The 871,463-nt window shown below is 46.1% G+C and overlaps 2 protein-coding genes across 5 annotated transcripts; both read right to left on the bottom strand.

Moving 5' to 3' along the window:
* Nucleotides 1-17,873: 17,873 nt before the first annotated feature.
* On the bottom strand, nucleotides 17,874-23,818 carry ARMC3 (armadillo repeat containing 3). Its single transcript, XM_078674810.1, has one exon. The coding sequence runs from the start codon at nucleotides 23,697-23,699 to the stop codon at nucleotides 21,108-21,110; it is 2,592 nt and encodes an 863-aa protein (XP_078530936.1). The 5' UTR covers nucleotides 23,700-23,818; the 3' UTR covers nucleotides 17,874-21,107.
* A 90,185-nt stretch (nucleotides 23,819-114,003) lies between these two features.
* MBD2 (methyl-CpG binding domain protein 2) lies at nucleotides 114,004-639,753 on the bottom strand. Of its 4 annotated transcripts, none has more exons than XM_078674814.1 (8): nucleotides 639,533-639,740; nucleotides 525,820-525,979; nucleotides 489,596-489,733; nucleotides 448,577-448,667; nucleotides 446,666-446,843; nucleotides 393,901-394,008; nucleotides 390,524-390,680; nucleotides 114,004-114,124 (listed from the first exon to the last, which is right to left on the bottom strand). In XM_078674814.1, the coding sequence occupies exons 1-7, from the start codon at nucleotides 639,625-639,627 to the stop codon at nucleotides 390,536-390,538; spliced, it is 915 nt and encodes a 304-aa protein (XP_078530940.1). In that variant the 5' UTR covers nucleotides 639,628-639,740; the 3' UTR covers nucleotides 114,004-114,124; nucleotides 390,524-390,535. The 4 variants fall into 4 exon arrangements, with proteins under 4 accessions (XP_078530940.1, XP_078530939.1, XP_078530941.1 ...); XM_078674813.1 differs by lacking the exon at nucleotides 114,004-114,124 and adding an exon at nucleotides 336,475-337,818 and having other exon boundaries at nucleotides 639,533-639,753; XM_078674815.1 differs by lacking the exons at nucleotides 114,004-114,124; nucleotides 393,901-394,008 and adding an exon at nucleotides 336,475-337,818 and having other exon boundaries at nucleotides 639,533-639,750.
* Nucleotides 639,754-871,463: the final 231,710 nt, after the last annotated feature.

Below are 871,463 nucleotides of genomic sequence, written 5' to 3' on the forward strand. Positions count from 1 at the left end.
CTCCAGGCTGAACTACGGTAATGCACTATACCAAGGCACCCCCTCCTCAGTAATGGCTAAACTCCAGTTGGTCCAGAATTGCGCAGCCAGACTACTGACGGGCACTTCCAACAGACAATCAGCCACCCGGCAATACAATCCCTCCACTGGCTCCCGGTGCATGAGCGCATTAAATTCAAATTGTTGTGTATTGCCCATAAAACACTGTCAGGAACAGGCCCTGCCATTAACTCAGCCCTGATCCTTCCTTATAAAGCCAACAGAAAACTTTGGTCAGATAATTTGTGTCTGGCCGAGGTACCCAGAATAAAAAAAGCCAGAAGTGGCGGTCGAATGTTCTCCTATAATGCCTCCAAACTCTGGAATTCCTTGACACTCCATTTACGTCTGATTCCCAATCACAGACCTTCAGAAAACAACTTAAGACCCGGCTGTTTCCCTAGTCTGTCTCCGTCGATGTTGGTCCAGAGCGCTGGGACACTTCCGGGTAGCCACGCACTTTATAAGTGCCTTTTCATTCATTCATTCATTCATTCACTCTGGGGAAAGGTTTCTTGAAGACACACTGCTGCCTTGTCTGCCGCGGACTTCCAGTCCTGGGACGATGATACCCCCCCCCCCCACATCAGCATGCTGCATGACAAGACCTCCATCTTGGTCCTGCTCCAATTCCTCCTCCTTAGACTCTAACCCTTCCTCCTCATCCACTTCTCTTCTGGGTGGGCTGCTGCCCATGTTCTTAAGGCTTTCTGAAGCTCTGCCTTCAATACAATTCCCTTATGGAGCACCCTTCTTTCCTGGCAGAACCCCTTGAGTTGGCCATCAGAGTGAACTGAAAAAGGTTCAAATTGGTGGTAGGTGTAGTGTTGTAGCGCAGCTGTTGAGCTGCCTAGCCGGGGGCTGAGATGGGAGACAGACCATTTTAGAAACCTAGGGGTTCAGGTGGCACATAGGAATGCTAAGCTGCTCCAATTACATAAACTGGGGTGGTTGAGTCACTGAAGTGCTCCTTGGAGTTCTGGAATACGCTGCCACTGTCCCTGATGGGTAGAATAGCGGTGGCAGAGATGGTGATGTTGCCGAGATGCCTATATGCCTTGCAGAATGCGCGGTGCCCGATTCCTGCAAAAGTGTTTCGACAATTGAACTCTCTTCTGGTGACTTTGCTCTGGGCTGGAAAGTGGCCCGGGACAGAGGCAGTATCTTCAAAATGCTGGCCTGATGGAAGTGGCTAAGGAGACATGGCAACTATGCCCCAGACCACGGAGACCTTGGACGTATTGCTAACATGTGGAGGTGGGCACAGATTGGTGTCTCTGTTGTACAAGGCCATGCGGGCAGACTCGAGGTCTTTGGCTCTTAGGGTGTGGGATGCATGGAACATGGGTTTGCAGACGCTGTTGCTGGAGAAGAATTGGGTGAGAATATGTATGCTTACGCGTAAGGTGTCTTCCAATGCCCGGTTGAAGTTGTGCTGCACTATAATTTCTTGCAACAGGTGTATATGACCCCGGCAAGGCTTCATCATATCGATCCCTCCCATTCACATGGCTGTCCTAGATGTCATGGAGCTCCTGCGGGGTTCATGCATCTGACTTGGGAATGTCCGAAAATTCATCAATATTGGCTTGAAGTTGTAGCACGTCTCCGTGAGAGGGTGGGAACTGCGCTCGAAGCTACGCCTGCGCAGTGCATTCTAGATTTGGTACCGCAATGCAAGCAGAGGAAAATTTCCAACAAGTAAATGCAGCTAGCGTTGGTGCTGGCAAAACGGAGGGTTGCCATTTGCTGGATGGGTGAACGCGCCCCCTCTTTTGTGAATTGGATGAAAGATGTGGGAGAGTGGTCATTGGCCGAGGAACTGCATATGAAGGCCTGCCGTAAGGATTGGAAGTTGGAAGAGAATATAGCAAGTTGGACAGAGGCATGCAGAGAATTGTTGAGTCCAGTGGGGTTGGGCAGTGAACAGAGTAGTGAGTCCTATGAAGACAACAGTATGTAACTGACTGTTGGTGCCTGTGTCAACCCTATTTTTTTATATGATTTTGAAGCCACTGCTAAGCCACGAAAAGTGTAAAATGTATCTAACTGTATGAAGGGCCTGGGACTCTAATGATGTAATAAAAATAAGCTGATGTATGTTGTCTCGAAGGATTCTGTATATGACCGCTCAGGTTGCTGTGAAAAATGTAGAAATAAAGTCTTTAAAAAAAAAAGTGTAGCGTTATACAGCCTTATTCATCAACGGGCCGTTTTGCGAGCCCCTAATAGCGATTCATAGCGAATCGCTATTAAGGACTCGCAAAACGGTATTCATGTAGGAATTGCTAAATAAATAGCGATTCCTACACATTCCTTATTTGCGAGTAGCAAACTGCTAATCGCAAATAAGGAATAACTCCCCATTCATTCCTATGGGCCAAAAGGCCCATAGGAATGAATGGGGAGTATTCCTTATTTGCGATTAGCAATTAGCTAATCGCAAATAAGATAGCGATTGAAAGGGTGCCAGGGGTGTCCAAAGGACACCCTGTAGCACCCCTTAAATGCAAATTGAAACAGGTGTTGCGCACACACATGTCCAAAGGACATGTGTGTGTGCAACATGCAACTTAGAAAAATGCCTTTAAAAGCATTTTTCTAAGTTTTTGCTATTTACCGAGAGGTCTGACCTCTCGGTAAATAGCGGCCCAAAATTGCATTTTCGCAATTTTAAAATGCTTCATGAATTGCATTTAAGGAATCTCAAATAGAGATTCCTTAAATTCAATTCTTCGCAAATGTGCGAATTCTTAAATAGCGAATTTTGCATTTGGGATGATGAATCCCAAATGCAAAAATTGCACTCGCAAAAGGCAAGATTCTGAGAATCTTGCCCTTTGCGAGTGCAATTTAGCTTGATGAATCAGGCGGATAGTGAGCACTGAATTACTATGTGGTATTGCACAAACACAAGTCCTATCCTTACCGCTGATCACCAGTGTTATACATTGGGTCTCTAGTTGGCAGAGGTATGGACCCTCTCCAAGTATGGACCACAATCCTAGTCAGGGTAACCTAGATACACACTTTAAATTAATCTGTGCCCACCCTCTGGTAGCTTGGCACAGAGCAGGCAGCTTAACTTAAGAGGCAATGTGCAAAGTATTTGTGCAATACAGACGAACAGTAACACAATGAAAACACCACAAGTCCACACAGGTTTAGAAGAATTAATAATATTTTTATGAGAAAATCTGGACCCAAAAGACAAAAATCCAATAGGTAGAACAGGAGTTATGAATTTTGAGAGAATAAACCGAAAATAGTGCTTAGAAGTCAATAGCACTAAAAGGTAACTTGAGGTGGCGCAAGACCAGGGAAAATCCAAAGTTCAGGCCTACCGCAATGGAAGGCAGGCTGGCTACAGGACACAGACAGGTCCAGCTGACAAAGTTCCCTGGATGGAGCAAGCATCGACGTTGAAGACTCAAGGTGAAGAGTCGAGGAGGTGCAGTGTCATCGTTGATCCTCTGGATGGAGACAAAACATCGGCGCCAGCCCGCAAAGTCGATGAAGACTTCATCGATGGACCCCTTTACAATGCTAGTGCTGCGTGTTGTCAAGCCTTGCAGTTCGTATAGGCAGTGGTGTCGATTGGTCTCTGCGCATGTATTGAAGGGTAATGCATCAGTTCCGATCAGCGTAAACTCCACACTGCTTCTATTCTGATACAAAAACAGCTGCAGTACCTACCTCTGAGGCCCAGGACTAGAGGGGCACCTCAGGCAAGGGAGGACTCACAGATGGCAGAGTCCAGAAGCAGCAGCTTGAGTTGTAAGACGTCTTTGATGGCACAGAGACTTCAGAAACAGGAGGCAAGCCAGCAAGCCCTAGGAGTCACTCTGAGTTCAAGTGAGATGGGTCCATTCCTTGTCCTCAGGAGAGCAGAGTTCAGCTGGCAGTAAGGCAGCTCAGCAAAGCAGAGAAGCAGTTCCTTAAAGACAGTCAGTCAAGCTGAGTGGCAATCCTTGTAGCATATCCGTCTTTACTCCTGGCAGAGTTCTTCACAAGTCCAGTATTTTACTGTGTTGGTAGGGTCATAAACCATGTACTTATACCCAAATGAGCCTTTGAAGTGGGGTGACTTGAAGGCAAGCCATTGAAGTTCACAGGTCCTCTTTTATCCCAGTCCTGTCTGCCAGGCTACCTGTGGTGTTAGGGGGGTAATCAGCCCTTTGTGTGGGACACAGGAAACTGCCTAATCAGATATAAGTGTCAGCTCCTTCTCCTCTTCCTGCCCAGGAAGAGCTATCAGAATATAGATGAATGCAGATGAGTTCTCTGTCACACCCACCCTTTCTGTGTTTGGGGCTGCCTAGATTGAAGGCACAAAGTGTAGCTGTCACACACCCCAGATATGTATTGGAGAAGAACTGCAAGCACACAGAGCTAAGTTAAGAGCAGATAAATGTCCACTTTCTACAAATAGCATTTCTAAAATTGTAATGTTAGTTCCAATTTTACCACTAGGATTTCTTATTACTATTCCAAAGATAGGAAACATGATGTAACTACTACTTTCTAATCAGGAATTACAGATTTAAAGTGTTTAAGGAATGCAAAATGCTAGCCTACCAGAGGAGTAGTCCTCACAGTAGTGAAAAACACATTTAGCTGTTTGTCACTACCAGGACATGTAAAACTTAAAAGTACATGTCCTACCTTTTAGTTACCCAGCAACCTGCCCTTAAAGATAACTAGGGTCGAGGTGGAGAGCGTTGCTGCTCTCCCTCCTCGGTCAGGCGGTGCTATTTAAGATGATGGCCCTCCCCCGATTTTTGTACGTGCTTCAAAACGCAATGGACCCGGTGCCATCCTCCTATTTTAAAGAAATTGAGTCCCTCCAACGGCAGCTCCTTTGGGAGGGCAAACGTCGCATTGCATTCTCTAAACTTACTCTCCCCTGGTAGGCCGGAGGGATCGGCTTGCCGGACCTGCGGAAGTACTACTGGGCCTCCCAGCTGGCGACAGGAAACCAATCAATCAATCAATCATACCATTTGTATAGCGCACTACTCACCCGGGAGGGTCTCAAGGCGCTTGGGGGAAGGGGCATGCTACTGCTCGAACAGCCAGGTCTTGAGTTGTTTCCTGAAGGCGAGATGGTCCTGGGTCAGCCGAAGGTGGATGGGGAGGGAGTTCCATGTCTTGGCAGCCAGGTAAGAGAAGGATCTTCCTCCGGCGGTGGCTCTTCGGATGCGTGGTACGGCTGCAAGGGCGAGGCTGGTGGACCGTAGCTGGCGGGTGGGCGTCTAGAAGGTCAGGCGGTCGTTGAGGTACTTGGGGCCCAGGTCGTGGAGAGACTTGTGTGCGTGGGTGAGGAGCCGGAACGTGATCCTCTTGTCGACGGGGAGCCAGTGCAGGTTCCTCAGGTGGCTGGAGATGTGGCTGCGTCGGGGGACATCCAGGATGAGTCGGGCGGAGGCGTTCTGGATGCGCTGGAGTCTTTTCTGTAGCTTCGCTGTGGTTCCGGTGTAGAGGGCGTTTCCGTAGTCCAGTCGGCTGGTGACGAGTGCCTGGGTGACAGTCTTCCTGGTCTCGGTCGGGATCCAGCGGAAGAACTTGCGAAGCATACGCAGGGTGTTGAAGCATGTTGAGGAGACGGCGTTGACTTGTCTGGTCATCGAGAGAGAGGAGTCCAGGGTGAAGCCCAGGTTGCGTGCGTGGTCCGTTGGCTTGGGTGCGGTGCCCAGGGCTGGGGGCCACCAGGAGTCGTCCCAGGCGGAGGGCGAGGATCCCAGGATGAGGACTTCCGTCTTGTCCGAATTCAGTTTCAGGCGGCTGTCCTTCATCCATTCGGCGACGTCTTTCATCCCTTCGTGTAGGCAGGTTCTGGCGGTGTCGGGGTCTCTGGTGAGGGAGAGGATCAGCTGGGTGTCGTCGGCGTAAGAGATGATGTTGAGGTTGTGCTGGCGTGCGATGGCTGCAATAGGTTTCATGTAGACGTTGAAGAGGGTGGGGCTGAGTGAAGATCCTTGCGGGACGCCGCAGATGACTTCGGTGGCCTCGGAGCGAAACGGGGGGAGGCGGACTCTTTGTGTTCTTCCGGCGAGGAACGAGATGATCCACTCCAGTGCCTTCTCTTGGATACCGATGTTGCTGAGGCGCTGGACTACGGTGCGGTGGCAAACAGTGTCGAACGCAGCGGAGAGGTCCAGGAGGATGAGGGCCACTGTTTCCCCCTTGTTGAGCATGGTCCGGATGTCGTCGGTGGCTGCGATGAGGGTGGTCACGGTGCTGTGGTTGGCTCTGAAGCCGGACTGCGAGGGGTCGAGGGATCCGTTCGTCTCGAGGAAGGCGGTCAGCTGTCTGTTGACGATCTTCTCGATGACTTTAGCAGGAAAAGGGAGGAGCGAGATGGGGCGGAAGTATTTGAGCTCGGTGGGGTCCGCTGTAGGTTTCTTCAGGAGGGCGCTGATCTCGGCGTGCTTCCAGCTCTCCGGGAAGGTGGCGGTGTTGAAGGAGGTGTTGATTATGTTCCGGAGTTGGGGTGCGATGGTGGCGTCGGCCTTGTTGAAGACGTGTTGTGGGCAGGGGTCAGTCGGTGATCCGGAGTGGATGGTGTTCATCGTGCGGGCTGTGTCTTCGGTGGTCACCGTGGTCCAGGTGCGGAGGGTGGCGGTGGGGGGCGTTGGTTCAACGGTTGGGTACGTGGGTGGTGCGCCGAAGCTGTCGTGGATGTCGGCAAACTTGCGGTGGAAGAATGAGGCGAGGGAGTCGCAGAGGTCTTGTGACGGAGTGATGTCGTTGGTGCCAGTGCTGGGGTTGGAGAACTCCTTGACGATGCTGAAGAGTTCCTTGCTGTCGTGGGCATTGTTGTCCAGTCGTTCCTTCAGGGATTTCTTCTTGGTGGTGCGGATGAGCTGGTGGTGCTTGCCGGTAGCGTGTTTGAGGGCGGTCATGTTGTCAGTGGTCGGGTCGAGGAGCCAGGCTTTCTCGAGGGTGCGGCAGGTCTTCTTGGAGTTCTTGAGTTCGTCGGTGAACCAGGATGCCTTCTTGCTTCTGGGTCTGCTGGGAGGGTTCTTCAGTGGTGCGAGGTCGTCGTCGCAGGCGTACAGCCACTGTGTGAAGTTGCGGGCAGCTTCGTTGGGGTCCGTTGTGTTGGCGGGTGGGCTCTGGTTGAGGGAGGTGGTGAGCTGGTCCGCGGTGATCTTGCTCCAATTCCTGTGGGGTACCTGTTGCGGGTGGTGGTGGGTCGTCGTTCTTTTGAAGCTGAAGTGGACGCAGCTGTGCTCGGTCCAGTGGAGTCCGGTGGCGTGGCTGAAGGTGATGTACTTGCTGAAGACGGTATCAAGCGTGTGGCCGGCATAGTGGGTGGGGGTGTTCACCAGTTGCTTGAGTCCGAGGTTGGCGAGGTTTTCCAGCAGGGCGGTGGTGTTGCGGTCCTTGTTGTTCTCCAGGTGGAAGTTGAGGTCCCCTAGGAGGATGTAGTCAGCGGAGGGGAGGGCGTGTGGGCTGATGAAGTCTGTGATGTCTTCGCGGAATTGTGTGCGTGGTCCCGGGGGTCGGTAGATGAGGGTGCCTCTGAGGGTCGTCTTGGGGTCGGTGTGAATCTGGAAGTGGAGATGTTCGGCTGCGGTGAAGGAGTCATTGGCGTCGGTCGTGATGCGGATGGTGTTCTTGTGGACGATGGCGATGCCTCCTCCAGTCTGGTTGATGCGGTCCTTCCTGATGATCTTGTACCCGTCCGGGATGGCGATGGCGATGTCGGGTGCAGAGGAGGCGTTCATCCAGGTTTCCGTGAGGAAGGCGCCGTCCGGTGATGTATTGTCGAGGAGGTTCCAAAGTTCCACGGCGTGTCTGTGGACGGATCGGGTGTTGAGCAGGATGCACTTGAGGTGGTTGCAGCTGATGCTTGTCTTGGCGGGTGCGGGGCAGGTTGGGAGGCAGGTGAACTTGCAGGTACAGCAGGTGAAGGGTCCGTGGGTGCATCTCGGGGTGGCTCGGCAGCAGGCGTGGGTCCGGCCGGCATGGAGTGCGTTGAGAGTGGCGGCGTCGTAGGTCAGGCGGGTCGTCTTCGATCGGCGGGGAGGACCAGGGGTCCTGGCGCTGGGCACGTGCCAGGCGCGGACGGGCGCAGACGGGCTTGCCTTTGGCGCGCCTTCGGCGCACAATCGGTACGCCCGCTGCGCGTACGAGGGGGCGACATAAGAAGGAGCCGGGAGGGAGGAGCAGCTGGGTGGCGGGAGCAGGGCGGCGAATGGGAAGGAGGGCGGCGGGCGGCAGTGGCGGGAAGGAGGGCGGCGGGCGGCTCAGCGGCGGCTGGGTCGCCCTGAGGAGAGCGCGGGGAGGGAAGCGAGAGAGATCAAGGAGCAAGGAAAAGGTGCAGGGGCAAGGGCACGTCACAACAACGGGGGCAGCAAGGGGCACAGCAGGGGAAGACGAAAAAAACGGGAAAAATAACGAGGGAGCAGAGCTAGGTGCACAGGAAGGGAAAAAACACAGGAAGGGAAAAACGAGGGAGCAGAGCTAGGAGCACAGGAAGGTCACAGGGCACAGCAGAACGAGGTCAGCAGGCACAGCCAAGACGAGGGAAACAGCAGGGCACAGCAGACGGAGGCGGGGGTGTGTGGGGCGACCTCGCCTGGTTACAGGCTCAGCGGTCGCTATTTACGGGTCTCCCGCGGACCCAGGATATGCGATGGACCGTGGGCAGGTGCCGGGGGTGGACTTCAAGAGAACTCTATATGCTAGGGCCGGCCGATTTCCCCTTGCCGGTCCGTCGGCTCTCGCAATGCAGGTGTGGCATCTGGCTACTCGACATCTTAAGTGGGATGGAAGAGTCACCCTTGCAACCCCACTGTGGAATTCGGAGAGGTTGGGCAGCCTGTGGAAAACCAAAGGCTTTGACAAATGGGATCTCATTGGGATCTCGCAGATCAAGGATATTTGGGGTAAGGACGCAGTCCTTGCGTTTGACGCTCTCCAAAAAAAGTATCATCTACAGGAGAGTGAGCATTATCGGTACCTCCAGGTTAGGCATACCCTACGTGCACACATCCCTAGAGGTACTACACCCCCGGATGCCTAACCCCTGGAGGACCGAGTCTTCGACAGTCATTTCCCCGAAAAGACCATCTCATTAATATATAAAAAAAGTATCAACAATATGGGGGATCCACTGGTGACGGCCGGGAATTAGATGATGAGGACTGGAGGGAGGCAGTCTCCTCCCCGAAAGTAGTGGCCATCCAAATGAGACACAGGCTGGTGCAATTGAAGATTCTACATCAGTCATACGTCACGGGACCCCGGCTGGTGCACATGGGTCTGGCGGAGAATGGGAAATGTCGGAGGGGGTGCGGAGAGAGATGGAACTTTTATGCATATTTTGTGGCATTGTGTGGACATACAGGCTTATTGGGTTAGAATCCACGAAAGGATGCGGGAGGTGTTGGGGGTAGAGATGGCGCTGGTGGCCCGACGATGTGTCCTGAATGTTTGGGAGCCTACGAACCTGAGTGCATTTGGGAGGCTGTGGGTGACCCTGGCGTGTATGATTGCTAAGCGTAACATCGCTCAGCTGTGGGGCGCCAGCCAAACGCCCCAGATCGAGAAGTGGATGGAGGACCTGGATTGGTGCATGCACAGAGAGAGGTCGGTCTACGTTGCTAGGGGCTGCCCCGGGAAATGGGGGAAGATTTGGGGGGGAAACAACCTTTACAACTCAACTTTTACACCGCACTACCATTACAACAAAACTTTTACAACGCAACATCCATTACATCGCATGCCATTACAACGCAACCATTACAATGCATGACACTACAACACATACCACTACAACGCATGTCATTAAAACGCATACCATTACAACGCATAGTACCCTTACACTATCCAACACTTACCCTACTGTTGCACCCCCTGGAGTTAGAATAGTAATTTTTACCCCTACACTATCCAACACTTACCCTACTGTTGCACCCCCCTGGAGTTAGAATAGTACTTTTTACCCCTACACTATCCAACACTTACCCTACTGTTGCACCCCCCTGGAGTTAGAATAGTAATTTTTACCCCTACACTATCCAATACTTACCATACATGCAATGTAATGTTATGCGTTGTAATGGTATGCGTTGTAAAGGTAGTATGCGTTGTAATGGAATGCGTTGTAAAGGTAGTTTTTAAAATTTCGTTGTAATGGCATGCGTTGTAATGAAATGCGTTGTAATGGATGTTTCGTTGTAAAAAATGCGTTGTAAAGGTATGCGTTGTAAAAGTATGCGTTGTAACGTCATACATCCGATTTGGAGAGCTTGGAATAGCTACCGGGGGGATGTTTGTGTTCCTCCAGTGGTCTGAGATGTAACAGTAGCGTTGGAGTCCCTGTGATCCTTAAATGATATTCTGTATGTATTGTTCTGTAGTACGGAAATGTATATATGACAAATGTAGAAGCACTACATGTCACCTGATGCTTTTTCTTTTGCTTTTGTTAATAAAAAGATTTATAAAAAAAAGATAACTAGGGCCCACCTCAGGGGCGGACTTATGTGTAATAAAAGGGGAGTTTACGCCTTGGCACATGATTTCAAATGCCAAGTAGAAGTGGCAGGAAACTGCACTCAGAGGCCTTACAATGGCAGGCTTGAGACAGGTTTGAAAGGCTACTTGTGTGGATGCCACAACCAGTGCTGCAGGCCCACTAGTAGAAAATAGATTACAGGCCCTGGTATATGGTATATCACATTACAAGGTACTTATAAGTAAACTAAATATGTTAATCAGGTATACACCAAGGTCCCCATGTTTCGGGGAGAAGCACATGCACTGTAGCACTGGCCAGAAGTGGTAAAGAGCTCAGAGTCCAAAGGCCAACAGAAAGATACCACAAAAAGTGGAGGAAAGCAGGCAAAAAGTTGGGGGAATACTACCCTAAGGATGGCTGGTCTAACAACCCACCACGAAGGAAGCCATGCTATGCTGCACCTCCAGCATGTAGGCAGGAAAAGTTCCCCCTCTGTAGTTCTATACCTGCGTCCGTTCACAGGTTTGAGCTTGCTGCAATATCAGGTCGTGGTTCCTGTAGTGGAACAAGCGGACCACCACTGGTCAGTTCGGTCTCCCCAGAGGGGGTTGCTTGGCCAGTACTCTGTGGACCTGTTCCAATTTGGAAAGACCATGTGGTGACAATTCATTGGAGAACCATGTTTCTAGGTAACCAATCATGTCTGTCCCCTCCACACCCTCTGGCAGGCCGACAACTCTGACATTGTTTCTGCGCCTTTCTGCATCCTCAGCCCTTTTATTCAGTATGTCCACCTTTCATGCCTGGGACTTGCTCTGATTCCGCAGAGCCTGGACCACAGGACACACCTCCTCTAGCTTTTCATCATGGTGTTTGACGTTGTCCAACAGCTTCTTGTGGTAATCTGGAAGTACTCCAAGGTCAACAAAGACTTTGTCTCTTTTAGCTTCCAGAGTGTTCTTGGTGGTGTTGATGGCCACCAGAATGCTGTCAAGTTTAGTGTTCAGCACCGATTTCCCCAGCTCTCCTTCTGTCGTGGGTGCCAACGTGAGGTCATTCCCGGCAGGAAGGGAGGTATTTTCGTTGCCGTGCCTAGGTCTGCTCATCCCATCTATTGTAGGTCTGCTCGACCCATCTTTTGCTATATGGATTCTACCCATGGCATATGCCGAGAGGTCCAGGGTGACAGGCGAGGCAATGTGCTCCCAGAGGCGCCTGAATGGGATCTGGGCTCCCTCACTATGAAAAAAGATTTACCTTTGACCTCTCCATTCAGTATCCTAAGTCAAGTGCCCAGTAGGATGGTGGACATGCAGGAACACAGGGTCTGGCGTCGCTATGTTATCCCAGTAGGAGGAGATGTTGGGTCTTCCGATCTCTATTTTGTCCACTGCACTTGCCTGGCAGTGACCAGAGCCCTCCACACGTGCATCGCTCTCTGCCGCACCACCTGTATTTACGAGAATGGCAGTTGTCTGGCAGGTATCTGCCGACGTATGGCACCTAGTACTAGCTACAACATCCAGGGGTGGCAGCAGGACATCGGGTCTCTAGGTGCCCCAGGTGCGGGCATGGTCACTCCTGGTCAGTTCATTCCCTATATCATCCCTCTCGGCGGGACAGCAAAGGCCCAGCCATATTGCAGCATGCAGACTCGGGTAGAGAATAGTGACCAGAAGGTGTGGCATGGAGGCTCCTCTCCATGTGCAGCAGCATCCGGTGACGTGGAGATGCCCTGGCGGCCTGCTGTCTCCTTCCTTTCACTGTAGTTGAGCAGGCACAAGTCGCAGGTGGCTGGCACCACAGGTTCCCACAGTGAGTGCAGTGCCTTGTCCCGTCGTCAGCAGAGCACTAGGCTTCGTCGCAATCCTGCCAAGGAGTTCTGATTCCCATCAGGCAAGAGCATGGAGGACCTTCTCTGTCTTCAAAAGTGCGCAAAGGCTGCAGGCAGCAGACGCCTTTCACTCAAGTCCCATTTTGAGCCTGTGAGGTCCACCACAGTCTCAATGCTTTCCCTTTGCTGCAGCGCGTTGTCAGGCATTCGTTGTCACTGCGGAGGAGCTCCGCTGTACAGGATGAATGGTGAATTCAGAGTATTGGAATGGATGAATATGAGGTCAATGAATACCATGATATGTGCAGGCTTGACAATGGCATTACCAATAATGGCAAAATCAATGCATGCCATAACCTGTGCCCGCCGGACCATGCCAATACCCGTCAACATAATATCAATGTATGTCATAACCTTAACAACCGTGCCTAGACCCGCAACTAAGAGACCAATGTATCTCACAATCCAAGCACAAATGACAATACTGTTGCTAGTAAAAACAATGTTAATGTACGTTATGACTTAAGCAAGCTTAACCATGTCAATACCGGGAAGAACAAGGTCAATGTATGCTATGACAACTGTATGCACAATGATAAGGATGTTGATAGAAATTATATCAGTGACTGCCATATCATTCCTAGGACTTCCAAAGAACTCGTATCATTGCTGTTGCATTCACCCAAAGTGACCTCTCCATCAACCCAGAGTCAGAAATACGTGGTTAGACGACCCACACCCAAGCCTATCGAACACAAGGTCACAAGTGGTGTCTCTCGTAACCTAAAGACAAACACATGCCCAGGGAAAACCCTGATCGAACCCACAGATAGATAGTTGCACCACAAAGAGGTCCGATGAAATTGGCCCCATTAAAACACGTTTGGCCATGGGCTAGCGTTCCCCAAAATACCACAAAGCTAGGTACCACCTGTAGACAGAAACACTCAACCAATCAGTGCACTTCATGCACACCACGTGTAATAATCACATGGTCCTCATGCCGGACTCTGGACACATACACACTGGCCGACACTAGCTATCCCCAAGGTCGAGAGCCATCTGAGATGCTTTATTGAATGTATAATTTTTTTTTGCTTATTGTACCTTATGAACTGTATATAACAGTGGCCAAATTGTTGCACACTGAGAGACTTTACCAGACACACTATGTCGAGGATCTCCCGGCCGTAGCAGTTAATTAAACCAACTTGTTCCTGTTTTGCCAAACACCTCTCATTTTTCATTAATTTAAGGTAAACTCATATCCAAGCAACAAGGCAATGGGCCCAGGAACTCCCTAAATTGCCACCATTATCAAGCGTGGTGGGCCATGTCCCCGACCCAATTCATACCAGTATCAACATAGTTAATTGGTGGAAAGACTGTGTGGTGCTTTAGGGTCTACTTTTTCAGTGTCTAGAAGACAAGGGTGAAGAATTATAAGAGAAAGCATTAACATTGGAGCAAAAGGGCAAGATAGAGGGGTCACAAAACTTGAAAAAGGAGTAGTGTAAATATATGTACTGAGAGAATATATATTCTTTATCTTATATAATTATGTCAGGAAGGGGCATTATTGCTTCATGCCCCTGACCTGTTATCATACACAAAATGTAATTCAACTTGGGCAGGGTGCTTGCGAGGTTAAAAGGGTTGGACAACCTTGAAAACTTCCACACTATTTATCCCCACACAAACTTCCAGACTATGCATAAAACAGCATATCTGGGACGGTGTATGGTAAGCCATGGCAAAGTTGATCTGGAATTATCTGCCCTGATCATTGACAGAGAAAGTCCATGACAGCAATGAGCCACTGTATGCATGGCCCAGGCACAAACATGTATCTACATATTCCCCATCACTTTTTGTGTACGATAAAACTTAGGACAAAGGGGTATATGGAGCTGGGAGATGGAAATTAGATCTACCTTAATGCTGGATTTAGTGGAGTTTTATACAGCTCTTGTTAGAAATCTGGGCTGCGAGGTTACACTACAATCTTAAATTATTAACCCAAATTGCGTCATTTGGAGTTGTTCATTTCTAGTGTCCTGGAGCCCCAGTAGCGCAGACTCTACTAAAGGAAAAGGCACCCCTTTTAGCACTTAACTCTTGTGGCAACATTGGAGATGTTGTGAGTTTACAAATGTAGGACTTAGCTTACTCCATGTAACACTCAATAATCACAGGTTCCTTTACAAAGGAAATATACACAAAGGTCTACCTAACTACTACATCCACAATTACAAATATGTACACAATTGCACATGGAAAACCCAACTGAAAACCTCCTTGAAAGGCCTCAAGAATTACATATGTGCCCACTGAAAGAAGGTCACAGTGGTCAAATAATTTCCTAAATCTAGACAGGAACTTGTAGGTCTCAGACACCATTAACACTTTGTGCACAAGCACACACAACCCCTGCAACCACAATCCCGCCAATATACGGCTCTAGCCTACCAAATCCCAAAGGATATGCACTTAGAAAAGGCCAGACGTATTTGTTTTGTCAGAGGCTGTCACAGCTGAATCAACAATGATAAAAAATCCGTGATAGTATGAATGTACATTTATTGTGTTTTCTACTTAAATAAATAATTAGCTTTTCACTATTGAATACTAAAACTGACATTTTTCAGTAATGAGCCTTTAGTGAAAGAACATATTTCCCCTCCTACATCAGATTGTCTGGAAATCTTGCAGAACCCCATACAAAATGGGACCAACTAAACCCACATAAAAACACAAAAACTCAGGATAGAAGCTCTGTAACCTGATCTTGCTTCTCTCGTGTTGATTAATCATTTATCCTGGGAGATTTACAGTAAGGCTTTTTTCTTTCTGCACTTATGACCCTGTGGGTGCCTGCCACTGTTCCAACCAGCTCCCAGAAAACAACTAGATAGTTCAGCAGTGCTGCTGCTCTCGTGGGGCACAGTAAGTAAATATGCTAATTTTACTGAGTCAGTGCTATTGATCATGGGCTGCTCCTCTACCCCTAAAGCAATGCTTCTTCCTGAAGCCCAACAGTAAAGATGTCCTTTTTTGTCTCCTATGTTCTTTATTGAAACTTTTGAAGGGCATGTTTTTCAGGGTCTTTAGTACTGGTCACCCTGCTCTTGTGGGCCTCAGTGCAGGGACTCATCCAGATTGTGTGGCAGGCTGCATAAGCTGCATGGTTGTGCCGACTTCTCTGCCAGACTTCTCTGTGTTTGACAGTGGAGTCAGCTGCTTTCTTCCTGTCCCCGGAGCCCGCTCTGGTCTTACTCGAATGCTGGAAGAGTTGCGTGTACAAGATGCGCTTGTGGTGATGGCAGCGCCCCTTTTCTTTGCCGGACGCTTTGTACAGGCCTGGGGCTCTGCATAGATAGTGGCAATATGTTTACCAAATCCACAGCTCTAAAGGGGTAACTGAAAGGCACTGCACGGTGGTGTTCCATGACCCCAGAGGGTACCAAACAGCACAGGTGCTAACTGGTTGGGGGTCTGCCCTACACTCCTGGCGGTGCACTCTAGCTTCCAGGAGTGTTTTTGTGGGGCTACTGACCACCAACTGTACAGTTGTAAATTCCTGAAGTTTCCTTGGTGCCTGTGTACAACTTCTGCTACTGCTGCGTCCTACCCCTAAATATTAGTCGGCAGCCCTAAAAACAGTCAATCATAAATTCTTAGCTAGATAAGCTGAAGAAAGCATTTGCCATTCTCCTCTTGATTGGCTTCAATCATTTACTAATTGTACTCGCAGGTATGCTCCATTCATTTGTTTCTGAGCCTTCTGATTTAGCTACAGAAGTTAAGTATATCAGTTTCAGACATGACTTACTCTCAAATTGGATATTCAGCCTTCCTCAGTGATATCTATGCTCTTGCATTTACATCCTTAAATCTCTGAAACCTAGTTCTCGATTGCTCTCAACGGATGACATACGGATAGTGAGAGCAACCACCGTAGGTGTGACTGGATTAATGCACTGCTTTATATTTAGGAATATCCCAACAACAAATACAAAGTTTATAAAAAGTTAAAAATCAAGCAGCACAGGCTATAATGCAGTATGCAAGGTTTTTTAATGTCTCTCCACTGCTTACTAGACTTCACGGATTCCAGTTTGTAAAAAGGATTGCCTTCAAAACAGTGTGCTTCATTCATAAGTGTATACATGGATCAGCCGCTGCCTTTTTGAAAAAGTGCATCACATTTCATACTACTCAACAACTCTGCTCCTCTCTAAGACAAATACTTTACACACTTCTTGTTTGAAAAGAGCTTTACTAGCTGGAAGGTCCTTTTTGTGCTTGTTGCTAGGGAATGTAATCAGAAACTACCTTCTCTTAGATGAATTTCTCCACTCTCAATGTTTAGGAAAATACTAAAAACAGTACTTTTTGCACTTAATGGTAGTGCATGAACTTTTCCATTAATAACAGTGTTAGAGCTTTAGCACTATAGGAGCTTTGGGTATGAGCATGCACGATAAAATCGACTAGCATAACATAACAAACGTAGAACAGTAGTAGTGATGCGCGGCCTAGACCTCCCTCCTATCCAGTGCTGGTGGTCTCCTGAACTAAGGTATTATTGGTAGCGCACTCCATGGTCTTCAAATTTAACTACTCTCCCCACCAGAACTCCGAAGCACCGACCAGGGTGCAAGTGTGTGTATCAGGGCAGCTCTGAGCACGAGTTCTAGTTACCCTGACTCAGGGAAATACCCAATTACATGAGTACATAAACAAACTTTTACAGCATGAATCCGGCTCTCGATAGGAGTTTGCGAGCAAGGAAATGTTAGGGAATGTCACGTTAATGATCTCCCTACCTTGTGACAATCAAAAGTTACATTTAAGGCACATTTTCCCAAGAACAGAAATAGATTCAAACACTATAGATAAGTAGTTCCTAAGCATTTTAGAATCATGAGCCAAATTTTAGAATGACAAATGTTCACGACCCACCTAGCTGGAATGGATGAGGCTGGCAATTGTTTCAGTGTAACTATAGCATTGTGTATATGAGGCACTGTTATTGGCAGGCATCGTATTTTTCAATGAAATGACCACTAAATGTGCACAGGAATAAAGTTGTATTGATATAACTGCATAGCATACTAATGATAGTGTGTGAAAATCGGGCTTAAGTGACTACTTACCATTTGGGCACCACCAAGTAAAGTGCCTTGATTTGTTTTAAAGCTAATAAAATCTTTGTTTCCATCAGACTTCAGAATTACAAAAAAATGTGCTTCGTTTTGCTTTCCAAACTGCTGAATGTGTAGTTAATTTACGGCTATTTTCATTTTTGGAGTGTTACATAAAAATGACATCCCAAAGCCTTTCCTTTCACACACATGTACCCAGCAAAACAGTCACTTAGTTCACTTTAGTTTTCTTTCTCTGGCTGCAAAGTGAGAGTTTTTAAACACCACATACCCATGTTCAAAAAGAAGCAATTTTTCAAAAGATGTAGCCTGATATTTCACCTCTGTTTTTGTAGTGCAGCAAATGTGACAAGATAAATACAGAATTTAAAAGCATCTTTATTTATAGCTTGGACTTTTGCAACCCACCAAAAATCATGTACGACTCACAGTTTGGAAAACGGTGCTATCGATGTTACAGTTCAATTCTAAAAACGGTAACATTACCTTTTAGATGTTCAATTGAATTGCGAGTTCTTTGAAGACCAGAACCAATTTAATTTGGATTCCATCAGCAGTAGCACTACCTGTGCGTAGCAGCCAGATGAAGTCAGAAAACAGTCTTCCTTGCTCAGCCTCAACACATGTACACACACATGGGTAACTTGTGCAGTGACTTTTACCTCAGCTGCGCAGCAGTGGGCCATCATTTAAAATATGGGCACTTGGAATTGTCGCAGGCATCTATGTTGGCACAGATCTTACAGTGAGTGAGACTCTATTAGAAAGAGTGACTCACAGCTGAGGATCAAGAAAGGACACCCAAAGCGGGTTTTTATGCTTTCTTATAATGTTCATGCCGCTTGATGAACACTTTTTATTTCCATTCTTTCAAACCTACAAACATAAACTTAATACTGGTGGGTCTATTTAACCTTCTATACAAAGACAGAAGGTAATACCCTGTAGTAGTTATAAGGATAATGCCGAGCAATACCGCCTGATTTAGCATAATGCACAAATAACAATAAATAATAGTGTGAATGCAGTGTTTTATCAAAAGTATGTGGTGTTACCACCCCTCTTCTCACTGATCACAAGAAGACTTGGATTTTCCAAGGCATGATGCAGTATTCAAGTTTTTGGGCATAACAAAAACTGAGAGGAAATAAGGAAAACAATCTGAGACCCATTACCAAATCCCAGGTTCAATAGATAATGATAAATTTGGACACACATCCAATTCTTAACAAAAGAGGTAATTTGAAAAGTTGGCAACTTTTTGGGGAGGTGATGGGGACTAATGAAAAAAGAACGAGCAAAGTGGACTTTTTCGACTGTGACACGAAAAGTAGAGGACGTATTGGTGGTGATTGGAAAACAGGTACGGAAACGTAGCAAGTGATGGAGGAAAACGGAGAAAAGAAACACTGCTGGTGCTTGGAAAAGGATGGCCCTTAGTCTAAAACCAGTGGCTGAGGAAAAGAGATAGGGAGGCAAGAACAAGTAAAAATAGTCAGGGAAAGGATGGGGCATTTAGGACCCCGACAAGAGAAGCAAACAGAAGAGAAACAAAGAATGGAAGAGGAGGGAAGAGAAGTTGGGGTGGGAAGGAGTAACATCATACATAAAATCAAGGACAGGTGGGTTCAGGCTTGGAGAAGTGAAGAAAACCAAAAAAGACAGAATATTGGAGAGGGGGACAAAAGGGGTTGATAAGGTTTTCACTAAGTTTGAACCGAAAATGTTCCGAGTGCCATTTAGGTTGGAAATTTTGGAGACATTGGTTATGTGAACTGAATACTCAAATTTTACATTTAATACGTTTCATTTTCACTGGGATCATATACAATTGTTCAGAGAATGGCTCTAAAAGTTAGCAAATGGGGGAAACGTGCAATAATTGGGTTATAGCACATGTCAGAAAAGAAATACTTCAGACATTCAGCTAATAAGGAAACGGACACAAATATAAGTGCCTACAAGTTACAGTTTGGAAAATGATAAAAGCTACCACCACATTAAAAGACTAATAAGTCTCGTAGGTTATGAGTAATGCTCAGCTGTAAAAAATGTTCAGAAAATGTCAATAAAAAATGGGGAGACAAATTAGCTGCTGCAATGCCTATGTTAAAATTCAATAGGCACCCTGCCACTGATACTGCATACTGCTGGTTAGTCTACAACATAGTGTACAGGTCAAAATTATGTATATTTTGGGGGTCATCATACCTCGGTTTAGTAGTAATAGATGCTCAACTGCTCAACTGCCTTTACAGAACCAGTAATAGCCTCTTATTGTCTCTCCAGAAAAACAATACTTCATTTAATATGTGGTTCCCATTTTACATAATTAGAAGAGATATAACTTAAGGCATGTGTCTCTTTAAGATTGCAATGGAGTCTTAAAACCGTCGTGCTTAGTGGGTTTAGCACCTATTCTGAAACTAACGGGTCATAGGTCTGAATTCATGTGGGACCTTATAAGCTTCGGAGGTCTATATAATGAAACTGACGGGTTATAACAGAAAATATTAAAGCACCAAAAGACCTGCAATATCGCGAAAATGCAGCAACAATACCAGACATTCCTATCCTCCCTCATTAAACGCCAATTGTCCATGTCCACCAATTATACATCCAACACAGAAGCCTTGGTTTAAATGATGTTATGTTAACTGAGTGATGATGGAATGTAGGGTGTATGTAATTTATCGGTGGCCTGGTATGAATGGCAGTTGGAAGCAGAGGTTAGAGTGAAAGTTTACCATTTCTTAGTGGGGTGTATTAATACACTTTTATGTCATATGTAAATATGATTATACCATAGTCTGACGCAACTCTGCTAAAATACATTATACAACTCTCACAAGGATGGACGAACTAGTACATAACTTAACATATTAAGGCACAACCATTCATAAAGGGGTAATTCACATGGACAACGAGAACTGAATATAGTGTGCAGAAGATCAGGTAGAAAATGGTATATGCTGCATGGGACTGGGCCATTTTGCGATTTAAGGTGTAAGGAATATATGTGTTAGACTTGGGGGAGCACATAGAACGGACTTTGCTGTGGTTTCTTTACAACTATATGATACAAATCTCAATGTCAAAACATTGTTAAAACTACGTGGGTACAATACCCCTACCCTCTGTGTCTTCCCATAGCAGACACCTTTAGTTTACATAGCCTCACTTGCATGTACACTACATCTTCCTTATCTCTCAAGTACCTTGGCAACGTTTTATTTCTATATGGGAATCATTTGCTCCTGCACAAAGGGTAGCAGAGGAAAAGTATAGTTTCATTACTGTTATTTTTCAACAACAGAAAATGATTTTCCATTGCTATGCAGCACCTCAACGATAAGAGTGTTGATGCCACTGCTTTCATATTACACCACAAATTGATACACAAAACATAAACCAGTCTGAGTAAAAACACAAAATTGTTATGAACTAAAAAAGAATATAGATTTCATAAACAGTAAAATCTTAATTTCTACATATTTAGTATACAATAACGTTAAAATATGAGACTAAAACCAAAAATTAATAGTTTGTTAAATACAAATACTGCCTTTCAGTTTGAATGTGAAAGAAAAAGCTAAATATGTTGATAATGGTCAGCATCGGCGCTTCCTACTTTCATCAGGCGACCTGGCTGATACATTAGATCTACAAAGTATGCTTCAGGAGGACGAAGAACTATAGTCATACCAGGGGCAGAATCCTCTTGCAATTTAACTTCATTCCACGCTCTGTTGTAGTCTCCACGGATGAGGTAGGAAGCAATACCAATTCTATCTGCTAAAACCTTGAAAAGTAAAGCTCGGTGGCAGAAGATGCCCTTAGTGATGGCCCCAATCGGAATTATATTGGATTTCAATTTAAATTTTAACTCACTAATGTTTAGTTCCCAGGGAAATTCGTGTAATTTGTCCTTTTCAATGGGACCACCCATCTTATTTGCAACAAACTGTGCCAGCAGCACAACCTGATCCCTGGTATTAGGATGCTCAAGAACAGTTTTAGTAACCTCACCAATATAACTAAATAAAATTAAGTCAAAAGGGGGAAGCCATTGTTTCTTTTTGATGATGGTTTCCTGCAAAGCGTGCTCCTCTTCTTCTTTTAATTTGTCCTCTTCTTTTTTTGTTTTCCCTTTCCCTTTTCCTGCTTTTTCTTTAATGCTGCTTCTACTAAGTGAAGATGGGGAACGTCCGGATACAGAGTCTTGCCTATCCTCCGCTGGAGATGGCACCCTGATACTTGGTTTTTCCTTCACCGTTCTGCTGCCTGAAGCAGGCGACCGTACAGTGCTGTGATCTGCTTTTTCTTCTGAAGCCGGCGTATGGGGTCGCCCATGGTCAGTAGCGCTGGCATTCACCAAGAGTACTGCCCGGTGGTCGTTGACTTCTTGCTTCCTCAATTCTTCCAATGACAGGAGCTTTGCTTCAGGCTTTATGCGACCACAGTCATAAAATCCGTCATTAATAATGTTGCTTGAGGATAAGTAACCTTTATGGCTGTATTTCAAGGACAAAAAGTTATCAAACAGCTTGCTCTGAGCTCCTTCACTGAAATTATTTCTGCGGCTCACTGACAGGTTGATTTCTTGAAGAATGTCTAAGGCCCCTAGGTTGTACAACTCTACTGCAGTCAATTCATCACTTGCACAGACCATGACTGCCCAGCATGCATTTCGCCTGACTTCATGATATTTAGATTTAAGTAAGTGCACTAGTGGGCCCAGCCCACCTGCATTTCTTAACTCAGCTCTTGCCTCCGCATCACATGCAAGTGAAGCAACAACTAGTGCTGCTTTGCTCAGCACTATACTATTGGTGGCCTGAAGAGGTTTGACAATAGCCTGCATTATCCCATGACCTTGCATACTGACACGCAAAATTTCTTGGGAGGCCATGTTTATAAGGACAGTTCCACAGTGGGCAACAGCGACGTCTCTGTCATCGGACAACATTTTAACCAAGGGTTCTAGACCGCCAGCGTCCATAACAGCAGTTGCGTTGCTGGGATTGTTGATGGTCAGATTGGCCAGCGCTTGGACTGCTGATTCCCTAACGGCTCCATTCTCACTACCCAACAAGTGAACTATTAGCGGTATCCCGTCCTTTTGGAAATAGATTTTACTGGCCACATTAGCACACATGGCAGAAATTGCCTGGCAAGCAGCAACTCTCACGTCGTCGTTGTCACTTCCCAAAAGAGTAACAAGAGTTTTTTCTGCTTCTAGGTCACTCAGCATGTTTCTGTTTTCACTATTCTGAGCTGCTTTGCCAAGTGCCATAGCCGCGTTTGCCTGCACTTCAGGGATGGTTGAGGTTTCCATGAACGCAAGCAGTCTCTTCAGCCCTCCTGTTTGCTGTAGCAACAGCATGGTTTCATTGTCGTCCAGACAATGCGTTATCACAGCAAGAGCCTCCACGTGCAGATCGTTCAAATCGTTCGTTTCCAAGATCTGCAGGATTTGCGGTAGGGCTTGACTTTGTTTCAGAACTGACCTTGCTTCTACATCATTGCTTAAAGTGGCCAGTGTTTTTAGTGCCAGTACCTGGATTACCGGGTATTCCGACTTCAGAAGTTCCAGTAAAGGAGGAATTCCCTGCAGTTGACATAGTGCAGCACGGCTCTGAAAGTCCTGCACTAGCTGGTAGATACATTCAACAGAGTTCTTCTGAACATCGGGGTCGGGGCTGCCTAGCAGGCGGACTAGCGGTTCAAGGCCATTGTGCTCCAGGATTTTGGCTTTGCTGGTGAAATCAACCGACAAGAAAGCGAGGCACAGGCTGGCAAACTCGTGGATGACCGTCTCCTCTTCTGGTGCCAGGCGGGCGATGAGCACAGGGAAGACCTCCATGGCGCGCAGGCGCTGGCTGGCGTCAGGGTGCTCTGCCAGGGTCCCCAGGGCCGTAGTGGCGTTGCGCCGCACGATCTTGTCCTCGTGAGCCATGAGGCTAAGCAGAGGCGTCAGAGCCCCCAGCTCCAACAGCAGAAGTTTATTATCGTCCCCCTTCTTGGCGAATTTATACAGCGATTCGCAGGCTTTACCTAGGATGTCTTCCTCGGGAGACTGAAGCATTAACACCACCGTGGGCACTTGTTTACTTTCGATAGCCAATGGGTCGAAGACATCCTTGGGTGGGGGCTCGGGTTCCTTCTTCACCTTTTTCCCCATGGCGCCGTTCGCACTTGCCTCTCTACCCTGCTTCCTCTTGTCTTCTCCCCGGCTTTCTTTCGCTCTACTCAGCCGCAGCTGACAGCTGCACGTTGCTGTTTGGTGGGTTGCTAGGAGACGGCCTAGCACACTACTTCCTGTTCGCGCACGTTCCAAGTAGTTGCTATGTCCGACTTCCGGTTTTGTACCATGGATTAAAGCGCATGCGTGCAATTTCTGCGCTTTAGTTGCAGTTTTCTTTAGGGGCAGGGGAAGAGTTAGTACATAGATTGCTGCTCGATCATGGTAAATGTCACTAGATGAATTAATATTCACTTTTGGGTTGTGTAAATAATAGTACTATGTGGAATCATTACATTAAAGTCTTAACATTAATTTATCATGCTTGGGCAAAGTATTCATCGGTAAATATAAATAATATAACTCACGGCTTGATTTCTTTATAACACAGAGAACATATTCATTCAAGAATATATTTAGGGTGAAAACTCGTGTGAAATAACACTGCACATGAACGCAAAGCACACCTGGCCAGTACTTTATATACTTGGAGTGTACTCTTATGTAAATACGAATAAAACAAGTGGGAACATCAACAAAATCCTCGCACAATTTTTCCCACTTAAAGGTAAACTTAAAGCAACAAATACAAGGCCATATCATATACAAAGAGTTTATAAAGTAAAGAGAGGCAGAATCCACTGAGAGAGCACAAGTTTGAAAAAAATGTATAAGTACGCCATATTTACAAGCACGTAGTTAGTTTAAACATGTTTTGCACACGAGTGTTTTATATTCAGTAGTGAAATGTATAGAATGTTAAGTAGAGTAACTATAATTATAACGGTGTGAGATTAAGGTAGAAATGTTGGAATATATGTGAAAACCTCATGTTCTCATGTTAAAAGAATCATGTCCGAATTAAATGTAACTTTGAAAATCCAGTATTATGTGTAGGCCTTAGGGCAATTCACAGCAACCCTGAACGTGCTGCTAAATTAATGTGAGATAAGGTTGACATGGTTCTTCCAAATGTACTATTGAACTTAGGGTTAAAAGTATATGCTTTATAGATGTGTTATTTTAGAAACGTATGCTAGTTAAGAATGTTTGCTGTTTAAATCAAGTTAACGTTTTAAGAGTGCAGGGACCTGCTGCATGTAAATCAAGTAGGCCAGAGCCGATAATGTCATGTAGTTTAAATTGTCATGTGCTCGTTAGGGAAGAGGTCGAGAGGTGTCCAGCACAGAGCTTTGAGAGTGTTTTATGACTAAAGATATGGTGGAGTCTGGAATTTGAGGCCCACTGCAGGATGAGCTGTATGCAGGTGCGAGGGTCCTAATCAGCTCGAATGAAAGGGACTTTGTTCAGTGGCGCCTTGCGCAGGCCTGTAGGAGTTTCCAGGAATTTCAGGGGGTATCAGCGCACTGAAGAAGAAGCCTGGGAACCAAGGTCAACTATAACGAGGGTCTTCAAGAGTACCATCATGGAGTTTACCGCGCAAAGATGTACCACGTGAGGGGCGTCCCAAGGGGCGTTCCTATCAGAAATGTGATTTGGTATTAGGGAAAGAGACCCGGGAGGAGAGCAGAGCAGATGATTTTGGGAGCCTAAGGAAGCGGATGGGTAGGCAGATAGGCTGATCAGGAGAGACCCATTATCAGAGAAGAGACAAAGAGAAGTGCGTGATCTTCTTAGGAAGTCACCACGGCTGACACCTAGAGGGTTAAGATCTTGCTAAGTAGGGATGTCATTTAAAATAGTGTAGGGACAGACTAACCTAAATTTTCTTTTCTGTAATGACTTTGAGATTGCAACTTATATCTATTTTGACAACCCTTATGGTTTTTGAGCTTGTACTTATTATTTTGTTCTTCAGACTTAGATTATTCAAGAAGTTCATGTTTATAGTGATACCAATTTACCTTTTGAATCTCATTTTGAGAAGTTTGTATCTTCAGTTATCTTTGACTTTATATTAAAACTTTAAAACTTAAATTTGGTCAGTGGTCATTTAGAGTGGTGTAAGTTCTTAAATTGATTGACTTATTGCGAGATTACCTTTTACTCAAAGACAGGTACCAACGATTCAGTCGACATAGTTTGGGATTTGGTAAGATAATTAGTAACCAGTAATCCCGCGTTAGCAGTTGGTAGCAGAGGATGGTTATCTTCTTGAGGAAGGTAATCTAGAGAGGTTAGTTTACCCCAAGGCCCGAGACGTCGAGAGACGAGCAGCGGAAGAATCGTGTGCCGAAAGGTGCAGACGGTGCGAGAAAAGCAGCAGTATCGGAGAGTGAGTATAAAAAGGGTCATGCGTGAACAGATTGCGGTGTTTTGTGTTGTATTTGTATTGTAATGTCTTGCGGAGTTGAATGCCTGTAGTGTGAATGAGAGAAGGTTGTGAGCGCGCGCAACCTGGTAAACTGGTAACCTGGTAAACGGGTGAACTAGTGAAATCTTAAGTTCAGGCCAGAGCTTAAGTGGTTTTGGGTGTATCGAACATCCAGGGTAGTTGTCGACCATAGTACGGAGGTCACGAGGTACCATTGACCGCCGTGGATCCAAGATAGGGGGAGTGTAAGAGTGAATGTATGAGTAACGGACGCTGGTCGAAAGTTACTGCGTGTGAGTAACCTATCGGAGAAGGCGATTGTCTGGAAGTAAACGGAAAGACATCTTGCCAAGTTAAGGTGACAACTACAGAAAGACTGTGGGCGTACAGTCAAGAAAGGTGATCGCTTGGACGGAAGTAATAATTTTTCAGAGTATGAATGGGATGCGTGCATGACCGAGGAGACGAGCTGAGAAAGGAGGGGAACTGCTGCGAAGGGGGACGGGTGACGTCGGCTAGAGCCGCGCTGTGATTGAGCGGTTGGTGTGACGTTAGCTAGAGCCGCGCTCTGGTTGGGCGGCTAGCGTGACGTCGGAGGAAAGTCGCGTACGGATAGGCCAGTTAGTGAGAACGGCGCTGAGATTGGTGGAGTGTCATCAGGAAGTAAACAAACGCGGAGAAAAGAGAAATCATGAAGTGTTTTAAGTGTTTGAAAGGGATTTTTAAACGTAAACGAAGTGAACATTATTACGGGGAAGAGGCTCCCCCAGAGGGTACGCCAGCTCATTATATGGCAACGAATGTTGGGCTGCATACCATACTATGGATTGGGGCTTGGAATAAGCTTACGGGAGGAAATGAGGAAATGCAGTTCCCGAAGTATGGAACGTTTAAGTTAGAGGTGTTACATCGGCTAAAGGCAACCATGTCCTCATTGAAACCCTCGCCCAGACCAACACAGTTTGAGGCTCTTAATGCATGGATTAAGGCTGCACACGACCGAAATTTGAACAGGCGTCAACAAAGACTGACGCGATCGGTAAGGGCAGTGCGAGATTCCAAATGGGATGAGGAGGAAAAGCGTTGGAGGGTACAGACTATTGAGGTGGAGAAAATGTATCCGATGAGGGAGGTGTCAGGAGGAGGAAATCTCATGGAAGAAGACGAGGAAAGCGAGTCGGAGGACAATCTAATAAACAGATTGTTAATGGATAGACCACCTCCGAGAGTGGGGTTAATAGAAGATAGAGGGCTCGCAAGGGAAGATGGAAATGACATAGAGGGATATACACCACTCCCTATATCGGAATGGACACCTATCAAAGGCGGAGAAACACCTCCAAACAACACTGTACAGAGTGTAGTGGGAAGGTTTGTGGTGCAGAAAACGCCAACCACAGAAAGGGTTGAGTCTGTGGGATTGCCAGACGCTCTTCAAGTGCCTGTTACCATAGGACCCATAGTTTCGATCTATAACTCTGAGAGAGATAGAGGGGAACAACAAAGGCAATTGGATAGGGAAAGGATTGAGATGGAAAGGAGGAATAATGTGACAAATGCATGGAAACAATTGCCAGGTTCGGTAACATGGAACACCCCATTAGACACAACTGTCGGTCCCAATTCAGAACAGGGAGGTCCGAGAGGACCAATGGATCTAAGGGGACCACGGCCAAGATCTTTTTCAGAGTTAAGAGCTGATTTGAGGGAATGGGACGGGTCCATAGTATCCCCGAGTAACAGGACAAGGACGGAACCAGAGTGGGATACCAGGGGCAATGGGACAGTATCTCATTGTGGGGCCAGCGAGAGTAGTCAGGGCCGGGAAGGCCAAAGTCAGGAGAATAGAGGGGAGGCATGTCCTACAAATCAGAGAGAACAGCCGGAACAAAATACTAGGATTGTAGAGTGTGAGGAAATGTCCCGTCTCTGGGAGAAAGGGGGAGATGAAATGGTACGGGCTTTTCAGAATAGGTTTAGGTGCCTTCATCATACACTCGGGGAAGATGTCCAACATTGGAGGAAGGAGAATAGTGACAGGTCCCGCCATGCTTCGAGTAACCAAGAATCACAGGGAAACAGTGAAGAGAGGGGGAGCAATGGGATGCCTTACTATGCACCTGGAGAAAACAGGCAGATCGGGGAAGGCGGAAAAATGAGAAACAAGGAAGTATTTCATCATCCACCCCGGGAAGATGGAAAGGCATGGGACCTAGAGAGATGGGAACAGGGGAGGACTCCCTTTAACTCACCAGTGCCTAGGCGCAGGGCTAGGAGCTGGGACGGGAGGGAGGCAGAAGGTACTTCTGGACCAGAGGTGCTGAAAGCTGCGATAAAGGTTAAAAGGCTTGATGTCTCCAGCCTAAAATCCGATCTTGACGAGATTATAGAAGGAACGGTGCCTTTAGAAAGGATCGATTTGTACGAACAAGATGAGTTGCTGTTCATAGCGAAGGATACTACCAGGAGAGCTAGAGCATTCCACGAGAAACTGTCTAATTTGGCCGACAGATATGCTGTAGATTTATCTAGGACAAGGGCACTACAGAGTAACCATAGGTTACAATACTCAGATCAAGATCTAGATGAGAAAAGGACTACTGGATTGAAAACTCACATAAGGGAGTTGATAGCTGGGATACGAGTGTGGAGAGATCTGGATAAATGGGAAGAAAGGTGGTCGAAAAAGGGCACGGTTAGGCGAAGTACAAATGTGATGACCCCTGAGGGAAGGGTAATGCAGATGGAGGCATTCCCTTTGCGAGAAATATCAAATGGAAATTATGTACATGTGCCCTGGAGTAGAGGAGACTTAGCCGCATTTACCAACTCATTTCCGAAGTTGCGGGACAATCCAGTAGAGTGGTATAAGCAGGTAGAGAGGTTTGTTAAAATTTCGAAGGTATTGTGGATTGATTTGAACACGTTGTTTGACATCGTGGTCCCATCTGATCTGTGGACCCCTTGTAAGACTAGTGTCGAATGGCCAAATGCTGAACCATTGAGGGATGCTCGGACTAATGGACCGTCTGAGATTGTCATGCGAAAGTATGAAAGGGTAATAGCATGGCTGAAAGATAAGGTACCGCCACAGGACATAGATTGGGTAAAAATAGACCGAACAAGGCAGGAACCCAAGGAGACAGTTCACGAGTTTTATGAAAGATTATTGAAAACATTCAAGCAATACAGTGGACTAGATGTAATGGATCCCAAAGATATAGGGCAGTTTGTGTCAAAGTTTGTCTTGGGGTTGAGACCTGATATTTGTTTGATGATACAGCAACATTTAATCTGTTGGCAGAACAAACCACTAGATGAGATTTTACGATATGCGAGGTACTGCAGTGACGAGATAGATTCTAAAGCCAAGAATCTAAAGGAGAAATTGATGGTGGTGCAAATGCAGTCCGCTGGGAAGGGTGGCCAGCAGAAGCAGGGGATGGGACGAAAACCAAATGGTCAGAGCAAAGATAATGAAGAAGGGCAGAGACCTAGGATAGACTTTGCCACTTTAAAGAAAACGACAAAGTGTCATCAGTGTCACCAGGTGGGGCATTGGCGACGCGAGTGTCCCTTTAACCCTGAAAATGGAGAGCTAGAAGTAGAAGAGCAGGTCCAAGAAGACCCAGTGCAAAAGGTGACAGTTCCGAGCAGTAAGGTGGCCAAAGGGGGGACTTCGGCTCCACGGGCCCAATTCCCACAGCCACCGAAGATAGCAGCTGGAGGAAAGGTCTTTAAACAAATGCCTCTGTTTATCGAGGAAGAAAAATGTTATTACATTGATCCATTGACAGGACAACGGGTGAGCAGTGAAGAGGACTGTACCCTCGGGGCAGTTCTAGAAGTGGATCAGAGAGGGCCATTTGTTGAGGCAGAAGTGGCAGGGTGTCCCACTACGTTCTTAGTGGACACTGGGGCTACTCGTTCGACTCTGAGATCAGCGGTAGTTCCAGACTTGCCAATGTCAGGGGAAACAATTCAAGTGGTAGGAGTCGCAAATAAAAGAATGACTAGTCCCTTGACAGAACCAGTGTCTGTGAAAATTGGAAACCACATGAACGAACATCAGTTTGTGGTTTGTGACTCGAGTCCGGTATGTCTGTTAGGAAGGGATTTGTTGTGCAAATTGAACTGCACCATATACTGCACCCCGCAAGGAGTGGAGGTACAGACTACCGACGAAGATGCTACTTTTAAGGTGGCCAATTCCAAATCTTGTGTAGAACTATATCCTACTCTGACAATAGAAGATCTTCCCCAAGACCTACGAGATGCAGTGGCGTCAGAGGTATGGGATTTCACAGGAGAAGAAATAGGATTGATTAAGGGGGTAGAGCCGGTAAAAATATTGGTAAAACCAAATGTTGAGTTTCCGAGAACGCCTCAGTACAAATTGTCCCAGGAAACGATTGCGGGAATAAAACCTGTGATCGAGTCAATGATACAGCAGGGAATACTGAAAGAAATCGTGGGTAGTCCTTGTAACTCCCCGATTATGGGTTTGCAGAAACCTAGTGGGAAATTCAGGATAGTACAGGATTTACGAAAGATTAACAACATAGTCGTTTCATGTTGTCCCGTGGTACCGAATCCATCAGTGATATTGTTCCAAATACCATGTCAAGCAGAATGGTTCACAGTGATAGATCTTTGTCAGGCTTTCTTTTCAATCCCATTGGATGAAGAGAGCAGGTATCTTTTTGCTTTTAAAATGGAAGATCGCGTTTTAACATGGTGTCGAATCCCACAAGGATTCACAGATAGCCCATCCATCTTTAATCAGTTGCTGAAGAAGAATCTTGAGAATCTAGTACTGCCACAGAACTCGGTTCTGGTACAGTACATAGATGACCTACTTGTTGCGTCAGAAACAGAGGAAGCTTGTAAAGCAGACTCAATTGCCTTACTGAACCATTTAGCTGAAAATGGACATAAGGTATCTCCGAGCAAGTTGCAGTATTGTTTGACAGAAGTATAGTATCTAGGGCATAGGTTAGAAAAAGGGAAACGTAAGGTGTCCCCAGAGAGGATTGAGGCGATAATGAAAATGAATGCGCCTACAACACAGAGAGAAGTTAGAATGTTCCTAGGAATGGTGGGTTACTGCCGACAGTGGATAGTTAACTTCTCACTGAAAGCAAAGCCCTTACAGAAACTGACGCACAAGGAGGTGAGTGATCCGGTACCATGGGATGAAGAATGTCTGGTGGCGTTTTTACAGCTGAGAGACGATTTGTGTCGTGCCCCAGCTTTGGGAATGCCCGATTACGAGAAGTCATTTTCACTGTATTGCTGTGAGAGAGAGGGATGTGCTTTGTCAGTCTTGGCACAGACCCACGGTAATGCCCGTAGACCAGTTGCATATTTTTCGGCTACATTAGATCCAGTAGCCGCAGCGTTGCCCGGATGTCTCAAATCCGTTGCTGCAACGGGTGTCAGCATTGAAAGGAGCGAGAGTATTGTGATGGGACATCCAGTAGTGGTGTATGTACCACATTCAGTTGAATTGCTAATGACCAGGACGAAGACGCAGCATCTGACCAATAGTAGGCTCACGCGCTACGAGCAAGTTATACTTGCCGCAGAGAACGTGACTCTCAGGAGATGCTCTGTCTTGAATCCTGCTACTTTGATGCCATTACCTACTGTAATAGAAGGCGAAGGATGTGAAGACCACGATTGCCTTGATGTGACTGAACTATGCACGAAACCCAGACCAGATATTGTGGATGAGCCATTGTCAGACCCCGATGAAATTTATTTTGTTGATGGCTCATGTTTAAGAGACGATACTGGTCGGTTGAGAGCAGCTTATGCTGTTTGTACCATTACTGGAGTTGTGGAAGCCGCTTGCCTGGAAGGAGTACATTCCGCACAGGTAGCAGAGATTATTGCCCTAACTCGTGCCTGCATAGCAGGAAATGGAAAGAGAGTCACCATCTACACGGACAGCCAATATGGTTTCGGTGTGGTTCATGATTTCGGGCAGTTGTGGTCTCAGAGGGGTTACATGACCTCCTCTGGTTCGCCCATTCGAAATGGAGAATTTGTGCGATTGCTGATAGAAGCATTACAAGGTCCTGTTGACATCGCAGTAGTGAAGTGTGTAGCTCATACTAAGAATACAGATTTTGTGTCACAAGGTAATAGATATGCTGATGAAGTCGCACGCTATTGTGCGGAACAAAGTTATTCTTTCTCAAAGGTGGAAATAGAAGGTGCAGAAGAAAAGACTGAATTAAGTATGATGTTAGAAACTGTAGACACTTGGGAGGATTTAAGAATAATGCAGGAGAACGCACCTGAAACAGAGAAAAAGGCATGGGAAATAGCAGGTTGTGTGCGAAGTGAAATGGATTTTTGGGTTTCAGCAGATGGGAGAGCTGTGTTACCTGAAGAATTAGCTAATCCCATGGCGAGAAAAATACATGGTCCAGTACATCTAGGAAGGGATGCTATGATGAGAGTTTTTAGGCAGACTTGGTATTGCCCGAAATTCAGAATAGCAGCAGAATCAGTATGTAAGCGATGTGTTACTTGCCAACAGCTGAACGTAGGCAAACGAACACCAGTCACACTGAGTCACATTGGGAGGTCGGGGGGGCCTTTCAATAGAATGCAACTAGATTTCATCGAAATGCCAAGAGTCAATCGCCTTCGGTATGTGTTGGTGATTGTATGCGTATTTTCCAGATGGGTTGAAGCGTACCCTACACGTAGGTGCGATACACTCACAGTGGCTAAATTGTTGCTCAGGGAGTTGATACCGCGCTTCGGGGTGCCTGCCTCTTTGGAATCTGACAGAGGAAAACATTTTAACAGCGAAATAGTGAAGATGTTGTGCTCCACACTGAATATCGATCAAAAGCTGCATTGTAGTTATCGACCAGAAGCTTCAGGAATTGTGGAACAAGTGAATGGCACTTTGAAGAATAGATTGGCTAAAGTAGTGGCATCCACATCCTTGAGTTGGCCAGATGCTCTTCCTTTAGTGCTCATGAGCATGCGCAGCACACCTGATAGGAGGACAGGTCTCTCTCCCCACGAGATCCTGATGGGGAGGGCCATGAGACTTCCTACAGTTCCAACTACTGCTCTATTGAATATTACAGATGATCTGATCTTGGATTATTGTAAAGGACTGTCTGACGCCATCCATTCTGTGTCCCTTCAGGTGCATGCAGTTGAAGTTCCAGCAGCGAGGAACCTGTGTCATGACCTGAACCCAGGGGACTGGGTCTTAGTTAAAAAACACGTCCGGAAGAACTGCCTAGATGTTCGCTGGCGTGGGCCCTTTCAGGTAATCCTGATAACGAACACCGCGGTGAAGTGCGGGGGGCTGCCAAATTGGATCCATGCTTCCCATACTCGCAGAGTTCCAGCACCTCTAGAAGGAACAGCTCCCATCCCAGACGAAAGCCCGGAAGTGGAAGAAGAGTCGCAAGAAGGGATAGAGGCGGCTGAGGGGGTGTCAGAAGAAGTTGGGAACGCAACGGATTCAGAAGAAGAGCAAAGGCAGGACGGCAGTGAGACAGAAGACACAACTGAAGGAGAGAGCAGAAGTGAATACGACTCAGACTCAGATCCGTATCGGAGCGACCAAGAACCAAGTGGGAGGACAAGGAATAGGAGAATAAGGCTTGGAGCTGCCACTTGGCCAACTAGGAGAAGAAGGCTAAGTTTGAGGTCGGCCCAGGAAGAAACGCTTACTCCTATATCCGAAGACTCAGATCCAGAAGGAGATATCCAGGATCAAGCCGAGGAGGGTCTTAGAAGATCAAGGAGGGTGCGAGTGCCTAGTAGAAGATACTCTACTCCCGACTGGACCTACCTCGTTGCAGATGTCTGGGAGACACAGAACAGGGAGGATCAGGGAAGTGGAACTGATCAGAACTGACCCGATCATCACAGTGCAAATAAGGTTTCTACTACCAGGAGCGGAGACCGAAAGGTTGCTGACACTCAACATCGTTCATCCTGCTCTCCTGAGTGGAATAAGAAAATTGATTTTAGAGACAGTTGAGTTTCCAGTTTGCTGTTCACGATATCCAATATTGGAGGGAACTCTTCTTCGTTTGGAAATGCTTGAGCGAGTAGTAGAAATGCTAGGAGCGCTTATTGTTGTGGATTAATACCATATTGTGAATGTCTTCAAAGGGGCGCAGAACTGGAAAGGTGAAGAAAGTGATCTTGATTAGAACGGACCCCTTTGTAATTGTGGATGTAGAACTGATAGTACCAGGAGTGGAAATTGAAAAAACGCTAACTCTCAATTTTGTCCGTCCACTTGTCTTGAGCGAAATAAGGAGAATAATCCTAGAAAAAGTTGACTTTCCATGGTGTGGCACGAACTGCCCAGAACCTGAGGGAATGATACTTCGGATGGACATTTATGAAGACGTAGTATCACTCCTTGAGTCATACATAACTTCAGACGAAAATAAGACTTTTGAAAAGAAATTGTAAATTTGTTGCAAGATAACCTAGCGCCGAGTGGAAGAAGAAAAAAAAAATGGTAGGGGTTTCCTTTTAGCGGATGGAGAAGGGCTAGGGTTGTCTATTTCTACTGGACTTTGAATTGTTTTGCGGAAACAAATTGTCAAGCTTCCAAGTGTTCAAAGAAAGACATTGCAAGAGAGAAAGACTTTGTTTGAAAAGAAGAGGAAGTGAATGCTGGAAGAAAGTAAAAAACTACACTGTTTGAGAACATGGAGGCTGGCAACCCGAACCGCAGGGCAAAATGTATAGCTGTTACACTTTTAGGAGTAGTGGTTTCTCTTATAATTTTAGTGATAACTGTTTCATTCCTAGTGGGACACGAGGGGGATGAAACCGCAGTCAAGGAGGATACGGGAGTGTCAACACCGAAAACTACCATTATTAAAGAGAAGGGAAACATCAATGAGAAAGACAAAGCATTGTTAGATGCAGAAATAAAAAGGCTTCACACCGACGAGTCACAGGGAAATTACAAGTCAAATGCTTATGCTAAATTGCTTTATGAATATGTTGATGCCATGGAAGTAAAGGATTGTTACGTTTGTATGCAATTACCAGCTTCAGTGGAGGAGGGTATCAGATACCATCATCTTCCGTTGACATATGGAATAACGTGCAGTTTATTGTTGAGCATGTTTTATGGACGAGAAGGATTCGAGTATTATTTCTCGAATTTCGACTCGACATTGCCAGAGGTTCCGAATTTCAAGCATTTGAACAAATGGGACTACTACAAAAGCGAAGACAGACTACACAAATGGTTTATTCCATGGAAAACGTTAGATACTTCACATGCTCGAAGGAACAATCTGACTTGTCAAATATCAGAAGTTGAGAAAAAGTTTATAGCACAGGTAGATACTAGATATAGGAGGCAGAAGATTTTGAAGGCATCAGGACAATGGGAAACAGATTGGACCAAGGAGGAAAGGGCACATCAAAGAAAGGGTAGTATTGGTCCAATTGCTTTGGATAAGGAGAAAAGGGGGAAACTGTGTATTCACAGGAGTCACTCCTATTATGAGAACTTTTATGTAGGTCAAGTCAATTGTGAGCATGCCTTTCAACTGGAGTATTACTCTAAGAACTTTTTGAAAGGGATGCAAGCAATACCAAATGTATATTTTGTATGTGGAAGAAATGCCTATGTGAAGTTACCAGATAATTGGTATGGATCATGCTATCTGGCTGTTGTCTTTCCTAAAATATATCATGTTGAGAATTTAGACACGCCTAAGAAGGAAATATCAACTAGATGGAAACGAGGGCTGGGTGCAGCAGAGGTAGTTGGAGATGTACTAGGTGCTGCATTCCCTTTCTTAGGATTGATAATGAATGACATTAAGATCAGGAGGTTAGCTACAGTCGTAGATAGGCTATCTGCCAGTACTGCAAGATCCTTGATGCTGATAGAAGGGGAGATGCAATCGATTAGGGCAATGGTTCTTCAGAACCGACTTGCTTTAGACGTTCTGTTAGCAAAAGAGGGAGGAGTCTGTAAGGCTTTGAAGGTCCAGGAATGCTGTACTTACATTCCAGACAATTCAAAACCTCTAGAGAAGTATATACAAAACATCACTGCCATACACTACGAAATTGAGGACCTGGCAAAGGTAAATGTGTGGGAAAAAGTAGGTCATGGAATGGGTAAAGTTGGAAGTTGGTTTGCCAACTTAGGAAAGGGTATCGTTTGGTACATACTGAAACCCATCATCATAATAGTGATTTGTGTAATCACTTTGTGGGGATTGGTGCGTTTGTATCAATGTTATAAAGCAAATAGGTTGCAGAGAACTATGAGGAAACAGGAGGAAGAGTTGACAGCAATGCAGGATTCTCAATACAAGAGTCTGAAAGCATTGGAGAGTATGAAAAGAGGTGGCACAACCATGACTTCACTTTGAAGGGTTCTACATTTTTAGTGTCTTTGTGATGATGACCCCTGAAGGTCATCAAAGGGGGGACTGAGAGAGCACAAGTTTGAAAAAAATGTATAAGTACGCCATATTTACAAGCACGTAGTTAGTTTAAACATGTTTTGCACACGAGTGTTTTATATTCAGTAGTGAAATGTATAGAATGTTAAGTAGAGTAACTATAATTATAACGGTGTGAGATTAAGGTAGAAATGTTGGAATATATGTGAAAACCTCATGTTCTCATGTTAAAAGAATCATGTCCGAATTAAATGTAACTTTGAAAATCCAGTATTATGTGTAGGCCTTAGGGCAATTCACAGCAACCCTGAACGTGCTGCTAAATTAATGTGAGATAAGGTTGACATGGTTCTTCCAAATGTACTATTGAACTTAGGGTTAAAAGTATATGCTTTATAGATGTGTTATTTTAGAAACGTATGCTAGTTAAGAATGTTTGCTGTTTAAATCAAGTTAACGTTTTAAGAGTGCAGGGACCTGCTGCATGTAAATCAAGTAGGCCAGAGCCGATAATGTCATGTAGTTTAAATTGTCATGTGCTCGTTAGGGAAGAGGTCGAGAGGTGTCCAGCACAGAGCTTTGAGAGTGTTTTATGACTAAAGATATGGTGGAGTCTGGAATTTGAGGCCCACTGCAGGATGAGCTGTATGCAGGTGCGAGGGTCCTAATCAGCTCGAATAAAAGGGACTTTGTTCAGTGGCGCCTTGCGCAGGCCTGTAGGAGTTTCCAGGAATTTCAGGGGGTATCAGCGCACTGAAGAAGAAGCCTGGGAACCAAGGTCAACTATAACGAGGGTCTTCAAGAGTACCATCATGGAGTTTACCGCGCAAAGATGTACCACGTGAGGGGCGTCCCAAGGGGCGTTCCTATCAGAAATGTGATTTGGTATTAGGGAAAGAGACCCGGGAGGAGAGCAGAGCAGATGATTTTGGGAGCCTAAGGAAGCGGATGGGTAGGCAGATAGGCTGATCAGGAGAGACCCATTATCAGAGAAGAGACAAAGAGAAGTGCGTGATCTTCTTAGGAAGTCACCACGGCTGACACCTAGAGGGTTAAGATCTTGCTAAGTAGGGATGTCATTTAAAATAGTGTAGGGACAGACTAACCTAAATTTTCTTTTCTGTAATGACTTTGAGATTGCAACTTATATCTATTTTGACAACCCTTATGGTTTTTGAGCTTGTACTTATTATTTTGTTCTTCAGACTTAGATTATTCAAGAAGTTCATGTTTATAGTGATACCAATTTACCTTTTGAATCTCATTTTGAGAAGTTTGTATCTTCAGTTATCTTTGACTTTATATTAAAACTTTAAAACTTAAATTTGGTCAGTGGTCATTTAGAGTGGTGTAAGTTCTTAAATTGATTGACTTATTGCGAGATTACCTTTTACTCAAAGACAGGTACCAACGATTCAGTCGACATAGTTTGGGATTTGGTAAGATAATTAGTAACCAGTAATCCCGCGTTAGCACCACATTGAAAAAGATTGCAGAGGAGTTTGCACAAAATCCCATTCAAGTATCAACCCCTGGTCTCGCTAGAATGTCAAAATTTAACAGATTCTTTGAAAAACCTGCCACGCCTAACCACCTTTTATTTATTTATTTTATTTATTTATTTACTTCTACATCGATGTCCATTTCTCTTTAAATTAGGTTATGTATAAGGGAATGATGATTCGTATAGGCTCAACGTGTTAAATGTATTTAAGTGCAGGAACTGTGAGGGGCAAGGTTCTGGCTAGGATATATTAAAGTTCAGTATTATGTGGTAGTTAAGGAGCGGGCCAACGACGTGGGCTTTTTATGGAATGTACGTTTTCTCTAGTTGTGCTCCTTTTTTTGTGACCACACAGGGTTTTGTGGAAGGTATCCTTGTTTTATTCTGGAATTTTGTTTATTAAGTAAATGTGAAGGACCTCTGTCCGGCTGGACATGTCATTCTAAAATATAGAACTGATTCCGTCTATATTTACCGACGAGGAACCTGGCACTTATTTTATTACAAATTAAACACTGGTCCCCAGTAAAGAAGTGTTAGACCTGGCACCATTGGCGTGAGTCTCCCTTCCATTTTTTGCTGTTGCCTCGTGTTTTTGCTGGCTATAGATGCTTTGGGCACTGTGCCACTGTATTCAGTGCCACAGTGCAAGTGCTCCCTATGGTAAATTGATGTATGGATTAGTGACTCCGTGATTGGCCAGTTTGGTTTATGTGTCAGACCCTAGTACAGTGCACTGAGTGTGCCCAGGGCTTGTAATTCAAATGATGCTGGGGGCTTGCAGCACTGCTTGTGCCACCCACAGAAGCAGACTGTAAAGTGTGTCTCAGGCCTGCCATTGCAGAGCCTGTGTGCAGTCTGGTACTGCCATGTTGAATGGCAAGTGCACCCACTTGCCAGCCCCTAAACCTTCCCTTTCCTGCATATTAGTCACCCTTATGGTAGGCACAAGGGCAGGGTGCATTGTAGGTAAAAGGTAGGACATACCCTGATGTGTGTGGCATGTCCTGATAGTGAATTACAGCCATGTTCGTTTTTCAATATTGCAAGGCTACCTGTTCCCCATAGGCCAGAATGGGCAGTTTGATTATAACATCTTATAATCCTAACAGACTCAGGGAACTATGTAGAAATTTGAGTTTGGTATGCCTGAGCTCACAATGATAAAATACATCTTTTAGTGACGTTGGTTTTAACATTCTGTGTTTGAAAATACCACTTTTAGAAAGTAGGTATTTTCTTGTCGAACTATCTGAGCCTGCCTTTGCTAGGTTGTGTATCCTTGTCTGGAGTTTGAGTGACAAGGGCTGGGGGATTCCAGGAGACAGCGTGAGTCAGCACAGAGCTGAATAGAGCTATCTGCATGCAGTTGGGTGGGAGCAGTTACACCTGGGACCTGAATACGGCTGTGTCTGCCTTCCACAATGCTGGCTCCACCTCCGTGGTGCGTCTGATGTCCCTGGCCCACACTGTCAAAGGAAAGAAGGAGTCTTGTCAACAAAGTACTCCAGGACTGCACAGAACTGGTATGGACTGGGTACAGGACCCTCTGCCTTCAGAGGACAAAGGATTTGCTAGTATCAATATGGGAACAGAAACCCCAGAACTTTAGATCACCTTTGGGAAACAAGAAGAACCTTTGCTGTGAAGAGGGACCAGAGAGAAACCGAAGGAGGAGACTATCCCTAAGCTGAGTGCTGTTTGGGGGATTGGCCTGCATTGGTTGCCTGACTGCCAAAGAAAGGAGAAAGGAACTTTGTGCTATTTTCATCAACTTGTAAAGGATCTCCAAAGGCTTGGAAATTGAGCTTGTCTCCTGCTGAAGTCTCAGGGATAACAGACTTTACCAACCAGCTCCCCTGAGTTCTTTTGAAGTGCCTGCTGTTGTGCTGGGCCTTCTGAGGGACCGCCTATGGCAAGGAGCTGGAAGAGCGACTCACGAAGAAGTGTGACGCCGCCACAGCCACTGTCGTTGGCATCTGAAGAAGGGTGTTGCCGCTGTTGCATCGCAGAATCGCCTCGCATCGCTGGTGAAGAGTGTTGCCATTGCAGCAGACGCCATTGCATCACCAAAGAAGTGTGTCGCCGCCGCAGCAGCTGTCGTCGCATCACTGAAGAAGGGTGTCCCGCTGTCGCATAGCATCACCGTAGCGCCTCGCATCACCGGAGAAGCATTTCGCAGGGCCTGTCGCGGCTCAGAAGATTCATTGAGTCACCGCAAGGCCGTCGGGCGTGCACGCATCATTGTTGCATCAAGACAAAGATGCCATTTTGTTTCATTGCACCGGATCTTCATCGCATCACGGCGTTGCGGGTCGCACCGCTATGGAAGCGCAGTAAGAAACCGACGCATCACCTCCCCATGCAGAGAAGACCCGACGCATCACCGTCCCCTACGCAGCAGTAGGGAACCAACGCATCACCGATCTTGAGTGTGAGGAACCAACGCATCACCTTCCCTGCAACTCTTTTGTTGTATAGCGTTACGCATTCAAAGGTACATTGAACATAAAGTGTTGCATTTATCATCTAAAGAGAACTAAGCTATTTCTACCATTTTTAAAGTACAGTATTGTAGATTTTTGTCGTTTGTGGTCTTGTGTTAAGTCTACATAAAAATACTTATATTTATACTACAACTTGTGTGGTGTCCCCCTGTAGTGTTGTCACTGGGTTACTGTATGTATTCATAAATGCTTTACACACTGCCTCTGAGATAAGCCTGTCTGCTCATGCCAAGCTACCAAGGGGGGTGAGCAGAGGTCATTTTAGGAGTGTACCCCGTTACCCTGACTAGATGCACGGTTCCCTACTTGGTCACAGGTACCTACCTCTGCCAACTAAGAGACCCCCAAATCTAACAAGAAGTATCACATCCTTTCTGAATTATGCCATGCCTTGCATTAATGGCTCATCCACAAGTCATTATCTGCTTCTTATATCACTGTACTTATAAAGTTGAAGGAAACAAAACCGCAAGTACCAGAATAAATTGTACAGCTAAACAATGACATAAAGGAATGCAATTTTGAATAACTTCTTTAACTAGTTACAAGACTCTGCTGTGGCTTATAAATTGAGAGCAGCAATAACAGTACGGCTCTCTTCTGCAGTACATCTTGATCTTTTCAGATCCACTCTATCACTTCCAAATGGCACACAACACAGTGCACATCAGGGGAAGAACCAGCACTGACGCTTTGGGAATGTGCTGTTTGAGGAAAATCCAAGACAGACTAAAACACTCATCTAACACGACAGGGAGACTATACAGTGAGGCATTCATACATCTCCTATTCTTCTTTGCTGTATCTTAACTTCTGTAGAACGGTTGGCCAGCAAATGCCAAGTGCAATGTTCTCACGGCTACAGCTCTTGGGGCCACATGACTTAAATGCTGGTCACAAAAAACTGGTTGCAATTTGTGACCAGTGTTGAATTTTACGAATCAGTCAATGCATATCAGATTAGTTTGTGAAATTCCAATTTGGAGTGGGTTGTAATCCGACCTACTTCATGAATATTAATGAGATGGGTTGCTAATTGTGACTCACTTAGATTGGTAGCCATTATAGGGATCATGGCCTGTAATGGCCAGCAGACCACCATGTCTGTGATCACCTATAACTAAAGTAAACTATTTTTGAAATGCAGCACATTTTCCTTAAAGGGAATGGGCTACATTTAAAAAAGAAAGTTTACTTTAAAAAAAAAGTTTGTTTATTCTTCAACAAACTTTGCTTTTACATTTACAAAGGGTAGGAGATCTCAAGGGTACCCCATTCCTTTATACCAATGGCTTACCACCCCAATGCAGGAGTCTGTAATTTTTTCATATTTTGCAACCAAATTTCACTGGCAAAACATTTATAAATCACATACTGATCCAGTATTTGGAAGGGACGCCTACAACACACCCCTTCCAAATATCATATCAGTATGAAGTTGCAAAAATGTTTAGGAGTCGGTAAGTTTTACTGATTCCTAAACATTTTTGCGGTTGTGAATAGTGATTTTGACTGTTTGCGACTGTAAATATTTTTAGTATTTCTGGCCCATATGGCCTTAATTAGAGTTTGGGTGAAGGGGTCCTACATCAATATGTGGAGGATATCCTATTCACCATATTACAAGTGCCACAGGCTACAATGCACTAATAATACTGTGGACGGGTCATTCACCATGTTTTTGACAAAGCATTCCGCCCATCAAACTCTAAATAACTTTCATAGTACAATCGTGCAGCTTCCATTGAGCAGCAGGTTCTCTGCGGACACTGACAGCTCATGACTGATGTTACTTTTTGTCCTCTGCTTTAAAGTGGCAGTTGTTTTACAATGTATGCCTTTTAGCAGTTTTCTCGGGGTAGCCATGGGTCTAACTAGACAATCACATGGCTGGTTGTCTGAATTACTTCATCCAGCATGATGAGTGTGTGCCTATCATCTTTAAAGACCAACTTCATATATTCTACAGTCACTTCAGCACATTCTGAACGTTTGTTGGTCTTGTGAGTCAGAACCAGTGGTTAATAGGATGGCTTTGGCTGATATTCCACCTTGGACTGATAGCCATCAACTGGAGAACTTACACCTTTGTGTACTTGAAGAGCCTTGAATCCCTTAAATAATGGTGTAAGAAAATGCCCCTTTTGCATGGTCACCCTCCACTTTTTGCTACAATTTATTGCTGGTGTATGGACTCTAATCACTAGGGTGCTGTCATCCAGCACCCTGTGAATGTGCTCTGATACATAAAATAAGTGTACAACTGGCTAATACCTGATTGACGTATTTACCTTACCTGTAAGTCCCTAGTATATGGTATCTTGTGTACCCAGGGCCTGTAAGTTAAATGGCACTAGTGGAATGCAGCACTATTCATGCTACCATTAAGGTGACCTTTTAAAACAAGACTCTAGGTGTGTCACAGCAGCCTAGCATTGTAGCTTTAAAACTGCTATTTTGACCTGGTAAACTCACGCTTTTAGCAGGCCTAAACTTTCCTTTTTAATACTTATAAGTCAACCTAAATTAGGCCCTAAATGCCCATAGGGAAAGGTGCATGGTATTTAAACAGCAGGATATGTGTTCTGAAGTTTTACAAATCCTGGCAGTGAAAAATCGACAATGTCATTTTTAGGTTTCGCCTGCACCGGACTTGCACTGTGCTAGCGAAATCTATTATACATAAAAAAAAATGAAAAGGGATTTGCAGCCTTCCCATTATTTACCATTTGTTGGCTTTCTTGTCACTCTCATTTCCTTGCTTTCCATTGGCTACTGCATGCGATTTCCTGTAGGTTTCCTGTCTCACTTTGTTGCTCATCATGTATTTGTGTTTTCTCAGGAGCATGGACCAAGTACTTCTTCCTTTTGGTGTGTTCAACTGCTTTTTTTTCGTGTCAACAAGTTGCTGTGTCAGACACGACCACACATTATACTGAGCATGAGAGAACGCAAACAGCACTTGTGTTGACATGAACCTTTTGACCCTCGCAGATCCCACTGTACTGGCCTTAATGATTAGTCCTCAGCCTGCTGGTCAGCGTCCTCCTTCTTCGACAGCCTATGCCCTGCGCCGACACAAACAGCAGACCACGTCTACTTGGCCCACTACACTGGCAACAGTAACTGTCACAAGATGTATGCCATGCATCTAACCATGAAAACCACCAAAACCATCCCTTTAAAGGTCCGCTTTCAAAGTGAAGCGAATTTGAACAAGCATTGGCAAAGCCAAAAGGTTTCACCTATGCAAAATCTATTGTCTTTGTCAATATTTTTTTTTTACATGCTATTCAGCGGCACTAACAGCAGTGCAACATGACTTTAAGTTAAAAAAAGCTTGCACTGCTGTGCAACATGTAAAAAAATGACAACCAATAGATCTTGCACAGGCAAAACCTATTGGCTTTGCCAATGCTTGGTTAATGTGGCAGGCCTGGCTCTCACATAGAGAAGCATTATAGCAACTTATAATGCATACGTTCTGTTTGGGATTATCAAGAAACATGGCTAAACGATTACTTAATAGAAACTTAAAATCTCATCTGACAGTCAAGTTGAATTTTAAATCACTATTTTGAAAATGCCTCTTATTTAAAGTTAGCATTTTCCCACTTAATGCCTCCAGCAGCATTTTCAGAGTCAATCCCTAACTGTCACCTGGCAGCCTGCTGGGAGGTGTGAATGACTCACAGGAAAGGAAACAAAAGGGTCTTAGCTGGTAGGAGGTGTGACCTCCTCCTGACAGGAAGGCCTCAGAATGTGACCATCAACTGTGCAAGCATCAAAGGGGCATCCCTTATCATAGTAAGATGTAACCCACACCTAGGACTACCCCAGTCATTGTCCAAATAGCCAGAGTAGCACCAATTCTAGTGGGCAAAAAACCCTGTTCCAGAACTGTTTTTAGAAGGTGGAGTTTCACATTTCCCTAGGCACATCTCAAGGACGAACCCAGAGCTCTGGCCCGGGAAAGAAAGATTCTGTCATATTGGATTCTGGCAGAGCACAGTGTGATTTTGTAAGGCCAACCCCCTAGGAAACGACGCAAAGGAGGTAGGGTTGCTCATGGGAACTTTTTCCCAATTGTATAGAGAGTCTTCCCCACCCGTAACCCATTTCATGCTGCCGTCGGCCGACGGCAGCACTACCTCCCCCAGCGCGGCCCCGCCCACTTCCGCAAATCGCGGCCACCGTTAAGGCGTTAAACTAGTGTTAGGCATAAAAGTGGCACCCCTGGATACTTTTTTCAAAACACTGCTGTGCCTGAGGAAGTCAGAAGATTGACTGGACCTGCTGAACACTTTGGACTTCAGAAAGAGGACTGCACCTACTGTAACTGTAACCTGTGGAGAGAAACCCAAGGGCTGAACCTGCTCCCACTTGAACACAGGACAGAAGCGTGGACTCCAAGAACCAATTGGCTAGCCTCCTGGTAAGCTACAGGAACACAAAACCTGCAAGAAGCCCACTTTTCTGAAGAGCCCAGCTGACCAGTTCCAACTGGACTTGCCATAAAACCTGCTGGGTGCTTCCCCTGAAGTGAGTCCTGACACCCAATTTGTGGGCCCTGGGATAAGTGTCAGAGTGTACGCCTCCTGCTTAACCCTAAAACCTGGGACTTAGAAATGTTTTCAAGGATTTTTACAAAATACCCAGAGTTTGCCACCGAAGAGCTATCAAGCCGCAGACGCCAATGTCACACTGTCAGTCGACCTCACATTGCTAGTTTGCCCTGCTGAAAGGATCCTGGCTTTCAGACAAGTTTCTAAGTCCAAAGGTAAAATAACTTCACCGGGCGAAGGAGCCAAAAGAATCTGTCTGGCGAGGGACCTTTCTTGGGTGAAGTTTCTTCTACCACTCAGATCTTTCCCATCAAAAGTCAACAGTTTCACTGGGACTTCGTCTGATGGCTATCTGTCCTTATGGAACCGATCCCAGACAGAGCCTATGTCTTCTATTCAGAGACTAAGTCAGGATGTAAAACTTTCCACCTGACCGAACCTGGGACCTTTATCTGACCAGCGCTACACATCATGGCTGGCTTTAACTTTTGACTTTGACCCTAGTCATCGAAGTTGGCTATGCGCTTTTTGCTACTAGAAACCCTTTTAAATGTTGAAAAAACATATTTCCTTTTCCTTATACCTAATGTTTGTAATTTTGCTGTCTATTTGCTGCTCATTAACATATTCTCTCTTTTTATAAATTGGAGTGGGATTTGTATTGTGTTGTGTTTTCTACTTATGAACTGTGTTAGGTACCAATGAAGGCTTTACACTCTTCTCCTAAGTTAAGCCTGTCTGCTATGTGTTATAGCTACGAAGAGTTGAGCTCAGGTTTAAATTATTGAGACCTAATTGGGCCTAGTAAGGAATAGAGCCATTATTACTTGAAGAGGACTATCACTCACTTCCACTAGTGTTCAACTTTTTCACAAGCGGTATCAGAGGGTTCGCTATTTTGACCTCTAAGTACCTCTGCTTTGTAGGCTTCACAACCTGACAGTTGATATCAATTGACAATGTTCGTTCTATTGCTTTACCTCTGCTGTGGACCACCTAGGCTGGACAGTAAGCATCATATCTATTTTTATTTAGAAGGGTCTAAATATGCCACTGTGATGTTACTCAGGAATGTTTTCTTGGTTACTTAGATGGCTTTTTTATGCACCCCTTTCCAGTTCCACCTGTCTTGTATCATAGTAGACAAGGAGACTAAAGAAAAGTAACAAGGTTCTACACGAACATTCTGTATGGTCTCATATCTCAGATATTCTTTTAAACATGTCAGAAACATGTTGGTCCCCTTGTTCAAGAAGGAAGTTAAATGAAACCTGTTTAACTATTGTCTTATAGCAATAGTAAGTTCAACTGTTAAGATTATAGAAGGAAATGTGGCAGATCAATTTATTAATTATTGGTAATTCCATACAAACTAGAGATTTGGTGGCAGAAACTTGCCCTTTCAGGGCTCAACTTTATGGAAATCTTTACCTCTCTCCTTACGATTCGGTGAGAACTTCTTGTTCAGAAAACATATGAAAACCCTTCTTTTCTTGACACCCTAGGGACTTTCAATTAAGCACTATCCTCGAAGCCCTCCATCCTCTTCAGTCAGATGCCTTAGATAGATCATCTATTATTAGGCTAAAGCTTTTCCATGTAGCTATCTTCACAAGAGAGTACCTATGACAAATTCTCATCCTTATGCTTGGTCCATCTCCTTGATCACCATCAAAAATACAATGATCCTAGGACATGGGTGGTCACCTTTGGATATTTAATACATGGAATTGCTTACATGGCTTCTATTCTTGCTACCACTTCCATGTAGCTCTGAGGCAGCTTTATGAGGTGTGCAGTCAGTAAAAATAATTTCTTCCTGAATGCTCCTTAAGGACCTTAATACTTAGATTAAATGTAACTGTAGTATACTTCCAACTTTGATGGACCTTGGGAGAGGTTTATTGCAGCATGCACTGCATTGGCCTTTTTGCAAACGACAATCTGTTCCATCTCAAGTTTAATTGTCATTGCACTGTGTATTTGTTGGCCATTGTAAATCACCCACTGGGCTATTCTATGAAACAATCTGCTGACCCAGGGGACATTTCACAATTTAGTTGCATATTGAGTGACCTTTCTAATAATACTTAGGGGCCGATTACGATGGCAGTCGGACGAGCGTCCGACTGTCATTGTTGGCTGAAACAGAACCGACCAACAGGTAGTCGGTGGTCCTGCCCACCAAATTAGGATCCAACCGCCATGGAGGCGGTCAGAAACATGCCTCTTTGTATTGAGGCTTGTGCAGCAGCCCGGAAAAGGGCCGCAGTACAAGCCCCAACGCAAAGAGGTATATTTTCAAACATCCCTGCAACCTGTGGCAGGCACCATTCGGTTTAGGAAGGCACCACAGGTGCCCCACAGGGCCCATGACGGAGGGCCAACGGGGACAGGAGTCCTGCTAGGGGCCCCAAAAAAGCCTTTCTCTCAGCCTTTTCATGTCAGAAGAATTGATGTGAAATGGCTGGCAGAAAGTTAGATCGTAATCCCCACAGCAGTCCATTGTGGGGACTGCGATTGGACGTACTCCCCGACCGGCTCCTTGAGCCCACTGGAAGCTGTTGGTCGGTCCCTGGGCCAATGAGGTCCAACCAACCGCATCCTAATGTGGTGGGAGGACTGCGGTCAGAGATGTCGGTGGGACTAACACCAGCAGCACGTCGGTGTCGGTCTCACCGCTATCGTAATCAACCACTTAGTGCCAATTCAAACAACAACGACTCATCAAATCTAGAATCACTAATCACACTGGAGTGTGCCAGAGTTGCGTGCGAACATCTGTACTCACAATATACCTATTTGTGCAACTTCAGAGATTTTTATTATGAAGTAGAAACAACTTGCCAAGATTGTGACAAATCTGTGCTGTGCCAATTACTTACTTATTTACATTTGCATGTCTTCCCAAGGTGAATGAGCCCAGATACTTGATAGAGCATTGGCATGGCTTTCACTGATGAAAGCTAAAACCTGCTTGCTTCATGTACTAGCTCATACCTTGAAGATAGTCAATATAACTGTTAGACCTGGTATCCTTGGCTTGGTCCCCCTAACATTTTGCCTTAAGACTGACTGACTGTGCTGAATTAATTTGTGTTGGATTTAGGACTCTGTGCACCTTACCACTGCTAACCAAGGCTAAAGTAATTGTGCTCTCCCCTTAAAACATGGTAGAATTGGCTTATACGCGATTGGCATATTTAAGTTACTTACCAGCCCCTAATAACTTTCACCACGTGCCAAGGGCCTGTAAATTAAATGCTTCTAGTTGGCCTGCAGCACTAGTTGTACCACCCACTTAAGTAGTCCTGTAAATCAATCAATCAGAGTACTTGTAGAGTGCGCTACTTACCTGTGAGGGTCTCAAGGCACTGAGGGGAGGGGGGTACTGCTACTGCTCGAAGAGCCAAGTCATGAGGAGTCTTCTGAAGGCGAGTAGGTCTTGGGTCTGCCGTATGTGGGTAGGGAGGGTGTTCCAGGTCTTGGCGGAGAGGTAGGAGAAGGATCTGCCGCCGGAGGTAGTTCGTTGGATGCGAGGGACAGCGGCGAGGGCGAGGCTGGCGGAGCGGAGCTGGCGGGTGGGGATGTAGAAGCTGAGTCTGCTGTTAAGGAAGGCTGGTCCGGCATTGTGGAGGGCTTTGTGTGCGTGGGTGAGGAGCTTGAAGGTGATCTTCTTGTCGACGGGGAGCTAGTGTAGGTCTCTCGGGGGGGGTGATGTGGCTGTGGCGGGGGACGTTGACGATCAGTCGGGCGGAGGCGTTTTGGATGCGTTGTAGTTGTCGAAGGTGTTTGGCTGGGATTCTTGCGTAGAGTGCGTTGCCGTAGTCCAATCTGCTGCTGACGAGGGCCTGTGTCACTGTTCTTCTTGTTTCGGTCGGGATCCACTTGTAGATCCTGCGGAGCATGCGGACGGCGTTGACCTGCTTAGCCATGGAGAGGGAGGAGTCGAGGATGAATCCTAGGTTGCGTGCATGATCGGTGGGTGTTGGTGCTGTTCCCAGTGTGGTCAGCCACCAGGAGTTGTCCCAGGCTGAGGGGGTGGGTCCGAGGATGAGTACCTCCGTCTTGTCCGAGTTCAGCTTCAGACGGTTGCTCCTCATCCAGTCGGCGACGACCTTCTTTCCCTCATGGAGGTTCATTTTGGCGGTGTTTGGGTCCTTGGTGAGGGAGAGGATGAGCTGGGTGTCGCCGGCGTAGGAGATGATGTTGAGGTCGTGATGGCGGGCCACTTGTGCGAGGGGGCCATGTAGATGTTGAACAGCGTTGGGCCGAGGGATGAGCCCTGGGGGACGGCGCAGATGATGTTGATGGCTTCGGATCGGAAGGGTGGGAGGCGGACGCTCTGGGTTCTGCTGGAAAGGAAGGACGTGGTCCAGTCAAGGGCCTTCTCTTGGATTCCGGTTTCTCGGAGGCGTGTCTTTAGAGTGCGATGGCAGACTGTGTCGAAGGCGGCCGACAGGTCCAGGAGGATGAGGGCTGATGTTTCGCCGTTGTCTAGTTGACACCTGATGTCGTCTGTGGCGGCGATGAGGACTGTCTCGGTGCTGTGATTTCGTCTGAATCCGGACTGGGACGGGTCCAAGATGTTGTTGTCTTCCAGGTGGCGGGCCAATTGCCTGTTGACAATTTTCTCGATGACCTTTACCAGGAACGGGAGCAGGGAGATGGGCCAGAAGTTCTTGAGGTCCTTGGGGTCTGCCTTGGACTTCTTGAGGAGGGCGTTGATTTTGGCATTCTTCCAGCCTTCCGGGAATGTCGCTGTTTCGAAGGAGATGTTGATGACCTTCTGTAGTTGGGGTGCGATGGCTGCTTCTGCTTTGTTGAATACGTGGTGTGGGCATGGGTCTGACAGAGATCCTGATTGGATGGAGTTCATGACCTTGCGTGTCTCGTCGTCGTTGACGTTGGACCAGGAGGTCAGGCGAATGGCGCTGGTGGTCTTCACAGGGGAGGTGGAGTCTGGCATAGTCGGGGCGGTTGTGGAGTTGAAGCTGTCGTGGATGTCAGCGATCTTGCAGTGGAAGAAGAAGGCTAGTGAGTTGCACAGTTCTTGTGAGGGCGGGATGTCGTTGGCGTTGGCGCTGGGGTTGGAGAGTTCCTTTACGATGCTGAAGAGTTCTTTGCTGTCGTGTGCGTTGTTGCCCAAGCGGTCTTTGAAGGAGGATCTCTTGGCTAATCTGATGAGGTGGTGGTGTCAGCGGGTGGCGTCCTTGTGGGCTGCGTGGTTTTCCGGTGTGCGTTCGTGGAGCCATTTGTTCTCCAGTTTCCGGCATGCACGTTTGGAGGTCTGGAGCTCGTCGGTGAACCAGGTGGCTCTCTTTCTGGCGTGGCTGTGGGTTTCTTGAGCGGGGCGAGGGTGTTGGCGCAGTCGTCGATCCACTGTCTGAGGTTGCGGGCTGCGGCATCTGGGTTGGTGGGGTCGGTGGGTCGGTTCAGGGTGGTGATCAGCCAGTCTTCAGTGACTTTGCTCCAGCAGCGGCGAGGCAGCTGTGGGTTGTGGTGGTGCGTGGTTGGTTTCTTGAACATGAAATTAATGAAGCGGTGGTCGGTCCAGTGGAGTTCGGTGGTGTGGTCGACGTGGGTGCCTGTGGAGAAGACGGGGTCTAGCGTGTGGCTGGCGGCGTGGGTGGGTGTGGTGACGAGTTGTTTGAGGCCGAGGTTGGCGAGGTTGTTGATCAGGGTGGCGGAGTTGGCGTAGTTCTTGCTCTCGAGGTGGAAGTTCAGGTCCCCGAGGAGGATGTAGTCCGTGTAGGCGAGCGTGTGGGTGCTGACGAGGTCGGCGATGGAGTCGCTGAACTGAGCCTGGGGTCCGGGGGGGTCTGTAGATGAGTGTTCCTCTGATGGTGGTGTTGGGGTCTGTGTGGATCCGGAAGTGCAGGTGTTTGGCGGTGCTGAGGGTGTCGTCTGCGTGGGTGGCGACCTTGAGGGTGGACTTGTGGACGATGGCTATTTCTCCTCTGATTCCGTTGGCGCGATCCCTGCGGGTGATCTTGTAGCCGCCCGGGATGGCTATGGCGATGTCGAGGAGTCGTTCCACCAGTTCTCAGTCAGGAAGGCCACATCTGGGGCGGAGGTGTCGAGCAGATCCCAGAGCTCAACGGCGTGTTTTCGTGCGAAGCGGGTGTTGAAGAGTATGCAGCGGTGGTGGTTGGGTCCAGTCCTTGGAGGTTTGGTGGTTCTGTCGCAGGTGAAGCTGCAGGTGCGGCAGTAGAAGGGTCCGTGGGTCAGTTTCAGGGTAGTTTGGAAGCAGGTGTGGTTACGGCCGGTGTTGAGTGCGTGGAGACTGCTGGCGTCGTAGTGGGGTCTGGTGTCGTGGCGTGGCGTTCGTGGGGTCCAGGGATTCTGGCGCTGGGCGCGGTCCAGGCGCAGACGGGCTTGCCTTCGGCGTGCCAGCGGCGCGGCTGCGCAGCTTCCGCCATTTAAAGGGGAGCTGGGAGGGAGGAGCAGCTGGGAGGCGGGAGACAGGGGAAAGCGAATGGGCGCGGGGGGCAGGGCCGCAGGGGCAGCAGCGGCGGTCAAGTGAGCTATGGGCACAGGGGGGAGGTGAGGAAAAATAGCGCCCAGGGATGGGCAGCAAAGAGACCAGGGATGCAAGGCACAAGCGCAGGTGGAGCTTCTGCGGTGGGGGGGCGACCTACCTGGATTAAATATGTGTCAGGCCTGCCATTGCAGTGCCTGTGTGAGCAGTTTCAACTGCCATTTTGACCTGGCAAAATAAACTTTTTGTAGGGAATTTTAGTGACACTAAGGTTTTAAATTTGAAAATTCATGTTGCTTTACACGTTTTATGGTCTAAATAAACACAGTTTTGAATGTGAACTAGAGCAATTTGTTTATTAGATCAGATTTGGGTTTTGTTTCAAGTTGTTCCTTCCTACACTTTCAAAGTTTCACCAGAATGGCATCTCAGTATGAATTATGAATGAGAGTATTAGCGTTTGGAAGGGTAAATTCCAGAACTACGCCCTCCGTCGTATACTGTGGATTGAAGAAACAGCGCTGGATTTATTGATCAAAAGATCTTGTTAAATCAAATACGTCAAGTTTTACAAAGGTTTACACATAATAAGCAGACCTGTCACTAGGTAATACATCGTTTTATCTTCTTTTTTAAGTAAGTGAAAACACTGATGGCACACCTAATACCTTACATGCAGGATGTTTATGCGCATCCTTAAATGACTTTGCTGGTGGCTGGTATGGAACACTGAATGCAGAAAGATACAGGTATATTTGCAGAATTGTAGTTGTAGCGCTTGGTCTTTGCGCTATTGAGAAAGGGAAAATTGTGCGTCATTTCATTCGGGGAGCAGGGGTGTGGCACAAGTCCATGCGGCACAGTCCCGCCCCCATCCTTTCAGGGGTCCCCCAATTCAGGTGAGGTCAGTGGATATCTGAGAGATCGGAAGAAATAGAGGTTCCTCATTATGTTCTACAGGTGGGGGTCGGGGAGGTGCATCATTTTGCGTTACGCCACTGTCTGGGCCTGTCTTGGTATCAAGTCTGGCCTCATAACTGGTGGCAGAGGTCAGCATATAGACAAAATAAAAACCACTTCACTTATTAAGGTTTTATTATCTATTATGCTTATTTGCCCTTTGAAAGTTTTCCCAAGTTTGCCTAAAATTAAGTAGACTGCTAGTGGGCTAATCCTATTATCATGTGTGTGCTGGTATTTCTTATTGTTTCAGACCTGTGTGATCTATTGCACCCAACTTCTGACATATACCCTTTGTCTTTTTGCATAATGCTACATGTATTATCTCACACTTAGTATTACCATATATATTTTTACAATAGTATGCTAATGTTCATGATAGATGCTGCACATGTATGGTATCTGTAGGAAAGAGCCTCTTTTGCATGCTTACCATCCACTTTTTGCCTGATATCTGATGCACTTTGATCGAGTGTGCAGTGGGACCATGCCAATCAGGTTCCCAGTGCCTGTGTTCTTTCCCAAAACTGTACCCTTTGTTTCCACAATTGGCACACCTCTGGCTCACATGTAAGTCCCTTGCAAAAAGTACCAGTGGTACCAGGGGCCTGGTGACCAGAGAGGGTCTCTAAGGGCTGCATCATGTATTGTACCACCCTCAGAGACCCCTCACCAAACACATACACACTGACAATACAGACTGAGTGTTTTGGTACAGACAAAATTTACGAGTTGACATGGCACACATCCCTTTGTGCCATGCCCACCAACCACTGCCTGTGACATAGGTAAATCACCCCTCTAGCAGACCTCACAACTCTAAGGCAGGGTGCGGCACAGCTGCATGAGCAATATGCCGCTACAGTGTCTGTGCCATTCACGGACACTGTACGTGTAGTGGAGTCATATTGAATACATGAGCTGGGAGTTTGCAATTACGAACTCCACAGCTCCATGATGGATTTACTGAATGCAAAGGAATTTGGTATCAAACTCCTCAGCATAATAAAGCCACACTAATACCAGTGTTGGATTTCTTACAAAATGCAAAACGTAAAGATGTCACCTGAAAAATGACCAACTCCCATGTGTCCAGCTGACTGCTCTGTACCAGCCTTCCACACACAGACATGTTTCTGACCCCCGAGGTGGGAGCCAGTGTGGTCTCATGGGTCAGGGACAAAGGCTCCTTGGGGTGGAGGTGCTTCACACCTACCCCCAAGCCGGAACAGCATTCTGGTTGGTAAGCCTTAAAGGCTTCCTGCCCTTTGATATGCAAGCCAGGGCCTCTTCAGCTAGTTGAGATGCCCATCCCCTTGAACAAGCCCCACGTCTGATGGCAAGGTCAGCAGGAAAATTAGTAATCAGGAGAGGTGTGTCCCTTTTCTGCCAGAGCCACCCCCAAGGTGCCCTTGACTGAGGTTGCGCCCCTCCTTAGCAAATCCTCCATCTTAAATGGAATGATTCGACCCAATCAGGTTAAGGGGACGCCCCCTCCCCAAATGTAGAGGACATTCTAAGGGTGTAGTCACCCTAAGGCAATTTGCCCATTAGCTACTGTTAGACCTGGCCCTTTTGACAGGTTTATCCCCAAACGTTTTGCCTTTTGCCTCCTAGTTTTCTGACCCTGTTTTAGTTGGCTATAAGATTCTGTGCACTTTACGACCGCTGACCAGTGCTAAAGCGCATATGCTCTCTGTATAAATTGTGACAATGATTGGTTATCCATGATTGGCATATTTCATTTACTGGTAAGTCTCTAGTAAAGTGCATGGTGTGTGCCAGGGACTGTACATCAAATGCTACTTGAGGGCTTGCAGAACTGGTTGTGCCACCCACATGAGCAGCCCTGTAAATGTGTCTCAGACCTATCACTGTAGTGTCTGCACGTGCAGTTGTGAACTGACATGTTGTCCTGGCAAGTCCACCCACTTGCCAGGCCCAAACCTTCCCTTTCCTTACATGTAAGGCACCCCTAAGGTAGGCCCAATGTACCGCCATGGCAGGATACATTATATGTGAAAGGTAGGACATGTACTGGTGTGTGTAACATGTCCTGATAGTGAAATACTGTGTATTTCGGTTTTCTCTATTGTAAGGCTATCTGTTCCATAGGCTTATCATTGTGGTTGCACTGTAACATTTTTATGTGTGTTACTTGAAATAGGGACAAGATAGGAAAATGAAGTTTAGGTTCTCTGAACTCAGAAGTTATAACACACCTTTTGGTGAAGGTGGTTTTTAAATTCTGTGTTTAAAAATGCCACTTTCGGAAAGTGCTGATGACAACCGCGATGGTAACGGTATTGACTACTACTGAATCCCATTCATCTCCATTGCTCTCCGCTGAATTCGAGGGTAAATATAATTGCCGGTATCAACCGCTGAAGTGTAGATACTGAATCCCACACCTCTTCGGGTGCCCCCAGTCTTCATTGACTAACTTTGGGCTCGGTGACCTCTGCACTCAGCCGCCCTAGTTCCACTAGTGGTGCAGTACATTCCTCCAAGTGTTGGTCTAGACTCTAAACCATAAAAGACTGGAAGAGTAAGCTGGGTACTTACCTGCTAATGCATTACGCTGTGTTCCATCCTTAGGATTGCATTGCATTCTATCTATTACATACAGCTGTCTATCTTTTTCAAGTATCAATTGTTACTGTTTCGGATTGACAATACAAAAGTATTCCAAAGACTGTAACGCTTTTCTACTGCCTTGCAAATGTTTTCCAACTGCATTTTTTAAAGTATTACTACTTTGAACAGTACTATTTACCTGCAACTGAGTATTTCTTCTTTCAAGAAATAAAATAACCAGATAACTTTTGGTACAAGGCAATTGATCTGGATTCAGTCTTTGAGTGTGTAAAACCATTTATTTCCTGAGTGTATACAATAAATGCTTAACACATCCCTCTGATAAGCCTAACTGCTCGACCACACTACCACAAATAGAGCTTTTAGTATTATCTACTTAAGTCTCAGAGGATTCACTGGACTCCTTGCACACTCTAGCCAGATAGCCAGAAACCGGTCCTAGGATACTTGATTCCGGTCCAGGAAAGACATGACTTGGCAGTTCGGGCTGGACTGTTCCCATGAGGTACAGGGTCAAGGCTGATTTGCATATGGCCGTGTCTGAACTGGGGTGGTGTGGATTGCAAAAAAAGATGGATTTAGGCCTAGATCTCTGTATTGGGGTGAATGTATGATATTGTTCTGCATTCTGTCCATTAACTGTTGTTTTTGCATTATAAAAAACTGCAGCACCACACATTATTAGATTGTTTAACCAGTAAATCAGCTCTGGTGCACATGGAGTAGGCCATAGTGCAGTAAATGAAAATGAACGAAAATAGATTTATAAAGCATGCAGTTGCCTTATGAGGAGTACACACTGGCTAATAAAAGTCCAGAAGGTGAAAAAACAATCATGACTTTGTCTGACTGAAAATACAGGCTTTCATTGTTGCCTGAATTGTGCATGATTTCCTATTGTTAAAGGAGCTTTGCTAGCTTCCCATCGATGCCAGAACACAATTCAAAAGTGTATATCTCGCTCACAAGGCCAAAACACTTCCCTACCTTGCAGCACTTGTCACCATCTAAGGTGGAGAGACAGGAATTAGGAGGAAGAACCCAATCCTCCTGCAAACATCAGCCTTTAACACTTCATTAGCTCAAAAAAGCATCACTCTGGTGGCAATCCCAGTTATTGGATAACCCAACCTCCTTCCCTTAGAAGGCAGCCTAATTTGCTCACCTTTAGGAAGCTACTAAAATCTACGTGGTCTGGGTATACCTCAACTAATCTGCTTACAAATGTGCTTGGATTTTCCCACCCCTTCTTCCTGTTATCTTACTTATTTCCAATTTATCCTCCTTAAATCCTAAAGTCTGCCAAAACACTCAATGAACCCGCTCTGTCACTTTTTAGCATTCTAAATCCTTCTGCTGGGCCATGATGCATGCTCAAGCTGACTAGGGCCTTACCTGGCACATGCAGTAGCTTTCTGCAGTAGATACAGATGATCTGTGCACACGTTAGTTTGTTGACAGTCTGAGTACTGTACATAATTGGAACAACCACAGAACAAAACACAATACAAGATGTTGATAGAAGTATTATTTCGGTTTAGATTTATTCCAGGTGCCCAGCCAACACGTGTTTCGTCAGGGAGTAACCCAAGACTTCGTCAGGGCTCTAAAGGGCAGCTTATCAAAAAACGTCGAAAAATGCTCACCGCCGGTTTTACTTCCATCCCGGCTGTGGTTAATTTCAGGTAAAATTGCTAGCAAGGACAAATTCTTGATTGGCTGCCGCCATTCCTTCCCCGTGTGTGTCCACTTCTGTGACTCACACGGGGGAAGGAATGGCGGCAGCGTTACTGGCTGCATGATTTTGGAGTTGGAATTCTGCGCTCCACTTTCTGGTACTTACCAATCAAGAATTTGTCCTTGCTAGCAATTTTACCGTAGGGCCGCTTAGGGCATGTGTGTGCGACACATGTGCATACTCACCTTTTTTGGGGGTGCCTCAGGGGGGCCTTATGCCCCCAGGCACCCTTGGATTTGCATTCGCAAATTGTGATTACCAATTTGATAATCGCGAATGCATTCCCATTCATTCCTGTGGGCCTGAATGCATTCCCTAATAGTGAGACGCCATTTGCAAATTGCTATTAGGGAATGTTAAGGATTTGCAAGATAATTTGAGAATCCTTCATGCATAGGCATTTGCGATTACCAAATAGCGAATCCTTAAAATTCACCATTTGGTAATCGCAAATGATTACCTTGATGCATGTGTCCCTTAGGGCCTGATTATGACTCTGATGTTGTGGGAGCGGGATGGCACGCCACCGCCCCACTCCAGCTAAAGTGCACTGCCGGCAGCCCGCCAGATTACAAGTATGTTTGTAGTCTGATGGGCTGTCCTTTGGCATTCCCATGGGGGTGCCTTTCAAAAAGTAATGGAAATGGGAATGTCGAAGGCCATTCCTGCACAGCTCATGCTGTTAAGTCCATGCAGTGCTGGAACAGGGGGTGCAAACACACGGCATGTACCCCCCTGCCTGTACCCACAGGCCCAGAGGCACAAGGGGCCCCTGTCTTTCCTCCCTACCTTACTTTTCACGGAGGGTTCACTGCTGTGAAAAGTGAGGTGGGGGGGAACTCAAAATATGCTCGGCAGTGCTGCAGCAGCACCGCCAAGCATATTACAACCTCATGAATGTTGTGCCATAGCTGGGGATCACAGAAACCTGGCGGTCCCCTCATGGTCCGACTGCCTCACTCGTAATGCGGCAGTTGGACCATGGTGCAGCAGTCCACGACTGCCACTGCACCCAGGGCCGGACTGGGAACCAAAACTGGCCCTGGCAAAGAGCTCGGCTGGCCCCCCCTGGGAGCGGCCGAGCTGTTTGCCATGGCCAGTTTCGGACGATTTTGTTACAGGGCCGATTTTGCAGCTAAGCTAAGCTGCAAAAATGGCCCAAAGGTCAAAGAGTCATGTACTCGATTTTTTCAGCTCTGCTGCAGCAAGGTTCAAGAATATCACTATCTTAAATGCCAATTGCACTGACACTCCCCCCCTCCCTCGCCCCCCCCAACCCCCCATAAAGAAATAACAGCTGGTCAACATAACACGATTTGCCGAACACTTCGAGACTGGCATAATAAGAGTCTTTGTCTGTGTGTTAAGAAGGCTGGGTAAACACACAGAAAATGAAGTAAAGACTAGTTGTTTTGGACACAGAGCGGGCACTCTTAAGTGGTCAAGTGCTGTTTCCAGGGGAGCATAAGAACCTTCGACGTGAACACGCCAAGATGAAGTAACATGAGATTGTGTGTCATTGCCTCTGAAGTGTGCTGATAGATAAGGCTGGGGACCCCAAGCTGCGTATGATGGCATGACTGCACATGCATAATCTTTGCTTGCTACAGGAGCCTTATCAATTAAAAATTATGAACATTTGGCAGTTTTATTTGCGATGTGTTTAAATGCAGCATAATCCATGGGGGTGAGGCAGGCGTCTTCTAATCAGGGTGCTGCAATGGAGCACTGTAGGTCTTAAAACACAAACTTCTTTATGTGGGCCTGTCTTTCTATTTCCATCCATTATTAGTGTGCCAGCTAATAACTTCACCTGCCCCATCCTCCAGCGGAAGTTGACAAGGGCACCCTGCCTGGTTGGGCCCTGGTGAACCAGACCAAACTCAAGTCTAATTTAGGATTGCAAGACATGCAGCTGGATCACAAAGAGTTTTTTAAAGAGGCTCGATTGTAAGATGTTTAAGGTTGCAGCGTCTTTATCTTTAAGCAATTCCGTGCCAAGAGATATTGAAGGCATGAATTTGGATCCCCGACCTGACGAAGATAAGATGTCGAGGTGTTTGATGTCTTGTGTTTCAAGGTGTTAAATGCAAACAGTAGCTTGTTAGTGATGGCTCATCTACATTGTAGATGCAATTTCTATGTTACATGGAAATCCAGATTGACGCTGAGGTATTTATAGGGCTTAACCTAGTGTAAAACATTGCCATCTGCCCGCCAAGTGAATTTGGGCCACCAGTTGCTACCTTGACATCTAAAGCAGAGAACCTTCGATTTGCTGTAATTCAGACACAGTCACAGATTGTTGGTATATCCCAATAGCTGAGCTATAGACGGCTGTAGCCCAGTTGGAGTTGTAATAAGGAGGACGATATCGTTGACATATTGCAGGCTTCTAATTTGTGCCATGCCCAACTTAGGTGTATCTACCTGCATCAGGGCAGGTGGCTGTCTAGGTCGGCCATAAAGATATTTAAATACCCCTGCTTTGAGTCCATGTTCATAAATCTTCTTTTCGTGGTTCTCTGCCCTTCCCCTATCATAGGGGCCGATTACGATGACGGGAGGACTTGGGACTGCCCACCATAGGTGCGGCGGTCCCGCAAAACGAATTATGATGTGCCCGCCACACTGGCGGGCGCATCCTGTATGTTTACATTGCTGCGGGTGTCAGCACCCGCCACAATGTAAAATTACAAGTTCTGCATGTGTATGTACAACGTGGCAGGCACCCTGCGGTGCCTGCCACCTTGTACATGCACATGCAGGGGGTACCTATGTGCAGCACCATAGGTACCCCCACGTGCAGCAGCCCACACCTCCCGGGGGCCCACAACGGGCCCTCGAAGGCATTCTCCGCCTGTCTTTTTGCGGCGGGAACTCCGCCGCAAAAGACAGGCATCATAATGCTCACGGCGGTGCTTGCATGGCACCACCTCCATTACCCCATGGTACCTGGTCCCTCAAGGTGGGCAGAAAAGGCCCGCCTTGAGGGACCACTGCGGACGGTCTTACCGTCCACCGCGGTACCTTTCCCATTCCCACCGCCACCCTAATTTGGCGGTGAGAATATTCAGGGTGATGGCGTGAAGTCCGCCACCGCCGGGCCATCGGTCCTCACCGCCGGCCCAGCGGTGGCAGACTTCCCACCATCGTAATGACCCCCTTAATTCGAACCCATGTGTTGGAGTATAGGTTGATAATAGCCTCAAGCAGTTTTGCCGATGCACCCCACTTTGCCATTTCTTTCTACAGTTTGGCCCTCGGACCTTTATCGAAGGTGGCTTATAGGTCTATAAAACAGCTTACCAGATTTGGTAGTTGCTTGATCAACCAAGAGGGGTAACAGCCAACACATTTGTTAGAGTGCTATTCCTGCCCTGAAGCCAGTCTGGCTTTTTGGGATTATGTTTGAATGGTAGACCCAGTCCTCCAAGTCAATGAGCAAATTTGAGGCATAGATCTTGGCCTCTACGTCTGTTAGGGTGGTTCAGCTGTAGTTGGACGGGTATGAGCATTCCCTGAGTAGTAAATAGGCTGAAAGATACTGGATAGCCAGGATTCTGTGATAGTGTCTGAAACCATTGCATAATTAATAAGAGGAATTAGGCGGGAAGACCAGAAACAGACATCCTTTTTAAATAAGGCATTTGGGAGGCTTCTGTGCCCTGGACTCCCGACCGGAGCCTTTTTAACATCTGGGCTACCTTTTTATCACTGATCGATAGATAAGCAACTTCTGGTGGGAGCAGGATTTTTATATGCTGGGAGGTGGGTCCCGTGCACACTGGAGCCACACAATAACTGACGGACGAGCCCTAACTGGGGTGAAAACGGTCCTGGGTTGCTTATGTTCTAGTTCAGAGAGGTCCTGGTCTGGCAGCTCAGGCTGGACTTTTGCCATTGGAGCAGGATAAGACTAATTTGCATATGGCTGGATCCAAGTTGAGGTGACATGGTGTGAAAAATAACGATGAGCTGGGATGTGACCATGAGTATTTACCAGTGGCTGAGAATAATTCAAGCATTCCATCGATTACTGTTTGTATACTTTAGTTGTAGTTAGGTACGTTCATGGAAACAATATCTTTACCTAAGCAGTGAAAACAGATTTTGTGTACTTTTTCACGGTGGTGGTTTTTATTCCCAATAGATACCCTGTCACATAGTTATATATTAAGCACATGGCCTAATGGACTTAAAAGGCACACTTTAGGCATTTCTTATTTAATATATATAAATAGCTTTTCTTGCACGGCAAAGGCACTCTTCCCTGCCATTTGTTGCTGCAGTACAATAGTGCTACCTGAAGCCACACACTTTTGGAATATATCTGGGGGGGGTCTAGATACATTTGACATGTAACTTCCATGCCACTGATGCAATTTCTGCGCCATCAGTGACCTTCCTGGGCAGTTAAATATACAAAGTGAGTGGATCCAATTTTATAATACCATTTGTGTGGCAGAGCACATACATTATGGATGGCAGTGTCACCCGGTCCCTACCAGAGAATTACGATGCAACCGCAAGTGGTATGGTCGCATACTCCCATTTCCCTATGGGAGCTTGTGCAGCGGCCGTAAATTGGCCGTAGCACACGCTCCCATAGAAAAATGGGAGATTGTGTTCATCCCTGCTCCTCGTGGAAGGCAAGTCCGAATGAGGTCGCACACTGCTCGTCCCATCAGCGTGTGACCCCGGAGCACGATGGTCGATGTAGTCGGTATCAGCGGGTGCGCTTCTACCCGAGTTTAAAGTCTTGAGGGTGTTCACTGGTGTGCTTGCCATCCCTGGACACGTGTTTCGCGTTCATTAACGCTCATCAGCAGGGATTAGGCGTGTGCACGGGGTTGCTGCGTGGGCTGCCGAAAATATTCGTAGGTCTAGATACCTCTTAAGGCGCGCAGGTGCGTTGTCTCGAGGTCGTTACCTCCACCGGCTCAAGGGAGCCTGTATAAAAAGTAAGTCAGAATGAGGTCGCACACTGCTCGTCCCATCAGCGTGTGACCCCGGAGCATGATGGTCGATGTAGTCGGTATCAGCGGGTGCGCTTCTACCCGAGTTTAAAGTCTTGAGGGTGTTCACTGGTGTGCTTGCCATCCCTGGACACGTGTTTCGCGTTCATTAACGCTCATCAGCAGGGATTAGGCGTGTGCACGGGGTTGCTGCGTGGGCTGCCGAAAATATTCGAAGGTCTAGATACCTCTTAAGGCGCGCAGGTGCGTTGTCTCGAGGTCGTCACCTCCACCGGCTCACGGGAGCCTGTATAAAAAGTAAGTCCGAATGAGGTCGCACACTGCTCGTCCCATCTGCGTGTGACCCCGGAGCATGATGGTCGATGTAGTCGGTATCAGCGGGTGCGCTTCTACCCGAGTTTAAAGTCTTCAGGGTGTTCACTGGTGTGCTTGCCATCCCTGGACACGTGTTTCGCGTTCATTAACGCTCATGAGCAGGGATTAGGCGTGTGCACGGGGTTGCTGCGTGGGCTGCCAAAAATATTCGTAGGTCTAGATACCTCTTAAGGCGCGCAGGTGCGTTGTCTCGAGGTCGTCACCTCCACCGGCTCAAGGGAGCCTGTATAAAAAGTACGTCCGAATGAGGTCGCACATTGCTCGTCCCATCAGCGTGTGACCCCGGAGCATGATGGTCGATGTAGTCGGTATCAGCGGGTGCGCTTCTACCCGAGTTTAAAGTCTTGAGGGTGTTCACTGGTGTGCTTGCCATCCCTGGACACGTGTTTCGCGTTCATTAACGCTCATCAGCAGGGATTAGGCGTGTGCACGGGGTTGCTGCGTGGGCTGCCGAAAATATTCGTAGGTCTAGATACCTCTTAAGGCGCGCAGGTGCGTTGTCTCGAGGTCGTCACCTCCACCGGCTCAAGGGAGCCTGTATAAAAAGTAAGTCCGAATGAGGTCGCACACTGCTCGTCCCATCAGCGTGTGACCCCGGAGCATGATGGTCGATGTAGTCGGTATCAGCGGGTGCGCTTCTACCCGAGTTTAAAGTCTTGAGGGTGTTCACTGGTGTGCTTGCCATCCCTGGACACGTGTTTCGCGTTCATTAACGCTCATCAGCAGGGATTAGGCGTGTGCACGGGGTTGCTGCGTGGGCTGCCGAAAATATTCGTAGGTCTAGATACCTCTTAAGGCGCGCAGGTGCGTTGTCTCGAGGTCGTCACCTCCACCGGCTCAAGGGAGCCTGTATAAAAAGTAAGTCCGAATGAGGTCGCACACTGCTCGTCCCATCAGCGTGTGACCCCGGAGCATGATGGTCGATGTAGTCGGTATCAGCGGGTGTGCTTCTACCCGAGTTTAAAGTCTTGAGGGTGTTCACTGGTGTGCTTGACATCCCTGGACACGTGTTTTGCGTTCATTAACGCTCATCAGCAGGGATTAGGCGTGTGCACGGGGTTGCTGCGTGGGCTGCCGAAAATATTCGTAGGTCTAGATACCTCTTAAGGCGCGCAGGTGCGTTGTCTCGAGGTCGTCACCTCCACCGGCTCAAGGGAGCCTGTATAAAAAGTAAGTCCGAATGAGGTCGCACACTGCTCGTCCCATCAGCGTGTGACCCAGGAGCATGATGGTCGATGTAGTCGGTATCAGCGGGTGCGCTTCTACCCGAGTTTAAAGTCTTGAGTGGTACTATACCTGGCAGATATTGGCAGCCATCGGCAACCCCAGTACACGGCCTATCCCTGCTGATGAGGGGTAATACCCCGAAACACGTGTCCAGGGATGGTGAAGACAGCGAAGATAGCAGAAGATCGAAAGATGATGCATCGCGAACACTTTACTACAATGACCAGAGTCCTTAGGGGCGACACCGCCGGTGTGTGAGTAGTGTGCGACCCCACCCCCATTTGTAACTTTAAAGCTCCCGTGAGCAGTGGGCTGACGAGCCTGGGATCCCGCACCTACGCGCCTGAGTGGTACTATACCTGGCAGATATTGGCAGCCATCGGCAACCCCAGTACAAGGCCTATCCCTGCTGATGAGGGGTAATACCCCGAAACACGTGTCCAGGGATGGCGAAGACAGCGAAGATAGCAGAAGATCGAAAGATGATGCATCGCGAACACTTTACTACAATGACCAGAGTCCTTAGGGGCGACACCGCCGGTGTGTGAGTAGTGTGCGACCCCACCCCCATTTGTAACTTTAAAGCTCCCGTGAGCAGTGGGCTGACGAGCCTGGGATCCCGCACCTACGCGCCTGAGTGGTACTATACCTGGCAGATATTGGCAGCCATCGGCAACCCCAGTACACGGCCTATCCCTGCTGATGAGGGGTAATACCCCGAAACACGTGTCCAGGGATGGCGAAGACAGCGAAGATAGCAGAGAATCGAAAGAAGATGCATCGTGGAACACGTAACTACATTTACCATAGCCCTTAGGGGCGATACCGCTGGTGTGTGAGTAGTGTGCGACCCCACCCCCAATTGTAATGTTAAAGCTCCCTCGAGCAGTTGTCTGACGAGCCTGGGATCCCGCACCTACGCGCCTGAGTGGTACTATACCTGGCAGATATTGGCAGCCATCGGCAACCCCAGTACACGGCCTATCCCTGCTGATGAGGGGTAATACCCCGAAACACGTGTCCAGGGATGGCGAAGACAGCGAAGATAGCAGAAGATCGAAAGATGATGCATCGCGAACACTTTACTACAATGACCAGAGTCCTTAGGGGCGACACCGCCGGTGTGTAAGTAGTGTGCGACCCCACCCCCATTTGTAACTTTAAAGCTCCCGTGAGCAGTGCGCTGACGAGCCTGGGATCCCGCACCTACGCGCCTGAGTGGTACCATACCTGGCAGATATTGGCAGCCATCGGCAATCCCAGTACACGGCCTATCCCTGCTGATGAGGGGTAATACCCCAAAACACGTGTCCAGGGATGGCGAAGACAGCGAAGATAGCAGAAGATCGAAAGATGATGCATCGCGAACACTTTACTACAATGACCAGAGTCCTTAGGGGCGACACCGCCGGTGTGTGAGTAGTGTGCGACCCCACCCCCATTTGTAACTTTAAAGCTCCCGTGAGCAGTGGGCTGACGAGCCTGGGATCCCGCACCTACGCGCCTGAGTGGTACTATACCTGGCAGATATTGGCAGCCATCGGCAACCCCAGTACACGGCCTATCCCTGCTGATGAGGGGTAGTACCCCGAAACACGTGTCCAGGGATGGCGAAGACAGCGAAGATAGCAGAAGATCGAAAGATGATGCATCGCGAACACTTTACTACAATGACCAGAGTCCTTAGGGGCGACACCGCCGGTGTGTGAGTAGTGTGCGACCCACCCCCATTTGTAACTTTAAAGCTCCCGTGAGCAGTGGGCTGACGAGCCTGGGATCCCGCACCTACGCGCCTGAGTGGTACTCTACCTGGCAGATATTGGCAGCCATCGGCAACCCCAGTACACGGCCTATCCCTGCTGATGAGGGGTAATACCCCGAAACACGTGTCCAGGGATGGCGAAGACAGCGAAGATAGCAGAAGATCGAAAGATGATGCATCACAAACACTTTACTACAATGACCAGAGTCCTTAGGGGCGACACCGCCGGTGTGTGAGTAGTGTGCGACCCCACCCCCATTTGTAACTTTAAAGCTCCCGTGAGCAGTGGGCTGACGAGCCTGGGATCCCACACCTACGCGCCTGAGTGGTACTATACCTGGCAGATATTGGCAGCCATCGGCAACCCCAGTACACGGCCTATCCCTGCTGATGAGGGGTAATACCCCGAAACACGTGTCCAGGGATGGCGAAGACAGCGAAGATAGCAGAAGATCGAAAGATGATGCATCGCAAACACTTTACTACAATGACCAGAGTCCTTAGGGGCGACACCGCCGGTGTGTGAGTAGTGTGCGACCCCACCCCCATTTGTAACTTTAAAGCTCCCGTGAGCAGTGGGCTGACGAGCCTGGGATCCCGCACCTACGCGCCTGAGTGGTACTATACCTGGCAGATATTTGCAGCCATCGGCAACCCCAGTACACGGCCTATCCCTGCTGATGAGGGGTAATACCCCGAAACACGTGTCCAGGGATGGTGAAGACAGCGAAGATAGCAGAAGATCGAAAGATGATGCATCGCGAACACTTTACTACAATGACCAGAGTCCTTAGGGGCGACACCGCCGGTGTGTGAGTAGTGTGCGACCCCACCCCCATTTGTAACTTTAAAGCTCCCGTGAGCAGTGGGCTGACGAGCCTGGGATTCCGCACCTACGCGCCTGAGTGGTACTATACCTGGCAGATATTGGCAGCCATCGGCAACCCCAGTACACGGCCTATCCCTGCTGATGAGGGGTAATACCCCGAAACACGTGTCCAGGGATGGCGAAGACAGCAAAGATAGCAGTAGATTGAAAGATGATGCATCGCGAACACTTTACTACAATGACCAGAGTCCTTAGGGGCGACACCGCCGGTGTGTGAGTAGTGTGCGACCCCACCCCCATTTATCCTCGTGGAAGGCACCTCATGGTGCTCCCACGCCCCCAACCGTAGGCTGCAAAGAGATGGGGGCCCTGCTGGGGGGCCCTCATGCTTGCTTTCCTACAAGCTTTCGATGTCGGAAAGGCCATCATGTAAAGTGGGAAACAGAGCATCGTAATTCCAACGGTGGAAACGCCGTCCATTAGGATTAAAGGCTGATCTCCAACTGGCCGATGGGGTCCTTGAGCCTGTCGGAATCCAGCCAGTATGACCAATCAATCAATCAGTGGTTTATAAAGCGCGCTACTCACCCGTGAGTGTCTCAAGGCGCGGGGGAGAGTGCAGCTCCGGTTCAGTCGAAGAGCCAGGTCTTGAGGTTCCTCCTGAAGGTGTGTAGGGTGTGGGAGCATTTGATGTTGACTGGGAGCTCGTTCCAGGTTATGGCTGCGACATGGTTCTGCTGATGCAGGGAGTCTCTGCGAGGGCGAGGTCGGTGGGGTGTATGTTCCTTCTGGGTACGTGTAAGAAGACTCTCTCGTTGAGGTATTTGGGTCTGATGTTGTGGAGGGATTTGTATGCATGGGTGAGCAGTTTGAAGGTTACTGTCTTCTCAGCAGGGAGCCAGTGGAGGTCTCGAAAGTGTGGGTCATGTGTTTGTGTCGTGGGGTTCCGAGGACGAGTCTGGCTGCGGTGTTCTGGATGGTTTGGAGCTTGTATAGGAGAGTTCTGTTGATTCCGGCATAGAGGGTGTTGACATAGTCTAGTCTGCTGGCTATAAGTGCGTGGGTGATGTTTTCCTGCATTCGGGGGGTATCCATTTGAAGGTCTTGCAGAGAATGCGAAGGTCGTTGAAACTGGTGGAGTTGATCTGGCAGGTCATGGAGAGGGAAGTGTCAAGGATGATGCCGAGGTTCCGTGCGTGGTTTGTAGGGGTGGGCGAACTCCCGAGGATGGAGGGCCACCAGGTATTGTCCCAGGCGGAGGTGGAGGGTCCGAGAATGAGGAACTCGGTCTTCTCCGAGTTGAGCTTCAGGTAACTGTTTTTCATCCAAGCAGGTACTTCCTTCATTCCTTCCTGGAAACAGAGTCTGGTGCCTTCGGGGTTCTTCATGAGGGAGAGGATGAGCTGGGTGTCATCGGCGTATGATACTATGCGGAGTCCATGCTGTCTGATGCTGGTGGCGAGTGGGGCCATGTAGATGTTGAAGAGCGTGGGACTGAGGGATGATCCTTGGGGTACTTCGCAGTTGATCTCTGTGAGTTCGGAGAGGAAAGGAGGGAGTCTGATCCTCTGGGTTCTGCTGGAGAGAAAGGAATGGATCCAGTTGGGGGAAGTTCCTTGTATCCCAGCGTCTTGGAGTCTGGCTGCAAAAGTGCGATGTAATACGTGTCGAAGGCTGCGGAGAAGTCTAGTAGGATGAGGGCCGCGGTGTGTCCCTGGTCGAGTAGCATGCAGATGTCATTGGTGGCGGCCAGGAGTGCGGTCTCTGTGCTGAAGTTGCTGGGAATCCGGACTAGGAGGTGTCTAGGATTGAGTTTGCTTCAATGAAGGCGGTCAGCTGAGTATTCACTAGTCTCTCGGTGACTTTGGCAGCGAAGGGGAGAAGAGAGATGGGCTGGTGGTTTTCAGGTCAGTCGGGTCGGCCGTTTTTGAGGAGGGTTTGACCTCCACCCGCTTCCAGTCATCTGAGCAGATGCCAGATTCGAAGGAGACGTTGATGGTCTGTCCTAGTTTGGGTGCGATGGCGGCGGTAGCCCTGTGGTAGGCCTGCTGTGGGCAGGGGTTCATGGGTGTTCTTCATGGTCACGGTGGTGAGTTTGACGGTGGCAGGATACCAGGTTGTGATGGTCGGCTCTTTGCTGGTGGTGGTGGGAGTGGTGGTGTCCGGCGTCTCTTCGTTGAAGTTGTCGTAGAGGGTCTTGATTTTCAGATGGAAGTAGAAGCTGAGCTTGTTCCAGAGTTCCTGGGATGGTGTGACATCTGTGGTTTCGCTGCAGGTTTGGTGAATTGCTGTATGACGTTGAAGAGTTCTTTAGCGTTGGTTGCGTTGGTGTGGATTTTGTTCTTGATGAATGTCCGCTGGGTGTCCCTTATGTGCTGGTGGTATTCCTTCAGGGCACTCCTGTAGCTGTTCAGGTCTTCCGTAGTTTTCCTGTTTCGCCAGGTTTTCTCGAGGCACCTGCAGGAGCGCTTGGCTTCTTGGAGTTTGGAGGTGAACCAGGCGGCTTTCAGGGGGCATTGTTTGACGGGGTGGCGGAGGGGTGCGAACTTGTCGGCGCAGCTGGAGATCCAGCGGTGAAATTCCTTGGCTGTGGAGTTGGCGTCAGTCTTGGCGCAGGGTGGGTCTAGGAGGAGGAGGTGGGCGTGGTGTGGGTTTGGGTCTGGAGGAGGTTTTGAAGGTGAAGTGTACGCAGTGGTGGTCCATCCAGATGGGTTGGGAGGGTTGGCTGAAGTGGATGTTGGTCCCCCCTGCGAAGATGGGGTCGAGGGTGTGTCCAGCTCTGTGAGTGGGGGTGGTGATGAGCTGATTCAGTCTGAGGTTGGAGAGGTTGTCAAGGAGTTAAGGCGTTAAACTAGTGTTAGGCATAAAAGTGGCACCCCTGGATACTTTTTCAAAACACTGCTGTGCCTGAGGAAGTCAGAAGATTGACTGGACCTGCTGAACACTTTGGACTTCAGAAAGAGGACTGCACCTACTGTAACTGTAACCTGTGGAGAGAAACCCAAGGGCTGAACCTGCTCCCACTTGAACACAGGACAGAAGCGTGGACTCCAAGAACCAATTGGCTAGCCTCCTGTTAAGCTACAGGAACACAAAACCTGCAAGAAGCCCACTTTTCTAAAGAGCCCATCTGACCAGTTCCAACTGGACTTGCCATGAAACCTGCTGGGTGCTTCCCCTGAAGTGAGTCCTGACACCCAATTTGTGGGCCCTGGGATAAGTGTCAGAGTGTACGCCTCCTGCTTAACCCTAAAACCTGGGACTTAGAAATGTTTTCAAGGATTTTTATAAAATACCCAGAGTTTGCCACCGAAGAGCCATCAAGCCGCAGACGCCAATGTCACACTGTCAGTCGACCTCACATTGCTAGTTTGCCCTGCTGAAAGGATTCTGGCTTTCAGACAAGTTTCTAAGTCCAAAGGTAAAATAACTTCACCGGGCGAAGGAGCCAAAAGAATCTGTCTGGCGAGGGACCTTTCTTGGGTGAAGTTTCTTCTACCACTCAGATCTTTCCCATCAAAAGTCAACAGTTTCACTGGGACTTCGTCTGATGGCTATCTGTCCTCATGGAACCGAGTCAGAATGTAAAACTTTCCACCTGACCGAACCTGGGACCTTTATCTGACCAGTGCTACACATCATGGCTGGCTTTAACTTTTGACTTTGACCCTAGTCATCGAAGTTGGCTATGCGCTTTTTGCTACTAGAAACCCTTTTAAATGTTGAAAAAACATATTTCCTTTTCCTTATATCTAATGTTTGTAATTTTGCTGTCTATTTGCTGCTCATTAACATATTCTCTCTTTTTATAAATTGGAGTGGGATTTGTATTGTGTTGTGTTTTCTACTTATGAACTGTGTTAGGTACCAATGAATGCTTTACACTCTTCTCCTAAGTTAAGCCTGTCTGCTATGTGCTATAGCTACGAAGAGTTGAGCTCAGGTTTAAATTATTGAGACCTACTTGGGCCTAGTAAGGCATAGAGCCATTATTACTTGAAGAGGACTATCACTCACTTCCACTAGTGTTCAACTTTTTCACAAGCGGTATCAGAGGGTTCGCTATTTTGACCTCTAAGTACCTCTGCTTTGTAGGCTTCACAGCCTGACAGTTGATATCAATTGACAATGTTCGTTCTATTGCTTTACCTCTGCTGTAGGCCAACTAGGATGGACATTAAGCATCATATCTATTTTTATTTAGAAGGGTCTAAATATGCCACTGTGATGTTACTCAGGAATGTTTTCTTGGTTACTTAGATGGCTTTTTTATGCACCCCTTTCCAGTTCCACCTGTCTTGTATCATAGTAGACAAGGAGACTAAAGAAAAGTAACAAGGTTCTACACGAACATTCTGTATGGTCTCATATCTCAGATATTCTTTTAAACATGTCAGAAACATGTTGGTCCCCTTGTTCAAGAAGGAAGTTAAATGAAACCTGTTTAACTATTGTCTTATAGCAATAGTAAGTTCAACTGCTAAGATTATGGAAGGAAATGTGGCAGATCAATTTATTAATTATTGGTAATTCCATACAAACTAGAGATTTGGTGGCAGAAACTTGCCCTTTCAGGGCTCAACTTTATGGAAATCTTTACCTCTCTCCTTATGATTCGGTGAGAACTTCTTGTTCAGAAAACATATGAAAACCCTTCTTTTCTTGACACCCTAGGGACTTTCAATTAAGCACTAACCTCGAAGCCCTCCATCCTCTTCAGTCAGATGCCTTAGATAGATCATCTATTATTAGGCTAAAGCTTTTCCATGTAGCTATCTTTACAAGAGAGTACCTATGACAAATGCTCATCCTTATGCTTGGTCCATCTCCTTGATCACCATCAAAAATACAATGATCCTAGGACATGGGTGTTCACCTTTGGATATTTAATACATGGAATTGCTTACATGGCTTCTATTCTTGCTACCACTTCCATGTAGCTCTGAGGCAGCTTTATGAGGTGTGCAGTCAGTAAAAATAATTTCTTCCTGAATGCTCCTTAAGGACCTTAATACTTAGATTAAATGTAACTGTAGTATACTTCCAACTTTGATGGACCTTGGGAGAGGTTTATTGCAGCATGCACTGCATTGGCCTTTTTGCAAACGACAATCTGTTCCATCTCAAGTTTAATTGTCATTGCACTGTGTATTTGTTGGCCATTGTAAATCACCCACTGGGCTATTCTACGAAACAATCTGCTGACCCAGGGGACATTTCACAATTTAGTTGCATATTGAGTGAGCTTTCTAATAATACTTAGGGGCCGATTACGATGGCAGTCGGACGAGCGTCCGACTGTCATTGTTGGCTGAAACAGAACCGAACAACAGGTAGTCGGTGGTCCTGCCCACCAAATTAGGATCCAACCGCCATGGAGGCGGTCAGAAACATGCCTCTTTGTATTGAGGCTTGTGCAGCAGCCCGAAAAAGGGACGCAAGCACCATTCGGTTTAGGAAGGCACCACAGGTGCCCCACAGGCCCCATCACGGAGGGCCAACGGGGACAGGAGCCCTGCTAGGGGTCCCAAAAAAGCCTTTCCCTCAGCCTTTTCATGTCAGAAGAATTGTTGTGAAATGGCTGGCGGAAAGTTAGATCGTAATCCCCACGGCAGTCCATTGTGGGGACTGCGATTGGACTTACTCCCCGACCAGCTCCTTGAGCCCACTGGAAGCTGTTGGTCGGTCCCTGGGCCAATGAGGTCCAACCAACCGCATCCTAATGTGGTGGGAGAACTGCGGTCAGAGATGTCGGTGGGACTAACACCAGCGGCACGTCCGTGTCGGTCTCACCGCTATCGTAATCAACCACTTAGTGCCAATTCGAACAACAACGACTCATCAAATCTAGAATCACTAATCACACTGGAGTGTGCCAGAGTTGCGTGCGAACATCTGTACTCACAATATACCTATTTGTGCAACTTCAGAGATTTTTATTATGAAGTAGAAACAACTTGCCAAGATTGTGACAACCTGTGCTGTGCCAATTACTTACTTATTTACATTTGCATGTCTTCCCAAGGTGAATGAGCCCAGATACTTGATAGAGCATTGGCATGGCTTTCACTGATGAACGCTAAAACCTGCTTGCTTCATGTACTAGCTCATACCTTGAAGATAGTCAATATAACTGTTAGACCTGGTATCCTTGGCTTGGTCCCCCTAACATTTTGCCTTAAGACTGACTGACTGTGCTGAATTAATTTGTGTTGGATTTAGGACTCTGTGCACCTTACCACTGCTAACCAAGGCTAAAGTAATTGTGCTCTCCCCTTAAAACATGGTAGAATTGGCTTATACCCGATTGGCATATTTAAGTTACCTACCAGCCCCTAATAACTTGCACCACGTGCCAAGGGCCTGTAAATTAAATGCTTCCAGTTGGCCTGCAGCACTAGTTGTACCACCCAATTAAGTAGTCCTGTAAATCAATCAATCAGAGTACTTGTAGAGTGCGCTACTTACCTGTGAGGGTCTCAAGGCACTGAGGGGAGGGGGGTGCTTCTACTGCTCGAAGAGCCAGGTCATGGGAGTCTTCTGAAGGCGAGTAGGTCTTGGGTCTGCCGTATGTGGGTAGGGAGGGTGTTCCAGGTCTTGGCGGAGAGGTAGGAGAAGGATCTGCCGCCGGAGGTAGTTCGATGGATGCGAGGGACAGCGGCGAGGGCGAGGCTGGCAGAGCGTAGCTGGCGGGTGGGGGTGTAGAAGCTGAGTCTGCTGTTAAGGAAGGCTGGTCCGGCATTGTGGAGGGCTTTGTGTGCGTGGGTGAGGAGCTTGAAGGTGATCTTCCTGTCGACGGGGAGTCAGTGTAGGTCTCTCAGGGGGGGGGGTGATGTGGCTGTGGCGGGGGACGTTGACGATCAGTCGGGCAGAGGCGTTTTGGATGCGTTGTAGTTGTCGAAAGTGTTTGGCTGGGATTCTTGCGTAGAGTCCGTTGTCGTAGTCCAATCTGCTGCTGACGAGGGCCTGTGTCACTGTTCTTCTTGTTTCGGTCGGGATCCACTTGTAGATCCTGCGGAGCATGCGGAGGGTGTTGTAGCAGGAGGAGGAGACGGCGTTGACCTGCTTAGCCATGGAGAGGGAGGAGTCGAGGATGAATCCTAGGTTGCGTGCATGATCGGTGGGTGTTGGTGCTGTTCCCAGTGTGGTCAGCCACCAGGAGTTGTCCCAGGCTGAGGGGGTGGGTCCGAGGATGAGTACCTCCGTCTTGTCCAAGTTCAGCTTCAGACAGTTGCCTTCATTCCCTCATGGAGGTTCATTTTGGCAGTGTTTGGGTCCTTGGTGAGGGAGAGGATGAGCTGGGTGTCGCCGGCGTAGGAGATGATGTTGAGGTCGTGATGGCGGGCCACTTGTGCGAGGGGGCCATGTAGATGTTGAACAGCGTTGGGCTGAGGGATGAGCCCTGGGGGACGGCGCAGATGATGTCGATGGCTTCGGATCGGAAGGGTGGGAGGCGGACGCTCTGGGTTCTGCCGGAAAGGAAGGACGTGGTCCAGTCAAGGGCCTTCTCTTGGATTCCGGTTTCTCGGAGGCGTGTCTTTAGAGTGCGATGGCAGACTGTGTCGAAGGCGGACGACAGGTCCAGGAGGATGAGGGCTGATGTTTCGCCGTTGTCTAGTTGACACCTGATGTCGTCTGTGGCGGCGATGAGGACTGTCTCGGTGCTGTGATTTCGTCTGAATCCGGACTGGGACGGGTCCAAGATGTTGTTGTCTTCCAGGTGGCGGGCCAATTGCCTGTTGACGATTTTCTCGATGACCTTTACCAGGAACGGGAGCAGGGAGATGGGCCAGAAGTTCTTGAGGTCCTTGGGGTCTGCCTTGGACTTCTTGAGGAGGGCGTTGATTTTGGCGTTCTTCCAGCTTTCCGGGAATGTCGCTGTTTCGAAGGAGATGTTGATGACCTTCTGTAGTTGGGGTGCGATGGCTGCATCTGCTTTGTTGAATACGTGGTGTGGGCATGGGTCTGACAGAGATCCTGATTGGATGGAGTTCATGACCTTGCGTGTCTCGTTGTCGTTGACGTTGGACCAGGAGGTCAGGCGAATGGCGCTGGTGGTGTTCACAGGGGAGGTGGAGTCTGGCATAGTCGGGGCGGTTGTGGTGTTGAAGCTGTCGTGGATGTCAGCGATCTTGCAGTGGAAGAAGAAGGCTAGTGAGTCGCACAGTTCTTGTGAGGGCGGGATGTCATCGGCATTGGCGCTGGGGTTGGAGAGTTCCTTTACGATGCTGAAGAGTTCTTTGCTGTCGTGTGCGTTGTTGTCCAAGCGGTCTTTGAAGGAGGATCTCTTGGCTAATCTGATGAGGTGGTGGTGTCTGCGAGTGGCGTCCTTGTGGGCTGCGTGGTTGTTCGGTGTGCGTTAGTGGAGCCATTTGTTCTCCAGTTTCCGGCATGCACGTTTGGAGGTCTGGAGCTCGTTGGTGAACCAGGTGGCTCTCTTTCTGGCGTGGCTGTGGGTTTCTTGAGCGGGGCGAGGGTGTTGGCGCAGTCGTCGATCCACTGTCTGAGGTTGCGGGCTGCCGCATCTGGGTTGGTGGGGTCGGTGGGTCGGTTCAGGGTGGTGATCAGCCAGTCTTCGGTGACTTTGCTCCAGCAGCCGCGAGGCAGCTGTGGGTTGTGGTGGTGCGTGGTTGGTTTCTTGAACATGAATTAATGAAGCGGTGGTCCGTCCAGTGGAGTTCGGTGGCGTGGCATTCGTGGGGTCCAGGGATTCTGGTGCTGGGCGCGGTCCAGGCGCAGACGGTCTTACCTTCGGCGTGCCAGCGGCGTGGCTGTGCAGCTTCCGCCATTTAAAGGGGAACTGGGAGGGAGGAGCAGCTGGGAGGCGGGAGACAGGGGAAAGCGAATGGGCGCGGGGGGCGGGGCCGCAGGGGCAGCAGCGGCGGTCAAGTGAGCAGTGGGCACAGGGAGGAGGTGAGGAAAAATAGCGCCCAGGGATGGGCAGCAAAGAGACCAGGGATGCAAGGCACAAGCGCAGGTGGAGCTGCTGCGGTGGGGGGGCGACCTACCTGGAATAAATATGTCTCAGGCCTGCCATTGCAGTGCCTGTGTGAGCAGTTTCAACTGCCATTTTGACCTGGCCAAATAAACTTTTTGTAGGGAATTTTAGTGACACTAAGGTTTTAAATTTGAAAATTCATGTTGCTTTATACGTTTTATGGTCTAAATAAACACAGTTTTGAATCTAAACTAGAGCAATTTGTTTATTAGATCAGATTTGGGTTATGTTTCAAGTTGTTCCTTCCTACACTTTCAAAGTTTCACCAGGATGGCATCTCAGTATGAATTATGAATGAGAGTATTAGCGTTTGGAAGGGTAAATTCCAGAACTACGCCCTCCGTCGTATACTGTGGATTGAAGAAACAGCGCTGGATTTATTGATCAAAAGATCTTGTTAAATCAAGAACGTCAAGTTTTACAAAGGTTTACACATAATAAGCAGACCTGTCACTAGGTAATACATCGTTTTATCTTCTTTTTTAAGTAAGTGAAAACACTGATGGCACACCTAATACCTTATATGCAGGATGTTTATGTGCATCCTTAAATGACTTTGCTGGTGGCTGGTATGGAACACTGAATGCAGAAAGATACAGGTATATTTGCAGAAGTGTAGTTGTAGCGCTTGGTCTTTGCGCTATTGAGAAAGGGAAAATTATGCGTCATTTCATTCGGGGAGCAGGGGTGTGGCACAAGTCCATGCGGCACAGTCCGGCCCCCATCCTTTCAGGGGTCCCCCAATTCAGGTGAGGTCAGTGGATATCTGAGAGATCGGAAGAAATAGAGGTTCCTCATTATGTTCTACAGGTGGGGGTGGGGGAGGTGCATCATTTTGCGTTACGCCACTGTCTGGGCCTGTCTTGGTAGCAAGTCTGGCCTCATAACTGGTGGCAGAGGTCAGCATATAGACAAAATAAAAACCACTTCACTTATTAAGGGTTTATTATCTATTATGCTTATTTGCCCTTTGAAAGTTTTCCCAAGTTTGCCTAAAATTAAGTAGACTGCTAGTGGGCTAATCCTATTATCATGGGTGTGCTGGTATTTCTTATTGTTTCAGACCTGTGTGATCTATTGCACCCAACTTCTGACATATACCCTTTGTCTTTTTGCATAATGCTACATGCATTATCTCACACTTAGTATTACCATATATACTTTTTTACAATAGTATGCTAATGTTCATGATAGATGCTGCACATGTATGGTATCTGTAGGAAAGAGCCTCTTTTGCATGCTTACCACCCACTTTTTGCCTGATAACTGATGCACTTTGACCGAGTGTGCAGTGGGACCATGCCAATCAGGTTCCCAGTGCCTGTGTTCTTTCCCAAAACTGTACCCTTTGTTTCCACAATTGGCACACCTCTGGCTCACATGTAAGTCCCTTGCAAAAAGTACCAGTGGTACCAGGGGCCTGGTGACCAGAGAGGGTCTCTAAGGGCTACATCATGTATTGTACCACCCTCAGAGACCCCTCACCAAACACATACACACTGACAATACAGACTGAGTGTTTTGGTACAGACAAAATTTACGAGTTGACATAGCACACATCCCTTTGTGCCATGCCCACCAACCACTGCCTGTGACATAGGTAAATCACCCCTCTAGCAGACCTCACAACTCTAAGGCAGGGTGTGGCACAGCTGCATGAGCAATATGCCGCTACAGTGTCGGTGCCATTCACGGACATTGTACGTGTAGTGGAGTCATATTGAATACATGAGCTGGGAGTTTGTCATTACAAACTCCACAGCTCCATGATGGATTTACTGAATGCAAAGGAATTTGGTATCAAACTCCTCAGCATAATAAACCCACACTAATACCAGTGTTGGATTTCTTACAAAATGCAAAACGTAAAGATGTCACCTGAAAAATGACCAACTCCCATGTGTCCAGCTGACTGCTCTGTCCCAGCCTTCCACACACAGACATGTTTCTGACCCCTGAGGTGGGAGCCGGTGTGGTCTCATGGGTCAGGGACAAAAGCTCCTTGGGGTGGAGGTGCTTCACACCTAACCCCAAGCCGGAACAGCATTCTGGTTGGTAAGCCTTAACCCCTTCGACGCTCATGACGAGCTGGGCTCGTCATGAGGTAGCCTCCTCGCACGCTCATGACGAGCCCAGCTCGTCATGTAAAGTGCGGTTTTAAAAAACTCAGCACAGGAGCAGAATTCCGCTAGCGCGCATGCGGTTAAAGGCTTCCTGCCCTTTGATATGCAAGCCAGGGCCTCTTCAGCTAGTTGAGATGCCCGTCCCCTTGAACAAACCCCACGTCTGATGGCAAGGTCAGCAGGAAAATTAGTAATCAGGAGAGGTGTGTCCCTTTTCTGCCAGAGCCACCCCCAAGGTGCCCTTGACTGAGGTGACCCCCTCCTTAGGAAATCCTCCATCAGGTTAGGGGGATGCCCCCTCCCAAAATGTAGAGGACATTCTAAGGGTGTAGTCACCCTAAGGCAATTTGCCCATTAGCTACTGTTAGACCTGGCCCTTTTGACAGGTTTATCCCCAAACGTTTTGCCTTTTGCCTCCTAGTTTTCTGACCCTGTTTTAGTTGTGTATAAGATTCTGTGCACTTTACGACCGCTGACCAGTGCTAAAGCGCATATGCTCTCTGTATAAATTGTGACAATGATTGGTTATCCATGATTGGCATATTTGATTTACTGGTAAGTCTCTAGTAAAGTGCATGGTGTGTGCCAGGGACTGTACATCAAATGCTACTTGAAGGCTTGCAGAACTGGTTGTGCCACCCACATGAGCAGCCCTGTAAATGTGTCTCAGACCTATCACTGTAGTGTCTGCACGTGCAGTTGTGAACTGACATGTTGTCCTGGCAAGTCCACCCACTTGCCAGGCCCAAACCTTCCCTTTCCTTACATGTAAGGCACCCCTAAGGTAGGCCCAATGTACCTCCATGGCAGGATACATTATATGTGAAAGGTAGGACATGTACTGGTGTGTGTAACATGTCCTGATAGTGAAATACTGTGTATTTCGGGTTTCTCTATTGTAAGGCTATCTGTTCCATAGGCTTATCATTGGGTTTGCACTATAACATTTTTATGTGTGTAACTTGCAATAGGGACAAGATAGGAAAATGAAGTTTAGGTTCTCTGAACTCAGAAGTTATAACACACCTTTTGGTGAAGGTGGTTTTTAAATTCTGTGTTTAAAAATGCCACTTTCGGAAAGTGCTGATGACAACTGCGATGGTAACGGCATTGACTACTACTGAATCCCATTCATCTCCATTGCTCTCCGCTGAATTCGAGGGTAAATATAATTGCCGGTATCAACCGCTGCAGTGTAGATACTGAATCCCACACCTCTTCGGGTGCCCCCAGTCTTCATTGACTAACTTTGGGCTCGGTGACCTCTGCACTCAGCCGCCCTAGTTCCACTAGTGGTGCAGTACATTCCTCCAAGTGTTGGTCTAAACCCTAAAAGACTGGAAGAGTAAGCTGGGTACTTACCTGCTAATGCATTACACTGTTTTCCATCCTTAGGATTGCATTGCATTCTATCTATTACATACAACTGTCTATCTTTTTCAAGTATCAATTGTTACTGTTTCGGATTGACAATACAAAAGTATTCCCAAGACTGTAACGCTTTTCTACTGCCTTTCAAAAGTATTCCAACAGCATTTTTTAAAGTATTACTACTTTGAACAGTACTATTTACCTGCAACTGAGTATTTCTTCTTTCAAGAAATAAAATAACCAGATAACTTTTGGTACAAGGCAATTGATCTGGATTCAGTCTTTGAGTGTGTGCAACCATTTATTTCCTGACTGTATACAATAAATGCTTACCACATCCCTCTGATAAGCCTAACTGCTCGACCACACTACCACAAATAGAGCTTTTAGTATTATCTACTTAAGTCTCAGAGGATTCACTGGACTCCTTGCACACTCTAGCCAGATAGCCAGAAACCGGTCCTAGGATGCTTGATTCCGGTCCAGGAAAGACATGGCTTGGCAGTTCGGGCTGGACTGTTCCCATGAGGCACAGGGTCAAGGCTGATTTGCATATGGCCATGTCTGAACTGGGGTGGTGTGGAGTGCAAAAAAACAATGGATTTAGGCCTAGATCTCTGTACTGGGGTGAATGTTTGATATTGTTCTGCATTCTGTCCATTAACTGTTGTTTTTGCATTATAAAAAACTGCAGCACCACACATTATTAGATTGTTTAGCCAGTAAATCAGCTCTGGTGCACACGGAGTAGGCCATAGTGCAGTAAATAAAAATGAACGAAAATAGATTTATAAAGCATGCAGTTGCCTCATGAGGAGTACACACTGGCGAAAAAAAGTCCAGAAGGTGAAAAAACAATCATGACTTTGTCTGTCTGAAAATACAGGCTTTCATTGTTGCCTGAATTGTGCATGATTTCCTATTGTTAAAGGAGCTTTGCTAGCTTCCCATCGATGCCAGAACACAATTTAAACGTGTATATCTCGCTCACAAGGCCAAATAATCTCAAGACACTTCCCTACCTTACAGCACTTGTCACCATCTAAGGTGGAGAGACAGGAATGAGGAGGAAGAACCCAATCCTCCTGCAAATATCAGCCCTTAACACTTCATTAGCTCAAAAAAGCATCACTCTGGTGGCAATCCCAGTTATTGGATATCCCAACCTCCTTCCCTCAGAAGGCAGCCTGATTTGCTCACCTTTAGGAAGCTACTAAAATCTACGTGGTCTGGTTATACCTCAACTAATCTGCTTACAAATGTGCTTGGATTTTCCCACCCCTCCTTCCTGTTATCTTACTTATTGCCAATTTATCCTCCTTAAATCCTAAAGTCTGCCAAAACACTCAATGAACCCGCTCTGTCACTTTTTAGCATTCTAAATCCTTCTGCTGGGCCATGATGCATGCTGAAGCTGACTAGGGCCTTACCTGGCACATGCAGTAGCTTTCTGCAGTAGATACAGATGATCTGTGCACACGTTAGTTTGTTGACAGTCTGAGTACTGTACATAATTGGAACAACCACAGGACAAAACACAATACAAGATGTTGATAGAAGTATTCTTTCGGTTTAGATTTATTCCAGGTTCCCAGCCAACACGTGTTTCGTCAGGGAGTAACCCAAGACTTCGTCAGGGCTCTAAAGGGCAGCTTATCAAAAAACGTTGAAAAATGCTCACCGCCGGTTTTACTTCCATCCCGGCTGTGGTTAATTTCAGGTAAAATTGCTAGCAAGGACAAATTCTTGATTGGCTACCGCCATTCCTTCCCCCGTGTGTGTCCACTTCCGTGACACACACGGGGGAAGGAATGGCAGCAGCGTTACTGGCTGCATGATTTTGGAGTTGGAATTCTGCGCTCCACTTTCTGGTACTTACCAATCAAGAATTTGTCCTTGCTAGCAATTTTACCGTAGGGCCGCTTAGGGCATGTGTGTGCGACACATGTGCATACTCACCTTTTTTGGGGGTGCCTCAGGGGGGCCTTATGCCCCCAGGCACCCTTGGATTTGCATTCGCAAATTGTGATTACCAATTTGATAATCGCGAATGCATTCCCATTCATTCCTATGGGCCTGAATGCATTCCCTAATAGTGAGACGCCATTTGCAAATTGCTATTAGGGAATGTTAAGGATTTGCAAGATAATTTGCGAATCCTTCATGCATAGACATTTGCGATTACCAAATAGCGAATCCTTAAAATTCACCATTTGGTAATCGCAAATGATTACCTTGATGCATGTGTCCCTTAGGGCCTGATTATGACTCTGATGGTGTGGGAGCGGGATGGCACGCCACCGCCCCAATCCAGCTAAAGTGCACTGCCGGCAGCCCGCCAGATTACAAGTATGTTTGTAGTCTGATGGGCCGTCCTTTGGCATTCCCATGGGGGTGCCTTTCAAAAAGTAATGGAAATGGGAATGTCGAAGGCCATTCCTGCACAGCTCATGCTGTTAAGTCCATGCAGTGCTGGAACAGGGGGGGCAAACACACGGGGGCACAGCATGTACCCCCCTGCCTGTACCCACAGGCCCAGAGGCACAAGGGGCCCCTGTCTTTCCTCCCTACCTCACTTTTCACGGAGGGCTCACTGCTGTGAAAAGTGAGGTGAGGGGGAACTCAAAATATGCTCGGCAGTGCTGCAGCAGCACCGCCAAGCATATTACAACCTCATGAATGTTGTGCCATAGCTGGGGATCACAGAAACCTGGCGGTCCCCTCATGGTCCGACTGCCTCACTCGTAATGCGGCAGTTGGACCATGGTGCAGCAGTCCACGACTGCCACTGCACCCAGGGCCGGACTGGGAACCAAAACTGGCCCTGGCAAAGAGCTCGGCTGGCCCCCCTGGGAGCGGCCGAGCTGTTTGCCATGGCCAGTTTCGGCCGGGTTTGTTACAGGGCCGATTTTGCAGCTAAGCTAAGCTGCAAAAATGGCCCAAAGGTCAAAGAGTCATGTACTCGATTTTTTCAGCTCTGCTGCAGCAAGGTTCAAGAATATCACTATCTTAAATGCCAATTGCACTGACACTCCTCCCCTCCCCCCTCCCGCTCCCCCCCATAAAGAAATAACAGCTGGTCAACATAACACGATTTGCCGAACACTTCGAGACTGGCATAATAAGAGTCTTTGTCTGTGTGTTAAGTGGGCTGGGTAAACACACAGAAAATGAAGCAAAGACTAGTTGTTTTGGACACAGAGCGGGCACTCTTAAGTGGTCAAGTGCTGTTTCCAGGGGAGCATAAGAACCTTCGACGTGAACACGCCAAGATGAAGTAACATGAGATTGTGTGTCAGTGCCTCTGAAGTGTGCTGATAGATAAGGCTGGGGACCCCAAGCTGCGTATGATGGCATGACTGCACATGCATAATCTTTGCTTGCTACAGGAGCCTTATCAATTAAAAATTATGAACATTTGGCAGTTTTATTTGCGATGTGTTTAAATGCAGCATAATCCATGGGGGTGAGGCAGGCGTCTTCTAATCAGGGTGCTGCAATGGAGCACTGTAGGTCTTAAAACACAAACTTCTTTATGTGGGCCTGTCTTTCTATTTCCATCCATTATTAGTGTGCCAGCTAATAACTTCACCTGCCCCATCCTCCAGCGGAAGTTGACCAGGGCACCCTGCCTGGTTGGGCCCTGGTGAACCAGACCAAACTCAAGTCTAATTTAGGATTGCAAGACATGCAGCTGGATCACAAAGAGTTTTTTAAAGAGGCTCGATTGTAAGATGTTTAAGGTTGCAGCGTCTTTATCTTTAAGCAATTCCGTGCTAAGAGATATTGAAGGCATGAATTTGGCTCCCCGACCTGACGAAGATAAGATGTCGAGGTGTTTGATGTCTTGTGTTTCAAGGTTTTAAATGCAAACAGTAGCTTGTTAGTGATGGCTCATCTACATTGTAGATGCAATTTCTATGTTACATGGAAATCCAGATTGACGCCGAGGTATTTATAGGGCTTAACCTAGTGTAAAACATTGCCATCTGCCCGCCAAGTGAATTTGGGCCACCAGTTGCTACCTTGACATCTAAAGCAGAGAACCTTCGTTTTGCTGTAATTCAGACACAGTCACAGATTGTTGGTATATCCCAATAGCTGAGCTATAGACGGCTGTAGCCCAGTTGGAGTTGTAATAAGGAGAACGATATCGTTGACATATTGCAGGTTTCTAATTTGTGCCATGCCCAACTTAGGTGTATCTACCTGCATCAGGGCAGGTGGCTGTCTAGGTCGGCCATAAAGATATTTAAATACCCCTGCTTTGAGTCCATGTTCATAAATCTTCTTTTGGTGGTTCTCTGCCCTTCCCCTATCATAGGGGCCGATTACGATGACGGGAGGACTTGGGACTGCCCACCATAGGTGCGGCGGTCTCGCAAAACGAATTATGATGTGCCCGCCACACTGGCGGGCGCATCCTGTATGTTTACATTGCTGCGGGTGTCAGCACCCGCCACAATGTAAAATTACAAGTTCTGCATGTGTATGTACAACGTGGCAGGCACCCTGCGGTGCCTGCACTCTGCCTCCAGGATTGATGAGGCCTTCCATAGGAGTGGCTGATAGGGACATATGTGTCCATTTTAGGTTAGGAATAGGCATACTACACCTAAGTAAGGGGTGGTTACACCGACTTACCCCAGCTGAGTGATCAGCCAGTTGTGTCAAATATGGAGGCCAGGCCAGGGGTGGCACAATACGTGCTGCAGCCCCTGGTAGGCCTTGGAAGCACCTATGCCCTGGGTACACTGTTACAGGGGCCAATAAGGTGAACCAGTTGCAATTTCGTTATGCACCTAAAGTGCATGGGTAACAATTTAGAGAGAGAACAGCAGGCTGTGGGTCTGATTAGCAGGCCCACAGCCACATTAAGTTCTAAACCAGTGAAGCAAAAAGCAAAAATTTGGGGTGACCATAGGATAGCAGACCCTACTCTCCTACACAACCCCCCCCCCAAACGCAGGGACATTAGACTAACCTTGACCAGTTGTGTCTTCATGTTCTAAGTGGAAGTACCTGGAGAGACCATCTGCATTACCATGGTCAGTCCCTGGGCGGTGCTCCACTGTAAAGTCCATCCCCTGTAGGGAAATGGACCACCTGAGTAGTTTGGGGTTTTCACCCTTCATCTGATTAAGCCATAAGAGGGGCTTATGGTCGGTCTGAATCTTGAAGTGAGTGCCAAACAAGTATGGTCTCAACTTCTTCAGGGCCCACACCACAGCAAAGGCCTCCCTCTCAATGGCTGACCAACGTTTCTCTCTGGGGGTCAGCCTTCTGCTAATAAAAGCAATGGGCTGGTCTTGACCATCTACATTAAGTTGTGAAAGCACAGCTCCCACTCCCAACTCAGAAGCATCTGTTTGGACAATAAACTCTCTTGAGTAGTCAGGACTCTTCAGGATAGGTGCAGAGCACATGGCCTTCTTCAGGTCATCAAATGCCTTTTGACAGTATTCTGTCCACTGAACCTTTTTGGGCATCTTCTTGGATGTCAGATCATTAAGAGGAGTCACAATGGACCCATAGTTCTTAACAAACGTCCTGTAGTACCCAGTCAGGCCCAAGAAAGCTCTGACCTGAGTCTGGGTAGTGGGAGGAGTCCAGTCCTTTATGGTCTGAATCTTACTCTCCAGTGGTTGAACTTGGCCTCCACCCACAAGGTGGCCCAAGTACACAACCTTACTCTGCCCTATCTGGCACTTGGTGGCCTTGATAGTGAGGCCTGCCTTCTGCAGAGCCTCTAGCACTTCCTTCAGGTGGACCAGGTGATCCTCCCAGGTGGAGCTAAAGACAGCAATATCATCCAGATATGCTGCACAAAAGTCATCCACCCCAGTAAGGACTTGATTCACCAACCTTTGGAAGGTGGCAGGTGCATTTTTCAAACCAAAGGGCATCACCACAAACTGGTAATGCCCACTGGGGGTAGAAAATGCTGTCTTGGCTTTAGACTCCTCAGCTAACCTGATTTGCCAGTAGCCAGCTGTCAAGTCAAATGTGCTCAAATACTTGGCAGAAGCCAATTTGTCTATAAGCTCATCTGCCCTTGGAATAGGGTGTGCATCTGTCCTGGTGACAGCATTGAGTCCTCTGTAATCCACACAGAACCTCATCTCTCTCTTTCCATCCTTGGTGTGAGGTTTGGGGACCAGAACCACTGGGCTAGCCCAAGGGCTCTCTGAAGGCTCAATGACACCTAATTCCAGCATCTTTTGCACCTCAGCCTTGAAACAGTCTCTGACATGGTCAGGCTGCCTGTAAATTTTGTTCTTTACAGGAAGACTATCACCAGTGTCCACCACATGGGTACACCAGTTAGTCTGACTGGGTGTCAGGGAGAACATATGTCGGTATGACTGCAAAACCTGTCTACAGTCATGTTGCTGATGTTCAGTAAGGCTGCCATCTAAGACCACACCATCAACTGAGCCATCCTCAGGATTCTGAGTCAGCAGGTCTGGGAGAGGGTCACTCTCTTCCTCCTGCCCCTCATCTGTAGCCATGAGCAAGCCCATGTCTCTCCTGTCAACATATGCTTTCAGCCTGTTAACATGGAGCACCCTGTGGGGGCTCCTGGGAGTTCCAAGGTCCACCAAGTAGGTAACCTCTCCCTTTTTCTCAAGGATTGTATGGGGTCCAGACCATTTGTCTTGGAGTGCTGCTGGGGCCACTGGCTCCAACACCCATACCTTCTGTCCAGGCTGGTACTCAGTCAGGACAGCCTTTTGGTCATGCCAGGCTTTCTGTAATTCCTGGCCAGCCTCAAGGTTTTTGGATGCCTTCTCCATATACTCAGCCATTCTGGAGCGGAGACCAAGTACATAGTCCACTATGTCTTGCTTGGGCTTTTTGAGAGGTAACTCCCATCCTTCCCTCGCCAGACGTAGGGGTCCTCTTACAGGGTGCCCAAACAACAATTCAAAGGGGCTGAAGCCAACACCCTTTTGTGGGACCTCTCTGTAAGCAAACAGAAGGCAGGGCAGAAGGATATCCCATCTTCGCCTGAGCTTTTCAGGTAATCCTTTGATCATGCCCTTTAGGGTCTTGTTAAATCTTTCAACAAGCCCATTGCATTGTGGATGATAGGGAGTGGTGAACTTGTAGTTGACACCACATTCCTTCCACATAGCTGTCAAGTATCCTGACATGAAGTTTGCACCTCTATCAGATACTACCTCCTTAGGAAACCCCACTCTGGAGAAAACTCCAAGTAAGGCCCTGGCCACAACAGGAGCTGTTGTGGTCCTAAGTGGAATTGCTTCTGGGTACCTGGTGGCATGGTCCACCACCACCAGTATGAATCTGTGCCCAGATGCTGTAGGGGGATCCATTGGTCCAACAATGTCAATCCCTACCCTTTCAAAGGGCACCCCCACCACAGGTAGTGGTATTAGGGGGGCCTTTGTGGTACCACCTGCTTTGCCACTTGCTTGGCAGGTTACACAGGAGCGACAAAACTCCTTTGTATCTTCTGACATGTGAGGCCAGTGAAAGTGACAGACAAGTCTGTCCCATGTTTTGTTCTGGCCTAGGTGTCCTGCTAAGGGAATATCGTGTGCCAAGGTAAGAAGGAAGCCCCTAAATTGCAGAGGTATGACCAACCTCCTGGTTGTACCAGGCTTGGGGTCTCTACCCTCTGAATAAAGGAGCCCATCATCCCAATAAACCTTATGGGTACCTTGAGCATTCCCAGCAGCCTCAGCAGCAGCCTGCTGTCTGAGGGGTTCAAGAGAAGGACAGGATAACTGAGCCTGCCCCAAGTCTGCCCTAGAAGGTCCCCCTGTCCCCAGAAACTCAACCTGATCAGGTTCAAGCTCTATAGGGACAGTTCCTTCAGGGGTCTCAGAATCATCTTCCTGTGAAGGCTGATCCTCACTTGTAGGCATTTGGGAAGGCACAGCCTTTACCCTCCTGTTCCTTGTCTTGGAAGGTACTTGGTCCATTGTTCCAGGATCCAAGACCTGAGGTTCAGAGAGGCAGTTTTTGGCCTGTGACCTGGTCACAGCAAGGACATGTGATGATATCCCTAACATCTCTGCATGAGTCCTGTACTCAACTTCTGACCATAGAGAGCTCTCCAGGTCATTGCCCAACAAACATTCTACTGGGAGATCAGCACTAACCACAACTCTTTTTAGGCCAGTTACCCCTCCCCAGGAAAAGTTAACAATTGCCACACTATGTGTAGTAGTGACATTGCTGGCATTGGTCACCAGGTAATTATCACCTGGTATGTACTGTCCAGGGTCCACAAAGCTAGGCGTCACCATAGTGACACTGGCACATGTGTCCCTGTATGCTTGAGCCACTTTTTCATTAATCAAAGGTGTCTGTCTGTACTTGCCCAAATTATTGGGACTGACAGTAGGGGAGAAATCAATTTCCCCATCACAGATCAGAACAGTCTGTGTAGGAGTTCTGACTAGGCCAGAATCTCCATCAGTTCCCAAGGTGATACCCACTACCCCCTTAGTCTGTGGACCAACACTGCTAACTGTACTAGTGGGTGCAGGTGCCTTAGGGGCTGCAGTGTTGGGGGCTCCACCCTTTTTACAATCACTTGTCCAGTGAGTGGTGTTTTTGCAAAAGCTACACGAGGGTTTTCTTTGACCTTCTTTCTTCTTCTTCTTGGAAGTTTGGGACCCACCCTCAGTATTAGTTTGGGGCCCTGTTGAAGACTTCTGGTCTTTAGCTTTCTGCTCCCCACCCTTCTGGTCTGTTTTCTTTTGGTCACCACCCTGGTTCTGGTTCTTTTGCTTAACTCTGGTTCTAACCCATTTGTCTGCCCTCTTTCCCAATTCTTGGGGAGAGGTTAGATCTGAGTCAACCAAATGTTGATGCAACTGCTGGTTCTGACAGTTATTTAAAATCTGTTCTCTCATAAGCAAATTGTACAATCCTTCATAGTCTGTAACCTTACTTCCCAGCAACCAGCCCTCCAGAGCCTTAGTGGCACATTCAACAAATTCAGACCAGTCCTGAGTCTGTGTCTTCTGGATATCTCTGAACATTAACCTGTACTGTTCAGTGGTTAAGCCTAACCCATCAATCAGAGCACTCTTCAGGACCAGGTAGTTCCTAGAATCCCCATCACTAACTGTGAGGAGTCTGTCTCGGCCTCTACCTTCAAAGGAGAGCCACAAGATTGCTGCCCACTGATCCTGAGGGACCTGCTGTACTTTGCAAGCTCTCTCAAGTGCAGTCATCCATTTGTGGATATTATCCCCAACTTTGTAGGGGGGCACAATCTTACTCAGGTTTCTATTGTCATAGTACCTGTCTTTATCCTTAGGGATAGTGCTGCCACCAGTGGATCCTAATCCACTCTCTCTAAGCTGCCTTGCTCTAGCAAGTTTCTCTTTGGCCAGGGCAACTTCTAATTCTTGCTTCTGGATCCTAAGTTCAGCCTCTCTCATTTTGGCCTCATGTTCCCTTCTCTGAGGGCTAGTCAGCTCCCTTCTGGAGTTGCCATGAGAACCTCTAGAAACATGGGAGGTATTGGATTCCTCCTCCTCCTATGCTCCTGGTTAAGTCCATTTGGGGGTCTGAAGGGGTTGGACCCACCTTAAGTCCCAAATAAGCTTAAGTTAGCCTGGTTAAGCCTGCTGACTAACACCTGGCTATTTCTCTCATCATCAGACCCACTTTCTTCCTCCTCCTCCTCTTCTTCCTCATCCTCTGGCTGAGTATCTCCAGTGACCTGGTCTTCCTCATCTATGTGGATAACAGGGGCAGGGGCATCAGTGTTTTCTTCTTCAGAAGGAGAACCTCCATCACCAGTCCCTGAGGGGCCTGGTTTAGAGTTCTTTAGAGCTTCAGACTGGTCTAAAAGCTCTCTGAGGTGTCCTGCTGTAGGAGTAGGACCGGTTTTGATTCCTCTCATGGAACACAGTTGCCTCAGTTCCTTAAAAGGAAAGCTAGCAAATTTGGATGGTGCCCTTGGAGGGTCACTCTCAACAGAGATGGGTCCAGTGGATCCCTCTGCTCCAGACATTGCTCTAGTGTGGTGGATGTGTTGCAATCTACCTACACGTGTGTTTTCCTACAAAACCTATCTAGTAGTTGTAGTCAGGGTGTGCTACTCCCTATCCTCTACAACAACTAAGTTCAGTAGAACTTAAGTATACTAGTCTTGTTTTAGTGTACCTATCAGGTACCTGTATGATCTTTCAAATGATACTCTCAAAGATTGTAATGGTAAAACAACAGCAAGCTCAAATCCCAATCCACTGCTCACCAATGTGAGAAGTTGGCCTGGTATATGATGCTCACTAGTTCTAATGATCACCTTGTACCATGCCAAGCAACCCCCTTGGTGCAGGTTGTAAAGTCAACCTTATAGACAAGCTATCCTAGGGGTAGCATGGACCAAGCAGTCTTAGGCTAAACTCTGTAAAGGCATGTGAAGCAAGCTGTTTTACCATACACAATCCCTTGAATACCAAATGAAAGGACACCACACAGATATATATTGAAAATATATATAGATTTATTTCTACAAATATCCCCTATACTCTTTATGAGCACAGAAGCAGATGCGTTAAAACAAAACACAGTTTAAATATACAAAAGTTGCACAATTATGGATGAGCCCTGGGGGCCACCTAAACCATATACTAAAATAGTGGTATAAGAACCACTATGGGGAAAGTGAAGAGGCCTAGGGCCTGGGGAATCGCTGGAGCTGTTCGAGACTAGCAGTGAAGAAGTCGAGAAAGGCCCGCGGGACTCGGGTGCAATGCGGAAAGTGCACGCATTACCAATGCAATGTCAATGGTGCGTAAAAGTTACAAAGTTAGTTATTAAGGAACCTTCCGAGTGACCTAGAAGGATGAAACTTTAGACACAGACACTAGAGGTGTATACCAGTGTGGGGACACTGGTGTTGCTGAGTTACCTCACCCACAGGAAGCGGGTGCACAGGGTCGAAGTAGTGTCGGGTTTCATCACGCAGGTCGATGGTGCTTGAAGCTGAAGATGCTGCAGGCGGCTCGATGTGAAGAGTTCCGGTGGATTCAAGGGTGGATCTGAAGAGGTGAAGACCTGAAAGCAGAGGGCACAATGTTCAAAGTCACTAGCCAGTGACTACCGTGGAACCAGGAAGGAACCAGGCGATGTCGGGTGCAAACAGGTGATGTCATGAAGATTGTCTCTGCAGCCACGTGGACACAAAGAGGTCAAGGACGTCCAGGAGTCGGTCACGAGCTGTCCCACGTAGGCTCTCGCTGATGGCGGTGTCGGCAACTTGATTGGAGCAAACAGGCCTTGGCTAAAGCAAGCCACGCAGGAAGTGATTCAAGCTTCTCACTCGGACCAGCAAGGTCAGAGCGGGTGCTCCTTTTTAGGGGAGCAAGGGCCAGTCTGGAGCAACCAGACCAGCGGTGTAGTTTGTCGTTTTCGTTGCCAAGATGGCCGCTAGCCACGTGGCAAGTGGCCGGGATGGCGCATCGAGTGGCACAGTGCAAAAGGGCCCCACGCAGATCGTGGAGATGCTGGGGGGGCTGATCTTCGGTGCAAGGGCTGCTCGAGGTTGGGGCTTCTCAAACCCCAAATCACAGCATCGAGGGTGCCTCGGGTGCTGCGCAGTCAGCTTCTCGGGGGTCTTTCAAGAGGTCCGGTCCCACGTCTGTCGATGCCTCCACGGGTCCCTTCTTTGCAGGGACTGTGGATCGGGCTGTGAGAAGTCTGGGAGTCTGGGTCTTGTCAGGCTCTGGGCTCGGGCTCCGGCGGGAGGCGGCGGCAAAGCAGATGTCGAGTTGCTGGATGGTGCCTGTGTTCACAGGGTGGCCACTCCTAGGCCACAAGGGAGATGCTCTTCAGTCTTCTGTGCAGCAGAATGTCGAAGTCCAGTCGTCTTCTTAGTTTCAAGTTGATTCAGGATGATCTGAAGTCTCAGGACACAGCTCCCACTCTTATTCGAATCTGGGGGGCCGGATCACCTACTAGGTCCCTCCTCTGGGTGGGACCAGGAAGGGGAGTGGTTACACCCCCTTTCCTTTGTCCAGTTTCGCGCCAGGACTGGGGCTGGAAGGCCCCAGCACCGGTTTGAACTGGCCTATGCACAGGGACACCTTGTGTGCCCAAGGCATGTCTGATTCTATTCAGCCCTGTCCTACCCAATACACAAAATCCTGTCTGGGGTGGTGCTAGCACCTCCCAAGGCAGGAAACCCTTTGTCCAAGCTGCCCTCGCTGGAAGGACTCCCAGCAGCAGGAGGTCAGACTTCTGTCTGTGGTGGCAGCATCCATTTTGTGATGCTGAGGCTCTGTTTAACTTTAACCGGGGTTCAGGTTAGGTACATGTCGTGTCCCTCTAGAAGGGTGGAATGCTACCCCCGTCACCAGAACTGGCAAGGGGGTAGTATTCCAATTCGTATGACACCTTACTCGACATGTTTTGATAAAGCCAAACCAAAGATAGCATTTAACCGCGAGGTTCATAATGCACTTAAGAGTATATGGTATGGCAGTATCATGAAACAGCTAAAGGACATGGTTCCGAAAGCTGCAGACAGGCTCAGCTCATGCCAGAGCACCATCTCACATATTCCCAAGCACTCTGCCTCCAGGATTGATGAGGCCTTCCATAGGAGTGGCTGATAGGGACATATGTGTCCATTTTAGGTTAGGTATAGGCATACTACACCTAAGTAAGGGGTGGTTACACCGACTTACCCCAGCTGAGTGATCAGCCAGTTGTGTCAAATATGGAGGCCAGGCCAGGCGTGGCACAATACGTGCTGCAGCCCCTGGTAGGCCTTGGAAGCACCTATGCCCTGGGTACCTGGGTACACTGTTACAGGGGCCAATAAGGTGAACCAGTTCCAATTTCGTTATGCACCTAAAGTGCATGGGTAACAATTTAGAGAGAGAACAGCAGGCTGTGGGTCTGATTAGCAGGCCCACAGCCCATTAAGTCATAAACCAGTGAAGCAAAAAGCAAAAATTTGGGGTGACCATAGGATAGCAGACCCTACTCTCCTACACCTGCCACCTTGTACATGCACATGCAGGGGGTACCTATGTGTAGCACCATAGGTACCCCCACGTGCAGCAGCCCACACCCCCCGGGGGCCCACAACGGGCCCTCGAAGGCATTCTCCGCCTGTCTTTTTGTGGCGGGAACTCCGCCGCAAAAGACAGGCATCATAATGCTCACGGCGGTGCTTGCATGGCACCACCTCCATTACCCCATGGTACCTGGTCCCGCAAGGTGGGCAGAAAAGGCCCGCCTTGAGGGACCACTGCGGACGGTCTTACCGTCTACCGCGGTACCTTTCCCATTCCCACCGCCACCCTAATTTGGCGGTGAGAATATTCAGGGTGATGGCGTGAAGTTCGCCACCGCCGGGCCATCGGTCCTCACCGCCGGCCCAGCGGTGGCAGACTTCCCACCATCGTAATGACCCCCTTAATTCGAACCCATGTGTTGGAGTATAGGTTGATAATAGCCTCAAGCAGTTTTGCCGATGCACCCCACTTTGCCATTTCTTTCTACAGTTTGCCCTTCGGAACTTTATCGAAGGTGGCTTATAGGTCTAAAAAACAGCTTACCAGATTTGGTAGTTGCTTGATCAGCCAAGAGGGGTAACAGCCAACACATTTGTTAGAGTGCTATTCCTGCCCTGAAGCCAGTGTGGCTTTTTGGGATTATGTTTGAATGGTAGACCCAGTCCTCCAAGTCAATGAGCAAATTTGTGGCATAGATCTTGGCCTCTACGTCTGTTAGGGTGGTTCAGCTGTAGTTGGACGGGTATGAGCATTCCCTGAGTAGTAAATAGGCTGAAAGATACTGGATAGCCAGGATTCTGTGATAGTGTCTGAAACCATTGCATAATTAATAAGAGGAATTAGGCGGGAAGACCAGAAACAGACATCCTTTTTAAATAAGGCATTTGGGAGGCTACTGTGCCCTGGGCCCCCGACCGGAGCCTTTTTAACATCTGGGCTACCTTTTTATCACTGATCGATAGATAAGCAACTTCTGGTGGGAGCAGGATTTTTATATGCTGGGAGGTGGGTCCCGTGCACACTGGAGCCACACAATAACTGACGGACGAGCCCTAACTGGGGTGAAAACGGTCCTGGGTTGCTTATGTTCTAGTTCAGAGAGGTCCTGGTCTGGCAGCTCAGGCTGGACTTTTGCCATTGGAGCAGGATAAGACTAATTTGCATATGGCTGGATCCAAGTTGAGGTGACATGGTGTGAAAAATAACGATGAGCTGGGATGTGACAATGAGTATTTACCAGTGGCTGAGAATAATTCAAGCATTCCATCGATTACTGTTTGTATACTTTAGTTGTATTTAGGTACGTTCATGGAAACAATATCTTTACCTAAGCAGTGAAAACAGATTTTGTGTACTTTTTCACGGTGGTGGTTTTTATTCCCAATAGATACCCTGTCACATAGTTATATATTAAGCACACGGCCTAATGGACTTAAAAGGCACACTTTAGGCATTTCTTATTTAATATATATAAATAGCTTTTCTTGCACGGCAAAGGCACTCTTCCCTGCCATTTGTTGCTGCAGTACAATAGTGCTACCTGAAGCCACACACTTTTGGAATATATCTGGGGGGGGGGGGTCTAGATACATTTGACATGTAACTTCCATGCCACTGATGCAATTTCTGCGCCATCAGTGACCTTCCTGGGCAGTTAAATATACAAAGTGAGTGGATCCAATTTTATAATACCATTTGTGTGGCAGAGCACATACACTATGATCATGGATGGCAGTGTCACCCGGTCCCTACCAGAGAATTACGATGCAACCGCAAGTGGTGTGGTCGCATACTCCCATTTCCCTATGGGAGCTTGTGCAGCGGCCGTAAATTGGCTGTAGCACACGCTCCCATAGAAAAATGGGAGATTGTGTTCATCCCTGCTCCTCGTGGAAGGCACCTCATGGTGCTCCCACGCCCCCAACCGTAGGCTGCAAAGAGATGGGGGCCCTGCTAGGGGGCCCTCATGCTTGCTTTCCTACAAGCTTTCGATGTCGGAAAGGCCATCATGTAAAGTGGGAAACAGAGCATCGTAATTCCAACGGTGGAAACGCCGTCCATTAGGATTAAAGGCTGATCTCCAACTGGCCGATGGGGTCCTTGAGCCTGTCGGAATCCAGCCAGTATGACCAATCAATCAATCAGTGGTTTATAAAGCGCGCTACTCACCCGTGAGTGTCTCAAGGCGCGGGGGAGAGTGCAGCTCCGGTTCAGTCGAAGAGCCAGGTCTTGAGGTTCCTCCTGAAGGTGTGTAGGGTGTGGGAGTATCTGATGTTGACTGGGAGCTCGTTCCAGGTTATGGCTGCAACATGGTTCTGCTGATGCAGGGGGTCTCTGCGAGGGCGAGGTCGGTGGGGTGTATGTTCCTTTTGGGTACGTGTAAGAAGACTCTCTCGTTGAGGTATTTGGGTCTGATGTTGTGGAGGGATTTGTATGCGTGGGTGAGCAGTTTGAAGGTTACTGTCTTCTCAGCAGGGAGCCAGTGGAGGTCTCGAAAGTGTGGGTCATGTGTTTGTGTCGTGGGGTTCCGAGGACGAGTCTGGCTGCGGTGTTCTGGATGGTTTGGAGCTTGTGTAGGAGAGTTCTGTTGATTCCGGCATAGAGGGTGTTGACATAGTCTAGTCTGCTGGCTATGAGTGCGTGGGTGATGTTTTCCTGCATTCGGGGGGTATCCATTTGAAGGTCTTGCAGAGAATGCGAAGGCCGTTGAAACTGGTGGAGTTGATGGAGTTGATCTGGCAGGTCATGGAGAGGGAAGTGTCAAGGATGATGCCGAGGTTCCGTGCGTGGTCTGTAGGGGTGGGCGAACTCCCGAGGGTGGAGGGCCACAGGTATTGTCCCAGGCGGAGGTGGAGGGTCCGAGAATGAGGAACTCGGTCTTCTCCGAGTTGAGCTTCAGGTAACTGTTTTTCATCCAAGCTGGTACTTCCTTCATTCCTTCCTGGAAACAGAGTCTGGTGCCTTCGGGGTTCTTCATGAGGGAGAGGATGAGCTGGGTGTCATCGGCGTATGATACTATGCGGAGTCCATGCTGTCTGATGATGGTGGCGAGGGGGGCCATGTAGATGTTGAAGAGCGTGGGACTGAGGGATGATCCTTGGGGTACTTCGCAGTTGATCTCTGTGAGTTCGGAGAGGAAAGGAGGGAGTCTGATCCTCTGGGTTCTGCTGGAGAGAAAGGAATGGATCCAGTTGGGGGAAGTTCCTTGTATCCCAGCGTCGTGGAGTCTGGCTGCAAAAGTGCGATGTGATACGTGTCGAAGGCTGCGGAGAAGTCTAGTAGGATGAGGGCCGCGGTGTGTCCCTGGTCGAGTAGCATGCAGATGTCATTGGTGGCGGCCAGGAGTGCGGTCTCTGTGCTGAAGTTGCTGGGAATCCGGACTAGGAGGTGTCTAGGATTGAGTTTGCTTCAATGAAGGCGGTCAGCTGAGTATTCACTAGTCTCTTGGTGACTTTGGCAGCGAAGGGGAGAAGAGAGATGGGCTGGTGGTTTTCAGGTCAGTCGGGTCGGCCGTGGGTTTATTGAGGAGGGTTTGACCTCCACCCGCTTCCAGTCATCTGAGCAGATGCCAGATTCGAAGGAGACGTTGATGGTCTGTCCTAGTTTGGGTGCGATGGCGGCGGTAGCCCTGTGGTAGGCCTGCTGTGGGCAGGGGTCCATGGGTGTTCTTCATGGTTACGGTGGTGAGTTTGACGGTGGCAGGATTCCAGGTTGTGATGGTCGGCTCTTTGCTGGTGGTGGTGGGAGTGGTGGTGTCCGGCGTCTGTTCGTAGAGGGTCTTGATTTTCAGATAGAAGTAGAAGCTGAGCTTGTTCCAGAGTTCCTGGGATGGTGTGACGTCCGTGGTTTCGCTGCAGGTTTGGTGAATTGCTGTATGACGTTGAAGAGTTCTTTAGCGTTGGTTGCGTTGGTGTGGATTTTGTTCTTGATGAATGTCCGCTGGGTGTCCCTTATGTGCTGGTGGTATTCCTTCAGGGCACTCCTGTAGCTGTTCAGGTCTTCCGTAGTTTCCCTGTTTCGCCAGGTTTTCTCGAGGCACCTGCAGGAGCGCTTGGCTTCTTGGAGTTTGGAGGTGAACCAGGCGGCTTTCAGGGGGCATTGTTTGACGGCGTGGCGGAGGGGTGCGAACATGTCGGCGCAGCTGGAGATCCAGCGGTGAAATTCCTTGGCTGCGGAGTTGGCGTCAGTCTTGGCGCAGGGTGGGTCTAGGAGGAGGGTGGTGTTTAGGTGCTCCTCTGTGATCTTACTCCAGTTCCTTCGAGGTGGGCGTGGTTTGGGTTTGGGTCTGGAGGAGGTTTTGAAGGTGAAGTGTACGCAGTGGTGGTCCATCCAGATGGGTTGGGAGGGTTGGCTGAAGTGGATGTTGGTCCCTCCTGCGAAGATGGGGTCGAGGGTGTGTCCAGCTCTGTGAGTGGGGGTGGTGATGAGCTGATTCAGTCTGAGGTTGGAGAGGTTGTCAAGGAGGGTGATGGAGTCAGGGTTGCTGCGGTTGTCGAGGTGGAAGTTCAGGTCTCAGAGTAGGATGTAGTCCGTGGAAGTGGTGGCGTGGGGTGCGGCGGGGTAGGCAATGGTGGCAGCTGACTGGGTGCGAGGTCCGGGGGGCCTGTAGGCAAGGCTGCCGCATAGCGTGGTCCTAGGGTTGGACTGGATCAGAAAGTGGAGGTATTCTGTGTTGGAGTGGGGGTCACTCGTGCTGGAGGTGGAGAGTCGGAGGGAGGTCTTGTGTGCGCTGGCAAATCCTGTCTCTGGATCTTGTAACCGTCAGGGATGGCGATGGCGATGTCGGGGCCGGAGGTGGCATTGGTCCAGGTTTCCGTAAAGAAGGCGACGTCGGGTGAGAGGGTGTTGATCAGGTCCCAGATCTCTACAGCATGTCGGTGTAGGGAGCATACGTTGAGAAGGATGCACGTCAGTGCTCCGGTAGTGCGTGCATCCCATTGGCTATCGGTGATCATAGGGGTGCTGTCGATGGTGAAGGATCGTCGGCAGTGTCTGCAGGAGAACTGTCCGTGAGTGGTGTTGGGTGTGGATCTTTGGCAGTAGGTGTGTCTGCCGGGGTTGAGTGCGTGGAGGGCAGCGGAATCATATCGGCGGGGTCTCGGAGATCCAGGGTTCCTGACGCTGGCCACGGTCGGGTCGCGAACGGGCGCAGACGGGCTTGCCTCAAGCGCGCCATTAAGGCGGGGGAGGGGCGTGCAGCTGGGAGGCGTGGGCGGGAATGGCAGTAAAAAACAGTGCGTGAAACAAGTATGGGAACAGTTTTCAGGTAACCAAAGTGGCACACAACGGTAAAAAAACAAAACACACTAAAGCACAATATACAGATAGAGGCAAAACCAGACAGCAAAAAAAGAGCAGAAGAAAATAATGCATAGACAGTCACCAATGACCGACCACCTAGATTGTAATTAGGCAGTCAGAATTGAAACAAACGATGTCGGTCGTAAAGCCTCTGATATCAGGTCGGAGGCTTTCCAACCGAGATTGTAATAGGCCCCATAATGTGCAGAAAACGATTAAAAATCCTGAGTGACCACAGAGAGCGGGTGACTATGCTACAATGCAAAACAAGAAGAATTCTTCAAAGTCATCCACATAACTCTGGGGGATCAAGTCATTGATAAAGTTAACTTTTTTTTAAAGTAAGAACCTCTTGGAGTATTGTGTCATTGGTATATTTTTGATAAGATACTATAGAGTTTTGCAGTAGTTCCCCTAGAGATTCCATGTATAATCTGTGCCAAGATCAAGATCAAACATAGGACATGGGGATGGAGCAAGAAAGTCTTGACTCAATGGGACTGGTTATCCATAAAAAAAGGAAAAATAGAAAAGAGCCTTACCTTAAAATCCCAGAGGAGGGCTTAGGGTATCTAACTTTATGATCATAAGTGTCAAAGGCTAAGTCAAGGTGAATAAGAAGGCATGAATCTCCCTTTTTGAATAGATGAAGGGCAACATCTCTGAACCTAGGCCTATTTTGAGATTATCCTGGATGTTGTTTTCAGAGTTGTACTTAATTCATTTGTGAAGTTACAGATTTAATCGATTAATAAGGCAAGTAAGAGACCTGTGATGAGTCTCTACCAACATTTACTTATTCAGGACAGGAGCTGTTTCACCTCAACCATTTTAGGCTGTCTGGGAAAATGCGCTGGGAGAGATGGGTACTTACAAGGTTGGTCCAAAAGAGACAATGGGATGCCAGAAAAACTTGGCTACAGTAGAAGACAATGCATCAGCTGAGTAGGTGGAGGACTTGAGAAGTTGCCCACAGGATGTCATCTTCAGTGACATGTTCAGGGAGTGTAAACGTCAGTCAGTCTTCTAGGAGAGGAGTAGGTGCAGCCTGGAGACCAGATTGGTACATAAAGGGCAAAATAAAGTTTTGATTTTTATTTAAAGTGAGGTCCAAATTCTATGCAGCCTCCTAGAATGACATGAAGGGCACAGGTTTGGTGGTATATCTAATAATGTTCAAAGTGCTGTGGTTAACCTTTCTTGGCAGAGGCAATCTGATTCTTAAGAACAAAGGCCTTAGAGCCATGGATATGTTTTTTGTAGGATTTTGTACAAACTTCCAAGTAAAGGAGAAATAATTCTGAGGGGTTTTAGTGTCAATTTCCTTCAAATTCCCTTGACTTTATTGAGGGAAGAGAAGAACAATGAGTATAGATTTTAACTATCTTGTGTTTAAGGAAGACAAACTTGTTAAAGGTGTTAGAAACAATCTCATTGTAGAGAAGGGGAGAGAGTTTACTTTAGGTGAGTGGGTGAGGAAGCAGAATTCCTTGTAGTCCAAGTGGCAGAAGTCATCTCAGGAGGTACAGCTTCTGGCTAAGCGAGTGTGGGGACTTACTATTCCTAACATGCACAATCATCTTTTTCAGAAAAGGAAAGGCTGCCTGGTTTGAGGTGTTGCACATGTAGAGAACAGATTATGCAACAGGTATGTATCCTTAGTATCAATGGTTCCTAATATCCAAGCCATAGCATTGCGAGTACTAGTATACTGAGGTTTCAAATATTGATGGTAAGTATATCGTTTTTATGGTCTCATTAATATTTTTATGTTACCTTTGTTTTATTCAGTTTTGCTTTACTTTTTTCATTTTATTTGTTCGTTGAATTTTGTTGTGTTTTGAATTTTAAAGAGTTTATATTCATATTTCTAAATTTGCAAGTTTAAAAGTGTAATGTTTTTTCAATTTATTGTGCTCTATATGGGTTTTGCATGGGTAGTGTTTTAAAATAATTCTACAAGTATTTTTTTGTAATTACTTGGAATTTTTCATTTAATAGGAATATATTTATTTTTAGAGATTATCTAATTTATTTAATTTGTTTTGAGTTGTCAGACTTCGCAGGAGTTTTGATTGGTGGTAGTGTTTTTAATTAATGCAAGCATTTTATGATGATTGTTTAAATTGATAAGGTACTTATCAAAAAATGAATTTATTAAAATTATATGAACAAGTTTAAAGTCTCATTTTTATAGGGGTTCTGGGTAGGTAGTAGTTTAATATATTAATATTTAAATATGTTGTTTACATTTTAAGTGTTTTATATAGTACCATTTTTCAAATGTTAGTATTTTATCGTTTGTAATGTTTTTCTGCAACATTTTTAGGTTTCTATATTTTGTTTTGAAAATATAATTTTCTTTAATTGACTTATGGCCTTTATATATATTTTCGAAATATTTTTTATTTTTTTGTTAAATCATTGCCAGAAAGTGACATTTTAAGGTATTTTATTAGTGTAAATTTATATTTTAATATTATAAATATTAACTGTTTTCATTTTGTCATAAAATATATATTCAGTATATTTTTATTTTTGTGTTATTTAATATATGTCCAACACTTTCCCCAATTTTGTTAAGATTGGAGTGGGCTACTACATGTGACTCCGTTCAAAGATCAACACCTTCCCTACTGTTGCTTAGGTTGGAGTGGAATAGTAAATCTGACCCCTTCAAAGTACAACATGTTCCCTATTTTTGATTACATGGGAGTGAACATTTTAAATCTGAAATCTCAGAGTCAAACACTTATTTCAATATTGTTTAGCTTGGAGTTGAAATAGGACATTTTAGCCCCCCATCTCACCCAGATATGTGCACTTTCTCACATGTTAATTGAATTGGAGTTAGAGTACTACATACAATTCCACAAAAAAGCTCTGGAACTGCCTCCCCATTCAACTAAGAGCGAAACAGTAACTTGCTAAGTTTCAGAAGACAGCTAAAGACCGACCTATTCACATAAGCAGTGTATGTTCTCTCACGACTCTTGTTAGAGCTGGGAAGCCCGTTTCTGGGTAGCCATGCACTCAGGAAGAACCAATAACATAACATGTTTGCTTTTTATAATGCTCATTTTAAGTTAATGATTATTGTAATTGTTATGATTGTATAGTGTATAGTTATGTATATATTGCTTTTTCAATAATGTTGTTTAGCTTGGAATGGAAGTAGTAAATCTGACCCCTCCGGTCCTGGGAAGGCATTGCTTGGCAGTTCGGGCTGGACTGTTACCATGAGGCACAGGGTCCGACTGATTTGCATATGGCCATGTCCGAACTGGGGTGGCAGAGTGGGCTAAAGAACGGTGATGGATTAAACCCAGATCTGTTGACTGGGTGTGAGTGTTTGATTGGTTCAGATGCTCCGTTCATCACCACCCCCTTTTGTACCGCTTTGTTCGCCATAAGTTGGCAGGGTATGCTCAGACGTGAGTCCCTTGCTCACTTTGCCACTGGATTTAAGCAAGCCTGGCTGAAGATGGCTGAAATGCCAGAAACCAGTCCTAGGAAGCTTGTTTCCGGTCCAGGGAAGGCATGGCTTGGCAGTTCGGGCTGGACTGTTCCCATGAGGCACAGGGTCAGACTGATTTGCATATGACCATGTCTGAACTGGGGTGGCAGAGTGGGCTAAAGAACGGTGATGGATTAAACCCAGATCTGTTGACTGGGTGTGAGTGTTTGATTGGTTCAGATGCTCCGTCCATCACCACCCCTTTTGTACCGCTTTGTTCGCCAAGAGTTGGCAGGGTATGCTCAGACGTGAGTCCCTTGCTCACTTTGCCACTGGATTCAAGCAAGCCTGGCTGAAGACGGCTGAAATGCCAGAAACCGGTCCTAGGAAGCTTGGTTGCAGTCCAGGGAAGGCATGGCTTGGCAGTTCGGGCTGGACTGTTCCCATGAGGCACAGGGTCAGACTGATTTGCATATGGCCATGTCAGAACTGGGGTGGCAGAGTGGGCTAAAGAACGGTGATGGATTAAACCCAGATCTGTTGACTGGGTGTGAGTGTTTGATTGGTTCAGATGCTCCGTCCATCACCACCCCCTTTTGTATCCCTCCAAAGTTCAGCACTTTCCCTACTGTTGCTTAGGTTGGAGTGGAAAAAGCACAACACTTTCCAAAATGTTGTTAGCTTTGAAGTGGGAAATATGAACTCAATCCATTCAAGTCTAACACTTTCATCAATTTTCATCTGAATAGTAAATTTGACTTTCCCCAATGTTGTTACGTGCGAAGTGGGTATAATAACTCTGACCCCTGCAATTTCAGGCATGGCCCATGCAGGCAAGAGCAGCATGGAGCGGTGTAGGTGGAAGTCGACATACGATGACGAGGGAATTTCTTTTTTAAAAAGAGAAAAACATGTTTTTGGTTTTTTTTCTTTAAGTTTCCCTCATCGTGATATGTCGACTTCCCCCCACCCCTCCCCTGACCCACCGTTCTTTCCTGATTGGGACGCGCCTGAGGTATATCCTTCCACTTGTATTAGTTAGGTGCAGGACTTTTGTGGCAAATTACTGTGTGCTATTTCCTATTGCCTTTAAACGCCCACTTCGACCTGCAGACATCAGTGCCTTGCAGAAGTTATGAGTTAAAGTAGTTTCACTTTTGTCCAATTTTCATGTCCCCGTTTCTACTAGATGCTGTCATATTTTTTTCTATGCAATCATTGGTGGAGTCTGTGAGAGACGGAGGAGTACGTCCCTTCCATTGGATACAGAGTACAAGACTATGCTTTCTGACACCAAGTTGTTAATTTCACAAGGTCAAATGTAGTGTTTGTAAGGAAGCCAGGAAAGAAATTTGAAGGTGTTTTGACCACTCTCTAGGTAATAAAAATGTCACGGACCTTTGGCATGAGTGGGACGAGATCAGATAACTAAGGACGCATTTATATCATTTATTTGCTCACAGGTCTAAGAAAAAGTTACTCCTCAACATACTTTTAGTGAAAAAGATCTGTTAGGAAGCAATGAATGAAATGCATTTTTCAGCAACAGAATGGTATCACCAAGTTAGTGGTAAATAATGGAAAACCTGGCTGAGTGTAAACAAGTGGGTGTAACTTCAATAAACCAATATTTAAAAAAGGATAATGTCTGAAACTGAACATGTCTGCAGTCAATATGTTTTTTGTAGATGAAAACATTGGCACTTTTTTTTATTTTTCTGGTCAAATCAAATGATAGAGTATTCTTAAAGAAGAAAAAGCTCCATGGTGGGCTTGGAATGGGGCTATAAGGAGTCTCAGTAAGAAGCAAGCATTGATAAAGGCAATAGGTCTGGCCTTTGAATCAGGAGTCAAAGCCATTCGTTTTTGCCAAGGTTTGTTTTCTTGTGCAAACATTATTAGTTTACCATTCCAAGGTAGGCAATGCATCGCTTTTAACACAATGCCATATTGGAAGAGTAAAATTGGAAAATGAATACTAAAGATTGAGAAAAAAAAGCAATCAGAGATATTCAACAAAACAGTACCCAAGTGATATGTGGCACACTGCAGGCGGCAACATCCAACCTGATAGCCGTTTGGGAGGGGCTGGTGGCCCCTGGTAAACAGGAAAAAACGTAAAATAAAAGTTTGGAAAAGTGAAAAATATTTTATTTAAAAAATGATACACTGTCCCACCAGCTTGTGGTACTGAAGAAGGCAGTTTTATGGTGCATGTGTACTTTGAACACAAGGAAAATGCTGTCACTCACTGTGCGGGGAGAAAATGTTTCAAGTGGACTTATTCATTGCCCCATGCTGTGGATCATGTAGGAAAAATGTGAAAAACAATTTATCTGACCAATGGATGAAGAAAAGGTCTCTAAGTATGTCTCTGGGTATACACTGTCCAGACAAGACCGAGTAGGCAAACTATGTGGAAAGGGTCTTTTATCTCCCAAAACAATGGGCCAATTCTGGAATCTTTACTGTTTAAAATTCTAATAGATAACCACTATACGTTTAATGGCATGTTATGCTACCGATCCCCTGGCCCCCAGGCAGAGTTTCTGAATACCTTCGGCAGCTCCATGGATGTAATATCTCAGTCACCAGACTTTACACTTCTGGGTGATTTTAACTTTCACCTTCAAGTCAAGTCAAGTCAGAATTTATATAGCGCACTACATACCCAGAGGGTCTCAAGGCGCTTGAGGAAGGGGGGGGGGGGGTTTACTTATCGAATATCCAGGTTTTAAGCTGCTTTCTGAAGGCTAGGTGGTTTTGGGTAAGGCGGAGGTGGATGGGAAGGGAATTCCAGGTTTTGGCCGCTAAGTAGGAGAAGGATCTTCCCCCCATGGTGGCTTTGTGGGTGCGCGGAACAGCGGCGAGGGCTTGGTTGGACGAACGCAGCTGGCGGGTGGGGGTGTAAAAGGAAAGGCGCGTGTTGAGACAATCAGGTCCAAGTTCGTATAGGGCTTTGTGTGCGTGGGTGAGGAGACGGAACGTTATTCTCTTGTTGACTGGGAGCCAGTGAAGGTCTTTCAGGTGAACGGAAATGTGGTCTGTGCGGGGGATGTCTAGTATGAGTCTGGCTGAAGCATTTTGGATGCGTTGGAGTTTTTTCTGCAGTTTTGCGGTGGTACCGGCGTAAAGGGTGTTTCCGTAGTCCAGACGGCTTGTGACTAGTGCGTGGGTGACCGTTTTTCTTGTTTCGGTGGGGATCCAGCGAAATGTTTTTTTGAGCATGCGTAGGATGTTGAAGCATGATGATGAGACGGCGTTGACTTGTCTGGTCATCGAGAGTGAGGAGTCCAGGATGATGCCCAGGTTCCGTGCGTGGTCCGTCGGTATGGGGGCTTTTCCTAGGGCCGTTGGCCACCAAGAGTCGTCCCAGGCGGAAGGGGATGAACCTAAGATGAGGACTTCCGTTTTGTCCGAGTTCAGTTTCAGACGGCTGTGTTTCATCCACTCGGCTACTTCTTTCATTCCTTCCTGTAGGTTGGTTTTGGCGGTGGTTGGGTCTTTGGTGAGTGAGAGGATCAGTTGAGTGTCACCTTGAGGATCCATTAGACAGAGATGCTGTACAATTAATGGACATCTCAAACAGCCTCTGCCTCTTACAGCAGGACGCATTCTGGGGGACACCTGCTAGATGGATTGTTCACCAGCAATAAGCTCTTACAATGCCTTCCATCGCCGCTGCTCGTCTGGTCAGACTATAAAGCTGTCATGTTCTCTCTTCCTTTCCAAAATCCTCTGGTAGAGAAATCGAAAAATAAGCAACTGAAAAGTGTCTGATACCTTTGAAAATTCCCTATCTCAGAATCCACCAAACTGTAAAGAGGATCCGAATATAGCAGCCTTTGCCTTAGAGGAATGGCTTAGGAGGTCAATTGATCAGGTGTTAACCAGCTAAAACCATCACCAGTCATAGGTTAAGACACACTGAACCCTGGTACTCTGAACATCTTAGACTGCTAAAACAAAAATGCCTCTGCCTGGAAAGGAAGTGGAAATCTTCCTACGATACGAAGGATAGAATCATCTATAAACAAGCTCTGCTTGAATATAAAAGATCTGTGCATGAGGAGAAAACCTGTTATTTTACCACAGCTCTATTAACTGCAAAAAACTCCTCAAAGGAACTTTTTTCCATGATAAAAAAAATTGGCTAAATGCTCTGAGGTGGTGGACGCACCTACAAATCAGACTTTTTGTAACTCATTGGCTACATTTTTCCAAGACAAAGTGAATGCGGTATATAGTGGTTTCTCTAGGTCTCTCTTTCAAGAGACATCGCCCTCTTCAGGGGCTCTAGGTGTTTTTAGTGTAGACAGGGAAATCTCCCCAGTCCCCCCAGACATTAGTGACCCCCTTGAATTATCTTCTTTTCCGTCATTGACTAATGAGGAGATTATTAACCTCCTTTTGTCCACTAAATATGGTTCTCCAATGGACCCATACCCCCTAAAATCTTTCAACTCCTACCAGAATTATTCGCCTCGCTTTTGTCTCTTATTTGTAATCAAATGTTCTCCTCTGGTATATTCCCCACCAATTGGAAATTGGCGTCTGTTCTCCATTTAGATGGGGCGCATCCTAACAACTACTGCCCAGTTTCCAGACTCCTTTTCCTGTAAAGATGGTGGAAAAAGCCATGAATGGTGTTATACCAGATTACATGGAGAAGCATGTTTTTCTGGATGCCGCTGAGTTTGGGTTTGGAAAGCACCACAACACGGAGCTGGCACTGATCTCAGCATCAGAATTGATTAAGCGGACAGTTGATGCAGGAGGCAATGCAGCACTTGTGCTGCTTGACCTTTCTGCCACATTTGATACAGTGAACATTCAAAAACTATTGCAAGTTCTGAGAGATATTGGTATTACAGGCTTTACTTAAATCATTCCTGTCTGGCCGGGAACAATTTGTGGCTCTTGATGAGTTCAAGTCGCCAAACTTCACACTGCCATGCGAAGTGCCACATGTTGCACAGCTGGCTAGGTTAATCAGGTCTCTGAGTTTCTCAGCTATTTCCTAAGCCAATGATGCCCAGATTGTAGTTTCAGTGACAGACACTGCTGCGCAGTTCCACAACTGTCTTCGTCACGTCGGGGAATGGATGGTCAGCAACTGTCTGAAACTGAACTCTAGTAAAACTGAGGTCTTACTGTTTGGTGGCCACACTAATTTCTGGTCCCCCGCATTGTAGCCTTCAGAGTTGGGCCTGTTACCGAGTCCTAAGAATAAGGTAAAGAACTTGGGAGTCACGTTTGACTCTATGCTTTCTATCGAAGGCCATGTAAACCAGGTCACATCCATCTCCTTTTAAACATTAAAGCTACTTAGAAGGATTCTCCCATTTATTCTGGTTGATCTTCGAAGGTAGTGGTCTCAGCTCTTGTTCTTTCTAGAGCCGATTACTGCAATGGCTTGTTCATCAACATTTGGAAGAAGTGCCTGTCAAAGCTGCAAATTGTGCAAAACTCTGCTGCACGTCTTTTGCTGAATATTCCAAGATGTAAATCCGTGTCATCAGTGCTCAAAGAATTACACTGGTTGCCAATGAAGAGACGGATCGAGTTTAAGACACTATGCATAACTTTTAAGACCAAACATGATATAGGGCCTGCCTTTTTCAAACAGAATCTACAGCCTTACATCCCTGTCCGTCATCTTCGTTCATCTCATGCCCATGATCTGGTAGTCCCCACGTTTAAAAGGGACTCGTGGGGTTGAAGGAGCTTTCTGGTTGGTACGACCAGATTGTGGGACTCTCTTACACTGAGGCTGAAAGAGGAAACACACCTGTTGACCTTAAGGAAGGCATTGAAGACTTGGCTGTTTAATCTATGATGTGGCTTTGAATTGTCCAGTTGGTTCTGTCTGATGAGCTAGCGCCTTGACACCTTTGGGTGAATGTTTCGCGCTCTACAAATTTCATTTTCATTTAACTTAATTTATTATATATAGGATAAAGAACCCTTGATGTACATTATAAGGGTATTGCAGGTCACTGAGAAGTTCTATGGCCATATGGAGGTAAGAGGTCGAAGACTAAGCTCCTTTATGAGGTATTGGAACCCCTAGGTGACTTGCAAAATCCTTATCATGTACATCAGGAGGAACTTTATTGCTTATTATAAATCCTTGGTGCGTAGCTGTTGCGAAGTTCTCCTGTGTCCTGGGCACCCCCAACATTTTGCTGACTGATACTGGTGGTAACTGGCTCTGCCTGACCAAGCCCAGGGCCAGTGCTATGCTGAGAGAGACCCATAAGAATACAGTTAAAACACCTACATACACTAGGGTACACAATGGTATGGTGGGATACCCCTGTGATTGGCATGACCTTCCCTATAGGCCCCTAGTATATAATAGGGCAGGGGGATTGAAACTACCTAGAAGTCCATATTACCCTAGGGCATGGCAGTTTAGAGGCCAGCAGCTCTTTTTGCACTTGCATGTGTGCACTGCTGAAGCCTGAGGTCAGTTTAAAAGCCGCCCTGGGTCCCGGACAGCTTTTAAAAAAGTAAATTAAGTCCAAACTCGACTTTGGGGTTTGGGGCACTTAAAATGGATAGTCTACAATGTTTTGGCATATTAGGAACCCTCAGGGTATCCCTTAGGTGTCCCAGGGGTGGGGGGTCAGATATGTATGAGGTACACCCTTATAAAAATTAGTTTTATATGCCCTGGGTTAAGTGACATTTCACTCCACACATTATGGTAAAGTGCTGCTCAAATTCGACTTTGATTCTAGGAGCACGGTGGAGGGAGGGTCTGCAATATTTCTACAGATTCAGAACCCCTAAAGTTTCCCCTAGTTGCATATGGGGTGGGGTCCATGTAAATATAAGACAAGTACTTATAAAATATGTTTTTGTAAGTCCTGGTGCTGGAAAAATGGCCCAAGTAATTTTCCCATTTCAAATCCCCTGTTACATAGGTTAACATGGTAGGAAGTTATTGATCAATAACTCGTGATAGGAGAGGGCTAGAAATGCTGTTCAAAGACTTCTCAGAATTGTATTAATAAATCCAACAATATCATACTGTTGAATTTCTCCTAAATTGTACATACAAGAAGTTATAAGACTTTCTTGTTTGTAAGTCCAAATTCAACCCTACAGTGGTCTACCCTGATTGGTCAGAGTTAAGTGGATTAGCCAGACTGCCTTGTGGAGGTGATAAAGAGCCCCTGGGGTTAACCAGCTCTGCTGGCAGGGCAGTGTGCTGTTCCATAGGAATGCCAGGCCAGGGGGAGTTGTTTTAAACTATGTTCTTCAAAGAGGAGAGCAGAGAACAGTGTCATTTACAACTCTGAACTTCCCACCTTAGGCAGATGGTAGGATTAAGGAAGGTATGAGCAGATGCAGGGGGGAGAGTCTAAGTAAATAAGCCATCCTAGGGGTGTGTTTAGCCAGCTCTTACCTCTTTGCTGGAAAATCATCCATTATGGATTTGGAAGATTTGATACACTCTGGTACAAAATATTACCACACTCTACAGGATGTGGTCATAACTTGGAGGAGTTACCCTTCTCCCATTGGTCAGAAGTGACCGCCTGCTTGACTCCGAGAACTTGGAATAAGTATCTGAGAGGGGTAGAGCCCTCCAGATCTGCTGCTTGCAACTTACTGAAACAAGACATTGCCAAGCTGAGAAGTGTTGCTGTGCAAAGATTTCTAAGGCCTGACCTCTAAAAACTGCACCATCTGAAACTACAGCCCTGTGGATTTTTTTTGCTGAAAAAGAACTAAAGAGTGGAAAGCTACAGGTTAAAAGAGCTCATCTGGAACATCACCAACTAAATCCGCACCTTTGAGAACCACCAGTGGATTTGTAAGAGTTTTGTACCAGTGGATTGTGGGTACTGAAGTCCTCAACTTTCAAGGACCATCTTGGAGCTTCCAGACCCTTGGAGTGAGTTTGAGACACTTTGGTACTCCTTGAGGAACTTCAGTAAGAAGTTCAAGAAGTTTGGAGAACTTTGGAGCAACTTTGAAAAAAGCTCCATAGAGGGACCGACTCAACCTGGCCAGTCAGGCCGCTTGCCTTCAACAGCAAGCCGGCCAAGCCAACCAGGTTCGTCCCACTAAAAGCTTCTTCGCTCCAACTTCTAGAGATTGATCGGGACTAGAAGAAATCTGAAGCCGGCGAACCTTCACCGGGTGCGGCTTCATGAGGAGAATCGAGAGACCCCGCGAGAAAAAGCCCCAGAAAAGTTTCTAAGTCCGCTCGTTGAAAAGGTGACCGAGAGCAACCGAGAACGCCAAGCCACCTGCGTTCCATCACGTGCCGGCCTGGATTCCTGGGCTTGCCCGCTAAAGCGATCTTGAAAAATGTTATAAGTCCGCTCCAGGGAAGTTGACTGGGATCTCATCACAAGTCAATCCGGCGAACCCTCACCGAATCCGGACTGGCTGGGACTTTCGGGGGCCTCGAGGAGAAAAGCTCCTGAAAAGTTTCTAAGAGTGAAGGTAGAAACTGAGACCGGGACTTGCCTCGAGCTGTAGCTGCTCAGGGCTCCATTGTGCCCAGCCTGAAACTTTGACTTTGGCCCGGTCTATCGTGAGCAGGTATCACAATATGGTGCTATAATCTTCTAAGCTAAGTGCTATATTTTATTAAATCTTTGAAAATTCATATTTCCGGTTCCCTACATTGGGTTTTTGTTGTTTTGGTGTAATGTTAACCCCTTCCCTGCTGCCGTTGGCCGTTGGACATCACGAGCACTACCTCGCTGGTGCTGCGAACGCCCAACGGCCGACGCAGCCCCGCCCACTCTTTAACACCGCCGCCGCAAGCGACAAAAACGGCCGCGGCTAACTGGTTAAAGATAAAAATATTTACTATTTTTATAGATCGGTGTTGGATTTTTATTATGTGTGGTGTCTTAATCATTGACTGAATTGGTGTTTTTAAATGCTTTACATACCTGTCTTTGAAGTTAAGCCTGTCTGCTCGCAGCCATGTTACCAAGGGTTGAGCACAGGAATCATTTTCTAAGACCTATGCTGAGTCCTATCATGTGTTAGTGGCCTTATTGCCAGTGGTAGACCTACATTTGCCCCTACCAATAACCCACTTTCCAACAGTAGCTTTTTCATATAAAAGAGAGAGCATGTTTGCAAACATGCAGAATAAAAATAGAATCTCCAGTGCAAAATTAAACACCTCAAAAACTCTGTTAGATATTTGTCAGTTTAAAAAAACAATTACCTAAGGAGTGTAAAAAATAAACATTTATCCATAAATATCTACTTTCTGCTTGTCACTGTTCAGCTAGAAAAACAGAGCAGAAGAAAGAGAAGTAGAATTTTGTTTTCGTTCTTGAAACAGCTGCTTCAATTATGCTCCATGACCTGATATCCCTTTCCCCTTGACTATTGGCTCTGGCAGCAGGCATTTTGACCTCAGTACTCAGTTGGCTGCTGATGCCATTTCTATATAATAGGCGACTTGGTGCAACACAAGTCACCGAATATAAAGAAATTAGAGGCAGGGTTTTACACAGGGATTGCAGAATCCTACCATGTATTATGTATGAATATTTTTGAAAAACATCCTGGCCAGGCAGGTAAAACAGTCACAAAACCAGATTAGGTGCTGGTGAGCAGAGGTTAAGGTATAAACAGTTTTCATGGTAAAGGCAGATTGACAATTATAAAAGAGGCATGTGCTTTTAAACAGTAGGTTCTGTTATTTGCAAGTTCCTTCACTTCTTTAATTTGGAAGGGACAGTACTCTCACTTCTCAGCAGAGGTGTAATTCTTGTAATGACAGAGTCACTTCTTTGTAGCAAACAGGTACTCTTGGATGGAGGGTACCTGCACTTCCATCTTTCCATTTCAGTGCCTGAAGCAGACACTGCACATGGTGAGTCTCTCTCTTAGTGACAGATGAGCTGTAGATTATGTGTTTGTGAGGCTGGCAGCTGTCTTGGGGACAAGTGGGATGTGAACCTTATGAAAGAGAGATAAGGATGTTAGATGAGGAGGAGTGGTGGACAATAGATTGGCAAGGTTCATGTGGAAGGTCCAGATGCAACATTGAAGAGTAAATAGGGACGGGGCAGGGGAGTGAGGGAGTGCGAGAGATAGGAAGGGCAGACAGAGCTAATAAGTAGTTGAAGGGAAAGGATTTGGACAGGGATAATGGAGATGTGTGGTCAGTAAGGCTGTGAGAAATTGGGTTGCTGGTTGAGGGGGTATGAGCCTCTCTCAAGCAACAGCCATAATCCTTGTCAGAGTAAACCAAAAAAGTCACCAAATTAACCTGTGCCTAACTCTCTGGTAGCTTGGCACAAAAGCTGTCAGGCTCAACTTAGAGGCAATGTGCAAAGTATTTATGCAGCACACAAACAGTAACAAAGTGAAAAGACAACACAAGAAAAAAAACCATATCAAGTTAAAAAAATTGAATAAATTATTTGACACCAATAGTTAAAAATCCAATCAGTACAACCAGAGATATGCAATTTTAAAGATTTAAGGTAAGTATAGTCTAAAAGCACAGAGCGCAATTTGTGGTTATCTGGTTGTGCTAGACTGGGGGAAAAGTCACAAGTTCAGGCCAAAAACGATGGAGGGTGGGCCAGATACATGGGCCAGGTTAGTCCAGATGAAAAAGTTACCTTCTCAAAGTCCGGAAACTAAGACTTGAGTTCGCGGTGGAGCAGACCACGAGGAGCAACAAGGTCGTTGGGGTGGTCATTGCTATAGTGCGAAGTGTAGCACAGGCTTTGCGAATAGTCATCACTATAGCGCAAAGATCCTGTTTGGTGTTGTGGATGGTTATTGCTGAAGCTCCACATTGGCGGTGACCACGGACTATCGATGCAGTAGCGTAGAGTGCAGATTTGGAATTGCAGGTCGTCACTGTAGCGCAAACAGTTGGGTTCACCGGAGCTTTGCATTGGCAGTCAACATTGGCGGAGAGGTCTTAGCATGAGCTGACCCTTGGAGTCCTTTCATGTAGTCTTGGATGAAGGGAGCAGGTCCAGTATTTCTCCTCAGACAGCAGTGCAAGTCTCAGGTATCAGGGCAGTCCACTGACAGCATTGCAGTCCTTCTTATGTAGTATCACCGGGTCCATGAGTGTAGTGAGGAGTTGGTCTGAGGGTCCAATATTTTTAGCTGTTGCCAGCTTTGTATTATGAGAAACTTCTAGACTTTCCCTCACATCTGATTCTGGAATTTCCTTCCTTTCCCTGCCCTGGTCCCAGGATGTCTGGAGTCACAAATGGCTAGGGTGAAGCTATTTGTGCGTGTCCTGAGGCAGCTTCTATAAAGTGCAAGTGTGGTTAGTGATAGCTTTGCTCCACCCATCAGGTCATGATGCCCAACCTGCCAACACCCAACTCCCCTTTTTGATACTATCTGGGAGGAATACACTAAGGCCAACTGCCAACTACACATAATCATGTGGCCCAGGATACAAACTACAGGCACAAACAATTTAAGGCAAGAAACTGTCAACTTTCTAAAAGTGAAATTTTCAGGATTGTGACTTAAAATCTGACTTTACCATTAAAGAGAGATTTAAATTACAATTCATTTAAGGGTAAACATGACACTTCTACCTGATCCCAATCAAAAGTTGGCAATTATTAAATATAATAGGGTAACCCAATGTTCTCCCTATGGGAGAGGTAGGCCTTGCCGTAGTCACATTTTTTAAAATGTTTTTCACTACCAGGACATGTAAAACTTAAAAGTGCATGTACCATTTTTTAAATACACTGCAGTCTGCCACATGAGCTGTTTAGGGCCTACCCTAGGAGTGACATACGTATTAAAAAAGAAGGTTTATGCCTAGCAAAATGATTATTTTGCCAGGTCAGAATTTCAGTTTACAACTGCACACAGGCTGCAAAGGATGACGTGTGACATGTTTAAAAAGGCTACTTAAGTGGGTGGCACGGTATGTTCTGCCGACCCACTAGTATCATTTAATTTACAGGCCCAGGCTTGGCAGTTCGGGCTGTACTGTTCCCATGAGGCACAGGGTCAAGACTGATTTACATATGGCCATGTCTGAACTGGGGTGGCTTGGTGAGCAAAATAACGATGGATTAAGCCCAGATCTGTGACTGGGGGTGAATGTTTTGCCATTGTGCAACATTCCGTCCATCATCTTGTGTGTTTTGCTGTTCACCCTATGTGGGAAGGGTATGCCCAGATGCGGGTCCCGTGCTCACTAAGCCACTGGAGTCAAGCTATCCTGGCTGAAGACGGCTGATAGCCAGAAACCGGTCCTAGGATGCTTGATTCCGGTCCAGGGAAGACATGGCTTGGCAGTTCGGGCTGGACTGTTCCCATGAGGCACAGGGTCAAGACTGATTTGCATATGGCCATGTCTGAACTGGGGTGGCTTGGTGAGCAAAATAACGATGGATTAAACCAAGATCTGTGACTGGGGGTGAATGTTTTGCCATTGTGCAACATTCCTTCCATCATCTTGTGTGTTTTGCTGTTCACCCTATGTGGGAAGGGTATGCCCAGGCGTGGGTCCCGTGCTCACTAAGCCACTGAAGTCAAGCTATCCTGGCTGAAGACGGCTGATAGCCAGAAACCGGTCCTAGGATGCTTGATTCCGGTCCAGGGAAGACATGGCTTGGCAGTTTGGGCTGGACTGTTCCCTTGAGGCACAGGGTCAAGACTGATTAGCATATGGCCATGTCGGAACTGAGGTGGCTTGGTGAGCAAAATAACGATGGATTAAACCCAGATCTGTGACTGCGGGTGAATGTTTTGCCATTGTGCAACATTCCGTCCATCATCTTGTGTGTTTTGCTGGGTACGTGTAGCAGCACTTTACTAGAGATATATAAATAAATTGAATGTGCCGATTGGGTCGAAGCTAATTTTACCATGTTTAGAAGAGAAAGTGCAAGACACTTTACCACTGATTAGCAGGGGTAAAGTGCACAGTGTCCTAATGCCAACAAAAACGATTTCAGCAAAACAGGAGGAGTGAAGGCAAAAAGTTTGGGGGGAAAACGACAAAGATGTCGTCTAACAATGGCTAAGAGAAGGATTTAGTAAAATCTCTTGTTATCCAATTTAGGATCACACCTCTGACGTAATTTAACAGAACTAGTGATACCAAGGACTTTGACAACATGTGGCGTTTTTTACAACCCAATTTATCAGCATTGTAACAGAGTAAAGCAATAAAAAACTCATTCTGGTACAACTCTGTGTAGCATGTAACAACTGCAATCGTGCTCTTGAATGCAACTCAAATGCCTAAACCCTCTTCCAGTGCTTTTTACACAAGTTGCTATCTCTTAGATACATTCATTTCTAAATCTTTTTTTTAAGACAAATGTTACTTTGGTTGTACTGCTAGTAGGCATCTACTGTAGTGGCAGCAGAGAAAAGAAAGCTCTGCATACACGGCAGGGAGTAGCCTTTCATTAAATAAAACAGATGTTTGGTGCAGTGTGATCATATTGCTTACAATTATACATTTGAGGTCGCTTGACGTTTAATAACCAGTAATATTAGTACCTTGCAGGAGGCATCAAACATGACACCAATTGCAAATAAACACTGCCTTCAGAAAAATATTGTTTCTATGGTAGCAATTTATTTTAACTCGGCAAAGAAATATGTGTCCTTGCATCACTCCAGGTCTAAGCAACTCATTTACCACTCTTCATCACCGTAAGAACATCAATTTGGCTATTTTTAAATTTATTTACAGAATCGCTTATAAAGGAGTGTGACAAATTTAATTTGAATTCTAAAACTTTTCAACATATGCTCCAGACTGCCTAATTCTGCTGAACTGTTCTCATATCTTCCGCTCTTAGAATGTTGTTGCCCATCTGTTGTGGTGGCATGGTGTCACCACAGTTCAGCCTGTGGATGCAAGGGAAGGAGGTTAGTGATCTGTTTCACAGTCATCTGTACTTAAAATTCAGTGTTTGTTTCTGAACAACACGTACATAGTTCAATTATAATTGATTGTTTTTGTTTGAATGGAGGATTCCATGCTGACAAGCTCTTGCACAAGCAATGCTTGCAGGGAGCCTTCATGTGGTAAGCATCCCATTTGACCTCTAATGCATGTTTATGCGCACACACTGCTATTGTTGATTTTATATAAAAACACATATCTCAAAGCAATGTCCTTTACTAATGCACTTAGACAATTATGGTGGTCAGTGTTTGCCACAAGTTGCAGTAGCAGCGTTTCCATGCAGGTGAGCGTGGTGGCGCGGTGGGGCGATGGGGTGTTGGGGTGGGAAAGTCGACAGATGGCAGAATAGGGAAAAATAAATACATCCGTCATCTGTCGAAAAAACGCCCGCCACACCCAACCGTGCTTACCTGCACAGACCACTGATAAGTTGCAGTGCTTAATATGTATTTTAAAAAAAAATAAGTGCCAGGGCTCACGTTAGGAAGCCACTGCAGCTTACACCATCCAATATTTTTGCCAGAGCTGCCAATGACAGTACCAAGACAACTACTAACCAACCTCCTCCTATAGGTTTTGAAAGCCAGAAGTAGGTGTTCAGTTTCAGATTATTGAGGTGTGAAAAAAAGGTAACCAAAGTAAAGTGTAGTGCCTAGAGATCTTTGGTGATTGGCGCTCTATAAATATAATCTAACAATAACATATCTTACTAGATATGATGGATCAGAAGAAGAGGTACTTCTCAGTAAAAGTGAAAAGTGTAAGGTGGAAACATTCCTTCCTGTCATGGACTCTTTATTTCCTGAACTGACAAAACGTGTAGATGCTTATTCATTGATTGCAAAACTTTTTTCCTCCTTCAGTGATTTGAAAACAATAGAGTCAGATTGTGTGTGGTTGCTGGGGCCAAGTTTCATGATTGCATTTTATTGTTTTCTTCGTGACATTATATTTATATACCAAGTTATTGAATTAAGCATAATATGTTATATGTATTAAATGGACATTTTTGTTCCATTAATGGTTTGGAACCGAATAAAGTATCCTGATGATGCAAAAATAGAATCTGATGAGCAAAACAAAAAGTGTAAACAGCTGGCTAATGTATATCACAAAGACCTTGATTATGGTGACCTTTTAAACGAATGTGAGAATCTCAAGCAATACATAATTCTTGATGAAAATTGTGATACTCTCCCTGCTTTGTACAGATAAATAATTTCGGACAACTTGACATCTGTGTTTTCCAATGTTGAAATTGCACTCAGAGTGTTCATGTGCATGATAGTGACCAACTGTGCAAGAGAACGTTTATTTTCAAGACTGAAACTTATAAAAAAAAAACAGCTTTGCAGCTCAACGGGGCGGCAGCGTTTGAACTGACTTTCACTCATGCAAGCCAATTATAAAGAAATTCTCTGCAAAGAAAGTTCGCAAATGATTGTGTTGAATACTTGATCAATAATAAATAATTCACAGTAATTTCACACTGTGTGCCTGTGCTTTCTCTGTCAGTATGATTTACCAACTAAGTACCATTTTTAAGTTGTAATTTTTTGTTTTTCAAGTTCAAGGCTCATACTATATTGTCCAAACGTTTGTATTGATTAATCTTTGCTGTACAGCATGGTGTTTTTTAATGTCAAAACACTGATTTTGTTGGAGGAAGCAAAAAAATATAAATTAATTTTATCAACAATTTACATTTTTATTCCTGTGTGTGGTTCAGTAGGCAGGGCCCACTGCACTGCTTTGCCCGGCGGGGCTATATTGCAGTTAAGACAGCCCTGATAGTAATACTTGTTACAAACATTCACACTGATTGCATACTACCAACACAAAGTAATTTATTTTTGCTTGGTCAGTATTTTATGTATATTTGCTTAGAAAGATTCCTTTTGATATTGGGTTATCTTTTATTGTTTAGACACTACCACAGTTATGTCATCTTTAGTGTGATACAATACAAGCTGAGGCATCTGAGTTCAGTGGCAAAGATGGGAGAGTGACCGAGCAACGCTTTTGCTTTTGTCCTTGTGACTGGGGTGAAAGTTTGCATTGTCCAGCATTCCGTCCGTCAATTGTTTCTTTTACATATATCACCCTAAGTGGGAAGGGTTTGCCCAGAAGTGGGTCCTGTGCTCACTACACCACTGGATTCAAACTAGCCTGGCTGATGAAGGGTGAAGTCCTGAAACCGATCCCAGGATGCTTGTTTCCGGTCTAGGGAGGACCTGGCTTGGCAGTTCGGGCTGGACTGTTCCCACAAGGAACAGGGTCAAGACTGATTTGCATATGGTTGGGTCCAAACTGGGGTGGTGTGGTGAGCAAAATAATGATAGATTAAACCCAGATCTGTTGAAAATTAGTACGTTTTGGTGAACATTATCTGCGCCATCTTGCCTCTTCCCCTGATGCCACACTTTTGTCGTGCGCGCCCGCCATTTTTTTAAGATGCCCCGATCAGAGCGAACCCTTTTGCATGCTGCTGGCCCCTGACATAGCCCTTCGCCTTCACTAAGCCTGCACGCTGACCACCCCCTGCTTGCACCTGCCTTGAGTCATAAACCCCTCTTCGGCGCTGCTCTGCCCCAGGCCCTCATCCTGTTCCCAGCGCGACACCTCCCTGCTTCCCATTTATGATCCCCGGCCCTTTGATGCAAACCCCCTTTTCCCCGTGTGCCCGTTTGTCTTCCTCGTTCCCAGGCCGACACCCAGCTCTGCCGATACTGTTCCTTGCCCCTCCCCGTACAATAGAAAGCTTCCCCCATCAAAGGATCCCCGGGTTGATCAAAGCCCCCACTCCATGAGATCCGATCAAACCCCCCACATTCCGTGAATCGGCGGAATATCCAGCTGCGTGATACTCATCACCTGTTGTGACTAGGGTGGGGACTTCAACCGTAAATGTGTGTGGGAACGGGCCCAAAGGGGGATCTGAGGATGTCTTTCTGTACATCAAAGTGTCGACGAGAATATGTTACATGCAATAAAAAGATAAACTTGTGTATAAGAGGCCAGGCCTCAGGGATGCAGTTAGAGCACCTCAGAACGATACCTTCTGTCCGTTTCGTTGTGTTCTCCTCCGGAGAGAATAAAAAAACCTTGTTTCCTGCTTTCCAGTCTCCAGCGCCTGCCTCTTCATTGATTAAATAACTAGAGGGTCACAGAGGCAATACCGCCGGGCAAATATCGATTGTCCCCGACCCGCCTCAGGTTTTTACAATTGGCGTCCCAAGCGTGGGGCCCATCAGCGACTCGTGGATCCAGTGGGAGAGGTCCCGACGACAGAGTGAACGACTGCAACGATCGGGAGAGCTCTTGCCCAATAGACCCTCGTCTGGCAGCCGATCATCCGAACTTCACTAGTTCCGAACAGACCTCTCTCGAGTGATCTACGGTCCTGACTGGGGACCATCAGGAGTGCCGTGAGAAATACGAGAAAAAGAGGACGATCGGGCGCTGGATTTGGAAGACAAGAAACTGTCCACATGGTCCGGGTAAGGTCGTGTAATCACGACAAGTGCGAAATTATTGCTTGATTGCTTGATTGTTTAAAAATACTAGTATTGCTCTTTTTATTTTATTTGGAGATTCACTGTCTACAAACGGAGAAACAACGGGCTCTCTCTTTGCAAGCAGTGGAGGATAGGTAGGGCAGCAGCCGTGCTTATTTTTTCTCCCCCACTCAATAATTACTTGAAACTGAACTGTTGTTCGCAAAACTATTGTTTCCTGGAGATTCCCTGTCTGCAAACAGGGAAGAGACCACCCTTTTTGCAGATAGTGAAAAGGGTAGGTAACGCAGATCTTTGCGGACCTACTCATTCTCCCCATTGTTATTTATTGGTCTTTTTTTATTATTTTTGATCCATGAGGTATTCACTGCCTGCAAACAACGTTGAATAGAAATATTCTGTCCGGTCTTTGCACCTAGTGATAAGATAGGCAGTGCTGACTTTTTAGTCCCTCGTTACGAGCCGTCATGTCTGTCTTCTCCCCACTGATTAATAGCCTGTTTAGCCCGGACCGAGTATTAGAGGTGGACCATATAGCTCCACTAGAAGGCACCCCTAATAAGGACATGTTCATAAACTATGGATTAGTCACCATAGCCTATAATAAATTGTGGCACAGGTATACCGAAGATAGTCAAGACAAACAGTGGCCACTGACAGGATCCTTTGACCTTGATAAAATAGAAACGTTAGAAATAGCCCTTCGAAATAATAAGACAACGCCAATTATGCTCGACAGTCTGGGTATGTGGCGCAGAGAGGCTATGCAACGACAGAGAAAAGACGAGGACAAACCAAGTAGAGAAATATACCGACAGGACAACCCCAGGACATCGCTACCCACAACTTATCCCCCGACACTATGCAAAAGACGACCAGACTTAGGGCCAGCCCAATGCGCTTTTTGTAGGTATGTCGGACACTGGAAAGCCCAATGCCCGACTCTACTGAGCGTGAGTAAAGGCAAAGGACCGACAGGAACGACAGACCGGCAGTACAAGAAAAAGCACGAGACAAAGAAGAACCCGACTTACATAGACAGACCAGACAGAACCACCACGTTTGATTATGCCCGATGGCACAGATTTCGCCAGGACAATTTCAGCGGCATGCTCAAGTTTTCCTAGGTCGGGCAACGTCAAGACGGGAACCCAGCCTTGTTTCAAATTCACTGACGGAAAGAGATAATTATGACCAATAACTGTTTTATATTCGTCTTGGGTCTTTGTATGTCGTACTTGTACTGTCCCCCCGTCTGAGTTTGTGTGTATGTAATGTACAAATCTGCGTCATCCCTCTACACGTGTTTCCGTGTTACTCAACCTCTGTTAGCAGAAACTTAGCATAAAAACAACCTGAAAAGAAAGAAATGGTAAAACAAAATCCGTAGACCATTAATGAACTTGAACTTTTAATTTAACACAACAAACAAGGAATAATAACGGTAAACTGTAGAAAATGAAAGTCAAACAGAACATCCCCCCCCCCATTCTGGAACCTTCCAAAGTAGGGCAGGGTTACGGCTACGCCCAACCAACGGCAACCCATATAAGGCGGGCCCGGCCGCCAACTCTTGGTCAGGAAATCTTAACGTATGGGGGAGCCGGAGGAGAGGCAGGAGCCAGCAGCCGGGGCAGTTGTAGGTAGTCCCGCCACATGTCTCTTCAGCCAGCCGCAACGGGCCTGGATAGACTTAAGTAGTCCCGCCACATGTCCAGAGGAGAACGAGGCACCTTTTTTCCTTTTCTCTTCCGTAACAGCCGCAGCAGCTCTGGACGGCGGGATGTCCTGCACGTACCTCCACAACAATTTGTCCAAGTTGGGCTGGGAGGGAGAGGCGACGCGGACGAGCCTCTCCCACCTCCACCGATAGGAGGTTTCCCAGCCCCCGGCCCGACGCCGAACACCCCCAGTCAGGCGATGGTGCCAATACTTCCACAGCACCGAACACACCATGGTGGCACCCCAGTACTTGCGCAGCACCGAACGTACAATGGTGGCCATATTCTCGGAACACCGAACCTGCAATGACTGCACTGATACTCGTGCCGCGCCGAATGCGCGCCACAGGTGGCCATACTCCCACAGCACCGAGCACAGGACTTGGGGAACACCGGATGTGGAGAGACCTTCCTGCGGGGCGATGAAAAGGAGCGGCATGGAGTGCACCGGGAGAAGGAGACGATGCGGACGAGTCTCCCTCGCCCCCCCAGGTGGGGGCATCACAGCTGCACCCCAGCCGAACGTCCCGCTTTCACAAAACAGAGCCCTCTTCCTTTCACTCCGAAGGATCTCTCCCACTCTTGCAAACTCGACGAGAGTGGCCCCTGTAGGGCCTCAAAATGGCGTCTGGGTCCGCTGGAAGGCGGGCCCCGGCCACTAGAGTAACTTTGACCAGCAATATAACTCGAACATTTGCCCCCTGGAGCACGAGCCCCCATCTCCGACAGCGTCTCCGCAGCCTTGAAGATCCTACAAAGGTCCCCGGCGGAACCTTCGGCCTTTGCAGGTTTCCGGTAAGGGACGGCTGCCTTGAGCGCCAACGAAACAAACATGACATTGCCACTCCTTCTGTTAGCATGAATTCTAGAACTGCCGAAAAGGACTCTGGTCCAAACTGCCAGTAATGGGAAACATTTCCCCCTGATGCTGCTTCCGGACTGAACCGGCCCCGCCCAAAATGGCGCTGGTATCAATCGGAACTTACGAACACCTCGTGGTGTTCCTTCGCACTAATATAAACTTGATGTTCTGAGATTTTATATGATCCTTTGTACACTTGGTTAGAAAAGACAAGGAGAACTCACTCGACGAACAGTATGAAAGGATCCCCGTTACAAATGTTGATTACAAATGTACAATGTATTATATTTTTATAACTGATGTAAACCTCATTTACGACGCTCACGTACGGTATGCATATAGGAAATCTGATTACCACTATTATGATTATGCTTCTAAATTATGAAAATAAATGCCCCCGAACCCCCAGCCAATTAATAGACGTTTTAGTCTCTTACAAAGGAATGAGTAAAACTTTCCGATGTTTTTATTGCTGCAGACGACACCCCCCACTGTACGCACTTTAGCCATTGCCACGACCGGCCAAATACGACCGCACCCTCATAATCCTCATGCTGAAATGATTTTGCAAAATAAAGTTTTTGAAACTATGGACGGGTATTGCATGCTTTATTTTAAAAATGTGGGGTCGGTGGGAAAGTTCTTTTCTGTGCACCCTACTCTGCTCTCTCTTTAAGGTTAAAAGAAGATGGTTGCCCAGCCCTGGAGGACGGATCGGATCGACAACACGACACTCCGCCTTCAAAGTACGCGACTGACTCATGACCTCTCGCGTAGAGGAAGACTTCGACTTCCAAGGATGGGTAAAACGAACGGTGTAAATGAGGGAATGTAAAAGGAGGGTGAAATGAAATAATGTAAATGTGATAAAGTACAACGTTCCAAAGTATCAGGGAACGGAGCTGACCCAAGAACCAAAGAACCTTAGAACGCCACAGCGTTGAAAGAGGTTTAAGGATCCCGATAGTGAGATACATCCTTTGACTAGATACCTCGCACTAAGCACCTCTGGTTCCCTTTTTACGTTTCCCCGCACACGACCTATATGGACACACTACCCCCCCCCGACTCCAGAAATCATATCCCCGGGGACCCTGCCCCGAGGAGGAAAGACGAGTAAGAGGTAAGTAAAGGTCTTATGAATCCATGTGTTTGAATATGCGCGAATGCTGTCTCCCCCACCCCTTTTTCCTCCCTCTGCAGGTTACATCAGAGATTACAGCCAAGGTGTGGCGAAGATCTGAAGCCTTGCCATGTCTAATACACGAAGCGGACTAGCGCCGCAAGGTGGTGTCTAAGCACGCCTGCAAACTACTCACGTATTGAACAAATCCGAAAAATTAGCACAACCTGATAAAAAGTGATCACCCTTAAACCAGACCGGACGAATGAACCCATGTCACGTATGATGCGAAACTATGAGGGAATGTGTGTATGTGTGACTGAGGCGTCGGCCTAACTGGTCGAAGGACCGAGAATGCGAGAAAGTGCGACAAAATGGTACCTCCTTTCTTCTTTCCTTTTTCTCAAGGCACGTCCCCTCTACCCTGTCTAATGCTCAAACTGCATGATTACAAGATTCTAACGCAGACCCGTGAATGCCCTTTACTGTGTAATGCACTAAATAGCCTTTCTTGAATACACTGCCACCCTCTCTGTTGCACGTGTACTATTTAGCCTGCCGTTGCGCGCTCTCTCTCTCTCTCTCTCTCTCTCTCTCTCTCTCTCTCTCTCTCTCTCTCTCTCTCTCTCTCTCTCTCTCTCTCTCTCTCTCTCTCTCTCTCTCTCTCTCTCTCTCTCTCTCTCTCTCTCTCTCTCTCTCTCTCTCTCTCTCTCTCTCTCTCTCTCTATTTTTGCACTCCCACTCTTCCGAGTGATTAGCCCCGAAATTGGCAGATTGCCACCCCTAGCACACCTCCTAATTGGCTTCAAATACCGTCAGTATTTGCACAAAAACGTGTCTTTAATACAATCACCCTGAGGCCGCGTCATTACCTCTCCTTTTCCGCTAGAAGTCAATGAACCGAGGTTGGGCCGTAAGGGAAAGGACAGGTAAGACGACAGAGGTTCCCTAATCTGGCCCGAAATAAGGGAACTACTTGTCGACGGCTCCTATGGTATAAAACAAGGACCTCAGAATACGCGACCCTCCCCTCCCCGAATTGTCGCAATACCCAAACCAGAAAAATGATCACCCCTGTTACCCCCCCCCTGTATCAGCCGCCCAAAAACTGGAATTATGAAACTACCCCTCATTTCCGGTTGTGAGAGATGGGTCGATTTATGCCCTTACCACAAGTTTCCTATGTCCCTGGTTGTTCCCCATAAAACCCCTGTCCTTCCTAATTAAGTAATCGGGCTGTAAAAGGTTACGTAGGATCCAGAATGACGTTTTACAAGGTTAACAGACTAGTCCAAGGTAAAGAAATCATCGAAATGAACCCCGTAGTAGTTAAAGGGCAGGATGCATCGATAGAAAGGAAATGTTTAGCCATGTTCGTCTCTCAGCAAAATACCTGTGTAGTACCATGTTGACGACTCACAGTACCCTTTGTAAATGTAAAACTCTAGAGAACAGCATATCTTTGCCAGGTTCGTCTTACGAAGGTGGGTCACCATCAGATGAACTATCGTGAATGTAATAAATAATTGTAAAGGAAAGTCATAGTAAATCCAACAGGCCCGTCACCGGTCATTCATATGCCAGTTGTGAACACTAAAATAACGGGCATTTTTTCATTCTTTGCCTGGAGCTGGGAGAGAAATAGACTTTTTGATTATCTTCATCTGCAAATTCTCTAAAGACTGTCTTTTCAAACTTGTTTAAGGGTACTGCTGTTGGAGGAGAGAAGGACCGGATGTGGGAGTACGAGGCCTGACTACAGACTAAGGAACACCTGCGACATTAGCCAAGGCGAGACCACGACAGAAAAGAGCTGCAGGACGAGGCACTGTTTTCGACAACATGAGAAGAAAGGGTCGACCTGATGCCCCTGCTCGATGTCCAGTGTCTGTCGACAAGTCCCCGCTCTCTGAATTCGGTCACACGCCCGCCTATTTGAAGTCTCTCGTTCCCCTAGTTTGTTCCTAATTTGGCCTTGCTCCATCCCCCTCTTCCTCTGACCTACCCTATGGACTGTTTTGTACGCTCTTCTTCCATCTGAACTTTCTGACAAACACCTCAAAGGACACAGGGCGAAAAGGACCTTTCCGACCAGTAACGCGAGGAAAGGGTCGTGCCCTGCAACGCAGAACTTAGAACAGAGCTGGACTTGTAGCTCCACCGCCGGTGCTCAACAGCGCCAACGAAAGGCAACAAAGAATGATGAGAACTTGTTAAACTTCGAACATTTGACATCCCCAATCGCCGTTTCTGCTAGACCTCATTTCTCTCCCAGCCGCCATTATATTGATCATGCTCCAATCCGAACCTGATATATATGTAATAACCTGCCAGTATGAAATATGCTTGCTGCTCTCGCTACAGAATCGTTTTTGTATTGCATTCCTATGACTTTCCTGCTAAACAAATTGATCAAAGTTTATCAAATAGGCCCACCTCCTAAAAACTAGAAATGTTAAAATGTATTGTTTACAACTCTTTTCCTCTAGGGTTCCTACCGTTTTCTCTCTCATGCCCACCACAATAGAACCGAGTAGAAAATGAACCAGCAAGATGTCTTGAATATGTTAAAGGGAGGACTGTTGAAAATTAGTACGTTTTGGTGAACATTATCTGCGCCATCTTGCCTCTTCCCCTGATGCCACACTTTTGTCGTGCGCGCCCGCCATTTTTTTAAGATGCCCCGATCAGAGCGAACCCTTTTGCATGCTGCTGGCCCCTGACATAGCCCTTCGCCTTCACTAAGCCTGCACGCTGACCACCCCCTGCTTGCACCTGCCTTGAGTCATAAACCCCTCTTCGGCGCTGCTCTGCCCCAGGCCCTCATCCTGTTCCCAGCGCGACACCTCCCTGCTTCCCATTTATGATCCCCGGCCCTTTGATGCAAACCCCCTTTTCCCCGTGTGCCCGTTTGTCTTCCTCGTTCCCAGGCCGACACCCAGCTCTGCCGATACTGTTCCTTGCCCCTCCCCGTACAATAGAAAGCTTCCCCCATCAAAGGATCCCCGGGTTGATCAAAGCCCCCACTCCATGAGATCCGATCAAACCCCCCACATTCCGTGAATCGGCGGAATATCCAGCTGCGTGATACTCATCACCTGTTGTGACTAGGGTGGGGACTTCAACCGTAAATGTGTGTGGGAACGGGCCCAAAGGGGGATCTGAGGATGTCTTTCTGTACATCAAAGTGTCGACGAGAATATGTTACATGCAATAAAAAGATAAACTTGTGTATAAGAGGCCAGGCCTCAGGGATGCAGTTAGAGCACCTCAGAACGATACCTTCTGTCCGTTTCGTTGTGTTCTCCTCCGGAGAGAATAAAAAAACCTTGTTTCCTGCTTTCCAGTCTCCAGCGCCTGCCTCTTCATTGATTAAATAACTAGAGGGTCACAGAGGCAATACCGCCGGGCAAATATCGATTGCCCCCGACCCGCCTCAGGTTTTTACAGATCCTTGTGACTGGGGGTGAATGTTTGCATTGTCCAGCATTGCGTACCTCAATTGTTTCTTTTGCATATTGTCCCAGGATCCAGCACCTGTGCAGCTCATTGGACGGTTAACCTTAAATGTGAGAAAGGGGAGAGATAAGAATGTCTGAGTGTCTTATTAGCATGGGGGCAGCAGAGGAAAGGTATTTGAGAGCATGTAGAAAACAGAGAGGGAAAGGGGTGGGGCACTCTGAGAGGGGAAATATTAAATATAGTAATAAGCTTTGAGATACAAGGTTGTACTTAATATGAAGGCATATAAACTCCTCCTGACCGAATGAGGTGGGGGCAAGTAGATGGTTTCGGAGGTCTCAAGTTATGTTTTATATATATATATATATATATATATATATATATATATATATATATATATATATATATATATATATATATATGTGTGTGTGTGTATATATGTGTGTGTATATATGTGTGAAAAACTCCTTGCCACTGCTTTATCCCTCGTATGATGCAGAAAAAAGAGCACGGTCAGCCAAACTTAAAATGCCTTCAATTTATTGCTGGTTCAGCTTACAAGCAGATGCAGGCAGCCATGACGCGTTTCGTCCCTACTAGGGGGACTTGATCACATGACGCCGTACTACCAATGGCATTCCTATATGTAGGTACTCACATTTTTCTGTATTTTTTTCTCTTTTTTTAACACACACATGATTTCATTGGTCAAACATGTACCATGTGACATTTAAAGTGCAAACTTAATGTGCAAATACGCAGTCTAGTATATCAACGTACATAAATGTAACAATTTTAAAATGTAATTTTTGGTTTGTAGACATAAAATAAATTGGAAAGGTAAAGCATACTTGATTTCGTCATAAATGCCCCAATTTATACGGCAACAATCGTGGGCATAACCGCATAAATGGCTGATCCTCACACTCCAAGTTTCTCCATTTGAATATGTGGTTATCATACATAAATATATAAATACATCAATGTTAGAAGAAAGTGACAAGTGCATAAATATTTAGTCATATAGATGTACCTATTAACTTTTTAAACAACCTCATTTTAGCAAGGTATATATATATACAAATAAATAATGAAAACATTTCTAGGAATAAATACGTAAATGTTTAAATATATATAAATACATAAATAAAGACCTATATATACATCTATATATCTGCTAACTAGTAGCTACCTTCTCTTTCACCTATCAGTAGGTTTCATTATGGAGCCCTGAAAGTATCCATACGTTTTAGGTCATTTCCTTTCTAAACATCGCACACTTATCATTTTCTAGATGTTAAACAATGAATTATTAATATTAGTAAACCATTTGGCCCTCAATTTCCAAACATGTTGGTATAACACCTTGTGCAACCTTGCTCTGTCTATAAATGCTGACCTACTCAAGTGATCCCAATTGCGAGATCTCTTGTAGGTAATAATATCTGGACCTGCTTGTTCTAAAGTGCATGTGCAAAACGTGAAAAAAGTGCAAAATGTATGATTGTGCAAAGTAGTTTTCAAGGTAGTTAAAAGTAGAAAAGAAATATTGGATATAGGAGTAAGGTAAACCAGTGGCTTATGAGAGATAAAGCTTTATTTGAGACTTATAAGGACAGTGGTCACGATCAGGTACTGTATACGTGTCCAATTTAGTCTCTACATAGCTAAAAGGCAACCCCCAGTGCTTAAACCTGGGCAACTGACTAGATGTTATTATTGTGGATGATTTTGAAGTCCCAACCATATTTGAAATGAAATCATATTAAGATAGCAAGCTGGCATGCAATTCCTCTGAACTGTTGAGTCCATTAGGGTATTTGCTGTCCAGACTAAGAATATAATTCATTTCCAATACTCTAAGGTTCCTCTCTCTGTCTTCTACTCGTTTATTTTTAGGGACAGAGTCGATAAGATAGTATTTGAGGTCCTTAGAGTTGCCATCATGATGTTCATGAAAATGCCTGGCCACTGGGTATGCCTGATCATGGTTCTTAATGGCTCTGATGTGTTGGAGTACCCTCTTGTGTCCAGGTAAGGTGGTACTACCTATATATCTTAGTCCACACGGGCACTCCAACACATAGACCACATGATTGGTTTTACAATTGAGACTCTTGGTGATTTCCCTGTTTGGTCCCCCAAATGGCGTAGAAAATTCTGTGGTATTGACTCCATGTTGGCAGGCTTTGCAAATTTTGCATTTGTAAAACCCCTTTCTCTGTGCAAGCCAAGAGCCCTTGGCTTGTTGTCCACATGGGTCATTGTCCATAAGGGCATCCTTCATAGATGCTCCTCTTTTGTACGTAATCATGGGGTTTTTAGGGACATTCATACCTATTATCGGATCCTGCTTAATAAAATGCCAGTTCTTTTTAATGATCTTTCCGACTGCTAGATGTTCCTTGTTGTAATTCAGGATAAATCTGAATGTATTGGGAGTCTCACTTCTAGTTTTGGAAGTCTTTCTAGATGAGACAAGGGTTTCCCTATCCACCAGATTACACTTAGTAAGGGCTTTTTAAGGCATGTATTACTGTATCCCCTTTCCCTGAATCTGGCCATGCATTCTCCCTGTGCTATTTGCAGCATTTCACTATTACTACAGATTCTTTTTATGCGTAATAGTTCTCCATAGGGGATGCTTTGAACCAGATGGGTAGGGTGGGCACTACTGGCGTGGAGAATGGCATTGCCCGCAGTGGGCTTGCGATGTAGTTTTGTTTCTAATCTTCCATGGTCTATGTAGATTTCTACATCCAGAAATGTAATCGTTGTTTGACTGATTGTTGCAGTGAAGTTCAGGTTTAACTCATTCTGATTTAAAGATGCAATAAAATCATTCGCCTCACATTCACTGCCATGACACACCAAAAAAAGATAGTCAGTAAATCTCCACCAACCTTTCACATGTTTTGTCAATATATCGGAGTGTTTAGCCATGAGGACCTGCTCCTCCCACCAGCCCATATATAAGCAGGCGTAGCTGGGGGAGAAGCTGGCCCCCATGGAATGCAGATATATATATATATATATATATATATATATAGAGAGAGAGAGAGAGAGAGAGAGAGAGAGAGAGAGAGAGAGAGAGAGAGAGATATAGATAGATAGATCTGTATGGGTGAGTGTTTGTCTATGTCAAGGGCTGTACTGGTGAGTGGCTGTACGGGTGAGTGGCTGGTTGTAAGTGTGACTGTACGAGTGGTTGAGTGAGTGGCTCTATGGAGGAGTGATTGGGTGTGTGAGTACTGGTATGGGTCTGTTAATGGTTATGTGAGCAGGTAAGTGAGTGGGCATATGGGAGGTTGTTTGTGGTGTGAGTCGGTGTGTGTGTCTGTGGATGATGTCATCAGTGATGTCACTGACCATGTTATGAGTGTTGTTATATGTGAGGTCATAAGCAGTGTATTGCGGGGTGTAAGTTATAGTTAGTTCAGATAACTATAACTGCCGAATTTTTATGCTTTTGTACGAGTGAACTCTGAGCCTAACTACAACGTCCCTGCAAGCTTTGGTTTTTCCAGTGAATAGATATATGGATAGAGGTATAGGAGCAGAAACATGCTCCACATTGACAGACTGCATGCTCTGAGATGTTGTGCTCATCATGTCGGTGAGGCAGGAACGCTGAATGCAGTGCTGGTCGAAAAGGTGTCAAAGTTGGGCGTCTTCTGCCTGGTGAAAGCCATCATTTCCAGAAACTGAGCATGAACAAGCCTTGTAGCAAGCCTTATACCTATTCCTCTTTCAAGATGGTGGTTTGCTTATACACTGTAAATAGAGGTTCTCAATCCACGATGGGAAAGAGTTCTTTACTGTGATGTCAGTTCCTGTTAATAGCCAAGGCAAGTGTTGTATGCTTTACAGTGCATTTGTTCCCTTGTAATTAATTGTGTCTTTTGATCCTTTGCTCCTATTTTTGTCCCAGTCTTTTGCTTCTAGCACTTTGACCTTCTTCTGGATTTCCATGACTGGATTCCTGCTTGGCTCCTGATGTAAAGAGGAGTTTGGTGCCTTCCTGATTCTTCCAGTATTAATCTACATTTTATGTCAAAAGCTAAAAGTTTGTCAAGAAGTTTTTCGTCTTTGTGGGGTTTTCCTCCTAAGTGAGACCCTCATTGGGAGAAACTAGAGGTAAAACTCTTCCTAATGGAACTGATTTTCCTAGGCAGAATGGTTGCACTGTCAGACAAACAAAAAACTCACCAGCTAGGAATAAAGCTAAGAGTGTGCTACTAATTTGTGATGTTGCAAAGTCACTTGTCACCACTAGGTTCAGGAAACAGCAAGTATCTTCCCACCTGACTTTTCCACCCCTTAACTAGTCTTTTCACCTCTAAATCAAGTGACAGTGAGGAAGTAACAGTATTGAAATAATATTTAAGAAACCTAACATAAGGCTTGCTGACCCTTCTGAGGTAAAATATTACTTTGAAGCAAAGCAGGAATTCAAGTATAAGAAGAAAAGAAGTAGCATTTATGTAAACGTAAAGGGACTTAGTTGGGGTTTGGATCCATTAAAATAACCTAACATAATCCTTGACCTTATCAGTGAATTCATAGTATTATTGTGAGAGCAGGTTGGTGTTCCTGTGACAAGCTACACAATATTCTGTTTAGCTTGCTGGAAGTATCAGAAGAGGTACTTTAGCCAACCTAGATATGGTCGAGTAGTGCCCTTTCTTTAGCTGTTTATTTGCCCATAGGCCAAAAAGTACATCACTCTACTATCTACCCAGTGGCCAGCAAAATAGTACATAATCTCTGTGTAGCCCGTGATATCTGACACTTCAGTCTTTGTCCGGCCACTTAATAGTACAGATCATATACTATTTTACTGCTGTGCATATAAATAGAGTAAAGGAGGGATTTATGATCAGACTTGAAGGGGAAAGTGATTTCAGGCACTGGACGAATGGTAGCCATCTTGTAATGGAGCTACAGGAAAGTGTGTGAAGCATTTGAAAGTAAGTGCATATACAAATATGTAACAGAATGTGCAAAGGTATGTGCATTAATTGATCTAAGTTGTTTAAACTAATTTTTGAATAAATACATTTAAGTTAACTGTAGCGAATGTGTTCCATCGATTTGGTCCCACAGAATGTTTTGCATTTGACTACCCATTTTTCGAGATTTTACCATGATAGAGTCTAACTACTTTACTCACTGTAAATTCATGGTAATTGGACTGAAAGTGCTAACCAGGACTGCCCACCTTACCTTTAAAGCCACTGCTGCACAGCTAGGATAGGAGGATCTGCACTGGTTACACTTGAACACATGAGCACACGCTTGTGCTGGCTGTGCCCATAAGACAACCATTTTGCGCAGCTGGTCTAAACCACTCTTTATCGATGTTCAGGTAACATGTCGCAGATGGCACTCTTTAAGGAGTGGTACAGACCTGGGGTAGGCCTTATAATGTGAGTACGCGTTCATAGTGTAGTTCTGTAGTGCTTCCTGAAGTTCCATGGTGCTTACACTGTAGTACACATTATAGGGAAAATCTGCACTAAAGTACAGTTTCAGCACGCATAGGCCTACAGGAGCCAGTGAGTTACCAATCTAGAGGTACACATGGACCCCAAATGTAGATTTACAGACCCTAACAATATATCTACACTCCATATGATACTTTAAGGTTTGTCATATTTCCCTGGCTCAGTTCAGAATCAAAGTCCTGGCCTTTGTCCCCTCTCCCCAGAAGATGGCTCAAAGGCCTCCTGACATAATAAAGTGATTAACCATGCTTGACCCAGTTTGTGTGAAAAGAAGGGATGGGGAGGCAATCTGCATCTTTTATTTAGCTTGTCATCAAACACCTAGAATGGGTCTGCCAGGCCCACTGGAACAAAGGAGAAGACATCTGGAGCCAAAGCAGGAGTTGCTCGCCTTTGAGGTTTTGGCGGCAAGGATCAGGCAGCTGTGTCATATGGGGCGGAGCTCAGGCTTTCAGGGGAAGCTCTTGCCATAGACAACTTGAATTTGCTGTATTATATTTATCCCAGAATGCTGTGCAAGAGGGTTGGAACAGGGCTGGAATGATGTTGTGGCACCCCAGAACTGACATGGGGTACCTGGCTTCTAGAACTTTCCAACCCCACTTACAAAACCCTGAAAAAGGACAGACAGATAAGAACACACTGGACATGGAAGAGACAACTGTTAAAGGATGCCCAGCTGGAAGACAGTCACCTGATGCCCTGCAAGGCTGAGCTTTGAGACTTTGATTCCTGATGACCGCCAGGACTATGATGGGTCTCTTCAGGATTATTAGCACTGCCCCCCTTATGACCCCTAAGTATCAGTTGGGGGAATGGTCTCCAGGGGGAACCCAAGGTGGTTTTCTTGAAACCACCAACAACTAGCTGACACACAAGTGCCATGCAAGTAGTTAGGCGGCTTTGAGACCTGGGGGTGCAGTAGGGAGGATGTGCTGCTTGTTGGCTGTAGAAGGGCTGCACAAGATGCCCCCACAAGTAGGAGAAGAGCACCATGGGCTAGGCAGAGGACAGGTCTGGGGTGGGGAGCCTTACAAAACCAAGCTCCAAACAAAAATCACCTTAAAAAGCCAGGATGCCACGGCTGGCCATCAGCAACGAAATGAGCCCAGAACCATTCTAATCAGCCATGCAGGGTCTGAGATATTAACCTTTAATGTTTGGTTCCCTGGAGGGCCAAGCAGGGAATGAAGCTCATGGCACTCGGCAGACTGTTTCTGAATTCCCTGGGAAGCACAAAGTCTTGGAGCTCTCCCTGCAGCCCCTAGTGCAAACCAAGGCGATGAAATGTAAAGAAGAAAAAGAGAAAAAGCACTGCAGCTTCCTGCCTTGAGCAAGCAGTAAGCTGATCATCAAGTATTCATGCCAGAGGGTATGGAGCATCCCTTAATCCCTCACAAGGAGAATAGAATTTGTATTATTTTACTGATGGTCTTACTCCCTGACAAAGCCAGTAGGACTGCCTTATTATGACATGCTCCTTATATTGTTTGCTATTACACTGGTAGCAGTGGCAATATTTAGTTGCACAATCTCTTCAAGTATGGTATTTGTAGAAAAAAAGTGGGTACAATTAACCCAACATAAAAATCTGGGGTAACAATGTGGTGCTCTGATCAAACCAAAAAACACTGCTACCAAAGATGGTGTGTATAGGTTCCCAAAAATTAGGGGCCCAATACAATATAAAAACTGAATGGTTGGAGCACCCTTCAAATCAGTTAGATAGTATTCACAAGATTTAGCATAGGCTTGAAGTTCAGTCCAAAAATCTCAATGTATTTTTCTTCAAACGTAGTCACTACTGTGCGGTTGCTAGTGATGTACAGCTGGTTGCAGCTGGTTACATCGGTCAATCAGGTCAGCCGACAAGTGTTTTGAGGTGGGGTTACCAGCCGACACCATCTCCCCTGCGTAGGTGTTTGAGTGTGCTATTTCACTTCTGTAAGGAGTCAAGTGCTGCAATGGGGTTCTTGGTTGCCAGTAAAAAGACAATTGTAGACTTATTACTTGTGATGAACTCACAGCCTTTGTAACTAATAACTCCATTTTTTACACTTCTGTATTCATCATTGTCTTACACAAACTAGGCCCATCCTACGTACAAGACTGTCTTTTGCCATACTTTCTTAGCAGATCTCTTCAATCTGTCAACTCCTTTCTCCTACAGTGTATCTCTAACTCTCACAGTCGTGTGCTCTTTTATCACCTACCTACAAAACATTGGAATGACCTTCCTCTTTACATGTCTTCTATCCTTAATCACTTGGCTTTCTGTCACCAATTGAAATCCTATGTGTTTTACTTACCCACTCCTTAAACGCTGCCAGCAGATGGCTCAACAATTGTAGCCTCAGCACCAGGACATGCTTGGGTAACAGTGAGCTGTAGGAATGAATACATTAATGAAATAACTAAACAGTGAACATGGCACCTTATCTTGGTTGGGTACCAGGTCTATATGAAGATAAGTTTCTGGTGATTTATTACTGTAATTGTGGATAGTCTTTTAAGATTTCCAAAAATAAAAATACTAGTGGTCCTGGGGCCTTGTGACAGAAAATCTGCCCTAGCCTACCGGCAATTTTGTTCTCTTAATTTGTTCCTGCATGTTTTCTGGAACATGGGGAGGTCAGATTACTATGCCTGTTTGCGTTGCTTTTAATCAATTTTTAAGGTTAGGTGTAAATATAAGAAATGCATTATAATAATTCCTCTGTAGTGCAATCCTCAATCGTTTAACCCCTTCTGTTCAGCACAAGCCACTTTGGACCAAATGTGTGAACACTTTTAACCGAGTTTACATCACAAAAGGGGCACATACTGGCACAGAGTGTTGAATTTGTCTTTTATGATCCACCACAAAACAAGTTATATGCTGGAAAGTAGCACCAAAGTAACACACAGTAGAGAGCTTTGCAAAACTTTGCATCAGGGAGGTGAATCATGGGTGGCACATGGGCATTACTATGCAACCACCCATGGGTTTTGATGCAAATCCTTATCTACTAACATTAGTAGGCAGGGATGTCCGCCAAAAATGTATGCATCCTCGAAGCAGGAGTAAATGTTCGTGGAAATACCTTTCTAACTTTGAATTTACATCGCAAAGTTATAGAATTTACACGTACAAAGTTATTTAAGTGTTAAACAATCTCAAAGCATAGTATTTTGTGCTGAAAGAGGGCCCTACCAGTACAAAACCTATGCTTCACATGTGCATTCATCCTCGCACCATGGTGCTAGAATAAATGTGTTAGCGCAAGGCAGCCTAAAGGGCGCCAGCACAGAGAGAGAGAAAAACAGCATCATATCTTTGTAGATTTGGCGCTGTTGTGCTCTGGCACGCAACGCAGCACAGCAATTTTGATAGCAGCGCTGCAGTGCCTGAATTTTTTGTAAAGTTGCCCCTTTACTATTTTGCTCTTTATTTTTTCATCATATATTGTTCTTTTTGTATTGTGTGTTTTTATCACTGGCAGATTCAAAATAAACTATTTTTGATTGCTTTGTATTAAGTACAGTAAGATCATGATACATATCTCCTTATGCAGCTAAACTGAATACCAACGATATAGTAAGTAGTCTTCTAACTTGGGACGCTGTGCAATCATTTCAACAAGGAAAAACATATAAAAACGATTTGCCCACTATTCCCACCGCTCTGTAATTTAGTTTTAAAGTGGCTTGCAAATTGCATACAAAAAACCCACATGGGGAAGAAATAAATATTCATGGAAACGAGCACAAAATACTGCTTCCATAGACATTGTGCTGCCCTTCTAATCTGAGCTAAAAAAAATCGATGCCAGAAATGTTAAAAGCCATCAAGGACTTTGGAAGCTTGACAGGCTGTGAAATAACCTGGACACCACCCAGATGACAATCAGTGCCAAAAGGCATCCTCCCAAATCATTTTGCAAATTTGAATCTCTTGTGGCAGAAATACGACCTAAGATGTCTAGGATTTGCAGTCTAAATATACCAAAAGCCACATGTTCAGTCTTGTGTAAGATTTTAGTTGCCAAAATATGCAATATACGTTTCTGTTCACGGCATAACGTGTTTTATCCTTCATATATATTGCATATCGTAAACAAATGATAGTCTATGGAAAAAGTAGACCAGGACCTAGGTGCAATTTGAGGCTGACCACAAAAGAACCCTGGGGCTGTATTATGTAAAGTGCTCCAGAGGCCCAAGGGGGCGTGTGCCCTCATTTTCATGTGGGCATGGCTGCATGCAAATAAGGGAATGTCTTTGACTCTCCACCCATGCTGTATTACAGACATGTGCCCAGAGGCAAAGATGCATTTAAGGTGGTATTCTGTTAGTGCCCCCTGAGCAGAGCCGTGTGTAGGAAATAGGGTCCCATGGACCTAACAAACATCCACCGGCAGGTGCGTGCATTCTCTCACTGCACCTGCCTGCTGGGGGATTTCTTTGTCCTCTTTAAAGTGCAGGTGGGTTGCTACCTGCCCATAGATACATGGAGCGGCTTGGAAGCAGCCACTCCATATTTCACTGAATGTGCTACCCACAGGACAGTGCAAGTTCACGGCTGCCCTGGGGCAGTTCATTTATCATAATAGGACACACTATCCCAGTCATGGCCAGGCGCACCCTTTGAAAGGTGCACTATGGTGCAAACAGGGACAGTGCACCCTGTGTGTAATATGGGCCCAAGTCAGATACACTAAGTGGATAGGCCCTGATGACAGTCTGGAAGTCAAAAAGTTCAAACACATTCCAAGTTCTACTGCAGAATGGGACGTAGTCACTTTTATGAAGAAAAGCATTGCAATTTCTTCTTAGCCCCAATGCACTTCAGAAAAGGTAAATCCTTCCCAAGCAGGCCATCGCTGAAATTAAAGGCACCACAATGGAACTGTTATGTTATAAGTTATGTTATAAAGGAACTTATATCGCGCACTAATACTCTGGTGTGTCCTGGCACGCAAGTAGGCAGTGGCAGGAAGGAGCAAAGATGTTAAGGCAGCTGATTAAACAGAAAAGTTTTGAGTTATTTTTTAAAAATACGGAAATCCTGAATATGCTGGAGATCTGCCGGAAGAGAGTTCCATGCCACAGCTTCTTTGACCGATAAAGACTGGCCACTAATCCGCGACCTACGGAACCTTGGGACCACCAGCCGAAGTTGGAGGGCTGAGCGCAAAGGTCGTCTGGGAGTGTAGAATGCGAAACGTGTTCCGATGTAGGCTGGACCAGAGCTAAAACAGCTACACTGGTTGCCAATTCAAAAGCACTCTGTGTTTAAGATCTGCTGTTTGTCCTTCAAAGCTCTTAGAGGCGAGGGTCCAGTCTACCTCAGAAATAAGCTCTTTAAGCATTCAAGTGAATGTAATCTGTGATCCAATTCCCTAGCCCTTTTGAACATTCCCCGGATTCGACTCACCCGCACAGGCGGCAGAGCGTTCTCGTTTGTAGCACCTAAATATTGGAATTCGCTTCCTTTAATGCTGCAGGAATCCTCAAATTACTTATCCTTCAGGAAACAACTAAAATCTTGGTTGTTCTGATCCTCCTCTCTCCGCCTTTTCCCCCTTTGTCGGTTTTCCCTTCAGGTAAAGCGCTGAGATGCCCCTAGGTGATTCATGCGCGATACAAGAACAATTAACATAACATAACATAACAGAGCCATGAAGGGCCTTGTGTGTCATGGTCAATGTTTTAAAATGCACTCGCTGGGCCACAGGGAGCCAGTGAAGGTTCCGCAAATGCTGCTGAATGCTAGAGCTCCTCGAGATTTTAAACAGGAGTCTGGCCACGGCATTCTGCATGATTTGGAGTTTTTTAAAAGATAACCCGGTATACCAATGTAGAGAGCATTGGCATAGTCAAGGCGGGAGAGAATAAGCGCCCGGGCAACTATTTACTTGGCAGGATGCGGGAGAAGGGGGAGGAATCTTTACAAAGCTTTAAGAGTACCAAAATAAACTCCTGTGAGTTTTTTGATTTGGTCAAGGAACCGAAGTTCTTTCCCAAACCACACCCCTAGATTCTTCGCTAGACCACCCTCTGAGTTTGGGCGCGGAAAGTCAGGGGGCGATAAAGTCTCTCTGAAGGGAGGAGGAAACTGGCCAAATAGGAGCACCTCGAGCATGTGCAAGCCAGGAGAATACCGATGAAAGACACTTTTGAGCAATGGCAGTTCGCAGGTCAGAATAGAAGCTGAGTGTCGTCGGCATAGGCCATTATTTTAGCGCCCAGCTCCTCGGCTAAGAAAATCAAGGGTGTCAAATAAATATTGAAAAGCAGGGGGCTGAGTGTGGAGCCCTGCGGGACCCACGTGGAAAGTTTCCTGATATATGATGAAAAAGGCGGCATCCGCACCTGCTGGGTGCGGTCCTCAAGAAAAGACTTTACCCAGTCCCAAGATAGACCCACAATACCCATGGCAGACAGTCGGGCGAGAAGTTGCTAATTGAATCAGGTTGGTCCTGCTAGAGCTCTGAAGCTTTGGATATTTTTTACTGAAAATTTCGAAATTTCATTGCAGAATGGCACTTAGTGATGGGAGCATACTTTTTGGGGAGATAGTGGGAGCCTTGAGTAAGCCAAAGCTGAAATTCAGACGGTTAGATCGGTCATCCTTAGGTTGGTCTTCCCCCAAACCTTTCGTCTGCTTACCTACTTTTTTTGCTATGTCTTTTAGCTGGCCTTATGACTCTGAGCACTTCGCCACTGTTGACCAGTGCTAATGTGCATGGGCTTCTCCCCTAAACATGGTGACATTGGTGTATTCCCAATTGGCATATTTAGTTTTCTTATAGGCCCCTTGTAAAGTGGTATACCAAATATCCAGGGCCTGTAATCCAAATGCTACTAGTGGGCCTGCAGCACTGGTTGTGCCACCCACACAATTAGCCTTTCAAACCTGTCCCAGGCCTGCCATTGAAAGATCTGTTTGTGCAGTATACTGCCACTTCGACTTGGCATTTAAAACCACTTGCCAAGCCTTCACCTCCCCTGTTATTACACACAAATCACCTCTACGTTAGGCACTAGGTAGCCCTTAGGGTGGGTGCTGTATAACTAAACGGTAGGGCACGTAATTTTAAAGTTTACATGTCCTGGTAGTGAGAAACAGCTAAATTACTTTTTCACTACTGTGAGGCCTACTCCTCTCAACGGCTAGCGTTTTGGAATTCCTTAAACCACTTTTAAGCTGTACTTACTGATCAGAAAGGCATAGCTGCATCATGTTTTATATCTTTGGAATGGTAATGATAAATCCTCTTTAATGGTAAAGTTGAATTTAACAATACTATTTTAGAAATGTCACTTTTAGAAAAACACTAATAGCCACATGAGGGATCGGCGGGAACTCGAGCTCGGCGGTTATGGGTAGGTCTCCCCACGCGGACACAGGAGATTAGAGCTACACCCTAAGGGCTCATCCCTGATGTCCTGTCCCGCCGATCGAGGAGCAACCGCCGATGATGAAGCATGACACCCTTCTGGGTGTGTGAGGAAACTACATCCAACATAATGGATGCCCCAGGGTGTCATTCTAACACCCTTGGTCACGCCAGGTAAATTTTCCCTATCCCTCCATAGGAACAGTTCAGCAACCCCCTTTTGTATCCTCACTACTAGATACGGACACAAGCTGCTACTGGACCTTCCACCACTCTGAGTGGTAAACAGTGTCCGTTGATCAAGTGATCGATTGTCCTTTCTCCCCCTTTTTTGATATATACTTTTAGAAAGTGGACATTTTTCTGCTCTCGCTTTTCTCTCTGCCTTGCAGCCTGTCTCCAATACACATCTGGGTGGGTGACAGCTACACTTTGTGCCTCCCTTCTAGACAGCCTCAAACAGGGAAGGGTGGGTGTGAAAGATAACTCATCTGCATTCTGATAGCTCTTCCTGGCCAGGAAGAGAGAGGGGAGCTGGCACTTACACCCGAATAGGCAGTGTCCTGTTTCCCATACAGAGGGCTGATTACACCCTACTGAGAGTCTGGAGGCAGGGATTGGATGGAAGAAGGGCCTGTGTAATTCAAGGACCTGCTTTGAAGAGACCCCCACATCAGAGGTACAACTGGGGCTCTGACCCTACCAAGACAGTACACTTCTGGACCTGTTAAGAACTCTGCAAGGAGTAATGACTGCTGAGCTACAAGGATTGCCACTCTGCTTGACTGCTGCTCTTAAATAACTGCTTGTTCTCCTTTGCTGTGCTGCCCTACTGTCTGATGAGCTCTGCCCTGATGAGGACAAGGACTGGACCCATCTCACTTGAACCCAGAGTGACTCCAAGGGCTTGCTGGCTTGCCGGCTTGCCCCCTGTTCTGAAGTCTCCGGTCCATCAAAGGCTTTCTTTTACCCTACAACAGCACCTTGACTCTACCAGGTGGTGCCAATCTAGTCCTGGACCCTTGAAAGGTGATGTCTGCTTTCCAGAATTATCAAAATCAATGCAGTAGCAACTTTGTACAGATCTGAACTGGCACATTGGCCTTCAACGCTGATGCGGGAGCTCATCAACAACATCGCTCTGACGGGCTGTGTGGCTCAACGACGTGTGTGTGTTGCACAAATAGTTTACACATTGCCTCTTTAGATATACCTGAATGCTCTGTGCCAAGCTACCAGATGGTGAGCACGGGTTCTCTTTTAGCGTGCACCTTGATTACCCTGGCTAGGGTGGTGGTTCCTGCTTGTACAGGGTGCATATTCTGACAGCCATAAATCCCATTTCTAACATAATCCAATGCCGTGGGACTGTCGGTTGGAATTTTTTCACAGCAGCTCTGGAGCAAAAGTTTTCAAAGGTTTCCGTACTTTCTTTTGGTTCCACAGAAGTACACATCTAAGGCCCCCAGGGCCTCAAGAGAAGCCACTTATTGACACTCATGGGGTTAGGCAGTGTCCAGCAGCAAAGTCCAGTCCATGCCCAATTGTCACTAGTCAGCTGGGCACTTTAAGGAAAAGGTCTGCTGCAGCTGAGGTTGTCTAACTGACCCTTGGAGTCCACTTCTTTGTCCTAGGTACAAGAGGGAACCGGTCCAATACTTGAGCGACCCTCTCAAGTGATAGGCATCAGGTCCAGTCCCCTTCTGTTCGTCCGTAGGTCTAGAAGGTATTCTGAGGAGGGTTGTTGGGGTTGCCACATTTATGCCTGGCACCAGCTTGTTGAAGGGGGTAACTACTGAGCACTCTCTAAGTGCAACCCTGTTTACTTGTTCAATACTTCTTCTTTACCTTACTCCAAAAACCCACAGTGCCCCTCACACTCATAATTCAGGATGGGAAAACTATTCTCCCCTTGTGCAGAGCCTGAGTGTCCACCCATAGGTGTGGCCAGGGTCACAACCAGTCCCCTCCTCTGTTGTTCAAGTCTGACCCGGGAGACAAAGGCTGGGGCGTTTCCAGGTGTCACCTGACATTTACTTGTAACAGGGTAGGCCCCTTTGAAATTAATTAAGTTCCTGAGCCCAATTCAATTGGTCTTCCGGCTAGGGGAAGAAAAACACCTCCCCACTATTGTGCCATTGTCCTGCTCTGGGAACAGTTTTCACACTGCCTTCACACCTAATTCAGGACAAGTACATGCTGGGGAGAGGCTGGAGAGCTAATTCAAATTAGCCTCCAGCAGTTTCAGGCAGGGTAAAGATAACTTTTTAAAAGTTACACTTCCCTTATATTTAATAGGAATTCAACTTCACCATTTATATTGGATTTTTATTAAATTTGAAAATGAGGGCCTAATGTAGAGTTTGGCAGATGGGTAAGTTCTTCACAAACCTGACGGATAGCCCATCCTCCAAATCACAAATCCATTATGTCTAATGGCACTTCTAACACGACAGACGGAATATACATCATGTTTGTGATGGAGTAACCAGTCTGATGAACTCTAAATCAGGCCCTACGTCTTTGAATGGAGTCTGTAACTGGTACAGATCAAAAATCATAGATTTAATTCATGATCTATACTTTTGCATTTCCTATGTGTGAGCTACAGAAACAATGTAATTCTGGGCCTAGTCACTGAGGGAACATGCCATTTCGAATGTCATATATGTTCCACTTTTACATATGATGCGCCTTACCTTGTGGGCTGCAAGGTGCACTTAGGGGTGACTTATTTAATATTTAAGATAAGGTTTTCCTACCTGTTAAAAGGGTGATTTTGACATGTCTGTGCAGTAGAGTTCGAACTGCTGCTGTCAGGCTACACATGGTAGTCCTGAAGCCGTATTTTCACTGCCACTATAATAGATGGCAAAACTGGTGCAGCAATACACACGTGGCATTTAACTTTCCATGTCAGGTGTGTATTTCTGCACCATATACTATGGCCTTATAGAAAAGTTAAAAATGGCAACCAGATTTTAAGCCAATTTCCACGTGTTTTATGGCTCAGACGGAGCACATGCACTAGGCACTGGATAACAGTGTCCCAGAATTAGTGTCGAAGATTACCACCAGAGTTCCAAAAAATTAAAACCTGGGTGTTAGACTTGGCACCATTGACATGGGGCTCCCCTGTATTTTTAGGGCTCGCCTGGCGTTGGAGCGCAAAGCGCTCCCGCCAGCGAGTTCTATAGTCACTATCCTCCCTGCCAAGGGAGTGTGAGCTGTGAGCGAGCAGCTCTAGACCTGTGAACGAGCCGACTCAGGTCCGTGAACGCGCGGGAACGTCAATGTGCACGTTCATGCGCGTCACGCTCCTGTCCTCCCGCGTCTCTTCTGGAGCCGCGCTCGAGGCCGACTTGCGGTGTGCTGTTCCAGCGTTAGGTAAGTGAGGGGGGGGGATTTGTTTGCTTGTTAATTGTTGCTTTCTACCTGTGTCTTTCTGCCCGTGTTTTTAAATGTCGTGTTTACCATAAATGAGGCCCCATGTATGCAGGCTATGTGTCCCGCTATATAGTAGCATGGCGCCGGGAGAGCAGGACCGGCCGTCGTGGCCGCGCGCCTTGCCGAGTGCATGCACAGCTGGGCGGCCTGTGGGCGTGTGGCTCTTTTATGCACGTGCCATCCTCCCCGCCATGAATTTTCTGCCTTTTCATCTCGGCCCTCATCCCATCTGTGAGTTTGGAAGGGATGGGCCATCCTCCGCGGGGACCGGTGCTGGAGGGCTGCCTATTGATCCCCCTGGTGACAGCCCGGGCTCGTCTGCCGTCCCAGGGTGGGATTATCCGCCTGGCTGGAGTCGTGGCTAGCATGGGCATTTCAGAAGGAACTGCAGAAAATGTCTACGACACAACCCGCTTCGTAGAAAAATGTCTGCTCTGATCTCTTCCAGTATTTTTTTTGCGCCAGCCTAACTATTTTTATTTCTAGATGAGCAATAAATAGTTTTGTTGCAAAGTTTTTATTTTTTATTTTAATATATGTTACGCGTCTATGGAAGTCAATACCTTCACTTTTGTATAGGACATCAACATTAATATTTTATCAGGACCAATTTAACAAAGCTCTTTCTGAATATGTGATACAAAATATGTTTTTGCCAATTTCTTCAGCCATCACTTTTTAAAACAAAATAAAAATAGTTACATTCTCTTCGTCGTAAAGCAAAATCTATCCTGCTAAATAAATTTGGGAGTATGTATGAGTGAATCTTATGTGTCACGTGCCACACGTCACTAAAGCCGAAAGCTACTTTTATCTAATTCCTCGGCATTCGGGCCTAGCTGCATTAATAATACGGAAACCGCCTGCCGGGGCTGCGAGCAGTCCCGTTCGTGGTTCGTTGGATGGCAGATTTCACATCTATGGCTACGCAGAAATGGCGATGCTGCAGAAGAATGAGGGAAGGGGCTCCCTAGGGGCCGCCGCGAGGGCAGAGGGCAGGCGCGCGGTGGGGGCTTGCGGGGCACAGAATGCTGCTCTGAATTCCCACGGACTTGTATGGCATTTGGCAGCATCTTTGGCAGCGGCCCTGTGCGGCGAGCCAAGGGGAGCAGGTGTCCATCAGCTGGAGCAAAACTGTCACATGATGCGCTGGTGGGGACTGTCCCTAGCCCCCTCCCCCAACCTAAAAGTCTAAACCCCCATCCTCCCCCCGTTGGGGGCGCATGCAGATACAGATGGGGCATTAGGCCACACGCCCATTTCCCTCCCCTTTCATAGTGTGCAACCCCTGGCTCGGGCGCAGCGGCACTCCTGAAAGCCATGAAAGATTGCATATTAAGACAGAAAAACAATAGTGTGCCGCCGTTTGTGCTTTTCGACAAGCCCGACCCTCCTAATGGCTCCTGTTGGGAGAAAGCCCCTGGCGTTGGCCACGTTATTCAGGATTCAAATGCCCAGTGACCTCGCACGCGATCTGAAACATTCAAACTCGCCATCCGCAAGACACGGCTCGAGGGCGCGGCGACCTCCGCTTTACTTGAAACTATGTTGTTGTGTAGTTTATATCGGAATGTAGCAAAGGCGTGTCCCATCTGCCTGTGTGCTACTCCATATTAGGCGAAATCATCGGTTAAATTCAGGCCACTATGTCGTCCCAGTGATGCAGAAGTGCCAATTTGTTTTGGTCTTTGTAATTTTTGTTTCAGAAACAGTGCTGTTTGGAAATAAAAAGGGCATTTTGCTGACTGGGCCTTGTCAGTCCTATAATGTCTTGATTTGTCTAGAGCAGTGATCCTCGGAAAGTATGGCCCGGGGGCCTCATGTGGCCCTCTTGACCTTTACATGCCTCTCCCTGGTGAACAGCAACACGAGCTGCTGTTTAGTTGCTGAGCATTAAAATTCAGAAAAATACGTTAAATAAATGGGCAAGTATTTATTAACCTGAAAATTAATACTTGTCTGTTTATTTAATATGTTCTATACCTCCTTAAACAATCCCTGACCCACCCAGACCCCTTACCGCCACTCTACTGTCATCAGTGCGGCCCTCAGTGACACCACTGACCATACTTTGTGGCCCCTGGGCTAATGTTTGTGAGTACCCATGACCTAGAGAAAATTCGACCAGGTCCCCACATTAGTTTAAACCTTTTAGATCCGGCGCCAGTGTTGCATTAAGGGTCCCATTCACATGTGTTCTGTCTGGGGCCTACCCTAGAATGTCTCACTATTGCTTAGCAAGGTTTTGATGACTTGTTCCAGAGCCTTGACGTGTTGTGGGAAAAGGCTGGATATTTCTGGTCGCAACAACTTCTTTGAGGGTAATCATGAAACCTCATTATTTACGTGCCAAAAGACTGTTCGTTTTGTGAGGTGTGCTGTATAAATAAGCAGTGATATTGCGGTACAGTGATAAACACATGCATTTGTGAGAAAATATTAACTGCAAGTTTCATGATTATTTTTGGCAGCTCGAGATTGGCATGTGGGATTTGCTGACACTCATTATTATTATGTTTTGCAGATTTGCAGAGTGCACTATCACCTGAGCGGGTATTCTGGGGGTGAGCAGGTGTGAGTCTAGCCAATCCTATGGCCTAGTGGGACTACTCAACAAGCATTCAGTTTGAGCTATTGGCATTGCTAAATAGTGCAACACCAATTGCAACAAAAGTCTATACATTGTAGGCCAAAAAAGGTGTATTTATGTTTTTAGCAATGGTGGCATGCTGCGCTTTAGATGAATAAGTTAAGTGCACCGTACTGCGATTGCTACAATAGTTAATTGTGAATGCGTTAACAATTGAGGTGTGCACTGATGGCTGGTGGTGTGTGTGCCTGTAGAAATTGTGCACTGAAGGCTGGTGGTGTGTGTGCCAGGTGGAAGTGTGCACTGACGGCTGGTGGTGTGTGTGCCTGGTGGAAGTGTGCACTGACGGCTGGTGGTGTGTGTGCCTGGTGAAAGTGTGCACTGACGGCTGGTGGTGTGTGTGTGTGTGTGCCTGTTAAAATCGTGCACGGAAGGCTGGTGGTGTGTGTGTGTGTGTGTGTGTGCCTGGTGAAATCGTGCACAGACAGCTGGTGGTGTGTGTGTGCCTGGTGAAAGCGTGCACTGACGTCTGCTGGTGAAAGCGTGCACTGGCGGCTGGTGGTGTTTGTGCCCGGTGAAAGCGTGCACTGACGGCTAGTGGTGTTTGTGTCAGTTAAAAGTGTGCACTGACTGATGGTGTCTGTGCCTGGTGAAAGTGTGCACTGATGGTGTGGTTGGTGTGTGTGGTTGGTGTGTGTGGTTGGTGTGTGTGGTTGGTGTGTGTGGTTGGTGTGTGTGGTTGGTGTGTGTGGTTGGTGTGTGTGTGTGGTTGGTGTGTGTGGTTGGTTGGTGTGTGTGGTTGGTTGGTGTGTGTGGTTGGTTGGTGTGTGTGGTTGGTTGGTGTGTGTGGTTGGTTGGTGTGTGTGGTTGGTTGGTGTGTGTGGTTGGTTGGTGTGTGTGGTTGGTTGGTGTGTGTGGTTGGTGTGTGTGGTTGGTGTGTGTGGGTGGTGTGTGTGGTTGGTGTGTGTGGTTGGTGTGTGTGGTTGGTGTGTGTGGTTGGTTGGTGTGTGTGGTTGGTTGGTGTGTGTGTGGTTGTGTGTGTGTGGTTGTGTGTCTGGTTGTGGTTGTGTGTGTGGTTGTGGTTGTGTGTGTGGTTGTGGTTGTGTGTGTGGTTGTGGTTTTGTGTGTGGTTGTGGTTTTGTGTGTGCGTGGTTTTGTGTGTGTGTGGTTGTGTGTCTGGTTGTGTGTGTCTGGTTGTGTGTGGGTGGTTGTGTGTGGGGGGTTTTGTGTGTGTGGTTGTGTGTGTGTGGTTGTGTGTGGGTGGTTGTGTGTGTGTGGTTGTGTGTGTGTGGGTGGTTGTGTGTGTGTGGTTGTGTGTGTGTGGTTGTGTGTCTGGTTGTGTGTGTCTGGTTGTGGTTGTTTGTGTGTGGTTGTGTGTGTTGTGTTCATGGTTGTGGGTGTGGTTGTGTGTGTGCTTTTGTGTGTGTGGTTGCATGTGTGTAGTGTGTGGTTGTGTGTGTGGTTGTGGTTTTGTGTGTTGTGGTTGTGTGAGTTGGTGAGAGGATGGGTAGATGTGTGGGTGAGAGATGCTTTGCCCTGGATGGCCTGAGCGTGCTTTTGGCTCGTCGAAGGAACGTGGTATTCTGTAATCAGATATTCCAGCGATAAGGAAGCCTGACTCTCCTATGGCAACTCGCTGAGAGATGCGTTTCACACATTTTCTTTAAAAACAGTAAAAACGCATAGGAACAGAAATGGTGACAGGAATAAGTTAAGTGCACCGTACTGCGATTGCTACAATAGTTAATTGTGAATGCGTTAACAATTGAGGTGTGCACTGATGGCTGGTGGTGTGTGTGCCTGTAGAAATTGTGCACTGAAGGCTGGTGGTGTGTGTGCCAGGTGGAAGTGTGCACTGACGGCTGGTGGTGTGTGTGCCTGGTGGAAGTGTGCACTGACGGCTGGTGGTGTGTGTGCCTGGTGAAAGTGTGCACTGACGGCTGGTGGTGTGTGTGTGTGTGTGCCTGTTAAAATCGTGCACGGAAGGCTGGTGGTGTGTGTGTGTGTGTGTGTGTGCCTGGTGAAATCGTGCACAGACAGCTGGTGGTGTGTGTGTGCCTGGTGAAAGCGTGCACTGACGTCTGCTGGTGAAAGCGTGCACTGGCGGCTGGTGGTGTTTGTGCCCGGTGAAAGCGTGCACTGACGGCTAGTGGTGTTTGTGTCAGTTAAAAGTGTGCACTGACTGATGGTGTCTGTGCCTGGTGAAAGTGTGCACTGATGGTGTGGTTGGTGTGTGTGGTTGGTGTGTGTGGTTGGTGTGTGTGGTTGGTGTGTGTGGTTGGTGTGTGTGGTTGGTGTGTGTGTGTGGTTGGTGTGTGTGGTTGGTTGGTGTGTGTGGTTGGTTGGTGTGTGTGGTTGGTTGGTGTGTGTGGTTGGTTGGTGTGTGTGGTTGGTTGGTGTGTGTGGTTGGTTGGTGTGTGTGGTTGGTTGGTGTGTGTGGTTGGTGTGTGTGGTTGGTGTGTGTGGGTGGTGTGTGTGGTTGGTGTGTGTGGTTGGTGTGTGTGGTTGGTGTGTGTGGTTGGTTGGTGTGTGTGGTTGGTTGGTGTGTGTGTGGTTGTGTGTGTGTGGTTGTGTGTCTGGTTGTGGTTGTGTGTGTGGTTGTGGTTGTGTGTGTGGTTGTGGTTGTGTGTGTGGTTGTGGTTTTGTGTGTGGTTGTGGTTTTGTGTGTGCGTGGTTTTGTGTGTGTGTGGTTGTGTGTCTGGTTGTGTGTGTCTGGTTGTGTGTGGGTGGTTGTGTGTGGGGGGTTTTGTGTGTGTGGTTGTGTGTGTGTGGTTGTGTGTGGGTGGTTGTGTGTGTGTGGTTGTGTGTGTGTGGGTGGTTGTGTGTGTGTGGTTGTGTGTGTGTGGTTGTGTGTCTGGTTGTGTGTGTCTGGTTGTGGTTGTTTGTGTGTGGTTGTGTGTGTTGTGTTCATGGTTGTGGGTGTGGTTGTGTGTGTGCTTTTGTGTGTGTGGTTGCATGTGTGTAGTGTGTGGTTGTGTGTGTGGTTGTGGTTTTGTGTGTTGTGGTTGTGTGAGTTGGTGAGAGGATGGGTAGATGTGTGGGTGAGAGATGCTTTGCCCTGGATGGCCTGAGCGTGCTTTTGGCTCGTCGAAGGAACGTGGTATTCTGTAATCAGATATTCCAGCGATAAGGAAGCCTGACTCTCCTATGGCAACTCGCTGAGAGATGCGTTTCACACATTTTCTTTAAAAACAGTAAAAACGCATAGGAACAGAAATGGTGACAGGAAAAATTTGCTTTCAGTTTGACTTCGACTTGGTATGAAGGCAGGAGGCAAGGAATGCTCGGGTTCCGCATCAGTGCTAAAACTCTGGCCCGGCTTCTGGTGGGGAAGGCAGGAAAGTGGCACGCGCTGCGTGGGCACTGCTTGGGGTTGTGTGTGTGTGGGGGGGGGGCAGATCAGAAAATCCTATTTTAAAGCAGCTGCTCCAGCTAGTACAGCGCAGCGCGGGGTGTCGGCTGTAAGTAAACTAGCTATCCACCATAGCTGCGATAAAGTTTAGAACTATTTTGTAATTTTACAAAGATTTTTTAAGTCAAACAATGAGATTTGTATTAACTGATCGAAAACCGAGAATAGCCCCTCCCCCCAAAAAAATTTATTCTGATTGGTACTTTTTATTGTTCATGTTCTTATACATATACACGTTCCGTGAGCAAATTGAATTTGTGCTCATTTAAATTAAAAGCTAACAGTTTAGCAGGAGTTTATCATAAGAGAGTAACAATATTCGTGTAATTCGCTTTTAAAGTAACTCAGGCGCTATAAACACTCTTCTAGAATAGGCACTCTATCCCGTTTTGTTTGTTTGTTTTTGAGGCAGCTAACTTTAGAATAATGTTACAATTTATAGTTTTCAACGTTTTTGTGTGAAGTGGTATACCTCTACTACAGTACTATTTTATTTGTGCCTTTTTAGGGCTCGCCTGGCGTTGGAGCGCAAAGCGCTCCCGCCAGCGAGTTCTATAGTCACTATCCTCCCTGCCAAGGGAGTGAGAGCTGTGAACGAGCAGCTCTAGACCTGTGAACGAGCCGACTCAGGTCCGTGAACGCGCGGGAACGTCAACGTGCACGTTCATGCGCGTCACGCTCCTGTCCTCCCGCGTCTCTTCTGAGCCGCGCTCGAGGCCGACTTGCGGTGTGCTGTTCCAGCGTTAGGTAAGTGAGGGGGGGGGGATTTGTTTGCTTGTTAATTGTTGCTTTCTACCTGTGTCTTTCTGCCCGTGTTTTTAAATGTCGTGTTCACCCTATGGGAGTTTCTTTAGTGCTGCTAATTAACTAACTTCCATCGGCACATACACCCCGTCTGCACTCACTTCTATCGTTGGCACATCCACTGCACTCGGCCCCTCAGTGTGAGGCAACGCAAGCAAAGTTGTTAATTACTGAAATTTGGGAGGAGCCTCTTTAAATGTGTGCACATCATTATTGTCATTTTATAGAATAAAAAATAAACGCCTGCATTGACGTTTACTTTTCAGTAAGAAAATGACTAAGAGCACCTACCGATATGGCAGTGATCCTACATGCTAACCATTCAGAATCAGGTGGGAGGGTCATGGTGCTTGCCTTATTTCCTCCAACTTCGTCATTCTACCCCTGCTGCACCGGAAGAGGCAACACTGCTACAGACGACGTTACCCAGCCGCATATGAGTCATAAACAAGACCGTCCCACGCATTACAAACAAACAAAAGTGTCTCCCCTGCTGCATCGGAAGACACCACGGTGCTCCGAATAATGTTTCCCAGCCGCATTGAATATAAGCTGACTGAGCCAAGTAGGTGACTTTCCATTAATAAACAATATAGCAGATGCAAAATATATTATTCCTGGCCTCGTTATACCGGCCATCAACCACAGTGAGCCCCCACAAATGCATTTCATGCATTCAATGTGCTTTCTAAACAACGCATTTGCCCTACGGGGGTATTTTTAAAATAAACTAACAGGAAGGATTGCTGTTTTGATTTTCTTTTTTTTTTACCAACATGGAATACGTTTTTAGGAAACATTTTCATTGGTACTTAAAAACAGGGCACAAGTCCTAACAAAAGAAGTTGGGGGGGGGGGGTGAGGGGGGGGCGCAGACGTCACGACAGGAAGTGATGTCACGAAGGTGGCTTGCACCATCAGACTCATTGCCTCCCCTCGCTCACCCCTTAGATGCGATTGAATCAGAGAAGCTAGCTCGTGAGCAGTGTTCTGAATGAGCTCCGATCTCGCCCCAGAGAGGCCAAAGAATGAATGTGTGGCTCCATTTTCTTCAGTAATCGAGCTCCTGGTAAAATAAGTGGGGGGACGCCGTCCACCCGTGTAGTACCCCGACTCGAGCTCAGCTTAAAAAGCAAAACAGGAATCCATCCTGTTAGTTCATTTCCAAAAAGGATACTGCCTTCAGTGTCCGCCCTATTCCTGGCCTCCTTATAACAGCCATCAATCACAGTGAGACCCTGCAAATGCATGCAGAGCGCTTTCTAAACACAACCTGTTCACCCGACTGTAGTATTTTATCAAGCATTTACAAAGTAATAGGTCTTTCATTTGCGAGAGTTTAAGCGGTTGGCATTCTAAATGACAATGCCTTCTATTTATGTTTTAAAAACCAAAACATAAATAAAAGGTATTATTGTCATTTACAATGCCAATAGCTCAAAATCGTGTACATGCGAGACCTATTGCATTGCAAATGCTTGTTTGTCTTTGCCTCCTATGTTTTTGCCACTGCTGTTCAGAGCCAAAGTGCAAGTGCTTCCTTTGTAAATTGTTGTTATGGAAAAGTGATTCCATGATTGCCATATTTGATTTACTAGTCAGACCCTAGTACAGTGCACTGTGTGTGCCCAGGGCCTGTAAATCAAATGCTGCTAGTGGGCTGCAGCACTGATTGTGCCACGCTCAGAAGCAGCCTCTAAAATGTAACTCTGGCATGCCATTGCAGAGCCTGTGTGCAGTCTGGGACTGCCATATCGACTTGGTAAGTTCACTTATTTGCCAGTCCCTAAACTTCCCTTTTCTTGCATGTTAGTCACCCCTAAAGTAGGCCCAATGTACCCCTGTGGGCAGGGTGCATTATATGTGAAAGGTAGGACATGCTCTGATGTGTGTGACATGTCTTGATAGTGAAATACTGTCAATTTCGTTTCTCACTTTTGGAAGGCTTCCTGCTTCCAAAGGACAAAATGGGGAGTTTGTTTATAACATCTTATAAACATAACTACCCCTGGAAACAAGGTAGGAAAATAAAGTTTAGTATGCCCAAACTCAGAATGTTAAAATACATCTTTTAGTGAGGGTGATTTTTACATTCTGTGTTTGAAAATACCACTTTTAGAAGGTAGGTATTTTCTTGCTTAGCCATCCAGAATGCCTCTGCTAGGTGTGTGTATTGCATGTCTGGCTTTTGGATGACAGGAGCTGGGGAGGAGCAGTGGCTCCAGAGAACCTGATGAGTCAGGGCTGCGCTGAATAGACCTGGGCTGCATTTAGAGTAGGGGGAGGAGATTTCCTTCCAGTGAGGACAGAACTGGTTTTGGCTGGGTACAGACACTCTCTACCTTCAGAGAACAAAGGATTGTTGTGTATAAAAAGTGGGGCCCAGACCCCAGACTTTTAGATCACTTCTGGAAAATCAAGGGTAACCTTTGCCAAGGAGAAGAGCTGGAGAAGCTGCGGAGAAATACTGCCCCTGTGCTCCCTGCTGTCTGGGGTTAGCCTGCAGTGGCTACTTGCTGCCAAGGAAAGGAGAAAAAGACTTTGCTGTTTGCTTTGTCACCTGCTTGAGGAATAGATCTCCAAGGGCTTGAAACTGAGCTAGCCTCTTGTTCTGAAGTCTCAGGGACACAAAGACTTCACCACCAGCTCCACTAAACTTCCTTGCGGGAGTTCTGATCTGCAAGAGGTGCCTGCTGTTGTTTTGGACCTCTAGAGAACTGTTTTCCGCTGGGAGCTGGAAAATCAACGCAACGAGGAAGAAGCATGACGCATCCGTACCTGTTGCCGACGCATCGCCAAACAAACCATTGCAGCGCCTATTGCCGCTTGAGAAATCGCTGCACGCTGCATCTAGTGTAACAGTCTTTGAAGTCCGAGATCACCGCACTGATTCCGGCGCAAGCCCTGCTGTGCGCCTGCTAGAATCTGAATATCGTCCCGGATGATCGCACCGAAACCAGGTGCCAACTCTGTCGCTTCGTTGGGGGACGCAGTATTAAACAGACGCATCAACTCCCCACGCACTAAGAAATCGACGCATCATCTCCTCTCCGGTAAGGAACAGACGCCTCAACTCCCCTGCGTTGCAGTAAGGAAACGACGCATCATCTCCCTTGGAGCAAGGAACCGACACATCACCTTCTCTGAGTGTAAGGAACCAACGTATCATCTTCCCTGCGTTCGGTTTTGTTTGTTTGTGTGACGCATCCAATGTACTTTGTGTGAAAAGTGTTGCATCTGCAATTTACTTTGAACTGAACTATTTCTACCATCTGAAAGTCATATTTTTATAACTGTATTGTGGATTTTTGTTGTTGGGTCTTGTTTTGGTTTAGATAAAGATTACTTATTTTTCTAAACTGGTGTGGTGTCCATTAGTAGTGTTTTCACTGTATTGCTGTATGTGTGTGAAATTCTTTATACACTGTCTCTGAGATAAGCCTGTCTGCTCGTGCCAAACTACCAAGGAGGTGAACAGGGGTTATTTTAGAAGTGTATCCCCCTTACCCTGACTAGAAGCAAGGCTCCCTATTTTGCCAACTAGAGACCCCCATTTCTAACACTGGGGATTGCCACCCAAACATAATATGAGAACATTTTTAAATGTTGTAGATTTTCACAAAACGATGTTTCTTGACATATTCTCTGTTTACTATGCATGCCGGTTTTAATAGTCTCTATTTCAGTTCAGAACATTTTATTCAGTTATTTATTTAGCGATTTTAGCTAGCATAACATAGTTCTAAGAAGCTAACCTAGTGCTTTACACTTAGCAATAATTGATTTGTTACCTAAACATAAAACATTCAGTTTTTTCACAAAGATTTAACTGCTGACCTACTAGTCAAACATGTTAGATTTTTCTATCTCTAGGATGAGAGATGTTAAAGGTATAGGGCAAGCCAATTATAGGAGTGGTCTTTCTAGGTCTGCGTTGGAATCTCTAATGATTGTAGCCTCTTGAGAATGTAGAGGATAGATCCCTTGTACATCATGGATAGGTCGTGGTGAAGATGCAGAGTGGATAACAAGTCCACAAACTGAAAAAGAACAGTATGTAAATGCCTCTTGTCCCCAGCTTTCACCATCTGTGAGTAGTTGGAGTTGTAGCCTGGATGGTGTTTTAATAACACACAAGTAAAACAAAAGGATAACACTTCTGACTCCGGTACATGATACCTGCTGCTGCTGTGAGAGCTGAACATTCATGCTCCCCGTCTCTAGCACCGGGGATTTCATGTAAACCGAGCCTGAGATGGCGAAGAAATTGATAGGATTGCTGAGTTTGGGCTTTCAGCATAAGTATTCCTTTTCGCAAGTAAGTGAATGGCCGATTTCCCACAAGTAATCCCTAGGCAAGGTTGCTGCAAATCCTGGTGCTGTCAAGATCCTTTAGCAGGCAGCAGACATTGGAGTCGCCTCCCACTGACACAAGGGTTCCTGGATCTGTGAAGCAATTCACAAAAGATCATGAAGCTCGAAGTCTGAAGATGCAGGAGACCAGCAGCACTCCAGCGTCCAGCCAGAGATGGACTACTCTTAAGTGAACGAGTGGCCGTCGGTGAGGGGATCCTTCAAGACGTGGATCGAAAGTTATCTGCCGCTCCCAAGGATGGAGACTGGGGTCGGACAGCAAAGGTCTACGAATACAGGTATCTAATGATGCAGGATTCTGCTTCTAGCCATTAAGGCACTCCTATTAGCAAGTAAACGCAAGCCCAATCTTATAAAAAGTAGTATTTTCTTATCTGAAATGCGAGTTTTGGATGGGGTATTGTGTCTGCCTAATAATTCTAGTATATATTCGTCATTGTGTTTACTTTGGCAGTGCTTTACAGGTTAACAGAATAGTGGTCCCTTCGTGGGGAGGAAGAGTGTAGCATGCACACAGCTATATCTACAGCAGAAACTATTAGGGGTTATATTTCTGTATATATCATTTACCATAAATGAAGATGAAGACATTGGAGGGCTTGTTTCTCTGGCCACGCCACATTGTTCCATTTTAGGAAGGCTACATGGTGCCCATGATGTTCTTGTAATGTTTTAATGGGCACACTAGGTTTGTTTTCTGCCTTTTTAGGCAGCGGTGAGCACAGATTTCCCTCAGCCGCTGATATCGATGTTCAGGAGACCTGTTGCCTCTTCCTTCAGCGCCTATACTAAAACTATCCCCGCTAATTTACATTTTTCTTACTCCTAATTGAATGAGAAAATTGTCTTTCTTTAAAGCATAATTTTGCTGATTTAGAGTGAGAGTGATTTTCAAGTACACATAGCATGGGGTCGAGCGAAATGCCTGTAATTGCATCTGTAATGATATCTACTCAAAGTTTCTGAGACAAAGTAAAACAAGTGAACGGAAATGTTCAGTTAAACTTTTCGTAAAGGATGTGCTGGTGCAAATGAGGCAATGGCAAACGAGATAGACTGAAGAATGGGGTTGCTTAAAATGTAAAAGAATAAGTGGCGGGTCCCAAATATTGCTCGGACGCCGCCGGTGCCACTGTTTAATAACAGGGCTGCCCAGTACCAAGGCTGGGTAACATTAATTTAATCTCACGGCTCCTCCTTCCACCATCGGTGTTTTTGTGTCTTTCTCTTCCTTCTCCATTTCCCCAACGCTGACTTTCTCTCTCTCATTCTGGGTCAAACTATGATGCTTAAAAATAGGTTCCGGTGCTCAAAAAATGAGTGCCAATGCCCGCTACCTGCGGACACCTGCACACATTAAGAAGTGACTGCCAGGATAAATTGAAGTAAGAGTAGACTATTGTTAAATAAGCAACATTTTGATTTGCAGACACTATAGAGTATCCTCTCTGTGTGTAGTCCTTTTTTTGTATGCCAAGTCTGATTAAGTCGACTGCTGATTTATGTCTGAAAACGTCCGTGAAGTTGACAAATGTCATAAGTGTGTGTATCATTTTAGAGGAAAAACTCCAAGTATGGCATTCACAAAATCCTCTCTGATCTTTTCCTGCCCTGTAAATGGTTAGAGATTTGTTACTGAAAGAGCTGAAGTAAATCCGTACCCAGAGTTGGAACAAAATAGCCCTAAACTTGGTGCCCATGCAGACGAGGGGGTGCATAGCGGGTGTTTAAAGCCAGACCGAGTTGGCTATAAAATGAAAATGTTCTATATATTTGATTTGACAAAGATACGTAATAAGGAAAGAACAAAATCAATTGATGCAGCTTATATGCATCCTTAGCTAAAGATTATCTTAGGGTGTATTAATATGAAAAAAAAGTGTGTCAACAAAGGGCCCGATTTACCAAGGTAAATTTGCAATTGTAGATCTATTCGCATGTAGATGTATTCCCACACCAATTTCCAGTTGAGATTTACACCTAGGTGTGGATTTACATGAAGATTGGAGACTCCTATGGCTGCATTTATAGATGTAAACTAACCATTTGAAATTTTTCAACTGTTGGAGGAGATCTCTACCACGGCTACGGATATCTGCCTATTGGAAAGTAGAGGGAAATATAATGACTTTAAAAAAAATGAATATTTGAATGTCAAATCTCAATAAAAAACATTTAAAACAATTATTTATTAACCTGGAAGTAATAAAATAAAAACCTACAACTCTTTATTTCATCAAATTAAACTTCTATTACGTTATAAAATAATTTAAATAAAATAGCTTCATTTATAACTATTATTTAATCAACAATTTAAAAATAAATACCTGGAAAGGTACCCGGGCCTGAGATGAGTATGCAAGCATAGAGCGTGAGAATTATTGTTGAAATAATCATACCAAGATCAACAAGAAAGTAGAGGGATAGGTGTAGGGTACAGGTAAATGGTGCTGTCCCTGGATTTGTCCCTTTTACGGTGGGGCATGCATCATGTAAGCCTGCTATCCCCTCTCTTTTGGCCATCCTGACCATTGAAGCACTGGCATCCTGCAAATGGATATATGTCTCAATTAGATGCATCAGATGGGTACCCAGGGTAGGAAGACACTGAATCGTTATATGCAGAAGATCTCTATATTTGGCGAACCCCACTCACTCAATTCCTTATGTAGCTAAAATGCAAAATATACTTGAAAGATTCTCAGGCGTATGCATTAATTGGTCTAAATCAGTCTTAAATCCACCAACAACCTGGTCACCATCCAAGAAAATGTGTATACACTACAGATTGTGCTGATCAGTTTTTGAAGTCTGGGAAACCATGTTACCGGGGATAAGAAAAGCTTCATAGATAAAAGTCTCATGAAAATCCTGGATGGCCTTGACTCATAAGAGAAGCCTCCCACCCTCCATGAAGGGGCAGAGCTGCCCTCTTCAAAATGAATTTGTTACCTCAACTTTTATATGTACTTCAGAATACCCCCTTTTTGGTCTCAGAAAAATACTTTCAGAAAGTTGATGGAGCCGTACACATCTTGTAGTGTGACAGTGGAACAGCTAGGATAGTTACAATGAAGCTGCAAAGAGGCATTTATGATGGGGGCAATAACTTTGCCAGAAATGTGTAAATACTATCCGGCTTTACAGTTATAAATCATTAATGGTTGGGTATAGAGTACCTTCGATGAGCCATTGGTAATCACAGATTGGAGGGCAATGGAAAAGAGGGGTGTTAGACCTGGCTTTTTCAGTGGGTTTATTCCTAGACTTTTTGCTTTTTGGCCTCCTGTTTTTGACCCTGTTTTAGTTGGTTTTAGGACTTTGGGCACTTTACCACTGCTGATCGGTGCTAAAGTGCATATGTTCTCTGTGTAAATTGTTATTATGGATCGGTGTTTCCATGATTGGCTTATTTGATTTACTACTAAGTCCCTAGTACTGTGCACTGTGTGTGCTGAAGGCCTGTAAATCAAATGCTGCTAGGGGGCCTGCAGCACTGATTGTGCCACCCACACAAGCAGCCTTTCAAAGGGGTCTCAGACCTGCCACTGCAGTGTCTGCGCGCAGTCTCTACTGCCATGTCGACCTGGAGAGTACACCCACTTGCCAGGCCCTAACCTTCAGTTTTTTTACATGTGATTCACCCCTAAGGTAGGCCCATGGTACCCCTGGGGGCAGGATGCAGTGTATGGGAAAAGTAGAACATGTCCTGGTGTGTGTGACATGCCCTGATAGTGAACTACAGTGTAATTCATTTTTCACCATGGAAAGGCTATCTGCACCATAGGATAGAATATGAGTTTATTTATAAAATCTTATAAGTATAACTTCCCATTGGGCAAGGTAGGAAGATGGAGTTTATTATGCCTTAACTCCGAATATAAAAATGCATCTTTTAGTAAAGATGATTTTTATATTGTGTGTTTCTAAATACCACTCATAGAAATTGGGTATTTTCTTGCTTTGCTGTCCTGTGTGCCTCTGCAGGTTTGTGGATTGACTGTCTGGCTTTGGAGTGAAAGGGGCTAGGAATGTGCATTCTCTTAGACAGCCACTGAGGGGGTTCAAGTGTGGCCTGCCTTTCCTGGATGAGTAAGGGCTGAGATGAATAGCCCTGGGCTGCATTTAGAGTAGTGGGAGGAGATTTTGTTGCACATGAATAGGTCTGTCTGCCTTACACAATGCTGTCTCCACCTCCTGCCAGGAAGATGGACCAGAGAAGACAGAACTGGTTTTGACTGAGCACAGAGCCTCTCTGCCATCAGAGAACAAAGAGAAATGGAACAGAACAATTGGAGCCCAGACCCCAGAAATTTAGATTAATTCTGGACTCAAGAGGAACATCTGCCAAGGAGAATAGCTGGAAAAGCTGAAGGAGAAGTACTGCCCCTTTGCTGTGTGCTGTCTGGAGTAGACTAGTGGTGGCTGTTTCTGCCAAAGAGAGGACCAAGACTTTGATGTGTGCTGTGTATCCTGCCTGAAGAAGATATCCAATGGCTTGGTGTAGAGCTTGCCTCCTGTTATGAAGTCTTGGGGACACAAAGATGTAATTTCCTCTGTCCTCCTGCATCTGGAACTGCTGTTTTAACTACCACAGAGGGAAATTGAAACACCGATGCCGGCGAGCGATGCCGCGACCTGCTACGAAGCCATGGGCACCACTCGTGACATGCACCATGCACTGCCCTGAATTGCACCGCAGCCCTGATGCCTGCCAACGCCACACCGTATCGACTCAGACACTGTCACCGAGGCCGCTGCCTACACTGAAGCCGAGGGCATAGCTTGTGACGCTCATGATGCACTGCCCCAACTCGCACTGCAGCCTGACCTTATCGACGCTGCTGCTTCATCATCGCGGTGCTGATACTGGACATAGATGACTTCCTAAACCCATCAACACGGCATCGTCATAAGGAACCAACCCCTCACCTCCCCAACAACAGTAAGGAACAGGCGCCTACCTCCCCTGCATCGCAGTAAGGAACAGACACCTCACCTTCCCTGGGGTCGTAAGGAACCAATACATCACCTCCCATGTGGTCGTAAGGAACCGATGCCAATGAAGCATCACCTCCATGACGCCGTGCACCGTCTTTGTCTTCATCGTTTGCCAAGGTACTGTTCTTTGGGGGTCTATGTGACTCGGCGCCCGACGCCGCACACCTCGCAGTCGGCGCCGTATTTTGTATTTTCCTCTGTCACAACGTCTTAATAGCTATTGGTGGAGTTATTTGTTACTACTTGCTTCATTGGTGTCAATAACACATTTTTGAGGATATCTTGGTGTATGTGCTGTAGAATTTTGTCGTTTAGGCCTTATTTGTATTAGATAAAGATTACATATTTTTCTAAACTGGTGTGGTGTCCATCTGTAGTGTTTTCACTGTATCACTGAATGTTTATTTATTTATTTAAGTTTTGTATAGCGCTAGCTAGACCCGAAGGTATCAGTTCGCTTCACAGCGTATACAAATAAGCATCAACATAACAGGAAGGTCGAAGCAGGGTAGGGAGAGTATGAGAAAACATGGTAGCACGTAAAAGTCTATACAGTATCAGCATGAGCGCGACATGGCGGAGATCAAGTGAGAGTCATTAGGTTCTCGCTAGGACCAAGGAGAGTGAATTATCAAAGTCATACGATGGTTCTCGTTATGGACCAGCCTGCTCAAGAAAGAAGGCTTTGAGTAGTATCTTGAATTTCAGGAAGGAGACGGTCATTCTGATGTGGGGGGGGATGGAGTTCCATATCTTAGGAGCATTTCCCGCAAAGTACCTGTTAGATCTTTTACGTTTCTGTGATTTCAGAGGTATGAGTAGTAGCGTGTTGGAGCTTCTGAGGGTCCTGGACTGACCGGCTCTCTTGAGTTTATTGGGCAGATATTCCGGTTTACCTGTATGCAGGGCTTTGTGTGTGAGGCAGGCTGTGCGGAAGTTTGCTCGTAGGTCAATAGGAAGCCACTTCAGGTCCTTGAGAGCCGGGGTGATGTGCTCATATTTCTTAGTTCCCGTGACCATCCTAGCTGCTGCATTAAGGGTAGCAGTCAAAGGACCTAGATGAGATTTGGCTGTTCCAGTCAGAGTAGCAATGCCATAGTCAATCCTGGAGAGTACCAGTGCCTGAGTGGCCTGTTTCAGGTCATTCAAGGGGAGGAAGGGTTTAAGTTTGTACAGAAGTTTCAGGTTAAGGAAAGCACTTTTGGCAGTTTTAGAGATGTGTGCACAAATGCTTTACACACTGCCTCTGAGATAAGCCTGCCTGCTTCTGCCAAGCTACCAAGGGGGTGAGCATGGGTTTTTTAAGGGCGTAACTCCCTTACCCTGACTAGACGCATGGGTCCCTACTTGGACAAAGGTGCAAACCATTACAACTAGATACCCCTATTTCTAACAAGGGGTCATATTGGGCATTACATAGCAGGAAAACACCAGCTCAGCTACACTGCAACCCCGCACAGTCATGATGACCGAAATCTGGCAAATGGTAATCTGGAAAATTGGATGGGAGAACATGATTACATTAGAAAACCCATTGTGGGACACTGAAATACGGGGAGAACTGCAGACCCTCAAGGGGTTTTGTAAATGGGGAATGTCTGAAGACAAGAGGGTCTTAAATCTTTCACTGAGTTAATAGAATGTGAACTGTTAGATTCCCAGCAGAACAGTGTCTCCAAATGAAACAGACTCCAAAAAACTCCTAATATACATAAGAGATTAAAGAAGATTTACCATTAGCACATGCATAGTGCTCTCCACACCATTACACAATCATGGAATATCCCAAGTGCATAGAACCTTAGTGAAAAATATCTAAGACCCACTCACAACACTGAGGGAGTGGTGTGACAAAGACACAAGGATATTGAAGGAGGAGGATTGGAAAGAGTTGTGTAGGTAGCCATAAGTAGTGGACATTAGGGTGAGCTTTAGAATGGTTGAACTCAAGATCTTCCATCATACACTTTAGACCTGTTAGCTTTAGGGTGGCCTTCCCCCAAACTTTGTGCCTCTCCTTTTCCATTTTGATGAAATTATTTTTGCCGGCCTTAGATCTCTGTGCTCTTTACCACTGCTAACCAATGCAAAAGTGTTTGTGCTCTCTACCCTAAATATGGGTAAATTGGTTTGCACACAATTGGCATAATGAATTTATGTATAGGAGCCTTTTAGAGTGGTACACCATATACCCAGGACCTGTAAATTAAATGCTACCAGTGGGCCTGCTGCACTTATTGTGCCACCCACTTAAGAATCACCTTAAAACATGTTACAGACCTGCCACTGCATCCTAAATGAAGTTTTAAACTGCCATGTCAACTTGGCAACAAAACCCCCATGCCAAACCCTAAACTCCTGTTTTACTACATATAAGTCACTCCTAAGGTAGGCCCTGTGCAGCCCAACGGGCAGGATGCCTTTTCAATGAAAGGTTGACATGTACTTTTATGTTTTACGTGTTCAGGCAGTGAAAAACTCCTACATTTGTTTATCGCTACTGTGAGGCCTACAACTGCCATAGGATAACATTGGAGATTCCTTAGTACATTTAATAAGCTCTGATTTCCAATTGGGAGCAGGTAGGTATCTCATGTTCGGACTCTTTGGAATTGTAATGAAAACCCCTTTTTAATGGTAAGGTCAGGTTTTTTATTACAATTTTGAAAATGCCACTTTTAGAAAGTTAGCAAAAGACACAAATGATGGACGGAATGCAGAACAAATCAAAACATGCATCCCAAGTCAAGAGATCTGGGTTAAATCCATCTTTGCTCACCATGCCACCCCAGTTTAGACCTGGCCATATGCAAATCAGTCTTGACCCTGTGCCTCATGGGAACAGTCAAGGCCGAACTGCCAAGCCAGGTCCTCCCTGGACTGGAAACAAGCATCTTAGGACTGGTTTCGGGGTTTCACCCCTCATCAGCCAGAATAGCGTGAATCCAGTGGCACAGTGAGCCTGGTAGCCATGTCTGGGCGTACACGGTGCACTTAAGGCAAGGAAGCAAAAGACACAATTAATGGACGGAATGCAGAACAAATCAAAGTCAAGAGGTCTGGGTTAAATCCATCATTCTTTTGCTCACCATGCCACCCCAGTTTAGACATGGCCATATGAAAATCAGTCTTGACCCTATGCCTCATGAGAACAGAGCAGCCCAAACTGCCAAGCCAGGTTCTTCCTGGAACGGAAACAAGCATCCTAGGACCAGTTTCGTGTTTCACCCCTCATCAACCAGGATAGCTTGAATCCAGTGGCACAGTGAGCACGGGACCCACGTCTGGGCATACCCGGTGCACTTAGGGCGAGGAAGCAAAAGACACAATTGATGGACGGAATGCAGAACAAATCAAAACATTTACCCCAAGTCAAGAGATCTGGGATAAATCCATTATTCTTTTGCTCACCATGCCACCCCAGTTTAGACCTGGCCATATGCAAATCAGTCGACCCTGTGCCTCATGGAAACAGTCCAGTCCGAACTGCCAAGCCAGGTCCTCTCTGGACCAGAAACAAGCATTCTGGGACCGGTTTTGAGGTAACACTTCTCATCAGCCAGACTAGCTTGAATCCAGTGTCAACGTCACATGACTGCTATGCATAACTTTCTGACAATTTGTCTCATTTATTTTCAGGTGTCCCTCATTGTTAGGTCCTGATGAGACCCCTTACTGGATGTGGGGTGGAAACATTGTCAACACATGCCACACTGGTGATATAGGTTCTAAGTTCACTTGGGGCACTGATCATCTTTTTTCTATGGTACTACAGTACACATATATTATTTGTACAAACATTTCTGGCCTGAGTATTACTTTCTGTGTGATTGGTCTTTTTAGCACCCTCATACCAATGGTAACTGCCACTGTGCACCGATAATGTTAAGTATCCTGTACATTTTCCACATTAACAGCTGTCTCGTAAATACATGTTAATTGCCCTGGTTCCCTGTGAGTGGGGTTGCCCTTGTTTCTTATATACAACCCTTCTAAAAATGACATTTTGAGAATTGTGACTTAAAATCTAACTTTACGATTAATGAGGGTTTTAAATTGCAATTCTTTAGACACCAAACCCGATCTTTCTAGTTGTTCCCAATTGAAAGTTAGCAGTTATTAAATGTAATAAGGTAACCCAGGGTTATCCTATGGCAGAGGTAGACTGTAGTGGAAAAACAAATTTTAGAGTTTTTCACTACCAGGAACATGTAAAACTTAAAAGTTCACATCCAGCCTTTTAAATACACTGCACCCTGCCCTTTGGGCTGTTTATGGCCTACACTAGGATTGACTTATATGTAGTAAAAAGGAAGGTTTAGGTCTGGCAAAATGTTTATTTTGCCAGATCGAAATGTCAGTTTAAAACGGCTCATGTTTAAAGGGCACAATTTGTGCTGCAGACCCACTAGTTGCATTTCATTGACAGGCTCTAGGTATATGTAGCTCCACTTTACTAGGGACTTACACGTAAATTAAACATGCAAATTTGGTGTAAGTCAATGTTACCATGTTTTAGGGAGAGAGCACAAACGCTTTAGCACTCGTCCTAACACCAGCAATATCAGGAGGATTTAAAGCAAAATATGGAGGAAAACCATTCGAAGGACGTCAGGTTCAACACATGTATAGTCTGTGACCTGACAAAAATGGTAGCTAGTAGAGATATGGCAAGAGATTGAGGTGGGGAAAGGACAACACCAGCTCTGGAGACCTGGGCTACAAACCTAGACTGGTGTTTGAATTCAGAAACGTGTAGGATGCCCCAAAACCTTTGGAAAAGTCTGGAGACCATGGAATAAATGCAGAGTTCGAACATAATGAAGGAAGGAAAGACACACTTGGTGACAAGGTCTAACAGAGGGGTAAACTATACTTATGTCTCCATTGTTGTGTAGTCTATATTGGAGGGCATCAAGTGACACATATGAACTTAATGTTTGTTTCTGTAAAAGTGCTCAGAAACCCAGCACAGAAAGTGTTCTGGAAATGTGTGACTGACAAATGTTTGTGTATACCTACAAAGTAATAAAAATAACATACCTAAAACATAAAAATAAAATTACAGACCTACACTTACATTTTGGGTTGTTTTTTTAGTTTGTAGTAAACATAGTTTAAAGAACTGTATTTAATTAATTTAAACATTCTCAATACTTTTTAAGATAATGCAAACATTTTTATAGAATATTTTTTAAATTAAGTATATTATTACACTTAAAAAAACACCAATTATAGTTAAAATATATATACCATATAGCACTTAAATTTAAAATTGATTTAATTAAAACATTAATTGATACAGAGAGTTAGTTTAATTTCCTGACTCCACTGTTTGTTATAAAAGTATGTCGCAATACTAGTTGTTGACCTTGTGTGGTGCATGACTTACTCAAACACTGTACTGGAGTATATTTGAGCCTGCTTTGACACAAGTCTGCCAGTAGTAAACGTGAGAGTGTAGTACATTTAGAAGTGTATTGGCTGAATTACAGTATTCAAACACTGGTCATTTGCATCATGAATACGGGAACTTTGAAGTTGTCTTGCTGCCCCTAATACCTATACAACATGTCACTGCCAAACTGAACATTAGTAACAATGAACAAATTACCCCAGCTTTAGAAGCACTCAGTGACTACCATTAAAGGCCTGAGGTGCACAAAACAGTACGTATCACCTTCCAGACTCCATGGTGCCTATTCACATAGGCATTTCCAGTATGTAAAGTAGTATTCCTTTACATCCTCTAACATGCCTTTGAGAATTGGCCCCAAAACATCCAAAAAGGGAATAACATGGGACTATTAAGCATTATGTATATACAATTAGTAATATTAACGCCTTAACTGCGGCTGTTATTTCGGCGCAGTGCGGGCGTTCTAAAAGGTGGGCGGGGAAGCGTCGGCTGTTGGCCGACAGCAGCACTAGCGAGGTAGTGCTGCCGTCGGCCGACGGCAGCACACAACGGGTTAAAAGAGATTGTGCCCTTTGAACTTTTTAATAACAGGGATTTCGTCTTTTCAGACTCAATTCACAAAGGCATAGAAGAGTACATAAAAGAGTACTCCTGTAGGCATACTTCCCTAACTCATAAATGCTTTTGTGAGTTGGCCACTACGGCTCAACCTCCAAATATCTATTGTCAGAACTAACCATGTCTGGTAGTATAAAACAAAATCTCCATGCTAAATCATTTATCGGAATAGACATACTCCATTCCTAGAAAAGCTCTACCCTCTCATGTTTGTAAATGCATCCAAAATACGAATGACCTTACATCAGAATAGCCATTTTTTTCGCGATGCTCAAATACAAAGTAAACAAGCAATAGCAAAGCCAATAGATCAGGCCTTGGCAATGTGTTGTGATGGTTATTTGTTTTACTGCAAGCATATTCTTTTCAAAAAGAAGAGAAAAAGAAGACAGGTGTCACCTAAAAGTGGCACATGGCCATAAAATTTTTAATTACAAATAATTTAACTTTCACTCATAATTGTAATAGAATAGTATGTGCTTTCCAGTAGACAGCTGCACTTAAAACAGTTAAAGAAACTCTTCTATTTTCAGTGCACATCACAAATAAATATGATTATTGACTGAAAGAAAGGATACTATTGGCTTTGCCGTAGTGTAACCTGAAGACCTAGTTTAACAGAACAAGAACAGTAAAAGTTCAAATAAAAAAGAGAATTGGAAATAAAAAGACAACATCAAAGTAAAGCTTTCATCTATCAGCCCTGGCACTGAAGTGCACTTATTTTTAGGCCGATAAGCACATGTGATCAGGAAAAATACCATGAGTCACAGTGCCAGGTACCCATTACCCTATACTACACATAACTATCCACAGGTCTACACAAGCAAATCAACAGACAGGAGAGAATCTAAGAGAGCATAGTTGCTAACCTCTACCTAACTGTCAAAGGAACGCAACTTATTATCCTAAATATTTTGAAGTCCTATTCACAAGGACAGATTCCCATCATTCACCAATGGTGACATGCTTCATAATCTGGGTCTCCTCCTTGCGCCACACTAGTGACACTAAGGGCTGCAACCCTCTCAAAAGTAAAGGGGAGCTTGCGGATGTTTTAATCAAGAACTGTTGGTTAGGTTCTCAAAATGACGCGTTTTAATAATTGACCTACAGATGTGAGCAGCTACTAAGTGTGGGAAGAAATATATGCAGTGCAAGAAAGATTTTAAAAAGGTAAATTACAATTGGGCAGTGAGAGAAAAAAACTTTTATTAATATCTCCCAGTGCTCAAATCCAAAAACAGTGCAAATAGACAGATTTCAACAAATAACGGTCATGCTGATTAAATGGGTCAACATGTTTCAGAAAGGGGAGGAAACAACTAATCCTCTGCCTTCTTCAGGACCTCAACAATATTGCTACTGCAAAGGGAAACAATATGGAATCAAATAGTATACAGGTTGGAATCAATACAACCATATCAAATGAAATCCTAGGTGTGTACCATATCCTCTGCAAGTGACGTGCTGCAAATGGCAACTGTAATAAAAAAGTCTTGAAACAGTGCTTACCCTTATATGTGAGATTAACATACTCTCCAGATCACAAATCTCATCATCATAAACCAAATTCATACAGTCTGTTCTTAATAGTGATGTATCTCATCATCATCTATCATATTACTAATTTGTAAACAAGCATTACATGTTTACCCGTATTGCATGAGAAGATCTCACCTGGCTGCGGCTCAGGAAAGAGGAGGCACCGCTCTATGAGAAAAAAAAGTAAACAGGACCACATCTGTTAAGATGCCCTGCTTAACTCGTATTACCGTGATTCATCATTTAAATTAGCAAAAGCTATATATTCACAAAAAACACAGACTTAGGGCCAGATGTATCAAACGGTTTTGCCCAATCTGTGTCTATGGGGAATGTGTTGTTACATATGGCCCTTAATGTCAAAAGCTGCTTGATTGAATGTACTACGATAAATAGTAAAGACTAGTAGACGCTCTTTCCATCATATAGTCAGGCTGTCATAAAAAGGACTGGTCACACCGACCCGTTTTGCGGACTCCTTGGCCCAGTATCGTACTAATGGGCCAAACTGAGGACTTCTGATGTTATTGTCCGTGTCTCAGTATCATCGTATATTAAGCTAGTAATTGTGCCTATGCAATCAATGAGTACCCTCAGTGTTGCTCACAATAGTATTCTTATATCACATAACGGCATCTCAAAAAGTCAATCATATGTAAAATCGCTGAATCCAACCATGCTTTTTACCAGTTTACCTATGACAATGCGCCCACCGCATACACGCCGATGTCGTTCTCTTCTGCCAATACTCTCCGTGACAAATGCATAGTGTAAGTCCACTCGCGATTTCTTAACACTGTGTGTGCAGTTGTACCTGGTTCGTGTTGAGAGCTACATAGCATATAGACGTGCAACAAAGTTCTCGATTTCTAGCACGCAGCAGCATTTTCAAAACTACACACTATCCCAAAACACGGTCTAAATCTCAATATGTGAGTCTCGCACACGGACTGTCCCGCTTCTGAACGATTGCTTACCTGTCTGTCGGCATCTCAGTCGGTCATTCAAACCATCTGGGGAGGTATTCGATGTCGGAAGCTGCCATTGTTTTAAACGGGTCCAGCGGTATACGCGCCACCCTGTGACCGGTCACATGACCGCGCCGCTTGGTTGTCCCAAGGTTTTCTGGGAAATATAGTTTCTTTTCAAATCTCACAGAGAAATTTCTGACTCACTGTAACGAGTGGTACCATTCAGAAAAAATCCTGCATTCTGTCACTAACGGACCCCACTGTATATATTAGATACCATATAGATATCGGCAAAAGCTATCAGCATCATCCTGCACACAAGTAGCATATTAGTGCTCCTCTGTGGTGCCTCTATTTTTTATATAATATAATACGGTTCAGAGCTGAAAAAAGTTTAATGCCAAAAAAAGTATAATGCTAGTGACCACTTTCAATCCATCACTTACCAAAGGCCGGACAGAAGAGGCATTGAATGAGGGCTGGATAACTGCCCAAGAAGCAGTTTTTTTTCAAACAGAACACTCAGTGATGCCCTATTTTTATATGTTACCAAAGGTGCACAAAACACAAAGGCTACCACCAGGGCGTCCGGTTATTTCTGGCCTGGGTTCTGTTTTGGAACCGCTTTCCATGTTTGTGGACAATTTTTTTAGACCAATGGTGAAGGAGATGCCGACTTTTTTACAAGACAAGAAAGATGCATTGCGGCTCCTACCGGATATTCTAGTATCATTCGACGTAGAATCTCTATACACGTCAATTCCCCAAGATGAGACTTTGGAGACATTACTGCTCACGGATAGGGATTTGGATTCCATAACTCCTGTCCAGTTTCTCATGGCATGTGCCCAACTTGCCATGAAGGAAAACTTTTTCAAATACAAGGATACTATTGATTTATAAACCTCTGGTACCAGAGTGGGGAGCGTTTTTGCTCCCAGTCTTGCAAACTTGTATTTGCACGGCTTTGAGCAAGAATATGTGTTAACACCCACTAATCCCTTTCGAGACTCGCTGTGTCTAAGGAGGCGCTATATAGACAACGTCCTCGTAGTTTGGCGAGGAGGGACTGAGTCTATAGGCCAATTTTTAACATGGCTTAGTAGTAGAAATGACTTTTTGAAATTCGCCATTGACTATGACAAACATAAGTTAGCCTTTTTGGATCTATTAATTGTAGCCACACCATCGGGCCTTGAGAAGGAACTGTACAGGAAACCTATGGCTAGGAACTCATTGTTGTGTTACGATAGTCATCACCCGAAAACCCTGAGGGATAATATACCCTATGGCCAGTTTCTTAGGGTTCAGAGAAACTGTTCCACTAAAGAGAGGTTTGAGAACCATGCGACCTTACTTTCGTCATAACTGTGCGCCAGAACATATCCCAAAAGATTGGTGCGGCGTTCTCTAAAACGAGCTATGAATAACAACAGAGAAGCCCTACTAGATCCCCTGTACCGAAAGCAGAACTTTCTAGGCTCACTTTCGTTAACACATTTTGTACAATGTCAAAAGGTATACAGAAGAGTGTAAGAAAACATTGGTCAATATTGAACATCGGGAATGATCAAATTCCACCTCCTCTTTTCTTTTTCGAAAGGAGTACTAATTTGCAAGACCAATTGGTTCACACCAGACATAGAAGTAAAACTATCCACCAGGTGGGGACCCTTTAAGATTCAGCTGCTGTACAGGGCTATTATCCATGTGGATCATGTGCAGCATGTCCTCAGACACAGAGGTCCCAAACGATTGACATAGACACCAATCGCCCATGGGTACAAATTTCACAAATTGTAGCAGCGATAAACTCATATACCTTATCACATGTCCGCGCAAATTGATATATGTGGGTATGATCACAGGGAAGGTGAAGTTGAGGATTTTAGAACATAAAAGTACAGTGAGGTGCAAGAAAAAGGCGACCAGCAATTTCTTAGATGCCAATCATGGTCCAAATTATTTCAGCTGGACGGTATTAGAGCAACCATTCATCCCTGATCATATCACTGATGTTTCAAAATTCTTATTGATAAAAGAACAAAAATGGGTTTTTAAAATACAAAGTGATAACAGGGTTTAAATGACGAGATAACTTGGGTTTTGCTGTGACATGAACCCGGATATATGAATATGGAAAGTTTTGAACAGTATACAAACAGGCAATTAAATGTATGGGCACTCAAGACAATGCCATATGAGGTTACACTTACCATGTCACTCCTCCACATAGAATGTTTATAACTAAGGGAGTTTTCCCCCCTTTTTTTTACTTCATTTTTACTTCATCAAATACACAAGAAACAATGTGCCTCTGTGTTAGGGTTGCGTGAGAGTGGGATGAGTATGCCAGCTATGATTATCTGTGCGAGTGTGATCAAATGCAACACTAGTTCAGCGATACAGGATATTGCTGATAACTGAAATGCGATCATCCTCTAATGGATATAGCATTCTTTGTGTTATCTAATTATTATGAATAGCGGTTTCTATTATATCGGAACAAAGAGAGTCCGGCCTTTAGTAAGTGCGGGATTCTAAGTGGTTACTATCATTATACTTTTTTCGGAATTATACTTTTTTCAGCTCAGAACCGTATTATGTTGTATATAAAACACAGAAACTACGGAGGAGCACTAATATGCTACTTGTGTGCAGGATGACGCCGCTAGCTTTTGCCGATATCTATATGGTATCTAATATATACAGTGGGGTCCGTTAATGAGAGAATACAGGATTTTTTGTGAATGGGACCACTCGTTACAGTGGTTCAGTCGTTTCTCTGTGAGATTCGAAAAGAAACTATATTTCCCAGAAAACCTTGGGAAAACCAAGCGGCGCAGTCATGTGACCGGTCGCAGGGTGTGGCGTATACCGCTGGACCAGTTTAAAACAATGGCAGCTTCCGACGTCAGATACCTCCCCAGGCGGTCTGGATGACCGACTGAGGTATCGACAGACAGATAAGCAATCGTGCAGAAGCGTAACAGTCCGTGTGCGAGACTCAGTGGGGTCCGCGCACATATTGAGATTTAGACCACGTTTTGGGATAGTGTGTAGTTTTGAAAATGCCGCTGCGCACTACCAATCGAGAGCTTTGTTGCACGTCTATATGCTATGTTCCTCTCAACACAAACCAGGCACAACTGCACACACAGGGTTAAGGAATTGTGAGTGGATTTACACTATGCATTTGTTACGAAGAGTATTGACAGGGGAGAACGAAATCGGCGTCTATGCGGTGGGTGCATTGTCATAGGTAAACTGGTAAAAGGCATGGTTGGACACAGCAGTTTTACATATGATTGACTTTTTGAGATGCCGTTATGTGATATAAGAATACTATTGTGAGCAACACTGAGGATACTCATTGATCGCATAGGCACAGGAACTAGGTTAATATACGATGATACTGAGATGAGGACAATAATATTTGAAGTACTCAGTTTGGCCCATTTGTACAATACTGGGCCAAGGAGTCAGCAAAACGGGTCGGTGTGACCAGACATATTTATGACAGCCTGACTATATGATGGAAAGATTGTCGGTCTTTACTATTTATCGTAGTACATTCAATCAAGCTGCTTTTGACATTAAGTCTGTGTTTTTTGTGAATATATAGCTTTTGCTAATATTAAATGACGAATCAAGGTAATACGAGTTAAGCAGGGCACCTTAACAGATGTGGTCCTGTTTACTTCTTTTTTCTCATAGAGCGGTGCCTCCTCTTTCCTGAGCCACAGCCAAGTGAGGTCAGGTCTTCTCCTCATGCATTATGGGTAAGCATGTAATGCTGGGTTACAAATTAGTATTATGAATTATGATGATGAGATGCATCACTATTAGGAAAAAGTTGGTTTATGATGATGAGGTTTGTGATCTGTAGAGTATGTTAATCTCACATACAAGGGTAAGCACTGTTTCAAGACTTAATATATTTTTTGTTACAGTTGCCATTTGCAGCACGTCACATGCAGAGGATATGGTACACACCTAGAATTTCAGGTGATAAGGTTGTATTGATTCCAACCTGTATACTATTTCATTCCATATTATTATTTCACTTTGCAGTAGCAATACTGTTGAGGTCCTGAAGAAGGCAGAGGATCAGTTGTTTCCTCATCTTGCTGAAACATGTTGACCCATTTAATCATCATGACAGTTATTTGTTGAAATCTGTCTATTTGCACTACTTTTAGATTTCAGCACTGGGAGATATTAATAAAAGTTTTTTTCTCTCACTGCCCAATTTGCATTCACCTTTTTGAATTCTTTCTTGCACTGCACATATTTTTCCCATACTTAATAGCTGCTCATATCTGTAGGTCAATTATTAAAACGCGTCATTTTAAGAACATAACCAACAGTTCTTGATTAAAACATCCGCGAGCTTCTCTTTCCTTTTGAGAGGGTTGCAGCCCTTAGTGTCACTAGTGTAGTGCTAGGAGGAGACCCAGATGATGAAGCATATCACCATTGGTGAGTGATGGCAATCCGTCCATGTGAATATGACTTCAAAATGTTTAGAATAATAAGTAGCTTCCCTTTGACAGTTAGGTCGAGGTTAGCAACTATGCTCTCTTAGATTCTCTCTTGTCTGTTGATTTGCTTGTGCAGACCCGTGGTTAGTTATGTGTAGTATCTGTTCTATATGGGGAGTAAATCCAACCTAGGCCCTAAAACATTCCCTGAGACCCTCTCTTAATTAGTGTGGTTTTTACCCATTACCCTATGCCTTATGCTGTGATGGGCAGAAGCAAAATGTGAATGACAGTTGAACTGACCAATGGATGAAGAGGGCTTTTCCAACCCACCTCATGATATGTATACATTTATGTAGATTTATTAGTGATTTTTTTTAAATCAGGTTAGTGAGGCAGCAAAACCATCTCTAGGTCATTCCTATAAAGCTAGTACTGATCAAACATTCAGGAAACTGAAGTATTGTCCACCATTCTTACTCTAACTCCTTTTGGTAACTGCTGAACCCATTTCTGAAACCCAGTCTCTCCACATCTGACAACAATACGTACTGAAAACTGCTTAACTACCACCTCCCCCTCCCCTAAATCATTGTAACCATACTATAAATGTACTCATAAATCAATGACATTGAGGAGGTAAAGAGAATAATCTCATATAAGTGTACCAGCCTGTATCTCCTTACTCCATTTCATTTTCCTTCTACAGTAGTAACTGGTATACCTGTTATGTTGAATATTCTATATACTCTATAGGAAGCATCTCTTGCTCTGTTCACCATCTTCATTGTGTATATTCATATAAGGAACCGTATTCTGGTTTCTATCTTCTACATGTGCACTGTCTTTTTCATGCTATATAATCCTCACCTATAAAGTGCCTTATGGTATATGGGACACAGTCCCCCCCCCCACCCCAAAGGCCAGGAGGCATGTTTGCAGAATGTTGGAGAAAGGGGGCGTGGCCTCTGACCACCTCTCAGCAATCCAGCTGTGTGGGGCTTACTAGGGGTAACAGGAAGGGTAGTTGGCCCCCAGGGACCCTCAAGAGGCAAGGGGACTTTGTCCCGCAAATAGTAGTACACCAGAGTGGTGGATAAAGGGGCCGTGGCCTCTGATGACCTCTCAGCAGCAATCCCACTATGTGGAGCGTACTGGAGGGAGCAGGTGGGCTAGTTGGCCCCTAAAGACCCTCAGCAGCGAAGGGGACTTCATCCCCCCACCAAGAGCACACCAGGAGGGGATTTTGCAGTGTGGTGGAGAAAGGGTGCGTGGCCTGCTATCAGAACTCCGTAATCCTGCCGTGTGGGACTTACTGAAGGTAATAGGAGGGGTAGTTGGCCCCCAAGAACGTCCTTGGGGACCAACTACCCTTCCTGTTACCTCCAGTAAATCCCACACATTGGGATTGCTAAGAGGTCTTGGAGGATATACCCCTCCTTCACCACCGCTCTGCAAACGCACCTCCTAGCACACTACTGGTTGGGGATGAAGTCAACTTTACTCCTGAAGGACCTTGGGGGCCAAGAAACCCTCCTTGTACCTCCTGTAAGTCCTACGCAGCAAAATTCCGGAGAGCTGGTCAGGGGCCCAGCCCCCTTCCTCCCCCACTCTGCAAACGTGACTGCTAGTTAAAAAACCTCTGAAATCCACTAATTTCACTAATAACAAAGGTTACAGGGACGTTAAGTTAGCAAATAGAATTTAAAAAACCTTAAAAATTCACTAAAAAACAAAGGTTACAGGGACGTTATAGTTCAGAAATAGAATTGTAAAAAACCTAGAAATTCACTAAAAAAACAAGGGTTACAGCGACGTTATAGTTAGGCTGACATTTCACTTGTATAAAAACATAGAAATTCAGCCGTTATAGTTAGCTGAGTTAATTATAACTTGCGCCCGCAATGCACTGCTTATGACTTCACCTATTACATCACTCATGATATGGTCAGTGATGACATCATCCACATCATCTCGGACGCACCCAATCACACCTCTATAGAATCTTTTAAACAACCACTGCCACTCCCACACAGCCATTCATAAACCAATTGACAGAGCCATACCTGTACTAACACAGCCACTCACTAATTCATAGATCTACACACATATCCACTTGCTCACCCATACTGCCACTCATACACCCACTCAGTCACCAATACAGCCATTTACATATCCACTCATATAGCCATACAGGCACTCACACACTGAGTGAGTCACCCATAGAACTACTCACACACCTACACAATCACCCATACTGTCAATCATACGGGTATGTACTAAGCCAAACAGTTACATACACATACACTTACTTGTTCATAGAAATAGTAACACATACTCATTCACCTATAGTCACTTATGGAAGAATGTACTCATCCATATAGCCACTCTCACATTCACTCACTCATATACTAGTCATCCACCTATACTGCCTTTCACATGCAGTTACTGACCCAAACTGACACAAGCACTCAATCATCGACACAGCCATACAGACACTCACTCACCCATACAGCTTCTCACACACGCACTCACTACCCCATACAGGCACCGACTCACCCACTGAAAGTCACTCCCTGACCCTTTTATTTGTTTTTCAGTAGCCTCCTTTTTGTGGGCCTGTATGTGAAAGAGAAAGGTGCGAGCCTGTTAGACAGTTTAAATGCTGTAATCAAGAACTAAATGTATATTTATTAACTGGTCCCTGTCTAAGAGACACTCAAAGCTTATCAAGGTTTTTAATGATTTTATCTGTTTTTATATAATGTTTGTATTTGTTTATTTTATGAGGTATTTGATGAAATTGTGCTTTCATGATCTGTTTTTAAAGAGATCGAATAAAGACTTATTGGATTGGACTCACACACTCACTCATCCATACAGGCAGTCATACCATACTCCGTGCATGAGCACGGCCCTACAAGGAACCTCTCCTATCTCGAGTTTGAAAACAATTCAGACCTACGCGCAAAACTCCCGGTTTGCCCATGTTTGGGCACACTTCCGACCTCAATTAACCACCAATTTAGCAATTAAGAGGGCCGAATCCAGTATAAAAAGGCCCTGCTGACTCAGACCGGCACTTCCAGCGGAGCCGCGTTGAGGGGAGGGAGACTTACCGAGCCCAGAGTAATCGTGAGTAAATAGACTTGAAACAAGGATGGTAATAACAAGACATTGTGAGTAAGAAATCTGAGCAAGTTTTTTCCTCGCATCTTTACAGGTTGCAAATTTGGCAAGATGGGAACCCCCAAAAACGTCATGAGGCTCATGGAGTCTATTAACCTAAAGTACTGAGTAAGATATCACATCATTTGATTTTTCCCTTATCACAGGAACTTATGGAACCAAAAAAATATAGAAGTGTGTGTTTTCTGTTTTATGTACTGTCTGTCTTGTCCCTGTCATTTCTTTTTCAGGGTGCACGATCACTTATAGAATGACTATAATATCTAGACATCGGCAACCCATCACTTTTTCTAGGTTCACTGCAACCTGGATGATACTCGTAGATCCTTGTAAATAGTGTTTACAATGCATGATTTCTCTCCTCTTTAGGTCTTTCTGAATTAACGCCAATTGGGCCAAAAGACTACGGACTACTTTATACTGTGAATTAGATACATATATCCTATAGTTCACCCCCTTTTTTTATTATACACTTTTACATTCATGTGAGTAAGGTGGGGATTTGTGCTACCCTGTCCTGAAGAAGGAGTTTTAGACTCCGAAACATGGTCATGTAGACGCACACATGAGGTTAATGTACATAATTATACACTAATAACCTCCCACTGCACCATTTTTAACAATACCAGCCCGGGGGCTAAATAAAAACATTTTTTTTCACCCCACGAGCCAGGTATTTTTTAACTATCACTTATCACTTTTCCAAACCTCACTACTCAAGTACAACTATTACCCTACACACACCACACATAGTCCAATATTAGTGCTCCCACGCTTCCGTCGGTCGTAGCACGCCGCATCCCGTAGAGGGGTGCAAATACCCCGATGATGAAGCATGACACCAAGGGGCCTGTTGGTGTGTGAGGGGTATTTTAAAAACACTAAGTGCTCCCCACCACAGTAGGGACCACTGTTAACTTTTGAGTACCTCAAGGTTCTGCACTCTTGCCCATTCTCTTCAATCTTGTTACGGCGGGATTTCTGATCTATTTCTATAGGTCTAGATCCCAACTCAGGTCGACTGAACCGTTGATACCTGTCATAGAGTAAAAGGCAATCCACTACTAGGTCAATCAGTTAAGGACTTACACCACTCTAAAGAACCACTTACTACGAATAAGTTTTAAAAGTTTATTATAAAGCCAAAGTTAACTGGAGATACAAACATCTCAAAACAAGGTTCAAAAGATATACTGGTATCAATACAAACATAAATTTTCTAAATGCTCTTAATCGGCAGAAGAATATCACCAAAACCAATTCAAAAATCATCAGAGTTGCAAGAATAGACACAAGCTGTAGCTTATGAGTCATTTACAGAAAGGAAGAAAATCCAGATTAGACTGTCCCTACACTAGACTAAGTGACATCCCTACTTAGTAATATCTTAACCTAAAAAGGTGTCAGCCGTGGTGACTTCCAAAGAAGATCACTCACTTCCCTCAGTCTTCGTTGTAAATCGGTTTCTCGCAGTTATCCTATCTGCCTACCCATCCGCTCTCTTAGGTTCCTCAGACCATCTGCCCTAACTCCACCCAGGGGTGCTGTCCCTAATACAAAATCACATTTACAATAGAAACGCCCTTTAGAGACGCCCCTCACGTGGTATCAGTTCTGGCATTTTCCATGCTGATACTCCTCTGGGCCCATCGTTAGCGTTGACCTTGCTTCTCAAGCTCTTCTCCGGCAGGACGGTACCCCCCAGGAAATTCCTGAAGCCTCCTCCAGGCCTGTGCCTGGCTCTCTGAACAAAACTCTATTCATCACTCTCTTGATTGGAACCTCCTCGCACCTGCAAACAGACGCTTGTACAGTGGGCCCTAAATTACGGCCTCAACCATATCTTCTAAGTCGTAAACCATCGAGCAGTCTCTGCAATTTAAGCTTAACATGACATTCCTCTAACTAACACATACAGATCAAAAGAAATGAACTTATCTATTCAGGCCTATTTTAATTACATGAAACGGGCCTGTGCACTCTATAAACCTTTAATTTCTTAGTCTAAACAGTATTCTAACTCATTACACACAATGGTTATATGAAACACTTCTATAAAACATATTTTTCAGTTATATGATCAATAATACTTTGAATTACAACAATATTAAAATCCATATCATGTGAAAGTATAACATCACCTTTCATTCTCTGTGAACTGCCATGTGGCCTACACATTTCTACGTTTATCAGTATTACATTCTCCTCTACAACAGCCACATAACATGGGATTTCAATATCATTCTAACATCTCTACACACTTCTATATATATGCATTCTATTTTACTTAAACACTCTTATGTATTTTCACTCTATAAATTCGACACTCTTATGTAATCTTTACTAAACTAATGCAACGTGCTTGTAAATATGGTGCACTTCTAATTTTTTTTCTCGATTTGCGCTCTCTCAGTTCCCCCCTTTGATGACTTTTAGTAGTCATCACCATCACAACAACATCCCTGAGGTATGAACTAAATCAAACTGCACTCGTTGTAGTACTCTCTTGTTTCATCATCTCTAGAGCCCTCAGACTCCTGTACTGATTATCCTGCATCGCAGCTAATCTCCTCTCCTGCTCTCTCATGGATCTCTGCAACCTATTTGATCTATACCATTGGTACAGCCGCACCAATCCCCACAAAGTGATTATACAAACCACTATTATGATGATAGGTTTCAGTATGTACCAAATGAAACCCTTTCCTAGGTTGGCAAACCAACCTCCAACTTTACCCATTCCATGACCTACCTTTTCCCACACATTTACCTGTGTCAAATCCTCAATCTCATGATGAATTTCAGTGATGTTCCGTATATACTTTTCTAGAGGTTTTGAATTGTCTGGAATGTAAGTACAACATTCCTGAACCTTCAAAGCCTTACAGACTCCTCCCTCTTTGGCTAACAGAACGTTTAGAGCAAGTCGGTTCTGAAGAACCATTGCCCTTATCGATTGCATCTCTCCCTCCACCAACATTAATGATCTAGCAGTGCTGGCGGACAACCTATCTACAACTGTTGCCAATCTTCTGATCTTGACATCATTCAGTACTATCCCTAAAAGAGGAAACATAGCACCAAATACGTCTCCAACTATCTCCTCATCGCTTACATCCCTTCTTCCTCTAGCTTGAGTTCTTCCCTCTATAATTCCTAAATCCTTAGCATGGTATATTTTGGGGAAGACAATTGCTAAATAACATGATCCATACCAATTATCCGGTAGTTTCACGTATGCATTTCTTCCACAAACAAAATATACATTCGGGATCACCTGCATTCCCTTCAAGAAATCCTTGGTATAATATTCTAATTGGAAAGCATGTTCATAATTTACTTCTCCCACAAACACATTCTCATCATAGGTTTTACCCCTGTATATACACAGTTTCCCTTTTTTCTCTCGATCTAAAGCTATTGGACCATTACTACCCTTTCTTTGGTGTGACCTTTCTTCCTCTGTCCAATCTGTTTTCCATTGGCCTGAAGCTTTTAAGATCTTCTGTCTCCTGTACCGATCATCCACCTGCCCTATAAACCTTTTCTCAATTTCTGACACTTTACAAGTCAAATTATTTCTTCGGGCATGTGAAGTATCTAACGTTTTCCAAGGAATGAAAAATGTCTTTAGTCTATCTTCACTCTTATAATAATCCCACTTGTTCATGAGCTTGTAGTTTGGAACTTCTGGTAAAACAGCATCAAAATTTGAAAAATAATACTCAAAACCATCACGTTCATAAAATATACTAAGCAACAAACTACATGTGATTCCATAAGTCAATGGAAGATGATGTTATCTAATACCTTCGTCTACAGTGGCTGGCAATTGCATACACACGTAGCAATCTTTTGCCTCCATAGCATCAATATATTCATAAAGCAATTTAGCATATGCATTTGATTTGAAATTTCCCTGTGATTCATCCATATGCAACCTACGAGTCTCTGCTGCTAGTAAAGCTTTATCTTTCTCTGTATTGTCCCCCCTATGACCAGCAGTAGTAGGTTTCTGTATCGATACAATTTTTCCTTCCCTTGTAGCCTTCTCTTCATTTTCATGTCCCACTACATATGATATAGTAACTACTAAAACTATAAGAAAAATTACTCCCACTAAAAGTGTGCCTACTATGCATTTTGTCCTGCAGTTTGGGTTGCCGGCCTCCATGACCTCAAGACAGTGTAGTTCTGATTTTCTTTCACAACACAAAGTCTCTTTTCTTTGCTTATTCAGTCTTTCCGAACCACACCTGGAAGCTGATAATCCCTTCCGCAAGATCAGTCTTTGAGTTCTATAGCAACAGACAACCCTAGCCCTTCTCCGTCCACTAAATGGGAAGTCCCTAAATTTCTTCTTCTTCCACTTGGCGCTAGGTTATCTTTCAATCTGTTTATTTACAAAGTCTTTAACAATCTGGAATGATACGTGTTCCAGCGGCTCTAATCACGTATTCTAATATTTCCAAACGAAGAATGATCTCCTCGGGTGTTGGCCTCATTGAACAAAAAGTCGGAAATTCTATTCGGTTTAAAACCAGTTCTCTTATCCTGCTCAGATAAGGAGGATTAGGAATAGTGAGTGTCAGCAACCCTTCGACCTCCACTCCGGGTATCAACAACACTACTTCCAATGTTATGATTGGGTCAGTACTGGTCAATGTCACTTCCCTCACCCTCCCAGATCTCCGTGCACTGGACATCTGCAGCTAGGTAGGTCCACTCAGGAGTAGCGTATCTTCTGCAGGGCACTCGCACCCTCCTCGATCTTCTCGGACCTTCCTGTTCCTGTCTTTGTGCACCTTCGTCCAGATCCGAGACTTCAGATATAGGAGCAAGAGTTCTCTCTGGAGTTGGCTTCAAGCTCGGCCTCTTCTTTCTTTCAGGCCAACTAGCTTCTCCACGCCTTGTTCTCCTATTTCTTGTCATCACACTTGGTTCTTGATCACTCTTGTCTTGATCTGCGTCTGAGCCGTATTCACAGCAACTTTCTCCTTCGGTGGCAACTTCAGTTTCACTGTCGTCCTGTCTTTCTTCTTCTGGATCTGTAGCACTCCCAACTTCTTCCGACACCCCCACAGCTTGACTGATCCCCTCTAGTGGTTCGCCGGCAGCCCTCCACACTTTACAGCAGTATTCGTTGTCAGGATTATTTGGTAGGGCCCCTTCCAACGCACGTCTAGGCAGTTCTTCCGGACGTGTTTCTTCACAAGGACCCAGTCACCAGGGCACAAGTCGTGACATAGGTCTCTTGAAGATGGAACTTCAGCAGCCTGCACCTGAAGAGACACAGAATGAATGACATCAGAAAGTCCCTTGCAATAATCCAAGATCAGGTCATCTGTAATATTCAACAAAGCTGTAGCTGGAACAGACGGAAGTCTCATGGCCCTCCCCATTAAAACCTCATGTGGAGAGAGACCTGTTCTCCTGTCTGGTGTGCTACGCATACTCATGAGTACCAAGGGCAGAGCATCAGGCCAGCTTAAAGACGTCGATGAACATACTTTGGCTATTCGGGACTTTAGAGTTCCGTTTATCTGCTCCACGATACCTGAAGCCTCTGGTGGATAGCTACAGTGCAACTTCTGATCAATGTTTAATGCAGAGCAAAGCATCTTCACAACTTCGCTGTTGAAATGAGTTCCTCTGTCTGATTCCAAAGAGGTCGGCACCCCAAAGCGCGGGATCAACTCTCTAAGCAATAACTTTGCTACTGTGAGTGTATCGCACCTGCGTGTAGGGTATGCTTCAACCCATCTGGAAAATATGCATACAACCACCAGAACATACCTGAGGCGGTTGATTTTTGGCATCTCAATAAATTGCATTCTGTTGAAAGGCCCCCCAGACCTCCCAATGTGACTCATTGTAACTCATTGTAACTGGTGTTCTTTTCCCTACGTTCAATTGCTGGCAGGTGACACATCTTTGACACACTGCTTCTGCTGCAATCCTAAACCTAGGATTATACCAAATCCTAAAGCCTAAATAACCTCAGCATGGCATCTCTTCCTAAGTGTACTGGACCATGTATCTGTCGTGCCATTGGACTCACTAGTTCATCAGGTAATACTGCCCTTCCATCTGCTGAAACCCACAAATCCATTTCACTTTTCACACAACCTGCTGTTTCCCATGCCTTTTTCTCAGAATCAGGTGCTTTCTCTTGCATGTCTTTTAAATCATCCCAAGTATCAACTGTTTCTAGCATCATGTTTAACTCTGTCTTTTCCTGAGTACCACCTACTTCCACTTCCGTGAAAGAATATCCTTGCTCCGCTCAGTAGCGAGCAACTTCGTCTGCATATCGATTACCTTGCGACACAAAATCTGTATTTTTGGTGTGGGCTACACATTTAACGACCGCAATTTCTGCTGAACCTTGTAATGCTTCTAACAACAGTCGCACAAATTCCCCATTTCAAATAGGCGAACCAGAGGAGGTCATGTAACCTCTCTGAGACCACAATTGCCCAAAATCATGAACCACACCAAAACCATATTGGCTATCGGTATAAATGGTGACTCTAATTTTGCTACCTGCTAAACAGGCACGTGTCAATGCAATGATTTCGGCTACCTGAGCGGAGTGTACTCCTTCCAGGCAAGCGGCTTCCACAACTCCAGTAATGGTGCAAACAGCATAAGCTGCTCTCAACCAACCAGTATCGTCTCTTAAACATGAGCCATCAACAAAGAAAATTTCATCAGGGTCAGTCAACGGCTCATCCACAATATCTGGTCTTGGCTTGGTGCATAGTTCAGTCACATCAAGGCAATCGTGATCTTCACATTCTTCGCCTTCTATATCATTAGGAAGTGGCATCAATGTAGCAGGATTCAAAACAGAGCACCTCTTAATGGTCACGTTCTCCGCAGCAAGAATAACTTGCTCGTACAGCGTGAGCCTATTATTGGTTAAGTGCTGTGTCTTGGTCCTGGTCATTAACAGTTCTACAGAATGAGGTACATACACCACTAATTGGTGTCCCATAACGATATTTTCACACCGTTCAATGCTGACACCTGTTGCAGCAACGGATTTGAGACATCCGGGCAACGCTGCGGCTACCGGATCTAAAGTAGCCGAAAAGTATGCAACTGGTCTACGGGCATTTCCATGAGTTTGTACTAAAACTGACAAAGCACAACCCTCTCTTTCGCAGCAGTAAAGTGAAAATGGTTTTTCGTAATCAGGCATCCCCAAAGCTGGAGCACGGCACAAGTCCTCTCTCAGCTGTAGGAACGACATCAAACAATCCTTGTCCCATGGTACCGGATCACTCACCTCCTTGTGCGTCAGTTTTTGTAAGGGTTTTGCTTTCAGGGAAAAGTTAGCTATCCACTGTCGGCAATAACCAACCATTCCTAGGAACATCCTGACTTCTCTCTGTGTTGTAGGCGCGTTCATCTTCATTATCGCCTCTATCCTATCTGGTGACACCTTGCGCTTTCCTTTTTCTATCCGGTGACCCAAGTACTGTACTTCTGTCAGACAGTACTGCAATTTGCTCGGAGATACTTTATGCCCATTTTCAGCTAAATGGTTCAGCAAGACGATGGTATCTATCTTACAAGCTTCTTCCGTTCCTGACGCAACAAGTAGGTCGTCTATGTACTGGACCAGAACCGAGTTCTGTGGCAGTACTAGACTTTCAAGGTTTTTCTTCAATAGCTGGTTGAAAATTGATGGGCTTTCTGTATACCCTTGTGGGATACGACACCATGTTAGGACACGATTTTCCAGCTTAAAAGCGAAAAGATACTGGCTTTCCTCATCTAATGGAATTGAAAAGAAAGCCTGACAAAGATCTATCACGGTGAACCACTCAGCTTGGAATGGTATCTGAAACAATATCACTGATGGATTCGGTACCACTGGACAACATGAAACAACTATGTTATTAATCTTTCGAAGATCTTGCACTATTCTAAATTTCCCACTAGGTTTCTGCAAACCCATAATCGGGGAGTTGCATGGACTACCCACGATTTCCTTCAGTATTCCCTGTTGAATCATCGAGTCGATTACGGGTTTTATTCCTGCAATCGTCTCTGGGGTCAATTTGTATTGAGGCGTTCTTGGATATTCAACATTTGGCTTTACCATGATCTTCACTGGTTCTACTCCTTTGATCAATCCTATCTCTTCTCCAGTAAAATCCCATACTTCTGATGACACTGTATCTCGTAAGTCCCGAGGAAGGTCCTCCACAGTCAGGGTAGGTTACAGTTCTACGCATGCTCTCGAATTTGCAACTTTAAAGGTAGCATCATCGTCTGTAGTTTGTACCTCTACTCCCTGAGGTGTGCAGTATATTGTGCAGTTCAGTTTGCACAATAAGTCTCTTCCTAACAGACACACAGGACTAGAATCACATACTACAAACTGATGTTCATAGTTGTGGTTTCCTACTCTCACTAGCACTGGTTCCGTCAAAGGGTTAGTCATTCTCCTATTTGCAACTCCTACCACTTGAATGGTTTCCCCCGACATTGGTAGATCTGGAACCACTGCCGATCTCAAAGTTGATCGAGTAGCTCCGGTATCTACTAAGAATGTTGTAGGACACCCTGCCACTTCTGCCTCAACAAACGGTCCTCTTTGATCCACCTCTAGAACTGCCCCGAGGGTACAGTCCTCCGCTCTACTTACACGTCGTCCCGTCAATGGATCAACGTAGTAACACTCTTCTTCGTCTATAAAAAGAGGCATTTGTCTATAGATCTTTCCCCCTGTCGTAATCTTTGGTGGCTGCGGGAACTGAGCTCGTGGAGCCGAAGTCCCCCCTTTGGCCACCTTACTCTTTGGCACTGTCACCCTTTGAACTGGAACTTCTCGAACTTCCTCCTCCTCTACTTCTAGTTCTCCATTCTCAGGGTTATAGGGACACTCGCGTTTCCAATGTCCCACCTGGTGACACTGGTGACACTTTGTCGTTTTTTTCAATGTAGCAATGTCTATTCTAGGTCTTGAGTTTTCCTCGCTGTCCTTATTCTGACTATTTGGTTACCGTCCCATTGTCCCTGTTCCCTGTTGCTGCTGTCCACCCTTTCCAGCCGACTGCATCTGTACCATCATCAGTTTCTCTTTTAATTTCTTTGCTTTAGAATCTATTTCATCACTGCAATACCTTGCGTATCTCAGAATTTCATCCAATGGTTTGTTTTGCCAACAAATTAAATGTTGCTGAATCATCAAACAAATATCAGGTCTCAACCCCAAAACGAACTTCGTTACAAACTGTCCTATATCCTTGGGATCCATTACATCTAATCCACTGTATTGTTTGAACGTTTTCAGCAATCGCTCATAAAACTCATGAACTGTCTCCTTGGGTTCCTGTCTTGTTCGGTCTATTTTTACCCAATCTATATCTTGTGGTGGCACCTTCTCCTTCAGCCATGTCATCACCCTATCATATTTTAACATTACGGTTTCTGACGGTCCATTAGTACGAGCATCCCTTTCTGGTTCTGCAGTTGGCCATTCGACACTAACTTTGCATGCTATCCACAAGTCTGCTGGGACCACAATGTCGAATAAGGTGTTCAAATCAATCCACAATACTTTTGAAATCTTGACAAACCTCTCTACCTGCTTGTACCACTCTACGGGATTTTCCCTTAACTTCGGAAATGAGTTGGTAAATGCAGCCAAATCTCCCCTACTCCAGGGCACGTGTACATAACTCCCATTCGCTATTTCTCGCAAAGGGAATGCCTCCATCTGCAGTAGCCTTCCCTCCGGAGACATCACATTTGCGCTCCGCCTGACAGTTCCCTTTTTGGACCACCTCTCTTCCCATTTGTCCAGATCTCTCCATGCTCTTATTCCTGTGATCAGTTCCCTTATGTGTGTTTTTAATCCAGTTGTCCTCCTCTCATCTAAGTCCTGATATGAATAATGCAACCTATGGTTACCCTGCAATGCCTTTGTTCTGGACAAATCTACCATATACTTGTCTGCCAGTTCAGACAGTTTCTCATGAGTTGCTCTTGCCTTCCGAGTAACATCCTTTGCTATAAACAGCAGCTCATCTTGTTCGTACATGTCAATCCTTTCTAAAGGCAACACACCATCAATTATCTCGTCCAGGTCAGATTTTAAGCTGGTCACATCGAGTCTTTTGGCTTTTATCACAGCTTTCAGTATGCTATCTCTAGAGAGTCCATTTACATCTCTCCCATCACAGCTCTGAGTCCTACGTCTGGGCTCAGGCGTGTTATGGGGAGTCCTCCCATGCTCCCATCGCTCCAGGTCCCATGCAGTTCCATCCTCTCTGGGTGTATAGTGAAACACTTCTCTATTTCCCATAGTCCCACATTTCCCATTCTGCCTGGTTTCTCTGGGTGCATGGTAAGACATTCCATTATTCCCCCTGCTTTCGCAATTTGTCTGTGATCTCTGATCACTCGACGCATGGCAAGATCCTTCGCGGTTCCCCATGTTCCCACAATTCCAGTACTGTACGTTATCATCAGGTGCGTGGAGAGTGCACTTAAACCTATCCCTGTACTCTTGTGTCCTTTGGTCTCCCTCACTTTGAATGAGACGAGACGTCTCTCCACACTCCGCACTTCTACCTTTTTGCTCCTGCCCATTTCCACCGTCAATATGACGTGTAACTCCTCTACTCTCCTGACTTTTACCGTCCCACTCTTGACTGCTTTCGCTAGCCCCGCAGTGAGATAATGTCCCGTTGCCTCGACTTCCCCATCCAACTTCTGCTCTTGACCTGTTGCTCGGTGCTTCTGTGGACCTATCCCATTCCTTCAAGTCAGCCCTCAACTCTTTATAGGATTTCGGCCGTGGTCCCCTCAGGTCCATCGGTCCTCTCTGACCCCCTTGCTCTGCTACGGGATCCACTGCTGAATCCAATGGGGTGCTCCACGTTATCGGTCCTGGCAATTTCCTCCAGGCATTTGTTGTGTTATTCCTCCTTTCCATCTCAACTCTTTCTCTGTCTAGCCGTACCTGTTCTTCCTCTCTCCCTTTCTCTGGGTGATAAACCGACACTATAGGACCTATGGTAACGGGTACTTGAAGAGCATCTGGCAATCCATAAGACTCAACCCTCTCTGTTGCTGGCATCTTCTGCACCACAACCCTTCCGACTACTCTCTGTACAGGACTATATTGAGGTGTCTCCTCACCTTTGGTAGGTACCCAATTCGTTATAGGGAGTGGCCTGTTCTCTTCTATGTCAACCCTATCTTCCCTTGGGAGCTCAGTAACTTCTATCTCCCTATTGTCCGGAGGCGGTCTATCTATCAACAACCTATTTATTAGGCCATCCTCCGACTCGCTCTCGTCATCCTCTTCTATGAGTCTCTTTTCTCCTGTAACCTCTCTCACTGGGTACAACTTATCCACTTCAATCGTCTGTACCCTCCATTTCTTGGCTTCCGCATCCCATTTGGCATCTTGCACTGCCCTTACTGATCGCCTTACCCTTTCCTGGCGGCTGTTCTGATTCCTGTCGTGCGCCGCCCTAATCCACGCATTAAGGGCCTCAAACTGTGTTGGTCTAGGCAAAGGTCTCAATGAGGACATAACTGCATTCAGCTGATGCAACACTTCTAGTCTAAACGTTCCGTATTTCGGAAAAGTCAGTTCCTCATTCCCCTCTGTAATCTTACTCCAAGTATCAAGCCACAGTATAGTATGCAACCCAACATTCGTTGCCATATAGTGAGCTGGTGTACCCTCTGGCGGTGCCTCTTCCCCGTAATAAGATTCTCTTCTTTTTCTCTTAAAGATCGCTCTCAAACATTTAAAACACTTCATGTTCAAAATCTACAAAATTTCTATTTTCTCCGCGTTCGTTTACTTCCTGATGACAATCCACCAATCCCAGCGCGGTTCTCGCTAACTGGCCTATCACAGCACGGCTTTTGCTGACGTCACACCAACCGGCCTATCACAGCACGGCTTCACACCAACCGGCCTATCACAGCGCGGCTCTCGCTGACGTCACACCAACCAGCCTATCTCAGCGCGGCTTCACACCAACTGGCCTATCACAACGCGGCTCTCGCTGACGTCACTCGTCCCCCTTCGCAGCAGTTAACCTCCTTTCTCCGCTCATCTCCCGGCAATGCATTCGTCCCATTCATACTCTGAAAAATGATTACTTCCAACCAAGTGATCACTTTCCTTGACTGTACGCCCACAGTCTAACTGTAATTGTCACCTTAACTGACAAAATATCTTTCCGTGTACGTTCAGACAATCGCCTTAACTGATAAGTTACTTACACACGGTAACTTTCAACCTGCGTCCGTTACCCACACACTCACTCTTGCGTTCCCCCTATCTCGGTCCTGCGGGCGATCAATGGTACCTCATGACCCCCTTTACTCTGGTCGACAACTACTCTGGATGTTCGATACACCCGAACCACTTAAGCTCTTCCCCGAACTTAAGATTTTCCCCCAGCCAGGTTGCGCGCGCTCACAACCCTCTCTCAATCACACTACAGGCATTCAACTCCGCATGACATTACAATACAAATACAACACAAAAACACCGCAATCTGTCAACGCATGACCCTTGTTATACTCACTCTCGTCCGACCCTGCTGCTTTTCTCTCGCACCGTCAGCACCTTCTTCGGCAGGCGATTCTTTCGCTGCTCATCTCTCGATCTCTAGGGACCTTGGGGTAATCTTAACCTAGTCTAGATCACCTTCCTCTAGAAGGTAACCATCCTCTGCTACCAACTGTTACGGCGGGATTTCTGATCTATTTCTATAGGTCTAGATTCCAACTCAGGTCGACTGAACCGTTGATACCTGTCATAGAGTAAAAGGCAATCCACTACTAGGTCAATCAGTTAAGGACTTACACCACTCTAAAGAACCACTTACTACGAATAAGTTTTAAAAGTTTATTATAAAGCCAAAGTTAACTGGAGATACAAACATCTCGAAACAAGGTTCAAAAGATATACTGGTATCAATACAAACATACATTTTCTAAATGCTCTTAATCGGCAGAAGAATATCACCAAAACCAATTCAAAAATCATCAGAGTTGCAAGAATAGACACAAGCTGTAGCTTATGAGTCATTTACAGAAAGGAAGAAAATCCAGATTAGACTGTCCCTACACTAGACTAAGTGACATCCCTACTTAGTAAAATCTTAACCTAAAAAGGTGTCAGCCGTGGTGACTTCCAAAGAAGATCACTCACTTCCCTTAGTCTTCGTTGTAAATCGGTTTCTCGCAGTTATCCTATCTGCCTACCCATCCGCTCTCTTAGGTTTCTCAGACCATCTGCCCTAACTCCACCCAGGGGTGCTGTCCCTAATACAAAATCACATTTACAATAGAAACGCCCTTTAGAGACGCCCCTCACGTGGTGTCAGTTCTGGCATTTTCCATGCTGATACTCCTCTGGGCCCATCGTTAGCGTTGACCTTGCTTCTCAAGCTCTTCTCCGGCAGGACGGTACCCCCCAGGAAATTCCTGAAGCCTCCTCCAGGCCTGTGCCTGGCTCTCTGAACAAAACTCTATTCATCACTCTCTTGATTGGAACCTCCTCGCACCTGCAAACAGACACTTGTACAGTGGGCCCCAAATTCCGGCCTCCACCATATCTTCTAAGTCGTAAACCATCGAGCAGTCTCTGCAATTTAAGCTTAACATGACATTCCTCTAACTAACACATACAGATCAAAAGAAATGAACTTATCTATTCAGGCCTATTTTAATTACATGAAACGGGCCTGTGCACTCTATAAACCTTTAATTTCTTAGTCTAAACAGTATTCTAACTCATTACACACAATGGTTATATGAAACACTTCTATAAAACATATTTTTCAGTTCTATGATCAATAATACTTTGAATTACAACAATATTAAAATCCATATCATGTGAAAGTATAACATCACCTTTCATTCTCTGTGAACTGCCATGTGGCCTACACATTTATACGTTTATCAGTATTACATTCTCCTCTACAACAGCCACATAACATGGGATTTCAATATCATTCTAACATCTCTACACACTTCTATATTAGCTTTTCACACAGATATATGCATTCTATTTTAATTAAACACTCTTATGTATTTTCACTCTATAAATTCGACACTCTTATGTAATCTTTACTAAACTAATGCAACGTGCTTGTAAATATGGTGCACTTCTAATTTTTTTTCTCGATTTGCGCTCTCAATCTCTTCATGGAACCTCTAACTGCTATTCTGAACTGTGCTAGCATTCAGTACCATATGTACGCGGATGACACTCAACTGTATTTGAAGATCTCCTCTCCAGATGACATTAAAACTCTTAATGGGGCGCTTCAAAAAACTCAACAATGGCCAAAGCATAATCATCTGTTACTAAATACCCTCAAAACAGAATTTCTCCTGATTACCCCCCATAATCACTCGGCCCTTACGCAAAACTGGATCAAAATAATCTCAGCACTCAACTGTCCCTCTATGATGGACTCCGTTTGTTCTTTAGGCATCAACCTGGACAAATTCCTAAACATGCAAGGGCACATCAGTGCCACTATTAGGAGTGCTCAACACTCTTAGGAAAATCAAGCCTTTCCTACCTTTTTTAGTACATCCAGTAAGTAGTCCAATCCGTAGTTACCGAATGATTGGAATATGGTCTGGTGACCCTAGCTGGGCTTCCTAACACTAGGTTAGTTCCGCTAATAGCTACTCTTAACGCCTCTGCCAGGCTCATCACAGGCTCTAGAAAGCATGATCATATTACACCTGACTTAATTCAACTTAACTGGCTTTCCATTGAAGCAAGGATCCACTTCAAGATAGCTTGTCTGACACATAAAGCTATTCACTTCAATACCCCCGTTTATCTGGCAAAAAAAACTCAATCTCTCAGGTTCCAGTCGGAACTTAAGAAGCTCCAGCACTCTACTACTGAAACCTCCTAAATTCAACAAGAAAAGAACTTACAACAGCTCCTTCTCAGGGCTGGCTCCAAGAATTTGGAATACCCTTCCTACGGAGATCAGAACCAACCCCTTGACTGCTTCATTTAAAAAACAGGTAAAGTGGCTACCCTTGGATGAACTTCATCAGCAATAGTCTTTATGACATTTGCTAGTCACTTCCTTCTCTTGCTTGACAATTGTTTTACATTGTGTTTCGTAAATATTTTGTTGTCCTTTTGACTAAGTGCTCTGCTAAAACTTCCCTGCCTCTTCCAGAAGGGCTGTTACCTGTTGATCACTTGCTACTTCGTCTTCCCCTTGCACCCCCATTTACTTTTTATCTTTCAGGTACTTCTTATGTCTCCTTATTGTATTGTACTCATGCTGTTTCCTTATGACAACGTTAGTTATTTTGTACAGCGCTCTGATAACTGTCTGGGTCTTGTTCATTCTTTATAAAACTTTTCAACTAAATAAAATGTGTTCTCCTATGGAACGCAGTGTGCTCTATGTACATTGACGCATCTATTTGGGGGTCCTATTTGTTGGTCCTTAAGTTAGTCTGCAGGAACTCCCACCCCTCTCACTCGTTTCTTTTGATTAGTCTCTGGATGTTGCTTCTGCATCTTCCTCTCCATCACTGACAACAGAGGTGCAAAGCATTTGCTTGGTTTTGTTGTGGTTATTCCAACTGCATTTACAGTGTTTTTCCAATAACACCATCAGTCAGTGTGGCTGTATTTATGCTGGTAATAAGAATTTTATATTCCGATAATATATATTCCACGAGCAGATTTGTTGATGTAATTTCAATGCCATTATACACTCTGGTTTCCCAGTATCACTTACAAAATGAACATTTGCTTTATTCTTCTAGTAAATTCTTTCTATGCACTTCTAAGTTTCTACTTCCAGAGTAAGCGCTAACTTTACTCGTAGCAAATATACTATAGAAAACTTCTTTAGAGAAGCAGGAAACATGGCTAAAGTTATGTTTACTAATAAGAAGTTATTCACTCACAAAATACGTTGACTATATATAACTTTTAACTATATTATCTTTCTCCATTTAAATATTACATTGAAATTTTGACTGTTATGAATATTTTGCTGGCTATCATACTGGGGCCCTCATTACGAGAATGGTGCTAATAATTCTGATATGTATGGTAATTCCTGTTACCACACATATATTGGAATTATGTGCTTTAAAGTTTTATCACATCAGATAAAAATATCAGGCGCTATAAAACCCTTTCTCCCACCTTAACCATTCCGTACTTTAAAGGGAGAAAACAGCTCTCAAAATACTGGAAACATGCAGAATTTGGAGCAGTAATCATCAAAATCAATCAAAATACACTTTTAGTGCCCCATTTCACTGCAAAACTGCAAAACCTCGGTGTCAGATTGTATTGAATGCGATAACTGTCTATCTAAAACTGGGCCCCCCATAATGAGGAAAGCCTGTCAGGAGCAGTGGCTGCTGGTGACATTGAAAAGTGGTGTGGCATAAAAGGTTTGGATGTGTTATGTCGTTAGCTAAGCAAGCTTGCCCAACAGACACATGGGAGGCTTGCAGGGTCGCCCCATGAGGAATTTTGAAAAAAAGTAGCAATTGGCAGCTGTAGTTTGCAACATATTTGCCAGCTTGGCAAAGTGAAGAGCCAATATGTCAGGGCCTAACTGATGCTGCGCGTGCTGCAATGCTACTGCACAGTGTGGCACTTTCCCCCTCCTCCACCCCCCTTTCCCCCCCTAGAGACCCTAACGGGTGAGTAGTGCGCTTTACAAATGACGGATTGATTGATTGATTGATTGATTGATTGATTGATTGGGTGGGAGAAAGAAGACCAGAGGACCAAGGCCTGTGTAGCATCCACCTGCAGCGTGTGAACTCGACACCAACATCCCAGCAGCACGGCACCCAGCCGCTACTGTGCAATCAGATAGGAAACAAATAGGGTGGTGGAAGCACGGCCTGTCCGGCACTTTGTCTGACAATATTAGGAGAAAAGACAGCCCTCATAAATTCAATAAAAAACAAGCTGTGAGACGCATGCACACTTCCTTTGTGCTTTAAACATCTTACTTTTAAAATTGCTGTTAGTTAACCCGCTTTTGAGCTCCGCTGTGGCTGCTGTTCCCCTAATCTGAGAGCGGAGTATAATGTGTTCCGAGCCTGTGTTTGTGATACAGAACAGGTGGGACCAGTGACGGTATCGTATATGACGTGTGCATTTAACAACTGTGTTAAACATGCCAGACTGCCGTTCTTAAAAGTGATAACGTGCAACACCCAGATGCTTTTAGAGTGGCATCAAGTGCTATGCAGGTCAATTATAATCTAGTAAATGGCACATTCGTTAGCAAGGCAGCAAACATGTACACTAAAGCTAATAGGGCTTAAACATACAAACTTGTCAGAAATGTGCAAGATTCAGTATGTGCATTTTAAAAAGCATTTACTGTAAAATCCAGGATATGCAAAGCATGGCAAATCACCCAGGAGGGTATCAAGGCGCTAAATTGTAGGCACATGGAGATTAAGTGATTTGCCCAGAATCACACGATGTTGACGCCAGTGCCGAGAGTCCAACCTGGTTCCCACCAGCTCCGAAGTAGCAGCGCAGGCCGTTACACCACATCCTCTCTTTACACTTTAAGTTTAAAATCATTGAAATGTACATGATATTGGTGGCCAGGGATATTAAACTAATAAAGTTGCCCTTGTGGATCTCACCCAGCCAGGTTTGCATGCCATGTAATTCAAATTAAATAACTTACAGTTAGCAGGCAGCTGTTAAAAGATAGAATGTCAGCTCCCGGGGGAAGTGAGGGTCACAGACCAATCTTCCCCGGGGTGCTTCGTGCGGGGCCACAGGACAGGGTGGGGATAGGTTGACCCCGCCAGACATCCCCTTGCAGGCAGCTACAGTCTCTGACTGCACCTGCCTGCAAGGGGATCTCTATTCCCCTTTAAAAGTGCAGGCGGGTACCACCTGCAGAGTGAAATGCGGTTCGGCATAAAGCAGCTGCTCCGAATTTCACATGAATGTGCTGCCCCCAAGGCAGCATGAGTTTGTGGCTGTCCTGGTGCAGAGCATTCACCATAATGCAGCGCACTTTCCTTCATTGCGCCGAGTGCACCTTTATAAAGGTGCGCCCGGCGCAATGAAGGAAAGTGTGCCACACATCTAATGTGGCCCGGGAGGCACTTTAGGAGCTGTCACATGGCCCATGGGGACAATGTCGTCTTCTCTAAGTTTTTGAAAGAACAAGATGCCAACCCCACCACTTTTCAAAAGCTCATTAATCTGAGCAAACAAATCGAACTGGATTCTAAATTTGTTCGGTATATTTTATTTATACCCTTTACTTAGAAATTTTTAAATATTTAAACAAAAATGATCCTCTGTTTGAGAAAGACACTCAACATGTACAAATATACAAAAATCACATATACATAACTGAATATTAAACAAACAAAAATGATATTATACACCTTATCTTGTTGAATAATTAGCAAACAAACAATCTTTTGCACATATTCAAAAAGAACAATATTTCAATTCAATGATAGAGACACGTTCAAAGAAGAAATCGAGGAACACAAAGCCATTCGAAATATTAATCAAGACCAGAAATTAATCCTGTATGTTTCATGTATCAGTCTATTCTGCCGACGCGTTTCGAATCCGTGGAAGAAATACACGGAATCTCATCAGGGCTCAATCAATGGGATTCTGTGAGGTGTATTGAAAAAGAAAAAGAGAGAGCACTGTGTCACCAATCATAGTTTAATACTGGGTGACCATACCCACTGCCCCTCTGTTAACCTCCTGTACCTGTAAGTTGATCAGGAGCAGTTATCGCGATGGTCTTGCCACATCACCACTTTGCGAGACAATGTTATCTGCAAGATAACAGTACACTCAGAATGTGCAATGATAGTGTAATTCATAAAGTGCGCCAATCGGAAAGCACAAAAACATTCATACCTTAGACGGGTATAAGTGCTTCTCCCTGTCCAAGTTAATCAATTTGTGTAGGGTCCTCTTTCGGCCTGGAGGCCTTGCATGTAGTAGGGATCCCTCCGAAATCTTTTATTTTCAATCAAAGTCTCTTGGTCTGTGCAAACAGCCGTTCTGCAATCGACAGAGAACGGGGCTTAAATAGATAACCCTCAATTAAATGCATTCTGTTTTGTCATGTAAACCGAGTGGTCTAAGCGTTCCCAAAGCCCGTTTACCTGCACTTATATGTTGATGCTTCTATCGCCTGGCCGCACTGTTTCTTCTAAAGAAGCCGGCGTCTACTAGCGTTGTCGCTCTGCACTTTAGTGCTCCGACGGTACCCTGGCAATCAAGAGTAAAAGCCATTTACATTTGTGTTCTGGCTGCAAAAGCGGGTTTGTATAAACACACTTGTATAAACAAACACTTACCAATCTCTTCAACCGCCCAACGCTCAAGCCTGCCCGAAGTGAATCAGAGACAGCCACTGCCTTTTTCGGGCGGAGAAATAGAAAGGGAACCTGCGCTTGGAATTGTGGTCCCTGTAGTTTCAGCTGGTTTATCATTACACCGATTACACGACACAGGCTTACCGAGTGGAGCACTACACACTGTCGGAGGGTCAGACACTTACAGCCTAGAAACCTCAGACATGGTGTTCAATCCGGTCTGGGCACTATTAAACCTCATAATTAAATAGGCCTCTTTGCGCAACAAAGTTTCTTCAATGACAACAAGACCCTTTCTAATGGGCATTGTGAATAAAACTGTCCATGTAAAGTCAGTTTCAACATGTTGCTTTTCCACAAAGTGTTGGACCATAGGGGCACTGAGTACTTTATTTTTATGCGGTAGCGATGTTGTGTCATCCTTGTGTTTACTTGCTGATTAGTTTTACCAATGTATAGTTTCTGCACCCACAAATGATAGCATATACAACATTTTTTGTTTTACAATTCGAGAAACCTTTGTTGGTCCATTTCACGTCCTTATGTTGGAACTCACAACCCTCAAGACAGGAACCACATGATACACAGTTTCCACATTTGTGGTGTCCCTCAATAGGTTTAAGACCCCATTTAGATAATAAATCTTGCTTGGGTCTAGATGTGATCATATCGGCACGTACTAACTGTTGTCCGATACTCCTATTCTTTTTGTAAGCGAAGATGGGTCGCGGAAAAGGACACTCTAATTGCTCCAGCAAATGCCAATTTTTAAGGACCATTTGTCTAATTCGGTGGGTGTCTGGTCCGAAAGTCGTGACGCATACCATTTGTTCCAGCTCACGTTTCACTTTGTTTTGTAGTAAACACTCCCTTGGCGTGTACCGGGCCCTCTTGTATGAGTGTTTTAGCATCTTCTTTAGATACCCACGGGTGGTCATCTCTTTGCAGAACTTCTGGGCATGGTGGTCAAAGTCCTCCATGCTTGAACAGTTTCTACGAATGCGAAGTAGTTGCCCATATGGTAAATTGCTTTTCAAGTTTCGCGGATGGGCACTCCGGTGATGAAGGATAGTGTTTTTGTCTGTCTTCTTGCGATAAAGGGACGATTTGAGGTGCCCCTCTCTGCAAGTGATTGTGACGTCTAGGAAAGTCATAGAAGTTTTACTCTGTTCTAGGGAGAATTTGATGTCCTGATGTTTGTTATTTAGCCACTGGTGGAAGGCAGTCAATTCGGTGTGGCTCCACTGCCACAGGAGCCACACGTCAACGATATACCGTAACCACTGTTTGATGTGTTTTTGAAAAGGATTGTTGTTTTCAATGAACCTCTGTTCATATTGAGCCGTATACAATATGGCTACCTCTGGAGCATAAGGACAGCCCATGGCTGTCCCTTTGATTTGCATGTAGAATTGGTCGTTGAAACGAAAATAATTCTTTCTCAGTGTTAATTCTGCCAGTTGTACAATAAATTTGGTCGGGACTCTGTGCGGTCTTTCTCTGGTCTCCAAATACATCTCAATCACCTCAAGCGCCTCGTCTTGAGGGATCTGTGTATATAGGGACGTCACGTCCATCGTGACCATGATTTCTGATTCCGGGTCAAACTCCATATCCTCAATCTTTAGAAGGAAATCGGTAGTGTCTTTTAAGTAGGAACGAACTCCGCTTACAAAAGGCTTCAAAAAGAAGTCAATGTATTTGAAAATGGGCTCCAAACACGAACAACATCCCGAGACAATTGGTCGCCCCGGGGGATCAGTTTGATTTTTATGAATTTTGGGCAGGAGGTATAGCACAGGGGTCAGTGGAAACTTCTTCACAAGATATTCACTTTCTTTGACTCCTACATATCCACCCTCCCTGCCCGCCTTTACTAATTCCACTATCGCTCCTTGGATTTCCTTAACAGGGTCTCCCTGTAGCTTCCTGTACCAAGTCATATTGTCCACCTGCAGCTGGCCTTCCAACAGATATTTATCTTTAGGCCATATCACTACGGCCCCGCCTTTATCGGCTGGTTTAATCAAGATCGATGGATCTTCTTGTAAATTCTTAAGCGCTTGTCTTTGTTCTTTACTCACATTTGGTTGGACATACTTTTTGCTTCTCTCAAATTTATTAATGGACGATAGTAAAACTTGCTCAAATAAGCCTGGGCGTAGTGGGGCTCCGCGGAGCTACGCGGAGAGGGCGAGAAGCTACGCCCACTCCCGCACTCCGCGTAGCCCCACTACGCACCTCCCTCCCGCTCTCCCCTACATACTTTATTTAAGCAATTACACTGATTAAAACAATTTTAAAGCACTTACCTTGTCCGGGGCTCGTCCAGGGCTCCCTCTTTGAATAGCGTCCTTTTCCTGGATACCAATGCGCATGCGCGGGCGGCCGCGCATGCGCATTTCTCCCGAGGAATGCGCATGCGCGGCCGCCCGCGCATGCGCATTTGTTTCCAGGAAAAGGACGCTATTCAAAGAGGGAGCCCCGGACGAGCCCCGGACAAGGTAAGTGCTTTAAAATTGTTTTAATCAGTGTAATTGCTTAAATAAAGTATCTAGTGGAGGGCGGGAGGGAGGCGGGTGGCGGCCGACTCGGCTACGCTCACGGAGTGGGCGTAGTGTTGCCGGCTACGCTGCCTACGCAAAATGCGTAGAAGGCAACACTACGCCTACTCCGTGGGCGTAGCCGATTCCTCCGCCCAGGGTTAGTAAATATCTTTTGCAAGGCCAGCTGCAGGTGGACAATATGACTATCTTGTGAAGAAGTTTCCACGGACCCCTGTGCTATACCTCCTGCCCAAAATTCATAAAAATCAAACTGATCCCCCGGGGCGACCAATTGTCTCGGGATGTGATTCGTGTTTGGAGCCCATCTCCAAATACATTGACTTCTTTTTGAAGCCTTTTGTAAGCGGAGTTCGTTCCTACTTAAAAGACACTACCGATTTCCTTCTAAAGATTGAGGATATGGAGTTTGACCCGTAATCAGAAATCATGGTCACGATGGACGTGACGTCCCTATATACACAGATCCCTCAAGACGAGGCGCTTGAGGTGATTGAGATGTATTTGGAGACCGGAGAAAGACCGCACAGAGTCCCGACCAAATTTATTGTACAACTGGCAGAATTAACACTGAGAAAGAATTATTTTCGTTTCAACGACCAATTCTACATGCAAATCAAAGGGACAGCCATGGGCTGTCCTTATGCTCCAGAGGTAGCCATATTGTATATGGCTCAATATGAACAGAGGTTCATTGAAAACAACAATCCTTTTCAAAAACACATCAAACAGTGGTTACGGTATATCAATGACGTGTGGCTCCTGTGGCAGGGGAGCCACACCGAATTGACTGCCTTCCACCAGTGGCTAAATAACAAACATCAGGACATCAAATTCTCCCTAGAACAGAGTAAAACTTCTATGACTTTCCTAGACGTCACAATCACTTGCAGAGAGGGGCACCTCAAATCGTCCCTTTATCGCAAGAAGACAGACAAAAACACTATCCTTCATCACCGGAGTGCCCATTCGCGAAACTTGAAAAGCAATTTACCATATGGGCAACTACTTCGCATTCGTAGAAACTGTTCAAGCATGGAGGACTTTGACCACCATGCCCAGAAGTTCTGCGAAGAGATTACCACCCGTGGGTATCCAAAGAAGATGCTAAAACACTCATACAAGAGGGCCCGGTACACGCCAAGGGAGTGTTTACTACAAAACAAAGTGAAACGTGAGCTGGAACAAATGGTATGCGTCATGACTTTCGGACCAGACACCCACCGAATTAGACAAATGGTCCTTAAAAATTGGCATTTGCTGGAGCAATTAGAGTGTCCTTTTCCGCGACCCATCTTCGCTTACAAAAAGAATAGGAGTATCGGACAACAGTTAGTACGTGCCGATATGATCACATCTAGACCCAAGCAAGATTTATTATCTAAATGGGGTCTTAAACCTATTGAGGGACACCACAAATGTGGAAACTGTGTATCATGTGGTTCCTGTCTTGAGGGTTGTGAGTTCCAACATAAGGACGTGAAATGGACCAACAAAGGTTTCTCGAATTGTAAAACAAAAAATGTTGTATATGCTATCATTTGTGGGTGCCAGAAACTATACATTGGTAAAACTAATCAGCAAGTAAACACAAGGATGACACAACATCGCTCCCGCATTAAAAATAAAGTACTCAGTGCCCCTATGGTCCAACACTTTGTGGAAAAGCAACATGTTGAAACTGACTTTACATGGAGAGTTTTATTCACAATGCCCATTAGAAAGGGTCTTGTTGACATTGAAGAAACTTTGTTGCGCAAAGAGGCCTATTTAATTATGAGGTTTAATAGTGCCCAGACCGGATTGAACAGCATGTCTGAGGTTTCTAGGCTGTAAGTGTCTGACCCTCCGACAGTGTGTAGTGCTCCACTCGGTAAGCCTGTGTCGTGTAATCGGTGTAATGATAAACCAGCTGAAACTACAGGGACCACAATTCCAAGCGCAGGTTCCCTTTCTATTTCTCCGCCCCGAAAAAGGCGGCGGCTGTCTCTGATTCACTTCGGGCAGGCTTGAGCGTTGGGCGGTTGAAGAGATTGGTAAGTGTTTGTTTATACAAGCGTGTTTATACAAACCCGCTTTTGCAGCCAGAACACAAAAGTAAATGGCTTTTACTCTTGATTGCCAGGGTACCGTCGGAGCACTAAAGTGCAGAGCGACAACGCTAGTAGATGCCGGCTTCTTTAGAAGAAACAGTGCGGCCAGGCGATAGAAGCATCAACATATAAGTGCAGGTAAACGGGCTTTGGGAACGCTTAGACCACTCGGTTTACATGACAAAACAGAATGCATTTAATTGAGGGTTATCTATTTAAGCCCCATTCTCTGTCGATTGCAGAACGGCTGTTTGCACAGACCAAGAGACTTTGATTGAAAATAAAAGATTTCGGAGGGATCCCTACTACATGCAAGGCCTCCAGGCCGAAAGAGGACCCTACACAAATTGATTAACTTGGACAGGGAGAAGCACTTATACCCGTCTAAGGTATGAATGTTTTTGTGCTTTCCGATTGGCGCACTTTATGAATTACACTATCATTGCACATTCTGAGTGTACTGTTATCTTGCAGATAACATTGTCTCGCAAAGTGGTGATGTGGAAAGACCATCGCGATAACTGCTCCTGATCAACTTACAGGTACAGGAGGTTAACAGAGGGGCAGTGGGTATGGTCACCCAGTATTAAACTATGATTGGTGACAGTGCTCTCTCTTTTTCTTTTTCAATACACCTCACAGAATCCCATTGATTGAGCCCTGATGAGATTCCGTGTATTTCTTCCACGGATTCGAAACGCGTCGGCAGAATAGACTGATACATGAAACATACAGGATTAATTTCTGGTCTTGATTAATATTTCGAATGGCTTTGTGTTCCTCGATTTCTTCTTTGAACGTGTCTCTATCATTGAATTGAAATATTGTTCTTTTTGAATATGTGCAAAAGATTGTTTGTTTGCTAATTATTCAACAAGATAAGGTGTATAATATCATTTTTGTTTGTTTAATATTCAGTTATGTATATGTGATTTTTGTATATTTGTACATGTTGAGTGTCTCTCAAACAGAGGATCATTTTTGTTTAAATATTTAAAAATTTCTAAGTAAAGGGTATAAATAAAATATTCCGAACAAATTTGGAATCCAGTTCGATTTGTTCGCTCAGATTAATGAGCTTTTGAAAAGTGGTGGGGTTGGCATCTTGTTCTTTCAAAAATATAGTATACGGTCCAGCCGGCCCTACGTCCCGGGACCTACCTCCTTAAGTCTTCTCTAAGTTAGCATGAGCATGCTGCAGACTGTCCGCTGCTTTGTGCATGTTACTACACAAGTTGATTTTGCAAATGCCTCTTTAGACATTTTCACATGAGAACCTACCAATGTGTTCAAACTCTGCAGGTTCCTGGGATTTAGTCTGAACAATGTGAACAAGGTCGAGTAACAATGCCCCTTGTTATTCTGTACTGGTCACCTAGACATAACATACAGATGCATAATTTTCGGGAATACGTACTTTGGTCTTATTGGAATACATGACAAGGTAGCACACACTTTGAGAGTGACCTTTCAAGGGAGAAGAGCAAGACACTACCTCTACTGTAGATCTACCATCTATAGACTGAGGTATGGGATCTGCAGATAACGCCCAGAGATCTTTTAATACATAATTATTCTGCTTCTATACAAGAGGAAGGAGGTTAGGCTATACTGTCTTCTTACAATGACAGCTCCTTTTATGATTTATGGACTACTTGCTATGCTGACCGTATTTGTGTTATGCATTTTCCTGCGTATTGTGGCACGTATACTGCATATTAGAGCACGTTAGTTAAAATAAACATTTTAAACTTGTTCGTGTCTCTGTCAGATCTTATTGTGGACAATTACAAGAGTGATGGCGAAAGGGTTTGTCTTGCAGAAGCGATTCCAGAGAAAGTCGGGAGTGTTGTGTTCTGGGGTGTCTAATCACTTGTCTCTCTGTGAATGAGTAGCTAGTCGGTCCTGGGATCATGGGTACTAAGGTGGTAGGATGACTCAGTCCCTATACACTAAGATCCCGTAACCCTATGCATAGTTCTGTGTGCAGAATCCCTGCAACAGACCCGCCCCAATTTCTGGTGCCCTTTCATGTCCAAAAGGCCTGTTTCTTTTGAAGATCAGAGGTGGGGAACCACTGGTACGCCTTGTGACAGCACATCCGCTGTTATGAATGAGAACGGGAATAGACCCTTTTCTTTATATAATCCATACCCACTCTAGTAGTGGCATGCTTCATCTTCAGATGCACTCTAACTCCTAAAGGTCAGGGTGGGTTCGACCGTGTGCCAGGGAACACTTATGAAGATAGGATGTATGGGGGCATAACTTTTAAGATAAAATTCCCCGCCCACTTTAGTAGTATTCTTCATTAGAAGAGTGGGATGGAAGATTACAAATATATATGTAGGGATATAAGAATGTGATGGTCCTATGATCCTAGAGCACCAACATGTTTCAGCCCTGTTCTATCGGCCTATATGAGGTCCTGGGCTTTCGTAAGAGTGGGTAGCAAATAGGTCATATACAGAAAAGGGTCAATTCCCCTTTCCATCCATAACGGTGAGTGTGCTGTCAATAGGCATACCAGTGGTCCCCCACCTCTGATCTTCCGAAGGAGCCAGTCTGGCTCCGGATGGGATACTTTTTTGTTCAATAATATACCACAGGGAGGATGTATCCCTCCACCCTCGCCTTAGAGGACTTCTCTACCCTTCAAGGGGTGTTGGACACATCACCCTTTAAAAAATTGTTGAAGATATTTCTCATTTGCCATCAGAATTCTAGTTCCAGGTCCCATTGCTCCATTTTTAATACACCAATACTGAATAATAAACTATTATTCACTATTAGTGTAATTAAAAAAATGGGCAGAAAATAAGGACAGAGGAGTCTCAATGACCAAAAGAGTGAGCTGCCCCTTTATCCTTGGCACTGAATTTGCCAACTCTGAGACCAGGTGTCGGATAAGGAGTACGTGGGGTCGCAAAGGGCAAGCCAGAGGACAAGTCGTAATCAAAAAGCAGGAGCCTCTAGAAACCAGGGATGATCTTTTTTGGAGGATCAGCAACACAGGGAAATAGGCAGACCCCCAACCTCCCACGAGAATTATTTTTTGGGGGAAGCATGCTTTCCCATGGGGGTGAACAATTGCACCCCCAAGGATGGCACGGTGTTCTTGTTTTTAGGAGGTCACCCCCTCTGGGAAATGGGCAGAATCAGCCTGAGAATATAATAATGTATTTCAAAGTATGTTTTACCCGAGGGCAGCCCCTAAATTGAAGTAATTATTTCCTTTTTGTGGGAGGTGGGGTGGCACCCTGGGAAATGGGCCGACCACCCTGAGCGTATATTTGTTTATTGTAAAGTATATTTTCACCCTGGGGGCTGAGATAGCAGCTCCAAGGAAACAAAAATTAGCACTGGTCCACCAGGGAGTGTAATGGCCCATGTAATTAGTATTTTTAGAGTTGTATTACCGTACACCTACATACTTTGTCTATTGAAATTGAAAACTGCCACAATGTTGAAATGTGGGCTACTTTTAATTTTACTAAAATAAATAAAGATCAGACTGACAAAGATTTTGCGCCAGGTTAGCATGACTTTTTCACGCATACCCAATGCAAAATCCTGGTTGGGATTTTACAAAGCAATGCAAACGGCTAGCTGTGTTCCTTTGTAAAATGACAAACAAAACAGCGGATTGTGCTTCCTAACTTTACTTTGTCTCAGGAAGGTTTGTCTCAGGAAGGTTATCGTGGGGCGGTGCATGGGTGTTCCTGTGCATCCAACCTTAGTTTTTGACGCAAATCCATATCTACAAAGACATGGACTTGCACCAAAATCCAGTGCCTTCCTGAGGCTGATGTAACAAGGAGAAATATATTTTTGTTATTTCCTGTTTGCATCTGTGCCGCATTGTGTAGCACACATGCATAGAGGAACACATCCTTGTCATGGTATTCATATGGGTTTTGATAAAACGTTAGTATGTTGTTTACTTAAAACAATACTGTTAGAAATGGGGTTTCTGGTTGGCTAAGGTATGCACCTAGGCCAGGCAGAACCCACCTCTCTAGTCAGGATAAGGGAGTTACACCCACAAGAAAACTCCTGCTCACCCCCATAGCAGAGCAGTCAGGCTTATCCAAGAGGCAATGTGTAAAGCGTTTGCGCAACACACACACACACATCAGAGGCACACTAGGCACAACCCAAATAGATACTCCACATAATGTTATATAACAAATAACACTGTATTATATATAAGATATATAGACCATAAATCGCTTTGTGTTATGTAAACAACGTTGGACCACATTCACATAAATCAATAATCACGTTTCCACTATACAATGGTCATAATATCACATGTAGTGCACTGAAGTAAAATACTTGTAAGTTGCACTGGTCATAAATCACTTTTCCATAAGGCAATTGTCAGAGATACCACAATTAGTGCACTAAAGCACATCCTTGCAAGTTAGACCAGTTAGCAAAGATTATCTGAAAACATTATGCCCAACATCACTGTGAGAGCCGCAAGAGTAACTACTCAGAGTGCACGTCATAAACAAACCATTCAGGAAAACATTATCATGAAACATAATAGATTGTTCCTGCAGGAGGAACATGTTTAACTGGCATCACATTTAGGGCAATAAAGCAGAGGCTTATACTGTGCCCATACTATACAGCCATCAGGGCATGAAATCAAAATGCAGTACTTAGGTTTGAGGCAGAGGTCACTAACCGTCATTGCGCAGAAATCATCAGTACATGCAAGCTAGGCAGGTAAAACCCGTAGGCCACAGGACCAACTGTGGGTCTACCTCAGGTACTAATAAATTCTGTAGAGCCTTCGTCTTAACGAAACACAATTGGGGTCCTCCATCGAGGTGTACCTATGGCAGGCTCCGAATAATGCCCCCCTCCAAGGTAGGTGATACAGCAGTTGTCTGCGATCGAGCGGTGCAGCTGCAAAGGGTTGTAGGGGCTTAATCCCCCAAAGGTATGTGTCAGGACGGGGGACGCACACATACGGCCCTCATCGGCGAGAGGACCACCCTAGGTCTCCCACACACAAATGAATCACAAAGCAGCTGCCCACAAACATGTGGGTCTGCTGCCATGCCGTGAAGCTCATCCCCACTTCACAATCACTGGGCGCTGAGCGGGGTAGGTGGCTACAAGGACAGCAATTAGTTGTAGATACCACCAGGACCCAGTGGGACGGCGGCGGAGTTCCTTGGCCCTGTTCTTGCCACACCCTTGGGGTTCCAGAGTCGCACTGGCCAGTTGGGCGATGCTGCCTTGCCGTCAGCAGAGGGAGCACCTCGGTGGTGCCTAGCAATTGCACGGCGGCTCCCTCTGGAAGGAGGGGGCCTCACAAGTGGAGATCCTGGCAGCCAATCAATGACCCTTCAGGAACGCGACTCCAGCCGGTTCAGCGGCTGCTGTATGTTGCAGTCCCCCTTTGAAAAGGGGGGGGGCACGTTTGAATGAGAGAATGAGAGACATAGTTGCTGGGCTACAAAGATGACGCTTCTCACAGCCCGTGAGAAGCCCGCTACTGGCTGTAAATGTAAATGTCATGGTACTTATAGAGCGCACTGTCACCAGACGGTCACCTTGCGGTGTCGCCTATTCGGCTTCCTGGCGCTGATACTCATACTGCTGTGGAACCCCTCCTGGCTTTCCCTGTGAAGTGTCCACTCCTGGGCACCCCCAGGGTGAAGCCAGGCATCCTTAGCGCTGTTGGGGTCGGTGTGGAGGCTAAGCAAGCAATTGCCCAGAGTTGCAGCGTGGGGCCCGTGATTAGAATAGGCACCGACGCGAGAATTAACAGGTCTGATGAAATTGAGCCCGAGACCCCGCCGAGGCGGGAATGGAACCCTGGTCCCTGGCCAGAACTCTGCATCAGGGTCTGCCGCTCTAACCATTGAGCCACACATTGAGCTGGGGCGGCTCTGGCAACCGATTGCTCGAAACACGCTCACTTTCCACCCTAACATGAAATCTGACCATGTACTGGCTTACCCAGAAATAGGGCAAGAGAAGCAATCCTCTTGTGCTTCCTCTGGCCAACCTAGGTGAAGAACAAAGCATTATAGTAGTGTAGAACACACTGGCCCTTGCAACAATAAAGCCCACGTAGCGCATGTAGAACAAAGCACAGGGAGCTCTGCAAAAGTAAGGCTGCAGAGGCAAGCACACAGAAACTTTGATGTTCATGAGTTTCCTAGAGTGGGAGGCCAGCACATACAGGCCCTTGGAGATTTTCTTCCCAAGCAGGATACCACAGCAGGGCAAAAAGAATCTGCCCTTTTCCCCCACCACAGACAGAAGCAGCAACTGCATGCCAACCCACCCCTCACTCAGTCCTTCAACTCTTCTTCTTAGCAGGGTCCTCTTGTTCCTGGATGTAATCTAAAGTACTGGTGTTTTAGGTGCAATACTTATGCCCCATTGTGCCATAGTTTTCTTTGTGGCAAGGGTCTCTGAACCCAGTGCAAACCAGTCTTGTCTTCCGTGGTGCAACATGACCACAGGGGGCGGAGATAAAATTGTGCAAAAGGAGGCATAGCCTATTCAGGTGCAATCGAAACTCCTCTCACCATTTTAAATGCAGATCAGGTCTATTCAGCCAAGCAATGAGTCACCCAGGCAAGTCAGGGCACACCTAAACCCCCCTAGTGACTGGCTAGACTGAATGCATATCTCCTGTCACTCAAACACCAGAAGCTGAATTCACAAACACCCAGAGGCACACAGAATGGTAAAGTAAGAGAATGCCCACTTTCTAAAAGTGGAATTTTCAAACACAGAATTTAAAAACCACCTTTATCAAAAGGTGCGCTAATAAATTATTAGTTCAGATAGCCTAAACTCAATTTTTTATCTCGTCCCTATTGAAAGCTACACATGTAATAATTTACACCGCAGTCCGATTGATAAGCTTTTCGGACAGACAGCCTTTCAATAGTGAAAAACAAAATATACAGTATTTCAATATCAGGACATGTCACATACACCAGTACATGTCCCACCTTTCACATACACTGCACCCTGACCATGGGGTACCTTGGGCCTACCTTAGGGGTGGGTTACATGCAAGGAAAGGGAAGGTTTGTGCACTTGCCAGGACAGCATGGCAGTTTACAACTGCACGCGCAGACACTACAGTGGCAGGTCTGAGATACATTTACAGGGCTACTCATGTGGGTGGCACAACCCACATGTGCATTTGATTTACTGGCCCTGGCACACACCGTGCACTTTACCAGGGACTTACTAGTAAATCAAATATGCCAATCATGGATAACCAATCATATCATAATGTATACATTAAACCCAATATATTGAGTTTCACCCTAACATTCTCTTCCAAACAATCTTTATCAGGAGGTCTCACATATAGACCACCAGGTTCAGCAGCTGGTTTTGTCTCTGCTCTTTGTGATGTGGTATCTCTTCTGACCTAGAGGTACGGACACTGTTCTGCTGGGGTTTTTAATCTGCACATGGACTGTGTTCAGCTAACTGATAGCCATATGCTGTTGGAGAGCTGCGCATCCATGGGTCTTATGCCGTATATTAAGGGGCCCACTCATTTGGCAGGACATATGCTTGATCAGATATTTATTTTCTTCTAAGCTCCTTACGGCTAAGCCACCTTTGCCTGTCGTTTGGTTGGATTATTCTCTTCTTAGGTTTAGTTGGACGAAACTTAGTAATGCCCCGGCCAAGGAAAGTAAATCCATTCCTAGAGCCAGGGCTTCTGGTAAACTTAAATTAGACTCTTTGATCATCAAACTGGAGGCCACTAGTCCTTCTATGACTGGAAATCTTGGCAGTGATGTAGGTCTGGTTGATGAATGGATTGAGTCCGCTTGTCACTCTCTGACTACATGAAGCAGTACTAGGCATTTCCGGTTTAAATTGCCTAGTCCTTGGTACACCTCTTCCTTAAAAAAAAAAACTGTTCTGTAAACACAAGGAAAGGTTATGGAGGATCAATTATTGCACCTCAGCTAAAGTGAGCTATAAAGCTGAGCTAAGCAAGTATTACAAAGAAATAAAAATAGCAAAAAAAAAGCTTTTTTTGAAGCCGAAATTGCTAAGGCACATAATCATTCCTGAGAGATTTTTTAAATTGTGAAGTCCTTCTCCACGCTCTAGGCAGGATCTAATGCTGAGCCTCCCTCGAAGGAATGGTGTGAGAAGCTGGCCTCTTCCTTTCAGGATAAAATTGTGTCTATCCAGGCCAGCCTCCCCCCACCTGCGATGGATTCTGATATATCTGGGCTAGCTTTAGAAGGGGTCACTGCCAAACAAATCTCTAAAGTAAGTACACCCGCTTCAAGAGAACCATCACTCTTGAATACTTTTGATCCCATCTCTCTGGATGACTCTTTAACGGCATTAAAAGGCTTGAAATCTGGTTCTCCGCTTGATCCGGCCCCTGCTACCATTCTGGCATTAGGAGCAGAGACAATTAACATCCACATGAACCAGTTATTAAATAACTTCCTCTTGGAGGCAACAGTTCCCACCAAATGGAAGCTGGCGAATGTTATTCCACTGCTAAAAAAAGCCCAGGCTAACCCCTCAGACCCTGCCAACTACAGGCCAATTTCCCTCCTCCCAGCTTTTTCAAAACGGCTGAAAAAACATGTAAACCAGCAGCTTTCATCTTTCCTGGAAACGAATGCCCTACTTCACTCTAGCCAATCGGGTTTTCGCACTAACGACAGTACGGAAACAGCCATGTTGGAGGTGGTGGATTCTATCCGGCTGAGTCAGGAGGCAGGCGAGAAGGCGATGCTGATTTTGTTAGATCTGTCAGCCGCCTTCGATAAAGTGTCACATCAGATGCTCCTGACTCACCTTCACATTATTGGCATCAGGGGTCTGGCCTGGAAATGTCTGGCATCGTTTCTAGAGGGGAGGGGGCAGGAGGTCTGATGCAACCCTTTCTCAGCTCCCTCGCGGTCACTGAAAGTGGGGGTTCCTTGAGCCCGACCCTGTACAATATCTAGCTCACTCCTTTAGCCAAGGTGGCCAAATCAAATGGGCCAAAATCGTGTCCTATGCCGACGACACGCAGGTGTTGTTTACATGGAAGGCCAAGGAGCCTTGCCCAGGGACGTTGATCAGTTCCTGTCTTGCAGCAGTGTTTGGTTGGCTGGCCACTAACCAGTTGAAGTGCAATGCTGGCAAGACAGAATTGCTCTTCTTTGGTAAAACGTCTGAGATCTCTTTACACATTTTTTGGCCAGCGGAAGCTCCTGCCCCTTCATCGAATAACCTGGTGGTGAAAAACCTGGGGTTTAAATTGGATAATCAGCTGCTATTCCGTGCCCAGGTTAATGCAGTGGTTGGCGCCAGCTTCTCCCTTGCTGCACCTTTTAAGGAAATTTCTGTTCCTTTTATCCACAGCTGCCAAACAACAAGTGGTCCAGGCCTTGATTATATCAAGGCTTGATTATGGGAATGGTCTTTACCTAGGTATGCCTGGCTTTCTGTTAGACAGGCTGCAGTTGGTTCAGAATGCTGCAGCCCGCATGATCTTTGAGCTCTCCCGAAACGCGTGGGTGTCACACCTTCTGACGAGCCTGCATTGGCTGCCTGTAAGGAAAGAATAATTTTCAAAACTTTGCTTATCACACAGAAGGCACTGTAGCAGGAATGCCCTAACTATTTTAACTGTAGGATTTCCTTTTACTCTCCTCGTAGAAATCTGCGTCTGCGGACCTGCTGTTTGATAATGTTCCCGGTGTCAAAAAATCCAGGTCAGGAGGTAAGTCCCTCTCCTACCTGGGACCCTTTCACTGGAACAAAATGCCACTTCATCTGAGAAGCATTGAATCCACACCCTTGTTTCGCAAAAAACTGAAAACATGGTTGTTCTCCTGCCCCTAGGTTATTTCCACACTGCTACCTTTCAGTCTAGCGCCAGGACACTCTGTCGAGTAACAGTGCGCTTTATAAATACCCCACATAGACATAGACAGTGAGCATATGCACTTTAGCACTGATCATCAGTGGTAAAGTGCCCAGAATCCAATAGCCAACATAACAGGTTCAGAAAAATAGTAGGGAAAAGGCAAAAGATTTGGGGATAAACCTGTCAAAAGGTCTAGGTCTAAAAAATACAAAACCACCTGTGAATTTACGTGCCTTTTATTTTTTTTATATTCTTAAGATTGAGTGGTGGCAGAACCATAGCATCAGCCAAATTGCGTGACAGGTTCTCCTCCTTTGTAGTTATTGCTGAATGCTTCGCAACTTGCAGATCCTGTTTGAAAATATTTTAACCACCTTAAAGTTCCCAAACATAACCAATATTAAAGGTAATGATAATGTCTTAGATTGAGACTTTGGGGCTATTTACAAGCCCCTTGCGCCAATGGTATGTCACTTTTTCCCATATTAATTGTGACGCAGCGATGTGGCAGGGGGCTTATAAATAAGCGCCTTTATTTATTGTGTGCAAATCTAAATGATGCATCCATTTAGGGAACAAAGAATAAGGAGAATTGTCACCTCTTTATGCTCTGCTTATATCTCAAGATCTAGTTAAATAGAGGGAAAATGCCTGGGCTTTGCAGTCCGTTAGGGCTTACTCGGGCAAGGCTGGTACTGGTAAGAGCGGTGGGACAGTGGGGGAAGTGGCCAAATGACAGAAAAGGAAAAACATTTTTTTTAAATAAAATAAAAATACTTACCTTGCACTCGCTGCCTCACCAAAGCGGCGAGCACAAGATAAGTGGTTTTATTTATTTATTTTATTTTCTCTATTCCGTCGTCTATCCCCTAAGGGTCTCAAGGCGCTGGGGGCCATCAAGGAGATTACGTGAGCTATTGCCCAAAGTCACATGGTGCTGAGGTGAGCTGCTGACTGCGCCGGGGATAGAACCGTGAGCCCTGCACTCGGAGTCAGCCGCCCTGCCCGCTGCGCCACACCTCACCCTTAATGCCTTGATTGTATTGGGTTCTTCATGTTAATGCCAGTGCTGCAACAGGGGGAGTGTAGCCAATACTCTGGGTCAGGGTGATGAAAAGAGAGGGGGATTGACGAGATATGTTTGCCCATTGTAAATCTGGCATAAGGAGATGTTGGGGGAGATGTTGGGGGAGATGTTGGGGGTTGGGAGGGGGAGAGCAAGGGGGTATAGAGAGAAGAGGAAGGGACCAAATAAGGAACCTTGCTGGACATTTTGAAGTAGTATTGTTGATGGCATTTGCGGGGATAGTAAATTAGTAATTTGTAGTGAGTGTGGAAGAACAACGAAGTGCTGGTAACAACCAGGAAAGCAGTGATCGAAAGCACAGTGAGGTTGCTCACTGAAAGATGTAGAAATGTCAAGGAGGATTATAACAGAGAAGTCATTATGGTTCTCAGAAATGATGAAATTCGGTGCATTTGTAAAGGAGGTCGTGATAAAAAACCCTTTGTCCCAGGTATTAATTTTTTTAAGCAGAGCTGCACAGCAGCCCAATCTGTTATCCTGTGTTGTGCAAGTGGGGACACAGCACAAACCCACACTTATTAGGAGTGGCCACTGCTGCTGTCATCCTCTGTACTGCTTGAATTACACACAGCCTTCTAGAGGTCAGTGTGTCACTGTCGGGCATAGGATGTGTACTGGAAACATACCCCTCCAGGGCAAATCCGTATGTCTAGACAAGCACACAACTGCTCCTCAGCACACATGCATTGTGTTTTAAAGAAATTAAACCATTTCTTTCTGTTAGTGCCTGCTTCACGAAGGGATTGGTTTCTGAACAAAACCCGGTCCAGCTATTTTAGTAGATTGGGCTTTGAATCACATCCTATGAATGTTAGTGATGGTCTGCCAAAGAAACACCTTCGTAAACAATTTGCGGATGCAAAGCAGCGCCCTGTGCTTTTTAGGTCTCGCCTGCCAATGCGCTTGCGCATTGCTGGCGAGAGATAGAGGGGCACCAGAAAATCCTACCAAGAGGACTTTGGAATGCGGATTATGGCCAGTGCATGTGAGTCATTCAAGCGCGCGCACTCGGCCTCACTTTCTGCTCCCCCTCTTACTTTCGTTATCGCTCACACCCCATATGCTCGTCTCCCCCCCCAATCAGGCTTCAAAGGAATGCGCTCCCGAACTTGCTGGCCTCGCAAGGCTGCCGCTCCCCCGCCCCCCCGGGTGCACATCTCACTCCACCATTTGTCTGTGCCTCGACATCAGACTTCAAAGGCTGCCGCTGCCGCTCCCCCGCCCCCCACCCCCCTGCCACAGCAATGCCGAGAGCTTGTTCTTTTCTTCGCTAACAGGCCGAAGCTTACTCCGTTACAATGTTTGTGAAAGTATGTTTTTTTTTTGTAAAAAGAATTTCCTCTGCTGCCGCTGCTTTCAACTAGGCCAATGCTTGTGTAGTTTGCGCTGTCTGCTATACCAGCGATGCCGCATTTTTCTTAGACCCGATGTACTCACTTACTTGTCCTTTGTTGCGCAGTGCACGCGACGTGCTTTTTCGCACGGGAGGCTCAGTAAAAAAGGCATATCTTTTGCAAAAAAAGCAAAGTCTTTTTATTCTGATTTGCGTTACGTTTTTTATTCAAAATTTAGGAAACACCGCAATTCGTGGGCCATTGTCAACTTTATAAAAATACTTTTGGAATCAGTGAAGGTAGTTGAATAAACATTGGGAGTATAAATCCATGGGTATTTGTTTTATTTCCTGCAAAGACATTTAGCTTCCTATTTGTTGGACACAGTTCCATTACATTGTGGTCCCTTTATTTACCTAAACCCGTCGGCTAGTCCTTCTTCACTGTCTATTGCCTTCAATCTAGCTTCGTGATTATCAGAACTCTTCAGCGGCGGATGCTTCCGGGCTCTTTATGTCTGTGAGTATCGGGAGAAGGATTGTCACTTCGAAATGCTTCTAAATTTTAAAACCATTTGTCGTCGTTCTTAAGACAGGTGCCTGTGCAGGTTTAGTTTTTTTATACAATATTTTAGATTTAGAGGTCTGTTGTTAAAGTTTTAGGCAGGGCATCTTGTGCAATCTCTTGCTCTCACAGAGGCTTTTTTCTGGCTGTATCAAAACACCCTTGGGAGACTGCGAGGGCGGCAAGGAAAGAGCGACCTTTCATCTTGAAAGAAAGCTCCCAGATATCACCACCATTATTCGAATGCACTGTATTTCAGCCGAAAGCTGCTTTCAACTATTTCTTTGTAAATCATATTTATAAATGGGCGAGTGTAAATTTCAATTCCTAGATCGCATATTTTTCAAACCCCGTGGCGAAGGTTATTTTCTCAGTAAGATAAGGGCCTTGATTCATTAACTACAAAATTAATCTTATTCTAAGACAAATACTATTAGTTAATTGCAACTACAATTTAACGTAAATTAATTTAAATTATATTAATAATCTAAAACTTGGACATGCATTCTATTAATGTTAAAAGTATTAACTTATAACTCCAATGACAAACCTAACAAAACATTAAGTTAAATTAAAGTAAGACTGACTGTAATTGTACATTCAAACATGAACTAAGTAACTATGTTCTAATGCTGAATTACGCGTCATGATCATAATTCATTTTTTTCGAGACAATACTCCTAAAACATTACCCTGTAAGACTTAGCTTAAAATCCCATCATGCATTTTCTTTAACTCTATTAACAAGCAGGTATACACAGTCAAATTCAGTTAAAATAGACATCCACGTATAAGACCATACAATAACAATCCAAGAGCAGCCAGTGGTTGGGACAACATAGTCATTGTTTGCCATTTACAAACTAGTATCTGATTTTCTAGTTCTATTTGTATTACGTAATACCAAGCAGAGCTGTTCTTGGCAGAAAGAGCTAGGTAGAAGCCTTGAACATGTCTACACCCTTACTGAGCCCGGTCTTTAATTGGCTTGTGTACGTCAGTAGGAACTGAACAACACGGCCTCGTCTTCTTCCTGTGTAAGGTTTCACGAAAATGCAACATCATGTGTTCCATAAACGAAACACATAAAATAAAAGACACCGGGATTCTGTCTCAAGGAAAAACTGCGCAAAAATAGCTGAATGCATCGGTACGCTGTAGTTACAAATCTTATGCAGTACATGGCCCACGCGCCACACGTTATTTAACTGCATCGGTTTCCCTATATAGCTCCTAACTTTTAAGAATATGCCTTGAAGCGCAGTACTTGTCAAGGGTACACGTCCTTGCTGAGTTTTTAAACTGCCCAAAAGACGTCGTACACACATGCACATGTTATCTTGATGAAGACGATTGTCAAATTCGTAAATCGATGTGATGAAGCAAACGTTCAAGTTTTGAGTAAATGTATATTTTTCCAACTTTTTAAAGGGTTCTGGAACTACTCATAGGTAGTTGCATCTATACTGATAGATAAACATTTAATTACATTTGAGAAAATATATATGTACTCAGTTCCACAAGTGCAGAGCTGCGCTTCAAAAGTGAATTTAAACTGGAGAATATTTCAAAGTTAAAACGTGAACAAAGATAGATTTTATCTAAATTAGTAGGCATTAATTATATAGAAATCAGCTGTTGATAGTCCCATTTGAATAGCCATAGAGCGATTGCCTAGAAACCAAGATGTTGTGGATGCTGGTTCATAAGGTTCATTTTATTAATGGATCAAAAAATCTACAGTTTACTTATTAGAAACAAAACCAGGTCCATACACTGAAATTAAATTTTTTCTCAATGACCCCTATTCCATCGCATGAGGTTATGGACACAGGATCGTTGGGCGTGGTAAGGGTTTTAATAAATGACCATTACAGCTCCCCTATGTCATAAACCGTATTTTTCAGGGTTGTCTTTCTGGGTTCCCTCCAGTACAATGTAAGCCCATTTCTGTCAACCTTCGTCCTTTTACTGGGCGAGCTTCTAAACTATAGACTTGGAATAGGGTTCGTTATATAAGCCTGGCTTCCAGAGTTTCCCTCTTCCTTCTGCCCTCCTCGGTTTCCAATAGCCGTCCCAGTTTTCTGGCTTGCCTGTATCTCCACTTCTCCCCTGTATCTCCCAGCTTCCAGCATCTTCCCACCCTAAAGCCGGGATTATCTGGATGAAGTTTCAGACTGTGCCTCCTCCTTCCAGTATTGGAGATTGGTGAGTAGTATCCTCAGCACCTCAGGGCCTCCAAACTTTAATAAGAGGTGAAAAATTGAAGACTTGAATCCATCCCAACGCAAGTCATCCCGCCCCTCTTTATAGACTGTTGTCTCATGCTCTGGAGCCAAGACTGTTCTCTGGCTGACCATATGTCCTTCAAACTCTCAACAATGAGACTTGCCCGGGTAAGTGGTAATCCCCTGTTCTTTAGGGTGTGGACCTTTTGTCGATGTTGTCACTACAGCAGTAAGTTAACGTCACAAGAGGGACATTGGTAGCTGCTGTTCCACATGGAAAGACACTCTATTGCCCTCACTCACTCTATCTATCTATCGCCCTCACTCTATCTATCTATCGCACTCACTATCTATTTATCTATCTATTTATCTATCTATCTATCACCCTCACTCTATCTAGCTATCTATTGCCCTCACTCTATCGCCCTCACTCTATCACCCTCACTCTATTTATCGCCTTCGCACTATCTATCTATCGCACTCACTATCTATCGCACTCACTATCTATCGCACTCACTATCTATCGCACTCACTCTCTATCGCACTCACTCTCTATCGCACTCACTCTCTATCGCACTCACTCTCTATCGCACTCACTCTCTATCGCACTCACTCTCTATCGCCCTCACTCTCATCGCCCTCACTCTCATCGCCCTCACTCTCATCGCCCTCACTCTCATCGCCCTCACTCCCATCGCCCTCACTCTCATCGCCCTCACTCTCATCGCCCTCACCCTCATCGCCCTCACTCTATCTATCGCCCTCACTCTAACTATCGCCCTCACTCTAACTATCGCCCTCACTCTAACTATCGCCCTCACTCTATCGCCCTCACTCTAACTATCGCCCTCACTCTAACTATCGCCCTCACTCTAACTATCGCCCTCACTCTAACTATCGCCTTCACTCTAACTATCGCCCTCACTCTAACTATCGCCCTCACTCTAACTATCGCCCTCACTCTAACTATCGCCCTCACTCTAACTATCGCCCTCACTCTAACTATCGCCCTCACTCTAACTATCGCCCTCACTCTAACTATCGCCCTCACTCTAACTATCGCCCTCACTCTAACTATCGCCCTCACTCTAACTATCGCCCTCACTCTATCTATCGCCCTCACTCTATCTATCGCCCTCACTCTATCTATCGCCCTCACTCTATCTATCGCCCTCACTCTATCTATCGCCCTCACTCTATCTATCGCCCTCACTCTATCTATCGCCCTCACTATCTATCGCCCTCACTCTATCGCCCTCACTCTATCGGCCTCACTCTATCGGCCTCACTCTATCGGCCTCACTCTATCTATCGCCCTCTATCTATCTATCGCCCTCACTCTATCCATCTACCTATCGCCCTCACTCTATCCATCTATCTATCACCCTCACTCTAACGCCCTCACTCCATCTAGCTATCTATCTATCTACCGCCCTCACTCTATCTATCGCCCTCACTCAAACTATCGCCCTCACTCAAACTATCGCCCTCACTCATACTATCGCCCTCACTCAAACTATCGCCCTCACACTATCTATCGCCCTCACACTATCTATCGCCCTCACTCTATCTATCGCCCTCAGTCTATCGCCCTCACTCTATCTATCGTCCTCACTCTATCTATCGCCCTCACTCTATCTATCGCCCTCACTCTATCTATCGCCCTCACTCTATCTATCGCCCTCACTCTATCTATCGCCCTCACTCTATCTATCGCCCTCACTCTATCTATCGCCCTCACTATCTATCGCCCTCACTCTATCGCCCTCACTCTATCGCCCTCACTCTATCGGCCTCACTCTATCGGCCTCACTCTATCGGCCTCACTCTATCTATCGCCCTCTATCTATCTATCGCCCTCACTCTATCCATCTACCTATCGCCCTCACTCTATCCATCTATCTATCACCCTCACTCTAACGCCCTCACTCCATCTAGCTATCTATCTATCTACCGCCCTCATTCTATCTACCACCCTCACTCTATCTATCGCCCTCACTCTAACTATCGCCCTCACTCTAACTATCGCCCTCACTCAAACTATCGCCCTCACACTATCTATCGCCCTCACACTATCTATCGCCCTCACTCTATCTATCGCCCTCTATCTATCTATCGCCCTCCCTCTATCCATCTACCTATCGCCCTCACTCTATCCATCTATCTATCACCCTCACTCTATCGCCCTCACTCCATCTAGCTATCTATCTATCTACCGCCCTCACTCTATCTATCCCCCTCTCTATATCTATCTATCGCACTCACTCTATCTCGTCACCACAATATCACTCAGCGCCACCACAGCATCAATCTGTGCAGCCATTCAACAACAACTGGTTCAAATATTTTCTCTCAATGTTTCAAGCTTTATTACAAATGTCACAAAAAGATGTTAATATTTCACTTCTGTTCTTGGATGTTCGTCGCAATAAAATACACAAAACAATCTTCACAAAAGTTATTTACAAAAGTTTAAGCTATTGCCATTATAAATTACAATAACTTTTAAATATGTATTAGTTATTAAAACATTCTTTAAACCATTGTTATTTGTAATATCAATACATCTAAGTCACGTAAATACAACACATATTGCATTACAAGTGCTATAAGTGTCACATTTGTGAACGTGAAAACTATTGGCATTATAAATGACAAAGCTATTAATTGAGCAATTTTCAAAACCAACACATACATACAAAATTTGTCATTTACAATACCAATAGCTCAAACTTTCCTAATGCGAGACCTATTGCATTGCAAATGCTTGTTTTGCTGAGAAAAGGCGCCATGCCAAGGGGAAATGCCTTCTGCGCTGTGAATTAAATACTGTGTACCACTTTGCACTGGTGCTGGACCTTGTGCAACCAGGCCACGGTGCACCCGTTCGTCACATGTTTGTGATTGAGCCACACATTTCTGCAAATCGAAAGCAGCGTATTAATAAACTGATATGCAGTTATGATCGTATTGTGTGGATCAGGCAATGTTACCTTTCTCCTGCTCAGCAGTGGCTTTCACAGATCAGATGCATCGCTGATCTCTGTTCACGCAAAGATGTAACCCTGCATTTGCTGAACAGCGAGGAGCTTTGCCGAAAGCTGCTTCTTGCCTGGGTGCAGCCTGTAACACAGCAGCACCTTAAACGATACCCAGTATAGCTAGCCACATGACCTGAATGGAGTATGTGATTCAGTATTCAATATTCAAAAAGACTGCGTTGTACTATTTGTCTAATTTATTGTTGAATCCACACTGCCATCTACAGGCATTCTACAGCCCCTGCACTGTTTTGAGAATGATATTCTGAAAATGTTACTGGGCAGAAAGGTTAACTTCAATATTTGCCTTTTTTCCCTTGTACGTTACCAATCTTCTAACATCTAAACTGTTCATGGGAATAAGAATCTAAACACTGCCTGGAAACTCAATGAGTGAATGGAGAACGGGGTTACAGCTAGCTGGACACATACACGAGAGAGAGAGAAAGAGACAGAGCACAGACCTAAATCCCTTGTCCTACCCCATATCTTGAGGTCGCATCTGTGTGGCTGCAAGCATGCCAGATATGTGAACTGTGCCAGATGTTAGACTCTGTGGACAGGACAGGGAATTAATTGAGCCCAACTAGCCAGCATTTAAAGCCAGCTTGGATGGAGCAGATAGTGCCTACCGGAACTAGAAAGACGGTCACCCAGGCCCTCGTCACCAGCCGACTAGACTACGGGAACGCCCTATTCGCAGGAACCACAGTCAAACTTCAGAAAAGACTACAACGCATACAAAACGCATCCTCACGACTCATCCTCGACATCCCCTGCCACAGCCACATATCAGCCCACCTGAGAGACCCGCACTGGCTCCCAGTCAACAAAAGGATCACGTTCAGGCTCCTCACCCACGCACACAAAGCGCTCCACGACATAGGTCCCGAATACCTCAACAACCACCTCACGTTCTACACTCCAACATGCAAACTCCGCTCCGCCTGCCTCGCCCTCGCCACCATCCCACGGGTCCGCAGAACCACCGCCGGAAGATCATTTTTCTACCTGGCGGCCAAGACGTGGAACTCCCTCCCCGCCCACCTACGACTGACCCAGGATCACCTCACATTCAGGAAACACCTTAAGACCTGGCTCTTCGAGCAGTAGAGATACTCTCCCCCTCCTCCCCCTCCACCCCCCAGCGCTACTCACCCTCACGGGTGAGTATCGCGCTCTACAAGTGTTTTGATTGATTGATTGATAGTGTCTGTGTAGGTCTCTGCATTCAGATATAGTCACTTTCTGGGAACTGTGTGCACAGGACGCATCTGGCTCGGGTCCCAAAGGCTGGCTTGCAGAGTGTGCGGTGCTGGTGAGGACCTTTCATGGAAATGGAAAACTCTGGTGCAACAAGATGCTGCTGCTGCTATTCCATGAGAAACAGGAACGGGAAGGACAGGGGCCTCAGACAAGTCCGGCATACGCGCCCCTCCGTAGGAATTGGAAAACAAGGGTCTGCAGTTGCTGATGGGAGGGGGGGGGGGGCGAGGTCCAGGTGTCAAGAATGGAAGTGACAGGGGGTATTGCTCAGTCCCTGTATGAGTAAGCAATGACCACCCGGTCCTGATGAAATGCCAAGATCCCTTGGACTATGAAATGCATGAAACACGTTGACCCCTCTCACGTCACATATGCTATTTTGAGCTTGAGAGGTCCAGAATAACCTGCTCTAGCTTTGACCCTTTTTTAACCATAGCATAGGAACCCAGCTAATAAAAAATCTTTTGGGATTGCTGTAGCTATTTTCATCTTGCACACGTCTCTTTCTTCCACATCTACTCATACCTTTTCCAACCACACGCCCCTCCACCCCATTCATCTCACATGGCAAACAGAAAAGACCTATGGCAAAGAGCTCCCCCTGCAGGCCCATTGGGCGTTGCAGCACCAGCCCAATCAGGAGCTGCCCGATGATGAAGGATGACACCCCCTGGGGCGCGTTAGGGCCCTTGTTCCTAAAGGAGCAATGCCCCCTTTCACTTCTATTTTTGAAACAGGAACCCTCCTCCCCCGCACTAGGAACTGCAGACCCTTGTTGCTATTCCATGAGATGTCGCCTTCACCAGAGAGATGCTCCTGCTTCACTGTGATCACCTGGCGCTCGCTAATATAAACTTTTCTATCCCTCATATCTGGACTGGGTCCAGATCAGGACTCAATGAGCAGAGGCGGCCACTCAGTGCTTAATTTGAGCAGGAGCTTTCCGGTGCTGAGCACCAGTACTTAATTGGTTTACAGTGCTCGGCACCGGCACCTAATTGTCAACACCACACTTAGGGCAGTCTGCCACAAGGTGGTGGTGCTGCTCATGAAATTTAGAGATGAGCAGTATAAGAGATGTTTAGGAAAACTATTTACATTAAAAAAATACTAATACCTGCCTCCCCAGCCATTCCTTTAGCTTTTGGGACCAGGAATAATCTTAACTGTTGTATTTACATGCAATAGAGATGGTTAGTCGTTGTTTTGGCAGCGATGACAGGAGCGATGGGTGGTGCAAGCTGCAATGGCCTCCTGGTCAGAGCCCTGGCACTTAATATTTTACAAATTAAGCACTGCGGCCACTGCACTTTACACCCAGCTGCGTTTGTAAGCGCTTGCCACTCCACTTCACCCCACTCGACGTACGCTGTCCCCAGCAGCACCAAAAGGAAAAATACCAGCAGAACCGCGGACCCACGCCTCACCAGAGCAGAGCTACATTCAAGCCTTTCAGACAGACCAGAGCACAGGCCTGGTGGGTGGGGACCCCGGACCGTCCACACCTTTGGCCTGACTAGGTCAACCCACAGGAGCCCGCGCGAAGCCTGGAGGTGTCCAAGTGGTGTTCACGTGAGTAATCCTAGAGGTCAGGGGGGCTTTTGGAGAGGGAGAAAACAAAGGGTTAACAGAGGTGTAGAGTCCATACAGCCAGAGTGGCCTTTGCGGGAGGCGGGAATTATGAGCTTAAAGTGACAGAGCAAAAAGGCCCTTTTTGGGGCTCGGAGGAAGTACGAGAGGGCTTGGAGGTTGCTACAAGGTGAGGCAAAGTGAGGCAAGCCAAATGAGACCATAAAGGGGCAGGACGCAGGCGCGCAACACCCATTGGACTCACCGGGCTTCAGTCCCCCCCCTCCCCCCCCCCGTCGTGTGTGGCAGCCCGGGATGAGATAGATCCCGGGCACACACACAGCCACACCCGAACGTTTCACAGGTCTTTAAAAGACCATTTGAATGTTAATTAGGCCTTGCTGTTGTTTCACCCCTTGTTGGAGGCCCTGCAGCTCCACTCTGCCTACTGATTAAAGGTTCAGCCAGCACCCCCCCCGGAATTTTTTCTTAGCGCCCCCCCCCCCGAAATTTGGCTCTAGTTGCGCCTCTGGCAGGACGTGTTACATCGCTGCTTGTCAGTGCGTTGTTGGTCCCTTGTTAGCGCTCTGTTACCTTCCTTCTTCTTACTCCTGACAGAGACTAAGAATGAAGCTGACCCTGAGAAGGATGGGGGCCCCGCTCACAAGCAGTTAGTTCGCGGAAGAGGAGGGAACCATCTAATAGTGTGAAAGCAGAGGTGCACGAGGCACCCTGAACATCGGAGGGCAAATCCAATCACAAAGACCAAGCTCAGCTCCTGCAGGATGGCAGAGGCCTGGACTCGTCCATGGACTCGAGTTCTGCAATACAAAGCTCACCATAGCAGTCCTGGGACAGCTGAATGGCACACTCCTGGGGAAACCCGGTCCCACTAGCCTCGCGCAAAGGCGGAGATCTAATGTCAGGAAGCGTCAAGACGGTGATGGAACTCTACTCTGGAGCCTTCAACTGCACCCGCAGAGGGCTTGTCAGTCACCCCAAAAGCCCTCCCACAGGCCCCTGCCTAGTCACCTTTCACACAAGAAAAGCCCAGCGTGAAAATCAACACAAACAAGGTGGGATTAGATCGGTCAGCAGAAAAAAAGTGGTGAAGAGAAGCACACAGGTAAAACACAAAGTGCGGCAAGTGCTTCCCCGGCGGGTCAAAATAGCACACAAGTTGAGGAAAAGACTCAGAAAACCCAGGAGATAAAAGTGTCCATACAATATAAACCAGGAAATACAATTTAAAAAGTGGATCGCCAATCAAATGCCATCAGCAATCCGCAAGAGAGAACAAAACGAAAAATACACTTTTCACTGTATAGAGTTAACTCCTTTATTAGACAATCGAAGCAAAGGAATCCAAGAATTGCGACACGAGAACCGCCCTGCGAGAGAATGTGGCATCAAGTAACCTGGCAGCTTTGGCATCCAATAGCAAAAGAGGAACATTGCATCTAACAACCCACTAAAAATAATCAACATACAGAGTAAGAATGAGGATGGGAGCATCCATGGGGCTAGAGATGCCCATACCTCGCCTCTAAAGGCTTTCTCAATATCAGGGACTGCAACTAGATCACCATGTAGAGAGAGACAAATAAATTCAATAACACCCAAAGCGTTCAACAAACCGGAGCCTGTCCCAGGTCCCACCCAAGGATATGCTATAACCTCTAATAAAGATGAAGAAAGTTGAAGCAATTCTAAATAAGTGGCTCGCTCTAGAGAAAGCAGCCTTTGGAAGTGAACTTAGTACATTCGGATGAAATTCACTGATGGCCTAGGTGCCAAAAAGAACATCCCAGAAGCAAACATTACTGAAGAGGCTTGGATAAACCACTTCAAAGGGACATTAAGTTCTGTAGGTCACAGTGTTCCAGAAACTGAGCCGCTGTTACCTTCACCCACAAAGCCTGTCATTGAGGAACTTGCCGTGGTCAAAACACCAGATCCAAACATTATTCTACAAGAAGTATTCAAACATTTTTATGCATGGTGGGCCAAAATTCTGGCAGTAACCTTTGTAGAGATCATCCTCCCTGAAGCATACCCCTCCCTTCCTGATGTAACAGCATAATTGTTCCACTCTGTAACAAAAGGCACAAAGTTGGTCTAAAATCACATAGGCCTATCAGCCACATTGATATTGATTCTAATAATATTTAAAAATGTTGCTAAGGGCCCGAGAACAGAGGACAGGAAAGGAAAACAAAGATATTTCAGGTAAGGTCTATCCATGGCCAACCAAGTATTTGTCTTCTTAGACATTATGTAGAAATATAGCTCTTTAAAGAAGATGCTCCTTTATGTTTCAATTCTAGACTTTATCTCTGCTTACTAAATCCTACCAAGACAGAAACTGTGTGGAAATCTTAAAACCTGTACACAGTCCTACTTTAGAAAATAAAAATACCAAATAGTGATACAACATCACAAATCAGAATGAGCCACAATTTAGGTATTTTGAGGAAACAGTTCTCAATCACAGGTGGGATTAAGCAGGGTTGGCTCCTTGACGCTCTTCTGTTCTCTCTATACCTGTATTATCTACCAGGAAGTCATGAAAGTATCTCAAGAAGTGCCTGCACTCAAAGATTTCCAGGTACCTGCCTTTCTATGAGCTGATGGCCTGATCCTTCCTACACAAATAGGGTCGCAGGCCCAGATTACTGCAATGGCTAAATATTGCCTGGAAATGGGCCTAAAGATCAAGAAACAGAAAAACAACAAGATGGACTTCAGAAAAAACAAGTGGCCCAGCAAATCTTCCATCTTCGGAGACACATGCTTTGAAGAAGCCAACACCTTGACATATCTAGGTTTGACAATAGGAAACACTCTAAAATGGAGCTCGCATATTCAAAAGGCAATGGAGAAATCTGAGGTCTCGCTAAAAGATATTCTCTAGCTTTACTACTCATAAAGCAACCATTCCTAAGACCAGTGTTCTCCAAATATAGTCCTGGAGAGCCGGATCCATGTCATATTTTTAAGATAAACACATTTATCTAAATAGGGATATGCTAAACACCTAGCATGGATCTGGCCCTCCAGGACCGACTTTGGAGAGCCCTGCTCAAGACAAATCATAACAAGCATTGGCATAGCCAATAGGTCTCGCTTTTGGGACCTTCTCAGTATTTAGTTATGCAGCATAATATTCTTGGTGCAACAACAACTGTTGCATGGCTAAACACTTAAAAGGTTCCAAAGGCGAAACCTATTGGCTATTCCAATGCTTGTTTTCATTCCTACGTGGCATTTTGTATACACATCTGTCTCTTACAGGTTGGACTTTGCACAAACTTTGCAAATGAAAATTACGCTTGAGACTAGTTAGATGTACTTTAGCAAATGTCATGTAAAGAATAAAATAAGGGAAAACTGCTTCTGATCATTAAGAATGTGGGATTATTTTGCCCTTCCCCTGCACCATATATTTATAATTGAGTCTAATCGGTGCTTTTAGCAAGTCTTGTCCCTTCTTTTTAGTGTTTTACTAATTTCTTTGAATTCTGTGAAGCATGTTGTATTCAGTAGTAAATAAACAACGCGCACATGTGAATTATAAAAACGGTGGAGCAGTAGATGTGAGGTCAGTAGTGCATAGAAAGGAGTGTACCAGGGTACTGTGCTGATGTTGAGAGTATGGATGCCGGGAACCTTAGACTTCGCATGGTGTGCAGAGATGTCCCAAGGAAGATGAATGGCGAGCTGGCGAGGGTCTGGATCGTGTGACATGTGCTCTATCAGTGTTCATTTGCTGCATGCAGTCGCCACTGTTTATTCAAACATCCCAAGGTTGGTCTTGTGAAACATTTGTGCCAAGTGAGCGAGGCATGAAGAAAGATTCATACCATGTGCTCAGCTGGTGAAGAGTTTATGTCTCAATGAACACAGACAATGGCGTCAATAAGCTTGCTGTGAAAATAGAGCACCACCCACAAGGCGGATAACTGGGGTGCGCACAATCTTGTGAAACATTGTGCAAGACCCAAGAACACAGGCAACAGATGCATGCACTGGCCAGGAACATACAATGATCAAGCCCCCGCATCTGAGAACCAAGTAATGCTCCATCTTGTACAGACCATGCCAGGCCCTAAAGTGCAGGGGAGAGAACCATGCCCCATGCTGTGAAAACACTGTGCACAAGCAGCTAAAATCAAACAGCAGAGCAGTGCACTGTCTCGCGTGGACACCCTGCACGACCCCCAGAGCGTAGGTATCAGAACCATTAATCAGGGGTAGTAAACACTATAGAAATGCTATAACCACACCACCATAGAGTGTGACGTCACAGTGCACTAGCAGCAAAACAGACAATTGTGCCAGGCGTGCACCATTTTACATTGCCATTATGCAGGACCCCGGAGTAGGACAATGGAACCATGCCCGGAGAACACCATACGTACCCCAAAGGGAGTGGGCCACGTCTGCCTTGAAATCCACCAGTGACACAGAAGACTTGTGTTGGTGAAAACCTGTGTCTAACACTTTATATAGTCAGTGAACCCCTTCCACAGGGTCCATGAATGCCAACATGCTGAGGGACACTGGTGACCCCTACTCTTGAGAACTAAATACACCTGCACCCCTAAACTAACGTGCACATGATAAGTGAATCATGGGCACTGTCAATAAAACCTGTGCAGGGGCACACCGCTCACCAAACAGCTGTTTGTAAGATGATGTACAACACACGCGCTTGCAGAGTACACAACTTTCTTTCACAATTTGACCGGTGCACGATCACCCACAGCACACAAGACCCTTCCTGGGACCACAGACAGTTGATTAATTGTGCAGTCGGGGTTAAGTAACTCCCAAAAGTGAAAGCATCAAAACACAACTCGCACCTCACCCCAGTGCAAAGTATTGCAAAGATACAGAGGGAGTGTAGAGCGCACACACCGTGTGCTCTTCAACACCCAGCTCTATACACATCAAACACCACACATTCTTTCAGAAGCAGAACCGGTGCACAATCCTCCAGCTGCTTGTGTGTACACAAGAACAGTATAGCACCCGGGCCGTGCATGAAACTTGCATGCACGGAGCAGATCAAAGGGAAGGAAGAGCAAACAGACACAGCAAACACCGCGACACGGAGAGAAGAGAGGGCACTGCTGGGAGCCATGCTAGAGAGGTGGCCTGGGCAACACACGGCCGCTGTGTGAGCAGGACGGTGGGGGTGCCGCCGTGGAAGAGGCAATACAAGGGGGGGGCTTCATTTCACTCGTGGGGATCCCAACAAGGTTTGCAAACAGCAAGGTGGGCAGAGTTTTACAGGGACAGGCTGGAGGTACTGACACCATGGTGGGCAGACGTCTACAGGGGCAGGGTAAGGGGGTACTGTCACCAACGTGGGCAGAATGGAGGTACTGACAACAAGTGGGCGTACATCTACAGGGACAGAGTAGAGGTGCTCTGTGGTGAATGGAGGGAGTAGAAGTGCGGCCGGGCTGATAGTGAAAAGACCCGCTCTTTGGTGAGGGAGGAGGAGGGAGTTCGCGTGAGCACAACAGAGAGACAGAGAATGGGAGAGGCATAGCGAGCATTGAGGAGCTATGGCTGCGCGGCAGTGAAAGTGACACGGCTGCGCAAAAGTGAAAGTAAAAAAATGAAAAGCTAACAAGGAGGGAGAGGGAGGAGGGCGGAGGGGAATCACGCGCGCGGCGCGAAAGCAAACAAGCTGACGAAAGGCAGATGGCAGCTGTGCATGTTGCGCGCGCTTGTGCACGTAACAGCAAGCTGGTGGCCAGAGGCAAAAGCCTCTGGGAAGCACTTTCAAAAGCCGCTTACAAAATGTTTCGCATGAGACAGCGCATGTACTGGCTCAGGCGAGACCTAAAAATGGTGTATGCCAAGGAAGGAAGTCAAATCAAATGCGGGGCTTAACTCTAGACTCGATTAAAATGTAACAAACATAGGATTGTACAAAAGAAACATGTGGAACCCCTACAAATTTTATCTGCATGTTTCCGCACTATTGTCCTTGAACGTTAGTTTGGTTACAACTCAATTTTTAAACCAGATGGAAAATATCACCAGGAGGACGAGGTCTAAAATGAACATTTCTCCCTGTACATGAAATTGCAACTACCTATTGACCTGGAGAAGGAAGTTCAACATTTAAGACTCAAACTAACATCTACTATACCGAATCTGAGCTTCATGTCCAATAAAAGGGATGATCAAGCAGTTTCAAAACTCTTCCGGAAATATAATCAGGCATCTAAGTGCAGAGCACTGAAGATGTTCCATCCAACTGGTCAGGCTGGCCTCTTTGATGATTCTTCACAATGTGCAGGCTTACGTGCCTATCCCAACAAGCTCTAGGGTGAGGAAATTGTTCACCTTGGTGAGAAGTAGAGCCCTGCCGATAATGGCAAATTGTGCTTATGGACAAACAGGAGACGTGCAACATTTTTATTGTCCAGTCCTCACTAAGAAACACTAAGAGGACGACTGATCAAAGCCAGTTTAATCAAAGAACAGTTAGAGACAGAGAATAGAAATATATTCTATTGGCTCAGTGACATCTCTGAGACCTTTACTAGAGATTTGGACCGATACCTGTTGAGAAGCGGAAACATAAGAAAAAAGATATTAAAGAACATGTAGAACTGAAACTCATACACATGGGCCAACAAGTGCTAAAAGTGTCAAACCAAAAATGTGGATCTATGAATAGCACGTATAATACTTTACTGAACAAAAAACACTCTATAAATGACCTTTTTAAGGATCCTTCATTTGTGTTCTTTTTATCTCTTTCCCTTTCTTAGATCTCGTTCCTTCCCTCATCTTATGTAGGATTTTCTTCCTTTTTGTTTGTTGAAATGTTTGTGCATATGCTTTTTGGTAGCTGAAAGGACCTACCTGTTAATATAATTTTAGAAGGCCGCCCCCCATATCCAGCAATTGTCCAACATGGCAATGTTCTTAAAGTACAATTAACGTATTGAACGTCTTTAAAGCAAGTATTTTATAAGCTACATATCCTCAACTTTTAACTGGTCAGAAACTTTTCTGGCCCAAGACCTTCTCAATGTTGCTGGAAGTCTGATTCCCCAAAGGGAGTTTCTCCCAACAGTAAGGTACTTTTGTTGGTTGGATGTTTCAAATCTCCCAGTTGTCTCTCTGCAGGAAGCAGGCTTGGTATGTGGTATACCACTAGGTGGTTATACTGTGCACAGAGTTCAGAGATTCCCCCAGATGTGTACAGGGTTCAATGCAAATCCAACGGGCTCTATTTGTGTAAATGTGGGCGAGCAGCCTTAGGCCTAACACAGAGGCTTACCAGCTTTGGCGCCCTACCTGTAGCGCTACATCATTCGCAGCTCTCTGATTTTTAAAACTCCCGTTTTGTCTTTTATTTTGTTTATTGCTTTGGACACTTTCCCCTGTTTTTAAATTGCCGCTCACGCATACTCCCACTGCTGCCCTCTCTGCCGCACTCTAATTGAGGAAACTCACCGCACTTTGCGGGTCCTGCGCCCCTGTCTCGGTGGCGGCCATCTTAATTGTGGGGATAGTCTGCGCGCTCTAGTCCTCTTTCTAGGAGGCGAGGCGAGTATAAATGTCAGCCATGCTTACGCGCAGCGGTGAAGCGCTGCGGGGACGCCGGACTGACGCCGGAGTTACGCCAGAGTTCAGCCCGTCTGCGCGCGTCCGCGCTGAGGACAGGCTGCAGGTCGGGCTGGATTCGGCTCCTACTCCTTCACTACTCTTTGAGGTAAATAGGTGTTATTCCATGTCTGAAATCCTCTCTTTTAAACCAAATTTTCAACCTTGTTCATATCGTCTCTCGCCTGAAGGGATACTGCTCTCCCATCGCTGTAGGACATGTCTAGTTTCTTTTCAATTCTCATCCACTGACTCTATCAAAGCCCTTCTTCCTCAAAAGCAGTATACTACTTCCCTGAGATCTGGCTTCCTTATCAACGCGCGTTCACTCATCAAACAATGTGGCCTTTCATGATTTTGTGGATGAGCGACAGCCGGACTGGGTGTTTATTACGGAGACTTGGGCCTCTGACACCTCCGGTCATGATTTGCTTATGGCCATCCCTGATGGCTACTCTCTGCATAGGCAGGATAGACTGTTGCGCAGAGGAGGAGGAATCGCTATTCTTTCAAAATCCTCTCTTCCCTGCACGATTAAATCACTATCCATGCCTCAAGATCTGTTTGAAGCTCTTTATTTTTGTATCACGTGTGCCCCATCAGCCTCTTTCACAGGGATATTGATCTATAGGCCGCCGGGTCCTAGGTCTGGCTTCTCTTCGGACTTATTAAAAATTCTCGAACCCTACTTTGGTAAGCCTTGCCTCACCATTTTAGGTGACTTTAACTTCCATCTTGATGAGGCCAACTCAAAAGACACTTTATCATTGGTTGAGTCTCTTGGAGCCTGTGACTTTCTTCAACTTGTGACTAGCCCCACTCATAAGGCTGGTCATATACTTGACGGGGTATTTTCTAATGACCTGAGACTTTCTACTGGCCCCCCTTTGCCACTGGTCTGGACAGACCACTTTGCAGTACCGTTGGAATTTGCTCTTCCTGCCTCTTGTTCCGGCATCCAGGCTACCTCTTCACTTACTCTTAGGAGAAATCTTAGGAACATCACGGATGAGGCCCTTGCCTCTCTGGTCTCCTCCACTGAATCTCTTTCTCGGGGAGACGCCGCTGAGGTAGCTCAAGTTCTGATGGATTCCATTTCCAATGCAGTGGAAAAGCTTGCCCCTGCATCACTGCGTTATGTAGCCCGGCGGAAGCCAACGGCACCTTGGTTTTCTGACCAGTTGAGACTTTTGAGGCAGGGATGCAGGAGCAGTGAGAGAAGTTGGAGAAAATCTTGGGACCCTAAGGATCGAGAGGCTCACAAGGCTGCTCTGCGGGAGTATAAACAGAGAGTAGTGATGGAGAAGCAGGAGTACTTCTCCAATCTTACCAGCTCTCTCACATCTTCTAGGGAGCTCTTTAAAATCGCTGATTCTTTATGCTCCCTCCAACTCCCGGATCCTGTAGTTAGTTCGCAGGAACTATGCAATAATATCTCAGACTTTTTTCATAAAAAGATCCTGGATATTCATGTCTCTTTGGAAGCCCATTGCCACTCTTTGGATCAGAACATCTCTCCTGTCATATCAAATTTTGAGTCTCTAGGCAAAGCCCCTCCTAAATCATTTATGGAGTTTCCTCCCTTGTCTCTGGAGGGACTGAACCTTCTACTTGACAGGATTAAATATGCTTCCCCCATGGATCCTCTACCTCTAAAAAAACTTAAAGAGTGTAGAAGCAGTATTCTTCCTCCCATGCTCGTGGCTATGAATAAAGCTATTGTCCAGGGCTCTTTTCCATCTGTGTGGAAGAAGGCTATTGTGAAGCCTCTCCTCAAAAAACCGTCCCTTGATCCTGGCCTTCTGAAAAACTTCAGGCCTATCTCCCTTCTCCCTGCCCCAGCAAAAATACTGGAGGCTCATCTTAACCTCCACCTGTCCTCCTTTCTCGATGAGTCAGAATATTTAGACAATACGCAACACAGATTCCGAAAACACCACAGCACAGAATCCGCTCTTACCCTTGTGGTCGACAATATCCGGCGCAAAGTGGACTCTGGCCATACTACTGTTCTGGTCCTGCTTGATCTCACGGCCGCGTTTGATACCCTGTCTCCCTCCATCTTAACATCTCGGCTTAGGGAGGCAGGGGTTACTGGACCGGCCCTGAGACTTTTGAACTCCTTTCTTCTTGAAAGGGAGCAGAGAGTGATGCTTGGGAACTACCTCTCCCCTGCTAAGTCTTTGCAATGTGGGGTGCCACAGGGGTCGGCATTGAGCCCGACCCTGTTTAACATCTATGTGGCCCCCCCTTGCTAGACTAGTAAGATCGCAGGGGATGGAGGTGGTGTCCTACGCCGATGACACCCAGATCATGGTGTCTCTGGCTCACTCCTCTGTCATGACATCCGCCTCTAGCTTTAGGGTATGCATGCAGTATGTGGCAGACTGGATGACTATCAATTCCCTGAAGCTTAACGGCGAACAGACAGAGGTATTGGTCTTTGGGAAGGACCAGGATGTTTGGTCGAGTGAGTGGTGGCCATCTTCTCTTGGCACCTGCCCCACTCCATCCCAATCAGCCAGAAATCTTGGTGTGATATTCGACACCTCACTCTCTCTGTCCTTACAAGTTAACAGGACCGTGGCCACGTGCTGGGGCATGATTAGGATACGTAATAGAATCCGTGGTTATCTCTCCCCCCAGGCGCGCAAACAGGTTGCAGTCGCTCTTGTTGGCTCCAGGTTGGACTATGGTAACTCCTTGTACATGGATTCTAACAAGAGCCTCATCCATCGGCTGCAAATTGTGCAGAATGCTGCTGCACGCTTGGTTTTGGCTCTTCCTAAGACATCATCTGCCACTAAGGCCAGGAAAGACCTTCATTGGCTTCCTGTGCAGCACAGAATTTCTTTTAAAATTCTCTGCTTGGCGTATAGAGCACTGGCGGAGGGATCAACGAATGCGATTAGTTCCTTACTCACTCGCTACGTCCCAATAAGAGGTCTTCGATCTGCTGGACTTTTCCAACTGGTCGTGCCCCGCTTAGGGCTGACTAGATGGGGAGCCAGAGCTTTTTCAGTTGTTGCCCTGCAGCTTTGGAATTCCATCCCAATTGAGATAAAAACGCTACCCTCAATTGACTTGTTTAAAAAGGAGCTTAGGACTTTGTTCTTTAGGAGGGCCTACCTATGATAGAATGCTCATGTAGTGATGTGCTGTTATTTTGATATAGGCGCCTTGACGCCCATTGGGCAAAGTTGCGCACAATAAGAATCTTTTCATTCATTCATTCACATTTGCTGTTCACACACTGACCAATAAATGACACACGACTCAGAAAGGAGATCCACACCATTTTATAAAAATAGCTTTGCTCAAGATATATTTTAAGACCAAGATCTTCACAAAAAGGTAAGTATGCTTTTAGAAAGAAATTCTTTTCAGTTTCAAAAGTGGACACAATGCAATTTTTAGTGTTTGCAATGTTTACCTATGGAGGAAAATAAAATTGTGGTTTTACAGTTAAGTAACCAACTTACAAACCCAGTCTTGGGATTGTAGGGTCAGCAGAGGGAAAGGCTCAGGTAAGCACAAACACAGCCCCACCAGTGGCACAGGGGCAGCTGGGTGCAGGCGTCAAAGTTGAAGATCAGGCCCTGTGTTACCCAATGAGGACTGGGGTTGGTTGAAGACAAACTGCTTGAAGGTATGAAGATCGGTTGCAGGGTTCAAGCTTCGCAGGGTAAAACAAGCATGGGGCCACAAGCAACACTAAACATACACCACCAGTAGCACGGGGGGTGGCCAATGCGGGGTGCAAACACGGTGTCGGGCACCCAATGCAATCAATGGAGAAACTCAGTTTGGGAAACAGGCTGCAGGCAATTAACTAGAGGCTGCATGGAGGAAACCAGCACAGCAGAGGTAAGTTGAGATGCTGTAGGTCATAGCGACACAGTCGGTCGAGCTCTCCAAGTCCCAGGGGCTTTTGGTGCTGGAGTGTCCTTTGACATTGGGTTATTCTTGCCGGATGTGGTCTGGGGGGAGCCTTCAGATTCACGCTGCAGGCGTCATAGTAGAGTCCAGGAGGGATCATCCAATGCTGGACTCGGACTCCGGATCACTGGGGCACCTTTTATGGATCGGTGGGCCACCTGGACATAGGCCAGAGGCGTCAGGAGCAGAGTTGTCAGAGATCGCGGATCCGGAGGGTACCAGAGTTCTTGGTGTTGATTTCCTTGGAGACAGAGCCGCTGTTCTAGGGAGTTCTGGTCTTTTTCAAAGGCAGGCAGTCCTGCCTTTGGGGTGGGGGTTTCTGGCTGCAGGACAGGAGGCATTCTTTTTTAGCAAGGCATTTGAAGCTGCAGACAGGCCGGATATGCTCGGGCCAAGTCAGCGGGCATCGACAGTCTTCCCTGCATGGTGTCTTCTTTGTCCTCCTTTTTCTCAGGTCAGCAGGAACTAGTTTCATGGTCTGGAGGAGCCAGCCAAATACTTGATTTAGTGGCTTTTTAAGGGAGTGACAGGTGGAACCAATGGGCACCTTACCTTGGGTGTCTACATTCTCAATTATGTCACCCTCCTGTGGAATGGGGGCATAGTCGTAGCTTGATTGGAGGAGTCCACCATCTTCAAGATGATAGGGACTGAAAGATGTGCTTCACCTCACATCCAAGAAAAACAAATACATTTTGCTGGCACTATTCCAAGATGTTGCACACAGCAGATTAAATTAAAGAGTCCATGAATGAATGACTGATATTTGTAGTGTGTGTGGCGGCCTTAAAATGTGCCAGAGTGCTGGGAAGGCAGATAGTCATATCTAAGGTGAAAGAGAAACAATAACACCTCTAAAATATGGGAGAAAAGTGAGTTCTGTTGCTCCAAAACGCAGGGTACGTGTTGACTATGAGAAATTGGGCATTGGTTGAGGGAGGTGAAACACTACTCGAGCAACAACCATAATCCTCGTCAGGGTGAACTACAAAAAGTCACTAAATTACCTAGTGATGACCCTCTGGTAGCTTGACACAAAAGTGGTCAAGCTTAACTTAGAGGGAATGTGTAAAGCATTTATGCAGCACACAAATAATAAAGTGGAAACACAAATACTAGTAATCATGTAACATTCTGGCCCTCTACGGGAACAATGATCATGATTTAGCCTCTTGTATCTGCATGTATATGACATATCTATCTGGTGTTATTAGAAAATAAATAAAAATCAGTTTAAAAAAAGTGGAAACAAAACACAAGAAAAAACCCACACCTGTTTAGAAATAGAGTTTTCTTTAATAAAAAGAAAAATGTGACTATAATGATAAAAATCCAATCAGTACAACCAGAGCTATGCCGTTTTAAAGATTTTAGGGAAAATAGCCCTTCGAAGCTAATAGCACTAATTATGGTTATCTGGACACGCTGGACCGGGAAAAAGACACAAGTTTAGGCCAACAGCGGTGGATCAAAGCCTAGCCATAGGACCAAGTACATCTATCAATTTGAAAACTTGGGTCACTGTTCCACATAAGTGACATGGTGTGCATAGTGCTTTTGTCTACAGCTTATAGGTGGTTGGCCACTTTGACCCAATTTTTATTTGTATACTCTCATATTTTTTAGCAAAGTCATTTGTTTATATTTGAGGCATCAGCTTTGGATATAGGAACTAAGGTTTGGCATGGAAAGTAATATTGTCACTGGCTTCACTGTTGACGTGTTGAGCACACATGCGCTTTACGTTTGTTCCAGTTTACGATGAGATACAGAACTTGCATAGCACAACCATTTCTCTCATGGTGGTGTCTCGCTCTGTAACACTCAGAATATCCCTGCATGAACACAAATTCGAGGCAGTATCTAATAATTGTTTAACGTAACACATTATTTCTCTATCTACGTCTTTTTTGATTCTCTACTTCTTACATAGGCCAATTAATTAATATATTGGTTTCAAATTGTTTTGGTACTTTGCTTTAGTTGCCCCCGAAGAAGGGATTTTTCAATTCCGAAATGCATTGGGTGAGTTAATGAATTTTTGTCTTCACGCTTTGGAATTTAAAGGCATCGTTTGATGCCATTTGCATTTAGGAGCGATTTGTGTAATAGATTTGTAAAACAATTTTGCTTACTAATCAATGCAAATTACGTATACTGCAACTAGCACCATTTAGCTTGTAAACCTTTTATTTGTCTAAAAGAAAGGAAAAGCTGTGATAAATTAAAATGTACGGGCTGCAATGGCAGGCCTGAGACGTGTTTAAAAGAGCTACTTAAATGGGTGGCACAATAAGTGCTGCAGGCACACTAGTAGCATTTTATTAACAGGCCTTGAGTGCAAGTAGTACCACTTTACTAGGGACTTATAAGTAAATTGTCAATTTTATCATCTTTAGGGGAGAGAGCACAAGCACCTACGGCGAACCAAAAAGAAATTTCAGCACAACAGGAGAGTAGAAGACAACAAAGGCTGTCAGGTCTAACAGTGACAAAGTGAAGCTAAAAAAAATAAAGAGTTCCACAACTTTGCTGTGGCATAAGAAACGATTTGGCCTCCTTCTCATAGGTGTTTTATGGACAGAATGGTAAGTAGAAGTGAAAAGCCTGCTCAAAGAATGAGTAGCTATGTACCTGGTACGTTGATCATGAAAAGATTAGGGATCCAAAGATGTGGATTGCTTTGTGTCTGAAGCAGATATTTGAACAAAATCCTTTTCGGATAAGAGGCCAGTGTGTGAAAGTAGGTCTGGAAATATGTTCCCCATGGGACAGACCCAAGTCCAGCCAAGCTGCTTACTTTGAATAACTTGGGACATTAAGGGAGGATTGTGGTAGGTAGCATTACCATAGTCTAAGCTTGAGGAGATATTGACTCTCTAGAGTTGGCAAGAAATTAAAGGAATGATTTCCAATATGGTTTTAAGCACCTGAAAGCTAGAAGATGCAATTGTTGAGGTTGAAACCACAGGTTGACAGCAAAAATTATGTCAAGAGTTCTTAAGAGACAGAGATCTGATGCAGTCTCCTTAAAAAAGAAGTAGGTGATGACAGAGCTATTTTCAAACATGTGTCAATGAAGGAAGGTCAGGTCAACCCCTCTCTCATCTCCTGCCAATCTGTGTGGTCCCTCTCAGATCTCTGGTTGGGAGTTAGCTTATGCAGGATCCCCTAGAGGTGGGACGAGGCAAGACATCCTCCACTCATTGGTGTGAATACCGCATAAGCTCACTTAAACTGGCTAAGATAATTCATTGAATGTTACTTAGGGGCGGAAACTAAAATAAAGCAACTCAAAATTGACTGCCTATTTGATCTAGTCAGGTCAAATTACCTGTAGGATGTACATTTGATAAAGATTTCCAACACTATATTTGATATCCAAATTAAATTACAATTTGTGGACGTGGCCAAGACTGCCACCAAGATGGCCACGTACTTGTGAGGCTCCAGTGCGGGCAGCCGGTTTTTACACCAACAACTGCCTGACCAACACACCTAGGGGACACATAAGTCATGCAGCCCCAATAGAGACTCTCGCAACCCACCTGGAAGACACAGGGTCGATCTGCAGACAGATTCGGGGGCATACCAAGGCAGCCACGCTGCCTCAGAGGCCCCACGATGACAGGGGCCGTGGACGAGCCTGAGGCCCCCGGGCCTCGCCGATGCACGCATCGTCCACCCCCATTACCCTTCTCCTCCCCTTCGGATTCTCTGCAGCGGGTCCGCAGATGGCCACTCACAGATTGTGGGGCATCAGATGTCAGACTCCGCAGGCGGGAGACGGGCCCGCGGAGTGAATAACTACAGATGGCCCACGTCCTCATGAGGTAGAGGAGATGACTGCACTCACAACCTCAGCTCAACACAGACGCCCTAGACACACGGCACCCAGCGCTCACTGTTTTTACTGGCAGACAGATGACATGAGGGGCGGAGGGATGGATTGGCATGGCTGAGGAGGCCTTATGAGACCGCTCTTCATACCCCTCATACCCTACTGTGCGGACTGCTTGGGCTCTAGGATGATAACGCCCCATCGCAGTTGCTAACAGGAGGACATTTGAATCAGAAGCCTATGGACCATAACCCCATCAGAGCCCAGCATCGGCATCCCCTGCTGACCATAACCCACAGCATCCTACAGTCACTGGCTCTCCCTTGAAAAGCGTGGGACACACAAGACCATTCCTGCACTGGCAGCATCAAACAGCGAGCCATTCAACATGGGTCACACGGACACCAAGCAGCACCGGCTCACATTCAACCGCACTAAGCCCACAGAAAGCCATGGCTCCCACTCGAACACCGAGGAACGTACCGGGAAGGGCCACAACGACATCCCAGCTGGCAACATGGAAACCCTGATGGTGGAGCTTAAGGCAGGGTTCAATGCTATGGATGCAAGCTATGACATGCTTGCTGGCCGCATTGACAAGATGGGGTAGAGGATTGATAGGCAGGGGGCATGCCTGGGGAAGGCGGAAAAAGGCCTTAGACCTGGAGGACACATCTACTTTAACACAGAAATGGCTGTTGAAGCAGATCGCCATAAAGAACGAGGACCTTGAAGCAAGATCCGACAACAACAAAATACGCACTTTTGGCCTAGCGGAAACTACAAACATTGGGCGCCCAGATATATACATCGAACAACTTCTAGCCGGCCTATCTGACCGCACCAGCTTCTCTACCACCTTTGCAGTGGAGCGAACACACCGCTCACTGGGCCTGCGCCCACCGGAAGGCGCCCGCCTCAGGTACATCATAGCTTGCCTCCCTAATTACAGGGAAAGGGACACAACGCTTAGACTGGCAAGCGAAAAAGGCCATCTACACCACCGAGGTGAATCCATCTTCCCTGATTTTACACCCATGGTTCAGAAGGGAAGATGGAAAATCAGTGACATCCAAAAAACATACTCCACAGAATGGGCATCAAATATGCCATGCTTTATCCGGCATACCTGCGTGTGGAATATAAAGGACGCCCCAGAATTCTGCACTCACCAGCAGACACCACTGCCTTCTGTAAAACAATACACGCTGAATCCTCTACACACTGTCTATCGTCGCCCGGACCCTCAGATCCGGATCGTGTGCAACACTCGCCCCCTTCCACACAAGATGCTGCAATACGAGTCCGTATGCAGTTCTCAAACTATTTCACACCGACCTACACCGTGAAGCCTACTCTTCCAGGACAAAATTATAGATTTCTATTTGGGCACGCATGACTGTCCTCAATGAAGTTGTTGGTTATATACACTACCACTTATCTTGTTCTCCACGGGCTGCCCTAACCGAGTTGCTGGTACGCTCCAATGGCAGATGCCAAATGTTCTATTTTTGGAATATTCTTGTTTGTTTTCTTTTGTTAATTCAGAATGTATGGGAATCGCTGGATCCATATTTAGTGTTGGAGGGGGCATGGGATATTTAAGGATTGTTTTTTTTTGTTATTGGAATTCTGGTCACCGTTTATCTGGCTATGTTGTACATGCTCCTAATCACACGCTACAGACTAGCACATACATTAGGTCCCACAACAATGGAATTATCCCTGATATCTTCGAACATCCATGGCATTAGCAATCCGCGGAAAGGGAAACAAGTGCTCACTTAAACAGACATAATGCTAGAATTGTCCTATTCCAGGAGACACACCTGCCCCCATGTACCAAACACCTTTTTGCCAGGCAATGGGGAATGTACAGACACTTTTCCTGCTATAGTCAATATATACGCTCCCAATATTGACGATCTTTCGAGAAGTACACATGCAGCTGGATAACCTAGAGACTGATCATCTAATAATAGGCGGTGACTTTAATATGCCGTACTGTCCAAATACAGACACCAAAATGACATAACCTGCCAGCAAGGTATGTGCCCAAGAAGCACTCCAACAAATCACAGACTCCAATTTACTATTAGACGCCTTGCGCACGCACCATCCACACACTCCCAGCTACACGTTCTACTCCTCCCCACATTCCATCAGGTCTAGGCTGGAAAACTGGTTTATCTCGACAACTGTACATCAATGGCTCAACAACATTAGTCTTTCCCCAAACGCTTTCTGACCACAGAACAATTCTATTACAGTTAAAAATTACATATGGCTGCACTGCAGACTACAGCTGGAGATTCAAAGGAGAAGCTCTGCTAATATGACTTGTTAACTTCCATCATAGAGTATTTTGAGTTAAACACTGGCACGGTTTTCACCCAGGCAGTTCTGTGAGGAGGCGTTTAAGGCATATATCCGTGGAGTGTGCATTTCTAAGCACACAGGCATACTGCACAATTTCCGCTCCCAACTGCAAAAAATTGAAAATGATATTCATGAGCTTGACCGGGGGACTGAAGGGGGAAGACACACACCAGGCACATTAGCAAAATTACCTTCTGACTTCCGAGACCTGGCAGAAAGAGAGATTAAATATATGGATAGGTACACCAGGGCGCGTAGGTATGGGGTTGGAGAACGACACAGAAGCACACTGCCCCGCCTACTACGCACGAACAGGCAGCAAAACTATGTAGCCGGGCTCTGTCCAGACTCTGGAAACATTATCACCAGCAGCAAAAACATTTCGCATGAATTTAAGACTTACTATCAACACCTATATTCCTCTAGTGCTGCATGTAACTACTCGGAGATCCCCCCCCCCTACCTGGCAGACACAGTCATGGTGTGGCTCTCAAATAAGCAACAGGAGTTGCTTAGTGAACCCATAACATTAGAAGAAGTAACAAAGGCCATCCCGGCCTTGGACGGGTCCAAGGCACCAGGCTTGGACAGTCTGACTGGATCCTTCTATACAGCCTTCAAACAACAACTCACCCAGAGACTCCTCTGTACAACGAGTCCTTAAATACCAGTGAACCTCCACCCACACTCTGCGAGGCGGTCCTCACCAACTACTAAAGCCAGGCAAAGACCCTAATAAATGCACATCTCTGTCGCTGTTAAATATTGATAAGATCCTCGCCAAGGTGCTGGCCAACAGGCTGGCCTTGTTGATGGAACAGATTGTCTCACCAGCCCATTCAGGCTTTGTCCCTCACCGCTCGCCGGTGTTCGCAGGATGGTGTCCGCAATACTCAATAAGATTGCCCCAGACATACCAGCCGCAGTGGCTCTCCTCGACTTGCTTGAGTGGCCTTTCTTGAGAGCAGCCTTGGCAGAGCTAGGAATAACCCCTCCATTCCTAGCGTTGATTATGCTATTATACACTAAACCCACAGCTCACCTCAGGATAAATGGAGCCCTTACGAATCCCATCCCAATATTCCGTAGTACCAGGCAGGGATGCCCTCTCTCCCCACTACTTTTCATACTTGCGATGGTCCCACTAGTTAGGATACTGCAAGACAAACAGGCCCATAGGGGATTACAACTCACACATGGCCCATTATTACAGTCGCTTTATGGAGACGACATATTGCTATTTGTGCACCACCCGGAAGGTAATCTCCCAACACTCTTGCAGAATATAGCCAAATCTGACCAACTCTCTCAGCTCCGCATGGACTGGGCAAAATCTAAGCTCTTCCCACTTATTGACATTACCCATCCCCCATCTATGGAGTGCACCCCCTCCCCCCCCCTTCAGATGGACCGCAGACAGTACCAAAGACCCGGGCATTCATTTACACAGGGATAGGTTAGAGGTCCTCCAACAAAACTATGGGCCAGCAGTAGACGCCCTGTGTACACATGTAGACAGATTAATAAAGCTGCCTTTAGCACTGATGGGACATGTGGCCATTATTAAAATGATGGTACTGCTGTAGAAAATAGAAACCTTCTCAGGGGTCCCACTGATACTTGGTCCTTTTAAACCAACAAAGAAGACATTGGCACAGAAGCTGAAATATAAAAGTAACATCTTTATTAACCTCAAATGAGGGAGACTATGTCACACAGAAGCCTTAGCAAATGAATGAGGCGGTTTGAGGAGTACAGAAAACAGGGGCCTTATATATGCTTAGGGTTACATAGTCAGCATAAGACCAAGGGGCAGTCCTGGCACATATAAGCATGCAAAAATGACTAAGATGGGCATGCAAGATCTGCTTGCTCAACAAAGTGGGAGGAGCTAACAGTTGCTAATTCTGGTGAACACATCCTGACATTTACAGACTAGAAACAGTTGCAAGGATAGCTGCAAACTCAACTGAGCATGTGCGAAGGTGGAAGATGCTAAATATAGTTCGTTTCTAGGCAGATTACAAGAGCAGTCAACACTGAGGGAGAACAGAGCTCATGGCAAGCACGTGGCAGCACATGGCAAACAAGATGGCTGCCAGAAATACAAAATGGCTTTCAGCTCATGCTAACAAATCCCTCAACTATTTTACACTGCCACACTTTCTTTACCTGTTCACTAACATCCCCTTTCCACTAACAAAACCCTTTTTCAGTAGCTCCCACAGCATACTAATGCAGCTGATATGGGCTGGGGTTCACACCCAGATATAATGGGACACTTTGACACTGCCTTATGAGTGAGAGGGCCTCGGAGTCCCAGACCTCCATCTTTATTACCTAGCGGACCATTGCCACTACACATACCACTGGTGCCACCCAGATGCACGCATTCCATATATACGCGCAGAGCGTGCACAGCTGGACGGCCTTCTTCATTCCCAGATATTACCCGTGGTATACCACTAGATACTGAAGATATACAGACATCCTTACCGACCTGCTGGGTGTGGCGCAGGCTGCGACGCATGATGCCAGGAAGTCCCTCCAAGTTTCCAACGCTTCCCACTCACACCCATTCACTCTGAATCTAGAACTCTGACTGCCTTTACCACTCATATGCATTAACAGCCTTTACAATAAAATCGTTGTAAAGGCATGCATGGTAAAGGCATATGTGAGGTAACGATATGCATGGTTCTGATCAAGTTGTTAATGCTGCTTCCCGTAGACCATGTCTTGCAGTGTAATCCACTGGAGTTCCAAATCTCTGTTTTACACCATTTTATTCAGCAAGTTAGCAATGACTGAGGCACCCTTGCTCAATGAAGGAGGAAGCTGTTATAACACAGGCCCACCAGATGTATTCAGATCCTCACCATTGCACAGCAATGTTGCACAGTGACATTGGGAATTAATTCCAGTTCCCCTATTTAAGTGTTTACTTTATAATTATTTTAACATCGTAGCCTACGGACAATACAAGTCTATGGGAAAAGAATGAAAGACTAGCCAATCTTTGCATTATGTAAAGCAGCTTCAGATTGGCAACCAATTCTGGTTTATATGCTCTAATCAATAGAGGGAAGACAGGAAAAAGGCTAAAAAATGTCACAATGTGTAACACTGGGAATGAATTCCAGTTCTTGGTCAGGTCCACGATTATACAGAGCAAAAGGGATACAGAGAAAAATTGCTAAAAATCATATTTTAATTATTTGTGCATATAATATATATCCACTGTGCACACTCAGCATAGGTGCAGATGGCATATCATGGTTGGGGCTTCTTCTCCCTTGTACCGTCTTCAATCTCCCATCATTAACCCCTTCCAATCCTCAATATGTGTGGAATCTCATTCCCCAGAGAGATTTGTAAATATATCTGCCTACTCCGTGTAAATCTATGTGCAGGTCAAATAGTCCTATTGCTATGGAAAGCCTACCACTGTCCTCCAATGGAGGGTCCACCCTCTATTAGTGTTCCCAATTAAATAATTAAAACAATAAGGTTATAAAAACAGAACATGCACGTATCAGGCAGCTGGGGCTGGTGTCAAAAGGTATGCGTTATGGTGCCTTCTGCCAGGGTGGGAAGATATTGAACAAACAGTATGGTTATGGTGTTACTTCTAGGTACAACCTGGCACACAGATACGAATCTAAGGGACATTTTCACAAGAAAATGTTGGAGCATGAAGCTGTGCCAAATTTTGCAGAGCCGCACTCCAACATTTACAAAACACATGGATGCGCTGTATTCACAAGAATACAGTGCACCCCGGTTTCCCCCAGCGCTTGTGCAAAAAAAGCAGCCCAGCGCCAACACAAGCACCCTGCTACCATTTTGCAAGGGTGTCTGCACTGCAGGGACAATTGTCTATGTGCAGGAAGGGACACCTACTGCACCCAATTCATAATGGTGATTTGCGGGGGGAGGAGCCACGCGCCGGTCCAAGATGGCCACGTAAGTTCTCGGCTCCACAGTATCCGTCCCCCAGCCCTGCGATCCTATGAACCATCCTGGTATTGAGGCACACCGCTCGACGGCGGAATAATAGCGGTGCCCCCGGCAGCAACTCTGGCCCCTCTGTGACACCGGGGGCCAGAGATACGGCAACCACACTTTGCGGCCTTTGTCGTGTCTGGAGCCGGGGACTCAAGTACAAGCAGTGGCCCGGGCGCAGTTCAAAAACATCGGGGTCGCGGACCGGAAGTTGCCGGTTCCGCCCCATTCCTTGGAACTCATTGGGCGCATCAGCGGAATAAATCGGCAGCGGAGGGGACGAGCGGGGGCGCGTTGAGGAGGCCCCCCTCGCAAGTGTCCCCTGGAGTGACTGGTGGCGAGACGGGGCTACAGAGGCGCCGTGGCGCTGCCACAGACTGCGAGGCGGGGTGAGACTGCCCGAAGCAATCCTGATAGGAGTCGCGGGGGTCTGTAGGGGGCTGCTGAATACAAGCTGAGCTCCCTCCACACCATTGGAAAGAAGGCACACCGCACGCCCAGGACGGCAGGCTCAGATGCCCGAGAAGCCAGCCACTTGGACTGTAGCCTTTTAAAAAAATGGGGTTTACCCCAAGGTAGTCCTGGACCTGGGCACTTTGCAGTACAAAAGACAGTGGCCCTAGAACCTGATTTATAAGAGCAATGACTCAAATAACCTAATTGGTACAATTCGTAAATGTACATCAGAGCTATAAAGAATATATTTTAGAAAAGCTCATGAACCGGAGTTAATTATTTATACATCAAATGAACAAAATGCAACAAACCAAAACCTGAATTCACCAAGCGATGTATTACACTTAGTTTCTGGTGAATAATCAAATTGAATTCAATAAGAGAGGGGGAGGTTGCTCCAAGGGGGAATGTGCATATGAGAAAAGTGCTCGGTGTAGGTCAGTGAAAAGGAGAGGGAATCAGTGTCCTAGAGAAAATTAGGAACTTGGTATTCTTTATATACAGTACGTACGGTTGTTAATCACCGTCATATACAGCCTAGCCACATTTATAATACATATCATTAATATAATTTACACAGGTACAGAAAATAATTCCTATTTGCACGGTAAGGGTCACACAAAAAAGTTAGTCTAGGCCTATCCAGGGGCGTTGGCGTTTCGACCCGACTTAGGGCTTAAGGGAAATTGAGGGCCTCAGCCGTGCGGGTCTTCATCAGGACTGGGGTGTCATCGGGAAGACGGCGCCGGCGTGACCCAGTTACAGATTTTAAGATGGTGACCAAGCCGGAGGTGGACAGGCACCAGCCGAGGACATCGCAAAGAGTGAGACAGGTCCAGACCAATAAGTTGGACACAATGCCCAAGGGCTCCCCTACAGATCTGAGACACACTGTCGGCGGGGGGTGACTCCTCGGGCCCTTCATCTGAACCGACGCTGCTTGACGTCATGGCAGCAATAGACTGGGTCAAATCGTCGCTGGGACAAAAATGGAGTCACTTGACAATAAGCTGGACACAGTCACCATCGAGGTCAATCTTATCCGTGCAGACCTCACTAAAGTCAATGAAAACGTCAAATTGCTGGATATAAGACCGTCAGTCGGATCAATGATGTGGCGCTGCTCCAACAGGAAATGCGGGAGCTTAAAACATCTCATGACTTGACCGAGCGTAAACTGGATGAGTACGAAGGACGTGCCCAGCGTAACAATGTACGTATCCTAGGGGTGTCTGAAAAGTCTGAAGGCCCAGCCCCGGACTTGTTTGTTGAAGACCTTATCCTCACACACCTCAAGCCTAAGGGACTGAGTAACTTCTTTACCATCGAGCGCGCCCACACAGCCCCGCGTCCGATGATTGCTAGGGTGTTGAACTTCAGAGACAGGGATGCTATACTGCAGGCGGCCCGCCTGGGACCCCTTCTGCGGTATGAGAACGCTACCCTCACTTTCTTCCCCAATTTCACACAAATGGTGCAGAAACAACGGCAGAACTTTCTTGCAGTTAAGAAAAAAACTCAGAGACCAGGGAATGATATATGCCATGATGTTTCCAGCACGTCTGAGGGTAGAGGTCGAGGGGAGAGCCTGGTTTTTTGATAATCCGGAGGTGGCCTCGGACTGGATTGACAGTCGTCCCCTTGGCGGCTCAGGAGAAAGAGAGGAGGGGGAGAGGACGCATTGCAGGAAACAGGAATGAGAGCGGAAGCACAGCACTTGGGACTAATGTACATTGTCAGGTATTGGGGTCTCGACCCACGGCTTGGATGCCTGCGTGGCCCCGGGGAAAGCCATGACTTAACTTGGTGATGTTGGCTTCAAAAAGACCATTTTGATTCGGGTTGGGGTGGAGGGGGAGACGGGGCACCGGCCTTCCTCCTCTTTACTACCTTTAGTTATACAATAGTTTAGTGTGTGGGGCGACGGGCACTCTGCCAGTTGGGGATGGGCAAACGCCATGATCAGGGGTGCAGGGAGGGAGGGGGTGGCGATGGTGGCGATCATCATTTTTAAGGTCGCATCGTTTGTGAGTATGTTAACAGTTTTAATTGTTTCAACATCATCAAGAGACAATTCAGTGCAGGCGACATTTCCGCGGCAGGGTAATGGCGAACGATAGGCGGGGATTAGTGTGTGGAGTTGGAATGTCAACAGGCTGGGTGATAAAATAAAGAGGGGGATGGTAAATCAGTTTATCAGACAACACACTCCAGATTTGGTATTTATGCAGGAAACACATTTAATTGGGAACAAGTGCATGGCTCTGCACAAAGGAGGCTATAAACTAGTGGTGCATGTAGGGTTCACTACAGGTTCAAGGGGGGTCAGTATATTGGTTAAAAACTCATTCTCCCTTACTATACAAGCTACATGGTCCGACAAGCGGGGTAGATATGTTGGGATATCGGTGCAATGGGAAGAGAAAACAGCCACGTTTGTATCCATTTATGTCCCACCTGGCCTGCAGTCCGACACATTCCAAAACCTGGGTTCAATCTTTCGGACGCTGCCCTTGGGCCTCTTGGTACTGGGGGGAGACTTTAATGCGGTAATGGACGGTGATATAGACCGATATCCGGCTCCTACACTTAGACCCGCGCAAAGGTGGCTTCCTGACTATTTGGACACAATAGGGCTTGACGATGGCTGGCAGGCGCGTAATCCGGGCAAAGCACATTATACACGTGTCATGTGCGCATCAAAGCCTGTCGAGAATAGACTATGTGCTCGTTCCGGACGCACAGGCTCATGCCCACCGGGAGGTATGTCATCTGGGTAGGGGCATCTCGGATCACTCCCCTGTGTGGCTTGAAATGGAATTTGATCGGGCGCAGGCAGATAGGGTAGCCCCTATTAGCCCATGGTACTTGAGAGACCCTTACACGAAGAAAAGCATAGCCACAGCTACAGACCGGTATTTCCAGGAGAATCACGGCACGGTGGACTCTGCGCAGACCCTATGTGAGGCCTATAAAACTGTCATCCAGGGAGAGGCTGTCTCCTTGATTGCGAGAAAAAAAGAGGGAACGGCAGGCCGAACTGGAAAAAGCAGACGAGGCAGCGTTAAAATCAGAAGAGGAGGTGGCTCGGACGGTGACCCCTGAGGGCTTTCACCATTTGAGGCTACGGCAAGACGAGTTCAGTAGTATTGCCAAAGATAGAGCCAGGGTGCAGAGCAGAGAGGTTCAGAGCAGAATCTATGAGCATGGAGATAAAGCGGGAAAGCTGATTGCTTGGCTAGATAGAGGGGAATGGGCATCGAGGCTGGTACCAGAGCTACGAGTGGAAGATTCCAGCACTATTAAGGACCTGTAGGCTATTGCAGATGCGTTTGCAAAACTCTACCGCGCGGTGTATAGCACTGCGGGTACCTTCACAGAAGTGGACAACAGGAAGATGATTAGCGATATTCAGTTATCGGTTCTATCAAGCGAAAACAGAGATTATCTGGAGTACCCACTCACGGATGATGAGGTGGCGCAAGCTATCAGAGGAGTGTATTCGGGGTAGGCTTCGGGGCCCAATGGCATTCCAGTTGAACTCTATAAATTAAAGTTCTATAGACTCGCCCCATATCTCTATTCCATGTTCAAGGTAAGCAGAGAAAAGGGGCAACTCTCATATAACCAACGAGTGGCCAACACAGTGGTCATATACAAGGAAGGCAAGCCCAGAACAAGCTGCGGGTCCTATAGACCAATTTCACTGCTAAACATAGAACCTAAAGTCCTTGCAAAGTTGCTGCCAACCCTCTTGGCAAAAGTCATCGCCACCTTGATCCATCCAGATCAATCGGGCTTTATGCCACATCGCAACACAGCCCTCAATCTGAGACGGTTGCACGGAGTACTGGGTAGAACTCCTACAATCATGGAACCGGTGGCTCTAGTGTCATTGGACATCACCATGGCATTTGACATGGTCGAGTGGCCTTACTTATTTGCAGTACTGGACAAACTGGGCTTCGGTCCGGAATTTACGGGCTGGATACGCCTCCTGTACTCTGACCCGATGGCCCGAGTGGTGGTAAACAATCGCAAATACCCTGTTTTCCATCTGAGCAGGGGCACCAGACAGGGCGGTCCCTGTCCCCGCTCCTTTTTGCACTGGCCCTTGAGCCACTAGCGGCATGGGTCAGACAGGACCGTTCTATACAGGGAATGCTATGGTCATTGGAATGGGAAGATAAAATCTCCCTCTACGCTGATGATGTCCTGCTCTACCTCACTAATCCGAGAGGGTCACTGATCTGCTTTTTAGACGTGCTGGCAATTTTCAGCAGATATTCAGGCTTCGCTATAAATTGGTCCAAATCGGTGCTATATGTCCAAAAAGGTGACCAGATGGTCATTCCAGACACTTGCCCGATCCAAATAGCTCTCGAAGGTTTCAGATACCTCGGCATTTGCATAACATTAGACTAGAAACTCTGTTACACTAACAATCTGGGCCCACCCCTGTCGCGGCTCAGGAATGACGTGTTGCGCTGGAAGGCCCTCCCACTCTCCATGTTGGGTAGGGCAGTACTCTTTAAAATGATGGCTCTGCCTCAGTTCCTGTACGTGCTCCAAAATACAATGTATCCGGTCCCCGCATCTTATTTTAGGGAAATAAAGTCTCTCCAGAGACAGCTCCTTTGGGATGGTAAACCCCGCAAAGCGTTTTCCAAGCTTACTCTCAATTGGTTTGATGGAGGAATAGGGTTGCCTGACCTAAGGAAGTACTACTGGGCAACCCAACTGGCAGCTGTCAATCACGGGATCTACGGGCAGTCAAAAGATCCCGGATACGCTATGGCTAGATGGCAGCTCCCAGGGGGAGAATACACTAGAGCGTTATATGCTGGGACCCGCAGATTTCCGCTCACAGGACCCACAGCGCATGCCGTCTAGGTATGGCATCAATCAATCAATCAAAGCATTTATATAGCGCACTACTCACCCGGAGGGTCTCAAGACGCTGGGGGGAGGGGGTCCGCTACTGCTCGAACAGCCAGGTCTTGAGCTGCTTCCTGAAGGCGAGGTGGTCCTGGGTCAGGCGGGGGTGGGTCGGAAGGGAGTTCCAAGTCTTGGCGGCCAGGTAGGTGAAGGACCTTCCTCCTGTGGTGACTCTTCGGATGAGGGGGACGGCGGCGAGGGCGTGGCTGGTCGATCGAAGCTGGCGTTTGGGAGCGTAGAAGTTGAGGCGGCTGTTGAGGTAACCTGGGCCTTGGTTGTGTAGGGCTTTGTGTGCGTGGGTGAGGAGTCGGAAGGTGATTCTCTTGTTGACCGGGAGCCAGTGCAGGTCTCTCAGGTGTCTGGAGATGTGGCTGCGGCGTGGGATGTTCAGGATGAGTCGTGCTGAGGTGTTCTGGATCCGCTGGAGTTTCTTCTGGAGCTTGGCGGTGGTTCCGGCATAAAGGGAGTTGCCGTAGTCCAGACGGCTGGTAACGAGGGCCTGGGTAACCGTCTTCCTGGTCTCGGTGGGGATCCACCGGAAGATCTTACGTAGCATGCGCAGGATGTTGAAGCATGACGAGGAGACGGCGTTGACTTGTCTGGTCATGGAGAGGGAGGAGTCCAGGATGAATCCCAGGTTGCGTGCGTGGTCTGTTGGTTTGGGTGCGCTGCCTAGGGTGGGGGGCCACCAGGAGTCGTCCCAGGCGGAGGGTGTTGATCCTAGGATGAGGACTTCCGTCTTGTCCGAGTTCAGTTTCAGTCGGCTGTTCGACATCCATTTGGCTACGTCTGACATCCCTTCGTGGAGGTTGGCTCTGGCGGTGGCGGGGTCGTTGGTGAGGGAGAGGATCAGCTGGGTGTCGTCGGCGTAGGAGATGATGCTGAGGTTGTGCTGGCGTGCGATTGCTGCGAGGGGGCTCATGTAGACGTTGAAGAGTGTTGGGCTGAGCGAGGAGCCTTGAGGAACGCCGCAGATGACTTCGGTGGCCTCCGATCTGAACAGGGGGAGGCGGACTCTCTGTGTCCTTCCGGCGAGGAAGGAGGTGATCCATTCCAGTGCCTTCTCCTGGATTCCGACGTTGCTGAGGCGCTGTACTAGGGTACGGTGGCAGACAGTGTTGAATGCCGCGGAGAGGTCCAGGAGGATGAGAGCCGCTGTTTCTCCGTTGTCGAGCAGGGCTCGGATGTCATCGGTAGCTGCGATCAGGGCGGTCTCGGTGCTGTGGTTGGCCCGGAAGCCAGACTGCGTGTCTGTGGCCAATAGGCACCTTAAATGGGAAGGTAAACTCACGCTAGCCCACCCACTTTCGAATTCAGAGAAATTGGGAAGCCTCTGAAAGTCCAAAGGGTTTGATAAGTGGGACCTCATTGGGATCTCACGAACAAAAGACATTTGGGGAGAAGTAACAATACACACATTTAACTCACTTAAGCAACAATACAACTTAAATGATAGTGAGCACTTCTGCTACCTCCAGGTTCGACATGCGCTGCTTACACACATCCCTAGGGACACGACACGACCAGACACTTCTCCCCTAGAGGATAGGGGGCTGGATGGACATCTTCCAGAGAAAACCATCTCTCTGATTTATAGGAAACTAATAAATAACATTGAAGATCCATTGCTTAATATTAAAAGACATTAGAACGAGGATGGCCTAGAATTAGACGATGAGGATTGGCAGGAGGCGATCTCCTCCCCGAGAGTAGTGGCAATTCAGACGAGGCTGAGGCTGGTGCAGCTAAAGATACTACATAGGACTTATGTTACAGGACCTTGTCTGGTGCGAATGAGTCGTTCAGAAGGCGGAGAGTGTAGGAGGGGCTGTGGGGAACTGGGGACATTTCTTCATATAATGTGGCACTGCCAAAGCATACAAACATTTTGGGGAGTGGTTCACCACACGATGAGGGCGGTCCTAGGGATAGACCTACAGCCGGAGGCCCGCAGGTGCATCCTAAATGTCCGGGAACAGACGGATCTAAACACCTGCACAACGCAGTGGGCAACGTTGGCATTCATGATAGCGAAGCGCAACATCGCCCAACTGTGGGAGGCTTGCGAAATGGATTAGGGTATGGGACGCTTGGAACCATTACAGGGGGTTATCTGTGCTCCACCGGACCGCCGGAGAGACGCTGAAGCGCAAGAGTCCCCTTGATCCACCAACTGTAATAACTGTGTCATTTTGACTGTATGAAATGTCGTTGAGGAAGATGGGAATATTTGCTTGTATCACTTTTGATGTGTATTTGGTCAAAGTGTTTAATAAAAATAATTTAAAAAAAAAATAATGGTGATTTGCACCTTCTATGTGTGCGCAAAATAAAGACCACATGCCTCGTCGTGCCATTCTAATGCCTGGTATTCCAGCCCTGTAAATTTGGGACAGCATCAAAAATTAATGAGTGTTGCGGTGGAACGCCCACAGCAACACCCATTGTACACCCCTTTGCCGCAGAGGACTGCGGCGTAAAGGGCAATATTTGCAAGGTGGCTTTAAGTCACACAAAGTGGCTTAGCGCCACATTGGAAATATGGAAAATGGCACTGAGACACCTATAAATATGCCCCTAAGTGACTTTGTGGTAGTGCAGAGTAGAACTTTATCGGAGATTAATAGTAGCCCTCAGTCGCGGTAGGCCCCCATCGGTCATCAGAACTCCTTGAACTCTACATGGCTCTCCACACGCAGTTTGTGGAGTACTCAAAGCATGAACGGTGTGCTAAGTGAAAACGTCATGACAGAGTTGTGAAGCCTATAAATTAGCAACACTAAAAGACCCATAGAGAAGCTATGAGTATAGTCCAAATACGACAGTCAAATCCCATGTCACCTGCACCTCACCGGAAACCATCAAGAATTGACCACAAATGTAAGACACATTAACTAGAACAAACCTTTCCTAATAAATGATAACTTGCGGTTATATTGGTAGTTTGTCTCAACAAGCATTTGCAATGCAATAGGTCTCGCATATACAAGAGTATGAGAAATTGGCATTGTAAATGACATTGCCTTTTATTTTTGTGTTCATTTTAAAAACAAATAAAATGCATTATCATTTGCAATGCCAATAGCTTAAACTCTCTCAAATGCAAGACCTATTGCATTGCAAATGCTTTTGTTTACAAGCCCCCCATGCCACGCTTTCACATTAATAGAGGCCACACCCCTTTCTTTAGACGAGCCGTCTCTAAAGAAAGGTCCGCGGCTTACAAAGTGAAAGTGTGGTATGGGGCGCTTTTACCAAAAAAAGCATTTGTCAAGTTGACAAACACATGCTTTTTCTGGTAAAAGCGCCCCCATGCTGCGGTTTTACTTAGAAGTGGACACGTACCTTTATTTAGACACGCTCGTCTAAAAAAAGGGGCGTGGCCTCTTAATGTGACAGCGCAGCATTGAGCACTTGAAAACAACCAAAAATTGAAATAGTGAAGGAAAAAAATGCCGGCATCGGTGCAGCTTGGGGAGGGGACAAGAACAGAGCATATTTAAAACTTATATCGCTGAGTTAGTAAAAAAACATTTTTGGTTAATTAACAGCACCCGCTACACACGGCGTCTGTGCAGGAGGTGAGGGGGCATATTTATAGCCAGATCTTTCTCAGTGATGGTTCCACAGATCTGGAACAAACTCCCAGAATCTCTTCGTAAGGAATCAGATCTGCTGCAGTTCAGGAAGTCGCTAAAAACGCTCCTGTTCAGGGAAGCCTTAAGCACTGCTTAGTGCCATTGTCCTACACACCTTTTTTGTCCTTTTATTCATTCTGCTAAAAACTTTGTCTTCTTCTGTCATAAGCGCCTAGAGACCTGACGGTGATTCGCGCTATATAAGCTGTAGTTAACATAACATAACATAACGTAACACCTATTAAGTGAAAGCAGCCATAACGCGCTGCAAATACCCCCACCCAAAAAAAATCTGCCACCATTGCTAAAGCTGGTGTGCACTCTTTACATTAATTACTATTAAAGAAAATAGTGCTGACTAGATAAAGCACACTATGTAAGACCACAAGTAAAAAGCTCAGTCGTTGTGGGAGGTTACAAATGCAGACAAGGCGGTACACCAAGGAGGGACTAGTAAGCCTATTCATGAATGGAATGCAACGATTTTGAAATGACTAACAGGAGCCAATTGAAAAGACGGGCGGGGAATTGGGCAGAGCTTTTATTCCATTCCTCAAAGCATGGCTAACAGAGCAGTGGATGCGCTGCCCTGGCCTGACCTAAAAATATTAAAAGGGTATTTAAGGAGTATAATGGTGTGATAACTTGTTTGTGCTCAACTGTATTATTTTAATATTAATTGCTGTTTTTAGGTCTCGCGACCTATCGATGCGCGCATGCGCATCGAGCGGAGCGAGAATTCAAGTGGCCAAAATCTTCGTGAAACCACCAGCTTTTTGCTGGCGGTTTTCATGAAGTTCACGTGAACCACGTGTTCAAACATGAACGCGCATCAGCCTCCCTCCAGTTGCCGCACAGCACATCAAAGGGCTTCGCCCAGCGTGCGCTCTGCGGCTTCTCGGCTTCTCCTCCCCTAATTACGCCGCACACAGCCTTCCTTGCATTTCTCCTCCCCCTCCCAAGCCAGCTTCCCCCAGGCCGTGTTCCCTCATCCCTCGCACCCCCTCCTCCTTCAGCTTTTTAAATGATGCCTTCAGCATCTGCCATTCATTTTCTTAAGCGCGGTTTGGGCATTCGTATTTGTGTAAATGCTCAAATGAGAGTTGTAAGCCAGCAGTAGCAAACTTGTTTTTCATATTTTTCACTTTTTTTTTAGCAAAAGTAACATCCGGTAATAATGAAATAATGAACAGAGGTATATGTTTGTGAAAGATTATTCAGAAATGGTAAAAGACAATTCTATTTTTATTATTAGTTGAAACATTTTTCCTTCGGTGAAATCTACTGGATGACTTTACTGTGGAGTTTTAAATAAAGCCTCTTTAACACGATACTTCCAGGGAGATAAATGACATTTCCGTTCATCAAATTAAAGAAATTCTCCAACCATGATTCATCCTGTTTCTTCTCGTGTCAACACAGCTCTAACTTCATCCCCCGTACACGGAACTGATCTTAACAGAATGCAGCAACAAGCATTGGCATTGCCAATAGGTCTCGCTTGTGGGACCTTAGAAGTATTTAGTTTTGCAGCACAATATCCGATTATGCAACAAGGATATTGTGCTGCAAAACTAAATACTTATAAGGTCCCACAAGCGAGACCTATTGGCAATGCCAATGCTTGTTTATGTTGCATTTGTTCCTTCTTTTTAGTTCTTTTGCTGTTGTTGGTTTGTTTGCAAGTATAGTTTTTTGATGTCTTCTATGACAGTCATGAAAGAAATCGACCGCGTCCCTTGGCATCATAGGAATGAAGCTTGATATATATATATATATATATATATATATATATACATACATATATATATATATATATATATATATATATACACACGCCACAGGCTAACTGGGACAGAGGATCCCGTCAATTTAAAATCCAAAGAACCAAATGCCAGGCCCAGGTCTGGATAAAAGCTTTGTTTTGATACTGCAGGCTGCATACGCAAGTGTCGCCCTATTTTTAAGACATTTATGTCGAAACGCGCCAGGGACTCATGCGTATGCAGTATCAAAATAAAGCTTCGATGTGGCCTGAATTCCTCCGCACATGCCCACTGTGACGTCAGATGGCTTGGGGCCATCCGACGCACAGAAGATGCTAAAGGACTGCACCTGCTCCCTCTTATACCCATGGCAAAGAATTGGACTCCGACTCCAAGGTTCAGTTACCAGACCTCTTATGAGGCTTCAGGCACACAAGCTTCAAGAGGCCTTTTTCCTAAAGTGCCCACCTGACTAGTGGTGACTGCATTTGGGGTGGACTTGGTTGTTCACCTTTGCTTTGTACCCTGAGAGTCTCAATATGCCCTCTCCCAAGGTCCTCTGTTCCTTAGACGTGTACTCCTGTGATTGTTTGGGCACAAAGAGAAGGTTTGGAAACCTTTGAACCATTTAGCTCAAGACCCAAAGAAAAGTACTTGACATGCAGTTCCACGGCATCTGATTGAATTTTACATTTGTCCCCTTAAAAGTCTGCCTCATGTTGAAAAGATAATCAAATCCCTTTCTCCATTGGGACTTAAAAGCTTTTTCGACCTGAAAACTCAAAAGCTCCGGAGAGTCAGTAGGACTAACCTGCTTCAAGTATCTGGCCTTCAGTTCCATGGCAGCGGATATAATTTCTGCCTTGTCCTGCTCAGAGAAAAAAAATTCTTTAAAAAAAGACACTCTTTTGGATTGGGACTTTGGTCCCAATAGAGAAAGTTTCAATCTACTTGGTGTAACCAATCTCTGCAGTTGGCCTCAATTTGCACCTAGAGCCAGGTCTGCTGTGGTTATGGACTTCAATTGGAGCATTGCCCTTTTTGTCACTATTGTGACCTAAGTCTTTAAAAATACATATCTCCCATTCCCTGAATGGATTTTTGTCGTTTTGATGTAATTTTGCTAATTAAATGTTTCTCTTTTTTTTCGGTTTGAGATTTTTATTGCTTAGTGTTTTGTCTTTATTAGTATTTTGGTACTGCATAAATACCTTACACACTGCCCTAAATTAAGCCTGCATGTTCATTGCCATAGCTACCATGGGGTTGGAAGTGAGCTCTGGTTAATTTAGAGACTTCAAAGGTTCACCCTGACAAACTGTAGTTATTCCTTGAGGTGGACAGTCGCCCACCTCAAATAATACCATTTGATATACCAGCAACTGTTACTCCCACACCACATTTCTTCGCTAATGGTCATCTGCTGATAACATCTGTTATTCGGCTCCGAGATGCCCGTTGCAGCGAACGTGCGCTTTACAAATAAACGTTTTGAGGTTCTTTCAATAAGCAGTGCTTGAAGGACATAGCTTAGGGGTAGTCCTGAAACCTGCAAGCATTTAGGCTTTTAAAGTCCCATCATTTCTCTAGTCATTTAAAACCCTACTCGCTGCCTATACACATTTTTCTGCATCTGTTCTGCATATAGTAGTTTATGGGGTCCTGAAGCATTACTAAGGACCTTAATAATTTAGTGAAATTAAATATTATGAAAGATATTATATTATTGTGAAAGATTCTTTTTATTCTTTTCCTATTACCTGTGTACTATAATTAATACATATAAATAAATAGGGTAAAAGACAGGGTTTCTCAGTGCTCAACTGTCAGTTGACACAATATTTTCAAATTCAAGAAGGTAAAGAGTGGTGAATACAAAGGTGTAATGCTTACTCTTCATTCACATATGAGAACCCTGAGCAGTGTCCAGTACAAGATCATTTAACCCCAATTGGCACATACTGATTACAAGTTATATATATGTGTTTTCACAATACTATGTTCATGAACTATTAGGTTCATTAAGATTTTGAACTTCACACGTGAATTTGTTACTCCAAATCTTGCACTCCACTAGTCATTTATTATGGTTGTTCATACAGCATGTTCTTTCCAGTAGCCAACATGTGTTTCGTCGAATGTATCGACTTCGTCAGGACTACAATTGTCAAAGAGAAATAACAGTATAGGTATTCCTTAGCTTTGCATTATATAGTGCATTACAAGGCAATCGTCCTTGCCACCACCAATAATCTTGAGTTTTTCACATCATATACATACATAGTGGACAAAAGTATACAAATAAAAATATTAATATACAAGCAGGCGTGCAAGCAGTTAACCCACCAATTATTTAGGTCTATCCTGTTGTAAGCACTTATCGAGTTGGATTAATTCTGTACATCCAGAGTGGAAGATTGGGGTAAGCAATTGTAGGCACCATGCAGCCAAGAGTTTTATACAGTTTATGAAGTTAATAGAACACATGTATGGAACTGGAATAGGTGCTAGTCCCGAGGCCAGTGTTATTTAAAGTGTTATATTTTCGAGCCGAATATCTTATTTTGTTATTATCGGAGGAAAGTATACCTTAAAACCCACATGCAGGTGAAGAGCAAGTGGGACTTATGGCCCATTTACCTTAATGTCTCACCGAATGATCAAGTAAACAGCCCAGCTGTGCTACTAAAGGAGACCACTGGTCCACCTGAGTGTTCGAAAATCATACACATCAATAATTGTAAAATCGAGAGAAAAGTGTCTGATCTCACACATATCAAAAGTACATTCACCCTATTCTGTACATCAAGTCGTATAATATTATTCCATAATGAGGATATCTAACGTAAATCCATAGGTAGGGACCTAAAATAACTCCCAAAATACAAGTAATCAATGAGGGAGTTCCCATCCATAGTATGCCAGCCCTCTAATTGCACCACGAGCTGAGCCATCATACCATATCTGATTTACCAGATGTAGACTGGCCGGTCTCTCGCGGTAAGTAGGCAATCCTATAATTATTATAAGATGTCAGGCCGGGTCCGTGTGAGCCCTGAAAGGTGTAAGATAAAATACTCTGCTTAGTCAGGGCAGAGTCCAAGTACGTACATAGTGTACACCTTGTATGAGATTATTCTGTGGAGATGTAATAATTTAGAGGCATTTTCCCCCCTAGAGTGCTGCAGGCTGCTCTCTCCACACTTTAAAGAGTTTATTCCATGTCTGCCTGGGGTTTTGATTTGAGTAGCACTCTCCCTTGATAATCCTTCTTCTCAGAAGCTGTATGTTCTTCCCCTGAGGTGCACATTTGTCTGCTTTGCAGTCTGTAGCTATGTATGATCCTTTTGAAGGGGAGAGGGATCAGTACTATGACGACACTGTGGGATCCCTAGAGCAGGATTTGATGGATGCATTAGATGCTGGAGTGCAATAGTCTGTAAATAAAGCTTTCATTCGGGATTTTCACCATATTACGTTACATCTGCGTGGCTATCGTAGTCAGCGAGGTTGGATTCCTGTCCACCTGTCACTGGTGGCGAGGTCCCTCCTCTCAGACATGGAAAGACCAAAGGGAAATCTGCCAAGGAACTGTACTCTTCATTTGAAAAGCTTGAAGACTTCCTTTCAGGGGATCATGCTATAGTGCTCTGCTTGATAAGGCCTCCTCCTCTTCACAAAAGCATAGTGATTCTGTTTCTGTAACTCTGATAGCTCGCAGCACAAAGATGAGCCTGGCCCCAGCAAAAGTAAGTGCAAAACGCCCAACGAAAAGTCCTTGAAACATCCCAAAGTGCTGGATTTTGAGCCGACTAATATTCACCGATGCTCCACCATCCGACTCCCTCCTCTAAAAGTAGCAGACTATGTCCAGTCCCATATTCACCAGGGTTCTGATAAAGACGGCAGGATGCGACTACGGTTTGAATGCCACAGGCCAGATCTCCCCAGCAAGGTTACTGAAACCCCAAAATGTGACTTGACCATGCCTGGCACAACTGCAAGGATACGTTTTGGGACCTCTGTATAGTCATTAAATTTTCGGAAAGTTGTTGTCCAGATAATAAGTATTTGTCGCGCAAGCAACTGTCAGCTAAATTGACTAGGCTTCTATGTTTAATATCCTGCAAAAGAGTGTCCAGTGTTCTGGCGTTAGATCTCTCCGTTGGAGTGTTCTCTTCTGAAGGAGCTTCCCTCACTGTCACTTGGAGAATGAGAACAAATTGCAAGTCAGTTTCTTACCCAGCGTTCCCTGGTAATAGTAAGCTTTGTGTGGTATGATGTTTAAAGACTTGAGGTAAGTGCCAGTGATTTTGTTTTGATATGTGGTGGGTGGGGTGTCAATTTCTGACTGCATTACAGAAGCCCCTCCGGTCTGTAGCAGCGGCCACCTTAGCCAGGTGGATGCATTGGCTGTTGTCAGAGGCTGGTTTTGATCCTTCCATTTATAGAGCACATTAGGCTAGAGGGGTGATGGCCTCATAATTCTTTTCCGTAGGATCCAGGTTAGCTGGTAGCCTGAAAGCAGCGGACTGGTCGTCCGAATTCACTTCCAATTTATTTTTTTAATAAGCCTATTGTCGGTGTTGCCTCGGGGGTGGCTACTAAGCTTTGAACTGGCATAATCTGAGCCTCCCATCCTGACAGAATAAAACATTGTCAAACATTTGCAATAAAAATTTTCAATTCTATTAAGGACATGAAGGTGAGGATTATACCATCCTAGGCTTTGTATGTATGCACTAGCGTACAGTGCTGATTCGAAAGTGCCTCAAATATAAGTTACTGTACTGTGAGACAGTGTGCACAAACATGTTTGTACACTGCATTTTCTTTGTCGTTTGTAAAAGCCTGTTACCAATCCCACTGTGTTCTTCCTCACTAGAAGTCCTGTGAGAAACCTCAAAAACACTTGCATTCACTTTCAAAGGCTAAAACTATAAAAGACAGACCCCGCTCAATCTGTAGTGCTCCCATATTTCTGACTACTCTAAAACACTTAAATATGGCATACACCAAGGATCAGTTTTGTCACCTAGGTTGTTTACCATTTGTATCAGCCCCTGAGCTATGGCCCTTTATTGAATAAGCGTTACAAAAGGGGGTGGTGACAGACCGAGCATCTGAACCAATCAAACACTCACACCCAGTCAAAAGATTTGGGTTTAATCCATCACCGTTCTTTAGCCCACTCTGCCATCCCAGTTCAGACATGGCCATATGCAAATCAGTCTGACCCTGTGCCTCATGGGAACAGTCCAGCCCGAACTGCCAAGCCATGCCTTCCCTGGACCGGATTCAAGCTTTCCAGTGGCAAAGTGAGCAAGGGACTCACGTCTGAGCACACCCTGCCAACCTATGGTGAACAAAGCGGTACAAAAGGGGGTGGTGACGGACGGAGCATCTGAACCAAACAAACACTCACACCCAGTCAAAAGATCTGGGTTTAATCCATCACATATTTGCATATGGCCATGTCTGAACTGGGGTGGCAGAGTAGGCTAAAGAACGGTGATGGAATAGTTTTGGATTTCGCAATCTGGGGGTTCCATGAGAGATTATGATTTATGGTCACTCCTAAATAAATAAAATTTGACACACGCTCCCGATTGACTCCACTCGACTGAATTTTACTTTTAAAACATTTGTGAGATGGTCATGTACTTAGTAATTAATTTCAAGACCCTTTTGTCTACAATATCCATCCAATGCATTTAAAAGATTTTGAAGACCCCTAGGGGTTTGAGATAATAGGATGGTATCGTCTGCAAAAGTTAATGCACAAATGTTTTCACCTCCCACTTTCGGGGAATCGTGGTTAGCTTTTTTAAGTGTTGTGATCATGTCATTGACATACAGGAGAAACAGGGTTGGTGCCAGGACACAGCCCTGGCGCACACCCCTTTTTACTGGTATCTACTTTGTCAATTCACCCACTTGCCCCCATCGCACTCTAGCGTATGTATTCTCATGTAGCCTAATGAGCTGTAATACTATATTGCTAGGGACCCTTTGCTGCAACAGAATAGACCAAAGACAGTCCCTTGGGATAGAATCAAAAGTGGCCTTCAAATCAATGAAGGCCACATACAAATTCCCACGGCGCAACCTTGCGTACTTTCACGCAATAATTATTAGTCTCATGACCTGGTCTATCGTGCTTGTCTTTTTCCTAAAGCCAGCTTGGCAATAGGAGAGGACATTATTGTCCATTATCCAATTATTCAACCTATCTAGAATAAGTTTAGCATAGACTTTTTGTAATATATCTAGAAGGCTGATAGGCCTATAGTTTGCAGGTTCCTTCCTGGAACCTTTCTTATGGATTGGGACTATCTCCGCTCCTTTCCATGAGGCAGGAACAGGCTGGCCATTAGCTATACCATTGCACAGAAGATTTATGTAAGGGGCCCATACATCTGGCTCGTGTTTAAATAAATCCCCCGGGATCTTATCAGGGCCTGGTGCTTTAGCCGATTTTATAGCAGCAATTGCCCTTGTTGTTTCTACCATGGTGAACTGCAGAGTAGATGCTTGGTTAGATGACATAAATGTGGTAACCATAGCTAGTGATTTTTCATTAACAATAGCCGGAGCAGCATAAAGGTGGGCAAAGTGGTTGTACCAGGTCTTAGGGTCCAGGTTATAATCGTGTGCCGGGATTTCTGCTTTTGAGCCATTTGCTATGATTTTCCAGAACAAAAATGATCATGTCTTTTAGATGCTATTAGCAATTCATCCCAATTGTCATCTTCCCACTTCTTGCGTGCAGCTTTCTTGGCTTTATCATAGGCAATCCTTGCTTCCCTAATCAAAATTATATTTTTAGTATCAATTGCTTTACCTAGATTTCTCTTGGCAAGGGAACAATTTGAGTCAAACCAAAAGTTAGTATTACCATCCTTGGTTTTTGGTTTATTACGTCCAGAAAGTGATTTGGTTAGACGGGGCTTGATAGTTTCCATCAACATATGGTGGATTTGGGTTATCGTGGGACCACTAGCAGACCCTGCTAGAAAATATGATAAAAGATCAGCATATGTGTTGTAGACAAATATTAGAAGATCAACATCGCCCAAGATAGCCGTCCACTTCAGGGCCCTCCTATTATTTGATAGTTGTGGTTGGATCACATCTGGAACCTTAGCAGATCTGGATGGGAGGTGATACATAAAAACACTCCCTAAGAGGTCCAGACACAAGGGAAAGTGATCACTGTCTTTCTTAACACTGTCTACGCTAAATCCCTCGATAAGAGCCCAGTGGCCAATGTGATATAATCAATTCGAGAGGAGGATATCCCCCTCGAGAATGTAGATGAGCACTTGGTGTCTAACTGACTTCTTCCATTGCACGATTTCAGTCCATTCTCAATAGTAAAATTAAGCAATTGCAAGGCAGAAGCAGAAGGTCTCATCATCTCGACTGTCTCCAACAAGGGGATGCCCATTACCAAATCTTGTTCTTCGGTGGCCGAGCTTACTCCCTGTAGGGGCTCGTAACAGCAGTTGAAATCGCCGCCAATTATAACTAAATCTTTCGAAGAGACTGTATCAAGCACCTCATCTAACCGTGTGATAATTACTGACTCCATCGATGGTTCTCTAGGTCTAACGTATATATTGAACAAGTACATACAATACTTGTTTGGAAAGTAGAATCTAAGACCCAGAATATCCTCAGTGCCAGTCGATAGGACATCTACAGAGGCATTAATTGAGTTCTTTATCCAAACAAGTAGCCGACAGAAGGTCTCCCTCTGGCTGATTGGCGTGCCTCTATACTAAATGTCCTATAGCCACTTTTAAATAAAGGTTCCCTGGCCCAAGTTTCCTGGAACAAGCAGATATCATACAAATCGATATATGCTTGCCAGTCCGGGTCTTCCAATTTCCTTACCAATCCAGCTATATTCCAAGATACTAGTTTAAGTCTCGGTTTGGTTAGGGGCTGTGCCGAGACTTCGGGGGTATTTTGGTTTAATACATAATCCCTCAATAAGTCTCTTTGAGGATAAACGTCAAGGGTAGGAGTTACAACCTCCATAGAATCGTTTGACTAATCGATTACCCTCTATTGATAAATTATCGCCCAATAAGGGCACTTTGGGCTGGTCGACTTGTTGCAGGTACCAACTTGCTTGTGGGGGTAAACAGGCTATATCATTCACTTCGGTTTGCCGTTCTTGAGCTTGGGGTAGTCAATCTATTGCCTCTAAATCACTACAAGGTTGTGTATTCGGAAGTTGGTAGGTATCAGTGCATCCCTCAGTTCTACACTGTCTAATGCAAATGTTTGAGTTGAAGAGAGGATGGGATCTTAGACTCGTGATAATTAGGTTTTCAGGAATATCTTTAGACCAGAAAGATACTTTTATGTCATCTAAATTACCTGTCTCTTTAGGTATCCTTACTACATTTTTTATGTCCGATCTAATAATAGACCGGCATTGCCTAACCTTCCTGAACCAATGGATTACTTTGTTGACAAGGGAATCCTTATCTTCTCTTTGGCTAAAAGTTAGCCTTGGTACATTAGTAAGAAATGCACTATACACATTTTGCTTGTCATCCTTTACAGTATAACCGCTGGAATGTTTTCTATCATACCCCTCATTAACACCAGGGTAACTTCTCACGTTACATGCCATTGTCCCAGAGGGTGTTCAGTATCGATTATCCAGGGATCTAGTTACATGTCTATTGTGGTTCTCAATAGGGAGAGACCTCGATGGAGTCATTTTATGGGTGTTCAGATGATCTCAAGGTTTCTGGCTGCCCACCCTTTTCCATCAATCTTTTAATAATTCTTTGTGGTAAAGATGAGTTTCCTTTGGGTACCTCGTCTACATTTCGAGCTTTACTAAGTTTGTTAGTTGCTTTTGGTCCCCATTTTCCTGTCGTGGGGGGCTCCAATTTCTTCCCCGATGGTGAATTTACCCCTGAGTGAGCTATGATAGTATCATGAATTGGCGGGAGACGGGATGTGAGTACCTCAATCATTTTTTGATTACCCAGACCTCTTCTTGAACAGTGTTTAAGTTTTTCATGTAGGGCCTGTACCAAATTGTGAGTAGGCATTATAACATTCTGAAGTAGTTCCTCTGGTGTGGGTAGAGCTTTCGCACTAGTTACAGGTTTCCCCATTAAAAAATCCCCCTCTGATTCCTCTTCACCAGTCTCTATTGGCAAGACCTATTTGAGCACTCAACAGTTATTACTTCATTGCACGGTAAATTATGTCGATCCATTTCCATGCTATCTCTATCTATTATGGCAGGGGAGGGAGTCATACCTGTGCCCTGGCCAGATTTTTGTGGGGCCATGTGTGGTGTTTGGGTTAACTCTTTACCATGCAAATGGTGCACTATGACTGGAGGGGTTGTTGGCTTTGAAACAACACCATTATCTCTCCTTCCATAGTAAGAGGAGATTTTACCCCTACTATTGGTCTTATTCACATTCCCTGATGACAGCATAGTTTCTACTTCCTCAATCAATTCATCGATCGCGTCAAGGGTACAATTTTCTGCTGCTGATTTTAGTGGCTTCTGCAGTTTTGCTAGCTTTGCTATCTTTTTCTTCCCTGACGTTAATTCGGCGGCTTTCCTTTTCCCCATTTTGCCCTATATGTTAAACTTGGGAAAACTAACTAAACATTAGAAATACTACCCCCAATACCAGTTCACTCTTGAGGGTAGCAAATAGTTGCTCAAAGTGTGCATAATTATTGAAGGAGGGAAAAACAACAAAACATAGAACAGGCTTTACATGATATATTATTAAGAGTCCATCAAAGTGAATCGAAGATGTTCAAAAAATACAAAAAACTCGAAGTCCAAATTTCAGGTATTAGCCAACTGAGTTTTAAATATGTGAATATGACCTTCATTGTACAATAACTTGCTATTGATCAGTCTTACCGCCAGTTCAGTCAGGTCAGAACTCAGGGGTTTAATGTGGCAAAATCAAGAGATGTGGCCCAGCCCGGCCGTTTCTGGGCTTTGACGGGCGCGGACGGGTCCGTCCTTGGCCCGCGCTGCAGGAGCCCTGCTCCTAATTTAAGCGCCTCCTGGCGCACACAATGACTCCTCCTCCGCGCCTCAAGGGACTCTGGGAGATGGAGTCCCTGGCGCTGGTAGTTCCTTCACAGTCCCCACTCAAGCTGTTATCACGGTGCGGGGAGGGCGTCGAAGGTACATTTACATCCCCCACGAGGTGTTAGCAGGGGGCAGACAGGGCGCTGGAAATTCCGTTACAGCCCCCACGGGCTGTTAGCAGGGAGCAGGCAGGGCGGCAGAAAAGCTCTGGTTCTGCGCATTCATTAATAGCAGCGAGCTGCGAAGCCCAGTAGTATCTTTTCATGTTTGGGAGCCCAATGCCCCCATCAAACCACCCCAAAGTGAGTTTGTGTGTTCAAACTGTGATTGCACATTGTGATTTAGACTCTGTGATTTTACATTGTGTACTGTACTGTGTTGTGGACTTTAGCACACCACTTTCTAGTTGCACCTACTTGCTGCTCTTGACAGGGCGTACCCCTTTCCATCTGACCGCGCAGCCGACTAATCGCTGTCGCGGAGGTCTCCTAGCATCGAGCCGCCATCTTGGGGACTGGAGGGTTGGCGGTACAGTTGCCTGGCCCCTCCCACCCTCCCCTCCTTGACATGAACGCCTCTTTTCGGCCGCGCAGCGGACGAGTGCAGCGGGCGCGCCGGCGGAGTGTTAAAGGCGAGCCCGTCTGCACCCGTCCGCGACCATGACGCGGCCGGGGCCGGTCTCACTGCCCAAATCTCTAGCGATACACACGTTCTGAGCTGATAGCCCTGAGACCCCCTCGGTGCTCGTCTTGCCTCTGGCCTATCTCGGACGTTTGGAGCCAGGAATATGTATGTAGAGACTGTAATTTCTCCCTCCCTTCTCCTGATCTCCCAAACAGCTCGGCTCACGCTCAGAGCCCTGACTTTACACATGGAGTCTGTTCTTCTCTGACTCTTAGAGCTGCGCTGGTTAACTGCAGGTCATTGGGCAAACATGCCATTGACATCTGGCAGTCCCTCCAGGACAACAATTGGGATCTTTTTTTCTTAACAGAAACATGGTTGAATGATACCACTAATCCCATTGTCACTCTTGCTCTTCCGGAGGGTTACAGTATCATTTGCGCCAATAGACCTAACGGTAAACAGGGAGGTGGCGTTGCCCTAATTTATAAATCTAAATGGACGGTCACCATCCCTCCCTATGATCAAATCGACTGCATAGAAGGATTGCCTTTTAGTGTTAAAATATCCCCGTCCACCTCTTGTTCGGGAATACTGATCTACCGCCCTCCGCACTCTAACACCTCACACCTGCCGGTTCTGGCGGATTACATTATTCAGATCAGCACACGCTTTGCTAACTTCACTGCCTTGGGGGACTTTAATCTCCATGTAAACGAGGAATCCTGCCCCCACAGCAAAAACTTTGTTTCCACGCTGGCGGCCTGTAATCTAGCCCAAAAAGTATTACTACCTACGCACAAAGCGGGACACACATTAGATTTGATCTGTACCAATTTGACATATATCCTGACAGCCCATCCTATTCCGGTCATTTGGTCAGATCACTTCCTCATCCCTTTTGAGATTGATATTCCTTATCCCAACAGACCTATTCTTACTCCCAAGGTCTCAGGGAGAAACTGGAGCCGTATTACCTTAGAGACGCTCCAGGAATATTTAAAAAACTCACAACCTATCCCGTTGTCCGACCTCGACAAGAGCATTGACTATCTGGACGTCTGGATCGGTCAGGCTCTAGAGGTTTTGGCCCCTTTGAAACCCATTAAAACCTACAGGGCAGCACCATCAGCACCTTGGTATTCCGATGAGCTCCGTCAGAAAAAAGCCTCATGCAAATCTCTGGAACGATCTTGGAGGCAGAATTATTCCTTGGAAAGCAAAGCTACCCATAAGACAGCCCTCAAGGAATACCGCAGACTGATTGTGGAGCACAAAAGGGATTACTTGGCTTCTAGAATCAAACAAGCTAGCCATAGCACCAGGGAGATCTTTAGCATAGTCAGGTCCTTTACAGACCCTAACGCTCTGACTCGGATTCAGCCTGCCTCCCAGTCCCTTTGCGACAAACTTTCGCAATTCTTTGAGGACAAAATTGAGAGTATATACTCCTCCTTCCCTATCTCCAACAGTGATGTTCTGGAGGAGGAACCCATTACTTATAATTCACAGACCCCTTCCCTATTAGAATTTGCTGACATATCTGAAGCCGACTCTTTGGTGGAACTCCTTAAATGTAAATCTGGATCACCTAATGACCCTTGACCAGCGAAACAATATAAAAAACTGGCAGCTTTTCTCAATCCCCACCTAAACCACATTTGGAATGAATCCTTGAGAACGGGTAGATTCCCCACCAAATGGAAGCACGCTTCCCTGGTCCCTATTCTGAAGAAGCCCAACTCAGACCCAGACAATCCCAGTAATTTCAGGCCAATTTCTCTTTTGCCCGCTCCTGCTAAAATCCTGGAAAAATTGGCACACTCCCAGCTTGCGAATTACATTGAATCCAATGGACTTCTGCACGACTCTCAGCATGGCTTCCGGTCAGGCCACAGCACGGAGTCAGCCCTGATTGAAATGGCTGACTCGGGGAGATGGACGCTGGACCGGGGGTCGAGGGCGGTGTTAGTGCTGCTGGATCTTTCAGCAGCATTCGACACCGTCTCTCATAAGATCTTGCTGAGGAGGCTGGGGGACCTGGGTGTAGGCAGATCTGTGCTGAAGTGGCTTTCTTCATATCTATGCGACCGCACTCAGCAGGTATATACTTTCCCATATACCTCCTCCGCTAGACCACTCAAATGGGGAGTTCCGCAGGGCTCATCTCTGAGCCCGCTCCTGTTTAATGTTTACTTCACCCCCCTGGCGAAATTAATTGCGCAAACTGGGATTAAAACCACCTCCTACGCTGATGACATTCAGCTACTTTTTACCTTTGACGATCCCTCTGCCTCTGCCTTTGATCCACTGAAATCCTGTCTTAGGGAAATCTCCAGATGGATGGACTCTAATTCTCTCCGACTCAACGCTGAAAAGACGGAGATCCTGTTTTTCAATTCACCGTCTCCTCTGGATTCCAGCTTGTGGTGGCCTGAGGATCTGAGCCAAGCCCCCTCGCCCAAAGACTCTGTGAGAAATCTGGGAGTTCGCTGGGATAACCATCTTAGTTTTAATGCCCAGGTCCAAGCAGTAGCAGCATCTTGTTTTGCGAAGATCAAGACAATAAACAGGCTTATCAACTACCTGCCAGTTGACTGCCGTAAGACTGTGGTTCAAGCATTGATAACATCCCATCTTGACTATGCCAACGCACTATACCTCGGCATCACAGCAGGTTTATGTCATAAACTCAAAACGCTGCTGCTCGGCTGGTGGAGAGAATTCCTGCTAGACATCACATCTCCCCACTTCTCCGCAAACTGCACTGGTTACCCATTGCTAAAAGATGCGTATTCAAGGCCATGACTTTGGCTTTTAGAGCCTCTAGGGGTAAAGGATCGGCCCATTTGAAAAGCACTCTGCGGCCATATGCCAACGCCAGGACATTGCGCTCTAGTTTCCTACTTCTTCTCGCCACTCCCAGATTCAAACGAACCCGTTCAGGAAGGAAAACATTTGAAGTTTGCACCTCACAGTGTTGGAACAAGCTCCCGATTGCCCTCCGTGCCTGTCGGACAGGATCGGTATTTCAAAAATCTCTCAAGACCCATCTTTTCTGCTTACAATGTTTCTTTCTTTTCTCTTCTTTTTCCTCTTCACATCGCCCCCTGCTCTCAGATCTATCAGCGCCGGGACGCCCCGTTGGGGCAGCTGTGCGCTTTATAAAATACACAAATAAATAAAATGCAGCGGCGGGGGGTACCCTCCCATAGCAGATCCCGCACTGTGCCCTCCAATTCTTTGAAATATGGCTCTGCGATCGCAAGGGATGTATTTTGTAGCACGTACAAGAGACGGGGGAGGGACATCATCTTGAATAGGGACGCTGGCTCCAGGAGGGTCAGGGGGAATGATTTCCAATGCTGGACGTCGAATTTAAGACATGTGAGTGGCAGCCGGAGGTTTTGTGTCTTAAAATCGCGACAGGTTTTTAAATACCCAGATTCCCAGATACTTAAAGCAGTCTACAGCTTCCGCCAGTTGGCAACCCCTGGGAAGGCTTGGTCGCCGCCCACTAAGAGCATAGAACAACGATTTGGGTCAGATGATCACGTAGCCTGCAAACCCGCCGAAAATTTTGAATATATCCATCACCACATTGAGAAAAGCTGGAAATAAAGCAGGATATTGTCAGCATACAGTGATATACGGTCCTCCCACCCATATGTCTATTTAAGGCCCCTAATGGCTGGGTCCTGACGGATCCATGCTGCCAGAGGTTCCAAGGCTAAGGCAAAGAGGAGCATCAACAGAGGGCAACCTTGCCTGGTGCCCCTACCAAGAGAAAAGACAGGTGATTTCCGATTATTAACAACCACTTGCGCCAACGGTTGACAATATAGGAGGCGCACCCATTTAATAAATTCCGGGCCAAGTCCTGGCATGCGAAGCACAGCAAACCTGTAGGGCCATTCAATGGTGTCGAAGGCTGAAGCGGCGTCCAGAGATACCACCATGGCATCCTTTCTGATCGTGTCCGCCCTTCAGAGTACTGCGTGTGGACGGCGGAGGTTAAGAGAAGTGTTTCTTGCCGGCATGAACCCAGACTGGAACTTGTAACAGACGAGTGGCAAGGACTTTTGCAAAGATCTTGACCTCGCAGTTAAGTAGCGGGATGAGCCTGTATGACGGAAACAGTTTGGCGGGCTTACTCGCTTTGTTGATGACAATGAAATTGGCTAATCTGTGATCCTCTGTAAGGATTCCCAACTCCTTTCCCGGAACATGTCTGTGATAAAAGGGGCGGTCATGCCTGCTGTTAGTTTAAATGATTCTATGGGGATCCCGTTAGGGCCCGACGCTTTCTCCCACGCAGATCTTGGATGGCCTTCTCCACTTCGGTTACTGTAATATCTCGGTCTAGGTCGGAACACTCCTCCCCGGTAAGAACTGGCATCTGAATATCTCGAAGGAGTGAAGAAGCCTCCTCTTCGGAGTAGATCGTGCAGGAGGTATACACCGGAGTGATAATATTTGCCAAATGCATCCACAATGTCTTGCGGAGCGGTTAGACGGAGGGTTTATTAGTGGCAATTTCGGCCACAACACGCAGTGCCCCATCTCTGCGGTCTAGCCAGGCCAGCATTTTGTCTGCTTTATCGCTCATGTCATAGATCCTACTAAGGGTAGCCCGATATTGTGCTTTAGCCGTGTCTGTGGCTAAGTTCAAAAGCTCCTTGGTTTTAATTTTGAGCCTTTGGCGCACATTCTCTGAATCCAATGAGTCAGCTGCGCGCTCCACTTCTAGGATCTCCTCCTCTAAACGTGTGACATGAGCTGCCCTCTCTTTGCGGTGCCCTGCGATCTGACCCCCCGGACGGTCGTATAGGCTTCCCAGAGTGAAACAGATGAGCTAACCGATCACAGGTTTTCTTGGAAATACAGGTCAGATTCAGTCAGAACCTTTTCCCTGATTGAGGGGGTCATGAGATACCACGAGTTAAGCGCGCCAGACGGCCAATCGTGGGTTCTCCTACTTCCAGCCTACACAGAACTGGAAAGTGATCCAAGATTCCCCTGGCCAAGTGTCGTATATCTTTGACAAGAGTGGAGGTGGTGAGTGAGTGTGAGCACATAGTCCATGAGTGACATAGTGCCATGGGGGCCCGAAAGATGTGTATATTGGTGCTCTACAGGGTGCAGGCACCTCCAGACATCCACAAGTCCCATAGCACCCAGAAAACTATGAATCCGTTTGCGGGATAATGGCAGGTCTTTATCTTAATCGCCCGTCCGGCAGGCCCAGGAGGATGTCGCCAAGATCAATAAAGGCCTGCATGTGTAGGCCTGGTGGAATGTATACTGAGACCAAGTTAAGGGTGGCTCCCTCCCAGCTCCCTGACTGAGCAGCGAATCTACCCAGGGGGTCAGTTCGGACTGTATTAATAATCAAGGGGAAAGATTTACGGACCAGGATGCCCAACCCCGGGAACCAGAACCAAAGGCGGAGTGAGCTACCAACTGAAAGCCCCAGCGAGTCAGGGCCTTACAATGTTGCCCAACAAGTAGGCCTCCTGTAGAAACACAATATCTGGCGAGTGTCTTTTCAGGAATTGAAGAACCACCCCTCGCTTTATTCTGTCCCCCAGCCCGTTCACATTCCAGCAGAGCAAAGTGAGTTTCTGTCTACCCATAGTACCCATCATGCAGATTCAAAGGTATGAGGTAATCTGGAGAGGAGCACAACATGGGGGAGATGAGAAAGGATTCTGTTACATTCCTAAACACTGTGACCAATGAGAGCGTGACCAACACTGCAACTGTTGCAATGTGCATTCGAGACCAATCGAATATGACATGCCTGAACAAAAACAATACCAAAATCAAAAACACAAATGCAATCCCCACCCACCCATCTCACAAACCCAACATACATTCCCCCAACCCCCCCTCCTTGCTCGGCGGTTACAAAACCTCCTGCCCCAAACCAGCAGAGTGCCTATCGCCCACCCTTCCAATAAATTACGGGGTTGTGCAGCCGAACTGAACACCCATCTTTGAGAAATTTTGTTGTACCAGCAATAACATTAATATTCTAAGATGTTTAAGCTAAGAGCATCAGTCAGGGCCTAAAATACACCCAACGACCCCCACATGGTTAACCGGGGAACAGGCAAAATTCGGGGAGATCAGTGCAACCAAGTCATATATGACAGAATAGCTCAAGATAACAAAGTCTGATGCATTTGGCGGAGGCAACTCTATCTCCACAGCCCTCTGTCTATTTTAACCATACCATCTCCCAAAGGGAAAACATACAGACCATTTATTCAGCACCGCCCACCACCTCATTCAAGTCTTGCAGTGGTGAGCCACCACCAGAAACTCTGGCGTCTCCATCCATCGTCACGCCCCGGCCATGGTTGTTGCGGCAGCCCGCTGTACGCCAGCCCTTCAGCCAGTTCCAGGTCTACTCCGGGGTGGTGAAGAACCAGGATTTTCCCTCCGATTCCACTCTCAACTTGGCCTGGAACATCATAGCATATTTCAAGTCCTTGTCGCGGAGCACTTTTTTCACTTCCAAGAAGCTTCGTCGTTGTCGCTGCACCTTGAGGGTGAACTCCAGTAAGAAAGTGATGCGACTGTTTTGGAATTCCACTGGCGGGGCGGAGCGGGCACATTGCAGGATGACATCCCTGTCGCTGAAATTGAAGATCCTGGCAAGAAGTGGTCGCGGGGGTCTCCAGGCCTCAGTCGTCCTCCTGGCACCCGGTAGGCTCGTTCCACTGAGAAGAAGTTGGAGAGTCCCCGCGGCTTGAGGCAAGTAGTGATCAGATCTTCCACGAAAAGTACCGCCAATGGCCCCTCCACTCGTTCCGGTACCCTAATTATGCAGACGTTGTTGCGCCTGGAGCACTCTTCATAGTCATCCAACTGCCCTTCAAGCTTTGCAGCGTGCGATTGAAGGTCATCCACTTTTCTCTGCAGTGCTGACGTGTCTTCTACCAGGGAGGGTGCCTTGATTTCGCAGTCTTTTAGACACGAGTTCATTGAGCGCATATCTTCTCTAATGGACACTGTATCAATACATGACTCCAAGGATGTGCGGACGGTGGTGATGGCTTCCAGAATGTCCTGCAACGTTGGTTCCTTTTGCTTCCCATCAGATTCAGACTTGTCGATGTGGCTGGTCCTCTTTTGGGGCTCGCACCGGGGCCTCCCTCCCGTGTGTATTTCGTCAGTTTGGCCTGAAGCGCTGCCTTCAAGCTGCGACCCCCGCCATGATACATGCAGATCCCTCCGATGGGGCTTACTTGCGGTTGGTGCTGGTTACTATACGTGGCAGTAGCAGTGAGATCACCAATTTCCGTCCTGCTGTTCGATGCAGCCCGTTAACAGCATGAGCACATGTCGCAGGTTACACATTTCTGGGATCCTCCGGTGCCTGGGTGTTAAGTGCATCCCAGGACCACTCTGAGAACGCACCTCGGCTGTGCACCAGAGTCAAAATTCGGGGAGGGAGGGTCTACACCGCAGGAGCTACCCAGCAGAGGTCGGTGATCTTCTGCGCGATGACTTAAGGCCAGTAGGGCAGGGCTGCGATGCTAGGTAGCCGCAGCGCCTTACAGCAGCGTCATGGCTAGTAAGCCCTTGTGCGTTAGGTCACAGGTCAAAAAACAGTTCCAAACCACAGCCGTCCTCGGTTATGGGCATACGTTGCAGGCGCACTGCTGTGCGTCAGTTCTTACAGCACAGCGGCGCTGCGATCCGGCCCCGTGCTTCCCTGAAGCACCGAGCCATGGGACGTCCGTCTGACAGCTCGATGGTCAGCCCGGCTCCGCACCTCCCTCCCGTCCGGCGCGGGGCTGCCACCTCACCTTCATCACTCCACAGGTATTGTGTGCAGCAATAGAGGCTGATGCAGGCGCCGGTTCCAAGAATCTGTGCCCACCGGCCGCTCGGTCTCACACTCAGCTCTCAGCCTGTCCATACGCCGGAGCGTCGGCGGCGCACCCACAGTAGATTGCGGTCCTTAGATGGTAGCAGCCGCGGTCCAAGATCCCCCCCCCCCCCCGCTTGGCCCCGTGGGATGCCCTTGTAGGCACGCAGCAATTCAGCTTTCGGAGGCAATTGTTTCAGTGATCGCACGCTGCCAAGGATATCCCCAGGCCGCGCCTCCGTCCCGATGGTGCAGATCTTGCCGTGTACGTTCTGTACCTCCTACCTGGCCACAGGAGGTAACAATCGGCTCCGTAGCCCTTCGGGTTGCAGATTTTGATATGAAAGCCCCAGTTTAGGCAAACATTTTCAGTAGTGCAGCAGATTTTATGCTCGGTCGGTGGAGCCGACTGATTAGGCAGCCATCTTGTTGTTCGGCTTGGCCACGCCCCTGTGTGGACCAGAGTTAATGTCTTTGAAAAGTACAGCACCTAGGCTTATCACCTGCACCTTTAGATGATCATTCTAAACCAAATTTGGCTACAATTAGAAGGGACACTTGAAACCCCAATTCCTTATCCTTGCAAAAGATTGAAAAAACACTGGACGTAGCATTTTTGCACTACAGGAAAAGCCACCCGCTGTGCTGTACATGCATACTCTCCTCCGCATAGTTACCTTAACTCAGCCAATCGAGAAATAGCCACGCCGTTTGAGTTCGGCATAACTGCACTGACTAACTGATTGACTATGAAGGCCAACTAAGCTGCTGGGCCAGAGTAGTCTCTCCCTGATGTGAGACCCAGCAAAAACAAGATTGCATGTGTATTGAAGCCCCCTAACAGAGGATTGACAAGGGCTCATCCCTGAAGGGTGCAGATGGAAACCCCCGCACCTGTTCATTATCAGGCAAACTGGCACAGATTTGATTCTTGTCTCACCTTTTCTTAGACTTCATGTACTAGCGCACTGGGCTTGCATTATTCTGATGTGAAATTGGTCACAAAGGACAGCTGTCACTGCCGGCTATGGACAAGCTGCATGCTGGAATTTCTTCATAGGATACATTAGACTATGGAATGTTGTCTGTTGCTCCAGTGATGAATTTATTAGAAAAAGTGGACAATGGAGACTTGGAGGCTATCTTAAAGTTCAACCACTCAATAACTATAACACTCGGGTAGATACAAAGGATGCAGAGAAACAGCAGCAGAAGAAAATGTCACCAGGGTCGGAAATCCAAGAGAAGGAATTTTCTTTTATTTAACCTCTTAAATGTGGCTGTTGGGCAACTGCGAAATGCGGCAAACGGCAGGCGGCCACACTACCTCCCCAGTGCTGTTGTCGGCAGTTGGCCAACACTATGGAGGGTTATAAAGGACCCTCTTGTGCTCTGCACCAGACAGGTTCCTTAATTTCTTTTTCATTATGCTCCTCTGGAAGAGATTCCTGAGCAGCCTGACTATATTTTGTTATTTTACTGCAGTGGCGATCAGCGTGCAGGGTTTGCTAACATCCCTGAACCAGTGCTTGGGCTCATATCTCAGCCCCCTGAACAATGATTTATTTGGGAGTGATACCATTGGGAAGGGGCAAATCTCCCCTTCCCAATGGTACCTATGCTCCCCCAAGCTCTCCGATGGGATATAATATATTTCAGTCTTTCTGACTCGGGCGGGGGGAGGGGGGCAGATGGGGGCCATGGCCGAGTGGTTACTGCCCCCACCCCAAGTAAATGGAGCAACAGTCTTTCCGGCCACTCTTGGGAGCCAGATAGGGGTAATTACCTTCATCTGTCCGCAAAGGGAGCAAAAAGCTCGCTTGGTGCCAGGGAAAGTTCAAGAGGTTCCACTGGACACACAGGATTTTGCCTTTGTGGAAAAAAACGTGGTGCAGATGTTGCACTGTGGTATTGGCCACACCCCATCCCAAAAAGGGATAAGCCAGTCTTCTTTCCTACTTCCCACTGAATGACTGGATTATATATTTTCTAATAAAATAATCGTGTGGATCGTCCCCTTTCTAACATAAGCCCCACCCTCACCCCTAAAACCTTACGTCTTTCTGCTCTCCTGTGGACAAAAATATCCCATCCCAATGGCAAACAAGAAACATTTTATTCTTTTGGGTGTTGTTGTGACATATGGGCCAGGAGAGTGTGCCTAACTTCCAATATCGTTCCACTTGCAATGGTGAATCGCTGCACCTTTGGGCTTGGGTAGGCTGCCAACTGGAAAACCCTTCCAGACTTTGCATACATCCCACACCATTTTCTGACCCACAATGACCTGCAAACCTCAAATGTGGACTAAACACACATTTTTCTCACATTTCTGTGAGGAAAACTTAAAGAATATGTGGGGAGTCACACATTTCCTACCACACATCTTTCCCCCAAGTCTCCTGATAAAAATGGTACCTGTAAGAGAGTGCCCTTTTTTGCATGTTTCCTCCCTACTTTTTGTCTAATGTTGATGTACTTTGGGTGTGCCCTGGGTTCCTGCCAACCAGGTAACCAGGGCTTATGTTCTTTCCCTAAACTGTACTGTTTCAAAACCCAAATGGCAGATCTCTGGCCACATGTAAGTAGTCCCTTGTAAAAGGTACCATAGGTACCAAGGGCACTGTAGCCAGCTAAGGGCTGCAGCACTAATTGTGCCACCCTTAGAGGCCCTGTGCTTACACACACACACATTGCTATTGCTGGATGCGTGTTTTGGTGCAGAACAAGCTTAGAGTCGACATGGCACACAGCCCTTTGTGCCATGCCTTCAATCCACTTTCCTTTCATGGGGTAAGCCACCCCTCTAGCTGGGTGCACTGTACTAGTGGTGAGGGTATAGGTGCACAAGCCTTGTACCCCTACAGTGTCGAAGTCTATTCGTAACCATTGTAAGAGCAGTAATGTCATAAAGTGTATATGGTATGGTATGGTATAGTATGGTATGGTATGGTAGTTTGTCATTACAAACTCCACAGAACCATAATGGCTTTACTGAAAACTGGGAAGTTTGATATCAAACTTCTCAGCACATTAAACCAACAATGATGTCAGTGTGGAATTTAATGAAAAATGCACTCAGGTGCCCCCTGAAAAACGAACTAACTAGTGTCCTGGCTGAGGTGCTGCTCGCCAGCTGCCACCACCAGGCATGTTTCTGAACCCCTGGGTTGAGAGCCTGCCCCTCTCGGGGTCCTGAAACAAAGCACATTCTTGGTCAAGATGCCAAGCCTCCTCTCCTCGGATGGGTAGGGTCCACGAAGGGAAAGCTTATAAGTCTTGCCTCCTTTGTGAGCTGACCCAGCCATGTCCTGCTCCCAGCAGCTGAACCCCACTGGTTCTGACACCCACCTTGGGCAGGAGAATCAAGGGAAAACTGAGTTAGGAGGAGAGATGTTCCCCCCCTTTGCAAACCCCCACCCCTCAGGTGGGTGAGGCAAGGTGAAGCATAACTGTCAGTCCCCTCCATCTTGCAGATGGGGGACTCAGCCAACAAGAGAGAGGCATATGCCCCCCTCCCAGTGGTGGGGGGCACCTGTATCTACCTGTAATGCCCCTAAATATAGTATTTAGGGGCAACCCTGAACCTTGCTGCCTCAGACAAGAAGAATCAAGAAGACGAAGAGCTGTGCTGAAGGAAGAAGAGGAGTACACCAACGGACTTGTCCCCAGCACGATCAGCCTGTCACAACCTCGACCTGCTCCAGCGAAATCCTGGTGTGTCCTTCAGAACCCAGAGGACCTGCCCTGCCTTCCCCAACCAGACTTTGTCTCCCATGATCACCTTAAGAGAAGGAAGCTATGTCATGAGGAGCACACACAACGTAATAGCAGTTACTGCACCTGCGCATGCCAGCCGTTACTGTTCTCTCGCACTGGTGATGGAACACAACCTCATGTAAGCCCATAATGTACATGGGTCAAACACATGGTCCAACCAGCGGTTATTGTAGATGGCAATTCAAATGGTTCAAGTACTACCAACCACGGGAAGACATGGGGTCAAAGCCTCTGTAATCTTCTTGGTCAGTGGGTCTGCTCGCAAGAGGACATTTCACCCCACTCCTGGTTCCAAGATGTGGAGCTCTGGCAGAAAGTGAAAGATATTTAAAGAAGTTGAGCACATGTAGAGAAGAAAGGAAACTTAAAAGATGTACAAACCCACAACAGAGGAACCGCCTGGCAGGTTTAGCAATCCCCAGGCAACTGCTGTATCCTGAGGATTCCAGAACCCCCCACAAGTTACAGAAATAATAGATTACATTCACAAGCTCACCAGAAGTGGAGATAAATGTTAATAAGATAGACCTTAACAAAACAATGAAAGGCAAAAGTCAATGCTACTGGCTGCTAGTAGATGAAATGGTTATGCACATTGCGAAGTCATTCATCCAAAACTTTTAAGATTGGGTGGTGGCTGATCTGATTTAAAAGAAACCAAACCAAGAATGAAAGAGGTGTGCTCTTATTTTTTTTCCCTAAAGAGATTGTAGTTAATATAATCTAACCCTGGCTCCTGAATTTAGTCATAGTCTTACTTAGATGAAGCACCTAATTCTTGTAAAAAAGGACGATTATGAGATAGTGACAATAAGGAGCTCAGATCTGGAATGTAATTTTGGAGCGAAAGAAAGACTGCGACCATTAGGCCATATCAATCTAGTTGTGAATTTACCTCTAAGTTTGACTGGCAGTAGCTTAAATCTGGCCATTTTCATTCAGTATATTATCAAATGCCACTCATAGTCCAGCTCACTGCTGTCAGCAAAAAGGAAAATACATATATAATTTTCTCACTGTGTATTTAATCAAATTATGACTTCCTGTTTCATTTGGCCTTTTTGCTGCAGATTGTTGAGTATACATATTACTTTGGGAGAAGGGGAAATGTTCTTTACAATAGAAACTGAACAGGGACTATGAAAAATAACCAGGATCAGATTTTTCTGAAAACACAAGGGGAACCGATTTCCCAATGCAAATGTTTGGCTATAATTATTGGAACTAGGATTGTAGCTCTCAGGTTATCTTGTTCATATGTAGTGTTTATTCTTAATTATCCAAAAACCAAGCTGTGTGTTATAACAGCCCAGTAAAACATGGCAATGCTGTTAAATAGCAAGGTCATCCTGTGTATTGAGTGGGATCCATCACTGTGATGCAAGCTGCGACAATACAACACAGGCTATTATTTTTCCAGGATTCTTGTAGTTGGAAATACGTGTTGAAATCACAACACTATATATGCAGTGCTTTACAATTTAAAACAGTCTAGTCTCCAGCCATTTCAACCTTTTCTCTATATATGAGGGTATGTCACAGGACCTTATAATATTCCATATATGCTGGCTGCCGTCTAATTCATCCAGAATTGTTGCCATCAACAGGGTACGGCGCTAGGGCTTAAAAAAATAATACTTTGTGTGGTTACACTAAGAATATCCTCTCAGTGGTCCTTTGTGGTTAGTTACACTTAGATAAACAGTAAATACCCGCAAAGGGGTCTCAAACTCAACACGGACAAGACTGAAGTCCTCCTTGTTGGGAACAACACCTCGCCATGGAACGACGTATGGTGGCCTGCTGAGCGTTGCTCATCCTCTGCCCCTGACAGACCACGCGTGCAACCTCAACATCATCTTTGACAGCAAGCTATCTAAGGAGAAACAGGTAAACCCAGTCTCATCCTCCTGCTCCACTCTACTCCTCGCAGACACCCCCAAATCTGCAGAACTCGAACATATGCCCACACTGACCGACCATACATGCAACCTCTGCATCATCCACGACAGCCAACTGCCCGTAAAACAACAAATGTACGCAGTCGCCTACTCCTGCCTCCACACACTTCGCATGCTCCGCTGAATCTTCCCAACCCAGAAAGACGGTCTCTCAGGCCCTCATCACCAGCCGCTTCGAATACGGCAACACCCTCTACTTCGGCATCTCCACCCAGCTCCTCAAAAGACTCCAGACCATAGAGAACGCTGCAGCAAGGCCCATCCTTTATCTCCCCTGGCGAACTTGCACTCCCTCCCTCCTCCAAGAGACCTCTAATGGCTTCCCATCCCGAAATTATGCTTGTTCAGGATACTCCTTCATGCCTACAAAGCTCTCCACAACCTAGGAACTGCCTACCTCAACCATCGATTAACTTCCACCAACCCGCTAGACCTCTGCACTCCTCTTCACTCGCACCAACCCCCTACTCTGCATTAATGCAGCTGCATTGGTGGCCTCTCCTTCTCCTACATCGCTACCAAGACCAGGCATAAAGTTGTTTTTGTATAAGTCTACTGAAGGACTGGACTTTTAACAGTACCAGCGGTGCCAGGGAACAACACCTATAACCTTCATGGGATACCTGTTTCGGCGCACAAACTACAGAGACACGGGACACTTCCTTCGGCGTCAAAGATCAGCGTTTATTACTGCAGGGAGGCAAAAGTCACAAGAAGTACAACAGTGTGTAGGTTCTGAGAGTCTGCTTCAAATTGTATACGTTGGTCGCTCTCTTTTATACAGAATGTTGCCATTGCATAACATGTGGACAAAAGATTACAATCCGGTTCCCACAGTAAACTTCAAAAGGGTCGCTTTCATGTGTTCAGAATCCCGGAACATAATTACAATAGCCATGCCGGTTCCCAACTGTAAAAGTACATCTTCCCACCATTAAGCACACCCATTAGAGTTGTAACTGACAAAGAAGAAGAGACAAGAGCAGCTGCAAGGAAGTCAGACACGTGTAGAGAAAAGAGTGTGGGGGTAGTATCGGAAAGCATGATCGTAGGATCAAAGAATTGGATCCATCGCCTGCAAGGCTGTCACAATAGACCGGTACAACCAGATTACCCTCAAGCTGTGCCATCTGCCTTTGCTGTGTCATTCCTCCGGCCATAAAGACGCATGAAAGGAATATGCGTCTTCCGCAAGGCTTGGGAACTAGAGGGTCAAGGGGCGAACAGTTACCTGCTCGCTGACTACGTGAGGGCAAGAAACAAAATGGATGCCGTATCTAAAATGGAACCTAAGGGTTCAGACGAAGAACATGTAATATTAGACGAACCCTGGCAGGTAGTGTAGCGAAAATTCGCACACTTGCTGAACTCATCATTTGCGGTTTGTAGATACCAAACTCGTCTATATTCGGCAATGCCCAGAACATCGTAATAATTTTTACGGAACCTCAGACGGTCCTTTTGCCCTCATGTAGGCAAGCACTAGTCGGAATCATAATCGATTTCGATACTCATCAGATCACTCAGATGTTGTTGATACATTATTCTATCCTTCAATGCCTCTTTGGTGACAACAGGCTGTCTTATACACGTCGTAGCGCAAAGGCCACATAAGGCAGGACCACATTGCACACAAAGACAACATGAGAACAGAAATGTCACAACAACCCCTATGATCATCAGAATCTTCCAACCCCAAGTCGATATCAGACCCCAAAACCATCCCAGAAGCGTCCAATTTCCTTCGTCCACGTGTATGGACTCCGAAATTTTGTGCAACTTAGAGATGGCTTGATAAACTGTTGGAGCGTTATCAGGTATGAATATGCAGCAGCTCGAATGGATGACAGTACAAACCCCACCTCTATCTGCTAGAATGATATCTAGAACCATACGGTTCTGCAACGTCATCAGTCTATCCGCTTGGAGCTCGGCTGTCAAATTACCAAGGGCGTTTGCAGTTATGTTGGCAGTTGATTCTACTACACGAGTTAACTGCCTCAGGTTCCTGCTATTAACCATCGGACCCCAGAACGGTAGGAAACCCTTAAAGAAGTCTCCCGCTTCTTGTCCGGAAGTATCTTCTTTGCTAACCACACCTCTTACAATTCTATTCCTGTGATAATCAGAGGCCACAGTGAAAGTCGGAGGCAAAAGATTTGCAATATAGCAGGTACCCGAGAAGTCATGAGGTAACCACGTATAGGCTCGATCATAACATACAAAGTAGGTACCCTTGGCAGGCAGGAAGACAGGGGAAGAGAGCGTCGGTAAGACATACGTCTCAGTACAAGCACTCTCCCCAAACTGAGCTCTCGGATTTCGACCAAGACCTTTCAAGCAGAAATTACCAAGGTGAGGTACAATCCATATCGGTGGCGAGCTTTTAAGCTGCCTCTCACCTACTGATAAGCTGTACTCAGCTTCACTTAGTTCCCTATATGCTCGCACCTCTTCCTCTGGGATGAGCGATGCGTCAAAAATATCTCTATCTAAGTCTGCAATAGCTCTTGCCAGAGTCTTGTGGTACGGGCCAGGACCAGAGTTTGCTGAGCGCGGTTCTCGATGGGGGTAGGAATCTAGTGCGCTACGGAACATAGTTTGTAATGCTCGAGCTGACCCTTGTGCACTATAAGGCAGAACTAAGTACGGAATACCTTTATCCATGGTATGTGGCATTAATCCACACACCCAACAGTTGGTAGTGTTTACCACTAACTGATGCTGATGCAGGAGTTGAATAAAAGAGTTGTTTCTGAATTCCGCACGTCTGACTTGTTCGTGTTGAGGCAGAGGATAAAAGGAATGTGGAGAAACAGTAGAAACGAAATATTGATTATGAGATGGAAGAGTAGGTGTAGCAGAAGACAATAAGGACTGAGACCCATAATATATTCCTCCTACTAATAGCATAGATATGGTGAGAAACAGTATGATTACTTGTGGGAAAAACCATTTTGTATGACATATTTTTTGTAATGTAGATCTTTGCGCCAACATTTCTTCTCTTTTCGACAGCTCACTCAATGATGATTCCATCCCCTAACGACCGTCCGCGACGTTCTTGACGCACTTCGTTCTGAGTAGCGGTTATCAATTCCCAGGAGTTCCCAGAAATTGATAATAGAAACCAACCTTGTGTTGATAGCTGCTAAACAGAAGGAAGTACCCGCGCGGCCTTACGGTCAACCTGGATGGTAGGTTCTAACTAAATAATGTTCTTGGCTGTACGGAAAAGAAGAAAAAGATACACAATATATAATGTCCACTGTTTTCAGAGCAATGTAGAATCTAGAAACAAAAAAATCTTTTTATTTGTGGCTTGTTCGTGGACGAAGAAAATATCGGCTACTTCCAAGGCGAGTCTGATCTTCAAATAACGGATTGGACGGCAAAGGAGTGTTCAATTGTTCAGGCGATTGTTCAACAGTCAAGTTTTCCAAAGTTGACGTGGAGGAAATTGTTTGAGAGGAGTCAGCAACAGTGTCAGATACAAGCCGAGCTTCGCTGAATGGAACGAAATGTGGTGGAGTGTCGGTCTCAGAAGAAGAAAGACCTTTTCTCATCCAGATGTCCGACGGCAGAGGAAGCGGGACTCGCTTCGTGTGGGTAGCATGTACCCAGTTCCGACGTCCGTGTAACCGAACCGCCGTCCTTGTAGCCAGCTGCACTTGAAACGGGCCCACAAATCTTGGTTCAAGGTTTCGTTTTCGTCCGTAGTTTCTAACAAGGACCCAGTCCCCTGGTTGAAGCCGATGACCAGGACCCTCTGTTTGTGACGGCAGAGACTCAAAGACCTGTTGATGAATCAAACTCAATTTAGCAGTCAGATCATAGAGATAATCAATCAACATAGGGTATTCAATTCTGTCAAATTCCTTTGGTCTTGGAACTCCCCATACATTAGCAGGACGGCCGAACACAATCTCATATGGGCTGAGCCCTACTCGAGAGTGTACGGTTGCCCTGGTCGACAGGAGAGCCAGAGGCAAAGCGTCGGGCCATGATAAACCAGTTGTTGCCTGAATTTTAGCCAATTTCAGTTTTAAAGTGCCATTATATCCTTCCACCAATCCTGCTGATTGTGGATGATTTGCACTATGAAATTTTTGTACAATCCCTAACCCGCGACACACACTCTTCATCACACTCCCAACAAACTCACTTCCGTTGTCCGACCATACAACCCGAGGCATTCCGTAACGGGAAAAATACTCTTTGAGCAAAATTTTTGCCGTGGATAAAGCCGTATTATCCTTAAGGGGGTAGGCCTCAATCCACCTAGAAAATGCACACACCACAACCAGCACATACTTCAAGTTATTACATCTCTCCATGTGGATAAAGTCCAACTGGATAACTTCGAAAGGGTACGTAGGAGGGGCAAAATGGCCAGGTGGAGTGGGAGTGCCCTTACCAGGATTGTGCATCAAACACACCATACAATTCTTAACCACTCTCTCGGCGCACTTAGTAATCCCATCATTCTTCCATACATGAGACAACAACTTGCATATGCCTTTCGTGTTGATGTGCGCCATACCATGAGCCATTGTAACAACAGCGAGCACATACGCATCCGGTAACATCCATCTCTGCTTCTCTGATTGATCAACCCAACATCCATTCTCATCCAATCTTCCCGTGCTCTCTCTCCATTTTGTCCTTTCCGTCTCAGTGGCTTCATTCTGTATTCCTTTCACACTTTCAAATGTGTCTTCACACATACCAGTCTCTGTTGGCCATCTTACTGAGCTCGTAACATACATTCTGGTCGTCAAATCTTTAGCCGTCTCTTTAGCCGTTTCATCCGCAAACGCATTACCACGACCCACATCGTCCGTTACTTTCTGATGTGCGCTACATTTGACTATGGCCACCTGTTTAGGCAATGTGAGTGCATCTAAAAGATCATTTACAAGCTGACCATGTTGAATCTTCGTGCCATGCGACGTAAGGAATCCTCTCTCTCTCCACAGTCGTCCAAAACTATGTGCCACACCAAACGCGTATTGACTATCTGTAAACACATTCACCCGTTTATCTTTAGACAACACACACGCTCTCGTCAAAGCGATTAACTCGGCAGCCTGAGCCGAATTCTGACTTAGTCTCTCGCTTTCCACAATCGTTCTCAATGTTACTACTGCATACGCAGTTGTCACATTACCATTCGGTAACTTAAAACAGGAACCATCCACATACAAAGTACCATCGGGATCTGTCAATGGAGTATCTTTTAGGTCAATACGACCCTTAGTTTCCTCTTCAGTTCTGAGATAGCAGTCATGTACTGCTTCACCACTTGATTCTGCGTCGATCGGCAGCAATGTTGCTGGATTCAACACATTACATCGTTTTATCCGTATGTGACTGGCCAATAACGTCAACTCATATCCAGACAATCTTGCGCTCGTCAGATGTTGAGTTTTCGTTCGATTCAATAGAGTGTCAACTGCATGCGGAACCATTACCGTGAGCATATTATCCATGACTAAACCTGCGGACTGTCGAATGGACGCCGCAGCTGCCGCTGTTGCCCTTAAACAACTCGGCAAGGCTCTAGCTACTGGGTCTAAAGTCGAAGAAAAATAGGCACATGGGCGTTGCTTCCCACCAAAAGGTTGTGTCAGAACACTCAACGCGCAACCATCCCTCTCGTGAACGTATAGTGTAAACGGCTTACTGTAGTCAGGAGTGCCCAACACAGGAGCCGAACACAACGCATCACGCAATTCCGAAAAACTTTTCTGACACTCTTCAGACCAAGGTACTGGGGATGGGACATCCTTGCACGTAAGGGCTATCAATGGTTTCGCCAACAATGAAAAATTTGGAATCCATTGTCTGCAATAGGACGTAATACCTACAAAGGCACGAACATCTCTTTGAGTTTTTGGCACAGTCATTCGGGAAATCGCTGCAATTCTCTCTGGGGTCAACCTTCTCCCTTCTTTTGACAATAAGTGACCTAGATAGGTAACTTCTTGACAACAATACTGTAGCTTTGAAGGCGATACCTTGTGGTGTAAGTTATGTAGATAGTGCAATAATGATACTGTAGCCGTTTTGCAAATAGCTTCTGTATCAGCTGCCACTAAAAGATCGTCAACGTATTGAATCAAAGCTGCACCTTTAGGTAATACAAAGGCATCAAGCTGACCTTTAAGTGCTTGGCTGTAGATTGACGGACTCTCACAGTAGCCCTGTGGAGCGCGTTTTAGCCTAAAACTGCGACCACCTAATGAGAATCCGAATAGGTCTCTGCTTTCCTCTGCAATCGGGATGCTAAAGAAAGCATTCTTTAGATCGATCACTGTGAAGCAGGAGGCAGATGCCGGAATCATTGTTAGTAAAGCCGTAATGTCAGGGACCACGGGAAATTGTGGAACCACTATTTTGTTCACCTCTCTTAAATCTATAACGAAACGGTACACAGGAGGTTTAGTTGGGTCAGTTCGTTTCAGAATTGGCAATACAGGGCTATTACACACATTTCCACGAGTTTCTTCAACAACACCCTTTCCAATGAGATCATGAACGATTGCTAACAGCGCTCGTTCGCCCTCGAGAGAAATACGATATTGAGGTAAACGCGGTAATCGCGCATTTGGTTTTAATTGAATCACATAGGGTGGAATATCTAACAGGCCTACATCATTAGGACCTGTGGCCCATAAGGACGCAGGGAGGGAACTCAATTCCGGTGGGAATTTATCGACCGATAAATACATTGGAGAGATCACTCTCCGTCCCAATGTAAGCTCCACTCCTTCGGGGGAACAATACAATGTTGCATATAATCGTTTCAACAAATCCAAGCCCAAAAGATTTTCACCACAACCTGTAGATAGAATCAGTGGAGCCGTTAGCTCACGAGGTCCAATCATAAGAGGCAAAGGGTTAGAGACTGGGTTACTAACAGGGGCGCCAGAGAATCCAACGGAAACGTTCGTTAAGCCAGACAAAGGTGCGCCAGGGAGTTTGGAATGCATGATGGAACTTTTTGTCGCACCAGTGTCTAACAGAAAAGGCTCAACTACACCCGATGTAGCCACTGCAACGTAAGGCCCACTCTGATCGACCGGAACTGACACTACTCCCTCTCTTTGTCGTTGGCTGTCCTAGTAATTGTCATTTACAACAGTCTCATGCTCTATGTAATAATCATCCACATTATACTGTGCAGATCGAACTGACCCCGCATTTCGCTGGTCAAAATAATTATTTGCATCCGATTGATTTTGATGATGATCAATCTGATTGTGGAATGAACCACGACCTCTACCACGTGGTGCCTGTTGAGGACCACCACCACGGTTTCCACGTGTCGACACACCATTCAGACGGTCCCGTAAGGCAAGACAATCATATTTTAGGTGTCCCTCTTTCCTACAATATGCGCACTGATTATACCCAAGTGAAGATCTGTAATCAAAGTTGTCAGAGCGCGGCTGTGTCCTATCGGGCTGTGCTCGTGGTCGATACTGCTGTTGTGAATCATTTTGGTTTGGTCGTGGAGGGTATGCTTGCTGCAACAAAACCTTCGTTTTGAGCTCCTTAGTTTTCTTTTCTACACGATCACTTTCTTCCTTTTCCCTATTCTCATAATACTGGGCCGTTGCTAGTATTTGCGCAGGGGTTGAAACTGCCCACGCACTTTCTGAATTCTTCAATTTGTTGCTTAGTTCAGGCAACAAATTCGACACGAATTTGTCAACGAATAACCGCTGGCCTCCCTCAGCGCCCATGTCCTGGCCGCTGTGGTCGACAAACGCTTCCTCAAACCTTGTAAAGAAATCTGAGACACTCTCGTCTTTCTTTTGCTTACAAGCTGATAACTTATCCCAGTTCACCTTCATCGCTGGCATGAGAGTTTTCATGAGCGTAATTATTTTCTGAGGCAAATCCAAGATCAACTGCTCAGGTTTAGCCCCACCGACTTGTAATGCATCAGCTGCTAGCAGTGCAGCCCAATCACCCCCTAATTCAACTGCGTGATTGGCTTGACGAATTTTAGCCCAAACTGGTTGCGGTACAACATTGCCAAACAACATGTCGATGTCGGCAATATTCATAATAGTAGCTTCCACCAGTTGTGATAACTCCTTATAATAACCAGCCGGATTTTTACGCGGATCGGGTAAGGATTGCTTCACTTGCAAAACTTCTGATCGTTTCCATGGAAGATGTATCCACACTCTTCGAAAATGCGGTAGCACCACAGGATTACCCTGCGGATCTCCAGGCACCCAAAGTGGCGGAACCTCTCTCATGGGATACTGACCAGGAACCGCTTTCCAGTTCTCAGTGGTATCATCTGATGACACCCGAGAATGTGCTGTGGGTCTGAACGCTAATAAGCGTTCCACGGCACGTCGTACATCGTCTCCTATAATCATACTGTTCGAAAAGTGACTTTGAAGTTCAATTATGTCGGGCGGTACATTATCTACATCATCATTATACCATTCTTCCCTCAAAAAGTTACACATCTCCTCAAATACGAATCTCTGCGTAGGCTCATTAAACTGAGAAAACGTATCAAAGACTACACGTGGAGTGTAATTAGCAGAATGTTTAATCCACCTATGAGCCATGGTTATTAACGTCTCTTTCTCCCTACCACTAGGGATCTGACTCCGTCTCTGAGGAGTTTCAGATAAATTAGACGAAAATAACGGACCAGAAAGAGGTGAATAAAGGGTAGCAACAGAGTTAGGAACACGCTTACGGACAGAAGGGGAAAGAAAAACAGGGGCAACAACACTGGAGGTGAAGGAAGGCATAGGAACAGACAAGGTAGTTGGAGTGGCAGAAACAACAGTCTGCGAAGGTACAGGTACAGGAGCAGTAGGAACAAGAACAGGTGGTGGAACAAACGTAGGGTTAACAGCGGGCTGACCCGCAGCCGCTGGAGCAACAAGAGGAACAACAGGGGGAGCTACAGGAGGAGCTACAGGAGCAGTAGCACCCTGTACATAAGGAGGGAGTGATTTCATCAAATATGACAGCAAGGAATCCTCCTTTAAATCTTCTTCTTTCTTTTCTAATTTATTCGGTAAAACTGGGTAACATTTATCTATTTTCATGTGATGCAATCTAGTAGAGATTTCCATGTCTTTTTCTTCTTTGTCTTGTCTACATTCTTTTATAGCTTGCATTACAGGAACGAACTCTTGTTTTTGATCCCTTTTAAGTTGTTTGATTTCTTTCTGCTTGGCCTCTTTACGCCATATCCGAAAGGAATCAAACATAGCTGGCCTCGCTTTCTTTAAAAATAATTTAGCCTCAAGATTATCTAAAATTGAAAGTTCAAAAGTTCCATGTGGTGGCCATCTAAGGTCACCGTCTTTCTTTGTATAACGGACCCAGTAATCATTATATATTATAGGACCCACCCCATGTCGACTATAAAGATCATGTATCGGAGTTCCAACTGGAGGTATCGGACACGAGTCCTCCAACCGGGAATCCATTGCGCAACATTTGAAAATACGAAACAAACCACTATGGCTAGGCATCATGCACACTAACCTAGTATCAAACTTCAAGGATTACCGAAGCAATTAAAACCTCGTGTAAGTCAAAACCCTCGGTTTTTGGCAATTGCAACTGTCAAATAATACTAAGGACCAATACTAAGAACCACAAATGCAATGGAACCATGCAATACAACAAAGCCTTAAGGCTATCACAAAGCTCGGAGAGCTAACCACAAAGCCTGAGGAGGCTATTACAAAGCTCAGTGAGCTATTACAACAAAACCTTAAAGGCTAACAACAAAGCTTTCAAAAGCTAGAACAACCACTAAGGACTGGGAGCGACCCACAAATACTTAACTCAGAACTTCAATGGCGTCACCAGGAAGGCCCGTCTGTCGTCTCGCTTGTACATAAGGTCTACGCCGGGCGTCGAAGACAGGTCGACAGTCAGGGCATCGGTCCGTCGCAGCCGTTAGGAGGCGGGAATCTTCGCAGGGAAAATCATCGGGCCACTTATTTCGACAACAGGATCGATGAAGCGGGGTGCACCTTCCCTCGGAGATTTCACACGAAGTTCCTCACGATCATCAGGCTTTGGACCGGTTCCGCTGAAGTCGCCCCACGTTGGGCGCCAACTGAAGGACTGGACTTTTAACAGTACCAGCGGTGCCAGGGAACAACACCTATAACCTTCATGGGATACCTGTTTCGGCGCACAAACTACAGAGACACGGGACACTTCCTTCGGCGTCAAAGATCAGCGTTTATTACTGCAGGGAGGCAAAAGTCACAAGAAGTACAACAGTGTGTAGGTTCTGAGAGTCTGCTTCAAATTGTATACGTTGGTCGCTCTCTTTTATACAGAATGTTGCCATTGCATAACATGTGGACAAAAGATTACAATCCGGTTCCCACAGTAAACTTCAAAAGGGTCGCTTTCATGTGTTCAGAATCCCGGAACATAATTACAATAGCCATGCCGGTTCCCAACTGTAAAAGTACATCTTCCCACCATTAAGCACACCCATTAGAGTTGTAACTGACAAAGAAGAAGAGACAAGAGCAGCTGCAAGGAAGTCAGACACGTGTAGAGAAAAGAGTGTGGGGGTAATATCGGAAAGCATGATCGTAGGATCAAAGAATTGGATCCATCGCCTGCAAGGCTGTCACAATAGACCGGTACAACCAGATTACCCTCAAGCTGTGCCATCTGCCTTTTCTGTGTCATTCCTCCGGCCATAAAGACGCATGAAAGGAATATGCGTCTTCCGCAAGGCTTGGGAACTAGAGGGTCAAGGGGCGAACAGTTACCTGCTCGCTGACTACGTGAGGGCAAGAAACAAAATGGATGCCGTATCTAAAATGGAACCTAAGGGTTCAGACGAAGAACATGTAATATTAGACGAACCCTGGCAGGTAGTGTAGCGAAAATTCGCACACTTGCTGAACTCATCATTTGCGGTTTGTAGATACCAAACTCGTCTATATTCGGCAATGCCCAGAACATCGTAATAATTTTTACGGAACCTCACTATTTTTTTGCCTGTAAAAAGTTCATAATGCTCACATTTATTTGAGCTCTAGCATTGCAGAGGTGTAAAACAAAAAGACGCACTTTATTTAGGAATGATTGTTATATTTATTAGGCCTGGGCAGTAAATTCCATTCCACTCGCGAAATTTGCGAAAGTTGGGTAATTTTGTGTTCTGCGGAGAACGCGGAATTGCCAAAAATTCCGCATGCCGCGGCTTCCTTAATTTTTGCTTGTTCGCGCTATCAAAATGCGTGTTTGCAAGATATTTCCCCCGAGCACGCAAACTGTGCTCGCAGACAGGAAAAAAGCATCGCGAACGGGTGGAACAAGAAATTCCGCATGTATGCGGAACTTTTGCGTGTTCGCAGAGATTTTTTATTGTTCGCGGAGCTTTGTGTAGCGCGACTACGCAAATTCCGCCACCCCTAATATTTACGTGGTGTGCTCGTTCATGAAAATTGGGGTTAATTGTTCAATTACTGTGAAGTATACTAGCTCTCGAAAATGGGAGTGTTTACACTTGACATAACTTTTTTGCAAAGACTAATAAATAGCTCCGATATAATGTAGTAGCAAAGTATTGACTTATTTGCGTATTGTAGTGTTATTTGGAGCGCTTTTGCAGTATTTCATACAATTCTTACTTTTGTGTTTTGCTTGCAGAGGAGGAGGATGCTGGACCACATCTTTTACCAGTCAGAGCCCTGAATGAGGTTTTCATTGGAGAGTCTCTGTCATCAAGGTAGATTATACCCATAGATTTTCTGCTTTGTAAGAATGCACAGTTAATTGGGTTTCAACAAATCAATCCTGACCTAATGTGATGTTGTTTGATTGCCTTTTCTGAATTCATGAATACGTACTTGTAAGCATAGTAGTGTAAACAGAATTGTCTCAAGGTGCCTAATGCAGTAAATGTGCTAGTGATTCATAAATAGTGGGTTTGGAGGGTTTTCTGAAAGTGAGACAGCAAATTTAGCATGGTTGGGGAGTTTGAGCCTGTTTCATAACTGAGATCCAAGTATTGTAAGTGCCTTTCTCATTTGAAGCTGCAACCTATTTAAGAGACAGTAAGATTTTTCTCACATGAGCAAAGGGAGCCTACATGTGAAAGGGAGGAAACAAACTGGTGTTAAAAAGTATTGGTAGAGCTTGATTGAGAAATCTCAAGTGGTTAGGTGAACCTCAGACAGTTGTGATTTAAAGGAGCCAGATAAAGTGCTTGCTTCAGTGTTTTGGATTTATTTGGTCTATGTGGGGCTGGAATCTAAATAAGAGATGGTCCTTGCTTATCCGTATATAAAATTCATGGAGAAAGTTAATTTCTCATGGAGAAATGTGTTGGGAGATAATAGATCCTTGTTTGTGATGCATATATCTTTTACAGCAGTGGGCCCTCTTGTAAAGACTTTCCAGCTGTAAAAGCAAGAGCTAGTGCCAATTGGGGCTTGTTACTTTTTAGGTCTCGCGTAGGCAGCGCGCATGTGCTGTCTCTCCGAGACATCTTGTTATCTGTATAGCGAGGGTAATCCCGCCTGCTACTTGCCTGATTCTTGAAATTGGCTTATACATACATTACTGTAATTTCCAGGCTCCCTATTGGTTGTTGGTCCGATGCATCACTTCCGTTTTTATCGAAAGCAGCACCAACCAACTACAGTTATATTGCGCTGTAGGGCTTTGTCCGTTTCCTTTAGGAGCTAAGTGGGCTTTTTTTTTTTTTTTTTTTTTTAATCAGCACAGCGCCAGCTTCATGTGCCATGGCGATTTTCTAAAAACAGATGCTCTCAATATTTATTTATTTTGTAATTGCCACGCCGCCCGCTTCATGGCCGTGGCAATTTTAAAAAACAGATGCATGCAGGCATCGCCATTCTTCACAGTGACTTTCAACCAGTGGCCGCCAGCTGGCTCGCTCTCCTTCTGCCAAGGTCCTAAAAACAAGAGCTGCTGCTCAGCTGTGGCGAGAGCATCAGCGTGTGAAATCAGCGTTTGACTATTTTTACAATTATTGATATTATTCTGCATTGTTATTTATTAGATGCTCTTTTTAGGTACCTGTGGTGCTGACTGTGTTTGCCTGTTTCACAAGGTCCTTCATGCCTCACGTGAGATTGTTTTTCTTTGCAGACATCACATTGAATCTGCATCTGTTCCCATAAGTCTTCAGACAGCCTCTTGAGATGTGCACGCGCACTGGGGCTCGGGAACTTCATTGGTTGTCCGCGTGCAGCCGGCACTCCAGGTTCTCGCCACACTTGCCATAGAAGGGGTTGGCGATGTCCAGATCACAGATCTGCCCTTCCACATTTCCACACATGGGGCAGCAGCCACACTCGTCAAACACCCAGCTGGGCACTGAGTGGACGTGGGGCAGAGTTCCAGAGCACATTCTCCACAGTTGTCCCCTGCTCGCAGTAGCCTTAGCCAGCCTGTGTGGTGGAAGGCAGGGATTCCCTGAGAGCCGTGTAGGACGATTAACATCATTAGAAAAGCCACCAGAGGCTTCATCTCGAGGAAGCAATGAGCAGAAATCCACTGGCTGTGCAGAAAAGATAGCAGGACACAAGGACATCACATGCCTGTTTTAATTTCTGTGAAAATAAGTCACTTTATAATCGAGATGTAAATCAGCGTGAGAGCCCGGGCCTGGAGCGGAGCTATCCAAGTCCAAAAACCTCTCAGTTCTAGTCTCAAAGCAAAACAAGACATGACTTTTTAGTGCAAAATATTCCATGCTGACAGCTGAGCTGGCACTCGGGGGAAACGCTGTTTGTACGGAGTGAGCCAACTTGACAAGCAGTTCTATTAAGCAAACTTTTTCAACTAGCAATGTAAGGGCTGGGGTTTTATATACACACAATGTAAAATGGGGTCTGACTTTATTCAGGTTTACGAATGCCCAAAAGACTCCTTCTATTTAGCATTCTGTATAATACTGCCTTTCGGAGGTGCAGTCAAGTGGTGAGTATGGCCCACTGTGAATGGTAAAAGGGGCTGGACACATATTGCAAGCAAATGAATCCTTCCAACTTCCGGCAAACAAAGGGAATGCAGATTCCTTCCTGTGATCCAGTTACAGTAGATGGTTTTCTATTCAAATAATTCATTAGTTAGTAAATGCTGCGCTATAAGTTTTAATTGAAGGAAACAACAGTTAATTATGCCTTTGCTTTGACTTTCTCTCAGTGGCACTTCGGGTGCTGCTATTGTTATGTTCAGACTTCCGTATTTTAACTGGGAAGGGCTGCTTAGTTTTATACATTTTAAAATGGCTGCCCCATCGGCCTTTTACCTGAAGATAGCAGGTAGCGAGCTGCTGGGCCTGGCAGGGATGGACTGGCTATTCTGCCACTCTGACATTTCCCCATTAGGCTACAAGTTAGGGGTCTGTTTTCAGTGTGGGATGGGCTGCCATGATCCAACCAGGCCCCTTTCTCCCATTCTTGTACCCGCTTCCCATAGTTTGATGCTGGTATGAACATCTTTGCCAATGCTGATGTTTTCCAATCCAGTCCTGTCTCCAGAGGAATGCACCAGAGGATGTTGATGAATGGAGGGAAATGTTAATCACCTGTGGTAATTATAGATAACTGTCGTTCTAGAAACTCATTTTGGGCTGCAAGCAAGGCCACAGTCAATGTGGGCGTTTCCCCCAGGCTTAATTGGCCTATTCAAGGCAGCGTGGTTATTAGACCCCAATCTAAGATGGCCCCACTGAAAACAACCTTCAGCATTCTTTATGACATCACTGATCCGATGAATAGACCTTCCTCCAGGGTGGAGTTGTCTGACAGCATGTTGCATTCCCAGAGAACCCGGAACAAAAAAAAATCCAACCTTCTAAGTGACCACTGGATTTCAGTGGAATCCATAATTAAATGTAATATGCTCTATAGTATGCACTACGCTCATAAAGGGAAAGGGCCTGGATACCTCCAAAAAGGGACTCAAGACTATGCACCAGCCAAGAACCATCACATCTAAACAAACAAGGCTCCTTCAGAAGCCTTAAGCACGGTAGATATCCTTGACAGTCCAGGGCCTTAGTCTCTGCAACACCATTAGCCCTCATCAAGACCTAAATATAACTACTTTCAATTTATGAAGATCCTGCAAACCAAACTTTTAGAAGCAGAGTCATACCAGAACCAACTGCAGCAAGTGAAGCCATCAAACAATGCCATTACTAGGACTTTCCTTATAGCTGACTGAACTCCAACCACCTTAACCGTTTTATTTTTATTTCCTTAGATTCTTCACTCCAGGGAATCTAAATTGTATAGATTAGGGTCTGGGACTTATCATGAATAAAATAAACTGCTTCCTCTGAGATAATGTGCTTTGCCTACTTGGAAATGTGGCAGAACTGCCTGTTATTGAGGACCACTTCATACCATACTCATGCAGGCCTTTCATGAGTCTTCCTTTAAGTTCTTCCAAGTTAATATGATGATATCATCTAGGCCGCCAAGCACTTTAAAGGAGATTCATGTTATGTTATGTTATGTTATTATATTTTTATAAAGTGCCTTATCACCCCGAGGTATCTAAGCACTAACAGTGGACACACAACACCTGTAGCAACACCACGCCACCCACTACAGTGGCCCCCATGCTTCCAAGAAGAGCACCGTCTTCAGATTCTTTCTGAAGATAAGAAGATTAGTTTCTTTCCTCAGTTTAACTGGAAGCGAATGCCATGCTCGGGGAACTGTGCTTGAAAAAGCTCTGCCGCCCTTGGATACCAGGTTGAACCTAGGGCACATCAAATTGCATGCCTCAGTAGACCGAAGGGTCCTGTTTGGTGTATATTTAGTCAGCCGATCTTTAATATAGGTAGGGGCTGAACCATGGACCGCTTTATGCGCAATACAAAGGCTCTTGAATTTAACTCTCTGAGCAATTTGCAGCCAGTGTAGGTCCTGTAGTAAGGGCGTTGCCCTAGTACGCCGAGGCTTATTAAAAATAAGCCTGGCCGCATCATTCATTACTACCTGGAGTCTGGCTAGAAGGTTGTTTGGTAGACCCAAATATAAGGAGTTACCATAGTCCAGCCGTGCCAAAATAAGAGCGGAGACAGCCAGCCTAAGAGTGGAGACGGACAGCAGTAGGGAAAGTTTCCGGAGCCGGCGTAGTAGACAAACACAGGTGCCTACCACCGCCGACACCTGCTGTGTCATGGATAACAGGGCATCAATTTTGATTCCCAGGCTTTTTACTGCTACCGCTGGTTCTGGACATGGCCCCAATTCAGCTGGCCAGAACAGATCATTCCATGGTTGCTGTGGTAACTGCCAGGACTTCCGTTTTGTCCGGGTTGATTTTCAAAAAATTATCAGACATCCATTTAATCGTAAATTTGAGAATGTCTTGCATTCTCAAATAGGCCGCCGATGAGTGTTCGATCTGGATCAAAATTTGCGTGTCGTCGGCATAATTATAGACCCTGCAGTCAAACTTGTTCAGGGCTGTAATCAAAGGCTGTAGATATATATTAAAAAGCAAGGGCGACAGGGCTGAACCCTGGGGCACTCCACATGTCAATTTAGCTGGATTTGACATGAGGTCAGACAGTTGGACTCGCTGTGAGCGATCTTTCAGAAAGGAGGTCAGCCAGGCTAGGGCTGTACCCCGAATCCCTAAGTCCTCAACCCGCAACAGAAGTTGACAGTGGTTCACGGTATCAAATGCCGCGGATAAGTCCAGAAGGACCAGGGCACATGGATTTCTTTTGTCAGCCTTCAGTCTCAGGTCATCCAACACGGAGAGCATCACCAGTTCCGTGCTGTGATGAGCTCTGAAACCTGCCTGATTAGACTCAAGAAGATGGTTGCTTTCTACGAAGTATGTAAGAGAGAGCAAAACATGTTGCTCCAGGATCTTAGAAAGAAAGGGTAGATGGGAGATTGGCCTAAAGTTCTTTAAGTTTTTAGGGTCGGCACCAGGTTTCTTTAGGAGGGGGATCACCCGTGCTTCCTTGAAGTTAGAGGGGACAAGTCCCTCTTCTAAGGAGCGGTTCAACAGGGTGAGAACTGTCTCTCTCTGTCTCTGTCTCTCTCTGCTCTATAAGCCTCTGGAGGTTGGCACTGGTTTTATGATGCCTCTGGAGCAGCATTTTGAATTAAAAAAAATCTGATGGGGTAAATGAATTAAGTCTATTCACTTTCTGCTTCACCGACGAAAATCTGCTAGCACCCAATCCCAAGAAGTGGCACAGACAACTATTGGTCTATCAATAGGAGAGCTGTGGTTCAATGGCCAGAGCTCACCTAATCTCCCCGACGGTTCCCAGCACCTTGATACCCTTAGGTGTGATAAGTTGCGCTTTCCAAATCTGGAATCTGCAAGCGGTGCATAAACAATCACTTTGTAATGATAGTCATTACTTGAGAAGCAAGGCTTGGCAGTAACTGTACTTATAGTCCTTGTTTGAGAAGCAACGCTGGCAGTAAAAGAGGCACAAAATGTGTGTTTACGCACTATTTGCAGGTTTTCAAAACACGTAAATAAAACCCATTGAAACTTACAATGCCAATAGCTCAAACTCTCGCAAATGCGAGACCTATTGCATTGCAAATGCTTGTTGCTTTTGCAGTGAAACAAGGCAGCTTGTAAATATTTCTTGATGAAAAAGGGGTTAACACCAGAGCTGGGAAAGCAACATGCAGAAAACTGGAATTCTGTCACAGAAATGCATACGTTTCGTCTTCAAATCTCTACAAATAATGAAATCCGGCACTGGAAAAAAGTCAAAGGACGGAGGCTTGTAGCTCCTTTTACCTTGCCGGGGTGCCGGATTGGCCTGCAATGTCCTACTCGAACAAGGTTTCCCTTCTCATTTTTTGGAAGTGGTTACTGTGAATTGCATAAAAATGCATTGTTCACATGTTTTTCTAAGAACCTTCTTCAATAAAGGGTTAACAAGAATTGTTGTAAAATCCTTTGACCACACCATTCATTGTTTGAAAGTTATGTTTGTGGTTTTACAAATACCATTTGAATAAAGAATTATGGAAATTTAGCCAGATCAGGAATTGTTTTCAAATCAATTGCGATTCACATTCAAGAAATCATGTACCTGCAATTTTTCTCTTTGAATTGGGCTCTAGCATGGAGATCGATGTGATTTGCGAGATTCAGTGGGAGCCTATCAAAAGTCTTTAGAAGCCAGTAGACTGAAACAAACTCAAACAAGTGAGTCTTCGGGGATTCATAGGACTGTCCCAAGAGTAGGCATTATAATGACACGTTTTTCCAATGTCTAGTTTCCTTAAATCTCACAGAAAACCTACTCACCGCTCCTTCTTTAAGTGAAAAGTGCCAATCCAGGAGGCCACTGCTCATCTAATCCTACAACTTTACTGTTGTTTACATAAAATCTGCCTGAGGTCATGTGGTTCTTTACTGGCTTGCAGACCATTCCCAAGACCTCTAATTGTGCCCTCTGTCACACAAGAAGCTAATGAACTTAACCAGTTTTAGGGAAACCCCAATATCTATCCCTAAGTTCTATATTGCAATGTTTTCTGCGTTTCACAAAGCTGTCAGAAGATGGTAACCATCGTAAAGCAACTTGCGATCATTTGACCTAGTAAAGATGATAGTCTAAATCACAGAGAATCTTCCACAGATAAGAAATATCAAGATATTTTTGAGTTGTAGGAGTTTAAAGTTGCCTCGTTGACCTGGTGTGATGTGTCAATTTGGCAAGAAGTCAAATTCACAAAAAAAGCCAAGATTCTTAAAAATCCGAAGGCACTCCACAAAAACAAAGGCCACACTAGCACAGTTCAGGTGCCAGATTTCCCACATCCATAACTCAAAATGCCATCGCCTTTTGAGTTATGTTTAAGGTTACCATACACCATGGCACCCATACCCAAATCCCTCACAGACAGAAAACATTTTGTTACCTAGCCCCTTTGTCACTGAGCTGAGTGTTACCCACAATCATTTGGATACCAGGCGAACTCTCTTTAACAAACCAGCAAGCCACAGTCAAGTCAAGTCAAAAGATAAGTTTATTTAGATCATAATCTTTAAACCAATTCATAGTACATATTTGCTTAAAATATCATCTATCAACAACAATTCATACAAAATTCTCGTTTAAAATCTAATTCCTTTAAAAGGGAAGTGTAAATGGACATCCCCCAGTCATATGACATAGAATTGGGTGCACATATTATCAATTACTCCAATAACTTTTATCCTAAAAAAACATAAAACGGATTATCTCTAGACACATTCCTATTTAAAACCTTAAAATCTACTTCTGACTTATTATAAAACTCTGTACAACCTTTATGAATTTCCCAAGTGCAATTACGATATCAATGCTTGGAAGTTCTGTAATTAGCTGAAGTGCTTGTTTCCTATTTCTTATATCATATTTTATAAATATTGGACGCAGCCAAAGTTTACGCTGTTCTAAAATATTTATACAGTCCAACAAAAAGTGCACGGTATCCCCTTTTGTACCCAGCCTGCATTTACAGTGCCCATTAGGGTCCAACATTTTGGCTTTAAATTCTTTATTTGATATCCATGGATTAATCCCAATGCGTAACCTTAGGATCTCTTGTCTAAACCACCGGTTAGGCAATAGATCCAGATAAGGGAACCAGGTTTCGTTTCCCCATGCATTCATCATAAAATCCACCGATATTTTCTTACCAAGGTATTCCCTATCCATTCTTCTAGTAGCAGCTTGGCCATTAGTTCTTAACTCATATTAGGAGCACTCTATTGTTAGCGAATCACAAGATATATCCACTTTTATATTTTCGCAGGCCTGTACCATTCTCTTCCTACATGTTTTTGCCCATTTTAGGTCACTTTGTTGTATTTCATTACGACACCAGTGTGCAACTTTTTGGTCATTTTCAAGGCGTTTCCAAAATCTAATTACTGCACATTGTGCCTGTACCCCCCAAGAAGTTGTCCCTAGCTCAGTTCTTATGGCTTAGACCATTGCCGATGGGGGTAGGGAAAAGAGCTTTTTCAAGCATTTTCCTTCCTCTAGGTCCCAGACTCCCTTACGGCTCAAGTAAAGGATTTCTGCTCCATAGAGGACTTGTGGTGGGATCATCGCATTAAAAGCTTTCAATAATGGTCGGTGAGACTTATCCCCATAATCCCAGTTAAACATTTTTAACCCAGCAATTGAAGTTTGTGACTTTGCTTTTTGGGCTTCCAGGTGTGTTTGCCAGTTTAATTTTTTATCAAACCACACACCTAGGTATCAGTATTCATTTACAGATTCTAATTTAAGATCCTCTAAAAACCAATTAAACGTGATCGCTTTTTTCCCAAAGCATAGGATTTTCGTTGTGTCTAGATTTACCTTTAAAAATAACTTTTTACAATATTCATTAAAAGAATTTAATTTCCTTTGAAGGCCAATTTCTGTTTGATCCACTATTACTAGATCATCTGCGTATAGCAGACACAACACCTTTTTGCCATCCATTCTTGGACTGGCACTACCCTTCATTTCAAGGCATTTCGGTAAATCAGATAGGAAGATGGAAAATAACCGGGGGGCCAGTACGCAACCTTGCCTCAGACCATTTCCGATTGGAATTTTCGGCGTCAGCGACCCCTCAGTATCCCTGATCACTTGAGTCCAATTTTCTCGGTGCAATTCTTTTAATACCGTCAACAGGTCTCTTGGGATGTTTTTCTTTGTTAATATTTCCCAGAGACAGTCCCTGTCCACAGAGTCGAATGCGGCTCGGAAGTCCACGAAGCAGCAACAGAGTTTTCCGTTCTGCTCCGTCGACTTCCTTGCCATTGTCCATAAGGAGAAGCAATGATCTGTCATTGAATGTCCTGCTCTGAACCCTCCCTGTTCAAACGGTATTATTGCATTCTCCTCAACCCACTCATTTAGTCTGATTAGAACTAGTTTTGAGATGACCTTTTCCCCTATGTCCAGGAGATTTATCAATCTGTAGTTTTGTGGTTCCCCTGGTCTACCTTTTTTGTGAATAGGTCTGATTATTGCCCCTTTCCAGTTTATTGGCATTTTTCCCTCTGTTAAGATTAATTGGAGAAGGTGGGAGAAAAACTTTGCCCACCATTTTGTTTGGGACTTATGGCTGGGAGGTTATCCGGCCCTGCCGCTCTAGTTAGGTTCAGCTTCTTAATTATTTCTACGACATGCTCTTCTGTGAAGTCTACTTTAAATTCATCTGCAATTTCCTGCCAGCCTGGGTGTACTCTTGCTCCTGGGACTAATCTAGCTTCATACAGTTCCCTTATATATTTGTCCCAGGCTGCCACACTTACGACGCAAATCATGTCTCCAGCTGGGGGAGCCGATGCTGCTTTTATCAATTTCCAAAATTGTCTCAAGTTCTTACTTTCAATTGATTCTAGCAGCTCTCCCCAGCATTTCTCTTTGTATTCCCTTTTTGCGTCAAGGACCATCTTTTTAAACTCTATTTTTAGAGAAATAATACGTTTTTTCCTCTCTTGATTGAATTCTTTCTTTTGTTTTCTAGCTTCAGCCCTTATCTCCTTTTTTTAGTTTGACAGTCCATTGAGAACCATTTCAGACGGCTGGCTCGATTTATTATACCTTTTCTTTTATTCTTTTTTAGTTCTATCTTAAGGCATTGAACTGATTGGGCAATTTTCTCCTCGTACCATTTTAATTTTAACTTTTCAAGATTTACTAATTCTGTCTTTTGTTGGAATGATTTTAACTTTTCCACGTACTCTTCGGTTACTCTGGTTGTTGCCCTTTTTGGGTAATCCACTTCTTGGTAAATCACCTTTTCCCTTGGTTCCACCCTTCCCCATTTTAAACTCACAGAGAGCAGGTTGTGATCACTACCCTCGCCGTGAAGTACTTTGAAGTCCTGCACTAAGGGGAAGTTCCAAGCTGGCATAAAGACATAGTCAATTGGGGAATTTTGTAATCCTTTTTTAAAGGTCTTCTTTGCAGGGCAGTCTGTTTTAAACCTGCCATTTAGGCAAAAAAGTCCATTTTCCCCCAAATAGTTGACCAATTCCCAATCTAGCTTTGAAGGGTCACATGATGGAAAACTGGCATAGCTTATTCCATAGGTGTCTAATAATTCTGCGTACCAACGATCGGTCTTCATTGGATATAGCTTATGATTAAAATCCCCTAAAATTAATAATATGTCTGAGGAGTACCTTTCAAAAATATCCTCAACATCCTGTTTGAAGTTACCCATCTCTCTTGCGTAGTCACCTACATTTTCCCACTGTATATATACATTTATGACAATTAATTTTTCATATGTCTTATCCTGGGAGAGATGGTTTATCCTGCACACCAATAACCATTTACACTTTACTTCTAGCAATGTTTCTTAATATTTTCGTTGAGATGAGCGTCATTATTCCCCCCGAAGGGCGACCAAATCTTTGTCTCGTTGCCGGTCGATTTAGCTGGTAATAGCCCTCGAAGATAGGGGTTTCGCCACATGCCCAAGTGTCTTGTAGGCAGGCAATTGCAACTTCGTTTACTCGATTCTTTATCTGTTCTCTTTTAAGGTCATTGCCCAGCCCATTTACATTCCACGTTAAGAGACTTAGGGCAGGAGGCACCCCCCTCTCCGATTCTATCTCGCTTAATCCCCCAGTTTTCCCATTTCCATCCAGATCGCACTCCGTTAAGTCCCCTACATAATTGCATTGACTCAAGTTGCCCCACCAATCCTCATTCGCCATGTTATTTATCACTACCTTTAGATGGTTACCCCCTTCCTCTTTTCCCTGGTATAGTTTCACCAGTCTCATCTTCAGACCAGCATGAAAATTTAGGAAGTCCCTTCCTGAAAGTGCGTTTCCCCTCAGGTCATTTTCAGTGAGCACCTTTACTCCCTCTTGAAGAATCTCACTGGCTGCCCTCAAAATTGCCTTTTTTACCAGGTCTGAATATAACCATACTTTTGTTATTTCTCTACCTTGTGTGCTAACTATGAAGCCCACCTGTCTTAGATCTTCTGTATCGATCCCACTCAGGCTTACACATTTAGAGAAGATTGCCAAAATTTGTGATCTATTTAGGGGTTTTATTTTTCTTGACTTCTTACCCCATTGGCCTTCATCAGCTGGTTCTAAATAGACCCATTTATTGTTCCCCTGATCATATCCTTTCTCTGGGGACGCTATACGTATCTGTCTTGGCCCTTTCCTCCCTATTGTTCCCCTTTCTATCTCGTGCATCTGAGGTATATTTTTCAGGTTACGGTGTCTCGGGGGGGTCTGCCTTTGGCTTTTTAGTGGGGTGGGTATTCTCTGACTTAAGGGTTTCTTCTTTTGTACTATCTCTTTAGGGTCCTTGCCATTCTGCCTATTTTTGCTGTATGTTTTGATCCTTCCTTATCACTTCTGTTTCCGAAGGTCTGATCTCGACAAAGGTCCGAGCCATTACATTTAGTGTACCTCCGGTTTCCTTTTCCTTCGTCTTTTCCTTTGGCACTACTTGTCTGGCCCGCTTTTTGCCTGCCCTACCTTTGGAGTGGGCTCTTACAAGATCACATCTCCTTCTTACCAGCATTGGGCGCCTAGAAATATATACATTATCTGAGGGCTCTACCAGACCACTTCCCAAGCTTTGTTCAATAACTTGGGGAGTTCCTACGGGTCTTATCAAGGAGGACATTTGGCCTTTAATTCCAGTCAAGTCATCCTCTATCTTCTTTAGGTATTGTTTTGGGCATTCAGAACCCCATTATTCAGCAGTGAAACTTCGAGGATCCCTTGCAGAGTTTTTGTAGCATTAATAGAAGGTCCATCATTGAGGTGGTAGGGGTAGCTGAAAGGTCGGGATCGTGTTGGCTGTTTCTCTCAGGGATTGTTTGACTTCTGGTTTTTACGGGGTTCTGCGTATTTGAGTTATTTCCCCTTTCTTCACTCGGTGGTACTTGGATGGAGGTTGCCCCCCACACAAAACTTGTCCCCAGGCTGACTCTTATGTGGTCTTCGTTTCCCGAAGCTTATAGGGAGAACAGTTTTGGGGATGAAGAGAGCCGAGGTACCAGTAGATTTGAATCCTGACTGTGAAGTGATAGATTTATTAACAGAGGATCCTCCATCTCATCTTCCTGTTCTTTTCCTAGCGTTTCTCTCAGGTTTTGGTCTACTTGAGGCACATCATCTGTTTCTCTATTTGATGTCTCGGAGCCATCCTCCTCTTCCGAGTTCACATTAGTTACAGATGTATTTTGGACTTTATAATGTTTACCTAAGAAGACCTTTACAGGGTTAGGGGGCTCGGTAGTCTTTTTTTTAGAAGATATTAAGGAGCACCCCTTCCTTGCTTGTGGGGCCATTTTTGCTCCTTTTTTATATTTCCCTTTCTTGCGTCTCCCCGCGGAAATGTCCTCCTGGGAAATCAGACTCTTGGCTCTCTTCTCTTGACCTGGGTCCTACCAGTATTTCGCTCGTCTCCAGGCTGTTATCTGGCGCGTCCTTCTGTGCTTTCTGTCTTAGTTTGGGGCCCATACCCTTTTATGGGATTATACTGGGGGGATTATTTGCTTTATCCCTCCTAGCCTTCCTTTTTCTTACTTTACAGTGTAAGTAAGTAATCGCCAATTAATGTTGTTATATTTAAACCATACACTCCTCCACACTCCTCCACACTGTAGCTCACTTACCTCTGTTGTGCACTGTCCACCAGCCTGCCTTGCCGAGGGTTTCTGTTGTTCTCTTCCTCCTCTTTCTTCACTTCCTTCTCTGGAAGTCTTTCCCGTCTTTCCCTAAATTGGGGTATCCAAAAGGTTCAGGCTTATTAAGAAAGTCCAGCCTCAATGGAACGCTCTGGTTAAAAGTCGAGTTAAGCTCTGCAGCTCTGTAACACTGTACCGTCCCCCCTGGGGACGCAACTGGCCACTCCTCGCGCCCTTCTCAGTCTCCCGGTCCTTGGTTTCTCCGGCCATGACCGGGGGTGCTTGGGGGCTTTACCGTGCGGCGCGGGCTTCACCCTGCCAGACGGCGCGGGAACGAGGGAAGTGGGTTAACTCACCGCTTTTCCGTACCTCGCTTCATAACACAAGCGGCTTAAGCAAACTGCGGGGGATATATCTCACACTTCCCAGGCGTGAAAAACACGGCGTTTTGGTGTTTTAGGCTTGGTGCTCGCTTCCAGAGTCCATAGCGTTTATCGCGCTTCTCACGCCGTTTTTCCGGCGTTTTTCTCCGTGGTCCACGTGTAGCAATCAATTTGCTCGGCTACAATTTGTAGTGTGTTTTATCTAGGTACCTGAATCAATATTCCTATTCTTTGCCCTTGTCCGGTTATAAATCAATAATGTCCCTACAACGGCATAGAAACCCTTTTTCATAATTCAGTCATAGCGCATGCTGTCACATTAAGCAAGCCTATTCCTCCAGCCCCCTAGAAAGCACACCGAGTTTTTAAACAAATCCAAGCCTCCAGAAACCTGGGATCCCCGCTGCTTTTGTTTTGATTTCGTCCGAGAACTCCTGTAAAGCACTGTAAGAACGACCAGTTCTTAGTGACATCTTTATTGACGTCTTATGTCCAGCCTTACGTCAAACCCGGCACCTTTCAGGTATAAATATACCAACATTGCCTTAAGCAAACACACGGTGGTGATGAATCTGGAGCAGCTACTACTTGCCCGAGTGCCCAGCTGATGCGAGAGCCCACGGACGCTGCCCTCCCTTTTGACGCGCTGAGAAAGACGCTGTCTTTTCTCTTGCCGAGAAATCCAGCCTCCGGCGTTTCCAGCCTACCCTTGCGGGTGACTGGGATACCGAGTCCTGAGAGAGAGATACCAGCCCTCCTGCCTTCTAATACCCAGGTACTGAACTGACTAAACCCTTACAGAGAATTCTTGAGTCAGATTCTGGGCAAAACAAACTTAACTTAAACTGCTACTTACTTACTCCCTCCCACGTATTAGGCTTAGGTCAGGTACACCGGGGTAGGCGTAGTTAGAAGCACCAGTTGAGTATGATTAGTCAATGTATATATGTATGTATCTATTTTATCCATTTTAAAGTATCATATGGCTAAGAAACCATATCAATGCTTTTACAGTATTATTGCATAATCCTGCTTTTACTGTATGCACTTTACTTAACTACAAGTATTGCAATTGTAGCAATTCATTTCTCTTGTATGAGGAAAGAGACTGCTCAATAAATAACACCTTTTATTGAAAACGCCCGTCTCTCTTTTTCTCTGCAATCTGGTGAAACTAAGTACGCACCTTTGACTGAGTGAAATAGCTGTCTTTTGTTTTCACACGACTCTAGAGATATACTCTTATTCAGGGAGAGCAAATTTGTCATGTTTAATGGTTGTCAGAAACTAAATCCCTTCTTGTCTATCCAGGGAAGTTAAACTCCTCCTCGCTTATTCGAGAAAGTTTCTAGTGAACTCTGAGCTATCTGGCAAACGCTTAAGTCTAATATAGTCAGTAGAGACCTAGTTAACCTCAGTCCTACGTCTACACTACTGAAGATATTATTCCAATGCGCAGAGCCTATTGGGACTATAGGAACTACACTACATGGCGCCCAACGTTTGGTAAGGCGATAAATCTAACGCAAGACGTTAGAGTAACTCAGTCGTGCTTTTTCACACAGACCCTTTCTCCCGTAAATACTCCAAAGACGTCTGGAGTGGGTAAAAGGCTAAAATCCGCCGGAACTTAGTAGGAAGAGATTTCTATGTATAGTTTTTGGTTTATTCAACGTTGAAGGATACAGTGTTCCAAAATATTGTGAACCTAATCTTTGTTTCCTTCAAAACCTGATCTGCAACAAAAAAACCTTCCTGTCAGTAAAATGTCAGACGGTGAAGGAGATAGGGAGACAGGGAGACAGCTAGAATAGCAGCTCGTCTCCTAGAGGAAGACAATAGTCTCCTGCAGTCCGACCCGGATGCAATTCTCATCCCGGTCAACATAAGAAAAACTATAACACTTATAGAAAATGGACTAACATCGAGAGGTGGTACAGTCATATTCGTAATTGAGGCACATGAGTATCGGCAGACAGAGGTATTCTATTCATGGATAAACTTTCCAGCAGCAAACGCTGTCACACATGAATTCCACTATTACAAAATAGAGGAACCACCGGATATCTACACTCCTTTCGAGGAGGTAGAAATCCCATTAAAATAATAAGAGCACCTGCTCTGGTTTAAAGGCGCCCTAAAACATAATAATCACATCACCAGGCTCGGTCCACTAGGTAGACCAGGAGCAACGTGGCCGGTTCTAGCCAGCTACACACCACATCCTGACATTACTAAAATGTCAAGCGAAGAACTCTTAGTTAAAATAAAAGAATTAACACAGGCATATAGAGACTTAGTTCAAGTGGCAACTGAGGATATAACTTTCCTTCAAAAATTGAAATTAACAGATATAGCAGAACAACCATTTGAACTTGCCAGAATCATAGAAAAATCCTATGAAGAGCTAGGAAGAGATAGTTTGGGTGGAAACCAGTAAAACCCCACCTAACTGAAAATCCTGAAAAGATATTTACTAAAAATAATCTAAACACTCCAAAAAAGAGCTGGGATGGAAATAAACAATCCACTCCCAAAGAAAAAAGATTCCAGTCCAGAGGAAAGTCTCCTCGGCGGAGAGAAAGATCTCCGGACCAAGGACACAAGTCTCCCCAGAGGGAGCCCTCTGAGAAAAGATACAACCTTAGAAATAGGGATAATTTGAAGAAACCGGATAGATATCAAGATATTGATACACGTCCCTCTCGATCTTTTCAGACTTCCTCGCAGAAATCGAAAAGAAGAGGACGGTCAGAACACAGGGAAGAGCACGTCAAGTCCAAAGACAAAGAACCTGCTCATCAAAGTAAAAAACTACAATTTCCAAAAAAGAAGGTAGCCAGCATTAAAATAATCAAACATGCCGAGGATCCTGAGGACACAGCTGAAAAACGGAGAGTGGGCTCAGACAATGCTAGACAGCGCAGCAGAAGTGAGCATAGCTCGCAAGATCCTGATGAATCATCTGGAGACAGTGGACACGAATGAATACATTCAGGTGGAAACTGCAGATACCAGAGTTAGCAAACCTCATAAAATGTACAAAATAACATTACGTATAGAGGGAGATAAGACTAGGAAAATAAGGGGTCTATTTTGGGATAACCTCTCCAAAGGCTATGACATCCTTTTAGCTGAAAAAGACTGGCCACCGGAGTTTGTCAGAGAGTGCCCTCATGGCGAAGAAATTATTATGCCTGCCTTCTCAAATCATATTCCAATTCATAAAAAATATACACTTGCAAGAAAGTGGGCAGTAGCCCAAGCACCTGCATTGTATAAAAACCATGTTGGATGGGATGAGGACTCTCCTCCTCACAAAATCCAGTTAAAATGTCAACCAACTGCACAGAGGCAGTACCCAATTACGCAAGAAGCTAAAAAACAGGTCAGGGAGATCTTAGATCAACTTGAATACCAAGTAGTGATTGAAACATGCACCTCGCAAATTAACAATCCTTTGTTTCCTGTCTCCAAGCCAGACGATTCATATCGTCTAGTTTTGGACTACAGACACCTTAACTCAGGTTGCAAAACCTTTGCAGTACAAAACTCACATAGTGCAGCACTAATGAATAACATCGTGCGCAAAAAATACAAAACAACATTAGACATCTCTAATGGATTCTTTTGTCAAAATATAGCACCTGAAAGCAGGTATTTGACCGCTTTCTCAATAATGGGCTCGCAGATAAAATTCTGTCGACTCCCACAGGGGTTCAAGAACAGTCCAGGATTATTCTCAGCAAGAGTAACAGAGTTACTACAAATGTATGATGATGAGGCATTATCTTATGTCGATGACATCTATCTAACAGATGATGACTTGGATACTCACTTGAAAAGAGTGAACACCATAATACTTGGGTTCGCAGCAGAGGGTTACAAATTAAACTTTAAAAAGTCACGAATTGCCCATCTAACTGTCCTGTTTTTAGGATATGAATTATCAAGTGAAGGCAAAAGCCTGGCAGACAACTTCTTAGAGAAGTGCGCTGTAATCCAAGCACCAAGAACGCTGAAAAACTTACAATCAATTCTAGGTTTCCTGAATTTCGGGAGAACTTACATTGTAAATTATGCAGAGAGGGTTAAACCCCTCTATGAACTAATAAAACCAGATTTTAAAACAATCAATTGGACTCAAAAACACACAGAAATTTTGAGATCATTGCAAACAGACATGTTAGCTAAAACAAAACTGTAAACACGCGATTACACTCGAAACCTTGTAATCCGAGTCATCCCAGGAAGATGCGGATTCACATACCTGACCTCTAATGAGGGAGAAAAGGTACCAATAGCATACAAATCACAATTGTACACAGAAGCTGAAAAAACATTCAGTATTAAGGAAAACATTGTTCATGCGGTTCAAACAGCTGTAGCAAAAGAAAGAGACCAAGCTGACGGCAGACAGATTACTGTTAGAACAGCAGAATCAGCCTTTGAGGCATTAACAAGCCCATGTAATTTACCTACTGTGGCATTAAATCCAAAATGGATACAATGGAAAATTCTCTTGCTACAGACAAAGTGAAATACTATTTTGACCCGAAAATTAAAAAATTAAAAAATCTAGAATATGAAAGAGAATATCCTCTGCCAATCGACATTCTGCCCATACAAAAGTACGCCTGTGTAATATATACAGACGGACATGCACAACCCTCAGTTTGGGGAAAACAAGCCTATAACGCCACATGCGAGATTGTTAAATACGTGTGGCGCGGAGGTAAATTGAGACCTCTGGTAACAAAATCACACTCTGTAGAAAATATTTCAGATAAACAAACTGAAGTAATAGCGTTAAAAATGGCGCTAGATAATGCCGATCGCGAATTCCCGACACTAATAGTGTGCGATTCGTATTACTGCGTCAAATCATATAACGACTTGCAGAACTGGGTTCAAAACGGTTACAAAGATGACAGGTGCCACAATAAAGCAAAAATCGCTTTGGGAACAGGTAGTTCTTTTACAGAAAGAACTACTAAAGACTCACGTGATACATTCATTGAGTCATGAACGTGATGGCGTTCACGTTTCAGGGAATTCATTGGCTGAGACAGCCACAGCGGAAGCAACTAAGCCGGCTTCCGTAGATACAAAAAAGCGTTCAGGAAAATACATAGACGGGGAAACTATGCTGGCGGTAAAAACGTCATCAAAAGGCGACTGTGCAGCGCTACCCGTCAACTATCCACTCAATTATACATACGTAATCGATGCAAACTCTGTTCCTTTTGCTCAAATCCCTGGAGTGGGGGATAGTGTAATTCCAAACACGAACAGGAGAAACTTATTAGTGGCAGACGCACATATGGGTGAGGGTCTAAGACACCTTAAGATAAAGGAATCTCTGAAAGAATTACAATCAATAAACTGGTGGCCGGGAATGAGCCTACAACATCACAAATTCGCAATAAACTGCCCAGACTGCAACAGAGATCGCAGTGGCGAACCGGCCGGTGTATTGCCATGGCCCTTCGCTTAGAGAGAACAATGCCATATATATGCAAAAACCCAGAAATAATGCGTCCCATTAATATTATTTAAGACAAGTTTCACTTAAAATGTAGACCCCCCAGCTCTCGGCTGACGTCTGAACTGTTATAAAAGATTTGCGAGTCTATAGCGGCATAGACGCAATTGGCATGCTACATTCTGTCCAGGGTCCTGCTTTTAGCTCTCGAGCTTATAAGGAGGCCATGACCAGCATGGGCATTCCATTGCGGGAATCTTATCACTTCCTTCCTGAAGGAAATGGGATGGTGGAAAGAAAAAACCGAGACATAAAGCAATCTATAACGGCAAAGGTATTAGGTTCGGGGGTTGGGTGGGTCAAACATTTAATAAGTGTCCAACGTAGTCTTAACAATCTGCCAAGAAATTCTCTAAAAGGTTTCAGTCCGTACGAACTATTGTTCGGGACTAGAATGCATATCCAGGATCTCGATAGTCAAACTTCAGTGGTAGAAGGAAAATGCTTTGATATCAAAGATCGTTTGGCTATTTTACAGGACTTAAATGAAACAAGAAAAGACCTGAGCAACATAAAGTTGAAACAACAGCCAACAGCCACTGAAGAGAAACCACCTGTCCCAGCAAAGCCTGTCTGGATTCCAGAGATTGGGGATCTGGTCAGAGAGAAAATCGCGGTGAAGAAGGAATTTGGGCCTTCTTACAGAAAAGCAGTACCTGTCTTAGCTGTCAACGGAACAAGATCAGTTGTACTACCGCCCCTTGCTGGTAAAAAGGAGAACCGAGTTGTATCCATCGACCTGGTTAAACCACCATCATGTGGCCAATCATAAGTAGTAGGCCAAGTGGACTCCCAAGAAATAGCAGAACACCAAAGTTTGCTACAAAACAAGAGGTTCAAACTGAGAGACTAATCACATTTGTTAAACCTACAGTGAATCAACAAGAACTATGCAACAAAGCCATGGAACTTATGCCTCTTGAAACCCAAATTGCAACAATTCGTCAAGAAACGCCTGTCTACAACGATGTAGCCACAGACTTATGCTAATAAAACAAATAAAAATCCAGAAGCAATTCCAATAATTGACAGAACTGCATCAGGCTACTTCATCAATTTCGATGACTTTTCTGAGGATCAGAGTGAACCTGAGGAACAGCCAACAACAACAAAAACTTTTAAAGACAAGACTAAGGAACTCTTTCATCAACTAAAAGAAACCTATCTGATTTCCCCATGGATTGAATTTTGGGTGGTGCTAGGTGTACTTTTCCTCCTACTTTGGCTCATCATGGTACTATGCTTGGGCCACTTCATTGAGGGAAAATATGTTACAATGGACACAGCAAGCCAGAATATCAACCTGGGCCTAAAGCCACACAAGTCTTCACACATCGAGAAAAGAGAACTTTCTTCAGTAAACTTCACAGCCAATCCGATACCCGGTGGGGTAGCATGGGACAAAACAGATTACGATATATATGGCCCGGTCGAGCTCTTGAAGTATCCTCATCAATTTAAGGTTTCAATAAGTGACTTTGTAAAACCGAGTACATTCTCTGATGATTGGGATTTTGAAAGTATTAATGATATGACGTCAGACTTAGTAATGTCAGCAAAATTTACAGAACATGATTATTTACAAGGTTCATCGAATTATGATCAGATGTACTGCTACAACCATTATGCTAACCATTATTTGCATAAATCTGCTCAACCTAGAAATGTTTTAAATCATAATCAATGGGAACATTGTGCAACTCCACCAAGAGGTAGTTCAAAAACATTTTATGAGAAATTCCCATATTTCTCAGACTTTAACACAAGTGAAGCAGAAACGTTTTATTTCAAACTGTTAAATAAGACAGGAACAAAAACGATGCTGACAAATACAAAATTAATCTATTCAGAATTTTTTTTGAAAAAATGAATACATTTGGTTTTGATTTTTGGAACAGTAACATTGAGACAAAAACCATCTGGGGCACTAAAGATTGGCAAGTGCAAGGTATAGAATCATTATTCAGAGCCTGCATGATCCCAGAACAAATTATATTTTTGAATGACACAATTCAACAAACAACCTCTCTTGGCCTAGCCAAAATTAAAGACTTAAACAAACCGTCTATTCCAAAGCCAACTCCTGACAGTAATAGCACTACAGAGGTTGAGATAGACGTATCCCATATTTTAAACCAAAACAGAACACATCCTGATTGGAAAAAATGGTTGATCTGGCCCACAGACACAAATAACTGTCAAGATAGATTCCTGAACAAAATACAGGGGTTCAAATTGACCAGGCCAGACCCTAGATACTCCCAGCGACAACATCCAGGGATAGTAACACCATACAGTGTAGGAAAACTCTGCCTTGAATGGCTACATACATCCACACTGGCAGAAATTAAGCAACACTTAACTTTACTAAAAGAAGGTGCTGACTTGCGTGATTTCATTATGGGACCACGCAAACAGCGTCAAAAACGTTTCATATCGGCCTCTATATATGCAGCTTATAACGAAGTTTGGAAAGAAACTCAAATTGAAACAGCAAAGAAAATACGGGAAATTGACCGTATTAATTTGGAAAAATCCCTTTCTGTTGTGGACAATGGGTTAATGACGCTGTCCTCCAGAATATATTCACTGGACAGTATTGTATCATCTGCAATCGATATAATAGAGCAGGACATGCTAATGTTACAACATGGTCAGTCCCAATTGCGTTCTATTGTACAGCTTGGCTGGACGTTACAAAATCTGCGTTCAGGCTACGTGCCTTGGCGTTTAATCAACATAACGTCACTGTTCTCTATCTTTAACCTTACTGATATACAAATCAGTTTGGCACAAAAAGGAGCAGAATATACAATTCTGAGCATTGAAAAACTTGAGAGATTACCATTGACAATGTCAGAACGACCTGTCATTGAATGGATAATACACGGAATCATAACTATTCCGATAACAACTTTCCAATTTCGATACTGCCAAAAGTATATACAGGCAGGCCAGTATGAAAGGTTGGGTAAAGGATACATCAAGTCATCATGGAAATTACCTTACACTCACACATCTTATAGTGAAAAAGGACAGGACAGATTGTATTTCTTAGTGGTGATAATTGTGAAAAATCAATAAGTGGTATACTTCTGTGTCAGGGTATAAATCTACATGGGGCCTGTGAGGGGACTTCAAATAACCTTTCATGTCACCAGCTGCGCACACCTGCAACTCGAATAGAGCCATTCTTTAGAAGGCTTTCGAACGGGAGCTACATTCTAATAGTGGACCACAGATGTTGTGGCCTGGTGCCAGGAAAAGCTTATCTGGTAAGCGTTTCGTCCAGGGTCACTTGCTGTATGAAAGTATTGTATCCAAACGACACTCCAGACAGGGAGGGAAACATTTGGCCCAGTTTGAAAATCTCTTCTATTCGAATTGATACTTTAAGCAGAATGAAGTCTGTTCTTCTACAGACGCCAGTGCACTTGACGTCATCAAAAGAAACGTATGATCTCCAAGTTGCAAGGACAACGGCAGAGATACATAACCTTTTATCAACAAATTGCCCCCTACACTTCGCAGAAATGCTAAACGATATCTTAAACATTTCTGATACGAATGGTATCGCGAGTATATTTAAGACAATTTTTTCGGGACTGTTGACACCTTTCAAAGCAGTCCTGGGCATCTTTCCTAATTTTGTCCATTCACTCTTTGGCGGCCTTCCACTCCTGTTGGGACTCGTAGCAGGCATTTTATTTTTGATACTCCTGCATCGTTATGGCAAGTCATGTCACAGACAAGACTCCAGCAACAATGGAAGAAACGATCCTAGCAATACGCTATCAGGACCGCATAACTAAAGTCCTTGGATTAGCCCGACTGAGAGATCTGAATATGACCTGGTTTCTTTCATTCAGACCCTATCTGGCAGAACAGTATCTTACCTGTGTTAAGATGTATGCTGTGCGGAGAAGAATGCGTGTTAGACGTCTGTCTTACACTACAATCAGAAGTACCATTGGATACAGATACTTTGCTAAGTCCAGTAAAGGCTCATGCATCGTGTTGTCCCCAGCGGTTACCCATCCTGATGACGGCATTCGTTGAGACTTCACCACTGCGATTGAAGGGGAATGAAGTGCAAGATGAGAGCAGCATCAACCAGGTACGACCTTCTGTGAGCAATGCTGATCATGTCATCGATGATAGCAATCATTCTCACGACTGCACAGTTGCGGCATTTTCCAACTTGGTCGAACTTTCACCTGAAGCGGTAAACTGCTTTTTTGAAAGTCTGTCTGAAATGATGTTCTCCCCTGAACAGAAAGAATAAACTTTTAAGCAAACGAGCACTCAGCGTTCCCTGAACTCTGAATTCGGCCTTCAGCTTTGAAAAACAAAAGCTTCTGAAAATATTTGGAACTGTTTTGACTTCTTCCCTTGAAAAACGAAATTATTTTTCCCCGATTCCAAAATATTTACTTTTTTTTGGCACTCATCCTCTGCTTAAAGTAGAAATATTCTTAGAGAACAGAGCTTCTATTTTTAGGAACTCTAGAGACAATATATTACCTCAGCCTCTAGCATATTTACAAATAACTGTATTTATATGTGATGGAATGGTCTCACATTTTTTTTTCTGTATTAAGAGCCATTTCATGTGTAACTTTAGCAAATCATTCATGCTGATATATATGTGCATCCTTTTTATGAATGATTACACTGCTTGAAAGCGTACAGTACCTATACTCATTTTTCGTGTATTTCGCATATGCCATTTCAGATGCAAGATAATGTATTTTGGGGTGGATCGGTATACACATGCACCGTTAGATATGTTTACTATTGCTTAGTTTAGTAATTATGGACATGAATTCGTGGAGTGGGTGTAGTGTGTTTTATCTAGGTACCTGAATCAATATTCCTATTCTTTGCCCTTGTCCGGTTATAAATCAATAATGTCCCTACAACGGCATAGAAACCCTTTTTCATAATTCAGTCATAGCGCATGCTGTCACATTAAGCAAGCCTATTCCTCCAGCCCCCTAGAAAGCACACCGAGTTCTTAAACAAATCCAAGCCTCCAGCAACCTGGGAAATCCCCGCTGCTTTTGTTTTGATTTCGTCCGAGAACTCCTGTAAAGCACTGTAAGAACGACCAGTTCTTAGTGACATCTTTATTGACGTCTTATGTCCAGCCTTACGTCAAACCCGGCACCTTTCAGGTATAAATATACCAACATTGCCTTAAGCAAACACACGGTGGTGATGAATCTGGAGCAGCTACTACTTGCCCAAGAGCCCAGCTGATGCGAGAGCCCACGGACGCTGCCCCTCCCTTTTGACGCGCTGAGAAAGACGCTGTCTTTTCTCTTGCCGAGAAATCCAGCCTCTGGCGTTTCCAGCCTACCCTTGCGGGTGACTGGGATACCGAGTCCTGAGAGAGAGATACCAGCCCTCCTGCCTTCTAATACCCAGGTACTGAACTGACTAAACCCTTACAGAGAATTCTTGAGTCAGATTCTTGGCAAAACAAACTTAACTTAAACTGCTACTTACTTCCTTCCTTCCACGTATTAGGCTTAGGTCAGGTACACCGGGGTAGGTGTAGTTAGAAGCACCAGTTGAGTACGATTAGTCAATGTATATATGTATGTATCTATTTTATCCATTTTAAAGTATCATATGGCTAAGAAACCATATCAATGATTTTACAGTATTATTTCATAATCCTGCTTTTACTGTATGCACTTTACTTAACTATAAGTATTGCAACTGTAGCAATTCATTTCTCTTGTATGAGGAAAGAGACTGCTCAATAAATAACACCTTTTATTGAAAACGCCCGTCTCTCTTTTTCTCTGCAATCTGGTGAAACTAAGTACGCACCTTTGACTGAGTGAAATAGCTGTCTTTTGTTTTAACACGACTCTAGAGATATACTCTTATTCAGGGAGAGCAAAGTTGTCATGTTTTATGGTTGTCAGAAACTAAATCCCTTCTTGTCTATCCAGGGAAGTTAAACTCCTCCTCGCTTATTCGAGAAAGTTTCTAGTGAACTCTGAGCTAGCTGGCAAACACTTAAGTCTAATATAGTCAGTAGAGACCTAGTTAACCTCAGTCCTACGTCTACACTACTGAAGATATTATTCCAATGCGCAGAGCCTATTGGGACTATAGGAACTACACTACAAATCCCTCGGCTCGGTTCCGGGCTTCCGCGGCGTTTTCGCGCCATTAGTTCCCCTCGTACTCAGCACTTCTCCGAGACCCGACGTCTCTCGAAACTCGTCACTCCTCCTCCAACGTCGACGGCAAGGCAAGGCGGGGCGTGGCGTGGCAACAACAGGTGATGGGCAGTACTCGATATACTACAAGCACTTCACCAAGGCTGCTCTATTTCTGACGGGGCAGCAAGCCACAGATAAAGATTCAAATCGGTTCGAGATAATAAAATCCCTCAGGAACAACATTAGTATTTTACATTTACATCAGGTTATGGCTCTGGATGATAGTTTAAAGGGCCACAGCATTCCTCCATATTCTAATCATCTGCACTACATTCTCTCAACTGCCACTGCCCAACTAAATTACCAGCACCTCTGGTCACCGTAGGCAACCCTTCCTACCCTCCAGAAAAATGTCTGTTAAATACCTCCTCAAAGCCTCTCCTTTGAAATGACAAGCTCGTGGTGATTTCGAAAAATGAAACAATGATCACATTTGTGTATGTGTAGCAGTAGGCAATGACAGAAGAACATAATACATAGCCAAGAATCGTACACAGCCATTCAGCCCACAACCCGGGGGTCGGGCGGCATACGTATGGAACAGTTCAGCCTGCAGAAAAGGGATCTAAGCCCACGTCCTACACCAGAAGCATATATTCACCACTTTTACCCCTAAAGGAGACAAAGAAAAAGAAAACTCAAACCGACAATAGTTGTGTCTTGTCTTGCCAATTGCGTCACTGTGCTACCATTCTACTGTTGGGCCATATTGTACCCAGCTAACTAGGGGTGAGCCCCGCACTCCTATACATATCCCCTGTGTGTACTCTGTGTCCAAGGCAGACAACTCGCTCAGTCCGTAGTCGTGTCCCCTTCCACCTCCTCCGTGTCTCTCCTCAGTTTTCCCCGCTAATTCCGCCTCCCGTTTGTCTCCGTATTCAAAGAATAATCCCCAGAAGTTCTTGGGCCTGCTCCGTGGGGGTAATAGTTTGCTGACGTTTTCTGACTGCGTGCAACAAAGCTCCAAATCCCGAAGCCACTGCTCTATCTTCGGGAGGGGCCCCCTCATCCAACACATCGCCACCCGCCTTTTCGCCAGGAGCAACCCTAAATCTACGAGCCTGCGCTGCGCCTTAGGTAACGGCTTTGAATAGCCTAACAGTTCCAAAAGCGGGGAAGGGGAAATGTCGCCCTGTAGGATTCTGCTCATCTCCTGAAACACTTCCCCCCAATAATGCTGCACGCCCGGGCACTCCTAGGCCAAGTGTAGAAATCCCGCATCAGGTGATTTGCATCTCTCGCAATCAGCACTGCCACGTAGCCCAAACCTATATAACCTGTCAGGCGTGTGATAAACTCTGTTCAAATACTTAAAATGCACCAGCCTGTGCTTGCCGTTCAGGGAAACGGTTCTCGTGTTTGAACAACAGTAACGCCATATCTCATCCGAGAGCTGCGTGTCTAAATCGCGTTGCCAATATATGCACGCCTTATTATATCCAGCAGGCCATTCCGCCAAGGTTATCTTATACAAAGTGGATACCATTTTTCTTGGTTCTTCCATTTTAGCTCCGGGTTAGCTCCCTCAATTCCGGGGATTCCTGAAGGTCCACCCCTAGTTGCTCGCGCCAAGCCTCCCTGATTCTATGGAACTGAAATTCCTGCAGTGCCGTAGGGCACGGCCTCTGTACGTCTATATCCCTCATTGTTTTCAAGGTGCCATCGGTGAACATATCTCCCGCCGTACATACACAGAGTGCCTTCACAGCCTCTATGACGCCTTTGTCCCTACATGGGGCAAGCCACACCAACCATTCGATGGGCATCCGAGGCGCATATAACAACACCCCAGCGTGGTACTGCAATATTGCATGCCAGGCATGTCTAGGTGAATTTAAAGAGGCAAGCAGTCCTGTGCGTCTATCCACCACATCGAAGGCCACCGCTGGAAGCAGGAGCGGGGCCGCAAAGTGCTTTGCCAGTGTAATATATGGCGCATGTTCCCTATCATGTACCCACTGGTGAAGGTGTGCCCCCTGTGAGACTCGATAATATAATTCGAAGTCTGGGGCGCCGAGGCCACCCAACTGAAACGGGAGGACAAGGACCTTCCACTGAACCCTTGCCTGCTTACCGGCCCACGCCAGTTTGATCATCAGTGACGTAAGTCGTGTAAAAAAGCATTTAGGGAGAACCATCGGGATGTTTGTGAATAGAAACAGCAACCTGGGTAATACGATCATTTTCATGATCAAAATCCTCCCCAGGAGTGACAGAGGCAACCCAATTCACCTTCAATCCGGAGAGGGCTCCGAACCGCACCACCTCGTGCAGCAACGGCGCCAGATTCGTCTCAGGGTCCCGGACGTACAGTAGTGTATCGTCTGCGTATGTTGTGATCAGCAGCTAGTAGGTGGGGAAATTGAGACCACGATAAGCATGATATTCCCGCATAGCACACGCCAGTGGCTCCGCGACAAGAACATAAAGTGTGGGAGACAGCGGGCAACCTTGGCGTGTACCCCTTCCAATCCAGATAAGGTCTGTAACATTACCGCCGATCCTGACGCGAGCAACCGGGTCGTTATACAATACCGAGATCATCTGTACGAAAAGCTGACCAAGACCCAGTCTCGTGAGTACCGCCCTCATGAAGGACCACTCCACTGAGTCAAATGCCTTCTCCATATCTAAAAAAACGGCTATCGCTTTGGAATCCGGCCTAGTATGTTGAATAGCCCCGAAAACCGTCTAAGTTGTAGGTAAGGTTTCTGCCTGCAATGAACCCCGCTTGTTCCGGGGCGACTAGCGCCGGTGCCAATAGGGCCAGACAGGTCGCCAGCACCTTCGCATATATCTTCGTGTCAACGTAGAGGAGAGATAGCGGTCTATAAGCACTGCACTCATCTGCCGGTTTATCAGGCTTAGGAATGGCTACAATGAGCGCTTCCCTCATCGATTGTGGCATCTGCCCAGATTCAATCATATCCGAAAACAGCGCAGAAAGGTGCGGAAGAAGGAGCTCCAGGTAAGATTTATAAAACTCTACCGTTAGTCCATCAATACCTGGGGCACTGCTGGACCGCATAGCGCGAGCGCTTCCCGTATCTCGTCGAATTCAATTGGGTGCATCAGAAACTCCCTTTGCGAGTTCGTAAGGAACGGGAGTTGAATGTGCTCCAAATAGTCCAATACCTCACCCTCGCTGCACTGCTCCCGCGAAGCATATAGTTCGGAATAGTATTCCTGAAACCGTTTCGCAATCCCTTCCTCCTCCAGAATAAGAGACCCGTCTTTTGACTTAACCGCTGCTATTGTTACTCTCATCTTCTGTTGCTTCACCATATTTGCTAACACCCTCCCCGGCCTGTCCTGCTCTCCGTAAGTGCGTGCTATTGCATATTTCCCCAGATGTCTAACCTCTGCCTGTGCCGCCTCCTGATAGTCAGCTAACAGCCTCTTCATTTCCTCATGCGTAGCAGTCGCGGGCCCCGCCACAAGTCTCCTCTCACAGTCCGCTAGCTGCCGCTCTAAATTTGCAAGCCGGCTACGTATCGAGCGAAGTATTCCAGAATGTTTACTCATGGCTACCCCACGAATATAGACTTTAAAGGCCTCCCAGGCAGTCAGAAAACTGTCCATTGAGCCGACGTTGAGTTAAAAAAAATGTCTCAATTGCTTCGTGCAACTCTTCCTGAAATACCGGGTCAAGGAGCGATGGTGGAAATCGCCATGTAAAGGGAGGGGGGAGTCTTTCGCGGTAGGGACAAGCACAAGAAAATAGGGGAGTGATCAGAGAGGGTGCGGGATGTACTTGGCACCTGCTGACCCGAGATAGCATCCCAGTGGTCATGAGCCAATATTCAATGCGCGTGTGTATGTTGTGGAAGGCGGAGTAATGGGTGTACCCTCCCTGCCCTGGGTGTAGACTGCGCCAAACATCAGCCAAGTCCTCACTGATGAATAACCTATATAGTTCCCGTGCTGTTTTCACAGGGCGCCTATCCGGGCCACTTGAGCGATCTAAATCAGGACGTCTAATCATGTTAAAATCTCCACCCCACAGCACAGCACTACAAGGGGTCTCCCGGACTACTCCAGCCAAATGGGCATAAAACTCAGGTCAATCATAGTTTGGACCATAGACATTAACCACCAATAGCTCCAATCCCTTACCCAGTAGTCTAGATATAATAAACCTCCCATCCGGTTCAGTTGCCACTGTAGTGACTGTGTATTCCGACTTAGGGTTGACCCATGTAAGCACTCCTCAGGCATGGGATGTAAAGCTTGCAGCGCTAATCTGCCCCCGCAGCCCCCTTGCCTGTAACCTAGGACTGTTCTGTGACAGGTGTGTCTCCTGTAGCAGGGCGAAGTCAACGTGGTGTCTGGACAAGTAATTCAGAACCTTGCAAAGCTTCCTATGGTAATTTAAACCTCTTACATTCCACGTCAAAGCATTAAGGCTTCCCATCCCCTTGTGTCCAGAGGTTACATCCGGCATATCACACATTGTTAGCTGAATCAATAATCATCTCACCTGCACTTCCAGCAGCCATTATGTGCATCGCGCAAAAAGACCTCAACGCCCACCTTATGGTCATAACACGTAAACTACCCCAACACTCCCACCCACAGTGGACCTCCCCCAACTAGGTCGCATATCAGTCTGCCAAAAGGTCCCTCTCCCCCGCCCCCCCCCCTTCCCCAAACCCCAAAAGCAAATAGCAAAACATAACCATCTGTGTGTTACCACGTGTGGGCGGAGGTGGCCACTAAAACCAATCAGCAATAGTCAAATATGCACACAATTTTCACCACCCTTCCCGGCCCGCCCGCCGGCATGCATGTGACCCCCAAACCTTTCAACCATATGGGATAAGTACTGCATGCAGCAACATTCAGTCCTGTTCTTCCAGGCCGCCTCCCGCTGCTTTGTCCAGCAGATCTCGCTCCGGCATCTTCTTCCGCTCCTTCGCCCAGTCCTTGCTCGCCTTCTGCAGTGTCTTAGGTTCTGTGAAGAAGTGTGTCTGTCCTTTCCGGGTTACCTTCAATGTAGCCGGGTACAGCATGGCATAGTCCAGCCCCAGCTCACGAAGCTGACGCTTCATCGGAACAAAGTGCTTCCTTGCCTCCTGGACCCTCGCAGTGAAGTCAGGGTAGAGTGCAATGTCCGACCCCTCATATGACAGTGCCTGCTTTTCCCTGGCCGCTTTCAAGGCTGCATCCCTGTCCCTGTAGTTGAGGAACTTAGCAATGATCGGCCGTGGTGGCATTCCCGCTTTCGGGAGAGGGGCCGGCGCTCGGTGCGCCCGTTCAATGACGAACATGTTAGAGAAGATTTCCGCGCCAAGTAAGGAGACCAGCATCCGCTCCACGAATGTCTCCATCCTCCTAGTCTGCGCTGTCTCTGGTAGGCCAAGGATTCGTACATTACAGCGACGTGAGCGGGCTTCTAAGTCCTCTGTCTTATCTTGTAGTATCTGCAGCACCTTACCGAGCTGTTTATGGCTCTGTCTATGGTCGTCTGCGCTTCTTCGACTTCCGTGATCCTTCTCTCCGACATATCAAGACGCTCAGCGTGCTTGTCCAGGCGTTCAGCCATTCTGTCCATTCGATACGTTAGAGCGTCGATTTTCCCTCCCAAGGAAGTAATCTCGTCCGTCAGACCTTTCTCCATTGACTTTAGGATGCTCTTGAGGTCTTGCTCCGCTGCCGGCGCCGCATCACTACCACCTTCCTGCCCCGCACCGTCATCTTGCTGCTTAGATCTCGTCCCGCACCGTCATCTTGCTGCTTAGATCTCGTCTGCGTAAAAGGCAGCTTAGATTGTCCTCGGTCCGCCTTCCCGGCCCCGGGACCGCAAAGACCAGCGCCCGTCATGTCTACTCCACCAATTACAATTAGTTTAAAATTTAGCAACTATGATAATCAATGATTTATCAAAATGTAACAATATCACTTTCACACTTGTTTCGATGCATTAGCTCCTTTCAAGCAGAGTGTGTTATTACATTCAGCAGTCCTACCCGGGAAACCTGGCCGTACTGCTTGCCCCTCCTGATTGTGCAGACGACACTGTCAACACTCTCTCCTGACTCCCCTTACTCCACACCCATCATTCTTCTCCATTGGCTGAACCAGCACAGTATAGAGGGAAGTTTCTCATGTCTGCAATGTCGGCGTCTCACCGACAACAGTACATTTCCACCTGACCAAAACACACTCCCGCAGGGCTTGAAGAGTCTCCTTCTAAATGTGCGATCGCTACCCAGACAACACCACCAGGTCTGGGATTTAATTAATACCACTCAGCCGGATATATGTTTTCTTACCGAAACATGGATGAAACCCCATACAACTACAGCTATAGTAATGGGGATCCCATCCGGATACAAGATCAAACATTTAGATAGAGAAATTAAAACAGGGGGTGGCCTGGCAATAATACACAGGGACTACATAAAAATTACAATAATAGAACAACATCTACACTCACAGCTAGAAATTATGATTTTTAAAATCATCTTAACCAGCCATATCACCTGGAAAGGTGCTTTAGTTTACCGGCCTCCGGGACCAAACCCCAATTTTGCACTTACCCTCCAGGAAATCTTGGCTCCCCATCTTAAGTCTAATGAAAATTTTATCCTTCTGGGAGATTTTAACACGCATGTAGATCTGCCAATTCTGTCTGAATCCACTGCTCTGATTACAGACCTCTCTAATTTAGGTCTAGCACTGAAAAACCATGGATCCACCCATAAAGGAGGGCATATGCTCGACCTAATTTTCTGCAACTGCACCAAAGTAATCTGCTCCCAGGCAAAGGAGCTATCATGGACAGATCACTCCATGTTAGAATTTATACTATTGACTCCAACAAGACCTGTTAAGAGTGCTCCCCTCCCCCCTATCTGGAGACGACAATGGCACAAACTAACTGCCTGTAAAGTACAGGAAGTCTGGACATGCCCTGACATCCTGGTAACAGATACAGCAGTCATGGCACTATCTAAGCTTAATGTTTCCATTAAGCAAGCCATTGACATCTTAGCTCCTCTAAAGCGGCATAAGCAGTATCCTGTATCTAAGCAAGAAAGATGGTATACTCATGAACTGAGAGCAGGAAAACAAAAATGTAGACGAGCTGAGAAGGCATGGAGGAAGAGGAAAACTGAGGATAGCCGTGTAGTCTTCCTAGATGCTCAATCAGAGTACTATAAAAATATAAGGCTAGCCAGGAAACAATACCTAACGCAACAGATAGCAGAAGCGGGAAATTGCTCTAAGGAGCTCTTTAAAATTTTGCAAAATTTCATACAACCAACTGCATGCGAGAGCTCCGACGAATTCTCGCAGGCCTTATGCGACGAAGCTTCATTATTCTTTGAGGACAAAATAAATACTATCTACGAAAGAATAGTAACAGCTAATAAAACCACAAATAAGGCCAATATATGCCCCCCTCAGACCGTACCAAGATATAATAAACCCCCTCTGATATCCTTCCCCCCTATTGATAATACAGAGCTCCTCTCCCTCTGCAGTCAAATTAAATCAGGGTCTCCCAACGACCTTATTCCTGCCAAAATGGTTGATCCTCTGCTTTCTCTCCTGGGATCCCCCATATTGGAAGTGATCAATACCTCCCTTATGAAGGGTCAGGACCCAGCAGATTGGAAAAAGGCGGTGGTGAACCCGATAAGGAAGAAAGCGGCTTCTCCATGGACAGACCTCTCCAACTTACGACCTATCTCCCTCCTACCCTACTTTGGCAAGGTGGCAGAGAGGCACGTGAATACCTATCTTTCTCAGCATCTTGAAGCGACGGAAGGCCTGGACCCCTCACAATCTGGGTTCAGGCCAAAACACAGCACAGAATCAGCCCTTCAAACAGTGACCAACAAAATCAGAATGGCACTGGATGATGGCAGTTCTGTGATTCTGGTGCTGTTGGATCTTTCCGCCGCTTTTGATACGGTATCTCACTTGGTGCTTCTCAACCGCCTAAGGGAGGTAGGAGTGGAGGGAGGGGCTCTGGCATGGATGGAGAGCTTTCTATCTGGTCGATCCCAAGAAGTTAGGATGGGCTCCCATAAATCCATCTATAGGGAGCTCAACAAGGGAGTGCCACAGGGCTCTTGTTTGAGCCCTACACTTTTCAACGTGTATGTGGCCCCCCTAGCCAACTTGGTAAGATCTTTCGGGTTCACCCCGGTGTCGTACGCTGACGACACCCAACTCCTTTTTCCCTTCAAAAATCTTACACCTGCAATAAAAAGATCTTTTGCAGATGGCATGAGAGCCACTGCAGAATGGATGTCATCAAACTGTCTGCAGTGTAATGTAGGGAAAACTGAGGTCATGCTGTTCGGGCAAGCGGCAGCACACTGGTCATCTGACTGGTGGCCCTTAGAGCTAGGCCCTGTCCCTATTCCCAAGAGCACGGTAAGGAACCTGGCAGTGCAACTCGATCAGCAACTAACATTTAAAGACCATGTAAATCAAGTTGCCGGTACCTGCTTTCGGGCTATCGGGATGTTAAGACGAGTCTTCCCCTACTTACCGGACCATCATAGGAAGACGCTTGTGCAGGCTCTTGTCATCAGCAGGGTGGATTACTGTAACGGTTTGCTCCTTGGAGCAAACGAAGGACAACTTAATAAATTACAGGTAATCCAGAATACAGCAGCAAGGATTGTCCTGAATGTTCCATCAAGGACTCCCTCCTGTCCCCTGCTGACCAGACTCCACTGGCTTCCAGTGAGGACACGAGTCCAGTTTAAAACCTTATGCACCATCCACAAGAGTATGATAGGGGAAGGCCCTAAATACTTGACTGAAATCTTTCAGCCCTATATCCCTGGGCGCTCTCTACGCTCTAGTAATCAGCAGTTACCGCAGGTACCTAGAGTAAAGAAGACCAGACAAGGTGGTCGTGCGCTGGCCCATGCTGGACCAGCACTCTGGAATTCTCTGCCCCTCGAACTAAGATCACTTACCAATCATTTGATCTTTCGGAAAACCCTAAAAACATATCTGTATCCCAGTAATTAATGTCTCTCCTGTTTGCGCACCCCCACCGTAATATACTTGGTCAGAACACTCCCTTTGCAGCAATAGCGCGGAGATACCCCTTCGGGGGTCTATTCAGGCGCTCTACAAGAACATAAAACATAAAACAAAAACAAAACCCATCTCGCCCTCACCGTGGCCCAGGCAGTCAGCAGCACAGCCTACTGGCTAGCCAGAGTCACAACCGGATTGGCATTCATCAGAGTCTTGACGTGGGACATGGCCAGTCAGACCTGGTGAGCGGCTGCAGGTGGGAGCTCCTCCGGGGGTGGGAGCTCATCTTCGACCTATCCTCCTCTCCTCTCTCTGTCTCCAATTTCCAGTCTACGATGACATTTATCAGGGACTGGATGAACTACAACCATCTCAAATTGAACCCGGACAAAACCGAGTTGGTTCTTACTGGTGGTTCGTCCAGTCCCTGGAACTCCCTCTTCTGGCCCTCCTTTCTTGGTCCTTCCCCCACTCCCTCAACCACAGTTAAAACACTGGGGGTTAAAATGAACAACCAGCTTACCCTTCACTCACAAATCAGCGGTGTAGTTTCCTCTTGTTTCCTCACCCTTCGAACCATCCGCACTGTTTCCCGTTTTTTCTCCCCACAGGCACTTAAGCTGATCATGGCCGCACTGGTGATATCGCGGCTGGATTATGCTAATGCCCTCTACAACGGCATTCCAGCTTACAGCCTGCGGAGACTCCAGATGGTCCAGAACCAGGCGGCCAGGTTGGTCTATGGTCTCCCACGTTATCATCATTCCACACCTCTTCTCAGGGAGCTTCATTGGCTTCCTGTTAAGGAACGTTCACTGTTTAAGACCGGTTGCATGGTCTTCCAGGCCCGTCTAGGCACTGCCCCTGCATTTATCTCCTCGCTAATAAAAGAATATGTCCCCACTAGAGAGCTTTGCTCTTCCTCCAAATCTCTCCTTCAAATCCCACGTTTCAAACGCAAAAAGTGGGGTGGAACCAATTTTTCTACCCTGGCCCCCGCGTTTTGGAACTCCCTCCCTGATCACCTTCGTTCTGCCACTCATTATTTTACCTTCCGTAAAGACCTAAAAACGTTTCTTTTTAAACAGGCCTTCTCCGTGTAATTTCCCCTCTTTCTACGACAGGTTTCTTTTGCCTTAGTTGCTGATCTCTCCACTAGCGCCAAGAAACCGTACGGTGCACGCTGCGCTCTATAAATGTTTTAAATTGGAAATTGGAGGTGCTGAGTGCCAGCGCCTTCAGCCACCAACCCGGAAATGGGCCAGAGGAGGGGAACACGGGGAGAATGGAAAGAAGGAAGAGCAGATGTCAATGCATGCGACGCCTCAACAAGTTGCTAAAGCTGCTCTAGTTCCCCAGTCTTCCAGCAATTCTTAGTCCAATCGGAAGTGAGAAAGGACTTGCTTTAATAGGGCGGACATCTTGAAATGGTGCTTGGACACAAGGAGAACGAGACACCACCTGAAAACTATATTAAAATAAGCTGCTTTAACATATAGCTGTTCATACGAATACACGATTAAGACAATAAATACCAACTCTATAGTATATTTAAATTATAATTGAAGCTGCTTCCCAAATTTTACATAAAGGCTTATAGATCACAGTTTGATTAAAAACAATTAGAGATGATTTTGTATTGCTAAGTGCCAACCCATGATGTGCCTGAACATATTAGAAAATCACTAATTTCTTAATGTTAACAAGGTATAAACAGATTGAGCCGCCGAGTTAGCAGTGCATGTCTTTTGTTACTGTTTATTACCTGCAAGGGCTTTTGGCACAAAGAAAATTAGCAAAGGGGCACAAACCGGGGGGGGGGGGGGGGGGGCAAGGGCGGTGGCGCCGGCGGGAAGGCATCGGTCTGCGGGAGGGAGGGGGGGGGCGCCACGGGAAGAAAGTAGTCTGTCCAGTAAAGGGGCCAGTAGCCATGGAAGGACACAAATGATGACATGTCGTCATACGGAGGGACTAACCATCGGAAGGCAGCATTTGAGAGATAACCCATTGAAAAAGATGGGCGGAGCTTCCACACTATACTGAATACTGCATGTCTCGACCTAAAATGGACTTCAAGATTGTTGTCAACAGAAAACTCAAAGTTTCATTGGGCAGTTGTCTGTAACGTCCAACCACAAATTGGCTGCAAAGTTTCTGAGGGTGCTTTAACTGCCACCGTTTTAATCTTAATCTTCAGGCTGTTTACACGCAACCAATAGTCAATCAGCATTTAATGATTTAGTGGCATTTCGGCGTGTGTCCTAGTCCTGTCTGATAGATCAGATAGGACACAGACGCCGAAAGGTTGCTCGAAAAGAGCCCAGACATTAAAACGTGGTATGAATGGAAAAGAATTTTGAGGATGACAAATCAAATTGCCCTGATGAAGTCCCTATAAGGAATGAAACGCGTTGGCTAGTCCTGTTTTAAGTGTGATGGAATTGGATACTTAATAGAAAGACTTTATCAAAAAAGACAGTCTGAAAATTGATTGAAGAACGACATATGGAAAGTAAATAAAAACCAGAGTGATTATAGACATGCAATTCGAATTGAAAAGTTCAATGTGAACAAGGAAATTAGGTTGCCCTCCTAATATTGTAAAAACATTGATCAAGGATTGAGTGTTGTGGGCAGTCAGAACTCCAGTAGTGGGCATAAGAGAACTATAAAATTGGGATATTTAACTAGAGCCATCCAGAAACACAACTGGTGCCTGTCTTTTGGAAATTATAATCTGTTAGGTAACACTCGGTCAATTTGATACAGCAATATATTACTGGGGGAAAGCCAGGTTTCAAAAATGTTCCTAAAACTCAACAGGTCGGTGTTGCTTCTTATAGAGAACCATGGATCATTCTTTAATTGAGCAGCTCTGATCTGGAAAGCTCTGCCTACAAATTGGGTCTTTATTGAAGGAGGTACAGACACTAGGCAGGCATAGGATGATCTCAAGGTTTGTGTGGGCCTATAGAGTTCAACCTTTTGTTGTAGAGATTTGGGTTCTGTGCCATTTAATACCTTATGCAGTATGCATAGAACCTAAAAAATGCACCTCCTTTACTGGAATCCAGTCAAGTTCCTGCAGCGTCTCAGTTGCCGAGTGCAGTCTTTCTTTGTTCAGCACTAGTTTGGCAGCCATCGCCTGAATCCTTTGGAGCGCTTTGAGCAGATAATTTTGCTACCCAGAAGTAATTAATTGCAGAAGACCAGTCTGCTCAGTACAGTGGCCTGTACTACTAGTTTGGTAAAAGGCTGTGGTAGCATAAGGACAATTTTCATCAAATTTCTTATGAGTGAAAGGCACACTGCTACAGTTTTATTGATGTGAGTCTCCATGGAGAGTCTCATCAATTTGGACTCTAAGATTTCGCCACAAGTGTGCTATGTCCAGATCCCAGTTTTTAGGCCATGGCCAAAAGTTAGCTGGGAGTTGCAATTGTAGATTCCCTGGTGAGCAGCACAGAAATTCTGTTTGCTCTCTGTTGAATTTCAACACATTCTCATCAAGCCACTGGGCCATCTCTTTCAGTCAGGAACGAAGATTGTTTAGTTGGTTTGGGTCCAATTTGTCCAATAATATTAGTTGAATATCTGCATAATTTACAAATAATATCTCAAAGGATTTAATCTTGGCTAACAGTGGTTTTAGGTAGACATTGAACAAGACTGGACTTTGTGTCCAATTTTTTTGTATTTAGATACAAATGGGGGAAGAGTTATTGCTTGCAGTCTTCACAATTTATAGGATTCGAACAATTTAAGCAGTGTGCCTCCTAATCCAATCTCATTTAGAGGTGTAAGCAAAATTTGGTGGTTGACCATGTTCAAAGCAGCAAACAGGATCAGTACCGCTGTTCGACCACCTTCAACCTGCATCCTTAATATATTGGTGGCTAAAACCAATGCAGTCTCTGTTCCATGGGCCAGCCTAAAATCCATCTGTTCTGGTTCCAGCAAATTATTTTCCTCACTAAAGCCCACCAAGATCTTGTTAAGATACTTTGAGTTCCTTGATTTGGAAGGCAAGTCTCACGATTGGACGATAATTGTTTGGCTCTTGAATGTCAGCCAAGGGCTTCTTTAATAGTGGGGGTTACCAAAGCCTTTTTACAGGCTATGGGTACCACACCTGTGCATGGCATGGATTGCAAATCATTTGTAGATTGGAAAGTAGTTTGTCTGATCTATCTTTCCATATTACAGTTGGGATGGTACGTAGGGGAGAACCTGATGAGACTGAGGAAAGGAAAGGGGAAAACAAGAGTCCTAAATACTGCTTCTCATAAAAGACCAACCTTCTCTATGGTTGTCTCAGTAGACCGTTCTTAAGTTGGGTATAAAAGTTTGGCCCTATTGCCAGGTTCAATATACTTACAACAGTAATACACGTTCACTGAGAAGCTTGGGTAAGGTCATGAAGACATACCATAGGTCAGTGTTGTTTCTTTCAGCCAAACTAGTTGAACAAATCTCACCAGCTTTGCCCCCAAACCACACAATTGGAAAAATACAGACATACAACATTATGCATAGACATGAGTGGAGTGTTGCATAATATTTTTCTTTACACTGTGCAGCAACACCACTGTTTAAGATGAGAAATGAAGTGTACTTGGAGCAAGAGACTACAGTGCTACTCCCGGATACTTTTGGAGCCAACATATAAGGGCATGCAAGATGCTATGTCCCAATACATTTTCCCCGTCCTATGGAACCTGCAGAAGTAAACTAACTACAGAGAAAGGATTGTAAGAACAATGTACATATTTTTTGTCATATTGAGTTTCTGATACTACAAAGGAAGTAGTTGTCCAGGGACATTTTTACTCACTACTCGTATGTGGGCTGAAGCATGGAACCCTCCTAGAAGGTCCAAGTATTTCCATGCATTTATATTTCTTTTAACCCTATTAATATAAAACATATGTCAACTAGTAGGTAGTTTCATTGTCTTTATTTCTTTCTCATCTGATATTAAGACACTTCACCATTACATCAGGAGGAAGTAGAAGCAAAAGCCCTCCCTTAAGAAGGGCTGTAGCCCACATTGATTTAACACTTGACCAAGGTGAAGAGGGAACCTCGAATGAAACATTTCACATGAGGATATGTGAGGGACTTCTATCCTAAAAAGGAGGTGTTTTGAATTTTGATTTACTTTGGACATCCATAAACTACAGAGATTGGATAACCGATGGATCAAACAAAAAACGGGTTCCCTCATATTTCCCAGAGAGTACCTTTTGCTTGTCACTTTTCTACTTGCAGCGTGCTCTATATATTGTGGGCTGTTCAGAGCTCTGTGACTGAAAGCCAGTGTCACACTACCGGTCCTTCGTCTCGATATACCAAGGAAGGACTAACCGAATACATTTGGTGTCCAGGGCCAATTCCTGCTATAGTTGGTCAAAGGAGATAAGTCTACCAAGTAATTAATATACATACCGTTAGCTAAAGGTTCTTCAATGACAGCAAACTCCGCTGCGGTATAAAGAAGCAGCTGCGGTAGTAAAGAAACCTCTTGGTCCATAGGATGCCTTGGCCCTTTTGATGTGCAGATAACTTGAATGACGGGTATTGAACGCCAGCCAGGCTTAAAGGGTTTTTGTGTATTTGAAAGCTACTGCTAAGCATGGACTCTTAAAAAGAATTTGTCCATGGGCCCATGTTTATTTGAAAGCAGTGCTGGAACTGTGCCACCTTCCAAGCATGTGTGGTAGTTGCTCAAGTCACTTTAAGTTTGTATTCTGTGCAGCACACATAGTGCATCTTGCATCTTTGGGAACTAGAAGCACACCACAAGACTTTGTCACTAAATACAGTCACCGTGATTTGTACAGGGGATTTTGCTAAGTGTCAGATCTTGTTTCTGGCACCATCAGTTACAAGCATCATTTTCGCACAACAGCAGTAACAATAAAAGTTGAAGTTTGTGATCCTGGAGATATATCATCAACACATTCCACTTCAACTCAGAATGGGTCTATGCACAGGTTTTGCTCCTACTATGCTGTATGCAGCTTACACTGGCAATACACAGCAGTTTGCTTCTCGAGGTTTCAGAACTGCCCTGTCTGCTGCTCATACACTAACTTGTAGATTTTCTATGTTCATGTATGGGCCGCAGACAGAGTTGCACCAACATAGGTGTATGGTCTTCTTCTAAAGAAGCCCATGCTCGGTGGCTGCAGATTTTCATGATAAGGTACTTCTGTATGAGGGGGAAGAGTTTCCTATACACGTGCTTTTTAGACCATCACAATATAAAACTAAGAACAGGAGTGTTAGGTCGAGCACTTAATGTAAGGCCATTAATTCTAGAGGTGTCCGTATGCGCACTGATCTTAGTTGCCACAATTCTGCTACTTGAGCTTTCGGAAAGTAAAGCTCTGTCCCACTATGTGTGCAGGAAGATGGCACCTTGTTTGGTAGTGCCTCTTGCATTGACCAGACACCCTGCTCGACGCTAAACAGCAATGTGCATTGTCCACAGTGGCCTGAAGCCAGAGGTCAACCATGCTCTCAAAACCGGAGTGGGGCCTCAGTGTAGTAAAGTAGGATCTGCTTTCACAGACACCCCCCTTTTTGAGCTGGTGTCTTTCTGTTATCCAACTAATCTGACTGGGATCCTGCTAATCGGGATCCTGCTAATCAGGATCCCAGTAACTGTGCTCTCTCCTTGAATTGGACTATGGTAAGTACTTTGGTACCTTCCTAATTGGCTACTGGTGTACCCTTGTAACCTCCTAGTGTTTGGTACTAAGGTACCCAGGTCATTGGTTCACCAGGGGTCTTCCCTGGGCTACAGCATGTATTATGCCACCCATGAGAGACTACTCAAACGGTCACTACAGGTCTGCCATTGCAGCCTGTGTAAGCTGGTGCTAGCCCCACTTACGACAGATGTTTCCTTATATCTGAGGTTACTACACTTAAAACCTATAGATTGCCTCTAAGGTAGGTCTTTCAAAACTGAAGGCAGGGTGCTTGGTTAGAAGTGTGAGGGTGCACTGCATGAGAAGGACACCCCCTTCAAACCCAGGAGTCTATTCTCCCAGCTTTGTAAATGTGGTCAGCCATTTTATACATATAGTGGACATCAAGTCAATTACGAGATATCTAACTATATATTGACTACACTGAAACCATGTTTGGTATCAAACATATTAGAATCCTACCCGAACACGGATTCCAGTGTTGTATGTAGGATTCCATGGGCTGGAGGGATCACTTAGGGAGCCCCCCTGTATTCCTGGTACCAGCCTTTCAGGGTCTAACAGCAAGCTAGTGCTGCTGCAGACTCCAGACACTATTCTTCCCTCCTGCTGCTGAGCCAAGCTCAAGCAGGGGAAGGTAGAACAATAGGTTTCCTGTCACAGGGCGGTGTGACCAACTTCCAGACAGGACTTAGTGTAGTGGGCTGGGGTGGGGGCGCTGCGGCTCCTCAGACTGCTTGGAGGGCACAATTGGTGCCCTCCTGGTTTACTCTAGTTGAAACCAGTTCAGGGAGCCGTTGGCTCCCGCTCTGGCGCAAAACTAGACAAAGGACATGAGAGTATCCCCTCTACTGGGAGGGACCCCTGAATCGTCCCAACCCTTGCCTTTCGGTACTTAAGGGCTTACCTGTACGTAATGGGACAAGATTCAGATCCAAAATCACTTCTACAGTCTGGGCACTTTGGACATCGTTGGACTTCGCTTTGGGAACTGAGACTGCATCTAGGAAGACTCCTGCTGCTCCTGGTCTCGTCATCCGGCCAGCCTTCTGCTTCATCTGTGCTCCATCCAGGTTCTTCTCCAGGTCTGTTGGCATCATAGACAGCCAAAGGAATCTCCTTTGGAGTGAAGGAGTCACTCCCCTGTACCTGAAGGCAACGCAACTAAGCTGACCGTACTGCTGCTCCCGACGTCCTCCAGACTTTGCAAGGCCCAGCAACACAGGTGGTGGTTCTGCAACTTCCTTAAGGCCTGCACTGTCCTCTCACCAAGCTTGAGGCCAGTATCCCTCGTCAGAACCGCTGGAACAGCGCCCCTGTGCACTGTGTCAACTTGGTGTTGCCAAGGCTTGCCGACTCTTCTCCAAGAAGCTCTTGCCTCCAGCATCTCTTGCTACCAAGATCTTCATCCTCACCACATTCTCTGCACCGTGGGCCTGCATCATTGGTGAGCTGCTCGAGGTTCTCTTGAGACTCCTGCAGCTCCTCTTGAGGCTCCTCTGCTTGCTTGGGGCTTGCTCTTAATGATCCTGCACTTGGTGAGTCCCTTGGACCTTGTGGGCCCAATACTGCACCTTCTTCATTTTACACATCGGTTGCTGCTTCCAAGGGTTGTTTGTGCTCCCGCCAGACACAGACCCTCTGGTTCTTGACGTCCGACGTTGGAAAGCACATGAACTACTCCTGGTCTTCCACAATGTAGCCTGGTCCTCACAGCTGCAGTGACAAGGATACCGTCAACTCTCCTGCATTATCAGTCATCGGTGGTCATTGGACTTTTGTGCCTTCTGGTCACTCCTGAGGGGCATTGACTCTGTCCCCTCTGCTTGCAGGTACTCATCTTCTAGAATCCACCCTTGGATTCCACCAGACTCTTTCACCTTCTTCACCAGCTGCATCTTCACTGAAGTGCCTCATTGTGGGCTACGGTGGTTTCCAACGTCACTTTGCACCTAAGCACCCAGCTTCTTTCGTGTAGGTATCCTGGTTCCTGGGGTATCAACTGGTGGGGTGACGCGCCAACCTTCCAGCTTCCAGGGTGTTTCTTCAGTGTCCTCTGAGAAGGGTCCTTATTTTGTAAAACTGCAACTGCGACTTCCCCACTGACTTCCACTGAGTATGTGGATGTGTTTCCACTCTACACACGGCCTCCGTGGGGTTCCTTGGGTACCCAGTTCATTTTAAGTCTTCTGGGTCCAGTCCTGACTTCAGCCGCAGTTCACATTTCACTTTATTAGTATATGGTTTGGTCTCTCCCTGGAGACCACTGTGTATTTATGCTACTTACCTGTCAACTTTTTGAAATATTGTGTGTATTGTGTTTATATCTCCAGGAAGGAGATATACCAATGTGTATATAATAAATATTACTATTTTTTTTAAATACACTGTGTGGTTCTTCTTCGTGTAACCTACACGATATGGTTAGTACCGGTAAAACACGCTGCATAACACTCCCTCTGGACTGCCTGAAGGCTGCTCTCCACAGGTACCATTTAGAGAGCTTTTTAAGGTTGTCGAAGACCACCAAAATCGTCATAAGGGTTGTCTGGATTAATGTAGGGTGCTTCACCTAAGTGTTCACCATAAAGTAAGCCAGACTCGTACAGTTAGTCAAAGAAATATATTTACATAGAGGGATTACTTACGTGCTTAGGCACTAGATACCAAAACACGTCAAATTCAGCAAGATCCTTTGTTTTCCAGTTTTTCCAGAAAAATAAATACTCCTTTCAGTGGTGCTGGTTTGGTTAGAACAACCAGAAACCATACACGCAGATGAGCTGCAGAATGCACCTACTTATTCTGGCTACCGGGAGAAGATACTTTGTTGATTTCATACTTTCTGTTTTAAGGTTGCTTTTAAACAGGATGATGGTCTTTCCTTTAAGTGTCAATGATTTTACTATGCTGCAACTTTTGAAGTAGCAATATGATTGGATACTGATCATCTTTCATATACAGGACTTGAATGTAATTTGGTACCTGTTCATATTTTATTTTTAAAAAAGTGACTCACAAGCGTTCCTAGTCAAAATATATTTTATGCAGTTCCACTTACACATTGTAACTTAATGAACAAGTCACTTACCTTCGGCAACGATGTATATGGTAGAGACATATGCTAATTGACCTTACCCAAGAATTTTCCCCGGCGTCAGAATGGATCCAATGATTTTATCTTCAGCAGTACCCCCTATGCGTCATTAGGTGGCGTCGGTCAGCTCCACGTCCATCGAGGGCATCGTGGGCGCTGGGATGATGTTGCGGGACCTATATAGATGTCGCCCATGCTCGCTGACATCAGTTCTTAACACTACTTTCCACGCCAGAAGCCCAGAGCCATGAAAGACACTGACCACTGGTGCCTCAAAAACTAAGGCCCTTTAGGGAGTCCCTATCTCTACAAATCAATTTGCAGAGTGGGGAGAATGAGTGGGGCAGTAAGGAATCTACAGCATACGTCTCTACCAGATACATTGCTACTGAAGGCAAGTAACTGGTTCGTCTGATAGAGACTGTTAGTTGTAGATTCCTTAACTTAGACTAGATACCCCAAGCAATACCATTCCCAGAGAAGGGTCTGCAAACCTAGATCTAAACGAGAAAGTCAGAGGGCCGAACGAGCAATGTACCCATCCCTCCGGACTTGGCTACCCAGGCAGTAGTGTCTGGTTAAGATGTGCAAGGATGCCCACGTTGCTTCCTGACAGATGTCAAGGACTGGAACTCCACATGCTAATGCCGTGGTTGCCGCCATTGCTGTGTTGGAATGTGCACGTAACCCCACAGGGGGGTCCTTCTTTGCCAAAACATAACATATTTTGATGCAAAGGACAACCCATCTGGAGATAGTCTGTTTTTTAACAGCCCGGCTTTTCTTGGCAACCACATAGCCAATGAAGAGTTGATCACCCACCTGGAAGACTTTTGTGTGATCTAGATAAAAATGCAATGCACATTTTGGGTCCAGGTGGCGGAGTATCTCCTCCACCTTGGAGGGATGCAGGGGTGGAACAAAAGTGGGGAGGGCGATAGATTGTCCCACATGAAAAGGCGTGACAACCTTAGGAAGGAATGAAGGTTAGGTTTGAAGCACTACTTTATCCGCATAAACCGATAGAAAAGGAGGCTTAGAATATGAAGCCTGCAGCTTACTCACCCTGAGGGCAGAAGTGATGCAACAAGAAAGGGAGTTCTGAGAGTCAGCAACCTGAGGGGACAGTTATGAAGAGGCTTGAAGGAAGCACACACAAGAAAGGTGAGAACCATTGGGGTAGTACAAAGAGATGGAGGAACAGAAGAGTACGGCCCTTAAAGAATCTGTTAACAATAGGAGATTTGACTAAAGAAGGCTGATCTGGCAGCCTAAGAAAAGCAGAGATGGCTTCAATCCTTAGAGAGCCCAGAGCAGATTCCTATTGGGCCAAGGAAATAATTTACAAAAGGACCTCAAATAGAGGAGCAGAGAGGAAAGGGGGGCAAGGAGGGTGGGAGGGGGGGGGGGGTCAACAGCCCTTGATGAGCATCATGCCACAAATTTGTTCCATCTACATGCGTATACTGTTTTAGTGGAGGGACGCCTCCATTACAGTCTTCGGGCGGAAGGTCGAAAGATGTCAACTGCCACTGCTCAATCTCTACACAAGGAGATAGAGACTGGACAGGTTCGGGTGAAGAACCGTCCGCTGCTGCTGCGACAGAATATCCTCCCAAGGGGATTGATGGCCATGCTCAGAAGGTCAGGGTACCAGACTCTTCATGTCCAGTCTGGAGCTACAAGAATGACTTGAGCCGGTAACGATTCATCTTCAGCATTCTGGGCGGAAGTGGTATAGGCGGAAAGGTGTATAGGAGGCAGTAGCACCACTCAACGAAAAGCACTGCAGAGTGAGCGCCGCCTTGGAAACTCCAATGCCCAAAATTGCTGACCTTGCATGTTCTCTTTGCAGGTGAACAGATCCAACCAAGGCTCTCCCCACTGCTGAAAGAGACCATGTGCCACCTCCAGATGGAAACGCCATTTGTGATCAACTAGGCACATACGCCAGAGTTTGTCCACCGTGGCGTTCAGGGAGCCCGCCAGGTGATGAACAGCCAGGGTTATGCCCTGATGTTCCAGCAATGTCAAGAGGCGGAGAGCCTGTTGACCAAGGGTCCACGACCCCACCTCGCCCTGTTTGTTACAGTACCACATGGCGGTGGTGATGTCGGTGAAGACCAGGACCACTTTCCCCCTGAGACCCTGAGAAAGGGAAGGAATGCTTCGAGAGCCAGTCTGATTACCCGGAGCTCCAGGATAGAGGTTGAAACATCAGTATCATAGCTCGAATATCCCAGACTCGCTGCTCTGGAGGATAAGCCCGAAACTGCACTGTGTCCAGAACTGCCTCAATGAAATGGAGCATCTGAGAGGGAGTTAGGTGTGACTTCGGCACTTTGATAGTGAACCCCAGTGAATGCAGGAGATCTGCCATAGTCTAGATGTGGGAGACAACAGCCTGGGGCAAGCCTGTCTTCAACTGGCAGTCGTTGAGATAGGGGAATACTGGAACCCTGACCCGCGCAGATGAGCTGCAACCACTGCCATCTGCCATGGGGCAGTGGTAAGGCTAAAGGGGAGCATGGTGAACTGAAAGTGTCCATGGCCCACCGTGAAACCAAAGGGAAAGTCTGTGGGCCGACAGGATGGGGATATGAAAATAAGCATTCTGCAAGTCTAACGCCACCAGCCAGTCTCCTGCGTCGTGCAGACAGAACTTGGGCTAGGGTGAGCATTTTGAACTTCTCCTTCCCGAGGAAGAAATTGAGGGCCTGGAGGTCTAAGATAGAAAACAGGCCTTTGTCCTTCTTGGGTAGAAGAAAGTTTCCTGGAACAACAACTACGACCTAACTCTGGCACAGGCACCCTCTCTATAGCTCCCTTGGCCAAGAGAGCCAATACTTCCTAAAGGAGAACTGCCAAATGATTCTCAATCATGTGATCAAAAGAAGGTGGCATGGAGGGAGAGGTAGTCTTGAAGGGGAGGGAGTAGCTCCTTCGGACTATTTGCAGCACCCACCTGTCAGACGTGATGGATTGCCAGTGGAGGAGGTGATGGCGGATCCTGCCTCCAACTGGCTGTTAATGGGCCTGAAACATCAGACTAGGTACGTTTGGAGGCTGCAGCAAGGGGAGAAAAGGGTGGACTGGCCCATCCGTTGTCTCTCTGATTCTGGGTCCCACATCTGTGGCCACGCAGAGGCTTTACAGTTTGTGTATCTCTGTTGTTTGGCTGGACAGCAAGTGGATGGGCACCCCTTCCGTAGCCACAAAAGGCAGACTGAGGTGGATGTGAGGTAGTCACGAGGCCCACGAATCTGGCCATAGCTCGAGAATCTTTGAAGCGCTCAAGCACAGAGTTTGCCTTGTTGCCAAAAAGGCGATTGCCATCAAAGGGCATGTCTATCAAGGAAGACTGGCATCCCCAGCGAAGCTAAAGGCCCTCAACCAAGCGTAGCGTCTAACTGCTACCGACGTGGTAATCATTCTGGCTAGTGAGCCGGTGGTATCCAGTCCACATCTGCAACTGCTTGAGAGAGAGCGGTCAGGCCCTCCTCAGGTACTGAGGTAGCACCTGAATGACCGCATCCCAGATACTTTGGGAGTATCGGCCCAAGAGGCATGCAGTATTTACCTGCCACAACACCAAGCTGGAGGAAGAGAACATCATCTTCTAATATAGCCCAGTTTCCGGAATTCCCTATCTGGGGCAGCTTAAGGGAATGCGCCTTTTGATGAAGAGGCTTGGACTACCAACCTCTCAAGGGTGGGGTATTGGATCACGAACGCTGGGTCACCCTGGCGGTGGCAGGAGGCAATCATCCTATCCACTGGAGTCCCTGTGATGGGCTTGGATAAAGGGCCCAGAATGACGTCCGTGAGGGCTTCATTGAATGGCAAAAGGGGTACAGAAGAGAAAGGAGCAGGGTGAAGCATCTGTTAGAAGGTTAGACCTGACTGCCACGGTAGGGGGGGGTCGAGGAACTTGGTTGCCCTTTTAACCACAACAGCATAGGAAGCATAGGAAGCTCCCTCTTCCGTAGCCACGGTAGGGGGAGAAAGCAAGCCAGTGTCAGGGGAAGTGTCCAGACCACTGGCATCACCCAGGTCCATTCACAAGTCTATTTCCTCAAGCTGGTCAGTTAAAGGGACCAGCAGCACCTCCCAGTCCTCTTCCTTACCTTCTGTCCCAAAAGGAACACCAGGAATAAACACAGGAACTAAAGTCCCTTCCGGCATCAATCGACGTTGATCAGGGGCCGTGTCCACTTCAGGGATTAGGATGGGGTCGACACCGAGCGGGGCACGTTCAGGTGTCTCTTCGTCGGAATCAGCTCAGGGAAGGTCAAGTGAGATCGCATGGCGCGATCCAGATCTGGATCCACAGGGACCTTCCAGAGCCGGGGCCCAAGCCACCGGCATCGTAGTCCCAGGACCCCCCAAATGTGAGATACAGGGCCTCAAAGACCTGCCGGATCTGGGAAGGAGACGGAGCCTTTGGGCAACAATACCTGGGATCCCATATCGGCCGACCGACTGGAAAAAGTAAAAGAACACTGCTGCTTCTTAAACTTCTTCTAAAACTTATTCTTGTGCTTCCCTTACTTAGCCAAAGATCTCCCCGAAGACTTAAAGTGCAAGGAGTGTGGCCTGCATGTCCGTTCAAGACCTTCCCCTCAAACGAGAACAGGAGCAACGCCTACCAGCAGCTTTAGAGTTCGCTCCCGCAAAGCCTTTGGGTTCCTAGCCTGGCACAGGAGCACAACTTCGGGTCATGGTCACACTCCAGACACCAAAGGCACAAGGGGTGCGGATCAGTCGCCAACATCATCCGGTGGCAGGAACCGCAGGGCTTAAGGCAGGTCCTTCACTCGGACATCCTTGACTCACCAGGAGTCTACGACTTGAATAAAGACGTTGCCAAAAATTTAGTCAAAAAGTGCCTAGGGGTAGCTCTCAGATATGTGCCAGCTGGCAAGGAAAAAGAAATAACGGACATCAGCATACATAGGTGGCGTCTATGTAGGGTCTGCGATGCCAACGACAGACGCGGAGCTGACCGACACCACCTAACGATGTGCAGGGGTACTGCTTGAGAAAATACCTCTCGATCCAGACTGACACCTAGGGGAATTCTAAGGTAAGGAATCTACAACTAACAGTCTCTATCAGATTAAAGTTTTTAAGATGCAGGACTCAATAACACAAAGGTGTGCTAAAATGGTTTGAGCTCTACTTTCATAAAAATAATGACACATTTTGCCAAAGTATATGTTTTTAATCAACAGTATTCATTACATTGTAAACCTTTTTAGACAATACAAAATCATCAACAAACCAGGTTTGTATTTTTAAATACAAGATTGCACTGTACATTCACTATACACACTTTGAGCTTCGTGAAGCTCATTGTGAAGTTCAGTTGCTATCTTCACATGAATGGCTTGTTAAGAACCCACTGCCTTGCTATGGTTGAGAAGACACCACTTGTTGCATATTACAAATTATGTGCCAATAACAGTTTCTAAATCAATCAATACCATGAAATAAAAAGAAAATCTGCAGAACCATGGCCAGCAGGATTAAGTCTGAATTCTGCACTGGATACATGTAAACCGGCACACAGTATCAAAACATAACTTTTGGAATTGTAAATCACGATCAATAATGAGGTGCAGGGAGGGCAGCAGTAGTGACCGCACCTTACACAAATTACTGATTTTGCTAGAGGACAACAAAGGTACAAACAAGAGTTGTTGACATGTCCATAAATTCATGTTAAGAATGCAACTGCTAACTATGAAGAAATTGACAGACATCTTCTCAACAAAGTCATATATTTTAAACATATTTGTGCCTAAAAGGAAAAAGGCCAAAGTGGCTAAGTCCTCTCCTTAAAGACTGATAAGTGCATTGGCTTCAGTGTTCATCACTTTCTAATGCGGTGCTTACAAAACCCTGGGTACGATTACACTTTATTCTAAAGTGACAAACTCCTTAGCTGTTTAAATAAAGAGCTGCCTTAGATAAGCATAATAAACATCCAGTATACATTTCCATGATTATCAATAACACATTATTCTAAGCGGAATTTTGATTTCAATGTCATCTGCTGACAAAACAGTCTTTATCCACTCTCCAAATGTAAATGGATATTTGCAGTGATAATGCAAGAAAGTACATATGTCTCATTAAGAGATACAAACATCTGCTTAAATAAACAAGTTAGTATGCTTATATTAGTCAAGCAAATTTCCCCAAACATTCGGATAAAAGCTACAATGGAAGGGAAGACTGCATAAATTATCGGAGTAAAGAGACCTGTACTGCATTGCCACCTGGCATCAGTTTTAATTTAAAGTATTGCTTAATATTCAGTTTTAAAAGAGGCAGTTTGTGTAGGAACAACAAAAGTATTGTTTATTTAAAAAATAATATTAATAACAGATATGTACATCAGAAAATATGAGCCTAGGAAGGCATTGGCTTATCCCTATAAAAAGCTATATAAATGTGCATGAGTTGTATTTCCTCGCAGGCAAAGTCCAATGGACAATTGTCTTCAGCTGGGAATCCCTGGTGCAAAAGTAATTTGAAGTACCTGTAAAGAATAACATGCTGGTATTAGTAAATTATAGATGGCTATAACAGAATGTAAACTGTGGTACCCGAGCAGAACATGCAATTAATAAAGGGATTACAAAAATATGTACACACCATGTTCTTCTGTAATGATATTTTGTTATTATGATGATCTCCTCATTTCATGAAGACAAAAGGCCTTCTTCCATTAGTCAATCACAGTAAAACCTTGTGATCATGATTTTTAACAGCTGTAGCAGTCTACGATATACTTAGGGCATAGCGCTGGATTTATGTCATGGGAAGGTTAGAATTCATGCTTGTTCTCAGTATTTTGGACTGATGTCTTAGCAAAGCGGAGATGTGCATATTGCCACCACCACAAGACTTATTTTTTGGCTTTTCCTCATTCACTATTTCTCTGATCCCTTTGTAAATACAAATTTTGTAAAGAACTATTATCCAACCATGATGGATTATGTACTGGTTATAGCACGACCTCTTCTGCTCTTCCTAGGGACGCAGGAGATGTTCCCGGTTTACATGCAGGATTGAACTGGGAGTCCATGACATCCAACAAAAATAGAGTGCTCCATGATGCTCAAGGACCTGTTGAACCTGCTTCCTTTGCTGGCTAGAAGAGAGGCTCTTGTAGTTCTTGGATCACTCGCATGATTTTCATTTCAGTGTGCTGGCAGAGTGGTCCAGATGGTTTAAGTGATTGATTAAGCCATGCAAGTCTGTAACTAATTACCTGGACCCTGTAAAGGTGTGGCAGCAAACAGAAGAAAGTTTCCTCGGAGCCCAAGTTAATTTTTCCTTATGACAACTAAGTGTCTGTAGGAAGCTGGCCATGTACATGATATACCACTAGGTGGTTACACCATGCAGAGAGTAGAGAGTTTCCTTTAGAAGTGTACAGGGCTCAACGCAAAACCAAAGTGCTATATTTGTGGTAGAGTAGGCGAGCAGCCTTAGACCTAACACAGAGGAGTGTAAGACATTTGCTGTGCAGACAATGACCAATAAATGACATGACTCAAAAAGGAGCTCCACAGCAATTTTATTTTAAAAAAAGCCTTGCTCAAGATTTATTTTAAGACCAAGATCTATGAAAAATGGCAAGTACGTTTTTATATAGAAATTCTTTTCAGTTTCAAAAGTGGACAGTGCAATTTTCAGTCTTTGGAATGTTAACCTATGGGAGAAAACAACAATGCACTGTTGCAGGTAAGTATATAATTTACAGTTCCAGTGTTCAGGTTGCAGGGTCAGTAGAGGGCGAGGTTCAGGTAATAACCAACACAGCACGAACACTGCACCACCAGTGCAGAAGTCAAAGTTTAAGATCGGACCCAATGGAGACAGGAGTGCATGAAGAGACATTGCTCGCAGATAGGTTGGGGTATCGACAAGCACAGGGAGCACAAAGCCGCACCAAAACACATCACCAGCGGCACAGGAGCGCCTGGGTGCAAATTGCGTTGGGCACCCAATGCAAATTAATGGAGGAACTTGGATTTGAAAACAGGCTGCAGGCGATTAACTGGAGGCTACACATAGAGATCCAACAACAGCAGAGGTAAGTCGGGATGCTGTAGGTCGTAGTGACCGCGTCGGACGAGCTCCTTAAGGGCCAGGGACTTGGGGTGCAGGGGTCCTTTTAAACGATCTTGATAATAAAGCAACACAGAAACAATGCCTATTGGAGTCAATATTTTCTCCCTTGTTTACACCAAGTGAACGTTATATAACAAAGTTCTTATTACTTAAAACACCAAAAGGAAACAGAAGTAAAAACTAACGCAAGCAATGCTGGCCCTGTGCATGGAGGTTAACTTGACAGAAAACTAACATTTGAGTATTTTCAGAAGCTCATTGTGTATGCCATCAATGTTTTGTTCAGGCCTCAGTAGGTGCACAAGCTTTATCAAAACTATATGAAACCATCTTTTGTCCAGCTACACTTCACTGTCAATTCAAGTCAATGGGGACTCACCATACCCTTCTCCACAGTCAGCAGTCAGCGGTCAGCACGGTCAGCGCGGCACAAGCCCTAGCCTGCGAGCAGACTCGAACAGACCAGAGACAAGAGACTGTAAGAGCGGAAGCCCGCTCCCGCCTGCATACCGGAGCCGAAAACAAGGAGACGAACAGTCGAAGGGCATCCCCTGCGGCGGCAGAGAGAGGGGTCCGCCCTGCCGGTCCTCTCGGCCCCCTCAGTCTCAGCCCCCTCAGTCTCGGGCTCCGAGGATCGACCGCTCGACAGGACACCGACAGGACACCGAAGGGGAAAGCGTCGAGGCATCGAGGCGGAGAGAGCAGCGAGGGTGAAGGCGAAGGCAGGGGAGGAGCGGTGAGCCACGGCATCTACCCCAAGGCTCTACCTGTAGAGGAAAGGAAAGGATCGCACCGCCGAACACAGGAGAGCTCGGGAGGAGTCAGGTCAGGTCAGTGATCGGCATCCACAGCTAGGTAAAGAAAGGCCACATTGCATTGCTTTACTTTGCTTTACTTTGAGGTGGTTATTTCACACACGCCTGAACTTTGACAATGCCCGACTTGCCAGTGCCTGAGACTGCAGCACGCCGCCTATAGAGTGCAGAGGCAATAGGTGGCGCTTTAGAGGAAAAGGACACAAGCAGCACCAGGGGGAAGGGGGGACACCCAACTCCCAGGCACCGAGGCAGCAGGAAGGAAAAAGGAGAATCCAGAAGGGGGCGCTGGCACTTCAATCCAACAATCCCTGATTCCATCTGCGCCAGGCCTGCTTCACCTCGCACTCAACCTCCCAACATGAGATCGGGCAGAGTTCGAACAGAGCCGATCAAATACAAAAGACGTCAACAGAAACGCAGAAATATGAGTGAAGGATCTAGTGACCCTTTCGATGAGGATCCAACAGATGGGCTAGATTCGAGAGGTTCTCCCCCTCCCCCCCCCTCCCCCCAACAAGATCCCAAAAAAACGCCTTGGCCTCACACACGCCAAGATCACAGATTTTTTAATTCCCTCTTCGCCCTCCCTACCGTCGACATTTTCTGCATCCTCAACGCTCCAGACTTCCTCATTGCAGCAAGCACAGACATCCAAGCTCACCACCAGCAACAAAAGACTCTCTCAGGCAGTTGACATCACAACGACAGTCCTGCAGTCACAGAGCAACTCTCCAAAAGACAACAGCCATAACATATGGTCTACCCCTACCCCAAAAAAAACGACTGACAAAGTAACAGCCCAAATCAATAGAGAACCGTCAAACAACCGTAACGCCCAAAGGTACAGGCACACAGACACATCAGTCTCACCAGAGGAAAAACCCACAAACCTGTCAGTAAAGCAGGGCTCAACAAACCAGGGTCCTTCATTTAGTATCACGGCCCCCGCCCTAGGGGCCGTCCCTCCTACATCCACAGCAACGGCCAACAGTGACTTGTGGGACAGGGGTATCACAAGCACAGATTCTTCAGAAAGGTCAGAGGGAGCACCATCGACTGGCTACGTCCATACAAACTTGGGAAATCACAGGACACAGGATAGCCCAACAACTCGCACTAAGGAGCCAACCAAGTTTGACAAAACACCAACATCCCTAGCAGGCCTCGGATCATCGCCAGCTCTTGACAACCCTAGTGAGACCAGCCAAGTATCTTGCAGTGAGGTGACAGCAAAACCTCCAAAAAGTCCACTAAGAGATGTCTATCTCCATCATGCCATCATCTCACAAAACACAGCATATTCTCTAAAAGGAACATTAGGAGAGGTCCATCTCCATCACCCCATCATTTCACAAAATACAGAATTTTCATCAAAAGGAACAGAGGCCCAGAACCTAACATACAAATCAGCACCAACACCGGGACCAGGCCCGGAAAGGATCTCATTAGATTCCGATCGGAACAAATCAGAGGTAAAAGCTTGCTACAGTCCTCAAACCAGCAATAACCATTCAGACCTTTTCACCCCACAACAGGCTCCATTATGGCCTCCATTCATAAGCATCATGGAAACCATTTCGACAGCGCTACTACAACACTCAGCAAAATTAGAGTTACAGGTCGAACTGTTGCAACTCCTGGCTTCCTATGTAGCAGGAATAGACAGGAAAATTAACGAGTTTAACTCCCTTATCGAACGGGTGCAGAAAGACCCGCACACAAGGTTCCATGAATGCCAGTGCCTTGAAACAACGGTTCATCTTGCAGCACTGCCAAATATATTATCAGACATTTTGTCAGAGGTTAGAAAAAACACGAATAAGCCCCACACAATGCGTGAAGATACAGGTGCAGGAAACGTCCTCCACCCCCCGACAAGTGCCATCAGCAGGGATACCCCAGCTAGCGAGGACTTAACTGCGGTCCAAACGGGAGGAAGCACCCAAGCTATCTCCGCAATCATTGGCGGGGATACTTCAAAAAGTGAAAAAAAAATCAGAGGATCTATCGGGAGAAACCATCACAGTCACCATCGCACACACCGAGACAGCAACTTTTAAAAACTCCCAAGCTTACTCAACTGGCACTGACGATTCGGCCAATCAAGGCAGCCAAAACCTAGGGCCTCAAACAAACGAGCAACCAAAACAATCTAACCCCCTAACAAAACGCGAGCGAAAACGCTTGAGGAAAGCCAGACAAAACAAACAACAAGGAAAAAAAGGAGCAACATTACTGAAAAGGCACCACCACCAAGAGACCCTATTGGTCAACAACACAATTCAAAACTACTCAACAGAACTAATAGAGAATGGAAATAAGGGCAGAGAATCAATGTCCAATGCAGAGGACGACCAAGGAGCATTATGTCTGCACCCTTCCCCACAAACCCCGCCTCAGTCAATAACCCAAAATAAAATCCAAAGTAATCATAACGTTTCTCATCAAGTGCAAGAAAAGATAAAAACGGATCGGGTGGTTGGCCCCTTTCCGCAAACAGAACAAAAAACCATCACACACTATTTTACAAAGATGATCACGTTACAAAAAGAAAATCCTTGGGATAAAGGGTCGAAACAAAGCACCCCAACAGAAGGAGCAGAGAAATCAAGTCCCTTCCAACTAGGATCTGAGAACGAACCAGTAGCTCACACAAATATTCTATATCAGGGCTATCGAGAGCACACCCAAAAAAACAGCCAAATCAGGCGGGTGGGGCCAAAAGAAGATTCAGAGGTACCATATCCAGCTGAAGCACTTGCTCACGAACTTATCCCACACTACAGCTCCAGGGGTAAGCATGACATTCTTAACCGGAGCGCCATTTTAAAACTCATTAATTCAATTGAAACATTGAAACACCTGAAGACCATCCACATCGAAAGCATTGAATTCAAAATAATCCCGAACGCAAACGGAAGAGAGATGACAGTGGTAACTTGGAATGATCATCTGAAGGCCAAAGAATTCTGGCAACAGAGGGAAGTGTTTGCAAAATGGGGAATCGAGATCAGACCGGTCGAAATTGAAAGATACCCGGGCCCGTTATCCACGTTGGCAGACGCAAGCCCAGAGTTTAATAGTGGAATACTCCGGGGCGCGGCATGCCGTTCGGACAGCAGCAAGGGAGGATGGTCCAACTTACGGATCATCCAACAAGGAGGGACGGGAGTCGTCAGACAGGTGCGGAAAGTCCTAGCTCCAATGGCAACCCCAGTGGACATCAAGAGGGAGGAAGCATGAAAGCCGAACCTGAAGGTATGCTCTTGGAATATAAATGGACTGGCAGGCAAAACAAATGACTCTGAACTTATAGCATTCCTCAAACAATTCGACATCATATTACTCCAAGAGACTTGGTCAATTGCATCGGACCACATAACTGGCTTTAAAGAAATACAACACGCCATCAAAAGAGGTCTAACCGGCAGGGCAGCGGGAGGCCTATCGATTTATCTAAACACCAGCATCCCATGGTCTGTTGAGCCAATTGAGTCAGGTCAATCATGGATTCAATGCATCAAAATCATGCTCCCGACTGACACCAGTTCAGGACAACAAGTTACCACAGAGTGTGGCTCACTGGTTATATGCAATATCTATATTCATCCGGCAACAAAGAACAAATTACAGAAAATTCTGTCCCTAAAAGCATTTCACAAATCCTTGCAAGCCACCTACCAACAGGCTGGCTTGGTGGTTTCTGGCGACTTAAACATGTTTCTACTAGAAAGAGACCCCGTTCATGACATCCAACGTACAAAGCGGCACGGGAAAAGAATACCACCTACAATAACAAACCATCGGAAAAAAGACAAACATGGCCAGATGTGCGCCCAAATGTTGGCCGATATCGGACTGATCACTTTGAATGGCCGTTTCTTGCAGGATCAGCCGGCATCCTCGACTAGAATTGTCAAAAAGGCCCAATCAATTCTGGACTACACCATGGTGGACTTTGAAGTATTCCAAATAGTAGATACCTACAGAATAATCCACAAACTGGAGAGCGATCACAGTCTACAAGCAATAGAGCTCAGATTGCAACACTCCAAGGCCCCAGCAACAAAAGACCTGATGACAACTCCGACCCTTTATAATCTTAAGCGATTAGCATGGAATGGAAAGAACGCGGATGAAATCATGGTTCATGTGAAACTAATGTCGGCAGAAGACGAGGCAACAAACCCATTTGCACATCAAGAAAACTGGGAAAAAATGACTGCACTCCTAACCGACAAATTTGGTCAACAAAAACAAACTAACAAAAGAAAACCCTGTCAGTCACAACAAGCTCACTCGGGTGCAATAGGAAAAAAAAAAAGGTTATTCAATCAGGAACTTAGAAAACTCAAAGGAAAAGACCCCAAGAATGGTGACCACATCAGGCAGCAAATACATAATCTAAGGCAAATATACAAAAAAGAAGTATGGACTCACAGGAAGACTGGATACACCATCTAGAGCAGTCTCAAACGACCGACGCGAAAGTAAGGAAGGAACACCCTCTCATCATCCAACTGACAGAAAAGCACGAAGACCAAACCTTTGAAGGAACCTGGATAACGAAATGCCAAGTCCAAACGGTCCTGAATAAACTGAGGCCAAAAGGTGCCCCAGGCCCGAATGGCTTGCCAAATGGGCTCTTCAAACAAGATCACTCGTTCTGGGCAGAATATCTCTCCCCATTGTATAATCATGCATTCCAATCAGGAAGCATTCCCTCCTCATGGAGAGGGAGTATTTTGCACCCAATTTTCAAAGCAGGAGCGCGCACAGAACCCGCGAATTACAGACTGATCGCGCTCATTGATGTAGAGGCCAAGGTATACGCATCAAATCTCCTGATTGCACTGGAAGACTGGATCAGCTGCAACAACATCCTTCCAATCACCCAAACAGGGTTCAGGCCCGGAACCAATACGCTATGCAATCTGACAGCACTCAACCTTCTTGTCGAGAGAGCAAAAGCCAATTCAACAAAACTGTACACCTGTTTTGTTGACCTAAAAGCGGCGTTCGATACAGTGCCAAGGGAGATACTATGGGAAAAGATGGCCAACTGGGGCACCCCCCCGAAGTTGTTACGCGCCATCATAAATCTATACTCATCCACCTGGGTCAAGATAAAACTCGGTAATGGGGACAGGACAACATCAAAAATCCCCACCCGAATTGGGCTCAAGCAGGGATGCGTTTTAGCCCCCACCCTCTTTAACATCTTCACTGCGGACCTTGACAAGAGTATCTCAGAGATTCAAAGCGATCCACCAAAACTAGCCCAACACAAAATAAGGTGTATGCAGTACGCCGACGATATTGTCTTGTGCAGCCAGACCCCGCTGGGTCTCCAACGCGCCATAACTAAGTTGCACAAATACACCTGCACGCATGGGCTGCAATTCAACTATAAAAAAACAAAAGTGGTTTGCTTCGTGTCTCACCAAGGGCAGCAAACATTCAGATGGCACATCGCGGGAAATAACATAGAGCAATGTCTCACCTATAAGTATCTGGGAGTACTTGTTGATTCAAGATGGTCACTAAAAGAACACACTTTGTACAGAAAATCTCAGGCAATCAAATTGCGGTTTGCCCTAAACACACTAAAAACAAAACTAATATGTCCATCTAACGAATACTTGCTGAAAGTGATCGCTGCCAAATTTTTACCCTCCCTCACGTATGGCTCCGACCTATACAGAGGCAAAGATGCGAATTTCCTGAATCTCCAACAGTCCGCGCTGATCAAATATCTCTACCAAATTCCGAAGTTTGCATCACAGGCGCAGGTACGCCTGGAATTCGGATTACTTAACCAGATTCACGCAAGACAAGCCGCCTTAATAAAAACGTGCTGGAAACTAAGAGCAGCACAAGCGGATACACTGATGGGTCACTGTTGGACCGAAATCAACAATCAAACCAAAGGAAAAAAGGCATGGAAAAAAACACTGGAAGTAGCGTTGGAAAACCTTGACATGCAACAGACGTAGAACAATGAACACACCTTCGCGGCCTTTAAAAAAGCGGCCAATGGTGCGGCGAAACATAAATCCAGGATCGCTGACAAAGCAATATTGGCCAAGAAAAAACACGGATGGATGGTACTGGCCACGTACGACAGAAGCATTCCTCAACCGTACCTAGTCAATTACATAACACCATCAACGCAACAAATGCTGTTACGTCTGCGGCTGGGAACCTATTCCACAAAAGACCAGATCCCGGCATGGCGGCAAACTTGGCCAACATCATTGTGCAGACTTTGTGGTCTGGCTGAAGAATCCCTGATCCACGTCTTGTGCATCTGTCCCGCTCTGAGCAACCTGAGACGGTATTATCTCCTCCAAATATTCTGCCTTTTCCACATTAGAACTTGTCGGTCGGCAGTCGTGCTAGTACTGAACAGCGAACAGCTGCAGACAGCCTGCAGGGCCACCCGTTTTTTTCAGAAAGTGAGCCTCCTATTGATGAAAAACGAAAAAGAAGCAATCAATGGGATAAAATACAAAGTCTCACTGAAAGAAAAGTCTTTGAAGCCAGATAATGAAAGATAGACTTTTTTTACTCTGAAATGGTCACATGTCAGCAGATGTATTCTTAATCATTTTATTAGAATAAGTTCTTTGAAATTCTCTCTTTTTGTAAAGGTTTTTATTAACCATATACAATAAAATTTTACTTACTTACTTACTCAAGTCAATTTGTTTTGGATCTTGTCCTAAAAGAGTTAGACCCAGGTATTATTCAGACTACGCTCATTCTTTGTCTCCGATCCTGAATGGATACATAGAGAATACAGCTCATGTTCAGTCACCGGAAACATATGGACATGAGTAAAGATGAACTAGGGGAGAGTTATCCAAAGACACATCATTGTAAAATGTGTTTGATTACCTATAACTGGTGCCTTTCTTTACCACACGCATGTAAATGTAAATATCCAGTATTTGTAAAGCGCGAACAATTACCCGAAGGTGTCAAGGCGCTGGGGGCCGTCGGGAAGATTAAGCGAGCTATTGCCCAGAGTCACATGGTGCTGGGCAGACCGCTGCCGCCGGGGATCGAACAGTGATTCCCAGCGTCCAGCGTCAGTCGCCCTGGCCGCTGTGCCACACCTCTTCCACACTTCCGCATGTGTTGTGCTCGGATCATATGAAGTATACGCAGAGAACGTGTCCCATGCAAGGACAAACTGCATGCAGAACACAATGGCTCTTATTGCCTACAGGACAGAGCCGTTCAGCCTACACACCTCCAACAAGTCTCTGGAGAAGCCACTGATGCAGCTCTTTAGCTACCGTAGCCTTGCAGCTTAAATTCAGTGCAGAGTCCACGAGAGTTGCCTAGGCCTGTTTTATCATTATGTCTCCTTCTAAATCTGCTAGGCAACAGGTTACCTCAACAAGTGTCTCCCTTGTGGGAAGCCAAATCCTAATTCTATGGCATTCACTTTTGTGCTCTGCTGAGAACTGTCTCAACAACAGATTTTTGACCTTCTCCCTGGGAATTAATTTTTTTTTACCAGTTGGTGCCTGTCCAATTCATTTGGCTAGCGTGTTCATTGGCCTTGGCTCCTCATTAATGCCCCCGTTATAGAAAAATACTCCCCACCCTGCACCAGAAGCTTGCATTGATACACACTCCTGGAGAAGCTTTGCTGCACTAGCATGGAGCACGAGCAGGCATGTGAAAATGAAAAAATAAGCAATTTATTTTTGTAAAAAATTGTTAAAATAATGTAAATTGAGTAATTAGTTAACATTAAATGTAGAGCTACTTAATGTAAATAATTACTAAATTATAAGCAATTCATAAGTCATAATGTTTTTATTGTATGATTATTTAAAATCTTTACAATCTTTACTAGCAGTAAGAAATGTACGTCCACAAAATTTAAAATACAGGTTTAACAATTGTCATTAAATCTAATAATTATCTAACAATAGTCTGTACAGTTTGTCATGTGCCTCATTCGACGATATTGAGCCCATTTATTTTGCTTTAGTCTTTGTAATTTCATTTGCCTGTTCCTTTTCTTGTATCTGTTTTAATGCCATGGACATGAACTTAATTCCTCGACATGTAAGAATGGGGGAAACGCCGCTTAGCCACCGTATAACCGCCTGTCTGCAGGTCCGGATTTTCAGTGTATTGAAAATTCCCCGAAGATGTCTTATTCTTAGGCCTTGCAGTATAGGACATACACATAATATGTGGGCCACTGTTTCGTTCTTGTCTCCACATAGTCTACAGTTGGCACTGTCTATTTTGCGTTTCCAGGAAGGCATTAAGTCTTTTGTAAAGTGCGAGCCCATACGGTACGATATATAAATTTTTTTTAAGTGTTGACAGTAATGTTGGGCTAGAAAAGCTTGCGGTTTTTGGGTGGAGTATGTGTTGATTACTGTCCAGGCGTGTCTCCGTTTGCTTAGGGTTTTTTTGTCTGTAAGCAAGGAGATCTTTTTTGCTGATCCATTTGCAATTTTGCAAAACTGCTTGTGGTCAATGTTTTTGTTCCATACCTCGTGGAGTCCAAGGGTTGACAAGCTCTGGTTAAGGAATTCTCCCCAATGGTTGGTATTCGGCTTGTTTATTTGGAAGTTTATATCCTCCCAGCACATTTTATCCCAGGAGTCACCTGGTGCGAGACGGAGCTTGTGACAAAGTTTTACGAATGTAGAATTTGACCTAATTACTTGATTTTGTAAACCAAATTCTAATCGAACTTGGGCTGCTGATGCTCCATTTGGCAACCCAAACACCACTTTGTATATTTTATTTTGTAAGCTGTTTAAGATTGGTGATTCGCTCCCGAGCCATCCAGTTAGACCATAAGACAAGATTGGAATAATCTGGGCGGCCATGACTTTTAGTAAGTGGGTGTAGTTTGGGCCGCCCACTGTCTTATGCAATTGTCTATATGCATAGATTAGTGATTGCGCTTTTCCTCTTAGTACCTGGATGTGCTTATTTTTTTTTATACCGCTCTCAATGGTCATCCCCAGATATTTGTACGAATCCTGTTCTACGAGTGGAGATTTGTTGATTGTCCATGTATATTTAAGTTTCTTTCCCTCCGTGATTCGCAGCACTTTAGTTTTGTTTTTATTCAACTCCAGGTTTTCCTCTGATAGGTACGTAACCAGCGTGTTCACTAGGCGTTGCAGCCCGACAGGTGTTTTGCTGAGTAAGACAATATCGTCGGCATACTGCATTATGGGTACCGGAGTGTTTCCTAGTTTTGGTGCGTGGCTTTCTATTACTTCAATTTTTCTTCCAATATCAGCAAGATATAGATTAAAGAGGCTTGGAGCAAGGACGCAGCCTTGTTTAAGTCCGTCCTGCGTTTCGATTTTGTTGGTCAGGCTGCGACCGTTTCCTTGTTTAACCCTGGCCCATGTGTCACTATATAGTGTTGATATTGCATTTATTAGGTATTCCGGCATCTTCCACTCTTAGCTTGCTCCACAGCCTGGGCCTGCTAACATGGTCGAAAGCTGATTTTATATCGACGAAACAGGCATATAGGTTCTGTTTTCTTTTTTTAGCCTTGTCTGTTATTAAGCAAAGACTGACCAGATTGGTAGTTGTCCCCATCCCTGATCTGAATCCTATTTGAAACCTTGGGATTATTTTCCTTAAGGTTTCCCAGTCCTGCAGCTCTTTCAATAGGCAAGATGCATACAACTTGGCTTCAACATCTATTAAGGAAATTAAACGGTAGTTTCCAGGCTCTTTCCGGTCCCCTTTCTTGTGAATTGGGTGGATAATGTTTCCTCTCCAAGTTTCCGGGAGCGTTCCTTTTTTTAAGATGTCGTTAAAAAGTGTGGATAGTAGGTTGGCCCAGAAGTCCGTGTCTGATTTATAGACTGCGGTTGGAATGCCGTTTGGCCCCGGGGCCCCCTCTGATTTTAATTTCTGTATTAGTCTTTTTAATTGTGTGTGTGTTATCTTTAGTTCTTCTTGGGTAGGGTATGATTCTGTTATGACGGTGTCATGTGGATTTAAACTAGAGTCCTCATCCTCCATTGGTCTTCCTTGTTCTTTTTTTCTGGTTATTTGGGGTTCTTTTTTTAAATAAAGATTTTTAACATGTGTCTCCCATTCCGTGTTGCTGATCCCGGGGTCCTGTAAGCAATTCGTTTTTTAGAAAAGTCGAGTAACTGAGGGGTTGATTTCAAATGTATTTAATATAAAATGAAGTATTAATGTTTTTATGAGTTAGGGATGGGGAGTGTGTAGGGGTAGTATGGGATTTTGTAGGGTTCAGGGGTTAGTATTGTATAGGGAAAGTAAGGCGTTTTTTAAATTCAGGGGTATGTTGTGTATAAAGTAATTAAGGGGGTTAAGGGTTCAGGGATGGGTAGTTCTTGTTCTCTACTTTTCCCTAACTCAAAGTTCCTCAGAGAGAACTCTTGCCTATGACTTCACTCTGTGTCAACACCATGTTAGGAGTGATCTGGGAGTGACAGATATTCTCTATACAATTTGTGCTTGAGGTAATCAAACAGCGGTGCTACTTACTCTTGGCTCCAAGTGTTTTTTATTTAACTGGTGACAAGCGGTTTCTGATTGAAATACCAAGGCATCCAAACAACAACCCTTGTCTTGGTGGTGTGTATGGTTCTGTAAGACTGTCTCTGACAAAGAATGGGTTAGCGGCATGCCTCGAAATTCATGATCAAGCAGGAAAAGTGTGGGGTTTAACTTGGGCCTGCTGGAAAGGGTTTAGAAAAATAACTGCATCAGAGTGTCTTATTCCCATTCATTTTGGGTGAATGAAGCAGAGTTGTGCAGTGGAAAGCATATCCAGGCCTCAGAAACCTTCAAATCGTGTATAGCAATTAGTTGACCACTACGAAAGAATAAATCAATCGACTGGGATTGTATTCTGTTCCATTTCTGGTGTGCAGTTTAAATTGTACAAGTAGTGCATCTGTTTTATCTTAGTACCAGTGAGCGGGTAGCAATTTATGTCTAGCCAGACAGGCATTCCACTCGTTAGATATGGAGCTTTGTTACAAACAAACATTGGCAAAGGCAGTAGCTTTGGTTTTCATGAACTAATGAATGCAAACACAGCAAAAGACAATTGATGAAGAACTGATGAATACAGTTTAATTGAATGCTATTTGCGCATGACACAAAGTTGTTGCCCCTATCGGCAACCTTCTATCCAGAATACTGCTATTATTGTGGTACTGTCAGCCAAGCATCAGTCGTGGCCAAGTATCAATGTGCATAAGTTAACCCTATTTACCCATACATATTCGACCCGAATTAATAATGTCTAATTATGACAATTTTTATATAAAGCCCACCTACAACTTAATAATTCGTATTTTATATGACATCATATACCCAGAAAAGGGTTAATGTATTCACTTCCAAAATGAGGAAATGCTAGGTCAGCCCTGCAAACGTTTGAACCACTAGCTTTCAGCTCAGCAGCCAGGTGCCAACACAACGGTGCGGTCTTATCAGTTTTATGTCAAACAAACCTGAAGAAAGTGGTTCTAATGAAATCTTCTTGACTAACCTAATTTAACAAAATTGTCAAAATATATGACATTGCGGAGGTTGACTATTTGAAGCTGGTTAATGTCATCTATAGTAAAAAATATTATCCACATGTCATTTACCTAGAGGCACACTGATACTAGTCCAATTCTTGCCAAAAATGTTTCTTGCCAACCTCAAAACCCTTCCCTTTGTTAACCTCAAGACCTGGCTCATCAACTGTTCCGGAGCTGCTTCCCCCAGCGCCTTGAGACCCTCAAGGGTGAGTAGCGCGCTCTACAAACCCCTTATTGATTGATTGATTGATTAAATCTTTACAAAATTCTATCCTCCCAGTTCTGGGTCTCCTCTGTTAGTTTCCCCAACTTGTTATGTCACTGCTCTTCCGCTTTCCATCCTATTTGTCGTCTTTATGTACCCTCCTTATTTATTATGGCATTGGGTTTCTGCAACACCCTCCCTTTTTCTTCAAGACCCTTTTTACGCCTTTCTACTTCGGTTTTTAGCTCTCACCTGTTTCGTAAATCATTTTCTAGAAGGTCATTGTTTCCAGTGCTTGTATCCTCACTCCTCCGATGACACTTCTTCACAATCATTCTTTACATTTTCTGCTCTTTCTTCTTTATTTAATTTCTGCCTCGCCTGTTACTTCTTTTTGGTAGTGGTCCCAGTCGTAACATGTTAGACGTTTGCAACTCTTACAGGTTTGGAATATTGGTGTTTTTGACGGGTCCCTTGCACCTATAAATGGACGGCATGTCTATTATCTAAGTTCACTATTTTAACCGCTTCCGCGCTACCGCGTTTTCCCGCTGTGCGCTGGAATTTCAAAAATGCGCTGTTTATGACAAAGCCAGCTCGTCATCCGCGTAGCACAGGTAACGCCCATGACGAGCTGGCTTTGTCATTAGCGCGGAAGGGGTTAAGATTACTGCACTGTGGTGCACAATAACATTAATTGTGATGATACTCGTTATCTTTGAGAATTTTTGTAGCAAGATTACTGGCATAGAAACAGCACACCATGAAAGCTGCTTGGTTCGCCTACATTTCATTTAGCTTCAGGTGCTTCATTACTTAATTGCACAGGACACCCAAACCAAACAGCAGTTATAGGCCGTCTTAGGATCGCACAAGTGTTAATACTCCAATTTTCCTATTCAGCACTAGATACTGGTCATCAGTGAATGAGTAGATGCCCTAGGAAGCAGATGTGGAAATGGAGTTCTCAGTGTCAGTGACCATTAATGGTCTGCAAAATTGAAACCGCCTATATATCCTGAAGACAGAAAATCACCATTAGCAGCTGGTGTCAGGTCTGAGTGGCGGGGAAAAGCGGGAACAAATAAAAAATAACTTGCCTGCTGCATCGCTGCTCCTCACCAGCACAGGCTCCCAGGATCCATTGCCGCCAATACAGATTCTGCTCTCAGCAGCATGAGAGCAGCGCCCGGATTGGCCTGAGCATTCTCCATTTCTACTCCGAAAGAGACTGGGAGCCTATGCTTGCTGTCTTCAACCCGGCAACATAGCTTGGGTTGGAGACGGCTTTAGTGTGCATGTCGGGATGGCCGGTCAAATCCTCTAAGTGATTTCAAGCAGGTAGTCTAAGCGCTTGTTTTGCCAAGGTTAGACTATGGTAGTGCTACTCTCTGTGGCCTACCCAAATATGCCTTGGCCCCACTCAGGGCATCACTGAACACCGCTGCTAGATTGGTTACAGGCACCAAAAGAAAGGAGCATATATCCCCGGTCTTTAAATCTCTCAACTGGCTACCCTTTGAGGCCCGAATTCAGTTTAAGATTGCAGTCCAGGCGCACAAAGCTCTTCACCTCAATACTCCTACGTACCTGGCGCAAAAACTTGAACTATCTTGTGGTGAGAGGGCATCAAGAAGCACCTCTACTTTCCTCTTGAAACCTCTCTTCCTTAACAAAAAGAGAACTTGTCACTGAGCCTTCTCCAGGGCTGCCCCAAAGATATGGAACTCTCTCCCACCTGATGTACGCAGCCTCTCCTCGACGACGGCATTCAAATTGGAAGCCAAAAGATTCCTGATGAGCAAATTCTTTCCGTAAGGGGAGGAGGTACATCCAACTCGTCTGGCTTTGTTCTTTTCACCTTGGTGCCTCCAGCTACAATGGATCATCTCCTCTTTACTATCTTCCTTTTTTTTTTTTTTTTCTTGCTGGTGTTTCCCAATTGATGTTGATGTTTATACTACCCCTTTGTTCTTTCCTTCTGCCTACTGTAAAGCACTCGGATATCCTTCGGGATCTTGTTCGCGCTATATAAAACTTTATAAATAAAAATAAAAAATAAATATGCATTCTAAGAAAGACCGTGCAAAAAGCAAGCATTATCAGCTATGAATTCTCGAATGCAGTCAAGTCATGAGCATCAATAACAGACCCTACGTCTGATGAAGCTTGTTGTGAAGGCACACCCCACAGAAGGCCCATCGACTCACACTAAAGATTGAAGCACTTTCGTGTGATGGCGACACGTATACGTGAGGATGTCCACAACTTTAATACACAAGCAAGGCATTCTTTACTTGTAAGCAGATGGGAGGCAGCGAGTAAGAGTGTTTTTTTTCCAGCAAAGGAATCTGCTGTTGGTGCACATCAATAACACTAGAAGTGCAACCTGCCTACCAAGTTTATTGGCATTAAACCTCTATTCTGTAATGATTTTGGTGACTGGCGATTGTAGGGGAGGGACGGGTGAAATCACTTAAAATTTTTTTAAAAGAAACATTTATGGCGACATGCACAGCTGTCACTGTTCTGCACTCTGCTAGTCTGGATAATAATTTAAAGACCTTGGTGAGGCCTATGATTGTGATTTACAAGCAGTTCTTGGGTCACAAGTATGTATTTTAAAATAATATATTTGAGATTTCTGTTGGGAGCTCACATGTTTTCTATGTCTGGGTAGGGGAAATTTATTTGTTTGATAATTCTATTACAACGGATTCTGTACTGACATTGCTGATCTGAAAGAAGGACTTTCACAAGTCAGTCTGTCTCTAATTTGGGGGCAGAGAGAAGTCAGCATTATTGATGCACATCTACGGTGCAATGCACCAAGATGTGCTAGAAAATCTGTGAGAAAGTGAACCAGGAGGGAAGGACATGAGTTTCTTGATTAATACCTCATAGTCCAAGCATTAGGCATATTGTGGGGGTACGAAAAACGCTGGAACAGGCGGTACAAACAACAAGTAGCGCGACTGTCTAAGGAGGCCGACACACAAAGGGTCTCCCCTACGCAAGTGGCAGAGGCGAAGTCCAAATATGCGGAAGCTTGTGCAGACTTACGCAGATATAATTTTCGGGCATATGCCGCAAGAACCCATAAGGAAGGAAATCGAGCAGGCACCTTACTGCATGGCTCGTTAGACAGGACCTACAAAGACAACCAATCACTAGTATCAGGAACGCCGCAGGGAGACCATATATGCGCAAGCAGACATGCTGTCCGCCTTTCATGAATACTACGAGGCCCTGTACAGGGAGCCAAATCTAGACAGGGAGGAAACTATCCGCCAAATGCTAGAAACCGATGCACTGACACAGCTGACAGTCGAGGATCGGGCTTCCCTCGACGAACCACTCGCAGCCACAGATATCAAACATGCAATCCGGCACCTGGCCAAAAACAAGGCTCCCGGCCATGACGGCTTCCCAATAGAATTCTACTCTACATTCTCTCAGCAGATAGTCCCACAGATAGACGCAGTTTTTCAGGCAGCACTAGAGACGAAACTGATCCCAAAGTGCATGCGAGAGTCCACGCTAGTGACGTTTCCTAAGCCAAACCGGGATCCGTTACTTAGATCATCGTACCGTCCTATTACCCAGCTGACAGCGGACTGTAAAATACTCTGGAAAATCCTGGCTGACAGAATCACAGAGGTGCTCCCCTGCCTGGTGCACCCTGACCAATGTGGTTTCGTGCCTGGGTGGAACACCTCCCAAAACATACGTAGGCTGTTTCAGGTCCAGGATAGGGTGCAGGGAAGGTTCCCGCATGCCGCCTGCCTTATACAGGACATCTAAAAGGTCTTCGATACCCTGGCATGGCAGTACTTGTTTGAGGTTCTACGACGGGTGGGAATAGGAATCCAATACATTCAGTTTCTGTACAACGGGTTAACCACTCCGGTCCGAATAGGCAGACACATCTCATCCCCAATCTCGATAACGCGCGGAACACGCCAGCGATGTCTTCTCTCCCTGGTATTATTCCTCCTCGCAATGGAGCTGCTAGCGCTGAGACAGCGAGTAGACGGCGAACTGTGGGGAATACCGCTCGAGGGGCGTACACTACAAAGACAACCTCCTAATCTATGTCCGGGACTTTAGAGCAGACCTCACTTCACTGTGGGTCACACTAAATGAGTTTGGGGAGGCATCGGGATTGAGAGTGAACTGGGCCAAAACTACTATCTATCCCCTGCACCTCAAAGCACCCAATTGGGAGATTAGTGTGGAAAGCGCCAAGCTGTCCTGGAAAGGGGATGCCCCCAGATATTTGGGGATTAGACTATCACCCCCCCAGGGACCTTCTGGAGGGTAACCACTACAGGGGTCTACGAGGTTTAAAAACCCAAATAAATTTCTGGCGAATGCTACCCCTGGTCCCAATAGGAATGGTAGCTTTATCTAAAATGATAATGATACCCCGGCAACTATATACTATTTTGTAAATGTCCCGGTGATCCCCCCCCCCCCATGACCATTCTTCCGAGAGTTGGATTCTTTACTGATCTCACTGATCTGGGGGAAGGGTCGCCGTAGAGTGGCTCTGACGACACTGCAGCTGCTACGGGACGGAGGAGGGCTGGGTGCCCAGTCCTTGAGGCCTACTTCCTCGTGGCGCAACTACAGTGGCTCTCGCAATGGACAGCTGGACGACACCTGGAGGAGAGGGCAGCGCAGGCAGGGATTCTGACAATCCCAGAGGTAACCCGGATGATCCTTCCAGGGACCAAAGCTAACCCAGCACACCCCCTGCTGGTGAAGGTAGCCAGATCCTGTGTGCTGCGAATCCATCGCCTCTCTAGGGTGGCAACTCTGTACTCCCCATTGCTACCACTAGAGGGCCTCCCCAAAAGAAGTGGACACTATACAACTGGAGAATTGAGAGTGTGGGCAGAACATTCTTAAGGAATTCGACAGAGCTGCTGTCGTTTAGAAAAGGACTACAAACTTGGCTTTTCAGTTAACTAGCTACCGCCCATTGGGCTTGCCACAGCTTCTACAGTAGGTAGTGCATAGCGCCAGGACACCTCAGGGTAGCAGCGCGCTTTAAAAATCCCACTAACATTAAAATTATTATTAACACTCGCTCACTGAGATAGACGCCCTATTCACTGAAGGACAGATAACTTCATTCAAGGGCTTAGCGCAAGAAAATGGGCTCCCCGCCAGTCAGTTCCTCGTACACAGGCAACTGATAGACTGTAAGAAGACATGGGATCTCACGAATGGTGATCCCAAAACACACCCGGTACTACACACGATCCTAAATATGGGAGATGGGAAACACCTCACTAACTGGATATATAAAGCAGTCGTAGAACTCACACGTAGGCAGCTCCGTCGGGAGGAGGACTTTGGTCGTGCACTGCACGATAAAGAATGGCTCACAGCACTGGCACATCACAAAAAAGTGTCACGCAATCAGCAATTCAAAAATATCCAATTTAACATACTGCACAGCGCATATCTCACGCCAGATCGGCTCAAGCGTTTATTTCCCTGCGGCGCAGTTTGAATGCCCCCGATGTCACGCACCCGACGACATGTTCCTCCACATGGTATGGACTTGCCCTACACTGCAGGCTTTTTGGGAGGCTATTAACTGTCACGGGCCTGATGAGCCTTGCCACATGGGAGGCTGGCACCCTAGGGACATTTAAGCGACACAAGCAGAGAAAGGTGGAGATATGCTTTGCAATTCTAGCCCTACTCCTAGCGAAACGATGCATGTAAATGTAAATGTAGTTGAGCTTATATAGCACACAGCTACCCGCAGTGGGTTTCCCGGCGCTTGCTTAGGGAACCCTTCCTGGTATTCCCCTGTGAGATAGCAGGGTATCCACAAGGTGAAAGTCAGGCATCCCGCCGCGAGGGGCCGTTGTGGAGATTAAGCAAGCTATTGCCCAGAGTCACAGAGTGTGAACCCGTGAGTCGAGGAGGCACCGGGGCGAGAATTATCGAGTCCGTGGAATTTTTAGCCCAAGACCCCGCCGAGGCGGGGAATTGAACCCTGGTCCAGGACCGATCTCAGCTTCCGGGTCTGCTGCCTCTAACCCCTGAGCCACACTTCATGCATCACACTACATTGGCGGCCATCAGATGGTCCCCCGATAGCAGCATGGAGGGGGCGGTCAAGAAATGGAGCGCGCCCGAGGAGGATGCCATCAGACAGGAGGAAGCGCGCGGCACGCGGCGACACCCCATATCCATGGAGTGGGCGATACTCCTCCATAGCTTTACACAAACGCAAGACACAGAAACCCCTATTGCCACCCAGGCGATGCCAGTCCCAGGTAGACCCCGAACCACACAAGAATCTCCTGAGTGAGGTCAGCTTCACACTGCCCCAAACAAACACAACGCTCTACTTGTCCCAATGAGTGAACACCTCTTGGTACTATGGGACCAGCGAAGGATAGCACCCTCATCCCCTGCCCCTCTTTCCCTAAGTTATATCTCCCCAGTTCAGTTACCTATACGGATTTCTCAGTTTCCACATCACATACGGATTGGGAGGGCACACCAGTCATACCCAATAACTAGACACTCTAATCCGACTCCAACTATCCCCGAACAGACACACATCTTCGCACAACACAGGTGTCAGGACAAGTAACTGTTCTAGGGACTAGAATATTATGTAATGCACACATGCATAATGAATGTTACAATATGATTAACAGTTGCAGATGTATCTGTACGCTGTATGGAAAATGCAAAATCCAATAAAAAGGTTAATCAAATAAAATAATACCTCATAGTCCAGGAGCCCATCTGGAATTATTTACCTCATGTGAGCACTACTTTTGATAAATACAATTTTAGTAGACCATGAAACAGTAGAAAAGTGTACCACTGTTTTATGGAAGATAGCTGCTTCCTGTGAATTCTGGGCATTAACAGAAGAAATAATCAGGGATCAATTCTTGATAGAAACGCAAATGTGACCAGATCCAAAAGGAGGTATGGATGGAGGATGAGCTGTGGAGGTGAGCGTAGTGGAAGCGAAGTCTAACATCAAGGTCCTGGGTAAATTTAAGGGACAAGGCTATAGGTGTAGACAGATTGGTCACATGGCCAAAAGCAAAGAATTTCCTGCTGCTAGAGCGGTTTACATGTCTGTAGGTGGAAATCCCTTCATAGTGTTGTAGGATTACTCATAAGAATGGATGTGAAAGAGTTAGCTGAGGAACTAGTAGTAAAAGTGGGGGAAACGGTTAATGACAATCCCATCAATATAGTGAACATGAAGGATGTAGCTATGCACTATGGTGTTCGACTCTTGTCCGGGTTCAGCATAAATTCTGAAAAAAAGTACAAATGCCATTTTAAGAAAAAGGGGATAGTGCGCCGCATGGAAATTAGATCTGGTGGATATGGGATTCATAAAATTGATGTGAAATACTTTTTTGAGCAAAATAGAGTATGAAGGGATGAAACTGGATTTATACAGCGCACCGCTACTCCTAGTAGTGTCCCAGGGCTCAGCTAATAGATAAAATCACAAAACTTGGCAAGACCTCTTACTCTTGAGCAAGCAGCCATGTTGACAAGGGAGGATCATTCCTGAGTAGGTGTTTGTTGCAGAAAAATGAGACAATATTTTGGGTTCGCCATATCAAAATGATTTGGGAACTTATTTGTACACTTATCCAGAGGTATTTGTGCATAATTGTGGAGAGGTGGGCGGATTTTAGAAGAGTTTCCTGATGCATTTTCATCTTGTGTAAGGAATTCTGTGCACAAAATGAAGCTCAAAGCCACTGAAAATTCTTGTGGATTTTCAAAGTGTGAAGAATACCCTTGAATATTCGGGATGCTGTGCTCAAGGAACTCGAGACACTGCAAATGGCTGGTGTAACTACTGTGGAGGCCACAAAGTGGTTAGCTCCTGTGGTCATGGCATACAAGGCAAGTGGGCAATTCTCCTGTGTGTCGACCTTAGGGTACTCAATATTAAGGTAACTGCAGACAAAAATTCAATTCCCAATATTGTGAGGATGAGGAATTAAGTGTATTTTGCCACACCACTGGGGGGATGGGGGTCAAAGTTCTTACAAATACCACTTAGGCTGGTGTCGGTTGCCTTGTTTTTCAGAGGTGGAGTTTGAGGCTAGGTGGCATGGATGGGGTATGGCATTTCCAGGTTGATGTTCTTGTGTACTGTTCGGCCTGGAAGGAATACAGTGAACAAACTAATATCTGAATTATTTGTGAATCTACAGGACACCAGAAAGACGGAGTGTGCAAAAACGTGCTTTTGGAAAGAAAGCAATATCAAACTAGGGACATAATGTGTCTGGAGAACAGGTGAGGTCAAACAGTAAGTTAATGGAGACCTTTTGCAAACTGAAGGTGCTGGAATCCAAAGATGAGGTTGTCTCGTTTCTAGTAATGGTAGAGTTCTATAGCCATTAATCTATAATCTGGGTGTTATGACCAAAATTCTAAGAAGTATTTTTTTGTAGGAGATGTGTGGAATATCTCTGGAACGAAGCAAGATTGGTGAAATTTGAACTGATGAAATCTGAGCTTCAGTATCTTCCTGACTTGGTCCACGTTGCAGACGGGGTAGAAAGGAGAATTGCCTGTACTTCCAGAGCACTGAAGGGTGGGGGGGGGGGGGGAGATTTCTTCTGGATTTACTCAGATTTGGAAATAGAAAGGAAAACTAGAGGATGTCATGAATGCTTTGAAGGTGATACAATTTGCAAATCTAGGGTTGTGTGGATTGTTTGTAGGGACTTGCCAAGAGGTCTTTATGAAGAAATCGTGGTTGACCTTTTGGAGTCACTTAAAAAGTGAAAACTCAACACTCTTTTTGATAGTCACTATCGGCCTGTTTTCCCAGTTGCTAACATTGGGAGATATATCCTCTGGTTATTAGAAAATCTATTCAGGAGGGGAGACCTTCTAAAGAGTGTATTGACACAAATGGGTTCCCATTTTGTTCCAGCGTGGAGGCTGATTTTATGCAAAAATATAGGGCGACACTAAAGAAGTGTTCTCTGTACAATTCACAAACAAATAGCCGGATAGAATGATTTAATAAGACCACTGAAGAAAGCATCAAGTTGGCAAAAGCCAATGGACTTGATTGGAAGAGGTGAAAAATCATGTGGTGGCATATCGCCTTGCACTTCACGCCACCACTGATTGTTGTCTCAAACTGTTCAGGAGAAGGAAAACCAACTCAATTTTGATCCTAGGGCAGGATAAAGTTTGGGTGAATGCATCAATGGATGATGGAAGGAGGGAGTAGTATGCAGTTAAGAAAAGGTTCAGAAACTAAATGAAAGGAAAACTTACTACGACAGGAAATATGCTGTTAAGGATTGTGGCATAAGAGATGGTGACTGGGTCAGAATTCATGCTCCAGTTAGAGTTAAATGTGGCCAAAGTACACTGATCCAATTTAAGTAGACCGACATTTTCAGAAATGCAGTTAAAACTACGTATGGTAGAATCAGGGGCAGCAAGAGGGTACAGAGAAGCTCTGGCCAATGACAACAGTGATTCTACCGGAGGACAGTCTACAGGGGGAGAGGGGTTGGCCTAACGGCTAAGGCGCTCGACCTCGGACCTGGGGATCTGGGTTCGAGTCTCGGTAACGACGCCAAAAACCTCCTGTGATTCTGGGCAAATCACTTAATCTCCCCGTGCCTAAAAAAAATGAAAGTGTGTCCTCATGTAACGTAACTGGTGCTATGTAAAGTGCTCTGATACCTGATTCGGTTCGGGTCTAGTTCGCGCTATATAAAAAAAAAAAACTCTACAGGTGTGAAGAATAAAGGGAAGTTTCAGAGGTAACTCTTCTATTACTGCCAAGATAATTGGAAACTGAAGGAAACCTAGCTAAAAAGTTTTTGTGTGAGATCAATCTATTTCCTCCTGGCTTCCCTATCAGATTCTGTGTATTCCCTTTTTTGTCCAACTTTGACTTTTAGTTTAGGATTTCTTTTTGGTATGTAGTTTCTTTCTTGGCACAGTAGGTGTATTGTGTTTTCTTTGTTTAACAATCTGTGGTGTTCTGCTTCTCTCTAATTTTGAGTGCCTGATAAGAGAGTTTTTGTCTGTGACTTCACTCTGTCACTGCATTCTAGATTGGAGGCTTCAGGGAGTGACATTAACTATTTGGACAGTTGGTGGCTGAGGCGAGTAAAGCAGCACCATTACTGACTTTGGTGCAGAATGCTTCATTTCAGAAGAGCACTTTAATAAAAAAAAAAAAAAACATTTTTTTTTAGAGTTCAGTAGTTTAGAGTTTATGGGTAATTGTTTTTACTAAGATTTCAAGGATGGGTAGTGTACAGCGGTAGTAAGTTTTCAGTGTTCAAGGATGGGTAGTGTATAAGGGCAATAATGGGATTTTAGCGTTCAGGGAACAGTAGGTAGTGTATGCAGTCAGTGGTTTTTAGGATTCAGGGGTAGGTAGTAAGTAATTTTTTAGGGTTCAGGTAGGTGTAAATTAAAGTCTATCAATTTAAACGTATAATTAATAAATGAATATTTAACTACCTACACAATGAATATATATATTTTTTTCGATCTAACCTAAAAGGTTTCTTCCCCTGTTTGCGCTGTAAAGCCTACAAAGGGAGTAGAAAAACTTTAGAATATCCTGGTAGAACAGGTGAAGAGAGACCCAATAGGAAAATTAACAAACTGTTAAACTGCAATTCAGAATGCACCGTTTACTGTCTGGTGTGCCCATGCAAAAAAAGATATAGGCAGCACCATCAACCCCACAAAGCTTAGGATATTAGAACACATGCGAGCAATTGTTAATAAAGATAAGTCGTATCCGGTTGCTCGACATTTTGCTCAATTTCATCAGAGTAATAGAGATCTACTAAGCTTTTACTGTATCGATCAAGTAAATCGTTCAGAACGGGGGGGGGAGACAGAGAAAAGGCACTCAGAATTTTGGAGTCAAGATACATCATTGACTTAAAAACGATGACTCCATGGGGCCTAAATAACGATGAGGAATTGTGGGTCCATCTCTGAATATATACATGGGATCATGTATATAGCTAACATTTATCCTGAAACTACCTATATGTAACATAAAGAATACCATACAGCTAAAATTAAGTCTATCACCCGACATCATTCTAAACAGAATATTCTAATACAATACTTTAGCGCATACAGGGCCATACAACAAGAAAGGGGAATAAAACAAGGACAATAATGTCTGATACAACAAAGATATATAGGGGGATACACCCCGACAGGTCTAAGAAAATTAAAATCATTCATGGTTTTACCAGGACCCAATGTCTTTATACTATATTTCTCTAAAAGTATTGTAATGAAAAATATTGTGTACTTGAATATTGAACTGTTTTGTTGTCTGTAATGTTTTTAAATGAGCACTATGTACTTTATCTTATCACGCCATTGCCTAAGTTTTACTCTCTATATAGAGGAACATTGTACACTAAAAGATGGCCGCCACGTTGACACAATGGAACATCATCGATGTCAATGATTGTAATCTCTGCCAATAGGCTTTAAATGGCGTCCCTTTACAAACACAAACTGACACTGACGAAGCTGGATTAGCGAAACGCGTCTGTCAGGGGTGAAGGGGGGTTTGCATTAAATATTTTTGATAACGGATTCCAGCGTGCTTGCCATTATTTCGCCTGGATAGTTGGATGTGTTGCAATATATATATATATATATATATATATATATATATTCCAAGAATAATCCGGCACGGCGCAGAATTACTTCAAGGCTGCAAGTACGGACACGAACCCAGTTGTAGTGCATAAATTAATATATTCGGCTTCTGTCTCTAACCCCTGAGCCACACTTCATGCATCACACTACATTGGCGGCCATCAGATGGTCCCCCGATAGCAGCATGGAGGGGGCGGTCAAGAAATGGAGCGCGCCCGAGGAGGATGCCATCAGACAGGAGGAAGCGCGCGGCACGCGGCGACACCCCATATCCATGGAGTGGGCGATACTCCTCCATAGCTTTACACAAACGCAAGACACAGAAACCCCTATTGCCACCCAGGCGATGCCAGTCCCAGGTAGACCCCGAACCACACAAGAATCTCCTGAGTGAGGTCAGCTTCACACTGCCCCAAACAAACACAACGCTCTACTTGTCCCAATGAGTGAACACCTCTTGGTACTATGGGACCAGCGAAGGATAGCACCCTCATCCCCTGCCCCTCTTTCCCTAAGTTATATCTCCCCAGTTCAGTTACCTATACGGATTTCTCAGTTTCCACATCACATACGGATTGGGAGGGCACACCAGTCATACCCAATAACTAGACACTCTAATCCGACTCCAACTATCCCCGAACAGACACACATCTTCGCACAACACAGGTGTCAGGACAAGTAACTGTTCTAGGGACTAGAATATTATGTAATGCACACATGCATAATGAATGTTACAATATGATTAACAGTTGCAGATGTATCTGTACGCTGTATGGAAAATGCAAAATCCAATAAAAAGGTTAATCAAATAAAATAATACCTCATAGTCCAGGAGCCCATCTGGAATTATTTACCTCATGTGAGCACTACTTTTGATAAATACAATTTTAGTAGACCATGAAACAGTAGAAAAGTGTACCACTGTTTTATGGAAGATAGCTGCTTCCTGTGAATTCTGGGCATTAACAGAAGAAATAATCAGGGATCAATTCTTGATAGAAACGCAAATGTGACCAGATCCAAAAGGAGGTATGGATGGAGGATGAGCTGTGGAGGTGAGCGTAGTGGAAGCGAAGTCTAACATCAAGGTCCTGGGTAAATTTAAGGGACAAGGCTATAGGTGTAGACAGATTGGTCACATGGCCAAAAGCAAAGAATTTCCTGCTGCTAGAGCGGTTTACATGTCTGTAGGTGGAAATCCCTTCATAGTGTTGTAGGATTACTCATAAGAATGGATGTGAAAGAGTTAGCTGAGGAACTAGTAGTAAAAGTGGGGGAAACGGTTAATGACAATCCCATCAATATAGTGAACATGAAGGATGTAGCTATGCACTATGGTGTTCGACTCTTGTCCGGGTTCAGCATAAATTCTGAAAAAAAGTACAAATGCCATTTTAAGAAAAAGGGGATAGTGCGCCGCATGGAAATTAGATCTGGTGGATATGGGATTCATAAAATTGATGTGAAATACTTTTTTGAGCAAAATAGAGTATGAAGGGATGAAACTGGATTTATACAGCGCACCGCTACTCCTAGTAGTGTCCCAGGGCTCAGCTAATAGATAAAATCACAAAACTTGGCAAGACCTCTTACTCTTGAGCAAGCAGCCATGTTGACAAGGGAGGATCATTCCTGAGTAGGTGTTTGTTGCAGAAAAATGAGACAATATTTTGGGTTCGCCATATCAAAATGATTTGGGAACTTATTTGTACACTTATCCAGAGGTATTTGTGCATAATTGTGGAGAGGTGGGCGGATTTTAGAAGAGTTTCCTGATGCATTTTCATCTTGTGTAAGGAATTCTGTGCACAAAATGAAGCTCAAAGCCACTGAAAATTCTTGTGGATTTTCAAAGTGTGAAGAATACCCTTGAATATTCGGGATGCTGTGCTCAAGGAACTCGAGACACTGCAAATGGCTGGTGTAACTACTGTGGAGGCCACAAAGTGGTTAGCTCCTGTGGTCATGGCATACAAGGCAAGTGGGCAATTCTCCTGTGTGTCGACCTTAGGGTACTCAATATTAAGGTAACTGCAGACAAAAATTCAATTCCCAATATTGTGAGGATGAGGAATTAAGTGTATTTTGCCACACCACTGGGGGGATGGGGGTCAAAGTTCTTACAAATACCACTTAGGCTGGTGTCGGTTGCCTTGTTTTTCAGAGGTGGAGTTTGAGGCTAGGTGGCATGGATGGGGTATGGCATTTCCAGGTTGATGTTCTTGTGTACTGTTCGGCCTGGAAGGAATACAGTGAACAAACTAATATCTGAATTATTTGTGAATCTACAGGACACCAGAAAGACGGAGTGTGCAAAAACGTGCTTTTGGAAAGAAAGCAATATCAAACTAGGGACATAATGTGTCTGGAGAACAGGTGAGGTCAAACAGTAAGTTAATGGAGACCTTTTGCAAACTGAAGGTGCTGGAATCCAAAGATGAGGTTGTCTCGTTTCTAGTAATGGTAGAGTTCTATAGCCATTAATCTATAATCTGGGTGTTATGACCAAAATTCTAAGAAGTATTTTTTTGTAGGAGATGTGTGGAATATCTCTGGAACGAAGCAAGATTGGTGAAATTTGAACTGATGAAATCTGAGCTTCAGTATCTTCCTGACTTGGTCCACGTTGCAGACGGGGTAGAAAGGAGAATTGCCTGTACTTCCAGAGCACTGAAGGGTGGGGGGGGGGGGGGGAGATTTCTTCTGGATTTACTCAGATTTGGAAATAGAAAGGAAAACTAGAGGATGTCATGAATGCTTTGAAGGTGATACAATTTGCAAATCTAGGGTTGTGTGGATTGTTTGTAGGGACTTGCCAAGAGGTCTTTATGAAGAAATCGTGGTTGACCTTTTGGAGTCACTTAAAAAGTGAAAACTCAACACTCTTTTTGATAGTCACTATCGGCCTGTTTTCCCAGTTGCTAACATTGGGAGATATATCCTCTGGTTATTAGAAAATCTATTCAGGAGGGGAGACCTTCTAAAGAGTGTATTGACACAAATGGGTTCCCATTTTGTTCCAGCGTGGAGGCTGATTTTATGCAAAAATATAGGGCGACACTAAAGAAGTGTTCTCTGTACAATTCACAAACAAATAGCCGGATAGAATGATTTAATAAGACCACTGAAGAAAGCATCAAGTTGGCAAAAGCCAATGGACTTGATTGGAAGAGGTGAAAAATCATGTGGTGGCATATCGCCTTGCACTTCACGCCACCACTGATTGTTGTCTCAAACTGTTCAGGAGAAGGAAAACCAACTCAATTTTGATCCTAGGGCAGGATAAAGTTTGGGTGAATGCATCAATGGATGATGGAAGGAGGGAGTAGTATGCAGTTAAGAAAAGGTTCAGAAACTAAATGAAAGGAAAACTTACTACGACAGGAAATTTGCTGTTAAGGATTGTGGCATAAGAGATGGTGACTGGGTCAGAATTCATGCTCCAGTTAGAGTTAAATGTGGCCAAAGTACACTGATCCAATTTAAGTAGACCGACATTTTCAGAAATGCAGTTAAAACTACGTATGGTAGAATCAGGGGCAGCAAGAGGGTACAGAGAAGCTCTGGCCAATGACAACAGTGATTCTACCGGAGGACAGTCTACAGGGGGAGAGGGGTTGGCCTAACGGCTAAGGCGCTCGACCTCGGACCTGGGGATCTGGGTTCGAGTCTCGGTAACGACGCCAAAAACCTCCTGTGATTCTGGGCAAATCACTTAATCTCCCCGTGCCTAAAAAAAATGAAAGTGTGTCCTCATGTAACGTAACTGGTGCTATGTAAAGTGCTCTGATACCTGATTCGGTTCGGGTCTAGTTCGCGCTATATAAAAAAAAAAAACTCTACAGGTGTGAAGAATAAAGGGAAGTTTCAGAGGTAACTCTTCTATTACTGCCAAGATAATTGGAAACTGAAGGAAACCTAGCTAAAAAGTTTTTGTGTGAGATCAATCTATTTCCTCCTGGCTTCCCTATCAGATTCTGTGTATTCCCTTTTTTGTCCAACTTTGACTTTTAGTTTAGGATTTCTTTTTGGTATGTAGTTTCTTTCTTGGCACAGTAGGTGTATTGTGTTTTCTTTGTTTAACAATCTGTGGTGTTCTGCTTCTCTCTAATTTTGAGTGCCTGATAAGAGAGTTTTTGTCTGTGACTTCACTCTGTCACTGCATTCTAGATTGGAGGCTTCAGGGAGTGACATTAACTATTTGGACAGTTGGTGGCTGAGGCGAGTAAAGCAGCACCATTACTGACTTTGGTGCAGAATGCTTCATTTCAGAAGAGCACTTTAATAAAAAAAAAAAAAAACATTTTTTTTTAGAGTTCAGTAGTTTAGAGTTTATGGGTAATTGTTTTTACTAAGATTTCAAGGATGGGTAGTGTACAGCGGTAGTAAGTTTTCAGTGTTCAAGGATGGGTAGTGTATAAGGGCAATAATGGGATTTTAGCGTTCAGGGAACAGTAGGTAGTGTATGCAGTCAGTGGTTTTTAGGATTCAGGGGTAGGTAGTAAGTAATTTTTTAGGGTTCAGGTAGGTGTAAATTAAAGTCTATCAATTTAAACGTATAATTAATAAATGAATATTTAACTACCTACACAATGAATATATATATTTTTTTCGATCTAACCTAAAAGGTTTCTTCCCCTGTTTGCGCTGTAAAGCCTACAAAGGGAGTAGAAAAACTTTAGAATATCCTGGTAGAACAGGTGAAGAGAGACCCAATAGGAAAATTAACAAACTGTTAAACTGCAATTCAGAATGCACCGTTTACTGTCTGGTGTGCCCATGCAAAAAAAGATATAGGCAGCACCATCAACCCCACAAAGCTTAGGATATTAGAACACATGCGAGCAATTGTTAATAAAGATAAGTCGTATCCGGTTGCTCGACATTTTGCTCAATTTCATCAGAGTAATAGAGATCTACTAAGCTTTTACTGTATCGATCAAGTAAATCGTTCAGAACGGGGGGGGGAGACAGAGAAAAGGCACTCAGAATTTTGGAGTCAAGATACATCATTGACTTAAAAACGATGACTCCATGGGGCCTAAATAACGATGAGGAATTGTGGGTCCATCTCTGAATATATACATGGGATCATGTATATAGCTAACATTTATCCTGAAACTACCTATATGTAACATAAAGAATACCATACAGCTAAAATTAAGTCTATCACCCGACATCATTCTAAACAGAATATTCTAATACAATACTTTAGCGCATACAGGGCCATACAACAAGAAAGGGGAATAAAACAAGGACAATAATGTCTGATACAACAAAGATATATAGGGGGATACACCCCGACAGGTCTAAGAAAATTAAAATCATTCATGGTTTTACCAGGACCCAATGTCTTTATACTATATTTCTCTAAAAGTATTGTAATGAAAAATATTGTGTACTTGAATATTGAACTGTTTTGTTGTCTGTAATGTTTTTAAATGAGCACTATGTACTTTATCTTATCACGCCATTGCCTAAGTTTTACTCTCTATATAGAGGAACATTGTACACTAAAAGATGGCCGCCACGTTGACACAATGGAACATCATCGATGTCAATGATTGTAATCTCGGCCAATAGGCTTTAAATGGCGTCCCTTTACAAACACAAACTGACACTGACGAAGCTGGATTAGCGAAACGCGTCTGTCAGGGGTGAAGGGGGGTTTGCATTAAATATTTTTGATAACGGATTCCAGCGTGCTTGCCATTATTTCGCCTGGATAGTTGGATGTGTTGCAATATATATATATATATATATATATATATATATATATTCCAAGAATAATCCGGCACGGCGCAGAATTACTTCAAGGCTGCAAGTACGGACACGAACCCAGTTGTAGTGCATAAATTAATATATTCGGCTTCTGTGTTCCCAGTCATCACGACGCGTTTCGCGCTTCACAGCGCGCTTGATCACATATATATATATATATATTCACTGAAAAAAACCATAGGTTTCACACCAGTTATAGTTAGGTGGAAATTTTACTCGCATAAAACCATTGAAATTCCCACGTTATAGTTAGTTGGACTCACTATAACTTGCGCGTGCAATGCACTGCTGATGACGTCACATATTACATCACTCATGACATGGTCAGTGACATCACTCATGACATCACTGATGACATCTCAAATGACATCAGTGATGACAACATCCTTGTGACAAAGTGGCAGACCTCCTATCAGCATAAAATAACCTTTGACACACACATTCAAAAATAGAAACTAAAATTTTCTTTAAAAAGGAGAAACCAATACCAATTACAACAACTTATTAGGTAATTCCAACATCTACATACACATCCACTCATTCACCAACAGTTCTATATAGTCACTCATGCATGTACTTACTCATCATATGTACTCATACACCTATACATCCTGTTACACACTAATACTCATCCATATAGTTACTCACACACAAATTCACACGTGCAAATAAACTATCAAAAATACATTTACTTGATTATACTGCTATATACACACCACTACACATACTTCTACAGAAACAGAAACATATTTACTCTCTTAAACAATCCATTATAAAAACACATACTCACTAACCCACCCATACACACAATCATCCACCCATACAGTCTTGCACACATGCTGTCTTCAAAATACATACAAATAGTGAGTCACTCATTCATGCATCTGTGCTCTAAGTAATATCCCCCACCGAACCATACAGACACTGATACTGAAAAAAACAACTAATAACCCATATACACACTCATGTAGCTACTCACCAACCCATGCAGCCACTTATACACAAAGTGAGACACAGATACAGATATTTAAATATTTAAACATTACTCGCTAATATATGTATTCACTAAGATACATTTAATAAGTCAGTTAACCAATCAATTTTACACAAAAAAAACATCCATTTAGACATTTATTTACCCATTTATTCTTCCATCAACCTTTAGATATACATATATAAAAAATATTTATTTTTCAAAAAGATACATTCACTGGATGATGTCATCAGTGATGTAATATGTGATGTCATCAGCAGTGCATTGCACGCGCAAGTTATAGTGAGTCCAACTAACTATAACATGGGAATTTCAATGGTTTTATGCAAGTAAAATTTCCACCTAACTATAACTGGTGTGAAACCTATGGTTTTTTCAGTGAATTTAATAGGTTTTTTAAATGCTAATTCCTAACTATAACTGGTGTGAAACCTATGGTTTTTTCAGTGAAAATATATATATATATATATATATATATATATATATATATATATATATATATATATATATATATATATATATATATATATATATATATATATATAATTTTCAAAAATCCCATAGAGAAAAAATCCTATGTCGAATAACTTTGGCGTTTGAGGACGGAATTGGCTGATATTTTCAGGAAAATGGCACATTTCGTTTCTGAGCAGCCCCTGAAAATTTGGGGGGGTATCGTCAAGGGGGGGCCGAGAAAAAAGGGGGGCCCCAAAACGCGTTTTTCCCATGCAATTTTCCATAGGGCGGTTGGCCTCACTTTTAGCTCGAACGGCTGAATGGATTTCCACGAAACTTGGCAAAATTGTAGGGACTGGTAGCCCGATGTGCCTTTGCTAGGTCTCAATATATGTGTTCCAGTGGATTTTGAGAAATTAACGTTCAAAAAAATATATATATCTGTAAGCGCGCTCCGGGCAGCGCCCCGGTTCGCGTACCTGACGCGTAACGGAACTTCGCGAAGCTGATTGGCTCTCTGGTGTCTGTCAACATTCTAAACAGTCCGGAGCGGCCGCCATCTTGTCTCTCGGTAGGATCGAGAGACAAGATGCGGTGAAAAACGAAGGGGGAAATGAAGGAAAGGGGGCAAGGTAGACCCCTCCTGACCCCCTAGGATTGATGAGGGGGATATTAAAGTGCCCCGCGGGACAAACATTTTTTTTTGCGATTTTTCGCCATAGAGGCGCGTCCCGGTACGCGAACCGGGCAGCTAACTGGCAGCGTAACGGGAGTCCGCCATCTTGTGTTTTTGGAGCGTCCGGTTCGCGTACCGGGTAGCGTCCCGGTAAGCGTAACAAGAGAAACAGTAAAAAAAAAAAAAATTAATGGAATAGATTATCAAGAAAACTTTGAAAAATTGTAGGGACTGTTTGTTTGATGTGCCTTTGCAAGGCCTCAAGGTATGTGCACGTGTGGATTTTGTCTAATTAAGGTTAAAAAAAAAATATATATCTGTAAGCGTGCTCCGGCGCGCTTACGTTACGGGTTTTGTTTGCGCTGCAGAGCCGATACGTCACTGTTATGCGACGCGTCATGAGGCGTCTCACGTGGCTACGTGATACGTCACGTAATAAAGTATATATTTTACAGATATAGATATTAGCTTTTAAAAAACCATTGAAATTCACTGAAAAAACCATAGGTTATAGACCATATATAGTTAGGAATTAGCATTTACAAAACCTTGAAAATTCACTGAAAAAACCATAGGTTATAGACCATATATAGTTAGGAATTAGCATTTACAAAACCTTATTTTACTCACACAAAACCATTGAAATTCCATATATAGTTAGTTGCACTAACTATATATCGCGCACCCGCAATCCACTGCTGATGATGTCACATATTACATCATTCATGACATGGTCAGTGACATCACTGATGACATCACTGATGACATCTCAAATGACATCACTGATGACATCTCAAATGACATCACTGATGACATCACTGATGACAACATCCAGTGACTGTATGTTTCTGTAAAGTTAAAATATGTCTTGCATATTGAAGAATGAGTGGATTTATAAGTGTCTGGATGAAGGATTTAGTAGGTGCATGACTGACTGTATGAGTGAGTGATTAAATGTGTCTCACTGAGTGCATGGGTTAGTGACTAAACTGTCTTAATTTGTGCATCATTATGTCTGTTGTTCTGAAAACTGCTGCATGTGTTGTTCAGTAGCTATATGAGTAACTATATAGGTTATTGATTGGTTGCCCAAGTATTTGTATGGGAGACTGAGTGTGTGTGTGGGTGGCTGGGAGGTGTATGACTCTGTGCATAGATGTGTGAGCAGTTGATTCACTAGATGTATGGGTTATGGGTTAGTGACTAAACTGTCTTAATTTGTGCATCATTATATCTTTTGTTCTGTAAACTGCTGCATGTGTTGATCAGTAGCTATATGAGTAACTATATGGGTTATTGATTGGTTGCCCATGTATTTGTATGGGAGACTGAGTGTGTGTGTGTGTGGGTGTCTGGGAGGTGTATGACTGTGCATAGATGTGTGAGCAGTTGATTCACTAGATGTATGGGTTCAAAAGTGCATGTGGAAACAGCTGTATGGGCGGTTGACTGTGTGCATGAGTGTATTGGTGAGTGAATGGATATCTCAGTGCTACATGTCAAAGTAAGTACATATGTAAAACACAGTACATGTGAGAGTTGACATATATAAATAACTGTGCATAAGAGCCAGTGAATGTGTGAGTGGCTGTATGGTTCATTGTGAACTTGTATCCGGGATTGTATAAGAGAGTAAATATGTGTTAGTATGTGTTTGAATAAGTAAGGTGTGTATAACTGTATAGTTGAGAAAATGGAGGTGTGATTGATTCTTTGCATGACTGACTAGGTGTGTGTGTAACTTCATGGATGAGTGACAGTCTGTGAGTGTCTGTTTACACTGAGTGTATCTAAGGTTATATTAGAGTCTGAAGAAGTTCATCGTATTATCACATGAATGATGTCATCAGTGATGTGATCAGTAATGTCAAATGAGATGTCATCAGTGATGTCATCAGTGATGTCATCAGTGATGTCATTTGAGATGTCATCAGTGATGTCATTAGTGATGTCATTTGAGATGTCACTGACCATGTCATGAATGATGTAATATGTGACATCATCAGCAGTGGATTGCGGGTGCGCGATATATAGTTAGTGCAACTAACTATATATGGAATTTCATTGGTTTTGTGTGAGTAAAATAAGGTTTTTTAAATGCTAATTCCTAACTATATATGGTCTATAACCTATGGTTTTTTCAGTGAATTTTCAAGGTTTTGTAAATGCTAATTCCTAACTATATATGGTCTATAACCTATGGTTTTTTCAGTGAATTTCAATGGTTTTTTAATAGCAAATATCATAAGCTGTCGAATGTCAAGTACGTGGTAAGTGAAAACATTTTCGTGTTTATGCACACTGATCTGCTTTGAATGGTGCCCCCCCCCCTCATTTCTATTAGGAGTACTCTCTCTTTGCAGATAGTGAAAGGTAGTTAACGCAGGCCTTTGCCCCCGTTGTAATCCGTCGTGCCTGCTTCTCTCTCCATTTGATTGATTGTTATCCAAGTATTTACTGTTTTAGAATTAGTTCTCTTTGGTTCATTCTCTATTTACAAACAAACACAGAGTCGCAATACTCTGTTTAGTCTTTGCAGATAACGAAAAATCGTGTAAAAAAAGAAAAGGAATCGAGCAAAATCAGTAGGCCACTAATGGGATCTCTTTTTGACCTCGCTAAAATAGAAACATTAGGAACAACCCCTCATGACAAATACAAAACTAGTGAGATGAACTGAACTCCACACAATGATGGCTGCAAAACAGCTCGGCTCCGCCACCCACCCCGCCCAAAATAACGATAAAGAGCGGCTGCCATGATTGGTTGCGGAATGGCCACGACGGAGCTACGAAATGATGCTGCTCTCATGCTAACCCCAGCTTCAGTCTGAAACATCCAGAAACACTGTAGACTACCAATTCGATCAGTTCCGGTAGCGCCCCAATGTAACCCGGTAGAGAAGAACTAGCCCTCCCCTCTTTGACTGATGGTTCTTGTTGCCTGTCCCTTCTGTTGTCATTTAACAGAACTATTTAGCCTGCTGAAAGGGGTTGTGTTCCGACCGCTGGTTGGTGGAGACATTTTGACTATATTCTGGACCTGCGTTGTCGCGTAATGCGTCATATGACGCGCCGCGTTAGCGCATCCGGAAGTCATCCGGGGCGCGCAGCGCGTAACGTAAGCATAACAAGTCATGTGACTTGTTAATAAAACTTTTCATTGGTTCATTTTACTTTTCTTATTGTAATGATGAAAGGCTTGGTCATATGACCTAAAAATTACGCTTTTCATTACTTCCGAACATTATTTTTTCTTAAATATATGTTATAATGTTCCAGACTAATGTACTTTCCCGGAAATTTTACAACTGTCCTGCAAGTAAAATATATTCTTTTTTCGAGAAAAAGAGCGTTTCTTCGTCCCATGATGGAGCCGTTGAGCAAAAGAGGGTCGACCTGCTGTCTTAGTCGCCGATACGCCTGAATATGAGATTCTTATCGATCACTTTATGTTGCAGGAATAGAAAACACAACAGCCCTTGACCATTTATCTTTACTGCGTTCCTTCGTATTATACCTTTTACCCTTCATGTAATTGGTCTGCTTTATTTCACTTGCCTTTTAATGATTCTAAAACAGTGACTATTATTACAAACTTTACCAATGTATATACTACTACCATGTTTTCTTTTAAAAACCTTTATTGTGAAAATTTCATTATACAAATACGAGCCTATAACCACGTGGGCCGGCCACGGAGCAAACTGTAATCGTATGTGATGAGTAGACATTTACACTGTAGAGGAACGTAACGGGCGGGCCATTAGGTTGCAAGAACTAAGGTGTCTAACAGTTACGGAATCGGTGGACGTACATTTTATAATTAAAATACGACAGGGCCAGTTACAATAAAATTATCTAGATATACATTTGCGGGCAAGTACCATGGGTGACGTTAATTCGAACTTTCAACAGTACAGTAATCAATAACACATCAGAACTTAATATCAATAGGGATGTCGAAATATTCAATCAATTCTCGTCCCCGCCCGCCATGTGCTTCAAAACTGCATACGTATCTCGTGATTTCAAGGTTCTGCAACCAGTACACAACAAGGAGTTACGAGTCCCATTTATTCCGGCGCCATTTTGGGCGAGGACGGGCAGGTCCAGGATATAGTCAAAATGTCTCTACCAACCATCGACTATGATGATGTTCATATGCTGTATTTATTAGAGTAACACTCATCTGTCCACATGAAATTAATTTGCCACAATCTAAACATGTCATTTTAATCTTTCCAAAGTTCTTCTAAAAATTTGGGACCGTTTCCCTTGCCTCTGAAGCTCTCAGTGCCACTTCTTTGATGAATGTACTAGCAGGTCAGGGGTTCTCCTCCAAATCTCTCTTTTATGCAGCACTATAATTAATTGGTGCCACCTCTCCATATGACGATGCATGGTATAGTTACCACAACTATATTTTTTTTCGGTTCCTCTGGAGAGTTCATCGTGGCAGATGAAGCGTGTAACGTACCGGGCATTTACCTTTTTTTGCATGTACAGGAAAGGAAAAAAAAATCGAGCGTCCGAGTTCTAATGTGTCCCAGGGCCATTTTAGTGGAGGACATGATACAGCGATAATGCCCTGGATAAGGACACTTCCTTCGGGCACCCCACGCCGTCTTTCGGCGCAGCATTGTAGGATGGCCACACCAGTGCGGCAACTTGCTAGACACCACCTCGGTGCCATCCGGATCTCGGCGCCCCACTGCAGATGAACTGCCTCCACATGGAGAAGCGGGAGAGGCTCGTTTGCGCCGCCTCCCCCCCCCCCTTCGGGCACCCCACGCCGACTTTCGGCGCAGCATTGTAGGATGGCCACACCAGTGCGGCAACTTGCTGGACACCACCTCGGTGCCAACCGAATCTCAGCGCCTTGTGTTGTCTTCCATTCCGAAAATATTGTTGGCAGCATTTTGAAAGGAAAGACAAACAGCCGTTTGTGGCCCTCACTACACCGTTCTCCTAGTGAGTCTCACATTGTTACATTTAGGAAGAATGTTGAAGAGTAGTATGTTGAAAATCTGAAGCCATTGTTATACAAACTCTCAACCAGCCTTGGATGGAAAAATCCTGAAGAATGTACAAACTGAAAACCAGTTTTTCTCTGTATAGCATCAGCAGCAACGCTTGAGTCAGCTTTGTGTGAAGCCGCCATTTTGATTCAATCAATAGCGTCCCCCTGCACACATTCAGGGACCTGGTCGTGTCTTCAGGTCAAACGGATTGTGGGACAAGATGCACAAAGGCAAAGGAAAAAAGTTCCGCCGGACCCCGGGAGGTGGCCGCCTATGTCATGGGCGATCTTAGGCCACACCAGGGCAATAGTGAAGCTGCAGCAGGTGCAAATAAGCTTCAGACAGTGTTACAAGCGCTGCTCAGAACTCTCAACTATGACACCACCTCGGTGCCATCCGGATCTTGGCGCCTTGTGCTGGTTCCGGCCTATTCACACATCGGTCCGCTACTGACGCCACCTCACAGGCCAACGGGGCACCCCACGCCGACTTTCGGCGCAGCATTGTAGGATGGCCACACCAGTGCGGCAAATTGCTGGACACCACCTCGGTGCCATCCAGATCTCGGCGCGTTGTGCTGCCTTCGGCCTATTCGCCACAAGTGCGCACGCAACTCAGCTGCATAGCGAGTGAAACACCAAGGGGCGCCCCACTGCAGCCGAGGAACCTCCATCTTGGGGGCGACGCACAGCATCACATTGCTTTCCAATGCAGTCAGATCCTCAAACAGCCCCCACTGACTGACGCGAACTCACAGGCCAACGGGGCGCCCCACGCCGACTTTCGGCGCAGCATTGTAGGATGGCCACACCAGTGCGGCAAGTTGCTGGACACCACCTCGGTGCCATCCGGATCTTGGCGCGTTGTGCTGCCTTTGGCCCCATTCGCACATCAGTCCGCTACTGACGCCATCTCACAGGCTAATGGGGCGCCCCACGCCGACTTTCAGCATTGTAGGATGACCACACCAGTACAGCAACTTGCTAGACATCACCTCGGTGCCATCCGGATCTCGGCGCCCCACTGCAGATGAAGTGCCTCTCAACTATGAAACCACCACTGTGACATCCGGATCTTGGCGCGTTGTGCTGCCTTCGGCCTATTCGCACATCGGTCCGCTACTGACGCCATCTCACAGGCTAATGGGGCGACCCACGCCGAGTTTCAGCATTGTAGGATGACCACACCAGTGCAGCAACTTGCTAGACATCACCTCGGTGCCATCCGAATCTTGGCATCTCAACGCCTAGTGGTATCTTCCATACAGAAAATATTGTTACGCTACCTTTGGCCCCATTCGCACATCAGTCCGCAACTTAGACATCACCTCGGTGCCATCCGGATCTTGGCATCTCAGCGCCTTGTGGTGTCAGTCAGAAAATATTGTTGCGCTGCCTTTGGCCCCATTCGCACATCAGTCCGCTACTGACACCATCTCACAGGCCAACAGGGCGCCCCACGCCGACTTTCAGCATTGTAGGATGGCCACACCAGTGCGGCAACTTACTAGACACCACCTCGGTGCCATCCGGATCTTGGCGCGTTGTGCTGCCTTCGGCCTATTCGCACATCGGTCCGCTACTGACGCAAACTCACAGGCCAACGGGGCGCCCCACGCCGACTTTCAACATTGTAGGATGGCCACACCAGTGCTGCAACTTGCTGGACACCACCTCGGTGCCATCCGGATCTTGGCGCGCTGTGTTGCCTTCGGCCTATTCGCACATCGGTCCGCTACTGACGCCGCCTCACGTGCCAACGTATTTTCTCCGCATTTTATACCCTATGCCGCATAACAGGTCATGTGACTTGTTTATAAAACTTTTCATTGGTTCATTTTACTTTTGGTTTCCTAATGATGGAAGGCTTGATCATATGACCTAAAAACAACACTTTTCATTGGATGAAAACTTTTTTTTTTTCCAAACGATGAAAGCCCCACCTTGTTTCTGGATGTTTCAGACTGAAGCTGGCGTCAGCATGAGAGCACCACCATCTCGTAGCTCCGTCGTAGTCATTCCGCGAGCAATCATGGCAGCCGCTCCCCACCAGAAGCCTGCAGGAGTCGGGGCCCCCAAAACTTTTGATGAATTCTCAAGGCGGAGGGGACGCTTTCGAGAATGGGGTCCAAGACCTAGCAGACAAGCGTCCGATTTCCAAGGTGTCCCAGGGCCATTTCAGTGGACCAGGCCCAAAAAGGAAAGAGCCTGCCGCCATTTTGAGAGTCCTGTGACAGCCGCCTATCGCTGCACCGCAAGAGTGGGCGCAACTCAGCTGAATTGCGGCTTTTGACACAGTGGACCAAAAACGGACGGAATGGCAACTGAAACGGTAAAGGGGCGCCCCACTACAACAGATGACACTCCACCTGGAGAGGCCCGTTCACGCCGCCTCCCCCGGGGCGCCCCACGCCGTTATTCGGAGCAGCATTGTAGGATACCAAAACCAGTGCGGCAACTTACTGGACATCACCTTGGTGCCATCGTTCTGCTGCCTTGGAACTATTCGCACAACAGTTTGCTACTGAAGACCCACCCCCCGCGACGCCCCACGCCGTTATTTGCTGGGTGGCAACTTACTAGACATCACTTTCGTGTCATCTAGATTTCAGCGCGTTCTGCTGCCTTGGAACTATTCGCACAACAGTTTGCTACTGATGACCCGCCCCACGCCGGAAATCTGGACGTTGTGCTGCGTTGGGACTATTCGCACAGCCGACCGCTACTTCGTTGTTTTTCCCTAAAAATGTTTATATGTTATTACTATTTTTGTTTTCTTGTATATATTTATAAATTATTAAAGTTTTATAATCTTACTACTTTGTCGGAGTGCTATATATTTTTAATGTGACACATAATTGTAAAAACTTTGATGTACAAAGAGTCATCCCTGGAATCTTCCGCTTCACGCTCGGTCCCCTCCCCAATCACAATACAGGATGGTTTTCAGATAATAGCAACGCTTCTGCTGTGACGGATCTCATCGAGTGTGGGCCTTGATCTACTATAACTCCTTTGAAGAGGGGTGAATCTTTACAGCTGTGGCCATAAACTACATCTGCAGGGCTAGCTGATACCCTAGGACCAGCCTGGACAATCGGACACAGAGGAAAAGGAGTGTCAGAGGGTGCAGTAGTGAATAGGGCGAAAGGGAGGTGTCGGGCGGGCACAGGGTGTGATTCTCAGGAAAGAGCAGCGCAGATGGGGGGAGGTTTATTACCCATGCATAAGACAGAGAGCGGGGGTGACCACTGCCTGGGGGAGATGCTTGCGAGGGTGGGGAGCCATGCTAAGGATCGACAGCGTGCACAGAGTGGGTCTGGTCAAGGCATCTAAAATGGCTGCCGTGCACGACAAAAGTGTGGCATTTGAAAAAAGACAAGATGGCGCAGACAATGTTTTTCAACACTTCCTGATTTCCTTCGAATCGAACGTTAACAGACGTTGGGGCATATTACCAAAGTTAAGCGATATTTATCCCTAACGATGCATTGCAAAGATTTTTTTACCGTCAGAAATTATCGCAGATAAACCTTGCCTTGCTATTATCAAAGTTTATCGCAAATACGATAAAAACCGACCGCAATGCATTAATATCGCTGAAAACTCAGCGATATTCATGCATTACCGAGCTAATCCTCTTAGCCATGTTATCCACCTCCCATAGGATAACATGGCTAAGAACTGCTCAGGGCAGCTGTTACTTTTTGGAGATATTCGCGCTTATCTCGAATATTTCCAAAAGTTGATAATAGGAGATAGCGATGTTAGCGACTGTTTCCAGTCGCTAACATCTTGGCATGCCCACTTTGCATGTCATTAGTGATAAATATCACTCACATGCAAAGTGGGGCCCAAGATGGTCGCTATCTCCTACTAGCCGTCGCTAACTGGTGTTAGCAACAGCTAGGTAATACAGATATAATTTTATCTCCGCGAAGCGGAGCGCTGTTACAGATATATATCTTGTTTTTGAACGTTAATTTCTCAAAATGCACTGAAGCACATATATTGAGACCTAGCAAAGGCACATCGGGCTACCAGTCCCTAATATTTTACCAAGTTTCGTGCAAATCCATTCAGCCGTTCGATTATTATTATTATTTATTTTTTTTGCCCCGCGGGGCCCTTTTAAAACCTCCACATCAAACCTAGGGGATCAGCGAGGATCTACTATGCCCCCTTATGGTCATTTGCCCCTTCGCTTTGGCCTCCTCTTGTCTCTCGATCCTACCGAGAGACAAGATGGCGGCCGCTACGGACTGTTTGGAATGTTTACAGACACCGGAGAGCCAATCAGCTTCGCTTCGCAAAGCTCCGTAACGCGAAAAGTACGCGAAGCGGTGCGCTGTTACAGATATATATCTTTTTTTGAACGTTAATTTCTCAAAATCCACTGAAGCACATATATTGAGACCTAGCAAAGGCACATCGGGCTACCAGTCCCTACAATTTTGCCAAGTTTCGTGCAAATCCATTCAGCCGTAAGATTATTATTATAATTTTTTTTTTTTGCCCCGCGGGGCCCTTTTAAAACCTCCACATCAAACCTAGGGGGTCAGCGAGGATCTACTATTCCCCCTTATGGTCATTTGCCCCTTCGCTTTGGCCTCCTCTTGTCTCTCGATCCTACCGAGAGACAAGATGGCGGCCACTACGGACTGTTTGCGGCCACTACGGACTGTTTGGAATGTTGACAGACGCCGGAGAACCAATCAGCTTCGCTTCACAAAGCTCCGTTGCGCGAAAAGTACGCGTCCTAGGCCGCTGCCCGGTCCGCGCTTACAGATATATATCTTTTTTTAAACGTTAATTTCTCAAAATCCACTGGAGCACATATATTGAGACCTACAAAAGGCACATCGGGCTACCAGTCCCTACAATTTTGCCAAGTTTCGTGCAAATCCATTCAGCCGTTCGGGCTAAAAGTGAGGCCAACCGCCCTATGGAAATTAACATGGGAAAAACGCGTTTTGGGACCCCCCTTTTTTCTCGGCCCCCCCTTGACGAACCCCCCCCAAATTTTCAAAGGCTGCTCAGAAACAAAATGTGCCATTTTCCTGAAAATTTCAGCCAATTCCGTCCACAAACGGCAAAGTTATTAGACATAGAATTTTCAAAAAACCCATAGAGAAAAAATCCTAACTATATATACCTACTGGCGACCGCCAGTAGGTAATATATATAATTTCTATGGCAAAATGAAACCCCTCATTTTGTTCCTTTTCAAATTAAATGTAGTAAGTGTTACCACTTTATTCCAATCAAGATGACTTCAGGTGTGCCATACTTTTGTCATAAGTAAGACGTTAGCGCTCTAGTTGTTCTTTAGAACACTCTGGGACATTCTGTCATTGGGCTATAGTTGGGCTACATCTGGCTGATATTTGGGCTACATTTGTTTTTTTTTGTCTCTGGTGGCCATCTTTGGGCTACATTGGGCTACATTGGGCTACATTTGGGCTCTAACATATATATAGCCCAATATATATTTTTTCAAAGTAAATTTTCGTAAAAACCACTGGAGCATATATCTTGAGACATAGCAAAGGCACATCGGGGTAACAGTCCCTACAATTTTGCCAAGTTTGGTGGAAATCCATTCAGCCGTTCGGGCTAAAAGTGAGTCCAACCGCCCTATGGAAATTAACATGGGGAAAACACGTTTTGGGACCCCCTTTTAGCTCGGCCCCCGCTTGACGGATCCCCCCGAAACTTTCAGGGAAGGAGCGGAGCGCAGCGAGGCAAAGTTAAGGAAAATTACAGGCAGATCCCTCATTCGGCGCCAAAGTTATTCCCAATAGAATGTTGCGGATTTCCTATGGAAAACGATCATAACTATAACTACCTACTGGCGACCGCCAGTAGGTAATATATATATATATATATATATATATATATATATATATATATATATATATATATATATTTTTTTTTTTTCATATATACACACACAAACCCATACCAACTTATTTGCGATGTAGGAATACTCCTAATGGAAAAACTGATCTAGAGACTCCGGATTTACTTCTGTGCAAAGTAATACATGGATATTAAACTGCAATGTTCCAAGAGTCTTGTTTCAAGAAGACTGAAGCTTGTATGGAGGTAACCTTGAGAAAGCTTGCAGTAATAGAAAACAAAGGACCTTGCAGCCCAGCTGGTCAAAGCCAAATCACAAACACTCTCAGACCTCATGACTACTGAAAGATGCTGAAAGATGCCATCCAACTGCCGTAAAATGAAAGTTGGAAATCTCCCAATTACTGAAGTATCATTTAGGTGAATAATAAACAAATGTTTATGGTAGTATGCTTTGCAGTTTATTCAGTTGCAAGAAAAACATGAATATTTCACTGTTCAAGAAGCTTCTCAAATGGATCTCTCTTTTAAACTAACCACCCCTCTTCAGGATATCACCCTGGACAATATGGCACAATGATCCTGCCATCAAAGTTGGCCAGACACCTGCTATTGCACCCTATCCCAATAGTGACATCTTTAAGTATCAGAACCTTTTGATATCCTAATACCACTACAAATGACAACAGAACAAAAGAAAACAAGCACCTTGAAGGAGAAATACAGTTGAAAGAGATAAAAGAAAGCTGCAACATACCTGGCTCAAAACAAACACCAATCAAGACCAACTTTGCCTACAGAAACTTAACAGATAATACAAGTCAGTTATTAAAACAAGATAATATTCAGGCAGAATTCAAAATGCTTAATGTGTAAATATATGATTCTATAAAATTTTCACTAAATTTCGCAAACCAAATTGCCTAGGAGCTCATCCCATTACTCAGGATTTCACAGACAAACTAGCAAATCATTACTGTGCCAAAGCAAACACAACAGACTCCTATTTACAACAAAATAAAACCACCAACATCGACCCTTTTCCAAAACAACAATCTAAGAATTTGCTAACCCAGCCTCTCCATTCCTTTCAACAAATTCCAGACAATGTATTTATGGACCTGGTGAAAGCAGACAGGCCTGCCAGGAGCCCTTTTGAACCCGGTCCACCACAAACCTTCAAGACAATTCTTATAACAACCTCTGCTAGCCACACTAGTAAGAAGAATTATCAACAATTCCTTTACTGCAGGAATATTTCTAGAAGAACTAAAAAAGTCATACATACGCCCATTACTAAAGAAAACAAACCTGGACCCCCTGAACCCAGACAACTACAGACCGATTACAAATGGACCTTTCCTGGGGAAACTGATAGAAAGAGCAGCGTTCACCAGATGTCACAATTCATTGAAGATAATGCCATACTTTCAGACTTCAAAGTGGTTTCCATCCAGGAAGAGGCACAGAATCTGCCCTCCTTGCTATCGTGGATGACCTTAATAACACAGTTGCCCGGAATGGGGCTGCTGCACTACTTTTCTTGGAACTCTTAGCTGCCTTTGGCACAGTTGACCGTGACACTATGATACGACTCTACAAAGACAGCACAGAGGGGACTGCTCTCGACTGGATCACATCCTACCTTCATAACACTAATAATGTCATCCATTTCCACTCCTTTCTCTTTCAAACTGTACTTCACACAAGCAGGGGTCCCTCAAGGATCTATGATTTCACTTTTAAACAACTACATGAAGTCATTACCGGCACAGATCAATCAATTTCATCTCACGTGCTATAACTATGTAGATGACACACAAATACTCCTTCAACTAGAATGCCCCTAAGACATTGGAAACTCACCAATTTTCAGCTGTCTCAAAGCCCTAGATCAATGGATGACATTGAACCATTTCAAATTGAATGCACCCAAAATGGTAATACTCACGTGTGGCGATGGGAAAAATTATGACCCACTCGCCGGATGACATGATGATCTGGGAACACCGCCTAAAGTATCAAAGGAAGTAAGAAACCTCAGAATGACAATGGACTCCAAGCTATCAATGAATGCCCAAGTGGAAAAACTAGCAAGATCAAGATTTGTTACTATAAAAACTCTGCAACGCATCTTCCCCTACCTGGAATTGCCACACACGGTTCAGGCTACCATCTCTATTGTTCTGTCTAAACTCGATTACACCAATAGCGTCCACCACGGATCACCTTTAACAACTTTGAAAATACTACAGCGGATTCAGAACTCTGCTGCTAGACTACTCTTGCATATAATAGCGCAAACCCACTTCTCCTCTGGCTTGAAAGCCTTACATTGGTTACTGGTTGCCAGAAGACCTAGGTTCAAGCTGGTTTGTATCACCTACGAAGCGATACATGGAACAGGACTGCTCTTCATTAAGAATAAATTCACAAACTACATTCAACAAAGAAACCTTTGCTCTAGAGTGGCAACTCACCTCAAAATTCCACTGTACCAAAAAAAAAAAAAAAACACATCCTTCTCTGTGCGAGCAGCCAAACTATGGAACTCTTCACCCCGAAACAGAAGATCCAAAGATAACCACCTTGTTTTCAGAAGACTACTCAAAAATTGGCTCTTCCCAATCTAACCACTGTACTCAAACAAATATACAGCATATCCCTCTGTATATAAGCATTAATTTGGATTATAGATGTGTACCTACATGTGTATTGCTGTGTATAACATATATAATAACTATGTTTTTAAAGATATATATATATATTCGTTAGTTCTGCTTAGTTACATTAGTCTATGTTTAAAATGTACATAAGTGACTGCATAAATAAGTAAATCTGTTATAACTATGTATCTACACTTGCTTCACTATTGAGTTACAAAACAAATTTAAGTACAGCAGCACTTGAAAGTCTGAGTTTATTAAGTGGAACTTTAATCTACAGATCACCTTCCTTATACATATATACCTTCCATATACTTACACATACCTTCCATGTACTTAAGTATCTTTATATGTATTACTTGGCTTCTAATTCAGCATATCCAATGTGCTAACCTATATCTCTCACTACATTCCCTCTACCTCCACTCGGACTCGTCTCAAATCTCATTCTACTACTCTTTTCAATGCACTACCCTATTCTCACCTATACCGCTCAATATATCCTCTACCTCCACTCTCCCATTCATTCCAAACCCCATACAACTACTACTATGATCCCCAAAATAACCCTTTCTAGACTCTTTCCTCCTCTACCACTCCTTGCATGATCTCAGGCCTCTTTTTCTATTCAAGTCTTCCAAACAAGCCTTTCTAAAGCCTTCCTTCTGACTCTTCCTCTTCTACCTTCCCCTTTACTCATCCCAAACCCACTCCTACTGCTATGAACTCAAAAGAAAATGTCTAGGCCCTCCTTTCTTCTATCTCTCCACTATGCCTTTTACAATCCAAATAAAAGACTAGCATTGCCACCGCTCAAATCAAATTATTTTCATATTTCCCTACACTAATTCCCTACTACTCCTTTTTGGGTTTCAGAGTAGCTTGCTACTCACTGGAAAGTGCTACAACACCTCATCAGGGGAGCAAGCGCTATATAAATGCAAACCCTTCCCTCTTCCATTCCTCCACTATCCCTTTCAATCCAAAACAACAGACGCACATGTCCACTGTTCAATTTAATTTCATTTTCACTGGACTAATTCACCACTAATCCTTTTCTGGTTCTAGAGTAGCGTGTTACTCGCCGAAAAGCGTTTTGACGCCAAGTCAGGAGTAGTAAGTGCTATAAAAATGCACTTACAATACAGTACAATCTAGTATTTTTAGTACTGCTAATTGGCCAGGTAGGGGTATGCAGGAATTATTTTTAAATATCAGACTAAACTAATCATCACTTAAAATATGATTTTATGTGAATGGTTTCAAGTGAAACATATTAAAGGATCATTTCAAAAGTATTAATTATACATTGAGAAATTTGAGCAAGGAGATGAAAGATTTTACCAGAAAGTCGCTTCACTCAATCTGCTGATGGTTTAAGGATACTCCCATTTTCCTCTAATGCACCAACCAAATGCTCACTGTCTTGCAAAAGATGGAGACAAACTAGTCCCTATCCAATCTTATATCCTTTCCAAGCCTCTGCAATTTCTGTACCATCAGAGGGTTCTTGTAATTCTGCACAATAGGGGCCTAGACATCCCCATAAGTATCTCTGAATTTGGTATTTCAAGTCCAAACGATCTGCTAGTCCTGTCCAAAGGTACACTAGATTGTTCCTTTTAAAACGGTAGAAAGACCTATTTGTCCAACAGAGATTCTTAGCTCTATGTGCTGTATTGTTGACCAGACCAAAACTTGCATATTTAAGTCCAATCAAGGCTTATAGATACAATGTCCATGGGAACATTTCACTTCGAGTCAAAATCATGCAAAGGATTTAGAAACCAGCAATTTGGAAAGTGTTAGAAGCCCAATCAGGAATGTTCTTAGCACAGAATTGGTGAATTTCATAAAGTGGGCTCTACCACAGACACCTTATTCTCTTCTAAAGTACTACTACCTCTCACCAAACAGGCAGGCTGGGACTTGCTGAGAAAATGCATTGCAGAACACAATTGGCAGCAATCTCAGAAGATCATAAACCAAAGGAGTCTAGGGAAGGGTTAGAGCTCTCCATTAAGGTCACAGGTCCCATAAAAATTCATCATTCTGGTGTAACATCAAAGTCGTTCACCATACATTACTCAGTCTTTAACAACCAACTTTGGCTTAGTACCAAACTCTAAACTACCCCCCACACTTGCCACTTTTCTCTCTGATGGTTTACATTGCACAAGTGAGAGATAAGGTACCCTCTAGCTTGGTAGAAGTGTACACATTGCATGAAGTTAGCATTCTACTGGAATGCCCCTCCTTCATAGGCAGAATCCCTCTATACTAGCCACAGTGTGTTTGTAGTATGATATACACTTCTTGGGCAGGCACACAGCCAACCTACTTCCCAAACCTGGGACTAAATATTTTTGAATGAACATTCCTCTTTCAGAGGTAGGGCACTTATTAAACATGCACAAAGTCAATCTAACTATGTGTAATCAATTTTTCTTATTTGGCTATCTAAGAATACTTCAGAATCAATGCATTTGAAAGCATACTTGGAACAAATCCATATGTTAACCACAAATGCCCTCTGTATTTGATTACACTGGTGAAAGAGGTGCATGAGCAGCTACGAGGAATGCGCTTTGTCCTCCGTGGATCTCATCACAGTTCCAAATTTAGACACGGACAGCGGAGGTACTGGGTGGCAGAAGTTATTTTATATTGTGTGAGTTTGGTCAATGTTCTATTTAGAAATGCTATAAACGGTATCCTATTAAGAGAGGAAAAGGTGATACATGTACAGAGATAGACAGAAAAAGAAACCTGCACGAAAGACTCGCTTACCAGCAAACAATTCCAGAAGAAAATGATTAATAAGAGATTAAAACAGAAAGCAGGACAACGCATATAGCCCTGTCCAATGCTTTAAATGGGCAGGTACTCACAGGTACGGAGTACCTCCACTTTTTTATTTTCTCCCTTTGAGTACTGGAACTTTTCCTTGGCCAAGGAGAGTAGAGGTACTCTTAGGGAAAAGTCAGGCAGGGCAGGCTTGATGGCACTGGGGACTGTACAGCTGCACAGAAAGTGCTCTGCTCAACTGCTGCCAAAAAAGAGAAGGCAAAATGGAGGGAGGGGCAGTGTATACCTATGAATGGAGACACTGCTGAGCAATACCGCAGCAGCCCATTTGCATCACTTAAGGGCTGTATAGGGTTTTGGAATCCCTGCGGCAGTCTGTGAATGAAAATGAAGGGTCTAATCAGACCCTGCCCAGTCAATCACACTGTAGGTGTGTGTGAAACTGGGCCTATCCCCTACCCCACGAATCTAATTTACTTACAGCGTGACTCCAGAGATGAATGCACCTTTCGGCACCAGTCTGGTGGGGGAGGAGCATTACATGCTACCTAGCATCGGTTTAGGAAGTCGAGCGATGAGCCGGTGCCCAAGGATCTCTTGTGGGAGGTTTTTGTCAACCGCTGACAGAGCCTGTCTTGCCTGCCAGGCCACTGTAATGTGGCACCAGCATCATGCAAGTGTGCAGCAGCGTCCCTAGGCCAGTATTGTTCCAGCCACTGAATTCTTTATCTTTATCGTGCCTCCCTCCCTCCGCCCAGAAGCACCCATATCATATCGCAGTAAAGCTAAGCTTTAATTACATTTAGTGAAAAGCAACACAGCCTTTGCATTCTAGGACAAAATTACAGCCAGAGTCTTTTGTTTGGGGAAGTCAGGCCGCGCATAAAGTCCAGACTGTTCATAAAGTATTTTGTTGGTGATCCATTATTTTAGAAAGAAGAGAAGCAAGGGTGGAAACTTGTTTGTTTTTTGCACCTTCCATATGAAGCTCTTTTCTGAAACCAACATGTTTTTCCCAATGTCTACGCTTGTACTATCTGGAGGGATGTAGTAGGGAACACCCAAATGCTAGAAAATTGTACTAACATCTCTTTTGCATCTCTCAAATGCCCAGGAGGCCTAGTCCATGCTACAAAACTACTATTCCCACGGTCTCCTGTCCTTTAGGTGCCCACTGTACCTACAATGTGCTAGATTTATCCAGCCTGTACATGCCTTGCACATTTTCTGTTTGTTTTATGCAAGCTGTGCTTGCCTCTCCACAGACACAGATTACTTGCTTTACCCAACCGGTCATCATGTAGACCACCATGTGCTCACCTGTGCTTGACACACCCACACTGTATTTTCCTTGCCAACCCTTGCTTACACCATGCATTAAGTGCTTGGCTCCGCCACTCGTCACGGACCCACCATGTTTGATTTACTCAACCTGCCTTAACTGACCCATCCTTTCTCTCCTCACAATTCTCACCTGACCCAGCCAGTTCAAGGCACATTTGCCATGTGCTTGAGTTGCTTACCCTGCTGCCACTCGTTCATTTAATCCATTTTACGTTGACATATGCTAGTTCAACCCATCCCATTGCATTTATCTCAGCCATTTATATAAGCCATTCATCATGTGTCACCCCTCTAGTTTCTTGTAATCAATTCACTTGCCCACTGCTCACATTAGGTACCTCGTGCTCCCACTGAAGGAGCTGTGGATGGTTTTGATTGACCAATGTGGGTGCCTGCTGAATAATAGATGATGGCTGAGACACTATTGTAGTCTGCATTGTGTTGAAAACCAGATTGAAAACGTTCCCTTTCCTTTGTGTTGGTTCTGTGACTTCAGTTTTTATGCTTACTGTGGGAAAAGTGGAGGAGGCAACAGAGAGGAAAAGGATGTAAAGATGCAAGGTGTGCCCTAAAGAATGGATGCCAAAAGGAATAGGCCTATCATTATCCAGGTGTCTTAGTCAAATTGCCTACAATAGCGGTTGTTGTTCACAATGAGAAAATTCATAACTTTTATGTTTCATATGTGCATAGGCCTAGAGACGATCTGTATTGGTATGACATTCCAAAAATAATAAACATAACCTTTTGCACATGGGAGGAAAAACAAAATACTCTACAGATAGGAGAAATATTTCTCTATTATCAACCACAATTGGCACCAAGAAAATGTGGCTCCCATTAAATGTCTGCCTCCAAGCCCTGCTCTACAAATGCCCACAGTTTCCCCGCCTCCATTCACTGCTTAAATTGATGAGTACCTGCACTTATTTTTTCCCATTTAAAGCACTGGCCCTATCGCCTGTAAAATGCGCACTTTAAAAGTGTGTAAACCAAGGAGATATTACATCTCTCTCCCCCTCCACTATGCAAGAAGACAGACAAAAATACACAGTTCCATTGATGCCACTCTTGAACATCTGGCACCCGCCCACTGTCCGTCATTGCTTTATTGATATAAAGTCATTGGCAATAATAGAACTGTTTTACCATACAGTATAAACATTTGGGGGCAAAGTTGTTTATACCTGATCATTGTCCTATGCTTCCTCTTCACTGTCCATTTCCACATTTCCATCTACATCTCCATCTCCATCTCCCGTTTCAGAGGCCCGTGCCAATATATCGGCCATAAGTGCTTCTTCTAGTTTCTTTCGCACTTGTTGTACCCGTTCCTCTTGTTTCCTTTAACAATGAAAACAGCATTATGTTATTTTATTCTCAATTCAGTTAAAATGTAATCCTAACAAATAATGTACGAAAATGAATGATTAGTTCAGTAATATGACTATGAAAATGATCAATGTAACTGGGCTTGAGAAAGAGCCAAATGAAATAATACAGACTATGGCACACACAATACATAGTATGAGACTGCAGGCAGTCAACCACTGCACTTGCCCTTTAAACATAAAAACATTACTGTACCAACTACCTCACTAGGTCAGAAGAAATCATCTCCTCCTCATGAGGGCCACGATCCTACATCAAGACCAGCACCAGCGTGTGTCTCCCCCCCCCCGCTGTTTCTCCACACAGCTATAGCCAGGAGCAGCCATCACTGATGGACCTGCCAATCTACGTTATTCTGCTTAGTATCTCAGTACCCAGCAGCAATGACAGTACATGTCTGGCACTGGTCCAAGTTTGCCTCGAACTGGGGTGCTGAAGTGACTCTCTTGTCTGGGGGTGAATGTTTGATTTATTCAGCATTCTGTCCATCATTTGTTGCCACAGCATGTTTTGCCTTAAGTGGGATGGGTGTGCCCAGACGAGGGTCCCTTGCTTGCTGTACCACTGGATTCAAGCTAGCCTGGCTGATGTGGGGTATTACCCCGAAACAGGTACCAGGATGTTTGTGTTCGGTCCTGGGAGGCCGGCTTGGCAGTTCGGGCTGGAGTGTTCCCCAAAGGAACAGGGTCAAGACTGATTTGCATGTGGCTGGGTTCAAACAGGTGACATAGTGAGTGAAAGAACAATGGATTTTACCCAGGTCTCTTTACTGGAGGTGAATGTTTGATTCATTCAGCATCCGTCCATCATTTGTTGCTGCAGAACTGAATGCCAAAGAAGAGCATCTACATTTTACCTACCTCAACTGAATGAGCTACTACACACATACAATTCTGCTTAATGATCTCAGTGTGGTAAGGAAACCACTCATGACATCAAAAGGGAACTTCTAGTGCCCAGAGACAAAGCCTCACGTGCCTTGATCATGTTGGATTTATGATCAGTCCTTAAACAACATTACTCCCTGCATCCACTTCTGTACCTGAAGGTATGTATGTGCTTTGTTATTACAGTTCTACAATAGTTGCCTTCGTCCTGGATGACAACACAATGGTATATTCCTTCCTCCCCTCTTTGTATATTAATAGTCTACCCTAAAAATTAGTTATGCTGCACTGAATGTAAAATTTTATTGTAAGCTTCCATGTAGAAAGCCATCTATTGAAGGGAGGAATTGTGAAGGCAGCTGAAGCTATGTTGGCATCTGTATCAATGAGGCTTAATTTTTTCTTCCTGGATTGAACTATCTTGACTTTTTGTGTACTTCGTTGTCTCATCAATGAACTTCACTATAACTTCACACACCTCCATCAGGTAAAACTTCTTCACTTCAAGGTCCTTCATCAACACAACATACTACAATATACCAAATAACAGCCTTACCACTCATTTTTCTCAATGCCAATGTGGCCCCACTTTCTCAAATTCTAAGCACCTACAAATACAGATTAAATATGTGTGCAGACTTAACACCATTGTCCATCAAGGAAATGGTGTGGTAGTCAAAGACTTGCCAGCTGCACATCAAATGCTAGGCCAAATGACAACTGCCTCTAAGATGAAGGTAATGAACCTAGGGCTGTTAGACCCATAACCTCCTCTTTTTTTAGGCCCAAGACGAAAGCATACACCTTTAATGGTATTAAAAATCAATAAACCAAGTTATAGCAGGTAACCATATATATCTTTAAATGTATCAAAGGATTCTTAGGAAGAGAGCATTTGTAACATTTATATCCATTATTGTATTGGTTACAATTGCAACACAGGTTTGACCTGTGTAGAAGAAAGTGGTAGGGGTACACACTAGTTCTCTGATAATTAAACGAACCACTGAATTCAAACATTTAATTTCAGTAAACTAAAGGCCTTTTTCATAGGTTTCCTGGACAAAGCCGAAGTTTGCTCATTGTTGAATTATTTAATTAATTTGTACAAATGTCTGAATTGTCGTGGAATTGCAAAATGTATTAGGTGTAGGCATTGCAATCTAAACATATTAGAAATGTCCATGCATACTTGAGTGAATGTTCTATCCATTCAAAATTCCTCCGAGTACACATGATAAATATGTTGACGCAGATTTCTTTAAAAGAAAAATTCTGCATGGAACAAATTCTTTTCAATCTGGAGCATTTCCTCCCACCAATGTTAAAGATGGGATGTCCCACTTCTATCTTCATCTCAAAGACAAATTCTGCTGACTGTAATAGGAGTACGTGTGTGCATTATTCCGTAGAATTAACCTACTGCCTACCAGTATATAAATAACAATACATTTGAGTTTAAGTATTCGCCAAATGTTACCTTTCCTGATCTAAGCTCTAAATTCATACCTGCAACAAAAAAAAACACCATACTGGGAGATATTTCGCAATCCCAAATTCACTTTTTAATTGTAAAATCGCACAAATTATAAATCTATAAATAAACATTGAATTTACAGTTGCAAATTGCCTTTTTTTTTAACCAATATTTGCATGCTGACCAAATGAGTGACTAGAATTCAGGGATTCCAAATACATTCCGTCAGCACTACCATCTGTTGAATCTGCCAAAATGCATTTTATCACTTTTGGTAATTCTAGATTTATCACAAAAACAATACAAATGATGTAAAGTTTAAACAATTGCCTAAGAGTCAATGCAAACCAAATTAATATATTGAAACGGACAACTGTCCCCAGTCTAAGACTCACTAACCATACATAAATTTTAGTGAGAACTCAAATTGGCTTACTTTTTTGCTTACAATAGAAACTTCCCAAAAGTAAGGAAATCAGGCAAATGAAGACAAAAAATACCTTCTGACATGGTCTTTCATTTAATTGCAGCAGACGGCATTTGACGTGCAAAAAGTAAAAACTTTCGTCACTTTTGCACAATTTACTTTAATATCCAGTATTAAGCTTTCAATACGGAATCAGAAACACAGCCAAATGGACTAACATGGGAATAGGACAAATCATGGAAAATAATTTTAACAAACTATGTCACCGTCAGGGTAAACCCTAAGCAAACTATACACCCTTCGATAGACAACTATCAATCTCGCCTGCTGCAACTGCATGAATGAAAATGTGGTTTGTCAAAATGATTTTAAACGTAATACCTCAGATTCACGTATCCAATTTTGCAACCAAGTTTAGGTTGTTGAGATTTAAGAATCGGTTTTGGCAAAGATCCGAATGGGCTTGGCACATTGCTGTTGGAGTCACGGCTGACAAAATAGAAGAGTTTAATAAAACAAATAGTTAATGGTTTTATTTTGGGCAATAGCAGTAAATGTCACCCTTTGGGAAATAAAAAATTACCACAACTGTATATGAAAAATAGGAACCCCCTTATTTACTTCACTTATAAAGTGATTTACTGCACACATTGCCCACCAGGAACGATTGCAGTGTCATTTATCTACCAATATCACTCCTAGGATAAATTCAGAGTCTAATCTAGTCATTAAAAAAACAATATTAGAAAGACAAAAACTTTGCAAAAAATAAAACACACAACATGAAACATCTTTCAACTAGAAGTCATGCTATTGCCCTCAAAACCAGTTACTATTTGTCAACTACAGGGTTCTAAACGTAGCTCGGAACAAGGTTTTATCAATGGAATCTATGGGTCCCCAACAGGCTATCCACTGCTATGATACAAACTCAGTAGAAGGCTCCTTTTCTTTCAAACGGATCATATAAACCATTTGCTCACATAATGTTGACAATATATATATATATATCCATTCATAACTAGCAGTGTGCAACCTCTTTTCTTGCAATATTTGTTTAACTTAATAGCACTTTCATGCAACTGCAAAAGTTTACAGTTTTCACACATTTGCACAAAACATTAATCTTGATACAATCGATTTTGCAAAATGTAGACCTCCACAGAACATTCTGCAGTCATTTTCCATTGTGTATAGAAATAGTTTGCTAAAAGTAAACCTGTAGAGAGAAAATATGCATACCTTTTCCACATGGTCTAGGTTAGACTCGAGTAAATATGGTCTTCCAATGCGGTGAAAATTATCGCCTGATGAGTAGAAAACACTTTTCAAACTATGGTGAACTTAAACTGGAAAGTTAGCAAACTTTGCCAACAGTGAAATTCAGAACTTTGGTAAACCTCACCGGCATAAAAAAAAATCTTTCTGGATAATTTATGACAAGTGGAGCATGCTGGTAGTAGCAGACAACTTATTTCAGGCTTCATAGAAAGAAAAAAAAAGAGACTAAAGACAACATGACAGTTCTGGTCGACAAGCATACAATGACAAAGCTCCTTGTCCCACAAACACAGCAATGAGTTAATCTATGTAGGACTAATGATAGGGTTATCTCTACAAACTAACATTTTTTAAGTGGATTGAAAATAATTTTTAGAGTGCACTATACCCGGAGACGTCAAAGCGCTGTTGGAAGGTACCCTGAAGCAGTTGGGAGGAGATAAGCCATGTTTTCAGGTTTTTTTATTTTTTTTTTTTTTTTTTTTTTTAAATACGGCAAGTGAGTCAGCCTCCAAGATGTAGGAAGAAAGAGTATTCCACAGTTTGGCAGCAGCCACCGAGATGGAGCGGCCTCCCCAACAGGTCTTCCGGAATCTGGGAACCAACACCTTTTTAAGGAAGGAGGATCTGAGAAGCCTACAAGGGGTGTACCAGTGGAAGAGAGAAAGTTGGCTGGAACCTTTCTGATGCAGGGCTAGAAAAACCAAACGGAGAGCCTTGAAGATAATCCTTTTCAGGTCGAGCATTCAAGACCTATTGTAATTTCGTATGTTGGGTTAAAGCCACCCCCCAGCTTTTATTTGTTTGTTTCAGTGTCCCTAAAAAATCCTTGCTTGCCAGTGGTCAGTCCAGCCTCTGTGTCCCTCCTTTCTCTATTCTGTTTCTCCCATGCAGCAGGGATCAAGTGCTGTCTCGTCACACTACAGTTCTTTGTCTGTTCTCTGGGGGACTACTTTATTTCTTTGTTTCCTACTCTGTTTCTGTTTGCCTGTGTGTAGTTTTGGCACCATAGCTGATTACATTTAAACATAGTGTTCCTCCCTACCACCTCCTCCTAATTTCACAGTTTTATTGAGGGTACTTTTTTCGCCATGCCTCCCTCTTCGTGGTTCTACTTTTTAGGCTTATAAGCAATTTTCGCTTTCGACCGTCATTTGGGCTTCTTTTTAGTAGGATGTTAGTTTGGGTGTGGGCTTTGTTTTACAGTGGACTGGGCTTGTTTTTGGGTAGAAAAGCAGAACAAGCCTGGACAGCGCAAAAACCTGACAGTGAATGGCTTTGCCAGTGCTTGTTTTATGTTGAAGTTATGACATTTCCATGTCTAATCAATAATGGCAATCCATTGGGCATATGTTCCCTATTTCCATCAACGCTTTCCACAGTTAAATAAAAACAGCCCAATGAAGGTGTTACTTTTGTTAATATCCCCATGAAGGAACCATGGGAGTCTGAAATATGCGTGCCATAAGAAAACATACTAAACAATTTTGCTCGCGACTGTGGTGTGATGAATAAGCTCTGCTTCGTCTCAGGAAGTTTTGATTTATTTTGAACAAGGGATTTGGTCAATTTGGCATATTTGCAGTTCTACTTTCGAAACCCTAACATATAAAACCTTCCAGCAGCTTATTGGGCCCCATTGCTGCTAGCGCACATGTCTAACAAGACCATAGAGCTCCACAAAGCAACTTTCTGATTATAGAATTTTTTGATTTCCACACAACATGGCGCAAAGGAATTTCGCCACCTGTCACCTGCTAGTTTTGCGCGACCTTCCATTTTGCTCGTGTTTGGATGAATACGTGGAATTGAGGCGAAGACTTATTAAGCCCACGGCTTCCGTAGTACAAAGTCGTCACCAGCAACTGGGAGATAGAGTCTCCGGCGGGGAAGTGATAGGCGCGTGGCCTCAGCTGGTGCAACCCCATGTTGACAGGTTGACAGTAGTTCCTCTGCAGACCAGGAAGGGCAGAGACCAGAGGTTGAAGATTGTGAAGAGACTGTCCTTTGCTGAACCACCACAGAAATGCTTAAAACCGTGAGATGTTCCCGTTAGATTACTAACCACACCGTCTTTCAAAAGGGACGAGTTTAAAACAGAACGAATTTGAGTCGGTGCGTGTGTCTGAGTTTTATTACCGATATGCTTGCAGTCACGAAACATTGGTACAGAGCAGAGGAGGGCTAAAATAGTTGACGTACCAGATGTGCATGAGGAGCAATGCCGCTTTGTGATGCACACCTTGCTTTATAAAGTGGGCAGTGACTTCGTGTGTTGGTATAATATCTTGATAAATAGCCCTGTGTATGTATTTGTTGTAAAATGTAAATGTATGTTTGAGCAGGTTCGGATTATTAACAAGCATTTACAATGCAATAGGTCTCGCAGCATTAAAGTTCGAGTTATTGGCATTGTGTATGACAATGCCAATAGTTATAACTTTTGCAAATGTGACACCTATAGCATTTGTAATGCAATATGAGTTGTATTTACGTGACTTAGATGTATGTTTTGTTACATAATATGAAGCACCGGAAAAGCCATTAGGTCTTGCCTATTACTTACAGTGCCTTTATGTTTCCATCAATGCGCTCTTATTCATCTGTACATTGTACCCCATGCTTGACCACATATGCCAGGAACATGAACTCCATGTGATGCAGAAGCAGCAGAGTAGAAGCAATGACCCCAAGAACGAAACCACTACTTCCCATAAAGGAGAGCAGATCCACCTAAAGTCTTCAGTGTTTAGAATGCACAGGCTCTTTGGTTTACCCGTTTGAGTGAACATTAGACTCGTTAATGAGTATTTTATTCTATTGCAAGACTGCGAAAAATCACAGAAAGAGCTGAGCAAGAGCAGAGACAGGAAGGGGTCTTACTTGGTTGGCTCGAAGAGCACAAGCCGAGTCATTCAAAGATTCACAATGTTGTGCAGCCAACAGCATCGAAAAACACAATAGAGGTTATTTTAAGTTACAAATAGGTTAGTTCATGACTGCTTATGTTTCTCTTCAGTACAATGGATTATATATCTCTGCACTGACATTTGTTAAAATACTTATTTAAACAAAAGATTTACCACCTTCAACAAACCGACAGAACAGCAATGAGCGAACCAAGAGATGGTCATTTACAACGTATAGTTGGGCAATATCATTGGTCATGTGGAGCAACATTAGTGTCTATTAAACCATATGTGGGCATTTTGGGTAACATTCATCCTGAACTAAATTTCTTCAAGGTGGTCCTATATTTGACAGTTAAGTAAAATGATTTGCACATTATCGGGCAGCGTGATCAAATGAAGAAGCGGAGATCTGAACCAAATGTTCCTGGTTATATATAGAATTAATTCAACCACTGGCTGAATATCCCCTTCTCTGCCCCTTTACTCCCAACGGATAATGTTTTGTGTTAAATTATTATTCGATTCAAAAGACGTATAAAAATGTCAAAACTACTTTCTTCCTCAATGTAAGAGAAGGGAGGAGGCTATTTTTAAATTATTGGCACGCCTTTCCTTTCACTGCATGAAAAGTGCAGAGGGCCACCACCTCAATGACAGCATTTGCACTGATTATTAAATCAACAGGACCGACTTAGTCCCCACGGGTTTTCAACGCTTGTGAACTACAGCTCACACACAGCAAAAACGCACCTTTTTAGATTTAGAACCATCAACTGTCAAATGGCTTCAATTTTCTTTTTATCTTTTAATATTGCAATAGGGAGGTGCAGAAATAGCTCTATTTTGGCTCGCAAGTGCCTATGGGACTAGGGCCAAGCCAGAGCCAGTCATTCAGCCTGAATCTTGCTTGGCTTGCAGATTGTTATAGACACAGTCCCACGCCTGCCTATCTTAAGATACAAGTAGTCCTGTAAAATAGTGTCAAATAATCCATTAAGTTTTCTAAGATATTCAGGGACTGCTTGTGGGGCAAACTTTTTTGTGATTTACCAACAGTCATACATGTGCTTATGACAGCCTCAGCTGGAGGGGGCATAGGAGTCTTGTTGCAGACAGGCTCCCACGATGGTGTCCAAGAAATTAGCCTGTGCTATCTACATTCAGAGATATTCGACCTGATCTACTCTACACTTTGCACAATTAGAAGGTGTGTGTGTGTGGGGGGGGGGGGCATATGCACCACCACCTACAGCATAATTTGCATTTTCCAACAAAAAATAACATTGAGTACAATTTCAAACAGATCAAAAGTGACTAAAAACACAGAAACGCATCGTTAGTTGCTGCATTCAGGCGTTAACATGGGAACAATAAAGTGAATCTTTTCCCTTGACAGTGTAAACTTCTGGGACAAAAATCGCGAAATAATGGTGCCACCTTATGCCAAAATAATTTGCCATTTCTTGCCGCAGAATTTGGTCGTCCATTTCTGCGTAATTCCACTGGCTATGAAACTACTTTATGAATGTACAAAGTAAAGAGTATTTGGCTAATTCAAAAGTTCGATAGCAGTAAACGACACTTCAAGAACCGTCATTATTACTTTGGCTTATTTTAAAAGACCCAGCTGTCTTCTATCCCGCCACCATTCAAAAACAACCTGACGCTCTGTTGGTTAAGCACCACTAAACGCTGTAGCTAAATTACTGAAACTGTCTGGCGGCTTGCGACACCATACCAAAACAAGGGTTATTCGGGGGTCCCTCGGCACATTTTGGAGGGACGCGCGTCCAATTTTCCGTCACGCACTGCAGCTGTCTAGGATACCAAAATCGGGGGGCACAAGGCTGCCACGCTTGAAGGTTCTTGCATGGGGGAAAATGGGAAGTTAGTACATAAAAGGTTGATATTTTTGCAGTCTGTGTATTTATTTGGTCTGTGTATTTGCAATATTGTTGTTGCAGTCTGTACCCACACGGAGGCTGTGGGGATACAGTGCGGGCATACTCGTGGCACGTACTGCTGGCACGTGTTGCTCTAATGATGATGTGATACGGGTTGGCACACACAACATGCTGTCTTTCCGCAGCACATATGCGGTGTCCACATAGCCCTAAGCTGTTCACGTTCGTTTCTGTGCTCTCACCCTGATAACATACCTTGCCGCTGCGTGTCTCGCGCACGCCCTGCTGCATTCTCGGCGCTTTGTTGTTGTTTTATTTTTGCAGTGTTATATAGCCCGAACTCGCCCCGGCGGTATCAGAGCGCTTTACATGGCCACACGTTGCATTACAGACGGGCACATTCATGTTTAGGCATGGGGAGATTATTTGCCCCAAATCACAGGATGCTTGAGCCTCCTGCCAGACTCGAGCCTGGTTCCCTAGCTTCAAGGTCGGCCGCTCCTGCCGTTATGCCACACTGTTAGACGGGGACCTGGAGGGTCGGCCGAGCACAGTGATCGCACAGACAGGTAACTTCCCCCCCACAGATGGACACCACACAAAGATCAGGGTAACACCTTTTATAGGCACTTCTGGTAGTAGAATGGTACGATACAAGGCGATCAGGACACGATGATCCTCTCAATTCTAGTCTCTAGTAAGGGAAGGGGGTAGCGGGACAGTCTTGGTACCCACGGGTACGGAGGTGTAACGGTGATAGCTCACAATCCTCGAGCTCGGTGTTTGGATGGGTCAGACCGCGGCAGCGCCGGCAGGTCCCGAAGAGGTCGTAGGTGGCAACGGGCCGCGGCAGCGCCAGCAGGTCCCAACGAGGATGAAGGTTACAACGGGCCGCGGCAGCGCCAGCAGGTCCCACGAGAATGCAGGTTGCAACGGGCCGCGGCAGCGCCAGCAGGTCCCAACGAGGACGAAGGTTGCAGAGGGCCGCGGCAGCGCCAGCAGGTCCCACGAGGATGAAGGTTGCAGAGGGCCGCGGCAGCGCCAGCAGGTCCCACGAGGATGAAGGTTGCAGAGGGCCGCGGCAGCGCCAGCAGGTCCCACGAGGATGAAGGTTGCAGAGGGCCGCGGATGAGTTCTTCTCGGTGTCTCTCGACTCCAGGATACAACTGCCTTCCTGTCCTGGGGCGGCCTCAGTTATAGGTCTGGCGCCCTTTGATGTCCGGACCCTCGCTCTTGGAGGTCGGGGGGTCTGGGATGAGGGAGTCCAGACACCCAGCAGGGGGGTGGAGCCAGCGCCCGAGGAGGCTGGGGGTGCTCGGCACCTGGCGGGGGAGAGCCATCGACACTTCTTACTCCCATTGACCTGCCAAGTGGTCCGTTCACCTCCTGGGTGGAGGGTGGTGCCGGGATGTCGGGGCCTGGCCAGGCCCAGGGTTGGGGTCGGGCTGAGGCCGCGCGGCCGCGTGGTGCCGTGTCCAAGATGGCGGCTGGGCCGGGCAATGGTGCTGACGGTGGCCCGGGCCCTGTCCTGCGGGGAGGGAGCGAGCCCTTCATGTGGCCTGTCCAACATGCGTCCCCCCCAGCTGAAGGCGGGGAGAGTCACCCATCTTCTTGGGGACTTTCCTCGTCGAGGCGGAAAAAGCGGGACAGGCCATCCGCGTTGGCGTGGTCTTGGCCAGGACGATGCTCCACAGTGAAGTCCATCCCCTGCAGGGAGATGGACCATCACAATAGTTTGGGGTTCTCCCCCCGCATCTGCATGAGCCATTGCAGGGGCCGATGATCTGTCTGTACCCGGAAATGGGTTCCGAAGAGGTACGGCCGGAGCTTCTTGAGGGCCCATACCACTGCGAAGGCCTCTCGCTCAATGGTGCTCCAGCGCTGTTCTCGGGGCAGTAGGCGTCTGCTGATGAAGGCCACGGGTTGGTCCACTCCTTCGGGGTTCAGTTGGGAGAGGACGGCCCCAATACCATGGTCGGAGGTATCGGTCTGCACAATGAACTCGAGGCTGTAGTCGGGGGCCTGGAGCACCGGAGCGGTGCACATGGCGGCCTTCAGCGTCTCGAAGGCCGCGTGACAGTCGGGAGTCCAGTTGACTCGTTTTGGGTTGTTCTTAGACGTGAGTTCCGTGAGGGGCCCCACAATGCTGCCATAGTCCCTCACAAACCGCCGGTAGTATCCGGTGAGCCCCAGGAAGGCTCGGACCTCTGTTTGTGTTTCGGGCGGTTGCCAGGACTGGATGGCAGCTACCTTGAGTTGGAGGGGGGCCACCAGACCGCTCCCCACTTGGTGTCCGAGGTAGGTCACGGACCCCTGGCCGATTTGGCACTTGCTGGCCTTTATGGTGAGGCCGGCCTGTTGGAGGGCCTGCAGGACCGCTCTGAGGTGGTGGAGGTGGTCGGCCCAGTGGCGGCTGTATACCGCGATGTCGTCCAGGTAGGCGGCGCTGAATTCTTCGAGGCCCGCCAATACCTGGTTCACCAGTCTTTGAAAGGTGGCTGGAGCGTTCTTCATGCCGAAGGGCATCACTCTGAAATGGTAGTGTCCGTCCGGGGTGGAGAAAGCGGAACGTTCTTGGGCCCTGGGGGTGAGGCCGATCTGCCAGTAGCCCGCTGTCAGGTCAAAGATGCTTAGGTAGCGGGCTGCCCCCATGCGGTCGACTAGTTCATCTGCTCGGGGGATAGGGTGAACGTCGGTTCGGGTGACCGCGTTCAGCCCCCGATAGTCGATGCAGAATCGGAGCTCCGGCGTGGTGCCCGGTGCCGCGGCCTTGGGGACCAGGACGACCGGGCTGGCCCAGGGACTGTCCGAAGGCTCGATGACCCCGAGGGCGAGCATCTTGGAGACTTCTTCTTGGATGCATGTACGTACCCGATCCGGTACCCGGTACGCCCGGTGTCGGACAGGAGGACTGTCCCCCGTGTCCACGTCGTGCAGGCACCAGGAGGTGACTCCGGGTGCGAGGGAGAACAGGTTTGCGAACGGCAGCAGGAGGGCCCGGCAATCTTGACGCTGCTCTGTGGTCAGGGCCTCGGAGAGTCGGACCCCGTCCACCGAGCCATCTCTTTCCCGAGTCCTCAGTAGGTCAGGGAGGGGCTCGGAGTCTCCTTCTGTGCCACTGTCGGTCGCCATCAGCAGGCTGAGTTCTGAGCGCATGAAGTGGGGTTTGAGCCTGTTGGCGTGGAGGACCCGGAGGGGGTTCCGGGGGGACTCCAGGTCGATGAGATAGGTGACGGGACTCCTGCGCTCGATCACCTTGAAGGGCCCCGTCCATTTGTCTTGCAAGGCACACGGTTCGATGGGGGACATCACCCATACCTGCTGACCCGGCTCAAACTCGATGGAGGAGGCATGTTGGTCGTACCACTTCTTCATGTCCTCTTGACTGGCCTCCAGATTGGCTTTAGCGATCTCCCTGAATTTCCGGGTCTGATTGCAGAGGGTCAGGAGGTATTTGTAGACGTCCGGAGGGGTCTTTAGGGGGGCCATTTCCCATTCCTCCTTCACTAGGCTGAGAGGCCCGCGAACGGGGTGTCCGTACAGGAGTTCGAAGGGGCTGAAGCCGAGGGACTTCTGGGGGACTTCTCGGTAGGCGAAGAGGAGGCACGGTAGTAGCACGTCCCACTGGCGGCGTAGGGGTTCTTCCAGCCCCATGATCATCCCCTTGAGGGTGCGGTTGAACCGCTCGACTAGTCCGTTCCCCTGGGGGTGATAGGGGGTGGTGAAGCGGTAAGTGACTCCGCACTGCTGCCAGAGGGATTTCATATACTTTGAAATAAAGTTCGTACCCCTGTCGCTGACGACTTCCCGGGGGAAGCCCACTCGAGAGAAGATCCCCATCAAGGCTCGACCCACTACTGGGGCTGTTATCGTACGAAGGGGGACCGCCTCAGGATATCGGGTAGCGTGGTCCACCAGGACCAGGATGAAGCGATGCCCCTGTGCTGTTCGGGGGTCCAGGGGCCCCACAATGTCTATTCCCACCCTTTCGAACGGGGTGGTCACCACGGGGAATGGTTGTAGGGGTGCCTTGAGTTTGCGGCCGCTCTTCCCGCTGGCCTGGCAGGTCGGGCAGGACCGGCAATGGTTGGAGACGTCATTTCTCATTTTGGGCCAAAAAAAGTGAGTCACCAGGCGGTGGTAGGTCTTGTCTTGGCCCAGGTGCCCGGCCAGGGGGACATCATGGGCTAGGTTCAACAGGAAGTCTCTGAAGTGGAGGGGCACCACCAGCACTCGCCCGGCCCCCAGTTCTGCGATTTTCTGTTCGCTGTACAAGAGATCATTGTCCCAATAAACCCAGTGGGCCCCGGTGGTGTCTCCTTGGCTCTGGGTGAGCGCTTGCTGTCGCAATCCCTCGAGGGAGGGGCAGGTCTTTTGCGCCTGCCGGAATTGTTCCTGGGTGGGCCCCCCTTCTTGACGCCACTGAGCCAGGTCGGGAAGCTCGGGGGGCTGTGGGGACCCCTCTGGGGCGGGGTCCGGGTGGTCGGTCTGGAGGAAGTCGTCTTCTGGAGTGATCGAGGGCGGAGGTGCTGCCCATTCTGGTTCCTCTGGTCTAGGGATGGTGCGGGGGGCCATGGACCGGGTGGTTACGCACGCCCAGTCCGGGAGACCCAACATCCCCAGATGCTCTCTTCTTTCCACAGCGGCCCACGGGGAGCTCTCGAGATCGTTCCCCAGGAGGCAGTCTACGGGGGCATCGTCACGGACAGTTACTTTCAGCATGCCGGACACTCCTCCCCATTCGAAGGGGACGCAGGCCATCCGACACAGGCTCTCCGAGTTATCTGCCGATCGGACGGGGCAAAGTACGTTTGGTAGGATTTGTTCTGGGGTCACCAGGTGACAGCGGACGGCCGTCACACTGGCCCCGGTGTCACGCAGGGCCTCGGCCTTGCGCCCATTGATGCTCACCCATTGGCTGTACTTCCGAGTGTTGGCGGGCAGGGGAGTCCGCGGGACCATGTCTCTTCCTCCTAGGCATGCCAGGGTCATGGCGGCGGGTTCCCACTCGAACTGCTCCGACTCATAGGTCTCCGTGTCTTCGGAGACTTGTTCTTCTCCCAGGGCGGCGGCCGCCATCTGGCGGGGCCCGGGGACCTGGTTCTTCGGGCAGGTCGGGTCACTGGCATAGTGGCCGACTCGCTGGCATCGATGACACGTCACGTTAGCTCGGAACCCCGGGCGCATCGGGGGGTTTCCCCGGCCTCCTCCTCCTCCTCGGGGACGATGATGACCTTGGTTGGTTCTGTTCTGCTCATTCGGCCCACTCCGGGCCACTCGGGTGCTCTCCCACCGGTCAGCCTCGGTGGCGAGCTGCCGGGGTTCAGTCAATTTACTGTCGAGGAGGTGCTGCCGGAGCTCGACGAAGCAGTTGTTGGAGAGGTGCTCCCACACAATGATATTGAAGAGTTGTTCGTAAGTGGTTACGTTGTTACCCTTGATCCATCCCTCGAAGGCTCGGCTGAAATAGTTCACCTATTCCAACCACGTCGTACCTGGGATCCGGGTGCAGCTGCGGAACCTCTGGCGGTACATTTCGGGTGTAAGTCCATATCGACTGAGGAGGGCGGCCTTCATGTGGTCATAGGACGTCATTTGATGGTCCGGAAGCTGCAGCAGGGCATCACGACCCTCGTTGACGAATCTCCCCCATAGGCCGGCTCCCCAGTCACTTCGAGCGACCCGGTGGGCGGTCATGGCAATCTCATAGGCCTTGAACCACTGCTGTATGTCGTCGTTCCGGTGATATTCTCGGACCACATCCTTGGGGATGTGGACCTTCTGCTCGGTAGGACCCGGGGAGTGCGGTTGCTCGGGCACCCCTATGTTTTTGTTCAGTTTGCGTATTTCTATCTCCGCTAGTTTGCACTCGTGCTCGTATGCCAGTCTTTTTTCTTCGAGGTCTCTCTGTCTCTGTTTTTCCTCTCGCTCTGCTCTGAGCCGTAAGTGTTCTAAGTTTATTTTTTGTTCCGCCAGTTTTAATTCTCCGTCTAATCTGAGTCGTGCCAAGTCTAACTCGTGTAATCTATTTTTTTCCCGCTCTTGGATCTCTTCACGGGACGGGCCTGTTCTCCGTTCCTCCGTCCGGGTGGTGTTGACTTCCGGGGCTGCGGGGTCCCGGGGGGTTGCGGTATTTGTCTCTGTCCAGGCCTCTAGGGCGTTCTTGAAGTCTTCTTTTGTGCTTAGCCCAGTGGTAGCAATGCCTAAGTCCATGCAAAATTGTTTGAGCTCTCGGTGGTTGTATTCCTCCAGCTTTTCCATCTGGAGCTTCTCCGCCGATCCGCTCTCTTTGGTCGTCATTGTGGTTTTAGTCGTAGGGTGAGTTACTGTCTGTACGGTACGCGTTGGTTCGGATCGCGCCGCTAGCCACCAATGTTAGACGGGGACCTGGAGGGTCGGCCGAGCACAGTGATCGCACAGACAGGTAACTTCCCCCCCCACAGATGGACACCACACAAAGATCAGGGTAACACCTTTTATAGGCACTTCTGGTAGTAGAATGGTACGATACAAGGCGATCAGGACACGATGATCCTCTCAATTCTAGTCTCTAGTAAGGGAAGGGGGTAGCGGGACAGTCTTGGTACCCACGGGTACGGAGGTGTAACGGTGATAGCTCACAATCCTCGAGCTCGGTGTTCGGATGGGTCAGACCGCGGCAGCGCCGGCAGGTCCCGAAGAGGTCGTAGGTGGCAACGGGCCGCGGCAGCGCCAGCAGGTCCCAACGAGGATGAAGGTTACAACGGGCCGCGGCAGCGCCAGCAGGTCCCACGAGAATGCAGGTTGCAACGGGCCGCGGCAGCGCCAGCAGGTCCCAACGAGGACGAAGGTTGCAGAGGGCCGCGGCAGCGCCAGCAGGTCCCACGAGGATGAAGGTTGCAGAGGGCCGCGGCAGCGCCAGCAGGTCCCACGAGGATGAAGGTTGCAGAGGGCCGCGGCAGCGCCAGCAGGTCCCACGAGGATGAAGGTTGCAGAGGGCCGCGGCAGCGCCAGCAGGTCGTCAAGGATGAGTTCTTCTCGGTGTCTCTCGACTCCAGGATACAACTGCCTTCCTGTCCTGGGGCGGCCTCAGTTATAGGTCTGGCGCCCTTTGATGTCCGGACCCTCGCTCTTGGAGGTCGGGGGGTCTGGGATGAGGGAGTCCAGACACCCAGCAGGGGGGTGGAGCCAGCGCCCGAGGAGGCTGGGGGTGCTCGGCACCTGGCGGGGGAGAGCCATCGACACTTCTTACTCCCATTGACCTGCCAAGTGGTCCGTTCACCTCCTGGGTGGAGGGTGGTGCCGGGATGTCGGGGCCTGGCCAGGCCCAGGGTTGGGGTCGGGCTGAGGCCGCGCGGCCGCGTGGTGCCGTGTCCAAGATGGCGGCTGGGCCGGGCAATGGTGCCGACGGTGGCCCGGGCCCTGTCCTGCGGGGAGGGAGCGAGCCCTTCATGTGGCCTGTCCAACACACACCCTCTCCGTTAGCCAGAAGAGTGCCGTACATCCTGATAACGCCACAGGCCGTGCATCCTGATGGTACGTGAAGTCGTGGATGTGCGAATACCCAAGGAGTATTCATATCTAGGTGTAAAGTCCCAAAACTCGTCCTAGAAGCGGAGTGTTGCCCACTGCGCCCATCCGTCGGGGCCAGCTCTCATGTTTGAAGGCAGACATTACCTACCTGCTTGGCGGCTGTCATGCCATCTTGTTAGCGCACAGGTGATGCACCCTCGTGACCGTGGTGATCCTTCTGCAGACCCTGGTGTCCGGTACCGCCTCACTTTGGGCATGTCCCTCTTCCTAGGCCAGTTACCTGACCCTCCTGCTAGAAGGCAAGTGCACCATTGATTATTTTAGTCCGCGGTGCTTTTCTGTGGCAATGCAGGATGGATCGGGAACACCGCCTTGTGAGAAAGGACATGCCTCGAAATATGCACACCGCGAAAAATATGCATCCACATTTTTTTAAAGAATATATTTCGCAGGAAAACGTCAGTGAGTAACGGGGGGGGGGTGGGGGGGCAGAAAAGCAGTAGCACTACAGTCTGCACCATTCTTAACCTGAGATCATGGCTTTAACAAAGCAGTGTGTGTCGTTCAATTGTCAATTGTTGTACTTCTTGAAATCCATTGTCTTGTACTTAACTGCGTCACTAGCAAATGTGTTTAGGCGCAATATGTAAAATTTCGGAATTGAGGTAACTCACAATAAAAACACAAGACGTGCGCGTGCACTTCCCAAAACGAAACCTATCGTGGGGCGGGACTTCAGTCTTGTGAAGTCCGTGCCCACGGAGTGCCTGGCCAGAGGAAGAGCCCCGCAGAGGCTGCAGATGTCCGGAGTGGCGGTAAGTGGGCCTTAGTTGTAGGGGGGGCGGGAGGGGGGGGCTTGGTGCGCTTTTGTGTGTGTGTGCGCGCACGGGTGTGTGTGTGTGTATGTATGTATGTATGTATGTATGTGTGCGACGGCGGGGGGGGGTGTCTCTGTATGTGTGCGCGCGTGTGTGCGTCTGTCTGTGTGTGTGTGTGTGTCTGTGTGTGTGTGTGTGTGTGTGTGTGTGTGTGTGTGTGTGTGTGTGTGTGTGTGTGTGCCGGCGTGTGTGCCTGCCTGCGTGTGCATGTGTTGTGAACAGCATGCCGGAATCGGAGCGCGTGTTCACACGCGTGACCTGATCCGATTCCGGCAGGCTGCGTGCGCGTGCCAGTCTCTTGTCTCCTCTGGGTAGTCCTTGAAAGCTGAAAGGACTGAAACGATTGCAATAGACTCGCTTTGCGACAGCAGGGGCTTTAGCCCCTGCAATGGCAGGCGCGAGACCTAAAAAGGAGAACCAGCGCCTGATATACGTATATCTAAAATCGTGTATTTCACTACCAACCACTATGGAATCTTCAGACTGGCGTAAATACCTGCACTGCCTGTAATTGCTACTGTTGTTCGCCTGCACTTCATGTGCTGTATTATAAAAGACTCATGGCTCAGAGCGCCTGTTTTATGCTCTGCATTGCCTAAAGTAAATTAATTTAACCCGATAGTTCCCAGAAACAAAAAGACGTAATGAATATGCTACTTACCAGTATGCATCTGTTCTTGGCATGTAGGGCTGCTGACATTCATATCTATAGCATAGATCGCCGCCTAGTGTTGGGTCCGGATGATTGCACATTGTTGTCCTGGAAGAGTCTTCGAAGTATCACGATATAGGTGGCTCCTCCCCTGGACTACAGAGCGCATGGGCATCGACTCCATCCCCAGATTGTTTTTAGCCATTGTGGCGAAGATGGAGTGTAACAGTGTGAGCGATGACCATGCAAAGAACAAGTGTAAATTCTGCAGGCGCTACAGGCGCCGGGGAGGAGGGCGGGCGATATCAATGTCAGCAGCCCTACATGCCAAGAACAGATGCATACTGGTAAGTAGCATATTCAGTTCGAGGCATGTGGGCTGCTGAATTCATATCTATAGCATAGAATATATAGCAGTCCCTCCATCATCGGCGGCCGCCTGTGCCAGCTGCAGACGTTTGAAAGAGTGTCTTTAGAACAGCCTGCCCTACAGCTGCTTGGAGTGCACATCTACACAGTAGTGTTTAGTAAATGTGTGTGGTGTAGACCATGTGGCTGCTCTACAAATGTCTTCCAACGGGATATTACCAAGGAAAGCCATGGAGGCCCCCAACTTGCGGGTGGAGTGGGCTCTGGGGGGGACCGTTAAAGTGCGCTTAGCCTTGTGATAGCAAATTTGAATACACTTAACGATCCACCTGGCCATACCTGCTTTGGAAATGGGGTTGCCTTTGTGCTGGGCTGAAAAGGCAACAAAGAGTTGTTGGGTCTTCCTAAAATCTTTGGTCCTATCTATGTAGTACATCAAAGCTCGTTTGACATCAAGTGTGTGGAGCATTCTTTCAGCCATTGTCTCTGGGTTTTGAAAGAACGCGGGCAGTTCAATGGTCTGATTGACATGGAACTGCGAAACCACTTTAGGAAGAAAATTAGGGTTAGTGCGCAGCACCACCCTGTTGGAGTGAATTTGAATGAATGGCTCTTGTACAGTGAGCGCCTGTAGCTCACTAACACGTCGTAGAGACATAATGGCAATAAGAAACGCCACTTTCCATGTTAAGAATTGAATCTCACATGAATGTAGAGGCTCAAAAGGTGGTCCCATCAACCTGGTGAGGACCACATTGAGGTTCCATACAGGAGCTGGCGGGGTCCTGGGAGGGATGACCCGTTTCAGTCCTTTTAGGAAGGCTTTAATGGCAGGCACTCTGAAAACGGAGAGATGCTGCCTGTTTTGGAGATAAGCCGCTATGGCAGATAAGTGTATCCGAATGGAAGCATATGCTAGATTGCATTTGTAAAGATGTAACAAATAACAGATGATGTTGGGAGTGGATGCATCTAGCGGGTTGATGTTGTGTTCAGTACAGTAAATGACAAACCGCTTCCATTTCGCTGCATAGCAGGCTCTGGTGGTGGGCTTTCTTGCCTCCCAAATGATACCCATGCATTCAGGAGGTAAGTCAAGGTAGCCAAACTCTAAGACTTCAGGAGCCAGATCGCCAGGTTGAGCTGTTGCGGATCTGGATGCTGAATGTCGCTACGGGTCTGCGTCAAAAGCTTGGGTGTGAGGTGCAGCCTTTGATGCGGTACCACGGAGAGTTCCAGAAACGTGGTGTACCATAGTTGGCGTGCCCACGTTGGAGCAACCAGGATGAGTGTCATCGAGTGTTGCTTTAGCTTTCGTGCCACCAGCGGTATGAGAGGTGCTGGGGGAAAAGCGTACGCAAATCTGCCTGACCAGTTCATCCACATCGCATTGCCCTGCGACTGTGGGTGAGGGAACCTGGCGGCAAAGCTTTGGCATTTTGCGTTTTCCCTTGCAGCGAACAGGTCTATCTCTGGATGACCCCACTGCTGGAAGTACGGGTGGAGTACTGATGGATGTATCTCCCACTTGTGCATTTGGTGGCTGTGCCTGCTGAGCAGGTCTGCCATCTCATTGTCCTTGCCTGGGAGGTGTTCCGCCATGAGGAAGATGTTCCTTTGAATGGCCCACTTCCACATTCCCTGAGCCAGATGAGACAACTGTGGAGAGTGTGTACCTCCCTGTTTTTGAATGTAGTACATGGCCGTCATGTTGTCCGTCCGGATCAGCACAACTTTGTTGCACAGATGTACTTTGAATGCCTTCAATGCCATGAAGATTGCCATCAGTTCTAGGTAGTTGATGTGCATCCTCTTTTGCTGCGTTGTCCATAGTCCCTGCACCGTGTAGTGGAGTACATGAGCTCCCCATCCCTGAAGAGATGCGTCCGTCATCAGGATAATCTGTGGCACAGGCTCTTGGAACGGTCGGCCCTTGCAAAGGTTGTGTGGATTCCACCAATGCAGAGAGCTGTATGCCCGACCGGTCACCAACACTAGGTCGTTCAACTGTCCTTGAGCCTGCGTCCACTGATGAGCTAAGCATTCTTGGAGCGGACGCATATGTAGCCTCGCGTGCGGGTCTATGAAGATGCAGGAGGCCATCATGCCTATCAACTACATGAGCACTCTTGCTGGAAGCGAGTGTCGTGGTCTGAACTTCTGGATCAGCGACTGAATGCTGTCGATCCTCACAGAAGTTGGCTGAGCTGTGGCTGCCAGAGTATCGATCGTCGCACCCAGATATTGCCGCACATGGGCTGGCTGAAGGTGCGACTTGGGATAATTTAGTGAGAACCCCAGATCGTGAAGAAGGTGAATGGTGTGGGACATGTTGGCGGCGCACTGCTGGGCCGACTTTGCTTGGACACGCCAGTCGTCCAGATAAGGGTAAACGTGAACGTTCTGCCTCCTGAGGTGCGCAGCTACTGTCGCCAGACATTTTGTGAACACCCTGGGCGCTGTGGTCACCCCGAAAGGTAGGACCTTGAACTGATAATGCCGACCCTGAATAGTGAACCTGAGGTATTTCCTGTGTGATGGATGCAGTGGAATGTGGAAATAGGCATCCTTGAGATCCAAGGTTGCGAGGAAGTCTCCCTGAGTGAGCAACGGGAGAACCTGCTGCAGTGTGAGCATATGAAAGTGTTCTGATAGAATGTACTGATTGAGGGGTCTGAGGTCCAGTATGGGTCTGAGGGACCCGTCATTTTTTGGGATTAAGAAGTACAGGGAGTACACTCCCGTGCCTTCTTCCTCCACCGGCACGAGCTCGATTGCCCCTTTTTGCAGCATGACGAGTACCTCCTGCTGCAATAAGTGCAAATGCTCTGTGGACATAGGACGGTGTTTTGGCGGCATGTTGGGTGGAGTGGATGTTAACTCCAGACAATACCCGAACTGGATAGGTTTCCTGACCCACCTGTCTGTGGTGATGGATTTCCAGACCGGCAGGAACTGCTGGAGTCTCCCCCCGACAAGTGTAGTATGGTCGGGGGGCAGTGACAGGGCGTCACTGTTTGTTGGTGGCGGAGGAGCGGGAGTTGTTGCTTCCACGACCTCTGCCCTTGGTGCTGTTGCCCCGATAGCCGCCTCTACTCTGCTTGGCGTAAGAGGACTGCGCCCCACCTTTATTGTATTGCGTTTGCTGGGACATCTGGCCTCTGGAAACACCTCTATTGCCTGAGCGACGAAAAGTGCTTCCCCGAAACTGCTGGGACTGGAGAGCCCCCATGGACTTCGCAGTCTCGGTATCCTTCTTAATCTATTCTAAGGTGGTATCCACCTCTGGACCAAATAACCTATCTGGGTTTACTGGCTGATTGAGGATGGTGGTTTGTATCTCCGGCTTGAAACCGGAGATTCTGAGCCAGGCCTGACTTCGCAACATCACACTGGTGTTAATGGCCCTGGCCGTGGTGTCCGCAACGTCCAGTGCGCATTTAATATAAGCGTTGGAGATGAGCTTCCCTTCCTGAATAAGCATCTCAGCTGCCTCCTTATACTGATCTGGAAGATGTTGCAACAGGGTCTCTAGTGTGTCATAGTGCGCCCTGTCATATCTGGCCAGTAGCGCCTGAGTGTTTGAAATACGCCAGATATTGGCTGCTTGAGCCGCCACCCTCTTCCCCGATGCCTCCAACACTTTAGATTCCTTGTCAGGGGGAGGAGCATCACCAGTGGTCTGCGAGTTCGCCCTCTTTCGGGCATTAGAAACGACCAGAGAGTCCAACAGGAACTGGCCCTTGATGTAGGTAGGGTCTCCAGGTGCCGGCTTATATTTTTTTTCAATTCTAGGGTTGACCACCCTGGCACGTGTGGGTTCCTTAAAGATGTCAGCAGCATGTTTGAGAACCCCTTTCAACATTGGGAGAGTTTTGACAGTCTTTTCAGCTGTGGAAAATGTATCAAAAAGGAAGTCCACGTCAACAGGGTCAGCGTGCAGCTCGACGTCGTGGTTTGTAGCCGCCCTTTCAATGAGAGCATTAAATGCCGCAGAATCCTCAGTAGGAGATGTTTTAACATTGTACATCTGAGGGTCCTCGGCAGTCTGCTGATCCCCTGGGTCACCTGCATCTGCCCACGAGTCTTGGTGATCCTCAGGATCAGTGTCGGCAGGAAAGTTATACTCCTCGTCATCACCTTGTCCACCCTCCACATCTGAATAAGTGGGTGAGGGTGTAGCCACTCTTGGAGTCCGTGGAGCAAGCGTATCCACTAGAACTGGGGAGTCCGCAGCAGGCTTCTTGCGCTTCAAAGGAATCGTGTAGGACTCCAAAGGCTGGGTTGCCGTGATCTTCCTCTTGTAGAGGGTAAGTTTCCCGGTGCGGCGTCGATAAAGTGTTCAGACTGCTCCTCCACCAAGGGTTGTCGATGCTTTAAGCTCCCAAGCGGCTGAGAAGGCTTTGACGCCGCAGACACGGGCACGGGCGCTTCTGCGACCAGCCGTGGTGCGAAGGCCTTCGGTGCTACCTTCGGCGGCAACATAAACAGGACTGGCGTCGAAGATTTTGGCGTTGTGGCAGCTGGCTTCGTGGTGGAAGCATCCTTCGGAGCGGCCGCAGAAGCCTTGTTCCTGATGCGTTGTAGGGAGTCCGACACCTGCTTCGTAAAGGAAGCGGACGGTTTCGTCGACCCGACAGACGCCTTCGGTCCACCAGCGAGGGAAGACTCGAGCGTCGATGCCTTGTTCTTATCTGGCCGAGGTACAGGATCAGCCCTTTTCGGCGCGCCGTGCCCTCCTTCCGTGCCGACGGCCTTCGGCGCCGACATTTTCGTGTCGGGGGCCTTGACTACTGCGTGTGGGGCCCCAGCCTTTGGTTCGACGCCCCTGGCCGATTTTGGCTCGACGCCCTTGACCGACTCGGCACCCTTGACCGACTTCGGCTCGGCGCCCTTGGTCGACTTCCCCGGGTCGACAGCCTTCTTCGGCTTCAGCTGCCCCGACGCATCGGGAGTCGAGGAGGCGGCCGGAGGGACAGACGTCTTCTGTTTCGACGGCGCCTCTATTAGTTTCGGTTTCGTCGACACCGAAGGTTTCAGGTTCGGTTTCTTTGTGCCGAACGTCGGCTCCGCAGAAGTGTCCGTAGCCTGGCCCGTAGGCGAGGCCGTGGATCTGGGTGGAAGGTCTTGGGTAAGGCCGTGTGGCGATCCCTCGACCTGAGCCTGAGTGATTGTCCGATCGGGGCTTAGCTTTTCACATGAGCTATCGTCCGTGGCCCCATAGGCCCCATCGTCGTCTCCTACCTCGTCGACGACTTCTACTGCATCGACCACCTCGACGTACGCGTCGATCTCTTCCGCTGGAGGGGAAACTTGCAGATGAACTTCTTGCTCGTCTGCTTCTTCTCGGTCGAAGATGTCCACCGGTGCCGGGGCGACTGCCGGGCCTCCTGGCGCGCCACGCGCCGAAGTCGAATCGTCTTCTTCGATCGAAACCTGGAACAAGCCATACAGTTGGCTTCATCGTGGTCCGGCGACAGGCACTTGTTGCACACCGGGTGGACGTCGATGTGGGGGTACTTAGATCCGCACACGGGACTGTTGGACAGGCCCCATGAAGGGCTCGCTCCCTCCCCGCAGGACAGGGCCCGGGTCCCGGCCCTCCCGGTACTACCCACAGAACAAACCCGCAACCCGTCCCCCCATGGGACGCCTGCTCCCGGATGTCCCTGTGTCACGGGCCCGGGCCACCGTCAGCACCATTGCCCGGCCCAGCCGCCATCTTGGACACGGCCCCACGCGGCCGCGCGGCCTCAGCCCGACCCCGACCCTGGGCCTGGCCAGGCCCCGACATCCCGGCACCACCATCCACCCAGGAGGTGAACGGACCACTTGGCAGGTCAATGGGAGTAAGAAGTGTCGATGGCTCTCCCCCGCCAGGTGCCGATCACCCCCAGCCTCCTCGGGCGCTGGCTCCACCCCCCTGCTGGGTGTCTGGACTCCCTCATCCCAGACCTCCCGACCTCCAAGAGCGAGGGTCCGGACATCAAAGGGCGCCAGACCTATAACTGAGGCAGCCCCAGGACAGGAAGGCAGTTGTATCCTGGAGTCGAGAGACACCGCGACGAACTCATCCTTGACGGACTGCTGGCGCTGCCACAGCCCTGCCTTGTGAACTATTGTCCTGCCTGCTGGCGCTGCCGCGGCCCTCTGCAACCTTCATCCTCATGGGACCTGCTGGCGCTGCCGCGGCCCGTCGTAACCTTCATCCTCGTTGGGACCTGCTGGCGCTGCCGCGGCCCGTTGCCACCTACGACCTCTTCGGGACCTGCTGGCGCTGCCGCGGCCCTCTGCAACCTTCATCCTCGTGGGACCTGCTGGCGCTGCCGCGGCCCTCTGCAACCTTCATCCTCGTTGGGACCTGCTGGCGCTGCCGCGGCCCGTTGCCGCCTACGACCTCTTCGGGACCTGCTGGCGCTGCCGCGGTCTGACCCCTTCGAACACCGAGCTCGAGGATTGTGAGCTACCATCATTCCACCTCAGTACCTGTGGGTACCAAGACTGTCCTGCTACCCCCTTCCCCTACTAGAGACTAGAATTGAGAGGATCATCGTGTCCTGATCGCCTTGTATCGTACCACCCTACTCCAAGAATTGCCTATAAAAGGTGTTACCCTGATCTTCGTGTGGTGTCCATCTGTGGGGGGGAAGTTACCTGTCTGTGCGATCGCTAGAGACGGTCCTCACTGGAGGCCTCTCCCTTGTGCTCGGCCGACCCTCCAGGTCCCCGTCTAACATTGGTGGCCAGCGGCGCGATCCGAACCAACGCGTACCGTACAGACAGTAACTCACCCTACGACTAAAAACCATAATGACGACCAAAGAGAGCGGATCGGCAGAGAAGTTCCAGATGGAAAGGCTGGAAGAATACAACCACCGAGAGCTCAAACAATTTTGCATGGACTTAGGCATTGCTACCACCGGGCTAAGCACAAAAGAAGACTTCAAAAACGCCCTAGAGGCCTGGACAGAGACGAATACCGCAACCCCCCGGGACCCCGTAGCCCCGGAAGTCAACACCACCCTGACGGAAGAACGGAGAACAGGCCCCTCCCGAGAAGAGATCCAGGAGCGGGAAAAAAATAGATTACACGAGTTAGACTTGGCACGACTCAAATTAGACGGAGAATTGAAGCTGGCGGAACAAAAAATAAACTTAGAACACTTACGGCTCAGAGAAGAGCGAGAGGAAAAACAGAGACAGAGGGATCTCGAAGAAAAAAGACTGGCATACGAGCACGAGTGCAAACTAGCGGAGATAGAAATACGCAAACTGAACAAAAACCTAGGGGTGCCCGAGCCACCGCGCTCCCCGGGTACTACCGAGCAGAAGGTCCACATCCCCAAGGATGTGGTCCGAGAATATCACCGACACGACGACATACAGCAGTGGTTCAAGGCCTATGAGATCGCCATGACTGCCCACCGGGTCGCTCGAAGTGACTGGGGAGCCGGTCTATGGGGGAGATTCGTCAATGAGGGCCGTGATGCCCTGCTGCAGCTTCCGGACCATCAAATGACGTCCTATGACCACATGAAGGCCGCCCTCCTCAGTCGATATGGGCTTACGCCCGAAATGTACCGCCAGAGGTTCCGCAACTGCACCCGGATCCCAGGTACAACGTGGTTGGAATACGTGAACTATTTCAGCCGGGCCTTCGAGGGATGGATCAAGGGTAACAACGTAACCACTTACGAACAACTCTTCAATCTCATTGTGTGGGAGCACCTCTCCAACAACTGCTTCGTCGAGCTCAGGCAGCACCTCCTAGACAGTAAATTGACTGACCCACGGCAGCTCGCCACCGAGGCTGACCGGTGGGAGAGCACCCGAGTGGCCCGGAGTGGGCCAAACGAGCAGAACAGAACCAACCAAGGTCATCATCGCCCCCGGGGAGGAGGTGGAGGACAGGGCCGGGGCAGAGACGCGGTCCCAGCCGCTCCCGCTAACGCCACCCCGCCCCCAGCGGGCCGGGGAAACCCCCCGATGCGCCCGGGGTTCCGAGCCAACGTGACGTGTCATCGATGCCAGCGAGTCGGCCACTATGCCAGTGACCCGACCTGCCCGAAGAACCAGGTTCCCGGGCCCCGCCAGGTGGCGGCCGCCGCCCTAGGAGAAGAACAAGTCTCCGAAGACTCTGAGGCCTACGAGTCGGAGCAGTTCGAGTGGGAACCCGCCGCCATGACCCTGGCATGCCTAGGAGGAAGAGACATGGTCCCGCGGACTCCCCTGCCCGCCAACACTCGGAAGTACAGCCAATGGGTGAGCATAAATGGGCGCAAGGCCGAGGCCCTGCGTGACACCGGGGCCAGTGTGACGGCCGTCCGTTGTCACCTGGTGACCCCAGAACAAATCCTGCCAAACGTGCTTTGCCCCGTCCGATCGGCAGATAACTCGGAGAGCCTGTGTCGGATGGCCTGCGTCCCCTTCGAATGGGGAGGAGTGTCCGGCATGCTGAAAGTAACTGTCCGCGACGATGCCCCCGTGGACTGCCTCCTGGGGAACGATCTTGAGAGCTCCCCGTGGGCAGCTGTTGAAAGAAGAGAACATCTGGGGATGTTGGGTCTCCCGGACTGGGCGTGCGTGACCACCCGTCCATGGCCACCCGCACCATCCCTGGACCAGAAGAACCCGAATGGGCAGCACCTCCGCCCTCAATCGCTCCAGAAGAAAACTTCCTCCAGACCGACCACCCGGACCCCACCACAAAGGGGTCCACACAGCCCCCCGAGCTTCCCGACCTGGCTCAGTGGCGTCAAGAAGGGGGGCCCACCCAAGAACAATTCCGGCAGGAGCAAAAGACCTGCCCCTCCCTCGAGGGATTGCGACAGCAAGCGCTCGCCCAGGGCCAAGGAGACACCACCGGGGCCCACTGGGTTTATTGGGACAATGATCTCTTGTACAGCGAGCAGAGAATCGCGGAACTGGGGGCCGGGCGAGTGCTGGTGGTGCCCCTCCACTTCAGAGACTTCCTGTTGAACCTGGCCCATGATGTCCCCCTGGCTGGGCACCTGGGGCAAGACAAGACCTACCACCGCCTGGTGACTCACTTTTTTTGGCCCAAAATGAGAAATGACGTCTCCAACCACTGCCGGTCCTGCCCGACCTGCCAGGCCAGCGGGAAGAGCGGCCGCAAACTCAAGGCACCCCTGCAACCCTTCCCCGTGGTGACCACCCCGTTCGAAAGGGTGGGAATAGACATTGTGGGGCCCCTGGACCCCCGAACAGCACAGGGGCATCGCTTCATCCTGGTCCTGGTGGACCACGCTACCCGCTATCCTGAGGCGGTCCCTCTTCGTACCATAACAGCCCCAGTAGTGGGTCGAGCCTTAATGGGGATCTTCTCTCGAGTGGGCTTCCCCCGGGAAGTCGTCAGCGACAGGGGTACGAACTTTATTTCAAAGTATATGAAATCCCTCTGGCAGCAGTGCGGGGTCACTTACCGATTCACAACACCCTATCACCCCCAGGGGAACGGACTGGTCGAGCGGTTCAACCGCACTCTCAAGGGGATGATTATGGGGCTGGAAGAACCCCTACGCCGCCAGTGGGACGTGCTACTACCGTGCCTCCTCTTCGCCTACCGAGAAGTCCCCCAGAAGTCCCTCGGCTTCAGCCCCTTCGAACTCCTGTACGGACACCCCGTTCGCGGGCCTCTCAGCCTAGTGAAGGAGGAATGGGAAATGGCCCCCCTAAAAACCCCTCCAGACATCTACAAATACCTCCTGACCCTCCGCAACCAGACCCGGAAATTCAGGGAAATCGCTAAAGCCAATCTGGAGGCCAGTCAAGAGGACATGAAGAAGTGGTACGACCAACATGCCTCCTCCATCGAGTTTGAACCGGGTCAGCAGGTATGGGTGATGTCCCCCATCGAACCGTGTGCCTTGCAGGACAAATGGACGGGGCCCTTCAAGGTGATCGAGCGCAAGAGTCCCGTCACCTATCTCATCGACCTGGAGTCCCCCCGGAACCCCCTCCGGGTCCTCCACGCCAACAGACTCAAACCCCACTTCGTGCGCTCAGAGCTCAGCCTGCTGCTGGCTACCGACAGTGGCGCAGAAGGAGACTCCGAGCCCCTCCCTGACCTACTGAGGACCCGGGAAAGAGATGGTTCGGTGGACGGGGTCCGACTCTCCGAGGCCCTGACCCCAGAGCAGCGTCAAGATTGCCGGGCCCTCCTGCTGCCGTTCGCAAACCTGTTCTCCCTCGCACCCGGAGTCACCTCCGGGTGCCTGCACGACGTGGACACGGGGGACAGTCCTCCTGTTCGACACCGGGCGTACCGAGTACCGGATCGGGTACGTACATGCATCCAAGAAGAAGTCTCCAAGATGCTCGCCCTCGGGGTCATCGAACCTTCGGACAGTCCCTGGGCCAGCCCGGTCGTCCTGGTCCCCAAGGCCGCGGCCCCGGGCACTACACCGGAGCTCCGATTCTGCATCGACTATCGGGGTCTGAACGCGGTCACCCGAACCGACGCTCACCCTATCCCCCGAGCAGATGAACTAGTCGACCGCATGGGGGCAGCCCGCTACCTAAGCATCTTCGACCTGACAGCGGGCTACTGGCAGATCGGCCTCACCCCCAGGGCCCAAGAACGTTCCGCTTTCTCCACCCCGGATGGGCACTACCATTTCAGAGTGATGCCCTTCGGCATGAAGAACGCTCCAGCCACTTTTCAAAGACTGGTGAACCAGGTATTGGCGGGCCTCGAAGAATTCAGCGCCGCCTACCTGGACGACATCGCGGTATACAGCCGCCACTGGACAGACCACCTCCACCACCTCAGAGAGGTCCTGCAGGCCCTCCAACTGGCCGGCCTCACCATAAAGGCCAGCAAGTGCCAAATCGGCCAGGGGTCCGTGACCTACCTCGGACACCAAGTGGGGAGCGGTCTGGTGGCCCCCCTCCAACTCAAGGTAGCTGCCATTCAGTCCTGGCAACCCCCCGAAACACAAACCGAGGTCCGAGCCTTCCTGGGGCTCACCGGATACTACCGGCGGTTTGTAAGGGACTATGGCAGCATTGTGGGGCCCCTCACGGAACTCACGTCTAAGAACCACCCAAAAAGAGTCAACTGGACTCCCGACTGTCAAGCGGCCTTCGAGACGCTGAAGGCCGCCATGTGCACCGCTCCTGTGCTCCAGGCCCCCGACTACAGCCGCGAGTTCATCGTGCAGACCGATGCCTCCGACCATGGTATTGGGGCCGTCCTCTCCCAACTGAACCCCGAAGGAGTGGACCAACCAGTGGCCTTCATCAGCAGACGCCTACTGCCCCGAGAACAGCGCTGGAGCACCATTGAGCGAGAGGCCTTCGCAGTGGTATGGGCCCTCAAGAAGCTCCGGCCGTACCTCTTCGGAACCCATTTCCGGGTACAGACAGATCATCGGCCCCTGCAATGGCTCATGCAGATGCGGGGGGAGAACCCCAAACTATTGCGATGGTCCATCTCCCTGCAGGGGATGGACTTCACTGTGGAGCATCGCCCTGGTCAAGACCACGCCAACGCGGACGGCCTGTCCCGCTTTTTCCGCCTCGACGAGGAAAGTCCCCAAGAAGATGGGTGACTCTCCCCGCCTTCAGCTGGGGGGGACGCATGTTGGACAGGCCCCATGAAGGGCTCGCTCCCTCCCCGCAGGACAGGGCCCGGGTCCCGGCCCTCCCGGTACTACCCACAGAACAAACCCGCAACCCGTCCCCCCATGGGACGCCTGCTCCCGGATGTCCCTGTGTCACGGGCCCGGGCCACCGTCAGCACCATTGCCCGGCCCAGCCGCCATCTTGGACACGGCCCCACGCGGCCGCGCGGCCTCAGCCCGACCCCGACCCTGGGCCTGGCCAGGCCCCGACATCCCGGCACCATCATCCACCCAGGAGGTGAACGGACCACTTGGCAGGTCAATGGGAGTAAGAAGTGTCGATGGCTCTCCCCCGCCAGGTGCCGATCACCCCCAGCCTCCTCGGGCGCTGGCTCCACCCCCCTGCTGGGTGTCTGGACTCCCTCATCCCAGACCTCCCGACCTCCAAGAGCGAGGGTCCGGACATCAAAGGGCGCCAGACCTATAACTGAGGCAGCCCCAGGACAGGAAGGCAGTTGTATCCTGGAGTCGAGAGACACCGCGACGAACTCATCCTTGACGGACTGCTGGCGCTGCCACAGCCCTGCCTTGTGAACTATTGTCCTGCCTGCTGGCGCTGCCGCGGCCCTCTGCAACCTTCATCCTCGTGGGACCTGCTGGCGCTGCCGCGGCCCGTCGTAACCTTCATCCTCGTTGGGACCTGCTGGCGCTGCCGCGGCCCGTTGCCACCTACGACCTCTTCGGGACCTGCTGGCGCTGCCGCGGCCCTCTGCAACCTTCATCCTCGTGGGACCTGCTGGCGCTGCCGCGGCCCTCTGCAACCTTCATCCTCGTTGGGACCTGCTGGCGCTGCCGCGGCCCGTTGCCGCCTACGACCTCTTCGGGACCTGCTGGCGCTGCCGCGGTCTGACCCCTTCGAACACCGAGCTCGAGGATTGTGAGCTACCATCATTCCACCTCAGTACCTGTGGGTACCAAGACTGTCCCGCTACCCCCTTCCCCTACTAGAGACTAGAATTGAGAGGATCATTGTGTCCTGATCGCCTTGTATCGTACCACCCTACTCCAAGAATTGCCTATAAAAGGTGTTACCCTGATCTTCGTGTGGTGTCCATCTGTGGGGGGGAAGTTACCTGTCTGTGCGATCGCTAGAGACGGTCCTCACTGGAGGCCTCTCCCTTGTGCTCGGCCGACCCTCCAGGTCCCCGTCTAACAGGGACATTTCTTGAACGGGCTCCGTTCCATGATGTGGCGTCGAGTCTTGCTGCGTCGACTGGGCCTCGAGCACCGAAGAGCCACGCGACTCCTCTGGACTTCCGACTCGGGAACTGAGCCGGAACAGAGCTGGGACCGAACGCAAAACAATACCGACGGTATAGGAAAAGGCCTTCGGGCCTTAAGAAAAGTCTATATCGATTCCGAACTGGAGATGTCGAATATACATCCGAACCCAATGGCGGAAAAAACAATCTGGGGATGGAGTCGATGCCCATGCGCACTGTAGTCCAGGGGAGGAGCCACCTATATTGTGATACTTCGAAGACTCTTCCAGGACAACAATGTGCAATCATCCGGACCCAACACTAGGCGGCGATCTATGCTATAGATATGAATTCAGCAGCCCACATGCCTCGAACACCCAGCTCGTTGTTTTCAAGCTGTACTATGTGAAACTAAAGCACTAACTGAGAAAACAAGCATTTGCAATGCAATAGGTCTCGCATTTACGCGAGTTTAGGCTATTGGCATTGTAAATGATAATGCCTTTTATTTATGTTTTAAAAACCAAAACTAAATTAAAAGGCTTTGTCATTTAGAATGCCAATAGCTCAAACTTGCGTAAATGCGAGGCCTATTGTGTTGCAAATGCTTGTTCTGATTGTAAGCCACTGAAGGGAACAAAACCGATCTCTGACCAAGAGACACCTAGGGATGTTAAGGATAAGTCGCACAGCCACGTTCTGAATGACGAAGTTTGTTAAGGCAGGAAGCATGAATGCTGATGTACAGTGAATTGTAATAGCCCAATTGTGAGGGGATAAGTGCTATGATGATTGATTGGCGCAGTTCCACAGGACTATAGGGGGAAGATCTTTCTCATGGTCCTGATGAGGAAACAGGTGCTAGTACTGCGGCTGACCTGAGTATCTAAGCTCAAGGTATTATTAAATAAGGTCCTCAAACCTTATTAGCCACCAGACGCTGGACCAAATGGACTCTTGAGTGCCAAACACCTATGTTTTGTCAGCATTTATTTTAGGGAATTATCTTGTATCCACCTACTAATGCTGGACATACAATGAGTGGACTACTCTGCAAAAGATGTCAGGTTGATAGAGACCGACAATGATATGGGTGTCATCTGCTTACCCACAGCACCTGGAACGCAAAGAGCGCACCAATACAGTCAGCAGCGTAACATACACATAAAAAACGTCACGCTACAGGACAAGGCTTGGGCACCTAAAAAGGAAGGCTAAGGGTTCCGCCTTGAAACCCCCGCAGTTGACAATTTGTACTTTTTGGGTAAGGAAAGAGCGGAGGAGCTTTAGTGTGGACACAGGGATACAGACTTGTTGCAGACGTTGGATCATCCAGCACGTCAAGACTGTGTTGAATGCTGCAGACATCAAGCATCAACAGAATGGCAACCCCACCCTGATCAACCTGGCAGCAGATGCTGTCTGCAGCCACAATAAGAGCAGCCATTATCAAAAATGGGGTGTCCCAGTATCTGGCCAAGGACCTGGGCTATATATAGTATCAAAAACAATGGTCCAAGAATAATGATCATAGATGAAACAAATATACTCTTGTAATCATCATTTGCATTTTTGGAACCTCTAAACAGTAAGTTCATATCGCATGAATCCAGTTACTTGGTATTGGGTATATGCAACAGCTGACCAAAAGAGAAAGATAGTTTCAGAGATGGAGTTTATTAAATCACTCCATCTTATTAAATCAATTATTTTTTACTTTTACTTATCAATTTTGCAACAGTTATCGGTACATAAAGAGCATAGCGTGTTAAGGAATGTGCAAGTAAGTGTGCTTGAGTGATAAGAAGGGGTTACGTGAAGGCATCAAAAAAGTATTTTACAATGATTTTTGTAAAAACTGGTCATACACTCCCAGTTCTGAGGGCACCTGGCCACTGGACTATTTGTAATATCAATTTAACATCATTGATTTACAGAAATAACAATCTAGAAATGAAATCATAATTCCCAAGTTGGTAAATAGTATGTACAGGAGTGGTTTCCAGATGCAAGAAAATTGGGCGTCGACGTTTCGACCCTGATGGGGCATCATATGTTATAATGGCCAGCCGACCTCCACAGCAGCCCTGGCACTCGGGTCTGGAGATAGTGTGGCCTAGCGTGACAGTATCTCCCAGATTGGGACCAGAGTCATCTCTGGCCCAAGTTACAGGAAAGAATAAACAATCCAGGAAAGAATGCAAGAATCAAGTAGAGTGTTTCAATTTTCTGCTTTATGAGGGAACAGGAGTTAAGCAACGCATCATGGAGAGATTTCTGGTTGTTGGTGCTTAAGCTTACAGCATCATGAACATCCCGCCCTCCCGCCCGCCCCCCCCTCCCCGCAACAAGCAGTGGAAGTAGGCTAGGTCCACATCATGTCATAAGATCATAAAACTCTACAATACAGTCAATGAAATTCCCCCAAACCTTTTTACAAATCTATTATTATTGTGCATTCCAGCCACAAAAATGGAAGTCTCTCAAAATTAACTCATTGTTGTATGCACAGTTTTGTGTACAACTTTGTCAGTGTAATGCACCTGTATGAATCCACCCCTTTGGACCCCACCTCCTAGTCAGCCATGGGCCTATTTCTTCGTAGTTCCTGCTCCTCTGTCAGTGACAGCATTAAAACCCATTTGTGAATTTGGTAGCTTGTCCTTTGTTTTCATCTCTATTATGACTTTTGCTGTATTGCCAGGCGTTCTGTAAACTTTAACAACCTAGCATCTCTAGTCCATCTGTTTTTCCTTTTCTCTCATAATTTACCTGTTGGCATTCACAAATGGCCAGAGAACGATAATCATCTGAAAAGTAATTTGTAGAGCGCCAGACACTCATGCTGACATTCTGGATTAGACTGTAAATGTTTGGACCTTTCCCTTTTGTTTCGATGTTTAATTCATTTATCCAGGTTTTTATTTTGTAGTGTAAGAACTTTAGTCTAAAACTTACTGTATAAATAGTTTTGCTATCATGTGAATTGAGTTTGGGTTCTATTTTACTGATGCCTTTTTTTTTACAATTTCTATTGATATGACAAACTAAGAGTGGCCTTTGTTGCCTGGTCATTTGCATTTGCTTTTAGTATGGTTAGTTTCACAGAGCTGGAATTATCAAAGTCCATCATGTATATCTGTAACAGGTTATGATCAATTATCCTCTAGCCTTCAGAGAATCTTTTGTGGGTCTTGGAACGAAATTTTCAAGTTACATTTGTACTCTTTCTCCCTTTTCCCTCTACAAGTCACAATATGCACACTAGAGGTTATATAGCCTGTAAACGACTTGTGCTGAGGCTGGAAGAAGGCGACATGAAGGTGGCTCCCTGAAAGGAGCTTTACAACCCTATCCAGAGCAGTGGCCTACTGGGCTCCAACTGTGGTGGTGGTGATCTTTTACTTCTGATGTCCCAGGACCCGGCCTACTATGGGCTCTGAGCAACTGGGCCAAGTACCCCTCCAGAACTAGTCTCTCAGTGGTACTGCTGGTCAAGCCGCCTAAGGCTCAGAGAGGAAGTAGGTGCAAGACGAGTACAGACTCAACTCAAAATACATCCAGCAGCAATATTAGGTGATACTTGTTTTCTGTATAAAGAAGTATATATTTACTAACAAAGTAAAATACAACACACTGCAAACAATACACACCGAGTTCTTGAGGCAAGACCACTAGTGTTACCAGGTCAGTTTCCCATTCCACTTTCCCATGTAGGTGTGATGGTTATTCCCCATTCATGTGTTGCGACATCCAAGCTAGGTTTCGCTAATAGGTTAAGAGTCTCAGAAGTTATGGTGTTTTTTGGCAAGGTCCCAAACCCCCCAGGTTGGAGCGGGTTAATTCAGGTAAAGTTGCTACAGGGCCCAGTGACCTGTCTTGACAGTCTTGCCTGCTCTCACGGAGTGGAAGTTCAGGGGCACCCATTGGCCACCCGATGGTCCCAGACAGTGGGAGGCTGCTCTTGTGGCAGTCGCTGTCCTTGGCACTTCTCCGATGTGGATAGTCTAGGATCAGGGGATAAACCTCTGATGCACCCGGATGGGGGAGTTTAAGTCCTTGCTCTCACCCTCGAGCTGTGGTATTTTCTCTGCTGCACGCTACTTCCTCTAGACACACAGTTAGGGTCGCTGCAGCACATACACTGTGCGGTGACAGCCTTCTTTTCACTGTGGCCCGCACCTGCAGGTCACGGTGCTGTATTGGGCAACGGCCTCACTCAGCCTCTCATAGCACAGTACCAAGGGAGGTAACCCGATTTCTTCGCTGCGGCCTCCACCTGTAAGGGTGCAGCGGACTTTGGCACATGGTCTAACACCCTTATCAGTGTGGTGGCACCAACAGAGCAGAAGCTCACACTTGGCTCTCAGGATCCAAGCAGTAGGATCCCCACTGCACTGCACCTCATTCCCTCAAAATCAATCAATCAATCAGAGCATTTATATAGCGCACTACTCACCCGGAGGGTCTCAAGGCGCTGGGGGGGGGGGGGTCCGCTACTGCACGAACAGCCAGGTCTTGAGCTGCTTCCTGAAGGCGAGGTGGTCCTGGGTCAGGCGGAGGTGGGTCGGAAGGGAGTTCCAAGTCTTGGCAGCCAGGTGGGAGAAGGACCTTCCTCCTGTGGTGGCTCTTCGGATGCGGGGGACGGCGGCAAGGGCGTGGCTGGTCGATCGAAGCTGGCGTTTGGGAGCGTAGAAGTTGAGGCGGCTGTTGAGGTATCCTGGTCCTTGGTTGTGTAGGGCTTTGTGTGCGTGGGTGAGGAGCCGGAAGGTGATTCTCTTGTTGACCGGGAGCCAGTGCAGGTCTCTCAGGTGTCCGGAGATGTGGCTGCGGCGGGGGATGTCCAGGATGAGTCGTGCTGAGGTGTTCTGGATCCGCTGGAGTCTCTTCTGGAGTTTGGCGGTGGTTCCAGCGAAGAGGGAGTTGCCGTAGTCCAGACGGCTGGTGACGAGGGCCTGGGTGACCGTCTTCCTGGTCTCGGTGGGGATGCATCGGAAGATCTTACGTAGCATGCGCAGGATGTTGAAGCATGACGAGAAGACGGCGTTGACTTGTCTGGTCATGGAGAGGGAGGAGTCCAGGATGAAGCCCAGGTTGCGCGCGTGGTCTGTTGGTTTGGGTGCGCTGCCCAGGGCAGGGGGCCACCAGGAGTCGTCCCAGGCGGAGGGTGAGGATCCCAGGATGAGGACTTCCGTCTTGTCTGAGTTCAATCTCCTTCACATCAAAGGGTCTAATGGCCTTGGGTCAGGCAGAAGCTGATGCTAGAGGATCCAGGTGGGTGTTTTGATTCTCCTAGGTGATGTCCCCTCATCCAGTAGGACAGACTGGCAGACCTTAGTCTTGGTCACAACAGGCAGAGCATGTGCGGAGCTTCTCCATGGTGATGCACAGCTTCAGTTTCATTGCTTGTAATCTCAAACTCCCCTTTCTATAATCCATTTCCAGACACACTTACGGTTATGTCTCTGCATTTGTGTTCTGGGGGTTGCTCACTTCGAAGTGCCCACTCCTTTGTTGTGCTTCCACCTTCCAGAGCAAACTATCTTAGCAGGACAGTAGTCTTCTAATCTTGATAGCCTTAAACACAGGCCATGGGAGTGACTAGAGGTTCATACCTGATCTCAGCCTCAGTGATTTGTGCTTCAAAAGGTTACCAAAGTGCCCAGTCCAACTCTTTATGATTTTCTTATCAGCCCGATTTCCTTCCTCAGCTGTACCCAGGCCCTTTTGACCAGTGACCTCTTTTAAGAATTAAGAGTTCACATTGAAGCGCACCGAAGAGCTTGACTCTTCCTTAGGTCCATGTGTGTCCAACCCAGTTATCATAAAAGCAGAAATGCACAAATCTGCCAGAGGGCAAACCTACACCTCACCCTGCTCCTCCAGCAAGACCTGGCTCTCCCAAAATGGAACCCAGTGTCTTCACATCACGTGATATCCCCTATGTGATGTACTTTCCTGCAGACACATGCAACTGCTCACACTAGCCCTACTGCACTGGCACCAGCTCTCAAGCACACGTACTTCCGCGCACGCACATGCAATCTCTCATACTGTTTCTCCTGCACTGTACTATCTCTCAGGTACATGTACCTCTTGCGCTGCTTAGAACCCAATGCTTGCCAAGGGTTGAGTTAAGTACTCAGCAGCGAAACAAATATTCTGGTGATACAGGCCCTCCGGACCGTTCACTCTACTGATCACTAAAAACACTGTATGCTGCCATCACCACACTCATGCTACTTAACTAGAGGTGGAGGCAATAGACTTACACCTCCTGAGGGTAACACTTTTGGGGACCACTCCTGGTCTAAGCAGACAGCAATCCATGAGATAGGCTGATTTCATAGCACACAAGCATGATACTTGTTTGTTCATGACCAAAAATCATTACCAAGGGTCCAGATATCAATGCAAGTCTGTCAATCAGGTCAGGGGTACACATTCATCACCAATCAAAGGACTTTTCCACTTCAACAGTGTGTGTCTTGTGGTGCTTCACTCAAAGAGGGGGCATAGAAGCATATACGATAAGATGCAAACGGCTACCACACATCTCATGGGAAAGGGGTAAGAATCATTGGAGCATTGTCAGTTACTGCACTAATTTTGTTAATCTTTGACAGTCTCTTTCTTTAGGGAGACAGGTCTTCTTAGGGCACTGACTGAAATGTTATAACAAAATGATTATTTACGTGTAGGAGTAGTAATTTAGCTTGAAGATTTTGCTGGACTCACAAGCTGTGCATTATCCTGCCACCTTGTGATTGGGTCCGTAACTCCTCTTTTGTACAGTAGTCTCTTGTCTTTTTTTTTGGGGCATAGACGGTCCTCACCATTTGGTATTTAGTCCAGCCTCGCTAGACTACTTTTTCACACGTGGTTGTCATCTTCAGATTCTTTTTTCCCTGTTTGTTTATCCATTCTTGTGGCATCTTCCTGACTCTACCTTTTTTATGTCCTTTGTTTACTTTATCTCGCCTCACTTCCTGGGAAGATGGGTGGGTTAAATGTGAATCCAGAAAATTCTTTAAGTTGCAAAACTACTACTACAGGTAAGTAACCATTTTGTGTTACAGTGTGAATATTTTCTGGATTTGCATGCTGTGCATTGATTTCATAGTGGTTTCTTCGCTGTGGTTGCTGGGTTGGAGAGGAGGTTGTACTTGTAAACAAATGCTTCAATATTCGCTGACCCACTTGTGCTTCTCTGTTCACCTGTATGTCTATGTATTAGAGTTTTGTGGATGTGTGTTCTGACAACCATGTAGCTGCCATAATATGTTCTTTAGAGTAACCTTTGCCAGGAATGCCATTGCAGCTCCCTCTTTCTTGCCGAATGTGTTCTTGGTTTCATCGTTAGCCGTATGACCGCTCTTTTGCAGCACATTTGAATTGTTAGAGTTATCCTCCTTGCAAAGGTGTTCTTGGTGACCGGTTTTCCTTTATTAATGTCTGCAAATGATACAAAGAGTTGCTTCCCCTTCGTGATTGGCTTTGTTCTCTCCATATAATACATTAACACCCTGCAGGCATCCAGTGTATACAATGCCCTTCAGCCCAAGTCTTTGGCTCTTGGAAAAACCTTGGTATTTGAATTGTCTGATGTGGAGGTGGGATATGACCTTTGGTATGAAGCGTGAGTTGGTTCTCATGACTACCCTATCCTTGAGTATTTGCATCTATGGCTCCAGTATGGTCAGTGCTTGCAGTTTGCTTACTATGCGGTGTGATGTCACAGCAATTAGAAATGCTGTTTGAAGCACGATGGATTTTATGGTGGCCCTGTGGAGTGGTTCAAATGGTTCTTTAATCGGCTGGGTCAGTACCACGTTTAGGTTCCATGTAAGCGTTGGTGCATTCCTTTTTGCCTCTTCCAGAAATCTTTTGATCACTGGTGTAGTGAAGAAGCTTCTTCCTATATTTTACCCTTACGTAGGCCTCTATTGCCACTAGATGTACCTTTAGTGATGCATCGGTTAGATTGCCGTCTAGCAGAGGAGTAAAGTATCCAATGACTATAGTGCCTCTTGTCCGGTCCTGAAAATGGCTAGATCTATGACACCACATGGAGTATCTCTCTCATTTAGCTGTATAGCATTTCCTGGTTGTCGGGGTTCTTGTATCCCTGAGGACCGCCATTGCTTTCTCTTGTCCCAGATGTCCAAACTCAATGTCTTCAGAAGCCATGCTGCTAGATTTAGTGTGTTTGGTTCTGGGTGGAGAGCCTTTTCCCACTGCATGAAGAGCAGGTCTCAGGACGCTGATAGTCTCTGTACATTGTTGTGTGCCATCTCTATCAGATATGAGAACCAGGTTTATCTTGCCCACTGGGTGGGGGGACGAGGAGTATTAGCTTCATTTGCGATAGCCTGCATTTGTTGATCACTATTAATATCATTGGAATTGGGGAAATAAGTAAACAGATTTCCCTGATTACTCTATCAACAGCAAATTCCCTAGTGAATGGCAGTGAGGGTGCCTGGATGCGAAGAACTAGCATCTTGCTTTTTCTGCAGTTGCAAAAAGGTCTATTCTCTGATGTCCCAACAATTTTCAAACACTTTCTTAATCACTGCTAGATTCAGCTCCCACTGTTGTGAGGTGCATGCTTTTCTGCTTCTATATTGTCTTCCCCGTTACAAGTGTTGTTATAGTTATCTGTCTCTGGATGGCATATCTCCTGTGCTAGCTTCGACAGGACGAAGGATTTTGTCCTCCCTTGCTTATCGAGGTAGAACATTGTTGTTCTGTTGTCCATTTGAACTTATAGTGATTTCCCCCACAACTGTTTCTGAAAGCTTGTTAAGGTTCGGAACTCTATCCTTCGGTCCAGTAGATTTTTGTGGTTCCGCCTCTTTTGGTTTCCAGACATCTCTGATCATGAGCTTCCCCATTAGAGCTACTCATCCCATTTAGGAGGCATCCGTAGTGATGGAGTTGGTAGCGCGAGAGGTCTTCCTATTGTTACATTTGTCCTGTTCCCTTAAGTTATTTTCTCCTAAACTCCTTGTGTGACAGCCACTATATCTTCCCAACTTCCAGTTGCCTGTGACCATTGGCCCTGGACCCATTCCTGGATCTGTTGAATGTGTAACCTCGCAAATGATGTTAGTGGAATGCAGGTAGCCATCATTCTTATCAACATCCTCAGAGTCCTGTCAAGAGACTGACCCTTCTGGTATTGGCGAGCTTCTGCATTATCACCAGTGTACTTTTTTTGCAAGGGTACGCTCTTACTTGTGCTGTGTTGATTTTTTCTCCCAGGAAGAGCTTCTCTTATTTTGGCGTGGGCAATGATTCTTCTGTGTTTTTAGAGAATCCCAGCCTGTGAAGAGTCTGGTTTTGGTACCAGGAAGTATGTGGAGTCGTTTTCCTGGTTGATTTCCTTCAGGCGTACTCTCTCTATTGCTTTCTTCTGTAATTATTTACCCAATTCAAGTTGTAGAAAGTGATTTTCTTCTTTTGTGTGGACATTTTTCTTCGGTTCTCGTCTTGTGGGTGTTTGACCAGTTCTATACAATAAACGTGTTGGATGATATTGAGAATCCACTTGTCTGACGTGACCTCCCTCCAGACCAGAGTCCTAAAGGAAGGTTCCTATTCACCCCCCCACACGTGTTGTGTGTGGTTGGGAGCTCTGACTTTGTAAATAACTTGCTTGTTAATACAGCCGCACCTCTGAGAAGCCCTCCTCTCCCCCTTGCTCATCTGCGAAAGGGCTGCCTCTGTGGAGCTTGGCATTGCAATTGTTGCTGTGTTTCTGCATGCGGCTTGTGCTTTGAAAGCCCTGGCGAGTTGTGACACGTTGGAAGCCCCCTCTTCCCACCGGTCTTCTGGTGGGTGTAGTTCCTCTTTTCGGTTCCCCTCTTAAACATAGGGCTCCCATTGATTTCGCTGGTTGTTGCACTGTCGTCCACTGTGCTTCCTAACAGGTGCTTACCATTGAAGAAGGTGTTGAGAATATTGGCCTGGCCTTCATTCTTGAAGCCTGAAATTGGCAGTCAGGTGTGCCTTCTCAGGTTTGTCCCTGCCATCATCTGTCGGTTTGCAGTGTACGCAGCGTCCAGTGCAGATTTTAGATGAGTGTTAGCGATGTTCTTTCCCTTCCTCAGCGTCTCATTATCTCCAGTAGAAAATATGTCTGAGATTTCTCCTCCTCCAACTGGACCCCATATTTGTCTGATGCTCTCTTTGTTATGTGGTTGCACAAGGAGCGCAGGCCTCAACAGGTTTGTGTCTATTCCCTCCGCAGGGCATTCGCCATTGAGGTCCTACCATTACGCCTTGAGAAACTCAGATCCTTCAATTTCCAGAAACAGACCTTGAGACTCTGGGTGTCCTCGTAGCTGTCATTTGAGGCTCCGATTCCCTTGGGTTGCTCTCCTCTTGTGCGCGTTCTGTGGAAGGTTTTGATGGGATGTGAAAATCTTGAGAGATGTCAAAATCCTTTTTGGATTGCAGCCATTTCTTCTGCTCTATCTCGAGAATGCTTTGGTGTTGAGTGTGGATGCCGATCTCTTCCGGCATCAAGGTCTCGGCTGCCGGTGCTTTAGCTGCCCCCTGTCTTAGTTTACTCGTGACTTCTATCATCCTTTGACACCGGAGCGTTTTCTGAGTTTCATCCGCCTGCAGTGTCCTTGGTGTGGGACCAGAGTGGCTCCTTCCACCTTGGCTTGCCTTCAGTGGGCGAGAATTTTGGGGCGTAGGAAGTCTTTGGGCACTCTGCTTTTTTGTGTTACCTGCAGCTGTGTTTCTGTGTTTTACGTGCTCCCACCCAATGCCAATTTCCTTTTCAAATTCCGAGCCCTCTCCCATGGCTCCTTTGGCGATATTGTCCTCCTCCTTGCTAGACAATCAAAGGTCTCATCTACTGAGTTTCCTTCTGTCCTTGCATGGCACAGTGTTCCTGCCTTTGCTTCTCTCTTACTCTGTGTTCTGGGCGTAAACTCTGAGCAAGCTTTGCAGTCCTCATGTTGGGATCTTGCTGTAGATAAAGACTGCATACCCGGCGATTGTCCTTTTTGGCAAACTTGTGTTGACACTACAGGCAGAAACGGAAGTGTATGTTCTCCATGTCACTCGTAACCGGGGGCCCACTGCCCATGCATTCTCTGGCCCTCTTTCGCCAATTATCCTCGTACTCCTATCCAAAGTTGATAAATGCTGCCCCCTCCACCCCCGATCCAGACCTCTTTCCAGTATTGATGCTTTCACCTCTGGATAATCGGCTTTGCTTTCCACAAACCTTCATTGTATTCTTCTTCTTCTTTCAATGATTGGAGAGCCTTCATAGATGCTTCCAGACCCAACTGCGGAAAACAAAGAAAGTGAAGATGGCGCCCACACATGGAGGCTACCGGTTCTGTACACCAAATTCCTGGGACAGAACGTTTCTCTCATTATCCTATGGCGTTTTTTTTTTGAGCTGTAGAAATTTATCTACAAACTGTACATAAAATATTTAGAGTGACGGTGTCCTGTCTCTTGTGTATTTTGAATAAGTCATTTTGTGCCTTGTTCTAACTGATACTCTGGGTTGTGGAGTATCTTACCCTGAGTGGCACCTACCAGAATTGATAAAATGTGAAGAGGTGACAGCTAATTTGTACCTATATCTGATAACACCTTCTTTGAAGTGCGACACTATATCCACCACTACAGTGTGTGGTTCTCTTGTCTCTTCCCTCTCTCCTCTCCTTTTTAATTTGTACCTGACCCCCCTCATCCGGTCTTTACGAAGCAGCAAGGTCACCACATTTAACTATGCGGATGACATTCAGCTGATCTTTGATATCAACCCATCAGAACAATCTGTTTATAATTTTCAGTCCACCCTGTGTCACATCAGTGACTGGATGGGGGCAAACCACCTCAAACTTAACCCCGATAAGACCGAGCTGGTTCTTATCGGGGGTGCCTCTAACCCGTAGAGGTCTTACTTCTGGCCAACAAGTTTGGGTTTCCCCCCCCCCCCTCCCTACTAACTCAGCAAAAAGTCTTGGGGTGATCATCAGCAACGATCTCTCGATGAAGCCCCAGATCAATGCTGTAGTTTCTTCCAGTTTTTTTCATTTACATAAAATCCGTAAAATTGCCCGCTTCCTCACTACTGATGCCCTCACCCTGACCCTTTTGGCTTTGGTTATTTCTAGAATAGACTACGCCAATTCCCTCTATGCTGGCATTCCCACCTATCAACTGAATCGACTACAGCTGGTTCAGAATCAGGCTGCACGGTTAATTTCCATCAGCCCAGGCATCAGCATGTGCGTCCCCTGCTGAAGACCCTCCACTGGCTCCCGGTAGCAGAACGCTGTTATTTTAAACTAGGCTGTATCATCTTCAAAGCCCTAGCTGGTCTTGGCCAGTTATTCATCTCTTCTTTACTTCACCATTATGCTCCCTCCCGCAACCTTCGCTCTTCCCACTTGACCCTACTTAAGACCTCTGCTTTTAAACACAAGAAACATGGAGGGCTTAAGATTCTCCTTCTTAGCCCCATCCTTTTGGAATGCACTCCCCTCAGAATTTAGGTTTACTGTCTCCTACACCCAACTTTAGGTCCCTTCTTAAAACCCATCTGTTCCGTAAAGCACACAACTGAGTCCCCTCCTGATCTGCTATCACATGCTCACAGCGCCAAGAAACCGTCAGGTGTTAGTTGCGCTTTACAAATACTTTTACATAACATGTGTGGCAGTCTGCACTCAATTCTTCAGATTTGGGAGCTTGCATCCAAGGACTTATCACGTCCCTTGGCTGGCTGTTTCCGTGCTACAAAGACAAGGAGCTGGAATTCTAATTACATCACAGAACTTGTCCTTTGTTAATGTTAAGACTTTTTGAAATATAACTTGTGCTTTTGAGGAAATAAATCACGGTTGAATTATTCAATCTTGTTCTGTATACCAAATTCCTCTGACAGAACGTTTCCCTCATTATCCTATGGTGTGTTTTTTTTTTCTGTAGAAATGTATCTACACACTGTACATGAAATATTTAGAGTGCCAGGGTCCTGTCTCTTGGCCACCGGGGAAGGTGTCTGATGTCAGAAGACAACTCTGCAGCTGTACATGCCAAGAACAGATGCATACTGGTAAGTGGCATTTTCCGTTCGAGGCATACGAGCTGTAGATTAGACTATATAGCAGTTTTCCTCCTTAGCGGTGGCAACCTGTATCCGTTGCAGTGGTCTAAAAAAGTGTTCTCAATACAGCCTGGCCCACACCCGCTTTTTGCTTTGCTTGCACATCTACACAATAGTGTTTAGTGAAAGTGTGTGGTGTAGCCCAAGTTGGTGCTGTACAGATGTCATCTAGGGGAATGTTCGCTAAGAAAGCAATAGAAGCCCCTAGTTAGCGTGTGGAATGAGCTCTAGGGGGAATGGTTAGCGTGCCTTGAGCTTGGAGATAGCATATTTGGATACACTTAACAATACATCTTGCAATTCCTGTTTTTGAAATGGGATTGCCATTATGAGGTGTGAGAAAGATACAAAGAGTTGTCTAGTCTTTCTAAAAGGTTTAGTTCTTTCTATGTAGTATAGTAACACCCTTTTGACATCTAGTGTGTGAAGAGCACGTTCTACCACTGAGTCTGGTTGAGGGAAAAAACGGGGAGTTCAACAGACCGATTAAGGTGGATGGCAGAAACTACCTTTGGTAGAAATTTTGGGTTAGGTCGAAGAACCACTTTACTACGATGCATTTGCAAAAATGGTTCTTGTCTGGTTAATGCCTGGAGTTCACTAACTCTTCTGAGGGATGTGATAGCTACCAGGAAGGCTACCTTCCAAGTGAGGAATTGTAATTCACGTTTGTGTAGAGGTTCAAATGGGGAACCCATGAGCCTGGTAAGGACAATATTGAGGTTCCAGGCTGGGGAAGGTGGAACTCTAGGTGAAATTATTCTTTTAAGTCCTTTCATAAACGCTTTGATAACAGGAACTCGAAATAAAGAAAAGTGTCGTCTGTTTTGGAGGTAAGCTGCTATTGCAGCTCCTTGTAGCCATTTAGATGTATTTGCCAAATTGGATGTATAATGATGAATCACGCACGATTTCATCGCGTGCGTTTACCACGCATATTTTACCCCGCAAAGTACATTATCTCGTCGCCTTTCACATCGAACGTTGTAGCAACATCAATGCGTTGATTGCTATTGCACAGTACATCACTTCGCAGGCCACGAAAACGTAAGCCGTAACAACGCGTTTTTATCATGCATCCATTTCATGCAATCCTACTTCCAAGAAAGCTCTCCTTTATAAGCATGACTACAAAGGTACAAAATTGGTGGGTGCGGTAATGTAGAATTCCTATTTCGCCTCTTCGGTATCTTGCGTCTTTCCTTCTTCCTAGCTTTTGGCACTTTATTCCGATTCAGATTATGCAAACAGATGAGCCGCCGTGCCCGCGTTGTCATCTCTAGCTGCAGGTAGTCGTCGGAGACCAGCTCTTTATGAGCCCGGACTGGGCGTCCCACAAGTCTGAGATGGGTTATATCTGAAGTACTCTTCTTCTCTGCGAAGTGATATGCCCTCGGCTCGTAATACAACAGCCTCTTCCATACATTCACCCTTCCCTCTGCTTCTGCTCTTCTCCCGTCTCAGTGCATGCCCACCCCACACACTACTCCCATTGCCTATTCTGAAGCTCTTTCCTGCTCCCCATCCTGCTTCCCCAGACCCCTCTCCATTCACCTCTCATACCAGCTTCATCGCCTTCTCTACTTGGACACTCCTCACTCTCCTGCTCTTGCAGAACAGACTGTCCTCTTTATTTTCTTCAACTCACTCCTTTGCTCTTATTTCATCCTCGTTATTCCTTATTCTTTTAACTTATCCTTCCTTTTCTTTCTGTTTACCCTTCTTTTCTATCCTTGTGTTCTCTAATCCCCCTCCATTTCTCATCCATGTGCTACATTCCATAAGATTTTAGATTTTTTTTTCCGTGTTTGAGACTTTTCCGGGCCACATTTGTGAAAACTGTGGCCCTGACCTTTTCAGGACCTCCGATGCAAGAACAACGCATTTATGAGTTAAACCACAGCAAATAACATTTAGTGGTCAGGAGTTATGCACTCTACCTTTTCAAGATGCTCGAAAACCTCACATTCATTTAAAGTTCAGATAAGTGTGTTTATCTAAACCAGGGACACCCAGCACTTCAAAATTGTTCTATCGATGGCAGGACATACCTTTTTTGTCCAGCACTTGCTGTCTCACTCTTGTGTCGGAGATGAAAGGCTTAGTGGCAAGAATTGAACTGGTAAAGACCATAGATTGTACGAACATCTCAGCAGCAGGTGCATTAGCCTGCTATATTATCAGTTTAAGACCCGTTGAGTTAAAGCTGGGCTGAAATACATTTCTACTTATGCAAACAAAAATGAATGTGTCAGTCTTTAACGCAACTGGTGCTCATGTAAAGCGCTCTGATACCTGATATCTTCGGATATAGTTTGCGCTATATAAGAAAAACCTAAAGAGAGGACTTGAGAGGGAATACATGCATGCTCATCACCGCCCCAAAATTTGTCGTCTGTGCCTTAGTTCCTTCTAATTATATTAGCAGGCTCGGCCTTCTGAAAGCGCCTGGTGCGATGTAGAGTAACAGCACATGCTGCACAGAGCCGCCAGTTCGTTTAATGCTGTATTTATTACACTGCCTCTACCAGCGCTGTGCCAGCGTACTGTGTTGATGAAACTTGGCAAACGTATTTACCTGTGGCAATTTATGTGATGCTGCAAGATAAGAATAACATCACAGAATGGAGAAATTAAAACAAACTACAGATACACAGAATGTTTTTCTAAATGTAAATGGGCAATGGGAGGGCCGTGAGTCTACTTTGGGAGTGCCTCGCCCACCTTGTCCCCCTCTAGAACAGACCTGTGGAGTGCATGGCTTACTCCCAACAGCATTCACCCATCATCACAGTTGATTTCAGAATGGATGCATATAACCCTTTGAAACTATCCACCCACCCATCCACCATACACCCACCCATCATGCATCCATCCATTAACCATCCACCCATCCATCATGCATCCATCCATCATGCATGCATGCATCCACCAATCCATCCTGCATCCATCCACCATCCACCCATCCATCATGCATCCATCCACCCATCCACCCATTCATCTTGCATCCATCCACCCATCATGCATCCATCCACCCATCCACCCATCATGCATCCATCCACCCATCCATCATGCATCCATCCACCATCCATCCATCCATCCATCCATCCATCCACCCATCCATCCACCATCCATCCAGCATCCATCCAGCATCCATCCACCATCCACCCATCCATCCACCATGCATCCATCCACCATCCACCTATCCATCCACCCATCCATCCATCCATCCTGCATCCATCCACCCACCCACCCATCCATCATGCATCCATCCACCATCCACCCATCATGCATCCATCCACCATCCACCCATCATGCATCCATCCACCCTCCACCCATCATGCATCCATCCACCATCCACCCATCATGCATCCATCCACCCATCATGCATCCATCCACCCATCCATCCATCATGCATCCATCCACCCATCCATCATGCATCAATCCATCCATCATGCATCCATCCATCCACCTACCCGTCCAGCCACCCACCCACCCACCCACCCATCCACCATGCATCCATCCACCATGCATGCATCCATCCATCATGCATCCACCCATCCATCATGCATGCATCCATCCATCATCCATCCATCATGCATCCATCCATCCATCATGCATCCAACGATCCATCCATCCACCCACCATGCACCCACCCATCCATCCATCCATCCATCCATGCATGCACCCACCATGCACCCACCCATCCACCCACCCACCATGCACCCACCCACCCATCCACCCATCCACCCATCCATCCATCCACCCACCCAGCCACCCACCCAGCCACCCACCCAGCATCCATCCATCCACCATGCACCCACCCATCCATCCATTCATCCACCCACCCACCATGCACCCACCCACCCACCATGCACCCACCCATCCACCCACCCACCCACCCACCCATCCACCCACCCATCCACCCACCCACCATGCACCCATCCATCCATCCACCCACCCAGCCATCCATGAACCCACCCACCCACCCACCCACCCTTCCACCCATCCATCCATCCATCATGCACCCACCCATACATCCATCATGCACCCACCCACCCACCCATCCATCCATCCATCCATCATGAATCCATCCATCCATCCATCATGAATCCATCCATCATGCATCCACCACCCAGGCATCCATCCATTAATTTCTGTTTACACACCTAACACACGTTGTGTTTTTTACTAATTAATTGCATTGCGTGCTAATTGTAAGTTTACACGTGTTTTGTTTGTGATTTATTGAGCACATTTTGTTTCTCATTATGTCACAGTAACTGTTTCGGGACGCCTGCTACCCCATCCCAGCGATGCTAGTAATTCGTGACACATGAATCCAGTCCCTATTCGTCATACATCCTTAAGTGCTAAATGTCATTAAAAAGTGTCCGTGCTTCCTTAAAGTGCAATTGTTCCAGGGAAGGTAAACTCATCCCAAAGTTATAGTGGCATTCTCCGACCCTGGGAAATTGATTAAGTATACAATCTAATACATCCTCCACTGCTCATAAAAAAAAAACTTTTCAGCCCAACTTTACACGTTCTGTTTGTGATTTATTGCGCACGTTTTGTTTCGCATTATGTCACAGTAACTATTTCGGGACAGATGCTACCCCATCCCAGCGATGCAAATCGCCAGCGATGTATAAGTAGCTGCGTTGTTGTAGCATGCGTCCCGAAAGCATGTGTTGTAACGCCGACCGCGATGTAAAAGTCGCGTTGCGATTGCAGCGCGAACTAATACATTCGTTGTAACAGGTATTTCCCTGCCCAATTACGTAGTTGTAGATGCAAGAGATAACAGATAATGTTTGAATGGAAGCATCTAGTGGATTGCTTTTGTTATGTGTACAATAAACAAATTGTTTCCACTTTGCTGCATAGCATGCTCTTGTGGTAGGATGTCTAGCTTGTTTGATGACATTCATACAATCTGGTGGGAGATTGAGGTAGCCAAACTCTAGGACCTCAGGAGCCAGATCGAACGATTGAGTTGACTCGGATCTGGATGTCTCATTTATCCATGGTTCACAGTAAGAAGTTTGGGTGAGAGGCACTGATTTTGATGCAGAACTACTGATAGTTCCAAGAGGGTTGTGAATCATGGTTGTCGGCCCATGTAGGAGCAACTAGGATCATTGTGAGGGAATGCTGTTTGAGTTTCCAAACCACTAACGGAATGAGCGGGAGAGGCGGAAAAGCGTAAGCAAATTTTCCTGACCAGTTCATCCATAGCGCATTGCCTTTAGACAATGGGTGTGGATACCTGGAGGCGAAATTTGGGCATTTTGCGTTGTGATGTGTGGCGAACAGATCTATGTCTGGGTGTCCCCACATTTGAAAGAATGGAGGAAGAACTTGAGGATGATGCTCCCATTTGTGGATATGTTGTGTGTGTCGACTGAGCAGATCCGCGGTCTGATTGTGTACTCCCTAAAGATGTTCCGCGAGGAGGTATATCTTTTGAGGAATAGCCCATCTCGTATAGTTTGCGCTAACCGTGAAAGTTGGAGAGTGTGTGTCCCCCCCTGCTTTTAAATTTAATACATTGCTGTCATGTTGTCTGTACGTATTAGGACAGCTTTGCCTAGTGGCAAAAGTTGGAAAGACGTTAGTGTTAAAAAGATTGCAAGTAACTCCAGGTGATTTATGTGGAGTTGTTTCTGTCGAGGGCTCCCAAAAGCCCTGAACAATTTGACTTTGTAGATTAGCTCTCCAACCGGTGAGCGACGCGCCTGTTAGTACTATCTGTGGAACCGGGTAGAGGAACAGCCGCCCTTTGGAAAGGTTTTGTGCATTCCACCACAGCAGAGAGTGATGTGTGCGGCCGTCCACCAACACCAGATCGGTCAGCTGACCTTGAGCCTGGTTCCACTGATGTGCTAAGCATTCCTGCAAGGGGCGCATTTGGAGTCTTGCATAAGGGACGATGAGGAGGCAAGAAGCAGTCATTCAGATTAACTCCATAAACACTTGAGCTGGCAATGAGTGTTGAGGCCGAAATTGTAATATTAGAGCCTGTATGGAGTGAATCCTGCCGGGACTGGAGTATGCTAGAGCTTTTGAGGTGTCTAGAGTAGCCCCTAGATACTGGATGGCTGAAGGCGAGACCTGTCTAGGTTTAATGTGAAACCTAATCCGTGAAGTAGATGGATAGTTTTGTGTATGTGCTGTACACAACTGTTGTGAGATTTGGCTTTTATGAGCCGGTCGTCCAGATAAGGGAACACATGGATGTGTTGCCTTTTTAAGTGATCCGCTACCACTGCAAGGCATTTGCTGAAGACTCTGGGTGCCGTGGTTACTCCGAATGGAAGGAATTTGAATTGATAATGTTGTCCATCCACCATGAACCTGAGATACTTTTTGGGAAAGGGATGAATAGGAATATGAAAGTAGGCGTCCTTCAGATCCAGAGTGGAGAGGAAGTTGCCTTGTTGAAGTAGTGGAAGCACCTGTTGGAAAGGAAACAAGTGGAAGTGGTCTGATAGGATGTAGACGTTTAGATGTCTGAGGTCTAATATTGGCCTGAGAGAGCAATCTTTTTTTGAATCAGAAAGTAGAGTGAATAAACCCGTGTGCCCTGTTGGGGAAAGGGGACTGATTCTATTGTGTTTTCGCGCAGTAGAGAGAATTTCCTGGTTGAGGAGAGTCAAATGTTCTGCGGATATTGGACGGTGTTTGGGAGGAATGTGTGGGGGACTGGATGTAAGTTCTAGGCGGTAACTATACTGGATTATCGGTCTTACACACCTGTCTGTAGTGATGGAATTCCAGACAGGTAGGAACTGTTAAAGGCGTCCCCTGGCAGGTGTGGAATGGTCGGGGGAAGCGCAGGGAAGTCACTGCTTGGTGGTAAGGGAGCTGCAGGTGTTGTAACCCCGGATCCCTGCCCTTGTTGTTGTTACCTCTGTAACCTCCCCTAAAGTATCCTTTGGAAAGAAAACTCTGATTGGGACTTTTGTAGAATGAGGTTGGGTGCTCTGGTGTGTTGGATTTAGAACCAGACCTATAAAAGGAGTGTCCAAAGGAGCCTCTATAAGAAGATAACTGGCTCCCATAGACTTGGCAGCTTCCGTGTCCTGTTGCATGTTTTCTAAAGATGTGTCCATGGCAGGGCCAAATAGGTGTTCTTGGTAGAAGGGTTGATTAAGGATACTGGTTTGCACACCTCTTGTTTAAATCCATATATCCTGAGCCAAGCATGCCTGCGTAATAATACGCTAGTATTGACTGCGCGGGACGCGGTGTCCACTGCTGTTTGATTGATGTGTTTGTGATTAATTTGTCTTCCTGTATGAGGTCCTTGGCCTGATCTTTGTATTGTTCTGGTAGGTGTTGAATGAGCTTCTCCAGCTCATCATAGTGCGCCCTATCATACCTTGCCAAGAGAGCTTGTGTGTTGGCTATTTTCCAATAGTTTGCCGCTTGAGATGCCATACGGTTGCCTGATGCATCTAATAATTTGGATTCTTTATCCGGGGCGGGGTGGCACCTGAACACTGAGAGTTGGCCCTTTTACGTGCATTAGCTACCACCAGGGAATCTAAAGGAAGCTGACCCTTAATGTATATGGGGTCATTGGGAGCTGCTTTGTATTTTTTGTCTTTCATTGGGTTAAGAAACCTAGTCCTAACAGGGTCTTTAAACACATCTGGTGATTGCTTAATTAGACCGTTCAACACTGGTAGGACGTGTGTGGTTTTTTGTGGCTGAGCAAAAGTTTCTAAGAGAAAATCCACTTCTACAGGGTCTGAATGTAAATTTACTCCATGATATGATGCAGTCCTATTGATTACTTCAGCAAAACCTACATTATCGTCTAGTGGGGATGGCTTAGAGTGATAAAGATCTGGGTCTGTTAAGTCAGAATCTGTCTGTATTATAGTCTGTCCATGGATCTGGCTCTTGTGAGGGATCATCATTATCATCATTATTTTGTTGTGGGACTGTATGATCATCCCCTTGTCTGCAGCAGTCTCCATCATCACTATCCTCTGGTTGTAAACATGGAAAGGTCTGTCCTGGAGAAGGTACCGGAGAGATCAGTAAATTGGGATCTATAGGTGGAGGAGAAGGTGTAGGGTGTGGAGAGGTGTTAGTGCCCATGTCCATTTTATTAGCAGGAACTGGTGTGTTTTGCAAATGGCCCAGTTTCATCTTTTTAGGTTGTGTGGACAGAATATGACCAGTCTTTGGATAAATATAAATTGTTTTCTGGTTTGGATTTGGTACAAAATGTTCTTCGGATCCGGTGTTTCTCGGTGCCGAAGATTTCTCCCTATGAGGAGTCTTAGACTGTTTAGGCATAGGGACAGCATCTGGTATGGAAGATTTTTCCCGCTCCGAAGACTTCAGTGGAGGCTGTTTCTGCTCCGTAGTTTTTTGTTTTGGTTGTTTAGGAGTCGAAGGTCTATCCTTGGATTGGTTTGAGGTTTGCAGTGTCGAAGTTTTCTCTTCATGCTTCGATTCCGGGAGTTTATCCTTGGACTGTTTCGGTGCCAATGGAGGACGGCGTGGAGTATCAGAGGGCTTGGACTTCGGTGAATGTAGGCTAATAACTCTTTTTGAGATATCATCCTGGACTGCTGCTGCTAGTTTTTTTACTCTGACTGCACCGAGGTCCGCTAACTAGACCTCAATGCCAGGTATAGTTTGACTAGCTTGTCCACAATTGGCATAGGTTAACTTACTTATAAGTCCCTAGTAAATGGTATAAGGAGATAGATAGCCTCTGGGAGGTACCTGTAACTTATGTGTAATGGTAAAAGACTCTTAATCCTCTTTCGCTGCATTGTTTCTTAGAAATACTATGGGATTGCTTACAAGAGCTGTAGCAAGATAGATGCTGTTTAATTCACCTGATACAATCTGACACCTTACGGTTCAGAGTTTATAAGGTGTGATAAATAGGATTTTACAAGTATTATTCCTATATTGGGGGATAGCAGGCAGATTTCAATGATTTTTGCACCACAAACTGTGTGTCTCAATAAATCAATAAATAGTGAGCCCTGTGCTCCAGTTAATTTCCTGTTGGTTTGACCTGCTGAAATTAATGAAGAGTGCAAGCTTCATTGTACCTGCTAATTACCTAGTCAAATATACATTGCAGCCCTTACAATTGAGATCCCTATGCAAACAGGTGTTCGCGCAGTGATCACAAATTACCATGGCACTTGTAGAAAGTAACCCTTGGTGTCAGTAATCCATCATAAATGCATATATGACTGCAGTTGTATTCTGATGGAATAGCGAACTCACAGGGTAAGCTATTCATCGTCTGAAAGTTCTGTGCATCTTATGTCACTTTACTCATTGTAAGCAAAAGTGTAGTAACCAGCTAAGCAGACTATTTGGTTTAAAAAATCCCATAAAGGGACCTGTAGAGCTGTTCAAAGCTAACAGCATATTGAAAACCATAAAATTGCACCCGTCCATACACTTCATCATCCAACACACTACGCACTTGATGCATTCCATAACAAAATAAATGCACCTTGTGGTCATCATGCACGACATGGAAACACTTTTCACATAGGATAAAAACAAAAGCTACTTCCTTCCAACCACACACCCTACAGGCTGTAACATGCCGCTTGAGTAGGCAGGCACTTCAGTGCCCCAGAAAGAGGTGTTAAGCACTCTATAAATGCTGCAATACAATACACTGCAGTACCCAGGGCCTGTACGTTCAAGTTTCCCACGTGGACTGCATCACTTCGTGTCACCAAGAGCGTGGTAAAGCAAGACTGCCAGTGCTGCCCACTGCTGGCTGACAGAGCAGTTTTAGCACTGCTGCCTCAACGTTGACAATTAAAGTAATGACGAAGCCCAGACCTTCCTTTTTGATATTTATAATTCACCTTTTAGGTAGGCCTATCTGTATATTAAAAAGTATGATTTGTTTTTATGTGACCTAACAGTAAATTACCCCAAAAAAATGTTTGCAGTAAAAAGGCTAGTAGCCCTATTGCGGAGTACAGGATTACACGACAACTCTTCTGTGCTAATTTCTGGACTGGACAACTAAAGTTGGTACCTTCAAGTTATCAAAAGAACAGTTACATTAAACCAGACAGGATGCCCAGGTTCAATTTAATGCAACATTTAAGTAAACGGTAACGTTAGAAAGTTACCACTCCCTGGCCCAAGTTTATCAGTGCCCGTTTAAGCTTACTGGTCATGAGACAGTCTTCTACCCTCCTGGGGGAGGGGTGAAGAACTCTCAGGAAGTGACACAAAGGGCCTGCTGTTGGCATAGGTTTTACCTCTCCCTGGCCGGAAGCCCAAACAGGGTATGAGGCCAAGAAGCGAGCTTCAAATTGAAAACTGCCTTTGTAAGACAAATGGTGGACACACACAAAAGGAGATCCTATTTTGTTCTAGTTGACATGTTGGCATCGGGGACATAGAAGAGAAACAGTTACAAAACCAGTTTCCCCATGGGTGTGTAACTCGTTGGTAGCCACACCTCTAGGGTGGACTACCAAGAACGAAACCCTGAGAGAGGGTTCAGCCTTCTTGGGAGCGGGCAGAATGTTGTATTCTGGAAAAGCTAGATGCCATTAAATTTAATCTCCAGATGTCCAATACACATGCCTAGCTGGAGTTAGCTTGGCCTCAGTTGCAGGAAGACGCTGGGGCTGCAGGGTGGGAGGCAGGGGGTGGGGGGGGGGGAGGGAATCCAATAACTGGCCTCTTTAGCCACCTTGGGGTCAGAGGGGCTTGGAGTAGTTGATACAAGAAAGGACAGCCTTCAAGCTATATATTTTTACTAGTAAATGCAATATGTTGCTGACAGGCTTTGCTCCCATTCAATTCTTAGGTCCTTCTAGACTTTCTGGTTCCAGTCCCAGCAGCCCATTCTTGGTCCCAGGCACAGCGTGGTCCTCATGTAAACTTGATGGTATAGGGAAGGATAGCTAAAGCTTACAGCTTTGCCCACCAGAGAATAGAATCTATGCTAGTAGCGAAGCGACTGTAGCAGCTACGAAATGCAGGGTTGCCTCAATGAAGCTTTTGGTGCCGAAACAAACAACTTCATCGGTGCTAGACGCAAAGGTAAAAGTCAAAAAGTAAAACCTTTGAGCAGGGTGATCCACTTGGGAGTATTAGTGAGTGTGTTTTCTTGACTTTAAAATTGTTTGTTACACTCGACAACATTTCATGGGGGGGGTTTCTGCTACTTGGGTCATAGCTACAGGGGGCGGAGACCTTTGTTTATACCTAAACCTGGGTATGCTTATTAAGTTGGTATGGTGCCCCCTTCCCAAATTAACAACCCATTTTATGACATGGACATTATGTTTATAATAAATTGCACTCTTTAAAACGTGCTTCATTAGTTTCCCTTAATATAGAAGTTATAAAAAATTTATTTGGACAGAATGGGTGATGTCAAATATCTACAGAGTGATGTTCTTTTGTGAACAGAAAGGATAATTAGCAAAACGTTATAGTTAGCGATTCGTACTTATTCAAAACATTATCTAAAAGACTGCAACCTGTAAGAGAATCTGTATTAAAAGATGTCAATTCACATTTTCTTACTGTATGTTCTTTGTTATACATGAGATGTTAAACCATGTTTTTTTATTTCTTTTTTAAATAATTTCTTTTTTTATTTTCTTACTTAATATCCTCATCTGTGACAAGGAACGCTTTGCAAAGTGGTTGAGTTGTGTTAAGCCACACAGCTGGATTCTTTTCCACTGCAGCAGAGAGTTGCCCTGTGATGGGTGCAGAACTGGTATGTAAAGCGCTGGCAATAGCAGATAGGAGAGTCTCCTCATTGTTACCGGGGCCCACCCCTACAAAAAAAATGTAGACACATTAGTTACTTCTGTCTTCTGGGATGATTAAACGTCTAAACTATTTGCAATAAAACTAAAGCACAAAATATAATTATGACAAACTCAATTTGGTATGACTAGTGACCACCACTCCACAGCAAAAGGAAACTGAAAAAATCAAACGTGAACTGATGAATTTGCACATCACCAGCTCAGTACCTAGCAGCAGTAACAGTGTGAAAGTATATTTTACTTCCCTATCAAATAAACTCAACAGCTTCAATGGTGACAACTTTCCAAAACCTACCTGCATGTCCAGCTGGCTTATGATGCATTCTCAAACCTCAAGGAAGATCCTAATTGACAACCACTACCTACAAAGAATCAACATTATGAACCTATCGGCATCCATTTAATACAGTTTCCGCCTATAAGTACAGCCATTAGCAGTAGACTGAAGGCAGCGTGGGACTGAGAAAGGCTTACTCCAAGGTTTCTGAACGTCTGCTTAATATATAGAGAATCTACCGAGGGTTGCACCACCATTAATTGGACCACATACCACATGCTGCCTAAGAAATCAACAATAAATACAAAGAAGTTACACTTTACCATGTCATACAAGTGTTGGGTGTGCAGGACACTGGAAAATGAAATAAAACTGAGCAAGTTGCCCGAAAGGCTACCTGTCTGCCATAAGGTAATTTATACATGGCTTCATAGTTAGATCAGAGAGTCATGTCTGAATAGCACCTTGCTTCCCTTGATGAAATAGAACTACCTTAAAGGCCTGAACAAAACCACACTAATGAACAGAAGGTATTGCATCTCTGCAGGACAGACTGAAAAGTTGAATCACTTAAACCCGCAAGAAAATGTACCAAAATCTTCTTCCTTGCGGTCGCGGTTTTATTTTTATGAATACAATAGTATGTAAAGTAATGTTCATGTTGAAATTAATCGGCAAATAAAAATCACTTGTGCTAATGGTGGTTATTAAAAGGCTGGTGGGCTTTGTAGGAAGTTTAAAATCATGAATTTGTAGTGGCTTTTGCTTTCCATAACTCATACACTAAGTTAATTGGTCTAATAAAAAGAGTCCTTTGATTAGAGGTGCATACGACGCTGAATGTTTGCCCATGGCAGCGTTCCTCGGTTTTGGAGTGCGTAGACAGTAGTGTAGCACATTTAACAGGTTCATTATTTTGGGGGGGGGGGGGGAGGAGGTGCTGGGGGAGGGGATAGAACAATGTATAGGTGCTAATTGAGAATATGCTGTCCTATATCCTTTTATGTTCAGTGTTTTATATTAATTACTAAGAATCCTCATTAGGATATACAAAAAGTTTACATTAATAATTATAATTAATTTCAATACGAAAGGAGCGTAATAAAGAATGCATTAATGGATTGGTTAGAGTTATAGGAGACAGAAATTGTGAGAAATCGCAAATAATGACTTTAGGAGCAGACATTTACTTCTGGTGGCATCTAAACATAAAGCTCAATTTCCCATGCCATTGTGCCTACTCTGAATCCAAACTAAATATACACTCTTCTAATTCCATGTATGCTCTTGCACCTATTGCATTCTTTGCCTGCAGTGTATGATTACATGTAACAATTTTAAAAAGTTTCAAAATCACAAATCTATTACTAACTTATGTTTTTCTATTTATCAATTTGTATACTTAAAATATTAACTGTACACAGTCTCATGAGAACAGATGGATACTGCTTAAGAGACCTACCTTGAAGACCTTTCGGTAACTCCATAGTCTTTAAAATCTGTTCCGTTACATCGGATGCACTCAACCCTTGTAATCTCTTCTCCCAAAACAGCTGAGAGAGAATATAGACAAATCACATTTACTGTGAAATAAGGGGAAAAAACACAACATTGATAAAAACAAAGCTGAAGTTGAGTGCAACAGGAGACCACATTTTATGTAAAGGTGTAAGTTTAAGCTATAAATGACAAGCATTGGAATAACTAAAAGATCATGGCATCAGACTGTCTTCATACCATGGCAGCTATCAAGTGTCATCCAGTTTGCAGATTCCAGATGTTTGTGTTACAAAGAGATTCAGGCTATAGATATTGCAGTTTTAAGTTTATGTTACAAATCTTGACTTTAATTTAGAGGGACTTAAAGAATGACTGCGCTGCAGAATATAATTTTATACGCAATATTTAACTGCAGGATACATCTGCTGATTGCTACAGTGCGGTTTCCCGATTTGACAGGCATTGGGTCAAGTGGATTTTGTTAGAGTCTCGTTGAGTTTACTGTTCGATGTGAAAAGTCCATTCAATATTGTGGTGATGCCTCAACCATTTGTGTGTGTAGGAGGCTGGCTTAGTTTATGGTGCGCACTTATTTAAGCGAAGCACCTTGCACTAATCCAGACAACCCTTATGGTGATTTTAGTGGTCTTAGACATTCATACAAAGCTCTGTAAGTGGTAGCTATGGAGGGCAGCCTTAAGACTTCCCCAGAAGGAGTGCTATGCAGCTTGTTTTACCAATACTAATCATGTAGGGTTGGCCAAACGAAAAAGAACCACACATTGTAGTTATAAAAATTGTAATATTTATTATACACACTCACTAACACACTACTATATCTCCTACTCGGAGATCTAAACACGAATACTTCAATTGTAAACAGATGAGACACCACAAAACACAGTGGTCTACATGGGGGAGACAAAACCATCTACTAAAAAAGTGGAATGCGAACTGCTAGCTCGAAGTCCGGACTTGGTCCAGGAGATTCAGAGTGGCTGGGAACACAAGGAACCACCCTAGGTAAGTACTCAGGAGGCTGTGTGAATCGTGGAAACACAGTCATATGTCTGATGGAAGCAAACCGGAAAGTCGCAGTTGCCATTTTGAAGAAGGACCCTTCCAAGTGGACCCTGAGGAAACCCCGTAGAAGACAGAAGGTTGAAGAGACACCCCACCTGCTGATACCCCAGGAATTAGGATACCTACAGCAGGGAGCTGGGTGCATTGCTGCATGGTGAAATCGGAAACCGCCGTAGACCACAAACGAGGACTTCAGGAAAGATGCGGCTGGAGAAGACTATGGAATCTGAGGGTGAATTCCTGAAGTAAAGAACCTGCAAGCAGAGAGGACAGAGTCTATGCCACTCAGAGGTGACCAGGAGGCATGGAAAAGCAATTTCCACCGATGTCGGATGGTTGAGAAGAGTTGACGGAGACCTTGTTGCTGCAGCTGTGGGGACCAGGCGGCACTGAGGAAGACCAAGAGCCGTGCACGAGCTGTCCCACGTTGGAAGTCGAGAACCAGGGGGTCGGTGTCTAGTGGGAGCACCAACAAGCCTTGGCAGCTGCAACAGGGATGGAAAGCGAAGGATCAATGTTGGGACCAGCAAGGTCCATGAAATCCATCACAAGCAGGAGAGTCAGAGCTGGCCCCTAACAAGTAGGGGAGCCCAGTGGAGCACAAGAAGACCAGCGAGATGACCCACAGGCCAAAGGCACAGGAGTCGCAATAGGACCTCGAGCAGCTCAACAAAGATAAAGGCCCACAGTGCAGAGGATGCGGTGAGGACGCGGATCTTGGCAGGAAGAGATGCTGGAGGATGGAGCTTCTTGTAGCCAGAAGTTCTCTGAAGTACAGATCCAACAAATCTTGGCAACGGCAAGTAGACGCAATGCACAGGGGTTCGGTCCCAGCTGTTCCGACTAGGAATACCGCCTCAAAATTGCAGAGAGGACCAGTCAGGCCTCAAGAGAGTTGCAGAACCACTACATTTGCTGCGGAGCCTTTCGAAGTCCGTGGGATGTCAGGAGCAGCAGACTGGTCAGCTTCATTGTGGTGCCTGCAGATGCAGGGGAGTGACTTTCACTCCAAGGGAGATTACTTTTGGTGTCCTTGAAGCCCACAGGTCTGTTGAAGATCCTGGAAGAAGCACAGACACAGATGAAGAAGACGACTTGCAGAAGAGCAAGAGCAAGAGCAGCAGAAATCTTCCCTGATGCAGGCTTGGTTCCAGGCACAGCCCAGAGAAGTTCAAGTGTCCAGGCGGTCAAAAATTGATGTGGTTTCAGGCTGGAGTCTTGTCTCGCAACAGATAGGCCCTTGAATACTCTAGGAAAGGAGTTAGGATGACTCGGGGGCCCTCATTGAGGAAGGGCTGGACAGAGAGGAGGATATTCCCATGTTCTTTGTCCAGTTTCGCACCAGAGTGGGAACCAAGGGCTCCACGAACTGGCTCAAACCAGAGTTTAAGGAGTGCATCAAATGTGCCCTTTACACAGTATGGAGGCGCAAGTGCCCCCACTCCCGCCCAATACATGAAGTCTAGTTTGGGAGGTGGTCACAACTCCGAGACAGGAAACCTATTGTTCTACCTTCCCCTGCTCGAACTCAGCAGGGCAAGAGCAGTATTTTGCTCCCAGACCCTGAAAGGCTGTTACCGGGAGCACTGGGGGTTTCCTGCAGGAGCCCCGCAGTGCATGAAATCATACCTCCAAAACCAGTGATGTCTGGGTATGATTCCAACATGTTTGATACCAAACATGCCCAGGTTCAGCTCAGCCACTACATAGTTAGCCATTGCGTAGTGAAAATGGCCACTATATATCAAAATGGCTGTCTCTCCTTACACCTGGAGAATCAAACCCAAGGATTGTAGGGGTGTCCTGTACATAAAGGGGCACCCTCAAACTTCTAACCCAGAACCCTGCCTTCAGGATTGAAAGGCCTGCCTTAGAGGTGACTTTTAGGTTTTAAGTGTAGTGACCTCAGATATAAGAAAATGTATATCTGTCTAAGTGATGCTAGCACCAACTTACACAGGCTGCAACAGCGGCCCTGTGTTTGCAGTTTGAGTGATCTCTCATGGTTGGCTCAAAACATGCTGCAGCCCATGGGGGTCCCCTGGGTTCCTTAGTACCATATACTAGGTGTTAGACCTAGGAAACCTAGACTACATAGGGTAGCCTGGCACAGAGCGGGGAGGCGCCAAAACCCCCAAGGCTGGCGTGTAATGCTTAACAACCACTCCAAGTAACTCAATGACTCAACACTAAAATAAAGACTCCACACCAGTTCTTAGAAAAATACGGTTCGTACTTTATAAAAATTGCATCTGTTTTCTTTGTGGTTCTGAATAATTGCTTCACTTTAAGTACAACCCTTTACAATTTGGTACAGTATGATCACATTTCATATTCTTACATCACCATCCCGAACATTTCCCTGTCACAATACAAGGTAACTTGCCTCTCCCCCTGCCTTATGAGAGTGGAACAATATTTAATGCACAAGGGTTATTCAATTTGAAGCTTTCTTCACGATAGTTGGTCAATACATTACCCCAGGCGTGCAGGGACACACACAGGCTAAAAGATCATTAACTCTGTTGGTACTTTTCACAGCTGCACCACTAGAAAAGAATAAGTAGGTTAGAATTTCACTTCCTTTAACCCTACTTAAATTCCCCTCCTTCTAGAATAAGATTTGGACAGCTCTAGTAGCACGCTAATGCCTGGTTTGTTCTCTTCTTCATACCACCCTGAACTCCTACTGCAGCCTGGTTCTCTCGGGCTTCTACCAGACTGTTCACTAATTATGGTTCGTTACTCCCCACGTTTAGCTTTCCCTTCTGTTTATTTGGCAGTTCAATAGTTACTCAGTTCCATTGTGAAGGTTGTTTATTCGTATGTCATTAGGCACTTTAAAGTCATCAATGGTCTGGGAAATGAGCTCTGGCCACGTCTGACACCCTCCAAAGTTTGGCTTCCCTTGGTGCTGCCTCCGCCCTCTGCCCGCACAAGACCCAGCTTACTTTAACTCTGCTGAAGTCTCGATCTGCCGCTGCACTGGGGAAACGGTTGGGAGTGGTCTGGGTTCCCCGTCGCCGGCTCGCTCGGATCAGCTGTCTTCTCCCTCGATGCTGTGGAGGTGCGGCACAGCGCCCGCTGCTCTCACCTCAGCCGCGGGGATCACCACAGGAAGTCCCGCCTTCGCCCGGCCTCTTTCGACGTGGACCCGCCTTCTTCCCGGTCGCTGACGATATCTCCGGACGGACGCTCCTCCTCTCACCCGGCCTCTTCCAACGCTGGTCCGCCTCCTCTCACGACGTCAGCGCGGAACAGCTGGGCCTCCGCTCCATCAACGCCGCTTCAGGGACGACAAAGTGCGATGGCCAACTTCTGTCAGGTTAGCTGCCGCAGTCTCCGCCGCTCTTCCCACAGCGAGGTGGTCTCACCAGGCTGCGCTCACAGCTCGCTTGGTCCTTTCTCCTGCAGCGCCACCAATGGGGTAGAACGAGTTTACTTTTGGTCGGGGGGGGGTTCTGAGGTGTGCTCAATCCCCCGCTGCTCTCTGGTTTCACACCGTTAGGTTTTTCAGTGCTTCTAAGGTGCTAAAATAGATTTCTGGTGCACAAATGGATCTCTGCCTCAGTGGGGTTCGGTCAGCTCAAGAGTGGTCACATCCAAGCAGGTTCACAGCCGGCCCACGGGTCGATCTTGTCCCCACCAGTGCACAGCCCTCCTCCTGTATTTGCCTCCCTCCTCACTGGTCACTACTGTTGTTACACAAAATGGCCGCTCTGTCACCGGCCTTTTATAAGCTAGCCTCTGACCATCAGAACCTACTAGGAGGTTCCAGAACTTTCCCCATGAAGTCCAATGGGGTGACCTCACGCGGTGACAGTTGTGACAGTTACTGGGCACCATTTTAGGCGGCCCTAGATTTTCAAGAGGCTGACTAAGCCTCAGAGGTAAGCAAAGAAAAACATCATAGCCAAGGAACACCCAGTCCCCTGTCAACATTGAAAAAGAATCCTGGTAGACCCAAGAAAAGAAGGAAACATCAGGAAGCCAAGGGAGACAAAAATAAATAATAATTGGTAGGACACTCCCAGAGGCAGACAGGTCTAACACGCGTCCCCCCCAGCTGAAAGTGGGGAGAGCTACCCAACGCCTTGGGAGTTCTCTTCACTAAGGCGGAAATACCTAGAGAGACCGTCTGCGTTGGCGTGGTCCACTCCAGGCCGATGTTCCACCCGGAAGTCCATTCCCTGTAGGGAGATAGACCATCTCAACAACTTGGGATTTTCCCCCTTCATTTGCATCAGCCAACGAAGGGGTCGGTGGTCGGTCTGTACCAGGAAGTGCGAGCCAAACAGGTATGGTCGCAGCTTTTTCAGTGCCCAGACCACCGCAAAGGCTTCCCTTTCAATTGCACTCCACTTCTGTTCCCTGGGGAGTAGTCTCCTGGATAGGAAGACCACGGGTTGATCCAAGCCCTCATCATTTAGTTGCGATAACACTGCCCCAATGCCATGTTCTGATGCATCTGTTTGGACAATGAACTCTCTGGAAAAATCAGGTGCCCTAAGTATTGGAGCAGTATAAAATGCTTGTTTCAAAGTCACAAAGGCTCGCTGACAAGCCTCCGTCCAGACTACCCGTCGGGGTTGTTTCTTAGAAGTAAGTTCAGTGAGGGGGGCCACAATGGTGCCATACCCCTTCACGAAGCGACGGTAGTATCCAGTGAGGCCCAGGAAGGCTCGGACCTCAGTTTGAGTCTTGGGGGGCTCCCAGGCCATGATAGCCTCGATCTTCGTCTGGAGGGGCTGCACCGTTCCCCTGCCCACCAAGTGGCCTAGGTAAACCACCGACCCCTGCCCAATCTGACACTTGCTGGCCTTGATTGTCAAGCCAGCCTGCTTCAGGGCCTGGAGAACGGCTTGCAAATGTTGCAAATGGTCCTCCCAACTGCTACTGAATACAGCAATGTCATCCAGATAAGCAGCAGAGAAAGCCTCCATTCCAGAGAGGACCTCGTTCACCAGTCGCTGAAACGTGGCAGGAGCAATCTTGAGCCCAAAGGGCATCACACAGAACTGGTAGTGACCCTCAGGCGTGGAGAAGGCTGACCTTTCCTTTGCTCCATCAGTAAGGGAAATCTGCCAGTACCCTGAAGTAAGGTCAAAGGTAGTCAAGTATTGGGCAGCTCCCAGCCGGTCAATGAGTTCATCCGCCCTTGGGATCGGATGAGCATCAGTCTTTGTTACTGAATTCAGTCCTCGGTAATCCACACAGAATCTCAATTCGGGTGTAAATGTAGGTGTACTTATATAGCGCAAACCTGTCACCCAAAGGGCATCCTGGCGCTTGCTTAGGGAACCCGTCCTGGTATTCCTCTGTGAGAAACCCCGGCAGGGTGTCCACAAGGTGAAAGCCAGGCATCCCGCCGCGAGGGGCCATAGTGGAGATTAAGCAAGCTATTGCCCAGAGTTGCAGAGTGTGACCCCGTGATTCGAGTAGGCACCGGAGCGAGAATTGTCGAGTCCGTGGAATTTTTGAGCCCGAGACCCGCCGAGGCGGGGAATCGAACCCTGGTCCACGGTCGATCTCAGCTTCCGGGTCTGCCGCCTCTAACCACTGAGCCACGCTTCTCCACTACGGGTGTGGCGCCCGGCGGGGCAGCTTTTGGTACCAAAACCACCGGACTGGACCGAGGGCTACTGGAAGGTTCGATCACTCCTAGCTCCAGCATCTTAGCGACTTCGCCATGGATGCTGGCCTTCACCTTGTCTGACAGCCGGTAGATCTTAGACTTCACTGGTGGGCTGTCTCCTGTGTCCACATCATGGGTACACAGGTGGGTTCTTCCCGGGACAAGGGAGAACAGTGAGGAAAATTGCTCCAGGATCTGGCGGCAATCTCTCTGCTGTTCAGGAGTCAGGGATGGTGAGAGAATTACTCCCTCCACCGACCCATCCTTTTATTGAGACGAGAAAAGATCAGGGAGAGGCTCGCTTTCCTCTCTCTTCCTCTGCTCCATCGGTCACCATCATTAAGACGACCTCGGGCCTCTCATGGTGTGGTTTGAGGCGATTAGCATGAAGCACCCGGGGGGGTTGTCTCGGGGTCTTAAGGTCCACCAAGTAAGTGGCCTTACCCTTTTTCTCCAATACCTCAAAGGGGCCTGTCCAGCGATCCTGGAGGGCATTTAGCTCTCCAGGTTCCATCACCCACACTTTTTGTCCAGGCTCCAGTTCCACTGGGTGAGCATTGCGGTCATACCACTCTTTCATTACAGCTTGGCTGGCTTCCAAGTTGTCAGAAGCTTGCTTCCACAACTTGGCCATTTGGCTCCGGAAGGCCAGCATGTAGCTCACCACGTCCTGGGGAAGCTTCCTGGGAGTCTTTTCCCATCCGTCCTTCACCAGACTGAGAGGTCCCCGTACAGGGTGCCCATACAGAAGTTCGAAGGGGCTGAAGCCCACTCCCTTCTGAGGCACTTCCCTGTAGGAAAACAAGAGACAGGGTAGGAGGACGTCCCATTTCCTCCGCAGGCTCTCAGGCAGACTTCTTATCATGCCTTTCAGGGTTTTATTAAACCTTTCCACAAGACCATTGGTCTGTGGGTGGTAAGGAGTGGTAAACCGGTAGGTGACACCACACTCCTTCCACATAGCCCGCATGTAAGCTGATAGGAAGTTGGCCCCCCTGTCGGACACAACCTCCTTGGGGAAACCCACTCGGGTGAAGATCCCCATCAGGGCCCTTGCCACTGCAGGTGCAGTGATGGTCCTCAGAGGAATTGCCTCTGGGTACCGGGTGGCATGATCCACCAGTACCAGGATGAACCGGTGACCAGCTGAAGTTGGTGGATCCAATGGCCCTACAATGTCGATGCCCACCCTTTCAAAGGGGGTGCTAACGACAGGAAGTGGTTCCAGGGGAGCTTTCAGCTTCACCCCTGTTTTCCCACTGGCTTGGCAAGTCACACACGTCCGACAGTAGGTATCAGACGCCACTCTCATCCGAGGCCAGTAAAAGTGGGGGACAAGCCGGGTAAAGGTCTTGTCCTGACCCAAGTGACCTGCCAAGGGTATCTCATGAGCCAGTTCTAGAAGAAAGGCTCTAAAACATTGAGGGACCACCAAGGCCCGGGATGAACCATGTCCGGGTGCCTTGGGCTCACTGTAGAGGAGTCCATCCTCCCAGTAAATCTGGTAGTTCCCTACAACGTTCCCTGCTGCCTGGGCTTTGGCCTGTTGCCGCAGCCCCTCAAGAGTAGGATACTCCTTCTGTGCTTTGCAGAATTCCTCCCTGGAAGGACCTCCCTCCACATGCCACTCAGCAGGAATGGGTAGGTTCTCCAAGGAAGTAACATTCTCCTCCGTGGACTCCAGATCCACCTCCGCAGGTGGCCTATCTATCTCACGAGGTAGAGATGTTGAGGCAGGTTCCTCCTGCCTACTGTCCTTCTCTTCTCTGGCAGCGGGCTAGGCCATTGTTCCAGGCTCCAGCATAAGCGAACTCCCCCTCCGGGTAGTCGCGGACCTTGTGCTGACACAGGCCCAGTCAGGTGTACCCAGCATCTCAGAATGAGTCTGGTATTCCACCTCCCTCCAAGCATTGTGCTCCATGTCATTTCCTAACAGGCAATCAACAGGCACGGCAGGGCTTACGGCAACTCGAAGTGAACCTGCAACCCCTCCCCACTCAAAGGGAACCTCGGCCACGGGATAGTGGACCAATCTGCTGTCAGCCATCACAGCGGGATGGAGTACATTTGGGATGACCTGCTCTGGAGACACCAGTTGACTTCTCACCATAGTCATACTGGCTCCTGTGTCTCTCAGAGCCTCCCCTCTATGGCCATTGATGGTGACCAATTGCTCATACTTGGTAGTATTTGAGGGCAATTGGGTCTTTGGAACCATCTCCTTATCTCCAAGGGACACTAAAGCGACACCCGCCCGCTCCCCCCCTTACCCAGAGGCATCTCCTCACCGAGCACTACACTAGTTATTCCCGGGGCTTTTCCTCCAGTGGGAGGGGGTGGTCTTTTTGGGCATCTCACGTCTCCTTTATAGTGTCCCACACCACCACACTCTAAGCAATGGACAACCCTTGGCTGCTGGCTTTGGCCAGGATTAGGGTTTCGGGGTGGGATAGCCTTAGGGATGAATCCTCTGCCCCTTCCTTGAGAAGTATTTTGTGGACCTTTTGAGAACTCCCACTTATTATCCCCCACCTCTTTCTTCTGGGGGGCGCCCTGTCCAGACTTCTGGGAATCCCCTCCAGTCCCCTTCGAGGACACCCGGGTACTAGCCCAGATATCAGCCTCCTCAGCAAGCTTCCTGGGGCTGGTCAGCTTACTGTCCACCAGGTGTTGACGCAGCTCGGGAAAACATTTCTCGAGTAGGTGTTCCTTGAGTATGAGGTCATATAAACCCTCATAGTCCCCTACCTCGCTGCCTTTCACCCAACCCTCCAAGGCCTTTTTTGCGTAATCAAGGAAATCCACCCAATTCTGTGTGCCTAGTTTGTGGCTACTCCTAAATTTCTGCCTATACTTCTCGGGAGTTAGTCCAAACTTTCTTATCAGCAACACTTTCATTGTAGGGTAGTGGGTTTGCTCATCCCGCTCCAGGGCCAACAAGGTATCCCTGCCAGCAGGTGGCATGTACTTATACAGCCCACCCCCCCAGTGGGTTTCCAAGATCCCATGGGCCCTTAATGAGACCTCATAGGCGGCTAGCCACTTGGCAATATGATCACCTAGGGTGTAGCTAGCAATGACATCCTTTGGTAAGTAGGGTTCTCTGGTGATCTCTTTGTTTTCGCTGCCACCTTTGATTGGATTGGGAGTCCCTATGTGCTGGGCCTTGTATTCCAGCTCCTTAAGAGTTAGTTCATGAGCTAACCTCCTGTCCTCCCTCTCCATCTCCAACCTAGCTAACTCCCACCTTAACTGTCTCTCCTCCCTCCGGTCAGCTAGTTCAGTTTCGGTTAATCCTCGTGAAGAGACACTGCTATCCTCCCGGGAGGTTACTTTGGGGCTAATTGACATATCCCCAACCCCCAGTGGGCACACACCATCTACCTCGATGACAGTGTTCTTCTCAGACTCGTCCTCCTCAACCGTTCCCTCTGGGTGTGCCTCCACCCATGCCCTCAGACGAGTTTGGAGCTCCTCTTTCTTGGCCCCTCGTCTGTAGAACACCCCCCTCTCCTGACAGAAGTCCTTGAGTTGCGCCACAGTATAGGTCTCCAACCCCTCATAATTGAACTCCATCTTAACAGTGGGGTTGTGGATAGCCACTCTGAAGTAGGTAAGGACAGTACACAAGGTTCACCTCCACCCACCACCAGGAAGGAATTTGGAAAAAGCAAAATTCTAATTAGGGAGACGCTTGGAGAAAACTCCAGGTGTAGGCCCGTGGTAAGCACTGCGTTACTAATAAGTGGTTGTAAGCACAAACCCATATCCCGCCACTGCACACCAATTATGTTAGACCTAGGAAACCTAGACTACATAGGGTAGCCTGGCACAGAGCGGGGAGGCGCTAAAACCCCCAAGGCTGGCGTGTAATGCTTAACAACCACTCCAAGTAACTCAATGACTCAACACTAAAATAAAGACTCCACACCAGTTCTTAGAAAAATACGGTTCGTACTTTATAAAAATTGCATCTGTTTTCTTTGTGGTTCTGAATAATTGCTTCACTTTAAGTACAACCCTTTACAATTTGGTACAGTATGATCACATTTCATATTCTTACATCACCATCCCGAACATTTCCCTGTCACAATACAAGGTAACTTGTCTCTCCCCCTGCCTTATGAGAGTGGAACAATATTTAATGCACAAGGGTTATTCAATTTGAAGCTTTCTTCACGAGAGTTGGTCAATACATTACCCCAGGCGTGCAGGGACACACACAGGCTAAAAGATCATTAACTCTGCCCAGAGAAGTTCAAGTGTCCAGGTGGTCAAAGATTGATGTGGTTTCAGGCTGGAGTCTTGTCTCGCAACAGATAGGCCCTTGAATACTCTAGGAAAGGAGTTAGGATGACTCGGGGGCCCTCATTGAGGAAGGGCTGGACAGAGAGGAGGATATTCCCATGTTCTTTGTCCAGTTTCGCACCAGAGTGGGAACCAAGGGCTCCACGAACTGGCTCGAACCAGAGTTTTCAAGGAGTGCATCAAATGTGCCCTTTACACAGTATGGAGGTGCAAGTGCCCCCACTCCAGCCCAATACATCAAGTCTAGTTTGGGAGGTGGTCACACCTCCGAGACAGGAAACCTATTGTTCTACCTTCCCCTGCTCGAACTCAGCAGGGCAAGAGCAGTATTTTGCTCCCAGACCCTGAAAGGCTGTTACCGGGAGCACTGGGGGTTTCCTGCAGGAGCCCCGCAGTGCATGAAATCATACCTCCAAAACCAGTGATGTCTGGGTATGATTCCAACATGTTTGATACCAAACATGCCCAGGTTCAGCTCAGCCACTACATAGTTAGCCATTGCGTAGTGATAATGGCCACTATATATCAAAATGGCTGGCTCTCCTTACACCTGGAGAATCAAACCCAGGGATTGTAGGGGTGTCCTGTACATAAAGGGGCACCCTCAAACTTATAACCCAGAACCCTGCCTTCAGGATTGAAAGGCCTGCCTTAGAGGTGACTTTTAGGTTTTAAGTGTAGTGACCTCAGATATAAGAAAATGTATATCTGTCTAAGTGATGCTAGCACCAACTTACACAGGCTGCAACAGCGGGACTGTGTTTGCAGTTTGAGTGATCTCTCATGGGTGGCTCAAAACATGCTGCAGACCATGGGGGACCCCTGGGTACCTTAGTACCATATACTAGGTGTTAGACCTAGGAAACCTAGACTACATAGGGTAGCCTGGCACAGAGCGGGGAGGCGCCAAAACCCCCAAGGCTGGCGTGTAATGCTTAACAACCACTCCAAGTAACTCAATGACTCAACACTAAAATAAAGACTCCACACCAGTTCTTAGAAAAATACGGTTCGTACTTTATAAAAATTGCATCTGTTTTCTTTGTGGTTCTGAATAATTGCTTCACTTTAAGTACAACCCTTTACAATTTGGTACAGTATGATCACATTTCATATTCTTACATCACCATCCCGAACATTTCCCTGTCACAATACAAGGTAACTTGTCTCTCCCCCTGCCTTATGAGAGTGGAACAATATTTAATGCACAAGGGTTATTCAATTTGAAGCTTTCTTCACGATAGTTGGTCAATACATTACCCCAGGCGTGCAGGGACACACACAGGCTAAAAGATCATTAACTCTGTCGGTACTTTTCACAGCTGCACCACTAGAAAAGAATAAGTAGGTTAGAATTTCACTTCCTTTAACCCTACTTAAATTCCCCTCCTTCTAGAATAAGATTTGGACAGCTCTAGTAGCACGCTAATGCCTGGTTTGTTCTCTTCTTCATACCACCCTGAACTCCTACTGCAGCCTGGTTCTCTTGTGCTTCTACCAGACTGTTCACTAATTATGGTTCGTTACTCCCCACGTTTAGCTTTCCCTTCTGTTTATTTGGCAGTTCAATAGTTACTCAGTTCCATTGTGAAGGTTGTTTATTCGTATGTCATTAGGCACTTTAAAGTCATCAATGGTCTGGGAAATGAGCTCTGGCCACGTCTGACACCCTCCAAAGTTTGGCTTCCCTTGGTGCTGCCTCCGCCCTCTGCCCGCACAAGACCCAGCTTACTTTAACTCTGCTGAAGTCTCGATCTGCCGCTGCACTGGGGAAACGGTTGGGAGTGGTCTGGGTTCTCCGTCGCCGGCTCGCTCGGATCAGCTGTCTTCTCCCTCGATGCTGTGGAGGCGCGGCACAGTGCCCGCTGCTCTCACCTCAGCCGCGGGGATCACCACAGGAAGTCCCGCCTTCGCCCGGCCTCTTTCGACGTGGACCCGCCTTCTTCCCGGTCGCTCACGATATCTCCGGACGGACGCTCCTCCTCTCACCCGGCCTCTTCCAACGCTGGTCCGCCTCCTCTCACGACGTCAGCGCGGAACAGCTGGGCCTCCGCTCCTTCAACGCCGCTTCAGGGACGATAAAGTGCGATGGCCAACTTCTGTCAGGTTAGCTGCCACAGTCTCCGCCGCTCTTCCCACAGTGAGTTGGTCTCACCAGGCTGCGCTCACAGCTCGCTTGGTCCTTTCTCCTGCAGCGCCACCAATGGGGTAGAACAAGTTTACTTTTGGTCAGGGGGGAGGGGTTCTGAGGTGTGCTCAATCCCCCGCTGCTCTCTGGTTTCACACCATTAGGTTTTTCAGTGCTTCTAAGGTGCTAAAATAGATTTCTGGTGCACAAATGGATCTCTGCCTCAGTGGGGTTCGGTCAGCTCAAGAGTGGTCACATCCAAGCAGGTTCACAGCCGGCCCACGGGTCGATCTTGTCCCCACCAGTGCACAGCCCTCCTCCTGTAGTTGCCTCCCTCCTCACTGGTCACTACTGTTGTTACACAAAATGGCCGCTCTGTCACCGGCCTTTTATAAGCTAGCCTCTGACCATCAGAACCTACTAGGAGGTTCCAGAACTTTCCCCATGAAGTCCAATGGGGTGACCTCACGCGGTGACAGTTGTGACAGTTACTGGGCACCATTTTAGGCGGCCCTATTTTCAAGAGGCTGACTAGGCCTCAGAGGTAAGAAAAGAAAAACATCATAGCCAAGGAACAACCAGTCCCCTGTCAACATTGAAAAAGAATCCTGGTAGACCCAAGAAAAGAAGGAAACATCAGGAAGCCAAGGGAGACAAAAATAAATAATAATTGGTAGGACACTCCCAGAGGCAGACAGGTCTAACACTAGGGACTTACACGAGTACACCAGTAACCAATCGTGAAGGTCCAGAAGTACTTACCATAATCAACATAGGGAGAAAGTCGTGATTAGGGTCCTGCTTTGCAGGATCCCAGTATGACGAGTCAAAAAAATACTGACACCAGCAAAAAATGGAAGCAACCATGAAAGCAGACCCTACTTTCCTCCAATGTGGAAATGAGGTGTCCCCATGTCACAAGTTTTTAGTCTACATTTGTTAACAAGGCCAAAGTACAGCTAAAGAGTGTCTCGGAGCATCACATGCCATAATGTGAGGGGAGCTAAAAAGTGGGAAGGATTCTGAAGGAGGGGGCCTGGGTCAGGCCTATTGGTATCAATGTTGTTGGCTTCTTCTGAACCTCTGTATGGTTTCCTATGTATGGTGTGTTCAGCCTCTATGCCTGTATCACTACAGCACTTAGTTGTAATTACTTTTTTCCAGTTTGTCCCTCTTGTATACTTGTGTGCCATGATAACGTGGGCAAACACAGAAGGCGAAGGCTCCACTCCTGCCTCCTAAGCGGGCCACTTGTAAACACACTGGGCACCTCACTAGCCCAGACACTCTTCGGAGTCTGGGAAAGCAGTCGCCCACAGTTAGGCGGAGAGCCACCCGACCAGCCTACTCTTGCTCTTCCAATCATAAATGGTGCTCGAAGGGTGCATTCCTTCCTATCTCACTCAGCCTGCACAACGCCTAGCAATAGAGTTCAAGAAGAAAGCATCACTCAACAGACCTGCGCCCTTCCACCAAGCGCAATAAGATGTGCCCAGGAACTTTTCTGATGTCTAATGCCAGGACATAAAGACATGCAAAGGCAAGAAGGAGGTTTCATAGAAATCATTGTTGCCTTCACCCAGCCAGTACAAGCTATTTTTGCTAAACTCTTGAGGAGGTTGAGGGCTCATTTTGAGCAAAGCACAAGTAATGGTAAAAAAAAAGAAAAACAAAAAGCTGTACAAATTTCCAATTCGCATTTGCAAACACAATCAACACTGGCAAAAATGCTCAAACCAGCTTCACACTGCAGGAGGCTGAGACCAGAATGCAGCCACGATGGCCTGGCTGGGTGGTGGCATGACGGGGTGGTGGCTGGGTAACCGGGTCGGATTGGTAACGCGGGAACTCAGGCAATGACCGAGGGGCCGGTATCCGAATTCCAGCTGTGGGGTGCTTTTTTGAGCAGCCTGGGGGGCTGATGAGGGCGGTTTCAGCGTTGTTCGGATGCTGCCAGCGGTCCAGTGGGTGCCTGAGTGGTCTTTCTAGAGGAAGATGGGCATCCATTACCTCCCTTTTATCAACAGGCAGAGCTGTCACTCCCTTCCCCTCGCTGGGCCAGCCCATTCATATATGCATATTGAGCGGGGGCAGGGGGCCTGAGCATAAGTAGCCTCACTTGATTTTAGGGGTCAAAAATTTGCATCAAATTGGCAAGAAATTTGTCCCGGGTAGACCAGAAAAGGGAGATCACAGCGAAAGCCCAATCATTAATCTTTGCCTACAAACAACTGTACAAGAAATTGGAATGCCCTTCTTATGGTCATCTCTTAAAAATAATGGCAGCACAATTGCTCCCAACCTGATCGTACGGATTGGAAACATGGCATGGCCAAGAAACTGAGATCCTAAACACATTACAAATCAGGGTCTACAAATCAGTATTCAATCTCTTTAAAGGTTCCTTGCCTGCACAGATACGGTTGGAATTCGGGCTCCAGAACCAAGAATTCCAAAGGAAAGCAATCTTGGTAAAATTATGCTGGAAATTCAGAGCAGCAGAAATTGGATCTTTGAATAACCTATGCTGGACCGAAATAAAATTACAATATGAGCAAAGAAACCCAAATACCTGGGGTGATCACTTGCGAATCGCCCTGGAGGTACTAGAATTGGAAGAAGTATGGAACAGCAAGTTGGAAAGATCCTCTTTCAACAAAGTCTGTAATAACAGGGCAAAGGTTTTATCATTTATTGAAGATAAAAGGAGACTGGTTAAACGTCGCCATGCATGGGTCGTAATAAACTCATATTTAAGCCTAAAACCACAACCCTACTTAATAGCACATTTTCGATTGTCATTAAAAAGGAGGTTTGTGGCTTTTAGACTTGGTGATTACAATTCGAAGGACCTGGTCCCCTCCTGGAAAAATAAACAGCAAACAAAGGCATGTCGTTTATGCGGGTACCACACAGAGTCCTTAAGCCACCTATTGTGCGGTTGTACATCAGTAAACGCTGAAAGAAGGACCTTGTTGAAATCTGTCTTTATTGGCTTAAACATTCGTACCTGTAGACACGCGGTAACAAGTTGGATGGGCGCTTCATCGAACATTTTAACATGTCGAGGGGTAAAATTCATGACATTAGTAGAAAATTCGCTCATGAAAGCTGGGAAAGATTAAAGGCTAGGAAAAGAAAATACCCCTTTTTACAGAAAGTGTAAATATTCTAACGGACTTGAAAAACGCTTCGTCTTTAATTTTTATAATAAATAATTGTGATGTATATGCTTTATGGTTATGATAAACCAAATAAAGTTATTTTTGACTGACTGACTGATTTTAGGGGTACATCACCAGGGTGAACCAATGCGTGCATGGTTTCATTATCACCCCCCCCCCCCCCACACACACACACTTTTTTTTTTTTTATGACATTTCACCGTAGCAGTTTTTTGCGGAAAGGCAATATGCAGCAAATGTAGGGCACTTTTTTGGCGTGCCCGGCACGATTAATCCAACCCTGCTGGGCATCCTGCTCTGAAAGCAGTCCCCAAGTCTGCAGCCCACCAAAAACACAGGCAAGAGTGGCGGCCTGCCCTGGCCTTGTCGACGCATAAGGACATCCTAAGCCCCACCATACAGAATTGAGATCAAGCCCAAATCATTCACACGAACGGGAGCGGCACAGAAAGAAAAGTATACAAATTGTAATCACACACTCGTTTCTACTCGAAGTTTTCCTGTGAATTCAAAGCAGTGGATCTTTAGTTGTAGTTTTTTTTTTTATTTGCCAGTCTCTACATCTTTTAAAAAGTCTTTTGAGGTGGAGGAATAACGGGCAAACCACTGAACTGTACAAATGAAAACAAGTTCCGTATTTCATTGGGCGTAAAAAATGAATGAGACAATAACGCACACTGCCTTTCTCAGTCTCACGAAAATGAAACCGGAAAGGGCGCAAACAAATTAAAGGCATGCATCTCTCGAGGGAGACGGCTGGAGACTCTGCAGTGAGACAGTCGGGGGCCTGGCAGTGACGTAGCAAGTTTGCTACAGCCCCCACTACAATCAAGGTCCGCCCTACCCCAGCGCTTGTAGTGAGATGAACAAAGGCACCCGCACCGTATAACCGTGCGTGCAGAATGGATCACATACCTCACTAGGCCCAGGTGCCACCGCCGTTTATGCAAATGAGAACTAAACCCCTGGGTCTTAGAGATCTAGTTTTCCGATATTCCGCGTGCACTGGGGAGAGGAGGGGGTGGGGCGTAACTGGTGACGTAGCTTAGTCAAAGCGGTTGATTTACCCCAGTAAAGCGGGCTGAAACGACACCGGGCCGTCAGTTCGTTAACACAGCACGTGCTCACTTAGCTGATTGAATATGCGGCAGGTGAAATACATTTATTGTCTGTAAATTAAACAATCCAAGCAAGCAAAGTGCTGTCAACTAGAAATATGTGGCTATGCCGCATATGCATATACGAAAATACACTTTTTATTATTCTTGAGAAAAAGCCGTCGCGTCTTAAACTAAAGTGCAAGCTAGACACCCGCACAGCTTGTACGACCTAGGCCTCAGGAAACGAGGCGTACTATCTCGCCCTTGGGTTCTTTTCAATAGGTTTTATATGCCCATTTCAGGTGCGAATTATGACCGGGCCCCACTATATCCTGTGCCATTCAGGAAGGGTGCAATCACGAACCAGGCTCCGCGGGCGGTCCCCGACACCTCCAGGCTTCCTCCCACCTCGCTCTGCTACCAGGATGTTGGAGCTTTTTCTACTAATGTGAAATTTAAAGCGCTTCAGACTGACCGGGAGCGCTATTAATCACCTAAGGATTATGCTACTCGACTGGACCGGTTCAAGACTTTTCAATGCTATTTACAATCGAAAGAGAAAGGCACGTTAGGCTTCACAATGAAAATTAGACAATTATTCAAATAATACCAGTTTACTAAAGGTTTATGTTGTTACATAAATGGTTAAAAATCAATTCGTCATTTAAGTTAAATAATATCATGAAGCTTAGAATAAAATGCAAAAATTAAAAAGCAGGGCAAAATGGAGTTCTGCTTAATTAACTTAGTCTATAAATTAGAGGTCAGACCGACAGTATCCCCTCAGGGAAGAGTGGGCCCAACACCCTCAGACAAAGGCTCCTTTAGAAATATACTTTTAATATATTTGTGTAAGCACCCCACGGTTTGGACCAATCAAATTAAAGGAGGAATAATGCAGTTTCTGAAATGACGTTATTCACCACCAGAACTCTAAAGGAAAGAATGAATGAATGAATATAAAATTTATAGAGCGCTAACTTGCCCAAGGGCGTCAAGGCGCCCATTGGGCTAAGAAAGAAACATTCTACTGGGAAAGCAACATCCCATCTCAAAGCAGTGTTTACAGAGTTGCTAATGCATGAATCGCCTGTGCACAGGCTGAAACAGGGACAAAGAACTGTATGCTGAAAAGAAGAATGCAGACGGCACTAAACTTTATGAAATCAAGGTCTACGTGTGCTAATGTTAGGATTAGAACAGTTTCCTCAACAAAGTCTTTTATTTAGTTGCATGTTAATTTTCTTTTAGCATGTTAATGCTATTTCGCATAGAATTATAAAACCATCTACAAAGGGCAAATTAACTGGTAATTTCTTCTGAGTTAATCACAGTAGGCGTTATACGTAAAGTGTTATTTAATATGGGTTCATATTAACTCCATTGCTATATAGATTCTAGCGCTATCAGTAACGGGAAGCCTTTTTTCCCGATTCTAATTAGCCTCTTGCCACACACCCCACACCTTTTTTTTTTTTTTATTAGCGGTGGGAGTGACAAGAAAGAAAAAAAAAAGCGCGGTGCTTTGCTTCTGTTGCTTAGAAACAAGAAACTACAGCATTACGAGCTATGTGTAAATGGGCTTTGTACTTCAATATCGCGTGCCCATCACTCTTGCCATTCGCCGTCACTTTTACCCATATCTTTTTTCCACAGCTATACGCACAGGCATCTTCTAAAATGCGGACAGAGCTTCCAGTCCCCCTGAAGCAGGTCAGAAGCGTTCTCCTCTCGTCCTACAGCCTGGCAGTAATGCATCTCCAATGCCCTCTCAGCAGACACAGAAATACCAAGCTTCTGAACCTGCACAGCACGAGGCACTGCCAAGCATGGCCACGCGTCACTTCTTGAGAAGTTTTCTTTTAGGCAGTGTAGCAAAAAGGCATGGATAGACATGTTGGGAATTGGCTAGTTTAGGTGTAGGGTGGGCTTGAGAGGGTTAAGTGGGTTAGCAGTTGGGTCATGGGTCCTCTCTTTAGTAGAAGATACGTAGTTGCGGGCTAACTGCATAGTTAGTTGAGGAGTTAGCTAGGCTTTAGTTTATAGTCAGAAGTCCAATTTGTGAGCAGGATGGAGAACACAGTTATTGGAAGCACTCCAAGCCAGAGGAGGGAGGTGGCACGGACCTCCTAAAACCTTGAGTTTTGCAGTGGTCGTGGCTTCCCAGGAACCTGTAGCCCGTAAGGAGAGAGTTCAGGGAGGTTGGCGGCCATGGTGTTGCCCACCACCTACCCCAAGGCAAAGGATTCGAGAGCAGGGTAGGGAGAAAGGAGCCAGGGCGTCAGTTTAGAGAAGCTAAGGAGAGGTTGCAGTGGGGACGGCCATGCAGCAGCAGCATGCCCTACGTAAATGGATAGGTGCCATGAAGCAGTGCACCCTATGTGAGTGGCTGGGCCCCATAGAGCAGTAAGCCTCCACTGTAAGGAGTCAGCAGCGGAGAAGGAGGGATCCATCGGACCTACTTGTGAAAGGCTCAGTGGTTAAGTCCAGAGGAGTGGTCAGCTGCACGTCCCCCTCTTTGCACGTGGTGTCAGTGTGGTGCACAACGGCAAGCGCCAGGGCGTGCTTATTTGTGGAGGTCCACAAGGGCAATGAAACTGGCTTTTTGATGGAGTTTCCAGCGTGAAGGCTCAAAATGTGCATACAAACACCATATCACACATTGTGGGGTACTGGCACGGACAAGTCACAGAGTTCAAAGGGTATCAGGAGAAGCAACCAAAACAGGTGAGAGGCAATTGAAAACCACAAGGAACACAAGAGACAGGACCCCGGCACTCTAAATATTTCGTGTAGAGTTTGTAGATAGCTTTCTACAGCAATGAAAACACCATAGGATAATGAGAGAAACGTTCTGCCACAGGAATTTGATATACAAAACGGGATTACATAATTAAACAGTGATTTATTTCCTCAAAAACACAAGTTGTATTTCAAACAGTCTTAGCATTAGATGTGTGTGTTTTTTGATAATAATTTTTTCACACAGTTTATCACCATTTTTGCAGTAGCATCCTTTGAGAACAGAGGCCCTGATGAAAGCCTATGGTCCCTTTCCATGATAGGCTGAAACATGTTGGTCCTCTCGCAGCTATTTGTTTAAACTGCGATTATCCTGTTGCACTGTTCTTGCTTTTAACATAGGAAGGGGCTTACGCCCAATAAATATGTTTTTGTTAAAGCTCCCTATCCTATTTTAATTATCACACTCCCCTTTATTATTTTTTTGCACTGCACTCTCCCATCAGATCAGCATCATTTGGTCTAGTCTAGTGATTGTGGGTCATTACCCCATGCCAATGATGGGGGTATATCATTTGTCTCATTGATCAAGAGACAGAATACTCTGGCAGGATTACCAAATGAAAACATTGATCTATACAAGACGTTGATGGGAATCCTCAATGGGGTTGATCAACAGTTACAGGTGGCCCATTTTTTGGTGATCTGGTCTGTTATTTATATTTGTTAGCTACTTCTTTATCTTGATGTACTTTATTAGACATGAAGATATTTTTTAAAGATATTCAGATTAGGTTTCTGATTTAGACCTCTAAGTTTGTTTGTTGTTCATGTTGTTCCTTCAAGGGGATAGAACTTCGACTGGTCTTTAAATGTCCCTCTAGCCCTCCAATACTGTTTTGTTATTTATATAGGCTCCTGCCACCCTCCCACAGGAGAGTGGCAGAATAGGAGGTGTACCCACCCCAGGGAAGGCACCCATTGGTCCTTGTCCTTTACCTACATGCAACACCCCTAAATGTAGTATTTAGAGGCACCCTGAACCTTCATTCCTCAGATCCAGCAACCATAAGTAAAAAGAAGAGAAGAAGGACGAGAAACCGTACAGAGCTAACAAGAGGATGACACCCACTGACTTAGCCCCGGCCCTACAGGCCGGTCTCCCCCTCGAACCTGCTCCTGCAAAACCCCGGGGTGTTCAGCGGACAGCAACCTCAAAAACTCAGAGGACCTGCCTGCCTTCACTTTCCAAGCTGTTTCTCCCATGAACACTGGATGTGTTTGAACTGCAGCTTCTGGTGCCAGCCAGGAACCACGAATCCAGCCCACTCTGCACCCACCGAACCCGGCCTGAGCGGAAAAATACCACGAGGAGGCCCCCCCAGCGATCCTGACCAGAGATCCTGCGACCCCTGACCTGCCTCAATCCAGGGGACCCCCCCCCCTTATCGCGACCAGAGCGGGTAAGAAAATCCGAGGTCCCAAGGCACCCCTGCACCAGATGCCCCACGGCCTTGTGTGCCCAAGTCAGCAGTGCCTAATCAACCCTCTACATCCCTACTTACCCCTACTTATCCCTACTTACCCCTTGAAGTGGTGATCGCTCCTGAAAGATCCTCGTCCCGAGCCTGCAGTGTTTCTTTGTCCCGGAGAATCTCCATTGAAATCAACAGGGCACCCAACCTCAATCCCAAGCCGCCCTAGTGCCACCGAGGATGCCCCTTTTGTGCTAACTTGGTCCCCAACTTGCCCTGCTTAACCCTAGGAGCTTTGCTCCCACAACCCCGTGGCCTGCTTGCCAGTAGCCACCAACCGGAGTCCCCCTATCCTCCATAGGATAACATTGGGCCTCAACACTCTGCACACGGCCGCCCGAGTGCCGCTGAGGGTGCGACAACAGTGTATCACTGACCCTGGGAGACCCCTGAGTCGAACCCCAGGACCCTAACTCCAAAGACCGATTACCTACCTGGAAAGCGATAACCTCTTGTTCCTCATAGAATAACAATGACACTTTTTCTCCCCAAAAGTTTATGTCGACTTTTGAAAACTGAAAATATTCCTTAAACATCACCCGATTAACCAAAACGCATTTTCTTAACTGTTTTCAGGAGATGTCCCAGTGCTGAATCTAGGTATCCAGCACGGAGTATGAAAAGTATCGTTAAAGTAACTTACCTGCTATGTGAATTTCCTCCCATGGGATAACATTGGTGATTCTATGTGAAAACGTGTCAACTTTTGAAATACAATAATATTCTTTAAAAATTGTACCTCTAACTAAAACGAATTTACTCAACTGTTTTCAGGAAACATCCCAGTGCTGGATCTAGAATCTAGCCCTGTGTTAGCAAAAGTAATCTGAAAAGTAATTAATTGCATTTTACTTAAAAAGCCCATTTATTCGAATGTACTATACCGGTGTTGCAAACTGCTTAAACTGTAACCAAAATCATGTTTCATACAAGTAGTCTACCACTGCAACGTATTTTTATGCTTGCCTGTGCCAGGCTTGCTTGGTTCTAGAAATAAAACAGTATTTTTTTTTATACAAAAACAATTGGCCTAGAGTTCCGTTCTTGAGTGTGTGAATTCATTTGCTGGGTATATCAAATGCTTAACACTGTCCTCTGATACTGCCTTACTGCTCAACCAAGCTACCACTTTGGAGAGTAAGGTTCTATCTGAATGAATGAATTTAAGCTTGTAAAGCGCGAACTTAGCCCAAGGGCGTCAAGGCGCTGGATGCAAAACATCAGGGGACGGTGAGAAAGAAGAATGCTCAAGCAGAGGAATCATGAAAAAGCCAGGTCTTTAAGACCTTACAAAATAGTGGAAGAGAGACCAGACTAGACATTTCTACTGGAAGAGAGTTCCACAGTTTGGGCACCGCAGTGGAGAAGGCTCTGCCACCCCATTTAACCTTCTTAAACCTGGGAACAGTGAGTAGGTTTTTGTCCGAGTACCAAAGGGATCTGGTGGGAGCATAATGATGGACAATCGACTTAATGCCCTCGGAGCCAGAGTCATAGAAGGCTTCATGAGTCAGGCATAGGATCTTAAAAATTATCCTACGGTCCATCACAGAATCTTGATCGAGGGGGTAACTGAATTATGTCTAGGGATATTCAATACCAGCCTGGCCGCGGCATTCTGCACCATCTGTAACCGATGAATAAGACCTTTATCAATGCCTAGATAAAGAGCATTGCAATAGTCCAATCTGGACGTTACTAAGGCCATAACGGCCTGCTTGCGTGCTTTGAAAGAAAGGTAGTGGGAGTTCTTTCTGAGAAACCGGATGATGCCGAAACAGGTGGAGACAGTCCTGTTTACCTGAAGATCCAGGTAGAGGGCATTGTCCACAATCCCTTGGTTCTTCCCATGAGAAACAGGACCGGGGCAGACACCAAGCGTGGCCGGCCACCAGTCACTGGACCAGATTTCCTGATTACTCCCAAAAATCAGGACCTCGGTCTTCTCTCCATTCAGTTTCAAAAAATGTTCCATCATCCAAGGGGAAATGGCCTCCATCCAGCTCCTAAAATTAAGGGCAGACTCTTTTACAGTATGCGTTATGGAGACCATTATTTGGGCGTCGTCCGCATAGGACAACACCTCCAGCACAAAAGATCTCACCACTTTTGTGAGAGGGCCACATAGAGATTAAATAATGTAGGGCTCAAAGAGGAGCCCTGAGGGACACCACACCGCAAAGATTTAGGGGCTGAAAAGAACTGGCCCAGCTTCACCCTCTGCTCACGTTCACTAAGGAAGGAGGCAAGGAGACTCAGAGCAGTGCCCAGACACCTATCTCTCCAAGGCGAGCCACCAGCCTGTGGGGAGAGTGAGTGTCAAAGGCTGTGGTGAGATCCAAAAGCACCAGAAGAGTGGTATGGCCAGCATTGACCTGAGTCCGGATGTTGTTAAAGACTGCCGTCAGGGTTGTCTCCATACTATGGTATCTCCTGAAACCATGTTGAGAGCCATCCAGGAGATGGTGGTCTTTTAGATATGTGCTGAGATGGAGATTTTTAGATAGGCCTCCAAAATCTTGGCAGGAACGGGAAGCAAGGAGATCAGTCGGAAATGTTTCAGTTCGCCAGGATCTAAAGTGGGCTTCTTCAATAGTGGTTTCACAACCGCTATCTTCCACAGCGATGGATAGACTTCGTCAGAAATGGCGGCGTTCATAACTTCCGTAAAAAGGGGGGGGATCATGATCTCCCGGCAGGTTTTTAACACCTTAAGAGGGCAGGGATCTAAAGGGGATCCTGAGTTGACACGGTCCAGGAGCCCATCCGTCACCTCCAATGACATGGGGGGGAAGGTAAGGAGTCTGGGAGTCTCCCCAAAGGGCAGGACCTCACCGGAGGGAATAGAAGTTTGCATTCCTGTCCTAATACTGGAGTTCGCGGTTTCCAACAGGGCATAAATATCGGAAATTTTGGCTTGAAAAAAACCTGAAATTTTATCACAGAGTTCCTGCGAAACCTCCGAGTGATCAGATACCTGCGGGGAGATGAGAGAATTAATGATCTTAAAGAGATTCTTAGAAGATTTCAGGGAGGCGTTGACCCTGGAAAAGTATAATCTCTTTTCCTTCATAATGGCCGCTTTATAATCTTTCAGACATTGCTTATGTCGTTCCCTCTCAGGGGGTTCCAAGTGAGCAAGCCACTGTTTACGACAGCCCTGTCTGAGTTTACCGAGTCTCTCCGTGAACCAGGGAGCCGAAGGTCTTATTCTTGCTGAACAATGCTTCTTGACCGGAGCAAGGGAGTCCATTGCTACTGTCAATATTTGAAATCGTTCCATGGCAGCAGAATTGGCATCAAGCTGCTTGGCGGGCTTCAGCTTATTAAGGAAATGCGAAAGTGCATCCTTATTTATACGGTTAAAGTTCCTTCTTTCCTCCAGTTTCCTGTCGCTAGAAGTAGGCGATACGGTCGCCTGAAAGTATAAATCAAACGGGACAGCAAAGTGGTCAGACCAGGCTAGGGGGATTGGCTGCCCCACCTTTAGCCTGGGATCATTAGAAAAAACCCAGCGAGGGTATGCCCCGCAATGTGAGTGGAACTTCCAACCAGCTGCGAACAACCACAGCAGCCCAGAGTTTCCAGGAGGCCTTGAGTATCCCTACAGGAGGTATTCTCTAAATGGAAATTAAAATCCCCCAGAAGCGTTATGTTGGATCTCTCCAGATAAGGTTGTACAAGTTTGCTAAAGTTCTGACTAAAGGATGTCCTAGGGCCCGGTTGCCTATAGCATAAAATGCCAGAAAAGCTTTCGGTAGGGTGAAGGTTGATGGAAAAATAGTAAGCCTGATAAAGATCAGAGGGAGTAGTCAGAGCCTGTGTGCGGCAAATAAGGGCATCTCTATAAAAGATTCCCAACCCTCCTCCCCACCGGCCTACTCTATCCAATCTAGACAGGGTGTCCCCAGAAGGGATAGCGTCTAACCGATCCAGGCCTGACGCATCCATCGCCCAGGTTTCTGTAACAAAAAGCCAAGTTGGCTTCCTATCCGAGACAAAGTCTCTTAAAAGTGTTTTATATTTAATAATAGATCTAGCATTTAAAAGAGAGCCACTTGCAACCATCTGATTAAAGGGGGGCCTAATGGCAATAATATCTAACTTTAACCTCTGCCAAACCTCAGGAGACCCTTGGACTCTCTACACACTGTACCTCACTTTGGTGCAGTATATATATATATATATATATATATATATATATATATATATATATATATATATATATATATATATATAGCCAGTTTCTTACAGGAATATCTACTAAAAATGTCATAGTTGTTCCTTTTTACGAGTGGAATGTCCTCTGGTAGTTACAGGTAAAAAATCTTTTGGCGTTAATGTCGCGAGATAAAATGCATTTGACTATCCGGATATAGGGTTGCCTTTCTGTGGTGGAGAAAAAGCTACAGTTACTTTGTTTTTCTTAAAGTTTTAGTTCTATCCATGTAAAACATGAGTGCCCTTTTTACATCTACGGTATGGAGAACTTTCTGCTACAGAATCAGGCTTAAGGAAGAAAACTCGGAGCTCAATGGATTGACTGAGGTGAAACTAAGACTACTTTAGGTAGAAGTCTAGGATTAGACGAAGAACCAGTTTGTCTTTATGCATTTGATTACTAGAATTGAGGTAGAATGGTTTTAAAATGTTGTATTAGAGCGTGATTGAGGTAAGCTAAACGCAACTGTGTGATGAGGATTGCTTGTAAGTATGGTTGTAGTTGAGCAGGTTGAAGGTGACATTTGGGGACATTGATGGTGAACTCTAAATTGTGGATCAGATTCACTATAAACTGAATGTGTTGACATTGTTGATGGCTGCGGTCTTTGAAGAGCCAATAGTACAGGTAAGGGAATACGTGAACGTTTTGCCATCTTGGATGTGCTGTGACTACTGCCAAGCACTTCGTGAAAACACTAGGTGGGGTAGTGACCCCCAAACAGAAGAACTTTGAATTGGTAGTGTTTTCCTGCTATGACAAACCAGAGTTATTTGAGGTAAGCACCCAGGATGTATGGATATATGAAAGTAAGCATCCTTTAGGTCATTAGTGGCCATAAAGTTGTCCTGTTATAGAAGGGGAAAATGGAACCTTGTAGACTGGCCATAAGAACGTATTCTGATAGGATGTAGTGGTTGAGAGGTCGGAGGTATAAGATTGGTCTTAGTGACCTGTCCTTTTTTGGAATCAGAAAGTAGAGAGAATATACTACTGTGTCTTGTTGATGACAGACTGGCCACTTTGAGACAAAGGGCTTTTGGTAATGAGTTCCAGACAGTAGCCATGTTGGATAATGGCTAGTACCCACTGGTCTGTTGTGATGGACTACCAGAGTGGGTAAAAAGATTGAAGTCTTACCCCGACAGGTGTTGTGTGGTCTGGGGGAAGGATTGGATAATCACTGTTTGGCAGTGGATGTTTATCTGATGCTGAGGGAACCCTGCCCCTTCCTTTATCATTACCACGTCTGAAGGAGCCCCTGAAATACAGTGGATTGACACTGCTTTTGCTGAGATGTGAAGGCATCTGTGGTGGTGGATTTGTATCCAAACTTGTAACCAGAGCGACAAAAGTAGCGACGAAAGTAGCCTTTAAGTGTAGTAGATTGTAAGGCTCCCTTAGGTTTATCAGTGTCTGTGTCCTTCATTTGATCTAAGGTGGTGTCTACTTGTGGGCCAAAAAGATGCTTTTTGTTGAAGGGCATGTTGAGCATTGCTTGTTTGACTACCGGCTTGAAGTCCGAACATCTGAGCCAAGCGTGTCTCCTAAGGAGCACACATGTATTGATACCTCTAGCAGCTGTTTACACTGCATCTAGGGCACATTTTATGGAATTATTGGTGATGGTCTGACTCTCTGTAACAATTTGTTGCCCTCTTTACGAGGGTCCTCAGGGAGATACTGTAGTAGCTCCTCCATTTCATCCCAATAGCTCTATCATAACGCGCAAAAAGTACCTAAGGATTTGGCAATCAGCCAGTGATTAGCTGCCTGCGGTGCTACTCTTTCCCCGGCTGCGTCAATACGCTTACTCTTTTTTTGAGGAGGTGGCGTATCCCCAGTTGCCTGGCTGTTCTCTCTTACGAGCAATAGTGGCAACTAAGGAGTCTAATGGTACCTGACCCCGTATAAATAGGGGGTCTGACGGAGCAGGTCTGCATGTTATATCTACCCATGGGGTAATAAGTTGGACACGGACAGGCTGTTTGGAAAAAGACTTCCTCTTTGATATCCTTTTATCCGCCCACAAATATACTCTTTTTGCCTTTACTTCCTAGCATGTTACAACAACTGACAACCTCTTCAAAGACTACTTGTGTAGCTCACCCCACAGTAAGTTGCTAGTCAGCACTAGCATCTTCAGGAGGGGAGGGGCGGACAGAATAAAGATCCAGATCATTTGGTCTATTGGGATTTGTATCGTACGTGTGCCATGGGTCAGGATCCCTAATGGCTCTCCCATACCCCCAGTGTTTGTCTTCGGTACCCTGGAGGTGTAGCATCGAAAGGGTTGTGATGTGGAGATGTAGGAGATGGGGAAGTGGCGGCAGTGATGATGGTGGGGGAGGTGGTGGTGGAGGAGAACAATGATTATGAGCAACTCAAACGCTACCCATACGATACAGAAGTGGGTAGTTTGTTACACCATAGCTGAATCCTGTGTAGCTTTGGCTTTGAGCAGTCAGACTTAAACAAAGAAACAAGTGTAAAGCCTTTAGAAGTACCCAAACAAAAAAATAAAGTCAACCTGAGGGTTCCAGAGATCTAGATTTGAAAATAAAACATAAATCACAGCTCTTCATAAAAAAATTTAAACAAGCATTGGCAACCACCACAGCTAACTTTTAAAAAGTTGTGTTTGAGTACTCTGGCCCACTTAGGGTGATCAACTCCGACAGGGAGGTGGTCAAGGGTGTCAGTAAGGATTTGTAGGACAGTTACTTTGTCACCAAAGCAGTTTCCAGTCCAGTTCCAGGTTCTCTGGGCAAACAACCATAAACTATAATGGAGTGGCACTGATGCAATTGATACCGAATGTTGAAGATGCTGTAAGATTCTGAGGATGCTGTGCGGTCGGCGGGGGGCTTCCTTGGGCTACTTCTCGGTACATGGTCTTGGTTGGACAACTATGGCCACAGGGGTCTATGTCGCTCGAAGTCCTCTTGGCTCCAGCAAAAGTCCAGCTGTCACTGGGCTACTGGTCTACTGGTCTACGGTCACAGCAGCTCCCTTTGGTAAAGGCTGGTGTCGGTCCTGGGTGACCAAACTGCACTCCAATGACTCCCAGCTCCAGCTGTTGGAGCAGTGGGACTTGGTGTCCCCAGCTGTACGTCGGTAGTCAGTGGCGATCAGGCAATTCTGGCAATTTACTAGACAGGATGGGCTTCCTCAGCTTTTGTGGCCGTGTTACTGTAGCAGGAAGTAAAGCAACTGACTCTTTATGTTCACCTTTTGTCTGGGGCTCAGGAGCGACTATTCCTCATGCCAGGCAAAGACCTCTTTTCCTAGCCTAAGGATGAGTAGGTGCAGTCCAGCGGTGGGTGACAGGTTCAGGGAACAGCATGGCTGTCTTTCTTTGGCCTCTTTCCAGTCCAGACGTGATGTGAGGTCTGGGTGCCATATTTATGCCCAGAAAGCACACACAGGGAATGTGGCAGTTACTAGACAATTGGCTACCAGGACCTTTCAGGCCTGATAACGACTTTTGCAATGTATAACAAGGAGATGGATGGAATGCTTGAATTAATTTCAGCCACTGGCAATTGATCCGGCTGCAGTCCAATCAATTTTTTAGCCACCATGCCACCTCAGTTTGGACCCACTTCCAAGATGGCAGGGTCACTCTATCGGCATTTAAAGCTTGGTAGCCCACCCTAGAGGTATGGTTACCCGAGGGCTACACATCAAAGGAAAAAAACAGTTTGGCAACTGGCCTCCCATCTCTCTCCCGGACGTCAACCAGTCTACCTGAACAAAAGAGCTGCCCCTCTCGTATGGGTCCACAGTTTACCCTTCAAAGTCGGTTTCCCCTTTTTGGAACTTGCCTTTTGGGCTCACACGCTATGAGGCTTCCGGCCAGGGAGAGCCAAAACCTCCTCCAACAGCAGGCCTCTATTGTTCCTGCTCCTGGGAGTCATTCACACTTCTCCCCAGGAGGGCAGAAGAAGGCTGTCTGGTGGCCATCATCTACGAATGGCCACTGGAAAACTTGGGCAACAGAGTGGCAACTTTCTAAAAATTCATTTTCTTTAAAAGTTACTCATTTGGACTTGGGCATCAAGTCGAGTTTAACATAACAATTATTTCGATTCCTTAAAGTACCAACTTTAGTTGTGCCTTTCAGAAGTTAGAACAGTTGAATTGTCCGCATCTAAAACCTGTACTCGTGATGGGGCTACTAGCCTTTCACAGTCAAAAAAACTATTTGGAATTTTTACTGTTAGGTCACATAAAAGTAAATGTCCTATTTTTTTTAATACACAGCACCCGGCACCCTGTACTAGGGCTTCATAGGCATGCTATAGGGGATAACATATATTAGCAAGCATTGGTAAATCCAATAGGTCTCGCCTATGCAAGAAGAGCTAATGGCATTGGCAAAAAAAAAATTCCATCTTGTACTCCAGCACGGCAAAAAGTTAGTGGGGTAAGGAGAGTAGAATGTTGTAAAGTGGAGTAGAGTGGAGTGTTATGGGCGTACATTGTCAGAGTGTCATGGAGTGGTGTAAAGTGTCATGGAGGGAGTAGTGTCAGAGTGGAAGAGCATTGAGTAGAGTGGGATGGAATGTTGTAGAGTGGTGTGGCATACTGTGTCGTGGAGTGGAATAAAGGGTGTTGCAGGGAGTAGAATGTTGTAGAGTGGAGTGACGAAAATAGGAGTACATTGTTGTAGAGTGCAGTGTCAAACTGGAGTAAAGAGTTGTAGAGTTGAGTGGAGTGAGTGGAGTGGGGTAGAGTGGAGTACTGTGTCGTAGAATGGAGTGGCGTAGAGGGAGTTGCATAGAGCGCCGAAGAGTGGAGTAGTGTTGTAGAGTGGCATAGAGAGGAGAACAGTGTCAAAGAGGAGTACAGTTTAATGGAGTAGAGCACCAGAGTGGAGTATCGTGGAGTGGAGTATTGTGAAGTAGAGTGGACTAGAGTGAAGTGGCATTAAGTACAGTGGTGCAGAGTAGACTGGGGTAGAGTGCACTGGTTTTGAGGAAAGTGGTATAGAGTTCATTGGCGTAGAGGATAGTGAGATGGAGTAGATTGGTGCGGAGTAGATTGCAGTGCCATAGAGTGCAATGGGGTAGAATGGAGTGGCGCCGAGGAGAGTAGGGTTGTGTAGAGTAGATTGTTTCAGAGTAGTGGCATGGTGTAGGGTATAATGAAGTGGTGCACCATAGAGTGCAGAGGAGTAGAGTAGCATTGAGTGCAGTGGCACAGAGCAGAGTGGTGTAGAGTGCAGTGGCATAGAGAGCAAAGGTGCAGAATAGATAAGAGTGAAGTGATGCAGACTGGAGTGGCATAGAGTGTAGTGGTGTTGAGTGCATTGGTGTTGTGTAGAAGAGTGGCATATACTGCAGTGGTGCAGAGTGGCGTTGAGTACAGTGGTGGAGGGTGCATTATAGCAGAGTGGAGTGTCAGAGTGCAGAGGCATAGAGTACAGTGGCAAACATGGCAGTGGTGCATAGTAGAGTGGATGGAGTGCACTTGCATAGATTAGAGGAGTGCAGAGTAGAGAGGCTTAGAGTGAAGTGGCGTAGAGTGAAGTGGCGTAGAGTGAAGTGTCACAGTGCAGTGGTGCATTGTAGATTAGAGTGGCGTGGAGCGCGTTAGTGTAGAGTGTAGTGAAATAGAGTGGTGTAGAGTATAGGGACATACAGTCCAGTGGTGCAGAGTAAACTGGCATAGATTATAGTGGCATAGGGTGCACTGGTTTTGAGTAACATGGCGTAGAGTGCAGCGGGGGAAAGTGGAATGGAGTAGAGTGGAATGGAGGTGCGCAGAGTAGAGTGCCATGTTGTAGAGTGGAATGGTGAAGAGCTGAAGTGGCGTAGGGTGCAGAGGCATAGAGTAGATTGTTTCAGAGTTTAGTGAAGTGCCAGAGTGCAGTGCTGTAAGTGCAGTGGTGCTGATGTAGATTAGAGTGGCTTTGAGTGGGTTGGCGTAGAGTGCATTGGCATAGAGTAAGAGTGGAGTAGAGAGGTGTTGAGTGAAGTGGAGCAGAGTGAAATGGAGCAGAGTAGAATGGAGTGCAGTGACGCAGTGGCGTAATGTGGAGCCTTGCAGAGTACAGTGGAGTATGCATGGTATGGTACACACTGCCATTACAGGCAACACATCAATTGAAATGACCATTACAGTTGCATTTACCACTACCATTGCAATTTTACTGATAAAGTATACAGTGCATTCATTTGTTTTGATCGTATCAAAATATTTGTTTCCACCACAGTTCCAAATTATCAAAAAAATGAGCTTTATTTTTGTCTTCCATATCCTGAAATATCTGCACAGTTCATTTACAGATATTTAAAGGTTTTGTGCTAGAAAAAAATATAATACAGCACACCCTAGAGCTAGAATAAATAACATCCTACAGCCATTCTGCTCACATGGGTACCTAACATGGTCGTCACATAAATGCTCTCGCTTTGAAGTCCGAGAAAGAAAAGTAAACACCACGCTCCAGGAAAGACAGATTCTGACATTTGACCTCAGTCTTTGAATGCACAGCAAATGCGACAAGAACAAGATAAAAAAAAACCTGTTTACAGAAATCCAGTACTTGTGGAAGAATACAGTGAATGGGATTTGTGCAAGAGAAGGGAGAAACTCAAGCTGGACAACCCCAAAAAAATACTGCCAGCAAATAGAAAGCAAGCAAATGCAAGTTACAAACCACAAAGTCAATGGTAAGCTGGTAAACAATGGGCGGAATGCATTCCTATGTTAGCTTTCTGCAGGTCCCCAAGATGTCATTAGCAAACCAGGAAGTTTGGGCTTTGCTATTAGAATAAATGGCAAAATCAAGTTAGCAGGTTAAAACGGAAAAGTAAATTTTGCCATGTTCTGTGTCCCTACGTGTCATCCATCATATGTTATGTGTGCATGACCAATATGCATATGTTATTCCCCATGTCCGATTCAAGACGCAATTACAGTTGTGTCCTCCTCTAGTATGCCAGTTTCCAGTCCTCATGAGTAATATGAGTATCAGGCCTATGTAAAGCTACGTTGCCACGTTTCTCAGTGTGCACGTTATTCTATTATAAAGTCCCCGTTTCTAGGCCTCAAAAGGGCCTGGACACCAGATTCAGCTCCTGTCTCCTGAAGCCTCGCTGAGGAGCGATACAGCCCCCACCTGTATCCTCGACCTTCCACTTACTTCCGGCCTCGCAGTGCCCGGTGCAGCTTGGCTCTGCCTCTGAGTCTGCCAAGACTATGTTATGATTCCAGTTATCAGTTCAGTCCTCCTTCTCTGCATTCCTAAGCTACTGAACTACATCAATAGTTTCCGTCATTGTCTAGCCTATGCGGCTCCATGTTAAGAGAAATACTGTATTTAATGGTCATTTAATATTCTTCATCACGCACTATATGTAGAATAAATGCATGCTCCAGTCTTAGAGTCAGTTAGCTTTTCCCCTCATGACTTCTAGTTTATATCAACATGTTCCCTAAACATTAGATACCAGATAGGGTTTAGGTACATGTCGCACCGACCCTCCAGACTTTAGTCTCTGCTCCTAGCACAGAGTTCATAGCCCCCAGCTTCTCCTCGTAACACGTCATTGCCAGTTTGCGCGCACCACCAGGTTAGAGGTCCCGGCTCCTTAGGTAGCCCCCTCCTATGTTTCCGCCCATTCATGACATATTCTGTTACGTTTGCATCACATGTCTGAGTTACACCTTCTTTTTACTCTTATCTTTCGCGACTGCTACGCGTCACGCCTTCTGCTCCACCCACTGCTACGCCTACTGCAATGTAATGCTATGTGTTTGCGTTATGTATATATGCTCATGTATTGTTATTAAGAGGCAGCGCGCTCATCCCAGACCCAGCCCCAGCAGCTGCTGGGCCCTGTCATCCTATTCCTATGCAGGTTGTCCTGTTCCTGTCCTTATGCTGTATTAAACCTGCAAAAACTCCCACTACCTCGAATCTTGACTCTTATTTATTGAGCTATCTGTTATGATATATGTCTAGTCAAAAATAGGGTATTATTTATTTATTTACCACAAGTAGAGTGGACTAGAGTGAAGTGGCATTAAGTACAGTGGTGCAGAGTAGACTGGGGTAGAGTGCACTGGTTTTGAGGAAAGTGGTATAGAGTTCATTGGCGTAGAGGATAGTGAGATGGAGTAGATTGGTGCGGAGTAGATTGCAGTGCCATAGAGTGCAATGGGGTAGAATGGAGTGGCGCCGAGGAGAGTAGGGTTGTGTAGAGTAGATTGTTTCAGAGTAGTGGCATGGTGTAGGGTATAATGAAGTGGTGCACCATAGAGTGCAGAGGAGTAGAGTAGCATTGAGTGCAGTGGCACAGAGCAGAGTGGTGTAGAGTGCAGTGGCATAGAGAGCAAAGGTGCAGAATAGATAAGAGTGAAGTGATGCAGACTGGAGTGGCATAGAGTGTAGTGGTGTTGAGTGCATTGGTGTTGTGTAGAAGAGTGGCATATACTGCAGTGGTGCAGAGTGGCGTTGAGTACAGTGGTGGAGGGTGCATTATAGCAGAGTGGAGTGTCAGAGTGCAGAGGCATAGAGTACAGTGGCAAACATGGCAGTGGTGCATAGTAGAGTGGATGGAGTGCACTTGCATAGATTAGAGGAGTGCAGAGTAGAGAGGCTTAGAGTGAAGTGGCGTAGAGTGAAGTGGCGTAGAGTGAAGTGTCACAGTGCAGTGGTGCATTGTAGATTAGAGTGGCGTGGAGCGCGTTAGTGTAGAGTGTAGTGAAATAGAGTGGTGTAGAGTATAGGGACATACAGTCCAGTGGTGCAGAGTAAACTGGCATAGATTATAGTGGCATAGGGTGCACTGGTTTTGAGTAACATGGCGTAGAGTGCAGCGGGGGAAAGTGGAATGGAGTAGAGTGGAATGGAGGTGCGCAGAGTAGAGTGCCATGTTGTAGAGTGGAATGGTGAAGAGCTGAAGTGGCGTAGGGTGCAGAGGCATAGAGTAGATTGTTTCAGAGTTTAGTGAAGTGCCAGAGTGCAGTGCTGTAAGTGCAGTGGTGCTGATGTAGATTAGAGTGGCTTTGAGTGGGTTGGCGTAGAGTGCATTGGCATAGAGTAAGAGTGGAGTAGAGAGGTGTTGAGTGAAGTGGAGCAGAGTGAAATGGAGCAGAGTAGAATGGAGTGCAGTGACGCAGTGGCGTAATGTGGAGCCTTGCAGAGTACAGTGGAGTATGCATGGTATGGTACACACTGCCATTACAGGCAACACATCAATTGAAATGACCATTACAGTTGCATTTACCACTACCATTGCAATTTTACTGATAAAGTATACAGTGCATTCATTTGTTTTGATCGTATCAAAATATTTGTTTCCACCACAGTTCCAAATTATCAAAAAAATGAGCTTTATTTTTGTCTTCCATATCCTGAAATATCTGCACAGTTCATTTACAGATATTTAAAGGTTTTGTGCTAGAAAAAAATATAATACAGCACACCCTAGAGCTAGAATAAATAACATCCTACAGCCATTCTGCTCACATGGGTACCTAACATGGTCGTCACATAAATGCTCTCGCTTTGAAGTCCGAGAAAGAAAAGTAAACACCACGCTCCAGGAAAGACAGATTCTGACATTTGACCTCAGTCTTTGAATGCACAGCAAATGCGACAAGAACAAGATAAAAAAAAACCTGTTTACAGAAATCCAGTACTTGTGGAAGAATACAGTAAATGGGATTTGTGCAAGAGAAGGGAGAAACTCAAGCTGGACAACCCCCAAAAAATACTGCCAGCAAATAGAAAGCAAGCAAATGCGAGTTACAAACCACAAAGTCAATGGTAAGCTGGTAAACAATGGGCGGAATGCATTCCTATGTTAGCTTTCTGCAGGTCCCCAAGATGTCATTAGCAAACCAGGAAGTTTGGGCTTTTTCTATTAGAATAAATGGCAAAATCAAGTTAGCAGGTTAAAACGGTTTTGCAGAGGGAGACATGTTTTCACATTGTCACATCCAGGGTGGCACAATAAGTCAGTCTTAGGCAGGCTATAATTGGTTGCAAAATGATAATGATATACAAAGACCACAGCTATTGGCTATCCATTAGGAGGGTAGGCAAGGGCATAAATATATTCCACATTAGGCCTTTGGAATCAATTTTCGGTAAGCTCAGCCTATATCTAGCTGGCAGCCATCTTTAACAAGCTTTTGAAATGCAATAGGTCTCCCATTAATGAGAGTTTGAGCTGTTGGCAATGCAATATCTTAAACTCTGGCAAATGCAAGACCTATTGCATTGCAAATATTTGTTTCATTATTCGCGCCCTTGCAGGGCTTTCACATTCATGGAGGCCGCGCCCCTTGCTTTATACAGACAAAGAACAGGAGTAAACCCGTTAACCCAGGTGAGACTAGGTACAGTTTATATCAAAAGACAATATCTCAACTGGAAAACATTTAGAGAAGTGGCAGAATTCGCAAGGGAAGGGGAAGAACAAAGGGAGACCACAGCAGGAAAGGTGCAAGGAACAGGATTATTTTATATATATATATATATATATATATATATATATATATATATATATATATATATATATATATATATATAAGTAGTTCTATCAGCATTACAGTATATTTAAATAGAACAGTGACCATACATACAAGTGTGCACTGAATGTGGGCGGCGCAGTGACAAGGGTGAAATAACGATGTGAACGGCGCAATAGAAAACTAAATAAAACGTGGTCAAATACTAAAATAGCATATACAAGGTCAATCTAGGTCTTGGGTAAATTAATTTGACCACAATAGGCGCCAACGTTCTGAGTGGAGTAGTCAACGGCGTTTCGTCCTGTTCAATTTCAGGTCATCATCAGGACAAAGGTCACTTGATTTGGGAGTAGTGCAGGGCGCAGCAAGTGTTGCCGTCTGGCAGGGTGGCGTAGGACGATCCAAACACGCAAAAGCAGTCAAGGCAGAAGGCATAAGAAACCTACTTGAATTGAAGCAAGGTCCTGCGTAGGACTGCACCAGGGGTGGAATCACTCCAGCAGTCCACGGGGTTCAGGGGTCGAGGAACTCTAATTAGAAGAAGGTTTTGGCAAAAAAACGGGCTGTGCACATCAATCCGCGGGGTCAGGTAATTTCGGTTAAAGGAGAAGATTAGTGATTTCCAAACTGGCAAGCCGGCCGGCAGACAAGTGAAGCGTCAGTGAATGCCGGAGGGGGCTTTATACAAGCAGCATCTCAAGAAAGGGGCATGGCCAACATTAAAGTGAAACCGCGGCATGGGACCTAGTAATCAAACAAATATTTGCAATGCAATAGATGTCATATTTTCAAGAGTTTAAGATACTGCATTACGGCATTGGATACTTTGAAAAAAAGCATCTGTTTGTCAAGTTGACATACAGATGTTTTTTTTTGTCCTTGCCCGGGCTGGGCCACCCGTCTGACAATTCGGATCCCAACCCCACTAAAAGGTACTGTTTCTCTGACTGTCCTCTATGTCTGGTAAGCAGCACAGTATCAGGTTTTCAATGGAGCTCTGATTGAGTCGTCCAAGACAAGACAAGTGGGGGTCACCTACTGTGGAGAAATAAAGTCTTGCACTTTTTCCGGCTGCCAGTTATCACAATCGGCTGCTGTTTGCATATACATTTCCGGGACTAACTGGCACAGGTGTTTGGTTACTTGGATATTAGTTGGCCATGGGTAAGTGCAAGGTAGCTAAAATCCCGCCAGCATCCGACTTTGGCTGGAGAACTATCAACTGGTTTTTAGTGCAGGCAGTTAACTCGATTTCCCAAGAAATAGATCATGTTGAATGTCGTCTCTCTATTGGTGGAGGGTCTGGGTGTGGGATTATCGGGTTGCCCAATTATGTAATAGACATACCCCGAGTAACTGAGATCCCAAGTAGGTAAGATAAAGACCTTAGAACTACCGAACATTTGGTTAATTCAACAAACAATGAGGCAATCCTATCCCCACGTACCATTTTCGTTAACCAGACCAATCCTTAAGACAAAAAAGAAAGGAAATACAAAGAAAACCCATTATGCCCAGTGGTTCCAGGGGGCCACATACGTCCAAGACTTCAGCCCCCCAAACCACGGAGGTTGGGTCATTACCACATGACTTGGGGGACTCACAACGGGTGTCACCAATAGCTGAGATCAACTCCAGATTGGAAGCATTGCTGGCACCAATTTTAGAGAAATTGGAGGCCTTGTTTGTTGCGGTCAAGCTCTGTACTGGCCCCTTTGCTATTTTTCTTGTGTATTAACTAGGTGGACCAGACCTTCCAAGCAGTGCATGCCAATGCCCCTCAAGTGGCTGAGCGCCACACACCTGTAAATTTGTATGCAGACAATGCTATCCTGCTGGCCAGGACTTCGGTGGGGCTGCAACGTTTAATGGACGCCTTTGGGGATTTTATTGCTGCCAGGAAATTGACTATCAGTAAAAGTAAAACCTATACAAGGGCATATGGGTCAAGGGTCAAAAGCGATCCTTTTTTGATGGATAAATCACTGGTGACCTCTGTCAATACTTTTTTTTACCTGGGCATCACTATCTCCAGTAACGGGTCATGGAGTCATGAAATTACCAATGTTAGGAGTAAAATGGAAAGAAGCACCCATGTTATTTTTAGATTCTCAGCAACGTTGGGCTGTAGGCGGGTTAAGGAGATAACAGCAATTTATAGGGCAAGGGTTTCATCTATTGCAACATATGGGGCTGGTGTGTGGTAACCACAATAGTAAAGCCCTGCAGATGGAGGAAAATGGTTTCCTCAAACGCCTTCTCAGCCTACCCACTTCAGCTTCTTCTGAGCATAGAGAAGTAGGGCTTCAGTACCTCACAGGTATAGTTGCATCCCACCCTTTAGTGCTCTGGCATTCTATATGGTCCAAAGAAGATACTAGTTTTACAAAATCAATTATTTTAGACTGTTTTACTCCGGACAATGTCATGAAGATCCCATGGTTAGGTTATATTAGTTCATTGTACAGTACATTATTTAAGATGTCCGTCTGGACTAATCCCCAACAAGTAACATCACTTAGTAAGTTGTTGATTAGAGAAACCTTTATGAACCATAGGAGGGAAGCTCGGCTTGACTGTGAGCAGGAAACCAACTGTAAAGTTTTATCTAACACTTACCTCACAAGCGGACTGTCAAGATTATTTAATTTATATTCCCAATCTCATGCATCATCTTGTATTAGTCAGATTTTGATTGGGAATTGTCCATCACTTAGTTGCCTTCCCCACCATGAAAACCTGGCCTTTGGACACGATTCCTTGCCTATGGGATGGACAGAGTAATCAGAGCACTGTGCACTTCATGCTGTTCTGTGGCATTTATTCTGGTTTCAGAAATTACTATTTAAAACCACTTTTGCTCGCGAACGGCAGTGGTTCACATCTTGACACAGTAAAATATTTGTCCAAGCTAAACGATGCCAGGGTTTGTCTTAATGTGGCACTTTATATTACTAACGCATTTAATACACGCAAAAGTATGTTGTACCGATATAGTGATGACCCAATAATGGTTTTAAGAAATGTTATTGTCTGTTTTTTAAAACATATTTTGTGTTTTTAGATGTGATACATTTTTGCCCCATGGTGTATGTAAAGCGTCGTCAGTTTTGCTTTTTTTTTTTTACCTTGATTTGATACTATTCATGGATAATGTAATCAGTTTTTACGTATGTAAACATTCATGGTTGTTTTATACATACCAAATAAAGCTTTTGAATCAAATCAGTAGTTATTTTGCGCAGGATGATTAGGTAGACCTAATTTTTTGAGATATTATTACAAGGTGGGAGTCTGTATGCTTTTTGATCAAATGAATGTAGCCTCTGACTGCCGCATGACTGAAGTAAAATTTAATGGTGACCATCACCGCCACCCCCCCTCCTAATTGCAAAGGGAGTGGTGTTAAGTGCCCTTCAATGGCAGCGCGCGATCAGCTTCCTGCAGCCAGTGTCGGTACTGAAGTCCAATCCCTGGGCATGGCTGCAGGCTCGAGACTGCCGGCAAGCTGTGACCAAGTGTGTGCTGCCTCAGCCTGAGGGGGCCTTGCCCAAAAGGCCGGGGGGGAGAGGGGGGGTCGGGGTGATGCTGCTGTCTGCCGCCATTCACCCTCGGCAAACCAAAAGCTGTCCTTCTCCTGGGCTAAGGCAGCTCATCTCTGTGCAGCAGTGGGCAGCTGCTGACAGTGGCTGCGGGGCTGGGCAGGGTACCAGTGGACGAGGACTTCCACCTCTTGTGACTCCGCTTTGTCCCGTATACAGTGCTTAATTTATGCAGGTGGTTGGTAGTGGAGGGAATTCATTTTTGGGAGACAAGAGAGTAATTTTTCTTTCACCACATGTTGGCCAAGAGCAAGAGAGAATTACAGAAAGGGAGCAAGAAGGCAGAGGAAAATAAGGGAACAGTGACAACTGAGATAGCAGGAATGAAAAAATAACCTACAAGAGTGAGATATAGATACAGGAAGAATAGGTTGAGAAGCGAAAGAAGCATGATGTGGCATGAGTAATGGCCTCCTAAGAAAACGTTTGACCTCCTTGCTTATGTTTATTTGTTTGCAAATTAAGCATGGCATATGTATACAATGCCAATTGGTTTGTCCTAACTGACACAGAGGCAAGCACAAAGCCAAATCGAAAAATTACACATAATTCAGATCTGGTAATGTTAAGACTAGCATTTGAACAGAGCTCAGCAAACAAACTATTGAACATGCTTTAAAAAAAAAAAAAAACAATGCTCAAATGGGTGTAATTTATATTTATATATTTCTCTAGTCTTCATTGCTTGCTTTTGCTCACGAGAAAGTGTCACTTATAGTAGTTGAAATGTAACTCATAATTACACTGCAATTATGAAAATGTCACACATGGCAATCTGAAATCTTGGCAGCTAAGAAGGCAAGAACACATTGCTATAAAATAGGATTTCAAGGTTATGCACTTTAACAATCTCACCAGGTGATAAAGCATTTCAAAAAGCCTCTTGTCGTCCTAATAATTCAATGTTGACAAGGAACCTTCAGAAAGCTACACAAAATGAGACAAACCTGGCGTGGTTGTTCATTCACTCGCTGGGGATCAGATTTGACTTTGTTTAGCGGATGATTGGTAACTTTGGTTACAGGCTGTTTGAAGATAGATGCAGTTTGCCTTATTGGTAATGTTGTGTTTAAGTCCGGCTTACCCTATAAAAAGATAAATCTAGGTTACCATAAATCACATTCCCGCATCTGGGATATTTATATACTGTTGCTGATATAATTAATTCAGCAATCAATTATTTAGCGCAAATGAAGCCAAGATTGATTCATAAAAAAGAACCTTCAGAGTTTGAAAAGCATGCGTGTAAGAAATTAACCTTGCTGTACAGTTGCACCAGGATTCGTGTGTATGATAGAAAAAATGTAAATCTTAAAAATTAGATGACACATTTTTTCTAAGAATGTACAGGACGCACCACAACTTACCTGCTATTTATGGCACTTACCTCTCCAAATTCCAATTATAAAAATCTCTGTGCCATTTCTTTTTCTATACAATAAACTGAGTTTAATAGGCGGCTAGAACACAACTTAACTAGACTAGAAGTTGTTATGCCATTTCTTTCTCAGACATCATCTTCAGATTGAACACTGACCATTTCCTCACAATGTTGTTTCTAAAATAATTTCCTATGTGAGCTTTTCGGACACAGGGCAGTTCTCTGTAGTTGGATGTAACATGGTAAATCAATGCTAAGATATTAAAGTCTAGATCTTTTATCTGATCTTCTCCTCGCAATAACTGTAATAAAGTTAAAAGACCATCTTAAACTTATTGAAAAAAGTGAAAATAATTTGACATCCTTGTAACTGCCCAGCAGTTCCATCATTCTCCAGTATGCTAAAATCAACATTTAATTCATACCAAAGATTAAACTTGAAATATCTGTTCTCTAAAACCTCCTGGGGGACAAGATGGGATTAGGTCAACCTATGGGTCTAGGAGTACTGCAAGATCAAGCTTTCAATGTTTGGTACAAGCATATTTAAAACCAGTGTCTTCTGAAGTTAAAAGGATACTTCTTTGTAGGTCCAAAAATGGGGGATGGGGGGGGGGGGGTCTTCTCTAATAATACTGTGCATTTCCATTGATTGTGTGCAATGAGGGTAGCTTGCAGGGCCTTTGCCAGCCCTGATGCGTCACATGCGCATTCACATGGTTTAGGCCATTTTAGTGTATGAATTAACGAAATAAATACTAATCACGCGCATACACCACAGATGCATCTTGGCACTAGGAAAGGACAGCAATAAAATAGGTGAAATAATCAGTGTCTTACATATAGCTAGGAGACAACCGTCTTTATATTTAGACCCAAAAATAGATTTATTTATTTTTTGCGAAAGTCCGTAATCCACAATTGCATGGAGGGCACTTGGTTGTTGGTTCCATGTCTTTGACGCTTGAACTGATAAAGACTTTCCTCCTAGTCAGCCTTTTTTGTGACTGAGAACCACTGCCCTGACCACATGACATTGCAGGACATGCCTAATAATATATTTGGTAACCTAGGACACAAGAGTTCATCACTTTATGAGAAAGAGATAATGCTTTAAAAATCATCCAGGAAGCCAGTGCAATGTTCAGTGAATGTGCCTGAGTTTATACATTTCTAGAGCTAGCCTTACGGCTGTATTAAGCATTAGCTACAAGCAGACATTCACTTAGTCGATCTTGAAAAGGATGGATGATTCAACTACAATAGGCCTAAACTCAAACGGGATGACTGACTTTTCCGGAGTTTAATTTGGACGGCCATGCAGACACTACACTGTTAACCTGTGTCACCATATTGACCGCATTAAGAGGAGAAGCAGAGTTTACAAGACAGAAACTGAGTCAGGGCCATATATTAAACTTTCTGATTTGTGCGCATTCAATTGTAAGAAGTATTTCTGCGATCAAACGAACACCACCAGTGGTTATCCTCAGGTGCTTCGCTCAGCCCATGTATGGATGTATGTTCAGATGCCACAGAACAAGGCCTTTGACCTTGTGTAATGGGGTTCTCCACAATGTTGACTCAACATTTACTCTACTGGATTCTGACATCCAAGATGATGCCATGGATTCAGAATTCTTTAGGATCTAGGGACTGCACATGTATCTGGATCCATTTATTTATTTGTATAGTGCCAGAATCGGCCCCCGAAGGGGTATCTCAGCGCTTGGACGGGCGGCGTGTAGAGGACTATCTGCTGAAAATCGGAAGCAAAACAGAGTAGTCTTGAGCTGCTTCCTGAATTGAAGGTGATCCAAACATTGTCTCAGATATAGTGGAAGCTCGTACCAATAACGAGGGCCCAGATAGGACATGGACTTCCCGTCCCATCTGGACTTCCTGATTCTGGGAACCTCAAGAAAGGACTTGGATCCCGAGCGAAGTGACCTCGGAGGCATACAAGGTATGAAAGATAAGTGGGACCGAGGTTGAACAGAGCCTTATGTATAATGCAGCTAACTTTAAACTTCACCCGTTCCCATATAGGGAGCCAGCAGAGCTGATAGAGCAGGAGAAGGGAGGCAGTCCTGGAAGGGGCATTAAGGATCAAACAAGCCACCGTATTCTGGACTACCTAAAGTCTGCTGAAAGCTGACTCATTAGCAGAGACCAACAGACCATTGCAGTAGTCCAGACGGCTTAAAATAAGTGCCTGGGTCAGTGTCTTCCGAGTTGAGTCGGGGAGCAATGGGAAGACTTGGCTCAACAAACCCAGCGTGTGGAAACAGGAACCAGCTGTCTAAGCAGCATGCTCCTTCAAAGTAAGGGCTTGTTCCAGGCAAACGCATAGAATCTTAACACAGGTTTTCAGAGCAAGGGGGTGGGGGGTACCCAGATCAGCTTGCCACTATTTAGGGGTCCAAAGTAATGGAACCGCTCCAAAGAGCATAATCTCCGTCTTCCCCACATTGCATTGGAGGAAGTTGCTCCTCATCCAATGTGAGATCGCTCTCATACCTGAAGAAAAGGCAAACTGTACCAATGGAGTAAATGTATCCAAAGGAAAGAGCAGCTGTGTATCATCGGCGTAGGAGATGGGAATAAACCTACACATCCTTAGAAAGTTGGCCAAGGGAACCACATAGATATTAAACAAGGTTGGGCTCAAGCAAGAGCTCTGAGGCACTCCCTTGGTCAGTTCTATAGGCGCTGAACGATATGGGCCAAGATTGCCGGTCTGAGAGTGGGAATATAGAAAGCTCGTCATCCACTGAAGAGCTGAGTCTCTAAGTCTGATCTCCTTCAATCTCCTGAGCAGTATATGATGTGAAACAGTGTTGAACGCGGCGGATAGGTCCAGCAGCACCAGAATCGTAGATTGGCCCCTGTCTAGGGTCATCCTGATGTTATCTGTGACCGCTAGTAGGGCTGATTCTGTGCTGTATTTGGGCCAGAAACCTGACTGGGAAGGGTCTAAGCCTCCGGTCAGCTGGACATGGTTGGAGAGAAGTTTGTTTATATGCTTCTCCAGTAAGTTGCTCAGGAAAGGAAGGAGCGAGATGGGATGGAGATTAGAGAGCTCAGTTAGCGGGGCCTTGATGTTCTTGCGGATAGGCGTGACCTGTGCTGCTTTCCAATCTAACTAAATGTGACCCTCTCTCAAAGAGAGATTGAGAAGACACTCGATAGGGGAGGACAGTTGACAGGCAAGAGTGGTTATGATCTTGGCCAGGATGGTATCAAGGGGAGAACCTGATTTGACAGTGCAAATCAGTGTTTCTACCTCTGCCAGTGTCACCAGAGGGAAACTTTCAAGCTAATGGGAGGTTGTCTGTGCTGGCTGAACAGAAGGTGTAATATTTGGAGATTGGCTCCCTGGCAGGACTATTTTATCGTAAATGAGCTCTATTTTCTATGTGAAGCAATTTGCGATGTCGTTGCAAAGTGTTTGTGTAGGAGCCACTGGCCTCTCACAGGCCTTGGGGTTGGTAAAGGACTGGAGATTGCCTTATAAAACTTTTGGATCATTGTGAGCCTGGACCAATTGAAGTGCAATGTGGGCTTCACGTGCTGCCTTGATTTTCCCATGATAATTTGACAGAGTAACCAAGAACCAGTCTCTGCCTTTCTCATCATGGGCGAGACGCCATGGTCTTTCATGGTTCCTACAGAGTTGCTTCTGAGCTCGAAGTTGAGGGGAGTACCAGGCAGTCTCAGGACGCTTGGCGATATTGGGGAGTGATTTCAGTGGTGCCAGTTGGTCAATGGCACTAGAGACAGCCACATTGTATTTGGCAAGGGCATCCTCTATATTATCCGATGCTGTGGTCCAAGGCCCTACAAAGGAAGCTTGAAAGCCCTCCAGGATAACTCTCTTCCATTGTCTGCAGGAGTGATGGATGACAGGGTTAGATCTATTGGTCTTCCTTGGGTCATGAATAGAAAATTCAATGAACGCATGGGTCTGACCATAATAGTTGTTGCGGGGGCTCAGATAAAACATTGGAAGAGTTGGAAAAAATGATATCCAATGTGTGGCCTGCTATGTGTGCGGGACCTTCGGTGAGCTTGGATAATCCTACGAGGGCTTGGTCTGCCAAGAGTGTCACTGCTTCAGCATTAGAAGTGCACTCGCTGTGGATGTTAAAATTGCCCAGCAATAAGAAGTTACTGCTCGAGATCACATGGGGGGGCAATTAATTTGGTGAGTTGTAGTGAAAATTCGGTTAGAGGGCCATGATTCCAGATACATGTGCAGCCCCCATAGACCCTGCCAGCCACACAGTGCTAGTGCATATAACACCCAGATCTGCTTTGTCTAACAAAATGTATATTGCGCATTATGCAATCTTTTTGGACTTCTTCAAAAATATCAGGGATGATCCCCCCCCTAGTAGTTGACCATTTATTTTTGCTGCAGGATCTGTGCGTAATCACAGCTGCAACAAATATCTGAGTCAAGACCAGCAAATCAGATTGCAAGGTGCCACGGATACATTGCGGGTCCATGGATCTCAAAATGGATGAATAAACAAAAGAAATAGGAGGACTGCACAATAAATCCATTGTTTATTTATTTATTATTTGCTACATGCCTATCTGGGTTGTTTTGAATATTTTAATGGTGCGAAGGGTGCCATGGAAAGGCCCCTCTTATAAATCCATCCCAGGGGATTGTATTGTTGTCTCATTTGAAGATCCAAACACGGCAAACCACATATGATCATGGAACACCTATGGCAGGAACTCACCTATTGAAGCTAGATCACTCACTTTCTTCTACCCCCCGCAGACGCGGTCTAATTATGGGGGGAATTGGTCAATGCCTAGACACCATGTACGGGGAGGAGATAGCCGGCAGGGCATCCACAGCTGGTGGAATGGGGCACCAACTTACAATAGGTTTACTTGCTTAGAAGAAGTAGATTGACTCACCTCAAAGAGGGTTGTGCAATTAGCTTGATTGACACATCACCTACAACTTGCACTGGGCCTATGCCGATTACATGTAACCCAGAAGAAAGTAATCTAGTAGAAAGCATAGAAATGACTTCGGGTGGGGGAGCTGTCAACTATTTAGACACTGAGGCAGTCCCTAAGCCCCCACGAGATAAGACACGCCTGTTAGTACCAGCTGAACAGGGAGGGATGGGAAATGCCTCACAAAGTGAGGTGCATGAAGCACGTAGATTGTCTCAAGATGAGTTGTCTCTTCCGGCGCCATCATTACCGGATGTAGTTACCTCAAATGAAGGACCTCCGAGTAGCAGATATGACTCGTCGTTGACGATAATCGCGGGGGGGAGCCTGCTCGGTCCCCCTTGGAGGTCCCTGAGGGGGAAGTTCTATCTCTGACCTCGGATGAGGCTCCTAGAACTGTGCATGACCCCCTCCCGAGCGAACCTGTGTTGGGCCAGGGAGTAGTTGGTGGTGAAGCCCTGAAGGTGGTCAGTTGGAACATAGCGGGTCTTGCACGGAATACTGACATACCTGAATGGAATTCATTTGTTGAATCCTTTGGGATTTGCTTGTTCCAGGAAACTTGGTGCTTGGAACCACGCCACAAGGTGGGTTATACCACCTACTTTGTGCCTGCTTTACAATCACCTGGAGGGAAGGGCCGCCCCTCTGGCGGCCTATTAATTTGGGCTAGTATCTCCCTGGGTTTCTCTATCAGGCCTATAGCCACTAAATCTCTAGATCTGCAGAGATTATCAGTTAGAGGACCACGTGGGGTGTGGGGGGCGCTCAAAGTCTTTAATATCTATGTTAGAGGAACAAGGGGTGGTGCATCCACATTGTCCCTTACGGGCATCGACGAGGAACTTAGATCTAGTGGCGCCGACTCCTTTGTCATACTGGCTGGGGATTTCAATTGCACATTTGAACCCCTGGCTAGGGAGGATATATTGGGTACCCGAGAGGACGATGCTAGGAGAGGCATCCCCCCCCTCACACTATCCCCAATTAGAAGTTGGACCCAAAGTGCCATTGACCTTAATGCCCTCTGCCTGGAACATGGCCTTAGGGCTACCAACGGTAGATCAAACTCAGACCCTACCGGGGCACATACGTTTAATAGAGTAGGCCATTCTTCACGAATTGACTTTATTCTTTTGAACTACAAACTCTGGGCTCATTTGATAGACATGGTGGTTTTACCGTCCGTTGACAGCGACCACAATCCTCTATCCTTGTCCCTGTCCTCTTCCTGGACGGGAGTTACCACAGCTCCAACTCCACATGTATGGAAAACAACGCATGAAGTATGCCCTTCTAACTGTGGCAGGCGCCTGAAATGGAACACCTTTGCTGCCAACGAGGGGAAGATTCTGGAAGTAAAATCCTTAATGTCCAATATCGTGCCCTGCTTAGACTCCCTCGCCCTCAGTATGCATGAGGTTCCCGCTTTGTTTCACGAAACCACCAACGCCTTAGGTGAATTGTTTTTAGTGCGTCCTGTAGGCATAAGGGGCATTGCAAGAGGTGGTCCCATGGGCAATGGGGGATGGTTCTCCTCTGCCTGTCGTATTGCCAAAAGAAATGCGTTACTTACCTGTAACAGCAGTTATCCAGTATTGGTGTCTTTCATAGATTCACATGCCTGAATCATTCCCCGTCGTCGAGACGGGAGCCTCCGGTATATAGAAAAGTAATGTCCCATAGACATACATAAAGAAAAATAGGCCTAAGGGTCTCACCTTAGTAGCCTATCCTTGTCCTTATGCAAAAAGGACCAAACTCTTAGAGCCAGCCAATCAGCTATCACCTCCCTCTAGAACCTTCCCTGCAGGAGCCTCAGTCTCTCAGATTTTCGTACGCACCAAGCTAGGTAGGCGTAATATATGTTAGAGAGAGATGAGATCTTCCCGGGGAGGCGGGAGGGTTGCATGTGAATCTATGAAAGACACCAATACTGGATAACTGCTGTTACAGGTAAGTAACGCATTTCTTATCCAGTATTAGGGGTGTCTTTCATAGATTCACATGCCTGAATCAGAGTAGTTAGCAATATATTATGCACATTTCTGATGCAATGATGCCATATAATCAGTTAGATAATACAGTTAGTATCATGTGACTGTAAGCATTAGCAAACATCAACATAAGCAAATAGGAGAGATGTGCATACCAGGATGGCGGGATGTAGGAAGGCTCACCTCACTGGAATAGATGTCGAAGCACCGCCTGGCCCACTGCTGCGTCCTGCAGAAGCTCAACATCCAGGCAATAGTGTCTGGCGAACGTATGCGGTGACTTCCACGTCGCTGCTCTGCATATGTCCAGAATCGGCACTCCAGCGAACAGCGCTGCTGATGTGGACATTGCTCTTGTGGAATGTGCATGCACCGTGGCATTCAACGGCCGGCCGGCCTTTTCATGGCAGAATGCTATCGCCGAAGAGATCCACCTTGAGATACTCTGTTTCGTGAGAGGTAGACCAAGCCTTGGTCTACTGTAGGCCACAAAAAGTTGAGCCGATTTCCTGAAGTCTTTCGTTTTGTCCAAGTAAAACTTTATACACCTTTTAAGGTCTAAGGAGTGTAATGTCCTTTCTGCTGCAGTGGTAGGGTTTGCAAAGAAAGAACGTAGAACCACCGGTTCATTGAGGTGAAAGTCTGAAGGCACTTTTGGTATGAACCTGGGATTCATCCTCAGCACCACTCTGTCTTGCTTGAATTGCATAAATGGTTCCTGAATGGATAGAGCTTGTAACTCGCTGACTCTCCTGGCAGATGTTAGAGCAAGCAGAAGAGCCACCTTCCATGAGATGTACTTGATGGGTGCTCGATGAATGGGCTCGAAAGGGTGCCTCATAAGTTGGGTGAGGACCAAATTTAGATGCCATGTAGGTGGAATCCGTCTAAGTCTTGGGTACGATCTATATAGACCTTTAAGGAACTGTTTGATAAGTCTGCTGGACCAAAGCGAAGGGGTCTTCGAGGACCTAGTGTATCGTGAAATCGAAGCCAAGTGAACCTTTATAGATGCATGCGCCAACCCTGACTCCGCCAGGTGTAGAAGGTATGGCAATATCTGTACTGGAGTAACCTGGAGAGGTGACAGTTCGTGTTCCACACACCATAAGCAAAACCGTTTCCACTTGAGAGAGTACGTTCTGTTGGTACTGTCCGCTCTTGCTTTCGCCAGGACCTCCCTGCATTCTTGTGGGATGTCTAGATGACAGAATTCTCTGTGCTCAGGAGCCAGGCTGATAATCTGAGCGATTGTAGGTTCGGGTGTTGGATCTGTCCGTTGGACATAGTCAGCAGGGTCGGGTGCTGTTTCAGACGAATCGGAGTTCTGATGGAGAGGCGATGAAGGTCCGAGAACCAGTGCTGCCTCGGCCAGAACGGGGCAATTAGGATCAGGGTACAAGGCTCCACCTTCATCTTCCTGAGGACCCTGGGAATCATCGGGAATGGTGGAAAAGCGTACGCAAATACGCTGGACCAACTGATGGAAAGGGCATTTCCGAGTGACCTTGGTTGGGGACGCCAACTTGCGTAGTGTGGGCATTTTGCGTTCTCCCTGGTGGCAAACAGGTCGATTCTTGGGGTTCCCCATTCTGAGAATACTCGATCCAGCGTACCTTGGTCGAGCTCCCATTCGTGGGTGAGAGACGTCCGTCTGCTGAGTGCGTCTGCAATGGTATTGTCCTTGCCCGGGACATAGTCCGCTTTGAGCGTGATCCCCTGGAGCACTAGCCAGTTCCAGATTCCTTGCGATTCGCGTGATAGAGTGAGCGAACGCGTCCCTCCCTGTTTGTTCAGGTAGTGCATCGTCGTGGTGTTGTCCGTCCTGACGAGCACCTGGGAGTTCTGGATACGTGGTAAATAGGCCTTCAGTGCCAGGAACACCGCTCGCAGTTCCAGAAGGTTTATGTGGAAATGCTTGTCTCGCTCTGTCCATTTTCCGCTTATTTGGAGGTCCTGGAGGACCGCTCCCCATCCTTCCAGGGATGCATCTGTGGTGATCACCAAAGGTGCTGCTGGAAGGAGGAAGGGGAGGCCTGCCGACAGATTCCTGTGGTTCATCCACCATTGCAGGGCCTTGGACATTTGTGGAGTTATTCGCACTGTGTCCTCGAAAGAACCCGTACTCTGAGTCCATTGGCATGCGAGGGCTTCTTGCAATGGGCACATCCTGAGGCGGCAGTGCGGGATGAGGAGTATACAGGACGACATCATGCCCAGTAGTGATTTGAACGTTCGAACTCTTATGGTCTTTCTTGAAGCAACAGCCGTGGCCAGAGATACGATCTTGTGTTTTCGTTCCTTCGAAGGAAATGCTTTTGCGCATTCCGTGTTCAGGGTCGCCCCCAAGAAGGAGATGGTCCTGGTTGGGGTCATGCAGGATTTTTCGAGATTGAGGGTCAATCCCAGCTGCAGAAAGAGATTGGTGCAGGCGTTGGAGGATGAGGTTGCGCCTGTCGCGGAGGGAGCTTTCACCAGCCAGTCGTCGAGGTAAGGGAAGACCTGGTGACCCATTTGACGTAGGAAGGCTGCCACAGGAGAAAGGCACTTCGTGAAAATCCGCGGCGCGGATTTGAGGCCGAATGGCAGCACCTTGAATTGGTAGTGGCGTCCTGCCACCTCGAATCTTAGGAATTTTCTGTGCCCTTTTGAGTATCTGGATGTGGTAGTAGGCATCCTGGAGATCTAGGGATGTCATGAAATCTCCTCTTTCTAGGATGCCTAGTATTTCTTGGATCGTCACCATCCTGAACGACTGACTCTTTAGAAAAGAGTTCAGGGCTCTGAGATCCAATATGGGCCTCCACTTTTTCCCCTTCTTGCGAATAAGAAAGAAGCGGGAATAGAATCCCCGTCCTCTTTGAGACGATGGGACCATCTCGATCGCTCCCTTCTTCAACATCGCAGATATTTCTAGGAGCAACGGCCGTAGATGTTTGTGTGGCAGTTTGCGTGGCGGTGTTGGAGGTGGGATGGTGGTGAATTCCAGGGAATGGCCAAATCTTATCAATTGTAGGACCCACCGATCTGTGGTTATGAGATGCCAATTTTGTAGGAAATGGGTCAACTTTCCTCCAATTTTTAATGAGGGATATTGTTGATGGACTGGCTGGAGTAATCGGTCACTGGCGTCCGCCAGTGCCCCTCCTCTGGTTCTTTCCTCGGAAGTTTGATCTTCCATACGAAGTTTGGCGACTCTGCTGCTGCTTCTGTGGATACTGCGATTTATTTTGGTAGGAATATGAGGATCTATTCTGGAAGGACCCCCTGTAGGAGGGTTGACCTCTGGACCTGTTACCCCGAAAGGACTGGTTTCTAGCCTGTAGCGTACCCAGTGCTCTAGCCGTATCGGTGTCTTTTTTGATGGTCTGGAGCGCTTCGTCAATTGTGGCTCCGAAAAGATGTTCACCGTCGAAGGGCATGTACAGCACCTTTGTTTGTACTTCCTGTCTAAATGAAGTAGCCTTAAGCCAGCCCTGGCGCCGCAGGACCGCTGCTCCAGCCAATTGGCGAAAGCCAGTCATGGCTCCATCTATGGCACAATCTATGATCTCCGCTGCCGAGGCTTGTCCTTCCGAGAGCAGAGCTTTGACCTCTTCCTGCACTGCATCCGGTAGCTCCGCCAGATAAGGGACTATGTCTTCCCACAGTTGGCGATTATAACGTACCAACAGGGCTATAGAGTTGGCAACTTTGATAGTCATGGCTGACGTAGTGGTGAACCTTTTCCCGATGGTATCCAACTTTCGTCCCTCCTTGTCCGGTGGGGCTGACAAGGGAGAGGAAGGGTTGCGGGAATTTTTCTGAGCTGCCTGGGTCACCACCGAATCTGGCTTCGGGTGCCCATTGAAACAAACTGCCGCTTTGGTGGGAGCTTTGTATTTCTTGTCCAGGCGTGGGATCACTGCAGGTATGGAGGCCGGCGTGGCCATCAGTTTCTTTCCCTGCTCCCAGAGAAATTCAATAATTGGAATCGATTTCGTGATCTTTTTAGTTTGTTCCTTAAAGTCATATAAGAAACATTCTGTTTCCGTCGTTTCCATTTCCATGTGAAAACGCTTTGCTGCCCGTTCCACTATCTTATGGAAACCGCCAATGTCCACTGGCGGAGAGTCCGACTGGCGCGGTTGGGGTGAAGCTGGGGAGGGTGCGACATACTCCTCGTCGTCGTCCTGATCCGTGCGATCCTCATGGACTTCGCCCTCTTCCATCTCCTCAGCTTCCTCATCTGAGGACTCCACCACCTGAGGCGAGACTGCTTCATGGTAGGCCTGCGGAGGTGGTCGCGTCTGTTGTGGGGCTGCCGGTGGAGCAGATGTAGCCGGCGTCGAGCCCCTATCCTCAGTAGCCTGCGCTTCCGGGAAACGTTGCTTGTAGTCCTGGATGAGATGTTTAAGGTCATCCACGATGGAAGCCGGAAGGCACACCATTGGGGTCACTTCTGTCCGTACATGAGTTTGGAAAGAGTGTTCCTGGTAGACCAGCTCCTCCTGTTCCTCATCCGTGCTTTGGCATTTGACATGAAGGTCTGAAATGGACATGGCCTGAGTCGTAAGTTCCTCTTCCGATTCTTCGCTCTGGAGAATGTCAGAAGGTAAATGGCTTTGCACTTTGCTCGGGGATGTAGTTTCTGGCGTGATTAGTTTTTTAGGCACCTTGCGCGGAGGTGTCGGCGGAGGTAATGTCCATGACGACGGTTCTACCAGTTTGGACTTCCTCCATGGTTCTGCGTTGTCCCGGGTCGAAGACGACCCTCCCGCCGACGGTTTCGTCTTCGACAGCATGTCCTCCGTCGTCGGCGGTTCAACTGACGAGATTTTCGTTGTTGACTATGTTCTCGTCGACGACGCGGTCGTCTACGACGTCCTCGTCGTCGACGCGCTCGACGATTCGTTCTTCGTCGACGATTCATTCCTCGTCGACGTCTTCTTCGTCGACGGTCTCGGCGACGAGTCTTCCGTCGACGGCGGGCTTCTCGTCAACGTCCCTGTCTTCATCGTCGATGGGATCCTCGTCGACGGTGTCGTCGTCGACGATGGGTTTCTCGTCGACGGTGTCGTCGTCGACGGTCCCGATTTCGTCGTCGATGGGTTCTTCGTCGACGGGGTCGTCGTTGACGGCCCCGATTTCGTCGTTGAAGGTGATTTCGTCGACGACGGTGGTGGCAGTATGACAGATGGTATAGGTCTAACCGCCGACGACGATGATGGAGTGGTCGTCGTCGAGGCGAGGACTGACTACGCCGTCGTCGTCGATACCGTCGTCGTCGTTGTGGAGACGGCGAGTGGCATCACAGCTCTTTTAAGCGTTGAAGATGACGCAGGCTTGGTGGACGAGTGCGCAGGCTTCTTAAAGGCATGGGAGCCTGTGTCAGACACTGAAGAAGTTGTAGATTTTGCCTCTGAAGATTCCTTTTGTATCTTCATAGGAGGAGTGTCTGAGGGGCCAGGGGGGTCCCCCCTTGGCCTCTTGAGGGGGGCGTCCGAAGTCATGGAGAAGCTGCCCTCTGAGGACTCCACATTATCCCTCTGTTTAAGCCTGTCCAGCCAAATGAGAAGTCGACCGTCTCTATCCCTCAAGGTCTTATTAGGGAAAGAGCGACATATTTTACAGTCTTTGGGGACGTGGTCCGGGTAAAGGCAGTATAAGCACAGGTCATGCTTGTCCTCGACATGGAGCCTTTTCTTCCCACATGAAGAGCAGGCCCTGAAAAGGGCTTTCTTCTGGGATCCAGACATTCCTTAAAATTGTAAGGAAAGAAATCACTTACTGCAAGAGAAGAGTCTGAAGTATCTCTGTTGAAGAATTGGAGAAGGCAATCCTTTTCACAAGTGAAAAAACAGTTGTAGAAGATATCCTGAGGAGAGCTCAGGTTGGAGACTCCCTAGCACAACGTGCGGTAGAAAATCTGAGAGACTGAGGCTCCTGCAGGGAAGGTTCTAGAGGGAGGTGATAGCTGATTGGCTGGCTCTAAGAGTTTGGTCCTTTTTGCATAAGGACAAGGATAGGCTACTTAGGTGAGACCCTTAGGCCTATTTTTCTTTATGTATGTCTATGGGACATTACTTTTCTATATACCGGAGGCTCCCGTCTCGACGACGGGGAATGATTCAGGCATGTGAATCTATGAAAGACACCCCTAATACTGGATAAGGGAGCTAATCAAGGCGGAGAAAGCCAAGGATGGTGGCCTGATTAGCATTGCAAGGAGTAATTACAGAAGGGCCGTAGCGAAGGCCAAGGCCGAGCACGAGAACCAGTTTTGGGATGACCTAAAGGTGGCTAGCTTAAGGAAGGACTCAAAGGGATTTTGGGACCTAATAAGAGCTAGGTCCAAACCCGTGGGCTCGCTCATAACATGCAATATAACGGAGGGCGTGTGGCTTGACCACTTCTCCCAGCTCTACACGATGGCTCCGGGTACTGAGGCATCCTTGATGGAACAGTACCCCATAGATTGTACTGAGCCTAATGAGGAATTCCTGTTTACATCCAAGGAAGTGGTGGGGGCGATTAAGTGCCTTGTCCCCAATAAGGCAGCGGGACCCGATGGCCTCCCTGGAGACTTGCTCCGCATTAATCCAGATGAATGGGGGAGACTCATTGCTTCCCTACTGAATGCTGGATTGGCTGGTGCGGTTCTCCCGGATTCTTGGAAGGGCGCGTAGGTCGTCCCAATCTTTAAGAAGGGGAGTCGGGACGACCCTGCTAACTACCGCCCTATAAGCCTCTTGGATTCCACACAGAAGGTGGCAGGTAAAGTGGTTTTAGGAAGGGTCTTGCAGTGGGTAGAGGAGAAGCAAATTCTTTCAGACTTCCAGGCCAGATTTAGATCAGGTATGGGGACTATTGAGCAATCATTCCGGTTAATGATGCTTTTTTGGAAAGTGGTTGTACTGGGCAAAGGCAGTCTGTACCTTGCATTTATAGATCTACGGACTGCCTTTGACCTGGCCCCACGTAACCAACTCTGGAGTGTACTCGATGCTCTGGGTATTCCCCCATACTTATTAAACATGTTGATAAAGTTACATGCAGATAACTTTGCACAGATCAGGTGGGGTAACCAGGGACAAAAACACCACGAATTCCTGTAAATAGAGGCGTCCGTCAGGGTTGTGTGCTAGCCCCCACTCTGTTTTCATTATATGTTAACGGAGTGGTGGAGCACTTGCTGCAGCATCCAGCAGACGCGCCATCCCTGGCTGGCAGGAGAATACCTACCCTCTTATTTGCAGATGATACCCTCCTGATCTCCAAAACCCCGGCGGGCCTGCAGAGACTTTTAACTAGATTTAAGTCCTTTTGTGACTCAAGGGGACTAGCTATAAATACAGGGAAGACTACGTTCCTGGTCCTAAACCCCCCGAAGAAGACTGTCAAACCACCTACCCTTGAAACAGTTCCCCTAGAGAGGGTCAAAGAGTTCGATTACCTAGGCATTCGTCTCTGCGACTCTATGAGTTGGAAATGTCATCACCAAAAGATGCTGCTGACCCACAAGAGGGTGGTGGGGGCCCTCCTTAAAGAACAGCGTGCCTCATCCCTCAAACCCATTGCACCAGTACTTGACATCTACAGGGCAAGAGGTGTCAGTGCAGCTCTTTATGGGGCAGAACTCTGGGGTGTACAGAATGTGGACCAGCTGACCCGCTCCGAAAATAAATTCCATAAGGACCTAATGGGCCTTCCCTACAGCACACCAACTCTTCCACTTCTTTTAGATATGGGTACCCGGCCCATTAGTGACCAGGCGAGGCTGCGTCCCCTTCTTCTGTGGGCACGTATTTGGAGAGTCCCAGAAATGTCCAGTTATGCAGAGGGTTTAAAAGAGGTCTTACTAATGCCTAGCTGGTCTAAGGTCCGCTGGTTAAGGGAAGTCAAGCGCCTTCTCACAGACCTGGGCCTTGAAGAGGCTTGGTTTACTAGAACTGCCCCGCCCAGATCAACCTTGAAGAAGTTATACTGGAGTTGGGTGATTGATGGCAGAAATAGTAATGCCAATTTTTGTAAAACCACAGTTGAATTCCTTCTGGTTAAGGAGGTGCACTTCTGTGAGCCTTATCTGGATATTATTTTAAAATCCTGGGACAGGGCTCTATACTTCAAATTTACGGTAGGCTTACTCCCAGTAGGGAATCTGACTTCCAGCTGGAAGGTCCCGGCACAGACAACTCCCTTTTGTCCCTTCTGTGTGAATAGGATAGAGTCAGTTCCCCATCTATTGTTTGAATGCCCGGCCTATGTAGCGCCTCGCCGCAGATGGCTAAAGCCACTCTGTAGAGAGCTTGGGACTAGATCCCATAAGGAGGCCTTACGAATCTTAAAAACGGACCCGCGCCCCCTGTTCGCATGTGGTCTGGCGACATTTTTGGTTGGGCATGGCGTATTAGATCTACTAGGCTTCTGTATCTTGTTTAATATGTATTTTAGACTGTTTGTATGCAAATTATTCACGCCACTTGCAATATGAATTGAATGTTACTATTTATGCATTGGCTTTTATTGTTTTTATGTATATGTACTGCTTTTTAAGATATTAATTTTATCGAAATAAAGCCTAATCTAACTAACTAAACTTTTGAAGTATTTACTTTTTAAACGTAAAAAAATATATAAAATGAACCTTTTGAACTCTACAAGCGGTCTGTTGGCAAAATCATGTATTGTCTACTTACAGTGGACTAAGCACCAGCCCTTTGCCACCATTGGTTTGCCTTATGGCATATCATTTGCTTACTTTTTTTATTTGAAAGCCTGTGTGGGTTTACTTCCTCATCTTGTATTGGTCTCTCCTCTGGAGCAGGGACACCATACTTGTACCCTCTGAATGCCCTTTTGAAGAACTATATTTTTTGGGGGTTAAGCACGCCATGATAGAGCATGTATTTTCCAGCTGCCTCCATTGTGTACTGCTAGTCTCCCCTACTGTGCTCCATGCTGCTCTCTCACCCATGTTGTTCTTCCACACCATCATTGTTGTTTTGCTCACCCTAGATTGCTTCTTCCCACATTGCTTTCTCACTTGTGTGCTTCTCCCAACAAATGCATGTTCCTTTCTTGAGCCAGTATTGCTTTCCTCATACTTACGTGTCGCTTCTGACCCATGTTATTTTGCCTCCATATTGCTTCTTTTTCCACCCGCTCGTTCCATGCTGCTTCCCTCCACCCACACCTTACAATGCAAATATCTCAAAAATGACAACTGACAACTGATTCACATTGAACAACAAAAAGATCTATTTCATGTCACACAAAGCTTAGTTTAATTCTGTTCAGATATTTTTGTTGCAGCCGACAAAAAATACTATGGAAACAAATTACTCATTATGTACATCAACACAGTTGCAATGTGAGCCTGTAAATAACTCGAGTTTTAAAAAAACACATGCATGTTCATGGATCACCATTAGGATCCACTGAACCCCAAAAAAGTCTGCACATATGCATGTGGGGAAACATTGCAGATGTGAGAAAATGAATTCAGCAATTAATGGGTAAGGCCTATCATGAAATGACATCTACATAATTAACAAATGTAATCTCCAACCATATCCAGTTTATGTGCACCACAAAGGTTCGGTCTCTGTGCATGTGTGGAATCTGCTGATTTGGGATAGGATTCATAATTTCAAATGTAAAAAAAAATGACAAAACATTTAATTGCTTAACAGGTTAAATATAATTCAACTTAAGTTTTATATGAGTATTAAATCTTGCAATTTTTCTACTGACACCATTTTGTATTTGAGAGCGGAGAGACTGATATTGTCTTCTCCACATCTAATAACCTATGACTGGCCTTGGTTCTGAAGAGCAATTTCTTTTCAAGAAACCGCTGGGCCATAACAATCTTTACTAATGCAGTAAGGGAAGATTGTGCTAGTATATTTGTGGAGGATACATTTCATGGAGCAATGAAACCTATAAAGAATCCATGGGGGTGTGGAGGGGAGAGAGGGCGCACACGCAAGGCTCCTGCTGCCCGGGACACAATCATTAACAAGCATTGGAAATGCAATAGGTCTCGCAGCATTAGAGTTAGTGCTTTTAGAATTGTTTATGGGTTTTTTTTGTAAATCTTTAGCATTTTTGTTTCCTGTAGCCAATGCTAAAGAATTACAAATAAAAAAAGCCATAAACAATTCTAAAAGCTCTAACTCAAATGCTCCGAGACCTATTGCACTGTGTGAGGGTGAGGGGTTGAGGGTGAGTGAGGGTGAGGGTGGGTGAGGGGTTGAGGGTGAGTGAGGGGTTGAGGGTGAGTGAGAGTGAGGGTGAGTGAGGGGTTGAGGGTGAGTGAGAGTGAGGGTGAGTGAGAGTGAGGGTGAGTGAGAGTGAGGGTGAGTGAGGGTGAGGGTGAGTGAGAGTGAGTGTGGGTGAGGGTTTGAGGGTGAGTGAGGATGAGTGAGGGTGAGTGAGGGGTTGAGGGTGAGTGAGGGTGAGTGAGGGAGGGTGAGTGAGGGAGGGTGAGTGAGGGAGGGTGAGTGAGGGAGGGTGAGTGAGGGAGGGTGAGTGAGGGAGGGTGAGTGAGGGTGAGTGAGGGTGAGTGAGGGAGGGTGAGTGAGGGTGAGTGAGGGTGAGTGAGGGTGAGTGAGGGTGAGTGAGGGTGAGTGAGGGTGAGTGAGTGAGGGTGAGTGAGTGAGGGTGAGTGAGGGTGAGTGAGTGAGGGTGAGTGAGGGTGAGTGAGGGTGAGTGAGGGTGAGTGAGGGTGAGTGAGAGTGAGTGAGAGTGAGGGTGAGTGAGGGTGAGTGAGGGGTTGAGGGTGAGTGAGTGAGGGTGAGGGGTTGAGGGTGAGGGGTTGAGGGTGAGGGGTTGAGGGTGAGGAGTTGAGGGTGAGGAGTTGAGGGTGAGTGAGTGAGGGTGAGGGGTTAAGGGTGAGTGAGGGTGAGGGGTTAAGGGTGAGTGAGGGTGAGGTGTTGAGGGTGAGTGAGGGTGAGGGGTTGAGGGGGAGGGGTTGAGGGTGGGTGAAGGGTTGAGGGTGAGGGGTTGAGGGTGAGTGAGGGGTTGAGGGTGAGTGAGGGGTTGAGGGGGAGGGGTCGAGGGGGAGGGGTTGAGGGTGAGTGAGGGTGAGAGAGTGATACTGCTGCTGCTGCTGTGCAACACAAACTTGGATCCGACAAATGTAAACTTGGACGTTGATGAAAATTAAAAGCACCGCCAATCAATTACGGCGGTGCACTCTCCGGGGACTACTGATTTTTGTTGAAGGAGACGTAAATGAAGGGAAACTATGTTCGGTTTACGGATGCCCAGAATGCATCTCGCTAGATACCGGTTCCCGCGAATTCAGTTCAAAGAAGGGGAAAGGAGCACGATCGGTGAGCGCGCGCATCACACCAACCAAACTTCCCAGAAGCGGCTCGTCAGCGTGGCGGTGTCTTTAGCCAATGGATTGAGAGCATCCGACAGCTCTCTCGCCGGATTGCTTAGCGTCACCACGAGGGTGCGGTGCGTGCCGAAGGTGGGCGGTCGGGAGGGGGAGAGGCTGAAAGAGACTGGTGTGTGTTGTCTGTCCAGCGAGAGTGGGGGGGTTCTCGCATGGAGTTTTGCCTGATGGATCCGGGCGTAAACGCCTTTGATTCCCTATTTATGGGTTTCTGTTATATGTAGAAATTATTTTTATGTAATATAGTCTTGGACAAAGAGCGGCCTCCACCCTCCCTCCTGACACCACCCGCCTCTTTATTTTTAAGTACACCTACGAAGATTTTTTTTAATCCCGCATATTTACATTTTTTAAAAATAAAAGCACGGAAAATAAATTTAGCAAATTTCGGTGGCATCCCTGGTCGGGTTCCGGAGGCGGAGGGGCTGATGGCACCTCATAAGCATGGCGGCAGCGGCTCGGGTCCCTTCAGGGCTTCTTACATGGCGTGGATAGATTCTTGAGCACGTGTGCGTGTTATTAGATGCGTGTATGTTGGTGACTTTGTGTACCTAGAGCTGGGCCCACATCAGGTACGAATATATAAAAATTAACCGTCATTTTCATTTTAAATAAATGTCGTCGGGATGGCGCTTTCAGGCTGAGGCACGGAAGTGTGGAGAGATTGGTGCCTACGCCGTCGGGTAATGGGGGTGGGGGGTGAGCGGCCTGGTTGCAGCTCGGAGACGGGCACCCAGTCCCGACAGACCTGCTCTCTGGCTTCGTGCTGATATTACCCCAGGCAGGCAGGGGAGGAGAGGAGGAGGGGGGAGGAGAGTAGGGGAGGCACGGCCTAGCGGCCGTGCAATCAAGTAGTGAGGGGGCGGAGCTGGGGGAGGCTGTGGAAGAGAGTAGGCAAGGCGACACGGCGGGAGGGGGCGGAGCGGGTAAACAAAGACGGACATGCACGCGCCCGTGACTTTTAAGGTCAATGCGCATGCGCATAAGCTTAATGCGCATGCGCATTGACCTTAAAAGTCACGGGCACTGCAAGGAATCGCCACGATTCCTTGCAGTGTGGATAAAGAGTGGATAACTCGCAATACTCTCGCCTTGCTCGATGCGCATGCGCATCGACAGGCGAGACCTAAAAACCTGTCCCAAATGGATGACCACAAAGCTCAAAAATGGAGGACCGGGTCACAAACCTAGCTGCGACCCCCTATTTCCTCCATATCCTCGACGACATGGGTGGATCCTATGTCAGTGATTTTACCCATAAGGTAGTGAAAAAGTCTGGGTAGTCACTATTGGGACCATAGCAGCACACTAAAGTGGCTGAATGCAATGCCAATTTAACCCACATAGGGCAGAATCTTTAAACACTACGATTGAGCCACACCTGGACAGGTCTCACCCCAGGCACACCACTATACCGCCGCCCAGCGCCAAGTTGGCAACATCGTTGCTGAGCATCACCTTTTAGATGCTTGGAGGACTCTCCACCCTTTGCAGACACAGGGCACATTCTATTCTGCAGTACATTCCACATGGTCACAACTCGATTATTGGATAATTTCAGGAGGGCTTGGCCCTTTGCTGCGACAAGTATTGCACCTGGCACAAACATACATCGATCACTCCCCAGTTGTGATGTTGCTAGTCTCCCGAACAACCCGGCACCTTACTTTTCCTGGCCTATCTCTCTTCTAGATACCCCATTCTGGATGGAGGTGGGACAGAAGATGCAAGACTTTTTGCAGCATAGCATGGATGCGGTCTCTGTTGGCTACAGTGTGGGTGGCTTTCAAAGTACTTATACGTAGGGAGTGCATGGCGAATGGAGGGGCGGGGATATTACAGGAAATTCGTACCACACTACGCAGACTAGAGATGGACATTAACCATATGGAGACTTAACTAGATGAATCTCCAAAAGGGGATGTGCAGATAAACTCAGGAATGCGATCACTGAGTATCATGATACTGCGGAGTGATAGTGTTTATTTCGCGTTATATATTTTCTGGCTGGCAGGTATGGTGAAGGTGAGAGATCTGGGAAGGCACTTGGGGAACTTACCCGAAAGCCTCGTTACTGTAACTATGTTTTAGAGGTAAGGGAAGCGGACGGCATGGTCCACAGAGATACGGGAGATATACCTCCGGCATTCACCAAGTTCTATTCCACTCTATACACCACGCGGTGGAAACAACCCCTAGAGCTAGAGCCCTATATAGAGGACATAGAATTTGGATGGCTGGGGGATGCATAGCGGGAGTTCCTCTCTGCCGAGATCGAGAAATATAAGATATGGTCAGCAGTAATGCAGCTGCGCTCTGGCCGAGCACCCGGGGCAGACGACGTTCCGAGGAATTTTTATAAAAAACGTATATTGGCTATTTCACCTTATCCATAAAGCTCTATATGACGAGGCTTGAGAAACTGGCATTCTCCCTGAAATGAGATTCTCTCATTGTGGTCCTACGCCGAAGTCCCTCCCCCCCCCCTTTATTCCTCTCCTGGATAGAGCTATTGTATTGTCAGCTGCAAGCGAACGTGCTGATTAACCGTATATGCTCCCCCCATTTTCCAATTTCACGAGGCACAAGGGAAGGATACTCCCTGGTCCTTTCTTTTGTATGATCTGGCCATAGAACCATTGGAAGCCAAACTCTGTCAGCACCAACGGGAGTATGCGTTTCACTACCCTACTAGGCATCTGTTGGTGTCTTTCTATGTGGACGACATTTCATTATATGTTAGAGACCATCAGACCATTCGCAACCCCATTCTGAGGAAATTCATCAACTTCGGAGGGTGCTCAAGGATAAACATCAAGTGGGAGAAATCCCAGATATTCCATCTCACAAATGTCATACAACCATATGCACTAGACTACCCATTGAAATGGTGTGGTGACTAAATCAAATATTTGGGGATCAACATTACAAAGGATAAGGCGGAACTATTGAGCTCCAACTATGGCAGGACATTAGATGCCCCGACGGAAGTCTAGCTCTAGATTACTATGCCCCTCTCGCTAGCAGGCCGGATCTCATTGATAAAGATGGTTGTACTGCCAAAGCTGCTCTATCGCTTTAGCAATATTCCCTACAATCCCAGTCAACACTTTTTTAAAGCTGTGAAAACTCAGCTAATATGACTGACATGGGGCGGGAGACAGCCCAGGTTGAAATGGGAAGTGTTTACACAGCCTTTCTCGAAGGGAGGGTTTGAGGCTCCTGATAAAAACTCTATTTTCAATGTGCTCAAGACCGTTTTGCTGAATATTTGTTCTGCCCCCTCCCCCTTACATGCCACATCTTGCCATTGAACAGGGGTATATGGCTCCAAGCCCTATCTCGGCATTTTTTAGGATGCATCCTCTAGCTAGGGATGCTTACTACTCTATGGTTGCATGTACCTCTGCAGCTTGGTGGGGAATAGCCAAATATATGCACGCTCCCATGCTGTATTTACCATTACTGGGTCTCCCCCAACCATCTGGACCACCACTTTCTTTAGGGGAGCCAACCCCACACCAATGGAGATGTTATATTCAGACAGACAGAATGTCAAAGCAGTCACTCCCAAATTTCCTCACGAACATCCAATAATGCCCCATTTTTATACGCTGCTATAAAGCACTAATCCTACACCTGTGGTTTCAATGCTCCATTATAACATTCAAACAGAACATATGGAAATATGGAGGGGCTCGCATTCGAACTGGGACAATGAGTTGGGTACAACCCTCTCCGACAAACAATGGAGATATTATTGCCAACAAACAGGACTGATTTCTGCAAGTAGCCTTTTGCGCATTATAAACTTCAAATATATCCATCGACTGTACTATACTCCAGCTCGACTACATAAGTTTCACCTACAACTGGATGACAGATGTGACCACTGTGGGAGGGAAGTGGGAGACTCTTAACATTTAGCATGGGACTGCAAGCCATTTAGAGATTATTGGCAACGGACCTTCAAGGCCGTAGAGCAGATGATTGGGTTCCCATTGCCCACTACTACGCTTATTGCATTTCTGGGTGACACTGATAAGGTCGAGGTGTCCTTCAGGAAACAGGTCTCACTCGGGCTATTAGCTGAGCGAAGGGTGGCTTGTAGATGGGGGAGGAGGTTCGCCCCTAAATTTAGGGACTAGATGCAAGATCTCATTCTGGCATGATCACTCATTTATGCAAAACTACCACCACTGGCCTCCAGGCCGAGAGATATATGGGACCCCTCACAGGCATTCTTATTGAATAACCCACTCGAGCAAGTGAGCGATAAACCCACTACCCGTGCTGGGCATCGTACAGAGGGGGAGGGGTTGGGACAGCCCAGATAAATACCTTGGTATTGGTGAAAATGCATGGGGTGCCTCCTTGAAATTGTTGTTGAAAGTCAATCCCTAATGGGTGGCCTGGTGGGAGGACAGGGGAGCAAGGGTGGAGCAGGCAGACAGTGGTTTGGAAAGCAATCCATCGCTTTATCTTTTCTATTACTGCAATGTGAATGTCACATGTTGACATAAATTATGAAAGACAGGACCAGGCTATGGCAGACCTCTATATCCTAAACAGTATGAATGTTCATTAAAGTAATATCTGTTATTACTGTTAACACTTGTTTTCTATTGGAAAAAATCTAATAAAGAAATAAAAGATTTTTTTTAAAGAATCGAATGTATGGATGGATTTTAGTGGTACTCATGGAAACAAAAATGTAAACATGTGAAATGTTGTACAAGTTGAGAAACTCAGTCCTTAGTCTTGGACAGAGGACTTAACTCGTTCAGAAAATCAAGCATTCAAAATCTCACAAGTAACAAACAAGAATTCTGGAAAAAAGCAAAACAGAATAAGACACTAGAGTCCCTCACTGTCAAGACTCAGGAAAAAAAGATGGTGGAAGATGAGCCCTCCAAATTACGGAGGCATAAAAAGCAGCACGTGTACAGAATTACATTGTACTGTACAGAGCACAAGATACATCGGTGTAGCAAACAAAAAACATACTATTAGAATCTGTTAATGTGCAAAGAAAGCGCTTCCATGCAAAACGATTTTTCGATGGACCATCGCATTTGAAAATAATTTTATAGTGGACATTTGCCAATAATATTTTTGTTGGAAAAACATTGAAAACCCATATAAAGATTCGTCATAATAAAACAAAAAGTATTTACATTTTATTTATTTACATATTTCTTCATACTTACTACTAGTCCAGGAACATACTTGTATCCATTGTGTGTAGATCCACTACTCTGGAAGCATGGACCATTCTTCCCTACTGGTTGGGGATCCTAAAGGTACTCTATGTTTGTGGATTTCACTGGAGCTAAATGAGAAAACAACCAAAATGTGGCAAACTGTGGGGTTCCTTTAAAAATATAAAGGGGGGAAGTTCTATGCAAAAAAAGTGCTTTATTCACTAAATGGCACCAACAAATGGTTTGCTGAGCTAATAACATTCTTACCAGTTTGCAGAAACAGGCAGAGTTAAGGAAAAAACCCGACCACAATTTTTGCAATTTTCTAAGTGGTAATTAAGATTTCCTATTTTTGCGATTTCTACCTACTTGTAGTTTGTGGAGGAAAGATGTGAATGAATGAATGGGGCACTAGTGAAGCGTACTACCACTCCCACATGAGAATCTTGGCACTATGAGGGGAAAAAATGACCCAGTCAAGCATAAGGGGAACCCCAGGAAGGGATCTAACTCAAAGAATCAGAGAGTTATATCGTGCACAGCTACTCAGAGGACTGTCCCGGCGCCTGCCCTGCAGGGGGAGTAACAAGACATGTCAGAGGCTGAAAAGAGCCATGTCTTTAACTGCTTTTTGAACAGTACTTCAGACTCAATATGTCTTAAGTGGTGGGAAAGCTGCCTTCATGCCTTGGTGCCTAGAACTGAAAAAGATTTACCACCTCGAGTTGGAGTCTAAATGGAGGGCGCTCGAGACTTGTCCGGAACTCCGGAACTTATGATTGAATCTGAAAGGTGTAGGTTTCTGGAAAGTAGACAACATTGTGAAATCAACAAGAAGGCTATGTTGTAGATCACCCATGGTTCCCATAATAAAACTAATTGGTTAAATCAAAAACTAATGAAAGTAGGTAGCTAAAAAGAAAAACATAGGCTGCAATATTTTCACTTGTAATATACTGCTGAAATGGCTGAGCTACAAAAGAAAAATATCATTGTGTCTGCCAAACCCTTTAAGAAGCAGGGATATGTCGGAGGCCACCCACTCATGGTGGAAAATCCGCACTTGGAGTAAAATCTCAGCAATGAGGATTCCAATTGCTGAGAATCTACCCGAGTGCGGAGACTCCCCGACAACTGTGGGACTTCCACCACAAGAGCGGAGGCCCTTTGTGAATTAGGGCCATGGTGTTTTTTGGTTGTCAAAAAACATGATACTTAGACCCAAGTTGCAGCTCATAATTTGTCTTTGAGTAACGATAAAGTATCTTTATACAAGGAAAACTCTACTAAATGAAAACATGGTATTAAGGAAAGCTATGCATTTTTTTAAAATCTATACCGGAGTTTAGAAATAGTGGTTATTTGTACAACTCTGAATTTGTGGTAACCAATAATATGAAGATACAGAAGAGGTTTTTCGATAATTATTTTTCCTTTCACTCCGACATACATTTGGAAGAAATTAAATAGTCAATCAAAATGTTCTACTATTCTGTGGTCTCAATTCTCTCAATTAAAATGGTACTCCACTTCCATGTGTGGGATGCTTGCCAAGATGCTGGAGTCCCATCTAAACAAGCATTTGGCGGCGTTCTTGGACAACTCGGGACAGTTAGATCAATCCCAACACGGCTTCAGGAGGGCTCACAGCACGGAGACGGCCCTGACGATTGTGCTTGATGACATCCGCACTCAGGTCGATCAGGGTCATACCTTCCTGCTGATTCTTTTAGACCCGACAGCCGCCTTCGATACCCTGTCTCCCTCTGTGTTAACATCTCGTTTGAGGGAGATAGGGGTAGATGGCGTGGCCTTGAGCCTCCTGGCTTTTTTTCTGAATCAGAGGGAGCAAAGGGTTAAGCTAGGAGACTTTCTATCTCCTCCCACTCCTGTGCAATGTGGGGTCCCTCAAGGGTCGGCATTAAGCCCGACCCTGTTCAACATCTATGTGGCCCCACTTGCCAGGTTGGTGAGATCATTTGGGATGGAGATAGTCTCCTATGCGGATGACACACAGATCTTGGTGTCCCTCCCTCATTCGGTGCACGCCCCTATACATCACTTTAAAAGATGTATGGAGGCGGTCGCTGAGTGGATGATTATCAACTCACTCAAACTGAATGGGGAGAAGACAGAAGTTCTTGTCTTTGGTGGCAATGTCAACATCTGGACGGCCGAATGGTGGCCTCCTTCGCTGGGAACCTGTCCTACCCCTACAGAGTCTGCTAAGAACCTGGGAGTAATCATGGACCTTGATCTTTCAATGGCACAGCAGGTAAATAGAACAGTAGCTACCTGTTGGGGCATTATTAAAGTACTTCGCAAAATCAAGCATTATTTGTCTCCGCAGGCCCGCAAGCAGGTAGTTGTTGCATTAGTGGCCTCGCGGCTTGATTATTGTAATGCTCTCTATGCAGGGGCTAATAAAGGTCTTTTGCAGCGCCTCGAGACAGTACAGAACGCGGCGGCCAAATTTGTGCTGGACGCTCCTAGACTATCCTCTGCCACGGCGACCAGGAAAACCCTACACTGGCTCCCTATTGAGTCTAGGATTGCCTTTAAGACCCTCTGCCGGACTTACGGCGCGCTCACTGGTAAGGGGGCTGAGGGCGTGAGGAAACTACTGCATCCCTACGCCCCGGAGAGAGTTCTCCGATCCTCAACCAAGAATATGCTGGTGGTTCCCCGCGTTCGCAGAACTAAATGGGGTGGGAGGGCTTTTTCAGTTGTAGCCCCTAAGTTGTGGAATGGTCTGCCGCATGAAATTAAAGCCCAGGCGTCAGTCCAGAACTTTCGGAAAGCCCCGAAAACGTGGCTTTTCTCCAAGGCGTACCATAGTGTTTGTTATCTGACTACTTTCTGATATTGTTTTTTAGGCGCCTTGATGCCTCTGGGCTTAGTCGCGCGATAAAAGACCTATTCCTATTCCATTCCATGCTTGCCTGTGACAGGAATTGCCCCAAAATTATACATGGAGATCACGATTTTTTCCTGGAATTTCAATCTTTCATGGGACGTGGATAGCAATCGAATCCTGGCCCTGCGTCTGCTAGCACACAAGTAAATCTATCAATCACAGTTATTTCTGAAAACTAGGCACCAAATGGAATTCAGGGTGGTGTGGCCTACATAGATTCCACGTTTTCTAACCCAAAATGCCATGCAAACATCAAACTTTAGCTAATACTTTAGAGTTTCCTCAGGTTTCTGAAAAAGGAGGATCTTGAAGCTGTGGAGTTTGACAAAATTACTAACCTCACCTTCATACACTTCTCCTGATAAAAGTGGTACCATAGCTGTAAGTGTTGGCATATTACCCTCAACAGGAACAGGCCAAAACTAACACCATGTAAAGACAATGTAGTGTCAAATTGTTTTTCACACGGTTACAGTTTTTGTCAGTTCCCGTGACGTGTGTTTGGTCTGCTCACACATGGTCTGAGGGGGTGAAAAGGGAAGGAGTAGTGGTTTTATCTCGAGAAGTAAGGAAATCCAGGGAGGCTGGAAGTGCCCAAGATTTCGGTGACAAATTTGGGAAAAATACTTCTTTTGACCCATACTTTGATTCTTTCATGGCATTCTGGGTAAGAAAACGTGCTGAAATCCCACAAGCATAGATTTTCTTGGATTGTTAATATTCAGGAATGTCCAGGGTCTGTAGGGTTCCATGCTGAAATGTTGCAGCTATCCCGGAGGAAAGTAAGGAAATCGGGTACTGTAGGCATATTTTTCACATTTGCAGGGCATTATGAGGAAGAAAACCGGATGGACTGACAAGCCACACTATCCTGGATTCCCTTGGGTCTCTAGATCTGAGAAATGCCCACCAGGGTTGGTAGAGTTCCCAGGAAAACTGTCTGAGGTATGAAAAATTGGGGTGAGGATAACTCTATGCTAGGATGGGTTTGGCCTTCCAACCCTTACCTTTAAAAACATTTTCACTTGGTCTTGTGGAATTTCTATCTCGGTGGGGTGATTTAAGCATACACTCATTGTCTGTCCAACCTGGAGGGGAGAGGGATGGGTGTGATAGGAGAAACCCACCAGACCTTTTGAGGAAAAAGGTGAGAAACAGAATGAGGTGTGGGACTTGACGATTCTGGCACCGGGCTTCAAGCGCCCACACCCGGACTGTCCCAAAATACCCACAGTCCTGTCCCCATTACAAATGCAGAAAAACTTGCAAAGCTATTGATTTTTTTACAATCACACTCCAATTTACAATTGTATATTTCACAAATCCAGATAAGAATTTCTAAATGTGATTGTGCAAACAAGTTGCGCTTACTTTGGCCAAACTATTGTGAACAGGCCTTAGGGTGAATGGTAAAGCAGCCAAAGGTTTACAGAATTAAGATATTCTAAATGTATTTTGGGTGGCTAATTAAGACGCAGTTCATAATATGGAAAAGGTCTTCAAACACTTTTTAGGCTGAGCCCTCCCCTCTTCATTATTTTAGAGCCCACCCCTCTCCCCCTCACAAAAAATTCTGAAAGCTGGTACTCTGCATCCTCGATGGTCATTCCCACCTGCGTACTCCAGGTCATATATGGCAAATAATGTTAACTAAAGAATGTTTAGTAAACTGAAGCTTTGTAGTGCCTGTGGTTGGCTGGCAGATGCTCATTACAAACTTCAAAAAGTCTCCAAGAAAATATTTTCACTAAAGATTAAAATGGTGCTTTATTTTTCACATAAAACCCAAAATTTTGCATAAATTAATAAAAAACACTTTCTAAACTAATGTGACGGGTGGGTCTGTTTTTCTTCACAAAGACGGTAAATCTGTGGATGGATTCTTGCTACTGCCATCCTGAGGTTGTGCTCCACTTCCAGTCTTGAGCGATACTTAGTCTTTAATGCCGCAAATAATCATTCAGCCACAGGAATCTAATTAGCACCTTAGGCAACTGAGCAGAACCAGGACCCTGATCATGGTAGAAAGTGTTTCTGTTTACACTTTGAAGCAAGAGATTAAAAAAAGGACGGTTTAGCTTTTGGGGCTCACCTGGATTAGTCGGTTCCCTTCCTGCACTATTGTTTCCAGAGGTGTATGCAGGTATCAAGGTGAGGAAAGACCAGCATCCTTTGTGCCTTTGTTCTCACAAGCCTCTGTCAGGGAACGCTCTGGGTCTCCCTACTTTCTGCAAAATCAGCAGAACAAAGATATTTGGCTTAGTGGCTAGTGTGAAGCGAAACACTCCCTTGAAGCCAGGCATATCCCACAATAGGCAGGGATTTTGGGATTCATATTTTAACCTGCCATCCCAGTATACATTATATAATGACTAAATATAAATGTGTTCAGAAATTTCTGACTGTGCCAACCAGTCCACAGTAAAGGACTGGGGAAGAATTTGAAGTTCCAGGGCAGCTATCCCCCTTCTCAAGTCATGAACAAAATTCTGCAACAATCAAGGGAGACGAGCTTAAGGCATCGATTGGAGGTAGGTCTACTGAGAGGAACTGCTTAGAAAAGTGAACCACAGCCCAGATAATCCCATGGCAGTGCCATTTATCAGACCAAAAAGGGATGCCAATTCATAAGTCATTCAAGCACTCTTCAAGAATTGAAAGACATGGAGAAGACTACTGACCAGGCTTATGCCTAAGTAATGATACCCTTGTGCAAGATGAGAGCACATACCTCCAGAGGATTTACATAATGTCCGAGCACAGGGAGATTAAGTGATTTTCCCAGAATTACAGGAAGTTGTATAGACACCGAGAATTGAACCTGGTTCCCTAGCTACAAAGTCAGCAGCTCTGGCTGTTACACCACATCCTTGCCCCTAGACAAGATACCAGGAAAACATGCTTTCCGAAACAATTGAGAAATCTGTAATTATGTGGCCTATAGCCAGATGTCGCCAGCAGGAGGCCAACCAGTTTTTCAAGAAGGCCCAGGGGACATCCCCATCAGACACATATGTGACAAAGGTGATTCAAGAGGATATATGCACACCGTTCTTCTCTATCAGCATTAAGTCACTCCATTGTTAGCAGTTGTCTTACATCGCCTTCCAAAGATTCGCCTTCCAAAGATTCAGTAACAGCTGCACAAGAAAGCATTTATATTTGCTCTACAAAAGAAGGGATACAACAGACCCCTATTTCATAATATTTAGTTTATCAGGCTTGTGGACTCAGGTCTCGGAGCACTTTAACTAGCACAAGCGACTTTAATCAAGGTCAAATGCATTTTCCTTAAGTAAAGGGTAAATCAAGTGTTTTTGCCCAGGATGACATGATATTGAGCCGGTGCCGGGACTCAAACTTAGGTCCCCGGAACTAAAGTCAGCAGCTCTGGCAAATTCACAACCTCTCCTCAAAACATCCAATGTTCCCACTAATATTGGGAAGAAAGGAGGGAGAATTAAAAACCTTTTTTTCTAAAAAAAATAAAAAAAGCTCTATACACTTACCAGTCAGTGAACGAACTCTTCAAGAAGGATGCACCAGTTATAAAATCTTTGAAGCAAAAGGCAGTAGCTGTGAGGTTACAAACCAGGATAACCATCAGGGGGAAGGCTTAAACAGCGAGGTGAAGGGCAGCATAGATGTGAAATTAAGCAACCACAAGGTAAAACACAGCAGTGAAGAAGTGCTGCTTTATCAGCAAAGTAAAATAATTTTGCTGCTTTATAGATTTCAAAATTTGCAGCACTTGCTGGCATCTGTGCTGCTGTCCCTTCCATTGGTGGGACATCAGTGCAGACGTCAGTGCAGCAGGAACTACATGCGGACTGGATTTTCTGAATGACTACTCCAATCAAAGAGCCCTACTTGAGATGAGGGTCTGCAACACGGGCAGCAAACATACTTCCTATTGTAGGAAGGTAGGATCCTTCTAGCATGGTTACCCCCACTTTTTTCTGCTGTCAGTTTTTTTTTTTTACTAGTTTGACAAGATCCTGCTAATCAGGACCCCCGTCACTGTGCTTCCTCCCTAAATTGTGACTATGGTAAGTACTTCTATACCTCCACAATTGGCTAATGGTGCACCCTTGTAAGTCCCTATTATATGGTACCAGGGAATAGGTACACCAGGGATCTACCAGGGGATGCAGCATGTATTGTGCCACCCATGAGAGACCACTCAAACTGTGACTATAGGCCTGCCATTACAGCCTGTGTAAGTTGGTGCTAGCACCACTTAAACCAGATAATCATTTCCTTATATCTGAGCTCACTACACTTACCTCCCCAGACAGGACTTAGTATATTGGGCTGGGGTCACTTGACAGCGCCAACAGACAGCTTTGAAGGCCACATTTTGTTCCCTCCTTGCATACTACGGATTGAGCCAGTTCAGGGAACCCTTTGCTCCCGCTCTGGCACGAAACTGGTTTAAAGACAGAGTAACCCCCCCTGCCCCCCCCCCACCTTTGTCCAGTCCCTCCTCTGGTAGGGCCTCCCACCCCCGAGTCATCCTAAACCCCCTTCCTATGGTATTTATGGGCTTACCTGTGGGGTGGACCTCAGATTCGTTGTGAGGCAAGACTAGCCTGAAAATGCATCACTCTTCGACCGTCTGGACACTTGGACTTCGCCTAGAACCAAGACTAAATCAAGGAAGACTCCTGCTGCTCCAGGTCTCGCTGTTCTGCTATTATCCTGCCTAGTCTGTGCTTCTTCCAGGATCTTCAATAGACCTGGGGACATCAAGGACACCCAAACTAATCTCCCTTGGAGTGAAGGAGTCCCTCTCCTGCATCCGCAGGCACCGCAACAAAGCTGACCGATCTGCTGCTCCGGATGTCCCACGAACTTAGATAGGCTCAGCAACACAGATGGTAGTTCTGCAACTCCCTGGAGGACTGACCTGTCCTCTCTGCAGTTTTGGGGCCAGTATCCCTCGTCGGAACCACTGGAACAGAAACCCCTGTGCACAGCTTCAACTTGCAGCTGCCAAGGCTTGTTAGTTCTGCACTCCAGAGATCTTCGGGCTACAAGACGTTCCAGCCTCCAGCACCTCTTCCTGCCAAAATCAGCATCTTCTGCATCGTGGCCCATCATCTTTGGTGAGCTGCTCGAAGATCCTCTTGCAACTCTCGGGCCTTCAGCCTGTGGGTCCTCTTGAGGGTCATCTCTACTGCTCCAGTGGGCTCCCCTGCTTGCTCGGGCCCGCTCTGACTCTCCCGCTTGTTGTGAGTCCCTTGGAACCTGGTCCCAGCGTTGCTCCTTCTCCACTTTCCACACCTGTTGCAGCTGCCAAGGCTCATTGGTGCTCCCACCGGACACCGGCACCAGTCAACCAGTGTCTGCTCATCCTACCTTAACGAGCAGAGGTTTATCCATTCTGGGTTGTGGCTTATCTTCTGCGCACCACACATTTCTTTGGTGGTAACCTCTAAAAAACTGTACACTCGTGCACGGCTCCTGGTCTTCCTCAGCGTCGCCTGGTCCTCACAGCTGCAACGACAAGATCACAGTCAACACTCCTGAACCTTCAGACATTGGTGGGCATTGCTCTTCCATGCCTCCTGTTCACCTCCGAATGGCATAGACGGTCCTCTCTGCTTGCAGGTTCCCCTCTTCAAGAATCCATCCTTGGATTCCATCAGACTCTTGCACAGTCTTCTTCAGCGGCATCTTTCCCAACGTCCTCAATTGTGGTCTACACTGGTTTCCGACGTCACTTCGCACCTATGCACCTGGCTTTCCAGGGGTAGGTATCCTGGTTCCTGGGGTATCCACAGGGGGTGACTCTCCAACATTCTGTCTTCCACTGGGTTTCTTCAGGGTCCACTGGAAAGGATCCTTCAAAACTGCAACCGCGACTTTCCCATTGACTTCTATCGATTACACGGCTGTGTTTCCACTCTGCACACAGCCTCTGTGGGGTTCCTGGGTGCTTACCTTGGGTGGTTCCTAGCACAGCTCCTCTGAGTCCCGACTTTGGTCACAGTTCGCATTCCACTTTTTTTTGTATATGGTTTGGTCTTTCCTGGAGACCACTGTATTTTGTGCTTACTTACATGTTTACAATTGAAGTATTTGTGTTTATATCTACCGGTTGGAGATTTACCAATGTGTTAGTTAGAGTTGAGTAATAAAATAGACATATTTGTATATGTACACTGTGTTGTCCTTATTCCTTTAACCTACACTGCATGATTAGAACTGGTAAAACAAGCTGCCTAACACTCCTTCTGGATAAGCCTGAAGGCTGCTCTCCACAGAGCTTTCTATGCTTGTCTGAGACCAAAACAATCACATTAAGGGTTGCTGTTGCTTGGATTAGTGCAAGGTGCTTCACTGAAATAAGTGTGCACATATACTGAGCCAGCCTCTTTCACTTACGCAACATGGCAATGGCTTTTGAAATAAAGATTTGTACTGGGTTAGGAGGAAGCATAACCTCCGTGTCTGTGTAACAGATTTGGTCATTCACATGCACTACAAAGAGAAGAAATATATACTAGAGGAAAGGGGGATGGTATCAACATAATACTTCTAGCAAGAGGGCAACCTGATAATATGGAGTAGAATAGAACATACATACTGCACTGTACCTACTCAAATGTGATTATTATAGGTGCGTTGAGACCGTGGTGACATTATTGTATTACGTATGCTCACCTTCAGAGGTTTTCCCAGTAAATTTCAGGCCCCTTAAGAATTGTGTCGGAAATGGCCCTTTCTGCAAGGTCATCCCCAAATCTTTTGCCTTCCTCCTCTGCTTTTTTGCTAAATTCGTTTTGATTGGCTTTAAGACTTGGTGCTCTTTAACACAACTAAACAGTACTAAAGTGCTTGTGCTCTCTCCTTAAGACATAGTAGAATTGGCTTTTACCCAATTGCCATATTTAATTTACTTATAAGTCCCTAGTAAAGTGCACTACATGTACCCATGGCCTGTAAATGAAATGCTACTAGTGTTTAAACTGGCGCGTGCTTACGAGCACAGGCGCCATCTCGCGGGCACCCTTACAGACGCGATTACTTTCACTGCGCCGCCATCTGCCTTTCTTCGCGGCACCCTTCCTCACCTGCTCCTCCCACATCACAGAACGCATCCCAGCAATCGCTTTTCACCGCCGCACAAACCCTGTTACTTTTATGGCCGCGCGGCCAATGCTTGTTAATACACGTAAGTCTCACTTAGGTAGGCCCTGGACAGCCCCAATGGCAGGGTGCAGTGTATCAAAAAAGTTGGACATATGCTTTTGAGTTTTATATGTCCTGGCATTGAAAAACTCTTATATGCGTTTTTCACCACTGCAAGGCCTCTCTCTCGCATAAGATAACATTGGGATTACCTTATTACAAGCTACAAGTGTAATTCCCAATGGGAAGAGATAACTGGATCATATCTGGTGTTTCTGGAATCCCAATTTAAAATCCTAACTTATGGTAAAGTTGGATTTTAAATTTAAATTCTGAAACTACCACTTTAAGAAAGTTGGCATTTTCTTGCCTTTGCCATTTGGCCCCTGCAGCCTGTCTCTGGTCATGTGGCTGGGTGTAGTTGAAAGTTGAGCTTTGTGCATTACTCTGAGACAGCCACACACAATGGGAGATTAGGTGTGACTGAATGGGCTGTTACTGGCAGGATGAAAGGGAAGCAGCCATGCCTAACTTACACCTGAATAAGCTGTGTCCTGTCTCCAAAGGGCTACATACCCTGTGTAGTTAGTTTGGAGCAGGGCAGGGACGGCAGGGCATCTGTGCACTTCAAAGGCATGCCTCTAGAATAGTCAACCTACTTCAATGGCACAACTGTCCATAAAAGACAAAACTCAGACACCACCACTTCAGTACACTTCTGTGCTGTGCTGCTAGACTGTCTCTCTGCTTGACTGCACTCTGCTGAACTTCTGCTTTGCTGTGGTGACTAGCTGCCCTCTTGCCAGAGTAAGAAGGACTGGACCTGCATCTCTTGAACACAAATCCCAGAGTGACTACAAGGGCTAGTTTGCTGGCCTCTTGATCTGAAGCCTCAGAATTCCAACAACCGTGCACCTGGACTCTGCCATCAGCATGTCTACCCTGCCAATTGGTGCCTCCCCAGTCCTGGACCTTTGGAAATGGGCATCTTCTCTGCTGAGTGGTGCACCCCTGAGCATAACTCGTGAACCCCCTTGGCTAAGCAGCACATCGTCACTACTGCGTGGATTGGACTTGTCGCAAGGACCAGTGCCATCCCCGCAGTCTTTGGAACGACGCATCACCCACAGCACATCTCCAGCCCAGGTCCTCATATCTCTCGCCAACAGCAGCTGAGACAATGCTGGACTAGTCATCACCAGCTACGTGCGGCATCCCCAACACCAGGACCTCAAATCGCAAGCACCATTAACGAGATCCTCGATAATGACGCAAAGGACCTCCCCCTACAGCCTCGCCGAATCTCAGAACATATGCATCGCTTTGCCTGTGCAGCGCATCTTCGAAGTGGATTCACCCAAATCTCAGTAACTAGGGTTGAAGGTACTTTGTTCAGTGGGCCTAAATGGGTCCTTGCATCCACGCTCCATCGCAGTTAGCCTAAACTTGTGACTTTGGCCCGGTCCGGCACAATCAGATATCCCTCGTTAGCGCTTTGAGGCACTATTTTGACCTAAAACTTTTTAATTGAATATGTCCGGTTTTACGGATTGCATTTTGCCTTGATTTATTAAAAAAATATCTTTTTTTCTAATCCTGGTGTGGGATCTTAGTAGTGTATACATTGTTTTACTGTTTGAAGTGTTGAACAAATACTTTGGACATTGTTTCTAAGTTCAGCCCGGCTGCTCTGTGCCAAGCTACCAGAGGGTGAGCGCAGGTTACTTTGGGGTTTGCTTGTGCCTTACCATGACAAGGACAGTGGTTACTGCTTGACCAGGGCTCACACCCCAGTGAACCAACAACCCAGTTCTTAATAGGCAAGTACAGCTGATGGCAGACTGTATTGCATAAATGCTATTGAGAGCAAGGCCATAGTGCTTGAAATGTATGGCTAAACCAAACTAAGAAAATTAGACAAATGCAAATGGGCACTTGCTAGGTACAAACATGTCCATCCAATCCCATGGTTCATGTCATTTTCTCACAATTGCAGCCAGGTGCAATTCATCACCAGGGAATTCAGGTTGGTGTTAATGTCTCCTGTTGGAGATCAATTTACTTGCCATGCATGCATTGCTTTTCATGGCGCCTGCACAGGCATCAGTCATGGGCTCTTAAAGCAATAATTAGTTCAGGGGCTACAACCAGAGGGGAACCAACCTTGTTTAGATTTAGTGGATCGTTTCTTAGTCTTTGTTTGTTCTTTTGCAATTTACTGGGCATCATCTTCCCCGTTCTGAAGTCAAAACTACTGAGATCCACAGTGTTTCCCAGGTATCTCGACAACTGGGGCTTGCTTCTGAACTTCTTCCCACTAGGACTAAAAAGAAAAAAAAAAGATTTTAATACAGTAGTATTTACAAGACTCCACAACATTCTCTAAGTACTTGGCATCGAGTCAGTGTTTTGCAGCCTCAACATAAAACTACAGGGAAAAAAATACTTCCTGAATTATTTCTGAATAATCTGGGAAAAAAAGGTTAGAGAGTGAACATGTATGACTAACCCTTGGAACTATCTAAATTTTAAATGAACATGACCATTGCTTTTTCTGGCTATTGTAGCCAGACGGCATATTCCACACCCGAAACCGATGCCTCGACTCTCGAACAATACAATTTATATTGCCTTACCATTCCAATTCAGATACTGCAGTAGAACTCCTTTTCAGCCGGCCCCAGAACCCCACCCAAAGCATAGAACGAATGACCAAGCACCAGTATCCTTGGAGCAGCTAGAGACAGAGAAATGACTAGAGCCATCCAGTGAATGATGTCACAATAGAGCTCAGAAGCCCAGCTGTCATTAAATAAAGCAATGAATTATTGGTGCCTTTTCATGCACATTAACTTTACATTTAACAGTAATCAGAGGACTTCCTTTCATGTCTACAGTGTTGTAGAGGTTACCATCAAAGAAATGTGTTGTGCACAGCAAGATAAGCCACGGCCCAGAACGGATAAACCTCTGCTCGTTAAGGTGGGACGAGAAGACACTGGTTGACTGGGTATGCTAATACTTCACATTCCTGGCATTTAGAACCACTCCTTAATCCCTATTCCCAATTTATTTTTCTAGCAGCAGAGTATAAATTCAGAAGCCATATGATACATCAAATCGTATTAGGATACAACAGTATGCAGATATTAAATTCTTGAATTCTTGAAACATAGCGAACACCACAGGCGGAGCCCGGTTGTTTGAAGCAGAGCTAGATGTACAATGATCAGCTGCCACATCACCACAACAGCCACATGGTCTTATTATTTTCATAATAATACAATGAGAAAATAATTTAAACATTTTAAATATTTGATCATAATATCAGTCCATCATGTGTAATACAAAGACACACAGACTAACAAATCAGATAGCCGATTAGTGAGTGGTCATCGTAATCACAGCTACTTACCAGTGGTCAGTGGGAGAGATGGACTAACTTTGCTTCCACCCCCATGCCCCCACCCCTGTTATCCAATTCACCATTCATTATAATCACTAAAGTCTATTTAGAGCCAGGCAAAAAACCTTGCAATTCGATTTAAAGTAAGAATGTAAGCGCAATAGTCTAAGGTGTGTTTTATACCTTAGTGATTGTTATGCTTTGAATGACGTAGGTGTCTCTCGAGTTTTGGCATGCTCAATCGGAGGAACATTTCTAATAGTGTTCTTCTATACAATTAATACACATACCCTTGAATGCGAAGTAAACAATAGCTGTTTGGTCATTTAAACTTCTCCTATTAGCTACCTATTAATTTCAAGTGAGTCAAATATACCTGCATGTTTTATATACATCAAAGTCCATTACGGATTATAATATTATTGCATTTCTCAATCAGTTCATTACATAAAATAACAGATTAAGATGTGTAATCGAAGGTGCAGCTCTCTACCTTTGTGCACCTAGTCAATCAATGTAGGTATATTCACGGATCTCCACCGGGTCTCATTCGGCAGAGTCAGCACAAGTAGCGTACGACGGACCTAAAGAGAGAGGCCGTCAAAGTGACTCTATGGGCACCCGAGGAAACACGTATTGACACGTGAGGAGGCATCAAAAGTGTGACTCCGATAAGAAGGGATAAAGTTATCTCCTTCATACACGTACACCCTGGTCCTGAAGAAAGCCCATTGATCATTTGACGAAAGGGCTGAAACATGTCGACCTTTTTAAGATCACGAAGACAGGTAGCGTAGAGGATCCTAATATTCTCATTGCGCATACCAAGAAGTTTTTCAACACCATTAACCCTGAATCCAGACTAATAAATACGTCCTCTGGATTCTTTGTTATTTTAATATCACCAATTCCACTAAATCACTGGACACTACTGCACAACCTTGGATCAAAACCTCCTGGTGGAGGCTGCATATACAAAAAAAACGATGATTATGCAGATACCCGAGTGCCTTAGCGGAGAACCAAGATATACCGCTGTCTCACGTTGAACAACTCGAGTGCATGAGGGTTCTTTTACCAAGGGACGCAACGAATACAGAGTAATCCGGGTTCAGCAGGACAAGTGATCCACCCCCCCTCTTGATAATTGAGGTATATTCACGGACTCATAATAAACAATTCAACCTTACTCCTCTAAAGGGAATCCAAATTTGTATTTCTATTTCTTGCCCATCTGTGTTATTTGCTTAGTATAAGCAATTATAAGTATTTAAGAAAAATAAGGCTAGAAAATGGGTTGTTAATCAAAAGAATATTGTGGTTATGGATGATCTTACTCTTTCCTCGCCCAAGGCAGAGCTTCTACAAGTAGGTCGTCCAGTAGACCTTGCTTCTATGCCCTTACAGATGGGAAAACTAATCTTTTTTGCTCAAATAAGGGGCTATACCACTTAGGAGCCCATGGGGTTTTCTAATCGAACCAAGTTTACCATGTAAAACCTAAGCCCTCATTCAATTCCCTCTCCCTCCTCGGAAACTTTTCCTTCATAGTTATGAACTACAGATGAATCCGAAAATCCAGGATCTACTTTGAAAGGATGCCATGATCAAAACACCTTTGTGGTCTTAGGCTTCATCAGCACTGCCTTTCTCTTCAAAAAGAATACCAGCATGCGTCCAGGCATTGGGCTACTCAGGCTTCTAAATGGAGGGCAGCAACCTTTGAAACACCTTGCTATTGGAAAACTGAATTGTCAGGGTAGACTAAGACAGGTACATCACAAGCCCCATTTTGGCGCATCACTAGTCTCTTATAACAGTCCCCTGGCATAGCAGACAAAAAGAATACACTAGACTTCCTTTTAGTACCTCAATGTTTCGCAAAGTTAATGCACTGCTTTGTAACCGGTTTAATGTACTCTGTGAAGGAACATCTTATTGTCCATCTGAACTATATTCCCATTGTGGCCCTATCCTATAAAAAAAGTCCTTCCTTCACATCAATCCAGCAACCAACTTCTTTCAGGGAGTGGGCTTTGTGATCAACTACATCATTTTTAACAACCGTTCCTTCTCAGAAGTTACACTTTTTGAGTTACTTGGTCAACAGTGCCACATGCCAGTGTAGTCTGTCTGACCTTACAAGTTGCTAAATCAAGAAGACTTTCAGTAACCCTCAGGACCTTCTCATTATTTTTGTAAAACAGAGCTGGCTCAAATACTGAGTCTTCCTTGGTCATTGATCCATTTTGAGGTATCAAGCTCTTCTAAATGTTCAGGAAGATATTTTCTGGTGGTTGTCCTATAATCTGACAAGGAATGGCAGTACAATTTTGATAGCATCTCCAGTTTTGTTTTTTACTGTGGCAGAGGCCAGTAAGGATGCGTGTCTGTCAGCATCACTTGAGCAATGTATGGAAAGTGAACCTTTCAATAGAGTTTTATACATAAGAAAGCCCAGGATCTCTTTGCCAGATCTAGTACCAAAGCTTGATCTTGGACAGTGTAGGTTGTAGCATCCTTCTTAAAAGAGAAAATGAGCTGTGACTATGCTAATGGCCTAGCCCTCCTCAGCTTCAAAATACTTGCAGATACCAAGAGAAAAATGTGGCACCAATACCTAGACAACCCTATCGTTCCAAGCAGAACATTATGTTTTGATTTCAAGACCCTAGTTTCCAGCTCACATACTTACTTTCTTCAAGACAGCTGGTCCAACAGATTCCTCAAGACCTCTCTCAAGTGGGTTCCTCATAGTGTCAATGTGATAGTCTTGAGACTTAAGACGGCACATGGATACAGAGACTGCAATTTTTGGGAGGGAAAGAGGAAGCGAGAGAAATCCAGACACATACTTCCTTTCTTCTAGGATAAGAGGGTTCCTTAATGTGCCGTTCATATATTCCTTTTGGGCATCTCAGGAATGACTTTCCACTCCTTCAGATATTCGCCTTCACTTCAGCCTTCTCCTCTCCCTGACAATTCTAATGGGTCTGACAGAGGAAGCATATTCTCACCTCTCAAAAGACATGTAAACTGGTGGTCTGGAAGAATTCTGGTATTCATGATTTAAACAAGAAAATGCTATCCCAGCCTGCTGATCTCAATTCTCAAGGCCTACCTGGAAAAGTTAGGTGCTGTCAATCAGCTTGGATATGCTGCTGTAGGTCAATAAGTCTGGATTCCCATAGAGTAGCTTACTAAAGATGCGGTTTTGTGAACATCTTCACTGACAGCAAGGTTTAACCTTCCATCAAATCTAGATTTCCATTTGTCACCACTTATCTTTTGATCAATGTCAGTCCAATATGGATAATAACCTTAATCTGCTGCTTCATGAACTGCACACACTTGCTGCAACCACCTCCCCTCCTGTACAACTCCTGTTAATTTGGTTCTATCGCTACTGACTAGCTGGTCTTCAAATAACGTTTTGGATCTCAAAAGACTGCCTAGCAAACTGCCAGCTCTACTTTGTTCTAGTACACAGTCCCTGCAAAAGCTAGATCCTTCACTTCAGATGGTTAGTTTTTTCCTTGCCAAATGTTCAAATTTTTTTTTAACCCAGCCTTGTGTTTTCTTCAATGCCTCAATATTCATGAGTAGAGGAAGTTTTGCCCCTTGCTGGTCTCCTTCAGAAACACTTTAAAGGAGTTTTTGGAGGCGACCATAGCTCAGTGGTTGTAAGCAATCTTTCAAATGACTGCAGTGGATTTAGGTCACCGCCGTGCTCACTCTGGTCACAGCTCTATTGCTTTTAAAACTCTTATGCGGTAGCTAAAAAGTCTTACTTAGCAATGCCGATTCGTCCTGCCCTAATACCTTTATTATTTTTTATTTTAAACCTATAAAGCACTTCTGCGCATGTTGTTGCTAGGCTTTGAACTTGTACAATGTTAGCACCCCTGCCTCAAAGTACAATGCATATTTGCCCCTCCATGGTGTGGAAATCATATTTTTAATAAAGACATGTAAGCCAATATTACCTCCCTATTTTTTGTTACCCACCCCCATTATTCGGCATTTTGTCTGCTCATTCACAGTTAATTCAGCTTAACTCCACCTGAGCAGGAATTCTGTCGGCTGATGTTCTCCTGATGTCCTGTTAGATTGGTTGGCCATCCTTCCAGCCTCCTCACAACAAGAAATAAATAAAGAGAAGCCTAGTGTGGTAGACTTCATATTGACCTAATGTGTTTATGATGTCATTATCTTTATGACATTTTTCATATTGGAATGTTGAAGCTCACAGAGTTTGCATTAAAGACACAGGGATATTATTAACCAACACATCTTTCTTAAAGAATCATTTCCTATCCAAGGTGGCACAAATCTACTTTTTTCACATCTTAATTTCTCATTCAGTGTAAGATCAACGTCTGGGGGAATTCCAGGCTGTACTCCATGAAGATAAATGAACAGAAATAAACATGAGACTAAAACACTGCACTGCCCAACAACTGTACAGTTTTAGTTTTACATCATGAATACCCATATATCAACTATCCATCAATTTTTCATATATAATTTTTCTAATAACTTACATGATTAAAGAAAAATAGATTTAAAACATTTAAAGCATTCAAAAACAATACTATGGGAAGCTGCAGATCGAGGTTATCAGTTATTAAAATCCTTCCAAGTATATCTTCTGAAAGTTTTGAAATAAAGGGCAATTAAAAGGAGCACCTATATGAGATTTGGAGGCATTACTGGTCATTCAGAATTCTTGGCCTTGGGGAAGTTTTTTATACAAACTCATTGATACAAGGGGGGAAAACAAACTAACCGAAGTATGTACATTACTGTAGAGTCCATATCAAGAGATTTAAGAAAATAAGGCAGTATCCCAAGACCTCATCACTCCCTTTTACCATTGCTGTACTTCTTTAAGAGGGTGTTCTGCCTCCAGTAGAGATACTTCTTCCCTAACATAATATTTTAGGTTGAGCCTGGGCAGTGCATGCACTGTTGCAATGAATGCAGTATTGGAGTATGGCTTTGAAGCCCCGCCTACTCTACGCCCATATTGGTCACTGGCTTGTGTTCCTGTTCTTTGTAAACGCTGGCTTGGGAGTCATTAATAGACTTGTTAGTTCCTCCTTGGTACCGCCTTGTCTTTGTTTGTAACCTCCCATGGCGACTGGCCCTTTTACTTGTGTTGTAACACGGTATGCCTTATTTAGTCTGTAAGCACTCTTTTCTTTAATGGGTTTCTCCTACTGCAGGTCCAACATGCTTTCCTCGCCATGCGCGCTTTCACTTTCAAGCAGCCCCGGACAATGGGGCCGCTTCTTTGAAGTGAAATAGGTCTTGCGTTTAGAAGAGTTTGAGATATTGCCATTGTAAATGACAATAGCTTAAACTCTCGTAAATGCAAGACCTATTGCATTGCAAATGTTTGTTCTTTGAGAGTTGACGAGCAATAGAGCTTAGGGAAGTGCCCCTAGGGCAGTGGTCTTCAAACTTTGTGTGTGTTGGGGAGGGAGGGGGAATTAGCCCCCCCTCAAAAAAATGCACGATTATTCTATAAAACTGCCAATGTTTAAATATGTCTAGACCTATTTTAATATTACAGTTGAGTTATGTTACCGTTTTAAAAATGCAATCAAATACAGGATTGCCAAATATACTATTCTGGTCAGGTAGGCCTTACTAATGTGTTAAAGTATCCACACTGTGGATATTAAAAATAGGGTTGGGGGGATATGAATAATATTTGGAGCCCCTTCCCTTTTGGCACATTCTCCTAGTCAGGTTGTAAATGACAAAATATGTTAGCGCCCACTTCGAGCCCCTCACACAACTGACCCTTCCCGCCCTCGTAAACAAGGCACGGTTATCAGCATAATGGTTCTTTTGGCCAGAGCCTCGCACCTCCCTGGGATCATTTGTAGGCCCTTTAAGGGGGGGGTCTCCTCCCACTTTGACGACCCTGCCTTAGGGTCTCAGTCTTGATTCGGAAGGGCTCACAGTCCAAGGGCCCCGCTATTGTATGGAGTGCCACTCCACCAATGGCAATGGAGCATATCTCCCTCCAAGGCACAGACATGGATTGAATATTTTTGCATTAGGTTGGCTTTTCCTTAGCCTTCGGAGAATCGACTTTGCTGACCCAGTAGTACGTTAGTAAATTTCCCACAAGTCACCGTTGAAGTCAGGTAAGATCTAGTCATCTGACAACGCCCAGGAGAGGGTGTGGATTGGAGCGCAGGTGGGGCACATTTAAGAGTTCAAAAGATTGCATGATTCAGCAGGAAAATAAATGTCTTCGAAAAGCTCAGATATGCTATTGGTTCAAGTCCAAAAGTTAAAGATAATTTTCAGTGTTGGAAAAGATCCAAATTCTATTTTACTGATGGCAGGGAACGTGCTTGCTCAAACGTGAAAGAGCAACTGATTTCTATAAAATTAAGTCGTAGAAGATATAGAATAAAATAAATAAATAAAAACCAGAAAAGTCGAAGGTGGCCTTGGGGCAAAAAGTCAGAAAATACTATTCTAAAACTGGGCATAGGATGCATCATGGGTGCCAGAGGCTCACATGGACAAGCCTCAGACCTTTCTAGGAGAAAATCTGTGTTGCGTTAGATTATACACCAGTGTTTAAACTCGTTTTGTTTCAAATACTTTATTTTGACAGCCACGGTCATCAAATTGTTTGCATTAAACTAGGTCCATATTCCATATTCTCATAGTATGACCCACAAACGTTTCTTTCACATAGCTCTTGGGGCCTCTCCAGCAACCATTCACTGGTCGCTCCCCAAACGTCTTCTCTCATCTGCGCCATTCGCTGAATTCCATGCATAAGCGGTGGACACTCTTGAGGTATTCACTAACAGGCTGTAGTCCTGCCTTACTCCACTGATAAATGGGGTGAAAGCAGGGAATTCAAAAGTGGGACCCAGACCCTCTGTGCTACATTCTGCCAAACAAGCCAGTCTCTGGCACTGGTTCTGCACCTTGCCACCTCTGGTTGCTTTAATGTGGACATCCATTACTATTGATAAAATTACTTGGTTTTCTATCTACAAAGTTTCAACTGACTTTTGTCTAAAATGATCTCTCTGTATCATTGGAGGGGAATTTGACTTTGTACAATGATTTTAATGTTACATAGGTAGTGGAGAAAAAGAGGAAATGGGGCATAACTGTGGTAGGCATCGGTTGGGCTGGTATATTGCAACATAGAGGTGAAATACATGCAGTGGGATGTGTATACCCTCAACATACCCATCATAATGATCTCCATTAGCATTCCTCCAATCAGGAGCCACAGCTACCCTCGGATAAAAATCAGTGGTAAAAGGACTTCTCCACACACAGAAATGCACTCTCCAAGCCTCAAAACTGATTTGGAATTCTCCCCACAAGGGACGGACCTGTCTTCCATGTGGCACTAATGCTTCAGGAATGCACGCAGGTAAGAGCTCAGATCACTGCTACACCAGTAACATTCCAATAGCAAACCCACTCCAAACCGGCTTTCACCTGGGAGTCCGCAGCCATGGGACAGTGGCACCTTTTCACCATCGGGGAAGAGGCTGGCAAAGTCAGACACCGCAGAAGTGGCCACCTCTGCACTGGACCCCTTCTACTAGCATTACTTAACAAGAATATGTCTTAGCAGCATCATGAACTGCCAACAGCGGAGAATGTTTTTAAATACGTCTGCACTAACGAGTTTTGATAGAAGAGATTACACTTTGCTACCTCTTATGAATGACTTAAGAAATATAGCTTGCACGGCCTTCCACTGGGACCACCTTGGGGGGGAAGGGGAAGCGCGGGGAGGGGGGGTTAAGCGGGATAAATTAAGATGTGACACAACCAGCGTGTGAAAGCGTCTGTACTGTAAAATAAAACACAAATATCAGTGTTCGGCTTGAGAGTTAAAACAGCTGTCTGGGCGGCTCTAATTTCTTATCTTCTCAAGTAATATCAATGGTCATACTGAGACTCGCAGTATACCTTTCTACCCGCAACAAATCTAAAAAATGTAATTCTAGCAAATGTAAAATCCCACCAAACTGGCTAAGGGAATGAATTATGCAACAATTTGGAGACTAGATCCACAGTACATTTGCGAACCATTTGAGAGCTTAATGCTCGTGCAAGTTTTATGTGAATTTAGGGACAGTGGGAGGAACACGTTGCTGCTTAATAACCTGTCTCAATGTCTGATATTTTCATCTACACCAACTGGCGCAAAGACTTGGTGTGCCTGGACAAATATAAACACTCCAATAGAAAAACTGAATTTGCTTCCAGGCACGGGCACCAATATAATTTTTATCTGCAAGTAAAGAATAAAGAAAAGTTCTTTCAGAATTTCAGCTCCAAACAGCTTTAATTATTTCACAGTGTTGTAACTTCACCAGCTGGGACCACCCCGCTTCCACCCCTCTCCCTTCCCTCTTCTTGGTATGGTCCGCACTGCTCCTTGGAGTGCGAGTTAGAACGTTCATGATGTGAGACTAGCCGCCAAGCTGGAAGCACCTGTTACCCATGTCTAATAAATAATATATACATAGAACCTACTTGGAGTGGTGACTCGTTACTACATTCTTGGCGACGAGGACGTGGAGCTGAGCCAGGGTCAGTTAGGTGTATTCCCCCTGGATGAATTTGATGCTTGTGCGGAGACCTGGAGTGAAGAGTAAGGCTCGCCCAGTAAATGGAAAAAAGGATCAAAGGACTATGGTCAGGAAACGAAGCTGAGCCAGTGTCAGTGTGGGTCTGAGAAAAGAAATTTGATGCTGCGATCTGGAATTCACGCAGTCTACAACCCAACGTGTTGCCGTTAAGGAACGTGAGGCCAAGAGTGAAGCTGTTTAGAGTAATGGACGCACGACTTTCGGAGGCATTGTTCCGTTCCCCGCACTTATGAGGTATTCCCGAACCGCGTTTTGTCCCCTCCGTGGCTGGTGAGGATTTGTGTGCAACCCGTGAGAAGCCGTGAGGAAAAAAACGTAGCGGACCTTGCTCCGAGGAACCGCAGAGCCGACGACGGGAAGTTCCTGTTGCGTATTCTAGGAAAAAGAAAGAGGACTTCGCAGTCTACATCTCTTCCTGTGTGGACTGTAGGAGAAAAGGAAGAAAGGGTAAAGTCATACTCAGTTTCCCTATGGTGTTTCCGTGAAATGGTCATGGAGTGTGGAAGCAAGACTCAAGTCGGTAACAGAGGGATTCATTCAAGTATATGAGGTGAGCCTAAGAATCTGCGTGAGGATAAAGGAGCTAAAAAGAAACTGATCCGGTGAAGAACGTTTGGTGTTCGTGACATGAGTGAGTGACAGCAAGGGGAAGCGGGGATTTCCATCTCCCAGAATTTTCCGAGGCGAGTGAATTATAACCTCAGAGAATTCGGAAGTTTTCATGTATATTATTGGGAGGAAGATTATCCGAAGGGGAACCAAGCTGGAATTACGCTGAAGCGTAAGGAGCCATTAAAACACGGTGAGGAGCGTTATGTGTAACACTGTGTTTTAGTAAACTTATGAGACTGAACGGTGGTAGCACGTAACAGCTGTGTGAAGAAATAAATGAGGAACAAAGAGTGTAGCGAACCTTTGTTTCCATGTTTGAAAGTTAACTGGGGCAGCAACTTTTGAGGCATGAAGTATCTGTGAGGATCAGGGAAGGCTGTCAATCCCTGTTGCCACGCGCGAAAAGGAACTGAGGCAGCGCTTTGAAACAGTGCGCAGCAGCTGAGTGAGGAAATACCAGAGCAACAAAGATTGTAGTGAACCGTTGGTTCCGAGCTTGGAATTTATCTGAGGCAGCACCTTGAGCTGCATGAAGTATCGGTGAGGATCAGGGTAGGCATTTAACCCAAGGTGCCACGCGTGAAACGGAGCGGAGGCAGCGCTTTTAAGCTGTGTGAGGAAATCTCAGAGAGGCAAGGTGCGCAGTGAACTATAAGGGTGGTGTTTGACACAGAAGTGAGGCAGAGCGTCTCATGTGAGATACAAAATCTTTTTTTGGGATCTTTACTAGTGGTTGACAAGGATCAGGAATCTACAGGAGTCATGAGCAAAGCATTTTAAGTGATCTCAGGGTAGTGTAAGAAACTAGACCTCACTACTAGAGCCCCTAAAGAGAAGTACGAAACATAAGGTGAATATTAGAGGAAAAGCATAGAGAAGTCATAAGAAGAGGCACTATGGGAAACTTATCGCATCCTAAGCTATCAATAAAGAAAAAAAAAGTACTTGTACCGCGGATAAGGAGGAGAGGAAGTTTGGATTTTAAAAAACGCATATCATTCGTCATGTCCATTTCTGTGGGGAAGGAAGAACCCGTGGAAAAAGAGAAAGTGGAAGAAGAATGGACAAACAGTTGGAAAGGTGGAGAATGGATAGTGAATATTATCAGTGAAGGGAGAGATTGTATGGGCGCTGACAGAAAAGGTCAGCAAAAGGACTTGAATGATTTAAATGTACAAAATAAGCGAGAAAGGAGTGCCAAAGTACAAAGGAAGAGAATATGCCGGGAGGAGGGAGATAACGAAATGGTGAGGAACAAAGGCGAAGCTAAACAGAAGCATACCATCAATAGAGGAGGAGAATTTAAGGGTACTATCGCAGATTCAGAGTCGCAAAGTACAGTAATGGACAAATACAGGTGGAAGAGTGATTTGTCTTTAGCACAAGGAAATGAAGTGGAAGCAGCAGACGCAGGTGAAAACTCGATATTGAGAGGAAAAGAAGAGACAGAGTGGTACTACATGAAGAGAAGTACAGAAGTTAAGGTGAATAATGCAGAAGAAGGGGTTGCAGTACCGGAAGGAAAGGAACGGGGGAAATCAAGTAGAATTAAAAATCCCAAAACCAGGTTGGGGAATTGGAAGTTGAACAGGTATCCACCCCTAGACCGTGAAGTAAGAAGAAGAAAAACCTGGAGGAACAAAAAGAAAACAGCAACAGCTATGGTCAAGCGCGAAAGAAAACAGAATATATCTGAGAAAAAGGTTGTTGGAAACAAGATGAGGAAAATCTCTGTGAGAATTATCAGTGAACATGACATTCTAGGAGTAAAAGAGGTGGATAGGGAGGAAACGTACGGGGTTACACATTCCACGAGAGTAGTGGACGAACTTTCCAATACAACCTGCCTTAAGATTAAGGTAGCATGGAGCTTGGCTGCTAGGGTTAAATACAAACTCAGACTGGATAAGAAATCTGACCTTCACACGAACCTGGGAAGAGGAAATCGTCAAGGAGGGTGTGAGAATTCACTCAAAAACGTACCAAGCCAGTACCCTAAAAGTCCGGTTGGAAGAGTCTGGTGGCGCCCAGAAGGCTGGGAAGAAGCTGTGTTAGGGTTTACAAGGGACAAGGCCAGATTCACAAGGTTAACTCTGGAGGCGAAGTTGGAAGGAGGTCTAGTCCCCGAAGAGGCTTGTACAGGTGGAAGTTCGGGAAGCACAGGCACGGCGCGCCTCAAGAGAAATTATGCGGGACATAACACCAAGGAGGTCAATGAGAAGGAAACCGGTCACAGGTGCAGGGTCAGAAGCAGTGAAATATGGCCCAGGAAACTTCCGAAGAGAAAAAGAAAATAATAATAATAATAAATAATTAAATAAAGTGTTCCAAGGAATCGACACTCGCCAGCAGGGTGAGGAAGTACGTGGAACGGAGGATTTGAGCACGTCAGCAGTCTACCTTTTGGCCGAGCGGCTCCTGAGGACTTATATACAGAGTACCGCAAGGCAGCAGTTCCCTTTCTTTCCCTCAACATAAACCAAACATGGTTGGTACCAAGCAAATGGGAACAGAAGGGAGGGCAAAGTCTTTTGCTCTCAGTTAGTTCAAACGCATTTTAGTGGATAGAACAGTCACCCATTCCGTGGAAGAGACTAAGTGTGGCCAGGGACCATGTGGAACGGACAACCCTACCGCTCAGCTACTCCGCCGCCGGAAGCGGAGGTGGTCTTCACCACTCGGAAAGAGCTAGCCAAATGCAGAAGAGAATTGGGAGGTTGTAACTTGTTCCCGTGACAACTGTGTCACTACAATAACTGAATTTTGAAGTGCAAGTATCACCAATCCTACTAGACAGGCGCCTAGTTGGATCTCTTTCCCCTCTACCAGGGAAAGGTGTAAGGAGCACAGCCTGCCTCCTGTTACGGGGTCCAGGAATCAGCGTCAATGTTGTTCTTCCTTTGCAAGTTTAAGGGAGTCGCCTTACCCCGACTCCCTCTTTCCTTTTCCAGTCCCTCCAGCTCTGGTCCCCGGCTTAGTCCTTTCTTTTTTTCCCCTGCTCTCTTTTCATTGCTTTTCTTGTCCTTCCTTCTCTGTCTTTCCCTCCGATCCCTCTATCTTTCTTCCCCCCTTCCCGGGGCCCTGGGATCCCCTTTCCTCGCTCTCCTTAGGGGGGAAGGTGTGTTGTAACTTCACCTGCTGGGACCACCCCGCTTCCAACCCTCTCCCTTCCCTCTTCTTGGTATGGTCCGCACTGCTCCTTGGAGTGCGAGTTAGAACGTTCATGATGTGAGACTAGCCGCCAAGCTGGAAGCACCTGTTACCCATGTCTAATAAATAATATATACATAGAACCTACTTGGAGTGGTGACTCGTTACTACACACAGTCCAAAGCCCCTTGTCCGAAGATGGAAATTATTTTAACATTAAACGACCTGGGGGGTCCGGAGTCACTCCCACCTCGTACTTTATTATTTATTCATTACTAGATTTATAAATGCAGGTTTGTTTTCTAGACTGATGAACACTTTTTGAAACCAGCATGCAAAAAGCTATATGTAGTTTTATTAGTGCAACATTATTTCGGTATTCTTGGGGGGAAACTGGCAAAAACGTAAAGGCATAAGGGGTGTTCGACGCTGATTTACGAGGTGGGGAATAACAACAAATTGTTAAAATAGTCCCATTCAGAATTCATCTAAAAGTGAATTAGTCAGTGGCTAGTCAAAAGCTCTGGCATAACTCATGTCATCACCACTTTGGACACCAGTGCTTTATGTCAGACATTACCCCTCTATGTCCAAAATGTGAATGTGGGAGCGAGTGTGCAAGCGGTGTAGATCTGAGCAAGTGCACAAGCGAGTGTGTGAGCGAGTGAGTCTGTGAGCAAGGGCCCCTCATTCCCAGAGGTGAACTGGCAGAGATGTTTGACCTGTGCATGTGCCAGCTATGTATATGGCTTAGCAGGGGGAGCTGTAAGACTTCAGACAGTATATGCTAAATGGTATACCAGCGACCACTAGTGGGGTGAGAATTCTAGCAAGCCCAGGTCTTGCGTGATCCCAGATACGCATGAATTTGGGATCACTGCAGTAGGTATGTTCTTCTTTTATTGTGGTTGCACTGATTCAGTAATGGAACACTAGATGCGACAGTCCTGTGTGGGTCTCTATTTCCCTTTGCCGCCAGTAAAGTGAATAGTGTGCCACTTTAAAAAACAAGCATTTACAATGCAATAGGTCTCACATTATTAAAGTTTGAGCTATTGGCATTGTAAATGACAATGCCTTTTATTCATTTGTTTCTAAAACCTGCAATCGGTGCATAAACATGCACTTTGAACGTATAGTCCTTGCTTATGATGAGCAAGGCTGGCAGTAAAAGAGACTGCCAGCCATGCTTCTCATAAGCATGGACTATAATTGCAAAGTGCTTTCTTACGCACCGATGCAAATGAAAAAAAGGCATTGTCATTTGCAATGCCAATAGCTCAAAACGTTAATAATGCGAGACCTATTGCATTGTAAATGCTTGTTATTCTTGTGATGTTTGGGCCCTGTCCAGCTGGTGAAGTGCGATTGTTTGACAATAAGCTGTGAAGCTACAACTCTGAGTGTCCCCCACACACAGCACTTCCCCATTTAAGCACTGTGCGACTGGCCACAATTCAGCACTTTAAGCGTGTTTGTACTTTATATCACGCTGCTAGCATTTACTTAGTTCCACTAGTTTCTAATTTCAACCCTCTGCTCATTGTTGGCATTGCACAACACCCTCTCCTCTTTTTATGTGTAATTCGATGCATGTCATGCTTTCCCCCCCAAGAGATCACTTCAAAAAGTTATTATGCAGTTTTTCTCGGCCACCTTGCGGCTGACCAATGAGAGGCCCCGTTTCTCCTCTGTGATTAGCAATGTTTTCCACGCACCCGCTGCCGTTCTCGCACATGAGGGCCACTGAAGGATGCTGTTGAATAATAAATGTTTGTGTTGCTCAACAGCATATCTTGTTGACAGCCGCACTTTCAAATAACGTGGTCTAGAAACTGCTTTTGACAAGTCACCTCCCGCGTCATATGGAACTGCAAAGCAGTTGTGACACGTTTAAACGTCACCGTGACACCTGCGTGTACATGCCGGATCCTGTGTTCACTCACCTTGACGTGACCTACATAAGACACTCCTAGTGCTCGTGGGAGCGGCCGAGCTGGTCTTCGAGGCGCACACTGGAGTAAACACCTTTCCCTTTAGCTCTGATGTACTTGCTCTTTGATGCTGCACACAGACTGCACATCTCAATAATGTAGCTTTACTAGGAAGCATTTGGGCACTTTCCCCAAGGACAGGGAGACATGGATACTGACGGGTACACAGGGCAGGGCACTGGTACGGGGCTTTGAGATGAAGGCAAAAGGGATAGGGAAGCAAGAACGCAGGAGACAAGATGACCCAGGGACAGAGGTAACCGGATACTAAGAATATACAAAAAGACAAACAAATGAATCAGTGAGATAGAGGGAAACACAAACAGACGGAGGGACAATGAAACAGGAAGACAAAAAATGACACAGGCACCGGAGGCACTGACACCATTACTGAGAAGAGCTCTGCAGTGCATGAACTGCAAGACACAAAGACCAGACCAGGCACGAGCAAGGAGCAATAGAAAATGATAAACACACCAAAGTATGCACGCCCCGCCCCTCATTAAGTGGGCGGCTTCACAGAGGCAAAACAAGCGATGCAGAGTATTTACGGAGTAGGTATACAGGAAATGGTGTGGTCTATCCAGCCTCGTCTGTATGCGTGCCTAAGAGCCCAGCCCTGGCGGCAAACACAGTCTCAGAATCCTGTTGCATGGGATGAGTGCTGGTGAGTAGCTCTGTCACCCAAGTAAAATAAGCCTAACTTCACTACGCAGCAGCTTCTCTGTGGCGCAACCTGTGGGTTAAGAGCCAGCCGGCCTCTACTGGATCACGCTGAGTTGCCAACCTCCCCGGTTCTGTGCATTGCCTCTGGTTCGCTGCTGTCCCGTGACCACGCGCGTGCAGTCTCATCTCCCCGGATTCCTGTGCGCGCTCTTAGCAGCCGTGGTGGTCGCTGTGAGTGTGACAGACACACTCCCACCCGTGGAAAGAGGCTGCCCGAGGAGATTACCTGCCGAGAGAGGCTGCCAAGTGACACCCAGGCAGCGCCGAGGTCTTCGCTCCTTCCACAGCCCGAGTGAGTGGGTGGCCAGCAGCTGGAGCCTCGAGCACGAGTTTGGGTCTTTGGGGCGGGTCCTTTCTGGTGTCAGACCCGGTAGTAATTAAAACGAGTAAAATGCAGGCCGTGGAGCCGACGGCAGGGGGGGGGGGGAGGGAAAGTGAAAGTAACTGCATGAGGCTTGCAAGGGAGACAGGAGATGGGCACAGCGCGTGACTGTACGTGGTGAACGCGCGTGTCCACAAATCCGATCCGGCCTGCAGGCTGCGCGTGCCCATTTCCTGTCTCCCTTGCAAGCCCTTGAAAGCATAGCCGACGACTATAGGTCTCGCTGGCGACAGCGCTTCGCGCTGCGTCGCCAGGTGCGAGACCTAAAAAATTATAATAACTAAGCACACTATCTTGCAGATGATTCAACATACAGAACTTCAGTCGCCTTAAGGCAGCTTGGTTAGTTATTTAAGGTAGCCCAACACCGAAGAAGACACATTGCGAACTAAAAGTCATAATAGATACTTCATTGCCCGGTAAGAAGTGTTTGGTTGTTCGGCCGAGTGTGTGAAAGAGCATGTATAAATGTTTGGAAGGGTGAGTGAACGAGGTGACATATGCATGAATGACTAAATGCATGACTAATGGGTGAGAGCATGGATGAATGGCTAGAACGTTCGACCTCGGATCTGGGGAACTGGGTTTGAGTCTCGGTAACGACGCTGAACATCCTGTAATTCTGGGCAAATTACTTACTCTCCCCGTGCCTAACATTAAATTATTGTGTCCTCATGTAACGTAAGTGGTGCTATGTAAAGCGCTCTGATACCCGATTCTGTTACGGGTTAAGTTTGCACAAAAAAAATAAAAAAATATTGTGAGTATGGACCAAAGCAGTCAGGATACAACAATATTATAGGTTGACGGGTCAAAAGAAGGGACAATTAAGGCACAGCCAGAACTTACTAATATTTTACCAGTGCGAGCCTTACATAAGGTCCGAACACCAATGAACCTACAATACACAAACAATGACCTCCATTATGCCGGTTAAAGAATTATGCATGAGTGACCATCTAGTCATCGGTGTTCAGAGTATGCCAAGAATTATCATATGCCATGGCCAATATTGTGCCTGTGGTAAGCGCAAACATTCCACTGATGTGCACATTTTGACAATAATTCCCACCATTATGCAAAAATTTACCATCATTAATGCTAGATCCAGCATCATGCCAAAAGTGATAACCATCATGTCATCGGTGTCTACCATAAGCAAAGTAATATCATCATTATTCTAGCATCTCCATTATGCTACAGGTGGACAACCTCAAGCCACAGATACCCTCAGTAGGTCAATGGGAATCTGTCATCTACATGTGTGCAAATAAGGATTAGTAGCCCATCAAATACAAACACGACCTCAAAGAACATTCTATAACAAACTTTTCTCTCCATCTTAGATGAGGGATTGCCCTCACAGTTCAACGGGCACAGCTGAGCACCAGTTACACTCTTGGAATGCAGAGCTGCTAATGGTCCGCAGTGAAGAGCACAGATGAGAGGCAGTTGCCATGAAGAGGTTCAGTAATCTACAATTAGTGGGTTTACCAAAGGTGGGGAAAGCCGAGCGCATTCTTCGTCATTTAAAACTTTTTTTTTTAAGTAACCTCAATTTTGACAAGTGTTTGAATTCGAGAAAAAGTGGAATGCTCTGCCCATTTCGAGCCCTATTTTTTAAGCTAACAGTAGCCATCAATGCCGCATAAAGGAATAGCACACACCCTGAGGTGAGCTTGGTAACAGGTCAGGTTTGACGTAGATGCTCCTCAACTGCAGGTTCTGCTACATGGGCCACGTGATGTGCACAAGTACCATACAGACGAGGCGTGTATATGTTCTTTTGTTATACGTGCAGGTGATGAATCTTTAAGAGTCATGCATCAGGATTTATTTTTCAAGTGCTTTGCTAACATTCTGCAGAGACCACCACCTTTTGCATCTGGAGTATTGCCATTTGTGGCTTGGCAGCCAGAGGCTGTACTTGTTATTTCATAAGTGGCCTGTTTGAATGTGTTAGGCGCTTTAAAAGTGTAATAGATCACATAATTAGTTGCTAGAAAATTGAAGTAAATGTGAAACCAAAAATGCTCCTTTTTAGGTCTCGGCCTGATCCAGCGCATGCGTTGGTCTGGCCGAGACATTTAGTAGCTGCTTTAAAAAGTGCTACCAAACCGGCGACCAGCTTGCTATCACGCGCACAAGAGCGCGCGTGACGTGCACAGCTGGCATTTGGCTTCTTTGATTGCGCGCATGCCCTCACCTACCCCCTCCTTTCTCAGACTCCCTTCTCGTAAAGTGCTTCGCTTGGGGGCTCCAGACTCTAGATTTCAAACCACGTTTAGGTAACATACAAAACATTTAAGGCGGCCTTTTCTCCATTTTTTGCAGGTCTTTCGTCGGGAGTCCAGGCTAGAAGAGGGCATGGCTGCAACACATTCCTCGCACCACGGGCTGCTCTGAGTCACCTACTCCCCCGCGCCAGCTTCAGGTGTGGTCTGCTCAGATAGTATCAGAACTACTCATGGTCTCGTCACTGAATTATCTTCAGTACACAGCACGAAGCCTCTGCTTCCGGACACACACTTCCAGCGTGGGCACAGCAGCACACGTTTTTGTAAAATTAGCAACCTACCCATGGCATTCAGGTGCACACGCATTCTTGGTTCTAACTCACCATGAAATATGTGACCAGTGTAGATCACCCTATGCCACCTTGGATGCAGTGAATCTCTCCAAGGATTAAGCTAAGTGGAGAAGTGTGGCTCAGGGGTTAGAGGCGGCAGACCCGGAAGCTGAGATCGGTCCTGGACCAGGGTTCAATTCCCCGCCTCGGCGGGTCTTGGACTAAAAAAAAAAAAAAAAAATTCCACGGACTCGATAATTCTCGCCCCGGTGCCTCCTCGACTCACGGGTTCACACTCTGCGACTCTGGGCAATAGCTTGCTTAATCTCCACAACGGCCCTTCGCGGCGGGATGCCTGACTTTCACCTTGTGGATACCCTGCTATCTCACAGGGGAATATCAGGACGGGTTCCCTAAGCAAGCGCCGGGACACCCACTGCGGGTAGCCGTGCGCTATATAAGCACAATCTACATTTACATTTACATTTACATTCTAAGCTATCCAATAAATTCTGGGAGTTGTAGTTTCAATTACCGACACTGGATCCAACTAAACTAGCACATCTTAACTTAATAATAGAACAAAAGACCGGGAGTTGAGCACTGCGCTCTTAGCAAAAGTCACAATACAGCCAAAATTCACAGTTATTTTATTGGGTCTCTATTAATCATTCCCTGGGATTCCTTGCCTTCCAGGGAGTCCGCATAAGATCCAGTGCTTAAGCTATTCAGTTCCGCAGAGAGTAGCTCATCCAGTCCGGAGCTTTTTTTGTAGCACACTGGGATTTGTAGTCTTATGAAAGCCACTCTAAAATCAAGACCACAAGTCCTGGAATTGATTATCTACTCACACATGGAACTGTTAAATTCCTGAGCTCAGGACACCCCTTTGTACTTTTCCTACACCCTGGTTCAACTGCACTTCCGGGCCTCCTCCAAATTATTAACATTCCTTCCGGAAAGGGCGCCTTGTTGCCTACAGGGTACATTCGAATCAATCACCGACCACTGCAAGATGGGAACACCCAAAGCAACATCACAAAGTGGCATGTGGTCTGTGCCCGCCGCTTGGGACAAATACATGCCTGGGTAAAATGGTATACAAGTGCCCGATTATATGAATTTACAAAATCTTTCATCTAAAAAAACACTAACTGTTGGGGCTCCTTTGGCATCCCACTCCCTCCGATGAACCACTTCAAAGTCTTGTGGCACAGCCGATACGAATCGCCATAGGTGGAGGCTTTGCATGAGCCCCTCAGGCTGCTAGACTGTCAGGTGCAAACAGAACAGTGTCTATTCAGTCCTTGGCCTTCTCTTTAGAAGTCATTATTGTATGGTGTTTTGGTTCAGGTGATTACAACACCTAAAATGCACTGAGTTGTTGCGTGATAGCCTAGGACCACCTATATACTTTCTGGCATACAATGAGCGACCTGAAAACACTACTTGCTCTGCAGTCATTTTGTGTATAACTCTTTGTACAAAACACGTTTGGCATTTATGTTGTTGAGCATTTCACCTATTTCACCTATTTTTGTTTCACGATTTTCAAAGTAAACCCGTTTCTACCAACAACAGGCATTGGAATAGCCAATAGGTCTTGCCTTTGGGACCTTATAAGTGTTTCGATATCTAGCACAATATCCTCAGTTCAACAACTTCAAGTGTTGCATGGCTAAACACTTATAAGGTCCCAAAGGCTAGACCTATTGGTTATGCCAATGCTTGTTTTCCTTCTGTCAGTTGGGTGGGAGAGAATAAACAGATACGGGTGGGAGTAGAAGAAGAAACAGTTATGGAAGGAGATGAAACCGGTGGGGAGGGGAAAAAGCAAAAAATAAAAATTGCTATGAAGTGCCCAGTGTTGGCCATGTCAAAGCTCTTTGTTTTTTCTTTTTAAAGAAGAAATAGTAGTTGAATCACTCGCATGCAGCGAATGGTCAGCGGAGGGACACAAAGGAATGTGAATAAAATGTTAACGTGGGTTAAAGAGCGACTGTGCGAAGAAAGTTGACGAAAGCCTGCAGTTTTGGAGTTCTTCACAAACACTGCCACGTAATGCAGTATTGCACTACTTCACACCTCACCACTTGCTTCTGTTGTGCTGTGGCTGTATGTCATGTGTGCATTTGTTAAAAGGTCGCTGCCATTATTTCTGAGTGAAATTTAAAAATACACAAACAGAAAAAAGCCAAACACGGGTACCAAATGTAGAGGGCTTTTAGCCAGTATCGTTCTGTCCAGAACATTACTTACCATCACAAAAACGCACACAGTACGAGCACAACAAGCCCACATTTCCAACCTTGATGTCATGTTTACTCACAGTAAACTGCAGTTATCAGGAGCATAGATGTAAAACATTAAAAAAATTAAAGAATAGTTAGTGTTTTCGTACCACACCTCATGCCTCGAAAATGTACATCCAGGCTAATCGGCAATATCAACCAAGCTGCTAGAAACAACTATCGACGGTCTCAGGCTTGACAGGACTTAACATGTGGGAGGCCTGCGCCTTAGGATTTTTAAGCGACACAAACAGAGAAAGGTGGAGACTCAATTTGCGATCCTAGACATACTCCTTGCTAAGTGTACCCTCACACAACACTGGCGATCACCTAACAGTCCCCCTATGGAGGCATGGTGGGTGGCGGTCAAAAAAATGGGGTGCGGTAGATTAGGACGCCATCCGCCGGGAGGAAGCACACTGCATGTGGCAAAATCCCATTTCCATGGAGTGGTCGATGCTCATTCATGACTTCAAGCATGCGCAAGACACTCCCACGGACACCCCAGGTGACACCCAGACATTGCTAGGCCCGGATGAACCCCAAAACCCACACATCGTATGCACGAGACCATCCCCCTGCGGCCCCAAGCGACACACCCCTGTCGTCCTGATGGGGGGGATCACCCCCGAGAGTTACTAGCCTCATGGGATTCAATGCCCCTTCCTACCCCTGTCCCATTTCCCCAAGTTTGGTCTCCCCAGTTTGGTTGTATAGAAGGATGCGGTGTCCTCCCTAACACCAGATGGAGATAGTGAGGGTGCATTAGCAACACTTGAGTACCAGACATCTCAATATTTCATCTACTATCCCCGGATAGGCACACATCCCAACACACCATAAGCGTCAAGGCAGTCTAGGCCTCGATGGACTGGAATTTACTCGTAATGTTAATGTGAATAATTAAAGTCATGCAAAGACAAAAAATAAATTTTTCTTCATGATTGTTATATACCTTGCAAGAAAAACAATAAAAAGGTTTAATGAAAAAAAAATAGTCATGTGCTTTGGATTTTACTAAATTATCTGTATATAATATACTTCTAGGGGCTTTCAGTTTAATTCATACTACAATTATTGCTTGTAACAAAAACTCATGCAGATTTGGAATGCGGACCAGTGCTTCCTGTTGATAATTTCGTTTTTTTCATTCCACAATATGCAATAGTTTCAGGACCCCAGTAAAAATCACGTTTTGATCTTCAGGAGCCCCCCCCCCCCCCCCCCCCCCCCCATTCCCCTTGAAAAAACGTTTTTTTTTCTGGCCCAAAGGCGAAACCTATTGGCTATGTCAATGCTGGTTGGTTAACCTATGTAGAGGACTCCTCTGTTTGTTCTTGATTCTGCTTCTTTAATGTCTAGGCATGGGTCGTGGATAGTAGGTACAAGGAAAATAAATAGGATGGGTCAGATTTATTTAATTTATGCAGTTTTATATAGCGCGAACTGTACCCAAAGGTGTCAGGGCGCTTTACAAAAGAAACAGGTAAGTTGCAAAAGGTACACAAGATAGAAATTCCCATAACTTCGTTTCAGACCTGGACGGGATACACATCTCACATAATCTTTCATAACAGGAACGGATTGTGTTTACAAAAGCAGAGTGCCTTGCATTCGTGCCCCCACTCTCCCAACCCCCCGCCTCCGCAGAGGCTACGAGCATGGCGCCGATGTGGTTAACCGTGATAAAACACTTCCTGAATTACACGACCAACGCCCTGAGAGAGAACTGTAATAAAGCTGCGGGAGGTCTGCCACCAGTGTGGGCGTCTCTCGCGCAGCTGCAGCCTTTTCACAACTTGCAGTGCAGGCGCCAATTACAGGACAGCACTTGTTAAAAGGAAAGGGCGCTGAAACGCTCTGTGATCGAGAAAACCAAATGCCCGGAAGTTGGTCTCATTGCTCATCAGGCTGATGGAACGCGAAAAAAGAAAGCTATGTTTAAAAAAATATATATACAAGACGTTTTCAGCAGGAAGTACGATTGCATAATTGACAAGGATTCAGCCATTTGTTAGGAAATTGAAGCCAGAGATTACTTTAGAGAGGTTATGAAGCCGGAAAATATGGCGCTGGATTGCCGCCAAGTAAGATGCTTGTTCCAGACCAAAAGGCTAAAGCATAGCCTAGCTGTTGACTTTTTAATATCTAAAATATCAGAACTATCGGTTTCAAAATATAAAACCAATAAAGAGCCTGGCATTAATCGTGGAGCGGCAAAGACCTTTTTGAAGAAAAGGTTGGCGGCATTCGGTCCATGTCCTCCACTTACAATGGCCATGACTCCCATTTAGAGAGCTTTACATCCGCTAATCCTCTCCACACTGTGTCCCCGAAATAAATTTTAAAAAAGCAATATGTAAGAAACACGATTATTGAGCATCCTAACCCCTCTCCCCCCACCCCCTAGGTAAAATTCATATAGCTCTACAAATATTAGCACACCACACCAACTAGACCGACATGCATTAACAGAAATCTTTTCGTATCCTGTCACACCAACTAGACCGGCATGCATTAACAGAAATCCTTTCCTATCCAGCGAGGACATGTTAGATATTCATCCTTGATCAGACTGCCATCATTTTGCCTAAGGGAGAAAACAAATAGAGCTCACTTCTAAACAGTAAATCACGCCAACTCCGCAATGGACTAAGGTCAGTGAAGGACATAAAACCATCATTTGACCCACTGCTGGTGCTCTCGACTTGGAATGACGTCCCGCCTCAGTGTGTAAGAGAACATATCCCGGCAATCTGCCCACTCAATAGAACGCAGCCGCCAGACTCATCCTAGGGACACCGCGCCACAAACACATGACCCAACACCTGCAAGACCTTCACTGGCTCCCCATCGAGAAGAGGATCACCTACAAACTCCTAACCCACGCCTACAAATCGCTCTACAACATCCGACCCAAATACCTCAACGACAGAGTATGTTTCCACGCACCCAAGAGGAACCTCCTTTCCGCCGACCTCGCCCCGGCTGAGGTCCCCCGCATCCACAGAAGCAGGACGGGCGGGAGGGCGTTCTCCTACATCGCAGCCAAGACCTGGAACGTCCTGCCTGTCAACATCAGACACTCCCCAACATTGCACACGTTCAGGAAAGACTTCAAGACCTGGCTTTTCGACTGATCCAGAGCAGCTCCACACACCCCACCCTCACCCCCCCAGCGCTGTGAGACCCTCGCGGGTGAGTAGTGCGCTTTATAAACTACTGATTGATTGATAGTTCTAAAATGTGAATTGGAACTTTGCTGTTGTATGAAAGGTGAGTTATGAGAGACGACAAGGACTGATCAACAATCCCAGAATTGTGGATAAATGGTCTGGCAGAAAAAGACATTTTCCATTCAGCTTTAGTTGCTAACTCGACACTGTTGGCATGATGACAACAGATAGAATTCCATAAATACAGTGACCGAACATCTGGTTTTAAGTGGTCGAACCATGGATTTTTTTCAGCTTTCACAAGATCAATGAATTTTGTTTTCAAGAACAGGAAAGATTTGAAACCATTGTCCAATTGCATTCCAAGACAAACATATTTGTTTGCAATAGAACAACTCTGGGATGTCTGCAGCAACCATCATGGATGGACAAGACCAATTAAATTACTGAATATGCATGGAACTATAGGTATACTTGAAACCGGTGCAATTGTTTGCAAAAGGCCATGAAATTATCAGTAGAAGTCTATTTCAGGTGTAACTTGTTGACACCCAAGTTTGGAGGTTACAGGAGAGCTGTAACAGGATCACAGACTATGGTTCAGATAATAACATGAGATCTCTGCGCCACTTTAACTGAAGGCACATTTAAAATCAATGATGATCCTACCAGTGTTACCAATATTCTCCAATCTAGATGTGCCAATCTAGAATTCAAGCTAGGGAACCCTTTTCTAGGTTCAGCAATTAATACAAGGCATACTTAAACTACTGTAGACGAGCAAAAGTTTGTTTATAATCATACAACGTCTTTCACCAATATTATTCAACATTCACTAGGGACCGGCTTCACCCATAACGCCTATCTAGGCTGGCTGATACTATTACATAACTCTAGACAACCGTCTTCTGAGCATTTGGACCAGACTTTAATTAGTAAAATTTTTACCTCACTGCAACTACTGCCTCACTCATCCTTTACCCGTGAGGGCGGGTAGAAACACTGCCTTTGCATATTGCATATTTATCTTCCCAACTGTGGAATTCTATGAATATGACTGGGGGTTTGAGTAATTTTTAGTCTCCTCTGCATTCATGATCAGTGTAGACTTGAGTTATTACATTTAGGTTATTCTCAGCTGTCTTCACAACTTACATCCAGGTGGACCCAACTTGTGATTCACAGTGGTGGTTTTGAGGTCAAAGCTATCATCAGCCGCTACTGTAATGTGTCTTTGGATGAACCAGACAGGTATATTAGACCTATGTAACACTTTGTTTCTTCTGCATCCTTCAACTGGATGGAGCCAACAGGGGAAGTAGGCCTGAGTAATTCTATACCACGTCTGTATCCTACATCTAGTTAGAATAGCTGCTCTTAAACGTTTGTCTTATGTGTGCCCCCACTGAATTATTACTGGAATCCAGGTTCCCTCACTGAGTCTTGATTGGAAGCCAGGGACCCCCAGCCTAAGATATTTCTATGATGTGAACCTCAAAATGAAACACAAAAATACAAAAACAAGTATACACAAACTCAAAAATTTAGTTGAAATCGAAATCAAACATATAAAAAGTTTTCACATTTTCAGTCTTGCCTCTTTATTTCTATAAACTTTTTGGTTTTAATTTATTAATTTTAATATTATTTAATTTTGTAAAACAGTTGTGGACCCCTGAATAGGTCTGTGCGGACACCCTCGGGGTCCTCAGAGCACAGGTTAATTACCACTGATTTAGACTATTTGGCTAGCCCAGAATATTCATGGTGATGTACCCAACTAAGGGGCTGATTACGATGTTGGAGGGTCCAACAACGACTGCACGTCGGACCCACTGACATCTGCATAACGATGCAGCGGGCGGAGGCATCAGGTGGAGGGACCGTCTGCTGCTGTTCCGACAGGCTTCTTGAGCCCATCGGAGCATCGGAAATGCTCATAATACCCTAATGACGGCAGCTCTGCATCGGGATTATGATGTAATTTTCCAACAGCTTTTTCATGTTGGCCTTTCCGACATGGAAAGACTGTTGGAAAAAGACTTTGGGGGCTCCTAGCAGGGCCCCTTCTCTCCAGGCCCTCGGCTATCATCCCTGCGCCGTGTAGCCTTCCACCCGGTGGAGGGATGTTTACAAACATCCATTTCACTATGCCAGCTTGTGCTACAGGACTTTTCCATCTGCCACAGAAGCTGCAATAATGAATTGGATGTTTTTGACCGGGCAGAAACAATTTGGGCAGTCGCATCCAAATTGTGAGGTTAGAACCACAGACCTATGGTTGGGCGGTACAAGACCGATACAGTGTCTGCCCGACATCGTAATAAGCTTCTAAGGCACTTAGGCGGGGCAGTTTACTTTACCCACTTCAGCATCTTACATTTAAATGGAATTCACATGAGATTTAGACCCCAGTAATTCCCTATCACCACAGCATCTTATATCTTGGCAAATCTGACAGAATGTATTCCTTGATGAACAGGCCTGGCATCAAGGCGTCTCCAGAAGTCCATAGCTTTGTTTTTAAACTATATTCATAAGAGAATGCACCACTTACTCTATGCAAGCCTTGTATTATTATTCCTACATGTAAGCTCTTCTAAGTGACAAGTATATGACTATACTTGTCCTCATTTCCATGTATGGTATGCATTATACTTATGTAAAACCTCATATTTCTTTAGTTCTAAAGTGCTCCGACACCTTGGAACAAAGTCCACATCATAGGAAAAAAGTGAATAAATCAAATACAAGGGTCCCCCACACAGGGGAACAAATCAGTCTTGATCTAATAAGGTCTCTATGACAACAAGTTATGGATTCTCGAGCGAGCAGCGGCTTTATTATTGACGGTCGAGATTTCTACATGACAGATAAAACAACACAGTCACAAAGATAAGCTTACCAGGAAAAAGACAAGCAGTACTTCAGACATACAGGCCATCGCAAAAGCATATCAACACCTGAATTTCAGTTGATATCAGAATTGCCCCCGATGAAGGCACCACCTTGAGTGCCGAAATGCATTGGGCCTGTTCATAAATGCTTGTATAATGTCATGTATATAATAATTTTGATGAATATGTACTTATAAATGTACTTATAAATGTTTATGGAAACTGTTATGAATACTGCAAATAACACAAGCCAAGAAACAATATAGAACAATAGAAAAATAAATGCACAAATAAGTGTAAACACGAACCAAAAAGAGTGTTGTTAAAGACTTTATTTTTTAAGGTGCGGAGCACCAAGTGAACAGTGCATGATTAGGTGAGCTAAAACCCACCATAACCATTCAACAAGTTATGGATGGCATTCTTGCGTCATATAACAATGTAATGCACAACTTTCGGACGCCTGCATTCCTTCCTAGCTTCAGTGACAGGCCCAACATAGCACTAGTACTGCACCGTCAACTCTGCCCATAAAGGGTGGCCTACAGACATGCACTTCAACTATATATGCATGTTCAAGAATGTAAACACTCCAGACAAGGCAACTGCGCTACAACACTCAGCTGTTTGTATTGTTGTTCAACAAATTACTTATTTCAAAACACAGTGCTCAACATTTTCTTCAAACAATTTTCTGCCAAAATGTTTCACTCTGACCGATAAGCATGCAACTTGTTTAGAGATCAAGATTAACTAGGGAGGAAAAAAAATATTTGCTGATCGACATAACTACATGGTGAACGCTTTGCTTAACATGCCGCAAGACTTGAAAAGGGACTATTTTGGGATACAAAATATTAAGAACTCTGTACAGAGCTATGAGAAAGCTATTTGGGATATTAGTCAGAGCAAACTGGTGTCGGATGATCATTGTTAGATGAAATACAGGCTAATCATTGTTTGATGAATAAGTAATATATTGGACTCCAATGCAAAAAGCCTAAGAATGTTTGATTAATCAAATGTTCTGATGGACAGCAATATAAACAGAACATAAAATAAAGGAGTATCAAAAATCTCATCGATCTTGATTCTTCACAAAATGTGGGGTGTGCATGATCTAACCACTTCACAATTGAAACCATTTGGAGGGTAGGGTAGGGTAGGGTCAGTACCCAGAACATCATGTTCCCTAAGAGTTACATTTAGTACACCAACTTTGGGTTACAGAGGTGGATTAGACACTGCTACAAAGATTATCTTTTTGGACTAAAGGCCACATGTCTAAGTTGTGCAGTGTACAAACTAAGCACTATATAAAACAAAAACTAAGAAATCCAAAAGGATGCAAATGTAATATTAAATATCATATCGCATTTTGCAGATTGATCAATAAGAGAAACACAGCAGCTTCCAGCTTGAAACATCTTTGACACTTAGGCATTACTTTGTTTAACCCTTGGGTTTTACAACAAAAAGGCAGATACGTGCATGCAGCCACTTCAGGGTTGTAAAGAAGGATTGTAAAAAGACACTCTTCCGTTGGCACAGGCATGGTGACGAATTTACAGGGGAGAGTTGACTATAAACTAAGGATGCTTCTAGAGCGAGGGTGCAGTTCAAGAGTGGCAACTGGAATACATAGAGATCTATGTAATGGGTAATTACTCCGGAAGCAAGTTAGGGTCGGTATGTTTCTTAAAAGGGTTGATAGGATCATCAACTATATTGGAAAAACAAAGCAAGTGTTCCAAGCAGAAACATAGGAAAACCAAGTCGGTGCAGAAGTGAAACAGTATAGAAACAATAAAACGTGACTAGGGTAATCTTTCTATCTATTTCGGTGACCACTTGAAAGTTAACCAGGCATAAAACATGCTAGTTTTTTGGTCTCGTCTGAGCCAGCGCTACACTGCTGGCGAGACATTTAGTGAGTGGGCTTTCAAAAGTCCGACCACAGCCGACTAGCAGAGGTGCCATCTGGCTTTCCTCTCTCCTCATGGTGCGCGCACATCTCATAGCTTGTGGCACCCTTACAGCGCGTCATTCGCAACACGTCTTTTAGAGTTGCTTTTGTCTGTAAAAGCAAAATCCCAGAAGAGTAAGGAAAAAGTTTCTAAAAACAGCGCCGCCACAGCAACAGTCTGCAGCGCCGCAGCAACAGTCTGTAGCGCCGCAGCAACAGTCTGCAGCAACAGTCTGCAGCGCCACAGCATCACTCTGCAGCGCCACAGCATCACTCTGCAGCGCCACAGCATCACTCTGCAGCGCCACAGCATCACTCTGCAGCGCCACAGCATCACTCTGCAGCGCCACAGCATCACTCTGCAGCGCCACAGCATCACTCTGCAGCGCCACAGCACCACTCAGTGCTCCTTACACTTTTTAATTACAACTTCTCAGCATGCTGCACAGCAGCCACACTTCTCTACTGCACAGCTTAGAAACATTGGCAAAGTCAATAGCTCTACTTAAACACTTATAAGGCCCCCACAATGGATTGCCAATAGGTCTCACCTTTGGGACATTATACTTTTTTAGTTATCCAGCAGAATATCCTTCATTAAACAACATCAAGTGTTGCATGGCTAATGACTTATAAGGTCCTAAAAGCGAGACCTATTGGCTATGCCATGGCTTGTTTAGGTCGAGCCTAGGCAGCGCATGCACCGTCTGCAAGACCTGCAATAATCCCTCAATATGGAGTAATCCTGCCTTGTGCTTTCATTGGTTCACTCCTGCGTAGCTTGCATTTCGCAGCTCTTTATTGTTAGTGCTCCTAATACTGAAGTTCCGTTTAGAAGTTCAGGAGCACCGGCCAACTCAGTTTCCTTACGCTGCAGTGGTTCATGTGTTCATTTAGGGACTACTTGTTTAAAATGTGTGCTAGTGTTACTATTTACACGGGTGCCGCACATCATGTTTTAGCACAGCACTCCTCATCTTTCTTTGCACGCATAAAAAGTACAAGTGCGCCATGCTATATATTTAGCATGGCGCCTACTTTTATAGTTTTTTTAAAATGTATTACCTGGGCCCCCACTTCATGGGCCTCCACGCATTGACATTCACCCAAATCAACCCTTCTTGGAAGCTGTTACAGATGGAATTATGAGCTACCGGCTGCAGCTAGGGACACTTCACCCCCTTATCTGCTCATGCAAAACAGAGCACTCAGTGAGGAGCAGGGCTTGGATAAATCTCACCAGCAGAGTTGACCCAAGCAGCGTATTATGCGTGAGGAAGTGGGCGGGGGGGGGTGGTGGGGGAGTGGGGATTCCTGAAGAAGTGCAGGGGTTGCTCTAACCCATGGCAGGACATCAAATGTTGTACTTGCGCGGCTGCCTGGCTCTCCAGCCTCCTATAGTGCCTCCCTTATCCTATCCGTCAATGTAAGCAGGCATTCAGATTGGCTCACCTTGCTCCTAGACGAAAGTCACTGCAGTCAGAACTTAATGCTAAGCTAGTGGGAGGTGTCACGTTTGTGATTTGTAAACAGTTCCTGGGAAGGTAAGGGAATCCAAATATAAACGTGCGCAGCCCCAGATGGCAAAATGAATGCATTGGTAGGACTGCCAAAATGTAAACTTATAAGAACACGCATGTGTGGGGTGGAGTGCAACTGTAGAGCAGATTCCATATTATGTGTGGTTTTGCTGCGAAGGAGCAGATACTGCCCGACAGTCTAATACGGAATGGTTCATGCACCAAATTATTGTATTGATTCGTAATATAACATTTACATAGTGCTTACTACCTCGTCACTGTAGGATGTTGCCCTGTGGGTTAGGCGGTTACCACTTGGCAATTTTTTGAACTTTTTTCTTCCGAGGCAATGTGCCGTTGCCCCCAGTGAGTCTTGAGTCGAACGACGCTTCTCTCTGTTTCACATGCCACATAGAACTGAGCTGTGCAACCAGCAGTCGCCTTAAAACAATGATTCTTCGGCCAGATATAACAAGACCCAGCGGTGGAGCATACAGTGCCAGGGAGGGAAATGTGACTGCCTCATTTGCACAATTTATCCCAGAAAACACCCTCATTTTTAAGTTGCTTGGTTAAGCTAGACATATTGATGCATAGTGAGGGTTTGTAGTCCAGTTTGAATGTCTGGTTTTCTTAAGTATATTGGTTTAAGAGTCCCGTCAAAGCCCTGTCTAGCGTTGATATATTCTTAGACCTGACGTTTCTATTTAACTAAAATTCTATGAATAATATACTCTTGGAGGCTTTCAGTCAGCCTTTTTCATCAATTGGTCTCTTATTGTGTCATTTACATTTTTAGGTTGAGCCTAATTTAGACACGTTAATGGATGCACTGTTGCACTGACATGTTTCACAACACTCCCAGCAGTGTGTCCCACACTGGAATCTAAATGATTGCATTTGACCTTCATGTTTGTATTGTCAGCATAAAGCGTAATGGATGAATGGTTCACCAGTTAATGACCAGCGTTTAAGATTCTCCACCTTTCTAGGCCATCGGTTTATTGCTAATTAACGGCGATTGAAAGTCTTGCACTTTATCAGTCTGTGTTACACCTGTTGTGTTCCGTAATGGATTGGTCCGTTTTCCAGTTATTCAGTCCTGTATTTTAAAATAAATGTCATGTAGAGTGTAACTACCAAAAGACTCCATGTATCAGGACAGTAGTTTTATTTCTACAATAATTCATACCACTGACGAGGCACTGATACATTTGTAGACACATACCACACCGCACACTAGCTATGCAGAGATGGAAGTGTGTGGGTCTCTAGTGTATCTTGTTTAAGACGTCCTTTAAAATATTGCTTTAAAACCAGAGTTATGGTCTTATTGTGTTTTTGTTGCTGTGCTTTAGTGTGTCACGAAAAAAAGGCGTAAGGGATAAACTGCTGAGACTCACTAGACTGGTGCATAGATGGAAAAAACATGTTGTGTTTTTAGGATGTATAAAATCAACAGGAGAGGGAGGGATAATCACTCTTATTCCCCTTAATGTAGAAGTTCAGTAACAACAAAAGAGGAGAGAGGGAGAGTCAGCAGGAGGAATACCTCTTATTTAAAAGAACCCTCCCTCACCAACTTAGTTGGTGGCATGCTTCATCATTAGGTTCCCACCAGAGAGGCCAAATGCCTGCCTGGTGTGCTACGACGCCTGAATTACAGCGAAGCGGGTATTTTGTGATGTAGTGTCAGTGCAGCAGTGAAATAGTGCAAGTTAAAAGATGCCGTGGTTTATTCCCAGAATAATTTTAATGGTGGAAAACCAGGTATCATTAAAAACAAGCAAGATGGACGAACTGATGTTCAGTGTGGGACATGTTTTAGTCTTTGTGCCTTTGGAGAAATCCCATCCTTCTGTGGCTCCCCTAAAATCGGTGGTATTCGAAGCATTTGCTGTGCAATAGCTCTCACATTACTGTAAGTTTAAACTATTGGTGTTACATTATTATTTGCAACAACAGTAGCGCAAACTTTTTGTAATGTGGGACCTATTGCATTGCAAATGCTTTTTTTCTTCTGTATCTGGTGAGTTTATTATCAGTTTGTTTGATGGTTGCAATGTAAAAGTAACTGTTATGACCCCAAAAAAAATATCAACATTAAAGTTGTGAAACACTTGTTGGACAGTGTTTGTTGATAATAAACATACCAGTACTGACTTTAACAGCAAAAAATGTGTACTTTTTATTTCGCACCAGTATCTTTTGCTATAAACCTAGAGTTGTTTTGCTTTTTCCACATCCTAATTCACCCACTACAAAAGGCTATAGGTCACTGCCAATTTCCTGCGTCAAGCACACTCACTTCAGCCAGTCCTCTTAGCTTCCCTAGGATCTTGCATTCAGGGGATACAAAATCTTTTGTAGCATTGACACCTAATCAGCATAATCCTACCAGTTTAACCTCTTTTCGCTTCCATTTGAATCTTTTCCGCCACGGCCTATTCCATCATATCCCTCACCTAAATATTCATTGGTGGTACCTTCGGTCTCAGCCAAAGAATAACTATCCTGTGTTTGCCTAGAATTACTCCAGACCATCAATTTTGCATTTCTGTTTCTAGCTAGGAGCCTGCTGCAGCCCTAATTTAGGTGGACCCCTATAAGTAGCTGCCACCCCTGTATATTAAAAGCGGTAATGCCTTATCAACTGGCACAGCTGCATCATGTGTATAAATCATAACCTAGGGCCATGTCAACGTGACCAGTCGCACGAGCGACCCACATAAATCATCTTTAGTAGAATTATAAAGGTCCTATGTACATAATTATATTGGACCACTTTAAACATGCATCACTAAACACTCTTTTTAACACAAATACACACACACACACAGACACACACACATACAAACTCCATCCGTGCTTACAGAATGGCACTTTGCTTTCACTTTGTGCCTCTGCCTCTCTATTTTGTACAATGGATCCCTAATATAGCTGTCATAGTCCGTGATTCACACGGGGACCGTCTAAGCCAGCAGATACTGAGAATCTCTCGTCAGAGCTTAATCAGAACTCGTACACACTCGTGTCCGTTTTCCGGCTTGAGAGTGCATACTTAGGTAGCTAGCTAGATTTGCCTAGGATCACACTGTTTGTCCAGAACAAGAGAGTAAGGGGGCGGAACCACTTTCCACAAAGCTTCTGTTGCGTGTTTATGGTTTATACAGTTCAAATCTGCTCATTGCTTGCCATTGCTTTTCATCTGCATATCAGTGTCCTTTAAAAATCCTTCCTTGCTAGTTGTTAGTCATGCCTCTTAGTCACTCCTTTTTGTCTTCGGTTTCGTTCACCACTTTGTACACAAACTACCTATCCTTCTCTATCTTACTTTCTATGTATTCTGTGCAGCTCTCACCCCCATCTATTCACCATGTCCCATAATTCCACTACACAAATACACTAAACACCACACAATTCCACCGCACACAATTCCAATTCAACCCACACAGTTCCACTCCAAACCACATACATCCACTCCACCTCAAACCAAAACACATAAATAACACATTGTCATCTACAATACCCATAGCTCTAACTCTCGCAAATGCGGGACCTATTGCATTGCAAATGCTTGTTTAAGTGTGTTTTCCCGCAGCTGCAGCTGACCCAGCTCTGCCAAGAACCATGCATCAGGAGTTAGTCTAACGCATTTCAGTGTCTTGGTGTGCATCACCGCACTGAAATGCATGGCACGCATTATATCGCCTCCTCAGACGCCACATGGAGCGCTGCTATAAAGCACATGATCGATGAGCTGCAGTGGCTGTGAGCGCAGTGCACACTACTGCGAGCATGCAGAGGCTAAGAGGTTCTCGCAGCTCTGCGAGTACTGCTATAAAGTAGCCAAGTGTTGCAGAGGCACACCCCCGGGCCAACACGTGGCTCCTAAGTTAAATTAACGTCACAGTCAGTGCCCAATGGTGAATGTAGCATCGTGCTACAAGTACTACACAGACACAGGCTCATTATATGTATAGAGCTTTATTCTATGCTTCCAGTATCTTCCCTGTCCCTACTCTATCTGCCCTCATCCTGTCCCTGCTCCGCCTCTTCCTTTCCCTGACCACCTAACTCCTCCCACCCAGCTACTAGACTGCTAACATATAACATCTCCCCCTTTCTTAACAAAATTAACGACATATTCAATCATATCTCTTCAATGAGTCTCTTTGGTCGCTGGACATTGCGACGTGGCCGTGCGTTCGCCTCGTCAGAGTTCTCTTCAGTCTGAGGTGCATCCAATTGGCCCGGATCCTCTAAAGCGTCCCGTTCAGAGGTCTCAGGATCTAGTGACGCAGCGTGATCAAGCAACAATCCGGTCGTGTCTCGGGAACACTTCTTAAAGTGGGACACGTTCCTCGTAACTTTGCGGCGGTCAGACTCCGCCGTCAGCATAGTGCCCTTCTGCCGAGTGACCAGTAGTGGTTCATCGTGGAACCGACAGTCCGTTTTCTTCTGTTGGTCTTGTTTCACTAGTACGTAGTCTCCTTCGTGTACAGAGGGAGATCTTGCTCTTCGCTTGGCGTCTGCATACGACTTCATCTTGTCCTTGTTACGCTTATCCGTGTCCGCCATCTCTCGATGGTTGGGGGTGGGTGATCTAGCACGTAAGGCTCCATCCCAGGTTGGAATTCGGTTCCTCATGGGGCGACCTAACATCAGCGTGGCAGGACACTTGCCGGTGGTCGAGTGGGGAGTTGTCCTGTAGGCTCTGAGGACCTCATTCAGGGCGATCTGTAGGTCCTTCTTTTCGGCACAGGCCTGCTGAAATGTTTTCTTGATCGTGGCCATGAAGCGTTCAACGGTGCCGTTTACTTGTGGCCAGAGGGGTGTGACTTTCCTATGGTGGAAATCCAAGTGTCGGGCATATGTATCAAACTCATGTCCATTGAAGGGGGGACCATTGTCCGTCTTCACTTCTCTAGGAACTCCCCAGGTTGCAAATAATTCATCCAGCACCTTGAGAGTACTGGCGGCACCAGTGGAGGGCACGAACTGTGCAAATGGGAAGCGCGAGTACTCGTCAACTATGACGATCACATACTTGCCGGAAGATAATGGTCCATAGAAGTCCACGGTAATTTCTTGCCAAACTCCAGCCGGTAATGGGGTCATGTGCAATGGGGCTGGGGGATCACCTTTGCTTGTCAGTTGGCACGGGTAGCAGTCTTTCAGGGTGGACTCCACCATTTGGTCGAGCAGGGGAAACCACACACGTTCCCTGAGTGCTCGCTTAGTGGACACAACTCCCCGGTGGCCTTAATGGGCAAGATCGATGACACCTTGCTGTAGGTTGCTGGGGATCACAATTCGCTGTCCTCGCAGTATGATTCCGTCTGAGGTCACTGACAGTTCGTCATGGACGTGCCGGAAGGCTTGTAGCTCCTGCTTGGTGTCCCGCTCACTGTCCTCATCCTGAGGGTCATGTCTCCACCTGTTGGTTCGAATCTTGCGGAGTACCTTTTGTAGGCCGGCATCCTGCTCGGTGGCGTCTCGGATTGCATCCATTGGAATGGCAGGAGGTAGCCCCTGGTCAGCTACGAAGTGGATATATTCCTCTGCAATTGAAGGATGGGAATTGGATGATGCGGGCGGATGCCGAGACATGTAGTCTGCCGGGTTTTCAGACTTTCCCGGCTTGTGTACGATCGTGAAAGTATACTCCTGAAGCCTCAAACCCCACCTCTCAATTCTGGGGGGCATTTTAGATCGAGGGTTGCCATAGATGGTGACTAGCGCCTGGTGATCAGTGATCAGGGTAAAGTGCTTGCCGTAGAGGAAGACATGAAAGTGTTCACATGCCCAGACCACTGCAAGACTCTCATTCTCGGGCTGAGAGTACGCCTTCTCGGGATCAGACAGGCTGCGGCTGGCATAGGCAACTATCCGTCTCTGGTCAGAGTCATGGTCATATTGCGCCAGAATGGCCCCAACCCCACAGGGCTGGCATCAACTGTGACTTCAGTCATTCGTCTGGGGTTGAAATAGGAAAGGTTATCGGCGGACTCCACAGCCCGCTTGATTTCAGTGAATGCTTGCTCACACTGAGGAGTCCATTCAAAGGGTTGCCATTGCTTGGTCAAGGTGCGGAGCGGGTGGCTGATGGTCGCGTAATCCCGGATGTACCGGGCGCAGTAGCTGGCCATTCCCAGGAAGGATCGTAGATCGCGGACATCCTGAGGACACTTGGCGTTGTTCAGGGATGCCACTTTTTCCGGGTCAGGTTTCATTCCCGCTCCTGAGAAGATGTGACCAAAGAACTTTAACGTTGATTGATGAAATTCGCATTTATCCTTGTTCAAGGTCAAGTTCGCATCAAGCAGGGCATGACAGACACGGTTGAGCGCTATGTCATGCTCACGGGTGTCGGAGCCATACACAAGGATGTCGTCGCTGTAATTGAGCGTATTGGGGATATTTTGGATGATCTGTCGAATAGCCTCTTGGAAAATTTCGGCAGCTGAAGACACACCACAGCTCAGCCTCTTATACCTGAAAAGTCCTAGGTGTGTGGCAAAAGTTGTGATGGGGCGTGATTGGGCATCCAGCTCCAGCTGGGGATAGCCCTTGTTGAGGTCCAGTTTAGAGAATACCGTGGCCCGGTTCAGAGCCGAGATCATGTAACATAGAAGTGGCCCTGGATGGCGTTCACGTTCTATCGCGGTGTTGGGAACTCGCATGTCGACACAGAGTCTTACTTTGCTGGTGGTGCCCTTTTTCGGTACGACGACCACTGGCGAAACCCATGGGGTCGGGCCGTCTGTGCGTTCAATGATGTCGGCAGACAGGAGGTCATTGATCTCTTCTTCGACGGCCTTTTGGAGGTGGAAAGGAACACGCCGGGGGTGCTGAGCAACAGGCCGGATCTGTTTGTTGATATGCAGGTGTATCTGACGATTCTTCAGCTTCCCCAGCCCGATGAAAAGTCGAGGAAAACGGTTGACGATGTTCTGGTCATCACAGACTTTGAAGAGGATCTCCACAAGACGGAGACGTTCCGCAGTCGGCAGGCTCAGCAGACAGTCAGCTTCGGGGCCCTTGATGACATGAATGACGGCATCAATCGTGACATGGTCATGTGCAAGTGTAGTCGGGAATTTTCCAAGACAGTGCAGCGGCTTCCTTGACATCCAGGTGAAGACCCGTACAGGTGCATGAGTGAGGGCCGGCTTGGGGCGCATTCTCTCATACTCGGTAACGGGGATGTAGTTCAGCGAAGCCCCGCTGTCCATAACAAATTTAGTGTCGTGATTCCCCACTTTGATGTGTAACCGAGGATACTTCTTCAGCTGATCCGGGTCAGCGATCATGTAGGCACGGTGGGTCGTGTACTCGGAGTCTCGAGACGAGGACCTGGAGTCTCGGGACGGAGATCTGCGCTCCCATCGCGATTTGTGCGACTCCCTGCTGGAGTGTGTCGAGCTGGAGGACCCCGTGTCTTTGTCATGGACGGCTATAATGTGGTGCTTTCTGGTGCTCGATCGAGACGACCTCCCAGTGCCGCTTCGCCTCGCCTTGTTATACTCGCCGCACATGGCCTCAAAATGGTTCGTCCGACCACATTTCCTGCACCACTGGTCCATGGCAGGACAGACGTCCACGTGAGGATAGTCATACCCACACCTGTAGCACCTCCTCGCTCTCTCTGGCCTCTTCTCTCTCCGGCCGGTTTCTCGCCTCCGGTGGTCTGATCGCCTCGAGCGAGAGGACGGTCGTGATGTCCAACGATTGTCCCTCGAGCGTCTACGCCCGCCACCACGGTCTTGAACTCGGTGGGCTTGCTCATTGCTCACTTTGCGCCCAGATTCAATGGAGGCACCATGCTCCTCAGCTTGATCGTATACGCGAGTTAGCTCCTCAATGTCATCCAGTTCTTGCGGCTTCCTCAGCAGCCGTCTTATGAGGGATTCAGAGTGGCACCCCTCTATGATCTGAGACTTGATGGCAGCGTCGGTGGAAAAATTATCGAAGTCGCAGTGCCTCGACAGTCGCCGCAGTCGAGTGATAAACGTGCTCATGGCCTCGTCTTTCCCTTGACGTGCCTGATGAAAGGCATGGCGCTCATAGTCCACGTTCCTGTTGTGGAGGAATCTCTTGTTTAGTGCGTCACGCACTTTGTCATACGCTCCGGTGTCCGCATCAGGGAGATCCTTGATGAGTTTGCTTATTTCACGCCCAGCCAGATTCCGGAGAGCAATTAACTTGTCCTTGTCAACGGTCACTTTGGACCCTTCAAGGTAGTCCTCGAAGTCTTCAAGCCATTCCTGCCACTTGGGGCCCATGCTTCCACCTGTCGTTAGGGCGATTGGCTCAGGGGCCCTCAAATGTGATCCTCCTGCGAAGAGGGGCTTGACCTCATTTCGTCGCGGTGAAGTTGACATCGTGGGACCGCGTAGTGCTGTGTTGGGTACTTGTCAATGTTTGTTTGTTCGTTTGTTCGTTTGTGTATTTACTCTTGACAATGCTAGTTTCTTTTGCGTACACCAATGTTTGTTTGCTTGTCCTTGTCAATGTTCGTATGTTTCTTCTTGCCAATGCTTGTTTGTTTCCGTGCGCCAATGCTTGTTTGCTTGCTTTTGCCAATGCTGGTTTCTTTCTGTTCGCCAATGCTTGTTTATTTGTCACAGTCAGTGCTTGTTTCTTTTGCCGGGTGCCTGACTTCAAGATGGCCGCCCTACAACAACCAAGGGTCTTGTACTGAAAGTCGCCTGACTTCAAGATGGCCGCCGTCACTGCAGGCACACACGAGGCTTTCTCTCCAGGTTCAGTCACCTCCGATTCACTCAGGACTCACCGGTGGTCGACTTCAAGGGCAGTCCACGCCGGGATTCACTCTTCTTCAGCCACTGCGACCATCAGGTGAGGTTGGGGTGGGCTCCCGCCTTACTTTGCAGGGTCCCGCGTTTTCCAGCGACAGCGTGCCAACGCTCACGCATCGGGCGTAATGTTTTCCGACGTCGGGCCTCACTCGGGCTCGAATTTCACCACGCTCGACAGCGCTCGGCAGCAGACCTTCGTGGGGGCAGCAGACCTTCGTGGGGGCGACGTCCTCCACTCTGAGGCACTTTTCCTTCACCTTTGGGGCTTGGCAGAGTCGGGGTGGGCTCCCGACTTCTGCTCGTACAGCGCTCACCCTTTTGCACGCTTCACGAGTGAGTCGCGCTTCGGCGCAAACAGCGTCTCTTCTTCGAGCGAGTCAGCGCTCGGTGTTTCGGCTCCCTCTTGGGTCCCTCTCAACTGCGGGGAGGGATAGGGTCACCTGCTGCTGGTTTCTTTTCAGGCAGCAACTTAGTCTTCCTTGGGCAGCGCTCTCTTCTTTCCGAGGCTGCCAGGGACAGGGCGCTCTTGTGGGGCTCTGCACACAGTGGGCTTGGCTATCCCACCCTCGTCGCCAGTTGTAGCATTGTGCTACAAGTACTACACAGACACAGGCTCATATGTATAGAGCTTTATTCTATGCTTCCAGTATCTTCCCTGTCCCTACTCTATCTGCCCTCATCCTGTCCCTGCGCCGCCTCTTCCTTTCCCTGACCACCTAACTCCTCCCACCCAGCTACTAGACTGCTAACATATAACAGTGAAGTAAACTGACAGTGAGGTAATTCGCATTGGGGCAAAGCATGGCTGAAAGGCATTATGTAAATGGATGTTGTTGGGTTCCATAGCTGGAGATGTGAGTTTTGCAAACTTTGGTATTTCAAAGTCTGTTGGAGTGAGGCTGATCACTCTGTGCAGCAATGGAAATTAATGTGAACTTTCTTTGTCTTTCTTTGTTCTTTCTTAGAAGGCTGTTTTCCTCCAGGTATGTAAATAATGACACCTGACTCTGTGACGTGGAGCTGCGTTTGCAAAGGTCGGTGCTAATTGTGGTGTGCTTGGAGGCTATTATGAAGCTGCTTTTCGCTTCCCCGCATGATAGCGTGTTTCACAATGTAATGTTTTTCTCGCTTCCCTGCTTATAATGTTGCTGTTTTGCGAGCATGTGTTTAAAAAAAGCTTGATGTTTCTAAGTCATTCTGCAGATCGAGCCGAACAGTGTTGTACAAATTAAGATAAATAAGTGGAAACAACTTAAAAATAAGTAGATTTGGGAATGAATACATTACTAACGTTGATAGTACACACTGCTCAAAGCTAAACAGACAAAACTATGATTTTTAACTTGAAAGGCACTCTGAGCCTTCACGAAAGTGCATTCAGAGCACCTCACCAGCGTTGTGACTGGGGACAGGCTAACTTCGTTACTGAACAGCAGCAGAGTGTATGCAGCCGGCTGAGCCAGTGACAGTATCAGACAGACACTGATCAAGGACTTCGCCAGCAGCATTCTTTTTTCCCCTCCTAGGCGCAGCAGTGTAGTGTTGTGAATTTACTAGAGACAAGGTATTAGTACATTAACGCCACCACAGTAATTTCGCACGGAGGAAGGGTTAAATATCCCTGTTGCAAGCACTTGCCTGTACCAATAATGCATTGCATATTCCCAAAACTACGATCAGTTTACAAGGGCACTATGTTTGTGCACTTCCATTTCTGGTTATTTGTGGCACATATTCTTAGAGTTTCATGTTTCCACTACGGGCGTCATTTCTGACATTTTTATGTTTGTCTCGTCATTTCTGCCTGATTTTGCTTGCGATAAAGCGTCACTCAGTGGTTGAAATGTCACTCATAATTACACTGAAATTATGAAAATGTCACACATAGCAATCTGAAACTTTGGCAGCTATAATGACCCCCATTCTTTCCATCATCTCTTTCCTTCACGATCAGCACTTCCGCCCTCATTTCGATCCAGGATTCAACTTCAGCACACGGTCTTGTCGTGGCCCAGCTCTTCTTGCGTAAACCCGTGTCGGCGCAATATGCCCAGTGGTATCACTTGCTCACAACCTCAACCCCATGAATCACTGTGTTGGAACACTCGGCGCTTCCGGTTGGGGCCAGTTGTAATACTGCGTGCGGTCACGTGACTTTCCAGCGCCCAGAGCGCGCCCACGTAAACACCAAAACAACGTTTTATGGCCTGCGGTGGAAGCAGAGGCGTGTTCCCGGAGCAGAGATAAGGTCATCAATGCCGAGCAAGCGTCCGCATGTGGAATCCCATCAGGTCACTCACTCACAGGAAGCGTTTCCCTTTGAGAATAAAGGCGGCGATTAAAGGGTCGAAGATGTTAATTTACTGCACCCTCATAACACGAACCACCGATCTTCATTATTTGAGCCCTTTCCCGACTCAACACAGTATTTAATTGGCAGTATTTAATTGCGGTGTCCTCGCCCCGGGAACAGGCAACGCCAGTGGGCCCCTAATGAAGAACAATTTGGAAGATAAAATGTATTTTTAAATTAAACAAGGGCCTCCGCAACAACCAACCACCAAGGCCGCTTTAGGGGCTTGAATAAAATAGGACATAGGGTCATGGCGGCAAGATTCAGAATAAGGCCGCTTTAGGGGCTTGAATAAAATAGAACATAGGGTCATGGCGGCAAGATTCAGAATAAATTAAAAACACAGTATATAATCTTACTGTAACCATCGCGTGTGTCTTCGCATTACAGTCTTGATACATCAAAGGATACCGAAAAGCTCAACGAATAAGTCACGCTGAAAGCACTACAATACCCATATGATTGCAATAGTGGGTGAGAAGTGATTGACAAGTCCTACAATTCAGGATACTCTAACCAAACACCGAATAGAGCGGAATTAGTGTGACCACCAAGGGCACCGCGCTGTTAACGGGCATTGTACGAGTCGCAAAGGAAAGATGCTATCAAATGCAGGGGACAAGACTTTTGTGACAGTTTAAGAAAGGAACAAAAATGCCTCTGTAGTAGAAATGCCAGAGAAAATGGAAGCCAGCGGAATATCTTATTTCATATAAAATATAGAGGAAACCGTTGGCATCAGTAGTACCATCTTTGTCCAGTAAATTCTTAAAGGGTGGTGCAAAATGAAAATTATTCTCTTCATCTCACATCAAGGCAATGTGATCTTAATGGTAAAGTCCTTCTGTTGCAGTGTCTGGAATCTGATTTAATAGTCCTGCTTGATAACCTGGAGAACGCACTCTTCTGAAATGGAGAATGTCTGGTGGACCAGTCACACATACCATTCCCCACTGGGTAATGTTGCGGCTGTAGAATGCCCCAGCTTTGGGCTTCAGACAAAAACGTGTCTAATGCCATGCCATTCAAATGGAGGACTGTTAGACCTGTCTGCCTCTGGGAGTTCCCTACCAATTAATTATTTATTTTGTCCCCTTTGGCCTCCTAGTGTTACCATTTTTTTTATTTTATGTTCGCCAGAATTTGTCTAGTGTTGTCAGGGGGCTAGGTGTTCCTTGACGTTGTCACCTTTTCTTACTTTTGAGGCCTAGTCACCCTCATGAGAGCTGAGGGAAACAGAGACCTAAAATGGTGGCCAGCAACTGTCATAACGGTTAACTTAGTGAGGCTGACCCATTGGACTACATGGAGAAGGTTCTGGAACCTTCTGGCAGGTTCCAGTAGTCAGAGGCCAGCCTATATAAGGCCAAGTCAGGGCGGCCATTTTGTGTAGTGAGTGACCAGAGGAAGTGTGAGGTAGTCCAGGACAGGAGGGAGGCGATTTAGAGAGGAGGACAGCGCAGACTCGGGGATAGATCGACCTGTGGGCCGGCTAATTACCTGTGCTGATGCAACCCCTCTTGGGTTGACCAAACCCTGACCTGTTAAATCCATAACTAATTTTCAAGCAGGTCCTCTTATCGGCCTCACAAAAGCTCTGGAGTGGTAAACTGACTTAAAGACTGACCGGGAGCGAGAGATTAGCTCTAGAGAGCGGGCGTCACCACAGAGGATCTAGATCTCCACGCCGTTCTGCTGGTGGGGAGCGAACATCAGCTACGGTAGAAACGTTGTGTGTGGGGAGCAGCACTCACCGTGTGGGTGACTCGAGGCATCAGCTGTCAGCACGTCAATGAGTGGGTTGCCCCCTCCATCGGGTCAGTTTCCGACCGCTGTGTTGGTGGAGGCGCGGCTCAGAGGAGGCCATCTGAGAAGAGGAGGAATCCCGTGGTGACATCGAGAGAGAGAGGCGGGAGACGCGGATCGAGGCAGAGTAGAGGCGTCGACCTGAACCAGGGAGTCTCCGGTGTCATCGGAAGGGGCGGCGCCTGCCTCAGAAGGATCCCGGTATGAGGAGCAACGCGAGTTGAGGAAAAGCGGACCCCGTGAATCTCAGCGGAGTTTTCCCATCTCCGGCGCTGGAACGAGTGATCGGAGCACATCGGAAACTCGAGCCGAGTCAGACCACAAGTGCGAAGTAAGCTGGGAAACTTGTGGGGAAGCGGGAGGCGGCACAGCGAGAGAACTGTGTCCACTCTGCGCCGGGCTACCCTATGTAGTCTAGGATTCCTAGGTCTAACAAGGACTATATGATCTAAGAGCTGCAAATGACAGCCTGGATCATCACAGATGCAAATGAAAAGACATTTCTACATCCTCTGCCCAGTTTTTGATCGTGTCATCCAACTTGTTCACATACCCAACTGCAAGCACAGCAACTGGTTGTTCTGAATGCTATCACGATATTAACAACTATGAGTAATACTGACTCACTGCACTAGAGTCAAACTCCAATAAAAGTAAAGTCAAACAGATACGAGACCTGCTGCTCCACATCTTCCAGGTAAAATGATTCATCCTTTGTGAAACAAGTTGTTTAAAGAGCAAAAAGTTTGTACACATTTGATTTGCAATTAAAATGGAAAGCAGAACATCAATTTTACTACTTTGCCTAACAAGGCGCAACTAGACTTGAGGTTTGGATGAGAGGGGTGGGCGCTAATACACCAAGGAATAGGGTGGAGCTAAAACACCAAGGGTTGGGGTGGAGTGAACATACCAAGAAACAGAGACCATCCACATCACTAATCCTAAAATGGTCTTGCAAGGATTATCCCAGTGCAAATCTTCAAGGGTTTGTTTAAGGAAGTAACCAAAATCTTGTCTGTTACATACAATCTCCGGATTACTGTATAAAAATCCTGGGTATGGGCTTTAACATAGTGTAATAAGAATCTACCCTTAAAGGCCTATTACGATACAATAAGTCAGGCCTACTGCACCTGTAGTAATTTTTCATAATAAAGTGATGGAACCTATGGCATTGGCTCATTAAGAAAAACTAATCAGCCATAAAACCGTATCATTTGCTCACCACCAAAACCAACTCAGACCTACCACAACAAGCATACGTTTTCTCACTAGACAGGCATCAGACAAGGAGTCAGCAACATTAATACCTTCAAAACTACTTTTGGCAAAACGCCATAGCAAGGTCTAACAAGGACTATTACAGTGCAAAGCTTTGACCCCTTCAGGGGCTTATTCATTGGGGGGAACAAATACCAAAACCATTGCCGAACTACAATAATTTGTAAGAATCAGTGTAACACAGTACCTATCTGCAGGCATGTTTTACGCAATTATAACAATCCTCACTTAATGCACCCACCCTTAAAACTTTAAATTTATGGCCTTCAACATAACTTTACCAATGACCCATATCTAGATTTTAAAGTATTGGTAACAATTTCTCCTCAGGATGTTGTCCAACCCTTTGCTCACCAATGTATCTCTCCTTTTGTACGCTGGGGCTATAATGCCTCCAAGGCATGCTGGTAGCCTCCTCTCTCCTCAGTGTATTGACCGGCTCCTCTCTCCTTGTTATGCTACCTACACCTTCTCTTAGGGTGTATCCCTCGCACTGTACCATTTTCTGCCCTCGATTTACAACGTGGGGCTGCTGCTCTCTTGTTTTAAGAATGTGCTTTCCTGCCACACTCATGGTGCAGCAGTCTCTTAGGTCGTTGCCCTCTGAAAAGGTATACTGTCCACTCTGAAGCAACTATATCCAGCTCCTTATCAGGGTAGCATCCTCCCCTTTCAAGGTGCAGGCATGTCATTCTGAGTGTGCTACTTTCTCTCTGGGTGCTCTCTCCCCTCAGGCAGTGTTTACACCTCTGGATTCCCCAGCATCTTTAACTGAAACACACTTACTCTTGGGGTGCTGCTGTTACTTTGAGCTCTGCCCGATGCCTCATGGATACTGCTCCCCTAAGGAAATCCTCTCATGGTGCTGCCGTTCATGAGTGATGAGCACGCTCTGGGAAATCCCATGAAGGGTGCTACTTTCTTTATATATTTATGGTGCTTCTGTATCTCGGGGTGTAGTCCCCTCCATACAAACCCTCTCTTGGAGTGCATATCTTGGCTCTCTCTTCCTAGTGACGCTTCTCCCAGTGTATTTGTATTTCTAGTGCTAGTTTCTAAAGGTGTTGCTGCCCTCCCTCTCTGGTGTTATTTCTCAGGTACTGCCCCTTCCTTGTGAAATCCCTACCTTCTCAGAGAGTTGATGTTTCTTTAGGATATTGCCCTCTCTTAGGTACCACCCAGTCTCTACTGTCTTTTGAACTGCTCTCCAAACAATCTGGTTCCCCCTGTTCTGTTTTTCTATTCAATGTGCTGCCCTCACTAGATATGCAGTCCCATCCTTCAAAATCCTCCAAGTGCAGCTTTCTCCAAGTATGCAGCTCTGTGACACAGATTATCCCCTCAATACACTACTGTCCCTGTGAGATGTTGATGCAGACCTCCTGTCAAACCCTTCCGAGGATACTGCTCAGGCATCCCTGCTTATGGTACTGCTCTGTGTGACACTGCCCTCTCCTGTAATATACCTCATGATTCTAGCCCTTCTCTCTGGACCCCCTGAGGGTACTATTCTGGCTTCTCCTGTTCCGTTCTGGCTTCTCCTTTTCTGTGCTGCCTTCTCTCAGCGTACTGCCCCCTTTCTGAGGATTGCCTCTCTAGAAGCAGCTCTCTCTCACATTGTTTCTCCATCCCAGCAGTTGTTCTCAGAGCACTGTTGTTACTTAAGGCGTTAATCTTAGAGTGCTGCTGCTGTCTTTCCTTTGTGATGTTTGTCAGGTTGCTTCTACTTCCACCTGAAACGCCCAACAGGTTCACTGTTTCTACTGGTCAGGGTGCTTCACTTGCCTAGAGTCCTATGTACTCTGCTACCTTGCAAATTGCCGTCCTTTCCATCTGCAACTCTAATGTTACTGTGCCCTTCATGCCACTGCTGGTCTCTGAAATGCACTCAGCTGGCTGTCCCATCCACTCAAGTTGTTCTGTCTTTCTACGTATATGTTAGAAATGGGGTCTCTAGTTGGCAGTAGTCTGCACCCTGCCAAGTAGGTACCCACACTCTAGTCAGGTTAAGTGTAGTACACAGTAAGTTTACCTGTGCTCACCCTCTGGTAGCTTGGCCCAGAGCAGTCAGGCTAAACTAAAGAGGCAATATGTAAAGTATTTGGTCTCACACACAGTAACACCAGCACAAAAGCACTCCACACCAGTTTAGAAAAATAGGCAATATTTATCTGAGTAAAACAAGACCGAAACGACAAAGAATCCAACCTACACAAGTCGAGATATGAACCTTTCAATACTAAATGTGGCTATAGCGCTTAGAAAATAGCTCCAGCTGGGGCTATCTGATTGCGCTCGACCAAGACAAATCCACAAGTTCAGTCTGACTGCAATGGAGCTTGGGCTGGCTACAGGAGTGACACAGGCTCCAGTACAGTGCCATGGATGTGTTAAACAGTCAGAGTGTGCGATGCACAGAGGAGGTGGGGAATCGTGAAGGCAGGTGATGCATCTGATCCTTACTGCTATGCAGGTAGTTGGCACGTTGGCGCTCGGGGACGAATAGTTGCGCAAAGGAGGCGAGGCATCACGGTCGCAAAGTGATGCGCCAGTTCCTAGAGGCGGTGCAGGGTCATTCAGCCTCTAACGCCTGGTTGAGATGTAGGACACAGGGTAGGTGATGAGTGTATTGCAGGTGCGAGACCTCGGATCTTGAATGCAACGCATTGTTGATGACACGTCAATGTCACAGCACAGTGCGTCGATTCCACAGGATTGTTGTCGAACCACCAGGCTGAAGGCCCTGCGTTGGAGTCGGAGCGTCACGAACTTCGGTGAAGCGGTGCTTGAAACTCACACAGCGGTGGTGCTTCGGAGGCACTGCAGCAAAATCAGAGTCTGCGTTGTAAGTCATGGTCCTTGCTTCGGGGACCCCAGCTTTGGTGCAGGCTGCAGCAATGTGTCAATTTCGCGGGTATTTGCCATTTCTGAAGTAATGCTTGGAGTTGATGTGTCAATTTCTTGGTTGTAGCACCAGATCACCTCCAAGGGTCCCGGACTGGCACCACTTAGCAGGTCAGGACTCACAGCAGAGGAGCCCAGTTGCTAGTAGTAAGATGCAGGGGAAGTCTTTGATGGCCTTGGGACTTCCAACAGGAAGCAAGCTCAAGCCCTTGAAGAAACTTTAGAAAGCAGGAAACAGAGCAAAGTACAGCCCTCTCACTCCCAGGCAAGAAGCACCAGACAGCAGGCCAAAACAGCAAAGCAAGCAGCAAAGTGGTAGTAGTCGTACAGCTCTTCTTCCTGGCTGAATGTCCTCAGTCCAGAATTGATCCGACTATATGTAGTCAGAGGTCCAGTACTTATACCCATTTTAGTCTTTGAAGTAGGGAGACTTGAAAGAAAGGTCTTTGCAGCGCACAAGACCCTGCCCCTCTGGGCCCTGTCTCCAGTTTCACTACAGGGAATAAGTAGCTCTTTGTGTGGAGACAAGCATAGCTCTATGTAGGTGAAAGAGTCAACTCCTCCCACCACTCAGCTCAGGAAGACGCATCAGCCTGGCGATGGGTTATCTGGAAATGCAGGGCAAACTTCAGCTACCTTTGTTTGTAACGAAGTACAGTGAAATCAAAGCCCAACTGTCATCAAACCCAGACATGTATTCCAGGGACAGGCAGATGCACAGAATGATTAAATTAAGAAAATATTAATTTTCTAAAAGTGCATTTTCAGACCTTCAATTTAAAAACCAACTTCACTAAAAGACGCGTTTCAAATAGTGAGTCCAGAGACACCAAACACTAATTTTCTATCTGCTCCCAATTGTATGATACACTTGTAAAGTGCTACAGGGCAGCTCCAATGCTAGCCTATGGGAGAGCTGGGCCTTGATGTAATGAAAGACTAATTTAGCAGTTTCTCACTACCAGGACATGTGGAACTTAAAAGCACATGTCCTACCCCTTAAATACTTTGCACACTGCCCCTGGAGATACCGTAGTCCTATCTTAAGTGTGCCTTACATGTATTAAAAGGGAATGTTTGGGTCTGGCAAGTAGGTGTACTAGCCAGGATGACATGGCAGTTTTAAACTGCACCCACAGGCTCTGCAGTGACAGGCATGAGACATATTTTAAGGCCTGGCTACTTAAGTGGGTGACACAATTCGTGCTGCAGTTTGAGTTACAGGCCTGAGCGCACACAGTGCTTTGTACTAGGGTCTTATTAGTAAATCAAATATGCCAATCATGGAGAAATCAAATGCCAATACATTGTAGATATGGAGCACATGCACGTTAGCATTGGTCAGGAGTGGTAAAGTGCCCAGAAGCCTGAAACTAGCCAAACGAAGCTCAGAACACAGTCAAAAACAGGGGACCAGAAGAAAGAAGACAGTAAATGTAAATTAAGTGTAAATTGATACTTGTATAGCGCACTACTCACCCGCAAGGGTCTCAAGGCGCTTGTACGAATACCGCTGTGGAACCCATCCTGCCTTTCCCTGAGAGGTGTGCACTCCTGGGCACCCCCAAGGTGGAGGCCAGGCATCCTTAGCGTTGTGGGGGCCGTTGTGGAGATTAAGCAAGCTATTGCCCAGAGTTGCAGAGTGGGACTCCATGATTGGAATAGTCACCGAGGAGAGAATGATCAGGTCCGTGGAATTTTTGAGCTCAAGACCCGCTGAGGCGGGGAATTGAACCATGGTCCCGGGCTAGACCTCTGCATCAGGGTCTGCCGCTCTAACCATTGAGCCACACTTCTCCACATCGGACAGTGGAAACCATGCCAAAAGATACCAGGTCTAGTAGTATATCTTTGCCAAGTTATCTATTTGATCCTTATTTGTCCACCGATCGCACCGTTTATCACAGTTTTACTTTCATGCAGTTAGCTTTGTGTAGCTTAAAACTGTCACTGTTATGATTAGGTCTTACAACAAGAATCAAATTGTTACTCTGACCCATTCCTAAACTCAATTTCCCTTTTATTAATGCAAAACAAGTATGTGATTTACAAAAATCTAATATTTCACATTGTATTTGTGAATCTGTTTATTTTGTTTGTTGTTTTTGACCTTATAATTCTCCATCTCTTAGCACTGCCCTCCTCTTTCCATCCATTGGCTAGGTCTGGCTACCCATCTCTGGACCGTGTTTTTCCTCCCCTCCACTGCTCCACTTGCTATCCTTCCCTTGGCATGGTCTCTGTGCCTATCCCATGCCTCTCCACCCAACACTTGCATATCCACCCATCTGTTGTTCTTGCTTGCTCATTCATCCATTCACTCAGTCTAACATTCATCCCTACATTTTGCCTTTCAGCCTCGGCCCTCACGTTTCCTCTGTGGCCTCTCTCTCCACCCACTCCTTGATCTTGCCTACGAAGTATACCTTTGTCTTGGTCTCAACACCGGTGTATTTCCTATGCCCCATTTCACCACTAATCGGTGTCTCCGCAAATCCCAGGCCATGACTCACACCCCTCCCACTTTCCTTCCACCCATACTTTGGCTTTGTGTTTTCTATCTTTAACATCTCTGTCCACCCATTCTTTCACCCTGGTTTCACCAATAGTTGCTAGTGTCGCCATGCCCCTACAGTCTTTGTTCATCCCCGGCATCCTCAACTATAGAATCCCTCAAAACCTCTTTTGCTCTTGCTCTCCCTTGTCTTTACCCATTCCTATGCCCCTCCACCATTTCACTCTGCCCTTGTATATAACCATTCTATGCCTACCTGTGCCACCTGTCCTCGGTCTGCAGCCTGTCCCTTTTCATACCACTTGGATTTAAGCTTCAGACAATTCACATTTTAAAAAAGAGAACAGAGCTGATTTTGTTGCCAAATTGAGACCTGCACACTAAATTCTGATATCCAATAACAAGATTACCGGATTTCAATCCCTTTAATGAAAGCACGTTTATCTCTTGAGGTAGCACAGCTGGTTAATGTGCTAGCTGCGGTAATCTCAGGGGGTTATGCTTACATGCTGGCAACGCGGGCCTACTTCCGAGATCATCAAAAGGAGAATAAGTTATGGAAAGTGACAAATCCTCCTGCTAAACAAAAAAAATGGGGTTCTGCTCTCGCTCAGGACCTCCGGTTCCAGTTCCCTCTCTGCTAACTCTCATTGCACCACCTTCCGCATCTAACCCTCTAAGGACCTCTGATGCTGCTGGGCTCCCAAATGCACTCCCCCCCCTTCCTCGTTCAGTTTCTCTGCCCCAACAGAGCAACTTTTAGGCTTGTGCTGCCCCTTATATAATTATGTTCCTTGGGGTGGGCCGAGCCAGCTCCTTAATAGAATTAGCGCCGCAACTCAGGCTTCCAGCCCCTCCCGTCAAGTCACCAACTTCGGCTGTTGATTCGGCGTCCCTGGCTATTCAGCTAAAAAAGGTATGCCACTCATAAATAGTGTCCAGCACGATGGATGTATATTGAAGCCCCTGGATGCTGAGCTAAGGCAACAGCAGGAATTCTGGTTAAAGAAGATGGTTCCCAGCATCCTCCACTCTCACCATCCCTAGCCGTTTACCTGCTGTAAACTGCAACTTCCACTTGATACACAGTCGCCAAACTGAGGTCAAATCCATGCCCTGAAGGAGAAGTTGCTGCAGCTGTGCAGCCCGGGCTGAAAAAGGTGACTGGGAGGAAGGGGACTGAAGCCCTTTTATCCCAATTGGTGTTGTACGCCTAATCCCTACCAACCTACTAGAACCAAACAGGTGGCATACTATGTTGCTACTCATAATAGTGCCAATTTAGTAAAAGACAAGGACTGACAGTGATTTAATGTCAGAGACAGGAGAGATAGGGGATAGAGTCCCACAGAAAAGGCAGAGTATCCAACGTCGCAAACAAAAGGGACAATGGCATGTTAAAAATCATCAAGACAATACCTTGATTGTCCACAGGCACAAGCCTTATTATTGGAGGTGATGGCAGAGTGTAATATGAAGTGTTTCATGTTGAATCAAACAAAAATGAAAAGAAAGAGAAATGTGGAAGTCCATATATATATACATACAAAAGTAACAAGAGTTCATTAAGCTAAATCACCAGAATACAAAAATACAGCAAAAAGGTTATGCAGTGAGCTTCTTATAAATACAAAAAAAGTAAAATTGCAGGCCTCGTTCCAGTGCGAGGTAGAGAGGAGCCTCTATTTAGAACAAAAATTCGGTCCGTTTATTCGACCCAATTCTTGTATATCTGTCCCATGGCTAAATAGTTACCATGTGTTAGTCATCATCTGCCCCATCCCCCCCTTTTTAGGTCTCGCCTGTCGATGCGCATGCGCATCGAGCAAGCGAGACTATAGGGGCTCATCGACTCTTTATCTAACTTGCAAGGAATCGTGGCGATTCCTTGCAGTGCCCGTGACTTTTAAGCTCAATGCGCATGTGCATTGAGCTTAAAAGCGCGTGCACAGCCGCCCGCATTCCTCCGACACCTTTGAAGTGAAGCTTAGCTTCACTTCAAAGGCCCGGCTTCTTCACACCCACATGCCGCTCTGCCCCGCTCCGCCCCCTCCCCTGAGTCATCCTGCCTGCCCAGACTTCTCCTCCCCCCTACTTACATCCCGCTTTCACTTGTTTTTTGTTCCGACTCGACGTTCCCCCCGCCACGCAATGCCGAGAGCTTGTTTGTTTTAACCAAGAGCACCGAGCAGTGTCCCTTTTTTGTTTGTAAATACCTGATCTACGGCCTAACGATTTTCATGCCTACTTTTCACAAATGCTATATTTCTTTGTAGTCTTCCCGAATATAAATATATGAAAAAAGAAAAAGAATCTCATCCCTCCAATGCATGTGAACGGTGGTAGGGATCGCAGCGATGTTTCTTTCAATGTTTCCCTCGTTGGTGTTTTCAAAAGCTCGTCAGCGGTGCCTTTGTCTGATAAGCAGCTGTTAATGATCACAGAGAAAACCCAGCGATCACGTGACTGTGGCAGATCATTAAGCGGCGTTGCCTTTAGCTCCGCAGTTTAGCCTCTCATCAGTGATGCTCCGAAAACATCTTCGTACTCCACAAAACACACAGTGGGGCTTGAAGTACCACCCGTACTGTAAATAACATAAAACGTGCAAGTGTCTTTCAAGCGACGAGAACCGAAGTTAGCATTGCCACAAAGACAGCCTTCCTTAAAATGATCCAAGCCAGTCCACTACAATGCTGCCGGGTCATAGGTCACCACTATTCAAAGCCCGGTATGTATGCTAGTTTAGTACGCAGATTAAAGCTTGCGATTTGCTCGGTTGGCTGGCCCTCGGCTCCCGTTTCCCACCAGTACCGCTAACCAAAAGGCTCCCCACTGAGTCGCTCTCCTTTTTCGAGGGTCATTGTTTCTGTTACACATACCGTGAATACGTTGAAACACACAAACATGGTAGATATGTTTACTGACCACGAGCAGTTAGAAATAATTTTGCAGAGACCAAGCCTAACGCATTGTGCATGAGAATCACGTAAACTGGGCTAAGAATCAGCTGTCACGCCGAGAAAGTCATTGCAACACACAAAGAACCCTTGAAATACAGTCGCAATGAAACTGAATACAGCATGTTGGCAGGCAGAAGGGCTCATTACTCAGTGTAAAGGCTAATATTACAACCAATCAGAGTGGGCTATGACTTTTGGTAAACGTGCTCTTTCGGGACGTTTCCAGGCTCGACGTCATGGGCAGCTGTCGCTCAGGACAAGGGGCTTGAGTTGTCGGAACTGATGCAGCTCGACCGAGGGTGGCGGGGAAGGGAGGACAGTATAACTTCTCTGCCGCGGCCCCTGCACACTGCAACCAGTCCGCTCCCGGTGAGAGAGACTCGGCCTAACACGTGGCTCCAGCAATGCCCTGGATCATATCTGTTACTTCTGAATGCTTTGTTTCACTTTAAGATAACACAATTTGCCTCTACATGGACATCTGAGAAAATGTTTTTAAACATGAACTTTGGCGACCTTCAATAACAACTGCCATAAGTGAATCATATGCAGTGACATGCACCAGAGTCCAGGCGGCACCTCGGCGGCAGTAGTGTGGCGAGGATGCCATGCCCCCTGATACAAGACAGGCAAACAACACCCCTTTGACTGCTGTTCGTGTTGTAAAACAGCAATTATCTGGGTTTGGGTTAGCTACTCAGGGCTCTGGACCCTGGTGCCACTGCCCCAGCTGTACCAATGGTAGTTACGTCCCTGATGAGCAGCACCCTTGCCCAGGCCAACATTTACTCAGGTTATGTTTCTCCACTATTTTTGTAAGCAGTAAGTTTACTTTTATTACATCTTTGACGGTATTTTAAACTTGCCTTGATTTAATCATTTCATTGATGCCCCTCCTTCTCTTGCCATTAATGTAAAATTTTGTGTGCCATCGCCCCCTGTGACATAATCATATTATGCTAATCAATTCTCGCTCCTACATATTCTCCAAGCTTGTTTTAAGAGCTTCCATTTGCTCCCAGAGACTTTGTGCGCGCGCGCCGCGCTCTCCCTCTGTTGCCACGGGCATTAAACTCACCAGGCATCCCACCCCCTCCCTCTCCATATGGCCGCTCGAGTTCACTTCGGAGTGCTCTCCCCGATAGGCTCTTCCCCACTGCCCCATTTGTCTGTGCCTCGCATCAGACTTCAAAGGCTGCCGCTCCTCCGCCTGACTTCCACTGTACCCTCCCTCTTGCTTCAGGCTCCCTGACCCCACCTTGCTTCCCCCACATGCGGTTCTTGTCTTGATTCTGCCCCACCCATTGACCCCCGATAAAAGCTCCTTAATAACTACCGCACGCCCAGATATCTTTATCTGAGACAGTCCTTCTCCTGGACGACCTCATCCCCCCAACCCAGTCCCCTCCCTCCTTTACCCTGTAATCAGACCCTTTGCTATCTCTACCTCAGCTACGTAAATTGCTGCCCCTGGCGCGCTTTTTCCACCTTCTAACCCTAGTCAGCGTGTAAGTGTTTGCTATTTTGATTTACCAGCCTATCCCAGAAGGCTCGTCCCCTCCACTGAGACCCTGCCCACTGTTACCTGCTTCTTCCACCCCTACGTGCTCCCCGACAACCCCCCCCCCCCCAGCCAGCATTCCTATACCGCCATTCAACCTCCCGCTGTCCGGGACACAATCACCTTACAGGTCCCCCCCCTTGCTCCCGAGCATTGCGACACTCCCTCACTCATCCAAATTGGAGCCCCACACCCCTCCGCCCCGTGAAACCGCACACCCTCTGCCCGGTTAACCCAGGTCACTCCATCCATGCCACCTCTGAAGGTGACAATCTGCTCGGCAATACCTGCACCCATCACCCTCAGCCCTCCCCACATCCTCCCTTGCAATACCCCCTTCACCCCTCCCAGACAGCGCCTGCATGTCTCTCGAGTGCCCGGAGACACTGTACCCAACTGGCCTCTGAAGGATAAAGGCATTGGCATGATGACTACCCCCTCCCCCCCCTGCCGCAACGGTCCCCTCTGTCTACAGCATCGCCTCCCCATCCGTCCTGCCGCCAGACCCCTTGCTATCTCCTCCCCAGCTGTCCAACTTATTGCCCCTCCCCCACCGCACACCCAGGTGCGCCTCCGTCCCAACCCCCAATCCGTCTCCTCCATCCTAACCACGAACCTCCAGTGGCAAAACAGCAGAAATGCAGCGCTCCCCCTAACTCAGCAATGAAAACTCCTCGCTGCCTCCTCCCCAGGCTGCCTAAACATGGTGTCGTCCCCCCTTGCACCCTTCCACATGAGCCCCAGGACGATAAACCACACCTAGACCCAAACCCAACCCCACCCCCTCCAAAGACGGCAGCTCCGAACCTAAGCCTCACATCCCCCCAAACCCCACCATCCCCCCACTGTCCTGTTACACCACACCCTATGCTCCTGAACCCCATCTCAGCAGCTGCAACACCGTCCTCCTGTCCGTCTGTACTTTTTTCAAGCCCACAAAAAGATGTTAATATTTCACTTCTGTTCTTGGGTTTTCGTCTCAATAAAATACACTGAACATAATCTTCACAAAAGTTAATTACAAAAACTTACGCTAGTGCCATTATAAAATACAATAACTTTTTTTTAAGTATTAATTATAAAAAAAATAAAAGCCATTGTTATGTGTATTAACAATACATCTAAGTCATGTAAATACAACACATATTGCATTACAAATGCTATAGGTGTCACATTTGCGAAAGTTATAACTATTGGCATTGTAAATGACAAAGCTATTCATTTCGCTATTTTCAAAACCAACACATAAATAAAAAATGTGTCATTTACAATACCAATAGCTCAAACTTTCCTAATGCGAGACCTATTGCATTGCAAATGCTTGTTAGGGTTTCTTATGTAGAACGTGGAGTCAACTACTGCAGTATCTCAGTACTAAATATATATACATATCACTTACGGTGGCCTACCATTCTGACAATCATTCTTCCAAACACTGCCAATGATCCACAGTACTGGTCGAGTGGATTCTATACCGGAAGTAAAATCAGGTCAAAAGTTAAGGTTGGTCCTCGAGTCTGCAGAAACAGGAAGCTGGTAACACAACGTCAAAGCCAATGTCAAAAGGCCATGCATTTTCTCGTAGAGCTGCTTGCTGCACAGTGCTTAGAAGGGTCCTGCAGACCTTAAATGGACTGCTAAATTATTGTGCAGAGGTCAATTCCCAGACCCAGTCTGAGTTTAGGTCAAAAATGTAAATTAACAACCAATCAGTTGTGTTTATGCACTGGGCAAGAAAAAAGGGGACAGAGAGAAAAGATAGGGATCATAAACAAGGTTTGGCAAAGCTCAAAGGTCTCGCCTATGGGTGAGCTATTAGCTTTGGCAATCGGGTGGTGGTGGATAACAGGACAGTTAAAAAAATCAGGGTGAAGTAGCAGCCAGCACTGGCTGCTTCATAGCGTTTTTTAAGTCTCGCCTTCGCAGCGCGCATGCGCTGCCAAAGATACCTTTAGCCGTCGTACAGCTCGTTTTCCAAGCACATACTCGTCATAAAGCTTGCAGGAGTGCACAGCGCCGTGCCGAAAGCACGAGTGTGTGCTTTGAAAAAGAGCAGACTGCGCACACACACGCATGTGCGCGGCCAAGGCTTGTCCTTTCTATGTCTTCCTTGGTGATACACTTGTAGCTCCGCCACTACTGAGAGCAGAAACCAACTTTTGCTGCCAGGCAAAAGCAAATATGTCTCAAAATTATTTATTTATGCTACAGGCAGGATCCTTAGAATTATGCAGTTGCAACATTTTTTCACCTAAAAGTATTCGACGCATGTGCCACATAATACACCATCTGTTGAATTTAATAATTCACCTCCCCGCCCTCTAAAAAAGGCTTCGAACTCAAACGGTTCAAAAGTTACAAATAATTAGTGCTGCCTGTGATTCTGCAATGTGCAGATCCTTTACCAAGGTTAACTGGACCCTTTTCAGTAGCTTATTGCAGTATTCTGATGTTAAACTAGTACTCATTACAATTAGCATTTTTTTGCAAACTTTTGTTAACCCAGCCACTATTTTGGTCCTCTAGTGTGACATAATTCCGGTGGCCCTGGTTATAATGGACTGAAGGGTTGTGTTCTCTTGTATTACAGGCAAGTAGTAAGTGTTCCACATTCTAGACAACTGCAGAAGTCCGTCTCATTACCTGCACCCCTCCCTTTTCCTTTAATATGTTTGCTACATCTTGCACAGCTGCATTTCGGTGCCGGTCAGCATATCCTGTCAGCGTGTAAACGCAGTGTAGAAAGAATAGAATGGAAGAGATGTACAAGAGTCTTTGTAAAGGGAATTATGAAACCTCACTGCCATCCTCCTACTCTGCCTCATGTCAGAGTTTCTCACCACATTCTAGCCTGCCTAGAGATGGTTTTTCGATGGTGCTACTTGTTTTAAACCAGTTGGGTCTGATTCAACCTGTGCTTCAACATCTCCTGCCGGCGGGGCACATCATTTAAAGCTAATATTCTACTGCTGCAATCCTTTCCCTGAAACAATGAGGACAGACAGGACACCCTTGTTGTCGGTCTAGTGACACACACACCGCTGCGTGGTCCTCTTTGGTGCAGAGAATACACTCTTCACTTCCTCAGAGCTGTGGCTTAGCATCTCCAGCCCCCTTTATCTTCAACAACCGTATGCGACTTCTAACTCTTTACTGCACCTGGATATCACAGGACCAAGCACGGTCACAAAATGGTGGTTTATAAAGTGCTCTCGGCATGGACATAGCATAAGTATGTAGTGAATGTGATTGTTGGTGCAAGTGCCTTCCTATCTAGAACAAACATTGGCATAGCCAATAGATCTTGCCTTTGGGACCATATAAGTGTTTAGCCATGCAACACTTGTTGTTGCATAAAAGATATTGTGCTGGATAATTAAACACTTATAAATGTTCCAAAACCGAGACCTATTGGCTATGCCAATGCTTGTTTTCCTTCTGTCAGTTGGGTGGGGGAGAACAAACAGAGACGGGTGGGATTAGAAGACGAAACAGCTATGGGAGGAGAAGAAACCGGCAGGGGAGGGGAAAAAGCAAAAAAAAATAATAATTAGCTATAAAGTGGCCAGTGTTGGCCATGTCAAAGCTCTTATTTTTCTCTTTTTAAAGAAGAAATAGTAGTTGAATCACTCACATGCAGCGAATGGTCAGTGGAGGGACACAAATGGCCCATTTACTACAGGGCAAGTGCTGGCCAATTAGAAGGAAGAAAGCCATTGATTCTAACGAATGGTAAGCAATGGGTGGGTTCCAAGCCCATTTTTGAACACAAAAGTCTTCAAGCAATAGCATATGGGCTAGCACATGCTCATGCAGGCTCAACCTAAAAATAGAAAGGGATATAAATGACAGAGAATCAGCAGGGGATATAGCTTCAATCAGCCCCCTGGGACGAAAAATGGGACGAAAGGAAGGAGGGGGGGGTGGGGGCACTTAAAAAAAAAAAAAAAAAAAAAAGACTGACTGACAACACTCACACCATAGACAAAAAGGCCATACGCATCACATAGGATCACCACAGGTCTTTCCTCTACATATAGGTTTGTAAAAGTTACTTTACAAAAGTATACTCGGGGAGTCATACGTTTGTAACATGCTTTGCAATGTAAACTGGACTTGGGACATAGGACAACAGCTTATTGGGACAGCAGCTTATTGCGACAGTCTGCTTAGCAAGTTTGAAATTCTACTAGGTACATTTACAGGCCAGACATTTATATCCTCAAAAGTACAAGCATGGAGTGGAACAAGCCCAATTATATTGATAAAAGGCTGTTCATTTACCTCAAGGGAATGGGAAAGAGTACAGATGAACAGACGTGCTTCCGATGGACATAATCGCACATGCCTGGATTCAACAATATGATGTGCAGAGATTTATCGCCTACTCACAGTATCTGTAGCAAATATAAAGCTAGCGATTGCTTTATAACTTTAACACAAAGTCAAACAGGGTAATATTGTTTTTGCGGATTAGAGATCATTCAAATAAAAGGAAACCAGCCCAGGTGGGCCATAAATAATTAACTAATTAAGCAAAATGTATTTATCAGAAAAGGTGTTGCCGATGAGGTTCAAATATTTCTGAGAAATCTTTAGAATGAGGAACTATCTTCATGTACGCAAGACCACTATGGTAGTTTCTATTTCAAGTTATTTCATGGGAAAAACACAAGCAATGCTCACTTTACCAGCCTTACTAATCAAACTTGCAGCAGGCCATTCTTGAAAAGGTTTAGGTGTAGTCAAAATTCCACATTCCATTCTCTCAATGACAAAATATGGTATGAATGATGCAGACGCAACATTAATGCCAAACCTAACAAAGGAAATAAGTATTTTCGTTAAAAAAAAGATCTCCATTTAGCTGAATAGACATTTGTGATATATACAATGATAGTGCTGGGTGCACTTATGTGTTCTAACATGTTATGTATATAATTTTACTTTTAATTGCCACCCGTACAACTGCCCATTGCTGCATTTGCTTTCGAAAGATGAAAGAAATACCAGATAAATTACAGACTTCTGAAACTCCGGATACACAAAAGTAATAGTTCCAGAAGGCTGTGCGGGTTGGGGGCAGGAGGAAAACTTGGAGGTGCATTTTCTTTAGGTACGTGCACATGTACGTTTGGAGGTTGCACAGACATGAAATGAAAAAGAAGGCATCATACAATGAATAAAAACAATGTGTACAATTAATTCAAGCACACCATGCAGCAAAACTCTTTAAAGCACAGGTGCATCACGAGGCTTGGTCTAAGTTTAGTCCGTTTAATATTAACTATATTTTAATAGGTGACAATATCATACAACAAAGGTGACTTTTGCTGCATTATCTTTTTAGAACAGCTCATGATGTACACACACCAGTACGATTACAAGAGGAGGGACACCACCACAGTGGTGTTATATGCACTTACCATGCAAAATTTCATCAATGCGGATTATGCAATGTGAAAAAGAGGATTTAAAATTGCCCTTCAACAAACATTCTTGCCATGGCTAGTAGTAAAAGGGAAATAACCAAAAAACATGTTTTAATGAACAAAAGGAACAATCCTAGTCACAAAGATTTTTGTGCACCTCATTATAAAATTAGCGTGTAAAAACAGCATTTACGACCCCGGTTTAAAATCCACATTCACAGAATAGAATACGCCATCGTAGTGGCAGAAACGTAGAGTTAGAGAAGTGGACATGAAATATGCATGGACCCATATGACCTCCTTTGAGGGGGCTTCCATTCACCCTTAGCCCGAGGGCCTGACTGAGGAGCCAAAGGCAGCCCTGGCAAAAATGGACAACCAGCCCTGCTTCTTCTGTCTCCTTGCACAAGATCTCTATTAATCGATCCACCCCTTTTTTTAGGTCTCGCCTAGCGTCGCAGCACATGCGCTCCTCGCTTAGCAAGATCTATTGTTGTCGGTTTGCTTTTGGAAGTGGGGTTGGTGACCGCCCAGTCTCCTTTAGGCCCTGCCCACCCAGACTGGACTAGTCAGATGGAATCATGGAGTGTTTCAGTTTCAATGTTGGGAGCTCTTATCACTAAGTTTAATGCGCCTGACAATCGAAATACACTGGCAGTACAGTTGAAAAAAGAGCCTAAAGAAAACAGAAACTAATAAACATATTCAAAAAGAAACCAAGCCTCCTTTTTCATCATAATATTTAGAATCTAATCACAAGATACTCAAGTCAAATATATCAAAATACCAGGCAAAACACCGCCAAGAAACTTTCGAGCGATTTGGGTAGCGTGAGAGCGACAGCTGGAATATGGTTTACTTATCTCCAGGATCATGTTCCCTTTGTTTAAAAAAAGATTATAAATTCTAAGAGAATGGTTTTCAGGAAAACCGGGGTTTCTTCGGATCTTTGAATTATAGTGATGTGCCACCATCATGTGGAAGTGAGCAATACCTGGTCACTTCGGCTCCAGACCTCTTCTGAAGCTGGGCAGCCACGTTACTTGAGAATTGAAGGAACGGTAGTGACACTTACTTTTAGCGAGCACAGTTACAGTGCCGGTCTGACGGCAGGCGCGGACCTCCAGGAGTCAAGTCCACGATTGCTCCTCGCTGCAGCTCCCATTCTGAATTCTGACTGCTGAGCTCAGTGCTGCGGGACTGCACTGCAGCAGGCTGCCTGTTAGGCTCCACCACACTGATGGCGGTCCGGGTCCTGCGGGTCGACATACCAGAGTGTCAGTCGCATTACGGCATAAATCACTTAGTCAGTTGACAAACGCTCTGTGCGAGTAGCGGTGTCTGGATTCTATTCTAACATTGACCAACTAACTTCGAGTCTGCCGCGGATGACGGGCCGGCAGGTAGCCATTGGCTAGTTGTAGGTCTGCCTGGGCAGGGCTTGCGCTGTCTCAGAGCAGGTAAGGACTTTAAGCTCCGCCTCTTTTACCACCCATCTTTTCAATTGGCTTCTGTTTCTGTCCTTTGTAAATGTCGGTTTTTGATTGTTAATAGGCTTAGTAGTCCCTCCTTAGTACCTCCTTTTCTCCTCTTGGAACCTCCCATGAGGACTGTTCCCATTACATTTGTTGTTACGCGGTATGTTTTAATAACAGTCTGTGGGCACGATTTTCTGAGATGACTTTCTCCTGCTTGCTGTTGTAGGCAGGACAGCCTCTCCAGCTGCTGCTTTTTCTTTTATCAGGCATGATGCATGCCTCGCTTTCTCTTATGCTTTTGGGCTTTAGCTGCAATAATGGCGACAAAACCTTTTTCTTATGTGCGACTGGCAGAACTTGATGTTGAAACTGCACACACCATAATATTTTTTTTTTTAAAGCAGCGCGGCACGCCACACTTTTTTAAAAGCAGAAAGGCTCGCCTTGTTTTATTTTTAAAGCAGTGTGGCACACCACAACATTTTTTTTCCAGCCGCGCATAATCTTCTGTTTAAATTTTAGAAGCGCAGCACGTCGTGCTTCAACTTCAACAATTTCGGCCACACCTTTCTTCTGCGTAGCTCGACCAACTTAATCTAAGTATCCTTTTTCAGTGCTTACAGCTGGGGACATGTCCTCTAACTGCAGCTGGGGTGATTAGCGTCCCTGCTATTTGAGCCTTTGGCTTCCGTTTCCGCTTGCTGCTGCAGTGCTCACATTATCTACTTCAGTTGCCTGCATCGCACGGAAGCCCAAGCATATCACTCTTTCTCTATTTGCGGCTCACATAACTTGATGTTAAGACTGTACACAACATAATATTTTTTTTTAAAGCAGCTTGGAACGCTCTGCTTTTTTAAAAAAGCAGTACAGCACATTTTTTCTTTTTCTCAGCCACGAATAATCTTATGTTGTAACTTCAGCAGCACAGCGCTTCAACTTCAACAATTGCGGCCACGCCCTTGTTCTGCGTGGCTCGTTCAACTTAATAGAAGTGTCCTTTTCCAGTGTTTACAACTAAAGGCGTATCTTGTCATTTACATAACCAATAGCTCTAACTTTAACAAAAGCGAGACCTATTGCATTGCAAATGCTTGTTACCTCTAGGGGTTTTTTTTTTTTTTTTAAACAGAGCGCAAAGCTACTCCTGTGAGGAGTACCCCAGAGCTGAGTAGTAAACAAGCCGAGGAGACAAACGGGGGAGATGGGGGCCTAGAAAAGGCAAGTCTTCAGGTTCTCTCTATCTTCCGCCTCCTTCCCTCTTTCTCTCTCTTGAAGCCTCCCCGTGCTTGCTGCAATTAACCGCGGGGATCTAAGGAGAAGCCCTGGGCTTTCAAAACCGATTCGCAGGAGCTCCAGCCCACCGGGGAACTAAATGCCCTGTGGAATAAAAGGCTTGTCCGGCCCTCCAATGAACGTGTGGGTTATGGAAGATTAAGAGACCCCCTCAACCATTTAGTTAGAGGAGGGCGCATCCTTTTGCTTTATCCCACTGCATGGAACACCCACATATCTGGGGCGTGGCTACCATTGGTGCAGGCAGTGCAGTGGGTACCTCGATACCCGGATTATGGTTATATTTTACTACCTGAGCAGCAGTAAAATGGCCACTTTCCAGCCTGCACCGGGCCCTGGGGCATCCTTGCTATGCTACTGCCACATGTATGTGTGTTTTGGTGTGTGTGTAAGAAGAGTGAGTGACATCACATTTTTCATGGTCCTTCTCATCCTTCAAACACTCCAAGTAACTTCCAAAATGTTTGGAGTAACGGTCTGTAGAGTGCGAATGGGTAGTGAACAATGCCACATGACATGCGTTAGGCTGGAGGAACCTAATTTTCCTTAACTTTCTTCGAAGGGAAGATTTCCTGCAGCGTGGACCGTTTACTTAACTAATAGACAGGACATACTTTTAGGTCTCTGCGACTGGTACTGGTGCAGAAGTACTCTAAGATTTTTGTGAATCTCATTAAAGCCGAGGAGAAAACATACTATTAAAAAAAAGTTTTGTAAATGTGGAACAGGACCACTGACGAAGTACTTCAGAAAGTCTTCTGCCAAGTAGAGCACCTTAAGCTACTGTAATAAAATCAATAACAATCTAGTGAACTGTACAACTAATGAGATTTTGATGTAGAGATTCTAAAAACAAAAAGGTAACAGTTTCCTGCAATCTCCCATGGTTGTATAGGAGGGCAGAGGAAGTCAGCACTAGCCTTCAGAGTAAAAGGGAGGAAACACTACAAAGTCGAATACGTTGACAAAATGACGATATGCTGCGCCTGTGTTAAACTGCTCTGAACAACTATGAAGTCTACACCCTCTTCAAAGAAAAAAAAAACATTTGCCGTGTATGGGCATAAAAAAAGTAGAACATTTACTAAAAATCCTAATTGGAGGAGATTGGTTTACATTTCAGAAACAATAAGTGTACACAACATCAGCTGAGTGGCTAGCAAAAACATGTGCACAAGCACTACACAATACTGCAATGCTGGAGCAAAGTGTGAGTAGAATAGGAGAAACATGTGACATCATGAAGTCACTCACTGAGAATCATGATGCACGCGTTGTATGTAGTGTTGCTAACGTCAGTACAGTGCTGGCACTGCAGCGCATCGGTTTAACAATGTGTTAGTTCAGTGTATTACAGTGCGAGTATCCGAGGGACTGTTGAAGCCGTACTTGTGGTGCTGACTGTTCTGCTACTGCTGTTCATGCAGATTTTATATGTTGGGTTGATATAAATGTTTAGTTGTTGTGACGAAGCCTTTGACCAGGTACTGTGGTCGTGGTGTGGCAGAGTAATAGTGCTGAAGGTGTAGGGCTATGTTTTAAGCGGTCATGCAGGAGTGTACCTTGGCCAGTAATATGGGGGGGGGGGGGGGGGGGAATGAGTGAAACCTTCAGATTTCACAATAATCACACTGGAATAACATATTAATCATTATATGAGAAGCAGGGCAGAAGGTGATCTTAAGAGGCGCTGGAAAATACACGAGGGCAGATTGATAGGGGTACTTAAGACACAATAGTTTTAAAAGGAGAGAGAGAGAGGGAGAGAGATTATGTAAAAATCCAGGGCGAAATCCGACATGTACCTCACCATACCCAAATGAAAGCAGCTGTACACAAATATTTAATACAGAATACATTTTTTAGGGGGGTGTAACATCCCAAACATTCCCTCTGAACCTACACTTCTGCTGTTGCGTTTTATATTTTGCTGCTGTATTGTGGTAATATTCTATTAGCTACTAAGATTTTGCATTAATGTAGGACTAAATCATGTGGCAGGGTTAACTAAATTAATGGGCAAGATATATTCCGTGGCAGTATTATTTTGCATTTTACAACACAGTAATAGTGGCCAGGCAAATGTTGCACCTCCTTAGTACAGCAACTTCACAAAAGGGCTGCCTCTCTGCGGCACTTCGCAAGGCACTTTTTTGTTTAATAACTTCTGGTCCATTTTCAGTAGAAACATTCTGCTGATATCTGCAAACAATGTAGCAGATGGTGGAGTATATATGGCAGGTGGCATAAAACCATTATTTTGAGGAAAACGATGAAGCAAAACATAATTCTCCTGAGCCTGCAGCTAAAATGTTTGTTTTGTATTGTGATGGAGGTTCCTGCACTTGCCAAAAGCAGAAGGGTAAATTGGACAGCAGGGACTAAAACGTCAAGAAATACACCCTACAGAGGAATGAGGCACTTCACTGTTCACCCAGGTGTTCCGTGTCGCACAGAGAGGGCATATAGCAATAGTAATTAGTCCTCCCTCAGCAGTGGCCCCAGACAGCGAATGGATAACTCTACCCTGGGATCACGAACCAAGATACGACACAATTTGAACTTACACTGCTACCAGCTGAGGATGTGACATTTAACTATTGGCAAATTAAGGAACGAGCTTCAGTGCAACAAATGGTGAACAGTTATGAAATTAAGTAACTTGTGCACCGCCGTGCGGAGGGAGACTACACTCCCCAGCCTGCACTGCTTCCAGCCGGAAGCCGACGCTGTTGTTCCCGCGCCCGGAGGCGCTTGTAATTACCGGAAGCCCCGGTGGAGCGGGTGTTTCACTAATCCCCTGACTGTTGTCCCTGGCAGGGGGCTTACCTGGCTCCCGCTGTTCTTTGGGCTCTGCTGTTCTCCCTCCCGCCGGAGCAGCCAGACATCTTGCGGCCGCCGTGCGGAGGGAGACTACACTCCCCAGCCTGCACTGCTTCCAGCCGGAAGCCGACGCCGTTGTTCCCGTGCCCGGAGGCGCTTGAAATTACCGGAAGCCCCGGTGGAACGGGTGTTTCACTAATCCCCTGACTGTTGTCCCTGGCAGGGGGCTTACCTGGCTCCCGCTGTTCTTTGGGCTCTGCTGTTCTCCGTCCCACCGCCGCAGCCAGACATCTTGCGGCCGCCGTGCGGAGGGAGACTACACTCCCCAGCCTGCACTGCTTCCAGCCGGAAGCCGACGCCGTTGTTCCCGCGCCCGGAGGCGCTTGAAATTACCGGAAGCCCCCGCGCCGCGGGACGCGCGCGGGCAGCGCCGGGCAAAGGGCGGGCCCTCAGAGGTCATCAGTGGTCGGGAGGGCCACCCCCCTTAGTCATTTTAAAAGGTGAGGTCGAACTACTAACCCCCATAATGGTGAAACGAAATATCTACAACGCGGCACAAGTACCTGAGGGATCCTTAGTTCTCCCACCCTCTCTGGAAAGCATGTTGGAAAACGCTTTCAACATGGTAACAAACGAAACTGCGCACACCGAGAGGAGAATGTCAATGGGTCTCGCGAGTACACACCCTGAGACACCATTAGCAAACCCCAACAATGTCCTCACGCTTTCACCTGTGGTTACAGTTACAAAACTACCTCTACCTGCTAACCCTCTGGAACTGCCGCCAGGGGGCAGTAGTTCCACCACCACTATTGACTCTTTACCAGACCCAGGTGTACAAACTGTTATTGTCCCCCTGACCCCGAGTAACAAGTCTGGAGGTGAGAAAAGAAAAAGAGGCGCCTCCAAACCAACGGTTAACAAGAGGAAGCAACCGCCTCGTAACAAGAGCCAGCCAACCCCACAGAGTATGTGGACCAAAGGGAACAAAGAACCATCGGGGGTGGCGCTGACACAAACGAGTCTATACTACATGACGACGTGGTGCTTGTTGCATCCCCAACAATCCCCGCAAATGATGGCCACACCTCTGCCTGCACACAGACTGAGTCATTACTCGATAGCATTAACCAACCAAAGACTAATGGGAATCTCATCGAGACTATTAAGGACACTATTTTTAAACAAATGGAAAGTCAAATGATCAAGCGATTTAATACTATTTTTAAAAGACTGGATAGGTTGGAAAATCTTGTAAAAAAAAAAGAAGACGCAAAAAGGAAGGGGGTGATCAGTCTTGATCTAATGAGGGGAGAACGTTTATTGAAAGATCTAGAGTCTGCCTGTAAGGTCAACATGGGTGGAGGGCCCAACACTCCCAGTAGTAGCATACCAACACCTACTGCGGCACCTAGGAAAAACACTGTAGTGAAAACCCGAACTACCACGAAACCACAGCACACCGCGGTTACGGCAGCCGGGTCCACCAGTGCCACAAGTATGGTTAGCGGTATGTCAAAGGGTGTCCCCACCCCAGCTATCCCTAAATCAGGGACATCAATTAACACTGCCCCCGACAAGGGGCTTGCTGTGATAACTAGGCCCATAAAATCCCAGGGACCTGCCTTGCACTTACCACCAGATGCATGCCCTTATGTCTTAATCCTAGTAGGTGCACCACCGCTCAAGGAGAATCGTGGGTCCAGTTAAACAACAAATGTATCGATTGGCTGTGCAAACAAAGGGGTAGGCCATGACATCTCGAACGAAGTCCTGTCAGCACGCCGAGTAAGTTGGGTTGGTCCCTTATTTAAGAATATTAACGGCGATTGCATTGTGATTAATTTCCGTCTCCCTGGTACAGCCAAACACATTCTTAGCAACAACATCTACCCTTGCCCACCAACTGTTATAACTCCATTTTCATTGGGCTATTTTTATAGGCCCCCCAGAGACCATTTAATCAAGCCCCACCACCATATCCACTGTTTCATAGATTTAGTGCTCTATCTGAGTTGAGCACTTTTGAATGACCACTACCATCTACCCCCCCCTTGATACAACACCCAACGACCAGCCGCACATAATTGACTCCGTAGCAGAATCGCCAATTTGCCTTAACGCAATGGTGCCTAATGATTCAGGAGTATTTGTATTACCAATTACACATTCAGCATTTTCCCAGGGCACCAATACCCCTACACCTACTGACGATATGACAATTCTGAGCTGGAATATTGCTGGTCTTAACGCAAAAACACAAATTAAGGAGTGGACAGAGTGGGTTATTAATTTCGATGTCCTGATGTTTCAGGAGACCTGGTGCAACAGTCCCCTGCTTCAAGAAGGGTATAGCTGTTATGACCAGATAGTCCCCCACTAGGACGGCCCATGGCCGGGATGGGTACAATCTACTTGGGTCAAGATCATTGCAGGAGTTAAAATTGAAATATTACCTGTTAATGATAAGAGTTTTCAGGCGTTGACATACACTAGTAGGATAAAGCTATGCCTAATCAATTTTTATAATAATGACTTCACAACTCATCCCAACGATAATTTTACAAGATTATTTGATTTTTTTCGATGAAATTGTTGATGGACACAAATATGGCAACTTTGACAGCATTTGTATAGGGGGTGATTTCAATGCTCACATCTACCCAAGAACCCCTAGCTGTAAAAGAGGAGAAGAACTGCTTGATCACTTAGCCTCACGCGATCTAGTTAATGCTATGGAGAAGGCAAATACTACTGGGACTGATGAACCCGTGGCCACTTATGTAGGGCTAGGGAGTTCCACCACAATAGACTATGTATTCATATCCTCTTTTTTAGGAGACCTCCTATCAAAGGCCAAGGTTGTCAATGTTCCCTGTAGCGACCATTATCCGATTTTAATTAGCCTTAAATCTATCAAAAAACAGGGGAACAAAAGAGAAATCGGGGCACAAAATTTTGTACATAAATGAACTAAGCAGTTTTGTGGGTAAACTAACAAGTGATGTCCCGCAAGTAAATGGTAGACCACTTCCCGCCCTCCTTTACGCGGATGACGCGGTCCTTATGGGCCGCACACCCAATGCACTGCAAATTTTAATTTCAGGGTTTGTTACGTATATGGCAGACCTCGGTCTTTGCACAAATTTTAACAAATCATTCATAATGTGTTGCGGCCCAAAAAAACATAAGATTAATCAAATTTTGACAGGGAATAATGTTTTAAAAAGCACAAGCACTTTCCCATATCTAGGCCTGTTCGCTGATTCTGGCTCATGGCAACCTCATGTTGCCCTGGGGAGAAATAAATTGGGCAAAGCTATAAACTCTGTAACCTCTCTTCGCCAACCCCTACATGCTGAGGTTATTTTATCATTGCTACAAATTTATAAGACCCAATGCTTACCCACAGGAACCTATGGCGCCGAGGTGTGGGGTTACACGAATTCCACTAACATACAGACGGTGGAGAATAGGTTCTATAGGAAGATTTTTGGGGGGGGGGGTTATTTCTGTCCCAACTTTCGTGTGCCACCGAGAATTGGGCCTCAAGCATACAGAGGATTTTATAAGATCTAGACCCGCCCTGTTTTGGTTGAAAATATGGATGAATCCAGCTGCATCACTGACCCGTGACATCATTATGGACTGTCTAAAAAGTGAGCGGGCCAGTCACATACCATGGCTTGGGGCGGTGGAAAAAAGTCTAGTAAGTGTGGAGCAGGGGCATTTATTTACATCCCCCCATTCAATAGACTGCACACACAAGAAGTTAGTAAAACAAGCATTTTCAATGCAATAGGTCTCGCTTTGGGAGTGTTTAAGCGATTGGCATTGTAAATGACAATGATATATATATATATGTATATATATATATTATTTTTTAATCCAAAGGTCTTGGCTAACTAACGTGAGACCTAAAAATGAAGGGGGGGGGGGGGGGGGACGGGACATGAGAGGTTGTCGGAAGAGAAGATGAAAATACGGGCGTGAAAGTGTGAGGGAAAATGAGAATAACAACAGTTTTGCTATGATAATGGGTGATGAAAAAGGAGAATTGACTTTCAGAAAGTTGCAGGAAATGAACATGACGAAAGGGCTTACTGCACCGGCTGTAGTTATTGAACCCAAAAGATCGAAGACTACGTATAATCCTCCATAGGCGCACAGCTGAACTAGGAAGGCAGAAACAGTTAAATCACTGTCGGGATGGTGTCTGCAGCCGCATACGCTTGAGAATAGCTACTACAGATACTGGTCATCTTCATCAAGCCACAATACATTTTCACATAAGCTGTCGAGCACAGAAGGAACGAATTGACAAGAGAAAAACACTATAAAAATAGAAAGATCAGACATTCTCCGTGCAAACAACCAAGGCAGAAACAAGCACAGACGCACGTGACAGAAACAGCTCGAACATGACAACATAACAGCACCACATAAATGACAAATAGGCTCATTATACCCCACTAGTTTTGCCAGTGCTGGTTTGTTATTCTCTGCCAGTTCTCTGAAGGATGCTTGAACTGCTGCACTGCGTGCTGTGCTCGTGCGCATGTGGGGGTCAAGAAGCGTGTGCTTCATCTGTTAGTAGTGTTCCAATGCAGAGAGCGAAGGACTCAAACAGTTATGCATGTTTTAAAGTGAAAAAAAGGGCACTCTATGTAAGGAGACGAGCTGTGCCACTGCCCGTGCTTCACCTGTTTTGTGAGCGTGGAAGCTTGGAGAGCTCCCGCCCATAATGGACCACTTCTGAGTGCTTCGGTGAAGCCTGCAATTGCTACTGCCTGTGCTGCTACTGTTCTGTGCGACAGTCAGGCTTAAAAAATATATTTTCACTATATAAAATCTGAAACTTATTTTTGTCATGGCCCCTTTTAAACCTCAGACTGCAAATATCCTGTTTTTGTATCAATCTCTCCTAATTCGGTCGGGCCGACAGGCAGCGCTACTATATTCAGTGCAGTCTTTTGTTCAGGTTGTGTGGCTCCAAAATAACTACAGATTGGAAACTTTGTTTATGATAGTTTTGATGGTTACACTTACCCCAGCCACAAAGTCCTCCTCCGCACATTTAGGTTTACTTTCATTTGAAGTTTCACAATAACGGAAGCCGACGACCCGGAAGCGGTTGGGCAGCCGGCCAATCCCATCGCGGCGAGAGAGAGAGAGCTGCCCGAGGAGCCACGAAGGCTCCTGATTGAGTCCCGGTCCCGAGATGGGGGACCGGGTGAAGAGCGGCCGGGCGCATGGGGAAGGCGGGGCTCTCATGTGGTGAGAGAGCCCCGCAAAGCGCTACCGCCGCCCGAGAGGCAGAACCCCCGCCGAGCACCGCCAGAACCGGTGAGTGTGTTGAGGGGGAGGAGGGGTGAGTGGGGGTGGGGTGTACGCGCGTGTGTCTGTTTGAGTGTGTCTGCGTGCGTCTGTCTGTCTGTCTGTCTGTGTGCGCGTGTGTCTGTTTAAGGGGGGGTGCGTGTGTGTATGGCTGTGTATGTGCGCATGCGTGAGTGAGGCTTTCTTTGTGCATGGGAATATGAGGCACGGCGACGTGCGCGCTCACGAGGTACAATCTCGGCAAGAAAAAGCGCGTGGACCTTTGCTGTCCACATTCCCCCAGAAGTAACAACATAAGTTGTCTCGCCCTAGACAGCAAAGCTTTGCTTTGCTTTCGTCTAGGCGAGACCTAAAAAGGCTCTGTACAAACTTTATAACAATGAGAGGGAAAAGAAAGAGCTTGTAAAACCGGCCAGTATAAGGTACATAACCCTCTTGGCGCCAAGTGACAGGCCTCATGACTTGCCCCAAGGCTACCTGTGTAGAAAGATGAGTAAATGGAACAGGAGCCTGCTTTTTCGGTTCAGGGATGGGAGCATTAAAAACCTATTATGCTTCCCATTAGGCTTTAACAGAAACTTAGAAAATCTAAACTGCCCCTGTAACCTTGGCGGGAAACAAAGCCTTTCACATTTTATGATTTTTTGTGGCTTCTATGTAAAATATACGAAACATTTTTTAATCCCATATTTTCGTAAAACTGCCCAGACGGATTTTAACTTAGCCCTTGGAGACTTACCGACGTTAAGCTCTGATGAAATAATTTTTAGAGTCAGTTGCTTTCTCAAAGCTGCTGTCCGCTCAAGAGTGTCATTGAACATGGCTTGAAAAGTTTTGCACTACCTTTTTGCTGAGTTTGCACATTGCTCATTTTGCACAAGTAGTTGTCTCTTTGCACATATTAGAGCCATTAATTCCGCACTGTTTTTAACTGCTGTGTACCTTATTGTGTGCCTTACAATTTTCTGATATTATCATCTATGCAGTTATTTGCACTTTTTGTAATATATATCATGGCCAATTATGTCATTTTTTATCAGTTTTTTATAAGATTGTGGCATTTCGTGTTTTGGATGACTGTTCTGTACTTTTATGGATATTATCCAAATCTTTGACTTGACCTTTGGTGATCTCTGGAAAAAACTAGACACATGAGCAGGAAAAGTTTTGTTTTATGGACATCCTACAAAGACAACCACTATCAATTGGTCAGTGACACATTGAACCAGAGACACACAAGGCAAAGGAACTATGGGTTGTAATGCTACCCCAAGCGATTGCCAGCGTTTAGACAAATTGCAAGCATTCCTCCCATCTACTTTTGTGTGTTTGATGTACATACCTAAGTGGCAAAGTTATGCCGAGGTGTAGTCCCCTTCTCTCTGTGCCACTGGAACAATGCTAAACCAGACTGACGATCCCCAATCAAGGAGAAACCAGTCTTGGGTGTCTTATGTTCTAGTTCATGGAGGACTTGGCCTGGCAGTTGGGTCTGGATTGTTTCTATTGGAGCAAGGCCAAGACTGATCTGTACAAGGTTGGGTCCAAACTGAGGCTTTTATATGTTTTACACACAAGGTTCCACAACATGTTTTACATTTGTGCGTCATCCAATTAAATCATGCAATGCTGAGATCTTGTGCTGTAAATATACAGAAGGAGTTAGATGGGAAATTACACAAAATACGTAGTAGCTCATAAATATATAAGGAAACAGTAAGAGTTAAAATAACAGTTTTAAAACCATATGTGTTAACGATCTCTACTGAACAGGGTGTAAAGTCAAAAATTGAAACTTAAAGCTAAAGCTTTGTTCTGTGAAAATGTTTTCTGAAAATATGATTAACCTTAGGCAACAGTTGCTGGCAGATCAAAAACAAATAGAAATTAATTCTTTGGATGACACGATTTCCTTGAAGGTTTTTTTTTCTAGGACACCGTTGTTTATTGGAAAGTGAAGCATGCCAACAAGGAGTACAGGTGAAAACATTGCCACTGCCAAAATGTAATCAAGCAAAGGCCTGCCCATTTTTGCTTTTGAGGACCAGAGCCATGGATTTAGTGGGTGTTGAATGCAGTTTTACAAGACTTGAACCCCTAAATCAAAATAGCAAACAACATGCATCTTCAGAACGAATTTTCTCCCCAGTCACTAGACTGTGGCTAGTTCTAGAACTTGCAGAGGGGGCCTATCCTAGAAATTTTGAAAGGAAAGCTCCTTTAAGGTGTGGTGTCAAAACTGATTTATGTACGCTGAATCCTCTTCTGCAAAGGGAAAACAAGCTAAAATCAAGCCTAAAAATCCCCCATAAAAATGTTACTTGACTGCAGTAACAAATAATCTACTCGACCCAATTTTAATACTCTTGACCCATAAACTGGTTTCAAATTATGTGAACCTGGGCAAATATTTTAATTCACTGAGCCTCTATTTTCTTCATTATCACATATGAGAGCACCTTCAAATACGTGACTTCAGAAGGTCTGCTGTAAAAAAAAAAAAAAAAGTTTGATTTACCAGACTAAACTTTAGCTCCATGTATAATACAAATCCAGCCACATATAGGATACACATGACCTCTGACTTTCCTCTTAGTTCATTAACAGCATCGTCATCCGGGCAGGGTAGGAGTACAATGTTATTTGCAATCCGTAGATTTTTTCCATTGGATTGGCTACAAAATTTCTCACTGACATATGGGTTTACTGATAAAACTATAGTGTACAAACAATGTTTGGAAATCAAGTTTCTCCAAATATTTGTCATTTACACCTCACCAAGTAAAGTGTTCTGATTGTTTTGTTCCTATTTAAATCTTTGTTTGCATGACACTTCTGAATTACAAGGAAAATGTGCTTTATTAATTCCAGATATATTTGGAAATATTTGTACTATTCATTTACAAGCTGTTTAAATGTAGTGCATTTGGAAAAAAAACTGACATCTTACAGCCTTTTGTTTCACAATGCTTGACAGACAGATCACTTTACAAAATCCTCTAACTGTAGTAAGAGGGAATAAAAGTAAAAACCATTTCCAAGGATAAGATAAGCAACAATTAGTAAAAAGACAAACTGACATGGGATCTCTGTCCTTGAACAGAAAGCATATGTGTCTAGATAAAAACAAGTTTTTAAGCATCTTTATTGCTAATTCGCTTTCTGAATTAACATAACACATGTTCCTTTCCAGCTGAAGTTCACTTGCCAAAAGGTCCTAAAAATAGCTTGGCCTGATAAAATCTGACTCGCCATAGCGAGTGGATGAGTAGATTTTGAGAGGGTTGAAAATGATGGAATGGAATACCAGCAAGTGTGCAAGTCATTAAGAGGAATTTGGTTAACTGAATTTCGATTGTCTCAGCAAGTCTCAATAATTGGGAAGAGTGAGCCCAAACATACCTCACCAGGGCCGGACTGGGAACCAAAACCGTCCCTGGCAAAGTGCTCGGCCGGCCCCAGCCCCCCTCCCGCCCCCCTCCGGGGGTTGGGGGTACCGCCGAGCTCTTTGCCAGGGCCGGTTTTCGGCCGATTTTGCAGAAACGGCCCTGTAACAAAATAGGCCCCCAGGGGCCCAAAACCGGCCCCCACCCGTGCGGCGCACCGGGGGATTGCCCGGTGCCCGCTACGGCCAGTCCGGGCCTGTACCTCACTTCACCTAGGTTATGCTACATCTCACCAAGGTTATGCTACATCACACCAATTATATCCAATAAGATTGAGATTAACTCAAAGTTCATTGTGTTTGGGCGTGGTTTGAGCTTAAGTTGCCACTTAAGCCAAGTACTTCTTTCAACTCGGACAGCATGGGATGGGAAATACCATAAACAAAGCAGTGCTGTTTAAAACAAAACAACCCATTTACTTCTGAAAGCAGAGAGATCACACAAAAGATCCCCAGTCCAGAGCTGCAAAATAACCAGAGTTTTGAAACATAACATGCAGAGACAAAATGGCTGGACTGTAGATACAATGAACCAAAATGAGCCATCCAGCTCCCAACAACAAAGCATAACTAGCTGAATGTTTTTATTGGTTTGTGTTTTGTTCTCAATAGAGCCAGAACAACCCTTAGAGCATGACTGGAGGGAGAGAAGACATTGGTCGAAAAGTTGCAGCAAGAAAAAGCCCACACAAAGCCACTTTATTGCCACAATTGTAGCCTGACATTACATTGACTGGATATATACCATAACTCCTGTGACACAATCTTGATCTTTACCTGTGCTGGGCTTGCTGCTCCCAGCCCACCTCTTCCCATTGCCACCTCGTGCCCCGACAATAACTCTGCCTGACATAAAAGCCCATCTCCCCCATGCCATCAGTGGAGCCGGAAACGCCAGTGAAAACTGGTGGGGGTACTTTGATTTAACAGCGGCACCCAATTAAAGCACAACTGCTGGATTCTAATTTACACCTGTGCGGAGGTCATCCTAATTATAGTGTACTCAATCACCACCCTGTTGTCAGTCAGCAGACTATACTCTCCAAGCACTTTGCAGGAACCCCCATTCGCTATTATATACTGCCGTTATCCTGCTGCGACTGCCGGCGAGAGCTGTGGGATCATCCATGTGGATCTGGAGAGGCAAGGATGGCCCACAAGGAACTGGCCCAGGAGATCGAAGATGTTGAACTTCTGATGCTGATACAGTGGTGAAGCAAAAATAAGAAAGGTTGTGTAATGAGGATTACTAATATCACTGAGAAACTGCAAGAAACAAAAATCAGCAGTAACCATGACACTAAACAAAGTATACTGCTTAAACATCCTCTGATCATCAGAAAGTGACCCGTAAGAGGGATGACAGCATAATTAACTTTTACTACATGAAGTGAGGTACTGGGACACTGCTCACTGTAATAATAATGATTTGAAATAATTATTCAAAAGCAACTATTCCAATCTTCCTTACCCTATGGTCCATTAACATAAAGTAAAGTCCACATTTGTAAAGCGCACAATCACCCGTAAGGGTCTCTAGGCGCTGGGGGCCGTCGGGAAGATTAAGCGAGCTATTGCCCAGAGTCACATGGTGCTGGGCTAACCTGCCGCCGGAGCCGGGGATCGAACCGTGGTCCCCAGATTCCAGCGTCAGTCGCCCTGGCCGCGGCGCCACACCTCCTCCACTACAGTGATGGATATGAAAGAGAAAAAGCATGGAACCCAAGGAACAGAAAACCGGGCAAAAAAAAAAAAATACGAAATCAGATCCCCCCCCCCCCCCCCATCCCAAACTCCCTAAGCAAAAGAAAAACAGACTCAAGCTCAAATTCAAAACGACAGAGGGCCTATCCAACAGAATAGAGGAGACTGAATAGAGAATTTGTAGAGCAGAAGATGTGAGCAATGTCCAACAGAAAAAACATGACACTAATGCTAAAAAAAGGCAACAATGGAAAGAGACATTGCAGACTTGGAGAACGGAAAGAGGAGAGATAACGTAAGAATTTCTGGACTCTAGGAAAATATGGCAGAGGAGGCAAAATCCTGTTCTATTATTCTTAAAAACATGGATTTGGCATGTTCTAGGAATTTCCTTGGTAAAAGAACTCCAGATAGAAAAAGCTCAGAGAGCCCTAACTAAGCCCCTCATCCACTCCTAAAACCCAAGAGCAACGATCTCCCCACCCCCGCCACCCCCCACACCCGCGCCGCACCTAGCTCCCCCACCCGTGTCCTCTCTCCCCCGCCACCCCCCACTCCCTTCGCCCCCCCTCCTGGCCCCCACTCCTCCCTCATCACCCCCCACCCTACTCTTTGCACTCAAACAACTCATGTCAGACACACCTCCTTCAACATCTCCCCACTCACCCGCCACCCCTAGCCCGCACTCCTCACTCAACGGCGCCCCTTCCAGTCTCTGCACTCAACGCACTCCAGACCTACACCCCTCCCTCAACATCTCCCCCCCACCCCCACCCAAAGAAATACTGACATACACCCCTCCCTCGACATCGCCCCCCTCATTCCATGCACTCCCGACACTCCGAGCCTCCACTCCCCCCTCATCAGCGCCCCCCGTATGCCCGACACTCAAACCAGGCCAGACATACACCCCACCCTTAACATATCCCCTCCCGCCACTCCAAGTCTCCACCCTTCCCTCAACAGGTCACTCCCTCCCACCCTTAGCCCTCCCTCCACTCCTGGTACCCACTCCCCCCTCAACATCTGTCCCCCCACTCTCACCCCCCAGCACTACACTTGCCCCCCCACAACGACCAGTCTCCACTCGTCCCGCATCTGCCTCACCCCGCCTGTCGCTGATTACCCTGCCAATAACCCTAACCCCACTCCCAACGTCACGCTGGATATAATTATGACCGCCCTCCTCCAAGTGAAAGAAGAGCTTCACTCGCTCAAAGAATTACTCCTCCCGCACCCCTCCCGCACGACCACATATCAACGAATGAACAACACCCCCCCACATCTTAGGCACCCCTTACATGGGATTTCTATCCCCTTTCGCAATACCTCCAACAGGCCTAAGCGCACTACCAAGACACTTCCGAACCACCCCTCACATTGGACCTCTATCCCCTCTCGCAATACCGCCAACCGCCCCCAGCGCGCTATCAAGACTCTCTCGGACCGCGACATACAAACCCTACTCAGCACATATGTCCCGGCAACCCAAAAGAGCTTAGCCACCACGCACATGTCCATCTCTACGATTCTCTCCAACCCCAGTAGGCACCCCACGTATAGCAACAGAGGCTCTGTTCCCAACAACCTCACCAAAGTCCCGCTCACTACGGAACCCTCCACCTCCCCCTGCACCCCCAGTCTCAAATGCACACTTCTCAACTGTAGGTCGGCTCAAAAACACTCGATGGAGGTCGCTGACCTCATCCGGTCTAGGAACCTTGACCTGGCCATACTAACTGAAACATGGTTAACTGAATCCTCCAATCCTATCATGGACATCCTAGTCCCCCCCAACTACTACATCACTAGACTTGACAGGCCCAACAAGACAGGTGGCGGAATCGCCTGCATTTACAAGAGCAACCTCTCTATTAATAAAGTCACCGCCCCTTCTCTTACCTCCTGTGAATACTTCTGCCTTGATGTCACCAGTGAGAATAAACCTGTATGCTCGTTACACATCATGTACCACCCCCCGGGGGACAACCTCGTCTTCTCCCAACAACTCATGGACACAATATTAATCAACGCAGGACGGCTACACACACAAATTTACCTGGGTGACTACAATCTCCATTGGAATGATGGCAGTGACGCAGTAGTTAACAGCCTCAAAAGTTTCCTTACCGCATCTGACCTCACTCAAATTTGCAACACTCCGACACACGACAAAGGCTCGACCCTCGACCTGGTCATTTCCAAAGAAGGCACCACTCAACTCGACTCAATACAACCTTGTGACTGGTCAGACCACCATATTATAACATTCATCATCAAGGAAAAGGTAAAACTCATCCCGGTGCAATACGCCATGCCCAAAGTCTGGAAAAGAGACATGAGGAAACTCAATCCAAACTCTCTACCCCCCAACAGCTGCAATCTCCTACTCCCCCCTACCGACACCTCTGATGTGCTGGTCCTAACTGACCACTATCTCAACTCCATGGCCACAATAATCAATGAGGCCGCTCCAATGCAATTGAAAAGAGTATCCACAAAGAAATCCAACCCCTGGTACAACGGGAGTCTCAATGAAGAGAGACGGGCTATGCGATCGGCAGAGCGTACCTGGAGATCAATTCCCTCGACATTGCATCTCAAAACTCTTAGGAAAAAGAGAAATGCATACTTCAGGAAAATAAAACGCTCAAAGTCAGAGTTCTTCAGAATCCAGCTAGACCAAGCCAAAAACCGTCCAAGTAAATTGTTCGAACTAATTCGATCTCAATCTAAGGAACAACCCCCAGCGGTCGACATTATCAGCACTACCCCTTCTTGTGAAGATTTCGCAGCTTTCTTCAACAATAAAACTGACAATATAAAGAGACCTCCGCAATGACGCAAGCCTGCACTCAATACCAAACTGCATAACACCCATTGAACTAAAAAACAATGCGACATGGTCATCCTTTGACACCTACTCTGAAGGAGAAATTGGCAGAATACTCAGCACTCTAAAACCATCCAATCACCTCACTGACCCTCTTCCTGCTAACGCAGTAAAAGACTTCATCCCTCTGCTACTCCCACTCTGGACTAAAATTATCAATAGTTCACTACAACAAGGAACCATCCCGGACTCCCTCAAAGTTGGTCAAGTTACACCTTTACTGAAGAAACCAACAGCCGACCCCACCGATCTAAACAACTACCGTCCGATTACCAACATTCCCACTCTCGCCAAGCTGCTAGAAAAATGCGTCCAACTGCAAATGACAAAGCACATAGAACAGTTTGATCTCCTCAACCCACACCAATCAGGCTTCAGAGCAGGGCACAGTACTGAAACCGCTATGACTCACATTATCGACGACACCATCCAAATGTTAGATCAAAACAATACCTGCCTCCTCATCCTCCTTGATCTCTCTTCGGCATTCGACACAGTGAAACATGAGAGCTTACTCGAACTCCTAAAATCAAGAATGGGCCTATCTGGGACTGTGCTTCGCTGGTTCACTTCCTTTCTTCACAACAGGTCTCAAAAATTCAAGAGCAAAAACCTAATGTCTTCCCCAGTACCGGTATCGTTAGGCGTCCCTCAAGGATCCTGCTTATCCCCTACTTTGTTCAACCTAGTTATGGAACCTCTCACCACTCTGTTACAAGCATCCAATGTACACTTTCACATGTACGCCGATGACACTCAAATATATCTCAAGTTACAATCCCCCAAAGACATCCTGAGTCTGAATTCAACGATCAGAAGCACCCAATCTTGGTTGGCTGACAACCACCTCAAACTCAATGCTATGAAGACTGAGTTCCTCCTAATCTCACCTCCCACGAAAATATCTTCCGCTCAAACATGGCTTAAGCACCTAACAGCACTCAATGTCCAACCGACCATCGTGGACTCAGCTAAATCCCTAGGCATAACACTAGACACAAACCTCAGCATGCAGCAGCATATCAGCAAGGCTACTAAGGGGGCGAACTTCCAAATAAACACCTTGAGAAAACTGAAACCCTTCCTCCCAGCAAAAGACTTCCAAACAGCAGTACAAGCTCTAGTCATCCCTCGCATAGACTATGGCAGCGTGGCCCTCTGCGGCCTCCCCCTAACGACAACTGCACCCCTAAGAGCGTCACTAAATGCGGCAGCAAGACTCATCACTGGATCAAAAAAGCATTCGCATATCTCTCAAAGCCTTGAACTGGCTGCCTCTGGAAGCCAGAATTCAGCTGAAAATTGCCTGCATGACGCACAAGGCTATACACTTGAAATCACCCAGCTACCTCACTCAGAAGTTGACAATCTCAGGTGGGTCCAGAACCACCAGGAGCACGAACAATCTTCTGCTGAAACCGCGAAGATTCCGGAAGGAAAAAACCTACAAACGCTCCTTCTCTGGTATGGCGCCCAGGATCTGGAACGCACTTCCTCCTGAAACAAGACTCATCTCTTCCTCCCTTCTTTTTAAGAAAGAAGTTAAAAGTATCCTTATGGCTAAATACACTTGAACAATTTCGCGTGTTTTACATTAAGAACAGTATTACCAGTCTGGCGCTATGATATTGCCTATACATTCCTATGCACGTGTCTATTTACAGCGAGTGGATGGCCGACGCTCCAATTTTTGCCTGCTACCTCATACCTGTACTATACGTTATATGGGTACTATGTTATATACTATATTGGTGCTATGTACATGAACCTGGTGATGACTTACGCTCCAACTATGCCTGCTACCTCATACCTGTACTATACGTTATATGGGTACTATGTTATATACTATATTGGTGCTATGTACATGAACCTGGTGATGACTTACGCTCCAACTATGCCTGCTACCTCATACCTGTACTATACGTTATATTGGTACTATGTTATATACTATATTGGTGCTATGTACATGATCATGTTGAGCCACCTCCCCACTATGCCCCCTTGTTCCCCTGCCCTCCACCTGCCTTTGTAAAGCGCTCTGTTATCTGCAAAGATCTTGTTCGCGCTATATAAAACTCTCAAAATAAATAAATAAATAAATAAATAAACCACTTAGATACTTACATAAAGAAAGGACCCTAAAACAAATTAGGAGACTGAAGACAACAGACTGGAGGGAAGATAGGCATGTCTCAAGACTATGCAAAAGAACCAATCACACACAGGAAAGACTTCCTAAACCCAAGAGACAAACTTAGGGTGACAAAGCATACCCTTCTCCTTTATCAGCCCATCCAGAATGAAGGTAATGGATGTAGAGAATGTCAACTTATTCTGTGATCCAGTGTACTGGAGACCTTCATTAACATTTCACAAGCAGATTTGTGCCTGTAATTTATAACTACTTTCTCTCCTTTTCTAGTGTTAATTGCATGTGTGTCTCTGCTCTAAAGGAAAGCTAGGTGTATGATAATGCATATGTAAGCACCAAAATACACTTCTATGCTACACAGCATCAAAATAAGAAACTATTACGAGACAATCCAACAAACTATACCACAGTTCTACAACACACAAAACATAACCTATATAACATGCAAGACCACACAGAAATATGGTACCGCGAACCACAGTTGTTAAATGGTAGCACTACCAAATGATTCACTACCATACCATTACATCTAGCCTAATTTGCTAAGAATACCCATATCTATTTTGAAGCAATAAACACCCATCACTTGTTAAACACATTACAATAAGACTACGAAAAATGTAAATCATGACCCATCATGAATACAATAGCGACTATATATTAGAATGAATAGAAATGTACTCTCCAAAGTTATGTTAACTGATTGTTTGTATAATAGTTGCAATATAAACTAGAATGTATACAAATTATCATATGATTTTCTCAGAATACAACAGATGGCCTCTAACATTGAACAGAGGTATCTAAGTTATGGCCTCTCTGGATCTCTACTGTTCCACAACGTACTGATGGAAGTTGGGGTGGGGGTGGTGTATGGAGACTATTCTCTACTTTTATTTTACTTTTTTTTCCTTTTGATATATAAACACACACACACACACACACACCCCTTCCCCCCCTTGAATGTTATCTTGGCTCATCGACCTACTTACACATTTGTGATGACACACCACTCAAATACAGAACACAACATTAAAAGTAGAGATGACAAGTATCAGACTAAAAAACTGGTTCATCAAAATATACTCCACTACAATCATAGTGGAATCAATAGAACATATCAGATAGATCATTATGCTGCCCATTGATATTTGAAAATACTATCCATGAACACATATGAGCTAAACCACCCAGTTGAAAATAAAAGATAGATTACTGTTGTAAACTCAAGGGTAATATCATCCTCTTACAACAGACCAAAATGTGTATCTAAGAAGCTCGAAACAGACATCCATAACCATTGGAGCTAAAAAATAAGTGTGCTCCACCATGAATAAAAAGAAATAATGGGGTGATAACCCTCATTTCTAAAAAATACAGGCATTAAGCTAACAAAACATTACCCGAATAAAGATGGAAGGCGGTTCATTACTAATGTAATGATAAATAACAATGCTATGTACAATATGCCCCAACAGGTGACATTCTAGAGTTATGGATTAATCTTAGTAAGAGAGTATGTGAAATACCAAATGACAGATACAATCCTTGGAGGAGATTTCAATTTGACAGAAACTCTTCCTGTAAATACAGATCTAACAAAGCTCATTAGGGGACACCCCCGCGCCGCACGGCCACCAGCTGCTGCGTGTGCCCCTCCGCTGTGCCCTGCCTCGCTGCCTGCCTCGCTGCCTGTTTTGACATTCATTTGTGCTTGTTTTGGTTTCTCTTGGTCTCTGCCCGTGCTTAGCGTTTTATCTGTAAATTGTGCTTGTTTTTCTGTCTCTCCTAGTCTTTTGCCCGTGTTTAGCGTTTTTATCTGTAAATTGTGCTTGTTTTTTTGTCTCTCCTAGTCTTTTGCCCGTGTTTAGCGTTTTTATCTGTAAATTGTGCTTGTTTCGCCGTCCCCTGTCCTGTTTCCCGCCTCCCTCGCCGCCCCCGCTTCCCGCCACCACTTCCGACCCCGCCCCTTTTTTCCTTGTGTTCCCTCCCCGCTCCCGCCTCCCAGCTGACCCGCCCACCCGCGCACTTGGCCTTAAATGGCGACCGTGCGACACAGGTAAGTGTGACCCACTTGTGGGACACCCCCGCGCCGCACGGCCACCAGCTGCTGCGTGTGCCCCTCCGCTGTGCCCTGCCTCGCTGCCTGCCTCGCTGCCTGTTTTGACATTCATTTGTGCTTGTTTTGGTTTCTCTTGGTCTCTGCCCGTGCTTAGCGTTTTATCTGTAAATTGTGCTTGTTTTTCTGTCTCTCCTAGTCTTTTGCCCGTGTTTAGCGTTTTTATCTGTAAATTGTGCTTGTTTTTCTGTCTCTCCTAGTCTTTTGCCCGTGTTTAGCGTTTTTATCTGTAAATTGTGCTTGTTTCGCCGTCCCCTGTCCTGTTTCCCGCCTCCCTCGCCGCCCCCGCTTCCCGCCACCACTTCCGACCCCGCCCCTTTTTTCCTTGTGTTCCCTCCCCGCTCCCGCCTCCCAGCTGACCCGCCCACCCGCGCACTTGGCCTTAAATGGCGACCGTGCGACACAGGTAAGTGTGACCCACTTGTGGGATACCCCCGCGCCGCACGGCCACCAGCTGCTGCGTGTGCCCCTCCGCTGTGCCCTGCCTCGCTGCCTGCCTCGCTGCCTGTTTTGACATTCATTTGTGCTTGTTTTGGTTTCTCTTGGTCTCTGCCCGTGCTTAGCGTTTTATCTGTAAATTGTGCTTGTTTTTCTGTCTCTCCTAGTCTTTTGCCCGTGTTTAGCGTTTTTATCTGTAAATTGTGCTTGTTTTTCTGTCTCTCCTAGTCTTTTGCCCGTGTTTAGCGTTTTTATCTGTAAATTGTGCTTGTTTTTTTGTCTCTCCTAGTCTTTTGCCCGTGTTTAGCGTTTTTATCTGTAAATTGTGCTTGTTTCGCCGTCCCCTGTCCTGTTTCCCGCCTCCCTCGCCGCCCCCGCTTCCCGCCACCACTTCCGACCCCGCCCCTTTTTTCCTTGTGTTCCCTCCCCGCTCCCGCCTCCCAGCTGACCCGCCCACCCGCGCACTTCGCCTTAAATGGCGACCGCGCGAACGCGCAGCGTTGACGCGCAGCGGGCGCGCCGATTGTGCGCCGAAGGCGCGCCAAAGGTAAGCCCGTCTGCGCCCGTCCGCGACTGGACCGCGACCAGCGCCAGGACCCCTGGCCCCCACCGACGGAAGCCGACCCGACGAACCTACAGCGCCGCCGACCTCATCGCACTCAACACCGGCCGCATCCCAGGATGTCACCGAGCCGCCCCGAAGCACACCCACGGACCCTTCAGCTGCCACGCCTGCAAGTTCACCTGCATCCGGACCTTCCCTGCACCCGCCAAGCCGAACTCCAGCAGCAACCACCTCAAGTGTATCCTGCTCAACACCCGCTCCGTCCACAGACACGCCTTAGAACTCTGGAACCTCCTCGACACCACCGCCCCTGACGTTGCCTTCCTCACCGAGACCTGGATGAACGCCTCCTCAGCCCCAGACATCGCCATCGCCATCCCGGAGGGCTACAAGATCATCCGAAGAGACCGCGACAACCAGACTGGAGGAGGCATCGCCATCATCCACAGAGACACCATCCGCATCACGACCAACACCGACGACACCCTTACCACCGCTGAACACCTGCACTTCCAGGTCCACACCAACCCGAAGACCACCCTCAGAGGCACCCTGATCTACCGACCCCCGGGACCACGCACACGATTCAGCGAGGACATCGCCGACTTCGTCAGCCCGCACGCTCTCCCCTCCGCCGACTACATCCTCCTGGGGGACCTCAACTTCCACCTGGAGAACAACAACGACCGCAACACCATCAGCCTGCTCGACAACCTCGACAACCTCGGACTCAAGCAACTGGTGACCACCCCCACCCACCTCGCCGGACACACACTCGACGCCGATTTCTCATCCAGCAAAGACGTCACCTTCAGCCACGCAACAGGACTCCACTGGACGGACCACAGCTGCGTCCACTTCACCTTCAGTAGAACGACGATCCACCACCACCAGCAACAGGTTGCCCGAAGAAGCTGGAACAAGATCACAGCCGACCAGCTCACCGCTTCCCTGAGCCAGCACCCTCCCGCCAACTCAGCGAACCCCAGCCAGGCCGCCGACAACCTCACGAAGTGGATCAACGACTGCGCGGACGAACTCGCCCCTCTGAGAACCCCACCCAGCAGACCCGGCAGCAGAAAAACACCATGGTTCACCGACGAACTCAAGAGCTCCAAGAAGAACTGTCGAGCCCTCGAGAAAGCCTGGAGAAGGGAACCAACGACGGACAACATGACCACCCTCAAGCTCGCCTCCCGGAAACACCACCAACTGATCCGCGCCACCAAGAAAAATACATACAAGGATCGACTGGACAACAACGCACACAACTGCAAGGAACTCTTCAACATCGTGAAAGAGCTGTCCAACCCCAACGCCGGAAACAATGACATCACCCCGTCGCAAGAACTCTGCAACTCCCTCGCGTCCTACTTTCACAACAAGATCACGGACATACACAACAGCTTCAACAACCAACCAACGCAAGCCACAACCGCAACGACGCCACCCACCACCACCCTCCGCACCTGGACCCCGATCAGCACCGAAGACACCATCCGCACCATGAACTCCATCCATTCCGGATCTCCGACTGACCCCTGCCCTCACCACGTCTTCAACAAAGCCGACGCTGTCCTCGCACCCCACCTGCGGGACATCAACACCTCCTTCGACACCGCCACCTTCCCGGAGAGCTGGAAGCACGCCGAACTCAGCGCTCTCCTCAAGAAACCCACAGCAGACCCCACCGACCTCAAGAACTACCGTCCCATCTCGCTCCTCCCGTTCCCGGCCAAAGTCATCGAGAAGACCGTCAACAAACAGCTGGCCGCCTTCCTCGAGACGAATGGATCCCTCGACCCCTCACAGTCGGGCTTCCGAGCGAACCACAGCACCGAGACCGCCCTCATCGCCGCCACCGATGACCTTCGAACTCTGATGGACAACGGAGAAACAGCGGCCCTCATCCTCCTGGACCTCTCCGCGGCTTTCGACACTGTCTGCCACCGCACCCTAGTACAGCGCCTCAGCAACATCGGAATCCAGGAGAAGGCACTGGAATGGATCACCTCCTTCCTCGACGGAAGAACACAGAGAGTCCGCCTACCACCGTACAAGTCAGAGGCCACCAAAGTCATCTGCGGCGTCCCTCAAGGATCCTCACTGAGCCCCACCCTCTTCAACGTCTACATGAGCCCCCTCGCGACCATCGCACGCCAACACAACCTCAACATAATCTCCTACGCCGACGACACCCAGCTGATCCTCTCCCTGACCAACGACCCCGCCACCGCCAGAGCCAACCTGCACGAAGGAATGAGAGATGTAGCCGAATGGATGACGACCAGCCGCCTGAAACTGAACTCGGACAAGACGGAGGTCCTCATCCTGGGCTCCTCGCCCTCCGCCTGGGACAACTCCTGGTGGCCCCCCGCCCTGGGCACCGCACCCAAACCGACGGACCACGCACGCAACCTGGGCTTCATCCTGGACTCCTCCCTCTCCATGACCAGACAAGTCAACGCCGTCTCCTCGTCATGCTTCAACATCCTGCGCATGCTACGTAAGATCTTCCGGTGGACTACGGCAACGCCCTCTACGCCGGAACCACTGCCAAACTCCAGAAGAGACTCCAACGGATCCAGAACGCCTCGGCCAGACTCATCCTCGACATCCCCCGACGCAGCCACATCTCCGGACACCTGAGAGATCTGCACTGGCTCCCGGTCAACAAAAGAATCACCTTCCGTCTCCTCACCCACGCGCACAAAGCCCTACACGACCAAGGCCCGAGCTACCTCAACAACCGGATCAACTTCTACACTCCCAAGCGCCTCCTCAGATCAACCAACCACGCCCTCGCCGCCGTCCCCCGCATCCGAAGAGCGACAACAGGAGGAAGATCCTTCTCCTACCTAGCCGCCAAGACCTGGAACTCACTCCCGACCGACCTGCGCCTGACCCAAGACCACCTCTCCTTCAGGAGGAAGCTCAAGACCTGGCTGTTCGAGCAGTAATGGCACCCCCCCTACCCAGCGCCTTGAGACCCTACGGGTGAGTAGTGCGCTCTACAAATGACCTGATTGATTGATTGATTAGCAAATAAGAAACTTTCGCCAACAAGAAAGTATGCATATCTCAAAAACTAGATAGAGGAGAAAGTGAAATTACAAAATTGGAATGTGCACTAACACCAAAAACATAGTAAAATACTATACAAATTAACTAGGAGTACAATAAAATAATAAGTAATAAAAGCTCCATATAGGTCAATAATATCAAAGCAAGAAAGCTGACAGAACAAAACAAAGTTGGATGGACCCTGGCGAACATACAAAGGAAATAGACAAATGACTATGATTAAAAATTCCAGAAGGAGTCCCACAAGCATATCCCCCAAATATTCTTGAATGTTTTCAAGACTTCTACTCGTGCTTACACAAAACAATAAATGTATCATCCCTAGAGGACTGCCATACTAGTCTAAAGGAACTTGCCTTCCCAACACTAAACTAAAAAAACAATCAACAACTTGACATACAAATCGAAAAGGTAGAAATAATCAAAGAGATTAGACTGCTGAAAGATAAGAAAGCACCAGGCCCAGATGCTTTCCTGCAAGCTTTTACAAGAACATATGAGTAAGTTTTCACAAACATTTGAAGAAACAAGTAAGATAAAGGAAATGGTCTCACAAGCAACTATAGTAGATGTACATAAAGAAGACAAGGACTCTGTATAAAGGAAACAAATTACAGACCTATTTCATAACCAAGGGGCTGATTACGATGATGGTTGGTCCAACAGAGAAGACACGTCGGTGTCGGACCCACAGACCTCTACCCCTGCAGTCCTCCCGCTGCATTAAGTTACAGCGGGCAGAGGGCCCGTTTGTAGCACTTCCGACGGGCTCTTTGAGCCCATCGGTGCAGCGCAAAGACACCACAGCCTTTCCATGTCAGCCTTTCTGACATGGACAGGCTGCCGGAAAATTACTTTGGGGGTGCCTAGCAGGGCCCCCATGGCCCTCGGCTATGGACCCTGGGGGGCAACTATGGTGCCCCTCTAAACATCCCTGCAACGTGTGTTTCACTATGGTTGCTTGTGCTGCGGTCCTTTTCCGCCAGGCGCACAAGCTGCCATAATGAAATGGATGTTTCCAACCACCCAATGAGCGGTTGCATCCAAATTGCAAGGTCAGAACTGCTGACCTAAGATCGGGCAGTTCCAGACCGATAAAGTGTTGGGCGGACGCTAGTCTGCCCGACATCTTAATCAGCCCCTAAATGTAGACTATGAAATGAATGCCAAAATCGTAGCATTAAGTTAACAAAAATGTCTACTGATGCTAATTCACAATTTACAGACAGGATTTATAAAAAGCAAATTTGCTGGTGACAATATTAGAAAGTTTTGTCAATACTAGAGAAAGCTAAGAAAGTACCATCGCCTACATTTGCCATAGCACTAGACACAAAGAAGGCCTTTGGAAAAGTGTTGTGGCCCTTCCCTGCATACAGTTCTTCAGAAATGTAACCTAGGTCAAATATTTGAGCACATAATCTTAATTACGAGTCTGGCGGTTCACTGACTGCCAGACTCTTTCCCTGGCTGTGTTGTGGCAATCAAGAGGCAGCAATATGCTTGACGGGACAGCTGCAGCCCCAAGCATATTACAAGTTCTCTCTCTGCTATAACCGTTCTACCGCCATGAAAACCGTGGCCGAGACGAGATGACAAAAAGGTGGGCCTACAGCGACCCGTTATGCCTCTGCGTCATGTGGATGCACACCAGTTCCGGCACAGCATGGATTTTATAGTCCATGTTGTGCAGGAACTGTTTTTTGGCGTTCCATTTGCGGTTGCAATTTTCAAGTTACTGTCGTGAGAACGTCAAAAACAAATTCCGCTAGACAGGAGGAAACTCCTAATCTGGCGGGCAACCGGACCACAGCTTTGGCAGTGCGGCAGCAGGGTAGACTCTGCACTGCACCTCCAAGGTCATAATCAGACCCTTTCTCTTTTTACTCGCAATCAAACTGCTACTGAATGTTGCCTTTATATCTAGCCCAAACATCAAAAAGGTAACATTCCCATCTAAAACATTCAACGTAGCTGCTTATGCAGATGACATATTGATATTTTCTTAACAAGCGGACACTGCTTTCCCAGAAATCCTAAATTTAATTATCCAATATAGAGAAGCCACAAGATATTTGCCAGATAGAGACAAAACAGGCAGTTTTCCCTTGAAAAACGTATACCATCCATAAACAGTCAAATGGCAACCAAAACAAATATCAAGTAATGACGCATTTGGTACCAAAAGGAACCAGGATGATAACAAACCAAAAGCCTACTTGATAGATGGTCCTCCAAGTTTATAATCTGGTGGGACAGAATATAGTTTATCAAAATGTGGAGTGGTGTGGCTCACTGGTTAGAGGCAGACGACCCGGAATCAGAGAACGGCCCGGAACCAGGGTTCAATTCCTGACGCGGCAGGGTCGTGGACCAGGGTCAGCGGTCTCGATAATTCTCGCCTCGGTGCCTACTCTAACCAGGGATCACACTCGGCAACTCTGGGCATTAGCTTGCCTCATCTCTACAACGGCCCCCCACATTCGCCAGGGATGCCTGGTTTCACCTTGGAGATACCCAGTAGGGACCATCTCACAGGGATAGCCAGGACGGGTTCCCCAGCGGTCTACAGCGCCACGACGCTTCAGGGCAGCAGTGCGCTTTACAAGACACATACATTACATGATAACACTATGTACATTTCATAACCAGTATATTTCGTATCTAACTATCACCACTGTCACTGTCCTTTCTGTTGATTTCCTTGGTCTTTATTTCCTGCTCATCACTCCATGTCTGACCTGCTTGTCTCTTTGTCTTCTCCTTTGTGTTCCAGTATTTCATGTCCTATGCCTTCTACCCATGGGTTATTCCATCATTACCAAGTCTGTTTCTGTGAGACAGAATAAATGACAACATAATAATTTCCGCCCACTGGAATGCCATCTGAAATATCACTACTGAAAGCAGGTGTTACCACCTCACCCTACCTGTAAGGGCGCACCCTGAGTGTGGATGAGTCAACTCTCAATTCCAGGAACCTACATCTCACACATTAAGAAAAGCATTATCATAACCTACACACAAGTGTTGTGCCACTAAAGCAAGTAGCAATTGTAGGATGAGTTACACAAATGTGGTTAAAGTGTAAATTTAAGGAAAATGAATCTAACAAACAAGACCTTCACAGTAAACCATGGACTGCTGTTTATGAAGACATGTATTGCTGAGATGCCACCTCTGCCTCCTCAGCCTATAGAGTCCATCGTTAAGACTCGCATCTGTCATAGAATCCCTCATATGATATTTTTTTTCTCAAAAAAGAAAACGTAATAGATTTTGTCAATCACAAAATCCCACACGGTGCAGTCTGTATGTGTGTTGTACAGTCAAAGGAATGCAAGTTGTCTTTCTTAATTATATCTGTTTCAGGACAACTCATTTTGAATTTATTTGTATAGTTAATGGAATTTGTCGCCATGCATTTAAGAACATTACAGTGCATTATTTTGGTGTAATTTTCAGAATACTTAACATTTTCTGTGTATTGGTTCCTCTTTGTTCTTAACATATCTATTCAAACACAAGTGAATCAAAAAAAGTGCCACTTTTCAGTCACAGGACTGCAAACTCGTCTTCATTTTAAGTTATCTGCTCCTATCTGTGACCTCAGATTACTAATGTTTGCCGCTCCTGCATGTTTCCTGCCCTGGTGGGACTACCTGTCCCAGGGCTCACCGGACTGCAGCGAAGCCGCTGTTGCTAATTGGGGGAGTGGAGCTCACTCAAAACACCACTTCCCTTCCCGCGGTGCGGGGTCCTTTGTTGTTTGCCGCTCCTGCCCATCTCCTGCCCTGGTGGAACTGCCAGTCCCAGTCCTAACCGGCTGCTGCACAGCTGCTGCTAATTGGGGGAGCGAAACTCGCTCAAACAAGCATTTGCAATGCAATAGGTCTCGTATTAGGAAAGTGTGAGCTATTGGAATTGTTGATTGAATTTTGTTTTATTTATGTGTTTCAGAAAATAGATAAATTAATAGCATAGGCATTTATAATGCCAATAGCTTAAACTTTTGCAAATGTGACAGGTATGTGGAGTGTATGTATGTTTTATAGAGTACAGTACATCTGTGATGTGTAATTATGTGGTACAGAGTGGCTTTATGTTGAGTGCATGTATGTTGCATTGAGTAGAGTGTAAATATGTGGAGTGTAATTTTGTGGTACCGAGTGGTATTATTGTGATAGTATTTACGTTGTATTGAGTAGAGTGTAATAATGTGGCTTGTAAGTGTGTGGCACTGAGTGGTATTAGGAGTGTATTTAAGTTTTATTGAGTAGAGTGTAAATATGTGGTATGTAATTATGTGTCACAGTGTTAATATGTGGAGTGCATTTATGTTGCATTGATTGAAGTGCAGTTATGTAGCATATAATTATGTGGCACTGGGTGGTATTGTGTGGAGTGTGTTGGATTCAGTAGAGTAATTATGGGGCATGTAATAATGTGGCATTGAGTGGTATTATTTGGAGTGTATGTTGCATTGAGTGTAGTGTAATTATGTAGCATATAAATATGTTGCACTGAGTGGTATTGTGTGGAGTGTGTGTTGTATTTAGTAGTATGTAATTATGTGGCACTGAGTGTTATTTGGTGTGCATGGCGCATTGAGTGCAGTGGTATGCTGTAGCACATAATTATGTGGCACTGTGTGGTATGATGTGGAGTGTATTTATGGTGCATTGAGTTGTGTGTAAACATGAGGTGTGTAATTATGTGGCACCAAGTGATATTATTTGTAGTGTATATTGGATTGGGGCAGTGTAATTATGTATTATATCCGTATGTTGCATTGAGTGGTATTGTGTGGAGTGTATGTTGCATTCAGTATAGCAAATATGTGGTATGTAATTATGTGGTACCGAGTGGTATTTGGAGTGCATGTTGCATTGAGATCACTAATTATGTAGCATATAATTATGTGGAACTGTGTGTGATTATATGTAGTGTATTTATGTTGCATTGAGTAGAGTGTAAGTATGAGGCGTGTAATTGTATGGCACTGAGTGTTATGTGTTTTCAAACCGTTATGTACATAAGATGCATATGTATGCATATATGTATGCATGCATTTATATTTGTATTTATATTGTTATGCAGATGCGCGTGTATATATATATATATATATATATAATGTATGTACACCGCAGTGTGTGACTGCTCAGTGTGAGAAATTGCTGTGTGTGTGTGACAGCGCAGTGTGTGTGTGTGTGACAGCGCAGTGTGTGTGTGTGAGGCAGCGCAGTGTGTGTGTGTGAGGCAGCGCAGTGTGTGTGTGAGGCAGCGCAGTGTGTGTGTGAGGCAGCGCAGTGTGTGTGTGAGGCAGCGCAGTGTGTGTGTGAGGCAGCGCAGTGTGTGTGTGTGAGGCAGCGCAGTGTGTGTGTGTGAGGCAGCGCAGTGTGTGTGTGTGAGGCAGCGCAGTGTGTGTGTGTGAGGCAGCGCAGTGTGTGTGTGTGAGGCAGCGCAGTGTGTGTGTGTGAGGCAGCGCAGTGTGTGTGAGGCAGCGCAGTGTGTGTGAGGCAGCGCAGTGTGTGTGTGTGAGGCAGCGCAGTGTGTGTGAGGCAGCGCAGTGTGTGTGAGGCAGCGCAGTGTGTGTGTGTGAGGCAGCGCAGTGTGTGTGTGTGAGGCAGCGCAGTGTGTGTGAGGCAGCGCAGTGTGTGTGTGTGAGGCAGCGCAGTGTGTGTGTGTGTGTGAGGCAGCGCAGTGTGTGTGTGTGTGTGTGTGTGTGTGAGGCAGCGCAGTGTGTGTGTGTGAGGCAGCGCAGTGTGTGTGCGTGTGTGAGGCAGCGCAGTGTGTGTGCGTGTGTGAGGCAGCGCAGTGTGTGTGCGTGTGTGAGGCAGCGCAGTGTGTGTGCGTGAGGCAGCGCAGTGTGTGTGTGTGAGGCAGCGCAGTGTGTGTGAGGCAGCGCAGTGTGTGTGAGGCAGCGCAGTGTGTGTGAGGCAGCGCAGTGTGTGTGAGGCAGCGCAGTGTGTGTGTGTGAGGCAGGGCAGTGTGTGTGTGTGTGAGGCAGCGCAGTGTGTGTGTGTGTGAGGCAGCGCAGTGTGTGTGTGTGTGAGGCAGCGCAGTGTGTGTGTGTGTGAGGCAGCGCAGTGTGTGTGTGTGTGAGGCAGCGCAGTGTGTGTGTGTGAGGCAGCGCAGTGTGTGTGTGTGTGAGGCAGCGCAGTGTGTGTGTGTGTGAGGCAGCGCAGTGTGTGTGTGTGTGTGGCAGCGCAGTGTGTGTGTGGCAGCGCAGTGTGTGTGTGGCAGCGCAGTGTGTGTGTGGCAGCGCAGTGTGTGTGTGGCAGCGCAGTGTGTGTGTGGCAGCGCAGTGTGTGTGTGGCAGCGCAGTGTGTGTGTGTGTGAGGCAGCGCAGTGTGTGTGTGTGTGAGGCAGCGCAGTGTGTGTGTGTGAGGCAGTGCAGTGTGTGTGTGTGTGAGGCAGCGCAGTGTGTGTGTGTGTGAGGCAGCGCAGTGTGTGTGTGTGTGAGGCAGCGCAGTGTGTGTGTGGCAGCGCAGTGTGTGTGGCAGCGCAGTGTGTGTGGCAGCGCAGTGTGTGTGGCAGCGCAGTGTGTGTGGCAGCGCAGTGTGTGTGGCAGCGCAGTGTGTGTGGCAGCGCAGTGTGTGTGGCAGCGCAGTGTGTGTGTGGCAGCGCAGTGTGTGTGTGTGGCAGCGCAGTGTGTGTGTGTGGCAGCGCAGTGTGTGTGTGTGGCAGCGCAGTGTGTGTGTGTGTGAGGCAGCGCAGTGTGTGCGAGGCAGCGCAGTGTGTGCGTGTGTGAGGCAGCGCAGTGTGTGTGTGTGTGAGGCAGCGCAGTGTGTGTGTGTGTGAGGCAGCGCAGTGTGTGTGTGTGTGAGGCAGCGCAGTGTGTGTGTGTGTGAGGCAGCGCAGTGTGTGTGTGTGTGTGAGGCAGCGCAGTGTGTGTGTGTGTGAGGCAGCGCAGTGTGTGTGTGTGTGAGGCAGTGCAGTGTGTGTGTGTGTGAGGCAGTGCAGTGTGTGTGTGTGTGAGGCAGCGCAGTGTGTGTGTGTGTGTGAGGCAGCGCAGTGTGTGTGTGGCAGCGCAGTGTGTGTGTGTGGCAGCGCAGTGTGTGTGTGAGGCAGCGCAGTGTGTGTGTGAGGCAGCGCAGTGTGTGTGTGAGGCAGTGCAGTGTGTGTGTGAGGCAGCGCAGTGTGTGTGTGAGGCAGCGCAGTGTGTGGGTGTGTGAGGCAGCGCAGTGTGTGTGTGTGTGAGGCAGCGCAGTGTGTGTGTGTGTGTGTGTGAGGCAGCGCAGTGTGTGTGTGTGTGAGGCAGCGCAGTGTGTGTGTGTGTGAGGCAGCGCAGTGTGTGTGTGTGTGTGAGGCAGCGCAGTGTGTGTGTGAGGCAGCGCAGTGTGTGTGTGTGAGGCAGCGCAGTGTGTGTGTGTGAGGCAGCGCAGTGTGTGTGTGTGTGTGTGTGTGTGTGTGTGTGTGTGTGTGAGGCAGCGCAGTGTGTTTGTGTGTGTGTGTGTGAGGCAGCGCAGTGTGTGTGTGTGTGTGTGTGTGTGTGTGTTTGTGAGGCAGCGCAGTGTGTGTGTGAGGCAGGGCAGTGTGTGTGTGAGGCAGGGCAGTGTGTGTGTGAGGCAGGGCAGTGTGTGTGTAACAGCGAGTGGCTGTGTGATAGGACAGTGTGAGTGACATACGGCAGTGTTTGCGTAGTGTGAGACTGTGTGTGAGGCAGCGTATAGGGTGGAAGAGGCGCGATAAATGAAACCGGCACGAACATAAGGAGAGAAAGGGCGAGGCAGTTAAGACATTCATCATTCAACAATCGTTTGCATGGAGTCAATGCAATATGTTAGGTGCCAAGATATAATAAAGTTACAAAAAAAGACCAAAATATCAGAAAGAGGTTACGAATCAACAGCAAACATCATGACGGAAAACACAATTCGCAATGTGTCAGGATCATACATTCATAGGTTGCATTTGGAAAAGGTTTAAAGGAGGTCCCCGAGATTGTGTTGTGATCGGTCGCCAAAAATATTTAGGAGTGCGACATGAGTCGTTTGAATCATGTTTGGATCAAGAAATGCACCATGCATATGGGGCGGAAGAGGCGCGATAAAAAGATTGGGCGCGGACATAAGGAAAGAGAAGGGGGAGGCAAGATACAGCAATTATGACAATCAACAGTGGTGTATATGGAATCAAATCAATAAGTTGGTGCCAAAAATTATTAAAATTGCCGAAAAAGAGAGGAGGAGCTACGCTCGTAACCAAGATGGCCGAATAAGCTCCCAGCTCCGCCGACCTCCACCAGAAGCTCATGAATCCTGACTCCTATCCTGATTTCCCGACGGACCCCCGCGCAGGTGAACTGCGCCTGACTCGAAAGGTGCAATCCCGGAATTTGTAGCTGCTCGGACGACAAAGATAGGTCGTGTGCCAGTCTTGGCCTACCCCAGATTTGAAGCCGGGCCTCGAGTTTTAACCCGGCCGGGTTGGAGTTGAACAACATCGGCCGCGGACCGTGGGCGGTTCCGGTCTCCCGAAGTGGCGTTTTTCCTCTCCCGTTATGGATGGTGATTTGGTGACCGCTCTACCCAGCAACTACAGTGGCCTATTGTACCGACTATTTGTTCGGGGTTCCGCTGCCCGGAGGCCCCGTTGAGCTCCCGGGGTTTTCTGGGCTCGGTTCCTCATGGGCGGTGACGGTACTGCTATCGTGCTTTGGACGTGTTAACGGTGGTTTCTACACTGCTTCTGCCTTGTGCCCCGCAGAAGTCGACCTCCGAGGTTCGGACACCCGCCCGGTCGCTCATTGAGGGGCGATGGAGCGGGCTGGAACTACACCGTCGCTACGCACTGTAATGGCCGCCATTTCGGAGCTCCACACACGATTCACCGCCACCTTCCAGGAGATGATCATAATTGTTGATCGTATAGGCTTGGGACCGGATTCCGGCCCTTTGTTCCTGGAGAGCCGAGATACTTCTTCCGCGGAGAATGCCTTGATTGTTACCGAGGACCCTGTGCAGGATACAGACACGGAAATCTACTGCGACCCTAAGATGGCGGCTATCGAGCCCGAAAGAACTGGACGTTTATTTAGCCCTATGTCGACCCCGCCCGAGATGGATGTGACTATCTTTGTAAGCCATTGTGACTTCTCCAACGTCTGTCGGACTACACCTTTGCCTCTTTTTGTGAGTGATCAAAACCGCTTTGCTGATTTTTCGCTGGAGGGCAGTGGATTTGCTTTGACTTTTGGACTCTGTGGCCGTCTATCCTGTTTTCCCTCCTATCGAATTGATCTTGACACTCTACTATTTTCTATTAATCGTGTTGTGATGGCTGATCGGCTGGACAGAGCCTGCGTGGAGAAACGCAGCGACCTATTTGTACTGGACGGGGTCATCGTGATGGATCGCGAGGGTTTGGGCTGAACTTGATTGGACTTTGATGCACTGTTTCTTTTGTCTTTGCTGGGTGGTATCTGTGGGAGCGAGGGCCAGATGTGAATCTGATTGTCTGATTATTAGTCTGATATGCTCGGGAAGGGATTTGCTGCCTCTGCGGTGCCGGGGGTCGGGCGGGATGGTCCTTTTTCTGTTTGCGGCTCCCCTACGGACTGTCTTTTGATTTGCTAAACTTTGCTTAACACTACGGTGGGGGGTGTATGCTTTTGGCGGGGGGATGGGAGTCCGGGAGCTCGTATCGTTTTGCAACATTCTCCTCCTCCAACTTTTTCCCTTCCTTGGGGCGTAGTTTAGGGGGCGACAGGCACGCTGCTAGTGGGGTTAGGTCGTAGCCATCTGCAGGGGTGTAGGGTGGGGGGGGTTTATTTTTCCTTTGTTATTTTCTATGACCATTCTATTTCCCTTTTCCTTTCTTCACAAGAGATGTGGCATATTCTCCTGATTTTTGCCTAAACGTATCTGGGTGTCATATGTCTGCCTCATATATCCTGTACTCCTGGTGGGCGGGCGCTGTGGGGGGGGTGCCTGCGGTCATTGCTATCTAATTGTTTTGCTTCGGCTTTACGCTGGTATTGATTTCTTTGCTGATTCTGACTGTTCGGTATTTCTTCACCTCACTTGCCCGTCCACAGCTGTGTTGTATTCGTTTATGACATCTGATATATATATTACTCCTCTTGTGTTATAATAATAAAAAGATTTATAAAAAAAAAAAAAATTGCAGAAAAAACCATGTCAAGAAAAGACACATGTAGTATAATGAACAATATCAGAACGAGGTCAGCGATATTTATTTATTTAGAGGTTTTATACAGCGCTGGCTGGACCCAGGGGTATCAGAGCGCTTTACATTTTTGAGACAAGAAGGTCAGTAAGACATGGGTCATACATAGCATAAATGAGTATAAACAACATATAAGTCTCCGCCATACATATTTCAAAATGATAAATATGGGAAATAAGAACACCGAAAAGTGGGAGATGTGATAATCAAAAATAACCAGGCATACATTGAAAATTGCAGAGGAGGATAGGGAGGTTGGTGGTCAGAATTGGGTTTGTAAGGACGAGAGCTGTAGGGGCAGAAATGAGGGCAGACGGAGGACAAGGGAAGGGGGGGGTGCAGGGTGGAGTGAAGGTGGTAAACAGGGAGGTGGTAGTGACGAGGAGGAAGGGCGAAGTAAGGCTGAAAAGAAGGGAGGCAGATGTATCTGAGGTCGGACAGAAGTGGCCAGTGGAAGATAGCAGATATGGATTATGTTCCCCAATATTTATTGAGGAGATGTAGTTTGAGTTCTTTTTTGAAGCAAGGGTAGGAAGGGTTGCAACGAAGGTCAGTTGGAAGGGCATTCCAAATGCATGGAGCGTTGCCGGAAAAGGACCGAGACTGGGTGGTTTTCTTTTTTTGAAGGGGGGGTATAAGAAGGAAGGTGTTTGTGCTTCTCAAGGAACGGGAGCAACCGGCTTTTGTGAGTTTGTTAGCGAGGTAGGTCGGTGTATTCTGATGGAGAATTTTGTGTGTAATGCAGGCTGTTTTGTACGTGGATCTACCTTCAATGGGGAGCCATTTAGGATTTTAAGGGTAGGGGAGATGTGGTCGAATCGCTTGCAGTCAGAGGTAAGCCTAGCTGCAAGGTACAGTACAAAAATAGGGTCGGTCCGAGTTAGAAAGTCTCAAAAAACATTTAGAAAACCAGTTATATGGTCGGACACACAATCAATGACTTAAATGTGAATTACTTTAGAATACGTTCTTCACAAAATTAAACTAATCATTTCAAGTTCATTGGCATTTATTCATGCAAAGTTTCAATCAAATTGCAGCCAATATTTCATTTTGAAGAGATAACAAACATAACCATGTAATTGTAGAATCATTACATTCATAAATTCGAAAGAGTGCTCTCGGTGAAAGGGGGAGGGGTGAGTGAAGTGAGGGGGACACGGTAAAGGTGTAGTGACATCTTTATGGCATCATGTTGCAATTGAAAAAACCTTTACAATCAGATCAGTAAGCAAAGGTTCCCAAAGTTCATCACACATATAGGGCGAGAAACAATCTCATATTTGAATCCTATGGTGTGAGGCAAAAAAAAAGCGTAGTTCTACGTTTCGACCCCTGATTACGCTAAAGGGTTGCTTCACGCCTCATGTTGGGGTCTTCATCAGGAAGGAGGGAGAGCATCAGAGGACGGTCGGCATCTGTACCGTCTTTTTTTACTTAAATAAAAGTTATTGTAATTTATAATGGCAATAGCTTAAACGTTTGTAAATAACTTTTGGTAAGATTATGTTCATTGTATTTTATTGTGATGAAAATCCAAGAACAGCAGTGAAATATTAACATCTTTTTGTGATATTTGTAATAAAGCTTGAAACATTGAGATAACCTATTAGAATCAGTTGTTGTTGAATGGTTGCACAGAGTGATGCTGGGGCCTTCAGTGGTGCTGAGTGATGCTGGGGCCTTCAGTGGTGCTGAGTGATGCTGTGACCTTCAGTGGTGCTGAGTGATGCTGTGGCCTTCAGTGGTGCTGAGTGATGCTGTGGCCTTCAGTGGTGCTGAGTGATGCTGTGGCCTTCAGTGGTGCTGAGTGATGCTGTGGCCTTCAGTGGTGCTGAGTGATGCTGTGGCCTTCAGTGGTGCTGAGTGACAATGTGGCCTTCAGTGGTGCTGTGGCATTGAGTGGTGCAGTGGCGTTGAGGGGTGCAGTGGCATTGAGGGGTGCAGTGGCATTGAGGGGTGCAGTGGCATTGAGGGGTGCAGTGGCATTGAGGGGTGCAGTGGCGTTGAGGGGTGCAGTGGCGTTGAGGGGTGCAGTGGCGTTGAGGGGTGCAGTGGCGTTGAGGGGTGCAGTGGCGTTGAGGGGTGCAGTGGCGTTGAGGGGTGCAGTGGCGTTGAGGGGTGCAGTGGCGTTGAGGGGTGCAGTGGGGCTGAGGGGTGCAGTGGGGCTGAGGGGTGCTGTGGCGCTGAGGGGTGCTGTGGCGCTGAGGGGTGCTGTGGCGCTGAGGGGTGCTGTGGCGCTGAGGGGTGCTGTGGCCTTGAGTGATGTTGAGTGGTGCTGTGGCGTTGAGTGGTGCTGTGGCGTTGAGTGGTGCTGTGGCGTTGAGGGGTGCTGTGGCGTTGAGGGGTGCAGTGGCGTTGAGGGGTGCAGTGGCGTTGAGGGGTGCAGTGGCGTTGAGGGGTGTAGTGGCGTTGAGGGGTGCAGTGGGGCTGAGGGGTGCAGTGGCGTTGAGGGGTGCAGTGGCGTTGAGGGGTGCAGTGGCGTTGAGGGGTGCAGTGGCGTTGAGGGGTGCAGTGGCGTTGAGGGGTGCAGTGGGGCTGAGGGGTGCAGTGGCGCTGAGGGGTGCTGTGGCGCTGAGGGGTGCTGTGGCGCTGAGGGGTGCTGTGGCGCTGAGGGGTGCTGTGGCGCTGAGGGGTGCTGTGGCCTTGAGTGATGTTGAGTGGTGCTGTGGCGTTGAGTGGTGCTGTGGCGTTGAGTGGTGCTGTGGCGTTGAGGGGTGCTGTGGCGTTGAGGGGTGCTGTGGCGTTGAGGGGTGCTGTGGCGTTGAGGGGTGCTGTGGCGTTGAGGGGTGCTGTGGCGCTGAGGGGTGCTGTGGCGCTGAGGGGTGCTGTGGCGCTGAGGGGTGCTGTGGCGCTGAGGGGTGCTGTGGCGCTGAGGGGTGCTGTGGCGCTGAGGGGTGCTGTGGCGCTCAGTAATGCTGTGGCTTTGTAAAATAAAAATGTCACCAGAATACTACGAGGACGCCTGCCAGGCACTGACCTATCAGTGTAGGAGAACAGATTCATTAGGTTCTAATAAAATTAACTCTGAGCCCACGGTATCGGACGATGCATGACCAATAAAACCAAACATTATGTAGGTTTACACCCTCTGCTTGCTGTACTGCTTCTGTGAACCCCGAGCATACATACAAAATAGCTATGAAGAGTGCTGCTCGGATAACAGTAACTTCTTTAGTTGGCAAACTTTATTTTTAGTCAGTGACAACCAAAGTGGCAGCCCACGGGAGGGTCACAAAAGAGAATGCAACAAGATGCGCCAACTGTGAATCCTGACTCACCCCTTTCACTAAATGCCTGTTGATGTTATGTAGGTTGTGCTTTAAGAGCATAACATGGATCGCAACGCTGACAGCTGTGGCTGACTTTGAATCCAGAGTATTTACTTTAATGTATCATAGGAAAAGCAATGACAAAGTCCTTTTTTTTTTATTATTATCAAATGTTGCCGAAGACTGAAGAAAGGGGACCGATTACATGATTGTCCGGTGCAGCGGGCGTCAGACGTAAAGGGGCATCACATTTAACGCGTTCAATCGACTGTGCCTTAACACCAGCTAGGCCAGAGCTAGCAGAAGCGGACTGAAGCCCTGGGGGTTGGGCAGAGGATACATTTGCTGCATAAACAGCAGCTGTCGCACCAGCCAGCCCACTCCCAGCAGGAGCCTGTTCAACAACGGTGAAAAAAACAAGTTGGATGGGGGCGAGGGGGCAGGGGAGTTAGCGAGTGGGAGGGAACGAGCATATGGGGTGTGAGTGAGGCCAAGCGCACTGGCGAAGCGTCGCGCTTCAGAGCCTGGTGGTGTGCAAGGCTTACTTTCAAGTCGGAATATGTTCGAGCTATATAATAGCTCGACCTAAAAAGACACACCAAGCCCAAGTAAAATCATTAACAGTCCCCACAAACAGGCTAATGATTCTCCGAACGTGGCAGGGAGTGGATGAGCCTACAGAACGACAACGAGACACTAGGAGACCTACCCACCCCCAACAGCTCCGAAAGACAAGTAGACTGTAAAAGACCTCCCTGTCTGCATTGTCCCCATTAAGAGAGAGACAAAGGAACGGCAGCAATTAACATAACAGACACACTAATGTGCGCCCGGCATCCCTGGACGAGATAGGTTCGACTTAACTTCAAAATAACAAAGATGTTTCTTAGGTAAAGTTTTGTTATTTACCTACCAAAAGTTCCCCACGAGCTGCAAGACTTGCATGCAAAGAAGCAAGCTCGCACGCACAAAGCCAATGTGTAGTCCTTGTCTGTGGAGTATGTGAATTTCAAATAATGAGTAATTAATGCAGACGTGCTCCGCAAAAGTAATACAGGTTGTGGCTTATGATGTGACTCGTATTAGAGTTCCTTGTTGTTCACATGGGTTTAATTTCTGATAGTTATGTTTCCTCAATTTTCACTGCTTGAGTTTGCTTACGAGAAAGTGTCACTGATAGTCCTTGAAATGTCACCGATAATTACACTGAAATTAAGATGTCACATATAGGAATCCGATACCTTGGCAGCTATGTAGCTGAACCATAACATATGGCACAGAGCTAGGGAGCGAGCGAGCAGGAAGTGTGATGATGGTGTGCGCAGGACACGTCTGTATATATATCTAAAAGGTATCCCAAAATGGTTACTTTTTTTTGTGTTTTTAGTGGTTAACGCTGCTGTACGTGTGCGAGGAAGAAGGGGGTGTGTTAATGAGCCGCGTGCCATACACGCATGCACATGTCCTGTCCTCCGAGTTTTGCTAACGGAGTTATACGAGTGCACAGCTGCTGTTTGTACGTGGTACAAAAGGGGGTGGTGATGGACGGAGCATCTGAACCAATCAAACACTCACACCCAGTCAAAAGATCTGGGTTTGACCCATCACCGTTCTTTAGCCCTCTCTGCCAGCCCAGTTCAGACATGGCTATATGCAAATCAGTCTGACCCTGTGCCTCATGGGAACAGTCCAGCCCGAACTGCCAAGCCATGCCTTCCCTGGACCGGAAACAAGCTTCCGAGGACCGGTTTCTGGCATTGCAGCCGTCTTCAGCCCGGCTTGCTTGAATCCAGTGGCAAAGTGAGCAAGGGACTCACGTCTGAGCATACCCTGCCACACTTATGGCGGCCAAAAGCGGTACAAAAGGGGGCGGTGATGGACGGAGCATCTCAACCAATCAAACACTCACACCCAGTCAAAAGATCTGGGTTTGACCCATCACCGTTCTTTAGCCCACTCTGCCACCCCTGTTCAGACATGGCTATATGCAAATCAGTCACCACCCCCTTTTGTACCACTTTTGGCCGCCATAAGTGGTACAAAGAGAGTTTGTTTCAAGTACATTACTCTCGTCTATTTATCTCTGCGGGATAGAATAGTCGAGACCTAAAAAGGAAAGCCCAGCTAGTGACTCCTTCAGGGCAGCCGCGCCTTACGATTGACATTCCTGGCTAAGGCTGCGAGTTATCAATAAGGCGATAGATCAGGCCAAGATGCGGCTCAGTTGACACATGAAGTTCGGGGTTGTGTCTTTCACCTACCCCACTATTGATTCCTGGGTGTCCCTCCCCTAGACCCTTACCAATTGCCCTTAATCACGGTATCATTGGATCAAACTCTCCAGAGCCTTTAGCCTCCAGGTCTGTGGTCCCCCTTCTCCTGTCTACTCCACCTACTGATGTGATGAACCCTCCAGCTCCCAAACAGCAGCAAAAGATTAAGAGGGTGAAGGAAGCTTCTGCGGCCACATGTTAGGAACAGGCGAGCGCTGCAACCAGGCCCAATGTGGAGGAATTGCTGAACCAGCTGGCCTCAGCTTTACTGGCGACACTTGCTGACCTTTTATCCCCACTCATGATCAGACTGGACAAGTTTGAGTCAGCCTCTAGGGAGTTGGGGAAACAAAGTGGACATTGTTTTAACTGCCTTGGCTAAACTTCCATCTAACTAATTGTTAGTGTGTCCCCAGTTAGTTGATACTGTACCTTCTTGTAAGCCCCCGAGCAGCAGTGGCCTCCCGCCTGCTAACGCCTCCCCAAAGCCCAAGGGTGTACTGGCCCAGGATATGGTTCACAAGCCCAATAGATGGGGCTCTGAGGGAGGCATGTGCCCCTTCTGACCCGTCCCACCTGGGCCTTAGGCGCAGTAGATGACCCCCCCACCCACCCAAGGACTCACAGCTCCCAGTGATTGACCTCCCCCCGCATGCGCACCCTACACTGTGATCCTGTTGGGGGTATCTGGCTTAGCTGTTAACTAAGAGAAATACACCAGTCAATTGATTAATAAAGCCTTGCACTGGCTAGCACAGCACTCCGGGTTTTCCGTCAGGGATTACCATGACATATTGATGGCACGGAGGGTGGCCTGGATAGGCCCCTCAAGGAAAATCTTTGAGGCAGATTGCATTTTCATCTCAGCACGATACCTAGAGTTAGCACGGAACATCCTCTTTGGAGCAACTAAATAATTTTCCCCAGGTTCATGTATTACATTACTCTCGCAGTTTTTTACTTATAGACCTCCGATGAGGAACCTTGTAGGGGGGCAGGCTTAATCAAGGAGGTATATGGGGCAGCCTTTGCTGCTTACAAATTCTTATGCTTCCCTAGCAGACCTAAATGAGCTGGATTGACTTCAAGAGACTGAAGGGACACATGCAGTCGCCAAAACAACTAGGCCCCTCGTGCCATTGAGTAGAGGTAGTCAGTGCCCCGCTAGTATCAAGCTGGAATGAGATTTTATTAGACCCTCTTCCAAATGCGCATCCAAGGGGCAACCCCAATCCCCAGGTGAGGCACCATGTCTCCCCCTCTATTAGCTCACATTGGTGGGACTAACCTAAATCCCGGTAGAGATCTTAGTCTGATCTCCTGGAACGTGGCAGCTCTGTCCTCCAAGTTTTCCGATGACAGATGGCTATCGTACATCAGGTCATACAAAATCATATGTTTACAGGAAACCTGGGAGACAAAGAATAACTTTTTTTTGGAAGGGTGCAAAACTATTTTCTGCCCAGCTGAAGACTTCAGTATGGGAAGAGCTAGTGGGGGTCTCATCACGTTTGTTGAACTAGAATTATGTAAGGAGTTACAGATTTTACAGTGGGAGGCGCAGGTGTTTCAGGGTATAAAATTGCACATGGGCAGAACGTCCTCAATTGTTATAATGAACTTTTACAACGCAAGGGGGGAGTTTGGGGGATGGTGAGGGCTGTCCGCCCAATTCAAACGCCCTAAATTGTGCCTTAGACGCCATAAAGGAGGAGGGTTTTGAGCACACAAACTTATTTTAGTGGGCGATTGTAACAGTCGCCTGTGCCCGTCTTTTGTAAAGAAGCAATCCATCGTACAGCCTTGCCCGCATTTAGAGGATCTGCACATGGAGCATAGCACGGAAGGGGAGGAGTAAAACAGTTTTTTACTCACTCATAACTTGGTACACACTTTATACCACTGGTACTTCGGGCCTATCGTACAATTGCCACCGTCCTTTAAAGGCAGGGGTTCTGCTACTATCATAGATTTTATATTTGTGTCAGCTCCCTTGGGCATGGTTCCTGGTTCTTTTAATTTAGAACACAACCCATTCAGCGATCTTAATACACTGACACTCTTGTTGATGGGGGTGGATAATATATTCAATGGGTCCCCGAAAGTCTCAAGCACTCCTAACACCAACTGATCAGGGTAGGAGCCTATGCTGGGCGTGTACAGATGCAAAGGCCTGCAATCCGAGCTCTCTCTCTTCCTGGCTGCATGAGATAGGTTTATGTTTGGATCCCCATATATCGAGCAAGGAAATCCAAGTTCGTTTTCCTCCAACACCCAGGTAGTTTCTGCCCTTTTAACCACACAGATAGCGAAGCGTGGCCAGGCTTCCCCATCATGGTTCGACCGCAAGTGCTCGCAGGCATTGAGAAGGTTAAAGGTAGCCCTGAAACAGGTGTACCGGGAGAAAGATAGAGTGACTTTGTGCTGGCGCCTTTATAAAGAGACGTCTAAAGAGCGCAGGCACCAGTTACAAAAGCAGGCAGGTGAGGACCCAATTAAAGCGGCAGAATTGTGGGACTCAACCCTATTTTGTAAGATTATTAATAGCCCTTGCTTTGCTGATCAAGTACGACCGACCGTGTGCCATCACATTATGCCAGACCAGTGGATCTCATTTTGAAAAGGTATATAATGCAGACTTTCAGGTGGAGCCATGTGTAGAGACACCCTTCAGTCTGGTTGTCACCCCCATTAGCTTCTCTCTGGAAGAGGTACACTAGTATTGAGATGCTATCGCTAAATAAGGCCCCAACGGAATACCTCCGGGCCTTGTACGTGATAACATGGAGGCCTGGGTCTCTATATTGACCCAAGTCTTAAATACGGCGACCTTAAAGGGGACGTTGCCCTCATGGTCCACTGCTACAATAGTACTGATTTTTTTAAAAGGGGATAAAGATACCCTGCAATCTTTTTGCCCGATTTCCCTTATTGATGCGGTAGTAAAGGTGTTGGGGCAGGTCCTTTTATCTAGATTATCTTTGTGGGCCACAGACAACCAGATATTAATCGGATGACAAATTTGATTTCCGAGAAGGCATGTCAACCACCGATCAATGTCTTAATCTTTATCTTTTGACAGCTAAATACACATCAGCACAACCAGGTGCCTCGTATTTGGCCTTCATGCACCTTACGCCCCCTTTCGATCAAGTTAATCGGACCAATCTATGGGACATTTTAATTTCTCTGGGAGTGGATCCTGGCATCGTTCATTTATTTCATGCCCAGACGACAGCAAGATATTCACACGAGGGGACCCTTACAAGTCATTTTAATTGTACATGGGATGCGCCAAATTTGTATTTTAGCTCCATTTTTATTCTCGGTCTACATTAATGGTCTTGAGGCGGCCCTTTTGGTACTTCAATCGGATTCACCTACAGTGGGTAGGAGAGCCCTACCAGTTTTACTTTATGTCGATGATGCAGTCCTTAAGGCCCAGACGGCCCAGGGCTTGCAGGTTTTAATAGACAGCTTAGTCGCCTTTAATCGACAGGCTGGACTGGTCTGTAAATGAACTAAGCCCTATCTATTAGTTGCTGGTGGGGCTCCTTACGAAAAGCTTTAAAGCTGGTCACCATATTCTCGCTAAGGTCACGGTATTTCCTTACCTAGGAGAGTTATTCGACGACCGCCTACAATGGAGTGCCCTCCTAGAAGGGAAGCCGAGCGAGTTGAACACATCGGTGGGTCTAATACCAGCTTTGCTAATAGACTGGGCTCATGGGCACCAGAGGTCATTTTAAAACTGTATTAGTCCAAAGTAATTGTAAAAGTTTTATAGGGCAGTGAGATTGGGGGGGGGGGGGGGCGGGGTATGTTCCCTCTCACAGGTTACAAGGGGGGGGAAATATGTTTCTGTGCCAGATCCTGCTAGCTCCCAAAGGCATGCCAGCTTGGTCCGTGCATGAGTTAGGGATTCATTACTGGGCAGACCAACTGGCAATCAAACCCTTACTGTGTTGGATAAAGTTATAGACTTGTGAGGACAAGGGTTTAAACCGCTTTATCCTATCTGTTTGTTTGGCTTTGGAACATGGCAATAAAATTCCATGGATACGATACGTAAAGGAGTGTTTTCAGGCTATAGGTAGGCCAGATATTTTTTTGCACATGTCACTTTGAGCCCCAGGGATGTCAACATCACAAAAGACTTACACTATAAATGTTCTGCTGTGCAGCGTGAACATATTGAGCTCAGTAAACCCACAGTGAGGGTTTATGCAATTTTGAAGTCTGTGTTGGGCACTGAACCATATATTTTAGCCCTAACCAACGCCCATGAAATATTTTTAATGACACGTTTAGGTTCAATCAACTCCACCATCTTTTAGCATTCCCGGATGGATGTTGTCCCTTATCTCAAAGGGGCCCCTGTGGCTGTGATCTCAGATCTCCACAGGATATGTTTCACCTTGTTTTATTGTGCAAATTGTTCTCATTGCCAAGAAAACGATTCCTCTGGCCCATGTTAGAGAGCCTGAAGTTTAGGCAGGCTAGAGTGGCAATTTTGCACTTACAGTTGTTACCAAATTCCTATGCTCTCTACATGATAAGCTTTTGGTGGACAGCATACATATCTAGGCTTTCCAGGATTGATCTCTGAATAGCCGGCACCTATGAGGCTTCTTTTAGTGCGAAAATGTGAATAACCGTAGATTTTCAGAGTTTTATCAATGTATACTGTATTAAAAGTTGATGTTTTAATGATGTGCAATGTTGGTTTTTATAATGCTGTGTATTCTGTTATATGGTATGTTTATATTTCTGTGTCTTTTATGGACACATTTGCACCCGAATAAAGAAAGATGACACATACTACTGCCCAATTTTGGTACTGCATATTTGCATTATTACAGCAAGATTTTGGAAACATATTTCAAACTTTGGACTGAAATGAACATGAATGGATAAGGGACTCCCGTTTATCAATATGATGTTGGTACAGACGATCTATGAATGCTCAGAGGCTCTACATCACCAACAGCCTTTACATTTCTTTGGAATATCTACAGACTACTCACTGTCCTGGTCTGCAGTTCAAAAACAAGCTTAGTACCATTTGCCCACGCCTCTCTCCACCCGAATATGGATACAAGTCCGTCCCTTTCTAGTGAGCCGACCAACATGGTACCTAACAGAATTACCATGCGCCACTTGTGAAGCTAATGAAAATATTCACTAGTTTCTGATAAAGATGACAGACCTCTGTTGTGATGAGCTAAAAAACGGAGTTCTGAAGCCTAGCTCCCTAAACACAGAAGTCTGCCTTCTAGTAAATCTGTGTTCGGTTTCTTAGCCAAAAGGACAATCCAAGTACTTTAGAAGTTTGATAAGGATTAGTGTAACTATTGCTATTAAGGTAATATCTCAAATTGCAAGATACTTTTTAACTCTTGCTCAAATAAGTGTTTAATTATCAATGTTTCTATAGTAGATCCAGAAAACTCTGAAGGAGTAGTATAGAATCTATAGGAATGGTGTCTTGAATTAACTAACTCTGCAATGAGAAATTCAGAGTCTACGAAACAGAGAAACCCTCACAGAAGAATGGCCTTAATGGCAGAACACTTTATATTATATATCATGCCGTGAAGAGCTCACACGTCCCACTCCACACACTCACCAGTGACTTGACCAATTACCTTGCTTCTTCTCCCACCATGTCTGCAAGACTCATCGCAGCACCATTACTTCTCTATTGTAAACCCAGGAGTGATGCTGTATGATAGCCCTCCTCCCAATCAACTGTAAAACCCTATTTTGTACTACACACCAATGTCTGGGTGGTAGGTTTGCGCTGCGTTAAGTTACACTCCGACTCAGGAGGTACAAAATGGAAGGTCTGCACAACGAGTGGCCTTGAAGGCCACTTGTCTAGTCAAGATACATTAAACTGGAATGACAAAAGAGACAGGGTTTCACATAACAAAAGTGGAGGGGAGGCTTAGGCGACAACGCTCATGTGCCCCGAACAGCCTTAATAGAGCACATATGGTTGATGAAACCCAGTACAATCAGCTTGGTATACTCCAGTTGAAATAAAAGTTCCTAGCAGTTGTGTGCCAAGAAAGAAAACTTCAGCTAGCAATACCTACAATTCTTAACTCTTCCCCTTCCTAAAACAAAAAAGAAATATTAAAGACGCTTAAGAAGGCACAAGTGGAGGTTAGAGTTCTCTGCGGCCGACTAAGTTAAAGGACGACCCTTAACAGAAACAGGATTAATATCACACATATGATGCTGGCTTCAGGCCTCCTGAGTTGTACTAGAACACTCGCCATGGAATCAGTGTGGCTGTTCAACCAAACTGCAGGAATGTCTGTCGCCTCCCAGTCTGGAGCTATGAGGAGGGGGAGTCAATGACCTGGAACTGACCTCCTTCCTTGTGCGAATTTGTATACTGCACAGGACCCGATATTCTACTAACAAAAAAAAGCCAGTATACTACTAAAGTCAGGAAAGACAGTTGTGCAAAAAAGTTACATACATATGTATCACGTTATGCACTTCTCAAGTTCAGTTTCGAAACAATTGTCCTCCTTGCCACGCCTATGAAGAATGTTACACTGTATTGCTGATTGGAATGAAACTTGAAACGCCGGTAAGGTTAGCTCACAGTCCAGTCACAATCAAACTTGACACTGAAACCAGACAGGGAACATGTCTGGCTACCCCTGGAAAGGTTGGCATGGAACGAATCAGGCACGCGTCAGGACAGTGCCTGACAACTTGACTATCAGTCCACGTATCCGGCCTCTCACCGGAAGCGCTGGGTAGCCACTTGGAGTCAGGCAAATACACCTTGCCTACCGAGTATTAGGTATGCAATAATTGTAATAAATTGAAATATCGCCGTTTTAAAAAGTAAAGACCAGATTGGTCTGGTAACTTTATTTTGCTATACAAGCTGAAATCTGGCTAGCATTTATCCATAGGCTGCTAAAGCTGTGTCTACTTGGGTAAGAATTTACATACAAGCTACTTCGTATCTTAATTTTCAGGTGAACAACGGTGCAGAAGTCAATTTACTGTATTTCTTTAGTGTGAGCATCTTTCTCCTGCCAAACTGCAGCCTCCTGTCCCTGTGCTGCCAGTTTAAACTGGCACCAGGGGACCCCTCTGCGATCAACTCCAGCCTGACTCAATGATTTTAATGTCACATTTCTGGTACCAGCGTTTATAAGGCCCGCAAACACGTCGCGACTAGCTGAATGGCAATCACTCGCCCTGCGGATGAGTAACCCTACTGTTACTTTAAAAATGGGTAAATCCAAGAAACATTTGACGCCAGACACAGATGGGCCGTGGAGACGCTGCCCCTCGAGTTTTTTTAAAGCAATTTGTGATATTTTTCTACTCCAAAGTCAATACACTGCCTGTGCGAAAGGGGCGACCCACGCAAAAACTACAAAACAGTTGTAAAACGAAGTTTTAATCAGGTCTACATTATTTCAAAAGGGGTTGTATGCTGGTGTTAAAAGAAGGGGGAAGGAATATAAAGCTTGCACATAGTTTATATATAAACTTCCCCATCAAACGTCAGATTTTGGTCTCAAGGACACCAAGACTGCAAGTTTATCATCCAATCTGCAAGAATCACGAGGTGTTTTCTACCTGTGTGGGTCGGTTACAGTGCACGTGTTCAGTTCATGTCTATGGTACAAAGATGTGCCAAACATATACCATTGTCTAGAGGCAATGCGCTATGGGTGAACTGGTCAGGGAAACTTGCTTATGCTTTTCCGCCTCTCTTGCTCATTCAGTTACTGGTTCGGAAACTCAAACCGCATTCCCTCACAATGATCCAAGTTGCTTCAACATGGGCCCTCCAAGACATCCAGATCCCAATCAACTCAATCTTGCGATCTGGCTCCTGAGGTCCTAGAGTGGCTACTTGAATCTCCTACCTGATTATATGAATGTCCTCAAAGGCTAGACATCCTACCACAAGAGCATGCTATGCAGCCAAATGGAAGCGATTTTGTTTATTGTAAAAATAACAATCGACCTACTAGATGCTTCCATTCAAATCCTTATGTTATCTCTTGCATCTACAACAATGTAATTTGGCATATACGTCTATACAGCTACATCTAGCTGCAATAGCCGCTTGCCTTCAAAATAGATACTACTTGTCTTTATTTCGAGTTCCTGCTAGCAAAGAATTTATGGAAGGACTTAAAAGAATAATTCCACCTTCCCCATCCTGGAACCTCAATATTGTCCTTACCAGGCTCATGGGTCCCCCATTTAAACCTCCAAACAAATGTGAGTTATAATTCTTTACTTGAAAGGTAGCCTTCCTGATAGCTATCGCATCCCATCTACAGCTCTTATTGCCTCAAACGGAAAATGCTACTTACCAGTATGCATCTGTTCTTGGCATGTAGAGCCGTATACACCCACCCCCCTCCCAGGGTACCTTTTATCTGTTGTAGTATTATCTTACTTGGATACATTGCACATGGACATCCTTTTCTACTTTCCTACTAACTATCTTTACCCTTCATAGCGAAAAACAATCTGGGGGTTGAATCGATGCCCATGCGCACTGTCACCATAACGGGGGAGTCACCTATCTCGTGACTAACAAATTGCAAACATCTGAGCCCAACACCAGATGGCGATCTATGCCAAAGTATACAACTCTACATGCCAAGAACAGATGCATACGGGTTAGTAGTATTTTCCTTTTCAAATGCTGCTACTTTATACATTTCAATAATCCATTCATAATGTGTAGGTCATTGTTGTGTTTTCCAATATCTTAATATACACATTTTTTCCTTCAGTGAGTGCAATAGCTTTCAATCATCTTGTATGGTTTGAGATTTGGGAGGTCAGTAAAAGCCATCCTTATGGCTAAATTCACCTGATCTCTACATTTACTGGACCGAAGACTGCTTTTTTTTTTGTATTACTGGTTTTTCTGATCTTTTTGTATTATGTTTTTATCTGACTGCTATCCTACTTTGTATTTTTTTATCTGACTGCTATCCTTTTTGCATTGTTTTTATCTGATTACTATCCTATTTGGCTATTCTCTTACTACCGACTACTATATTGTACCCAATAGTTTGTTTAAGCACCCTCTTGTTTCCCCTAGCCCTTGTTTTCTGTAAAGCGCTCTGATATCTGCAAAGATCTTGTTCGCGCTATATAAAACTTTGAAAATAAATAAATAAATAAAATTAAGCAACCCTCTCCCCTCCCTCTGGTGGTACTGCTCAGACCTCTCTCGTGGTATTCTTCTTATGTCCATGTCTTTCTCATGCCACCTTTCAACTGCCCCATGGCCGTTCACCTCTTGCCCCTCCCTCCACGTAGTCCTTTATTTCTGGTAGTTAATTCCCCCTCCACGCATTTACCCCTCCTGACTTCATTCAATGTTTGTGCTGTAAATGTTTTAATTACCATCCTGCACCACCTCCTCTTTCCGGTTATCTTCCACCACTCCTCCGTACCCTTCACCACACCCCAGGCCCCTCAAAGCAGGTTATTCCTTCACACCTTTCTCAATTCGCGGTCCCTAAAACCTTTGCATCTTTACAGTTTCTTCATTTCCTGTCCCTCTCACTCTCCTCCCTAACTAGTATCCCGGTTTATAACTCCTCGCCAAGCCTTAAATTACGCCATCTTCTCACCCCAGCACACTTTTCCTCCCTCACTTCTAATTTCCCTCCTCTGCCCCGCTTTTCATCGCCTCACTGTCCCACTATTCCACTTCATGCACAGCCCACCCCTCATGTCCCAGTCCTCACTCCAATATCCCTCTCGTTTCCTCATCCATCCATGCCTTCCCTACCTGAAGTAGTAGACATCGCTCTTGCCGGCGCTGAGCCCGGACTTGCGGATCACCTCCTCCTTCTTCCACCCGGGGGGCAGCGCAGGGCAGTCCATGCTGGCGCTTCCAGGACCCCCTTGCCTCCTGCCCCGTGCACTGGGGCTTTGCCGGGCTCAGAGCTGTCACAGCCGTACCTCCAACAAAGGCCTGGCCCCGCCCACCCCAGTCCGGCGCGTGACGCCGACGGCGCCGCGCGCAAACAGTTCATAATCCCTCCGCTGACTAGGACGCACCACGCAAAGTAGTACCGGGAACTTCTCAGCCACGTTAGAGGGAGACATTTTATTTTATTTTATGTATCTTGTTAGGCAACAAAATAAAATGTAAGACACGGCTGTTCTCATTGTGGCATCTTCAGGGCGGGGTTGTTCGGTGGGACGTCCATGTGCTTTTCCTACTTACTAGATCTGTATTTTTAGGTTAGTAAAGAGCTGGGCGGTCGAGTGGCAACGATTTATCAGTCGGAGATGGAATTAAACTAGTGTTTCCCAAACTGTGATTGGGAGTGCGAGCCGATTTTTAGTAAATCGCGAAAGTCCAATCAATAAAGTTGCTTTCTTGTCACGTTTGTTGCGATTCAAAGATAAAGGTCAAATGTCAGCTTGTCTCATATGACAAATTGCTGCTTACTTGTTTTTTCTTACATTGGGGGTTGGTGTTTGCAAATAGCTGTAAATGAACTGTAGACATTCAGTAGTTAGAAAACCTAAAATGTAGCATTTTTTGTTGTAATTCGGAAGTGTGATTGAGACAGATTTTAATAGGATCAAAACGAATGAAGCATAGCTGCCAAGGTTTCAGATTGCTATGTGTGACATTTTCATAACTTCAATGTAATTATGAGTGGCATTTCAACAACTATGCGTGACACTTTCTCGCAGGCAAAATCAAGCAATGAAGACGAGGGAAACACATAGATACCAGAAATTGCATGCATTTGAGCAGCGAGAAAGTCCAAGGTCTTAAAACTGCTACAAAACACCAGAAATGAAAGAACACTAACTGAGAGACAGAGTGCATAACTGCAGTTCTCAGCAACAAAGTGCACTCTCTGCTGCTATCATAATGCATATATCAAGGAGGAGAATGCCGATACATGCCAGAGGCACTAAACAATAATTAAATATGCTATTAGAGATTCTGTGTTACCTATGTGATAAAATAATACGAACAACGACAACTGTTATTTATTGCATGTGAAAGGTGCAAGCGACAGACAGTATACTCAATATATCCATTACATTATGGTTTTGCCAGGGCTGAATATGTACTCATATTCTCAAGACACTGTTTTGTTAATGTATAAAAGGAAAAATAACACCTGCCTTTTTACTGTACGTTGAAACCTTAAACCCGAAGCAGTAAGCACTGCATTATTTGTAAATCTACAGATTTACCGATCTGGTGTCACTGTCACTTGAAGCTGCCAACAGCAATGCCTCCTTTAATTGGGCTTCGAATCTGCCCGCTCGAGATTGTAGGCGCGGTAGGAATGTTATTGTATGTTAGGGTGGTACGTGAAAGGATATGTTCACGCAATCTGCAAGTCCTCCACTTCATCTGTGAGAGCCTTGCACCGCCAGAAGTCCAGGCATTTGAGCTCAAGTATACACAGGACCCTATGCTGCATAAACACATGCAGCCAAAATATGACTCTCTTAAATGCCGCCTCTTCAGCTGGGATTATCATTACAAGCGTTTTTAAAATAAACACTATAGGGGCCCACGCGCTGTAAACGGCTACACACAGGCGGGCAACTAGAGCCAAATTTTGGGGGGGGGGGGGCTGAAAAATATTTCTGGGGTTGCTAATTCTTCCAACCACAGACATAGTGACTGAAAGAAGGGGTGAAAACACAACAAAAGCCTAATTTACAAGTAAATGGTCTTTTAAAGACCTGTTAAATACTCGGGTGCGGCTGTAATTAGATGGTCGGTAAAGATATAGGGGGTCCCAGTGTGGAACCATTTAGGAAGACAGAGAGACACAGTGGAGACTTCAAAAGGAAAAGTAAAGGCAATAGGGATTCAATGTTATATACTCACAATGAATCAATAAACATTATATGGTTCACAATTTGGCCTCATCGCTGCTTGGGAGTTTCCCCTGCTGTGCTGGACTGCAACGAAAACGGGTGTGGTTATGACGAGCTCAGCTCGTCATGAGCACCTGAGAGGTACATGCCATGACGGGCTGAGCTCGTCATGAGCATGGAAGGGGTTAATGAAATCACACAAAAGGTTCATTAATTTACAAATGACCAAACAGCAGCAGTGCCACAGGTAGGGAAAGGTATAAGTGCAGGGAGGGTGTGTGGGTTCTTGGGAAAATAGGGAGATAGTGCTGGTCAAAATGACCTGATTCATACAATGATTACAGAACGTGTTGGCTTATAAGTTCAACCACACTTTATACATGAATGTTTCAAGACATTACATTACATGCCATCAAAGATAACCATTTGTGTCAATTCATCAATATGGTTGGTTCGAGGCAGAAAGAATGGTCGTCAACATTTCGACCCCTCTAATTCTAGGAGGCAATGTAACCTTAGGCTGGGGTCTTCATCAGGACAAAGGAGGAAGGGGCAGGGAACCGTGAATGTCAATCATCACGGATCTGAAATTTCATGGTAGGTGTGGGCCAGGAGGCTCCATGAGCGAGAAAAATGAAGGTGGAATTAATCTTTAATGATGGTAACATCAAATAAAATAAAGAGTGCCGCCTAGGATCGGTAGGCCACTGCCATAACACACTGCATCCGTTCGTGATGCAATTGTTAAAAGAAAGGGGAATCCGCCGTTCAAGGTCGGGACTCGCGTTGAGCTAGCGGGGGAAAAGACCGCAGTAAAGTCAGTCGCTTCGGGTAATTAGATGGTCGGCATCCCGCAAAGCTTTGTCAGCCCGGACGGAGACACACGACGGGGGGGGGGGGGCTGAAGCCCCGTAAGCCCAATGGGTGTTGCGCGCCTGGCTACAGATGACTGCTGTAGGAGAAAGTAATTCGCTGTAAAAAGTGGGGTAATAACTACTCTGCGGGCCCAAGAATTATTAAGAGATTAGGAAATACAAAAAATACACGCGCCAAAGCACCTATGAGAAGCCAAAATATAGGACCGAACGCTTCCAAGACAAACAAAAATTAATAAAAAAGGAAAAAGAAGGATATTTCAAGAGGAGGCTATACAGAGGGCTACATTTCTTAATTATTATTGATCAGGCGGAAGAGAGATGAATAGATAATGTAGACCTTGCCTGCAGAATTAATTATGGTTACAATCAGACCTGCGTCATTATTTTTAGCAACTTAATAATTTACAACGGACTGGATTCCACTGTCAATCAGCCGAGTGGTCCGTGCACTGCCCAGCCCACCAGCTCAAGAGCAGTTTGAGAGCAGAGGCGTTCTTATTCTTTATAGTATTGTGTGTTTGCTTGAATGTCAGCCCCAGTTATGAAACTCTGACAAATATTTTCAACAATGTTAGATAATGGATTACAGACCTGAGAGTGCTAGTGAGTGTAGTTTATCAGAGCGACACACGGTATGGGTTGGCAGCGGAGGAGTCACTGCTGCTGTGGGTCCGACTCCTGACTCGAGCTGCAGTCTTTATAAGATGCTGCAGGCACCGCAATATAATTGGCGGCATAACAGGTAGTGTGCGAGCGGTTGGCGGGCTGCCAAACTTATTTAGGAAACCTAAACTGCTACCCATTAAGTAAGTCCTGTATCGGCTTACAGTTGGGCAGATAATTTTTTCAGTCTCAGTGATGCCATCAAATAGCAGTGTGCTGCGAGTGCAAAGTCCCCCTCGCAACATTTAACTACCCTCGCGCTCTCTGGAAGCAGGACGTGAGGTCAGGCGTCCTCCTGCGGCGCTAGAACGTCCGGGCCAGTCTGAGACTGTATCAATTCACTGAACCTGGGCCGTCCTATGACGTGATCACTCAGGCCGTCTAGTGACTGAGAGCCCGCTGCGTGCCCCGGGGAGTATCACAAATATACATTAGCAGGCAGCACTGGCTACCACTCTGCGAGGCTGACCTTGAGCTGCTAGGAGGGCGCCAAAGCCTTCGTGAGCAGCCCTTTCAAGCACTGAGGCGCGCTGCCAGCTGCAACAAACTGTTTGCAGTGCGCTTTCTGTGACAACAATTATGCGTGACAATGCATTTCAGTGCGGTGATGCGGAGCACCGCACTGAAATGCGTTAGTCTAACGCGTGATGCGTGATACTTGGCAGGTCTGATGAAGACATAACTTAGTGAGGCTCAAGTGATACTCACTTAAACCCAATTTCCACACATTGGGCCATATGTATCTTGCATTTTTGCGGTCGCAAACGGCCTAATCGAGCTGTTTGCAACCTGAAAAATGCATTTTGGTGTATTTATTCCAATTTGGTAACATGTTACCGAATCGCAATTTGGAATTGCGAATACGTACCGATTCGGTATTAGGAAGGGGCGTGCTCAGGGTGTCCCTTTCTAATTCCGAATCGCAGGAATTATATAGGAATGTTTTGTGACCAATACGCGGTCGTAAAACATTTGCATTTTACCACCTACTTCAAGTAGATGGTAACCCATTCGCAAATGGTAACGGGACCCCTTCCCCTTTGTAAATGGTAGCAAAAACATTTCCTTCATAGGACCACTGCCTACTCCTAAAAAGTGAAAAGAATACTTTTCATCTTTTTTTAAACGCGTCCCATTGTCTTTTAAGGAAAACAGGCTGCAATTAAAAACAAGCATTGCCAATAGGTCTCGCTTTTGGGACCTTATAAGCATTTAGTTATGCTGCACAATATGTGTTTCTTTGGCAATTACCAACAGTCTCAAGGATGCAAGTCTTTTAAATAAAATATTGACCTAACAAAAAATAAATGGAAGGCAATTCTCAAAAAAATAAACATATTCACCACTTCAGGTGTGGGCACACAGATGATCATGGCGACACAGATGATCATGGCCAAAGTTGCTTTTCTCTTGCGCCTTACAATTTATGAACGTTACACAAGTAGTCACCTCCCCTAACAATGACGTTGTTTAAAATTATTAAAATGAGAACAGTTTTTGAACACTGCGTAAACTTTGTACTCCATCTCAGTTTAAGAGTTTGCTTTTTCAATTTGTCTTCAGAAGATGGGAGTAAAAAACGGAATAAAACAACACATGACATACAGAAGCAAGTTGCATGTTGAAATAAATAAAATACAACTTTTGGATTGGGCCCTCAAAAAAACAAAGCATGCTTCTTATGTTCTAACTTATGCAAAACAGCCCTGTAAGGTAATCTGTTTGGGAAGTGATTCTAATTCTCTCAGTTGTCCATTGTGTGTAATGTTTGAAATAATGGATGCAGTTGGTGGAAGGTTTTGTTTTGGTAAGTTTGAGCATGTGAAATTTACTAATGGAGCAAGCACCAAGTGTTCAATCTAAACAGGAGAGATTGGGTGGCAGAGATAGACGCCGCACTATCTACCAATAGTGGAAGTTACTTATTTCCAGCTATTGTATGACCTGTTGCCCACCTCCTAAAACCAGCCACCTATCTTGGTTTTCTATCACACAAACTTTTTAACACACGTTTGGAGAGGCAACGTTCAAATCACCATTTCTGGCTGACAATGCCATGCAATGTACAAAAAGAGAGAACAGGAGTGATGGACGTTCATGCAGATAATGGAGATCATAAATGCTTTATTTCATTTCCGTGCATCCACAGCCAACGCGTTTCACCCAACACGGGCTTCTTCAGGGCTTTTTCCCGTTGTAAAGTGTCTCAGGATGATCCCTTCTGTTTTGAATATAATGTCTGGTGATACAAGGCCAACGAAACGTTCTGCACATGGAAATCGGATTTCTACTGTGCGGTTTTCCTTGTACATTCTTGACCGGGTCACACGGAATCGGGTCAAGGTACGCGTCGGGTCGTCAGAATTACGAGGGACTTACTAGAGCTCTAATTAGCACGTGAGAGAATAATTCCAGCTCCTTATACGAATGAAAAGAAGGGTTTGTTTTGAATGTACCGTCCATCACTCTTGTTTTCTCTTTTTGTAAATTGCATGGCATTGTCAGCCAGAAATTGTGATTTGAACGTTGCCTCTCCAAACGTGAATTCAATCTAAACAGGTCTTTCTTCCATAAGTATGTGTGACATACAATTTAGTCATGAGATGTCAACACACCGAAAAATCTTCTGTCTGTTGGCTTAAAGTGTACTTGTGCAATATCAACATAGAGTATTGCTATTGTGCATATAAAGTGCATTTATGCTGAATGCAAAACAGATACACTTGCTGTGTTCAGAGTTCCGCCACAATGTATGCACAAAGTGCACTTCTGTCAAAGCATAAAGTGCATACTTGCTATACGCCCAAAGATTGCGCAGAATCTTCTCTCAATCGATGCACAAACAGCACACATAGTGTATGAAAAATATATTTGTAAGCTGCACCAAACGATACCACTCAGTGCATGCTTCAGTATGGTTCCTACCAGAAGGCATAAGTTGTGGACTAAGTTATTACACAGAGTCAAGGTAGGTTACGCTGAGGCACTCAGTGACAGGTCAAGCATGGATGCGCCAAATGTCTCTAAAAATGTGAATACATCACCAATGTTTGCCCAGCAAACAGTGAATATACTATTAGTATTATTGTTGTCATGCCACTTATTAACAGCTAATCACAACCATCTAGTGTTCCAAAAATATACTCTACCCTTTGACGGTTCTTCCACTGCAGTGGACCAAATTGATAACTAAAGTCCAATCGAATAAAGAGAACCAATTAATAACTTGTACTTGTGCACAACAAAATTTCAGATCTCCCGTCAATCGTTAGTTCTATGGTACAGGAAGTAAAACTGATGTCGGGTAGAACAGCCCAAGGTAAATTAATTACCAATAAAGATAAAATTAATTTACTCGTGGCAACAAATTATTCAAATTATCCAGTTCAATCGGGATTGACCACCATAGAAAAGTCAGTGAATCCACAAGAAAAAGTGAATAGAGGAAATAGTAAAATTGCTGATGCGAATGAACAACTTGTAAATGATGCCATCAATTTGAAAATGTCTGAGCTATCTCAAGATAGGCTCAAAAGCACCGAATCTAAGGATTATTTGGTAGTGGATGATTTGAAAAACATCTGTTCTGTAGTAAATCAAGCATTACGTGCTACTACAAACTTTGAGATCTTGTCCAAACGGGCAAGAAAAAGGTTAAGGAAAATCCACAATAAATTATCACAGGGAAAAAAACCCTCAAGGAGGTTGTAACCAAAGAACCTAATGAGCCTAAAGAGTCCGATACGAAAGCACTATTTCCGATTTTTAGATCTGCGGAAGCACCTGTGGTCAACCTAAAGGTTAAACAAAATGGACAAACCATCGATATTCCCACCCCTGACGTGCCCAATGACAGTATATGGTCTAAAACTTCTGCTCCATCAAAGTCAGGGGTCATTAGGCAAGAACTGTCACTTAAAGAATTGGTTGATCAATGCGGAGAACAAAATATTTTCACACAGAAAATTGTAAACAATGTTAACCATCAAAGTCATAACAAAATATATATATTGAGAAACCACTTATCCATGACCATAAGACATCAGAAGTCCATGTATCAAGACAATCGGTAGTCCCAGTTTCGGCTCCTATCATTGGGGAGTGGGATCTAATTGGTTCTATAAATAAGGAGGAAATAGAGGCTACAGATTACTCGTATGAACTGAAGAAAATAGTCTTTTGCCCTCAGTATACTACAAGAGGCCCTTATGATATCTTGAACCGTGGAAATATTCTGAAATTATTGAATGCAATTGCAGATTTGAAGGATGTAACATCAGATGATTTGGAATCAGTTGAGTTTAAGAAAGATTGTAATAACTTCTATAATGAAATAACTTACAACTTGGCAAAGTGATGGCATTGTCAGTAAAATAATCACTAACAATAATCAATTTGAGTAATGGGGCATCAAAGTTTGGAGAATTTATGGGTCTCAATACCCGACTCTGTTGATTCCTAGTAGGTTACCTTGTAGCCCGGACTTAAAGATCGGTGGGCACAAAACAGGTCCGGGACCACATGTTAGAGTTTTGAAAGGTGCCTCTGGTCCATCAACAAAGTTGAATTTGTCGTTCGGTATTAAGATTAGGAGCTGTCAACTGGGACTTCGAATATGTGAAGATACAAAGAAAGAAATTAATCCGGTTGAAGATTGGAGTTGGCTTCCATCCACATTGGCAAATGGAAAACCTGTGACAAACGATTGATGCCCGAATTCTCCTGAAAATGCATTAAAACATTTTAAAATCTGTTCTTGGAACATAAACGGCCTTAAATCACTTCTTGAAGATCTAGATGTAATACGTTTTCTTAAAACCTTTGACATATTAATGCTCCAGGAAACTTGAAATATGTTTTGTGAACCCCTTATTGGTTATTTTGAATATTCGAATGTGGCTATTTGTAAGGCCTCTACTGGTCGTCCCAGTGGTGGCCTTTCTATTTATGTTTCTGTGAACTTGGATGTTAAACATTTTGAGAATGATTTTAAGGTAAAATGGCTACAGTGTATTAATTAATGTCCAAGCAATCTATTTTCTTTTTAAATGTTTATATAAGTTCAAAATATAAGGTTAAATCCACTCAACTTTCGAGCTTATGGGAAATAGTAAAAGTGTTATATTATGACCATTTAGATTCATTGATAATCATTTCTGGTGATTTTAACATGCACCTTTTTACTCGTAAAAAGCTGAATATACATTCGAAAATTGTATCCCAGTGGATTAATTCACAGTTTATAAAATGTAATCTTAAAATAATGCAAGAAGAGGATAACACACCGACATTCAACAAAACGTGTAATCCCTCTATTATTGATTACTCCATAATTTCTGAGAAACTTTTAAATTCGCTACAAAGTTATCATGTATTACCATGGATAGAGAGTGATCATAATCCACAAGTTATTTCCTTTGCTGTTTCTTTTGAATACTTACTGTAAACAAGAATAATCAAAACTGCTCCTATTCCATTTAACCTTAAAAGGTTAATATGGAATGAGAGAACTGAAAATGATATATTGGAAGTCCTTTCCCGTTTAATTTAAAAAGTAAAAGATGCTATTGCTGAAGGAAAATCTATGGTTGCTCTCTGGCCTTGTTTGTGTTCCACTCTTTTGGCTAATTTTCCTAATTTTAAACCATCACAAAAAGGTGTAAGTTTGACATAAATAAACCAGGGTGGTTTTCTAATCGGTTACTATACCTTAAAAGAAGTCCTAATAGAGCAATAAGAGCATTGTATAGAAAAGCGAAAGGAACATCTAATTTTGCGGTATCCCAACAAATTAAACAATTGAAAAAGGGATACAAGAACCAAATATGGAAGGCCAAACAAGCGTATTATGAAGGAATTTGGTCTAAATTACATTTTTCATGTAACACTAAAGATTCAAGGTTATTCTGGGGTATCATCAATAATCTTGAACTTGGAAATCATAGAGGCGATAGTGCCAATATTGAAGAATTAAGCTGGGTACATTTTTTCCATAACCTTAAATCTGTTCCTCTGGGCCCACAGTTTAACTCTAGTAAATTTAATTCTGCCCATCATGGCCAGCAAGAAAACATAAAAAATGGCGGGTCAGACTTAAGTGTCCATGATCCATTAAGTTCATTTGATAAAGAGCCATGGTCGGTAGAGAAAGTTAAAAAAGTAATAAATAACATTAGATCAAATGGAGCCACCGGTCCAAACGGAATCCCGAACATGGGGGCCCATTAGGATGGCGGGCGATCCGCCCGCCATCCTTGCTGCAATGACCCCCCGCCATATTGACATGGCTGGGGTGTCCACGGCAGACGAAAAGACCGTCCGCCGACCGGGGCGGAAAAGGGTTTATATGGTCGCCGTGTCTATCAGATACCGCCAGCCATATCAGGATGGGCTTTGTCAGATGCCTTTCCGTGGCGGCAATGCCACCACGGAAAAGCATGCGGTCTTCACTTTGGGGGCCCTTTGCCAGCCCCCATGGTGAAGGCGAGGTGGGGGTGCACATGGGGGGTAGCTGTGGTACCTCCTGCATTTGCATACACAATGCGGCATGCACCATGCGGTGCCTGCCGCTTTATGTATGCAAATGCATGACAAGCATTTCTAACATTGCGGTGGGTGCTGGTGAAAACACCGCCCGCCGCAATGTTAAACATGCATGATGCGCCGGCCACTGTGGCGGGCGCATCCTGATATCCCCAACGGGACCCCCGCCCTTATGGCGGGTGGTCCCTTCCCCCGATGGGATGGCGGGCGGACTAAGTCTGCCCGTCATCCTAATGACCCCCATAGTTTTTAAAGCAAACTTAAAACAGTGGCCAGAGGTATTAACACTTTTATTTAATGATGTGCTTAAAACGGGTTTTATTCCCAGATCATGGCAGGGAAGTATCATTCAACCAATATACAAAAGTGGTCCCCAAGACAATCTCGCAAATTATCATTTAATTGCCTTAACGGATGTGGAAGCAAAAATATTCGCTAGTTGTCTTTTGGAAGAACTGGAAGCATGGGCCCTGAGAAAGGTTTTGATTCCAAATTTACAAACTGGTTTTAGAAAGGGAGAATCGACTAATATGAATCTGATTGTATTGACATTATTGGGCGATAGAGCCAAATATAGGAAACAAAAGCGGTATATTTGTTTCATTGATTTAAAAGCCGCCTTTGATTCTGTACCGCGAAATGTATTATGGTCGAAGTTAACTCATTGGGGCATATCTAACACTTTATTAAAGATGATTAAATTATTATACTCCCATACATGGGTACAGATCAAAGTCAGTGATGGAAGACACACAGCTCGTCGCCTTGAGAACAATATTGGATTGAAACAAGGTTGTGTCCTGGCACCTTGACTTTTTAATCTTTTTATGTCTGATCTCCCAGTTCATTTTAAACATGTTAATGCCCACTCTCCTGCTATTTTGGGCAAAGAGATCAAATATCTACAATATGCCGACGACACCATTTTATTAAGCCAATCTGTTATAGGATTAAAAAGATTAATAGATTCTTTTAACCAATATGTCTCTCAAAATGGTCTAAAAATAAATACATAAAAGACAAAAATAATAACCGTGGGAAAAATGAAATTAGGAATGAAAGAATGGAATATCAATGATTTGGTCATTGAATGAGTAAAATTGTACAAATATTTAGGAATCACATTTGACGATAGTATGTCGTTTAGGCAGCATTTTAATAACCTTGAAGCTAAGGGAACATCACTATCATTTGCTTTTAGAAAATTGAGAGATAAGCTATCATGCCTAATTTACGATCACCTGTTGATGGTTATGAAAGCAAAGTTAATTCCATCCTTGGATTACGGTTCCATTATTTTCCGCGGCATGGACGCGAAAATTCTTGACGACATTGAAATAAGGACATACAAATCAGTTTTTAGGATTCCTAGATATATTAGTCGTGCCATTATAAGACTCGAATTTGGTCTAAAAAAACTAATATTGGCCCGACAATCTACATTTTTAAAAACCTTATTGTCATTGTCTCGTGCTGAAGAGGGTTCTCTTGCAAATCAGTGTTGGCAATAGATGATGAGAAGTGAATATGCGAGTAGTTGGCAAACATACTTAAACGAGTGTCTGCGTAGTTTTGATTGTCCAAATCTAGAAAGCGAAATTAGGAGTAAAGTGGTTTATAAAAAATCAATCAACCAATCAGCTATTTTATTGTCAACTATAATAGATAAAGATGAACAGAGGAAAAAAACACTTATGGTCAATTGCAAACTCCTTTGGTAAACTGGCTCCCCAACCTTATTTGTTGTTTAATTTAAAACCCTTAATTAAGAATACATTTATGTTATTACAGTTCGGGAGATATCCGACTAAAGATGGAATACCAAAATGGGAAAACAAGTGGCCCTCCAAACAGTGTAGGTTATGTGGTTCTTGTGAGGAAACTTAAGTGCATATAGTAACTTTATGCCCCAAATTGTTAGAAGAGCGGAAAACTATATTAAAGTCTATTTTTAATAAATTGGGGGTAAGATCTTGTAGAAACGCCATAATCGTATGTCTAAATGGTGCCACCACCCGTCTTATTTCCCGATTTGTTAAGTTTATTTTTATAGCTGAAAAGAAACTTTGTAATATAGACAGTTGAAGTGAAGATATTTATGATACGAAAATTATTTAAAAAGCTGCAATGCTTTTCTTGGGTTATGTACTGTTTTTAAACCACAGTTGTTAGGGTTTGATAGCCCAAGTGTGCTGTTGCTGTTTGTTATATTGCTATTAAATATTTTTAGTGATAGTGCTGGCATCCTAAAGTCTGGCTAAAGTCTATTACTACAAATGCACTTTATTGCTAACGTCGTTTCTAATGCAATTTTACTATGGTTGGTTGTTTTTCATGTATCTTTTATTATTCTAAAGATTTTTGGGTATATTGACAACTTTAGCTGCTAGCACAAGGTACTTTAGTTTCTGCTGCTAAAAGTTTATTAGCACAATTGCACTTTATTGCTAAATCTGTCTTAAATGTTATTCTATTGGGCCTTTTTTTTATCTTTGCATGTCTTATTGTTTTAAAGTTTTTCTTAGAGTAATGTATTGTATACTGTAAATTATAGCTGCTGGCACAATGCACTTTATTTTTGCATACTGATCATTTGCAGTCAAATAAACTATGTTAGGGCTTAGTTGTAGATTTTTGCTTGGATATACATGTACACTGTAGCTGCATATTTTTAATCTAATTTTGTTTTGTATATGTACTTTGCTGATTGTAATGATTTTAAGTAATCAACAAATAAAATATTCACCTTACCCCTTGGGCAGGGTGCAGTGTATGTGAAATGTAGAACATGTACTAGTGCAGGTGACATGCTCTGGTAGTCAATTACAGCCATTTTCATTTTTCACTATTGTAAGGCTATCTTGCCCATAGGCTATAAGAGGAAATGCTGTGTACAGTGGTTACCTGCATTTCTTCCCATAGGAGCAAGATGGGACATAAATGTTTGGTATCCCTGAACTCAGAATTTAATGACACATCTTTTAGGAAAGGTGGTTTTTAAATCCTGTGTTTGAGAACAGCACTTTTAGAAAGTGGCTGTTCTCTGTCTGACCTTTCTGTGTGCCTTGGCCTGTTTGTGAATTGACTGTCTGGTTTGTGAGTGACAGGGGCTGGTTGGCTCCCAGAGGCTGAGTGGGCCATCCCTGGGCTGAATAGCTCCATCTGCATCTAGAGTGGTGGGAGGGGGTAGCACCTGGGCCTGAATAGGGCTGTGCCTGACCCACAATGCTGGCTCCACCTCATGCTGGGCGGCTGACGACCCTGCCCCTCTCCCTGAAAGGAAAGGAGAAGCCAGGAAAGCAAAGTGCTCAAGGAACACCCAGAACTGGCTCAGACCGTGCTCAGAGACCTCATGCACCAAGGGAAGAAATACTTTCTGGGGTATAAGTACAGGACCCCAGACTGCAGAAAATTAGATCATCCTGGAATCAAGAAGAAACCTCTGCCAAGGAGAAAGCTGGAAGACTGAAGTGGAAGGACTGTCCTGCTGTGTGTTTGTGGGTTGACATGCAGTAGCTTTCCTGCCAAGGAGATGGGAAGGACTTTGCTTTGTGCTGTGTCCCCTTGCTTGAAAAGAACTCCAAGGGCCTGAGTAGAGCTGGCTCCCTGTTAAGAAGTCCCGGGAACAAAAGGACTTCACCCCCAGCATCCCCCCTGAGCTCTATTGAGAGAGTTCTGTCCTTCCTAGAGTGCTTGAGGCAGTTGTGGTGCCTCTGGAAGTTGTACCTGTTGTTTGGGAAGCTGGACAAGAAGAAATTAAGTCTTTCTGCAAAGTTTCACGCATCACTCGCTTGCGGAGCGCATCTCCGTCATTGTGAGGAAATTTCCGCCGCCGCGAAGATCGAGATCGTCACAGCGCCTGTTGCCGCTGAAAGAACCGACGCATCCTCCGCTTGCGGAACGCATGGCTCCGGTGTGGGAAAAATACCATCGCTGCGAGTATCGTCGCAGAGCCTGTCGTCACTGGGTGAGATCGTCGCACCGCTTGCTTGCGCACCGTATCACGTCGCTGCGAGAGTCGTCGCAGAGCCATCTCATCGAGGGGCCGCGAGAGGAGAAGATCGACGCTGCGCAACGCCGCCGCACCTGAGATCGTCACCATCCCGAAGATCGCCGCATCGTACCTTTGCGAGACGTTTCCTACGAAACCTGCCCACCAGAATCCATACAAGGTATCGCATCCCTCCCCATTCAGACCGTAGTCACCGCAACACGTCCGCTGCTTCCAGCGGGGTTGTCGCTTCGCCTCCCCAAGGTCTCAGGAGTGAGGCATCACTTGTTTTTTATCGCTGCAGCTTTTACTTGGAACTTTTGTCGCATCTAAAGGCACTTTTGGCTAAAACGTGACGCAACTGTGGATTATTTTAAACCAACCTTAAGAACTCTTTTTGAAACCATATTCTTGAACTGTGTATGTTGGATTTTTGTTGTTTAGGTCTTGTTTAGTTTAGATTAAATACTTCTATTTTTCTAAACTGGTGTGGAGTCCATTTGTGGTGTTTTCACTGTGTTACTGTGAGTGTGGTACAAATACATTGCCTTTGATAAGCCTGTCTGCTCGTGCCAAGCTTCCAAGGGGGTGAGCAGGGGTTATCTAAAGAGTGTATCCCCCTTACCCTGACTAGAGGCCAGGGTCCTTATTTGTCACAAGTACCTACCTGTGCCAACTAGAGACCCCGAATTCTAACAAAGGGGCACATTGGCTGGGATGTGCTGAAGATTCTGGTTTGAAGATGGTGGAATTGATGGAGAGACACCCCAAGTGAACTATACTGGGACATCGATGCGAGGCACTGGAGGCTATGGGATTAGGCCACCTCCCATATTAACAAGAGAGATTTCAGGGTCTAGTGACCCCCTGACAGGTATACCCCAATAAAAAATGCTAGTGACTGCTTTACTTATGTATAGGTTTCGGTTCATATGAGATGGCGATTCTTGGGCTAGGTGACCACATTGCCCTCTCATGAGTTTAGCAATACAGTGGCTGGCGGACCGGCCTAATGGAACACCAGGGGCAGAATTCTCTTGCCTGACCCCAAGATGGCCACCACAGTGGTCCTTTACCACGATGAACTACATTCTCACACTGGTGAGAAGAACCACAGACTTACTACGGAGACGTTTATAGGGAAGCGCGTCAAGGCAAGGAAAACTGTGCTGGGCAACCCCGACGTACAGAGGAGTCTCTGGTAGATGGGGTAGACCGCGGGGAACATCGTTTACATTAAAACTCGTGCGGGACACGAGGCTGACGATCAAGGCTTGCCCTTTCCCCCCTCTGTGGGAATACCGCTGACCAGTACCACCGCTCGCCGCACCCGCTTCGCGGGTGCCGCATCGCGCGGTCAGCGAGGGGACACGGGGGTCTTTGGTCCCTTGAGGAGGTTGCCGCCACTGGGAGGCGAGACAAGAGCGACGAAGAATCGGCGCGAGGCGGAGCAAGTGTCAGACTACACTGACCAGGAGGCTCAGCGCTTCGCCTGTAACAGCCGCCGCGCCCCCTGGACATCACGCCCCCCGCCCGGCCAGGTGCAAAAGGCCGGGGCTGCTGGGAACTAATTGGGACAGTTTACCTGAGCGGACGCTGTGCGGGACATGAGGCTGACGATCAAGGCTTGCCCTTTCCCCCCTCTGTGGGAATACCGCTGACCAGTACCACCTCTCGCCGCACCCGCTTTGCGGGTGCCGCATCGCGCAGTCAGCGAGGGGACACGGGGGTCTTTGGTCCCTTGAGGAGGTTGCCGCCACTGGGAGGCGAGACAAGAGCGACGAAGTATCGGCGCGAGGCGGAGCAAGTGTCAGACTACACTGACCAGGAGGCTCAGCGCTTCGCCTGTAACTGCTGCCGCGCCCCCTGGACATCACGCCCCCCGCCCGGCCAGGTGCAAAAGGCCGGGGCTGCTGGGAACTAATTGGGACAGTTTACCTGAGCGGACGCTGTGCGGGACACGAGGCTGACGATCAAGGCTTGCCCTTTCCCCCCTCTGTGGGAATACCGCTGACCAGTACCATCGCTCGCCGCACCCGCTTTGCGGGTGCCGCATCGTGCGGTCAGCGAGGGGACATGGGGGTCTTTGGTCCCTTGAGGAGGTTGCCGCCACTGGGAGGCGAGACAAGAGCGACGAAGAATCGGCGCGAGGCGGAGCAAGTGTCAGACTACACTGACCAGGAGGCTCAGCGCTTCGCCTGTAACAGCCGCCGCGCCCCCTGGACATCACGCCCCCCGCCCGGCCAGGTGCAAAAGGCCGGGGCTGCTGGGAACTAATTGGGACAGTTTACCTGAGCGGACGCTGTGCGGGACACGAGGCTGACGATCAAGGCTTGCCCTTTCCCTCCTCTGTGGGAATACTGCTGACCAGTACCACCGCTCGCCGCACCCGCTTCACGGGTGCCGCATCGCGCGGTCAGTGAGGGGACACGGGGGTCTTTGGTCCCTTGAGGAGGTTGCCGCCACTGGGAGGCGAGACAAGAGCGACGAAGAATCGGCGCGAGGCGGAGCAAGTGTCAGACTACACTGACCAGGAGGCTCAGCGCTTCGCCTGTAACTGCCGCCGCGCCCCCTGGACATCACGCCCCCCGCCCGGCCAGGTGCAAAAGGCCGGGGCTGCTGGGAACTAATTGGGACAGTTTACCTGAGTGGACGCTGTGCGGGACACGAGGCTGACGATTAAGGCTTGCCCTTTCCCCACTATAATAGTTGTGGACTTGCCATAACGACCACTGATTCAGCCGGAGGAAACGCTTCTCTGGTAACTGTGGTCGAAACCACACAGGCAAATTCCGTCATTTATCCACCTCCAACATCTTCCCATGAAGCGCCTACCCCTAAGCTCCTTGAGAATCTGGTTAAGTCTCTACTGGTCCCGCTTATCGACCAAGTCAAGAGTTTGGGGGATAGACTCGATAGGTTTGAACAGACCACCAGGGACAACTTCTTTTCCCTGAAAACTCTCATCAAACTTCAGGCTAAATCTAGAGAGGACATCGCGGGCGGGAACATTGGGAAGGGGGATCTCGGGGGCCCAACCCAGGCAATATTACCAACAACATCTGCAAATGCCATAGCGGTAGGGAAAGACTCGGTAACTGTTTCCGAGACCCCTGTTACTGTAAAACCAGGACCCATAACTCATACTGTCCAGGTCCACGTTAGTACCCCCCCGACAGTGTGGAATGCAAAGTCCAAACTAGACCAAAAGAAGTTGCAAACGGGAGAGGCCCTTACTAACCCAAAACAATTGGCTCACCTAACAGGTGACGCCAGGGTAGCTGCCCCGGCCCCAAAGGCAAAAGCAGCATTGAGCCATCATGTAGTCCCTCCTCCAGGGAATATACCGCAGAAGGCGGCTCGAAAATGTCCCCCAGTTAATCTCCCCCCAGAGTGCCATCCATACGTTGCCGTCCTTACTAATGTTCCTGTCCTAAAGGACGCTCAGCCAGAAAATCACCAAACCCTGAAGAACAAAATCATCCACTGTCTGAAAGCCAACAGACCACTTCCTACGGGAGTGGATGGGGTGATTCTTGGAGTGCGCAGGGTGGGTTGGATTGGACAGGGAAAGAAACAGTTCGAGGGCGATTGCGTGGTAGTCAACTTTCAAGACATGAGAGTTGCTCACGCAATATGCAAAACCGAGCAGGCTTCGGTCGGACCAGGTATTGATGTGGTCGATTTAACATACTTCTACCCACGGCCAGCTATGATATGTCCTGATCAAATCCCCGGGGCCACTTTTCACGACATCGTTGAGAGCCAATGGCATCCTGCAATACCTCTGCTCCAGCGGCATGCCGCGTGGCCGAGGCCGAGTTGGGGCCGCAGGGGGTACTGACTTGCTGATTCTTTTGGGGAGGTTTGGGGGGATTTAAAAACTGACGGAGTCTCCCGCTCACCCCTAAAATCGACAGGTTCACCCACCGCAACAGGGAGGCAGGTAGCCTTAACGGCTAACCGGGAACTAGGCGCGGGGCAGGTCCCTACTGAAGTTGCTATCGTTCAACCCACCTTGGCAGAGGTCGAGTTGGTCGGCAACGCCATGTCCGGTAGCGCTCCAGCTGTGACGGACCCACTCATTAGGGTTTTCAGCTGGAACGTGGCCGGACTGGTTAGGAAGTTGGCCTTGCCCGACTGGAATGCTCTTGTGGAGGAATACTCCATTTGCGTGTTCCAGGAGACCTGGAGTAGGGAGCCCCTGCACAAGGCGGGTTATTCATCCTATTTTACACCTGCTGGTTACTCGGAATTGGGCAGGGGGCGCCCCTCGGGAGGCCTCCTTATATGGGTATCTTCCTCCCTTAATTGCAGGGTAGAGGAGCATCCAACAAATTGTCCGGATCTCCTTAATATTACTTTAAGAAATTCCAGGGGTCGAGTCATTCTTAACATTTTTAATATCTACGCGCGGGGCATAAAAGGAGGCAGACAATCGCCCACTATAGCTCTCCTAGAGGGCCTGCTTAGATCGTCCCCGTACAAGCTATGTACCCTGGTCGCGGGTGACTTCAACTGCACCTTTGAGCCTCTTGGCTCAGAAGTCACCCAAGACCAGGAGGAGGATGACTACAGGAGGGGGATACCGGCTCTAGAGCTTAGCCCAATTAAGAGATGGACCGAGGTGGCACTCCAGGTCAACTCGCTCACCATGGAGTTTGACCTGAGGGCCCTCAATGGAAGGACTAGATCTGATAAAGAGGGAGCGCATACGTATAATAGACCCAATCATACGTCAAGAATTGACTACATCCTGCTTGACGTCCACCTATGGAGCTCGGTGGAGGATATGGAAATCATACCCTCCGTGGAGAGCGATCACAACTTGCTCTCCCTTGCCTTGTCTCCTGGGTGGTTTGATAATATAGGGGGTTCACCTGCATGCGCTATTGCTCCCGGTGAATCAGTTGTCTCGAACTGTGGTAGACTGCTGAAGTGGGCTAAGCTCACGCTCTCGGTTGAGAAGATGTCCACCATATCCAGGCTCTTAACCACAGTTTCAGACAATTTGGACTCACTTGAGGGTGGGCCGGTGGAGCTGCACGACCGGTTTTGTAGTCTAACCCAGGCCATAAGCAATCTGTTTATTGTCCCACTCAGTCACAATGGTGGGAAGATTTGTCCACGTAAAAGAAAGGGTTGGTATAACCACAAGTGCAGGGCAACCAAAACACTGCTCGTGGAAGCAGTAAAATCTAAGTGCCAATCAAGGACTAGGGAGGCTAGAAGACTGTACTCACAATGTCTGAAACTTGCCAAAAAGGAATGGGAGGATAACTTTTGGCAAGATCTCCTGGCTGCAAGTAGGGGTAGAGATGCTAAAGGCTTTTGGGACTTGGTAGGCAGTAGGAACCGCCCCCGATGATACCTTGAGGACTTGCACTATCCCAGCACAGACGTGGTTTAACCACTTTAAGGCCCTTTATTCAACTGTAGAAGGGTCACTTGATGACCCATTTTCCCTTCCCCCATTTGTTCTGGATAGAGCCATTGACCCCTTTACTGTACGGGAGGTTACGAATTTGATCAAATCTCTGATACCATTGAAGGCAGCTGGTCCTGATGGGTTGCCAGGGGATCTTCTCCGAACCTATCCGGATGAATGGGGCACACTGATCTCTGCTATTCTGAATGCTATCCTAGACGGAGGCCCTGTCCCGGAGTCCTGGAAAGGGGCAGAGGTAGTCCCGATTTTTCAAAAAGGCTGTCGGGACCAACCGGGGAACTATAGGCCAATAAGCCTCATTGACTCTACTCAGAAGGTGGCGGGAAAGGCAATTTTGGGGCGGATTCTTCACTGGGTGGATGAAAACCATATATTGTCCGACCTGCAGGCGGGTTTTCGTTCCGGTACAGGAACTATTGAGCAAGTGTTTAGATTATTGCTTCTACACTGGAAGGTGGTGGAACTGGGCAAGGGCAGTCTTTACTTGGCCTTAATAGACCTGAAGACTGCCTTTGACCTAGTTCCCAGGGAGGAACTCTGGAGGGTTTTCCAGGGTCTTGGGCTGCCCCCTTACATCTTACTGCTCCTCATCAAACTACACAATGACAACTATGCCCAGGTGCGATGGGGCCAGAATGGGGAAAAGACCGATAGGATCCCGGTTAATAGGGGTGTCCGACAGGGTTGCGTATTAGCTCCCACACTGTTTTCCCTGTATGTGAATGGGGTGGTAGAGCACCTGCCTGAAGATCCAACAGACGCCCCCTCCCTGGGGGGCGTGAGGATTCCAACCCTGTTGTTTGCGGACGACACCCTCCTCATCTCAAAGACTCCACAGGGCCTCCAGAAGCTTTTAAACCGTTTTCAGGACTTTTGCTCAAAAAGAGGGTTGGTCATAAACGTGGAAAAAACCAAATATTTGATTATGCACCCTCCACGTAAGCTTGGTCGCCCTCCAGTACTAAACTCCGTTCCCCTTGAGAGAGTCTCAGAATTTGATTACCTAGGGATCCGTATGAGTGATGTCATGAGCTGGTCACCCCATATTAACAAAATGACCCTTAGTCACAAAAGGGTGGGGGGAGCATTGTTGAGCGAGTACCGCAATTCTTCCAAGCAATGTGTAGCTCCTGTAATCGACATCTACAAAGCAAGAGCTGTTACGGCATCTCTCTATGGGGCTGAGCTATGGGGCCTTGGTAATCTGGAGGTACTTTCCAAGGCAGAAAACAAATTCCTGAAGGACCTCCTGGCCATTCCAATGAGCACCCCAACAGTCCCGGTGCTTCTGGATGCGGGTTGTAAATCAGTTAAGGACCAGGCTCGCCTCCGGCCACTCCTCTTATGGGCTCGTCTGTGGAGAGTTCCCGAATTGAAAACATATGCTGATGGACTGTCAGAGGTGATGGGAATGTGTGGCTGGAATAAGATTAAGTGGCTCAGGGACATTAAAAATCTCCTGGGAGACCTAGGGCTGGGGTCTTGCTGGACTACACAATCTGCCCCGCCAAAGGCGACCCTGAAAAAACTATATTGGGAGTGGGTCTCTGCCCAGCTTATCAGCAACCCACGTCACTGCAACTCCACCGCAGCTTACCTGAAAATAAAAGACGTTGTTGCCTTTGAGCCCTATTTGGACCTAATTACAATTCCTGCTGACCGGTCTCTTTATATTAAATTCAGAGTAGGTACCTTACCTTTAGGAGATTTGATCTCAAGATGGAATACACCGGCGCCGGTATCATCATATTGTTCACTATGCACAAGCAGGCCAGAAACTGTGGCTCATTTCTTTTTTGAGTGCCCTGACTACATCCGCCCAAGAAGATATTGGCTTAAACCCCTTTGCAGGCAACTGGGAACTCGCCACTATTTTGTGGCCCTACGGTTTTTCTTACCTGACACATCACCCCCTATAGTCTGTGGTGTGTCCAAATTTTTAAAATGGGCATGGTTGATTCGCTTAAAAAGACTGTCTATATCAATTGAATACCCTTTTAAATAACTTATTGTTGTACAATTCAGAAATCCTTTTAACTGACTTAATTTTAACTTGTACAGTTTTTCTACGATGTGCTATTTTTTATAATTCTGTAATGCTTTTATGATATTTGCATATCGAAATAAAGCTATCAACAACAACAACAACAAAACTTTTACCACACACTACCATTACAATGCAGGAATTACAACGAAAGTCGTTACAACGACTTTCGCTGGAAGGCGCTGTTGGATAGGAAATAGTTGAATTTTCTATCCAATACCGTCCCGTTGTAACGACTTGCGTTGTAATACCTGCGTTGTAAAGGCATGCGTGGTAAAAGCATGCGTTGAAACGTCATACATCCGTAGACTGCACATATGCCACCAAAAAGTCCACAGCCTAGGTATCAAACTACTTTTCACCAGCTGAGAAGAAACAAGCGCCCGAACAAGGGAGTGACGTGATGAGGATCAGGTTTCTATGCACAACTCCGCTTCAGTTTCACGCCCTCCAAGAGGGTTGAAGGCAAGAACAATGGGTTGTCCCACAATCTGCAGACTTTGGAACTGTCCCTTCCACCTCTCCTCTCACCACTCTTGACCTGGGAGTGAGCTGGAGGACGAGGCAGACTGCATTTCCTAGTAACACCGAGACCGGTGCTTTCGATGGAACTATGACGATGCCCCCTGGGCGGATACTATAACTGTTTGTTCTTACCGCGGAGCCCGAGCAACCTTGGATGAAGCCCGGTGGAGCTGTCCTATGCAGCTATAGAGGAGTTTGGCTCTGGTTCACCCCCTTGGCCGTCACCTACCCAGCTGGACATCTGACATTGTTTTCTCCTTCTCCCCATTGTGTTTCCTCCCTCCCCCACCTCCTCCCTGCCTAATTCTTTGATTTAATTGATGTAACTATGTAACCTGTAACTCGCTGATCCTCATGTAAACTGATCTGATGCTTCCAGTCTTAGCCAGCGCTATAGAAGACTTTGCAAATAAATGGCTTTAGCAAGTTGGGTGTGCTGAAGTGGGTGGGGTGGATTCACTGTATGTGTCCTATTGCAGATGTACTACATGATATGTACAAGTGCTCTTCTGTTGCTGCTCATTAGGGGGTTGAGGACACCTAGCGGGATCGATAAAATCATATACCAAAAATGGCAGGCCTAATCAAAATGTTAACGTGGAATGTGCAGGGTCTTAATAACGCTTAAAAAAGAAGACAGCTGCTGGCGTATTTTGACAGGCATGTGCTCCAGGTGGCACTGTGGCAAGAAACGCATCTCACGAAAAACAGAAAAGAATGTGGGCAAGAGATGGGTGGTGTTCAGGGTGGCCTTGTCATACTCCGCCTACTCTAGGGGTGTATTGTTATTAGTAAAAAAGGGAACTCCATTTACGCTAACCCACACAGAAATGTATGAACAGGACAGAGTTCTGCTGGTACAAGGATGCTTAGACAGTTCAAAGGTGCTGTTTATAAATACATATGAGCCTAATATAGATGACCCAGCATTTTATAGTGAGATCTGGAGGTGATTGGGTTTATTTCCCACTTCCATGATGATATGTATATCTGGGTCCTTCATTGGACAGATCTGCCACTACAGAATGGCATGAGATACAGGCAGCAAGGACAGTTAGGGATATTATGGAGGCTGAAGGGTTGATAGACATATGGAGATTCAGGAACCCAGAATCTAGGGAAGGTACTTTTGTCTCATCAGTGCATAGCTCATGGTCCCAGCTGAACCTCTGGCTAGTCTCCAGGCAGTTGTGCACCTGGATGGTGAGGGTGTCACACCTGGCTAGAAGGCTGTCTGATCATGCTCCTGTATTGCTGAAGTTTGCGATTCCTACTTATGTTAGGCCTCCTTTTCAATGGAGACTGCAGCCCTCATCATTACTGGATCAGTGTTATGAACCACCATAGGTACAGCCATTATACACTTTTTTCATGACAATGAGGGATCGTAGAGGGGGCCGGAATGTTGGGGTAGGCCTTAAAGGTCACCATCCGGGGGAGTGCATGGGGTACAAGCTGGGATCTTGAAATCACTTTGAAATAAATTACAGGATATTGATAGCAGATTACATACCCTTGAGCGACTATGAACAGAAACCCATGCATTACATACTAGCTCAGATAAGGGAATTGATTTCCGAGCAGAATGACATATCAGAGCAAGAGGTACGACACAGGTCTAGAAGATGGAAGGCACAAGCATATGGGGAGGGAGGCAGACCAGGGTGTTCACTTGCCTCCAAATTGGCAAAAGAGCAAAAAGAACAGGGCCACATAGTTAAGATACTTGATCAAAACGTGTTCCCCGTTACACACCATCAGAGATAATAATGGTCTTCTCGAACCTTTATGCTGATTTATATGCGTCCAGGCCTTCTGCGTCTGATGGTGAGGTCGCTAGTTATCTGGATGATGTTGCATTGGGCTGGTTGTCTTTGGGTCAGAGGGAGTATCTACTGCAGCCATTGACAGCAGGCCATACTTAAACTACGGAGTGGGAAAGCAGCTGGGGTAAACGGGCTACCCTGCGAGTTCTACAAAACATATGCCGATACTTTGGCACCGCTGCTATTAGATGTGTATGCAGAAGCATACGAAAGTGGAGTGCTCCCCCCAGACTCTTTGCGAGGCCCTCATAGTTACCTTACTGAAGGCAGATAAGGACTCTATGCGATGCAAGTTCCACAGACCATTATCTTTAATAAATGTTGACGTCAAAATTCTAGCACAAATAATTGCGACTAGATTGCAACCTCTATTGCAAATCTGGTTCTTCCAGATCAGTCTGGGTTTGTGCATGAGAAATCCATGACACATAATTTGAGAACCCTGTTCACAGTTTTGCATCAATTGAACCCTGAGCTGAGGGCAGTGGTGGTGTTGTTAGACGTCGCCAAGGCGTTCGATTCCATACAGTGGGGTTATATGTTCACACTTTTGTGCTGCATGGTGTTTCCGCTTACATTTTTGAAATGGGTGTGCCTACTTCGCTCCAACCCAACAGCGAGGGTTCGAATGAACAAGTTCATCTCAGCCCCAATCAAAATATGTAGGGGTGCTAGGCAGGGATGTCCGCTGTCTCCTATGCTGGAGCCTCTAGCATGTAAAATCAGTCAGGGACATGCGCGAGCCGCACTAAGGTTCCGGCAGCTTCCACTCGCCATATCCCTGTATGCTGATGGTATGATGTATGCACGAGAGCCCTAGTTGTTACAGGTGTATATGAGGTTCAAAGGGTGCTCTGAGCTCAGTATTAATTGGGGTAAGTCCACAATATTCCCCCTCACACAATGCACCACCTCATACGAGTTGGAGTTTCCATTGGCCTGGGCATCAGAACCTGTTAGGTATTTAGGCATCTGGGTGCATAGAGACCCGAGGTCGCGGTACGCATGAATTATGGGCGGGCGGTTACGCAGCTAACAGATGAGGTTGCAAGGTGGATATGTCTTCCATTGTCCTTATCGGACCGTATTGCAGTAATGAAGATGACGGTACTGGCCAAATTTCTCTATTTCTTTGTAAATATACCCATAGTGTTAAACAAGGCAATCTTTAAGTCCATTAACACATGCTTGTTAACGCTAGCATTGGCAGGCAAGCAGCCACAATGCAGCTGGAATATTCTAACTGCCATATGAGCAGGGCGGCTTTGTGCACCGGACCTGCGGCTGTATTATTTATGTGCGTAAGCACAATTTGCACACTATTGACACTTCCCACAGCGTTATTTACCGCACCTGGCTGTGGAGGCAGATGATGCTTACTGTAGTATCCTCTGTATCCCCCAATAAGACGCTGCAGCCACTGTGCCTGTTAAGCTGTTTATTTGGTAATTACACCCCTAAAGAGCGCCGAGCCTCTCCTGCTCGTACCAGCTCTTCGCGCCACTGACACGCGATGCGCGCGCAGCCTAACATGGCCGCCGGCACGTCACGTAGCTCACGTGATGTGCGTACACTAGACCGCGCTACTACATATCTCCCTTTTTTTCCCAAAACAGGCATAACATAACTATAGTCCACTGCTCATCTCATAGTCTCTGAACCTGGCTGGCTTGACCACCACTCTACCCCTGCGGGTCAGTCTTACCGGGGTGTTGGGGTCCTCTCCATCGCTTCTTCCTCTACTTACTGGTGCGGCCGCACCTCCATCTCCTTCATTCATACCTTCTCCAGCCCTCTGCTCTCGGTCACTCGTTTCAGTCCTTTGTCTTTGTCGGTCTTCTCCGTTCCCATCAATTACTGTCTCTGGGTGTTCCTGCTTTATTGTTTCCTGGACCTCATTATCTAAGTCTGTTATACCTTGGTCCCAACTCAAAATCTTGTTGCACCTTGCCATGCGGTCCTGCGACCATACGTTCCCGTCGCTCAGCAGCGCCGCTCTGCCCAGAACCTCCTTCACCTGCATAGGCTTGCTATATTTACTTTCTCCTTTCCTCTGCATCGTGGCCAACTTTACTCTTACCCATTCTCCCTTCTCTAATCCAGTGTTCTTCACATTTCTCCTGTTGTCGTAGTGTTTCGTGTAAACTGCTTGGGCCTTCTCCAGATTGGCTTGCACTACTGCTGGGGACCATTCACTCATCGCCGTTTTTTCTTTCCACACTCTGTTGTCTTGGGTGAATGGCTCCCGTCCCCTCAGTATCTGGAAGGGACTGTATCCTGTGCTAGTAGGGGTAATTCTGTATGCCCCCACCATGTGCCATATTTCCACTTCCCAGTCCTTGTTGTGGGATATGGCCGCTTGGATCGACCCCATCACTACCCTATTGAAACGCTCTACTAGACCATTCCCAGCTGGGTGGTAAATGGAGGTGTGTCTGGATAGGATGCCGTTCCGCTGCATGAAATTGTTCCATTTCTCCGATCTGAATTGGGGCCCATTATCGCTGAGGATCGCTTTCGGAATTCCTTCCCTCACAAACGTATCAGCCAGGAATTTTATGATCGTTTCTGTGTCCATGGTTTCTTCTATCTTGAGTTCTGGCCACTTCGAGTACCTGTCCACCATGACACAAACATACTTTTGTATTCCCGTGTGTCTAGGATCGGACCCAGGATGTCCACGGACAACTCCTCCCATGGGTTTTTTGGGTGGTCGAATTGTCCCAGTGCTGGTCGCAGGGGCTTGAGTGCTTTGTCTGCTCCCTGGCATCTGGTGCAGTTTCGAACATGTCTTTCAGCTCTTATGTCCATTCCTGGCCACCAGTAATCTTGTCTGGTCCTCAATCTCAATTTGCTTATTCCGAGGTGCCCCTCATGGAGCATGTCCAATAACTTGTTGATGAGGTTAGTCAGAGGATTCACTTTCTCCCCCCTGTGCACAAATATTCCCCGGTCATCCATCGATAGCTCTTCCCTGACTTCAAAGTATGGTTTTAGTTCTCCACTGATCAATCTCTTTTCCGGCCATCCTTGGATAACATGTGTCTTCACTGCCATTAGAATCTGGTCCTCCTCATACGCCTGTCTCCACTCCTGGAGGCTGATGGTGGTCTCTAGGTCTGCTGTTAGCGCCACCCATTCTTCTGTTCCTGCATTGTCGTCATCGCTCTGTTCCATGGCTGCCGCCCTGCTTAGATAGTCTGCCACTCTGTTCCTGCTGCCAGGGATGTGCTCTACGTCATATCTGAACTCTAGTAACTTCAGCGACATCTTGGAGATCCGAGGCGTTGCTTCGGCATGCCCACTCGACGTCAATACTTTCAGCAAGGGCTTGTGATCCGTTCTTAATTGGAACCGTGTGCCCCACAGGAACTGCCTGAATCTCGTAGTGGCCCATACCACCGCCAACATCTCCTTTTCAATCACGCTGTACTTCTTCTCCGTGTCGCTCAGCGTGCGAGAGGCGAAGCTTATCGTATCCATCTGTCCATGTCCCCGGTCCTGCATGAGGACGGCGCCCAGCCCTTTGTCGCTAGCATCCGTGGTCAGCCCTGTCCTCCCTTGGGGGTCGTAACCTTGGAGCGGGATGGCTTCCGCTATTTCTTTCTTGACCACCTCAAATTCTCCTTGTGCCTCATCTGACCATTTGAACTCTGTGTTTTCTCGTGTCAGTTGCCTCATGTAGTGTGTCTTAGAGGCGAAATGCTGCATAAATTTGTTGTAATATTCTGCCATGCCGATAAACGATCTGACTTCATCTTTGTTGGCTGGTGGTGGTGCCTCGCATATTGCTTTCACGTTCTCTGCTTTTGGGGTCACTCCTCCTACTCCTATCTCATGCCCCAAGTACGTCACCGACTCCATTCCTATTCGGCATTTGGACCACTCAGCTGTGAGGCCTTTCTTCTCCAGAATCCTTAACACCTCTCCTAATTTCACATCGTGGTCTGGTTTATCTTGGCCCATCACTAGGATGTCATCCTGGAAGTATTGCACTCCGGTGGTATTCTGGAAGAGTTGATGCATTAACTTCTGGAAGACCGCTGCCGCCGAGGCCAGCCCGAACGGCATGCGGCGGAACTGATAGCATCCAAATGGGGTGATAAACGATGTGAGGTGGCGGCTTTCCGGGTGTAGGGCAATTTGGTGGTAGGCTGAGGTCAAATCGATGGTGGAGTACCATTTAATCCCCCTGGTGTTGGCCAGCATCTCCTCTATTCTGGGTAGGGGAAATCTTTCCACCACGATGTTCTTGTTCAGTTCACGTAAGTCGACACACAGCCTGATCTTGCCACTGGGTTTCTTGACGACTACCAAGGGCGCCAGCCACTCGGCGCACGTGATGGGCTCGATGATCCCTTTTCTCTCCAGGTCTTGGAGTTCCTCCCGGACTGCTTCACGTACCGCCAAGGGGATGTTCCTGGCCTTGTGGGCTACTGGCACTGCGTTTTCCTTTAGGATTATCTTGTGTGAAAATTTTTCTAACTTCCCCACCGTACCTCCGAAGACCTTGGGGAATTTGTTTTTCCACCTTTCCAGATCTGGCCAGTTTCCTGGTTCCGTCAGTAATATCTGCTCTTTACCTCCCGGGTCTAGCTTGATACCTCGGTCGCCCTGGTCCAGCCATCCTAGGACCGAGGGGCCTTTCTCCGACACGTAGAGTTTGCAGTTGGCCGATCGGCCGCGGAACTCAAAGTTTAGCGGTCTGAACCCCGCCATTGGTATTCGGTCCCCATTGTATGTGACTGGCCGGATGTCTAGCTTTTCCAGTTCCGGGCCTAAATGTGGTGCAAATTTCTCCTCCCATACTGCTCTCTGGACGATGGTGTATGGTGAGCCAGTGTCCGCCACCACACTGATCGTGATGCCGCCTATCGTCATTTCCAGGATGGGTTTCATTGTTCTTTTGCCATCGATACTGAGCACTTGTCCCTCGACGCTCTGTACCTGGTCGTATATACACAGAACTGTGACCACGTCCTGCTCCGTCGTTTCTTCTTGGTCGTCGTTGTCTTGGCCTACGTATCTCACTGTGCCCTTGGAGGCCTTTTTCCTGCACACCTTCTCGTAATGTCCCGTTATACCACAGTACAGACATTTGGCGCGAAACGCCGGGCATTTTCTGTCGTGGGCCTCGTGCGACCAGCTTCCGCACCTGTAGCACGGCTTCCTGTTGTTCCCCGCCTGTTTCCCCAGAGGACCCCCGTAGCTTTGCCATTTGGAATGTCCTTTATCTGCCGTCTTCTTGTTCAGGTGATCCTTACGGGGCTCTTCGTCGTCCACTCTGTTAACTATGGTGCTGGACGCTGTTTCTCTTTTCGTCGCCTCTGCGCATCTCTTTGCCAACTCTGCCCTTTTGACGATGACCAACACCTCTTTCAGGGTGGTGTCCCCACTGGCCCATAGTTTGTCTTGTGCTGACGTACACGTGGTGTGCATTACCACCTGGTCCTTGATGAATTCTTCCTCCCAGTTGTCATATTTGCAGGTAGCCGCGAGTCTTTTCAGTGCTGCCACGTATTCTTCTACCGACTCTCCCGGGCGCTGTTTTCTTTGTTGGAAGTTGAACCTATCCACTGACACACACACAGCCGGCCTGAAATGTTCGTTGAGGTCATCAATGGCATGGGCGTATACGTCGTCGTCCGTGCTTGTTCTCTGTTTAGGTACTAGGCTCTTGTACACTCTCAGCCCTTCGGGGCCTAAGTTTAGTAACAAGATGCGTTTCTTCCTCTGGGGTTTGAACACCTCCTCATTTTCGTCTTCTAATACTCCTATGAAATTGTCTATGTACTCTCTCCAGTCCTCCCACTTCATCAGGGGCTCACCGGGCCTGGGTAGGAACTGCACAGGCGCCATCGCATATCCAGCCTGCGTACTCATCTTCTCACTGTTGACCTTGGGCTGTGCGCTTGCTGGGCTTCTGGGGCTCCCCGGCGTGCTGTCTTGTTCTTCCTTGCTCACGTTGTGCTGGGGATTACCTGCGTCAGCCCCCTCGCTCTTTTGTGAGATATCCAGCTCTGTTCCCTTCGTTTCTGGGTGGTGGCTAGCTCTGGCGCGCTTCTAGTGCCTTCCCGGGGTCTGTCCCCTCCTGTGGTGGTTGCCCTATGCCTGTGATTGCTCTTGGGCTCTGCCGCGCTCTTTAGGGTACCTGTGTGGTAGCCGTTGGTCTTCTTTGCTCTCTGGCACACTGTGGTGTTGATTTGGCTTGGTCTCTCCTGTCCACCGGTATATTGCTGTGTTCCTCGGTGTTCTTCCTCTCTGCGGGGGTTGGGGGGATTGGTCATCCCACCCTCGTCGCCATTGTAGTATCCTCTGTATCCCCCAATAAGACGCTGCAGCCACTGTGCCTGTTAAGCTGTTTATTTGGTAATTACAACCCTAAAGAGCGCCGAGCCTCTCCTGCTCGTACAAGCTCTTCGCGCCACTGACACGCGATGCGCGCGCAGCCTAACATGGCCGCCGGCACATCACGTAGCTCACGTGACGTGCGTACACTAGACCGCGCTACTACACTTACCGAACTCCGTTCTCGGCCATGGTGCTATATAACAGGCCTGTGAATTCTGGACTGCAAATAAATACAGTAACTAGTACTTCAAGAACTTGGAGAGCGTTAAGTTTTATGGCGGGAAAGGAATATATATATATGCACCGGCTATGCCGCTGGTGGCACACCCTTGTTTATCAGTTACTCATAAACACATGGCATTGGGAATTCTGAGAAAGGCCAGAGTAACTACACTAGGCAACCTATACACTGACGGGCAGTTTCTATCACTGGAACAGCCTTACACTGCAATGCTAGGCTTTGGGTATACAAGGCTCCGCGTGGCTGCTAAGGCGCCATATCCTGAGTTCCAGAGAGAACCGCTGGTGCTGGAAGCGCTGCAGTTGCTTCTGTCCACCGAGATCGGAAGGGGTTAATCACTAGATTATACAATGCATCACGTAGGGAAAACCTAGTGACTAGTTCGGTAGCCTTGGACAGGGGGAATGGAGCGCTTCATGCGCCACTGGTTTGGGAGGATTGGGTATCATGTTGCGCACTTACTGGGCGCCTCACTGCAAACTGCAACCTCAGAATAATCCACTTCAAGTTCCTTCAACAAACGCACTATACGCTGGCCTGGCTCCATAGATACGGGCTGCGGATGGACTCCTGGTGTATGAGATGTGGTGAGGCTACGGACGATTTTATGCATCTATCCTGGCACTGAAGGCTTCTTTCCCTGTATTGGGTCCGGGTGACAAAGATCCTGTCACAAATGATAATGAAAGAAGTTGAGAGCACTCCAAAGGGATGCTTGCTTGGACTTCTAAAATCGATCAAGCCTTTCAACCGCAAACTAGTAGCTATTACTACCTTGTTGGCTAAGAGACTGGTGGCAAAAAATTGGGGTGGAAAAACAGCACCTACAGTTGCACGCTGGCTTAAGGACGTTGTATATTGTAGAGAACAGCTGGACATTTATGCTGAAGAATTGCTGGTTTCCTCTAGACCATAGGTCTTCAAACCTTTGAGTGCCGAGACCCCCCTGTCAACATTTTCAGTCGTAAGGACCCCCTCCTGACAAACATTTCTAAACCTGTAGGCAGGGCTTCTGGAATTACGAGGCAGGTGAGGACCAAATTATACGAAAGGCTTGACTAAATTGTGTGGGAGGAAAATGTAAATAATGTTATGTGATGCCACGTTATTTTGGGTTAGAATTGCTTCATTATTTTGAATTTTTTTGCACACAATAACACTGAGGAAAGATTTCACCCCATCAGTACCAGTTTATAACCAAAATACAGCAATTAACATCATAGAGATGTCTAGTCAATCTTTGTGATGGGCCTTCCACTCTGCAGGAATACGTGCTGCCACATTAGAAGCTCACCTGGCCGGGAGCAGCAGGGCTCCCTTAAAACCCTGGTGGTCTTGTGCAGAGTTAAGCAATTTACCCATGCCGCTTTCAACTTACCCCCTCCCTTCCATCCCTCTCTCCTCTCCCAACCCCGTATCCCTCTCTCATATTGCCGGCATTTTCTTTCACCCCTTTTTACAACTTCTGAACTCTCCCCATTCAACTTCTCTCTTCACCCTTAATCACCTCTTGCCATTCTGTCTTTTCACTGCCCTCATCTCTAACAGTTTCTCGCATTTATCTCATGGCCTCTCTGGCCCCGTTACCTCCCGTGCCCATCTGCACTTCTCATTCACCTCAAGTCTCTCCATTCAAATTGTTGTCTATTTGTATCTTACACCTCTCCAGTCCCCCTATTCATCTTTCACATCTCAACTTTGTTCTTTCACACCTTCTTGAATAAATGTCACTCTCCCCTGTTACCTCAGCACCAGTGCTTAAATAGAGCAGGTGGTTTCCGGTGCTCCGCACTGGCACCTAATTGTGCACACTGGCACTATGACCGTCTGCCACATGGTGGCTCTGTCTGTGTAATTTAGAGATGAGCAGAACAGCTGTTTATTAATTCAATATACATTAAAAATGATAAACTCCTGACATCCATGCCATTCTTATAGCTTTGGGGGCTTGAAATAGTCACACTTGTACAGTGTTATGGTTGGTAGTTGATAGGTATTGTTATTGGCCGCACAGGCAAGGCAATAGGTGGGTGGTTAAAGTTGCAGTGGCACCAACAATGCACCTCATCTCTCTGTAGCACCTTTCTGACAAACATATATTTTTATAGTGCTGCGCATAGATTACTCACACTCAGTTCTGTGATCTGCATAGTACATATTCTTTGTAGCAGGCACATTAACCCTCTGCACTCTGTGGATGAGAAGAGTGCCCATGTGAGTGCACGGTGAGCGATGCAACAGTATGAGAGTAGGGAAAGAGGAGTGACTGCAGGGTGAGTGAGGTGGCCATATGAATTTGGGTGTGGATATAAGTGCAGAGTGGGATGAATGAATGAATGGTTAATGATGGGCTTGTTTGAGCGAGTTGCAAATTGAGCAGTGAGGGGGCAGGTGAATAAGGTGTCACATGAGTGCAGGATGAGTGCAGATGAGTAGTGTGACTGCAGGCTGAGGTGCAGGGTGAACAACGCAAGTGCACTGTGATTGCAGAGTGATCGCTGTGAGTGCAGGGTGAGCGTAAAAGTGAAGTGTGAGAATGAGAAGTGAGTTCTCTGAATGCAGGGTGCATTCCCAGACACTTGAAGTAACTCAACGTATTATGGACGACGGCGTAGGGTTTAAGATATAAGTTAAACTATTGCTATTATGACATTATTCAGGGATCGAGGGTGGAGGAAATAAATAATATGCTGATCTTGCAACACACTTCCAGTCCTATTAACCATAGGTTGCCTGCTGATTATTTTGATGTCCCAGACGGTACAAAAATAAGCAGTCACCTAAAGCTGTATATTTCAGCACTCATCTATGCATACTGGGAACAGCAAATCTAAATAGAAAGAAGCACTTTTAATTGTGTTCTAGGGCTGCCTCAATGATCCATGACTGATAATTAAAGGGAACAAAGACAGAAAAGTCACATTACAAATTTATTTATTTATGCGTTTTTATATAGCGCAGACTTTACCTGAAGGTGTCAGAGCGCTTCACAATAGGAACAGTAATGATACATGAGGAGAAAATTACAAGTGAACAAATTACAAAAGCAAATGTTAAGTTACATGAGGCAAAAGTGACAATAGTGAGCAACCAAAATACAAGACGTGGCAAACGATAGGAGGAAAAAGTGTTATGTGTGCAGGTTACAAAAGCGTATAAAGTACAAGTAGAGGTATAATACTGCAATAAATGGCAGACACTCCAGCACAAGAACAGACGTTATGTAGGCAATGGTGGCACTTGTGCAAGTATCTGAAGCAAACAAAATGTGAGAGGTAGCAAACAGTGTGTTACAAGAGAAATTGCTGGTATTTTTTTCTTCTGGCAACCCTACTTTCTATTTCTTTTCATGAAATGCATTCTCACACTATTGCAGTAAATGTAAAATACAAATGTGAGGAAAAGGCTGAGTTGGGGCCCATGGGGAACTGGAACTATAAAAAAACTAAGCCTCAGTAACCAGTTTTCAAAAGGTATGTAAATATGCAACTGGTCTTTAACGACCTGTGAAAAACTCAGGGGTGCCCGGCTGTGCTGGAGATAAGACTGCAGACACAGCCCAGCGCAGCTCACAGCAGCTCGAGCTGAGACATACTACGGGGGAGGAGGGGATCTGAATCCCTGTAGTCAGATGGGCCCTGGCAGAAGTGTGATCGGGAATGCACGACCCCCTTTCCATCACTCCACGGCCCCCCTGGGGGTCGCGCCTTACACTTTGAAGACCCTGCTCTACGCCCAAAGACATTTGGGCCCCTATGACAACATTCTTCTTAGAACATCCTGACATGATGTGAATGATTAAACGTGCACAGTGGACTAATTAATATAGGTCGGTGGGGTGCCAGAGAAGTGGATGTTAATTACTAATGTGTTGCAAGATGTACTGTACTGCACGGGCTCTAGTTTACTTTATATTGTTGTTTTCCTTTTGTATCTTACTGCTAATTGCTGTCACATGCATGCAAACTTTGCAATAAATGGTAATAAAAAACCCTACTTAAATGAAATATAGTCTTTGAGATTGGATAAATCATCTTTGTTCTATTAAAACGTATTTACATTAGAAACGAGAGAGCTTTCTGTAAACGTGTGCAGTAATGTTTTCACTTTGGTATTCATAATGCAGTTCTTAGTCACACTTTTATTTGTGAATTCAAAATTACTTTATATTTACTTAAGGTGCAATACAAATCTAATGCTAAATTTATGTACTTACATGTGTCATTAGTTTGTAGTTGTATGTGCACAAACAACATGTACTAATATGCACCATTGAATACAATGCTTAAATTGACTTAAGTAGGCCTGTATTTCTTTCTACATAAAATATAGTTTTTCCATTTCTGCTTGCATGTCTTTTCCTTGCAGGTACGTGCACATGGTTTGTTAATTTGAGAATAGATGTAGCTCTGAGCTAGCGACAGAGAGCATGCGAAGAAAACATTGACAAAGAACACGGAGAGCCAGAGCCTTAATTGCAGTATATATCGAAGTGTCACAAATGACAAAGGACAATGTCATTTTCACAATTGGTCTATTAGAACTGCTAATGTTGCAGCTCAAAATGTGAGAATGGATAGGGCAATGGTACACCTGATGGTGTGGTCTAGGGGTGTTACCCAGAAGATTCTTGCGGAATTAACTAGTGTTCTCACAGGTTAATGTTGGCCACTTTTCCCTCAGGATTACCCCTTTGATTCTTTGCTGAGTATGGCTTAGGCTAACACTTATTTCCTTATCCCTAGAAGACTCTTGATCTAGCTTCTGAAATGCTAAGACCTTCCTGCATACTTTTTTTAATTTCCCAGAGTTTTGAGACGCCTTTAGATTAATCACCTTTAACAAATTTAGGTTCTAAAATTGATAACTTTAGATGTTGCTCATGTTTAAGAGAGAAGATCGAAGACTCTTCTCTGAGCATCAGCTTCTACTGTTAATTCATTACATTGCTGTGACTGAACTTCTTGTTTGACTCATACTGATGTGCCTGAAGTTCTTTAGGAGATTTGGCTATCCACTTGTTATTTTGTACCTTTACAGCAGGGTATTGTGACTTATTTACAATAATCTAACTGCTAACTTGTAATTAAACCTCTTGACTTTATTTACTGATTCTTGGTCCTTATTGTGTAGCCAAATGGGTTACACTGTTAATTATATGTGTTTGACCAAGTGCTAACTCCCTTCACCTCTCAGTCTAAAAAAAAGTCCCATCAGATAAACCAATGGTAAGAGGTTGATCCAGAGTTGGATCAACTGGTTGCATTGTTGGATGGTTTTGCACTGAAGTGAGGGAGTTTGGGTGTTCTATTTAGAAACTGCTCAAAGCCCATGGTTCGTTCGGAGGATTGATGGAGTTCCAGCGGTTTAGGAGCGAGTTGTAACAGTGGATGTGTGAGTATTAATAGGGTTGCGCGTTGCAATTGCTTATACTTATGTTGCTATGTTTTGTAGTGATTTTTTGGTGTTCTGTGGAGATGTTTTAAGTTGTTGTGTGAATGTGGCGCTTAACTCATTGAAGTTGAAGTGGTTATTGGGTCTGACGTGGCCTAAGATCCCGGGATTGTATTAAAAAGTGTAGAATACACTGTATTGTAGTTGCCTGCTGTGCTGTGGTGCTAGTCGTGAGGCTTTGTTGACAGCATAATTAATTTATGGACTGTTAGAAATGGGAGTCTATAGTTGGCAATGGTTTGCAATGGGAGCTGGGGGTGAAGTCTTTGTATACCCGAGACTTCACAACAGGAGGCAACCTCTACTTCAAGCCCTTGGAGATCTCCCTCAAGCAGGGAACACTGCACACAGCAAAGTCCTTGTCCTTTCCTTGGCAGAAACAGCCACTGCAGGTCAACCCCAGACAGCACACAACAAAGGGGCAGTACTTCTCCTCAGTTTCTCCAGCTCTTGCCCTTGGCAAAGGTTCTGTTTAGAAGGTTTCTGTTGGACACCTTCAAAATCCGAAGAGGTACACGTCAGGGCTGCCCACTCTGCCCCTTCTTTTTCCTACTGGCCATGGAACCCTTAACCTCTGCCATTCGCCAATCATCACAAATATCAGGCATACTTATTGTGGGCGGTCTCTCTAAAATATATTTATATGCCGACGATATCCTGCTCACCCATAGGAACCTTCCACACTCTATACAGGCACTACTAGAAGTCATAGAAGAATTTGCGGTACTATCAGGCCACTAGGTAAATTAGGTTTCAAAGCGAAGGCCTCCCACTCTATTCAGGCACCACAAGGGCAGCAATTCATGACTACCCCTTCTGTAGGAAATCCTCACAACTTAAATACCTCAGGGTCCTGGTCAACCGAGGCCTGGAAGGAATGGTAATGGATAATCTGTCACCCTTGATGGCGCAGATGAAATCAGACTTCGACAAATGGTCCCTCCTTAGATTCTCCATGTGGGGATGCCCACTGCTACAAGCCAAGCACCTCCACATATCAAATTATCAGAGTTGTTATACTGTACCTGTTAATGATGTCACAATTATGCTAATCCCCACCCTCGACCCTCCCCTATCCCTACCTGCTCGCGCACCACCACTCCCTCAAACTCCTCCCTCCACTCCCCTGCACCCTATTTTTGATGCTAATGTTGATGCATATGGATGAATGTATCCATCCCGTTACAATCTATATTACGTACTATGATGTACTCTTGTCTCATTACCGTGTTCTTTCTTTCTTCATACCCAATAAAAAATTAGCACACAAAAAAAAGAAAAAAAATTAAAAGTGGAATTAGAAGGATGGATACTTGGAACTCTTGATTTGTCCTGATTAGATACATACCAGGAGATTGAACATGTATTCATGTGTAAAGATGTTATTGTCAGGTACCCCACAAGACTCACCTGGGCTTGTGAAGCAATCCCGCAGAGACGACAGAAACCACCGCCCCAGATCCCAACAAACCCCCGCGGGGAATAACACCCGACAAGGATGAGATGGAACCAGGGATGGGGGCCAAAAGGAACCAAGGAAGTGGTTTTGGTGGTAGGGACATTGGGAAGGGTCTTGGCACAGCTGAGGGAACAAGGAATACCTGATTAGGGCTAGGTACTACGCTCGTGCTGAAAAACACCCCACAGGACACATGCAGACAGGAGCCCCTGTTTCTGACACTCACCACAAATTGTTGTTCGGGTTGACTCAATGAAGAGGTCAGTGAAGTGTCGTCCAGGAGCCTTACGTCCGTGGCAAGGAAAACGAAAATAAGGCGCTTCTGCGCCAGGACCACCAAAGAACCAAAACAACTCAAAGGAAGGCGCTTCTGCGCTGAAAAGGAGGCATGAACAAGAACTCCAGGGTAAGCGCTATAGCGCGGCCCAAATGTACAATGCTCCTACGCTTTATGCGTGTAGGAGCCAAGCAGTAGCGCTCCTGCTCCACCGGCAAAGCAAAGGTATATCCAAAGTATATAGTTAAAGCGCTCCTGCGCCACGGGCAAAACAACTGAGGAACCAGGGTGTTGAAAGTTAAAGTGCACCTGCACTTCTTACTACAAACAAGCAGTAGCGCTCCTGCGCCACTGCTAACCAAAAGAACAAAGGCAGGAAAGTAGCAGCGTGCCTTCGCAGCTGCTTCCTAAATGAGTTATCAGCAGCGCTCCTGCACGGCTGACATCCAAAAGTACAGACGGCAAGCAGTTACGTAACGCGTGAGGAATTGCAGCGTTACCGTGACTCAAAGTAACCTCCGGCGTCTGCTGGGCTGAAGCGCGGCTGTCGGGAAGTATCAGAAGCACCGATCCGGCGGCTTCACGCATTTTAAGCGTGTTCCCCCGGAAGTGCTTGTTGCGGTGGAGGACTAGACCAGGACACCACTTCCGGCCGGAAGTGAGTATCCCGATGTCTGCATGCATCCTGTGGCGCCCGGGACCGCGGAAAGCCGCCACATGACAGTTATCAAGCGTTCTGGACAGGTTTATGAAAGATTGTCCGAATTGGCTCAGAAATTAAATGACAAATTAAGGAATTAATTGGCCATATCCGAAAGAGGAGTGAACTAGATAGATAGGAAGGCAGATGGGTGAAAAAGAAAGAACAAAAGAAACCAACGGTAGAGCTGGCTTCACCTATAGGATGCAAAGAGGGTGCGGTGCGTTAAATTTGCCATTGAGAGAAGTGCCTGGTGGAGGTTATGTCTATATGCCTTGGAGTAGGAGGGATCTTGCGTCATTCTCAAATGATTTACCGAAGTTTTAAACTCACGATGAATATGTTGTCTTCAAACTTGTAAATCAGAGTTCAGATGTCACACTGTACCCTATGTTGATATGCGATGATCTGCCACCAGAGCTGAGGGGCGCAGTGCTACCTGAAGTCTGGGACTTTTCATGGAAAGGCATAGATCTCATTAAAGGTGTTGAACCTATCCGCATAACTGTGAAACCTAATGCTGAGTATCCGAGAATCCCATAATATAATCTGACCCCTTAAACCATTGCTGGGATAGCTCCTGTGATTGACTCAGTGATTAAAAAAGGCGTTCTGAAGGAGATTACGGGGAATCCATGTAACTCACCCATTATGGGTTTACAGAAACCCAATGGCAAGAATCGCATTGTGCTGGACCAGAGAAAGATCAATACAATTGTCGTCCCTTTGTGTCCTGTGGTACTGAATCTATCTGTGATTTTATTTTCAGATTCAGTGTTAGGCCAAGTGGTTCACTGTCATTGATTTGTGCGTAGCTTTCTTTTCCATACCATTACATGAGGACAGTCAGTTCCTCTTCGCATTTCAGTTTGGCAGCTATGTTTTGGCATGGTGTCGAGTTCCACAAGGTTATACGCAGAGTCCGTCCATGTTCTATCAGATGTTTAAAAAGAATATGGAGTCCCTGGTAATGCCCTATCACTCATTCTTGATCCAGTTTATTGACAACCTGTTAGTAGTGTCAAACAAACAGGAAGCTTGTGGAGAAGATACTGTTACATTGTTGAACCACTTGGCTGAGAATGGACCTAAAGTATCCCTGACTAAATTGCAGTACTGTAAGAGAGAAGTCCTGTGTCTTGGACACCACATTGATAAAGGAGCCGAGGAAGGTGTCACAAGAGAGAATCTGAAAATGAATCCTACAACCACTCCGAAAGAAGTCAGGATGTTCTTGGGAATTGTGGGCTGCTGTCAACAGTGGATTACCAACTTTTCCCAAGTAGCCTAGTCTTTACAGAGGTTGACACACAAAGGTGGGTCATATCTAGTACCATGGGATGATGCTTGCATGAGTTCCTTTTGAGAGCCTAGAGAATGTCTATGTCATACCCCGACACTTGGAATGCCTGATTACAATAAAAAGTTTTTTTAAAAAGTGTTTTACTTTGTTTTGCTGTGAGAGAGAGAGCTGCGATCTCTCAGTGCTTACTCAGATGCACAGGAATGCTAGCAGACCAGTTGCTTATTTTTAGCTCTACTTGACCCAGTAGCTGCTACTTTGCCTGGCTGTCTCAAAGCCATGGCCTCCACAGGTATCAGCATTGGGTAGTGTGAGAACATTGTTATGGGCCATCTTCTGACATTTTTTATCCCCCACTCTGCGGAAATATTGTTAACCCACACCAGAACCCAGTATCTAACCAACAGCCAATAGGCCATACTTGCGGCAGATAATAAAACCCTCTACAGATATACTACGTTAAATCCTGCTAATCTACTGCCTGCTCCTGTAAATAATGCTATCAAGGGTGAAGTGAAGTTTGACGGTCTCAATGTTACTGAACTATGCACCAAACCAAGCCCTGACATACAAAATGTGCCACTACCAGAATCAGATTATGTAATGTTTGTTGATGGTTCCTGTTCACAAGACCATGAAGGAAATCTGAGAGCTGCCTACGCAGTTTGTACTGTCTTAGGTGTGATCAAAGCCTCCTGGCTTCAAGGAGGGTTTTCTGCACAAGTGGCAGAATTGGTCGCTCTTACAAGAGCATGCTGTGTTTTAATTCAGTGACCATTTTCACTAATAGTCAGTATGACGTTGGTATCGTCCATGACTTTGGACAGTTTTGGTCGCAACGGGATGTATGACCTTTTCAGGGTCGCCGATTAGGAATGGAGAAAGAATGCATAACTTGTTGAGGGCACTACAGTTACCTGCCCAGATCGCGGTTATGAAATGCTCTGCACAATGCAGAGAAGATGTTTTTTTTAATCTCAAAACTTTTTTTATTTGGTTTTATGCATACAGGAAATACAGAACAGAGGATACATGTAGAGCAATCCACCCAATGGGTGATACTGATCCAGCGGGACACCAACCTACGGACAAGTATCACTAAAACACACACATTCGGGCCCATAAACCACATTCACTTACAATATCTGGTTGATGAAAGCTCGCTGGAGATCAATTTTAGGGCTTTTCTATATGTCCAATCTGCCTACCGAATAGAGCCTATTTATTTACTTAACCCTTTCTTACACATGGATCTATTTTAGTTGATTAGTTATAGGTAATTTATCACAGAAATATTTACCTGTTTTGTTAAATGACCACAGACTCAGTTTAGATTTGAAGTTTTATCTGAAATATTTAGTGAATCAAAGTACAAATTACAGTGTTAACTCCGTCATTCTGAAGAGGTAAGATTAGTTTATCTAAATTAACTATACATTTTAATGAAGAGTACCTCAGGAAAAAGAGAACAGAGAGAAAAGGCACATTGACAAAATACACAGATTATATTTACCTAGGATGGTGCAAGATCAGACCTCTCTGGCCAAGAGTTTGGGCCCCTCGAAAAATATCAGGTAACAGGTTCAGAACAGGATTAGGACAGGACAGGTTATCTCTTCTGGATTTAACACCAGCGTCACACCCCTCTCTGATGCTAGTTTCCTCCTCGATTCTTCCGCAAATCTCGTTCCTAATTCTATTGCCTTCTCGATTCTTCCGCAAATCTCGTTCCTAAATTTATCTATTAAAAGTTCTAAGTCTGCTTTCAGGTATTTTGGTCAGCATTCGCACAGCATCTCTATCTCTCAGCATTCTGGCAGCCATCAGGCTACTTCCTCTAAGTAACTACCCCAATTATACCTTTTGGTGGCATGTTCCACCCTCAAATGTTTCAAACTAGTGTAAAATGTGAATTCTGATTGGACAAGCAAAGGGGGTGATCGTCACACCATACTAAATTCATTACTTTCCTTAAGAGCATTGTCTTATTTTCCCGCCCATTTATTTGTTTCTCCCAAGCTTTATTTGCCACCCGTTTTTATATTAATTTTATAACATTGTATAACATTTATACATTGTCCATTGAGTCTTCAGGATGTTCCGTCATCTCTCAGCACAGGGGAAAAGGTTGTCCTTGATCGAGTTCCAAGACTTGAGAACATGTTTCCGGGTTTGTTTCCAATACGCCTGCGCGGAAGGATCACGTGGTTATTAGCCCCGTTTCTCATTTTAGGCCCAATTATGAACTAACAGAGAAGTAAAAAAGACAAGATGTTAGATTCAAATAAAATAGTTTCACTGTATACCACTTATCTCTACTCTAATCCCATTTAATAAAACAAATTTTTGTGCATTAGCGCTTAGTATAAATCACAGTTTAGTTTCAAGCAGAGCAGATCCTTAGCATGTCAGTTTTGAAGCGGCCATTTTTAGTGATAGTGTGCAGAAGCAAAGCTTTCCCTCCAAGCGTTATGACATTATGCAGTTTGCGCATGCGCAATTCAATTTCCCGCGTTAGCAGCCATCTTTATTTGCACTCGGGTTACTGGTTAGTAAAACACTTAGGCAAGCTTTCCCCTTTTCTAGAAAGTGTAAAATGGTGTGTAAAATTAGTATTAGGAACATTATTAATCATTTATTCCATGGTTATATGCGAGGATTATATCCGAGCAAGTTACTTATTTTCGAAACCTTGCTCCATCAATCCCGTATCTCCGGCATTTATGCCATCAACAGCGACCCATACCGAAATCAGATGCCAACTTCAGCATATCTCCATTCCCTTCTATAATTTGTCCACTTCTATCTCGTCTTTTCTCTCCATGTTCTTCATTTTCTTATATAATTCACCTTTTAATTCTTCAAGCCTAATTTCTTCATATTTCCTTTTCTTTCCCTGTTTGTTTACTTCATATTTTCTTCTCCTTTTAACACATTTGCACCAGATCTTCATTATCAAACTTATCATAGTTATTCCAAGTATAGGTAGTATTACTTGAGCCACAACTCCTTTACCAAAATTAGCAACCCAAGACCCTATTGAACTTAAACTATTCGTTAGTCTTTTCCATACACCATCAACTTCCAGTTTTTTGTTAATAATATATCAAGGGCAAGTTGATTCTGAAAAAAACATAGATCTGACCACAACCATTTCTGTATTGATCATTAAAAATCCTCCAGCAGTGTCAGTTGATAAGCGATCAACTACTGTGGACAATTGGCAAATTCTTCGAGAATTCAGAATTACTCCCACTGAAGGTATCAGTGCACTGAATATATCTCCTACAATTTCTGTAAAACAATCTCTTTTACTACTTGTTAGTTCATTATTTCTTTCATTGCTTCCAGTAATTCTTTTAACATGGTAAACTTTAGCGAATACTATTCCTAAATAGCAACTCCCATACCATCTTTCAGGTAGCTTAAAATAAGTTTTCTTCCCATATATATAATAGATTCCAGGAAATACTGGATCTGTTCCTCCTTTTAAACCCCATCCCCCAATAATCAAGAAATCTGAAAATATCACATCTAAATTTGAATAGTAATATTGCAATTTTCCTGTTTTATAGAACAGACTTGTTAGTACACTACATGATAAGCCATAGGTTAACGGTAAATGGTGATATGTAACACCTTCAGCTACTGAAGCTGGTAATTTCATATATAACAATCACTAATCTTCATAGTAAGTACATATTCAAACAATAGCTTTGTGAAAATGTTTAAATTTGTATTATTGTCTGCTACTAGGTGATGTATTTCTAACTCATCGGATGCTTCTAGTTCTATTCTATTTCCCTTTATGTTAGCTAGTCTTCGATCTGTTACTGTAGCATTTTTCTTTTCTATATTCATCAAATATGGTATCGCTATTGTTAAACCTAACCACAGTATAATCACTAATAGGATTCTATTTATACATATTCTACAACATTTCTTTAAACAATTTCGTTTTGGTCTTTCAGTAACTCTATTTTTTGCCATTCTAAGACGATTTCTCTTCTTCCTTTACATTGTTTCAGAACATTTTAGGTTGTCATAGTTCATTTTCAAGGAGGTCTCACCTCTCCTTCGTCAATTTGATCTGCAATTATTTCTTCATCACTTTCTTCATTTAAATCTAAATTTTCAAGTTCTTCAAAAATAATGTAAGTTCATTCAGGTCCTTTGAACTTATTATTCAATATTTTTAATCTCTGACTTTTTCGCTTTAGTTTCTCATTATTTTGTCCCGATTGACTAGTGACTTCATTCACTTGGTCACTTTCTTCATCAATGATCTTTAAGTGATACCTCAATCTTTTGACATATCTAAGCCAATTATCACCTTTTCTGACTCTTTTTGGCTGCACTGTATTTTCACTTTCTTCGTCACTTTCAAGTATTCTTTTATTTGCATTTTGTATTGTCACAACTTGATTTTCTTCGTCTTCTGAATCCCTCTCTAGTTGACCGAATTCAGGACTTTTCGAAGTACTACTCTTCACCTGAACGTGTTCCGCATTATCTAACTGACCCCATGCTGATTCTCTGCTAACCTGTTCTTCTCTCTGTTCTTGTTTCCCTATTCTTATTTGATTTGCTTCACGTTTTTCTTCTTCAGATTTGTGTCTCAAATCAGGCTGCGTGTATTTTTCTATCCTTATCTGTTCCTGTTTAGAATCTTCATCAATCTTGTGTTCTGTTCCCTCAACTTGATCTTCTGCACTTGTCTGATCCTCAATAATTTCTAGCTTCTCTGCTTTTGTTCTGCTCCTCGTTCTTATTTCTGCATCAGGTAAGTCAACTGTTGGTACCCAATCTCCTTGACTAGTGTTTGGTTGTTCTTGATCAGCTACTTCAGAGTTTGTTATTCTAGGCTCTTCAGCTGTACAACCTTCTGCACCGTCAACTTCAATTTCTTGTTGATTCCCTTCATCAGGAGCTAGTACTTTCTTTGTATGGCTACCATGTATCCAGTTAGGCAATCCTGCACATTTCACTGCTGTTGTTTTAACCAATATGACCTGTTTTTGGGTGCTCCACCTGGGTGTGAGACACGTCTCTCAGGTGTGATTCTTTATCACCACCCAGTCTTCAGGATTTAGATCATGTGCTTGATCCAGCTGCCTTGCCTCTGCGTCTTCTCTAACCTGGTGAGAGATGGAATGCACTAGGTCAGCCAGTCTTTTACAATAATCCAATACCACATCATCAGTTATACTTAACAATCTGTGTCCAGGTATGAAAGCTAATCTCATTGTACTTCCCATGAGTACTTCATAGGGACTCAACCCAGTATTTCTGTTAGGATTGTTTCTGAGTCCCATCAGAACAAGAGGCAATGCATCTGGCCAACACAGTGAAGTGGATGCACAGACCTTTGCCAATCTTGATTTTATTGTGCCATTCAATGGTTTTACTATCCTAGAAGCCTCTGGTCGGTAGGCACAGTGCAACTTTTTTTCAATCTTGAATGCTTTACAGATCAATCGAATTATTTCATTATTATAGTGAGATACTCTATTTAATTGCACCATTACTGGAAAAACAAAATGCAGCATTAGCTCTCTCAACAATAATTTGCAGCTGTTATGCTGTCATTTCTCCTGGTTGGGTATGCTTCCACCTATTGTGAGGACAGACACACTATGACTACTATGTATTTTAGTCCCCTACATGGTGGTAACTGAATGAAATCAACTCGCAACCTCAAAAATGGTCCCTCTGCTTTTCCAATTCTCCCCCAACTGACCACTGTTTTCCTACCTGGGCTATTGTGTTGACAAATTAAGCATCTCTGGCAAAGGCACTCTGCAACAGTTCTAAACTTCAAATTGTTCCAATCCTGTCTGAAAAGTCTGATCATAGCATCCCTACCTATGTGTGTGTCTTCATGATACATTCTTGCTAACTGTGAAATTAAACAATCTGGCATAACTGGTCTGCCATCTGGATATAACCAGACACCATCTCCTTCTCTACTTTGGCATCCTACTTTGATCCACTTTTGCTTTTCACTCCCTTATACTTCATCTTGTAAATTTCTTACTTCATCCCATGTTTCTAACGCTGAAATAAGCATAAGTTGGCATCTGATTCCTGTTGTTTCAATTTTCTTGTTCACTGCCATTTTTGTTTAGCACAGTATTGAGCAACTTGGTCAGCATAACGATTACCTGGAGTAACATAGTCATTTCCTGACTGATATGCAGCACATTTGACCACAGCTACTCCTTTTGGCAACTGTATGGCTTCTAAAAGCTCTTTCACATATTGTCCATTTTTGATAAGGGTTCCTGAAGAAGTCATGAAATCCTTTTGCATCCAAAGTTTGCCAAAGTCATGCACAACCTCGTAACCATCCTGACTATCAGTGTAAATCGTTACTCTAAAATTATTCCCAATTTTGCAGGCTTTAATTAAAGCAATCAATTCGGCTACTTGTGCAGACCTGACTCCAGGTAAATTGGATGCTTCGACTATTCCAGCCAATGTACACATAGTATAAGCAGCACTCAATCCTCCTTCCTCATGCCTCAGACACGAGCCATTTACAAAAAATTCATTTTCACAATTGATCAAGGGTTCTTCCTGAATGTCTGGACGAGGTGTTGTACAATATTCTGTTACATCTAGGCAATCATGATCAACATCATCCCTTACTTCTTCTCCGTACCCATCAGGTAATAGAGTAACAGGATTCAAAACTGTGCACCTGATTACTGTCACATTTTCTGCTTCTAAAATAATTCTCTCATATTTTGTAATTCGACTTGGGGTGAGATACGGGGTTCGATTTCTGGTCAAAAGAATTCCAACTGAATGAGGGACGTATACCTTGACTGGATGTCCCGTCACAATCGGTTCACTCTGTTCAAGACTCGTACAAGCAGCAGCTACTGCTTTCAGACAACCAGGTAATGCAGCAGCTACTGGGTCCAAAGTAGCAGAAAAATATGCCACTGGACGTCTCATTAAACCATGTCTTTGGGTCAATAGTGACAAGGCACGATTATCTTGTTCACAACAAAATAATGCAAAGTCTTTTGTGTAATCTGACATTCACAAAGCAGGAGCTTCACACAGACATTCTCTTAATGTTACAAAAGCTCCCATGCTTTCATTGTCCCATTCTACAGGATCTTTTGCTTGTTTTCTTGTCATTTGTATCAGTGGTTTGGCCAGCACGGAAAACTCTGCAATCCACTGCCTACAATATACTACAACACCAAGAAACATTCTAATTTCCTTCTGGGTCTGGGGTAACCGCATCTGTTTTATTATTATTTTTTTTGTAAGACTTTATTGGCAGTTGTCAATTACACAATACATCATTCGCATGTTTTAATATCGGTTGTCACGCCATAGTCATTTTGTTGTTTGTAATACACAGCTATTTAGCCGACAACCTCTCGGTCCGGCAGCATGTAAGTATATCGTGTTCGAGACATTCCATCAATAGATAAAGAAATCAATTGTCTTACTTTTTCCATTTTTCGTTTGAACCAAAACACAGACTCATTAGGAATAATAAACAATACAACAAGATATCTTTATACAGTCAATCGTTCATATCAGTGGGTTTTCCCTAGTACTATTCTATTCCTTTCTAGAGAGCTTCTGAAAATTCTCCCCTCTCAAGCCCGTGTCCCTCCCAGTATTCCGTCAACAGGTATTTATCAATCCCCCACCTCATTCTCCTCATCAGAGCTGTCATCTTCCTCTTCCGGTAATGGTTCACACAGATCACCCCTATACTTATTCCAAGGTAACCATATCCTGTTCCATTTGCGAGGGTTGGCTCTTATCTTATAAACCGCTCGCTCGGTCACCATCAACCTATCCATGTGTTTGCACCATTGCGTCGGCGTCGGTGCGTCCGCTGCCCCCCATTTCTGCGCTATATCACGCTTGGCCGCCATCGTTCCTATTGTCACCCACAGCTGTCCCTGGCGTGTTAGATCAGTCTTCCCCCATACATTCAGCAAACAGACTCTCGGGTCCGGTGTGAGCGACACTTCTAGTGTTTGAGAGATGGTCCTCATAATAAGTTTCTAGTATTCATTAATGATCGGGCATCCCCAGAGGGTGTGTATCAGTGTCCCTTCCTCCCCGCAGCCTCTCAGACAATTTGGATGGTCAGTCCTATGTATTCTGTATAAGGTAGTTCTGGTGTAATACACTCTGTGCAGTATTTTAAATTGTATCAATCGAAAGCGGGCTGACACTCCTGCCTCCCGCGGGGATGCCAGTGCGGCATTCCAGTCTGTTTCGTCCATTTCCCCTAAGTCCTCCTCCCATTTATCTCGCAGTTTAGTTAATGGATCAGGTAGGTTGTTTAGCAGCTTTCGATAAGTGAGCGAAGTAGCCCCCGTTTGTATAAAATCAGTAAGTAGGCGGTCTTCCAACGGCGATGATTCGGGGACCTTTGTCCACGGATCGATGGCTGCCATTAATGCATGTCTTATCTGTATATACCTATAGGTCTCAGTAGGTCGTAGGTCATATTGTTGTTGTAAGAGTGAGAATGGGATCATGCCAGTACTAGTCCATAAGTCTCCCACTGTGGAGATTCCTATATTGTCCCATTGGGTGAATCCCCTGCTGTATCTCAGACACCCTAGTGATTTAGTGTCCCACAAAGGTGTAAGTTTAGTTATTACATCCCCCCACTTCAGTCTAGCCTGTGCCTTGTGCCAAAGTACTACTGTATGTTTCGTCGGGCCCATCAGTTTTGCCAGTAGACTTTTATTATGTAATGGCGCCAGTAGACTGTGCGTGCCTAGCTGTGCTCTGTCCGCTAAATAAGCTGGGTCTTCTTGTGGTGTGTGGATCCATTGGTTTATCACCTTGAGTTGGGATGCCCAGTAGTACAACTGTATATTCGGCAGTGCTATCCCACCGTCATACCACCCACGGTTGAGTTTTATATGTGCCACGCGAGCCGGGCGTTCTCCCCATAACAAACCTGAAAGTACTGCTGTCACCTTTTTAAAATATGAGGGTGGAACCAGGGTCGGCGTATTTTCCAGTACATACAAAAAACGTGGAAGTGCCTTCATTTTAAACAGGGCCGCTCTACCTAAAAGTGTCAATGGTAAATTTGTCCAGTATCTTGCATCTGCCTTTAAGCGAGCGAGTGGAGGTAACAGGTTTTGAGTAAAATGGATCGAGGCATCTTGGGCGACGTAGATTCCTAAATATTTAAACGAGGAGTCTGCAATTGTCAACGGGCATTTGTTGGGGAGATGTGGCAGAGGACCTTTTATTTCATAAATGACCGATTTCGACCAATTGATGGTGTAGCCAGAGTGGATACCATGTGTATTGCATAAATCTAATAATATAGGGATGCCAGTGGCTGGGTCGGACAGGTATATTAACATGTCATCAGCGTAGAGGGAAACTCTGTCCTCCCAGTGCTCCCCCTAACTCACTCCTTTCAGCAATGGAGTGTCTCTAATGACCGTTGCCAGTGGCTCTAGGACTAACGCAAACAGCAAGGGGGAGAGTGGACAGCCCTGCCTCGTTCCTCTGGCCAGCGGTATTTCTCGTGAAATGTGTCCATTGGCCGTCACATGCGCGACAGGTTCTGTGTATAGGAGTTTTATCCATGCGATAAATTTAGGGCCGAAGCCCATGTGTGCCAAGACTGCGAAGAGGTACGGCCATTCCACTAAGTCGAACGCCATCCTGGCGTCTAGTGATAGAATGACTGCTGGTTCCGTCAATAGGGGGGCCCGCGCCAGTGCGCCATGGACTCGTCGGAGGTTCAGTGCCGTGCTCCTAAGGGGCATAAAACCGGATTGGTCTGGATGAATTAGTCGGGAGAGGTGAGGCATCAATCTGGTTGCCAATGTTTTCGCCAATATCTTGGCTTCCGCATTGAGCAACGAGATTGGGCGGTACGATGTGCACTCAGCGGGAGGCTTACCAGGTTTCGGGATGGCAACTATAGTTGCCATTCGTTGATCCAGAGGCAGTATCCCTCGCTCCAAGCTATCCTTATACATGGCCAACAACGGCCCACTTAATGTGTCCATCATCGTTTGGTACCATTCCACCGGGATACCATTGGGGCTTACCGCTTTCCCTGTGTGTAGTGTGTTGATTGCTGCCTGTATCTCTTGTATCGTCAGGTCCGCCTCCAGTTCATCTACTGCATCTTGGGGTAAAGTCGGGGTGCGCACCGGTTGGAGGGCCAGTGTCGCATCACTCGCCGTAACTACCGTTTCCGGAGTATATACTTCCTGAAAGTGGTCCGCGAGGATATCAATTATTTCAGATGGGTGCGAATGCAGCTTCCCACTCGGGTCTGCCAATTGCAGTATGGTCCTGCTACCCTCTTTTCTTTTATCCAGCCACGCCAGTAATTTACTGGCCTTTAAGCATGGGTGGATTTTGCGGATCCACGATTTACGGATTTGCGTATTCACGGATCGTGGATCCGCAAAATCCGCGTATTTGCGGATTTGGGGCGGGGCTTCCATGCGAGTGCACATGCCTCTTGTGTGTATAAAAGGTCAGAGACCGATCAGAGCAGCGGATGAAGAAGATACAGAAGCTCCTGGCCGCAGGAACAGCACGAGGATTGCGCTCGTGAAAGTCAAGGATGCAAAGGCCTCTGTCCAGCATCACAGCTGATTAGCGATGGTACATTTGGGAAGAGGGCACAGCTGCCCAGCCTTGACAACGCTCACAATTGTTTTTTGGGCCGATGAATGAGTCACTAAATTTAAGCTTCAACTAGGGCACATGCTTAAATGATATCTGTAAGTGCTTCCGGTTGAGGTTTAATTTTTGTGCCAGGACCATCGTGCCAGAATGAACCCTGACCTTCATATTTATTCAAGAAGACGCCACCGTTTTGTGCCATACCTCGTTGGCTAAATGTATAGTGCTTTCACTACACTACACTACAGCTGCCTAAAGTGCCAGAGAGTTGTCTACAGCGACCAGGTGTGTGTTACTATGCAATAGCGCCGAAGGGCGCAGGGGTCCCTTGAGTGAGCTATAAAAGCTCCTGGCCACAGGAACAGCACAAGGATTGCGCTCGTGAAAGTCAAGGATGCAAAGGCCTCTGTCCAGCATCACAGCCGATTTTCGATGGTATATTTGGGAAGAGGGCACAGCTGCCTGGCCTGTTAACTATTTTAGGATGGCGCCGGCAAGCTGCCAGCGCCATTCTAAAATAGTTACTAAATTAGCTTCAACAGGAAGCTCGAATAGATAAAATAAAGCAGATGCACGAGCGCCTGCTTGATTTTATCTATTAGTGCTTCCTGTTGAAGCTAATTTAGTAACTATTTTACGATGGCGCTGGCAGCTTGCCGGCGCCATCGGAAAATAGTTACAACAACAGGCCAGCAAGGCTTGAACTTTTGGCCTCGGAATCCGCCGCTCGCAGATTGCGAATTTTCGGTAAATTCGCGAGAGTTCGCGGATCGCGGATTTACCGAAAATTCGCAAAATCCGCGAGCGTAGCGGATTTTGCGCTCATGCTTACTGGCCTTATCACCTATGTCGTATACTCTAGTTGCCGTCGCTGTTATATTCTCAATCGTTTGCTGCCGAACATGATCATTATGCGCTTGTTGGCATAGATTAAGTGTGTGTAGTGCGTCCTCTGTTGGGTGCTCCATGTGTGCCGCGTTTGCTGCTTCAAGGTTCAGTTCCAGCTCCTGCAACTCCCTTTGCCGCGTGCTCTTATGCCCTGTTATCGTTGTAATGGCATGACCTCTCAGAACCGTTTTGTACTCTTCCCATAGGGTAGTGGGGGATGATACCGAGCCAGTGTTCTCTACTAAGTAATTCTGGGTCGCTTTTTTCAACTCTTTCCGGACATGTGGTATCTTAATATAACCCGGTTAGATTGGGTACAGCCGTTTACGAACCCTTCCTGAACTCGAGAGGTTTAGTGTGAGGGGGGAGTGGTCCGAGACACCCCTGGGCCTAATCTGTACGTCACTAATTGTAAGGTGGCCGTCCCCTAGTGTGAGAAAGTAATCTATGCGGGACAGACTATTATGAGTTGCAGAGTAGTAAGTATACTGGCGGTCCTCGGGGTTGGGGTGCCGCCAGACATCCAACAGCCCTTGCGCCTCGATGAAGTCGCGAAAACAGGATGGGCCAAGCGTGTGTGCTCGGGTCGGGTACCTGTCTTGTGTGTTGTGCACACCGCCGGTGTGTGAGTAGTGTGCGACCCCACCCCCATTTGTAACTTTAAAGCTCCCTTGAGCAGTGGGCTGACGAGCCTGGGATCCCGCACCTACGCGCCTGAGTGGTACTATACCTGGCAGATATTGGCAGCCATCGGCAACCCCAGCACACGGCCTATCCCTGCTGATGAGGGGTAATACCCCGAAACACGTGTCCAGGGATGGCGAAGACAGCGAAGATAGCAGAAGATCGAAAGATGATGCATCGCGAACACTTTACTACAATGACCAGAGTCCTTAGGGGCGACACCGCCGGTGTGTGAGTAGTGTGCGACCCCACCCCCATTTGTAACTTTAAAGCTCCCTTGAGCAGCGGGCTGACGAGCCTGGGATCCCGCACCTACGCGCCTGAGTGGTACTATACCTGGCAGATATTGGCAGCCATCGGCAACCCCAGTACACGGCCTATCCCTGCTGATGAGGGGTAATACCCCGAAACACGTGTCCAGGGATGGCGAAGACAGCGAAGATAGCAGAAGATCGAAAGATGATGCATCGCGAACACTTTACTACATTGACCAGAGTCCTTAGGGGCGACACCGCCGGTGTGTGAGTAGTGTGCGACCCCACCCCCATTTGTTCCCCTTTGGGTACTTCTCTTAAAGGAGACAACCTTTCTGTGTTTTTAGCTTCTCTTTGTACATAGTATGGTGCGGTTTTGTTTGCTTGAGCTTCCTCTTACTTTTTTGTCCACCTTGCCTTCCACCTGTCTATTTCCTCCCTTTCTGCAAAGTTTTCATCAATTCTTTAATCTGTAGTTTCATTCCTTATATGTTCGTATTTTCTAAGTGTTTGTCAGTAAATTCTGCTCTGTAGCGTTTCGTCAGTACCTTGGAATTCCCTATTTCAATTCCCATTTCCGAAGCAAGTTCTGTTAATTTTTCACGAAATATTTTTACATTTCTTGTTATGCTTCTACATATGAATAATAACTCTTCTTCACAATACCTATTTAATCTGTCTATTCCCACATTTCCAGCTATCATTTCTTCTAATTCTATTTTTAATCTATAAATGTCCAAAGTCATTGGTGACGGTACTGTTTTATCTACTCCCTGTGCCCATCTTTCTAATTCTTCTGGTGACACTAGGGAAGCACTTCTGGTTTATTTATTTTATTTTATTTTATTTTTGACATTTATAGAGCGCAACGAATACCCGCAGGCGTCTCGACGCTAGCAATTCACATACTTGAGTCAGTGTAAAAACTAGTGAGAGAATAGATAAATCTTATTGGTCAAACAGCCATGTCTTTAAAAGTTTGCGGAACTGAAAAAGTGAAGGGCTCGTCCTGATGATTTGAGGGAGAGTATTCCATAGTTTGGGTGCTGCCACTAGAAAGCGGCGATCACCCGAAGACACTGTTTTGGATCGTGGGATCACTAGTTGGTTTAAGGTAGAGGAACGAAGCTGTCTACAGGGTGTGTAGGGTTTCAGTTGATCCTTGAGAAAGTGAGGTCCTTGATTGTTAAGTGCCTTGTAGACTATACATAAGGATTTGAACTTTATTCTATTTCGAATCGTCAGCCAATGGTATTCCTTTATGATTTCTGATATGGCCTCAAATTTGAACGTTCCAGAGAGCAGACGTGCTGCAGCATTCTGTATTGACTGTAACTTCATTATGACCCAGACCTGGGCATTAAGGAACAGACCGTTACAGTAATTGAGGGACGACAAAACTAGGGAGCTGACCAGTGTTTTAGTCGCTGCCTCCGGAAGAAAGGGGCGAATTTTTCTAATCATTCTAAGTTTGTAATGGGCCGTGGTTGCTACTTTATTTGCATGGTCCATGAAGTTGAGTCCTTCGTCAAAGATGACTCCCAGGTTCCTGACTTTGGCTGTCGGACTGGGAGGTATACCGAAGGCTGCTGGCCACCAGCATGATGGCCAAGCTGGTAGAAGAGGTCCAAAAATAACTACCTCAGTTTTTTTCTGAGTTAAGCTTGAGGCAGTTTGTAGCCATCCATTCTCCTATTTCAAGCATTCCATTTTTAAAATGTTGTGCCACTTGTCCTCCATCACCTTTGACGGCCAATACCAACTGCGTATCGTCCGCATAGGAGGTTAGGCTCATCCCATGTGCTTTGATGACATTAGAAAGGTCCGACACATAGATGTTAAATAGTGTCGGACTGAGGGATGAGCCTTGGGGAACCCCGCATGGCAACGAGAGTTGAGCAGATTGGAAAGGTCCCAGAGTGACCGCTTGAGTTCTATTAGCCAAAAAAGATGCAAGCAGGTCTCTGGCGGAGTGACAGATGCCCAGCTTTCCGACACGGTCGTCCAAGATGGTATGGTCGACCGTGTCGAAAGCTGCCGATAGATCCAGCAATACTAGAATTGCTGTCCCACCTTGGTCCCGAATTGCCCTGACATCATCTGCGGCTTTAATCAGAGCCGTTTCGGTCCCGTGATACTTCCGGAAGCCGAATTGTGTGTCATCCAACAATCGGTATTTCTCAATGTATTCTGATAGTTGAGAGTTCATGGCCTTTTCAACCACTTTAGCTAAAAAAGGGAGACTAGCGATAGGCCTGTAGTTTTTCAATTCGTTTTTGTCAAGACATGGTTTTTTTAATAAGGGTTTCAATAAGGTGTTTTTTAACGAGTTAGGGTAAATCCCTGATAACAGTATGGAATTACAGACTTGTGTAATTACTGGGATGATGGACTCCATAACTGGTGGAAGGACTGAGAAAGGACAGGGATCAAGAGCGGATCCTGTTTTGATTGTAGAGACAACGGTCCTTATGTGGTCACCTGTGAGTGCTGGAAAACTGGTAAAAGCATTTACCGAAGGTGAGCTGGGGGAGGCAGCATTCACCGTTGGTGGTTTAGAGGTGAAGGCTTGGTATATATCATCCACCTTAGTGAAGAAGAATTTGGCCAAGGCATCACATAGTACTTGTGACGGAGGAGGAATAAGGTCGGGGGCATTGCCTGACAGTGTTTTGGTGATCTCGTATAGTTGCTTGCTTGAATTTTTGGCTTTGTGAATTTGATCTGAATAAAATGATTTTTTCGCTTTTACGATCATAGCTTTGTAAAGCGCCAATGATTCTTTATAGCATGTCTTACTTGCTGTATCATAAGTTTTCCTCCAAAGCCTTTCCTTATTCCTGTTACTTTCTATTTCTAATCTTAAATCATCAGTGTACCAAGGAGCAGTTGGTTTGGATCTGTTCCTGGATAGGGATTTGATGGGAACTGAGAGATTGGTAGCCTGGCCAAGCCAGGTCTGGAATTGTTGTGTTGCCACGTTAGGGTCAGTGGACACCATTGGACGGGTACGGTTCAGCTGTGTTTTCAGATCTGACTGATTTATGTTATTCCAACCTTTGAAAGAGCTTTGGGTGGTTAAGGTAAGTTTCTTATTTGAATGGGTATTAATTGTGATTTTACTAAGTATGGCATGATGATCAGTCCACGGCATCGGTAAGATGTCCGTTATTTGTAGACCGTCGACGTTAGAAAATATGGCATCTAGGGTATGGCCAGCCGCATGAGTGGCAGAGTCAACTAGTTGTCTTAGGCCCAGTGTTTCCATGTCAGAGATGAGGGTGGACGTGTCGATTTGATTGACTTGTTCTAAATGAAAATTCAAGTCGCCTAGAACCGTGAATGATGTTTCTGTGGCTAATGATTCCATTATAGTGCTAATATTGGTGAGGAAACCAGTCTTTGTTCCTGGGGGGCGGTATAGCAGTATCCCCTTGAAGTTAAAAAGGGCGGAGAGCTTAATTCCAAACTGCATTGCTTCACAAAAGGTGGATGGGATGGAGGCGGTTCTGACTGTGAACCGTTCTCTGGCTATAATGGCCAGGCCGCCTCCTCTTTTCCGTACTCTGTCCTGACGGTAGGCTTTGTAACCGTTAGGTACTGCGATTACTAGGTCTGGCTCCGAAGAGTCGTCGGTCCACGTTTCGGTGACAAAAAGAAGGTCTAATTTATAGTCAGTGATAAAATCCGCTATATCCTGACTATGCTTGCACAGTGAACGGGCATTAATAAGAGCCATTACAATGGTGTCCTCTTTGATATTAATTGGTTGAATGGTGTGAGCAGGGGCACTATTTATGGGTATAGCGCTATTACAGTGTGGACAGAGCGTGGTAAGTTCGTGTAAAGCCAGTGTAGGGTCTAACCTTGGACAAATCGAATCAGGTAGTGGTCGGAGTTCCATTAAGGACGTGTATGAATACGCCTGATTGTGGTTCATTGGCGGCCGGCCAGGGGTTATGGCCCTAGGCCCGGTTCCGGCGCGGACGGGCGCAGACGGGCTTGCCTTTGGCGCGCCTTTGGCGCCGCCGGTGCGCCTGCTGCGCCCGCCCGCTGCGTGGACGGGATGGTCTAGTATTTTTATACATATGAGAGAGGAGGAGGAGGAGGGTGGGAGGGGTCCAACCACTACACCGCAACCCTTACCTCCCTCAAGATGGCGGCTGAGGTGGGTCGAGTGAAGTGTCAGCGCCTAGGGAACGGCAGCGCTGTGGACAGGAAGAGCCTGTGTTCAGCCTCGGGGCAAACGCTAATCTCGCGCCGAGGTAAGGGGCTATATTTAAAAATGATCTATCTAAAATATGTACAGTTGCTAAAAAGACGCTATTTGTAATCAACAACGTCCAGTCAATCACACAAAGAATAGAGCAGAGATCCCCCGGCTTCCGCCTCAGAAGAGAAGTATGAAACAAGTATGGAATTTGCACGAGGGGAAGCTCCACCCCCTTAAGTATTCTGGGAGGGCGGGAGGGGTCCAACCACTATACCGCAACCCTTACCTCCCTCAAGATGGCGGCTGAGGTGGGTCGAGTGAAGTGTCAGCGCCTAGGGAACGGCAGCGCTGTGGACAGGAAGAGCCTGTGTTCAGCCTCGGGGCGACGCTAATCTCGCGCCGAGGTAAGGGGCTATATTTAAAAACGATCTATCTAAAATATGTACAGTTGCTAAAAAGACGCTATTTGTAATCACAACGTCCAGTCAATCACACAAAGAATAGACCAGAGATCCCCCGGCTTCCGCCTCAGGGGAGAAGTATGAAACAAGTATGGAATTTGCACAGGGGAAGCTCCACCCCCTTAAGTATTCTGGGAGGGCTGGAGGGGTCCAACCACTACACCGCAACCCTTACCTCCCTCAAGATGGCGGCTGAGGTGGGTTGAGTGAAGTGTCAGCGCCTAGGGAACGGCAGCTCTGTGGGCAGGAAGAGCCTGTGTTCAGCCTCGGGGCGACGCTAATCTCGCGCCGAGGTAAGGGGCTATATTTAAAAACGATCTATCTAAAATATGTACAGTTGCTAAAAAGACGCTATTTGTAATCAACAACGTCCAGTCAATCACACAAAGAATAGAGCAGAGATCCCCCGGCTTCCGCCTCAGGGGAGAAGTATGAAACAAGTATGGTTCCTGTGGAAGTTTCCTTTCGTATGTCTCTTGAACAACTTGGGTTAATTATATTTGGAGTTTCATTTACCTGTTCTCTTATTGGTAGATCCATCAATGATATTACTGTTTCTCATTCACTAGCTTGATCCTCAATTATTACTTTCTCTTTTCTTGGTTCTATTACCAGAGAGGCTATAACTGGTGGGGTTGTACTGTTTCTTTTATCCCCATATAGTGGACAACAGGACCTATAGTCACTGGTATGGTTAATGCTTCAGGGTGTACACTCAATTTGTTTATTTTCTGGATTAGTTCATCTTTGTTTCTATTTATCGCTTCTCTTTTCTTTTCCTGTAATATTCTTTCATTTAATGAATCATGCAACATTTAGGGAACCAAAGTGGTGTCTAAAGCTGGAGCACTCAGTATATTTCTATTGGGTCTTTCCTGGTATGGTGGAGGATTCTTTGTTAAAATATCTTCCATAAACTTGTCATGAGATTCACCACACACTGTCATATTTTTAGTTTTCCTTGTGCATTTGCCTTCAGATTGCTCATCTGACATTAATACAGGATACAGTCCTTCTGTGATCATTGCCTGTCTCCATTGTTTCATTTGATCTTCCCACTTTATGTGCCATGTTTTAAGATAAAATCCTCTATGCCACCTAGTACTCCTAGTTCTGTCTCTGTCAAATGCCTCCATTTCCCACTCCTCTAGTGCTTTATACTGGGTTAATCTAGGTCTGGGTTCCAATTCATTCATTCTATTTCTTAAATTATAAAGGATCCTACCATTGAATGTACTATGTTCTGGAAAAGCCAATATTCCATCACCTTTTGTATATTCAATCCAATTTTCTAACCATACACAAGTATTAATGAATAAATGAAGCTGGGGTTTGAGGCGGTGGGATAAGAATTCCTTCTCTAGTTTTAATAGGTTCATCCCTTTTGAAATAATGTTTTCTTTTCTTTATAAATGACATTTATTTTTATTTTTTCTCCGTACATATTATTTGTTCTTCTTCTTATGAATTCTTGTCTAACAAAACCTAAATATCTCCTATTGGCGCGATTTCCTATGAAGGTTGAATCGTGTTTCCACATACAAATTTATTTTAACTTAATATGATTCGTGCTTTTGTTTATACTTCGTTTCTCCAATCTTATTGCCACTTTTATTTTTTTACTCCAACCAAGTTTGTTTGATTTTATAAAACTCTTTTATCCAATATTAGTGCAGCTTTTAGTGTCACGTCAGTATCCACTCCTCACTACTGACCCCTCCTTTACAATCCTTCATAACTCACACACCTGCTATCTCGACCAATCCCAGCGAGGCACCTGATGAGGTCAACGCAACAACTGACCTCTCCTTTACAATTCTCTGTCGTGTCACCCACATCCGCTGACTTGACCAATCCCAGCGCGGCCCTTAGTGACGTCAGCACAACTCCAGTATCTGACCCTCCCTTCACAAGGTAATACCAAAACGTGTTTTCTTTTAACCTTCCACCAAGTTTTTCATTAATAGCAATATAGAAACATTCGCTACTCTGTCTATTTCTTTCACAAACTCCAATGGTTAGATTATTTTACTACAAGCAAAACCTTCTGCTTAATCTTAGACTAAAACCCTTCCATTTAATCTTCACATAAGCTCAGAAGAACATGCTACTCTTCCAGTGTTACCCTTTCTGGTGATATAACACCAACATTTCAACAGCGAACTCTTCACTATCAATCACTCTCACTGTTTCACAACTAAATTTCCGAAACCAATGAGTAACCTCACTGCAGTGTGATTTCCGTTCATCACCGCAATACATTTCCCGAGATCTTTTAGACAACATTAAACAATATACAGACGGATTTGTTAATACTTAAATCTATAACCAATAATCACCACACTAATCAATTAAAACCATACCTCTGCTACCAGCAAACTGATCCAGTGGGACACCAACCTGCGGACAAGTATCACTAAAATACACACATTCGGGCCCATAAACCACATTCACTTACAATATCCGGTTGATGAAACCTCGCTGGAGATCAATTTTAGGGCTTTTCTATATGTCCAATCTGCCTACAGAATAGAGCCTATTTATTTACTTAGCCCTTTCTTACACATGGATCTATTTTAGTTGTTTAGTTATAGGTAATTTATCACAGAAATATTTACCTGTTTTGTTAAATGACCACAGACTCAGTTTAGATTTGAAGTTTTATCTGAAATATTTAGTGAATCAAAATACAAATTACAGTGTTAACTCCGTCATTCTGAAGAGGTAAGATTCATTTATCTAAATGAACTATACATTTTAATGACGAGTACCTCAGGAAAAAGAGGACAGGGAGAAAAGGCACATTGACAAAATACACAGATTATATTTACCTAGGATGGTGCACGATCAGACCCCTCAGGCTAAGAGTTTGGGCCCATCAGAAAATATCAGGTAACATGTTCAGGACAGGATTAGGACAGGACAGGTTACCTCTTCTGGATTTAACACCAGCGTCAAACCCCTCTCTGATGCTAGTTTCCTCCTCGATTCTTCCGCAAATCTTGTTCCTAAATTTATCTATTAAAAGTTCTTGGTCTGCTTTCAGGTATTTTGGTCAGCATTCCGACAGCATCTCTATCTCTCAGCGTTCTGGCAGCGAACAGGCTAGTTCCTCTAACTAACTACCCCATTTATACCTTTTGATGGCATGTACCACCCCCAAATGTTTCAACCTAGTGTAAAATGTGAATTCTGATTGGACAAGCCAAGGGGGTGATTATCACACCATACTAAGTTTATTACTTTTCTTAACCACTTGGCTGCTAAGGCATGTTCCATTATTTACACTAAATTTCCATTGAAATCAATGGAAACTCCATGACGAGTTACCCTTGTCATTAGCAGCCAAGTGGTTAAGAGCATTTTCTTTGTTGTATATGAATTTGGGACCCTGGTGTAATTTTCCCGATTCATGCCCATATTTAGGTATAAATCACCCTATCCTTCTATGGGCATAGAAATCATAACCATATTTAGACTATGCAGTCCAAATACGGCATGGCTACTTCCACTAGTTCCGAAAATCCACAACGATTTCTTGGAAAAACCCGCCTTCAGCAGACAGGGACTTCTCCTTGCTTGAATATTGATTTATCCAAGAACTCATGGATTTTTCAAAGAACTGATTCTTTGATGACGTTATTATGTCCAACCTTACGTCAAACTAGGCACCTTCAAGGTATAAATATGCCCACACTTGCCCAGGCAAACACACGGTGGTTTGGAGCAGTTCGACTATCTACCTACACGACACAGCTCACCGCAGCAAGTGCTGAAGGAAGCCGACCCTCCAGCAGACGCACTGAGAGAGACGCTGTCTTTTCTCTTGCCGAGAAATCCAGCTCCAGTGTTTCCAAGCTACCCTTGCGGGTTGTTGGGAAATCGAGTCCTGAGAGAGAGATACCAGACCTCCTTCATTCTAAAACCAAGGTACGTAGCTGATTAGACCCTTAGAGAAATCTTGGATAGGTTCTTGGCAAAAGAATACCGAAACTAAGCTACACCTCACTTACTTCTTCCCTTGTACTAGACCTAGGTTAGGTACACCGGGGTAGCCGCATTTTAGAAGCACCAGTTGAGTAATTTTAGTCTTTATTTATTAATGTATGCTATGTATCTTATGGCTTAGAAACCATATCATGCTTTTACAGTATTATTTTATAATACTCTTCGTACTGTACGCATTGTACTTTGCAACGAGTATTACGATTGTAGCAGTTCATTTCCTCTGCATGAGAAAGAAGACTGTTCAATAAATACTTTTATTGAAAACGCCTGTGTTAGACCCGTCTGCTTCTGAGAGTCCCCTCACCACTATGATTTCTTTTGTCCCCCTCTACCTCCCAAAATGTGTTGCTTTTTATTTGTCTACCAGGACTTTTTATGTGTTGTTTCATGGGGTTAGATGTTCCTTGACGCCCAGTTGCTCACAAGGTTTGTGGCACCTATTTACAAGGCGCCTGGCCCAAACCTGTGGCATTACAAACTGGGGTTGTCAACCTGTGTAAATGAACTTAAAATGGTGGACACCCTTTTTCCTCATGTGAAGTGACTCCCATTGGAGCCTTCATGAACCCTGGCCTTTTGAGGTTTTGGCGCCCTTTGGTTGGCGCGCATTTCTGACAGGAATTCCTTTATTTTCCTCAGGTACACAAAATGGCTGCTCTAGAACCCCAGTACGGTGGCTGTGAGTGTCCTAAATACCCCTCAAGAGTGCCATGTCATTGTCACAGCCAGAGAAGGTTCTAGAACCTTCTGGCTCGTGCCAGTACCCCAGGGCACTGGCTATATAAGGCCCAGTCCCTGGCGGCCATTTTAGAGAAGATGATGATGATGATGAAGTTCAGGTTAGAGAAGAGATTCCAGACTTGACACCAGATTGACACCTGCCCTGTTGACCCCTGAGGTGACTGGTAGCGCAGGCAGTAGAGCAGCAAAGGGTTGCTGGCGTTGTGTCTGACTGGCGTTCCAGTCAGCTACGTGAGAAGTGATCTAGCGCCTACAGCGCCTGCCCAGCGAGTGCCTCATTGCCCCCAAAGACTGTGGCCAGATTCGTGTGCCTCTCCGCCCCCCCGGTGGTGAACTGTGATCGACTTATCGAGTCGCGAGGCGAGAGCAAGTTCGCCGCGACCGCGATCGTCAGCTGTGCCCCCTTCGCGTCAGGTGCCTCTAGAGGGGAGCTCGGACGTCTCCGAGCCCCACCAGCGTAGAGCGCTTCCTGCGCAGATAGAAGGTGAGGTGGTGCGCCGGGGCGGGGAAAGGCCGGCCTTCGTTGGGCGGGACTAGCGTCTCTGCCACTTCCCAGTGACCCGGGAGCTGTAGCTGTGGGCGGGAACCCCCCTGTATGCGGAAGTCGGAGGGAGGTCCGTGGAGCTCCTGAGAGCCCCGTCGCTAACGAGAGGAGTGCTGTGCCCAACTGAATCGTATCTTGACTGCAGCCAATGTGAGGTGGGCCCGTTTCCTCATAGTGAATGCAGCGTTGTGAAGGAACTGTGAACCGGCATTTATTTGACTGTGCGCGAAGGTTGTGTGACCTCTCCGGCAGCCCGTTCGTCAGTCTAGTGACTTTGAACTGGTGCCGCCTGTGCTCAAGTGGTGCTAAAGCCCGTAGGCGCGCATAGACTTCACCGGCAAAGCAGAGATCCTATCCCGGTGACCGCCGAGTGCAAATGATGTATTTACTGTGTTTCCTTGCCTTCTAGATATACGCGCATACGCCTTGAGTGATTATTAAAGAGTCCCAAACCTTATTTTGTGCTCAGAGAAGCCGTATACCTGGTCATTGAAAACAGCATAAACTGTAAGAGTTATCTTTCCCATTTGAAACGTATTGCAGATGTAATGATTCGAAAGTATTTAATTGGTGGCAGCGATACCAGAAGAAACATGTGGCTGTTTATTTAAATGAACCAATATTTATTCTGATATTTATTCTGATATTTATTCTGATATTTATTGTGATACTCATTCCTGAAGTTATTCTATTTATTAATACTATTTATTACCAGAACTGTATGACCAAAAGAAATGTATATGTGCTTTCCCAGACAACCCTCTTTACAACAAAGAACTTTTATATAAAGGAATCGTATTTTTCTACAGCAGTGGTGTGGTGTCCTTCTTTTTGGTGTGGATGTACAAGGAGTTATTATTGGGTCAGAGCCGGATTAACACTACAGCCTTCACTTGCCTTGTCACTTGAGCCAAGCTACCCCCTTTGTGCTGGGCTTGCCCATCGCAGGTCCAACATAAAATTGGTGCTCAGCGGGTGGGATTGCGAGCCGTGCTTGTTTTGAACCCCATAATAATTCAGTGTGCACCACAGGTACACACCCGGAGTTTTCTCCTAGAGGCCCTCAAATTCAACGTTTTGCTCTTTCCAAATTCTTTCCTGGAGGTGGGTGGAAGTGACCCTCAAAGTTCTTATCCTGGTCACCTTCTTCGGGGTGGTGGTCCACACTTTTCACTGACAAGATGGAATTCGAAATGTCAGAGCTGGAGACCTATACTGTGGCACAGCTCAAGGATTTCTGTCAGGAGAGGGGAGTGTTTGTCAGGCGAGGGGCCAAAAGAGAGGAGCTCCGTACTAGTCTGCGAGCATGGGTGGAAGCACACACGGAGAAAACGGTGGAGGAGGAGGAATCGGACAGAGGTACTGTCATTGATAAGACTGCGGAATGTCCCCCGGGGGTGGGTGAGATGTCAATCAGCCCCAAGGCAACCTCACGGGAGGGCAGCAGTGTGTCATCGAGAGGGTTGTCAGAAACCGAGTTAGCTGACAGGAGAGAGGAAAGACTGTTAAGGTGGGAAATAGCAAAAATGGAGTTGGAAGAAAGAAGGGAGGGGAGGAGGCTGGAACACGAGTTCAAGCTACGAGAGCTCGAATTCCAGGCCCCTAACATCACTCCGAAGGGTGTCGAGTCAAAGGAATTTGCCAGGGAGCCCAGGCCCCATTTACCCAAGGACGTAGTCGCCAGTTATACCGCTGGAGATGACATAGCCAAGTGGCTGGCAGCCTATGAGGTCTCCTTAAGAGCCCATGGGATCCATGAGAAGCATTGGGGTGGTGGATTATACCGGTACATGCCTCCGACAGGTAGGGATGCCCTATTGGCCCTAGACCAGGAGGAACAGGTTAATTACCCCGCCATGAAGGTGGCGCACATCAGGAAGTTTGGGTTGACCCCCGAGAAATACCGGCAAAGGTTTAGGGGCAGCCACAAGCTGAGCTCTCAGAATTGGGTTGACTTCCTGGATTTTGCCAAGAAAGCCCTGGATGGGTGGGTCCAAGGTAATGAGGTGGAGGACTATCGAGGGTTGTACGACCTGATACTCAAGGAACATCTACTCGAGAAATGTCTTCCCGAGCTGAGGCAACACCTGGTAGACAGCAAACTTACTTGCCCCCGTAAGCGTGCTGAGGAGGCGGACATTTGGGCAAGTACCCGAGTGTCCACGAAGGGGACGGGAGGAGATTCTCAGAAGTCCGGACAGGGCGCTCCCCAGAAGAAAGAGGGGGGAGATAACAAGAAGCAGGAGTTCTCCAAAGGCCCCCAAAATACCTTTAAGGGGAAAAGTTTCTTCTCCACTTCTAAGGCTAACCCGCAGAAGAACCCTAATCCTGGCCAGAGTCAGCAGCCAAGGGTTATCAATTGCTATGAGTGCGGTGGTATTGGACATTATAAGGGAGACGTGAAATGCCCAAAGAGACCACCCCCTCCCACTGGAGGAAAGGCCCCGGGAGTCGCTAGTGTAGCGCTCGGGAGGAGATGCCCTTAGTTAAGGGGGGGGAGTGGGCGGGTGTCACCTTAGTGTCCCTGGGTGATCGGGAGGTGGTTCCAAAGATCCAGGTGCCCTCAAATACTACCAAGTATGGGCAATGGGTCACCATCAATGGCCATAGAGGGGAAGCTCTGAGAGATACAGGAGCCAGTATGACTATGGTAAGGAGTCATCTGGTGTCCTCAGAGCAGGTGATTCCAGGCGTACTTCATCCAGCCGCGATGGCTGATGGCAGAATGGGCCACTATCCTGTGGCCGAGGTTCCCTTTGAGTGGGGAGGGGTTGCAGGTTCACTTTGAGTTGCCGTAAGCCCCGCCGTGCCAGTCGATTGTCTGCTGGGCATTGATATGGAGCACAATGCTTGGAAGGAGGTGGAATACCGGACTCATACTGAGATGCTGGGTACACCTGATTGGGCCTGTGTGAGTACCAGGTCTGCGGCTGCTCGGGAGGAGAAGTCGCGTGGGTTGGAGCCTAGAACAATGGCCCACCCAGCTGCTGATGAGGGAACATTTCGCGGACAGGAGGAGCCTGCCTCGATGTCCATGCCCCGTGAGACGGATAGGCCACCTGTAGAGGTGGACCCGGAGTCCGCGGAGGAGGACATGGTTCCGTTGGAGGACTTGCCTATCCCCGCTGAGTGGCGAGTGGAAGGAGGACCATCCAGGGAGGAACTGAGCAAGGGACAAAGGGAATGTCCCACCCTCGAGGGTCTGAGGCAACAGGCTGAAGCCCAGGCAGCAGGTAACGAGTCTGGGAACTATCGTGTTTACTGGGAGGATGGTCTCCTCTACAGTGAACCCAGGGCGCCAGTGCACGGATTGTCACGGGCCCTGGTAGTCCCACAGTGTTACCGAGCCTTCCTATTAGAGTTGGCTCATGAGATTCCCTTGGCAGGACACTTGGGTCAGGACAAGACCTTTGCCCGGCTTGTCCCCCACTTTTATTGGCCTCGAATGAGGGTGGCATCCGACACATACTGTCGGTCGTGCGTGTCATGCCAAGCCAGTGGGAAAACAGGGACGAAGCTGAAGGCTCCCCTGGAACCACTTCCCGTCGTTGGCACCCCCTTTGAAAGGGTGGGCATCGACATTGCTGGGCCCCTAGATCCACCTACATCATCCGGTCACAGGTTTATCCTGGTCCTGGTGGATCACGCCACAAGGTATCCAGAGGCAATTCCTCTGCGAACCATTACTGCACCAGTAGTGGCCAAGGCCCTGATGGGGATCTTTACCCGAGTGGGATTCCCCAAGGAAGTTGTGTCCGACAGGGGGACCAACTTCCTGTCAGCATATATGCGGGCCATGTGGAAGGAGTGTGGAGTGACTTACAGGTTCACCACTCCTTATCACCCACAGACCAATGGTCTTGTGGAAAGGTTCAACCAAACCTTGAAGGGTATGATCAGAAGTCTACCCGAATGCCTGCGGAGGAAATGGGACGTCCTCCTACCCTGTTTGCTCTTTTCCTACAGGGAAGTGCCGCAAAAGGGAGTGGGCTTCAGCCCCTTCGAGCTTTTGTACGGGCACCCTGTACATGGACCTCTCAGCCTGGTGAGGGACTCCTGGGAAAGGTCTCCCCGGAAAGTTCCCCAGGATGAGGTGAGCTACACTCTGGCCTTCCGAAGCCAAATGGCTAAGTTGTGGAAGCAAGCTTCTGACAACTTGGAAGCCAGTCAGGCAGTTATGAAAGCGTGGTATGACCACAACGCTCACCCAGTGGAGTTGGAGCCTGGCCAGAAGGTGTGGGTGATGGAGCCTAGAGAGCTGAGTGCCCTCCAGGATCGTTGGACAGGCCCCTACGAGGTATTGGAGAAGAAGGGCAAGTCTACCTATCTGGTGGAGGTAAAGACCCCTCGGCATCCGCATCGGGTGTTACATGCCAATCGCCTCAAGCCCCACTACGAGAGGCCCGAAGTCATGTTGGTTATGGTGACTGACGGATCGGAGGAAGAGGACACGGAGCCTCTCCCCGACCTTTTTGCATCTCAAGAAAAGGATGGGTCAGTGGACGGAGTGAAACTCTCGCCAACCCTGACTCCTGAGCAGCAGGAGGAATGTCGCCAGGTCTTGGGGTCATTCGCTCCTCTGTTCTCCCTTGTCCCGGGTAAGACCCACTTGTGTACCCATGACGTGGACACAGGGGACAGCCCATCTGTGAAGTCAAAGTCTTACCGGCTGTCTGACAAGGTGAAGGCCAGTATCCAAAGCGAAGTAGCTAAGATGCTGGAGCTAGGAGTCATCGAACCTTCAAGTAGCCCTTGGTCTAGCCCGGTGGTGTTAGTTCCTAAAGCTGCCCCACCTGGCACCACCCCAGAATTGAGATTCTGTGTGGACTACCGAGGACTAAATTCGGTAACCAAAACGGATGCTCATCCGATCCCTCGGGCGGATGAATTGATTGACCGGTTGGGAGCTGCCTAATATCTCAGTACCATTGACCTCACTGCAGGGTACTGGCAGATTCCCATGTCTAATGGAGCCAAGGAAAGGTCAGCCTTCTCCACACCTGATGGACACTACCAGTTTTGCGTCATGCCCTTTGGGCTCAAGAACGCTCCTGCCACTTTTCAGCGGCTGGTAAACACGATCCTCAACGGGATGGAGTCATTCTCTGCTGCTTACTTGGATGACATAGCTGTCTTCAGTAGCAGCTGGGAGGATCACTTGCAGCACTTGCAAGCCATTCTCCAAACCCTGGAACGGGCTGGCTTGACGATCAAGGCCAGCAAATGTCAGATTGGACAGGGGTCGGTAGTGTACTTAGGACACTTGGTGGGCCGGGGAACGGTGCAGCCCCTTCAGGCGAAGATTGAGGCAATCATGGCCTGGAAACCCCCCAAGACCCAGACTGAGGTCTGAGCCTTCCTGGGCCTCACAGGTTACTACAGACGATTCGTGAAGGGGTATGGCACTATCGTGGCACCCCTTACAGAACTCACGGCCAAAAAGCAACCCAGGAGAGTCATTTGGACGGAGGCTTGCCAGCGAGCCTTCGACACTCTGAAACAAGCATTGTGTAAAGCTCCAGTCCTGAAGGCTCCAGATTTTTCAAAGGAGTTCATTGTCCAGACAGATGCATCCGACATTGGCATTGGGGCGGTGCTATCGCAACTCAATGAAGAGGGTCTGGATCAGCCCGTGGTCTTTCTGTCACGAAGACTGCTTCCCCGGGAACAGAGGTGGAGTACCATCGAGCGGGAAGCCTTTGCGGTGGTCTGGGCACTGAAGAAGCTGCGACCATATTTGTTTGGTTCACACTTCCTTATTCAGACAGACCACCGACCCCTTCGTTGGCTCATGCAAATGAAGGGGGAAAATCCCAAACTGTTGAGGTGGTCTAGCTCCCTACAGGGAATGGACTTTCGGGTGGAACACCGGCCCGGAGTTGACCACGCCAATGCAGACGGTCTCTCCAGGTATTTCCGCCTTAGTGTTGAGGACTCCCAAGGGGTTGGGTAACTCTCCCCACTTTCAGCTGGGGGGGACGCGTGTTAGACCCGTCTGCTTCTGAGAGTCCCCTCACCACTATGATTTCTTTTGTTCCCCTGTACCTCCCAAAATTTGTCGCTTTTTATTTGTCTACCAGGACTTTTTATGTGTTGTTTCATGGGGTTAGATGTTCCTTGACGCCCAGTTGCTCACAAGGTTTGTGGCACCTATTTACAAGGCGCCTGGCCCAAACCTGTGGAATTACAAGCTGGGGTTGTCAACCTGTGTAAATGAACTTAAAATGGTTGACACCCTTTTTCCTCATGTGAAGTGACTCCCATTGGAGCCTTCATGAACCCTGGCCTTTTGAGGTTTTGGCGCCCTTTGGTTGGCGCGCATTTCTGACAGGAATTCCTTTATTTTCCTCAGGTACACAAAATGGCTGCTCTAGAACCCCAGTACGGTGGCTGTGAGTGTCCTAAATACCCCTCAAGAGTGCCATGTCATTGTCACAGCCAGAGAAGGTTCTAGAACCTTCTGGCTCGTGCCAGTACCCCAGGGCACTGGCTATATAAGGCCCAGTCCCTGGCGGCCATTTTAGAGAATATGATGATGATGATGAAGTTCAGGTTAGAGAAGAGATTCCAGACTTGACACCAGATTGACACCTGCCCTGTTGACCCCTGAGGTGGCTGGTAGCGCAGGCAGTAGAGCAGGAAAGGGTTGCTGGCATTGTGTCTGACTGGCGTTCCAGTCAGCTACGTGAGAATTGATCTAGCGCCTACAGCGCCTGCCCAGCGAGTACCTCATTGCCCCCAAAAACTGTGGCCAGATTCGTGTGCCTCTCCGCCCCCCCGGTGGTGAACTGTGATCGACTTATTGAGTCGCGAGGCGAGAGCAAGTTCGCCGCGACCGCTATCGTCAGCTGTGCCCCCTTCGCGTCAGGTGCCTCTAGAGGGGAGCTCGGACGTCTCCGAGCCCCACCAGCATAGAGCGCTTCCTGCGCAGATAGAAGGTGAGGTGGTGCGCCGGGGCGGGGAAAGGCCGGCCTTCGTTGGGCGGGACTAGCGTTTCTGCCACTTCCCAGTGACCCGGGAGCTGTAGCTGTGGGCGGGAACCCCCCTGTATGCGGAAGTCGGAGGGAGGTCCGTGGAGCCCCTGAGAGCCCCGTCGCTAACGAGAGGAGTGCTGTGCCCGACTGAATCGTATCTTGACTGCAGCCGATGTGAGGTGGGCCCGTTTCCTTATAGTGAATGCAGCGTTGTGAAGGAACTGTGAACCGGCATTTATTTGACTGTGCGCGAAGGTTGTGTGACCTCTCCGGCAGCCCGTTCGTCAGTCTAGTGACTTTGAACTGGTGCTGCCTGTGCTCAAGTGGTGCTAAAGCCCGTAGGCGCGCATAGACTTCACCGGCAAAGCAGAGATCCTATCCCGGTGACCGCCGAGTGCAAATGATGTATTTACTATGTTTCCTTGCCTTCTAGATATACGCGCATACGCCTTGAGTGATTATTAAAGAGTCCCGAACCTTATTTTGTGCTCAGAGAAGCCGTATACCTGGTCATTGAAAACAGCATAAACTGTAAGAGTTATCTTTCCCATTTGAAACGTATTGCAGATATAATGATTCGAAAGTATTTAATTGGTGGCAGCGATACCAGAAGAAACATGTGGTTGTTTATTTAAATGAACCAATATTTATTCTGATATTTATTCTGATATTTATTCTGATATTTATTCTGATACTCATTCCTGAAGTTATTCTATTTATTAATACTATTTATTACCAGAACTGTATGACCAAAAGAAATGTATATGTGCTTTCCCAGACAACCCTATTTACAACAAAGAACTTTTATATAAAGGAATCGTATTTTTCTACAGCAGTGGTGTGGTGTCCTTCTTTTTGGTGTGGATGTACAAGGATTTATTATTGGGTCAGAGCCGGCTTAACACTACAGCCTTCACTTGTCTTGTCACTTGAGCCAAGCTACCCCCTTTGTGCTGGGCTTGCCCATCGCAGGTCCAACAGCCTGTCTCTCTATTTCTCCGCACCTCTGATGAAACGAAGCATGCACAATTGACTGAGTGAAATAACTATCTATTGTTTCCACGACTCTGAAGATACGTTTTTATCTCGAGAAACAAAGTTGTCATGTTTTAAGCGGTTTTCAGAAACGAATACCTTCTTGTTTATTCGAGAAAGTTTTGTCAAGGATTCCCCCCCCTCCCCGCGCACGCAGCGATTCGGTGACAGTAGCCTAGCCTGTCACGGGGGTAGGAACTACGGGAGCCAGCATGCTGTGCACGATCGGCGCGCAGATCAGCAACGCCCATAAAAGGCCTACCCACTCATGGAATGGCGTTGGATATTGAGATCCTTGCCGGCCTTCCGTTGGGTGTAGACTACGGACCTGTGCTTCCTGTTCCTGTTCCGAGAACTCTGTTTGGATTACGAAGCAACGTCTTGGAGGTAAGAAGGTGCGACTGCTCGCGTTACCTCGTCTCGGTCGAGCGTTTGTTGATACGCTTCCGAGAACGGATTGGGCAGAGACGCACACCACGGAGGTGTTTGCCGCGTCTCTGCTTGGGTGTATTGCGCTGATAGCCCGGGATTGCAACAGTGGGTGTAGGTGCGTCAGACATTCGAGCACTACACCAGAGTAAGGATTGGCATCCCGTTTTATGGGCTAAGGGCTTGGAAGGTCGAGCGGCTGTTACCTGACATCCCGTTACGAACATCGCGGTAGAGTGCCCGGCTGGGCATTCCCGTGTTCGTCTACCATAGCACCCTACCTGTTTATTCACCAGTGTGGTACACAGGATACCAAGAGATCCCATTAGCTACATTCGAGCGGCATTTCCGGCCGTTGCTTTGCACAGTGCCCTCCGTTGGAGGAACACCGGGACAGGTGTTCATGCGGAGGACGGTTGGACCTTAGCCCTACTTGAAAACTAATGCGGCTAATAAGTATAGTTGACTACACTTTATTATTTCTTGATTGCTTTCTTTTCCTTATGCTTACAAACCAATAAATACTATTGGGAAACTAACCCTTGGTGTATCCCTGTTGTTGTGTTTACCAGTCCTACCCGACCCTGAGAACACACGGTAGATTACAAGTTTCTAGTGACCTCTGAGCTAGCTGGCACTCACAATTAAGTCTAATATATTCGATAGAGACCTAGTCAACCTCAGTCCTACGTCTAATCTATAGTATATGTTATTCCAATGCGCAGAGCCTATTGGGAATATAGGAACTACACTACATGGCGCCCAACGTTTGGTAAGGCAATAATTTAACGCTAGATACTAGAGTAACTCAGTTGTGCTTTTCACACAGACCCCTTTGTTCCTGTAAAATACTCCAATAGACATCTGGAGTGGGCAAAAGGATATAATATCCGCCATAACTGAGTAGGACGAAAATCCTATGTATTCGTTTTTTGGCTTGTTCAACGTTGAAGGATACAGTGTTCCAAAAATATTGTGCACCTTATCTTTGTTTCCTTGAAACTTGCTCTGCAAACTTTCGGTCAACAAAATGTCAGAGAGTGACGACGAAAGGGAGAGTGCTGCAGCAGCTCAGGCAGTTTTAGACGACACAAGTCTCCAACAAAATGACCCGGATGCTATACCCATCCCAGTAAATATAAGGAAAACAATCACTATAAAGCTTATAAATAATGGAGTATCCTCGAGAGGTGGTAAAGTAATATTTGTTATAGAGGCACATGAATATCGGCAGACAGAGGTATTCTATTCTTGGATTCTGTTTCCTGCAGCAAATCCAGTAAAACACAAGTTCCACTACTACAAAGTAGAGGAACCTCCAGTGGAATACGTTCCTTTTGAGGACGTTGAAATTCCACTAACTTACCAAGAGCATCAGCTCTGGTGTAAAGGCGCCCTACAACATCAAAATCACATTACCAGGCTCAGTCCACTAGGTAGACCAGGAGCAACATGGCCGGTATTAGACAACTATACACCACATCCTGCCATTGAACAAATGACAGGTCCAGAACTATTAGCTCAGCTAAAACAATTAATTAAAATACATAGACAGTTGGTTCAATATGTCATGTGGACTTTAACAGTCTAACCTGGTATAAAGATTCCACAGCACACCCCTCATCAGGGGAACACAAACAAAATTACAACACAGACTATGCAATCAGTCATTGGTAAATTGCCCGCAAAAAGGGAACAAATTCCATTCTGGTTAGCTCAAAAAATTACTCAAATAGAGGCAGTATTTCCTGGTAGTACACCTCATGAGAAATACAGGATTCTGACAATCTGTTTACCAATGGGGATCGCACCACACGTGGAGGACTGTGACACTTGGGGTACAGTTTTTGCTTCAATCTACACAAAAACACATGGTGTTCCGTGTATGGCGGTAATACCAGACGTCCTAAGACAGATTCAAAATGAATACGGACCAGAACCTGTCGTAAATCTTGGTATGAAGTTACTAAAAGATTTGAAACAGGTCTCGGCTATACTATTAGCTAACATCAAAGGTGAAGCAGCATCCGTGGCAATCCGCCAAAAACTAAAAGAAACTGATATAACAGAGCAACCATATGAACTTGCAAGAATTATTGAAACATTCTATGAAGAACTAGGACGAGATAGTTTGGGGAGGAAATCAGTAAAATCCGAACTAACAGAACACCTGAAAAGGTTTTTATTAAAAATAATCTCACTACTCCTAAAAAGAAGCGGGAAAATAGTAAACAGACGCTTCCTAAAGAGAAACGCTCTCAGTCCAGAGGTAGGTCTCCTCAAAGTGAGCCCTCTGAAAAAAGGTATAACCTCAGAAATAGGGATAATTTGAGAAAACCTGATAGATATCAAGATATTGATACACGTTCCTCTCATACCTTTCAGACTTCCTCGCAGAAATCCGAAAGAAGAGGACGATCAGAACAAAATGAAGAATGCGTGAAGTCCAAAGATGGACAGCACGTTCCAAAAAATAAGAAAACTCAATTCACCAAGAAGAAGGTAGCAAGTCTAAAGATCAGGCATGCAGAGGTTCTTGAGGACACAACTCAAGAACGGGGAGGGGGCCCAGACAATGCTAGACAACGCAGCAGAAGTCACCATAGCTCGCAAGATCCTGAAGGATCATCTGGAGACAGTGGACTTGAATGAATGTTTTCAAGTTGAAACTGACGACACCAGGGTTAGTGTACCCCATAAGTTATATGAAGCAACACTCCGGATGGAGGGGGACATAACTAGAAAAATAAAAGCACTCTTTCGGGGGAAGCTATCTAAGGGTTATGCCATTCTTCTAGCTGAACAAGACTGGCCACCTGAATTTATCAGGGAGTGCCCACATGGCGAAGAGATAATGATGCCAGCCTTCTCTAATCATATTCCAATTCATAAAAAATACACCTATGCCAGAAAATGGGCTGTAGCCCACGCTCCAGCATTATACAAGAATCACGTACGATGGGATGAGGACTGCCCTCATCATAAAATCGAGTTAAAAACTCAACCAACAATGCAAAGGCAATATCCTGTTAAAAAGAAAGCTAAAAAACAGGTCAGGGAGGTTTTAAATCAACTTGAATACCAAGGGGTGATTGAAACATTCACCTCATCTATGAACAATCCTTTGTTTCCTGTCTCCAAGCCAATACATATCGTCTAGTTTTGGACTACAGAAACTTAAACTCTTGTTGCAAAACTTTTGCAGTACAAAACGCACACAGTGCAGCACTGATGAATAACATTGTGCGGAAAAAATATAAAACCACATTAGATATTTCTAACGGTTTCTTCTGTCAAAACATTGCACCACAAAGCAGGAACTTGACCGCTTTCTGAATTATGGGGACACATGACAATTTTGCCGTCTCCCCCAGGGATTCAAGAATAGTCCAGGTTTATTTTCAGCCAGAGTAACAGAGTTACTACAAACGTATGATGATGAGGCTTTATCTTATGTCCATGACATCTATCTTACAGACGATGATTTGGACGTGCACTTGAAAAGAGTGAATACCATAATACTTGGGTTCGCCTCTGAAGGGTACAAATTCAATTTTAAGAAATCACGAATTGCCCACCTCCACGTCCTATTTTTAGGATACGAACTTTCAAGTGAAGGCAAAAGCCTAGCAGCAAACTTTCTAGAGAAATGTGCGCTGCTCCAACCTCCAAAAACGCTGAAAAACTTACAGTCAATTCTAGGTCTTCTGAATTTTGGAAGAACTTATGTTCTAAATTACGCAGAAAGGGTTAAACCTCTCTACGAACTAATAAAACCTGATTTCAAACCAACTAATTGGACTCAAAAACACACAGAAATTTTGCGTTCAGTGCAAACAGACATGTTAGCAAAAACACAGTTACAGACACGTGACAACGTGCGCAATCTTGTGATCCGAATCATCCCAGGGAGATCTGGATTCACATACCTAACCTTTTATGAAGGTGAAAAGGTACCAATAGCTTACAAATCACACTTGTACACGCAAGCTGAAAAGAAATTCACTTCAACAGAAAAGATTCTGACAGCGGTTCAAACTGCAGTAGCAAAAGAGAGAGCCCTCGCGCAGGATAAACGCATAATGATCGTTACACCTGTACCTGCCTTAGAGGCTGTGACAAAAGGGAGCATTCCAAATGCCAAGGCTTTACATCCGAGATGGATGCAATAGGTTAATTCTCTTGCTGCAACAGACGTTGAATACGTTTTTGACCCCTACTTGAAAACACAAGAATTTCTACAATACGAACACGAATGTCCTCTGCCAACCGAGATTCTGCCTCTGGAACATTACGGATGTATAATTTATACAGACGGTTCAGCACAGCCCGCAATTGGGGGTAAACAAGCCTATAGTGCTGCGTGCGCGATTGTTAAAGGTCGCTGGCGCGAAGGTAAATTTCGACCTATGCTCACTAAAACTCAATCACTCGGAGACTGTACAGCTCAGCGAGCTGAACTACAGACTTTCAAGATGGCGCTTGAAAATACAGATCGTGAATTCCCCACACTAATAGTGTGCGATTCGTATTACTGCGTCCAGTCTTACAATGAATATCTGCAGTACTGGGTTTAAAACGGTTTCAAAGATGCAAAAGGTGGCACAATTAAGCATAAAATGCTTTGGGAACAAGTAGTTCTTTTGCAGAAAGAACTACAAAAGACTCACATGATCCATACACTGAGTCATCAGCGTGATGGCGTGCACGTTGAAGGGAATTCATTGGCTGATGAAGCCGCGAAGGCAGCTGTGCAAACGGCTTCCGTAGCTGCAATCACTCGTTCAAAAACAAAAATAGACAGCAAAATAATGCAAGCTGTCACCGCTTCAGTAAAAGACAGTGGTGAGACACTCCCAAAAGGCTTTCCAGTAAAGTACTCATATATAATGGATGCAAATAATGTTCCGTTTGCTCGAATCCCTGGAGTGAGGGATAGGGCAATTCCAAACATGGAACATAGGTTAGGACTAATCTTAGCAGCACATAAAGGACTAGCATCTGCACACGCAGGAGTTTCCGCCACAGTATTATTATTAAAACAGAGATATTGGTGGCTGCGCATGAGGAAACAAACTAGAAACTATGTTCTAGAATGTGAAATCTGCCAAAAGATGAAAGTCTCTACAGTGAAACGTCCTGCGTAGACGCCCCTTCTAATTTCAGATAAACCATTAGCGTGCGTTTACCTGGACCACTGTGGTCCCTTACAAAGGGATGGCAGCTATAAATATATCATGGTCGCAGTGAATTCCTGCTCAAGATTCATTTGGATGTGGCCTCATTGCTCGGCTGAGGCCCGAACTGTTATAAAAGATTTGCGAGTCTTTATCGGCACATACGCAATCGGCACGCTACATTCTGACCAGGGTCCTGCGTTTAGCTCTCGAGCTTACAAAGAGGCCTTGGCCAGCTTGGGCGTTGTATTGCGGTACTCAAGTCCATTCCATCCTGAGGGAAATGCAGTAGTGGAAAGAAAAAACCCTGACATAAAGCAATCTATAACAGCTAGGGTATTAGGCTCGGGTGACGGGTGGGTCAAACATCTAATAAGTGTCCAACGTAGTCTTAATAATCTGCCAAGAAATTCTCTGGGTGGAATCACTCCATATGAATTACTGTTTGATACTAGTATGATCATCCAGGATCTTGATCGTCACACTTCAGTGGTGGAACAAAAACCTTTTGCTATCAAAGACTGTGTGGCTGTTTTACAGGACTTAAATGAAATAAGAAGAAGTCTGAGCAACACAACACAAAAGCCAACGACCACTGAAGAAAAACCACCTGTCCCAGCAAGACCTGTCTGGATTCCAAAGATTGGGGATCTAGTCAGGGAAAAGATCGCGGTGAAGAAGGACTTTGGGCCTTCTTACAGAAAACCAGTACCTGTCTTAGCAATCCACGGAACAAGATCAGTGTTACTACCGCCACTTGCTGGAAAAAGGGAGAACAGAGTCGTGTCCATCGACCTCGTCAAACCACATCATGTGGCCGATAATAAGTAGTAGGCCCAGTGGACTCCCAAGATGTAGCAGACGACCAAATCTTGTTACAATCCAAGAGGTTCAAACTGAAAGACTTATCACCTTTGATAAACTTGCATTGAGAAAAGAAGGACTATGCAACAAAGCAATGGAACTTGTACATCTTGAGACCCAAATAACAGTTTGTCAAGAAACACCTGTCTACAATGATATAGCCTCTGACCAGGGTTGGAATGGGATTGAAAATCGGCCCGGGCACGCAAATAAAAATCGGCCCACATTTGCATAATCACTCCTCAAATCACTGCTTTGGTGTAATCTTATTAAAAAACTTTAGGAGGGGGGTAAAAAAATGCACGCGTTAGTTTACAGTGGTGAACCAAGTTAGGCCTCTTCTACTCAGGCCCCCTGCCCCACTCAGTATGTGTTCACATTAATGGGCCGGCCAGCGAGACAAAGGGAGTGACACCTCTGCCTGTTGCTAAACGGAGGTAATGAGAGCCCATCTGCCTCTAGAAAGGCCCCTCAGACACCCACTGGGCCGCTTGCTTTATTCGAACAATAGAGACAGCGCCCAAATGGCCCCCTCAGACTGCTCAAAATAGCAGAATTCAGACACCGGCCCCTCGGGCATTGCCCGAATGCCCGCGTTACCAATCCGACGCTGCCTCTGACTATACTAATATGACAAAGGAAGAAACAGCTCCAGCGATTCCAAACAATCCTGATGCAATTCCAACAATTGACAGAACTGCCTCTAGCTATTTCATCAACTTTGATACATTTTCTGAGGATCCCAGTTAACATGAAACCACACCAGCTAATAAAAATGTAAAAGAAAAAATAACAGAATTCTTTCATCATCTTGAAAAAACATACCTGGTTTCACCATGGGGTGAATTTTGGATTGTGTTAGGTGTGCTTTTTCTCCTACTTTGGATCATTCCTGTTTTAAGTTTGGGAAAGATGATAGATGTAAAATACAGTACAATGGACACAGCAAGTATGAATATCAACTTGCTCCTAAAACCTCACAAATCATCTCCTCGTGAGCGAAGAGACCTGTCATCAGTGAACATCACAGCTGTTCCTATACCTGGTGGTATAGCATGGGACACAACTGATTATGACATTTATGGCCCGGTGGAATTGATGAAGATTCTACACCAATTTAAGGTTTCTTTGAGTGACTTTGTTACACCAGGCACATTTTCTGATGATTGGGACTTTGAGACTGTTAATAACATGATGACAGATTTAGAAATGTCAGCTAAATTCACAAAACATGAATACTTAGAAGGTTCATCAGATTATGAACAAATGTATTGTTTTAATCATTATGGTCACCATTATTTGCTCAAATTTGCAAACCCTAGAAATGTTTTTACTTATAATCAATGGGAACATTGTCCAACACCGCCAAAAGGCAGTTCAAAAACATTTTATGAAAAGTTTCCAACTTCTCAGGGTTTAATGTCACAAATCCAGAAACGTTTTATTTCAGAAATGTGAATAAGACAGGAATGAAAAACATGTTGACTAATACTAAACAAATTTATTCTGCAAACTTTTATGCTCAGCTGTCTACATTAGGTTTTAATTTTTGGAAATACAACACTGAGACAAAAACTGTCTGGGGCACAGAAGACTCGGAGGTGCAAGGTTTAGAAGCCTTATTCAGAGCCTGCATTATCCCAGAACAAATAATGTTTTTAAATGACACTGTTCAACAAACATCTTGTCTTGGCTTGGCTAAGATAAAAGATTTAAACAAACATTCCATACCTAAGCCCACACCTGACAGTAATAGCACTGCAGAGGAGGAGGTAGACGTAAAACAGAACAGAACTAATCCTGATTGGAAAAAATGGTTAATCTGGCCCACAGACACGAGTAACTGTCAAGATAGATTCCTGAACAAAACACAAGGGTTCACAGTAACTAGGCCAGATCCAAGATATTTCCAGAGACAACATCCAGGGATAGTTAACAACATACAGTGTAGGAAAACTATGCCTTGAGTGGCTACAGAAATCCACACTTCCAGAAATTAAACAACACTTAACTTTACTTAAAGAAGGCGTTGGTTTACGAGACTTCTTACTTGGACCTCGTAAACCACGTCAAAAACGTTTCATATACACCGGTATATACTCTGCTTACAATGAAGCATGGAAAATCACGCAAATGGAAACTGCAGAAAGAATACGAGAAATTGATCCTATTAATTTAGGGAAAGCTTTCTCTGTAGTGGACAATGGGTTAACAACTCTGTCCTCTAGAATCTATTCTTTGGACAGCATTGTATCCTCTGCCATTGACATAATAGAGCAGGACTTGCTAATGTTACAACATGGTCAGTCTCAATTGCGTTCTATAATGCAGCTAGGCTGGACGTTACAAAATCTCCGTTCAGGCTATGTGCCAAGGCGTCTAATCAACACCACGTTGTTGTTTTCGGTATTGAATCTTACAGATAAACAAATCTCTTTGGCACAAAGAGGAGCAGACTATACGGTGCTGAGCATAGAAAAACTGGAAAGATTACGATTAACTGTTTCTGAGAAGCCAGTCGTGGAATGGATAATACATGGCACCATCAAGATACTAGTGACGATTTTCCAGTTTCAGTATTGCTTAAGACACATACGAGCGGGCCTGTATGAAAGGTTGGGTAAAGAGTACATTAAGTCGACCTGGAATTTACCATACACACACAAATGTTGGAGTGGGGGAAAGGAGGCATTTCTTAGTGGAAAAAATTGTAAGAACTTGCTCAGCGGTACACTTTTATGTCAAGGTATTAATTTACACGGAGCCTGCCAGGGTTCTTCAAATAACCTTTCTTGCCTCCTGCACGGTTCTCCAGCAGCAGGAATAGACCCAGTTTTTAGGCAGCTATCCAATGGTAGATACATAATGTTGAATGAGCACAGCAGTTGTGGAATGATGCCAGGTATAGCCTATCTAGTTAGTGTGTCAGCCAGGGTCACTTGTTGTATGCAAGTATTGTTTCCTAAAAGCAAGACAGACAGGGAGTCGCCGCTATGGCCTTCACTGAATATCTCTTCTATACAAATTGATACTTTAAGCAGAATGATAGCCATTCTTTTGCAAAAAACTGTGCCACTGACCTCGTCCAGAGAAACGTATGATCTGCAAGCCACAAGGACTTCTGCGGAGATACATGCCCTATTATCAACGAACTGTCCAATACATTTCGCAGAAATGTTAGGCTGTATCTTAAACATGTCTGATACGAGTGGTATTGTACATGTATTTAAGACAGTTTTTTCGGGACTGTTAGCACCCTTTGAAGCAGTCCTAAGCATTTTTCAAAATTTCGTGCACTATGTGTTTGGCGGCCTGCCTCTCATTTTGGGGCTCGTAGCAGGAATTCTATTTTTGTTTCTTCTGCTCCGATATGGCAAGTCCAGTCACCAACGATACCCAGACTACCATGGAGAACGCTCTCCTAGCCATGCGGTACCGTGACAGAATTACACAGATTCTTGGCTTGGCTCGTTTAAGAGATCTGAATACCACATGGTTTATTTCATTCAGACCAATCTGGAAAGATTGCATCTTACCTGTTCTACGATGCCTGCTTTGCGGAGAAGAATGCGTGTTGGACGTTTGTCTTACACTTCCATCAGCACTGCCAACGGATGTTGATGCTTTGCTAGGTCCGGTAACGGCTCATGCATCATGTTGCCCCCAACGGCTGCCAATCCTGATGACGGCATTCGTAGAGATAACACCAGCAACTACAGCTAATGGTGAGGTACGTGGAACAGGCACACAGGTACCATCTACTGCGAACATTGCTAATGCGAATGACGCTGACGGCGATGCTTCTCATCTGTGCACAATTGATCTACTTAATGAAGTAGTTCCACTTTCACATACTGTGGTAGACGATTTCTTTGCCAGCTTAGACGATTTGATGTTTTCTCCTGACACCGAGAATAACTTTTGAAATTAGCACACGGCATTCCATGAACTCTGAATTCGACCTTCGCTCGTCAAAACAAGGCTTCTAATTCTGGAACTCTATTTTCTCTACTATTTTTTATATGACTTTTTTCCAAAATTGAACTTTATTTTGGCACTAAGTAATCTGCTTAAAGTAGAACTATTCATAGAGAACACGAAGTCTTTGAATACTTCCTAGAGACAATATTTGACCTTATCCTCAAAACCAAAACAGTTTATATATTCTGCTATGACATTGTCTCGACCTTTTCTTCTGTAACTTAGAGCCATTTCATAAATGTCATTACATGATTCATTCAGTTAGCTTTGCTAACATCATAATTCATGTTTTGAATGACGCTTATTGCTTTTAAATGCGTACTGTACAAATGCTCATTTTTTGTGTGCAACCTTATCAAATGCATTTTGTGTATTTTGGGTGGGATTTTAAACACATGCTTTAGATATGTTTTAGTGCTTATAATTTAGTAATGTTAAGCATAATAAAGTGGAGTGGGTGTTGTATATGAATTTGGGACCCTAGTGTAATTTTCCCGATTCATGCCCATATATAGGTCTAAATCACCCTATCATTATATGGGCATAGAAATCATAACCATATTTAGATTTAGCCTATGCAGTCCAAATACGGCATGGCTACTTCCACTAGTTCCGAAAATCCACAACAATTTCTTGGAAAACCCCGCCTTCAGCAGACAGGAACTTCCCCTTGCTTGAATATTGATTTATCCAAGAACTATGGAGTTTTCAAAGAACTGAGTCTTTGATGACGTTATTATGTCCAACCTTACGTCAAACTAGGCACCTTCAAGGTATAAATATGCCCACACTTGCCCAGTCAAACACACGGTGGTTTGGAGCAGTTCGACTATCTACCTACACGACACAGCTCGCCGCAGCAAGTGCCGAAGGAAGCCGACCCTCCAGCAGACGCACTGAGAGAGATGCTGTCTTTTCTCTTGCCGTGAAATCTAGCTCCAGTGTTTCCAAGCTACCCTTGCTGGTTGTTGGATAATCGAGCCCTGAGAGAGAGACATCAGACCTCCTTCATTATAAAACCAAAGTACGGAGCTGATTAGACCCTTAGAGAAATCTTGGATAGGTTCTTGGCAAAAGAATACTGAAACTAAGCTACACCTCACTTACTTCTTCCCTTGTACTAGACCTAGGTTAGGTACACCGGGGTAGGCGTATTTTAGAAGCACCAGTTTTGTACTTTTAGTCTTTATTTATTAATGTATGTATTGTATGTATCTTATGGCTTAGAAACCATATCATGCTTTTACAGAATTATTTTATAATACTCTTCGTACTGTACGCATTGTACTTTGCAACCAGTATTACGATTGTAGCAGTTCATTTCCTCTGCATGAGAAAGAAGACAGTTCAATAAATACTTTTATTGAAAACGCCTGTCTCTCTACTTCTCTGCACCGCTATGCAACGAAGTATGCACGATTGACTGAGTGGAATAACTATCTATTGTTTCCGCGACTCTGAAGATACGTTTTTATCTCGGGAAACAAAGTTGTCATGTTTTAAGCAGTTGTCAGAAGCTAATCCCTTCTTGTTTATTCAAGAAAGTTTCTAGTGACCTCTGAGCTAGCTGGCACTCACAATTAAGTCTAATATATTCGATAGAGACCTAGTTGACCTCAATCCTTCGTCTAATCTATAGTATATGTTATTCCAATGTGCAGAGCCTATTGGGAATATAGGAACTACAGTACATATTATGTTCCCGCCCATTTATTTCTTTCTCCCAAGCTTTATTTGCCACCCGTTTTCATATTAATTTTATAACATTGTATAACATTTATACATTTGTCCATTGAGTCTTCAGGATGTCTGTCATCTCTCAGCACAATCAAAAGGTTGTCCTTGATCGAGTTCCAAGACTTGAGAACATGTCTCCGGGTTTGTTTCCAATACGCCTGCGTGCAAGGACCACATGGTATTAGCCTCGTTTCTCATTTTAGGCCCAAATACGAACTAACAGAGAAGTCAAAAAGACAAGATGTTAGATTCAAATAAAATAGTTTCACTGTATACCACTTATCTCTACTCTAATCCCATTTAATAAAAATAATTATTTATGCATTAGTACTTAGTATAAAACACAGTTTAGTTTCAAGCAGAACAGATGCTTAGCATGTGAGTTTTGAAGCCGCCATTTTTAGTGATAGTGCGCAGAAGCAAATCTTTCCCTCCAAGCGTTATGACATCATGCATTTGGCGCATGCGCTATTCAATTACCCGTGTTAGCAGCCATCTTTAATTGCACTCGGGTTACTAGTTAGTAAAACACTTAGGCAAGCTTCCCCCTTTTCTAGAAAGTGTAAAATGTTATGTAAAGTTAGTATTACGAACGTTATTAATAATTTATTACATGGTTATATGAGAGGATTATAGCTGAGCAAGTTGCTTATTTGCGAAACCTTGCTCAATCAATACCAATAATCTGAGTTAAAGGCAACAGTATAGTTCATATACAATAAGATTGATTTATCACGAGGGTAGAATGTATGGGGTATTGGTAAGAGGTTCTGTTGATTAATGTTGATGTGGTGAATGAGTTGGGTTGGTTGCTTAGAGAGGTCTGTACATTGTCTTATTTTGTGCGGTGATGGGTGTGGATTGAAGGAAACTAGAGAGGCAGAAGAAGAATTGTCAGAAATTGTCAGGGATAAGGGGTAAGGCACTGGGGGTAGGAAGGGAAGAGGTTAGGAGGGATGGGGCCGGCGATGGGGGGAGTGTCCCCTAATTCAGGTGTTAGGGATAGTATGATATATAGTTGTCCAGTTTGGTCCAGATTTTCCCCTTAATCTGTGGTGAGGACTTAATGTATTCTGTGAGTTAATTGCACCTCTTGTAAAGTGACTCTATTCCAACCAGTTGTGGCAGGACAATTTGGATGAGTCTTTGCACTCTGAGAGGATGACCTTGAGACCGGTTGTAACTATATCCCATAAGATTTGTTCATCTTTGTTCAGTGTTTGTTTTACATCAGGTGGAAGAATACCTAGTGTAATGGCTGCTTAAGCTGGAGTCCAATTTATGTGAAGAATTTGTGAGTGTTCACTGATATCATTCCTGAACGTTTTAGTGAAGGAACTTTCCCAAAGCATGTGTCTCAATTCCCCTGTTTCCTTCTCACAACTCCAGCAGATGTCTGAGGAGTGAAGGCTTATTTTATATATTTTCACTTGGGTCCAGTTGGCCATACTGGCAATCCAGTAGCAAACTTGTGCCAGTGAGGGAGTTTGTTTGTTGGTGGTAAGGTTTTCCCATATGGATGACCAGTCTGGTATTGTCACTTGGAAGTCACTAGTGTCAGCCAGTAGGGTTTCCCATTCAGCATGGATGGGTTTGGTTAACACCGACTAAGTGGGGGAAAGGAGAGCGCTAATTTGGATGCAAGCTGACTCCCTTTGTTGTAATTAGGGTCTTTAGTAGGTCTGTATAAGTTGGTGGTTTATATCTTTTGATTTGATTTTTAAGAAGTGAAAGAAGTCCATATCATTGAGGTCGAACTCTGTTTTGAGCTTGGAGAAGGGTGTGGGTTCCAAGGGGGTGCCACCTACTGATAGTAAGCCTTTTTGCGCACATTTCTCAACGGATAGCGTTCCACCTTCTACTTTCAAGTTTTCATTGTGTCGTTAGGAGGCTAATTGAAAGTGGCGCACTTCATTGGGTAATAACGCAAAGGAGATGATAATGTAACTGTGGGCAACAGGTATGCTGATGAGATCGCCAGATATTGTGCCTCAAATGCTTGTACTTTCAATGGTGAATATCAAAATGATGGAACAGATGAGACCAATTACATCCTCTTGCTAACCACAGCTGATACATGGGGGAAAGTCAAGAAACTTCAGCAGGAAGTGTCAGAAGCAGAACTGCAAGGCTGGGTTAGAGAAGATTGCATCAAGAGAGATGGAGATGACATTTGGGTTTCAGGAGATGGAAGACTTGTGTTGCCAGACAGCCTGTTATCCCCAATTGCGAGACACTATCATGAACCTGCTCCTGTACATAGAGATGTTACAGTGCATTTGTTTCGGCAGACAGTGGTACTGAGTCACATAGGGAGATCAGGAGGTTCTTTCAATACTATGCAATTGGATGCCTGTGTTCAATGGGCTGACATATCTCTTGGTAATTGTGTGCATATTCTCTTGTTGGATTGAAGCTTACCCGACCAGTAGAAATGACAGTCTCACAGTAGCAGAGTTGTTGAGGGGGTTAATTCCGAGAATTAGGTTCCTGACTTCTCTGGAATCAGAACGAGGAACTCATTTTAATAATGAGATCCTGAAGATGTGTGCAGCATTGCAGGTGGGGAAGTGGCTATATTTCAGTTACTGACCTGTGGCTTCAGACATCCTGGAGCAAGTCAATGGGACGCTGAAATCCAGTCTTGCTAAGGTGTGTGCTTCGACATCTCTGAAGTGGCTTGATGTGTTGCCCTTTGTGTTGATGAGTCTTCACAGTACTCCCGATAGGAGGGCCGGATTATCTCCCCATAAGATAATCATGGGCAGAGCCATGAGATTGCCAGCTGTGCCTGCAAACGCGCTTGTGAACATTACAGATGACATGGTTCTCGATTACTGCAAAGGACTGGTTGAAGTGGTGCACTCTGTGTTTCTTAAAATCAAAGAGGAGAAGGAAGAACACAATGTTTTAACAAGGTCCTAAACCCAAGCTCCTCCTTGGGGAAAATACAATGGATTTCAAGATAGGGTTAGTTCCCCCTTAGCCTAAGGCGGTCACTGAGGGTTGACCCTTGTGGCTGATTATCCTGCCATAGGAAGACCTGAAAGTCAGATCATGCAGCCCTCACACACCTGTCAGGGTATCATGCTTCATCATTGAAGTGTCCCTCATAATGACTGGGACCCTCGGCCTTTCCTAAGGAGCATTATCCTGCCTCTTTCGATGTGGAACAATAGGCCGGCATTCCCAAAGGGACAAGCTGGTCAACTTTGTTGAGTCATCCTCTATTAGAGGGAGACCGAAAGCCCCAGACAGGGGCATACCTCACTTACCTCTGGTCCTGACGAAGTGCCGCCCGAACCTAGGGCCTTTAAGGCATAAAACATGTTGACCATTCCACAGTAGAAGCTATCCTGGTACTTGAGGACCACATGATAGCATGACTGTTTTTAGTTAGACCTAGTATCTACTCTTTATAAATCGTCGTTCTTTGGATACCAGAACCTATTTTAGCCACCACTCACATATTCCACTACTTACACTGTTAGGTAGCCCCCTCACTTGCACTCATCTTTACAGCGACCTCAGATCAAAAAGATCTCCGACATAGAGCCCCGAGGCCCGTCAGGCATTGCAGCGCAGGCCTAATGAGGAGCGCCCAATGATGAAGCATGACACCCTCATAGGTGAGTAAGGGCTCCAGGATCTGACCTTCGGGCATTCTGTGTTTTGCCAAATTGGAGAGGCTACAGCCCCACCTCATCAAGAGCATTCCCGGCGACTTGGTTATGGTGAAGAAACATCTGCGCATTAGTGTTTGGGGTGTCAGTGGCGACGACCATACCAAGTTATCTTGGTTACTGTAACAGCTGTGAAGAGCGGAGGTCTCCCCAACTAGGTGCACGCCACACATATTCGCAGCATCCTGTGTCTCCTTGATGATGTAACAGCACCTCTTTCTGAGTGCCAGTGGTTACATTGAGACAAAGGGTGCAGGTTAATCAAGCTCTTGGGGACCAGGAAGAATCTGGGAGGGCACATGTTTGGGGTCTGAATGAGTCAATAATTGAAGTCAGAACAAGAGGGTCCTATCCTGTAGTGATGACTGCACCAGAAACAGAGCCTGTTGAAGTGTCTAGTGCTGCAGTAACTCGAGTAGTGCCTGAAGACCAGTGGCCAATAGGACGAGAGGGAAGAAGACAAAGTTTGTCTTAAGTACATGTGCCACACACTATCCCAGAAGATACTGAGGAATCTGGCCTAAGTGGCAGTGATGATAAAGGTCCAGTAGTAAAGATCCAAGAGACCAAGGGTACTGTGTTGGAGGTTTTTATTCACCTGACTGGACATACCTTGCAACGAATGCCCAAGAGACAGAGTTTTGGTACTTGGAGAGTCAAAGAGCAAATCCAGCTGAACCTTTGTGAATACATAATTCTGGCTGAACTGTGTTTTGACTTTACTTTGCAACAGAATGGACTAACTCAAATTGTCCTTAATTTGATTTTTTAGATTTAAAGTTGAAATGTAATAGACTTTGCAAAACAATTAAGAAGAGTACCTTGGCCAGAGTCTGCTGAAGGAGCGTAAGCTGTCATTTAGAAGAACACAGAGTAGGGTCAAGGAAGGCAAACAAAGACTATAATTGCTATGAGTAATATAATTGCATTTCAATTGCCTGGATATTGTTTGCTATTTGCACAGTTGGAAACTAAAGGTAAGGACTTTTGCTGCTGCTGCTTTTCACATACACAGTTCAGAAAAGTTATGGTACCGAATAATAATAATAACATAAATATGTTATTGATATAAAATGTTGCACTTGAATCCAGTACTGAAGTGGATTCACTTTAAAACTAGAAAATCATATACAATGTGTACCTTAACCATATTAAAATGAAATATAGTCTTTAGAGATTGGATAAATCACCTTTGGTCTATTAAAATGTATTCACATAAAAAACGAGAGAGCTTTATGTAAACGCGTGCACTAATGGTTTCGCATTGGTATTCATAATGTAGTTCTTAGTGACACTTTTAACTTTCATTTAAAGTTACTTTATATTTACTTAAGGTGCAACATGAATCTAATGCTGAATTTATGTACTTGCATGTGCACAATTGAATAAAATTCTTAAATTTACTTAAGTAGATCAGTATTTTTTCTGCATAAAATATAGTTTTTCCATTTCTGCTTGCGTGTTTTTTCCTTGCAGGTACGTTCACATGGTTTGTTAGTTTGAGAATAGATGTAACTCTGTATTAGCGATAGAGAGCCGGAGAAGAAGACCAGTACAAAGAACATGGAGAGTCAGAATGTTAATTTCATGAATATATTGAAGTTTTGCAGGTGACCAAGGATGATGTCGTTCTCAGATTGGCCTTGGATAGTCTACTAATGTTGCAGCTCACAATGTGAGAATGGAAAGGACAATGGAACCCCTAATGGTGTGATTTAGGGGTGTTACCCAGAAGATTCTAGTTATATTAACTAGTGTTCTCACTTGTTGATGTTCGCCACTTTTCACTTGGACTATGAGAGTTACAGACCTCTAAGCTTACCCCTTTGATTCTTTGCTGTCTGTGGCTTATGTTAACACACAATTCCTTATCCTTAGAAGACTATTGACTTAGCTTCTGAAATGTTTTCACCTTCCCGCATGCTTCCCACATTTTTCTCTTTTTCTGATTTTTTATTTTTTTTAAACTTTATTTATGAAATTTTCAGGTACAGTACATCGTCAAAGAGTGCATTTATATGTACACATTTCAGTCCACAAACCATATCGCATGCATAGACCAGGTGACCGGAACCAGATTATGCAACACATTAAAGTTAGGAATTAGCCCTGCACTTTACTCGGCTACAGTGCACACTGCAGTCCCGGCGTCTTACATCAACAACACATTGCTACAACAGGAGACCTTTTATAAGTGAGCAAATCTGAGGGAAAGTGCTTGATTTAACCCATCCCAGGTTACACATATCATCAGAACAGTCAAGTCAATGCCTGCTTGTATTGCAACACAGTACCACTCTCCGGGCAAGGAGGTACCCCGGACCCCATGCAACAACTCAGGTACACATATTCAGCACCCTGTACACACCCGTGCACTAGAGGAATACCTTAGTGAAATCTTCCCATGGATCCTTTAAGTGGTCGCCTCATCGGCGGCATCATCAGTCACTTGTATTAGGTAACATTGCAGTGGGGCCCAGATATCCCTGGGACGTGAGGCGAGTGGCAACAATTCGGAGTATGTATTTAACTGTTCCTGGCAATAAGTAAGGTCATGAATCCAATCCTTGAATTTGGGGGCTCTGCCCCTGCCCCATCGACATGCAACTCTCCTTTTGGCCACCAAGAGGGCCAGGGCGATAAATTTGCGGTGTGCCGCCTGTAGGGGCTCCACATATCCCAAAAGAGCTAGAGTAGGGGAGGGGTCTAACTCAACATGAATCATTTTGGACAATGCTGCAAGTACCTGGCTCCAGTAACGTCGGACCTAATCGCACCCCCAGCTAGATGCAGAAAATCAGCCCCTGGGGCTTGGCATCTGTCACAGTTGTCAGTAGTACGGAGTTGGAATCTACACATTCGTACAGGGGTGTAGTACAGTCGGTGTAAAAATGTGTAATGTATAATTCTATATCTACTGCTAGCAGAAATGCGCTCCGTTTGCTGGAGACAGAATTCCCATTGCCTGTCCGTGAGTGGTGCCTCTAATTCCTGGTCCCAACGCAGTCTAGCTGCCAATGGTAGGTAATCTATTTGTGCGTGTACTGATCTATATATTGTCGATACCAGTTTACAAGGGGTGTCATTTTGAAGTAGAAGTTGCAGAGGGGCGAACGTCGGAGGCTCATGTGGAAAGTCAGGGGTAAGGGCTTTCAGACCTTGGCGAAGCCTAATGTATAGGAATACATCCAGCGGAGTCGGCTGTATGCCTTCATATAAGTGCTCCATAGAGCGAAACGTTCCATTGTGGTACAAGTCTCCCCATGTTGTAACACGTATACTATGGATCAGCCTACGAAATCCCGCCTCTTGTAATAGGGGCATATGGGGGTGATAAGCTAGAGGTAATAGAGGCGTATAGAGCATTGCCGTGTCCAGCTTAATGGCAAGATGGGACCACACAGTTACTGTGCTCATCACTGTGGTGGGTGTCTTATCCCTGCCTGGCACCAAGGTGTAGAATGCACCCTCTATGGGGATAGGATGGGCCAGCCAGTGCTCCGCAGCTAGTTGAGGCATGTATCTAGGCTGATGCACCCAAAAATAGGCATAGTGAGCTTGGGCTGCCTGGTAATACAATTCGAAGTCTGGTACGCCAAACCCGCCCCGATTATAGGGCCTAGTCAAGGTGTCCCATTTTAGCCGAGGCGACTTCCCGCCCCAGACAAGTCTGATGAGTTCTGTCCGAAGTTGCTGAAAAAAATACCTGCCAGGGTAAAAAGGGATATTCAAAAATAGGTATAATAATTGGGGGAGGATCACCATCTTAATTAAGGATGTCCTACCAGCCATAGAAAGGGGCAGCGTGATCCACCTCGTAATATTATCAGTAATGCGAGTCATCGTAGTGCCATAGTTGGCTCTAAGTAATTCATCTTTGTCCTTCCCTATATTGATACCCAAATACTTAAAATCGCCCTCACACCAAGTGATGAGGTAATCCAGCCCAAACTTCGCTGTGGATGCCGTAAGTGGAAATATGCATGATTTACCCCAATTGATCTGAACTCCAGAGAGCCTACCAAACCGTATAAACTCTCTGAGAATAGGGTTCAAATTCTCGCTCGGGTCGCGCACATACAAAGTGATGTCATCTGCATACATTGATAGTAGTATTTGCCTCTGAAAACACCGCAGCGCGCTGTCTCTATGATGTTGCCGCAGTTTTGCGGCTAGGGGTTCCGTTGCTATAGCAAATAAAAGTGGCGACAGGGGACACCCTTGCCTAGTTCCCCTAGAGAGGGGAAATTCTGAGGAAAGTCTGCCATTAATCAATACTCGAGCTACAGGACGTTCATACAGGAGCTGTATCCACGATATGAATATTGCTGGAAAGCCCATTCTCTCCAGGACCCGGAACACATAGTCCCACTCCAGAGAGTCAAAGGCTTTAGTGGCGTCAAGGAAGACGGCAGCCATCGGCTGGTCATCGTGTACCGAGTTGAGGACAGAAAAAAAGGTGCGTAAATTATGCAATGTTGCTCTGCAAGGTACGAAACCGGACTGGTCGGGTAATATCAGGGTAGGGAGCAAGAGGCTGATGCGGGTGGCGATCAATTTGGCGAGTATTTTGACATCGCAGTTCAGCAAGGAAAGGGGCCGGTAAGAATCGCATTTGTTCGCCGGTTTCCCGGGTTTAAGTAGCGATGTAATAAGTGCCACTCGCATAGAGGGCGGCAAGTGGCCCACCTCCAGGGCGTCCTCATAGACTTCCCGCAGTACCGGGGCCATAAAATCTATGCATGTTTTATAAAATTCTATCGGGATCCCGTCTAGTCCCGTGGCCTTCCCCGACTGCATGCTCATGATCGCATCACGCACCTCGTCCAACTCGAAAGGGGCACTCAAAAACGCCCTCTGCGCATCACTGAGCCAACCAAGGGAAACATCGGCCAGATAATCCTATAAGTGGAGGTCACCTGCTCTAATGGAAGTGTATAGTAAGCTGTAGTGTTTCACAAATGAATTGAGGATGTGTGTGGTGTCTATCAGCACTTTCCCCTCCGGGTTTTCGAGTTCTAGAATAACATTAGATGTCCTTGCCAGTTTAATCGTTGCAGCCAGGGCCTTTCCTGGTCTCTCGCCCTCGCCATATCGACGAGCAGTCCAGTATTTGCCCCTAAATTTCGTTTCCCTAGCGGCTTCATCTGTGTAGTCAGAGATTTTCTCACGTATGGTCGAGAGGGTAGCATCATCCGGCCCCGTAACCAATGACGCTTCGAGGCGCTTGAGGTCAGCCTCCAGAGACGTCAATCGCGTCATGATGCTCCTCAAAACTCCGGACCCTTTAGCAATACAGAACCCTCTCAAAGTCACTTTGAATGCGTCCCAGATCGTTTCCACGTCATTAACCGAATCCTTATTCCTCTTAAAAAAATCTAAGCATTCACTGCGTAGCTCTTCCTGAAAGGCCGCGTCAAGCAACATCGTAGGTTGCATTCGCCAAGCAGTTATGGGAGGGCCTAAGTCCGTCGAGCGTAAGGTGATTTTTACGGGGGAGTGATCAGAATACGTTCTGGGGAGATGCTGTGACTAAACAAGTGAGGTATAAAGTTGTGGTGTCAGAAAGATATAGTCAAGCCGCGCCCATGAACGTGCTTGTGCCGTGAAGTGTGTACCTTCCCGCAAGTCAGCATGTAAGTGTCTCCAGGTGTCTTACAGATTGTGATCTGTTAGTGCCGCCCTTGCCCTCGTGTAGTGGTGAGGGGATGGGTGTGACCGATCCATTGTCGGGTCTAGAGTAGTGTTGAAGTCACCCCCCCAAATAAGATGTTGCGGACCTGTTCCCACAACCGCCGCCCACAGCTCCGTGAAGAACTGAGAATCATCAATGTTGGGGCCATAGCAGCACACCAACGTTACTGCAATGTGTCCTAATCTACCCCACATCATACAGTATCGCCCCTGGGTGTCTACCTTGGTGCCAGCCATAGCAAAGGGCGTACCTCTCTTTACAAGGATCGCTGTACCTCTAGCATATGTTGAGAAGGACGAGAACACCGTGTGAATCGCCCATTTGTTGGCAAATGTATGGGAAGTCTGTACCTTAAAGTGGGTTTCTTGGAGAAAGGCTATGTGCACAGAGTGGCGGTCCAAGTATGATAAAATCTGACGCCGTTTCCTAGGGTCTCCCAAGCCTCTCACATTCCACGCCAATACATTTAAATCAGTGTCCCCCATAAGCAATGCAATGTCTCATCATTAAGCGATTTATGCAGTACAGGCCAATGAGCAAACATTCCGGGCCCTAATGGAACATACATGCTAGTGCAGTTTCGTGGACCAATGCTTGTGTGTACAAAATGCATCGCGAGAACACATTCCCACAGAATACTGTTACGAAATCCTATCGGATCCAGGTGTAGCAACTCTTTGATAGTCATTACGTTCAACTTCTTACTACAATTCGTAAACAACCACCCCCTCCCGTCCCGCCCCTTGAACAACCCCAGCATTCTAAAGGAAGAAAGCCCAATTGCCTTACCAATTGTCACTGCAAGCGGTCCTACCCCACACAATGCAGAGTTAGTACCAGTGCTGTCAGGAATGAACATAATAATTGAAGCCTGGGAACCCGGCTTCACAACCTCATTGGTTAACAGGTAACATTTCTTAGTTTGGGACCATTTGTAATCACGCATTCCTGTCTGCGATACTGTAAGAACACTTCTGGGAGCATAAAGCCTCAAGTCATGCATTTCGGTCATTTCAGCACCCACCTCCCACTGAAGCAACCCCAACTTGCCAGAATCCCCATCCCACCCTCCTCCCCAAACAATTAGTAACCACCCCAACATCTGCAATGCAGTCAACATGTCCAAAGGGGTACACCCTATGGGGGTCATTTAGGGAGACACATAGCCACCCCCTACACCTTGCCCTTCGTCCTTGTCAGCCTCAAGTGGGCACAATCAAGGGAAGGGGGTGGTGCCTGAAATACATTACCACCAACTGTTCAATACCCGTCCATGGTATACTCGATCAGCAGCGGCCTTCATTCTTAATCGAAGTTATCCTATTGGCCTCCCGGCTAGTGCCAGCGGGTCATAAATGCACTTCATCAATCGGACCCCACGCCTAGCCAACACCATTCATCGAGTGTGCCTCGTCCTGCTCCTCATCGTCATTTCTTCCATTTCCAGAACGTGCATGTCGTAGAGTTTTCAGAAAATCCTGCACTTGCTGCGGATTTGTGAAGAAGTGCTGCTTTGCTTGGTGGGTCACTCTGAGCTTGGCTGGGTACAGCAGCGCGTAGTCGATTTGTAGTGCTCGGAGTTTCCTCTTGACATCAAGGAATTTGCGTCGCTGTTCCTGCACAACGGGCGTGAAGTCCGGGTAAATGGAAAAGTTGACACCATCACATGACAGATTTTGGTTAGTGCGTGCTGCTCTCAAGGCAGTATCTCGGTCTCGGTAGTTTAAAAGCCGTGCAATGATTGGTCTTGGTGGGGCTCCAAGCTTGGGCTGAGGGCCAAGCGATCGATGCGCTCTTTCAACGATGAATTGCTTGGAAAACGCTTCAGGACCAACCGCCGTAAGAAGTATCTTCTCCACGTACTCTTCCATGCGCCCTGTGTTGGTGGATTCAGGCACGCCTATGACGCGAATGTTGTTGTGACGGCTTCGAGCTTCCAACTCCTCATTTTTGGCAGCAATAACTCTGAGGACATTGTCCATTCTGGAAAGCTGCGCGGTATCGGAGGCCGTGGTGTCGTCATTATCAGATATTCTTCTTTCCGTTTCCGTGATGCGCTCTTCATGGACGTCAATCTTCTGTGCAATCCGTCCATTCTTGACGAGATCCGGTCGACCTTATCCACTATCGTGGCAAATCCCTGTCTCATCTCCTGCATCAATTGCTGTATGTCCGCTGGAGAGGAGCTAGAACTTGCTCCGGAGTTCACTGGACTGTGGCCCCCCCCCGCGTCCAGCGCATTTCGCAGCCCTTTTTTGGAAGCAGCGGAGTCGAATGACAGCTTAGATTGCTGGTTATCGGGTTTCCCCATAGTGGATAGTTGTAAGGTCTTGCGATGGGCGATGAGGTTCGCAGATCAGGGTTTTCCCTGGAGAGGTCAGAGGCAGGCACGTATGAGCACAGTGCAGATCAACAGGGTGTTCCCCCCACTGGTGCGCAAATGCAAGCCGGTGATACCGTTTGTGGCGTGCAGGCGGGAAGGGAGGCTCAACACACCTTGTGTAGTGAAGGAAGCTCAGTCTCATATAGCCCCGTGGGGTTTAAAGCAAAACCAGGGGGCGGCAACGGCTCGGTGGGCAATGAGGCCTCTGGAGTGATAGTCCTCGGCTCAAGATGACAACTGGGGTCCAAACGTGGGGCTATATGTTCAGGTCAATGATTCAGTTGAGATCCGTCGGAAGGATGCAGGAATACCAACCATCAATGCCAGCGATTGACTCTTGCCGCCCTGTGGTACCTGACTTCCAGCATGGTTCTAGCGGGACTACAAGTGCGTCGATGTGGCGTGTCGGCCAGACAGCTCTCAACCCACTGAGACAACCAAGTCCGGCAGAATCACCCCGCTGGAAGCGCTTCGCAGCGTAAACTAACCGAGTACTGAAGTGTTATGAGGAGAAGCACACGCGCCTTGGCAGTACATTAAGATCAACGTTCTGAACAGCGTGTTTCCTCCTGGTCGCAGTCTGTAGCTACTGGGCCCAGAGTTGCAGTGCAAAATCACAGCGTAGGCAATGTATAGCTTGCTGTCCACCGTCATGCACAGGTCCTGGTTCCCGCCAGTGCGGTGCCTATTCCACTCTGCCCCTAGTGCAATCCGTGCCAAAATTCGAGTACCTGTCGACTCTCCTCACCTCTCACGGTCGTGCCCTCAGGTATGCTGTCAATCTACATCCCGCTGGGCGTAGGTATCGCCGGCAGCCTAAAACAGCGTAATGCGACCCAGCGCAATTCCCTTTCTATGTGGGCCGAGTCTCAGTCTTCCCTCACGTCTCAACCGCGATCACAGGCTGCAAGCGGATGCGGGCCGTTCAATGGAGTTCCACACTTCTCCCAGGTCAGCTAGGGCAACCAGGCGTGATCCACACTCGCAGATGCCGTTAGCGGGGGGGGGGGGGGGGGGGGGGAGTCGTGGTCTTTCACAACGTCAGCCACCAGTTTCCAAACAGCGGACTTCACAGCATCGGACGCTCCCCCTCAGGCCTCCCGTCTTACCGCTCCGCCGCACTTCGGACACCGCACCGCAATGCTCCGGCCAGCCCAAGCGGGTCGTTACTGCACCCCTTCACGATGTTCAGGAGCTTGTCAGGCGTTCCAGCTGGCGTTGGCGGTGCACATCACAGTGCTGGCGTCCCACAGATCTTCTCGGCACAGCGACGAGGTAACGCGGGGGTTATGCCAGCGCTTTACCTGCTGAGGCCTGCACGCCTCGTGGTCCGCCTTGGCCTAACGTAGTCACAGGCCCCGGGCAGCGCGAACAGGCAGGCTCCAGCCCCGCTCTCGGTCCCACTCTTCCACGGCTATATCTTCAAGTCGGATTGTCAGATCGCTCCCAAATTTTCACCGAGTCTGCAGATCGGCATATCCTGCAATCTTGCAGTATTTTCACAGGGCTTGGCATTGATGGTAAAGGATTATGAAAGGATCAACTGTACAGGCAGCAGGAGCCTCACTACAGTGAGGCCATTCTGCGTGTGCGCCCCCTAGCGCCCCTCTTTTTCTGAATTTCCCCGACTTTTGAGACTCCTTTAGATTAATAACCTTTCAAAAGTTTAGTTTCTAAACTAGATAACTTTACATATTACTCATGTTTAAAGGAAAAGATCAAAGACTTGTCTCTGAGTGCCAAATTCTACTGTTAATTATTTGCATTCTTGTGACTGAACTTCTTGTTTGTCTCATACTGATGTGTCTGAACTTCTTTAGGAGGTTTGGCTATCCAGTTGTTATTGTGTACCTTTACAGCATGGTATTTGTATTTTATTAGAAAAACCAAAATTGTAATAAAACGTCTTGACTTAATTTACTGATTCCTGATCCTTATAGTCTACCTAGATGGGTTACACTGTTATTTGTATGTGTCTGACCAAGAGCTAACTCCCTTTACCTCTCAGTCGCCAAATAAGACCCATTGGATAACCAATGGTATGCCCAGAGTTGGATCACTATCTGGGACTACTAGTGCATGTTACAAAATCTCCTCTTTGTTATTACAATCCCTATATGACCCTCATGGCATGTGTGAATGATTTTATTCCACAGACCCAATGGAGGAATAACGTTTCGAATATGCATCGAATATTGGCCTTCTTTCCCTAGTTCATCACATACCTCCAAAACACCCACTCAGTAATACTCAACAACTCCTTCTTTGATCAACTATCTTCAACAAACCATTTACCCTCTACAAAATTGTACAATTGTTGTATTTCTCCAACCATTGATCTTTGGGCACAGTCAACCCTGAATGCTCAGTCACATTAAGTACTCTTACCATTCTAAACTCATTCCATTTAGCAGAGTCGCATGATTATAGTTCCACAGGCAATGTTTCCTCTAATTTATTTAATCTGTGTGCAGCAGTGAAGTGCCTCTGTGCACTGCAGTCAATGCTGTGTGCTCTGGAGACTAGTGAAACTTCACTAGGGAAGTAAGGATGGCGCACAATCTTCTAAAATTAGTCATGTTCACTCCGATGAAGGTTTCTATGAAAATCATTGCGAAATGGTTCACTTTGACTCATTTATCAACATGTAAAAATAACTTTTGGGGCAAATTATTTAATGTTATTGCATAGCAAACCAAAATGGTCATAATAACACCTTGTACTTTGTGCTCATTCTGGGAACATTGAAAACGTACACTCTGAGGCTACCACAAATCTGTTCGTTTTCTGGCTTCATCCTGTTTTTTCCCTTCAGAATAAAATCTGGTAAACAAACAATGATAGTACATAGCTGACTCTTTGATTTATTAGGGCATAGAGGAGCTCTTTGTGCTCTAGCCATGGTAAGGCCTGGTAACCATAGTAACATTCTTTAATCAGTTATCCTATCCAACTGATCGGTGTCTCTTCCTGTCCTTGCTCTCCATGCTTTCGGGGATACCTACAATTTGGAGGGTAGCGATTCACTAGTACGTCACACAGAGGCTCTAAGGCCTTACATCTTTCATCATGTTTCTGCCTGCTAATTTGAAGCACACTTTAGTGCCTTTTATAGCTCTTTCCGGCAGAAGCAAAGTTTCCTCTATTTGTATTTCTACATGTGCAGCTAGTGACGATTGGTGTATGCACTTTCCAAAACTGAGTCACATCTTATGTCACTAGGTCAGTGAGCTATCCCTTTCTGAATATACTATGTATGGTCTTGGGGAAATATACGAGGTATTCTCAGCCATTCTGCTTCTACTTTGTGCAAAATAAGATAATTTTAAAGAATTTTTTAACTAACCGCTAAATCAGAACACATTTTCTAGACCAGTAGCTTGGCACACTGTATAACAGCACACCATTTTAAAAAGGTGTGCCTTTCTGATTCTCAAAACATTATTAGGTCTCCATCCCAACAATAACATTGTTTTGATTGCAAAAACTATCACGTTCCACTATGGCGTGCAGCACACCTGAAATGCCCAGAAAATGCAGAATACAAAACTAAGTAGGAAAGTATATTTTTTTAGAATGCACATTATGAACTGAATAAATTGTAGGCACTTGAGTATCATGTCCTCCATGGAAGTGCTAGAAACACATTTGATTAAAGGCGACTAGTAGAGCAAATTCACAGAATGGACTTGGTTAACTCTTATGTATTGCATGGGGATGTGTATTGCCTTCTGGAAGAGGAATTTAGTAAAAGAACCATAACTAGATGCAGAAATATCCTGTCTGTCTGAATTTAACAGTTTTCTTGGTTAAAAATGATTTACTTATGAGTGCAAATTGTGTTGCTGAATATCTCTTACATGAATATAACTGAAACAACCATAGAAAATATGAACATTAACGTACCGGTAACTTTTATAGGATGCAAGCACAGCAAAACAGAACTGGCCTTTTAGGATTTGTGAACTGTGGAAGGAGAGAAGAGTAGAGAATAACTGTTTTGGGTAGGACTGGTAAAGACTGAAATTGATTGATTGATTGATTGATTTTATTATGATTTGGAATTCCGCAGAATTCTACATAAAAATGCATCTTAAAAACACATTACATTCCACAAAAGATGTCAACATAAATTCATATTGTCATTACATCTAAGAACCCGTGTAATCCTAACAGCAGCAAGAAGGCCTGAATTTTGCGTATTCATGTTGACATACTTGAATTCATACAGATTTATAATCACTCGCTATCCCAAGACATTCGACATTAAAACTTATCAATAAACAAATGTAAAACAAATGTAGAATTCTCTATACAGTACTAGATCGTGAACACAAGAATCATGTAAAAAAGATATTGTATCTATTCACTAAACTGTACTGTTAACCAACAGCATAACAGTACAAAGAAGTTCAATACCATAAACACGCTTATTTAGTGTAAAAATCTACAATAGATTAGCAGCAAACAGGGGTCTTAGGGAGGTACTTGGAATCCTAAAAGATGAGAAACTAGAAGTTTATAATAGTGCCCATACTTAATTCCCAAACTAATCTATCGGACCATAAACGTCTAATATATAATAGTCTAGCAGCAGAACGATTTTGGTAAAGTGCTTGAAATCCAATAATTAATAACTAGCAGTAAAAAACGGTTTATAAAGTGCATATGCTTAATTGTAAACATGAAAAAATAGTGCAAGTGCTTTGTACAAACATACTGAGAAAATCTTTACGTCCTTAATAAATATTTAAAAATTGTTTAAAAAGCTAAACATTTTAAAACACATCAGTTCGGATGGGGGGGACAAACAGTTTCGGGCCTCTTCTGCAGTAAAAATATTATACTTTAGAAAACAATTCCTTAAATATCTGCGACGTATTGGCTGTAATGCGGGACAAACAAATAAAACATGAATCAAGTCTTGTATACAGGAGTTACATAAATGACAAAACCTTTCATATCTTGGGATACCCTCCCAGATTCCTGTTACGATTCGTAGGGGGAGTAAATTCAATCTTAGTAGCAAAATCACGCTACGCACTCCATGTTTAAGATTCCATAAAACTTAAGGTTGGGGATTTTTGACAATACTACTCCCCACTATACAATCCATATTTCTATTCTTTGAACACAGTTTAATATCTCTTTCGCGAGAGACCCCATAGAATGTTTTCTTCATTATAATTTTCAATGCCCTCTTAGGGAGAACCACTACCCCTTCTATATCTAAACCAAACATTGATAGTGCTTTTAAATTATTTCTAAAAATAGCACTTTTTTCCTTCATATTTCCTTCATATTTCTCTGTACAATGCTTCCCGTAGCAAATTTTCTGAGCTATTTAACAGTGCATTACTCCATCGTAAGCACGCGGCCATTGAAAGCACATATGTAGAAAGGAGACCAAATTCGAGCCTAAGCGCTGCAATCGGTGCCGCATAATTCAGATTACATATTTGGCGCCAGCTTTGTCCTTCCACTCTCTCGAATTTGGCCCACTGTTGTGCATCTATTGTTTCGCTGGCATAGCTCAGAGTTGGCGGAATCTTTATTTTATAAACCAAAATAATATGTGAGAAATGTCTTTTCCCACAGTGTGTGTACAGACGATTAATCGCTAAGGCTTGTGAAATACCCTTGCCTTTACAATGGTCCATATTTTATTCATTGAACACCTATTTGTAAATATTTTTCCTAAATATGGATAACATTTTACTACTTCCAATTTCTCTTTTCCCAGGAACCCATTCAAATTTTTCTGACCGTACATCCTTGAGCACTGAAGATCATGATTTTGCTTTTCATAATATTTATTTTTAGATAATAATCCTCTGTATACCTAATTAGCTCACCAAGTCGTCTTTGTAGTCCAATTGGGGTTAAATCCATTATTACCGCATCATCTGCATATAGCAGACAGCTCAACTCTAAGTTTCCTAATTTAGGGGGATCCCCTTTACTAAGCCCCACTCTTCTTGGCATATCATTAATATAGATAGGAAAGAGTAAAGGGGCCAGCAGGCACCCCTGCTTCAATCCATTGTTGGTTACTATTTTCTTCGAGAGGGCTTGTGTTCCCCCTAATAATACTTGAATCCCAGTAGAAGAGTGGAGAACAATTATTAACCTTAAAAGATTCCCCGGTATCCCCATGGTGACCGATTTCCTCCACAGCTTCCCCGGATCTACCCTATCGAATGCTGTGGAGAAATCTATAAAAGCCGAATATAATGGCATGCCCCAACTTACTGGATATTTTTCAGTTAGCGTTTGCAGAATGGAGATATTATCCCGTTTGCCACTATTCTTACGGAATCCTGTTTGTTCCAGAGGGATATAATTATTTCCAAATGCCCACTCTTGGAGATAAGTAAGTATACTCTTTGCAAACAGTGTACCCATTGCATCCAGGAGCAAAATCTGTCTAAAACTGGCCGGCAAATTTTTTGGACCCTTTTTATATAGCGGGTTCAGAATACTTCCCTTCCAGGATTGTGGAATATCACTGTAGGTATAACAATGGGAAAACAACGGGTGCAATAATTTTGCCCATTCTTCACTATCCTGTTTTATTATAGCTACTGGTTCGTCATCTGGGCCCATTGCGCTCGAATATCTTGTCCCTTTAAAGTAACCCTCAATCTCCGTGCATGATGGCGGCCCATAGGCTCCCCCAACAGTTAGGGTGGTATTAACCTCTTGGTTCTGTCCAACTATGGGATTTAAAGCATAGAGTTGGGAAATATACATAGACCATTCTGCTTCTGGCATTAAAATAGGTTTTGACTTCTCTCTCCCATCAATAAATTTTGCAATCAGTGACCAATACTTCCCAGAGTCTCCAGAAAGAGCCACCTCTCGGAGTCTAACCCATTTTTGGTCTTCCACCCTCCTTTGGTCAGCAGTTATTTTCCTTTTCCTTACCTGTTTCAGCCTATTTATTTCTCTCTGCCTTTGTATCGTGGGCAACCTAAATTGGTCTCTAATTAAACCATTAATTTCTCAATTCATTTTTTTAATTTCCCATGGTATTATTACTAATGGAGTACAACGAAAAACTTGCTTCTTTTTTCCAAATGATCTAATTACGGCCAAGACTCTCTCGAACCTCTTAACCGGTGTTTCTTGGGAGGGAATTAAGTCGATATTTTCAAAAACCGTCTTAAAATTTGGAAGCAAGTTATTTGACCAGCAAGTGCGCCTATTGTTTTGATTATAAGAGACCTTTTCCTCCCTCTGATTCCACTGTTCAGGCTTCTCAGTTTCCGTGTCCACTTTTCCAACAAAAATATTATGATCACTCATGTTTGTGGCAGATACCTTAAATTGTGTACATACATTAAATAGTTGAAAAGAAACTGCCATGTAGTCAATTAAAGAGTGACCATGCGGCCCTCAAAATGTATAGGCTGTGGAGGAATCCTCCGGAAATCTCCCGTTTAACGTTACCAGATCTAAGCTTCTAAAACTTTTCAGGCGCAACAAGCCTCGTTTATCTGACCTTATGTGGACCGGCAATACAGAATCTGGAATAGACCAAACCTCCTCCAGTTCTGGGTTAGAAAAGGACATAACTGCAGTACTGGATAATTTGGCGTTAAAATCACCCACCATCATTATACGTGAACATACTTCTTTGTTACTTAATCCTTGTACAAAAGTACAGACAGAATCGACCAATGTATTTGACACTCTCCCTGGGGGAATATACACATTTACTAGAAAAAGAAAAATTGCTTGCCCCCGGTTATTTACACCCATCCACAGTTTTGCTACAATACAACATTTTGATGTATGCTTATAAATCACAGGATTCCATACTATATCACAGCTAAGCAAGATAGCTAAACCTCCGCTTGTGTGGCCTTTTACAGATTTTTTTGCTGTACTACAGTACACATAAAAGTTCTCGAACTGAAACTCCTCGACCATCCACGTTTCCTGGAGGCAAATGATTTTCGGGTCTAATTCTAATAAAGATTTAAGTTTACAACTTGATTTTCCTACCCCCGCGACATTCCAGGATAGAATATTTCCCAATTTGCTACGGCCGCTACGCCCGCACTATGGGTTCTATGGTAGGTGTTTTTGACTTATTGAGGGTACCTGCAACCGAACTCCACTCTGCTACCTCATCCTCTCTGTTAGGGTTAGTGGGCCATCAGACTTCTGGTTCTAAAATGTTAATTTCTCTATCTCCTGAGTTTCTCCCTACTGTTATTTCAATATCTTTTAGATTTATAGGGATATTTATACCCCTATTATTAAAGCATCCATACTCTTGGGACTGATAAATCATTCCTAAGCTTTCTACTGGAACTCGGCTAGGGGGATACAGTAGGGATCACATCTATACCACTTTTCCTAAAGCAGTCCGCATTAGCCATGACCAATGCTGACACTATCCCTGAAGTAAATGTAGCTCTAGTGCTTAGGGGAGTGCTCCTCCAGTCTAAATAGACCATCTCAATATCTTTACAGGTTTTTACCCCAAATCCTTTATTTCTGTTAACATTTGTAGGAGGGCACTTCTATTCAGTAACATTAGTTCTGTTTCAAACAGGGAGACAAAAATCAAAGTCCTGCTCACTTGCATGACTCCAGGTTCCTTTTTCATTATTGTTCTAATACCAGGCTTCCCTATGGCTGTGTCCCTGTCTGACTTCCCCCCTTTGTTATTAAGAACTGTAAACCGTTCCCCCACCCCACAAAAGACTGAAAGAGCAGAAGAGTGAAGCAGAATTGAACGGGACAAGACTAGCAAAGTCAGTCAGTGAAAGGTGAGAAGAGTGAAGCAGAACTGGCCTGGTTTGGATGGATTCATTCTAAGGTTGTTGTGTTTCCTTCAGAGGCCTCTCAGGATCGGTTTGTTGCTCAAATGGGTCCACCTATTGACACCCTCAATTCCGGTTTACCATTATAGCACGGAAGATTAAGGTGGTCAATCGTGGGAAGGAAAGGATGGGAACAGCGAAGAGGGAGACCTGTGAAAAAGAAAGGCTTGTTTAGAACAACAGAACTATAATATATCATCTGACAACAGAACAGGGATATATGATAACCTTCTTCCTATATACCTGTAAAGGAAAATTACATGCTGATGCAGCCACCTTTAAGAAGGACGATTGGATCTCATCATGACCTTCCAAAGGACACTACTTTATTTTTCTGAGCAGAATAGACTTAGACCCAGATCACTGTGTGTATATACTGTGAACATAAACCAGTATAATTAGGCTTTTTCTAAAAGGTATACAGATAAACCAACCATTATCTGTACCATAACTTATACCCATTAATAGCGGTGTATGTTTGAGCTTCACAAGGGAGGAAGGATTAGGCTTAGCATCAACCTCTCACTGTCCCCCTTCTAGAAGACGAACAACAAAACATACAACATGTAATACATCAATGTAAACGAATGCCAAAAACACTCTGGGTATCACTCCAATGGAATGCATGTAATTTCACACATGTACGAGTAGGTTTTGCGACATGCAAATTGTTGAAAGTAAAGTTATGGCCTTTTAAATTTGCAGCTGAATATACTACCTGGTATATAAGTAGTATGCCGGAAATGCCGGAATTGAAGAATCCAAGAACAAAAAACAAACTGTAGTGTCGTCCCGAGCCTTTTCTTTAACCTGGGAAAAGGGCTTCTGTGGTTGTAAAGGATATGTAGTTCTGTAGGCTAATCAAGTAAGCGTGTGGTCCTTTCCCAAAAGGGCCAGGCAGAATAGAACATGAAAGGTGCTGTCAACGACACCCTTACCGCACCAAACACGCAAGCGGATCTGACTCTGAATTCTTGGAATTGCTAACCCGAACATGATAATCGGTGGCGTCTTTCCCATTTATGCAGGCTTTCATATCCTTCTGGAGGATTCACATACGTCACTTCCTGTGTGTGCATGAAGCGTCGCACAGGCTTCTGGGAATTGTAGTTATTATGCTACGCGGCGATGAAACAGCCGGGTTTTTGATTGTTCCAGCTTGCCTGCAGTGCCTGATAGATGGCGGCGCATTTGTCCCAGGCAAACGATCGCTGTAGGATCAGATCTGGAGAGTGGTCAGCGGTCGTTGGCCATTAATATGTAACAGCACATCCCTCTTCCGAAGACCGCTTACACAAACCAGATTTGCTAGGATATTTAGTGTGAAAGGACTTAATACATTTTGGAGCATGCATTCCAGCAGCAAGTTCCATGAATTCTCCTCCACACCATATCCTTTCCAGGACACCAAATACCACAGTCGTGAGCCTCTCATTTTGGAATCAGGAATTTTATGTACATCATACTCTGGTTCATTATTTACCCATAGAGGAGAAGGCTTTTTCTTGACTGGCGTGTGGGAGGGTTTCAAAAGTGACACATGAAAAACAGGGTGTATTTTCATGGATTTAGGGAGTGCCAGTAGCATCGCAACTGGCGAGATAACCTTTTTAATTCTGTAAGGACCGATAAACCTTGTATTGAAAATGCTGTATTTACTGAAACTAATGTTTCGGGTAGATAGCAATACTACATCACCCACCTGATATGTAGGATTAGGCTTACAGTGTATATAGGCCATTGCCTTATATCGTACCTTGGCTGTTTTCAGGTTTCTATAGGTATGTTTCAGGGTTTGTTGTATGTGGGTTATTCTGTTCTGTACTTCAGGCACCTGTTTATTGATCACAGGATCGATCAATAGTATCAATCGAGGATGAAATCTGTAACTGCTATAGAAGGGAGCTATCTTGGTGGAGTGATGCTTTGCGCTATTGTAGGCTGATAACTCCACCCTCTCGTCTAAGTATTCCTGTTTGTCTGTCTGATTGTGGGTGAAAGCTAGTTGATTTGGAGGATTTCATATGTAATGTTATATTGTTATATGGAGTTTTATAACGCTCTCAATTACTACTGGAGTATCCTGGCGCCATATCCTGTAATGTAGTACACCATGCCTTCTAAATCCAAGCTGTGAACTGCGGGTCCCTATCAGAAATAATATTAGTAGGGAATCCATGTAAACAGAACACATGCTGCATTAGCAGTTTGGCTAGGTGTCCTGAGGTGGGTTCTTGTGCACAGGCAATAAAGTGACCCATCTTAGTGAGACTGTCCACCACCACCAGAATGGCGGTACAGCCCTTGTCTTTTGGGAGTCCAACAATAACATCCAAGGAATTTGTTTTCCATTGGACCAAAGGGGTGGAAGGGGTTGAAGTAATCCTTGGGTCTTTCCATGGTCCACTTTGGCTTGTACAGAGGTCTTGCGCTTGCGGATCATGTCTTTAACATCTTTTTCCACAGAAGGCCACCAGAACTGTCGATTGATCCTGTCAAGAGTTTTTTCAATACCATTATGTCCTGCACTATGAGCATTATGACACCATTGAAACACTTCTCTCCTCAAGGCCAGGGTAGGTACTAACAATTGATTACCTTTAATAGGTAGTCCTTTGACCATAGTCCATTAGGTATGATTCTTTAACCATTCCTTCCAATAGCGGTTTTGCATACCCCGTGAAACCCTCTGTAAAAAGGAATCAATTTAAAGAAGCCCTACTACTTGTTGTGGCTTTAATATAGATAGGGTTTTTTCAATCTTATGTTATGGGACCGTTTCTTGCCTGGAAAGAGCATCTGCTTTTTTATTTTCTGCTCTTGGTCTATCAATCAATCAATCAGTGACACTTATAGAGCGCGCTACATACCCGTAGGGTCTCAAGGCGCTGGGGGGGGGGGTGCCGCTACTGCTCGAACAGCCAGGTCTTCAGCTTCTTCCTGAAGGAGAGGTGGTCTTGGGTCAGGCGCAGGTCGGTCGGGAGGGAGTGCCAGGTCTTGGCGGCCAGGTAGGAGAAGGACCTTCCTCCTGTAGTCGCTCTATAGGTCTATAGGTTACCATAAAATGAAACTCAGAAAAGAAAAGCATCCACCTTAATTGTCTGGGTGAGAACATTCTGGTAGACCTCATAAATTGCAGGTTACGGTGATCCTTATATACAGTTACTACATATTTAGCTCCCATCAAAAGATGTCTCCGATCGCTCAAAGCTTCTCTAATAGCTAATAGTTCATTTTCAGCTACGGTATATCTCACCTCAGCATTGTTTAATTTTTGTGACGTATAGGCCACCGGGTGTAATTGGCCAGTATTTTTATGCCTTTGGGGTAGAATAGCTCCAATGGCTATGTCCGAGGCATTAGCTTCTACTATATAGGGGCTTTCAGTTTGGGGGTGAGCTAAAATAGAAGCCATAGTAAAAGCTTGTTTTGGAGTTTGGAATTAAGTTTCTGCTTCTTCTTAGAAGTTTGGTGATCGGATCCACAATGTTGGAGAAATGGCTTATGAACCTACGATAAAAGCTTGCAAATCCGAGAAAACATTGTATGTCCCTGACATTGGTAGGTCTTGGCCACTCTTTTACTGCTAGGATTTTACGTTCAAACATTTCCTGTCCGAAGGAGGATAACATCACTCCAACTTTACGCACGTGAAACTCACCTTTACTGAGTTTACAGTACAGTTTATTCATTCTCAGGGCACGGAACACTTGCCTAACATGCCTTACATGTTCTTCAACTGAAGAAGAATAGATCAAAATGTCATTGATATATGCCACCACAAACCTATCCAGAAACTCCTGCAGCGCTTCGTTCACTAAATACTGAAATGCTGCGGGGGCATTGCAGAGGCCAAAAGGCATCACTGTATACTCATACAATCCATATCTAGTTACGGAAGGCGGTTTTCCACTCATCGCCCTCCCTTACACGCACCAGGTGATATGCCCCTTTCAAGTCCAGCCTAGTGAATAATGTAGCTGTTTTGACTTGTTCAAGTAAAACAGGTATTAGAGTTAAAGGATACCTATTTTTATGGTGACATTTTTAAGGGCTCTAAAGTCAATGCAGACCCTCCTCTCACCATTCATTTTGGGGATAAAAAAAAGAGGAGAGGCCGCATGTGACCTAGACGGGCGTATAAATCCATTCTCCAGGTATTTGTCGATATATTCTCTAAAATGAGTATTTTCTGGTTCTGGGAATGTCTCCCACAGGGAATTACAGCTCCTGGGATTAGATCGATTTGGCAGTCATAATGGCTATGAGGGGGTAGTGTGTCTGCCTGCTTCTCACAAAATACATCTTGGTATTCTGTGTAATGGGAGGGCAAGGTAACATCAGTCTCCGTGGCTGTGGCGATGTTATGGATGGTGCTTAAGCTCTGCACGGGTGGCAATACCTGAAAACAACCATGCTCATGATACCAATGAAACTCCAACGTTCTGTCTTTCCAATTGACGGTGGGGTTATGCTGTACCAACCAAGGAAGTTCAATATAACACCAAATTCTGTATTACCTGCCCCACAACCAATTTCTAAGGAATCTGTGTGGTATTTAACAGGACCTGTACTCAGTTCCGTCCAATCTACCGTGAGTACTTCCTTAGGTTTGTCTTTAGCTATTAAAGCTAAAAACTGTTTCTTACCTTCCAGGCTGTCCATAAAAAGCCCTGTGGCTCCGGAGTCTATCATGGCTTCTATTCTCTGCCAATCTTTCACCGTTTTTAACTGAACAGGGATTAAGAAATGATATGATGAAAGACCTGTCTGGTGTTTACTAGAATAGATGGCCATACCACCCAAAGATCTCCCTTCTGATATCTTTGAGTTTGTTAGTTTTCCTCTACCATATCCACAATGGCCACTTGCAGTTTCTTAAGCCCTGCTGGGGTTTTTGGTGTGTTTAAGCATTCTTTAACAAAATGGCCTTTTTTGCCACATTACATACAGAGGCCGTTTTTTCTCCTCGTTTCCCTCTCTGTCTGAGTCAGTGGGGCACGTACCGCACCTATTTCCATTGTTTCAACTGAGAACCCTGAAAATCCCCCCACAGGCCCAGTCTTGTTGAATCGGTAAGAAGGTCGTTCTGCCTTTCTTCTATCCCCCTTGTGCTCTCCCATACGATAATCCAGTCTTAACGTTAGATTGATAAGGTCAATACATTGGGATGGCTGAGGGTCAATCTGGGCTAGTACATCTTTTATCTCGTCTTTTAGACCTTGATAAAACAAGGCAGCACTTTTTTCTTCAGGCCACTGTGTTTCTGCCACTAAATGCTGAAAGATATTAATATACGCTACAAGATCTTTATTGCCTTGTTTATATTCTAGCAGTTCTCTATCCGCTGAAAAAGAAGCTGCCCTGTGTTCAAACACTGTTTTGAATTCTTTCCTGAATTCGCCCCAATTGTATAACAAGGGATCATCTCGGCGTACAAAAGGCACCGCCCACTATGCTGCATCCCCTGTTAAATAGGAAATCATAAAGGCTACCCTAGCCTGATTGGTTGTAAAGGCCTTAGGCCCACAGGTGAAGTGCAACAGTATTTGGGTCATAAAGACTTGGACCTTTGAGGCGTCTCTGTGGAATCGCTCAGGAGCTGCTAAAGGTATGGGGGCGGGTACATCCACGGTAAGCGGTGTCTGAAAAGAACAACTCCCAAACTGCCAGGGACCTCCTTCTGTCCTGCTTGGACACTAAATGGGTTTCTTTGTATGTTGTCTACTTTTTCCTGTAAGGCTGCTGTCTCAGCTCTAGAGGCCGTGATCTCTTGCTGAAGAATAACTAGGGTGGCTAATACATCCGCTAGGGTGGCCATAGTCACAATGAACCGACCGGGAGAGGTATATTATTATTTAGGAAGATTATTCAGTCGTGTTTCCTTCAGAGGCCTCTCAGGATTGGTTCGTTGCTCAAATGGGTACACCTATTGACACCTTCAATTCTGCTTTGCCATTATAGCACAGAAGATTAAGGTGGTCAATCGGGGGAAGGAAAGAATGGGAACAGCGGGAGGGAGACCTGTGAAAAAGAAAGGCTTGTTTAGAACAACTGTACTATAAGATATCCTCTAACTACAGAATATGGATATATGGTAAACTTCTTCCTATATACCTGTAGAGGAAATTAACATGCTTATGCTGCCACCTTTAACCCGTTCAGTCATTGCATCGGGTAACGGCCGACGCGAGCACTACCTCTCTGGTGCTGCGCACGACTGTTGGCCGACGCAGCCCAGCCCACCGAATATAACGCCAGCACCGTGGCGGAATTTGCGCAGTGGTAAACAGGTTAAGAAGGACGATTGGATCTCATCATGACCTTCCAAAGGACACTACTTTGTTTTTCTGAGCAGAATCGGCCTAGACCCAGATGACTGTGTATATACTGTGAACAGAAAACAGTATAATTAGGCTTTTTCTAAATAGTGGTGTGTGTTTGAGCTTCACAAGGGAGAAATGATTAGGCTTAGCTTCAACCTCTCTTTGCCCCCTGCTAGAAGACGAACAACAAAACATACAACATGTAATACATCAATATAAACGAATGCCAAAAACACTCTGGGTATCACTCCAATGTAATATCGAGTTGCAAATATCGTGGGTCAGAAATATCGACAGCAAGAATATCGAGGTCAAGAATATCGAATGAAGGTAAGTGATATCGATTTTAAAAATATCGTTTGCTTAAATATAGTTGTTAAAAATATTGTTTTTTATTATTGTTATGTATTTTAGTATATATTTTATATGTATGTGATGTATGTTTTTGTGTATAAGAATTCTTTGTATTTTTAATATATATGTTAAATTTTTTGTAGTCATAAAAAAAAATCTTTTAATTTTGCACTTTTAGTTCCGTAGCGGGTTGTGGGTTTATAAGGGCATAGGGTGGGAAGTTATTTAAGTATATTAAATGTATTATTATTTTTTTTAAGTCGAATTGTGCGCTTTTACTTCCGGGTTGTGGGTTTATAGGGAATAGGATAGGAAGTAATTTAATAATATTACATTTATTGATTCATTTGTATTTATTAATATTTCAATAGTGTTAAATGCGTGAAGTTATTTATAATTAATTAATCAATAATTGGTTGTTAATTAGTTGTGGTAATTGTGTAAATAATTTTAGGTGCGTGTTGTGATGTTTATAGGTATAAATGGTGGGAAGTAATTTATTTTTAATTTATGAATTAATAATTGGTTGTTAATTAATTTTAATTAAGGAATATTTAATTTTGGTAATTGTGTAATTAATTGTAGGTGTGTGTTGTGGTGTTTATAGGTGCAAAGGGTAGGAGGTAATTTATTTTGAATTGATGAATTAATAATTGGTTTTTAATTCATTTTAATTTATTAATTTATAATGCATTTTGGTAATTGTGCAAATAATGTTAGGTGTGTGTTGTAGTGTTTATAAATGTAAAGGGTGGGAAGTAATTTGTGTTTTATTAATTAATATATAGTTGGTAATTAATGTTAATTAATAGATAATTATTTTGGTAATTTAAAAATAAAATATTGGTACATTTATTTTTAAAAGGGGTAAAGGGTGGGTATTAAATGCATTTTAATTCTTTAATTATTGGTTTTTAATAGTAACTGTTTTTAATTTTAAAATAAGTTTTAAGTGTGTTGTGGAAATTAAAGTGTTAAAGTGTGTGTATTAAATTCATGTTTATAGTTTTTGTATTACTAATAGTTTTTTACTTGATTTTTAATTGTGTTAAATATGATAATAAATGTAAATAAAAAAGCTGAAGTGTTTTGTTTGTGGTGTGATGTTATAGGTTACAAAATAAAATAAATACATTTGTTTTCTAAATAATTGTTTTGTTTGTAAATATTTTCTAGTGCAAACAAAATATTTATTTTTAAATGTATTTATTATTTTATTATCAAAGTATTTGTAAGTTTTTGTTATATGTAATTAATAGTATAATACGTGTTCTTTGTATATGTTTAATACATTTTATTTTAATTTTTTAAATATTTATACAGTTTTATTGAAGTTTTTATTTTTTAATATATAAAAATGTTTTTAAGTGTTTCAGTGTGAATAATAGTTTTTTGTCTATGGTATCCAACACTTTCCCTACTGTTGCATTCACTGAAGTGGGAATAGTAATTGTTACCCATATGCTATCCAACACTCCCTGCTGTTGCATTCACTGGAGTGGGAGTAGTAATTTTTCCCCTCCCCTATCCAACACGTATCCTACTGTTGCATTCACTGGAGTTGGAATAGTAATTTTTACCTCTCCGCTATCCAACATTTTCCCTACTGTTGCATTAGGTGGAGTGGGAATAGTATTTTTTCCCCTCTGCTATCCAACATTTACCCTACTGTTGCTATCACTTGAGTGTGAATAGTAATTGTTACCCTTCCACTATAAAACACTTTCCTTACTGTTGCATTCACTGGAGTGGGAGTAGTAATTTTTCCCCTCCCCTATCCAACACGTATCCTACTGTTGCATTCACTGGAGTTGAAATAGTAATTTTTACCTCTCATCTATCCAACATTTCCCCTACTGTTGCATTAACTGGAGTGGGAATAGTAATGTTTCCCCTCTGCTATCCAACATTTTCCCTACTGATGCTATCACTTGAGTGCGAATGGTCATTTTTACCCCTCCGCTATCCAACACTTTCTCCACTGTTGCACTAACTGGAGTGGGAATAGTAATTTTTTCCCCTCCGCTTTCCAACACTTTCCCTACTGTTGCTCTCACTGCAGTGGGAGTAGTAATGTTTACCCCTCCGCTATCCAACACTTTCCCTGCTGTTGCCTCACTGGAGTTGGAATAGTACATTTAGGGGTCGATTCCGATTCGGGAAAAAAAACGTCCGTACGATTTGTATCTGGAGCCCTCTCCGTACAAATCGTACCCGTCCGTCCGAGTCGCGAAGTACGATCCGTATTCCGTGAATCCGTCCGAATCGTCGCGATCCGTACGTATTGCAAGGCTGAAACTATGAACCGTACGACTCGTACACATACCGTACGACTCGTACACATGCCGTACGACCCGACGAGTATGATCCGGACCGGCGTATGAGGACGCGATTCGTACGGTCCACGTCAGGTAAGGGCGAGTCGTACGGAAAAGCACACAAACACATACACACCGTAAGGTCCGTACCCCCCATGATCGCTGGGGTACGCACCGTACCCCTGCGATCATGGGGTGTACGAGCCGTACCCCCATTGTATGATCGGTGTACGAGCCGTACCCACATTGTACGATCGGTGTACGAGCCGTACACGCATTGTACGATCGGTGTACGAGCCGTACCCACATTGTACGATCGGTGTACGAGCCGTACACGCATTGTACGGTCGGTGTACGAGCCGTACCCACATTGTACGATCGGTGTACGAGCCGTACACGCATTGTACGATCGGTGTACGAGCCGTACCCGCATTGTACGATCGGTGTACGAGCCGTACACGCATTGTACGATCGGTGTACGAGCCGTACCCGCATTGTACGATCGGTGTACGAGCCGTACCCCATGTACGATGGGTGTACGAGCCGTACCCCCATCGTACAATGGGGGTACAGCTCGTACACCCATCGTACATGGGGTACGGCTCGTACACCGATCGTACAATGCGGGTACGGCTCGTACACCGATCGTACAATGCGTGTACGGCTCGTACACCGATCGTACAATGTGGGTATGGCTCGTACACCCATCGTACAATGCGGGTACGGCTCGTACACCCATCGTACAATGGGGGTACGGCTCATACACCCCATGATCGCAGGGGTACGGTGCGTACCCCTGCGATCATGGGGGGTACGCACCGTACCCGGGGGGGCCGTTCCGTACCTGTTTCGGCGCGAACTCTGCTTTTACGGCTGTTTTCAGCTCCCGTAGAAAAAGGGTCGTACGGTGCGTACCCGACACGTATCGTACTTGCTGGGTCGTAAAAACCAGCCGCGAACCGTACATATGTCGCGTACAGCGGGTTCCGAGGGAGAATCGTACGGAGATTAGAGTCGTACGGTGTCTTGTACGACTCGTACGGAGTACGGCTCCTGGTACGAATCGTACTTCATCGTACGTACGGGGACGTTGCAGGGTACGATTCGTACGGGAAAAACGCTCCAAGCGGCTATTCGGAGCGGTTTTTCCCGAATCGGAATCGACCCCTTAATTATTTTGCCATCCAACACTTCTCCGATTGTTGCATTGATTGTATTGGGCAATTTAAGTTAAAAAACTTATCATAGTTTTATGTTTTAATTTATTGTAGATTTTTTTTATATTTGAAATTATTTATATGTACATATTTTATTTTTATATACTTTTAAAGTAAAATAAATTAGAGATAATAGCTTATTAGTTCATTTAAAGTTAATATATATGTATAAATTATTATGTTTGTGTGTTTATTTTTATTTAATTAACTTTTTTTTAAATATTTTGTAAAAATGTATATTAAATTGAATTTGTTTTGATAAAATCAATATTAATATTGAATATATTTAATATATATTAATGTATTATATATATATATATATATATTTTAACATCAATATGTTTTACATTTATATTTTTAACGATCATATTTTTGATTCAATATTTTTGTACTTACCTGTGTAGGTATGGGAGTCGATATTTTTGTTAGCTATATATATATATTTTTCACATCGATATTTTATCACTGAACAGTTGGAAAGATCACGTGCTGTGGGCTCTTAGGGCCCCATAATGATTCCGTAATGGAAAACGGGGCAGACCGCCAGAGGTGCAGCGGTCCCGCTCGGCCAATTAGGATGCGACCGCCACCCTGGCGGTCGCATCCTGCATCTTAACTTTTGTGGCAGGCGGTGTTGTAGATAACACCCTCCACAATGTTGACTGTGCACGCAGTGCATTGACAGGCACAACGTGACAGGCACCGCGCGGTGCCTGCCACCTTGTGCTTGGCAATGAGGGGGGATACCATAGGTACCCCCCCAAGTGCAGCCACCCCTACTCCCCACCCCCTGAGGGCTCGCAACGGGCCCCCAAACTCATTTACCGTATGCCTTTCCATGCCGGAGTCTCCGCCATGGAAAGGCATACCCATTGCAGGCATACTAATATGGATGGCACCGCCCCCATAATGTGGGCCTTTTCCACCTGGCCGGAAATCCGACCGGCGGAAAAGCGGCAGACGGATTTTCCGTCGGCCGCGAGACCGCCCCGCCATAATAATATGGCGGAGGTAAATTGTGATGTGATGTCGTGCGGACGGTGGCGATCCGCACAACATCATAATGACCCCCTAAGACACAAGAATGTGCATTCGTACTGCTATAATTGTCCACCTGCTCTCTACCAAAAAACAGAAGAGATGTTAAACAGGTGAACACAGATATTTCCACTGCTCCACAATGCCACATAACAGCAAAGGCAGTTTTATATTGTGAGTCCCTGGGGCCCAAGCGAGCCGTTGATTTGTAGAGCAAATAGGTGGAAAGCACCATTTTTAACACTTAGGGGCCGATTCCGATTCGGTAAAATCCTGTACGAATAGCCGTACAGAGCATTTTTCCCATACAAATCGTATCCTCGAATGTCCCCGTACGTACGATGTAGTACGATGCGTACCCAAAGCAGTTCTCTGTCCGATTCGTACCAAAGCCCGTACGACTCAATAATCCGTACGAATCGCATTCGGAACGCGCAGTACGCGATGTCCGTACGGATCGAACCATCATTTTCCGACCCAGCAAGTACGATTCGTCCAGTCAACACTCCGTACGACTCTTTTTTTACGAGAGCTCAAAACGTCCGGAAAAGCAGAATTCGACTCGAAATGCGTGCAAAACGGACCCCCGGTACGGTTCGTACACCCCATGATCGTAGGGGTTCGGTTTGTACACCTCATGATCGTGGGGGTACGGTTCGTACACCCCATGATCGTAGGGGTACGGTTCATACACCCCATGATCGTAGGGATACGGTTCGTATACCCCATGATCATTGGGGTACGGTTCGTATACCCCATGATCATAGGGTTACGGTTCGAACACCCCATGATCGTAGGGGTACGGTTCGTACACCGCATGATCATAGGTGTAGAAACTGTACCCCCTATGATCGTAGGTGTAGGAACCGTACCCCTATGATCATGGGGTATACAAACCATACCCTATGTGATTGTGTTGCTCTCCGTACGAATTGCTCATATGCGACGTTTACCGTACGAATCGCGTACTCATTCCCCAGTCCGGATCGTACTTGTCGGGTCGTACGGCATGTTTACGATTCGTACGGTTCACTTTCAGGGTCCGTATCGTACAGATTTTCCCTTGCTTTTCGTACGGTTCGCAACGATTCGGACGTATTTTTTTTACTACGGATCGTACTACGCGATTCGGAAAGATTTGTCCGATTCGTACGGAAACGGCTTCAAATTCCAATCGTCGCACGGATTTGTTTCCCGAATCGGAATCGACCCCAAAGAGTTTCTCTGCAGAGAATGAACAAAAAGTCATTAATGTGAATGCCTCTTACTGGTGTTTTTGTTTTTCTTTACCCTGGCATCTGGAAGGAGGAAGAGAGGTTGGTCTAGCTAACACTTTAAAGGGAAAACCTGACACAAACTCTGCAATGGTGTTATATACATTCTTAATTGATTTAAAATTGTGCGTGCTCTGAAGGTTGAAGTGTGCAGTGTAAGAGCTGCACCACCACTCAGGAATGCACCTTAGAGGGGACATAGGCTTAAGGTAATCTGCCTAAACAGTCTGCAACCACATTTTTGTTCCAAGGGACATTTTCAATTTTGCAGTTATTGTCTTTCACTAGCATCAATTGCCTGGCAATTTTGACAGAAGGTTTTAAAAGAGGCTCATTTGCTAATAGATTTGTAAATTGTTTCTGGTTGCTCCTTCAAATGAAACTGCTACCCCAAACAAATTACCTGAAGTGTGGACCAATCAAACTTGGATTTGAGCTACAAAATTTGATGAAGGGGATGTGTCAAATTATAAAAGTTCTGTACAAACATCAAATAAAATTCAGTACAACATGAAAATGATCTCAAATCCTTCCAATCTTGGGGAGTAGATGCATTTCTAATAGCTTTCATCGATTTCTGGTTAAGTTTTATACCTTACACACACAATACCTCTTTCAAATATGCCACTTTGCATTTCCCAAATTTGCATTTTAGTAGTATAGCAGTTAAACCTGTTATCCTTGAGATACGTAGAAGCTTGTGCGACAAAGTTGTTCTTGTGTACTTTTTTCCATAATGAGTATTTCATCTTGGAAATACACCATCCCTGGCCTAGCATAACATATTTGTGATATGAGCCTCTGAAAAACAGGCACAGCTGATGCTAGTCCACAAGGCATCCTGAAAAAATGATAGCATCCAGAATGGTTGACAAAGGCAAATAAACTTTAACTTTCTGGGCACAACTTGATTTGGTGATATGCTGCAGATAAGTCTAATGTGGAGAAGAGAAACTGGTGAGCAAACATATTAAATATAGATCCCCCATAAATCTACACCCAACTGCACCGTCCCATTTGCTCATCACGCCACAACAAATTGGGAGGCCCATTGAGCAGATTCTACTTTTTCAATAACTCTCACGTTACGCAATTTGTGTAGTTTCACTTTAACTTCATTTTGTACTACTAATGGAATGTCCCAAAAGTTCTGTATTTTAGGTGAGGCATTTACTTTTAGCACTTTGAAAGTTCTTTTTAACTATACCCTACATCCACTATCAGGCTCAAGATATTAGGATCAAGCGCAATATAATTACCTTTGATCTTGGCATCCTAAAACTAATTGGCCTTCCTTCGCCACTTAAAGTTTTCTCTTGGCCCACCTGTTCTTAAACTACATTTCAAAAGCCTGTAACTTAACTTAAATAAATTCCTCTGTGTAACTAAAAGGATTAGCGTCAGTTCATTATAAAATGATTCCTATCTCCCTCGCATATTTTTAGTTGTTGCAAACTTTGCTTGAAGCAATTGAATACAGGAACCTTGAATCTCAACTTGTGGATAGGAACACCACGAATCATCATGTGACAGGATGGTTTATTCCTATTGGGGCCCTGATTATGAGTAAGCTGTAGTGGTAATTACCACATGCCAGGCAGGGTAAATAGAGCATGTGTTTACTGAATCATCTAAAACGGAGTTAAAACCGATTGTGATATTTATCAAATATGCTAAAGCCCTCATGTCTGTGGTCCACATGCCCTTTTTATCATGTGTTATTTACTGCATGTGATATATACCACATGGGAAGAATAAGAAAAATAGTAAAGGACACTCAATAACAAGTATGAGTGGTCATTGAAAACCAATGGAAAATACCACCTAAAAATATCTCCAGTCAAAGGCAGGTGCAAAATATTCCTGAACGTGTAGGGAATTAAAGAAAAGCTGTAAGCAATACAAAAAAAAACAAAGTACAAAAAAGGGGTAGGGCAAAGGAAAGGGCTGTACTGTCAAGCCCAAAGTGCATCCCAAATGGTAGTTGCCCACTGCCATCACCAGTTCAAAGCAATAAAGAATAATAATATAGAGAGCACCACAAAAAACGAATTCTATAATATATGCAGAATACAATTGCATATGAGTTCAAATTTCAATAAATGATTTATGTCATCTGAATCAATGCTTATATACAATAAATAAATCAAATGGCAAAATGATGAGATTATAGAAAAAGAATGTAATCATCTCAATATAATATTCATAATACAAACCTCTAGCATTATTATATACATTACTCGTATGTAACCTCAATGTAAGTACAACCATAGGAAAATCAAACAATTGATGAAATTACAAAGAAAATATCATCATCTTAGTACAATATCCATATTGTATTTCTTCAACATAAATATATTAATTTGTAGTATAGTTCTACAAAATAGGTACTTTTTCAAAGCTGTAACAACACCAGTGGCGGCCCCTATGCTAAGGCGGAGCTGCATCGCCCCACTGATCACTGAGCAATTCAAAAGGGATAAATAAAATGATAACTCAATGTTATTATCATTTTTTTTAACCTTACTGGCTCAGTTGGTTTGGTGGCGGGCGGGGCTTGGCTGTTTAGATCTGGGGGAGGAGTGGTAGGCACTTCCTAAGTATGCATGACAGTTTGACTGGCTGTCTTGGGCCGGTCAAACATTCATGTGCACTTTGCATGTTCTCCACCCAGGCTGCATTTCAACTTGGGTGGAGAACATGCACAGCCTCCCAGCCCCTGTCTGAGTGCTGATCCATGGCGCTCAGACCGATCACAACGCTGCTGTAAGGCAGCATTGTGATTGGTCAGGGAAGTCTGGGAGGCTGTGTGCTTCAGCTGCCCGGGAGAAGAGAAGAGGGCGGAGGAGAGGTGGCGGCCAGAAGGCTGGCTGCATCCAGTTAAGTGTTTTTTTTATTCCCTCCCCCCTCCACCACCCTACCCCCACAGCCGTTCAGTAGCAGCCGCTACTGAACGATACAGTGACATAAAGAAGTCAAAGAAAGGAAAGAAGGTAGTACAAATGCTAAAAAACATCTTTTGGTTGATTATCTACATACAATAAGAGTTACGATTCTCCCCTGAGGCGGAAAGCCGGGGGATTAGGCCGCCAGTCTGTTTTAAAATATTGTGTGATTAGTGATTGGAACTCTGGGCTCCAGTCCCATTTTTGTTTTGTTTTGTTTTAATGCACGGCACCAGCTTGTGCTTTTAACTTAGGGCATCAGCTCCTTCCAGAACATTCAAGGAGACTCCCTACCTGCATTTGACAGCTACTAACATCCCGGGCACACGCGCAGCCGATTAGGCGCTGACGCAGTAGTTGCCACGGGGATCCGCCATCTTGGGGGGACGCGCAGACTTGCGGACTAGTTGTCGGCAGCCCCCGCCCTCCCTGGGGATTTAAGCGCGTGGGCAATCGCCGCGCTCAGTTACGATTCTCCCCTGAGGCGGAAAGCCGGGGGATTAGGCCACCAGTCTGTTTTAAAATATTTTGTGATTAGTGATTGGAACTCTGGGCTTCAGTCCCATTTTTGTTTTGTTTTGTTTTAATGCACGGCACCAGCTTGTGCTTTTAACATAGGGCATCAGCTCCTTCCCGAACATTCAAGGAGACTCCCTACCTGCATTTGACAGCTTCTAACATCCCGGGCACACGCGCAGCCGATTAGCCGCTGACGCGGTAGTTGCCACGGGGATCCGCCATCTTGGGGGGACGCGCAGGCTTGCGGACTAGTTGTCGGCAGCCTCCCACCCTCCTACCGCCCCTTTAAATTTCCATGGGGAATCGTCCGCGCAGCGGGCGCGCCAAAGGCAAGCCCGTCTGCGCCCGTCCACGCCAGTCCAGCGCCGAGCGCCAGGACCCCTGGTCATTTTCCTTCAGACTGTCAGACCAGGAGGGTTTACAACCGTGAGTTGTTGCTGAGTTTTAAGGGGGGGGGGGGAGAACTGCATTTGTAAAAGACCAGACAAGGACATGTTGACAGGACATATTATGTGCCCAGCATGCTCATCTTGCCCACCTGCCATTCTCTGTAGACCAATCAGGGCGCTCATTAGGACCCACAACACTGTATGTATGTATGTATCGCATACTTCTATAGTGCAAAACTGTCACCCAAAGGGTATCCTGGCGCTTTGACTCTACCTGACCAATTACGCAATCACAAAGTTACACTGCCCTGGGGAAAAGATAAGTCTTCAAATCTTTTTTAAAGGGTGAAAGTTCTCCCAGGCTCCTCAGAGACAGAGGGAGTGAGTTCCAAAGTTTAGCGGCCATGTAGCCAAAAGAACGGCCGCCCATCCGTAGCCTCTGGATTCTAGCAACTACCACCAAACATGCCGAGGAAGAACGTAGAGGTCTGGCGGTGGAGTACCGTGAAAAAAGCTATTGTAGCAAAACCGGCCCCTGACCATGAAGGGCCTTGAAAACTAAGCAAGATGCTTTAAAACAGATACGCTGCTGGACACTAGGGGGATAGGGATATGAATGCAATTAACTGTATACTTATCAACGCCAGGTCCCTGGTCAAACATAGCACGGAATGCACTGAACTGATCAAGGACAAAAAAGCAAAAATTGCATTCATTACGGAGACCTGGACGGATGCGGCCTCTGTACCGGATTTAGTTAATGCCACGCCTTCAGGATACCTGAGCTTTGTTCTGGACAGAGCCGGTAAAACAGGAGGTGGGCTTGCTATTATCTATCATGCTTCCATCGGGGGATCATTTCAGGCGGTGTCCTCAAAGACGTGTGAGGCACTGGGGTTCAAGCTTTCATTATCAAATCATCAAACTTTCCAGGGCTGCCTCCTGTATAGACCACCCGGGTCTAGGTCCCAGTTCCTCGAAACAGTGGGCAATATCTTGGAGGAAGCCCTGTGTACCAAATCCTTCACAGCACTAGGAGATTTTAATTTCCACTTAGAAGGTAGCTCAGACCTGGACACTCTAGCCCTGGTTGAAGCAATGCAGGGGGCGGGACTTACTCAGGTGGTAATGGGGGCCACACATATAGCAGGGCACACTCTGGATGGCATTTTTACGAACAACCCGGACTTACAGTTCGTCCATACTGAGTCCATGGCCCGGAAAGCAAAGTACGGATCTGATGGCCTTCAGGAAAAATATTAAAACCTGGCTTTTTGGCCTTTAGAAACGGACTGTCACCTCGGGGAGATATCATTTCAGCGCCAGGACACCGCTCGGTAACAGCGCGCTTCATAAATGGTATGAATAAATAAATAAAGAAAGAAAGAAAAATTAATTGGAATAAAATGTATTCATAGTTGTGACAATACAAAAAGGTTATTTAATTCTATTAACAACTCTCCACCACAATCTGTGCAAACTTGACCATAGCTATCACATCATATGGTCTCTAGTGAAAAATATGACACATAAAAAATATACATGCATAGATATATAGATTAAGACACAAAGGGGTCCATTAGGATGTAGGGCGGATCGCCACCGCCCGCTTGGCGATCTGCCCTATATCCTACCCCGCCCGCCACCCATTTCCCCGCTGGACGAAAAGACCGTCCGCCGCTTTTGCGCCCGGTCTACGAGTCGACCAGGCGTAAAAGGGTTTAATATGGTGGCGGTGTCTGTTAGACATCGCCATCCATATTAGTATGCAGGCGGAGAGCAGCCTTTCCGTCGCTACAAAGGCAGGCGGAGTTCACAATTGGGCACCCATTGTGGGCCCCCAGGCAGTTGGGGGGGTGGGGGGTGCACATGGGAGGTACCTATGGTACCCCCTGCATTTGCATGCACAATGCGGCAGGTACCACGCGGTGCCTGCCACTTTGTGCATGCAAATGCACAACATGCATTTGAAAAGCAACGCCCGCCGCAATGTTAAAAATGCGTCATGCGCCCGCCAGTGTGGCGGACGCATTTTTATCTCCCCCTCGGGACCACCGCACATATGGCGGGCAGTCCCGTTTTCCATCAGGATGGCGGGCGTATAAAGTCTGCCCGCCATCCTAATGATGCCCAAAGTTCCAATTGCTCATAAAAAGAAATAAAACAATACAGAAAATGTGTTCTTCCTATCTAAGAGAGAAATATTTAGACCTCAAATCCCATTTTCCTGGTTCCTGGGCACAGGTAGTTCTCAAATTTGTAAATAGAAATATATTTAGTAGGTAATAAATACATTGATAAGCAAGACAATTTCTCAAGTTTACGCTATATCAAATAACATTATATGATCAATTTACTTAATTGATACAGCAAAGACAATATGAAATCACTATTGTATCCAGGGTACTGCTCAGTAGATCTTTGTGTTGTATACCTGAAGTCACAGAGACGCCTTTCTCATAAACATATCACCTACTTTGCACACATATTATTCTAGTAAGAATGAAAGGAGAGGTTTGCATACCCCATCTCATAGCACAGAAAAGTAAACGCAGAGCAATCTACATTCATGTCTCACAAATGTATAAAATCTAGATTCTAATTACCTGTTAGACGGAGACTGATTAACCAAACGTCCAGAACAGATTTAAAAAACAACCATGGGAAGGAAACTCAGAATTCTTTACCAAATAGACATACTCGCAGTACAAACAAAACAAATGTGACAACGTACAAATGATAAGTCAAACCCAAATTATTCTATTCATCGTTGTATCATAGATACAAACGTGCAAACAAAAAATTACTTATGTTGCAAGAGCCACAAAAAACCACCACAAACATGCTAACTGCAGAGTGAGCAATATGAAGCCTAAAGAAATAGAGCATCTCAAGTATGCAAGTTGGAGTGTTACCCATAATCATGAAAGTGAAAAAATAAGAGAAAACACAAAGATACATATACCAAAAATGTCCTAATCTTTCATTACAAAATCCACTGGCACACAGATGAGTTCAAATTAGAGGTTATTTTCTCCATACACCATGGAGGGTATTGTCCCCATACAGCCATGATAAGCTGTACAAATTTCTTTCTTTTTTTAGATTTTTTTTTGTAACTGTTTTTATTAACATTGCTCATATTATCATACATTTCCAGACAGTGTTCATACAGCATGTGAGGGAATAGCAGTATACTATACAGATTAAAACATTTGAGAACTCAAGTGGGACCTCCAAGTGTTGGATTTATGCCCCTGTCTCTTTCTCTGCCGTCCTGTATTTCAGCCAGGGCCCCCAGACTTTCTTCCTTTTCTTAGTACAATCTCTACTCTTATAAATAGTTTCTTCGGTTCTCTGGCACCAATCTAGGTCACGCTTCCACAGTTCCCACTGCGAAGGTGACTGCGACCCCCCACCCACTGGCAATGTTGCTTTTCACCACACCCGGTGCCATTGCCAGCCAAATCTCAATATATCTGGACCAATCAGTGTCACCATTGATCATTAACAGCAACAACCTGTGTTCCATAGGGACCGCTGAACCCACTACAGCCGGCATCGGGTCCGTGACCCTGGCCCAGAAGGGCACTATCTCAGGGCACTCCCATAATATGTGGTAGTAGGTGCCTTCCCCCTGACAACCCCGTAGACTAAGGGCCGACTGACTTACTCCCCCAAGCATAAAGGTGTGTGCGAGGGTAGTAAATGCGGTGTCGAATTTTGAGCTGCACCAACCTGAACCTAGAACGAATTGCTATTTCACACGGGCTCTGCAAGGCGTCCTGCCAGTCGTCATCTTCCAGGGCACCGATGAGTCTAACCCACGTCGCCCTCAACCCCACTAAGGGGTCCGGCATATTGTTTATGAGTTTGCGGTAGATGGTGGATGTGGGCTTTTCTAGTATAGGATCCAGGATCAGTCTATCCTCCATGGGAGAATACTCCGGGATTGACATATCACTTTGTACGTGTGAGCCCAGAGCATGAATGAGTTGTATGTAGTGATAGTGTTGTGAGTCATGAAGGTCATATTCCTTTTTGAGGTAGGCGAAGGATCAGGGGGGTCCCCTTTCCAGACGTCCCCCAAATACTTAATGCCAATGAGTTTCCATCCCCTGAAACGGGTCAGTCGAGTCACCACCGTCAACAGATCCCCAAGCCCGTCCACCCCAGCATTGAACAACCACCCCTGTGTGTGTAGGCCATTCATTCCTCAGCTTCCGGGCATAGAGCAGTCGTTTCCCCCCGGCATGACCATCCGGTCAACTCTATAGGCCGGTTCCAACCTATCTGTATATACCCAGTCATTAATCACCTGTAGCTACGAGACTCAATAATAAATTTTATGTCAGGAAGCACCAGCCCCCATCGTATACCCCTCTTGCTAGCTTGTGGAGTGCTATCCTTGGGTTACCACCATCCCAAAGCAGCATCCGTAGCGCCTGAGATATTCGTGTAAATACCCCAGGGAGAACATGATATGGTGTGTTTTGTAGAATGTAGAGGAGCCTTGGTAGTGATAGCATCTTAAACATAGCAGCCAGGTCCATGAGGGAGAGAGGCAGTGATCTCCAATGGCTCACGTTTGCCCCAAGGCATGTTAGTTGGCGCTCCAGGTTCCTGGCAAAGAAATCCCCCCTGCCTCTTGTAACAGTTATCCCCAAGTACTTGAACCTGTCCGTTGTCACTGAGACGGGACACCTTGCCGGAATCCACGGGGTAGACCTGAAAGCGGAAAGATCACTGACTTCGCCCAATAAATTGTGCAGCCAGAGTAACTGCCGAATAATTCAAAGAGCTGTAACGCCTGTGCTATCGAGTGGTATGGTCTAGCCATAAAAAACACAATATCGTTGGCGTATAAAGAGATACACTCTCCCACTCGTGAGTCAGCACCAAGCCCCAGAATGACCTGTCTCTCCTGATCCAATGACCCAATGGCTCCAGGGCCAAGGCAAACAGGAGGGGGGCAGGGGACACCCCTGTCTGGTACCCCTCCGTAAAGGGAAGACTCTGGACACAGCTCCATTAACTCTCACCCTCGCATAGGCTGCTCGTACAGGAGACGCACCCAACTGCAAAAAGTCTGGCATAAGCCCAGTTTCTAGAGCACCATAAACAGGTATGGCCATTCAATAATATCAAATGCCATTAAGGCGTCCAGCCTCTGTCATATGAAGTACACCATAAGGACGACGTAAGTTGTGACGGGTGCTCCTGCGTGGCATAAACCATGATTGGTCAACATGCACTAGGTCTGATAGAATCGATACCAGTCTATCCGCCAAGGCCTTGGCCAGGTCCTTGGCCTCTACATTGATAAGCAAAATTGTGAGGTAAGAAGAACATTGGTCTGCCGGCTTCCCTGCTTTGTGAATAACGACGATCGTGGCCTCCCGCCGATCGGGCGGGAGCCTACCCCGCTCCCCGGCCTCCGAGTACATCTCCTTTCATCAAAAGAGGAGAAGGAAGTACCTCCTTTCTCACAAAGGAAAAAAAAAACTGAGCACATCTCACAGAATGTCATACGCATACCATGAAACACCATTAAAATCAACACACAATTGCGCTTGAGTAAAAATAAAACAGACACGCATAAATTTACTATGCACCTTAAGGGACTAAAAGTCTCAGGTAAAGCATGTACTGCATCATAGACAGTAAAGAAACCAACGTCATGGTGCAACCCAATACGCTGTATACCTGACAAAGAAAAAAGTCTAGGCAAAAGAAACATACGTAAAGAATCAGGAAAAAAAACTTATGTCGCAAAGAAACTGCGCTATAAAGCACACCGCACACAGTATTATAAGTATGTCATGAAATATCACTGAAGGCAATACACATACGCACACACACACGTTTGCACTTATGTTAATCAGAATGAAAGCACACCGGCCACTGTGGAGTCAAAACGTATTTACTCTTGGGAATCTGACGTCTCAGGCACCCCTACAATTTGTGCACCAGACATGACAAAACGTCACAGGCAAAAACACAAACTAAATGTAGACAATAAAGTAATAATCCCTAAAGCACACAGCAAACCTGCGCTGTAGACCTAAACGGATCAAACGTAATAAGAAAAACAAGAGTACGTAGAAATGAATGAGTAGTCAACCCAATAACGCAAAACTGCGCTGTACGCCTGACAAGACAAGGAAAGTCTCAGGCAAATAAAACTTGAAACGCAAAAAAAACAGCAGTGTACACCTGACAGGACAAGAAGTCTCAGGTAAAATACCTCATAATACATAACCCTTTACGCAAAACGGGGATAAATATCCCAAAAACTAAGTATAGCGAAGAACAAAGATACCAAGCAGAATAAAAGAAGCTACATGAGCCCAAGATAGAACAAAGGACTCACAGCCATTCAGAAACAGATCCAACATATGAAATACATGTAAGCAGGAAACCAAAATTGCGACCAGTAAAAAAAGTATTTTACTCCGGTGAGCGATCTCTTACCCGAAGTCCTCTCACAAAGTGAATACTAGTCCAAGCGCGCCTTGTAATTGTTGTAACCCAATACGCTATGGTGCATTGAAGAAAAAAAATTAAAAGACAGAGACTACCTCCTGGTTGACGTCTCACATAGCGTGTGAAGAGTAATATAAAGATGTAGTAAGTTCTCTAGTACTCCAGATGTAGTATGACCACATTGTTGTATGGCATTTTAGATTCCGAATGGATTTTCCCGATTCATGCCCTTATATAGGTACAATTCACGTTGCCCTTATATAGGCATAGAACCAGTAATGGCCCATGCACTGTGTTGTCCCCAGCGGCTACCAATTCTGATGACGGCATTCATTGAGATCTCACAGACGCAAAATGCTGACAGTGAGGTACGAGAGGAAACAGGCGCACAGGTACCATCCACTTACGAGCATTGCTAATGTGACCAATGCTGACTGCTATGGTTCACATCTATGTGTGGTTGATCTTCTTAATGAGGTAATCCAACTCTCACCTACAATGGTAGACACATTTTTTACAGACTTAAAAGATTTGATGTTTTCTCCAAACAATAACACTGACTTTTGATTTGGCACACAGTTTTCTGAGAGACTCTGAATTCAACCTTCATTTTTTCAAAACAAAGTTCTAACTTTCGAACTCTTTTTTTCTATGATTATTAATTTTTCCACATTTCTATTTTTCATTTTTTTTTGCACAAAGTAATCTGCTTAAAGTAGAACTATTCATAGAGAACTAGAATTCTTTGAAAAACTTCCAGAGACAATATTTGACCTTGTCCTCATACCAACAGTTATATGTAATATGACATGAAAAGGTTTCTTTTTTTTATCTGTATTTACGAGCCATTTCATAAATGTATTTTCATGATTCATTCATTCAGATAGCATTTTTTCAAATGTCAACTATATGCTTAGAATGAAACAATGCTTAAATGCGTACAGCACAAATGCTCCTTTCATGTCCAACCGGTACCATTGCATTTCTATGTATTTTGGGTGGGTTTTAAACACTTGTTGTATAGATAGTATTTAGATACTTTTTATCATGTTTAGAACTAAGGGCCAGATGTAGGTCGGTCGGTAACGGCCGAAAATCGGTATTTTCGGCCGTTACCGACCGGAAAATCAGATTTGGTATGTAGGGCCCAGAATTTTACAGATTCTGTAAATTTACAGATCGGTAAATTTACCGAATCTGTAAAATACCGATTCGGTATTTATACCTATTCGGTATTTTTGATATGTAGGTGGGACTCTTCTGAGTCCCACAACCCTTACCGATTCTGTATTTTACCATCAAATATATTTGATGGTAAAATAACGATTCAGGTGTGCATGCACATGTGTGCATGCACACCTGTGCCATATGACAGGCAGACCTGCCCTTAGGGCAGGTATGCCTGCCACATGGCCCCCGAATCTTTTTTGGGGGTGCTAGAGGGTGTCAAAGTGACACCCCCTGCACCCTTGTCAAAATCTGTATTTACCGATTCGGTAAATACCGACCGGTAATGCCCCATTCATTCCTATGGGCTTCAAAGCCCATAGGAATGAATGGGCCATTACCGGTCGGTATTTACCGAATCGGTAAATACAGATTTTTACCGATTCGGTAGCAGGAACATCTGGATGTTCCTACATCTCAACCCCTTAGATTTACCGATTTTTAATTACCGAATCGGTATGATTCGGTAATTAAACATCGGTAAATCTATTTTACCTACATCGGGCCCTTAGTATTTAGTAAAAGTCGTGCATAAGAAAGTGGAGTGGGCGTTGTACGGCGTTTTAGATTCTGAATGGATTTTCTCGATTCATGCCCTTATATAGGTACAATTCAGGTTGCCCTTATATAGGCATAGAAATCAAGCTCTTATTTAGGCATAGGCCATGCAACCCAAATACAGGCATCTTGGAAAACCAGCTTAAGCCATTAGGGACTTCCCCTTGCTTGAATATTGATTCCTTTGTGAGAACTCAGTTAGTTTTACAATGAACATCTATTCCTTAGGGGTTCATTCATGACGTTCATGTGCCCGACTTTACTCCAAACATGGCATTCCTAAACACCTTCAAGGTATAAATATACCTTCACTTGCTATGGCAAAGCATAGTGGTTCAGACCAGTTCGACGACCTATTTGCCCGACGCAGCTCGCTACAGCAAGTTCCGAAGGTTGCCGACTCTCCAGCTGACGCACTGACCAGAAGCTGTACTCCTCTGCTGAGAATCCAGCTCCAGTGTTTCTGACTCCCCTTCCAGGGTGTTGGGAAATCGAGTCCCGAGACAGAGATACAGACCTCCTTCATTCTAAGGTATGGAGCTGATTAGAACCTAGAGAAACCTTTTGTAGATTCTTGGCAAAAACGGAACCTATTCTAAAGATCATACTTACTTCTTCCCTCATACTAGACCTAGGTTAGGTACTTTGGGGTAGGCGTATTTTAGAAGCACCAGTTGACTATTTTAGCCTATGTTATTTATGTATGTATTTTTATATGGCTTAGAAACCATACAATGCTATTACAGTATTATTTTATAATACTATTCTCGCTGTACGCATTATACTTTGCATTCTGTCTGACGATTGTAGCAGTTCACCTCTCTTGCATGAGAAAGAAGACTGTTCAATAAACCTTTTATTGAACACACCCATCTCACTATTTCTCTGCAAACTCTGTAGAAACGAAGCATGCACTATTGACTGAGTGAAATACTTATCTATTGTTTCCACGACTCTCAAGATAGTTCTTCCAGTCCTAGGGAAACAAAGTTGTCATGTTTATGCAGTTGTCAGAAACTAATACCTTCTTGTGAATTCGAGAAAGTTGCTAGTGACCTCTGAGCTAGATGGCACTCACAATTAAGTTTAGTATATTCGATAGAGACCTACTGACCTAAGTCCTACGTCATATCTATAGGATATATTATTCCAATTCGCAGAGCATATTGGGAATATAAGAACTACACTACAACATCTCCGGTTAATGAAGTGTCTTTAACCACACATGGCATTACATGACAATTGAAGCAAATCCTGGAGATGCATGTAGGTATTATAAAAGAAGGCAACTCAAAATGCGTAGCCTCTCCATTACGTAGCCCCAGAACAGAATGCAGGAAGGAGAAAAGATGGTGGCACGTACTTCACGCAGCGCCAGATGGCTCGCAACGTGTTGATGCAGCTGGGTGTCCTTCAGCAGCTTCAAGCTCCATGGAAGCACGGCATAGGAAGAAATCCCTGAAAGAAGCATCATGATTCAAGAAGCAGAAGGAGACTTCACAGGAGTTTCACTGGACGTCAGAACAAAGTAAGATGTGCGCGCTCTGGCAATTGTGTCGGCTGGTTCAAATGCCGCTTAAGGTAACAACCAATGGTTAACACGGCAGCATAGAGACAAAAGCCATATCCACTTTAAACATGAGCACTTACAATATCCATGACGTGAGTTTCCCGATTCCCAGTTCGTGTTCCTGAAATGTATACTGAAACTCCATGTTTCTTGATATGTAGCTCTTCACGCCGTTGCAGGGTTAGCCAGACTTTGTATAAGATTTGTGGGTCGCAGCATAAATAAAAATGCACATAAACTCCCAATGACAATGTCCTAGATGTAAGAAAGGTCAAACGCTCTAAACAGGCTGTCCGGGTAGAAAAGGACACTGGTGGGGCTGGAGAGAGAGTTATTTCCCTTCAAGTTTCAAGCCGTTACAGGATAAGTTTCTTTAGTATATACCATCAGTACAGTTCTTTCACATTTAGATTATCTAGTAGTAATTTCCTTTGTAATAGAATTCAAATTACCATAACATTTCAAAAGAAGTTGATCTTTCAAAACACGCAGGTTTACCTTTCAAATTGTCGCCAAAATGTCGTAATACAAAAAAGTACAGATGTGGTCAAAATGTAGATTCCAAGATGGTGCTTTATTAAGTTCCAGTTACAATTCAAGTAGATGATGAATAAGATGGTAAGTAGATATATTGTAGCCCCATCAGGAGCAGCCTCTCTGCTGCTCAGCCTGCATCCACCAACTAGCACTCCACACATAACCAAGCAACCAAGCATTCCATGATCTCATCACACATATCAGCACTCATCCTGGTTGAGCAGCAGGGAAGATGTGAGTGAAAGAAAGGAGAGGCGACAATAAAGTTACCTCATATATATTAATTTGGCTTTGACTTATCATTTGTACATTGTCACATTTGTTTTGTTTCTACTGCCGATATGAGTATGTGGAAGGGAGAATTCTGAGTTTCCTTATTATGGTTGTTTTCAAAATTCGTTCTGGACACTGGGTTAATTAGTCTCCTGCTGACAGGTAATTAGGTTCTAGAATGTTTGTTTTTTGTGACATGAACGTAGATCGCTCTGTATTTGCCTTTCTGTGCAATGAGATGCAGTATGCAAGGTTCTCTTTCTTTCCTTCTTACTAGAATAATATATTTGCAAAGATAGTGATATATATATATGAGAAGGGCATTTCTGTGTCTTCAATTATAGTACACAAGGATCTGGGGGGCAGTACCCTACATATAATATTGATGCCATATTGTCTTCACTATACAAATTAGGTAAATTGTTCATAAAATGTTATTTCATATAGAGTAAACCTGACAAATTGTCTTGCCTATAAATGTGTTTATGTCTCCTCCTCGAGCCGTTTAACCTGCTAAATACATTTCTATTAAAAATTTCAGAACTACCTGCGCCCATGAACTAGGAGAATGTGACTTGAGCCTGAAATATATATCTCAGATAGAAAGAACACATTTTTATTTCTTCTTACTGGCAACTGAAACCTTGTGTGTTAATCTATGTATGAAACTTTTTTATATGTCTCATATTTGTCAATAGTGACCATATGATGCGTTAGCTATTGTCAAGTTTGCAAAGATTGTGGCGGAGAGTTGTTCATAGAATGAAACATTTTTTGTATTGTCACAAATTTGAATACATTTTGTTCCAATTAATTTTGCTTCATCGTATGTAGGAAATCATCCTAAAGATGGCTTTTAAGACGTGTACTTGCCTTCTTTCCTTTCTGTGATATCTTTCTGTCTTTGTATCGTTACAGCCTTGAAAAAGTGACATAAGTCACAAAACACGTGGTGGGTCTATCTATTTTGAAGAAGTATATGATGAATGACTAAATTTACATTGAAGAAATAGAATACGCAATTGCTTTGTGATGTATACTAAACTGCTGTGTTACATGACCTGGATCAAACCACAATGTCATGATCAAATCACAATGCCATGATCCTGCAGTGAAGAACCTGTTGTCCAATACATGGTAACAGTACCATTGGAACGTTGTTAGTCCCTATCGCAGCACATGCATGGATTAATGTGAATGTGTAACAAATTACATTTGTCACTTTTCACAAAATTATACTGTCAAGTCAACTTTTTAACAAGCACATGTTCTTCCTTTGAAACATTTTTGCTTTTTATCTTGGATTCCTCTGACCTCAAGACCTTCTTTCACATCTTCCACTGCAGACATGTTGAGGATGGTCATAATTTTTTCTTCCCAAACCTTTAGGTAGAGCAGAGAACTAACACCAGTTGCAATGCTTTAGCAATGCTTATGCTTAGCAACACCCTTAAGTACCTAACATTTCAAGGGTTGGCACTTTTTTTAATGTTCTCTACAGCATGTTGATGTTTGTTTTGGTGTCATCATGAGCATGAAATGGCATATTAGACAAGTATAGTGTCTTACCCCCTCCTTGGCAAGGAATTCTATCTCAGGATACATAAACTTGTACTTCCTTTCCCTGCTTGGGTCCATGATGAAATCATTTGTCAGGTTTCTACTTGTGATGACTGAGTGATATGAGAGGATGGCAATGGGTACCTTTTGTATTATTTCAAGTTACTTTGTCCAAACAGAATGAACGCCTGCATACTTCTGCAGAGGTAGTTGTTGTTGGCATCCTTTGCTATTCTCCTGAGGGCTCGTATTTTGCTCTGGATGGTTCAGCTCTTTAGGGTTTTATTGTCCCACACCTGGATGAAAATTGGCCCTTTCTTATGTTTAGTTCATTAGGTTTTGTATGTACCACATGCAGTACTTAAGAAATTGGGTTATTGGTTGACATGAGTGAAATTGTCATCAAGCAACCACCACAATCCTTGTCATGGTGAACCACAAAAGTCACGAAATCCATCTTTGTTTAATCCTCTAGTAGCTTGGCATAAAAGTTTAACTTAGATGCAATGTGTAAAGTATGTATGCAGCACACAACAGTAAAACAAGTGAAGAAAAATCTGAAACAAATTTGGAAAGCAGGATAAAATGACAACAAAACATTAAATCTAATCAGTAGAATTGGAGTTATGAGTTTTTAAAGTTTCTAGTGATCAAAGCTCCAACTGCGAGTATCTGTTTACATGAGATCAGGAAAAGGTTAAATGTAAAGTGAAGATCAGGTACAAGAGATGGATTGGGCCCAGTCTCGGCTTAGTTAGGAAATTCACTGATGAAAAGTCTAAGAGAAGTAGAGCTCAGTGGGTAAAGCAGCAGGCTGTGTCCAAGGCAGATGCTTTGACACTAGGAAGCCACTGGATGAAGTCTTGGTGAAGCTAATTCTGCCATAAGAAATAGCATATTTTACATAGCTCATGAAGCCCATTACTAGCCCTTTCCAGCCAATCACATAACTAAGACTATCTTCATCCTCCTGTTTTGCTAGAATTTGCTTTTGGTGGCCTTAGAACTCTGTTAACTTTACCACTGCTAACCAGTGCTAAAGTGCTTGTGCTCTCTCCCCTAAACATGGTAGCATTGGCTCACGCCCAATTGGCACATTTCATTTACTCATAAGTCCCTAGTAAAGAGGCACCAGGCCTGTAAATTAAATGCTATTCTTAGGTCTGCAGTATTTATTGTGCCACCAACTTAGGTAGCCTTATAAAGCATGCCTCAGGTCTGCCATTGCACCCGGTGTGCAGTTTTAAACTACCAATTCAACTTGGCATAGTTAACCCTTTGCCAGTCTAAACCTTCCTTTTTAAAACGTATACGTCACCTCTAAGGTATGCCCTAAGCAGCCATTATGGCAGGGTGCAGTGTATTTTAAAAGTTGGACGTGTACTTCCGAGTTTTACATGCCCTGGTAGTGAAAAACTCTTACATTCATTTTTCACTATTGCAAGGAGTCCCTCTCCTATAGAATAACATTGGATTACATTCAGTAAGTGATAACCTTTGTTTGGAAACAGGTATAAATGTAATGTTTTGTCTCTAAAGAATTATAATTTAAAATCCTCTTTAATGGTAAAGTTGGATTTTAAATCACAATTTTGAAAGTCTGCATTTCTTTGTCTTAACCATTTGATGCCTGCAGTCTGAAGTCTGGGTCATAGATGTAGTTACAGTTGGCCTTTGTGTGTTCTTTCCAGACAGTATAACAAAGGGGGCATGGGTGTTGGCAGGGTGGGCCATCCTGACTGGATGGGAGGGGCGGAGCTGTGTACAACTCGACTTAAACTTGGAAGGAGCTGCCTGAGCACACATACAAAGGGCGCCAAACTAGCCTTTTGTGCCTCTAGACTTCCTGGGACCAGCGCATGGAGGCAGGATATTTCAGACCCATTTGTTTTGAGGAAAACTCCAGAAGCTTTTCCCAGTTCAAACCTGGTTCCAGGTATTAAAATAGGACCCTCAGACCCACTCAACAGTTCACTTCTGGACCTGTGGAGGACTCTCAGAGAACTGCCCTGCTGCCAGAGGCCTGCTTTGTAATTCAAAGGACTGCCCTGCTGCTCCAAGAGAACTGCCCTGCTGCCTGAACCTTCCTTCACCCTCGGATGACTGCCCTGCTGCTTGAGACCTACCCTTCTGCTTGGATTCATTACTGCCAGTGACTCCAATGGCTTGTTGGCTGGCTTCCTGTTCAACCCCACAGGGACAGAAAAGGCTCCAACCATGTTGAACCTGGACCCAGCCTGAGTGAGTCCTAACCCTCCGTGTGGTGCCCCTCCTGTCCTGGACCCTAGGTTGTGGTATTAAAGGTGCCCAGATATCTAAAAACCTCTCTGTGAACTGAGAGGAGACCAGAACCACGCCGCCCTTCTATCCATCCAAGGTACATCTCCGGTCTGCCTGAGTTTACGGCCGCTCCTGCTATGTTCTTCTCCTCAGCAGCAAATCATGTTCAGCGGTCCTTCAGTCCGTCTGGCCTCAGGAAACTCTTGTTGGCTACATTCTTCAGCCTTGTCCTCCTGGAGACTTTTGGCGTCCGAAAAACAGATTAAGTCCAAAAATAGAAATCTTCACTGCAACTTGGTCCAGAGGCTCTCTGACGACACCTCCTCCTTCTCACACACTAGATGCAGCCTTGCCCCCTGAACCTTACCTTTTCAAGCATCTTTTTGTCAAAATGTCTTCTAAGCTCAAAGGTAAGCACCGACCGGGCCCAATCCACTTTTCATATACGACTTGCTGCTCCAGCACGGTCAGCTATATTTTTTGACTTTGAAACTTAGAAAATTCATAACACTGGTTCTACTGATTGGATTATTGTTGTTTTGGTGTCAAATCATTTACTAAAATGTACTATATTGTTCTGAATTGATTTGGAATTTTTCTTGTGTTATTTTTTCGCTTTATTACTGTTTATGTGTTTACTGTTAATGTGCTGCATAAATACTTTAAACCTTGCCTCTTAGTTAAGCCGGACTGCTTTTGTGGCAAGCTACCAGAAGGTTACGCACAGGTTAATTTAGCAGTAAAAACACCTCACAAAAAAGTTCCCATACCAAGTTTAGAAAAATAGAGCTGAGATTAATAAATAAAGCAAGACCAAAATGACAAACATCCAGTTAGTTGAACTGGGATAATGATTTTTAAAGTTTGTAATGGAAAATAGCAACAGAAGCACAAAGTGCTATTCGGTGATATCTGGTCATGCCGGACCGGGACAAAGTCACAAGTTCAGTGCAACCACTATGGAGAGCGATCTGACTACAAGGACATAGTTAGACATTATGAACAAAGTACCTTAAATCCTGGTTTGCAGAGCGTTGCGAGGCTCCGCATCAAAGTTGCGTCGTGCAGCAAAGGCAAAGCATCAGTCCCGAGAGCCAGCATGGCTGTGGTGTGAGGTCCAGTTGCGACGTAGTTGAGGATGCTGCTGACGGGGCTTGCAATGCGAAGTCTGGTGTAGAGGATGTGAGGCGCCGCCAGGGCGTTGAGTTGGTTCTGATGAGTGTTGAAGCTGTGATGCAGTGTTTCGCCATCGTCTTCGAGGCTGTCGTCAACCAGGAGTGTGAGGAGTTTGCAGAGAGAAAAAATTTGTGCAGCAGCAATTCCAAAGATCATGCGTCTGTCCCATGATGAGCGAGGTGGCAGCGATGCAAGTCTTTTGCTACGGCTCTAATCATGCAGCAGCAGCGATGCATCGGTTCTGCTTGGGGATGCGCCGCTCAACCAAGGTGATGCGTCGATTCTGCTCAGCGATGCCCTGCGCAGCAAAGAAAAAGCATCAGTTCCGCTGGCAAGCACCTTAGGCCTACTTCCAAAGGTCCAGGATGGGGTGGCACCACTTGACAAGGTAGACTCACACAGGGCCGGCTAAAGGTTAGTGCGACCGGTGCCACTGCACTGAGTGCTGACTTCAGTGGGCGCAGTGTTTTCAAGTTTATTTTGGTTTTAAAAAAAAACCTGCTGCCATGTACCTTGCCTCCATAAATTTCCAGGCAACAATAAAAATGTCAAGATAACTCCAGTGATTAATGTTATTCCAGGAGAGAGATTGGAGTTTTGTCTAGTTGAGGTTAATACCCAGTGAGAGGATTAATATGCCTGCTGCAAAGAATGTGTACTGTGGTACGGGGTCAACTGCAGACATTGCTATGTTAGCGTAAGGGAGGTATATATGCTTAAATGCCAATTGCTGCTCTTGCCGCTTTTGCACACAACACTATATGGCTCTCATAAATAACCTACTTGTGCGCTTTCAAATGAGAACGGTCTGTTTCTCACAAATCTATGCTGCACAGCGCGTTCAAGGTCGAATAACAATGTATGCTGTTAATTCATGTTGATCAGTCCCACGCACATTAGACATAACAGAAAATGCACCTGCTCAAGCTCAAACTTGTGTGCTTTTAAAATTGCATTGCATGCATGAGGCAGCACTTGGAGAAAACCTTTCCAACATCAAGGAGCTGTTCATGTCGTGGGATGTGATTCATTCCATCTGCTCTTGGAGGTATGGGGTCCCTGTCAAAGCCTAGAGGTCTTCTCATAAATTAAAACTAGCTCCTAGCATGAGGAGGGTGGTAACTGCACTATAATCCTGTTTCCACTGTCATTTATAATATGATTTCCCCTTTTGTGTTTTATGGAATTGTAACAATACTGATCGTATTATTCTTATGTGTTTGTTTATTAGTATTGGCGAAAGTACTGCATCTTAAAGCACGTTAGTTAAAATAAACATTTTAAACTATACTGTGTCTCTGATTACTCACGTTGTGGACTAGTTTGAGTGTTAAACCGAAAGAGTGTTCTTGATTCCCACTAGTTTCCTAAGTCACAGGTTCTAGGTTGTCTAATCATCATCATCATATTCTTTATTCGGCATTTTTCATTAACACCATAAAAGTACAATATATAAAAAATACAGACATGTATAGTTAAAAAAGAACTTCAGAGGAGATACAGTACTATTAATTACACAAATCATATATGGAACAAACATTCTTTCTAACATAATTGTGACAATGTTTGCTCAACAAATTCCTCTGGTGTCTCTTAGTTTCACTGATGCTCTTAAAAAATTTGTCACACAGTATATAGTCAAGGGATCTCTGGCCATTTGTAGAAATACAAGAGCTTCATTCACATGTCGAAGATTGGCCTTTTTGAACAACTGTATTAAAAAACGACGCCTGGGCATTAGATAAAATGGGCATATTAATACAAAATGAAGGGTGTCCTGCGGAGATCGATGATCGCAGCCGCAGGGACCCTTTGACTCAACTGAGTAAGTAAAACCCGTCGGCTCGGCTAATAGATGATGTAAAAGGTTGAGCCTAAAACGTGTAAATAAAAATCTGTCCTGGGCGTTACGTATCAGGGCGAGGTACGGCTTCAGACCTCTACAGGACCTCACTACAGCATATGCCTTAACTGACTGTATACTTCTGTCTTTAACTTCTCGTGCTGTGGCTTTATGTTTGAGAAGCATCTCCTTTACTCTGACCTGATCCCGTTTTGTTATGCAGGATGGCGTCAGAAAAAGATCCTCACACCCGATGCTTTCCAAACCGTGCTTCACGTACTGGAGCCATGGAATAGACATTTCCTTCTCCCTCCCCAGGCAGTCAGTAATTATCTGTCTTGTCAGACTGGCTTCTGGGTTGACCCAAATCTTTAGCCATGCAAAGAGGGGTCTGCTCCCCACCCTATCCTCTAGGTACTCACAGCTCAGTTCTTCGTGTAGAATATGAGAGGATACACACTGGGGGACTTTGAGGAGCCTTCTCAGGTATTTGTTTTCCTCAATTTGCAATTTCGATACCTCCATCATCCCCCACAATTCTGCCCCGTATGCCACTTTTGCATAACAGATGGAGTTGTATAGAGTCAGCATCTGCTCAGGTGACCATCGCCCCAAACTGCGAACCAAATTCATTATTGCCCCTGAGCTTGATACTAACTTGTTACAACGTTCCTCAATCAAAGATTTAAAATGTAGGCCCCTATCAAATAAAATTCCCAGGTATGATAAGGTCGGTACCTTCGCTAAGCTCACTGTACCTATTTTATAATTAGAAAATTTTCCCAGATTTTTGGGCCCCACCTCCATGATGTACGATTTGGTCAGGTTGGCAGATAAATCTAAGATATTCATAAAATCTACTAACCCGTCTATCATACGCTGCAGTCCAAGTGGGGTACGTGCGAACAGGACCGCATCGTCTGCATAAAGCAAGACAGAAATTGGTCTGCTTCCTATTCTGGGTCAGTCCACTTTTAGTCCGGTTAAAAAATGTTCTAGGCCATTAATATATAAAGAGAACAGGAAGGGGGCCAAGATGCACCCCTGCCTAACCAAGCTGGTGCACTTGAAGAACTCGGTGTTCCCTCCTTCCAAATTATACCTCACTTTGCAGATGTATTCCAGTGAAGGGCTCTTAAGATCTTAATAAGGCCAACATCTACCCCTAAATTGGACATTATGGCCCACAGCTTTTCCCTGTTCACACAATCAAAGGCTGCTGCCAGATCCACAAATGCTAAATAAACTTTTTCCTTATTGGCTACTGTATATTTCGTCACCAATACATATAAGTTTTAGCATTGGTCGGACATGGATCTGCAAGCGCAAAAACCATACTGGACAGCAGTGAGAATGTGATGTTCCTCTTCCCAGCTCATCAGGCGATTCAGGACAACACTGCCCAACACTTTAGCTTTTACATCTATCAGAGAGATGGGGCGATAACACTGTGGGCTATCCCTACTCCCCTTTTTAAAAATGGGCACTATTGTGGCCGTTGACCATGAGCGGAGTAACCCAGAAACTATAGCCGCATTTATCACTCTTGTTAGTATTGGACCCCACAGTTCCACTTTACTCAAGAAGAGGTCTGGCGGGATCCCATCCGGGCCCGGGGCTTTATTCCGGATCAGGCCCTCGATACACCCCACAATCTCCTCTAGGGTAAATTCTAGCCCCTCTATCCCATCCCCCCCCATTCGCCTCTTGCTCCTCAGCCTCGGTGGACCCCCTGTTATATAGTCCTCTAAAGTGTTCCACCCACTGTTCAGGGAGCACATTAGATGCTATCTGTGGGCTATTTCCGTCTTGAAAGCAGGGTATATTAACAATCGACCAGAAAGTTGGAAGATCTCTCCTTTCTGCTGCTCCTCTAAGATCTTCCCATGTTTGGGTTTGAAGCGCGTTCTTCCGGCGCCTTGCTGCCTGTTTATAGGTTAACCTACAGTGCATAACCCTTTGATTGTCTCTTGGCTTATGTTTGAGGGCAGCTCTTAGATTCTTTTGGGCTAGGGAACACCCTCTATCAAACCATTTGGGCTCGATCTTCTTCTTACCCCGCCCCGTCGTATGCATTAGGCTATCTACTAGCCGCCCTATCTCTTCAAATGCCTCGACGAGCGGGGCCCATTAATGTCTAGGTTTAAACACACCTCTAAGTGCTGTTTCCCCTCTTCCAAAAGTGATTTATAAAAGCTATCTCCATTGAGTTTGGATCATTTAAGTCGCCGACCTTGGTCCGTAACCATCTCCCTAATACCTTCTGCCCTCCTCCTGGTTACCTTACTAACACTTGACACTGCCACCGTCACTGTTAGTGGGTTATGATCACTGAATCCACTGCAATCAATAGAAAAACCCTAAATTCGCTGTTTTAGCAGGTGCGATACAACTATGAAATCAATATATGAGCTATGTCCTCTTCCTTTAAAGGTAGGGTTAATCTGCTTATTAGGTTTAATAGATAACAGATCCATTGTGTGTTCCATATTATAGTTTTTCAGCACCCTACTTAGTTCCCTTTCTTCCACCGTGTGATCAAAGTGGGCCCCATCTTCAATATTACAGGATGTCCACTCTTTAGTGAACTGTATCAATTTCAGACACAAATGACAGTTTAAGTCCCCTGCTATTAAAACCAGTGGGGCCGTAGCACCCTGATCCTGCTCTCTCTGTAGCCCTAATCTTTCCTCCAGCTCTCCCACTCTACATCCTCCCGCATTATAGAAATTAACTAGAGTAAGAATGAGATCCTTACTTTTAAACTGTACAGCTAACATACAGTCCGATTTCCACTTTAGATCCTTCCAGACCCCATCCAAACTCAAGTGAACCCATATTAGGAGGCCACCCTTTGCTCTACCTGCTGTGGATCTACCCGCTGGGACAGCAAAGGATTTAAACCTGACTAAATTGAAGTTGGTCGGATCCACTTCCCAGGTTTCCTGGACACAAATTATACTAAATCTGTTAATGTATTCCAACCACTCAGTGTTTTGGAATTTGGCTGATAAACCCGCCACGTTCCAAGAAACTACTTCGAGGGTGCTCCAGTGTACACGGGTGGGGGATCCAGCGGTCATAATGGGCTCACTGGCTTTTTGGGTGTCTGTAGGTCTATCGTGCTGTGAGTTGCATGGTTCACATTAACGTGTACTCCCTTTAGGGCCTCCCCTGCTGGTGTTCTTAGCTTTGGCTCCCTTTCCTTGCCTATCTTATCCTTGGGTTGTCAATCTACTTCACTGAGGTGTCTACCCCAGCCCAATGGCGCATATTTATTGGACAGAGGGAGAGCATACCCTTCCCTCATTTGGGCTTTCCCTCATTTGGGCTGCCTGACTCTCGTGTGTATATGCTCCCTGTGCTTCATTACCCGGGTGCTCACTCCTCTCTCTGTAGGTCCTCCCCCACCCTCTATTTAGGTGCACCGTCCACCCCTTATGGTCTTTCCAGTGCCCTCCGATAGGCACATTGTTTTCAGGCATGTAAAAATAACTTAGATCTTGTGCCTGTATATTTGATCGTGTGCATATCTGGGGACCGTGAGTAATGTGCTGTGCTACTTTAGGGTCTGTGAGGTTCATAACAATACAATCCCCTGATTTGTTTTTCTGCCTGTTTCCCACCCAACTCACTCTCCTTACGAAGAGAATCTTACAGTGGACCTCTCGGGGCAAAGGTCTATTGCAATTTAGCCAATGTATTGTTTTGTTTTTCAGTTTAGTCTCACGATTCCTCTACGTCCACTTTTAACTCAGGGACCCCTGTCAAGACCGCGACATATGGTGCACAGTCTAGAGGTAGATCTAAATGGGGATGCAATTTATTTGCAATATTTCTTTCTGTCTCTACATTACCTGGCACCCCCTGTAACCTGTCGGGATCAGTCATTCCCTTGCCTTCCATTTCCCCCCCCTGATTTATCTCTTGCCGGTGATTGCACAATGATATCTGTCATGGGTATGGCGGTCGGGTTTAGATCAGTTTCACCCTCCCTTGCACCCTCCCTTCCTATATTCTTTGAATGATTACCCCTCTCTATCTTGTCATCAATGCTGCCCAAGGTGCACATTATCACTCCCTCTGCCTTCCCCAGTCTCTGTTCAATTTCTTTGAGTCTGTCCCCAAGGGGCTCCAAATGGGCTATTAGGAGAACCTCCATCTTCCTCCAGAATGAGTCCTCAGTCTGCAATGTGCCCACTACAGACCCTGGGTCAGCCCTGTTTGGGGCAGTTCCCCCTAACTGTGCTCCCTGGGAAGTATTAGCAATTGAGGGTTCATTGATCACAATCTCCTTCGAAGTGCGTTGTGCACAGTTCTTAGCCTTTTTCCCTTTCTGCTGAGTTCCAGCTCGGGCTGCTCCTCGCTTCCTTTTTACAGTCGCCCCCTCAAACGCTCAGCTAGTGAACGGGGCTCCTCAGGGGTTGTACCTCCCCCTAAGTCTGCGTTAGTAAGTGAATTGGGCCCTGGGCCCCGCGGTGTTAAGGGAGCTGGGTTTGCCTGTGTACTTGTGGTCTCTTCCTGCAGAACAATTGCGGTGTGGATCTGGCCTTGTTTATCTGGCGTGCACGCGTTCTGGATGGCCCCCAAAGATGATCTTTTCGTAAATACTGGGTCCATCGAGAGGCGGCGTTCCGTTAGTGCTATCTTGTGTGCCAAAACTGAGGAAGCCCTTGTAATAAATTGGTCAAGGGTCCCTGCGACATACCCTGCTCCCGCTCCTTTCCTTCCTGTTCCATTGCGCAATGACATTTCGCGAAAAGAAGTAATACAATCAACAAGGCTACAAATTAGGACTAACGTTAATGTTACCTTTTACAATGTCCAGGGGCTTAGAGGGGGGGCCCAGCCCAGCCTCTACCAGTCTCTAACGGGCTCAAACGGGCCTGCCCTTGGCCCAGGCTTCGCCCGGCGTGCGAGCCGTAATATAGTGCAGGGAGGCGGAGCAAAGGAGGCACAGGTGAGGGTGTTTCTGAGGTTCCTGGGCGTAGTAGATCGTCACCCACCAGCGAGCAAATGCCTCCGCAAAAGTCTGCGGCTTCGAGCGGCACAGGCGAAGGGGGGGCCGCGAGCCGCAATATAGTGCAGGGAGGCGGAGCAAAGGAGGCACAGGTGAGGGTGTTTCAGAGGTTCCTGGGCGTAGTAGTTCGTCACCCACCAGCGAGCAAATGCCCCCGCAAAAGTCCGCGGCTTCGAGCGGCCCCCGTTGATAGATAGTGGTGATTCGAGCATGTACATTGCTGTCTCCACGATGATTTACAAAAAGAGAAAAAGTGATGAAATGATGGAATGAAAATACATAAATACAAAAAGAAGAAGAAATTGATTATGATTGGTTTAAGGAGCGAGTTTTTCATGAGAGGTATAATCCCTCACAACGCAGTGCAACAGTTGGGTGCACACATGTTGCATCCTGCATTTGGATTTTCTCGCTGTGACTGGGACGGTTCGCAGCCACTGTTTGCACGCAATTTAAAAAATGTATTGGTTGACTTCACGCTATACAGTAAGGGAAGGAGTGCATCCTCACATCTTCATGTTGTTAACTTTCTAAAAGTGCCATTTTCAGAATTACAATTGACTTAAAATTTGACTTCCACCATGAGTTGTGATTTTAAATTGTATTTCCAGAGACACCAAACCTGGGGGTCCAATGTCTTCCCAATTGGAAATTACACTTATAAAGTGTAATAAAGTAATCCAAATGTTATGCTATGGTAGGAATAGGCCTTGCAGTAGTGAAAAGTGGATTTAAAAGGTTTTCACTACTATGGCATTTAAAACCTAATAGTGCATATCCTAATTTTTTAATGCACAGCACCCTGCCTGTGGGCTGTACAGGGCCTACCTTAGTGGTTGCTTATATGTATTAAAAAGGAATGTTTTGGCCTGGCAAGAGGGTTAACTTGTCAGGTCGACATTGTAGTTTAACAATGCAGCATCACAAAAGGATGATGGATGGAATGCTGAACATTGTCAAAATTCACCCTAGTCACAGATCTGGGTTCAATCCATGGTTTATGTGCTTACCATGCCACCCCAGTTTGTGCCAGCCTTATGCAAATCAGCCTTGAACCTGCTCCCCATGGAAACAGTCCAGCCCGAAGTGCCAGGCCAAGTCCTCCCTGGACAGGAAATCAAGCATCCTGAGACTGGTTTCACTCCTCATCAGCCCGGCTTGCTTTAATCCAGTGGCATAGAGAGCATGGGACCCATGTCTGGGCATCCCCATCCCACTAAGGGTGACTATAGCAACACAAAAAGATGATGAATGGAAGGATGTACATTTTCAAACAGTTACAGATCTGGGTTAAATCCATTGTTTTTTTGCTCACCATACCACCCCAAATTGGACCCAGCCATATGCAAATCAGTCTTGACTCTGCTCCCCATGGGAACAGGACAGCCCGAACTGCCAGGCCTAGTCCTCTCTGGACCGGAAAACAAGCATCCTGGTACCCGTTTCGGAGTATTACCCCTCATCAGCAAGACTAGCTTGAATCCAGTGGCATAGCTTAAAACTGCACACACAGGCTCTGCAATGGCAGGACTGAGACATATTGAAGGGCTACTCAAGTGGGTAGTACAATCGGTGCTGCTGGCCCACTAGTGCAAAGACAACAATTAATGGACAGAATGCAGATCAATGTTATACATTCACCCCAGTACAGAGATCTGGGCCTAAATCGTAGTTTTTTTGCTCACTATGCCATTCCATTTTGAACCCAGCCTCATGAAAATCAGTCTTGACCCTCCGTCCAATGGGAACAGTCCAGCCCAAACTGCCAGTCCAGGTCCTCCCCGGACTGGAAACAAGCATCCTAGTACCGGTTTCGGGGTTTCACCCCTGTTCATCCAGGATAGCTTGACTCCAGTGGCATGGAGATCACGGGAGGACAGAATGCAGAACAATGTCATACATTCACTCCAATACAGAGATCTGGGCCTAAATCCATCGTTGTTTTGCTTACCATACCATTCCAGTTTGAACTTAGCCCTATTCTCTCAGTCTTGACCCTGTGCCCAATGGGAACAGTCCAGGCTGAACTGCCAGGCCAGGTCTTCCATGGACTGGAAACAAGCATCCTAGTAACCAGGATAGCTTGACTACAGTAGCATTTAATTTACAGGCCCTGGGCACATTTAGTGCACTTTACCAGGTAAATTAAATATGCCAATTGTAGATAAGCCAGTGTTACAATGTTTAAGCAGAGTGCACCTACACTTTAGCACTGCTAAGTGCCTAGAATTCTAAATCCAGCAAAAACGAAGTCAACAAAACAGGAGGCCTGAAGGCATAAAAGTCAGGGAAAGCCACACCAAGGAGACCAGGTCTAACAAGTTCAATAACTAATACTGAGATATTCTTATAAGAATGATAGACACCGGTTATAGGTTGACATTTTATATATAGAGTCAATAGGCAAAATACATGAAATGTGCCATGATTACGATTAGCAGCAAATCGTACAAATCATAAGTACAAAAACTTAGTAAATTTCTTTATGAAATCCGACATATATTTGACTTCTGAAGATGGGGAATTGGGGGTTCAAAGGTACAGAGAAATCCACATCTTATAGAACTTTAGACAAAGACATTCAAACATTTCTATACAAGTGCATGATTCTCAGGATATGCACCAATAAGGAACAAGCAAGAAGAAACATTTTACTACAGAATACATTTGAGGACTCTTTCATAGTAGTATTACATGGGATTTGATTGTTCCCACAGTTTATTCAAGCATACTAGTTGATACATTGTATCCCAATACCTGGAACAGTTAGAATGTCCTTGATTTAGCACAGTGCTTGGAAAAGTCTCTTAGAAAGGTCTTTGGTTGTTAGAGTAACTTGCACTTCTTTATTTCGGATAAGAAAGAGCTATGCTAGTCATCACGTGGTATGCTACAATAAGGATTCAAAATGGAGGACAGTGTAAACACAGGTTATGTTAGCATCAGCCCAGTTTCTACTGCATTTAAAATGAGAACAAGGAAAACAGTTCTCACAATCACCCACTTGATGATTAATTTCTGATTCTTCTCCTTGAATTCTCCCAAATCCTTCTAGGTGTTGTAGAGATCACTTTTTAAAAAAAAAAAGATTTTTATTGCAGATGCTCACATGGGATTAGATCCGCATTATCATACACATTTCAAAATAAAACAGTAGTACACTTCAAAGTAGAACCATGAAGCCCTCCGAGTCTCTCCAGGACGTACAACACAAAATCAATCTGACAGAATCAGTGGTCCGTCCTCCACACATCAGCAACTTAACAGAGGAGGCACTCATGTAAACCATCTAGGCATCTGCATTTTCAGTTATCTTCCCCCCCCCTCCCCCAGAACAAACAGCATAGTATGCATGAAAAATCGGCTTAACAACTCTTGTTCAGAACTTAACTGCGCAGTCATATCAGTGGCACCATATAGGTCCTTCAATCCCCATCCCCCACCCCGCCCGGTAGACAATTAGTATAAATAATGTTCGTCCATCCATGTGTGTCTGTTACATCAGGTTCAACTCATGACGGGCACCGCAGCTCCCTCTCGACCCCCCCTCAGCATCAGTCGTGATCATGGGCTTCCCACTCCCAGCCCTCCATCCAACCCGTGATAGTGTCTCCATTTCGACCAGACCTTTTTAAACTTATTCGGACAGCCTCTCGCTTTATACGTCACCCGCTCCGCTGCCATATAAAGGTCCAACCCTCTCCTCCACTCTTCCACAGCAGGTACAGTCCCTGCCCCCCAATATTTTGCAATGTCCCGTTTTGCCACTACCAGCGCCAAGGTCAGGAACACCAGCAGAGGGCGTGGGAGATCAACATCATTAGTCATTCCCAGGACGGCTAGCTTGGGCTCCTGTTCAAGCGGCACAGACAAGACATCTTTAAGTTCAGTAAATATGAGGGTCCAGTAGGATTGTATTCTATCACACGTCCATATTATATGAAAGAAGTCCCCTCCCTCAAGCTGACATCTTAGGCATTTGTCATCCAAGGTTCTCCCCATTTTGAATAATCTCACCCTATCGAAGTATGTTCTGAGTAGTACATTGTACTGAATAAGACGGAGCCGGGATTTAACAGCCACCTCGCTAGGGTGCATTAGAACTGTGTCCCAGTCGATATCCTCAAGTGTGCCTACATCTTTCTCCCAGTTGTCTCTAAGATTTGCCAGGTCCCCCAGCATGTTATTGGTAAGTGTTTTGTATGTGAGTGATACAGCCTTATTCGGTATCCGTTCCTGTAGTAGCCTACCTTCCAGCGGGGCATACTCGGGAAGGCCTTCTAGAGTCAAAGCCTGTGCCCTCCACGCATGTCGCAATTGGGTGTATTTATAAAACTGTGTTCGAAGGAGACCATATTCCGCCTGTAAGGTCGCGAAGGGTTTCAGTTCTCCTCTAGCAATTACATCTCCGATCGTGGATATCCCAATATCATCCCATCTCTTAAATCCGGTAAGTTTATGCAGCTCAGGGAGCCACCTACAGTGCCAGAGCGGAGTCTGCCTGGTAGGCCGCTTATCCCACCCTGTGCGTCTTGTGGCCATTCTCCAGGCTCGGAGTGTGATGCTAGTGGCCGGGAGCAGCGATTTCGTCGCTGATCTTCCATATAAATACGACAACAGATTATGCGGGGATAGTTTGTCACGCTCCAGCGCATACGTGGGGTGGTCCGCCGGAGCATGGAGCCAGTCGTTAATGGGGGATATGTGTTCCGCCCAATAGTAGGCTTCAAGATTAGGGAGCGAGATTCCACCACTATATTGATGGCGCTGGAGTGTGGTCAACGCTACTCTCGGCTGCTTGCCCAACCATATAAAAGCTCAAAGGTCCGCATGAATTTTACGTAGTATGCTGTCTGGGAGCAGATAATATTCATTCTGCAAGGCGTATAAATACTTGGGTAACACTATCATCTTATACATCGCTGCTCTACCCAGGAGCATCAAGGGGAGCTGTCGCCAACGATCCATATCCGATGCGGAGTTCACGAGTATTCTCTCTACATTTTTGCGGCGTGACAGTTGCCTGTGAAGCGTGATGTATACCCCTAGATATTGAAAGCCTTCCTCAGATACCACCAGCTTATCTGGAAGCGCCTCCCCGCGTGTATCTCCTTTGGGGTCAAAGAGGACAGATTTGTGCCAGTTGATAGCATAACCGGAGTAACTGCCATAGCGTTCCAGCTCTCTGAACAATTCGGGCACTGTGTTCTTTGGGTCAGTGATGTATAAAAGGACATCGTCCGCGTACAGGGATAGTTTTTCCTGCGTGTCGTCCGTGTCAGCGACCCGGAATCCTGAGATCCTGTGGTTTTGCCTAATCCTGGCCGCCAGCACTTCAATTGTTAGTGTGAAAAGAAGCGGCAATAGAGGGCAGCCCTGTCGGGTGCCTCTTTGGATATTAATCATGTGAGAGAGCCTAACATATACCATCACCCTGGAGTGCTGGTTAGTATATAGAAGGCGTACCCACGTACGGAATTTTGTGCCAAGGCCAAATTTTTGCAGCACGGCCTCTAGGAACGGCCAATGCACTGAGTCAAAGGCCTTCTCGGCATCTAAGGAAAGGAACCAGTGTGGCGGTTCCCTATCCCTCACCTCCTGCAGCCAGTTGTGCGTGCGTCTGAGGTTGAATTTCGTGGCCCGGTCCGGCAAGAAGCCAGTTTGATCTAGGTGTATCAGGTCAGGCATTACTTTCTTCATCCGTCGCGCCAAAACCGTGGCGAGGATCTTCACCTCCGTATTTAACAGGGAAATGGGTCGGTATGAGGCGCAATCCTCGCGTGGTTTGCCCTCCTTATGTATAGGGATTATGGTCGCCATGGCGAGGTCAGCCAGCAGGCCTCCCTCCTGGCACGCCTCAGTAAAGAGGTTTTTCAAGTGGGGGGCTAGGATATCAGCCGTACCCTTAAAGAATTCCGGAGGGAAGCCATTCGGCCCTGGAACGTTGCCCGGCTTCAGTCCCGAGATGGCGGCTTTCACCTCCTCGAGGGAGATGTCGGCCTCCAGCACTGGTAGGGCCACATCGTCCACCACAGGTAGAGCGACTTGTGACAAGTAGAGAAGGGCGTCTTCGCACGTGCCCAATGGTCTGGCTTTGTAAAAGCGCTCATAATAAGCCGCGTACGTGTCTGCAATATGGGGGTCTGAGCACACCGTTCTCCCCTTCTCGTCCATGACTCCATCCACCCATCTCGCCGCTCTCTCTTTACGACTAAGCCACGCCAGAAGTTTGCCCGACTTATCCCCCACGTCGTACAATCGGTGAAGTGTCGCCAGGTTTTGCGTTCTAGCCTCCTCTGAGACTAGTTCGCGATATCTCCTCTGGGTGTCTAGAAGTTTACGGAGTGCTGTGGTGCTTTTAGTACGTAGGTGTTCTCTCTCTAGCTCCACTATCTCCCGCTCAACGTTCCCCACCTCCTCCTGCTGTTTTCTCTTCTCCTCCCCTAATCTACCGTTTATTCTGTCCCTCATTACTGGCTTCAGTCCTTCCTATAGGGTCACTGCCGAAGCCACCGATCCATCATTTTCGGCCAAGTAAACCCGTGCATCAGCTCTAATGCCTTTAAGTACTGCTTTATTTGTTAGGTCCCAGGCGGCAAGACGCCACAAGGCCTTTCCTCTGTACCCAGGGCGGCCCATCGACACTAGGAGTGGCGAGTGGTAAGAGAGACCCCTTGCCAGGTATTCTGCCGTGTCTTCCACGGTAAGTTCCTGCCTGTGTGTGAATATATAATCCAGCCTAGAAAACACCTTGTGTGCAGCCGAGTAGAAGGAGTATGCAGCAGCGTCTGGGTGTAGCAGCCGCCAAACATCGGTCAAGCCTATTTCGGACATTGTTTGTGCGAGGGGAGTCCGAAGTCCACGGGTGTTGGGCGTCCCTGATCTATCCAAACCCTTATCCATCACATCATTAAAATCGCCTCCCACTAACTGTATAGAGTCCGAGGTGTCTAGGAGTATGGTCGCTAGCTTCTTCAACGCCATTGCCTGTAACTGCGGGGGTGCATACACTGAAACAAGAGTGTAGGTGCGCCTACGCCAAGTCCCCTGTACCCCTACGCACATTCCCAGTGGGTCCCCCCATGTACGGGTGATACGAAATGGGGAAGTATTCTTAACAATAATCGCTACCCCCCTGGAGCCAGTCGTGTAACCCGCATGCCCCAGCACTTTATACCTACCCCTCGCTATGAATGCACAGGCCGTGCCCTTAAGGTGAGTTTCCTGTAAGAAAACGATGTCTGGGCCTATTCTCTTTAGATAGTTACTCACCAGTCCCCGTTTTATTTTGCTACCCAGACCATTCACGTTCCATGTCAGGACTTGTATTTTTTTAGTACCCATAGCTTATGCCAACAATGTATTTGCCATCCGGGCATTGAGGTCAGGGGACCTCCAGTGCGAGAGGACTTCACAAGGTACCAGACCACTTGACTGCAGATAACCAACATATCCCCCCTACCCCCCAACCAAGACCCCTCCCCGCAAAAAACTGTAGTAACTGTTCCCCCCCTTCCACCCCTCTCCCCACCTTTTCCCCCCATCCAGCCCATCCATGCAACCATGAACAACTAGGACTTTCAGGCAGTAAAGGTCTGTCGCCCACCCACCAGATCCTATATCAAACTAACCCCAGGGTTCAAACGTGAGTTCCACAAGGGCTGCCGACCCTGTGAGTGCATTGTGCTCCGAGTCCTATCGTATCTGGAGCGAACCAGACCACATGTCTCACAGCAGCAACTCTCAAGCAACTGATCGAGTCAATGGAAAGAAAAGAAGAAAAGTAAGTACAACTTGCTTGGTATCAGCATCGGTGTGCTGCCGATACGGATGTTGGCCCCAAACCTCTTCACGACTGTGAGTCTTGTGTATTAATGTCCTGCTCCTCTGTACCGCCAGTTGCTCCCTGCTCCATTTCCCGGATCAGCACCTCCAGCGGATGTGTCGAGCGGTCCGTTGCTTCATCCAGCTCTGACAGTGTCCCATTGTCCAGTTCTCCCATGTCCTTTGAGTGCAAGGGAGCTTGTCCTCCGGTTCTTGTCTCCCGATTTCCGGAGGTAGCGGAGGAGGCCTCGCAGTCTTCTATTCCTCGTCCAGCCAAACGGGGGTTCATATAGGGTGACGGTTGTGAGCCTCGCCGCATTCGCGGGATTTGGGATCTCGGGGATTTCGGTGAGTTTCTCCGAAAGTTAGCTGCCGCGAGCTCCGTTCGGATCCTGCGGCCCTCCTCCTCAGCTTCTCGAAGCAGGGGTCTCTCTTCCAGCCATTGCCAGGCCTCTTCTGGGCGGCTGAAGAAGTGCGACTTGCCTTTGAACATCACCTTCAGCTTAGCCGGGAAGAGCAGCATATACGAGATATGTAGGTCTCGGAGTTTCGCCTTGACCGAGTCATATGACCTTCTCAGCTTCTGGACATCCTGACTATAGTCTGGGAAAATCATGATGTGCGAGTTCTCGAAGTTCAGTTCACCCGCCTTTCTGGCTTCACGGAGGATGAGGTCTCTGTCTGCGTAGTTCAGAAAGCGCGCAATGATCGGCCGCGGCCTCGCCCCCTCCGGTGGTCTCGTCAGCAGTGCCCTGTGCGCTCTTTCAATGACGAAACAGAGAACTGGGTATGTGGGAAGGTGGTACGCAGCCAGTCTTGAAGGAAAGCCGCCGCGTCTGTCCATTCAATGCCCTCCCTAAAGCCCACGAAGCGGAGGTTATTCCGTCGCGCCCTATTCTCGGCGTCATCCACCCTCCAGAGCAATTGCCGGTGTGACGCCTGCAGTTCCGCCATTTCTTTGCAGAGGGTCGTGACGGAGTCTTCCGTTTCACTGATTCTGGATTCCGCTGTAGTCACCCTCTCCGTAAGGTTGCGAAAGTCCTGGCGCAACAACAGCACTTCGGATCCCACTTCGCCTATTTTAGTTTCCAGCGCTGCTCTGGAGTCTTTGAAATCAATTCTGGAGGCCTGAATCGCCTCCAGGAGCGCGGCCATATCAGCGTGCTTTTCCGGGGGATTCTGGGGCGGCTCTTTCTGCGATTTCGCCATAGCATAGTGTTCAATGGATTCTTGCCTAGCAGCCCGTGCAGGCGGATCCCGTTTCCCCATATCTCCCCACCGGTCAAATACAAATGTGCAGGAGGGGGTACTGCACACTGGGCGGGGGTCAGACCCAGAGACTCTCCCGCAGCGCGCCCGTCCTCCACACAGAGTCCGAACACTAGGAACCACCGTTTAACGCAGCCGGGGGGGGATCAGGGGACAGGCAGGTGGGGTGGGCCCTACACGGCAGCCCTGCCCTCCGGCGGAATGAGCGTACCTGGCAGCACTCACGGCGGAGCGCGGGGGACCCTCGGGAGTCCAAGTCTGTTCCGGTAGCTGCAGGCTGTCTGTGGCGACCCAGGGCCCGGTACGTTGGGGGCCGCTGTCTGATCAGGCCCCTCTCACCCCCACAGCGACGGGGCCTCTGTCGCACTCCGGCTCGCCCCACCGCCTGCAGTCACGGGGGGGAGAAGAGGGGGGCAAGCGACGCTCTCCGCGGCCTCTTCGGCGACACTGCCGAGTCCAGGTCCCGGCTCCCTTGCCTCGGGGCAGAGTCCTCCACCGGGCCGATCCTCCACACCACCCAGGCAGGCACTCACCGGGTGTGGGGGGGCCGAGCGAGCGCCCGTTTCTTTCTTCGCCGGGTCTCCCCGTCTCTCGACTCCGTCCGCCGGCGGGCTCTGCAGGCCGACATGCCGCGGCTCAGCTCGGATCAGGGCTGGGCCGTTCGCGGCTCCACAGGCGCCATCTTGCCCTCACAGCGCCGCTCCAGTCGCCGCTCCTTCCCTGGCAGTTTTCGGGCTTCGATCGGCAAATTACTCAGCACATCCGCAAAGCTGCCGGTGAAAGTTTCATAGTTTTTTTACGCAGCGGGCCGGGAGCCGAGCCGAGACACGTCTCACTCCTTCATGCCGCTGGCCACGCCCCCTGTAGAGATCACTTTTCATTTCTTCAACCTTCATGTCAAGTTCTTTCTTTGACTTCCTCTCATTGCTGACAGCTTCTTATACCCATAATCCGTATCATTCGGTGATGAAATTCTCTTGCAAAAGTTCAGTAAAGTAAGCACACATGCAATGCCAATTACATAACCAAGAGAGGGGTTGAAAACTATTTTACAATTCTTCCATCTACCCTACCAAGTCGCTCCTCTATCTTAGCAAAACCTTTCCTGATCAATTCAAATATAGAATTAAAGAAATGAATACTTCCCAGGCACCTTCCTGCTCAGTTAGTTCATGTGTTAGGTTTGTGATGTTAGTAATGTAGCTGTCAAGCTGCTTATTTATGCGCAGTGTGTAAGTGCGGCATCCCAAACATGAATGACTCTGCAAGCTCTGCCCTCGTTTACGAGGAGCAAATCAAACTCAAGGCGATGATGCAAAATCATAGCTCTCATGGCAAGAAAAACGTTATTGATTACAGTTAGCACTTCTGTCATATTATTAGCAAGCCAATCTACTAATGTTGACAGCTTTCTAGTCTGTACATCATTTAGTGCCCCTTCTATAGAAGGTGCTCCAAAGATATCACTAAGGATCTGTTTAAAGCTGTGCTTGCTTTGCCTTATGAGTTGCTCAAGAGGATAATTTAACCTGTTAGTGTGGTAGATCCTAGGGGATGTATGACGTTACAACGCATGCCTTTACAACGCGGTATTTACAACGTATACCTTTACAACGCATAATGCTTTTGGGCGCTGGATAGTGAATAGTTTAATTTACTATTCCAACTCCAGTCCCCGTGGATAGTAGGGAAGGTGTTGGATAGTACATTAAACCTATTCCCTATCCTAGAGCGCCCCCCAGCGCAATGCGTTGTAATGGTTTGCGTTGTAAAAGTTGCGTCGTAAAGGCACTGCGTGGTAAAAGTTGCGTTGTAAAGGTTGTTCACCGATCCTAGGTAATACTAGAGCTGTTTAATAACTACCTTCCTTAATATGCGGAATTTGGAAATAGGCTTACTTGTAACACACATAATAGATGCCTTTTATATGTACCTTGAATTTGGAAAACGTTTTTCACTTGAAGTAATTATGCTCACATGCGCTCCATCCCAATTTCTCAACAGTCTCATTGTCCTCTGGTTGCTGCATTATACATAACGTTTCCTTATTAGGGACGCCAATGACCAACCTTGGGATTTGTTCTTTGAAGGTCTCCTTAACCTTTCCAGTAATATGTTCTGCACTTGTCTTCCTTTCCCCTTTCTCTCCATCTATTCTTATCCTCTCATTCAGTTAATCTACAAGTATCTTTTCATCTTTACAAATTTTACAGCTTAGATCATGCATGCTCAGGTTCTTAGCGCTCTTGTTAGTTACGAGTGTAAAGAATTTCATCATATACTCATGCTGATCCCTTGACTTTAACCCCTTGTAAGAACAAGAAATATTTAGTCGCTCACAAGTACAGATTTGCATGGGTCACAATTGCCACCATCAGATTATCAAAATCAGAATAGAACAATTTAAAGAAATCCTGTTGGTAAAAAAGTGGTTCAGGAAAACAGCTGGAAAAGGAGTAGGACAAAGGTAAGTGATAATATGCCACTCTCAGCCGCGAAGGATGGAAGGTAAGAGCACATAGTTGTTTTCTACTTCCATAACTTTCTCGTATTCAGCTGGTATTCGATAATACACATTATAACTGGACATAACCTCAGACATGTAAGACCTTACTCTCATGTGCTGCTGGTGCATTGAATACAGACTTAAGAATGGAGTTTGTCAGAGTCTGAGGGATATCCCATCCCAACAAATAAACATTCAACAGCCATCCAAAGATAGAAATAGAAATGGCATATGCCGAATCTACAAGCAAAATTTAGCAGCATTGCTGCACCATGTTAGCTTAAACCATGTCAAGGAAGTCTCCGAATCTCAGATGGTGGTAGTTAGTCCTCTAGGTTCTACCCTATCATCACTACTCTATCTCAAAAGACACAAGGATGTTTGTATTCTTCATAAGCTGGAGACCTGTAGGACCTACTGTCCTCTGACCGTTACCCTAACTCTCTGACTGTCCTTTCAATGTTTGTAAGTGATCAGCATGAATGTGCTCTTGGTGTGATTTTTCTTGGTCTCAGGGAGGTTCGTCAAAGTCAGTTAGGCAATCATCGGACTCAAATTATTTTTTGCAAGGTATGTCCAATCTGGGCCTGAAAACTTTCGGTTGACCTTCCTTTCCTTTTAGCTCATTTGGCAACAGTAAAGTCTAAGCTTTCACCTATGGTATCAGGTTGGTCAGCCTGCTCTGACTCTTCTAACTATCTTCCCTTATCGTCTCTGGTCTTTCCTTAGCTGTCAGTATCTTTTGGGTGGTTGTAATCCTTGGCCAGCATTCTGCACTTGGGCCCCGATCTTTTGAGGTGCTTGAGATTTTCAGTTCTGGAATAGCTGATTCGGTCTCAAAGGTGGAACTTCCTTGTACCACGCTGCCCTCTGTCTATTGCAACCTTGGTTGCAGCAAGTTTGTTTTAGCTTTCCATGAGTTTTCACTGTCCCAGGGAATGTGTATCCTCAATTCGGTGATTTATAGCATAGTGGCGGCCGTAACAAAAGAGCTCTAGTCTGGCTCTCTGCTCTGCTGATGCTCACCTGATGTAGACTGTAGATCCTCGGACTGGTATTCCTCTTCCTAAAAAAACTCAAATGCTTAAAACCTGGGGTGCCTCGAGGAGTTAGTGGATGTTAGCTCCACTTCTTTCCCTTTTTGTCTCGCCCTCTTGGTGTGGGAGTCTAGTATCCAGTTCAGCAGCCAGCACACTTACCTGTGGTGCTGGTGACCAGACTCACCTGATAAGGACCTCTCCAGGGCTCCTCCAAGCAAGATTTGTGAACTTGTTTCTTGACCTGAACTTAATTGATGAGCTTCATATCTTGTCCTAGAGATTCTCATACAGCTGGAGTAGTACTATCAACCTGATATGAGCTAGACTAGAATGCCTTGCAGTACTTGAGAACCAGGTCACCTGTGATTCACATGAGCAGGTGCAGGAACAGAAGAACTTTGCATGGCTTTACCCATCAGCACCTTCTGAGGAGACAATCCTGTTCGCTTACAGGGGTTCCTTTGGATGCTCATTAGCACCAAAGCAAGAGCATCAGGCCATTTAAGGGATGTAGAGGCACAGGCTTTAGCCAGTTTAGCTTTGATTGTTCTGTTTAATATCGCTACTGTGCCTGACGCCTCAGGCCTGTAGCAGCAGTGGGATTTCGGTCAATTCTTAAGGCTATATACAGCATCTGCATTACCTCACTCATAAAGTGAGTTCCTTGATCAGATTTGAGAGATGAACTGGCATCCCGAATGACGGTATTAACTCCTGCAGCAATAATTTAGCAACTATTCGACCTTCACATTTCCTAGTCCGATATGCCTCAACCCATGGTAAGAACATTTTCACAGGTCTCCCAAGGCGTCTCCGGGAGCAACGTTTCTTTTTAAATCCTGCACTACCCTGAGGACATCGAAACCTTGTGTCTGCCGGTGTGTGCCGGTCGCGCATTGGACATTGCGCATTGCCTCCTTTTAGCTGTCCCTTACCTGCTCGCGCCCCAGAGCGCCTCCCGCTGATCGTCCCCTCCTGCCGGTTTGGTTCACGGAGCAGGGACGGGCGAGTTCACCATCTTGGGCGGCCCTGGGGTCAGCGTTGCAGTCTCCTGGCCCCTCCCCCCCTGGCAAGCATATCAGGCGCCGGCGGATTCCGCCCCTTACTTGACATTTCCACAGATCTCCCGAGGCGTCTCCGGGAGCAACGTTTCTTTTTAAATCCTGCACTACCCTGAGGACATCGAACCTTGTGTCTGCCGGTGTGTGCCGGTCGCGCATTGGATATTGCGCATTGCCTCCTTTTAGCTGTCCCTTACCTGCTCGCGCCCCAGAGCGCCTCCCGCTGATCGTCCCCTCCTGCCGGTTTGGTTCACGGAGCAGGGACGGGCGAGTTCACCATCTTGGGCGGCCCTGGGGTCAGCGTTGCAGTCTCTTGGCCCCTCCCCCCCTGGCAAGCATATCAGGCGCCGGCGGATTCCGCGCCTTACTTGACATTTCCACAGATCTCCCGAGGCGTCTCCGGGAGCAACGTTTCTTTTTAAATCCTGCACTACCCTGAGGACATCGAAACCTTGTGTCTGCCAGTGTGTGCCGGTCGCGCATTGGACATTGCGCATTGCCTCCTTTTAGCTGTCCCTTACCTGCTCGCGCCCCAGAGCGCCTCCCGCTGATCGTCCCCTCCTGCCGGTTTGGTTCACGGAGCAGGGACGGGCGAGTTCACCATCTTGGGCGGCCCTGGGGTCAGCGTTGCAGTCTCTTGGCCCATCCCCCCACTGCCACACCCCTTGACCTTTCTCTATCATGTGTCCCTATATCTTGGTCACGCAGCTACGGCGGCGCAGCGGATGGGCGCTGCGGGCGCGACGAAGGCGCGCCGAAGTTGCGCCTAAGTTAAGCCCGTCTGCGCCCGTCCGCGACGGGCCGGGACCAGGGGCCACGAACTCTGCACATTCTCTAGTTTACTCCTCGGCTCAACTCTTTGCTTATCCTGCTATCTCTTCTCCTTCCCCCACTTTACTGCATTGTCTTGACTCGCTTGGTATCCTTGCCCCCCGTCCATCTTGCTCGCTCTCCGCTATTCACAGCCTTACCTCCCCCCCTTCTGATCTGTCCTCTATCACCCGCCCTTCTTCTGCTCCCTTGGCAGCTTCTGCTTATTTGCTTAACACCCGATCTGCTGTCAAGCACCAGACGGAACTTTTTAATCTCCTTAATACAGACTCCCCTGATTTTTAATTTCTTACTGAAACTTGGTTCTCCACTGACTCCCTTCCGGATCTGTTGGCCATCCTCCCTGACACCTATTATGCCCTTCGAGCACACCGTCCGGATGGCAAGGCTGGGGGAGGTGTGGCAATGATTATCCGCTCCACCTTGAAATTCCAACTTCTTGCTCACCCCCCTATACCTAACGTGGACTACTTGGTAGCCCGATCTCTTAATCTTCCCATACCTCTTACTGTAGTCCTCATGTATCGCCCCCCTCAAGCCATGCCTTCATATGTAACTGTTCTACAGGATCTTTTGGCCACGTTGGTGGTTAATAACTCTTCGGTCCTCCTACTTGGTGATTTTAATTATTGGCCACATGACCCCAGGGAGGATCTGTCTTCCAAAGACTTTTCTGCCACCCTTCAGTCTCTGAACTTCTCATCCCATGTCTCGGTCCCCACCCATGTCCAGGGTCATACCCTGGACCAAATCTGGTCATCACGCTGCAATATTACCCCCCCGCCCCCTCTGTACTCCCCTGTATCTGGTCGGACCACTCCATGATTTCTTTTTCCATCCTTCTGGGCTTGGCCGGCAAGTTCCCGCCACCCAAAAATATTATGGTTCGTAGTTGGAACCAGACCGACCTTAATTCTCTCGCACTCTCCCTGGCTTCCTCAGTTCCTGATCTTACCGATCTTTCTTTAGATTCTCAGGCAGATGCCATTAGCACCTGGCTTTCTTCTTCGTGCGATCAGGTCGCCCCACTCAAAAAGGTTAAAGCCGTCCGCCCCTATGACGCGCACAAATGGTTTACCGCCGAGCTCAAGGCCCTCAAACTCGATCTCAGGAGGTCGGAACGCCACTGGAGACGTAACTATTGTCCCACTCTCCGTGTTAAATATAGACTCCTACTCAATGATTACAAACGTGCGATCCTCCCGGCCAAAACTAAATATTTTTCCGAGAGAGTTTCCCTCTCTGCTAATAAATCTCGAGAAATTTTTTCTCTAGTTCACAATCTCGCCACCTCTGATCGCACCAGCACTAGTCTTGTTCCATCTCAGATTCTTTGCTCTTCACTGAATGATTATTTTATTGACAAGATCGCTAACATAAAGGCTAATATTCCTGCTGTGCCTCAACCTGGTTTTTCCTGTTCTCTTCCATCGTCCTCTGCTTCCTTGGATCATTTTCCATCTATTACTTTGGATCGTTTTCTCAACTTGCTTATAAAAGTCAAGTCTGGCTCCCCGGCGGACTGTGCCCCTGCACGGATCTTTAGAACTCTTTTCGCTGGTTGTCCTGCCCCTCCACTTGCCCTTCTTAACGCTTCGCTGGCTTTGGGTTCTGTTCCTTCACCTTTTAAATTGGCTATAGTTCTTCCTATCCTTAAAAAAACTGGCCTAGATCCCTCACTTCTCCCTAATTTCAGGCCTATCTCTTTACTCCCTTATCTTGGCAAAATCCTTGAAAGCCATGTTACATCTTGTCTGTCCACCTATATCGAGGAGAACCACCTCCTGGCCTCCCATCAGGCGGGATTTCGCCCAGGTCATTCCACGGAGACTGTGGTCCTCGCGGTCCTGGACGAACTTAAGGGGAAAGCTGACACCAATCTCCCCCAAGCTCTGGTTCTCCTCGATCTGTCCGCTGCGTTTGACACGGTCGACCATTCCATCCTTCTCGACCGTGTCAGCGCAGCGGGCATACGGGGCACTGCTCTGTCTTGGCTTGCGTCCTTTCTTCAAGGCAGGTCCCAAGCGGTTCACCTCTCAGGCTTCTCTGCCCCCCCTCGCTCGGTTACTTGCGGGGTCCCCCAAGGCTCTTCTCTTTCCCCCCTTCTCTTCAATCTTTACATCTACCCTCTTATTATTTCTCTTCTCGGGCTGGGGGTCTCTGTGTATAACTACGCGGATGACCTCCAGCTCGTTTTTGATCTTTCCTCCCCTTCTGATTCCCTCCCTAAGTTCTGCTCCACTTTAGTTTTCATATCTGAATGGATGAGCATCAATCACTTGAAGCTTAACCCTGACAAGACGGAGCTTGTCCTCACTGGTGGTCCCTCTAACCCTTGGTCCCCACTTCACTGGCCCCCTTCCTTTGGCTCCCCCCCTTCACCTGTTCCCTCCGTTCGAACCTTGGGCATCAAGGTCAGTCATGATCTGTCCATGCATGCCCAAATTAGCTCTGTCGTATCCTCTTGTTTTTTGTCCCTCCGTCTTATTCGCAAAATTTCCCGGTTTTTTTCGTCGGATGCCCTCAAAACCATCGTCATGGCTCTTATCATCTCTCGCCTTGACTACGGGAACGGCCTGTACGTGGGCATACCAGCCTACAAAACCCGTAGTCTCCAGGCCATTCAAAATCAGGCAGCCCGTCTCATCCTCCGCCTCCCTAAATCCTCCCACATTACCCCTGTACTTAAGTCCCTCCATTGGCTCCCTGTGCACTTCAGATCTTTTTTCAAACTAGCCTGCTTGGCCTTTCGAGCCCACACCCGTTCAGCCCCCCTTTTCATCACATCTCTCATTACCCCTTATGCCCCCACTCGCACTCTCCACTCCTCTTCTCTCTCCCTTATGCATGTTCCCCGCTTCCGTAAATCCAGAACTGGGGGCACCCGTCTTTCGGTGCTGGCCCCACGGTATTGGAACAGTCTTCCTCTTCCCATTCGATCCATTCCCATTTACACCCATTTCCGTAAAGCTCTTAAAACTTTTCTGTTTTCCCAGGCATTTTCTTGTTAGCCTCCCGGGGTTCCTTCTGTGAGCTTAGTCAAGTCCCCAGCGCCAGGAAGCCGCTTGGCCACAGTGCGCTTAACCAAGTTCCTTTTTTCATTTCATTTCATTTCAACAAGCACACGAGGATGAGGATATACCTCAGGAGGTTACATCCTACATGAGCTCTAGAAAACTGTGGTAACAGCGCTCATATTGTCCAGACTGGATTATTGCAGTGGGCTGTCTCTTAACATATGTGCATGCTTTCTCAATAAAATGCAGGTCCTACAAAATTCAGCAGCCCGTCTGCTGCTTGATATCCTGAAACATCAATCGGTAGCACATGTCCTACCAACCCTGCATTGGCTACGAGTTAGAAGAAGGATCGAATTCAAGGCCCTCTGTATCACCTTTAAAGCACTTCATGGACTCGGCCCTGACTTCTTGGCAAACAAGTTCAAGTGGTATCTTCCAGAAAGGGAGCTTCTCTCTGCAACATCCGCAAATCTTGTTGTCCCCAGATCCAAAATGGCCTTTTGGTGGGGGAGCAGCTTCATTGCAGGCACAGCCAGATTGTTGAACTCACTCCCAATAGGACTGAAGACAGAAAACAACCTCCTGGCTTTTCGTAAAACCTTAAAAACTCTTCTGTTTAACAACGAGCTGTCCTGTCTCTTCGTATTCCCTGCGCAGACTCACACATCAGGATGCGCCGCCGCGCCGAGACACCTCCAGGTATTAGTCCGCGTTATAAATCCAAATTTAATTTAATTTATAAATCAAAATTTCATTTCATTTCATTGAGGCATCTCCACAAAGTAAATCTGGAGACGTTTGAAAGGACCCTCAGATTTTCCAATGTGACTCATGGTCAACATAACTTTTTTGCCCACATTCTGTTTCTGGCAGGTAGCACAATGTTGACACAAGCTTTCTGCCATCGATTGGAAATGGAAACTGAACAAATTAAACCTGAAAGTAGACACCATTCCATCTCTACCCAGATATGTTAGATCATGCATGTGCAGCACCATCGCAGGCAAGAGGGAATCGGGTAGAACTGGCTTCGCATCACCGGATACCCAAATGTCACTGGCATCCTTCACACACCTATACTTCTATCATTTAGCCTTCTTCAGCTCTAGGGCCATATGCTGCAGATTCCTCAGCTCACTGAAGACATGTACAGTGTTCAGTAACATATTGGAATAGTCTCTTCCTCTACATTGCATGGTTCATCCAAGTGGAAGGTGCTAGACTCTGTAGCACAATTTCGGGCAATTTCATCTGCATAACGGTTGCCGCTGGTGGCAAAATCACTCTTGTGTGCAGCACACTGCACTACAGTAATTTTCATTGGCAATTGTAACACATCCAATGGATTTGAAACATATAATCTGTTCCGAATGGGAGAACTAGCAGAGGTCATGAAGCCTCGCTGAAACCACTCACTGCAACCACAGCTGCCGTGATCACATCTGCCCAAAGTTCTGCACAACTCCGAACCCATACTGGCTGTCGGTGTAAATAGTGACTCATAAGCCTTCTTATGCAACAGGCTCAGGTAAGGGCAATCAGTTTGGCTACTTGTGCAAACCTTAAGTGGCATGGATAGGATGCTTCCAAAACTCCACTCAGCATACACACACACACATCATAAGCAGTCTCTCAGACAGGACACATCAACAAAAAGAGTGTGGCCAGATTTGGGAAGGGACACTTCCAGTATGTCAGGCCTCAGTTTTGCGCACAACTCAGTAATGCTAACACAGTCATGGTCCCATTTGCACTCATCATTTCCCTTGGAGGTCAGCAACAGAGAATTAGTGTTTAGTCTGTTATATCTCCTGATGGAAACCTTTTCTCCTGCTAAAACAATTCTCTTATAGGGGGTTAAGCAGCTGTTGATCAAATCTTGCATGTGGGGATCTGTCATAAAAAATTCAATGGAGTTAGGAACCATCATAAGAGGGTAACCCATCACTAGCACCTAGGTTTTCAGAATGTTTACACTCACCGCTGGAACCATTTTGAGACAACCAGGTAACACCGCTGACCCCAGATCATGGGTAGCTGAGAAGTAACAAATGCGGCACTTAGTCTCCCCTTAGTTACTGTTTTGCTATCGGAGATATATGCTTCGATCTCTCTGTACTGGTTGCACTTCTTGTTAGTAGATTGCAAAAATTTCAATAAATAAAGTTTTTAATAAAAACAACAGCATATCAATCAAATTACTGTCCCTGTTTCAGTTAAAATAGGAGTCATCAGAGAGCAACATCAATGTGTGGTCTGTGATCCTAGTCCTGTAAACTTGCTTGTAAACTCAGCTGCGTCATCTATTGCACTCTGGACAGAGTCAGTTTTGAAACCCAAGCCACCGATGACGAGTTCAAATTTCAGTCACTGGAACCTGTTGTCAGGTTATGCCTGGCTGTTACAACTGAAGACCTACCAGTTGACCTGAGAGAGACCAATGCTGTTTTTCCTTGGACCCGCCCTTATAATATGACCTCAGAAGCCTTCTCAGGAATTACCCCTGTCATTGAGAGCATGATAGGACAAGATATTTTAAAGGAGGTTATCAGTAGTCCATGTAACTCACCAATCATGGCTTTACAAAAAGCAAGTAAAAATAGAGGATAATTCAGGACCTTAGGAAAATTAACCATATTGTTGTTCCATGCTTTCCTGTGGTACCGAGCCCTGCTGTAATTTTGTTCCTAATTCCCCCCGAAGCTGAGTACTTCACAGTCATTGACCTCTGCCAAGTTCCCTTAAACAAAGAGAGACAGTTTCTCTCTGCATTCCAGTTTCAGGAGAAAACCGTTGTGTGGTATCGCGCCACACAAGGGTATACTGAAAGCCCATCCTATTTCAATCAGATATTTAAAAAGAACCTAGAGTCTCGGCTGCTACTATGTAGTTTGACCATAATACAATAGATCCATGATCTTTTAATCGCATCAATGACCAAGGAAGCTTGCAAACAAGATACGGTTGCGCTGCTGCTCAACCATTTGGCTGATAACGGGCATAAGGTTTCTCCTGAGGAACTGCAATATTATCAAAAGGAAGTCATGTATTTAGGACACCAGACAGAAAAGGGAGTGAGGCTAATGTCACATCACATCAAGATGAAGTTACCAACCACATGGAGAGACGCGTGGTCCAGTTACGCCGAGAGATCAGAATGATCCCCAAGGGGGCTGGGAGCATAGATGCATGCATACTATGATTGGAACTCCTGAAGAATGGAGGAGGGTTAGAAGTGATGACCCCCAAGTGATGTTGTTGACTACCGCGGTCCAAAGGTCACATGCCAAGTGAGGGTTCTGCCAGAGCTATCTCCTTTACCAAATGCCGTTATCCGGATGTAGAGCCTCAGCAAGAGGACCTCACGATCTGCCTCGTTCCTGTTCTTCTGCAAGGTAGAGTGCGGCTAGGCTAAGAGAGCCCTATCCTTCATAGTACAGTAATTGGTTTCCAGGTGTTCAAGTTGGGACTCGAGTTCAGAGAAGCTCGATCGGATGGATTTAAATACACCAGAGCTTTTGAAAATACAAATACCACAAATGTAGGTTTGAAAGCTTCCCATAGTGTAGCATTGTCACCTACTGAGTTCCGATTGAACTTAAAAAACTCGAGGTCGGGTGTTGTAAATATAACTTTACTGCAGAGTGGGCAGGCAAACTATGAGGCAGGATGTCTATGCTACACAATCTTCGCAGCAGAGACCTCGAGATTAGCCGCATATCAATCCGCAAGAAAGTGTCATGCAAAAGGGAGTGGAACATATTGCCCATTTGATGGGTATTCAACGCCCACCAAGCGTCCACCAGATCAAGTAGCTGCATATCGTAAGTCAGTGCTACACTGCCAAATGAGGTTGGGATGGGAGACTCAGAGGATCTGTCTTCCACATTGGAGAGAGTGAGAATAAACCCCCCCACCCCCAGAGTGTGGGGTAGAAAAGCTATTTGGAGCATGATTGCATAATAGCTTCAAAGAAGGCAGGGCTTACAATGTTGGGGCCATACACATGCACCAAGAGCAGTTGATCTCCATTTATCATGCCCGGCAGGGCCACCAGCCAGCTCCCAACATCAGCGATGTGCTATACCAGTGAGTAGTTTAGCTATCTCTGCATGAGAGTGACCACTCCCTTGGAGTAGGTAGAGAACGACTCGAAGTAACATTGCATACCCCATAAAGTGGCAAAATTAAGCGTACCCGAAGGCGAACAGTGAGTCTCCTGAAGTATAGCAATGGCAATGTAATGGCAGTCAAGATAGGCCTGTCTGTCCATTCTAATTGTACATAACTGCAAAATCCATAACTAAGTAGACCAATACCATCTAACCCAAACCTCCCCCTTTCCCCGCTGACCTCAATCGACAGCGAAAGACCCCGTCATGCCTGTCTAAAATAGAGTAATAGGACCAAAAGCTTAATCTTAGGGAACTAACAAACCTCAAAGGCAATGGATGCTCTTCAGTAGGAGGGGGGCCTGGAGAGCAGTGCAATGTCCCAAGAAAGACATCAGGATAATTGTAAACGTAGTATGTAGTGCTTCCCAACACTGTAGAGACAGTTAATGAAGGGATATCTGCCCAGCTGGTAGCAATGCAGAAATATCGATGCCACAAGGAGCCAGAGCAGGAGAGCAGTGGCATAGGTGGGCACTGGAGAGTAGCAGGTGGTATATCATGCAGAAGGCTCATGATGAGCCAGCCATTGGATAGACAGTATTCAGCATTTGTTGAAGCACAGTTAGTCGTTATCACTGAAGGCCGAAATGCCTGGCTCATTGCCACTGTAGGAAGATCCTGGGCTAGAGTGGGCAGAGGGGTGAGTACTACCCACTTAGGTGTGGTGTTCAATGAACTTGATAGTGGTGGTAGGTTGTAGAAAAAAGTGTGTTTTGTCCTTGTGTTCTAAGCGCTGTTTGGCAGGGTAGAGCATGGAATATTTCACCGCCCGTGAATGAAGGATTCTCTTCACCTCCTGAGAAGAGCGGAGGGCCTCCTGCACAGCAGGGGTGAAATCAAGGTAGAAGGATATCTTGGATCACTCGTATTGAAGATCAGGATTGTCTCTGTTTAAGTGTAGGATCAGGGCTCGCTCCCTGTAAATCAGAAAGCGAGCTATAATTAGGCATGGTGGCTGACCTAGTTTGAGTGCAAGCGAGCGGTGAGCACGTTCAACTATCAAGACCTCAGAGAACTTATTGCGACCGAAGAGGGTATTATCAAAGCGCTCCCCTAAACACTCACAGTTGGAGAGTGGAGCAGATTCAGGCATAGCCATGATCCATTTATTGTTCCGGAGAGACCTACCCTCCAGGTCTGCGTTCTTGGACATGACAGCCTTGAGTTCTCATCAGGACATTGCGAGCCCACACTCGAGCTCCCGCTCAGACTCCTCCAGTGCAGAAATCCGAGTCTTGTCCTGCGTCAGCCTGGAGCCGTGACGTTCTGCATGATCCTTTATATAATCTTCTTGAGCAGTAGGAGAGTCCATCTTACCATCAATGGAGCACGTGCCCTACATAAGCTTCCTGAACATGACTGTACCATTGAATTTCTCTCTGTCACAGATGTTTACCAATGATGGATCATTGGGAGCTTTGTAGTGACGCTTGTCAAAATGTAGCTTAAAATGTCTTTGATCCGTTTTGCCCATGTTGAAGAGAGGCCGATGAGGTTGAGGTAGGTAAAGCGAGAAAACACCGACCATTATGTCCAATACAGGGGATGGGGGGACCTCATCAATGTAAGATCCCAAGTGTCAGATGGACAACCTGGAGAAGGATTGTCGACTGGGCAACACAGGCTAAAAAATAAATGGTGCTAGGGAAGCCCCAAGAGGGATATAAAGGACAATGGTGAGTGTAAATAGCCAATGAGGCAGCATGGAAACCCGCACAGTATCAACTGGCAGGAGAACAGCTGGTAAAGGCAATGTGGGGGTACCCCAAGGGTTCAGGGAGGATCCAGCCACTACTCTCAAACACGCCTCAGGTATGTCCAATGTGTTCAATAGGTAGGAGACCCACCAAGTATTGTGGGCTTAGCGCAAGGGAGGTGAGGCCCCGTATGGAGCTGTGAAGTAGTTAAGACCTGGAATGGCGGGTGTCACCCAAAGTCAGGTGGGCCGGCAGTGCAGTGACTGAGGGTGGATTTCATAGGTTAAGACCTGGGGGGCCGGGATGCGCAGTGCTGGGGCAGTAGTCCAACGAGGACGAAGCAGAGGCCCTGAACCAACAGGAACCAAAGTCAACCAGCGGCGTCAGTCCTCCTCTGCCAAGTCGACTGGCCGCTTGACCACGGTTGATAGGCCCAACCGGCCCCAGCCCCAGCATCCCACAAGGCCACACATAAGTTAAAGGCACCACTGACAGGAGTAGTCGAATATCACGGAGGAAGAGGCGAAGCAGCCAGGAGACCGCCCAGCCGGCAGTGAAGTATGGCCCTGACTGGCCTCGGTCTCCTCCAGAGAGGGTATATGGTGTGGAGTGCCTGGCCGCTGTGCAGCCCCAACAAGCAACTGGATATCGCCTGATGCAAAGGCTGACCAAGAGGTCTGCAGCAGCTGTTAGCAGGTCCGCACCAACCGTCTACTCAACTGCGACAATTGCCTCAGACAGGCTCAGTTCTCAGAAGCACCGCCTCAGGGGGCCAGGCAGGAGGAGAGGGCACCCAAGTGAACCCCCGTAGCTACCTGAGGTGCCTGGATGAGGAGCTGCCTCTTCGGCAGCAACATGAGAAAAGAAGTGGCGCAGGTTGCAGTGCATGAAGAAGCCTCGGCTGTGAGAAGGCTCCCACAAAGTGCTTAATCTGCGCTGGTCAAGGTGTCCCTGCAGTGCGCCCGCATTCTCCAGCACCATTCTGGTATCCGGCAGTCACAGCAGAGTACAGTGAATGGTGCAGGTGCAACTTTTCCACTTGTGGCTGTAGGAGCTCTCCGCTTAGGCAGCTACTTTAGTCGCTGGGTGTCTGGCTCCCCCCTGATTGGTACACTGTTTATTGGTGATGCTCACAACTCAGACTTATTTTCCTGAGAGGGGTTCGTTAGGGATCTCAACTGATCTAACCATCGAACGAGTGGCTCCTGTGTCTATTAGGAAAGATACAGGATGCCCGTTAACCTCTCTGTTGACATACGTTACACTGTGGTCCACTTCCAGGACTGCGCCAAGAATACACTTCTTCTCCCCTCTCAGGCACCATCATTGATCCTTCTCGAAATCTGTGGCTGTTTCTAAAATCATGGGAACTTTGACATTTCAAGATACCATTAGGTTTTGGGGTACCCTATTGCTCAACTGGGAATGTAGAATCCTTCCCAGAATCTATATTGGGTGAAAGGAATTCTGCAGCATTCCAGACTTAGGGACCTTCTGGCTGACACAGGGGGTCTAGGTATTGAGGTAAACTCTCCTTGCCCCATAAGATTCACAGCATGGAGTTCAGTCATGATTCGGTCAGGGTTATAGCAACACTCCCGCTTTCAATGTCCCACCTTGTTGCAGATGTGACAAGGAGTAACTTTCCTTAGGGTACTTATGCTGCTCCCTGGCATGTTACTTCGACCACTTCCCATTCCAGAGATCTTCCAGCCGTAGGTCATGGAAACTCCTTGCATTGCCATCCAGTAACTGTGCTCTACTTTGGGTTGTAGGAGCAGACGTTTAAGACCCTTTGTCCATCCCACTCTCTGCCAACTGTGTTCAGACTATCATATACTTCTTTTTAAGCCCTTTTCGCTTTGCCTCCAGCATGTCACTACAATATTTTGCATACTGCAAGGCCTAACCAACAGCTTTCCTTTGCCAGCAGAGGACACCTTGGATGATCCGGTTACCAATCTCGGGTCTTAGTCACTGCATAACAGAGGCAAGAAACCCAGCCATATTATCCTCAGCAGGTCATTCATTACTCTGTGCTCCCTGTACACCTGAATCAACATCTCAAAATAGACATGCACCAACTCTTTCGGTTCTTGAGAGGTTCAGAAAATCTTAGGCCAATTCATCTCCTTTTGGAGGACCTTTGCCGTCAGATGTTTTATGACTTCGTCATATTTAGTTTTGACTATTCATGAAGGGGTGTTCATCTCTACCACTCTAGGGGTTTCTCTGTTGGCCAATCAACTGTCCTCTTACATTCTGTCCACTGGTCCTTTGGGACCCCCCACCACAAGCAATACATCCAGATCTGCCCACAGGATTTGGGAAATAGTCACAGTCTGTTCCATATGTGTGTACCACATATCAGGATTCTCTCTGATCTTCAATAGGGAGTTTGTAAAGTGGAAAAGGTCTGACTACTGTGACCATGGAACATGCACATATGTTCCTCCCTGTTCTTCTTTCAATGTATACTTATTTACCATTCCCCCTGTGGCTCCTTCTCCATCTTTCTTCATACTGCACCGTCACATCCTTCCTGGGCCACAGCTCCCTGAATTTTTCAGTCTCGGTCCATTACCTAATGTTCTTGGTCAATTCCCTTACATGTCCTTAACTATCTTGCCACTCTCACTGCTTCATAGCTCATATAGAGAAACTCACTCTCACTGTAATAATGCCCTAGGTAGTCAATTCTCACATTTCCCTTAACAATTTCTTCCATTTTTGTTTTAAGCTGAGCGAAATTAAGTCATTGCAGGGTTTGCCCTGCGCCTAGCAAGTTAACTGGTAAGGCTACTAGTTGTCTGACCTCCCAATCCTCTACTGTCCAAACTCTACCCTTGCGGGGACCCCAACGCAATTACTCCAAGAGTCAGTGCAGAGTCCTGAGGTAAACTTGGGATAGGTTGACTCTGTAAAGCACTGACAAGTGCCTCAATTGGGGAAGCAATGGCGGTGCTTGACAAAGACAGTGTGCTTACTTCTACTGGCATGTAGAGCTGCACATATACTCCTTATTTACATCTGTCTCCTTTTTTAACAAGGGATTTCCCATTATGACAAAGCTCTCAGTCACTCTCCGTTCCAATCATGCACTCTCTCTATACTAACAGGTTTACAATCTGTCTGCAAATACCAGCGTGTCTCTATCAAAAGTCACTCTATCACAGTGCGGCTGTGTCCTTCCACCACCCCTGCGTGGTACCTTGATGATGCAATGCCCCAATACTGCCAAACATTTTCTGACTTTTTACAGAATTTTCACCATTTGCCCCCTCTACTAGGCAGAAATCTCTACAATAGAAAGAACACTACCTACTTTCATCCAACAGTGTATCCTCAACCTGCGAAAGTCAACATACTTGGTGCATTCACTCCCATGAACCAAGGAACAAGCGTCACTGAGTTCAATTAATACAATTATGCAAGAAAAAATGATGTCCCTATCTTGGAGTAACTGACAGCGTGTGACGGGGCATGCCGTACGGACAGCGAACATTGTGCTTGGTGGGATTACACTCCCCTGTTACCTGCTGCTTTTACCTCTCAACAGCAGCCGGACCCCGGATGGACAGAGGAGCAGGTATCCCATTGGACCAGCCAGACTGAGGACGACGGTCCCTTTAACAGCGCTTCATGGAATGACAGCGCCCCGCCCATCATCTACCCGGAAGGAAGTTCAAAAGTGAGCTCAGCCCAGGAGAGGACCGACAACGTTCCCGAGGAGGAAGGAGAACCGAGACTGGAGAACGCAGGAGGATCGCGAGAGGGAGTACGGAGACGAGACAACGGGAATCCCGGACCAGAGACGAAGCCAGGAGGCCAACGATATCACGATTCGCCCCGCCACGCACCCACAGGAGGGGCGTGGCTACAACAGGTACGGGGCCGTGTAGCGGGTTGGGTGGCTCAAAGGGTCCAACCTACGGATTGAGTGTGCAGTCCCCTATAGTATACTCCCTTCCTTGAACCCCTCCCGCACGAGCACTACCTTTCACCGAGTGTACAGAGTTCGCACCCGCACTGGTTTCCCTCACTCCCGGCCCTCCGTTTGTAGGTTAAATACTGCTGTCTGACTAGGTCTCTCTTTCTCTTGTTTCATATCCCGGAGAGAGAGACGAGGAGAGACGAAGACAGCCCTGAGTATCCCGTGCAGCAAACTGGAGACCTCGAGGAAATCCCCTTTTGACTCGGCAGCGTTTGCCCGTGAAAGAATAACGAGTCAGCAAAGGCGCAGTTATATAAAAATAAAACCTTCTTTAAGATCCCTGATAAAAGACTCGGTATCTTCCTTGTCCTCTCCCCCGTGGGAGCCCGCAGTATCCCCCGATCAGAGCATAGCCGACCCGCCCCTGGGACACGTGGTGTCAGAAGTGGGATCTGCAACATCCCCCATCTGTAGTGACAAGATGGACACCCTCATTGAGCATATAATAAAAGGACAACAGAAACTCGAGTTGGCAGTGGAACGGCAGCTTGCCGCAGCCCAAGCGGATAGGGACTTGTTCAAATCTTCCCTGACGGCCCAATTAGAAGGACTGAGGAATGTGACGCCTCCCATCCCCCTCTCCATGGGAGAAGCGCGAGTACATTCTCCACACCCCTCCGGCATTGCCTTACAGAAATACATCCCGGGGGAAGACCCGGATGCGTTCCTCCTAAATTTTGAAAGGGCCGCCAGAGCACTGGGATGGCCGGAGGACAAGTGGCCTTTCTTTCTCGCCCCCCTCTTGACCGGAGAGGCCCAGTCGGCCTATCAAGCCGTGAATGCACTGGGAAACACCCCGTATGCAGTGGTAAAGGAGGTGATATTGGATCATCTCGGCCTAGATTCTGAAGCCTATAGAGTGAAGTTCCGAAAGGAAAGCGGCCTGCCAGGCGAGAACCCAAAGACTCTCTTCTTTCGTTTGCGTATGGCCGCCAACAAATGGCTGAAACCAGAGACGTGCACCAAGGAGGAAATCCTCAACAAAATATACTTAGAATAGTTCATGGACGTGCTGCCTTATGCCACACAACGATGGCTTCGCCAACACATAGGTCTAGAGGTGGAACAAGCAATCGAAATGGCCGCTCAGTACGCCAGGGCACAACCTCGACTAAGTACTGGGGAACCCGAAAAATCCGGCAAAACCCTCCCACCACTGAAGCCAGACCGAAAACCGAGACCGTCATTCGACCCCCCCAAAATGAAAGCCTCCGGGATGATGTCACCCATGTTTAAAGGACCCCAATGTTATGAATGTGGGGAGTGGGGTCATATTGCCAGGATGTACCCACGGAAACGGCCCCCTGAAGAGCCGATGGAGGTCGGATATCTCCCAAAGACGGTGATGTACTCAGCCGAACTGGGCACAGCCTTTCACGTGAGTATGAGGATGAATGGTTTTAGGGTGAGAGCTCTCCTCGACTCGGGGTGTAAACAGTCCGTAGTGCAAGTACGCTTTGTCCTACCAGAACAGTACATACAGGAGGCCCAGGTGTATATCAGATGTGTTCACGGTGATGTGAAGCCATACCCAGTGGCTTCCATCTCTGTAGAGATACCGAATAGGGATAAGCGTACTGTTAGGGTGGGAGTGGTTGATTCCTTGCCAGAAGACATGATCCTGGGCACGGATAATCCCGAATTCCTTTCACTATTTAGGGAGACCCTTACCCCGAGTACTTCAGAAACAGGGCAATCCTCTCCAGCCTTTCTAAGCCCTGAACCCTGGGTGATCGATAGAAGTTTCAGGTTTGCGCAGACAGAAGACAGAACCCTATATAATGCCTGGGACAGTGCGCACCAAAGCCAAGGGGACCCCTCCCCGACATACCCTCGATTCCTGATCAGAAAAGACCTGATATATAGACAGGCCACGGAGACCAGCGCTTGTCAGTTGTTGGTACCCTCCTCCTTCAGAGAGCAAGTGTTATTTTTCGCGCACACCCACCTCACGGCAGGACATTCGGGAAAAGAAAAGACGACCGAGAGTATCCTACAACACTTCTTTTGGCCAGGGATATATAGGGACGTGTAGGATTATTGCGCCAAGTGTGAGGTGTGTCAAAGGAAGAACATCCATCGACCCAGTGCAGCACCTCAACAACCCATGCCTATCATCGGAGTTCCTTTCGAACGTGTCGGTATGGATCTCATCGGACCCTTACCACGATCTACCAAGGGGAACATATACGCACTCGTAATAGTGGATTACGCCACCCGGTTTGTGGAGGCATTCCCCTTGAGAACCAGCACCACTACAGCAATTGCGGAGAAATTTGTTGAGCTGTTTTCACGTGTCGGGTTCCCCAAAGTAGTCCTGACGGATCAGGGTACCCCCTTTACCTCTAAACTGATGCGAGAAGTGTGTAAATCGCTAGGCATAAAACACCTGAAAACCTCAGTATACCATCCCCAAACTGATGGCCTCGTCGAGCGTTATAACCAGTCCCTGAAGTCGACCCTGAAAAAAAATTTCTCGTCAGAAGGTACGAACTGGGACCGCCTACTCCCTTTGGCCCTCTATGTGTTACGAGCACAGAAACAAAGTAGCCTGGGGTGCTCCTCGTTCGAGTTATTATATGGGCGACTCCCTAGGTCCCTCCTTGAGATGACCAAAGACTTGTGGGAAACAGAAGAGCTACAGGAACAAACATCCATGCTAGAATACACCACCCAACTCCGGTCCCGACTAGGCAAACTACGGAATCTGGCTCACTCCAGCCTGGAACAACACCAACACAAATACAAAAAGAACTACGACAAAGGGAAAAGGTTGAGAAGCATTGCCATAGGGAAATGGGCTCTGGTGTTGCTCCCATCATTAAGCAGCAAAGCAAAAAACGAATGGCAGGGACCCTTTCAGGTCATCGAGACTATCGGACAGACCACCTACCGACTACGGCTGTCCCCTAGCAAAACCCAGACGTATCACATCAATCTATTGAAGGAATGGCTGGGTCCCCTACCCCAGGACTCCCATTGGGTTGAGGCGGCATCCCATTCGACCCCCTCCTCGGTGGGCCAATTAGTGGTGAACCCGGAGCTAACAGCCTCCATGAGGGCCGAGCTGCAGGGGATTCTACTGTCCTATACAGATGTCTTTTCAGACCTTCCTGGGAGAACCAACTTGATCGAACATCCCATTGAAACCGCCCCGGAAAAAACAGTGAAGCAACGACCTTACCGAATCCCCGCAGCCCGAAGAGAGGCCATACAGAAAGAAGTACGCGAGATGCTCCAATTGGGCGTGATACGACCATCCACAAGCCATTGGTCATCACCCATAGTCATGATACCCAAACCAGACGGATCCAAGCATTTTTGCATGGATTTTAGAGCTCTGAACGCCATATCGGATTTCGACACCTACCCGATTCCAAGAGTGGACGACTTAATTGAAAAAATTGGGGATGCCCAGTACATTACCACCATCGACCTCACGAAGGGGTATTGGCAGGTGCCTCTTCGTGAGGAGAATCGCAAGAAGACCGCCTTCATCGCCGACAACGGCCTATATGAATTTACCGTCCTCCTCTTTGGGCTTCATGGCGCCCCGGCGACGTTCCAGCGCCTCATGAATGCAGTATTACAGCCCTATACCGCTTTCAGCTCAGCTTACTTGGACGACATAGTCGTCTACAGCAAGGATTGGACAGAACATCTCCAACACCTGGGAACCATACTAAATGCCCTTAGGCAAGCAGGACTGCACATCAACTCCAAAAAGTCCAGAGTAGCCTTCACCAGCGACAAATATCTGGGGTACGTCTTGGGGGAAGGGTCCATTGCCCCACAAAGCGAGAAAGTGAAAGCTATAGCAAACGTCCCTTTTCCCTCGAATAAAAGAGAACTGAGAGCATTCCTAGGCCTCATCGGCTACTATCGCCGATTTATTGACAGGTTCGCGGAGAAGGCTGCCCCCTTGACAGATATCCTGGGCAAGGAGAAAAAGAACCGAGAGATAACAAACCCCTCCCCGGAAGCCCTTTCCGCCTTCCACCAGCTAAAGAATTGCATGACTTCGGCCCCGGTACTGATCTCCCCGGATTTTGAGAAACCCTTTTCACTCACCACTGATGCCTCAGGGGTAGGCATTGGGGCTGTTTTATCCCAAACAGGGGCCGACGGGCAGGAACACCCAGTGTTATACATTAGCAGAAAGCTTTTTCCCCGGGAATGCAGATATGCCACCATTGAGAGGGAGGGTTTAGCGATTAAGTGGGCCGTAGAAAAGTTGCGATATTACTTGGAAGGGAAACCATTCATCCTCCATACTGATCACGCACCCTTGAAATGGATGCATCAGAACAGCAGTAAGAACGCTAGGGTGTTGCGGTGGATCCTTTCCTTGCAACCGTACTCCTTTACGGTTCAGCATCGCAAGGGCAAAGAGAATGGTAACGCGGATTTCTTGTCCCAAATGCCTCCTCTCCCTGAACGGGAGATGCCAGGGGGGGAGGTATGTGACGGGGCATGCCGTACGGACAGCGAACATTGTGCTTGGTGGGATTACACTCCCCTGTTACCTGCTGCTTTTACCTCTCAACAGCAGCCGGACCCCGGATGGACAGAGGAGCAGGTATCCCATTGGACCAGCCAGACTGAGGACGACGGTCCCTTTAACAGCGCTTCATGGAATGACGGCGCCCCGCCCATCATCTACCCGGAAGGAAGTTCAAAAGTGAGCTCAGCCCAGGAGAGGACGGACAACGTTTCCGAGAAGGAAGGAGAACCGAGACAGGAGAACGCAGGAGGATCGCGAGAGGGAGTACAGAGACGAGACGACGGGAATCCCGGACCAGAGACGAAGCCAGGAGGCCAACGATATCACGATTTGCCCCGCCATGTACCCACGGGACGGGCGTGGCTACAACAGGTACGGGCCGTGTAGCGGGTTGGGTGGCTCAAAGGGTCCAACCTACAGATTGAGTGTGCAGTCCCCTGTAGTATACTCCCTTCCTTGAACTCCTCCCGCACGAGCACTACCTTTCACCGAGTGTACAGAGTTCGCACCCGCACTGGTTTCCCTCACTCCCGGCCCTCCGTTTGTAGGTTAAATACTGCTGTCTGACAAGGTCTCTCTTTCTCTTGTTTCATATCCCGGAGAGAGAGACGAGGAGAGACGAAGACAGCCCTGAGTATCCCGTGCAGCAAACTGGAGACCTCGAGGAAATCCCCTTTTGACTTGGCAGCGTTTGCCCGTGAAAGAATAACGAGTCGGCAAAGGCGCAGTTATATAAAAATAAAACCTTCTTTAAGATCCCTGATAAAAGACTCGGTATCTTCCTTGTCCTCTCCCCCCTGGGAGCCCGCAGTATCCCCCGATCAGAGCATAGCCGCCCCGCCCCTGGGACACAGCGCTTAACAGTACACCTCACCTTAGCAGGAAAGTTCAACAGTTCAATACTCGAGGTACCTCTCCTCTGCTCTATACCATAAGTATGCTGCAAAGAACAGGGTTAAACCCAAACAAAGTCACTGGGACTTGGGTATACAAGTGTTATAGACGAAGGGGTCCCGGACTTTAAGGAGCAATTTATATGCAATGTAAAGATTTTTTAGAAAATGAAAAAAGAGAAAACAAATGAAGGCTGCGATGTTTTTATTCACAAAGCACCTATTTCAACCTTTTCATGGTTAAATGATTCAAGAGAATTTTTTAACTTCATCAAAATATTTTGTGTCCACATAAGAAAAGGGGAGGGAAGTGCTGTGAAGGAATTCGGTGAACAAAAGTGAAATTAGAACACAGTAATCATTTCTATACACCATTGGTCAGTAATCATATATACATTCATAAAATGGTCTCCCTAATTCGGAGCCACATGAGAAATGCATTAGTCACTGTATTATACACAAAACCAATAACTCCTAATTGGCTGTACAAATCCTGATTGACCATAGGAGTTGGTAAACGTAGTGGGAATAGTCAACGTTTCGACCCTAAGAAGGTGTAGGGTAGTTCGCCCTTACAGAGCGGGTCTTCATCAGGACTGGGGGGCGGTGGGCAAACCTCCTTAGGAAAGGAGGACCAAGTGGGCTGACATCAGATCTGTCCAAAACGCCTCGTTCTTTATCTTTGGTCCCTGGATTCTACGTCAAGGCTGGTTTAGATTGTTCGTATCTGTTCAAAATGTTTAACCGGTATAAGCGAACTGTCTGTCTGTCTGCGTGCAAACTTGCCCTAAATGATCATACCAAAAGCACGGCAAGAGTGGTATGGACCCGAAGTGGACGGTGCCCCACAATTGGAGCGGTCAGTAATACTTTTTTGATCAAGTTCAGTAGTCAATACTGAGACATTCTTATAAGAATGACAGGCATCGGTTATAGTTTGAAATGTTATTTATGGAGTTAATGGGCGAGATGCATGAAACATGCCATCAATAAGAAAAGCAGCAAAGCGTATAAAGTACCATATACTCAGTAAAGTTGTAAATTAAATTCAGCATTCTGAAGGTGGGGAATGTGGGGTTCTAGGGTACAGAGAGATGCACATCCTTTTATAGGACTTCAGACAAAGACTTTCATACCTTTCTACATGAGTACATGGTTAATAAATATCACACAAGAGGAAACACTTTACTACAGAATATATCTGAGTATTCTCTAATAGTAGAATTACATGGGATTTAGTAGTTCTCACAGTCTAAATCCTATAGAAAGAGAGGGCTCACCTGTGTTTTCTTTGCACCCCAAAGGATTCAGGCAGTGGGGCCCTGGAATCTCTAGATTATTTAGAAGGATCCTCACTCACTAGTACCACCAGTGACATGCTTCATCATCAGATCCTCACCTACTACACCCAATGTGAGTGGGTGGGCTCGATGCGATTTGTAAACTGAGCTCTTTTTATTGAGAGATCTAAATTAAAATTGCCTGCAGGTTTCTTCAATTCCAGTTAGGATAATAGTTTATTATAGATGCCTTTGCCAAGGTTAAAAACACTTAGGAGAGAATGTTATTAGGGAATATTATGACCCAAACTCCAAGCTCCCAAACAGAAACCCCATGAGAAACCCCACAGAACTCAGGTGTAAGGAGAGGGCTCCATAGCGGTACGTTGCCCCCCAATTGGGAACACCCAATGCCTTCAGAGACAACAGCAGAGAATACAATGGCATACTGGGGTGGCCTCCAGCACCGAGAACTCTGAGGAGTACTGCAGCTCTTGGGACAGGCACGGACAGCACTCAAGGGACGGGGAGCCCCCTTGACCGTTCCCCACCACACATTATGCTGAATGTGATATGCCACTCACCTGCAGAGCTTGTCATCGCAGACAATGCTGGTCACATGCTTGCATAGAAAAGTAGCCGGCTCTGGGGGACGCATACAAAACAAGGGTCACGGCTCAATACTGAAAGGCATCCCATCGCCATCCCAACAAGGCTCCAGGGTGCAGTAATGTAGGCCCATGCAGTATAACCCAAGGCACACACCACACAAGGGGAAAATCCTTAACAGTATGGAGGTGACTACTCCTGGGCCTAAATTCGAGACAGATGGTCCCACGTCACAGCCTGGGCCTACACTGAGTGCGACCTGGATGGGAGACAGCAAAGATGGTGAGGCCAGCCCAATCCCTCCAACCCCAGCACAACTGAGAATCCCAACTGCTCAAAAAGACTGGAGATTAGTGTGGTTGACCTCCGGGTCAGCGATCAAACTCTGCAGAGCTGAATCCAGGCAGATGGTCCAGCATCTACTGGGGTCCCCAAAGCAAATACATAGCCTGTGGGATGCAAGGGGCAACTTTAGATAGTTGTGCCCTCCTGGAGAAAACAAACACTGTGGTGGGCATCATCCTTTATTCTCTCTTGCCTGCCTGAACTCTGAGTTGCCACTGAGGGATGTCTACGGCCCCCAGGATCCGCCGGTGCCTGGAGGAGGGGCTTGCTTAGAGGAGTGATTATAAGCGCAGTAAGGAACCTTGGTGCAGGACACTTGTACCTGGGCCAAAACCGGACCGGTCTTTGTCCGCCATCAGCCTCAAGAGGCCCCTGATTTAGGACATTTTAACAGTCAGTGAACTTCTCTTTTTCCTGTATCGACAGTTTTGTGCCTGCCCCTCGGCTAACACCTTTTGATACTTCCTATTCTCTTCTTCCTGTGCCCCTGTATTGTGCTGTCATCCTTTATTATACAACAAATAATATTTTATTTTACCTTGGGTCTATGTGTGGAGGTCTATGGGGAAGAGAAAGGTACCTGGGAAAAATTACTCTGAGAATGCTATTGACAGAGAAAAAATAACCAAAACTGTACTACTTTGGACCCTTTCCTGTCATGAGCAGGAGAGGCCATCTCCGAAGAGATCTGCCTTGTCCAGAGATGTTTATCCTTGGACTTGTGCTTGGAGGAACGTTCTAAGACCCGTCCCCCTTCTTTAGATCATTCAGACAACCAGCAGTGTGCTTGGCCCAGCTACTCCTGGGATATCATTGCACTTCTCCAAAGGGACTTATGTCTGAGGAACCCAAGGGCCAATCAGCCACTGGTGTTCCCAGTGGCAATTTTAATGAGACAGTTGCTTCTGGTGAGAGTGAGAATGGGGCCCCTGATAAACGAAAGCAACAGTCTAAAAGGCCCTGTATTATAGGCCCGCACACACAGGAACAATTAAGAATTCTATGAGCGTTGCGCATCAATCTGGTTCCATCAGCTCCCTGTTGCTGGCGACTCTAATTCTCTGAGCGGAGGTGTAAAATAGCCATTAATGTTGCTTGTTTACTCCGTTTAAGGAAAGGATGAAGAACTTGGATTGGTGTGTCTCGGCCCTAACTAGACAATATGATAGTGCAAGGCTTACATTGGTTGCAGGCTAAGCTGGTTCTTCTGGCTCTGTTGGACTTAGGGTCTGAGCTTTCTGTGGGCCAAGCTGGGGCTGTGTCTGTTATTGCTTGTGTGTCCAGAGCAGCAGTGTGCCCACCCCCTGCTAGCAATGGTCTTGCTGACAATAATCCATCAGTTCATCATGCCCACCCAGCTAAGGGAGTCTTGACGGCACTGAGTGGGTTAAACATCTAAATGCGGGGGCTGAGGACAAGGGTATCCCCAGGCCATTGCTTGAGGAGCTGTAGGCTCTGCCCGGTTGGACAAGGTCAAATTGCAATGCTTGAACCTTCCTCCTGATTGTTGTCAATATGTTGCAGTAATGACCGGCCCTGACTTTGGGTACTGAGGAATTAATTACCCAATTTAAGAACAAGGTGTGTCATTGGCTGGGCAAAACTCGAACTTCAATATTCAAGAGTACAACATCATTATCTTCGTAAGGAGTGGAGGGTGGATCAGCCCTAGACCAAAGAACCTGGAAGGAGACTGCATACTTATAACTGTAAGCATCTGGATCTAGCTCACCATTTACTCACAAGTAAATTAAGCAATAATTTGTGGGCTGGTTGTATTAATGTTCTCCCTTCAGGGTTCTTTTATAGCTTCTCGCATCGTGGTAGCTCAGGTGGATGGTGGGCTTGCAAGATCTCAGATTCCCACCTGTAATCTATTATTTCCTTTGATGGATTTAGAATCCAACAACTGATTTGATTTAGATTGTATTCCTCCCAAGAAGCCAATTAAGCTATTAAGGGCCTGTCCTATCTTCATTGGCCCTTCCTCTGAAGAGCGGTCTTGATTAAAGGGCCAGCTACAAAGATAATTAGTTGGAATATTGTAGATGTTCGAGCCAAACAGGAAGACTCATAATGGATGGACTTTGTCACCAAATTTGACAACATTATGCTGCAAGACACTTGGTCCGTAGAGGAAATGGTGTATGTTGGATCTGAGAGCTTTTCATTACCCGCTGTTGCTTCTTTAGGTAACAAAGTGTTGAGAGTCTAAGCACTCTAATTAGAATCTCAATGCTCTACAGAGTTGTCCCAATTGTATGCAAGCATGGGTGGGATACAGATTATGTGGCTTGCCTTAACCAACACATTTTATTATTCCCTTGTTAATTATTACAGCGCAGGCTTTGATGTGGGATGTCAGATCAATGTTTTATTTCAGGTACTCTCAGTCGCCAACCTCGGCTGGAATGTCACATTCTATGATCTTTTGTGCCAGCCGATAATTTACCATGTACTCAGGCCTATCCTAGGGGTTTGAAGCTGCTTAACAGTTTATGTAATTATGGGTTACGGAACATAGTAGAAATCCTGGTAGATCTTCATTAACAACCCGCAATCTTCGTTGGATTGAGAAAAAGGTTCAATCATTGACTGTATCTTCATTTCCAAGAACACAGAACCTTTTGCCATCTCAGGAAAGGTGATTGAAAGTACCTTTAGTGACCATAGTCCACTTTTATTTATTCTTAACCTATCTGATTGCATCCAACCATCAGTTCCTTCAGGTATAGTTGATCTGTCCCTGAACGATAGTGGTCTAAGGTTAAGCTGGAGAGCCATCCCCATTCCCACTTGCTGAGTTCTCTAACTGGGACCAATCTTGATTTATTTGACTGTTTGTAAACTTTTAACCCCCACCAGTTTACCTTTTAGACATATTTAGATCCCTGAGCCAGGCTATAAGAAATATTATCCAGGACCACGCAAAGTTCAAACTGGCCCCTTAACAAGGGTGGTTTGAACTTAGCTTGCGTGAAGCCCTACTGCCAAGCCCAGGAATCAGCAGCGCATTGTAGGGACTAGGGCAATCTATACACATGCAATTAAAAAAGGAAATCAGTACTTAAGAGGTAGCTTGAGAACGTTTAGTACACACATGCAGAGCCATGGGGCTCTAAGGAATTCTAGGAAATTCTTAATGGTTCAAAATGCTCAACCGCCTTGTCAGAGGGAATAGGATCTAATATCAATCCTGATAAATGGTTAGAGCATTGTTTCAAACTGATCTATTCATATGGGGAGTGTCCCATAGCAGAGAACGTAGTTAGCATTCCACAGTTCCCAATGGCAATTAGTATCGGATTGGATGAGGCTTCTGCTGCTATATCAGCCAATCCATCAGACAAGTCCTCGGGTTCAGATGGGGGTGCCAGTGGATCTTTATAAGGACAACATCAAGCTGTGGGCACCTGTAACTATCAATGTCTTAAATGCTACTGCTTCTTCGGGTATTCCCTCTTCTTGGCAGATTGCTACCATTGTGCCTGTTTTTAAGAAAGGTAACCAGCAGGACTACAGGCGTTTCTTTAAAATTACAAAGAGCGATTTAGGCTGTCATGTCATTCAAGACTCAGATAGTTACCGAAGCACTCCTTTCGTTCACAGTGCATGCGCTAAGAGCATTTGCTTGCACAAACTCTTCATAAGTGTTTTGAACATAAATTGAGAATGTGTTTGTTTACAAAAGACATAGACTTTCCTTTAAAATATTTGGCACCAAAAGTCCACCTTTCCCAGGATTATTGTGTTCACGCAATGACGGGGATAACATATAATAGTTCTATCTCCATCCAACAATTAACCAAAAGGCTAAACATGTTTTTTGTATTGTGAGAAGAATAGACTTCATTGATCTAATTAAGCAACAAAGCATTGAAATGTGCAACCATGACAACTTTTACAAAGCCACTTTGGTAAACAAATACCCCCAATAAATTACATTTGCTGTTGTTATTTATGGAATCGGTTCTGTGAACAGAAATAAAGGCACTGAGGGAATGAATGCCTTTGGTGCCAGTGAAGGCAACAGACACGGGTCAGAGCATTTGAGCGCCCTCGAAAAACTATTAACCACACATAACTTGTTTAAGGTGACTAATGAAGGGGCTTTTAATAAACAAATGTAAGCAGCATTTGTAACACAGTCACTCACCGCGTCCTTATAGGACTAGCTTTAGCCTAGCCGATTTGTTTTTAATTTCAAATGTGTTTTATTGATTTTAAGAGCAAAAACAAGCATCACAGTACAATAGAAAGGCAGCAGGCATATAAAGCGAGCGAGACAGACAGGCACGTCTTCCCTGTAAATCGAACAGTAGGCGAGGTACATATGCCAGATCAGAGGTGTAATACCAGGGCTGCCAATGGTAGTCGTTGTAAGAGAGCAAAACTGTAAGAACAGAAACCAGGAACCCACCCCACCCCCAACCATCCCCCCTCCCTACCACCCCAACCAGTGTGCCGTACATGTGAAACAGTCAGGCAGTGAGTACTGCAATGATACATGAGATCACGGAGGGTCATGCGTAGCCTCGGTAAGTCGCAGTATGTGGAGGTATCTGGGGCAAGTGATCTCATTAAACTCTTTGGACAAGAGGGATAGCAGCGGTAGGCAGACCTTCTGAAATCCAGCTGTGGTATGTGTAAGTGTAGCCTGAATACGTTCCATCCCCAAGGTAAACCAGAGTTTATGTAGCCACCCCGTGTGGGTAGGCCTGGTGGTCGAGCCCCAGAGTGACAGGACATGTTGCGTAGCCGCCTGCATGGCAATCCCCATTTGGGTAGGCCCAGGATGGTGTAGGCAGGAAATCTCGGGATTTCAGTATCGAAGGTAGAGTCAATGTCGTCCAGGACCGTCTTCCAATAGTCCTGAACTTCACAGCAGTCCCAGTTCCCCACACCCCCTCCAGCACAATGCGCTACGGGTTGGGTTTCCCTTATTGAGCCGGGCCGGAGTGAGATGCCAATACATGGCCAGCTTCACTGCCTGCAGTGTTGCGTGTGGTGTGTGAGGCCCTGTAGTATATGTAGCTCCATTCCCTGGGTGTCAGGGCCCTGCCAAGTTCCGCTTCCCAACGTCTCTGGCCCGCTGTTTTGCCCGGTGTGACTGGGGGTGTGAGCATTTTGTAGAGGTCCGAAATAAGATGTCTATCCGAGTCTTTCGTCACCAGCCATTTCTCAAAGTCCGTCATCTGTCGACCAACTAGAGGGGTGTAGACCGGGTTTGTGAGCCAATGCCGAAGTTGGAAGTATTGGAAAATGTGGAGATCTACTATGTCATAGCCCTGCGTGATATCCGAGAGGGGGAGAAAGCCCCGCAAATCAAAAAGGTGGCCGGCGGAATGGCAGCTGGTACCGCGCCATTGCGAGAAGGCGTGGGGGTCAGTGCCCGGCGGGAACTCCCGGTTGTCCAGGATGGAGGTGAGTGGGGAGGGGAAAGTCGTCAAACCTCTTTTAACGGCGACCACATGCCAAACCGGCATGATGGTGCGAGTGATGGGTGATCTAAAGAGGTATCGCGGCCGGGACTGCCGGAGGAGGAACGGAACTTTCCAAAGGGATGTCTGGGCCATCGCCCTGTCCTGAAATAGCCACCGTTTCTCGGATTCCGGCCTATACCATTCCACCAAGTAGCGGAGTTGGAAGGCCTGGAAATACTGCAGAAGGTTGGGGACTCCAAGACCCCCTTCATCCACGCTCCGGTATGCTAGCCGTTTGTGTAAGCGCGACCGCTTCCCCTCCCAGATGAAATGGTGGAGAGCGGCTTGTAGGTCCGCGATGACGCCAGCTGGGGGCAGGACCGGGAGGGTCTGAAAAATGTATAAGATTTTTGGTAGAGCCGACATCTTCACTGCCGCGACACACCCCAACAGGGAGAGGGGTTGCTTGGACCAGCGCGTAAGATCGGTCCGGATCTGGGAGGTGAGGGCTTTGTAGTTGAGAGCCATCGTCGATTCCGTTGAGGAAGTGAGAGTAACACCCAGGTATGGGAGTTGTGTGGTCATCTGTAAGCTGCCTCCGTATGCGGGTGTATCCATGCGTGGGTAGGTATTTTTGCCCAGAGGCAATATCAGGGATTTCCCCTTGTTGATTTTGAAGCCAGAGACAGCTCCAAAAGATTCCAGCTCCCCCAGAAAGGCGGGTATAGAGCAGTCCGGACGGTCGAGAGCGGCTATTATATCATCGGCGTAGAGGCCAACCGCATGAGGTTCTCGGCCGAAGGTGATGCCATGGATATCAGGGTTGTCCCGGATCTTTTGCGCAAGGGGCTCTACGTACAAGGCAAACAGGAGGGGCAAGAGAGGGCACCCCTGCCTCGTACCGCGCTGGATCTCAAAAGGGCTCGATCGGAGGCCACCCAAGCAGACCTGAGCGGCTTCCCAGCTGAAAGCGCTTCAAGACTCGCTGTAAATAGGTCCAGTTGACTCGATCAAACGCTTTTTCAGTGTCGATGGCCAACAGCGCAGAGTCCGAGTCCTGGAAGTGGGCCTTGTCAACCAAATGGAGTATCTGCTTGGTGTTATCGCTACATTGGCGATTTGGAACAAATCCCGACTGGTCAGGCTCTAAGATCCAAGGCAGGCATGGACCAGGACGCGCAGCCAAGATACCCGTAAAGAGTTTCAGGTCCAGGTTGAGTAAGGGTATAGGGCGGAACGCAGAGCAGTGCGTGGGTTTCTTTCCCGGTTTAGGTAGCACTACTATTTCGGCTGCCAGCATGTCCGGGGGGATGGAGCTCGGGTCCTCAAAGGAGTTGAAGAGCCGGGTGAAAACAGGAGCTAGCAGCTGACTGAAGGTTTTATAAAAACCGGCCGAAAAGCCGTCTGGTCCTGGGGATTTGAGCGGGCGAAGGCGGGATATAGTGGGAAACATCCTTTACAACGCAACTTTTACCACGCAGTGCCTTTACGACGCAACTTTTACAACGCAAACCATTACAACGCATTGCGCTGGGGGGCGCTCTAGGATAGGGAATAAGTTTAATTTACTGTCCAACACCTTCCCTAGTGTCCACGGGGACTGGAGTTGGAATAGTAAATTAAACTATTCACTATCCAGCGCCCCAAAGCACTATGCGTTGAAAAGGTATTCATTGTAAATACCGTGTTGTAAAGGCATGCGATGTAAAAGTATGCGTTGTAACGTCATACATCCGATATAGCGGCCAGCACCTCATCCAGGCGGATGAGGGCGTCCAGAGCGTCCGCGTTTGCCTGAGACAGCGCGGTAATCTCCGCCGAATCCAAATAAGCATCGACGTCTTCGGGTGATACCGTGTCGGCCCTGTATAAAGAGGCATAGAAGGTCCGAAACGCCTCCGCAACCTGGGTCTCCTCAGTGAGGAATGCGCCCGAGTCGTCTGTGAGGCCGTAGATCTTTGAACGTTGGGTTTTAGCTTTCAGGGCGCTAGCAAGTAAGCGGCCAGTTTTGTTACCCCCAACGTAATATGTATGACGGAGACGAAGAGCGGCAAATTCCACCCTGTCAGTGTCTAGGCTGGCTAACTGGGCCCTGGCAGCCTTCAACTGTCTCCAGACCCGTGGAGCGCAGGTGCGGCTATGGACCCTCTCCAGCTCAGAGACCTGGGCGGTGAAGTCGTCCCTCTTTGCCTTACGGACCTTGGCTTCTGCCGCTTCTCGATCGCGATAAGTTCACCTCGGGCCACCGACTTCCAGATTTGTTTTTAAATAGAAATACCACACACACATATTTTGTCGTGCTCAAAGTCCACAGAAAACAGCGAGCAAATCCTTAAGAACAAGAAACAAGAAGTCAACACGGGAGGATGTAGTTTGACGCTGTTATTCCCAACAATGCTTTCCCCTAAATCAACTGACAAGAGTAGAGATTCAGGCAGGGTGACTTCAAATGCAACATTTTACAGGGACTCGTTACTTTTCTTTTTTCCATCCAATGCCCAATAGCTCACTTGCTTTACAAACAAGCGTCCTCATGCTGTGTGACAAACAAACCATGGAGGGAGGAAAGAACGCTCTGTACCCGACACCATCACGGCACCGGCGCTTTATTTTTAATGTTAAAAGTAAAGCGCGGGTGCCGCGATTATAGCAAACATTAAGAAATAGAAGTTTTTTTCTATTTCTTTACTTTTGCTATAATCGCGGCACCTGCACTTTACTATTAATGTTAAAAGTAAAGCGCCGGTGCCGCAATTATAGCAAAAGTAAAGAAATAGAAAATAAAACTATTTATTTTCTTTTGCTATAATCGCTGCACACGCCTTTTTGGCGCCACGAAAGTGAAAGGAAACGTGGCGCCCGTGCTTGAGCGTGTGAGCATAAGCTGGTCGCCGCTTTGGAAGCACTTCCAAAAGCAGCTTACAAAATATCTTGCTAGACCAGCGCATGCGCTGGGCTCTAGCGAGACCTAAATTATGAGGAATTTGACGGTTAAACCACTTCTCTAACATTTTGGCAGCCACTGGAAGCAAGGAAATAGGCCTAAAAGTGTATGCATCTTGGGGTCCGCATTCGCTTTCTTCAATAAAGGTAGGAGCATAGCCTGCTTCCAAGCCTGAGGCACAATCGCTGCCTCTAGTGAAATATTAAGCAGCTTTTGAAAAATGAGACTAATTATAGGGGCGGCCATTTTGAGGATGTCTGGTACACTTGGGTCCAAAAGGAAACCAGGCTTACAGCTGGCCTGTAGAGTGGAAGTGTCCAAAAGCGAAATGGGAGCTAGATCATCTAGTGAGGGCCCCGGATGGGTGATCCTGTCGTTAATGGGAATTGGGGTTTCTTGCGAAGTGAACTTTTTGTAAATCATTTCGATTTTATGATGGAAGAAGTCTGTGAGTGTTTCACACATTGTGCCCGAGGGAGTCAGTAAGTTTGCAGGGTTTATTCGTGGCTAAGTTAGAAGTAGAAATAAACTCTTTACGTGCCTTATGCACTGCGCTTTGTAAGTATTTAGCGCTTTCCTGTAAGTTATTTTCGCAATTGAATCGTAAGATTTCCTCCACCTGCGTTCTAGGAGTTTACATTGTGATCTTTCCGTTTTTAATTCATCAGTAAACCAGGGGGCCGACGGAGTTGATCTTCATCTGAATACCGCTTTTAAAGGGGCAACTCTAGCCAAGGCTAAAGTTAACCAATTATTGACGTTGGTCAAATCTGAGCATACTGCTCCTGACAATTCAAGTGGGATAGCCTGTAGCGCTTCTGGGAATAAAGATTGAGAAACTTCCTCCATGACCTAGAAACTTTCTGCACGAGGAGTTGCTGTTTCCTAGGGCAGATCCTAATCAATTTAAAAGGTATTAGAAAATTATCGGACCATATTAGTTGAGGAATTGGGCCCATCTGCATAGTCAAAAAGAGTGAGAAACCAAGGTCGAGTGTGTGACCCGCCTTATGTGTTGGCCGCGTGATGTGTTCAGTAAGCTTGAAACCCTCCAGCCACTTGAGAAATTGTTTCAAAACCAAACAATTCGGATCCTCAATATGTAAATTAAAGGCATCCAACAGCAAAAAATTGGTACGCGCGATGGAGAGTTGACCAATTAGGTCTGTAATCAAAAGCAGCGATTCCAACGTTGTATTAGGTTAACGATAGACTAGGATCCCTGCCACCCTGAAGATGGGATAGGGGTGATTATAAAAGACAAAGCCTTGCTATTCCTATGGTAGGAGGTTGTGATATAATATTGAGCAGGACTCTCCATACACTATCGCCACTCCTCCACCGTGTTTTCCCCTCCTGTCTATATGCTCAATTCGAAAGCCAGCCGGGATAGATAAAGCTATGTGTGGTGCGGAAGAGTCAGAAAGCCATTTTTCTATCAGGAAAAGAACATTATGACTATTCTTGTGAGTAGCTCACTAATTTCAACTGAATGTTTATGGAGGGAACAGAAATTATTTAGAGCTGCTGACAGGTAGAGTCCCTCCATGGAGCTGCTGGATTCAAGCTTCTCTGCCCAGGGAGTATTAAAAACAGGCACCAGTGGCACTGTTGCAGGATTCAAAAATAAGCCACAAGAGGGGCAAACTTTATTGAACTTGGTGATACAACAAGGTGACTTAGACTGCTTGCTAATATTTTAAAAATCATTTTTAGAGTAAACATTGGGCAGAACTAAATGCTAGGCTCACCGGCAGCAGGGCTGGCGCTGGATGCGATCCGGACGGGCACTAGGTTGAGAATTTGACTCAAAGCCTTATAATCACTTCTGAGTGCTCATTAGAATCTCTGGATTGTCCAGATGTAGCAGCAGCTGGAAGCAAATGATAAAAAAAATTGTTGGCCTTCATTTCCCAAATGACTAACCAAAATAGCAGCCTTTCTTTTAGGTCATAGCCATCTGCTCCAACTGCGAATACATTGCTCTGAAAAGATATTAACCAAGCAATCCACTTAATTAAAGCATTGCCAAGAAGTTGAAGAAATGGTGAGATCCTAGCTAAATTGTTAGAAGTCATTGAAAACAATTGTTTAATATACCACCATCCATTGAAGAGTTGATGCAGGTAATGACACAGTTCTGAGAAGTCAATATGTATTTCCAAGTACACTTGAGCCAATTCAAACCAAAAAGCTCTCATGTTTTAAAGAAACTTTGCTGTAGACATTAAAAATGCAAAGTAGTCGAGCACTGGTGTTGAAATATAAAGCAGAAACAGATCAGAAGTGTAAAGTTAGTGTGCATAGGCAGATAAGTATTTACTTGTAGGACATGTAAACTGAAGAAATGATACCAACCGCATATGCAAGCGTGCTGGCTCAGTGGCTCACCCGTGTTGAGGAAGTAGCAGATCACACGTAACTGAAATGAGGAAGTGGGCAGAGCTGCGCTCGAAATATCCCAAAAGTAGCCTTGGGCTGTGTGCATCTCCAGGAGGCACAGGAGAAGCATTCACCAGGTAACAACTTCGATGAGTGAAATTATACCGATGATAGTGTGGGTTATCCGGAGTACGCTGTGGGCTCCAAATTCTCACAAGTCTCGAATTTCTTGATAAATCATCTCCAAATGTTACATAGAGACTTCGGGAGCCAAACGGAGGTAAGTACAGTGTTTATTTAGTCAAGTACAAGGTAATAAATAAGGAGCCCACATGCAGCCTGTCCCCACGAATCAGTTGCCGAACGAAGACTGAGCAACTGATGCAGGACAGCAGTACGGGCCATAAAGCAGTCATTGAAAAGAAAACATAGCAACTGGAATGATAACAGAATGGATTTACTTTTGACCAGTCAGCTCGTTCCATAAAGCTGGAGCTTGCTCATAATAAGTCCTTAAAGGTACCGCTCACTCCATACTTTACTGCAATATCTTATGGTACAAAAGCCTACTTTGATTTACCTGTTCAGTCCTCCCCTGAATTTAAGTCTGGAGTACCGGTCTGAGCTGGGACAAAGCTACAGGATCAGATTGATAAACCGGGCATTCAGGCAGCAGGCAATGGGCCAGTGCCTGAGGCCCAGCTGTGGGCTTATTTTCTGTGGTACACGTTTTGAGCAGTTTTGGAGTGAACTATGTTGTATGGCATAGCCAGTGGCTCTGTAGGGTCTAAATCCCCTCTCTGATCTTTCACCCTCTCATCTCCCTGTGGGAGGTCGGCAGAGTCCTTCTATCTTGTATTCCCTATAAAACCTATACAGGATCTGCGCTTTTGGACATCATACACTGTGGGCTTGGTGTCCAGACTGATTCCAGACACCCCCACCGGGTATGTTGGCCTGTATACCAGCTAACACACAGTGCCACTAGAAACTCCTCTTACCAAGAAGAGGATAGTTCTTGGCAATTATCGAACATGACAACCCTAATCCCTTAGAACGATGGAAACAGTGCAATACTGTTCGCTCAGTGCTTTGTGCTCATTAGTGTCAGAGAGATACACAGAAGGATAGGATAGGATAGTATTTGTAAAGCGCACTATACCCGAAAGTGTCAAGGTGCTGGGCAGACACAGAGAGGGAGAGAAACGCAACAGCAGATTAAGTAGGGAATAGCCATGTTTTTAGGAGTTTCCTGAAAGCAGGAAGAGAGCTTGCATTGGCAGTGGTGGTGGGAGTGAGTTCCAGAGCTTGGCTGTAGCCACCGAAAATGAGCGACCGCCCCATCTGGATCTGCGGAATCTGGGCAAACAGTTTGTGCTGTATGGATGAACGATATGGACGTTTTTCAATAAGCATTTATTGAACAGTCATCATTATAGTGTAAAATAGGTGTGCTGAAACAACCACTAAACAGAAACAGATATAAATGATTAGAAACACTAGGAAGGTAAAAGGATGGTAGGTTTCATCCATCTTGCTATCACCATGAATACAGACAAGTATATAAAATACATGATAATAAAATTTGTACTCCTACAATGCTACCCTAACGAGATGTACCTAAGTGTACCTAGCGTGTGTGTAGGTGTTAAGCCAAGAATCCCTCTAGGGTAAAGTCATCCCCATTAACTGAAGTGAGAGACTGTGGGACCTCGTCTTGGTCTCGAGCTGGACACCCCGCAAGGGATGTTAGACCACTGCGAGCGGGAGTATCTGCATGCAGAAACCTCAGCGTCTTGCGTCAGTGTGTCAGCATGGAAGTCGTGATCTCCTCTCACTATCTCAGCAAGATGTGATGTTTATATACCTGTAGGTATTCCCAGGGGTTCTACCTTGATGTGCCACTGTCGGACTTAGGATGATGTCAGGAATGAACCTTGTACATAGTTATTATGCAGGAGATACCTTCCCTGCCAGACCTCTACATGATGGGCATTGATGGGCAGGTTGTCCTGAGCAGTCTCGCTGGAGCCCATGTGAAATGGACTATTTAACACCCTCCTCTCCCCGTAGGGGATTGGCTTTGTTCTACCCTGATCTCTGTCCTGCCCAGTTCTTTGCACTTGCACAGGGCTGCAGAGCTGTCCCTGCGAGCCTGTAGACTGTGGGACTATGTGCAAAGGAGAAAATGAGGGCGAACCAGGGTAGAAAAAATAGCAAGGTAGGGGATCCAAAAAGGTAGAGGCAGAGAGAAGGCTACTGAAAGAGTAAGAAAGGCAGAGAGAAGGCTACTGAAAGAGTAAGAAAGACACAGAGAAGCACTAAGAGTGCGGATTAGAAAGATAATTTGCTGAATGGACAGTGATAGTGTTCAATTGTAGTGAAGGCTGTACTTTAGATATGCAGGTACTGTCTGAAAGTGAATACCTGAAGTTCTTCAATTTGAAAGGGAGAGTGCCTGCGCTTCTCAGCACTGCTGCAATACATTTAGTGAAAGATTACCAGCACTTTTCAGGAGCAAACCGGTACTCTAGATAGTGAGTACTTCCATATTTCCATTTAAAGCATTGGGTGAAAGAGGGGGTGGAGTGAAAGTTACAGAAGAGAGGAGAGAGGAACAGGAGTGAGTGGAAGAGAGCTTGCGAGGTTAGAAAGTTTGGAAAGGGATTAAGAAGGATAAGAAGTAGAGAGTTAAAGGGTCTGTGAGAAGTAGAGAATTCTATGTGTGCACATGCTTGAAGAGGGTGAACGAGACATAAGAGAAAGAGGAGAGTGGCCAGGTGCCTCACTGGATGTGCTTCCTCTGGTTTTGCAAGTGGTGAGCATTAACTTTCTGTGATGCAAGCGCTGCATCTGGGTCTAGACATGATATGCATACCTGTTTATCTGTATTGTAAAGGCTGGCCGAGTGCTTCCAGATAGAGTTTCACTATCATTTTTCTAAGTGCTGTCTATACAAATGCCACATTTACCCAATTTAAAAGTACTCAGTATTTCTGCCTCAGAAGCATGTCCTTATGAGAACACTTGGCTCACAGGTCATTGCAGAAGTCACAATTCATTGAGCTCTCTGGCTCGAGGCCATTACTTGTAAGACGGCCAAAATACTGCACAATCTTTGTGGAGCTGCACTAGCAGCTGCTGATGTCCTACAGCTCAGCAGTGAAACAAGCTAAGCATACCCCTTCCCCAGCTTTGGGGAGCATTGGGGAATTTATAATACATTGCGTATGTTCACCGAGTACTGTCACTTCTAAGCAGGTGCCACTGGTTGCCACTTTAAAGGGACCTATAATAGGACATCAGTGGCACTTCTAAAAACGTTGTTGATACTTTAATGAGTTAATACCTGAATTTGTAATAATGTTCTTACTAATTTTGAGTGATATTTGTGGTTATCATCCCATTCCCAGTAGTAAGGGACATTCAGTTTCCCACCACACCTCCCTTAGACGGGGCCCTCTTCCTCACTCTGCAGCCTGCAGGAGCAGGAAAACAACAGAGACATTTTAAAGAATGGGCAATGGAAAACATTACAAAGGTCCTCACTTTCCAGGGCCCTCCTGACAAAATGATCTCTCGCTCTCTTTTTCACACTTTTTACTCGAAATAACTTCTCTCTCTCTTCCCCTCTCTCTAGCTCTGACTCTGCCCCCTTCCTTTCCTTGTCTCACCACGTCTACCTTTCTGTCTACCTCTTTTTCTCTCCTCGCCTATCACTTGCTCCAGCATCTCTCGATATCTGCCAATACCATTCTTCATTGGTCTCTCGAATATTTTAGCAACCTCTCTCAATTACTCTTCTCCTCATATCCCACTGTTTATCTTGCATCTCTCTACCCCTTCCTTCCCTTTGTACCTCACCTTCTGCTACATCCTCTCTCTTTCAACCTATCTTTTTGTGCCTCTTTTCTCGCTACTTCACCAGTCACTAATTCCCTAGCCATATGAATCTACCCCTTGTAAGAACAGGGACCGCCAGTTCTCCGGGGGGTAGCATGGCTCGAGCAGGAAGGCGGCCAGGGGCTTATGTGTAAAGCAGCCACTTAACACACACACCCAATAAAACATACAGTGGCGCAATAATGGAGACCACACTAGGTGTTGTATTTGAAAAATCAAGATCTTTTATATAGGCTTTCAATCAGAGCAAGGCATTGGTAATTCATTAGCATTTCAAATAAGCATTTCATTAAGACATTTCATGTATCATGTGCAGATTGCATTTCCCCAGCTTTGTGGAGCTGCACTAGCAGCTGCTGATGTCCTACAGCTCAGCAGTGAAACAAGCTAAGCATACCCCTTCCCCAGCTTTGGGGAGCATTGGGGAATTTATACCCTGCGCATCCCCTGCCTTCAGCTAGGCCTATCTGTCTTCCCCTGACTGAACTGTGGGATAAGCACTATAATTTGCCCCATCCTGCCACAGTTCTGAATGACTAACTTGTGGAGCGCTGTAATTTGCCCTCCTGCCCAGCGCTGTGTTTGAGGCTACCTGCCCTGTCAGGGATCATCGAAATTGCCTCCCTGCCCTGCCGGCACCTAGCGCTGAGAAGAGCTCCCAAGCGCTACCCGCCGTCACCGCGCTGTGCACTGAAGCGCCAATTGCCCGGCCAACTCACCGCAGGAATCTCCTCAGAGGGAGCGTGTATCCCCCCTCGGCGGCCCCCGTATGCCAGGAGAGGGCCGCCGGAATTCTTAATAGGCCGCGCTGGGCCTGGAAGTACCCTCTGGCTGGAGCGCCGCTTTGGCCTGACCCCCTCGGCGGTCCCCGGTGCCAAAAGTGGGCCGCCGCATTGAAACTGACAGACCACGCTAGGCCTGAAGCCGCCTAGGTCCCTCATCACGTGACGGGAGACGCGACCGCGTCATCGGCCGCGCCCCCGCCTAAGCCAGGCAACGATTGGCTACTGTCCCGTGCCCCTGCCTACCTTCAAGGGAATCCTAAGATGGACGCGGAGGGGGCCGTGGAGCTTGAGAGCCTCCTCCGGTTGTCCCCATACGCGAATCCAGCCTCGCCCCAGCGCCGGGGCTCCTGAACTGCCCCCGCGTCGTACAGGGACGGGTGAGGCCCCGGACGCGCTGGAGCTCCTACTCCAGTCCCCTGAGTCTGCGCAAGGGCCCCGGAGGGCCGAAGAAGTGAGGTAACCCCTTGGGGAGGAGGGCGGTAGGCCAAGTGAGGCCCAAGGTCGCCCCTCCCCCGGGGTTAACTGTGACTGGGTCCTGTTGGCCCCCCTGTTCTGAATGTGCCTCATTTAATCCTTTTGCCTACAAAGTTACCAGCCTGCATTATTCTTCATGAATCGTATTTACAAGCCTGAAGTGTTTAACGTGCACTGTATTCACAAGCCTGATTTGCTCCTAGTGCACCATATGTACAAGCCGGAAATGGAAGGGAGATTCACTTCACTGTACTGAATTTTCTTGCAGAGGTGGGCTTCCTTAGTATTCTGATGATCTGACCTGGGTCGCAGCCGACCCACATTCACAAGAAGAAAGGCTTGTCGCAAATGACTAAAGGCTGTGCTCTTTGAAGTTCTTTGTTAACCTGAAAAGTACTTGCTGATATGTTTTATTCCTTTCTAGGAGAAGCGACCATGAAAGGTTTGATGTGTTATTTAAATGCATTATAATTGTCGCTTCTTGTAGGATCCTCCAGGTTTATACCATTACCCCTTTACGTGTCAAAGAGTTTGATGTGACAGGCGGGGTCAGTTAACGTTTCATTGCATAGATGAACTAGCTGTAATTTTAATGCAAAGCCTTACTGAAATGCTTACTCTTCAAAAGAAATGCAATCTGCACATGATACATGAAATGTCTTAATGAAATGCTTATTTGAAATGCTAATGAATTACCAATGCCTTGCTCTGATTGAAAGCCTATATAAAAGATCTTGATTTTTCAAATACAACACCTAGTGTGGTCTCCATTATTGCGCCACTGTATGTTTTATTGGGTGTGTGTGTTAAGTGGCTGCTTTACACATAAGCCCCTGGCCGCCTTCCTGCTCGAGCCATGCTACCCCCCGGAGAACTGGCGGTCCCTGTTCTTACAAGGGGTAGATTCATATGGCTAGGGAATTAGTGACTGGTGAAGTAGCGAGAAAAGAGGCACAAAAAGATAGGTTGAAAGAGAGAGGATGTAGCAGAAGGTGAGGTACAAAGGGAAGGAAGGGGTAGAGAGATGCAAGATAAACAGTGGGATATGAGGAGAAGAGTAATTGAGAGAGGTTGCTAAAATATTCGAGAGACCAATGAAGAATGGTATTGGCAGATATCGAGAGATGCTGGAGCAAGTGATAGGCGAGGAGAGAAAAAGAGGTAGACAGAAAGGTAGACGTGGTGAGACAAGGAAAGGAAGGGGGCAGAGTCAGAGCTAGAGAGAGGGGAAGAGAGAGAGAAGTTATTTCGAGTAAAAAGTGTGAAAAAGAGAGCGAGAGATCATTTTGTCAGGAGGGCCCTGGAAAGTGAGGACCTTTGTAATGTTTTCCATTGCCCATTCTTTAAAATGTCTCTGTTGTTTTCCTGCTCCTGCAGGCTGCAGAGTGAGGAAGAGGGCCCCGTCTAAGGGAGGTGTGGTGGGAAACTGAATGTCCCTTACTACTGGGAATGGGATGATAACCACAAATATCACTCAAAATTAGTAAGAACATTATTACAAATTCAGGTATTAACTCATTAAAGTATCAACAACGTTTTTAGAAGTGCCACTGATGTCCTATTATAGGTCCCTTTAAAGTGGCAACCAGTGGCACCTGCTTAGAAGTGACAGTACTCGGTGAACATACGCAATGTATTATAAATTCCCCAATGCTCCCCAAAGCTGGGGAAGGGGTATGCTTAGCTTGTTTCACTGCTGAGCTGTAGGACATCAGCAGCTGCTAGTGCAGCTCCACAAAGATTGTGCAGTATTTTGGCCGTCTTACAAGTAATTCTATTATTTCTATTATTCTTCATCAGCGTTCTCAATCTGTTCATCTTTCCACTTTTTCCGCTCCTTACACTTCCCTTCCTTGTGGTGTACCCCAGGGTTCTGCACTTTCCCCTCTCCTGTTTAATTTGTATCTCCAGCCACTTTTAGCCTCCCTTCGAAACGCCCCAGTCACAATCCTTAATTATGCTGATGACCTTCAGTTAATTTTCCCCATCACTTCTCATCCGTCTTCCCGCATCGATTTTCAGTCCACTATGCTGTCCATTGCGGAGTGGATGTATCATAGTCATTTAAAGTTAAATCCTACAAAAACAGAGCTTGTCCTGGTAGGAGGACCCTCGCATCCTTGGAATGCCACCTTCTGGCCCACCACTTTGGGGTCAGCACCCACTCCGGTGAGCTCTGTCAAAAGCCTGGGGGTGATCATCTCCAATGATCTCTCCATGAAGCCGCACATTAACGCGGTGACATCTGCCTGTTTTTTTCACCTCAGGCGAATTCGCAAGATCAGTCGTTTCCTTACTAAAGAAGCATTAATTCAAGTTGTCATCGCGCTCATAACTTCCAGGCTTGACTATGCTAATAGTCTGTATGCTGGAATCCCCGCCTGTCACCTCCACCGACTTCAGCTGGTGCAGAATCAGGCTGCCCGGCTGATCTTCCGTCTGCCCAAATATGAACATGTCACCCCCCTTCTCCGTTCCCTTCACTGGCTCCCCGTTTCGAAGCGCTGCACTTTCAAACTGGCATGCACCACCTTTAAGGCACTTTCGAACGCAGCCCCTCTGTTCATATCCTCAACTCTGTCTCGTCACATCCCTTCTCGAGCTCTCCGCTCTGCGTCACTCAACCTTCTGGATGTCCCCCGATTTAAAAGGAAAAAACATGGTGGTCTGAGTTTTTCGGTCTTGGCCCCATTGACCTGGAATTCCTTGCCGCCTTTTCTCCGTTTTTGCCCTAAATATGAGCTGTTTCGAAAATCTTTAAAAACTTTGCTTTTTCAAGCTGCTTTCGACTAACTCCCCTCCCTAGGTCACTGGTTACTGTTTTGAGCGCCAAGAAACCTATGGTGATAGCGCGCGGTACAAATAATTTTAATAGAATAATAGAATAATAGGGTAGCTCAGTCCAGTACCTTGTCTCATGAAGTAAGTCTCTTGGCGCTTGGATGATTCTGCGCCCTTGGTTGCTGGTTGCTTGAAGTTACAGAAGAGGGGGGGGAATGAGTTGAGGGCCAGAAAAATTTCTCCTCAGTCACTGCAGATGGGCCCTGGGGTTCCCTACCACTGGGCCAGATCAGGGGGGTAGCTTTGGACACCTCGCTGAGCTTAAGAGGCAGCACCTAAATCCTGTCACTCCCAGTAGCATAGGTTCCTCACTAGGCCCTCCCGCCTAAAACTCCTGCGTGGGTTCCCCAGGTCAGTGATGCCCCAACTGACTAGAAAGTTTCCCTCCTTTTCCTTATATAGTGTCAGTTGGCAGTTGGCAGTGGCAGTTGGTACCTCCCCTATTCTGGAAGGTTCCAGGAGCTTCCCCACTCTAACTATGGACAGGGGCTGGGTGGCTGGTGTTGCAACAATGTATGGGGACCCAGTCTGCTCCTGGCAACTAGGGTGCTACACTAAAAAAAACACGCTGCAGTAGCAGGGGCCAGTGGCAGCCATGTTGAAAGTAGAGAGCACCTGCACCCTAACACAGGTTAGCTGTAAAAAGGTGCCCGAAGACCTAAGAACCAACAAAAAAATAGGTGGAAAAAATGAGGCCAGGGCGCAAAGTCACGGGGAAAGATCACCCTACGGCTTACAGTTCTAACATGCGTCCCCCCAGCTGAAAGTGGGGAGAGCTACCCAACCTCTAGGGAGTTCTCGTCACTAAGGCGGAAAAACCGGGAGAGACCGTCAGCATTGGCGTGGTCAGCTCCGGGCCGATGTTCCACCCTAAAGTCCATCCCCTGTAGGGAAATAGACCACCTTAGCAACTTTGGGTTTTTGCCTCTCATTTGCATGAGCCAGCGAAGGGTTCGGTGGTCGGTTTGAACCAGGAAGTGAGAGCCAAAGAGGTATGGCCTCAACTTCTTCAAAGCCCAGACCACAGCAAAGGCTTCTCGCTCGATGGTACTCCATCGCCGTTCCCGAGGAAGGAGTCTTCGGGAGATGAAGGCCACAGGTTGGTCTTGACCATCATCATTGAGTTGCGACAGCACGGCGCCTACGCCATGCTCTGAGGCATCTGTCTGCACAATGAATTCTTTTTGGAAGTCCAGAGTGGCCAGCACCGGAGCAGTGCACATCGCGCGCTTCAGTGTTTCAAATGGCTCCTGGCAAGCAGCCGTCCAGATGACCTCACGGGGCTGCTTTTTGGACGTCAACTCAGTCAAGGGGGCCACAATGGTACCATAACCCTTGACGAATCTGCGGTAATAGCCAGTGAGGCCGAGGAAAGCTCGGACCTCAGTCTGAGTTTTGGGGGACTCCCAGGCCATGATGGTCTCAATCTTGGCCTGGAGGGGTTGCACCTTACCTCCACCCACCAAGTGTCCTAGGTACACGACAGAGCCCTGTCCAATCTGGCACTTGCTAGCCTTGATGGTCAAGCCAGCACGTTGTAACGCCCGCAACACCTCCTGGAGATGTTGCAGATGGTCCTCCCAGGTGCTACTGAAGACAGCTATGTCATCCAGGTAAGCTGCTGAGAAGGACTCCAGGCCAGATAATACCTGGTTCACCAACCGCTGGAAGGTGGCCGGAGCATTCTTGAGCCCGAAGGGCATCACCCGAAATTGAAAGTGACCCTCAGGGGTGGAGAATGCTGTCTTCTCCTTTGCTCCATCGGCCATGGCAATCTGCCAGTACCCTGATGTTAAGTCGATGGTGCTGAGGTACTTGGCTGCTCCCAGCCGGTCAATCAGCTCGTCTGCCCGTGGTATCGGGTGAGCATCTGTCTTGGTGACAGAGTTCAACCCCCGATAATCCACACAGAACCGAAGTTCTGGTGTGGTGCCCGGTGGAGCCGCTTTTGGCACCAGAACGACCGGACTAGCCCATGGGCTGCTGGAGGGCTCGATTATTCCCAGCTCCAGCATCTTGGTCACCTCACCCTGGATGCTGTTCTTTACTTTGTCGCACAGCCGGTAAGACTTGGTTTTCACTGGCGGACTGTCCCCTGTGTCCACATCATGGGTACACAGATGCGTAACTCCAGGCGTGAGGGAGAACAACGAGGCATGCTGCGCCAAAACCTGGCGGCAGTCTCTCTGTTGTTCTGGGGTCAAAGATGGTGAGAGGACAACTCCCTCTACTGTACCATCCTTCTCCTGAGCCGCTAGAAGGTCAGGAAGAGGCTCACTTTCCTCCTCCTCGCTCCCATCCGTCACCATGAGGAGAGCAAGCTCCGATCGCTCATGATGAGGCTTCAGGCGGTTGACGTGGAGCACCCGGTGGGGCTGTCGGGGGGTCTTCAAGTCCACGACATAGGTGGTTTGGCCTTTCCGCTCCATGATCTCGTATGGACCAGTCCACCGGTCCTGGAGGGCGCTAAGCTCCCCAGGCTCCATTACCCACACCTTCTGTCCAGTGTCCAACTCCACCGTCTGAGCGTTGTGGTCATACCACTCCTTCATGACGGCTTGGGCAGCCTCCAGATTGTCTGAGGCTTCCTTTCACAGCTTAGCCATCTGGCTGCGGAATGCCAGCATATAGTTGACAGCATCCCGGGGAAGCTTCTTCGAAGTCTTCTCCCAACTCTCTTTGACCAGACTAGGGGGTCCCCTAACGGGGTGACCATAGAGCAATTCGAAGGGGCTGAACCCAACTCCCTTCTGTGGTACCTCGCGGTACGAGAACAGCAAGCAAGGGAGAAGGATGTCCCATTTCCGCCTCAGGTCTTGTGGCAGACTCCGGATCATTCCCTTCAAGGTCTTGTTGAAGCGCTCCACGAGCCCGTTAGTCTGGGGGTGGTAAGGAGTGGAGAACCGATAGGTCACTCCGCACTCCTTCCACATGGCCTGCATGTAGGCTGACATGAAATTTGTGTCCCTGTCCGACACCACGACCTTGGGGAATCCCACTCGAGTGAATATCCCATCAGGGCCCGCGCCACTACAGGTGCAGTAACGGTCCTCAGAGGGATGGCCTCCGGGTACCGAGTGGCGTGGTCCACTAACACCAGAATGAACCGATGTCCCGCAGACGTCGGAGGGTCCAACGGTCCAACGATGTCAATACCAACCCGCTCGAAAGGGGTCCCGACCACTGGGAGTGGTTCCAATGGGGCCTTCAATTTGGTCCCAGTCTTGCCACTGGCCTGGCAAGTCTTGCAGGTCTTGCAATAAGTGTCAGAGGCAACTCTCATCCTAGGCCAATAAAAATGTGGGACTAGCCTCGCAAAGGTCTTGTCCTGGCCCAGGTGTCCGGCTAGAGGTATCTCATGCGCCAGTTCCATCAAAAAGGCTCGGTAGCACTGGGGGACCACTAGGGCCCTCGAGGATCCATGCACCGGAACCCTTGGCTCACTGTACAGGAGGCCCTCCTCCCAATACACGTGGTAGTTGCCGGTCTCCTTGTTCATTACTTGGGCTTCGGCCTGTCGCCGCATGCCTTCAAGCGTGGGGCACTCCTTTTGCGCCCGACAGAATTCCTTCCGGGTAGGACCTCCTTCCACATGCCACTCGGCAAGGGTTGGCAAATCCCCTACGGGAACGACATCCACCTCCTCGGACTCCGGGGTTACCTCCGCGGGCTCCCCATCCATCACACGGGGTGTGTCCTCCACAACACTATCCTCTGGACCGACAGTGGGTTGGGCCGTTGTCTCAGGCTCCAACCCGGATTGAGTTCCTTACCGGGCAGCCGTGGACCGCGTGACTACGCACGTCCACCCTGGTAATCCCAGCATCTCAGTGTGGGCCTTAAACTCCACTTCCTTCCAGGCGGTATGTTCGAGGTCATTACCGAGCAGACAGTCCACAGGCAAGGCAGGGCTGACCGCAACTCTCAACGGGCCTGACACTCCTCCCCATTCAAAGGGAACTTGAGCCACGGGATAGTAGCTCATTCTGCCGTCAGCCAATACGGCCGGATGGTACACATCAGGAACCACCTGCTCAGGGGACACCAGCCGCCGCACTACAGTGGTCATGCTGGCTCCTGTGTCCCTCAGAGCGTCCACCTCCTCCCCATTGACCTTCACTCTCTGCTGGTACTTAGCAGTATTCGATGGTAAGGGCGTCACTGGGACCATCTCCTTATCTCCAAGTGAAACCAGGGTCAAGCCTGTCCACTCCCCTTCCCTATCTAGGGGCAGCTCCAACCCAAGCGCTATACTAGCCACCCCGGGACTCTTGCCACCAGTGGGGGCTGGGGGTCGTTTGCGACACTGGGAATCTCCCTTGTAGTGTCCGACCTCTCCGCACTCATAGCACCGGACCACTTTTGGCTGCTGACTCTTGTCAGGGTAAGTGGGTTTTGGGGGACGGTTCTGTGGTGGGGTACCTACTCCTTTCCAAAACTGTCTAGTTTGTGGGCCTCGTGAGAACTCTGTTCTTTTATCACCACCCTCTTTCTTCTGAGGGGCGCCCTGTCCGCCTTTCGGGCCATCTCCCCCGGGGCCCTTGTGTGACACCCGGGTGCTAACCCAAATATCCGCCTCCTCCGCGAGCTCACGGAAATCAGTAAGCTTGCGGTCCACCAAATGTTGGCGCAACTCCGGAAAACACTTATCCAAGAGGTGCTCTCTCAAAAAAAGGTTATACAGACTCTCAAAATCACGCACCTCGCTACCACGCACCCAACCATCCAGAGCCTTTCGGGCATACTCAAAAAATCCACCCAATTCTGCGTGGACAGCTTATGGCTGCCACGAAACCTCTGGCGATACCTTTCAGGGGTGAGGCCAAAATGTTTGATAAGTGTAAATGTACAAATGTACATGTATTTATATAGCGCAAATCACCAACACGGTATCTAAGCGCTTGCTTAGGGAACCCGTCCTGGTATTCCCCTGTGAGATACCCCGGCAGGGTATCCACAAGGTGAAAGCCAGGCATCCCGCCGCAAGGGGCCGTAGTGGAGATTAAGCAAGCTATTGCCCAGAGTCGCAGAGTGTGACCCTGTGAGTCGAGTAGGCACCGGAGCGAGAATTGTCGAGTCCGTGGAATTTTTTAGCCCGAGACCCACCGAGGCGGGGAATCGAACCCTGGTCCACGGCCGATCTCAGCTTCCGGGTCTGCCGCCTCTAACCACTGAGCCACGCTTCTCCACAAGTGCCTCCTTCATGGGGGAATACCTAAACTGGTCTGCCTTCTCCAAATACAGGAGTGAGTCCCTGACATCAGGAGGTATATACCGGTACAAACCACCTCCCCAATGTTTCTCAGGCACCGCATGGGCAGTCAAGGCCACTTCATACGCCTCCAACCACCTGGCAATGTCATCCCCTTTGGTGAAGCTCGCTATCACCTCCTTGGGTAACCAGAATCTGGGCTCCTGCTGAGCCTCTGGTCCGCTGCCACCATTAGGACTTCCTGGCGCACTCAACTGCAATGCTTGTAGCTCCATTTCCTTGAGCTGCCGCTCGTGCGCTAGCTTCTTTTCCTCCAACGCTAATTTCTCTCTCTCCAAAGCAAACTGCCTATCTTCCCTTTCTCTCTCCTTCTCGTGCTCTAATCTAGCAAGTTCCCACTTCAATCGCCTCTCTTCCCTCCTGTCTTCGTACTCCTGCGGTGACACACTCTCCCTAGATACATTGCTCCCTGCCCTGGAACATGGTCCTGGCAACACATTATCTGATACATCAATGTTGAGCAAACCTGGGTCTTCCTGAGTGTCCACCTCCCCGTGTGTGACCTGTTCCCCATCCCCTTCTTCCTCTGGGTGGGCCTCTACCGATGCCCTTAAGGCAGTACGGAGCTCTTCTTTAACAGCTCTCGTCTCCACAGGCACCCCCATCCCCTGACAAAACTCCCTTAACTACACTGCTGTGTACTTATCAAGGTCAGCCAGCTGGACCTCCATTTTATCAGGTGAGGACCTAGATAACCTGGAAGAAAAATTCTAAGACGTGGGCAACAATACTGGTTCAACACACTTTGATGCAGGCTAGACATTGGTGAGCAATTGGGTTTGCTTGCAGCACGATAGGTGTCCAATTAATTGCAGCACACCCCGTTTCACTGGAGGGTGTTAAGTAGCTACAGGTCCTGGATCCCACCGCTCGGCACCAATGTAAGAACTGGGACCGCCAGTTCTCCGGGGGGTAGCATGGCTCGAGCAGGAAGGCGCCAGGGGCTTATGTGTAAAGCAGCCACTTAACACACACACCCAATAAAACATACAGTGGCGCAATAATGGAGACCACACTAGGTGTTGTATTTGAAAAATCAAGATCTTTTATATAGGCTTTCAATCAGAGCAAGGCATTGGTAATTCATTAGCATTTCAAATAAGCATTTCATTAAGACATTTCATGTATCATGTGCAGATTGCATTTCTTTTGAAGAGTAAGCATTTCAGTAAGGCTTTGCATTAAAATTACAGCTAGTTCATCTATGCAATGAAACGTTAACTGACCCCGCCTGTCACATCAAACTCTTTGACAGGTAAAGGGGTAATGGTATAAACCTGGAGGATCCTACAAGAAGCGACAATTATAATGCATTTAAATAACACATCAAACCTTTCATGGTCGCTTCTCCTAGAAAGGAATAAAACATATCAGCAAGTACTTTTCAGGTTAACAAAGAACTTCAAAGAGCACAGCCTTTAGTCATTTGCGACAAGCCTTTCTTCTTGTGAATGTGGGTCGGCTGCGACCCAGGTCAGATCATCAGAATACTAAGGAAGCCCACCTCTGCAAGAAAATTCAGTACAGTGAAGTGAATCTCCCTTCCATTTCCGGCTTGTACATATGGTGCACTAGGAGCAAATCAGGCTTGTGAATACAGTGCACGTTAAACACTTCAGGCTTGTAAATACGATTCATGAAGAATAATTCAGGCTGGTAATTATGCAGCACGTTGAATAATGCAGGCTGGTAACTTTGTAGGCAAAACGATTAAATGAGGCACATTCAGAACAGGGGGGCCAACAGGACCCAGTCACAGTTAACCCCGGGGGAGGGGCGACCTCGGGCCTCACTTGGCCTACCGCCCTCCTCCCCAGGGGGTTACCTCACTTCTTCGGCCCTCCGGGGCCCTTGCGCACACTCAGGGGACTGGAGTAGGAGCTCCAGCGCGTCTGGGGCCTCACCCGTCCCTGTATGATGCGGGGGTAGTTTAGGAGCCCCGGCGCTGGGGCGAGGCTGGATTCGCGTATGCGGACAACCGGAGGAGGCTCTCAAGCTCCACGGCCCCCTCCGCGTCGATCTTAGGATTCCCTTGAAGGTAGGCAGGGGCGCGGGACAGTAGCCAATCGCTGCCTGGCTTAGGCGGGGGCGCGGCCGATGACGCGGTTGCGTCTCCCGTCACGTGATGAGGGACCAAGGCGGCTTCAGGCCTAGCGCGGCCTGTCAGTTTCAATGCGGCGGCCCTCTTCTGGCACCGGGGGCCGCCGAGGGGGTCAGGCCAAAGCGGCGCTCCAGCCAGAGGGTACTTTCAGGCCCAGCGCGGCCTATTAAGAATTCCGGCGGCCCTCTCCTGGCATACGGGGGCCGCCGAGGGGGGATACACGCTCCCTCTGAGGAGATTCCTGCGGTGAGTTGGCCGGGCAATTGGCGCTTCAGTGCACAGCGCGGTGACGGCGGGTAGCGCTTGGGAGCTCTTCTCAGCGCTGGGTGCCGGCAGGGCAGGTAAGCAATTTCGATGATCCCTGACAGGGCAGGCAGCCTCAAACACAGCGCTGGGCAGGAGGGCAAATTACAGCGCTCCACAAGTTAGTCATTCAGAACTGTGGCAGGATGGGGCAAATTATAGCGCTTTTCCCACAGTTCAGTCAGGGGAAGACAGATAGGCCTAGCTGAAGGCAGGGGATGCACAGGGTAGCTCAGTCCAGTACCTTGTCTCATGAAGTAAGTCTCTTGGCGCTTGGATGATTCTGCGCCCTTGGTTGCTGGTTGCTTGAAGTTACAGAAGGGGGGGGGGGAATGAGTTGAGGGCCTGAAGAATTTCTCCTCAGTCACTGCAGATGGGCCCTGGGGTTCCCTACCACTGGGCCAGATCAGGGGGATAGCTTTGGACACCTCACTGAGCTTAAGAGGCAGCACCTAAATCCTGTCACTCCCAGTAGCATAGGTTCCTCACTAGGCCCTCCCACCTAAAACTCCTGCGTGGGTTCCCCAGGTCAGTGATGCCCCAACTGACTAGAAAGTTTCCCTCCTTTTCCTTATATAGTGTCAGTTGGCAGTTGGCAGGGGCAGTTGGTACCTCCCCTATTCTGGAAGGTTCCAGGAGCTTCCCCACTCTAACTATGGACAGGGGCTGGGTAGCTGGTGTTGCAACAATGTATGGGGACCCAGCCTGCTCCTGGCAACTAGGGTGCTACACTAAAAAAAACACGCTGCAGTAGCAGGGGCCAGTGGCAGCCATGTTGAAAGTAGAGAGCACCTGCACCCTAACACAGGTTAGCTGTAAAAAGATGCCCGAAGACCTAAGAACCAACAAAAAAATAGGTGGAAAAAATGAGGCCAGGGCGAAAAGTCACGGGGAAAGATCACCCTAAGGCTGACAGGTCTAACACCCCTTATCTGACTACCTTTGCCACCTCTTGTTTACTGTCTAACTCTCTTTCTCTGCCTCACCTATCTTTGTGCCTCAGATATTTCACTTTAGTCCAGCTCTTTTACCTCACCTCTTTTTAAAAAAAAAAAGGTTTTGACATTTTTCCAAAATGTAACATCAGTCATTGCGGTGGGAGACATAAATTAAAGTTCTGCAGCACAGTGGTGACAAGCACAGGTGACCAATCTTTAAAATGTTCATGAGATCTGCCTGAGTGATTTCAGGGAAAGGAAACAAGGGAACCTTACTCACTTGGAGCCTGGGTATAAAGCTTTAAGAAAACAAGAACGGCTCCTGTGGATAGATATATAACACTTATGATAAGTATTATGCACAATGGCAATGTGGGTGGTATGTAGGACGTCAAAGAAAGAAGCTGTCTACACACTTAGTCAGTCTGGTAGTACATTTGCATAGTTTATATGAACATAGGCAAATAATTTTTACATAACATCCGAAATATTTACATACATAGTATAACAAGTGACGGTGTGTCCCAAGTGAATATATAAAAAAGAACCTACACTACTAAAGTGAAAAATAAATAGCATATAGAAACAAGCACTGGCAGTGCCAATTGGTCACGGCATATTAATGAGTTTAGTGATGTAGTTGTTATTATAAATATATTAATATACTGTGTTTAGTATCAGATGAATAAGTTAGCAGTTTAGCAATGGCTTCAGAAGTTGCAGAATAGTAATGCAGCAGTTTTAGTAGTAAAGCAGCTACAGCAGGAGCAATAGAGTAGTGATAGCAGTTAACATTAGAGCATTGCTAGTTGTGTTGTTAGAACAGCAGTATGATCAAAGTTAGTATGATAGCAGTGTTAGCAGATTGAGCTGTTTAGCAATAACGGTAATATAAGGAGAACTAATACAATATCACCAGTAGAATAGTAATAGGAGTAAGATTACAGAAGTAACAGTGGGACCGTATTGTGCGCAGCATTATTAGAGTAGAACTGCACTAACAGGAGAACAATAATAAAAGCATTAGAGCAGGAACAGCAGTGGTATTTGTAGAGCTTTAATAGCAGAGTTGGGACAGAAGTTCTAGGTAAGCAGTAACTGCATTATTAGCAATAGACCGCTACACCGGTATCATTACCTCTACGTCCCTCGTCCTCGACCCAGTCATCACTCATGAGGTATTCCACAGACAGGAAACAAAACAGGAAACGCTTTTAGGCTCCACCCCCCCTCCTGCCAGGTGCTATATCAGACCTAACCACCAGAAGCACAACCTGTTTTGTTTCCTGTCGGTGGTTTACTTGATGGGAGACGCTGGGGTGAGTGCCGGGCGCTTACCTGCTTCGTTTGTCCTGTGGATCCTCCTCTGCTGGGCTCTGGGGGGCTCCCATGGACGGTCGTGGGATTCCTTGGAGTGGGGCTGCTGGGCTTCCCTTTCTCCTCCTGGGCTCAGGTGACCTATGCTGCTTGGCTTCGTGGGTCTTACTGTTTCGTTTCCTGCCCTGGTCTCTGTTCCCGCTGCTGGTCTGCTGTGGATCTTCCAGGACTCCTGCACCTCGATGTTCTTCCCTGCTGGATCCGGACGTGCAGGTAGGGGTTTGGAGCTGTGAGCGCTGGGCTGTTGTGGAGCGCGCTCCTCCCCTTTGGATTCCCCAATCTCGCCAGTGCCTCTTTGTCTTGTAGGAACAAAATACAGGGGTCACCCATATAACCCATAGGCTTTTGGGTATATAACAGAGAAAAAACAACAATGTAAAGCCTACGGAGCTCAATTTTGTTATTTTAGTTTGAAAAGACTGGATACCATCAATTATCCAGTCTTGAGACAATCCTTCTCCACACACTTTTAATTGAAAAATTATTACAATAGAGTATTTCCCCAAACAATAGCCAAACACATAAAGCAATCAATAACCCATATATAGTTCAACTTTTTCTTTTAATCAAACCATTTTTGACCTTAATTATTGGTCTTTTGCTTTAAACAAAAAAACTGTACACAATTTACATATATATATATACAAAAAAACACACATACACATATATTTTTAGCTTACATACATATATACATTTTTTGAGAACCAAGCTCACGGTTCTAATGCCCCACTTATTTGAACAAGGATGTCAATGTATAATTCTTCACATGACATTCCTACTTTTAAGATCACCAAAACAAGCCCAAAAGCAATGAAAAACGGAGTGTATGAGGTTCTACCACTTTTGACCTCTCATAAAATAGCACTCTCTTAAGTAACTCTTTCTTAATAGTGTTCAAACAGATTTCTTGTTTTGGAGTCCTCCAATTAACTGTGTTTTAATTGGAGGACTCCAAAACAAGAAATCTGTTTGAACACTATTAAGAAAGAGTTACTTAAGAGAGTGCTATTTTATGAGAGGTCAAAAGTGGTAGAACCTCATACACTCCGTTTTTCATTGCTTTTGGGCTTGTTTTGGTGATCTTAAAAGTAGGAATGTCATGTGAAGAATTATACATTGACATCCTTGTTCAAATAAGTGGGGCATTAGAACCGTGAGCTTGGTTCTCAAAAAATGTATATATGTATGTAAGCTAAAAATATATGTGTATGTGTGTTTTTTTGTATATATATATATGTAAATTGTGTACAGTTTTTTTGTTTAAAGCAAAAGACCAATAATTAAGGTCAAAAATGGTTTGATTAAAAGAAAAAGTTGAACTATATATGGGTTATTGATTGCTTTATGTGTTTGGCTATTGTTTGGGGAAATACTCTATTGTAATAATTTTTCAATTAAAAGTGTGTGGAGAAGGATTGTCTCAAGACTGGATAATTGATGGTATCCAGTCTTTTCAAACTAAAATAACAAAATTGAGCTCCGTAGGCTTTACATTGTTGTTTTTTCTCTCTTTGTCTTGTAGGGGCCCTGGTGTCGGCTCCTGAGTGTGCCTCCGGGACGCGTTGTTCGCCCTGCTACACTGGGGCGGCCGGCGGCGGTGCTTTGCCGGCTGTCTCGCGGCGTCTTCCTGGGTTTGCGCGCATGCGCATTGTCCTCTGTTACACCCATCGGCCGTGTTCGGTGTCGGGTGCTGGTGTGGGCAGGCGCCCGGGTGGACTCCGGGCGCTCCGGTTCATGGGTAACAAAGGAGATCCCTTAGGGACAAATACTTGCGACACACAATGGTATTTGGTTCTTGGGGCCATTTCCTCGCTGGGCAGGGACATGCCTGTTCCGTGTTCGTACACGGTTGCGTGTCTGCAATATTTGACACTTTTTGTAATGTTTTGAATCAGCCTCAAATAGAATTGAAGCTACTCCATAACACGGCAGGCGCCTGCGCCCTAATGCACGGAATTGTGCCTCTGCGAGCTGTGCTCGCGCTCTCAGTTCACAGGGGATTGACCCGGGGCCTCATCCTTGCGCAGCCTGCACTCTTCCTAGGGTGAGTTGTGGCCATCCAGTTAGCGTTGCCGACTTTGGTGCTGGGGATCGAGGTTTGAGCCTCGCCTGACCCTCGAACGATTTGTCACTTCCTAGTGCTTCTTTTACACTGTGCTACGTCCCCTCTCCTGCCCTCTAATGTTCTTACTGGGGTAGTTGCACGCCTGCTGTTTGGCCGCTGTTTTCTTTTCTTTGGGGTTCTACCTTGGGGGCATTGGTCATGTGCATTCTCCAGTACCTGCCTCTTCCCTGATTCCGGTGGGGCCTTCCCCCCTCCTCTTGTGATGCATGCCTGGAGGTGTGCTGATGCCCGGATTGGGCGCCTTCTTCTGGAGACTCTTCTGTTATTGAGGCTCTTCTGTGGCTTGCTGTTGGGATTTCTGCCTTTCTTCGGATGTTTCCTCCTCTAATGATTCCGTTGGGTCTTCACTTGCTGAGGTTGCGCTGCAGGGCGTATCCATTTCCAGGGAGCTCTTGCCTGACGTCCTTTCCCATGTGTGGGTTGGCATGGGGTTTCCTGGGGATTCTGCACCCAGCTCTTCTCTGGATGTTCTCTTGCCGCAGTCCTGGTGGCCTGTTGCCTCTTCTCTGCCGGTGCATCCTTTTGTGTCCGTGGTTCTGTTATGGGCGTGGAAGGACCCGGATCGTTTCTCCATGCCCGGGTTTGTGTCCCTGCTTTCTCCATTTAGGATTTGGCGGACTCTTTCCGTTCCTGTGGACTCTGTTGTGGCCAGTCTTCTGGGTCGTCCTTCCATGGCGGATGTTTCCGTTCTGAAGGATGGTGTGGACGCAAAGGTGGTTTCTGCCCTGTAGAAGTCTTGTGCCGCTTCTCATCTGGCTGTTCGTTCTGGCATTTATGGGGCATCCGTTGCCCTGTCTTTACTGACTGATTTCTAGTCCCTATTTTCATCTATGCAGGTGGGTGCCACTTGTCCGGAGTTGCTGGAGTCTATGGAGCGCCAGGCGGAATTCCTGTCGGACGTCGCCTTTGATTTTGTGAGGGCTTCTGCTGTGTCCTGTGGTTCCTCTGTGGCTGCCCGTCGTCACCTGTTGCTGAGGGATTGGAAGACGGACGCGGCCCGACGTTCCTTGGCTCTGAGGCTACCTTTAACTGGTGCCCGTCTGTTTGGTGACTCGCTGGAGGAGGTACTGCACGAGGTCTTCAAGGAGCGCATGCATTCTTTGTCCTTTGGTGATCTTCCGCCCCATTGGGTTCCTCCTTCTCTGGTGCAAGGTCTTTCCGCCAGCCTTCCAGATTTCAGCAGTCCTCGTTTCGGAGTCGGCGTGGCACTGGCCGGTCTTTTCCCCAGAAGTTTCGGAAGAAGTCCCAGAGGGGTGCCGGGTCTGGTCCGCTGCGTTCCTGACTGTGCCAGCCTAGGGGACGTTCTCGCTGGTGGTCCGCCACTGGTTGGTGGTAGGCTTCGCCAGTTCCTTCCTGCTTGGCGCCTGACGACCTCCGACAGATGGGTGCTGGATGTCTTGTCGCGGGGATACCGGATCAGGTTCCTGTCCCTCCCTCCCCCCTCCGGGGTGGTGGTGTCCCCTTCTCCTCAGGATGCCTCCCGCCGTCTGGCCTTGTCGGACAGGGTTCGTTCTTTGGTCAGCAGGCTTGCGATTGTCCCTGTTCCGATGGCGGTGAGGGGGTTGGGGGTCTACTCCTTCATCTTTGTGGTGCCGAGGATCACGGGGGGCTTCCGGGTGGTCATCGCCCTTCGGGGTCTGAACTTGTTCCTGAGGAAGTTCCCTTTCATGATGGAGACTCTCCTGATGGTTTTCCCGCTGATCCAGTCCGGTGGGGTGTTCTCCACTCTGGACCTCCAGGATGCGTGCCTACACGTCCCGGTGGCTGTGAGGGTTCAGCGTTTCCTGCGCTTCTGCCTGGAGGGCCTGCATTGGCGGTTCTGCGTCCTACCCTTTGGTCTTCGGTCCGCCCCCAGGGTGTTCACCAAGGTGGTGGATCCCTTAGTGGCCCTTCTCCGTCTCCTGGGGGTGTCGGTGTTCCCGTATCTCGTCGCCTGGATGGTTCAGGTTCCGTCCCTGGAGGTCTTGTCTCGCCACCTTCTCTTGACCTTGACTACGCTCGGGGAACATGGATTCTTGATCGACTTGCTGAAGTGCCACCTGGAGCCTGCCACTCTGAGGCCCTTCATCGTAACTGTGTTCGATTCTGTGTTGGGCAAAGTGTTCCTGCCGGAGGTCCGGATTCGTCGCCTTCAGTCTTTGCTGAGGAAGTTGTTGTCGCTAGCCTCGGCTCCCCTCCCAGTGGCTAGTGGTTCGGGCCGCATGGCTGCTTCTGTCTTCACCGTGCCCTGGGCCAGGGTTCATCTGCACCCTCTGCTGTGGCTTGTGCAGCGGTGGGTCCCCTTTCCTGTCCTGGTTTATGCAGTTCCTGTGCCCATGTCTCTGGACGTTGTGTCTGCTCTTCAGTGGTGGCTGGATCCTTTCCAGCTTTCCGTGGGGATGTTGTTCCGTCTGCCTCCTCCTCTGGTTGTGTCCACGGATGCCAGCGCTTCCGGCTGGGGGGCGACTCTGGACGATTGGGCTGTGCGGGCTCGTTGGCTCCCGGTGGAGTCTCGCAGGTCGTCCAACTGGTGGGAGTTGTCTGCCGTGGTGTGGGCGCTCCGCTTTTTCCATCTTCATCTGAGGGGTTGCCATGTCCTGGTGGGATCGGACAACACCGTGTCTGTAGCCTATATCAATCACCGGGGGGGTCCCGCAGTGCTTCCCTGAATCTGGTGGCCTGCTCCTTTCGGACTGGGCGACGAAGACTCTTCTGGCCCTGTCTGCTCAGCACGTTCGTGATGTGGACAACGTGGTGGTGGGTTCGTTGAGCCGGAGGTTTCCTTCGTCTCTGTCCCTGTGCCTGGATCCCCGGACTTTTCTCTTGCTTTGCCTGAGGTTCGGGTCTCCGGTTCTGGCCTTGTTCGCCTCCCGGTCCAATGCCCTGGTTCCCCTGTTCTGCTCCAGGTCTCCGGAGGTGGGCGCCTGGGGAGTGGATGCCTTGTCTCTCCGGTGGCCTCCTTGGCTTCTTTCTGCTTTCCTCCCTTTCCTCTGATTTCTGCCTTCTTGCTGATGGTTCGGCGGGAGGGGGCTCCTGTGGTGGCTGTTCTTCCGCTCTGGCTGAGGGGGTCCTGGTTTCCTCTGCTGCTGGGCCTGGCGGTGGGCCCTCCTTGGCTTCTTCCCCGCTACCCCTCTCCTCTGTGGTCACCGTTCCCTCTTCTGGTTCCCCTCTCCTTGGCGGTCTGGAGGTTGTGCAGTTGTCTCTTGGGGTCCGTGGTCTGCCCAACCACATCATTTCTGTGCTGCATGCTGCTCGTGGGCCTTGGGATCTCTCGCTGGTGTTGGGTGTTTTGCAGTCTTCCCCCTTTGGGCCTTTGGAGACTGTGGCCCTTTCCTTTCTGTCCTACATTGTGGCTTTTCTGGTGGCCGTCACTTCTGCGAGGCGGTTGGGGGTGCTTACGGCCTTGTGTTGTTTCCCCCCAATTTTTGCGTTTTCTGGGTGTCTCTGTTGTGCTTTCTTTGGATCCTGGTTTTATCCCCAAAGTCCGCTCCCGTTTCCTTTCCTCTCCGGAGCTGTCTTCCTTCTTTGTGCCCTTCTCCTTCTTCTCCTGAGCTGTTGCTTCATTCTTTGGACCTGGGGCATGCCTTGTCCGTTTATGTGGCTCGTTCTGGGGAGTTTCGCTCTTCTGACTCTCTTTTTGTCACCTTTGGTTTGGCTGGTTAGGGTACGGCTGCTTCCAGGCTTGCCTTGGGTCGCTGGATTATGGCTGTCGTCATTCTTGCCTATCGTGGTGCTGGTTTGCCTTGTCCGGCGGGTGTTCGGGCGCGTTCCCCTGGGGGCGTGTCTGCCTCCTGGGCTGCTTACCATGGTGTGTCTCTTGATGAGATTTGTCGTGCTGGGACCTGGGCCTCCGAGTCCGCGTTTGTGTGGCTCTGCAGGTTGAAATGTGCCCTGTCTGACCGGTCCGGTTTTGGTCGTGGGGTGTTGCAAGCTGTGGGGGTTCCCCCTCCGCTCTGAGTTCTGTTTGTGTGTTGCTCTTTTTCGCTTGCTGCACTCCTTTGTGTCTGGTCCGTGTTTTTGCTGTGTTTGGGTTGCCAAAGACCTGTTTGGGCGTTGCTTTGGTATGCCTCATGAGTGATGACTGGGTCGAGGACGAGGGACGTAGAGGTAATGCTATGATTACGTACGGTAATCCCCATTACTCTTAGTCCTACTCGTCCTCGACCCAGTCATACTTCCCACCCTCCCTCCCTGTCCAGGCCTTTGTTGCTTGGTGTGTCAGGATGTGCTTCTGGTGGTTAGGTCTGATATAGCACTGGCAGGAGGGGGGATGGAGCCTAAAAGCGTTTCCTGTTTTGTTTCCTGTCTGTGGAATACCTCATGAGTGATGACTGGGTCGAGGACGAGTAGGACTAAGAGTAATGGGGATTACCGTACGTAATCATAGCAGTAGTTAACAGGATAGCGGTAACAGTAGTAAAGGAGAAGAACACAATAGCAGCAGGAGAGCAGTAATAGGGGCGTCGGTAGATTTGTGACAGCAGTGTTAGTAGCATTAGTAGAGTACTGTGTGCAGTACCAGGGGAGTAGCGGTTAATAAGTTATCCAGGAGAGCAGTGATAAAATTTAGCAAGAGAGCATTAATAGTAGTGTTAGTAAAACAGCAGTGATGGTAGTGTGAGGAGTACAACAGTAACAGAAGTGCCAGGAATAGCAAAGACTGCAGTAGGCACTCACAGCAGTATTAGCAGTTAACAGGATAGCAGTAACAGTTGTAAAGGAGAAGAACAGATTAGCAGAAGGAGAGCAGTAATAGGGGCGTGAGTAGTTTTGTGACAGCAGCATTAGTACATTAGTAGTAACAGTATAATTTATAAAAAAAGTAGTAAGCCTCTACACCCAGGCATCCCTCAAAATGCAAAAGAATTAGAGTAGAGATTTTCCAAATGGACCTTTGTGACTGCCATGGATGTATAATTAAATCTTTTTATGTTTAGATGTCAAGCCCTAATACCTTAGCCTACCACAGCATATTTTTCCTCTCCATTAACCACAACTCAAAATAAATTGTTCTGTATGGTATGCTTCAAGTGCTCTGATTTCACTGGGGGTCATTGGCATACTTTTCAGAGTGCATGGTGGAAACAGGGTGATGATTCCAGAAAGTTAAAAAGGTGGCACTGTATTCTAGTGAGAATTGAAAAATAGCATTTAAACAAAATGTTTAGCCATGGAGCATTGGGAGCTGAAGGACTTAAGCCCTGTCCTGGGTAACTGCATCAAAAGGCTACAAACAGAGTGTTAGGGCAGCACAACAATATCAAACTTCCATTCTGCGAATACTTAATCCATCAAGAAAATAGGTGATATTTCTTTATGTTACAAATGCAGAGCAAACACTTCAGGCAGAATCCAAGGCTGCTTCTAAAGTATTTTAGGAAAGCTTACTTCAAAAGGCAAAGGTAAGCAACAGAAGAACCAGCGGCGAAACATTGTACTAACATCTGCAAAGTATTGCTGGAGTGATGAAGGGAGAAGTGACAAGAGATGTGGGAAATACAAGTTATCTGAGAATCTCTGCAGTGGGGAGGCCAGCGACTAACCTTGGATTCGATATCTTGGGAAAGAGAATCGTAGCTTCAAAAGTGAAGGGGACAGGGTCACCTGGTGTCACGCTCGCCACCAAGTCTCCCTGTAAAGACGTCACCACCCTCCCCCTCCAGAGCCGGCAGCCACGCAAGAGCATCATAGCAGCTCGCCGTGTGTGCATGGACCTACTGAGTAGAACAAGTGCCGCCACGCCCCCAGTCTACCCTGCCTTATCGACACTGGCAGAAAGGAGCCACCCAGCGTGGGGGATGATTCGCCATGTTTTATGAAGATGGCCATTCACCGCCATCCTCCATGTTAGGCATCTCCTTCTCGGAGGGCTGTGAACCGACATTAATCTGGCGAGAGCATGTACATGCAGGGTCGCGAAAAGATAACTATTCAGAGAGTTGCACTTCGATATTTGAGTTACGTGACTTTTATATGTTTTGTTTCTAAAATCAATACTTTTTAAACAGTTTTGATTAAAAAAAACATTTTAATATAGAAGTTGTATGTTGGGCATAGTTACTTGACCAACTACGTTTATGAAATTGGAGAGAGGTCCATTCATTTATGATTTCCAGTGGTATTAACTATGGAGGTAGCACCTTTTACACTGGTAGCCCAGAGGAAGGCCAATCACGCTGCAGCAGGACTGGAATGTGCAGCCCTCAAGCTCGGTGCAGATTTTCGAGGGGGACTCAACAGAAAGCCGAGCTCGTGCTTTCCAGTTTTTATGACGGGGCCAAGTGTGTAAGGTATCGCCAGCTGCACCAAAGCACTGGCCTCCTGGCTCGAGGTCACACGAGCAGAGCAGTCATGAGCTGAACACAAGACACCGTGATACTGTGCGAACGTGCAACCCGCAAAGAGGCACACGGCAACAGTAAATATAACAAGAAGCGCGAGCAAGACGGAGAGGCGAAGCGTGCACGTAATGGAAGGCCAGGAGAGGAGGGGTGGCAGCTGCACCCATGGGGCGGAATATTCACCAACGAAAGAGACGAGAGAGAGTGTGTAATGTTTACCCCTAACACTGCACACATGCACAAGCTCCTACGAGCCGGCTCTCACTGCCAATGTTTGAGAGCTGACTCACCCAGACTCTTGCCCCCTCGCCAAGTTGACCGGGGAGGAGGTCGGGTTTGCTCTACCTGGAATTCCCAGCAGCTCCTCTCCGGGACGAGCGTGCGGGCACCAATCCCAGCGCGGCTCTTCCCTGACATCAGGGGTGCAGCGCACAGGATTATCGAGCTTGTTTATATGTTTAAAAGTTTAAATAGCGTGAACACAAGCCCGCGCTGGTGATAACACGCAGTGCTCTCACAGTTCCCACTCAAGCAGAGGCCATCCCCCGGGCCCGCGGCTGTGATCTCATTCTCACGATGAGATGTGTTGGGGGGGCGGGAGAGTAGGCTCGGACAGCGAGAGGGGTGGCACAGGAATCCCCCGCCCCCTGGCGGTGATCTCACCATGAGATGTGGGGGGGGCGGGAGAGAAGGCTCAGACAGCAGGAGGGGTGACGGGGACACAAAGTAGTGCTCAGCAAATATGCAGTAATGGGGCCAATAGCCGTGGAAGGAGACATGGTTGCTATAAGGCGGGACTAGCAGCCTCTAAACCAACCAGAAGGCAGCATTTAGAAAACAACAAATCCACAAGCCAATTAAAAAGATAGATGGAAAGTGGGCGGGGCTTCCCCCACTATACTGTATACAGCATCGCTCGACGAGACAGCGCATGCGCTGCCTAGGCAGAGACCTAAAAAAGAGGTTTCTATTTTTCATTTTGTTTCATTAGAAAGAGGCGACCAAGTAAAGTATATCCAATCAATATACAACAGTTGGAGAATTTAAGCAACTATTGTACGCGGTCTGTCTCTTTTTAGCTGTCGACGACGTTTCGAACCATGGTGGATGACGGGTCTCCTCAGGACTTGTCAATATGGGGACACCTGAAGGGGGCTTGCGCTGCTAGATATCAAAAAGTGGTGACACTGTGACGGAAAGGTGAAAGAAAATCTCACAGGGATCCCAGCCAGGAGCCCTGAGAAGGGTGAAGTGAGCAGGCACGCATGTGTATATAGTTGGTCCAATGGATCCGTGGTACAATTGAACGTTGAGTGGCAGGAGAGGCAGGAGACAGGAGGCACACGAGGGAGCTCTCTGTTCAGGTAAGCTTGTTTAAATGGATAAACTGATTCCTCCCGTGATGGTGGTGAATTATTTCAGACGATGCTGGTGCTTGTATTGGCGCGGTATTCTGTAAAGTTCTCCGTTATGTGTCCTCTCCTGCTGATACGATGACAGTGGAGTGGTTTCAAGTACATATGCCACATTGCCATATACAGCACACATCAACATTCAGTTGTCAGGTCTTTTCAAGTTTGTTATTAGGTTTAAGATTTTGAGAGTGAAAAACCTGGAGTTACTTCCTCTTAGGCCCGCTTCTTTTCTATGATTAATGATGAGTTAAGGGATCGTTGGCATCCTCACCTGTCTCAAGTCCGTAGTATGTCAACTATGGAACCAGATTTTCTTGAACTTATTCGGGCATCACCTAGCCTTATACATTAATCTTTCTGCCACCATGTATAGGTCTATGCACGCTCTCCATTCCATGAGTGTGGGAAGGTCAGGGCCCCCCCCATCACCGGGCAATATTTCTCTTTGCAACCACCAGTCCTAGATTGCACAATAGGAGTTTACTTTGAGGCAGATCTTTTTCCGGGGGGATACCTAGTCGAATGTATTTAACATCCCTTGTTGAGCCCCCAAAATTTTATTTAGCTTCTGTATTATCTGGGTCCAATAATTTATTAAACTTCTTTCTTTGTCAGTGTGGGCCAGAGTCATCAGACGCACCACAGGAGGTGGAGCCAGCATTGTGGAAGGCAGGCCAGCCCTATTCAGGCCCAGGTGCTACTCCTCCCACCACTCCCAATGCAGATAGGTCTATTCAGCCTAGTGCTGACTCACCCTGCCTCCTGGAGCCCTCTCAGCTCCTGTCACTCACAAACCAGACATGCAATACACAACCTAGCAGAGGCAGGCTGGATGGTTTAGGCAAGAAAATTCCTACTTTCTAAAAGTGGTATTTTCAAACACAGAATGTTAAAACCACCTTTACTAAAAGATGTATTTTATCATTTTGAGTTCAGGCATACTAAATTCGTATTTCCTAGCATGTACCCTAGGTCAGTTAGAATTATAAGATGTTATAATCAAACTGCACATTCTGGCCTATGGGGACAGGTAGCCTTGCAATAGTGAAAAACGAAATTGGCTGTAATTCGCTATCAGGACATGCTACACACATCAGGGCATGTCCTACCTTTCACATACAACGCACCAGTGGCGGCTCCTCCATGGGGGCGTTTGGGCGCCGCCCCACTGCTTTCTCGCCGTGCGAAAAGGCAGAAACAAATGGTAGTTATTATCATAATAACTACCATTTGTTTCTGCCTTCTCGCACGGCGAGAAAGCAGAAGTTCCTGGTTGCGAGAGTGGGCGGTGTTACTCGAGGGCAGGGGGGAGCGGCTTGCCCACTGTTGTTAATACTGTCTGTTTGGGCGGCCTCAGGCTGCCCAAACAGACAGTATTAACAACAGTGGGCAAGCCGCTCCCCCATGCCCTCGAGTAACTCCACCCACTCTCCCTGTTCTCTCTGTATGCTGCAGCATACAGAGAGAAATGACGCAGTTGGGGCAGCCGGCCGCACCAATCATAGACGCCGCGGTGGAGGGGAGGGAGGCTGCCTGCAGCCTTCCTGTTGACGCACAGCACCCTGGGAATTCGAAAGGCAGACGGCGGGGGTCGAGAGTCTGGAGTCTCGGAAGTCGGAACTAAAAGGCGGGAAGGTAAGTTTTACTTTAATACTTTTATTATTTATCCCACCTCCCCACTCATCCCCTCTGCAGCGCGACAACACCATTTCCACCCCCCCTTCCCCACCCGCCCGTAATGCCGGCCGCGACGACTGTATGTGCGGTGCAAGTATGGATAAAGGCAATGGCCACCAAAAGCATTTTTAAATACAATCTAATGTTTTCTACAAACTGATCTTCAAGGCATTTGTTGGGACAAGAGAGAGAGGTGTGTTAGGTCACAGTCTGTGTCAAAATAAGCATTTTTCCAAGCAAATATTCTTCGCTTACGTGCGGGGAAAGCATTTTAGTGCTGTATTGTGTTGGTAAAGGGGCAGATGGTGTAGATTGACGAGACACTAGTTCAAAGACAGCACTAAAACCTCAGGAACTTCCGACTACTCAAGTTATTGTCTACAGCATACTGGTACGGAATGTAGAGGGCAGAACATTGTGCCCTAACTTCTGATCCTCTCACTGCCAATTCATTTTTTATATATATATTTTAACACTGGGAGATATCTTGTTTATAGTGCTTCCGGAGCTGGTAGGCCGAGCAGAGCGGATGCCTTGCCTTACACCTGCAGTAGTGTATCAGCTGTGATCTCGGCGACACTGAAACCCAACTCAACTAGGCCCTACTCCTCGCTGAGCTCTACCTCAGGGGGCCCTTTTGTGCTGTGAGCGCTTCTCCGTACACGGTGCCAGGCGCACTTTATTGGCCATGCTGCGCTCATGAGCGTGCACTTCCCTACAACGAAGTGACGCACTAGGAGCTTTGCGTCACCCAATGGCTGCCTAGCACTGTGGAACGCATCTTGTAGAACCAAACTTCCTGCTGCTGCTCACCAGGCTAACAGCTTCACCGGCCAGAGGCCTCACTCTTCCGATTTACATCAAAGTTAAGGTAATATGGCTTTGAAATAGGGGATTGGTACATGCATTTTTCCTATTGCGCTGTTATGCAGATTAGATTTCAGGCTATATATATATATACAACAAAACGTGTTATCTGTAAAATGTAGTGTTTCTTATGCATGAGGATGCCTGCACAGCTCCAAGCAGTGAACTGCACCGCCTAGTTGTTCTTTCAGAGTGGCACGTTTTTAGCTGCCTCTTAAACATGGCTTTAAGTGCTCCCAATTTGGTAGATCCGAGAAATGGGGTGCATGCGTTTGTTGGTCTGTTGTCAGCCTCCTCACCTGCAAAAACACAGAGGGTTCCGAGAGATGATTTGCAAATGATAACCTGTTCAAAGTAGAGAATTCAGGATCAAAACCCATGCGTTTTTGGCTATACAGTTGGCAATTAGCTTTCAGGCCTTTATTTTGTGCCAGTCATATGTTTCCTGATATCATTTAAAAGTCATGTTTAGTTAAGAATAGTTCTGGGATCAAATGGATTTAGCCGACAAGAAAGCAGATGAATGGGGAAGTTTAGGAATTAGCCCAGGATCACACAGTTTCGTCATGTGGGAAAGCTGGAATTACAATTCTGGTTGATTCATCCAAACTGACTTTTTAGGCAGTCGGCCCAATATCGCCCTGTGAGTCCCTCAAGGTCACATAGAGAGCATTTTTTATTAGAAATGCAAAACACAATTTTCCTCAAAATAATTTAGCTGCACTGTACTTCGTTGTGTTTTCACAGCCCGCCTGCAAAAACTTTCTTAAGAACAAGCATTCATTACATAGTTTTATTCAGTAAGATATGGAGCATTTTTATGTTTTAACATTTTAATTCTACATTTTCACAATTGCTTTATAAACATTCTTGCTTTCTCAAATTTACCTGAAAATGTACCGTTTGTCCACTACATTTTACAAATATTCCACAAGGGAGAACCTCCCTGAATCTCCATATAACGGTCAGGATCGCTCGCTACACTCTCTCACCACAGGGCACTCATCCCGAACATTTAGGCCCTACCACTTTCAAAAGTCACTAGCCGCCACTGCAACGCACCCTGCCCTAGGGCCTACCTTAGGGGTGGCTAACATGTAGGAAAGGGAAGTTTAGGGACTGGTAAGTGGGTGCACTTACCAAGTCACATGGCAGTACTAGACTGCACATAGGCTCTGCAATGGCAGACCTGAGACACACTTTACAAGTTGCTTCTGTGGGTAGCACAATCAGTGCTGCAAGCCCACTAGCAGCATTTGATCTACAGGCCCTGGGCACACATGGTGCACTGTACTAGGGACTGACAAGTAAATCAAATAAGCCAATCATGGAGTCACTATTCCATTACAATAATTTACCAAGCGCCATGAGACCCTTTGGATGTGATATGTGTGCGATATAAATGTTCTTGACTTGACTTGTCTTGACTTGACAATAGCGAGCACTTGCACAGTGCACTGAATAGCAGTGGCACAGTGCCCAAAGCATCTAACCAGCAAAGACATATAAAAAACAGAAGAGACAACAGCAAAAAATGGAAGGGAGACTCACACCAATGGTACTAGGTCTAACAACACCCCTTGTGAGTTGTGCCTCCAATATTTCATTTAGCTCCTATATTATCTGGGTCCAATAGTTTATTATATGTTGGCATTCCCTGAGCGTGTGCATGTATGCACCGCATTCTGTCCTACAACGCAAGCGTCTCAGCCCTCCCCATGGCGTGCAGGCGCGCCCTATGAAAGTATGTCCTATGTATGATCTTGTAATGTATCAGTCTGAGTCTTGATTTGATTGCCACTTCCAGTTGGTGCATTAAGGCAGCTTCCCAATCAATATCGTCTAGCATCCCCGTGGTCCCTTCCATTTAGATCAGAGGATTCAAAAGTTATCAGGCATATTGTTAATTAAACTTTTATGTGACCATGAGGCATCTTTACTTGGTAGGTCTTCCTGTAGCAGTCTACCCTCCAGGGGTGCATATTCGGGTATGTCAGTGATGTACAGCTCTTCCGCCCTCCACGCTTGTCGTAGTTGCATGTACTTGTATCTCTGGGTGTTGCTCCATTTCATATTACTGCTAATTCCAATTCCTTTGTCTACTTTACCTCTCTCTCAATCACATCTATTTCTTTATTTCATAACTCTGTCTATGCCATACCTCTCTCTACCTATGTCACCACTCTCTTCATCACCTCTCTCTCTTCTTCACATCCCATACATTACCTCATCTTTTTCCCCTAGATTTCACTCTCTCACTGTACTACCTCTCAACTTCCCTCATATTTGATCACTGTCTCACCTCACCTGTACACTTCTTTCTACCGCTGTTTCCTTTACGCCACCTCTCTCACAACCGCACTCCTTTATCTTTAACACTCCCTACCTCTAGGCCTTTTTTTTAAATTCAGTTGCCTCTTTTCTCTCTTTCATCCCCCTCTCTGGACTATCTTTCAACACACCTTTCCTGCCACTTTATTTTTACACTCCCACTCTTCCTGTCTTAACCTCCCCTCTATTTCTCAACTTGACCTCTCTCTCTACTTCATCTCTTTTTCTCCTCAAATCTTTTTTCTCACGTTCACCCCCTCAATCTACCTTTCTCTCTATCTCATTGCCCACTGTAACAAACCTATCTTTCTCTGCCATACTTCTCATTCTGCCCCTCTTTCTACCTCAATGCTCTCTCTATCATTTCTCTATACTTCTTCCTTGTCTTTTTGCCGGTGTGTATATGTCTACAGCTCTCTGTCTACAGCTCTCTTTAGTGAAACCTTCTTCCTACATTACCTTTCCCTCTAACTCTTCTGTAACCCCACTTCTATTTACATTACATGATCTCAATCTCTAGCTCTCCGTATATCTACCTCCCTCCAAATGCTAATCTATTACTATTTCTCCCATTTTCTATCTATCTTTTCTTCTTTCTTTTGTGACATTTTCATTGCCCCATTATCCTTTCTATTTTGCTCACTCAGTAGAACTGGAGATCACTATCTACCTATAGAAAGAGAGGGAAGAACTGGCAGGGAAAGACAATTAAGTAGAAAATGATTATATTTCACCTGATAAAATAGTGAAAATGTACAGAGAAGTGCTTTGATTTTCACTATTGCTGCAATAGGGCCATTGGCCAAGAGGGATTTATTGTGATTACAAATACTAATGTAAGCTACAATCTCAAGCACTCTGTGCTTATGTTTCAATATTATGCACTGGTCCACTACGCAATCCAGCAAGTCACCCTTAGTGTGTCTTTTCTACAATTATAGGAACCAGTAGTTAAGCTTTTAATTTGGTACTATTTGGATGGCAGAAGTAAGACAGCTGCAGCTTTCAGTGTTTTTGCATGCTCCCATTTCTGAAAGGTTAACATGTGATTCAGTATTCTTTGAGATCATGAAGGCTACCTTTAGCTACAAATGCGCAGAAAAGTGCAGCTGTTTTGCAGAAGGGCCCGCAAAATAGGTCTTGTGTGCCCCCAAAGATCCTTAACTTGGCACTAAAAACAAACAACAGGCCTGGGTGTTTGTGCCTCAAGACTCTGACCACACTCCCTACTCACCTAGCCACCGAGTTGGGGTTTCTGGTGGGAAGCATAGTGATAATTAAAGATTTCCTTCCTGGCTTCCGAATTCAATGCCTACGTTTGCCAGGTGAGAAACAAGCATGCAACTGAAAGTTATAGTCCCCACTATCAGCAGGCTCTAATCATAAAGTTGAGCAGGAGGACAAAGCAGAGAGCTAAGCAGCCCACAGGTGGACAGGAGACTCTGCTTCAACAGACTGCTGCTGCAGACCGCTGCTTAATCTCCTTATGCCCCAGCACTCTCCTGTCCTGCCTTGGAGGAAGGAATCATGGCCTTGACCAAGACCTTCAGTGGCTCAGTCCAACTCCTGAGGCCCATGAAGAAGGCAGGTTACAACCCACCCATCCAAAACCACCCAGAGTCACCCAGCCCCTTGTTTTCTGTAACTCCACCAAACCGGGAGGATCACAGGGCCGGAGCACCAACTCCAGAGGTCCTTCTGATTTACCTTTCAACTCCACTCGCCTCCACCGAGGACTGACCAACACAGCTGGACCATAGCTGCCAAGGTTTCAGATTGCTATGTGTGACATTTTCATAATTTCAGTGTAATTATGACTGACATTCGACGACTATGAGTGACACTTTACCGCCACAAGCAAAATCAAGCAATGAAGACGAGGTAAACATAAATATCAGAAAATACACCCATTTGAGCATCAAGAAACTATAAGATCATCTTAAAGCACCTGCAAATCACCAAATATGGGAGGGAGGAGGGGGGGGCTAACCAACTTGACCCATAGAGAGTGTCCAGGCTCTCCTCTTGGGATCTGACTGTCCCGAGTCAGTCATCATGTTCAGGGCCTCTCTCACGTGGTGGAATGGACCACCAGCACAAACAACAAAATGTAAGAGAGGCCAGGCTGCAGGCTGAGTCTGAACCTAAAACGAACCTGGGCTGGTGGCCATCTGACATTTCCAGGCCTCTCTCTCTCGTCATGTGGTGGTAGTCGACCCACCCCCACCACCTGAGCCGGCCCAAACAGGATGTGTCTGTCTTGTGTGAGTAGAGCGGCCGTGGCCTGGCAGGCTGAACCGAAAGCAAACCTGCCTGGCCATCTGTCTGGTGATGGTGGGGCCTCTGAGTCCTTCTCCCTTGTAAATGATAATGCTGCCCGGCCGGGTATTAATTGCTTATCTCTCTCACGTTCTCTTTCAGAGACCCTGTTGCCGGCAGAACAAGCATTTGCAAAGCAATAGGTCTCGCATTAGGAAAGTTTGAGCTATTGGTATTGTAAATGACACATTTTTTATTTATGTGTTGGTTTTGAAAATAGCGAAATTAATAGCTTTGTCATTTACAATGCCAATAGTTGTAACTTTCGCAAATGTGACACCTATAGCATTTGTAATGCAATATGTGTTGTATTTACGTGACTTAGATGTATTGATATTACAAATAACAATGGCTTTTAATTTTTTTAAATAATTAATACTTAAATAAAAGTTATTGTAATTCATAATGGCAATAGCTTAAACTTTTGTAAATAACTTTTGTGAAGATTATGTTCAGTGTATTTTATTGTGACAAAATCCAAGAACAGAAGTGAAATATTAACATCTTTTTGTGACATTTGTAATAAAGCTTGAAACATTGAGAGAACATATTTGAACCAGTTGTTGTTGAATGGTTGCACAGATTGATGCTGGGGGGGGGCGCTGAGTGATGTTGTGATGGCGACAAGTGATGCTGTGGCGTTCAGTGATGCTGTGGAAGCGCATAGTGATGCTGTGGTGGTGCTGAGTGATGCTGTGGTGGTGCTGAGTGATGCTGTGGTGATGCGATAGATAGATAGAGTGGGTGCGATAGACAGATAGAGTGAGGGCGATAGTTAGATAGAGGGAGGGCGATAGATAGAGGGAGTGCGATAGATAGAGGGAGGGCGATAGATAGATAGATAGATAGTGTTAGAACTGGGGGTCTCTAGTTGGCCAGAGGTATGTACCACTGTCCAAATAGGGACCCTTGCTTCTAGTCAGGGTAAGGAGGAAACCCTCTGAGATAACCCCTGCTCACCCTCTAGGTAGCTTGGCACGAGCAGTCAAGGCTAATCAGAAGGCAATGCGTAAAGTATTTTTACCAACACTCACAGTAACACAGTGAAAACACCACAAACTGACACCACAACCGTTTAGAAAAATAAAGGTATTTAATTTAAACTACACAAGACCAAAACGACAAAAATCCAACATACACAGTTCAAGAATATGGTTGCAAAAGAGTTCTTAAAGTTGCGATAAAAATAATCCACAGTTGCGTGAAAAGTTCACAGTTGCGTCACGCTTTAGTCGACAGTACCTTTAGTTGCGACAAAGTTCCAAAAGCAGAAGCTGGTGCGGTGGAAAACAAGCGATGCGTTGCTCCTGAGACCTTGGGGAGGCGTTTGCGACAGCCCCGTTGCAGCAGCGGGCGTTTTGCGCGAATCCGGTCTGTATGGGGAGGAAGGCCACATTTATGGCTTCCGGTGCATAGGTTCCGTAGGAAGTTTGTTCTCGCAAAGGCACGATGCGACGATCTCGTAGGGGCTGCGACGATCTCCGGAGCGACGATGCACAATCCAGCGGTGATCCTCTCTCTCGCAGCTCCTCGATGCGATGATCTGCGACGATGTTCGCAGCGGCGTGATGCGGTCCGCAAGCAAGCGGTGCGGTGATCTCTCCCAGCGACGACAGGCTCTGCGACGACACTCGCAGCGATGTTAGTCTTTCCGCACGGGTCTGGTGCATCCCGCAAACGAAGGATGCGACGGCTCTGGCAGCGGCAACAGGCGCTGCACTGATCTCGGCCTTCGTAGCGGCGGGAATTTCCTCGCACTGTCGAGGAAGCGCTCCGCAGCGAGCGATGCGGTAACTTTTCTGTAGCAAAGTCTTTAAATCTTGGTTTCCAGCTTCCCAGCACAGGTACAACTTCCAGATGACCACACATGGGCCACGCACTCTAGGAAGGACAGAACTCTCTCAGTAGAGCTCAGGGGAAGCTGGGGGGTGAAGTCCTTTTGTTCCTGGAATTTCAAAACAGGGAGCCAGCTCTTCTCAGGCCCTTGGAGATTCCTTCAAGCAAGGGAACACAGCACAAAGCAAAGTCCTTCCCCTCTCCTTGGCAGCAAAGCAACAGCAGGGCAATCCAGCAGAGCAACAGCTGGACAATCTTCCTTCTTCAGTTTCAGCTTTCTCTTTGGCAGAGGTTCCTTCTTGATTCCAGGATGATCTAATTTTCTGTTGTCAGGGGTCCTGTACTTTTACCCCTAAAAGTATTTGTTCTCTTTGTGCAAGTGGGCCCTGAGCCCGGTCTGAACCAGTTCTGGATGTTCCTTGAGCACTTTGTTTTTCTGGCTTCTCCTTTCCTTTCAGAGTGAGGGGCAGGGTCGTCAGCCACCCAGCAGGAGGTGGAGCCAGCATTGTGGAAGGCAGGCACAGCCCTATTCAGGCCCAGGTGCTATCTCCTCCCACCACTCAAGTTGCAAATGCAGTTATTCAGCCTAGGGCTCACACTGCTGTCTCTCACACACTGCTGCCTCTCACACACCATGCTCTCCCACACACCATGCTCTCCCTATAAGACTCACACTGCTGTCTATGAATTGCCCCCCACCCCCCCAAAAAAAACCACAACTAAAGCGTTTCAAATTACAACCATACCTTGATGAGACACATGAAGTGGGTGATTACTGATCCTTCTATGTAACTCAATCAGTTCAAGCACTTGGGACACGGGACATTACTTCCGAAGATTGCTTATTGAGAACAAATAGTATTTCACCTGCAGAAATAGTGAAAGTTAATACCAAACTACCCCCCCCCCCCAACTGAAGATGGTGTTCATTGGCTTCCAAATTCAACTGCCCACAGAGCTTCAGAACAAACCGATACGAGCAGGTCAGTGGGCTTACCAGTGCATTTTAATAGTACAGACCCCCCCTCCCAACAACTCAACAAGAGTACACATATTTCATGGCCAATTTAGTATATTAGCAAGACTATGGTCATTTCTTTTCTGTAGAAGGATTCGACATATACAACTAAGGTGCCCTGCAGGAACTTAAGTCAAGGCATACCATACAAAAAGCAGGGAAGCAGACGTTGTCTGGGAGAGATCCAAGAGTAGAGACGACGTAGAGAACCAGCTCTAGTCTGTGTGCCTTTGAGGTGGTCTGCCCAGCTCCAGCAGTCCTTGCTCCCGATTTAGGACCATCTGCAAGAGTGCATAATAGTTACTCCATCACCAACCCCCCCCCCCCCAATGATGCCCACAAAAGCGAACCCGGACTCACAAGATGGATTCCAATATTTCCCTTAGGGTGCACAATCTGCCCCTGCTTCAACACTGGCCTACGAGCCACCTAGCAGTGGTTGTGTAACAAGCTGTGGCCATGGCTCAAAACTAGAAGTTTACGGGATATGTACAACAAAATAGGTAGCAGGTTATGCATTACACCAACTGAGTTGCAGCTCCTTTTCTAGTTCCTCCTAAAAAGCTATACAATTCCAATCCCTTTACTTCAGTATATGCCTTTCCCTAGGTGGTACAAAATAAAATAAAAAATGATGTCCCAAACATTCCTGCGTCAGGCAAACGCCCTGCTGACACTGGATCAAATGATGCGGTGTGCAAACAATCTAAACCTACTATAAACACACTGCATCGGTAAGCAAAACAAGTCCTAGAGAAAACACAAGCAGCATCACCTGCTTAAGTTTCTAAACCACCATGGAGGTCAGGGAACATTCGCAGATACAAACAGAGGATCGCCTGACCACACAAAGCACTCACGGACAGCGGGAGGGGGGCGGGCTCACGGACAGCGGGAGGGGGGACGGGCTCCCTTTACTCCAGTATATGCCTTTTCCTAGGTGGTACAAAACATTCGCAGATACAAACAGAGGATCGCCTGACCACACAAAGCACTCACGGACAGCAGGAGGGGAGCGGGCACACGGACAGCGGGAGGGGGAGGGGGGACGGGCTCCCTTTACTTCAGTATATGCCTTTCCCTAGGTGGTACAAAACATTTGCAGATACAAACAGAGGATCGCCTGACCACACAAAGCACTCACGGACAGCGGGAGGGGGGCGGGCACACGGACAGCGGGAGGGGGGACGGGCTCCCTTTACTTCAGTATATGCCTTTCCCTAGGTGGTACAAAACATTCGCAGATACAAACAGAGGATCGCCTGACCACACAAAGCACTCACGGACAGCGGGAGGGGGGCGGGCACACGGACAGCGGGAGGGGGGACGGGCTCCCTTTACTTCAGTATATGCCTTTCCCTATGTGGTACAAAACATTCGCAGATACAAACAGAGGATCGCCTGACCACACAAAGCACTCACGGACAGCGGGAGGGGGGCGGGCACACGGACAGCGGGAGGTGGGAGGGGGGACGGGCTCCCTTTACTTCAGTATATGCCTTTCCCTAGGTGGTACAAAACATTCACAGATACAAACAGAGGATCGCATGACCACACAAAGCACTCACAGACAGCGGAAGGGGGCGGCACATGGACAGCGGGAGGGGGAGGGGGGACGGGCTCCCTTTACTTCAGTATATGCCTTTCCCTAGGTGGTACAAAACATTCGCAGATACAAACAGAGGATCGCCTGACCACACAAAGCACTCACGGACAACGGGAGGGGGGCGGGCACACGGACAGCGGGAGGGGGGACGGGCTCCCTTTACTTCAGTATATGCCTTTCCCTAGGTGGTGCAAAACATTCGCAGATACAAACAGAGGATCGCCTGACCACACAAAGCACTCACGGACAGCGGGAGGGGGGCGGGCACACGGACAGCGGGTGGGGGGAGGGGGGACGGGCTCCCTTTACTTCAGTATATGCCTTTCCCTAGGTGGTACAAAACATTTGCAGATACAAACAGAGGATCGCCTGACCACACAAAGCACTCACGGACAGCGGGAGGGGGGCGGGCACACGGACAGCGGGAGGGGGGACGGGCTCCCTTTACTTCAGTATATGCCTTTCCCTAGGTGGTACAAAATAAAATAAACTAGGGAGTAGGGGCGAGAGGTGGGCAAGGGGTACGATCGGGCGGTCGGGCGGGCGGGGGGGTGGTGCATCTTTCTAGGGCGTGCGGCAGTTTCTCTTTTGTGCTGCACTTTGGCCTGGGGCAGGGCGGCCGTTGAGGTTGCGGGGGGCGGCAGGGTGGGCACTTCTTGAGGCATGAAGTTAGGGTGTTCTGGCTGACTCTTGGCGCTGTCGGCTCTGTCTAGAACCGGGCGGGGGGAGCTTCGATCCCGTGATCCGGGGTGCGTGTCCTTGGGGTCAGGTGTTGTTTTGGGGAGGGGGGGGTGTTTGGTGCGAGTTTTCGCACGCCATGGAGGGAGACTCACCTGGCTCCGGATGGTTGCTGGTGCGCTGGCGGGTTTCCTGGGAGGGGGGGGCCTGCACTTCTTCCCGGAGCAGCGGGCACCTCGCCCGGTGGAGTGAGCTTATCTGTCCCGTAACCCGTTACTCCAGCTTGCGGGTTAGTCGATATGTAGGACATTCACCTGGGGACACGCCGCGGCAGTAGATGCCCCTTGTCCAGCTTTTGGTGAGCTTCGTGCACTTTACATGTTTCCTGGGGGAGTGGGAGCTTTACTTCTTTGTGGAGCAGCGTGCATCTCGCCCTGTGCAGCGCGCTCTCCGGTGGGGCTGCACTGATGCCGCGCTTGTCCTCGGGGCCCACGTGGGACAGGCGGGTGGCGGTTATCAATGTCTGGGCTCTCTTTCGCGCGAGTCTCTTGTGGGCGATGCGATTTTCGGGCACAGGCATAGTATCGGTCCTCGTGGCTTGGGCTCAGGGAGGAGTTTCATGGTCGCAACATGGCCGCCGTCACTTCGCTTGTAGGTTGATTCATTGGCCCACTACCTCCGTCTCTCACCCCCCCGCCCCCCGCTCGCCGCGGTGTGCGCGGCGGCGGGAAGGGGATTCATTCCTTGGCTTTCTTGTGGACGGGGGCATCTCCCCGAGGAAGAAAGCTCACGTTAATTCAATTGAAGTAGAACACACACAAAGGGGAGACGACATAAGATGGGATACACGAGACGAGTAAAAGACGAGCCAAAATAAATCTGAAATAAAAAAACAATGTGTTACAAACATACTGTGCAAACAGAAACATTCACAACACGGAGCAAAATTATAAACAAAATGCTGCTTACCTGATCGGAAATAACAACAACTTCCTGGCAACTTAAATCTCGACGACCACTCCGGCTAAAGGCACTTCCACAAAGAAGGGTTTACAAACCCTATGTAAAGGGACATCTGTACACTCTGGGAGTGGAGGCGGTAAATGACACCTATTTATTCAAAGTATGACTTCTCATTATTTTACTCTCAAAGATAGGAGCTCTTCGACATTCAATTGAATATGTGTACCCTGAACTGCGACTCTGAATCCTTCCAGTCATGGAAAGATTAAGCGAATTAAAAAAAGGCACAGTACATGTGGGCTCACGTCGCTGCAGGCTGGCATGGTGGTGAAGTGAAGGGCCCTTCAACGCCCACGTTTAGCTGCGTCATCTGACTGAGGGGAACAGCCTGCTTCATGTCACCTGGAAGAAACACACAGTGCACTTGAAACTTAAAACAATTGTGAGGGCCACTGGGTCATAATGTTCAATTAAAAAGTGATATATGCAGCCGTTCCCAGGCTGAGAGGTGCCAGCTGTGCACAGGGCAAGGGCAGGGGGCTGCGGGGGAGTCCGGGAATGGAGGGCGGCGAAAGCGAGGGCTGCAGGGCAGCACGGGAGGCGGGGAGGTGAACAGGGTCCGTACGAGTGCACGCCAAGAAGCAGCAAAGGGGAAGGTATATTATATAAAATAAGAGCGACAGGCAAGTTAACGGTGCATAGAGAGATCATGAGGGGGGCAGGGAGAGTACAGGAAGGGCATGTAGGGAACTGGAGGGACATGGGGGAAAAACAAAGTGCGAACAACATTAACAAGCATTGGCTGTGCGGCCGGGCCGCAAAGAAATATTTAAAACAAGTGTCAGGCACTGCCAATGAATATACTGCGCTTTTTTAACGCTTACTTCGTCCGAGTCAACTCAATCAAAGGTTGCCAGCCTAGTAAGGATTTGGCGAACCCAGTTGAAGCTTTAACACTGCACAGGATTACATCACGATTTAAAGACATTTTCAGTGGAACTTGCGTTATGCTATGTAAACATGAGGAGTCAACAAACGGTTGGGAGAAGAGCGGGCAGTGTAAACAAAGTGTGAACTGCCGGAAAGTTAAACAAGCTCTTGGCATTGGGTGGCGGGGGAGCGGAATTGGGTGGCGGGGGGGGGCGGTGGAGCGGATTCCTTTGAAGTCTGATGCCAAGGCTCAGACAAATGGTGTGCGATGTGGCTGGTGATGTGCACGCACCTGGCTCACATGCACTGTACCTAATCCCCAGTTTAGGTAGACTTTTGAAAGCCTTACTATAATCTCGCCAAACAAGCATTGCTAAAGCAATGCTGTAGGCGAGACATAAAAACAACTGTGCGAGTCGTTAACGCCCCCCCCACCGCCTCCACACACACACACAGGATGAGAGCAGACAGAGACAAACTGTGAGCCCGGACTGGCAAAACACCCACCACCCGTCGCGGTAATGGCTTTGAATGAAGACGTAACCCCTCTCAGTTTCGATTTCATACTGGTTAGTGGTGCCCAATGCCTCTGAAGGATGACTCACAGAGCAGCCCTGCTGCTCGGCCTGCAGATTAAACTGTCGAAATACATGCAGATAAACATCACACTCAGTCAGACAGGATGAAGAGCCAGAGCAGCTCTGCCTGCAGATTTTGTCTGAAACTGAGATCATTTGCAGCGTGCGTGATGGTGCGCTCGGCTCGTGCTATTGCACTGTATTGACAGACTACTAGTTACTTAAGTGACAACACTGGCAGCAACGCCTCCACCCAGGCAGTGGCTGAAACTAAGTAAGTAAAACCTCAAACAACTGTAAAACCTTACTTGAACAACGTCGGACGGTAACGGTCGGTGGTCTTCAGTCAAACCTCCCTCACTGTGTGTCATCTCACACCGACAGACACCAGTCTTGTCAATCGGCCGCGGAGGTGAGCTGCACAGGGTCAACCCGTGGTGAGTCAGAGTGACGGGGGCAGGGCAGGCGCATTGGCACCACTCTGCTGGCACTGCAATCAGACTCCCCACAGCGCCTGTGATCATGCCAGTCATCAGAGTGTGAGCACTGCTGCAGGGGCGAACGCACTTGACCACTCTGATGAGGAGTCTCCCCTGTCGTTGCGGTGCTTCTCTGAGGTCAGACATCCGGGATTTATTGGACAGCCCCCGGCGCCCTGGTGTAATCGGCAGTGTGGGCTGTGTCAGTCAGCCTGCCGCGGCGCAATGAAGCCGTAAATTGTTAGATTGTAGCACTGCAGCAGAGCACTCTGACTCAGCCAGCGCTGAGGAGTATTACATGATCCTTAACTGTTATGAGCCAGAGCTGCCTGATGGCGGCAAGTCTGCTGGGAGCAGCACAGCAGAGCCTGCGTGCTAGCAGCCAATTCCGTGGCATTAAAATGCGTGACATAGCATTTCAGTGCGGTGATGCGGAAATGCGTTAGTGTCACGCGTGATGCATGATACTTAGCAGCACTGCTGGACCTACTCTTCCATCTTGGCTTCAGATTCGTTTTCTGTGATAATCAGAGTCCAGGATATAGTTGGTTGGGAAAGGGTATCTCACTTCCTTGTGAAATGCATTGATACTGCAAAGGAAGCAGTTTTCAAGGCTGCAATGTTTCTAGCCTTAGCCTTAAAATGGTTACTTTACCACACATACTTGCAAACATGAGTCCCTTGATATTATTCTAGCAGTGTTTCATGTAAGGCTGGGATTCGCGAAGGTCGGCTACTATTTTTGTGTTGCCTGGGCCTATTTTTTATCCCAACCCGACCCTGCAAAACTGAATAAACTCTTTCCCATTGTTAGTCAATGTCATTTACCTAATCCACTGGGCCATTCATACAATAAGAAGCTACGGAAGCCGTTACAGTTCAAGTGTCACGCATCAGGCGTGACACTAACACATTTCAGTGTGGCACTCCGCATTACCGCACTGAAAAGGAATGTCACGCATATGCTATGTTAGCTCTGCCACCAAAAGCCCTGATTAAAGCTGAGTTTGTTACAGCCTGCCCCTCTGACTTGGGCGTGCTGCTCCAGCAGTCTGTTGG

This window comes from Lissotriton helveticus, chromosome 2_1, assembly GCF_964261635.1.
Source record: "Lissotriton helveticus chromosome 2_1, aLisHel1.1, whole genome shotgun sequence".
Classification (NCBI taxonomy): Eukaryota; Metazoa; Chordata; class Amphibia; order Caudata; family Salamandridae; genus Lissotriton; species Lissotriton helveticus.

What these genes read in the sequence shown, in the direction of transcription:
- ARMC3 (XM_078674810.1), bottom strand. Translation starts at nt 23,699, where the DNA reads ATGGGGAAAAAGGTGAAGAAGGAACCCGAGCCCCCACCCAAGGATGTC.
- MBD2 (XM_078674814.1), bottom strand. Translation starts at nt 639,627, where the DNA reads ATGGACTGCCCTGCGCTGCCCCCCGGGTGGAAGAAGGAGGAGGTGATC. An exon ending in TGAATGAACAACCACGCCAG is followed by an intron (nt 448,668 to 489,595) that starts GTTTGTCTCATT and finishes ATTCTCTCTCAG; the next exon opens with CTGTTTTGGGAGAAGAGATT. An exon ending in GTTACCGAAAGGTCTTCAAG is followed by an intron (nt 446,844 to 448,576) that starts GTAGGTCTCTTA and finishes TTTTTTTTGTAG; the next exon opens with GGGTGGGCCCCGGTAACAAT.